Source organism: Spermophilus citellus (genome assembly GCF_964194105.1).
Source record: "Spermophilus citellus genome assembly, chromosome: 2".
NCBI lineage: Eukaryota > Metazoa > Chordata > Mammalia > Rodentia > Sciuridae > Spermophilus > Spermophilus citellus.
The window spans coordinates 125,268,695-126,422,127 of NC_138183.1; the positions used below are offsets into that span (position 1 = coordinate 125,268,695).

The window sequence follows — 1,153,433 nt, forward strand, 5'->3', positions numbered from 1 at the left end:
TCACTCCCTTATACCTTCTTGGAATCAGCACCATCCTATGCCAGCGTAAGCTCTGTTTCAGGAGACTTGACCTGAAGTGTCCATCTTTGCAAACACTGGGCAGTCCCCTGCCTCTAAACTGCTGCCCTTTGTCCTCTCTCTTCACATGCTCCATAAGTTACGCACGCACATCTTACCCAGCCTCACCACCAGCTCCTCCTGGGAGATGACTTGCAGCCAGGCATGTTTATGTGTCTGGCATCAGTAGGTGGCAGAGAGATTTGCTCCTCATCGGTTTGATCAATCTTTTTGCTGTTGAAGCCTCTCAATGAGTTGAAAGTGATTTTCCCTGCTGTATGTACAGGTAGGAGTAGATCACTTTCAATTTCTAGTACAGAGACAGCGGCACTCTATCAAGTTGTTGCATTGCATAACCATGAGCGTGGGGCGCAGCGTTTCAAGTGCTCATGGAGTGATGGTGGTGCTGGGCTGTGTGATCCATCTTAGCCCTGTTTGCTGATGTGCTTTGCGTCAAAAGCACAGCTATTTCTAGTGCGCTCATTCTCCTCTTCTCTCTGGGGGTCTCAGAAAGATAGAAGCCTCTAGGGATGGTTGAAAAGGGAACCGCAAAACTGTTGTGATTAGTTCTGATGCCTCTGGAAGCTAATGCCTCACCGAGAGATATTATTCAGGAGTCTCAAACCCTCCTCCTGCTGCCCCTGGAAACACATTCTTGCTTACTCCTTAAACAGAGTTCAGGCACCTTCTAAGAGTCTTCCTCTGTGGGTCCCAAGAAAGAGTGCTGCGTCTTTAGCCTCAGTGGCATTAATTCCTGGTTCCCATTCACAGGAATAATTTGCATAGACATTTTAAGGGAAGGCAATTCTTCCTGCTATAAAACAAAAAGAAGCAATATGAGATTGTCTGTGGAAGCAAGTTTCCAGATAAACCTTCTTGGGGAATGCTAAGCTGAGAGTCCTGATTTCATGTTCAAGGTCACCTGAAAGTCAGTGAGAAGACAGGGCCTCCTGTATCTTCTGTTTATGTCAAGGAGACTTAAGTAGAGTTAAAATTGTACAGCAATAGATTGTTTATCCTGTCTAGGTGCTTTACCCAACAGAGGGCTGAGGTCCACAGAGATGGATTTGTATTTGCAAGTCCCAGTCTTAGTTAGTTTAAATTAGAATTTAATTTTCAGGACTCTCTTTTTATCTATCTGTTAGAATTAGTTTTTCTGTTTGATAATTTTTGGTTTATGTTTTTTTTTAAGTTCCAATTGTACGCTGGGAAGGCAGAGTTCTAGATACTAGGAATCCAGAAGTGAATTGAATAGGCAGGGACCCTTATGGAGCTTACATTCTGGGAGCATGTATGAAGGCAGAGAGGCTAGTGTGTGTGTGTGTGTGTGTGTGTGTGTGTGTGTGTGTGTGTGTTGCCACAGTATCAATGTTATGAAGAAAACTAGTAAGGGAGAGAGAAAGTGATGGGAATACTGAGAGGTGAAGGAGGCTTAGGAGTGAGCCATGTGGCCTCTCAGAGGAGACAATTGCAGAGGCCCTGAATCTCATAAATTTTTTTTACTCTTCATTATAGAAATAAGCACTTAGAAATATACATTTTCTTATCCAAACATTTAAGCCTTTCTCACTTTCTCACACACCCCCACATGCACACACGTACGCACACACTCTTAATTAGTAGGCTAGAACAGTTACACAGAAATCAGCTATTAAAAAAGAAAAAGAAAAAAAGAAGGTTGGTGGAAAGTATAGGATTTGCAGACTGCAGATAAATTCAAGGTGAATAGTCCCCAGCCATCCTTTCCTGGTCTGTGCTAGGGTAGGCAGAAATGGAACTGAGAAGTGCATCCTTAATATTTGGAACTGGTCAGCATTCCACTGCATACATCTGAATCATCCAGAGTCAGGGCAATCTTTAGGGCCTGGAGGTTGATTCCAAGTTTCTTTTTAACATGTACTCAGAGACCAGCATGTTAGGGGGAAGTGTTCTGCTATTGTAATTTAGAGTTTTTATGTCCCATAGATAAAGAACAGCATTTATGGGTACACTTGGGTGTTCTTCAAAGTCCAAAAGAAAACTTTTATTTTTCTAACCTGAAACAAAGCACCAAAGATTCCAGTGAACAGCAACACTCAGGGCCAAGTATGCTGTGTGTGGCATTAAAGGCTCAGGGATTTTAACCAGAATGTTCATTTTCTTCTACAAAATTTTTATAAGACTTAGGCTTTAGAATATTCTCAGGAGACACATGCTATACTGATCTAATTCAACTGGGCTCCTGTTACATTCCTTGTATTGGCAAGGTTTACAAAATAATATAAGATACTTTTCTTTCTCTTAAATGGGACATAGTTTCTTATAGCAAGGTGGTACAGGGACATAAACCAACTGGGGCCTAGTACAGAGGAACATGTCTTCCAAGGAGAGGAGGGTGGGTTTGAGAACGTCAGAGAACATTAGAAAGCTAGAAGGACGTAAGCCAGCATTTGAGGGTTAGGATTCAGATAAGGGTAAGACAGAGCAGGCAAGATGAGAGAAGGAGTGAATGGTTTGTAATAAGACAATGAGGAGGCTGGACTGAATGAATGGGGGTGTGCCTTGGCACAGAGAAGCTATGGATGAAAAAGTTGCACAGTGAGGAGAATCTACCTGCGGTCTTCTATGCCATGGGGAGAGTTTAGGAGTTAGGGATATGGGGAACATGTGGAAAACAATTACCTAGTTTAAAATGTGGACCCACAACATATAGCTGTGTGATCTTGGAAAGTGTTGCAACCTTGCTGAGTCTTAGGTTTTTCATCTTTAAAATAAATACGTTGCTCTAGTCACTAAGCAGTCAGAATGTGCAAAGTTATAAGAAAGTGCCTAGCATATATTAAGCATTTCATAAAGAGAAATTTGTAGTAATTATAAAACCACATTTTCTTGTAGAAAGTGCAGAGGGTGTTGCAGATAGTCATAAAGAGTTGTAGTCTTATAGAGGAGATGATGATAGTTGTGTTATAGAAATTTATTCTGATGGTTCTGGACTCACTCAGGACTTGCAGCTGGGTGGGAACAACGGGAACCAGTATGATGAGAGAAATCTCAGAGTTATTTGGGAAAGGGATTGGCAAGACTTCTTTTGAGAAGAGCCAGCTCTTTGAGCATCTCTTCCCAGTTTTCAGACTCCCATGCTGAGAATCCGCAGATAGTGTTCCTCATGCTACTGGCCAGGCCAAGTTACTGGTGAGCTGACTAAGCTTTTCCAGCAGAAACTCTTCTCTCTGGAGCTGTAACTATCAACTGGAATATTGTAGGGGTGGCTGAGGATATTTGTTTATCTCTTTTAGCGGGCCTGGAATGAGGCATTTTTGAGCCCCTGTCCATTGATTTGATCTATCTTAGTGGCTTCAGCCATATAAAAGTGGTAAATGTTGCCTTCAGAACATTTTTGATGGATGTAATGCACAGAATACATTTGCTAGCTGAGAGGTTTCACTATTGGTCATTTCATAGGAGAGTATTTAAGTAGAGTTTAGGAGCGAGGCAGGGAGACCCCAGGCACCGGCCAATAGAGGCCCTCCACTTTGATTCTCTTTTGTCTATAGCATGGTATCCAACACAATTGTGGTATGTTCCCTCTCCCAGTTGACATAGGCTTCAGCCAGCTGAGTTAGTCAACAATGCCCTGAGTGATGGAAACAGGAGTTTTTTAGCAAGACAGCCAGTGGTGGGTGAAAGCCTTCTGTGCTGTTTGCAATATCACATCTGAGATGAATGAAGTGTCTGAGGCCTGCAAGATTGCAGCACTCACAGTCTGTCATCTAAACAATTGCATTCAATGGAAGAAAACAAACTTCCTTTCCACCGACAAGCATCTTTTGATTCTTAGAAACAGAAGCTAAGCTGATGGAAAAGGAGAAAGCAACAAAACCCTCCTTCCCTGTAATAGAGGAGTCAGAGATTTGATAAACTACATAGGGGTTCCTTGCTCTGCTGCTTGACCCAGGATTGGTTGCAGGGCCAGGCACAGTAGCCCAAAGTTCTCCCAAATAGGAGACAGAAAATGTTCAAAAGCAATTGGTAGAAAAATAGTGTGTAGGACTTTGCAATTTCAAAATGCAGTCTGATATTTTTATTATCTTATATTGCTTTATAATCCTCTCTTTTTTACTTAATCTCAGTGTTTACAAAATTCTAGAGTGACTTTAGAGTATCTATATACCAGATTTTGCTCTGGGTTGAAACTCACCCCAATTATCCTTCTTTTCATTTCTATTTGAAGGCCACTTTTACAATTTTTGATGCAAACCACTACAAAAGTATGTGAGGTAAGGATTGAGAATTGATGGAAATGAAGGCTGGATTCCTTTACTCTGAATTCAATTGACTGTAGAATATGCCAGACTCCTTCCTCCACCATCAGATAAAGGTACTAAAGTGGTTATTGATTTCCCCAAATAGCTCAGGAATATGCAGAAAGTGTCACAAGCTGAGGGAAACTGAGCTTGCTATCCCAGTTGCCCCATAGGCCGACCCTAGAAACTTGCATGAATCCATGGGTTCCCCAGGCAACAAGAGAATTGTTTCTTGTGCTTGGAAGACCAATCATCTTTTGAGTGCATGTTTATCAGAAGTAGTGTGATGGGTGAGTGGGCCAGCAGGTGGTTGCATTTAGAAACCAAAGGAGTCTTTGTGTCTTTAACACTTTCAGAGGAGGGTATACAGGTGACAGGTGTTCAGAAGAGTTCTCAGAAAGGTGGCAGATGCTTTAGCATCACTCACTTTAGGGAAAATAAAAATGATTTTGGTATTTCATATCCTGCTTATCATATCTAAACTCTGTAGTCTTATGCCAACTGTATCTACCTTCATGAACTATCTTTCCAGAGCATAAGGAGAATTTGTGTGTGTGTGTGTGCGTGCGTGCATCTGTGTGCATTTCTCTTTTGCCTCTAAGACCAGATACTGTACTCATGTGAAGTAGTTTTTCATTACACATTCATTTGGTTCTCTGTTTCCCAAGTTTAACAACTAAAAATTGGATGTTTCTCACTGGTTCTATAATAGAGTAGCAATTTGTCTCCAGATCCAGACCCAGGTGTAGTGATGTTAATTCAATGCTTGGCCTTGAGCATCAAGAGAATGTTAAATATCTCTGGTGTAGGAAATCCTCCAATGTCACAAAAGGGAGAGGGGAAGTCTTAATGTCTTTTACTAATGTACAGAAGTGTGAGGAAGTTAGGAAGGAGAGATACTAAGAGCAAGGACAGTCACTAAAATTAGACCCTCTGACAGCAGCAGTAACCTGCTTTTCTATTCAACTTGTTCTTCTCACTTCAAGTGAAGTGCTAAATTGAGGTGAGGAAAAAATCATTTCCTTTTAAAGCTACTATTGCTGAATTTTTACTATATTTAGGGCATTGGAACTTTCCTATTTATTATCTCATTTGAATTTCCCAACTCTATGAAAGAGATTGTTTACTGACTTTCATTTTAAAAGCAATGAAATCACATCTAAAGAGACATTAAGAACTTCTCTAGGACCATGTAATTATTCAATACACAAACATTGACCTGTAGTTGCTCTATTCCAGACTCTCAGTTCTTAGATTTTAATACTCGAATTTATTTGTCTTTATATTTTCATTAGGAAGAATTTAAAATTCTGTGAGACCCAGAGACTAAATTTCTTTCTAAGAGTCTCTTTGTTTCCTGATCTCGACCTTTCATGCCTTGTAGGCCTCCTGAGTTCTTCCGGGAGTTCATTATATTCAGTTCCCAAGATCAGCACTGTTCTAAGACCGAGACATTGTTCACATTTTCCCTGTACTTGTGGCTTCTCAATCAAGTGGGCTTTGCTTTTTACCTTTGAATGCATATTTTGGTTTTGATGACCAGCTTCTCTTTGTTCTGAAGTCCATTTCCTTAATGTTACTGATTCCATTTTCTGAACTGACCCCTTGGTTTCATCCTGTTATAGGTATCCCAGCTAGCTTTTGTTGATTTCTCCTTCCAGAAAATAGAAGAAATGAGCCAGACTCTATCTCTGGCTCATTTCTTCTATTTTCAAAGAGACCCCCAAGATAAAGAATCCTTTGTTTCAGGATTTCCATCAAGGTTGTATACTATACATGATAGGACATCCTGGACTTTTATTTAGGAACTACAACTTTCTATTTAGACCTCAACAGGTTATTAGTTTGGTTTTTGGAAATCATTCTTGTTTTTAGCATGCACATCCACTCTTAGTTTTCCTGTATTCTGGCCCAGGTAACTGTCCAAGAATCAGTTATAAGAATATTTAGAAAAAAGAATGAGAGTGATGCTATTCCAGAGTTGAATTTACTACTTTTCTCATTAAAAGTCAACTTCTCACATTCAGAGGTCCTCATTGAAATCTTTGTTTCAAGGAAATTGAGGACCCTTACCCTCCTTTTCTCTACACAGAGACACAGAGCCTACACCAACAGTCACACAGACAGAGGCTCTGACTTCATTGGGACAGCCTCCAGTAGGTGAGCTAGTCCTAAGTAAGTCAATCATAGGTATGAATTGATGACACAAAGTATTAAATGAGAGCTGGATCTGGGTTTAGGACATTCTCTTTCTGTGTAACTTTGGGAAAATTACAATCTTTCAGCCTCACCATCACTTCTTACAAAACAAAGAGTGATGATGACTTTCTTGCCCATCACAAGAGGTGGCTAAAAGGGTTAAATCAGAAATTTTCAGTGGGGAATGATTTGCTGCCCAGGGGACATTTCACAATGCCTGGAGATATGCACAGTTGTCACAACTGGACTCAGGATGTGAAAGAAGCAGACATGGAAGAAGCAGAGCTTATAGTGGTTGTATAACACAGATATGGGAGAACAAAGCAATGCCCAATCCAACACATCCAAAGTTCAAGTGGAGAAATGTATTCACTTATTCCATTTCAGATATTAGCATACATACTGAGCCTTGTCCCCATGGAGCTAACTAGTAAGTAAGCAGAGAAAGGGCCACATCATCAAGGGACTTGTTCTTGTTGCTCCCTTGCATGTCTTGCCCAGAGGTTACCGAAACTGACCAAAGAGAGGCCTCTACAATCCTCTCCCATAGATACCTGTCAGCCTACAAGTTAGTCCTTACCATGATACACTGATTATGTAGCTGTTTGTTCTTGCCCATTGGTAGGCTGCTTGGTAGTTGGTCTCTGTTTATTCTGAAACCTAATATCTGGTGGGTAAAATTCTTTAAATAAAAAAGAATGGTCATATGTTTAGTTGCTGGCTATAAAATAAAACAGTAAAAATCAGGAAAAAGAAGATAAATGTTAGTGTGTGTGTGTGTGTGTGTGTGTGTGTGTGTGTGTGTGTATGTACATATATAGACATATAGATAGATAAATAGATGGGATGGTTTAAGAATAGGATGAAGTTAATTCTTTACAGTTGCTAAGGTGTAGACAGAAATAAAGGAAAATCTTTAAATAACCTAGATCTCAAGCCACCATAAAGATAAAAGGTTGAGGGTAGCAAAATAGTATATAATATATGTAATTCAAAGGTACAAGATAAAAGGCTTTGGAAGCCAATGAAGTATAAGACTAAAAGATTAAAACAAAAGGTTAAACCCATAATATTAGTTAAACATAACAAAAGTGGCTGGGCTTATAGATCAGTGGTAGAGTACATGCTTAGCCTGTGCAAGGCTCTGGTTCAACTTCCCAGCACCAATAAATAAACAGGTAAATAAAGAGATAAATAAATAAACAAAGCAAAAATAAATGTATATGAGATTTAGAAGAGGGAACTATTACAATGCTTTTAAAATATTGTGGTTTTTTTCTCTCCCTTTTAATAAAATAAGCTAGTACCTGAAAATTATATAAAATAGTAAGAAAAACAAATTGCAGCTAGAAGCAAGCAAAAGCAATTGGTGGTTCTGAGACACAATTGAATGGCAGTGTTCTTCCTGGGAGGAGAGGCCTGGTGAAAGGAGCCAGCAGGGGCATGCCCCAGTTAAGCTATCCTTGCCAGCCCTTTTTAGTAAGGATCTGAGATGGGAGTCTCCTGGGCTGGTGGATAGAGCTACCATCCACAGCCAACCCCTCCTTTTGAAACTTACCTGTTGATCAAGGCCCACAAGGCAAGTGAGATTTCAGAAATCCTGATTCCATAAGGCTGGTTCTTGCTGGGTCTGTGCCTCTCATTTCTTGCTCATTCTTGAACCTTCGTCATTTTGGGGTAGTAGAGCATAAAGGTCCATGAGTGACCAAATCCCTTTGTCTTTCATTTTTATTCCATAAATATCACTTTATCTACACTGATTTCTTTGAAAGACAGAGAAAGGGAGATCTTTTATAATAACTTGGACTTGGGTTCAAATCCCAATTTTGTCCATTATTATCTATGTAGTTTTTAAACAATTTCATTACCTTCTTTGAACTTCAGTTGACTCAGATAAAAGAGGGAAGATTAAAATAAGTCTACCCTTCTTAAGTATGCAGTTAAAAACATTTTCTAGATCGTGAGCTAGTAGAGGTCACACACCGTTTCTTGTTTGCCTTTGTTCACGATATGTCTTCAATGCTTACCTGATGATTCTGATAATAAAAGCCAAGTTTTTGAGTATTGTGTTGCAATAAGTCAGGAATTATGCTACACATTTTACTCTGATTTTATCAATTAATCTTTGAAACATACTCACCAGATTTGTAATATTATTATCCTGTTTTCTAAATCAAGCTTAGAAGTAACTTCCCCAAGGCTACCTAGCTAGTTTTCAGTATTTAACCATAATTTAATGAGTACCCAGTTTTTCAGTAAGCCCAAGAGTCAAGAAAGTTTAAATGTGAACTGAAGAATGGCTAAGTAGCCACCACATCCTTATAGTGTCCTCTGAAGCTTTGTCCATAAGTTCCTCAAAGTGTCTTTCTAATGATCATAGTTAAATCCTCCTAGAAGAGAGAGCATCTCACTGTGATCCTCCATGTCAGTTTGTTCAGGACCCTATTGCATGTAACTTCCAGTCTTTGGTAGACTCTATTTTTCTTGGCTTCCAAGTAGAAGCTACACCTGAGTCCCAGATTCTGCTAGAGAGCACTAAATGGCAATTCTGTATCTGCCAGGAAAATGGAGGCTTAGGTGCTTCCAGAGCATCTGGGGCTTATGATGGTTTAGTTTCACAGAACTCCTGGTATGTATTTTGGCCCTAAAAGAGAAGTTAGGTGGATAACCTGAATGAAAGAGTTAAAAGAAAATAAAGAGAAGACAGGATAGCTATATGTCGGGGTAGATTTATCAGAGCCTTAGAGCTCCTCTCTTAGAGAATCCAATGCTCACCCCACGATTTTTTTTCTCTTATCTCCCTATATAGAAATCTGACCCTGGAGAGTTTCTTTGAGCTGCCACCACTCCAGATGGATATATAAGGCCATATTATCCCTACAATTAGCATAATATATGGAGCATAACCAGTAATCCCAGCATCTGGGCAAAAACTTCATGCCAAATTATACCAAGTGAAGCCTTCTAGTACCTTCAAGAACTTAGCAAAACACTTCATTTTTTGGGGGGAGGGAGTACAGGGGATTGAACTCAGGGACCCTCAACCTGTGAGCCACATCTCCATCCCTATTTTGTATTTTATTTAGAGACAGGGTCTCACTGAGTTGCTTAGTGACTCACTTTTGCTGAGGCTGGTTTTAAACTCATGATCCTCCTGCTTCAGCCTCCTAAGCAACTGGGATTACAGGTATGCACCATGTTGCTTGGCCTAAGAAAACACTTCTTATCCTCCTACCTGCTCTCTCTCTCTCCCTCCCTCCCTCTCTCTCTCTTTCTGTCTCTGTCTCTCTCTCTCTCTCTCTCTCTCTCTCTCTCACACACACACACACACACACACACACACACACACACTCACACACAGACATGCACACACACACACTCGCCACACATCCTCTCTTTCTCTTGTTTCCCACAAAAAGGAGGGGAAAATGGGGTGGAATAAATTTCTTAATTGTTTTTTGGAGGAAAGATTTCATGATGAAGTGACAAGAAAATAAAGCAGTGAGAAAAACAGGTTTAAGAATTGCACACAGTTTTGCTGAAGAAAACAGGAAAAGATGAGTAAGAAATGAGGCTTAATTTTAATGAAGGGAAATTTGCAGCTAAGTAGAGAGATTGCAGGAAGTGGGAGTACTTGGAATGCAAACAAGAGCAGGGCCTCATATTCCCGTTGTGATGGACAAGATTTTGTTCTTTAGGAAACAGCATTAGCACACAAAAAACTGAGAAGCAGAAAACTCTGGGTGTAACTTAGAAAGCAGAGGCTGGCAATATAGGAGAGAAGGGACCCACTTTTTTCCCAGATGAGCTCTCTAGAGGTCGATTAAGGACATGTCTTTCTCAATCTGTAAGTCCTAGTTTCCTTCCATATGAACACTTTGAGCATGGAAACATGTTGTGTATCTTGGCAAGGAATCATTCCTCCCGCCTAGAGCAACTTGATCAGCTTTCCCAAGGATGGGTTTCTGGGACAGCTTAAAACCGCATTACTATTTATACCTATTAAAAATTAACATTCATACGTGTATTCTAATACATGCTAAAAGGAGGACGTATAGGTATAAACACACACACATAATATCTATTTTCTGGTTCAATTTTTGCACATTGATAAGTGTTAAAAATCACTTCAGTGGAAATGGAATTTTGATGGAGAAAGAGACAAAAAGGTAAATTGTCTCCACTTGCTAGGGAGAGTTAACAAACTGACAACCACTGGAGTAATCACACTTATAGGGGTTTCAGCCAGCAGAATTGGTTTATTGCAACATGGAATGAGAGTGATCCTCCCAAATAATGCAATCTGTCAATCTAAAATTTGTATGTATAGAGGAGAAAAAAAGGTGCTTTGGGTATATATTTATGCCACATCAGAACTCAACAAATCTGAAGCAAAACCCAGCGCAGACTCACTGGATTTGATTCTAGAGCATCCCTGGTGATTGTTCAGTGAGTATGAGAGCAGTGCACCACGACTGGGCAGTAGGCCTGGGCCTCTGCCTCCCCACTTCCTCCGTGCTCCTGGAGGGCAGACCTGATCCAGAGAACATGGACAAACCTTCAAGAATCTGGAATGTGGAAATATAATACTTGCAAATCAGAATCATAGATGCATGGAAGGAAATCCTGCCATGTGGAGATGTATAAACGAAGCGTATATGTGATACTATATATAGAATATATTTTTATAGAATAATATCTATACCACCGTATGGTATTCTCTATATAGTCTGTCCGTATATCAAGTATATAACTTTCAACACTATGTACTATTCTCCTCTAAAACACATGTACTTTCTACATATATTCTCTCTATGTATATATGTAATAACATAGATCCGGTTCTATATATATTGAATGTATATACACATATATGAGTACATATTTATACATATATCTCAACTAAAATTTGATTCTCTGTGGGCAAAAAAAGAGTTGCAGTTGATGCTGTATTAAAGAATAAAACAGGTCTGGGTTTGTAGCTCAGTGGCAGATCACTTGCCTCACAAGTGAGGGGCACTGGGTTTTATTCTCAGCACCACATTAAAAAAATAAATTAATTAAATAAAGGTATATTTTAAAAAGGGAATAAAATAGTACCAGCTCTTGTCTACTCAGGCCTGGGTGGTGACACTTTGACACTGACATTAGCACAGAAATAAATCCTGCTGCATGGAACTGATTCCCAGGGGGTTCTGACAGTCCCTGGAAAGGCCAGCAGACTGGGGTGTGGTCACAACCACCTAGGCTTCTCTGGTCATGCCTCCTAAAAAGGATTTTCTTCCCTAACCAAGCAATATGGTTTGTATAGATATAAAATTCCTCATTTTCTTAGAGGTTCTAAAAAACTTTGGATAGTAATGTTTTTCTTCATCTTGATTCCAGCCTGCATTTTTAGATAATTGATTCCTTCACTTTGGCTGAGTACAGCTATCATTACAGAGTGGGGTGTGTGTCCCTAGATTTTTTTTCTTTTTTCTTTTTCCCCAGAAATGCCTCACACCTTAGATTTGAGCAACATGGACAGCAATCTCTTCAGACTGTCGAATCAGACAACGTTGATAGCGAAAAGCAACAAACAAACAAACACACACAAAACGACCCTCTTCAAATATTCAGGGAACGCCATAAAATGCTGAAGTAAATCCTTATCAGGAATTTTAATGAGCAAAATAAAATATGAAATCTGTGTGATTAAAATCAAATCTTCCCCCTTCTGCTCGGCTAGCACAGGCTGCCAAAATGAAGGCACAGGCAGGCAGCCGCTGGGAGGCCTTTTGTATTTAATTACTGCCAGGGATTTTTCTCAGTTCAAAGCTCTTTCTCAAGCCCCCACAGGGGTAATGGAGAACTTGAGAGAACAAATAAGCTCCCTTCTGAGTGATTTAGAGTCCTGGACGACAAACAATAAACATTCTAACTGAATCAGAGAGACCCGGGCCCCTTTGCTTTCCTTTGTGTTCCTGCTGGGTTGGGGGACATAAGTGAAGTTTGGGGGATGTTGGAAGGTAGAATCATGCTCCATTTTCGAGGATCACCCCTGAGCGGCCACTCAATTCTTTTAATTTTGTCTCCTTTTTAAATTTTTCCCCAAACTCTCTTTATATATCTCAAATCCACAGTCTTGGGAGCTTCTTGGAGGATGGTTCCATCCATATGTCACCCACAACTATCTGGGGTTGATATTCCTTTCTTGTGCCTAGTGATCTGGTTGATGCCTTAGCCCACTTGAAGATGGGATTAGTTCTACCTGCTGCCTTAAACTCTGTCTCCTAAACAAAGGTGCTGACCCATCAGTACCAGCAGCATGGCCAAAAAAAAATTGTCCTTGGACCTAGAACTTTTCCTTCCTTAGTGGTCACTTAATGGTTGCTTTCTTGAGGTATCTTTGGGATGCATGTTTTTTTTTTTTTTTAGAGATGCCCATTTGTATAGTGTCTACCTCTTTAGTTCAGATCATACTACCTTTTTTATTGTCATTTCTATTTGTTTCATTCCAAGCAGTGATTTCATTGCTTTTCTCCCTTGCTAGGAGGGAGGGTGTTTTACGTAAGTATTTGGACTGAATAGATCTCAAGTGGGCCCCCAGGACCTACTAGAAATCCAATCTTCTGCTTCTCAGATAAGGAGGTGATAATTGATGTTTTGCCACCAGATACCCCTGTGTGGACTGTGTTGCTGGTATGGTTCTGGCACATGCATTTCCCCAGCTCATCTGTTGTGAGCTGAAGTGAAACAGGAGATGGTAGCCTTGGACCACAGGTATCTGTGTCCCTGGGGGCTAGAGGTGGACAATGTTATCTGTGATGACTGTCTTCCCTGCTACTTATAATCTAATGCAGGCCATGTGCTCCACAATTCAACATTATAGAAATTGTATTTTTAATTCAATGCCTTTTGATATTAACTCAATTTTATAAATACCAGGTCATACATAAGTAGTTCAATTTTCAATTGCTCAGTTGTCCATTTTTTCAACAATATTTCTTGAGCAGATACTCTGTGTCTAATACTTTGCTAATTTCCAGGAATAAAACAGCAGGGTAGATGGATGGATGCCAGCTTGGACAAAAAAAAAAAAAAAATTGGATACACAGTGTTGAGAAATTTTTGGAGAATGAGACTGCTGAGTGATAGACTTAAAGAAGAAAGTGTATAATAAATTATTATTTCTATATTGTTAGTTTTAGCAATTAGGTCAATGACGGACTATGTATGTGTCTTGGGAAAGACAGATGGGCTCTTCTCAAATGCTTAAAAGCATATTTTTTTTCTGGTCTTTAGTGCAGTTACTTAACCAGAGATATCAGAATCAACTGAGTTTACTTTTTCTTTTTTTACCCAATTGCCTGGGGACTGCCTCAGTCTTATTAAATCATCACATTTGGGTAGTGGAGTATAAACATCTGTGTTTGAAAAAGATCCCTGGGTGACTTTTTTTTTTTTTTGCATATCCCTTTAAAAGAACAGAGTACTGCAAAAAGTGTCACAATAAATGTGATAATATGTGTGTCTGTGATGGACATGTGTAACTGTGTAACCCAACTCTGAATTTTTTCTGTTTTAAACAGAGGATTGAACCTAGGGACACTTTACCATAGAACTACATCCCTAATTATTTTTAATTTTTGTTTTGAGACAGGGGTCTTGCTAAGTTGCCCAGTGTAGCCTTGAACTTGTGATCCTCTAACCTCAGTTTCCCAAATCACTGGGATTACAGGTGTGTGCAACTGAACCTGGCCATGTCATGTTTTTAATCTCAAATTGAGTTTTCCAAGTACCTACATTTAACTCATTACTGGCCAGTTACCATCAGTCAGAAGCTGCTTAGAAAATGAAACTGATTTTAATATTGATCGGAAAAGAGCCTAAATAAGTAGACAGACATGCTGAGTAAGACATTATGAGGCATCTTTTAGCCATCAGCCATCAGGCTTGCCATTGGTAGCTCCTGGTGACAGCCCTGAAGGAAATACTAGGACAAAAGGACTCTTGTGACTCCACAGTACTAACTTTGGCTAAATTGAATTGAGTAAGAGAAAGAGGTATTTTCTGAATTCCGAAGCCTTTGTATTAGGTTGTTATGGAACCACATTCTTTTTCAGGAAAGGTCTTGAAGAAGCAGGTTTTGAATGTGTTTTTCCCTTGACACTGAGGAATTGCCAAGAGAGGAGCAGTCTCTGTCCCTGTTACAGAGCACACTAAAGAGAGACATTTCTCAACAACTATTTTCTCATTTTTACATGGCTTTAAATGTCTCTAAAGTTATACAAATCATACACATTTTATTTTCCCCTAACATATACCAAAATTCTGAGTTAGATGGGGATTCTATTTCTATTTTATGTGTAAAGAATTAATAATCAGAGAAAAACATTTCTCAAAAGTATAATGTCTTTTTCTCATATTTTTAAACTAGCAAATCCCATTCACTTAAATAATCAAAAGTTGATGCTATGTGTTAATATAAATCACACTTGCTTCATATGTTCATGTGTAATTTCTAGTACATTTTGGCAGAGATCTTCTTTTTGGCATTGCCATTTTTGAGAATTAATGGTTTCCAAATGCCATCCCACTTCAGCTTTACAGTCAAATACAGCGGTCAAGAGTACTCACACCTACTTTCATGTTTAAAATAGTCATGCAGGCATTTTTATTTTCTAGATGAGCCACCTCCCTTAACCTTTGGGCTCAAACTGAAGTTTCTAATGACTTGTAGGCACTTAATACATATGTCTATTATAGTATTATTTATTTCAACTAAATGCTAGCCAATAGCTAATCTGCGATAATGTAAGGTAATAGGACACATGGTGTTTACTGCACAGGAAATAAGGCTAAATCCTACCAATTTAGGACTAAATGCTTAGGAATAAATGCATGCACACACATAGGCATAGACACACATATATGTACACAAAATACAATACTTACCCACACATACATATATCTTACACACATATTTATACACATATACACAAATGCATGCATACACATTTGGACAAATGCACTTCCACACACAAATGTGTACACACATATACACTTTCATGAATATTCTCACATATGTATACATGCACACATATACACCATGAATATTCTCACATATATATACATGCATGCACACACAATTTCATACATGCTGACAGTCTTACATGATGTATCTTTTAAACATCCAAACAAAAATGTCCAAAATCAATACTCTTTTTTAGAGATGTTTAAACTCTACAAGGAAATGAAGCATATGAAGCCACTTTTCCTCTGTAAATGCAGCGCTTATGGAGCTTCTGACAGCAGCTGGAGATCCTCCTCTGTCCGGTATGGTACCTTCCTTCCAGGAAGTGAAGAGTATTTAGATAGTGTGCAGAAAATGAAAAAAAAATATATATATATATATGTTTTGTTTTTAAAAAATTATTTCCCCCTCTTCATCTTTCCTTGAGACAACATGCATACTTGTTCCCCCATAGCCTAAATTCTGTTCCTGGTTGTATCAGACAACGTGATTTCTTCCTTGGTGAAGACCAGGCTGAGATAATTAAGGAGACCCTTAATAAGAGGAGCTATGGGATTCTCTGTTGGCCTCTATTTCTCGAAGGAGAATGGTCCTCTGATCTCTTAGCCAAACCTTGGATGATAAGACTACACCCTCAAACCCAAGCGGGCTCTGCTCTACTCTCACCATTATACTATGTAGCTGGTCAGACACATAGATCTCACAAAATCTTCCTAGACTATGCTTCTAGCAGACACATTGTTTTGGGAGTAAGGAAAGGTGGCCACAGGGCCAGGGAAAGCATCCAATTCTAAATTGTGGGGTGACCAATGCCATTTATTTACACATTGGCAAAGTGGATCAATTGGAGAATTTCCAGAAAAGGACATAAGTTTTTAAGAATTTTTTTTTTAATTATCAGATGCATACTTCTGGAATTGGCAAAAATATGTAACTTTCTTTTTTAATTTATGAAGGGGGAAGGTGGTGATAGAGCAACATTTATTAAATGTTTATGATTTGGCGCTCTGATACTTGCTTCATGATAACTTGTTTGTGGCAGGCACTCTAATTCTCCATGCAAATTATCTCATTTAATTGCAACAAGAAACTCCGGTTTAGGTAGGGTTACTATTCCTATTTTATGTGTAAGGAATAAATAATCAGAGTGAACTTCTCATAAAAAGCCTTATATAAAATGAGTGGCAAAACCAGGACTCAAAACCAGTTCCCCCAGGCTGCCTCCAGGTCAATAGGACCAGAAAAGACAGCTGAGGAGGAGGGGGACAGAGAGAGGGAGAAGGCAATAAGGAAAATCTTTCAGATTCTCTTTTCAAGTAGATCGTCTATATTGATTAAATCAAACAAATGGTAAAGCTATAAAGATAAGTGTGTCATTCAATGAGTTTTGTTATATATTAGGGGGACATAAAATTTGTATAATCTCAGAGATATCTGAAGCCATCAGAAATGAGAAAATGTTTTATGAGGAATGTACCACTTTAGTGTGCACCAAGACAGGACAGAGACTGCTTCTCTTGGCACTCCCTCAGTGTCAAGAGCAAAACAGATTAAAATACCAGTTTCTTTAAGCCATTTCCTTGAAGCTTTGAAGGTTAAAGAATGTGGTCCCATAACAACCTACTGCAAATGGCTTCAAAATCCCAGAAAATCCTTCCTTCCTAAACTACATAAATAAATTTGGCCAAAGAATTTTGTCAGTACTATAGAGTCACAAGGATACTTTTGTCCTAGCATTTTTTTCAGGGCTGTCACCTGGAGCTGCTAGCTGTAAGCCTGAACTCTCCTAGTTTGGGTACTGTTGTACACTGGCATTTCTCTGTTTCTTGCTGTGCACCTGTAATTTGAACTCACTGGATGAGTGAACACTCAGTCAGTTAAAGCCCAGGCAGGCTCAGACTTAGAAGAATAGAAAATGTGGTAGGAAAGAGCTAAGAGAAGATAAAGCAAAATAAAGGAGGTATTTTGTGGTTGTTATTTTTGGTGTGTTTTTAGGTCTAGATGGTTAAAGGATCCAGAAAATAAGTGTTAGGATTGATGGTGGTGATGTTTTAATTCATGGGTAATCTTCCCTTTTGGGGAGAGCGCAGCAGGGTTGCCACTAAGTGCAACAAATTCCAAACCATTCTGAGAAAAGAATTTAAGCAAAGAATTTGCACCCTGTCAGGAGCTCAAAAGAAGCCTTTTACTTTTAAGGGAGGGTTAAGCAACAGCTGGGTGGCCTGTGCACTGTGCTGTGTGCGGTCAATTCAGAGGCAGCACTGGTGAGAAAGGATGCTCCGATTTTCCATTCACAGGCATCTCACCTGGTTGCACAACCAGATTGGGCTGCTTAAAGGTCTTGACTTCTCAACATGACATGACATGAATCTTAAACAGAAGGCACTGATTAATGTATTGGGTTAAAATGATCAGGTTTTAACTCTAATCTTAGACCAGTGAAATGACTAGGACTGTGAGCAAAGCAATCTTGAATATCTACAGCATATTTGGCTCAGCTATCTAGCATGTGTACTTTTCAGCATATAGAATCAAAGTGGTTCAACAAATGTATTTGTGTTCATTACCATGCTGAATGAGACAGGGTGACCTAGCAGATACTGTCAAAGAAAACCAGAGTGGGACAGTAGTTAAAGGGACACAAAGAGATTTTATTCACAATTATTACAACAGGAGAAAAGAGACCTCAGTATAGAACTGGGAGTAATTCGGAATAGAATCTTGGCAAATGGGAATTTATAGCCAAGGAGCAGGGTAGAAATCAATGGATAGAAAATTACTTAGAGGAATAATGAAGGGTGAAGTAGATTCTGGTTAAACTGACCTAACAAGATTCTCACAGAAGCTTGGCCAGGTTGATTGGACATCATCATAGGGATGGTAGAGGATGAGGAAGTTGATGGAATATTGAAGGTGATCACATATGGAGACTGTAGAGTTCTTGCTAAACTGGCTCAGCAAAGATTTTTTATTAAACTGGGTTTTACAAGGAAGTATAAAGATAGGCCTAGGAGAGTGTTCAGGGGTCTAATATTTGGAAAGCAAAGAATGTTTTTCAACGGTTAAATGTGCATATTCAGGTACAACAATATGATTTTTATAGAATACCTCATACGAAGCATTTTACAGAAAGTGTAAAATTGTTGGTCATCATGTTAAGTCTGACAACTAACACGTCAGCAGTTTCCCTAGGACTTCGCTGCCAAATAACCTACCCTTTCGGAGCTTCAGTTTTTTCATCTCTAAATGGGAATAAAAATAACTGGATCTACCTCACAGGGTAGTTCTGAGCCTTAAGTGCACATTAAGTACTTAGAAGCAGGTCTGATAATAGGCATGCAATGAACATTAGTTAGTATTATAACTCAAACCATAGAAATATCTGATATCACCATGAGTTACGATGTTAGCACTGACTCATTCATGTTTAGCACATGAAAAAGTTCAAGAAACAGAATTTCAATATTCTGCTAGTATCTAGAAGCTACTAATGTGGATACAAAATAAACAAGTCAATTTCTATCACTTAATATGCTGATTGTTGTTGAACTTTCTCATCTACTTTTGTTTATTTATTTATTTAAATTTTTTTTTTTGTGGACCCTGGAGATGGAAACCAGAGCTTCATACATGCTTCTCAACTGCTCTACCATTAAACTATACTCCCACTTCACCTAAATTCAATTTCTTTTTAAATTTGGCATTAGGCCAGGCAGAGCCAATGATATATATATATATATATATATATATATATATATATATATATATATATATATATATATATATGTATCAATGAGAATGTATTGAATGTATTTTATATATATATATATAACTTCTGTTTCTCAACAAGCAGGCCCAAGGAAAAAGAAATAAAATGCAATATCTTTCTCTGAGTCAAGGTTAACAGACAAGCTTTGCACAAACAGTACATCAAGATAAGTAAAAGTTCATGCATTATATAGATCAAGTGAGATAATAATTGTACTATGTTTAATTCATTCTATAATAAACCAGTTTTCAATGTTTAAAACATTCCTAAAATTGTGATATGCTTTTGACAGCATGTTGTAGGTATTTTTTTCTTTGAAACTCATAAAATAATGATGTATAAAAATGACATCTTAGATTTGATGGAATATAGTATTTGAAACATATTTGGGAAAAATAGCCATCAAGTAGTGAAAAAAAATGTCCCCATGGGGCTTGGTGATAAAATTATGATTTCATTATTAGATCATGCTTTTTTTAGTGCTGAGTATTCTCACATCTGTAATGCATAAGCATATATTTATACCTTATCACATCCCCATAATATTAGTAAAACTCAAACCCAAAACCTAGTGTTTAAATCCAAGCATTAAAGATCTTAAAATTTAATTTCTAATTTGTCTGCTATTATCCCTTGAACAAGATGAAAAAGGATCTCATGACTACTCGGTCTAGAAATGGTACATTGTTCATGCTAGAGGACTTGGTTCTTTGCCTATTTTAGAATGTTTGTCTTTACCTCTTGCCAATCTCCTCTCTCTGCTCCAGTCACCTTGTTTTGCTTCTATTCAAGGACAGGGAATAGGTCAGTGCTGCACAAACCTGCTTGTCTCGTCTTTCTTGAATGTTCTGCCTATGCACTCCAATTTTCATTCTCTCCCCGTACTCCCTCCTACTCCCTATACTTCCCACCACTCACTCTCTTTTTAGATTTTTTTCCATTTAGCATTTATTACTCCTAGAAAGCTCTATTATTTTGTTCATTGGTAGCTCCCCTTAGATGATTGCTTAATAAAAGCAAAAACTCTTGAATATGTTATTCTTGCTACAGCTTTCAAATCTAGAACAGTAACCACCACATAGTGGAACCTCAATAAATAAATTATTGAATGAGTTCACTGTTGACCAAGTATTGATACTGAGCTACTTCTAATTTAAAGGAAGATGAAGAAGGATTTGAAATGTTTTTAAAGTTTCTTTTCTAGCAAGGGCCTTACATGTGAATTTTACCTTGGGGTGACTTCAACAAAAAGTTTCCTATTTTAATATCAGGGAATGGTTAGCCCAAGGGTCAATCAAACATATATGCCAGTGTGTCCACTCTGAAAATGAAGAGTCCATTCAGTGGTTGAAGCTATTTCATAAGCAAATGAGTTTCATAGCACTGAAGTTAATATAATGTCACAAGAGTAATATGTGCAATGCTGAAGGGGCCAATTGATTTTTATTGCCATTAGATTCCACTTTAGAAGGTGCACATGCATTAAGTTTCATATTTTAAAAGAGGAAATGTAGATGCATAGTTTTCTTGGATCTGTCTGAAGCTTTCATTTTTAAAGGTAAAAAACACATATTCTAAGCAAAATTCTGCTAGAAAAAGATTTAGGAAATATAAGTAAGTAATTTATTTCTAATGAAATTGCAAGGTTCCCATTTTACCTTTTCAGCTAGCTTTTCCTAGATTCTGTTTTTAATTCTACAGTCTACCCAACACACATGGTCTCTCCTCCAACACACACACGCATACACATACACACACACACACACACACACACTCATGCTGAGGTGTGGTTTTCAAGGTCCTATCGTGTTTAGCAAATATTTCAAATGAAACGATATGTTCATCTGTTACACTGATTGCCAAGATTTCAGCACGACAGCAAACATTATTTGGGGGATAGAAGCTAAAATCACAGCTCACTCTTTTCACCGTCTGCAGTGATGAACAGATGCACATTCATTTTTCACAGCAATGTCCATTACTTGGGAGCTGTGGACTCCTAGAGCATTAGTGTCTCAGCCAGCCATGCCTGATGGCTCTGTGGTGGAGACAATTGAGCCACTCGGTTACAGAGAAGTCACACCAGGTCCCTGGCCTGTAAGGGCTGCACTAATGTGTGTGCTTCAGAGATGTGGCTAAGGTAGGAGTTGGTGGCAGCATGATTTTTTTTTTCTGTTATGAAGGGCAGCAGAAGAATGAGTAGTAGAGGAAGGTTTTGGCTCCGGATATATTGTGTGGATATATTATACTGCCCACTGATGAATGAATAGTATGTGAAGGCCATCCTGTATTTCCACAGCTAAGAAACTCCACTAAGGTTATTTTAGAAGCATATGCTGATTAAAGCGCACGTGTGCACACATGCACACACACACACACACACACACACTCATACACACACACACCCCACAAATTTACGGTGGGCCCCAAATTTAAAATTGTCTTATGTTTGCACAAATGTTGGTGGTCTTCAATAAGAAGTTAGCTTACTTAATTCAAATAATTTTTAAAAAATGAGTCTAAAATCATATTCTCACAAGAAGTAAGCAGCAAACTTCCTTATAATAATAATGTCCTTTCTACAATGATCCTGGTTTTTTGTCCTGGCTATCACAAATTACCACAAATCTAGTGTCTGAACACCAAACAGATTTGTCTTCTTACAGTACTATATGTCAGAAGTCTGACTTGGGTCTCACTAGGTTGAAATTAGAGTGTCAGTAAGACTGCATTCCTCTCTAGAGTTCTGGGAGAAGATCCATTCCCTTGTGTTTGCCAGTTTCTAGAAGGCCACCTACACTGCTTGGCTCTTGCCCTTTTCTTCATATTCAAAGCCAGTGTCAATATCTCTCCCATCCTACTTTAGCCATCACATCTCTTTTTCTGACTGTATCCCAGAAAAGTAGCAGGATGATTCTAAGGACCCATGTGAATGAACTGGGTCCACTGGATAATCCTGGATAATCCCCCTATCTCATCTTTCTTTCTTTCTTTCTTTCTTTCTTTCTTTCTTTCTTTCTTTCTTTCTTTCTCTCTCTCTCTCTCTCTCTCTCTCTCTCTCTCTCTCTCTTTCTTCTTTCTTTCTTTCTTTCTTCTGTTTTCGGCAGACGCAACATCTTTGTATGTGGTGCTGAGGATCGAACCCGGGCCCCACGCATGCCAGGCGAGCGCGCTACCGCTTGAGCCACATCCCCAGCCCTCATGATTCTTAATATTAAGTGTGTCATCACACAATCTTTCTTTCACAATGCAAAGTAACACATTCACAGGTTCTTGGAATGAGGATGTAGATATGTTTGGAGGGCATTTTTCTACCTACAAAAACTATATAAGATTCAGTGGTGTTGTATAAAATTTGCCTCCATCCTTTGAGCATATTTATTCGTGCAGAGTTAGTCATTAAGGATGCTAGCTTTGGAGTTAATCTGGATTTGAAACTTAACCAATTCATTAATTCATTCATTTATGCATTCATGTAACATATATTTACTGTTTTATTAAGCTTTTTCAATACAGTGATCAAAAGATCTGACAAGAATAATTATAGAAGGAAAAGTTTACTTTGGGACTCATGGTTTTAGAGGTCTCAGTGCATAGATAGCTGGCTCCAATCCATGGTGCTTGAGATGAGGCAGAATATCATGGTGGAAGAGTGTGGCGGAGGAACACAGCTAAGAATATGGCACCAGCAGGTAGAGAGAGCAGAGAGCATTCCACTAAACCAGGACAAAAATATCTATCACAAAGGCACAGTCTCAGGAACCCATCTCTTTCAGCCACACCCTACCTGCCTACAGTTACCAAGAAGTTAATTCCCTATGATGAGAATAATGCACGGATTAGGTTAAGTTTCTTATAACTTAATCATTTCACCTCTAAACCCTCCTGCATTGTCTCACATATGAGCTTTTGGGGGACATCTAATATCTAAACCATACCACTCAATGAATGCCTACTAAGTGTTAAGCTTTATTCCAGTCCCTGGGAATATGACAGTGGATAAGACAAATTTGCTGCCTAAGAGACATTTATATTGCAGTAGAGAATACAGATAGTATATAAATTAATATATTATATAATTTCAGATGGGGATGAGTACCAAAGGATGAATGGTAGGACAGACTTAGGCTATCAAGTGTAGAAATCTCTCAGTCACTGTAACCATGATGTAATTTGTTCATTCATTCATTCATTCACTTATGTCACCATCAAATATGACATTGGGACACTTATAATTAATAAGGCCTTATAAAGTGTTTTTGTTGTTGTTTTGTTTTGTTTTACTTTTCAATACTGGGGATCAAAGCCAGGGCTTTTCATATGCTAGACAAGTATTCTGCCACTAAGCTACACTCTCAGCTTATAAAGGGTTTTAATATACCACCTACCTATTAATAACACATAAATATGATATAGTTGGTGTTTTTCTACTTTGTGAATGAGAAAACTGTGGCTCCAAGAAATTTAATGACTACTTGTGTGATTTTGTTTTATCATGTGGGAGTGAATAAGACAAATAAGACTAAAAGTTCTGGAATACCATTAAAATTAAACTTTAATTTTTTTTCCTTTTTTTACTAAGGTAGGGAGTCACACCTTTGTATGCTGTAGAAGAGAGAGTAAAGACTGGGCTGGGGTTTGAAACCCTTAATTTTCCTCCAACCCTGAGATAATACAATTTCTTTGAGCTTCGACTAATTTTCTTTTGATCATTATGGGACTATTCTATCTTTGATCAATCATTTAAATCTGTGTTTACACAGGCTTAGCAGAGGGAAGAGTTAGACAATTACCCATGCCTTGGAACTAATTTAAACAGCCTATTCAGGGATGCAGCTCATTCTCTATTATTTCATTCTCTGCTCAGATACAGAAGCTCAATACACACAAGATTGGGTGAAAGGAAGGAGCAGAGAGAGATCAGAGAATCCATGCAAAACAGAGGTCTCTCAATGCAGTGTTTTGTTGGTGGTGATGTCCTTTGTGGTGAGGGCTATTCTTTTTTATTTTGAGGAGGGTCATATTTTTTTTCCTTTTGGTTAATTAGATGTGCCTCATTACCTATATACATTCATTACTTGAATATGCTTGCCATAGCATATTTTAGAGAGAATTTGGATAGAAATGGATTCATGACTACCACAGAAGAAAGGGATAAAGCATATGAGCCTTCAAATGACTACCTTTTAAAATATGTGTCCTATGATTTCATTTTATGTCTTTATTTTGCTGTCCTAATCACCTTGGTCAGAGATTATATTGCCAGGTCAGCTCCCAGTTGAGCGTTTGGGACAGATACTGCCATGGGGAGTTAGTGAATCCCACTGATTAAATCGTATGTATCAGCATGGAGCCTATTCTGTGCCACTTCTACTGTCTCCACAGCTCTGCATAGAGAAGCATGATGATGCTGCTGTCACAGCATACAGCTGTAACACTGTCCTCATATCTTGCCACTGCCCTGTTTCCATGCCAGAATGCCTGCTTTAGTAATTTCTCTTATGGTGAATTTTCTTCAAAAGTTGGACTTTGATTTGACTACTCCCTTCCTCTAGACACTGGAGTCTAGACCAAGGTGTGGATTTTCTACCTACGGCTAGGGTGGCCAGCCTGCCAAATCGTATGGAAGCCTCCTAAATTGCTTGAACTCTCTTTTACTTGACCCCTCTGAATTAGATATTTCTTGGAACACTCTATCCTGTCTTCCTACTTACAATTTGTTTCATCTCCTGCAGCTGGATTTTACCAAAACACACCATCCCATTGCCCCCGAGCTTCTGTTTGAATATCAGCTAAAACTTTTGCTTTCAGAATTCTAAGTCACCATCACTAATGATGCCATTTTGCCTGCCTGCAATCTCTAGAATGTCTGGGCCAAATTCTCAGTGCTTCTAACAAACTGGAGGAAAAGCAGTGTGGTTACATAACAAGAGGAATAAAGATGAGTCCTGTATTTTTTTCCAGCTCTACGTCTTAACCTTCCCCCCCAGTTAACCACCTCTCCTCCCCATTGTCTATTCCTGGGAGAACTTCATAGAAAAAGCCAGTAAATTCAAAGATTATAAATTAGTAATTCATAGCAATACTTTAAAATGATGTTTTTCCATGAAGTGTTCGCATGAGAAAATCAAACTGAAAGGAGGGAGGGTGTGGAATAACTAACACAACAATGACAGAACAGGATTCTGAGCGCAATATCCTACTAAATGACACACATAAGGAGCTGGAGCTTTGTAATACCTTTTATATTGCTACCTGCCATCTGGTTGGCAATTGTTAAGCCTAAAATATTCAGGTAAGCTCTATTTTCTCAAATAGGGCGATGTTATGGGGATTTCGGCAGCCTTTTAAATATCATTATATTTCACTGTTTTCCAGAACAAAGCAAACTACTTTAGCAGGATGTTTGCATAGCACACAGAGTTGGGGGAGGGGAGTGCTGAGAAGCACAAGATAGTAACTCTTCACTGGGAAGACTTGTAGGTGAGAGTGAGTTGTTCCATTTATATTTGAGCTGGGAGTTCAGGTTGAGGGTTTTCATTTGACATGGATTGATTCATTCCACCTGATTCCTGGCTAGGAACGGTCTTTGCAGGGAAGAATGATGCCTAAGCATTCAGCAAGGACTATAGAAATGAAATGAGCTCCTCTTTGTTCTAGATGAGGCTCCAAGTAGAGGATCAAGCAAATCATTTCATACATTTTTCTTTTCTTTTTCTTGATAAGACTGTTCATTGATGGTTTCTCCATTCTCTTAGAAGCAATGAGGGGAATAAATGGATCAGATACAGCCTGATGTTATACCATGAACTATGACTTGACTTGAGGTATCAATTCGGACCATTACCTAGATTTTTAAACTGGGGAGAAATGTCTTTTAAATGAAACCTGAGATTCAGGCCTGATGAGCTGACAGAATGAAACATACATAAAGATTTAAACTCCATATAATCCTGATGTCCAAAAAGACAGATACATTTCTTTATGAACCTGTTCATGCAAACATACATTCAATAGACAACCATGGGCACACATTCTTTGCCAGGCACAATATAAAGTGGTGAGAATACAGAAATAAATAAGCCACATCATATTCTCTGTTCCACAAAAGTTTCTAAAATAAGAGTAATGTGAACAAGAGTTAAATTTTAGTTTCAATGTCAGACTTTTTCATCTTCAGACTCCTCATTTTCTTTCTTTATGATTGTATCCATCTTCATGCCTCTAGCAAATTTCTAGATTCCGACTACTTCACAATTTATATTTCCAATTTACATGTCTCTCGTTACTCTAAACACATTGATCAAACTGCCTAATTTGCATGTCCATCTGGATGTCCCAGAAGCACCTCAAACTCAGCATGTCTCAGAACAAATCTTCACTGTCCTCTAAGCCTATACTCCCACCTAATCTCCTGCATTGGTGAGAGATATTCATCTTGGAGTCAGACCTCTCCCCACACTGGACATCATACACATCACTGGTCTTGTGGGTTCAGTTACCCTCTCTTCTTTCTAGCACCAACTCCAGAGACTACAATTTTCCTTGATTATTATTTTGAAAAATTTAGGAATCTCTCAGACTCTTCACCCAGTGTCTCATCATGTCAAACAGAATTATTATTAAAACAAAATTAACCTGGGTATAATCTTATTAATGAATTTGCAGAACATATTCAGATTTCACCAGTTTTTTTTTTCAATCATGACATCTTTCTGTTTTGTTTTCTGTCCTGAGATCTGTCCCAGGAAGCCACACTTCATTTAGCTTTCAGCACTTATTAGTATCCTTCAGTCTGTGGCAGCTCTGTAGCCTTTCCTTGTTTGTTTGTTTGTTTGTTGTGTGTATATGTGTGTGACCTTGACACGTTTGTTTCAAGTTTTCTTTTGAATCCAGAGAAGTTTTGCCACTAACTACATACTCAGTTATACTCAATCTCACACACACGCGCACACACACACACACACACACACACACACACACACACACACTTTTTTTTTCCCTTTTTCTTTTGAGACAGATTCTTGCTAAGTCACCAAGCCTGGCCTTGAACTTGAAATCCTTCTGCCTCAGACTACCGAATAGATGGGATTATAGGCATGTACCACCAAAGTTAGCACACACTTGACACTTAAAAAGAGTACATGCTCATTGTTTTGTACAATATCCCACAATTGGACTTTGACTGATGTTTTCTTATGATTAGTATGAGATCATGAATTAATGGAAAATATACTTCAGGGGCTATGTGCCCTTTACAGTTTATGACAGCAGCCAGTACTCGATAATGACATATGTCACTCACTGGTGATATTATTTCTGATCTCATTGTGAGTCTAGTGTCTGCCAGAATTCTCCATTGTAAAGTTGCTTTTTTCCCTTTGTAAATATTTAGGAGGAAAACATTTCCTGTTTCTGCTTGATATGATGCCCATTATTGTTAGCACTGATCAGTGGTTCTTGCCTGAAGCAATGATTATCTAGGCTTCTAATGATTTTCAGTTTCTCTTGTTCTTTCTACATTCATTTACTGGAATTCTTTAAGGCAGAGTAACTTCCCCCTCCGCTTATTTATGTATTCAATTATCTATCAGTATGGAATCATAGATATTTATTTTCACCTGTTATTTTGTTGGTTTCTCACAGTGTTCCAACTTTACTCTTTGGGAGCTCTTTCAGGTTGGTTTTTGTATGTTTTTATATGTACTCCTCTCTCTCTCTCTCTCTCTCTCTCTCTCTTTTAAAACATTTCCTTCATTCCTGGCACCCGAAAATGTTGCAGATTTATATTTTCTCATTCCTTTCCCTAGAATCTACCAGTTCTGTAAGATTATTTCCCTCTCTTCCTCTGCATCCACTCCCTCCTTCTCCTTCTTTGGAGTGCAGGGAAATGAACCCAAGGTCTTGTACATGCTAATCATGTACTCTCCACTGAACCACATACCCAGCCCTCTAAGGTTCCTTTTGTTGGCAAATAATATTGAGAACCAACATTTTGGTGCTGGTTAGGTGGTTGGTTGCATTTATTGTCTCTCAGTGAATGGGGCTAGGAAAAATATATAAATGTGTACTAACTCATGCACAGATACAGAATTATATCTATACATCCATCTCTCTATTTACCTATCAACCATATATCTATTTAAATTCCATGAGTCCATATTGATACCTCTGACTCTGCTTACCACCTCAGAGTTTATTCCAGTCTCCCCCTTTTTTATTTGAAGTCTCTTTCTCCAAAAGAGATAAATCTAGTACTTGTTATTTTAAATGAATTTGCTTATTTTGAAGTCTAACATGCAAATGAAATTCTTTCAGAATTGTCAACCTATGTCCCTATGATAACATATGTGTATATATTTAATATATATTTAATAGTACAGTGCTTGGGTACAGCTGTTTTTATTCTTATAATAACCTTCTATGTACGCTAAAATTCTTTATTTCTTTGCTGGTGGGACCACCTAAATTTGTATCTTTAGTGTTATTTTTCACCTCTGATCCATTCTTCACATGGAAGTTAGGTTGATTCACCTAAAATAAAAATCCTATTATGTTGCTTCACTACTTAAAATTCTCCAATGTCTCCCTACAGCCCATGAGATAAAAAGCTCAAGTGTTTGGTATTGCATAGAATGTGCTTCCCAATCTGGTTCTTATCACATAGTTATTAAGTCTCTAATGTACTAACCTGATTCAGAATTTTATAAATGTTCAATGAATAGTTATTTTTTTAATTTTTGATTAATACAAATGAACAAATGAGTCAATGACAATTAGCAGGTGGGATATAAAAAATAAAAAGTTAACTTGGAAACAAGAAAAAAAATAGCTAGAATAGATTACAGATCTACTTTGCATTGAGTACTTTATGAAGATCAACTCCTTCAATCATCTTAGTCATTATGAATGCTAAGGTGCAGATATTGAAATCAAACAGACCTGAGTTCAAGTCCCAGTTTGCTACTTAATAGGTACATCTGAAACAAACAGTTCTTTTCATTTGGCAGGACTATTTCATAGGATCAGAAAAGCTGACATGTGGCCAGTGTTTGATTTTTGTTACTATGACAAAATACCTTCTGAAATACTTAACTTATGAAAAGAAAATGCTTATTTTAGCTCACAGTTCTGGAGGTTCCAGTACATAATTGATTGGCTTCACTGCTTTTGGCCTCAGGTGAGGCAGTATATTATGGTGCAAGTGCATAGCAGAGCAAAACCATTCAATTTATGGCTAGGGAGCAAAGGAGAGCAAGAAGGTGACTGGAGTCCCACAATCCCCTTCAAGGACACAATGACCTGGAGACTTCACACTAAACCCCATGTCTTAAAGATTCTACAACCTCCAAATAGTGCCACTCTGGGAATAAAACCTTTGATTACACGTGATTTTGGGAGACGTTCAAGATCCAAACTGTAGAAAGACCTGAGTCAGGATGAATAAGAAAGCTTTTACCATAGACATGTGGACAATCCAAAGAAATGCTCAGGAAAGGTAAGTGGTGCCTAAAACAAAAACTTTTGTCTACTTCAGTCTTTTCCTTGCAACTCTTTTTTATATTATATGCATGTACATTGTGCACAATGAAGCTTTGCAATATAATGCAACCAAAATGACATAAAAACCCAAAATTAGCAGTTTTACTCTTTTTGACTATATCCCTGATTAGCTGTGTAACCTCAGTTATGCCATAGACTGATAAATTCTGTGAGATTCTATTCCTATGAAATTCAAAGGTGAAAGAAGGTGAGGAATGGAGGAGTGAGGTAGAGGAAAGCTGACCTGTGGCAGATAGGCACAGCTTAGTTGCCACAGATCAACTCTAGCTTCAAATCTGTATCATTACCAAGTTTTTGAGTTTTAGTAAACTATATCATAACTAATTCACTATATGAATGATACATCATCCTCCAATTATCACATAAATACTGCCCTGGAGTTGACCAGACAATATTCAATTGTAAAACAACCTAGAATGTGGCCAGCTGTATGTGTCTCTATTAGGTATAAAATCAAAGAAGAAATAGAGTAAAATTCCTACATGAAAAAGTTTTGGTAGGCATGAAGAGGAACTTGGCCCTTGATCACACAATGAACTGGCAGGGAATTATAGAATGTCCTTCCTTGTGGAAACTTTACCCCTTCATCTTTTATCCCCTTCATCCCCTAACTTAAATGATAGGAGGTAAATGTAGTGAATAAACTCCTTAAGAACCATTCTTATTTGATTATTTTGAAATGTAGTATTTGCCTTTTTGTCATTGTGTATCACAGTGCAACTTCACAGAAAATCAAAGCTACAGCTCCCATGTCTATTTTAGACCTCTGCTAGATCACTTCATATGTTCAAAATTCATATTTTACAGCAATTCCAAGACAAGATATTCTCATTTGTAAAATCAAAACCAACATCAACTTTGGACTGATCAAATCAAATCACCATTTAAAATAAGTACCATGGTCATTTCTTTAAAATAGTATAGTTATGTATAAAGTTATAATTAGTTTTTATATTTTGCATCATTTATTCTTCAGTTAGATTTATGATGCTTCTGAATTACTTTGTTGTGGCATTATTGACTCTCAGGGTACTCAGAAATATAGATATCTGTTTTATTCACTTGTAATGCAATCTGCAAAAGAGAGAGAGAGAGAGAGAGAGAGAGAGAGAGAATGAAATAAAGAAAGAAAGAAAGGAAAGAAAGAAAAAAGAAGGAAAGAAAGAAAGAAAGAAAGAAAGAAAGAAAGAAAGAAAGAAAGAAAGAAAGAAAGAAAGAAAAAAGAAAAAGAAAAAAAGAGACATGCAGAGCTGGGTGGCAGTCATGATTTTAGGACCAATGGCAGTTCCTCAATAGGCATGTCACTGCTGTATGTTGATTAGGGCTGTGAATGGTTATGCTATTGTACTGTCAATTTATATATGTTGCAATATTTAAGAGAACAGAAAAATACTTCTAATAGTTATATACCTTAAAGCACCTTCTCTGCCCTCAAAGGTTCTTCAGGCAATGCACTGGTATTCTTTATAGCGATAAGGTCCTTATTATTTAAGACTTCTTAGTAAGCCAGATTTACCAATGTCAAATTACTGGTGAGTCATTTGACCCCATATTTATTTCTAATTTCCACAAGCTGTTGGTAAGAGCTGCTGTAAATCAGGTTGCCATTGATCTTGGCTGCCGCTCATGTAATTCTAAGATGAACCGCCTATGATCTACAGAAAAGGACTGCTGCTCTGAGAGAATGCCTGTGGAAGAAGTTCCCAGGATGGCCTGAAAACATGAATGGGTATTAAATTATTCAGGGAAGAGGAGAGGCAGACACCTGTGTGCATATGTAGGGTTGGGGAAAACCCTGACGTAAATCTATACACCAGAAAATCTAAATGTGTAGAGTGGTGAAATTTGGCCTTCGAGGAAAGATTAAGGAAAATGATAAGCCTGACTGTAATAGGCAATCACTTAAAACTATTGATTTAATTAAAAGTAACTGCACATCCCTGTGCAAGGCACTTAAATGATCCTCACAGTCAGACTTCCTATATTTCATGGTATTTTTATTCCAGTTCTCTGCATTTGTAGCTGAAGGGAAAGCTCTTCAACCTCCCACAGGGCTTTGCCTATTTCTACATGCATTGAAAATATTTGTGAGCCAGCCATCCTTTTCTGAGGATAGCATGCTCATATTGTTTTGATCATCCTTAGAGTGGGGTACAGGAGGGTCTGAAAGACAATATAATAATAAGTATTATTGATTCTAAGACAGTCACAATGCTTTTTGTGTGTTATGTCATACTCAACATCTCTGTGAGATAAGTATTCAGAGAAAGGGCACTTTCCTTTTTTGATGGGAACAGGAGAAGAAAATAATTATAATGAGGTAGAACAGAGTTGGAAGCAGACTCTCCTTATTGCTTTCTACATAGAAAACTGTAAGGTGGAGGGTTTGCTTCCCCCATCTGAACTACAAAGTCAAGAGACAGTGTCTGTCTGGCAAGTATATATCTTGGTATAGGTTCATTCCCTTACACTCGAGAGAGTTCCAGAAATTTGGCATAGAATGGCTAAGTGAATGGTTCTTATATTCAAGTGCTAAAGCTTCTCTTTTTGGATATTGTTTCCACATCTGTAAAATAAAAAAAATCACATAGGCCCTAGTTCAGGGATCTGTTGTAAATGGCTTAGCAGAGCATCTGGTATGTACTGAGTTCCCTATGTTCATTTTGTGACCTGTCAGGTCTTTGGTATTCTTCCAAGGAAAAAGGGCACAGAGTTGAGCTCCATAAATAATGCTTATTATTCAGATACTTGGCTTTTTGTTATCTTAATGATCAAGGGGCTAAATGGTGGTGAATAGATGCTTCATTTAACTGTAGTCATTTGCTGCATTTATAAATCTGTCCTTGTGGGCTGTGGACTCTTACTTCCCTTGTGAATTCAATCATGTAGCACATGGTATTCTCTAAATTTCAAAGATCTTTATAAAATTCAAATGACAGTACCCAAATTTATCAATTTTCTCAGTTAAAATTTTTACACATAAATTTGACTTAGGAAGAGTCATTTTCATCAAAGTTATTTTCATATTTATTAAAGTTTAAATCTACAAACAAGAATATAATAGGACAGTGATAAATTTTTTCAGTCTCTTCTCCATTTTGATTACCAGATAGCATAAAGAAACTTGCTACATGTGCATGCTTTGTCTTTGATGGCCCTACTCTGTAACTTTTCTTTTATTCAGTGGTATCATCTCTCCATCTTTTTTGTTTTTGCATGCTTTCTAAGAGTTATCTTCCCCAGGTTTCAAGTTGCTCTCTGACAATTAATTTGTGCTAACTTAGAAACAACTGATATCAGCTTATCCATAGCATGCCAACAACAAGGGTCAATGTCAACTTTATAGATATGGTAGTATATTTTCAGAAAGCCATTCAACATCAGATAGGATTTGAACATTCATTATGATGCAAGATATTAATAGATCCAGGTGTTCTTTGTTTTCTTGCTAGACTTTCTAGCTCTATTATTTAGTGAAACACTAAGGAATCAACAGGCTAACTGCAATGAATAGCAGACTCAGCAATCAGCAATCATGAAACCATCTAGCTTATTATTTGCATTCTGTTATGCAGTAGGTAGATGAGGGTAGAGAGTATGTGATAAGGCACATTTTTGTTAAGAGTTTTCTCTTCTAATGCAATATGTATGATTGCCTCCCAGTAAGGAAATTGGTTCTACATGCTTAAACACTTTCCAAGTGATGCTTCCCCCTTATGCCTATTCCCATTTCTGTTTCTTAATTGTCTTTCCCATGTAGCAAAGGGCCTCACAATTTCTCTCTTTCTCTCCAACTTCATTATCCAAAAACAGACGTTGGTGTATTTACATTCAGGTTACACTTCCTTTTTCAGATTTCTTATTTTCAATAGTTACTTACTTGCAACTATTTCACAACCAAGATAAACTCAAGTTATACAGTGCTCAGGTATTGTGCTCAAATGTGAAACATATTTGTTTTATGAAAACTGCAATTTAACAGAAAAGCTTGAAATTCTGGTATGTTAGCAAATTACCTAATCATTTCTAAGATGCTTTAGTTCTGTGGTACCAGGGTAAGGAAAAGCTTTGGTTGATATTTTTAAATTAAATTTATTTAAATGAATTTTTATTGCTATATCCTAATGTATAACAGCATCATATTCCTTTAACTCATGAGAATCTTACCTAATCAACTCCACTTTCAAGAATGTTGACTCAGGGTATAGGTTGAAGTTTTCATACAGCCCAAGGATTAGACAGTAAGGAGTTCTAATTTCCACAGATTTCAGAAATCTTATGACACAGATTATAAATACTGAAGACGATGGAGGTGATGTGTGATGCTTCTTGTGTGTGCCAGCTGAATATTCTGGCATACACTGTTACCTGTAGCAGCTTTGCCTGCTCTCACCTCCCTATTTAACACTGATGTGAATTCCACACAGAATTCACACTGCTTTTCTTTTTTTTTTTTAATTATTTTATTGTTGGTTGTTCAAAACATTACATAGTTCACACTGCTTTTCTGAGAAAGCTTTTAACAATTGTCCTCTCTCACAATGAAGTTTCCCTTCTCTTGATTATTTTGGTGCTTATAGTCAATATTATATGTCTTAGCACAATAAAGTATTACTTTATCCTGTGCCTTTCCAAGCCTTCCTTGTTCCCAGTAAAATTATGCATATGGACTAAATCTTCTATTTTTTACATTTTTCAGTGCCTAGTGATTTATACTCATGCAATATTTATTACTTGTGTAGAATAATTTCTATCGATCCTAAGGATATCATTATCAGTAACTATATTTACTTATTTTAAAAACTGGATCTTTGTGCTATTTCATATATACTCAGTGCCTAGATTAAATAGTTTCCCGATTATTTCCCTACCTTCTTCATGTAAATATGCACAAAGAAGCAAATATTTATTGTAAGGAAAATGAGGTACACTGTCTAAGCTGGGTGTCAAGGGATCATTAAAAATAGGCTCTTCAACTTTAATCTATCAACTAAGGTTACATAGCTATTTTCTCTGAAATAAATACAAGAAAGCCTTTAAAAGCATTTAAAACTTATATATAGGGAATATGTCTTCATTTCTACCAAACAATATCAATGTTATTGAGTTTCAAAATTTGATCTTAAATTGAAATCTTTATTCATTTAAAGACAAACTTTAAATCAGGATTTTGATGGTCAGGCCAATTTTGAAATTTCATCGTTCAGCAACAAATATCTCTGAGCAGGTTCTCTTGCCTCTTTAGTCACCCAAAATAGTTCCTTGTTTCCAAACTTTGTGAAAAAGCTTGTGAGTAAATCATTTCTAAAATGACAGTTTTTTCTTTACTTCAAAAACTAAACGGCATATTGCATGCTTATTATAGATATGACATTGTGTTAATTGTACCATGGATGATGTAAAAGACTAAAATGCCATCTATATCTGGGTTGACTACGTAATTTATCACCAAACTAGAACAGTTTTGAGAATGAGAGGGGAGCTATTATAATTATGCCAAGATTATGGGCACAGATGGATTGTCTAGGGAAAATGGATGGATGGTCACCTATAACATCTGGATCAGGTTCCAACAAATTACCACAAACTGATGGCTTGAAACAACAGAAATATATTATCACACAGTTTCAGAGGCCAGCACTCCTCACTAAAGCAGTGGCACTGGGCAGCAGTGACATGGTAACAGGCTGTGCTCTCTGGGAACCCTAGGGGAGAACCCATTTCTTGCTTTCCCAGCTTCTACTTACTGTTGTGTTCATGGGTTTATATCTGCATACCTTCAGTGTCTATATCTGTGGCCACAGGTCTCCTCCTCTTCTGTTTTTATGAAATCATCCTTTTCCTTTCACTTATAAGGACATTGTGGTGGTATTTCGTACCCACCCAGATAATCTAGAATAATCTCTCCATCTCAAGATCCTTGACTTTACCACATCTGCAGACTCCTTTCCTTACTGCCTGCCATTCTATCCATGGCCTTAAAGTATTTATGGAATTACTAAAAAATAAAAAGTTGCACTTAAGAAATTAAAAACCATAGCAGGAAATATTATGTTTCAGAATCCACAAGTGTATGAACCATTATAAAGTAATAGAAGACACAGAAGTCACTTCACTTTGAGACAACCTTACCCTTAAAGATAGGGGGAAATTGGAAACGTGGAGGAAGGCATTCCAGACAGGTACCACACCAGCAAGAATTTGGAGGATGAATGAAGAGAGATGTTTGGGAGACAGAAAAGGATATGACCCTGCTTTTAAACCACATTCATACTGAGAGCAGTGGGATAAGATTGAAAGGCTAACATTAGACTTCTGTTTTTTCCTTATGCTGAGCTTCCACATCTTTCTACTGTATTTACCTCTCTCCCAGTTTCTCTGTCAGTTAATCCTCTTCCAATTTCCATGATTCATTGTTTATTTTCCTCCTTTGATAAGTTTTATGAATATACTTCCACATTCTCTTCAAATTCTACTTTTCTTGTCTTGCCAGTGTGATTTCTATTCTTCTGCATTATTGTTCTTACTACTATACTTTGCAGAACTTTTTGCACTAGACTATGAGTTCATTGAAAGAAAGGGTCATGCCATGTGTGCCTTTGTGTCTCCAGAATTTTATTAACACAGGGTGTAATTTCCAGGGTATGCACAACAAATGGTGTTTGAATGAATGGTATATAGGTTTAATCAAACTTTCACCCAAGGTTCTTTAATAATAGCAAAAGTAGTGAAGGAGGTGGGATGGTGAGGGTATTGGTACTTGTTTAATTTTATTTTTTTCAGGTAGTGACCCTTTTTCTAGTTTCCTTTCCATTTTTATGCTGTTCTTTCACAAATGAGTGTGAAACTTCTCAGGCACCTTTTGGCCTAGTCTAATAATTTTACCCTTCTTCTACTTAGGGGCAAACACTAAAATCAGCACTATTAGAAATCTCTCTCTATATATAGTATGTTCTTTCTAAAGACATTTAGAGATTATGTAAATGATTTTCCTCTCTCAGTTTCAGGTATGATTTATCTCACTTCCACTTTCCTGTTCAGCCATTTTTCATAACCTACCCAATGTATCTTGTTCTGCTTTTAGGCAGTTGGGAAATCAGGGACTGGCAACTTGCTCTTGATGGTCCATGAATGATATTAGTTTCTGGATGCTATAATTAAAGATGACTTAAGTAGAAGAAATTAAGTATCTACCCATTAATAAGCAAGGTGATGTTCATAAGCTGCCATGTCACCACCAAGCTCCTAACTTCAACCCCAGCAGCTTTCCATTAAAGTAGGGGATTAACTGTTAGTGTATCACAGTGGAAGGAACTAGAAGAATAGTTCCTTGGGTCCCAACAACAAATTACTTCTGAATCAAACCTCTGATTAATAGCTCCAGAGTTGCCTCTCTGCTTTGCATAATTAAGTTTCATGGAGTGTTACAATTAACAGCCTTGCCATCACCCAGGTAGAAACAGCCACCATTTATTTGGCCAGCAGCGTCAGAAAGTGCGGGTGGTGAATAAGAAGCATTTACGAGAGGATTAGGTGCATTCTGGGTCATAAATTGAATAAGGCTATAATTACCTTCCAATAAAAATCTACAAACATGATCCCATGATACTACCCCAAGTTCCCTTTCCTTTCTTCCCCCCACTGGTGTGGATGTAAGAACTCCTTTCCCTAGCCAAATAATAGCTGTGTCATTGAGAATCTTATGGATATGCATGAAAGCTGACAACTTCCTCTTTCTAATGTGTCATGGCCTTTCTGAATCTACAGTGCATAGCTTGTTTTATATCGTTTATTACGGCTGCATTTGTTATCACACAAGTAGTCGGACAAGCAATGCAGATGTCAGGTAAGCTTCAGACTCTTGGAATTACCTGGGAAGAAAGCCAAGATGTCATTAGAACTACTGGGATACAACAAAATGCCAAGTACTTTGTTGGCAGTGAGCAGGCCAGGAATTAACCATTCATCAATTCTGAGGGATTAAAATATGACCAGAAAATGGTTTTTTAGAGGATTTTTTTTCTGCAGAATGACATTTCTCTGACACAGTTCCCCCCCTGACCAATATCATTTAGATAATAAGGCAGATGGATCAAAAGTAGCCATTGTCAGATGAAATCCTCTGTTCTAGTCAAGTCTTCCTTAGATCAATAGGGTTAAAGGAAAGAATAATGAGGTTTTATATGTGTTGGGTGTTTCCATGCCCTATACTTGTATAATGTTATTTAATGAAGACTTTGCTTCTAATATTTGTTTATCTTCATCTTTTTCCACCTCTCTTACCTCCTTATTCCTTTTACTATCTCTCTCTTCCTCAATTTGCTCATCTCCTTCCTTCTCCTTTCTCTTATTCTCCATGTCTTTCTTCTTTTTTTTTAAAGAGAGAGTGAGAGAGGAGAGAGAGAGAGAGAGAGAGAGAGAGAGAGAGAGAGAGAGAGAGAGAGAGAGAGAGAATTTATTTTTTTTAATATTTATTTTTTAGTTCTCGGCGGACACAACATCTTTGTTGGTATGTGGTGCTGAGGATCGAACCTGGGCCGCACGCATGCCAGGCAAGCGCGCTACCGCTTGAGCCACATCCCCAGCCATGTCTTTCTTCTTAACTATGTTTATATTGGGTCTGAGATTTAAATCAAGTGAAAAAGAAAAAGCATTGTGAAACTAGAACTCAATTCTGGAACTACTATTCTCTACATGTGATTTTGGGCAAGCTGACTAATCAAACTGGGCCCCAGCTTACTTATTATTATTATTATTATTATTTTTTTACAAAGGAGGAGGAGAGAGAAAGGATAATAGCTGTTCTATTCACAATAAAATGCTGCAATGAAAATTAAAGGAGATAGCGTCTATGAAAATCCTTTATAAATTGTATAGAGTGCTACAAATTCAACTTGTTTTTGTTGACCTTCTAATGAATGTTTTCAGAAATTTTACTAGGATTTAGAGCCATGCATATTTGGAAAGAAAAAGAAAGGGGGGGGGGGAGACCATGCTCTAGACAAATTGGGTGCCTCGTTATGCACTTACTAGGAGGAAAATGCTGCCATTCCTGGCTAAAAAGCCATTTGTCTTGCAAATTTCTATAATGAACAGATTTTGGAATAAATACCATGTAATCTGTGATGACAGTTCTCTCATTTCTTTTTTATTAGTTCAATCTTCTCAGCATCTGAACCACATAGCGACAGAACCTCCATAATCATTAAGGCAGCTGGGTCGTATGCAATTTTTCCCTTTTCCTTGGCAGATAACCGACTCCCTAGCCAGTTTCTTGTTACCAGGCCCATGTTCTAGTAGTTAAATGCACTATATAAGAACATCAGGACAGAAGAAAGAAAGAAAAAAAAAACCCAGCAGGATGACTTTGCAACAATGTACCATTTACCCAACTGACCTTTACTTGGTTGTAATATTTAAAAACTGGATTTTACTTGGAGCTTGTGGAGAACTTTGAAATGCATTAAGCATCACTTAGATTAAAATAGATCATCTCAATGGACCATGATGTAGTTTCAATAAACTCACTTTTTTCTTTATTCCTTTTCCTTTTGTCTTTTCCTAGGTAAGTGATATTTTGGTTATTGTTTTGAGCTTCTTCAGGAGAGAGCTCAGAGACTTCCCCAGCTCTCATTTATGTTGGAAGATATCTTTGGCCAGTTACTATTCATCCTGCCCAAGTGCTTCTATTTCATCTCTTGGCTCCAGCAGCTCAGTGGGGCATATAAAGGTATGGCTGTTCACTGTTAATGGGTTTGCATCTGTTCCTGGTAAAAGGAATGCAAGAGTTGGATCCTTGTCAATGATACAATTATGAGAAACTACAGGGAACTGAATGCCAAACAACAATCAGCTTTTTACTTCCACACATCAACTGAGTATATGGGTTCTCAAGAATTCTATATTAATCTACCTAATAAAAATGAACTTCATAAAATATCTATATGAATTTTAAGAATTTAATTTCTACCAATGGCATCACAAATACCTTTGCCTTTTTGTTTAAAAAAAAAGAAAAAAAAAGGTTTAAATATATTTTGTTTACCAGTTTGTACCATGGTTGGGTATGAGAATGGTCAATTAGCACCATATTTCCAAATTATGGAGTTTGTCATGCTTTTATATATACATATATGTAGATATAATTGAAAACAGTGTTTAAAGAACATAGAAAATAAATGCAGAGAGACAGTGGACACTTCCATTCTGAGGACAGAAATGATATATTTTCTCTGTGTCTATAGCTTTGGGCACATTAATGCACCTCCCATAAAAGTTACTGCAGAAGTGTGCTATCCACTCTAGGATCATTAGGATCAGTCTTTAATGGAATTGTGGAGAGGATTTCCAGAGTCATGAACCTTAGCCTATAGCTTCTGAAGGGTTTTTTGTTTGTTTGTTTGGTTGGGTTTTTTTGTTTTGTTTTTCAGTTGGTTGTGAAGGCCAAAATGTGAGCTAGCAAACAAGGACTGAATCTGTCCCTGGAACAAACTATGGTGGTACACTAAAAAATTTACTGTAGTCCTGGCTCTATAGAAAATATAGATATGAATTTTGTAATATACTTTGAGTATTTATACTGGAAATCCCCCTATCCCCTGTCAGACCAATGGAAACACTGACCAGGTTTGGCGAAAGGAAGTTCTTTAAGAGAACAAGCCCTTCCTTCATCCTTCCAGTCCTATATTACTCATCAACACTTTTTTACACCACAGCACTACATATCTAGGCTATTTTCTTTGTGAGGCTAAATAAATTGAGCATCTCTGTTTACTTGTTAAAAGATTAGTTTTAGAAAAAGTAAAATCCTGATTCTTGTGCACATAGGAAATGAACAAGTATTAAATATTTTATTTAACTCATTATTAATGAAAACAGCATGAAGATGTTATATATGTTCCAAAATATAAATCAGAGTCATGCAAATGGACATGGAATTGACATCAATTTATAAATGGATACAGAACTGTCTCCCCCCCCCACCCCCACAGAAGGGAATTTGAAGAAACCTTACCCAGACTGAATTTATTTTCATGTCTATAGACAAAACTATTTTGCATGACTATCAATTATCTGCAATTTCCAGAGTTGCAAAATAGCTCAAGGGCAATGAAAGGCGAGAATGAAATAACCCAGTAGGGTGTGCTTTAAAAAATACGTTGCTTTCTACTGAAGACGCTCAATAATTATTTTTTGCTTCATTCTAATGTACTTATACACTTAAAATCATGGATTTTAAAATAGGAAGTCACCATCTACCACTTTTCAGTTTCTAATTATCTACATTTCTATTTATTAAAGTTCAGATCTGTGTAAAGTCTGTAGTTTCCACCTGCCTTCGATTTGGTAAACATACCTACCCCAGTTTCTCTGTGAATTCCTGGAATACCTGGTTTCACCCCTATAATAAAAGAAGGAGTTTTTAATATTTACATGGAAAAGCACAGATTCATAAGAAAGATTTGCCCAACAAATGAAGAGATCTTTAAAGCTATGCATTAATTAGATGTTCTTTATTCTGGTTATTTACTGAGTGACATTATCAAAATACCCCTTCTATGGGGAAGAATATTGGTTTGAAACTTTCTGTTTTCTTTTGCCCTTGTAACATTTTGCCCATATTAATTCTTCAGACTGTTTGGAGAAACATTCCTCAGATATCATGGTTGATCATGTAAATGGAAAACTGATGTGGCCATAATATCTTAGCTATGTGAAGTGTTTGTTCAAATGTGGATATGTATCAAGGGACTCACTCTTCAGATTGGGGCCATCTCCCCAAAGAAGAAGGGGCCAGATGAAAAAGGGTGACTCAAGCTGAAGAGAGATGTGAGCATTGCCCTGGAGCTGTAGGATGCCTCCTTGGTGTGGCATCTTGATCAAACCTCAGGGGAGCCTGTTGGTCTGCTCCACCCATGGGTTGACTGACACCCAGCAGATGTGTTTGTGTTGCTTCTGTGTGTACCTGTTTGCTTCTGCATGACTCTGCATCATGCTACTGTTGCTGATGAAAATCCCTCTCAGTGGGCTAGAGCTGTGGTGCCACAAGGACCCATATTGATGACTTTTCAGAGGGGAGGTGCTGCTTTCCACCACTTCCCAGAAAAATCATATAATTTTCACGCTTAGCAGTTCTCACTGAGATTTCCCTAACTCCTCTCTTAAGGAAATCCCAGCTGTGCCACTGAGACAAGTTTGAAAGTGAAAGAAAAGTTCCAGTATTTTTCTTCTTCATAAACCATCTGAATTTTTTTTAAAAAAATTTTTGAGTTTTTTGTTTTTAATCAGTCTCTTCAACTAAGACTTCCCACTGACTTGCTTACACCCTAATAGACACCTGTGTGCTACTGGATTTCCTGTGTGGGATTCTCTTAGAGATCAGATCTCATGATTGCTATTAGGTACTATATGTCAGCCTGAACTTTAGTATTTTGATGTGAATTGGGATCCACCAGTTTGGTTGACTTAACCAAGATAGTAAAGGTGAACATCAGCTGCATTTAGTCCAGGTCTATTTACTATTTTGCAATTTGTTTGTTAGCTTCTTCAATGACAGATGCAGGGATAAGATATGAAGAGTAGATCCTAAATGTTTGGTTATTTATTTCTTAGCAACCAACTTTTACTACAATTACATGAAGATCCCCCAAATTTCTAAGAATGTCCTGTGGGATATACACATGAGATGAGTACACATTAGTCTGAAATCTACTTGCTTTACCTAAGGGCTCATGTTGTTTTGAGACAATCAGCTTTCTGACTTTAAGTTCTGAAAAACAGAAAATATTTTGTGAACAGATGAAGTGTGACCCCAGACACTAGCTTCCTCTCCAGCTATGCACTATCTTTCATCACAGAGCTAGTATCTCAGAATGACAGATGGGAATCCATGAAGACAGGGATGAGGGCTCAAAGATAGAATGTGGGAATTTATGCTCCTCCTTTGTGTGTGTTTGCTTGGGCTCCTGTTTTTATCTTGTTCCTCTCCTTCCCTGTCCATAAACTTTATGCAAATCTAAAACTACTGGAAATGTTGGACAAAAGTTCTCCCAGACTAAAGCGCAGGATAATCTGGCTAGCTGTGGCTTATTAAGCTGTGTATATCAACATTCTCAGACTTTTTTATAGAACACATAGCTAACTTGGAGTGAAACACCCCCTGTAGCTCTCTTCCCTTCTTTCTTCTTTTGCTCTCAATATTATACACCCTCCTCCCCTAGTTCAGTCCAGACCAGAGCATCTCCAGTGTGAATTTTAGTTGCAGATTCATTTCTGGAATCATGATGAGAAGTCACAAGCAGAATGCAAAGTGGTAGGGAATGAGATTTAGCTTCCTTATGTAAGTCTGCAACTCATTCACCCAATATAATTTTTCTTGGAGTCCACATATTATCTCACTCTAGCAGATGCAATAAGGTAGGAATACAAGGATACTTGGAATGCAGTATATTAAGACATGTTTTGGAGCCAGGTAGAGGGGTCACTGGCTGGAAATGTTAATCATAGTAACCACCAATGTGTTGACTGGCATTCTATTCACCTCTGCCTTGGGGAATTGAAGCATTGGCTGATATCATTCTAATTCAGGTTATTATTGTTATTATTATTATGTTCCTTCTGGTAAATGCATGAAACTGCATTTTTTTTTTTTTTTTTAACTGGGGAAAAGATTCAAAAAATAATACTGAGGGGATCACAGCCTAGTCACTGTGCATATGTTGATTATAAAAAAAAGAAATTCCTGGAGGGGATGAAGGGGACATTTTGAACCTCTAGGAGATTTTCTGGATGTTGGAAAGAAACTGAGAACTACAGTGAAAAAAGCAATATTGCATCTCTATTGCAATGAGCTTTTCCAGGAGCTGAAAAAGGCATTATTACTCTTGGAGAAAAGAGCTCTCTTTTTTCCCCCTCCTTTTTGATTTAGACTTCTGTGAGCCAAAGTGCTCTGGTGTTTTAATGGTCTGTTTTAAAGATGGAAAGGGCCCTTATGTGTCAGAACACAACCTGTCCCAGCCAGCACGGGGCTTTGTTTGATTATGAAGCTTGTTTGGGATAGATGATATTTTTATAGCTTCTGCTTTGCTTCACCAACGGCCATATTGATGTCGCTCTCCAGGACGGGCCTAATAAATAGTTTATAAAACTGTAAAGCCATTCTCTTGGGTAATCTACCACTGTGCTTTCACAGACTGCAGATCGCACATCCAGAGCCAGCTGGTTTCTCACACACAAGCCAACCACGGGGTGGAAGGTTTTGTGTGTGTGTGTGTGTGTGTGTGTGTGTGTGTGTGTGTTATGCATACACCTTCAAAGCAACCACCTGAAGTTTCCTATGAACACTTTGGAAGAGCAGCAGAGAGTAAAATACTGAGACTGGGTGTTTCATTAACATCGCTCAATTTGTGCTCAGATGCTGCTGCTGCTGGGATGTCTGATGTTCACTGAACAGCTGTGGAAAACCCTCCCAAAGTGGTTTAAGCCTCTGTGATCTCACCATTTGCCAAAGGGTCAAGAAACAGGGACTTGGGAGTAAGTGGAGGGCCAGGAATGGGCAAGCTGGCTTCTCAGGGAGTAGGCAGTAACTGCCGCAAGTTCAGGTGCCTCTAAACCGGTGGAGGGAGGCCTCTACAATTTGGACCAAACAGAGCTCATGGCCAACATTCAAAAGCACCGGGAAAGTGACCATGCTAACAATTTACATGCATCATCTTATTTAATCCCAGAATTCCCCATGGATCACATATTATCCTGATTTTAGACATGAAGAAATAAACCTCAGAAGTTGACAAAGCAAACAAACACCCCTAAAGAGATCAATAACAACACCCAAAACATAAAATAAAAACCTGAACTTGCCTCTTGGTGGTTCAGCTAGGGAAAAGCAAAGCCAAAATTTCCTTGCAGGTTTTTATCTGACCACTCAGCCTTGAACAGGCATGGATCTAGTGATGGTGGTATTGTGTTCAAGCTAAGCAGGCAACTCTTTATGGGTTGTGATTTTAAATGCTTAGGAAATGCCCTTGCCCAGAAATCCCACTGCTAAAAGTACTCATCATAACATCTTAGGCTGTTTTCCACAGCCTGAGAGAAGTTGAGACAGAACATGTCATGTGTCTCTGAGAGCTACTATTTCTTCTTCTCCCCCCCCCTCCCTTTGGTACCAGGAATTGCCCCCAGGGGAGCCTAAACTCTGAGCCATATTCCCAGCTCTTTCTACATTTTATTTTGAGACAGGGTCTTGCTAAGTTGCTTAGGGCCTTGCTAAGTTGCTGAGATGTCTGTGAACTTATGATCCTTCTGCCTTAGCCTCCCAAGATGCTGGGATTACAGGCGTGCACCACTGCACCCTGCTACTATTTGTTCTTGAAACTCCATTCCTCTGGCCTTGCTAGCAAAGGACTGAAAGTAGTCTCAATAATAGCCCAGACAAGTCCTTCTTAGGCTCTGTCTCCACCCCAAATGGAAACACTTCTGAAATCCTCCCAGAGAATTCTGGAAGCCAAGCCATGCTTCCCATGTCCTCTGAGAAATGGACTTCTTGGCTTCTTGTCGGTGGGGGGTGGGGCTGTCTTTTATCTCCTGCTTTCCCCCTTCTGTTGGCTGTGGTCCCGTTTCTTGATAATATCCCCTGAGAACAGGTGCCCACCCAGGTGCCAGCATCTCACAGTGATGCTGAAGCTGATGTGGAGAGCAGCCGTCTGCCCAGGGTGCTGTGCTTATTTCCTGCAACTAACTCCACTTATTACTGCCTCACAGCACTGAAATTCCTAAAGGTGCTAGCCTCTTTTTTTCTGATGATCCATAGAGGGGACAGGGGACAAGCTTTTTCTTTATTTTTTTTTTGCAGTCAAAGTCATCCTGGGGCTCATGTGCAGCCAAAAGGCAATCTGAACTACAGATACCCTTCTCTGTTAAGGGTCACCTCTCTACTCCAGCTTTTGCCCACTCTTGTTGAACAAAGTGATGGTAATGCTTACTATCCCCATTAGATGCTGGACCCTCCAGGCCTTCAGAGGTGCCCAGGTACACCTGAATGCAGGGACCACACAGTCCAGCTGTGGAGGTGGAACTTGGAAATGCTACACTCAACAGGTTTTCCTGCAGGCTTCTTTTGTGCAGGGCCCATGTCACTGTCATGAGTGGAGCTATGAGAGCAAATTTTCTCAGTGAGTTAGAAAGAAAAGTTTTCCAAGCTGAAGGACTGGGAAAAAAGGCTTGATTGTGATCACATCTTATTCCAAGATTCCTTATGCACTTTTGCAGGGTTTGGTGCTTGGTCAGAATGACACAGAGAGGAAATTGGTATTGATTCTCACAGAACTTATGAAGACCCAGCATTCCTTACAGTTACTGAAGGCAGTGGTGGGCAGAATTATCAATAGGCTCCTGTGGACTCTTCTAATTTTGAAATGACCAAGGAAAAAGAAACAAGAATGTGAGCTTGGGTCCAAACTAGTCCATTAACTAGCTGTGTGGCCTTAGTCCACCCAGTTCAGCCCAACTGTCTCTAGCTCATATTCCTTAACTGTGAGTAAGGAGTAAGCAAAACTGGTCTGCCCTCTAACTGATGATAAGGCCATGCAAATTATATGACTATATTAACATCAAATTAAATTGCTATTGAAATATTTTTGAAAAGATGACTGAAATCATAAGTATTTGCCTTTTCTATTCTATGACAGTCTGCTAAATCAGTGTTGCCATCCAAAACAAATAAACAAACAGTATCAACTTCACCCATTCTTTTCTATACTTTCATTTCAATGAAAGCATTACCATGATGTAATACTAGGAGAATTCTGTTCCTCGTTATTTCTTATCTGAATTATGACTGTGATTTTCTATCCCTTTCCTCAGTGCCCTCAATTAGTCCCCAAGTTTCTATGAGGGTGTTCTTTCTAAGAGCTCAACACAAGTACAAAGAGCCACAATGGCCCCAGTGCTGTGATGGGTACTTTTGTCTTGTCTTTTATTACCCTTTCAAAATTCCCAAGAGAAATCATTTATGGTACAAGGTTAGGCAAATACACATTCTTCATTTCCATGAGTCTTTGGTCTAAACCCCAATACAGTTAATCCTCTGAACTAGCCCAGTGGTGCAGAGCTGAGGGTTCTGTCGATTCTGGTTCTTCATGGGATTTACCTGGGAGATTTGTAAAACATAAGCAAACAAGCAAGCAAGCAAAACAGTGGTGCTTGAAACTCTCCCTGAGGACTTGATTTAATTGGTTGGGCTACAGCCTGGGCATTAGTGTGCTTTAAAAATTCCCAGATGATTTTAATGTACAGTCAGGGTTGAGTGCCAAGGAGGTTGGGAATTCTCTTACATAGATTATAACCTGGTTTCGGTGCCAAACTATCTTTATTGCCTATTTCTGGCTCAAAGATGGGTCATTCCCCTCTTTTTCAAAGCATTCTGCTTGGGAGGAAACACTACTGTGGTAGAAGAAATGCTGAGGGACTCAGAATTCTTTGTCTATAGAATTTTCCCAGTACTTAGATGTTGGGCCAGGCCACTTGACCTTGGGTTGTTTTGTTGGTGGGACAATTCTTAAAAGAAATATTTCTAATTCAGTGTAAACCCAGAAACAAAAGTCCAGAAAGAGAGAAAATAGGAAGATAGGCTAGGAGCCTCTTCAATATCTTTCCAGTATTCTTCTTTTTATGCCAACCTTGGTCTGCAGAAGAACAGAGTTTAAAGAGAGAATTCTTCACAGTGGTTCACTTTCCTTTATCCTGGGAAGCCATACTCCTGTCATTGACACTCAATAAAATGCTTGGAATTTACTCAACCCTCTCAGTTCTCATCCTTCTTGGAAGCGAAGTCAGGGAGGGAACTAAGCCAGAGATGAGGTCCCTGTAACCCAATGGAGACCAGAAGCCAGTTTAATGGGGTCCGCCCCACTCCTTGCCCTTTCACTCAGGATGCAATACAATTTCCAGATCCTGAAGAAGCTCCTCAGAATCTAATGTTTTCCTTTTCTAGTCTTCTATCTCTGACCATCCCCCAAACATACCTTCATTATTCTGAGTAATTCCAAGCAGATCCTCTGCCTTCTTTTCTCTATAGCTTCCCCTACTGGTCTAAAAAGGTACTACTCAGGGTCTCTTCCCTGGAAAGCCTTCCCAGGCTTCCACAGTTGACTGGGCGCCCATTACCTGAACTCTTACAGCCCTCTCTGCACATCCCTTTAGATAATTTTGCACTTAATTTTTTATGTAATTTATGTATGTATTTATTTATGCACCTATTTATTGTTTTGCTGAATATCCAATGAAAGAAACTAGTCACTAGTTTTAATTGTATTGTCTCTTCTGGGGCCACTGTCCTCATGGAGCTACAGAAAGTTGAAATGAAGCTAGTACATAGGCTGAAATGATAATTTTTAAATTATATGTAGTTAATAAAATATGACAAAATACTTTCACTGTTCATATTTTTCACTTTTAAAAATATGAGCAGTAAGACCTTTAAAATTATATCTGTGGCAAAAAAAGATACATGGCTCTTATTATATTTCTATGGAATAACTCTGGTCTACAGTATGAAACAAAATATCAGATATTGCTCTGTCCATTGCTTCTGATTACAGCTTATCTTCTCCTTCTGCCCTCACCTTCCAACAGTCTACTTTCAGGTACTGTGCCTGAGATTAAAAAAAATGAACAAGAGAGTGCCCTGACCCTTGGATTGTCTGTGACATATTTTGTTTTTTATGACTCTTCAAAACTTCCTCTGCACATGCCTAAATCAGAATAGGTGACCAAGAAATAATTATGGATTGGTTTATTTATGAAATTTTTATTTATTCTGCATTATTCAGCATGACATTATATAGACCTTTTAAAATCAAAATTGTTTCTTTCTTTCAAAGAGTTTAGAGTACTTTGGGTGCATTTCATTTATAAATGCATTTATCTGCACACTCTTAAGGTTGAAATGATCAGGCTGTGATTTTATTGATGGGCAAATGTATCACACTGAGAGTAAAGAAGCAACGAGGCCAGGATCAACCATGGATCTTCACACTGAAACACACCTCCATCAGTTTGTGGACAAAATACCTAATAATAGGAAATAGTCCCTGAAAAATCAAATGAGAACTGAGGTTGTCTGAATATGGCATTTAGCCTCGAGTATTTTTTGAGATGTGAAGTTTGTTTAAGTGTATTTGGAGAAACAGACTAAAACCAGGAACTGGGGGGGCAGGAGGTGGCCTTTCTCTCTCAGTCACCAAATCTTCCATATAGTCTTCAGCTCATCTCTCCCTCTCTGGGAAGCCTGCCTTTGCTACCCTTCCAATCCCTTTCAGTCATTTCTCTTTCCCAACTCTAAGTTTAGGGGGAACTCTATAATACATTTATTTGGCAAGCATATATTTTGCATATCATTAGTTTCATAATTTTGAGTTGTCAATTGTCTTTTGAATGGCTCTGTGCATGTGGTGTGTATTAATGTGCCCCCAATGAGTCAGTCAACTCCTACTAGGTAGGACCGAATAGTTCACTGAACTCTTCTTTGTACTGCAGACACACAGGATGTTCAGTGCCTTATACAGTAGGGACTGACTATGCCAATGCACTTCAATTTCTTAAGAGATTTCATAAAGTAGCAAAATCTCCTAAACTTTCTTTAAGGTATTAAATCATTTGCCAACTGGAAAGAATTTTTAAAGTTTATTAATAACTTAAAAATAATCATGTAAATAAAGCTATGTTAATGAAGAGTGTATCACACATGGATTATATGTAAAGGGAAACTCAGTGCCCTGTCATCACACTGAGTTCTTTTGACAATTGAAGGTCGATCCTTTGCCATAACCCTTCTTCTTTATTGTTGTTTTCTTTGCTTCTTCCAGAATTCTGATGATCAGGCTGTGATTTTATTGATGGGCAAATGTATCACACTACTCCAAATGAAGGCTTCTAATATATCCCAGTGATTAACGCATACCTTGTGACAAGAATTGTATGCTTAGGGATCTCCCAAAGTTCTTCTTCCTGTCCAGCCATCATTAAAATTTATTCCCCAAATTGGCAGCTAAGTGCTATTTCCAAGGCCATTCCAAGGGTGAAAAAGTCTTCAGTAATCCATCATTGCATGTGTCAAAGAGCACCTATAGAATTCACATTGGCCCATGTGTTCCCCACATACCCTATGCTTATCCATAAACATATTTTCAGTTGAAAAAAACACAGCTTTCTTGACTCACCTCTCCAATTTCAAATGTCCTCTTTCATTTCTTGGATCCTCATCTGAAATTCTTTCCTTATTTCCCTTCCTTATGAAGTTTCTTATTAATAACTTCACTGTTTCCCATTCTACTTTCTTTCTGTCTCCAATAGCATATTGAATTGTGATTATTGCTTGTCATCCATAATGATGTCCCCACTCCTAGACTCCCTGCTGACTCAGTGAGGACCCACGTGTACTAGCTTACATTTAGATAGTAAACTCTTATTTTACTTGTAGTTTCTTATTTCTATCTTTCCACTCTCTTACAGGACTTTGTTGTTATCCCTATCTTAGATATGATGAAATGGAGGCTCTGAGATTTTTGGCATTACACAAAATCATAACTGACAAGTGCTAAGCCAAGTTTTAAATCTTACGTGTGTTCTGCACCAAAGCTGATGGACTTTTCCTTGAAATTTGCTAACTTCCCCTAATTCAAATTTAAACCTTCTGTTCCTAGCTGGCAGCAAATAAAATAAAAATTAAAATAGGCAAGGTCAAATTACACATTGATGACTCTTTCTCGGGATGCCCAGGATTCTGCTCCCATGTTTGAATTTTATACTTAACAAGAATTCTAATTTCCCTTACAAAAGTCTCATCCTTCCCCACTTGTCTTGGTGCTCCTCCCCATTCCTCTCTTCCTCCTTTTCACCTGTCCCACCTCCCTGATCATAAAGGTCATTGTCCTAGTTGGTTGGTTGTTGCTTTGTTTGTACTGCAAACATTGCAACTGCTCCCCCAGCCTTCAATGACATCTCCCTCACACCCCCTTTAACATTCTGACATTTTCAGCATCTGTTGCCAGGACCTGCTGTGATTCTCATGACATGGGCTGTGTGTGAGCTCTGGAAGCTGCCTGGAAGGGCCTCTGACAAGACACACCATCCCTGAGCCTGTCAGTGCTGGGTCATAATGAGTTTGCCATTTGAAAGGCCTGGATCACAGGTTTTGCCTAAGTTCCTCCTCCCTCCTGCCTCCCCCTGCCATAGACTGGCACAGAGAACACTTTTCTCAGTGTAAGAACATAAAGACATGAAATATTCTCGGAACAGGAAAAGGCCACACAGCTCAATATATTGACCTCTCCTGTTAATATTTCCAGTGATGTTCCGTTTTGGTAAAAGAGCTTGGGTGATGACTGATGCCAGGAAGTGGAGGAGTGAGAAGGTTCTTTGGGTTTGACTTTTAGACATTAGAGGGGGAAGAGGTCTGGGAGAGTGTCAGACTTTACTCCTCACTTTACAGATGAATAAAAGAAGCTCTGGAGATGGTGGTTTCCCAAGGGTTTATAGGTATTTAGAGCTGAGCCCAGATCAGAATATGAATTTCATAAGACATGGTGTAGTGTTTATAACACCATACCCAGCATCATTTTGGTGGCCTCCAGCCACTATTCTCCCAACTTCAGTCTTTGATTCTTTCTTTGGTCTGTGCTAAAAGGCAAAACCATCCGGTTCCAAGAACTGTTAGATTGCTGGCTAGGGTAACAGCCACAAAGCACTGCACCTATGGCTTATCCTGCCTAGCAGTGTGTCCCTGATTTAAGCTTTCCAAAATGTCCCTGCAGTGAAAGAAGACTCCCAGTGAGGGCCAGAGTTGGTAGAACAGTACAGTTCATCACTTTTCCTTTCAGATAATTGCACCAGATCCTCTGTAAAAAAAAAAAAAATCTTTAGCTGCCAGCCTGGGTTAATCTTCTCTAATTGATGAGAATATTAGGGAGTGAGTTCCTATATTTGACCGCTGTCCCCTACCTAATTTGTAAAAACACTTACCTTCTCACCAGTGGCTATTGTGATTAGCAGTTAGTTCCCAGTCACAAGGAATCTTTTTTTCTCTTGAAATATTTACCACCCTCAGCACCATATTCCTAGTGGGTATTATGATTCACAGAATTTCTAAGAGGCCTTGTTTTTAGGTAAACAGGTAATGCCATTCCATATAGTCATATCCCATGCACATTGCCCTCCTGATTACACACCCACCACTTCCTGAAATGTGTGCCAATCACTCTGCAAGGAATAGGAAATACAATATTTAAACATGGTACTTCAGGCAATTGATGGTCAGCAGAACAGATATGCATACTGTTAGATGATTTATTTTTGTTTTAAAATGTAAAGGGGACAGAGTTGGCTTTCCTAATGGAATGTTTCTCAAAAGCTATATGGTAATTTGGCTTTAGCTGAAGTGACCAGAAGATCTGTTAGTTCATTCAAACCACTTTCTCCCTTCTCATGAGTGAACAGTAATTCAGATCACTTCCTTTTCAAAATTTTTTCTGCTGTAATATCTGATGATGTTTATATTCTTAAACTGCAATAAATACTTTTAAGATTATGCAAAATTCTGAACATACTATTTATAAGGAAAGAAAAGGACAGGCTGGCAAAAAGACTGAATTTATTTTCAAGGCTTTAGTTAGTGGAAAGTTACAATAAAACATATACAGTGGCTTCATATGCAAATTGAGATGGGTACAACTATTTTACCTGATGAGTATGAACTCATCAAGAACACACATTCCTAAGGCCTATACACTATTTCACTGGTAAGGTTCATACATACTTCTTCCCTATCAGAATCCACTTCTTATTCCAGTCCTGAGTTTTAATTTTTACCTAGATTGAGGGATAAGAGAAGAGATCTGGTAATGTCCCTCTGACTGTTTCCTCCGAATGAACAATTAATTCATTGTATACCAGTATTTACTTTAACACCTTTGTTTTCTTTACTAAGTTTAGAGTAAAATTTTAATTTTACAAAATGTAGATATGTTATTTTTTTAACAGAATTGACTTTCATTTCTATATTCGAGAAAGGGAAATAATTGAAATAGGGAGAATTTTTTATTTCTCTGCCTGTGGTTAGACATTTTTCATTAATATATTGAGATTCTCTGAAGAGGTGAATGGCCAGGCTGGCAGAGACACCAACAGAAGCCAGAAGCGGGGGTGAGCTGGAGAAAAGGAGGGGACTTCTGTTTGAAAACTGTTTTAGGAGGAATCCTGAGCTCCAGGCAACCACAGTTGGAGAGAAGAGCTCTGGCAGGGAGGAACAAAGTGGTGAGTTTGCTAAGACCAGAACCTGAATCTGCCTTCAGTCCTTAGCCAGACAACTGCTTATCAGGAGCCCTCAGACGGGAAGACAGGAAATTAATGTTGGATTGTAGGCTCATTTGTGTTAAGCTGTCCATGGTTGCTTGGGAGAACTCACAGCACCAAATCCTGGCCACACCTCTGTGCTTTCAAAGAGCAGCACCAGACATTTTGTTGCACAAATTTAGACCTAGAAAAGAAGTGACCTGTTCTGAGAGGTTCAGAGCTCTGGGGATAATTTAACCATAACAAGATGACTATGTGTGAGATAGAGAGATGCATGCCCTGTAAAATTTTCTATGTGAATGCCTTTGATGGGAGATGGCTGCTATTTACTTAACTGGCTGCTAAATGACTAGAAGCCCAGGCTTGGAATCACTGAGGATCCTGCTTCAGTTGTCTGATCAGCTCTGGGTTACCAGTGGCAAGGTTTGGAGAACAAGACCCTGACTCTAAAATCACCCAGATTTAAGCACCAGTGTTGTAATTCACCGGTTGAATGCACAGGCTTTGGAGTTGTACACACTGGGTTTTAATTCCTGTTTTGCTGTAGACTGGGCAAGAGCAAGTAGGCAAGTTACTTAAAGGCTGTAAGCCTCAGTTTTCTCAACTGTAAAATGAGGATAAGGCTGACTTCAGGGAGTTCCTATGAGACTTGAATTAGGGATACTAGAGTCAATCCTACCTCTTTATTCCTCACCACTGAATTTAGAACCAATGAAGTAGAGGAAAGGAAGATTTAAAACAAACTAAAAAATTGAATTATATTGCCATTTGTTGTTAAATTAGAGAATATAACTAGGATCTTCAGCTTAAAATTAGACTTCCTAATATCCCCAGGATGAAACTCAGATAGCCAGAATTACAGCCTCCTGACTCAGTGTTGTCCTTTTCACAACACTCAGTGCTGTGCCCTTCACCTACACTCTACATGCATGCACACATGGATTTTTCTAGCATGGATACACAGACTCCCTAAAACAAACACAACAAGGAGTCTAAGCTGACAATGAAAAAGGTGAATCAAATAGCTTCTGGCTCTCCACATTAATAGCATTATTATTTTATTGATAGTGCTTATCATTTTTATGTATCCCTAAAGGATCTGATTTATGAAGCACTTTTAGTTTTCTAAGGGTAAAGAAAATAACAACAACAAGAAATTCTAGTCATTGTACATGTCCTTCCTTTTCTATTCTTTGTATTGGTTTTCATAGTGACTTGAAGACAAAAATTGATACTCATGGTTTTATTCTCTTTGCCACTGAATTTGGATGCCAAAAGATCCAAGCCTGATGTTCAAGCAGACTTGCAAGAGCATACAGAAATGAAGGTTAAGATTTCCCAGGATTACCTGCAGAATTCCAGGGTTGAGAGATCACACTTATATAACTCCAGAATTTCGAAAGGCTGCTGTGGCAATTCCAGATATAGCCTTTAACTTGGGGTTAGGATGCCCCCTTAAATTCCATCTCTACCATGTGCTTCCTTAGTGACCTTTGACAGATGTTCACTTTCTTTTTTTTTCTTAATGGATGATTTTTTTATTAGCTACAGATGACATTACAATGATCTTGGCGATTCATACATTTGAATCAATTGGGGTATAAGTTCTCATTTTTCTGATTGTACAGATTGCAGATTCACACCGGTCATAGAGTCACCTAGATGTTCACTTTCTTAATCCCACTTTCCACACCTATAAAATGGGGACAATAATAATTATTATTATTGGTAGGAACAAATGAAGTAATTATCTAAAAAAGTCTTGACAGTACAAAGTGACCAGATGTACGTACACAGAATCTGAAAGGAATATGTAAAACAAAGGATCATCCAATTGTCCACCCTACCCCAACCCCAGCCCCACCATAGCTGGAAGGTGAGTGATTTGAGAGCAATATAGACAGATCATTGTCCAAGTGCATATGAATGGACAGCAGCATTCACATTGTAATATTTTCTCCCGTGTGATGTAATAACTTTGCCTAGAAGTGACCCAAATGCCTAAATTAACACAATTCATGATGCAGAAAAGGGATTTTTTTTGTAGGTTTTCACACCTAAAAAAAAATGGCTTCTATTTTATTTACTATGAAATGTATGGCTGTCAACCCCTTGTGTTGATCAACAGCACATTTTCTTTATTCCAGAAAAAACAAATTGCTAAGAATACAAGGTCCTTTGAATAGGTGAGCAAATGAACTGCATCTGTGCTGGTTGGAGCTAGAGGACTGGTAGTAGGTTAAAGGGAAAGGATCAGATGTTACAACTGTTTGGTGAGTTACTCAATGACAGAAGAGAGTGATGGGTGAATAAATATTAGAGTCTGAGTAATTAGGCCTGGGGACAGAGTGTTCTGAAGCATATTGCAATAAAGAGAATTAAGGATGTCAGGAGTAGAACTCATGGATAAAATAAAGGAGTAGATGAATTTAAAATACCTAAGGACATCTGTCTATAGCTATATCTGTATCTATATTCATATCCGTAGCTACATCCCTATCCATATTCATTTCTGTATTTATATCTATATCCATATCTATATCCATCTATCTATAAACTACAAACTTAAACATATGTTTGAAACTTGAGAGAAACATGGAAATCTTCTACACGGATGAAATGAGTGAAGCCATTGAAATGGACAAAGTCATTCAAAGATCTTGAGTAACTGTTAAAATTACTGAGGTAGAGGAGTAGGTGAAGAAACAGACCCATCAGAGAAACAAACAAACTGTGGTGGTCTGGTGGTGCTGGGAGCATGCAAAACATCTTAAGAAGGGATGATCAAAAGTTGGACACTAAAAAAAAATGGAAAAAATGTGGTATATAAAATTGTGATTTGTATGTGTAATAAGGATTGTAATGCATTCCACTGTTGTTGTGTATTTAAAAAATAATAAAATCAATTTAAAAAAAAGAAAAGATCTTTGAAAATTAGGGAATCACCAAGGACTTAGAATATTTTCAAATGCCAGTGTCCTAGGGATTATAGAGTAGATGAACACAGAGGTAAAACCATTAGCACTCTTTTGAAGGCTTAAACACAAAGGGATAAAAAATGAAAGAGAGAGTCTGGATTTTTGTTCATTCTTTCTTTGAAAGAAACATTGACACCTGAGCATGTTCACAGGATGGATAAAGAATGGAGCTGGAGGTGTAGTGGTAGAGTTCTACCTAGTATCCTCAAGGCCCTGGGTTCCACCCCCAGCACCACCAAAGATAAAAGTGGAAGAGGTTGAAGATTTATAAGTGAGAGTGGACCATGATCTTTTAAGCTGGAAGAGCCCAACAGCAAGGGAAAAAGGGAAGGGGCAAAGGCAGGGAATTTACTGGGCTTTGCTCTTAGTCATAGGCAGAGGGATCCTCTCTGAGAGGGAGGGAGAAGCATAAGGAGTCCACTTTCATGCAGGGAAAATAGCAGGAATTTCTCCAGAACCAGAAAGGATACTTGAGCAGTGAGGGCTCATCCTTCCATCCTTTATTTCTGAGCTTATTTTACTTATTATTGTTGTTTTCATTTTATTGAAGTAGCATGTATCAGTTGCCAAGGTCAGAATATTTTCTCAGTGTTCTGCTTTGAGTCATGGAAGGAACCACCTACATTCTACCAATAAGTACACTTCTAATCAAACTGAGTTATCTGGGTGAGGTTTTAAATATAATAATTTCATTTATAAAACTATCTGAAATAGAGAGTTGCATTTTTAATTTTTTATGATTATTGAAGAGTCATTCCTTATATAATTTGAATCTAAGAATTAATCCTATCTTTAAGCCTTTGACCACTGTTTATTCCTTAACCATCTCCTATATTTGTTTTGTATCTCTTTTATCTACATTTGTGAGGATGTGGGCAACCTAACCATCTCATGGAGAACATACTCACTCAATGATGAGCAGAAGTAGGAAACAGAAGAAAATATCTAAGAGGGATAAAAATGATAATAATTTAGTAGTTTAATGATGCAGTGTCCAGGAAGAAAATAATAACATCAATTGTTATTCATACAGCACCCTCATTACTTTCATGAACAATCATTTATTTAACACCCATGTCCTGGGCACTTTGCTGAGTGCTAGGGTAAAGAAATGGCAAATAAATAGATCTGTAGCTGACAGCATTCTTAGTTTCCAGGAGAGAGAAGTAGTATTTTCAACTGTGGTATATTAATCTCAAATTGACATTCTCCTCCAGGGGACTAGAATTCATCCATGTGTAGATGGACAGTGATAACATTGTCTTGGTCTATGATTTCAAAATGGTGATCCATGAACTGATGCTACCCTATGATGAAGCCCTAAGTCTGTGAGTGAAGGAAATAAGGGGAATAGCCCATGGGAAGTCATCTACGTCCTGTCATGGCAATCACTGTTCTTCAAGAAGAGATTATGTCCCCTCTATTTTTGTGAAATTAAAGAATTGAAGAATTAATTATGAAAGAAAATTGGTAATTTTTCTTGGCAAAATAAAATGTTCGCCGCTTTTTTTTTTCCACATTTTGCTGTTCCATACAACCCAAAAGTCAGGAGATTTCTACTAAAAATGATCCAGAGAATGCAAAATACATATTGTTTAAGAAAAAGAGAATTCCCAGTGGACATAATCCAAGAAGGCTGTTGACAACTGATGCAATTTACATGGATTTCCACTTTCCCAACTCCCTTTGCCTGATTATAGACTTTAGATTCTGCCACACAAATTTAAGGAAGCTTATTAGCAAACCAATTTAATTTGTTAATTGTGGCCTGGCTCTGAAATGTTCTTGAGGCATCTAAAATCATAGCTGCTACTTTGACCCTAAGAATGGGAGACCTGTGTTTGAAAGAGGAAACCAAGCAAATTAATATAAAGGATGCCCAGTGTTTATGGGAAAGAAAAGATGTTTTCTTTCTACCATTTCTTTTTACCTCTGGCTGTTTGTGTTCCATAGTTTTCAAAAAAGAAATTCCAAGGGAAAACAAACTTGGAGTTGAACCTCACTACTTCTTTTTAAAAGCTTCGTTACTCAAGAGGAAATAGTAAGGGGGGAGCCACTGTGAGCTGAACCATGGGCCCCTGGAAGCTGGGGATCAGGCATGTTAATCATTCACTCTACCCAGATCTAGCACAGAGGTTCTGTGATATTTCCTATGGCTATCATAACACAGTGTCACACGTGGGTGGCTTAAAACAACTGTTTTATTGTTTCACAGTTCTGGAGGCTAGAAGTCCAAAAGCAAGGTGGTAGCACACTGCCTCAGAAATTTCTAGGGAAGAATCCTTCCTTGCCTCTTCCTGGTGCTGGTGTTTTGTTTTGTTTTTGTTTATTCAGTGCTGGAGTTGGAACTCAGGGCCTCCCATATCCTAGGTCAGCACTACACTGAGCGGCATCTCAGCTTCTGGTGTTTTATGGAAAATCTTTGGTGTTTGTTGGCTGGCAGGCGTAGCACACAATTCTCTGTTTCTATTGTGCATGACTTTCATTGGTCTCTGTATCTTCTCTCCTCTTCTTATAAGCTCACCAATCACATTGGACTGAGGACCCACCCTACTCCAATATGACTTCATTGGAACTACATATATCTGCCAAGACCCTATAGCCAGATAAATCCACAATCTAAGGTTCTGAAGTGTTAAATCTTCAATATGTCTTTTGGGAGGAGTCAGAGTTCAATCCATAACAAGTTATCAATAATCAACACATGAATAAATGATTCTTGAAAATACCATTCATGGGACTTTGTGTGGATGACAGATATTGGAAATGGTATGTTCTTTCCTTAGTGCTTAACACAGATATGGATATAGATGTAGGTAGACAGAGAAATAGAGTCAGAGATATAGATATATTTACTTAATATAATAAAATATAAGAAAGCGCATAAAGTATAGTTGTATATTACATGTAATACACATGTAACATACATGTATAATAGTTAAATTGTATTAAATACATGTATATATAATAGTATGTATAATGGTTATTATTATATTAAATTTTTAATGTATGCTTTTGGAAGACATAACACAAATCTCAAAGAAATAATAAAATTGCACAGGACTGCAGATCTTACCCATGGACTTACCAATTTTTCACACTCATGAAACTTCCCCTCAATGAAAGTTTCTCCTGCTACTGAAGAAAATCAGCCTAAATTGGAAGAAGTTCCTCCTAAAACAATCTAGGGTTCCTACCACTGGGAAGGCCTCAAGATAAGAAAGTGGCTTCTTTATGAAACATGGTACCTTCTACTTGTAGAATGAGGAAAATCATGTCTCTTCAGCTGCTGGCTTAGCAGCTTACCTGGAGGACTATTTGAAGTCTAGGAAGAGTTTTTACTGGTTAATAAAAAATATTTTTTTCTGCCAAAAAGAAATGTCTGTCTCTTAAAATCTGATTCTGCAAGAGAAAGAACATAACAGACTCACATTATTACAATCTTGACCTTTCATGGAGAGGCTTAATGAGACAATAGGAAGTTGTTTTGATGGGTGTGGGGTCAGCTTTCAGCTCTTCAGAATGCAGCAAGACTTGGGAGTGGGATTTGACTTGGGAGAAAGGTTTGTTGTGTGCTTGTGGCTGATTTCACAGCCCTGTCCTCACTCTGGGGGCATGCAACTGGCTGACACCTGTAACCTAGTGCTTAGAGGTCTGCTGTTCTTTCCTCCCTGATCAGAAGGCTGTTTCTTTGCTTTTAACCTCTCCCCACCCTCTTGGTCACTTAGGTACTTCAGAGACAGTGCTGGTTTGTGACTGTTCTTTGATGTCAGCTAGAATAAAAGAAATCAGAAGGCCACACACATTCACAAGCTTTGATTTCTTAGCATGGGACACCCCTTCCAGTGGATGGCTGCAGTCTCTTGCTCTGTCAGCCCTCCTCAAAACCCAGGCAGCCTTCTGAGATTAAATGCAGAGCTCTTGAGTAATCTAAACCCAGCGGGACGTCGCTCTCTCAGCAGCAGGCCTAGTGTTCTAGACTGTCATCTCATTAAGAGCAAAGGGAAATTTTGATTTACAGGAAGGTCCTTAATTTTCCAACAAGGAATAGAAGTGATAACATTTCTTCCATTCCCTGCTGGCTCACTGCTTTTTAGAAATCTGGCTTCTCCTGATCTGAGTGTTCTTTTCTGCCTGGATATTTTGTCAAATGCTTTCTTCCCAAGGAGATGTTCTTTAGCAAGGAATGGATTGAAACTGAGGAAGGAAACAAACTGATGCATATTTGTGAGTTTGGTAACAAGAAAGCTGTGCACTCAGCATGCAATCTTGTGTATTCAGATAGTGGCCTCCCCCAAACCACTTTCCCCTGTCCCTCACCTCCCTTTCTCTGAACTCAAACACAGCCCACAGCATCACTGGGCCAGGCCAGCCTGAAACAGAATCACTCTGCCTTTCTTTCATGTGCCCACAGGGGACAGGCTGGGCCAGAAATACAAATTTAATTTCCTGACAAGAAATACTGTTTCAAAGTAGTATTCAGTATATTAAAAGAGGAGAAGAAGAAGAAGAAAAGAAAAACTACATCCTGATATATGCCCTATAACATAGTGCTTTGTGGGTCTCACTGCAGCAGATTTTATTTAGTCAATAATCTTGTACTACACTGTCTGATAATAAATAACTACAATTTGCATGATGTTCTGGGTTGTTGGATTTTTTTTCTTGCTGTTCTACAAGTAAAGTGCATTTATTTTTTATTACTAGTTTTTTTTTCCAGTTCAAATAATCTACAGGTGCTTAAATAAAGACTACTTCAATTTGCAACTTGTTACCTATCCTAACTGTTGTTACCTATCCTAACCTAATTTTGTAGAATGAATGGGTACACAAATGACTAAGAAAATGAGTTTGGATTCAGTGCAGTCTATCAATGCATATTCCGCACAGGTATAATTCTGGTGGCAATTTTATATTTGTAGTAGTTTCTGGTGCATTGTCATAGACTAGGTAAGAACATCAGTTCTAGCAATCAGTTCCTAAATTTCAGCTTCTTCCTTGATAAAATGGAAGCAACATTGTTTCTTAGTGTCCTATGTCTGCATTCCTGTGAAATAACGCAGTCTTTTGCATAGTGTCATACAGACAGTAAGTGCTCATCAAATGGGAAGTAATTGATATCATTATTGTTGATGGCTGTGATGATTCCTCACTTCCTACCATTTAATTCTATGAAAATTTTATTATCCTTAATATGTTTAAGACCTGTCATGTTTAGATTCAGGCAACATCTATCAACCTCAGGCAAAGACTAAAGTTTGGGTTGGAAATGGAGCTTGGGAGTAGACCACTTACCTAATTTACATGGGGCCTTAGATTCAATCCCTAACACTGCGGGGTGGAGGGGATGGGGAGGGGTGTGGAGGGGTGGACTCAAGTTATAAGAACTGAAGAGAACACTTTGTGTTTACATACAAAGCTTAAAACTTTGAAAAGGGCTAGAGTGGATGGCTATTTAATGACAGTTTATGCTATGCCAGGTTCTGGCATAGTGAGAAACTATATATGTTACCCTGTGAAATGTGTTTTGTGGTAGACATCATCATGTTATTATTTTTACTGATTAGGGAATTTAGGCACAAAAGGTATACAACTCGATTAACGTCATACATTAAATGAATGGTGACTTTGAGCATTCCTAGCTGCAAAGTCCACTCTCTTTTGATTATGTTGGTGCTTTCTTCTTTGTTAACCTTAGGGCAAATGTCAACTCAGTACATCTACTTCAGAGGGCAATTCAGAATCACACTCATAGGTCTCAACTAGGACACAGCAGTCTTGATTTTAGTCACTCACATCTTCAGACAAGCATTTCTAAGGATCTTTCTGGGCCTTGAAGACTTCCATGTAAAATCAGTAGCACTGTAGAGACCATAAGGTGGATTCTGGGAGTCCCTTACATGATCATATCAATGACTCTGGACTTGGATGGGTCGCACTTATAGTAAACAGACTATGATATATATATATATATATAAACAATTTAATTGAAGGGATTTTTTTCCTTTTTCTGGTTGTCTGAGAGTCTGAGCCTCTGCATCATTTAAACACAAATCACTAAAGCCAGCTGTTTATAATGTTTTCAATCTGTCAGCCAGTGAAACTCCATGTTGTATAAAACAAAAAATTACTTTGGCAATGAGCATGTCTGAAAGAATAAACAGGTATTGGTATACCTATTTGAAATGGAAGCCCAAAATATGTTGTGGTAGTTAGTATTTCTTTTCTGAAACACTTCCTAATATGTCTCCAAGAATCAAAGAAATATAGAATTCCAGTTGCTGAGGAGATGAGAGGGATTGTTTATGCAGCCCTGTCATTTTTCAGATGAGTAGAGAAGTTCTTTCCTTTATCCCAACTGTGTAATATTTTTTAGTTCTCTAGTGGCATAACTTCCCATATAGCTAAAGCTCATGGAATGAGGCCACAGGAAAAAAAATTTTGGAAATATTATAGTGTATCATATTCCACAGTATACCCAATGGGTCTCAAAGATAGGTTTGGTCTCTTTTCTTCCCATCAATCAATTCAACAAAAACTGCAAAAATGAAATTTGAAATTAAACACAAAAATTAAGAAAGTAATGATTAATGTATTATTTGTTTCTTTGCTGTCATCTTTGGTACCTCTACACAGAAAGGATAGCAGATGATGTGAGAATGAGATTCAAAAGTCTATGAGAAGATGCTCCCAAGAATCATCTTTTATTTAAGCTTTCCTGTATTATTTTGTAGTAATACCTCATATTTAACTAACTACAAAAATAAAATGTATGAAATCACACCTCTTGGAGGTATTTTCATTTTATTCATATCTGTCATTATCACGAAAGATTTTACCTGTAGGGGCACCTAGGTTTGCCCAGACCCTCTCCTTTTTTGGAGAATGACAGGATATTCTTCTTACTTTTTCACAGTGATAATCTTACCAACAGTGTTTTCCTGGCTAGAAAGATGTTTTTCTGCTCTTAGTGCATATTAACATCATTGTCCACTTCTAACAAGGAATTCAATCTCTGTGTGCTGCTGGGTCTCACTAGTGAATGTTACTTTTTTACCACTACCTGAAATGGTAGCAAGTGACTTTGAATGAAATGAACAATGTTCATCTTTATTTTTTCTTTGACCAGAAAAAAAAATAAGTAGTAAAGAAAATAAAGTCTCTGCCAATGTGAAAATGTGGGTTGTTTGACCGTTATTGGGAGACAGCATGTCAAGAAGAAAGTCATAGAATCCCAAACTAGTTGTTTAGTCTGCCCCTGAAAGAAAGCACCTTCCCATTCTGAGGTTCTTTGAACAGTCTATCTTCATAGTTAAGAGTTACATTTTCTCTGAAAAATGTTTGAGCCCCAATTTCCTTACCCCTAGGGAATTTCCAGTTTGGGCTTTGATCAATTCAGTGGCTCTCGTGTTTGGTGGTATCATTGAAAATGCCAGGTATATAGAGTATTTAGAGCGCAGAGGTGTTACTCTTCCCAGGTAAATGTACCATCACTCTGAGACCTAAAGACATCTTCCATCTAAAGAACCCATAAATCTTTGTGTCTCTGGCTTACATCTGAGCTTATAGATCTTATGATCTCTGTGAAGAGGTAGGGTACTGGTTTGGGGGCTACCAGCTCTCCTGAGCACTTACTGAAGAGGCACTCCCTACAGTTGTACAAAAATACAATACTATTTGGTTCTACATCTTACATGATGTGTAAGCCATCTGGACCAACATTTTCTACTATAAAACCTAAAAATGTATGCTGGTAAAATCTGCCTTCAGATAAACGCATGCATCACTTAGTAGTTTCATTTCATTCCATGTTATAAGAGAGATTATCTGCTCATATCACACTCAGAGCTCTTCTATCTCCATTCATGTTAAGTTATTATGTTCAAAATCTACAAGTGTTCTTTTATAAGATGGTGAATTTAGCATGTTCAATATTAATCATAGTTTTGGAAATAGGGTTTCTAATATATGCATTACCTAAAAATTGTTAATCTATGGTTTGCACCTTTCCTGTCAATCTATAATTAAATCATATGAAAACACACTGATTTTACATCATTATAATAAAGGTGTATTCTGATATCTCTGATGACTGTGGCTCCCTAGCATTCATTATTTAATTGCTAGACATTTTACTATCAGCTCATATGGTGTTATCTAAATTAATTGTGAACTTTAATATATTTGGATCTAAAAAGAAAATCAGCTCTCTTTTCTATAAAGGATACACAGAAGACTGAATGGAACAATTTTATGTTAACAACCTAATTCTCCTTCAGTTAGGAACAAAATCTGAATGTTTAGGGAAATGCTCCTTTTAGTCATTTCTAGCGGCTTGTGAATTGTGACACTATTTTAACAGCTTAGTGGAATGAGAAGGGTCTATTCAACTGTTTGGTGAATGTTATGTCTAAATTATTTTCAAGACAGTGAAGTCAGTGGGATATAAGGATTTCCCTTAAATATGGTTTGACTATCCAGGGCTCTCCACTGCAGCCTAAAGTGGTTAGTCGAAATCCTTGACTAGGTTAGAAAAGAGAGACAGGAGGAAATGCAGTCAAGGAAAATGTCAAGACCATTATTATCATATCAATGGGTGGAGAAGCTTGGACCATACTTTAGGATGGGATATAGAGAAAAAACTTAAAAGTCAGAAAACCTTCTACCATTTTACTATGGATAAGGACAAAACAATTATTTGACAAAATTTTATAATAATTAACGTGAAAAACAAATAATAATAAGCACACATATTTGTTGAGTGCCTGTTATTATGCAGGTACCAAAACAAAAACTTCAGATACATATCATTATTTCATTCTCACATTAGGTAGGCAAGGAAAATTTGATCATCTCCATTTCATAGATGGGAAACCAAAACTTAGCACTCTTGTTCAAGAGCATGTAGCTAAAAGGCAGCAGAGGAAGGACATGTAATCTTGTTTTATGTACCATTGATAAAAATTACTGAGGCTCAAGTCTGTAATATAACGTTAATCTGTACAACTCTGTAACAATATTCAGAGTAAGGGTCATAGAGATTGTAACTTAGTCCAAATCACACTGCTAGTGAATTGCAAAGCTGGGATTGGCGCCAAGGTCAATTTAATTCCGAAACTTATGCTCTTTCCAACACATTGCCTTCCACTGTCTACAAAGTCCTATCTATTATACTAAACAGCCTTTTCAGAAAAACAAACAACTATTTAAATATTTATCAGTGTGCCTTTTTAAGTGGATGATGCAAAATCATAGTTCTCCCTTTAAGATAGACATTATAGTTGGTGTCTCTGGAAGGTTTTTATTTGTCCAAAGATTGACAGGTAGGTCTTTGAGATGAAACATTAAAGGACCTTCCATTTAGACATCTCACCTGCCCTGAAGCCTGTGAAAGCTGTCCAGCACAAAATAATCTATCAGGATAGGATTTGAATCTAAAGCAATAACATACATACCATCATATTAACCATAATGTTCCGGTTTGGAGCATTAAAGTTTTCTAGTTCTATTCTTATTTTGTACTCACCACATTCTCATTCTGTGTGTATATATTTGTCTTACTCCCTTGATCGAACAATTCCTTAAGGCAAGGAGAATGTCTTCAGCCAGTCATTTGATACTTATTTCTTGAGATCCTAATAGGTATTAGGCAATGTTCTAGCCCTAAAGATAAACTATTGAGCAAGAGAGACACAAGTTTCTGACCATATACTTTGTGGGAGATGTCCCTGGGCAAAAACAGCAAAGGAGTGTGGCAAAAACTGTGATATGAGACAACAGTGCATTCTGGGAGCTCATTCCATCTGGAGTTAGAAGTTAGAGAGGAAACCTGAGGAAGCACCTGAGGACAGGTGAAAGTAAGTTATGAGAGGCTGGAGGTCACAGAGGCAGGTAAGGGTCCACCACTGAGGGAACAGCATGTTTGAAGGAGTGAAGATGAGCAGGAATTTGAAATATTTGATTAGAAGTTCTGTCTGGCCAGAGTCCTACATGTGTGGGGGTAGGAGGGAGTTAAGAAGGAAAGCTTTGGGAGCCAGCTCAGGATGTCCTCAAGTCCTGGTCTTGCATAGAGTAAAAATCCGTCTGTTGGTTTCTTCAACAGGTTTGTTTGTCAAAACTTGGGATTGGCGACTTCCACCTCAAATCTGATGTCTACCGACATGACTTTTATTTTCCAATTCTGTTATCAGCTTGCTCTTTGGATCTTTGGCCAGCTGTCTCATTTTACTCCACGTCTTTCCCCTTGTGTAAATGGAGATCTATTAATACTATATTCACAGTGAAATTGTTGGAAATAATTACCTGATGCCCGAGAAGCCATCTGAGATGATTGGCTGAAAGATGTGCCATGAAGTCTCCTTGCTTCTCAAAGCCCGTGATTGCTTTCGGCATATTTTCCCCTTCAGTTTTTATGGGATGGCAGCAGCAATTTATCCCAGTGACTATTTTCCTTACACTGTTACTCATCATCATCTGACACCTGGGAGGAGGGCTGGCAGTATCTCTGATAGTCATTCTGACTCTTTCAGACACATCTTCACCCACCGGCAGGAGGAGGGATGCTGGACCAATCCCACTATCATAGGAACCCGGCCTGTGTTTGGATTCTTGTTTGAATGGAAGCTGCTTCTCCATTCCTCAACCTTGGGTTCTCTGTCTTCTTTCAAATTAATCATATTCCACTTTACTTGCTCTTGGGGACAGTACATTCTTCAACACTTGTCAGAAACAATTAATGGTAATTTTCTTTTCTTACTTGTTTTCAAAGGAGAAATTAATAGTAAATGTTCAGCCTTTTCTCCTGGTGTTGCATTTTTTCTAGAAAGACAGAAAACATAATGCACATCACAGTGTCAGAGATAGACAGTTTCTTTCAGACTTTCAAGAGACATTGCACATGGAAATTAAGGAGGGAATAGCCCATGCAAAAGGCAGGGACATATTGTGCCTGGGAGAGAGGGCTGAGGATAAAGAAATTGTCCCCCTGCACCTGAGGCCCATCCCCTTCCTCTCTACTCCTCTCTGGAAGCTGGTCACAGAATTGCACTGTGTGCCTTGTTGCTTTCAGAAAGTCATCTTGAGTCATGTCATTCATTTGTCACTCTCTTTATCAGCAGTGTGTCTTTTTAAGTGGATGATGGCAAAGAGCTGACCTGAACTTATACCCAGTTCTCCCAAAGTCCTATAGGATGCCAGGCAGTTTAAATCTGAGTTTGACTTCACACCTGTGGAAGATGTGAGCATTATACCGATAAAGATGGCAGATGAATTCTAACATATAATTAACTTAAGAGGTCTGCTACATGCAGCAGATATTAGAATCCTACCTACTTAAAGCACTTAGTTTACTGAATGTTCTCTCTGCACTATTTATAATTAATTATGACATATCAATGACAGTTGTATAGCTGTGTACATTTTCTAAAGAACTCTTATGTGCATTTTATTTTCTACTGCTTTGCAAAAAGCTCCGTGAATTAGGTGAAGAAGGTATTATTATCATATTGATTTTAGCATCAAGGAATCTGAGTCTTGCACTTGATTCTATGAGCTCTTGTGCAGTCGTCATACATGCTTTCATTTCTGGTTAATTCTAGTGTGTAAGACCACCATCGTGGCCACGATGTGGGATGTGTAGTAGCCATGTGTGCCTTGTCTGCCACAACAGACAAGGACCCAGAGATGGGGTCCCCCTGCTAGGAGTCTACATGTCTCTGCTGGATGCAAGAGGATGCATAGGAGTTCTCAGGTTACTCTCACTTTTAGGATAGCACACTCTCCTGAGCAGTACCCTCCTGAGAATTCACTGAGGAAGGCTGTGATTGCATTTGTCAGTTTCATCAAGTCCAGGAGATGAGAACATGCTCTTGTTCTTGAAACGATAATATCCTGTCCCGCATGTAATAATTTGCAATAAGGTGTTTCCACCTCTTGAACGGAGTCATTTCTTCTCAGCATCAAGGTTTACTTTGGGGTTTCTTTTCCTTCAGGTATTAACTTTCCTTGGTCCTTTCCTTTATTCTCATTCTTCTTGTTTCTCAGATTTCCCATTTCCCCACCTTTCATGCTCAGCAGCTCAGTGGTTGATTTTTCTATTTTTTTTTAGTATCAATATATTAATTTCCAGTGGGATTTTTTTTATTGTTGATGTCTTCCACAGTCCAGCAGGGAGAAAAAGAAAGATAAAGACAAAAACAAGAGGTAAAACAATCTCTCTTCACTCTTTGATTTTAAATGTGATATGGAGTCTTGGGAACAGTCTATGTAATGGGAATTTTGGCTGAGTCCTCCCAAACTGAATCATGCAGAACTTTACAAAATGAGTCCAAACACAGCTTGGAAAGCAAAAATATGTCAGGTTTCTTGGTTTGTTTGTTTTGTTTTTTTTATATGTGCATGTGTGTTTTGTATCTGAGTGAAGAATAAAAGGAAATATGTGCCATTAATTTCTGGGTTTTGTTTTCTTTTCCTGGGTGAATTTTCACTTGCGTCTTAGCAAATCTCATTTTGGAGGGGGCTACTAGGGGCTTTAACTCGGGCACTCAGCCACTGAGCCACATCCCCAGCCCTATTTTGCGCTTGATCACTGAGCCACATCCCCAGCCCTGTTTGTACTTTATTTAGAGACAGAGTCTCATTAAGTTGCTTAGCACCTTGCTTTTGCTGAGGCTGGCTTTGAACTCACAATCCTCTTGTCTCAGCCTGCCAAGCTGCTGGTATTACAGGTGTGCGCCACTGTTCCCAGCTTGGTCTCAGCAAATCTTAAGGCCCATAGTTTACCTTTGGGCCAGTTCCTTGGCCAGAGGTCCATTAGTGATGTAGTCTGCTAGGTGACTCTGCAATACTCCCTGGCTCACTTCTCACAAGGAAAATGTAATGATCCAGGGCAGAGTAATTTTGAGTGCTTGATTGCTTTACATAAATTGTTAAACTTAATCTCTAAAAGTTACTCTGGCAAATAGATGATGTTATCATTCATCTTCTACTTGGGGGACTCAAGAAATTAAGAAATTTGTGAGGGGTCACATAAGTGGTACATTTCTGAACCAAGGTCCAAATATGTTTGCTTGATTTCATATTCTGTACATTGGCTTTTACATGACCATTCTGTGATTGCATCACCCATTTAGTGTAATTTTAAATGAGATATTCTCTCTGTTATCCTCAGAGGTCAAAATTTCTCCCTACTGCCATTCCCATTTTCTATGGCTGTATTGTATTTCTTCTAGATGTTATCTCTGGATGTTCCATTGACATATAGCATGCACAAGACCCTTTTTGGTACTAGCCTCACTTGTGAGCCTGCCTATTCTTAGGGCTGCAGTTTCTTCCCCTGGCAGAAATGACCATCTGCTATTCTATGTACATATTTCCACTCTACATTTAGGAGATCCTGGTATAATTCTCATCAGGAAGCACTTTAAAGAAACATGCCTACAAGAACTGAATAGGAATCCCCAGAAGATTGCTAAAAAAAAGTAGTCAAACAATTGGTAGATGAAGTGGCAGGTGTGATGTGAGGGTGTCTGGGTCAGAGATGTGGGCATAGATCCCAGACCACCCACTTACCCACTGCGTGATTCTGAGGGTGAGACTTAGGTTGCAGAGCCTCAGTTCTTTCATCAATGGAACGGATTGAATGTTTGCTTTCCAATCCTGTGGTAAGAACTACAGGAATACCTGAAAGATGGCATTTGGCCCCAGTCTCTCCATTTTCCCCATCTTTTTTTTCTATACCAGAAAACACTTTATACTCTTCATGTGAGGACAGGCAGTAACATTAAAAGTATCCTACACACAAAGATATTTCTAAGCGATTTAAATGTATTATCACATTTGATTCAGTGAATGTTTTTTAAATGTGGGTCATCCTACTAGCTAGATTTCTAAGAAAATTAAGGCATTGTTACCTCACAAAAAGTATATATAAGAATACAAATGTTTAGTAGCTTGATTTAACCATTCTGCATTGTGCACATACATCAAGGCATTGTGTTGTACACCATACACATATGCAGTTATTTGTCTATTAAAATAAACAATTATTTTTTTAAAAATCAGAAAGAAAATGGAGGCTAAGAATAATTAAGCAACTTTGCTCCCATGTCAAGCAGTGGGACCATCACACATTAAGGAAAATAGGAATAATGGTACAGGGGTGGAATCAAGAACATCTAAGCCATTTGGTATTTGTTTTTTAGGGATTGGCTAGCTTCACTAAGCATAATCTGCTCTAGTGCCATCCATTTCCCTGCAAATTCTATGATTTTGTCATTTTTTATTGCTGCATAGTACTCCATTGTGTATAGATGCCACATTTTTTTTATCCATTCATCTATTGAAGGGCATCTGGGTTGGTTCCACAGTCTAGCTATTGTGAATTGTGCTGCTATGAACATCGATGTGGCAGTATCCCTGTAGCATGCTCTTTTAAGGTCTTCAGGAAATAGTCCGAGAAGGGCAATAGCAGGGTCAAATGGTGGTTCCATTCCCATCTTTCCCAGGAATCTCCAAACTGCTTTCCAAATTGGCCGCACCAATTTGCAGTCCCACCAGCAATGTACAAGTGTACCCTTTTCTCCACATCCTCGCCAGCACTTGTTGTTGTTTGACTTCATAGTGGCTGCCAATCTTACTGGAGTGAGATGGTATCTTAGGGTGGTTTTGATTTGCATTTCTCTGACTGCTAGAGATGGTGAGCATTTTTTCATGTACTTGTTGATTGATTGTATATCCTCCTCTGAGAAGTGTCTGTTCAGGTCCTTGGCCCTTTGTTGATTGGGTTATTTGTTATCTTATTGTCTAATTTTTTGAGTTCTTTGTATACTCTGGATATTAGGGCTCTATCTGAAGTGTGAGGAGTAAAAATTTGTTCCCAGGATGTAGGCTCCCTATTTACCTCTCTTATTGTTTCTCTTGCTGAGAAAAAACTTTTTAGTTTAAGTAAGTCCTATTTGTTGATTCTTGTTATTAACTCTTGGGCTATGGGTGTCCTTTGATATAATGAGAGCAACTATGAACAGAGCAGGGAGGAAGAGCAGGAAGAAAAGATTAACATTAAACAGATACATGAGATGGGAGGGAAAGGGAGAGAAAAGGGAAATTGCATGGAAATGAAGGGAGACCCTCATTGCTATATAAAATTACATATAAGAGGTTGTGAGGGGAATAGGAAAATAAACAAGGAGAGAAATGAATTACAGTAGATGGGGTAGAGAGAGAAGATGGGAGGGGAGGGGAGGGGGGATAGTAGGAGATAGGAAAGGTAGCAGAATACAACAATTACTAATAGGGCATTATGTAAAATTGTGGATGTGTAACCGACGTGATTCTGCAATCTGCATTTGGGGTAAAATTGGGGGTTCATAACCCACTTCAATCCAATGTATGAAATATGATATGTCAAGAGCTTTGTAATGTTGTGAACAACCAATAAAAAAAACAATAATAAAAAAAAAAGAACATCCAAGCCAGACACGGTGGTGTATGCCTATAATCCCAGTGGTTCAGGAGGCTGAAGCAGGAGGATCTCAAGTTCAAAAGCCAGCCTCAGCAAAAGTGAGGTACTAAGCAACTCAGTTAGACCCTGTCTCTAAATAAAATACAAATAGGGCTGGGGATGTGGTTCAGTGATCAAGTGCCCCTGAGTTCAATCCCTAGTACCAAAACAAACAACCAAACAAAAGAACATCCACACACTCCATGGCAGGCAGAGGGAAGCAGTCTGATGACTAGAGTATGCCCTGCTCAGCCCTTGATGCAACCATTGCATTCCACCTATGCTATCCTTGGCCGAAGCATGCTCTGAGCTGGCCCCTGTGAGTGGAAGACTACTGAAACAGAAAAAAAAAAAAAAACTTATTTTTTCTATGCTTTCATTCATTCTTCCTTTCTTCATCATTTATTTCTTCTCACAAGGAACATTGCACATCTATTGTGTGTTTTCCCTTAAATACTGAGCTCATGACAGTGCATGAAAACCTTGAGAGCTCCCCATTCCAGAGGTCAGCATGCAGGAGTCAGGACTAGTGAGTATACAGAGCCTCCCAAAAGGCCAAGGCTGATGTGGACCATGCTATAGCTTCACACTTCTTCCCTCCAAGGATACTCTGAGCAAAGGTGAAAACACCATGGTTTTCTTAATATCCAGCCAGTAAAAATGTTTCAAACTAGACAAGCTTGGAAAGCAAGCTCAGGAGCAGACCTTCCAATCTCTAAGAGAAATGTGAACTTCAGGAAGAGTCAATCACCTACAGGCCCAGAGAAAACACTTTAGGAATTGGAAGGGGAGTTTCTTTCTCACTCAGAGAGCCAGGATGTGAATTTTAATGAGGTCCTGGCCTTGGTCCTACACCGAAGGCTTCCTCAACATTTATCAATAGCTCTAGTCTGAAGTAATCTCAAAGGATGTTGTGTTACTCAGCTTTTCCTTGCTGTGGTCACAACACCTAAAAAGGCAACTTAGAGGAGGAAAAGTTCCTCTTGACTCACAGTTTTGTAGGTTCAGTCTATGGTCCACTGGTTGCATTGCTCAGGGCCCAAGGGTGAGGATATCCTGGAGAAGGATAGTTCCTTAGCTTTAGCTTATTGCAGCCAGGAAGCAGAGAGGAGTGGGGCTGGGGAAGGGGCTACAGGGCTGCTGCACCCTTGCAAGGCACATCCCCAGTATTTTACCTTCTCCACCCACACCCCACATGCCTACAGTTAGCACCTATTAAGACCAGACTAGGGTGGACTGATTAGAATATAGCTCTTGTAATCTAATTATTTACCTTTGAATATTCCCACATTAATACAGGCACTAAATTATGATTTCCTCTTTACTTTTCTTCTCTCATGTATGCATCAAAGATTGAGTAATTAGCTTTTTTTCTAGCAAATTGATTGAGGGTTTCTTTCTTTCTTTCCTAGAGAAAAAAAACACATGGATTTTCATAACATTAAAAGTTTCTAAATTTCAAATTTTAAGGACCAGCCTTATTCTGAATGGGGAAGATTTACAGAAAAAAAAAAATTTCCAGTGGTCTAGCAATGATGAAAAGCGACTTTATAACCTCATTGACAAGGTTCAAATCCCAGCTCAGTCAGTTATGAACTGTGTAAACTGAGCAAATTATAGACCTCTCTGTGCTTTAGTTTCTTTCTGCTTGTGGAAACCAGAAACGATAATGATAGGATTAAGGCTATCATCTCATGAATTTAAATTAAGAATTGAATTTACTAATGTGTTAATACTTGAAAAGTTATGAAAACTAGGCCTAGTGTATAAGCAAACAAAAAAATATGTTTTTTTTTTTTTTTTGGTGGGGCGGGGGGAAGCACTTCCTTTTTCTGGGTCTGGTACCACAAATAAATCATTTCCTCTCACTGGGCCTCAACATCCCTATCTGAAAAATGGAGAAGGAGTAAAAAAGCTTGAATAATTTTTTACTGTGATTTTATCCACTGTAACATTCAAAGTCTGAGGTGAGGTTATCTTATAGCCAGGAAGACAGATTTTGTGATTCTGGTTTAATTTAATTTTTAGTTTAGTTCTGCTCAGACCTTGAGGTTTCAAATGGATTATCCAGATTTCAAGTTCAAAGACTGCCAGGGCCTTTTGTTCCCCTAGAGTTTTTTCCTGAAATGTGGAGCCGATGCCTCCTAAGTGTTCTGAGAAGCCCCCAAGGAGCACTCTGCGCAGGCAAGGCTGCTGGGGCTCCTGGCATGGCTAAGAGAAGCAGGGAGAGCCTTGGATCTGCAGCATTATGGATGTGCATGGTGTGGGCCGAAGGCAACAGGGGTATATGTGACTCAGGAGGACTTTGTACAAGTCTTGGCCAAAAGTCCCTAGTGATCCAGTCTAGAAAATGCACAGGATGCTGACTGATGCACCCTAACTTCTGGGTGGTACAATGGAAGAATGGACTGAACCCAAATTTATATGCTGTCTGGGCTTCTATTACCTCCTCAGGAGAAACTCCTGCAGACACTGAATCATTGTGACATCTGGTGAGCCTCTTGTTGAAAGTGACAATGAGTTAATTGCCACTCAATAATGTGATGAAGAAAGATTGTACCTGTAACTCATACGCCTGTAGGCATACTGTCCTACCCTCACTTACTGTGCCCACTAATTCCGCAAGTGTTGAGAAATTGTCTGTCTGTAAAGCTCTTGTGGAGCCACTCTTTCCTACTCATATAATTTGTTCCCTCTATCCTCCATTCACAGAAATAAAAGGATCTTTGTCACTCTCAACTAACTGTGATGTGTGTGGCCTTCCAAAGCTGGATGTCATTCAAATGGTAGGAACTGGAGCCAGCCAGCTGTGCCAGGCTATCCTCCTCTTTACCCTTGGTGCCAATGAACAGCCTGCACGAGTTCAGACATGGAGACCCTAGGGAGAGGCGCTGTCTGTGGCTTGCCATGCCAGCAAGAGAACAGAGGGACTGTGGGCACATGCTAAAACATTCGAATCCTCAGAAGCCGTCTGCTATAGTTTCTTAAATCACTCTCATATGTAATCCTGGTGTAAATCTGAAGGCCCATGAACTTTTCCAGTAATCAATGGAATTAATTTTTGGCCTTGTATTTTCTAAAAGCTCAAGTGTTCACTTAAATTTATCTCTTGGAAGAAAGAAAAAATAAGACAGTAGGAAAGGAAGGTGGGAAAAAGGAAGGCATAGAGTAGATGCTCAATAAATGTTTATTAGTCATGTGGATAAGGAGTGTGGCTTGGTATATATGGATATATTAGTTAAACAACTCCAGGCCAGGGGAGCAGGGAGAAGCTGGGGAATCTACACTTGGAGCACACACACACAACCCAACACATGACACAGGTACAGAAACAACAGGTTGGGATGCCGCACATTTCTACTATGGACAGGCACATTGCACAAAACCATGAATTTGTTTCAAAGCACAGTAAAATAAGAATCATCCCATGGTGCCACCTTTTCTCAGAATGTTGCCCTTTAATTTAAGAATCCTCACTTGTTCCTAAACACTTGGATGCCTATTCAGGACTAACCTTTTCTTGAACATTTTTGAAATTGTAGGTCATTGAGATAGAAATACAACTTACTGAGACAGAATTCTAAATGCTTTTTTCATACTTGGTTTGTCCAATTCATTTACCAAAATCTGACATTAACAACTCATATTGGGTGCAAAGAGATGATTATTAAATATTCAGGAATTTTATAGGCCAGTTAAATTGTTGGTAATTTGAAATTGGCCCTGGTGAGAGTACTTACCTCGCAGAAATCAGCAAACACTACAAATAAGAGTTTTTCTTTTTCTGTTTTCCAAGGAGTGGGTTTACCAGACTTTCATTGGATAGAACTCACATTGTTCAGATACTAGTTAAAGAATTGATTCAGAGGGTTTTTTTCACAAAAAAAAATGTTTGGAGAAAATGCATGATAATAATACAAAATACTAATCATCCCCAAATGTCACATTTTTTTACCATATTTGTATATAACCTACATTATTATATTTTCTATTTTGAAATCAAAGCTATTCATGTCTTTACTTAAATATATGTATTATTAAAGGAATTTTTATTATTCCTGTAAGTGGAAAAATGAAATACAGTACAAATTCAGTCTCCCTTATCTGAAAATGAAGAAATGTTTTTAGAATTTGAATTTTTTCATATTTTGAATTATTTGCCTAGATATAATGAGATATCTTGGGGATGGGACCTAAGTCTAAACACAAAGTTCATATATACTTTACACATGTAAACTATACAAAGGTAATGTTATACAATATTTTTAGTGCATGAGTGTTTTGACTGAAATGAGATGTAAAATTTTCCATTTGTGGTTCCATGCTGTTGCTCAAAAAAAAAAAAAAACACTGGATTTTGGAGCATTTCAGATTTTGGATTTTTAGATTATAGATGTTAACCTGTATCCATAGCCCTGCAATAAATTGCAATAAATAAATAACAAATAACCAAACCATATACCATTCAAGTTAACTTACACTCTGCAAGATGTTTATGTAATGTACAATAAAGGCTTTAAATAAATTCTTCTGATAATCTTCAGTATCTTCTAAGATATTATAAGAGCAAAGGTCCCTCTAACCCTACTATGAACGAGGTATCAGGACCTTACGTATACAACATGCACGTATAATCAGATGCACCTTAGTACAATGCAATGGCTACATATATTATTTCACCATTGAAAAAATTTCCATTGATGAAAGTGAGATTCTATCTGAATGTTATAGATAAGGAAACTGCAGCAGAGAGTTTAAACATGCCTAATTTTAGCAACAAAGCCAGGGTGAATTCTAGGCAATAGGCTCCTGAGTTTCTATACTTCATAAGTATACTTTATTGCTACAACTAGCAACTTCTGTTTAAACTAAAAATACATATAATACTAGAATTGCCCTAGCAATTCTAAATCTTGGAAGTCCTTAGATGCTATTCCATGAAAATAAAATCAATATAAATAAGAATATATATTTGTTATTACAGCTTTCACCAATTTTAGTAGGAAAAAAAATCAATGTTTACTAGTTGGTGAATGGTAGACTATACATTCGCCATGTGAAATTACAGTCTTTTCAAAGAATGGATTCAAATTATGCCAGACAACTTGGGAGGATTTCCAACAGCATCTTTGAAATATGATATATTAAGAACTATGTAATGTTTTGAACGACCAACAATAAAAAAGAATAAATAAATTTAAAAAAAAAGAAAAGGAAATTATAGACAAAAATGTGCAGAAACCCCTTTTTTAATAAAATATACATTAAAATATGTTTTCTCCTGCAGATAGGGGCATAATCAGCCTTTAAAATGACTACCCATCTAATAAAGTGTGAAATAATAGCTTCTTAATTTGTATTTCCAAACTACTTGTGAATAGGAGCATGATTTCATGCTTCCCATTTGCATTTTTCTGTGAATAAGCCTTTGCAAATTTATTTATTTTTATTAATAACCTCTTTTTAATTTAAATAGTATATTTTTTGTTTTATATTTAATGTATGGAATCTGCTATGTACTTCCCCTACCCCAACCTCTCCCTCACCATCTCTTATATTTATCTTTGGGTATTTTTACAAGGTTTTAGTTTGTTATGTAATCGATTAAACATGCTTATCTTCCTTTTTTTTTAAGCTGCTGCTTTTTTCAATCTCAGGTCAAAGTGCAAAGAACTGAGGTGCAAAACCCCATTAGATAGGCCCAAATAAAACTGGCCCGAAGGTGTGTCTTCTAGCAAGTCTCAGAACCTAATGGGGATCCCCATCCACACCATGCCCTGACCCTCTCCATGTTGTACCATTAAAACGCTCCAGATGACAATGGCTGAAGACATCCCTCTTTAAAAGTTTTAAGCTCCAGTTCTGTGCTTCCACTCTGGTCTATTAACTAGCCTGTGCCAGTCATGGGAGGGCTTCAAAATAGGAGCATGAAAAAAAAAAAAAGGCAGAGGAGGGAGCTGAACTCCATTAGCATACTGATGGCACAGCAACTCCTTGAATTTTATTATTTTAATTAGATGGGTATGAGGCTATATTTAAAGCTTAAATCTTCATTATGTCCTATTACAATTGTGGATTTTTTAAAAATCCAGCATATCTTTGAATCAAGGTAGGTTCTTAATTTAGTTTTCTTGCCAATTATTTTGTCTGTTGGCCTGATTTTTCTCTTCTTTTGAACTCAGTGCTGTGTTTAATGGGCTTGTCAAACCTATGTTTAATTTAATATTTCTCATGAAGATTCCATGGGCCTTAATGGAATAATTGAACAGTGAAAAGTGTGCAAGCTCCTGGGTCACCCTCTGCTTATTGTGGTCTCAGTACATTCTCATACAAACTGGTCTCCATTCACATTCACCTGTCCCCAGGTGTCGGGGTGCCCAAGTCAGAGGTTGTCAATTCATCTGTGACTCCTCTCTCCCTCACTCATCACAGTTTAAGTATACATTCAAATACAGTCTACAGGACACCTTCTCTGTGCAGGTTCTCTAGGATTCATGGTCATCTCTTTTGCCCCAGTCTATCATTATAGGATCAACACTTGGCTTATTCTCCATTTCAGTCCCAAATTGATGTCAAAGCTCTCTTATGAGAGCATTTCTTTTGCCTTTCCCTTTGAAGAATCACTAGTGCTTAGAGATCAAAATCCAAATTTTTTGGTGTGGTATCTTCATGTTTTGACTTCAGTCTACCTTTGCAATTTCTTCCTCCCTGACTATGCACATTAAACTCACAGTACCTTAGAGTCTTGTGCTGGGTAGAGCGGGGAGCAAAGTCCCTTCCTACCATTCCCTCATCACTTGTTTCTTAATGAGATTGTATATGCCACTCCTTTACCTCTTTATCTGAAAACCTAAGTCCTACACATTATTCAAAGCCCAATATAAGGATCACTTCTTTGAAATGCTCCCAAGTTCTACAATTTGTACAATTTGTACTCAATGAGTTGATGTTATGTTACATCTTGACTGATTGCATGTCTTTTAAGGTAAGGCCAGCATCACAGTCATCTCTGTTGAGTAAATAGATGCTCATTACACATTGTGAGTAAGTGTTTCTCAATATACCTTTGCAGAATCGAGGGAGGGAGGAAGGGCAGGAAGGAAGGAAGGACGCAAGGTAGGATGGTTAATTGTAATCTTCAACAAGTACCTCCCTGCATTACAATCAGCTTCTTCCTGACTTATTGCTTTGTTTTACTTGTTTATTTGCTTATTGATTTCAAATAATATAAAAGAACTTTTAAACCAGATGTGGAAGCTGTTTTACAAGTTTTGCTTGTCATGAAGATTTAACCTCTGACTTGCCCTGTATCAAACATATGGAGGGATCCCAAAAGGGTACTTATAATTGTCATCATTAGTCACATGGTCATGTCTATTTTCATTCATTCCAGTTCTGATTCTAATGCATGTTAAAGATAAGAAAATACCATCTGGAGTTAGCATAGTCTGTGTGTGTATGTGTGTGTGTGTGTGTGTGTGTGTTTGTGTTTGCTGCACTTCTTTAAGAAAGTGAATATAACTCCCCTCTTTCCCCCACTTAGGAAACAGAATGGGATTAAAGGAAAAGTCTGAGATGCTGGCAGGCTCACACTAGTCATGTTGGGGAATGGGAAGACCAGACTGGAGGTTTTATGGAGCACTGGCCAGTAGCTAATGCTAATGAAATTGCTAGAACAAGATATCCAGAATTGAAACATCTGGGGAGTTGCTGAGAACCAGGTGAACTACGAGAGTTAATCAGAAATGGAACCTCCAGAGGTTTTTCGTCTCCAGCTAAGCATTACAACACCTGATCAGGTGACTTAACTTGCCGATGGGTGACAACTTAATTTACAAGAATGTTGAGCAACAGCAAATTTGAAAATAAACCAAATATATACTTTATAAGGAAAGGGAAATGTGATTCTGTACTCCGCTGCATACTTTATGAGAAGCTTCATCAACCCCATAATTAGATGATACCTAAACTGGATGAAACGTTAATATTAAGTATTATGAAAAATTTACTGAAAATTGCACCATATCCATCTCCTATTTATTCTAGGCCTAACTTGTCTCTCCTACTTTAATGGAGTGTGTGTGTATTTTATAAATTTTCATTAGGAATTAATACTGATGTCTTAATAGATTAACCTTGCTGATACCCAATATAATTTATTTTTTAAAAATAAAATTCCTACTACAGCAAAGATTGTATTGGGTAGGCTTTTTCTCATATCCCTCTAGAAATTTCCCTGCCTGAAGCAGCAGTTTTCCTAAAGGCCCGCTCTCCCATGGACCCTAGCTGGAAGCCTGCCTGAACAGCAGCTGTGAAATCAGACCAGAACATCTCCACAGCATCTCTCTTAGATGAAGGATAACATTCTCATCTACCTGCACCTTCTGCAGTCTGAAATAGCTTAGTCTTTTAATAGCAACAGCCTTTGCACCCTGCTATGTTTTGCATGTGGTTTGTCCCCGTCAACACTCATTTTGAGGCTTAATTTCCCAATGTAATAGTATTGAGGAGATGGAGCCCTGAAGAGAGGTGATTAGTGCTTTAGGAGACCTTAATGCTTTTCTAGAGGGAGTACATTCTAGCAAGGGCTTTGAATTTGTTCTTGCTCTCCAGGGAAATCCCATAGGTAGGGGTCGTTGTAGACTTGTATGCTGGCACCTCCCTTGAATCTCCCTTCCATAACATGCTGCAAATCCTTCTTGCACATCTTCCCACCATGATACCATTTGCCATGATGTAATGTAGCCATGCATCAGTGGCCATCAGCTGTGGCCACCCACTCTTTGCCTTTTAGTCCCCAACTATGACCCAAATAAATCTTTTTTAAAAAAGGCATTGTAAAGAGTTATTTTGTATATAGTATTTTCTTTCTTATACTATAGAGAGATATCTCTTAATGCCTTAGCAATATACATAACTGCTTTCCTGAGCAAACTTTTTTCTTTATATTTTACCAAGCACCAGATATTCTGTTATAGCATCAGAAATTAAGACTCATCCATTTCCTATCCCTGAACATCATATCCCTGAACAATCAAGAGGCGTTTTATTACTCCAGAAAATAATTATCAGCCTTCATGTAAAGGATGGCTAAATGACAAAAACCTAGCACCTCCTAATGCCAAGTACTTTTAGATTATCTGACATATGATTTCCACAAACTCTTTGGTATTGAGTTTTCTGAGAAATTGTGATTTTTGCCAACTACATTATTTCCTGTACCCAAACCTCCTAAGAAAACCTGTCAGGTCTTCCTAAACTACAAAACTAGATGTGGTTCTTGAAGGTACTTGAATGGTAAGGGTAAAGGAAAAAAAGAAAACTGTAGCTATTTACCTTTATCTGTCACTTGACATCTCAGAGAGAGAGAGAAAGTGTCTTTTTCTCTCCAGGACCAGAATTCTATGTCATCTATTTCTGTAGCTATAGATACCCTATTGCATGGGACACCGGCGCTACTGCTTGATCCCTAATTTTGTCTTACTAACAGTTTTTTTTCCTTTCTATAAAGTGGTTCCTGTTCAAATTCAGAACATCTACAATATACTCTACATAGTCTTCTATTATAGCTGACTCTTGAGAAGCATATTTTATTAAGTACCCTGAGGACTCCTGCCTTAGCAGCGAAGAATTTCTTTTTTTCAATAATCTTTTAGAGTAAGCACTTGGGTATGGAATGCTCTCCATAGACCTGATAGGGTCAACAGATTGCCCATGGGTCCTTTTTTCAGAGGCAAAAGTCTTCTTTTATTTCCATTGAGTGTCTTTTCCTGGAAGCACAGCAGAGTCTTTCAGCCCCAGTAAATATGTTGGAGAAAACTGGCTCTTGCCCTGTGTGGTAAGGTGTTGTGGTGCAGGTGTAGCAGGAATGAGAAGCAAATAGGAGCAACTTCAGGACTGGCAAGAGCTTTGAACTCTAGAGGGACATTGCTGATGATCTTCATAGTAATTAAATGGAAGAAGAGCTATCAAATATAGTTATTCCTTGCTCTTTAAAAAATGTTTTCTCTCCTTTCGGGTGCCCTTTACACGTGTTTGAAAAAGTTCTGATTAAGCGAATCTCCTCTGATTTGGTTCTTGGTAAACACTATTCTTTCAGTCCGAGGGAGTGAGTTAACATTGGGATTTTTTTTTTACTCTGTTCATTTGCTGTCACAATTAAAAACTGAATTTTCCAAAAGATTTTTAATTCCCTCCTTTCTTCCTCCTCTCCTTTGTCTATCCCTTACTCTTTCTTTCCTTTCTTCATCCCTCCTCCCCTCCCTCTCTTTCTTCCTTCTGGATGAAAATTTAGTTTTCTCTCCCAAGCTCTGGAATGATACTATGACTGATATAGAATGATAGGTTTTATTCAAAACTTTGAAACCTCACTTTCTTGTAATTCATATTCATATATACTTGGTAAACTTCTTGAATTATAACAAATATGGAAGAGTAAATAAGTTAGAATTATTAAGAAAATCAAGTTTTTCAAGCAGTAAACATATCCTTGTCAAAAACAGGGGTTTCAGTTTGTCTTGATATGTTTATTATGTTACTGAAAACCTATTATCTAAAAAAATTATCTGAGTTATATGATGATAATCTTTAAGATAAACCAGGGATTTGCATGCTTCCTCATTGCTTCTGACCAGAAAAGTCCTGTCTCTGGGGTTGTTAATTGGCATTTCCCAAGTTCAGGGAACCTGAATTGTGTTGCTTCTTTCTTAGCTATATTGTGATATGGCCTCAGCTTTACCCAGAGTCCATTTCTGTATCTATTTCTTCATTACATTTCTGACAAGTCTCACTCTGACTGTTGGACTGCCTTCTGGCATTGTTATGTGAGAAAATTAATAAGCACAGCCATAAAGTGCTTTGACATTCTGAAGTGCTATAGAACTGCTTAATGATGATGGGATTACCATGGAGCTGTCTTGTTCCAATCACATCTTCAGAGGGAGTCTAGATTGAATTGACAGCTCTGGTAGGTGAAGTTTAAAATATATGAACTGTCAGAAAGATCAGAAATGGGTGGTGACATTGCCAGGTTTTCCTCCTCTGCCTTTAAATTGGTTGCCTCACCCCTGTGGTAAATGCCCCTTCTAGAACAGAGAGTGCATCACAGAGGGTGGCCTGTTCAAGGGTCAGGTAGAGAGGGATGAGCCTACAGCTACTTCCTTGGTAGCGTTTGATGCACAGACTCTAGGTGGTTTAGTAAAAAGAACTGGAATAAAAAATTGATTTTGCATTGCCAAATAGCTCTTCAGTGCAGGAGAATGTGGTCCTGGCATTTCTCTAGACACGTTAACACCTGACTTAGTGACACAGATAACACTTAAATCTCATAGTTTCTCTTGAATTAAAAACCTTCACCTTCACTCCTTTTCAGTGATTTCCTCTTTTGTCCCTGGGATTTTTAATTTTTTGAAACTTCTAGAACCTTAAACTCATTGCACTCTCCGATACTAACATTTCCCTTTCTGTGGCGTTTCCTCTTTTGCCATAACTAAGATTCCAGTCTCTGGATTGCTCCATTTCCCCCAATCTGTTGGATTTATTTTGGCTTCACTTAACTCTTCTTTTCGTCTTAGAACACGCCCACTCAACTTAAACAACCTCCCATTTCTTTGCCACAAGTGCATTATTGATCCTTATCGCTGAGCATCCACACAATCATGTCTTCTTCTGCACTCAGGATTCTGAGCAGTTTCAAGAAGATAGTTTAAGTATGCAGACTGATACAATAAAGTTATGTACTTAGACTACACTGAGCCCTATGAATTTTATAGTATTTTTCTAATTGACTATTCTCTTGACCATTCAAGCTTCCTATATATCCTTTTTAGTCTTAATATAGTTTGAATGTCTCCCACCAAAATCCCATGTTGAAATCAATTGTAATGTATTAAGAGGTGGGATTGGGGGAACATTTAGAAGATGATTGTGTCAAGAGACCTCTATCCTCATGAGTGGATTGGTTCGTTCCTCGATTAATGGATTGATGGGTTATCTCAAGAGTGGGTTTGCTATAAAACTCTTTGTTTTGTATGTACTCCTCTCTTCATGTGATGCCTTGAGCTACCTCTTGGGACTCAGCAGGGTGTTCCCCACCAATGAAAAGGACTTCATTACGTGCATCACCAATCTTGAACTTCTCAACCTCAACCTTCAGAACCATGAGCTAAACAAAACTTTGTTCTCTAGAAATTACCTAGTCTAGAGTATTCTTTTATAGCCACAGAGATTGGACTAAGACAATTCTCTGGGGATATCCAAATTCATAGAATAAAGGGCCAAGTATGACTTCTCTGAAATTTTATACTCTTCCACCAACTACAAACTATATGTATTCTTATTCACCCTGCCCCTTCTCTCCTACCTCAATCAAACTGAAGTCCCTTGTTCTGCTTGAAGATAAGCCCCACCCAATGTGAGTACCATTCCTGTTAATGAGCCCATATGCTCTGTTGTATTTTTAAAATCACTTTTTTGGTTATCATCTTTAAAAAAAGAAAATACATGCTCAGCTCTTGTCTATCTTTACAACTTGCCATTCCTTGTAATTGGACTATCTCTTTCTTTCTAACCCAAGGAATGAAAGTAATCTGAAGTCATTATTCCCATTTTCTTTTTTCCTGGAACTCCTCAATATGGGGCAGCTTAACTTCCTTATATGCCTCTTTATTCATATTACCTTCATTAAAATAAGAATGGTCAGTGCCCAGCCCTAGCACTTATCTGACTTCACATCTCTCTGTCATTGATGTTAATAACAATTTCATCTCTTTTCTCTTAAACACTTTGTAATTCTTCTCCATGACATTAAGTGAAGTAAAAGTTGTTTATATAACTAATTGATTATATAATTATTGAACTAATATGCATCTCTTCCTATTATGCATTTCTACAGACATTCTAATTGCAGTACTTTGTACACATAGTAGGTATGCAATTAATATTTAATTGAATGAATGAGTCAATAAATATTTTCATGGAAAATATAGCACTGCTTTCTCTCCCAGTGTTTTTCTTACTCTTTTGAGCTCTCCTATTTAATTCCCCTCACTAGTCCTCCCATTTACATGTTATTGGTTTTTAGGGTATCAGTTTAGCTTCTCGTTTCTCATTCTTCAAGATGTGGTTACCATGAAATCATTTTTATGACTGTGGATGCAAGCACTCACACTTTTATAAGGTTTAAACCTATCTACCCTACTTTTTACTGGACCTAAATGCTTTAATTCATGTCTTCAAAAGCAAAACTCATCATCTCTATTTTATTTCTAGTCTTTCATCCAAATCATGTCTACTGACACAATTTGAAATACAAAAGCCCAAGAGGCCTGACAGGCATTTGAAGTTACTACCTTGTCCTCCATATTATTGCTACTGTTCTTAAATCCTACCCATTCTACCTACCTAATAGGTTTTTAATTTGGCCATCCCCTCTGGTACTATCATTATAATTTCATGCTTGAAAAATTGTTTCCTAATTTGTCTCCCTGCCTCCAAACTTGCCATCTTCAATCTATTTTCTATGACAGAATTATAATTATATAGTTCCTTCCTTAAAAGCACTGAAAAGTTTCTGAGTACTTTTGGTAAGAAATGCGAAAGACTTTATGCACTTAGGTTCAGTATAGACTTAGTCCTCCTCTTCACTCCATCATCTCCCTGGCTTTCAACTGCACTGAGCTACTAATGGCCCCCAGCATGTTGTATGTTCTCATGCTTCACTACTTTTGCATGAACTGTTTCATCAACCCAGTGTGTGCCTACTATGGCCCCCAACTCATCTTTCTGCCTGGATAATTTTTCTTGCTTCCTAATTTAGTTCATTCATTATCAATGCAGGAAAGACTTTCCTAGACCATCATGTGCTATGTGCTCTTCTTTCCTTTTCCTAGTATTCCATTTCTAATTCTGCTTTACTGCTTATCACATCTCTAATGATGTTTCTTTCTCTGTACCTCCACTATAAGCAATTGAAGGGCAGAGACTGCATATTCCCAAAGCCTAATACTCAAGGTATTCATCATCTAGTAAGAGTACATTGAGTGAAACTTGAACTTTTTCTTTTTGTGCCCCCAGTGTAAAATAATTGAAACTTTTTATCATCAAGCTTCTTAATTGAAAAAAATACTTAATGTGTCTGGGGTAAAAGAATGAATGCATGGTCTACCGTTATTGAACTGTGGAAAGAGTATGCAGAAAATTCTGACTCATTGGCCTCAGGGAGATCATAACACTCCAGGACTCTATTCTTTCCTGAGGCTACACGGGTTGCTCATGGGGTTTTATTCTATACCAATGACAGTGGCAACAGCAACGTCCCAAATAGTATCCCTGGACATTCACAAGGCTTTGACCCCTTTTAATGCCAGTTAATCTATACATAAAAAATAGTGACTCTTTGTAATATTGTTTTAAGACAATCTGTCATACCAAAAAGTTTCTAAAAGCTAACTGTCAAACATTTTTAAATCATCCAAAAGTCTGTGCCTGCATCTTTTATCTTTTCCCATAAGGCAGAGTATTGAGAATTAACTGAGAGGAAAGCTGAACACTTCTGTGTATAGTTGCATACTTCAAAGAACTAGATGTGTTCAAGATCTGATCAGAACTTTTCAGAAAGTCACCTCTCACACAATAGCAGACTCTCTGTGTGATTGACCAAGCAAAATCATGAAGAAGATAGGCCTATGGAGGTATTCCCCACCCCTTTGTGGGCTATTCCAAGAGTACAGAGTTCCCAGGCAGTGGGAACCTGATAGCCAATTCTCTGACAGGCTTCATGGTCTTTGGGATATGAAAGATCAAGTGGCTTGGCTTAATGTATTCCATCATTAGATGGAGAAGCTGCAATTCCAAGTCAGGCATTCTGGTGGCAAAGTCAGTATTCTTACCTCCTCTGTTCCAGTGGGCTATATATGAACAATGTGTCCATGTACATCCTTTGACATGTTGCTGTCAGCACCTGTGTGTCTCTGCCTGAAGGTAGATCCCACCTTCTCACAGCTGGAGCTCACTCTATTCCCAGGAAGCTTGCTGGAAGGACTTGGAATAAATGTATGCCCACCAGTTCCCACAGCAGCCCCATCATTGACTGGAGGAGGTTGCATGTTCACACTATACTCCCACACTCACTTGACTGGGACAAGTCTGAGCTGTGTGCTGTATGATGGCATGAAGAATTCTCCAGATAGGATTGCTACCAACTAGCTGGCAGCAGTTGCTTTTCCTACAGGTGTTTTTTTTTTTTTTTTCCTTCCCAAATAAACAACTTGTCTTCATATCCTCATCTCAGTGTCAGCTTCTGAGTACAACAGACAACTTACTGACTGTTGCCTAGTCCCAGGTCTCCTGCAAGAATTACCAACGCTCTAAAGAAAGCAAAAATGAGAATGGCATGGACTTTGAAGTCTGTGGGGGGGTCTCTGGCTTCTCTGGCTTCCTCTAGCCTTCCTCTGCCTCCCAGCATTATCTGCTTTCCGACCTTTCTCAAAGCAGATGTCTGGTCTTCTCTGCAGGGCCTTGTCACCTTGCTGTGAACACATTTGCAATAAGTCACTGCACTTCGCTCCATTGCACCTGGAAGGATAAATGGTTCTCACCTCTTGTCCCCTGGATCAAGTTATTTGGCGGCTGGTTATTGCAACAAAAATAACTGCAGGTGAAAGTAGCAAATCAGCTCACTCTGTTCAGTGCAGCTCTCCTGGAAACCCAGCCTACACCTTTCCAAGAAAGGCTCTTCCCACGCCCACAGCAGAAACCCTACTCAAGACACATCCATAGAATATTTGCTGAACACCCTCTGGGGTTATAGTTATAAACCAGACACTCTCAGCCTTGTAAGCATGTCAGAAAACAGTCACTTAAGAATATCTTCTTTGCCTTGAGTTCCAGACTCCTACAAGTTTCAGTAGACGCTAGAGTTTCATAGGACTTTCTGGACTCCAAGCAATTGTCTGCAGCAAACACATCATGAGCTCCCCATTCCCATAGTAAAGAGAATACAGGGGAAACAAAGGCAAACAACAAAGAAAACAAAGGCAATGGTGTAAAATTCTTTTAATTGTACAACCTGATTTTGTTGAACTTTTTTCTTCCCTTACTTTTAAGGCATATTCTTATTTCTTTTGATCTGGACCTTAGGAATCATCCAAATGTTTATTGTTATTTTAAAATAGAGCAAGAAAATGCCAGTAAATAAATAAATGCAAATAACCAAAATGAAATCACAAAAGTATGTACAATATTTCTTCTCCAACAATTACAGGTACCCTCTCAACTATATTTAGCTAGTTTCTATCTCAGAGTACAATAGGAAGGACTACGACTATTGGTGGAACTGTCTGTGTCCCCCTTTCTCACTCCTCCCTAAAAGTCCTACGTTGAAGTCATAACCCCCACTACTTCTGAAGATAACTGTGTCTAGAGAAAGGATTTTCTAAAAGAGGCAATTATGATGAAACGGTATCATAAAGGTAGGGCCCAAATTCAATATGGCTAATGCCTTTCAAAGAACAGAAAGAAGCATTTGGAATGTGCGCATCTACAAAAACAGTGGTCACATGAGGACACAGCAAGAAGGCAGTCTTGTTCAGGCCAAGGAGAGAGGCCTCAGAAGAAACCATCCCTGCTGACTCTTTGATCTCAGACATATAGCCTCTAGAAATATGAGAAAAATGTTGCATTGTCTAAGCCATACCATCTGTAGTATTTTGTTGTGATAGTCCAAGCAGACTAATACAAACGCTGTAGTATGAATCAGGGCACCTGGATTAAAATCACAGCTACATTATTCAACTTTCTCTTTGATCTTTTGTATATCATTTTATCTTTCTGAAACTTGGTCTTCTGTATCTAACTACCCAGTAGTAAAATCCTTCCTTAAATCATGTCAAGATGGTACGTTTACAGAATGTGCACAAAGGTACCCTGAACACAGGGCCTGGCACAGAGGTTCTTAATGTACATTTGGTGATTTTTTTTTCTGGGAGTGAGAGGAAGGGCAAGGTACTAAAATTTTATGACTTAGCTATCATATAAGTCATAAATATTTACCAGAACCAGCAATACACAAACACACAAATACACACACATAATTACATATATAATTCATTCCAAGTGGAAAAGTATTGATAAATACATCTTAAGAGATTGCAGGAAAGAATGTTGATGGATATTTTCTGGGGTACCAGGAAAAATCTGCTGCAAGTAAGCTTGAAGCGAGATCACAGGATAAGTGGGATCTAAGAGGTTGAAATGGAGGGAAGAGTTTGAGCAAATTCATGCTAGCTCAGGGGACAGGGCCCAAATTCAATATGGCTGGTGCTTTTCAAGGAGCAGAAAGAGGCACTGGGGATATGCACATGCACAAAAACAGTGGTCATGGAGCACACCATGGAGGTTGAAGGTGTCCCCCTTAAGTGCAGCTGGCACCTGGAGTTCTTCTCTTTAGTTTCTGGGAACCCTATGAGCTAGAAGAGTTTCTTCCATTGGGAAGGAATTTGGACTTCATTATCTATGACTTCTTTTAGCTACAAGATTCCTGAATATGGCTAAAGAAAGAATGAGAGCTAATTAAGTATGTTGGGAAATTTAGACTGCATTTATTATACAATTGGGAACAAGTAAATGTTTGCATCTGATTTGTCTCCCTATGTTCATTTGCTGGAGTCTGGGTCCCCAATGTAACAGTACTGAGAGTGTCTCAAACTAGACACACATATGGGAAATGCTTGGAAGCTCAAGATGCTAAGACGTGAAGTCTGGTGGAAGGTGATTAAGTTGTGAGGGAAACACCCCACGAAGAAATTAATGTCCTCCAGCATTAGGTCAGGTCTCATGTCACTGGATATATTCCTATTAAAATGGGTTATCATACAGCAAGTTTGGCTTTCTGGGTTGCTCTTTTATTTCCACTGTCTTACACAAATGTTCCCTCTGCATGCACCTGCTTTTCCACCAGGGGAACTTTCAACCATCAAACGAGAATTGTGAGCATTTTATATCTCTGAAGCTCTTTTCTTTATAAGATACCCAGAGTTAGATATTCTGTTACAGCAACACACAATGCACTAAGAAAATAATAATTTAAATAAATGCCCTAAGATAATCTCATATTACACTAGAAACACCTGTCAAAGAGATTTTTCAAATCACATTAGGAAAAAAAAAAGAGAGAGAGAGTTCAGTTCACTTCAGTTATTGTCTCTGGGTCTACCTACGTGACTTTAGGAATACAAGCTCATTCATTTGTTTTATTACATGCACACATTCATGGGGGAATGATTTAGTGCATGTTTAGTGCATCTTCTAGTCACTCTCTGGAACAATGTGGAATTGATGGTGAATAGTTACTGTTGTCATTGATCTAACAGTCTTGTGTTAATAATGGAGAAAATATTGGGTGTTGAGGAGTTAAATGTGTGGAAAATGTTTGGAATCTCTATATGCTAAATAAATATAAGATTTCATGCTTTAAAGAAAGAATTGATGGAATTTTATGACTGCATATGGAGGAAAGACAAATAAGTGAGAGCAGCATTTTCATGCTGTAAGAATCTGGGGTATCTTCAAGTACTTTAAAATTAATTCTTCTACTTCTTTTTCTCCTCCTCTTCCTTCTCTTCCTTATCCTTCTTTGTGCTGTGGGAATGGAATGCAGGGCCTCAGGCATGCTAGGCAAACCTCCACCACTGAGCCACACCCTCCCAGCCCCTGAAATTATTCTGAAGTTTTGGGAGGTGACACTTTTTCATAAAGAGAAGGTGATTAGACAAATGTTGAATATATTAATTTTGAGGTGACCTCGGAACATATAATTGAGCAATTGCAAATGCAGGACAGAGAGGCAGAGCTTAGTTAGGGAGAGAAGAACGATCCATATAGAGGTGAAGTCTTGGAGCAAAATCAGTTTTTAGCAAAAGAAATGCAAAAGAATCCTCCATATGTCATTTCTAAAAAGAATTCTAGAATTCTGAAATTTTATATTGCTGATTTGAGGCCTGGTGGGCAGGCTGCTTGCTGTTTTAATCTATGATGGGGATACTTCTGGGCCATGGAGTGAAGGCCAGTTGGACAATAGAGAGACTACCACACTGTAATGCTGGCTTCTGGTCTAGTGAAACAATAGGTCATCTATTGGTTGAAGGATCATAGGTGGGAAGAAGCAAGCTATCAACCGTGCCTTGGGGAAAACCCACACTTGGTGGGCAGGAGGAAAAAAAAATAGTTGAGGAATAATGAATAAAACATTATGGGTAGACATCCTTAGCATAGAAAGAGATGCACTCAAGCAAATCTGTTTTTTGCCCCTAAGCCAAAAGTATGGGGATATTCAGTCTATTCTAGACAAGACTTATTTACAGAAAGCCAGAATGTAAGACAGTGGCTTTGGAGGAAAAGACAGAGTTGCTTGGGAGGGCTGTGTAGCACGCACATTCTAGTGCTTTTGTTAGAGCCCTTTCCAATTATTTAATGTTTGAATCTAATCATTTCCTTGATTTAGCAAATCAAAGATTTTTTCCCCTCAAGGGCAAAATACCTTCATTTTATTTTCTTCTCCATAATTAAGTAATTTCTTAATTAGTAATGTTCAACTTATCCAATCTGAAATGACACATTTTATTCCTTTTTATAAAAGCTCACATACACACGCACCCAACCCCCACCTGGTGGTGGAGGACTTGTCATTCCCTGCTCTTTTGTATTCCTGAGCCCTCCCTGACTCCCCCTTCTCTCTTGGTGAGAAAGATTAGGCATCTCCAGCAGTTCTTCCTGAGCAGTGGGGGAATCCAGCTGTGTCATCTCACACTGTCTGACTTCCTGGTGGCTGTAATTAGCATAAAGGAATTTCTCCTCCAAGGAGATGTTGCACCAAGGCTTTGCCCCTCGTGGGCAAGCATACTTTTTGGTCCTTCTCATTTGGCAGGCAGGGGATGTGGCATCTGGTGCAGAGGCCACTCTGAGGGGGCCTGGTTCCTCAAGGCCTTGGTGCACTTTGCACCTGAGGCTGGGGCTGAGACCAGGGCGGCAGGAAGCACAGCTCTTCCCATGCCCCTTTCTATTTTTGTAGGCTTTTTCTCTCTGCTTGACTAAGCTCAGTACCAGATGTCAGTCTCCTTGTGTCAACCAGCTGTAGACTACAGAAAGTGGTAGGGGTCCAAGTGAGGGATGGTCTGGATTGAACTGAGACCCGCATTTAAGCACTGTGGCCCTCCCTTTCCAAAGTTGTCACATCTACCATCAAGGCTGATGGATGATTAATGACACATACCTCCTCCACCAAACAGCTCCATCAACCAGTGAGCACTAATTGCGAACACCTGCTCCTCTATTTAAGATGAAGCTATGTCCCAATAAACCCATCGTAGGTTGAAAGTACCATAGGTCAGAAATGTATTTAATACACCAAATCTACTGGACATCCTAGCATATCCTGGCCAACTAAAACATGCTCAGAACATTCACATTAGCCTATAGTTGGGAAAATCATCTAACAAAAAGCCTATTTTATAACAAAGTGTTGAATATCTAGTGTACACACACAGATGGGCATTTTGTAAACATTATGAAAACACAAAACACAATATTCAAAAAGTGTAAACAACACAGTACACTGTGGGGTGGTTGTGGTTTTCCCTGGAGATGGGAGGGCTGATGAGGACCTATGGGCCTGCTACTACCCAGCACCATGAGAGTATTGCACTGTATGTCGCTAGCCCAGAAGAAAATCAAAATTCAAAATTCAAAGCATAGTTTCTACTGAATGTTTATCATTTTTGTATCATTGTGAAGTTGAAAAATTGTGAAGTCAAACAATTGTTAAGTCAGGGACCAATTGTACTTGGCGTGTGATTAGGAGGTATGAATATATCAAGGCTACAGCAGAGAGATTCCCAAGAAAGGTATTGCCTAGAGCAAGTTTCCAGCACCCTCCTTAGAAGATGCTCCTTCCCTGAATATGTATGAGTTAAGTCTTCTGAGTTAACTTTATTGGAGTCCTGGACTGGAATGCATGGAAAGTTTTGTGCTCCCTCCCCACCAGCTACCATTCTTCCCTGACCACTGTGTGGTGTCTTCTCAGTCTCCCTAGGGCCAGATGGTGGAAGATAATGTTGCAGTGCCCCAGTGAGGTGCAATTAATGTTAAAGTAATAGAACAATAATGCCTGCCTGTTATGGGGACTTTGAAATCTCCAGATGAAAGGCTCCCAGAAGTACAGCAGACTATTATTAGCATTTATGTAACACATTTCATCTTCAAAGCACTTTACAAATACTAACTAATGAACACAGAATACTGCCTTCCTCCCTAACCCCTTAAGGTCTGGGGGGTAGTAGCCTCTCTGAGAGGCTGGATTTAAATGGAAACTTTGCTCCATGACTTAGAGGAAGGGAAATTCCATCTTACAGTGGCCATTTTTGGTCTACGTAGGCAGTCTATTTTGACCACCAGAGAAAGAACCTGATTTGCCCCTATGGATGGATATGAAGTTGGAATCCCAAGCTAGAAATACCATAAAAGTCTCACATGCAATTCTAAGTTAATTGCATACATGAATTGAAAAAGTAAAAGGAAACAGGTGGAATTAGTTTAAATATTTATTTAGCACCATATAGCTGAGGTATTAGAAGCTTAACAAGTCATCAACCTAAATTTAGTATCTTGTCTTTTCTTGGTAATATGATTTTGAAATCAGTGCATTTATAACACATCTCAGTGTGGACCAACAACATTTTTTTTTTTTAGAGAGAGAGAGAGAGAGAGAGAGAGAGAGAGAGAGAGAGAGGATTTTTTAATCTTTATTTTTTAGTTTTCGGCGGGCACAACATCTTTGTTTGCATGTGGTGCTGAGAATCGAACCCGGGCCGCACGCATGCCAGGCGAGCGCGCTACCACTTGAGCCACATCCCCAGCCCCCAACAACATTTTTGATGCCCAATAGCCACATGTATTAGTCAACTTTTCATCACTGTAACCAAAATACCTGATAAGAACATCTCAAAGGAGGAAAAGTATTTGTGACTCACAATTTCAAAGGTTCAGTTCATAGTCAGCTAGTTCCATTGTTCTGAGCTCCAGTGAGACAGAATATCATCATGAAAGGGCATGATAGAAGAAAGGTACTAGCTCATCATAGTTGAAAAGCAGAGAGCAAGGGCATTCCCCCAGTCATGCCCCCAGTGACCTGCTTACTTCAGTCATGCTCGCTTTCCTACAGTTACTACCCAGTAGTCCATTTAAGTTTACTAATCAATCAAATGGGTTGATCTACTGGTAAGGCTATGTGGCTCATAGTCTAATCATTTTACCTCTGAGCATTGCTACATTGGATGTTTTCAATGCATGAACATTTGGGGACACACTTCATATCCAGGCCATAACACCATATGTGGTTAGCGGTACTCTGCAGAAGAGCACAGATCTATAATGGACTTTGAGAAAGAAGTCTCAGATACCTAGTTCTGTTATCTGGGTCTGTGGCTCATAGAGCAGGGTAGTTCATGATCGTATGTATAGTCTATAATCTGACAGAGATAAAATCAAATCCTGATTGGAAATATTGGCTGTATGACATTTGACATATTACTTAATCCAACTGAGTTCGGTTTCCCTGATGTCATATAGGAATGCCACTATCTCCAAAGTCTCAGTTTTTATGAGAATTACATGAGATCACTTCTGCAAAGCACTTAGTATAGTGCCTAGCATGCAATAATAATGCAAAAACATTTCAATATTTTCATATGGAAAGGTTGAGAATGTATTTCAGGGCCCTGGCTATATCTCATCCTCAGTGGGTATCACACATCTCACTTCTAACTGTGCATTGGTTGGTCGGATGTGGGCAGTGAGCATGATAGATGGATTTGCATAACCTCAACCCATGTATTACCTGTGTCTTCTGCTTAAATATGTGCTTGTAGCTCTACACAGCCAGGGCAAATGGCCCTTACAGTGTCACATGGTTTGAATACTGGGAGAATGAAGGCAGCCTGGGACCTTAAGGTGATTTCTATACCCCCTTGTCCCTTGCGATTTCTTTCCACTGTCTATCTCTTATTAAGACTAGTAGATTTTTATATCTCTTGCCCACCTTTAGTCTGAATTGGTCTGCCATTCAAATGATGTAAGCTTCCAAGCATGTCAGCATGTTCTGTGTCCCCTGCCTTTGTTTACTTCACTTCTTGTCTGTCTAGAATGATGTCCTTCTCTCTCCAACCATGGATATTGCATTAAGGATTCTGGCACTTCTTCATTCTCCCTTTGTTTTAATTGTTCAAAATACAGCAATTGGAACACATTAGTTTCTCAATAAGTGCTTATTGAATCTTTGCTGAGTCCACAGAGAAGTAGTTCATGACAGGAGAATACAGAGATCACTGCCAGAGGTGTGCTGGCCCAATCCTCTACTTCTATCTATGCACATGCAGGGTGCTCTGAACTCTTATCCAGAACTCAGTGTTTCCAGATGTTACCCATGCCAGGAATTCCTGCCCTCAAAAGTTCTTTAAAATGAGAAGCAGTCTGGGTTATGCAAGCTGGGCTATTTTAAAAGCATTGCCTCTAGAGACCTCTTTAGACCCTACTAGTTAGCATTTTTAAAGATTCTCAACTCAATAAGGGGACTTCTTTCTTGCAATCCTGTAGCTCTTTATACAGAAGGTACTGCTGTAGTTTGGATCTGGACTGTCCCCCAAAGTACCATGTGCTAAAGCCTTTGTCCTTGGCTTGTGGAACTGGTGGAAGTGGTGAAACCCTTATGAGAACAGACCTTTAAGAGATTGTAGGTCATTGAGGACCTGCTTCCAAAGGGAATCCTAGGGTCTTAATGCCTTCCTCTCCTTTTCATACCTGGCCATGAAGTGAATAGTTCTCCAGTACTTGCCATGATGTGCTGTCTTGCCACAGGCCCAAATCAACAGAGCCAATTGGTCATGGACTGAAACCTTTAAAACCATGAGACTAAATAAAACTTTCCTCTTTATAAATCAATTTATCTCAGGTTTATGTTACAGTAATGGAAAGATGACTGATGCAGCTGCCTTCATGTGGATCTTGCCCACCTGTCCTTTGATAATTGAGGCTGCAAGCATTCAGGTCCTTCCTGTTGAAGTTGGTGACTGAATCCGGATTTGTTCCTGACACCCTTCCCCCATGAATCTTAGGTCTCTGAATTAATCAACTAAAAACAACAAAAGACAGAAAATCCAGGTACCAGCGAGGGAGGAGGCTCTTCCTGAGTGCCCAATTTGATGAGAAATCCAGGGAGCAACACCATGGAGGCTGATGAGTCAGGGTTCAGTTTCCTAACCACTGATCCCTTGCAGCTCTTGTGTCAGCTGTGTGCAATGTGTTCTGACTTTTGCCACATCTTGTAAAGCAGCTTGGGTGTCGGTGCTGACAGGGCAATCCTCATTCTGCCTTGTGTTTGAATTAAATATGTTGAATTCCTTCCTTTTTTTACTTTTCCTTTCCCTTCTCCTCCTCTTTTTCTTCCCCACAGTTTATTTCCTGCCCTTGTTCTCATTTCCCTCCCCCCATGTAAATGTCTAGTCAGAGAGTTACATCAATGATCACCTGCCTCCTTAGGAAAGGGGGTGGATAACAATAAGAATTCATTTTCCTGAGACCGCTGGAGTGTCTGATCAGCTGGCCCACATCAGTCACTTGCCCAGGGTTCCTCCCCTCCAGGAATTGCCTTTGGGAGACTCTTCGGAAGAAAACACAAAAGCACAAAATGCAACTGACCAATTGTGTAGAACTATGTGTAGGAACAGATAGTGTGGTTGTGTGGGGGTAGGGATCCTTTGTGACCCCTGAGGTGGCCAGCTAAAGCTGCAGAGCCCCTGAAGCATGAAATTTGATTACTCTTATCTTGGTGCACAGCTCCGATACTGCTGTCGGTCATTCAATTACCCAGCAACCTCCACAAATGTCTGCAGCAGCAGTTAATACGGCATTAGGATGGAACGCGCCACCTTCCTTGTGTGGCACCTCTGAAATGGCAACAGACCATCTACACCATGGAAATAGGTTTGGCCAGAGATGCCTCTGTGCTTTGATCATTACTCCTAAGTGTTTCTATCAAATGATTTAATGCTTCTTTGCTACTTTTAAGATTTTGTCAATTCCCTTTTTAGACCAGATACAGTGTTTTAAAATGACTTGGAATAATCCCAAGATAATAATCCCTTAATAGGAGTTTGGAGAATAAAACCACCAAAGAAACAGTGAGGAACTAGTAATATTTAACTTGGAGAAGAAGACTGAGGGGTGATTTAATAACTATCTTCATAGTATAGGAGGAATTAGGAGGTGGGAGATGACAGGCTGCTGAGACCATACTGGGGCTAAAACAAGGGACATTGTGGAAGACACACACTAAGTTCTGGAAGTGGTGGAGGGCCCATTCCTAGTCCTGGCCCTTCCACTGCAAGTCAACTGTGTAATGCTGGCCACATCTCTTAGATTTCTGGACTTTATACTGAATGGCCTGCTTTATTTTCTGTATTTCTATTGAGTCAGTAGAATAAATGGTGATTAAATTACAAAGGGCAAATTCTCACTGACTAGTGTAGCCCTACTTTGAAACAGAAGAAGCTGCTAAGCAATCCTACAAATTTTAGAAAAAAATGAAATCTGAAATTTGTGTGTGTGTATGTGTGTGTTTGTGTGTGTTTAGAGAATGGAAAGAAACTGGACTCTGCAAGTGGAGTAGGGTTCAGGAGACTGTAAGTTTCCATTAATATGGGCAAAGAGTCAACAATTGTAATCCTTATTCTTATAATAATATTCCCAATTTCTTCTTATATTCAAGGGACAACATTTTGCAAGCCTCCCCTCTGCCAGTTAATGCAGATGGTAGTTTGCTTCTGCAAACATTCCAATTATCTAGGAGCTGCAGGAACAAATGAGCAGTCAGATATCTGGCCAGCTAAAGCTAATTATTGCTCTGAGGCTCTTCAGAAGGTGGGCATTGTAGAGCTCTAGGAGGGTGACACTCTGTGGACATCCCATGGGAGGAAAAACATTTTCTCTAGCATCTTAATCTCTGTAGTGGAGGCCTATGAATTATTCCAACAAAATACAAATTAACAAAAGAAAAGCATATAAGTTTTAATTTGAGGTTAATATTTTTATGTGATAGGGGGACTACATAGATGTGAAAACCACAAAAAAGCATCAAGACATGAGGACTCATATGCCATTTTAACAAATAGCAATGCAATGTGCTGATGTGACAAGACAAAGAAAAAAGAGGTTTAGGCTAGGGATAATAAACCATAGGTGACTAGGAAACATGGTGAAAACTAATGGAAGATGAGGGTTAGGTTAGGGTAGGTTTGTTGGGGCAGATTCCTTGTGGCTTTGACTATCCATCTCCTGTAATAAAAATATCCTCCTCTTCCTGGTACAGAGAGGCATTTTTCAAACAGGAAATTTTTGCCCTGCTTTTAGGCAGAGAACCCTTCCTTCCTATGATGTTTTCCAATTGCCTGCAGTTCAAAATAATCATTAAGCCGAAGTGGCGTGTTTTGGGATGGTGTGTTCTGATCCTCATTACATCCTTTCTACATGGGATGGTGCAGCAACTGAGAAATGCAGGTGCATGTACTTCTCCCTAACCTGGAAGTTCAGTGCCTCTTTTGGAACACAATTTTTCTGAATATATGTCCACAAAAGTTGTTATTGTTCTTTGAAAAGAAACTTAGCTGCTACATGATCTAAGATTGTCATTAACAGGTTAAGCACAATCCATGGTTACCTTCAAGACTACTCTGGTGGAAGACCCAAAGAACAGTCCAAGTACCCAGGTGCTTGACAACAGAGGCAGGTGTTATTTAGCTGGAGTCAAACGGCACCCCTGACGCAATTCCAACTACAAAGGCAGTATATCCTAATTAACTGCAAATGCCTTGCTCATAAAGCTGTCAGAATCAGGCTCTAATGTCTGTACTTTTAATGATGCATTTGATTAGAAGGTAATTTTATTCACTTGGTGGCAGTCAGAACTGTTTGGTGAGGGTCTCTTTCCCCACCCTTTTCCTCCTGTTTGAAACATTTATGAAATTATAATACCCCAAACTATCTAATAACTAAATAAATAAATCTATCAAAGCAATGTCACAAGTCATCTTCTCAACACCAGCCTCTGCAAGTGCATATCTGTGTACATGCACATGTATGTGCATGTGCTGTGTTAAGTAATAGTATTAATTCAGAAGTGAGTTTTTCTCATTTCAATGTGATCCGCACATGGAATCTTCTTTTACAACCTTATAGTCTCTCCACTTTACACAAAGTCCTAACAATTAGCATGACTTTTTACTGTACTACATTTTGTGAATTGGTTCCATGTTTTTTCATGTAAGTTATATCTCAGAATAAACCTATGAGGTTAGTTATACCTCTGATGAAGGGACAGAATCTTGAAGATTTTGTCATCCATCTCTCTTAGGAACCCAGTCAGTATATCAGAAATTCAAAACAAAACACCAGTCTAAATTCTGCACTTTCTTTACTATACCATTCAGCTTCTTTTCCAAGAGTAGTTGTATCTTCTCTTCTTGGAAAAAAAGCATGGAGCTTTCTGCACTATAAATCTGCTCTTGATAGAAGACATTCAAGGAGCATCTCGGGCTGGGGCTCAGTCAAGCCTTGGGACAGTCTGGCTTTTACTTTTTTGCTGTGAAAGCATAAAGTGATGGTCAAGGTGACAAGAAGCTCAGACCTCTGAGATAATCCAGGAACCACAACCAATTGGCTTTCTTCTCTTTCTTTTACCCTCTACCTCAACTCCATTTCTCATGATTGGTCTCTTCCACAGGAGACTCTTACACTCTGTGTTCATCTTGATCTACTGACTTCCATTCTTCACCACTTGCTCCTCCTCCTTCTTCTCTCCTTTTCTTTTTCTCTTTTTTCCTTTCTCCTGTCCCTTTCTATTTTAATATTTGTAGTTGATATTCACTGAGAGCTTACTCTTTGCAAGTTCTTTATAGTTGCCATCTCATTTAATCCCCACAATATGTAAGTAAAGTTAGCGCAACTTGAGGTTAATCATGGTTGAAGCAAATCATGTTCTTAGCTGATTCTGCATCTGGACCAAGGTCCAAGAATGGGAGATGAGGAGCTACAAGTCTGACCTCAGAGCCCAGATCTTCATCACTGATGGTGTTCAACAACATCTGGCTAGGAGGTTATCAGCTGTGCTCCACTGAGCTCGGTATTATAAGATGTGCCCAAAGAGAAGAAAAAGGATGATGTATTTTCTACTAGAACTCCCCAAAGGAGTATATTTCTCTAAAATTATGAATGAACATTTGTGCAGCACAAGACCATACATTTTCATCGAGGAATCACAAAATGTCAAAAAGTGAGTAGAGGCTGCCCTGAGCTGCCAACCCCCACACCCTCTTTTTAAATTGAAGGTAAGAAAGGTTAAGCCATTTTGACTTATGAAGGATATGGATTCCAGGTTTTGAGGTCCAGGACCTGATCTTACTTCACTTTGCTATACTGCCTGTCTGAATTTTTTAAGGGGCAATGAGAAGAACAGCTTGCTATTCCCATCTCCTTGGAGCTTAATTTTTATTCTCCAATGTTTTATTCCTAGACACTCCTTAGGTGGTTGCTTATACTTCTAAAAAATCTCTGTTTGGAAGAAAGTCATATCGTATGTTAGAACAGACAAAAGAAAAGATCATGACCTTGCATTGCTTTGCATTATATCTCCCTCCCTGGTAGTGTCTTGTGTAGCTAGCAGGGAGTTTGACATGCTGAGGCAGACAGCCCCTTATTATTAAGTCTATTTGCAAATGTGTGCAAAGTCTCCTGCACAGCCCCCTGGTTATGACAGTAGCAGATTATGGATCTGAATCATAAGCTTCTAGATACGTTTCTCCCTTTTCTCTCTCTTTTGTTAACTGGTTGTTCACATTTCAGATACAGTAAGGTTATGAAGAACAGATCAACCGAGCTATGGAATAGTGTCCTGCAACTTGGGGATACAGTGCATTGCAAAAGTGGACAGCTCAGGGAAGTCGATTTATCCCTGAGGAAACAAGCCTCATTTTTGCCAGTGGGAGTTTGGAGAGGCCAGGCTGAGACAGGTTCACTCTCTGCAGATCATCTGCTTTTATGATGCCCTGGATTGTATGTAGTCAATTAACTGAGCTATGACTACCAAACATTCTAAGAATGTGAAGTGCTGGACAATGGTGTGCTAAAATTAATAATCTCACAAACAAAGTGAATTTGGGTTCAGTAGTAACCTGAGGGAAAGGCCCCTTGGGAAAGTCTCTTGTTTTAGTTATGGTTTAAAGCCTTTGATTTTTGTTTGTAAAAATCCCTTCCTGGTCTACCAAAAAGTAAGAGGGAGAAAAGGGGAAGGAAGGAGAGACAGAGGCTTCTGGAGCTCCAGAGCCTTGCTGACCATAGGATAGGAGCATGAGTGCCATGGCAGGATCCAGATCTCAGATGGCACTGTCACTTGACATTTACATGTCTGTCATAGCAGCCCCAGTTGCCCCTCTACTTCCCCCACTTCCCACCAGGCAGCCAGATGAGTGCTCCCCTTTCTACTTCATTTAAAGTGGTGTTTTCAGGGACAAAAGGGACTTTCTTTCCAGTCTCTGAAGTTTCAATAATTTGAGCCTATAACAAACTGACAATAGACAGTACAACTAGGCAGAGGATTCCTTGGTTCTGGTCTTCTCTATAGAAAGATTTCAGCAAAGGACATAGATAAGCAAAGCATAAATTGTCTATGTATTCAAATGAAAGTATGCTCCAGGGAGAACGTGGAGAATGCCACCCTAAGAGAGGAAGTGCCCCTGTAGCTTCCATGTTGTGGATTTTTATGGCCTGCTCCAAGATCCTCCCACTGCATGAATTTTCACTTGGGTAGTTACAGCCATTTCCCACCTACATTTAGTGTGCCTGTGCCAATTTCACAATGTTGGAAATTTTTCCAGCAGAAACTGTTTTCATTTTCTCCTGATTGACAGGGAACTGTCTGATCACAAGAAGGTTATCCTTGGGTGGTACAACGGCCAGTTAGGTGCTGCCAAAAAGAGAAGCCTGAATTTCCTTTCCCCACCTCCCTTGCTCATGTCTATCTCTGTGCCTACTCTAACAACTGGAGAAAAGGTATATACATTTATTAACATGCAAGCTCACTGGAGTCACACAAAGTATGAAACTCAGAGAAGGTCCAGATGGTTGGAGATTTAAATACTGTCTGTATGGGGAGAGGAAAATGGGGGCTGTAGATAATATTTGAAGAAGAGAAAATGATTTGGGGAGAGTTGAATGGGCCAAAAGAATGGACAATGACCTGGGACAAAGTTTACCTGGGCTCTAGTTGTGATGTCAACTGTAGTCTGTATTTCTGCAAGTTGATCTTCTGACCTTCTGAAGTATTCTGTAGATAGAGGAACTTCAGGGAAACCAGGAAGAAAAGTTGGGTGAGAGTGTGAGGTGGTTGGAGAAGGACAGAAAGACATCCCTTTTTTTTTCAGTTGAAATCACTCTTCATGCCAAAGTTTTATATTTTGGGGTATTGTTTTCTGAGCCCCTACATGTATTCCTACTTCTGTGCAAATTCATGATTTCTTCATTCAACAAATATCATGAAGCACCTCACTTTGTGCATGGACAAAACTAGGCCTTGGGAACAGAGAGAGTGGAAATACAGAAAGGGATGTGTTGAGAGATCTTTTTTCTTAATTCTATGAAATAGTAATTTTCACTGTTCTGCCTAAAAGTCTTAGCATGCCATTTTAATGAAATATCTAATAGAGAAAGGATACTGCTTTAGGTATTCAAGGGAGAATACAGGCCTACAGTAGAGTTTTCTGGTGAGAAACAATAAATACACTCATGCATTTGGTCACATGAATACACATAATACAACTGACAGGGAAACACATATTAGCTGCATATAGTAAAGACTTCAGGCTAGTCTGGGAAGGCTTCCTGGAAGAGATGACAATCAACTGGACCCTTTGGGGATACTACAGACTTCTACTGGATATCTAGGCTTAGGGATAAGAATCTTCTTCTAATAATGAAATCTATTTTATTGAATGCTGAGCAGTTAGTCCTTACCCAAGGCTGCTTGCTAATAGCAGATTTAAGAAAAGAAATGCAATTAAACAGGCCCCACTGGTTCCCTGGGGTATCCTTTGCTGTTCCTTCCCTGCCCCAGGCCTGCTTTGCTAGGCTTGCTCCAAGATGAAGAGGAAACTTCTTCCAAGCTGGTTGGACAATTTCTGATCAGAAGGCTGGAGAGTGAGGTACAAAAGTTTATGGAGAATTATGGGTTTCCATTGGGACCCCTTGGTTTTTAAATTGAGACCTTATTACACAAAGATTCTGCCACAAGTGTGCCAGGGTTTGGCTTCAGAAAGTCAGGAATGTCACTTTAAACTGATTTCCCCTTCCTTGGCCTGCTTTTCCTGGCCCAGCCAAGGCAGAGGAGAAGGGATATTTTAAAGTGACAGGTTTAAACAGCCTCTGTGTGTGAGGTGCAATCATTTTTCATGTGCAGCCTCCTGAGCTCATGCTGAGGGGCCCTGCAGGATCCAATCTCTTTCCATAAATTCGTGGGAGGCCCCGTGCTGCCTGGCAGCGAAAGCTAAAGGAGAGCCTGACCCAGCAGGATCAGGCCTGGCGGGGTCTGGGTCCTGGGAGCCCCACATACTTCCTGGCACTATTGAGTACCAGCAAGCAGCTCAGCTTGGGGCAGGCCCATGGCAGGTACTGTGTGGCTAAAGTATGAATGAACTTGAAAATTATCAATGTGATTCTATTTCCAAAGCACAGGAAAATAATAGGAAACAAAATCCAAAGCAGACAACGTGGGATCTGGTCCTTCTGGGTAAGCCCTTTTGCTGCAATGACCTTCACCACATTAAACCTAGCAAACCTCAGCTTCCAGATCTTCACCATGGAGGCTGTTTCAGTGTGCTCCATGGGGGCTTCTCCCTGCTGTTCTCACCTCATGGTGTTGTTGAGGGGAACCACTGAACAGCTGCTTTGGACGGGTTTAGTAGAATGCAGTGCTATACAAATGAATGGTGTGTGGTGACAACAGAACTGGAATTCAATGACTGGGGTAGCTTTCACCTAATTTGGTGGTTCTTACCCCATCACAGTGAATGAGTGGGCCTTGTGTATCTACAGGTTCTGCATTTATGTATTCAACCAAAAGCAGATCAGAAATATTTGAAAAAAAGTGTCTTTATCAAATATGGACAGAATTTATTTTCTCTTGTCATTATTCCCTAAACAATACCATATAACAACTATTTTTTTGTAGCACTTACATAGTATAAGGATAATAAGTTATCTAGACATGATTTTAAAATAAGTAGCAGAATATGCATGAAGGTTACATGCAATTATTATGCCATTTTGTATAAGAGACTTGGGAATCCCTGGTTTTCATATCTGTAGGTGACCTAGAACCAAACTCTTCTGATACCTAGGGCCATTGTACTATAATTAATGAATGAGACAGTGCCATCTTATTACTGTATGATATCACTACTCCCCTCTTGTCTTAATAAAGTTTTCAGTCAAAAGACTTAGAAAGAATAAGCATAAAGGGTTTATTTAGTGAAATGGAAGTATGCTCCAAGATGTGTGGGTTGGGCTGCCTCAGGAGAGAAAACTGCCTGGGATTTTCCCTGTGGTAGGTTTTTATATTTGGTCTGGGGAACTGCTGCCATTTTTATTATGTATTTGGGGCTTTACTGTGGTTTCTTTCCGTGGCTTGGTGCACCTGTGCACCTCCACGTTGAAAAATTTCCCATCAAGAGAAAAACCCTTCTGGTTGGCAAAATTCTAATATAAATATTTTAATGAAGCAGGGTACCCAAAATGACAGTGCCTCAGTGCTCTGCACATGCTCTAAAGTTGTACAGTCTCTTAATTTTTTTTTAACTACTAATTTAAGAAGGCCGTTTTGACTTGACCATATAGGAGGAGACGTTTATGGGCTGGGTTTCCATCACCTGAGATGGAATGATTTTTTCATCACCCAAGATAAAACCAGACTTGTTCTCCTTCTTCCCCATTCCTCTGCTCATGTCTACCTATTTACCCACCTACTCAAGCAATGTCAAGGCAATGTTCTCCCAGTGAAGGAAAAGGCCTCAACCAGCAACTAAGAAACCTGATCCCAGCAACCTAGGTAGAGTCTCCTGATTTGATTGCTATCTTCCACTGGCACCCAGGAAATGGAAATGGGCACATCAGTAGGTTATACCTTACCCCAAGTCTCCTGAATATATGGCATAGAGCCCAGCTACTGTGCCTCAGAAAGTCTCAGATGGAGAGATTAAGTTCTGCTCTTCATTGCTTCAATCCCAATAAAACTGTACCCACTGTTCCTTGTGAAGAGAAGAAAGACATCTGGAAGAAGCAGGCGGACCCCTGGCTACTGTCTGGCTTTGCAGATGCCCTTCATGCTGGAGGCCACAGCATTTCTAGACAAAGCCACGGGGAGCCCAGCCTGAGGGGAAAAAAGAAACTGCCTTTTCTTCTCCCCTTGCTTTAAAATCCTGTGATTTCCTGAGCAGTTCTGAGGTTGCTGGCTGTGCTTCACAGCCACCAATATATTTAAACTTCCAGTATTAAAGATCACAGCGGGAGGAAATTACCTCCCCAACTCAAGTAAGCCAGGTGCCCTCTCGAGACGTATGGCATTCCTGTCCCCGGGAAAATCCTCTCTCTTTGCAAACTGGGAGATGGTAGGACATAGGCCTATTACTGGAAATAGATGCATTTATAAATTTCAACATCCTATTAGTGGTGATGATCTGACAAAACCACGAGAATGAAGATATTTGGGTGTGCAGCTGACAGATGATTTATGTGCTAAGATGACATGCAAATGTAGACTGTGCCTCACAAGAGGCCCTTGAGGAGCTGGTGCGAGGTGCAGCCCGAATCAAAGATCCCCTCAATATGGCACAGCCCTCAAAGTTTATGGGGCCCTTCAGAGACATTGGTAGGGTCTCAGCTGGGGCAGCAACTCCCATGCGGTGTAGGTGAGGAACCTGCAAGGACAGCAGCTATTGCTCACTTCAGTCTCCTTGAAACAGGTTTGAACTGGCACAGCCGCATCAGCAAAGGTAAATTTCTTTTCCTCAGATGTAATAATTTAACTGGAATTGATAAAATGAAATATATTTTGAACTCACTATCTGTTCCAGTGAGATAGGATCATGACAAGAATGTTATGAATGTCTAAGTGTGGTTGCCAAGGGTCTGTCTCTTCCCAGGGTGCTGGATGGGACGTGGGATTTGCTGTTGATAATAGGGCTGCTTTGGGCTCCTTTGGGCCATGCGGACTGTGTATCTAGCACCCCCACTTTTCATTTCCCCCCAGAACAGAGTTGCCTCAGTCTCCATTGGCATTTGTGCCCTCTCAATCTCCATCCCTAAGAAGAAAAAAATTGAATCTGTCCTGATAGCTTGTTTTTAGTAGCAATGGAGAAGGTAATGGATTCTGGACTTGCTTGCCATTTAATTTAGATGTTAAAATATCGCATATGATTGACCTAGATTCATCATTGCCATTGCCATAGTGAGCTGGAAATACAGAGAAAGGGATGCTGGCAGCCTTTGAGGCTATCATTTGTGAAATATCTGGTTAATTAAGGGAAGATGGCCACTGAATCAAGATGGGATTCCCTCAGGGATGCAAGAAAGAGTCAGGAGATTTTGTTACAATGTGCTTTTCTACATCTCAATCATGACTGTTTCACATGTAACAAGGTACCTACACCCCAACAAACACATAAGTTGTAGCATTTTAGAGCTGTAGGCTGAAGTTCCACAAGGACAAGAGCCATGATTCAGGTTAATGCTGTATCTTTAGGGTCTACTCCAGTGCCCGAGGGAGAGTATAAGGAAGTGTAAAGATGGGAAAATTTTATTGAATGAATCATAAGATTGGAAGAGCACATGGGAGTATATCCAATGTATTTCTTCCCTGAATTATCCCACGTGTAGATGGTTTTACATGCACCAGAGAAAATTTCGAATCCCACATTTCCATCTAACTGCTATGCAACCTGGGTTCAGGTAACTTAAAACTTTCTGTAAAGTTCCCTCATCTGTAAAATGGCCAGTTCTAATAATGCATGCTTCAAAGAGCTGTTTGAAGATTAAATGCCTTACTGTATGAAAAGCTGAAGAATAATTGGTATCCATCATAATTACCTAAATGTTAGTTGCTGTTGTTTTTATATGCTGTTTCTATCTCTCTTTTCATTAATCCATCCTATGACTCATTAAGATAAGAAACTCTATCTTTAAAAAGTTGCAGTCGATTTAGCTCTAACATAAGGATCTTTCTATTATAAGGGCCTCACAGGTCACCCAGATGCTCTATCAAAACTGTAATTGTGAGTATGGATAAATTTCTGGTTGTCTGTAGATCTCAGTTTTGTTCTTCTCTGTCCTGTGGAGGCCACACCAACTGATCTCTTGAGGATTCTTAGTCCCATCACGGAGTCCATAGCCACAGAGGCAAGCAGCTACATGAACTGAACATGTATATTCTATGCACACTTTTAAGTGTCTCACTTAATTCAGTTAATTCACACAGAAATTCCATCTTGACATCAGTACCTCCCTTCTGAAGATGAAGAAACTGAGACATAGAAAGGCTCCCCTGCCCAATATCGCCCACCTCTTAGGTGGAACAAACAATATTCAGATCTAGAGTATTTCACTACTCAATCTGGGCTTGTGGAGCAGAAGCAGTTGTCCTGTTTATTTATTTATTTAATTTTTCTGTTACTATGGTTTTGTGAATCTTCCTGAATGTGGGGTGAACTTAGAAATCAGCGTGTCTGTCCTCTGTTGGCCTTCTCCAGTGACCTGAACTTGGCATCTGAGAATTGTTAGCATCTATAAATAGCAAAGTGCATGATTGCCAAATAAATAAGAGAACATATTGCTACTGTGAAAATGCCCCCAACAAGCTGAATTATTATTACTGTGTCATGATTATAACAAGAATAATGTGCATTTGTGGAATACTTTGTGTCCCCCAAGTACTTCATGGTATCCTAATTAGGCAGCCTGTTGACACATTCTAAAGGGATGAGGGCAAACATTTATTTCAACTCTTCAGTGCCATGAAACTTAGAAGTACCTCTCATCTTGGAATGGAAGGTCAGGGAAGAGATGTGAGAAAACCAGCAAGGCCAAGCCTAGAAGAATGAGTGAGCATGGATTATCACCTAATACATTAGAAAGGCAATACTTGATCCAAATCTCTTTGGACTGTGCAAATCAAAAGTTAATTACTGGGAGGGCCTCATTTATATGTTTATTGCTCTATTTACACTTTATAAAGCCATCTGGTATCATTAATATGTTTAAAGTCAGTTTAGTTTTATTTGTTATTTTACTGCAAAAGGAAAAACTTTTTCATCCTCAAGTGGGAGGAACTACAGGCCTGGGGAAGAAGACATCCATCCTGGGTGATCTCTTGGTTGGATAGTGAACCAAAGATCAGCTCCTTGGGCTCCCTGCAGGCTTCCAGGAATCCTGGCTGTTCTCTTGCAAGCTCCATCTCTTAGAGGGAGACTTGGCCCTTTGCACTGAGGGATAATCTGCATCTCTGGGATGCACATAACTTGTTAAGAGTGGTACATGACAGGCTGAAGAACAGGGGAACAAGCCACCAGCTGCCCTTCCTGGGCACTGAGCTACAGTGAACCAGTCCAAGCTAACACTGTCTCCAACCAGGCCCATCTGCAGGGGCATCCCAGGGGCCAGACACATGGATGGAGCCTACAAGCAATCTTGTTCTTTTTTTCTTGTTCTGAGTCCTTAGGACACAGCTGAGTGATCCCCTTGGAGGTGGCTTAGGGAGACCAGAAACCATTGCTGGACACTTTTGGCTCAGTTACTAACTAATGGCAAAATGTTCCTTTTCAATCTCAACCCAAAACCAGCAGCTGCTAAAGGATTATAGAGCATTGGACCTTCTCATTTTCATTTTAAATGTTATCTCAGCTGGGCAGTTCTTGCAAATGAGACTTTCACCCTCCCCTTCCTCGCCAGGTCCCACCACCACCATCATGTACTGTACCCAAGCACACTCTGGCCAAAGCCAGAGACTACAAGGGGTGCACATTAACTAAATTGTGGCTTACTGGCCACATTGGTGGTGTTCCCAGATTGAGTTCCTCTGGCTTAACACTTGGATGCTAATGACAGGAGCTGGTGTGTCTGATGTGGTCCATGTGGCTGAGGGAGTGCCTTCAAAAGTGAAATGGCATGAGACAGGCTGCATCACTGAATTTCTGTTCTGGGATAGTTCCCTGGCCCTTAGGTAAGAAGAGGCAGGGATGCATTTTTTTTTCAAACAATGGAAACATCTTTCTGCTATAGAAAAACTTGTACTTCATAACTGTCTCCAATCGTACCCTGCAGGTTTCAGAAGCACAAAACAAAAGCTTTCACCAATTATTTGGAAATGTGACTGGTCTTCTTTCTCTAAGTTCTCCCTTGGCACACTTTCTTCCCTCTGACCCCTGTCCCCATGTTTTCTCTGACTCTGTATCCTTCTCCCATACATTGTTTCTTTTTCTTTTTTTTCCCTCTGCTATAAGATGTGAATGGGAAAAAGGGATCAGAGACTTCAAATAGATTTAAAAAATAGCACAAATAAACAAAATTCTATGCATGCTTAATCATTTCTACCAAAAGCTACAATTGATTGGGACCCAAGAAGAATGACTTATTCTTTCCTTGCCTTGCCCTGATTTTCTCACATCCTCCTCACAAAGGGCTTTCCTGCATAAAGCAGGCTCATGCCCAAACACATTTCTAGATATGAAATCACTGCACTGGGTGGAAAACAAGAACCATGCATTCCACTGAACTTTTCAAACAGGCACTGGATAATAGAGACCCTTCCAGGGTCAAGGGCCATGGCCTGGTGGTATACTCTATTGAGTACAGATGCCAAGGCTCAGTGAGGCACAGTTGCTCCTGGCTGAACTGGTGACCTCTGGGCCACCTACATCTTGACTGCTGCTTGAACAGGGAAATTCGGAGTCACTATAGGGTAAGACATAGAAGATGACCTGAGTCCCAGGTATTGCCTCCTGTACTCTAGTACTGAGGCTGTAAACACCAGTAGATCATGTTAAAGTGGCCAAGACGTGGCTGTGGGCATGAACCCAGCCCATCCAGCTCTGCCTGGCCTCTAGCATTATAAATAATGTAGTTGTCTTCATCTATTATTCAGCATAATTTATTTTGAACATTTGCATCAGCAGTTTATATACAAAATGAACCAGATGCCAAAAGAAGGAGGAGAGAATTAAAATAGACATGTGTGGAAGTGGACGGGGGTGCACAAGCAAGGAAAGGAGGGAGGGCATTGTCTATCATTGATCACACATGGACTGCATAGTGACAGGAGGAGAGGAGAGAGCTGGTAGGAAGGTACTTGGAATTATCAGAATACCAGATTGACTCTCCCCACGTCTGGGTCTCACATACTTTGGGCATATGGAATTTGCTTGGGGATCATCAAATCTTACACTTCCCTAGAGGCAGCATGAATTGCAGCAAAGGGCAGCATCCTGCTTCCACATCCTGCAGCTCATTCTGTTGATTTTACCTTTAAGTCATGCAACAGAGGCCCAGGGCCTCCACTGCTATCTGGCCAGCCCCAGTATGCTCTTCAGTTGCCCCAGCCTGCATCTATGGAGGCTCCTCCCTTATTTTCTCTTTCACACCTGACCTGTGTGTTGCTTCCATTTCTAGTGCATCTCCGTTTCATGTGGGGATGTGATTATTCATGGGCCTCTGAATTTATATAAGCATCATCTTTCCTGTCCCACCTATTCAGCCCTGCCCATCTGAACCCAGGCATCATGGATCTGATCCTGGTGGACATAGAATGAGAGCAGGACCTATACTCTAAGGTTTTAAAGCTTGCCCCTGTTGTCCTGACCTTGGGAAGCATGGAAGGAAGTAGGTAGAGCTGGAGTTGATAAATGGGAAGAGAAAACCTCTTTCACATTGCATCCCCAGGAAGCCAGCTCAGCTCTCTTGAGACATATTCAGACGAGGAGAACATTAGTTATTTTTCCCAGTCTTTGGTGTCTGCTCTGATAATCAAGAATTGTTGAAATGGCTGAAATCACAGCATTTGTCTGATTGGCTAACAGGAAATGTGAGTTGGATAATTATGAGACCAAATTCACACAGGTCAAAACTCATTAGTGAGAGTGTAAAAACAGCCTTCTGTAATAATACAGCATTCTGTGTGTAGTCACGCACATTTGACTTAATTCCCTGGGTGCCTCAGAATGATCCAGAGGGAGTGGTGGCACATTTTCCACAAATGTCTCTCCCTCTTCTTCAGAGACGTGTTCTTACACCTCCAGGGCAGGTCCCAGGCCTGGAGGCTAGTGGCATGGACACCTCAGAAGCATTTCTAGAATGCCTGTTCTGGAGGAGGCACTGAATAAGTGTTACCAAGCTGGGAGGAAGGTACTTGGAATTAGCAGAGTACCGGATTAACTGTCCCCATGTCCAGGTTTCACATACTTTGGATATTTGGAATTTGCTTGGGGATCATCACTTCTTGCACCTCAGACTGTCTCAACAACTCAGTGTACCAGTGTCAGCTCCATGTTAAAGAAGAGGAAAACAAGTCTTACCTGAAATCACACAGCTGATATGTGAAGGAGAGGGAAGACTAGACTAGTATGCTTTAGAAAGGATTAGAAAACATGAGGCTGAGATGTCTTCAGGGACCCAGATTTCCTTATAGGTGCCCATCTGCTTCAACTTGGTGATACTGCAAACACAGCTTGCTATCCTCAGGTGAGCTAATCGACTGTCACCAAGCCATCACGCACTGGACTGTCTCTGTCCTTAGCTGCCAAGGGGGCAGTTGATGGAGTATGACCAGCCAAAGACTCAAAATGGTAACAGTCAATCCCTCGCTGTGTCATATAAAGAGACAGCAGCTGCGTTTAGAAAGGCCTTCTGAGCATTATAAAATAGTTTGGGAGTCTAAAAAAGGAAAGCAGGTTCCGGCCGTGATGAGAGTTGCTGAATGATCTCAGATTCTCACTTCTGACAAAAAAAGATGGAAGGGCCATATAACCATGAGATTAGTTCCGTCCAATCTAACATCTGTGACTCACCACTGAGGCCTAGGGATCTTCCGCTGCACATTGGTTTGTAAACAGACTCTAACAGGCACAGGGGCTCCGAACTAGGGGGACTGTTATGCATTTAGAAATTCTGAAGCTCCTGTGATGTCCACTTAGAAATGGAGAAGAGGGGAGAAATATGAAGAAAGTAGGAAGGACTTTGAGATTTTTGGCAGAGAATTTAGTGGAGGCAGAAGGTGGCATATATTGCCTATGTGATTTTGAGATCTGAAAGAAGCACATCCTTAGATAGACCAAAGACATCCAAGTTTTGCTACTGTTAAAAAGCTAGTGTGCTTTGTATCTCCTGAGGAAACTTAATCCTCCTTCGCATCTAGAAGACATAGAGATGTTAAGGGGGTCTTTCATCACTCCAACCTCAGACTCCTCAGGACTCAGGGTATTGGAGGTTCCTGTCCGACAGCATAGAAGCCCTGGAAAGTCAAAGGCAGCTATGGAGCTCATTCAGACAACATGGAAGAGATTGTCCTTTACAAGAATTGTATGGATCTTTGCTTTCCCATGGGCATACCCCTATTTTATGTCCTAATGCACTTCTCAGTTTCATGCCTCCAATACATTTCCCGGTGAGGGATGCTGGTGTAATTTGCATGCAAAAATTAGGTACCCATTTATTACTTTTCTGAGACTAGATCAAGAAGCCATAGCTCCCTCTTGTTGGAAAAACTTTTCATTCTTTTAACAGTGATCTATTGGGACCTGGTTTCCTTGTGCATTCTGCCCTATCCCATAGTGAGGAAACCCAGGGGAGAAACCCAAGTGCCATACTCCAGGGCCAGCATTCACCTTCTCAGCTTGGAACTGTCTTGGAGTTGAAGGAAGGAATGGCATTATAATATCTGTTCAAGGAATAAAATCAAAGCCTATCAAGGACACAGGTTAACACTGAATAGGAACAGTGTTCTGTAACCAATTTCACAGCCAGTACCTAATTGGTATGAGTGGTTAGGGGAGTCTTCGGTACTATTATTTAAGTAGTATCATTCTTTATTGGGACAGGGTAGGGCAGTCCTGTGCATTATAGGATATTTAGCAGTATCCATGAGACCTCTTTCAAATCGATGCCAGTAGCTCTCCTTGACCCCCATTTGTAACAACCAAAAATGTCTGCAGTCATTGCCAAATGTCCTCCAGAGTTGTCCCTGGCTGAGAACCACTGAGTTACGTGACCTTGGGCGCCTCCATTAAGGAACACAAAGTGAATCCCTGCTAGAAGGTAACCACTTGCCACATGTGGCTATCTAACTTGCTTATTAACTAAAACAAAACACTTTTTTAGTTGCTCTGGACATATTTCAAGTACTCAATAATCATATGCAAAATATACCACAGGGAATTTCACCTTTATGTATAAGTAGAAAGAACAAATAAAAATAAATAAATAAATGAAAGGAAGATCAGTACAATAGAGGAAGGAGAATGGGTGAAAGAGAAGGGGAGGGAAAAGGAAGGAAACTTGAACTGAAATCAAATTCCATGCATGTACAATTTTGTCAGGATGAACCCAACTACTATGTATAACTATAATGCTCTAAAAAAAAATTGCCACATGGAACTTGAAGCAGCTCCACCGGACAGGACGTTATAGAACATTTCCATAATTGCAAAACTTTTATAGGACCATATTATAATGAAGTTGCTACCAAATATGGATGCTTCCAAGAATGATAAGCCTAGCTGAGTGTTTTAGTCAGCTTTTTTGCTGTTGTGACTAAAAGACCCACCAGAACAACTGTAGAGAAGGGAAGGTTTATTTAGGGACTCACAGTTTCAGAGGTCTCAGTCCATAGACAGCCAACTCCATTCCTCAGGGCTCAAGGTGAAGTAGAATATTATGGTGGAATAGGGTTGGAAGCATCTATATGACAGTTGTCATGTAAGGAAGCAGGAAGAGAGAGTGCACTGGCCAGATATGAATATATACCCTAACCCAAAGCCATACCCTAATTTCCACTTCCTTCAGCCATACCCTACTCCTTCAGTTACCACTCAGTTAATCCCTATCAGGAACCATCTTGCATTGTCTCACAGGTGAGCTTTTGGGGGACACCTCACATCCAAACCATAACACTGGGCATGATGTTGCACACCTGTAATCCCAGCAGCTTGAGAGCCAGAGGATAGCAAGTTCAAGCCAGCCTCGGCAACTTAACAAGGCCCTAAGCAACTTAGGGAGACCCTGTTTAAAAACAAACAAACAAATAAATGGCTGGGAACATGGCCTGAGTGCCCCTGGTTTCAACCTCTAGAACCAAAGAAGAAAAAAAAATGGTGGACACAATGGCACAAGTCTGTAATCCCAGCAGCTCAGGAGGCCAAGGCAGGAGGATCACAAGTTCAAAGCCAGCCTCGGCAATGGTGAGGCACTAAGCAAATCAGTGAGACCTGTCTGTAACTAAAATATACAATAGGGCTGGTGGGTCACTCAGTGATGGAGTGTCCCTGAGTTTTAATCCCTGGTAATACACCCCCTTCAAAAAAAAAAAAAAAAAAAAAAGAGCCACAAGCCTTTTCCTTTGACTATGAGACTGTCTTTTCTGTTTTTCTTTCTTTCTTATTTTTGTAGCCTATTCACCATTTTCCTTTTGGTGGTGTATGGCTGGATATAGAAGTGAGCTGAAAGAAGCCACAATTTTTCCTTCTTTATGTTTGCATATAAGGTATGTTTAACAGCCCTTATCTTCCTAGAGACTACTATGGTAACTATTCAAGGCAATTGGACAGAGAAACATAAAGTTTTGGATAAAACACATAATTCAGTGAATGCCTAAATCTTATATGACTGCAGTATGTTATGAGAGATTTTAAATCACAAATTCAACCACCACCCCAGCCATAACAAAGGGATAGAGACATATGGTTTCTTGGGCACTTTGTTGAGACACTGGACTTTATGGTGATATGATGGAGGCTAGCTCATTCTGATGTCATTTCTAAGGGTCAGTATGCATTGTGGTACTCAGATAAGTGCTCATCCCAAAGACTTCTAAGACCTCTTTTGGGGGTTCTTACTGTGAAATCCATGAACAGAACATGGCAGTTTCAGAGTAAAATACAATGATCTTAATAACACCAAACTTCCAGGCAGTCCTTGAAGTAGTTTAAGCAGTTGCAAGAGTGCTTCCTCATGCAACTCTTCTTCCTCTGCCAGTTGCAGACATCACTAAGTAATAATCCTACTCTTCTCCATGAACCTAGACTATAGCCAGTACCACTTAATCTGAGTTTCCAGAATGATGCCAGTTTGCCATCTCCCATCTTTGACTAGCTCAGATTCTTATACTTGCCTCAGTTATTTTTTTTTTTTGGAAAATAAATTCAAATTTCTGTATAGCTGAATGTTATAGGACATTTCTTCTTTAGCTAACTGGTTTTGAAATTACTTAGTGTTTACCATTCTCATTCCTTTTCTATCAATAAAACTTATATTTCAACACAAACTATAATTCTCCTTTCCACATTCAGTTATTGGTGTCAGGAGCTGGACAGACTCAGTCAACATCAAAAGTGCCCCTGGATTGGTTTTTCACTGCTGCTTCTTATCTTGATTCCAATTTGGATTATACCAAGCCTGTCAAGTCTTTTCTGATTTCTTCTCAACCAAAAATCAAATAAAATGTAAAAAAATATATACATTTCATTCCCATTCAAGTTGTATGAGACCCCAGCATGAAAGTGAAGCAGTTTCAACAAGGGCTCTGGAAGAAGCCCAGTCTCCAGAGATGCTTGTTCCATGGTAAAAACTCTTAAGCCTCCATCAGGAAGTCTGGTAGGTTCAATGCAATTTGTCCCTGCTGGAGACAAGCTAAATAAGGCCTCACCAAATAAGGAAATACAAAGGACATTAGCCAGTTGACCAAGCATCCATCTCATAGAAGTGGCCAAAAGCAGATCACTGCTCTGATGGTCATCTTCAGTTCCACAACCCTGTAAAAATGTCCTTCTTCTGTCAAACCCCTCAGTGAGCCCCTTATTTAAATATATATATATATATATATATATATATATATATATATATATATGTATTTAAAAATATCTGACAAGAAGGTAAGTTTCAGAAATGTTCATTTTCAGGGGGCTCCAGAATTCTTTGGATGGGAACAAGACAGTGGACCCCTGATTCTTCCCATAGGGGAAAGAAAGTAGAATGAGTGAAATAAAAACGAGAGTTTCTCAATGGGGACCTTGTTTATGAGGGAGATTTCATGGGGGTAGCAAGATGCTATAACAATAGACCAGGAGCTAGTAAAGTCTGACTCTTTGGGGGTGACCAGAACGAGAGGGACAGGTGAGCTTAGTGTAAGAGGACTTCAGGTAAGGGACCATTCCTGCTCTGTGATGGAATGAGAAGTTTCCACCAAAAAACCCTACCCTGAGTTTTAGGGTATTTGAAACACATTCATCCAATATGTAAATCCCACAAACCTCATAAGGAATTTTTTTTTAAGCAAGAACAACTCATTTCTGTTTTAAAACTGAGTGATTATTTGAGGGAATTCCCTGTTGTGGTTTATAAAACACGATTTCAGGGAAGTAAATGTCAACTTTGTACAAAGAAACTCTTCCTGGGAAAGTTGTCCCAGAGGCTTTGAGTCTCCTGTTACATAAGATGCTCCAAGAAAGGCAAGACAACCAGATGTGGGAAATCAAATATCACATGAGGGCTGGGGATATAGCTCAGTTGGTAGAGTGCTTGCCTCACATGAACAAGGCCATGGGTTCAATCCCTAGCAACACGTGCACACACACACACACACACACACACACACACACACACATAAATAAATATATAAATAAAACCTGCTTGAAATATCAGATGAGAGTGGCACTACTTATTTTCTGAAATCCTTGTGCAACTTGACCCCAAACATTCTTTGGCTCTTTCAGACAGTGTCTTCTGAGTGTGGTGTTGTGATTGCTGTATTGCCTGGACATCTAAATCCCCCTCCCATCCTTGGTGGCCTCTATTTATCAGTTACAAGGTCCTGTAGGAATCCAATAGTGAAGAGGTGAGATTACATTCTGAGCGAATGGGTGAACTGACATGGGGCTGGGATTGAACTCAACCGGGCAGCCAGCCTCATTTAGTGGTTTGTGCAAAGTCTTATTAAGAAAATGCAGCCATCCAGAACTGCTCTGCCTGCACTCCAGGTGGTAAGAGGGGCAGGGCTGGGTACTCTGCAGGTAGCAGAGACTCTCCTTTGCACACTTGCATTGCCTCCTGCCAGGTCAGCTCAACCTGGACTCCAGCTCCCTCCTGTGATCAAAGCATAAGTCCTGATGCTAGTCAGCCCCTGCCTAGCAGGTCTACTTTCTCTGAGCTTCCTTCCAGAAGACTTTCTTTCCTGACCTCACTGAATGTTTCCCCAGGTCATTCTTGATATGTACTTTATTCTTACCAATCTGAAGATATGAAAACATGTTATAGTAGACCCTGGGAGCAGAACATAGAGTACACCGAGTTTGGGATGAACCTTGATAGCAAGGAAGGGGGATTAGGAAGGTGACTTACAAAGTGACATTGAAATATTCAGGAAGATGATACCTCTGCTTGTGAGGGCAGGGAAAGCACAAGAATAGGAGGAAATAACATGAGCAGTAGCTATGAAGACTCATCTATTATCTATTATAAAGACAAAAACATCATGCTGGAAAGAATGTGGAGAAAAGGGAACTCTCATACACTATTGGTGGGAACGTAAATTGACAAACCATCATGGAGAGCAGTTTGGAAGATCCTCAAAATGCTAACATTAGATCGACCCTATGATCTAACTGTTCACTCCTGGGTATATATCCAAAGGAAATAGAATCAATATGCAAAAAGAGATACCTGCGTATCCATATGTATTGTGACACTATTCACGACTAAGATATAGAATCACCCCAGGTTAGCATCAATGCATGAATGGATAAAGAAAATGCAGTATATATATGCAGTGGAATATTATCCTGCCATAAAGAATAGTGTAATCCTGTCATTTACAATAAAATGGATGGGAATGAAGAATATTAAGTTAAGTGAAATAAGCTAGACACAGGAAGACAGTTATAATGTCTAAAAGTATCAAGTGTAAGTTTTTTTTTTTTTATATAAAGAAGACAACAGTGATTATTAGAGGTTGAGAAAGGGAAGGTGATAGGAGAATAAAGGGAGATTGGATTTGACCAGGGCACACTATAGGCATATGTTGAAATATCACACTGAACACTGTTAATATATACCATTAATACATATTAATCAAAAATTGAAAACAAATCATATAAATATGACTAGAGTTCATAAAGTTCAAGCTCCAGCTTTGAGAAGCTTCATAGTTCCTAAGAGATGGGTGTTTATCTGATTCTTAAGTCCTCAGGCTCTCCTCTCCATTTCTGTCTCTGTCTTTGTCTCTGTCTCTCACACCCATACATACATGCACACACACACATTCCTGAAATATGATCTTTTAAAAAACTCCTCTGTGCTTCAAAAGATCATAACCCTGGACGGCAGGACCTTTGGTTCCCTGCTTTATAGCTGCTTTATACCTGCTTAAGCATTTGCCATCTGTGAAAAGGTAGAGATATTTAGGTCTATAACTAGGCATTTTTGTGTCTATGGAAAATTCTAAGACATATACTTATACCACACTAAAGGCAGCCTTGGCAATTTTCAGATGAAAAATGTCATAGAGGTTTGAGTTTCTGTAATTATCTATTTATATGCTATGGATGCCCAACGAGGAGTCCAGAGATTGCCTCATTTGCTGGCTATATAGCTGTTCATAAGTAAGTGTAATGTGACACACACCCTCTATTGGTTTGCAGGGATGGGAAAATTAGTTATGTCACATCTGAAAGCCACTTTACATTCATAGGTCATAAACCGAGAGGAAAAATAACCAAAAGTTTCAGTATTCAATTTGTTTACTCTGAGCAAAATGCACCCTCTTAAGCAGATGAGAGGAGGGTGGAAGAGATGGAAAAAGGCTTTTAGGAGCTCACTTTAAAGGCTCAAAAGGTGCCTGGGATATTAAATGGCTGTTAAAAGCTCTAGTTGGATAATTTAAGTGTAAATGAATATGAACTATATGGATTAAATTTGCCTTAAAGTACCAGTCTGAAAAATTAAGGACAGCCTATTTGAGACAAACACAGTTTGCCTTTTTAAAAATGCTGAACATTTTGAAAAAATAATTTCAGCATCTCAATGAAAACTAAATGCAGTCAGATTTAACTGTCCCTAATGATCTTCCCATTAAAAGCTACAACTCAGTAATAATTATACCCACATTCAATAAATACATGCATTTATACACACACCACATAAAGTGTATAAATTTAGCCTAAGTTTTTGTAACCATGTTCAATAAATGATTACTTGTGTACACACACACACACACACACACACACACACACACACAATACATGAGCAAAATTTCTGCTTGTGAATTTGAAAACATGGGTTAGAAAAAAAAAAGCCTTTATAATTTAATTTAAAATACTGGTTCATTTGTTTCTCTGGGTATTGTTTTTCATTTTTATTATTATTAAAATTGGAATATTATGTCTTTATGTACAGTTTACCCCCAACTTATTACTAAAGTCCCTCAGTTTGCTCAATTAATTTATAAAGGATGTTTGTACTTTGTTGTGAGAATAGTCACATTTAAAATGATGCTGCTCTAAAAAAAAATAAATTTCCAACCTATGGACCTCTCTTTCTATCACATGTTCATTACCCAATGAGGCTGCACATGAAAAAGCATCTTTTAAATTATTCATTATTATTATTATTATTATTACTCTATTAAGGCTATCCTTTTGATTGATTTTAATATTTTTTCTTTATAATTTAAGCATTATGAATAATATTTGGCAAAAAAGTGCATTATCTATGAATATTGTGTATTCTCTATTGTGTTGTGTTCTAGAACATTTTCTTTTTCCTTAATTCATCAAGATGTTGCATGTTCAGAAAAAAAAGAAAGAAGCTTGAGAATTGAGAAAATTGAGGCATAGAAAAATCCCTGATGTTGTTCTGGGTGATAGTGGCAGGCAGTGGAGGTAAAGGGCTATACAAGGACTCTTTCAGTTTTCTGTTTCATTGCTATATACTGCCAGCTTTTAAGGGGTCTACCCAATATCAATGTTGTGATTTTAGGAGTTTTTCGAGATACTACACAAAATGATGGTTTGATGTATGAATGAAAAGAATGATGCTGATGCATTGATGCATATCTGGAAATTCATACTAAGGATGCTGTGTTGTGAAATCACTTTTCTCAATGGGGACAAGTTTAGCCCCACAGGGCCTGAAATCTTCTAGGACACCACTGAACCCTAGTCCATGTATCCACTCAGATACTATCCTAGGCATATAGATAAATTAGACAAAGAGCCATGTGATCATGGAACTTCTGCACTATTAGGAGGCAGATAATAACAATACTCATAGTAAATCAGTAAACCATAGAGATTATGTGAGAAGATGCAAGTTCTTCAGAAAAACAGGAAGGTTAAACAGAGTAAAGTGGGGGTGAAGTGTGCAGTGAGGTGAGGAGAGTGGGTTGCAATTGCAATAAGAAGTTGAGGGTCAGCTTTCTAGACAAGGAGATGATTGAACAAAGACTTAGAGAAGGCGAGGGGTTGACCAAGCATGAAGAAACAGCCTTGCAGGAAGAGGAAATGGTTGCACAACAGTCTTGATGTAGAAGTGTACTTAACTTAATTTATATGTAGCATAGTCAGTGTGGCTGGAACTTGGGGACAATGGGGACAGACGGTAGAAGATGAGACCTGAAAGGTAACAGGGAAGATAAGAGACAGTTTAGACTAGCCATATAGACTTTTGAGAGAACTTGATACATCTCATTGGTTTTGGGGTAGGGTTGGTAGCATGACAAATTTGTTTCATTGTTGTTGTTCGTGCTAGTTTGGCTCTGCTTATAGTGATGATGATTGTGAAGGTGACCTTAGGCACAGGCAGTCTTATGTCACCAGTCTGGGTACACTAGGCTTGCCATCTAATGGCCTTGACTTCTTGATGCTGTCTGAGCATGTGGAATGCTCTATAGTATTTGTGATCTCAGTTCTTGGTGTAGACCGTCTAGGCTTTGACCCTAGTTTACTTCACTCTCTACTTTGTAAGTTGGATAAAATTCTCACATTCTTTAAACTTTAGCTTTGTTTATTTTGTAGGGTTATTATGAGACTTAAAGATTTCCTGAAAAGTATGGTGTGAAAATGGTTTCAGTAATATTGATGATGATGATTTTTGAATATATATACTTTATATTTAAAATTGGCAATACTTATATCTATTCATGGGGTATGGTGTGGTATTTAATTTTCATAGATGATGTGTAATAATCAGATCTGGGTAACTAGCATATTCATCACCTCCAACATTTATTATTTCTTTTGTCAGTAACATTCAAAACCTATTTTCTATTTTAAAAATACAATTACTTGTTGTCAACCATGGTTATTCTACTAATGTTAAAAGTTATTCTTTCTAGATCATGATGATTTAGTCCACACACTCTAGATGGGTGGTTGTGTGCCCTCAAAGATGGGAAGTTCAATGCCCTAGAGACACCTTTTGATACAACATTCATAGAACTTCAGTTTCCTTCTGGGAGATCACACTTCCATTCTATTGATATTTCATCATCCCGTGCCTACAGAACTCTTGAAAAGGTTCATAGTTTTCACAACCCATCACAGTTTATATGCAGACTGTGTATAAAAAATATTTATCTCTAAGGAATCAAGACTATTTATCAACAATGTCTCATAATAGTGTAGGAAACTCATCCATCACAGGTATAAAGTTTGAAGTTTTATTGTTTCAGGTGTGTGAAGAAGAGGACTCCAGACTTCCCCAGTTCAATCACTAAATAAATCAATGGAACTATATGCCTAGAGAATGGACTTTTGGGTGCTAGATGCTGTAGTCTAACTTAGTATCCCTGAGAATAATAAATAATAGCCATTTCACTCCCAGGGCCCCAGGAAATCAAGCCCTGAAGGAAATCAGCAGGTTGCATATTTAGAATTTGCAGAAACATCTGATTCCATCAGGCATGCTCATCAATCAACTCTGTTGAGTTGTAGTAGGCAAACCTCCACTTTGAATGATAACTTCATTCATCTCTATTAGAAGGTAGTTATAGTTTGAGAGAAGTTTCTTTGCTCATATTATTTTATTTCTGTTTTTAGCAAAACCTTTCCTCTTATGTCGTCAGGAAAATATTGCAATGATTAAAAGTCTGGGCAACAAGAGGTATATAGAGACCAAATCCTTCCAGTGCAGCCCTTCTATACCAGCACTTCATTGAATCCTCAGTAGTCTCATAAAAGTAGTGTATTTGGTACAGCAAGCTCTGAGAACTTAAGTAATCCCCTAGGATCATATATCTGCTAGCACTCAGAAGTGGAATCTGAGTTCTGATCTTTCTGAATTAGAATGCAGGTAGATTTTTCACTGAAAACAGCTTCATACCACCTTCATTTTATAAGCTCCCCCAAAATAAGGGGGGAAACCAGTAATGCATGGAGGAGCCACCATCTCCTTTGAAACCATTTTTTTTTTTTTTGATCATTTTCTCCTTGGTGGAATTGGGAATGAGAAGTCAAGCAAGAGCTCAGTATCCTTGGCTCTGCTTATCAAAAAAACAAAAAAACAAAAACAAAAAAAAACAAAAAAACAAAAAAGAGAGAGAGATTTACTGAAAGATACACAATGCACATCAGTATTTGACACAAAACTTTAAAGATAAACTCATCAGAGAAAGGCAGCCCAGACCAGAAGGAATCTTGATCCAACAGTGGAGCAAACCTGCACTAAGAAAGAAAACAGGGGCTGATACAGGAAAGAGAAGACAAGGGAGGAGAGGGAGCGAGAGTCACATCATTTTCTTTATTATCCTGTCTATTTGGCTTCATTTTTCTGACGTTCTATCCATCAACTGTTCGCACGTAATTCTCTAAAAAATAAATACAACTTGAGCAAATTAAGTGAAAAGGCTTTGGAGAGCCCAATTACTCTGGGTCCCACCGATGCTTGGAAATGGACTTCATTTCCCTGTAATGAATAAAACGGTGAGTGACAGCCTGGCCAAATGAGATGCGTCCCAGCACTGGCTTCATCTGTCAGAGACATGCAGTGAGAAAGAGACTTTATGGATTGTCACTGCAGCATACATGGGGGTGCACGAGCAGGCGTGCGAACATGCATACTTAAGCTAAATTGAAAGGCACCTGCTCCTGGGAGAGATGCTAGTTTTTTTTTTTTTTCCTTCCCAATTCATCACAGCAGTTGCTACCACTTGAAAATCTAGTAGTTTTCTGAATACAAGTCATGTTTATTATGGAAGTTATTTATTAATAATAAATAGAGGTGAAACTTGGAAGTGGATATGTTTTCCCATACCTAATGTGAAGGAATTAATGGATGACTGAGTTTGGCCTTACATTCTAGGCTCATTTCTTTATTCACTGCTTTAGATATCTTCATCCATTAATTTATTAATCCATCCATCCATCCATCTATCTATTCATTCAACAGATACTTCATGGAAGCATACTCTCTGCCACATGCAGAGCAAAGCTGAGTGAGCAGTAATCCTCTGTCAGAACTTCTGATCTAGTAGAGAAAACAAATACATCAAAATCCAAATATGTAGAACAGAGGGTGTTATATATTCTACCAGAATATCTCTGAAGAATGATATGAGGTCATTCAAATTCTATGTTCTTCACTTACTTGTATTTACACAGGATAATAGAACACAATATGAATCTGCCCCTATAGATTTATTTCAGTGGATGTGTTATATTCTAAACTCTTTCTCAAAGTATGCATGCTTGTATTTCCAATTTCAAACCTAAGCTGTGGCATGATGACAGCTGAAAAATATGCCCTTTCTAATTCTCATTTGAGAATTTGAGAATGAGAGACTCACTTTTCATGTGAGCCCCCAGCTCCATTCAAACAAATTCCATTGGTCATTTCCGCTTTGGTGGGACTGGGAATGAGGAAGTCAAGCAAGAGCTCAGTATCCTTGCCTTTGCTTATCAAAAGTTGTCTCCTTCCATAAACATTCATTCAACTAATACCTGTTGGTCATCCTGTCCTAGCCAGGTATTGTACTAGATGCTGAAATTCCAGGAGTAAACATGCAGTCCCTGTCCTCGTAAAGTTTTTAATTTATCAAGGAAACTGACATTAAACAAATCATTATACAAATAATATTTCATTAAACTGTAGTATAGTGATATGGTAACAAGGGGAGGAATGGGTTAAAAGTAGATAATAAATTCTCAACATAGTTTTGGGTAAGAGGGAGATTTTTGAAAGTCATTTTTGGTCAATGAAGTCTGCAATTTGAGTTATTCATGTGAGAAGGATATTAGGACAATATTCAGGTAAGGTTTTTAGTGTTATTATTGTTCTCATATAAGCATGTCTTTTCTTAAAGAGTGCTTTGGTTTGGTTATTAGACCAATGAAGGACATTAAAGTAGAGCTGTCTTGAGAGTAGATAGAATAGGTAGCTATGAAGTAGCATGATTTATAAGGTATGAGAAGCCCCATATCTCAAACTATAACCAGCTCTTGCTGTATTCCTTTGGTCCTGAGAAGGCAATTGCTTTTGATTTTTTTTTTTTTTAGTTTTATAGTATCTGTATTCACATGGCCTATCTTCTGGGATAGTTAACAAACACAAATTCCTTCAGAAAAGGATACGAGAGTTTTATGAGGTTTAGCAGCAGAGAAAGGGTAACTAGAAAATGACATGTGTCAAATGAACGTCAAAGACCAACTTTTCCTATTTCAGGTTCATTAGTATACATGCATGGATAGCCAGCATTGGTGTTATATTTATGATGCCCTGCCGACATACTTCATTTCACTTTATCATTCCAATCTATTCCTGCTAAAATTGAGTGATCAAGAGAGGTTTAATGAGCTACTCTGCAGCACATCCTCCTCCCACAGTTAATTCCAGAGAGATCCAAAATTCTGATCATCTCCTTCCACTATGTCCCACTGACTTAGCAGAACACACATGATTTAGGCTGTCTTATATTCATTTACTTAATTGTATTTATATGTGACAATAGAATAAAATGCAGCACAACACAAGACAACTGCATACATTTTAAGTCTCTTCTTTTTGCCAAGCCATGCTTTAAATTCCTGAGATACAATGGTGAGCAAGGTAGGGTCCCTTCCCCAGTGGAATTTATGACTGAGTTAGGAAGACACACAATTAAATAAGCTATTACAATATAGCATGGCAAACGTTCTAAATACAGAAAATATGAAATCCCATGAGTTCTCAGAGTGGGGGACGCTTACCCTGGCCCCAAAGTTGGCTGAATGGAGCCTGAGTTATTAATTATATGGGTTGGAGATGTTAAGTAGAGAGGGAGTAATAAAGAAGGAAAGGAAATATTTTTTTTCAGGAAAAAAAATAGCATGAGTGATGACTGGTTAGCACAGAACATCTTCCATGGTTCAATGTGACTACCCTACAGTGCAGAGGACAACAGCAAGAAATAAGGATGTCATAAGAAATGTCTGTTTTTCTCATATTAAAAGATAACAATAGTGACAGCATTGCATTCCAAAGCCTGGATATAATAATAGCATTTGGCAATCTTTTTTCTTCTTTGACTGAGATTGCCTTCTGAGAATATACATAGTGCCTTTTTTTCTCTGATAATGAATGACTAGCTCAGAAATAGTTTTCTTGGAATGAATATGATTAGAATCAGAAATGAAGGGTAACTCACAAGTCACCTTCTACTGACCATATCCCCATCCCTGCCATTTTACAGATGAAAAAAGTGAGGCTTAGTGACAACAAATTGCTGAGGGTAACAGAAATACAGGCAGATCTAAAGTTAAAATTAAGATCTTATAGAAGAAGCATCTAAAAGCTCTGATACTTAAAACCTGTTAACATAAAACACATACCTACGTGAGATTTTTCAATAGCTTTCTTCTGGAAGATCGGGTGCATGCACTACAGGGCAACATTTTCAAGATTTCTCATAGTTCTGGAACCAGGCTCCCTTAACCTCCCAGTCACAGACATGGTAATTCCTGGGAGCAGCCAGGGTAAAAATGTGGGCTGTGTTCATTCATAAACTTATTGACCAGAAGATTCCTGAGTCAGGGCATTTCTTGTTTCCATTTTGGGCCAGGGAGATCAGCTGGTCCACAAGCATAACCTGTGATGATGGGTAAAAGGCACACAAAGCCCAGAACACAACCTTTGCCCAGCCCATTGATCTCTCAGGGTAACACTGGGTGCTTGCTTTTTGGATTAGCTTATGAATGGCCTTCCAAACTGACTTCCCTTTATTTATTTAATGGCTTAGAATTGCAAATGTTTCTAGAAGCACAGGATGTACCAGAGGAGTAATAGAAACAGTGACTTCTCTTTGTTCCTTTGCTCTATTAACACATTTGTAGAACTCTAACTGAAGAATCATAGAATCCAGCAGTTTTAGAGCTGAAATGCCCTTTGATAATCTAAGCTTTTATATTTTATAGCTCAGGAAACTGAAGACCCCAGAAGTTGCAATTTCCTTAACCATCTATAGCTACTAGGTAGTAAATGCAGAACTAAGGGAATGGGCATTTCTACAAAAGAGCGGTGTGAAAAGATGTAACTATGGCAAGTTTTATTTGCTGTCATTGATTACTCCCATCTTTAATAGTAATAGTTCCCTATCCATTGACCATCGATGTGTTTCGGTACTAAGTGAAACATTGTGTTTTTTTGTTGTTGTTGTTTGTTTGTTTTTTGTCATTGTCTCTTTTAAGCCTTAAAATAATCCTAAGAATTGCAACTGTTATCATTCTCAGCCCTGTTTTGTAGAATAGCAGATAACATTTTATTAAATGCTTACTGTATTCATGAGATGCTGTTCCAAATTATTCATGTGCATGTGCAAGTTCTATTATTTCTTACAATGGTACCAGAATCCCCATCTCATGGCTCAGGATACTGATACAAAGGGTGCATATGTAATTTGTGCAAGATTATAGAGCTAGAAAAGACTTAGAGACAAGCTTCCACCAGAAATCTCACTAAGCCATTGTACCATGGAAACTTTTGAGGTTGGATTTGAACTCAGGTTTGTGTGATGCTCTTGTTCACTATGCTTGACTCTAAGTTTATAAGCACAAAGTACAATTTATTCCAAGCGGCATCCCCTTGGGACTTTTCATTGTAAAGGATAATAAAAACAATACTTTTCTTTTTTCTCCTGGTACAGGGGATTGAATCTAGGGGTGCTCTACTACTAAGCTATACCCTTGCCCTTTTTATTTTCAGACAAGGTATGCTGAATTGCTAAGGCTGGCCTCAAGCTTGTCCTTCTGCCTCAGCCTCCCAGGGAATTGGAAGTATAGGTGTGGGTCCACACACCAAGCTCAAACAATAATACTTTTTTTTTTTTAAAGAGAGAGTGAGAGAGGGGAGAGAGAGAGAGAGAGAGAGAGAGAGAGAGAGAGAGAGAGAGAGAGAGAGAGAATTTTTAATATTTTATTTTTTAGTTCTCGGCGGACACAACATCTTTGTTGGTATGTGGCGCTGAGGATCGAACCCGGGCCGCACGCATGCCAGGCGAGTGCGCTACAGCTTGAGCCACATCCCCAGCCCCAATAATACTTCTTAATCCTACACTCACTTAAAGTCAGCATAACTGATAAAGTTTGACTTTCACACTTCTTAGAAAGTTGTAGCTATTCAAGTATTCTCTCTGGTTCCTAACCTACCATTATAGGGCCTTTTGGAAAAGGCTTTGCCTTTGCTCTTTAGGAAATATCTTGTAGTCAAGGCCAAACAGGAAACTAATTGAATCAGTGTATTTCCAGCCCCTAAGTGTCACCATCTTGCTTCCCTCTTTGCAACAGACATGCACACACTCTTTAGTGTGGTTGTGGAGGTATATGCATCACACAGATGCTTGGTGAAAATCTCAGGCCATGCTATACTCAGGCTACAGGGTCATGATGAACTGTTGGCCCACAAGCAACCTTTACATCCTCACTCAGAAGTCAGGATATCCATCTTTATAAAGATTGATGGGCACACGTGATCTGAAAGGCATCTAAGCCAGTTCCTTTTCATATTCAAACTAACATGCAATGGAGAATTAGCTAAAAGGTCAGGGAGAATCTACCCACACATGCAAATATAAAAATAAAGATTTCAAATTTGGCCCTGCAAAGAATTTTCATGGTAAGTCAAATGATCAGTTTATTATTTTTCTTTTGACATTCAGATAATAATAACCCTGCCTAAATTCTGTTTTATCCTGTTATTTTCAGAATATATATTTTTGCATAGTTTAAATACTTCCTAATTGAAAATGCCAATTCTCCATTAAGATGAAAGAAGTTTCTTGTCCACTGCATCTTTTTTAAACTACCCAGCAATGAATAGAAATTATGTTATTTAAAAGGCTTAGCATAATCTGACAGATAGATACAGTAATGCCTCATTAACTTGGCCTCCACAAGTGTAGAATAGTTAAGAATTTTATAATCATTCATAGTCAGGACTAGCCAGAGAGTATGGGAGATCTACCTTTTCTGATAATTCATCTCCCAGATCCACTTCTCTATAAAGATAATTTGCAATAATCTACAGGCTATATTTTGAGATCAAAAAATCTTGAGAGTTGTTGAGCTGAGCACCCAACCATCTTTCCACCCTTCCACCCAGAGTCCTGTGGCTTTCACCTGAGAGGCAAGAACACCCACTCCTGACCCAGTAAACCCAGCAAGTCAGTGACTGAGAGGGGAGACAGCAGAAAAAGAAACACTTCCAATGCCTGGATCTGAGTAGAACAAGCGTAAGACAATTGAGAATCTACCCGTGCTCTGTGCATTTGCCCCTTGCTGTGTAGCAGATGGCTGTTATATCCCTGGTTTACAGATAAGAAAACAGCTCCAAGGAGATTGAGTAACTTGCTTAGATGGTTCAATTTGGAGCTTTTTAGTTTCAAATTCTAATTTTACCAGTTACCAGGAGGTAATTTATTATCTCTCTCTTTTTCTCTGAGCCTCAACTTGCATTTATATAACAGTGACATAGTAATAGAACATCATCGTGTTCCTGTGCTAAATTATCAATCAATTTGAGTTACATGCTTGGTTCTGGCACACAGGAAGTACTATACTATAACACTAGTTAGTTTTAATTGTGGTTCAAGATCATACTGCTAGGAAGAAGAGGAACCACTATGTAAGTCCTAGAGGGAAACTCAAAAGCCCATACATATCATTTCACTCTCACTCACTCTCTTACATGTGTCCCCACCCTGAGGTTAAGATTTTCTAGTGAAATGAAGCAGCATGTTGGGTCTTGGCAGGATTCATTGGGAGGTGTGACCATACCAGTCAATGTCAACTAAATCTGGCTCCCACCTGAGCTTCCACACAAATTATTGTACCCCAAAGTGCAGAACAACTTAGCTGGTTGCTACTAGAAGAAGGATTCTGTAAGGAGTATTACCTTGAGCTCATTAACAAACAAAAAATAACAAATGAAGATACTAGAGGACTGCTCTCATTCTTGGCACTTAGGAAGATCCTTACACGTTCTACTGCTGAATGGGCATCCTGATTCTTTCTGTGTCAGGAAAACATACATGAAGGGATAAGAGGTTGAGATTCCTCTCAAAGTAATTTTATCTTCTAGAGACATGACACTGTAGATTATTGTTATTGATGGAGGGACCATAGAAGCCACAATCTGATTCCTTATTTGACCAACAATGAAAACAAAACAGAGAGTAGAAATATTGGTCAATCTTATATAGCCAATATGTGGCAGAGAGGAAACAATGGAGGAGGGGTTAAGTTGATAGGTGGGGACAGGTTAAATTTCAGCCACCTTTCCACTGTATCTAACAAATGAAGAAAAGATGGCTTCTGTCAGGCATGGGACTGTCACTGCATGCCAATCTTTGGTAAAACTTACCTTCACTGAGACCCTTATTTGAAAATCTAAATTATTCCCAAGACTTATCTGTTTGGCCTTTTATGTTTCACATTTTTTTTCCTAGTGACTACCAGTAGCTGGGAGCAGACTATATGTTTTACTGTGTGTTTGTTGTCTGCTTCTTCTACTGTAGTACAATATCTAGCAAGGCAGGGATTTCATTCTGATAACAGCAGAATCTCAGACCTGGATTACAAAATTAATAAATATTCAACAAATGTTCATTGACTATGAGAATGACATGAGATACTGAACTAAGAAAAGACTGGGAAGGAGGTAAAAGTGGAGGTATTGGAGCCTTCCATCCTTATGCCCTGGTGCCATGAGCTTTAGAGAGTTGGGGCAGACACAACAGAAGAGCAAAGTATTCTAAGACACTTCTCTCCTGCTACTCTGTCACGCAGCTGTATGGCATTCCAGAAAATTTCATCTTTTCATTTTCTCTTTTACTTACTCTTTCTCGTTCCACCTTTCTTGTACTCTTCTCTGGTTTAGAACAGTACATCTTCCTGACACACTGGATGGTCAACATTCTGGCCGAATGCAACTTACTTATCTGTATGGTGCAGTGTAACTGAGCTAGTTGCTACTGTAAGAAGTTTCTATGTAAGGTGCACTAATTTAAGATTATCAAAAACAAGTGATGGACTGGAATGAGATATGGCAAACTTTGAAGAAAAGCTTTAGAGCATTTGGAAAGAAAAAAAATCATCAAAATGTTTGACCACCTTGAATTGTAGTCTAGACCTGGTTATTTGTTATGTGTCTAGTATATTTTATGAAAAATGAACCTGAAAATATACAGAAGTGATGGAAATATATTTTATATAATTTACTCTTCCATAAAATATGGAATGCTATGTAATCGTGTACAACTATAAAAGAAACACAAATTGTTTTGATCTGTAATGACATGGGAGATATCCACAACATATAGTGAAGAAGAAAAAATAATTTATAATTTGGTATACATATGTATTAAGAACTTGGTTTTAAATCATCACAATGTATCTATGTCCATACCTGCATGTCTAGGTCCAAGCCCATATCTATGTATATATTTATAGATTAGATATATACCATAGATTTTGAGAGAGCCTATGCACCTCTGATAAAGCATTAATCTCTAGGATATATAAAGAACTCAAAAAGCTTAACACACACAAAAAAACAAATAACCCAATCAATAAATGGGCTAAGTAATTGAACAGACACTTCACAGAAGGAGAAATACAATCAATCAACAAATATATGAAAAAGTGTTCAACATCTCTAGCAATTAAAGAAGTACAAATCAAAACTACTCTAAGATTTCATCTCAATCCTGTCAGAATGGCAATCATCAAGAATACAGACAATAATAAATATTAGCGAGGATGTGGTGAAAAAAGGTACACTCATACATCTCTGATGGGACTGCAAATTAGTGCAACCACTCTGGAAAGCACTATGAAGTTTCCTTAGAAAACTTGGAGTGGAAACATCATTTGACGCAGCTATCCCACTCCTTGGTATACCCAAAGGACTTAAAATCATCATACTATAGTGACACAACCACATCAATGTTTATAGCAGCTCAGTTCACAATTATCTAGACTATGGAACGAACCTAAGTGTCCCTCAATAGATTAATGGATAAAGAAAATGTGGTATATATACTCAATGAAATATTACTCAGCTTTAAAGAAGACTAAAATTATGGCATTTGCTAGTAAATGGTTGGAGTTGGAGAATATCACGCTAAGCGAAATAATCCAATCCCACAAAACCAAAGACTGAATGTTTTCTCTAATATGTGGATGCTAATTCACACACAATAAGGCAGGAGCACTAGGGAAGAACAGTGTTACCTCAGATTAGGTAGAGGGAAGTGATGGGAGGGAAGAGGAGGGGATGTGGAGATAGGAAAGATAGTAGAATGAAACAGACATTATTACTGTATGTATATATGTGACTGCATGACCAATATGATTCTGCACCATGTACACTCAGAAAAATGAGAAATTATATCCATCTATGTATGATACATCAAACTGCATCATGTATAACTAATTAAAAAAAAAAACATTCAAAAATACCTCTAAAAGTACACAACAATTTGATACAAGTGGCCACCTCTAAAAGAATGGGATCAACGAGGGTGGAACTTTTGCTTTATATACTTTAATATTTTTTCCAATGCTTTCATGTGATGAGAAAAACATTTGTAATTTAAAAATAAGAGGAGTAATACTCCATTGTGTATAAATGCCACATTTTTTTTATCCATTCATCTATTGAAGGGCATCTAGGTTGGTTCCACAGTCTTGCTATTGTGAATTCTGCTGCTATGAACATCAATGTAGCAGTGTCCCTGTAGCATGCTCTTTTTTAGGTCTTTAGAGAATAGACCAAGAAGGGTATGAATAGCTGGGTCAAATGGTGGTTCCATTCCCAGCTTTCCAAGAAATTTCCATACTGCTTTCCAAATTGGCCGCACCAATTTGCAGTCCCACCAGCAATGTACAAGTGTACCTTTTTCCCCACATCCTCGCCAGCACTTGTTGTTGTTTGACTTCATAGTGGCTGCCAATCTTACTGGAGTGAGATGGTATCTTAGGGTGGTTTTGTTTTGCATTTCTCTGATTGCTAGAGATGGTGAGCATTTTTTCATGTACTTGTTGATTGATTGTATGTCCTCCTCTGAGAAGTGTCTGCTCAGATCCTTGGCCTATTTGTTGATTGGGTTATTTGTTTTCTTATTGTTTAATTTTTTGAGTTCTTTGTATACTCTGGATATTGGGCTCTATCTGAAGTGTGAGGAGTAAAGATTTGTTCCCAGGATGTAGGCTCCCTATTTACCTCTCTTATTGTTTCTCTTGCTGAGAAAAAAACTTTTTAGTTTGGGTAAGTCCCATTTGTTTATTCTAATTATTAACTCTTGTGCTATGGGTGTCCTATTGAGGAATTTGGAGCCCGACCCCACAGTATGTAGATCGTAGCCAACTTTTTCTTCTATTAGATGCAGTGTCTCTGATTTGATATCGAGCTCCTTGATCCATTTTGAGTTAACTTTTGTGCATGGCGAGAGAAAGGGATTCAGTTTCATTTTATTGCATATGGATTTCCAGTTTTCCCAGCACCATTTGTTGAAGATGCTATCCGTCCTCCATTGCATCCTTTTAGCCCCTTTATCAAATATAAGATAATTGTAATTTTGTGGATTGGTCTCTGTGTCCTGTATTCTGTACCATTGGTCCACCTGCCTGTTTTGGTACCAGTATCATGCTGTTTTAAAAAAAAATGACAAAATCATGGAATTTGCAGGGAAATGGATGGCATTAGAGCAGATTATGCTAAGTGAAGCTAGCCAATCCCTAAAAAACAAATGCCAAATGTCTTCTTTGATATAAGGAGAGCAACTAAGAACAGAGTAGGGAGGAAGAGCATGAGAAGAAGATTAACATTAAACAGGGATGAGAGGTGGGAGAGAAAGGGAGAGAGAAAGGAAATTGCATGGAAATGGAAGGAGACCCTCATGGTTATACAAAATTACATACAAGAGGAAGTGAGGGGAAAGGGAAAAAAAACAAGGGGGAGAAATGAATTATAGTAGATGGGGTAGAGAGAGAAGATGGGAGGGGAGGGGAGGGGAGGGGAGGGGAGATAGTAGAGGATAAGAAAGGCAGCAGAATACAACAGACACTAGTATGGCAATATGTAAATCAGTGGATGTGTAACCAATGTGATTCTGCAATCTGTATTTGGGGTAAAAATGGGAGTTCATAACCCACTTGAATCAAAGTGTGAAATATGATATATCAAGAACTATGTAATGTTTTGAACAACCAACAATAAAAATAAAAAATAAAAAAAATAAAAATAAGAGGACACAACAGTATAAATGATTCACAGTGAAGATCTTTGAAATTGTTCTGCTTCCCTCCTCAAACAAGCCCATGTCCTCTTATTCAGAAAGACAGGTGCATACAAATAATTACAAGTTGGTGTGCAACTCACCATACACAGGACATGAGTTGGATGTTATGGATATTATGGCATTGAAAGAAGAAAGGGCTTTTTTTTTCCCAACAAAATCTTCTCAGAAGAATCTGGACTTGGTTCTTGAAGGCTATGCAGGAGTTCAGAAGAGATACAGGTGTTTCTGGGAAGATAGGAGGTGAATTAAAGCTGGGAAAAAAATAGAACTCACGTGAACAACAAAGAGCAATAGGTGTGCTTAGTGGAGACATGAGGAAGGCCAGAAAGATAGTCTAAGGACAGACTGAAGAACATTTCTCTCTCCAGAAGCTTCTGTGAAGTCAGCATAGAGTTTGATTCACATTAATCCTGTATTTCATAAACACATTTTTAACAGCTACTAGTGTTAGATTTTTACTGAATTTGATGATTTAATGACTAAAAAAAAATACATAATAACACTGAAACTAATAGACTTGGAAAAAATTATTTTTTCTTCTCTGAAAAGACAAGAGATAGCAAATTGCAATATGAGTTGCTAGTTGTTGGCATTAACTAAGCACCACAGATCTTTAGGAAGAATCAAGGTGTTGCTGAAGGATTAAGCATCCAAATGTATAGAGAGAACCACTTGGATACTCCCTACTTCTTGGACTACGTGGGGAAGGGAGATGTATAGGTGGAGCCAAGATCTTTACATCAACATCAAAAGAGCTGTGGTGCTTACTCTGCTCTCAGCCATTTTGAGAGAGAGAGGGTTAATTTGTTTAGCTCCTCTGTCTAGCTAGCTATTTCCTTCTCCTGTGTGTTATCGGATTTCTATCACTAGGTGACTGGAGAATCATGTGTCTGTGTTGAAGCACTGAACTGTGAAGCTTATTAAAGAGAGAGGGGGGCATTATCTTAAAGCTTTTAACATTTGATTACTTATAAAAAATAACGAAAATAAAGATAATTTCCAAAAGTACCATATTTTCTGCTTTGTCCCCACCCCCAACCCGCCAGAGCTAATTTTAAGCTATCCTAAGTTCTTCTACAGAACTCCACCTAACATTCACCTTTGCCACCTTTTCCCCACCCACTACATCAGTCAGGCTATTCACATTCTTTTCATGAATTTCTTCTCCTGAAGACCTTGGCCTGCCCAAATCTCTGTGTGAAGTAGAGCTCCTGCTCTTCACAGTTAACCAACTTAAGACTTTTCGTCCCTTTTTTTATATGCATTATTTTTTCTTCTGAGAAAGAAATCCTGCTGTTCTTATCCATCATATTGTTTGTACTTCTTTGTGTATGGGAGAATATGCTATTTATTCTAACACCTTCCGTTATGTACCTTCTCATACAAACTATTTTAAGATATAAAGAGATGGATATCAGGGATTCATATACTATTAATATTAGAATAAAGCTCCTAGCTCATCATTTCCAATTCTTGCCCATTCAATATGCATGTCCTCAGCGGCCTCTCCATCAAGTACTCAAAGGGCCTTCACTTGAGCATCCCTGAGAACCCTCTACCAACCTACAGGACACAGGCCACTCTGTGAAGCGGGGACCTCTGGAATGGCCCTTCTTCAGTGGCACACTCATGGCCGACCAGTTGAGTTCACGCTGACCCTGTGGCCACACAGAAGTGCAATTATCCTTCTTCACAGCAACTCTTCACATGTGGAAGGCCACTAAGTCGTCTCTCCTGACATTGCCCTTCTTCATATCACCTGTGTGTGATGATGAAGCCCTGTCAGGTCTGTTTCTTTTCTTCCCCATATTCATGGTTTGTCTAGGCCTCTTTACATGTTGTCCCCAGATGTGGTTTGACCAAAGTGGAGTAGAGTGTAAGTATTATTTCTTTTGCTCTGGTATTTCACTTGCTGGATGTACCTCCTATGTAAACGAAATGTAATCTATGACCAAATTCACTTATTTTCAACAGCCACTTCATTTTTAAACCGTGATAATGCTAGACCATTCTGAAGGATCTTTCACCCATAGGGCCATGAAAGCCCATGTCCCCACTAGTCTTTCAAGTTATTGCACAGGATCTATAACATTCAAAATGGAATATCGCTTTAAATTTTTATCATATCCATTCACACAAAAATTATTGTGTGGGATAGCAAACTCTTGAGTTTGTTTTGGAGGAATATCCAAGTGAGTTTTTGTTTGTTTCAGCAAAGTTGAAAGATGCCAATTTCATTAATTTCCCAGTAGTATTAAAAAAGTATAGGTGACTTAAATGGGGGATGGAGTACCATAGAAACAGTTTTGTCTGTTGGGTGATCATTATAATTTCAAGACAGGCTTGGGAGATGTACAGTGAAGCCTCCTGGAAGAAGTCATTTAGTGTCCAACTCTCCTCTTATTGGTGGGCTGTAAACTTCCTGTTTTCTCCCTTACCTACCTGCTCTTTGACTAAAGGCTGTTTGGGGGAGCTGTCCTGCTAAGATCATGCTTGCCTTATTTAAACAAGAATCAGTAAAGTCGATCACACACAGGTTCTTGTGAAAGAGATGATAACTCAGACTAACTGGATCTCAAGCTCTCACAAGATCAATAGCCAGTACAGCAGTGCAGCTATTGACTTGGAATTCATGGCCATAAACACCATTTGTCAGCCTTCCACCGAAAAGAGTCCCATGACCAACCTAAAGCCTGGCTTGATCCCCTGACTGTCCTTCCCATATAATTGATGGCTTATTGTTGGGGTTTTTCCAGACCTTATTCACTTGTGAGAAGCAGTGAGATGTGGAAATGAGTTCAGACTAGCAGCCTTAATATCGTGACAGCTCTCCTATTGTCACGTCTATTGGCCGGTACCACGTGTTGAGTATGGTACAGAGCTTTGAAGTGACATGGTTTCTGCCTTTAATGAATGAACATATAAAGATTTAATGATATTTTATCAAAGGATTTATCCAATCCTAGGGAAAGGACAATATTACACTAAAGAAGTAAAATTACACTTACTAGTTACATCTCTCCAACCCTTTTAGATTTCATACAACAAATTTCCAAGATGGTAGACCATACTGCTAGGAAGAGGGGAGTTAGTATAAGGGAGTAAAATATTTTTGCTACAATGCTATATTGTTTGCAATAAATATAAAATATTGAATAGGTGTTTCAATAGATTCCATCTTCTAGTATGGGGAAAGCTTAACTTCATTTAATGTAAGAAAGCACATTTCTGGTAGTATACTGATTTGGACCCAGACAATACTCTCAAGGCTGGTCTCTCTCTGTTGAAGAGCTTGTTTTCTTGCTTTTGCAATTTCTTCACCCTGCCTTTATTAGAAAAGGCAGGGTGCCCTCTCTTTGGGGAATGTCAAATTGTTCATTGTGCCTGCTTCCAGTAAGCCTTTGGGGTCATTGCAGTTACAGGAACAAATCTTTATGCCTCAGACATGTAAATAAGTAGCTCTTTAGCATTTCAGAGGCTCATCAATTACAAGTGTCCAACCCCAGTACAACAGGGTGATGGACCATGCATCTGCTGGCAGACTGGGCTCCCTTTTATGTGCTCTTGCTGTGGTAAGGTCTCAATTGTCCCTCACCCTTCTAACTAATCCTGCTCTTTTCTTCCATTACTCTATTATAGCTTCTGCATAAAAGGCAAGAAATAATGTTTGATTGTCCCTAAATCTTTCAGTGAATGGTGCTATTAAGGGGCAACATATGTTTTATATTTCAAATTTTGTGCTTAGGTCACCAAGCTATCCCCTCCAGTATCAAGAAACATTTGCCTAGAAAGAGAGTTAGAAAATAGCATTCATCAAGGAGCTTACATTTTCCCTTCTCTTTTTTGCAAAGATTAACATGCATGAGCATCTCCCAAGAGTCTCTTAAGGAAGACTGTTGGGTGGAAGGTAGACACCCAGGCACTGACGTCCCCTAGAGAAAAGACAGAGAAAAGAGGGAACAGCTGCTTGAATGGATACATTAAGCTGATATTAAAAATCATCAACATGTTTAAGAAATCCACTAATAACACCTTGCAGGGCTCGAGGGCAGAATCGATTAAGGTAGTTCAAGAAATTCCACACCTGTCTTGGTGCAGTATACCCCAAAGTCATTATGAAGAATTAGTTAAGCCCCTTTGTTCTTTCTACATTTATTTTCCTTGATCCTATTTAGTTCTTTCTTCAATTTGTTAAGACACAGGTGTACACTGATCTCAGCAGCTCATGAATATTTGAAAACTAAAGTTTCTTGTGAAGGAGCTTAACAAACAAAAGTCCTAAATCACTACCTTAAATTTACATTATCTGCTCCATTATGCTCAAGAAAGTTTTTAGTATTTCTCTGACTTAGGAAGAGAAATTTCTACAAAATGTAGAAATATTCTGATCTATTGTGCTATCCTTCAGGGCCACTGTTGATTTACTTCATTCATGTAAAAAATATTTATTGAGCATATACTTTATGTTGAGACTATGCTTAGTGCTGGAGAATATAACCATGAAGAAGATAGATGTGGCCCGTGTCCTTATAGAGTTTATAACTTAGTGGGAAAGTAAAGATTCATAAGAGGAGAATTTTAACATATGCCAGTAAATGTAATCCTTTTGAAGATAAAGACCATTTTTTATGATAACTTTTAATCCCATACTTCTTCCTGAACTAATTTAATCCTACATGGATACCATGGAGATGTTTTATGAACTGTGTGATTGATGGCAGTATATAATCTTTGATTTTGTCAATGGCACTTGATTGGGTGCCATAATGAGTGTCAGAAATAGAATCCAAAGGAACTTAAATATATTTAAGAAATGTTTGTCAATGTCAGAATGAGGTTTCACAAGGACAAAGAGGTTTTACACAAAGGCACAGATTGTACATGTTGAGGATACCAACATTTTTGAATACCTACTACATACCATGTACAGTACATGGCGAAACTTTTATGCATCTGAGAAATTATTGTCAATGTCAGGATGATGCTACATGAACATACATGATCAGAGTTTTACTGAAGGCTGAAGAGGACAAAATTTGAAGATTCTAGATTTTCCCCCCAATGTTTTTCTGCCTTGCTCCAACAGTAGAATTTAGTAGGTACATATTAAGTGTTTACTACATGAAAAACTCAAGCACTCTCTAACCTTACAACCTACTAGGGGAGAATTGAGTATATATTCAATTGTATACAAGAGAGAACTAACATTAAATGTTATAAAAATGCGATTATGATTTTAACTCATAATGACTCCCCCATATGTAGACTTTTCTACAAATAAATTTTCCATAAGTAAAGGTGTGAGTTTACTGGAGTACAAGGCAAGTAAGAATAAATACTAAATAAAGAAATGATGGACTGGGGATGTGGCTCAAGCGGTAGCGCACTCGCCTGGCATGCGTGCGGCCCGGGTTCGATCCTCAGCACCACATACCAACAAAGATGTTGTGTCCGCCGAGAACTAAAAAATAAATATTAAAAACTCTCTCTCTCTCTCCTCTCTCCTCTCTCACTCTCTCTTTAAAAAAAAAAAAAAGAAATGATGACAGGTTACATGAAGGAGCTGACATCTGTGCTGTATCCTAAAGGAGTAGCTCTGCACATAAAGTAGTGAACTCTAAGCTGGGAATCATTTGATCAAAGCCAAAGACCGATGAAAGTGCATGGAGTTTGAAAAGCATGAGTGTGTCAGTGGCTAAAGATTCTGAAGGCATAAATATGCTGGGACAAGAAGCCAAGGTGGGACCAGGTCATCAGTACAGGTTTCAAATTTTATTCAATAGTAAATACAAAATTTAGGGATCTCAAGAAGAGGAACTTTTGTGTATCACAAAGCTTTTGTGGAAGCAATGTGAAAGATGTATTGAAGGTGAAAAGTCTAGGTCTGGGAGGTAATTATGAGGTTGTTATAATTCATTATAACTTCATCACTCTAAGAAGACATGGCCTGAAGTAAAGCTGGGGTGGCCATTACCAATAATTGCGGCCATGGACATGAACTTAACTCCCTGAGGGAGTTAGTTTTCAGTAGAATTAGAGAGTTAGAAAGAGGTATATCATCTTTTTTCCTCACCTAAGCCATGTGACCTATCTCCTCTGAAACCAAATAAAACTGTGTAATTATATCTGGGACAGACCTTGTTTCTGATTCCTGTAACTTAAAAGTATCATGCTCTTGAAAACTTCCTCTTTTTCTAAAGTAATAGTTTGCATTATTCTGAGTGTCATTTTCTTTTCCTTTATTCCTTTCTCCTTTTTTTATTACAGGACATATAAGACATTGATTATTGTTGTTGTTATTGTAATTCTTAAAATTACATTTTCTTTGAATCATAAATCAACAGATTCTCTTTCCTCAAGGCACTGCTTCTATTTAAAGAACTGGATCGATTTTTACAGGGTATGCCAACAATAAATCTTTGGGTCTTATTTTTCCTCCTGAAGACTTTGGATCAGAATTATTATTATCATTATTTATTATTTATTGAGTGCTGTCAGTGGGCTCAGCAGTATACAAATATAAATGGATAAACATCATCATTAAATGTGTTTCCAAAAGGAGCAGGTGTTTATCATGAAAGAAAGTATTTGAATTACCAAAATAATGCCCATTAGTGGTTTTTCATTTCCTGGAAAATATTGTCTTTGTGGTCATTCAACTTCTCTTGCATTTCAAGTGGGATAATAGGGGAAATCTCCCCTTTCCAGCTTGTTTCCAAATTTGGCATTATCTCCTGCTTCTTGAGACTTATTCATTATTTAACTGCAGTAGCTTTGGCTTGATACCTTTCAAGACTTTCTCTTAATTAGTGACTTAAACAAAACTATGTCATTTCTTCAGGGGGAGGCTTTTACTTGTCCTTTGGCTTTCTCCTCTTGGCCAACTAAAAAGAAATCAGGCTGACCAGAGCTGCCTTCCTTTATGCCATCTGTAGTGGTTGAGGAGAAGTGGGATGAGAACCTAAAACATACAGAAACAGGACTTTTCTGGTTCCACCAGCTATGAGTTAGAAAGACACCTGTATGTCAGGCTCAGCTTAGAGGAATGATACAGTAGCTCCCCTTATCTTGCCTGCATCTCAAGGGTCACCACCTACAAAAGCCCTTGCTTTCTTTCATTTGGGTGAGGTTAAGCAATGTCTAAGCATGGAGGGAGCAGTTTCCAGAAGACTCTCCTATGCTCTGTGTTAGTGGAAAAGAAACACAGGCTGAAAATCTAGCCATTTATCTTCAACCCTTCTTTTAGTAATTTATTTAAACTGTTTCCAAATGCTGTGTTAACAGGAGTTGAAATGGAAAAAGAAAAAGCAGAAGTAATTCATGTGGTTAATTTGAGGCTACCAGATGAATAGACCACCTCTACTAAAATTGGTTTTTAAGTTTACTTTTTTGCAAGGTGCTCTCCTTTAATATCTTAATTGATTGTCACAAAAAATACTGGGGAGAAAGAAAGAATTGTGTTATATTTAACATCTAAAATGTATGGAAGAGAAAACAAAGACTCAGGTGTTAAGTGACTTGCCCACAACTAAACAGCTAATACATTGCAGAAATTGCAGCCCTATATTATTTTAGTATTTATAATTAGACAAGACAATGGGCCAAGGTACAATCACCTAGAAGTGGAAACAAAAGAAGTAAAGGGTATGTACTTAATCTTTAAAGACAAAGTGCTAGCTGCAAGGGCAGTAGAATTGTTTAAGGAATGACTTTCAGCATCCTTCTGGCTCTTGTGAGTAAGCAGTTGGTCTGATAATCACATACAACTTATAGATATGTTTATCTTCCAAACTAGATAAAAACCATCTCATGTATATATTATGACATACACTGGGAAATGGACTCATTTGTAGATCGGGCTATCAATCTGCAAATGAGTTTCTGTCCCTGCCCAAATTTAGAAAAGCATTCAGGGCCATCAAGATGTTAGTATTATCGGTTCTGGCTTCAGAAGATCAAAACCTCTTGAACCAAAAAAGAAATCACTCTGCCCCTTCATCTGCTTTTATTAAATGAACAAAAGCAAGCACTTAAAATCAGTGCTTCATGGAGGCCTTACATGCATTTTATTCATTCAACCAATATTTAATAAGCACTTACTATTGTAATGATGTTTCATTGTTCTCTTTCTCTCAACTATGTTTATCACAAAAGAATATGTCTTCAAATTTGCCTCAGAATTAAACAGTGGACAGCTGTAGCAGATCAATTAAGCTCTAAGGTTTTCTATACTTTGGGTTAGAGACAACCTGATTATTCAGCAAAACTTTTGCCCATTTACAAATATGTCCAATAAACATGTTCTGGTTATATTTCAGAATGACTATCACCATTATTTCATTCTTTTCTTTTCTATTCAATTATTTTATTTATTTTCTTCCTTCCTTCCTTCCTTTCTTTCTTCCTTCCTTCCTTCCTTTCACAGGTTCCAACATACATCACATGTTTAGTGGGGACCTGTGAGCTTTTGGGAGATAAGAAGAGGTACAGAGACATTTCCATTCTTTAGTCAAAATGTGGAATTTATTTTGTCTCAAAGGATTGCTAATTTGCAGAAATGTACATCGAACATTCTAAATTGCCAGTTCCAATCATTTGGAAGAATGTGACAGGCAAAGAACTCCTACAAGTTAATAATAAAATGACAAGCCATTTTCTTTTAAATGAGCAAAGGATCCATATAGATATTTCTTCAAAAATGGTACACAGGTAGTCAGTAAGTACATGAAAGGATGCTAAGCATCACTAATCAGGGAAATGAAAATCTAAATCACAATGAATGAAATACCACTACATACCCACCAGGATGGCTACAATTTAAAAATCAAGTAACAATAAGTGTTAGAATGTAAAGAAATTGTAAGCCTTATATAAATGAGAATGTAAAATGGTACAAAAAACAACAACAACAACAACAAAAAAAAATAAAATAAAAAAAATAAAAATAAATAAAATGGTACAGTTCTTTTGAAATATTCTCTTAGAAAACCTCAAAAGTTTGAGTATAGTTACCATATTACTCAGTAATCCCACTCTAAGGCATCTCTCAGAAGAAATGAAAACATGTCCACACAAAAATTTTATGCCAATACTCAAAGTGTCAGTATTCATAGTAGGACCAAAGTGGAAACGTACAGTACACCCAATTAATGGATATGTGCATGTATGGATAAATAAAATGTAATATATATATATATATATATATATATATATATATAATAGTGGAATATGATTTAGTCATAAAAAAGAAATGAAATTCTGATATAGTTACAACACAGTTGAACCCTGTAAACATTTTACCAATTAAAAGAAGTTATTCACAAAAAGCCACATACTATATGACACTATTTATATGACTAGAAAAGTCATATCTAGAGAGGAAAGAAGTATATTGATGGTGATTATTATTGAGGAGATGGAGAAAATGGGAGAGTTTAGGGTTTCTTTGGGGGAGATGATGAAATGTTCTAAAATTGATTGTGATAATGATTATACAACATAGTGAAGATACCAAATCCAATGAAGTGAATACTTCATATGAGTGAATTGTGTGGTATATAAATTATACCTCAATAAGGCAGAAAGAAAGAAAGAAAGAAAGAAAGAAAGAAAGAAAGAAAGAAAGAAAGAAAGAAAGAAGAAAGAACAAAATACAAAAAGAAAGAACAAAAGAAAGAAAAAATGAAAGAAGGAAGGAAGAAAGGAAATAAAAGAATCAAATAGAAAAGAATGAATTCATGTTAATAGTCATTCTAAAATATTACCAGAACATTTTTAATGCACACTGAGTCCCCTCTACCCTATTCTTTCCACCCCTTAGCATGGCTCTGGAAAAGGCAGCAGTTATGTTTCCAGCATGCTGCCTTGCAAGATGGAACTAAGCTTGTATATAGCTTTTTTCATCTTTTGTTTCCATTGGGAATTTTAGATGTTGGGAATTGATGATAGCTTAAAGCAAATTCCCAGCTGGTCACAGCATGTTTGGACTCTGGCTTTCAGGATTGGAAAACCTCAGGAACATTTGTGTTTGCTGCTGTCTGTAAGATTATATCTTTATTGATACTGCCTGCCTGTGACCAAAGGGAACTATATGGAAATGATAAAGCCCCTTGGAATGAAAATTTAGAATCTGGTGAAAACACAATTAGGTTCCACTAGGGACGGATGAAGCATCTGTGTGGAGTCTGTTTGATACAAGGCAGCAACCACTCCTGGTTTTCCCTATTCAGTGAGAAGGGAGTCAAGTTGCCCTTGTTGTAAGCAGACTCCAGATATAGATGTGATATAACCATGGCTTCCCCCCCCAATTACTTAGACAAGTGTTTCCTCTTGGAATCAACCATGAATGGATTGGAAGCTTACCTGGAAAATGTCCTATAATTTATGTTAATAATATGATTGCATATCATATGATAAAGTAGCCAACAGATAACAATGGTTGAGGAGGAGGGATAAAATAGAGAATTTTTGAACTTAGTACATCCTCCAGGTAAACCAGATACCCAATACTAATGCATTGGACTCTTCTGAAGGAAGAGTTTTATTTTATTTTGTTTTAGCTAGGACTGAGGTCAGGTAACTTTATTTTTATTTTTAGGTACTGGGAATTTAATCCGTGGTCACTTTAGCATGGAACTACATCCCTAATCCTTTTTAATTTTTATTGTGAAGCAGGGTCTCTCTGAGTTTCTGAGGGCCTTACTAAGCTGCTGACGCTGGTCCTGAACCTGGGATACTGTTGTCTCAGCCATCTAAATCATAGGAATTATGTGGCACACGCCCAGATGAGTCAAGATAACTTCTAAGGTCAACTTGCAAGGCTAATATTCACAATGTGTGTGTCTGGGAACTCACACTGATTTGCTCTTTTTTATGTAGGTCTTGATTCATTAATTAGTTTAGCAAATATATATGTGACACTTATAATATGGTGGCCATAATGCTAAGAACTGGGAATACAAAAGTAAAACTGTATTACTTCATGGAGTTTATATTGCTCTCGTGGAGTAGATACTAGAAAAAAAGCAAGCAACCAAATACACAAGTAATAAAGTCTGAAGACTACACCAAAGGGAACAGACAAGGTGATTGATGGTCTGGGACTGGATGCCAATACAGCTTTGCTAAGGGAAGGCTTCCCTGTAGAGGTGATATCTGAGTCAACCCTGGAGAATAAGAGCAAGCCAGTCTTTCTGGGTCTTGAGGGACAAAGGAGCCAGGAGGAAAGCAAGTTCACACACCCTGAGTAAGAATGCAATTTCAAAGCATAGCAAAAGGACAGACATGTGGTGAGAGCCTACCTAGTTGGAGAGGGGTGAGAGGATGCTGGAGATAAAAGCAGTAATAGAAGGTGTTGAAAGTTGTGGCAGGCAGATTGACTTTCATTCCAAAGAAAAATGTACTGATTTACATTTAGTAATGATCACTATAGCTATTTTGTGGAAGATGGATTTAAAGGGGAAATTGAAGGAGGAAGAACCAGTCACCAAGGCTATTGTATTATTCAAAGTGAAAGAGGGCGGATGGGGATTCAGGCAATGGTGCTGACATAGCTGGGGAGAAGAAAGCAAATTAAAAATATGTGTGGAGCTGGGTGCAGTTTCACATGCCTGTAATCCCAGTGACTCTGGAGGCTGAGGGCAGGAGGATCTCAAATTCAAAGCCAGCCTCAGTAATTTAGTGAGTCCCTAAGCAACCTAATGAGATCTTTTCTCCAAATAAAATACAAAAGAGGACTGGAGTGTGGCTCAGTGGTTAAGTGCCCCTGAGTTTAATCTCCAGTACCAAAAAGAAAATAACAGAGAGAAAGAAAAGAAAAAAGCATTGAAAGAAAAAGAAATATGACCTGGTGATGAATAGGAAGGAAATCAGGGGTGAGGGAGGTGGAGGAAACAAGGATGTATCTTTCACATGGGAAACTGATTTGGAACAGTGGGAGACCAGGGACAAGAGTTGTTTTGAATGCACTAAGTTAATTCTGGGGTGCCATTTAAAATATCAGTAGATATAATACATGGTAGCTGTACATGTAAGTCCATTGCTGAAATGGCTTCCTACTAGTGTCAAAGAGCAGAAATGAGGCCTGGGAAGGAGTGAGAGGTAGAAAGGGAATGAATTCAAGGTAAGTACACTAATTATGTCAGCTCAAAATGCAGCAGAACCTCATTAATGAGGATAATTTGCAGATCTTCTATAATTTCAGAGAACATAAATATATTTAGTTAAAAATGAAAGAGAAAGAAAAGATTCCCTTTGCTTCCTGATTATTAATTTTTTCCCCAAACTCTAGAAACTTGGTCTTCAGCATTTTGAAAATATTTTCATCTAATTACATTTTGAAACAACATTTTTTCTATCCCCTGCATCTGTGGATTTTTTGTCTTATCTTTCACATAGGACACATCTGAAACATTTTAGTTTAATTCAATTTCCTATTTTGTATGGAAAAAAAATTAAGATATTTCCTCTTATTTTTCTTTCTTTTGAATTAACCCGTGGCAATACAAATAGTCATGAAGTAGAAAACAGGAAGGCAAGTTTGAACTGCTTTCCCTATTGCTTCCCAAGAGAATTATTGAGCAAGTGATGAAACAATTTTATATTGAACTTCAGAGAAGGAGCCAAGAGTTAGGAGAGAAGTGAACAGAAGCATGACTAAAGAGATGGCCCAAACTGTTTGCTCCTGGAGGTAGAATAAGGTTCATAGGATCCTTATGATGTGTGATAGAATTCAGAGAGGAACTCGATAAAGTCCTAATGATAATTGCAATAACTATTTCCAGGTAGATAAATTCGTTCTTTGCTATCCACTGAACCTGACTAGGAAAAAACAAAACAAAACAAACAAACAAACAAACAAACAAAAAGCAGTTTGTTGATTGGTGTCATTTACTCTTGAGAAGAAAATAGTAGTAAGACCTATCGGTCAGAAATCAGACAAAATATTTTCTGACCGCCAGCTGGGCCAGAGGGCTACCAAATCTGTTTCCTATTATCACCCAAAGCTGACTTCATGTTTGGACAGTGTTGTGCACCAGGAGCAAAACGACTTGGAAATGTGTCCTGACTCCACCATGTGTCAGCTGTGTGGTTAGTCTGGGACAGTTTATTTCATCCTTCTGATCTTCAGTTTCCCACTTTATAAGTTGAGAGAAAAAATATTTTTTAAAAAAACCTGTGACAGTTCCATCTGTACAACCAACTTCACAAGGACACTACAAAGATCCTATGAAATAAAGAATATGATGGCACTTTATACATCATTGTACACAAAATGTATGCATGATTTTATACCTAACACTGAGAAAGAGATGGTTTTTCAGATTTCCTAAATGCAGTAACTGTGGGTTGCATTGTACAGTTGATGGTTGCTTACTTTGTGAGAAAGCTTAAAGTCCCAACTTCTTTAAACTCTGTTTGTTGTTTTTGGCATCCTTCCACAGCTCTTCCTCAGTGAAGAAGGATATGAGATGGGGCAGGGAGAGAAATCTGAGTAGAGACCAGGTCAAACAAACAGGTAGACCCAGCAAAAATAATGCACTGAGTAGTTTGAGTCTGAGTTTGGGGCAGACAGTAAGCTGGTCCAGCCTTTAACAGACTGCACTTTGAATGAAAATCTTCAGGACTGAAACATGAAGCAGAACTGATTGTGAAGTTTGGTATGGGTCCCCCATGCATTTCTTATGGAATTCATGCCAGAACTAGAACTGATAGCTAAGGATAAATAACCTTGAGGAGACATGCTGGGGTGGAAAGATGAAGGAAATATATGATAAGTGAGAACACGAGCATCTGTATGTCAATGTGGCTTATACACAAGTCAGAGTCCAGTATCTGGCCACTGTGCCCCACTCCACCACTACCATGCTGACATGGATTATTGCCATCACATCCTGATTGTTCTCCCTGATCCTACTCTTTTTCCCTGCAATATACTCTCAATACAGCATCCTTTAAAATCAAATGAGATCATGCCAATCCTCTGTTCAGAATTCTTCAGTGACTTTCTATTTCCCTCAGAGTAAATGTTCAGATCTAACAAACCACATCATTAGGAACCTTCCTTGCTCCTCACCTGCCACCATCACCAATTTCTCTTTGACTTCCTCCCTTACACCCTCTGACAATGCTCTAGCCACACTGACTCACTTGCTATCATGTGTATGCCCTGGGCATACTCTTGCTTCAGAGAATTCACTTTGGTTGTTCTAGAATATCCTTCCCTCAGATATTTTCATGGCTAGTTCCCTCATCTGCTTCACATCTTTGCTTACTTGTCACCTCTCAATGAAGTCTACTCTGAAAATCATATTTAAAATTTCAATTCCCTCCACTTAATTGACTCTGCTTGAAAACTTTTCACCAGCACTTGACACCGTCCAACAGGCTGTATAATTGGCTTACTTATTACATTATTGATTATTGCTTGCCTGTGCCTTATAAAATAGAATATAGGAGCACAATGATTTTTGCCTGTTTTGTTCATGGACATCTCAAACATCTAGAACATCAAGGCATAGAAGATGCGTCATGGATATTACTGGTATGATTGAGAGCAGAGGTCATAAATCTGCAGGCAGGCAAGACTAGTGAGAGGGCATGTGGAAGACAAGCTCTTGTCCTTTTCCTTTTCCTTTGTCCAACCACTATTTCCCCTAGTTCCTCTTCCTCCCTTATTTCTATTCTCCCTCGTCTGTCCTATGTCCTCATTTGCCTACCCAATGTGAGTATCCATTTCAGAGGCTACCTGACACAGGAAATTGACCTTATTTAAATATATCCTTACTATGGCCAGAAAGGCAATATTTACAAAGAAAGAAGCTTCATAACTTGTTGCAAGCAAATGACTTACGTGCCCTTAAAATAGACACTCAGAAAGTCTAGGTACTTTATGTTGTGTTTATATTATGTAATTTTCAGAAAACTTTTGTTTTGGAGCTACATGTTCAGTTTGCAGTCTATTCTTTGACATATGGTCAGAAGTAACAAATCTTTTAGAGCAGGCTCACTTTTGAGAGGCTAATTAAACACTATGGAATGCCTCGTCCGATAAATGAGTTAAGTAATCAAGCTGGATAGTATCTCCTTGGACCTGAACTAAAGTAACTGCAATAATAAACAATCAATATTCAATGACAAGCTAAAGATGTCCAGAATCATGATTGTGGCATTGTTGAAATAAGAATATATGCTCTCAGAATCACTTCTTTGAAAAATGGTACTTATATATGACTTCTGAGAATTTGATGTAAAAAAAAACAATAACAACAACAACAACAAAAACAAAAACACCCTGTTTTCTGTAATCAGACCTCATGCCTTTTATAGAATTCACAAGCCTATGGAAACCAGTATGGAAGTTCCTGAAGAAATTAACAATGGAGCTACCATATGACCCAGCAATCTCTGTTCTAGGAATGTACTCAAGGCAGATGAAATCACCACCTCATAAAGACACCTGCATTCCCACAGTCACTGCAACATTCATCACAATAGCCAAGATGAGTAGACAACTTTGCTGGATAAAGAAACTGTGAAGCACATACATACACACACATCTCATATGTATATACACATATATATGAATATTATTCAGCCTTAAATGAGACCTTCCCATTTGCTATAATATAGATAGCTATAGAACACATTGAGTGAAATAAGCCAGACACAGAATGGAAAATATTGCATGATCTCACTTATATGTAGAATCTTAAAAAAAAAGTCAACATATGAGACAGAGAATAAAACAGGTACTGGGTGGGAGAGAGGAATTGTGGAAACAGGTCAAATCACATAAAATGTTCAAAAATGTAGGATGAGCATGTCAAAATGTCTAATTCAGAACATTAGGACTACAGTTAATAATTTTGTATTTTATTCATAATTTTTGCTAAGTGAGATTACAGCAGCCACAGGGAATGGATGTATAATTATAGAGTTGATAGCTATGTTAATTTGTCCCACTATTTTACTATATATGTATCTTGTAACATTGCATTGAACACCTTAAATATATACAATAATTTTTAGAAACAAACAAAAAAAGATCAGAAGCTATCTGTAGTTAAATTTCTACATCAGTGGAATGGAAGCAAGTGCTGTCTATTGCTAGGAACAAACACTGCTAGGAAAATGGGAGTAGGAGGAAAGGAAGGAATGGATTGATCAGAGATCTACCAGTAAAGGCACCATAGCAACTGTGAACCATTTTTTTTTTCCCCTCTGCAATAAATAGCCCTGAGGACCAGAGAAACAAAATACACTATTTCCCTTTTTTCTTATTCAGTGCTTCCCACCTATTCTCTACCTTTCCCTTTCTTATCGTGCTTTCTTAGCAGGCTTAGTCTTCTGGATTATTCTCTATGTGCAATTGTGCTCCAATTCCAACACCCACTCATCCCGCCCATTTGGTCTTCCTGTGGGATTCGTTAATTGCAGCTGTCTCCTTGCCTGCGATTGGCTGTACACACTGCAGCTCTCAGAGAGGCCCTGCTGACACAGTGAAATGAAGTCAGAAAGCTGTATTAATTTAAGTGGTTTTTCTTCACATCTAGGACTGCTATTACAGTGTTGATGGTTGGTAATAAAAGACCTTTTAGTGTAGGAAATCAAATAATCTTATACAAACATAAATGGGCCCGGACAATGATTATCCTAATGTAATTGGAGATTAACTTTGATTATGGGTGTCAGTTCTGGCCTTTCTTGCGTTTTCTTAGGGTTGATCTACTGATTGATAGATTGATACTTACTCTCTGTAAAGTGTGAAGATTGTCATTAATATGCTGCATTTTTTTTTACATTTGGCTTCTCTGTGCCCCCCCCCAATTTTTTGAGGTTTAAAGCTGAATCAACTTTGTAGAAGTTTCCAAAAATTTTCTGCAGTGAACCATGATAGAGTCAAGATTGGGGAAAAATCAAGATAGTCATCAAACAAAATTTCCCTTTGGCAATGTGTGCTTATCACTCACCCAGATTCCCAAGGGAAATGAAAGAAACCATTTTTAGGAAAGAAACACTTAGGATGAGACTAGGAAATGCCCTGTGGGAAACAATTCTGTGTTTGTCAGGGCAGTAATTTACCAGTCTAGGAAAAGGCTTCTATATTTCCTGGATAAGGTCATTGCCCTATGCGAAAGAACATGTGGTTAAAAACATATTTGTTGAAATTTAATAACTGCCATCAATATGTCCTCTGTGAATAGGTTCCTATTTGGTAGCAGAGATCTACTGTCCTATAGAACTGAAGTAGATAGAACTCCTTGTCTTAATGACTTTAACTAGATAGTTAATTTAATGAACCTGGGTTTTATAGATCTGTCAATGGTGATTTTTATGTGTGCATAATGGAAGGGCAGCAGAATGCACTTCTAAGAGACAAATGTTTCTGTCATGCACAGTCTTTCCCCTCTGGTCTTTAGCTTTTTTTTTTTCTTTTTTTTTTTTTTTTTGCTCACTTTCTTCCCTCCACATGGAAAATCCAATCACCCAGATTATATCTCATTCACAACTTTCTCATCCTTAAAGGAAGAGAGCTTACAGCCCATCTTCTCCAGAAAGCCTCATCATATGAAGTCAGCAAGTCAGCTCCTTTTTCTAGGAACTTAAACTGACAATCTCCTTTCTTTCTTTCATTTTTTTCTTCTATTGGAAGTACTGGGGATTGAACTCAAGGGCACTTAACCACTTAACCATTGAGCTACATCCCCAAAATATTTTATTTCTTAATTTGAGACAGGGTATAGTCAAGTTGCTGAAGATTGGCCTTGTGAATTTGCTGAGATTGGCCTTGTACTTGCAATCCTCTTGCCTCAACCTCCTGAGTCACTGGGGTTACGGCTGTGTACCACCATGCCCAGCTCATAGTCTCCTTTCTGCATCAACTACTATATTGACTTCATAGAACTTTCCAAAAATATTTTGATATGAAATTTTATACTCTGTGGCAGCAGTTATCACTTTTCCCATTTCCTCATTATTCATTACTAGTATCTTCCCAAATATCTAGTGGCGTCTTATTACAACATGGGTCTTCATTGTGAAGGAAGCCATTGATAGATGAATGAATGAATTGCAGACTGTGGATGCTAGTTGATCTTGATCTGAAAATCTCTCTCTTTTTTTTTTTTTTTAACTTTGGCTTTCCCTCCAGGATTAGGGTTATCTCCTGAAGTAATATTTTCTTTCCCTACATATCCAATCTCTGATAATCTCTGCTGAGCTAGATAACTGGAATTTTATCAAACAAACTGATAGGATTATGCTGCATAAAAAGTGGACCATAGATAAAAACTGGTTAATTGAATCTCAATATGAGTAAGAAGAGACTTGGGCATAACTGGAAGCCAAAGAGTTAGTTCATAGAGTGAATGCAGAAAGCATTTTCAAGCTCTTTGGAGCTCTTTAACTGTGCATTTTCTCTTTATGGCTTAAGTTTCACATTCATCAGGTGAATAGCTCGTTTTTGGCAGTAGAACACACTACTTTTTACTTCTATTTATGTGCTTTGAATGTTTGTTTACTCTCTCCAAAAACATTATGAGTACCTTGAAGGCAAATACTAAAGCCTTATAATTCTTTGTATGTCTTAAAATAACAAGGCCATCATCTCATATATATTACAGTCTCAAAAATCTAAGTGCAATTTTGTCAGTATAGTACATCCTTAATTAATGAGAAGAACAGAGTTGTAAATAGTGGGTTTTTTATGGTCATGGTACTTATCTAATTGTAGTTAGAACAAAATATTTCACAGTCATGTGATAGTAATTCAGCAATACTGCAGTCTTATTCCTCAACTTGGAATTCTACCACCAACCAGAATTTTTTTTTTTTCCTTTGGGAAATTCCACAGGTTTAGGGACTCTCCTTTGTGCAGTGAAATGTTGCTCTAGTCAGTGAGTTGTAATTTTATAGAATGAGATTAGATTTAAGACACAGTTTGAGATTAAGAGTTTTTCTCTTTCTCTGCCTTAGCCAGCAGAAACTGTGCAGCCTGTGTGTGTTTTCTATTTGTTTTGGGCAGAGTCCAAAAAGACTTAGCTCAAAGCAGATTTCAGTTTTTAGTTTTATGTCTACCTAGAATTCCCATAAGATTGGGATTCATGAGATTTTCTTTTTTATCCATATTTATAAAGGAGATTTGGATCCACAGAAAGTCGTATTAATGGATTTCATTTTGAGCTAAAAATGGTCCCATATAATCTCTACCAGCCTACCTCCTATGGAAGTGCTGATGATATCAGCACATCGTCAATTTCCCTGGCACACTTGAGGCTGTTTGTGGGCAAGAACCACAGATTAGCCATTTCCATTACCACCAGGCTCCTTCATGATACTATTGCTTTCTTCTTTAAAAGAACAGGCATCTATGACGGTCCTCAATTTCCACCATTATTCCTATGCTTTTGTTTCAACACCCCTTAATTTCTTTACATCCCTTTGATGCACAGCTTGGTTAACCCCTTTTCTTACACACACATCATCAGGGACTTGATTGGAATATCACTGTTTTCCTTGTAGGTGAACTGCCCTTCAGTAAATTGGCACTTTTGCTTTCTGACAGTGGCATTGCCATGATTGGCAGTCCTGGGGAATTCTCAGCACCTGATATTGTTGCTGGAGATTTATGATACCCCCTTTGAGCTAATATTCTCCTAAGTTAAGCATCCAGTTTGGCTGCTTTCTTTAGAAAAGGATCACCACTTCTTTTCATTCCTGCTATGTTTTTCTCAGAGGGCATGAGTGGCAGTCAGCTGGCAACTGTGTTAGCCTTGAGTTGGTATTAATAGGAAAGAATAAGAGATCTGTTCAGCTTAGATAAACACACAAATTGCATTGCTGCATCTCTTCTTTATGTTTAAAAAAAGGTTAAGGTGTTTTTTCTAGCACCAAAATAATAAGAAATCAATGAAATGGCTAATCTTTTGGACCCATTTTAGCGTGCATTTCCACTACAGGAGATTAGGCATCTCTCGGAAGGTTAACATCTTGCAAAGAAAGCCTTTTTTTCATTCTTGTATACACGGATTTTCCTCTGTGAGGCACCGAAGATATGTCATCATCCAAGAGCAGTAAAATTATTTGGCTTTAGGGATGGTATCACATTTGGTCTTTAAAAACTCAAGGTATTAAACACCTAAAGGGAAGAAATGAAGGAGCCATAACAGTACTTTTCAAAGAAGGCATATTTGGAATGTATCCTCTGGGAAAACTCATTTCATTTCAGGGCTATGTTTGGCCCTGTTGAAGACAGACTGGAAGAGAAGCTGGACCATGGAGGGGAAGGTTGTAAGAGACAGTTCTATGCCAACTATGAAGGGTGGATGCAGCATGGGGCACCCATCCAATTACTTTGCTGAGGGATCAGCACTAGGCTGTTGCCTTTTGAAGATGGGGCTTTGAGTAAGGGCCAGTAAAGAGAGTGTGAAATATGTCCAATTTATGTAAATCCTCACCATGCATGTGAGCACATGGATTAGTAATTTGTCTGATGGCAGCTTTTTGCCAATCATATCTTTTCTCCAAATTGAAGACTTGGGGAACATTGATCAGCTTTGAGAGGGATCCATGTGCAGCTTTAGTAGCTGATATTCAATCCAGACAGAAGTATTTCTGAGGAGTAAGGAAAGACGAATCACCTTAGAGTTTTGTTTTCAGACTCATGATTCAGACTAAAAATATTTTTTTTCTGCAGAAAGTGTTGTTATTGATGGAAAAATGCTGCTATCCCCCGACCCATGTCATTTTTCATGATTTTCCTGTTTTGAGTTCATTGTCGATTCAAGTGCAGTTCTAAGTGATCCCATGTTCTGAGTTCCCCCCATTGGTTGAATCTTGTGAAATGATAGTACAATGTCACAACCAGAATATTGCCTTCATAAAATCAATGGATCTTATTCAAACTTCCCTAGTTTTTCTTGTCCAAAGTTGTATGTACATAGTCCGAAGAAGTTTTATTACCTGTAGACTCCTGTATCTCATCCAACAAAGATTCTTGTGTTGGACTTTCATAACTACATCTACCTCTTCTGCTCCCCAACCCCTACTCCTAAACCATAGCAAACATTCACTTAATCTCTATTTATATAGTTCTGCCATGATGAGAATGCTACCTAAATGAAATCATACAGTATGAAACTATTTGGATTGGATTTTTTCCACAGAATTGTTTGATGTTGATTTTGATTGTTCTCCTAATATTTCAGTCACTTCTACTGCTAAGTGGTATACTGTGGTAGTCATGTCACAGTTTGTTTAACCAATCACCTGATGAAGGACATCTAGTTTGCTTCCAGTTTCTTGCTTCTTAAGAATAAAGTTGCTATATAATGTTTTTGCACAAGGTTTTAAAATCCTATCTTCCCACACACTAAGAGTCTTCACAACTTTCCTTTAATGAGGGTGAGGAATGCTCCAACCTCCACTCTTGTCAGTTCTACCACTCTTACTGCTCACCCACATTACGGTTTCATGCCCACTTCATTCATGAGAAAACTAAGGCAGGAAGAATATCATGCTCAACAGCCTCTTCTCCCGATCTGGTATCCTTTCCTCAGGCTGGAACTAGAGAAGATTCACTGCCTCACTAATGAATAGCTCAGGGACTGATCATGCCTGAAGGTAGCTGTGAGGATGCAGCAGGGTAGGAAGTACAATCACCCTGGCACTGGCTCCCAGGATCCATCTGACTCCTTCTCACTAATGGTGGCGGTGACACTGTGGAAGGATTGAGTGTAAAGTGGCTACACTTGATACTATTCCTTAATGGTATTGTCATATTCATCACTGTCACTTATGTCTTCTAGCCCTTTCTTACTTTTGTTGTCTTTATTAAGCAGGGTTGTGATCATTTTTCAGTCCTATGGTTATCTTTGGCAGGCTTCTAGTAGCCTAAAACAAATGTTCTATTGTTAAAGCCCCTCCATCACCTGGACTTGATCTCACTTTTTGACTCCACCCTCACTCCTTGTCAATTCTCCCACTTTGCACTGCCAGCAGGTCCCCAGTTCTCCTGCCACCAAACTTCTCATGGTTACCTGAGCATATCTTGCTTTTATCTACTTTTTGAAATGCTTTTCATCTCTCTGAAATGCATTTTTTCCCCTGTGCTTACTAGCAAATTTCTAGTTCACCTTCAAGGTGCATTATCAATGTTGTTTGCTTACTCACCAACTGTATTAATCCATCCATTTTCAGTTACTATAACAAAATACCCGTAGCTCGGTGATATATCAAGAAATGGGGGTTATTTAGCTTAAAAGTTTGGAGGCAGAGAGTCTCAGATCAGGTGGTCCCACATGGTCAGCCTCTCATCCTGGACTTGGGAAGACCCATGGTTTTTGCTCACCATTATCTTTCTCTCTTAATCCACAAGGAGTCATCTTCTCCATGTCTCTTGTGGTGCCCTTTGATATATGTATAGAGAAGAGGATTCGTTCCATTAACACAGTGCAATTTATTGGCATTTGCCAATCCTCGAAAATGCCATCCATCCCCTGGAATGTCTATCATCATCATCATTATTGTAAAACTTTCCCTCCCCAGAAATGCTCTTCTCATAGGTTACTTTACCTTCTCTTTCATTGGCTATTTAATTATTTTACTTGTTAATTGCTTGATTCCTTTTAACCTCCTACTTGTATTTTTCAGGTGTCTGTGTATTTCACAAACACTTTACCAACACAATGCCACATGAATAGACATTAGAAATTTCTTCTAGCTAATCTTAATAGGGATACTGAGAGGGATCTCAAATCTGATGACCAGGAAGTTAGCAAACAGTGGGTGTGGCCTAGAGGAAAAGATAGGTTGTCAATCATGTGAAAACAGTATTTTTGCCTACCTAAGAGGAACTGAATGAGTTTTCACACTCTTTAGAGACAGTAAGGGAGAGTAATTTAGAAATTTAATTTTTCTTTGAAACATCTGCATACTGTACATGTGTTTGTATAATCTCTGCATGCTTAAATTAGTCTTCTTGTCTCAGAATTTGAGCAATAATTATCTCAATTATGCTTATTAAACTCCCCCAAGTTATTAATTAAAATCTCTATGGAAGAATCTTCCTCAGTTGAATATTCTGCATACTAGATCTGTCTCTCTGAAACCCTTGGCCTCTTCCTGTCTGTCCTGCTCACTTAAAGACTCAGACTCAAGCTCAGGTATGAACTGTCCTCTTTGTGACATTAAACTGCATAATTTCTGCCTCTATTTCATAATACTATTTCTTTCAATCTTTTTCCTTGCTTTTAGGTGAATATATCCTATTTCTTCCATCTAGCCTACAGGCTTCTGGCGTATTTGAAGAACAACTGTCTTTGTTGCAGAAGGTTCTGGAGGCTGGGACAGGCTGTGGGGAAGGTCATTGTCAACCACATGTCGTGGAGGTGTGAACCTGCACCATGAGCATGGAGTTGTCTTGCTTCCTGAGTGCCAACACACACATACACACATACAGAGAGAGAGGAGAGAAATTCACCACTTGACCTTTCCTGATCAAAGAGTGGAAAGTCTGTGCTTCTAAAAGTCAGTTTCTCACAACTGACTGTGTGGTACAGGGAGTCATTCCCATTTTGGGTCTAAAGCTATTGAGTCCCAAGGATATTTTATGACCTTCATGCATTTTCACACTTATAATTCTAAGGGCTCCTGACATTAAAGTGCTAATGAATTTGATTCTCTATTGTCATCTGTCCTAGAAGATGATACCACTCTACAGATCAAAATAGATTCTAGAATATGTGTATGGTCAGAGCCATTGTAAGCCTGCCTTAAACCTTGGACTCGCCTCCTGCCAGCTTTCATTTGTTCAATGTGGCTCAAAAGAACAGATACATCTTGAAAATGGCCAGATGGCCCCACGCACCAGCTTCTCTTTTTCTTTCTTCCTCACGAAGTAAATGAAAGTCTGCAATAACTGATTTTGAATGTTTAATTTGATGCTTTGATATCAAATTGTGCAGCCATTTCAGTGAGCATGTGGCCCCGATTCCATAATGAGATTCCACATTTGCTGGAGCAGCTGGAAAAACTGTGGACATTTGTGTAGCACCCATCATTGTTGAGATTTTGATAGATAGTTCTGAGATGTCTTATTCTTTGGGGACATCAAGTGATGAGCAGGGTGGGGGAAAGAATTGGAGTTGTACTCATGTTTTCTTTACTATCCTACTAGTTAAGATTCTTGAGTTCTCCATGGGAAAGCTGAGCTCTGGCACAGTCTTTTCTGTCCAGGGGGGAGCTGGATTTTGATTTGTTTGTTTATTTTCTCATTCATTTCAGTGGATTTAGCTAAGCTTAATAAAGTTCAAGCAACCTGTCCAAAATCATAAATTAGCATTAGTGATTCAAGATTACTGATTTCCTCAGGGTTCTGCCAGAATTTACAGCCATCTCCACTTCCTTCCTTTGAATTATAGAATCTTAAAAAGGCCTTCAAAGTCACCCAGTCTTATTTCCCACCGTTTATTAGCTCTCCATTAGGCATGCATCCAGCCCCTGCTTGGATCAGTGACTCTCAACAGGTGCACAGACACACATCAGTGTGCCTTGAGCCCTTCACAGGTGTGTTCCTAAATATTAATAAGTGAGTAAACTTTATTTTTACAAAACCTTCACACATGTGGGGTTCTGTTGATGCCTGACACTTGGAACACTGCCTGAATGTGTTGTGTGACAGTGCTGAGAGGGTTACAGTGTGCAGGGTAAGAGCACAGGTGGAGCTGAAGCTGGTGCTCAAGACAAGCCATATACCTAAGACATGCAAAGACTTTACTTTAGGACCATGCAAGACCATGGTTGCAGAGTCAGGGCCCTAGACAGCTCTGCTCAAAGTCTACCAATAAGATGTTTTGAGACAACTGTGGAGCTCTTGGAGACAAGGAGATTTCATTTTAGACCCCAGTAGAAATTGTGTGTTTATTATTGATAATTTTCTAATGCTGTTTGGAAAATCTTGTATTGATTTAGTGCCACAAATACAAAAAGTGGAAGACTACTGCATTATTCTCTTTTTCTACTAGAGACTCTTTATCTACCAAAGCATTTATTCTAGATTTGCACAACTTCAAGTTTATACTGATTATATTAAAAATACTTCTTATTCCATCCTAAAAATTGGCTTTCCATAACTTCCATACAAGAGTTTCGTTTGGTTTTTGAAATAGCAACAAATGCATGAAACTTGGTATTTACCCCATCTGAGTGAACATGGAATTGTATGGAAATCCATTCTACAGCATGGACTCTGAGGCTGCCAGACTCATAGAAATTTGATATAATAGTGGCCCAGGAGATTTATATTCTTATAAACCTTCATAGATATTACTGATGCACAACAAGGTTTGAGAAATACTGTTCTCCCACAATCCTTCAGGTGGGAACTGAACTATTCTAGGTTAATTGAACATTCTTTTTTTTATAACCCAAAGGCACTACTTTTTTTTTATGGAATGAAGAACTCAGCTCCCAATATACAGGTCTCATTCACTGCACATTTTTATTTGCCTTTTCACAAAGGAAGACAGGATTTAGATTCCCAACTATATCCATTTGCATTGTGGATACCTTTCCTGAGTGGGTTAGTTCTATCTAATGCTGATCATCTAGAGACCCTTTAAATCCATACCCTCTTAAGAAAATAAACAAAAACCAGTGAATTACAGAGTTTTGTTTTAGGGCTCATCGTCCTTTCCTGTCCTTTCCTTTCAATTTCAAGTTCCCTAATTAAATGTGTGAACAGAGAAACTGTGCTCTTGATAGATGTTACCTGTCGTGTACTGCAGTCCATAATGGAAAACCTAGTTGGTCTGATTTTTTTTCCCTTTTATTCCCCTTCAGTTATACTTGTAAACATATACCAAAGCAGGTAAGGTATAAACATCTTTAATAAGAAGAATAAATAAGCAGTAGAAGAAATCACTTGTTCAGCTTTGAAAGGACTTCACTACTGTCAGCCCTAAAATAGAAGGTGCTGTTATTACTCATGACTGCAGTGGATTGTAGCAGATGAAAGTCCTTCCTCTCAGCCACATCCTTTCTGATCGTTGCCTTTTCCATTTGAATCGAACTGTGGTCTTCTTCTGTCTGCCCACACAGCCCATGGTCTTCTCAAATACAACACAGGCTCCTTTTTACATTTTCTTAGACCGATACTGTAACACCAAGTAAATCTTTTATAATGTTAGTAAGCTCATGACAAAGACTTACAATTCTACTTCCAGGACTATTATTAAAGTACTTTTTCCCCACTGCACAAGAAATATGTACTAATTACAAACAAATTAGAAGATAAAGAATAACCGACTAAAATAGAAAGATGAAAATACGATAGTCATACGTTGTTATTGTATTTTTTAGATTACCTTTTCAAAAAGAAAATAAATAAATACACTATACATTTAAGCATTTTAACCACCCTGCCACTTTTAACTAAATAGTATTCCAAGAACACTTTTCCATATAAATAAATGCACATGCTTACTGAATAGAATAGCACACTTTTTTTTTTCTTACTATTTGGGGTATCTATGTTGTTTCTTTCCTTCCACTGTTATAAATGGTAATGTTTATAATAATAATTATATCATGATAACTAAACCATGATGTGTTTTTCTAACTCTGATTAGAAAACTGTTCTGTCTTCTACAGTAGGGGACTAGGGCTCGGTTACTTTCTTTAACTGTTTAGTGCAGGAAACTGTTCTTTTGAGCAGCTAGATCTGGAACCTGGGTTCACTAGAGGGACCTGTCCTATCTCTTCAAGAAGTTTTGGTGCCATAGTGCTTTAGTCTTCTAAAGGTATGTTCTGGAGTTCCATTTCCTTCATTCTGTCATCTCAGGGGAGGGGGCCACCCCATTGTGCCAAATAAGGTAGAGAATGAGAAGGAAGTGAAGACACAGGGACCGAGCTTGACAACACTGAAAATGCTGACATAAATTAATCAAACAAGGCATCTCGAAGGATTGAATTAGTTCCTGATTTATGGCTGTAGCCTAGCGCTTGCCAGGCCGTTTCTTCATGCTCATCCGTTGTTGCCCCTGATTTATGTCAGTGTCTCAGTGCATTGGCTGACTAGGGATCCTTGTAGGATGGATGGAAGGGACAGGGCTGCTCCAATGCCGGCCGCCCCTGGTCCAATCTTCCTTCCACCCCTCAGAGTGCAAGACTCATCTATCAACTTCATTATTTGCCTCATAAACTCAATGTCTGCATCTTTAGGCTCTGTCATATTGCTATGGAAGCTGAGATGGTGAAAAAGAAAAAAAGTATACATCTATTTTTTTTTCTATTTTTGCTTATGCATTCTTAGAGATTCTCAAAACTTTATGGGATTGGAGCTAAATCAATGCTGATGTTACTTGTTATTATCTGCAGGGAGGTATCCACCCCTATGTTAGCCTCTTCAAGTTACTGCTAATTTTTATAATGAGAGGCACCTAGGGGGTGATTTGTAAAATGATGTGGTTTGAATGCTGGTGGCTTCCTCCTTTGGGGAACCAATTTACCACTGCAATGTTCCTTTAGAGAAAAAGGATTGTCAGAAACATTTTACTGCCCATTCTAAAAAAAAAAAAAAAAAAAAAAAAAATCTATCCGTGACCGGATGGATGCTCATTTATCCATATGTTTATTCATTTTTTTTCTTTTAAATTAATACTACACATGATATACTGGGTCTTATATGCTTGTCTATAATATAGTGCTATGAATTCCTTTATTATCTACAGGGAGAAGACATATTAAACATTGCACCAAATAAATAACCCTGTGATTGCAGCTGTAATAATGCCAATACTTATAAGTGATCAAAGTCATGCAGGTTATCTCTAAACTTTTAAAGCAAATAAGGAAGAAGTTAACATCTTGATAATTCATGTGAAGCATTATTTTAAATGTATTAACTATAGATGATTTTTGTAGGCCTGAATTTAGTTTTATAAATAGCTAATGTTACTTGGAAACCACTCCATGATAAAGTATAAGATCAAGTTCACTAATAATAACTTTTTAAAGAATTATCTAAATGATATTTGATTATCAGTGCATGGAACTCTTTCAGGAAACATTGATTCATAATTTCCAAATCAGAATGTCAGGCAAAAAAGTCAGCATTGTTTTTTTTAAAATTTCAAATTATTCCCTACTTCATAAAGTTGTTTTAAAATTAAATGAGATGATGTATAATATATTTAGCATAATGCCTTGCATCTTCTAGGTATCTGGATAATTTTCTATTATTATTGTATTAATCTATTTATTTCTAGCACAGATCTTTCTCCTTTGTTTTTGAATCACACATTGTTTATTAGACATCAACTAGTAGGTAGTCTATAGAAACTTCAAAATCAGAATAAAAAATCGAGCTGAATATTTTCTCACTCAGATCTGTTCTTCCCGCTGCCTGATTCCTGTGAGCAACTGCCACCGTGGGCAAAGATGTCTAAGTCAGGCGTCTTATGTGATCTCCCACTTATTCCATCCTATGCTCTGGCCCCAGCCTGCTGAGCTCTTTGAGTTCCTCCCTCTGAACCTCTGCCCATGTGGTTTTCTCTGACTGAAATGTTCCATCTCCCCTTATTTCAGCTTTTTATCTAGAATGCATCTTTCAGGTCTCAAGTAGGAGTCCCTTTCCAACAAGTTTCCTTAACTCTCCCTGCCTTTCTTACAGGGTTCTTCTAAGCACTTAATGTTGTCTTGTATTGTTCTCATCATAGCCATTTAGCAGATAGCATTGTAAATAAAGATCCAGGACTACTATGTTTCCGTAACTCATATTAATCACATATATATCTCCAGTGACTTTTGTAGATGAAGGAGTAAGTGCTCAGTCCTGCACTCACTGAATGAATGAATTTATCTTCAAAGCCAATTCCAAGAGAGAGGAGTTCAAAAATAGTTGAAAGGACACTTGAAATTGAAGGAGGAGGAACTCTTCCAATTGAGTTCAAAGCATCTGAATTTACTTGCTCTTTTCATACATTGGGGTTCTGCTATACATTCAAATAAGCAGCCACCATGATTCAAATTTACAGAAGGAGCAGACCAACATTAAATCAATTTCCATAAATTTTATGAGAATGAAAGTATAAGCCGGCTATATTTGTAGCAGCTATATTCTAGCCCCTGAACTCCTCCTCGGCAAAACACCTTGTTCATCTCTTCTCTCCCCTGGGGTGGTTTTTACACCTTGGGAAAAGAGCAAAGATTCTTCCAGGCACCTATTTCCTTGACATATTTCAAGAATTTCAGCATTAAGAAGCACTTTAAATGTCTTGGCCTCTTCTACTGGGAGACCACATATTTAGAAGAATTCTTCACTAAACTTTGGGAAGAGACAAGCAGTCTCAGATCTTGACTGTGAAATTCTCCCTAGACGATCTGGCATCAGACACAAGAGCAAACAGTCAGAGCCCTGGCTTCCTGTGGGATATTGATTTTCCCTCTCTGCTACAGCATTTTCCTCATTCCCTTGGCATCCACTGAAAAAATGAAAAGTGAGATTTGAAAAACTAAAAATGCTGTAAGTGACAGCTATTCTGGCATCATGGGTTAGGTGAAAATTCCAGTGGAGAGGAGACTGATGAAGTATACTATTGTCCTTCAGGGGTCCTCAAGTAGACTTCAGAAAGTGGAGTAGATAGAGGTAAATAATAGGCATTAGGAATGGCAAGATAAGAGCATTTTGGGAAAAGTGGGCTACTAAAGCATCCAGAAACAAATCCAGTGAGATAATGAAGAACAGAGATAATAGCCTTGCAAAGAAAAACAGAAATAACTCTTATGTCGTTCTTGTAACACTAGGATTGTTAAACTGTAAGTAGGTGAAAACTATGAGTTTGGTGAGCTACTTGGTCTACCTTGTTCTCTGAGAATCTCATCTTTAATTGGGCGTTTATCTGTGGATGACTCCAGCTCTCCTGATAGTGAGGCTCCAAATGTCAAGGTTGATTGACTAAACCCCATCCCCACAGTTCATATTAAATTCTCTTTTACAGGAGAATTTGGAGGAACTCTTGCTTAATGCTCAAGAACACTATTTCAGTCCCATTTGTTTACCAACTGACTTTAATTTAGCATTTGCTGGCAGTCAACAAAGATAATTCTTATTCCAGATGTTTTTTTTTTTCTCCCCTTGCCCTCCATGTCTGATTGGGTTCTTAACTTTGGTCAACTGAATCCCTATATTGACAACTTCCTAGATCTTTATGTCTCATCTGCATTTGGTATCCCTCTGGATTGTTGACTCTTCCTCCTTCTTGTTGTTCCAATCCCCCAACCTCATGACCTGTAACTGGCCTAAGCTTAGCACTTGTTTGCTCTTTTATTCTTTGATACTCTGTCTTTAGGTCATACCAGGCTTTCAACAAGTATTTGGTCAATTCAGTGTAAGGGTTTCATTATAGATTTAACTGTCCATCTCACTGTGAATAGATAGGTCGAGGCCTATGCCTAGACACTTCACACTGACCGTCTCTATTTTGCAAACAGATCCTTTAGTCCAGTTTTCTGTACAATCAGACATTACCTTAAACTGTCCACAGAAGACTTCTGCCCGTATTTACCATAGGCAACTCTAACTGAATGTGTGCCTGAAAGGAACACTTTAATTCAAAATTTGTTTCTTGCCTTCTAATTAATTTTGGTTAATGAAGTTACCCCTGAGCACTTACTCAAGTCAGATATTTAAGAGTCGACTTTAACTCAACAGGGATCTGCATCACCTATATCCTCGGTCCTCTGCTCCTGGTTCTGCTGTTTCCTTGGAGGAACTCACTCAGTCTTACAACCTTAAAAAGGATCTCTGCTTTGAAGACATCCAAAATATAATGAAAATAATATGAAATTCATATATATATTCCCATAGTAATACATATTTTATCAACATATATATTATGTATGTATATATTATATATCTGTATATTATATATAAATACATATCATGGGTACATGTGTATGTCTACATGGTACCTAATTTGGAGATCTGACAGACATTTCAAATATAAGATACTTAAGGGATCAGTATGTAGTTTAGTGGTAGAATACTTGCCTAGCATGTGTGAGGTATGGGGTTTAATCCCCAGAACTGCTAAATAAATAGATGCATAAATAACTGAAAACAGAAAACTTAATATTGAAAACAGAACACTTGATCTCTAATCTCAACACAAACCTGCTTTTTCCACAATCTTCTATCTCAGCAAATGACATAGCTGTTTGGGAGCTTCAATTTCTCATTCCCACCCCCCACCCCTGGCCTGCCCAGTAGCCCTCTCTTTCTCATCTACCATCCTCTTAATTCTTTTTCCCCACTATATCTTAACACATGCATTTTTCTCCATATCCATTGCCACAATCTAAACCCAACTACAAATATGCCCTGGATCATTGAAATATATTCTTAACAGGTAGTTTTGTTTAACTTTGCTCATACACTATCTTTTCTGCACTCTGTAGCTACAATAACCTATTTCAGATTAAATCACATCATGCTACTATCCAACTTGAAAGTTAAATCTTTAAAGCTTTATGTCATACTTTGAATGACATCTCATATTTTTTATGATGCTCTCCAATGGCCTGTCTTACCTCAGACTCCCCTTTCCTACCCCACCCCGACTTTTTGCAAGGCTTCAGCCACCCTGAACTTTCTTCTCTCATGCAGACATGCCATATGTATTTGTACCATTGGGGCTTATGTACCTGTTCTTCCTGAATTTTCCAGACCTTAGCTCTGCACAGCCTGGAACCTTGTTGTTCTTCAAGGCTCAATTGAAAGTAGTGTCTTAAGGAACCCTGCTAACCAAACCCGAATTAGCACCCAACCTCTGGATACCATCTTCCACATCTACCAATGTTGTTCTTCTTGCGCAGTGTATTGCTTTCTAGACTGGTTTTGTTTGACTATTTTTTTTTGTGAATTATGTGCCTACTGCCCTGACATGTAGGTTCCAAGAAAAGGGCCTCATGGGCCTTGTGGAACACAGTCTCCCCAGTGCTTAGGTATAATAGGTACTTAACACATATTTGTTAAACGAATTAATTGATGAATTCATCAATTTCTAAAGTCTTCACTTGTTCAACTATTGTTATTTCACTTTTACTTGCTATTAGATTATCTATGTTTATAATGATCAATTTAATTGTGTTTAGAATTCTTAGACAATGGTTACAAGATCTAAGTGCTTTATATTTGCCACTTATTTCCTAGCACTGGATGCAGATATTTGTTGATACAAATGAAGACAGAGCAAAGAGCTGTTAATCTAGTTGTGTCGACTGCCTAGTAACTGCATAAGGATTCCACTCAGGGAGTCTGAATCCAAATATCTCCTTATCAACCCTTCATTTCACACGAGGAATTGGCTAATTGCTGCTCTATAGAGTGTAAGCTGCCCAGCCTTTTCCCCACTTTTCTCCAGGATCTGCCTTTTATATGTGTAAGGGTTCATGGATGCAGGATGACTCTGCTTTTTGTTTTTTTTTTTTGTTGTTGTTGTTGTTGTTGTTGTTGTTTTGAGCTTCACAGGATAGTGGCTTCTACGTTTTCTGGGATAGTGAGATAAAATACAGAACAATCAGTTAAAGTTGACTTATAGATAATCAAGTCATGTTTCTTCTTTGGTGTAAATATCCCAGGCATTTTTAACTAAAATTCAATTTTAATTGGTTGTCCTGTATTTTTATTTGCTAAACCTGGAGAAACTAACCCCCACTCACAACAGTATTTGTGTTCCTTTTCTGAATCATGATCCATCTGGTTTGCTGTCAAGAGAGGCTATATCCTTTTATTCTAAACAGAATATACATATATTTCTTGGTTTTCAGAATAGATTGTAAGGGTCATGTTGGGTATTTGTTGCCCCACTTTTTCAAAAAAGTGTTTCTCAACCTTTTGGAATGTTTTACCTCCTTTATAAACAGAAACAAACAATGTTCTCTGATCTTCTTCATATCTCACCAGCAAAAATTATACTATTTAGTTTTAGTTTTGGTGCCAATATTATTTTTTAAATATTTGTGTTGCATTCCAAATATAAAATGTTGAGATGACATATTTTTCTTCAAATAAGTATCTCAACATTGTAACATGCCCCCCAAAGAAGAGAAGTCTCATATCCTTTCTTTAAAATTAATCTTATACCTTTTTCAAGAATCCTTCCCAGATTTCTTCAGGAATGGATGATTGCTCCCTCCTTTGGGGTATAATGTACCTCTGTCCACTTGCCAATCCCTGGTGATATGCTTTAGCTGTATATTATTGGACCAACTGAACACCAAGATGATTGTGGCAGAATTTTTTGTTGTTGTTCTTTTTACTTTTATATCCTCAGTCCTTTGCAAACTTGATGAATATGTATGTTTGAATACCTTTACAGCAAGAAATTACAGTAACTAAGAAGTGTGACATACATCGGCAAAACTTGTATCCTGAACTAGAAATAAGGAACTCTCCAAAGTGAGATTTTTGACTGATAATTGGCAGAAATCAGTGCCAAATAGTCACTTAGTTTAGCTTCTTCCATCTGTGCTTGTTATTTATTTTTGTTTGATTTTTAAAATTCAGGTTAGGAATATTTACTCTGTTTTATCATGTAATTTTATGAGATAATGTGACAAAATGGTTAAAAAATTATATAGATATAGATATAGCCTAGTTAGGTGCAAATCTAAATTCTCATCACGTTGTGTCTATACAACATTGGAAATATTCTTGATCTCTCTCAGTGCCCCAGTTTCTTTATCATTAAAATTAAATAGTAAAATTGACTCTTATGGGGCTCTGGTAATAAGCAGATGGGTTGATATGTGTGAAGAAGTTACAACAATTCTTAGAATATAAAAACATGATGTAAATGCATGTCATTGGAGTGTTCCCGCTCCTGGTCTTGACTTTGGGAAGGTCTGTGGGTTTCTGAAGGCTTTTGGCCCATTTACTCTTCGGCAAGATGGAATGAATCAAAGCTTGCTATCAAGTAATTCCCTGAGACTTCCCTAGGTTGTACCATTCAGTGTATTTCTTTACTTGATTATTTAAGGGCCTCTGTCAGCTCCACCTCAGCTTTGTTATTTAGATTTAAGGTTTTCTTGTTTTCAGGACAAACTTTGGTTACTCAGTGTTGATCATTATCTATTCTCAAACACCATTTTCTTGCACATTGGGCTAAATTAAAACTTTGATGACTGTCTCCCCCTGATCTATAATAGTCAGACAAAGCAGAACCATCCTGCCATGATCTCGTGGCCCACTCTCCTTTCCTCCCACTGACTCTATTTCCATTCCTCTATTTCCATTCCTCTTGTATCTGACCTCTTGGAGGTCTTACTGCTGACAGTTCTTTCTCCAATAGCAAAACATCTCATTCTAGAAGGAAAGAATATCATTGGCCATCTCCCTGATATCATTGGTTCTGTTTTGTAATTCAGGGAGTCATTTCACCAGGATGGTGTCAAGGAAGATAAAAGTGACATAGAACTTTCAATGGCCACCTGCAATCAAGTGAAGTCCTTGCCTCTTATTGGGACAGACCGAATTACTTCTCTTTTTTTTTTCCTGTGGGAGTTCAGAGCCACACCTCCTACTTTTCTTATATTCTTTTAAAAATACAAGATAAGTGAATCTAATTCCTAAAGGGGAAATTTGTTCTCTGTCATTACCTAGAGAGTAGGAGCAAAAGCAGAATGAATGAGTAAACAAAAACGAAAGGAAAGGAAATTGATGGAACAAAAAAACATGCAAGTTTCTGGTCAAGTTTGTGGGTGGGTGGTGTAGACACAAAACAAGATAGAGAAAACTAGAAAAGACCTCAGAAGAGAGGAGTCAGATATTACATCAGTGAGAATTGTTATAAAGAGGTCTCTGCTGAAACTCAGGCTTGAAAACCTCCAACACATGGGTGAAATCGTTCACGATCCCACAGGACAGGCAGTCAGCCTGGAGGATAGGCACAGGGGTTAGAGTTCTTAAGCCATAACATCTTATTGTCCCATTTATGGAACACCTAGAAAACTTAACTTCAGCAATAAATATATCATTCATGGTAACTTTGAGATAAATATATTTTTAGAATGCTGTTCTTTTGCTAAAAGCAATAGGTGAATGATTGATGATAATATTCATTAAATGTCTAATGACATCATTAGTATTATTTATGACAATAAATTATGTAATAAACTCTTGATTATGATTCCCAACCTATTTTAATGCACCCATGTCAATTTCATTGAAGTATTCACAAAACTGAAAACTTGGGGCTTAGAGGGTTAAGTTGAAATCTGGGAAACCAGCAATGATTGAGCTTGTTTTTTCTTTTCTTTTTTTTTTTTTTTAAAGAATGGAGTAACTTATATACATAAGCATATTTGTAGCCTGAGTAAAAAGATAAGAGAGAAAATTGTTGCAAAAAATTCCCAGAGACATTGTTAGCCTGTGGCATCAGCCTTCAACAAGGTCAACCATGGTCAGACCTTTTGACCCAAATTAGAAGGCAACCAGCTTTTAGATCTGCTTGGAATTCAACTGAGTTATGCAAGAAAATAGGATTGTGTTTACCAATAACTCCTAACATATGTCTAGTGGTTTTTGCATACATTATTTATTTCACATTTCTCAGCAACTCTGCAATTTAGGTAGTATTATTCCATTATTAGAGATAAGTGAAACAAACAGAGTCTCAATGGAATGAGCATGCATGATGCACGATGCACACCCCAATGCCAGAACAGACTTCACCCCTGCCCACCCAGCTCTGGATCCTATCATTCGTACCAAAGACTCTGCATATTGCTCTTCTTTTTCAGAACCTGTTCTTAATCATTCTGTGGCTATTTAGCCTAACTGTTTTTACCTTCTGCTTCTATGTACTGATATTTTGCTATTCTGATGAAAACCCTAGACTGATAATGAGAGGATAGGGACAACAAAACACTGGGGAGAAAAATGCAAACGTATCTGCCATTAATCACACAATTTTCTTCTAGATAACATGCAAACGATGCAAGGGCAGTGATCCAGAACAATGCCAATACTCATTGAACTGAATTGCTAAGAGATTTTAATGTTCCTCCTTTGGGTGGAACAGGTCTGGTCATTGCAAATGAGTTTAATCTGTTTCACATCTGAATTATCCTGGGCTTAGTATCCAAATTGGCTTGCTTCTCGAGTTTGTCAGGTCAGTCTCCAGATCTACACGCTGTCCCTTGTTAAGAAGGAAAGTCTGATGTAGTGCAGGGCATGGCTTAGAGCTATTCTGCTCCTGGAGCTTGTGTGTATCACACACCCATGTGGTCAAGTTCAATACAACTCTTCTCAGCAAGTCTCCTGCTACCTCTGTCTCTACTCTCAGTAGATGTAATTGCTCCTTCCTCTGTGTTCCCATGACATATGCCAATATTGTAACATTAAAATTTCATTATGCACAGAGCCATATTAAAAGCACAAATTTTAGACTCAAAATTCCTGGGTTTGAATCCCAGCTTTACCATTATTAGCTGTGTGACCTTGGGAGGGTCATTTATATCATTCATAAAGTTATTGTGTGGATTAAATGGGATAATACACAGAAGAATATATAACAGCTCCTGGTGCCTAGAGATCACTACACAGATGTTAGTTATGCTCACAATTTTTTTTTTGTAAAGCTGCCTCTTTTACTGAACTGTGAGGATCTTGGAGGCATGGGTCATTCCACAGCATTTCTGTGGTTTTCCCCAAAGCACAATCTGGCATAGAAAAAATGCTCAGTTACTGCTGGTTGAAAGAAAAGTGGCTTTCATCCTTAAGTGACTAATGAATGCAGTGTCTGACAATTAATGAATCAAGTGAGTGAGTACGTAAAACTTGCAGAATAGTGGCTGAAAAAAAAAGTAGGCATTTACGGAATCACTCCTAATATAAGGCATTGTCTTCATCATCAAGGCGTTCCCCTGCATTGTTGATTGATTCCACTGAGTCCATCTAGTGTGGAATTTTAGGGTCTGGAGAACTGTATGGTCTACAAATGTCAAAGAAGCACCCCAGAGAACACACTAGAAGGGAGCTTAAATGATAGGCCAGTACTAGAGAGCCCAAGGTGGATAGAAGGCCTCACCCAAGCATGTAGCTTCTGTCTTCTTCAGATCCATGCCCTGTGATAAAACAAGCAAGAAACACAAGAAAACAATACCCCACAGGTGCCACCCTCCCCCTGGATGTTAAAAGTCCTCATGAGACTCCCCAACAGGAAGAACTTTCACCAGGCTCCTGCTGCTGCATCAGATATGGGCTTTTGGGGCATGAGCAGCCACCCCCATCTCTGAGCCCTGCATTTTGATGCAGAAGCATAGCACTCCATAGGAGCTTCCTGCACAGGCACAGTGCCACAGCCTTGGCACAGGAAAACCTTTGTTCTAGAGCCACTGCAGACAAGACGGCTTCCTGCTGAGAGTGGGGCATGCATGGCTGCATGTGCAGCTTGCTGGATCTGGATCCTGGCTCAACTAACTCTGTGAGTGTTCTGGCTGAGCCCAAATCACAAATATGTTTTGCTCTGAGTACGTTCCCCCTTAATTTTTAAATGTATATGTATTTCAGGGGAAATTAAATCCATGGGTTTCTAGTTCATTTACCATTAAATCATTAAAATGCTGTTTAAGAACATTAGGCATCCAAGGAGATTTCTAGCCATTTTAATAAGCATTTAAAAGACTCTTTTCTCCCCTTAGCTACAGTTTTGTCAGGAGCAATGGACTCAGAGTTTCAGAGGATGCTAGTGTGGCTTAAAACTCTCATAAGGTATTTCTGTAAAGCAAAAGATCCCAAACTAGACAAAAGATACACTCCCTTTAGTACAGAGAGGGTGGAAAATTAATTCTGCTTCTGCCCACTTTGAACCTAGCAGAGAGCCTTCAGTTTACCTCAGGATTCTTGAGAAAATAACCTAACACAGGATAATATGTATAGTACACAGACTATAGATCAGCCATTAGGCTTTGGAACTTAATGTGTCACATCCCATAGCTTGCATGGAAGGAATTGTACCCTGTGCTAGACAGTTTCCATGAGTATAACAAGATGCCTGAGATAATCAACTTGAAAAGATGAAAGTTATATTTTGGTACACAGTTTTGGAATTTCTAGTCTGTGATCAGCTGGCCCTGTTGCTTGAGACCTATGGTGAGGCAGCACATTTTGATGGAGCATGGGGCAGAGGAAACCACTTACATTATGTCCAGGAAGTAAAAAAGAAAGAAGGAATAGGGTGGTCTCACAGTCTCCTCCCAGGGCACAACCCCAGTGACCTAAAGACTTCCCACTAGGCTTCACCTCTTAAAGGTTCCATCACCTCCCAATAGTACACCTTGGGGACTTAGCCCTGAGGTTTGGGGGCAAATTATGATCCAAACTACAGAATTTCCATTATTCAAATAGGGTCTAAAAAAAAGGTTTCTTTTTGTCTGAGGTTTCAAGTGGTGACACTGGGGTCTACCTTTTTGACTTAAGCTTTCTCAGCCACTTCCCTGAACATTTTCCTAGGCTAAGAAGACTTTTCAAAATACTGATAATGTGTCCAAACTTCAGCAAATAATCCATTCAATACTTATTTGTGCATTTGAGAGATATGTATTAAAGGCCTCAGTTCTGGGTATTAACACTTAGTCTAATTCTATGAGATAACACGTAGTCTGCTTCACATATGGGGAAATGGGAGGAGGGGGATTGGAAACAAGTCTCAGAGGTTCTCTTACCCAAAACTACCTGTCTGTTTGTACCTCTCTGAGGCAAATGAATTCTACATGAAGGGTCTCTTGGGGGTGCTGCACTGTAGCTGCTATGATTTGGAAAACTTAAATCTTTAGAAGCAACTTGGTATGACGCCACTTAATAAAGGGGTAAGTTAGCTTGTGTAGTTGTGCCACTTCGGTGTTCTGCCCTTTGTGAAATTGACAGAACAACTGCTGAGCTTTAAGTAGAGAAGTTGTAGGTAAGACATTGACCCTTATTCATAGTAGAAGAGAGATAACTTTATTCAGTTCATTAACAGGAGAGAATTTCTCCAGATCACACAGAGACACTAAGTCAAGTATCTTACTTTAGATTTTAAATGAAAGTCTGGCTGGGGTTGCTGTGATAGCAAAAATAAAATGAAATTTGGGAAGGAGCAATGGTGCCTACTCATTTGAAGTACAGCTGTTATTTCTCTGCCTAATATAATTATAGCAGAGTAAAATAGACACTTCTCTGTACTGCTAAGGATAAAAAATGGGTGGGCTGGGGGGAGGGCATTCTGAATTTAAATGCGATCTTTTCCTTCATCACCTATGCAGAAGTGTTTGGAGAGAAAGGGGCCACTAGAGGGTGCTGTCCCAACAGCCAGAAAGACCAGGAGGAGGCAATCAACACCATATTCGGAAATCAACGGGAAGAAATTCATTCACGAGTTTTTGCAGTGGTCTGTAACCTTCAAACAAACTATTATTCCTGAATCACTCCTGCCTTGTAAACTACCATGGACATGCACCTTCAGCTCTGATATGGATGAGCCTTTTGCTTTCTTCATGGGACTGAAGGGAGAAAAATTTTCACTTCTGAGTCCTACATCATATTCCCTTGGCATGTGCTCCAGGATCAATAACTTTCAGGTTTATTGCATTTTCTATCTACCCAGCTTTTATCCTATAGTTATTGCGGTGCACACTTCACCTTGGCCATAACTCAATGGTCTCAGAATATTGTATAAATCATTTCTTTAAGAATGTGCTTTGAATATCCTCTAGCATTTGTACTGTGTTATAAGATGATGTCCCCAAATTAAAGAAAGCGAGGCATCTGCAGAGGTTGCTTGCCATCTGAAATAAAGAGGGTGCCAAAATACATAAAGACAACAAAACACACGCAAAAAAAATATGGTGTTTCAGTGTACCAATAAATACAATTGGGATTACTGTATCAAGATCATCTTACATTGGATAATAATTTCCAAAAAGTTTTCACATATATGGCTCATGTTATCACTTTATCATCACAATGATTTCCTGGTCTAGGAAAACCTTTGTGATTAAACATCACATTTTGTAGAACTGTAAACAGAGGCTCAAGTTGGGAAGTTTAAGATCAAGAGGTTAATTAATAACAGCATCAGGATCCGAACTCCAGCTTTCTTTTTCTGAGCCTCAAATGCTTTCATGACCATGAGAGGACTTTGGTTTACAGTATACATTTGGTGAAAAAGATTAATCCAGGATTTTCAGTAAGGAAGCAAAGGTATGTGCATAAAATTCATAGCACAACAGAAACCATGTGCCTGCCTCTAGGTTAACCTTCTAGCTGACCTGACCTCTGATCTTCTTCCTTCTCCCTTCTTCCCTTTTGGTCGTCACTAAAGTTTCTTGCATGGGGACACTCTCATGATGAATGTCACATCTACTTACTTGGATTAAGTCTGGTTTGGTATAGCCAGGAGTGGGTGAATTTCTAAGAAGCCAGCAGCAGCATCCCAGATCTCTAGTCTCTCTGTGAACCACTAGCACTGGCTCAAAAGAGAAAAATCTTGCTGTCCCCCAGCATAAGCAAGAAAATTTAAGAATGGGACATTTTTTAAAAAGCAAACAAGAACTAGGGTTTCTGTAACTCAGAAGTGTTCTGTTTCACCTTTGCACCAATAAAGCCTCACAGTAAAATGCTTGAGTAGGTGGAGGGCAGAGTCAACCTGTCATGTTGAGAATACTCCTTATTCCTTATTGGTCCTGCCCTGTGTGTCTTGGAAAATATAGTCCAGTTTATAGGCTGCAGGATCATTCATATACTTTAATTGAGAGCTCCCTCTCTGTTTACACAGCTCTTTTGCTGCTATGACTAAAGGACCCAACCAGGGCAATTTTAGGGAACAAAAGTGTATTTGGGGGCTCACAGTTTCAGAGGTCTTAGTCCATAGAAGGCCAACACCATTTCTCTGGGCTTGAGGTGAGGCTGAACATCATGGCAGAAGAGTGTGGCAGAGGGAAGTAGCTAACATCATGATCAGAAAGGAAAGAGAGAGAGAGAGAGAGAGAGAGAGAGAGAGAGAGAGAGAGAGAGAGAACACTTCACTCTCCAGATACAAAATATATACCCTATATCCACATCCCCAGTAAGCCACTTCCTCCAGCCACAGCCCCGTGGCCACTCAGTTAATCCCATCAGGGATTAATTCACTTATTCAATTGAGACTATAACTCAATCATTTCTCCTCTGAACCATCTTGCATTGTCTCATTGTGAGCTTTTGGAGGATACCTCACATCCAAACCATAACACTCTCTCATTTTCTTTTGATTTTTTTTCTGCAATTTATACAGTTTGCCTACACTTCCCCCTTCACCCTACCCTGGCAAGATCTAGGTGTGGTTGACAATGTACTGAATGTTATTCATATTGTAAGAAACAAAAATTCCCCATCTCTTCAATTTTTTTTATACCTTTATTTTTTTTATTTTTTATTTTTTTTATTGGTTGTTCACAACTTTACAAAGCTCTTGACATATCATACTTCAAACATTAGATTGAAGTGGGTTATGAACCCCCAATTTTTCCCCAAATGCAGATTGCAGAATCATGTCGGTTACACATCCACAATTTTACATAATGCCCTATTAGTAATTGTTGTATTCTGCTACCTTTCCTATCCCCTACTATCCCCCCTCCCCTCCCCTCCCTTCTTCTCTCTCTACCCCATCTACTGTAATTCATTTCTCTCCTTGTTTATTTTCCCATTTCCCTCACAACCTCTTATATGTAATTTTGTATAGCAATGAGGGTCTCCCTTCATTTCCATGCAATTTTCCTCATCTCTCCCTTTCCCTCCCATCTCATGTCACTGATTAATGTTACTCTTTTCTTCCTACTCTTCCTCCCTGCTCTATTCATATTTGCTCTCATTATATCAAAGAAGACATTTGGCATTTTTTTTAGGGATTGGCTAGCTTCACTAAGCATAATCTGCTCTAGTGCCGTCCATTTCCCTGCAAATTCTATGATTTTGTCATTTTTTATTGCTGCATAGTACTCCATTGTGTATAGATGCCACATTTTTTTTATCCATTCATCTACTGAGGGGCATCTGGGTTGGTTCCACAGTCTAGCAATTGTGAATTGTGCTGCTATGAACATCGATGTGGCTGTATCCCTGTAGCATGCTCTTTTAAGGTCTTCAGGGAATAGTCCAAGAAGGGCAATAGCAGGGTCAAATGGTGGTTCCATTCCCATCTTTCCCAGGAATCTCCAAACTGCTTTCCAAATTGGCCACACCAATTTGCAGTCCCACCAGCAATGTACAAGTGTACCCTTTTCTCCACAACCTCTTCAGCACTTGTTGTTGTTTGACTTCATAGTGGCTGCCAATCTTACTGGAGTGAAATGGTATCTTAGGGTGGTTTTGATTTGCATTTCTCTGACTGCTAGAGATGGTGAGCATTTTTTCATGTACTTGTTGATTGATTGTATATCCTCCTCTGAGAAGTGTCTGTTCAGGTCCTTGGCCCATTTGTTGATTGGGTTATTTGTTATCTTATTGTCTAATTTTTTGAGTTCTTTGTATACTCTGGATATTAGGGCTCTATCTGAAGTGTGAGGAGTAAAGATTTGTTCCCAGGATGTAGGCTCCCTATTTACCTCTCTTATTGTTTCTCTTGCTGAGAAAAAACTTTTTAGTTTAAGTAAGTCCTATTTGTTGATTCTTGTTATTAACTCTTGGGCTATGGGTGTCCTTTGGTATAATGAGAGCAACTATGAACAGAGCAGGGAGGAAGAGCAGGAAGAAAAAACTTTTAAGAAACCTTTAAAGAAGAATTAAAACCAATACTTTTCAAGTTATTTCAGGAAATAGAAAAAGAGGGAGCTCTTCCAAATTCATTCTACAAGGCCAACATCACCCTGATTCCGAAACCAGACAAAGACACCTCAAAGAAAGAAAACTACAGACCAATATCTCTAATGAACCTAGATGCAAAAATCCTCAATAAAATTCTGGCGAATTGAATACAAAAACACATCAAAAAAATTGTGCACCATGATCAAGTAGGATTCATCCCTGGGATGCAAGGATGGTTCAATATACGGAAATCAATAAATGTTATTCACCACATCAATAGACTTAAAGATAAGAACCATATGATCATCTCGATAGATGCAGAGAAAGCATTCGACAAAGTACAGCATCCCTTTATGTTCAAAACATTAGAAAAACTAGGGATAACAGGAACTTACCTTGACATTGTAAAAGCTATCTATGCTAAGCCTCAGGCTAGCATCATTCTGAATGGACAAAAGTTGAAGGCATTCCCTCTAAAATCCGGAACAAGACAGGGATGCCCTCTATCTCCACTTCTATTCAATATAGTTCTCGAAACACTGGCCAGAGCAATTAGACAGATGAAAGAAATTAAAGGCATAAAAATTGGAAAAGAAGAACTTAAATTATCACTATGTGCAGATGACATGATCCTATACCTAGAAGACCCAAAAGGGTCTACAAAGAAACTACTAGAACTAATAAATGAATTCAGCAAAGTGGCAGGATATAAAATCAACACGCATAAATCAAAGGCATTTCTGTATATCAGCGACAAAACTTCTGAAACGGAAATGAGGAAAAACACTCCATTCACGATATCCTCAAAAAAAATAAAATACTTGGGAATTAACCTAACAAAAGAGGTGAAAGATTTATATAATGAAAACTACAGAACCCTAAAGAGAGAAGTTGATGAAGATCTTAGAAGATGGAAAAACATACCCTGTTCATGGATAGGCAGAACTAACATCATCAAAATGGCGATATTACCAAAAGTTCTCTATAGGTTTAATGCAATGCCAATCAAAATCCCAACGGCATATCTTGTAGAAATTGACAAAGCAATCATGAAATTCATATGGAAAAATAAAAGACCCAGAATAGCAAAAGCAATTCTAAACAGGAAGTGTGAATCAGGTGGTATAGCGATACCAGATTTCAAACTATATTACAAAGCAATAGTGACAAAAACAGCATGGTACTGGTACCAAAACAGGCGGGCAGACCAATGGTTTAGAATAGAGGACATAGAGACTAATCCACAAAGTTACAACTATCTTATATTTGATAAAGGGGCTAAAAGCATGCAATGGAGGAAGGATAGCATCTTCAACAAATGATGTTGGGAAAACTGGAAATCCATATGCAACAAAATGAAACTGAATCCCTTTCTCTCGCCATGCACAAAAGTTAACTCAAAATGGATCAAGGAACTTGATATCAAACCAGAGACTCTGCGTCTGATAGAAGAAAAAGTTGGCTCCGATCTGCAGATTGTGGGGTCGGGCTCCAAATTCCTTAATAGGACACCCATAGCACAAGAGTTAACAACAAGAATCAACAAATGGGACTTAATTAAACTTAAAAGTTTTTTCTCTTCAATATTTTTAAGACATGAACAATTAACAGATGTGTATGTAACACCAACTTATGCAAAGAATAAAGAAACCTCTTTACTCTCATAAAATTCAAAATAATTCTGTTTGTTGTGGTCTTTGATCTGGCTGGGGAAAGTGCCACCAATAGGCCAGGCACTGTACTATGTTTGAAAAATGTTTTCTGGCTTGATCACACTAATTTTCAGCTTTATTTCCTTTTGGGTTAAAATATTATTTATATATAGGCTAGTAAATCATCAGAAGTTACATGATATGGGTAACATTGCCCATTGAGGCTTTTAAAATGAGATATAAATATATATACATGTATATAATATATATACGCATATATAGATACACACCCTTTTCAGTTAATAATAATGAAATTACAAAACAACATTTGTTTCAAATTTTTCAATTTGACATGACTTACAATGAAAGCTCCACCCCATATTCTCTATGTGGTAAACCTACATTTTTAAAAGCTAAGAGAACTCTTAAGATTCCCACCTAAATGCCCCCTAACTTATCCTGCCAGCATGAGGTTTCACTTATCCATGCAAATGGACAGATTCTTTTCCTGCCAACTGCCTCTTATATTTACTTTGCATCCCATGCTCTTGTCCACACCTGGACTCATTTCTTAGAATGCCTTCCCCACTCTTGCCCACCTACAGGGATTCTCATCTTCTCAGACTTATTTCTACCTTCATTGTGAATCCTTTATATCATCACTTCAATTTTTTTCCTTCCTTTCTTTCTTTTTTTTTTTTTTTTTTGTGTGGTGCTGGGAATTGAACCCAGGGCCTTGTACGCATGAGGCAAGCACTCTACCAATGGAGCTATATCCCTAGTCCACTTCAATTTGAAAAGTTCTCTCCCTCCTCTCGATTCCACTAACATGCATGTCATTTGTAAGGCAGAATCCATGTTGTTCCCCCTCAGCCCACTGCCTGCTCCTCATTGGGCCTCTTGCCTAATTTCTGTTAGGCTTAAGTTACCTGGGCCAGGGCTATTTCCAGGGGAGGCCCTGTGCTATTCAGGACATGGCAGTCTGCTTGCTCAGTGAGACAAGCCATGTGGTGCTCCAGCCCTCCATATGTTCTGTTGGCTTTGTTGCCCTCCAGTAGTCCATCAGACCTCTCAGAGCTCTCTCAGGAACAGCTATGTCTCCTAATTCTAATGTGCTTGAGCATTCTTCCAGGATGGGACAAGTTCAATCAAGGCTACCTGAGCTGGTAGGGTGGTGGGACAGATCTTGTTCTTTACTAGGCTCTTGGTCCTTAGAGACTGTTCATCTGAATAGAAAACTGGAAGGTTGGGAAGCAAGAAGAAGGCCAGGAAGCAATGTGTAAGATAAAATAGCCCATCAAGTTGGTAGACCAATGAATTAGAAAACCTGAGCTCAATAGAAGGATTAGAAAAGGAGAAACAAATGAGACAAATCATGCTTTAACTCCAACAGAGGCTCATGACTAACATAGCAAGCATGTCAGTTTATGGGAAAACCTTTCTGATGGGCCTTTCATTAAAGCTTGAGTATCTGTCACTCCTAGGGCAGGAACTGAGGACTGGACAACAACTGGCACATAGTAAGTGATCAACTATTTATCTGTTCTGTGTCTTCTGATCCTGCCGAGGGGCCACCAGACTATGGGAATAGTTGTTAGCTGTGGATTGATTTACTTTATTCCTTTTAATGGAAATGTCTGGGTGGGCTCAGCTGTTTTGCACATAATTTGCGGCTGTACATTTCACATTAAAGTTTCCTAGAAGTTCCCCGATTAGTATAACTTTGAGTTTCTAAAGGAACTAAAAAATTAATAGAGCACATAATCCTTTCTGTCAGGTTTGTTTAAAAACCTTTATGTCATTGACCCAATTGCCTTCCTCTGCCAAAGTACATTTTTGGTTGGTGGTTATTTCTCCATAGTTTGGTCTTCCCTGTCTTTGATTCTATATTCCTAAACACAGCTGAAACCACAGGGACCCCAGAAGAAGTCAAAGTCACAGTGTTCTAGAGAAGACTGGAACCCCACTGATAACTCAAAGTGCCCTGAGACATTGTGGGCATGATGCTGGGATGTATTAGGGTGGACACATGTCTGTATGCTTATTTTTCATTGAGATATAGGACAATGTGTTTATGAGAGAATCCACAATGCTGGGGACATCCATATTCCAAAAAAAAAAAAAAAACGACACAACATTGACTCTCACAATACAAGATTTGCAAATAGTTGCTTTCATTCTCTGTTGAAGACCTATTTATCCTTTCCTCTTGAACTCAAGGGTGACCACATGACTGGCTTTAGACAATGTAATGTGAATAGAGATGGTCATCAATTCTGAACAGATATTTCATTTGCCATGCTGTCATCTTGCTTTAACATGAGAATGGCAGTATGCCAGTTTGTAGTTGTTCTATCAGTCTCCGTGCATAGCAAACTCAGTTCCAAACAGAGGAATGAGTACTCATGAGCAAAAAAAAAAAAAAAAAAAAAAAAAAAAAAACACAGTTTGTTAGTTACAGCCTTTAATAATTGGGACCATTTGTTATCACAGCATAACTTTGCTTATCCTGATTAATCTGTACCTCTCACCCTAAGACCTCTGACTTCTATCTTTCCACAGGAGCCAGAACACAATGCAGAGCACAGGTGGGAATAATGCATCCCAATCATAAGTGTTTGCTGGAATCCAGAGAATGGGCTGCCTTTATTTTCAAATGCCTAGCCTGTGAAGATTTCTTTTTTTCTTTTTTTTTTTTTAATATCCTGTGGTATCATTCACATGTAGGATCAGGATATCACCTTAGTAGAGAAGGAAAAAATGGAAGGGAGTGTTCCCAAAACATTTCTGGAACTGGGCAATAATGAAACTCTTCTTATTAACAGATCTGTGATGAAGGGGACATGACATCTGAGTATATTATTTGCTGATGTGTTTGTTTCACTTGGTGCAAGTCAATGATGGGAAACGAAGTGTTGACAGTTTGCTGGCTCTTACTGGTAGTATGAATGGCCCCTTGTAGACAGGAGTGAGACAGTCAACCCTGCCTGTGTGGCATTCTCTAGGACTTCCCTTCCCTTTCTAATTAGGGGCTTTCACACCTCTTGAAGCTTATTTGGAGAAATGAATCTGAGACACTTAGGAATACAGTATTTATATTCTCGACAGACACCTTCCTTGTAATTATCATTTGTTGATGAGGATTTTGTTTTGGGTTTTGGTTTCTCATCTAAGACTCTCATTTATATTTTGTTCAGAAACACAAATCATCTTCAGGTAGCAAGGAGAGCATTCATTTCAGGAATCAAATATGGGAAGGGACTTGCCCCACCTTTCTAAACTAGGTGTAGGACACAAAAGTCCAAGAATCCAGCTCCCTTTGATAAATCCCCAAATAAAGCCAAAAAAATATGCCACTGCTTGGAAATGCTCATCTTCACCTTTATCTTTATCTTTTTCCAAAGCCAAATTTCAATGACACATTTCAGATAAAGCTAAAATTCCTGTTTTTCCTTTCCCCTGTTATTTTTCAATTCCGATGGCTCTGTACTTCCTGCTGGTCCTCACTGGAGACCTGAATACAGATCCCGAAGAATCAGCCTCTTGCATCACCAGTGCCCCACAGGGCAGCAGAATGATTTGTTTTTGAGATGTGCTTTTTTTTTTTTTTCTTTTCACATTTTCCCTGATCAATGCAGAGAGGGAGGCAGTTTGGGGTCTCAGGTTTTGGGGAAGTAAAATTAAATTAGCAAGTTATGTGGACACACCAAAATTGGGCAATTTAAGTCCCAATTTCCTTGGGTTGTTTAGACAGATTGGTACAATTTGAGTTTGCAGTTTGATCCAAAGGGGGAGTTGATTACTGACTCTGAAATGAGCTTCCTTCATTCTCTGTGTGAGGTGGTTGAGAAGATGCGCAGAGCAGCAGCCAAGGAAGACTGCAAACTGGGGAAGGGGGTTGGAGTGAGAGGAGAAGAGAGAAGAGGCAGAAAAGAGAGGATCAAGAAAAAGTGAGAACAATGGGATACTGCTTATTACTACTGAGCTAAGCTTGCCTGTGATTAACCTGGTAATAAAAGTCAGCTCTGGGAGGCCTGCCTGGAAATGAAAGGACAGCCCAAAGTGGGTATAAAACAATCTCCCTTTCCTTGGAAATTGACAGCTGATGTTGTGCCCCTCTGGGAGCTCGTGGGAGATAGCTGGCCCGTCAGCATTCCGGACGAGCTCCTACTGCAGCTGCCTGGCCCTGATGAATGGCGAGATGCTTCCTTAAGAACTCGATAGGGCAAAAGTTTTCTCTGAAGCTTTTAATTTGTAAGGTCTCGTGATGGTTTTTCATAATCATGACAGCCTGCCCGTGGTGCCCGCAGTACACCGAGCGCGTTCCGACTTTTTCTTGTCCTTCAGCGAGAGCTATTTTGCTCATTAGCTTCAGTATGAGGGAGAAATTGCCGGCTCCCTCTGAAGATTTTGCCATTGGGTGACCTGATAAGCAGAATGCAAATGTGCAAATGTAGTTGGAGCCCAGCATCTGATATCTCCAGGGCTGTGAGGATGCATTTTTCTAACTGGTTTCACAGACTAAGAGATGCAGGGTGAACAGGGAACAGGCTAACCGTGAGAGCTGCTGAAATGGATTGACAGACACAGGGTTTCCTGGTTTCTTACGCTGGGCTATTGCTGATTATAAACTCTTAGGTGTCTGAGTCAGGGTTTTTAAGCTCTGTTTTTATAACAGCAACAAAAACAAGCTCACTCTCGTTTTTGTTTTGATTTTGAAGGTGCCTTTTTAATATTAGAAGTAGACTTTTCTGCTTTGGGGACTAAAAATTAATCATTGACCCACAGAATAGCACTTGTAAAACACCTTTTAAATACATATTAGATTCTCTTCATGATTCTTTATAGGTAGCTCTGTGGCAAAATATTATATTTTTATTTTATAAACAGTTAAATAACCTTTGTTAGCATCTATTATACGACAGATACCCTATGAACAGATGACACAGAAAACCAGTTTTTGCTACCAAGAAGTTCTAAGTCGAGTGGGCTGATCAGATAAGTGAGTAGAAATGATGGAAATGGGTGTGGGAGGTAGGCTCATAGGAAAGGTTCTTGGAATTCTAGGAACTTAGAAATCACCGGAAGGGGATGTTGTTCCCTGCAGACAGTGGTGGTAAACACTGAGTCATAAAGGCTGAGAAACAGTGGGTCAGGTAGAAAAGGAAGTCCCGTGGAAATGTGTGCCTGTTTGTGAATGCAAGTACATTGATGGGAGATGGGTAGAGAGGAGGGTACAGGTAAGAGGTGGAGCAAAGAGATGAGGATGGGCAGGTGGAGAGCATTCAAAAATGGAAGCTCTGCCCAGCATGCTAAGGAATTAGGATTTTATCCTGAGGGTTAAAGGCATACTTTGAATACATGTAAACAGGGGAGTGACGGAATTAGCTTCAGGTTTTGTAAAGATGCTTTGAGAATAAAGAGAATGGGCTATCAAAAAATTAACTCTGTTGGCAGAGTGACTAGTTAGTAGGCTCTCTGGTCAGGTGAGATCCTGACCTCATACAAAGATCATGGGACCAGAGAATAGGGAAATTTGAGAGGCAATCAGTGGGCTGAAAGATCAGGATCTGTTAGTGTTCCCATATTTGATTCCTGAAATGAATGCTCTCCTTGCTACCTGAAGATGATTTGTTTCCAAACAAAATATAAATGAGAGTCCTAGATGAGAAACCCAAACCCAAAACACAATCCTCATCAACAAATGATAACCACTAACAGATGATGAGAGGGAGAGGCAGGTGGGGATTGATCCCAGAATTATGGTTCCAAATCCTGAGTGGATGAGGAGCTGTGTTCAAAATGTGGACTGGAGTAGGAGGGACAAGCTGGGAGTAGGCATTGAGGAATGGGGGGATGTAGGTTTAAAATTGAATCTGTGGACCTGTCTAGTAGGCAGATGAATAAATTTGAGTTTAGAAAAGACTTCCAGCCTGCATATAGATATGCCATATAGATGTATAGATTATATATAGTAGTCTGATCAGCATAGTTGGTGCCATGGGTGTGGATTGGCATGAAGTAGAAGTGGTGGTGGAGAATGACTGCAGAGCACTCATAGGCAAGGAATTGTAAATATTCAGGAAAGATGAAAGGGAGAATGTAATGGAAGAACTGGGAGAAGATTTTGTAGGAAAACCAAAGTAGAAGCCATTGAAAGAATCGGGAGGAACCAAAGCAGGAGAGTGTTTCAAAGATTGAGTAGTCAATCAGATAAAATGTTCTCTGGGATAAGAAAACTGAAATTCAAGGCGACACAGTGTATCTTCCCTTCATAGAAACCCAGGGACTGTCCTCTGCAAACTTCAGCATTTTATTACCCTACTCACTACTCTTCCTTGTCGGACACCATGATTACCTCCTCTTTCCTTCTTTCCCTTCATCACCCACCTCTCAATCTCGACTCATTCTCCACTCTCAGTGTCTCTTCAGTTCATCTGCTCTTGACATATTTTTTTATAGTATTTTCCCTCTGATGTGCTTGAGTTGTTTCCCTGATAAATGGTTTCCTCTTCAATTATCAGGGAGCCTTTCAAGATATTTTAATGCTGATAATTAAAAATAACAGTGAGTGAAAGAGACCTTTTTTCCTAATGAATGAAGTTCCCCAAATATTTGGACAGAAAGAATGAAACTAAATTTTATGTGGAAGAATAGTTACAATTGCATAATCTGTTATGAAAATAAAAGATTCTAATGATATGCAAAAATGGTGGAGTGATATAACCAGTAAATCATGAACTTGTATAAAATTTAGAAAAAAAAATAGTGATTTGAAGGCATTTATCAGAGCACTTATTTTGTCACATTTTCATCTTTTCCAGGTCAATCTACTCATTTTAATTTTTAAAAAATGAATTTTAAAAGATAAAAAAGTATCCAGGACATGAACACATTTGTGAAGAGGGAAGTGTGTATTCATCTCCTTCCTGGCTTTGGGCTGCTCAGCACATTCCCTAAGGAACCTCCACAGATGGGGACCATCAAGTGGTTTGGGTTGAGCAACAGTTGTCTGGCCAGAGCTCATTGGAAGAGCTGCTCCTTTTCATTATGTCTGCAGGGTAAGCATGGTGACTACTGAGTCCTAATCAGTCAGTCGCCTGCCTCCTGAGACTTAAATCCTCTTCCAACCAAATAGTGGGCACTTCCCCATTATCTACAGAGAGAAGCAGTGTTTAGGGGTGAATGTGTCTCCTTGGTATGCCTGTACATGTATTTAACATTATGGGACTTTGATTTCAGTATCTAAATGAACTTTTGTGTGTGGTATTTGACAGAGAAGCTTATTTCCTAGGGGGCAGGTCACTTTACGGAACTTTACTTTGCAAGAACAACCTGCACTTTTCCCTTCTTGCTCCTGCTTTTGCACTTGGACAATAAGGAAAGAATGAAGTGGAAGACCAGGTATGCTTCTACCCTCTGCTGTTAGACCATGTCTTTGGAAAGAGGAATTCAGCTAGGTAGAATCTTGAAATATTCAAATGGGTTGGCTAGTGGCAGTCAGACAAGCTCTTAAAAAAGCGGGCCTGGGTATAGAGAGCTTTTTAGCAATCTAGCAGGGAGCCATGCCACAAGTGACTTAAGGCAATCTCAGCACTAGGGGACATTCACTTATCTGGGGAGGCTACATGGCCCTCAGAACCCCTTACTTCCATGTAATTGCAAAGAACTGAGTAACAACTGAGCCTACCATTTGGGCAGCTGAGTTCTCTTCTCGCCCTCTGGAGGATTAGTTCTCCTGTGGAGAAGTCTTCTTTGTGATTCCACCATTGCCTTCTTATATCCATAAGCCCACCCTAAGCTCAGGCAGGAGTTGACAGAAGATGGCCTCCTCCTCCCCCTTCTCCTAAAAACAGCTGCAAGTACCTGACTGTGGGGCTGGTTCCCCTGCAGTTCCAGAAGCTCCAGCAATTTCTAGTGTTTTTCTCTGCTGCACCAGTATGTGGGAGTCTTGACTCAGTCCTGATTCAGATGCCAAAGCAGAACACCCCCAGAGCCGCCCATACACCCCTTCCACTGCGGCTGCAAGGCCCACCTGGAAGAAGGTCACCCTGCAAAACACACAGTACTCTGTGGATACTACTCCCTCACCAATGGCTGCCAAGGTTTTCAGGCTGTGAAATGAATATTTTATTACCTTATGAAGGGGAAAAAGATTAAATTAGCAAAATGACGATAAAAAAAGGATAACCTGACTTCAACCCTTTTATTATGCTTCACACAACTAGACAGCAAATTGCGTGCTGGGGCTTCTGCTTAGATGGCTGTAAAGCATCTAACTTTTGCTTTCAAATTAACCTGTCAAATCATATATTTATAAAGGAATGAAGGGAGGAAAATGAGGGGCCTAGGTAGGCCCACGCATCAATTAGAGAAAAATTAATTACAATTTACCCGCATTAGTACATTAACACTCTCAGATTACTGAAGAAATATCTCTACCAGGCAGAGTCAAAACAGACCACTTTGTGGTGAGGATTGGGAAGACAGGGGTTACCTGAGTCTAAGGCAGAAGTGGAGATGGCTTGCATGGTGAATATTGGTGGAGATGTTCAAAGATAAGACTGTAATGGCATATTTTGCTGCGGCAACCTGTTTAAGGACCTCCAAATTCTAAAATACATGAAATCACATGAATGATGACACAAAGCTGTAATAATAATAGAGTCCTTCTGTCAATAGGAATCACAAAATAAAAGGCAAATATCCTATTTCTCTTCAGTAAGGGAATCATAGTGGAAGTGAGAAAGCAAGGAAGGAAGAAAGGGACGAAGATAGAAGGATGCTATAGTTTGGATGTTGAAGGTCTCCCAAGGGCTCATATATTAAGGCTTTGTCACCAGGGTGGTGCTAGGGGAGGTGGGGCCTAGTAAGAGATACTTATGTCATGGGGTGTGCCTTCAAGGGAATTACGGGAATATAGGTCCTCTTGCTCTCTTTTGCTTCCTGGCCATGAGATGAGCAGTTTGCTGATTATATGCCACCCATCATGCCATCTAGTAACCCCACCAGAAACCTAATACCCATGGGTCCATCTTATCATGGTCTAGAACCTCTAAAACCATGAGCCAAAATAAACCTGTTCTGTTTATCAGTTAATTATCTCAGGTATTTTGTTACAGTGATGGAAAGTTAACGCATATGGGGTACTTGAACCTCTTTTTAAAGAGTTTCTCTACTTTGTATAATGGAACTAACAGTTAAAAATAAGGTTAGGCAGCTTTGAACAATAACAAAAATAAAGTAAGCCTACAATAGATTATAATTTAAATCTTTGTCTCTTTTCCCATCACTGTGAACAAAGATATCACCTTTTCTTCATATAGGAATCACTAAAATCCTCTGGGAGTTCAAGTGTAAGCAGAATTTTCTTCTTTGGGGGCCTTTCCAAGGCAGAACAAGAAAACCCTCTCCACAGTTTTCTTAAATGGAAAAGAGATGGTTTCTGTGGCCCTAGGGTGTGTTTTCAGCTTTGGGCATCAGAGCTGAGATCTTTGCTGAAATCTAGAGAACTCTAGACCAGGTACCCACCTTGTTCTTTTTGCTTTTCTCTCCAGAAGCACTAGCGTTTCCTGGGCTGGAGCAAAGATAGGGACCAGGAGGGGATTTTGCAGGGTGTGAATACTGGCCTCCTGGACTCAGCTGTGGAAGACCAGGATCTGGGCCTGTGCAAACTCTTCTAATCTAATCTGAAAAAAATAGGTTTAATTATAGCTACTCTTCCCTCATCCTGCTTTTTTTTTAAGAATCAAAATCTATATACAAAAAGAATTTAATAAATTTGGTACAAGTTTAAGATCATATTGCTATAGGCTGTTTTCACTTTAAAAAGATATGTTTGAGTTTTTTCTTTTTAAAGCAAATATATCCTCTCCATCCTCCTTCCCTTCTTTGCCATCTTTCTGTATCTCCAGCAGCTGAATATAAAAACAGCCTTTGCCAATTGTGTGGGAGTCTCTGAGGCCCATTAGATCTTTGTTTTCCTCTTTTTAAAAAATTTCCTTTCCCCTCTGGGGCTGATGAATTATTAATGTCTTTGAAATAGTTTCAGAAGCCACTCTCTCCTGAGAATGGTTCTATGGGAGGGGACTGTGTGACTCCCTGATGGATCCCTCAGTCCTTCTCCAAGGCCAGCACCTCCACCCACTCACCTAGCCTTGCAGCCATTTAGCACAGCCTGGTCCCTTCTGCAGCACTCAGGATGGAAGTTCTCTCCTGATCAGGTCCATGGGGTGCATTAGAAGGGCAAGAGCTGGTAAAAGAGGAGAGGGGAGAAAGCTTTGCAAGATGCCTGAGCAACTTTGCAGAGATTTGCAGCTTGGGTGCTGGGTTAGGGTGGGGTAGGACTCTTATAGACTAAGGCAGTCTTCCACTCCTGCAGATTCTGCTTTTGTGGATTCAAATACTGAAGATCCAAAATATTTAAATAAAAAAAATTGCATCTGTTCTGAACATGTGCACACTTTTTCACCTTTTCATTATCCCCTAAATAATAGAGTGTAACAGCTATTTATGTGGCATTTACATTGTATTAGGTATTATAAGTAATCTAGAGATGATTTAAAGTATACAGGAGGATGTGTATAAGTTACATGTAAATTCAATGCCATTTTCAGTAAGGGAACTGAATATGGGAGGATTTTGGTTTTCTTGGGATTAGTCCTGTGGTTATCAGGGGACAACTATAATGTCCAAAGACAGCCGATATCCTACAGTCAAAAGCTGCTGGAACATAGTTGAGAGTCAAGTGATAAAACATTATATGCTTTCACCTTTTAAACAGAATGCTAAGAAGCAGTGTAAAGTGTTTGAAGTGCATGGACTTTGAAGGTAAGGGTTCAAATTGCCATGATTCTGTTTTTTACTGAAGTGGCAACTAAAATTTAGCACAAGATTTAGCCTGGGTTTAAACCCCAATTGCACCATACAGTAATGGTGTGAACTCAGGCAAGGAACACCATAACCTTTGTGAGCCTTAGGTTCCTCTCCTCTGAAATGAAGATGGCGATAGAAGCCTTCAAAAGGTTGTTGGAGAATAGAGTGAGACCAGCCACACACAGCACTCAGCACAGTCCCCATCATAAAGTAGGGGTGTAACAGATATTAGATGCTGTCGTGTTACTAGCTGTGTGTTTCTAGCACATTACTTGCTGTGAGGATGTTTCCTCATTTGAAAAGTGTGAGAATATTTCCCAAGGTCACTATTTCAGGTTTAAATAAGATAACAAAAGAAGACTGCTCTGCTTTGGGGCTGACCCCATATAGGAAGGAGCAAGCAGAGGGGAGCAGTCCCTCTATAGACAGGAACAGAGTTCACACACATTCTACATGCTTCTCCTTCTCTGTGCTGGGTGAAAGCACATCACAGCTCCTCACCAGCTATGCTTGTCTCCCCTGACACAAACATCTCACAGCCCCCAAAGACGGCTCCCCTTCTATCTCCCAGACAATCCTCCTCCAAATGGTCAGGCTCCGGATCCAAATCAGAGTGCACCCCATCAGTTCAGTAATCTTTCAGTCTGAACAGCACCACACCTGCAAATGTTGTAATAACAAAGTGGACCAGGTGTCCACAGCTGATTATTAAATGAAAAACTGGTAGCTACTTCCTCCATGACAGCAGCAAATGGGATGGGGATTGAGGGAATTTGGAAGGGGCAAGTAGCTTATCAGAAACAACCTGAATAGTACAGAGGATGAAAGAGAGGAGATTTAAATTTTGCATCTTTCTTGCAAGTAAATTAACTTTGCTTTACTTGAAGTGGGAAGCATTGGAGTTGCCTGGGGCTTCTCCTTGCACTGACTCAAAGAGGTAGGCTGACAGAGTAGGAAATGGAATTTGCAGGGGGAAATATATGGGTTGTATACTGCAATGTCAAACTGGGAGATTTTTCTCATATCCACAAACCAGATTCATTTGAGTCTCCCGAAGGACCTGCTCCAAATGTTATCATTACCAATTCTTAATTTATGCTGCCCCATTTGCAAGTATCATGGTGCATAGCAAAGTTAGGAGGAACAAATCACAAGATCTAAATAAAAGACCTTCAGAAGAGAAGAGGAAAGCCATCAATTTAGATTTTTAAACTGCTAAGTAGAATTGAGGTAGCTGTCTGTGTCTATTGCTTTTCCCATTTCAGAGAGCAGGTGAATCGTGGTGGCCCAAGGAGGAGGGGAAAACCAGGGCTGGAAATTGGTGAGGGAATTTTCCTTCTCCTCTCCACCCTCATCTTTTCCTGGCTGTCCTTCCCAAGATCCCCTGTACCAGCCTGCTTAGTTAATAAGGATCCTCAACCCTAAATCACACTAGGGGCTCATTGCCAAACCCACCACTCTGAGGTCTCTGATCGATGGCACTTGGTAGCAGTCTCAGTCAATGCTTGAGGGAGATTCTGAGCAACCCTTCTCACAGCACCCCGTCCATGAAAGAGAGGCCCAAGTAAGTCAAGAACAAGAAGGAACAGAGGCTCCCAGTGAATGTCCTGAATGGAAGAGTGAAGCAAAACTCCTGGATTCTAAATGTGTTTAGCCTTAGGAGGAATCTCCTAATGTCATTTCTGAAAGGTAGTGACTTTGGGTCAGACAAAGACAAAGCTGGCAGTTTGGTTCCCTGGTCTCCACAGGGAAAATCCCTTGAGGCCACCGCTAGCACACCCCATCAGGTCAGTATCGTCCAGTCTCACCTTGAACATTATACCCCATCCCACACAACAGACAGGAAACTACAAAGGGGACAAGAGACAGGCAAATGGAAGAAAGTGTTTGCTGAGTGACCACTGTAAGGCAAGCAGTAGACCGGGTGATTTTGAGTTAAATGTGATCATCATTCCATTTTTGCAGATGAAGTAATGGAGGTTATGAACCAGCTGAGTATGCACAATGGATAAATTAACGAAGTGTTGGCTGTCAAATTTCTCAAGGGCAGAAATTTTATCCCATGCTGTTTTGTAAAACCAGGACCTGCCTGATATGGTGCCTGGCACTTGGTTGGTACTGAATTTTTTTTTCCCATAGGCTTATTGACCGTTTGTACTTCTTTCCTTGTGAACTTCCTATTTATTTAATATTGGTATGTTTATTATCCATTTGTAATTTTATGAAGAATATTATTTTTTATTTGTCAAGAAATGCTGCAAAGAGAGTTTTCCACGTGCTTTGCTTTCAAATTTTGTTCAGGGTGCTTTTGCAAATACATAAATTCTTAATTGTGGAAAAAAAAAGATGGAGGAGGCAGGATATGGTAAAATAAGGAGCAAGGTGTATTACATTAGCATTTGTTAAACCCCTAGGAAGTGTCAAGCACTGATTTATATATGTTGCCTTGTGTTTTCGTCAGCTTTTTCACTGCTCTGACTAAAGTACCTAACCAGCACAATTGTAGGGGAGGAAATATTTATTTGAGGGCTCACAGTTTAAGAGGTCTTAGTCCATAGAAGGACAGCTCCATTCCTCAGGGCTCAAAGTGAGGCAGAACATCATGGTGGAAGATACAAATATAAACCCCAAAGTCACACCCCATTTCCCACCTCCTCCAGCCACATCTTACCACTTCAGTTACCACTCAATTAATACGTATCATGGGATTAATTCACTGATTGGGTTAAGACTCTTACAACCCAATCATTTCTCCTCCAAACCTTCTTGTATTGTTTCATATGTGACTTTGGGGGGATATCACATCTAAACCATAACACTTCATTTAACCCACCAGGTAAATATTAATATCCCCATTTTATAAACCCACACAAACTTGCCACTGTCAAATTCAATGCTGTTAAAATCACCTGTCTCCTGCTCTGGTGATAAGTCTTTCCTATTTTGAAGCAGGTGAGACTTTTCTATCTATATCTGCCCAAATTTACCTGTCTTCCCTGTGCAGATGTAGTTGTGCACAGGGTCTCTCAGGCTATCTTTAGCCTCTCTTAACCTACTTCTTCATCTGATAACTTTTCAAATGTCCCATGACATTCTGCCTCCCCTGGCTCCCAATATTGGTCCCTCCCCTTCTCAGCCATCAGCAGGCATGCTTTATCCTCTGTGCTTCTTTGAAGATACTGAAGCCCAATTCAGCATATGAAATATGGTTCAGAAAGTCAGGCCAAAGGGTTGGAACCTAGTAAGAAGCTCTGGGAGCTACTTGAAGTTTAGTGATCAGAGAAGGTGGGAGCCCCTTACTCTCACCGATTGGGTCCTATGACTTATTGCTGACTGAGGGAGCTCTGTGCTTTTAATATTTGATAGGGCTTCCTTCAAGGCATTTATTTAAGTGTGCTCCATCACTGGAGTCTTGTAGAGAGAAGACCTGTGCTGTGGAGGCACCTCAGCTTCTCAGTACTCAGCAAAGGTCAGGAGGGGAACAGCTGACAAATTGTACAACTCTTTTCTGAAGTTTAATCTTAAATGTGATTTTTTTTCTCCCCTTGTCTACAGAGAACATTGGCTCTATTCCTGTCATGTTACTAGGCCCAGAGAGGGAGTTCCCTAGTTTTGTACGAGATAGACAAGGGTGGGAGATAGAGCTGGGGTGGTAACTATCTCTGCACTCTAATTGATCGTGGCTTCTCTTTTCCAGAGTTCTGAGCATCAGCTCATTCATCATTTCCATGTCCTTATCAAGCAGGCCATCACCAGGCATTAGTAGCCCCATTTCTCTGTCATGCAGTCAGAATCACAGAAATGCTGAGTGATTTATATGGCAGCATGCAGGCAGTGAGTAGTGAGCCAGTAGTAAAATTCCCAACTCTCAGAATTTTAGTTCCCTGCCTCAGCTGTAGATCTCTGATAGCACGTTAAAATGGGAACAATAAGATGTTCTCCCGGAGCTATCACTCTTAGAACTCTATATGCACAAAATAACTGGCTATGTCTTTACCAAGAACACATGGTCTTGCTTATCTTTGAATAACACATATTTGAAATTTAGCACAGAGGTTTCTAACTTCTTAGGATGTAGGAGGATAGTAATGGTTATATATGTATTTATCAAAAATGTATGACCCTCAAGGTGTCCAACACAGTACTTCTTTCATTCTTTTCAACCACCTGCACTTCATAAACTGTCAGGAGTTATATGGGAATGTGTAAAATCCAAAGAGCGTTACATCCAATGAGACTCTATCTTGATCCAGTTGTCAAGCTATTTGAGATGAGCTACATTGTCGGTGCATGCTAAAAAGAGCTGTGTACATCATTAGGAGTCCACATTCTCCAGCGGAGAGCAAGAGCAGTCTTCTCCTGGTGGGTACTAGTCTTCTATGGTAGGAGGTCCCTCAACAGGTGTACATCACTGTCAATTAATGCCGCTCAAATTCCATCAGCCTTTTAAAATAGAGGGAAATTCTTTATTACCTTTATTTTCTTCTAATTAACCTCTTATCAAACTCACAATACGTGCTCCAAGCATATGCCATTTATTAAAACTCCAAAAGCTGTCTCAATCTTCCTTTTGCTCAACTCAGAACTCCTATCCTTACTCTAAAAAAAAAAAATGGAATTCATCCATTGTGAAGTCAGTCTCCCTTCTCCCCTGACTTATTTAATATCATTATCTGCCTGCCTTTCCTTGTCATTTTAGTTCAAACTTTCAGAATTTTCATCTATGTCTTCCTCTCTTGCATCCCTACATTCATTCAGCAACCATAGCCAGACAAACTGGTTACCTTTCATTCAGTGCAGAGCCCCCATCAGAACAATGCCAATGACTCTGCAGCAGCTCAGAGTCCCATAGCCATGTTTACACCTTCAAATTAATCTTCCTACTATTAATCTCTTCCTTATTCAATGTGTCTTTTGTATTACATTGTAGTTCTTTTATTATTTTTCTGTTATGCTCACAAGTTTTGGATGGTTCTTCATTGCATTTAGAGGAAAACCCTGACAAACTTTTCAGGTTTCTTTCCTGCACATCTTTTTCTCCACTCATACCTGTATCTCTGCACATAATTTGTCTGCAAATCAATTTAATAGTTATTTCTCTCTGGTTTATTTTTAAGACATTCCTTTTTACTATAATCACCTTTCCTTCCATCTTCCATAATTGAAAGCAGGCATCATGTCCAATTTTCAAAGTATATCCCACCTCCTATAAATGTCATCTCATGTCACCATTGACAAAATGGTTGCCTCTATCATTCTCACATTGGTCTGTACTTCTATTATAGCCCTCATCATTAATTATACTCAGCCTTAGATTAATGCATAGTAAGCAACTCTAGCTCTTATGTTTCATTGAGAAATTGATAAATTTCTGATCATTTTTTTTCCAGAGATAGGGTATCACTGTTTTCTAGGCTTGCCTTGAACTCCTGGGTTCAAGTAACCCCGCTGCCTCAGCTTCCTGGGGGCTGAAACTATACCACCACATCTGGCCATTCTTTGTTGCAAGCATATTTGTTGCAATGAATTCTCACAGGTACTCACTGCCATTTCCTGCCAATTCCCAGAAGGACTTGAAGACTCAGTTTCTGTCTAGTCCTCTACTGTTGTTAAGAGCCCAGGATACTTCTTACCTCTACACACAAGAAGTAGCTGTTTGCTGCCTACCAGAAACTCAAATTAATTCACCACTCTGTTGTGCTAACTTTGTCTGTGATCCAGGTGACTGAGTACTGTTTTTGACTTATTGATCAAATTTTGATCCACAGCTTTTATTTCTTTGCACCAGAGGTGAGAGAAGCATCTCTTACCTCATATAACCTGATAGCACATAAAGTTAACTACATTTGTTATACTACAAGTATTTGATAATTCAGCTCAATCATTTTTTTTTGTTCACTTGCTTATTTTTTTTATTGTTGTTGTTTGTTTTGTTTTTTTACAGTGCTGGAGATCACACCTAGGTCCTCATACATGCAAGAAAAGCACTCTGCCACTGAATTACACTCTCCCTCTTTCTCCATTTGAAATAAGATTGACATAAAGAACATGATGGATATACACTTATAGGAAGTATGAACATAACCAAAATCAAAATCACTTATTGACTCAATAAACATTTATAAAGGTTTGACTGTGCCAGCCACTTTGCTAAATGCTAAGTGTGTAGAACAGCATAGCTGGTGCCTCTTGACCTCACATGTAGGTCCACTTGAATTGTGTTCATTTCTACTTGCCCTCATTTCTGCATTGGGAGGTATTTGAAACTGATACACCAGCTACCTCACAATTGCTGGCAAATGGCAAAAAGTCACCCTCCAAGAGGGAAAAATGCCAAGCTGCTTGATGGCATTGGCCTGTGTCTCCTCTTGGGTCTGAGCCGGGCTCTGCTCAGGATTTGTGGTAGGGAGGTGGCAGGGAGAATGACAGGCAGAATTGGGACTAGATCCTCATTGAATCCCTGGGAAGCAGCCCAGGAGTCGGGCACAGGGAAGTGGAGAGGGACTGCTATTTTTCCCCCTTTTCTTCAGGCAATTGAAGTATCCATCATGCTAGGAAAGAGAAGTTGCTCCTCCTTCACATTCCCTTCTTGAAGTTCCCCTCAAAGTCCTCTTGTCAGAGAAGAGAAGAGGACAAGATACAATGAGACAGGCAGACCCTGACTAAGTGGTGTCTCTTCACTTTCAGACATAAAACAAGAACCAAACACAACAGCCTGTGCTCAAGTGCAGCTCGAGCTCCTCCATCTCTTGGAGCCAAGTCTCAAGAGCCCTCTGCCTTCCTTCTCTCCTCCCTCTTCAAAAGAGTGATGTGGTTGATAAGCCTAGATTGCAGCTTGTGCCACAGCAACGTGTGGAAAAAAATAACATATCCATTAAAAATTAGCTTTTATATTTATGAGAGAGAGAGAGTGTATGGGAGAGTAGGCAATTTTTCCAAAGTCACAGCTTCTAGCTGTGGGATTAACACAAACCAATAGGCATTCCTGTCCATAGTTACCTCATAAGGAAAAGGACAAAATTAGATTCATCTCTCCTTTTCCTAGGTTTGTTCTGGGTTTCAACTGAGATAAGATATTGAGGGAAATAATCAGTATATCAGTGGGTCTAAACAGTTCTAAGTGTTATAATAAAAAAGTTGGATTTTAGTGATTACAACAAAAATAATTGTCCTAGCTCTTTCGCACATCACAATACTGTGTGAGTGAGCAAGGAGCTTTTGCTCCATGCAGTCATTCTGGGACCCAGACTTCTTTTATGCCGAAACATAGCTGTCTGCAAACAGTCTGTTTCAAGTTCATCCTGGACATGCCCTCCTCCATATATACACACAAAGAATGAGATAAAGACAGAGAGCACTTGGCCTCAGCTTGGTCTCAGCTTCAAAAGGCCACATAATTTCCACTCACATTCTATCCAGGGAAACCAATCATAGTGTCCCACCTAAATTCAAGGGAGCTATGGAATACAGTTTATGTATGCACCAGAAAAAGAAATGGATCTGGCATCTAGCCAATCCCTGGTCTAGTCAATGTAGGTTACTATTCAAATGTCATTCATCATTCAATCTAGCCACTGGGGGCAGTAGGGCTACTTCCATCCATTCCAACTCAGGCTGTCTTCTGGAATCAGATGTACCTGCTAAGCCTCCCATGTGGAAAAGGTATTTGTGAAGCACATGTTCTCAGGAGGGATTGGACTACAGTGTCCAACCACATCTAAGGACAATAACCAGCATTGTGGACTGATCCTGAACTGCACAATTATATTCACATGGAAGGATATACAAGTTAGAAATATGAAAAGACACTTAGCGGTCTCTGCCCAGACTGTGTTGTGCAGGACCTTTGAAGAAAGAAGTCTTGATCTGGGCCTGAAATCATCAGAATTATCATCACATGTGCCTCATTTACCAACCCCTTAGTGATTCAATGGAGATAGGCATCTCCTATACTTTTAATTAGCAAAAAGCATTGAGAATCTACCATGTGACATGTACTGCCAGGACTGTAGCTATAAGTAAGACCAGATCTATAAAATGTAGAGTCTAGAGCTAAAAATAACAAAGGCAATTCATAGCTCATATTGAGTGACCAATACTCACACACAAAAAAAGAAAAACAGGGTCAGAGGAGGTTTAAGAAGGGACTGTAGAGGAGACCAGTGAATGTTATAAGGACAGCTCATGCTCCAATCTGAAGAGACTGTGTAGACTTTCAAACAGCAAAAGTGGTATGGGCATAAATCTTGAGAACAGTAAATCAATCACTCAAACCAGAATAGAAGGAAGATGGTTAGAGGACTGGGGAAGACAAGGAGTGCTGGGCTACAGAGTCTGATTTTAATTATTGGGCATTGGGAAGCTTTTTGTAACTCTGAATTGGTAAAGTCATATTGTCAGAACTGTATGTTTTTAAAAAAATTCTTCTGTTGGTAGAGGACATAGTGGATTATAGGCGAGAGTAGAGGGAAGCAAATCATATTAAGCAATTTGTACTGAGAACTTACTTCATCATGTGACCATTTAATTACATCAAACACTCTATGAGGTGTGTGCTATTATTATTATTATTTTATTTAATTGCTCTAATAAAAGTCAGAGCTTGGGCTCTAACCCAGGAAGCCCATGGCCTCAAATACTAGGAACTTGGCATGGTTAAGAAGACAGCTTGGAAGTCAAGGTGGTGGTAATGAGAATCGAAGGAAAGATGGATGAGGTAGATATTTTGAAGAAAGAATGGATCCGATTTGTTGATAGATTGGATTTAGGAGATAAAGGGAATAGGAAACATTAGTCCTCATTTTTATCCTGTATATATAAGAAAAAAATCATTTAAGAAATTATTAAGACAATATTTGAGGAGGAGGGAGAGATTAATTTTAACTTCTGATATGTTGAGTTTCAAGTGGGAGAGGATGAAAGTAATAGCTATGTTGGTAATTTAGTACAAGAATGTATCCTATCCTGAAAGAGAAAGCAGATTTCCTTTTTTTTTTTTTTTTTTGGTCTGGTAAAATCCAGGTGAAGGACCCAAGAGGCAGCAAGAAAGAAGGGATTCATTAAAGACATGGAAAGCATCTCTGTAGAAGTAACAGATATGAAGTGCAATATTCTGCAGATAATGAAGGAGAGGAGAATTAGGGCTCAAGAAGAGTGGGGGAAAGATAGAGTAGGGCTTTTGTTGAGGGAGCATTTAAGGAATCCCAAAGAGGCAAAGAACATTTTATCCAATAACATTTGAACACTCGTTGAAAGCAATTCTGTATACCCAGTTAACATAGACCAAAGGGAAAGAGAGAACAAAAGAGAGAGAAAGAAAAAAAAAAACCACATGTTCATTGTTAGGAGTGGATTGAGAAGCAAGAGTGAAGGATGTCCACTGAGAAATGTGCACTGGCTGGGTGGGATGTGAGAGAGTGGCCCAGGCTGGGACGAAGACAAGGCACAGAGGACGCCCTCCCCTTGGCTTCTTTCTCCTTCGCCTCCTGTAGTGACAGTCCCTTCACCTCAGGAGAAAAGCTCTCTCCAGTTCATATGCTTTCACTTTCAGCTCCCTTTTCCCCTTCCTTTCTTGTTTTTGCTAACAATTCCCCAGTCACTTCAGGAAAATCACACTTGCTCTCTTTTATATTTCCCTTTGTGAGGGGAAAATATAAAAGGCTAATCATGGCTGATTCTGCTGAGAAGAGCCTTAGTGATGATCATGTGGAGGGGAGCTCAGGTTCTGCATTCACAAGTGAAATTAGAAACAACAGAGGTGATATGCCCAGTTCTCCAGCTCCTAAGCCACCCACAGCTCCCTCTGAAGAATACTGATCTTACTGTCAGGTCTGGAGGCATGTATTCGGGAGGTTGAGGCAGGAGGATCACTCAAGCCCAGGAATTCAAAGCCAGCCTGGGCAACAAAGAAAGACCCTGCCTCAGAAAAGGCAGAACAACAACAAAAAAATCTCGATCTCACTTCTTCTAATTATTTATTCTTAATTGAAAGTATCAGAAGCCACAAAGAAACAAAGCTATTTCCTTACATCTATGCATTTAATAACTGCCTCTTTAGAGCTTTCTGTGCAAGAGTATACAATCTGAAGGTAGACAGAATGGATTCAAACTCCAGCTTTACCATTTCCTAACTAAAGCAATGGGCAATCTCTCTGGGTCTCAGTTTTCTTCCTATAAAGTGGGTATCCTAATAATATCATAATAATCATCCTAATTCATTAAGTTGACATGAGGATTACTTTAATTAATATCCCTTATAAACCTCGAAGTTGCTCTGCTGTGAAAAGAGTAATCAGATGCAGGGTTTTTTTTTTTTTTCAAACAAACTTAAGTAGTAGTAACACCATTATAAGAACATTTCAGAAGCATTGTATTATTATTATTATTTTGATGGGCCAGTAGAGAACCCTGACAATTACTTATGGCTTATCTGGAAAAATGCATGCTGAGCTCCATAAAATTAATTAACCAAAACCTTTGAAATATATCATATAACTTGGGGAACACATCTTGTTCTCACTATTCTAAGCATTCTTTGGGTAGTTCATGTTGATGTGAGACAGTCTGTAAGTTTCTGAATGGTAAGAGACTTTCCATCATTTAATAATCCCTGGCAATGCTTGGTGGCCCCAGGAAAGACAAGTTCATTGTGTGAAAATCTCCAAGAATGTTGTCCGGGAGCAACTTGAGTGAATCTGAGGGGTCCAGAGAGAATTGGTTCTAAGATGCAGCTTTGAAGCCTGGAGAAACTACAGCATCATTCAGGGGTGGAATGGGAGATGTCCATTACATCTGGCATAGGAACTCTTCTTTAGACATAAGTGGGATTTTATAATCAAAGAGGAAGAGGACAGTTATGAAAGCAAGTTGTGTATTAAGAAGTCACACACACACACTCACACACTCACACATACACACAAAATACTGAGAAGATTGTCTCATTTTTCACATAAAAAACAATTTGGAGAGGTCAGCAAGCTTGCTCCAAACTAGAAGCCAAGGAGCTGCGCAAATGCAGGAGGAGAGGCACCAGGTTTCCAAGAACTCCTTCCCCCATATCACCAACTTGATTGAATGGAAGTGCCTTTACTTTCCTACAAAGTACCCTTAAGAGAACCTGTGTTTTAGCTTGTTGGTGCATGTAATTTGCTGTTTGTAAACCTCTAGACTTTTCCCACTCTAGCTAGAGGTCGATTTTTCCTGACATGCTTAAGAGCCCTGATATTGCTAGAAGTGCAATTTGCTGCTAAAGTGTGAAACTTTGCCCTAAATGGAAAGGGGAGGAATATGAAACAATTGTACCATTTAGGTTCTTTTCTCCAGGCAAGACGTAGAATATTAAGTGAAACAAGCCTCCCTCCAGACCAGAACCCCTGCCTCTTTCTGGCACACTGGATATTCTGAGTGGATTTAGAGGGACAAAATGACTGATGCTACAGTTTGTATCTGGAATGTCCCCCAAAGGCCTGTGTGTTAAGGTTTTGCCCCTCATGCAGCAATGTTCAGAGGTGGAACTCATGTTCGTGAAGGCTCTGACCTCATCAGTAGATTAATTCAGGACGGATACATAGTTAGATGGACTATTGGGAGGTGTTGGAAATTGTAGGAGGTGAGACATAGTTGAAGGAACATGCCCTGAGGGACTCCCTCTTGTTGTTGGCTTTGTTCATCCCCATCTCAACTTGGCTGCTATTGTGAAGTGAGAAGTGGTTCTCCACCATGCCTCTCCTCCTTGATGTTCTACCTCACCCCAGGCCCACAGCAACGGAGCCCGCCCGCCTTTGGCTGAAACCTCTGAAACAGTGAACCAAAACAAATCTCTTCTCTTTTAAATTGTTTTTTTCTTAGGTATTTTGTCAAATGATGAGAAGCTGATTACCACAACAGAATAGCAGGATGATATCCCAATACCCAATCTCAATTTATGGCTTGTATCAGAAGCCATATGGCCAGCATGATATTGATTCCTATTGAAGTCCTTTCTAGGTGAGAGACACCTGGAACACTTTGACTTTCCTTCTGAGCAGTGAATCCGTGAGCCTTCTAGGTAAAATAAAGCACACAAACAGCAAGTGACATCATATTAAAGAGAAAGGTTGAACCTACATCATTCTTCTTTGTGCCTAAGTAAAATCTCAGAATAATGTAAGCCTGTTGTAAGTAGAGTTAAACAAAATAAATTAAGAAACAAATTTAAGAACACAGCTTACACAGTTATCTTCTAAGTAGGTTCCACATTTTCCCAAGAGAGTGAATATTAGGCAGACCCAAACTCATTAGAAAAAGCACAGAACTAGAGAAGTTTTTCAAGAGATGCGCAAACAAATGCTCTATAAATTTTATCCTGAAACCTTTCCAAAAGTACCTAGAGCTTCCTGTGGTTGAATGGTGGCTACACCAGAGAGGACAAAATAACCATTCACATTGGTGGAAATTTTGGCCTTTTTGGTTCTGAAGATATACAAATGATTTTGAGCGAATCTGTCACAATTGATTTCCCCTAAAATTTACCTTTTTTAAGGGAAGAGTTCTGATGACCATCCCTTTCTGTTAAAAATATTCTCTCCTAAAATGTCCACATTGAAAATTTCAAAATGCCTCTCCCTACCACTCACATAAAGAAACCGTAGTGGCTTTTTTTATAACAGACATAAAAAGACCTCACATTCCAAGTCCTTCAAAATCTAGCCACATGTCAAGTTTCCAATTTCTTTTTCTGAATCCTATATTTCTCTCTCCCTCTCTTTAATCCTACTCTTTCTCCTCTTCTCTGTCTTTCCAGCCTGCAAACCTGTGTAAGGACTCCCTCTTCCCGGAATACCCTTCCTTTCACCTCTGACTCGTGAAACTTTCCCCATTCAACCAAGAAGCAGCTCAGCTTTTAGTGTTGGAATTTCCCAAGCTGCTCTATACTCCTGATGTGCTGCGAAGGCTTCACTCTTGATCTGGAAGCCTGCTTAATGTAGCCACTATCCTACTCTGCCTCTGCGGTACTCACAAATTCCATTTTCAAAGCAGTGAGAAGAGCTGGAGGCTCTACTCTGCACTGAAAGCCCATTCTGTCTTATGCAAGGGTAGCTCTGGGTTTGGCAGAAGTGGCTTGCGCATCACAGACAAATACTTGATTCTCATCCTGCCATAACCTTATTTCTCCACATGTGTCTCATTTCAAACGCTGACTGCTCTGCCTTGACTCACAAGAGCCCTTCTTCACAGGTAAAAAAACTAAATAGGTTTTACTGTATGCATTATTAATGTTTCTTACCCATCTCCTACTCTCAATCTCAGACACTATATCCCTGAGCATCTGCAAATGCCAATAATGAGTTTCTCATACTAAGTAGGTAGATTCTGAGGTCTTTTGAATAAATACGAGTGAGGAACAAGCTCTCAGAATGGGTTTGTGAAGGGTAATATGCTATCTCTTGGTCAATATTGCTTTTTTGTCCCACGGTGGAATTCTGCAGCTGTTGGCTATGGCAAGTTTCCAACGTGGGTAATTACATTCTGCTTACCTCTCGTTTCTCCTGTGGTTCTAAGATAACTTACTCTTCATGTCCTTTCCTAAATAAAACAAAGAAGCCTACTTTTGATTTTGCTATTTGCAGAGGTGATGGGTTGGAGAGAAATATCAGAGTAAAAAGGAAACTCTACTCTAGGAGTCAGAGGCACAGACCCTGTCATCAATTCTATTAGGGACATTAACTTCATAGAACCTCAGTTTTGTGTTTGTATTTTGTGAGTCTCATTTTCCAAATACTAGCAGGATTGCACAAAATATTGCAAGTGAAAGGGCTTCAGGCAGAACTATGAATACAGAGGAGTAGTCCCCATGACTAACTCTTGCACAAAGAACCAAAGCCATTGAAGGAGAAACAAGACCAGAACAGGGACTGACCAACAAACCACCCATGAAGGTGATTCTGACTGTCATGGGATAAATGACATTTAAGCTGTTATTTATTATTAGAAATATTGTCATGGAGGTCTCAAGAGACAATAAAGGCATGAAAATACCATCAAATATGAGTCCTATGTGTTTTTAATGAGCCAGAGTGGTATACCAGCTGTAGAAAGTTAGGTTAACCAGCAAGAAAAATGCCTTCTAGAACTTTTCTTCCAGAAATTTCCTTTTAGTGATTATGCCATTCTAGGCATTTTACTTAATTCTAAAATGAATATGAAGTTGTTTTCAAGAAAAAAAGGAAGTTAGTAAATTTGGGCAAAACATGTAGTAGAACCATGCAAAGAAATGAAGAGGCAGAGGGTCTGGAAACGTGGAAAATGCTCCAGGGGGTAGTGGTAGAGAGCTGTGATTATATGATGCAGAAAAGCTCTGAACCAAAGAAACTCACTGCCGCCTCATAGCATGGAGACTCTGCTTCCTCCTGGTGCAGGTCAGCGGGTGTAGGGCCATCATAACAGGAGGGAGTCTCATCTCACTTGGGTCTGGGTCAGGCTCCCTTTGCCTTTGGTGAAGTTTGCATGATTTCCTAGAACAGCAAGAAAGACAGAGGAGCAGGAATAGAGCACAGGAGGAAGTGTCAGGAAATGAGTCATGGTGGAGGACACAGAGCCAGAAGAGTGGGCCAAGAGTGAGTCCCCAAACAGTGGTGGCCCAGCCCTCTTTGCCCTCCTGCCTTCACTGCCCCCAGAAGCAAGGTTGTACCCTGACCAAAAACCTGAAAAAGACTTTTCTGAGGAATTGAAAGGCTGTAGATTGGAACGAGGGAAGGGGGTGTCTTCAGTATTTGATATGAAAGACTGAGTACCATCAAAGAATTCTTGTGTTATTTTACACAGATTTCATTTTGTAGACACTTATGGTTCCCGTGCACCTTTCCCTGGTAACATCTGCCAGCGGGGACATTGAGCAAGCTTTGGTGCTGGAAATGTGAGCTGGAGAAGGGAACGGGAATGAAAGGACTGAAGCAGACTTATTAATAGTTAAGTGGACAAGGACGATAATGGGATATCTTTTTATTGGCCCCACAGATAAGTTATAATACACAAGCTTGCAGGCAGCTCCTGTGATTTGCATTGATACAATTCAGGCTGGGGTTTTCATTATATAGCAGGGATGATACAGGAGCCTGTATTATCAAAGCAGCTGAAAGGAGATAGAGAGCTATCTCATATTCTGTGTATGTGTATTCATTAATGGTTAGTAAGGTGCTTTGTCCCCCATGGTATTGGATGTTTCATGGTGAATCATTAACAACTTGAACAGCTTCATACATATGTCTTATTGATGTGTAAAGTCATTGCAACCTAGGTTTTTCTTTTGCTTTTTGCTTTTTTTCCTGAATGAATGAGTTCTGTTTTACTCAGTCTTCTGGGGGGAAAAAGGAAAAAAAAAACTGGTGTCATTTTCAGTGAGGACAAGGATTTTGTGGATGGGGTAGGAGCTGGTCAGGAAAGCCATGAGGAAGCTGACAGCTTGGTGTAAGAGAAAAATATATCTTTAAAGAAATAGCAAGGATATGTGTCTTTTTTTTTTTATTATTAAACAAGTGTGAGGGGTTGTTGATTGGTTCTGTGGTTACCAATCAAGGGAAGTTACTGCCATTCCCTCAGGGTAGCATAAAGGGGACACTGCTTTTAAAAGTGATGAGTGATTCTTTAGAAAAGGAGAATTGTGGAATTGGGTTATACACACTAAGACAGACTTCAAAGTGGGAAAAATGAACAGTGAGGGAAGGGGTATGTGAGATGGAAAAAAAGGGATAGTAGTGGATGAATGAACGAAGGAGACAGAAATGTTTAGCAGCTGACAGTAAGAAAATTTGGAGACTAAAAGCAAAGGAGCTAAGGCAGCTTTTCCTGGCTGAAGATGGGAAGAACAAATGGGATCAGAGTTAGAAACCAATTATCTCTGATTGCACAATCAGGACACTGCTTCTGAACCAGACTGCAGCCCCACCTCCACTCTGAACCAGACTGCAGCCCCACCTTCAGTGGCCTGGGGCCACTGAAAGATGATGTCAGATCTGAGAAGTTATTCTATCCATCCAATTTAAGCCTTCATTAGGCAACACTTGGGAACCATGCAGTCTGCATCAAAACAAAACAGAGAATTTCCTCCACTGTGAGGCCTACTTTGCTACTAGGATTTGAATCAGACAGTCATTAACCATCCAACAACCCAAAGTACACTTTCTGATTTCCCTGACTTGCTTTAAGCTCTCACACTGGTCACTCCAATGCCCAAGTACTTCATTTATGCTTGGATCCTGAGTAACTTTGTGGAATCCTGTGCCTCCCCAACCCACACATGTAACCTAGTGCAAAATCCACTGAGTTGCTTTATGTTTTTTTAAATAGTTTTATGGAGGTATGACTGACATGTAAAAAGTGTACATTTTTAAAATGTAGGATGGTAAGTCATATCATATTCACTAAACCGTAACCATTAATGCAATGAACATAGAACATATCAGCCATTTTTCCTGATTTTGTCATTTTCCTTTGTAAACCTCCTCTCCAACCAGGCAACCACAATTCTCCCTCCTTTTACAATCAACTAGCTCACATTTTTTAGCATATACATATATTTTAATATGTGAAAGTACATGGAACATGTACTTTTTTCTGAATATAATTTTGAGATTCAGCTAAATGTCATTTTTTTTCTTGGTGAATAGTGTTCCATTGTACAGACATGCCACAAGAGGGATTCTACTTACCCATTGGTGGTTTCTACTCACCCATTGATTCTACTCACCCAAGGTGGATATTTGGTTGTTTTCAGTTTGGAACTGTTAAAAATTAAGTTGATATGAACAATTGTGTACAGGTCTTTATGGATATATATCTTTATTTATCTTGGGTAAATTCCTAGGTGAGCAATAGCTGGCTCATATGAAAGGTGCATGTTAAACTTTTTAGGAAACTGCCAAACTCTTTTCCAAAGCAGTTTTGTTAATTTACATTCTCACCATCAGCACATGAAATGTTATATCCTTCGCAACCTTACTAATACCAGGTTATTCCATCTTTTAAGCTATTTTATCTACTTGCATAATTTTGTAGTGGTTTCTCATTGAGGTTTTAATTTGCATTTTTATTAACAACTACTGATATGACTAATGATATTGGACATCTGTTCATGTGCTTTTTTCTTTTTCTTCTGTCTCTCTCTCTCTCTTTCTCTCTTTCTCTCTCTCTCTCTCTCTCTCTCCCTCTCTCTCTCTCTCTCGCCATCAGTGTTCCTTCTTTGGTCAAATATTTTGAAACATTTTTCTATTTTTAAATTGAGTTGTTATCTTCTTACTGTTGAATTATGGTAGTTTTCATATATTGTAAGTTTATAAAATATATTATTTTCAAATATTTATGTTAGTATTCACTTGTATCTTCATTCTATAAACAGTGTCTTTCAAACATAGGTTTTAGTTTTTTATTGGTTCTTTTTAGTTATACATAACAATAGAATTCATTTTGACATAATTATAAAAGCATGGAATGTAATTTTTCTCTAATTTAGTCCCCAGTAGTTCCTCTTTCCTTCCTCTTTCCCTCCCTGTTTTCCTTCCCTCTGCCTTACTGATCTTTCTGCTATTTACTTATGTAATTTTTTAACTAGTGTCTTATGGATGTTCATGATGATGAGATCTACTCTGGCATATTCAAACATATACATTGGTCAGATTCATTCCACTGAATTTTCTTATTCTATTTCCTCTCCCTTCCCTTTATTCCCCTTCTTTGAACAGATCAATGAATAAAGAAAATGTGGCACATATGCACAATGGAGTATTAGTCAGCCATAAAGAAGAATGACATTATCTCATTTGCCAGAAAATGGCTGGAATTGGAGACTCTCATGCTAAATGAAATAAGCCAGTCCCCAAAAATCAAAGGTTGAATGTTTTCTCTGATAAGTGAAAGTTAATCCAAAATGGATTAAGGAAAGATAAAAAATAGGCTTTAATTTTGATGAAGTCAAATTTCCAATTTGTTATTTGTAAATCCTTCTAAATATTTTATATTCTTATGGTTTGCATTTAGGGCTTTGATGCATTTTAAGAAATTTTGTATGTAATGTGGTGTATGGATTCCGGTCCATTATTCTGCATATATTTGTAACTTTTCCAGTACAATTTGATGAAAGGACTATTATTCTTTCATTGAATCACTATAAAACATTTGTCAAAAAACTAGTTGTCAAAAACTGTTTTGTTCATAAAATGACTCAGAGGGACACAAATTTAGATTCTGAAGCTCTTTGAGTTTCAAAGATGTTATGAAAGCACTTAAAATTTGAGGTCTTAAAATAAATGCAAACATGCAGAGAAAGGTCTTTATGTGGACATAGGTATTCACCTAATTTGGAAAAACACAAAAGTAGGACTGCTGTATCATAGCATAAGTCTATGTTTAATTTTTCGAGAAACTGATGGAAATGTACCCATAAAGGGATATTGGGACCCTGGATTTTCCTTCTTTCTTTCTCTCCCTGTCCCCCCATCTCCAACATTGTTTCCTGGCTGCCTGGTAAACAGTTTCCTTCACCGCATACTTGTCATGATGTACTGCCTCATCACAGGCCCCAAAAGAAAAGGACCAATATGGACTGAAATCTGCAAATTATGAGCCAAAATAAACTGGTCTTCCTTATGTGTTGATTTATTTCAGGTACTTTGTCACATCAGTGGAAAGTCAAAATATACAAGTTCCTATCCATGAATATGGTATATCTATCTCTCCATTTATGTGGGCCTATTTTGATTTTTTTGATCAGCACTATGTAGTTTTCTTCACATTGATTTTTTTAATTAATTAATTTATTTTAATTAGGTATATATGACAGCAGAATGTATTTTGATTCATTGTACACAATCTCAGAACAACTTTTCATTTCTTTGTACAGGATGTAGTGTCTCACCATATGTGCAGTCATACATGTACCTAAAGTAATAATGTCCATCTCATTTTACCATCTTTCCTGCCCCAATACGCCCCTCCTCTTTGCCCAATCAAAATTCCTCCATTTTTTTCCCATGCTCCCCCCATTAAGGATCAGTATCCACTTATCAGAGAGAACATTCGGACTTTGGGTTTTGGGGATGGGCTTACTTCACTTAACATGATATTTTCCAACTCCATTCATTTACCTGCAAATGCCATAATTTTATTCTCTTTTAATGCTGAGTAATATTCCAATTTATTTTTCTATTCATCTGTTGAAGAGCATCTAGGTTTGTTCCATAGCTTAGCTATTGTGAATTGAGCTGCTATGAACATCAATGTGTCTGCATCATTGTAGCATGTTGATTTTAAATCCTTTGGGTATATGCCAAGGAGAGGGTCAACTGGATAAAATGGTGGTTCCATTCCAAGTTTTCTTAGGGATTTCCATACTGCTTTCCAGAGTGGTTGCACCGATTTGCAGTCCCACCAGAGATGTATGAGTATGCCTTTTCCCCCAGATCCTCGCCAACGCTTACTTTTGTTTGTATTCTTGATAACTGCTATTCTGACAGGTGTGAGATGAAATCTTAGAATAGTTCTGATTTGCATTTCTCTAATCACTAGAGATGTTGAACATTTTTTCATATATTTATTGATTGTATATCTTCCTCTGGGAAGTGTCTGTTTGGCTCCTTAGACCATTTATTGATTGGATTGTGTGTGTGTGTGTGTGTGTGTGTGTGTGTGTGTAAAGTTTTTTGAGTTCTTTATATATCCTGGAGATTATTGCTCTATCTGATTATTGCTCTATCTTGTGTGTGTGGCAAAAATTTGCTCCCAAAATGTAGGCTCTCTCTTAACCTTATTGATTTTTTCTTTTGCTGAAAAGCTTTTTGGTTTGAATCCATCCCATTTATTAATTCTTGAGTTTATTTCTTGAGCTTTAGGAATCTTGTTAAGGAAGTCCAGGCCTAATATGACATGATGAAGATACAGGCCTAAATTTTAGGTTATATTTATATCAAACTATTTCTGTTTTGAGTGCTAATGCAAAGATTAAAAAATACTTTGTCAACATTTTAAAAAGAATTTTTAATGTATTTCTCAAACTTCATTCAAAATTTTATTTACATTTGGACACAAGAAATATCCTGAAGATCACTAATGTCCTATACATTTTTTAAACTATTTTTTCCTATGTGCTATGCTTCATAAGAAATGTACTGTTGCATTCTATAAGTTTATTATGTTTTTTTTTCTTCTTTCTTGTCTAATCTGCCATTATTCCAACCCAGTGTGGGTTTTTTTTTCCATCTTGCATGTTATATTTGTAATCTCTGGAAGTTTAATTTTTTTTTCATTTGTTTCATGTCTCTGAAGATTTGGAATAACTATCACAGTATTCTTGGTTACTAAATCTAATATATATGTCAGTTTTAGATTGTTTTCAATGGATTTATTTTTCGTCTTAATATGGATAAGATTTTTATGATTTTCTACATGCCTGATAATTTTTATTGGCTAGCCATTATAAATTTTGTCTTGTACACTAAATATTTTTGCTTTTCCCTAAATATTCTTGACTTTTGTTCTGAATGAATTTGAATTATGTGGAAAAAATTGATGCACTTGGGATTTGATTTAAAAATTTATTAGACAGAAGTTTAGTCATGCTCACTCTAAGTCTAATCCGTCCTTAGTATTGAGGATCTTTTTGCATATGCTACCCAATATCCTGTGGGTCATGTGGTTACCCTCAGGCACTTTTCCTTGCCCCGTGTGCTGTTACTGCTAATCTGTCTGAATGATTTCCTCTGACTCAGGCAATTTCCTTACCTGCATTAACTGAGTATTATTCAGCTGAGTACCTAAGTGGAGTCCTTCAGGGCTCAGAAATTTGCTCTTTGGCTAGCTAACTTTATCCTCTGGCATGCTCTATTGTGCAAATTCTAACTGCCTTAGTTTCCCTAGACTCTCAACTTTATCTCAATTCAAAGTGTCCCTCAAGTTTCATCTGTTTCCTTTTCCTCAACTGTTGCCTGTAAACTTTCAAGGCAATAAACTGCAGCAACTGTGGCGGTTAATTTCTTTGATTACCATCTCTCATGGAATGTTGTTTCTCATGACCTAATACTTAAAAACTTTAAAATCTTTATTTCATATATTTCTGGGATTTTTTGTTTGTTTGTTTCAGGAAGGAGGGCAAAACTGGAACCTATTACTCCATTTTGGTCAAAAGCAGAATTCTCTTGATAAAAAGATAATTTCCTAGATGCTTATGAGAAAGATAGGCTTAACTGCTTCATTTAATTGGCATTGCTTTTCCACTTTTCGGTCCTAGTAATAGTTTTTCTATTCCTGGTGTCAATGGAAAGCTGATTTCAAAAATGATTATTCTCCAGGGTAGAGAGGTATGTTAGTAAACTTGGAAGTTCGCATCTTTTTTATCCTAGAGTTTTCACTTGGTGGACAAAAAGCCTATTTTGAAAACAAAGTAGTAACTGAAGCTCTTTCTCTGACTTACTCTTATTCTGAGATACCTCCAGTGGTTCTTTTCATGCTAGTGATTTCACCTTCTGAAAATCAGAGTTATGTCCACCACATGAGGGAGAGTTTATTTTGTGAAGTAGAAAGTTTTGCATAGAAAAATATACAGGAAAAAATGGCTCTAAAAAAATACAAGAATTGTTTGGGGATTATTTCCCCCCTTTTGTTTTCTCTTCCACCTTTTTTTTTAATTTGAAAAGGGTGAAGAAGTTCAGTAAAACACCTGCCAGATCCTACAGATTGATTAAGAAGGCTGGTTCAAGAGCACTGTAAGAGGGCTGGGGATGTGGCTCAAGCGGTAGCGCGCTCGCCTGGCGTGCGTGCGACCCGGGTTCGATCCTCAGCACCACATACCAACAAAGATGTTGTGTCCGCCGAGAACTAAAAAAAAAAAAATAAATGTTAAAAATTCTCTCTCTCCCCTCTCTCACTCTCTCTTTAAAAAAAAAAAAAAAAAAGAGCACTGTAAGAGAAGCAATGGATCTGGATTCCACCTTCACAGACGTGTTTGGGGTATCCCTTAATCATAAAGGGAAGGGCTGCCCGTGCCACTTGATATTCTTCATTAGTTCCTTCATTCATCAGTTTTTATCATATTTCTTTATTCAGCAGTTACTGTAAGATGATGGAGAGAAAGTTATGAGCACACTTAGTGTAAAGGAAAATATAAGGGGTAAGGACCAATGGAGGAGAGCTGGGGTAAGAGCCAATGGAGGAGAGCTGAAGAGTGCTTATAAGTTTTCTGGGGGAAAAAAATTCAAGCGAAACGGGTCATTCCATGCTGATGCAGATCGATGATTATTTACATCATAGAATCATGCCCTAAAAATGATATTATCTTTTGTGGTGGCCCAAGCACATAGTCATCCTTTCCTTCTCCTTGCCAAGCAGACAATCCCCTCAGAGAAAAATTCGGATGCTTCCCCTATCTCATGTGTCTGTATAAGCTACCCCTCCTTGATGCTTGCATAGACCCTTAAATTTCTTCTTTAGTAGTGTTAAGTGTTTTGCTTTTTCTTTTCCTCAGGTAGATTATAAGTTTTATGAAAATAACAATTTTCTTTGTTAACAGTTGTATTCCAATTACTAGGACAAGCTTCTGTGAGTTGTAGCTACTTAGTAAATACTTATTAAGTAGATGATTTTTATTCTTCAAATGACCTGTGAGATGCCATCATTCAATAGACATACAAAGGAAGTCCAAAATGGTCGGATCTTCAAACCTTAAAACATTTCATTTTACACCAGAAAAGATCTTATTGAATGGACATAGTAGGACATCACAAAAAACATACATGAGTTTGTAAGAACAAGATGAAAGATCAAGAGAGGGAAAGGAGGCAGATTGAAAGTTAGCCCTGGGTTCACAGATGCTATGTTTGAAAGTTTGGAAATGGGATAAAAGAAGTGCCAATAGAGTTGGACAAACATGTGGAAGCTGACCAAAATACTGTCCAGTCATTTTTCTGCCAGAAATCTGAATCCAAAAGAACCATGTCTCTTTACCTGCCATACTTCCAGGGTCCCTAATCTTGTTGCTGCTTTTTCATCATTTCCATTCCTGATCCTTTGTCAACCTCCTGCAAGTGTCTGTGCATGACCCTGGCTCAGATTCTAGGAGGGAACTGTCATTCCAGTTCCAGGTTGTTCATTTGGCCTTTAATGAGTTTCTGAGTCTCTCACAGCCTCATACTTTCTTTAAAGATGAGGATGGAGATATGGACTGAAAAGATATCCACCAACTTTATAGAAGTGTTTGCCTCTGTAGAATTGAAAGGATTGAAATTCAAAGCAGACCAACTCTGTCTATCAGAATTTCTTTCATTCTTTTAAAAATTCTCAAGTAAATGTGGCAAAAAAATATAACACTTGTTAGCGTGCATCTGTGTTTTTCTGTATGAAATTTGGGATGGTGAATATATGTTCACAGGACTAGGTTAAGGGCCAACCAGAGAATGGGTGAAACATTACTTCTGGTGGGTCTGTGATAGTGTTTTTCTGGAAGAAATTATCATTGGAACTGGAAGGCTGCGTAAGGAAGATCTGCCCTCACCAACGTGAGTGGACCTTCTTCAATCCCTGGAAGGCCTACTTGAGAATGAAAAGGCAGAGGAAGGGCTGATTGCCTTCTGTTTTAAGTGGCAGCATCCCTCTTCTCATAACTTTGCATGTTGACACTCCTCTTGTTCTCACTGGAGTTTTCAGACTCAGATCAAATTACCTCCATCAGATTCTCTGATTCTCCAGCCTGTCAAAATGTGAGCCACCTTGGTCTCTGTAATCCAATTTTTCTCCCCACCCCGCCCCGCTTTCTCTCCAGAACTGTAATACACAGTTCACCTAAAAACATTAAGGGAGAAATGACAGGATTATAATAAATATCTCGCAGAGTTTGAAAAAAGTAGGGATTCTGTATGTAGAACATGAATATATAGCAGACACAGTGGGTGCCAGTATTTATGCTGCATTCAAAGAGACTGAATTATAAAAAGTTCAAGTAGATAAAACCCAACATACGTTCTGAAGAATGGCTTTGATCCATGAACCAAAAATAACCCAAGGGAAGGGATTATGGTCATGCTTCACTTAGCAATAGGGACACTTTCTGAAAAAGATTTACCTTTAGAAGATTTTGTCATTGTGCCAACTTCATAGAACATACTTAGAGTGACCTAGATGATATAGGTCAATCAATTATTTCACGTGGCCTCTTAATGAAATCAAGAGATGCAAACATGAGACAAATGCATCTATTGCTCATATAACACAATATACTTTTTATAGTAAGTTTTTCAATAAGTAGGAGTATATTGTAAAATAATGAAACAGCATAATATGGTAAATATATAAGCAATGACAATCATTTATCAACATCAAGCATTGTGTCATCTAGGTAATCTTATGAGCTGTATTTTTAATATGCCAGGCAGCCTAGGTGCCAAAACACATGAGTGGTACACTGTGCTATGATTTTTGGATGGCTATGATGTCACTAGCTGATAGGAATTTTTCAGCTCCATTGCAATCTTATGGGACCCCCCCCACCTTACATGTGGTCTGAAATGTTATGTAGTGTGTGAGTGCTGTATTTCACTTAGAGAAAATAGATCCTGGGTGCTGAAAGTGTACATACAGAAGCCTGATATTTAGATCAATTTGAGGCTGATCTGTATACTCTCTGTACATGTCTAGAAGCCTAATAAAGAAGCTGTTCCCCACACTGTACTTCTGGAAACCAGGAGTATAACTCATTGGTGTATACTCATTGGAGACAACTATCATTTCACATGATTTCTTGGACAATAGGGTTCATGCACCACTGGGGCTTTTTTTTCTTTATCTGCATTAATTCCTGCCCCTTGAGAGGTTTAGCCACACATACCTGCCCAGTACATCCAGATGTGTCCGAGAGTGAAATGGCTTCTCTCTGAGCATCTGTAGAGAGAACCCTGCTTCCTCGAGTCACTCAGGTCTTCTGCACATGGCCAAGTCAAAAAGCACTGGATTTGAGGATTATTCAGGTTCCTGTGCGGGTGCAGTTCTGAACAAACTGCAGGCAACGTCATAGCTGTGTGAGGAGATGTTGGGGAGGGAAGAAGGATGGGGTCAGGAGAATATTTTCAGGCTCCTAATCAGAAGGTGCCTGAGCCCTTCAGGGCTGCAGGAGGTGATGCAGACTGAGGAATGACAGCTCCACCTCAATGCTACCACACTGCCTGCTGGGCCCTGCAGTGGGGCCCTGTGATTGGAACGGGCACCTTTGCCCTTTGGGGATGCTCAGCAAATGTCAGGCTTTAATGAGATTTCCCACACTATCTAGGGATTCTTGTGAAGCGTGTGCCACTCACAGTAAGACACCAGCTTGAGGTTACATCGACATGCCACTCTGGGAAAGGGCCACTGAATTTGTGATGAAGCAGATAAATCATGCAGAGGGGCCCTGGGACTCCTGGGCAGAGAAGATGTCCGGGCCCCAGGCTTCCATATTAGCTTGTCCCCCCGATTTGCTGAGTGCTTTGCAAAGAGACCAAGGATGAGGGGAGCCTGGAGCTGAGAAAGAACTGTAAATGTCATACTGCTTAACCTTTTACCTGCAGGAAAAGCTGCACTTTCAGAGAATCAGAGACTAAATGCACTGTCTTAAAATGATTTTTTTCTAATTCCTTGAGGGCAAGACAAAACTATTGGAAAAATGGACTAATTCTCCCTCTCATTTGTACTCTTCTTTTCCGCTGAGTTCCTTAAGCCTTTGGTTACCCACCTGCAGAGCAGAGATAAGACCCTTTCTATGCTTCAAAGGTGTGATAGCCATTGCTGGTACTCCTGTTGAAGAACAATGACCAAAATAAAAACCTTCAACCCCTGCTGCCAACTCACCACAGACTACTCTCCTTTTACCTGGCACAGGGTCCACTCAGCATGCCCCACCTCCTCCTTTTAGTTTTATTTTCCAAAACCTCAGATGAGATGAAGTTGAGATCAATGATGCTTGCTAGTACTTAGAGTAATTATAATGATGCATTAATTAAAACCTATAACCCCTGAAAGCACCAGGGTGCCAACTCCACATGATAAACCACAGAGAAAGACCCGGGAAGGATGCCACTCAGGATGAGGTGACCTTTTGGCATATGGTGACTCAAGGGTTGAATGCATGGGTTTTTAAAGAACTCTCCAAGAGCCCATCCATCTGGACCCCTGTGTCGCTCCTCCAAGCATGCAGAGCTGACCAGATGGCCCTTGATGAAGCAGCTTCAGAGGAAGGAGGCAGGGAACCTATCCAGAATAGCTTTTTGCTCTCAGAGGCGTGCTGCCCTTGGCTCTGGTGCATCCCTTGTTTAAATCTTAAAAGCAAAATTTTTGTGTGTGTGCATGTGTTGTCATTTCTACCAGGGCAAATAATAAAAAAGACTGCCCAGCAAATACACGTCTGAGTAAAACACAAACAGACCTTGATAAACAAGGATATGATGTCTAGCATAAGAATTTCTCCACCCAGGGTCTCTGTCTGTTTAATATTCATGATCATTTCACAATCTTTTAAAGCCTGAGATATGCAAGGGTAACACAAGGGCAAGAATCATCCGTCACCCAAATGAACTGGCTGATCCCAAACCATATAATCAATAGAGTGTCTGGAATTGAGGGAATTTCTTACTGAATGATCTCATAGGAGAAAGTTGTCCTTCAAATTTGTGTCCTTGGGGTCCTCTTGGTGTACACACAGTAGTCCGAGAGGGAATTGATTCTACCGATTGAAATATTTTTCCAGGTCATTTCTTAAGAAGAAGTCATGGAGAAACATAATTTTGGCTTTAAGAAGCCTCTAAGAAAATTATAGAAAATTGTAGAAAATCTTCTTCACGGTATTTGGAAATACTTGCTAGAGATTTCCAAGTGAAAAAGAGGATTTAAATACCTTCTAGGGAAGAAAGCAGCTGGTGAATAGAAGAATGACTTGCCGACCATAGGATAAAATGTCATAGCTCTGCCAGCAAGTTTTTTGCCAAGTGTTTATTGGAAAAGACATAAGATTTCCAATTTACCTTTGGAAGCAGGTGTGTTGAATGTCCTAGTTGAGGTTCTTTAAGGTGGAATTTACAGATGCATGTCAGAATCATCTGGAAACAAATAGGTAACTCTCCACATAATTGAAGCCTAAGCTATGCTGGAGAGGAGAGGAAAAGGTGAAAAAAGGACAAATGCATTTTCAGTAGAAGGTCCCCATGGGACCCTGATTTACTCCTTGTGCTACTCACCTCCCCTTTCTATGAAGAACCACTGGCAAATCAGGAAAATGTGCAGGAATGAGAAAACCTAAGTAACAAAGAGGAGGTAAAGAAAAGGCAATCAAGAATCAGAGGACTCCTGCCCAGAAGTGCAGGAGGAAATTGAGGCTAACATTTTGGGACTAGAGGATGGATTCAGAATTCAGGACAACTCTTCCCTAACACTGAGTCCATTACTGGCCAGAATCATGACATTGCAAACCCCATTCTCCGTGGAGGTAATTTTACCCAACCACTCTTACTATGGACAAGAAAATGGAAATACCAAGAAAATTAACCACTGCTCTGCCAGACTCCTCCCTAAGTCAAGCACCCTGTTAGTGGAAAAACTGGAGCTGAAATTGAGTATTCCTGAGCTTCATTCATGTCTATACCATCACCATCATATGAGAACTTTTCAAAAACACACTGCAGTGATCAAGTATAATTGCCTAAATTTGCTAGAAGTATCTCTACATTATCAGAAATAATAAGTTTATGCTATTCCAAAATTGCTTTCAGAATGTTATATGAATATCATGAATTTATGAACTTGAAAAATATGAATCTTAAATAAGCATTTAACCAATTCTTACGACAAGAGGTATATCTTTAAAATAAACATAAGGAGATGACATGAGTATTTTTTTTAATTCCTAAGGGTAAAAATTAAAACACAGGTTATCACTTTCCTGGGGAAAAAAATGTTCACACTGAAAGTTGGTTGGGGCATTTTTCTGAGATAATTATATTCAATATTTATGTACATATAAAGAAGTTTTTTTCAATTTTTTATTTATTTCTTACATACATGACAGTGGAATGCGTAATAATTATCCATTCACAACACAATTTTTTTGTAACTCTGTATATAAAGTATGTTCATGGCCATTTGTGCCATTATACATGAGTTCTCTCTCTTTTTTTGAATTACAATTCTTAATATACCTTTATACCACAATTTATCACATTTCTGTTTGCATATAAAGTATGTTGATACCAAATTCACATCTTTATACATGTATTTTGTATAATGATGACCATCTCCTTCCACCATCCTTGCTATTCTCCTTTCCCTCCCACCCCTATTCCCTATATAAAGGAGTTTTAATCTTGAAAACTTTAAGAGGTCTTAAGGATTATCAAGAAATGAAATAGTATTTATGTAAAAAATATTCTGGCAGATTTCAAGAACCTTAGATAAGTAGTCAAGAAACAAATAACAGTTTATTACCTATAAACTAATAGATTGTGCCTTTAAAAAATAAGTATTGTAGCTAGGCAAGATGGCCTTAATCCCAGCTACAGGAGGCTGAGACTGGAGAATTAAAAGTTTGAGTCCAGTCTTGGCAATTTAGCAAGACCTGTCTTAGAAGAAGATGAAAAGGACTGGGGATATACGTCAGATGTAGAGTGCCCTGGGTTTCTTCTCCAGTACTGAAAAAAAAAAAAAAAGAGAATTGTATAAATGAAAATAAGCAAATATAACATTCTTTAACTTCTTCTCCTTGCTAAGCCCTAGTACATGATTTCTATCACTCCCACCCAGGTATATAGAGACATCCCGAAGTCAGCTTTTACATATCCACATGATACATACCTGCTAGACATTCACTAAAGAGACAGGTGAGTAGAAAATCCAGGTGGTGATGATTTGACAAAGGAGAGAGCCTTCAAAAAGAGTTCTTGTATTCAGAGGAAATGACTACATGCAGTTACAGATAAATTGAAATGCTACAGTTTGGTATACAAATCGAATATCTAGATAAATGTCATGGGTGTTCAATGAGTTACAGCAAATTAGTAAAATTATGGGCAGTTACCAGAATAAGTGATGGTGTTTAGTATATTGTCATTGGAAGCTCTGATCCTGGGAATAAACCATCTATTGTTAACTGACAAGACATTTAGGAAGCATGTGATTAGAGCAGACTGACTAAAGTATGAGTTTTTGATGTAGAACAGAATTCCTGAGTAGGATTCACAAAATTACTTAGCCTCTCTGACCTTTGGATTCCTCCTTTCAGGGACAGAATCACTTCATGCTAAGTTTCCTGAGTTTAATTACTAGCTGTTATTTATAAGGTGGGAAACCTTGGGCAACATCCTCAGCATGTCTGTACTTCAGTTTGTAAGTGACCTGGGAGGTAATATGCCTGCCTTGTAGAGTTGTTGGGAGGATCAAATTAGTTAGTTCATAAAAAATGCTTACAACAGTGTCCATCATGTGGAAGTGCTAAGGGAAAATTAAGTTTTTTGAACTACATTAAAAAATCCCACAAGGACATGGATTCTGCTCTATTCCCAATAACTAGAGAAGTGCCTGGCCCATAGTAGCTGCTTAATAAATGTAATGTATTAACTAAAGTGGTCTTTACAATGCAAATGACTTACACTGGCTAGATGAAAGGCACTTTGCTCAGCTCAGTAAATTCCACCTGTTACATATACATATAGGTACCCAAGACAACTTTTCTCAGTGTTAGGGTTGGATACAAAGTGTCCCATGAGAACCTCCTGTGTTAGGCAATGCGGTGATGTTCAGAGGTAAAAATATCAGATTATGAGAGCTGTAACTCATCAATGAATTAATTCATTGATGGATTAATAATCTGAGTGAATTAATAGTTGGTGACCATAAGCAAACAGGGTGTGGCGTGAGCCTGTTAAGTATCTTGGGGGCATGCCCTTGAGGATTACATTTTGACCCGGGTGCGCGCTCTCTCTCTCTCTCTCTCTCTCTGTCTCTCTCTCTCTCTCTCTCTCTCCCTCTCCCTCTCCTACCACCCGACACTGTTTCCCAGCTGCCATGTGCTGAACAGCTTCCTTCCCTTGCTCTTCAGCATGTGCTCTATCTCACCTCAGTTCCAGAATAATGGTCTTGGCTGATATGAACTGAGACAACAGAAACCACGAACCCAAAATAAGTTTTTCCTCCTAAAATATTATTGTCAGTTATTTTGGTCTCAGTTACAAAAAGCTGACAAACACATCCAGTTTCCCTACCCTTCAGTCAACCACAGATGGAAAATATTAATACTAGAATTGACTTTTTAAAGAGATTTCGGTATATTCTTGTAATTGTTCTATTCTGCTGTTAGCACACACTCTTCTCTCCCTCTAGTCTTTCCTGCCTGTCCCACATTTTCCCACAGCCCACTCCCTTACAAGAAAGTGGAACTCAGCTTTTCCTATCCTGACTCTTACCCTTTGAACAAGTTTGCCTTTTCCCTTTCTTCTCTGTCAGGTTTCTTGTCCCTCTTATTATAGCTCAGTTATCTCCTTTAGTTCATCTTCTCTCCCCAGTATGAATTTTACTCTTTGAAAGTGTCCCACAAAATCCAGGCATACCTTTAACATGCTCACTGTTTTGAGCTACTGTCTTCCTCCTTGATCTGTGGGAGATTTGCTCCAAGACCTCTAGTGGATGCACGGGGCTTGAGGATGTAGCTCAGTGGTAGAGTGTTGGCCAGCAAGTGCCAGCCTCTGTTTCAAACCCCAATACCAAAATAAAAAAAGAAAGAAAGAAAGAAAAAAAGAAAAAGAAAAGAAAAGGATAAAATCCAGAATGAATGAAACCATGGATAGTGTGGAAACTTGTATAGACTATGTTTTTTTTTCCTACATGTACATACCTATGATAAAGTTTAATTTGAAAATTAAATACAGCATGAGTATAATAATAACTAATAAAATAGAACAATTATAATAATATGATGATGTGATGTAATAAAATTGCAAACATCACTACTCCTGAACTTTTGGATTATTGTTATGTAAAATAAGGATTTCTTGAATCCTTTTACTGTAGTACTAAGACAGTTGATGTGATTACCAAAAAATACAAAGTGACTAATGTGCAGATAGCATATACAGCATGAATACAGTAGAGAATGGAATGATTCATGTCCTGTGCAGGACAGAGCAGGATCTGGTATGAGATCTCGTCCTGCTACTCAAAATGGAACCCAGATTAAAACTCATGAATTGTTTATTTCTAGACTTTTCCATCTAGTATTTTGGGACTGCAGCTGACTATAGCCAACTAAAGTTTCAGAAAGAAAAAAACATGGATGGAGAAAGGGAACTACTGTACATCCCCGTTAACTGGTTTTTCTCTCCAGCAAAAGCACACATTTTTCATGAATATTCAACTATATTGCTACATTGGGTGTCTCAGTGCCCAGCTCAGGATTTGTTACAATTATTCATCCCCTATCCACTCCTGGTTTCTCAGCACAGAACCCTTACTTACCCTGAAAACCACTCTGCAGCTCTTCCCTGAGGTTGGGGAGGTAGAATCTAGCCAACAGCTAAGTACTCCTGGCCCTGCCTCCTCCTCTCCACAAAGTGATCTCTGGCAGCCAGGAGCTTAGCAAAGTGCCCTCCTGCACAGACTCGGGCATGGATGAGGTCCATGAAGACCCTCCACTGAGCAAATGGCTGGTCTGGTTTTTAATTCAAGAATTAAAATAGCAGTGATTTGGCACTGATTATCAGTGTTAGTCCCACAGGCCAAAGGAGGACTGGAATTCAATGCGAGGCTCTAAACAATTACTTCCTTTAGATAATCACTTTTTTTAGAGGCCAACTGTGCATATAAATATCACACCATGCCAGGGCTTGGCAAGTTTTTATCAGCATCGACTCAGGCAACTACTATAGCCATCATGCCCCAGGCTCTGGAAATGCCTCACCCCTTCAGCCAAGCCTGAGACAATCCTACTGGCCAAGAGGCCATCAGAGAAGAGGCTGGGGTAGCTCAGGCACATCCCTGCCTCAGAGCTCCATGTTCCTTTTCCAGCTACCATTTCACTGAGGATGGCTTCAGACCATAGAGACCAAAGCTGTTTGACAGCTAAATGTCACGATCTCTTCTGCATTGACTCCTGAACCAGTACAGAAAGCTTTAAAGCCTACCCCCCAAAAAAAACTCATTAACTTTGCATATAAATTGTGAATTAGTCATTAGTACTATATTCATAGCAAAATTTCCTGATTTTGAAAATCATACTATCGTAATATAAAAGATTTCCTCACTTTCAGAAAGTAAACACTAAAATACTTTAGGAGAGAAATGGACATTTTGGCTCAAATTTATCTTAAATTATTAATAAAAATATAAGAAACCCAGAGTGCAAGCACAAATGGTAAAGAAAAGTAGCTAAAGGGCTAATTCTTGGTGAATTTTCATGAAGTTATCTGGCAGACTTTGTAGACATCTCCTTGAATTTTTTAATTATATACTAATGAACTTGAGCCACCTTAGATGATTTGTTTTATAATTTATTTTTAAGTATAAAAAGAGTGTTTTCCAGAGTGATACAAAGGAAAAAGTCTCCCATGTCTCCAAGGCATATGTGGACATTACAAGATTATCTTCTTATAACCATGTGAGGTCTTCTGGGTTTTTCTCAGGATGACTGCCCAGCGGAGAATTCAGACATTTCATGTCTCCTCCAGTGGTGGTCAGTCTCTGAGGTGCTCTCATTTGCACTCCTTATTACACAGACTGGACAGGCACATGTGATATATTTGCAAAGGCCTTAAAGAGAACACCCTCTAGGTCCTACTAAAAGCATGCAAGTGTTTTGAAAGCATACCGGGTGTCAACGCAGCCATCTTGTAATCTGATAGGCAATGAGGCTTCATGATCTTGACCAGTACCTTTGGGAATGATGTCAGGCCAGATACCGTTGTGGGGTGTCCCTAGGGCTGAAATGCAGATTGAACAGCTCCAGGGAATAAGTAACAAGTATATAGACAAGTGTCCATGTAGAGTTTTGATATATTCTTTGACTTCCCACTCAAAAATATACAAATGATTAGTAAACAGAATTCAACTGGGGTTATGTATGGTCCTGCTTTTGAAGACTACCAAGTCAAAATCATACTAACAGAACAAAGACAAACCTGAAAGAGACCTCAAGTTTTATTCAATTTTAAGAAAATATGAAAGAGAACAGAGCACTTTTCTAATGTACAACAAAACATCTTAAATATTCTTTCTCATTTTCCATTTTTTACACATGACCACCTGTCTCTGAGACTCCCAACTAGCATTGTGTCCAATAACTCCTTCTACTTATTAAAACCATCCAACAGCTAATAGCTTTTCACCTCCTCTTTTACCAATTACAATTTTATGCCCTAGGTATACAGTGTTAAATATATAACATTTTCCATCCTTGTGTATCTTACATCTCATAAAAAGAAGCATTATATTTGGGGTGAAAAGGTGCCACAGAAAAGCCATGTATTTTATTGAGAAAAAAAATGAGAAGCCATTGCAAGTTTTGAACAAGATATGGTTTACAACTTTGAAGGTTATTGTGGCAGTGGGTTTGGAATAGAATCTTTGAGAAATAGAAGAAGACAATTGGAAGACTCTGATTTGGTCCAAGATGGGAAGCAATGGAGGTAGTAAGAGAGTGTGTAAGATTTTGATTATATATTGGAAACAGAGCTGATGGTATTTCCTAGGTAGAGAATTGACTGTGAATAAGAAAGGGATCAGAGTGATTCCCAATTTTAGCAGGGGCAGGTAGAAAGATGGTACTTATGTTTATTAGCATGGGGGACTTGGGAGGAAAATGCTGGAAACAAATCAGAAGTCCATCTGCCAGCACCCACTGAATGTGTAAGTAGAACAGGCAGTTTGAGGAGAGGCCTCTGCTGGGGAGGCCTCTGCTGTAATCTGTGGAATAAGGTTTCTATGAATGATAAGATTATAAAATATGTGGAAATTCTTCAACAATCCTAAATATCAAGAATTATAATTCTTGGGGCTGGGATTGTGGCTCAGCAGCAGAGCGCTCGTCTAGCACATGCGAGGCCCTGGGTTCAATCCTCAGCACCACATAAAAAAATAAATATATAAAATAAAGGTATTGTGACCAACTACTTCTAAAAAATAAATATTAAAAAATAATTATTGCCGCAGTCTTGGTGGGCACAGAATCACGAGCCACTCAAGCAGGAACAAAACTTTATTTTGAAAAAGCCGCCAATACTCTGTAGGCACTGGCAAGCCAAACCCGGTCCTCCCACGCGGGCCTCCACCGGAACCGCGCCCCCGGACCTCCCCCGGAATTCCCTCCTACTATCCTTCCCCAACCAATGGGAACTCTCCATGAGTCCCGTAACATGAATCCGGTAGCAGGCCAAGGTGAACAGCGGGAGTCCAATTTCCATATGAATGTAAATCTTAACATAATCATCTCAGTGGCTAGCTGGCGTCACTTTACAACCAAAGGTGCCATACATCGTATATTTGCTTGTGGCTCCTAGCAAATTATAATTCTTCCTATCTTGTAGTTATGGTGTTTATGAAGAAAGTAGAGTGGAACTTGAGAAAAAAGTAGTGCCTGTTGTGGTCCCTCACCAGGCATGGACCCAAATTCCCACAAAGGGCATAACTTGACTTAAAATGTTCTCATTGTTTTATTTTTAAAATTATTTTATTTATTTTTATTTTTAGGAGTACATGACAGTAGAGTGTACATTGACATATTATATGGAGTAAAAATATAAGAAACCTAGAGTGCAAGCACAAATGGTAAAGAAAATTAGCTAAAAGGCTAATCCTTGGTGAACTTTGATGAAGTTATCTGGCAGATTTTGTAGATGTCTCCTTGAAATTTTTAATTATATATTAATGAATTTAAGCCACCTTAGATGATTTGTTTTATAATTTATTTTAAAGTATGAAAAAGAGTGTTTTCCAGAGTGATGCAAAGGAAAAAGTCTCCCATGTGTCTAAGGCATATGTGGACATTACATGATTATATTCTTGTAACCACGTGAGGTCTGTTGGGCTTTTCTCAGGATGACCGCCCAGCAGACAATTTAGACATTTCAAGTCTATATTGGTTTTTAAAAGATTCATTCTTCCATAAGGGATAAGACATTCCTGTTTGTGCTAATGAGGTAATCAGTTTGTATCTGAAGTTCAGAGATGAGAGTACTCAACTAGATAAAGAAACATGAACAGCTTTACACAATACACACTTAAGGGGAAATTTCAATTTTCTCTCATTCTTTCTCTCTTTTTGCAGGGGAGTGGGGATGGGAATCAAACCACAGTTTTTCACATGCTAAACTATGTTCACCACTGAGCTATACCCCAGCTCCTGCAAATACTTCCTTATTTGTGGTAAAAAATAAAGAAAAAAATCTTATTTAGTAATTATTTACTTTTTGGTTCTTAGTCATTATTAAAGTTGTTTTATTCATTAACAGAAGAGTAAATAAGTTAACAATTGCTAGTATTTGTCTTTAACTTTGGTTGAGTTTCTTGCCTTTGTTCTGAGCTACAGTCCTGTATCAGGGGTCATGTCTTGGCTTTGTTGGATCATTGATCTTAGTAGATTACAAAGAATTCAGCTATAACTCAAGTCTATTAAAGCACTTTAAAAGCAAATGTATTCCTACATTAATGTAGTTATTTTTTTCTCTCCTCCTTGTTCCTCTTTTTTGCTCAAGTTTCAAAACCCTCAAGTTTAAAAACACACTTTAGGTGAATAAAAGATAAAGTGATTTATTGACTGAAAAGATTGTTCAATGAGCTGCAATATCTGAAAAAAAAAAAAAAAAGAAGAAGAAATCTCACTAGTCAACTTGAAGGATAATCCCAAAAGGAGAAAAAAAAAAACATGGCAAATATTTAAAGAGATCCAAAATAAGGCAGATTAAAAGAGGTGGAAAAATTTTATACCCATTCAGTTTAGCTCTGTGTAAAGACATTTAAAAAGCCTTCTTTTTCTCATGACTAGAAACAAAGCCAGCAGTGTCTCGGGACTTTACATGAGTTGTTTAAAAATGTATTTGACATATTTTTACCTTAGCAGGGAGATGGGGGAAAATGAAAAGAGCATACGCATTCAGTAGTTGCAGATGAATTTCAGGTTGGTATCATAAACTACAGCAAGGGGACATGTATCCTAGCATCTGTCCTCAGGGTCTTTCTTGTAGGGGCAGTGAAATCACCCCAAAAGTAGAGGACATCTCTTTCTTGAGCCTCATGTAAATAGAGATCCTTCATGTCCTTAACTTGGTTAAGCTTGGTTTCCTAGACGCATGCTCTTCAAGAGCCACTTTGCAGGAAGGGGTAGAAGGAAGTGTTGCTGCATTGAAAGAATGATAGGCCTCACTAAACCTGGGGATATTAAACCACCTAAAAAAATAAGGAGCAAATAAATACCCTTCGTTGCAGGTCTTCTGTTGTCTTGCTCAACTCTGACCACTTTTTTATAAACAATTCCAGTCTTATTTTTTCATCTGTGGAAATATCACACAGATAGTTCTTTTTTATGCATATATAGTGAATTGTTTAAAAATTCAAGAATAATCCAGTTGTGTTTTCTATTTTGTACTATATTTTATTTATTCTCTATTCAGTCCTTATCTATTATATATTCAGAACCATAACAATTGAGTTTTAATATCAACAGTTGTTTTTATGCATTTGTATGACTGGGTTGTTTAAGTGATTATGAGACATTTTATTTCTTTTAGCATTATTTTTCTTTCTTTCTTTTTTATTGGCTCAGAGTCAATGAACTTGAATTTCTCAAGGTCTGGACATTATTTAGAACTTTTTTTTTAAGTAAATAAATCTGATTAAAAAGAAGCTTGAAGAAAACCATGCTCCCAAGATTAATATAGGGAATAAATAGCTTTGTCATCAAGCTGTCTATCACCATATCAAAACCCAAGTAATAAAATTGTATAAATGAATTATTTGAATATCACATACAATCCTGGCAATATATTTCTTAAGAACCAGAGTGAAGGTAGATGTACAGGGCAATTTCCCTAGTCCAGTGTCTGTGGATCCACAACAACATTTTAAGAAAAAAAATAATATCCTCACTGCTGCCCTTGAGTGACAAAGCTGATGAAAAATAAAGTCATAGATAAATCTGGCTGACAATATTAGCATCCTTCACCCATCTTGCAGGTTATTAACAGGTGTCAATCAAAGGTGGAAATCTAATCAAATCTCAGTGCAGTTCTTCAGAAAATGATAGGACCAATATGATCTATAAAGGATCAGCACTCCCCCCCACACACACTCAAAAAACAACAGAAGCAAAACAAAAACAAAACAAACAAAAACAAACAAACAAAAAAAAAAACACCTTTCCTGGCACTAACTTTATTTTATGGGAGTGCTGCCAGCATGGAAAAGGAAAAGTGACCTAAGTTCATTGTTTTCCTAGGCAGGTGGTGCTACATGAGTTTAAAGGGAGCTCCAGATGGGCAGAGATGATGAAAGACTCATTCGAGTGAAACACTTTTCTCCCGGGTGTTAAATATTACATTTACTGTGTCCATGGAGCTGTTGAAACCAATAGAACTAATGAGAGTGTGGATATCTGAAAAAGACTTGCACTAACTAACATTGGGGAAACATGCCAAAAGAAGAGCCAAGTGACCTCTTGGAGAACAGGGACACGGAGAGTATGATCTTGGAAAGCCTTTCTCCGTAGCCATAAGCAAAAGAAAGGGAGCAATATTTTCCCAGAGACACTCGAGTTTTAATCTAAATCATAGTGAGGTGGCATATGGAACCAGAATAGACAGAGAAATCAGCTACAGTGCCAGTGGGTAAATGATTATCTTTTATTTTTGTATTATATACGGCACAAGAGGATTCTGCTAGGAATATATGTACTCATGCATTTTTCTCACTTGCACAGATTTAAATATATTACAGAAAACAATGTTCAGAATTCTATTTTTTTTCAAAGAAAAACCCAACTTCAGGGAGGAAAATAATATTTCTAACCTTTGACTCAGAAACTAAGTCATATAGTCTGGGCTCTTTGACTTATCTCTTTACCTTGGGGCTGTTCTGATCCTTATGAGCATATTTTCTTTTTTTTCCTGCCCAAAACCAGATATGCAGGTATTATTATTATTTCCACTTCACAGATGAGAAAACTGGGGATCAGGAAGGGTAAATAACTCTTCGGCAACATGGAGTTAATAAGAGGCTATGATCAGGGTTCTAATCCCAAATGATTTAAGCACTCATGTTCTTAACCATCACACTACATTTCCTGGGTTAGCTTCTGTGGCTCACATACCTCTGCCTTTCTCTCCTTATTCTTATTCTTTAAGTTGCAAATGGACACAATACCTTTATTTTATTTGTTTATTTTTATGTTGTGCTGGGGATTGGGCCCAGTGCCTCACGCATGCTAGGCAAGCACTCTACCGCTGAGCCACATCCCTGGCCCTTTTTTCTTATTCTTAATACAAATGGAAACATTGTTACATAACATCTTTATAACCTGATCGGAAAAACAATTCTGTAGGTTATCAGAACTGAAAGCTATCACCTTTGAGGTCAAAGTCACCCTATCATTTGACAAATTGAAGAGAATACTGAGTCCAGAGTGGAGAAATCACAACTTGGTCCCTGTCACATAAAAAAAAAAAGTTTGCATCTAAGCTGGAATTGAGAGCCTGATCTATGGACTTTGAGGTCAAGGACCATCTGAAAACACTGATTTTCATTGTTAATATGGGCACCAAGTTTCTGGGTCAGAATAAATATGGGACCACCCACAGGAGTCTGTGACCCCCACTACATGCCCAGAGCCCAAGTTACATTAACCTTGCCAAGTTCATGCTACAGAAAACAGTCTGAGCAGCATTCAGGAGGCTGTATTTCTATACTTGGTTAAAGTAAGGTTTCCCATGCATTACTTGTGCTCATTAATATGTGAGAACTATCTCATAATCATCACTATTAAGGGCATGCATTATACTAAGGTACCTGCTGTGTGGAGAGTGAACACAACCAGTAGCCAAAACTCGTAATTTGCCTTTTTATCCCACTATTTTCTGTTGGCTTTATGTTGCCTTAATCAACTAGAACAGGACTTTTCAACCTTATTACCACTGATGTATTGGACCCAGAATTCTTCATGGGTAGGTGGCTGACTGATCTATGTATTTTAAGACATATAGCTTCCCTGACTTCTGTGCACTAGATTCCAGGAGAATACTCTACTCAAGTCATATTAAGCAAAAATGTCTTCAGAGACTGCCATGGAGGACAAAATTGCCCTTGGTTGAAAACAACCAGGCTAGAGTCTTTCTCAGCTCAAAGTAACAGCCTTTCTATTTGCTTTTGGTTCCCATATCATTTTCTTCATCTGTAAAATACAAGATTAGGTGAGATAAACACTTAATTTCCCATTCCTAAGTGCAAAGATTCATTTTCTTTTTCTCGGTCTGATCTCTCATGGCTCAACAATGCTTCCAGAGGAAAATTCATGGGTAAATCTGAGAAGGTTAATTTACCTGGATATACTAATCCAAAAGCACACTTTTGGAGCTAAAAGGGTAGACAATAAGGGGTACAGACTAGGGAACACAGAAAGGGAATTCTGTGAGCTACAGAAACCAATTAACCCAGACAGAAACAAGGAATAAGAGTGAGGATGTCAGAGAAAACCTAAAAGTGCAAGCAGGGAGTAGAAAAGGTAAGAGGAAAATCACAGACTTGATTTGAAGCATCAGCTTGGGAGGTGAGCCTTGATGAAGCCTTGAGGCTTTTAAAGAGCCTTAAGCTATGGAATTCCCAAGGCTTCCTGCACATAGAGATATACTTGCAGTAAACACTCAGTGAAAGCCTTTTCCTGTCTAGTGTGGTTAATAGAACATGTTTCATTATGCATTTAACACCTATTTTTGATCACTGTAGTTTGCAAAGTGCTATTTTTGGCAAGATGAAAATTAATTAAACAAAACACTTCTCTTGGTGGGATTTAAAATCTAGTGTGTTTTGTACGTTTGTACTTAATCAATAGAAAAGGGTCAATAGGGAACTGAGGAAGCATTAGACAATTCTCAGTAGAGGCTCATTTTGAGATTTCCAATCACGTGTATAAAGTGGCTTCTTCACTAGAACTCCAATGCTCCAATTTTACCTCTATGTTAAACTAGTACAGGGTATTTTCACCCAATTCAAGACGGGAAACTGAAGGGTCTTTTCTATTTGCAATATGATGTATTGTTAGTTGTAATTTTAGTAGGAAGGATTGAATTTGTGTTCTATGATTTTACACCAAAAGTCTCAGTAAATGTGTAGTCAATCGTTTGTATAGTTTTAATTCTATGATTTAGTAACAGATGATCACTGGGAAGAATAACAGCCTCCTAAGGACTAAGACTGAACATAGAATTGCATATTAATTCACAGAAAATTCACCTATTGGCCCTACATAAAAATATACCTTGACACAGATCAGCCCATGCAAGCTGAAATGTTCTGAAATTAAAAGAGGAAGTTTTAATTCAAGGTTTATTTCTTTTTTAATATACTTCTGTTTTGATCTAAAGTGAACTCTCTCCTGCCATAAACAAGAATAATTTGGCTGCTCTGCTTTTTTGCATCCTGAACCCTATCCTTTAACAAACTTGATGCGCACATGGGACTGTATGCTGCATACCAATAGCTACTCTAAGCCTGAAAAAGAGGAAGTCATCCCAACCCACACCATCTGTGGTCTCAGCTAGATTTGTGGCATATCTCCCCAAGCTGAAGCAAACCTCCCTCTGTCTCCAGTACACCAAGAATCAGAAATAAAAAATAAATTAGGACAAGTAGGAAAACATTAAAATGAGTTGTTACAGAACATTTGTGCACATTCCAATCTTCAATGTCAAGAGAGCATCATTATGCTATAATAGTATCTTTAACAAAAGTACTTTATAGCGTCAATCATAAATGTATAGCCAAGTGAAGGAAATGATACTATGAAAATGGAAACTGAGTCACTGAAGATCTTTATTATTGCTTAGAGAAAGCATGCATGACTCTGAGGAGGGAAAGGTGAGTAACAAAAATGAAGAGAAGAAATCCCAGCTATTGTCTTATCTTGTCCATGTCAACAGAAAATTTGGCTCTGGTAGATTGACAGGTTGTCTGAATAAATAGGTTGGGGCCAGAAATGTCCATTTTTGATGGAAGTTTCTCCATGAAGCCTGTATCAGGAGCTCCAGAAGCACTGACAAGGAAAGCAATGGCTCTATAAATCAGTGAGGGCATTTTGTCTGCTTGAGAAGCATTATCTCAGTGCTTGTCCAGGCAATTCCAAAGAGCTCTCTCCCTCCTCTTTATCAGAGAGCAGCAGCTTTAAATGCAGACAGATACCCTCTAATGGAAATTCAAACAGAAGTCTTCAGTCCTTATACATACCAGTTAATAATTTACTTATAGGTACCATGATATTTCTATCCAAATAGGGAGCCCTGTTTCCACCACTGATGTTCCAAAGGGGCCGGGGTTCCACCACAGGTTAGGTGTCCTTAGCAAGCATTTTCTTGAGTGGAGAAGAGAAGCTGGCCTGAGGCTAGAGGAAATTGTCTCTCTTGATCCTGGCACGATTCACCTGAGGGCCCTTGGCTTTGTTTTTCCTAGTTTCCAAATGAGAATGCCTATATTGGGAATAAATTATGAAGAATTTGATTACTTATTAAGTTTAAGGTAACTGTTTATTGGGTAATTTTCTCCTCAGGGCGATGGAGAAAAGAGCCCATGCCTGCCTGTGGTGAAATAGGCAGCTTGTGATTTTTTCTATGTTGAGTGTGGTTGGGACAGGAGAGGAGGCAGCAAAGCATAGGGAACGAAGGCTGATCTACAAAGAAGCAAGTGATTCTGAAGTAGTATCATGCATTCATATTTATGTTTATATAGTGTATATTTACTTTTTATTTTCGTCTCCTCCTCCCCCAACCCAAGCAGCTGACTTTGACATGTGCTTCATTGTCTGGTCCTGGGTATGTCATTTGTGCTTACATTTGCTTTGCGGATTGCTATTTGAAGTATCATTAGTTGCTTCCTCATCCTGGCTTTACCATCATCCCATTTGCCATCTGGATGTAGCACATTGCTGTTAGCACTGCAGCCCCATATATACAATTATGTAGTTCCTTACACTGCTGGGGGGTTCGTTATTTCTTTAGAAAACAAGGATGCGATGTGCATAAAAGCTTTAGTTCTGATTTTACCATCTAAAGCACTTGATAAATTCTTTGGGACTATTTCTAGTTACCATCATCATTTCTTGCAGAAAGTCTGTGTTATGTATTTGCATGGTGCTCTACACAGAGTGGCAGAGTTTGCTAAATGGGTGCAATGCTTGCCGTCTAAAAACCTGTAGAGCTGAGTGGATGGTGTAAGCATACATTGATAATGATATCTAACTGCACAGTCCACAAAATATCTTTTACTTTAATGAGTTTTTGACAGAAGTAAATTGATAAAATTATTTCTAAATTGTCGTGAGAGTATATATGTCCTATTGAGCAATTGGAGCAACTGTTAGCTGGGGAATCAGGATTTTAAAACATTAAAATAGTTCAGTTTGGCTAGACTGATGATGGATCTAGATAAAATATTAAGCTATTTTAAAAATGGTGCCATTGAACATGCTGATTTTCACAAAATGATTCATTTTCTATTTGTGACCCAGTAATTCTAGTTGCCTTGGCTAAAATTCTCCAAATCTTTTTTGAGTCTTTCTTCCTCTTCTTCTGTTAAATCAACTCTGTCATCAAGTCTTAAGAGTTTTATTCTCATTTTTCTCAACATTCAATTATTTTCATCTTTGCTTTAAAACTATTTTTGAATTTTGGCAACTATCTCTAAGGTGATCCCCATCCCTTTGATGTCTGCCCATTTCAATCCATCTATCCACTAGTGCTAAACAATGGTTCTGACCTGTATGTACCTCAATGACTTTATAAATCCACATGTTCCTCCATTTTCTACACCTGGATACTTTTTCTTTATATCATTTAATTATTAAAGTATCTTATTTACACTTTATAACCTCTTCAATGAAACAATAACTATTCTTAATATAAATAAAAGACTCATTTTCTTGAACTCTGTATTTATAGCAACACCACAGTTATATAATTAGATATTGTCTTAATTATTTCATACATTCATTTATCCCCATAGTCATGGACCCAAACCTCACATTGCATTTTTTGGCCACCACCTATGGTAGAATAGGTTGAACATACATGATAGATAGGCAACAATCTTTTGATCATTTTTAGGCATATCTTGAAACCATAAAGCTAAAGGATACCTCAAAAACTCTTAATGTGTCTAACAACCCATTATATATCTATAACATATAATTTGTTCAAAATCATTTTGGCCTCTTAATATTTTGCTTTATATTATATCTTGAGTTAGCTAGTATCAATGGTTGAATTCTGATTGAGAATGACCTTTATAGGAAAATTATGCTCACAGTTCCTGATTTTGATTTAGGCCTTTAGTATTTTTCTATGTAGCTTGGTTGTGAACCATGATCCATTTAATTAAAATCCACTTTCAGAGACAAAAGAAATCAACATTCTAAAAAAATAAAAAGTGAAATGTCACATTCTTCAGCTCTCTCCCTTGAGCGCTCTGAATTTCTTCTTGAAGCATTTGCTGGAAGCATTTATAGACCCTTTTCACCAGAAATAAAACCTAGCACCAGCTGAGTCAGTACCAAGATTGGTTCAAATCTTGGACATGTTATACTTTCAATGGTTTTCCATTTTAGTGGCACTATGAGTTCATGTTTTAATTACCATGTGAATCTAGGATGTATACTTTCAAAGCACTGAGGGAGGCAGAATGCCAATGCATCACTAAGTTTTGTTAAATAATTTGGGAAGTTTTGTTAAATAATTTGTCTTATAAAAATGCCCTTCTTTTCTTTGGATCCCTATTAGTTCACGGTGAGTTTACTCTAAGTAGCTAAACATTTGGATGCTTTGGTGAAACAGACTCTGTGATCCCCAAGCTTTGTTGCTGTCACACACCCCCTCTTGCTAATGAAGGGAAAGGGGAGGAATTTGTGAGGCCTTTTCAGTACCCTGGACAGCTCCTGCAGCCAGCCTGCCTGCCTTGGAAAAGCTTTATCAACAGATTGCTAATTTCCCTCCTTTCTCCCTGAATAGCATTATGCCTTCTGGCAGAAAGCAGTGTGTTGCATCCATCCATGAGATCTCACCTGTGGACATGTGAAGCTGTCTAATGGGCTCCTGCTTTTTGCCCCACTGGGCTGTGACTGAGCAGGGAGACAGAGCTGTACAAGTCGCTAATTGTCTCAGCCTGTAACTCTTGAATGATGAAAAAGATTAAAAGGGAAGGAAAACAGCTATTATATCTCTTTCTTGAAAAAACTTGCACTGTGAAAGGCTCATTAACATCATTAGTGTTCCATTAACCTCTAGCCAGACAAATAAGCTAGAGGTAATTTCAGAGCATGGGGAGAAAGAGAGAAAGAGAAAGAAGTTTAAAAATTATCAGGGTGTAGGTGACATTTTCCTGCTACCTCGATTGAGCATTTGGAAAGACACCAGCAACTTTACTTACTTTAATGCCAGCCTGGCATTGGAGGATAGCCAGAACTCTGGCTGCTAGGCAGGCCTGTAGGTAATAGCAAGTGGGGAGATTCATTGATTGGGACAAAATGAAATTCATTTTAACACAACAACACATGAAATCTTGCAAAGGAACACTGTGTGATACAATACAAGCTTTAAAAATGTCTACTACAAAATTACGTTCTATTGTATGAACAAAAGACTTTTTACCTTGTAATTTTTTCCCGTCACATTTTGTTTTATTCTAATCTACACCTCCATGCCTGGCCCTCCTCCTTTGATCCCAAATCTCACAAAATCTGCTATGAATCTGCAAGTTGAATGTAAAGCATTGTTAAGGCTCCCAGTCTTTAGGTTTCCTGGAATACAGGGGGCATTTTTTTTTAGTTGGAAGCATAGTTTAGATTTTATTCTTGACTAATCCCAAAATGCAATGTGTATTTGAGGGGCGTGGTATTTCTTTCTATTAAAAGAAGAGGCTTTAAGTTTCAAAGTACTACACAGAGAAAATAGTAGATGTGTAAAAGTTGATCAAAGTGGAATAAGTTGTAAAACTACAGTTTCACAATTATTTAATATAGGCCTAAACAAATGCATAAATTAAGATTGGCTGTCTAGGGCTGGGGCTGGGACCCAGCGATAGAGCATTTGCCTAGCACATGTGAGGCCCTGGGTTTAATCCTCAGCACCACATATAAATAAAATAAAGGTATTGTGTCCACCTACAATATATATATATATATATATATATATATATATATATATATATATATATATATAAAACTTGTCTCAATGTAAACCAAAAAAAGCATTAGAATAAAAAATGTTGTGGCTTTATGTCAATTGTAAATGTAGAAGTGATTTGCATTAAGTTATTAGTTTTGTAAACAAGTTTGAGGAGTTGATGACAATAATCAGAGGAATATTTTCCTGTCTCTCTCTACTTCGCAGAGTGGGTTTACTAGCTAGCTGGTGAGAACTTGTTATGGCACCTGCACTCTACTCCCCTGCTCCATAGCCCATGTCCATGAGTTTATCTCACTTAGAGAGATGTCAGTTTCCATCTACACAGACACAAAAACTTGAATAGTCAAAATCAAACCTGGCTTAGTATTAAGGCTTTAATTTCCCAGTATAGTATTTAAGAGAATTTCTGACTTCCTTAAGCAATTCTCTTAAACTTAATGAGGGTGTTTCACTTTTTTTCCCCCCAAGAAATTTTAGGTCCACACCAAAATTGAGCAGAAATACAGAGATTTCTTCTAAATCCTCTATCTCCACATATACTGAGCTTTCCCCTTTATCAACTTCCCAAACCACAGTGATACACTTCTTATAATTTGTGAATCTATATTGACACAATCATCATCACCACCCAAAGTGTGTAATTAACGTTAGGGTCCACTCTTGGACCCTATGGGTTCTATGGGTTTTGATGTGTAAAATGTATACAAATGTATCAACCATAGTACCAGAAGGGAGAATTTCATTGCCCTAGATGTCTGCCTATCTCTGCCTTCCTTTCTCCTACCCATTGACAACACTTATCTTACTATTTCCATAATTTTGCATTTTCCAGTATGTAGTCTATTAGGATTGGCTTATTTCATTTGGCAATATTTATTTAAATTTCCTACATGCTTTTATGACTTTTTAGCTTTTTTTTTCAGTACTGAATAATGATGCCAGATGTCTGAAAGTACTGTAGTTTACTTACCCATTCACCTACCAAAGAACAACTTAGTTGCTTCCACGTTTGGGCAGTTATGAATAAAGATGTTGTGGACTTCCATGAGCAGTAGTTGGTGTTTACAAAAGTATTACATTTATTTGGGCTGATACCAGAGAGTGTGATGGCTGTATAGTATGGTAAAAGTATGTTTAGTTTTGAAAGAAACTGACAAACTGTCTTCCAGAGTAGCTGTGCCATTTTGTATTCCTGCCATCAGTGACTGAAAGCTGCTATTGCTCCACATCCTCATCAGCATTGAGTATTTTCATTGTTTTGTATTTAGCATTCAAATTTGTGTGTAGCATGTGTCTCTTCCTTTTAGTTTGCAATTCCCTACTGACATTTGATGTTAAATATCTAACCATATGCTTTCATTTCATCTGTATATCTTCTTTTGTGAGGTGTCTGTTCAGGTCTTTTGCTCATTTTCCTTATTATTGAGTTTTAAGAGTTCTTTGTATAATTTAGATTACAACCTTTAACAAATATATTTTTATAAACATTTTCTGTCAGTTTGTGGCTTATCTTTACATTGCCTTGGCAGTGTCTTTCATAGAGTCGTACTTTTTAATTTAATGAAGTACAGCTTTTCAGTTATTCCTTTCATGTAGTATGCCTTTTGTATTATATCTAAAACACCATTGTTGTATCCAAGGTCATATAGGTTTTTTCTTATGTCATCTCCCAGTTTATATTTAGGCTTACGATCCATTTTGAGTTCAACTTTTTCTTTACTGATTTTCTGCCTGCTGAATCTGTCCACTTCTGGAGGAAGGGTTTTAAAATGTCCAGTTATAGTGATGGATTCATCTATTTCTCCTTGACATTCTGTAAGTTTTTGCCTTATATGTTTTGCTGCTCTGTTGTTAAGTGCATACATATTAAGAATTCCTATGTCTTCTTGAATTGACACCTATACCTTGTTCTAAAGTCTGCTCACTTTTTTAGTAGTATTAGTATATATTTCTCCATAACTTTAATTTTAATATATATGTCTTTACTTATAAAGAAGATATTCATAGACAACTTATAGTTGAGTATTAGTTTTTATCCTCTGATAACCTCTGTCTTTTAATTGGTATGTTTATATTATTAATATTTAAAATGATTATCAATATAGTTGGATTGATATCTGCCATTTTTGTTATTGCTTTCTACTCGTTGCTCATGTTCTTCTTTCCTATTTTTGTGTTCCACAACTATTCTACCTTCTGCATATTTAATTCATCATTTTACATGCTGCCATTTTCTGTTTTAGCATCTTCTTAATGTATCAAATATACAGTACTTGTTTTTTTAACTTTTTCCATGGTTGCTCTAGAGTTAACACTATATAGTCACAAATAATTCAAATCCCCTTTCAAATAATACTATACCACTCATGAGTAGTGTAAATACCTGTAACAAAATGTCCCTAATTCCTTCCTCTGTTCCTTGTGTTATTGGTGTCATTCATTTTACTTACATGTAACACAGACATACTCCCATTGTTGCTACTATTACTTTGAACAAATCATGGTCAGATCAACTAGGAATAAGAAAACCTAAAAGTTTGTATCTGATTATTATTTATTCATTCTCTAATGCTTTTACTTTTTAATAAAAAAACTCTAGTTTTATGCCCTATATAATTTGTCTTCTCTCTAAAAAACTTTAAAACTTCCTTACAAGGCAAGACTACTGGTAGAAAATTGTCCCAATTTTTGTCTGTATGAGATAGTCTTAAATTATCCTTCACTTTGGATGGATAGTTTTTCAGTATACAGAGATCTTAGTTGCTGGGGGTTTTTTCCTCTACATTTTACCTAATTCATTATGCTCTCTCTCACATTATTTCTGGGAAGTCAGAAAAATTGGTTTTTTTATAGGTATGGTGATTTTTTAAAATTTTATTAGTTATTGATGGACCTTTATTTATTTGTTTGTTTATATGTGTTGCTGATAATCAAACCCAATGCCTCACATATGGTAAGCAAGGACTCTACCAGGGAGCCATAACCCCAGCCCCTGTATGGTAGTCTTCATCATTTTGACTTTTTCAAGGTTGTTTTATTATATATGATTTTATAAATTCTGAATATTAACATTGTTTTGGTCAGTTTTTCATCACCAAGACAAAAATACATGCCACAAACAACTTAGAAAAGGAAAAAAATTATTTTTGGATTATGATTTTAGAGCTTCAGTCCATGCTTGGCTAGCTCCACTATCTAGACGCAAGATGAAATAGAACATTATGGCAGAAGGGTGCATGTCCACCAGGAAGTACAGTGAAAAGGAATAGGCAGAGGACAAGATATAATCCACAAGAGTGGACCCCTAGAGACCTACTTCCTTCAGCCACACCCTATATGCCTACCATTGCCACCCAGCATAACAGTTCTTTCAAATTATTAATTCTTCAAAATGATTAATCCACTGATTAAGATGCACCTCTCATAATCTGTCATTTTACCTAGGAACATTCCTGTATTAACACAGGAACTTTTGGGGAACTTTAGGTTCACAGCAATATTGAACAGAAATAGAGATTTCCTGTATATCCAAACTACAGCATTGTGTAATTCTTATCTTTGTTTTTCTATAGTCACGGTGTTTTTTTTTCCTTTTTTTTTTCAAGATTATTTTGTTATCTTTGATTTTATGAGATTTGAATATGGATGTTTAGGCATGTTATCAGAATTTTGGTTACTGCATCAATAGTTCCAAATAAAATCTTCCATGTTAGTATAGCAGATAAATTTTCTCTTTTTCTTTGAATCTGGGAAGTAAACTGTAAACTTTTCTCTACCTTAGAAGAGTAAGGACAAGATTCATAACTAAATATTTTTTTCTGAATTCTCCTTCAAATCTATTAAATCCATTCTTTCATTTTTTTAACTTAATATCTCTCTGAAAAATACCTATTTATAATTGGGTATCAAATAATATTTAAATCATCGGTGTCTTCCACTAGCATAGTTTCCCTTTAATTTTTCTTCATAACTCAATTCTGAGAAGATCTCATTTCTTCCTTTTTTGGCTTCCTTTTAACTTCCTTGGTCTCTATTCCATACTATTCATGCTGATCAAAACATACCTGCACTTGCAAAAGGCACTTACGCTAAGATCATTCAAGTCTCAGGAAACTGGGTCAAGAGAACTATTTTATCAGAAGATGTAGCTAAATACACCTTTGACTTAGTAAAAGAGGAAATTGCATACAAATCTTTTTACATTTTTCCAGTGAAATATCATCTAACATGAAGAGAACAGCCACATAAACAGTGTGCCTTGTACACAGTCATGCCATGTACTTCTCCAATATCTAATGACATTGTTGATTTCCTCTTGGGAAATTATCCTATATGACAGGACAATTGAATTCCAGTGCATAATAACTGAACTTTATGTACAAATGCTAGCAACCAGATAAAGCATTGTGTGCCCAAGCACACTGATACTTAAATGACCTGCATCACTAGGGAAAATATTGAATGTTATATCCTAGTACTATCTTTACATTCACGTTGTCATGATGTTTCCTTCCAAAGCTCAAACATCTGTTAGATACTTGATTCAAAACACTGCTGTTGCTAACTCATTGCCAGCATCTCAAGAGAACTTTAAGGCAGGTGTTTGAATGTGTAGACATACAGTTCATTTCAAACATTGATTCCTTATTACGTTATTATTTGAGGCTGTCTTGCTGTCTTCTGTTATTTAATAAATAAGAACTTACTTCTGGTGATTTGAACATGCACTTATATCCTTGCATCAAAACAGAAGTAGCAGCATATAGTTTACTAACAAGATCAACAAATCCAAATAAATTTGGAACAATTTTCACTTATAAAAACAATAATACCACATGCCCCCTGCCCTGGGTCACCGAGATGGCAACATTGCCAGAGCTGATAAATAGGAGGGGTCTACAAAGGGAGGGGAAACGTTGAACACAGTTCTTCAATGAAATTACCAGGAATTGTACAATTAAAAAATAATATCTAAGTATTTGCCCCAGGTATTGTGGATTTTGTTACAGAATACTCAGAGTCCTAAACCTTGTATGGTAAATTTGGCCTTTAAGTAACTCAAATTCAGCCAAATGTACTTCATGTTAAATGTTTTGCTATCACTGACCTTCTTGACCTCAAATGCTACTTTTTCATTTAAAGAAACTTTGATCTGAAAACCTCAAAGTCAAAGTAATTAGCCATCTTCTCATATCATCCAGTAGAGGTACGTAATTATAGCTGCTCCTAAATATATATTCTTAAAGAAATAGTTTATAGCATGTCCATAGAAGTAGAATAATGTCATTTAAATAAGGCTGATATTTAGACACACCAGGGATTCTGATTCTTAGCACTCACATTAGAGTTAGCTTAGCAGAAATAAAAACTATCCCACCAATGAGCCAAACATATCCATCCACACATATTTTATGTCTGCCTAATTATTATACTCCTATAAGATGAAAATGAAAATCTATTTATTCTGTTCTTTAAGTGAATTGAATTGACTGAAGCTAATGCAAAGATAGCATCTGCATTAGGAGTCCTATTTTTTGCCACTGTATTCAAGAACTTTGATACTCTTCTTTGAAAAACTAAATGCAAAAATGACCCAAAACAAAAAAGAAAGGTATAAAAAGTGAAGATTCCTAATTTTATTATAAAGATTCTATGAAATCTATATTCAAAACCAATCTTTCACACAACCTGAAAAATTTCCCTCTACTCCAGCTAATTTCTATTTTTAAGCTATATTTCTTTTTATTTATTTATTTTTAATTTTTTAAAAAATTTATTGTATCAGGAAAAGAACCCAGGGATGTTCAACTCCTGAGGCATATCCCTAGCCCTTTTATTTATTTATTTTTATTTTGATATCAGGACTTGCTACGTTGCTGAGGCTGGCTTTGAACTTGGACTTACCCTGCCTCAGCCTCCCAAAACACTTGGATTTCAGCCATGCTCTAAATTACATTTCATAAATGCCTATTATTGTCTTGTTACTGGCTTTTGACACAAAAAGAACTAGGGCTGAATTTGGGCTCTATTATTGAAGAGTAGTACCAATAACAGATGAGCATGAGATTGAGATTCCAATCATCAATTTCCTAAGCTTTTACTTGACATGTAACAGGTGCTCCATAAATCATAGTTTATATAATTACTATGCATTGCTAATTATAGGGAAAGAATGAAATTTATTGGATGAATACTGGATAATTTTATAACCAGGCTTTGGAATGAAAATGGGCACAGGAGGCCTCAAAGATGACTGGCACTAGGAACTCAAATTATGCTACCAGAACTCATCTCTCTCTCTTCCCTTTCTCCCTTCTTACTTTCCTTTGCTCCCTTATATGTGTCTATTTTCTAAAATATATTGTAGACTGACATCCTCACATGTAAAGAAAAGATATTTAATAGCTCTTGAGTTCCATCTGGTGATTGATTGATTCACATTTTCTGTGATTCTCTATCCAGAAGTATCAAGGAAGGTTGTTATGTTTCCACCTTGTATTAGGTACCTATCCTCTGACCAATTATCTTAGTTTTGCTGCTCTACCAAAATACCACAGAGTGGAAAATTTACGATTAACAAATTTATTTTTCACATCTCTGGAGTCTGGAAGTCCAAAGTCAAGGCACTGGAAGGATTGCAGTCTGGTGAGGGCTTCTAGCATGGCATCTGGTTGCTGTGTTTTCCACAAGGGAAAAAATGTCATGTCTTCACATCGTAGAAGGATGCAAGGAGCAAACTCATCCTTCAATCCCTTCTATTAGGTCACTAATATATCAAGGCCCTACTCTGGTAACTTAATCACCTCTGAAAGGCCCACCTGTATTGTATTGCATTGGCAATTAAGCTTCAACACACAAATTTAGGACATAGAGCTTATCATATTCTCCTCTGGACTCCAAAATTCATGTCTTTCTCATATGCAATATACATGCATTTCATCACAACAGCCTTAAAATATTGACTTTTTCCATCATCAACTCAAAATCTGAAGTCTACAGTCTCATCTAAGTCTGAAGTGAGGCAAACTCCAGGTGTGATTCATCCTGAGGCAAATTTCCCCTCCAGCCGTGCCCTGTGAAATCAAACAAGTTATGTTTCCAAAATATAATAATGGGTCAGGCATTAGATAGACATTCACATTCCAAAAAGGATAAATAGGAAAGAAGAAAAAGTTTATGAATCCCAAGTAAATCTAGAACTCGCCAGAGCAAACAAAATTAAATCTAGTTTTTGAGAGAATATATATATATATATTAAATATACAACATCAGTGGAAAGCATTACAATTCTTATTACACATATAAGGCACAATTTTTCATATCTCTGTATATAAAGTATGTTCATGCCAATTTATGCCTTTATACATGTACTTTGTTGGGTTTTTTTGCATTACAACTCTTAATACACATATATACCACATTTTTTCATGTCTCTGTTTGTATGTTGACACCCAATTCAAGTCTTCACACATGTACTTTGTATAATGATGTCCATCACATTCCACCATCCTCGCTAATCCCCTGCCCCCTCTCTTTCCCTCCCACCCTTCTTCCCTATCTAGAGTTCATCTATTGCTCCCATGTTCTCCCTCTCTACCCCACTATGAGTCAACCTCCTTATATCAGAGAAAACATTCGCATTTGTTTTTTGGGGATCTGTGAGGTGAACAGAGAGCCTACATCCTGAGAGCCAAATTTTATCCCTCACACATCAGAGCACTAATCTCTAGGGTATATAAAGAACTCAAAAAGCTAAGCACCAAAAAAACAAATAACCCAATCAACAAATGGGCCAAGGACCTGAATAGACACTTCTCAGAAGAGGATATACAATCAGTCAACAAATATATGAAAAAATGTTCATCATCTCTAGCAATTAAAGAGGTGCAAATTAAAACTACTCTAAGATATCATCTCACTCCAGTCAGAATGGCAGCTATTATGAAGACAAACAACAATAAATGTTGGCGAGGATGTGGGGGGAAAGGTACACTCATACATTGCTGGTGGGACTGCAAATTGGTGTACCCAATTTGGAAAGCAGTATGGAGATTCCTTGGAAATCTGGGAATGGAACCACCATTTGACCCAGCTATTCCTCTCCTAGGACTATACCCAAAGGACTTAAAAACAGCATACTACAGGGACACAGCCACATCAATGTGTATAGCAGTACAATTCACAAATAGCTAAACTGTGGAGCCAACCTAGATGTCCTTCAGTGGATGAGTGGATAAAAAAATTGTGGCATATATACACAATGGAATTTTACTCAGCATTAAAAAGGAACAAAATAATGGCATTTGCACATAAATGGATGTCGTTGGAGAGAAATCTTATTTAACTTCATATCTCACCTTGTGGAAATGCTGGAGCAGGGATTAAGCCTTGCTGGTAGAGCTATGCTTTAGGTTGCATGCATTGAAGTTGCATACATGTGTCTTCCCTAGACTGTCACTGTATGCTGCAGGCTCTGCCCTTATGGGTGCCAAGCTCCCATGGTTCCACTAGGCATTTCCCTAGTGGGGACACTCTGTGGTAGCCCCTCCTCTGTGGTAATACTCTGGGGCTCTCTGGGGCATCCTTTGGAATTTAGATGGAGGCAGCCATGCCCATGCTGCTCATGCATTCTACACAGCTGCAGAGGTAATACCACATGGTGCTGACTGACAAGGCTTACTTATTGTCCTCTCTGAAGTGGCAGCACAAGTTGCACTCAGGTCAACTTGAGTTGAGCCTGCAGTGGCCAGGGAGTGTCATGCTGTCATGTGGGAAACAAAGACAGAAGGCAGCCCAGAGCAGTGAGCACTGAGCCATATGTGCCCTGGGCCACTTCTTTGAAACTGTTTTGCCCTCAAGGCTGTGACACTGTGGGCCTATGATGGAAGCGGCAGAAATGACAATCTCTGAAATGCCTTCTAGGTAATTCTTCTATTGTCTTGATGAATAGTGTCTGGTTTCCTCCTATCCATACTAATCTTACCAAATAGGAACTTGGCTGCATCCTTGGTGTTCTTCCCCAAATGTGCTATTTTATTCTTGCAATTTTGCCAGGTTGAAAACTTTTCAAATATTTAAGTTCTTCTTCTCTCTTAATGATAAATTCTGTCTCTAATTTATTTCCCTCTTTTTATATTTTACTACAAGCCAACAAGAGAAACTATACAACAACCTGAACAATTTGCTTAGGTATTTTTTCCACAAAATATCCTAGTTCATCACTCTCTGCTATCCACAAAGTACTAGGGCATGGGCACAACTGAGCCAAGTTCATTGCTATTTTGTAAAAACAATGGCTTTTCCTCTAGTTTCCAATAAGTTATTCTCTATCTCCATCTAAGACTTCATCAAAATGGTACTTACTGTCCATATGTCTGTCAACATTCTGTCTATGACCACTTAGATAATCTCTAAGAAAATTTAAGCTCTCCATACAGCTTCCCTCTTCTAATCCTTCACTGAATCTCTCTTAATATTCTGTTCATGGCAATCTAGATTTTTCTAGTATTTCCTCCAAACTCTCTTGGTCTCTGCCCATTCATTACTCAGTTTCAGAGCCACTTCCACGTATTTAGATATTTGTTTCAGCAGCATCCTTCTTTACTAATAATTTCTATCTCAGTTGTTTGCACTGCTATTAAAAAATCACAGATTTGTTGGGTAATTAAGAAACAAAAGCAAATTTATTCTTCACAGTTCTGGAGATTGAGGAGTCCGCAACAAAGGTTGTGGCAGGTTAATTTCTGGTGAGCACTACTTTCTACAATGGCACCTTGTTTCCATGTCCTTCAGAGGAGGCAAACACTGTGTCCTCACATGGTAGAAGAGATGTAAGAGTCAAATTTATGCTCATAAGCCCTTTTATGTGGTCACTAATCCCATTATTTAGGGCTTTGCATTCAAAATTTAATCACCTCCTAAAGACTCCCACCTCTGAATCCTATCACATGGACAGTTAAGTTTTAACACTGAAATTTGGGAGGTATTCAGACCATCACACCAATTAACTGTAGACAGAATAGCAGTCATAGTCTACACATGGACACTAAGATTATACAACTGTAGATTGGAAATCAATTCAAGATAGAAAAAGATTATTATCAGATTAAACATACCATGGATTATTGGTTTAAATTACTGTAGAATCTGAGTGCATAAACACAGAAAAATTAAATCTCTATCCTTAAATTGAAGTCTAGTAAGGCAGACAATCACAGCATTAACTGTTAGTCTGCTGAAAGTTATATTAAAGAGAGGTATAAAAGTGAAAGTACAGACAAATGGACACCTAACTGTTGTTGGGGTTGGGGAGGATAGGCTAGTTCATGACTTACACAGGAAGTGAGCTGAGTGCTGAACAACATAGTGTGTGGGTAATGTGGATGTGTGCACACATACCTGTGTACATAGGAGATGTTGATGATGGGTATAGGAAAGAATATAAACACAGGCAAAGGCTGATGGCTTTGGAAATTCCTGGTGCTTTACTATTGCTACTTGGAGTGCCCTGTTAGGCCCCATGAAAAAGGAGGAATGCTGTCCTAAAAGATAAAAAAAAAAGGCTGTATACTTTGAAATGCTTTTCCTGAAATGTGAAGGAATGGATGGTTGAATATAGATGGTGGGATCCATTCAAGGATTTTATATAGTAGAATTTGATAATTTTACATAGTGTGGAGGGAAATCTTAATCCAGGCAAAATGCTCTAAACTGTAGGACTGGAGATAATATAATTCCAGGGGAAAGAGACTGAACTCAACTCTGAATATAACAAAGATGACAGAGATTTATATCAAGAGAGCAAAGGAAGGGAGTGAATGGAAAATTACTGATGAGAACTTGGTTAAGTATCAAGGATAGAAGAAAAGGAGCTTGACAGTTTGGTGGTGTTCATAATAGAATGGCTTGGCAGGATTCTTTGTTAAAACTGGTCCAAGGATGAAGCTTAGTATAGAAGAGGATTCAGAGAAGCCTGAATGAAGTATGGTAATAGAGGAAGTTCTTGTAAATTTTGACAATTATTGTATCTCCCATTAGAAAGCCATCTCCTTAAAAATAGAGATCTTACCAAATTTTGAGCACCATTTTATTCTTAACACTTATGTTAAATAAATATATTTATTAAATCATTGAAAGTAGGTATATTACATAACTTTCTATTGAATAACAAATACCTGAGATAATCAACTTTTAAAGAAGAAAGTTATTTTAGTTCAAATTTGAAGCTTCCAGTCCACGACTGATTTTCCCATTGACTTCGTCCAGTGACTAGGAAGCACATCACGGTGGAAATACGTGGTGGTGGTGGAGTAACATGCTCACCCTTTGGGCAGGAACCAAGCAGAAGAGGAGGAATGGGCCAGGATCCCCCAATGACCTGGAGATCCCCTCTAGCCACACATCTTAAGGGTTTCTACTACATCCCAGCAGTACTACCCTGGAATCAAGCATTTAATACAAGGATCTTTGGGAGACACTTGATATCCAGCCTGTAGACATAGATACCAGATTAGGGCTTTATTTTCTCCTTCATTTCCCTTCCCTATCCCAAAGATAAGCCATTGGAAATGGTAAGAGACTAGTTGAAGTTGCACTTGTTCAGCAAAGTCTTCTTATACAGTTTTACAAAGGTATCCAATATTTGAAAACTTCAACAAATAGTTATTTCTTGCTTTTCTTCAAGTCTCTTAATCATATGCTTTCTTATTGCTTAATAAATTCAGCTATGTAACTCCCAAAACAACTAAATTGTGTGTTCTTGGAAAACAAGAATCTTGTCAACAGATTTTTTTTTTTTTTTTTTGCCTTTAGCACAGAGAATGTTGCTATTGCCTGTTAGATGCTCAGGCATATCTCCAAACAAATGAGTGAATTCATTAATTAATACAATTAATGCTTAGCCCTAAAGAGGTTTATAATTAATAAGGAGCCTAAGAAAAATATTTATAATTTTACTTATAAAAATAACATCTATCTAGGTAAGTAAAATTCCTATCAAAGTAATTACCCTGGGGGATGTTAATACTATTATTAACATCTATTCATTGCTTAGAATATACAAAATTCCTCTTTTGGTATAAATGCCTATCTGACATATGTCTCAGTACTGTGTGTCTACATTTTTCACAAAGCAGCAATGATCTCAACAAGCAATTGAGATCAGCAAGAATTGCTCAGGATCAGCATTTTTTTGTTTGTTTGTTTGTTTGTTTTTTGACACAGGTCCTTCAAAATGTAATTAGCTTAGGTCCCAAAATTTTATATTGTGGGTTAGATAATTCTACTACATTGTGATACATCTGATGATCAGTATCTAGTCCACCCAGAAAATACATTATGTCATATTAGACATTGTATGGGAACTTTTGGATATACTCTACCTGATTGGATGATTGATACCACTTGCTTCAAAAGTTTTCTAGGATGAAATTATGGTAGTCATGCTTAATATATTAGAATATGGAGGCTTAATTATCCTTTATCTCTGTTTTATAAGTTTATAAGCAATACCAATCCTACCTTTGACACAACTGGTCACCAAAACATCTGACCTGGTCACATAAACTACCTGAATTCCAGGTGTTTGCTAGAAACACATCTTGTATTATTCTATTGTTGCACTGACAATTCAGGTCCAATTGTAGGGAAAGTCATTAATCCAGGTTATATACTCAATTCATTATTTGAACTAAATTAAGACAACTGTATATTTTAGTTTGATGTCAAATTATTTCTATTACAATCCCCTTTGTAAGCTAAGTCAATGGCATAAGAAACAGATGATAAAAATAATTTTGTGTAACAGGGTGTCATTGAGGAAAGTGTCCACAGTAGCCCTCTTTCACTGTCAGGTCACTTACTATTTCAAGGTTGTGGACTGAATTATCCCATGGTATAGGCATGGCACTCATGGTCACTTATGTTTGCTTACCCATTGATTAGAAGATGAAATTGTGATTTATAGACCTTCTGTATTTTATTTAAGTAAACAAGAAAGAGGCAAATATGGACCTATGTGACTTCAGAGTGTGCGATCTTAAAAGTTGATAGAAAACTCTAGAGTTTTCTGGGAAGTTTCAGTATAGAGGAAAGCTAAGAAATGGGCTCAGTGTTACTTTGTGGACCTATAGTAGGTAATGGTGATTTTATATCTTAGGTGGATAACATGGTCAAATACACCACCCTCTATTTACATTAATATGCTGTTTTATTGTATGGACCTTTTTTTACTAGCTTTAAATATTGTTGTAATTTATTTTTTTGCCATTATAGTCTTGACACATATTTTGTGGTGTGTGTGTGTGTGTGTGTGTGGTGTGTAATATTGTATTTATGGCAGACACTTGCATGCTGTCACAGACTGAATTTGGTCATTCCAGATTACACATTTTACTCACTTATAGTATATTCTAATATTCTGGCAAGATAAGTAAGTTCCCACTTCACAGATGAGAACTCTAAGGTGCACAGAGTGTAATCTACATATGAGATTCCTCAGCTAGTGAATATGGGAAGGAGCTGGTAAGCATCAACCCTTGCCTGCCAAACCCATCCTCCTGCAATATTCTAGAAGGCAATTTTTCCCAAACAATAGGATTTGAGCAGTATTGAGAGATGCTCCTAAAAATAAATTTTAAAATGTTCATAGTTAAAATTGGGCTCGATGGTGTATGACATATTCTGTCTTGGAGAATCACAAAAGTTGATGTATTAAACTCTCTGGATAAAATGTCATTCGGTAAATTAATTTGGTCCAGCACATTTTTTCTATTAACTTAAAATGTTTATTAATTCATACTTATTAATTTATTAAATGTTTGGAAGTTGTGACTTTAAAAAACACAACTTGGAAAACATTGGTAAATGCAATAAAATGTAGACAAAGAGACATAAGCAGCAACTCAGTCGGTTTCTCTGTTCCCTGCTCTCTGGCAGCATGACCTTCATTCAGTCACTTAACCTCTTTGGGTCTTAAGTTTGTCATCTGTTAAATTATAAGATTGAACTAGATGACCTCAAATGCTCCTCTCAGTGCTGACATTTTTGATGTCTGACACCAAGTGCAATCTCATTTGAGGCAGGTTCAAGTGTGTATTTGGGTTCTAAGGGTTAATGTAGCATCCAGAAGAGCTTTGATTTGAGATTAATCTTGAAGAAAAAGAAAAGAAATCCTGCCATTTGTGACCACGTGGATGAACCTGTAGGACATTATTCTGAGTAAAACAAGCCTGTCGCAGACAGACAAATACTGCATATTCTCCCTTTTATGAGGTACCTAAAAAAAGTGGAACTCATAGAAGTGGAGAATAAAATAGTGGTTCCCAGAGCCTGCAGGGGCAGGGCGGGGGGTGGGGGGAATGGGAGACATTGGTCCAAGAGCAGAAGCTTTCAATCATAGATGAACAAGTTCTGGGGATCTAATGTCCAGTGAGGGTGGTGATGGATGTGTGAATTAACTTCAGTGTAGTAATCATTACACAACATACATGCACGTCAAATCATCATATTTTATGTCTTGGATATACTCTACCTTTATTTTCTAATTAAATATTTCATTTATTTAAGCCGTGAGTTCAGCTGCAAGAAGAAGATGGGATAGAGAGGAGGGCATCTATCAAGTAATAAATTGACATTTTATTGTAAGTTAGAAATTAAACTTATGTGCATTTCCTTTTTTATTTATATTATTCTTCAAGTTTTAGGATGCCCAGAGGGGAAAAAAATGAAACTCATAAAAAAGTTGATGTCCCTTGCAATGCTAGAAAAAAATCACATCACATTTTATGTTAGGCTTTCAAAATGGGGAAAAAATAATTACACCTCGAATTGAGAACATTGTTTGACTGTAATATCTCTTTTCAAGTAGATTCTACTAATTCCAGATTTAGAAAATGAAAATGTGTTCATAGGAACCATCAGAGCAAGGCAGATGGAATAAGGTATTTGAAAAATCTTAAAGCTGTACTTGAATTATCACCTCTGAATCTGCATATTTGAAATATATTATTAAAAAGCTTTCTCTGGCACTGTTTCATACCATCTTCTGAAATGTACAGAGGAGGATCATTGACTGGCTTCTGTTTCTCTGAGGACTGAAAAAGAGAAGAGGGATTACAAGTGCAGCAACAAAGAACTGAGTTAGACAATAGGTGAACTGACAGGTTAATTAAACATTGCAGCTAACTTTCAAGGATGGCTTTCTTAGTGCAAATTTAACATATACACGATCTTCCAGATTATGTTCTGCTTTTATAATTCATTTTATTATACTGGGGCCCCGGATATCTATTATCTTCTAATTTCTCTCCAACACAGAATATCTACTTGGGTCTATATCCAAATCCCAACTCATTTTTGAGATGCATATGGATCTTTACTTCTTATTTATCGGTATATATGGTTCTTTTTTATTATAACACTCTATTATATATTGCTCTTTTCTCATAAATAGCACATGCTTTGGTGCTTGATTACACGAGAATATAAATATATATATAATATATATATATATATATAATATATATATATATATATATATATTATATATAAAAATATATAGGTTCCAGCACTGTCTCATTAGTTATTTGCTAGGTATAGTTTGTTTTGCCAAATGTATTGAATGTTCTTTCAAATCAATTCAACAAATAGTTTTTGCTCTATGTGCTGGCTACCAAAGAGATCACAAAGATAAAGAAAACACCATCCCTGATCTCTAAGAGCTTAGAGCCCAGTGTGAAGAATGGCATGCAGGCAGCTAATTATAACAGGAAGTAGCATGCAGCCTGGCTGTTGAAAAGAGACAGAGGGGTGTCCTGTGGGGGAGTCAACTAGGGGGAGCTTCATGAAGAGGAGCATGTGATCACAGTGTCTGTACCATGTTTGTGAGACAGATTTGTGGCCCCTGTGAAGCACAATACCTTGCACAGAGTAGGTTCTCATGAAATGCATGAAATCAGTTAAGAGATGAATATATTTTGCCAGGCAAAGGCACGAAGGATGTGAAACCTGAAAGGAGGAATGAACAGCTGCATTAAATAACATGAGTCCCTTTAATTGGATCTTACATTTAGGGACAGTGAAGGAGTTGTATTTATTAAAGTAGGTAGGAAAAGGTATTTCAGTCCTTGAATAAGGCAATGTGACTTAATCTTTGTTTTGTAGGTAATTAAAGCAAAGTTGGACTTTGAGCAGAGAAGTAATATGCTCAGTTCTCCACTTTACTTTTTTTTTTAGTACTGAGAATTGAACTCTGAGCCTTGAGCATGTGAGGCAAGCACTCTACCACTGAGCTACATCTCCATCCCATATTATTAGAGTTTGATGTCTATATTTTTAGATTATGGTTATTGTAATAGATCTATTATTGTATCGTGAGTGATCATCTTCATTTGGATTAGTGTTTGAGTTCTAAATTTGTTGTATTTTTTAATTTCTTTTCAATTGCTGGGAATGGAACCCAGGGCCTCTTCTATGCTAAGCAAACACTTTACCATTGAGCTACCCTACCCAGTCCAAAGTACAATTTTAAAATGAAGTGCTGGGGGTATAGCTCAGGGGTAGAGCACTTGCCTAGAACACAAAAGGCCCTGAGTTTTTTTCTCCAGCACAGCAGATAAAATAGAAGTAAATGAAATAAAAATTAAAATGGTGACGTTTTAAATAGAAAATATGGGAATTATGTTATAAAACCCACAGAGGGACATGCAGATCCATGAGGCTGAACAGAAATGTTGGAGGCAGAATCTAGCCTCCCTCCTCCAGGCAAGGAAATGTCCCCTGACTGCCTCGGGCTCCCTCAAATCCCTTCCATGGTAACATGCTACACGCCCCCAGATAGGCTATCAAGTGGAGCCTAATCTCCTTCGATTTCATTTTATAGAATGAAGCACTTCAAATTTTCAAACTTAGACACCCTCAGGAGATGCCTGGGTCAATATTTGCCTCCCTGGTATGAAGTTCTCTGTGTTGGAGCTGAATCTCTCAGCTGAAGCTTAAGACAGTTTTATGGGAAACTAAAACTTGAATTTGAAAATTGACCTTCATCAAATTTTAATTATACATCTTAAAACATTGATGGTTAAGAATGATGAGAAGCAAACAGTGTTTATTGAGTGCTTGGCATGTGCAGGGCAGTGGACAGGGATCTGGGATATGGGCTTGGAAGTACTGCCCAGGTACAAATCCTGGTTCTGCTTTGTACTGGTTGACTCATTCTTAGACAAGCTATTACCTTCCATTACTCACTTCCCTTGTCTATAAATGAAAATAATAAACCCTACCCTGCAGGATAGACACAATGTATAATCTGGTCTCTGCTTGCTGGTTAAAAATAGTCAAGACAGGTCTTCGCTCTGAAAGAATTTGCCATCTTGTTAGGGAGACAAGTTGGGAGCATGCAAAAAGTTAATTAGTAACAAAAGATTAAAATAACAATTCCAGACAACAATGGGAAAGATGTCACAAGGCTGTATAAGATTAATTGCCAAATGAATTCTTTACACAATAAGAATTCACAGAAAGGAGAAATTACCTAAGATTTGGATGTCTACCAAATTCATCACCCCCTTATTCAATACTCTTCCATGAGGGGAATCCTTCCTGCCCCCAAAGTGAACCATCCTGGATCCTTACAGCCCAGGGGGGCCCAGCCCCTGATGTCTGACATTCTACCTGGGATTCCAGCTAGTTGGATACATTATCTAGTCTCCTAAAAACAAAGCCATGTTCACATTAATATACCTAAGAATATCCAGAACATAAAATATTTGTTCTATTAATTATGCATTGTCAGTTCTCTTTTGATTGCAAGTGGCAAAAATGCAACTCAATTCAGTTTTTAAAAAAAATGTAAATTTACCAACTCAGTAGGTTAAAAAAAAATCCAGGGATACAGTCCTTGACTTGGAGACCACTGAATCCACGGGGTTGAGTGCAGATCAGAGGACTCAGGGTCCCTTCATCATTTTGATCAGATTTCCTCCCATGGATGGGGTGGTAGTTTCCCTTCAGGCCAGCTCTCTATAGCTAGTGACCAGAGACAACAGCACCATTCTCTCCCCACCCATTGCTCCATGCCCTCCCAGCAGTTGTGAACTATGGTCCCTCCAGATCATGGGGGCAGCTCTCTCAAGGAACGAACATGTCAAGTTGTGGGGTAAACCCAAGCATGTTAATATTGCCTCTTTATCAGTGGAGATAGATATAAAAGAAAATTGTCTCCATGCTGATTCAGGATTCATGGAGGTTTGTGTGTGTGTTCATGTGGTGTATACCTATGGTGCAAGTGAGGTTTGTGATGTATTTGTGGTGTGTATGTCTGTGGTTTGCAGTATGTGTGTGGTGTGTATCTGTGGTGTGTGGTGTTTGTGTGATGTGTGTGCTCTGTGTGTTGGGTGTAATGTAAATATGTTGGAGATGGTATATGTGTGTGGTATAGTGTTTATATGGCATGTGTGGTAAGTGTGGAGTAAGTATGTGATGTGTATGTGGTGTGTGGCTTGTGTGGCATGTATGTGTGGTATGTGGTGTGAGTGCACTGTGTAATATGTGTGGTATATGTGTGTGGTGTGTTGTATGTAATAGGTGTGTTATGTGTGTTTTGTGTGTGTAGTGGTGTGTGCTATTTATGGTGTATGCATGTGGTGTATATGGTATGAAAGTGATGAGTGATGTGTGCATTGTGCGTGGTGTATGTATGGTGTGTTATGTTTGGTGTGTGTGCTGTGTGCATGTGATGTGTGTAGTGTGTGTGTGTGTGTGTGTGTGGCGTGTGGTGTGTGTATGCAGTGTTTATATTTTGGTAGTGTATGTGTGTGTGACAGACAGGAAGGGACAAGAGAGTACTAGCATTGGTCTACAACTTTCTCCCTGACACGAGGCTCCCTCAGCCTTCAAAGCCCAATTACAGGGCAAAAGGCCGTCCTATTTCCAGAGTCCTCTTCTACGCAGGCTTGAAGGCAGGCTGGCCTTCCCCGGGGAACCCACTTAGCTGTCCCTTTGTCCCAGACTGATCCCGGGCCGGCTGCGCTGGCGCCTTCCAGCGGCCATGCTGACCCTGTGCGGTCGGGTCCTCGGAGAAACCTGCACTCAGAGAGTCGCTCCACCAGAATTAGCTGTGCTTTTGTCCAGAGCTGATTTTGACGTGGAAGACTGGTCGGTTCATGATAAGGCGCCCTGCTCCAGACATGCTGGGTCAGTGGGCCGAAGGGGGTGAGGCGTGGTTCCCGGGGAGCACCTGTGCCCCGGAGTGGCCTTGCCAGCACCACCCAGCCCCTAAGCTCCACTCGCTGCCTCACCCTGGGGGCTGGGCTGAAGCTGAGAGCAGGTACACCTTGGGCCTCGCTGACCCAGGGCAGGAGCGCAGGGGTCTTCCCGCTGCAATTATCACCGACAGGTCTTGGGTGGCTCCCAGAGGCTCACACTGGAGTGCGCTGGGAATGCGGGGGTGAGAGAGAGCAGACCTCTTGCCTCTCTCCGCGCACTCCAGTTCCTTCAGTGTAAAGAACCGGTGGGTCAGCAATCCGCTGGACTCCTGTCAGGGGGTAATTTCTACTTTGCGATGCTTTGGAGTAAGCTAGGGGCTCTCTTGGCGGATACAGATGCAGGCCTCCCTCTAGAGGCTGGAGTGGGAACTGAAGTGCTAAAGCCAAGGCCAGGAGCCCAGGCTAGCCCTTCGCTGGATCAGTTCTAGGAGGCATCAGTGACCAATGCTGCAAGATAAGTGTTTTTCTAGGCTTAGATATTCCAGAAAAGGCAAACATCATCCGTGGTCTTCAAGGAGTTCTCAGCAACGGGTACAGTTGTAGAAATGACATAGAAGTCAGTATGGTAGTCTGCAAGAGGTGGGAAGAACTTCTTGGGGATCTTGGGTGAGCTCCCAGAGGACGTGACACCCCAGAGGGGGTGGGAGGATGGATAGACTTTTTGTTAAGAACATAATGTTTCAGCCACAGAATTCCACAGGCAAAGATGCAGAAGAGGGACTTTGAGGCTTGAAAGGGGAATTTGTTATGTGGTGGGTTTGCAGCAGCAGGACTCAGACGTGGGAACCGTGGGAATGTGGGTGGGCAGTGTCCAGGACTTTACATGCCATGTTAAAGGCTGGAGTAAGATTCTTACTTTGGCCTCTATTCCTTTTCCTAGGAATAAGCTCGACTGAGTGTAAGTACCATTGAAATACACCACAAGGCTTCCTTCTGGGGCTTAGGGGTCTCTGAGAAAGGTCCAGTCACAGGACCCTATATCAGGAATGTGTTTTGTACAGAACTGGCCTTTTCACAGCATTGGCATGGGAGATTTTGATAGAAGCTTCTTTAGGAAAAGAGTTAAATCTACTCCCAATCCACCATGTTTAAAACAGAAGATGGTCTGCAACCACCAAATATGTTACTGTGCATAAAGCATGTCATTCATTCCCTCAACCACCTGTGAATTCATCAGTGCTTCATTGAGCTTTTAGATCACAGCCTGTGCTCAGTCAGTGCTAAGAATACAAAAGAAGCATGAGACTCAGACCCTAAATCTCAAACTTGGAATCTAACGGAGGAGGCACTCAGTTAATTGAGTATATAACATCCTAAGTGATGTGTGTACAAAGTGTGATGGCCTCCTATAGGGAAAGGAAAATGAACTCTCCCCAGAATGCCAGAGTGTTTCAGAGGAAAATCATTATGGAAGAAAGTTCACCAGGTAGCCTTGGTCCATCCAAAGGGATCATATAAATATAAGGTAAGATTGTTGTCACTCTACCCCTTCTGTAAGGTTCCTTCTCCAGGATGCCAGAGGGGCCCATCACCTTGAAACCCTCATCATAGACTGGGATGCTCTAGGAGGTCCCCACAAGGAGTAGCTGTATTGAATATTTCAACCTGGGATCCTTCTAATTCTAAAACTTCTGATTAATGTTATTAATATGATGTTGCCATATTAATGTTATTAATATAATGTTTCCCACCAAAAGCTAGTGAGGCCAAAGTTTTTTTATAGTCCTCTCCCCACATTGCACTCTCTTCCAGTCACCTGCACCCCCACTGTTTTAGTCAGCTTTTTCACTGCTGTGACTAAAAGGACCCATCCAGAACAACTGTAGATGAGGAAAAGTTTATTTAAGAGCTCATGGTTTGGGAGGTCTTAGTCCACAGAAGGCCAGCACCATTCCTCAGGACTTGAAGTGAGGCTTAACATCAAGGTGGGAAAAAGTGGCAGAGGGAAGCAGCTCCCATCATAATAAGGAAACAGAGACAGAGAGTTTCTACCCTCCAGATACAAAATATATACCCCAATGCCACGCCCCCAAGTTCCACCTCCTCCAGCCACACCCTATCACTTCAGTTACCACTCAGTTAATCTCTACCAGGGGATTAATTTACTGACTGGATTAAGACTCTTATAACCCAATCATTTCTCCTCTACTTTCTTGCATTGTCTCACACGTGAGCTTTTGGGGGACACCTCACATCCAAGCCATAACACCTACTAACCTGTTTAGCTTAGTCTTATTCTATGCCAAACCCTCAACTCCCAGAATGGAATCTGCCATGCAGAGGACAGCCCAGGTTAGGAAGCAGTGAATGAATGGAGAAGCAAACAGACACCTGCTGTGTATTCAGTGGACAGACATGCTATATGCCATCCAGTTCCAAAGCAACAAGAAATTTTATTATAATTTTTTCTCCATCTTCAAGGTGCTTGGTGGCTCCTTAATAGTATAAATAAAAAAATGGACACATTAACTTCAGGTATGGTTCTAGCTTGAGAGCAGGAAGAAAACTGTTGAATGAAATATAGGACTATGGAATCCCAGGCCTGTGGCCATCCTTTCAATTGAGAACCCTTAGTCTCAATTACTAACGTACCTAAAATGTTACATAGATGAGACAGAAGCCTAATTAAGGGGGAAAAATTTTCACCAAGAAAGAGAGGAAGATTTTTTTTATGGTTCCACTCTGAGCATATAACTGGTGACATTCTATTTCATCCTCCCTCCTAGAGGGCCTTCCTACTCAAAGTGCAGTCTGCACACAGCTGTGGTCGTGGTACTTGGAAGCTTTTTAGAAATGAAGAGACTCAGGTCCTGCCCCTGATGGACTGAAGCAGAGAGAGCCCATGTTTTAGCAAGCCTCAATGGGTAATTAGCATAGATATTTCAGTTTGCTAGGTACTGCCTGACATCCTACTTTTGCTGATTCAAAGTCAGGTCTACATGGCTAGGCATCTGCACTGGGCTGAGGTGCTGTAGCCAGCGGCTCTGGCCCTGGAATGATAGACTATGTTGAGTGGGAGCCCTGCTTCGTCTATGAGGAGTTTTCTTCTTGTGTCATTGCTCTGTTCCCTATTCACTGCTAGTGATGGGTTCTGACACTTCTAGTGAAATGCTCCTTCTTATATCACATTAATTCTGCAAAAATTTTTTTGTTGACATGGTTGAAGTTCAAAAAGCATTCCCTGTGGACATTTAGAGAAAAGAATGGTGCCAGCCTTCCCATTCTCTTGGACAGGCACTTAGCTTGTCCTGGGCATCATCATAGGCAGAGGCAGAGCCTAAAGCAGGCTGGAGAAGATTGAGAGGGTGAAGGTGGCAGGAACTTTGGGGATCATACATAGTAGTTGATCTCCGCTTCATCTGACAACAAGCCATTGGAGGTGAAAGGGTGGTGGTTTCTGAATTTATGAGGTCACACAGTGAGCTGGTCCAAGGGACAAACTTACCGTTCAGGGCCTCCTGAGGTATCTATCACGTGTGGCCACCCCAGCTATGTACTTTACAGTCTTGTAGTCATTTGTCCTTCACCCAGAATGAGTTTAGAGTTCTCATGAAGCTTCTTTCTTTCTTTCTTTTCTTTTCTTTTCTTTTCTTTTCTTTTCTTTTCTTTTCTTTTCTTTTCTTTTCTTTCTTTTTTTTTCTTTCTTTCTTTCTTTCTTTCTTTCTTTCTTTCTTTCTTTCTTTCTTTCCTTCCTTCCTTCCTTCCTTCCTTCCTTCCTTCCTTCCTTCTCTTTCTTTCTTTCCTTCTTTCTTCCTTCCTTCCTTTCTTCCTTTCTTCCTTTACTTTCTGTACCAGGGATTGCACCCAGGGGACTCTACCCCTGAGCCACAACTTCAACCCTTTTTCACATTTTGAAACAGAGTCTCACTAAGTTGCTGAGGACCTCACTAAGTTGCTGAGGCTGGTTTCAAACTTGTAATCCTCCTGTCTCAGTCTCCCCAGCTGCTAGAATTCTAGGTGTGCATCCTCACAACTGATCCTTCTTTCTATTCTTAAAAGGAATTTTTTATTTTCTGAGAGGAAATATGATTGCAAATCAGAAGTTGAATGCTCATCTAAAAAAATAAATAATGGTTGGAAATAATCTTAAATACCCTCTTCTCTAGATAGCCATCAACATCTGGGCCCTCCCAGTCACTCTGTATTGTGGATGGCTGGCCTCAAATGCTTTCAGAAAAGGGGCAATTACTATCTAATGATATAACCTTACTGTGAGTTCTAACAATCTATTCATTAATTCTTCCCTTCTATTGAGTTGAATTATGCCTCCCTTGTCTTAAACTAGCACAAAATACATCTCAAAATCTATGCAATTACATATTGAATAAGCTTGGCTAGAGCAAATGTCTTCATTTGGAGGGAGTTAGAGGCCAAGAGATAATATAGGCAGATGTATATGTAGAAGACTGGATGACACAAGATGGGAACTGTGGGTGGATCAGAAGAATATTGGAGTGGGGATGGCCTAAGAAGAGTGAGAGGAAGAAATGCATGGCATATTTGGGAAACATAAGGACACCTCACTCAGTAAAAAGGATTAATGTGGCTCAGTAATTCTCTAAAATCTGTTACTTATAACTCCGAATAGGTGTATACTTAGTGTTTCAACAGCACAGAATGAAGTGTGTGTGTGTGTGTGTGTGTGTGTGTGTGTGTGTGTGTGTGGTGGTGGTGGTGGTGGTGGCGGCGGCTGCAGTAGGGCGTCATCCTGAAATGAGACATTTATGTCTTAAATTTGGAGTGACAGCCAGGATTATTAAAATCCATGAGCAGGGAGTGCCCTCTTGTGCCTACTATAGGCAATACAGCTCTGTAAAAGATTGAGCTAAGAAGATGAGCCTAAGGCTTCCTAGAAGTTAACCTGGAGATGACTTAAAGGGTGGCTTACTTCCTCTTCTCTGGGTGGAAGAGGAGCAAGAAGCTACTCAGGATGAGTGAAAGGGCAGTGTAGAACTCCAAGTCTCTATACTTTTAAATCATGTTGCAGTTTATTTTATCTTATTTTACTTCACTTATTTATTTTTTTAATTTTACCCAGGCAGAGACTAATGACTGAGTCATACTTCTTTCATTATCAGCAGTTCACATATAGGCCTGTTCACTCCTTCATTGCTTCATCTACTTGTATTATCCCTGTTCTCCATTCTGATCACCATACACAGGTCATGTGTCTGTTGTATGGCTGAGCCTGTATGTCTGCTGTTAATCATGCATGGATGTGTACCCATTTTAACACAGGTAAGTAATGCTGTGTTGGATATCTCATTGTCCCCCCCCCCTTTTTTTTTTACCTGGCAACATGTTTCTGAGATCATCCCTCTTGCTCTATGTGCATCCACTTGATTGTTTCTAGCCTCTGTGCTGTGTTTTGTGCATCTACAGCTATTCACACATTTTTGTGCCCCTCCAGTGTCTCCATTTCCCCTTCCCTGCAACATCACTACAGGAGATGTCCCTGCAGATATCCTCTTCAGGACACTTATTGGGGAGAAGTGAAATTGCTAGATCCTAAGATTATAATTTACTTATTCTAAATGTTATCATATCACTCTCTGGAATAGCAGCCTCTCTAATGTTTCTCATGTTGCCTGTATCCCCCCAACCACTTGATATTGTCCAGCTTTGTGATTTCTTCCAATCATTTACGTGTAAAGTGATTTTATTACATATTCTTATTATTTTAATCTGTATTTATCTGATTGCCAATGAGCTGAGAATCCCTTCGTATAGCCCATAGGCATTTAGGTTTTGTCTCTAAGTCATCTACTCATATTTTTTTGCCTATATTCTGTTATGATTTTTTCTCATTGGTTTGAAGATTTTCTTTGTAGAAACACAGTATTAATTTCTTGATATTTTTATACATTGCAAACATCTTCTCCCCAAAAGTTGAATACTAAAACATTTCTGGTAGTTCTCTCATTGAACAGAAATCCTTAATTCTGTCATATTCAGTCATCATTTTTCTTGTGCTTTTTGCTTTTGAAGTTATTTATAGAAATTCTTCCCCACTCCTAGTTCACAAAGACATGCTTCAACATTTTCTTCTATTGATTTTATAATTTTACTTTTTCACATTTCCACCTTGAAATCATGAAGAATCCAGCTTTGCAAATGACATTAGGAAAGAATATTGCTTTATTTTATCTTGATTTCAGATTGCTTCCTACCTTTTATTTACACAAAGTATCACGCTGATCCAGCAGGGAAAATAAGGGCAGAACTATAGCACTTGATTCCACAGGAACAGTTCTGTGAGTCACAGGAATAATCCTAGTACCTTTGCTTAGGGGAGGGAATCTCTTCTAGATACTTCAGGCCAACCTCAGCCCCCCAAATTTCCAGGCAGGGTAGAGTCCTTAAGTAGTTCACAGAGTTGTATATGAAGTTTGGAAGTTGACCTTGCCCAATTTTCTTATTCTCACTCCAGGTAACCTCACTTGGTTAGAGACTGGCTTTGGGTGCATAGAAAACAATGGTTTGGTGGGCTACAGAATTCCCTGAAGGACAAGGCACCAGCCACCTGTTGTAGGTATTTTGGATAGGAGACTGTAAAACAAGTCACACATGCTGCCTCCTGTCTCACTGCCAACTCTCATTACCTGATAACAAATTATTTTCCTACTCTAGCCTTTAAATATTGTGCCACTAGAAAATTAATTGGATTGCTTAAGGATTTAAGTCTATTTCATATGAGCCTTCATATGCTTGAAGGAAGAAAGCAGGGTGAAACAAGTATGTCAGAATACAAAAGATGACTACTAATAGTCAAGAGATTTGTGTTTCACCCAGCTCCATCACAAACCTATGACCAGCTTTGAGTGTCACTTAGAGTTTCTGAGCTTTAGTATCTTCATGAGGATGATAATCATGATGATGATGATGGAAAATTGCAATGTTACAGATGAGGAAGCCAGCCAGGGTAAGGCAGATCAAGATCAGACTGCTGCCTATGTTTACATGACATTAAAACTGCTTCTGGATCTCACTTCTGCAATTCTTTATAAAGTCCCTCAAGGATCTTATTCTCCCACATCTTAAATGAAGCTCCAAAGCCAGAAACATTTTTTTCCTTGCAAGTAGAAGTGAGTAATTCAAATGAATCAATGAAGAATGCAGGTCTACACAAAAGAGAGAAGTAGAGAGATGCTGATCTTTGCCTGCTTTTTTGAAAACCTGACGAATTCAGATAGAAGCATTTTTGGAATAGAGTTGAAGAGCAAGTTATTTGGAAAAATAAGTATAGACAGAAATATCCAATTTGTTTGCCAAAAAAAATACATGCATTAACTTGAAAGATGTCTACAAAATATTAAGCAAATAAAATAATATATATTCTATAACCCTATCTGTATGAACAAAATAAAAAAGTGTGCAAAGATTTTATAGTTTATGCAAGAAAAAATTAATTATGGAAGAATATGCAGTATATTCCTAAAATACACCCCCAAAATAGTAATATCCAAGTATATGAAAAAAACAGAGACTATGGAATTTACAGTTTGTACTTCATATTTTTAAATTATGTCAAACAGCATGTATTAAATTAGTAATTCAAATAAGTGAAAAAGAAAGAAGATTGGGATTTTGGTGGTATCCATTGCTGTAGTTTCTTTTTGGTTCTTACATAGGTTTATGAATGACCAAGAGCAAAGGCTTTGATGGGACCAAGCTGCCCATGGCCTTGGTCACTGGCTCTCTGTTAGCAGCTCCTCAAGGTAAAAAGTACCTCAGAAACATGAGAAATCTTTCTTTCTGGAAATCCCACATCCTGGGATTTCCAGAAAGAACTCCCCCACCCCCATTAAGCAGTCAAAATCCCCAGAATAGAAGGATCATGTTTTTTCTTCGCTAAGATTTGTTTATAGGCCTCAGGTTTGAGAGGCATCACTTTCAATAAAACAATCTGTGTGTGCACACAGGGGTGTCCAGCTTCAGAGAAGAACGCCCTGCAGCAAAGCATCAGCTAGCCAAGGCCTCCCGGGCAGCAGTAGGACTGCAGCACATGCTGCAGCATGATCCCACGCCTTGCTCTGAACTTCTCCATTGCCTTCTGGAAATGGCATCCTTTCTTTAGAGAAGTGTCCAAAGAATAAAGGGTTTCACCTGCTCTAGGACCTTGCCCACATGAAAGGTGTATTGAAAAGAAGCCTCTGAGACTCACTGAACCTTGTTTCAGTTCTGTCTTTGGAGAAACGTGGCTCTGCATGACCTAGTAATGAAAGGCTGTGAGCACATAGCAGATTGCCAAACTGATCCTGACACTGTCGTCGAAATATTGATCCTACAGTCACCTCTGATATCTGTCAGTGTCAATATTTTGCACTCTTGCAAGTACTTCAGGAAAGAAAGGAGAAAATACGGGGTGGGGGAGAGAGAGAGTGAGTCAGAGGGGGGTATGCTTTGTTTTCTATGTGGTCTGTGACAAATGTTGATAGAAGAGGTAGGGCCACATGAGATGTTGACATCAAGTCACTCTTGCTTTCTTTCTCTCTTCTCTCTAACCTTTGGTCCTGAAATATTTGGCTCAAGACTCATTTCTAAATGAGCCAGGGATACCTGTGAGGACATATGAGGGCAGATATACAGGGACAGGGCATGATTCTGTGCTTGATTCTTCACCTCTGTGCCTTGGTTTTGATGATTTTTTTGAAGTGCAACTGAAACTTGTGGCTTCTGATGGCTGTGTTTTCACCTATACCAGCATCAAAGGGCTTAGAAGTTTGTTTTGTAAAAGGATTAGATAAGGATACATAATTATGAGAACGGACAGATTTATTGATGCTCATTCTAATTTTACAAGACTAAAGGAACAAGTAAGAATATCCTACTGCTTACAATCTGGGATCCAAATCTTCGATAAGGATCCTGGGGGTCAGTAGTCCTACCTAGCTGTTGATTATTCTTCACTATCTCCAGACCTCAGCTTCCTTTTTCCTGGAAGCTGAACTAAAGGATATTTAATATCTTGTCTTACAATCTCCAAATGCTCTCTCACACCCAGGGTAAGCATTAGAGCTTTCTTCTTCCCCTAAAGGGTACTTGAACCCACAACAATATATCATAATGAACTTACTACTTTACAGTTACTGAAACTCTGAGCCTTCTTAGCATCCAAAGCAAAAAGAGGGACCACTATTTTACTAGCACAAGAAGGGTGGAATATCTGAATCAGAAAAGATTTTAGAGGTCCTCTAGTGTAACTCTTATGTGATGCATAAATCCCAGATATGAAATCTGAGGCCAGATGTCAGGGAAGTAAAGTAACTCACTTGGTGGTCTTAGAAAAATAAAAGATTATCATTTGAAATGAGCTCTACAAAGATAGAGATGTTTTAAGTAGATTTGCATATTGAGAGAAAGAAATGTGGATTGACTTATTCTGTATGGCCTCAAGGGCTCTCTAAAGATTGAACGAGCGATCTCAGCAAATAATGAATGAGATTCCCATTACTGGAGTCATTCATGTAGAGAATAGATGGCATGGGATGGAGGACGGATTAATATTTAAGAATATACATTTTGGAAAAAGTCAAACTGGTTTTCAATCCTGGTTGCGCTATTTACCACTTACATGACCTTGGGCCAATATTCTAAGCCTTGTTTCCTTATTCACAAAACAAGATGACAATTTACTGCCCTTCTTATAAAGGGTTTTGTGAGTTTTCAGTGAGATAATGTATATAAAGTACATGGCAGTGTGTCTGCATCAATAAATAGTAAATTGCTAGTGCTATTGCTTATAATTGCTTGTCAAAAGCATTGTTGAGGGTGAGAATGTCAAGACCAGCAGATATTTCACATCCCTTGCAATGAGGTGACTTTGTACTCAGTAGCTATTTATTGAGAGCTGATATTTGGCAGACACAGATCTGCATGCTGAGAACACAGGGGCAAATGGAGGTGACATAATCCTCACCCTCAAGAAGCCTACAGTCTAGATTCCATGGTGGTTTATGCAACCATCAGAACAGAGACTGGCAGACTTCACTTCTAAGGGCAAGTAGTTTGAGTGGTGCTGGGAATTCCCTTCCACTCCAACCTGGGAGGTCTTAGATTTTCATTGTTGGAGTCTTGTAAGAGAGGCTACTTCGCATTGCTCCTCTTTAGTTTCTGTGGTCTACAAAAATTCATCAGACCAGCACCTGCACTCTGTCATATCTGTTCTGTCCTTTTTTTTTTAACCCCAGCCAATGGTGCCATAGTGGGCTTCTCATAAATATAAACCAAAAACATCTCACCTGGGTTATACCTAGCTTTTCTGTCCCAAAGTTTAACTTGTGCCTGCAGCAAAGAGGGAGCACTCAGATGTTAACCCATGCCTGAAACAAATAAAAATAACAAACCATTACAAATGGTGGAAGTGGTTCTTCCCCAGGCAGATGATTTTAAGGGGAATCTTAAATAATTCCTTTGAAGGATTCTGCAAAATCAAGCCTCACCTGAACCTCAGCTCTCAGCTTTGATGTGGTAACTAACTCAAGATTACCCCTTCCAGGTTTTATCCTTCCTAGTCTCCCACACCTGCTACCTGGGGTCACTTCCAAATGTGATGTATTCATATCAACCTTCTTTGTCCAGCTGACACAGTGTATCAGGGAAGGCTATCTCACAACACTGAATCAATGCCTGTACTAAGCTCTCTGCAACTCACCCTTTGGTTATGTAGAACCCCAGTGTTTTTGAGGAGTGATGATCTGGTGATGCATCATGTCCCAGACCCACCATGGAGATTTGTCCCCAATTACTGCAGTGCACACTGCTCTGTCACCTCTCTTGACTGGCACTGTGCTGAAAGTCAACTTGGTCCCATGAACATGTAACTCTTCTACCAGACAGAGAATTCTACTTCTCTTATTGGTAATAATAAAGTAGTTTCAAAATACATTTTATCCTTTGAAGACTTATTTCACATTGATCATCATGTGGTTCCCAGAGGTAAGTGTGGTTAACTTCAAAATGAGTTCTCCTTTGACTAATAGCCCATAGGCCTCAAGTAGTGATCAATTGATTTTGGTGTGGTTAACCATGTCTGCTTTTTCTGTATTCTCTTTTTAACAGTTTCTCCTTCTCCCTAAAATGCACAGGAGGATTATATTGTCATTGCCTTTGAATTATTTTAAATGTTTAGTCTCTCACTTATTTCCTTAAATATGAAGCATTTTAATAGCATTTTGAGTGATTGTCACAGTAGGTATTTTTAAATTGAGTTATAATTTACATACCATAAAATTTCACTATTTTGAAGTCAACAATTCAGTGGTTTTTAATATATTCACACGGTTGTGCACCCATCACCACTATTTAATTCCAGAAGATGAAATATTTCACCACAAAAGAAATCAGCACCCATTAGCTCTCTCTCCACACCCACCTCCCAACAGGTGGTTTTAAACTTCCCATTGGTTAATTTTGTTATGCCTATCTCATCTGAGTATTATGAATAAGTCCACAATGTTCTTTAAGAAGCATATAGTGGGGCTGGGGTTGTGGCTCTGTGGTAGAGAGCTCGTCTGGCATGTGTAAGGCACTGGGTTCAATCCTTAGCACCACATAAAAATAAATAAATAAAATAAAGGTATTGTATCCACTTACAACTAAAAAATATATATTTTTAAAAAGAAGCATGCAGTGAATGGTGGAACAAGGCTGTTCTGACTTTACTCACTAATCCCATGACTTTGGGCAAATACTTTGTCTTCTCTGAACACATCTTACATCAATAAAATGGATAGCATTGAAACATATCAGGAAGATTTTCTCTTAGATTTGCAGGATTTTTAGACAGTTTTAGGAAGCCTATGAATGCTCAGTCCTCAAAATTTTGAATGGGTATTTTTAACTGTATTTATTTTTTTTTCTGGAGAAGTCTCCAAATATTTACCAAAACTAGAGAAGAGTCTAACACTCATCACTTAGAAAATTAACTACCAATGGGCTAGATAATAAAGTACCTCTTCTACCTCCAATATTTTGTTGTTTGTAGTTCTAGATTTGGGAGACTTTAGTTTCCAGGGGTGACTAGACCACATCACATGACAGGTAACACTAACACAGGAGCATGTGAGCATGTCTCCGACTCTTGGCAGGGCATTTTTCTTTAAGACTCTTCTATTTTTCTCACAGAATCTGTACTCTGGAATTTAAAAATCTTTTCCAGTATCATTTTACACATCAAAATGGGTAACTAATAATACTTACCTCTTAGGGACAATATGATAATTTTAAAAGGAGGTCTCAGACCTAGTAAACACTCAATAATATATTTTAATCATCACTTCACTTAAATTGTAAAACTTTTCTGATCTAGTAGGAACTTTGTGTATATTTATCATATATGTGTCAATATGTACTTGTATACGTATTTGCATATATTTGATAATTATGTATATGCTCATGTATAATCTTTGGTGAGATGCTCATCTTCCCCAGCATCTGGCATACACTAACTAACTTGTAATATTTTATATTTCTGGATGAAACATATCTAGTATATATTCTTAAATACCCTGTCTCATTTGACCCTTTGATAATGTATACTACAGGGACATCACTTCTCTCTTACCATAGCTCCTGTGCAGGTGAACATGCACATTCATCTCACTAGGTGGAAAGGGCCCTGTTGTGAGTAATGTGTCTTGTATCTTAGAAGATTGATGGCTGTCACTGAGTTCTCAGAAACATCCCCATGTTGACAGAGACTTGGGGAGCGGCATCAGTGGACCCTCAGCCCCTGCTTCCTTACATTTTCCCTGGTACAGTTTTCCTTCTCATACTCTCACCAGCCTGCCCTGACCACCCAGCCAGTATGTATCCAGGCTATGAGAGCTAATTATTATTTTAGCTTAAACACAACACAAGGAAGCTGCTGATAAACAATATGGATTTAGGCATTCCAAACATCAAATAAACATTACTTACAATCACACCATTTTCAGGAACCAACCACACCATATTTCTCTCCATAGCACTTTACTCTCTGAGAGTGGAGAGTGAGTGTTGGAGGCCATGCCTCTTGGTTTGCAGGCTGGCAAACTGCCAGCTGGGCTTCTGGTCACCTCCATCCTCAACTGAAGACTGGCATCCGCTTCCTCCCAAGAGAAGCTGGGTAAAGACTGTGAAATTCTGAGCCTAAATGAACCAGTAGGAAAGAAGCTAAGCAACTCACAGAAGCAGGCCAAGGGGGGTTGCAGGAGCTTTCGACAGAACAGGGACAAGCAGTGAAGCACAGAAAATTGACATTGGAAGTTGCTTGTTTGAAAGACACGACAGCCTTTGCTTGCTGCAGAGCTAATTATTATGCAAATTTATGCTAATAAACTCTGCCTTGAATGTTGTTGAGAAGCTGCCTTTTCCCGTTAACATAGCTGTAATGAGAGGTAAATTTGTAATGCAGATGCCCGAGGTAATATATCCTAAATCATTTTATGGTATAAGGGGACTCTCTCTTACCCCACCCGGTGCAAATGTCAATTTAAATTAGTTTTCGCTTTGCATATTTATTGAAGCTTTATTTATTGTTAATAAGTACTAAGGACACCAACTAAACAGCCCCCACTACTTGTTAGAAGTGGAATTTATCAGAGACCAGGGGATTGGCGTTTGTGCATCAGGAGGTGGCAGCATTTTTTTCTCCACCTAGCCAGAGCCACAGTACCAGCTTGGACTATGCCAGAACTGTTCACATGTCTTTCCTTCTCCTCCTTTGAGCTTGCTATCAAATTAGACTCAACCATGTAATAGCAATTTTATCATATTCGTTATTATTATATGGTGCTCCTAATAGTTAATGGTCTTTGTCACCTCTGCCTTTGTGTTTGTGATATCAGCCATACTTGGAGGAATGTGCACCTGCCCACAACAGAGGAGGTGCTGTGGAAGTGTGGCGGTAAGCACATACAAGCCATACGCACATGAACATATCCTCTCTCACACTGTTTTGTACGTACCAGGGCTCTCACAGGTTCACACCCCCTTCCTCCCATGAAAAATTGCATCTGCATTGCTACAGGCTCACCTGTCTTCATACAGTCTTCTACACATTTTCTCTTGGTCTCTACACACAACCTCAGCCACATACAAACCACCATTGTGATTCCAATCCACCATGTGATTCTAACTCTTTCATGAATAGGAGGAGATGAACCATGTGCTTGGGAAAATTCCTCCAAATAATTCTGGTACAAAACTTCCATCCCTGGGTGAGGGAACCACACTGACCAGGATTATTATTATTTCTAGTTAAAGTTCTATCAAATTGTAGAAAAGAAAGTTACCATTCTGCATCAGGCATAACGCTTGGCATTTTACTTAACATGGTTTCATTTTCCTATGGATAACTGTTGATCAAGATTTTGTGGGATTCAAAAATCTTGTCCAAGTTTATTTCACTTATTAACATGTAAATAATGAGTAAAATATATATTCAAACATATTTTCAGGATCCCAAGCTCACATTCTTTTCACTATCCCATTCTGTCTCCTAGCTAATATCTCTGTAAATCTGAGTTTTTATTTCTACTACATTTCAAGATGTAGGATTTGATGCTCTCAGTTCTTTAATCCATGTAGCTTCAGATGATGTTATTCTAGGATTAATGTAAGTAACTATTCCCTGATTCTGTTTGTCTATATCTTTCATTGTGAACTAAGTTTCAGCTAGTTACATGCTGGAATCTTGACTGATGCTGTCTACCTCTTTAGTCTCCTATAGTCTTCTAGGGCACCTTGACCCACGATTGTTTTGTTTGACATCATCATGGAAAAAAATGAGTCTATGAAGAATCTAGGATATCCCAATACAATGAATTGTCAACCAGATATGCTAATTCATGTATACTTATATCAGGGAATGCCAAAATGTCCATCTGCTGAAGAATATTTCTTGCATTTATGTCAGGTACCTAGGGTTTTTTTTTTTTCTCAATAACATAACTTCTTAGACTCAAGTTATCCTGACAGCTCCTTCTGATAGCATGTAAATTCATGTTACATGGGGCAACATGTCAATGTTTTGTGCCAGATAATTGACTAGCATGTGTTTAACAGGTATCAGAACCCAAATAGGAGGGAACTGAGAGAACAAGGTACATGAATTTTGATACAAGAATTGTACTGAGAAAGTTGTGGATGGTTTCTGCTCAGAAGCCAGGGTGAGAGCTGGCCTTCTCTTTTACCATTATAACATAAAACAAGATTGCTACTAGTGTAAATTTCCAATATGTAAGTGGAAATCCATCTGACAAGGATTTTCTTTCTTTTGGAACCATTAAGGGAAAAAAAAAATCATTACATGGCTATTTAGGGACCAATTGTCCAAGCAGAGCTTAAGATCTTCTTCATCTTCTTTTTACTCACTCCTACTGTGCCCAAAGTGCTAAACTATATTCCGAATAAACCAGAATGACTGGAGTTCACTTCAGAAGCTCACAATTTGACTTAAGAAAATACACAAAGTTTCACTGCTGAATCTATAATTAAAATCATTTTTTCAGTATCAGCCCTTGATACATGTTATGGTTAGGATATGAGGTATCCCGCAAAAGCTCATGTGTGACAATACAAGAAAGTGAAGAGGTGAAATGACTGGGTTGTGAGACCCTTAACCTAATCACTGCATTTATACACTGAAATAGATTAACTGGGTGGTAACTGCAGGTAGGGTGTGTTAGAAGAGGCAGATAGCTTGGGACATGCCTTTGGGGTTCATATTTTGTCACTGGTGGGCACAGTGCACACCTGTGCTCTCCATTGTGCATGCGCTCTGGCATGCATTTCCCCTCTTCCCTCTCCCCCTTCCCCTCTCCTTTTCCCCGCTCCCCCCTCTTCCTTTCTACCTCTCTCCTTCCTTGTTGCCATGTTCTGAGCTGCTTTACTCCACCATGCCCTTCTGCATGGCTGTTTGAGCTGACCATCTTCAGACTGAGACCTCGGAAACCTTGAGCCAAAATAAACTTTTCCTCCTCTAATTGTTTTTTTTCAGGTTTTTTGGTCAAAGCAATGAAAAAAAGACTGATTAAAACAATATATTATTGTAATTCTAAATAAAAGTATCAGGTCAATTTTGGTTGACAATGTGCTAAGAAAAGGCCTAAAAAGAGACATATCATTTCATGTTTAGAATAGAAATGTGTTTCATCATTAAGATTAAAATATAGGTGAAGATATGGAGAAGAAAATAACAATTATCTATAATTACACTTTCAAAGATAACCATCCTCGAAGCCTCTTGCTACATATCATGGGACAGAGCTGATAGGACTTTGCCTAAATATGTCATGAGTCTTTGCCCAAGTAGAAGCCAATTTGGAAGAGGGGTGGGGAGACAGGATTCACTGTGGGATGGAGTGGATCTGGACCTAGCCACATGGGGTTCCAGATGACCTCACTGTCCTCTAGGGAAGGACAGTTGTTGGGACAGTGAGAGAGCCATGGAAGCTACAAGAAACCAGTTTATGTACCTGGCCACTTTGCCAACATGTATGATGGGTATAGAAAAGCAGTTTATACTACTGATTCAAATCACCTCGCCTCCAAGAATATCAGTGGACATGTTCATAAGATAAGAAAACCGGGCTAGGAAGTTTCCCTTTATTCTATGGATTTATTCTACTTGAAAAAAAGAATTGAAATCTGGTTCTTCTAGAGTGCTTTCAATGGTTCAGCCAAGGTTGAACCTGAGACCTCCCGAATTTAAGAGCTCCTTATTTCAATCCCCAGGGAACTCCCCAAATAAAAAGGAACTGGTGGCTGTTTTAACATTAGGAGTAATTTGCAGTAGGAAGAACCTGGGTTTATTCAGGTCCAAGCTCTGCTCTTTACTGGCTGTTGATCTCTGACCAAATGGCAATCACTTAACCTTTCTGAGCCTCCATTTCCTAATTTGATAAATGGAACGAGTTATACATCTTCCAAATATTGTTGTGAGAATGTGTTGCTGTATATGGAAATGCTGTGCAATTTCAAAAGCACTTTATACCATAAGTAAGCAACAAGGAAAGAATGAAAAAGGGATAATTCCTTAGAACCAAATGTTGCAGATCATTATAATTAATAATGGTTTCATTTTGTTTAGTGGTTTTCTCTTCCATGGGAGATAGGTAGGGCATGAAGTGGAAGCCTCATTTGACAGATGAATGAAGCCTAAGCTATTGCACAGGACATAGATTGACTTGGTTGTTCCTGCATACCATAGTTAGAATAAGGAATTGGATTCAGCCTGGTATAATGAAAACATTGCAAAACCCAAAGCAGGCACCCTGGCTTAGCTCCTTGAACTAACATTGAATCTCAGCAAGTCTTATAGCCTTGCTGCATCTGAGCAAACTTATATATATAAAAGAAAAGTGTTGGGCTAATCTGGCAGCATATTTTCAGACTTTATTTAGCACGGTTAGCTCATTGTTTTGAATGTTCAAAGAATATTTCCACTCTTGAGGAGATGATTGTGGTTGAAAGTTCTAGTTGAGAACTGGATATGGCATTGATCTCCTTTCCAAGAGGAACAGCTTTTATTATGAGTGGATGTGGTGTTTGCCAGGGTCCCAGTCACTTTCTCATGCACACTGGCTATGGTCCTCTCCTTGGCAGGCAGTGTGGTAGATAGGATGCTGCTGACATAATGATTCTGAGTGGGTAGCTCTTTTTTTTAGCACTATGAGGAAAGTAGACCACTGTGGTTCTTATGACCAGAGAAAAATAGCTTGTCCCCTCAAGTATCATATACCCTGAGGAGAAGGATGTAGTCAGAAGGAGAAGATAGAAAGCAAGGCAAGATGGGGTACCAAGCTGTAAGTGTGGGATCTGGCCTCTGAGCACTATTATTACAAGGGGTCAGAAAAACTTCATCTAGGATCTGAATGGATGGGTGGAGGGGAGACAGGAGGACATTCCCAGCAAAAGATCATCCATAGGAGGCATGCAGGAGGCAGGGTTGTAACCTGCCTGTGGTTCTGTGCATCCTCAGGCGTAGTAGACCCAGAGATTGTCTCAAATTTGTCTCTGTAATCATTCAAATTCCACCCCATAAACCCACTTGAAGCAGGATGTCCACATAGTGGGGACACCCAAGAGAGAGCCCAGCAGATGGTCCTGAGTTACCTGCCTGGTGAGACTGCAGCCAAGTGTGAGACTATCATAGACCAAAGGACCCTGTGGAGAGGTTTATCACGAGTTGACTCTAAACTTCAGCCACTGTATTGAGAGAAAGAAATACAAGTTGAGCATCCCTAATCCAGAAACCAGGAAACCTGGAGATTTTTGATTACTGAAGTGATGCCATAAGTAGAAAATTGTATAATGTGAGACTTTGTTTCATGCACAAAATTATTAAAAAATATTGTGTAAATTGCTTTAGGTCCTATGTATAAGGTGTATACAAAACACAAATAATTTTGTGTTTAGAAATGGGACCCATTCTTAAGATATCTCATTATGTCTATGCCAATGTTTCAAAATCTGAAAAGATAAAATATGTGACTCAAAACATTTCCGGTGTCAAGCATTTTGCATAAGAGGTACTCAAACTATACCATATCTACTTAGGAGAAATGATATTTAAACAACTGCTTGTGTCTAGCCATTGCTAGGTGCTCTGGGGCACCTTTGACTATGGCCACAGCCCTGGAGATGACAAATCTTGGAGGGAAGTCTGACTATAGGACAGTTACCTCTTCCCAGGGAACATAGGTGGCCCCTAAGGATTGGTGATATTCATAGCACCCCCTCCTCCACAAGGCACTGCTCTTTTTAAGCTTGTTAACATGGCAAGAATCTGTTTACCTGGTTTAGAAGGGCTGCCCCCAGGGTTTCTTCCTATATCTTGAGGCCCTAGGTAAGATTCCTGTCCCAGCATAGTGCATCGGTGGATTTTCCATGGCTGCAGAATGTACTTCCTGTGGTATGTCACATTGTTCAAAATAAGCTTTAACAAAGACCCTGACTTTCCAAGCACCAGAATGAGGCATTTACTCTGCACCTAGAAGGGAGGCCAACAGGAATATCAGGGATCTGTCATCCAGGGATATACCATTTCTTCAATTCACCTGCTCCATACCTGACCACTCCCTCCCCTTCCTTGTTTTATATTTCTCCTGGTTCTTATAATCAATTGATTCTATACTTCACATGTGTACATTGGTGACTGTCTACTTGATAGACCCAATAAAGCTCCATGGAAAAGATTTTGGTCTTTTTTGTTTAATATTGTATCTTTAGCACAGTAGGCTTCCAAGTATTTTTTTAAATAAATGAATAGAAATTTTATTACATTAATTGACTACCCACTCCACACCAGCCAATATGACTATAGAGACAGATAAGAATCTGGTTTGCCCTCCCAGGTATCTATTTCTAAACACTTTCTCTTATATATCCATCTATTAATTCTTCACAAAGAGTTGGATGGGAGTCAGGTCTTCCAAGAAAAATGATTTTGGGAACTGTACCCACAGCACAATACATGTCCCTAATTGCATGGGCAATCCAGAATGGGAACGACGTCACTAAAGAAATTGGCCTCTGAAACTGGCTGCAAGAGGACTGACTGCCCTGCAACAGTATTTGGGAGAATTCAGCTCAGAGTCACTTTGTCTCCTTTGACTAATCATCCTGTTCTGCTGCCACAGACTGATGTTGTGGTGAGCCCTCCCACAACCCACAAGTTGTTTGACTAATGGATTCTGGCTTCTGGAATATTCTTTGTAAAAGAGATCTGCACTGGGTCCTTAACTGCAATCCAGGAGGAGTGGAATGCAGTTCTAGAGAATGCCCACCAAGTGGAGACAAATCTCCATAAATGAGCCAAGAAATGGCCCTGTCTGTGTATCACTTCAGTTCTGCAGTCTTCACTCAGGTGACTCTTCATGCCTTGACAACCACACACCCTGCACACTGGGCAGTCAGGAGGCTCTCTCTCTTTCTGCCCTTTTGCCTTTGCCTCTTACTCTGCCTCCTTACAAGGCTATCTCCTCCTCCTCCTCCTCCTCCTTCTTCTTCTTTTTTTGCTTCAGGCCTTGTACCCTCAATAGACCCCAACACAAGGGCTTGAGAAAGTGTTTTTTTTCAAGATTTTAAAGCAATATCTTTCAGCCCTGTCTCCAGCTGACACATTCAAGTGATCAAACCCTGTTCACGGTTAGCCTGCTTGATGAAAACAGCCAGAATTTTTTTTTTTTCAATTCAGGAACTGCTTTGAAGATCTATCTCATATTAATGATCACAAACTGCTCTGTAAATGACCTTTTTTTCCCCCTTTTGAAAATGAGACTGAAGAGAATCTCACAGCAGATAAATATGACTCAAAGTCATCATTCAAATCCTATTAAAGCAAGTGTTGATGCAGATGTGCCTCCCAGTGCCAGCATCCTGAAAATCGTGTAGGGCCTATGGACTATGGCTCTGTAAGGCATTGTACATAAGTACAATGTACCTTTGCTCCACTTTGACACTGTGGGTTGCGTCTAGTCTATTATATTATAAATGAGGAGTGAAAGGGTATCCAGGGGCCCAAGGTATCAATTATTTGATTACTTCCTTCTCCCTTTGTATGAGACAAACTATCTGTCCCAACTCAGAACCTTCACCATCTTTATAAACTCTTAAATGCTGAAGCACTCAGAAAGAGGAAAAATTGGACACAGCAACTGGACCTGCCCACTGGATGACTGATCTTCAGATGGACATACACTACCACAAGTGCTGTGTGAGTGACTAGAATAAAACAAGAGGACTACATGATCCCTAGAGACCCAGGCTGGGTGTGACAAGGGGTATTAGGCAGACACAAGGATGGTGAGATATTCTCTACAGACAGCAGTGTCCTGCAAGGACATCTAGCACCTGGTACTGAACTCTGGCTCACAGCTGGTTACATGTTGTGGTAATAGGAAAAAGGCAGAAATCTGTTCAGGAGAGACTGGGGTGGAACCCAGCTGACCACAGCAGAGTCTCAGGTGCAGCAGCAATTCTTGGAAACAGTGACTGAAATTGGGAGCAGTGATGTGACTCCTGACGCAGCTCACATCAGAATGAGATAGGAGATTATAGCTGAACTAGCAGTCAGAATGAGGTGGCGGTGTCTCCCTGGAGCCTGTTCAGTCGGTTCTGGTCTTAATGACCTGTTAAATTCATAGGAGAGGCTCAGGAGACTTTATGTATGGAGAAAGTTATAAGGAAGACTATGGAACTGGACTGGGTGTAACATTCTGGGATGAGAACTGTACCCAAATCCCTGACATTAAACTGCAGGGAGGACTCTGAACCCTTGCTTTGTGAGAATCTATATTTTCTGGGACACTTCACAGGCCTGTTTGTAAATACAACTGGTTCCCATCAGGGTCTGAGAGAGAAGACATAAGAAGACATTGAAACTGACCTGGTCTACATAGTAAGGATCTGTGAGAATTAAGATGCATAAAGCTCAGCAAGCAAGGGATCACAAACTTCCTTCCACTCAGGGTTTGACCATTCTGGAAGAAGCAATAACAGACATCTGGAATGAGAGGTTTGGGCATATTAGGAATGGGGTCTGGTGTTTGTGATGTAGTTTGAGGGTTTGAGGGTTCCTCTGTAGACTGTAGTTACAGAGGTAGGGTTCGGAGCTTTGCTGAGATGAGCAAAACATACACCTTTGAAATGACACTGAACATAAGCCAGTCTGAAGGGAATGCTCTGGATGTTGTCTTTACATCCATTTCTAGCAAATGTATTCAAAAACCATTTGTGACCCTTCTTACAGTTAAATAAGACCTTCATTGGGTGTCCTCAAAGGTTTCATTGAAATGCTCAGATTTTTCAAACCCCACCTCCACCTAGGTTTTTCTTTCTTGTACCATTTATAAATGTCCCTAAGTGCGCTTGGATGGAAAAAAAAAAAAAAAGAAAAGGAAATGAAATCGGGAGCCCTTTCTAATTTTACTTGTGGAAAAGTTTTTGGAAGAAGGGGTGAGAAGATCCCTTTTGCAGAGCACATTAAAATAATTTATGGAGAACCTCTCCCTTTCAGCTAAGGAGGTGGTCAAGATGAGAGGATAAATCTTTAAAAGAATAATGTTTTCAAAATCAGGTTCCTTGTCCTCAGATCCTTTGATGTATGAGTGTAATAGTAGGTAGGACACATAGTGAAATATACATGAGCTCTCCTGAGAAGAGAATAGCAGAGTGGAGGAAATATTAGTGTTTACATCAAAACTCAATTGGAACACTCATTTCATGATGATAGTTTATTATGTTGAATGCAATTTAGCCCCACAAGGATGTTTCCTGTCTGTCTCCAGAACTCTCTGCATCCCTGCCTGCTTTGTTCCCAATTCTCGCTTCCCACTTTCCTTCTTCCTTCATACTGAGATATAAGGAAGCAAAACAGTCACTGTATGATTAGTTCTGCTTTGTGGCTGCAGTTTCTGCAGTGTGTAAATGAAAGAAAGAGAAGGCAGAACCCTTTTGGACACTGACAACAGCACCTTAGCTCTTAGAAGACTTAATCAGACAGCTTTGAACAAAGGAGAAAATAACACAGAGAGGTCTATTTCTTTATAGAAAATCAACCAAAGAGACCAGCCTCCTTTCTTTCTTCACCCTGTATCCCCTTGCCTATATTCTAAGGGAATTCAACTGCAACTTAAGTTAGTGGAGGCAAAACAGATCTTGTTGGGGAAGTATAACTTAGCAAAGGTCACTTCTGCAGTTCCTGGAAGCAATGGTCCTGCTGCCTAATGCAAATTTGGATCTGGGTAGAGTTTGGCATGCTCATCATCTCTGCAAGTGGTGATGCACTGCTGTGCAGTATTCCTGAGCCTCCTTGTAGGCCTTGCTTTTAAGTTACTCTAGGGCTTTATCATCATCCTTCATAAGAACTTACTGTCTTGAATGGGGAGCCTTTCCCCTCAGCAGGATATCTGTTTTTCTCACCCACTAGGGCCTATCAGGCTGCACCATAGGATGGCTGCAGCTGCCTTAACATGGTGGAACTTGCAAAGCTCAAACATGGATGGCTGCCTCCTCCCCTCCACACTTGGCATGAACCCAGCATCTCCCTCTGCCGTTAGGGGTGACATTCCCCTGAGCACGTGGCAGACGAGTCACAACACAAATCTGCACATAGGTGCTGAGAGGTATTTTAAGAGTGAAGCACTGCTGGTCTACATGTTGCTGTCTGCAACAACATTTGGCAATCTTCCTATTTTTTTTTTCTCTTTATTCCAATAGCAAGCATCCTTTCTTCTTGCAAAGAAGCTAAGGACTATGGTTTGGATAATTGTCCCCCAAAGAACCAAATGTTAAAGTCTTGATCCCCATCCCATTATGATTTTTTGGAAGTGGTAGAACTTTTCTTAAAAAAAAATACTTTTTAGATGTTGATAGATCTTTATTCATTTATTTACATGAGGTGCTGAGAATTGAACTCAGTGCCTCACACATGCTAGGCAAGTGTGCCTCTACCACTGAGCCACAACTCCAGCATTCACTGATAGAACTTGAAGTGAGGCCTATGAACAAAGTTAGGTTACTGAGAGAATAACCATGAAGGGACATTGGGACCCCAGAACCTTCCTTTCTCTATCTCTTTGCTACCCAGCTATCATGAAGTGAGCAGCTTCCTCTATCATATTCTCCCTACCATTATGTTCTGCCTCAGCATCGGCCCAAAGTAACAGGGCTAAGCAACCATATACTGTAACCTGTGAAATTTGAGCCAAAAAAAAAAAAAAACACCTTTCTTCCTTATAATTTGATTATCTCAGATATGTGGTGATGAAAAGTTGACTAATGTACTTAGAACCTGTGAAACCTAAGGAGGACAGAGAGGAAAGGAAAGGTAAAAAAATAAAGGTCCTTGAAAAATTACCATGTGACTAAAGATTACAGCAAAGTTTCCTTGGAATTCTCATTTACTGATTTATCTAGGACTCCTGTGAACGTAGCATAGGTCCGTAAGGCTGCAACAACTTGGAATGTACACTGTGGGTGTCTCAAACACTAGGCTTCTTTTGTCTCCAAAAGCACAAGTGTTACATTTGTCTAGTGACTGTTAAGATATCTTGCTATATTATTTTTATTTTTATCTTTAAAATACTTAGGTTATAAATAGACACTCAGCAGTTGACATAAACTTGGACAAAAGTAGAAATGAAAACTCTTCTGTTCCTTAGTGGGAGGTACTCAGAAGCCCAAAGGAGAATCGGAAAGGGGTTGGGTGCCATTGCTAACTATAACAACAGTAGCCTCCAAGACAGGTCACTCCTTCCAGATGCCATGGTGACTAGCTTCTTTCTGAAAAGCAAAAGCCCTGGGTATTGTACCATAAGATAGAAATTGAGGCGAGAATAGCTTCCCTGAGTCAGAAGTGAACAGCATTCTCAGTGTGACTTGTCTTTCATATCGCATTGCCTCTTCTCTTCAAAGGAATCCTCATGTCTCAGTGTGTATAAAGACATTCCCTCCCCCAAATATCAGGACCCTCTACATCTCTGATGCCCCTCCTTAAGGTTGCTTCCTCTAATCAGAACACTTTTATTTTATTCACTTTCTTTATAGAAATTTCTACTCAGCCTTTACATTCTCATGATGTATTTCACCTCCTCTCTATGATCTCTTTTCTCATCAGAATCAAGTCCTTCCTTCCCTCTATGTTTTGGCAATTTTATTCATGCCACTTTTAAACCTTTATCTCTCTCTCTCTCTCTCTCTCTCCCTCTCTCTCTCTCTCTCTTTGTGTGTGTGTGTGCACATGCACATGCGCGCGCGCGCGTGCGCGCGCACACACACACACACACACATCTTACTGCTCAGCTTAAATTTTAAGAACTTTCACAGATGTAAGTGAGCTCAGATTAAGCTCCTTTTAAGGTGCTAGGAATATATTAAAAACAACAGACATAGTCCCAGCACTCAAGGAATGACTAATCCTATAGGTAGACATACACTAGAAAAACTGAGTATGTTATAATACATCTTAAAGAAAACAGATATATAGTGTCAAAGAAGGTTTTAATAAATTTTACATATTATAATTATCCAAAATACTGCTTTATGCATAGTAGGAGCTCACACATTTTTGCTTAGTGAGCATAACCTTCTTTGGGCACTCAAGGGCACTGAAGACTTGAGAGAGCCCTATAGAAACCCCAGTGGACTCAATGGAAGAATGTGTAATGAAAGGACAATTATGGAGTGGTGGGCAAAATTCGGGAAGCAAATGTATGTGGTGGCCAGTAACAGTGGGAATTGTCACCATGTCTGTCATACAAGGGCAGAGAGAAGAGTACTGGACAAGTACAGATGTTGCCAAAGTGTTGGAAGAAGGACTGCCCAATAGGAGCTGGACTATAGGTCCTTACTCCTCCCCCCTCTCTCCCTCTTCCCACTTCCTGCTGGGGGATTCTATTGGCAAAACTCAGCTTAAAGCTCCGGGCCAGGCAAACCTGGGTAGTGGAAACTATAGAGGCCAATTGCCAAGGGTATAGAATAAGACAAAAGAGGTGGAGAATAAATCTGGAAAAGTGGTTAGAGAGTAGCCAATACACATAGGTGTGTGTGTTTGCTTCAGATCTAGCTTGCCTTTGACCTTGCCCAAGTCAAGAAGTTGGCATGTGTTTTATGAAGCAAACACTTTCCACGAATGAGATTTTTTCACTTTCAAATCCATAGGTGACATTTAAAAATTAATATAAAATCATCTGAATATTGCACATGCTTGGGGACTGGCAGAGCTTAGGTGTGATTAGAATCAGATTGAATTTATCAGCTGGTAACATCTTAGTTTTAGGATAAAGTCCAGTTTAACTGAGTTTAGAGAAAAATTACACCAACTGAAGGAAGAAACTTTTCCTCTAGATATTTAATATTTGGGGAATCTCTGAATAACTAGTTAATTTCACAATATATTTATTCTTTAGTGTGTCCTAGTTTACTTTTCTTTTTGAGGAAAGAGACATTCAACTGTGAGATTTACTCAATCTTGGGAGAGATTTAGCATTGGTCTGGCTTACCCTATTGATTTCCAATTCCCCAGGGACTCTAAACAAGCATTGATTTAGATGTTTATGCAGCTAATCATTCTGTACTCATGTTCACTATGCTTGTCTCAGTCACCCATTTTTTTTTTCCTATTAGGGCCACAAGGTAATTTGTGAAATTACAATCAATTTTATGTCTGACATTCAGAAGTGACCAGTGGTGACATTTTAGTAAATGCCACATATAGAATAAAAATTATTCATGACTCATTCTCTGTGTCCAGCACCTCTCTGTTTGTTTGTTTCTCCTAATCCATGGTAATTGGGCTTATTAAGTTGTTTAAATGCCATTTTTAATTATTGTTGTTTCTTTTACAAAAGAAGCGATATTCTACAATAGAGGTGGAATCATCATTGGGTAAGTTTCACACTTGGAAACATGTTCTTTAATCCCAAGTGCACAGACTAGGCTGGCAGGAGTCAGCAAGACTCTCCAAGGTGTTCTGGGAGAAGCCTAGATGTTCTGCCTATTCTGTTAGTCAGGAACAGTTTTTGCAATTGATTTTAAATCCCTGTAAGTCATTCATCAATACTTATGTAATAGCATATCCAACCAGGGAAGGCAAACAGCAGGCAAAAACAAATAAGAAGAAACGAAGGCAGAATACAAGAGAAACAGAATAAATAGGGGCGAGAAAGAAACTCCTTTGGTAGCCATGGCTGGGCAAGAGCTCTGTGGAGAGGAAACATTTGGAAAAAGAGCTAAATGATGAGAAGCAGCCAGGGAGCCCAAGGTGATTTGTGTAAGAGCTCCTGGGACACACAGTGTGTCTGCAGTGTGATGAGGAAGGAGCAGGCAGGCAGAAGGTTATGAGTGGTAATCCAAGGACGAAGCGAATCCACATACAACATTGACATCACAGGATTTTATCTGAGATGTACTGGGAAGCTGTGGAGGTTGTGGCGGCAGCTTCTTCTATAAGTGTGTAATGCACTATTGATGTGGTCATGTGCTTAGATTCAGATGGAAAGGTGGAACAAATAAGGTGGAATACAGTAGCTACTAATGGATAGTTGGGGTCCCCAGAAAAGAGCCAAGTCAAAGCTGACATCTAGGGTTTGGGGCTGACAGAGTCAGCACTTGATGCTAGTTACCCAGATGGAGACCCCATAAGGAGAAGCAGATTTCAGGGAAGGAGAGTCACCCATGAGTTTTGTTCATGTTATGCTTATTTAAGGGTTTCATTGGCTGTTCTAGTGAAGTTGTCATATACATGGTTAGATGTATAAAACCTGGAGGAATACATTTCCAGGCCATTTAATGCTGAGTGATTTTCCTAGGTGTGGACTACATGAGATGATCAGGATTGAGCACAGACAATTAATTGATCATGAATAGGAGGAGCCAGCAAAGGCCAGGATAGTAGAAATTAATAAGCTAGAGTAAAAGCCAACTGTTCAGTGTCCCAAAAGCCAAGTGAGGGCAATGCCTCAAGAGCAGGAATGTGTCCACTGTGATAAATGCCACCAAAGGACTGAGGAATATCAAAGAAAATTTAATCATTGTTTTTGGTAAGATGAAGTTCATAAGCAATCTTGACAATAGCAATTTCAATAGCATAATGGGAACAAAGCCTGATTTGAGTAGATGGAAATCGGGGGATAGAAAGTAAAATGAGCAAAACAAAGAGAATCCCTGATCTTTTAAAAAGAGTTTTACTAAAGGGGATCAGGGAGTGGAGGACAGGGGGCCAAGAGAGGGTTTGAAATGTTTATGGTGATAATTATGATAATAACCATTATCATCAGAAGGACACTCACTGCCATTTATTGAGTGCTTACCATGTGCCATCCCTGACCCCATTGCATGTTCCAGAAAACCTATAAAGAAAGCTCTGATATTATTACCTAAAACTTGAAGGTGAGAAAAACAAGAAACCAGGGCTCTGAACTTGTTAAGCAATGAAATGGGATCCCAGCCTTAAGGTGTCTGACTCTAAATCAGTCTCTCCAACACAGCAGATAAATATGTTCCCTTTAAAAGTCTAGCTGAAAATGAATGAAGTTCTTTTTTTTTTTTTTAAAGAGAGAGTGAGAGAGGAGAGAGAGAGAGAGAGAGAGAGAGAGGAAGTTCTTAACTCTCCTTAGTCAGGACCTGTTCTAATTGCAGGGGATAGAATCCGAAGTCAAACTAACTAACTGCAGGTCATGAGCAAGGTGGAAGGCTTAATTCATGTATCACAAAAAAGTCCAAAGTAGATGTTTTTCAGTGTAACTGGATTCAGAGACTCAAGCAGTGTAATTAGGATTTTCTGTACCTCTAGACCACTGGACTGTGCTTTCCGCTCTGCTGCTTTTCTTCTCAGGAACATATCCCCACATGGCCATCTCTAACAACTCATGGCTTACATCCCAGAGACTGGGAAATCTTCAAGTCCCAAGTGGCTGGATAACTCTGATTGCATGACTTTAGCCACCTGCTCATCTCTGAAGCAATCAACGTCCCCAGGGGCACATGATGGTCTCATTGAACCTGGCCCACATTCTTGTCTTCAGAGCCAAAAGGACCAATAATGATACAGAAGTTGCCTTCCAAAGGAAATATCTGGGTGCTATTATTAAAAGAAGGCAAGCTGAACAGGAAAGTCTACCAAATCATGAATTACTGGGATATCAGCTCTTTCACCTAGTGTCATGGTGTGCTTCCTTCCAATCTATCAGAATATAAGTTTCATGAGGCAGGCTGTAGTACAGTGGTTGGCACAGTGTAGGATCAGGTTCGGGAAAAAAAATGTATTTACTCAATAAATGAGTGACCTCCAGTGATCCCTCTATAATGCTGTCCTGTTTCACTTGATTTATTCACTTAGAATTTTAATTTTAGCTGGAGAGCTCTTCATGCTTTTGAAACTCATTATTATTTTTCCTACCTGTAGTTTTCCAATTCTCCCAAACCCTTGGTTTATTTGGAAACAGTGCATTCGATTAATGTCCTACTCATCAGAACAGTGTTTTTGATGTTATTTTATTCAAAGGGGAGAAAACTGCCTTGGTATAAAAACTCCAACTCTCTCTGCGATGTCCCCTGAGGGTATGAACCTGGTGGTTTAGTCAGAATCTAAATCCCCTCAAATTCTAAGGAAGCTTTGCTTTGTTTAACCCCTGGGGGTTTATCTCCTCCCCACTGACTCTGTAAGGTGCTGCAGAGCTCTAGGGAAAGACAGGTACATGACAAAAAGCTGTTTGGGGTGTATTTGCTTTTGTGTTGCAGTGCCTGTGGCAGAACTATCCATCTGGAAAACGCTGGCTCTTGTGGGTGGAGAGAGGAGCTCCCACTCTCCTTGAAGATGATTTGAAATGTTGCCTCTCCTGTGCAGTGTCAATGTGGGATGCTGAAGGGCCTTGAATGGTACAGAAAGAAGTTTGAGTTCTGTTCAATGATTGTGGGAGGAGGCTTATAATGAAAAATCCAGAAGGCTGATCTTGTCCTGCGTAAACCTGATGCACAGTCATTAAGAAATGGCTGTGTGCTGCTAGCAGAAACAGGGAGGCAGAGGGGCAGTCAAGAGGAGATGGAGAGATATTTTTCAACATAGCAAAACCTTATATATGAGGAGCTGCCTACCTGAGACATATAGTGTGATAATTGTCCTGTACAGGGAGTGGCACATTATTCTAAATATTAAAAGCATACTTTCTAAGGTTTAAGGTTCAAACCCTAACCCCATCACTCCTCCTTTTCCAGTTAGGAGACTTCAGGCAAGATGCTAATTGTCTGTGTCTCAATTCCCTTACTGATAAAATATGGATAATAAAATGGTACTACTTCATAGATACTGGACATTGGCTGATATATTTAAAGCATTTAAAACAGTGCTTGGCACATAGAAATCAATATATGTAGGTTTGTTCCATTGTTATTAGGTTGAATGGGAAAATGATAGGAATGTATTTTTGAGTTTACATGGGAGAAGTTATGAGCTTTGGTCCATATTCAGTGGAGAAGAGCTGTGGCAAGTAAGTGTGTGTGTGTGTGTGTGTGTGTGTGTGTGTGTGTATGTGTGTGTGTAGGAGGGGAAAGAGGAACAGGAGGAGGGAAGGCTGGTTCTGCAATAGATCTCTCTTGGCTGATATGCAAAATATTTTAACATTCTGGGAACTGAGAACACCTGTTGGGTGTCTTGCAAGTTTGAGCAGAGCAATTGCTCTGAAGTCAGAAATGGAATTAATGTCATGGAAAAATCCAGAGGCTGATGTGAATAATTAAGCCTCCTAATGAGGGCATTAATATTTCCCCAATAGATTGATTTAGTGTTTCTTTTCCTGAGATTATTGCACAAACTTACCTGAGCTGGCTATCTATCTTGATTGCTCAGGACAAACTGTACTGGGGAAAAAATGCTGGTGGACCACTTAGGCTTTCACTGAAAACCATAACAAGGGAACACTATATCCAGGACATTGTTAATCCAGGGAATTTTCCCTCATGGTAGGGATTGAAAACAAAGACTCCAAAGCAAGTCATCACTGGGCTCTATCTTGTTATGCTTTATTAATTCTTACATTAAAATTGGCTTAGTTTTTCAACTCATTACCCGGGAATGGAATCTGCCAGGGGTTTGTGTCTCCCAAGCGTACTTGGAAACCAAGGCCAACTTTAAATACAAGCACACACATGGGTAAGAATAATATTATATTTACAAAAAAACCACTAGAAACCAGGGTTCAATGAGAGTAACACAGCTAGAAGGAAATATATACATATGTAAGTGGATGTAGGGTTTGGCTACAGATGGTTCACCCCATTGTGGATTATGACTAATCACATCTATAGTTCTTAGGTGGGGAATCAGGAAGAAAAGTTCTTGAGTAGACTAGAATTCCATAGGTGTCTGCTAAAGCTTGCATATATGGGAGATAAATATGAAAGACAGTCTGGGGAAAGGAGAGCCATCACTGGTCCCTGGGCTGCTTAGAATCTCTTCCTCAGGAAGGATCAAGCAAGCCCTCTTTTAGAACCTTCTAGCTGGTTAAGGCAGCTGACCTAGGATAATCTCTGTCTTGATTAACTTAAAGTCAACTAATAAGGATTTCAATTATATCCTTAAATTCCCTTTACGGTAGAACCTTGATTACTGTTTGACTAAATAACTGGGAGAAGATGCATGTACAATAACGTACCTCATCTGTGTGGGATACGTCCCAAGAACCTCCAGAAGATGCCAACATCCAAGGAAAATACTAAGCTATAAATACAATGTATTTCATATATATATATGTGTGTGTGTGTGTGTGTGTGTGTGTGTGTGTGTGTGTGTGTTTACTCACCTTTGAGATGATTTAATATAATACAGTGCCCAAGTGATGAGAGGAAGAGAGGTAAATGTCACAGACACTGGGAAATAGTGTTAGGCTATGACATAAAGCTTATTTTAGCACAAACAATGCAATGCCACAATAGTAGCTCTAATAACTGTTATGGCTGCTGAGTGTCTAACAGTAGTAGCATATACAGTGTGGATACACTGGATAAACAGATGATTCACATTGCAGGCTGGACAGAGCAGGATGGAGCAGGATGGCAAATGATTCCATCATGCCATTGACAAAGACATTCCATTTAAAAAGTGTGATTTTTTTTTCCCCTGGGATTTTCCACTTACTATTTTTTACATCAACTGCCCACAGATAATTAAAACCACAGAAAATAAAGCTGTGAATAAGGGGACTGACTATGTGCTACACAATGGGAACTTCTGGTCTGTTTTCCAGTTATCCTAAGTGATTCTTTCTTTTCCTCGGCTACATGCAAACACTGTTAGGAGAGGAATTCTGGGGACTGTCCTTCATCCCCACCAAGCTCATACATCAAAAAGCACTCACTGATGGAGAGCAAAGGACAGGGGGGAAGCTGGCTTCTACAAGGACTATGACCTTATTGACATTGAAAAGGCAGCAGATCATTTTATAAACCTGCCTATGTAGGGGCTAAGATTGTGGCTCAGTTGTAGAGTGTTCACCTAGCATACATGAGGCACTGAGTTCGATCCTAAGCACCCATATAAATGTAAAATAAAGACATTGTGTTCACCTAATACTTAAAAATAAATATTTAAGAAAAAAACTACCTATTATGGACTGGGGTGGTGGCTCAGCAGTTGAGTACTCACCTAACACATGCAAGGCACTGAGTTCGATCCTCAGCACCACATAAAGATAAATAAATAAAAATATTGTGTCAAATTTTTTAAAAATGCCTATATTTGTCATACCTACCCACCCATTACTTTATTGATATTAACGCATCCATATTTCCATGTAGTTTCACAGATCCCAAACATTTTCTCATGTGTAATTTACTTCTAGTCTTCTTGGTTTTGTTTTAAGCTTTATACAATATTTAAAATTGATGTGGTGGGTATTATTCTCTCTTATTTTACAGGCAAAGATATTAAGCCATAGAAGTTAAACCACTTGCTAAAAGCCACATGATTACTATGTGGGAGACTGGACATGTCCAGATCTCTTGACTACTTGTTCTGGGCTCACTCCACCACCCTGGCATAAGACACAACTTGCTAAGTGTTCCCTAGTGACATTTTCAGTTACTACTGAGTGTCTAAAACACTAGGAAATGACCTAAAGAGTCTGTGTTCAAATTGTGGCAATGGGCTGCTCTTTTCCATTGTTATGGTTTGAATCTATAATGTCCCCCAAAAGCTCACATGTTGCAAACTTGGTCCTCAAATACAGTAGTGTTTAGAGATGAGTCCTTTGGGAAGTGATTGGATTGTAAGAGTTTTGACCTCATCAATGTATTAATTATTGAGGGATTCATAAGGTATGTGAAATGGGAGTAAGGAAGTAGATCCCTGAGGATGTGTTTTGGGGGAATCATATCTTGTCCCCAATTCCTTCCTCTCTGTCTCTGTCTCCATATCCCCCACCCCCTCAGCTTCCCAGATGTCACACGTCAAGCAGCTTTCCTTAACTACACCCATCTGCCATGATGTTTCTGCCTTAAAGCCAGCCAGCCACAGACTAAAATTGCTGAAACCATGAGCCTAAGTAAAGTCTCCCTCCTTTAAGTTGTTTATGTCAGGTATTTTGGGCATAGTGATGAATACATCCATGCATAAGTTCTAGTCTATGCAATTGGTCATCTTGGATATTTGAAAATCACACAGAATACAATGTTATGCTCACAGGAAGTTCCTCATTCAAAGGAAAACCACTTTAATGTGAGTCCCACAAAGGCAGGGATTTCTATTTGTGCCCTTTACTATTGTATCCAGAGTACTCAGAATAAAGTCTGTCACATAGCAGGTTTTCCATAAATATCTCTGTATAAGTATTAATGCTTTATGAACATGTGAATGCTAAGTTAATGGGGATCACTTTTTCTGTCATTGAGTTTTGTAAAGTGAGAACATCTAGCATTTAAACCTATTATGTTCATTAATAGTACTAGCTTCCTTGCACCTTGTTGGTCAAAATGTACATTACATATGCTGGTCAACCTGGGGAACGTATCTTAAACATCTTCAAAGAGCCATGGCCCAGAGTAATCCAGGAGGAACAGAGCTTGAAAGGGAATGTCTCCCTGGGGTACCACAGCAAAACATCTCTTAGTCTTAACTCTGAGGTACTGTGTAGTTCTTTGTTCTGGGATAGCTGGTTGGTAGGAGCCAGGAGCCCATAAGAAAAACGTTTTGTTTTATTTCCAAATAAGTAAATGCCACAGACAAAAGTGGACTTTCATTTCCTTTCAAGGCAACACAAAGTCACAAGATTAATTAACCTGCAATAAACTGAGAGCTGCTCTTTATCCAGGGGGCACTTTCTGTTTGGAGTGTGCAGTTTCTGACTTTAAGTGCTCTGTGTTGGCTGTATCCTTTGATGGGGTTTTAGAAAGCTCTCAGTGCCGTAGATAGTCCTTGTGATAGGCAGTAGGGTGTAGTAGTTAATAAGACCTACTCCAGAGTCACTCTGCTTGTGTTTGACACTTAATTTCATCATCTATTAGTCAATCGAGTCCCTACACTGTCAATTTCCTCCAGATAAAGTGGGCCCAGGTAGAGCATCTGCCTTGTAGGACTGCTGCAAGAATTAAAATGCATTAACTATGAAAAGCATCTGAGGCTGACTGACCTAGAGAACAATCTCAGTAAGTATTCATGGAGTGTTTGGCCTCCTTTGTGGAGGCAATAGGATGTCATATTTAGGAAAAGGTAACTCTTAAACTCTTTCAGAAGCCTAGGACCTCAGCCCCTATGAAAGTCTCTGGGGCAGTGGCCACTGTGGCCTTTATTCTCCAAGGACATTCAGGTTTCTGAACAAGGACAAATAGGGTAGACCTCCTCCCATAGTCCTCTGGCTATAGCATGTTCCAACACAGAAATTGAGCATGTCTAATTCTCAGAGGAAGCCGGGCTAATATCTCCCAGGGGATTCTTCACATTCAGAACTCAGACAAATTGCTGCTTTTTAATTAACAGAGCCCCAACAACTCTGTTATCTGTCTTCTCATGAATCTATTTTCTTCCTAATCCCTTCTCGTTTTCCCACCCTGTCTACTTCCAAGCTGTAATCTTTCAAGCTGCTCCCTGAGGAGTGGGCTCAGGAAGGAAGGGGCAGAGAAATGAAGACAAGGGTGGTAGAGTCCAGCAGGAGTGATGGATAGCTCGGGATCCACAGCCAGCAGTCCCTCAGCTATCTGTTTACAACTGTGAAAGACACGCCCAGGGATTGAAATGCATGTGGGCTGCGGTGACAGCCCTGAGCTGGGTGTTATTAAAGATCTGGCAGAATTCCCTTGACAGTAGCAAGTGAAAGAAGCATCCGGGGATGGATCCCAAATACCCCATTTATTTTAGTTTAATAGGACAGTTATTGAATAATAAATAACCACCAAATCAAGGAAACATATTTATCAAGCACTTGTGCCCAGGTAATGCAATTGTGGCTACGCCAGTGGGGAAGCTGAGTCTCAGCTGTATTCAGAGCTGCTTCCCTGTACAGAGATCTGCCAGTGTGAGAATAAACTCAGAGGAACACTCAAGGCTCTATCTTGTCCTGTCCGCTCTCCGGGGTTTCCCCTGGGAGTGCATGTTCTGTTCAGACTGAGGCAGCCCTGTGTGCTGAGAAGGTGACACACATTTTCACACTAGACCACATGAATCTGTGATCAGTTTTGTTCTCTTGAGCATCATCCATGAGGCCTGTGCTATGGAAATACATGATATGATCACCTTGTCTCAATCACCGTTTCAGATCTGACCTACAACGCTGTTGGAAGCATTCTCAGTTTCCAGAAAACAGCTTCTTTCCAGCTCTGCTCCCAGCGGGGCACTTTAAAATGGCTTTTGAAAAAAAAAATCTAAAGTTAAAAATATACCCTTCCACTCTCCTGCTCCTAACTTATTAGAACAACGCCTAAGGCAGCAGGGGTGTCGTTGGCAGTTCTATTCGTGATGGGTCTGGAAGAGTTGATATGTTTATGAATATTTACATCTCTGGGAGGAGTCTGCTATTAAGCAGATTTTTTTTTTAATTTTGTAAATTTCCCCTTGTGGCATTAAAATGCTATGGACCATAAGACAGGCTGAGAAAATAATGCAAAGGGAAAGGAAGAGTAGTCCAATGTGTGGGGATCTCAAAGCCTGTACTGCACAGAACCCCAAATGCCAGTGGATAAGATGAAGAAGAATGTGGTTGGTATGGCAGCTGGTAAATGCCTAGAGTTGTGCTGTTGTACCCCAACTTCCTTTCATAGGATGCATATAATAATTTCTAGTGTTATGTGAAAGTGTTGAAATTTATTAGCTGACGACAAGGGATAAGAGGACAAAGGGAGGGAGACCATGGCTCATTCATTCAAGAGCGGAATATAAGAACCAACTGGGAGACAGCTGCATGCGGCTCTAGTGTCAGGCAGAAAGGACATTTGAATATGATATTCTTTAGTGGACTAGCTCCTTTTGCAAATTTGGTCATCCATCATTTTCAGTCTGTCAAATATGAACTACTGCTTCTTACTTGTATTCACATATACACTGCCTCCTTCCAAGGAACTTAATTAAATATTTATGGTTTGGGGAAATTTTCAGATATTGACCAGGGGTATGATGTTCTCCTCTTAGTTTTCCCAGAGAGTCTAAATAAGTCCCTTGAGAACACAGAGCAAGTCAAGAACCAAAAAGAGGACAGATTCTCATATGCATCTTCTAGCCATCTCTGAGGCAGGTGTCTCCAGGGGAAAACAGATGTAGAAAACTCGGAGCCTGGTCACATCCCATGGGAGCAGAAAACAGTGCTATCTTCCCTTAATATAACACTCTTGCTGATGAGCATCTTGTAGCCTTGTGTTAAAGGAGGAACTCCTACAGACAGGAATTTGGTTCACCTCTCACTTGGCTACAGGCAGCCAGCTGAAGCAGTTGACTATTGAGCCATTACTGTGTCCTAATTTGCAAGTTACTTTAAAAAAGAAGATTTGGCAGCCTGTCTAATCATTATGAAGCTGTCTGTTAGTAAGGAGACTTGTGCACGTCTTTCAGCTAATTTAGAAAAGTTCAGGGTAAATGTCTCTAACATTTGAGAGAATGCAGACATCACTGGTTGTATGTAGTTCTCTAAATGTGGAACCTGATTATAGAGGACTTCTGGTTGGGCAGAGGCAAGAAGGTGTTAGGAATTGATTCACAGAGTATAGCTATCTAGTTGCGAAACCACATCCTACCTTGACCAGGCAGTGGAACCGTGACTCTTTATCTCCTATCATCTATTTTAGAGAGACTGGATTATCCAGTTCTCCATCTCCCAGGACCGTGCTGCATCACTGAGGAGCTGTTGCTCTGTTTCAGGGATCTGGTCCAGAAGCAACTGTATTTTCAGGAGGAAAGCTATTAAACCACCTATGAATGTCCCTCTGAGGCGGGTGGACCCTTTGTTCATCCAGCAAGCACTTATTAAGTGTCTGTTGCAACAGAACTTTATGTAAAACCATGGAAACACACACACATATAAACGCAAACAAAACAGACACAAACTGCAAAAATGTCTCCCTGGCACTTAAAGAGCCAGCCTTTACCTGAAGAAACAATGTATACATGTGAAATGATGTGACATGTGTTAGACTCTACCCTTCCAGCAGTGTAAACTAATAGAACCCAGAATTGATGGAGTAATTGCTTGAGGGACCCTAGCCTTGCAGCAGAGTAAAGGGATAAGTTTGAGGTTCATAGATTCGATCTGCTAGCTTATATGCTGGATTGAGGATTGCAATCAGATTTTGAACAGTGGTCAAATGTTCCTTCAAGACAATTTTTGTGGATTCTGGAAATTTTCATTATTCTTTTGTTTATAACAAGTAAGGAAGCACTTGGGAGAGTTTCATTTTTAATCAATTCAAGGCTGGTCTTCACTTTCTTCATTTTGAAATGAGCGAGTTGTTTTTAGAGCCCATATTATTTAACCTCTCAGTGCCTCAGTCTTCTCATCTGTAAAATAAGGATAATAATCATGCCTATCTCCTGAATTGAGTATGAATTAAAGGAGGTACCATGTAAATTGCTTGGCAGACAGTACACATTCAATAAATAGAACTTTTTAACTTCTGGTTGCTCACTCTTAGGCTCTTATGTGGGCTTCTCTTCTGAAGAGCTTCCAATTAGTGGTGTGACTCAGTCCTCTGAACCAGGCTAGCCTACTCCCCTCCTCCCTCCCATTCTAAACACCACAGTGAGAACCGTCATTGTTATATCCCCCCAACCCAGCACAATGTGTGGCACTTGAAAAGCAAACAGAATTATTTATTTATTAACTGAATGGACAAATGAATGAATGTATCAACAGATGCAGTCACCCTTATATACATTTCTTTTGTCATAAGTATTTCCTGGCTCACAATTGTTTGAGCACTATCTGCTGTGAATGATTTGTCTTTCTACCATCATTTTTTTCCTGTCCTTTTCTTCCCCCTGTCCCTTTCATAATACACATACAAAACAACCACACATAATCACTCACAATTGGGAGCATCAGAGGATGGACAAGAATGTATGAGAAAAAGACTCGGTATGGGTGAGGACTGATTCTGTTTGTCAGAATGCATATTGTCAAATCCCCCGCACACCAAGGCTGCAGACTGTGGCCCAGAGCCTCCTAAAGCAATATCACAATGAGGCGGGAAATCTATTTTCCTGGGTGTGCACAGCTGTCACCTAACACTTTGGAGAACAGCAGGTGGTTCATGAGGAAGGCAGAAAGGGAAGGCTGGTTAATTTAGGAGCTGAGGAGCAGAGGGGCCCAACGAGGTGGAGGCCCTGGTCAGTTTGACTTCCACAAAGACGGAGGTAATAAGAAGAATGGATCCTTTAGGTTGGCTTGGTGGGGTTTCATATGTGCTCTCTCACGATCAATTCCAGGGAAAATTTAGGCCAGTTTCAAGTCAAAATAGGATTTTTCTAACAGCCATCTCAGAAAACTGCACCTGGGCCCCCAATCCCAGCTGGGCTTTCTCTGCCTCTTGCATCCTCCCTGGTAATAAAGATTCTCAGACAGGAAGAGAGTCGATGATCTAGAAGATGGAAGGGAATTCATCTGGGGTTTGCTAGAGCTGTCTTGGTCATGCAGGGATTCAAGTGTGTTTGTGTTGGGCATGTAGGCAGAGATGCCTGTGGAAATGTGGAAAGTCCTGCCTCGGAGAAAAGTTAGGGCATGTCTGTAAATGTTTTACAGGAAATCTTTTCTGCGTGGAATTGCACTTAGAAGACACTTTCTTTTCTCTCTGAATCTCATCCCTTAATTTTCTCCCTTGATAATTAAATTACAGTAACAGGTTGATGCCAAAAATAGAGGGGGTGGTTTGAACATCTCCAGAATTAAATTCATCCTGTGACAGAAATATGATTTGGCAATGCTGAGGCTTTCTGCCTCAGCGAAAAACTGAGGGTCCCAGTGTCAACCCCAGCACTTAAAGGTGCCCTCTCATACTTGTGGAAACTAGCCAAGCTCTAATCATTTGGTTCCCCTAAATTTTTTCACAGCAGAGCCTGGGCTAAATACAAAAGGAACCGGGCCACAATGACGTCAGAGAGACAACTCACTAATCTCTCTCTTTTGAGCTCATGTGGGGACAGCCTGAGCTCGATGAAACCAGTATGGGGACAGCTGGTGGGAATGGAGCCCTTCCCATGAGACCATCAAAAGAGCGGTGGAAACAGGCAGACATCTGATGGCACATTTACTAATCACACTATTTTGTCCTCTCTCTGAAGTTCTCTGACCCCTTCTGTAGAGTGAAGGTCATGACACCACTACCGAGCAGAATTGTTGAAAAGATTGAGAGCGCGTCGGCCACAGAGTTTCTACATTGTCTGGTGTTTGCAGATGAGGGCTGCATATTTACTTAATTTTCTCTAATTTGTAAACATAGTGCATTTCTATCCGTTACGTGTCCAGGACCCTTTCTAATGAACGTTCAGAAAGTTTACTTTGCATGGAAGAGAGCAGTTGAGGGGTGAGACAAGGGCTGAGTGGGTGGGTGAAGCCATTGTCATTCCTTGAGCCTGTAACTAGCCATGCCAGACCCCAGGAGCCCATCTTTATAAAATCAGAACCAGTAAAGGCCTCTCTGCATTTCCTTGTCACATGTGACTGTGGGCCTAATGATGGTGATTAGTCAGTGTCCAGCAAGGGAATGAGCAAGCCACCCCTACCCCCACTTCCATCCCACTTACTGAATGATGCATTTGATGAGGGGGATGAAAAGGTCATTAGCCAACAGGACTGAATATTGATCCAAGGATCCAGGTCTTGAGATCTGGAGGCAAGTCACAGCCCCTTCTTGAGGAATGACTGTAGTTATGCCTTCATGGATAGCTCTGAACAGCCAGAGGGCTAAGGATCCTTGCTGTGCCTTGGGGCTGGAGAGGACAAATGGGAACCTCTTTACCAAACCCAAATAATCAGTTTGATTGGTATAGAGTCCTTTTAGTATATTCTTCAATCCTGTGTATGTGTGTGTGTGTGTGTGTGTGTGTGTGTGTGTGTGTGTTGCTGAGGATAGAAGCCACGGTCTTTTACAATACTAAACAAGTGTTATACCACAGAACTACAACTCTAACCATCTTTAAATTTTATTCCGGGACAGGGTCTTGCTAAGTTGCTGAGGCTAGCCTTGAAGCTTCTACCTTTCTGCCTCAGCTACACAAGTAACTGGTATTACAGGAGTGCACCATCATGCCCACTGCATCCTTTTCTATTCTGCTGTATTCCCAGGGATGCCTTCTTATTGTGCTGACAGAAAGATAGAGCAAAATGGGTCACACAGTATGTTTATTTTAAAAAGCATAAACTCTTTGAGCAGAGGGAATACGCAATCCAGTTGCTGGAAGAGGTCAGGCTAGGATTCATAACAATACAGGCCATGATGCCTTGCTCCTTCCCTGGAAGTTATTCCTCATCTGCTTCTTGAGAAAGTAGTTTAAAGGCAATTAACAAGTGCAGAGAGAGACAACATAGGGACGGAGAGGTAGCAGGAATACTTGGAGGCAGTGACAAACACAGAGAAATGAGAAGCAGGCACATCAAGAGACAGATTCAAACCATAAGGTGTCGCTTCTGTTTGAAAATAGATTCAATCAATATTAATAACATGATGCCTTCACTGAAGATTTATTGATATATTGAGCACTTACCATGTGCCAGCAATGTATGCCAAATGCTTTATAAGCTTTTTCTAATTTTATCATCACAACAACTCTAAGGAGTGGGTACTATTGGTTTTCCCATCACACAGATTAAAAACAAAGCACACACACATGAATAAGTAACCTAAATGGAGAAAGTCTAAATAACTTTTTCAAGGTCACAACTAAAAAATGCCTGAGGGCTAAATAAGAACCTGGTGTTTGAACTCAAGCTGTCCAAATAGTTAATCCTATCATGGAGCTTTTTTCCAGCTAACTTGCAGTGTTTCTTAGGCTTTTATAATCCAGACCCCCATAAAGAGTTCTGATTCCTTCCCTGCTGATCTCTGCCAGGTAAGAAGATATTCTGTCTGGTTTTACATTCATTTCTTTGTATTATGAGACCTACAGGTGTGGTTTTTATTAAACTGCACAAACACTTCCAGGAGCATTTGATATGCCTCCCTGTACTGTACCCTTTCTCTTCCTCTGGTTTTGGTGGTATTTATTCTTGTATTAATGTGAGAGCATTTATTGAGTTCCTGCAGGGAAAGACAGTCCAATAAGTGCTGCTCTCCATAACTCACAGCCCCCAAGCAGACCAGAGACCCCGTCCACACAGCACTTGCTCACTCCTGGTGGAAACAGTCTGAATGCCCTCCTGCCACTCCACGGCAAGGTAGATTCCACATGTCCTTCCATATTCCTCCCAAAACCAAGTCCTCTGAAACCTTTTTCAGACATCTGTTCCTTCCCTCCACACACAAGCAGGAATTAAAATTAAATATTCTTATAGGAAAGTCATCTGCAATCAATTTGGAAGGCAGGAGGGGTCAATTACAGAAAGACTTTGACTGATGAGCAGAAGAGTTTATCTAAAAAAAAACACAAAGTAATAGGAAGTTATTGAGGATGTCTGAGGGTAAAAAGACTGTTTTAGGGAGATGAACTTAGGCTAGGTGTGACCATGTTGGATCAACATTAGGAATGAGTTTGGAAAGGACCAGAATAGACATTGGAGGATGCAGTAACCAGAGGTGATACAAGCCATTCTCAAAAGGGAGAGTATTTTAAGTTAAGGAGATCAGAGAGTGTGGTTTAAGAGAGTACTGACATTCATCACCTTCTGTCTAACATTTGGGATCCAGGAGTTGACTTGAGGACATCAGTAATTTTGCACATTCTCCATGTGGTGATTGAGAAGAGAAAGAAGTGGGGAATTTCCCTTCCCTAACACTCACCTGATGGACAAGCCTTCTTTCTGGGCTGTGCCCTCTGTCCAGTGATAGACAATTCAGACATAGACACAGCCACCCATGATAGACCAAAAGGTCAATGTGGTTGGTATCCCTGTATTGGTTCTATTTGTTAGAAACTTCCCTTGTAACACCCTTCCCAGATGTTCTGGGCTCTTCTATGTACTGAAAACAAACACTATCAATTTCATGTTCCCAGCCTTATCACTTCTCAGGTGATATAGTTAACTCCCTCATCCTTATCCATAGGGACACATTCCAAGATTCCCAGTGGATGCCTGAAGCCTCATAGAGTACCAAACCCTGGTACCAAATACCATGTTTTATTTTTTTCAACTTTTAAATTAGGCACAGTAAGAGATTGACAACAACTAATAATATAACAGAACCATTAGTACCATTATAATAATATATTTTAATAAAAGTCATTTAGCACTTATGAATTGTTTATTTGTAGAATTTTCCCTTTAATATTTTTGGAACTTGATTGTGGGTAACTGAAACTGGAAAGAAGAACCATGGACAAGAGGGGAACTCCTGTACCCGCCACTTTAAAAATGACTTGTGATGAGAGAACAGTGAGCAGAGGTGTCTCCATTTATTGTTTGTAGTTCACTCAAAACCTGAGACTCTGAGATGTACTGGGGTGTATGGAAAGCAAAGAGAGGGAAAAACTGAAGGAAATTGAATATTCCCTTAATCAAGCATGACTCTCCTAAGCCATGTTGAGGCTATTTGAGAAAAAGGTGCTCCCCAAATAGGAAGGTAGGTAAGTGCAGGAGGCTGCACTGCTGGACTGTGTGGTTTTGCTCTTACCTTTATCTTCATTATCTCAGTGCAAAGATACTGACCTTAAGCTGTGGTAGGATCAGGTCTCTTCTCTTCTTCCTCCCCCTGCATTTTCCCCTCAAACCTTCTACCTATGACAGGCACTCTGAAGGCACTGATTAGATCTTGGAGTTTTGGAATCTGCAAATGCAGCAGTTTTGGTGAAAACAAAAAACAAGAACAAAAATTGCCCCAGCCAGCTTGGAAAGTAGGGACAGGGGCATTTGCCACTTAACTGCTAACTGCCTTGAAAGGAAAGAGACAGGTGTGGGTCCTGCTGACTCCTGAAAGCATCACAGATGAGAAGCAGCATGAAATGGCAGGATGCTTTGTAGTGCTCAGTCTGGCACCCTTGCCAAGATCACACCGGCTTGAGGGAGGAGCTGTTTCAACCAAAAACAGCAGCGGGGTTCTTTTGGCAACTTCAAGGCAACCAGTGAGTCAGAAGAAGAAGAAGTAGATCAACCTTGACTATTACAACCAGTTGTTTCTTAAAATCTTGGTCTGCATTCACTTAAGAGTTGTGGATTCCTAAGCTGGTCCTGCCACTTGTCAGCTGTGTGACCTTCCAAAATGTATTTAACCTCTCTATGTGGTAAGTTCTTCATTCATAATGAAAGGTAGCAATAAAACCTCCAAACAGGGATTTTTTAAGAAGCTAAGTTAGACATTGCCTGATACTTTGGCCAAATGTCTGGTAACATATAGAAACTTAATTTCAGTTGTTAAAATTTAGAAAAGGTATTTAAAGATCATAAATCCTTTTATAGGTCAAGTTTTATGTATTGATTACCATGGTCCACTGACAATAACCCAAGTTGCTTAAATAAGAACCCTGAGTTAGAGAAGCAACTACATTTCCCATATTTTACAGATAAAGACACTGAGGCCCAAAGATGTTCTATAGGTCTGTAAAAGGAGAAGTAAAAAAGGGTTAGGAGAAGAGTCCCACCTGAACTGTAAACAACTCCTGGGTGGATCAATGCTAAGGTACAAGAAATTGATCCAGATCCAGGGTACAACCCCTACTGCAGAGGTGGGCATGTGAAGATAACAATGGAGCCAGTGCTCAGACCTCCTAACTTTGCCCTAAGAGGTTCCTATGAGCGTGGATTCATCAAGAGAGCTGGCCTGATTTTGCAGAATCGGGGGCCAATAGTTAAGTTGTCTCTAAAATCCTTTCACTGAAACATGACACTTACTACAGTGAAAGAAGTCACACCATCCTCCTTGGTGTGCACTCATTTGATGCTTAAGAGTCCAACACATTGAGTTCAATTGGGGCCTCTTCTCAAGGACTTAGTCCCTCACAACTAAAAGGGACAAAACATGATAAAACTCATGATAAAACTCAAGAAATGATAAAACCCATCAATACCACAGGTTATCTTAATTCATACAAATTCCAATAATTTCAAAGTCTTGGCCTTTTTTCCACCCCCTGAGCATTTTACCCAGTGTAGCTCAGAGGATGAGTTTGCTTTTCTTTGAAGGTGAGTGTTAATTGCAAGGTGACAGTAACCTTGAGAACACAACACAATGATGAGTCAAAGACAGCTGGTTTGCCTTCCTTTCCTTTAGCAGGATCTGAATTTCCTACCCAGCAGCTGTGGACTCCTAAAATTGACATTTGAGCTAAGCATAAATTTTACTGGCTCTCTGAAACAGTGGCAAAATGAACCCTTATATAGGGGCTTGCACTTTCCACTCCATCCCAGAGCCAAATAAATTACAGTCAAGCTAGGTTAGAAGAGAATCTTGAACTTAGAAGCAAACTTAGAAGTTGAGACCTCCCCACTATCCAATGTAAGAATTCCCTTTACAAGAGCCTGCAGCCTCTTTCTGGCCCCTGCAAATTGAGGTCCTGCAGCCTCAATTTGAATACTTGCAATAACGGAGAGCTTAGCACCTGGAAAATTAAAAAAAAAATTTGCACGTCTTTTTTTTTTTTTCTTACATTGACTCTCAGCTTTGGTTTGCTGTAACTCTTACCTGTAGGGATTGCATCTTAATTCACTGTAGTCCACATCATTGTAGCAGTGTTCTGAGTTCACTCTGCTGACCCAAATAAGTTTTATTTTACCAATTGCATTCATTTTCTATGTATTTTGCTATTGCCTATAATTTTCAAACTTTCACTATCCCCAAGGTTCTCTTTTAGGCCACTGGGTAGATCTGGCATGGACACTTTCCATCAGCACCTTGTGAAGTGGCCAGGGAAAGATCTTTGTCAACTAAGATGGGTTGGCTGGGAGAAACCAGACAGAAAGGGGTGGAAGGACCAAATGTGCATCCAGGAAAATCATGCAGAGCATCACAGAGGTGCAGAGAAATGAGAGAGAGCAAAATATAATGAATGAATCATGAAAGTGGGAAGGCTGGGGATATAGCTCAATTGGTAGAATGCTTGCCTCACATGCCCAGGCCCTGGGTTCAATTCCCAGCATCACAAAAAAGGCAGGGGGAGAAAAAGATGAGGGATGACTAAAGATCCTGTTTATTCTCATACTGATAAACTAGGCCACTCTTCTTCTCCACACCAACAAAGACTTACGTTGCTTGTCCCTTTATCAAATGTAGGAATAATCCTGGATCAATACCACAATTTCTTGAATCATTATTTCCAGAGATTGAGATATTTCTGAATCGTAGTTCTCTTTTCCTAGGTGTTCACCATTTTCCCCTGCTTTATGTGGTTTATTAAAAACAATAGGAGGGCTGGGGCTGAGGCTCAGTGGTAGCTCACTTGCCTGGCATGTGTGAGGCACCGGGTTCGATTCTCAACACCACATATAAATAAATACAATAAAGATCTATTAGCAACTTAAAAAATGTCATTATTTCAATTACATACGCAATAGGGCAGTGCCAAGTACAGAACCCTGAAACATATTCTTCAGTTTGACAGGTATTCAACATGCTTAAACAGAACTATTATGCCAGGCATAGTGGTGGCTCACACCTATAATCTCAACTACTTGGGAAGCTAAGGCAGTAGGATTGCAAGTTTAAGGTCAACCTCGGCAACTTAGAGAGATTCCCCTCTCAAAATAAAATGAAGAAAGACTAGGGATGCAGCTCAATGGTGACCTACAGGATTTCATCCCCAATACTACCCACCCCCCCCTCCACCACACACAAAGTTTGGTGAATATGTATTAAGGAGAAGATAACAAAATATCAAATCACCTAATTACAGCACATGGGCATGAAAAAAATGTTAACAATAAAATCAAATGTTTCTCTCACTAGACCACAGAATATTTTATTGATCTTTGCCACCTTGGCAGCTGAACAGTATCTAGAACATAAGAATTTGCTCTATATTTACTTTTAAAAACAAACAAACAAACAAACGTACACACTCTTACATCATCTTGGGAAAGAATAGGCTTTAAGGATATTCTCAATTTTATTTCACTGTACCATCATTCATTGACCCCAAACCACTCCTAGGCACCAACCTCTCTTTTATTCTACTCTCATTTTGTCAGTAGATTTTGCATTTTTAACTTACCACCATCTTCGCTAGCTCCTTGAGAAAACCTGGTCTTCCCGGGGGGTTTTAGTCTTCTAGGCTACTATCGCAGAATACCACAGGCTGAGTGGCTTAAACAATAGGAATTGATTCCTTTAAAATCCTAAAGGCTGGGAGGCCAAGATTACAGTGCTGGCAAGTTTGGTTATTCCCAAGACCTCTCTTCTTGACTTTCAGGGAGTTGGTCTCCTTTCAACTGTCCTTAAATGGTCATTGTGCCTCTGGTGTCTCTTTTTGCATCCAAATTCCCTCTTTGTATAAGGATACCAGTCATGTGGACGAGAGCCCATCCTAAAAGTCTCATTTTAATTTAATTATCTCTTTAAAGTCTTGATCTCCAAATGAGGTTACATTCTGAGTTACTGGAGGTTAGGACTGCAGCACATGAATCTGGGGGTGACATGACTTAGCCCTGAGCTCTAGGGCATGAAAGGAAAAGAATGTGCATGGACTGAGAGGTCTGTGGCAGCACTAAGCCTGTGAACAAGTGATCGCAAGGGAGTTTTTAAATAATCTGGATATGTTTTGGCTTTGCTTCCTGACTCATGGCCTTTTATGGCCACTGTCCTTTTCTCTCTGAAGGTACCTGGTATCTGTTTCCTTCTATCAGCATGAGCTGGAGTGTATTGCCTGGGTCTGTAGGTCCTGTTTCCTCTTTACTCTGCACTCTTTATCCAAGAAAAAGGCCTGAAGATGGAGCTTGCTGAAGAAATCCATGAATATGCACCTGCAGTATTACTTTTGTGGTTGATGAAGTAGAAAGTTTCTCTAGAAGAGGCAGCTTTGCTACTGCCGCCAGCAATGTGACAGATCGGGTGCCAGGCTGTCCTGCACCCGCCTCCCCTGTCAGCTGCCTGCAACAGGGATGGGGATAATCTATGAGCATGCGTGCACATCCACCCTGCTCGCCCCTCCACATAAATCAGTGAGGGATAATGGGTATCGAAAGCTATTCTCCCAGCATATCTCTTCTGCCTGTCTGGGGCATTATCCATCTGGTGGTGAAGGTCACATCCACCTGATTGGGGAGAAGGGTCCTTGCAGGAGAAGATGGAAAGGATGATGATGATTGCAAAAAAGCTCCCACTGCATCATGTCATGATTGGCACGTGCCTCTGTGGGTGCCTGTGGGAATCTGCACTGTCAGAGCATAGGTGAGGCTCAAGAAGAAGACCTAGGGTTCAAAATAGTGGATTTCTCCAAGTTACGATGCAGTGCATGCCTCTTACAGTCTTGGTTCTTGTGCTTTAATAACAATGAGAGAGAAAGTGTGGAGAGGAGAGGGGAGGGGAGGGGAGGGGAGGGGAGGGTAAGGGAAGAGTGGGGAGAGGAAGAAGACAAATAACTTTTTAAAATATGACTTAAGCCCAGCCAAAGTTCTAGATGTTCTTTGTATCTCATTCAGTCCTCACGGCTCTGTTCTAGGAAGACACTGTCTTCCATTTTCCAGATGCAGCAGCCTTCGTCTCTGGAGCCCACTGGGGCATAGGAAGGTAAAGCAGTGTGACCAAGGTTATGAAGTTAGAAAGAGAATAAACTGTCATTGAATTCCACCCAATCTATTTCCCCATCTATGTTTTTAAAATGCTGTACTCTATATGAATAAACCCTTATATTTATTAAGGAATGGACAGGAGACAGTTTGGTCAAAAACGAGGAATTGACTTTTCAGTGCTATATACATGAACTTAACGTGTATTTCTCTCTCCTTCTCTCTCCCCCCCCCGTCTTTCTCTCTCTCTCTCTCTCTCTCTCACACACACACACACACACACACACACACACACACACAACTCCTCTTTCAGCCCAAGTATTGCCACTGGGCTTTGGGTAGCTCCTTGGGATCTGCTGTTTCAAAAGAACCCTAGAGAGAACAGAGATATGATAGGATCTCAAGATTGACCACAGTAGGCTCACTTCCCAGAGCAACAACCAATCCCTCCCCTTCCTTACAGGAGGGCCATGCCCACTGTTGCTGTGGGCGTGGTTGTGATCATGTATGGGCAAAAGTGCTCCTCTAGGCTGTGCTGAAATTCATTGTTATGCTTGTTTGAATACCAACTAAGTCATTTTCTGTATCAAAGAGGTAATAAAGGATGATGGTTAACTCTATTCATTTTGGAGACAGAATTGGATCTTCTGCATCTGGCACATATCAGTGAGATGGCCTTTTTAAAAGACATAAATTTCTGAACCAAAGTTTTCTTATCTTTAAAAGTGGGAATGTCTTAACCACTTAATATTGCCACAAGGTTGCTACTAGTGATGGTATTCAGATCCATGTTTGTCTGATTTTGTATTCAATACCACTTGCTGAATATGGTTTTTTTTTAACTATTTATCCTCAGGGTTTATATTTATAAAATGGGCATAGTGATTTTGTGTCACCAATTTATTTTGATAACAAAATGATAGATGCAAAAACCAGTGTGGCTTTGACAAGGCAGCTATTATGTGAAGACCAACAAATTAAAGTTATATGAGCTACAAGAAAAGCTACACCCCTTTTAGTTGTAAATGAGAAGATATTTATATACAATTATATTCTTATGTCTACTTTTGGTTTTCATTTCAGAATGTATGGATATGAGTGATACATGTAAATCTGGAGTGTCTAAGATTTCTAAAATAGCCACAGGAGCTAGACAGTGGCAGAACATGTGATGGATGTCTAGTTCTTAGCAAGTGCACCCTTTGTCTTAAATTTGACCCTGCCCTGCACAGAAGGAGGGCTGTGCCCAGTGCTTCCATCCTTGGAACAACCGGAGTGCATTGTCTTGTCAGCTTTCTGCTAATTCATCAAAGGGAACAAATGGAGGGAAGGTCTTGTGCAAATCTAATCTCCCCAATTTTCCACACTCAATTCTCAAGAAGACAGGACATGGAACCCAAACTAAAGCAATGAGATGGAAAAGATGAAAGGGCTCTTTCTGGGTAATATTGCTACACTCCTTTTCTATGAATCCATTTTTAGTCCTTGAACAAATGGACATAAATAATTTCAACCATTAGCAGCTAAAAATGGACAACCATTTCTGGATCAGGAGAGAGACAGACTAATTATATTAATGTAGAGTAATTATATATATTTATGTTCAGTATCCTCACTGCAGAGCTGAGATAAAACTCTCTTCAGAAGGGAATTGGTGCCGACAGAGAAGCCACAGGGTGCAGGGCCGTTGTTTGGGAAGTTTCCTATGAAATGCCAGCTCTGAAAGTGAGCAAAATGTTTATAATTGAGCTATTGCTTTGGAATAAATGCCTGGTCGGAGTAGTACACTAGCCACTAAGCAAACTGCTCCAGGTGATAACTGGGTCCTGGGGAGTTAGAGTCCAGGGAGAGACTTCTTTTATTAGTATCTTACATTATTGTTTTAAAAACCTATTGAAGTTCTTTGCCTCCTTGACCACATGTGTGGGGTGATTACCAGAAGGACATGCTTATGTAAAGTCTATTGTCATTTGCTGCTGTGAGTCGTGAACTGGTTGCTCCAGATTCCAACACAAACTTAAGGAATCAGCTTCCAAATGATATCCCCAGGCTTTTACAGCCAAAGTCTATGGGAACATGTAGCAATTTTAATTATTTTTTCAGTCACCTGTGAATTTGCAAAGGAAAAGTGTGCTCAGCTCCATGTTCTGCATGATGATTGAATCCACCAATAAAGACTATGTTCCAGTACAGTACATTTATATGAATCTCATTGTTCTGTGCAGATGGAGCTACTTGACTGGAGACAAGTGACGGAGTTGTTTAATTGGCCAGACTTGAGTCAAATGCCCAACTTTTGACCAATCATTGTGGCCAGAGAGATAAATAATATAATTAACTAGATCAAGGTCACATGACCATTTATGCTCAGAGTAGGGCCAGCCCTAATAAGTATAGAAGAAAGAGAAGAAATTCTGTTCTCAGAGGTTAAATGAAAGGATATTGGACAGATTAAGTGACTGTTTATTCACTCTGTACTATGTGATTTTGGGCAGAGAATGATCTATTTTAGCTCAAGAAAAGTGACAATTGTAATTTTTCCTTCATAAGGTAGAAGATTAAATGAGTTAACATACATAAAATATAACATACTGTGTTTGACAGAATAAATACTCAATAAAATTTAATTCCTTTAGTTCCAAAGAGATATTGATATTCTAATTCTTCTTCAGAGGGCTCAAAGTGCTAATTTGATAGCTTGGTCTCATGTTTCTAACTGGCTTGTGATTTAAGGAGAAAACAAGTAGAAATAAATAATTTTAAGCCATACTATCCTATAGTAGTTGTAATAATTCTAAAAAGTCCCCTAATTCCTCAGCAACCCATCAAGGAAACAAAAACCTAGGGCCACCTCTTCTATTACATTATTGCTTGCCTTCTGGCACCTTCCCATCTACCTTTCCATCCACCCACCTAACCCCCATTTCCACCATACCCACTGACCCAGCCTCCCATCCATGAACCAACCTATTTCTCCTTCCATCTATCTATCCACTTCATTCATGCAAGCATCCACCCTCTATCTTCCCATTTACCCTTCTATCCACTCATCTATCTATCCATCCACACACCCATACATCCCTTCCTTTCTTGAAGAGGTCATTTTTGAGAACTTCTTAAATACCAGAAGCTTTGCTAAGTACTGGCCATACAATCATTCATTAAACAAAATTCCTGCCTAGTGGAGTTAAATGGTGAAATCATCTTTTGAAGTTTATATTCTGCTCAAGTTACTTTAAAAAGAGATACAGTAAAAAGTCCTTTCTTCATCCTTCCCTAGTTCAAGCTTTAGTTAAACTTTCAAATATGTTTTGTTATATTGCTTTCATTGGGTGAAAAATAAACCTTCAAAACTGTGCACAGTGCAATTATATAATAAATTATTACACTGGAATAATTTGGGATTGATAGAGAGAAATCCATTTAGAAAAAAATAGGTAGGAGTTTAAACTTCCTTGGATAGCTTTTTTCAGAGAGCCAGACCATCAAAATCATCTTCAACTAACCCTTTAAATCTAAAAAGAACAGTCTTGTTAATTAAATGTTTAATGAATATCATTGCTAGCATATTAATTTTAGGTAAAATTCATGAAGCAGTGGCCTGCATTTTATATGCTGCCTTATTTTATGAGTGTGGTGAATATTAATACCTTGTACTTTACTGTCGTGGTCTCGTATGGACTCTTCTCTCAAAGACTCACCATCTTTCAGTTAAGTACTTAGGTTAGAGTACTCTTCTTATGTTTCAAATTAAGAAACCACAGCTAAGTTACCTTGAGTATAGGGTTCAGATTTAGAGGACAAGGAGGGGCCGGGTCAGAATAAGAACAGAGCCCTTCACAATTATTGAACCTCAGAGGGCTGGTGAGTGGGTAGCATGGGAAGATGGGAGGCACATATTTTTACCCACTTTTTAGACCTTTTGCACATATTTGCTTTAACCTTGTGTTTCAATGATTTTACTTTGCCTTTGTCTATAATACAATCCCTAGTATTGAAATGTTGGTAAGGGGTGTGACCTGGTAATGTTTTGTTATATCCAAGAAGTACTTCCACTTTGAGGGAACCTGCTAAAAAAACAGTTTCCAGGAATTCAGTGTGACCTTCTCCCAAATATGCTCTTAGTGTTAAGGAATGGTGAAGAAGACAGCAAGAGCAGGCATTTGGAACTAGCTAGCAAACCAAGGACCCAGATCCAAATAGTAACTATCAAGATGATAGTGAACTTGACCAAGTTATTTCCTCTCTCTGTGTTTTATCTCCCTCTTGTATGATATGAAAGGAAGCACTGCCTACTCAGATTGCTGTAGGTATCAAAAAGGCTTTATGAACTGAATGAGGAGCTAAGTAATATAGCCGTTTATTCATGCATCAATTTCTCTTTCTTTTTCTTCATTTTTTTTCACACAAACAAATAAATCAAACTTTATGCATGTGATAAACTTTTGTATAAAGCAGTGTATGTACTTGTCAGGATGAATGGCATGGTAGGATTTGGAAGGATAATTATCTCAGTAAGTTTCATCAGAGCAAATGAGGCTACCACCTTCCATGTAGAAATGAATTCTTTCCAAATAATCCTTCTTCAGCCTGTCAAAATACCTGGCTTTCCACCATTAGTAACTGACCTTTAAATATACTTGAAGTGTCTTTTAAACACTTCTCCAAAAGTATCACATTGAGTGGTGTCTACATTTGGAGAAAGGTAACAGAAAAAAAAGAAAGAGAGGGAAAGAGGGTGGGAGGGAGGGAGGGAGGGAAAGAGAGAGAGAATCACTTACTGAGGAAGGGTGTGAGAAACTTTGCATTTTAAACACCATCCTCAAACTTCACTTTTATATCTGAAGGAGGAGCTAAATCCCCATGTAGCTAGAAAGTAGCTTCTTCTTTTTTATATTTTTAAATAAATTTATTCAATATATGCAAGATTTATAAAAGCATATTGACACTTTCTGGAGTTCTGACTTGGACTTTATGAGTGTCCATCAGCATTTCCTTATACAGATATGGTTTTTATTGCACATACACCACATATACTACACACATACACACCATGTACACACCACACACACATCACGTACATACCACACCCACATACCACACATACATACCACAAACACACAAACTACACTGCACAGGTCATATACACACCATACTCCACACACTGTACACACATCATTACACACACATATCTACCTCCTCAAAATCTGCAGATCATAATTCCTCCTGTCATTTCTTTCTATGTGTCACTGACCAAGTCACTGAAGTCTCTGGGCCTCAGTTTCCTCCTTAAGGAATTAGACTAATCAGAATCCACATGAGGACTAAGAGGTTTCCTAGCCAGGCAGAGCTCCATGGAGGACAGGAGCATTATTCCCTGGCGCAACAGAGAACAGCCAAAGGGATCACTGTCCATACCACTGCAGCCTCCTGGTCTTTGCATCACATCAGATGGGTGGTGGATTGACAGCAGAGCTCCAAGAAACATGGACCACACAGATGTGTATGGACAGTCACACCCCAGCCACACTAGGAACTGCTCTGCTGCAGGAAAAGCACATTTGTGTAGTGAAGATAGCAGTACATAGCCCAGGAATTAAGTCAACTCTCCAGGTCTTCATTTTGGCTTTGTCCAGTGAGTCTATGGTGTGTTCCTTCCTTGTAATCTGAGTGGAGCTTATGATATATAAGGTTAAGCTTTTCTCAGCACTTTCTTAGCATTTACCATGAATTTCATATCAACCATATGTATTACATATTACTTTCATCCTCCTTGTTAAATACAGAGTGGGAAACTGGCATCAAAACCAAACATCCTGGTTTTCCTGGAACTGAAGGAATTCCAGGAACATGAGATGTTCAGGGTTAAAACTGAAAATCCCAGACAAATTGAGACAAGTGAGTAGCCAACAAACTGGGGCACAGACAGGCTGTGTAACTTTCTGAAGATCACACAGCTAATGAGTCGTGGAGCTAAGTTTTAATGTTACCCAAGTGTTTCAAATACAAATCCCACAATCTTGAATTCCCATTTGCCCCTGCAACCTGGTTGACCCACATTACAATTCCCCACCATGATCAATCTATGAAAATAAATATGTAAAAAGGTTAGTGATATGTCTTATAAATTATTAGGTATATCAGCACATCCTCACATATTTGTCCATATAACATATCAACTAGAAATGGAAAAAATTAATGCATTAAAAATCCAGTAGAATACTTTTTTAAATTTCAAAGCACAAACCCAATGTATACAAGCACTATACACAGTCCTCATACTGACGCACTAGCTGGAAAGATAAAACTGATAGGCAGGTGGCATGGTGGCACACACCTGTAATTTCAGCACTCAGGAGTCTGAGGCAGGAGGATTTCAAGTTCAAGGCCAGCCCAGGCAACTTAGTGAGACCATCAGCAACTGAGCAATACACTGTCTCAAAAAAGACTGGGGATGTAGCTTAGTGGTAAAGTGCCCTGGGTTCACTCACCAGTGCTCCCACAAAAATAGATAAAGTAACCTCTAAACATGTGTTACACATCGTGAGAATTTTAAGAAGAACATGTGAAGCAGCGAGGAGAGGGGTGAGAGAGCACAGGGCAAGTGTGGGGCATTAACTGGAAGGACCATCAGATCTACCAAACCAGATTTAGATGCTAGGGAAGGAGAGATTGCAAGGTGAGAAAACAAGTGAAAATGTAGAAACAACACTCCTGTATGGAGGATGTGCAGGATAAGGTTGCAAAATAGGAAACAAGGACAAGAAAAAAAGATGCAGATGAGAGGCAGGTGTTGTGCTCCCTTATCCACCAGACACTGATCTGGGAACTACACGTGAACAACTCTCAAATATTCTTTTTTTTAATATTTTTTATTGGTTGTTCAAAACATTACAAAGCTCATGACATATCATCTTTCATACATTTGACTCAATTGGGTTATGAACTCCCATTTTTACCCCAAATATAAATTGCAGAATCACATCGGTTACACACTCACATTTTTACATAATGGCATATTAGTGACTGTTGTATTCTGCTACGTTTCCTATCCTCTACTATCCCCCTCCCCTCCCCTCCCATCTTCCCTCTCTACCTCATCTGCTGTTGTTCAATTCTCTCCCTTGTTTCCCCCCCCCCCTTTCCCCTCACATCCTCTTCTATGTAATTTTGTGTAACATTGAGGGTCTCCTACCATTTCCATATGCTTTCCCTTCTCTCTCCCTTTCTCTCCCCCCACTCGTCTTTGTTTAATGTTAATCTTTTCCTCATGCTCTTCCTCCCTGTTCTGTTCTTAGTTGCTCTCTTTATATCAAAGAAGACATTTGGCATTTGTTTTTTAAGGATTGGCTAGCTTCACTTAGCATAATCTGCTCTAATGCCATCCATTTCCCTGCAAATTCTATGATTTTGTCATTTTTTTATTGCTGCATAGTACTCCATTGTGTATAGATGCCACATTTTTTTTATCCATTTATCTATTGAAGGGCATCTAGGTTGGTTCCACAGTCTAGCTATTGTGAATTGTGCTGCTATGATCATTGATGTGGCAGTATCCCTATAGTACGCTCTTTTAAGATCCTCAGGGAATAGTCCGAGGAGGGCGATAGCTGGGTCAAATGGTGGATTCATTCCCAGCTTTCCCAGGTATCTCCATACTGCTTTCCAAATTGGCCTTACCAATTTGCAGTCCTACCAGCAGTGTACAAGTGTACCCTTTTCCCCACATCCTCGCCAACACTTATTGTTATTTGACTTCATAATGGCTGCCAATCTTACTGGAGTGAGATGTTATCTTAGGGTGGTTTTGATTTGCATTTCTCTGACTGCTAGAGATGGTGAGCATTTTTTCATGTACTTGTTGATTGATTGTATGTCCTCCTCTGTGAAGTGTCTGTTCAGGTCCTTGGCCTATTTGTTGATTGGGTTATTTGTTATCTTATTATTTATTTTTTTCTCAAATATTCTTACAAATTGTTTTACCCTCAACCAAGCCCAAACCCCAAATCCAATTTGGGTCTTTTTTATACACATGTGTATTGGAATGTGGAGTGCATTTTACAATAAACTCCCATAGCCTGGCTCAAGAACTATGAATTATGACTTTTTTAACCTTAAAAAGGCTACTGAAATAAAAATCATTAGATAGGTGGTGCTTTCTGTGAGTTATTACATATAGAAGAAAACTTTAATATATGTGCCCATACTGCTCATCAATTTATAGTGAGAGAATCAAAAATACATCAGAAATCAAACTAAAATGACACAAAACCAAATGCCCAAAGAAACACTCTTTTCCAAGTCTTGCTTCCAACCAATGAATTCAGTGTTCCTGAAAGATTATTGACTGGGTTATAAAATAGTTAAGGCTTACATAGTTTTAATTTCTTAAATGCAGTTATCCAAACTTCACGTGAGTCATAAGTTTTGGAAGTACTTTTACTCAGTACTGGTTTCAAGTCAATAGACAACAAGCTGTATAATCAAGAACAAACTAATAGCTATATTCACTCATGGAAATGCCAACATTAAAAACTGACAGTCCCAATAAGTGGAGGTGCAATTCACAAGTGAGAAGAGACTGCATATATTTGCACAAATAAAACTAATTTACATTTCTGTGAACGATAGAGTGAGTCACTCGACATTTATATATTTATACTTAACAGTGGATTGTATGTTGCGTCTAATATTCTAATTACTTCCAAATCAATCCCATTTTTCTCTCTATGGAGGAAAATGAGCTAACAGATTATTTATGCAGGTCTGCATAGACGTCTCAGCACATCAGCCCAGAAGTATTTCTCAAAGTACAACTTCAGGACACCCTGCCTCAGAATCATCAGGGCTGTGTTAAAATGCAGATTCAAAGGCCTACGCTGCAGATAAGTTTAGTTATGCAAACAGTATATAAAAACCTGTTGATAGGCAAACTATAGCTTATATAATCACAGGCACTAGAAGTTATGTGAAAGTATTTGCAAAAACGTATAGTATAAGAACTTTCTGGCCCTACCAAATTTTCTGTTGACCAAAGGTCTTCATCATGGTCAGTATTATCCAGGGAAAGTATGAGATTTGCTTGACATGTTCACATAGCAAAACATTCCTATGTAGTTATTTGTTGTACATGAATTAAATGCAAGGGGATTTTATAACAGGCAAAGAACATTTTTTGTGTCTATGTTTGTGGTGTTAGGGATTGAACCTGGGGATTCACACATGGCAGGCAGGTATTTTATCATTGAGTTATATATCCCTAGCCTCACAAACCTCACAATGAGCATCTCTTAAACTGTGTATCTTATAAACTGTGAAACCCATCCCTCTCTGCCATGTGAGTGGCTACCCCTCTTTCTGTGTGCTCTTGACCTTTGATTTCTCCATGTTTATACCTCTTCAGATATATCCTTATAAATTGTTTTACCCTCAACAAAGCCCAAACCCAAAATCCAATTTGGGTCTTTTTTATACACATGTGTATTAGAATGTGGGGGTGCATACTACAATAAACTCTTATACCTGGCTCAAGAACTATGAATTAGTTCATATAACATATAAATTCAATGGCTATGTCTGCTGTTTCACCTGTTAATAGCATACTTCTCTCCCAAAAACAGACCTTCAATACACTTGCTTTAGAAACCTTCCTTTCCTTCTTCTTTCTCCAACCTGGCTCCTCTCTGCTGAGTTTCTTCATCTTTCCTTTTAAAAAAGTGTTGAATGTCCCCTTCCAATACAAAATGAGCATCCCAAACCCCCAAACTGAAATGCTCCCAAATTTGTAATTGTGTGTGTATATGTGTGTGTGTGTGTGTGTGTGTGTGTGTGTGTGTGTGTGTGTTGCTGGGGATGGTGTATGGTAGACATGCTCTACCACTGCTATACTCTCAGACCTTTGAAATTCTGAATCTCAGCATATTACAAATGGAAAGTTCTATACCTTACCTCATCTGATTGATCACAGTCAAAACCTAGGCTCTAAGGCTGGGGGTGTACTCAGTAGTAGAGAGCATGTTCAGCATGCACAAGGCCCTGGGTTCAGTCCCCAATCCCTTAAAAAAATGCTTACTAAAAATACTGAATAAAATTATCTTTTGCCTCATTTTATAAGGTATATATGAAATATAAATGAATTTCCTGTTTAGTCTTGGCTCCCATCTCTAAAATACTTTATTATCTATATATATGTGAACATTCCAAATCCAAAGCCATCCCAAATCTAAAGCACTTTTGGTCCCAAACATGTCACATGAAAGACACTCAACTTCAACATACATGTTTCTATCACACACACATGTAAATTGATATTTAACATAGTTTTCTCATGGGCCATGACAATCTCAAGGGACAGGGCTGTCTATTCCTTTCTTCGTAAGATCTAACAAAATATAACTCAACATTCTGCACAACAATTAGCTCTGGGCCTCTGTGCCAAGTAGGGGCTTGATCAATTTGCTCAATGACTTGGTGACTGTTATTCTTCCTTCTCCTTATGATGCATGGAGTAGAAATGCTTCCTGCCACCCGCAGAATGAAACGCGATCTCCTCGAGTGTTAATTTTATAAGAGCAGGAGAACTGAACTAATGCGAGGCCATCTTATCTGTTAGCCTCATAGCTCATATCGAGTAAACTCATGAAGGCTTTTCTGTCCTTTTTTTTCCCTCCCCACAGCCTATTTTTCAAAACCCTCTGCAAATACATTTAATAATCAGTTGGTAGATTAGCATACAAAACTAGTTAACTAAATTTGAATTCAATCTTTATTTGAGGCAGTGATAGCTAATATTGACTGTTGCATAGAATTATGAGGAACCCCTGAGTAGTTGGCTCCAGCGGAGCTGAGATCTATTTTTTAAAACCAGTTATTGATTTCTGCAAATAGGCTTTCCTTGAGGCTCCTGCAGATCATGGGCTTTAGGTGAAATGTGGTGAGGTGATGGATAGTGAGGGCCAGTACATTTTCCCTTTGTTCATCTACATTCTTATTAATAATAATATATTTCATTTATAACTCCTTTCATCCCCAACCTTGGTGAAGTGCTTCGCAGACGTAATGACGTTGTATGGAGAAATCCATCACCCACCCCGCAGGTGAAATGCAGGAGTTATCTAGCCACACTGCTGGGCTGCACCACAGCTTGGGATACCAGAAGAAAACCCTTGACCAGCCAAAGCTATTTTAAGGAGACAATTATAGCTGCCTAGATTGAAGTGGGGGTATGTTTTTTCACCTAATGCCCACCAGTGTGCGAAGGGCTCTTTTCCAGTTAATGATGCTAAATCTCACAACCACTGCACCAGCTCAGGGTTGCAATGGAACTGGTCAGCTGGAAGGGCTTACCCTTCTGAGACGGCACTTAAGTGCCCCATGCCATGCATCCATGGCATGTTCAGCAGTAACAACTTCATTTCCTATATTGCCATGATGATCCAATGCTTCTAAGCATTTTCTGTACAAAGCACTCTTTCCTGTCTCTGTTAATTGAAAAAAAAAAAAAAGACAAATATAGCAGAATGGCTATCCTCAAGGGAAGCAGTACTTAAGTTGGATCACATTGCCATTTATCTATCGTATCTATTGCATAAATTCAAGCAAATTGCTTATGATTATTATTCCACAAATAAAATGAAAGTCTCATCCCAAAATTGGAGACCCATCTTTGAACCCTCTATGATGAATTTTTAACCTAGATTTTTCCTCTACTTGGTTTACAAACACAATGATAGATATTAAAAACACACTGCTTGGTTAAAAAGCAAAAAAGAAGACAGGAAGGATATGAGTAGAAAAGAATGATGAGTTCATCTATTAAGTTTTCCTTTACTGAAGTTTGTCATCAAGATTTATAGATTATTTCCTTCAAGTGTTTACTGTATGGGGTCATTTTTCTCATCATTTTGACACCTTCTGAAATTCTACCACCTCCAGGAAAACATGCCATCTCTATCAACAAACAAACACAGGCTCCTTTCAACCCCAATCAGAAAACCACATGATGAGTCTCTCAGGACCTCCTGCTAATTAGCACTCCAGATTCTTCCTCCCCTACACAACCAACCAACTTAATCCTGTGTAGGGTGTCAGTACCTTTCTCTTCATTCATGACTTGCTTTAATGGCCTTATTTCTGCAATTTGACCTTTGCATGTATATTCAGATCATTGCCTGTGCTTAGATAGCAGAATCTGAAAGAGTAAGCATTTGATCTGCTTTGTTCTGTAGCACAAGACCTAGCACACTGCCATGTCATGGGCAAGTGGATGCTGAAGTGTCCCTTGGTGCCTGTGACTCAGAGTGTTGTATTTTGCTTTGCTCACTGGGTGCAGATTATTTTCAAGCAACTTAGTATTGGCTGTGTGAGCAAGACATGGGCTTAATTACCTTTCCTAATGGTAAGGATCAATGGATGTGTGAGCCAGAATGCTGAGTGGCACCAGCTGCCATTTCCCATTTCCTTGCTGTCTTGAGTCTTGTCCATGAGAAGCGATATTAGAAATGACATCCACTTATTGTCATTTTTTCTCCAATGACATGTGGCTCATACCTTTAAGTGAACAAGCATCTCCCTTCTGATTGTGGCAAGGGAGGAAGCTGTTCAGTCCCTGCCCACTTGATTATCCTCTCTCAGTTGATGCAGCAAACCTAATTGCTGTTGAGAAAAATCCTACCTACAAATGCTGCTCACACAATACAATTAAGTCCTCATTTTGTGAACTGAGTTGCATTGAAGGAACAAAGTGAGGAGTAAATGCATTCTACAATAAACATAGAAATGAATGTCAATGAATGAGCAAGAATGCAATTGAATCTTAGGTTAAATGTCATGGATGTCATATGCATCAGTTGGAGCAATGTTTATGAAAGTCCATGTATGCCAAGTAGGAAGCAGAGGAGAGAAATGAACAAAATCTGTGTCTTGCTCAGGTCACTAATGCAATATTTTCTAAAAGATATAGACAAAAAAAGTTTCTTAATGGGATCTGTCATAGTTGGTGTGCATGGACCCAAATCTGAAATGGAAAGCATTGTCTCTGAATGTTTTTTGACCCTGAATTTTTCTTTGGGGTCTCATCTCCAAAGCTTAGAAAAATTACCCAATTATGTATCCAGATACCAGCCAAGATTTTCCAAAGATGGCATATTTATATCTATATTGAACTCCCCCCTTCCCTGATGCCTTTGCTCACTAACTTCTGCAAACTTGATTTTCCTGAAATTAAGAAAAAGAATCCCAGCTGTCTTCTCTGCCATGCAGACAGCTCAGGACTGATGGGGCCACCAACTAAAGCATTCCCAGGGCCATTGGAGCTCCAGCTCTCTGGGCACTCAGGCCACTTTCTCGTGAGGCTTCTTTGGGGTGATCCTCTTGAGGTATAGACTAGAGAATAGAAAATGTTAGGTCAGAGGTGCTTAAGTGGGTTGTGTCAGACAGCCATGCAGAGTGTGAAGGAAGGGATGGGACACTGATGAAGTATAGCTGAGACTCAAAATGGAGGTGGGCTCCCAGTCTATTTCATTCCAAGAGCATAGAGGGTGGTCACACCTCAGGCCTGACTCATTGAGATGTGCAGTCCATTTTTGCAACTGTCTTTCTATGTATATTTATGTAGAACACCCAGCATCCCTGCAAGGAGCTAGGGCTTGTTATTTTGACAGATTACAGGCGAGTGACTGCTTTGTAATGGCAGCAGCCACTCATTAACTCTGGCGGGCCAGACAGAAACCATCAGCTTATTCCGACTGCATCCTCCCCTGGAGGTGAATATTCAACAGGAATTGATCTCCTTAATGAGAACACAGCCCATGCTGCTTCGATTAGCAGCAGTGGAATTTTAAATAGTTAATTATGACAAAGGGTCAGTCTGTGCACATGCATGTGCACAAATGAGCATGCATGTACACATGAGCTGACATATGGATGGTTGATATAATCCTCAGCTAGTGTGTGAGCCTAGGCTTTGCAGTATGTCCAGGGAGGGCAATTCCAGATAATATTATTGAGCTACCACTGGTTCCACAGAAGTGGCCCCTATATCAGAAAATCCCTGAAAGGAAGACCTTAGATGGGCCCTTTGTTCTGTGCCCATAGGGCTATCCAGGGATGCTGTCCTGACACAGTGACAGACGGGTTTGTAGAATACCACAGGGCAACAGAGATGAATGCTGTGATCTAGGAGGACAGATCTGTCTGTTCAAAACAGAATTGCTCCTTAAAAAAAAAAAAAAAAAAAAAAAGAACTTGGCTGAAAGACCTCCTTTCCAAAACCCAATGAACATAATTAAGAATAGGCTGAAATGGGTAAGAAGACATGATAATTGATTGTGGCCTTTCTGTCTGGCAGCTGCACTTAATTAACCTTTAGATTCAAATATCAAGTGGAGTGTGCAAGGGAAGGCATGGAGAAGGAGCTGCCTGACCCCACTTATCTTTGCTCACCGAAGGGACTAGTTCAGAGGTCACTTCAGGGCTGGGCCAAATCTCAACTTTCCCGTCCCATCACATTGCCATTCCCACCAAAACTGCATTTAGATGTCTAGAGGTTCTTCTCAATTTCCCAAGAGCATGAGGCTGGCTAGTATGCGGTAGTTCTGCTGCAATCTGGTTTGCAGCTTTGTGTCATAATGCCTGCAAATGGGAGTCCAGTGCTTCAGTTCTTCTTAACCTAGCTTTCCCAAAGAAAAACAAAGCCCCCATCCACAGGCCAGGTTCCATGTGTTCAGGAAACAAAAGCAAGACAGTAGCATTCTGGACTCCTTTGTCTCACAAGCCTCAGGGATCAAGATCACCTACAGTAACGTCATCTCTAAGTACAAAGCCCAGCTATGGTAAGAACTGTAGGAGGACACAGGGGACATCAGGCCCTGCTGAAACTCACTCCACAAACTGAAAACCAGGAGCAGTCAGTTTCCTGGAGTTATCCCAGTGGCTCATGAGAACTGGACAGAGCTTTGGGTTTGTCAGTGCTTAACGAAGGCCTGACCCTGGTGACGCCACATTAGTGTCGCAGCCTTTGAGACATACTGCCGTGAGAGCACAACATTTGCCTGGGTGACAGAGGGCCATCCAAATGCAGCGTGGCCCCGCACACTTCTGTCCTCTGCCATCAGAAGAGACTGTTTACCAGCACAGGCCCAGTTGGAGCTCTTTATACTGTCTGGCTTCTCAAGGGCTGGTGTGAAAAGGCAGCAGCACAAAGACTGACCTCTCAATACAGCTCAAGCATAGTTCTTTTCTCTTTTTTTCCTGTTGCACTGGTCATCTGACTTCAAAGAAGGTTGGATATTCCTAAGAGGCCAAAGGACATGTCTGAATTGAGATTGTGCATTTTGAAGGTGGGTGGGAGTGTTTCTGCTTATGCTTTTCCTACTCTGGTTGTCCATATTTCAAAAGAAAAGAAAATAGAGACAAAGGAAAAAAGGAAGGAAGAAATAAAGGGGAAAAAACACAATCTCTTCAGTAGATTAGGTTTATTAAATGCACTTAATGATATTTTCAAATGATGATGAATTTATTGGGGTATTAAACTCATTATATGTTGAAACCCTATATATTCATATATATAAATCTGCCTAAGAACATCTGTGTACAGATGTTTTATATCTGTGTACACATATATGCAAAAATACATCTGTATTCATTTATCTATACATACACACACGCAGGTGGACTCTTATTGATACCGCTGGTTATCCTGAGGAGTTTTTGCTTCCCCAAATGCTGAAGTATAATACCAGAGAACCAAGCCGCCGCAGAGGCAAGTATAGAGAGGAAAGTAAAAGGCTTTATTAAAGGATAGCAGAGAAGACTCCCCCCTGCCTCCACCAGGAGGAAAGGGATCTGAAAGGCAGGATCCATGTGATGGAGAGGTCTTTTCCCTTTTATATCTATGGTCTTCTTCCTACATTTCTGTCCTTTATCTTGCTTATTCCCCTCTATCTTGCTTGTGATGGGGGATGCAGGTGGGAAGGCCAAAAGGTGGAAAACAGGTGGGCCAACAGGGCAGGGAAGGAGTGATCGCAGCAGGAAGGACCTAGGGTGGATTGATTAGCACCTCCTTATTGGCTGGGAGCGACTTCATTAGTAGTTCTTTAGAATGGGACTGGGCCTTGGGGACATTACATTTCAATCTCCCAGGTGTAGTTCTGATTTCCCAGCTCAGATTGGACTCTATTTTCTTTATAGACACCACTTTCTTTCTTAGACTGGATATCAGAACTGATTCACCTAACTACACTATCTATCTATCTTTAAACCTGGCTTCATTATTTACAGTGGTTTAATTTAACACTTTCTTGACTGCAACAGTGTGAAAGTGATATACATTCAATAGAAACTGTTCTTTGCAATTTGAATTTTAATCTTGCTGCTGGGCAGTGACTGCAAGCCACAGCTCCTAATTAGCCATGTCATCATGAGAGGAAACAACGTGTAACTACCATGTATTGTGTTGTCAGTATTTTTTGGATACAAGTATCCAATAAATAACTTGAAATAGTCAAGACTTTATTATAAACTAACTCTATGTTAGACCATTTTGCCCAATTGTGTTAGTTAGCTTTTCATTATTGTGACTAAAACACCTGCCCTTAACAACTTAAAGAAGGAAAAGTTTAATTTGGCTTATGGTTTCAGAGGTTCAGTTCATGGTCAGCAAATTCCATTGCTCTGGGCCCAAGCTCTGGGTGGTGGAAAGGTGTGGTTGAGATAGTCTGCTCAGATCATGCAGCCAAGAAGGGGAGAAAGAGAGGTTTAGAAAGGCATCAAGGACAAGACACAGTTCCCAAGGGTAAACCCCAATGACCTACTTCTTCCAGTCATGCCCAGAAGAAAAGATCCTAAGAAAAAGGCACTCAGAAGCAAGAGCTGTACAACCTATAACATAAACACCAGCTCTTTTTTGTGTAGTTTCTGCCAAAATAGAGATTGATACTCACAATGACTCCTGCTCACTTATTGCTTGATCATCCCAAGAGCATATATGTTGTGATTCCTCCCATTGCTAGCAAGCAATGAGACTGTGGTAGAGTTGGTTATGCTGGAATTCAGGTGAAAAGAAAAATTGGGCATCAATTGCCCAATTGAACATTAATAGGTATCATAAGAAAGCACTGTAGATGAATATTGTGTGTATGTACAAATATGTAACAACAAATCACATCATTACGTACAACTAAAATGCACCAATAAAAAAAATGTGAGAGAAAAAAAGAAAGCACTGAAGAATAAAATACCATACAGAAAATAAAGGGGCTCAGACAGAGGTTTGCAAATATTAGATTACCCAAGAGTCACATAGGGAGTTTGGTATGTACTAAATGTTTATACCTGCTCCATATCCACAGGTTGAAATTCCAGTTCCAATTTGCTAGTATTTGGAGATATGGTCTTTGTGACATGATTGGAGCATGATGGTAGAGCCCTAGTTAAATAGATTATTGTCTTATATATAAGAAAATGGAAGTGGCACACTCCTGTCATCCCAGCAACTCCAGAGGCTGAGGCAGGATTGCAAGTTCAAGGCCATCCTCAGCAACTTAGCAAGACCCTCAGCAACTTAGCGAGACTCCATCTGGAAATAAAAAATAAAAAGTGGTTGGGGATGTAGCTCAGTGGTAAAGTGCCCCTGGGTTCAATCCCCAATACCCACACCACCCCTCAATACACAGGCAGAGATCTAGCTAGCAACTTTTATTTTTCTCTGCCATGTGGGAACACAGCAAGAAGATAGTTATGTGTGAACAAGGAAAGGGATCTCAGGAGGAACTCAACCCTTCTGGCACCTTGGACTTCTAAACTCTAGAGCTACAGAAAACAAATGTTTATTATTTAAACCACCTATTTATAATATTTTGTTATAATTGACTGAGATTATTAAGTCAGAGCTTGTTTAAAATGCATATTTTAAGACATTGTAATTCATTCATTTGGAGATAGGGTCTAGACCTCTGCATTTTCACAAAAACATTGGGGGGAATTCTCATGGAAATGGTTCCTAGGTCTCACTTGGACAATGCAGTCCAGGTTAAGTGCATCCTCACTTCTTGTCCTTTCTGAGGACATATCTACAATATCTCTTTGGACCAAAACCATAGGTCTAGTTATAAAGAAACAGAGTGGACTCTGTTTGCAGTATATTTGTATGTGATAATGCATGTGTATGCATGTGTGGGAAAAGTATAAAGTGATAAAATCATCTCCAGAGACTTATTTGTCCTCTCTTTTTATCTTTATTAACTGTGGTAGATACTGAATATGGCAGGGAAACTTTCAAAACTGTCTTATTCAAGATATTTCATTCTGATTCCAGGAACCTATAAATATAATAACATATCACTCTGTGATTATGTTAATGTTCTCTGGCATAGTTAACCTTAGAATAAGAAAAGAATGCTAGACTATCCACATAGGTCCAGTGTCATCAAATAAACCCTTAAAAGCAGAAAGCTTTCTTCAGCTGGTGACAGAAGGAGACATCAGAAAGAGCTGAGGCACCAGAGGGAATTGATAGGCCTTTGCTGACTTTGAAGATGAAGGGGGCCACATCCCAAGGAATGCTGATGATCTCTGGGAGCTGATGTAGTCCAATGCTGACAGCCAGCAAAGAGTTGGAGACTTCAGTTCCATGACAGCCAAGAATTCGACCAACAACCTTAACAAGCTTGAAAGCTGATCTTCTCTTGAGCTTCCCCAAAAGAGCCCAGCCCGGCAAACACCTTGATTTTAAACTCATGAGACACTAACAGAAAGATTAGCAAAGTCCAGTGAACTTCTGATCTACAGAATTGTGAAGTAATAACCTGTTCTATGCCACTACATATTCAGTACTTTGTTAAACAGAAATAACAAACTACTACACTGTGAACATCTTATACTATACTATGAAACATTTTGAGGAAGCCGTTTTTGAAACTGCCTGCCATATTCAGTATATACATTTCATAGTAGAAAATTACTATGAAGAACAGAGTCCTGTCTCTCCAAATCTCACAATACAGAAGAGGCCAATGATAGACAATCAATTAAAATATGGTGTACAAAGCATTTATTAAGGAGATGAACACCAAGAATTATGGAACTGGAAAGGGATCATTCTTGTTCGATGTGCTGATGTTAGAGGGAGCTCAGAGAGTGGGATGGGCTGGGTCATGGAGAGTGCACAGGAGTGTGTTAAGAAGTGGGAGAGAGTAGGTAGTGGAAATAGGAGAAAGGGTGGAGTGGTCAGAGGATACTTGTCATAAATGGGAGAGTGGAGTCACCAGTCAAAACTTGTAATACATAGACATGTGTGAGTTTGGAAAGGTAGGTGGCAGTCAGGAGGTTGAAGAATTTTTTCAAATCATGCACAAGATATGGGGCAATACCTTGCATTTAAGTAAGCAGGAGCGTGACTGATCAAATTTGTGTTTCCACTTGGAACCCAGGCAAGGCACACAGAATGGTTCTCCTGCCATGGCTACCATCTCCAAGCATCTAGTTCTCTTTTCCTACAAAGGAAGAGTTTTCAGAGAAAGATGTTTGGAACAGAGGCAAGGACTATAAAACCAGCTGTTTCAGTGCATTGATAGTGGAGTTTCTTGTCATGCTTTGGTGATTGTTAGGTACAATGGCATTTCTTCCCTTCCTTCCTCCTCCCTTCCTTCTCTCCTCCTTTCTAATATAATGCATACCTTTTAATACTACACCCAACACAGAAATCATAGCTCTAGCAACTTATATCTATCTGCAGCTGTTCTCCCTATCCTCCTGTCTTCTACAGATTAATTGATTGCTCTATCAGTGTATCAAGCCATCTATTTTTCAAACTATCTATGTATTTGGTTTTGTTATACTATGTTCATTTTAACAGTATACCATTCAGTTTTTTTTTTTTTTTGTAAAGGAGAACATCACGCTGTTTGTAATCTATTGTGTCTGTAATTGCATTGTTAGTTTCATCAGGAGTGTCACCTGCAGCTATATTTCATTTGCTATGATTGCTGTATATTATTCCAGTGAGTATACACACAGTAATATATTTGTGCATTCTTCAGTTCTTCTGTCTGTAGAAACACAGGAAGATTAGGCAAGAGTTCTTTTTTAATAGAAAATACTGCACCAGTTCCAGGGCAGTAGTAGAGTGTTGAAGAGGCCAGTCTAGAAACATAGGATAAATAAAATAGCCAGGATCAATATTCAAATGTCTAACTTAGGAACCATTTCTGCTCGATTCAGATTAGAATCATATATTTCTTCCTCCCTCTTTTACTGGATCTTATAATTGTGTTCACACAAATGATATCTTCATCTAGCTGTGGTCTAGAAGAGCAGAGCAGAGTATGCAATTCAAAATATCAATACATTGCGTTCATCACAGAAGAAGAGTGGTAGACTTTTTCCTTCATGGAAATACAACTCTGGGACACAGCCTTCTGAATTCTGCTGGTAAATACTTGAGTGAGCTATGAAGCCTCTGAAGCTGCCTACCCTTCCTTCTTGTAAGAAGAAGGTGGCTGTGATGGAATAATCCTCTTAAGATATAGAAGCAACATGCACAGAATATCTTGTAGCTTTAGGAGAGAATAATGTTTTATCCACCTCAAATGTCTGTTCATTGAAATAGACCTCTGCAACAAAAGAGATTAAGAAGAAGAAAAAGAATAAGAAATGTATTAGTATGTATATCACATATAAGTATGGGAGACACACAGGGAATGAATAGTTCTTCAAGAGAAGCCTTGGAATTCCAGTTTATACAGCACTTTCAACCAAGAACAGTGCACTTTTAGAGATGTGACAAGACAAAGGAAAAGGACTTGAGTCTCTAAAGGCATCAACTTGAAGGAAAGCAAATAAATGGCAGAAAAAGACTAGTTAGTAAAGCATGGGTATCATATTGAATCAAAGAAGTGAAGGGTCTGAAATTGCCTTTAGTGGTTAACCTTTGTACCTCTGGAAGAGTGGGGGTTGCCTTAGCTTTCATCTTGGTAAATCTATGTCTTTCTTTCTGACAAAAAAAAAAAAAAGAAGAAGAAGAAGAAGAAAAGAAAAAAAAAGTGTGTGGGGGGGTGTTGAAAACTTGACTGCGTCTGTATCTTCTTAATTGTCTTTGGTTCAACAAACCTTGGTATTTTGGGGTGGTCTTTCACATGTGATGATTGGAATTGATTATAGCACTGAGTTTTTCTGACACTTGCCTTAGATCAATTCACAACCTGCTGGAGGTATTAGATAACCACCTTGACGACTCAGTAGGCTACAGGGCTCCACTTCATTAAGTAATCCTGAGAAACCCTGACTGTCTACTCAGGAGTTTGAAGTTATGAGAATGTAGAACAAGGGGCATATTTGATCATGATCCTTTTAAAATATGTTACAAAGCAGTGTGGAAGAAGAGAGATTTTTAATTTTTCATTTTTATTAGAAATTACCCTCACATTTAATTTCTCTGTCAAGTGGGCCATTATGCTTACAATGAGTAATTATCTTTATCATCCTTAAATACTTCATCTTCAAAGAAAATGTTTAAATAAACCTTTGTTAGAATACTTAAATATGATATGCTGTATTGAGTTTCATTTTAATGAAATTTGGCCTTATTTGGGGGTCTAGCATAAATTGGATGTGTACAATGCTTAAACTAATTCATTGTATTACTTGAAACATTTCATTTGTGAGATATTTTAGGTTAACCAAAAAGATTTAGGTCATGAAAAAAAGGAAAGTTTCTTGTATTTTTAATAAATCTAGGAGTGGTTTTATCTAGAAAAAAACTAACTATGTTTTCTTCTATAAAGCAGCATCTGCACAGCAAAGAAAAGCTAAGTGAGTATTTCCAGGAAAAATGGTTCTGCTATCAGTTTTGTCATTAAATAGTAGCCAAGTGACCAAAAGCCTATTACTTTACCTCCTGTGACTCCTCACTTGTGTTGAGAATGGCCAAGGGCAAGTGGGGGATCTGATGGGATTAAATAACACTGGTGTTAATTCCTTTATAGGATCCTAGTCTCATTCAGATGCAGATAAACATCCAAAGTCTTTTGGAAGCTGAGCCATTCTGGTCCTGGTCTGAATGCTGACACTACCCAGGATGCTATGGGAAAGTCCAAGTGCAAACCTGTCTGTATCAGCACTGGAGGATCTCTCCATTTTCTTTTGTTTTAAACCTAATTAAACTATGAGTTGAATTTCTGCTCAGTGAAAGACACCGTTATTAAATCATAGAAAACTGTTTAAGGAATGTTTATATTGAGTTGGTTTATAGTTGATATGAATTAACAAGGACATTCACATTTCCCCTCTGCTTTCCAAGTGCTTCCAATCCAAATCTGTTAGGATTTTTGCAATTGATTATGTTCCAAAAGTGAAACATGAAGTTGAGTTTGATGCTGAGCATCTTGGATAAGCACAAATCATTATTTGTGTTGGCATTTTGATCTGGTAGTTTTTTTGCTATAGAGGGTTGTCTTGGATGTTATGACATGTTTAAGGTCATCCCTAATTTCTATCCTCTAGATACCAATAAAATGATACCCTTCAACACACGTGCGCGCGCGCGCACACACACACACACACACACATCACAGCTGTGGTAAACAAAATTTCTGTAGACACTAAGTTTCTCTGTGGGACAAAATAACCCCCAGTAGAGAACATTTACCTAGAGAAGGAATTGACAAACTGTAGCTCATAATACAAATCTAGACAGTCACCATTTTGTAAATAATTCTATATCATAATACAGGTACACACTTTTTTGGGGGGTGGGGTGCACAGTACTGGGGATTGAACCCAAGGGTACTTTGCCACTAATCTACATTCTCAGTGCTTTGTATTTTTTGAGACAGGATATCACTAAATTGCCCAGCCTTGTCTCGAATTTGCAATCCTCCTGCCTCAACCTCTGGAGCTGCTGGAATTACATACAGGCATGGGCCATTGCGCGCAGCAAGTGGGCACATGACTCAATCATTTCACCTCTATACTTTCTTACATTGTCTTTTGCATGAGCTTTGGGGGAATACCTTGTATCTAAACCATAATATTAGCCTTTTCTTCAATTTTTAAATAAGTGTAATTTTCTTTTTTCTTAAATTAAGCATCATTGTGCTTTCTGGAGTTTTACAGCATATGTCCTTTGGGTAGAATTGCAGAATCTCAGGAATCCAAAGATCATGGACTGCAATTTTCCATGCCATACATGAACCTGCACCAGGGGGTCCCCTATTGTTATTATCCAAAGCTACAGACTCAATATCTGTAGTAATTAATCAAAACAGAACTTACTTCTCCCACTATAGCCTACACTGTTGTTGAATAGCAGGGACTAAAATTTTTTTCTATCAAGTTGAAATCAATTTTTCTATACCTGCTGCCATTAACATCATTGTACCACTTAAAATCTACAGGAAGAGCCTGATCTCACTTGCTAGATGCAAATCATTCAGCTCTTATTAAGTTAACAATAGGATCCCTCTTTAATGTTCCTGTCTCCATATTATTTACCCTGCCAGATTCTTATTTCCTTAAACCACATGACTTCAAAAACTCTTGCCATGCTTGATGGTTTTGCTCTGAACACAATTTATCTACATCTGTTCTCAGATCAGTGGGTCCTTTAGCTCATGCAGGACAGAAATCAAACACAGCTAACAAAGAGGTTAGAAAGATTCTTTTGACAAGATGGCTATCCCAGAGGCAGAGTGGCAAGGAAAGGTAACTAATCCTTAGTTGGGCTGGTAAGGGAAGATGATCACCTCACAGCCAGAATAGCAAACCAGTGAAGAAATGAACAGTATCTATAAATTCTTGAACTATAAATTAACATATTTATAAGCTATTGGGCAATCTCTCATTGTGCCTGTGTAAATGCATGTTTAAAATTTTGGCACATGATCCAAAATGTGCCTAAAATTGTATTTGTTTCTCCCTGTTGGGTAAATCCTCTAACATGACAATGCATTTAAATGGGTGTCCTGGTTACTCTTGTCAAGGAGTTGTAGTCAAATTTGCTTCTATTGGTTTGATGCATTCTTGTTTGTCTCGAGAAATGGATGTAGAACATGTTAAATATAAAGCTTGCAGTGCTTTTCTTTTAACTATCTCCAACTTAAAGCTTAACCCTATACTCTAGTCCCTGTCACTCATCTTAAGCAAAGCATATGTACTGCCTTTCTGTTAACTGTTTACCAACTTTTAAAACTATACTCCTATCTCATATCCTTCTAAAAAATTAGCAGATACTTTGCTACCCTTCACGTTTTCTAAAGTTGCATTCACTTTTTTTTTTTTTCCAGTGGGTTCATCATTTGAAGTCATTAAAAACTTAGACTCAACTAAGTTCCCGTGGAGGATTGCAAATGCTGCAGCTCAGCTTCTCCTTTTCCATTGTCTATTTTATAGTTGCTTCAGGATATGAAGGCATGGATTCCTATTTCTTTCTCTCAAGTGTCAACTTGGCAAATCCAGTTTATAATTCTAGGCTCATGAAATATTTTTGCATCCTATTTTTCTGTTTTCCAATTTATTTATTATTCTACCCGGCTTCATGTTATCCACAATTTTTTGGCAACTATGCTTTTTGTATCTTTATTTAAGACTTTGATAAATATGTTAAGAAGAATAAGAATATACATAGATTCTTGAAGCCATCCCAACGGCCACCTTTCACACTGCCACTAATTCATTAATCAGAAATTTTTGGTCACAGTTATTAAATTAATTATAGTTTCACTCCATAAAACCATGATTCAGTCTATATTTCTTTATTGTGTTACAAGGATACTTTAATGCCTCTTTAAATAGTTGAAAAATCTTCCACTTCTTGTAAGTGTGTTCCATTCCAAGCTTCCTTTTATTGCGTTTAGAGAATGTTTATTCATTTGTTACCTATTATTTCACAAATTTTATTTATTCATCAAATAGTGCACATGCTGTGTGACAGACATTCCACTAGATGCTGGAACTACAAGGCTCTCATACCCTGTAGTCCTTTTGTTTTAATACCAGGAGAGAGACAAAGAGCAATGAAGAATGTTGTGATATGGGTTTCAACACACTGCTCCCCAACAACACTGAGAAGGGACCCACCAACTCCCCAGGTGTGGAGGAGCTGAGTTCAGCATGAAGGCAACTGTCAAGCCAATCCTTGAAGAGAGAAGAGGAGAGGTTAACAGGACAGGGGGCTGAACATGCATAGGCATTGAAAGAGGAAATTTACTGTATTTTAATTCTTAATTGGAATTGCAGAATATGAAAAGGGCCTAGTGGGAGACGGAACTTTAAAACTGTTTCTGAAGTGAATGTATCTCCCCATCTTTTACCATTTGTGGTTTCATGCCTTCTAATGCTGGCATACAGAACTGAAGATAGTACTGAGGGATTGGAAGGAAAGCTTCTCTTGCTTTATGGAGGTGGACTCTAATCAACTGACAACGAACAGATTAATAGGAGAAAGAAGCACACACATTTATTAATGAGCATGGAGAACAATCACAGCGGTGTTGTCACCCAATAAAGTTCAGATGTCCATTACCCCTTCTTCGGACAGGAAAGCGAGATGAAGCCGGTGACAGTTTTGAGGTAGAAATGATTTTACTTGAATGAGTGGACCCAACACACAGACAATAGTGAGTGAATGATTCTCTTTAGTAAGTTAATGGGCCTAAGAAATGAACAGTGGCTTGTGACACCATCTGTTCAAGTGTGGTTACATTTTTTAACTTCAATTCCTGAAGATATGAGTTTAGTTAATAAAAATTCAGGAATAGCCAGGCATAGTGGCACATGCTTGTAATTTCAGCAGCTCAGGATGCTGAGGCATGAGGATCAGGAGTTCAAAGACAGCCTGAGCAAAAGAGAGGCACTTAGCAACTCAGTGAGAGGCTGTCTCTAAACAAAATACATGATAGGGCTGGGGATGTGGTTCAGTGGCTGAGTGCCCCTGAGTTAGATCCCCAGTACCAAAAAAAAAAAAAAAAAAAAAAAATTTCCTGAGAAAGAACCAGAGGTACTTGTTTTATTCTTTAACAGGTCTGGTCTTTAGACATATAAAGGTCTTTAAAATAATCAGCACACCAGGGTGCCATATTTGGGAGTATCATTTTCTGAACCCAATAATACTTTATTCTATGCAACTAGTATAGAAAAGACATTTAGCTTAGCTTGAATACTATGTTGTGCAGTAAATCTCCTGGGTATTTTGAATTTTGACTCTTAATCCAAGTCAAATAATCTTGCATCAGTACAGTTAATTTGGCAGAATAAAGTGCCAGACTTTCTTAATGGGTTCCTGGTCTTATTAACTTGGTGTATTTGAGCAAATGGGACATCATTTTTATTCTAGATTCTATTGCTCTTCACATTAGCCAGGTCTTCCAAGTGTGTACCACTACATTTTGGTTTTGAGGACATTTTTTTTTTGGGTGCTGGGAACTGAATACAGGGCCTCACTTATGCTACCTATGCTCTCTACCATTAAGCTACACTCTCAGCACCTTAACACTATATTTTGATGTCTGTTTACTTGCAATGCTTGAATTTTTTGGAGATCAGAAATCCTGTCTAATGTGTAAAATGTTCATTGTACATTTTTTTCTGGAAAGGAAAAAAGGAAATAAATGATAATCAAAATCATTTTTCTAGGTTAAATAATACAGCATCAAAGAATGTGTCTAACCCCAGTGGAAACTTCTAAACATGCAGATTTTAGTTAGGCAATCAAAGCTTTAGATACAGAGGTCCAAATAGCAGCCAATCTGTGTCAGTATATAATCCCTACTAATGTCTTTAGAAAAGTAGAAATTTGCCTAGCCTTGTTGTGTGTTTCCTTAACCAAGGGTGTTTATGCACATGTCATTCATATTAACAAATCTATTTGGTTGGGTTCAGTGGTAACAGACTCATATGAAAAAGCTTATTAGAGAAAGCTCTCAGGAAGAGCACCTGTGGTAAGGGAAGGGCTCAGGATTGGAACAAGGGAATGATGGATATTGTTGTAACTGTATCAGACGTCTCAGTGAATCCTATGGAGATTCTGGTGCTGATATGACCTTCAAAGTTGTCCCCAAATGAGAGCAAAGTGACAGATCTTGGGGGCTCAGTTTTTCTCGCCAATATTCCTGGAATCTGGGGAAATTTATGCCCTTTATTCAGTGTATTCTGGGCAATGTATCATGGTATACACTATACCACCAGAAAAAAAAAATCAGGATGTAAATATCCTGAGCACAGTCTTGAACTTCTGCTTGAAGTTGTGCTCTGATTTGATGATGCAGATTCCTTGCACACTCATTCCACATTCCTATTGTAACTATTTGCCAGGCATAATGGATTGACTTGCTCAGTTTCTTGCTGTAAATTGCAAATGGTTCAACTATGGTCTGCTTCATTCTGCAAGCAATTCATTGGCCCAGATATTTCTTGGCCATTGATGCCATTTGTTAGCCATCTTTCTGCCCAAAATACTTATAAAGAGTTGTAGCAGGAGGTAAAAACCTTAGAAAATCAAAGCACTTCCAATGTAGGTCACCATACCACATGATCCCACTGAAGAGATGATTCCTTTTTTTTTAATATATACCTTTATTTTATTTGTTTATTTTTATGTGGTGCTGAGTATCAAACCCAGGGCCTCCCATGTTCTAGGCTAGTGCTCTACCACTGAGCTACAAACCCAACCCTGAAGAGATGATTCTATTGATACAACACTGCTGGTGTTCTTGTAGCATATGTAGGCATGTGTTTACTCTCATGAAATTTTCTGCATTTCTGGGGAGATAAAACAAACATTTGCAATATCCACCACATATGGGACAATACATGCAAAATCAAACCATTTCCCCCAGAATCCTTTGTGCTTGAATAGAATTGCCATATCATGTATCAATTGTAAAAAGCCAAGAAAAGATCTGTCCCCAAGAAATCCTGATACATGTGCTAAACTATTCAAAATGTTTCTGCCAGGCATCTTTGTTCCTCTAGTCGGTATGGGCCTGAATCTGCTTCCATCAGACAATGAATTTTTTCCCAGCCTAATTTTTCTCTGTCCCTCTGTGTGCCTGCTATTTCAGTAAAAGATTAAGGGAGAATAAAAACACAATAAAAATAAGCATGTATATCTCAGCTTCCACAAGGACTTCCAAACTTTCAAGCTTTACCTCTGAAGGCTGAAACCCCTTTAATTGTTCAATTCCCTACCCTCCCTTCCAAAGGAATAGAGAATCTGTCAGTGGACAGGTTCATTAACAAATTAATAGAATAATCAGCAGGGCTTTGTGTGCATTTTAGAGATAAAAAACTGGTAACAGCATTCTTTGACTCTTTAATGGGCCGATAAGCACCAAGTATCTGCTCTGTTGCTAAGCTAATCACACAGATAAGGGAGGTTAAATCAATCCTGAGTTCTGCTGAGGTCATTTACAGATGGAGCTGTACTCCACAGCAGCAAGAGGATCTCAGGTATGTGGAACATAACAGAGAAGTGCTAAAACAAAGGGAGGATGGCAGGAAAAAGAGAACTTTCAAATAGTTTGTTCTGTGGTAGGTGGGGCAAAGTCCCCAAGGTCACAAGTTGTGGGGCTCAATCTGTAGAGATACCTGATGAATGTGGGGGAAAATGCTTTGGGATGCATCTGCTCTTGAAGTGGTTTGACATCTGATCTGAAAAATGCAGAAAGAAAAGAACAATTCTTCTCTTGCTTCCCCTCCTCTTCTGTTTTAAATTTAATGAATATGATTGCTTTTGTGAGTGAAGAATTAAGAACTCAGATATTTTGCAGATAATTATGATTCAGGTCTCTTGTTCTGACTACAAGCAACATCCCATCCTGTCTGGTCCCAGGTAGGTCTATGAATGTGGCTACAGACCTACTCACGCTGACCTGCAATTTATGCCTGACCACCCCAGGGCATTTCTCACATCAAGATGAAAAGTATGACTTGGAGCATGTATAGAATAGACATCAGGCAAATAAAAGTACAGGAAGACACAATGTAGGGGCAATTTTAATGGAAATGGGAAATGGCAGATACAACGTAGAACTGGGAAAGGGCCAACTGCCTTCCAGGCCTTGTGCATTTCACATAAGTTTAGTCAGTGGACAAAGTGCAGCCAGTAACTTTCAGCAGACACCTATAGCAAAAATTTCCGAGTTATTAAACTCAGATTAATTTAATAAAACAAAAAGTATGATAACTATGCAATCTAGAACTTTCTTTCTTTCTCTTTTAAATTGCTCATTCAAGGTTCTGCAGTAACACAGAGTCAGAGAATCAGGTCTCCTGCTCTTCTGTGCCTTACTCTTACTCATCTCTCCATTGCCAGTGCTCCTGTAGGATCCCAAATGTCTAATTTTGCTCCATATTGCAGACAGAAGGAAGGGAAAAGGGCAAGGAAAGGGGTTTCCTTATTTGAAGAACTTTTCCTGGAAGCTGACTATAATCTCTGTGCCTGAATTTAGTCACCAGGTTGCAGCTAACCCAAGGGATGCCTAGAAATTCCAGGTTCTATAATAAAGAGAAAAGATAAGAATAGATCCTGGGTAACAATCCTCAGTCTCTGACCCACAGTGCTTGGGGAATGCTTATCTCCTAAAATGAAGGAGTTCATGAAATAGTGTGATAAGAAAGATAGGAAAAGTTTAAAACAAAGAAGAAGAACTTGTTCAGATTTATAGAAGAGGTCCACAGAAAAATCTGGATTTGATGTGTTAAATATATTGATAAGTGTCTATTGGTGCCTAATAGTTTTCTTCTTCAAACACTGAGAAGTCAAGGAGGATTGTAGGAAATATATTTGGAAAATGTCTACAGTCCATATAAAAAGGATCATACAGCAGAGAGGGGATTTTAACTCAGAACAGGTGAAAACTTTGGATGTATGTAATAGAAAAAAATATTCAGACATGTCAGACAGAGACACACAGTTATTTAGGAAAGCAGATACACATTCAAGGGAGAATGTGGGTTATTTCCAGAAGGAGAAACAGAACCTCCTTGGTCTGCCATGTTATATTTGTAGAGGTACAATATGCAGGGGCTAAACTAGAGATGAAGTCAGGGCAGAGTCACACAATTTTGCACCAATTTTTCTTGGGATAATGTTTTGCCCTCCTATCCTTGAACAAGTACATGGGGAAGTTTGCTCAAGAGTCACTCATTTGAATTTTAACAGTTCATGTGCATTTCCTGCATTCCAACTACTCTTGGGTGCTTTTTTTTTTTTTTAATTGGGAATGGAACCACCATTTAACCCAGCTGGGTATATACCCAAAGGACTTAAAAACAGCATACTACAGGGATACAGTCACATCAATGTTTATAGCAGCACAATTCACAATAGCTAAACTGTGGAGCCAACCTAGATGCCCTTCAGTAGATGAATGGATAAAAAAAAGTGACATATATAGACAATGGAATATTACTCAGCAATAAAAGAGAATAAAAAAATCATGGCATTTGCAGGTAAATGGATGAAGCTAGAGAAGATAATGCTAAGTGAAGTTAGCTAATCCAAAATAACCAAATGCCAAATGTTTTCTCTGATATAAGGAGGCTGATTCATAATGAGGTAGGGAGGGGGAGCGTGAGAGGAATAGACAAACTCTAGATAGGGCCAAGGGGTGGGAGAAAGGAGGAGGCATGGGGTTAGAAATGATGGTGGAATGTGATGGACATTATTATCCAAAGTACATGTATGAAGACACAAATTGGTGTGAGTAGACTTTGTACACAACCAGAGATATGAAAAATTGTGCTCTATTTGTATAATAAGAATTGTAATGCATTCCACTGTCATATATAAATAAAAAATTAATAAAGAAAAAAGTAAAAAAAAAGATTCAGTATATCTTTCACTATATCCCCAAATTCTCATCTGAATAACCTCCCAAGACATTCTTTTAAAAGTACATTTCATTTATGGAAATGCAGAGAAAATAAGCTGCACAGTTCTTACCCAGTTTTGACCTGTCATATGTTCCTACAGAGAGACAGATGCCCCAAGTGCTACAGGAATAGTGGGAGGGGAAATTAAGAACATAGGTGTTGATCTGAGGAAGAATTAATTTTGACAGAAATCTTAGAATTTTAGAAACTGCACTTGTCAGGAGTGTCTACGTCACACTTATAATCATGTTAGAGTTATGGGGGAGAGGTTCTAGCTACTTATTCATTCATTATTGTACATGCCTTACAACCTTTTAGAATGCACTCCTCCCAGGAATTAGGGTTGGCAGTGGAGATATGGTTTCTTTCTCTTTTTTAATTAAATTATTTACTTATTCTAACTTATTATATATGACAGCAGAATGCAATTCATTTCATATTACACATATAGAGCACAATTTTTCAAGTCACTAGTTGTACACAAAGTATTTTCACACCATTCACATCTTCATACATGTACTTGGGGTAATGATGTCTAACTCGTTCCACTATATTTCCTATCCTCATGCCCTCTCCCTTTCCCACCTTGCCCTTTGCCCTATCTAAAGTTCCTCCATCCCTCCCATGCTCCCCACTCATTGCCATTATGAATCAGCCTCCTCATATCAAAGAAAATGTTCAGCCTTTGGTTTTTTGGGATTGGCTTATTTCACTTAGCATTATATTCTTCAACTCCATCCATTTATGTGCAAATGCCATGATTTTATTCCCTTTTAATGCTGAGTAATATTACATTGTGTATATATACCAGAGATTCCCTATCCACTCATCTACTGAAGGGTATCTGGGTTGGTTCCACAATTCAGCTATTGTGAATTGTGCTGCTGTGTCCCTATAGTATGATGTTTTAAACCAAGGTGTGGGATAGCTGGATCAAATGTTGGTTCCATTCCAAGTTTTCCAAGGAATCTGCATACTGCTTTCCAGATTGGCTCACCAATTTGCAGTTCCACCAGCAATGTATGAGTGTGCCTCTTTCCCCACATCCTCACCAAACTTATTGTTGTTTGTATTCTTGAAAGCTGCCATTCTGACTAGAGTGAGATGAAATCTTAGAGTAATTTTTATTTGCATTTCTTTAATTGCTAGAGATGTTGAAAATTTTTTCATATATTTGTTGATTGATTGTATATCCTCTTCTGAGATGTGTCTGTTCGGTTCCTTGACCCATTTATTTTTAGTGTTAAGTTTTTTGAGTGTTTTATATATCCTAGAGATTAGTGCTCTGATGTGCTTATGATAAAGATTTGCTCCCATTCTGTCTGCTCTCTATTCACCTCACTGATTGTTTCTTTTGCTGAGAAGAAGCATTTTAGTTTGAATCCATCCCATTTGTTGATTCTTGGTTTTAATTCTTATTCTATAAGAGTCTTGTTAAGGAAGTTGGGGCCTAATCTGTCATGGTGAAGATTTTAGCTTACTTTTTCTTTCATTAGGTGCAAAGTCTCTGGTTTAATTCCTAGGTCCTTGATACACTTTGAGTTGAGTTTTGTGCATGGTGAGAGATAGGAGTTTAATTTCATTTTGTTACATGTGGATTTCCAGTTTCCCCAGCACCATTTGTTGAAGAATCCATCTTTTATCCAGTATATGTTTTTGGTGCCTTTGTCTAATATGAGATAATTGTAATTATATGGGATTGTCTCTGTGCCCTCTGTTATGTACCATTTGTCTACAGGTCTATTTTGGTGCCAGTACCATGCTGTTTTTGTTACTATTGCTCTGTAGTATAGCTTAAGGTCTGGAATAGTAATGCCACCAGCTTCACTCTTCTTGCTAAGGATTGTTTTCTCTATTCTGTGTCTCTCATTTTCCCAGATTAATTTCATGATTGCTTTTCCTATTTCTATGAGGAATGCCATTAGGATTTTGATTGGGATTGCTTTGAATTTGTATAGTGCTTTTGGTAGTATGGTCATTTTGAAATATTGTTTCTGCCTATCCAAGTACAAGGTAGATCTTTCCATCTTCTAAGGTCTTCTTTAATTCCTGTATCCAATAAAATAGAAAATACTGAAGTCATTGACAAACTTCTAGAGGCATATGATATGCCCAAACTAAATCAGAATGATATACACATTTTAAACACATCAATTTCAAGCAAGGAAGTAGAGGATGCCATTAGAAACCAAGAAAAGCTCAGGATTGGATGGATATACAGCTGAGTTCTACAAGACCTATAAAGAAGAATTAACACCAATACTCCTCAAACTATTTCATTAAATAGAAAAAGAGGGAACAATTCCAAACACATTCTATGAGGCCAATATCACGCTGATTCCAAAACCAAAGACATATCAAAGAAAGAAAACTTCAGACCAATATCTCTAATGAATATAGATGCAAAAATTCTCAATAAAATTTTGACAAATTGAATGCAAAACCATATCAAAAAGTTAGTGTACCACAATCAAGTGGGGTTCAACCCAGGGATACAAGTTTTTTTTTTTCAGCATATGGAAATCAATAAATGTAATTCATCACATCAATAGACTCAAAGATAAAAATTATATGATCATCTCAATAGTGCAGAGAAAGCATTTCACAAAATACAGCACCCATTCATGTTTAAAACACAGAAAAACTAGGAATATCTGGAATATATCTCAACATTGTAAAAGCTAACTATGCTAAGCCCCAGGCCAACATCATTCTAAACAGAGAAAAATTGAAAGCATTCCCTCTATAAACTGGAACAAGACAGGGATGCCCTCTTTCACAACTTCTATTAACATAGTTCTTGAAACTCTAGCCAGAGCAATTAGACGAAAGAAATTAAAGGGATAGGGATAGGAAAAGAAGAACTCAAATTATCACTATTTGCCAACAATTCCACCAGAAATCTTCTAGAACTAATAAATGAATATAACAAAGTAGCAGGATATAAAATCAACACCCATAAATCAAAGGCACTTCTGTACATCAGTGACAAATCCTCAGAAAGAGAAACTAGGAAATCCACCACATTTACAATAGCCTCAAAAAATACAAAACAAGGGCTGGCTCTAGCTCAGCGGTTCCTTCGACAGAAAACTTACAAAAAATACAAAACAAAACAAAAACATAAAATACTTGGGAATCAACTTAATAAAAGAGGTGAAAGATCTCTACAATGAACACTACAGAATGCTTAAGAAAGAAATTAAAGGAGATAGAGTTTCTAGTGAGGCTGTGGCACATGTGAAAATCTGCAGGCTCTCACTGTGTCAGGAAAGGGGAGAGGTAGCGGGAAGAATGGGAAGAACAAAAATGGAGAATCCAGAGCAGGGACAAAATAGGAATGGCAGTGTTCAACTAGCTCCAAACACAGAGATGACAGGGAGGGAACAAGCATCAGAGGGGACTCTTTAGAGTTTATTGAGGAATAAATGAACAGAAACATCACAACCAATTGGTTTCTGTTTGGGCAATGGCATGGAACCAATTCATCTCAGACCAAGGTGGAATAAGTTAGGGCAAATATTAGATGAAGCACGTACTGTGGTCTAGCTTCTGAGCCTGATCCATTCAAGGGTCTGATGTAGACCTAATCAGTAGATGGCAAATGTCCACTCACATCAACTCACATTGATCCTTGCTATGGCTAATATATGTGTTAATCAGCTTTGGGTTACTGTGACCAAAAGTCTGACAAGAACAACTTAGAGGAGGGAAAGTTTATCTTGGGCTCATGGTGTCAGAAGCCTCAATCTATGATTGGACAGCTCCATTACTCTGGATCCTAAGTGAGGCAGAACATCATGGCAGAAGGCATGGTGGAGGAAAGCTGCTCAGTTCAAGGTAACTGAGAAGAAGAAAGAGGGACAGAAATTAGGAACAAGATATAATCCCCAAGGTCATGCTTTTAGTGCCATACTTTCTCCAGGCACACTACACCTGTTGATAGTTAGCACTCACTTTATTGTTGTTTATTATTATTATTATTATTATTATCAACATTATGATCATCATCATCATTCCATCAAATGAATTATTCTTTGAGGTTACAGCTCACATAGTCTAATTATTTTACCACTGAATATTAATACATTAGTACCTGAGCTTCTTAGGGACACCTCATATCCATACAATAAGAGAATGTGTTCCTCAGAATTCAAGTTGGGATCTTTAAGAAGAGGATTAAAAATTGTGGTATATATGTGTAATAAGATTTGTAATGCAAAATAAAAAAAAACAAAGTACATGTATAAAGACATGAATTGGCGTGAACATACTTTATATACAAAGATATGAAAAATTTTCTCTATATGTGTAATAAAAATTGTAATGCATTCCACTGTCATGTATTTAAAAATTAAAATCAATAAAAAAAGAAAGGATTAAGTCATGAGGGGTCTACCCTTGTAAATGGGCTAACACTGTTATCACAAATGTGGGTTAATTATCTTGGGTGTGGGCTTCCTACAGAAGGATTAAGTTTGGCTCTCTCCCTGTCTGTCTTGAAGCTCCCTTGCCCTGCCATCTTCGACCATGGGATTATGCATCATGAAGGTCCTCACTAGATGTCTGCTTCTTTATTTTGAACTTCCCGGATTCCAGAACTATGGGCCAAATAAATTTCTGTTGTTCATAAATTACCCAGTTCCAGGTATTCTGTTAGAGCAGCAACAAAAAAACTAAGGTAGTTCTAAGGCAAATCAGAAGCATGGGTCCCTTGTCATCTGATCTCCAGTGCAGCTATTAATTCTGGTGACTTTGAACATGACTAGAAAGAGGAAAGCCTCCCTTTAGAATGGGTTATGCCTGCCTTGGTGCTTCTAGGCAGTTATAGGAAGAGCTACGAGGTGAAGGTGGCTTGACCAAGGTAAAATCATTGTCATTTGCAGAGGGCAATTTGCGATTTCTCTGCCTCGCCTCTACCAAGCACACCACAGATTCCCCTTCCCTGCCTTGCTGGTGTTCAGCTGCCAACTGCCAGTTGATAGACAGGATTCTACCTAGTTCCAAAGGGAAAACAGAATGATTAATAAAACATCAACACCACAGGCATCCAAAGGAGCAAAAAATAAAATAAAAATTAAATAAGTCATAGTTATAACAAAATCACATTTTCTTTCCTCCCTGAAGTCTCTAAGGAGACAGGTCCCAAGGGGCACTGACTATGGGAACTGACTTCCAGGCAAGGCAGATGGAGAGGGCCTCAGATCAGATGGCAGAGGAGTGAGATTCACTCTCAGGGATTCTGCTTCTTCTGTTGAGAAGTGTGGTTGTCCAACTTCCTTCCAAACTAGCACACAGCTGATAGCATCCCTGCTCTTTGCCTCTTCGCCCCCTCTTTCCCAGCTGGCATTTCCACCCAAATTCAGTGAGGTGAGAGATATGAGTCCACATCTTGGGAAGAAAAGAGACTTCTTGGATGGATCCATTTCTTACAGGCTAATGTCATGCTACAGATAACTGGTGCATCCAATTCCATGTGGGGATAGGAGTGGATTCTGACACTTGTTAAAAGTTGGGAGCACAAAAATGTATTGCAAGTAGAGGAGATCTCTGTTCTATTCTTTACCCATCTCTTAGAGAAGTCTTGTGTTGGAAACAGAACAAAGAGGACTGTATTGATTCACTGCTCAGATTTTAGTTCATTCTGTGGCCTCCAGAACTTAAGATATTTAAGCATTAGAGGTCTTAATTCATTACTAGAAGAATAGGATGCAATGTTTTCCTAGCACGATGGTGCAAAACAAAGAATAATGTGGTAAGCTAAAAAAGGACACTCCCCTCAAAACAGATATTTGTGTGCTAATTCCTAGAACCTGTATATGTTCATTTATACAACAAAATAAGATTCCACTGAGTACATTAAGGTTTTTAGATGAGGATATTATCTTGCATTATCTGAGTGGCTACTAAAACGACCACTTACACCCTCATAAGAGTAAGGTAGAGGGTTTAAGTGGTGATAGGAAGAAATACCAGAGAGAGAGACAGAGACAGAGACAGAGACAGAGAGATATTTGAAGATGCTGTTCTTAAAGATTGGGTTGAGGTAGCTACAAGTTCCTGTATAGTAGCAGCCAGCAGAAGGTGGAAGAGGCAAAAATGAGTCCCAGAAATAAGCATCAAGTCCCTTGATGTTGGTTCAATATTGATTTCAGACTTCTTGTCTTTGGAACCATGAGAAAATTGTCTGTTGTTTCAAGCCACTGATTTTGTGGTAATTTGTTATATCAGCTATAAAAGCTGATGCAAGGGCTGGGGATATTGTTCAGTTGGTAGAGTGCTTGCCTCGCATGCACAAGGCCCTGGGCTTAGTCCCCAGCACCCCCCGCAACACACACACACAACAAACAAACAAACAAAAATGCTAATTGTGAGTATCAATTATAACATTTTCTCAATTTAAAGAAGAATTTAGTTAATAGGGTAAATTTTCTTTTCAAATCTTTGACATATCTTAGCATTCACAGATGAATGAAGAAATTGTGCTTAATGTTTTATAGTATTATCAAAAAAGGCACTATGACTTTTAGGTCACTTTATTTCCCTACTGGCATAAAAAAAGATGGTGCCCATAATCATGGGTTTTTTTAAAGGTCAAATGAGATCAAGTAGTTTCAAGTCATCTCCAAACTATCCAGCACTCAATTGCAAAGCTGAGTTTAAGATTTTCTCAGATTGATTAATTGATAGAATGACTTACAACTGATCACTCTTTCTTCCCTCCCTTTCTCAATTTCTCTCTGCCCCTCTCTTGTGCTTGCTCTCTCCTGAGCTTCCTTCCACTTACACATTCATATCCGTGTTACTTATGGAAAATAATTCTATTTAGAGGTGACCAATAATAATCTGACAAGCACGTCTTAACATTTTAGAGTTTACTGAGAACCTTTACAGCCTTCATCTTATTTAATCCTCACAATACCCCCAGGGACACACAGAACTGGCATTATCCTACTCATTTTATAGTGAAAAATGGAAGAACCTTCCCCAATAGAAAATGTTCAGAGACTTACCTAGGATATGAGCAGTGAGCCAGGACTCAAACACCAATCTTTATGAATACCTGCATGAAGAACTTTCATTCAGGAAGTTTTCTTCTCTGTCTGATTTAGTGACAACTGAACAGGCACTTTACTTATTCAGATCAGATTAACCCTTGGCTTTATCCGTTAGTTCTGAAACTTGGGTCATTTACAAACCCATGGTTTGGATCTAGAATATCCCCCACATGCTAGTGTGTTGAGACTTGGTCCCCAGTGCAGCAAGTTTCATAGGAGGGGTTTAGGAAGTGATTGGATCATGAGGGCTCTGACTTTATCGGTGAATTAATCTATTGATTGATTAATAATCTGATAGCATTATTGGGAGGTGGTAGAAACTGTAGGAGTTACGGCCTACTTGGAGAAGGTGGGTGACTAGGGATGTGCCCTAGGAGGATATATCTTGTCCCCTGCCCCTTCCTCATTCTCTTTCTCTGTTACCTGACTATCATAAGGTGAGCAGCTTTCCTCTGCCACACCCTTCTGCCACAATATTTCTACCTTGAAGCCAGAAAATTATGGACCTCTGAATCCTGAGCCAAAAATAAATCTTTTCTCCTCTAAGTTGATTTTCTCAGATATTTGTCACAGTGACGAAAAGCCGTCTAATGCAACCTCTGTGCCACCTTCCTTATCTATCAAACTGGGACAACAGTACATACTTTATGGGGCTGAGTGACATTCAGTAGAAAGGAAAATGTCATTTCTGGTCTCAAGAATTCTTCTTTCAGAAAGCATTGTGTTTTTGTTTTTATTTTAATTTTAGTTTTTAACTCCTGTCTTTCTAGACCTCAAGAGATTCAATCCCACTCTTGGCATCTGACCTACTTTCTTTCTTTTCTCTTTTTTTTTTTTTGGTCCCTTTTAAACTACTTGTATTCAAATTTTCTCTCTTTCTGTTTGTAAAAATTTAAATTACCGCCTCAGCCACTTGTCACTTAAAGACAAAATGTATTGCTTATAGCTAGGAAGGCACTTATTGCAATATCTATACCACATTGCGCAAGGGCACCATGAACACCATTGTAGATTGTGCAGGTTTTTTCAAGCTCACACCTCTCCTGGCAGAAGTTACACAGTTGCCATGGTTCATCCGGAGTTCAGCTGAAAGAGGGGTCAGTGCTTGAGTGCTCTGAGGTTGAGAGGCAAGCTATAAACCTCTATGCTCTGATCCTAGACGCCCAGTGTTTTTTTTTTTTTTTTTTTCTTTGTATAATGTTTGATAGAGTGTGCCTGGAACTTTGGTACTCAAGATGGCCTCATTCACTTAGTCTTTACTGGTCATACTGAGTGTGTCACATGATTGTACATCCTCTTTCCAGGCTTTGGCAAACAGGAAAGGTTTGGCATGGATATCGCTACTGTTCCTTTACAACTAGTGACTATGGTGTTAAGAAAAGACTGAAGATAAGTCACATAACAGTAGAGTCTAGGTGAAAAGTACAACCTTCTTCATATTTGCTGAGATGTCCTTCTATCAGTTCAGCTTAAAAACTAAAGACCATTTTGTCTTGTTACAAATGTCCATTCTTAAAGAGGCCACCCCATCAGGAGCATCCAGGTATCTCTGGGTATGCATATAGGCATGTGTGCACTACATACGAAAAATAGGGAACCCACCAGGTTGACCATAGTGATTAGTTGTTAGTTACTATTATCATTTTCTTTCTTTTTTGCAGTACTGGAGTTGGAACCCTGAATTTCACGCATGCTAAGCCCACATTCTGGCACTGAGCTCCTCCCCTGCCATTTTTACTATATTTTGAGGTAGGGTCTTGCTATGTTGCTGAGGCTAGCCTGGATCTTGTGATCCTCCTACCTTCAGCCTCCCAAGTAGCTGGGGTTACGGGTGTGCACCAACATGCCAAGCTATTATTTTCTTTTGAAAGAACCCTGGCCATATTCCCACCATATTTTCCGAAGAACACCATCCCCCAGCATTGTGGGCTCTTGGCCTATTTGTTGAATAAAATGGAATTGTGGCCTTTATGTATTCTTCACAATTTTTACTCTCCCATTCTGGAGTTTTGCATATTTCCTGGAAGACTTTGCTAGAATGAGGAAGAATAAAGTTGGCTCTAACTACGGATTCTGAAACTTCCCTTGTAGAATTGAGAAGTGATGTTGTTCAGCATGGTTGCTGTCTATTAAGTACTTGGCTTGGTATATTTTATAGTGAATCTATAGCTTTAGATTTGTACTCTGAAGTTGTAACATACTTTTCTCTTTTGCCAACTTTATTTTTTTGTTTTGTTTTGTTTTAAAATTAATTTGGCTCAGCAGAGTGTTTGTGCAGGGAGGATGGATTTCTGAGTCTGGGAATTAGTGCAGACCGGCTTTCCTGGAACAGGTTGTACATGAGTAGGGAACACTTTGTGGCATGAAGTTCGGATGTTTAGGAAGAGGTTGAGAGGCTCAGCTTCCATGGTCAGTCTTGTGATAGATCCCTCATTCTTTTCCACAGGGTTGCCAAGGGAACCACCTGAAATCCTTTTTTTTTTTTTTTTTTTTTGCTATCTGGTAGCTCTTTCTTTTGGGGAGACTCAAGCTGTTTAAAGCCAGGTTGGCAGCCTCCTTGGTTCCTGAAATCCTGACATTTCTGACGCCTGCCTCTGGCTGCACCACATGGGCATGCTCATGGCAGCATGCAGAGCTACAAGAAAAACCTAAATTTAAATGTTAAAAAGCTTTTGTTCATTACCAGTGGCATTTCCCCCCCCCCCATTTGTCACTTGGAGCAGAGCTGTGACTCTTTTAATATCAAACAAATAATAAGCTCCCTCTAAAGTGATTTTTCTGACAAGGAGCTCAATATATTAAACTTTATCTATATTTTAATAGCCAATTTCACACCAAACTGCCTTCTTAATAATGTATTTACCACCTGGGGATATTATTCCAACCCATCTGGAAAGAATTGGAAATTAACTGTCCCTAAACTGAGTCTGTGTGTGCTTTACACTTGCTGTAGAAAACAGCAGTGTCATTGCTATGGTGGGGGCCTGGAAGGAGGGGGCGCACCACCTGGGGAGGGTGAGCTCTGGAAGAGAAATGATAGTAGGTTTAGAGACTCAAATTCCAGAGGCAAAGCTTATCCCCATGATGAGCTGAGATGAGCTCTTGTCAAATAGGGCAAGGCTGCTGGGAGCAAGGAACTACTCTGACAGTATTTATAAAAAGAGAATTTTTTTTGTACCAAGGAGCAACTAGTTGACCTGGGACAAGTTTCTTATGGTCTGATTTTTGTTTCATCATTTGTAGAAAAAAAAAAAAAAGTTTGGCTGGTTGACTTCAGAGATCTTTTATGTACATAAAGCTTGCATGCATATTGGAGGTTTAAGATTTGTCTTAGTCCATTCCAGCTGCTATAACAAAATACCATAAACTTAGCAGCTTATACACAACAGAGTTTTTTTTTTTCCCTCACAGTTTCATAGACTGGGAAGCCTGCCATCAAGGCAAGGTGCTTTATAACTGTGTTCTCATATGATAGAAAGGGTGACAGGTCTTTCTTGGTCCTCTAAACCCCATTCATGAGGATTCTACCCTCATGACCGATCACTTACGCAGGGTCCACCTTTTTATGCCATCACCTTGAGGGTTGAAATTTTAAAATTCATTCAAATTACAACAAGATTCTTTCCAAAAATATGCTGATTTGCATGCCTATACACAATGTGAATTGTTTGGGGGATGGGTATTTCACCCTCTTGCTTATTTGTACTGATGGAAAGTGGCAAATACCGAGATGCCCCAAAGAAGCTAAAGGGATTAAAGAGCCTTTGGAGTAGAAAGAAAAGCTTCTAGAGGAAGGAGTTGGAGGAGGAATAGGCCCACAGTACACATACTGATGAGTAAACACAAGTGTACTGAAGAGCAGCAGATATAGAGATGCTTCTTGGGGAATGCACTTAGGATCCCCAGGGAGACTGGTTATTTTAACTAGGTCTTTAAGGATGAACAAGTGGACACAGGATGTTCAGATTAGATGATGAAAGTATGTGAAAATGTGGTATCTGGGTGGTATCTAACAAGGAAGCAGGAGAAAGAGTCTTTGTAATGATCAAGAAAGTGCTTGGAAAAAAATGTGAACAGGACACATCCTCCACTGGGACCTCAAACTGACTAGCATTTAAAGGAATTGTGAAGGGAAAAGGTATTTTCAGTGAAATGGAGGATATAAAACTTGCCTCCAGGATCACCTTAAAGATGCTATTATTCTGGGTCAAGAATCCAAGAGTGAAAAGTTAATTTCATGAGACAGAAATTAATATCTATGAAAAACACACTGGGTTCTTTGAAGAAATCAAAAATAAGATCAGCCTGACATAGCTTCTGTAGGCCACCACACCATGAGTATTCTCTTGAGAGTAACCTGTGATGAGGGTCCCCTCCCAACCTCCACTGTTATCCAAGCATCCTGCTTGTCTCCTGCTGACTAAGGAGCACACACAAGTCTCTGGCATTGCAATGTGGATCCCATGTGCATAAGCATAGCACTCTCTAGTGGGTCCCCAGTTGTGTCTGGGCTGTGCAAATCAGAGGCAGATAAAAGAAAAATAGCACACATGGCAGGGTCCCAGCTCTTCATAGAGAGAAATGCATCAGGTTCATCAATACAGAACAGAAAGATGTTCACAGCAAGGGAAAACCTGATGGAATATTTGGTGGCTTGTGCTGACAGAAAAGCCACAAAAACCCAGTCAGCAGTGAGATCAGTTGGCTACCCTCCCAACCCTCCCTACTCTCATGTCTCTGTCCCCTTGCCAGAGCCTTGGGAGTGAGCACTCATGTGCAGATATATGTGAGGGTGAGGTGACAAGAGTGATAGCTATCTCCCAGGTCCTGGGGACCCATAGTCCCAAATTAATCAGCAAACAAGAAGACACACTGTGACAGACAGGTCAAGGAAGAGAGGGGTGAAAGCCTCCTTTAATCCTGCAATTGGAGGAAATGCAATACTGACAGTTACCTGGGGACCCCAAGATACCAGACTCCCTAACTTAATCAGACAGATACCACGAGCTGCTGAAGCTGAGGCTGTACCAGGAAATGTGGAACAATAGGAGACGGCCCCTCAGGGCCCTGTGCTGCTGTAGAGACAATAAACTATATAAAAATCTGTCACTGAGCGATAAGTATTGAATTAGAATCAATTATATGTTTAAAATAATAGACATCCATCCGCATCTTTCCTACTAGAGATATGATGGTGTTGACTGGCCTCAGAGGTAGCAACAGAAGAGTAACTCTCTCTGTCTGTCTGTACCAGACAGACTAAAATATTACCTAGATAGACTTGTCTGGCCTGATTGTCTGTTTTGTAGTTACAGGAAAGAAAAAAATACATAGAGAGTCATGAGTTAAGTTTTAATTTTCATCCTTCTTCCCACTGACAAGTTTTTCCCTCATATCCTCTGTCAGGATTAAACCATTAGATGAGCCACTGGAATAAGAAAGACTTAGGGCAGTGTTAGTCAACTTACCATGCCTGTGTTAGTCAACTCTCCATCAATGTGACAAAATACCTGAGATAATTAGTGTTATGATTTGGATCTGGAATGTCCACCAAAGGTTCCTATGTTAAAAGCTTGGACCACAGTGTGGCAGTGTTTGGAGCTGGGATTTGGGGGAAGTGAATTTTTTTTGGCTTATGGGAGCTGGGATCTTATCAATGGATTAATCCATTGATGGGTTCTTAGCTGATGACAGTATTGGCAGATGGTTGTACTATAAAAGGTGGGACCTAGTTGGAGGAAGTGGGTAACTGGGGGCATGTCCTGGAAGAGTTTTTCTTATCACAGGACCCTTCTTTTTTCTCTCTCTCTCTGCTTCCCTGCCATCATGAGCTGAGCACTTCTGTTCCACCATGCCCTCTCCACCATGCCTAACCTGTGACTCTGCCTCACCACAGGCCCATAGGAATGGAACTAGGCAACTATGGACAGAAAATATGAGGGCCCTGTGCTGCTAAATAAGATTTTCTTAAAGTTTATTTTTTCAAGTATATTCTCACAATGACAAAAATCTTACTAACACAATGGGCTTATAGAGGAAAGGTTTATTTTAGCTCATGGTTTCAGAGATTTCAGTCCATTCTTACTTGACCACATTGCCTATGGGCCTGGGCATTACAGTCCATCATGGTGGAATTGTACAGCAGAGGAAGCTAGAGTCCTCATGGTGGCTGGGAAGCAAAGAGGGAAAGAGTCGAGGGTCCCCTCAAAAGTCAATATACACTTCAAGGGCACAACCCTAATGACCTAACTTCTTCTCTCTAGTCCCACCTCAAAGAGTTCCATCTCCTCCCAATATTGCTATGGAATAGTAACCATATCTTTGACATATGGACCTTACGGGAAAACTCCAGATCTAACAATATCAGTGCCTTTATTTTTCAGATGCACAACATGCTTAATAACCCAATCTACAATGAAGATGTGCATTTATTAAAATTATGCTGACATCTATCTAGAATTCTCATTCAAAGTGAGTATGTAGTGAGGTAGTGAGGGTAGTTTTTACGTTGTATTTTGAAGGAATCTAAGTATATTCCTCAAGCTCTCCTCCCCTCTATTTCTTTATTACCATTCCTTAACCATATATGAATACAATTAATATTTAAAGAAAAGAAAGAGGGGGGAGAAATAAAGGAAGAAAAAGAGAAAGAAGAGATTTTAGTGTCTTCAAGATTTTGAATTCCAATCTAATCTTCTATATTCTTTTGTTATTACTAATATCATTGTTACTACTAGTAACAATATTTAATACACTAGTGACTATACCCCTAGCTCTGAACCATGTTTTTATACATGAGTACAGAACATGGAGGTTGTGATAACGGCCCAACAATAACATCTGCCCTCTTTCTCCCATCTATCAACAAACTTGTATCCAGTCTTCAAATGCCCAACTCAACCTTAGTCTCCTTGGCAAAGCTCCCTCTGATCAACACCTCCCTATATAACCTAAAACATTCTGTTCTTTATGCAATCTTGTTTGAAATTTACACATTTGGTTATGTTGAACTTACTAAAGTGCCCCGGGAGACACTTAAAAGAGAGTTAGGATCTTGGGTTTTGCTGCCAACCATATACTAATGGCATTATAAATAATAAATTATAAATAATTGTCCTTTTCTTTCTTTTTTTATCTTTATTTTGTTTATTTATTTTTATGTGGTGCTTAGGATCCAACCCAGGTCTCACATGTGTAAGGCCAATGCTCCACCACTGAGCCACACTCCCCAGCCCCTAAGATCACCCTTTTAAAGCCACAGTTTTCTCAACATTCTGTACCTACAGTGGTTGTATGCATTAAATGAAGCAAGATGTGCAGAGTGCCCATGCCTAGTAAGTGTTCAATGGATAGTGGCTGTCAATGTTATCATATTTTTGTCTTATTATGTTCTCGTTAATTTAATTACAAGTTGTTATTTATTAAATACGATTGTGAGCATTTTGAGGGCAGGGTCTACGTTCCACTCAGCTGGTATTATATCAGCACCAAGTACAATGCCTGGCAATTAGAAGCTGCTCAGCACTTTTAATTTAAACTGAACTGAAGCCATGTAGGCAACTGAAGTTCAAGTCAGGTCCTCCTGTATCCATGTGAACCCTCCTGGGTTATAAACGTGCATTTACACATGAAACATCTCTATCTTGGCCTTTTACCACTTGCCTCTATTGCACTTATTTGTACCGTTTCCTGGGAAGTCTCTGTTAAGGTAGGATCTGTGAACACACTGGAAGCGAATTCCCTGAAATTGGCCCTACAAGGGGATACTCCCGTTGCGGGCGCCAGCCCTCTGGATGCTCCTTTCTTCTCCCCTGGCCCTTTGCTTTTCTTTTGACTCCTTCTCCACCTCCTTGTGCACACAGTGACATGCTAGATTTAGTCTTTTGGGTGGTCCTGTATCAAAAGTTTAATTAGAAAATCGCGCCTGGGTTTTTTAATAGCCTGAGTTGTGGCGGTTAAGGCTCTGGCTGAGGTCCTGGGCTCGCGGGCTGGGCGCCTGAAAATGGTAGGAGCGTGCCAGCCACTGCAGAGCTCTGGGACTCCCGCCCTGAATCTTATTTACATTCGGACTAACAATAGCTCTGGAGCCTGGCTATAAATAATTTCTGGGGAAGAGTTGTCTAATTAAACGTGCAGCAGTAAGGAAAGTGCTTTATCCACAAGGCTGGTGTCCTAATGAACATAATCACTGGATGGGGACAGCTTAGGAATCACATCTAGACATCTCCCTGTGGAGGCAGGGAGATGGAGGGAAAAATACTCAGGGAGAATTTCCAATCAATATTTAATTGTGTAGTGTGTTAAATGCGTTAAAGTGCCTCTTTTTTCCTTCCCTTTTCCCCATACCGAAAGGTAAAAAGGATTTCAAAATGTAGGTTTGTGGGGTGGCCTGAGCCTCTGTTTCCAGTGGGAAAACTGTCAGTAGATTGTCAATGCTGAATAGAAGTTATCTGAACACATACAATGTATCAATCAATAGTGGCATGACATTTTTGATAGTTGCTGAATTTAAAGATGAGATAAAATCTGGATCTTTTTCTATTCTGTCTATGGTAGTTCCAAACTCTAGCACCTAAAAGGGCAGGGGCTCCATGTCTTATGTATTTTGTCCTCTCCTAGTAGGGAGTTTGGACAGTGTGCGGGCTTCCCAGAGTCAAGGAAAAAAATGAACCTCCTAGACTGTTGTCATTCATGAATAAACTGCACGCTTCTGCTGACATCTGAGCTGCTGTGAGATCAAGAGGGAAGTAAGCCCAAGGCAGCCATGCTTGTTTCTGCTTCATTAGAAACTGACACTGTAACATCAGCCAGATGGAAAAGGACATCAGGATGCAGGGTGATTTTCACTTCAAGTTCCTAACACCATGCTCCTGAGGACAGAAAGGGTAACAAGTGAGGAAGAACAATGTGCCTCAGACTCATGATCTGTATGTAATGGAGGAAATTCAACTGCATGCAGATTTACACAGACATTCAATGCAGGCATGTATAATTGAACACAAGGTGAGTTGATTCATATATATATATATATATATATATATATATATATACACACACACACACACACACACACACACACACACACAGGTCTTGGATTTGCACTGGGTTTGGCAAAGTCATATTGCTATGGTAACACAAACACTCTTGAAACTAAGTCAAGAAGACAGGGGAAGAAGGGTAGTGGGAAGCAAGAGCCAAGGAGGGTATGCATCTGTGGAGGAACCCTGTGGCTCAACTGCAGTACAAACTACTAACCAGTACTGGTCTCAGCCATCCTCTTATACATAGAATGTAGACTAAGCTTGTGGGCACCTGTGATTAATCAAATTCACCACTGGATGTCAACATTGCTCTAGCCAATTGGAGAAACAAACAAATCCCAATATTCTTCTGTCTTATATTAAGGATAGTTTTAGACAGAGATCAGTTCATGGTATAAATGTAATGGTGAAGAGGAAGGTTAGATGCCAACCAAAAAGGAAAATTAACTGATTCTAATTTTGTCATATTTGCCCTTTAATCACAACCTCCACACTTCCTCTGGCACTCCTTTTTCCCATTCTCCACTTATCATTCTCTCTCAATTAGCACTCTCTAATCTACCACATGACATTTTCATTTATTTTGTTTATTGTCTTCCCTCCAGTACCCCACCCCAGGTGAACATATTAAAATATAAACTACAAGAGCTCAGGAATCTTTATTCAATACTGCACACTTAGTGCTTTAAAACACTGCTTAGCATAAAGTAGGTGCTTGCTAAAAATTTGTTTTGAACAGACAATCATACAAGTACATGGATTAATGAAATTTGGTCAGTAAATGGACAGAGACATTATCTCAATTAATAGCAGTTCTCCTCTAAAAATATATAAATGCATTGTTAGAGCAAAGAGTATAGATGCAGATGCCTAAACTCATGAAATACCAGCTTTGGGAGGGTATTCTGAATTGACTCAAAGTGTGGATACTCTCTTAACTTGGGAAGTAAACATAGCTTCTCTGAACCTCAGCTGCCTTGTCATTACAGTAGGATGATCATAGTCTACCTGACCTACCCTTGAGGGTTTCATGAGATAACATGTCACAGATTAGTTCGCAATGGGTTTTGCATTGACTGAACTATACAGGTCCTGCCCAACCACACACAACCTGTGAACACAGACACCTTCACCACTGTCTACAATGTGGGTAATTATAATATTTTCCAGGGAGGAACATGGAAATTGTAGACCTTTTCTAGATTATTCACTTGACCCAAAGGTCTTACCACTCAAGGTCAACTACAATGGAAACAGATCAAAAATGAATCTTGAGAAGGACGCATTTTCCACTCATGATGTGAAGAGGTTATAAAAAGTGTCATTCCTTTTCAAGAGTGTCAGCTTCAGATTTGCAGCTGTTTCTGTATCTCCTGTTTTGAGTATATGCTGATGATTTGGGCTGCAGTGGCATCTGAGCTAGCATTTTTCCAAATCCATATGCTTAATTTTTAATAAATAAATTAAATTAAGCAAAAAAATAATAATAGGTCTACAGTGTAGAGCCCTTTCAAATTATTTACTGTGCTGTCACTTTATGCTCATTGATGCTTGCTAATTTTTCAAATTTAATGATTAGCACCATTTATAAGCTAAATAAGATATTATTAGCACTATACTGGCAGAAATGTACAAGGACACCACTAATCTAAGGTGAAAAATGCATTATTGAATGAAATTTAATTAGTAGATTTTCTTCTATTAGTGGCTTGTATATTGCATTTAGGAAAATGAACACAAATATGATCCAGGCAATCTTTCCAGTGAGAAAATGTCACTGGTAATATAACTTCACTCCCACTCTTTTAAGCAGATGCAGGATGAAAATTTATGTCTTGGTCTCTTGCCAGTCAAAAGGTTTTCTGGTTTGTGGTTCTAATAATAGCTAAATAGAGGGGAGATGCTTTATGTGAAGCTCTGGCAGGTAGGAATAAAGGTACCTGGTAAGAATTAGTTGTAGACATTTTTCTTATGGCAATCCAATGGGCAGTGCATCTCAAGAGAACTGGATTGTGGTTGTGGTTTCCTTAGCTGGTAAAATCTAACTTGTTTATATTATCTGTTCTGATTTTCTAATAAAGCAGCACAACTTAGTAGAAAGGGCAGGATGTAGAATCGGGTACTCATGGGTGTCATCATACTTCTATTATTTATAAGCTTTGTGCAATTTGTCTTTTTAAAGTAAACATATTAACTATCTCATCACATTAATCCACCCAATAATTTTATGAGGATAGTTACTATCATCAGCTCTATTTTGTAGATAAGACCAGTGAGTCTCGGAGTGCTTGAGCTACTTGCTATAGGTTACACAGCTAATAATACTAATACTTCATGGGGTATTGTAAATATCAAATTAGATAAAGCTAATACTTCATGGGGTATTGTAAATATCAAATTAGATAAAGATTACAATGCACTTGACCCATGTATTCAATAAATGTTGGTCTGAGCTCCCGATTTCTACCAGCCCCTTACTCCTGGTGGCATATTTGAAGGGACATAAGGTACCAGTGATCTGAATTCTTATTTCTAGGTGTCCAATATGAAGTCTTTTCAGATCTCAGTTCCCTCGTATGACAAATAGAAAACAAAATGCCATCTCCTCCTACTGAGATTGTTGTGAGAATCATTTTGACAGCCACAAGAGGGTGTTATACAAATATAAACTATTGTTGCTGCTGTTAGTACAGGCCATCATTTCTCTCAATTCTATGCCAAGTTGCTCTGACAGAAATGTTGGAGGAGAAGATGGTTGAGATGAATGTTGTAGGAGTATTTCTTTGCAGCAAGTTAGAGACTGAAACTAAGTGCAGGCACTCTCTGAGTTATACACATTTCACATGGATATCCTGAGCACACTGACAACTGAATACATTCCTTTTAACCTCCTGCTCTAGGAAGCTTTCCTTGAGATTCTGTCCCTCTGGACAACAACTTTCTGTAATTTCTCAACCTGTGTTAAGTCATTGCTGTATAACCTTGTAATTTGTATGGAGACCTGTTTGACCCATTTCCCTCTCCTCCAGTTCTTATGATCACCCCAAGAGTGCTGTGTCCCTTTCCTTGTATCTCAGGATTCAGCCAACCTTGACCTTTTGGTTCATACACATGATTTCATACTGTGGCTTTTTCTGTCTTTCTTTTCTAGCTATAATTTTGGAAGACCAGGAAAATCACTGAAGGATCTTAAAATAATTGCACTGGTTAAGGAGTTAAGTCAATGGCAAAGGAGAAGAATTTATTTTTTCTTAAAAAAAAAACACCATAAAAGGGCAAAAGGTATCTGTGAGTTCAATTTTTTCCCTTTTCTAAAAATGAACTTAATGTATACATAATTGTACTATAGCCAATAGCTCATGATTCTGTGAACTTCTCTTTTCTCAGTATTCGATGCCTGACTTCTTTTTAAAAAAAAAAATACTTGTTTTAATTTTAGGTGGACACAATAACCTTTATTTTTTTAATGTGGTGCTGAGAATCAAACCTAGTGCCTCATGCAAGCTAGGCAAGCACTTTACTGCTAAGCCACAGCCCTAGCCCAAGACCTCCCTTTTATCAAAAAAAAAAAAAAAAGTAATAGAATAATCCATCACAGATTCACAACACTGTTCACACACACACACACACACACACATACACATGCATACACACACACATTCACGCATGCATGCACACGCATGATAAGACCTGAGTATTGACCTACATATCTCTCACATGATCCCCTTATATTGATACTTTCCGCGTTCTACCCCAATGAAACCATGATTTAAAATTCTGTGTTCATTTTTTGCTTTCATTCTTAAGTAATTTTTACTGCTTGTGAGTCTCTAATTTTATTTATTTATTTATTTATTGCTCTTTTTCATTTTCATAGCTAGGGTATGCATTATGACATGTGCTTTGGGGGAATTCTTTCACTCATTATACTGGAAACATCCATAGTTTTGCATTGCTGTAGTTCATTTTCTTTGACTGATGTATATTATTCCAGTTTGTGAATATGCCTCAGTTGATTTATCCACTCTTATGTTGATGGGTATTTAGGTTGACTCCATCATTTTTTTTCCTATTGTGAACAAGGTTACTATGAATATATAAACTGAGAAGTTGGATTTCTGGGAGTATTTAAATATAGAAAGTATTGCCAAATAGCTCACCAAAACACCAGCTTCTAATCACATCAGCAATGTATAAAAATCCCAAGTAATCATCACTTCTCCTGTACTTAGTAATGTCCAGAATTTTAATATTTTCCAATTGCTTCTGTGTAAAATGCAATGGTATTTTTGTCTTTAGGATCTATAGAACTTACGTGTGTTTCCTCTCCTCTGTTTTATTTGTTCATTTATTTTGCCCATTTTTCTACTATATTGCTGTGCTTTTCTCATTGACTTATTATTAGAAGTTCTTTTAATATTCTTGACATTGATTTTTGTCAGTTTTATAATTAGCTCCATTTTCAATCTAATTGGGATAATTAGTCCAGAGGAAAAAGGAAGCATGCATTTCTTCTATCCTTTGATCAAATAAACCCACTATTCTTGACCTCACCTCATTGCTTTTAATCTTTTCTCCTGTAGTACTAGCAGATGGAATTACTTTGTGTCAGAACTGGAGAGGAGACTATATCCATTAGTATATTCCAAAAGAAATGACAGGGTTCACCAAATCCAAAGGAAAACCTTCTTTGTTTACTCTGTAAAAAAGATGGTGCAGCCTTCCCATTTCTGCCTAAGTTTAACCAATGTGCCTTCTCAGTGTCTTCATCTTCTTCTCAGAGAGTGGACTATACTTTTTCCAAAATAATCAAAGAATAACATATGAGTTCCTCTTTCTTCCTGTATTTCCCTTTGCAGAGATGAGACAGACATTAGAAAAAGCATATAGGGATTCATTATTCATGCAGATGAGTCTCACAATTCAATAGAGCTAATTAGGAAAATGATGGAGTAAATTAGCACTTTATGCAAGTGTATTAATATTAATAAAACTGCTATTTTACCCTGAGGTTAAAACACAAGAGGAGAAGAACACAGCATTGACTAAGGAGCTGAATATCAACCTGGTCACTTGCTGGAACATGGAACACCCTCATTTATACTGGAGAATCTTGTTCCTTTGCTGTTATCAAAATTTCCCTGATAAAAAGAGAGATGGAAATATTTCAAAAGCATAAAAGAACTCTCATTATTTCATTATTTGGGCTGCTTAAGAGAAAATTCCACATTTTTGACCTTGTTGACAATAACTAGCAGCACATTATTTTCACAGGGCAATTTCAAATTCACTCTCTTATTTAAATTTTGCAACTAACATATAAGGTAAAGTGCTAGCATGTTCCATTTGCAATTTAATAATTTTCTACAGGACTTCAAATAATTCATTTCTCCCCATACCCATTCCCATGATAACTGCCTTTGATCTAGAGCCTTCCTGGTTTCCACTCTTGCCCCCTAAAATCCATTCTTCAAACTGTAGCTAGGGTAATCATTTCTAATCATAAATCTGATTATAGTCACTCTCACCTCAGCTGTGAACCTTCCCATAGCTCAATCTTGCTTTCAGAATTGAAACACTGTCTAGCACACAAGGTTCTTATCTGCACTACTCTGAGTGTCTAAGTTTGCATTCTCAGGTCTGGCCAAGGTCACTCTCCCCTTTTCTTGCTACCATTTTCAGTCACATTGAACCACTTGCCGTTCCAGACTCATGTGAGAACTTGTAGGTTCTCTACCTAAAAGCTTTCTTCCCTGTGCTCAACCATCTATCTTAGGGCATCAGTGTAGAAGCATTTCTTTTCCAAATGCCTGCTTTCATCACTCTCTTCAACAAAAACTGTGTTTTTAAAGACTGTTCTAATATTCTTCTCAGAGCACCTTTAGTGGGCTACTAACTGATCCTGTCCACAAGACAGCCTGTTTCTAGAGAAAAGGAATCAGTTCCTGATCACCAGTGCCTAGCACACTATTGGTATAAATTGTGTCAAAGCATATATAAACAAATAAGTTAGAGGATGAATGAGAGTGTGCATGAGTCACATTGTCTCCTGGAGAAGGAAGATTTTGAAACCTGTCTTGAAAGCCTGTAGTTTTTCCAGTATTCACATCATCTCATTGGCTTATAATTGGCTCCTCCCTGGTACAGTGCTGGTTTGGATAACCTGTAAGATTATTTATTAGGTAAAGCTTAAGAGATTCAAATTTTACAAGGCTCATTATTGGAATTCCTTCTACATCTTGAGTAGATTTGCTTAATTTGCCTCTACAGGGTCCTGAGAATCTATTGAGAATTTCCTATTTTAATTTTCTGGACTTGTCTTTTTCCCTGATCATAATTAACTATTAACCATTTACATTTCAGGGTTCCAAATTCTAAAGCAAGTTTCAATTTCTATTTAAATAGAAGAGAAACTTTCTAAAGCTACATAGATCCAGAACCCTCACAAATTTAATGTGCTATACTGTTTCCCTGTTCAGATTATTTGTTTTAATATTCAGTGATTTCATTCAAAAATATTTATTGTGTATGTTATTTATTATGATCCAGGCAAAATATTGTTAGGAATTCTAATTTCAAGATTAAATTTTGTAATTGTCATGCCACATTCGTAAACCAGTGACCCAGCAATTGCAGTTATAAATAGCTAGACCGTCCCAAAATCTGTTAGACAAGTCCTTCTTCCCTCCTACTCATTGCCAAATATGTGATATTCATTGAATTACTTAACCCTTACTTATTCGATGCTTTTTCACTTATAAAATGATCACTCTTTCATTCATATTGTGTTTGAGTGACTTCTAAGATAGTTTATATTTTTTCTTCGACAAGTAATTTTTGTTCAAGTTTTTGTTTTTATTAGTGCATTATAATTATACACAATAATAGGGTTCATTTTGACATATTCAGAAATGCTGTTTTAGTCAGCTTTTGGTTACTGTGACCAAAATATTCAACAAGAACAACTTAGAGGAGGAAAAGTTTATTTTGGCTCCTGAGTTCAAAGATTCAGTCCACAAATGGTTGACTCCATTGCTCTGGGCCCAAGGTGAGTCAGCACATCATGGCAACCAGGGAGCAGGGAAGGGGACATAGGGAAATGCAATCTTTCAGGGAATGCTGCCTGTGACCCACTTCCTCCAATCATACCCCATCTGCCTACAATTGCCACCTAGTCAGTTCATTCAAACTGGGATGGACTGACTAGGTTACAGCTGCCCAGTTCTCATGATCCAATAATTTCACCTCTGAATATTCCTGCATTAACACAGGAGATTTGGGGAGACACTTCATATCTAAACCATAACACTCACATATAATTTGCTCCAAATAATTCCCCATTACTTGCTCTTTCTGTCCCTTCCTCCCTTCCCCGCATCCCCTTCCTCTTCTCTACTGGTCTCCTTCTACTTATTTTTTAATTGGTACATAACAATTATTCATAAGAGTGGAATTCCTTGTGATATATTCATATATGTACATAGCATAATCTGGTAGATTTCATTCCCTAATACCCCCCCTTTTCTCTCTCCTACTCCTTCCCCATTGATGGCCTTCCTTTTTTTGCTTTTTAATTGTTCTCCCTTCTGTTTTCATGAGATCCTATCATGATTTGGATGTAAGGTGTTCCCCAAAAGCTCACTTGTGAGACAATGCAAGAAAGTTCAGAGAAGAAATGATTGAGCCGTGAGAGCCTTAACCCAGTTAGTGAATTAATTCCCTGATGGGATTAATTTGGTAGTGACTAGAAGAAGTGGGGCATTGGGAGTATGAATTTGGGGTACATATTTGTATCTGGTGAGTCTCTCTCTCTCTCTCTCTCTCTCTCTTTCTCTCTCTCTCTCTCTCTCTCTCTCTCTCTCTCTCTCTCTCTCTCTCCCCTCCCTCTCTCCCTCCCTTCCTTCTGATCACTATGTGAGCCTCTGCTGTATTCTTCCACTATGATGTTCTGCTTCACCTCAAGCCCCGAGGAATGGAGCTGGCCTTCTATGGACTAAGACTTCTGAAACCATGAGCCCTCAAGTAAACTTTTCCTCCTGTTACTGTTCTGGTCAGATCTTTTAGTCACAGCAGTGGAAAAGCTGACTAATACAGATCCCTTTTTAATTTTTTTTTCTCTAACTCACATATATGAAAGAAAACATACAACTTTTGACTTTTAAATTCTGATCTCAAAAAATTTATTCACAGTAATAGAGGAGTAAGTCAGTGATTACTACAATGAAATAAATATTAAGTTAGAATTTGCAAGGAATGCTGTGGGGGCCTAGAGGTGGTACAGGTACTTCTGTTAGCAAAGGGAGAGGGGAAGTTAAAAAGAGTTCCTAGGTATAGTTCATACTCAAGGTGACTTCAAAAGGTTGAATGAAAATCAGAGGAAGAAGAAGTCCTCAGAAAGACACCCTAGCACAAGTAAAAGTATGTTCCAAATCTGAAGCATAAAAAAAATTATTTTTAAGTTTTTTTTGTAGTTGTAGAAGGACAGAATGCCTTTATTTTATTTGCATATGGTGCTAAAGATTGAACCCAGTGCCTCACACATGCTTGGTAAGCGCTCTGCCACTGAGCTATATCCTCTTCCCAAAAAATTCTTTTAGGTGAAATTCCTCAGCAAAGAGCACAGAAAAGCAAAACCTATGGAAAGGGTAGAAAACAAAGCCAGAAAGGCAATTGGAATACCAAGAGAGTCTGTTTAGATTAGGAGAACATAGTAGTTCATGTGAAGAAAAGGAAAGACGCCCAGTGGGAGAACATAGAAAAGTGAATTGAAAATATGCAACAGCAGAATTCTAAGATGGATTTAGTGTAAGTTCCTCAGATAATTCTTTCCTTTTGGTTATGGGTGGGATTTTTTAGAATGGTAAGATTTCACACTCATGATTAGGTTAGATGGGAAAGAGGGAGGGACTTTTCATATGCATTAGTGTCTGTATTCATCAGGGTTCTCCAGAGGAACAAAAATACCAAATACACACACACACACACACACACACACACGTATATACTATATATATATATATATATATAGATAGATAGATATAGATATATAAGCTCATGAATTCATATATCTATATACATGCACATACACACATTTATGGATTTATAGATTTTGTAGATTGGTCTACGTCATCAGAGGCTGTATAGTCTCCCACAATGGCTGTCGGCAGGCTGGAGAGCCAGGGAAATCGATAGCTGTTTGGTCCACAAGGTTGGAAGTGTCAGAAAAAGAGAACCAATCAGAGGTGAAGGTCTGGAAGCTGCATTGAAGAATCACTGTTGCAAGTAATTTTTTTTTCTTTTCTTTTTTTTTATTGTTGGTCGTTCAAAACATTACATAGTTCTTAATATATCATATTTCACAGTTTGATTCAAGTGGGTTATGAACTCCCATTTTTACCCCGTATACAGATTGCTGTATCACATCAGTTACACTTCCATTGATTTACATATTGCCATTCTAGTGTCTGATGTATTCTGCTGTCTATCCTATTCTCTACTATCCCCCCTCCCCTCCCCTCCCCTCCCCTCCGCTCTTCCCTCTCTACCCCCTCTACTGTAAATCATTTCTTCCACTTGTATTATTTTTCTCTTACCCCTCATTTCCTCTTATATGTAATTTTCTAAAACCCTGAGGATCACCTTCCATTTCCATGCAATTTCCCTTCTCTCTCCCTTTCCCTCCCACCTCTCATCCCTGTTTAATGTTGATCTTCTTCTCAAGCTCTTCGTCCCTACCCTGTCCTTGGTTACTCCCCTTATATCAAAGAAGTCATTTGGCATTTGTTTTTTAAGGATTGGCTAGCTTCACTTAGCATAATCTGCTCTAATGCCATCCATTTCCCTCCAAATTCTATGATTTTGTCATTTTTTTATGCAGAGTAATACTCCATTGTGTATAAATGCCACATTTTTTTATCCATTCATCTATTGAAGGGCATCTAGGTTGGTTCCACAATCTTGCTATCGTGAATTGTGCTGCTATGAACATCGATGTAGCAGTGTCCCTGTAGCATGCTCTTATTAGGTCTTTAGGGAATAGACCGAGAAGGGGAATAGCTGGGTCAAATGGTGGTTCCATTCCCAGCTTTCCAAGAAATCTCCATACTGCTTTCCAAATTGGCTGCACCAATTTGCAGTCCCACCAACAATGAACAAGTGTACCCTTTTCCCTGCATCCTCTCCAGCACTTGTTGTTGTTGGACTTCATAATGGCTGCCAATCTTACTGGAGTGAGATGGTATCTTAGGGTGGTTTTGATTTGCATTTCTCTGACTGCTAGCGATGGTGAGCATTTTTTCATGTACTTATTTATTGATTGTATGTCCTCCTCTGAAAAGTGTCTGTTCAGGTCCTTGGCAAGTCATTTTTAAAGCAGGAAGAGTCTGAAGTTTGATGTCCATGGGCAATGGCCGCACCAAAATCACACCCTTACCTTCTGTCTTCTCCTTTTTGTTCCATCTAACCTCCCAGTACCTTGAATGGTGCTATTCAAATTCAAAATGGGTATTCTCACTCAGTTCACTGTCCCATATGCAAAACTTCTCTGGAAACACCCTCACAGACACGCCCACAAGTGTGACTTATCAATTTTCTCAGCATCTCTCAATCTAGTCTAGTTGACAGCCAAGATCAACCATCATAGGGCCCTTAATCAATTGATTTTGAGCTAATCGTAAATTAGTTAATCCTACAGGAGCCTGACTTCTGCAGGTAAGCTCTTTGAAAGAGAGATTTGAAGTGAGCAGGGTTTCTTTTGCTAGCTTTGACAAACAAACAGCCATGCTGTGCTGTGAACTACTGATGGAGGGTGGTCATGATGAAGATGGACCTCAGGGTGGTTTTATTTATTGAGAACAGTGCCTCACTACCAGCCTCCATGAAAATGGGAACTTCAGTCCTAAAACTGCATGGGACTGAAATCTGCCAGCCACCAGGAATCTTAAAAGAGGACTCAGAGTCTCCGATGAGAATCATAGCCTGGTCTAATCCAACCTTGCTTTTAGCCTCATGATACCCTTCATAGTGGATCTAACTGACTCCTGATTCACAGAATCTGTGACAAAACAAATTTGTATGATTTCAAGTCAGTATGTCGGAGGTCTTTGTTCACAGCAGGAAGCCCTAGGTGTCCAGGTCAGGGAGGTTCCAGGGGAGTAGTGGGACTAAAGGCCCAGTGATATATTCTAAGGAGTAAATGGAAGATGATAAACTTATTATGGGCAGAGAAGAGTAGATGAAACAACTCTCTCGGTGTGTCAGAAAAATCAGGTCTCAGGAAGAGCTAAGGAGAGGTTGGGGCAGAGATACTTGTTAGCTAAGCCTGCAGGAGAATTTATTTATAGCAGATTTACCATGCACAGTGCAAGGAGGCAATGGGCAACAGGTGGAGGAAGTGAGTGGCAGGGTACAGACACTATGGATTAAAAATGTGAGAAAGCACAGATAACTGAAGGGGCTTTCACACTAAACAGTAACACAGTGACAGATATTTGATTCAATTAGATGGACTTTCAAGATTCCAAGTGTTGCTATCACCTACTGTTTTCAAGCCAGTGAGCATGGAGGCAATATATGGTCTCTGAAGCTGGGTGATTCTCATTGTTTGGGGTACAATCAGAAATCAGTAGCCTTCAGTTGGAATTCTATGAAGTTTACTGGTGCAAGGTTGAGAGACAATATGTATATGAGCAGTGCACTTAGACTATCAGAGTTCCAACTCTGACTCTACTTGCCCTTTATTCTGGATGAGTTGTAAAACATGTTAAGGCCCTATTTTCCTTATCTACCTATAAAAATGGAAAATGATTTTCCATAATGTCTATTGCTTGGCATTTTAATGATTAAATAAGATCATAAATATTTTCATAACTTGTAATTATTAATTAATATGTCTCCTCCAGTGTGCCATGTAGTAAGTAATATATCTTTGTTTCCCCAGGTTCCTATACTGAGGACCATATTATATATTTATTGAGATTATATCATAAATACTTAATAGATCTTTGTGAAAATAATCTTGAATTGTATAAGGATTCCAAGAGTTGCATTTCTAAAACATAATAAGCATTCAATAAACTAAACTAAAATTGGAAGTTATTTTATCTTTTAGCAGGTAGAAGCCTCAGGTACAAATGGCATCATATCCTACCAAAATCTTGGTAAATGCAATAGATACTCAGCTTTCTGACACTGAGGAAGATCATGTGGAGCATGACTCTAAACCCCACTGAAAGAAGAGTGCTTTCCTGAATTAAGAACTTATGCAAAACTTAGGCAATGTGGTAGATTTATTAGGCCTTACGTGTAACACAAGTACATGACCCTCCAGGAAACTTCTGAGGAATACAGATAATTCTAAATTCAGTAGATTAGAACTTGGTAAAGTGGCTGCCCCACAGTGATACTAATTAATTAGGTGATGATTGAGTGCTCTCCTTAATCCCTGCTACAATTTGCTTCTGAGATTTCACCTAACAGCCTAGGTATTAAAGACTCAGTCACCAACCTTTGGTACTATTGGATAATAGTGGAACATTTAGGGGATGGAGCTTTGTTGGAGGAAGTTAGGTCACTGGGGATGTGCCTTTGATGAAGTACTGGCACCCTGTCTTCTCCGTACTCTTTGCTTCATGGGCATGAGGTAGACAAACCTCCCTCTGTCACACACTCAGACCATGATGCTCTGCCTAGTCACAGGCCCAAGGCAAGAGAGAAAATTGACTATGGACAGAATCCTTAGAAATCACAAGCAAAAATAAACCATTTCTGTTATTAAGTTTATCATCTTAGGCATTTTGTCGCAGTGACAAAAAACTGACTAACACAATCCACTTTATTTTTCTTTCTTTTAAGTTTACCAATCAAACAGTAATGACAACATAATCAGTTCAGCCTCCTAACAACACAGTCATATGTTGCAGGATATGCTGACATTTTTATTTTAAATATATAGAGAGTGATCTAGGAAACAGGGAAGAATAAACATCAGACATAATCTTGCTCTCAAAGTCCTTGAGCTATGTAACTATTGTTTGGGGTTTGACGTGATTAAAAAAAAAACGTGTTATGTTCTGTGTTGTCCAGGAGCTTATACAGAATACATGACAGGAACACAAACATTTATACCACTGCATAACAAGAAGAACCTGGATAGCATGCTTAAGGGGCTCATGGGCATTCACTCACCCAACTATGCTGCATGAGTTAGAATTGTGTCTGTTTCATATCTTGTGACCAGTGTCTGCTACAGTTTATTTTCTAAGTAAGCAACTTTTGTTAAAGGAAACTTAATCAAGGGGGTACCAAAACTGAACCAACCCCAGAGGCCCAACATTGTTCTTGAGTGTTGGCTCAGTCTCTGGTTTTCCTCCAATACCTCAGCCCTGTCAGGGTCTTTGCTGTCCTGCTTGGGAAAGGTCCCTTGGCAATGGTTTTAGCAGAGATTTGGATGTGCAGAGATCCTAGGAAGCTTATCTGTTGAAAAGCAACTTCAAAGCTGGGGGAAGGGGGCCATGGATGCCAGTCTCCCTCTGGTGATTGAAGACCCAGCACACCACCAGCAGCTGTTCAGAGACAGGAAAGGCAGCTTCATTCAAAGAGCCATCATAATTTGGCAAGGAGCGCTCCAATCAGTAGCCTCCTTAATGCGTGTAATTGTTATGCAAATAAGCCACAGCACATTACACAGGCTGGGAACAGGAATATCAACTCTGATTTACAAGGGACCCAGGGCTGGAGAATATTCTGGCATGCATCCCACCCTGGAGGGGTCAGCTGAGCTGTCTTATTAAAGGTGACTGTTGGAGTTAAGCTGATTCTTTTAAAAGTGATAATGTTTGAGTTCAACAAAGTAATCAAGGCCTGCAGTTTTACTTTTTGACTGGAAATATCAGCAACAGAATATTAAAGGTAAACACCGTTTAAAGCCTGCCAGTTGTCCAACACTTGTAATGTGCAGGGGTGGAACTAAGGTTCAGAGTAGTGAAGTTTATTTTGACCAAATAGCCCAGCTTTCCTTCTTCCAAAATTAGGGACATTTTACATAGAACTTGCTTTTCTCTTAAACTTGTGTAGCTATAACATATTTTGTTTTTCTTAAAATCTTGTCCCTTTTCTCCTCCAACTGTTTTGGCCCTTTTTGTTGTTGTTGTTCAACAAATTCCTTTTCAAATGGAATTATGAAGTTCACTGGACATATGAAAAGTTTTATTCTTAAAAGTCTGTAGTCTAATACTTTGGATGAAACAAATACACAAGCAATTGCAGAATAAATAAAGTAAGGAGGTGGAGAAAGGCTGAAGTACTTTAAAGGAAAGAGTGATCATAGACATTTGGGAGAAAAGGAAAAGATTCCTAGGATGAATGATATTTCACACAAGACTTTATATCTTCACAGACATAAGGAAAGGAGAAGAGAGAGAAATAGAACATTATGGGTTCTAATAACAGTGAAGACATAGGAAAATGGTGATTCCCTGAGGAGCAAGAGTAGCTGAATTGGCCTGGGCTATGGGGAACTTGTAATAAAGAAGATGTAGAAAGTGTAAATGCATCTATGAGAGCAACAAAATCTAGGCCAACTGCTGAAAGAACTTTTATCATATAGTGAGTCTTGGGCTTGGAGCCGAAAAGCCTGCATTTGAATTTCAACTACAAAGATGTTGGGATATGTGATTCAGTTCTAAGTTAGTAATACACAAATAACTTAGAACTGTAAACCTTGATTTTTCTTCTTACTCGTTCATTATGGAGATGTTACCAGAGGTGTAGGGTGAAGGCCCCAGCTCCAGGGATCCCCACACACTAGATTTGGCCACCCATTTCTAGATGTCAGTTAAAGAGATGAGCTGTAATGAAGGGCAAGAAAGAAGATTCAAAGAATGTAGCCACACAGGAAAGAAAGAATAGGAAAAGGTCTAGGTCTTTGAGGGACTGTTAGGAACTGTGAGGTTTTATACGAAAGGGGAACAAAGATAATTGTTGGGGGATTGCATAGCTACCAAGATGCATGATGTTGGTAAGGACCTGAGCTGATTGATCATTATATCAGGACTGGTTCTATGAAGCTACAGGGAAGTTGCCATCAACTTATCTGTTGAAAAGCTGCTGCAGCCCGGCTGTCTGAGCAAAATAACAGGGGGGTGACGAATAACTTGTGTAGATTGATACAGCAGGAGAGGGAGCCGTTTATTGTAGGACAACAGAGGTATTTATACATTCCACACAGCTTATCTAATTAACATAAACTAAATACATCAGTCAACCAATAAGGAATCTCCACACTTAATGCCTTGCTGGCGTTACTTCACAAACCACTCCCTCTGGCATTTTGCCAGGCGCCATCCAGACTTGTTTACAGACTCTAACATTTCCCCCTTTTGTTTAATTTAAATAACGACCATAGTGGTTTTTAAAGAAACACCATAAATAACCTGCTACAAACAGAAAGGGAGGATACAAAATGCCACAATACCAAGCCAATTGATGGCTCCACGCAAGAAGCCCTTGGAAAAATTATACCAGCAATGACATCGTTAGCAAAGATACCGAGTTACAATTTGTTGTAGATTACAATTTGTTGTCTCAGTCCAGGTAAAGCAGTGTCTCAATAGATTAACTCAAAGTCCAGGTAAATCACAGTCCAGGTAAGTTCTGCAGGCAGCTAGCTTAAATCACAGTCCAGGTAAGTTCTGCAGGCAGCTAGCTTAAATCACAGTCCAGGTAAATTCTGCAGGCAGCCAGCCTAAGCTTTAGCAGCAGAAACAGCAACAGGTCCGAAGTCTCGTCTGTTTCTCAGCCGAAGTTTCGTCCGGTTCTCAGCAACACTGGAAATTCTTCCACCTTTGTTTTCACTGGCACTGGGATGAAGGCAGGAACTCCGGATGGCTAAAGAAAATCCTATAGCATTCCACTAAGAAAACAACCTTCTGAGCAATTTAGTACATAATCTCAAGGTTTTTTACATTTGAAATAGGCCTTAGTGGCGCTCATTACTCATTAGCTTCCATTGTAGTTACTGGCCTTGGAAATGATCAAATTTTAGGGACACAGGCCTGGCCCTCTCAGCCCCAGATGGCCCCGGGGACCCGGACTCAACTGCCATTTCAGTTCATTATCCTAAAGATATTTATTAATCAAACCTGCTGATCTTGATATCAAAGATAACCACAAGAGAGAGTGACTCAGAAGAACACAGAAGGAAAAATAATAGAAACAAACAGAGTCAGAGAGGGACAAGTAAAATAGTCAAGTCAGTGACTGGGCTGTTCTTTAAAATATGAACAAAAATAAGTATCATAAAATGTGATAAAAATGTGAAATGTTTAACATAATAGCTAGCATATAAAAATTAGATTTTATCTGTTTCTTCATTACTTTGTGTTGGAAACTTAAAATGACTCAGCTACTATGGTTTTCTGTCCACTGTTATTTGAAGATGTCACTTATCTTTTACCTGTATCTTTTTTTCTAGAATTAGCTAAGTTTAAGATCAGTTCATAAACCAAGATTATAGTCATTTCTATCTTTTAATTTCCCTTATAAAACTTCTCTTATCTACTGACTTATACAAGCAACTATCAAATTAGTGTTTTCTTAAGTAGCCAGTAGTCAATAAGTAACAGTTTGTAAATGTAGAGTGCCCCCCCCTTTGGTACTCATCATAAAAAATCATTTATTCCTTATGCAATCAAGGACCCTACCTATCATACCACTTTATCCCTCACTGCCTCCCCACCCCCACCAAATTTCCTCCCTGAAGTGATGGCAACTTCCCCGTAGCTTCATAGAACCAGTCCTGACATAATGATCAATCAGCTCAGGTCCTGACCAACGTCATGCATCTTGGTAGCTATGCAATCCCCCCAAAATTATCTTTGTTCCCCTTTCGTATAAAACCTCACAGTTCCTAAGGGTCCCATTCTAGCTTTGTTCTTTGATATAAGAACACACACGTGGATCCTAACTCATGTTCTCCATTAGCTAGGATAGCTTTTCCCCTTCATCCTCTAGTCTCCACACAACTCTGCCTTCAGAGCCCATTTCTGCCACGCAGGGGTGATTCCTGACACCTTTGGCTTTTCTATAACCACAGCATGGCTCATCTACATTACAACATTACAGGGCTGGGTCTGAAGACCACTTCCTAATCATTCCACTGCATCTGCTCCATCTTATTGCTGCTGTGGAACTGAATACCTTTTCAGTTCCTTTTGTATCCTCCCTCATGCCTGGCACTGTTGAGGACATAACATAAATGCCTAATCTATGCTTTTGAAATAAATAAAGCCACCATTTACCTCAAAATTCAGAACAGATTCTTTTCTCTTGTCCACAGGGACATAGTAAATTGAAGGAAACACTTGGGTTGTTTGTGACTGTGCCATTTACTAAATTATCTCTTGCTTGCGAACTGAGCAGAGATGGTCTGGAAACCACCAAGGGAGAATGGAGATGAAAAAGTACACACTTGTTTTTAATGTCAATTTTCTGACTATATAATGCACTTAAAAATTAAATTTGCTAAAGGCACTTCAAGTGCATTCCTTGCTAACACTTCATTACAAGGTACTTATCAGTAATAAATCCACAGGGCCTATGTTTTATAGAGAATAAGAAATACTTAGAACAAATAAAAACACTGTGCTTTGCTCCCACTCTCTATTTGGGTTTTAGAAGAAACAAATAACTTTTAGCTGAATGGATTAAAGATGTAAGACTATTATTAATATGACATTTTTAATAATAACATAGATGTCAAACTTTTAAAGAATCCCTCTTGCAAGAATTGAATTACCTAACTGGTAAATTAAGAAATTAAGGGACCTCTTTTGGTTACATTGTATGTCTGTTTTATTATCCAGGAAAGATCTCTGTGGCTTTCTTTTCCTACATATGAATTGTAGTTCCAGACAGAGGTTGGTGGGATCTCCAGCCATCGCCTGTCTACTCAGCATCTAGTGTGCCTTCTTCTGTACCTTCTCAAAGTTGGTGAAAGAGAGGAAGGGCTACCTTCTGTATCTATACTTCTTTATCTTGTGTTCATGTTCCAAGTCACTAGAATGTGGTCTCTGCCCTACTCACCTAAAACTAATTTCCTTAAGGGTGGCAACTTCTTCTCAAACTCCACATTCAATTTAGTCAGTGCCTGGCTTTTATCTTTCATATATTTTTTACTCAATCTCTCTATGACATTTGACAAAAATGGTTAATCTTTTGTTTTAAAAATTTTCACCCTTTAAGTCTGAATAATCAATTTTCCACTTACCTTTAAAACACCCCTTTCTCTTTCTGCTTTAGATTTTTTTCTTCCCAGTTCGTTTAAATATTATTTTCTATCCCCAACTTTTTCTGAGTAAATATGTGACTTTCCATAGCCTCAAATGTTTTAATGACCATCAAGTCTACTTATCCAGCACCACATATGTATGAAGTGCTGAGGTATTATGCAAGATTTTGTTCCACTGGAAAAGATAATAAAATATATTGATTCATAAATACACGAGCTAAAACACAGTCTTAGTGGTGACAATATGCACTAGAAAGATAAGGAACAGAAGGGATGACAGAATGTGGGAGAGTGGCAATTTTAGACAGCATAGTTAGAGGAGATCTCATTGAGAAGGTGATGTTAGAGTAAAACTCACAATAGAGCCAGCTAGGATACTGGGAGGAAGAGAGCTTTATTTTCTTTCATTCTTATTTGTAAATTATTATTAATTGTGCATATTTATGGGATATGGTGTGATAATTAAAAACATGTTTACTATATTAGCTCTTTGTCCCCATTATCTGAGAAAATCAAGCTAGAGTAGAAAACATTTATTTTGGCTCATGGTTTCAGTCCATGGTTGGCTGGCTCCATTGCTTCAGGCCTGAGGTGAGGCAGAACATCATGGTGGAAATGTAGTGGAAGAGTTGCTCAGCTCATGGCCAGGGACAATATATAATCCCCAAGGATACCTCCCCAGTAACCTACTTCTTCCAGTCACATCCCATCTGCCTTCGGTTTACCATCTTGCATTAATCAATCCAAATTATAAATCCATCAACTGGATCAATCTACTGATGAGGTAAGAGCCCTCATGATTTCAATACTTTCCTAAAAGTTCCACCTTTGGATATCACTGTGCTGTTGACCAAGCCTTCAGCACATGAGCTTTTGGGGGACATCACAGATACAAATCACAAGATTTATAATGTGTACTGAGCAAATCAGCACAATTAGTATTTCCTTTGCCTTAAAGTTTTTAAACTTAATTTTTTAAACATGTAGTAGCTGAACATATTTATGAGTTGCAGTATGGTATTTTATAAGTGTGGATGAAGAAATGTGCATAGTTTGTCTGAGGAATAAGAAGGAATAGCATGACTAGAGAGGAGAAGAGGTCAGATGGAAAAAGAGGAGCAGGTCATGCAAGGTGCTGTGCCCCAGACCTGGGGTCATGGGATAAAGAGTGATGCAATATGACCCACTTTAAATAGACTATGTTCACTACTGTGGTGAGATTTAGTGGTCTTGTAGAACATGCAAAAGAGCACCCATTCCAGAGGCTGTCACCATGATCTGGGTGGGATATGAGAAAAGTTTAGAACAAGTTGATATTGATAGAGATGGAAAGAAGGGATGGATACTGAGTGTGTTTTGGAGGGTAGACCTGACAGCTTTTGGTCATGGATTGAGTGTGAGATGGAAGAAGATGGAAGAAGTCAATATGATTCCAATGTTTTCATCCAGAACAACTGAAAAGATGAAGTTGATATTGAGATGGGAAACATGGCAGATGCAAGCTGGAAATGTGAGAAAGTGAGTAGTTTGAGTTTGGACAAGTTAAATTTGAAATACCCACTAGAAATCCAAGAGGAGAGGTGAGTAAGCAGATGAATAATCAGTTCTGGAATTCAGAGAGAGAGGGGGCGGGTGAAATATGTATATTTATACAGAGAGTAATTATATACATAGAATATATATATATATATATATATATATATATATATATATATATATATATATATTTGAGTCACAGACAGCAATTACATTTGAAGCCATAAGACAAGATGAGGTCACCAAGTGGGATCATGTACATAGAGAAAGAACAGAGAGTCAAGGACTGGCCCCTTCTCCCTCACCCTGAATGTCTGGTTGGTTGCAAATTTTTTCCTTCATGATCTTAGAAATATCTTTTATTCTGACCTTCTGCAGAGCCACAGGTTGCACCCACCCTCAGGGGGATCTAGTCACATCATAACCCTTTTAAGTGGAAACTCTCTGGAAAAAAATTTACAAAATGAACAGTCCTTGTTTTACAGAGTGCTTCCCTGCTTAAAGCTGATTCTATGTAAGCTTTGAAACCTTCCCAGTGGGGATGGCCTCCTGATTGGTCTCCCTGCTGCCAATATTTTTACTCCATTGTGACATCAGTGTCACTACTTTAACCCAACATCTGATCATGACATTCTTAAAAACTCATGTGGCTTTTCATTTATTAAAGATTAAAAGTCAAATTATTTCAGGCTTTCCAAGGTTGATCCAAACTAGTTTACAACTTTTATTTCCTACCCGACCTCCCACCTCAACGGTCATCAACCACTTGCATTTCTTTACATCACTTCTGCTCTGAGTGTGATGTCCCTATCTGCCACAGTCAGACTGGAATCCTCCTCGTTAGTCCTGCTGCATTCAGTATTCATTTCTGCTTTTCCGAGTTTAACACAGTTTTTTGCCTATTCCTTCTTTTCCTCTGAGTCTCTCCAAACCCACAAACCATTTTCAGCAGCTCTTATATTTTCCACCAGGACTTCCATGTGTGCCCTGGCCCATTTCAGCTCTTAGTGATTCATATGTCAACTCACAATGTCCTCCAGTGATTTCCTTCATGCACATCTTATCTCTCCATGATATTACATACTCCTTTAGGGCCACGTAACATACCACATTTCTTTCTATTCACCATAGAACTAAGCTGTGGAGAGTCATTTTAATAAATACTTTCCTGAATGGAATTAAATATATTGAAACTTCTTCCAAAAGGCAAGTTCATAGATCAGGTGGGTCACCAAAGACTCCTCTACATGCTTTATATAATTCTGTCTGCCAGCTGTTGGTGGGTACACTAGTTCCCACTGCTCCTAAATATCTCTTGGTTAGATTTACAAGTCAAGGACCAGATGACATAGGTTCTGCTGAAGTGTATTTATGAGAATAAAAAAAGCACATGGCCACATGAGTGAATGTGTAGCTGCATGCATGGTGAGTGTGACACATCATTTTTTTTGCGTGTGTGTGAGATTTGGGAAATGCAATGTGAATAAATAGCTGTCTGTGAGCTAAATCTAGTAGAAAGCTGGCCCAGTTCCAGATCCTGGGTATTTTGGGGGTATTATTTAGTTGTTATTGACACAGTTGAAAATTCAGCACAGAGATCCAGCAGAGAAAGAAAGTTAGGTCTTCCTTAGGAGCCCAGAGCAGGAGAACAAAGCAGCTGTAAATAGCTTAGCAATCAGGGCTTCCTATTTTGAATAAGTGTTTCCAACAAGCAAAAAAACAAAGCCCTTCATAAACAGAAATAACTAACATCCATTGAGCCTAACAAGTTACAAAAAATGCTTTCACATTTATTATTTTATTAGGCATACCAACAAACTTGCAAGTAGATATTGAGAAGAGATTATGATTTGACTTCTTATAAATAGGAGAATTAAAACTCTTAGATACTGAGAAACTGACCCATTTCACCTAGGCAAATGTGTAATACAAGACTCTTCCCATACATCAGTGCTTTGTATAATTATCACATTGTCCCCACATTTCAAAACGTCCCCCTTGGCTTCATCTAAATATCCTCTCTCTTCACTCCCTGCTCATTTGAAATAAGGAATTCCATACAGATACTATCACTCATTCACATGTTTGGCAGAAAAGTGAAAGCAATGTGGTTTTTTTTTTTTGTCTCTTGAACTTTAAAAGGTAATTTAATAAATAAATGAAAAATAAACTGAGAAGAGTAGCTGAACCAGGTCTTAGGTTTCTAATAGAATCATAAATGCCAGAAAGTGCTGGGAATGATTTATTATCCTGTTATTATAAGTGACTGGGAAGCTTTCAATGGAGTCTGTGCTAATTTCTAGCAGCTGCATTAAATCAGAAACTCTATTAGCTATTATAAAATCATCATCCCATTTTTCTGCAAATCAACTAGAACACCTGATGATGGGAGTTTTGAGCTATTTGCTACTGTACGTGCTAACCTTATCATTGGCCTCCACCAGGGAAATAAACTGCAAGTCAGAGGCAGCATGATATTGGTCACATTACCTGTTAAAGATTAATAGATGGCCATCTGTTTTAGAGGAGATATTCCTGATGGGAAAAAAATTCCTTCTTTTAGCAAATACTACTTCATTAAAATAACAGGTACTGAGGCAATGAAATTCTATGTTCTTTGAGTCTTTCCCCCAGCTGCTGTCCTAGTCAAGTTTTCTACTCAAGTCCATTATTCAACAACATTCAAATGTGGTGAACAATGTGGGCAAGTCTACCTTGGTTCTGAGTTTCCAATAAAATGTACATCCAAGGACTGTCTTATTACCCCATTAGCCACCATCTAATATTGGACAAGTAGAAGAGTCCAAAGCATATATCAGCATATATATTGAACATAACTTCAATCTTGTGTTCCAAGACACAGCTACCTAAGTATTTGTTAAATGCAATCTACTGGCAGAAATCGAGAGAGACCACTACCATAAGATACACCTGCGATGTTGGGCAAGTCCTGGCACATGGGAAAGAAAGAGAGACGGTTATTAGCAACAGGAAATGTCCAACTAAGTAGATCAAAATAGAATTTTCAGAGAGATACATTTTATAGGAGTTAGCAATGATTAAATATGAAGAGTTTGGGTTTTTTTTTTCCTTCTTGAAAATGAGGAAGGACACTGAAGCTAAAACAGGATACTTTGGATAAACTAAGGGAATCTTAGATGTTGTGTTTTTTTTATGCTAACTCCATATGCCTATATACATTTTTTTGTTGCAACTTAATGATTTTCTACTTGCTATATTCTTTGCTTGGAATTTTATTACTCCAAAACCTTTTGTGGTTTACTCCCTTAATTCTGAGTTTTTGACCAAATGTCACTTCATCAGAGAGGACTTCTATAAACATAGTTTTTTTGAAAAACAAAAGTTAACATTGCTTGCTTCACCCTGCTTTGCTTTTCTTCAGAGACCCAGAACTTATTTTTCATCTCTTGTTTGTTTTTTATTTATCATTCCACAAAAAACTCATGGTTCATGGGGCAAAGTTCTGGTCTATTTTATTCACTGCTCTTTCTGGAGCTTAGAGCAATACTTGGATTATGGTTGATGTTCAGCAATTGTTAAGAGAATGAATGAATGAGCCCCAGAAAAGATGTTAAAATCACAGTGCGAGGACTCCAGACTTTAGAGAACAATCATTGAGTTATCAGCTTATAGGTAATTAAGAATCTGTAAGCTTTGGAGAAAATATAGAGTAAAAAAAAATGAGAGAACCTCAGACAAAGTCTTGAAGAACCATGACATTCCAAAGCCAGGCTGAAGAAGATAAGTTTGCTGTGAAAATAAAGAAACAGGCTTAGAGCTGAGAAAAAAAATCAAGAGAAGGTAGAATATGAGAGAGGATAAAACGCAGAAGGACTGAGAGAACTCAAGATAAAGACTTAAGCATATTCAACAGAATTTACATTACTGAGGTCACCCAATAATGACCAGAGGAAGAATTTCTTTGGTGGAATGACATATTGTCACGTGTGGAAGTGTGTTTGGAAGATATATTAGTCAGGGTTCTCTAAAGGAACAGAATAAACAAGAAGTATGATTATAAAAAGGGAATTTATTGAATTGGCTTACCAAACCAGAAGTTGGATAGTTCACAATGGCCATCTGCAGGCTGGAGAGCTGGAGGAACAAGTAGCTGTGCAGTCCAAGAGGCTGAAGCCTCAGAACAAGAGTGATCATTGGCATTACCCCAGTCTAAGACTGAAGGCTTCTGGAAGTTCCCTGGAGAGTCACTGACAGAGTCCACTTTGGAAGAGTGAAGGAGTGGGAGTTTGAGGTCCTCAGGCTGTAACAGCAGCAACCAAGAACCCGTTCAAGAAGAACTGAGCTTGCATTTTCTGCTGCTTTCTTATTCTTCCAACTTGATTCCATCTAAGCCACCATGCTGCCCAAGCTAAGGGAGGGTTCCTCACATGTCAATAATTCCTAGATGCACCCTCACTGACACTCCCAAAAGCCCCTTAATCTTCAGCATCTCTTAAGCTAATCAAGTTGGCAATTCAAATCAACCATTACAGACGATAAGAGATGGGAATAAGAATATTAGGAAAACTATTTGAGATATTTGGCTGATGAGGAAGAGAGTAATACAGAGATGGCTGAAAGATTAAAGTCTAAGGAAAAAAATGTATTTCATGTATTTTTTTCATGTACTTAAAAACCATTTAGGAAGGATAGACTTGGTACAATGTACAATTGAGACAAGAAGTCATAATTAGAATAACGCTTTTCAGAAATCAAGATGCGATGAAATTCAAAACACACCTGGACATATTAGTCAATATATGAAGAAGACTGGCTCCTCCTGAAAACCAGGAAGGACAAAAGGTCCACATGTAGATATGTTTGCATGCTTGGCAAGGCATGGTTAAAGGACTCTCAGTGATTTCTCCTCTTCTTTAAACAGGAAGGTATGCTAGACAAGATGGAAGAGTCAAAGGTTTGAGATGATTGGAGATTTTCCTAAAGGATTGAGATGATTGAAGAATAATTTTAAAAGTGAATGTGGAAAAGGAGAAGTCTGAGTTGACCAAAGACTAGTAGAAAAAAAATGTGCAATAAAGTTGAGGGGTCAGTGGATTTGGGTGAGCATGAATTTATAAAGGAGTCAGTCAACATTGATGTGCCCTTGACTGAGCTGGACTTCTCAACTGCACACTCAGAGAAAGCAGAAAGTTGAGTTTATCTGGTTGTAATTTGGTGACATATTTATGATAAAACTTTAGTGAACAAGGGAGACTAAGGTCACAGTCAGTTATATTTATAAACCATGAAATCTACATTATATTCAGAGAGAAGAGAGTAGAGGTCTTAGAAATTGAGGTACAATAGAGGAGTTAGTGGTCAGGAAGTCTCAAAGCAATGAAAGATGTATTGTGGTGGGAATAGTTGGACAAGCAAACTGGAAGCCAAGGAATGGTGTCAAAAACATGGGGTATTTGAATCAGTGACATTGAATGTGGGGGCACTAATTGTATTTTGTGACAACGCCTGCTTCCTCAGAGCCAAACTAGCACCATGAACTCTATAAAATCCCTTAGAGTGAGAACATGCATCTTAAAATCTAAGCCAGGATGCAGCTTCAAATTGCAAATGAAGAGGCCTCATCAGTGAGTAGAAAACAGTTGCCAAGGCAGACTCTGGCAGTAGCACACAAGTTGATTAAAAACAAACAAGCAACAAACACAAAACTGTCATACTTGCTGGCACAGCTTAGTGTAGAGTGATATCTGGAACCTGATGCCAGGCATGGGCCGTGTGAGTCTCTTCTTCGACCTGGATACATCCATACTTCCTACCTGTGGTTCCAGGTGGCAGACAACCATAAGTGGTGAAGCGGCTCACTTTCCATCAACAAATTCTGAGCCACAGATAACCAACCTCTGGTCCATAATGTAAGGGCATCCAGTTACTGAGTACCTCAAGCAGAGACAGCAAGGAGCTATAGTTTCTCATGAAGATTGCAGAACTTACTGAGAATAAGGAGGGGCCTGTTCACAGTTTTCTTTTTCTTCAGCAGCAAACAGAGTCCCTTGTCAGGCTGTTGGTCCTTGCACATTACCACTGCAGTGATAGTTTGAAAGAGGGTAGAGAGAGAGATGGAGAAAAAGACATTAAAAGGAAAATGTCACCATTTCCAAATGCCATATTATTTGACAGTTACTCTTTATGTTGCAACAGCTGCTTAACATGACAAACGATGGCTTTAATAAAAATGCACACAAGGAGATGCAGCTCCAGAAAATGAATAATGGAGCTTTCTATGCTGACATGTTGAGGAGCATTTTCACTCAGCAATGAATAGGACCATGGTAACTGTGTTGCCAGTTGCTTTCAGACAACCCCAGTAGGTAGGTGGTGGGCTCTTGTATCAGTCAAATTACATTTGTAGAAAACAGAATACCTAGCAACTGGTTTTAGCAGAGACATTTGTTGTAGGGCATGAGATGACTTGCTGAGTCATTGAGAGCTTTTACAAAACAGGTCAAACTTTAGGAAAATCACACCAAAGATTACAATCCCAAAGCTGCCACTTCTCCTAATCAAAGCTCCCCAAATCTAGAAGCTACCAATCTTAGGAAACGGTTGTGCTTGAGATGCTGCCTTGACCAGGAAAGCACACTTGGTCTGCCCATGTGCCCTTATAACCAGCACCAATATGGATGCCCCCACTCCTCTCTTTGTGTCCTGGACACAACAAATATTTAAGTTCTTGAATTTCTGATATTTTAACACCCAAAAAGTAAATGCCTCCATGATGATATTTGATAAGAGGAATTACTGCATTAGGGGCAACAGCATGGTGGCTCTTGTAGAAGTACCTGAAGTATAGTAAGTTACATGCAAGATAAGTTACATGATAGGTTAGGATTAGTAGGGCTTAGTGGTTTTAGGATATCCAGATTTGGAAGTACATAATGAGGCAAATAATGGTGTGGTTTGGAGGAGCAGGGAAAGAAACTGAAGAAGAAAGTAAGGAGGGTGAGCATGTAATGACAAAGCAGCCTGTCTTCAGCCTCAGGACAACAGTGGACAGGGCATCCCAGGAGTTTTGATAGCTATATGTCATTACACTTCATTTACTGTCATGTCACCTGTGAAGAGTTATATAAGGGGAAGAAAACTGTTAGCCACTGCATGTTCCACTGAGGGGCTATTCCAAGTTCCTGTTTAAAGTTATCAGGTTAAGGAAAAACTATAGCTCAGAGAGCATCAACACTGCAGAAAAACCAGAACTAGGGTGGGGTTAAACACATAAACTTAGACAGAACCACATAAAGAAAGACTCTACTTACTGGGGACTTGAATACCTGCTTATGACATTGATAAAACCATAAGATCTAGTATTGTTTGTTTTAACACATTAAAAACACATGTTATTCAGTGGACAAAAAAAAACCCATGAAAACAAATTACACAATAAAGTATATGCAAAACACTGGAAAGGTTTGTTCAATATTTGCTGACAACCTACTATGTGTTAGCTATTAGAGCAAAATAAAAATAATATCTCATCTTTGTCCTTTAGGAAATTTAGGAAATTGATCTTATAGAGACATCAGCTCAAAAAATGTTTTTTTTTTCCCCCACCAGAAATAACTTTAAAAGATACAGTTTTTGCTTTCTTTCTCACTATTGAAAATACTTTTTTTTATTACAGCTGGTCACTACATGTTAAAGGTTAAAGGCTCATTAGCACTGGGATGTAGATAGAAACAAAAATAAAGACTATGCCACTGTAGGAAAGGAGGTCATAGTCCACTTCAGGACCTGTAAGGTGGCAGGGAAGTTCTAATACACATTTTCATTGGCAAAGACTTAAAAGGATAGAGGACTCAAGGTGGTGAATTCCTAACTGCCAAGGGGAAGATGTACATGGAGATGAACGGGGGAAATCCTATAGTAGCTAAGAAAAATGAAAGATCACTTAAGTGGGAGGTGTGGAAGAAGCTTTCACAGAGGGGGTAAGATTTAAGCTGAGTCTTGAAGGAAAGGCAGAATGGGCTCTGATAGAAAGGAAAAATAAGATCATCCTCAGTAGGAGAAAGAACATAAGGACAAATATAAATGGGAGACAGTGAATGATGTTTGATTGCAGTGAGAGCTTTTAGGAAATTCATGGATATGATTTTATTAAAAATAAAATTTTAGGAACTGGGAAAATGTAAGATTCTTATTTTAAAGATTCATGAATACTAAGATAATTGTGAATATACTCTGTAGGCAGTGAAGCTATTGCCATTCCATAGTAGATCAGCTTGATGCTGCAAATCCAGCCTCCAGCACATAAAATTTTGGGGAACAAACCACAGTAATTCTCTATATTATAACATACTTTAGTTGATAGCAGAGCCAGGCCTTCAGAACCCCAAGTCAAGCCTCTGTCAGCACAGCCCCTGCCACTCTGCAGCCCTCATTTCCGTGTGCCTGCTTCACCCATAGTGAAGCTGAGACACTCCTATGTAGTCAAAAACCTGAAGCTCAAGCCCCATCTTCTGCCCCACCCAACCTCATCTGTTGGGGGAGGAGGATGAGCTGCAAAGAAGGGCAAGGGGCAAAAGCCCAAAGGAGCATTCACAACACCCGGCAAACATCCTGAACATCCCTCAGCACTAAGGAGAGCTAGTACTCAAATAACTGACCCAGGGAATAGAAGGGAAGGGGGGTGGTGAACTCAGCAGGCCCTGAATACCATTCTTTTCTCAAACTTGTTGGTACTGTTCTCCAACTTGTCCAGGTACTGTGCCCCAGTGTCCCCCAGGTTTTCCTAGATGGTGATGCAGACCTTAGCATCTGTCCCTGCCCCTGGAATGTTCCCTGTGAGGATCTGCATGAAGTACAGCCCCACTTGGTAGGAAGCTGAATAAACAGACAAAGGAAAGAAAAGGATGACAGCACTTTAGGTTTAGGGATCTTATAGGAGGATGAAAGTCTCTCTAGTCCAGGTCTTGGGAGTCAGGGGCTTTCTCCTTTGCTCAGTTATGTGTGTGCAGCTACAACGCCCACTGATCTGGACCCAAGAGACTCTCAGAGAACCAAAGTGTGGAGACTTTTCCAAGTGCACCTCAAACCAGTCACCCATATGGCCACTCATAGTGTCTAGAGAGAAAGACCCAGGATGCCACCTGAAGTGTGTCCAAATTGTGGTCACCAAATCTTCCTGCTGAGACATGCTGACAATCATACAACATTCCATCTGACTGCTGTCAATGCCAGATCCTTCCAACTGGATTATGGAAAAAGCATACAATATTTTTGAAAAGAAAAATAAAAGTAAAAAAAAATTCACCTTTCCTAAAAGGTGCTTGTGTCTTAGGCAAAACATTTCTAAAGATGCATAAAGTATTTTGTATGTGCTGATATAAGTTGTGAGGATTTTCAAAGAATAAGATAAACTTTAAAGTGACAAGATATATTTTGAAACCATGAAAAGGACATATGAAATAGGAGATACCTGGATGCACCTGGGCCCTCCAAGACAGAAGTTGAGGAGGCATAATGAACTGGAAACCATCTACAGGGAAAGAGGCAAATTACTAAACAAACAAACAAACAAACAAAAAAAACAAATCTTCTTAAGGTGGAGAATCGTTATTTAGAGATGTTAGAATGTGTTACCTAAAATACCTATACTCTTCAAATAGCAGTTATTTTATGGGTATCTACAAACACATACCTAAGTTGTATGTAGAAACAGAAGATCCAAGATATCCAACTAAACAGTGAAGAGAAAAAACAAAGTTGGAGAACTGATCTACAGAACATTGAGTCTTGCTATAAAGCTACAGAAATCAATACTGTGTGGTATTAAAATATAAGAATTTAAATACAGGTCTGACATCCTTAACAAAATTAACTCACAATGAAATTATAGATAATAATATAAAACACAAAACTACAAAACTCCTGCAAGATAAGATAGGAGAAAATCTATATGACCTTGGGTCTGGTGATAATTTTTGGATGTAGCTCCAAAGGCATAATCCATGAGAGACAGAATTGATAAAATGGACCTTCTACGATTTAAAAGTGCTACACTGACAAAAGACACTGTTAAGAGAAGGAAAAGATAAGCCACATACTGTAAGAAAATGTTTTCAAAAGACATATCTGACAAAGGACTAATACTCAATTTTTACAAAGAACTCTTAAAACTCAACAATAAGAACCTAATTTAAAGGCAAAAGACTTTAACAGAAAACTCATCAATGAAGATATACAGGAGCCAAAAACACATGTGGAAAGATGCTTTATATCTAACATCAGGGAATACAAATTAAAGCAATAACATGATACCACTGTATACCTATTTGCATGAACTAAATCCTAAACATGACAATAACAAATCCTAGCAAGAATGGAGAGCAACAGGAGGTCGGATTCATTGCTTTTGGGAATCCAAAATGGGACAGTTTTTTGGATAGACAGTTTGGCAGTTTGCTACAAAACCAAACATATTTTACCATACAATCCAGCAATCACACTCCTTAGTATTTACACAAATAAATTGAAAACTTATGTCCACACAAAAACCTGCACATGAATGTTTATAGCAGATTTATTCATAATTACTCAGACTTGGAAGCAATCAAGGTAGATGGATGGATAGATAAATAAACTGTGGTGCAACCAGACAATAAAATATTATTCAGTGTTAAAAAGAAATGAGCTATTGAGCCATGAAAACCCCAGAGAAGACATTAATGCATATTGCTAAGTGAAAGAAGCCAAATTGTAAGGGCTACATACTGTATGATTCCAACTATATGACATTTGGAAAAGACAAAACTACTGAAACAGTAACAAGATCAGTGGTTCTCAGAGTTTGAAAGAGAAGTATGAACAAATTGAGCACAGAGGATGTTTAGGGTAGTACAACTTTTCTGCACAATACCATGGCTACGAATACATGTCAATACACATTTGTCAGACTCACAAAAGGTATAACATCAAGAGTGAATCCTAATGCAAATTATGGGCTTCAAGTGATTTGGTGTATAAATGTAGTTTCTCCAAATGAAACAAATACAACACTGTGGTAGGGCATGTTGATAACAGGAGAGGCTCTGCATGCATATGGGTATAAGTTTATATGGATATCTCTTTTTCTTTCAATTTTATTGTGATACTAAAAAAAATTGTTCTAAAAATTTGCTATTTACTTGAAAAATGAAGTAAAGACCTTCCTAGATGAACAAAAACTGTGAGAACCTGTTGCTTGCTTACCACCTAACCAAAACTACTAAAAGATACCATTTAATTTGAAACAAAGTGTCCCTAGAGAGTAAATTCAAATCAACACATAAACCACAAATATTACTGATAAAAGTAATTAAGAACTATAAAAGATAGCATAAATCCTTATTCCTTTCTTAAATTATTTTAAAACATTATAGAAGACAATATGCATAGAATTGTATTGTTGTGCTTATAATATATAAAAATGAAATATATCTAGTGATAACAGCAGTGGGAGAGGTGGGCAGGAGCAAAGCTCTATTGGAGTAATGAAGTGACACCAGATGGTAACTCAATTTATAGGAACAAATAAAAAAAGCTGAAATGGTAAATAAGATGAGTGATACAGCAAACTATAAATACATTTGCACTCATTTTTTTAGCTTTTATAAAACTCATATAATTAATTAAAATAATAATTTCAAAGAATTCACTATTGGGCCATAATGTATATTATTGTACTGTATAAGAATAGTAGCACAAATGTAGGGAGAGGAAATAGAACTCTACATGATTAATGTGTCTATATCTCTTTGGAATTCAAGTAGTGCTGTGATTTGAATATGGTTTATGTTCCCCAATGGTTCATTTTAGTCTTGATCCCAGGATAGTCAAATCTGGGGGTGTTTCTTACATCACTAGAGGCATGAGGTAGTTTGCATGTGACCCCTTGATAGTTCTTGTGCAATCTCTTTAGTAATCACGAGAGGAATATTATAAAAGGAGCAACTTTAGCAATTCCTATGTTATCTGATTCCTGGCTCAAAATGTGACTGTTATCTCTGACATGTGCTCCTGACATTGCCATCTGCCATTCTCCCTGAGACCTCACCAGAACTTGATAATGCAGAACCAAGTTGATATAGATACCATACCCTTGAACTTCCAAAACTATGAGATAAATAAACCTTTTCTCTATAAAATTAACTGTCTCATGTATTACATTTTAGTAGTGCATTAGTATATATCTAAAGTAGATTCCATTAAGTTAAGATATACATGGTAAGCCTCAGAGAAAGTACTAATAAAATATCTCAAATAGACTGAAAATCACAAAATTCATTATAATGAAAATATTCATTTTTGTGAAAGAAAGTAGTAAAGGAGGAGTAGAGAAAAAAGATGTGAGAAATATAGGAAGAAAAGGAAATCTAACTACAATCAATAATATCATTAAATGTGAATTGATTTTTAAAATCCTATCAAAAGGCAGAGGTTGTTAGGCTAGATAAAATGAAAGATCTAAGTATGTGCCATCCATGGGAGATGCACTTTATATAGACATGGGGTAAAAAAATAAAAGAAAGAAAAATATAGACCATGCAAATAGCAACTAAAAAGCTAGAATGGATACGACAAAATATATTTTAAAGCATAAACTATGTTATAAATCAAAGGACATCTTGTAATAATTAAGGAGCCAGTATATTAAGGATGATGATGGTATATGTGTGTGTAAACTAGGAAGAAGATACAAAAAAATAGTAGACATAAATAGCACTACAATTACATTAGAAGCAAAAAATACATATGAAACACTCCAATAAACCACAGCGGAATATATATATATTATTCTGAAGTACACATGAGACATGATAAAGAATAGATCAGATGGAAGGCTATCAAAGAAGCTTTTATTAATTTTAAATGGCTGAAATCATATGCCATATGGTATCTGAGCATAATAAAATTATAATGGGTAACAATAACAGAAAGAAATTTGGGAAACTGAAAATTAACACATTCAAATAACCAATGAATCAGAGAAGAAATAATAAGGCAAATTAGAAAAAAATTAACTTATCAATGAAAACGATGACATAATGGACATAAGTAAGTGTGATGGATTTAAAACTTTGTTCAGAGATAAATTCATAGATATATTTAAAAAGAAGAAAAATTCAGCCTAACCTTCCAACTTAAAACATTGAAAAAGAATAAGAAACTAAGACTAAAGTTAACAGAAAAGGAAAAGATTAGAGAAAATGAATAAGATAGAGAAAAAAATATAGTAAGCAATATAAAAGTTGATCCTTTGACAATATCAAATCAATTGACACAACTTTCACTAGATTAAACAAAAACAAAAAACAAAATAGAAGACTAAAATTACATTCCAGAAATGAAAGAAAGGACATTACTAATGACCTCATATATATAAGAATTATAGCGGAATACTATTAGCAACTGCTAATATCAAGAGATTAGATGACTTTGATAAAATAGTCATATATCCAGACAGATGCACACTACCATCACTGACTCAAGGGGTAGTAAATGTGTAAACAGACAAGAAATTAGTCATTTTACAATTTCCCATACACAGGAAAAATAAATCTATAATCAGTGACTTTACAGGTGAATTTTACCTAGCATTTTAAAGAAGAATTAATATAAATTATTCCAAAAGGAAGAAAGCAAAATAAAGAAAGGTAGGTAAGGGAAAGCAAGAGTGGAGGGGAAGAAAGTAAAAGAAAATTTAGGAACAAGAAGAGGAAACTCTGGCTGGGGCTATAACTCAGTGGCAGAGCACTTGCTTAGCATGTGTGAGACACTGGGTCAATGCTTAGCACCACATAAAACAAACAAATAAACAACAAATAAAATAAGCACATGATGTTCATCTACAAGTACAGAAAAAACATGTTTTTTTTTAAAAAAAGAGGAAACTCATTCTTTTAGGCCAATATTATTTTGAGGCCAAACTAGGCAAAGACATGAAAAATGAAATTACAGACTGATATCAATAAAATGTATACTTGCAAAAACCCTTTAAAATATTAGAGGAGCGACTAAAGCAATGTATAACATGAATTATACACTAGGACCACAGGAAATTTATCCCTGGAATTCAATATTGGTTTAAAATTCCAAAATCAATTAATATAACCTACCACATCAATGAAATAAAAGACAAAACCCACAGAACTATTTTAACAGTGTCCTAAAAAGCATTTGGCAAAATACAATACTAGGGGTTGTGGCACAGTGGTAGAGTGCTTGTCTGGCATGTGTGAGTCACTGGGTTCAATTCTCAGCACCATATAAATAAATAAAATAATAAAATAAAGGTATTGTGTCCATCTACAACTAAAAAAATGTTTAATCCAATATTGGATGATGAGACAAACACACTGAAGAGATTAGAATAGAAGAGAATATCCTCAACTTGTTATAAAGAATATCTGCAAAATAAACCCAGAGCTAAATGAACTCTTCCCTTTAAAATTGGGCAAAGAAAATGATGACTGCTTTCAGGACATTTTCTGTGTTTTTACAATTAATTAATTAATTTGCCATTCTGTGGACGGAAGCCAGGGCATAGCAAATGCTAGGTATATGCACTACTACTGAGCCTTCTTTTAAAAATTTTATTTTGAGACAAGGTCTTAACAATGCTGCCTAGGCCTTGAACTTGCAATCCTCCTGCCCCTGTATCCTGAGTAACTAGGATACAGGTGTGTGCTGCCATACCCATGTCTAATGACTTTTATTCAACACTACATTGGAAGTTCTAGCCAGGAAGAAAAGTCTGAATAAATAAATGAATTTAAAATATTCACATTGGAAAGAAAAAACAAAACCTGTATCTCTTTTCAGACATAAAATTGCATTAAGGGAAATCCTAAGGAATACATTTAAAAATGAATAGAACTAAAACACACACACACACACACACACACGCACAACAATTTAGCAAGGAGCAGAATATAAGATCAATTACAAAATAATTAGTTGATTGTAAACTACACATGAAAAATTTTAAAAAATGAAATTTAAAACAACATTTATAAAAGCAAAAGAATAATAATATATTTAGGAATAAATTTAACAAAGAAAGTACAAAACTTCTACTTGCAAAATACACAGTGGAATATTATTCAGCAATAAAAGAGAATAAAATCATGGCATTTGCAGGTAAACAAATGGCGTTGGAGAAGATAATGCTAAGTGAAGTTAGCGAATCCCAAAAAGACAAATGCCAAATGTTTTCTCTGATATAAGGAGGCTGACTCATAGTTGGGTAGGGAGGGAGAGCATGGGAGGAATAGAGGAACTCTAAATAGGGCAGAGGGGTGGGAGGGGAAGGGAAGGGGAAGGGGGTTAGCAAGGATGGTGGAATTGGATGGCCATCATTATCCAAAGTACATGTATGAAGACACAAATTGATATGAACACACTTTTATATATAATCAAAGATATGAAAAATTGTTCTGTATATGTGTAATAAGAATTATAATGCATTCTGTTGTCATTTATTTTTAAAAATCGATTAAAGTTTTTTTTTTTTAAAGTAAGAAGACCAATATAGAAGAAAAAGTACCCCATGCTCATGGATTAAAAGACTTAATAATGTTAATTTAGTATTGTTCTCCAAGTTCATCTGCAGATTCAATGCACTCTATCTCAAAATCTTAGCTGGCTTCTTTGACAAACTAACCCTAAAATTCAGATGGAAATTTAAGGAAACTAGAATAGGCAAAACAAAATTATCAGATTCACAACTTCCAATTTCAAAACTTTTACAAAACTAAGGTAATAAATACAATGTGAAACTAACATGGGGTAGATTTGTAAATCAATGGAATGATCTAAAGCCTTCAGAAAACACACACACACACACACACACACACACACACATTTACAGTGACTTGATTTTCAACAACAGTGCCAAGAATATCCTTCACAAGCAACAGCACTGGGGCAATTGAATATCCATATACAAAAGGATGAAATTGGCCTACTTACTCAAACCATGTGCAAAAATGATCTCAAAAAGGATCATAAACTTAAAAGTAAGAGCTAAAAATATAAATATTGTACATGGAAATGTAGGAGTAAATCTTTGTGATTTGGGTTTAGATAAAGCCTTTTTATGCATGATAGCTAAATGGTTTGGCCTTTCTTGTTGAAGTTATGAAAATATTCCAAGATCAATTGTGATTTTAGCTGTAAATTCTTTGACTATATTCATAACTATTGAATTGCACAACTTAAAAGCCAGTGTTGTATGGCATGCAACATTTTTCTCCATAAAATTATGTTGTTGTTTTGTATGTGTGTGTTTGTGTGTGTCTACATATATATGGTAAGAGAGAAAGAAAAGGGGCTATTTGGGATTTAAAACCAAGGATCACTTTTTTGTTTTGTTTTGTTTTTGGAAATAGGGATTAAATTTAGGGGCACTCAACCACTGAGCCACATCCCCAGCCCTACTTTGTATTTTATTTAGAGACAGGGTCTCATTGAGTTGCTTTATGCCTCACGGTTGCTGAGGCTGGTTCTGAATTTGCGATCCTCCTGTCACAGCCTTCTAAGCCTGCTGAGATTACAGGTGTGCACCACCACGCCTGGCCAGGAATAACTCTTGAAGAGAAGTAAAAGGAGCAGGCATAGGGAAATGAGAAAGTGATAAGATAATACACTCTACATTCTACAAAGAGTATATCATTTAGCCAGCTACCAGAGTGAGTAACTGGAAATTAAACCCTTCCCAAACCTCTGGGAGATGGCATGGGACATATACTGAATCATTCCCAAGAAAGAGTAGAGAACCAGTAAATTTTTAATACTGATTTGTGCCCATTTTTGATGGAGATGCTATTAGCACTTCTGATCTGCTACATGCACTCTGAGAATGGCTTTCTGGGATTTCACAAGGGCTGTCAGGTATGAGATGCTAATACCTTGCCAGTGTGGTACAGTCCAAGGCATGAGTAGAAAGCTTATAGGTTCTGTTTCATGGAGAAATGAAGCTTGATGACACCAAACAATTAAAACGTGGATTTCCTTTGTCTTGGATTTAAAATATTCATGGAAAATATATGATATAACATTTCATAAAACTGGTAAATTCCTAGTGGTCACCATGGTTACTATTTAAAGATTTCTTCTCCTATTGATTTTTTTTAAGAGAGAGAGAGAGAGAGAGAGAGAGAGAGATATTTTTTAATATTTATTTATTTTTTTTTAGTTTTTGGCGGACACAGCATCTTTGTTTGAATGTGGTGCTGAGGATTGAACCGGGGCCGCACACATGCCAGGCGAGCGCGATACCACTTGAGCCACATCCCCAGCCCTCCTATTGATCTTTTAATGTAATGTAATGGAAACTCTACTGAAATGAAACACAAACATGAGATCCAAACTCTCAGCACTGTTGCATGACTCTCTCCCATTTATACTCCCAACGGTGGTTTCTTTCTCCATACATGCACTTCCCTCTGCAAACCCCCTATCCTTTCTGCATTCTTCAAAATGATCCTCATCCCTTATCTTTAAGAAAATTAAAGCCACAGTTATGTCAGTTACTTTATATTGTTTCAATTCCTATCAGCCTACATAATATCTCCATTTATATCATAGCTTAATGAGTGATGTTCATTTCAAAGTGCCTCCTAGAAGGTAAGAGGAGAAAGGAAGCAAAATTGGGCAGAAGGAGAAACTGAGCTCTTCAACAAAGAAACAGCTTCACTGACTTCACTAGGAGTTCTAGAATTTAGGGCCAAATGGGCCTCTAAATTCATCACAGTCAGGCATTAATCAAGGGTCTCTCTTGATATGACTTTGTGCAAGGCCGTTTTCTAAAGCTGAGGTAAACTCTGAAGGGGTAGATAACACTCTACCCCTTAGCAGGGCTATATGTTTTTCTTTAAAGAAGGGTTTGAGCTGGGTCTTAGTCCATTTTCTTTTGCTAAAATAAAATACTCAAAGCTTGGAAGTTTAAAAAGAAAAGATGTTTACTTTGCTCATAATTCTTGAGGTTAGAGGTCCCAAATATGATGTTGGCATCCTGGTAAGGACCCCTCTCTGTGCCACTACATGGAATAGAAATGGAAAAGGAATGAGCTGTATTTCTAAGGGGCCAATTGAATGGGGTAGTCTCATTTTATACCTGCTCTTGTGAAAATTAAGCAGGGTCTTATAATGATGTAACATTAATCTCTCCTGAGGGTGATGCCCCCAGTGACCTAATTATCTCCTACTAGGTCTCACTTGTGAAAGCTTCTCCTACTTCTCCACATTATCGTGCAGGAGACAAAGGATTCAGCACATGAACCTTTGGGGGAACACAGTGAAACATACCGAAACCATATGGCAGTACATCTCCATCAAGATCTGTAACACTTTTGCCATTCAGACCTGGTTCTTCATTTGTGTAGAGACCAGTCATCTCCAGGATTATGGTGGGACTTTCTTCCTGGAGGAAACCTAGAGGATAAATGTTAATGTGATGAACTAGAGACCCCAAGATCTGTAACTAGTCTTGGCATTGCAACTTATACTCATCATCTCTTTCCTCCACTGTCCATTTTATATACTGTCACCTTCAGCTAATCATTCTCCTGTTCTCCAGGGATTGCCTGATTGTAGGACCCAGATACTCATCCCTGAGGGGTCTGAGTTCACTCATTATCAAAACTATACACAAGAGTACCAAGCAGTATCCAGGGGTCACATGGATCTCATATGCATTTCTCTCTGCCCTTCAGTGTCATGGCATGATGAGCAGGTGAGATGGGGAATCTGAACTGCCCTCAAATTGGACTGCAGTGTCACCATCTCACCACTGCCTTCTCCCTCTATCCAAACTATTATCTGTAATCTCCACCTTCCCTCCTTACCTCATCCCATCTAGATTGCTGCCTCATTTATAATTCCTCCTCTTTTATAACTCATTTGCTGCTTGTTTCTCCTCCTTTGTCTACAAACACACTCAGGTTCCAAAGTAAGGTAAAGCCTGAACATGCAAAAAGGATGACAACAGAGTTTTCAATACCCTTTGTGTTTTAGTCATATTTTTCAGTGCTGTGACCAAAAGACCTGGGTGAACAATTTTAGAGGAGAAAGATTTTATTTAGGAGTTCACAGTTTCAGAGTTCTCATTCCATAGACAGCTAATTCCATTCCTTGGGGCTTAAAATAAGGCAGAAAATCATAGTGGAAGAATGTGGCTCACATGATGATCACAGAGCATAGAGAAAGCTCTGCTCAGCAAGGACAAAATATATCCTTCAATGGCACACCTCCAGGGACCCACCTCATTCTGTCATTCCCTACCAGCCTACAATTACCACTCAGTTAATCCTATCAGGGTATTAATTCACTGATTCAGTTAGGGCCCTTATAACCCTTTCATTTCACTTCTAAACCTTCTTGCATTCTATCACACATGAGAATTTGGGGAACACCTAATGTCAAAAGAATAGCACCTTGTTTTTAAAGTGCTCATCTATTTCTTTCTTTCTCTTTATGTAAATCTCTAGAAAGAATAACCTCTATCTTCTATATTTCAACTTAAATGGATTTTTAAACTCATTTTAACCTGACCTTTTCCTAGGACTGCTATCTCATCTTCCCATAGTGGAAACTGTGGCTCGTTAAGTTAGTTCCAAAGTAGTGTGGTTCATGTCTGCCCTTTACCTTTACCTTCTGTTCACCATGGAGCAGAATTGCCTATGCAATTTTATCATTCTCTTTTGCCCATTTCTTGGCAACCTCCTTGGTTCTCAGCCTACGTGTCTGAGGTTGCCTTCTCTCTCCTTCACTGGATCATATTCTTTACCTCCCTCCTTGAATGCTGTTGATCTTTAAGATTTTGTCTTCTACCTTCTCTCTCCTTGCATTTTCTTCTAAGCCAATTGTGTCCTTTATTAATAATTAACTTTACTTTTAGAAATCTAAAGACAATCCATCAGTTTTAATTTTTCTTCTGTTGAGCATTTTAAGTTTCATATACCCCAAATGCATGCCCCAAACTCTCTTAAAACCAAACCCCATCGTTACTATTTTCATTCTCTTGTTTAGCACACTCATTATTGACCTTGAAGATTCACTGAAAGAAAGGATGAGTCATGCTGACTTCTCTCTTTTTCCCATCATAGTGACTAGAGTTTATTCTGTCTAGAAACTTCTTCCATAGTTTATGCCTTTTCCAATTCCCACATTTTTCTGCCAGGGGCCATTGCAATTGGACTACACTAATGTGGTTGAAACTGGTTGGGTTTCTGTCTGGACTGCTCAGGAGACAAAAGAGTCAGCACATGTAGTGGCTTGGGACCTGTTGTCATGATACAAAGATGAGGTAATTTCAGTCTTTCTTGCTGGGTCTGGTAGAATTATTTGCTTTTGCCTTCCAAAGTGAAGGTAAACTGACCTTAATGATTCCACATTTCTACCATGGGGAGGAAGCACGTTAAGGCAAACAGTGAAAAGCCTTCCAGTAAAAGGCAATGACTTTTGTGGTAGGTATGCACATTGGGAAATGGATTTTTTTCAGACGTACAATTGCTTTCTCTTTCAGCATGTAGAATTAGAGGGATCTGGTGGTGCTAAAACAAGGTGGATATGACATTATATCCAAACCCCAAAACTTACTATTGCTAAAATATTTGTTTTTGTTTATTTATTTCTGTGCTGCTTTTTTTTTCTATAAAAGATTATAGGCAAGTATTTGAAACATTGCTCTTGGTGGGAAGATGTAAAAGAAGCAAAAATTGCCACCATGAGAAATATAATATGCACAAAAATGCCAAACTATTTATATGAGCATTTAAGAACTTCTAATAAGTATCTATAAACCATTCAAGTACAGTGAAAATAAAGGATTTTATAGAATGTTGGTTCATGACAAAGTGATTTGGGAGATAGCAACACTTCCTTTCGGGCATCTAGAAAGCCTGGTCAATATGTGGTGCCACATTTACAGAACATCAATTCCATACTCTAGTATCACAAGCCAATTGCACTATGGTCCATTCTACTATGAAATATTAAATATAAAATTCTCTAGCTCTGCCACTCCTGTCTGACTGAACATCTACCAGGTATGGGGGGCTGTACATAGTGTTTTATTTAACTCTCACAATAAATGTGTGAAGGAAATTTTGATGTCAGAGAACAGTCTTACAAAGTTCATAATCATGATCATTATAAATCATAAACAAATGATTTATGTTATAGTTTGGATATGAAATTGTTTCTCAAAGAAGCTCGTGTTTGAAAGTATGGTCCCAATGCAGCAAGGTTCAGAGGTGAGGATTTTGAAGAAAGACTGGATAATGAGAGCTGCAATCTTATCAGTGGATTGATCTATCAAGCCAATGGATCAATCAATCCACTGATAGCTGAATGGACTACTCTATGGTAAATGTAGGCAGTTGGGGAATGACTGGAGGAAGTAGGTCATGGGGAGTGTAACCTCTGGACTATATCTTGTGTCTTGCTCCTTGCTCTCTCTGTGCTTCCTGGCTGCTAAGAGTTGACAGCTTTCCTCTGCCACACCCTTCTGTCTCATCTCAGTAGTACAAAGTAGTACATCAACCCTGAAACCGTGAGCCTAAAACAAACCCTTCCTTTTAAGTTACTCTTGTTAGGTATCTTGGTCACAGCAATGGGAAGCTGACTAAGAATTTATTTAAACAAATAAGAATAACATTCTTGAGAAATAAGATGCAAAATAGAGCATGTTATAATATAAGGAGAGGAGGGATTTGAAGTAAATGTCTTGAGTTTTGAATTCACTGCCTTATGGCTGTATAGCTTTGATCAAGTCATAAAACCTTTTCCTATCCTTTGTTTTATCCTTTTCAAAATGGCCATGATAATACTTTCCTCTCTTGCCTACAGAAGGATACAGGAGACTACACATAGCAGGGCACAATAATACCTACTGTTACATGTGAAATTGAGTCATCCATTTGTACCTGCTGAAGGGATCAGAGGATCTCAGTGACAAGTATAAGGTCATGGAGGAGTGGAATTAGGTTGGGTCTTAAATTGTAGTGATGCTTTGGGAAGGAGGAGGAAGAAGCTAGATAGCTGGAGGGACTGGTGAGTAGGTTTGCTAAGATTCTAGACCTTTCGTATGCTCTTATGAACTCACAATTGTCTAGACAGGTGCTATTACTATGTCAATTTGCAGATGAGAAAACTGAATCTCTGGAGGGTTTTGAGATCTACCTGTTCATATAGTTTATTGATGGCAAAACCAGGATTTGGATCAATATGTGAGGATTAAAAATCCATACTCTTACCATAATGTCATGCTCATATCTGTTACATGACATGTCTGTTAAGAGAGGCAGAACTGTTGAATGCAATGGCAAAACAGGTTTTTAACTGGTGATTCTCTCTTCTAGTTAAAATAATTTTTCCAGAAGTGTTGGGGGTCAGTCAGATTCTGACTAGGTCTGTGTAAAAAGGACTCTTCCTATTCACCTATGTTCCCTCCTTCTTCAAATTCAATTGCTACCCCTTCTCCACTCTGGCTACTCCTGGATGGTGCTTTTCCTCTCAGTGGCTTGATATGTATCTTTCCCTTTGGATACAATGCAGAAGCATCTATCTGCTAGATAGAGGCTTCCCTCCCCCACACTGATGCCACTTTCAGGAAGGCACAGACTCAACCCTGCAATACACATTTGCTGACCTGAACTGATATTGAATGAGAAAATAATTAAATCCAATTCTAAGTGTGTAATAACAGAGGCTCAAGATACAGCTGGTGGCCCTAAGGTCTCAGTCTGTAGCCCTCACATGTGGCTGGGAGATAAATAGAATGAGGACAGAGACAGTGGTCAAGTGCAAAATAATAATCAACAATAATGAAACAGCAATAATAACAGAACAATTAGTAATCATACTACCAAAATAATGCTTAGAATAGCTGCTGCCAGCCTGGACTTTGGCAATCTAAGACCCCTTTCATTTCCCTTCTGCTATGTCAGAATGGTGGAAGAAGTGGAGATAGGAAGAACACCCGAATAACAAGAGCCAGTATCATAGGACAATCTGTGGTATCCTGATTCCCAAATTCACAGAAATGCTCAAGCAAAACCAGAGGATCATGAATCAGGATTTGCACCTGAGGGATTTCAGCATTAACTTCATATATTAAAGATGATGTCTAAGGCCTCTCCCAAATTCAAAATTCTATGACAGCTATTTCGCAAGTGATCTGGGGGCAGTTCTGACATGAATCTGAGGTTTTCAATGGGAGGTGGATAAGGACATGCCAATTCGATGCCCAAGGGCCAGTGTCTAGCTTCATAATTATAGGGACATAGCTGTGGATTTCTCTGTTCTCTACTAGGCAGGACTCCTGCTCTGTCTGACCGGAGAAATGATCTTGGTCCTGTTTTCCCCTCCACTGAGGGAAGGTAGGGATGAAGTGTTCCTGAGGTTGGAGGTGCTGAAATGAAAAACTAAGTTGGGGACCTCCAAATTTAAAGTAAATATTATACAAAATAGCACAAGACTGAAAAAGATAAATGCATTTATCCATGTGCCAGTGAATGGATGAATCCTAACAGTGTTTCCCCCAACTTTGGTCTGAGCCCTCTCTGAGAATAGTCTTCCAGCTCTGAACAGTTGAGCATAACAACAGACGTCAGGGTCAGCATGGGAAGTCATTTTATAGGCAGATTTGCACAATGAGAAGGTATTTTTAAAGAAATAAATGACATATTTTTAATTTGGTGCTCCCTCTGTGACAAATATCAGAATAATAGCAGGGCATTCTTTTGGACCACAATTTTTCATTCTCTCACACCATGGTCTAGACTTAAAATCTTTTCCTCAAGCTCTGAGTGGAAATCACTGATTAGGCAAACTGCTGATGTACAGGGCAAAATTAGTCTGTTTACCATGTGGGAGCTTGCTAATTGCACTGGAATGTGAGTTCCCAGGCACACTCTTTGTGGAACACTGTCTTCATCATGGTGGGGGAGGGTGTACAGGAGGGGAGAACCCAGGCCTCACTTGGATAAGATAATTGGGCTAGTTTCATGTGGTTTGCTTTTTCTTTGTTCAGTTTCCTTCCTGAGATAATTCATCAAGCAGCTTCTTTGGCCTTCTATTGTACAGTTCTGCAAGCATCCAGTTGGAAACAAATGACACAATGAAGATGGGCCTCATACAGAAAGGTGTCAGACTCATTCATTTAGCATTTATTGAGCTCTGACTTTTTGCTAAGCATTGTGTTTGGTATTGAGCATACAGTCAATAAATTAGCAAAGAGAAAATGTCCTGTACTCAACCAGTTCAAATGCATTTTATAGATTATGGAAAGGAGAGTACAATTCTCAGGAGGTCCAGAAGAGGGAGGAATTGCTTTTGCCAAGGACATTGGGAAACTCACTGCCCAGGGAAGGTACCGTCTGAAGTGGGCCTTCAGGGTGAGTCTGGAATTTAATCCACAAAGGAGGACATATCAGATGGGAGAAGTAGCAGGGAGAGAAAGATAAAGCAGAGAGAGACAGACATGTGAACAATTTTCTACAAAGGCTAATGGTCCAGCAGTGGTCATGGATCTGTAGTCTGTTACATCCAAAAGGGGTTTTGCAAATCATGTGGTGCAGAGATTTAGTTTGCAGATGAGGAAAGCAAAAGCAGGAGAACTGAACTGGCTTTTCCAACTCTGAAGCCTGAATACATGTAGTTACTCACACTGGTTCAGTGTGTGTATTTGTATTTACCATTTTTCAAACATATTTATGTAATGGGGTTACTTGCATCTCATATCAGTGTGCCTGGCACTGGTTTTTCTTCTTCTTGCCAAGTCTACAAATAGTGTCTCTTGACTCTTACACCTTAAATGCATCCATCAGCTCACCGATCAGTATCAAACACATATAAAGAGACTACTTTGACAGGCAATCTATGGAACTATTTTTTTTATATATTGTACGTTTTAGAACTAAGTTTCCTTGTGTTGCTTATCCTTAAAATGTTCTTTATTTCTTTCTTTCCTTCCTCCTTTCTTTCCTCCCTCTTTCTTTCCCTCCCTCTTTCCTTTATCTTTTTCTTTCTCTTCTCTCTCTCTTTCTCTCTCTCTTTTTTCCTTTCTGGTGCTGGGGGACTATCTAGAGTTTAGTGCATGCTAGGCAAGCATTCTACCACTGAGCTGCACTCTTAGTCCTTTTTTAATGTCTTATTTTGGAATAATTTTAGATTTATAGAAATCACAAATATAGACTAGAGATTTCCTGTTCAACCCTCCTGTTGCCATACTCCATAAGCACAGTACATTTATCACCAAAAAAGTTTTGATTAAATTTTTTGATTTAAGATGTTAAAAAAAAAACCCTTATGATCCATTATTCAAACATTTCAGTATGCCTAGCATGACTGTTTCAAAGTTGAACAGACACAGGGGTACAGCTTGCAATGCTGTTTGTGTTTCTGTCTCAGTTTGTCCAGGAAAACTATTTTTAGGAATTCATTCCTAGCATCATTAGTTTACGTTAATTAAGATGAGGACTATGGGGATTCATTTTTGACAGACCCTTGCCACTTGCAGAAGAAAGTCACACATGCTCTATTTAGAGATCTAGGGAGTAAGCTTCGCTCCAGATGGAGAAACTAGTAGCCAGCAGCCCAGGATGTTTGTGGTACCTCCTGCTTCTCCTTCCCAGCCCTGCTGTGTCCTCAGTCCCACAGCAGTTACAAGGTTGTCCAGCTACAGATCTGGTCTCCTGCATTCTCTTCAGGCCCTTAGTGACACAGGTTGATTGCATATACAAAGATGTCAGAGCACATCACCACATCAGGGAATTGTCGGGCAAACAATCTGTGGAATAAAATGTGCACATTGCCAAAGGTGGGGGATGTTAGGAAGCAGGATATCTTGACAGAGAGAAGTGTTGGAATTAATTCATAAACGTGTTGGATGGAAATTAGCAGCTGAAGGTTTGCAAAGGGAGAAGAAACAGAGGGAGAACGAAAAGGGAAGAGACAGACAGATGGAGAGGGGGAGGGAGATGGTGGAAAATAGAGCTGAGACACAGCTTCATTTCACAGCCTTGCTTTACCCTCTGCCGAAGCAGCCTGTGCTTTTGCAGGGTTCCTGTTTAGCCTCTCTTTTTTGGTTCCCCTGTTGACCTCTCCATGAGCAACCCCTGCTCCTGGACTCCCCCCATACTCCCACTTCCACCATAACAGTTGTGCTTTTCACACACACATGGGATTCCCAGTTCCTGAAGAAAGAAACATTCTCTATGCTGAGTGTGGCAATCTTCTTATATAGCCATGGAAAGAAGAAAGGGCTGGGCTGTGCAGGAAGAGCTTGGCTCCTGACACTCAGATCTAGTGCAAGTCACTGACCCCATTCCACTTCAAATTTTCTAGGGTTATTGACTTCATTAATTTTCTAGGCTGCGTGAGAATATGAATGCAAGTCATTTTGCTTAGAATCTGGTATGTTGTTTAACTCAGTAAGTTGTTTATTTTCATTATTAACAGTTATGGTTTGGTTCTTAAATGTCACCCAAAGGCCCATATGCTAAAGGCTTTATTGCCAACTTGGGGCATTAGTAGGAGGTAGTGGGAACTTTTCGAGGTGAGGCCCAGTGGAATGGAAGTTATGTCATTGAGAGCATGTCCCTGGAGGGGATATTGAGACCCCAGTCTGCTCTTCTTTCTCTTCCTTTGCTTCTTGTCTACCATGACATGAGCAGCCTTGTCTGATATGATGCACTGTGCACCACAGGCCCAAAGCAATGGGGCCAACTGACCATGGACTGAAACATATGAAACTCTCAGCCAGAAAGGACATTTCCTCCTTTAAGTTGATTATCTTAGGTATTTTGTCGCGGTGATAGATAACTGACTAACTGCAGTAGCAAGAATAGGAGATTTTAACTTGTCTCTCTGGTGTTCTATATCTTGTAGTTCAGTCTTTGTGATCAAAATGGAGAGACTGAAGCAGTGTGTTTAAATCAGTTTTAGAGCCAAGACAGACACATGTTTCCCAAATTCTATTTCTTAATTGATGGTTGGAGTGTTGCCCTGCAGTAGTGAATCTGTTGGATGATCCTCCATTCTGGAACATAATGCAGGCGATCATCCAACTTTACTTTGAAAGAACAATGGAGATTACTATGTGTGCATTGAGACTGGTCTGGCTTCGCTTTTCCCCTCCTTTTGCTGAATAGTGCCAGGGTGGGCCCTGTTAATATCTTCTCCTTCCAATTTCTTTTCTATCCTTGGATTCGAAGTGCCACATTTAAATCTGGGCCATGTATTAGGGTCAGGTGAAGATTCTGATTTTTTTCCAAAGCAGATGAAGGTAAATTGAAGCCCTGTGAATAATTATGATTCTTACAAAGCTATTTTTGTCCTCTCTATAGTTCTATAGTTCGTTTCTTCTTTGCTCTTGGTGGCATCTGACCCTTTGCTCTGTACCTCTTTAGAACCTCTTCCCCACTTATGAAAGGGAAAAACAAGCTGCACTTTGGATAAAATCTGTTCACACTAATGCACTCACTCTTTCTAAACATTTTGTAACTTGAACTCTTTAAACTTTAATTGGCTTTGTCTTTTTAGGGAAAAATGTTAGGAATTAATTTGTCCATGGTAAAAAGTATTTGGGGAAGAGGGACAGGGCCCTTTTCTTCTCTTTACTTTTCTATGATGTTCATAAAAGAATACTTAGTTAATCTTTGCAGGAGGGCTGTTTGGAAAGGGCACTGTGACTAAAGATGGTTAATTTTTTGTATCAACTTGGCTTGGAAAGTGCCCAGACATTTGGTCAAATATTGTTTTGGGTATTTATGTGAAGCTATTTAAAAAAAAAAAAAACATGAGATCAACATTTTAATTATAGGAATTGAGAAAAGCAGATTGCCCTCCATAATATGGGTGGGCTTTATTCAACCAGTTGAAGACCTGAATAGAACCAAGATTGAGGAAGACAGAATTCTTCCAACAGATGGCCTGAAAGCCCAAACTGCAGCATCAATTTTCTTGGATCTCTGACCTGCTTGTCCATGTTGCTGTGAACTTGGCAGTCTCCCCAATCATGCAAACCAGTTCCTTCCGATAAACCACTTTCTCTGCTTCTTTTTCTCTCTGTATATATTACACATTTTCAATGAAATTTTATTTATCTCTCTCTATGCATATGAAACGTTCTGTTGGTCTTATTCTCTGAAAATCCCTGAGTAATACCAGAGGCTTATCCTCCTCCTCCCTCCCCTGTAATTCCCTGCTCCTTTTTCCTTGCCTTTTCTTATGCGCTCTCTTTCCTTTCTGCCTTTGCCCTAGACTTTCCACTTTCCTGATGCTTGGAGGAAGGAGAATCTTGTCTCCTCCCAATCCTCTGGACTCCTTTCCTACCACCATAGACAATTTAAAGCCTCTTGACCCATAGTGATTGTTTCTGTTTCTCCTGACTCAATTTTGATAACACCGATTCCATCCATCCAGGTGACAGGGAGCTGGAGTGGCTGGGAAGAGATGAAAGAGGAATTTAGGGATTTCACACAGGAAAGTTTCAATGCTGGGGTAAGGGGCAGGTGGGTGGCCCTAGAGGACAAAAAGAGGCTATTTTGACATTGGTGTCTAACCTAGGTGTGGTGGTGGTGATGCTGCTGCTTATAGCTAGCAGAATTGTAGAAGTTGTCCCTATATAATGTACCTCAAACCTTTTGGGCAAAACCCACAGGAAAAAATAACACTTCAAGTGTGACCAGCACACAAGTGCACATGGGAGAGCTTGAGAGTATGTACAAATACATGAGAACAGGCTGGCTCTGGACGGCAATCAGTAATCATACTTTATGAGAGGCTTGCTTATGATACCAAGTTGCTGTATATCACAATGATTATGTAAATCATGAGCTATGTTTTTGGCTATATTTTATTGACTAGAATGCTCATATCTGAAGCCCATCTTCATCATTTGTTAGCCATGTGGTACAGCCACCTGCTTTTCCACCATGATTAACTTCTCGAAATATAAATAATAGCATGTTCCAACACAGGAGTACACAGACACAAGAATTTTAAAGTAATTCAAATTGAACTACTCTAATTCTTGTTCTTTATCTCTAGCTAAATTGCTACCAATAAAATCTTCCCAATGTCCAAATGAGGACAAATATCTTTTATTTTTGATGTTTGGTATGAGAATCTTAAATAGTTCAAATGTCTGTGAGCTTATTAGAGGGTAAGTGTTAGAAACACATCATAATTTTTATTATTAATTGAATAAATATTGATTGAAAACTTACTCCAGGAACTGTTCTTGGTATTGGTGATATAACAATGAATCTTTAGGGTAAAGAGTAAAGATTTAGCATGTACTACTTTGCATTCCTAGAAATGACTTGGAACAATCTTTCTTCTCTATGTGCTGATTTCTTACTTAATAATAATACCTTCCTCTTAAAGGTGTTAAGATGATAACATTCCATAGTGTGTGACAAGTGTTTATCCTAGTGTTTGGTGGATTTTGGAGAAGTAATTTCCTCACTGGGACAGATGATAACAGCCATTATTTTAAAAATGTTGCTTGGTTGGTATGTTAGTCAGCTTTGTGTCCCTGTGACACAATACCTGAAGAAAACAATGTAACAACTTACATTGTTTATATTTGCTCATGATTTCAGAGATTTCAGTTCATGGCATTTGGCTCAATTATTTCTGGGCCTGTGGTGAGAACATCATGGCAGTGTGTGCATGGTATAGCAAAGCTGCTTACCTCATAAAGACCAGAAAGTATGGGAGTAGGGGAATTACTGGGGACAAAATATAGCTTTCCAAAGGCATGCTTCCAATGGACTACTTCCTCCAGCTACCATCTCCTAAAGTTTCTATCAACTCCTAACAACTCATTAAACTTCATCAATGGATTAATCCATCAAAGAACTTACAACCCTCATGATCCAGTCACCTCCCAAAGGCTTCTGAACAATGCTGCCTTGGGGACCAAACCTTCAACATGTACATTTCTGGGGGACATTTCAGATCCAAACCATAGCATTTTATTTACCACTGTGTAGGTCCAGAGATGCAATCTCTGATCTTCATTTCTAGCTCTGTATTTATTAATCATTGGCAATGTGCATATGTCACGTCTTTGGCAAAGGCAACTCTGTCTTCAAGGAACTCTTACTTTTCAGCCAACATAGGTAGATATGTTACTCTTTGACACTGAAGATAAAATAAAACTAAGCATAATGATAATAGCTCTCAGACCTACATTCATATCTGGCTGAGGTCTGTGCTTTCTCCTTGTACATTCTTTAATAGCAAGGCTTGTCTTTTGTTATATCCACTCCTTAGGTTCCAACATTCTTCAGCTTTCACTACCTCACTTCCTCTGCCCCCGGGGTGATATTGCTCTCCAAAATCCACCAGTGACCTCCACTATGCGAGACTGGACACATGATTGTGCATTCTTCACTTACCTGAATTCTCTAGTATGTGACACTGTTCACCACTCTTTTCTTTCTAAAAGTCTTCCCCTAGATTTCTTTGCAATTGGTTATTCCTGGCTTACCTTCTGTTTTTCTTGCCACTCTTCAGAATACTTCAATAGTTCTCCTTCAGCTCACACCTTAAATGTTTGTGTTGCCCAGAATACACATTTAATATTTTATTCCTTTTTACTCTCCTGCTCTTGCTGAGTGACTTCATTAGCACTTAGGGATTCAGTTATTCTTATACAAAGATGATTCCAAAATCCTGAGATGTAAGCATTGTCTATTGGTCAGGCTCAAAACCTAATCATCCAAATGCCAACAACATGTTTTCACTTAGATGTTTCACCAGCACCTCAAGTTCAACATTTAACACCCCGCTTTCCACTTAGTATCAACTATTCTTAATATGTCTCTGTGGTTGGTAACATCATCCACTCAGTTGCCAAAATCAGAAACCAAGCAGGAGCCTACATCTTACTCAGTCTTTAGAACTGAACTTAGAAGTTTCTTTCTTTGAGCTGCTTTCCCAAGATCCTCATTTAGATGGTCTGATACTGAGATCTTTTAGCATTTTATACATATTTTTATTTTAAATCCTATCACACCATACTATGCTATCTGATATATATATATCATGATCTCTGTTTCCCCAGGCCCAGAAAAGTATCAAGATGTTCAATAATGTTTGTGCAAAAAAAAAAAAAAATGTTTTGAATGAATCAATAAAGTAGTTAACAGAAGAAATGAGGCATACAGAAAAGGTTTGGCAAGTGTGATAAGACTGCAAGTAACCAAAATATAATATGAAACTCAAGTTTTAGATTCTTTCTGGAGCCCCAGAGAGATCAGATTCATTTTAACAGGAAGAAAGGGCTGGGCGTGTAATTCAGTTGGTAGAGCGCTTATGTGAAAAGCCTTGGGTTCAATGCTCGATACCACCAAAAAAAAAAAAAAAAAAAAAAAAAAAAAAAGGAATAACTGAATCATTTTAACAGGAAGTGAAAAGAGCTCATGGGAATAGTTGCTCACAGAGAACTATTTGCCAAGGTCTCTTACATATAAGATTTCTTACATACAACTTGTTCAATTCTTTAAAGGAAAAATGTCAATATTGTTTTCCCCATCTAACCAATGAAAAACCTTGGGCTCAGGGAAAGCTGGTCTGTCCCAAAGATCCCTAGCTCCCATATGGCAGGTCCAGATAGCAACCTTGGAAGGTTGATTTTCAAAGGATATTATTCTTTTACACCCTGGGTTTCTCATGGAGGAAGAATCTATTCTCCACCTGTTCCAATCTTTCCAGTGGAGACTCCAGTGAGAATGGGGAGTGGCTAAGACAGGGGTAATACTATCGGACTTCAAAAAACCACATTTAATGTCTTGAAATCTTAATATAATGGTTGTGGCTATTTAATTTACAGAACTACAAAAACTTGTCACTATAAAATAATGAGGCTGATTCTGTTTTAATTGCTCAAGGAATGGTCTATTTATTGGAGTGTTGAGTCTTTCTAGATGGAGATGCTTTAATGTGGTTGATGCTTTGTGATTCTCCACTGTCAGAGTGTTTGGGTACCAGGGAAGGCAGGATAAGGTTACCAAGAGTCTCTTAATGGGGATGACATTAGGTCTGTGCACTTGGCTTCTTCAAAATATGAGCATTAATTTTAGATGTCAATTTGGCTAGATTAAGGAAAACCTAAAAACATTGTAAGGCTTTAGTTTTGAGTGTGTCTAGGAGGTGTTTCAGGAGGAGACTGGCACATGATTCTGCATGGCCTAGGTAAGGAAGATCCTTCGACATGTCAGGAATCCTCCAATGACCACAGTCCCTTGAATAAAAGTGGAGGGAAGAAAAATGTTTCTTTCTATGTGTTTGAGCTGTTATATTCTTCTCTTCTCCTTGAACTTCAAAACTCCAATCTTTGACCTTTGGAGTATAGGAACTTACATCAGCAGCCTCCCTGGGTTCTCAGGACCTTTGGACTTAGACTGAGACTTAGATAGGACCCAACCATGCTTCCAACATAAGGTTCTTCAGTTTGCAGGCAGAATATTGTGGAACTTCTCAGACTCTATAATTGTGAGGGCCAATTTCCCTAATCAATCTCCATTCTTCTGTCCCTCTCTCTTCACAAGTCTACCTATTTATCTATCTATTTATCCATCTATCATATTGACCTGTAACTCTGGAATAAAGACTGAGCATAAATTTTAGATGTCAATTTGGCTAGATTAAGGAAATCTGTTAACATTGTAAGACTTTAGGTTTCGGTGTGTCTAGGAGGTGTTTCAGGAGGAGGCTGGTGCATGAATCTGCATGGCCTAGGTAGGGAAGATCCTTCAACATGCCAGGAATCCTCCAATGACCCAGGTCCCTTAAACAAAAGTGGAAGGACAGAATTTCTAGATGGAGATGAAATTCTAGATGAATTTCTCTCATTCAACAAATATTGGCCGAGTTTTTAACCCTGTGCCCAGCTCTAGACTGTAGTAGTGGAATCAGGATAAAGAAATATTCTGCCCTTTGGGATCCTGCAACTCTCTTGGGAGAGAGATAGTTAAATGCATGCGTTGAACATGGAAACTTGGAAGGAAAGAGAGTATTAAAAAAGACTGATACTATAGCAACTTTATTTTATTGCTATGAAATCACTTTCTAAGTATATTACTCTAAGTCTTGTGTAACCTCATAGATATCATTTTATAATGTAGATCTTGTGTGCTTATATTTTTCTGTTGGTTTGCTTATCTTAAGAGTTTTCATTTTGTCATTGCTCTTTGTCCATTTGGTTATGTTTATTGTTTTTCTTTGTGTGTTTGGGTTTTGTCAACTTTATCATTTTGGTATTAAGGACAAGGAAGAGGAATTGAATATCCCCCATCATTGGTAGCTGTCCCTATGCCAGGGACTCTGATAGGAGTTTCCATGTGTGTCATCATGCTCAGAGCAAGCCTGTGAAGAAGCTCTTATTAACACTGCTTACTGATGAGGAGACACAATCTGAGAGGATGAATAGTTTGCCCAAGATCACAGAGCTTGTAAGAGGCAGTGATGAGATTTGAAACCAGGCACTTTATTTCATGTCCAGTATTGGTTCTTTTGTAGTGTAGGCAGGTGTGTCCTGCCTTGAAAACTATGTGATGTGGTCTACAATGGAAAAGAGAAAGGATCGGGATTCAATTGACCTGAATTCTCACCTCAGCTCAGTAGGTGACTAGGAAAACCATTTAATATATATTTACCTCAGTTTGTAAGAGTGCAAAAAGAGAATGAGGAGTGAGTTTTCTCATTGATGTTTTATATCCATCATGCCGTGGCTACTACACGAGGATTGCTTTGGGTTTTATAGGAGACAGTACTTCCACCTTATCCACAATATTTTGTTCTGGTGTGTGATTTCATTTTGTGTAACTTCCTAGTCTAAAAAGGGCTTTGTTCACTAGCAACACACTTCTATTCTATTCTCCTCCACATCCCGAGGGCCCCAAGGAAGCCAACTTTATCAAGCTAAGTCACAATATCTCCTCAATTGCTCCAATCCATGGACTCATACCAACTTAGGTACATTTCTGCAGTAGAAATGTGCATCAAATATAAACATCTTATTTCATGTTTCTTCCTAATGTACATACAGAGCAGCTGGGTACAATCTTCTCTCAGATAAACACAAGCTGCAAGTTTTCCTTATTTATGAATAAGACACACTTTGAAATTGCTTTTACTACTGGATATAAATTTTATTAGATAAATTTGGATATTTCTGTGGGATCTCAAATTTCCCAGTAGCCATCCTCAACTAGGTAATTCCTCTAGGGTAAAATGGGAGCTTATTAATAGCCACATAAATCTTTTCATCCTTAGGTGTCTTCTAATTCTAAAGTCACTTCTTCTTTAAAATCAGACAAATACAGAAACCTTTGGACACCTTGGACAATTTTCTACCTCAGTCTTTATTATAGCACATCTGTCCTCAGAAACACTTCAAAGAAGAAACCTGGGAGAGGAAAGTATTAGGCCTCTTTCATAGGTAATAAGAATTAGCCTTTATTTAGTGCCTACTGTGTGTCAGGCATGATGCTGATTTCATGTAGTATTTTATTTAAGGCTGATGTGGACTGAAATATGTTCCCCTAAATTTATATTTGGAATCTGTAGTCATCAATGTGGCCATATTTGGACACAGGTCTTTTAGAAGGAGACTAAAGTTAAATGAGGTTATGATTTGGGGGTTCTAATCCTACAGAATTGGTGACCTTAGAGGAAGAGAAAGAGAGCATTGTCTTCCCACCATGTAAGAACACAACCAGAAGGTGGCTGTCTCAAGCCAGGATATGAGCCCTTCTCAAAAAATGTCCATGCTGGCACCCTGATCTCAGCCTTCCAGCCTGCCAAACTGTAAAACAGAAGTATTTTCTTGTTTAAGTAACATAGTCCACAGAATTTGGTTATGGCAACATGAGCTGATATGAACAGGCACTCACAAATACTGTGCAAATGTTTTGATATCATTGCCTCCATTTACAGATATGAAAGCTGAAGACGAGTGAAGTTGAGGAACAGGGGTAATGTTCCCTAGTTCCCTAGATAGCAAGCTGTCAAGTTGAGAGGCAAGCTTGTCTCTGACTACAGAATTCTATCTCTGGTCTTCCCCAGGACACTATAAAACACAGGCTTTGTTTTCCTAGATGACAGCAGGGAAGTTAAAGTATATCCAGGTCATAAATCTACATTAAGGGTAAGTGAGCACCATTTTCTTGCTTTCTTAAAAATGTCATGATAACTTCATGTTCTCATCCACAATCAGTATTAGAGTCTACTCGAAAGATGAAATGCCACCAACCCAGCAACAGACACTTTCAATGAAGTGGAAGAGCTTATGTCCTACAGGGTGGGATGGACAGGGCTATTGCTGAAATACAAACAAAGGCAGAGGAGCTTCTAGGTCCAGATGGGAAGAGCACACCCCCAAGTAAAATGCATACAGCAGAGTTTTATTTATTTATTTACTAGTCAATAGGAAAGTAGGCTTTGAATGAGAAAATGACTTTTTGTCCTTAGTCCTCTACTGTAAAAATCCAATCTGCTTTCTACCCCGGCCATCTTAACATTTGCATATTTGGCTGTTTCTTTGAGCTAAGATACTCACAACTTAATCAGAACTCTTTATTCATGCTTCGAGATCCTTCCTCCTACGCTCATTTCTTCTGGGGTTATCTCTTATTATTGGATGCTGCCTATCCACTTACAAACTCATCTTCAATACTGTTTCTTTACTCAATTCCAACAACAAAACTCTCAGGATGTCCTAATTCTTCTAATCCCCAAAGATACCCATTTTCAAACCATTTTTTCTCCCCCTCCCCCTCTGCCATCATTCCTGGCATGTTCTACATCTGATACACCCTGTTTTCATTCTGTACCCCTGTAGCCCATTCTTTACAGGTCAAAGTGATTTCACAAAATTTTATCAATGAGATTTTGTTACTTACCTGCTGAAAATCTCCCAAAGTTATTTGCACATTTAGATTTTGACTGTGAAACAGTTTCTGTGACTTCTAAGGCCCAGTGATACTATGCCTTCTTCTATCTCTTGGTCCAGTGAAGGTCCTCTGAAATTTGCCTCTGTTGAAGTCATTTGCTTGACTCCACCTTTCACTTGGTTAGCTCCTTTGACCAGTGAGGTCACTCCTCAGATACTGCCTCTTCAAAGAGGCATCCTAGACTATCCAATTTCTCATTCTTGTATCTTATCAAATTTTGTCAGCTCTTTTCTTTACTTACAGCAGTCTATTTGTACTTCTTATGATCTCTTCCCCCTCATCTCTACACTAGTCACACACCCTTGAAGGAAAGCACGGACCACTGCATCTCCAGTCTCTAGAACAGTGCCTGCCACAAAAAATAGACATGTAACACATGTTAACAGAATTAGTGAATGAATTAGTGCATAAATAAATGAAAATAGTGTGAAAGTTTTCTGTCATTTTTCAATGGTTTGTTGATTATTGTCTTGTCTTGATTATCCCCTTCTGAGTGAGAGTGATCTGTCAAGGAACATAAGGCAGGTAATGTCACATCATAGGTAAGACAGTTTGCATAGCTCCTGATACTGGTGAGAGGCATCCAGGCATACCTAGGCAGCTGTATCAGGGCTTATCATTCCAATCAGCTTGTAGTCAGGACAATTGTTTAGGTTCTGAGCAGAAGTTGTTACCTTACAAAGACTGACTTTTTCTGTGTTTCCTTTCCCTATTACTGTTTGCTCTTTTGATGGAATAACTTCTGTATTCACCTTTGCTCATTCCTTCTGCCAGGATGCATCTCTTAAGGTTCAATCACAAAGCATAGTTGACATGAAAGTGGGAAAGTTATGGCAACCCCATCTCATTTAAACCAATTTAACCCAATGTGATTCTACTACAACAGGTGTTTTCCCATGTGGTTTCTTGCTTTTTACACAGCTTTTCTGGGCCATTAGATCTTCTGTAGGCTGTAGATACTATTTTTTGGTTTTAATTTGTTACAGTCACCTGAATTATGACCAGAAATACACAAGTTTCTTTAAAGCCTTCCTTTTGCTTTCTCTACTCCTCTTTTTCTGTTACCTGAGAAAATGCCCTCTGGTCAGGATCCCTATTCTTAAGACTTTCATAATTATTTCTTTCTGGCTAACCAAGTCTCTTCACCTTGTGACTAAAATATCCCTGAAATTTGAATGAAATTTTTGCATTTTCTGTTACAAATTTTCATAAACAACAAGACTTCTGTAGGTCCAAGTACAACTCTTGTTTGTTCAGAGGGCATTGATATCTTTTCACTCATATCTTCTTCCATTTTATAAATTGTTATCACATGAAAATGGGGATTATGCAATACAACTATAATATAGGAAGTTTTCCAACCTGCCAAATTTCTTTGGTGATATGTTGCATGCATTATCTCATTAACTGTTCCCTACAATAATCATTGGTTTTATTTTCTGTATTATATGATGCTTTGATACTCAAAGCATCCTTAACAAGAGTTGGCCCCTCCTAGAACCATCTAATTCCTGGAGATGGTAAACAACTTATCTTTGAGCATGCCTTTCAAATGCAATCCAATCAATCCAAAGTCCACATTCCAAATAAAATTTTATTCTAACCTTCCCACAGAGAGGCAAGTTTTCCACACCCCAGATTCCGGTTCAGAATAACTAGAGGTTGTCCCTAAAACCTAGGGCCTGCTGAAAATATTCAAATGATGTATCCTAAATGTTTGAAATTTAGCACCTGTTCTTTCCCATGGAAACTACAATAAAGGCTCTCTGTCATGCTTTCTCCTCACATTTTCTGAGTCCTGACAAACCCTGGTGCTTCCGCATGTTTCCCTACATGGCATGGGATAGTGTGCCTCCTTTTTTCTGGAAAGTGTAAGCCATGATTTTTTCTTTCAAGGCAGTTGTCTCTGTCATCTCACTATTCTTGATTTTAAAAAAAAGAAATTTAAGGTATATTTTGAGATTCCAAATCTGTATAAAATAGGTGATATGAAAATTACTAGTACCAGTACTGCAGCTGAAGAGATGAGGAGTCAGTATCTGAACAGATGACCTAACTTCTGAACCAGTACTCTACATTAATTTGTCTTTATATGTGTCTTAATATATCTAAGAAGGTTTAGGTAGGGACCACCTTATCATGGCACTTAGTCAAGCAGTTGGATATTCCCAACATAAATTATTTAGTCCTGTTCATGGTGAACCTGAACTTTTTTTTTTTTTTTCAAATTTCAATTTGGTTTAGGTCCTATATTCTATAAATAGACACTGTTCCATTGCAGTGCCTTAATAGAGAAATAAAATTTCCTCCATTAAATTTTGGATTGACAGATTAACATAAAGATCACACCATTGCAGAAATTTCTTTTATTCACAGGCCCTTAAATTCAGACTATTTATTCACTTACAGATATTGAACTAGGAACCAGTCTAATGGAAGAGGATAGACATTTATCCTGTGCTTTAGGACTTCAGATGCCTTTGGTTGGGGGAATCCAGCTGTTTAAAAAATGGAGTGCCTCATTTATTCCTTCACAAGAACAGGACTTACTATACATTATTAAGACAACTTGTGTCTTGCTTCTGTCTCTCCCCCCGCCCCCACTTTCTTGCGTTAGCCATTCTTTTCCCATCTGGAATCTCATGCTATTCTCTCTTTCCTTTAAATCTGCATTAACTCTTCCTATCTCCAGCCATCTTTCATCTCCTGAGAAACAACAGGGCCAACAGGGGCAAGAGTAGATCTGAGCATCCTACAACTGAATTGCAGGAAACTCATGATGTGGCTGCCACTTGACCAGATGTCACTGCTGTTACCCACTTGTGTTAAAGACACAAGCCCTGTGACTGAAGACATATCTCATGTTCTCAGCTTTTTATAGGTTGAAGTAGAAAAAGAGCCTTTTCTGTTAATACTGGACCAGCATATCACAGAGTTGTGAGGATTATGTATGACATTTTTACAGAAAACACAAGGATGCTCAAGTGTTGAGGAAAGACATGTGTCATTAAAACTATGGGGTGATCCTAAAATATGTAATGGGTCTGCTTCCAGAGCCCCAGTCTCTCTTTTCTGCATCACTGTTCCCTGTAGCCTTATACCTCTGAAACTCACAGAGAAATGTCATCTCCCACTCTTGTCTGAATTATATCTGCTTTCTGAAAAGGATGTAATACAAGTTTTTGCCATAACTGATATGACTAGTGATAAGTAGTCTCTCTTCCTGAGGTAAGATGTGCTAATTAAAATTTTTAAACGTAAACATATATGTGAGCTAAACCATTTTACAAGGGGGACTGGGGCAATATTTGTTTGTGCTCAGTTCCTCAGAACTGAGAGCAGGTAGTGTGCCTTTGTATCCTTCAGCAACTAAAGTAATAAACACTAAGAGCTTAATGCTTATTTTTGAATTACATTTCATTTTGCCAATTGTGCAGAGCCCAGCCTAATTTAACAAAAGGCTTTGAGAAAGAATACAGTAGGGCAGATGCACATAGCAACCATTAAATTAGGATACAAGAGCGAGAGCCACGCAGTGAGGGAGGATTCTGTCAGGCAAAGCAGGAAAAAGAATAATGACCAACCCAAGGAAAGCTGAAGTTCTTAGGTTTAGAACTGAAAGAAAGTGAATCTGAGCTCAAAGAAATGCAGAGATTGGCCTCTAAAAATACCATGCCCCCATCTCCCCTTCTAACACTATTATGGTGACCCTTCCTGTGATCAGAAAGCTATAGATGGATTTATAAAGATTATTCCTACTACTTTTTTAAAGGGTAACCATGTTTTCCCCAGCTCTTGCTTTTTACTGAAATAAAATGCATGGACAATAGGGACAACTTTGCATATTGTGTTGTAAGAAGAAATGCACACTTGCCCACTTGAGCGATAAACATCAAGTGTAGGGGCATAAAGGTCTCTGAGGTAGGTCATCATAGTAGGAAGCTTCTCATTCTGGCTTTCTGCATAGGCCCAGGAAAGCTACGCCATAGAACTGTAGCTTGATTAGGTGCAATCCAGCTGCAGAGTGGTGGACCAGGCAGCCTGGTTCAGCTACCTGGAGTGGGAAATGTAGTTCAGTATCCAGGGCGGGGTTTGGCAACTTCTGCATTGGCATCAGGGAGGGAGGGAAGATGCCAGTGTCAGTTTTCAATTTGCTGCTTTCCCCAGAACTCCCTCTCCCTCTCTCCTCCTCCCTCCCCCTACTCACCCCCCATCCCCGCTTTGATTCCTGGGGAGCCACTGAAAGGGGCGCGACGTTCTCTGGGCCTGCTCAGCTATCAGGGGGAGAGTGGAGCCCTGTGAGGGGCCGGACTCATCCCCGCAGGGATTCCCAGATTTGGTGGGCGCAGCGGGACTTGGTGGGCGCCTGCGCCCCTCGCCCTGCACCGGGTCGGGATGAGCGCACAGTCAGCGCTGCCTGCCCGCCTGCTAGCTCCGAGTCGGCACTGGGAGAAAGTAACGGTCAGGGATGGAGCTGCTGCCATGACAACCCTGGCGGTCTGGGCCCGCGCGCGTCCGGGCTGCTCCCGGGAGGAAGGCGGCGCAGAGGCCGGGGGCGGCCGCTAAGCGTGGCGTCCGCGCGTCCCCGCGTCCCGTGCCGCGTCCCCGGAGGAGGCGGGGGCGCCGTCCGCCCAGCTCCCCGTGAGCCCAGAGCCTGCGCCGGGCGGCGCTCCGCGGGCTGGCGAGCGCGGGCCAGGCTGGCTGCGAGTTTCCGACCGGGCTGCGGGGAGGACATCCACGGACCGGAGGATCTTGGTCTGCACCGGCTGCGTGTCCCAGCTTGGAACTTTTTATCGCCTTCGGGTTCCAGATGCGAGACTTGGGGCTGGTTTATAAATATATCTATACATATGTGTGATCTAATAAAACATTTTCTCCTCTCCTTGATGCAGGAGCTTTTTATGACATCTCCTTTATGTCAGAGACACTTGCCTTCTTTGGGTTATAAACTTTTGATGCCAGACCTCTGCAGAACGTGCCCAACTGAATCTTAAAGTAGCATCTTGAAGAGAGAGGCAGAAAAAGCGCAATCTGTGACCTTCATCCTTGCACCTTCTTTCTTTCTCTCCCTTCCCAGCTGTCTACCCCCTCCCCAGGGGAGCGTCGAGAAAGCTCTTTTTGGATGCAGGAGGGGGCATCTGGTTCTGCTAGGCTGGAAAGCTGAGGCAGGAATTGAGGAAGAATTATTAGACTCCGGAGAGCCTGGACTCTTTGCTTCTCCTTCTTCCCCCTTTCTGCTCCGGGTGTGCTCTCTTTTCCTTTCTCCCCACACCACTTCCTGAAAACGGCTGGTGTGCGTGGCGGGGGACCTGGACTGTGCTGCTGTCGAGTTCTGGGAAGTTGTGGCTGTCGAGGATGGGGGTCTGTGGGTACCTGTTCCTGCCCTGGAAGTGCCTCGTGGTCGTGTCTCTCAGGCTGCTGTTCCTTGTACCCACAGGAGTGCCCGTGCGCAGCGGAGATGCCACCTTCCCCAAAGCTATGGACAACGTGACGGTCCGGCAAGGGGAGAGCGCCACCCTCAGGTAGGGAGCTATCCTTCAAAGGGGGACTGAGCCCCTCAGATGTGGTTTCATGGGGAGGGGCTGAGGGAGAGAATGGAAGGCTCCTGTGGGCGATTGGAGCATGTGAGAGGGACTTTTGCAGGCCCAAAAGGTGGCAACTTGCATCCTGTGGTTGATGATACCAGTTCTTTGGACAGGTTTGTCACTTGGTCTGGCTTTTCTGGTCTGGTATCTGGCTGGAAGTCTGCATTTGGAACTCCATGTATACATGGAGCCATGACATGGCTAGATTCACTATTGTGTGTGTACCAAGATAAAAACATGTGGGCATTGAAATTGAAAAACTGAGTGGTCAGCCAGCCCCTTGGATCCTCTCTCCCAGACCAGGAGATATGTGATGAAGTGGGGTCATCCTCAGGATGACTAGACTTGTCCCTTTCAGGGGGATTCTTAACAATTGAAGGCTTTGGAATTACCAGGGCCAGGCCATGGCCTGTGAAGAGTTTGCTGAAGATGCAGCCACTCATGCCAACCTTGTATGATAAATTATGAGGGCCATTTTATTTTTTCCAGCTGGGGCAAAGGAGAGGAAACATGTAGCTTTTATGCAACGACATCACTTCTGTGTGAGAAGCACAATACAGAAGGTTTTGTTTTTACCTTAATGAGTTACAGAGAATCACTTACACACTCCAGGCAGAGGGGTGGAGATTCTTGGAATATGAACCTTTGGGGACTAGGCCTGCTGCAGCAGAGACTTTAATAAAAATGCAGCCACCACTTTCCACCAGCTCAGCAGATATCATCTTTTATTCCTTTAATGAGGCAGTGTGGTCCTAGGAGACAGATTCAGGGACGTCCCAGCTTAACTATGCCTCCTCCTGATGTGCACAGGGTGAATACATTTGCCCTGCCTGTGACTTTGATGGTTATGGTGAAAATAAAACATTCTGACCCAGATTCTGTAGCCAAAATGCCTAGCTTCTGCAAGAGGAAAATGAGGGTGGGCTTTTCTTCCCTCTATTCCTTTGGCTTTCCTTGTGGAACCCTCCATGTGGAGATAAGCATCTCCCTGGGGAAAGAATGAATGCCTTTGGGAAACCAGCAATTCTTTTCTTGAACTCAAATGTTAAGTTTGCAACTTTGTATGATTATTAGCTAAATCTTCTTTTGAGCTGGAGTACTGGTTCCAGATCCCCTGTATTCTGGTGCTTGGAGGCCCAAAAAGGACAGATAAGGAAGGAGGACAGAGATGTCTTTCACATACAGCAGGAAAGACAAGTCCTTCTGGTATGCCTGTCCCAGGCAAGAGTGTACTAATTTAAGAGTTGCTTCAAATAAGACCCCTGAGTCTGATCCATGGGAAATGACTCGTGGGATGCACATTTTCAGTGGACCAGTTGGTTCAAAGATCTGAGTAGCACATGGAGGAAATTTGGACAAATGTTAGTAGTCTGAATGGGATGTTAGTATGTATCTTTTTATCTTTTATCTTCTAATCTTCCACTGGAGGCACAGAGGTCCAGAGTTGAATAGGGACTCAGTGTTGAACTTTGCTAAATCATCTGGCCTCTTCTTGCCCCTTGGAATTAAGGCAGAAACTTAAAAACTTGAGCTTTCTGCTTTCTCTGATGCAGTGAAACAATTCTACCAGCAGAGGGCCAGCTTAGATCTACCATTTTTTATTAGCTAGTGGCCTGTTTTCATGATCTTCAATTCTAATGTTTAGCAGCTGGGTTTGGTAATGGGAATGGGAATAAAAAAGGAAAAGCTGAATACTTGATTTTTGTGCTTTGTGGGGAAAAAACTTACATACTCAAATACAACTGTTATCTGTTACCTGATTGTGTGTTGTTGCTTTTTAAAAAAAGTAACAACGCACATATCCTAAGTTGATTTCGTGTCTTTTCTGTGCATTTTACCCCAGGAAGAGATAAATCTAGCATATTGTTTCACATTTTAATCTGTCTCTATCCTCTAAATTTTAGCTTATGCAATCTTCTCTCTTATGGCTTTCTTTCTTTTACTTTTATCGGTGTCTTTATGTGGCATGCTTTTGCCTTATATTCATTTTCTTCCTTCTTTCTTTCCCTCATCACTGAATTCTTATTATTCCCTGATTTTTACAGATTTTAATTTCACTGGAGACAATGTATCTTCAAAGAACATAAACATCTCCTGCAAATTTCTGTTTGTTTCAGTTTTTGTTTAATACATTTTTGCTTTAGAGGCAAACAGACACATTCTAATCTTAACAAAAAACGTACTTGTCAGTACTTGGAGGGAGAGCCCATGTTTCCAGTAATTGGAAATCCACAGTTTCCCTCAACCCCAGATAAATGTACTAATTTTTATTTGATGGTTCTTTTTGCTTTTAAAACCATGCTTATTTATGTATTTATTTTTGTCGTGCTGGGGATCAAACTCAGAGCCTCACAAATGTTAGGCAAATGATATGACACTCTGCTACATCCCCAGCTCTTTAATTCTTTAGTCACTCTATAGTCTCCTTAAAAGTGTTCATTGGGAATTCATTGCTTGGGAATTTAGTGTTCCAAATGCATTAAATATTCAGAATGTGTTAAAAAAATTAAATGATGTCTATACCTATCAGCCACAGAACGTCTTTTTAAATGTAACTGTCCTGGATCAAATTATCTCCAGTTTGTTTCTAAATGTTGAATGGAGTCAGATAAGAAGCAAAGTCCTAGTAGGAAAAGGAAAGGAATCAAGAAACCTGGGTCCATCTTCAAACTCTCCAATGAAAAATTGTACAGCTTAGAGGCGGAATGATTTCCTTCCTTTGGGATATCAGTTTTGTTGTGACAGGTCTTTGATTACACTGAGAGACATTAGGAAGTGATGTGCCAAAGACGACACTGAAGTTTTGAAACTCATTTTATGTAAGTGAGGCAATATTATCTTCTTCATAACTACTTCACAAGGCTACTTGAAAAGTAAAAATAATTATTTGAATATTGAGTTATTTTGCCTTTTTGGAAGAGAGATGATATGGAAAATGAAGGTGCTATTCACTATGGTTGAATTATAGCTTCTATGAATCTGATTTGAATTCATTATTACAAATGGGCCCTCTTGGCCAGAATCATTTCATTACAATTATCTGCTGTTGGGTTAAAAATGTTCTGTGCCTTTCTTTTAGATTAGATATAACAAGTATCTAGGAGTCCTTTGTCTGAATCAGTGCCCACATCAGGAAAGGAGCCTAGCATCCTAAACCTGTCAGCTGGCATCTGACACACAGATGCCCACCAATTGAACCTTCTTCATGAAGCTCTGATACCTCTAAATTTACTTTTTTTTTTTCTGTTAGTCCACATTATCTGAGTACATAGACATTTTGAGGGATACCCTAAAACAGTGGTTGTATTAATTACTTATGGATGTTTTACTCAATGGGAAAAGTTTCCACCAACATGGTGATTTATTTTGCTATTTTTTATTTTATTTTTCAATATAGGATAAAAAATTTGGATAATCCTAGCTTGCTGATATGGGATTATGCTTACAGGCTCATTTCTACCCTGTCCCAACATTTTCATTTGGAGTTCTGAACTAATCCATTCAGAACAAGTAGGTGAGGTTTAACTGCTGCCAAGGAATAATCTGAGTAGTGGGATTTTTCCAAAGCAACTTGGGCAATAGAATTCCTGAGTACAATGTTCTGTTGTCCACCTGGGTGGTTTTCTGTATTTTTCATTTGTCGTCAGCAGTTGGTCATCTGGCTTAAATTTGGAAATTCAGAGCAGCCAGTAGATTATTCAAAAATGTGCATGACTTTTGAGTTTCAATGTTTAAGGTGCCTAAGCTAAATAAGGACTATGCAAGTGTAAAGGCACTGTTTTTGAGCTAAGAAAATGGAGACATAAAAAGACTTACAAGCAGGTCCAGGTCCAGAAGAGCCCTCTCACTATGAGCCCTTATCACTATGATAAACTGGTTTGCTCCTTGAAGTTACCTGGAATGCTTTCTAAAAATTCCACTTAGGGTTGGAGATATAACTTAGCGTGGTAGAGAGGATGCTTAGAGTATGTGAGGCAGTGAATTCATTCCACACCAAAACAAACAAACAAAAGACAAAGAATCTAATGCCAAACTCACAAGCCAAAGAAATCAACATCTCTGGAGTTATGGGGATTTAATGTATCTCTTCCAGTATTTCCAGTTTGGAGCAGAGTTGATGAACTCTCTTCTGAAGCCTTTATGCCCTATAACATCTGAGCAAGATTGAGGGAGAGACCCTGAGCCCAGGGTCTCTCCCTCCTCCCTACTGCCCACTAAAGTGTCCCTTGCATACATTCAGCCACCTTATAGCTACATTAGTGCTCTAGAAAGTGCTGGGCTCAGGACCTGGGTGCTTCAGTTTGATTCTCATTCCACCTCTCACTAACTACATAGCCTTGAGCACTTCAGTGTAATTGTATATAGAAGGGAATGATATCCACCAGACCCGTAATATCAGGTGAGACAAAGTATATGGTGTTGTTCTGTTAGTTTTAGAGCAGCAGTATGTTCCTCAGCGGTATTCATGGGAGATTTGTTCCAGGGCTCCCTGGATACCAAAGTTCTCAGATGATCACATCTCATATAACCTACACACATCCTTCCAATATTTTAAATCATCTATAGATTATTTATAATACCTAATACAATGTAAGTGCTGTGTGAATATTTGTTATACTATATTGTTTAGGCAATAATGACAAGCAAAACATCTGTACCTGTTCAATATGGATGCAATTAAAAATTTTAAATATATTTTTGATCTGCAGTTTTGCACATCTGCAGATGTAATACATGGATACAGAGGGCTGACTGTGTGTTAGTTGTTACTAGTACTAAATGGAACTCCTCAGTAATAATTTATATTCTCATTTTTTCCTAGTTTCATCTATTCTACCGTCTCCTTCTCCACCTACACACACACCTTAAATTGTATTAGTTTCTTCCAAGTTCCACTCAGCTTCCTGCTTTTGGTTAAGAATTACTGTCATCTGGGTTCCAGCCACAGTTGCTACACCCCTTTTAACAGAGACACATTGTGGACCTGTGATTTCTTCATGTGTGGTCACTGTTACATTGCAAGTTCCTGCATTTTATGCCTTATGTGTTGAGTGCAGATATTGTACTGGGTACTAGGGATTAAAAATATTAAGTATTGGTGGGACTCTTTGAGCCATTTTAATGAGACCCATCCTCGTCTAATATAGTATTACCTTACAGCAATGAACTGCTTATATTTAAACAGTTTTATTCTCTTTAAAATATGATGCTGGGGCATTCAGGCATAACACTCAGGGACCTGAGGGCTGAAGGATTTTTGGATTCTACTCAAATTACTTGTCAGAGGGGACAGTTGAATCCACCAGTGGTTGCAATCTGATCTTAAACTACACAGAAGTCTTCAATATCCCTAAGGGCAAGACAACAAGCAGGGTGGCAGAGTTAAGAGGAATCTTCTTAGCAGCAGTAAAATAACACATTTGGAAGAGGAGGCTGTCATGTTTCTGCAGAGATTTTCCTTATCATAGAGAAAAAGAGATGCATTGAGCAAGAAAATTTGTAATCCTGCCTGAGGACTTAGTGTGTCCCACATTGGCACATGGCTGCAGGATCGCCCAGGCCAGGATGAGTAGGGCTGGTTTGAGTCTGTGACACTCTAACATCTCTGATTGACAGGGATGTGTCTGCCTCCCCATACACATACCTAACTTGTCCACAGTCCAAAGAAGGTAAAGGAAGAAGCTGTTTTAAAGCATTAACAATGTAGGCCCCTAGACTGCTTGAACCATAGTGGAAAAACTCAGCAATTCTTATCTAAGCCCTTTAGTAATTATTTGGCCTCTTTTAGTAAATCTGGCCCTTGGGTTCAGTTTAGTTCTGTCTTTCCACTTCCCTTCCTTCCAACTTTTGTTAAGGACTCTGCCCATGACCGCTTTACTGTGTTTATCAGGGCAAACTATGGGGATCCTGGTGTTAGAGATCTGTTGGGATCCAAAAATGAGATGCATCAGAAAGGAAAAGCAAAGTAGCTTCTATTTGACCTGCCCAGGGGAGAACTTTAAAAATTGCTTTTTATTAACAGGGAGCTGTCTTCATAGTCATGAGATAAGAAGGAGGAATTATATCTTAAGACATCTGTAGACGTTTGCATTACCTATTAAGTTAGGAACTAAGTATTAGCCTTTCTTGATTTTCTTTTTTTAAATACAGACAAGACAGCCCCAGATTATTCCAAATATGTTTGATTTTTGTTTGCCCTGCAGGAAGATTATTTTGCTGATGTTGCATTTAAGGAAATCAGAGCTACAGTTAGTGTGGAGTAGATGTTGGGGAAAAGGGTGGACTCTTTTCATTTTGGTCCATTCTCCTTCCGTTCCCATCTCCCAATAGTAACACCTATTTAGTATAGCTTATACGCTGGTGTATTTTTTTTTTTTATAAGTGAAAATTTAAGCTCCAATGTCTAGTCTGCTCAGGACTTGCCCTGTCTAAATCTGCACTTTATTTTCCTGGTAGAGAAGGTGAAGAAAGGAAAGGTTTGACACTTTCCCTATAGGATAAGACCACAGGCCCTTTAATAAAACTATCAAGGCTCTGGGAGAGGAAGTGGGGTGCTTTTAAAACAAAAACCCTATTATCCATGATTTAATTATGTCATATGCATTTATAAATGACCTATCATTTAATGTAACTTTCAAAATATTACAATCCCAATTAATGGCCTAGGAAATTGAGGTTTAGGGAAATTAAGCCACTTGCCTTTGTTCACATAGTTATTAAGTGATGGAATTCAGATTTGCTCCTAGAAGACCTTTCTGCTTCTTCTCAATTACACAGTCTACCCTGACCTCCCTGATATAGAGATCAGAGAAGGTTTCCATGCACTCTGAGCAGAAACAAATAAAAGGTTTCTTTCTTTTGCCAGGACACATATTGGATTGAAAGTCCAGGAAATCTGCATTTAAGCTGAGTGTTTTAAATGTCTTCTGTAGAATATTTAGGGTCTCCTTTCCCTCATCTGCACTAAAGTAAATGTTGACCCACCTTATGGAGCTAGAAATAATGTGTGCTGGGAACACTACACAAAATGATGGTCACCAAAGGGTTCAGCATACCGTAGAGGGGGTCATTGGTGTTCTTGGTTGTGAACCTACCCTGAATGTCCTACTATCCACTTATTTACCTCCTACTTATTTACCTCCTACTGTATACTCTGTATACAGAGTACTTCAAAGGGCCTGTGAACTAAAACAAAATAATCTGATCAGATAATTTGTTGGCAAGAATCCACCATTGACAGTTGTGAAGAAATGAATGATACCAAAGTATAGAATAAAAAGAAGTAGTTTCTTTAAACCCTAAAACATTTCAATCTGTAATCCTTCTCCATTTTTATATTCACATTTTAATTTAATCCATTAAGGTGGTGAAAATACCCACTGGCCTTCTCCTCACCTTGCTGCTGATTCATACTCTAGAGAAAATCATGCGACCTATTTTAACCTCCTTTTCCCTGGAAACGGTACATTTTCCTTAATCAAAGAGATGCTGAAGGATTTGACCTGGCTTCCCATAAAAGTGCTGATCAATAAAGTTTTTAAAAATTGGTTTTGAATATTAAACATTTTCGTCAAGTCTAAAGATTTATGATAGCTCGGTTAACAAAGTTTCATCGTGTATTGGGAACAAAGAATGTTATAAGTGGTTGTTAAGTTTTCTGGCTGGTCCACCGAAGATGATTTAACTCACAATTACCCACAATGCTACACACTAGCAATGAAGAATAATATGAAATAATGTTGTTGTAGAAGTAATTATACAAAAGAGAAAAAATGGATATGATAATTTTCTATTTATTGTGAGTACTGTCGCTGAAGAAAAGTAGGTGTAATTAGAGGAAGATTATATGGAGACATTTTCTCAACGATATTTCTGAATACTTTCAGAAGTTTTTGGAGTTTGTAGTATTGTTTCTATTTGAGCCAAATTTAATTTTCAGATACATAGCGCTCATTCTATTGGATCCATCCCACATCTGTCACAATATATTTGTCTGATGGTTAGAGGTATTTTGATAAACATTAACAAGGAAGGGAAGAAAGACACAGGGAATGAAAGATAAAAAATGCAAAGACACAAGAGAGGAGAAAGGGGGAGAGAGATTTTCTGAAGGTATCAAAGCAGAATTGAAGAAAGATAAAGGAAAGAACTAAGGAGCAGGGAAATGTGTATACATGTAAGGAACAAAAGGCTTCCACTGGCATTATTGAATAGTCAAAGGTAGAAAATAGATGGAGGAAAGAGAGTGGAATGATAAGAATCATTGTTAGCCACCTGCCAAGTGTCCAGGTGTCCAGGACACAGGGCCACACACATGTTGAAGTCCAGCATCTGCAGAGCCAGCAGAGGCAAGAGCAATTTAAAGAGGAAGTTTCTGCTCATTGCTAGCTCTATCAGAAACTCGCTTCCCACTTGACCCATAGCTGTAAATATTCTTGCCACTGAGTCCTAGTCCATGTCTTGATAATGTATGCTGAAGCTATACCAGACTCTGGGAGATCAGTCACCCTGGCTTGTCCTTCCAGGACCTCCCCTCAGAGTGACAAGAATTGCCTTTGACCCCACTTGTCCCAGCCTAGTGGTTAAGCGTCTTTTGAATGCTTACTGTTTGTCTGCTAACCCAAATTCTTTATTTTGCAGACTTCTTCAACAGTGGTCAAGACCAATTCACGGTTACTCCTGTCTGCTCTGCTCCTTTACAATTAATTACATAGTTCATTCTCAGATATATGGCTTGCTATATCAGTTATTTGTCTACCTTGACCACCCAGTGATGCCATCCTGACACAAGGCTTCTTGCTTACTGTTTGGCTGGTTGGAACTTCCCAGAGGGATATAAGGAGCCACTATCTGTATATACAGGGAATTGAATCAGTCCGGTGTTTTATCAGAGTGGCCATGCTCACATTGAGATATTGGCTGTAAGTCACCTTGTGTAAGAGCAAGGGATTATAGTACTCAAATTTATATTATCCTGTGCTTTTTATACTGTCTCTAGAGATATTCCTATTCTCATTGTCATTTCCCTTGCTTCTCCCATGCCGTAAATGCATTATGTCTCCGGGTCCCCAGTGTTCAGTACAATACCTAATGCATAGTAGGCACTCCAAGCTTTTTAAAAGGAAGTATTAACTTCTCCTTTACTTCTTTCTTTTCTAGTTTCTCCCCTTTTCACATAGACACACTGGTGCACTCACATACACAAACACACTGACGTCTGAGCTATCTATTCTAATGGAGATATTTTCACCATTTTGAAGTAATTGGGAAGTCACTGAAATTACAACCAGAGATTCTGGCATTTGAATTCTGGTTGAGATAATGATCTCTCCCTAAATGGTTGGTATATAACTTGTCCTGTCTCTTGCTTGTTAGAATTGCATTTTTTTTGTGTGTGAATTTCACAATATTCTTAAAGCCACTGGCAGGAAATGCTGAGCAGACGCCAGGGAGGTTTGCTCCTTTCTTTTCACTATGTTTCCATAATCGAGGATGGCACATTCTGGAAGAGTGTCTGCAAACTTTAGAGGATAGAAAGGCCAAAGTGAGTAATCTCTTAACATTCCAGTGGGCATCTTTGGATGAAGGGATTTATGGACCCATTTTCTTGGCTATCTGAAGTGCCACAGCTTCTGTAACAAGCGCCCACTGTGATGCCTCTGAACGTGCCTCAGAAGCATGCTTCATGTCGCACCTGTGCAGTGCAAACAATTTATAGAATGCTCTTGATTATAAGCTCTGGTTTACAATTGGCAAGTCAATGGGTGCTTAGCGAAATGTAAGATAAAGTATAACCTCTATCAAGAGATTAAGAACAGCAACTTTACAGTCCAAAAGACTCATTTCGAATCCCAAATCTACTACTTAAGTAATAGCTGCATGTGGTTGGTTTCCATTTCTCTAAGCCTCAATTGCCTGATTAAAAAGACCAGGGACTATATACCCACTTCACTGAGTCATTGGGTGAGAGCAAACGACATTGAATTTGCAAAGACCTAAAGTCTGATACTGTAGCAAGCTTGCAGTAAACAATAGTTACTTAAAAAATACAAATACAAAAAAAAAATACAAAACAGAAAAATAGGTTATAGTCATTCTTCAGTATTCATGGAGGATTGGTTCTAGGAACCCTTGTGGATACCAAAATCTGTAAATGCTTAGGTCTCATCTATAAAATGCTGTAGTATTTGAATGTAAACTACACATATTCTTCCATGTACTTTAAATCATCTTTAGATCACTTATAATATCTATAAAATGTAAATACTATGTGAATTGTATGCTATATTGTTTAAGGAATAATGACAAGAAAAAATTGTTTATATGTTTAGTATATGGGATTTAAAAATATTTTCAAGCTGTTATTGTTTGAATATGAGGATTTGGATAATTGTTCTGAATGTATAATTCAAACAAGCAACACTTGTTTAGTGCCCACTGTATGCCAAGCACTACTCTAGACAGTGCGGGCATTTTAAAGTTGAATTAATTTCAAGCTCTCTTCTCTAATCATTCACATATAGTGAATATGTTGGCAGAACACAGAGCCCATAAATCAGGAAATGGGGAGGAAAAACTAGGGAGAAAAATAGAGGGAGGGAGCAAATTTGTTTTAAATACAATACACCCAAATTAATTGTTCATATCAATAAATTTGAACACATATATTCACTCATGTAACTACCACCCCACAAGGTAGAGAGTATTTTTATCACCCCAAAGTTCTCTTCGTGCCTCCCTTTTTATTGTAAAATATACTTAACATAAATTTTATCATTCTAGCCAATTTGAAATGTACATTTCAGTAGCATTAAGTACATTCATATTGCTGTGTAGCCATCATCACCATCCATCTACAGAACTTATTTCACCTTTGCAAACTGAAATTCTATATCCATTAAGTAATAACCAACCATTCTTCCCTCCCTGCAGCTCCTGGAAACCACCATTCCATTTTCAGTGTCTATGATTTTGACTATACCTCAGACATGTGGTGCCATATGAAATGTGTCCTTTTGCGACTGGCTTGTTTAATTTAGCATAATGTTGCTGAGGTCCATTCCTGTTGAAGCATGTGTCAGACTTCCTTCCTTAATTAAGACCAAATCGTTGTCTGTACTTCATTTTTCCGTCCTTTGATGAACACTTGTGCTGCATTCCCTATTCTAAATAGTGCTGCCTTGATCATGAATGTAGAAATATTTTTGAGCCCTTGCTTTCAATGTTTTTTGTATATGCCTCAAAGTGCAAATTTTGGATCATATGATAATTTTCTACTTATTTATTTGAGGAGCTACATATTGTTTTCTATGGTAACTGCACTGCTTTTCATTCCCAATTAGCTGTGCCTAAGGGTTTCCGTTTCTGTACACCCTGGCTGACACTTTTTGTTTTCTATTTTTATTTATTAATTTTTATAATAGCAGGTGTAATGGGTTGAATTGGTATCTCATTGCAATTTCAATTTGCATTTCCCTGTTGGTCAATGATGTTGATATACTTATTGACTTGTATAAAGTATTCTCTTTGGAGAGTTGCCTACTCAAGTTGATTGCCCTCCCGCACTTGTTTTTATAGAGATAAGTTCTTTGTTGTTGAGTTGAGGGTTTTGGGATACTGGATAGTTAATCTTTTGTCAGACATATATGACTTGAAAATATTTCCTCTGATTCTGTGGGCTGCTTTTTCTCTGTGTAGATAGGATGTTGAATGTGTAATAGTTTTCATTTTTTGCTTTAGTTCATTCATCCCCTGCCCCTTTGGGTGCCTATGTTTCTGATGTCATATCCAGGAAATCACTGTCGTCGAATTGGATGTCATGAAGCTTTGCCCCTCCCCCTTTTTTTAAGTTTTAGATTTTATGATTAAGTCCAATGTATTTAAGTTAATTTTTATATGAAGTAGAAGTGGAACTTCTTCATTTTGCATGTGGATATCTAATTTTCCGAGCACAATTTTTTGAAAAGACTGTCTTCTCTTCATTGAATGATCTTTCAACAAATGGTACATTTGTTGAAAGTCATTATAACAAAGGATTATTTCTATGCATTAGTCTATTAATCTGTCTTTATGCAAGGACAAGTGTCTTTTGATTTCTATAGCTTTGTTTTAAGTTTTTAAATCAGGAAGTGTGTGACCTCCAATTTTGTTCTCCTTTTTCAAGATTGTTTTGTGATCTCTTGCCATTTCACATGAATTTTAGGATATATTTTTTTCTATTTCTGAAAAAATAGACATCATTGGACTTTTGATGGGAATTACATTGAATCTATAGATCACTTTGTGAATGCTGACATCTTTACTATATTTAGTCTCTCAAGCCACAAACATGGGATATCTTTCTATTTATTTTTGCCTTCTTCAACTTTTCAGCAGCATTTTTTTGTTTTTTTTTAAGCATGAAATTTTTTCACCTTCTTAAATAAGTTTACTCCCATTTTATTCATTTTGATACTATCAAAAATGAAATTATCTTATTTTCTTTTTGGATTGTTCATTTTTAGTGTATAGAAAGGCAACTTATTTTTGTGTACTGATTTTGTATCCTGTAACTTTGCCAGTTAATTATTAGAACTAGTAAGTAGTATGTTTTTTGGTGGAGTCCAGAGTTTTCTAAACATAAAATCATGTCATCAGTAAACAGATAATTTCCCATTTTCCTTTCCAGTTCAGATGCTTTATCATCTTTGTGTAGCCTAATTGCTCCTGCTGAAACTTCTAAAACTATATTGATTAGAAGTGCTACAGGCATCTTGTCTTTTTTCTGATGTTGGAGGAAAAGCTCTTGTGTTTTTCACCACTGAGTTATTAACTGTGAGACTTTCATATTTAAGAGGTAGTTTTCTTCTGTTTCTATTTTGTTGAAAATGTGTGTGTGTGTATATATGTGTGTGTGTGTATTGAATTTTTCCAATGACTTTTCTTTTCTGCATAAATTGAGATGATCATGTGTTTATTTTCTTTTTCTTCAACCTGTTAATGAAGCACGTGGATTGATTTTCATAGGTTTACCATTCTTGCATTGCAGGAACAAATTTCACTTGGTCATAGTGTATAATCCTTTTAAAATGCTGATAAAAGCAGTTTGCTGGAATTTTGTAGATAATTTTTGCATCAATATTCATAAGAGGTGATAATTTTTACTATTCTTTTCTCAAGATGTCTTTGCTTCATTATTAACAGGAAAATCTTGGCTCACAGATTTGGTTTGGAAGTATTCACTATTCTTCATATTTTTGGAAGAATCTGAAGTGGACTATTACTCTTCTGTAAATAATTTGTAGAATTCATCAATGAATTCATCTGGTCTTGGGATTTTCTTTTCTTTTTGGTTAGGAGGTTTTCCCCTTTATTTGTTATATATATATATATATATATATATATATATATATATATATATATATATATATATATGACAGTGTATATTTTGGCATAGTGTACATATGTGGATTTTAACTTATTATAATTAGGATTCCATCCTTGTGGTTGAACATGATATAGAGATACACTGGTCGTGTATTCATATATGAACATAGATAGGACAGTTATGTCTGATTTATTCTACTTTCTTTCTTATTCCCAACCCTATCTCTTTCCTTCATTCCTCTTTGTCTAATACTTTGATTCGTGATTAGATCTCCTTTCAATCATAGATTTATTCAGATTTTCTATTTCTTTATGATTCATTCTTGGTAGGCTGAATTCTTCAGGACTATTTCAATTTCACCTACATTATCCAATTTTTTGCATGCATTGTTAATAATACTTATTATCTTTCTTGTTTGAATAGAATTTGTTCTAACATTTCCATGTCTTCCCTTTAATTTTTGATTTCAGTTATTTGGATCATTCAATCTAGCCAACAAATTATCAGTTTTGTTAATGTTTTCAAAGAACAAACTTGTGGTTTTGTTAATTTTCTTTACTTTTTATATTTTTATATTTCTCTATGATGTTTATCTTTACTCATATATAAATTTATAGCAATATATATACACTCTATATACACTTCCTGTTAAAGTTATGTTTATTTTATTCTTTTTCTAATTCCTTAAGGCTTAAAGTTAGGTTCATGATTTGAGAACTTTTTTTCTTTTTATAGGTGTTTAAGCTATAAATTTCCATTTTATTATTGCCTTTACTGCATTTCATAACTGTTGGTAATTTTCATTTTTCCCCAGAATCTTTAATTTTTTACCTTGCCCCCCCATCCATTAGTTTAAAATGTGCTGTTTAATTCACACAATATTTGTGTATTTTTCACTTTTCCTTCTGCTATGGATTTATTATTTTTTTCCATTTCGATCAGGAAAAAAAATTTGTATGGTTTCACTCTATGGTTACCAAAACTTGTATTGTGGCTTAGTATATAATCTATTCTGAAGAATGTTCAATTTGTTTTTGAGAAAATGTATACTCTGCCTCTGGAAGGTGAAGTGTTCTGTTAGGTCCAGTTTACCTCTATAGTGATATTCACATCCTTTATTTCCTCTTTGATTTTTGTGTTGTTCCGTCCATTACTGAAAGTGGATCATTAATGTTTTCTACTGCTGTTATAGGAGCTGTTTTTCCCCTTAATTCTCCCAATGTTTTCTTTATATTATTACATGTTCTGATGTTTGTTTTATATATATATATATGTTTACAATTATTGTATCTTCTTGGTAAATTGATCCTTTTATTATAATATAGTATACCTTATGTCTGGTAAGAGTTTCTTAAAGTTTATTTGTCATTTTGGCATAGCTACCTCTAATCTCTAGTTTAATTTGTATGGAAATACTTCAACATCCTTTCCCTTTGAACCTATGTATAAAGCAATTTCAAATGAGTCTCTAATAGACAGCATATTATTGGATTCTATTGCTATTATTAAATCAATCCTGCTAATCTATGTCTTTTGATTGGGGTGTTTATTTCATTTATATTTAAAGAAATTAACAATGAGGAAGAACTTACTATGGCAGTTTTTTATTTGTTTTCAGCACAGCTTCCTACCTTCATTTTTTTCCCTGTGTTTAGTTGATTTTCTTTTGTAGTGACACATTTTGATTTTCTGTCATTCCCTCTTGTATGTACACTCTACAGATATTTTCCTAGTGTGGCATATTCTCCTCGCTTACACATTTTATTTTATTTTATTTATTTATTTTTATGTTACTAGAGATTGAACATAGGTCCTTGATCATGATAAGCATATGCTCAAACTACTGAACAACATCTCTAGCTCTTTGTAATATTTTAGTTTGACATAGGTTCTAAGTTGGTCAGTCTGGCTTCAAACTTGTTATCCTTCTTTCTCAGCCTTCTGAGTTGCTGGGATTACTGGCGTGTGCCACCATGCCTAGCTTAGAACAATTTATTTTAAAATAGTAATAAATACAGGCACTTTCAAAAATGCTGGTCCTTAGCTTATCTATTGTGAATTGTGCTGCTATAAACATTAATGTGGCTGTGTCACTATATTATGCTGATTTTAAATTGTTTGGACATATACAAGGGAGTGGAATAACTGTGTCAAATGGTGGTTCTATTTCTAGTTTTTTGAGGCATTTTCATATTGCTTTTCAGAGTGGTTGCACCAATTTGCTGTCCCACCAACAATGTATGAGTACCCTTTTCCCCACATTCTCACCAACATTTACTGTTATTTTTATTCTTGATAATTGCCCATTTTTGAGATTGGGTCTCCTTAAGTTGCTGAGATGGTCCTTGAACTTGTGATCCTCTTGTCTCAGACTCCCAAGTCACTGGGATCACAGACATGCACCACAACATGCAGCAAATTGTTCATAAATATTATTAATGGCTATTAAAATTTTAATTCAAATATATTTCTAAAAATAATACTGATAGTCTTTTCCACATTTTGTGGAAATTTGTTTTAAATATAAGTGTATGACACTTATTTGAAAAAAAATACACAGCAAATAAAAATAGTAAATGCTCAATAAACAAAGTTATATCCCAGGCACTATTAACATTATCTCTTTTAATTCAGAAGAACAGGCCAGAAAGTGGCAGGAGAGATTGCCTGTTTGATGAACACAATATGTTTGGCACTGTCCTCAACTATGGAGCCAAATTAGGTACCCTTCAACAAATGAATGGATAACAAAAATGTGATATATATATACACAAAGCTATATTACTCAGCCATAAAAGAGAATAATTTATGACATTTGCAGGTAAATGGAAGGATCTAGAGACTGTTATGCTAAGTGAAATAAGTGGGTCCCAAAAAGTCAAATGTTGAATGTAGTCTTTAATGCTGAAGCTAATCCAAAATAAGGAAAGAGGATAAAATAAAAGAATAAAAAAGAGATTAATTAATACAGTAGACAAAGAGGAGTGTAGGGAAGGGAGGAGGAATGGGATAGGGAAAGACAGTGGGATGAATATGACATAACATTCCTATGTACAAATATTGCAGTAAATCTCACCCTGTACATATATAAGACACTAATTAGAAAAAAACAGCAATAAACTATAAGTAAATAGCAAAAGGTTAGTAGAGAGAAGGGAACAGGAAAGGGAAGAAGGAAGGGAAAGGGGAAGTATTGGGGACAGATTAGATAAAATTATATTTCATGCTTTTATAATTTTGTCAAAATGAATTGTATTGTCATGTATAAGTAAAAAGAATCAAGAATGCTATTCCCTTGCAGTTTGGATCCCCTTTTATGTTATTTATCCTATAAATATTATTTTATGTATTATGTATCCACAAACATACACTTATAATTCTTTTATATTTTTGTCTTTTAAATACTATAAAATAATAAAAATGTAGTTATGAACCAAAATTATAATTTTTTCCTATTTTTATATATCATGTTTAAAAATAACTTTATTTTCACACAGTTTAGTTTATTTGATAACTCCTTTTTATTTCAATTTGAAATACTCCTTTTAGAATTTCTCAGAGGCCAGTTCTGTTGGTAACAATTTTCTCACTTTTATTTATCTGAAAGTGTCTTTTTTTTTAATTGAAATAACTTTGAATATAAATTATGTTCACACCAATTCATGTCTTGATACATGTACTTTGGATAATGATGTCCATCACATTCCACAATCATTGCTAACCCCCTACCCCCTCCATTCCCCTCCCACCCCTCTGCCATATCTAGAATTTGTCTATTCCTCGCATGCTCCCTCTCCCTTCCCCACAATGAGTCAGTCACCTTATATCAGAGAAAAATGTCTTAATTTTCTCCTTCATTTTAAAAGGTCACTTTTAAATATAGAGCTTTACAATGATGTACAATGAATATAGAACTTTACAATGATGGTTTGTTTGTGTTTTCTTTGTAGCAATTTAAATATTAAGTGCACTACCTCTGGTTAGCAAGATTTCTGTTGAAAAATTCAATGAGGATCTTATTGAGGTTCCCTTGTACCTAAGAAGTTGATGACTTGCTACTTTTAAGATTTGTACATTGTCTTTGGCTGTTAACAGTTTGGTTTTACTGTATTTCAGAGTGGTTATCTTTGGGATCAGACTACTTTGAGTTAATTATTTTTTTATATTTATATGTTCATTTAAGCTTTCTCCCCTCTTTGAAATTTCTTTTCTTTCTGGAACTTTCAAATGCATGTCTGTCTGTTTGATGGTGTTTCACAAGCCCCTAAGGCTCAGCTTTATTTTCCTTTTCTTTACTCTTCATTTTCAGTGTTATGCAATGACTGTGACTCAAGTTAAAGATTGTTTTTCCAGTCTGTTTGAGTACTGTTGAACATCTTTAGTGATATTTTTAAAATCAGTTATTGTAATTTTCAAATACAAAATTTCCTTTATTTTTTAAAAATTGTATTTTTTTAAAATTGTATTCTAATTTTGTTCATATATTATTTTTCTTATTATCTTTAGTTCATTTTTGTGTGTTTTCCTTTAGCTTTGGGGGCATAAATAAAACAGTTACTTAAAAGTTCTTTCAAGTATGTTCAAAGCCTGTTTCTTCAGGAATGATTTCAGAAAAAAAAATTTTTTTTTGAAAGGGCCATGTTGTCCTGTTTCATTGTGTACCTTGTGATGCTTTGTTGAAAACTGGGCATTTAAAAAAATAGCTGTCTTTGCCTATCTCTGCAGAATACCTCCAGGATAGGAAGATCATCACTAATCAATATTCCTATGAAGACTCCTTCCAGCCTTTTCTTGACTTACGTCTTTACTGGTCCAGTATATGTGCTGTGTTTCTCCAGTTACTCTGTGTACATGACTAGTATTTTTATAAATTTATTTATCTATTTTAATTAGGTGTATATGACAGCAGAATGTATTTTGATTCATTGTACACAATTGCAGCACAACTTTTCATTTCTCTGATTGTACATAATGTAGCATCACACCATATGTGCAGTTATACAAGTACCTAGGGAAATAATGTCTGTCACATTCCACCATCTTTCTTGCCCCGATACCCCCTTCACCATCCCTCCCCTTTGCTCAATGAAAGTTCCTACATTTTTCCCATATCCCCCTCCCCCATTATGGATCAGCATCCACTTATCAGAACATTTAGCCTTTGGGTTTTGGGGGATTGCCTTACTTCACTTAGCATGATATTCTCCACCTCCATCCATTTACCTGCAAATCCCATAATTTTATTCTCTTTTAATGATGAGTAATATCCCATTGTATATATGTACCACAGTTTCTTTATCCATTCATCTGTTGAAGGGCATGTAGGTTGCTTCTACAGTTTAGCTATTGTGAATTGAGCTGCTGTAAACACTGATGTGGCTGCATTACTATAGTATGCTGATTTTAAGTCCTTTGTGTATCGACTGAAGAGTGGGATAGCTGGGTCAAATGTTGGTTTTATTTCAAGGTTTTAAAGGAATCTTCATACTGCTTTCTAGATTGGTTGCACCAATTTGCAGTCCCACCAGCAGTATATGAGTGTGCCTTTTTCCCCACATCCTTGCCAATACTTATTGTTGTTTGTCTTCTTGATAACTGCCATTCTGACTGGCATGAGATGAAATCTTATAGTAGTTTTGATTTGCATTTCTCTAATTGCTAGGGATGATGTACATTTTTTCACATGTTTGTTGATTGATTGTATATCTTCTTTTGAGAAGTGTCTGTTCAGCTTCTTAGCTCATTCATTGATTGGGTTGTTTGTTTTTTTGGTGTTAAGTTTTGTTATACATACATATTAGAGATTAGTGCTCTATCTGATGTGCATGTGGCAAAAATTTGTTCCCAAGATGTAGGCTGTCTCTTCACCTCATTGATTGTTTCTTTTGCTGAGAAGAAGCTTTTTAGTTTGAATCCAACCCATTTATTGATTCTTGATTTTATTTCTTGTGCTATAGGAATCTTTTTAAGGAAGTCAGGGCCTAATCTGACATGATTAAGATTTGGGTCTACTTTTTCCTCTATTGGGCACAGTGTCTCTGTCTAATTCCTAGGTCTTTGATTCACTTTGAGTTGAGTTTTGTGAGAGTTAGGGGTTTCGTTTTACTTCGCTGCAAATGGATTTCCAGTTCTCCCAGCACTGTTTGTTGAAGAGGCTATTTTTTTTCTCCAGTGTATGTTTTCGGCTCCTTTGTCTAGTATGAGATAACTGTATTTATTTGGCTTTGTCTCTGTGTTTTATATTCTGTACCATTGGTCTACATGTCTATTTGGTGTGCATATCATGCCATTTATGTTAGTACAGGTCTGGTATTGTGATGCCTCCTGTTTCACTCAACTTGCTAAGAATTGCCTTAGCTATTCTAGATCTCTTATTTTTCCAAATGAATTTCATGATTTCTTTTGTTATTTGTATGAGGAATGACATTGGGATTTTAATTGGAACCACATTTAATCTGTATAGTGCTTTGGGTGGTATGGCCATTTTAACAATATTAATTTTCCATATCCAAGAGCATGGGAGATCTTTCCATCTTCTAAGGTCTTTTTAATTTCTTTCTTTAGTGTTCTATAGTTTTCATCATACAGATCTCTCATCTTTTTTGTTAAGTTGATTCCTAATAGTTTTTGAGGCTATTATGAATGGTGTAATTTTTCTAATTTCTCTCTCAGAGGATTCAGCACTGATGTATACAAATGCATTTGATTTATGGGTATTGATTTTATATCTTGCTTCTTTGCTGAACTCATCTATTAATTCTAGAAGTTTTTTGGTGGCTTTTTTTTTAGATCCTCTAAGTACAGAATAATGTCATCAGCAAATAATGATATTTGAGTTCTTTTTTTCCTATTTGTATCCCTTTAATTTCTTTCGTCTGTCTAATTGCTCTGGCTAAAGTTTCAAGAACTAGGTTGAATAGAAGTAGTGAAAGAGGACACCCCTGTCTTGTTCCAGTTTTTAAAGGGAAAGCTTCCATTTTTTTCTCCATTTAGAATGATGTTGCCTTGAATTTTGTTTGCATAGATAGCTTTTACAATGTTGAGGTATGTTTGTAGTATCCCTAGTTTTTCTAGTGTTTTGAACATGAAAGGGTGCTGTATCTTATCAAATGCTTTCTCTGCATCAGTTGATATAGTAATGTGATTCTTATCTTTAAGTCTATTGATGTGATGAATTATATTTATTGATTTTGTTGTGTTGAACCAACCTTGCATTCCTGGAATGAACCCCACTTGATCATTGTGCACTCCTTTTCTATTTCATGGAATAATTTGAGGGGTATTGGCATTAATTCTTCTTTGTAGGTCTTGTGGAACTCTTGTAGAATTATTACAGAATTCTTGTGAATCTGTCTGGTTCCAGGCTTTTCTTGGTTGGTAGGCTTTTGATAGCATCTTCTATCCTTGCTTGAAATTGATCTGTTTAAATTGTGTATGTTCTCTTGAATCAGTTTGGGTTGATCATATTCCTTTAGAAATTTGTCAGTGTCTTTGAGGTTTTCTATTTTACTAGAAAATTTGCAAAATAGTTTCTAATTGTGTTCTGTATTTCAATAGTATTTCATTTCCTATGGTCAGATAGAATGCAGGGTCATATCTCTATTTTTTTGTATTTGCTAAGGCTTGCTTTGTACCATAACATATGGTCTATTTTGGAGAAGGATCCATGTGCTTCTGAGAAGAAAGTGTATTGGCTCGTTGCTGGATGGAATATTCTATATATGTCTGTTAAATCTAATGTATTAATTGTATGAGTTTTATAGTTTCCTTGTTTAGTTTTTATTTAAAAGATCTGTCCAGTACTAAGAGAGGTATATTGAAGTCACCCAGTATTATTTTGTTGTGGTCTATTTGGTTCTTATAGTTGAGGGGGGTTTGTTTGATATACATGGATGCCCCGTTATTTGAGGCATAGATATCTATAATTGTTATGTCTTGTTGATGCATGAATTTGTTAAGCAGTATGAAATGTCCTTCTTTATCCATTTTCACTAGCCTTGGTTTGAAGTTCATTTTATCTGATATGAGGATGGAAACCACTGGTTGGTATCTGGTACATAGTACATGTGAGTGGTACTTTTTTTTTCCATTTTTTTTTCACCTTCAGTCTGTGGATGTCTTTTCCTTTGAGATGAGTCTTTTGAAAGCAATGTATTTTGGGGTGGTTTTTTAAATCCAGTCTGTCAGTCTATGTCTTTTAATTGATGTGTTTAGGCCTTTCACATTCAGGGTTATTATTGAAATATGATTTGTATTCCCAGGCTTTTTGGTTTATTATTGGTTTTTAACTTGAATTGGTTTCTCTTTAATTGGTATTTCCTTTAGGGTAGTTCCTACTTTCACTGATTTTCATTGTTGTTTTTCATTTCCTCCTCCTGGTATATTTTGCTCAGAATGCTCTATAGTTCGAGCTTTCTTGTTGTAAATTCTTTTAACTTTTGTTTATCATTAAAAGTTTTTTATTTTGTCATCAAATCTGAAGCTTAATTTTGCTGGATATAAGATTCTTGGTTGGCATCCATTTTTTTTCAGAACTTGGTATATGTTGTTCCAGGATTTCCTGGCTTTGAAGGTCTGGGCTGAAAAATTTGCTGAAATATGAATTGGACTCCCCCTGTATATGATATGATTCCTTTCTCTTGTGGCCTTTAAGATTCTATCCTTATTCTGTATGCTAGGCATTTTCATTATAATGTTCCTTGGTGTAGATCTGTTGTAATTTGGTACATTTGATGTCCTGTAAGCCTCTTGTATTTAATTTTCCAATTCATTATTCATGTTTGGGAAATTTTCTGATATTATTTTATTGAAGAGATTGTGCATTCCTTTGGTTTGAATCTCTGTGCCTGCCTCTATCCCAATAAATCTTAGATTTGGTCTTTTAATGCTGTCCCATAATTCTAGGATGTCCTGTTTATGGTTTCTTACTATCGTCACTGTGTTCAACTTTATTTTCAAGAGTGTATATTTTGTCTTCATTATCTGATGTTCTGTCTTCCAAATGATCTAGTCTGTTGGTGATGCTTTCTTTGAGTTTTTTATTTTGTTTATTGTTTCATTCGTTTCAAGAATTTCTGATTATTTTTTTCAGAATCTTTATCTCTTTCTTGACATAATCTTTTGCTATCTGTATTTGCTCCCTTATCTCTTTGTTGGTATACTAAATGGTTGCCTATATTTGTTTTCTTATGACATTCTTTAATTTGCATATCATTTTAACTATGTACATTCTGAACTCCTTCTCTGACGTTTCATCAACTGTGCTGTCCATGAATTTTATTATTGTAGTATCTTGGTTTATTTGGGGCACTTTCCTCCCTTGTTTTTTCATGTTTTCTATGTGTCTCCCCTTCTTGTTGTATGGATCTGAGGTATTATAGTTTCTACCCTATAATCTAGTAGTATACTGCCACAGTCTTGGCTGGGCACAGAATCACGAGCCACTCACAGCTTTGTAGATTCAAACAGCAATTCTTTATTCCCGAACTCACACCGGCCTCTACACACGTTCTGGGGAAATCCAAGTTCTGCCGCACAATTCACGTCCCAAATACTTTCTCCATTCCACGAGAACTCAACAGGAACTCAGGCAGCAGGATACGCCCTATTCCCAGCAGCAATAACCTTAAACCTGGAACTGCCTTAAATCCAGATTGTCCTAAACCGGGAACGCCCTAAACCCAAATTATCCTAAACCAGGATACTTCCTAAATCCTGCAGGATACACCCTAAACCTGGATCCACCCTCGTCCTTGAGCAGGGTCACCTTTCTCAAACACACATGCAATGTCACAGCGAATTTCCAAGGCAAGTCTGTTTAACATGGGGTACGCTGGCAAGGAAATTTCGATGCGTCATACCTACTTGGCAATGGCCCTCAGCAGTATACCTGCAGATTATCTGTACCTCCTGTTTGTGTTTTGCTTCTAGTCCCTGGGTGGTGTCCCACAATAAATGCCACTGCAACTAAAATTGGTGATGGCAATAGTGGAGAGAACTCAAGATAGCAGTGGGGGTGTCCCAAGATGACTGCAACCAGTTTCAGAGATGGGACTGAAAGGGTGGGTTGCCTGTTGGGAGATTAAGCTGCCTCCAGGGCCTATTTGTTGTTCCAAGGTTGAGGCTGCTGCATGGGGAGGGCTATGGTGATGACTGCAGTGTCCCAAGAGTGAGGTGGGGTAGGCCTGGGCTCCAGCATGGGTCTGACAGTTGGCGGGGCAGTCCTGGTCCTAAACTTAGCCTAGGCTTTGGTGCGGGTTGCGGGGCAGTCCTAGCATGTGACTATTTTTAAATGCCTTAATTTCTCAAAGGGTCTCATCCCAATTTCTTCTTAGGGTTCTTAGATGCTTTGGCATTCCTCTGGCAATAATCTCCTGCTCCAGGCAACTGTATATTCATAGGCCGATTGTAGCTCTCAAAGAGCTGTGCCTGCTGCCTATCATAGATTCCCCTTGCCTGAGATTCAAGTGGCTTTTGGTTTGAACTCTGAGTTAGACATCACATAGATGAAAACCTTAGATAGCCTGCAAAGAGGTCATAATTTTGCAAATGCTGTCCTCCCTGCTTTGTTTTATAGAAAAGATAGAGTCAGGGTGCTTCTTTCCACAAACCTCACTGTTCTTTATCAGGGAGAAGTGGAGTAGCAATAAATGAAAAACTCCTTAAAATTTATTACTATTTAAAGTGATACCTTTTTAAAATTTTTTTTAAACATGTTCTTGTTTGCTGTAAATCTCAGAAATTAGGGCTTTCCTTTTCCATGTTGCTGACATTTCCCTCTATTATCTTGAGGTCAATCCTCTGGCCCTAGGTAAACACTAATCTCCTTTCTTTCTTTCTTTCTTTGTGACATCATAGACATAAGAACAATAGTTTTTGTTTTTGTTTTTGTTTTTTTCTGTCCTGAAATTATATATAAATAAAATGATGGTATGTCATATTTGTTTTGGTATCTGAAGTATTTTCTGAAGCATACTGTATTTGATATTTGTGCATGTTATTGCCTATAATTCTTTGGTTTTGATTGCTCAGTAATATTCCATTGTATAGACATACCAAATTTATTTACCCATTTACCTATTTATGGACATTAGGATTCTTTCTTCTTTTTGGCTGTTTTAAATAAAGTTACAGTGGTACTTAACTGTATGTGTTTATAAAAAAATCTATTTTAATTTTTCTTAGGAAATATCTAGGAGTAAAATCACTGGGTCAAATGATAAGTGTGGACAAAGTAATTTTTAGAAAAGCTTTCATAATATTTTTTGAAATTGTTATGCCAGTTTATACCTAAATAAATTTCTATAGATAATTCATGAGAGCTCCATCTGTTTCACAGCTTCCCTAGTCTGGTTTTTTTGTTTTGTTTTGTTTTGTTTTTGCTTTGAGCTTTGTCATTTTTTTATAATTTTTATCATTTTAGTGAATGTGAAATAGTATATCATTATGTGTCTCTATGTATTTTTCACATTGACTATTCTTATAGATCATGGAGGACAGATGTGTTTATAAATTTATACATTTAACAGATATTTATTAAATAGTATATGCTAGGGAGTGAAATAGTAACGAGGGTTACAATGCTAATCAAAACAGACCAAGCCTCTGACAGCACAAAGCTGCAATATGGGGCATAAAGTCAGATCATAAAAAAAGATACCTATACTAAAATACATTATCATCTTATAATAATCCGCAGTCAGAAAAATAATTGAGTAAATTAGACAAAAGGGACAGGTATGTCTATTTTTCCTATGAAGATCAATAGAATAACCTGTTTGTTGATGACAGGTTGAGAAGGTGACATTTGAGAAGAAATCTGATCAAAATGCAAAAGTGAGTCATGAGCCATGCAGAAGTAGTCCAATAAAAAGCAATGGCGGGGGAGGGGGGCGACTGGGATTGTAGCTCAGTGGTAGAGTGCTTGCCTTGCATGTATGAGACACTCAGCATCATATAAATAAATAAAATATTATGGTCAGAAGTCACCCCAAAATCATCACTGGAGTGAGGGTTTTCTAGGACACTAAAAAAACTAAGTGTGGACTAACTGGAGGCATTAAAAACTCCAGAGGCTGAGTATTGGGGGAATCTCTGCACTTTTGTGAATTTTATCCCAAGGAGACCGACCAGGTTCTCAGAATGAATATCGGACGATCAGCAAAAGGAAAGTAACCATTTGAAATATGCATAAAGAATTCTGTTTTAAGTAAAGCCTGCCCTCAAGTATTTTGTCAAAACAAATTCTCTGGATGGGAAATATAGGAAATACATAATTCCTTCCTCCTCTAACTAAATAGCAAAACAAAAACAAAAACTATAATTTGAAGAGACAGAGCAAATATCAAAACAAAACTCAGATATGGCAGATTTATTGAAATGATCATGCTGGGGATCTATAAAAACTATGATATATATTCTAGGGTTACCAATGGGAAAAATGAATCATGTGCAAAGCTGGAGGAGTAATGTAAGCATACTGATGGGAATTCCAAGAATGAAAATGAGATTCCAGAAGTTAAAAAGTTTACAGAAATAAAGAATGTCTTTAAGGACTTATTTTCGGACTGGACATAGTCGATAAAAGAATAGAGTGCTTCAAGATACACCAATAGAAACTATCCAAAATGAGAAGTAAAGATATATGAAAAAAGAACAGAAAAGCCAGAAACTATGAGATCATTTCTAAAGATAGAGCAAACATGTAATGCGAATTCAGAAAGGATGAAAGAAAGAAAGAAAAAGAGAAAAAAAAATGTTTACAACAACAGAGTCTGAGAGTATTCCCAAGGTTAGTGTCAAACACCAAGCTACGGATTCAGGAAACTCAGAAAACACTGAGAAGAAACAGTGAAAAAAAAAAGATCTATACCTAGGTAAATTATATTAACAGAAAAAAAATTTAAATGCAGAGAAAAAAAAAACTTTTAAAAGAAACTCAAGGGGGAAAACACCTCACCTATAGAAGAGCAAGGAATAAGAATGACATTGGCCTTCTGTTTGGAAACCATGCAAGCAGGACAGGAGATAGGTGAAGCATTTAGTGTTGCAAGAAAAGAATCACCAACCTAGATAAAGACTTTCTCAGACAGACAGAAATTGAAGGGATTTGTGTTCAATAGATCTGCCTTCCATGAAATGTTAAAAGAAGTTCTTTGGAGAACAGGTTCATGGATCAGGAATCGCAGGCAGTTTTGATTAACTCAAACTAATTTTGACCATACTGCACCTGTTCCATCTCCTAGCATGTGCAAGTATAGCTGACCCTATGCCTACAATCAAGTTGTTCTTTGCCCCTGGCCCCCATGGACACACAGGGTTTTTTTGTTGTTGTTGTTGTTGTTCCTCTTCAATCAGGTGTTACTTTGTCGAGGGCAGGAATAGAATATCAATGCTGTTGTCTCAAGCCCCTGCTACAATGCTGTGCTGAACTTGTTAGCGATATCTTAACAAAGCAGGAACGTTACATCTTTCTCTGTCTTCTTCCTCCTAATTGTGTAAATAGGCACAATTAGGCATTTGTATATTTACAAATGTAACAAAAATGAAAATAGTAATGAACATCAATGATTTTTATGGTACTGATTTGCAATTTGTTTCTACTCTTCCTGAAAATTATTTCCCAATCTCTGTCTACAATATGACAGGTTTTGCTTAGTATTTGGGTCTCTCAAATAATTCCTCCTTCTCTGTTAATCTTTCCTGATAAAATATTTATCTCAATAGTTTCTAAGCTTCCCAAGACTAAGGACCAGGAAGACGCTTTACAAGACAGAGTCCTGTCCGAACTCTATACACACGGAATCAGTAATGCTGAGACACTCACTCATGAATCTGATTTTCATTCCACCAATGATAGTTCTGTGTACTCTTCTTTGGAAATATTGTGTCTGACCTTTCTTAGTGTTCCTTATTCACTGGGGCCTGTGCAGGGAATGAACTGTCCCTCTTTTCATACTCCCAGCATTTCTAGCCTCCTGTGAAGTAACCTCTCAAGTTCTCCAACAGTATTTACATATCTCCCAGTCACAAGACTATGTTTCTAAGAGGCAGATAAAATATCTTATTAATCTCTATATGCCAGTCTTGAGTATACCATAATTTTTCCCTTACTGTTTTTGTTAAGACTTACAAAAATGCAAACTATTTAAGCAAGGAAGTAGATTGTGCTACCAAGACCATGGAACTTAAGAGGAGAATTTTGAAAGGAGAAGAGACAGGGACTCAATCTTCTTAAGAATATAGATAGCTGCTGGCACGTCATCTGCTTCTGTCAATGAGGTTACATGCTCCTTTGTCACCTTTTCCTACACATATGCTTCTCTGTCCTTGTGGTTTACTCTGCTCTCACAGGGCAAAATATGACCATTCTACGTTTTCTAAGTTCACAGGTTATCAGTTTCAGCAAGTCTCCTCATATTGGTATTTCTCTATCTCATTTTCAAATTCCCAGAAGATAAAACCTAACTTCCCAGCTTAGGTTGAATGTCCACTCCTGGTCCAGTCAGATCATGGCTAGGAGTAAATTATTACATATAAGACAGGATGATTTTATCACCAAGTAATAAAACATGACATTGAGGATGATGTGCATAATAATAATATTTATAGTTTTTCACTTAGTAAGGACGCTAGAGAGCCTCAAGCCAGCTGCAGCCACCTTAGGCATCACATTTTCATTCAACAAATCAGTGATTAAGGCTTGTGGGTATCTCTATTCGAAATATTATCTGGAAGGCCCCTCGCCACAGATGGCCTGGTTGATTCATTGACCATGACGCCTTATAGGTCCTGGCCCTGGCTGGAAGCGTGGGCCTAGAAAGAGGGGATCTGGAGTTTAAAGCCCATATAACAGTAGGTAGGCTATAGCAGCAAGGTACTTGTGGGAGATTGCTGTAGGTCTGAACTGGTAATATACACAGCCCCCCAAGCTACATGTATCTCTTATGGTGAGGAAGAGCAGGTGGTCAAAATTCTCAGTCCCCTAGTAGGTGCTTTCCACAGGACTTGGCAAAAGAGTAAAGCAAAAATTCCTCTTGAATTTTCTCACTGTGGTGGTCTCATCCTGATTAAAAGGAAAACAGAGGCTCACTGGTTTCATTTCATCACCCAGGATACCTGAATCAGCCCACGTTTAAAAAAGAAAAAAAAAATTAAAAAGCTGAAGTAACAAGAAGAGGAGAAACAGGAAGTTTTCAGGCTGTCAAAAGGATGCTTGAAACAGCCTTACTTAGAACAATCAGGAAAGAAAACAGCCATGGTGTTAGGAGGTGGGACAAGAAAAGAGTGATGAGAAGCAAATAAAGTGAGGCACTAGGAACCACAGGGAAAATAACACACCCAGAAAGGAGCCTGGGGAGTGCAGTGGGCGAGGTGGGGACACTTCTAAATCAAGCCGAGGTAAAGCCAGAGGCTGGCTGGAGGACAGGAGGGAAAGGTGCCTGGAGGAGATAGCCGAGATTAATGAGCCCGGACTGTGCACGTTCCTGTGGGTGAGAGCCCAGACATGACAGCGTGAAGCCACCAAGACACCCCTCGCTTTGCAGGTCAGTTATTTATTTATTTTGTAACGGAATCTAACAAATTCTAAAACCAGATAAATCCAATTACCCGTGTTTTGCCTTCAGGGAGTTCGAAAGATTAATAGTGGTGTTTTGGCAGTAGCATAAAAAGAAATAGGTGGTAATAACAAGGATGGCTATAAAGAGCCCCGAGAGCTGGCTGTCGCTTTCACCCTGGGCTCTGGCTACTGTCTGTACTCAGGGCTGTGTTTGTTCCCTTTACTTTTGGAGGGTGCAGCTGAATCCACACAGACTCTCGTCCTTTTCCACTGTACAGAGAGCAGAGGAAAAGCCCAGAGCCTTTTCTTAGGCCACACTTTTCTTCTCACTCTTTTTACACCATCTGAAAACATCAGCGCTTGGTCTTGTTTTTAACTTCACCAAGTGTGACCCCAGGAATGAGCCCACATGACTTCACACAAGGCCTGGGGAATGATTTGGTATGCTTTTCTTCAGTCTATAGATAAGAAGTCAGAGGGAAGGAGCAGACTCTAGAATCCCCTTCTCCTGATGCTGGCTTTGATCTTGAGTGCTTTTCTGTGCCCACTTTTGAAAACATTTGCTTAGAAACACCAGTGCCTTTGGTGCAGCTTATTACAGACCAACTTGCAGCCTGGAACCTGGTTACCATTACTTTTTTGAGATAGTGAAACATGTATGAGGTGGTTGGGGGGTTGCAGTCTAAATGCAGTGGTCTCCTTTTATATCTTTTTAGTTTTGTCCTGCTAAGTTTCATTGCATAAAACTCCAGTCGTCTTCCCAGCCTAACTTTTGGCTTATGAAATGTCTTTTTTTTTTTTTTTCCGAGATGCCTTGCTTGATATTCACACATTCTGCTTTTTTAGTTAAAAAAAAATGATTATTTTTACTGAGATATCATTCACATACCATAAAATCCACCCTTTAAAAGTGTACAATTCAGTGGGTTTTAGTATATTCATAAGGTTATGCAACCATTGCCACTTTGTAATGCTGGGACCTTTCTTACCCCCTTCCCTAAAGAAACTCCATACCTGTTGGCAGGCATTCCCCAGGCTATCTTTTCACTTAGCCCCTAGCAAGTACCTCCCATGCTTAATGAATGTGTCTGTTCTGGACATTTCATTACATGGGCTCATACAATATACACTTCACTTTTAAATTCTCTTATTTATCCATTCTTTTATTCACTTGCTCTCTCCTTCATTCCATAACCATTTTTTAAGCTCCTGCCATGGTTCAAGTGTTTTGTTCAGCACTGTGAATAGAGATGAATAGGCACGGTCTCTAGCTTTAAAAAAACCATGATTTCAAGGTGGGGGGAAGATAGAAGCAGTTCAAATCATGGTAAGTGCTTGACTTCTCTAAAAAGGTCCCTGTGTATAGTCAGGCTCTTCCTAATACTGATGGTTCTGTCCAAGCAGTCTCTTCATCTCAAGTAGCAACCCTTACACTGGGGAGACTCAGGGGACTGCAGCCTGTTGCCTTGGTACTCAGCACTGCTTTCCATGGTTCCATCCCAGCTCTTTGTCCCTGCACTCCTGAGAGCAGGTTCCATTCAGCACCCTAGCTAATTGCTTAGACAAGCATTGACCTGTACAGTATCGTCCACAGATGCTAATAAAACAGATTACTGGGCCTCGACCTAGAGTTTTTGTTTTAGTAGGTCTGATAATTTATATTTCTAGTACTTTTCAAGGTGAGTCTGATGCTGCTTGTCCAAGGATCATACTTTGAGAATCACCCTGTTAGAATATATCCTTTCCCTTTTGCTCTCTTCTTTGGTAGCAAGCCTAGCAACTTGGAGTTTCATGTTGAGGCCTTTCTTTTCTCTCACTAGTCTCCTATCAAGAATTCAAGCCTGTGAATAAATTCAGGCTCAAGATTTGAGGCCCACATCACCAGCTGTCTGCTTACACTCCCAAACATTGCCTATTTCTCAGTTTGGTGGTTTCCTCTGATCCCCACTAATCATGTATGCTAAATTCCATCTATTGTACATCTCACCAAAATCTATAGTTAGCTCCTAGGCCAAATTTAGTCTTAACATTTCCACCTCTGTAGTTAACTGAGTCATATACAACAATGCCCAAAGATTAAAAAAAAAAAAAAAGTGGCCAGCCCAACATGCTATTGTTATACTTCCTGCTCCTAGCTTTACTATTTCATAAGGTGATTATAATGACAAAGATGGCAACTTTTTACAAACTCTGGCATTTTATGTTGGCAAGACTGCACTGGGAAGGAACTGTGAAATAGAAACCTCTATAACCTTTATAATTTAAATGTTCTCATTGAATCCACTTGTATGATTGATGGTGATAGGGAACCATCGCTAAGAATGTCTAGGTTTTTACAAATTTAAGAAAGACCAAAATCTTTATCTAAACTTATTAGGGGGGGAGATTGGATTATTGGAAATATTATAAAACGAGGTCAACTGAATTAAAAAAAAAATCTAAGATGCAGTGGCTTTGATATTCTTATTTTTGCTTTTAAAAATGAATGTTTCCCAGACAATAGAGTATACACACTGCATGACTCCAATTTTAGGAAGCCCAAGAAGAGGCAAAACAAATCAATGATGATAGACATCAATATAGTTATCACAGAAGGTGGTAGGAAGAGGCTTGGGGGTAGTTCTAAGTACTGGTGTGAGGAAAACTTGTGGCACTGTGGGAGTATTTTATATTTTGACTTGGGTGTGGTACCATGGTGTCTTTATATGTGAAAAAAATCATGGGGCTATTCTGATTGATTATAAGTGTCCTTTACATTATCTTTACTTGATGAATGTTATTTCTCAGTAAATAGAACACCAAAAATATGCAAAATAGTTGAAATCTAAATGTTAAAAGTATCATTATAAGAAAGGGAAAGGCAGATTTTATTCACGTAATTAAATTAGTAAATTAAAGATTAGATTGTGCATTTACCTTATTGTGAGATAATTTTTAAGACCAGTGACATAGAATTAACCCTAATCATAAAATAGGGAAACATATTAAAACAATTTAAAAAATAATGTGACCACTCCATATAGAAATGGGGGAGAATGTGTAGAAGCATCTCTCAAAAATCATGAAACACCAGAAACTAATAGCTTATTTTATCCATAAAAAAACGGTAGAACTAAAGTTCCATTTATTTCATTTTAAGGTACAGGTATGAGAGTTTGGAGTGATCCGAGTAGGTCCTTGAATTACATTAACCACTAACATCACCACAGTAGAAAACCTGGCCCAAGAGGTGGAGATTGATGATCACAGCTATTGTTCTGCATATTAAGGATGTTAGAAAAAAACCCTGGTATGGACTCCAAGGAAGGTTTAAAGTGACTAATCTAGTCCTAGGTACCATGGTAACCTGAAAATCAACAGCCTCTAGACTTAGAATTTCTTTAGAGGACACTAGGTACCTTAGAACACCTTTGCATGATTTTTCTTGCCCTGTTTCTCAGGAAGAAGCCCCTGTCTTCTAGCTCTATCAGTTGCAGTCAATGCCCTCTTTGTCCAGTATCTTCAGAGCCAGAAAGCCTCGTTCAGCATAGATAAGAAATAGGAAGCCAGGCTAAGAGGGAAACAGGCCAACTACCCTGGAGTTAAGCAAACACACATATATCTGATACCCAGCCTTCAACTTTAATCCATAGATATTAATTAACAGAGAGAATAATAACTGTCTTATTAAATCAGCTATGATAAAAACAGGCCATAGCTGCTATTGAATGCTAATTATCAGTTGATGTCAGTTTCCGAGTGTGAGCAGACACGTGCAAGATATAATACAGCGTTTCCAATACATGTGGTGGTGTTAAATCCTCGTTATGGTGTCTTAATAATCAATTGGACTTGAGCGTACAATATTTGTCTAATTAACTCCACATTGACACTCAGGAGCCAGGCTTGCTGGCCACAGATGATGGATTAGTGACGGTAGCTTGGGCTTGATTACTGGGAGCCGTGCATACTCTATGGCGTGGGGGGCTCATCTCCAGGGTCTGGCATCCACAAAACAACCTCAGGGGCTGGATGTGAATCTCCTATCACCATGTGCAATAAAATAAGGATGAGAAAAATAATGCTGCCTTAATTAAGGTTTAGTTTCCTAGTTATTAGAAGGGCCTAGTCTTTGGTCTGCCATGTACTGCCCACAACCATGGTATCCTGAGAACCCTTCATGATGGTGACACAGTTCCAGGGTGACCTCAACTCTGTTCTTTCTACATTCCCCACTCAGGTGTCTCTACAGAGTCTTGGCCATGAGATTTTCTACTTAACTCTCACATAGGTTACTTTTCCTTCAACTAATGTTATACCTCTTTCATTCCATCATATTCCTTTAGCTTCTGGAGGTCTAAATAAACTATGTACTTATGTTATGTACTTACTCTGTTTTTATATCTTCATGTACATCTTCTGTTGTCCTGCTTTCTTTTGGGGCTTATTGTCTTGGATTCTTAAGTTGTACGTTCAGGTTTAGGGACTGTGAATTTACTGACCTCTCTGTGTCTTGATAATTACACGGAAATTCAGTGGCACCCATATCCGATCAGAATGCTAGTGCACAGACAGAAGAAGGAGAGGAGACACAGGACTCTGGTTTTCCTGTTTCACTTTGGCATGGTTTGGCTGCACTGTGGAGACCCAAAGTCATGGAGAAAAGGGGCCCTTGGGGGCTATTAGCACAAACTCTTGGTAGGAAGTCATCTCTCTTGGAAGTGATGGCTTTGTAAAGGTGACTCTTTGTTACCTATCCATACTGTCCTATTTTAAAGGAGTACAGAAAGACTTGTAAGAATGAATATGTATCATGTGTTGCTATCAAATTGAAATTGATGAAATTACATGTTCTGCCACAATGAAAAATAAAGGATACTGGACTGGGGTGTAGCTTAGTGGTAGATTTTCTGCTTATCAAAAATCTAAGCACCCCCTGAAAATCTCCATAAAACAAAATGGCAGGTAGATCAGAGACCTGCATATTAATATAAATATGTATTTGCTGATGGAATTGTAAAAATAAAGAATTTTACATACTCACACATGTAGACTTACAGGATCTTGGGGGTGAGGAAACATTTGTAATCACAACAAAACATGTGGATAGATGGACCTCATTAAATATGATAGATTGAAACAAAAAGAAAACATAAGCATATGAAAGGCAATTGGTGTACTGGGAAAAACAATAATAGTTAGAGCGTTAATATATAGAATATATAAGAATAGCTACAATTCACCATGAACTCAGACAAATTATACAAAAGAAAGCAGACAAAGGATATTAATCAGCAATTCACTGAAATAGAAGAGTGCATGAATATGTGGAATGATGCTGAGCCTCAGTAGTGAGATACAAATTAAATCATGAAGAAAAAATTGCCCCATAAAAAGTAATTAAAAAAAAACAGTTTGTGTTAGTGAGGACCCTAGGAATAAGTCATTTTTGAGGCATTAATGATACATATATAAAGGCATGAATCTTTTGGAGAAGATAATTATCATATCTTTAAAAGATAAGGATTTAGGTGGCTCAGTGGTAGAGTACTTGCCTTACATGACTGAGGCACTGGGATCAATTCTCAGCAATACATATTAAGATGAATAAAATAAAGGTCTATCAACAATTAAACAAATATTTTTAAAAGTTAAGGATTTAAATGGTGATTGGCTTTCAGTCCCAATATCAGTTTAGGGAACTTAGAAAACAATACTGGTGTGGTGGCTCATGTCTGTAATCCCAGGGACTTGGGAGGCTGAAGCCAGGAGGATTGCAAGTTTGAGATGAGCCTCAGCAATTTACTGAGGCTTTAAGTAACTTAGCAAGACCCTGTCTCAAAATAAAAAACATAAATTAAAAGGGCTGGGTATGTGGCTCAGGGTTGTATGCCCCTGGGTTAAATCCCTAGTACCTCCCCAGCCCTCCAAAAGGATCTAGCCCATGGGAAATGGTGGCCAGAAGAAAACAGTGGAAGCCATCTAAATGGCTAAATATTCTATGTCATGCTTTGCAACTATTGCAGAGGATGAGATGTCATAGGATACACTGACATATGGAAAGTGCACACCTCACTGGAAGGTGAAAACAAATTGTATACAGTACATGGGAATGTTTAAAACACAGATACATGTGTGCATACATTTGCACATGTATAATGCTTGATGATGGGTTTGAAGATGGGGGTTTGGTAGCTCACATACAAATAAGGAACAGGACTGCTGAGAGGTGGTGAAGGAAAGGTGGGAAGTGGGTATTCTGTGTACATCCCTATTACAGAAATGTGGAATATATTACATTGAGGAAATTTGAAAAATTTAGGAAAAAAAATAAAATAAAGGTAATAACATAAAGAGAAGAACAGAGGTGATGCACTGGACCATGTGGCTTTAAAAAACACAGAGAGCAATGAGATCCATAATTACAATATCAGCCTCATAAAGATAAATCATGCTCTCTCACACTGTGTCCATAGCACACCTTCTTGAGAGCCACAAAATACCTTGTGGTGTGTGGTATGTATAGTAGCCTATAGCACTACATTATTAGCCAGCTCCTTAGGGGACTGCCTTCACCTACCCAGGGGTTCCCCATCTCCTGGGCCAGCTTTATTCATGACTCAGTGGCTACTATGGGTTTGTTGGTAATCAGCCAAACTATCAGCATTTTAACATTCTGGTCTTGCCCAGTGCTCTAGAGAGGTAGAGCTCTAGACAGGTAGTGCTCTAGAGAGGTAATCCTTCATGTAATTTAGATCAGGTCAGAGCTGTCCTCTAGAACAGTAGCTTACTCTCTCTGTTCAAACTCTGGTTTCTCAGCCTGCTCTCAAATTCAAAGATTAAAAAGAAAGGGATAAAAGTTATTGTGGCCACAATAGCAACTTATTTGAATTTCTAGTCAATTTTTTTCATATACAGAATCAAGACGTTGATTACATAAATGTTATGCTGGAACAGGAAACATGGTCACAAGGGATTTGCCATATTACACAGTAAGATAAATAACCACAGTATTCTTTTTCCAGAAGAGTTACAAAAATAATCAGGCTATGTAAGCAGATGTGTGAATGTAGCCACATCAAGGTGTCGCCAAGTTCAGAATGGATGCTAAGACATTGACTTATAAATGGAAGGATGCCATGTGATGTGGAGGCATAGGAGAGTCTCAGTGGTGGATCTGGAGCAGAAACCCGCAAGACAGTCAGTTCTCTGCCCACAGAGTGGGAGAAACAGATACCTCTTTTGTGACTTCTCCTTTTGGAGGCAGAGGACAGGTGCCAGCACTTTGCCAAGGATCATCAGTCCCTCTCACCTCCTTACAGCAGAGACAATTGCAAACGTGTTTTGTGAGAGCAGTGAGATGGATTATATGGCCTGTGGCTCTTTGAGACAATCAAGTTGTCCTTCACACTCCAAGTGGATGTAATTAACTGCACTGATAGGATGTTATGCCAATAGCAACGCAGAAAACACCGGAAAATGAGTCAAAAGGATGCCTAGTAAACTGTAGCAGAGGCAGAGAAGGGAGGAGTCAGCTGGGTGTGCTAGGTAACTCACCTTCTCTCCTGGAGCTTAGTGACTGGCTTTGGCCCTGTGACTCTCTAAAGCATGCATGGCTTTTCACTAGCTCCAAATAAAAAAGAAAAGGGAAGAGGGTGTATGTCCTTTGGTTTCTTCTCTGAGTTGTGGATTATTTCAAGAGAAACCATGATCAGAAAAGGACTGCGTAGGGGAGATTTTTATTCTAGTCCCGAGAGGGCATTGAATGAGCTGTGCAGCCATAGACAGACCAGAGCACCAACCTCTGCTGTGAAAAGGATGGGGGTGGGATAACCTCAGTGTACCTGTCTGCATTAATGGTCTCTGACTTTACACAATGATAATTCACAGAGAAAGAAGGAAGGAATATGAAATGCATCAAATCACTTCTCATGACATCACATTAGCCATTTTGTTTCCTGATGAACCATAATGAGAAGTGATATTTGTAAGCAAAGTGTACCAATGTTTACTAACCGATCATAATTTTAAGTAATTAAATACTAGTTAATTGATTTCCTGAATAATAAATTTAACTTTCCAGTAATCGTCCTCCATTAATGGATGCTCTTATAAGTGTTTTTACTATAATAAGTCATTAAGATTTCCTGAATAATTTCTCTTCAAATCATTGATTTTAAGGTACTTTTGCTAATGCAAATACATAAAATCTCATAGTGTTGCTGTGTATCAATTTCAATCAATGTGATTATGACAGTCTAAAATGATTTGTTTGTGTTTCACTTTCAAATAATAAAATAAAACTAGGCAGGGAAGAGTATTAAATATTATGTTTGTGTCATCCTAAATATTTGCAAGGTTATATATATATATAAGAGTCCTCAAACTGTATCTTTGGGCAACTTTAACTGCATCAATACCTCTTTTGTAGGATTATTCTTAGTTAAGATAATAAATATGGAAGTATCAAATAGGCCCTGACTTATATTTTGTGTAAGGTAAAAGTTGTCTGATAATTTGCTCATTTGTTTTCCATAGACTCTTTGGAAGATCTGGCATGAATTTTTTATTATTTGGGGAGACACTGAAAGGTTGTAAGTAAAATCACAATGTTTAGCAGATCATTCTGGTAGCAGCATATGGCTGATGGAGCAATGTGGGCTGAGATTTATTGGTAAAGAGAGAATCCAGTCCTTCTGTTGTAACCAGCAACTGGTCTGACACTAGTACTGATGCTTACTATGCTAGTATTCATCATACAACTGCAAAGAACCCATCTTTTCTCTATTTTTCTCTCTTCCACTCTCACTGTAACTTGAAATTGTTTTCTTTACTTCAGACTTATGAATGATAAATATAGTAGAAGTTATTGAAATGAATTAAAAGGAAAAGAGAAATTAAAAATGGGAGGGAGAAATAAAGAGGAGAGGGAGGTTTTAGAGATAAATAAGAATTCCAGATAAGATTATGATGGGAAATATTGGCATCACTAGATTTAGGACTGACACAACCATAATATTTAAAGAGCTGTCAGAAAAGGTACCCTCTCACGTTGGCAGTACCTGGCAATAATAATCCAACCAACCCATTGTCTTTGAAATGTTATTTTTCTAATCCATTTTAGTCTTTCTTTCATTTTTTTAAAGGCATGTTGATTACAGATTTCCGAGTATTTATTTAACTTGCTTTATAAAGAGTTTCATAAGAATGTACATTTTATATTCATGATATTGATAATGATGTCATTGTTGAAGTTAATTGTTATGCCTCTCTGATCTCATAACCAAGGCAGAAGTGGGAAGGAGTTCATTATGTCCTGGTGAGATATAAAATATCTCCACATATAAGTTTTATCTTCATCTAAAACTATCTTCAACACCTACTGAGTTCACAGCTTACTATATTATATAAATATTTTTCTTATGATATTTTACCATCATAAAATTTCTAGCTTTATGAAATATAAGGTCAGAATTTTAATATTACATCTGAGAGCCCTACAGTATTAGCTATTTGTTTGTCTTTTCTTTCTTTTTATTGGATTTTTGGAAGACTTTATTTCTTCTAGTGTGCAAAAGATCCCATGTTATCCCACAACTCTATGTATTCCAAAGGTCCTTAGAGCTTAATTTCCAGGTTCCATCTCATTTATCTCAATTAGTTCCCAATTTTTAAGATGATTAAGCTCTACCTTCTCCTTTTACTATGTCCAGAAGAGGAACCCAGGGATAATTCTCCAAATCCCTCAAAATTATACATTCTGAGTCTAATTAACTATTGGATCCTGGAAGAGAGGGAGAACAATTCCAACTCTTGGAATTTCCTCCTCAACAGGTCTATAATGTGTTTTATATTTAATACACAGAGATGGAGTTTAAAAAAAATTGCCATTTTTAGAAACTAAGTAGAGAAAGATGAGGACTTTGTGTAAATAGTCATTAAGACCTATTATACTATTTGGATGTCCTTGTGACTAAAGAGGCCGCAGAATATGTTGACCGAGTCAAGTGGGCCTACCATGTATTTGGTGCCAAAACCCATGGCACATTGTGTAACTAGAGAGTTACTTGACATCTCTGTTTTCAGATGGTGCCTCCTAGTCTCTGTGTTTTTGTAGATCATGTCAAAGCACCTACCCTTGGAGAGTGACCAAAGCAATCAGGAAAACTCTTTTCAGTGATGTCTTGATGAATATGTGCAAAACCTGGGACTTTTGCCAGTTGCACTTTGTTTAGGAGCTAATAGAGACCAATTTTCTTTTGCTGTGTCTTTCTCTGCATCATCCAATTATTATTTGTGTGTTTATTCTATTTCACAGAATGGATGACTCATCTACTGGTTATTTGGCAGTTCAAGAAACTGGGGTATTTGTTGCCCACATGACTGATTTCCACCTGTAGAATTAGTCAAAATTCCCTTATAAGTCTCCAAAATAGAAGCTGCACATTAACTATGATGGTGGTAATTGATGGAAAGGGAGAAAGTGGACATGGTTTCCAAGCATGAAAGCAGGCTTTCATATAGAATGGTAGAGCAGTACTAGGGTAAAATATGATGAGTTTGCAGTAAGAAGATGTGAGTTCTTATTTTAGCTCTAATATCTAAAAGAATGATGTTGGAAAGTTGTTTAACATTCTTGATTGTTCTGCATCTTTAAAAATTAGGGGTTTCGGCTGGGGCTCAGAGGCAGAGCACTCACCTGGCATGTGTGGGGCACTGGGTTCGATCCTCAGCACCACATAAAATAAACAAAACTTTAAAAAAATTAGGTGTTTGCACTAAATCATCTCCATCATTTTTTCTACCTTTACATTCCAACAACTTAGTTTCCCAAATTTGGTCTGGGTATTTGTTCACTCACTGCTATTATCTCATTGTTGACATGAAGCTACAGTAGTTCTGAAGGTTTATAAGAAGGTACTGGACAGCATGTACATATAATAGAAATATGAATAAATTGTAAATATAAAGAATTATGTTCTCCATCAAGCTCCATGATAGTGAAAAAGGACCTTGTCTTCTGTGTGTGCATTTTAAAATTTTAATTTGTTATATATGACAGCAGAATGCATTACAATTCATATTACACATATAGAGCACAATTTTTCATATCTCTGGTTGTACACAAAGTAAAGTCACACTACTCATGTCTTCATACATGTACTTAGGGTAATGAAGTCCATCTCTTTCTACCATCTTTCCTATCCCCATTCCCCCTCCCTTCCCCTTCCTCCATTTGCCCTATCTAGAGTTCATCTGTGTGTTCATTTTTATATCTTAAAAATAATATGTACTCCCTACTTTGCAGAGAAAACCATGTGATGAAGAGATAATCTTTTACATGATAGGAGGTACTTCCCTGTGGATAAGCTTGAAGAGAAGGATGGAAGCATTTTGATAAAAAGAAGATAGTGACATCATCCCCACCACACAAGGGTGTGGTTCAGGGTTATGTACCATCTACATCCTCCCAATATGGAGATTTTGGAATTTCCAAGATACACTTTGTAATATCCCCGCATTCAACTCTGCCTCTGGAACTATGAGATTCTGAGACTCTCGTCCGTGTAATTAACTTCACATCTGAAAAGTCACTGCTCTGCAGAACTGCAGGTCCCTGCCATTGCTTCAGGCTGCTCAGGTGCCAGGCTTGCCCACATGGGGTGATAATGGCCAGGGAATCCGTGCCAAGTCCCCCAGTGGTCCCTTGTACCACTGCCAGTCCCAACGCCTGCAGACTGCATTCGGGAACATGGCTGAGATTTACCTTTGTCCTGTGGTTGCTTTAATTGCAGTGAAAAGAGCTCATTGAAAGCACTGCTCAGAGGAGGAGGGCCTTCAGTACCAGGATTTCACATGCAGGAATGGTTTCTATTTTCAGTGCCGGCTCTCCCGATGGAAATCTCTTTCTCCCCTGCTCACTCCGTGTCTGCTGAATAAAAAATTCTCCACACAGTGATGGTTAAAAACATCAATTAACTCTAAAACAATTATTATTTTTTGAAATGCCATTTTATAAATGTAATAACACGACACAATAATCCAGGGTTATTTAACAGAGCATTTACCCTGAAAACAGTCATTACTCTTTAAATGCAGTAGACTCTAGAAGCCTCTTAACATTAAATGGCAAGTGAGGCAGAAGCAATATTGTCAGAAATGCCACATCCACTGCATACATTAACAAGAGGAGGCTGGCAATTGCCCTGCCCAGTGGCTGCCATTTTCTTGGCATTTTCTGGGCCCCAATGCTTTCCTGTTTGGAGTGACATTGTCTGACACTGATATGACAGGCTGACACTTGAAAGAAATGCCCTATGAAGCATGTCCTCTGGTGCCGTCACCCTCTCACTCTTCCACAGGGATTGAAACCTGACTCAGTGGTCAGTTGGCAGGTGCTTCTGGCAGATGGCTGCACTAGAAGTGTTGCTGGTCTTAGTTGCCACTGACTCTACTGTTGGTTGTAGGTGTGGTGCTGTCTTCCAGCAACCTTTACCCACATAATGTAGTGGTGTTTCTGGTCTCAGGCATTTCTTTTATAAGAAATTCCAAGGAAATGATCTCCTCTGTTCTGCTATATTTCAAGGCCATTTCTACTTTCGGACCTATAGAACACATTTAAGTGTTTTGACCTGTGTCTGTTACATTCAATATTTGAGGTCTGAGCTTCCACCTATAATTATGGACATACCATTAAACTAGGTTTTTGCTTTTTTTTTTTTTTTGATAAGTGTGTGACATATAGAAATGCATACCCATCAACCACATGTGAATTTTCACATGGAGAAACAGCTATCACTTGAGGGATACAGCTGAAATTTTGTTTCACCTACTAGATCTATGCCATGTGTGAATGACATGTACTCTGTGTGGTCATTTTTGTCTCTAAAGCAGAGACATTTGAAGAAGGACCATTGAGAAGGAACACCAGAACAATGTTCTAATGGGTTGATAGGACTTGGGGCATCTGTAATTCCAGTAGCAGAGAACTCCTGTGGTTCAGATTCCTTAAGGTAGCTGCCCCATTGGGCAGTAGGTTTCTGTATGTTCTGGAGGCTAAACATTTTTAGCTGTGATTCCCCCAAACACAATTTCTAGAAAATCCAGGAGAATCTGGTCTGAGACTCTTTTGTGTTCACTTATTAATATGAATGAGCAAAGACCAATACAATTTTATTGTGTCTACAAATCAATTAGTTTAATTTTTAAAAAAGTTGTTCTTTAACACAAAGCAGCACCTTGTACCCATGTTTACAATAATCGAAATTCACAGTCTGGTAAGGATTGGCAGGACTGTTGTCAACCAAGGGTTGCAGTCTTAGTTTCCTGAACTTAGGCCACTTAGCCTGAATAGCACAAGGAAGCTCACAGTGAAGAACCTACAGGGCCACCAGGAAAACCCAGGGAGAGGACTTAGAAGCATAAACGTGTGGAGAAAGAAAGAAACTTAGAATCCATATACTAGATTTATTTTTAAATTTATGTTTATACACGTATTCAGAGAGATTGAATAGCTTGCCCCAAGTTAAACAGCTACTTGGTGGAAGGGACAATCCAAATGTGGGACTGCTGGCTTCCATTTTTATGTGAGTGTGTGTGTGTATGTGTGTGTGTGTGTGTGTGTGTGTGTGAGAGAGAGAGAGAGAGAGATAGAGAGACAGAGAGAGACAGAGAGGGAAAAGAGAGACAGAGAGAGACAGAGAGGGAAAAGAGAGACAGAGGGGGGGACTACTTATATTTCTTGTGGCAAAGAGCTTGATGTCATTGATTTTGTTTTTTGTAACATATTTGTCAGTCTTCTGGTTACTTAGCAGGCCATACCTGATTGACAAGAAACCATTCTCTTTCTAAAACTCCTCGTGCTTTTACTTCCATGGTTTTCTTGTTTTGTCTCCTAGAGATACATACCACTACTGGTGACAGTAACCATTGGCTTCATTTTGGAAATAGTTGTTTCTGAACTGAACCCCTGACTACAAATGATTTCCACAGACAAAGCTACAAAATAGCCTCTTGGAACACAATATTTTTGGAACTTATTTAATTCATTTTTCTCCCCCATTGGCTCATTCAACATATCCCAACTGTCTACCATGGGTCTGCCGATGTGCCAGGAGTAGGACAACTAGGGGGATTCTACAAGGCCTCCACATTCCCGGATGTCACAGTTTGATGGGAGTAATAAACTCATATACTACATCCTAGGCTATAGCATGCAGGAACTGTAAAGAGCAATGTCCAAAGAGTAATTGGAGCATGGATAAGCAGGTGGTTTCTTTTGCCCAACCCAGAGATTGGTCAAGGGAAGAGGTCATTTTGGGAAGTTGTATTGATGAAGTCACATTTACAAGAAGTTGAATTTCTTGAAGCATACAAAGAACAAAGGGGAAGGAAGCACATTCCAGGAAAAGCCTACAGACACAAAAGGAAAAGCATAGAGACACAAAAACATACAGAAAGCCAAAGAATGGAAAATAGCTTTTACTGGTTAAAGTGGTAGAAGATTGGACTAAAAAACATATGCAGGGGTCATATTGCAAAAGGAACTGTACACCTCTGTTGGGAGCCAGTAAGAGGAACAGATAGCAGCATTTGAAATAAAAATGGATAGCAATTCATAAGATATACTGGAAGGATGAGAGTTAGAAGCAGGAAAACTGGTTTGCAGAGAATATTGTGGTATTATTCTAGGAAGATAGGAAATTATTTTCATTTCCAGGAAGCAGATATATTTGGACATATAAAGAATTGTTGATGGGCTGGGGTTGTGGCTCAGTGGTAGAGCGCTCACCTAGCATGTGCAAGGCCGTGGGTTCGATCCTCAGCACCACATACATTAAATAAAAGAAAAGTATTGTGTCCAACTACAACTAAAAAACAAATATTAAAAAAAAATTGTTGATGTTGTTTTTGCCTAAATAAATGTAAATGTCTTTTGCTGTCCTACACTCTACATTTTGTTTCAATCCCCTCTACTCTCTATTGCATTGCGCCAAACCAGCCTTACTCTGGCCCCTGCAGGCATTTGAGCTCCCATCAGTGTATTATTACTTGGGATACAGCAGAAAGCAATCTTTGCCAACCAAAAGGCATATTTCTAAAAGAGGCAGCATGCTCCTTTCTGGAAATATCTACTTCCATTTTTGCTTCCTCTGGAGTTTTCCCAGCTCTGTAACAAGGGCATTGCCTTCCTTTTCTGTCCTGTAGACTCACTGACCTTTCCAATGGCATTAAAAGAATAGTATTTGCTCCTCAAGGGGGTGCATTAACTTGCTGCTTTTTGTGAGCAATTCTGAATGGCAAATGAGTCTAATGGAAATATATTCCTTTCCCCTGGTAATGTGCTGCCCACCAAACAAAGAATCAACATTACCCCAAAGACTTGACTTCACCAGCACGAAGACCCCCCAGGAAGCCATATACTGAGTCTGGCTTTTGTAGAAAGCACTTCAGGGCCTGTACTTGGGGTAAAAAGGGCCCCTTAGGGCTGATTGTTCACAGAGCCCTGAAGATAAAACAAAATAGCTTTATTTAAAGATTTATTTAAGATGTTTTAAAAATTGAGTAGAACATACATTTTTAATACTGATTGATATTATTGTAAAGCATTCTAATGAGAATCTGCCCCACGGGCCCTTGCTTGCTACACAGGCAGAATATTCCTTTGCATTCTTACCATGAGTCATATTTGAACCACGGAGTAATGTATTGATGAAAGGTGCCCCCATTCTGGTTGGGGCAGAAGAAAAGAGAGTGTAGAAAGAGCAGAAAGAAGAAAGAAGAGAACTGTGGTATAGAAAAAAATCACGTTTCATGCCTCATTTCAAAACCTCCTACCTAAATAAAGGCTACATGCTCACATTCTAAAACCTTACTTGTAATTTTGAAAATGTGTGCATTTGAGAAATTGTTGAAGGCTCTGAATGCTAAGACATATACCATTAATTAAGTTGTGGTTCTCATTTATTGAGCATTGTCTATGTACCATGTTGTGACCTCTGCCTTTATGTTTATTAGTCCTTTTGATTCTCAGACAATCCTGCTATTAAAAAAATGAGACTTGGAAACATTTGATAACTTATCCAAGTTTATATTGTAAGAAAGTGTTGGACCTAGAATTTATGAAAAGGAAGTTTGACTCAAGAGCCCATGTTTTTTTGTTTGCTTGTTTTATTTTTACATAACTGACTATATTATCCTATCTTTACTGAAGTGTAAGTGATATCGATCTCTTATTTTTTTATCATGAAGGTAGGTATGTTCCATTGGTCATCATATCTCTGAGGTTTAATTACATAGCATAGGGTTATTCTTTGGACTCTGGAGTCTGAACATCTTTCTAATTCTAGTTTCTGCTTCTTGATCCTTGAAAGGCACTGAACAAGTCACACGGTGTCTCTGAGCCTTAATAATTCTAAAACTGGTACAGTATTAGCACCTCCAGTGGTGTTTAAACTAAGGGAGTGAGCTCACACAGTGCCAGAGCATCACAACCTAGTAAATGTCTTCCAAAGAAGTAGCAGAATTTCCGAAGATAAAGGCATCTCAGCTTCAGTAGGCAGGGATGCTGCATTTCTGAGTATGTGTTGAGCTTTCTTGGGTGTCTAAAATATTTTGTCTTGTTGAGCATTTGAATAAGTTCAGTCTAAGATTTAGGTCTAGAAAAAAAAAAAACATAGCCAAACAAATTTGCTATTTTTGAAGGGCTTCCATCAGACAAGTTTTTCACAGATAGCTCTAACTACCACCGCTTAGATTTCCCAGGGGATCCCAGGATCCTGACCAGCAATCTTGTGAGTGTCTCCCACCCATAAGTGCAGGCCTTCTGCAGTCTTCTGCAGCCTTTTGCAGTGTTCCCTGCTTTGGAATTTATAGAACCATTAGTCTGGAATCCAAACAAAACACCTAGTCTTAATGGCTTAGTCAGTAGGTGGTTCACCAACAATTTCAAAAACCAGTAAGTTCCCAGAGGAGTAGCAGTTGTTGTTTGGAAATAATTCCCCAAATTGCATTTATTTCACAGCAGTCTGAGGTCACAAATTCAAGAGCAATGAGAACTCTATTCAATTAGACAACTTGATCAAAATAGATCTGTCAAGATGACATTCCATCTAAAGATTCAATTGGAATGAAGGAATAATTTAGCTGCTGCTGTTGTTGTTTAGATTTTTTATAATTATTTTACAATTTGTTGCAGTAGGGAAGCTGGGTGTAGATGAGAGCCAGGCAATTCATGGCATCTGCCACTGCATTAGATAGAAATGCATCCTCCTCTGGTTGGTGTTTGTGTTGTATTAATGGTCAAATGAATGAACACTCTGTCCTAAATGGGCAGATAGATAACTGTTGAACTCAAAAAGTGTGTCCAAGTTCCTTTCTAGCTGAGTGAGGTTCTGTCTTCTCTCTCTTCTCCCCCCTCCCTGATGCTGTAGGCTTAATCTGTTTGACAGCCCCAATGCAAAACTTCCAGGATCCACCAGGAAACGCCAGACCCTGAGGCAGTCACCCAGGATTATATATTGACATTAAAGTGTTAGAAGATAATACGTTTTTTGGAAGCCATATAGCCACGTTCCGATTTCAAATAGAGAGACCATCTATCAAAGACAAATGTTTGAACTGCAGTTTAACACCATTTTTATCAACTATTACCAGTGAAAACACACACACACACACACACACACACACACACACACACACACACACACACATTTTTCCCTGCTCTGTTAGAGGGAAGAGACTGAATAGCAGTGAGTGGGGAGGTTGGAAATGAACATTTCCAAGGACGTTCCCTGTCTCGCTGCTGTAATGTTGCATCATTTGTCTTGGCTGGGAGAGCAGTGATGCACTGACCTCAAAGTCCCAGTTGAGCCCTTCCCTCTTCTCTTATTTTTTTTTCTAAATTGAGTAATCATAACTCATTTTGAAAGAATATCCATTTGTACTGAGTCTCGGTGCCTCTTACCAGAAATTCCTCAAATTCTTACAGCTAGATGATGTATCAGAGCTCATGTGATGAGTTAGAACTCTGGCTCAGAGAGGAGAGAGTAGGGGCGTGTACAGGGGCACTCTGCTGGAGGTGGCAGGTCACACCCATGACCAAGTATGCTTCCTATCCTGCTGTTCTTTCTACCATTGGCTCTTACCTAGTAGAAGCCATGTGTCATATGACAGTAATGTCAGGCTTCTGGAGGAATTCAATAAATTCAATAAATAAAAGGGACATAATAACTACTCAGTGCAGTTACAGATCTCAACCTGGTATCATTTTTATGGCATAAATATTATCTAAAGATCTCCTGTTCTCTGGCCACCTATGGACAGTCTTTGAGCACACTAGTCTTATTTTTGTACCTGGATAAAACATCTGTTATCTCTTTCCTCCCAACTGTCCCAGGTCACAGCCTTTGCTGGTTCTCTGGTTTCTTTCCCTTGGTTCCCAGTAAATTCAAGCAGCTAAGTAGCTGAGTCACAGAAATAACACCAGTGCACACCCACCAAGTGCCAGACACTTCACACTGAGTGTCTTACTCACAAAAGCCCTCAGGAAGAAGCTCTTCATTTTTTACTTCCTCCAAACTAATTGAGCTATTAACTAACTCATTCTCAAGCCTGACTTCTTGAGCCTGATCCCTGCTAGGATAACAACTTCTTTTGTGACTTTTGAGCAAGTGCCCTTAGCTCATTCAGTCTCCATTTGCAGTGAAGAATGTTGACTCTCAGAACTCTAAGGGAAGGTCAGGAAAGCTCCAAATAGCTAAAATCCATAGATACTGGGATCCTGAGCTTTGGTTTACTGAATGTTTCCTCTGAGCTGGTATCCCTGTTGATGGTTCTACATCAGAAATTAACATTTAAAAGCATTTCATTTGCATAAGCCATACATAAATTTACCCCAGACTGGAGAGAAAAGGGATTACATAATGCTCAAGATACAAACTCAACAGGAGAGGTTAGTTATCCTGTTGGTGGTTCTTTTTCTAAAAGGATTCAATAGAGGCTTCCTTTAAATACCAAGATTCTCTTGTGAATTCAAAGTATGATTCAGTTTACACATATTTTTCAGGAACACATCTGTCATTTGTAAATCAAGATGCATTTGAATAATCTACTTGCCATTCTTGGAAACTGTCATTTCTTATTCTTTTATGTCTCTGTATCTTTTATCTTTCATTGCTTCTGATGACTCTTCTGTTGTCACAGAGAAACAGACAAGGTAAAAAACTGAGGATGCATAGTGCTCACCAATGACAAGGACTTTCCTAGGGAAAATGGAGCATGCAGAGTGACATTCATAGTACTGGAAATCTGCATTCTAAATGTGTTGCCCTTATTCTCCCAAATATTAATTCTACTTTATCACCTAGATCCATGCTATACAGTGTGAATATTTTGCAGGGATAAAGAAATCTAACCTCTATTGAAAATCTATTATATGACTAGCTTGTTGATTATATTATTTAAAGTAATCTTTAAAACAGATCTGTGTTAATTACTTTCTCCTTGTATACTTTAAGAAACTGAGGCTCAGAATATCTAAATTTTTCCCAATCATTTATTTAGTTCAAGAAGACTCTGAGTTCTTCATTTGTAGTTTGTCCTGGTGAGCTTTAATTATTTGACCAATGTTTAGCTTCCTCTGAATGTCAAGCACTTTGTTACCCTCTGTGACTAAAATATGGACCAAAAACTAGAGATAGACTTTAAATAATTGCATGTACTAATGAGATTACAAGGACACTATGGGGTTGAATGGAGAACTACCTGCAGTTACATATAATAAGGAAGAAGGATTTCAAGGAACAACTTGGACTTGTTAGAAGCTCTCCAAATGCAGAGCTGAATGACTTAATTTGGATAGGGATGGCTTCATATTGGAAGTAACAGACTGTGCCAAGGCCCTGAGGTCAGAAGGAGAAAAGCAAGCCAGTGTATCTAGATGTTAGAGATCACATAGACAATATTAGGTCTATTATGGCACATTTGGGAGCTTCATTTTATTAAACCAAAAGAAACAAGTGGGAATGGTGTGTAGGGAGAATAATGGAATGAATGTTTTTCTGCATAAAGAACATTTTGGCTGTAGTGTAGACAAACTAATATGAAGGAGGTTGTGTACACCTGGGGACCCTTGGCGATGCAATGCAATAATTGTTCAAATGAGATAAGGTGGCTTAGACTGGAATAATGGTGGGGGGGTGGCAGCAGAGAAAAACACACCTATTTGAAAGCCCCATTTTATTTTTGAAAATAAAATAAAAAAACTAGGTGACACATTGGATATTAAAGAAGAAAAGAGAGATGTTAGGGAGAACACCCAGTTTTTCACAGGCCTAACTGAATGGTTAGTGAGACATTCTTTGAAATAGAAAGTAGAGAACTAAGACCCAACTGAGGGAGTACATCCTGAGCACATCATAAATTTGCTTTGGACATGGCTTCTTTGAATTTTTGGAGTTAAAAATTGTTAAAAGAAATGCAAAACAGACAGATTACATGCTCAGAGGAAACTTATGGACTCTTATGTAATGTGAGACACCAGTGTCCTGGGCAGGGATTGGATCTGTGGAAGAAAAATAAAAAATTAATACAGGAGAGAGAGAGAGCTGGGGAGACCTTTGGAAATCTTTGGTAGTTAGTGGCTAGAACTTGAATAAAAAGAAGTAAGGATCAGTGAGAAAATGAATAGGAAGCAACACTATTTCTAAATATGATAAGCCCGAGAACGATTTTTAGGAGGAGAGAATTGTTCAAACACCCAAATGCTTGCTGGTCACTCAAGCACAATGACTAATCAAAGACCCGTTGAGTCTAATAGCAAGATAACTGATGGCATCAGTGAGGCATATTTCAGTTAAGAATAAGACAGAACTTAAACTCAAGTAGGCTAACAACCAGTTAGAAGCTAAAAGGGTGGAGACAGTAAACAATGACAATTCTTACAACACATGGGGCTCTTTAGAGGAGGAAAGAAGCAGAAGTTTAAATATAGGAGTAGGAGTGGGGGAGTAAACCGTGGCATGGTGTAAGTGTGTTTGTGTGTGAGTAACATGAAGAGGTCTTCATCATTTGGAAGTTGACTGGTTAATGTAGACAGACAAAGAAACAAGTGTTCAGCATTTGGATAAGTGAGAATGTCACAACCACTAGCCCCACTTGGAGTATATGAAACCAGAGAGGCGCATCACACCATCTTTGGAAACCATGGTCTACTATAGGAGTCTCTTTCAGTTTTGACTGAGACCCCAAAACAGTTAGTGTTAACTACTTCTGAGTTTCAAAGCACGGTGCTAGAACACTGGCAATGACTTGCAAAACAGTTGACTAAACTTGGGTTAAAAATCTTGCTAAATATTCACTTCTCACCTCCAAAAGAGATTGACACAAAGGGAATTGGACTTTACAGAGATGCATTATGGCTTCTTGCACAGAGAACACCTGATTGTCTGTGAGATGCACTCCCATGTGATGTGTTGTGGAGGGTGTTTCTTCCTTACCCAATACCAGATGAAGAAGGTATATGGAGGCCATGTACAGAGCTTGATAACCCCATCCCCGGGAGCAAAACTAGAACATAGGGGGCTTGCCAATGGCCAAGTGGTAGCAGAAAATAGGGCAGCCTTGGGAAGCAAAGGCACTCCCCTCAGCCATAGTCAGAGATCTGTGTTTCCTGAGGATGAGATGTGAGTCACACTATAAAGACTAGGCATAGGGCTTTGTAGATCTTGTCCAAGGGAATAACCAAATGATTCAGTACCCTAAGAATTAAGGATGCAAATGTATCCATTGTAGTTAGCCAAAAGGGTTGGTGATCTCAAGAAGAACTAAGTGAGGGTGAAAGATTGATATAAGAGAGGTGAAGTGGATATGGGAAGTGAGGAATTATAAGTGACTGGGGACTACCAATATAGAAGTTGGGGTAAAGAGAGATACAATATACCAGCTCTAGGAAGGGATTTTTTTTTTGTTTTCAGGAATGCCAGCATCTGAGTGAAACTAAACAAAGCCAAGCTTTCTTGCTTCTAGCTTATGCCTACTTCTTTAGTATACTCCTATCAAATAAATAAACAGCAGTCCTGCAAAGATCAATAATGAATACTATTGGAAGAAAGTTGAACATTTACTTCTGAAAATCAGAAAGGATCTCTGTGTTTTTAATACATATAAAAGTATCTTAGTATTGTTTTTCCTTGTATTTCTTTCAATATTTAATATGCCCATCACGTTTCCCACCCCACACAGCTCTTTTCCTTTTCTATCACGTTGAACTCTCTTTCTAATCTGGGTTGGAATAAATTCTTGACTTTCCAGCTTTCTCTACATACTTTTAGGATTGATTCTGTTCTTCCAGGTGGGACATTCTTTGTTTTGCACTGATGATTCAGCTGGTTTTGACCTCTTCATCTCTCCAATGTCTTTTTAAATCAGTACTACTCAATGCAGTGATAGACCTTTTTAGGTGATGATGCTGGGGACAAAACGCAGGATGGAAGAGATGGTCTTAAACATTCATGTTTTAGCTTGCTTTGACATAGAATTTTCCAATGCCACTGGAAAAGAGCAAGAGGAAGAGGAGCTGGTAAGTTGAATTAATTGAGCAGATCCTATAGAGGAAGGAAGGGCAGAACCAGAGCACAAGTGGAAGTAAGAATCCTCAGACAGAGGGGTCACTGTAGTGCATTGCAGCTTGAGTGGTACAATGGAGGATGGAGGGCAGGAAGAGGGCACTGCAGTTTATTGCAGCAGGGATCATGCTATAGGGGTGGAGGGACAAAGAGGATGTCCTTGCAGGTGAGCATTGAAGTGAAAAGGCTGGATGCTAAGAGAATTCTTGTATGCAGTTAACTCCCTGAGATAATAAACATGATGAAGATAGTGTTTAAACCAGAGTAGATGAGGCAGAATTTTGCCTCCAATATTTCTTTATTTGTTCATTCAGTTGTTTACTCATTTATTAATTGAACAAACTTTCATTGTAATCTACACTTCCCAAAAATTCACCAATAATCATTCCAACCACCTTACCTGATTTCTCTAAATATTCTGAATTATGTATACTGATTTCTCATAAAGCAGATAACATTGAATGTTGCTTATAAATTGCATGCTCCCACCAAGTGGGACACAAACATGGTAAGAGTATGCCAGCATACCATAGGGAAAAGTGGAGATGTGAAGGATATTAATGCTGTTGAGATCACTGAATTCCAACTCTATCTTTTATTTCTTATCCTACGGTCACTTTTCTGTCTTATTTTTAATTTATCTTGCTCTTTTGTATGCATCTTTGCAACCACCTTTAAATTCTGTACAGTAAAACATTGTACGTATAAATAAGTAAATAGTACACTCTAGAAACTCTACATTTTTCTCCTCTGCTTCTTCATTCCTCTGATCTCCAAATACTGATGTGGAAGTCTGCATAACTCTTGCTGAATTAAACTTAAAGAACCATTAAAAGGTTGGGGTTTTTTTGTAACTTGACTCCTGGAAGCTGATCATGAGATTTGGAGGGTGAAGAAAGATATTGTCAGCAGAGATGGTTTTAGCTGTATAAAACTTCTTTGAAGTGAAGATAAGATATTTTAACGAACACTCAGATGCCTCCAGAAATACTCCTGATCACTGAATTATTTGAAAATTAACATTGGGGGCATTTTTTTAAAATCTAGATTATTAAAAGAAGAGAAAGGTAGAAGGTAAAAGAGAATTTTAAAAGCTCCTCAAAGATAAAAAATAGTTCTTTGTTGATGACCACCCAGAATCCTTTGCCTAAAATATTAATTTATTTCAGATTTTGCTACTAAATCTAAGTCTCTTTCTGCCTCTTAAAATGGTAGGTAAAACAGCATCTTATGTCTATTTTGCAAAGAGTAAATAAAATCTTTGACTTGACTTGCAATTTTTATTCATTTATTTCCGTAGGAAACAAACACTCATTGATATCCCCTGTACATGAGCTATGTTTTAGACTGGTACTGGCAATGTTTATTCAGATAGACCTTACTCCCAGCCTCATTGAAGAGTGTCATCCTAATGAGTTCTCCTTCAAGACTGCCCCCCAACACCCCAGCTCTAGTGGAATAGAAAGAAACCAAGGATTTGGAGGAGAAAAATATCAATGACAAAATGTGTTAATGGCAATAATAAAGTGGCCACTGGCCATAGGAAGGAGATATCTCTGGTAAGAAATATCTAGAAGGAAAATCTAATAGTTCTGCTCTATCTTTTTTTAATATTTATTTTTTAGTTTTAAGTGGACACATATTTTTAATTTACATTTATGTGGTGCTGAGGATCGAACTCAGTGCCTCAAGCATGCTAGGCGAGCACTCTACCACTGAACCACAACCCCAGCCCAAGGTCTGCTGTATCTTTAGATGCTTGTCACTTTAAACTCTGAGTGGCTAGTTTTTCTAACAAGATGGGAGATGCTTGCAAGATTCCAAGATCCTTAGCTGCAAGGTGAACATGTTGAGGAGTGGGGAGTCAAGGGTATCATTCGGGATTACAAAGTCTCTTCTAGGTGAAGATCTTCCATTCCATGGGGTCAGAAGCACCTTCTTGTTAAGCAGCTGACGTTTATGCTCGACGGACAATTGTACAGTATTCATCCTTCTAGTACTTGCCCATGCTCAGTAGGAGGATGTAAGGGGGTCTTGCTTAGATCACAGGAACAACGAGAGCTAACATTACTGCAATTTCCTCCCTTGCTCAGAGTTTATATGAGTTGTCCTGAGATTTCCTTCATTTGTCTCTCTTTGAGGATCTTTCTGAAATCATACCCAAATTTGCCATCCTGAAGCAAACAGCACAATGTTTTGTTATGTATCCACTGAAAGCCACATCTCATTCTTATAATGTCATCCTTCTTTTGTGCCTGGGCAAAGTCATGTGAAGCCATCTTCATGTGCCAAATACCCTATAAACTGTGGCATTGCTCTCAGATAAAGAAGGAAAATGTATGATTTCTAAAAGAGTTTAGGGTTGATTTGTCCTTTTCATCTATTCTGACATGATTTAATGTTCCAGAACTTGTAAAGGGAACATATTTTTTCTTTTTTTTTTTCTTGTAAAATTTGTGAATAATTTATCAAGTGACTGAAAGAGCTGCAGCTTTAAATTATTAAAATGCATTTTGGTTTCGAAAGAAGACATTAGAGATGTTTGCCTTGGCCCATTCTTGTGCCTTTGCACAGCAACAAGAGATTCCTACAAGTTTGGGGAATGGTAAGGTGATTTTTTTATGATTTATGGGGTGACTCAAGAAGGAGTCAGGGAAAAAAACACCAAATAAACAAATGAACAATATGGAAAACTTTCATTTATTTAAGACAGACTTCTCCTGAAGCAAAATAACCTTTTGTTGCATCTCCAGAGAAACGACATTTCCCCTCCCTTCTTCGGCTTTGCAAGGATAGCAGATGGGTGGGGGATAAAGTGAAATAAATAAATAGTAAGTCAGATGAGTTCTCCTTTTTTCTCACTGTCCATCCATCACATAGCATGTGGAAGACATGGCTGTGCTTCCTTCTATTTGTCACACATGAAGGAGGACACACAGCCTCTGATCTCTGGAGAATATTATCCATTCCAGTCAGTCTGATCTAAATAATAAATATGCATTGAGCCTGGAAAATAAGGAGAAGCCTGGAATGTTTCCCATCTATCCTCGGGTCCCCTGGTCTGGCTCATCTGCTTGCATGCTGTGGGTGAGACTCTCTACACAGTCCTGACTGACAGCAAGAATCAGACATCTAGTCACCTGTGTACTCTTAGGCACATTAGCTCCTACACCCTAATTTTCTTTGTTCCTTCTTTCTTCCTTTATCCACCTTTTCTCCTTGCCAGTTATTTCTCTTCAACAGTGCTAGTCAAAGGTTAAAGGTTCTTCTCTATATCTCCCAATTCTTACCATAAAAGGAAAGAGGTATTCTATCCCGGTTTGAAAGCAAGGAGACCTAGACTACTATGAGGCTGCCTGCTGGCTTGGTTTTGAGTTGATAAATATAAACCCATGCAAGCAATTATCTCTGGGACTGGAAATACACTTTACATGACACAAGTTAGGCAAAGTAAGTAACAAAGCTAAACGTAGTATAAAATATGGCAGAGAAGCTCATGTGTGAACAGGGACTCTTTAAAATAGCAATCCCTTATGTTTGCAACACACTTTTTTATTTAGGAAGCATTTCTTATCACACCAACCCCACCTACTTCTTCCATTCCTCAATTCCTTGCTCTAAAAAGGAAAGGAAAAGTGATTACTCTTTAAGATGGAATTTTTAGAACCTCCATTTTCTCTCTTGGATTCTCCCAGAATGAGTTCATTATCCTCATTGACAAGTTTAGAAATGTGACTAGTCTCTCCATCTTACATTGCTGACGGTGGGCAGGGTTGGAATCATCCTTAGATTGTGTCATATGTATTGTTGTGTTAGTCAGTTTTTCATCACTGTGACCAGAATATCTGACAAGAACGACTTAGAACAGGAAAAGTTCATTTTGGACTACAATTTCAGAGGTGAAGTTCATGGTCAGCCAAATCCATTGCTCTTGGGCTGAGGTGAGGCCAAACATCATGGCAGAACAGTGTGCTTGGGGAAAGCTGTTCAGGTTATGGCATCCAGGAGACAGAGAGGGTGGGGAGGGGTGAGAGAGACAGAAGCCCAGACAATATAATCCTCAGTGGCATATCCTCAGTGATCTACTTCCTCTAGCCAAGCCCACCTGCCTACAGTTACCACCCATTCCAATTATTAATCATCCAAAGGATTAATCCACTAATGAGGTTATAACTCTCATAATCTAATAATTACACTTTTGAACATTATTGCATTAACATGAATTTTTCAGAGGACATTAGAAATCCACCCTTGGTCACCAAAAACTGTGCCTGTCTCACAATGCAAAATATATTCAGTCCATCTCCAAGGGTCCCAATAGTCTTAACAGTTTCAATATTGCCCAAAAGTTCAAGAATAAAGTCTCCTGAGGCACAAGGCAAATTTTGGCTGTGAGCCCCTGTAAAGATCAAAAGCAAATATATATATCCAGTGTACAATGGCACAGATTATCACTGTCATTTCAAGAGGGAGGGATAGGGGCATATAAAGAAGAGATGGAGAAACTGTGATACATAGACACAGTGGAATATTAGCAATAAACGAGAATAAAATTATGGCATCTGCAGGTAAATTGGTGGAGTTAGAGAATATCATGTTAAGCAAAGTAAGCCAATCGCCCCAAAAAAACCAAAGGCTGAATATTTTCTCTAATAAGTGGATGCTAATCCATAATGTTGGGGGGTGAATGGGATGAGTGGAGGAACTTTAGATGGGGCAAATGGGAAGCAGGGAGGGGGCCTAGGGGTAGGAAAGATGGTGAAGTGAGAGGGACAACATTACACTAGGTACCTGTATGATTTCACAAATGGTGTGACCCTACTTTGGGTGCAACCAAAGAAGTAAAAAAATTGTGTTCCATTTGTGTATAATGAATCAGAGAACATTCTGCTGTAATGAACAAATAAATAATTAAAATTAAAAAATTTTAAAAAAGAAGGATGAGATAAAAACAAGATCAAAATCCAGCTGGGCAAACAAATTCTTTAGCTTCATATCTAGTATTTGGGGTACATGGACACATGATGTGATCTTCCAAGGACTTATACAGCCTCACCACAATGTCCTTGCCAGTGTTCGGCCTCTGTTTCGGGCTGTCTCTGTCTGTAGCCAGCAACGTTCCTTGGCAGATTTTTTCCATGTTCTGGCATCTATTAATCCTTGGGATTTTTATTGAGTTTTGGCTTCACCTTCACAGCTTCATATATCACCCTCTCAGGGAATGCCTATACGGATTCTGACCCAGTTACACTTTGCCTGGCTTCCAAAGCCTTCTTTTAAATCTTGGTGGAAGCCTCCATGCCACCCTAACTCCAGCATTCTGCATTCCTGCTGCTTTATTCAGCCTTTTCATTGCTGTGACTAAAATATCTGACCAGAAAAATTTCAGAGGAGATAAAGTTTATTTGGGGGCTCAGGCTTTCAGAGGTTTAGTCTGTAGAAGGATGTCTCTGTTCCTCAGGACTCAAGGTGAGGCAGAACATTATGACAGAGAGGGTATGGTGGAGGGGCGCTGTTCACATGATGATCAGTAAGTAGAGAGAGATCTCCACTTGCCAGATATAAATATATACCCCCCAAAAGCATCTCCAATTCCCACCGCCTCCAGCCACACCTTACCACTTCAGTTACCACCCAGTTAATTCCTATCAAGGGATTAATTTACTGATTGGATTAAGGCTCTCACAACCCAGTCTTCTCCTCTGAACCTTCCTGCACTGTCTCACATGTGAGCTTCTAGGGGACACTTCACATCCAAACAATAACACCTGCAGAACCAGCACCACAAGAACAATGCTGAGGTCTGCTTCCAGGGCAAGTAGTAGTCACATCCCCATATTCATGGCTGTGGAACCCTCTGAGGGCTGAACATGGTGAAATGCATCCTGAGGCTAGAACTTCCTGAGCACCTCTCTGCAAGAAGGGCACCACGTGGTATCTTCTCAAAGGATTTTTCACTTTTACACCCTTGGTCCTGCTATATATGTGTTCTTAATGATTCCCAAGGTTTCCTCAAGCCATCTATCCTAGTGTCTGTGCAAATTACTTAGTTTCCCTTTAGTGTCAGTAGTTTCTTTAGCAACCATGCTTTCCTTGCCCCCAATCTTCTCTGCTTCTTTTCTGGTCAAACGGAAGAGATTTTCAAATCACAGTGAATCTGGCTAAAAGCTGTCTGTAATTTCTGTGCTTCTGCCTGAATTCTATGCTTCCTTGAAACTTCCTCTGCCAGATATTAGTCATTTACTTTTAAATTCAGCCTCATAGAAAAATCTCAAGGCATGGACAAGCCGTTCCCCAAAATGTAACATGAATGGCCTCTGGTCCAATTCCCAATAGAATCCTATTTACCCTCTGAAATTTCATAAGCACAGTATTTACTGTGATCGTTCCTATCAGCATTCTGGTCTTCCAAGTTCCCACCAGAAACACCCATTAAGCTCTGCTTACAAAATTCTAAGATTTCTGTATCCAGCATATCAAAAATTTTCCCAAACTTCTCCTACAAATCAGTTTCAAAGGCTTTTGAACCACATGTCACATCTAGTAATGGCAATAACCCCATTTTTTGGTACCAATTTCTGTGTTAGCTTTTCAAATACCATACAATAAAAAACAAAAAGGAGAAAAAGTTTAAAATATTTTAGACTCATGGTTTCAGAGGTTCAATCCATTGTCAGTGAATTGCATTGCTCTGGGCTCAAGGTAGGCAACACATCATAGTAGAAGGGTGTGATGAAGTAGCATTGGTCCATTCTTGGAAGCCAGAAAGCAGAGAGTGAGGTAGAGGAGCCAGGGACAAAATATAGTCCTCAAGGACATGCCCCAGTGAGGTACTTCCTCCAGCTGTGCCCCACCTACCTACTGTTACTGCCCATTAATCCATTCATATTACTAAGGTGCCAAATTAATTAATCCATTGATTAGGTTGCAACTATCATAATCTGATCATTTTACCTCTGAAAATTCCTGCATTGATGCATGAACTTTTCAGGGAATATTAAAAACCCAAACCATATATTTGTCATTCTTTGTATTCAAAGAGACACGTCTTTGGAGCAAATACAAAATGATCAGAAAACTGGAACTGCTTTTAACCTTTCTACTTTCTACCCTTTCTTCATAGATCAAGGAATTTTAAGCTGAAATACATAGATAGGATCTTTTAATTATAGAATTTTATAATTGAGAAGGGCCTTGGACTTAATTTAGATCAATAACATTCTTTTACTGATAAATGTGGTCTCTGAGTTACATAGTGACAAGTATCCATGTCTACTTACCTTGGGGGAATAATGACCTTTCTAATATGCTGTACTTATTCTCCAAGTAGGGTATGACAACATTCTGGGATGCAAACATGAGGAATAAGAAAACCATCTTGTCTGTAGTTGCACTTGTGATGGCAGGAAGGGTTTTGCTAAGGACAGAAGCAGAGACACATGTTTTGAAGGCACTTGTGGAAGATTACATTTCCCAAGATGTTGTATCTACACATTTCATCCCATTTGCTCCTCTTTGAGCTGACCTTGCCACTATACCCCCAGCATTTTCGTTTTCTTTTTTAACTTTTGGAACTCGAGATTGAACCCAGGGACACTAAACCACAGAGCCACATCCTCAGCTCTATTTTCTACTTTAGTTAGAGACAGGGTCTCATTGAGTTTCTTAGATCCTCACTAAGTTGCTGAGGTTGGCTTTGAACTCATGGTCCTCCTGTATTAGCTTCCCAAACTGCTGGGATCACACACATGTGCCACTGTACCCAGCATAGCATTTTCTCTTTTGTGAACCTGGTCTAATATTATGACTTGCTGATAACCAGTAGTATGTAGTAGAACTGACACTGCATGACTCTGAGGTTAGGCAAGAAAAGGTGGTGCAGCTTCAGCCCAACTAACTTTGGGCATTCATCTGGAGGAGCCACCAACCTAAAAAACAATCTGGTTACCCAGAGGCTCCAGATGGAACCAGACCTTCCTGTCTTCCCTGCCAAATTCTGACATGTCAATGAAAACACCATATTCCTAGGACCAGTTGCTTTTCTAGTCTCTAGTCATTTGAGTCTCCCCAGCCAAGGCCCCAGACATTATGGAGCAGAGGTAAGTCATCCCTACCCTGTTCAAATTACTGACTCCTTATGCCTACTATCCAGAGTTAACAGTTTTATATAATTCATTTAAACTTCCAGAAATCTTTTTAAAAATGTATGTGTCTATGATATTGTAGTTGCTATTTAAGTTCATAAGTTTGAAGAGACTTGTTATGTAGCAACAAAAAATTGGACAATATTGGTTGTAATAAAAAATGTTAATATAGTGTTCATACATAATAAAATAATTTTGAAAAGGCATATCAATATAGGGCTGGTTATGTAAATTATGGAAATCCTTAAAATAGACCAGTCTGTAGCCCTTATAGGAATATGATCTATCTGTATACCTATTATGGAAAGACTTATATAAGATGGGAAAAGCTGGTTCATAGCACTGCATGTTCTATAATTGTGTTTGTGTAAATAAGGAAAAGAAAACTGTGTGTTCATTGACATGTGAAGTTTCTGGAAGGAGGGACTGGGGATGTAGCTCAGTGTTAGAGTACTGGCCTAGTATGCACAAGGCCCTGGGGCCAATCCCCAGCACCACAAACAAAATAAAACAAAACAAAGAATAAATTTCTAAAATGACAAATAAAGAAAAATGACTAAATTGTCAACTCTGGAGTGTGGGAATGAAGAACAAGGATACAGAAAATGTTAGGTATCAGCACAAATGTATTGCTCATGCAACCCTCTCTTCTACCGCTTAATTTTCCTCCACAAGTGTGAATTGTTTTGAAGTTAATGCTTCCAAAATTTTTAAGGCAATGGAATCTCTATATTCTACCTCCAAAAAGGAAAAAAATTCTTTATTATATACCAGCTGAAATTATATATTTTAACTGTGGCCCAAAAATAATTAAAACCAATTTTTAATATTTGAGAAAACATTCATACTCCTCCATACCAATTTAATTTTCTCTATAGCTCAGTCCTACATGTCATGCACAAAGTAATATAAAATGTGATGTTATGTGAAACAGATGATATTATTAGGGAATTATATTTTCTTTCTGTACCTCTGACCCCCAACTAAAGTAGTATAAACAGCATGTTTAACTACGGGCAGAAATTAAGTCAGTCACCCAAAGAGAATGGTAATTAGCAAGATGTGGTTTTAGGTTATTGAATGCACTAGTGCTTTTCTAGTACATACCCATATTGTGTTTTACAGCCCAGTGAAATGTAGACCTTACCAGTTTCCCACATTTTAGACATCTCTTGCAAGTGGCATCCACCACGATGCTGTGCAGATAATGTCACAGTCCATTTAGGAAGAGAGGTTATGCCATGGCTCTCATGGAGATACATGACATTCGGTGGTGGGGTGCATTTGTGGCTCATTGGTAAGTTAATTTATATGGTGGAAGGGGGAGCTGGATGAAAAGGGGTAGCTTATGTTCCTGGTGGATGCTGTTTACTGCACATGATGAATGTCACAGCTAAAACTTTAAAGCTCAGATGCAACTCTGACTCCTGTGTACTTCTGTCACTGCTTAGCCAGGAAGGGTTTTATGTGACTAATTTTTTATACCTTTGCAAACAGTCTTTTATTAGAATCCAGTTTGGAAACTGATGTGCCATGAATCTGAGCAATCCTCAGTTCTGTTAAATAGCATCTTTGTGCATATCCACCTATATGTTTTAGTAGAAATAATTTAGTAATATCCCTACATTTTCCCCATCATTACTATATATGCAAAAAGCACATAGAACTGTAGTTCTGGCCAACATTGGAATATTGTATTTTATTTTCCAAAAACTAGTCAAATTAAAAAAAAAAAACACAAGCAATCCTTCTCACCTAGAAATTTGACTCCTTATATTATTTTATTTGGCAAGATCTCTCCAAGGCAGTCAATACCGCCTCTAAGACTATGAACAGCCATAGACAACTGTCTCATTTTTTTTGACTGCTTGAAGACATTCAGCATCATTGAATACCCACCTGTTCTTCATCTGCCCTCCTGACATGGGAGACATCTCATCTTCACTTTTCGGGAAGACTTTGCCCTATACCATTAGTGAACTCTTTCCCTTTCCCTGACCTGAAAGGTAGGTACATCCAAAGGACAGTCATTAGCCTTCTAATAAATATTTCCTCTCATATGGTGATTTTATTCACTTCCTAGTGTATGAATTTCTCCCAAATGGAAAACCCCAGCTTTAATCTCTTTTTATAACTTTGGTTCTATGATTATATAATTTTTAAGATGCCTTTCAGGTCTATAAATCTGTGATCCTATTAAGTATAACTGCTCACTAGATATTTCCTGTTGGATATTCCACTATCATCTCAAACTCACCATATCTTAAGTCCAAACACATTAAGTTTCTCATCATAACATGTTAGGCATATTGAAGTGTGGCTGCAGAATTTAGAGTGCATAGCTTGAGGATCCAGTTTTGGCTTTCCAAGTTACTAGCCCTGTGCACCTGGGCAACTTGCAAACTCCCTCTGATTGGAAATTTCATCATCTGCAAGAAATATTTTTTCTTGAAGACTTTTGTAAGCACTGATTGAACTAGAATACATAAAATTATAGTAATTACTAAAAATATTATCAGCACATAACAAATGCCAATTTCCACTGCTCTTACCTTCCCTCATCATCCTAAATCTCCCATTCTTGTGATTTTTCTACTTACCCTGACTCATTCTAAGACCATCTTTAAAATGCCATTTGTACAGTCCTTTACTTTTATTCCCAGTGGAATCGTCCTGGCTTGGAAATTCATCCTTTCACACCTGTAACATTACAATAGCTCCACTGCAGCCTTCTGGTCTGCAGTGCTCATTCATCTTGTACTTTCTGTCTGGAAACTTCCTAATTTACCTGTCTGTGTTTTCCATGAAGAATGATTAAACATGTATACCCACCATGGTTTCTGATCTCAAATAATATTTAATATGATTGTTTCCTCTGCTCCATTTAATAAAATGAGCTTGGCCTCTATCATGTGTAAATTATTTTCTTAGGTAACTCATGCTCTATTTTGCCTCTGCCTTTGCATGGATTCAGTTGAACCAGTCTGAATATTATATATTACATATTATATATTTTCAGATCCCTTCACTGGACTTCAATTACCTGGATGAAAATACATTGGTATGAATACTTCCCACTGCATGAAATCTATTTGCTCCATTCCTCTGGCCAGTGATTTGTTTTTACTCTTCCAGTTTGAGCCCAATGAAGCATTGGGAAACCTCTTGGAAACCTCTCATAGTCCATCATCCCTATTTTTCCATCATTCTCAAGCAAATCAAAGTATTTGGTGTCATGTGTATTTGTTGTGTTTTTTTTTCTCACCTCTCTAATTATGCTCATTGTATTGTATTCCTCAGTCAGTTTCCATGTGGATTTTTAGCAAGCTGGGTCTACATTTCTTGTGCATCTTCATATTCTCAATCCCCACAGGCTTCTTAACACACACAAAGTGCCTCATAAAGATTAGTCAAATGTTTGTATTCTTGAAAATTGCCATTCTGACTGGAGTGAGATTAAATCTCAGTGTAGTTTTAATTTGAATGTCTCTAATTGCTAGAAATGTTGAAAATGTTTTTATATATTTGTTGGCCATTTGTATTTCTTGTTCTTAGAAGTGAGAATACAAGTATCAATGAATATTGGCAAGTATGTGGAGAAAAAGGTACAACCATACATAACTGGTAGGACTGAAAATTGATGCAACCACTCTGGAAAGTGGTATGGAGTTTCCTCCAAAAACTAGGAATGGAACCACATTCGACAGAGCTATCCCACTTCTTGGTATATAGCCAAAGGACTTAAAAGTAGCAAACTACAGTGATGCAGTCACATCAATGTTTATACCAGCTCAATTCATAATAGCTAAATGATGGAATCAGCCTTTAACAGATGAACTGATAAAGAAAATGTGGCATGTTTTGAACAACCAATAAAAAATATTAAAAAAAGAACATGTGGCATACACAATGGAGTATTACTTACTCATAAAGAAGAATGCCTTTATGACATTTGCAAGTAAATGGATGGATCTAGAGTCTATCATGCAAAGTCAAATAAACCAGTTCCCAAAATGACAGGTTGGATATGTTTCGCTGATATGTGGAAGCTAAACCACAATAAGAAGGGAGAGGGGAAGAATAGATATTCAGTAGATTGGAAAAAGGGGAATGAAGGGAAGGGAAGGAGGATAGGAAAAGGAAAGAGAGTGGAATGAATCAGAAACAATTCTCCTATGTACTTATATGAATACATCATAGTGAATCCCACCATCATGTTCATCTATAAGAATAGGGTCCTAATTAGAAAAAGATGTATCCCATGCTTGTATAATTATATTAAAATAAATTCTACTGTCATGTGTAACTAAAAAGAACAATAAAATAGAGAATAGACAAATATTAGTCAAATGAGAAAAAGGGGTGAGACAGCAAGAACATGATAATGAATGTCTGGTTTCCAAATGATACAGAAATATCAAGTATCTCTCCAGTGGGATATGAAGATCACCTGGAATAATATCAATGAGACAAAAATGAAGGACTGGGATATAAGATAACCTTCCCATGGCCATTGTCTGCCTTCCTTCAAGGTTCAGAACCACTTGTGATTTGCAAACCTATCCTTTTCTTTCCTAATATAATAAGGAGTAGAATAGTATGACCAGTTGAATTTGCATATTGCTAAATGTTGATGTACAAGATTTAGTTTTATGCTACGTTTTGTATTGGTTAAAGGTGCTTTGACTTGTACTTATTTATCAAAATATTTACAGAATTCATCTTTTATTTACTGTTTGAGTTGGCATTTTAAATCTACTTATTTGATATGAACATCCACAATCTTATTTCTAGATCTTATTGGTTATTAATTTTTCTTCCCTCTCTCTCCCTCCAGTTAGTTTTTTTTTTTTTTTTAACATGTCCCCAACCTAAACACCAAGTGAGTTTGGTCTCATAAGTAGGAGAAGAAAGTTGGGTTAAGTCTCCTTAGCCTCTAACCACAGGCCTAGAATGCAATGGCAGTGAAATGTACTAATTTATCTTATTTTACATAATTAGAGTTAGGGGCTATTGAACACAGAATGCAAATGTATGCTAAATATGCAAATCAGCCACATTTCCCAGATTTTGAGAAGGGGGAAATGTGGTAGCCTTATGTTAGATGGTTCTCTCTTATCTGTGAACACAACTTTTCAGCACTACAAATGCAAGCAACTGCGCAGTCACAGTTGGGGCTGCTAATTTGAAAATTCAGTTTAGTCTGATTTGAAAAGACAACAACAGTTTTGCAATCACTGGTGTATCCTTTATGATAGAGCTGGTCGTACCATTTCTTGTTTTCTAAAGATAGCCTTTTTTTTCCTTTGTAAATTTTGGATCTTTCCCAGCTCTTTTGTACGAAGTCTGTACCTAAACCACAGAGTAGGCATTTATTGGGAGTGCCCCTTGCCTGATGATGGTAAGATGTGCCTCTGCCCAGATCAGATCTCTACCCAGGTGAGGGAGCATGGTCAGCACAGGCTACAGCTGACCTACATATACTCAGTTCTATACTTCAGTTGCAGTAGAGCTACCCTCCTTTGTGGCTTCATCCCCACGCCTTCCTGGGAAGCTCAGAGGTTTCTAACTCAGGCCACCTTGACTCATGGTAAGACAACCATGACAGGCATCATTGCCCCAGATCTTCTGTCAGATCTGTCAACTGGGTGAGTCTTGCAATGCTCCCTGACTTTCTTTTCTATCAGAGGGTCCTGCTTCCTTTCTTTTCTTATCCCTACCAAACATCTTGAAGCCCAGGTTCCAATTCCATTTAGAAGATTGTTTTCAGAACTAGAAGTCTCAACCTCTCAAGTGTAAGTGGGTCAGGCAGTTACTTTCTAGTGCTTCATCCTAACTGAAGTGTAAATGGTGGCATTTACAGTCATGATCCCAGAGGGATGAGGACAGCTTGCCTGTGCCCTTCTCAAATTGTGTCATGTGAACTAGTGTCACAGTTGTAAGGTTGGGCTTATAACAACAAAACATTCAGCCTCTGTGTTCCACTCTGCTATTATTTTGGCCCAAAGTGGCAAAAGGCTGGGAATGGATGGTGAGGGGAGAGAGTAGTGTCCTCAGGTTAAAGCAACATCAGACTCCATTTCAAAGGTAGGGGAGGAAGTATTGAGACAATGGCTAGAGATCAGTTTCAAATGACTATCTCGACTCACTCAAGGGAATTATGTACAATTACTTGAAATTGGTATGCAACATTATTATAAGGAGTAGAGTAATATGACCATTCTGCTGGTAATTTGGTTAGTAATTTGGTAGTAATCGCTAGTAATTACTGTAAATGCTAACCAGTTCATTTCCCAAATCACATTTTCTTTTGGATGTTCACTTTATTTCATACATTTTAATTGACTTTTTTTTTTGTAAAATGTGCTAACAATGGTTTGCATTCCATAGCCTTACCTAGGGCTGAGGCGGAGAAGAGGCAATACAGTGTTCTGAATTCTGTTTTGAGTATATACATAGTTGCTGCTTAATTCAAATTAATCACTGCATCTCAATTATTGTCATAGTCAACTAAGCCTTTTTTCTAAACATAGAATATCTTTGTGATATTTTAATAGTGTAAAGTAGGATACCAAGTTAATAAGAAGATAAGGCCCACTGGGTTTGCAATCTAGGAGTGATAAATAGGCACAGATGCACTTAGATTTTAAGGGTTTTAATAATAGCTATAGATGATCAAAAGAGAGCCTGTGTGGTTTATGTGATCAACATATGTAAGAACACAGGTTTTAATTATTTAATTTCATGTTCTTACTGACTTTACAAATTGATTGGAAAAAACGGAGGAGCTAAATAAGAGAGAAGTTAAGAAATAATAAATGGACGAGAGGGCATAATGCAATGAATAGAGAAAGGATTTGGAAGTAAAGAGTATAAGGGCAGGTAGAAGATTTTGAGGGTTCATGATAGAGCAGAGCTATATTACAGTTCTACAGGCTGGTGGAAAATGTGTAATTGTATATCACTGAAGCCTCACTTTGTGAATTGGAATCCTGTGAAGTAAAATACCTCAAATGACCAAGTTACCATAAAGAAGATATGGTGGTGCAATATATGTATTTCTATATATTTGTTTTCCCAAAATGGCCCATGAGTGAAATAGGCTTTTAGAAATGTCCCACTGTTATTACAAATACAATTCAAAAAGCAAGCTGTTCATTACCCCTGAACTGGACTAGTCTTAGGGTTAATTCATTGTGCTCTTCCTGCGGATCATTTTTACCTAGGGCAGACTTAGTTTCTCAGTACAAGAGTTTTAATAGCTGTTCAGTGTAACTTCACACTGAAGTTTGTTATTCTCACCCATCATATTTTTATCACAAATGTGTCGCTCTGGAAGGAGAAGCTCACTTTCCCAGTATCGTTCCCACTTTAATTCTTGCAAAATGTAATTTGGATCATGGGATGCTACTAATAACTTGTGAAGTCTGACTTCTATTTTAAATCTTCCTTTTTAATAACATCTCATCTTGTTTTTGAAATGCACAGAAGCTCTGAAAATTCTGCCTCTCTTTAACTTGTTGATTTCTGAAAAGCTATGAGGTAGAGAAGGTCAGTGTGGCTTTTAGTTTGTTCATTCATCCAGTCTCTACCTCATTTGTCTTTCAAATTATTTCAGGACTTTATAGTGTTGTTTGCATACTTTCCATATTTTCACTATCAATATTTTGCATGTCATTTGATGCACATAAAAACAGGTACACACATACATATAAAACATATGCTATTATTTTGTATGTCTTTCTTATCCAGGTGCTGAGTACAATGACTTTCATATAGTAAATTCACTATAAATATCTGTGGAATAGGAATTAAACACTATCAGTGATTTCTAGTACATTTTGTTTTAGACCTTTGACTCTAAAGAGAATAATTTATTTGTACTAATTTCTTTTTTTAAAAAAACTTTCTACTATTGAGTAATGTGAAGCAGGGCATGTTGAAAAATGTTATTCAGCTACCTTTTGCCTCCTGTATTCAGTAATAATTTCAGACAAGTGCATGGACCACTCAATTTACCTCTGAGCCATTGATGAGCTCACTTTTTAACCAGAGTATGCAAAATTGTATATGGAGCACTCAATGCACAAATCCTTGAAATCATGATCTAAGCTGTACTTGTCATAATATCAGCATAGGATGCTTGTGCATTCTAGACCTGAAAATTATGGTCAGCATTTCTTATGTAGTTGCATAAGTTAAATTTTTTCCAGAGAAAGAACCAATAGAAGATCTTTCTCCTCTCTTTCTCTTTTTCTCTCTAAATATACTTAAAGAAACATATATCTAGCTATAGTTATATCAATATATTTTTAATCCATATTTGTCTATATCAAGAAATCTATTGGTTTTGTTTTTCTATATAAGTATGTATATATACACATACATATATACATATATGTACACACCCCCCCACACACACACACAGAGTTATCCCTAAGTTCTGCATTCAATCAGATGGGAAATTCAGGGAGAGAGCTGTTGGTATGGGTCCTATTCAAGCCTGAGTCTGAAGGCAGGAGAACACCAGTGTTTTAGATGATAGGCAAGTAGGCAGAGAAGCAAATTTTCCCTTCCTCAGCCTTTTTCTTCAACCTGGGCTTCAGAGATTGGATGAGTCACACCCACACTAGTGAGGGCAACTTGTTTACTCAGTCTATCAAGTCAGTCGTTAATTTCATTCAACAGTGTCCTTACAGAATGATGTCTAACCAAATGTCTGGGCACATGACTCAAGTTACAAAATTTAACCACCACAATAGCCACCATCCGAAAAACAACTTCCAGTCAATTAAAAGCATTTACTGAAATGGTGCATGAGTTAATGTTGCTATCCATATTGTCAGAAACATCAATAAAATGAGATGCAATTAGAAATAAACATTTCTGGATGATATTCCTATAATCATAAGTCTACACTTAGTAAGAATTTTCATTGCTCTAGTAATGTCTCTGTCAGACAAGGGTATTTGTGAAGATCCTCACAGATTTTCCCTGAGTATAATGAAGAACATGAACCACATCCACATTCCAGCCAGCTCCATGTAGGACTACCATCTTCAGCTGTGAGAGATTCTGCAATCTGAGTTTGAAGCTTTTAATCTCTTGCATTGTACCTATTAAAACTCTGAGAACAAGTTCAAAAAGTAAGCAGCCCAATCATTGCTCTCCTTTTCTACAAGTAAAAAATAAAGCGTTGAGAGGTCAGATGAACACCTGGGTTACCAGGAATAATTGTAGCAAAGCCGGGGAGCCCAGTGCTACGTGTTGGACTGTCAAGTTCATTACTTGGTTCTGTGATTTAATTCTTTATACTCTTTTACGGCTTTGGTTTCCTTTTACCCTTTTCCCAAGATTTTTAGAAGGCTCTGACCTAAGAGTTTAATTTTGTTTTTTGGGTTTTTGTTTGTTTGTTTGTTTTTTGGTCTTTTTTTGCTGGCTGGCTTAGTTCTCCTCAATGACTGCCATCAAAAATGCTGACCGTGAGTTTCAGAACCGATCAGTTCAAACCTTCCCTGCAGGTTGAAAAGACAGATCTCACATTTTGCACATCCATCTCTGAAGAATGTGGCTGCTGCTTCTCACTTTGTGGGACATACATCACTTTTAAAAGGCTACCGCTGCCTCTTGGCATGCTGAGAACTGATTGGTGGATACACCAGCTTTCACTTGCTCGTGATCATCAGAGAATTCTGAGGCAAAAGCTTCTGCTTTTCTCCCAGGAGGACGACCATTGCCAGTCCTGTCTCCTTATTTAAAATCACTCCCTAGAGAAAATTAAAGCATCATTTGTTTTGTTTCCTCTAACAGTCTGTGGTGACTTCCAGCCCCTACCTACCTTGAAAAGCAAAAACCACATCCCTTTCCCCTTACCAAGTCATTTGTGGTACATCGGCCCTTCCTTCCTGAAGCTGTTGTGTTCTGATTCCTTGAAGGCACTCCATATTTACCCTTTCTTTTAATCTTCAATCTCCACACTTCATTCTGGAGAGGGAGAGATAAAGCCAGGGTACCAGCTCATTCCTGGGCTTTCTAAACACCCAACTGTCGGCACATTTATATTAAATATTGATTTCTGTTTAATAGAATAAGCCAGGAAAAAAATCACACTTTTTGTTGGCGTTCAAAGGATAAACCATAAAAGCCATTAAGAAGAACTATAAGTGTGAGGATGATTAATGGGACTTGAGGTGCCGTCCACCGACTATTTCCAGATAATGTCTTTGAGAGATTCCACTGCTTCTGGCTCCCGTTCAGAGCTATTTATTTGCAAGGTGAAATTCTGAGTAATGATGTTTTCTGTGTAGCCCTGACTGACAGTGTTAAAGAGCCAGAACTGGAAGGCCCTGAACTAGGATCTTAAGGGGTTGTTCTGTGGAGTTGCTAGGATACTTTACTGGTTGCTTTAAAAGACAATATGTGTGCCCTGGAAATGCTCCACCCTCTGTGAGGCATGAGCCTCCTCTACAGGAGGACCTGCTGTGGGCTTTAAGATTTATAGGAAAGAAGTGATTGTCAAAAAGTATTGATTCCCAACTTCCACAAAACCAGTGTGATTTTTTTTTCTTGCTTACATTGGACTTAGTTTGGACTTGGGCAGTAGTGAGAACCTGAAAACAATGTCCTGTCAGGACCTGAAAGAACTGTGGCTTGCATTTTTATGTTTTAAATTTGAAAGAATCTTATGCAAAGTACTTGAAACTATCTATTATTTCTCAAATTGTATTTGTTAAAATAAACCCCATCTGTGCTTCTGAGTGCAAATTTCAACAATTATTTATTGACACCCAGGCTGCAATACCATGGTACACATGTCATTATGACCTTTGGTGCCTGATAGTAAAAAAACAGAGGAACCCAAACTGTTGTTATGGTAAAGCATGACACTGCCCAAAGGATTCCACAGAAGAGAAGTTAAATAAATACTAATTAAAAAAAAATAAACTGATGGGTAGCCAGATAAATGGATGAGTGAACAAATGGTAGCTATTTTTTGAGCACCTATAATGTTGTATAATCAGTGATTTACCTAACAAATTGCAAATTTGATATTCTTATTTACATTGTGCAGAAGAATGAACTCAGACTCAGAAGTGACTTGACAATGAAGACAGGGTTTACATGCAAGACTATTTCAATTTTCAGTCTAGCAAAGAAAAAGATGGGTTCAAAAGTATGTATCTCCTTAATATAGCATGAATAACTTGTATTTTCTATTTTTTATAAAACAAATAGTAATTTGTGCAAAAATGTAAAGTTTCATGGATTTCAAAATACATATTCCCTTTTCTTTAGGTATGTTAAAATACAATACTTGGCATGCTTTAAAGTTTATATTGATTATTTTCCAGAAAATCTTAAAACTCCATTAGGAATCTGAGACTACTCCTTAAACATTTACTTGGGCTGGTATTTGTCTTAAATCATACCTGGGAGTTGGTGAAGTGGGAAATGGGCTCTGTGGTGATTAATAAAGGCCTTTTTAGTTGGGTTGAGCTGTATCTACATTTCTCAACCTTTGTTTACACTTTGACTCACTCCAAGTGAACACCCTTAATTTCTAGTACACTCCTGTGCTCCAGAGCTCTGTTAGTGTCAGGCTGCTCCCCTGAAAACAGATTGTCAGAGCAGTTTTTTTCATTAACCCACCTTAAGGCTTTATTCTTAGGTCTCTTTCAGTCCCATGTTGCCTTACCAAGGCCCATCTCCTGGTGGTTTTACCTGTCTGTTCCGATCAGTGATAACAACTTTGTTTTCTCCTGAGACTCAGAAGCAAGAACATGGACAGACTATTTCCTAAGGAAAAAACTCAGACATTCCTTCTGAGAATATTCCCAAAGAATTTGAGGTCAAGGTACAACAAAAATTGTTCCTTTAGGAAAACTGAGGAGGTGGGGGGAGAGAGAGAAGAAAAGATTGTTCCTTAATTACTCCTTTGGATAATTCCAGTGACTATTTTCTGCCAACTCTGTACAGGTTTCTTCAATGTAATCAGCAATGCCATTTTGACAGCCAGGATCCACATAGATTTTCTATCATCCCAGCCAGGCTCTGATCGTTTATCACTGAAAATAATAATGATAATAATAATAATAGTGAAAATACCCACACCAGTTATGATTGACAAAATGTCATGAGGAGAAAAGAAGGATATAATTGATTGCAGTCATTAAATATAGATAGAGATGCAGGAGGGGGACCTGTACCCTGCAAGGACACATCCCTCTTTTAATGGAGAATAACAGGAAACTTAACCAGGGCAGGTGTGAAAGCAGACACTTGATTCAGTATGACAGGGTAATTAGTTATTTCTTCAGTTACTCATTTTTAAAATGCCCCAGGGCCAAGGAAGAGAGATAAATTTGTTATATCAAGCAACTTTTTATATTTTTAAGCAAATATACTATACAACGCTATTGATGTTTTGATTGTATTTCAATCCTCTCATACGTTTTTCTCTTATATTTTTATTTGCTTTAGTTACTTTTCATCTCTTTTCATATTTCTTTAGAAATTTTTTCAATAGCTTTTTTAAAAAAATAATATTATCTTTCCTTTTTTCTCCTCCCTGAATTTTTTCACCCCATTCTTCAAATTAATTTTTTATCTTTCTTCATTTAACTTTTTTTGGGGGGGGGTTACTAGGGGTTGAACCCAGGAGTGCTCTACCACTGAGCTACATCTCCACCCATCTTACTTTTTAATTTTAAGGTGGAGGCTTGCTAAATTTTCCAGGAAGACTTTGAACTTGGCCTCAGCCTTCCATGTCACAGAGATTACAGATGTGCACCACCGTGGCAGTTTTCTACAGTTTGTGTTGGCCTCCTTTGTACTGTTTTTCTCCCCCTTATTCCTCTTCTGTATTCTTCCCCCTTCCCTTTTGCTTGTATCTTGTACAAAATATGTCCCTTTCTTTTTGCTATGCCATACCTCTCTACCACCCTATTGGGCAACAAGGAATGCTTTGTCCCCTGAATGAATGATGATAATCCCAGATGAATGTGCAATCCAGTCTATTTTCTTTGAGGACCAAGGTGCAATAAGGAGCCCGAAGCACTTGGGCACTGGGGGTCTGGTAGGTCAACTAGAGATGCAGGGGCCCTTGGACCTAGAAAGAAACTAAAATGGCTTACTTGAGAGAAAGCATATCACCTAGCTTGTTTCTAGACTCATTTGTCCCAAACATTATTTAAATGTTTAATTTTTAATTTGAATGTATAGAAATATTGATGAAAAAGAGAGAACAATAAGCAGAATTACAAAGTCGTTCAAATGGAATTTTCATGAAACTTAAATTCAGCCCAGCTAGCAAAATTATCACAGGAATCCTTTGGTGGACTTTTGGTCGCCAGTCTTGGAAGAAAAACATAGCTTCTTTCTTGACAGAATAAGAGCCTCAACCTGAAGGAAGTCCTCAACTTTCATAAGACAACAAATGGGATGTGATATTATGGACACTTCCCCATTGCAGGGCTTGGGTTTTAGGACAGCCAACAGAGCTTGCAAGGAAATACATGATGTGGGGTGGGTGTAAATTGCCTCTGCAGTGCTGGCCATGGGAATTTCCCAAGTAATGGTGCTTTTTTTTTTTTTTTTGAACAGAGACACTTTCATCCTAAGATGTAACTAATGGTACTGAGTGATGCCAGAAAACAAAATGGCAGGACAAAAAGAGAAATGGAGTAATCAGGATGGTAGCAAAATCAGGAATGCAAAACCCTATTCATAGGTTCCTTTATTCACTCCATCATCATATTACAGAAACAAATTCGACACCTAAGAAAAGCAGCTAAGATAATTTTCTAAAGTCAGAAACATCAGCAATCTCTTATCTTTTGCATCTGGCTAACAGTAGACTTAAAGTTCTTCCTATGAATTGAGAATGAATGCAGTGCTTGGCTTCAGGGCTTGTTAAGGATCCAGTGGTTTAAAATGTAAGCCTGTGCCTTGCCAGTTATGAGCTATGCAAACTGGCACCTTGTTGAGTGACGTCCTGTTGTAACCTTACAGCTTACCAGGTGGGGAGGGTCTCATCAAATGATTATGTACACAGAAGCCTTTAGACTTGTGATTAGTTTATGAACATGCCTGATCTGAAGCAGCTCAATGCATCTGGTCTCTTGGAAAACAGTCACGTTTCCGGAGGTGAATTTAATGACACAGGCAGAATACTTAGGAAAAAACAACTCCTGTCTTAATATTCTTTTAGAGTACAGGTTATATTCTTTTGAATATATTTAAAAGGTGAAAAGTATGTTTCCTTTGGTTCATCCTCTTAAATAATTTTTCAGTACAAACAGTGTGGCAATGTTCTAGGAGCAAACAAACTGATAAAAGCTCTTCCCTTGAAGAAAACAGATAAATAATTTAAAATGACATACTATGATAGAAAGTAATTAGTGCCACTGAGGAAAAACAAAGTGTGAAGTGGGTAGGGAAGACCTTTCAGTGTGGATGGGACTGAATTTGGAAATAAGGAAAATTCAGCCAGAAACAGGTTTGGCAAAGGTTGTTGATACCGTCAAGTGGATTTTATTTAACAATAGATATAAAAGCAAAATAAGGGTACCAATATATTGATGAGATACTGATGAAGTACAGAGAATGGTTACTTTTCTCGAGTGTTCTGCAGAGGCAAGTCAACTCCAAGAAGAGCCTTAGAGTGCATTAACCCAGGAAATGGGTATACGACCAGAGCCAGGCCCTGTGCAGGAAATGAACAAAGAAGGTTTACCCCATGTTCCTGGTACTATTCCCACAGAGGGAGACAGACACTAAACAATGGATGTAACAAGTAAATAATATAGCTTTTAAAATCAAATTATTTTTAATTGACAAATGCAAATTGTACATATTTATCTTGTACAATATGTTGTTTTGAAATATGTGTGCGTTGTTCAATGGCTAAATTAAGCTAATTTACATATGTATTACCTCAGTTATCATTTATGTGTGTGTGTGTGTGTGTGTGTGTGTGTGTGTAAAGAGGACTTAAAATCTATTTTCCGTAATTGTCAAGAACGTGGGACATTGTTATTGATCATAGTCATCATTTGGCACAGAGATCCCTCCAGTTTATTGTAACTGAAATTTTGTATCAGTTGATCAATGACTCTCCAACCATCCCCATCCCCCTAGCTCTTGCTAACCACCATTCAACTCTCTGCTTCTTCAACTAGTTTAGATTCCACATGTAAGTCAGATTATGTGCTTCTATCTTTCTCTGCCTGTTATTTTACTTAGCACAATGTGCCTAAGCTCACCCATTTTGTCCCAAATGAGAGGATTTCCTCCTTTTTTTCTGGTTGGCTAGTATTCCATTGTGTATGAGTACCACATTTTCTTTATCCATATATTCCCTTGTGGACACTTAGACTGGTTCTGAATGTTGCAAATTATGAACAGTAGGAGGTAGAAATTTATTCAACATACTGAGTTTATTTCCTTTGAATACCCAGTTGTGGTATTACTGGATCATCTGGGAGTTCTATATTTAATTTTTGAGGAATAATGTTTTCCATAATGGTTATACTATTTTACATTTCTGCAAACAGTGTGTGAGGGATCCCTTTTCTCCACACATCAGCCAACACTTTTATATTCTTTTTCTTTTTTAAAAAAATAATAGCCATTGTGACACATGAGTAAATAATATGGTAGTTATTGGCTTAATTTACTGTTGATAAGTGGATTGGCAGTGTGGAGGCCACAATCTTACATTTGCTGGAAAGAGTTTATACAGGAATAGAATCAAACTGACTCTCTGGACCTATTAGGCCTCTGTCCCTTAGCAATGTACTTAAATTTCCCCAATGTCACCTTTCTTACCTTTAAAATGGAATTCAAATCTCTTGGATATGGTCGCTGAAATAATGTCATGTAAAAAGATGTAACTAGTGTCACAGCTTATAAGACACTACGAATGTAACTCCTAATCCTAATCAATGTTGAATGCAGTAATAGTTATGATTTCTACATGGACTTGAAAATATAATGTTTGTTTTTTTTTTCTCAAACATATATCATTATTTTGTGTCATTCTTTGAAAATGTATATAAGAAGGATGGTACATACATCTGTGCTCAGCTGCCAGTGCAGCCTAGTATGTTTCTGAACATGAAGTGCCAAATTACCAGGCCTCCTTTGTGCAAAGTATACTTGCATCAAGAGGTGCAGACAATTTGCTAAAACCTCTCTATCCTTTAAGAATTTAGTTGAGAAAACATTTCACATAATATCATTAACAATGTGAGGTAGTAGATCGAATCAAATGAGGGGTAGAGATGTGGCTATGAAATTTCTTGTATTTCTCATTATGGAGACGGTATTACTAAGCCCATATTATCAAGTTATGTTTAAGTTATGAGCCATTTTAGGTGGCGCAGTGATACACGTCTGTAATCCCAGTGGATTGGGAGGCTGAGGTAAGAGAATCAATTGTGAGTTAAAAGCCAGTCTCAGAAATGGTGAGGAGCTAAGAAATCAGTGAGACCCTGTCTCTAAATAAAATACAAAATAGAGATGGAGATGTGGCTCAGTGGTTGTGTGCCCCTGAGTTCAATCCCTAGTGCCCCCTCAAAAAGAAAGATCCATGTTTTGGTTTTGATATGAGGCAGCCCATAATCTCAAGTGCGAGCCAATGCAAGAATGTTTGAAGAGGAAATAATTGCATTATGAGAGCCTTAACCTAATCAGTGCATTAATCCACTGACAAGGATTTGCTGGGTGGTAATTGTAGGCTGGTGGGCTGTGGCTGGAGGGGTGACTTTTAGGTATGTATTTTCTCCATGGTGAGTAGAGTCTCTCTCTGCTTCCTGGGTGCCATTTCCCCAGCTGCTTTCCTCCACCACACTCTTCTGCCATGATGTTGTGTCTCACCTCAGGCCCTAAGGAATGGAGTCAGCCATTTATGGGCTAAGACCTTTAAAACCATGAGCCCTGAAGTAAACTTTTTCTCCTCTAAAATTGTTCTTGTCAGATCTCTTGGTCACAGCAGCGAAAAGGGTAAATAAAACAATATATTATACCACCACCATTTTTTCTCTTCTTTCTTTCTTTCTTTCTTTTCTTTTTTTTTTTTTTTTTGTGTGTGTGTGTGTTTGTGTGTGGTGCTAGGTATTGAACCCAGATCCTTGTGAATGCTGAGCAAGTGAACTACCACTGAGCTACATTTCCAAACCCCACCACTTTCTATTTATCAATTCAGGGTCATTCCTCATAGGTTGTGGATTTTTTTTTTCAGATGCAACTCTATATTTATCTATTTACTCTCATAATGTTCAAAGATGATTGTGTGCTGCTTTCACTTATAGTACTCTACAACCCAAATGGTTCCCTCCAGGCCCTCTTCCTCTTCCCTGGGCATTTTGGTGTTAGGGAATGTGGAAGCATCAACTCTTCACTCTTGGGTCTGTCACCTAAATGGACATTCAATATTTATTCACTTCTTTAACAGCTTTAGGTCAGGCCCTGGATATACCTTCTTGCTATAACACATGTGCTCTTGAGAAAGGAAGACAGTCTGATATAACTTCTCAGTTTTTCCTGCCAGCCACAAAGCATAGGAATGGTAGAAATGGGTGCCCTGCTATATATATACATTTTTTCTCTCAGCTCCTGTTCTGAGCTCCAGCTCTCTCTTTTTATGAACTAACCCTTTCTCCATGTGATCAGGGAGTGATCACTTCCCCATCCTTTGTAGAATTCATCTGTGGTCTCTGATTTATTTGTCCTTCTTCAAAAGGGTTAATGCTTACTATAGGATTCACAGCAGCACATTCTTCCACCTGCTCTGCAGGTGAATTTGAGATCAAGTAAACACATACACACACATGTCCACTAACCCTCAAAAATCAAAAAATTCACAACAACAAGATAGCCAAATCCACATGAGCAATACAAGTCTATTCTTTTCATAGTATCACATGGTCTGATTGTCCTCGACAAGATGTATCCAAGGACCATCCATACCCTCTCTTTTATCACCTCCAGGTTCCCAAGCCATGGTCCTAATTCTGAGAGAATCAGTGACCTTTTAGAATGTCTTCTGAAATAGAAATTTGACATAAAATTTTTCTTTCTCACAACCAAGAAAAAAATCTTAAACTCTGCTTTACACTTCACTAGGACTATTCTCTCATTCCCATGAGACCCAATTAAGGAAGAAAACAAATTTCATTTCAATTATTTAAATAATGTTTACATTGACACCACATAGAAAAGTTGATTAGATACTCAAAATCCACTAAGGCTTGTCAGGATTTAGGGTACAAATCATCTGATAATTCATATAGTTTTATTTTACTGAAGTTAATGTAGTCTGTGATGCCAACTATATATACCATGTCCTTATTTATTATCTTTTAAAACTCATGTGTTTTTGTCAGCTATTTCATTGCTGTAGCTAAAAGATGTGACAAGTCAGCATAGAGGAGAGAAAGCTTATTTTGGCTCATGGTTTCAGAGGTTCAGTTCATTGCCTGGGTAACTTCATAACTCTTGGCCCAAGGTGAGGCAGAACATCATGGCAGAAATGTCATGGTAGAGAGAAGATGCTTAGGACATGGTAACCATGAAGCAAAGAGAGAGCACCACTCATCAGAGAGAAAATATAAACCTCAAAGGCAAGACCCCAGGTACCTATTTCCTCCAGCCTCATCCTACTTACCTGCAGTTGCCACCCAGTTTATCCATAGCAGTGGATCAATGCACTAATTAGGCCACACCTATCATAATTTAATCATTTCACCTCTGAATTTTGTTTTCATTGGTTCACATGTTAGCTTTTAGGGGACACTTCATATCTAAACCATAATATCATGGAAACAGTGGAAAATATTAGAAGCCAAGCATGATCTCATGGGCTAAAAATGTACTTCCTTCCACTGTTTCTGTCCTCATTGCCCAAATGTGAGAAATTGAGAAAGACAGCTGTTGATGCCTCGGTTTCTCCATGTGTGAAACTGATAAAATAATGCCCCTCCTGATTTTTAACAATAGTGGAGAAACTTAATAATTTAATGCTAGCAAGGCACTTTGCACTCTCAGAGTATCTTTCACTAAAGAACATCAAGGCATTACCACATCTATTATTAATAAAGAAGAGTGGCCTGAACATGGAGCCCCAAGAGAAGAACTCCTTTGTCACTTCTCTATATGCACACTGGTGCTATTTTCTATGACCCTCTCCACTATGCTGTGCAACTACACGCTTATTAACCTAGATAATAACACCATTTTGAACTTTTCCACTACCTTTCATTTAGGGAACTCCAAATGCCTTGACAGCACTATTAAATCAAGCATCCTTCCATGGAGTTAAAGTGTCATGAGGACCACTGTGCTTAACAGAGAAGTGGGTAGAGGATCAGAGAGTTAGGGGCAAGAGTTAGTTCTAATTTCCTGAGCCAGCACACTAACTAGGTTTCCATCCCTGCCCCAGAAATGAGTAACCCCTCAGATTCGTGGGTCTCGCCATCCTCTCTTCCTGGATGCCCAGTCTAAAATGCTAGAAAATTGCAGTGGATTCATGGCATGTTCTATTTTCAGCTACTTCCATAAAGAAATCAATTAAATGTGTCTGACAGTCTGCTTTTCCTGAAGCTCTGCTGGCAGAGGGTTTAACTTTATATCATCTTTCACAGTCCCAAAACAAAACAACCATTTTATTTCATCCTCAATGAAAGTAACTTCTATTTATCTTGGTGAGGTTCCCATTCTAGCTAATCTACAGTCACCAGTCAGATCGCCTTTGTTCTCAGCACTTTCTGCTACTGCATCTTGGTGCCTGAGACTCTGAGTCTGTGACAGAGGAAGCAGCGTCTTGTCATTTTAATGAATTGAGTTCTCTTCCAGCGCCACACTTCCCAACATCAGTCCATTTCCATAACCATCAAGATGTCAGATGTAAAATAAAACTAGCTGCAACATGGCGCTGTGCACAAAGCAATTCAGATTATTACTGAATTATGTGGTTGGAAAAACTTGGAGACTTTGCTTCTCTGTAACTTTTTGAGATTACCCTCTAATTGAACCAAAATTTTCAAAAATTATAACAGAGTTTTTAAAGTACAAGGAGTTTAAACCTCAGCAAGGGGAAGTGAAGGAGATGTGGCAGGAGATATGTTAAGGAAATGTCTGGGACCGCGCTATTTTCTTTCAGTACTGTCCTCTTGGCTGCTTCTCACACCTTTAAAAGTTTATCACTGAATACAAATGAGCAGAGGCATAATGTGGAAAGAAGGACAATGGATTTGAAATCAAAATATACAGAATCAGGTTCAGAGCTTTGCGACCTCAAGAAAGGTGTTAAGTGTCTCGGAATCTTGTTTTACATACTCATCTCTGAATTGAGAGTAATGAAATCAAATGTGCCTCCATGTACCTCACAGTGTGGAAACGATAGCTTGTATGATAGCATTTGAAAGTCCTTTGTGTAATCTAAAGTGTTGTGCAAGCATTCATCATTATTACCATTGTTAGTTGAAACTAAACCTCACTATAAAGGAAAATCCACAGCAAACAAAAAGTAATGTATCCAAAACAACATAGAAAATAAGGATTTCAAAATTCACAATTGTCCTTTGTCTATTAAGCTGCCTCATCCCTTCTTTGAATTACAACTCCAGTTGAAAAAGTCAAAAATTGGCAAAAAAGTAGTAAGACTTGCAGATGACCAATCAGGAATCTTTTCTCGACACAATGCTTCAGAAGAGCCATCTGCTTGGCTGCTTAGGTGATAGAGTAAAGGTGTATTTGTAGCTTAATATAATCAGAAGTAGCATATGATGATTTAGGGATGGACTTCATCACATCCCCTTTGGTTTTGTGGAATTCCTAGCTTCACAAAGAATATACATGGACAAACAATTTAACCTTTTTCTGCCTCAGTTTTCTCATGAATAAAACAACTTATACTCTTTTGTAACTTGACCACATAATGTAAGAATCAAAAGCGACTCTATGTGCAAGGCTGTAGAAATGGTTGCTGTAATTTAAGATCTCATTAACATGAATTCATGCTTTCTATGTTCTATCATTTTTAGGCTATTTTTTTTACTGAGGGGCAGAGAAAATGAGGGCTAGTGCTGAAATTAAGAGTCCAAGGAGTTGGAATTTGTAAGAGTAACAGGATAAAGTGAAATATGAAAAAAAAATGTCAGCTGACCAACAGGAATAAACAGATTCCTGGCAAGAGCCATTATTAGATCGTGGAATTGCCTCTCTCAGGAAGTGGTAGAAACATTTACTGCTCAACTGGATAAAATACTCTCAGGGGCCAGATGACCTGCCATTTCCTTCTACATTATCTATGAGTTTTTCCTAATAATAATAAAACCACTGAAATTGGCTACTGAGCTATAATCACTCACGTATAGGTTTGAGCTGCATCGTAATTACAACTGGCCATGTTCTTGGATGATTATTCTCTGTTTGGCCTTGGTCTTTGGGACTCCCCAATCTGCTTATTGCTTGATTTGAATCTATAGAGGACCACATTAGCATCTACACTGGTGTTACAAGCATTTCATAACATTGCTGGTTTTTCAACAATAAGCTGAGTTCTAGCAGCTTCAGAGACACCATGAAAATATTCTGCTGTTTAAATGCTAATGGAAGGAACTAGAAGAGGCAGTGGCTGCCCAGGAGCTGTATTTCCTCTGCTGGGTTGAGCATATGATTCAGTCTCCTATTTGTTCAAACGTAGTAAACATTTTTCATGGATTTTTTTATAGTGTTTGCAAAAATGCCTCCTAAGCAGAAATGGAAAAATACACTTTCCTCTTTGTACAGTTTTCAAAAATATTCCTTTTGAATTGAAAAATGCTTATGGGAGAATGATGAACAAGCCATATTTGATAGTTACAACTGTGCCATTTACTTGTTACTAAATTCAGTGCATAAGGAGAAATACATATATATATCCACATGTACATATGTGTATATATATTGTCACATGCTACATGACATTTCAGTAAATGATGGACCACATATATGAGGGTGATCACAAAACCTATAAAGGAGCAGAAAAATTCCTATTGCTAAGTGCTATCATAGCGGTCCTAAGGTCAACACAACTTGCTACTCATATGCTTACAGCAATGCTGTAAGTAGACAAATCTACTGTGCTTCCAGCCACATAAAAGCATAGCACATATAATACATAATACTTGATAAGGATTGACTGTGTTACAGATATATGTATGTACTATCCTATGCTTTTCAATATTATTATAGAGTGTAGTTGTATTTATGGGAAAACGTTTACTGTAAAACAGTGTGCTGTGTTATGCTGGCAGCAGCCTCATACATCTCTTGTTTACTGTATCTCTTGATTTCATCAAGACGCCACATTGAGTGATTGACTACACTGTCTAGGTTTGGCACACTCTGGTGTTCACACAATGATGAAACCACCCAATGATGCATTCATCAGGATGTATTGCAGTCATTAAGCAACACATGACTATGAATGTATATATAGATGTGTGTGTATACATATGTGTGTGTGTGTATCCTTTCTTTCTTTCTTTTCTTTTGGATGTTGAGCTCTAAAAATCCCCACAAAAGGTGTGTTTTCAATAAATCCATCATATTTAGAATTCTATCCTTTACTTACCTACCTGTCCCCTTGAAAAAGCAAGCAAACAAAAAACCTCTCATTTTCAGAATCACAAAGAATAATGTTTTTAAAAAATATTCTTAAAAAAAGAATCACAGTGCCAGTTTCAGGAGATCAGAACCTGAAATGCTGACTCATAACAGAAAGGCTCAGGACTGACCAAGCTTGGGTTCACATGACAGTTCTCCACACCTTCTTTAGCCAGCATTCTTCTTCCCTCCCCTTCACGCCACTGCTCTAAGGGCTTCCCTTGTTATGTTTCTCTGTTTAGCTATCCTAGGGAAGATTCCCAAAGAGCCCAATCTAGAAAAATAACATTTTGAATGACCAAAGAATCATTTTCAAATGAGATCTTTCCTTCGAGATTTTATCTTTTTTTTTTTTTTTTGGTACTCTAAAGTACATTTTCCTATCCTGTCTCATGTTTGTAGTTTTATTCAAATTTATTGAATTCCTACTTGCATTTTCAATCAGACTCTACTATTTATAGATGTCTGATGGCAAAGGATTTTTCATACTTGATCTTTACCTACTGCTTTGCAGTTAAAATGTTTCTATTTGATAATTCAAAGCACTACTCAGGCACTGTGGAAAGGAAGCATATATATATATATATAATTGATTTTATTTTGTAGATCAGGAAACTGAGGCTCAGAGATGTTAAGCAATTTAACTGAAGTTACACAGTGAGTTGGTGACAGATTTGAGTCTTAAACACATCGTTCGTCTCTAAATCCAGTGCTGTTTCCATGACACCACAATTGCTGCAAGACAGTTTCTGATTCTTTGATGTACTTTACAATATTTCCGCCTGAGCTCTAAACTCACCTGTGTCTGTCTGGCAGAAAACTTACTGCCTCTTGATGTCCTGCCATTTTGGCTGCTGTGACTTACAAAGAAGAGCCGCAGTTCAAAATATGTGAAGCTTTCAGTCAGTCAACCAATTCAAAAATGTTATTGAATACCTAGGAGGCACCAGATTCTTGCTTCTCTTTGTCAATAAATACAATCCAGGTATTAGAAATGCCTCTGACTGTCAGGAGGCTTAAACCTGGGAGATATAAATCGGAGTTCTGAACACTGAAAACAACAGCCACAAAATGGGGGTGTAGAGGTGACCAAGGAAAGGGGAAGTAGAAGAAAGGATACAGGGAGCCTCTGGTTAGTAGGGGAAGAAATGGACTCATGGCATGTGAACTGGTGGAAGAACAGAGAGGCTAACTGTGAAGAACTAGACATAATGGTGGTATGAGAAGCATGATGGAAATTTGATAAGAGCATGAGAGGAATATGATTAGGACACGAGATGGACACAATGGTGACATGATAGTGACACCAGGAGAAAATGATGGGATCATGGAAGACATGAGGGAATGAAGGGGCATGAAGGGGACATGAGGGGACACTGATGGAGAAAAGCCGTGGAATGGATGAGTTAGAGTTCACTTCTCTGTGTTTTGGGCAAGTATAGAGTAAAGCCAGAAGCAAAGGATTTGTTCAACTCAAGGATGTAATCAAAAGATGAATGGAGCTTAAAATATGAAAACAGTTCAGGCCAATTCATTAATCAACCTGTGGTCATTGTTGTTGCTTAGCATGGAGGAGCTGGCCTTAATTCTGTTAGTTAAGTTGTGCATTTTGACACAGGCCTTCCAGCCTGTGGATGTATTGAAAGCTTCTTCTACTGGAGTCATTTTGATGGAGCCACATGGGTATCTAGGTTCCTAAGAGCCCTCCTAGGACTGCAGCACACCTGCCCTGGATGGAGTCTGATCCCTTTCTTCTTGTTGATTTCATCATTTCATTAACTCTTCAGTTGCCAGTTTCTTCTGTCATCATGTTGCTCCTGTGGGCACAATCATGCCCTGCTGGCAGTTGGCCAAGAACTCAGGTTACCAACCCCATTCTGTGAATGCAGAGCAAAAATGGGGGCGATGGGAAAGACAGACCTTGTGTGGCATTTCACCACCTTGGTCCCAGAACTTGTGGCTTGTTCCAGAGCCTAATCCAATTTTTCATCAAAGATCCATTCAACCCAACTCTTCTCTCTTGACTTTAAAGCCCTGTACCAGGAAAGGCGTGAATATATACCATGCCATATTCTGTATCCTCACCACCCATTCCTACTTTGGACTCAATGTGTTTATTTGTTCAGTTTCCTCTAAGGTTTGTTAATTCATGTCACCATAAAAGGGCAGAGTGAGCTGAATGGGTTCAGGATTTCTGCAGCAAATACATCAGAGGCAAGTGATGCTCCATGCAGTGTAACTGCATGTAGTCAGAATCTGGCCGTGGTGACTATTCTGTGGAGTGATATTGATCCTGCCTCCAACCTCAACCCAACAACAGCAGCTCACACATTTTACTCTGGGAGTCATCCTGAAAGTAGTAAAAGCAATACTAGAGAAAATATTTTCTGAACCTCAAAGAAATATCTTAGTGTAACCATCCAAGATAAGATTTTGCATAAAGGTTTAGCTTTATAAGTTATAATCTTCTTTTATGAAAGAATCGCCTAGAAACTTTAGGTCACACTTGTGTCTAAGGATTTGAAATATTTTAATCCAAAAAGAAAAGCTTTAGGGAAGAATTTAGCTGCCAGGAGCTTTTCTCTATAACTCTTAGGGATGTGGCAAGTGAAGGCTAGTATGGTCTAGGAGATGGGGCCCATTAAAATCTTATTAACTTGCTTTGAAGTTAAGGTATCTCCATGTCCAAAATATTCTCCCTAACCCACTGTTTTCGTTAGCTGTCACTATCCTACCTAAGATACTTGGATACACAGTGAGAAAAAACAAAACAAAACAAAACTGAACTTTCCTTCTTCATTCCCTAAAGTGTCCCGAATACAGAAGTTTGGCTTATGAGAAGCCATTATATCTCTCTCGTGTGTGTGTGTGTGTTTTTCCAATAAATGAAAGATTTAGATGTGATAATCTTCAAGATCCTCTTCAGCCTTGCCCTGTGTGAATCTTAAGAACTTTTCTGTGTTACTTTTCTTGGTAGAAAATTCAGATACTTTGGGATATTTTAAAACAAAGCCACACTAGAAACAGATGATGAGTCCAGATTACCCAAACCTTTGTGGTTCCCATCTGGGGTGTAAATATAAACAAACAGCTTGCATGCATAAGTGATAAAAATCTCTGGGTATTTTGGAAAATACTAATTACTAAAAGTAATAATACAAAGGAAAAGACATCTCTAAAATGCATGGTTCTAGAATCACAATGCTCCCTTGCCAGCTATTTAAACACTAGATTGTTCTGGATTCTCTCCTGCCTTTTGCCTTTATTGTGCAAAGCTGCATTCCTACTTACAAAGTTGGCAAACATATGAATGGTAAATGATGGGTAATCCATATTGAGTGTATACAGAAAAATAAAATTTAACTTAAATGATGTAAAGAAGGGAAAACACAAAAGGCTGAACAAGTGGCAGCTTCCAATAGGATCCTGTAATCCCTCCTTCAGTTACCCATGATTGACTGTGTTTGGAAAATATTCAACAGAAAATTCTGAAAATAAACAATTCATGAGTTTTAAATTGCATGGTGTTCTGAGTAGTGTGGTGTAATCTTGCACAGTTCTACTTTACCCTGTTCACTAATGCAAATCATCCCTTTGTTCAGCATACCCATGCTGTATGTGGTGCCACCTGCTAATTGCTGAGTTGCTGCCTTGATTATCAGATCCACTGTTACAGAATCACAGTGCTTATGTGCAAGTAACCCTTATCATACTGAATAATGGCCTCACAGAGGAATGGCAGTTTTGCTGGCAATTTGGATATGCTAAATAGGAACCCAAGAGTGCATCCTTAAAATGCAAAGGTGAAAGTTCTTGACTTACTCAGATTTCTAAGATCAATGGTGAGAGGGAATCTTCTGTGAAATGGTGAAATAAATTTGTGCTTATTTTTCTGTAGCACCTCAAACTGGAAAAGTTAGGGCCACAGTGTATGGTCAGTGCTTAGTCAGCTGTTCACTTCATTTCATCTCATTATGTATGTATTGTATCATCTCACATCCTCACACAAAAGTGGGCGACTATAGTGCAATAAAATTTGGAGAGAGAGAACACATTCACATAACAGATGTACCACTTCAGGATATTATACATTTATAGATATACAAAATTCACATAAAATATCAGAGCCTATTTTTATAATTGCTCTATTTTATAATTATTTTATTTCATCAAGAATTATTGTTGTTAATCTTCTCCTGTGCCTAACTTATAAATTAAAGTTTGTCATAGGCATGTATGAGGAAAACATAATATATATAGGGTTTGATATTATCTGCAGTTTCAGGCATCCATTGAGGGTCTTGGAATGTATCCTTCAAAGATAAGGGGGACCATAGATAAGGGAGGGTTAAAAAGCAATTTAGTGAGTTTAAAGAGAGAGTAAAATTAAAAGAAATTGTAATTAGTGGATCTCCTAGTTTGTGCCAGACACAGTGATACATATACATACAAGTGTTAAGCATATGTGTGTGAAAATGCCCATATTTGTATTTATGTGTATATGCGTATGCTTATCAATACATTGTCATTTTGAATACTTAATACCAACTTAACACATAAGCATTATTTCCCTTCTTTACAGCCAAAGAACTTGAGATTCAGAAGTAACTCATTTGATGTCTCTTAGTTCATAAATGAGGAAACCCAGATTGAAAGCCAGGGCTTTGCCCTAAAAATCATTGTCTTTCCATTATACCCCATTTTCTCAAGTAAGAGCTTTGAGATCCTGAGGGCCCAATTTCATAAACTATTAAAATCAACTTAAATAAATTATACAAATTATTTAATAATTTGAGATTTAATTTCTTTATTTGTAAAAAGACATGAAAATATTGACCTCAAAGGACTATTGTCAGGATTAAATCAGATACAGTAAATGAAAATATTTACAAAATTTCTGGCAGGTTGTTGGCTTGTACAGTACAGCATATTCATTACATTTTCTCCTACTCCCTTTGGATTTGAGACTTTTTTTTCATGTTGGAGGGAAAAATATTCTTCCTCCTACCTGAAAGAAGTAAGAAAATATTTATTAAACATATTTAATTGCATAATGACATTTTGTGTCAAATTTGAGAGTTGATGGAGGGAATGATTATGAAACCTTTTGGGCAGGACTGTGATGGCTCACCTTTAAGGACATAACATGAATCCCAGTTGTTTAAATGTCCCCAACAGTTCAGTCTGCTTTTTTTTTTTTTTTTTTTGTTACAATTAACTTGGTAAAGCTAAAAATATCCCTAAGCTTTGTCTTTCCTACTGTCTTGATCCCTCCAGTTTGAGTCAGCTTTCCTCCAGGGGATTTGACAGGGAAAGTTTTCTTCTTGTCATATTCACCTTGAAGCTGGACACAGCAGATTGCGATGGCTTTCTCCATGCATCATGTCTCAATACAGGCCTTCAGGGGACAGGCCTGTTACCTTATCCAGTCTACAAGGGCAGGTAATTTAATAAGGTTACCATATTTTCCCTCCATACAATGACTTAAGAACACCCTTTGAAAACAGTCACATCAAATATTGTTCTGTTTAAAAATCAATTATTGAATAAAGCAAGTGGGGCACAAACCAGTGGACACTTACTATAACTCAGGTTTTGAGATGAAAACTGGCTCCCCAGGCCTCTGTTCAGAGTCATGCTCAGGCATGTGAGGAATCCCGTGGCTGCAAGTTAGTAAATTCCCTGAAAGAGGATAACATTGATAGACGATCCCAGTAAGGAATCCTTGACTTCCATGCACTCAGTTTTAAAAATAATATTTACTTGCATAATTATATCTTGACTCCTCTAAACTGCTTCCATATGCTAAATCAGCCCTTCCTACTACAGGTGATTAATTAACCTTTTGGGGGAATCTCATGAAGTGTTGTCTGTGGGCCAACAGTCTCGTTTCAGCTGTGTGTGGATCTTTGTACAGCAGTATTTGTGCATTTAATTATGTCAATGCTTGATTTCATTCACTTGCCCTCCTTTTTAATGAATGGGAAGCAGAAAATGAAAGGGTTAGTATTAATGTTAGAAGCTGACATCTCATATTTACAGATAATCTATCTCATAGTATAGCTGAGGAAATGGTAGAAATAAATAGGCATATTAGCAGCAGCAAACCTTTACGAAATTAAAAACAAGGTGAAATACTGGAAACATTAATGTTGAAAATTCTCTCTGAAATGTGAAGAGTAGTTAAGAGTACGATGGTGTTTGTATTCTTTGTCCTCCTGATCACCTCCTACAAAAAGTTAGCCTGTTGCTGACCTTTGACATTAGAGTCTCATGAAATTTCCAGAAAGCTTTGTCTGACCAAGTATGCAGCTGCTGTAACCATCATATTCAGGCTCATCAAGACTCTGGTCTACCTCTTCGGTGAAGGAAGATGATACTCTTGAACACTCTTAGGGAGAGAATATTTCTCTCATTTCCAAAGTCCACATGAGTCTCCTCATTACTAAAAAAAATATATATATATATGCTGCAGAGTATCATATCTAATCTCTACAGCTGTATATAGTCTGGGAACCAGTTGACTTAGAAATTGATTCTCTGCGCTGTCAGGCAACGAAATAAGTTGAAGGTTTTCTTCCAATATAGTTATTGGCATTTAAGACATGGTGGCCTAAATCTTTCCTGTGAGGAGCCACACCTTTGAAAACCTGTTACAGTCCTCAGTACTTCTTTTAGGGTCATGAAACTCAGCAAAGCATACAAGGTTTGCTTGTTGTTTTGAGGCTACAATTGAGTTTTATCCACCCAATTCTTCCTTCAGTCTGCCATTTCCCAAATATATATGTGCTTTCATTGTCAAGAATATCATATCACTATTATTTTAAATCACAAAAATTCCAGCTGCATTATTTCATGCTTTTTTTCCCTTTGTGGTTCTAAGCAAATTCTAAAATGAAATGAAGAAAGTAAATATTCATATTTCATGGAGAAATCCAGCCCATTAGAGAAAAAGAGAAAAGAGATAGCTTCAATGTTTAATTTAATCAAAGTATTCTTGGCTCAGAAATGAAGAGGCTATAGAAAGCTCTTCTGATTTCTGCCTATATATATATTAACAATGCTACTTAAAATCATTTGCATTTCTATGCTGCATTACCCTATGGTCAAGATTCATTCATGTTAGTTTATGAAACACTGACAAGGGCCCATTGAATTAGATATTAGAATGTGCTTTTAGATGTATTAACAGAAACTTATATTGATGGGGTTTTGCATTTAAAAACACTTGCCCATGTGTTTCTTCAGTTAACATGAGAGAAATTCATAACCTTCATACTGTGTATAAAAAATCAGATTCAGACTAATGACTGTTAGTCTGGACTTGGATATGCATTTGTGATAGCACAGCCAATATTCTTCCCAACAAAAGCCCTATAAGAATTTTTTTTTTTTTTTTTTTTTTTTTTTTGCAGGGGGCTGAAGGAGTTTTTCAAATTCTAGATGAAAGCTCATACCCTTTCAGATGGGTCATTCCCATTGCCTTTAACTAGTACCCAGCAGTGTTTATTTGGCTGGCTGGTTGTGAGGAAACCAACCAGGTGATTTCAGGCTTCAAACTTTCAGTCCTACCCTTCCCAGAATTTCCCTCACCCCACCTGGGGGAATGCAGAGCAACTGAATGTTGAATTGATCACCAGCGGCCAGTGATTTAATCAAACCTGCCTATTCAATGATGCTTCCATAATACCCCTAAAGTACAGGGATTGGAGAGCTTCAGTTTTGATGCACAAGCACATATTACTATGCTAACCAGGATGGTATTCTTCACCTGCATGGGGATAGAAACTCTTGCAATTTGGACTTTTCTGAATTTTATTTTCTTTATCTCTTCATCTGACTGTTCATTTTTATTCTTTAAAATATTGTTTGTGATAAACTGACTATAGTAAAGTGTTTCTTAAAGTCCGGTCAGTCATCCTAGCAAATTATCAGACCCAAGGAGGGGTTCTTGGGAGCTCTGTCTTTGTAGCTCTCAGTGGGACCAGACTGTAGAGTACTTGGGATTGGATCTGAAGTGGGAGCAGCCTTGTGGGATTGAGTGCTTACCTGTGGAATCTGATGCTGAATTTAGGTGAATAATATCAGAATTGAGTTAAATTGTAGGTAACTCCACTGTTATCCACTAGAGAATATCTTGGTATGTGGGGAAAATCCAGTCAACTCTTAAGAAGGAAACTGAGGCACACATTGATTAAGAAACAAAGAGCTTATTTGAGATGATCAGAGTTGCAGTTCAGAAAAATACAGATTCAAGCAGACTTGATTGTGTGCTTCAGGGTCTAACTGATTTCCACCATTTGAAAGGACAAAACTTCAAATAGGAAGGGGAACCAAATCAGTTGTTTGCCAAGAATTTAGATTTGTGCAGGCAAGGTGGAAAGATGTCTTGCAAAAATGGAGTAATTTAAAGAACGTGTATAAAGCAGTTCACAGGGAGGAGGGGGCAAGGATAAGAACACAGAAATTCCTGGGAAAGGAAAAGGGCAAGGGGAAAGATGACCTTGAGAGTTAGCTACAGGATTGGAATGTTCCACACTAATGAAAACCATTGCTCTCAGCACAAAAACTAAGGACAGCAAGTTTTGTCCTGCTGGGCTCTTAATACATCCTGGGAAAGGTATGTGCATCTGCACAGGGTCAAAAGTTCTCTGAGGTACATGTAACGGAGACTTATGGTCTCTCTATGTCTTCTCTGCCTAATATTTTAGGGATGCCTCAGTCTCCAATGTCCTTTGATTTTAATTTCTTTCACAAGTGTCCCTGAATGTTTTGGTCACCAGAAGCATTAAATATGATAGTTAAAAAAAAAAAAACGACAAAAAAACCCCACTTTTGTTAGGTGTTCCATATCTCATACAGGCAGTAAAAAGAACTGGAGTAGCAATCCATAATAAAGCATGGATAAGTCTGGGAAATACTGTAATAAATGAAAGGAGTCAATCACAGAAGTGCATATACTTTGCAATTCTGTTTATATAGATTGTCCAAAGAAGGGAAATCTATAATGACAAAAAGTAGATTAGTGGCTGCTTAAGACTGGTAGTGGGAATGGGAGTCCTTGTAAAGGTCATGGGCTTACTTTGTGGGGGAATAGTAGTGTTCTAAATAAAATTATGGTGATAGTTGTGCAATCATCACTATGTCCACTAAAACCACTGAACTTTTAAAAAGGGCGAATTTTATGCTAAGTATTACCTCCATATTCATCAACTGGTCCACTTAGACTTTGAAGGGATATTTTATCAGGTTCAGTTTTGTAAAATCACACAGTAGTCATTTGGAAAATATTGATTCAGAGGGCTATGCAGACCTTTCAAATATTGGCACATTTGATTATGAAACACAAAAATAAAGTGTATTAACAACACTACCACTCTCATTTGAAAAGTCTTTAAATATTGGGAAGTTGTCAAGCTCATGATAAAGAATTTAAGGTTTTTAAAATTATTATTTTCCTCATGAAGCTCAATTGTTATCACTGCCAACAAATAATATCAATTGTTTTCCTGGAAGGGACACTTTATTCATTTGAGATACTGTCTGTGAGATACTAATTCTGAATATCTGTGGTTTGTCTGAATTCATTCTAGGAAAAATAGTGTTTTATTTAAAAAACACAGATATTTCTGCTCCTAGTTCAAATGATCACACATATGCTATTGTCTCACTGACATTTTTTTTTTTTTTTCTGTAAAGGCAGGGAGTAAATTTTTTTTAGGTTTTGTGGACTACATAGGGTTTCAGTCATAGTCTTTTTTTTTTTTTCTTTTTTATAGTCCTTTAAAGACATTTTTTTTTAAAGGGGCAGGAGATGTAGCTTGGGGTTGAGTACATGCCTAGCATGTATGGGGCCCTGGGCTCCATTCCCAGTACTGTAAAAATAAAACAATAAAAACACAAACAACAATGACAACAAGACCACCTTAATTCAAGGGCCAAACAAAAGCATCTGGCATGGCAGATGTGGCCCCAGGCCATAGCTTCCAATCCCAACTTCTGGACAACTGTCATATTCGTGTATGCAGAGGCACTGCATGTATGCCTCCTATTTTACAACACAAATGTTTAAAAATGTGTAGCTAAGGGCCAATATATACTAAAATTATTTTTGCTGCTTCATTAAGGACATTGTTAAATGAGATGGCCTTTTATCCCCTCCATCTTTGTTAATAGGGATGGTGATGTACAGTGATATATAGTGATATACAGGGATGGTGATATACAGTGATTACCAGTTTAGTTGAAGGCCGCTGCTTTGATTCATGCTCAGGTGCCAGAAGTTTTACACGCTATTGCTTTAGCACATTGGTTGCAAATTTTAACACAATTAAAGAGATAAATAATGTCTTAGAATTATTCAAAGAATTGGTTTGGCTTCATAAGCCCTCCAAAAAATTCTCAGGGAGTCCTGGTGATCTCAGATCATATTTTGAAAACTGCTAGTATAGAGACTGACATAGACAGATTAACAAGAGAAAACCATACATATTTAATTTTGTAATTTCTACATAGACATGGGAGTCCTCATTAAATAAAAACATTAGTGTGTTTATACACTAATTGAGCAAGAAAGGCAATTTTGGAAGAGTAACTAAATATATATGTGAAGATAAAGGTATATTTTCTTCTTCTTCTCCTCCTCCTCCTTCTCCTTATTTTTCCTTTTCTCCTAATTCTTCCCCTTTCCCTTCTCCTTCCCCGTCTCCCTCTTTCATTTCTTAAACAGGGGCTGTTTGCACAGATTTTACTTGGTATCAACCCCTCCTCCCTGTGATAAGAGCAACTCTTTTCCTTTTGTTCTGGGAGGCCATCTTTTACTTGGGACTATCCTGTTCTGCTTTCAGGAAGGAAGGGAAAAGTCAGAATGTCCTTCTTGCAATTCCTGATTTTCAAGTGCTTTTAGTTCAAAACAGCCTATGCACTAAAGTGGCACAGCCTGGAGTCACATGTCCTAAACTCTCTTACTGGTCTGAATACCTTTAATCCCACCCTTTCACATCAAGTTTCCCCGAGTGAAAGATTAATAATTTGGTTGACTTGACTTCAGAAATGATTTAGTTGAATGTGACTGGGCTCAAGGCATTAACTCTTTGGAATCTCAGTGTTCTCATCCATAAAATGGGGAGGATATTAGAGCACACTCAAATGATTTGAAAACTCAAAGAGACTTTAAGTAGATGTTTAGCAGAGTGCTCAGAATAGTAACTACTTTGTTGCCAATTATGTTCTAATTTTCTATTTAATTATGAATTAGTTTCCTGTTTCTATAAAATATGTGCAAGAAAGGAATATCATACTAAAAAAATGGACTCTTATATTAGTAGACTTTACATATTTTGAAGAGCAAGGCAGGGGGCAAGTCTTTGAGAAGAGCATTTAGGAGGCCCTTGTCTCACACTGGACATAATGACAGAGTCCCTTAGAATGACAGTACTATGTTCTCCTAGAACCTGAGCTCATTATCTTCTTTAAGATCTAGACATGTGCATAGGATTACAAAAAAAAAATTGTACTAAAATGAAGTTATTGAAATATTTTTAAATGTGGTATGATTCTGATTAATGCATTAAATTAAATCTAGCAGTGAGTTTGTAAACTAACATAAATTTGAAGAAGTGTTGAATGAAAGGATATTTCGAGATATTGGCAACAAGTATAATATGAAAATAACTGTGATTTATCTGGGTGAAAAGTCACAGGCACCACTGATACTACTGTGATTGGTTCCCTATTGTCACAAATGAGGGCTATGTTACATTTCAACTAGAGGTTAGTGAAAATAAAATTGTAATTTTTTTCTCCATTGAAATGGACAGACCTCCCTGAATCTTTTTTTCAAAGATTCCTGGGGAGGCCTGTGATTTCCTTGTTAGTAATCTCTATTCTGTGTTATCTCCTTTATTATTTTTTTGGGGTGCTCTATTTAGAAAAGATGTTAAAGGCAGAAAAGACATTGGGGACTTATCAATACTCTGATAAATTTGGGAGAAGAGGCAACTACCAGGTCTGTTGTTTTTATCTGGGTTATGGTTAGTGAATGCATGGTCTATTTGCTGAATAATTGCTAGTTTCCCATCTGAATTTAAGCTCAGTTGACAGAGGTTTAGGAGGTGGGAAAGGTACAATAAGCTTAATTACAAATTACCAACTTACAAATCCAAGCCTTTTCTGTCTCTTCACACAATAACCTCCATGAGTAGTTTCCACTCCAATCATGGATTGCATTATACAAACTGTACACATGAGTGATTTTAAATCTGAACCAAAATGTAAACACACACACACACACACACACCGCGCACACACTCACACACACTTTACAATGCACAATCATAAGATAAACAAATGGTTTAACTTCTAACACCCTGTCTGGCCCTAATTGATTCTCCTTACCCAACTGTGCACTTTAACATGTTCCAAGCTGGAGAAATCTACCAGCACTAATTTGATGCTGCAACTGTTTATGAGCCTTTTAATGGGAAAAGGGGGATTGATCTAATTTCTCAAGATGGCTGGGGAGCATATTAAGTGGCACCTGATTGGTGCAGTGGGATGAGGTAGGGACAGTCATCCATCACCACCGGTGGTAGGAGGGCTTATTTTCTTTGCATGAGATGTGAATCCTGATGGGGAGGAGAGGTTTCCTATAGGGACTTTAGACTTTGCTTAGTAATGTGGATGTCTCTTTGGAGGAGTATTTCACTTAGAAGGAGAGATAAATACAAGATTTCAGATAAAACCCATACAACCAGTTTGAACTTCCTACTTGGGACCCAAGTAGCCTTACCCTCAGGTTAGAAATATAAGCAGTTAGGGAGATGTCTAACATACTCAGGTTCAAATTCTTAGGGTTGGAGGGTGTTGATATTGCCTTTGATAGAATGAAAACAGCAAAGAATTTCAGAGATCTATGAGACACTTTCCCCAAGATTCAGAACCAAATATGCCTATATTGTGGTCAAGAAAAACTTGTTTTCTCTTGTTTATACTCCCTCAGTCAGCCAACCTGCTGTGACCACTCTGCTTCCTGCTGGTCCTGGAACTTATCCCCTCTTTACTGCTTAAGAACTATACATTTGCTGGGTGCTTGCTGGTCTTCAGGATATTTGCATAGCTTCTCCTTAACTTCATCCAGCTTTCTGCATCCTGGTAGCTTTCTCAACTAGGAATCTCCTCAGGATACATGATGGCATCTTCACCTATTCTCGTCTGATCTATCCCCCCCTGACCCCACTTCACTCATCTCACATATCCGCATTTGACATATTACTTAATTCCATGTTTATTTTGTTGTGATCAGATATCCTTCTTTAGAATATTAACTTTCTAGCCAGGTGTGGTGGTGCAGGTCTGTAATTCCAGCCACTCTGAAGGCTGAGGCAGGAAGATCACAAGGTCATGACAGCCTCAGCAATTTAGTGAGGCCCTAAGCAATTTAGGAAACACTGTCTCAAAATTAAAAAAAATAAAAGGACTGGAAAATTAACTTAATGGTTAAGTTCCCCTGGCTTCAAAACTTGTACAAACAAAACAAAACAAAAAGAAATAAAGAAAAAGAAGAAAAAAGAAAGATGGTGCTTAATAGGATGAATAAGTAAGTGAATTGAATAGACAATATTTGTCCTCATATGACAATGATGGATCATATGGAGTCTTCTTACCTTTAAACACTAAATTCTCCTAATAACCAACACTGCAACTGAACAACTTCTTCATCCTCTCCTTAACATCAGGTTTCATGCCTATGAAATAGAGAAATTAGTATGTCTTGAAATTAAAAATAAAAGACTATACCAATAAAAGAGCATTGCAAACTGTCACTCTGCAAGCTACTCTTTAGTATCCTTCTAAGCAAAGCCCAAATTCTAAACCTACTCGTTGTCATCGTTCCATCACATTCCCATTGAACAAAACCAGTTCTCTGATGCTTTGAGCATGTATAAGAGCAAAACAAGGGCAGGGCAAGTGGAGCTGCTGTCTATCTTCACCAATTTTGCCAAACCACAGTCCTGCCTCTGCTTTCTGTTTTAGACGTTATAGAGATTTTTGGTAGTCATGATCTAATTTAGTTTTTACAATTACTCTGTAAAAAAGGAAGGCCAACTGTCAGAGTAACATTGTAAAAGCAGAGAAGTGAAGTGATTTACCCAAATCACACAGCTTATCAGAGGAGATTAGGACAACAGCTTGGATATAAGTATCTCCTAATATTTCACTGACTGCTGTTCACATGAATCAGGAAAGATCTTGGCTTGTTAGTGTTTCATACTCAAAAAACTCAAGCCCTATCCTAACCTGGCCCAGTCACTTTGCTTCTCTGTTCTCAACCAAAAATTATAGGGAAAATAGGAGCATGCTTTCAATTCTCACATATTTCCTTGGAGATGCTGTGGCTGGAGCCCAAGCACACACAGGGATCTCTAGGCTATTCCACACACATACCCAAAACAGAGACCTCAGACTAGGAGCTTGCCTGTGATGTCTTAAGGGAAGACTTTGCTCTTTTCCAAGGTGAGTAGGAAGTCATGCGTGTGTGAATATATAATATGCCGAAAGGGAAAACATCATCCATCACCTTTCTAGAATTGTATAAACCATGTTCACAAAAAGGAGGACATTCCTTAAAGGTGACATCATACCTGAAAAATAGCAGTACAATTTGCTATAGAAATAAATACAGTTCTCATGGAATCCCCAGCATTAGTGCTTTCTCTTGAGAAACATGGTCTCGGGAATATTTATAAACTTTTTTCAATTTCCTCCTTATAAAATTTAGTTAATCACAGATTCCCAAGTTCTTAGTAGTTAGTGCTGCATGCTTTTACCATTTTACTTTTCAATACAATAGGCACTTTATCAACCCACTGCTGATGCCTCTACTCTGATGAACCTATCTTGGGATTGGGTGGATTCCTCATTCTGTCTGAGCAATGGCCCTGACTACTCATAGCTCTCCTTTGACTGATTGAGGAGCTGGAAGTTGAAGCATCTGGTGCTTATGTACAAAACAGACATAAATAAGAAATCATGTACAGATGTGGCTGTAACAAATCCCTAGCAACAAGAAAAGAAGTAACACCAACAAATGAAAGGAGAAAAATCAATACTAAAAGGGGAAGAAAAAAAGAAACAGAATTCTCCAAAGACTAATTCTCCAAAAACTAATTCTCCAAAGACAACTTTAATTTCAGGCTCAAATACCTTACCAAAAGACAGCATTTTTTAGTGATATCTGGGATTCCTGAAACAGATTGAAAAACCCATTGTTAGGATCCAATTATGACCTCCTGTCTTTTCTCTTGTCTTCTCCCTGAAGGAGTCAAGAGAGGTATTTATCCAGAAAGACTGATGTATAAGGAAGAAAAGATGAGTATTAGAAACCACTAACACTAATATTTATTATAATCAAAAGGAGATAGGGCCCTTGAATTCTATTAGATTCAGTTTCAGAAATGTGATCTTTCTTGATGTTTTTAATTCTAATAACTGTGTTCAAATTAGTATGACCCTGGAGTCCTACTCCAAGGACATCTTGATAGGAATGTATACCTCTCACTCTAATATAGTGGATATACCTTTGCCCAACAAAGGAAGCATTCCAATAAAAAAATGTATAAAATGATGGAATTAGAGTTCTATGGTTCTGAAGGATTTTTTTTAGTTTTTTTTTCTATTCTGTACTTGACCATGACACACTCTACCACTACCTTATCCTCTGTACTGACCTCTGATTCTGAGACACGGTGTTGAATAACCTAGCTCTCTACATAGTCATATTATCTATAACACTTTAAGAAGGACATGCTTTTCTGGGGCTGGGGATGTGGCTCAAGTGGTAGCGCGCTCGCCTGGTGTGCGTGCGGCCCGGGTTCGATCCTCAGCACCACATACAAAGAAAGATGTTGTGCCCGCCGAAAACTAAAAAATAAAGATTAAAAAATTCTCTCTCTCTCTCTCTCTCTCTCTCTCTCTCTCTCTCTCTCTCTCTCTGTCTCTCACTCTCTCTTTAAAAAAAAAAAAAAAAAGAAGGACATGCTTTGTGCTTTTCCTGTCAATGGGGAACTCCATTGACATATATCCTACCTTTACTGTCAAGTAATTTGGCAACAAGGAGAATGAGACCAACTTGGGGGAAAAAAACTTAAAATTAGAAAAGTCATACTGTGTGGATTACAAGTGATAGGATTACGATCCATGAATGGAAGCTAAGTGATTTGCTTAAATAAGAACTCAGACATACAGAGCCGTCCCAACAGAAGTGGTATACACAAGAAGTTCCCTGTCACTACAGTTTGACAAAAAGAGAGTACAATAGCTGTGCTGGGAATTTTGTTTTTCCAACCCCAGCATTTTACATTGTGCCTAAACATAATAAGTTCTCAACAGTCATGTATTGCCCAATGACTACAAAACCATTTAACAGGTTAAGAGAAAATGTTAAGCAATAGATAAATGCTAAAGCTATTATAATTCTAAGATTTTTTCCAATGTGAATAGTGTGTGGTAGAATTTAAAATTATCTTATATTTTCTCTTTTTTTGACTACTGTAGAATTTTTTAAAACTTATCTTTCCTTCTAATATTTATTAACCAGAAAATATTTATGAGGGAGAAGTAAAAATATTTCCCACAAGCCAGACAAAATATATCTTTCCCAATAACTTTTGAATTTATTTCCCAATTCCTGGCTTAGATGAATAGTGAATCTTGGGAACAATTTTAATGTTCATGTGCTGCAATGGGAATGGCTTAGGGCGGCAGCCCTACATGTGGGGGTTCAGCCTTTGATGAGGGTTCTGTTTTGTGTGGTCACACTTCAGTACACTGAGACAATAAAACTCTTGGTTGTAAAAATTGTTTTCTGAGATATTTCCAGGGAGTGCACTGTAATACAGGAAAGAAGAACCTGGTCAACAGCAGCTGTAAAGGAAACTCTGAATTAATTTTCTTCCAAGTGTTAGGATACTTAATGTGAATGTGTTCTGGTCTTCTCCTTAATTAAGTTTTAATTTCTGTGGCACTAATAAACTTTTAATTTCTATGGGATATTGCTCTCAGCATGCTAAAGCATTATAGAGAAAAGGTCAATGTCAAGTGTGTATATTGGACCCAGGTAGCTTGGCTGGGTCCAGTTGCTCCATGTTGTATTACAGCCAGTAAACAGAATGAATTTTCATTGCATAGAAAACTAAACAGGAAATGGGCTAGATAAATGGACACAAAATCATACTGGGTGAAGTGGAAAAATAATAGTAAAGAAAAATAGGGGAAGACAGGGAGGGAAAGAGAAAGAAGGAAGGGAAGGGGGAAGAGGGAGGAAAGAGAGGAAAGGAAAAAGGTTTTTTTTTTTGTCAGGGGTAGGGAGAAAAGAAGGAAGAACTAGAGAAAGTGATTTTTCAGTGTGTGTACTAGTGACAGGATGACAGAAAGGGAAATTTTTCTGGAATTGAATATAAGAAGCTTTAAAAATGGTTTGCAGAGTGTCAACAGAGGGAGAATTCAAGGCCCTACTAGGATGTTTGAGTACATGGTTCTTTACTGCATATTCTTTCCTTAGGTATAACTCTTTTAAGTTTTAAGAAGGAGTTTTTTTTTAAATCAATGATGAATAACTGAGGGAGCCTGATCATAAGGAAAATAGCAATGCAGAGCTTACTCAATGTGCAGAAAATTTCAGTGCTATAGTTATTAGGAGAAAAAAAATCACAAATAAATTTGAGTCTTTGATGACTCAAAGATCATGAGAATCATGCATGATAAGTAGTGAGTTTAGAGCCAGATTGCAATTTCCTATTTTGTGGTTCTCTAGCAATAATCTTGTAGACTTTCTGTACATGGCATGATTCTATACCACTAAGAGGAAGAACTGAACAGATGTGTATTTGTGAAAATGAGCACTTGCTTGTTGTCTACACAGGTGTAAGCTTTTGATTCCTTCCCAAAACTATAGTGGGATTTTTAAAAATTATTTATTTTATTTGCATACCTTCATTCTATCTCTTAATGTGGATAGAAATTAACCAACTATATGGGTTCTTAAGTGAGTAATACAGTATTCAGTGACTAAGGAGGAATGATCTCTTGGTCTGGGGAAGATTTGGGAAAACATGACCCACAGACTAAATCTGGTCCATGGTAGCATATTTTTGTAAACAGTTATGCAGGGGTACAGAATGGCTCATTTAATTTTTTTTTCTATTGTTCCTTTCCAACTTCAACTGGTAGAGCAGAACAGTTACAACAGAAAACATGCCCTGCAAAATTTAAAGTATTTACTAGCAGGCCCTTTACAGAAAATATTTCAATTTGATCTTGCCTCTAGGTCATGATTTCTCATCTGGATCCATTACAAAAATCTCCAAATTGGTCTTGTCTTCTGTCTTTCTGATCTACAGTGTATTTTGCTTTGAAATCTTTCTAATTCTGATTATGTCACTTTCCTCTTATTCTCTGTGGAATAAAACCTAGTACTCTGCATGGTGTCCAAGACAATTCAGCCTCTCCAAGTCCATTTTTTACTGCTTTTTCCCACTAATTTTACACTCTTCCACATGGAACATGTTTTCTTTACCTGACCCTGTAATTTTACAAATACCGATTCACTTGTTTGGGACAAGATTTCTTCTTCTATCACCCCTTGTTTTAAACTATGTTCATGTACAAACTCCACCTGGAAATCTTTCTAACCTCTCCCACAGTTTCCCCTATGTTCCCACTGCATGCCGGTGCATATCTCCAAGATAGACTTTGTCACTTAGGAATCCAGTTAAAATTTGTTAGCTTACTTGTTTTTCTTTCTGCCAGTAGTTGGTAAGCTCTCTAAGCCTTGACCCCTCCACTATTTGCCTACCAGAGTTTCTGCCACTGACTAAAGGAAAAAAATATATATATGTATATATATATATACACACACACACATACACATATATAATGAATCAGTTAATGACTGCTCCTCCCAATATTCCAGGTGTGTCCCCGAGAGCCCCCACTGGTCACTAGTTAAATCATACATTTATCTGTGTGGTCTTCAGCTTGGTCTTCAGCTGTCTGAACCACACTTCTTTAATCCTTCCCTGAATACCTTTGTTGTAAACTATCACACCAATTCAGCAAAGCCTATATAGATGTGACCAGGTACAATGTGGTCAACAGCAGGCCCTCTGTCCTTTATAGTATTATAGACTTTTATAACACATATAAATATTCTGCTTGAATCTTAATAACTGTGGTCAGCATTTGGTAGACTAAAGTATTTTTGGAAGCTGTTTTTTATTCTTCAACAGATATCAATTGATATATTTGATTTTTTGTTTGTTTGTTTTGCTTGTGTTTCTATTTTCCATGTATGTGCTAAGCTCTTTTCCAAATGTCATGGATATAGGTGTTGTAGCTACATACACATACACACATGCTTCTAAAATACTGGCAGCTATGTTTTAAACAAAGGCTCTTCTTCTTAGGCAAATGTCTAGTACCTTGTTCTAGCTCTGTTGCTTCAGAATCTCAAAGATAGAACTTATTTGGAAAAACGTTTTTCAGGTAAAGAAAGGACAACCCCTGACTAAGAACCACACTTTAAAATGGGAAGAAGTATAAAAAATGGAAATAGTTCTTGCTAAATTATTTCTACAAAGAAATGCAATGTCTTCAATTAACTGATTAACAATCTTTTAAAAACCAATTATGACCCAAAAGTGACTAGTCTTAAAAATCTATATACCCAGGGACCAGTCTTAGTCTGTACATCATTAGACTTTTCTCATTCTCAGTGTCTTAAATTATCCTAATGTTTTAGGATGAGTATATCTCATGTGTCAAAGAAGAGGTTTGAGGGGTGAGCAAGGAAACTGGCTTTTGTTTGCTTTCACATAGCAGCAATCAACAGAGGTGGCTCCTATGACCCAAATGGTGTTGTGTTTCTCCCCATCAGCAAGTCAGTTCTGCAGAGGACACTAGCTGGTTGTCCTCCAAAGCCATTCAATGCTGACCCTATTTACCTGAAAATATAATCAGAGCACCCAACTTGAAGGCTCAGTCCCCAGGACTCCGTCTTCCAATGTCATTTGTAAGCCCCAGGTGGTTTTACTTGTGCTTTGGATCAACCTCCTTTTAATCAGGGTTCCCACAACTACCTACACAGGTTCTACTTATTTGCTAGAGTCACTCAAAGGACTCAGTGAAACACATTTACCAGTTTATCATAAAGGATATTACAAAGAGTGCAGATGAAGAGATGCAGAGAGCAAGACAGTGGGAAGGGACAGATTTGCCATGCCCTCCCTATGTGCCCTACCTTCCGGGGACCCCATGTGTTCAGCTATCCTGAAGCTCTCCTGACCCTGTCCTTTTGGGTTTTTCATAGAGCCTTTATTGCAAAGGCACTATGGAAGCACAGTCAACAGTGTGAGATGTGATTAGGCAAAAAGGGAATGATCTAATGCTCAGTCTGGGTGGGAAGACCTGGAGGAGCCCATCCAGAATCTTTAACATTCCTTCCTCCTGGGTATGGGTGTGGACTCCTTCTCAAATGCAAGTTTTATTAGCTACTAGCAGATAAGGTAGGTCAAAAATTTTCTTTATGACAAGCTCCAAGATAGAAAGGCAGTGAAGATTAGTCTCTTTGACCCACTTTGGGGAAGGAAATTCTAGTTCCTATGGCCCACCTTGAGGAGGCAGTATGAGCCAGAAACCTTTGATGTAAAACAATATGACATAGGAAGACTGTGTAAGATGGGATGCAGCTGGACATCTACGTCTTCATAGGCGTTGTTGGCAGTATTCACACAGATCCTTCACCTGTGACCAGGATTGGCACAAACTTTTGAATCCATATGTTGAGAGGAATCTGTTCTACTTGTACAGGAAGGATTTGAAAACAGTGCCTAGGGGTTAAAAAAACAAACAAAAAACAACTTTGACAAGCAAATATTACATCACTGAACTGTCCAATACTTGGTTCCCAGTCTTTCTTAAATTCTGGTATCAGCAGGGTTTTTCCCTTAGAGCTAGAGGGCTTCTGCCTTCCTAAACCCCATGGTTAATAGCAGCAGCAGAGGCAAATTACTTTCCTTCTTTGGTCCTCAAACCAAGTTTGTTTAGCCCGGAAGCTACTGCAAATATTGCTGGAAAGAGGGAAAACTGTGGCTAGGGCGACTGAGTAATGCACTGACAGCTTCCCAGGATCCTGTTAATACAGATATCATTTCATCAATGTGATCCTCAGTGACCTTAGAAGGATTAGTAATGGAGAATGATTCACTGGAGGAAATGTTGGACAGTGCAGGAGGAGACTCAGCTACAGGCTCCCTGTGGGAGCTCTAACTGATTATATGGGAAGGCCAGATGGAGAATGAGGGGAGAAAACAGGGAGTGGGGTACAGGAAAACACATATCTGAGGAGGGAATAAAGTCAAGTTCATGAACAGGAAAATGGTAGTTGCTTGTTGCTTTAGTACTTGTAGTTTCCACTTCCTTTTCATGGCTCTTGAAGGCCGTCTTCTTAATCATTTTCCATACAATGAAATTTGAAAAGTACATTCTTTCAATATAACACAAATTGTTTGACCTGGGTCTAGGTAAGATGATATCTTGTCTTGGTTGGAACTGTTTTATATAAAAATAAACTAATATAAATTCTTAATATAGATATTGCTCCTCCTCTTTTTAATGCATATTGCATTTTTGAGGAGCACTCTTTTCCTCCTATTCTCAATCTTTTCTCCCATCCTGGGGAAATTTTTGCAGGTTTTCAATCAATAGCTATGCAGAAATCATTTTTTAATTTTTTTATTGATTATTTAAAACATTATATAGCTCATGATATATCATCTTTCATACATTTGACTCAAATTGGGTTTTGAACTCCCATTTTCACCCCAAATACAGATTGCAGAATCACATCTGTTACATATTCACATTTTTACATAATGCCATATTAGTGACTGTTGTATTCTGCTACCTTTCCTATCCCCTACTATCCCCCCTCCCCTCCCCTCCCCTCCCATCTTCCCTCTCTACCTCCTCTGCTGTTGTTCAATTCTCTCCCTTTTTTTCCCTCCCCCTTGCCCCTCATAACCTCTTAAAATTTTATGTATCATTGAAGGTCTCCTACCATTTCCATATGCTTTCCCTTCTCTCTCCCTTTCTCTCCCCCCATTCGTCTTTGTTTACTGTAGTCTTTTCCTCATGCTCTTCCTTCCTGTTCTGTTCTTAGTTGCTCTCTTTATATCAAAGAAGACATTTGGCATTTGTTTTTTAGGGCTTGGCTAGCTTCGCTTAGCATAATCTGCTCTAATGCCATCCATTTCCCTGCAAATTCTATGATTTTGTCATTTCTTAGTGCTGCATAATACTCCATTGTGTATAGATGCCACATTTTTTTTATCCATTCATCTATTGAGGGGCATCTAGGTTGGTTCCACAGTCTAGCTATTGTGAATTGTGCCGCTATAGTCATTGATGCAGCCGTATCCCTATAGTGCGCTCTTTTAAGGTCCTCAGGGAATAGTCCGAGAAGTGCAATAGCTGGGTCAAATGGTGGATTCATTCCCAGCTTTCCCAGGAATCTCCATACTGCTTTCCAAATTGGCCTCACCATTTTGCAGCCCCACCAGCAGTGTACAAGTGTACCCTTTTCCCCACATCCCCGCCAACACTTATTGTTGTTTGACTTCATAATGGCTGCCAATCTTACTGGAGTGAGATGGTATCTTAGGGTGGTTTTGATTTGCATTTCTCTGATTGCTAGAGATGGTGAGCATTTTTTCATGTACTTGTTGATTGATTGTATGTCCTCCTCTGAGAAGTGTCTGTTCAGGTCCTTGGCCCATTTGTTGATTGGGTTATTTGTTATCTTATTATTTAATTTTTTGAGTTCTTTGTACATTCTGGATATTAGGGCTCTATCTGAGGTGTGGGGGGTAAAAATTTGTTCCCAGGATGTAGGCTCTCTATTTACCTCTTTTATTGTTTCTCTTGCTGAGAAAAAACTTTTTAGTTTAAGTAAGTCCCATTTGTTTATTCTTGTTATTAACTCTTGGGCTATGGGTGTCCTATTAAGGAATTTGGAGCCCGACCCCACAATATGTAGATCGTAGCCAACTTTTTCTTCTATCAGACGCAGTGTCTCTGATTTGATATCTAGCTCCCTGATCCATTTTGAGTTAATTTTTGTGGATGGCGAGAGAAAGGGATTCAATTTCATTTTGTTGCATATGGATTTCCAATTTTCCCAGCACCACTTGTTGAAGATGCTATCCTTCCTCCATTGCATGCTTTTAGCCCCTTTATCAAATATAAGATAGTTGTAACTTTGTGGATTAGTCTCTGTGTCCTCTATTCTGTACCATTGGTCCACCTGCCTGTTTTGGTACCAGTACCATGCTGTTTTTGTTACTATTGCTTTGTAGTATAGTTTGACCTCTGGTATCGCTATACCTCCAGATTCACACTTCCTGCTTAGAATTGCTTTTGCTACTCTGGGTCTTTTGTTTTTCCATATGAATTTCATGATTGCTTTGTCTATTTCTACAAGAAATGCCGTTGGGATTTTGATTGGCATTGCATTAAAACTGTAGAGAACTTTGGGTAATATCGCCATTTTGATGATGTTAGTTCTGCCTATCCATGAACAGGGTACATTTTTCCATCTTCTGAGTTCTTCTTCTATCTCTCTCTTTAGGGTTCTGTAGTTTTCATTGTATAAATCTTTCACCTCTTTTGTTAGGTTGATTCCCAAGTATCTTATTTTCTTTGAGGATATTGTGAATGGAGTGGTTTTCCTTATTTCCATTTCAGAGGTTTTGTTGCTGATATACAGGAATGCCTTTGATTTATGCGTGTTGATTTTATAACCTGCCACTTTGCTGAATTCATTTATTAACTCTAGCAGCTTCTTTGTAGACCCTTTTGGGTCTGTTAAGTATATTATCATGTCATCCACAAATAGCGATCATTTAATTTCTTCTTTTCCTATTTTTATGCCTTTAATTTCTTTTGTCTGTCTAATTGCTCTGGCTAGTACTTTGAGAACTAAATTGAATAGATGTGGTGATAGAGGGCATCCCTGTCTTGTTCCAGATTTTAGAGGGAATGCCTTCAGTTTTTCTCCTTTTAAGATAATGCTAGCCTGAGGTTTAGCATATATAGCTTTTACAATGTTGAGGTAAGTTCCTGTTATCCCTAGTTTTTCTAGTGTTTTGAACATAAAGGGATGCTGTACTTTGTCAAATGCTTTTTCTGCATCCATCGAGATGATCATATGGTTCTTGTCTTTAAGTCTATTGATGTGGCGAATAGCATTTATTGATTTCCATATATTGAACCAGCCTTGCATCCCAGGAATGAATCCTATTTCATCGTGGTGCGCAAGTTTTCTGATATGTTTTTGTATTCGATTCGCCAGAATTTTATTGAGAATTTTTTCATCCAAGTTCATTAGAGATATTGGTCTGTAGTTTTCTTTCTTTGAAGTATCTTTGTCTGGTTTGGGGATCAAAGTGATGTTGGCCTCATAGAATGAATTTAGAAGAGCTCCTTCTTTTTCTATTTCTTGAAATAGCTTGAAAAGTATTGGTATTAATTCTTCTTTGTAGGTTTTGTAGAACTCTGCTGTATACCCATCCGGTCCAGGGTTTTCTTGGTTGGTAGTCTTTTGATGGCTTCTTCTATTTCTTCCTTTGTTATTGGTCTGTTTAAATTGTGTGTGTCTTCCTGTCTCAATCTGGGCAAATCATATGCCTTAAGAAATTTATCGATATCTTCACTATCCTCTCTTTTATTAGAATATACGGTTTCAAAATACTTTCTAATTATCTTCTGTATTTCTGTAGTGTCTCTTGTGATATTGCCTTTTTCATCCCGTATGTTAGTAATTTGAGTTCTCTCTCTTCTTCTTTTCGTTAGCATGGCTAAGGGCTTGTCTATCTTATTTATTTTTTCAAAGAACCAACTTTTAGTTTTATCAATTTTTTCAATGGTTTCTTTTGTTTCAATTTCGTTGATTTCTGCTCTAATTTTAATTATTTCTTGTCTTCTACTACATTTGCTGTTGTTTTGCTCTTCCTTTTCTAGGTTTTTGAGGTGTTGTGTGAGTTCATTTATTTGTTGTTTTTTTCTTTTTTTGAGGTAAGAACTCCAAGAAATGAATTTCCCTCTTAAAACTGCTTTCATTGTGTCCCATAGATTCCGGTATGTTGTGTCTGTATTATCATTTGACTCTAAGAATTTTTTCATCTCCTCCTTTATGTCTTCTATAACCCATTGATCATTCAATAACATATTGTTCATTTTCCATGTGATGTAGGATTTTTCCTTCCTTCTTTTATCATTGATTTCCAATTTCATTCCATTATAATCAGATATGGTGCATGGTATTATCTCCACGCCTTTATATTTACTAAGAGTTGCCTTATGGCATAATATATGGTCTATCTTTGAGTAGGATCCATGTGCTGCTGAGAAGAACGTGTATCCACTTGATGATGGTTGATATATTCTATATATGTCGGTTAAGTCTAGGTTATTGATTGTGCTGTTGAGTTCTATAGTTTCTTTATTCAGTTTTTGTCTAGAGGATCTGTCTAATGGCGAGAGCGGTGTGTTGAAGTCACCCATAATTATTGTGTTGTGGTCTATTTGACTCTTGAACTTGAGGAGAGTTTGTTTTATGAACGTTGCAGCTCCATTGTTTGGTGCATACAAATTGATGATTGTTATGTCTTGTTGGTGGATGGTTCCTTTTAACAGTATATAGTGTCCTTCTTTATCCTTCTTGATTAACTTAGGTTTGAAGTTGATTTTATTTGATATGAGTATGGCAACTCCTGCTTGCTTCCGAGGGCCATGTGAGTGGTATGATTTTTCCCAACCTTTTACCTTCAGCCTGTGTATGTCTTTTCCTATCATATGAGTCTCCTGAAGGCAGCATATTGTTGGATTTGTTTTTTTGATCCAGGTTACTAGCCTATGTCTCTTGATTGGTGAGTTTAGGCCATTAACATTTAAGGTTACAATTGAGATATGATTTGTACTTCCAGTCATGCTTCTTTATTTATTTATTTTAGTTTGGCTAGTTTTACTTTTTGGTTATTTTCCTCCCCCTTTACTGAGATACCTCCTGCTGTTAGTTTTGGGCACTATTTTTCAATTCCTCTTCTTGTAGTGTTTTGCTCAAAATGCTTTGCAGAGCTGGTTTTCTTGCTGGGAATTCTTTTAGCTTTTGTTTATCGTGAAAGATTTTAATTTCATTGTCAAATTTGAAGCTCAGTTTTGCTGGATACAGTATTCTTGGTTGGAATCCATTATTTTTCAGCGTTTGAAATACATTGTTCCAGGATCTTCTTGCTTTCAAAGTCTGTGATAAGAAATCGGTTGTTAACCTAATTGGTTTACCCCTGAATGTAATCTGCCTCTTTTCTCTCGTAGCTTTTAATATTTTCTCCTTGTTCTGTACGTTGGCTATCTTCATAATTATATGTCTTGGAGTTGGTCTATTATGGTTTTGAATGTTTGGGGTTCTGTAGGCTTCCAGGATTTGGCAATCCATCCCATCTTTCATCTCTGGGAAGTTTTCTAGAATTATTTCATTTAATATGCTGTCCATTCCTTTGGTTTGAATCTCTGTGCCTTCTTCTATCCCTATGACTCTCAAATTTGGTTTTTTTATGACATCCCATATCTCTTGAATATATTGCTCGTGGGATTTAAGCATCTTTTCTGTGTTGACTATATTCTTTTCAAGTTGATAAACCTTGTCTTCATTATCTGATGTTCTGACTTCTACTTGATCAAGTCTATTTGTAATATTCTCGTTTGAGTTTTTAATTTGGTTTATAGTTTCCTGCAATTCTAGGATTATTGTTTGATTTTTTTTTAAGATCTCTATCTCCTGGTAGAGCTCGTTCTTTGCCATTTGAATTTGTTTGTTTAATTCATTTTCAAAATATACTTTTATTTCTTGGACTTGCTGTCTCATGTCTTCTCTAATATTCCTTTCCATTCGAGTTAGGTATGCCTTGAGTTCTTTCCCTATCCCTGCTTCTGATGTTTCTATGTCCTCCTGTAGAACTGAGTTGTCTTGCATTGTTTGTAATCCTTTTTTCCCTTGTTTTCTCATGTTGTCCACATTACTTTCCAGCTCTATTTGATTGTCGTGTTTCTGTTCTCTTCTATAGATTTGTTTTGTTTCTGTATTACTCTGATGTCTCTCCTTTGTGTTGTTAAACTATGCCTGCTAACGTGGATTCCTCTGGGAAGAAATTCCGACGTTCGAGCTCCAGTGACGACACTACTCTGCTATGACGGGCCCCAGTCTCCTTGCCAGGGTGTCCTAATGGGGGGGGGGTGTGACTGGACTGTCTCTGTTTGGTTTCAGCTCCCGGTCGCGGCAGGCGGGCGGTCTCCAGCTGCCCAGTATCACAGGCCGCGGGCAGGTGATCAGTCGCCAGCGGGCGGGCGTTCTCCTACCGCCCAGTTACGCAGGCAGTGGGTGAACTGTCGCCAGCAGGCCTGCAGTTTCCAGCCGCCCAGTCGCAAGGGCCTTGCCTCTAGTCCCCTGGTTTCTCCTGCTAGTCTTGGTTTCTCCTGCTAGACCAGATTTCCCCTGAGTGATGGTTCTCGGCAGTTCAAACTGTACTCTGGGCCTGCCGTTTGTTGGGTGTGGAGGGTGGCTATTGGGAACCCCGGCACTCTATTGTTTTGTTTCCCTTGTGGGGGATAGAACTCTACCGCTTCCTTCCTCATCTGAAATCCTGTACTCAGCCCGGGGGTCAGTGCGGGCTTGGCTGGTGGGATTCCACCATGTCGTAGCCACGTATCTCCCTGCTTGCTAGTTAACCCTTCTCTGCGGCGCCACGCCTTCTGTAGCCGCGGGGCAGGCTGCGAAAATCAGACAGCCTGGATCTCCGGGGTCACACAGTTGGCTTTTGGGATCCCCGGCACTCTATGGTTTTGATTTTTTCTGCTTGCCCCTCCCCCAGCGCTGGCTAGACAGGTTTTGTTTTGGCTGCTGATGGGAGGGGGGGTTGAAGGTCAGGTGCCTCTAGTTTTCCCTTAGTCTTTATGCAGGCTCACTCTGATACTCCCTCCCTCGGAAAGCCTAGGAGAGATTTTATGCGAATCCCCCGATGTATGGGGGCTGAGCTGAGTGACACACACCTGTTTTGTTGTTGCAATCTGTCGGAGAGTGGCGGTGGATACTTCAGCTCTCCAAGATGGTGGCGGTTGGGGAAATTTTTGCAGGTTTTCAATCAATAGCTATGCAGAAATCATTTTTTAATTTTTAATTATATTTTAAAGATAGCTTTATTGAGATATAATTCATGTATCATATAATTTGTCCCCTTAAGATATAAAACCCAATAGATTTTATTGCATTCATAGACTTCTCAGCTGAAACACCCTGGGCAGGCAGCCCCTCATACAGGCCACAGCTATAGAATTATCTAGTCAGCCCCATTGTCACCAGACACTTAAAAATTCATGATTTTGATTTACACTCTTTTTCCCTGAAAGACTTCTCTTTCCATTCCTTTTGTTGGTGAAAGTAATAATTAGTGTGGGGAGAGTGATAGGGTCCTTAGGTGCTAGGTGTATAAATTCTACACATATGCATTATATTTCAAAGGGGGGAAAAGTATGTGTTATTTTGACTTGAGAAAGAAACTCTCCCCTCTAACACAGCATGAAGTCGTGGATAATTGCACACAGCATTTGTTAATGAGTAATTTAACCACTGAAGCTTATGGAGCCCTTACTTGTGACAGGTATTTTATAAGTACTTTTCACCCTTCATTTTCAAACAGCCCGTGGAATAGGTGTAATCTGCCCTTCTTCAACAATGAAGATACTTAAGTTCTGAGACCATACCTCGCTCAGATCACCAGGTCCATGAGAAGTAGTGTCCTGTGAAATCTCCCCTGCAAGTCCACTGGCCTCTACCACTTGCGCCTTCTACATGCCCTGCTGTTTTGAGCTCTTTTAGCACCCTTGTCAACATTCTTCCAACCACATTCCACAGTTCCTACCAGTATTCTCTGCACATCCTACTGTCCTCCACAAAAGAGAATTAATTCTCAAAGTTAATCAGAAAAAAGATAAAATCAAAAAAATGGTAACATTTCACAATTGACTGAGTATTTAAAGACAGTTCAGTACTTTTGATTTGAAAAACCTGTGATAATAACTTCATCCCACTCTTTCTTATGCAGAGACCTTAAAATACTTTCCCAGGATGCTCCCAAAATCATTAGCAGTGACTAGTTTCAAATCTGTCCCTTTTTTACTCTAAAGGACTTTCCACTCACTGACAAAACTTAAAATTCAAATTCCTGTGAAATCAACATGAATGAGGATCAACACAAGGGCTCAGGGGAGCTGGAAAACCTGGGCACTGTCTTCAACCTCAACAAGGGTTCAGCTGCTTCCTGGCCCCAACCCCCTCTTGCCATATGGGAATGCAGGCACAGGGCTGTTGATTTTTCTAATATTTCAAGGGAAGCCAGAAATCTGCATAGTTAAGTAAAATGCCCTGATCTTTAAATGTCATTTACTACTTGACATATCTGAAAAGCACCCTGGGGAGGCCAGGACACCACACTTGCAAGCTGCATCCTGCCTCAAGGCCACTGGCTTACATTATACACCAGACCTTGCGACTTCCCTGCTTCTTGTCCCTTCTCCTGAGTTGTCTGATTATAGCTCTGACCCCTATTCTCATTTCTTTCTTTCACCATCTTCATTCTGTTGTTTTTGCTTGCCATTTTCACAGTAAATATTCTCACTGTAGTTTTCCCAGGAGCTTCCTCCTCCTTGCCTGTGCTCCTTCCTCCAATGAGCCAAGATGTTCTATGATATAATCATGAATGGCTATTTACAAAGCAGAAAGAAGTAATAGGAGAGAAGAGGCTCTGTCCACAAAGCAAAAAAACCCTCCACTCAGGCAGTCGATGTAGGAAAACAGAATTGGAAATGATTTTATTTCAATTAGATTTTAATTAGCTTCTGTCTTGGAACCATTGGATCAGTTGCCGAATAATTGAAAAAGCAACTCTGTTTGCATCTGTTGCTCCTAAGAATAGCAATTTTGTAGCATCTGATCCATATTTTATTCAGAGGATGAGAAGGAGGAGGGATGCTGGGTGGGGAAAAGATTTCAGATTAAATAATCAGTGTCAACATGAGCAGAGTGGTAGGTCAGTATGGGCGACTGCAGGAGTAGTCCTCTGTAGTCTTGCCCTAATTTCATATGAATTAATACGGAATGGGTGGCAAGAAGCATTTAATTAGCAGCCTGCACAAACTTACAATAAATCTCTAACAATCCTAATTTAAGCATGTTGGAAAATTAGGAAAAGCAGCCATCGAAGCCAACCAAGTGTGTGGTGTCCAAGAGGACCAAGCCAGGTGTCATCAAGCAATAGCCAAGAGTTTGCCCTTGGGTTCTGGTGTTCAGCATTGAAGGTCCCATGGTTCCGTATTCACTCTTCTGGTCAGTGGCCCTCCTTTGATGATCTTCTCCTGTGATCTCTGCTGAGCTAAAATGTCAGGCAGATGGTGAGTGGAGCAGACCGATGTTCCACCTGATTTTTCAAGACCATTTCAAGATTTTGATCAAAATTTTGCAAGATCTCTCTCACCCCCATCTCTCTCTTCTGACGAGACAAACAGGGTTTCCAAGGCTATGAAGTTGATGAAAATGCTTTCCCCCAAGCGGATTTTTCCTTGATTTTTCTCTTAAGGGAAATGTGATGTTTGGGAGGCTAAGTAGCTCATGCCCCTTGTTTTCTCTGGAGACAAGTTTTCTTGTTCGTGAGAAAGTATATTGCAGAAAAACATTGTTCTCTATTGGTGTGTGGTTGGTAATGACTCTGAGTATATTTTTAGGCTATCCTTCCTTCTACATATTAATAACCATATCCTTGGCCATTTCTTTGTTTCTTCTTAGAGGATGCTGAAGGCCTTGTGCTTTGTTGCCCTGCATATTCTCTTCACAGGTTGACTACTCTTCTCAGGAACTTGCAATGTTTTTTTTTTTGTTGTTGTTGTTGTTTGTTTGTTTTTGTTTTTTAACTTTTGTTTTTGATGGTGCTGTAGATCCAACCCAAAGCCTTACATGTGCAGGTCAATCACTCTGCCAATGAACTAAAATCGCAGACACTTAATGATTCTCTTACTTTGAATACTTTCTGGACATCTCAAAATGGAAATGCTAATTTAATATAATACTGGCATGTTACAAAAATAAATCTTAAAAGTCTGGTTTCTGAACATAAGTGTAATGTAGCTGATTGTGATTGTGTTATCATATGCCTATCAGAAATAAAACTAGGCAAGTAATACTCTCCAGGGTCTTATATAATGGAGTTATTAGTTCATTATCAGAACTGGTAGCTTTTCCTCTGACATCAACATTCAACAGATGGCCCTTTTATAAAATTGTATGTTACCTCCAAGCAGGATCTGTCATTTATCTAGGACAAATATCAGCATGACACTGGAGATACTTTCCTTAACTAATCCATGTAACTTAGTAGTTTCCACTAACCTTTGTCCCTCTTTCTCTGTCCCATTCGTATTCACTCACACTGCCCTCATGCCTAAATACAGCCACCTTCAGAGGATTATTGTGCATGTGGCAGGGGGTGCACAATTCAGCACATAACTGGCACAAAGAGGAAGATCTCTCAGTGTGGGATCAACAGAATCTCTCCAACTGTAGAACTGACATGTTGTTCCTGGAGGCTGGAAGCTCAAAGACTACTGATATGACAAGGGAGTGGACAGTGGCTTCATTTAGAGCTTGAAGCCCTTGGGTCTTCAAAAGTCAGGTGGAGAAGGTGGAACCTTCTCAGAAGAACTGAGTGGTAGAAGGAGCAGAAGAGTGTGTCTTGGCATGAATGTACCCATCCGTAGCTTTGAGACTGCTCAGCCTAGATCTTTGCCCACAGTGGCCCCTCTGCCTACTTATACTTTCATCTGGTCTTTCTTGTGGATGGTGTTTGTTCTTAAGTCTTAGTTCCTCTCCCTAAAGATCCTGGCCCTTATATGACTGTATTGTCTTACATTAATATCTAGGAACAGACCTTTTTTTCTTTATTTCATTGGTTTGTATATTTTCCTTGGTAGTGTACTGGTTGTATTGTTCTTGGGGGCAGATACTATGATTTTCCCCCTTTACACAGGATTTAGGATAGATACCAATTGTGACTTCTTGGTAATTAGACGAATATCTAATTTTGCACATAATGTTTAGGTTGGTACATTTAACAATGGATAAACATATAAAGGAAGGATATTGAAGAACATGGAAAACTTCTTCCCTTCCTAGGATTTCATGATTCTTATTTAAAAACTTCTATTTCTCCTTTTTCTCCATGTCACAAATATCTATTCACAGGCATTAACTTTATTTTCTGGTGGCTCCTTTTGCATTTTATGGAAGCTTGCTGGTCTAAAGTTGTCTCCTCATCCAATAAATTTTAAAATCACCTCTAATTTACTTCTACCTTCTATATGCCCTTGCCTCTGCCTCTCTCCACCCAGTGCACACATAGCACCATGCCCCCTTTTTTACCCAGGTCTACACTTCCTTGCTTATTGATTTTCCTGCTTGGGCTTAAATAAATTTCAAGTCTTATTCCACATACTCTGCACATCTCTGCTTCCAGCTCTCAGTGGTTGAATTTATCTGTCCTTTGATGTCTGTATTAATATAGAACAAATATTAGCAGATAATGTATTGGTGGCCAAGAGATGAAAAGAGGGCTCATGCTAGTGTAATATTCATAAAACTCTTGATTTGAGCTGTCACAATCCAATGAGGCTAAATTTATCCTCAAACAGATGAAATAACACCAGCAATCCCCCTCAAAGTTATAATATTTTAATTACTTCCATTAAAATCTCATATGCACACATCATATACATCTTGAACTTCAGAGTGTTGAAACAGATATGTCATTTCTCAGAGAATCCTAAGGGGACAGAAGTCACATGATGATACTAGAGCTGGCTCATACTGTACATATAATTCTCAGCAGAACACTCAATTTAACCTAGTAGATAATACCAAGAAGGCAGGGTATTAGTTTTTCTAACACTGATAAGATTCTATACAGTGTTTTCCTTTGTGTATTTTTCACTATTTGGGAAAGGCCAACATAATATTTATCTGTGGATTAGACACCATGGATACAGGCATTAAGCCTTTTAGATATGTCTGCTTAAGTTCCCTGTCAAGAAATGTAAGCAGTGTGGGCTGCAAATGTAGCTCAGTAGTAGAGAGCTTGCCTAGTTATGTGTTCTCATTGCTCTACTTTGCTTTTTGAAGCATGCCCCTTTTCACCCAGCCTGGCCCAGGAGCCAGCATGCAGACACATCTATGGGTAAATGTTAGACAGTGGATTTCTGCCACTTCTACTTACACAAAGAGGATAGAGAATACGGATAAAAGATTGGACACTTATATGTAGATGGTGTATATGAAGGCCTGTCGTATTCTTGGTAGGAAAAGAAAAAAACAAATAAAGGAGAATGTTTTTGATTATTGTGTTAGATAAGATATTTTGGTCTACATAGATGTTCCTATCAAAGAGAGTGGGGAGAGAAATGGAGGAGGAATAGGGGTACAAAGGCTCACTTCAATTTGGACGCACAGTGAAATGTTTCCTGCATCAGGGGCTCCTTCAGGACCCAGAAATTGACGAATGAGTGCAGTATGGGCATCTCACGGAGAGTTTATAGTCTGTCAGGGGCAGAGATGAATAACATTCACCTGTATTGCAAACAAATGCAAATAAAAGTGCTACTTGGAATCCAGAAAAAGGAAACTCAGAATAGGAACAGGCCACTAGAACCCAGATACAGACCAAGGAGAAAGAGACTCTAGTTCTAGACATCATTAATCTGGTCACTGAGCATTATTAATTGCTTAATATATACACATTATTAATTGCTTACTATATACTATATATTCCAATTTCTTATTTAGCTGTAACATTCTTAAAAAGGAATGTGACAAAAGAGAATGAGTTACATTTTATAACTTCAATGTCTTTTCCAGGCCATTTCTAACTCTTTTTGTATTAATCCCTAACTAGCAGTCTGCTAATCTGCAATTTGTTTTCCAAGTGGAATTTCCTAGGAGAAGGACATGTCCCATGGGCATGAACTTCCATCTCTCAGACCAGCGAGATTCCTCACTGGTAATGAACACACAGTTATGTTGGTTTATAAATCTGTCTTCTGTCAGTTAGGTGGGCATGAATCAATCTTTCATAGCCTGATCACCTTTGCTGAAGTGATGAAATTGATTTTATGACCCAAACACAGTGGAGGCCCTGCTCGCAAGGTGGTGGCCTCATTCTTGCCTAAACCCCAGGGACTCTGCCTGAAATGGCTAATTGACCTCTCCTCCTAATTACGAACTTCACTGCAACACAGCTCCAACCCCAAATTTATCTGTTTAATATTAATGTCATTGCACTCAGAAAATTTCAAGCTAACAAGGTGTTATGGGTTGAAATGTTCCCTCAAAGTTCTGCTGAGGTAAAGTCCTAATCTATTTTACCTGCGAATATGACCTTTTGTGAAAATAGCCTTGTGATCAAATTAAGATGATGCCACTAGGGTGTGACTTGATCCAATATGATGTGTGTCCCTATAAGAAGAGGAAAATATGTATTTTATATTAATAGCTGTACTTCAGATTTCTCATGTCTACTTTCCCATCTTTTGCTTTTAACCTATTGGTGTATTGAAATCTAAAGTGTGACAACTGTATAGAACATATAGTCATCTCTTGCTTTTTATATATGTTGAACATTTATACCTTTTAAATACAATATCTAGTTCATTTTATATTTAAGTATTTATTGATATTGTTGAAAAGAAAAGTACACCTGACATGAAGGTCAGTGGAAAATTGAGTAAATGATAGGTTGATGATTGAATATTTTGGAAAATAAGTTGAATAGTCCTGCTGTCAGGCTCAAGTGAAGATTGTTGGAAAGCTTTTGTTCCAATTTTTTTTCTCTAACTTATCATAAGGTACACAGTAACAGATTTATTTTATTGTTTGTTAACACTTTTTATTTTGCAAATAAAAATTCTGTCATCAGTAAAGAAGAAGAAGAACAAGAAGAAGAAGAGGGAAATATGGACACATATAGAAAGATGAGAATACCATGTGAAGACACAGACACAGAAGGAAGACAGCTATGTGAAGATGAAGGCAGAGATCATAGCTCTCTTGACACTTACTGAAGAATGCCTGGGGCTACCAGCAGCTAGAAGAGGCAGGGAAGAATCTTCCCCTGGGGGCTCACCAGGAAGAAGGTAGTGCCCAACAGCACCCTGATTCAGACTTCCAGTTTCCTGTACTGTGAGACTATACATCTCTCCTGTGTTAAACCACTCAATTTACAGTAGTTTGTTATGGTAAAGCCAGGAAATGCATACAGAAAGTGGTGGTCAGCTTCAAACTGGACTTGGAGGTCATGTAACTTGTTTGCATATGTATGTCTGCTCAGAAAAGAAAAGGTAATGTTGAATTCCAAAGACCCTGCAGGCATTTTTTCTCTATCTCCTCTCACTTTCAGTATGTTCTTTTGTTCTTTTGCCCATTTATGAAGAAGGCTTATTGCTTATTAAGTGGATTATCATCAAACGTCAGACAAACTCTCTGAAAAAGAGCTGTGAGCCAGGACGTGATGACCTAGAAATTTAAAGTAATAATTCATTAAATCTCCTAAACTTTACTCAAAAAAAATTCTCTATAAGCAAGGCACTAGTAGGTCAAGTGTTATCATCTCTTGTTTTTTGTTCTAAACTGTTTATTGTGCCTGGATGAGTGGGCAGTTTTGCCTTTGCATACTTTATTTCTTTTTTCTGATCAGACCCTCTTCCCCAAACTGTAGTCACCACTTAAATCCTTGTATAGGGTTGCCTATACATATTTAAAAAGTCCTGCCAACCCCAATTGCTAGAGGGGGGAGGAGGTTAGCAATGATGCAGGAATGTGATGGGCATCATTATCCAAAGTACATGTATGAAGACATGAATTGGTGTGAACATACTTTATACACAGAGATAAGAAAAACTGTGCTCTATCTATGTAATAAGAATTGTAATGTATTCTGTTGTTATGTATTTAAAAAATAAAATCAATTTTAAAAAAAGAAAAGGAATACGTATGAATCATTGTTTTACGGGAATTTGTTTGTGTATTTTGATTTTAAAAAAGCTGAAAAACATCAGCTCTTTTGAAAATCTGATTAAAACTATTATGAGGGCTGGGGATGTGGCTCAAGCGGTAGCACGCTCGCCTGGCATGCGTGCGACCCGGGTTCGATCCTCAGCACCACATACCAGCAAAGATGTTGTGTCCGCCGAGAACTAAAAAATAAATATTAAAAAATTATCTCTCTCTCTCTCCCCTCTCTCACTCTCTCTTTAAAAAAAAAAAACTATTATGATGTTGTGCGTATGTGGGTGTGCATTTGTGTAAGTGGCACATCATTTCAGAAGCCTGTCCACAGTCCATATGAGCTGAATAATAGTATGTAAGTGAAGATTGTCTATCTTTTGTTTGGAATAATGAAGACAAAGAGAAATCCTGTATCAAAGTTCAATATAAGTAGTCTCTTCCAATTATGCTTTAAAGTTTAGATTCTAGCTTTTAAGGATGTTGATGTGATTTTCTTTTCCTTTACTTTGGACTGTTGATTTTGGGAGTTTAGGTGAATATATATGATCATTTTTCCCCTTTATTGCAAGGAAAAAATAAAGGGGGATGAGGAGAATGAGAATAAACATGCAGTTCGATGATCAATCTCTTTTTGATGTAGCTGAGGATTGTAGAATCACAGCATGAGCTGGGGATTCTTTAGTCACTGGAAGACTTGCAGTGGCAGACTGTGGTTCAGCAGGACTAGTAGATACTCAGTCCGTGTTTGTACCAGCAATGTCATGCTGCCAAAGTCCCACAGGAGAAGTAAGCATTGTAGGAAATACTGAAGGCATGCCTGGTTCTCCTTGAAGAAAAGTAAGAGGTTAGTAGAAGTCAAGGGGTGGCAGAAGTGATATGAAAATGGCATACAGGAGGTGCACTTGGAAGGACAGAGGTGCTATGGAAGGACCATATTTTGTAGGACAGTACAAAAGAAAAAGGAAAATAAAAAATACCCTGCTCAAATGACAATAAAGATCTCCATTGCTACAAGGTCTATACAGGGTTTTCTGTGCTTACACAAGTTTGATGAGCTAACTTTGAAGTGTTGAAAACTTGAAGGGAGGAAAGGAATGGAGCAGTTTGTGTGGAGGATGTTGAGTGGGTGAGGGGAAGTCAGGAGAAACGGTCAAGAGAAAATGACCACAGTGGTCATTTCCAGCCCCATTACGAGTCATGATGGATGGGTTTGGAGAGGCAGGAGGAAGAGTAACTATTTAAAGATGGCAATTAAGAAAATATGTCTAAGTAGAGGGAAAATGGCAGCGCCAATTCTGGCTGTTGATGTGTCTGATGAAGCAAGACTGATTCACCTACAAACTGACACAGCTGCATTAATGTGGCTGAAAATAGCAGTTCTCATCGCCTGTGATGGAGCTGTGGTAGAGAGTGGTGCATCACCTGTGGGCTTATGAATGTAGATTATTCCCCTTTGACTGAAAATCATTTCTACCTGGCTTCTTCCAAGGGTGTTGAATCATTGCCTCCTATTGTCTGCTAAATGAGCATTTAAACACCAATTTGTTGTTTGGAGTTTGGACCTCTGTTCATTGGGTGATAGTGAGGTATATTAACCTTATGCTTTTGAAATTTCCTCTTGTATTTTGTGTGGATTTTTTTTTAATGCCAAGTGTAATTGCCGTGATTTGCCCAATTGCTTTCATGTACATGCAGTGAGACAGGTTTATGATACTGGGATATACGAGTCAGTGAGCAAAATTAAGCCTTCATTATCTGAGTCTGTGACTGTAGCTCAGTTATAAGAAAAAAAATGCAGGTGGGAGAAATTTGATTTTGAACTTAAAGAGACCTTACCTCACATAGACATATTCTAAATATATCCTATTGCATCAAACCTATTGAATTTAGTTATGCTTCCTCTGCATTTTCTTTCACCAATATTGCTGAGTATCAAGATTGTTCTGTGAAGAGATGCAGTCTCTTGTAGTTTTAAATTAAAACATATTTCTAGTTTTCATTTTGAAGAAAGCACCCACATATGTTTCTTGTCCTTAAAAAGGTAAGAAACATGTACAATTCAGAAGACAAGGTAGAGAGACAGAATTCATTACAGAAAAGATCCTCTCCACACACACACAAAGAACCCTCTGATTCTCATGGGTTATGCTCTGCAAACAAATCCTTGGAAATCTCTCTGGGTTCCATCCATAAGCCAGCACCTCCTGGTGTTGTCTGTAATTGGGTGGTATGATTTTGGCTTCTGATATTCTTGGAGGAAAGAGCAAATATGAAGGGTCTGATGATAAATGAGAAATGCAGAAGAAATAATGCTGAGCCAACTCTAAGAAAGAATCTTTCCATGAAAGGAAGTTGCAAGCTGAGAGCTGGTTAATCAAATTAAGGCACCTATTTAGTATTTGGAATGCTCTGCCACCCCCAACCTTACACGACAAGGCAGAGGTTATTCCATGCAACTAGAAGACAGAGTCTAAACAGTTGTAAATATATGTTGAGATGAAATTGTAAATTTCATATTTACTCTAGGGAGAAATCTAACTTAAAGAGACCTTGTCTCACATAGACATATTCTAAATATATCCCATGGCGTCAAACCTATTGAATTTAGTTATGTTTCCTCTGCATTTTCTTTCACCAATATTGCTGAAAAGAGGTCGCAACTCAAGTTTGATCCCCATAGTCACTGAGTGAAACATCAGATGGGGAGTGACCTTATGGCCAGTTGATTTAAAAATATGTAGGATAAACTGATGAATCAAGAAGAGAAGTAGTACATGAAACAATATGAATATAACATATGCATATGAAAATAACCCAAATTGGAGGAAAATAAACAAGATCCAAAAAAAGATTCTATCCAGCATATGTAAACCTGAGGTTAGGTACACCTTGACATCTCCACATTATCATTGTACTATTACAAATGTTATTGTGGGGTATTTTCTTTTTCTGCCTATACTGCCTCTGAAATCTGAATTATCAATATATGGTTAATATAAAATAGAGTTAATAATTAAAGTATATTGTTAATACAAAGTTCATAACAGCAGATGTAGATAGATAGGGACCCAGATGAGAGGATTCAGACCATTTATGAGAAAGATAGCTTGTGATCTCTAATCCTAAAGCAGGGTGATTTTTACCTAACTAAAATGAGAGGAAAACTAAAGAGCCCTCCACTGAATTCTGTGTTTAGAAAAGGCCGGGAGAGATGAAGAGTATTGTCAGAGGTGAACTGAGAGGCTGTTTGTGCAGGCCAACATTGGATAGAAAGGATAGAAGTAGGATCTTTTGCCATAGATCTCTGAAATATGCTTTTCTTTAGAAGATGAGTCAATCATGTAGGCCAAGGTCCCTTCTCCAATACTGTCTGCACAGAATGGCTATTTAGTATGTAAGTTTCCAGGTTTGGGCTTTTTACTGGTTCTACCTTACACTTTCATCATTCATTTACTGGCTCACTCAATGGTATTAACTCTGGTTTATTCATAATAATGTCTACCATTCACTGTGTCCACCCTGATCATTGCACTGTACATGTATTATTTCTAATACTTATGAGGTAAATAACCTCACTTAAGTTATTCTTGCTTTGCTTCCAGGTCCTCACTTGTCAAATAAGGATTATGATGGTCTCCATCTCAAGGGTTGCAACATGGACTAAATGTGTTAATTCATATGAGGCACTTAGCACATGATAAGCACCTCATATATCCTAGCAGCTGTCATTGTTAAATTCATCTTCCATTTGAATTATCACCATGTTAAGATAAGTTAACCCTTCCTTCAAAACTGCAAAATGACTAGCCCTCATTTTTCAAAGTCAAGAGTAAATATTATCTGAACTCAAGCATTTTAGTGGAAGCAGTTGAGTTGTAAAGTTGGGATAATCAGATTTTGAATGTTAATTCTCCCAATTGGCTGTATCACTGGGAAAGCTATTTAAACTCTGTGCTTTTTAAAAATAATTGGATTATTTGTGGATATTTTATCATTGTTGTTCTTTTTCCTTTGTGCTACTGAGATATTTGGTGCTTATCAGATTCATCGTTTGCAAATTTTTCTTCCATTCTGTAGGCTGACTCTTCATTCTGCTGAATGCTTTCTTGGCTGTGCAGAAACTCTTACACTGATATAATGCTGTGTGTTTATTTCTGCTTTGTTGCCTGTACTTTTTGGATCTCATCCCAAAATCCTTTGCTCAGACTAATATTATTGGACATTTCTCGTATGTTTTCTTCTACTAGTTTAATCATTTTGAATCTTACATTTAAATCATTAATCCATTTTGAGTGTATTTCTGTATATAGTAAAGAAGGGTTTAGTTTTATTCTTCTGCATTTGGATCTTCAGTTTTCCTAGCATTGTTTATTGAACACTTTCCTTTCTCCATTGTGTTTTCTTGACATCTTTTTCAAAAATCAATTGATCGTAAGTGTGTGGATTTATTTTTGTGTTGTCTATTCTGTTCTATCCATTTATGTGTCGGGTTTTATGACAGCATCATGCTATTTTTGTTACCATAGCTTTGTAGTATATCTTAAGGTGAGGTTGTGTGATGCCTCCAGTGTTTTGTTGTTGTTGCTGTTCATTTTTTTTGTTTGTTTTTTATTTTAGTTTTTTTTCTTCCTTAAGATGGCTTTGGCTATTTGGGGTCATGTGTGTGTGTGTCGTCTGTGTGTGTGTGTGTGTGTGTGTGTGTGTGTGTGTTTTCATAGAGAAAATTTAGAATTGATTTTTTTTTTCTATTTCTGTGAAGAATCCCATTGATGTTGTCATCGGGTTGCTTTGAATATGCAGATCACTGGATAATATGGATGTTTTAACTATAAGAATTCTTCTAATTCATAAATATGTAACATCTTTCAATTTATTTGTATCTTCTTCAATTTTCTGCTTGATTATTTTACAGAATCTCTCGTTTGTGATCTTTCACTTCCTGTTTTTACTATCTGATTTCATTCCTCATATTGCCTGTCACCTTACAGATCAGTTTAACTATGATTATTCTAAACCCCTTCTCTGAGATTTCTTACATAGTGGTGTCAATGGATTCTGTTACTGAAGTATTTTGGTTTGTTTTTGGCAATGTATTCCCTTGCCTTTTCATTCTGTTTTGTGTCTAACCATCTAACAGTAAGGATCTGAGGCAGTAGAATGTCTATACTGTGGACGTATAATGTTGCTGAAGGTTTGCAGTACCTCACCATGTAGGGGGAGAGAAATAATAACACCAATAAAAATAATATACAGCAATAAACCAAATAGTTCCTGCTATGACATCTATCATGTCAATTATCACGATAAATAGAAATGATGTGATCAGTTATTGCCTCCAGTAAAAACAGTAAGTTTGCAAAAGGGTTTATAATTTTGAATGGTAAACTGGGAGAGAACAGAAGAGATGTGGGATGTGATGATTATGAAATAGAAGGAGAGAAAATAGAAATAAAAAATTAAAGGAGGGGTGAAAGAGAGAACAATATAGTTTGGCTGTTAGCGAAGAAAGGAGAGAAATAGAATCAAGGGAAACAGATAAAGTGAGGGAAAAAATGTGTAACATACAAATCAAAGACAAAAAAAGAATACAAAACAAAACTAAAATAAACTAATCAAACATCCTAGTCCTTAAAATACATAAAAAAAGAACTGCTTTCAAAAAATGTTAGAAATGAGAATAAAAGAAACAAATATATATAAGTATCCATGAACCATTCAGGTCACCATTAAACAGAGGGAAAAAGAAAAAAGAAAAAAAATCTTAATGAAAAGTTAAAGAATTTTTTCCATTGCAGTGCAGAAATTCTTGGCTTCCCCTCTCAGCAGTGTTAGGTGGGTTGGACTAGAGTGTGATATTTGCTCCACCCTTAGGGTGGGGTCACTGGAGTGTAAGAGGAAATACTGTAGGCGGAGCTCCTGGAGGCCAAGTTTAGGTTTAGGTAGGCTCCCTGTTTTGTGTTGAATGGCAATTAGTCTGAAAATTTTAAATAGGCATACCTCCAGGGCCCAGCAGTTGCCAGTCATGCTGGGAGACTGCACCCCAGGGATCTCCCCTGGGTTCCACTTGTGCAGCAGAAGAGCCAATCCTTAATCCCCTCCATCACCTGTGAACTCTGGGTTTCCTGGTCTCAGTTTCAGTTTCCAAACCCAATCACTCCTGTCCCTTTCAAATTTGCAGCTGGACTCCTCTCTCCCAGCTGGTCCTCCATGTCAAGGGACTTAATGGGGAGGAGAGAGCCAGGTGGGTTAACAGGACTGGTATTCCCCTCTGTAAACAACCTCTCCGTGTTTGATTTTCTCCTGGTCACTCAGGAGGAAATGTCATGCAGTGTGGGTTTGTCACACCTGTATTTTGGGCCCTGTATGGGTTTGCCAGGAATTGGCTCCCCCAGCTGCCAGACCCTGTGCAACAGATGCAAAATGCCTGCCCCCTCTGTGCTCTTCCGGCAGCCAAAAGAAATGCAGTTTCTTTCCAGAACTAGGATATTATGCAGCATGCCTTTTAGGTTAGTATGGCAATGTCTTTGATCTCTGACTTCTCTGTACCCAGACATGCCTCAGGCCTCCTAAAAATGTGGGTTCCTTTAATTCCCTTATCTCTTCACTTTTTTGTGGGGGAACCTTTCCGGGTGGTGCCACTGATGGTGGCAGTGGCAGTGGTGCTGGGGATTTCTTCCTTATTATATCCAACCTCCTGAGTCTCTGAACTGCTTTGACTGTCCAGTATTAATTCCAAGTAAACCTCCCCCCTTGCTCTTTTTGCACCCACCTTGCTGAGAAGCTACCTATCTGCTTTCTTAGTTGCATGCCACAGAGCAGCCAAGAAAGTGACTTCCTCTGTTCCACCATCTTGAAACTCCTTCCACATGAAGTTCTCAAGTGTTCTCTGGGCCTCAGTCCACCAGGCAGTTGGAAAAGAAGGCTCTTCTTCAGTTTTCTTTCATATATCTTTTGTAGTGTTCAGTATGCACCTCCTTGGTTAACTTTATTCCTAAATATTTTGTTTATTTTTGTTTTTATTGTGAATGTTGTTGTTTTTTTTAAATTTCTTCTTCACATTGTTCACTATTAATATAGAGAAATACTACTAATTTTTGTAGGTTGATATTCAGTCCTGCGTCTTTACTAAATGTATTAGTTTTAACAGATTTTTACTGAAATCTTCAGGGACTTCTATACACAATTATGCATCACCTAATTATAAGGATACATTCTGAGAAACGTATCAGGAAAGTTTGCTTCTGTGCACCTATCACTGGCTACACTTATGCTTGGGTATTGCCCACTTCACACCTAGGAGATTTGGTACAGCACTTTGCTCATGGGTTACAAACCTGTACAACATGTCACAATGCTGAGTACTATAACCAACTGTAACACAATGATAAACATCTAAACATAGGAAAAATACAATAAAGATAACAATATAGACGATACGGAACCACATTTCTATAGAGTACTTACCATGAATGAAGCTTACAGGATTGGAAGTTGCTCTAGGTGTCAGTAATTTGCATGAGGAACAAATGTGAAGACCTAGGACATCGTTGTTTATGATTATAGACTTTATAGAAACTGTACTCCAGGCTACAGTAAATTATAGTGAAATGATTTTTCTTCTGTAATAAATTAAACTTAGGTTGCTGTATTTTTTTCTATTTTAGAAACAAATTTTTTAAACTTTTTGACCCTTGACCTAAGACACAAACATTGTACAGATGTACAAAATTGTTTTCTTTCCTTATATCCTTATTTTACAAACTTATTTTTTCTGATTTTAAATTTATTTATTTTATTTTATATTTCTATTTTAAGATTTTTCTGTTAAAAACCAAGACACTAGCATACCTAGACCTGCACATAATCAAGATCATCAATACGACTGTCTTCCACTTCTACATCTTGTCCCACCAGAGAGTTGTCAGGGGCAACAACACTCACTGAGCTGCCATCTTCTATGAGAGCAGTGCATTCTTCTGGAATCATCCTGAAGGACCAGTTCAAGGCTGTTTTATAGCTAACACTATACAAACACATATGTGTAGTGTGTTTGTACATATGTACAAGTATATTTTATATATCTAAAAAGTTTGTATGTATATGTGAATATACTCTAAAGTAATGATAAAAATATTTTTCTTAGATATTATCATTATTTTAAAACCTTGTGTAAAGCAGTAGCATGATCACCTATCATTGCTATCAAGTTTTCTATACTGCACATAGTTGTTTGTGCTATACTTTTATATGACTGACAGTAGTAGCTGTCATAATGTTGTAGACTAGATGATAAGAAGATTTCAACTCCATTATAATTCTGTAGAATCACAATTGTGTATAAAGGCATTGTTGATTAAAATGTCACTCTGTGGCACATGACTATGAAGATTATGTCTTCTATAAACAGGGACAATAGGTATGTAGTGATTTGTCATTGTTTTAATTGGAAGCTCCCTAGTGAGGAATAACATAGAGCTTGTTTCATGCTTATTTGACATCTTTATATCCTCTTTAGTTAGATGTCTGATCTTTTGTCCAGTTTTTCAAAGGGATCATTTGTTTCTTATTATTTGCTTTTTCTTATTTTTTTTAAATTGTTCTTTTTAATTATACATGACAGAAGAATCCATTTGACATAATAACAGCATAGGATATATCTTGTTGTAATTCAGTCCCCAGTACCTTTCCTTCTCCTTCTCTATCCCTACCCCATTTTCCCTTCCCACTATTGATCTTTCTGCCATTTACTCAGTTACTTTTTAAGTTAATTTCTTGTGGATGTACATGATGGTGAGATTCACTGTGGTATATTCACATATGTATGTAGGAAAATTGGTGTCAGATTCATTTTACTATCTTTACTTTTCCAATTCCCTTTCCCTTATACTCTATATTTGGTAAAGCAATTCTTTAAACAGATACATATCTTTTGCAAATGTTTTCTCCCAGCCTGTGACTTTTATTCTCATCTTCTCAATGATTCATGTAACTTTAAAAAAGGTAATCTCTGTCCTCAAAAAGAAACAAAAATGAGACATGAAAACTTTAGATTTCAAATTATGATATAAAGTGTTAGGAAGGATCTGGTGATCAGATTCTGAAAGGATAGATATTTAGAAACTTTCTGGTCTATGCTTCTGTCTCCCCATCCCCTTTTGTTTGTACCTGCATTTCTTCCTTGGAATATATGGCTTCATGAGAAGTGATTGCTAGTAAAGGCTATTTTTTGACATGAACAGTATTGAGATACACTCTCTTTGTGTGTGTTCATAAAAGTGCATCTTTTCCTTGACTCTTCCTCTTATTAGAGCAAGAGTAATAAGAAATATCATGTTTACTATGGCTACAAACCCCTTATCTATTAGCAAAACTCAAAAAATATCATGATAGAATAAAAACTGTGGAGGGAACAATGCACTGTAGGTAATTAAGAGAATTATGTTCTGATCAGACAAATGGACAACCACAGCAGCTGAGGCCATTTGGGAGGTACTCTGACAGTGCTATCTAAAGTAGGCTTTTCTGTTCTGTGGGATAATTTTGGGACAAACAGGAAGGGGAAACAGTGAAGCAAGTGGCTATTGGAGGTGCGTGTAAAGGCAACAGGGATGCCTTGACATTCTTCTACCCCTGCTTTGCATTTTTCTTTGCTGTTGCCATTCACTGGGGTTACTCTCACTGCCTGTGTTCAAAGGAAGCTGTCACCCTTCCGCTCAGCCTGGCAGGCTGAAAGTTCAGAAGATAAGAAGCCCTCCCTGGCATGAAATGCACCGTGAAATGTGTTTGAAAATAAAGTTGTTAATGACAATTGTCATCAAAAACTTGCTTTCTCAAATGCATTTTTCATAGTTTCCAGGCCAACAGGAGCTTGTCTTGAATTGAAATTTCTGACGGTTGGCTAACTGTGTGACAGACAAGCAAGAATACTTAATGTGTACGGGCACACATGAAAGCACACCTGTGCATATAATTACCTATATATAGACAGTGTCTGCCCACAATTCTCAGAGACAGACAGGACCTACACTCTATGCAACTACTACATACAAACAAAGAGTAGCCTCATCTTTGGGCCCTGGATATTTGGGGAAACTTTCCTTCTGAGAGAGTCTACAAAACCAACTTTAGACAAAGAGAAAAACAAAACAAACACACACAGAAAACATCAGAAAAAGACGGAGCTATTGACTGGAAGGTGACCCCATAGGACCATTGGCAAGTTTATCAGTTGTTTCCTTATGACACCTAGCTCAAAGGTATATACCCTTCTCTGACTGCACTTGTCCCTTTACTTTGTTAAACTAACAGAAATCTGACCAATTAGTAATGCATTCAGGTTAATAAGCTTCTTCTGGGAAGACTAAAGCGTTAAGAGTCATTCATATGTTGTTGTTAAATTTGTTTAATTAAAGTTGTTTTTTTCTGACCCCCTTGCAAGGGCAAGGCAAGATCATCTATACTGAAGAAAGATGAAAAAAGATGAAATGTGATGCAATGTATCGAGAGCCTATTATGTGCCAGCTTCAGTAGCATTATAAACTTTCTATCATCAACCTTTACAATGGGATTTCAGATAGGTACTTTTACTCTTCAGAGAATGGAAGCATACAAGGGTCTAAGAACTTGTTCAGTATCACCATGTCCAATAGAGAGAGTGGAATTTAAGTCCAGTTCTCTCCTGAATAACTGGGCACTTTGATGAAGGGAGGAAGCGATGGAGGATGTGGTTTGAAGGTTTTCAATCTGATCTCTGGAAATGCTTTGAATCCTGAGTATCTGAAGACCCATATATTGACAGGGTGTTAGTCTCTAAATAGTTTTTCCTTCATTTAATTACTAAGATATGTTTTAAATTAGACTATACTCCAGATACTTCTCAAGTTGATGTACATTCAGAGATGGTTCAAAGTAATGTTTTGAACAACCAACAATAAAATAAAAAAAAAAATTGGCAGGTGACATGAGATTCATAATCTAGTAAGGGAAGAGATAATAACCAAGGATATAGAGTAGTTCCCACTCATCCTCCAGTAGATGTCTGAGACATTAAAAAGTAACAAGTATATAGATATATACACACACTATATCTTTTTTTCCTATATATGCATACCTGTGATAAACTTTTAAATTAGGCACAGTAAAATATTAATAGAAATGATTAATAAAAGTAGAATAGTTTAAACAATATACTACAATAAAAGTTATGTAAAATGGTCTCTGTATCTCTCGGTTTCTCTCAAAATATCATATTACTGTATAATATTACCTTTACATTTAAAGGAAACACTTTATGACTTCTCTATGACATATCTGAAACAGCAGCTTCACTACTCTTATGTTTGAGGCCATTATTAATTTAAATAAGGTTTAACTGAACACAAGCACTGTGGTATCATAACAGTGGCTTTGATAATGAATGTTGCTGCCAAATGACTGGCAGGAAGATAGCGTATATACTGGACAAAAGAGTGATTCATGCTTCAGGTGGGATGGAGCAAGATGGTGCAATTTCAGCATGTTGCTCAAAGTGGCACACAATTTAAAAGTTGTGAATTTTTTACAGTTTATCTGGAATCTTTCATTTAATGTTTTCAGATCACGATTAACCACAGGTAGCTGAAACTTGGGAAGGTAAAATGACAGATGGGGGGCTACTTTAAATGATTGAAAGTGAATATCAGATAATGGTAGTGAGAAATGAGAAAGAAAAACAATGTGACAGAGACTGATGGTGCAGGGTAGAGTGCACCTTTGGATGATGTTTCAGAGCAGCTCTTGTAGGTCTGACATGTCAAACAGAGGGAGCATTTTCCTGTGCAACAATATATAGGAAGAGCCTTCTAGACACAGGAAGTAGAGTGCTTAAGTGTTAGGCAGGTGGAATAACCGAAAGGCAAGTGTGAGATGAGCACACTGTGTAAGGAGAAGAGGTATGAGACAGAGTGAGAGAAGGAGAAATGGAAATCACAGGAAGATATATATATATATATATATATATATATATATATATATATATATTTTTTTTTTTCCTAATTGATGTTTAAGGCACTATAATTTTTTTTCAAGGAAATGCTTTCTGTTTTCCAGAGTAGAAAGGCCCCTTCTGGTTGGAGTTGTATGTAGAGTGGGACCATTCCATTGCAACATTCAAGAGGGACCCAGGATTGACTCAGCCCAGGAAGAATAACAGAGGTGATGGAGGGAACTGAGAAACTTGTGGATATACATAGGTGCTGCAATGGACCGACAACTGATGGATTCCATGTGGATGAAATAAAAAGGAAAGAGAGAAACAAAGGGCTATTATCACGTTAGTCTGAATGGTAGTTGAATTCAGTGAGAAAACCCATAAAGGATGACTAATATTTTTAGTGAGAGTTGGGTGATTGTTCACCAAATAAGATGTTAGGTGAAATGAGCTGCAATTGAGAGATCTAGTCCACATCCAGGGCTGAGATTTAAACTGGGGAGACAACAGCTTACAGTATGTTTGCTAATGGTACTGAGTTAAATCAATGAAGAAGGATGTAGGTAGAGGAAAGCGACTAAATCCTCAAACATTTCAGCAATTAGACAAATATCAGACAGCAGAAGGGGAGCCATCAGTGTGGAAAGTGGAGAAAGACCAAGAAGTAGGGTAGACGGCAAACTAAAAAGTGTTGCATCACAAGAAACACAAGTATGCTTTCCAGCAGGACGGGCATGGCCCTCTGAGGAGGATACTGCTTTCAGGGCACAGAGCACACACATTCCACATGAGAGAGGTAGTTGATGACCTCAGGGAATCATTTTAGTGGAGAGGTAGAGATGAAAGGCTGACAGGGCATGTTCAGGGGAAATTGAATTGAGAGTAAGTGGAGACAAACAGTGTATAAAATTCTGTTGTGTTTTGTTCTGAGACAGAGCAAAGAAATTAAGGTGGTAACTGGAAAAAGCTGTAAAAAGAAATCCTTTTGATTGTTTGTGTTGTTTTTTTCTTTATAAGGTGAGGTACCCTAGATAATCTGTGAATGCTGATGGGGATGGGCTCACATAGAGGCATACTTTAATGCTTCTAATGATGCAGGAGAAAGGAGCAGTGTCCACACTGCACTTGGCAGGCAGGCAAGGGCTTGGAATCTAGAGTTCCAGGGGAGGTGTTGGCAACTGATGGTGACTGAGATACACCACCTCTTTTAACGAGTGGGAGGAAGGGATACAGGGCAGGTGATAGTGAAAGCTTTCTAAATATATCACTGGGAAGAACAGGGTGCTCCCAGGGTGAGTGTTTCTGTCTTCTTAAGAGTTAATAAAATGGGGTTTCACTGAAAAGGAGGGAAGGGTGGGGCGTGAGGATGTGTGAAGGTTTGAGAGTCCAAAGGGAAAAAAATGATAAGAAACAGGGTGAGGAAACAGACAAACATATTAGCTAAGTCTCGTATGATGATTGGACCTAGGTGGCTGCCCATTAGAATCCTAAAAGCAAGGTAAAGCATTTGCTTGAAATAACTGGCATTCAGTATGAACTATGAAGAAATACATTCAGAGATTAAAAATTGACTTACTACAGACATATATCGTACTATAATAATCATGCATATTCATTAAGTGCACTCTGCATGCATTATTTCATTTAATCCTTACAACTTCATGAGTTAGATAGTGTTATAGTCTTCATTTACAAATGAAGTAATTGCGACTAAGAGAGGGGAAGGAAGCTAACAGAAGGCCCCACAGCTAGCAAATTGGTCAGAAAAGGAAGGTACTTGTGTGCTTAATGACAGAGAATGTGACTCATACCTACATGCCAAGCCACCTCAGAATACAACTGAGCTGTGGGTTTGACCTATACTTATGGCACTTTAGTTAAAACTTTCAGCTGTAAACAACAGGTAACATTAGGGAAGGGGAAGACTTATTTGGGGATTTTGTCTGTTTCCCTTTCCCATCCTTGGACTCGGAGGTACCCAGGGCAGGGGGCCATCCCGAGGGGCAGATCTATTTGTGTATATAAGCACATGTACGCATGCACATGTGCACACACACTCACATACACACTCACTTGTTCTCTTACCTGTCACAGATGAAAAGTCTTTTTCTTATTATTTCTCCTTGCCTCAGAGACTCCCAATCCTTCAGGGAAATGTCACAGATCTGCCTAGTCTCTGAGTGCAGTGTTTTGCATCCACTGCTGGGAGTTTTCCACGTATTTACAAATGATAGGGAGAAATTTGGATGTACTTCTTTCCATGGGGGGACTTGGGAGCACAGATGACTCTAGCAGAGGCAGGGGGCAGAGGTGGCATGTGATCACAGAGGGTCTTTGAATAGGCTCTCTGGATCTCCTGGGGGAAGGTGGCTCTTATACTTTGTGTAGTGCTTGCTCTCTCATGGATTCCCAGAGAGTTATGCAAAACATATCACAGGGGTCTCTAATCACCACCTAGAGCTAGGCTTCCTGGTTGAGGATGGAAAGTATGTGAATAAGTGACGAGTCTCCATTTGTTTACTCTGTGTTTTAATAATTGTCTGATTATGTTCCATTTTTATTTGGATTCACTGGCAATCAGATAGAGAACTGTAATACCCACTCACACCTTGTAATTACCATTAATTTCTTCCCTTTGCTCTGCACAGTCCGGACAAGGTTGGCAGAGAAGCCATGGGAGATTGAATCAGATGGTGTACAATGCATATGCATGAGGCAAGACTAGCCAAGGCTCTGAGGAGATGTTTGGTGGGGAGGGCTGGAAAGGAAGAAGGCTGAAAGATGGAAAGAGGGGGAGAATACCTTGAATTGGAGACAAAGGCAAATGGAAAGTGTTGGAGTCAGCACAACAGCTTTGCTAGCTTAATTACCATAATGATGTAAAATAGTCCAATCAGCAATCTGGGGCTAATCTTTCATGTATTACAGGTCTCTCCTTCGTAGAGCTTCACAGCTTAAATGCATTTTTAATGAAGATATTTGAGGCAAGCAGATAATTTCCTAGTCTTTCCAGGAGGGAATCAGAGCACATTAAATGGGCTGTTCTTCCCTGTAGCTGTCCAAAGTTCTTGCTTTGTCTGGCACATGGGAGCCAATCAGCATAAAGAATGGGTGGCTCCCCTCTCCCACCCCTCCTTCCAGAGGCAGCTGGGGAATGTGCATCTGGGGAGAGCTGTGGCTGGTTCCTGAGGAGCCTCTGCTCCATCTTGCCTTGTGCCTGAGGGACGTCTGGAGCTCCTCACTAGAGATGTGAAAGGACTCTGGGGATATCCCCTGGGCTCAAGCTGTCTTAGCTAACAGAAGCTCAGTTTCATCTTGCCTTTGTCATACTAATGGTGAAGATACCACTGGAAGTGCTTCAGAAGCACTTACCTGTAACCCTGACACATTTGTATGCCAGAAAGGGCAAAAGAGCAGTCCAGTCTATAGCTCCCACCCTACCTCTCCAGCCAGGAATGACTTTCCTTATGGTCTCAAGCACTCAGAGATGGATTGTTGATATTATATTTAAGTGATGTACAATTTGATTGATTGAACAAGTATAGATTTGTGTTATTCAATGTTTAATGTTTTATAATCCAAACACTTAAAATGGCTGGGGTGAACATACACTTATTTATTTATTTATTTATTTATTTATTTATTTTTTTGGTATCAGGATTGAACCAGGGGCACTTAACCACTGAGACACATCCCCAGTCCTTTATTTTTATATTATTATTATTTTTTATTTTGAGGCAGGGTCTCGCCATGTTGCTTAGGGCCTCAATAAGTTGCTGAGGCTGGTTTTGAATTTGTAATCCTCCTGCCTTAGCATCCAGAGCAGCTGGGATTATAGGCATGTGCCATTTTGCTTGGCAAGTATCTTAATAGGACCCCTTCAAAAGGACAAGTTGAGGAGAGTAGTTAAATGTAAAGGAAACACAAACCAAATAAGGTGAAAATAGGTACAGAATGCCCTATTAGTTTATAATGTTGGTAAAGCTTTAATTGTTCTACTGCTAGTGTTTCCTCCTATCACCAAAGACATAACTGAGACTTAACTGCTTGGATGTGTGCCATGAATTCAGTCATTTCTGCAAGTCCTGACTTTGCCTCCATCTGCCACCACCACACTGTCAAATTCCCAGGTGTCCAATGGCACATATCAGTGAATTAGTATGAGATAAAGGAACTTGTAGCATTTGACAACATTTTTCTCAAAAGGTAGATTGCACATGCATTTACATGACATAGTATATAGTATATATTAAGTCTGTGGCTGACTTGAAGTCAGAGCTCTATTGATAGCCCAGGTATATGTTAGATACCTGCTAGTGCTCTGCACATGCACTAGGGAACCTAATTAGATTTTTCTCAAATGCCTAACTGTGAAATAAAAAATGCTTCTTTTTTTTTTCCTACTCTGGGTTTGGCAGAATGATGACAAGGGGCATACCAAGTTCTTGTGATAATAGGATATAAGGACTTGCATATGAAAGCAAGATCCTCATTACCTAGAGATGAAGGCCCTGCCTATTATTGACCTTTTCAAGCTAAAGATGTCAAGAAGAAAATTCTTACCTTAATTTTTTTTAAAAAAATTATGCTTTGTTTCATTCACCTGTTTATTCATTTGTTCAAATTTTCCTGTGTTCACCATGAAGGTAAGACCCTCTCAACTCTCTCAGCTGAGGATTCAGACAGGGGAAACCTTGGAAGGAGAAGAGGAATATTAGCATTCAACATGACTGCCAGGCTATGCAGATTGTGGGGTAGCATACATCACTGCAGGAAGGTTCAGCATATCCTTCCTTCTGACCATGATGAACAACATAAGAGCCTCCAAGTTATAAATATATTTGTTTATTGAGTTTTATGTTTTATTCTTTGGAAATAAAAATATACTTGAAATAATTTACTGATGATATCTGTCATTATATATCTTGAGGAAAGTGTAGATAATTATAAGAAGAAATGTAAAACTCACTTATCTTACAACTCAGAAATAAGTACTGATATCATATGTACAGACATACATATGTTGTGTCTTAACAAAAATGAGAGCATACTATGCAATTTCCTGTAAAGGCATCATCAAGAATAACTCTTTAAATTCTTTCTTCTCCATTCTTCAATTTGATTAAGGTTTATTGTCCCATCTTCCAGACTGGTTAGTCTGTGTCCAATCACCATTAAATCTGCCTATTGAGTTATGACCTTTGATATTATATATTTTAATTCTGGAATTTCATGCAATTCAAAATTGTCAACATTTAACTCCTTTAAAACTCTTCATTTTTTTTCCATCTGTTACATCTATTCTTCCTCAATTTTTTTTTAAAAATCATATTTAAACAAAGTCTTTGTCTGCTGTCTCTAAGTGTCAGCTGTGGGTCTGCTTATTTTCTTCCCAGTTAGCTATTAGTAATCTTGTAGTGTATACAACATGTTGAATACAAAGAAGTCATAAGGTTGCAGATATTTTCCTCCAGAAAGCATTTGTTCCTTCTTTTATGCACAAAATATCTAGCATAAAAATACTAAATGTGTGAAAAGTCAAAAAATATAATTGATAATTGATAAAACAAAAGATAATAGAGGTAGACCCACATGATATCCCTAGTGGGTTTAGCAGGTAATGATTAACATGCTTTTTAGGGTTCTCTAGAAAAACAGAAAAGAGGAGAAAGAGGAAGAGGAGAAGAGAGAGATTTATTGAAAGAAATTGTCTCACATGATCATGGAGACTGACACAGTCCATAGGCCTATATGCTGGAGACCCAGGAAGGAAGCAATGTTGTGGTTCCAGTCCAAAGGTCATCTGATGGCAGATTCTCTCCTTATTCTGGATAGTTCAGTCATGGCTCTGTTCAACACTTTGACTGATTAGGTAAAGCCCACCCACAGTATGGAAGGCAGTCTGCCTTAATCAGAGCCCATCATTTTAAATATTAATTACATCCCAGAACACCCTTAAATAAACATCTGAAATAATTTTTTGACCAAACATCTGGATTCTGTGGCCCTGCCAAATTGACACATTAAACATGTTTAAGAGATAAAGGAAGAGATTAGCAAAACGGATCAAAGAATGGAGAATTTTAATAGAAAATTAAAATCTAAAAAATGAAACAAAGATCTTCTCTTTTTTCAGGCTCAGTATTTCTGCAGTTATTTCCTTTGTTAATGGCTGGAATCTGGAGCCTCTTGTACTAACTTCCTACATGGTCTAATGTGATTAGTGAAATAGCTATCTCAGTTTTGTGGGATTTAATCCAGGTTTATGCATTCCTAACACAAATTGCATCTCTCCACCTGCTCCCAACCAGAATAAGTCCCACCCTTTCACATCACCATAATATGGTCATTATTTTAATATATCTTGGTAACACATAAATTATTTCATTGACCAATATTTTAAAGTTCATTCTTGTATTACAAATATTATTCACATTGATGTATAGAATTTTGCAGACATAAGTACTTCCCCTGATAATTGCTAGCTACCTCCTCCTTTACAATTTTTTTTTATTATGTTATATTTATTATCTCCTTAAAATAATTTCACCTTTGCCTTTTTCCCAGTCCTCTTGCTAAAGCCGAGTGGTCTCCCGACAAATTTGATATTCTATTTTAGGAAATTACAAGATGTTCTCGGCCCCTGTTACAAGATCACCTCTGATAACCTAGGCATATTTCCAGAACAGCAAACCTGATTTTCCTTGAGTATCATCTCCCCAGCCAGCTGTCTGCTTCATAGATCCTTTTTTTTTTTTTATTTTCCACAGGCAAAAAAAAAAAAAAAAAAAAAGAAGAAGCAATAAAAATACCACCTGTGTCCTTCAATTTCCTATCTAGGACTATAGAGTCAATATAGATACAAAGTCAATTTCTTTGGAATTTTATATTAATACAGTTATATACACTGGCTTCCATTAGTTTAGCAGATTTGAGTCTTAAGAAATATTTTATTTTCAACATGTATCATCTTCAATAATTCAGCAATATCCCAGTCCCTCTCCTCTAGTCATCTGAAACTCCCATTGTATGATGATATGCTATATTTTTAGATTGAATATGAAAGTCTCAACTATTGCATCAAGCCACAGATCAATCATAGCCACCACACAGAGCAAATTACCATTTGGCAACATCCATCATCTTTACAAGAGCTACCTGCATCTCATGCCACCTCAGCCAGCTTCCTTGTGCTGGCCTGTTCCTTTCTATGGTGAGTTTTCAGGTAAACTAAAGGGACTTATCCTTTTTATTAGGAGAGGACAGGAATGCAGAATTATATACATGAGGGTAAATGGTTGCTTTCTGATTCTGGAGTTTCCTGATGCCAGCTCCCTACTCACCTCTGACTTTATGATATTGATAAAGAACAGAAGAAGATAAAGAAGCTCTCCTTGTTTGTTTTTTAATCCACTGTATCTCCCTCCCATTTATAGCAATGATTTTGAAAAAGGAGAATATAGCTCTGGAGAGGGGAGATTTTATCTGCAGTCTTAAGATGAAGAAAAAGCAGGTTGCACATAGGTGTTATATTCCAGTTGTGGAAATGTTATAAGGCAATCCCACAACAGAACAACAACTTCCTCAGGCCTCTTGAACTTGCTTTGTGATTCTCAATTTTACCTGATGAGTAGTCTCCTTGCTTCCTAAACATCTGGCTATCCCTTCTTGAAGGAATAAACAAGAAGTTCTTACCTATAGTTAGGGTAAGTGCATTTTGTCTGTTTTTAAGTCCAGATGGTCTATAAATGAGAAATAAATTAAACATAATCACCAAACAGTTGTGAAGGTAAAAGTGCCTGATAAACCAAGAAAAGCATTTGAGATATTGTAGAGAATGATAGGTAAATTATGGCTAAGAGGCAAATCAGCCCTCTTCTTGTTTTTATATGACCAATGAGATAGAAATGTTTTTTAAATTTTAAGTTGTTGAAAACAATCTAAGAGAATACTTCATAACATGCAAAATCATATGAAGTTCCAATTTAGTATCTATCAGTGAAGTTTTATTGATACAAAGCCACACTCATCAATTTACAAATTATCCATGGATGCTTTTAAATGGAAAAATTGAGTTATTTGCAAGAGAGACTATATGGCCAGCAAAGCCTATAGGATTTGCTTTTCAGCTCTTTGAAGAAGGAGTTTTCCAATTTTTTTCTAAAGTAAAAACTGACCCAGGAGTGACCACTTGTCTACGGTCATGTTTAATTACAACACCATGCAAACTGGAATCAATACCATCCTACATGGTTTCTTATGCATATTAAAAACCCTCTGAGACCACAGGCTAACACCTCTCTCATTTTCCAGTAGAACCATCTTGAAACTTTTCATTTCCTCAAGATTCCAAACATCTCTTAATACCCTTTATACTTGCATCCACTAAATTCATGTTCTGTTTCACATAGAGGAAAATTAACACACAAACCACCCCAGGCAGTCTTTTCTTCCCCTTGTCTTATCTGTATCTAATGCCTAAGTTGTCTTCCTTCAGAACATCTCAACTTAGCATTTAAGTCTCATTTTTCAACCTGCATCTATTTCTTTATCTTTCAGGATTTTATTCTAACAAAGACCCCCTTTAACCTTGATGTGTATATATGTATACATATGTATATGTATATGTGTGTGTGTATATATATGTGTACATGTATATATATATGTATGTGTCTCTATGTATGTATATATACATAAAAGGGGTCTTCAATAGAATATATATATATATATATATATATATATATACACACACACACACACATACACACACACACATATATTTATCACAACGTGTAAACATATTTTTTTAAAGAGTAAAACATCAGTGAATAAGAACTTTGAAGAGTACCTCTACACCATGTCCTCTTTTAGCCACAGTTCTTTCTCTTTTTCTTCTCATGCCTAACTAACCTCCTTGGAAGGATAGTCTATATTCACTCTTCTTAACGGTTCCCTTCATTTCTCAATCCACAGAAATCTTAGAGATGCATCATGTTTTGGGAGTGGGGATGAGGAGAATCTAATGTAGGAGGTCAGATCTGGCTTAAAGACACCTAAAATATCATTGCTAAGTGCTTTGAACTTGATCTTAACAGTGAAGTGCAGTCACTGGAAACATTTCAATCTTTATCCCCTGAGTCTCCTTTCTTCTGATGTATTATATGTTTGTGCAGCCCCTTCACATCCTCACATACATCACAAGAAGTCCCTGACATGTGAACTATATATAGTAGAGGATCCTGTAAATAGTCATAGAGCCTGTGAGTTAAGATGATGAACCTGATGTTCTTATAAAGACTAGTGAGTCATCAAAAGGAAAAAAGACACAACCTGATAGATATTTTAGAAAGACTAATCATGAAAGAATGAGGAATTGTTTTAATTTGGTGAGCCTGGAAACAAAGAGACGAGTTAGGAAATTGGTAAAATCGTCCAGGTAGGGCAAAGGCTTCAACTTTATAGCAAAAGATTTTATGGGGGTCACTAAAATCAGGTAGAAATGAAACTTAGCTCTTTGGGGAAAGATGCTTTTTAAGTTCATAATAAAGACTTCACAATGATTAAGTGTAACCTTTTCACTTCTAACAGAGTCATATTCCATTCAGTTCAGAACATTTATGAATAACTGTATACTATTGGAGATAGTATTTTTTGCCTCATGTGGAGCTGCAGTCACAAGAATCTTCTGTTCTGTCGGAGTCAGAAATCTAAAATTCTAATCTTCCCATAATTCCCTGTAGCAAATTCTCATTACAACAAACACCATTAGGGTAAGTGTCAACTTGATTGAGCCATGGGATAACCATATTTAACTTTATCTCTGGGTATGTGTGTGCAGGTGTTTTAGGATGAGATTTGCATTTGAACTAGTGGATTAGAAAAGTAGACAACCCTCCCAAGTGTTGGTGGGCACCATCCAATCCATTGAGGATCTGAATAGAACAAAATGTCAATAATACAGAATTTAATGCCTTCCTTTTTTTCTGCATCACTGCTTTCCCTGGGGCATCTTATCTCATCTTCTCTTAGTTTCTGATTGGGATTTATACCATTGATTCCCCTGATTCTCGGGTCTTTGGATTAATACTGAATTATACCAGAGTTTCTTGAGTGTTCAGCTTGTAGATGGCAGATTAGAAAATTTCCCAGTATCCAAAATTACATAAACTAATTTTAAAAATCAGTTTATCTCTCTATTTGTGTCTATGTCTCTTTTCATCTATATATGTATCTACAAGTATATCTATGTCTATATCTAATCTCTTAGTGTTTCTGTTGCAATGGAAAACACTGATTAATTCAGGAAGCAATGAGTTTAACTATTACACTCCAGTTTCTAGTACATAGAACTTGGTACATAGTAGGCATTTCATAGTGTTTGTTTGTTGGTTGGTATTTGTTTGTTTTACAATGCTGGGATTTGAACCCAGGGCCTTGCATATGCGAGGCAATTGCTATGGTGGGATAGTTTGGTGGAGGAAGCCGTCATCTCATGTCCAGAAGCAAAAGATAAAAGGAAGAATAAATCAGGGATGTCACTAGGGGTGTCAGAAGACCTCACACTAGGCCCCACTTCTAAAGGATTCCACCATTCCAAATAGCATCATCACCCAGTAGCACCACAGGGACCCAGCCTTCAATATCTGGACCTTTTAGGAAAAGAAATTCTGGCTATCTGAATTACACTGTATTTACAATGAGGTTGAGGGCAAATAGTAATTATCCAAGGGAAGGTTTATTGAAGAGAGCAATACAACAGGGAAGTAGCAGAGATGTGAGAGAAGGCAGGGAGTTTGGCAATTTGCAGGAGTTCTATGTTGCTGAAGGGAAGAGTATAGATGGCAAATATGAGTGGTGGAGCTGGGCATAGAGCTCAGCATGTATCTACACCAAGGATTTGGATTTGAATCAGGAGGTAGAAATGGTGGCCCTTTAAAGAATTTTTTTCTAAATATGGAAGAGTCAGATTAGAAAGGAACCTAACCTAAGTGCATAGAAGAGAATTCCTACTTGGTGGTATTACTGTACTGAAATGTGAGATGCCCACGGTTGGACATGTACTCACCATGATACAATAAACCATTTGCTGTAGGTGGATGCTTTCTATCATTGACTGGTACTTGTGTAGTTCCAGTACTTGAAGAAGCTTCAGTGGACTCAGCCAGTAAATTAATTGACCATCTTCATACATTTTTGTTAGGAAAATATGTTCAGAGTTCTAATTACCACCTAAAAAATGGACTTTGTAAATGCTACCTAATTATAATTTAGAAATTGCTTCCAGGTATAAGTTTTTATTTAAGAACTATGCACATGTGCATGACCTTTGGATTTTGAAAAGTCTGAACCAAGATCTTCTTAAAATACCATCAAAATGTGACATTGCCTAAAAATGAACATGTTCCAAACTCATAGAAATTAAATTTAAAAGCAAAGAAACTATATATATATATATATATATATATATATATATATATATATATGAGAACCAGTTGTATTTTAAATTAACTTGAAAGTTTCTAACTTACACAGAACTACTTAGTATTTTCAGGGCAGGCTCATTTATTAAATTGTAGATGGGCAAAATATCATTATAGGACTTCCATGTAGATCAAATCCATTTTTCTTTCAACAAATATTTTTTAAGCACATACAATGTGGAAATCACTGTATTAAATGCTAGAGAAATATGGAAAAGTACTAGTAAAAACAGACTCCTGCCCTCAGGGAGAATTCAAGTTAGTGAGGGAGATATACACAAAAAGATAACTAATGACACAATCCTTCTAATAAGGGAGAGTAGGATATGAATTAGTGATAAGATAATCAAGATCATTGTAGTTCTAAGGAGCAAGCAATTAAATATAGCTGGAAGTGGAATATTAGCTGCATTCTAAATCTTGGAGCCACTTTTAATAGGCAAATAAAAGAAAAGAGAAGACCATCTGGTTTTCTACTTTATCATGCTATTGAAACTATACTCTAAAACATTTTCAATAACCTTCTAATTGCTATCTCTAATAGTCTTTCCTCAGCTTTCAGTTCTTATCCTCTTTGTACTATTTGACTTTAAAACTTGCTCCCTCTCTGGTTTCTAATGTTAATTTTTAAAGTATCAAGATGATTTCTTTGGCTGTATTTTCTTCCTTCTGTAGTGTGGGTGGAAACATTGAGTGCAACACATTGTATTCTGCCTTATTCCTGCCTTTGATTGCTGTATCTTGTTCAAGTTCAACTTCCTCCACAGGTAGTGCAGCCTAGAAAACTCATGTGTAATGTGAAATGGGCAGTGTGAGGATCTTTGTTCTTGGCATGGAGGAAGTAGCCTCAGCTGCTCAGGGAATGGCCTGAGTATGAACATGCTGCTTCACCATCCAATTTACTCCTTATGATTTCACAGCTAGCAATGAGAGAAGTTAGGCTAAAACTGCAGAGGACCCTCCTACTATAGGTATTTAATGCTGCACGCCAGTTCCTCTAAGTTGGAGCAATTAACTATGTAGAAGAGATGCCAACACTGCTGTATATATAATGTGAGCACAGCAGCTAACAGTTCTGTGATTTTGTTCTTTCAGTCCCATGATCAAGTTGATGCTTCTATCCATCTGCCTGTTGATGGAGCCTTTTTCTCTTAACACTGATGGTTTTTGTTGCTATACTTTTAAAATAGGGTATATTGTGCTGCTGTCTCTGCATTTGAACCCTTAGTGGGCACTGACCTTTCCAGTCTCTGAGTGATTAAAGCTCTTATTAATTTCTTGTGGGGCTGCCAACACTGTAAGGCAACAGAGTGGTGGGTTTTTTTTTTAACAAGTGGGGCTCTAATTAGCCAGCAAAGGATCTGTCTCTCATCCTTACTCTGATATCTAACGAAATTATAAATATAAGAAAAAAACACACAAAACCATCACTGAAAGGAGTAGGTGTTGACGTGTCCAGGGCAGATCTTTAAGCCCAAACAGCGACCCTGCTTTCCTCCTGCACACTCTCCTGGGGCCTAATCAGACTCTTGTACGAAGCTGCATCTGGATGAGACAGCACTGCAGGGGAGGAGAGCTTCGAGGGTCCTGATCAGCCCTGGAAATAATTATTGATTGGGTTATATTGTTAAGTCTCTTCTGGACCTGCCATTCTATGAATAGCAACTCTAAGGAAAGGCAGACAGAATTGAAGTCCCTAGATGTCAAAAAGAGAAGAAAGAGGGATTTAATAAGCATCTTTATTTCTAGGCAGGATTTTAATAGGAAGAATAATGACCACATTTCCAACCTAGAGAAGAAGTGAGTTCTGATTGCAGCTGGGGGCAGTTCAGTTGGTTTTAGTAGTATTTGGGGGGCTCTTATAAGATACTAAACCCTATTTGCAGAGCTGGTAGGGGTTAGTACACCACTCCTGGAGCACCTACAACTGTGCCAGATGTTACATATAAAGCCCTCTGGTTGTGACAATCAGTCAGTTTAAGTTCTAAAAGCACCTGGAAGATTGTCAAACACTAGAATGAATGCCCAAGAAGGGAATTAATTATTTCCATTCTTTTCCCACCCCTAGAATATTTATGTAAACAGGAAACAAATCCAGTAAATGCAAGCCAAGATGAGATGAAGAATGGGCTTTATAAAGACTATTGGGGTATATATTAGTGTCCCTCTTCCTTCCTTCACCCCTCAGGCTGAAACCATTTTGAGAACCCAAAAGCAGACATTTTGAAGGTAGAGCCACCAACTCCATTTTCCACATCACTCTTTGGTATTTTCTTCTTATCCAAGCCTAGACATGCTGGTGCTGAGAATTCTTCAAACCAAGACCCCTTCCTTTTTTCCACCTCTGTATCCACCTAGTCAAATTCTGAACTTCAAACCGAATGATTCCCAGGGAAGAATTCTACTTGAGGTCTGACCTGCCCTTTTATCTTTGATTTGATTTCACTTCACTTGGGTCTGGCAACCAATACAAATAATTGGGCACCAACATCCTACTTCTGAAGGTGGAGGGACAGAAATCTGGATAGTGACATCCCCACATCAAAGAACACAGAGACAATGTTTGGCTTTCAAGCCAGCCCGATTTGGAGTCAGTATGTGTCAAATGGGGAAGAACCTGCACCACTCAGAGACTGGGTTCATAGAATTTAGCTATAAATCATAAATAAATGCTCTGATATGGCACTTTTTAATTAAACTTTTTTATTTGTTAAGATGGTTTTTTAGGGGCTGGGGATGTGGCTCAAGCGGTAGCGCGCTCGCCTGGCATGCATGCGGCCCGGGTTCGATCCTCAGCACCACATACAAACAAAGATGTTGTGTCCGCCGAGAACTAAAAAATAAATATTAAAAAAAAATTCTCTCTCTCTCCTCTCTCACAATCTCTCTTTAAAAAAAAAAAAAAAGATGTTTTTTTTTAAATAAATGGGCTATCAGTGTATTATACTTACTGGATACTCTAGTCATTTATTAACCCTAAGGAACATTTAGAAATACAATATTAAAAATGTTAAGATTTATAATCTACAATGCTAAACAAGACATATAAACTCTGTATGCCCACATGACCTTAAATGAAACAATCCTGATGAAGCACTTAGCACTGTGCCTGGCATGTAGTGAGCATGCCATGGGGCTGCTATGTCCCACTGAGGTTCCTAACTCAACCTTTCACATGGGAGGAGAGTTGGAGTGGTCAGAGTCTAATGTATGGGTTATTGAGGCCCCTGAAACTTGGGCTGGCTGCTTCCTTCTGTCTTCCTACCTCATTTGGCTATTTTACTGACTATTACAACCACAATCACAAGGGACAAGGAAAATAAATGTTTAATCAGTCATTTGTGCTGCTTCTTGGCCTCAGTGAATGGTGTAGTCAAGAAGATCATTAGCATTATTGATTAAAATTATTTTAGAATTAACTTTTGCTGCTTCTTCTCTTTTTCCTTTCAAATCCAAAGTGTGAGTAGCACTTCAACTCTGTAGACAGTTATTTTTTTTCTTTGAGAGTAGCCTTCTTTGAGAGGCAACTCTCTCCTCCCACAAGAAGCAAAATTTTTTCTTTGAGTTTTAAAATAACAAAGTATTGGCATATGAATTATATTCATATCTTTAAGCTTTAGGCAGTTCACAAGTGTAGCAGTTTGGCCAGAGGTCCAAGAGTCCCTTTCAATGCACACTCAAAATCATATTAATAGGGTAACCAATGATGTGTTACCGCTTTTTAGGATGATTCCCGTTAGCTCTCAAATCCTATGTACTTTGCCAAGAGAAATTCATTGTAATCCAAAATTTCTGTAAATCTGTTTCAATATTCAGCAGCAGGTAGGTTTCAGGAGAAAATAAAACAAGGAAAGAAAAAATCATGCCTACTCAATAGTCCTGCTTCATTTTCTCTAACTGGTGCAGTAGAAACTTCATGATTTGGGTATCTTCCAAAAGTGAAAGATATGATCCCAAAAATGTTCATTAAAGTTCTTTGGGAAAAACAAACAAGCAAACAACTTGTTGTTCTTCAGGATCCAGCCTCTGGCCTTTACCGCCTGAGCAATGGTCTTACCCCTATGCTCCATCAACTCTACTGTAAAAAGATGCATGGTTCTATTCCCTGACCAGCTGTGCTTGTGTAGCTCTGTGCCTTTGCACATTTTTTTCCCATTGCCAGGAATTCCTTTCCTCTTTGTCTACTGAACACTTGCTTACATTGCGCTTCAAGACAGAACTGGCTGGGATTTCTCACTCATGTTCTCACTAGTCATGCTGTTAAAGTGCCTTGATGGACTATAGTAGGGGCATTTATCACATGTTCTTGTTGACATTTGAGGAGACACATGCCCTCCTGTAAATTGTGAACTTTCTTAGGTAGAGAACTGTATTTGGTTCCCACCTCTTATTGGAAATTGAATCCAATTTAACTGTTGATATTCAAATTTTTATTTCATTAATTGATTTATTTTTGTGATTGTTGTGGTTTGGATGTGAGGTGTCCCCCAAAAGCTCATGTGTGAGACAATGCATGAAGGTTCAGAGGGGAAATGATTGGGTTGTGAGAGCCTTAACACAATCAGTAAATCAATCACCTGATGGGATTAATTGAGTGGTAACTGAAGGCAGGTGGGGTGTGGCTGGAGGAGGTGGGGCATTGGGGGCATGGCTTTGGGCTATGTATTTGTATCTGGCAAGTGGAGTCTCTCTCTCTCTCTCTGCTTCCTGGTCATGTGAGCTGCTTCCCTCTTCCATACTCTTTCGCCATTATGTTCAGCCTCACCTGGAGCCCAGAGGAATGGAGCTATCTGCCTATGGAGTTAGAGCTCTGAAACTGTAAGTCCCCAAATAAACTTTTCCTCCTCTACAATTGTCCTGGTTAGGTATTTTAGTTAATTAGCAAAAAAAAGTGACTAAAACAGTGGTGCTGCAGAATGCACCCAGAGCCTCACACCTGCCAGGAAAATGCTGTGCCACTGGAAATGTCCCCAGACCTGATTTTTTTTTAACTTATTACTATGTGAGACAAAAGCTTCATATAGTTGAATCTAATCATTGCTGGCATAAAGAACTATTAAAAATATCTGGGCTGAATGAATGAGTGAATGAGCCACTCTACTCATGCATGCGGTATGTGATTTTGTTTCATTGTAATATTTTTTGTCAGGATTAGGAATCAGAGTTCTGTTTTTCTTAGAAATGGAGAGAGTTCTCTATCAATTTTCTGAAACAGTTGGTGTAAGACTAATGTTAATTCCTCCTTAAATAAATGTAGGATTTACCATAAACTGATTAACTCTATCCACTTAATTTATATGGGAGTTCGAGGTTTTTATGTAAAATGTATTTTTTCAGGGAATTTAAAAATTTATTCAAGTTGTCAAATATAGGGAGAAAGTTGTGAATGCTTTTTCTGTCCATACTTTTGATATCTATGGACTCCATAGTGACAATGCCAATTTCATTTCTGTTGTTGGTAATTTGGCCTTTTGTTTTCAGCATGATTAGTCCTTGTTGGAATTTTTGTCAACTTGACTAATCTTTTCAATGAAACAAAATTTAATCAGTTTTCTCCATTGTTTCTTTCTTAGTTCATTAATATTTTCTGGTATACTTATTATTTCTTTGTGTCTATATACTTAGGTTTAGAATTGTTCTTTTTGTCTAGCAGCTTAAGTTGGAAATACAGATTTGTTTTAACTGTATGTCTTCATTTCTAATAGAGATATTCCAAGTTATAAAGTTCCCTGTGAGCATTGCTCTATGTGCATCTCTCAAATTTTGAGATGTTATATCACATTATTATTCAGCTGTAAATATTTTGTAATTTCCCTATGATTTCTTCTTTGACCTGAGGGTTATTTAAAACTACGTGGTTTTATCTTGTGTGTTTTTTGTGTGTGCATGTATGTGTGTTTTACTATTTATGTTCAAAGTTATAATTCGGCTTATGTTTTGGCCACAGATATGATATATACTTTGGTGAACACCCATGTACATTTTACAAGAATGTATATTAAGTCAAGTTGGTTGATAATGTTTTTATATCTTCCATTTCCTTCCTCTTTTCCCCTCATGGTTTTTCTGACAATTACTGTGTAAATAGAATTGAAGTATACAATTTTTATTGTGGTTTGTCTCTTTCTCCCTTCAACTTAGTCTTTGCTTTATGGATTCTGATACTCTGATACTCCATTTATTTTGTGAATACATATGTAATATTAGTATACTTATCAGGAAAACTCCTTTGCAATGTTTAATATTTCTCATTTCTCTAGCAATGCACTTTACCTGATGTCATTTTATCTGATATTAATTTAGCTATATCAGCTTTTCTGTGCATGCACTTTACATGATATATCTTCTTTTACATACAACTTGTATATTTCTACATACTTCAAATGTGTCTTATGTAGACAGGTAGCAGTTAGGTTTTGTTTTCCAATCTAGCATAACAATTTTTGCCATTTAATTGTAATTTTAAATCCTTTTACATTTTATGTATTATTATCTTGTTTAATTTAAATCTACCATATTGCCAGTTGTTTTTTAAGTGTACTTTTTGTTATGTTCTTTTCGATTTTTCTTTGACCAGACTCCTTTTTAAGTTAGTCCGGTAGTTTTAATTTATCAGTTTATTTCTTGTATTAGTTTCTTATCTGTAACTATATTATTATTACTACTAGTTGTTCTCTATGTCGAATGGTTTATTTCTTTAAGTTTTTACACTTTATTTTTGGCATTTACTAATTCTCACTTCTTATTTTCCATGTAACTTACCTTCCCCTATTTTCTGCGTGATTATTTTCTCTTGAACTACTCTTAATCTGTTATTGTTTGCTTTAAAGAGTCATCTTTATAATGTAAACTGCAAGAAGTAAATGTAGTCATTTATGTTTACTTATTTATTTATCATTTCTGCCTTTAGACCTCCATTTCCATCTGGTATCACTTTTCTTAGAATTGAAAATGTTTTCTAAGATTTCTTATAGTGCAGGTTTCCTGTCAACAATTTTTCTAAGGTTTCATTTGTGGGAAAGTCTTTATTTCACTCTTGTTTGTGAAATTTTTGCTGGCTGCAAAATCTTTGGGTTGATTTTTCTTCTTTCTTTCTAGCAATTTAGAGAGACTGTTCCATTGTTTTCCACCATCTATTGTTCTGATGTGAAGTCAGGGTATTGTTGGTGGTGTTAACTCTATTCAATGTGTTCTTTTAATTCGGTTTTCTGCAGTTAGACTATTATGTGCCTATGTGTGGCTGGATCTCTCTATATTTATCTTTCTTGATGCTTGCTGAAACTTCTAAGATCAATAGATTGGTAATTTAGAAAATAGTAATTGGAAGTACTCTGCCATTGTATCTTCAAATATGTGTCTAATATCATTCCCTTCTTTTTCATGGACCCCACCCAGTTGCCCCTAAATTAGCTCATTTGGTAGTTTATATATGTCCCTGAGGCTCAATTTAACTTATATATTTTCTTTCTGTTTTAAAATTGGATAATTTCTATTTATTTGTCTTCATATTCACTGACTTTTAAAGTGCCATTTTGAATACGCTAATGAGTTCAACCAGTGAGTTTTAATTTCAGTGGTATACTTGTGAGTTTTAAATTCCCATGTGGTTCTTTTGTAGGTTCCTTTTGTATGTTGAGGTTACCTCTGTTCATTTATATTCTCTTATAATTTTGTGAACATTCTTTTATGTAATTATTTGAATATATGTAAAGTAATTGACTTAAATATGTTTCTGCCAAGTCCAACATTAGTTATTTTAGGTTCAGTTTCTATTGGTAGCTTTTCTTCTTAAACACAGGTCAGGTCACCTTTTTTTTTTTTTTGGTGAGTATCAATTTCTGATGGAACATTGGTATTATGGAAAACATACTGCAGAGTCTATAGATTCTTTACCTTACTCTGAAGATTATTGATTTTTGTGTTAGCAGGCAGTTCAATTACCAGCTGATGATACTAATTTAATTTGCCAAGACTCAGTCTCCAATCTCTATGTTCACTTTGGATTTTGTCTGGTTTTCATTTTAGACTTTGCCTGAGAGGACTTACCATGGGGTTTCCTCTGTATGTGGTCCTTACTCTTAGGGGACCCCTGTTTGCTGTCTCAGCTAGAGCTCAGTGTGTTAAGAAGCAGATCTAATCATTCGAGCAGAGCCAAAACTCCAAAATCTCCAAGCACTGTTTTTCCCCCAGCAGTGCCCACAGTAGCTATGTTCTACTCTTAATTCCACAGCAGCTGCCTTCTGGTAAACTGCTGGTGTCTCTCCCTATGGGGATTACATCATCCCAGACTTGTAGGGAACTCCCAGAGAGACTTGGGATGCTTCCTTTGGGCACTGGTTCCTCCTCTCTGGTCTGCCACCCTATGAATCCCATCACTTCCAGCTGCTTTGAACTGTAATCTCTACCACTTCAGCTCTGCAGGAACATAATGCTTCTGGTCTGACTGATGATGAATTCTGCAATGTGGTTATGGAGTTGTTCTTCAGGACAACTTGGATTGTTGTGGGACTCACCTTCTCTCAGCCATTCAGACTTGTACTCTCTGATTTTCATTGCCTGAAAGCAGCTGTATCCTATATTTCATAGTTATTTTTGGCTGTAGGGGCTAATTCATTACATTTAGTTACTCTGTATGACTAGAAGTGAAAAATATTCATATAATTTGTATCAGATGTTCTTATTAGTGATGATATCTGTGTCTTTGATAAGCATACTGGATAATAATAGCACATGGTCAGTGTGACTTCCTATATACCAGGCATTGTTTTATTTATTTATTTATTTATTTATTTATTTATTTATTTATTTATTTATTTATTTATTTATTAGTACCAGGGATTGAATTCAGAGGCACTCAACCACTGAGCCACATCCCCAGCCCTATTTTTATATTTTACTTAGAGACAGGGGCTCACTGAGTTGTTTAGTGTCTCAACATTGCTGAGACTGGCTTTGAACTTGCGATCCTTCTCTCAGCCTCCTGAGCTGCTGAGATTACAAGCATGCACCTCCACTCCCAGCCCAGGCATTGTTTTTAATGCCTTACTTATTAAACTCATTTAATTCTCAAAATACCTCTCTAAGTTAGATACTGTCACTGTTCCTATTGTTAGATAGAGAAATTGACTCCCAGAGAGGTTAAATGAACTGCCCAAGTTGGAATATTTGCAAAGTATTAAGTTACTTACCAGTTTTATTTCTAATTCCTTAACAACTGTATTTTGCTTTCTGCAGGTAGAAGATGAATGGTGACTAAAAAGGGGAAAATGATCATAAGAGGGAGTGCATGGAAACTGTTGAGTAAAGAGATGCATATCATAAGTCAAACCATAGCATATTTGAGCTTTAAGTCTTTGGCTCCCTGCTACCGTGTACCACCCCTTTACTTCCTGCCACTGGGTTGTCCTATATTCATCATTAAATACTACAGAGCCACAGTGGGGAAAAACATGGAATAATACTAAGATTTGTTTCTATTCTTTTACTCATCCTCACTCACCCTTTTTTCCTTTTCTTAGTTTGGATGTGAGCTTGTAAAATGTGCCAAGAGAAGAAACTCATTTAAAATGTAAACCTTTGGGTGGAATAATATATACTAGATTGGCTGTTTGATCTATCTGTGACAAGTGCTAAAACACATGTGCATTGATTTTCTTTGAGGAGCGTATTTCTAAGGGTAATTTAATAGTAGTATTGAGCATAGCTTTTACTAGTGGGGAGGAGGAAGGAGAACAGATGAAGAGAGAGAGCTGCTAATGGTGTTTTCCTAATGCAATTGCTTAGGTCAGTGGAAAGCTGTCACAGCTTAATGCACTTGCTTTTTGAGGATGTTCTCGTGTACAGAATTAAGCCATTCCAAAACATGAAAACAACAGCCACTTGTTAGAGTGGGAGCATGTTAAAGACCTTCTATCAAGCAGTTATGATCATTTGAAGAAAGTAGTTATGGTTCTTATTTTTCCAACTTTAATTCTAAGTCAACTCTAAGTGCTAGGAAGAAAAAGCATTTAACTTTCAATAGCAGGTGGGAAATAGCACAATAAATTGCTTCAAAGACCTTTTTGTTCCTTTTGCTGTCCACCTATGGAAATGAGACTTTATTTCTAGAGGAAATTGAAGGAGTTTTGCTCTACTGTGTTTCTGGAAGCAGGAGAAAATTTACTCTCTGAAATGCCTTTGACTTGATGCACTGCCGTAGTATTCAGGATGGAATACACACCCATCGTTGATACCACAGCTTTTGGTGTTTAAGATGACCCAGTAAAATTTCTGTGATGTACACTGAATTTGCATTTATTTTGTTAGACTCAGAAACTCTAATAGGGAGATAATAAGATGTTGTAACTGGATTACAAAGGAGTTCTGAGAAACCATTTCTAGGAAATTCTTAGGGGTTGATTAGTTATCGCTTTCATTGAACAGTGCTTACAGTTCAGAAGAATAGTGAGCACAGATTTACTGAGTAAGCAAGAGGTGGTTCATGATGGGGCAATGAAGCTGGAAAGCCAAACAGGGATGGAATAGCTAAGTCTACGTATATCAAGGACTTCAGGCTTAACTGAAGCACTTAAGTACAGTAGGAAGCCACAAAGAAGCTTTTGATAAGGAGAGGAGCGATGAGGTCTGATTCACTTAAAGATGACTCTGGGTTCTGGGTATAGAACAGTTCATGGGTAAAAGGTAAAGGATGGGGAAAATGTTAGAGTACAGAGATCACGGTGAGGGTATGGGTTAGTAAAATCAAGGAGAAGACTTATTCCTGATACAAATCTGAGTCAGAAGCTACAAGATTTTCTACTGATCATGAGAAAAAGAGAGTAACCAAGAATGATTTTGTCTTGAACTTGGTAATTAATGGTGCTGTTTACTGAGATGGTGAAGCCTGAGTTGAGGTGATTGGGGCCATAGTGAGATGTGATAGATTGGGAGGAAAAGAAATCAAGTAATATTTGGTAAATATTAGTTTTAAAATGACTTGCAAACATCTCAGGGACATGTCCAAAGGTAAACATTCAATTTGGTTCAAAAAATAGTCTCTTTGAGGACAGGAATGTCATCTGTCCTGCATAAAAACACAAAGAATGTTGTGTGTCACATAATAACATTTAATAAATACTATGAATTTTCAAGTCTGAAGCTCAGAGAATAGGCTGCAACATAGACTCAGAGAATACCTTTGAGAGACATCAACATGTAGCATCTTCTTTAAGCACAGGAATAGGAAAGATGGAAAAAAAGAGAAAGTACCTGTCTGCTTGCTTTTCCTCTGTAAGACATTTCAAATTATATCTGAGAGCTTTTTATAGTTGCTAATATTTAATGAAGTTTGTTTCTTTGGATTAGAAGTTTTTTTAAGAATTCTGAGTGTTCCCCTTACATTTGACTATATAGGGAATTAGTTACTGCTCATTCTGCACATAGTGTGAACTCTTAATGCTGAACTCTTAATGTTCTCACCAACTTTGAGTCTTGAGATCTTTCTCAGTTCTGGTTTAAAAATAATGAAGTGAAAGTCTATGTCAAAAACTTTTCTAAAACAGAACTACTGGTTGATTCTTTAAAAAAATTAGCTAAACTGACAAACTTTTATCTAGAAATATCAAGAGGAAAAAGAGAGGAGTTTCAAATTACTACAATCAGAAATCAAAGAGGATACATTACTAATGACGCTTAACAGACAGAAGGAATTATAACAAAATACAAAGAACAGCTGAAAATCCATAAAATCTATAACTTAGATTAAATGGAAAAATTGCCAGAAAGATTCATACTTCTAAAATTGACTCAAGATGAAACTAAACAACTGAGTAGACCAGTAAAAAGTAAATTAATTTATAATGAGAAGACAAAACAAAAACCATTCAGAGAAAAGTCTAGGTCCAAATGGCTTCACGGATTAATTCTATAAAATAATTAAAAAAGAAATAAACACCAATTCTTTACAAACTTAAAAAAGAAAATGAAGATCGGGAAGTATTTTTTTCAACTCACTTTATGATATCATTATACTGTGATACTAAAACCAAAGGCCTCATATTAAAGAAAACTACAAAAAAACTCTTGTGAGTATAAATTTTAAAATCTTCAAAACAATACAAACAAACTAAGCACAGTGATATATAAAAAGGGTTATCATGTATACCACACCTAAATAGGACCTATCAACAGTAACAGCCAAAGCATTCTTGAAGAAACAGAATTCAAAATATCTTAATAAAGATCCAGACTGTTAAAATGAGAAATGATAGCCTCTCCAACACACAGTTCTAGGACAACTGGATACAAAAAAAAAAAAAAAATGCAAATTTTACCATCTTAAAATCAATTAATGTAATCTACTTATTAATAGAATGGTGGAGAAAAACCACATAATTATTTCATTGACACTAAAGAAAAGTTTGACAAAATCCTACACTTCTTTATGATAGAAACCCCTAACAAATCATAATAGAAAGGAATTTTCTCAGCTTCGTAAAGAACATATATAAAAATCCACAGCTCACTTAATGCAGAATGGAATAGACCAGAAACAGCAGGGAGATTCTGAGCTATATGGATAGGAGCTGAAGTTTCAAGTCAGTATTCCCTAGGCTATAACTGTCACCTAGAACATATTGTGCAATGTATATCCAAGTACCTAGATGGGAGGAGATTTTTGCATCATGTAATTTCCAATGCTCTGTCCACATATGACTTATGTTTTTAAGGATGTGATTTTTCAGATACTGTGACTCAGAGTCTCCTTCTCTGGGTTAATAAGAAGAGCCCCCTCTTCAACCTCCATTGCACTGACAGATGTCTGAGAGCAGTGACTTCATGAAAGAGTCTTAATTTTGTTTCCTATTTTATATGGATGAGCATATCTGTGTTTTCATGGATGCCAAAACCTCATCTTCCAGCCCCAGAGACTCCATATCCAGGTTAGAGGCCCTCCTGGCTGCCTGCAGTGTCCATGAAATATAATGCTGAGTTCCCTAGTACTAGATGATTCTTTATCTTTCTCCTTTGTAATCAAATGGATATTTAATTATTTTGGCCTTATTATATTTTTACTAAATATTTTTATGTGTCTGCAGAAAGATAAAATAACTCTATTACCTGAGTTTACCATGTTGCTGAACCATAGGTCTCTCATCATTTGTTATTCTTCAGTTTATTGAATTTTAACGAACAGCAGAGTAGCTACTCTGCTAGTCATACTGTTGGCTACTAATAAAATAGTTCTTCAAGGTTTAGAAAATGAAAAGAGGAAAACAATATATACCTTCCACATCTAGAGCAAAATGTTTTGCTTAGGTTTTAAAAGTATAATACTGTAATTCCCACCAAGCACGTAAAGAAACTAAGGTCTATAAGAATTAAGCCTGGCTTTATAGTCAATGTTCTTCCCATTAAGTCTTTTTTTATCACCTTAAAGCAAAATTGAGCTAACTCCTAATTGTATGAAATATTTATCTCTCTGACTAAACTTAACAGGCAATGTCTATTATAATGTTGAAATGCACATTTTTTTTTTTTCAAACTCAGAGCCCCGTCATCATACTTAAATGGTAAAGATAGACTTTGCTTTATCTATTTGTATCCAGCATGGTACAACTTCCTATGTGCTTTCAAATAATGATTTCTTCATTATTTCATTTGGCTATTAATCCAGTCATTATTGAGCTCTTCTTGGGTGCTAGCAGTTGGTTAGATAGAGATTAGTATAGTGTTTTCCTGGCCTAGGAAAGAGGGATGCACACCTTGGACCCCACACTCTGGAATCCTTGTGTTATATCTCTTGGAAGTAGGGCAATATAGAACCATGGGGAATGATCACCTGAAGCCTATGGCATCTTTTTTTTATAAAATACTCTGTGTCTGAGATCACCAAATTACATTTTAGAACCATTCCCAACTCTATTCCATGGACTCAGCCTCTTCCCTAAGGTCATGCTACTAAGACTTGCTGTGTGATCTCCAGGCACAAGAAATGGCTATTTGCAGGGATAGTGGGCAGAGCAGTCTCACACCAGGCCCTTCATGAACAAGATGAATCCAGGGACAGGACAGATTAGAGGAGAGCCAGAAATCAGGACAGTTCACCTTGTATGACTGCATTCCTGTGAAGAACCCTAGGGAATCCAAGGACTCTAAATTTGAAACTGGGTTTGTAAATCATGACGAAGGAATTTATTTATCAAGGTAAAAACATCAAAAATGATACTTTAATAAGTGATTTCACATCTTGATTTTTAAATTTTACATTTTTAGATCTGCCTGGAAGCTGGGCCTCTATTTGAGCTCTTGCTCTGGGCCCTGAAGATGTTAAGAATATGTAGTATTGAGTTCTCATAACAGAAACAGATTCTTGAGAACATTAGAATAAAATGTGAGAGGAGCCAGGGTGAAACATGCTCAGTGTATTATGGGAGCATAGGAATGAGACAGTAATTCAGCTGCAGTGTCCATGTTGAGAAGAAGTTTTCCTGGTAACACGAGGGAACTGGGACTAGCAATATACAAGAGGGGACAACAACAGTGTGTGCTTGGAAGCTGCACAGTGGACGTAGGGAACTCCAAATGGAGTCATTCTTTATATAGTTCTTGTTAAGGCAATAAAACAAAACAAAACAACAGCAACATAAAAACATTATATTAACTGGAGACGGAAGGTATGGTCCCAGTGGGAATTGGTTCTGCCTGAGGGCCTTACGTGGCTTAGTTCAGTAGCTATCTTCACTTGAGAGCACAGGGAGCCACCACGGAGCATAAAGCAGCTCCAGATGCAACCAGGCCCCTGTGCCACCTGGAAGGTATAGAGGTTGTAAAAGGCAGAGTTTGAAGGGCGATATCTGAGGCCTGTAGATTGAAATAACAAATTACTGTCTTGTGCCACATACCAGTCAATAAAGAACTATGATTATGATGGTGATTCCATACATTAAAATATAGTGGAAAATTCCTGTCACCTATTGATGTAAGGTTGTAGTGCAATACATTATATAATGTGTTTATGGGGTTATCAGTGTAGCCTACTATACTGCTAGTCATATTGTAATATAGTACACACAATTATGTACAGCACACAATAATTGATAATCAACAACTCTTCTACTGGTTATTTACTACACTTTTAATTATTATTTTGGATGATATTCTTACATATATAAATAAAAAGTTTGCCAGAGAATAGTGCACTGTACTATACTGGCAACAACCTCATGTGTCTAGTTTCCTCTATCTCTTTGTTGCATCAGGAAGACAAATTGATTGACATATGCCATCTAGGTTTGTGTAAACTACATCCTGTGATGTTGGCACAATGACAAAATCACCTAAAGATGCAGTTCTCAGAATGTATCCCCTTTGTTAACCTACATGAAACTCTATTAGCATGAATTCAACGAAAGATAAGGAATACCTAGCCAAGTATAGGGATGTGACTGGAGAGATGGGAGGACAGAGAAATACTTAGAACCCTGGATCATGAGTGTGTGCTTTCACTGGTGGGCTGACAATTGATCAAGACCTTCAAAATGATTGATTTTCAGACTATGTCTAAGTTATAAAAATATAAAGAATATGTTGTATGCCCCAAAGAGCATTTAACACTCCCAAGTAATTCGAATTGATTGGATTCCCTTGAATGGTGCTAATCCTGTTCCTTTCACAAATGATGTTGAATAGTCAAGATACACCAGGCATTTGCTTTGGCTTGAGGTTCCTACCTTGGAGTGCCACCAAAAGACCTGACAAGAACAATTTTAGAGGAAGATAAGTTTATCTGGGGGCTTGCAATTTCAGAGGCCTCAGTCCATAGACAACTGGCTCCATTTCTCAGGGCTGGAGGTAAAACATCATGGCAGAAGTGCCTGGCAGAAAAAACCAGGAAGGGCCATGGCACTAGGGAGGCAGAGAGAGAGTTCCCTTTTCCAGGGACACAATATAAACCCCAAGGGCATGTCCTTATCTACCCACCTCCCAGCCACACCCTACCTGCCTACAGTTACCACTCAGTTAATCCTTATCGGGGCCTCTTGCACTGATTAAGTTAAAATTTTATAATCCAATCTTTTCATCTCTAAACCTTCTTGCATTGTCTTACATTTGAGCTTTTGGAGGACACCTAATGTAAGGTCCTTGCTTAGTATCTGGATGGCCATCTTAAGAAAACTTTCACTTTCAGCCCAAGGGCCTTTCTGAGAAAGGCTCACCACTCCCTCATACCAACCCAACCCTTTATGCCCACATTAGGACCCACCCAGCTCTAATCCTTGAGCCTCCCCCATTAAAGTCTCCAACCCCAAGCCTGTGTTGCCTCTCTCTCTCCTATAAAGGGATTGCCTTTATTTGTCAGCCTGACAAAAAACAAACAAACAAACAAACAAAAAAACCAAACTCTCCTGTGTATCTCTGCCTGGTCTCTGTCTTTCATTTCTCACTCGCCTGTCTCTCCTTGCTTTCCTTTCACCTAATATCTAAACCATAACTATAAGGAATTCATGTAAATATATATATGCATATGCAAAATTATGAATTGAGAGTAAAGACTTTCTGATTTTTTTTTTTTTTAACCAGGGTTAAAACCCAGGGTCGTTCAACCACTGAGCCAAATTCCCAGCCCATTTTTATTTTTTTTTATTTTGGAACAGGGTCTCACTAAGTTGCTGATGCTGGCTTTGAAATTGTGATCCTTCTGCCTCAGCCTCCTGAGTCACTGGGATTACAGGTATGAGCCACTGTGCCGGCAAGACTGTGATTTCTTTGGATGGATTTTGGCCCTGAGGAAAAAACAACATATTCATTCCCCTCTGATTTAGAATGACTTTGTGGCTGCTTCCACCTATTAGGGATGTTAATTAAAAATTGCAGGGGGCTATTGCTTTAGACTAGATTCTTGTACTAAGTCTCAACAGACCATCCCAAAAGTCAAAATGGAGTCACTCATGCTAATGTCCCTTGCAAACTGAAACAGAATAATTATCTAACCTATCAAGAAATCAGGAGAATGAGAGAGGCAAATTGACAAATTGACGAAATTGACTATACAACATGAAAATTAATCCCTCTGCTTTAATCCTTTCAGCCTTTAGTTCTTTAATCCTTAAAAAACTAAGTTGAGGTAATCTGATGTTTACCAATCAGTATTTTTCTGTTCTGTCTCCCTGTCCCCAACTAAAAGCAAAGTAATTTTGAAACAACCAACCTGCTTTTTGTTCTTTTTTCTTGATTCTTGTAGCTCTTCTCTGTCTATAGAGCCAAACTCTTCTGCCCAGTCTATCAGAATACTCAATCCATTTAATGAAATGAAGAGGTATGCCATCCTAGGATAAAAAAATAAAGGCAACTGAGAACTTCAAATCTAATTCTTGTCACTGTCCTATGACAGAGTTCTCAAGTGTAGGGCATTGAGTCAGGGCAGAATATCCCTATCAGTCCCCTCATGCCAACACTCAGAGTGGCCCATGGGCTGATCCTCTGGGTATGTTGGGGGGTGATGGAGCTGGAAGCACCCCCAAGCCCCAGTCTATAATCCCAGTGAGAAGTGGCTCTGAGTCCACTGCCTGCCCTTATCTTCCTGATCTGAATTCACAGAGCCTGCTTCATGTAAATGGCACTTTATCCGGCTGGAAATGTGAATCCTGTCAGGAGCACTGGCTCCGTCATGCTTATCAGAAATACATTATCAGGGGGGGATTAGACAGAAGCGGCTGCTCCTATGCTGCCCAAGCCCAGCGAATAATGAATAATGAAAATTCCATGGACTGGAGACAAACACAATTGACAGGCACGGGTTGCTGGAGCCAGCCTTTCACTCAGCTGAATGTGACACACGGAGCTCTGGAAGGCAGGCTTTCCACTTCATTCACCTGGGACTGGATCTTGCTACTGGAGGGTGGCATATGTGCAGCTGCTAATCCCTCCCTCTGCACCTTCTGCACCCTTCCACCCTGGCTTGCTCTTCTTCCAGACCTCTCATGACCTGCAAAGACATGATGTTATTAAAAACCTAGGGAAACATCCCAGCAAAAGAAATAAAAACGTGTACTAATGTCCACAATCTTTGTCAGGAAAATAGGCAGTTGGTGGGGGAGGGGCAGTCAGCCACCAAAGCTAGGAAGGAGTTTCCTAAAAGCACTAATGACATCAATCTTCAAATCCATCACTTCTCCTTCAAAATTAAGTTGGCTTTGAAAGAGACTGTTAAAGTTCTCAATATAATGAAGTGTTTACAACAAATAGGTCAAAGTATGTTTTAATTCTCTGTACTCAATACTCTCCTGCACACCTTTCTCTCTCTCTCTCTCTCTCTCTCTCTCTCTCTCTCTCTCTCCTTTGTTTCTGGATGTGAGGATCAAGCAGATGAAATAGCTAACTCTATCACAGATGACAGGGAGCAATAATTGTCTCTCTACACAAGACAATGCCCTGGGATTTTATGTTGTACAGGTGGATTAGGCAATAGCCACAAAGTCCCATTTTACAGAAAACAAAAGAGAAAAGAAATAAAGGGGCTTCTCACTATCTGTCTTTTATAACCAAATAAAACAGTTCCAAGGGTGTTCTCTTATGTAGAGACATTGAGATATCTGGGCTCATAATCAAACAACCTGCCATTTATTTATGGTTCATTTTCTTATGCATTCCTTTTTTTCTCAAAAATGTGGTAACACTAATCACAATCATAAAACACTGAACACACCTATTGCCTGCCCTCCAGGGCATCAGACTTCAGCAGGAAAGAAGATCACTTAATACAAACTCAATGTGGGTGGTAGATGATATGACCTGGAGGAATAGGGACAGTCTCAGATGAGTTGCCCAAAGAATGTATGGCAACAGTCTTCTGCAGTTGCAACTGTGTGATTTTGGACAAGTCTATTGCACTCTATATCAACTGTGCTGCAGATGGCTCAGGACCTATGGGAACCAGGATCTCAGCTTCTGATGGGGACTCTACCACTCCTCACAATCAATCCAATAACATGATAGTTTTTGAAAACTATGTTATGCCAGGTAAGCATAAGGAGGTAATAATGGTCTTACTGTTGTCACTACTGCTTCTATTTATATACAAATTACTATTCTGAAACAATAACTATATTATTGTTATAGGGGTTTTTCCATTATGTCCTTATAGCAAAGACAAAGTCTCTTCTCTTTCTCACCCAGTTTTCAGGGTGGTTTCTGTGATGAATAGTATTTTTTTCGCTCTCCAGCATAACCAAAGGGATTGGAAGGGATATGCTCCAGCCAGCTATACATGTTGGTCCTCATGAATCTCATGGCTACCTGGCAGGTAGGTGCATGTATGCACATTTCTGATCGGAGAGGCAAAAACAGAACTTTCCTAGCATCTGTTGCAACAGTGGGCCTTTTCCTGAGAGTTGCTGCCAAACCATTTCAAGTAAAGCCATCAGTGACAGTCATCCTACTGGAAGACCGGCCTGTGCAATGACCACTTCACTGCTCAGTTACTGAATTCTAAAGTAACAAGTAAAAGCACAGCCAAAGCAAACACATTTGTTATTCTGTGAAGTCCCATTGATATTTTTTTCCTATTCCCCATCTTTATGAAGAAGTTGGAACACTCTGGTCTTAATTCCTGGCAAGTCCTGAGTAATAGGCAACTTTGAGTTACTACAATGAAATACCTAAGACAACTAATTTCAAAAGAGAAGTTTATTTAGCTCACAGTTTTGGAGGTTCTAAGGCCTGATGCTTGCATTAACTCAATTCTGGGAGGGCTGCAGATGGTCATGGGGGGAGCACATACAGGAGCATGCAAGAGATTCTATCACTTATTGGACCAGAGAGAAAACTGGAGAGGACAGATTTTGACTTTTCTAATAACCCTCTCTGAAGATCTATTTCCAGTGGTCATGCCATTAATGGCCCAAGCACTTCCCCTAGATCCCATGGCACTTCCCAAGACTACTACCAGGGGAACAAGCTTTTTATTCATAATAGACCCATAATGGTCACTCAGACTATACCCAAACCATAACATCTGAGACACCTTGCTTAATTTTTCAGAAGTAACAACCTGTGGGGAGGTCACTGTGGCCCAATGCAACTTCACTAAGGCAGTGTATAGATGGGAGATTTGGGAATTCCTTTTCCTCACTGGACAGTACTGTGCCTTTAGCTAAATAATGGCTCAGTCAGATCAGAGACACATGCTGGCACTGGTTTTTAAGGGTGTCTGTTGCAGGAAACCTTGCATTGAATAGTACAGAAAGTAAATTAAGGTTTATTTCTCTGTATATTGCTTTTACCTCATTCCCTCATGGCTATTTGGTGCTCTTTCCATTTTCCCTCCCCATGGAAGGATTATATTTTGCTTAGGTATTCAAGTACAACCTCCAGGATCAAACCCACATAGCTCCATGGGACGATTCTTTTGGTCCATTTTTCCAGAAATAGTTCATGTAATCTCTTTTCCTAGGCCTTAAGCGGAGGTCAGTGTCAAATTCCATTTTCTTCATCTTTTATCTAATCCAACGTGATTGATTCCTTGTAAACTTCACTTCTTCTCATTTTCAGTTCTTTTTTCTAAGTATCCATCACCTTTCCTTTCACCCGATTTGCAGCTTAGTTTTTAAAAATATTTTTTTTCTTTATTATTGTTTTCTGTAAAGATATTTATATTTTTATTCATATTGTACTCTCAGTATGAGGTTGCCTAGACAGTGGTGAACAAGAGAAACTCGGTCCCTGCCCTCCTGGAGCCAGATCGGAAATAAACAATAGAATAAATACATATGTATATGTTGAGTGCTATCAAAGACAGCATATAAATAAACATGACAAGACAAGAGCTTAATTTAGATTTGTAGGGTCAGAGAAAACTTCTCCCAAGGGATGCGATTCAGGCTGCTGGAATGGCATCCTCAAAGTTCCCAAAGGAGAAGAGTACCTGACATCTTTCCATGAAGGAATAAAGCTACCATAGCTGGCTGGTGGCATGTGAATGAACGAGTCAGAAGGTGAAGCTAGGTGAATTTCAGTGGCAAGGCCAGGTTGTAGAAAGCACCTAAACTCCTGGTAAAGACAACAGCTTTTATCCTAAAAAGAATAGGAAGCCATTATGGGTATAATCTAAGCAGTGACATTTCAGGGACATGTGAGATGGATAGAATACATAACAGGGATGGCCCCTGTAAGGTTGCCTGGTTTGCATTGCAGCTTTGTGTGTACAAGTTGCATAACTGTGGGCAAGTTAATCAAACTCTCTGTGCTTCAGTTCTTCTCAAAAAAAGTGAGATGATAGAGCATCTATAATGTTGTTCCATAAGTTAATAGGAAAAAATGGTTTGAGTTAAATGCCTGTTTATAGAAAGTGCTGTTATTTATCATGATGATGATAATGACGATGATGATGGTGATGATACTGGCCATTCAAAGAGATTTCAGTATCTTCTGTCTAGGGGTGAATTTGAAAGAACAGGTCTATCAGGTAAAGAGGAGAAGTGAGTAGCTACTGAATTGGAGAGCTGTTTGTTTGTTACTAGTCCTGGATACAGCTACTGTTATCCTAGATCTAGGTGGCAGTGAAAGGACAGGAGAGAAGTGAATAGATTATAAATATATTTGGGAGGCAGAGTCAATAGACTTGATGATGGATTGAATGTGAGGTTGAGGGTGAGAGAGATGTCAAGGAAGATTTCCATTTTTTTTTTCTGGCAAGATTAACTGAATAAATAGAGTTAAGCTAGGAAGGAGGAAGGTAGGGTTTTAGGGAAAAGAGCAAGAGTTCAGGATTGAAGAGCTTTTTGGACATACCGATCAGGAGCACAAAAAAAATTTTTTTATACAAAGAAATATATTTTTAGCAATGGGTTTTGATTGGGCAGGCTTGGGCATAATCAAAAGAGAAGAGGGCCCAACACTAAGTTCTAAAATACTTGAATATTAAGGAATTGAAAACACTGCTGTGTTAAAGAGAGATATCTTTTTTATTGTTATCTGTACATGATATGCTCAAGTTGAGGACCCCCAAAAGACCACCAGAGACCAAGATTGATGTAAGCAGCAAAGAGGCGTTTATTGCGAGCTAGCTGGGTCCTCCATGCACACAGCAACTGGTGATGCTGAGAGACCCCAAGCCCAGGGTTTGCAGCAGTTTTATACCCTCTTTGGGGAAGGCAGGGACTTTACATACATCATAGAATCTTTTAGCAAATCATCACACACCATGGGAAAATCAAACAACAACTCTTAACATTGATTAGCACATTCACTGGCGGGAACAAGTTGGGTAGGGGTAATTGGTTAGTACAAGAGGGGGGTTTGTTTGAACTGATTGGTTTAAGCCACAAGTGGAATACCTGCTGAACTACAAGGTTTCCCAACATGTTATCAACCACCATAAACTACTGGGAGGGTCATCTGGCATCCCAGATATTTTCCCTGTCTCATGCTGATTGGTGGTTGCTAGGCGGTTGCTATGGGTCCTCACCTAGCCTGAATCAGGGACACCTGGCTCCACAGATGTCTCCTTTTATTTGCAGACAAACAACTCAGCAGGGTGGGTATATACCTAGGAGTGCTCTGTGGGGTTTTCCAAGGACAAGGGCCACACTCCCTTCCTTGGACAGGCTTTGCCCTGAGGTAGAAGCTGGTTTCTCAAAAATGGAGTCACATCAGTTTCTCATACATAGGCATATAAAAATGTTATTGAGAGTATGTACAACACATTATACTCATTCAGTAAGTTTCAATAAGTATACCAAGTTTATAAACCAGTTTACAATATTCAAGAATTCTTTGTTAACATAAGCTGATACGTTTCTCACAATGGCTGTATTGGATAGCCAGGCAAGGACTATTGTTCCCATATCACAGATGAGAAAATGGAACAAAGATGTTTGATTTGTCCTCAAATAGTAAAAACTGAATTATTTGTATATTCACAAAGTGCTTTTTGCTAACAACTGAAGACTTAATTAGTAAAAGGAACGATTCTTTGATGTGTCCATTCATTAATTGGATGCATATTTTTGCTTATGATAAAGAAATGTAGGTCCAAAGGAGTAGCACACAGTATGACTTGAACTGAACGTTAGAATTGTTAGAATTTTTGTCACTAATGTGCATATTAAATTTGGGGTACAATCTATTTATAGCATAGTGGAAGCCAGAGTGCATATCCTCAGTTAACAGGAAAGTTTGGAGTTTTATTTCAGCCGAAGTCACTGATTCTCAAAGTCTGGTCCTTAGAGTGGCAGCATCAGAATTACTTAAACATTTGTCAGAAATACTAATTCCTGGGCCTTACCTTCAACCTACTGATTCTGAAATTCTGGCATATGGCCCAGTCTGAGTTTGCGTGTCCCCAGGTGAGTGTGTAACTCCCTGAGGCTATGGTCTAGACTAGTCTAGACTTGAACTTTTCTGTTCTTTATGCTGCCTGCTGTCTCCCATCAATCCCAACTCCTGTGTACACTCAGAAGAGCATAGAACTTAAAAGACTTTAAGGTTTCTCTGTGCATCTCTAAGTGGTGGGAAATTAATTTTGAAGAATGATAATTAATCATTATTTATGTAAGATGTGAACTATATTCAGTTCAGCAGACATTGCTTCAGTGCCTACTATGCTTGTCTCTGAAGACAAGATAAAAAAAAACCCTACATGGCACAACCTAAGTCCACAAATTATAGGAACCTAAACTTATGTCATAATAATTTTATTTTCCCTAATGAGTCTTTTTCATAGTGATCTCTAAGTCCTTCTAAAATATTAATATTCCCGTGGAGCACAAAAGGTAAATGTTATTATCTTTACCTGCCAGGTGGGTAAGAAAAGGTAAAGGGAACCACACTGGGAAATGCCAGATGTCAGAATCAAAGCTATTCATTTTCCTTAGAAGTGACAGTGAAATTGCTTACTTTATTTGAGTTATCCAAAAGATATCTATGATGTTAATATCATTCCCCCTTCCTTTTCATTTTAGTTATTACCTTAGATTTGTACCATTGTGTGCAATTTTAAATTAATTATTATACTCTAATGCCTAATTTTGGCTAGCACTTTAATTACGAAGTCATTTTAGTTTTTCGATGAGTTACAGCTGAAGTAATGAACAGTATTTACTTTCATTAATGACAATTTTCATTACTCTTCCCTTCCACGACAACCACATAGTGAAAGCTTTCAAAGCCAGGAAAAAAAATCCAATAAAGAGAAAACTCTACAAGCCCTGCTGGTCTGTAAGGAGAGCAGTTGGAGCTAAATTAGGATGAATTGTGAGATGAAGGGGGATGGGGTGTGAGTAGAGAGAACTTCTGATGCTGTTTCCAGTGTTTATGTCCTCTCTTGTTGTCCAGTTAAGCAGAGAATGCATACTCCATATTCAGCTCTATAAAACAGTGGAAATTCAAGCCTGGGTTCTGTGTTTGGGCAAATTCATAAATTCCTTATATGATTTTTTTTTTTTTAATGTCAGTTGATCAGTGGTGCATGCTTGTAATCCCACAAATTAGAAGGCTGAGTCAGGAGGATTAGAAATTTGAGGCTAGTCACATGACCCTGTCTCAAAATAAAAAATAAAAAGTGCTGGAGATGTAGTTCAGCAATAGGTTCAATCCCCAGAACAACAACAACAACAACAAAAATTTGATCATTTCACTGCACCATTTATATGATCATCTGTCTGTTTAGACAATTTAGATCTGAGTTCCTCATCTCTAGGTTGAGATCTCTCAATCTAGGGAGGGTTTTTTTTTTTTTTTTCCTCCACAAGATCAGAATTATCTACAGAGATTTCTTTTAAGATATACCTGCCTGCCTCATATTTTTCAGGAGAAGTCTAAACCTTAGAGGTCTGGGGTAAGGTTTAGTCATGTGCATGCTACAAAGGCTCCATGCAATTCTGCTATAGACAGAAGAATTCTAGAATATTGGCAAAAATTTACTTTTTGATCACTTAAAAATATTTTGTATTCTATAGATGACTGTGGTTGCTATTTTACACTTAATAGAAAACATTACATTGTATCTGTTTTCCACTTTTTTTTCCTAAATTTTCTCAATTAAATGAAGAAAACAAATATTTGCTATTACTTTATGGAAAACTTTTTGCAAAACTTCTCTTTCACCAGGCATCTCGTCTTATTTTACAAGCATCATTAAATTGGGTATATGGACACAAACCACAGATACAGAAGCAGTGTGCTGTTTGGAATGTTGTAATGGTCACTTACAAGAGCTGGTGAGACTGAGCCTAGGTTTGGCCACTCCATCCCTCCTGTGTTAAATAGAGCTAACACAGCCCTGTCTCATAGGACTGTTCTGAGAAGTAAATTAGTTATTCAAAGCAAAGAGCTGTGATGCATATTGAATGGGTTGATCTTTGTCTTGGTATTCACCATTGTCATTCTTATTTGTGAAAATGCCCTGTGGACTCAACTTCAGGTTCTTTTGGTGCAATGTAAGAAGAAATTGCCTAGGTAAATAAATTGCACAAACATGATGCTAAGAATAGTTCATAGCCTACTTAAAATAAAACAAACAAAAATATTTATCACTGTAGAAATAAACACAGGTCAAATCAAATGAGAATAAGCCACCCCTGTTTATTTAGATCTTTCTGGAGCAATAGGGTCAGCCACCATCAGTTGCGTTTTGGCAGGCAGAAAATTGGGGAAACTTTGTGGTATAAGAAGTAAAGCAAGAGAAACAATAAGAGAGGTGAATAGAGAGCCTGCATCCTGGGAACAAATTTTTACCCCTCACACTTCAGATAGAGCCCTAATATCCAGAATATACAAAGAACTCAAAAAATTAAACAATAAGATAACAAATAACCCAATCAACAAATGGGCCAAGGACCTGAACAGACACTTCACAGAGGACATACAATCAATCAACAAATACATGAAAAAATGCTCACCATCTCTAGCAGTCAGAGAAATGCAAATCAAAACCACCCTAAGATACCATCTCACTCCAGTAAGATTGGCAGCCATTTTGAAGTCAAACAACAACAAGTGCTGGAGAGGTTGTGGAGAAAAGGGTACACTTGTACACTGCTGGTGGGACTGCAAATTGGTAAGGCCAATTTGGAAAGCAGTTTGGAGATACCTGGGAAAGCTGGGAATGAATCCACCATTTGACCCAGCTATCGCCCTCCTTGGACTATTCCCTGAGGATCTTAAAAGAGCGTACTATAGGGATACTGCCACATCAATGATCATAGCGGCACAATTCACAATAGCTAGACTGTGGAACCAACCTAGATGCCCTTCAATAGATGAATGGATAAAAAAATGTGGCATCTGTACAAGATGGAGTACTACACAGCAATAAAAAAATGACAGAATCATAGAATTTGCAGGGAAATGGATGGCATTAGAGCAGATTATGCTAAGTGAAGCTAGCCAATCCTTAAAAAACAAATGCCAAATGTCTTCTTTGATATAAAGAGAACAACTAAGAACAGAACAGGGAGGAGAGCATGAGGAAAAGATTAACATTAAACAAAGACGAGTGGGGGGAGAGAAAGGGAGAGAGAAGGGAAAACATATGGAAATGGTAGGAGACCCTCAATGTTACACAAAATTACATAGAAGAGGATGTGAGGGGAAAGGGGGGGGGGACAAGGGAGAGAATTGAACAACAGCAGATGAGGTAGAGAGGGATGATGGGAGGGGAGGGGAAGGGGGATAGTAGGGGATAGGAAAGGTAGCAGAATACAACAGTCACTTATATGCAATTAGGTAAAAATGTGAGTGTGTAACCGATGTGATTCTGCAATTTGTATTTGGGGTAAAAATGGGAGTTCATAACCCAATTGAGTCAAATGTATGAAAGATGATATGTCATGAGCTTTGTAATGTTTTGAACAACCAATAAAAAAAATTTAAAAAAAAGAAGTGAAGGCTTCTGTTGGGCCCCAAGAGGAGGTTGTTTCCATAGAGGGAAGCTGTAGACAGGCCTCGTTAGAAGAGGGTCATCATATGTGATTGGTTAAGTGTATATATTTGGCTCTCTGCTAATTAGTCCCTAAATTAGAACTGGGAATAAAGTTTAGGGGAGCTGTTCATTATGAATTAAGTCCTGACCTCTTGACCATGTTGGGCTGATGGTCTCCATGATTATTGTTTAAATTTTTGGATTGTCGATAGCAATAGTGATCATACTTAATCCAAGTCTGATTTACAGCACTTGGATTTCCTGGCTGATTACTATAGATAATGGGATGTTTTCATAAGAATGTTGTTGCAATTGTGGGTAAGTTTTATTTTTGCATATGGTCTGTTGGCCTGTTCCATATTGTTTCCTATTATATTAGTAATTAGTATCTGTTTTAGTCAACTTTTTCGCTGCTGTCACTAAAGGACCCAAACAGCACAATTATAGAGGAGTAAGAGTTTATTTGGGGGCTCACGGTTTAAGAGGTCTTAGTCCATAGAAGGCTGGCTCCATTTCTCAGGGCTCCATGTGAGGCTGAACATCATGGTGGAAGTGTGGTAGAGGGAAGTAGATCACATGAGGAACAGGAAGCAGAGAGAGACTCCACTCTGTAGATACAAAATAGATACCCCAATGCCATGCCCCCAAGTCCCACCTCTTCCAGCCACACCCTACCACTTCCATCACCAGCCAGTTAATCTCAATGGATTGGGTTAAGACTCACAACCCAGTCATTTTTACTCTGAATTGTCTTGCATTGTCTCACACGTGAGCTTTTGAGGGGCACCTCACATCCAAACCATAACAGTATCAAATGAATTTGGCTAATTATGTCTCTGTGATCCTTAAATCAGAGTGACTAAAACCTGGACTTAGAAATTGCTTTAAGTTATAAATATTTTAACAAAACTTATAATATTGCATTGATTTTTAAAAAACATATTCCCATAGTAGTTGTTAAATGAATAAGTATTTTGAATCAAATTGATTTCAGACCTTATTTTAATGCATACTGTTTCTTTCTCCACTGGATTTGGAGTTAGGTTTTACTTAGTCTCATTTAGACTTTTTAATAAATTTAGCTAATAATTCTATGTTTTTAAAGTGGGGGGAGAGGTGATAAATTAGATGATACAAGAGAACACACTATTAGGTAATGTTTTACTAATGTCTTTAGGGAGTACTAGACTTTTATTTTTCTCCTTATATTTTTTGCTTAGAATGTATCAAATGCCTCTGTATATGTATTAGGATTCTATGGTCACAGAATCAACGAACAATAGATCAAAAATATTTCAAAAAAAATGTGTTTACTGAACGTATGCAGATTTTCTTGCCTTTATTTTTAATGCAATATAACAATTATATACATAGTATTTACATTTTATTGGTCATTGTAAGTAATCTAGAGATGATTTAAAGTATTGGGGGGGATGTGCATAGGTTATATATGCAAATCCTAACCATTTTATATAAGGGATTTGAGAATCCATGAATTGTTTGAGAGGTTCTCCAAGCCACTCTTCCATGGATACAGAGTTACTAAGCGATGACTGTATTTAAATATTTGCTAAGGATAATTTTGTGATTGAACTGTGTTCATGGAGACTTCAGGTAAAAACAAAATTTCAAAATCTGTTAGTTGATAGAGATTAAGTTGCTTATGAGTCAAATTTGGCAAGAAACAAGCCACCTAGGAAAACCCAGAGTTAATTGTTTCAGGGTAATGATACACTGTGGAATTGTTATGAGGTGGCATTTAAATCTGGCCTCTTGTGTTGTATTTATTGCCTTTGGAGCATTAGTCTTTTATGCATATAACTTGACTCCACTAAGGTAAAGCTTTGATATGCTGAAATAGTAAAGAGGTATGTTACTTGGAAAATTTATGACTCCCGACATCATGAAGACAAATAAGACCAGGTTTAGTAATTGGCTTTCATACTGTAACCAGTAAGCTTTGAATGCTCCACCTGGAGCATTTTGTTCTTTCTTGTCTCACATAAGAAAGTAGGGACTTTAAAACTTTTAGAAATGAAAGATGTTGATGTGTTTATTCCAAAATGTTTGAATTAAATGAATAAATTGGGATCCAAAGAGGTCAGTTGACCTTTTCAAGTTCACACAGTGAAATAAAAGAAAATTCAAAAGCAGAAATTAGATTTCTACTCTACCCTGAGAAGCTCTTATGTCTCTTTGAAAGTAATAAATATACAACCTGTGTATACACATATATAGATACAAAGTAAATGCACAAAAATTTATATAATAAATGTGTATATTTATATACATATAGTAAACAATAACATTATTCCTTTGAGTCTTTGCATCAATCTACCTATTGTAAAGAGATGAGATAGTATTTTTACCCAAAATTAAGGGAAGAAATATACAAGAGAAAACATTTATTCTTCTCAGAAGTGAAGGAAGAACTTGACAAGACATTTGTAATTTATAGCTCTCAAATTTTACCAGTAATCAAAAAGAAAGACAAAATAAAATAAACAAAAAGTGGAAAAGCCAGAACCATGATCTCATGTATAAGTGAGGTCATATCTTAGTATAATTAAATGCCTTTTCCAGAATTAGCATTCTGTGGCGTAGGCTACTCTCATTGCTGAGCATTCACTTTATTAAGAAACCTCTAGTCTGCAGCAAAGAAAATTGAACCTATGAGGACCACAGAAAAGTTGGCCCTCATTTGCATAATCCATCTCTATTGGTAAGTATGCAGATGCTATGCTAGGGGCTGATAGACTGGCCTGGGTGCCTGCATGCCCAGCTGTCTCCATGGAAACCCAGTAGGCATCTGTGAGTAGTGAGTGATGGCTCCATACGGAGACACACCTGCAGCTCTTAAGTCTCAGCACATTTATTTCCTCCCCCTCACTTCATTCACTTCTTTTTATTAAATGAGTCGATTTGTCACCACTGTCTCTTCCAGACAGCATCCTAAGGTTCTGATGAGGGAAAAAATGAAACTTCCAATTCAAAAATTTGCAGAGACTTAGAATAGTATAGAGATGCTGCAGATGAAACTAAGACATGACAGCCCTCTCTGGATTGAATGACTTAATTATTCTGGGTACTCCTTCTCTGAAAAAAAAAATTCCACATATGGGTGTATAATATATTACAAAAGAGTAAAAATAGCTTATTTCAAGATACACATGGAGAAATTATATATATATATATATATATATATATATATATATATATATAATTTATTAAAGTATATATCTATAATTTAAGTTCATAGAAGACACCATCTAATAGAAGACACCATTTAATTGTGAATCTGTGATAACTGGGGTTATTAAATTTCTACTGAGGTCTGACATAAAAGTTTATTTAATCTCAGTATTATTTTTTCATGGTTTCAAAAAGGTGTTTGAATTCCTTCTCTGTCATGTAGACTTCCTATATTATGTTTGGAAAACTGATCATCACTGTTCTGGCTCACACCCATCTGGTTTAGTCAGGGTTTTCTAGAGTAAAAGAACCAATGGGATAATAAGCGACAAATATATAGTATGCATTTGTGAACACATACACATATGATTATAATAATTGTCTCATATGATTATGGAGGCTTAGAATTCTCAGTGCCTACAGTGGGAGATTTGGAGACCAAGGAGAATTGATGTTTTATTTTCAGTCTGAAGTCTTGCAAGTGGAGAAATAGAAAGACCTGGTTTTGTAATTGGAAGTCACAGTGAGAAAAGACCAATGCCTGGCTCATTGTTTTTTGTTTGTTTGTTTTATTGAGATTTTCAGTTGAAGGCAATCTGGATTACATAGTCAGCTGATTCAAATATTAACTCAAAATAAATAAAGCACTCTTACAGACACACCTGAAATAATGCTTGACCAAATATCTGGACACTCTATGGCCCAGTCAGGTTGACACATGAAATTAACCACCACAGTTTCTTCCCCTGCTTTTCATGTGTACTATTTTGATGTTAACTTCTAAAAATAGTCCTTACTAATAGTTAGTTCCTGATGAACTCCCTTAAGCCTTTCTGGAGAGGGACTGAACATAAAGAAATAAGTGGGGAAATGTAAATAATAGATAAATAAAGTTGACATGCTGCACAATATTTTTTATAATTGTGTTGTATAGGTAACTTTTCCCCATGAGTCTTTGTTTATAAATCCCTTTAGTCAAAAATTTAAAATTCATAAACTAGATATACTCTTCATTGTCCTTCTATAACTAAGTTATTTGCAATTAATTAGTTATTGATTTTCTAAAAGTATATACATGAAATAGCCTAGACTCTCTCACATTTGCCAAAGTGTGGGAAACACCAAAATATTGCCAAACACACACTTACTTACGTGGACTTGTGGACTAGCAACCTTCCACATACATGTGATCCTCAACTGCTTATCAGTTTTCATAAAATATCTCTACCTCTTATATTCTGGTAACTCTCAGATCTGTCATGATTCCATTTGCATCTGTAGACAAATGAATTTACAGAAGCTAAATAGTGATTTTTAATCTAAATTTTTCCTATTATTGACTGCCAAAAGTCTCATAGCATCAAGCAATGGTTATAGCCATTTCCCCAGATATCAAACTTGGAAAGGGTATGAATAGGGTATTTAGCCAAAAAAGAAAGAAAAAAAAAATCTGAAAGAGAGACAAACAACTCACTGTTAATATAGTAAGGAAAAAGCCCTTGAATGTTCCATCAAAAAGCTTCTGTGCTTGGTCCTCCTACTGTTGACACCTGCTGATCCTTCTTACAACCCCTCACATTCATTAGAGCCAGCAAATCCCTCAGTGTCTTATGCACAATGTGGGCCAGAGATCTATACCATTAATTAATGTTGCACACTGCAGCAAGCAATTGGACTCATGTCCACAGTACAGAAGGTCAGGACAGGCGCATGCTCTTTTATTGTAGTGAGCTCTGCAGTGATTGTTTAAGGCCTAATAATGTGTTTTGATGAGCATTATGATGACAAGTTTGAATTTAAGAAACCTTTGGACTCTTCTCCTGGGATGCATGCGCGCGCGCGCGCGCGCACACACACACACACACACACACACACACACACATTCTCTGTCTCTCTCTCTCACACCCTCACATAATCAGAGACCACATGATCTACACCAGATTTATAGTAGCAGTTACTGAATAATAAAATACAAACATTAATAAATGAATAAATTTAAAAAAGAAGAAGAAAGGAAAGTCAGCCTGCATGAAAACAAACTGGAAAGGTTAAGAGCAAAAGGAGAATCACAGAACAGCTTTGGTCTGTTTGGAATGAATTAATCAGACCATTAAACAAATCTTTTAATCTAAAGCAACCCTTTCATTTCTGTACCCTGTAAAACAAAGTGATGGAGAGCTGATGGCAGGATCTGCCATTGGTTCCTATTTGTAATACACAGATTGGAGTTCTGGCCTCATTAGCATTCTGTGTCAGTCAGGGACCACACATTCAGGCTGAATGCTCCAGTAGAAAAGCCTGGGTGGCCTCCAGGTCTCTCCCAGCTTGCTACAAACCTGCAAGCAGTCTCTTTCCTCTCTTTTCCTTCCTTCCTATCTATCTATCTATCTATCTATCTATCTATCTATCTATCTATCTATCATCACCCATAACTTGGAGAATATGATAAAAACTCTGAAGCGTTTCCCAATTTCTTCTCCCCCCTCAAATAAGCCTATACAACTAACCATTTAAATATAAACACAACTTAGGGAATGCAGGGACCCCCAGAAGCTAATAAATGGACCTTGAGTAAAAGTGAGAGAAAGTCAATATCATCCTCAAATATGTAAGAATATTATAGGGAGAGTGTCCTCAGATTCTTTCAATTGGACTTTTATCATGGCTCATTTTAACTTAAAGAAATACACAACTTAAATGCAATTCAATATTATTAATCATATATTAGAATTAAATTATTTTATTTATATTTTTATCCAAAAGTATGTTTGCACTGGAAGCAATAAATTTAGAGTGTTGATGCCTGTATCGAATTTTACCTCTGTTGTGAGTGAGGAGTGTGTGCAACTCATTTAATTTCCTGGGCCTTGATTTTTCTCACCTGTGAAATAATTTGGTAAAATTGTATGATCTTGAATTGTCCATTTCTGTTTTCATTTACACATTCTTATTTGCTCATGGTGCCTTTGAGAAAGAATTGCAGTGCTAGTAAAATGCACAAATAAATAAAAGGTACAACAAAAATATGATTATCAGAACAAGACTGCAAAATTCCATAGAAAAAAAGGATGTAAATGCTTCAGAATTTTTCTTGCTTTACTAGTAATTTTTCTATCTAATAGTTGCTGTTATTCATATTTATCTTAATACTAAACTTTATGTTCCTTGAAGTGATTCTTTTCTTCTTTTTCTTTTTTAATGTTCTATGTCTCTTAGTATGGTACTAACTGCCAAGTACATGATCAAGAAATATTCTTGGTTGAATAAATGCATATGTAGAGTGGCAAGAGAAAAAAGGGCCAAAAGATTCAGCCAGTGTGGTAGCGTAGGGCCAGCACAGTGATGCTGGAAGCCCAATTCTGCAGAGTTCTTAGAAACTGTAAGTTTTTAGGGCTGTTTGATTAATGCAAACAAAGAACACTTGGCAAGCCACATGGGAAAAGACACTTTATGTAAAGCTATAATGACACAACATGCATTCTCTCCCTGGTTTATCTAATCACATCTGCATTTCAATGCTGCTGCTGCCCTGTGGATCTTCTAAATTATTGTTGGTCAGCCTTCCAGGAGAACATAAACCTCTCTTCTTTCAGGAAACAAAGGGGATGGTTGGTTTAGGTCTCCCCTGGAATTTACTACTGTTCATGTGGATCCAGAGATGAGGAATGCCAGATGGAGAGACCAGAGATTTCCTTCCCTTGAGTACAGAGAAAATTAGAGAAAAAAGGTTTATCTCATTACACGGGAATAAAAGAAGGACGCTAGTTTCAAAGTGGTCTGCTTTTAAACATCCATCTGAAAGTACAAGTGTGAGACCAGATTCAAATAAGAAAGCTCCCTTGTCAATTAGCTCACCACCCCCTCTACTCCCTCTTCTTCCTGTCTCCACCTCCTCTCCCACTCCTTCCTCCCCTTTTTGGAATCTAGCAAGATTAAATGGCCGATTTATCTCCTTGGCACTGAATTTTAAAGAAAACAGCTAACTGCGTGATCATATTATTAATATTTATACCCTGTCACAGGATGTTGACAGATTAATTACGCAACATAGTATAAAAATCAGTAGACAGCATGGGCTGGGCGAATGAACAGTGGCAAAGTTCACATATTAATATTACACCCAGGCATTGAGCACGTGTTACTGGATGATGATGTCCTCCTGGGAGTCCCAAATCCTCTCAGGTGGAAGACCCACTGGTTTTATTCCATTCTATTTTCAATTCAGGCATCATCTTTCTGGACATCAAGAAATTATGTTTATGAAGACTACTTTGTGCAGCACTCTTACTGGATCTTTCTGAGAGTCTACCCCCTGAGTCAAACAACCCTGACACAGACTGAGGGAAGTGTAGGCACCTGAGTAGAACTGATGGAAGTTTCTAGAATGGACAATTTTTGACTGAGTTCTCAACAGATGGTGCTTTTTTCTTAGGATGTAAATAATAATTGTTTTCTGGTGAGGGTCTTTGCACATAATATTCTATGAATGCTTGGAGAGAATAACAGAATAAATAAAGGAGATCCAGTCCTTCAGAAGCATATTATTTAGTTGGGGAAACAAAGTCTGTGTTAGACTGTGGTAAGGGGGGTAATGTGAGAAGTGTTCCAACTTGGCAGCTAATTATTGTGCAATCTGTTAGATTGCTTTTCTGCATCTTACATGCCTTTGATGATAATGGGGCTAATGAGAGGATCCCTCTGGATGTTGGTGAAATTCTCCAGAACTCAAAGAGCACAGCTGTTGCTGCTCTCACAGACCTGGAACATACCTATGGCTCCATAACTGTTTTGTATTTACCAAATTATGGTAAGGTTTATTTTTTACATTTTTTGTTGTCTTTTTTTTTTTTTTCTTTTGGTACTGGTTATTGAACACAAGAATAATTTGTCACTGAGCTATATCCAAGTTCTTTTTCTTTTCCTTAAGACAGGGTCTTACTAAATTGCCAAGGCCAATCTTGAACTTGTGATCATTCTGACTTGGCCTCCCCAGTTGCTCAGAGTGGCACTGCACATGGCAACCAAATTACGTAAACTTTCTAACTCATAGAATCTTTGTGAAATGAATGGATACACTTACCACCAGGATTTGTTATATAGGTGTCTTTACATGAATGCTTAAGGCATGCTTCCTGTAGCTATGCCATAAAATGTTAAATAACATACAGAAATATTCCTAAAAGAGGATGCAACCCAATCACATCTCCCCTCCTGTCTTTTATATTGTTATTTGGTATTTTGCAGTGTTCTGTGGCTAAATGTGGTAGGCAATATTTCTACCCTGTGGTACAGTGTCCCAGATCTATGTCTCCACGGAGTCACATGTGCCATTCTTTGAAAGAGGCCAAGGAACCCATTTGTACTCTGTGAGACTCTACAGGGTATGTAGGTCCAGCATCTGTGGCACTGTAATGATTGTCAACTGAGAAGCAGCTGCATTAATTGGGACAGAAATCTCAATGGCAATATGTCGCCACCCACACATAGAGGAGACTCTGCAGTGGTACTTGACTGCTGGTCTGTTCCGGGAGTGGTAATCCTATCTCACACTGCCAGGGAGACTTGGGTGATGAATGTTACATATGTACAGTTTGTCCTTGTTTCTCTCAATCAGTTCTTAGGTGTGCATTTGGTAGTTATGGGAGGAAAATGGATACATAATTCTGCAGAGAAATTCACTTGAACCAATCAGTTATCAGGTCACATAACAAAAAGCTGTTGCAATCACAACACATCACATCAATTCTGAGAGCAATATACCTTATAATCACGCAATGCAAATAATCAAACCCAATAAGCAAGCAAACCTTCAATGTCATCAAGCAAAACTCCAACTACAAGTAGCTCTGATAGCCTTCAATCAGCTCTTTAACTCTTGTGCCCCAGCTACAGTAGTCATTGATGTGCTTTCTAGGCCTACCTGGGAAATTTAGCATCCAGAAAGATGCTGCCTAGGTGCTTAGTAAGTCATCTTATTCAATTAATATTTAGTAATATGCTCAGATCATCCATGAATTAGAACAATTGAATGCAGAAAAACAACCACTCTCTTCTTTCCAACAGCAATCCTTCCTGGATGCTCACTTATACCCAGAATACATACTTGTAAGGCTGGGTTAAGTGATATTGTAAATTGGGTTAAGTGATATTCAAGGAATTAATAAAAATACTGTGCAGTCAATCAATGTGATCTTATTTGTATTATTCGATAAGTATGTATTAATCACGCCAGACATGGTGGCGCATGCATGCCTGTAATCCCAGCAGTTTGGGAGGCTGAGGCAGGAGGATCATAAGTTCAAAGCCAGCCACAGTAACTTATCAAGGCCCTAAGCAACTCAGTGAGACCCTGTCTCTAAACGAAATACAAAAAAGGGCTGGGAATGTGGCTCAGTTGTTGAGCGTCCCTGGCTTAAACCCCCAGGACAAAAAAAAAAAAAAAAAATCACCCATTATATGCTCAGCCCTGATGATGTTCATAGTCCAAGACAACAGAAAACAATGATCCTTGTTTAGAGGGACACACAGACTTCTGTAGAAATAGGACAGGGAAGAACATGGTGAGGCCATGAAGATGATCTCAGAAAAAAAGAGCCAATTCATTCTGTAGCCTGGAAGTCAAACTTTGTCAGCTGAAATTTTGTGTAACATGCTTGCACAATAAATTTGCATTTGTAATCTCCCTACTCTTTGAGGTTATAGGTGGTGAATCTTAACTACAGTCTACACACAGAGCTTGAAGAACGTAAAGTCTTGGTGTGGATGTTAATTGTAAGGGGAAGAACCCAAGAAAGAGCTACATTTTGAATGTTTACCTTGATGTTCCATCTATCTATCTATTTATTTATTTGTTCTGGTTCCAGGTATTGATTTTTTTTTAGAGAGAGAGAGAGAGAGAGAGAGAGAGAGAGAGAGAGAGAGAGGGAGAGGGAGAGAGAGAGAGAGAATTTTATTTATTTTTTAGTTTTTTTGGCGGACACAACATCTTTGTTTGTATGTGGTGCTGAGGATCGAACCCGGGCCGCATGCATGCCAGGCGAGCGCGCTACCATATCTCCAACCCTGGTTCCAGGTATTGAACTCAGGGAGTGCTTAACCACTGAGCAACATCCCCAGTCCTTTTTATGTTTTGTTTGGATACAGGGTCTTGCTAAGTTACTTAGGGCCTCACTTACTTGCTGAGGCTGGCTTTGAAATTGCGACCCTCCTGCCTCAGACTCCTGAGCTGCTGGGATTACAGGCATGAGGCACTGAGCCTGCCTTCCCACCTCATCATTTTTATGTAACATTGCCCATTCTTATTGGTCACTGCCTGTACAGTGAATAGGCCATACTGAGGTTAGTGTATGGTTACCTGGTGAGGTAACATAGAGCTCTTAAGCAGATAGAATGCCATAAGCAACTCAGTGAGACCCTGTCTCTAAACATTAGTAAAAAATTAGTAGACTTAATAAGTGGAAATTATTTCAGTGTGTGGATCAGAGCAGTAGAGAGGAAGCGAGTAGATGCATATTTTTAACCTAATCAGTACTGCATTTGTATGTGTGAGGTAACCTTCTAACAGGTGCTTCATTTGGAATGGGCCCTGGTGAAGCTTAACATGCAGAGTAGTCTTTAAAATGAGCCCCACTATAGGTAAAATGTGACAGCATGATCCACGGTCCATTCAGGCAAGCTGTGTTGTAAGGACAAAATTTTGGAACAGAAATCTTTGAAAGCCAAATTCTTGCTATTCTACTGTGACTACAAACTAGTGGATGCTAAGTTCTGAGCCTTTCTTTTTTTCTTTCTCTTTATAAACTCAATTAAAATGTGCATGGGCAATAATCTCCCCTTTCAGCACACCCATGGTGATTGATGGAGTTATTTCTAAGTGTGTTGAGGCTCAGCGGATCTCTTAACCCTTTACAGCACATATGAACAGAAGAGAGTGCAAGAAAGGCAATAAAAATTTAAAAGCCAAAGCAGTTGATAACATCTAGAAGAAAGGAAACGCAGAAGAGAATTGAGCTTCATGCCATCCAAGAAGGAGAGCGGATAGAAGATATTAGTCCCCTATGAACTGTGTGCTGTGCCCATTTTCAGAAGTGAAGAAGCTTCTAGTATTGGGGTGGAGAATGGTTTCGACTCAAACCTCACTGCATGTTTACCAATGGGAAGGTTAATTATGAGGCAAGAAAATGCCACCATGAAGCTGAAGCTTTTCTATTGCTGCTTTTTGTCAGCATCTCCAGGAACCAGCAAATACAGAAGAGGCCCTTTGATAGCCACGTTGGCAGCCCACGTCGCTCACCATGATCCGGCAGGTTAATGTACCGCTGCCAACCCTCCAGAGTGAGGCAATCAGAAGCTCGGCTTGATAGAAATAAAATGAAATGTGTGGGGAGGAGGGGGGAGTCTGCAGTTGGTATTTCAGCTCCTGGCAAAGTCCTCCTCAAATCAAACCCTCCCTGGAAGGCGGGTATTAGCAGAGTGGCTGAGGGGCACCTGCAATGCCCAGATTAATCCCCTTTTTGTTTTCTTTCGGGTCTATCTAGGCACTGCTGAGTGGAAGAATTTATGTTGGCCTCCTTCCTAGAAGGGAGCTGCAGGCTGAGAAAAGAGGATGTGTCATCATATGTCACCTCTCAGGGTGCCTCTGTTGCTGTCTGTCTGTCGCTCTGGCCCTCCCTGGGTCTCAGCCCCTCCCTGCCAGTCAGTTCTACCTTCCTTGTGCTGTTATGTGATTTGTTTCTGTGCCCTGAATTCTTATCTTCTATCAGACAGAGCAAGAGAACAACAGCTCTGATACCACAGCTCCAAACAGTGCTTCTCCAATGTGTGTCAGGTCTTCAAGACAAGATGGGAATTAAGTGACTAAAGGGGAACTAAGCTGGGTTTTGATCACACTCTAACTTTGAGTCCAGAGTCTCTTCCCAGGTTATGCATATATCTTTTGCAAGTTAGCTAATTCTGATCCCTCAGGGATCATTTTGAAATGTAGACCAACCACTATTTCTCACAGTGGCCTTCGATGTTTTTATTTAAATGTGGAATCATTCTCTATAAAATATCATTGATAATATTACTATATAAACCAGAGAGAAGTAGATGTGTTCTAATTGTGCAGGGGTAGGAAGAAGGTAAAGGGGGCATAAAGTTAGCCTACTCAGCTGCTCTATCTCCCAGGACCCAGATCCACCACACACATGCCATTGTGCAGCCTTGCTCCTGGACACCTGGCTTTGACATCCTGGATGAATAGGCATCCTTCCTTATAGTCACACAAATGTACCTATAAGCAACAGTAGTTGGCCCCGTCCCTGGCAGGCATATTGTTTTCACTAGGACCCTTGGACCCTTGTGTTCTAAGGTAGGGCCCTACCAAATTTTCAGAAAGAACGGGTTCTCTTTCCTAATACAGATCTCACTCTTTTTTTTAATTTTTTTTTTTTTGAGAGAGAGAGAGAGAGAGAGAGAGAGAGAGAGAGAGAGAGAGAGAGAGAATGAATTTCAATATTTATTTTTCAGCTTTTGGCAGACACAACATCTTTGTTGGTATGTGGTGCTGAGGATCGAACCCAGGCCGCATGCATGCCAGGCGAGCGCGCTACCACTTGAGCCACATCTCCAGCCCCAGATCTCACTCTTAATCATCATAACATGCTATGTACCATGTTGTGGAGTGTTCCTTTTGCATGCATTTTCCAATCTGTTTATAATTAGGATACAGATTTTAATCTTAGCCCTTTGATAATAAGGTCCTTACTATTCTCCAGGAGGATTTTGGCAAAAAATTGTAGTGGCTAGTAATTTGTTCCTTCTTTTGCTATATCAGGGGGTAGGAAAGTGGAGTTTATCCAGGTATCTTATCTTCCCCATTATGTCATCTCCCAGAAATGCAGATAGGAGCAAGGTTTTGAACTTAAGAGTTGGTGTTGTGGAAAATGGCAACCCTACAATGGTGGTACCCAAGGAAGAATTCTGGGCTCTGGGCTGCTTGGCCTGAATCCAAAGAACAGAGGCACTATTCCTGGCTCACTCCTGAGCTGCTTCGGCATCCTGCCTAGCTGAGCAGTTATGCTTCATTTAGAAGAAGAGGCAGCACTAGCGCCTATCTCATGCAGTGTTAAATAGACGTGAGATGCAACCTTTTTTTTTTTTCCCCTAAGAGCACAAAACTCTTTTCTGAAGAGTCACCTTGACAAGAAACAGTTTCTTGTGAAGAATCACTGCCTGCCACAGTTAAGTCAGAGAACCATAAAACAGAACTCTGAGTTTATATTCTGTGCATTTTCATTTACTTTCTCTGTGGCTTTATGGAGAATTATATTTCTACTTTGTTATTGTTAACTGATAAAGTTTCACAGATTTATTGGGAATAGGACATATGCTGAGAATGCTGGGTACATGAAAGTTGCCATACAAGCTTATGTAGATGTTAACATGTTGAGTGAAAACTTCAGTGGTAAATCTAGAGAGCATCTGAATAAAAAAATAATAATACTAAAAGGATAAATTGCTCATGTCCAGTTTCTCAGCTATTCCTTTTTTTTTTTTTTTGCCTTCTGAGTCCATAGAAAGAACCATTGGTATATTTAGCTGCATTTCCTCTATTGAATAATTGGCTAATTGATTTATTACAGGCGTGGCTTTTCGGCTTTCTATTCCTTAGCATCCTGCAGTGAGTTTTGTTACCTTCTTGGCCCTGTTTATTGCATCCCCCTTGTGCACATAACTGGAAACTTGGCACTAAGCAGATAGGGAAAAATGCATTCTATAGATATCAAAGCTCTCTTGGTTAAATATCGGTCTCTTCTGAGGTGGATGGCTCCCAAGACCCTGATGATTTTTGAAATATGCTCTAAATAACCTCTTTTTCCATGTGAACACAGGGCTCCGTGGATGAAGGTTATTTTCAAATAGCCCTCAAGGTTAAAGTTGGTTGCTCTTCCAGATGGTTTCTATCTAATTCTTTGGATTATGATATTGAACCACCCTGTGATCAGAACTCCTAGTGCCAAGAATAACAAGAAGTGGAAGCCAGCCACAGTGAGGGATGCTGCTCTGAGGGCATGCAGAGATTTAAGGGTCAAGGCCAGACCATATGGTCTATCAAGGCCCTGCTGCAGTAACCCTAGGAAATACAAATCAACTCACAGGATTGCTCATCATCTCTGTTTCCTATTGTGTCAGTCACTGAACCCCCCAAGTGCCCCCTTCTTCAACTTCTTGCACTAAATTGTATCACAGGCTTCTTTCTGCAGTAACTTGTTTAATTCCAGCTGCCACTGCTTCTACCAAAGTCCTCTGGAACTTAATTCAAAATGGCCACAGCATTGAACAGTGCAATGAAGATAGAGAGAGAGCCTTTGCTTACAAAGACACAGGGAAGGTGTTTTCTTAACCTTAAAGCATGTGGCTTAGACACCTCTGACTCAGCTACCCTGGTAGGAAAACCAATTGTACTGTTAGCTCTGCATGCTGGCAAGCAAGTAAACCTCAATGCCAGTATGGGGAAGTTGGGGACAGATCACTTGCCAGGGTAGAGACAGATTTAATTATCTATGTTTTGTTTGTCAGCCTTCCTTCTCCTTCTTCTTATTCTTTTTCTATTCTTTCTCTCTCTCTCTCTCTCTCTCTCTCTCTCTCTCTCTCTCTCTCCATCGTTTGTGCTTTGGACCTGGAACATTTCCCAAAGTCTCATGTTCTGAGGTTAGGGCTTTTAGGAAGAGATTGGGTCATGAGGGCTCTGATCTCATCAGTGAATTAATCTATTAAACTGGTGGTAGAATTGGATACTGAGAGAACTTAGTTGGAGGAAGTAGGCCACTGAAGGCACGCCCTGGGTTTATCTTCTGCTGAGCACTCCCTTTTCTCTCTCTCGCCCACCCTCTCTCACCCCAGTTCCTTCTGGCTGCAATGAGCTTACCAACTTTCCTACTCCATGACCTCCCACCAGGATTGTCTGCCTTGCCTCAGGCTCAAAGCAATGAAGCCTCCAACCATAGACTGAAACTATGAGCCAAACTAAACCTTCCCTCCTTTAATTTGTTTATGCTAGGTGTTTTGGTCAAAGTGATGGAAAGCTAACACTCTTTCCTTCCTCCCTGGTAGCCCTCCCTTCCTCCCTTCTTCTCTTTCCTCTTCCTTCCTTCCTTCCTTCTATCCTTTCTTCATTTCTTCCTGTTATGAAAGCAGTTACTTCAGCATGAAGCTAACTGACTTCAAATTCTTGCTTTCTTTTTAGCAAGAGTATAACAAGGCTAAATACATTCATCTTATCTTCAAATTCCATGGGGCAGTAATTCATATCCATTTTGTACTAAAGTATTCCTACCATCTAAGATCATGTTTGAAACAGTAAATATTCAACAAGTAATTGTTGACTTCTGAATAATGTTTGAAAATAGAAGCTGAAATTCTAGACTGTTTTTCTGTCTGTAATATTACCCCCAAAATCAAATTAGAAAGATTTTGCTCTGGAATCACCAGGAATTGCTATCATTTCCTTCCCTTTTCCAGACATATACTCATTAACACAAGTGCTTGGAGTTGAGACCTTGTTCTGGCCTCCCCAGTTTTGCAAATGTCTTCAGAATAGCATTTGAAGATAAGCTGTTATGTTTCAGTTGCTGGGCTTCAATAGTCTGGAATGTTTAAATGTTCATAATCCATATTCCACCACCTTCTTTCTCTGTATATGATGAAGCAATGAGATGAAAGTTCTGTTTGATACTAGCATACAAATATAAGAAGAGGAGATATAACACTTTAACCTTTACCTGTCAAAACCAGTCTTGGGCTATGCATATTCACACACAAACACACACACATGCTTGCTTTTATTCAGGCCTGTTCTTCCCTTTGCATGTTGAGGATTTCTGTTGCTTTGTTATACTATTTAATTTTTTTATTTGTTTAATTAGTTATACCTGACAGTAGAATGCATTTATGTACTTTGATATATCATACATAGACGGACTATAATTTCTCACTTTTCTGAGTGTGCATGTTATAGAATCATATTGGTCATGCAGTCACACATATACATACAGTAATAATGTCTGTTTCATTCTACTGTCTTTCCTATCCCCACATCCTATTCCCTCTACCTAATCTAAGGTAACATTATTCTTCCCTAGTGCTACTCTCCTTATTGTGAACTAGTAACTGCATATTAGAGAAAACATTCATCCTCTGGTTTTGTGGGACTGGCTTATTTCTCTTAGCATGATATTCTCTGAATCCAACTATTTACTGGAAAATGCCATGATTTTACTCTTCTTTAAAGCTGAGAAACATTCCTTTGGATATATATACCACATTTTCTTTATCCATTCAACACCTAGGTTGGTTTCATTGTCTAGCTATTATGAATTGAGCTGCTATAAACATTGTTGTGGATTTATCACTATAGTTTGCTGATTTTTAAGTCCTTTGGGAATAAACCAAGGAGTGGGATAGCTGGGTCAAATGGTGGTTTCATTCCCAATTTTCTGAGGAATCTCCATACTACTTTCCATAGCAGTTGCACGAATTTGCCGTCTCACCAGCAATGTATGAGTGAGTGTACCTTAATTTTAACACCCAACAGGAGCATCTACTTTGAGGGTTTGGAGTAGATGTTGAAATGAAAATTCTCTGATTAATTGAGAAGTAAGTTCCAGCTATGGGACCAAAAATCTGGAGGCTATTTTGTCTTGTTGAGTGGGTATAGTTTTAGCATTAAATGATCACATACAGTGGCTCCAGTTACATGCATTTTTTTAGGATGATGCCTGAATATGTCACCTTTTTAAAACAACTCAGCATATTTCAGTAAAATACTCAGCATACTCATATTCAGCATACTCCAATAACATAATATACAACACTGACACCCCCACATCCTCCTCCTCCTCGTTCACAATGCTACAGAGGCTGCCACAAACCTACTCAGCAGAGCAGCCTCCTCACCAGAGGGAGCACTTATGGTGCTGACCTTAAAGAGCAATTTCATTCAGGAATAGAGAGACTCAATTGTTCATAAACCTGGCATTTATTACTTGGAGATTCTTTCTCCACAGTACAAGCTGCTCTTTACAATTTTATCAAATAAAATGCTGCTTTTACCAGCACCTCACTTTCTTCTTTGCTTCCTCCCACCACTGTCTGCTTCCATCAACCCCATGGCCTTGCATGGGGCAATAATTCAGTTATGATTTGGATATGAAGCCCACGCCACACATAAAAAAGTTCATGTATTGAGTAATGCAGTAATGTTCAGAGGAGAGAAGAATGGGTTATAAGAGCTGTAACCTCATCAGTGGATTAACCCATTTGATGGATTAATAATTTAAATCAGCTACTGTGTGTTAATTATAGGCAGGAGGAGCATGGTTGGAGCAAATGGGTCACTGAGGGCATGACCTTGAGGACTGTATCTTGTCTCTAGCTTCTCTCCTTTCTCTTTCTCCCTTTCTGTCTCTGTTTCTCTCTCTCTTTCTTTACTTCCTGTCTGCCATGAGCTGAGTAAATTTTCTCTACCCTGGCTGACCATGGACTTAGACCTCTGAAAGTAGGGTCCCAAATAAACTTCTTCCTCTAAGTTGTTCTTATCAGGTATTTGATCACAGTGACACAAAAGTAGCACACACAAATGCAAAATTTAGGGACCATCATCTGGAAAGCCTTGTTGACTCCTTAAGCCAGACTGATGTCCACTGCAAAAGGTGTGTACTCTGTTTTTCTTCTTTTATTTAGGCAGACATTCGTGGGAAAGAAGGTGTATAAAGGCGTTTCTTGTTTTTATTTCAAAATGCTTCAGTTTCTTCTTGGCATTTTGTAAGTTTCTAGGTCAGACCAAAACAAAGTAAATATATGATGATTATGCAGATCCCCCAAATGCTTAAAAAATAGAAGGAACACACATTAATTATTTCCCAGGTCAAAGGATGAGAGGACTCCATATATATCTCTGTAATTACATTCTTTTAATCAGCAGACCACTAGATTGCAGGAACCACAGTGCTTCCCATCTTGCTTTAGTTGTACTGAAATTTGGAGAATGGATAGTTCAGTGGTCTGCAGGCAAGGGGAAGATTTAAATGGATCACAAAATACCCTGCCAAAAATGAGTTGATGGCATTATATATAAATACAGAGAATTTGGAGCACGTCCTTCCCCAAGTCTGAATCATAGATGGTGTCTAGTGCTGTTATGTAATCTAACCCTAAGAGAATGGAGTTGCAGGGAACTGAGGATAGTTTAAAAATAAGTATAATATAACTCCTTTTATAGTCTCAAATACAACAAGGAGGTTCTTAAAACAAGATAAAAGAGCTACATACAGTGGTGATTCTTAACCACTGACGGAAAAGCATTGCAAATAAACCAGCACATATGCATGCACCTTCATTTGATGTGTGGCACAAATCCTCTGTGGGAGTGAATCTGTTGACGAGGACTTGGTATCTTTTTGAACAGACAATATTCAGAAGTCACCACCCATGCTTTCTAGTGTGGATTTCTTTACAGACAAGCATGAAGGTTCTTATTGTGAAGCAATCTGAGTACAAAATACTTCTAGATTTTTAACAATTTTTCTCCTCTATGCTGCATTATTTTCCATATCTAATTAATTTCAGTATTTTTTCTTTTCCCAGCTTGTTTTATTGAATCTTTCCAAAACATTCAGGTTAGTTTTTATGGACACAGCGGTTCTCCTTTCATGCTTATGTTGTATCAGTTTATGGGGGACTCGGGTAAATCATATAACTTACTTATATAAGTAAACCTCTTAAGAACAGGTTTGGGAGAAGATGAAACCAACTCTTGGTAAGAATGTGGCTCAAATATTAAATACCTTAGTGCCTAGTAAGCCAGAGAGAAACTCATTAGTTTTTTTTTTTTTTTAAAAAAAGGAACTCAGCATGCTATAGACTGCAGACTATATGACCCAGAGAAAGAATGGACAATACCCATTAATGCAGCATGTCAGTCAAATGCAGTTAAGCAGAAATTAGCTAAGAGAGCTTTTAAGGTATACTTAATGCGGACTCAGGTTCATGTGCTAATATTAGCTATTGATCTCAGACAAAATGACAGAGCTTCTCTGAGCTTCAGTTTATTTATGTGTAAAATGAGAAGATATGACTAACTAGCCTATGTGAGCACACACTCGAAAACCACCCAAGACTCTTTTAGAGAGATGAAACACGCTGACTAATATGTGTGGTTGCTCTGGTAACTATAATCTACACATATAAGCTCCTTTTGAACTTATTACTTTTAAATAATTTGTAGTTTATAGAAATATCCTAAGAGTAGCAAAAAAACACTCACTAAAAGATTGTCCTACTCTTATCGTGTGTCACATTTGTTTTCTCATGCTTTCTATGGGCAGATGGGCAGACACAGGTAATGTATGTACATGCACAGTATTTTTCTGGCTATTGCAGAGTCAACTGAAGACCTCAGGCCCAGTTTCCTCAGCACTACAGTATGCATTTTCTAAAAACAGTTTATTTTCCTATGGTTATAAAAATAGTGATATTTAACAGTGATACCACGTTATCACTTAGTGCAAGGTTATCATTAGACATTTTTCAACTTTCATACCAATGACCTTTATGGCATTTTTATTTTCCATCCAGGATCTGGTAAGAGAGCACACAGTCCATTTGTTTTTCATTTTTCTTAAGTCTCAGCCTTTTTTTTTTTTCAGGATATTGACATTTTTTTTGGTAGAATTTCCCTCCTATTTTCTGAATGTTTGACTTTTCCCAACATTTATATATTGAAACTATAATCCTCAATGTGGGAGTATAAGGAGGTGGGGCCTTTGGGAAATTTTGTTTTCATGCGGATGAAGCCTTTGCTGATGGTATTCGTGCCCTTATAAAAGGGTCCCAAAGATATCAGCCCCTTCTTTAATGTGAGGCTACAGGGAACAAGGTCTTCTGATATGTCCTTATGCCTGGACTTGTTTTGCTGCAGGAATACTGTACATATGATGTGTCTTTCTTGATATGTCATTTTAAGGGTCATGTGAAACTGGTTTGCCTCATAATTGGTGATGTTAATATTTGTTGCTTGGGTAGGTTGCTGTCACCAGGGTACTCCACTTTAATGTTACTGTTTTGTCTATTGAAATGAGTAATCTCTGACAAAATATTTTGAGACAGTGTAAATAACTTGTCTTCATCCAATTTTTGTTTTAACATCCATTGACAATTCCTGCCTAGGTTAATTGTTACTGGTATGATGATGAAATGGTGATTTTTTTTTTTTCTGACTCATCATCCCTTATACATCATTAAGTATTTTGTTTCTGTAAGAAAGATTTTTCAGTTTTCCAACATGCTTCTGAAATTTTATTTTATTCGGTGGGTTACAGTCATTTGAGTTACTTATTTAGATGTTCATTGGTCCTACATTTGGTCAGTTGGTGTCCCACCCAGCTGTTCCCTGTTTCCTTTATATATGTTTTTTCATCATTCTGTAAGCACTTCCTTTCTTTCTGAAACAGGATGTTTTAAATTCACCTTCTGCTTTCTCTTGCCCAGTCCAAAAGTCAAGCATTCCTTCTAGGAGTCTTGGTTTTCTTGAGTAGGGTGTGGCATTTAGAAACAAAGGTCAGAGTGCCACATGTGTTTTTTGTTACTGGGATATCATTGTGTCTGGAAAGTAGAAGTAGGCAGATATAAGATATGTTTTTTTTTAAAATTTTCTTTCTAGAATATTTTAATCTCTGTTGCTGTCCCATCTTTGAACTCAGGTTACTCATTGATAAAATAGATTGCTGAAAATTTGGACTTTGCTTCTCTGTAAGTCTAGAAACATTTTCAACTCCAGGTTTGGGTTCTTTTGCTAGCTAAAAAGCAAAAAGTTTCAGAGAGGAACAGAATAACTGTCTGTCCATGTCAGGAAATACAAAGAGGAGCCTTATAAGAAGGGATTAATAACTATTATTAATTCTCAGAGCTTGTGGTCTATGTTGTCACAAATTTAGAAATTTCACATTAAAGGTTAAAAGCTCCTGGTAGTATCTTCCCTTAAGGAATGTTTTGGATAACAAAAATATTATTATTAGATACTAACCACAATTATAATTATTGTGTTTACTATTATACTTATGAGTGATGTGTTAATTACAATTAATATTATTAATAATAGTAATTATTAACATATGTAACATTTGGAATTATACCACAGGCTATTCTCACTATGTTCTGATTAATTATTTTTTTTTTTTTTAATTTTGGTATGGGGATTGAACTCAAGGGTGCTTAACCACTGAGGCACATCACCACCAGAACTTTTTTCTTTCTTTCTTTTTTTTTTTTTGAGACAGACAGCCTCACTAATTTGCTGCTGAGGCTGGCTTTGAACCTGTGATCCTCCTGTCTCAGCCTTCGGAGCCCCTGAGATAGTCATGAGCCACCATGCGCAGCATTTCGTTTAGATTTTACTTGTATCATCCTTCCCGCTGAAGTCCTTTTGAAACTAAGAGCAGAAACAAGAATGTGGACATTTATTACCCTGAAGCCCACAGTTCCTGGCATCACTTTTAGAAGATGTTACCTCCATGGGAACTAGATCTTGTGGCCTTCCCTGGGGAGAAATCAGTAGGAGCCAGGTGCTCACACCAGCCATCTGAACAGAGGGTTGTGTCCCATCAAATTCAGTGAGAAAAAACAAGACTGAAAGTCAAGGAGGTTTCACACCAGGGTAGGAAAGCAGGTGTGAGGCCATGTGCCAGCTCTGCTGGCCTTGAAGAAGCCCCGATAGAGCAGAACTGCCACCTTGCTAGGATGTGAATTTGGTGGGGCAAGGGGAACATACAAGGTCACTATTAAACTCCATTACCCTTAAATGTGGCCCCAGTAAAGACAGATTCTCACCAACCAGTGAAGTTACTGCTTCTTCATTAAGAGTGAGTAAGAGGTTGGAAAAGAGTGAAAAGATGTTTTTGTCCATTCCTGTTTTCTTCTGCTAAATGGAATGGGAGTCCTCTATGGAAACAGGGTAGAATGAGAAAATACATAATTCTCCTAAATCACTTAGTATTTGTGGATTTTATGACAAGAACTTTTCATGTCTTACAAGGTTTAATCCTCACAATAATCTTACAAAGTAGATATTAAAAGCCCTGTTTTATAGATGGGGAGACTGACCCCTGGATATTAAGCCATATCATATGGCTCATTGTAGAAAGCAATGTCTGTACCTAGGTTTTCTGTCTGCAGAGGAATGTGGTCAGTCCCTGATGTTGCTGGTCTCAAGGGAGACCTGTCTCCTGCAGGTAGGGCAAAGTAACCCAGTAGGAAATCATGCCCAGAATGAGCATGTGCATGTTAGGTTGAGAAAGCAATGAGTGGGTGGACCTGCCTCAAGGCAGGAGGTACCAAATATAGAACATCATCTTATCCCTGTCTCCAGTGTCCAGCTGGTCCTGACCAAGATATATGAATAAGGACTCCTCATTCAGCACATAAAACCAAAGCAAAGCTGACAAGAGGGATTTCTTTCACTTTCTGATTATTTCCCTCTTCCCTCTTCTGAGCATTTCTGTTCTGCAAGATCAATGCCTCCCACTAATCAGTCATCCAACAGTTTAAAGAACATCTCAAAATATTCACTTTAATTTCCTTATAACAGTGCCATCATCCCTTTGAGTTTTAGAGCTCTGGAGCATTGGTGATCACCAGCCAAAGCAAGTTTTCTGGGATTAGAAGTAGTTGTTTTTTATTCACAGGCTGATTTATTTAACATTGGGTTTTCATATTGGGAACCAATTGCATTGTCCTTGTGATAGGATGAGAAATGAGAGAAGGTGAGGAATGGCTCAGTAAGAGCAGGGTGACTAAATCATGGGGAGTGACAGCCCTTTCACTTAGCTAGGCAGCATGGTGTTGACATGACCAGTGCAGGCTGCAAGACTCTCATCTGAAAACCTGAGATGCTGTAGTAACATGATTTCTGCCAGCTTTTCTTCTTTCCCTCTCTTATTCTGTACTAATCAGTAGCTCCGTTCAGATGTTTACAAGTCATGCCATCAAATATGGTCATTATATGCATCACTAACAGATTTCCCTAGAGGTGAACTCATCTAATTTTCCTGAACATGAAACTTAAAAGGAAATTGTTTTTCTGTGGTTTTAGGGATGGAACCCAAGGCCTTGCCTATGCTAGGAAAGCCACTGAGATACATCCCCAAAGAGCATTGTGATCCCAGGAAGCTATAGAGTGTAATAGAAAGAGCATCACTTTGCATGTTAGGCAAATGTAAGTGTATTCCCAACTCCACCAATTAACTCTGGAAATTGTCTAAGTATTCTGGCTCTTAAATTCTGCATTCATAGTGTTATTGTATAGATTAAATTAAGGAATAGGTCTGAAGATTTTGAACAAGTTATGGTTCTTAGTAGGGTATTCTGTAAATTGGAGTTATTTTAAGTAATATAGAAATTATTTATTTGATTGCCAACACATCTTATCTAAGAGGTGTAGTTTTGTTTTTCATTTACTTAATATATATGTCCATCATTTCATTTTTCATACTGTTAGGCATAATACCATGTACTTAACACAAAGAGCACAGGTTTGTAAAGTAAGTGAGTTAACTTGGTAGGTTCTTTCCTTACTACTAAGTGTGAAACATAGCTGTACCTTATTATGATTTGGATCTGGAGTGTTCCCCTAGAAATTTGTATGTTAGGCAATGCAGCAATGTCCAAGAGGTTAAACTTTTAGAAGATGGATTGGATTATTAGGGGTCTGATCTTACCAGTGGATTAATCCATTTTGTGGGATAATAATTTGTATGGACTGGTTGGAGGTGATGGAAATTGTAGATAGATGAAGCATGGCTGAAGGAAGTGAGTCACTGTCAGGGGGCAGCCTTGTGGAGTATATCTGTCCCTGGTCCCTTCTTCTTTCTCTGCTTCCTGACTGCCATGAGCTGAGAACCTTTACCGTGCCATAGCCTTCCACTCTGATGTTTCTACATCAGAATCAACTGACCATGGATTGAATCTCTAAAACCATGAGCCAAAATAAATCTTTTCTCCTAAGTTGTTGTTGGTAGGTATTTTGTTCAGAGCTACAAAAAGCTGACTAACACAGACCTGATGGTGCCAAGGTAATAATGATGATGGTGGTGGGTAGTGATGGTAATGATGATAGAGGACAATGAGGATGATAATCATGATGATGATGGTGATGATGATGATAAGTGATGAAGGTGGTGATTACCATGATACTAACATTTTTAATGAAAGGAAATATAAGTTGGAGAAATTATATGTTCATTGCATGTCTCTTTTTGTCTTGGCCTCCAAGAAACCCAGGTAATTTAACATTCAAAAATACTAACATTTCATTTGAAGTGTCTCAATTATTTCTTGCAGTCCAATTACTTTTTTTGTGCTCTTATTATAATGATTCTTCTCAGAGTTTTAATATCATTAACATCAGATTATTTCAAAAACTAGATAGGAAAGTACATTCACTCTTATGAGTATTCAGTAGAATGCCCCCTACTCCTACACACATCTGTGATTTTTGCTTTTTGTAGTTTCAGTTAACTAAGGTCAACAATGGTATGAAACTCTTAAATGAAAGTTCCAGAAGTAAACCATCTTAAGCCATGTATTGTGCATTGTCCTGAGTAGTGTGATGAAATCTTGGTCTATTCAATTCTGTCCCACTTGAGACATTACTCATCCTTTGTCCAATGTATTCATGCTGTATATGCTACCTGCCCATTATTCATCACAGGATTACTGTACTTGTCTTCAAGTAACATTTATTTTACTGAATAATCATTCTAATGTGCAAGCATTGTTACAGTGTGTTGTTATTATTATAGAATTTCATCATAAGTTTTGTTGTTAATCTATTTTTTTTTTGTACCAGAGCTTGAACTCAGGGGCATTTAACCACTAAGCAACATCCCGCAGCCTTTTTATTTTTTATTTTGAGATAGGATCTCACTAAGTTGCTTAGGGCCTCACTATGTTGTGAGGCTGGACTCAAACTTGTAATCCTTCTGCCTTAGCCTCCTGAGTTGCTGGGATTACAAATGTGGGTCACTACACCCTACTGTTGTTAATCTTTACTGAGTTCAATTTATAAATTACACTTTATCATATCCATGTATAGAGATATTTAGGATACTACTAGTAGTACTCAAGTACTTATTGTACTATTAGTACTAATTGTAATTGAGTCATGAAACCAATGCTTGAACCACACAGCTGTTGCTACCCTGGTCACAGGGACAAGTAAGTCACAGATCACGTCTGGAGCACCTTTATATTCTAACACTTATCTTACCCAAGCATGGTTTCTTATAACCCATTTACAGGATTCTGAGGACAGAGGGATGGCTTCTCAATTAACTGCTTAGATTAGGGACATGGTACTTTTTGTATTGACCTAGCAGATGGACAGACTGCCTGCTTTTAGCCACTTGCTCTATGGCACAGCCAAGCCAAGGCCAAGCCACAGTGTTAGAGGGGAGCATTGTTCATGGTATTTCTATGCTTTGGAGACGTGTGGGAGACTGTAACTTGACAATAATAAATCTATACTATGTTTTATTGTTTGTGTTTTTCAACTGTAAAAGACTTTGAAAATACTGACATATAACTAACAAATCTAGGATCAGTCACGTAACCATTCCATACTTCAGTTTCTGTAACTGAAAAATGAGTAGTTTGTTACTACATATAATTCTTTTCTTCAGGGATGAATCTATTACTTGTTCAAGTAATTCTATTTCTTAAAATATATTAAATCCTTATTTCAGAGATAAAACAGCTACTCCAAATGCTTTGCCAAAAAACAATATTGTAGGGTATTCTTTTACCTGAGGAATGTAATGACAAAGTAAAATCTATGGTTCTTAATGAGTTCCAGGTTTGAATAAAGCAGGTGTGAATTGTACATTTGTGTAACTGGAGAAATTTAAATATTGACTAACTATCAGGTGATAAGGATGGCTATATTTTGATTATATTAAGCACATAAACATATTGTGTTTCTGTAGAAACATCAAATTTTAAAAGGTGCATCCTAAATATTTATGGGTGAAATGACATACTTGCTATAACTTACTTTAAAATATTTCAGTTAAAAGGATGAAGAAAATATGACAAAATATCAGAAATTTCCAAATCCACATTATGGTGTACAAGTATCCATTACACTTGAACAATAGGAAAATGCAAATATGAGATCACTTTTAACTTAAAAACAGCAATTTCCTATGGTTCAAGCTTATATTGGTCTCCAATTTTCTCTTTCTTACTTTTCTTTAAATCCAGGGTCACTTAACCACTGAGGTACATCACCAATCCTTTTTATGTTTTATTTTGAGACAGGGTCTCACTAGGTTGCCCAGGCTATCCTTGATCTTGTTATCCTTTTGCTTCAGCCTTCCAAGTAGCTGGGATTACAGACAAGTGCCACCATGCTTGACTGGTCTCTAATTTTCTGTGCACTTGATATTTTAATGAAAACTTTTCCAAAGTTGCCTGTTGTCGACAGGAAAAAACTTCCAGACACTCAAGTAGGGTACAGAGTCTTATCCACCTCAACTTCTCCAGCATGCTTCCTTCTCTCCCACCTACCCACCCAAGAACTCTGTGGAGCTTCAGTTCCATGCCCTTGTTGAAATACTTGCTTTTCAGAATCTAGCCACACAGACCCCTATGACTTTGTGAAGATCTCTCTTTTCTCCAGCACATCACACTTCCTTGCACCACTCTGAAAGCCACTCACATTCCAGTCTTAGCTCCTGGTCACATGAATTTTGAAGTCATCTGAGTCTGCCCCTTCAACAATATCATAGTCCCTCCCTCACCCTCCACCTTGGTAGAACTCTGCACTGCACCTTATGCATCATGACACCCATTTCTTTAGTCTGTTTTCCCTAATCCATTAAGTCCCTCAAAGCAATCCCTTATTAGCCTTTGTATCTCCAGGAAGCATCCCTTCACTATGACTGAAGGGACGACATGCTCCCTGCTCTGTGTTTACCAGCTTACAACAGCCATCTCTCAGTGATCCCTCAGCACATGCACAGGATCAAAGTTAAATGCATGACTGTTTGTTGAATGACTGTGTAAAGGTTAGGTTTTGAATCCAAGCAAGTCTTCTTTCCACTTAACATCATGGCCTTTCTTTGCCTGCTAAGAAATACAATTAAAATCAATGGGCACAATGGTACAACTCAGGAAGACAAATGTAAATACAAAATCAAAAGCACCTGGAAATTAAAGGATTATTTTATTTTCCCCATAATTCCTGTGATATATTTTGGTGCAGTAGAGATCTTGGGGTGTGCTGGTCAAGCAATAGATGTTTTTAGTGCTCCTTTTAGGTCCACTTCCTCCATAGGAAATTTCCACTGATCACAACTCCAAAATGAATTTTACCTCCATTGAGACTCAGTACCTGTGTATACCATCATTGCACTTAGGTAGATTAAAAAAAAGTCTCCGTTTCTCCCACCTTCTTTGCATCTGTTATTTTAACTTATCCATATAGATATATAGGTATGTGTATGGCTATGTAGGTATATATGTATGCATCTGTCTAGATAACCAGGTAGCTATACTTAGAGATAATGTGCACTAAATTTATATTGGCCATAGGAGAGAATGAATGAAGACAGTTATATTTTCAACAGCACTTTCCTAGTATATTGTTCTTGGACTTTGCATCTCTTATAATTCAGGAATATATTATGGAAATGAATCAGAATGAGGAAGATAGACTTTAAATTAAATGAATTAAAAATGATTATTTAATTGCTCACTATAATAAGTGCTCTGAAATTGAAGTAGAATACTGAGAGAGTGTATCAATAGGATCCCTGAGATAGGCTGGGAGCCAGGGAAAGAGTGTCTTCTCTATGAGGTGCTATTAGAAGGTCAGAGAGAGAGGAGGAGAGCGGCAAGTAGCAGACTGGAGTGGCCAGATCATGAAGAACCCTGTGAGAAGAGTAACCGTGCAGTTTATCATACAAGCTCATATCACCCTAACTGCATTTGGGTGATGTAAATGATTACATTGGAACCAAATGTCAAGAGTGGATGCAGAGAACCAGAAGGCTACCATTGCAATAGTCCTGGAAGGAGATGATTGGTAGTGATGACTGTAGTGGTAATTATAGGAATGAAGAGAAGTGGATAAATTTGACACAGTCTTTATAAGATGTACTCAACAAGGTGCAATTGGGAGTCCTAAGTTTTTCAGGTATGCCTCAGGAAGGAGGTCTGTCTGTCTGTCTATTAATCTATCCACCTTTCTCCCTATGAAAGCTATAATTGTGCTGTAGCACAATTTTATGTCAGTAAGAGGAGAAAAACTTACACTTACAGTGAAACTGATTTTTCTTGAAACATTGGGAGCTAAATTCTTTGCAAGGGGTTGGGAGGAATGCTAACAAATCTCTTACTCAAGGCTCTGGAGAATCTGCATCTACAGATGCTTTATTTTCTCCTGATTTTAGTAGGGGATTTTTCTTTACTGTTCAGTTCTGTGGCAATGAATTGCATTTCTCTCCAAGGCTTCTCAACAAACAATTTACAGTGTAAATATATTTATTGGCATGCAAATCATTCTGCATTATGAGTCTTGATTAATATTATAATGTGGTGATGAAAGCCTGTAAGTGGTTCTTGGAACTAAGGTTTCAGACAAAGATGTGCTGTTTGGGTGCAGAATGTTTGTTGAATATTAGATTAGGCTTTTTGTTTTGTATCTCTTTTTCTTTTTCTTATTTTAAGGAAACGCTTGGTGTGAAGTAGAAACAAACTTCAAAATACACAATTAATTAACACAACCAATCTATCACCCAAACTACACAAAAACACTCCTCCCCAAGCACATATCATGCCTGATCACACTCAAGCCTGCTTTTGTGTTCTTGGGTCCTTGGTTCAGCTGTTTAGCCTTTTGTTCATTGCCAACATCCAGTCTCTAGAGAAGTATTGTTCTGTAGTATTTGTGCCTGTTAAATACGGTGCGTGTGTGTGGGTTGATTAGACCATAAGTCCAATTCCCAACCCACTTACTGAAATGCATAGATATTGTTACTGGGCTTTTCTTTGGGGAAGCCTAGCTTCTCCCCTTTAATAGTTGGAAGCACATATGCTGAGAAACTGAAATGGTGGACTTTCCTCCTTGAGCAACTCAAGTATTGAGAGGCACTTTTATTTTAGACACAAAGCTTGCAAAATAGTTCAGTGAAGGGCTCAGAGACTCAGAAAATAAGCTGTGATTAAGAGCAGAGGGCTTTGGATACAGACAGAACTTGGTTGAATTCCAGCATTGATACTTAATAGCTGCCTGACTTTACCCAAGTTGCATCCTGTCTGAGTGTCAGGCTCCTCATTTGTAAAATCAGTTTAATTATTTCTATTTCTTGAATTTGGAGTGAAGATAAAATGAAATCATGTATTTTAATTACCTTTCTGAACCCAGCCCCTTAAAAATGTGAAGAAAAATGCTCAGTAAATTATCCTTTACCATAGGCAGGTCCTTGGCCTCTGGTCCATTAGTACAATGGCAATGAATCTGGTATTTGATAAAATTTCAAGGTAATAGTCTCTAAATATGTATAGGTATGAATTTTGACTCTCATCAACACTGTATTTCCCTTTTTCAAATGGATGTCTGAGGGCTATGTGTTGGCCTTCCTTACTTTTGGAATGGATGGCAATCTTGGTTTTCATCATGGGCTGAACTTCTGCCCATGTTCCAGATCCTGTCTCCCCTCACCCACAGCTGTGTCTTTCTGCATCACAAGATGTCACTGAACATTAAATACTAGTGGGCATCTTAGGACTAGAATCTGTAGCTTCTATGAATGGATACCCAGGGTATGCAGAAGGTGAACCCAAAACATAGCCAGAAGCCATGAAGAATAAAAGGAGACTGGATATAGTAAAGTGGAAGATCTGTGTTCAGTTAAAGGAAGACACAATGCAGGTTGAATTTTTGACTCAAACTAGAATAGGCATCATAATCAGATTTGCTCTATACCTGAATGAGTCCCCAAGAGAAGAGGTGAAAAGACAGCTCTAAAGAACATCCCCCTGTTTTTTGGTGCTCTATCCTCTAAACAATTTATGAACTGTTAAAAGACACTGAGTAGGTGATATTGTCCAGCAAATGAACATGAGTTGTGTATTCAGGATTGTACAAAATATACTGTGATAATACCCAAAGACAGGTCTGGGGTGTCTTTTAGAGGAGAGTGGGGTGAAACTTTTCCTTACAAAATTTTTCTATATTGCCAAGGTAGATAACTGTCAAAAGCTTAACATCTATTATTATCCTTTTATTGTTAAAATATTACACATGGATTCACACAGAAATTCAAATATTTGCTAGACAAATAGGTGTGCATGAATAAGTGAATAAATTATGTTAAAATGGTTTTCAGATCTCCAATTTTTCCTTCCCCTTCTCATTCTTGACCTGCTGCTATTTCCTTGAGTATGTGGCTGCCATCACACAAGAAGCATGCACATGTCTTTGACACCATATCAACTCAAGTACTTTTCTTTCCTTTCCTTTGGAATGGATGGTGAAGTCAAATTTATCTGAAGCTGAGCTTCTGGATCCTGGCATCTCTTTCTGCATCATAAATCTTATAAATATATATTTTTTTCTATTGGATTGTTCCCATTAGAAAGCACACTTCCTTCTGACTTTGAGATGGCCACTCACTGTGTCCTTACATGAAGTAGGGTAGAGATACAGGAACAGAGATACAGATAGAGAGAAATGGATAGAGAAAGAGAGAGAGAAAGAGAAGAGATAGGAAGAGAGGAAATGGTGTCTTTATTTACAAGGACACCAATTCTATCATGATGGCCCCTCTCAAGTCCTTGTCTAAACCTAATTACTTCACAAAGGTCCCAGGTCTAAATCTTATCTCTTTGGTAGTTAGAGATCCTATATACATGTGTGTGTGTGTGTGTGTGTGTGTGTGTGTGTGTGTGTGTGTGTGTATTTGCAAGGGGAGCATAAACCTTTAGTCCTAAATACATGCCTATTTTTTTTAACCAAAATTATCCTTGACAATGCCATTCATGACTTCCATCTAATCCAACTCAGTGGTCTAAGCAGATTTTGTTGCTGCTTCTTAAAAATTACCACTTCCCTGGCTACGGGGCATCCACCACATCTCCTTGCTTTTTCAACTAATGGTTTCCTTCACCAAATCTTAATTTTCCAATGCTGAAACATTGGATTTCTCAGTTCTGATTCCGTCAGCTTTTCTGTCTCTGCTGACTCTCCAGATGACCTCATCCAGTTTCATGATTTTAATACCATCTGTATGCTGAATATTTATATATTCAGCCCTGAAATATCTCCTGAAATCCAGACTTGCATGTTCAAATATCTACATGACATCTCTGTTTAAATCTCTAACAGGTTTTCCCAACTTAACTTATCAAAAGCTAACCCCCTGGGTCTTTAGACTGCAGTACCTTACCACCCACTCAAACACCCTGACAACCTGCTCCTCTGGCAGTCTCCCCCATCTCCTCATCTCCTTGGATGATAATTTCATCCTTCTTATTGCTTAGTCAACCAGCCTAATTCTGTCTTTGGCTCTCCTTTTATATCATATACCTTATTTTCTTCAGCTCAGGTAGTTACAAAACGTACCACAAATAGTATGGCTTATAAACAACAGAAATTTATTTTTTTATAGTTATGGAGGAGAATTTTAGACTTAGATCAGGGTCCAGCATGGTTGGGATCCTGTGATGCCCTTCCCCAAGTTGCATATAACCATCCATCTTCTCATTTAATCTTTACATCGTAGAACGAGAGCAACAGTACTCTGTAAGGTTCCTTTTATAAGGACACTGATCCGTGGCATGAGGGCTCCACCACAATCCTCTTATCTTAACAACACCACTTTGGGAGTTCATAATTCAACATGTAAAATTTTTAGGGGTCAACAAACATTCATTCTATAAACTATGTTTAATCAACCAATGAGTCATACCGGATCTACCTCTGAAATATATTGGAGATCTGTGCACTTACTAGTTTCTTCATCTCAACCTCCCTGATCTTAGTTCTCATAGTCTTTCTCCTGGAGTGTATAGTCAACTCCTATTTATTTTTCTTGCTTCCACTCATAATACCCTCCCAGTAGGGCAGAGGAACCATCCTGTTGAAGTACAATCTTTTGTAATTCCTCTCTGTTCAGAATCCTCCAATGGTGTTCCATTTTTGTCAGAGCAGGGGACACATTCCTAAGAATGGACCACAGGCCCTGTAGATTCCCCTGTACAGGTGCAGCACTTAATGGATTTTCTTTCATTCTGTTTTTCACCCTTCCTCAGCCACATTCATTTGTGTTTCCCATGAGCACAGTTCAAACTCAGCTATGAAGAAAATATATGGGTGTGCTTTTATTTTATTTATTTTTTTAGTGTATTTTAATGTGTTTCTCCCAAATCAGTGCTATGAATATGGATACTTTCTTGCAGTCTTCCCTGTGTCTCCTGCCCTAGAAAACCACCTTATTGTAAACAGATATCTACTAAATATTTGTGAATGAGTGAACGTATAGAAGAGAGGAATAAGTGATGAACGAGATAGGATTCCATGATGTTGGTTGCAAATGGATCAACATAGCTAACTAAAATCAGCCAAACTCTAGAACCTTGTGTTAGTCAGTGTTTCAACAATTCCCTGAAATATTGTACCCCTCCTAAGACCAATTTGTTATGTAACTTCACTGAAAGAATCTGTGTTGAATAATCTCAGGTTTAATTTTGCTTTCGAATGTTGCTTTTTTTTTTCCCAAAACAGGCTGCTGGAGGATAAAAGAATATATAATAAAATGACTAAAACAGAAGAACCTGTTGGAGTAAGATAAGGGTTTGGTATAGGATGACACAAACCCTTTCAAGCACTTGCTTGCTAAACCCATTAAAATATCTTCAAGTCACCAAGACAGCATGTGGTGCCCTCCATTAACCTCTCTGAAATCTACTTCAGAGAATGGATTCTTCTTGACACAGCTAATACCTCTTTAACTCTAGCTCAACTAGCTTGGTCTAGTTATCTTTTCATTTTTTTTATAACTTCCCCTCCATTTTGGAGTTCTGTCTTCTGATGTTCTGTGTGTCACCTGAGTTGCTGAGTTAAAGATCTGAGAAATGAAGAAGATACACTGGGTTGATTCCTTGTAATGGCATCATCTTCTAGTGAGCTCTGGTTGGTCCCAATGTTTAATGTGACTGAAAGAGATTTCCACAGATTGGTAATTACTAAGGATGCTCTATGGGGATCCTGTCTGACAAATGGCTGTAACATCTGGTCTCATCTATGGGAACAAGTAACAACATTAAGGCCTCCCATAACAGGCCCATCTTGTAACTTTTTCTGTTTCCATTTTCCTCAGAAGAGTCTGTCACTCTTCGATGACCAAACCGGTTCCTCTAAAATTCTCCTCAACTTTGTAGCTTTATTTTTGTGTTTCCCAGCTGCCTAAAAGCCCGCATGTCTTCTTTCTTGCCTCTAAAAATCCAGAGTCAAGCTCAGTTCCTTTATCAGTTTGTACTCAGTGTCTGCTCAAGTTCATCTTTTTATTTTTTTCCTGAAAATTCTTAAAAATAAACTTTGAGCTATGGAACCTTCTACTATTTTTTCTTTCTTTTGTACCTTATGACCACAGTTATAATATGAGCTAATAATAATAGTGTCTGCCATTATCTTCTCACATGTTCTTTGTTCATATTATCTCACTTAATGCTTCTATCCATTTGAGATGGGACTTTATGTCATTGTCATTCTATAAATAAGAAAACTGAAGCTCAGAGAATTTGTTCAGGGTGATATAGTCAGTGGGTGGTAGAGCACTCATCCTACCTGCTCTGTGAATATCCAAGGCCTTTTTTGTCACCAAAAGCCTTAAGCCACCTTTTTTTTGGAGGGACAGTACCTTTGTGTGTGTGTGTGTGTGTGTGTGTGTGTGTGTGTGTCTGTGTGTGTGTGTGTGTTACTGGGGATTGAACTCGGGGTCTTATCCACATTACTAGACCAGTGCTCCTCCACTGGGCTACATCCCCAGCTGAAAGGACAGCACTGTGTCTCATTCTTCTGTTTGTTTCTCGGAGTGTCAAATATATACTCATGCATCTATATTGTCTAAAATCAATTTCTGTGAGGCTACATTACTGCAATAACATCAGTAAGAAGGAGGTTCCCTAGGATCCTCTTTGGGGGATATATTTTCCTGGGGTGAGTGAGTGACAAAGACTTACCCAGATTTATTTTACATGAAATTCCTAATCCTATCCTCTGGCTGTTCTCAGTTCAGCCCTTACAGGGGATGCCAAGAAAGCAGCAAGCCCTCCCAGAAACACCATGGCATTTTAAAAGTTAGAAACAGCTAGGTTTAAAGGCCACCCTGAACTGTTATTGGACCTGGGGAAAACAACACAGTCTGTAAGCAATGGGAGGTGGGTGGGCAGAGGTAAATCCAAATGCTAATGAGAATAGAATTTAGTCATGGAGCTTTTGGGAGGAGATTTTTGGGGGGCATTCAGAGAGATCGCTGGCATAAATCTTTTGGCATGGTTTCTGGCACATGGGTAGAGGGGAGTCCATATCTGTCCTTCTTCCTTAAAAGGGGGTCTTTAACAGAACTGATCCAGAATGGTGAATGAGAGCCTCAAGTTTGTTTTTTTGTTTGTCTTTTGCATTATTGGGGATTGATCCCAGGACCTATTACTTGCCAGGCAAGTGCTCTACCAACTGAGCTACATCCCCAGTCATTTTTATTTTACATTTTTGAGACAGGGTCAAGGCTTGCCTTGAATTTGTAATCCTCCTACCTCAGCCCCTTGGTGGCTGGGATTACAGGTGCATGCCTGTCTAGCATCAGCCTATAGTTCTAGTTTTGACCTTTGTTAGCTGAGGCTTTGTCCTGAGTATGATAGGGAATCCTGTAAAACATTGCATTTCTCCTTGTACATTTTCTGGAGCCAGGAAAGTTAGGGTGGATGGGTTAATAAAATTTTCTGTTATTAAAAAAGAAAAAAGAAATCACTGGAAAAGACTGGGCAGGCAGGGCACAGGAAGGTGCCTTTGTTACTGGTTCCACATAGCTCTATTCCTGGGACAGCACTTGCTCATCTGTCATCCCTGGGTGGGCTCCTTGGAGTGGCAGCTGACAGCCAGTATCCCGGCCTTTCACACACACACCTCTCCCTCAGATAGGAGATTTGAAAGCAGGAGGAGCCTTGCTGAAAGCTTCTGTCACTGTTTCTGTGCTAAGTACTGTTCCAGCCCAGTTTCAAGGCCTCCCAGCTGACCCCGAATGTCTAACCACAATCTCAAAGAAGTTGCTTCCACCTGGCCTAACACCCACCTCCTTAATTACCTGTAGTCACACACTGAAGGTGAGATGGCTCTGGAGACTGAAACCTCCAAGAGCCAGGGAAGTGGTTGGGAAGATGGAGAAAAATCCTCAAGAAAGGGAGAAAGCCTAAGACCATTGTCCTTTTTTTTCTGTTCTTTTTTCAAGACAGCAGGGCCTTTTGCAGTACTTTGAAATGGTTGCCAGGGAAACAGAGCAAGGGAGAGGGAAAAGGTTATATGGGTACTGGATAAAACTAATGTGCTTTTTAAAAACATGAACTGACAAGTGCTTAAGACTTCAGAGGTCCTGATAATGTCTCATTTTCAAAGTTCCCCTTTCAGAGCCTCAAGTATCTTGATATCATCATTAACAACATTTTAATCATTTGTAAACTATAATTCATCTCCGTCAAAGACTAGTGCGATGGATTTTATGGAGCACGGCCTTATAAATAAACTCTTATTGGGAAGTTGGAATGAATTGCCTGGCATGCTGGACCATGGCTCCACAGGCCTTGGCATAAAGGAGTTTGACTCTGGAGAAACTATCTTCAGCTGCCTATCTCTGTGAGTCAGTTAGGGTCCCTAAAATGCAGTCAACAGTCATGAAGTGCACGGTGTGTGTGAAGGTATGTGTGGTCCTGTTACAGAGTAAAACAACTGGTAGAACAACATGTGTGTATTCTGTGGATGTGTTTGAGAACATTTCTCCTGGGGTGGTGTGATTTATCAATGAACTGCCTCCTTTTCCATATATTGAATATTTACATAAGCTCATTCACTTCAGTAAACATGCTCATGAATTTTAGGTCAGACTGTGTTTCACCAATGTAGCCTCTAGTGAGTATTTATAGCTCCCACTCTCTGGAGAATCATTTCTCTTTATATTTTCTGTGTCCCCTCAGCACTTATTTGCTCCATTTGTACTGTATTCATTTGCACATGTTTATTTATTGGCTTGGGTTCTTCAACCTCTATAGATTTCCTAGTGGGGTATTCTGTGTGGATCTCCCTAGCAGTGCCCAATGCAGCCTGACTGTTGTTCAATGAACATCAGACACTCAATGCTTGCTGTGTGCCACCTACATACCTCTGCTACTTATTGCTTTCTCAATAACAGGCAAAAAGAGAATCTACTTAAGTAGTTAGCATTGGGACCTTCCACCCAACAACTTTGTACTATTGCCCATGGCCACCAGGCTGGCATTACTCATGGCTACAGGTGGAGAGAGAGTTTGAAATGAGCCAAGACAAATCTTAGAGACAATTCTCAGGAGTGAGCTGAGTTTAAGAACTAGGACAAACCAATTCAAGGAACTAGAAGTAGATATCAGAATGAAGTCATAAGATTTTGAAGCAGGGAGACAAAACAACAAAACACAAGTAATATAGGGGAGTCTTGGTGATTTCAGGAAAAACTCTGGCTATAATTCATGGATTGTCTTCATGCACAATAAAGGACGTGAATTGGTTGGGAGCACTCTGAACTGCAGAGAGTGTAGGTGATTTGCCAAAAATCAGTAGAGGAGTTGCAACATAACATTTTCTATTGCCACATTTTTTGTTTATTCTTTATTATCTCTGCACAAACCATAACACATTTGAAAATGTAGTGAATGCTGACTGTGGGCAGAATAGGCAAATGTGACTTTGGTACCCAGAGCAAAGTTTATGTTAATCTTCAAGAATATTGTGACATGAGGTGATTAGAGCAGGTGTGTATTACTGAAAGAAAGCATTATAACATATACACTGTTTTAAATTTTCACTGTTGTAAAGACCTTCTCCCTAGCAAAATGGTCACATATCCTCTTGTCTCCTGGAACATGAGCTGAATTTATTGCAAGGTAGGAATAAGTATTGGTACTTTTTTCCCCTTTATGTTATGTAAATACTTCAGTGTTATGATGGGAAACATTTAAGGCTTCTTTAATGTAAGAATGAAAGGAATCTCTGTGGAAAGCAATTAGGATTTAACCTCAAGAAGATGTTCCCTATTCTGAGGAATGTGCAGATAAATGTTAGACCAGCATGCTTGATTGATTTGTATCTTATTCTGGATTCTAATACATAAGTTTAGTTTTTCCTTTGTGTTCCAGAAAAAGAAGTACTTATGTTCTTCCAACTAGATCAAGGATTTAAGAAGGATCATTTCTTTTTGAAAAAAAATTGTTTTAAGAAAAAAAATTCCATGATCTTACTAATTATTTTGTGCAGTTTCTAAAAATGTTTTCAGGCAGAAAGCTGTTCTACTTTGATCTGATCTGGTGCCCTTCCCATAATCTCTTTCTTGGCTGACTTAGGAGGGAGATGTCAAGAGATGAATAGAGGCAGGTGGGTGGGAAGTGTTGCTTTATTGTTGGCTGTTCCAGCTCCCAACACATCCTATTGCAGAAATATAGTAGAGTTGAAATGGGGTGTGCATGTCCTTAATGGGGCTTCCTACCTTCTTTTGAGCCTAAATATCAAGTATGTGCCATTTGCCATATGGTTCAGTAACTGGAAGTAATAACCAGTATTATCACACAGAGAGAAAGGGAGAGTCCAAGAAAAAGGCCTTGGCTCAGCTTACCAATTTCTGAACATATAGTAGGAAAAAAAAAGAAAGTTCATTCAAGTGCATGACATTTTAATGCACTGGAACCTTGCACCGGATCATGGCCCCACCATCTGATCAATCATATTGATGACTGCATTTGTCTTGGGAGTACATAAGAAGTTGAGAAGAAAGCAGAAGACACAGGGAAAATTTAGAGAAAATCTTTACTGTCACATATTATAATTTACCTGGAATACTGACCTAATCTGTTTTGAATTAATGTTGGAAACAAGTACCTCAATATATATTTTTGCAAAAGTATGTATTAATATTTTGAGGGAGTTATTACCTATATGCATGTATGTACTTAGTAAATGCATCCTATATATAAAGTGCACAAATATGTATCATATATTATGTAAAATATATGATTGAATCATTACAGTTTTTGCATTACTAATGTCTTAGTTGGCTCAGGCCGAGTGACAAAAATAACATAGATCAAGTGACTTCAATCTCAGATTTATTTTCCCCAGTTCTTGAGGCTCAGAAATCCAAGACCAAGGTTTTGGCATATTCAATGTTTAATGAAGACATGTTGCCTGGTTTGTAGACAGCCACCTTCTGGCTGTGCTCATATGGCTTAGAGAATACATGCTTTACTCTTTTTTCTTCATATTCCTTCATGGGGAATCCAGCTTCTCGATCTTACCTGAACCTAATTATTTTCCCTAAAACCTGCCTTATAATACAATTTAATTAGGGGTAGTGTTTCAGCATGTGAACTTTGGGGGAGGGTCACAAAAATGCTAGGTCTGCCTCTTATGCCCCCTCTTATGCATACCTTACTAAGTGTAATAACTTAGTAAGAACATTGTTATGTCTGTACTATGTGGATGGTGCTCTGACATCATTGACCAGACATTCACAGCATGGAGAACCAAAACATTATCTTGCATCGTTCACTAAAGTATGTCAGTTTTTAGTTATTGCAATGTCATGGTGTTTAAATGAATGAGCAACTTAAAATATATTTAGAACTATGCCATTGTTTGGATATAATTATAAATTATAATGTTATAATGATTTACACTGTTCTGTGAATGAAAGAATATTTATTGAACTTCGCTATCTTTGAAACTGTTTTAAGAGCCTTACATGTTTTTCTCATTTAATTCACATAATAATGCCAAGAGCTTAGAACTACTTTTTTTTTTTTTTTTTTAAATGGGAGAAAAGAACTAGTTATGTAGCTCAGGGTGCATAAGAGGCAGACTTAGATTTGAACTGATATCCTTAGGACTCCAATGATCATGTGCTTTCTTATATTATAAAGCATCAGATTTTTAGCTAGATGTGCTTAGAAGAAAGCAGGTATTTGTGTAACAAAATTGGTTTTCTGATGAGGATGTTTAGCTTTGTTCTTATTTGGCAGACTATGGGACTGAGTCTGGTTACCTCAATCTTAGTGTCTTTGAACAGAGGTGAATATATGAGACAAGGTAAGTTTTGCTCAAGTGTCTTGCATCGTGAGGTAGTGCTAATTTTGAGGAAATTAGATGCCAAAGAAAGGTCAGATGCATAGAATAATTCACTCCCTATTACCGATATTGCCTCCCAGTTAATGTTGGATATGAATCTTTGGGTTTTATGTTCCATTGTCTTCCCACCACTCTGCCATTTAAATGAAGAACTTTCAAGCAGGAAATGGGCACCACTCATTGTTGTATCTCAAGTACCTGATATGATGTTTGGCACAAAGTAAATGATTAATAAATATTTACTGAAGAAATAAACAAATAAATGAATCAGTTACTATTTTGGGAAAGCACAGATCTCTGGTGACCAGCATCCCTGGAAATTTTGTAGTTGAGAAAATCATATTCTTGTGTTGGCAATTCCCCCCATTTTATGGACCATGTTTACTTTTTTAAAAGTTAAGTAGAATGAAGTTAATTTTATTTTGAGATTATTTTAAGCAGTTATGGCCCCACAGAGATACTCTGCCATATTACAAAATGAACCTTGGGAATCACTGACCTAGATCCAGTAACAAGGTGATAGGTGCTACATAAATATAATAAATTATACTGAGAGAGCTCCCTGGGCCTTTCTTCCCTACCAGTGCAGATGGTACAGAAATAGTCTGAAGAAACATTGAAGAATGTCTCAGGGCAGAAAACCTTAACACCTGGGGCTGCTTTTTCTACCCATATTCAAGTGCTTTTATTTAATATCAAATTCATTCATTTAACAAATATAAACTAATAGAATGTGTACATTTATGATATATCATATACAAAGTGAGGCTCTGGGAATAACACAGGGAATCCAGCTTACCTGGTCCTCCTCCCCTAGGTTCTGGCGTCAAGGGGCAGGCAAGGAACAGACATTAATTAAATGAACATGTAAATAGATACATCATAGAGCTACTACTGCTCTTTTCACTTCTTCAGTGGGGATAGGAAAGATGGTAGAATGAAACAGACATTATTACTGTATGTATATATGTGACTCTAGGACCAATATGATTCTGCAACATGTAAACTCAGAAAAATGAGAAATTATAGCCCATCAATGTATGACATATCAAAGTACATAAATGCATTCTACTGTCATGTATAACTAATAAAAACAAGTTAAAAAATCTCTAAAAAACCAAACAAATAAAGCTGCTATAAAAAAGATGCAGATGATAGAAATAAGTGTGTTCAACTGTTCACATATTTTTCTGACTATTTTCCTCTGCACAGGCTTGTCTCCATCACATCTGAATCTTCTAAGCCCTATGGAAATGTAGGAGTGACAGATTATACCCAAACACCAACCAAGATCTTTTTTAAGGGGGAAAATTAAACAAAAATCAAATCAATAATCCATCTTATTCATGATTGCACTCTTAATTTGTATTTGTTGAAATAATTTGAAGAAGCAGAAAAGAGATCAAGGGACCAAGGTGTACTAAACTAAGTAGCAAAGCTGACAGGGTATAACAGAGCTTTGATTTTGATTGGGCCTGGCAACTTATTTTGACTTAAGAGAAATTACTAAGTATGATGATGATTATGATGATGATGAAGATCATAAGTTTGCTTTGGGCTCTAGTACACTTGAATAATAACGTCATTTAAGAATTCAGAAAATATTATGGACAAAAACTTTTATTCTCATCATTCCTTTTCAGTCTTCTTATTACACAACTGTCTTCCCATGCCAGCATACACAAATGCATAACATCTTTTTCTCAATTAAAGTTTTATTGGTGCATTATAATTATACATAATACTGAGATTCATTGTGACATATTCATATATGCACATAACATAATTTGATCAATTTAATTCGTCATTACCTCCACTTTTCCTTTTCCTTCTCCTTACCCATGGTCCCCTTCCTCTACTCTATTAGTCTCCATTCTAATTGTATCAGATTGCTCATGCCACTCCTTTTTCCTTTTTTTTTTCCTTTCTAACTACCACATATGAGAGAAAACATATGACTTTCTAAATCTATTTTATTTCAGTTAACATAATGCTATCGAGTTCCATTCATTTTAATGAAAGTGACATAATAATTTTGTTCTTTTAAAGCTAAATAAAACTCCATTTTATACACACACACACACACACACACACACACACACACACACATACATACATTTTTTTTATCCATTGTTCTGTTGATGTTAAGGCTGTTCTCTTAACTTGGCTATTGTGAAATGCATGACATGCTTATTATCTGGCTATCAGCTGGTGGGGTTTTCCAGGGGGAAATTAATAGGTTGGTATGTGCCTTGTCCCAATGGCATTTTGTGCATCTGCAACAACTTAGTTCATGGCTTCAGGTCTGTGGTCAGTTATATCTCCAGTATTTCAACTGTTAGGGAAACTAGTTCCAGAATTCTAGTATATTGGAGGCAAAAACATTTCCCTCTTCCCACTTAGGTTCATTGAGTGAATTCCTGCAAAATCAGATTAACAAGAAAATATACCTAAAATTTTATTTGCAAATGCAGTCTGGGAGAAACAGCTACTCAATGGAATTATTAGAACTTGGACTTATGTAGTATTTTAACAAAGAACTATACATTTTTATAGAATTGACAAGATGAAGAAAAACAGATTTAGGCTAAGGGGCAATAGATATGGGAAGATGCATATACATAGGGGAGATCAATGGAAGATAATAGCAAGATTTGCCATGTAGCTCTGCTTGAAGTCATGTCCGGCCAATAAGAATCTAAAATTAACTCGGGTAATTGTCTAAACCTGCTTATAGGCAACTGGGAGGTTAGGAGATTTCTTTAAATTTTATTATTATTATTTTTATATTCTGCTGTTCCTCTATAGTCTTTAGCTCCAAGTAATACCCATGCCAAAGGCACCATATTTTAGTTGTCTTTTTAGTAACCCTTCTGGACTTTTTCACCTTTGTGACAGTTTCCTATGCACTGTTGAACATACCACAAATCACTATGGTTTTTTGCTTGTTTTGCTTTAATTAATATAAACTAGCTGATCCATAGGTAAAATAGTCAATGCACTACAAAACATGCCACTTTTAATAAAGGATACATCTGGTATTTTTAAAACATTACAAGTAGTCAATAACTACAGTATGACAAACTCAGCATTTAATGTATAGAAAAGGCAGGGAGCTGCTTTCTTGAATGCAAACTATAGCAGAAAACAAAGTCCAAACATAGGAATCTATGAGACTTATGGAGGACAGATTGTATATTTCTTTGTATGTGTTACTCTTCAAGTTGCTATTTTCATAAGTCAGCTAGCATTCTTGCTGGGCATGGTGGCACACACCTGCAATCCAGCAGTTCAGGAGGCTAAAGCAGGATAACAAGTTTGAGCTTTAGCAACTTATTGAAGCCTCATCTCAAAATAAAAAATTTAAAAAGACAGATATGTAGCTCAGTGGTAAAGCATTGCTGGGTTCAATCCCCAGTACTAAAAAACAAACCAAAAAAGTTACTCTCTGTACAGCTCAAATTTGAAAAATACAATAGAAGTTTACACTAGTAGAGGTGGGTCCATATACTTGTGTGTATTTGTGCTATGGGTCAAGGCACTTAAACCTTTAGACAAAGGAGTATGAGAACTTCAATATGTGAGCTGGTAACTCTAGGGAACTTTGAATTTTCAGTTCCTAGATATGGAGTAGAGATGCCACCACTTAAAACTATGTTCACAAAAAAGATGGAAAAAATTAACATGAATAGACATCTAAACTATCAGACTTAAGAAAAGAACTTTCACATAATCCAACCTCTGAAGTTCAGAAAGGAATCAACAAGTTATTTAGATTAGCTCTGATTATAAGGCACTAAATCCCACTGACTTGGGATGTGTAAAAGAACAGATATGAGTGTTGTGGTTTGGATCCAGGCTTCACTAACTTTTTGTCATTCAAATCTAGGCAATCTGCTTAACTTCTCAGCCTCTGCCTTGTTTTCTACAGTGAGGAGAGCAACACAACAATGGGGCCCAATCCCTGCCTGATTATCAGGACATGTGTTTTTGATAATTTTGCCCAGGGTGATTGATCAGGTGTTCTACAAAGTACAGACTGCCTGAGTAACACTGACCAATAAAATGAGGGGAGAGGAAATGGAAGATATGGCAGTTTACTAGAGTGAGATTTTGGAAAAATTCTCAAGTATATTCTAAGCATATAGAGACACCAATGGCTTTGATCCAACAAATGTCACAATTTGTACCTTTAATCTCTGAGATAGCAAATAGTAATGTCCTGAAGTTTGACTTCCTTCTTGTTCCCCATTTTAGCTAATCCCCATGGTGTTTTATAGTTTATTCTAAGTCTAGACTAGAATAAAGAAAAAGGAATAAATTTACGTTGTTTTGTTTTTTCTGTTTAAAATGACCCAGGGTCTTTTTAACCCAGTAATTTCACCCAAGAAAAATTTTCATTAAGAAATAACTCAAAGTCAGAAGCTCTCTATACAGCATGATTTTTAATTGGGAAAAAAGTAAAAGTCAGCAATATGAGAATGACCAAGAAAATTACTCTATATTTATTCAAGGAATTATTTTAAGTAAAATATACAAAGTACATAATAGTAGTATGTAAATGATTATAGCAGAGAAATCAATAAAAAAGAAAATAATAAATTTATTCTCCAGTTATGCACGCGCACTCACACACACACACACACACACACACACACACACACATATATACGCTACATGGTACATATTTATTTATGTTGTGCTGGAGTTTTAACTCAGGGCCTGGACTAAGCTACATCTTCAGCCCACTTATTTACAAAATATTAGCATATACAAGATCTAAAGAATATTTGATGTGCTGAAAAGTTGAGATTGTGTATTTCTCATCCTCATTGTCTTTATGATTGCTATTACATTTGTGAAACAACTAAAATTGAAGGGATCAAATACATTGAATACCATGATATACAAAATACATTCATAACATTGATAATTATAAAAACAAAGAGGGAAGAGGTCCATCTTTTCCTAACCTTGTTATATTATGCCTTCTTTCTTCATTTTTATAGACCTTGACCTATTTCCAGCTCACCTACCCCTACTCACTGAATAATTTTGAGACTAAGAAAGTACAGTTTTACATTGTAGGTCATTTTCATGTTCCAGCAGGCAACACTGTCCAGGTAGAGATAATCCATCCACTGGATTTTGAGATGTTCTCTTCAACTCCAAGGAACAAAATCCATTTCATTTTCATCATTCATATTCTGTAGTCATAAAATATTTCATCATCTGGAACTCATATTTATTTGATATTCCTATATGTTGTATTCTAAAAATTAGCATCTTAAAATAACAATTATCATATCAGTCAATTCCCGTGGATCAGGCATGCGTCCAGAGTGACTTAGCTGCATGTTTCTAATTGAGACTCTGAAGTGGTTATACTCAACATATTGGGCAAGGCAGCAGTTGTAAAGGCTCAAATGGGGGTGGAGGATCTTCTAATTTGTACACTGGCAAACTAGTATTGGCTATTGGTATGAGACTTCAGTTCTTTAATATGTGGTCCTCTCAATAAGGCCTGCTGAGTGTTCTCATAACATGGTATCTATCAGACAGATTGTGGTGAAAACTTTATTGTATTTTATGGTATAGGCTCAAGAGTTATACACTGTCACTTCTGTATTCTACTGTACACACTGATCAAACATAATTCAGTGTGGGGGGAGTTCTACATAAGGGCTTCATTACCTAAGCAAAAATGGCTGGGTGCATGTTAGAAGTTAGTTAACATACTTCACTTGCTGTCCCTTACTGATTCACGTCTCTCTGAAATGTAAGCTCCATTCACCTCCTCACAGTGCACTGAAAAGTTTCTATTCAGCATGCACTTGAAACGCAGCATCTCATTATCTATCTTAGGTCTAGGTGATGATGATGTTCCTCTGGTGTATTTCCTTTTGTATATTCTCTTAAATATAGATTCTCTCAATTAGAAGGACTGGGAACTAAAGAAGAATCATTAACAGTGATTACACATACACATGCACATGCACACACATTCTTACAAAAATGCAATAGACAATAGTTGAATAGACATGGCATAATCAGTATGGATTGGCCTACTCAAAAAAAGGGATGTATGTAGAAGTTACTGGTTCATAACAATTTTGAAATCCAACAAGATACACAATGACATTTCCTCAATTCAGAATCAAAACCTGGGAACAATTGGCAGTGATTCAACTTTGGTTTCTAGGCTTTTGAATGTACCATCTCATTCATCTTTCATTTTCCATTCAACATAGTCTACTTTTATAGCTGAACATTTTATTTTTCCTTCTTATGTGCAGATGTAAGAAGTCTTTCATTTTTTTACTGTCTCTGTTCTTTTCAATCCACAGCTGAGTAAATTTTCACATACTCTGAATTTGTGACAGTATAATTTGTGGCCTCTTGCCTCAGCTGGGTCCTCAAGGTAGCACAACAATAGCAAGGTTTCTACCAATATAATTTTTTAAACAATGATTAGACCTCCTGCAAATATTATTGGAGTTAAAAGAATTAAAAAATTTATTCCAGACAAGACTCCATCTGTCTTGGGCTTCTACTGCAGAACAATATTTTCAAGCTTCTCAGAAGCTCCATTCCTTCATTGGAAGGTTATGTGAGATACCAATCTAGATTTTTCTCATATCTTAAAGGAACCCAACAAAAGAATCAATCTGAAGCCATACTCTTATGTTTTATCTTTAGTATTAAGTTTTACCCAATAGGTTTTATTTTTTTTCCTCGGATTTTTTTTTTTATCTTAACATCATTTGCTACCTAGAGAATCTTGGAGTGTACAACACTAGTAACACCTAGGTACTTTATATGTAATAATCCTTCCCCTATCTCCCTTATCTTATTATAAACAACATGAAAAACTTAGGTGGTTTCTTCAATGCTCTGCCCCAAATTTTATCTAGATCAAACAGTTTTTTAGGTTCATTTGGAACTTGTCATATTTTTGCAGGCAACAGTGACACTAAACTTTCTGCCTCATATAATTTTAATCACATTTCTGTCTGTCTCTTGTAACGTTTTCTTTGCTTCTCTTTAAACTCTCACTCATGACCTTTTCAAGAGCCAATAGCTTTCTTTGAACATCTTCAGGAGTTCACTCATTTCAATACCCTTTCTACACTCATATCCACTTTATTATTGGCAGTGCCCCCTTTTTAGGTACCAAATTCTATACTATGTGTTTGTTGTTGGTAGTAAATTACTCCCAATACTTAGTGGATCCAAGCAATAAGTGTTCATTCTCCCATATTAGTTTCTGTGTGTGAGGAAATCAAGAATGAATTAGATGGGTTTATTCAGGCTTGTGTTTCTTATGAAGATACAGTCATGATATCTGCATGTGAAACCACAATGTTGACTGGAGCACTCACTTGTTAGGTGGCTCATTTATATGGCTGGCAAATGGGTGCTGGCTATTGATAGAATGTGCAGTCTTTTTGGTTGCTTTAATGATTCACGAGATAGCACAGAGGAAATTGGATCACCTTTTATGACCTAGGTTTGTGGGTCAGACACCATTACTTTTGAAACATTATGTTAAATGCTCAAGTCAGCCAGGATTTAGCATAGGAATATTTTATGTAAGAAGGGAAGGATTGTTGAAGGGACATTTTAGAAGGGACTGGCTATCACAATTTTTTTTTTAACCTTAGAATCTGAAACTCCACTGTGGAGATGTGCTTGTTTCTTACCATTTAGTGAATATTTACCATGTATTATGAATTATGATAAGTGCTTTAGTTGGATTATTTTATCTAGTATTCATTAAAACTATAAAATAAAAGTTATTATCCTTTAACTTGATAGTGATTTTCTCCTTTGCTTTTGGCTCTCATGTGCTCCATCCTAAAAAACATGTCTTAAAATTTAGAGATTTTAAGCCCTTCTTTTTCTCCAATTCATGCACCTCTGCTCAACTAATTTCTTTCCCTGTTCAGTTCTGATGCAGTTGTTGATCATCTTGTGTATTTTTCAGCATATCTCCTTCTTTTTGTAGCCTTGTTCTCCTACCACACTCACCATAAAGGACCAACATGACAGTCACATTTTCTGTTCCATACTTAAGATGCTGAGCACAGCTGAGTAAATTATCACAAACTCTGGATTTGTGACAGTATAATTTGTGGCCTCTGGCCTCAGCTGGGTCCTCAAGGTAGCACAACAGTTATTTCTTTTATTATGGCCAGATCTCTCTCGCATTCTTCAAATTCCCATTTCAGACATTCATTTATCTTTTGAACTCTCCATTTGACACTCCTTAGTCTCAGTAAGTGGAATGATCTAATTCCTCTCAATCACATAAACATGCCCAAAAGTTTTATCTATACCCATATTCTTTCTTCCAGATGTTGCATCTCTTACCATACACTTTCTCTTATAAGCCTCTTCTCACTAATCTGCTGTGGATTATTGCTACATCAGTTATCTCTTCTTCCTTCATATATTATCATTTCACCTTCTTGATCTTTGATATTGTTTGGATATATGTCTCTCAAAGACTCATGGGTTGAAGGGTTGGGCTCCAGCATAGCTGTGTCCGGAGATGTGAGATGAGGGTTCTTGCCTCATCATTGGATTAATCCATTGATAGTTTAGTGTACTATCAGGAGGTGACAGAAACTGTTGGCAGGTGGGACATACTTTGAGGAAGTAGGTCATTGGGTATATGCCATTGGCCCTGGCCCCTCCCCCTCTTTCTTTCTCTGTCTCTCTGCTTTCTGGCTTCTATGAGCTGATAAGCTTTCCTTCATCATGATCTTCCACCATGATGTTTCTGTCTTGGAACCATGGACTGAAAAATCTGAATCCATGAATCAAAAATAAATCCTTTTTCCATAGGGTGTTTTTATCAGGTATTTGTCCCAGTGATGAAAAGCTAACACACTCTCTACTATATTGTTTATCTGAATCATGTACCTCCTGTGATTTAAAATAGACTTCTATATAGATTCTAGCCAAGGTCTCTCTTTTAATCATCATCTATATTAAGTTTCTGCTTTAAGAATTCTGTTATCTTAACAACAATTTTGTGTGTATTTTTATTTTTTATTAATTTTTTATTTATATATGACAGCAGAAACGATTACTGTTCTTATTACACATATAGAGCACAATTTTTCATATCCTTGGTTGTATACAAAGTATATTAACACCAATTCATGTCTTTATACATGTACTTTGGAAAATACTGTCCATCACATTCCAACATCATTTCTAACCCTTTGCCCCTCCCTTCCCCTACCACCCCTCTGCCCTGTCTAGAGTTTATCTATTCCTCCCATGCTCCCCATCCCTTCCCCACTATGAATCAGCCTCCGTATATCAGAAAAAAACATTCAACATTAGTTTTTTGGGGATTGGCTAACTTCACTTAGCATTATGTTCTCTAACTCCATCCATTTACTTGCAAATGCCATGATTTTATTATCTTTTATTGCTGAGTAATATTCCATTGTGTATATATTGCCACATCTTTTTTATCCATTTATCTGTTGAAGGTCATCTAGGTTTAGCTATTGTGAATTGTGCTGCTATAAACATTGATGTGGCTTTGTCCCTGTAGTATTCTGTTTTTAAATCCTTTGAGTATAGACCAAGGAGAGGGATAACTGGGTTAAATGGTGGTTCCATTCCCAATTTTCCAAGAAATCTCCATAATGCTTTCCATATTGGCTTCACCAATTTGCAGTCCCACCAGCAGTGTATGAGTGTACCTTTTTCCCCACATCCTTGCCAATACTTATTGTTGTTTGTCTTTATAATAGCTGCCATTCTGACTGGAGTGAAATGAACTCTTAGAGTAGTTTTGATTTGCATTTCTTTAATTGCTAACAATGTTGAACATTTTTTCAAATATTTGTTGATTGATTTTATATCCTCTTCTGAGAAGTGTCTGTTTAGGTCCTTGGCTCATTTGTTGATTGGGTTATTTGTTTTTGTGGTGCTTAGTTTTATGAGTTCTTTATATACCCTATATATTTGTGCTCTATCTGATGTGTGAGGGGTAAAAATTTGCTCCCAAGATGTAGGCTCTCTTTTCACCTCACAGATTGTTACTTTTGCTGAGAAGGAACTTTTTAGTTTGAGTCCATCCCATTTATTGATTATTTATTTTAGTTCTTGAGCCAAAGAAGTCTTATTAAGGAAGTTGGGGCCTAATTCCACATGATGGAGTTTAGGGCTTACTTTTTTTTCTATTATATGTTGGGTCTCTGGTTTTATTCCTAGGGCCTTGATCCATTTTGAGTTAAGTTTTGTGCATGGTAAGAGATAGTTTTAATTTCGTTTTGTTGCATATGGTTTTCTAGTTTTCCCTGCCCCATTTGTTGAAGAGGCTCTTTTCTCCAATGCATATTTTTGGTGCCTCTGTGTAATATAATATAATTGTAGTTTTGTGAGTTAGTCTCTATTCTGTACCATTGGTCTACCAGTCAGTTTTGGTGCCAGTACCATATTGTTTTTGTTACTATTGCTCTGTAGTTTAGTTTAAGGTCTGGTATAGTGATGCTAGCTACTTCACTCTTCCTGCTAAGGATTGCTTTAGGTATTCTGGGTCTCTTATTTTTCCAGATAAATTTCATGACTGCTTTTTCTATTTCCATGGGGAATGTCATTGGGATTTTGATCAGAATTGCATTAAATATGTATAGTGTTTTTGGTAGTGCAGTCATTTTGATAATATTAATTTTGCCAATCCAAGAGCAAGGTAGAGGCTTCCGTCTTCTAAGGTCTTCTTTGATTTCTTTATTTAGGGTTCTGTAGTTTTCATTATATAGACTTTTCTCTGCTTTCATTGATTCCCAAGTTTTGGGTTTTTTTGAGGCTATTGTAAATGGGGTAGTTTTCCTTGTTTCCCTTTCTGAGGATTTGTCCCTGATATACAGAAATGCATTTTATTTATGTGTGTTGGTTTTATATTCTGCTACATTACTGAATTCATATACTAGTTCTAGAAGTTTTCTGTTGGAAGTTTTTGGGTCTTCTAGGTATAAAATGGATCCACCCACACTGTGAGCTTGGCCAGGCTCACAGTAGGCGTAGGTCCATCCTGCCACCAGCAGACACCCGCTGGAGCCCAGTCTCTGGCACAGGACTGCTCCTGCTGATCAGCAGACTACCAGGGGAGGTCAGGCCCAGACCAGATCCCATTGTTTTACTTAGCCTCCCTAAGAATTCTTCTCTTTCAGCATCACTTCAAGTGCCATTTTATCTCAATGACTGCCACATCTGTATTCCTAGTGTAGGCCTCTCTCCTGAGATGTGTATATGGAAATATCTCATACAGGAACCTCAAACTCAATATAATTAAAAGAAACTCATCAAATATCTCCCCATTTCTTACTTCATCTATAAGCCCTTTCTCTCTTGATAACATCATAATCTCATTCTGTCACTCAAATCAGAAACTAAGATTTGTCCATGAATCTTCCATCCATGAACCATCCATACCTCTGTTGTCAGTGAGGACAGTAAATTTGTAATCTTAAATATTTTCTAATCATTCACTTCTTTAAGTTCTGAGCTAGTGATTTAATTTAGGCTTGTATCATTTCTCATTTAAAGTTTTAAAAAGTAGTCTTTATGTCCTCTAACTGGCCCTACACATTCTCCTACCCTCATTTGCCAAGCTTTACCATGCATACTCATTGTCCACCACACAGAATTGATAATGCTCTTTGCATACACAATGATCTATTTAAAATGCAGTTTAAGAATAAAGATTCCTTAAGAATTTGGGATGGAACCACCATTTGACCCAGCTATACCACTCCTCTGTCTATACCTAATGGACTTAGAATCAGCATCTATAATGACACAGCCACATCAGTGTTCATAGCAGCTCAATTCACAATAGCCAAACTGTGGAACCAACCTACATGTCCTTCAACAGATGAATGGATACAGAAACTGTGGTATATATACACAATGGCTCCAAATTACTCAGGATTAAAAGAGAATAAAATTATGACATTTTCAGGTAAATGGATGGAGTTGGAGAATATCATGCTAAGCGAAGTAAGCCAATCCCAAAAAACCAAAGGTTGAATGTTCTCTCTGATAAGTGGATGCTGATTCATAATGCGGGGGGGAATGGAAGAATTTTGATTGGGCAAAGGGGAAGGAGGGAAAGGGAGGGGACATGTGGGCAGGAACAATGATGGAATGAGATGAACATTATTACCCTAGGAATATGTATGACTGCACATGTGGTGCGACTGTACATCTAACCAGAGAAATGAAGCATTGTGCTCCATTTATGTACATGAATCCAAATGCATTCTGCTATCATGTTTCACTAGTGGCTTATCATTTGTGGTTATGGGGAATAGTGGTACATTTATTTGTCTTAGTTTTATTGAAGAGAACCAAGCATTTTAGATAAACTAAAATTGACATGGATCGGCATCACTATCAGACATATTAGGAGGATTAGACCCTTCTCATAATTATTTCAGTACATCTTGTTTGGACCAAATTAATTTCTAAGCAAATGGTTTTCTTTCTTGAGTCTTATGCTGGTTCTTGAGTCTTAAGATCTGTCTTTCTCAATACAATTGTCACTAGATGTGAGTTACATTTAATTTGAATGTAAATCATTTAAAGTGAACAACTTAGCTCCTTAGTCACATGTATTTTGAGTGCCCGATAACCATATATGGTGACCCTCTTGGACACCACAGACTGCAATATTTCATTACACCTCAGAGTTTTCCTGGATGGCTTAACAATAGCAATAATAAAATAGAGCAGAACATAACTTTATTCTCCACAAGAGAATATGTGTATGTGGCTCCTCTCCTAGACTTCACATGTCCCAAAAATGATCTTTTAAAAATTCTTCCTGGGCATGTTTAGTTTTTCATTCTCCCACTCATCAGCTGATTCTCTTTCTGCAAATGTGAGCTTCATGTGATGTTATTAGCCATCTTAAGGTTTTAATCTTACTGGTAAACAGCAGAGTCTTGATGGCCAGTTCCTGGGGCTCTCCTTTCCTGGTCCAGCAGTTTTTCAGTCACTTTCTGTCCACACCTTGTGCCTGTTTCACAGTTTCAGTTTATTTGCACAGAAGTGATAACATCTGTTCCTGAGCCCAGTAAACACTCTAGCTTCCCCTGATCCAGGTTTACCAGATCAGCTCTCTTCTGCAGACAATCATCTCTTCAAGAATTTATTACTTGGGTCCTTCTCCAGGGAGGGATCTTCTTAAATTCCATCACTACATTTTTGTACTATCAAAATTACATTTAACAGTGTAGAAAATAATTGACCTAGTATCTATCAAGGGAGAATCAGAGTCATTTTCCCTTAACTACTATTCTTCACTTGCTTTTAGAGCATTTTAGCCAATATCTACCTTTTTATTAAGACAAGATTATTTTAGTTGCTTGTTTGTTTCCATTACCATTGAGGTAATTAACATTATAATACAATCTTAATACATTAAGTTCCATTGTCCCAGATGTGAGGACACCTATAAAAACTTAAATTGAGCAACACATACACTACTTGTGGTAATTCTTTAAATGCATGTTTTTAGAGTTCTATTATTTTGAGAAAAGTAATAGTTGAATGGATATAGCATTTGAAAATGAATGTATATGTATCTATGTGTGCATATATATACATATATATATATATACATATATGATATATAAACTCTATAGATTATGATTTCAAACCTATTTTGATGCACCTATGACAATTTCATGGAAATATTTAGAGAATTGCAAACATGGGACTTGATTGGTTAAGTTGTTTCTAGTACATGGGTGGGTTAGTGCTATTAATTAACATTTATTTCTTTTTTAGTTGAGTTATTATTATTGCATCTCTAAAGCGTTGTATGGCAGCCTCATGTAGATTTACATTCTTACTTTAACATACTTTTATCTGGGGATGTAGCTCAGTGATGGAGCACTTTCCTAGCATGCAACAAGCCCTGCAATCCTCAGTACTGAAAAAAAGTATTTCTATTAGTCAACTTCACCTGGCACAGCTCTCTCTCTGCCCAGTGTGGCTGATAGAAGGCACAATAGTAGATACGATCTGAACTCTTGAAAGCAACACACAAGCAGTTGGTTTGTTTTCCTGGTGATGACTCAGAGCACTGTGTCCTGGAAAAAAAAGTCCATTTGAGGCGAAACAAGAGAAATTCTTCTTATCTTGAGTGGGAGAGTGTCCTTTTGTTTTCTCATCCTCTTTGTAGAGCATCAGTGCCTGACAGCTGCCCTTGCTCAGGACCTCCAAAGGTGTCTCTTTCTTCCTGGTAAAACCATGACTATCCTTCAGAAGTCACTTGATTGCAAACTACATTGACTAGTAATTTAATCTCTAGAAATATTTAATACCAGGATTAAATCCTTTCTTCATCTGTACCACTTTGGACTGAACAGATACAATGGGTTCAAAATTTTTTCCAAAAGCCAATGTCTAATTAAACTGTGGCTAATGAACCTTAGAACATAGTAGACAACACATTTGTCAGGGAGAACCAGAACACATAGCACCTGGAATAACAATAAGCATCTTTTGGTACTCTGTGCTAACCCAGGTATGACCCCTGTTCAACCTTTGGTCAAGTCATTTAACCTTTGTCTAACCGTGTCTGTGTGTATGTGTGTATATAATCTTGAGGGTCTGGGCTTTGCAGTGAATTCTGGTGGCCATCTGAGGCTCCCATTGCCTTTCTTTTTGAAAGGGCAGCAGTCTGTCTCCCAGGCCCTTGAGTCCTGGCTGGTGAGTATTCCTAGATTATCTCTGGTCTCTCCAAGCACAATTTAATACCACTGTAGCCTATAAATCTGCAAAGTGAGAGTATTCAGTTTTGCCTTATTACAACTCCAGGACATAATGAAATACTGCAACAGAATATGTATTGTAAGTATTGTCAAATGTCAGTTCTTTAGGAATTTTAAAAGAGGTGCCAGGGTATGTATGAGGTATAGCTGCTTTTGTGTGTGCTATATAAAACACATATACAAAAAAAAATACTGTTATATAAAACAATGCATAAGGCGCATTGACCCAAAGTCACTCACCAATTTGTTTTATCTGAGAGTGCGTCTTTCACCAGAGGCATCAGCATTTCTTTTGACATTGAACTTTTTAATTATTCTCTTTCCTTTTCCATGTGATTTTTTTTAGAGATAGAGAGAGAGGAGAGAGAGAGAGAGAGAGAGAGAGAGAGATTTTTTTTAAATATTTATTTTTTATTTTTTGGTGGACACAACATCTTTATTTTATTTTTATGTGGTGCTGAGGATCGAACCCAGTGCCCCGCGCATGCCAGTCGATCCCGTTACCACTTGAGCCACATCCCCAGACCTCCGTATGCTTTTATTTCATCTCCTCCTCATCCCTCTCCACCATATACTTATCCTTATTCTCGTTCTTCTCCTCCTGTTACCTTCTTATTCCTTTTTCTTTTTTCACTGGGACATAGAATTGGGTGGCACAAAGAACATGAGTTTGGTGGCAAAAAATGTTCATATGGAAATACTTGGTTACATATTAACTTGGAGGACTCTTATAACCCATATGATTCTGTTTCCTCACTTATAATTTACATCAGTACCATGTACCTTTCAGAATCATTACAAAGATTAAATGAATTCCTGCGGGCTAAATGTGTGGCAGATCGGTCTTATTGTACCTAATTAATTCAGCAAATATTTAATTGTGACTTTCTATGCATTTTGTGTACGTGATACTATTCTAGGCCCTTGGGTTACAGGAGGCACAAGCCATATGCATGTCATCACGGAGTCTATGTTCAAGTGAGGAGAGAGCTTCAAAAAACAAATAAGTTACGTGTTAGCTGGTGATAAAAATTACTAGAAGGTGGACTAATTGGCAGTATTTGTAGTTATTGTTATTATTAGTGTTGTTTTACATTTTTCTTCTTGCTGGTTCTTCTACCATTTCCCTTGCCGTTATTTCTTGCAGCTCTACACACCCAAATCATGCCTTCATGTTGATTCCTGGGCATCAGATTCCTCAGTGAGTTGACATTACTCCACTTGAAAGAGAGATCAAGTACAGAAAGGAATGATTTATGAGACTCCTGTCACCCAGGCAGGACACTCTCAGCATATTCTCAAATAATTCACAACTCTCTTTCTGCCCAGAGCTAACGGAGCTTGGCTGGGAGAGACAGGAAACAGTCCTGGTGGTCGACTGTGTATTCCATAGGGACCTTGGTTGTTGGAAGGGGGCAGAAGTCTTCTTTCATCAGTTTCCCCTATAAATCAAAGGTGTATGCTGCTCTTGAAGGTCTCTGGTGAGCTACTTAACAGACACATTTCTTCCTCCCTCCCTCCCAGCCCTGGAAATGAGTTCCTGACACTCCCCTTCAGCTCTGGTTCTTCCCACCTGTCACACTGGTCTGTGAGGCCTGGAGCCACAAAAGTCTCAGGTTCTCATCCTGCCCTCATCCTCACCCCTGCCTCTCTGGAAGTGAGATATTATGCCCATCTTTCTTTTTAAAGGGTGAGATTTTATAAGATAAGGAAGTAATCTATCTCAGGAAATAATTTCATGTGGCTATAGAAGGATATTTCATTCTGCGAGTATTTTCCAGAGTAGAGGTTCCAGAGCAGAAATTTCAACCCCTGGGAGACGGAAACCATCACAATGCCCAGTACATATCTGGGGTCAATTAAATCATAATTTCTGGATATGGTGCCGTATGTCAGTATGTTCATTTACAGTTCTGGAGATGTAACCCAGGGGCTTGAATGTGCAAAGCACACACTCTACAACTGAGCTATATCCCAAACCCATGTCAGTATGTTTATAAAGATGCTGAGATGATGCCAGTGTGCAGCTGAAATTGAGAATGACTGAGTCTGGAAGAGAGACATTAGGATCCCATTTATGCAGAATGCACCAAAGGCCCACAGCATTGTCAGCATCCTGACAAAAGAGGTCTTTCCTCCCAAGAAGAATAGTATCCTGCACAGAAAGAGCACTCAAAACCTATTTGTTGAGGAAGAGATAAATGAAGGAGCTCAAGTTACTGGGCAAAAATAAAGAAAGGAAGCTCTATTTCCCTAGAGCTCTAGGTACCAGTGAAAGGGTAAATAGCATGGTTCTGAAAGGCAGGGCTCTGGACTTAAAACCCCCTGCGTGTCCACTGGTCTAACCGAAGGGCCCCAGGAGAGAGACACAGTTCATCTTTGCTGGTATTCTTCCCTGAAAAAAAGGAGCTCTTCAGAGCACCCACCTCCAAAGAATGAGGGAATTAGTTGATTGATGTATATATATAGTGCTTATGACAGTGTCTAGTCCAAAGTAAGTCCCCAATAAATGTTAGTGATCAGTGTGGTGATAAGTGTTGATGAATGTGCAGTATATGCCAGGTGCTACAGAAGCACAGAGGCTTGTGATGCAAGGGGTAAGGAAAGAACTGAATATAAGATACATGAAATTGAGTTTGAGTTTCAGATTCCTTCCTACTGAAAAAGTAAAAAGGAGGGAGGAGTTTGGCAGGGAAAGGGGAGGGATTAAAGCAACTACTGGCATTTGGAATTATGTCCTTTAAGTCTGTTGAATGATCTGTAACTTAAAGGAATAAAAACAGGCAAAAGCAGACTCATTATTTTTATCACAAAGAATTCCACATTCTGAATATCTGTTTCATCTTTCATGATCCTGTTTCTAGCTATAGCAGTTGATTTTCCTAGCCTGCAGCCTGACAGCCCCCACTTTCTTAAACTACCTAACCTCTTCCTTAGTAGTCCTGGGAATCAGCTCAGTATTTCTTTTATAACTGGAAAGAATCTTATAAGGTCAAAGCTGCAAAATTAAAATTTCATCATTATATTATTATTGTTGTTTAAAAACTGAACTTAACATTTGTCTCATGTCTTCATTCTTTCTGGAGGCTACAGCTTATTCTTGGTCAAATTCATGTCAGTATTTTCTCCCCCACTTTTTTCTGATGTCCTTTTTGTTTAGGGCACTTACTTAATGCCCCACATTGGAGACAGGGTCGTACAGGAGGGTTCTGTTTCTGGGAACCTACTGATCTGGCAATTATCCCTTGATAGATCCTTGTACCTTGTCCTTGTACTTATGTGGTCTTGAGTTGCAGATCAACATACAGAAGACACCCTAAAAGGCTTCCACAGACCCTTCTCAGCTACTTATGAGCTAGAATAGTCTGGTGGTTTTCTTAGGAGGTTCTGTGTGACTGTCTGGTCCTGTCCCCTAAACACCCCATGCAGCCACTTCTAATGTGTATCCCATGGCCTAGAGCAGACTACATTATCTGTGCTTTTCTAGTTTTCACCTTACCGTCCAGGGAGTTCTCCTTTCATCTGAAGCTAGAGGAGAAAGCTGGAGAGCAGTGTACTTCCACGAGTAGGCTTACAAATATTTTATACAGGATGTCTACTTTAGAAACTCTAAGGCCAGGGATTAAGGTATGTGATATGTCTTTGCATTTTTGTTTTTAACAATCATGCCTGGAAGTCAGGAATCCTGGAATGCCTTTGCTGCTTCAAGAAAGTGAGAAGAAAAAAAAAAAAGAGGACAGAGAATGGAAGATAATGTAGCTATATTTAGTAGGAAATGAAACATTGGTAAATACTCCAAAACACTATCCTGCCGTACCTTTCATGGTTAACACCACCAGAATTATTGAATGTTTACTACATGACAATCTGTGCTAAGTGTTTTTTATTTGTTTGTTTGTTTTCACCTAATTGACTCTCCTAGTGTTTACCCCTAAGAAGCTGGTTTATTACTGAGGGATTTAGAGAGTGACTAACTTGCTTCTATTACACAGTAATAAATGGCAGCGCTTGGATCTCAACCCAAATCACTTGGCTGAATTGAGTCACTTTGCTGTCACACCTCCCTCACCTAATGTGTGAAATTGTGCAAGAAAAAAATCAGGTCAATACTCCCCCAATATTATTGAGCAGTTTGACTTAATTTTGGTAAGTAAATGTATATTTCAAATTGACTGTTGTCATTCTTTATATAAAGGGATGCTGTGGTTTGAACACCTTTGAAATATGAGTGATTATCCCATTCTTTGTTCTGTTGTTTCTTCAGTAGACTTGGTATACCAGGGTCTCTTGAGGTTAAGTGAACGTTGAGGCTCTCTCGTGTTCTAGTATAGTCAATTCTTTGGGATTTAGTGGAGGCAGCTCCAGAACATCATCTCTGAGGTCAGATTGGTGCATTTTAATCCACTTCCACTTCTCATTGTTCCCTTGGTATATTTTTACTGAGCTACAAGATGTTAATAGTGTGCTGTGAAATTTGCATGAATAGTAGGGAAGCAAATAAAGTGATGATGTGACAGTTTCATGACACTACAGTGATGGTGTTAAAACTCTTCACCTTTACCTGTAAGGATAAGGCCTTGGAGGTTTCCACGTGGCACTTGGCCTTCTCTTCTAAATCTTGCCCCAGCCCCATGGAAGGCTGACAGGTGACTTACAGATCTCCCTCTAACTGCTAATGACTTTTGATAAATAAGCAAGGAACATGATAGATAGCTAACATAAAAAGCAAGCATGCCAATTAAAGGTGACATTACAGTGAACTAATGAGCTCTTCCCAAGACACTGTGCTTTCTCCTTGAGTGTAGACCTGTCAAGTGAGAACTGACCATCTTTGTCCCTCAAGACTGTCCAGCTTGGCTATCACACCCATGGCTGTCTCTACATTTCAGACATAGGAGAGAACCAGCTGATTGGAGTAATTTATGTATTTATCTGTTCAGTTTTTTCTCTTCTTCTCTCTCTCTTTTTTAAATGTGATAAGAATCAACCATTTTAGATCTACAAACTATTATAAATACAGAAAGTTTCTTTGCCAGCATGCATTCCCTCTAAAAAACAACTTATAAAGTGTTTTTTTGACATGAGTTTAGGTACTTGTTAGAATGAAAGAAGAAAGAGACCATAAATTATCTTTGCTTCATTGCATAAATATCTCCAATATAAAAACAAAACAAAACAAAAAACAACAAAAAACAAATAGCCTTAATAAGTTTCACAGTTTTGTCACATCTTTCTGCCTTTCTCTCTGTCTTCTTTGTCCTTCTCCCTCTCTTTCTCCTTTCTTTCACTTCCACGTGTCTTGAAAGCCCTCAGAAAGGATATTTTGTTTTGTTTTGTTTTTGCCACTACTTTCTAATTTCCTATCCAGGCTTCCTGGACTGCAGTCCAGTTTTCCCCCCACCATGGCATCAACACAGGCTTGCAAAGGATTTCTCATCCACATTGCAGATGTAGATGTCCCCAATTTGTCCCTCACATTTTCCTCTGTTGCCATCAGTTTTTCTACCACTAGAGCAATCTTTTCAAAATAATCACGCTTCTTTGATTAAAGCTTCCTTTTGTGGATCTGCTCCAAGAAATGAGTTTGCAGCCCTTCTCCTGGAATCTGAGGTCTTCACCCTTTCCTAAAAGCAGCCTTTGCTGCTAGGCCACCTGTCACTCATATTTCACCATGCCATGCTGATTTTACTACCAGCTGTAGCCTCCTCAGCCAACCATTGCTTTGCACATGGCCAAACATTTGTCCTGATGATTTTGTATGTGGTTCACTTGTCTCCTAGCTAACTATAGAATGCATCTGAAGCATTAAGTTTTCTATAATGTTTCCAATCCCCAGCCCCCATTCATACTGTGAGCATTATACTGTGCATCACTTTGCACTAAGTGTCCTGCAAGACACACACACCAGCATTAGCTCTGGTCTCACCCAGAGTTTAGTTTATTGTCTCCATTGCTAAACAACTGCTCTGGAACGTAATGTGAATGAAAGAACAAATGGTTGAATGAATGAGACATCAAACTGTATTTTAGATCCTGAGATGTCAATCAATGTGGGGTAATGTCATGAAAAGAAATAAAGACTCTGCATGAAGGTTTTAGAATTTAAATATAATTTTAAATTATTTCTGGCTAAATTATCTCTGTAGATCATTTTAATTAATTTATCCAAAATTCTAAGATATAATTTTGCCTCACTTGAAAAAGCTGAAGATAAGGCTATTAGAAAAAAGATGACAAGTATGTGTTGAATTGTAGTTATAAAATAGTCTACATGTGCAAGGTAATGGCGTACGTTGTTGTGTGACATTTGAGGAAGAATTTTATAAATAGGTCACCATTGACTATGCTGTATTTCCAGCTAATTTTCTTGCCAGTTATCTCAATAATTGGTTCCTAGGTCAGTTTTTAGCTGTAGAATTAGAGTTAACAATAAAGTGGACATTTAGAAACTGTATCTCCATAATTCCATCCAGAATGAATTCTTGGGTAAATAGTGAGCCAATTACAGAAATATATATGTGTTCTGATGAGTTGTTGAAAGCCACACCAGTGAACTCATGGAGACTTTTAAGTGCCTGGATTCATCAAGAACTTTGATTTGACAGGCTTTTTTAGAAAGTCCAGTTTTTAACTGCAAGTAGCTTTTTGAGACTTTAGAACAAATGTTTGAGGAAATGAGTTTGGAATTTAAAATGGATGACTATTTATCTTTTTCTGGCACTAAGCAAATACAGCAAAGCAAACAGCTCAAAGGAAGGCTTATTAGAGCTGCCCAAGAAGAGAGACAATAGTACCTTTGGAAGAAGGGTGTGGCCAGAGCAGGGCTGGCTGCCCACTCCCAGATGCAAGGACTATACTTTGGTCAATATGTGGTTCAAATCTTGATCTTCAGTCCTATCAGATTATAGCCTCACTTGAACCAAATATCCAGAATAAATCAATCTCGAGTACCTGGGCTATATTCATAAGATTAACATATAAACCAGTGGGCTTCTTTATTCATTTATGAGGGGATGTTTCTATTTCAGTTCAGGAATTCCTCAGGCTCACTTAGGAATTATGTAACTTTTACCAAGATTGTGTCTTTTCTCTGCTGTGTCTGGACTGTTGTGGATCTTGGGAAAAGAAGCAGGTGACTGGCCCATATGTGTATCCAATTCCAGATATTTTTATGAGCTTACCCTAAGCCTTTGTAGAACTGCATTCAGGAGAGAGGACTATTCCAGGCAGAGTTTACACTCAGGGAGTACTTTTTAGTGTAGCAGTTGATAGAACCTGGACCCAGTTTATCCTGTTCCATCTGCTGAAGTTTGATGATCATCTCATTGTGGTTTTGTTAAGAAAACACATCAATTTTTCCAGCTTTTTGTTGTTGTTGTTGTTGTCATTGTAGAGGGATTTTTTGAGAGAGTATAGCTCCTTGCCTCTCTCCCTATTCTTTGCTTACTCCTCAGGGAGGAAGGAGCTCTATGCCGTTGGACCTGTGAGAAAGCATCTGCCATTGTGGCCACCAACCCTTTCTGAGTCCTCTTTTTCAGGCAGCCTGATCACAGTGCGCGCGCGCGCGCGCGCGCGCGCACACACACACACACACACACACACACACACATATTTCAGTTTGCTTGATGCTGCGCCTTGGGCACCTGCCTGGGATGATACTATTATTTTCAATCAGGGGAAAAGTAGGAGAGAATCCTTGGTTGCTACAGTCAAACAACCTCCTCTGTCAGGAGTAGAACTGACACATGACCTCTACTCACTCCATCATTCCCTCACTGAATTCCAAATTCAGGAGAGGAAGATGTTACTTTTACCCTTCCCAATACTAACCAAAACAAAAAACAAACCATTTATCAGGCTGGATGTACCTTCACAATACATAGAGCAAGACTTATTTCTCTTTCTGAAAAGACAGAAGAATGCTGCTCCCTCTGACTGCTCAGAAAGCATGTGTGACCTACTGGCTTTTCTAGGATAGCATGTATACACCAACAAGCCAAGAACTGACAGGCCCTCAGTATGTTAATCAGCTTTTCATTACTGTGGCCAAAAAAATCTGACAAAAACAACTTGAGTAAAGGTTTATTTTGGCTCATGGTTTCCAAGGTTCAAGTGTATAGTTGGCTGGCTCCATTGCTCCTGGGCCTGTCGTAAGGCAGAACAACATGGCAGAAGGGCATGGTAGAGGAAAGCTGTTAGGTTTATGGCAGCCAAGAAACAGAGAAGCAGACAGCAATAGGGGTGTAGGGATAGAAGGCCAACCTTTCGGGGATGAGAAAGATAAATTCCTTCAGGGCATACCACCAGTGACCTACTTCGTACAACTAGGTCCCATTTCCCAGTAGTTCATTCAGCCCACAATGGTTTAATCCACTGATGAGGTCAATAATGATCCAATTATTTTCCAAATCCCCACCTCTGAATATATGAGACTTTGGGGGACATTCCAGATCCAACCCATAACACGTGGTCCTGCTAACTGAAGTCCCTTGCTCAAGTGGAAATCCTTTCCTCATACAACACTCTGTTTGTGTGTCAGGCTGTAGAAGACTCAGATTCTTCATATCATCTCCCTGTGCCTGGGGGAGAGCCTAGTCATTGCAAAGCCATGATGCTGTTTCCAGTCAATCATTTCCTTCCAAGACCCTGAGGTCATGCGTCCAGATGGTCATCTGTTTGTAACATTTGTAAAAAGGATATTTTACTGCTAGGAGATCATTGTCTCTTTCTATTCTGGTTCTGTCTTCTTCTCACTTCCCTCTACCTCTGTCAGGTGGAGTTAAAATGGTATCCAGATAGGGAAAATTGAATGAGGAAAAGCCCATGCTTATGTGTTCCCTGTGCACTTTCAACACAGTGAGGTCCTTGCTGATCTGGTAAGTGGTGAGCTCCACCTAGCTCCCCAGTGGCTTACCTGGCATCAAAAGGGCAAGGTCACCTCAGGTACTGGGGTAAAAGTGAAAGAGGCTAGTCATGGTGAAACATTTCCCAAACATCTTGAGAAAAATCTCCTAATGCAGGCAGGATTCATCTCTCATACAAAATACCTAGTCAAAACAAATATCTTTTGTCAGGAATGCACATGATATATAATTAAAAACACACCCCACGATGTTTTAAACATTGTGATATATTGTGATTTATCATTCTGCATACTCATTTTGTCTCTCATTCAGTACTAATAACTTTCTTTTCTTTTTGTTAAAATAACTACCAAATTTTAACAGCTGCAGTTGTACCTAACACCTGAACCTACCTATAGTGCTAGAGATTATAATTAACAAAATTGTGTCTGCTCCACTCCTGTGATAGAGGAGAATTTACTTCTGAGATCTGAGAAAGAGCAGCATGCCTCATCCAGGGGCTGAAGAGGAAACAGTTGAAGAAGTAGGCAGCAACTTCGAGTGGAGTCACTAAGTCCTCAAAACTGAGTCCTCTAAAGACTGCAAGTGGTCCCTGCATCTCATTTCTTTGTCTCTCCAGCAGTCTGGGAGAGGAGGTGTGTGGTCATTCCACCTTGTGATAAGTATGAAAAGGGAGGTTTTCTTCACCCAGTTTAGAATGCAAAAGGAAACACTAGACCCTTTCCATCTGCCCATTGTTGGTAAATTTCACCCATAAAGATTCCCAGCTAATACCATCCTCGCCTCCTAATTCAGCACAACTCTTTGTCTCTGGTTTTTATCTTTCAAAAACCATAAATTTTCAGAGTTCAAACTTTATCTCCAACAAAAGAGACAAATTTTGCAGGTAGGGGAAAATCTACTTTGTGGAATGATCCTATCTTAGAACTACTTACATTTTCTAAGGGCTCTTCCTTTCTATTTATATGTCTTTTATTTCTTCCTTTCTATTTATGTTCAAGTTTGTTCACTTCTTTTAGACAAAAAGGGGCTTTTATAAATTTAACCCTTTGATTATAATGTAGTTTGTGTTAATTTTAGAAAATTTGGAAAGTATAGAAAGTAGGGAGAAGTAAACAAATATTTCTAAGAATCTCACCAATCAGAGATAACCACTGTTCAAATTTTAATCTTTCCTACCAGTCTTGCTTTATACATGTTTTGTGTTTTTTGCATAGGATAATTGTTACATGCATAGTATTTTGAATTCTGATTTTTTTTTAGTCAAGTCTTGTAGACATTTCTCAAGTTGTAAAATATCACTTAAAACTTGTCTAAAATTGAGTAATCACTTATTAAGTATATGGTACAGGCTTGGCATTTGGATAACACCAAATATGTCCCTTATATAAACAACATTTAAAATTCACCCAAGACAATAGATAACAAGAACTCCTCCTTATGAATATTTTTAAAAACTATTCAGAATTGCCACAAAAAGAATATAGCATGCTATTTTATAACATTGATATGATTCTTCAAGTCTTATATAGTATTGAATATTAAATTATCTTCATTTTCTTACTAATAGAATTAGATTCTGATAACATCTTTGGACATTAATCTATATTTTCATCTCCAGTTACTACCTTGAATTGAATTCCAAAAAGTAAGATCATTGGATCAAAAGCATCCAGTTAGAATTAACAAGTTCATCTTATGTATTTGTCAACCTTGGAAACTGGTACCAGTTCTACAAGGCCCTTCCAGCATTGCTCAATATTATTACCGTCATTTTTGTATTATTATTATTTATTCATCACTATTTGTTACTATGGTATGATAGCTATACAAATTACTTCAACATTTTAATTTTAAAAATTTTTAGGCTTCTTACTAATGAGTAAGATTATTTTTTAGATGTTTACAGACAATAAATTCTTCTTTCTGTGAATTTTTTTGATGCCCCGTTTCCATATTTCTCTGGGGATAGTTTTTAAAAATAAATACAAGGAAGAACACTTCTTATCTCATATCTTGGGGGCATTTTAAATGCTGTTTATGTAAGAGTCTCACCTGGTTCTTTCCAAATGCTGAGTCTGTACATGTTCTTAATAAATATTTACTCAGTTTAAGATGTGCCTAAAAAATTAATTTAAAATTATGGAATTAAGCCACAGAGTGCTGGCTTTAAAAAATAAATTACATCAGCCTCTGATGTTTTAAAATGTATGTATTAAAGTTACATCAAATAGGAAGAGTATGTATTTTTTAAGGAAATTCTATTAAATTGCATCTCCCAGAGAGGTAATTTAAATTAAAATTTCCTGATACAATTTTTATCTACATATAATCTTTCATAGGGCCCACTTTTCTCAATACTTTCAGGAATTATGAAAGCCATTACAGGTTAGATATATACACAGATAAATAGATGATACTTAGATAATAGATGATAGATGATAAATAGGTAGATGAGTATATAGGTATACAGACAGATAATAGATTAGATTATAGTAAATAGATCATAAATTCATGATAGATAAAAAATACCTTGGGTCACAGTTGATTGGTGATAGATGCATGATAAATAGGTAGTTAGGTACATAGATTGATAATAGGTTAGATTATAATTGTGGTCAGTATGTGATAAAAAAATTGGTACATTCTAGATTATAGTTAGTGGGTTATAAATACCCTCCCAGGTTAGATTACAGTTGATTGGTAATTGACATATGATAGATAGATAGATAGATAGATAGATAGATAGATAGATAGATAGATTGATTTTTGCCTCCCCTGTCTGCTGGGAGGGACTTTTCTTTCTGGAGTACAGGTCACCTTAGTCTACACTTTGCCTCTTAGTGCTGAGCTTCTGGGACTTGCACTTTAGTGACACTAGGGATCAAGGTTGGAGTGAGTTTAGGTTCACTCTGCTCTCATTACCTGCCCATCAGGGGAGGGGTGCAGGTAAGATGTCAGAACAGCTTTCTCATCTGGAATGGCCCCTCCTCCTACCTTTCCTTCTGTAAATACATATTGAGTTAGAATCTACTTCCTGTGCTAAATCACCTCACAGAGAGAGATATGAAAATTAATTGATACTGACTTTTCTTCTAAAGTAACATAAATTTGTTTGGGAAGTCAGATAGGTTTGTGATTTAAAACATGCCATCAATTGAGCATAAAACATGGGTCATTCACTTTACATATATTTACCTCTATTGCTCCCTCTAACTTTGTGGCGGGGGGGGGGGTTCATTATTCCACTCTCATACATGAGAAAATGAGAATTGTCTTGATTAGTTCAGGTTGCTATAATAAAGTACCATAGACAGATGGCTTAAGAACAATAGAACCGTATTCCTGACTATTTTGGAGACTGGAAGTCCAAGATAAGGGTGCCAGTGTGTTTTTTTCTTTTTTTTCTGAGAAGTGTCTTCTGGATTGAAAACTCTCTGAATCCTCACCTAGCTGAAAACAGAAAGCAAAAGCAAACTCCCACATCTCACTTTATAAAGGTACTAATCCCATCCTGTGGGTTCTATTCTCAGGAACTAATCTCTTCCTCAAAGTCCCAACTCCCCAGCAGCATCACATTTGGGGTCAGCATTTTAACATATGAATTTTTTTTAAAGAGAGAGTGAGAGAGGGGAGAAAGAGAGAGAGAATTTCTAATATTTATTTTTTAGTTCTCGGCAGACACAACATCTTTGTTGGTATGTGGTGCTGAGGATCGAACCCGGGCCGCACGCATGCCAGGCGAGCGCGCTACCGCTTGAGCCACATCCCCAGCCCTTAACATATGAATTTTAGAAGGACAAAAACCTTGTCTGGAACAGGAAGTTAGTAATCATGCATAAATTATTCAACATCTCTGTTACTGAGTTAGCAGTAGAGGAGCCTAGGATAAAATCCAAATCTCCATATGTTCTTGACACTATGTCACAATGTCACTTTGTGAATGGCTCACAGGCAGAAATTGTATTTTATTCACCCACATATATGTAGCATTCAGTATGATACCCACCACATAGTAGATGCTCAGTAAGTATGTTTGTAATGGATTAGTGAATGAAGGAGGAAATTAAAATATCTTTTATGAAAAGTCAGCATTAAATACAGCTTTTGTGTGTGTGTGTGTGTGTGTGTGTGTGTGTGTGTGTGAGAAAAACAGGTTTGAGGGCAAGAGTTATATGGAGAGCATCCAATAATAAGGAGCCATAGTGAGAGTAACCACTCCTGCTGAGGGTTAAGGTCATGGGTGGTATGTGCTCCCTGCCCATCTTCCCTTGCCCAAGAGCAGGGAAGATGGCCAAGACCCCATTAGGTGTCACTAAGATTGCAGAAGGGATTGAAGCCTCCTTCCCTCCCAGGAGTATTCCCTTCCTTTGCACTGTGAGCTGTTTTCTGCTCCATTTACTCTCCAAGCCCTCAGATCACCCTCAGAGCTCTCTGTTATCTTCCACATCATCCTAGCTGGAATAAAATATAACTGTGTCTGTAAAGTACAGAAATCAAAGCTCCCCTTGGGGATTTTTTCCCGTATCACCTGTCGAATTGAAAACCAGTGTGTCCTTGAAAAGATATGTATTTCAGGCCGCAGGGGTGCTAATTTGCAAGGCCCATTACTCAAATAAAACATTAAAAAGAGTCTTCGATAAGCCAGTGCTCTCGGCCTGTTTCCACTCCAGCACCAACAGAACCAACTATAGGCTTCCTGTCAAGCTTCAGAGCCCAAAGTCAAGATTTATCAATTGATATTTTGACTTTAACTTTTACACTTTCATTATGTCGCTGCACTGTGAGCTTGGCCACAGCACTCTAGATTTCTGCAGTTTTCTTACTCCTGTGCTTGCAGTTAATGTAGAAGTAGAAATGGTTCTGCAGCATCCTCCCAGGTGTTTCTAGTGAACACTCTACTCTGTGACTAGCACATTAGGTAAATCAACTGAAAATATTTACAGGCAGATAACCACTTAGGGAGATGAGATATTTAGTGGCATTGTTGTTTGTGCAACAATACAGTTACTATGCTTTTTATTCCAAATTTTAAAAAAAATTAGAAATGTTTTCATTTGAAATGTCTTCACATCCTAAGAAGAAAAATATGAAAAAAGAGAAGTTCTCACTAGTCCCACCAGCTAGATAGGCAAAAAAATATTTGGCTGGATATACTTTGACTTGCATGCTGTATTTTCATACAGTCCAAGTTATCCTATATTTACCCCTTTATACTATAACAAATATTTACATATCATTCACAATTTTAATAAGAATCTTCAAATGTCTATACAGTATTCTGTCCTGGAGAGATCATGTAATCTAAATACCCAGTTCTCTGTCACTGTTTACTTAGGTCATTTCCATTGCAATGACTGACACCTTAATAATTTTTTCTATAATTTATTTGAAGGCCCAATACGAAAAAAGGATCCTTTTTGTAGGAAAGCTTTCCTAGCACAAAAATACTGAGACAATAGCTGTGAATGTTTTAGAATCTTGATAGCTTTTGCAAACAGTTTTCCACAGGTGGAGCACACATGTAAATAGCCCTGGATAACTGCCTCTCTTTGCCTGCCTGCAGCACATGTTGGCAACTTATACACTTAAGTGTTGACAGTGAATGGTACAAGAAATGGGATATAATTCCAGAACTTTGGTTAGTTTCAGGCTTCTGGCTGAGCCCATCTTAGGTATAATCTATGAAAATGTTGTACATATCTAGTTTGGGAGATTTGGGGTGATTAGTGCTCCTCTATGCTTTAAGTTTTCTACAGTGATGGAAGATCATTATTATAATTTAAATTATTTTTAAAGAACATGCTGTGCTTTAGGTGACCAGAAAGTAATTTTGACTTATAATAATAAAGAAAGTTCATTTTGTAACCCTCTTAATGTCTCTTATTATATAATGATATTCAGCTTATTGATACATGGGATGATTTCTTAGCAAACCCTTCCTGGAAACTGGAAAGGTAATTGTAATTTAGAGCAATTACGGCAAACTATTGCACCTGTAGAATTAGAGGCCATTATCCCGGAATCTTGGATGGATTAATTAATGAATCGGCAAATAAAGCACATGATGAATTATGAAGTACAGTGCCATTATAATTTTATGATAAAGCATCTTTTTCTTGATGACATTACATTTGCAGAATGAAACAGTGATGAGCTCCCTCAAAAATCTTACAGGAACTCCCAAGCTCTTCCATATAGAAGATTGGAAACTAAGGGGAAAGGGAGTTAGGAACATAGGCAGGAAATTCGTGTGCCTTTTTTTCTTTAAATGAGGGCAGTTTGGGTGTATACAGAGCATACACAGACCCTGGCCTTGGGATAAGCAAAGATGAACTTTGTTTAAATGCTGCACACTGTTAGAGAGAGATAGACATCTCCTATACTACAAAGGAAGAGAGATGTTCTTTAAGCTGATTTGAGCTGGAAGGATTTTAAAATTCATTTATAACCTTTTTTTTTTTTTTTTGTAAACTGCATGTTATTTTCCCTCTCCTTCCCTGACCGCCAGGCTGCCCAGTGCTAGATCTCCGCATCAAAACTGGAAACTGCAAGAAGCAGAAACTGAAATTGCTTTTTGGAGGGTCCGATTTCATGCTGAGCAGGAAGCGGTAGCTCAGAGATGAATTGGAAGGCCACGCTTGTCAGCGAATGAAATGTGATGAACCTCAGAGTTTTATTGACATGCTGCGGCGGAGCTGGCAATAGCAGCCAGCATAGCCTCTTCTTAATCCCATGTTCTTGGGGTGGGAGTTTGACCCCGTGCTTTCTGTTAGAAATGATACATATTTATTAGACGATACAGCTTAAAAGAGAGAAAGAATGTGCCCAGTGTCAGACACTATCACAACCAAACCTTTCTTTTATTAAAATAAATACAGACAATTTCACTGTGACAGCTCTTCCTCCAAGGGGGAGCTATATTAACTGGTGACCTCCTTTCTCTCCATAGAGAAAGGTGAGCTTGCACCTGATCACTTGTTGTGGTGGAGGGATGTGGGAGAAGGTGTGTGTGGGGGTACCTGTGGAGCATTTTATGGGTTTCGAGAAAGTCCGTCTGCAATCCTGAGTATCCTGTGGTTCCGCTAATTATATTCTTCCTCTCATTCGCCTCTACAAAATCAATTGCAAACAACATCCAATCTCATTTTCCGCGGTACATTTCTGTGAGATACAGCTGTACTCCCACCACTTTCCTCCTCCCCAGGAATGGTTTCCTGCCACCACCACCCATGGGACAAAGACTTAGAAAGTGAGGAATGAAGGGCAGACACATAGAAACAATATGATGCTTTCAGGTTCTTTCAAATAGGCTCTGCCAGTTGTAAGAGACAGAGTAATCTCGTGTATTTAAGGAAGATTGTTGATATTTGGTGCAATATTTGCTTCACACTATTACATATATGTTGTGTTATTTTAAGGAAGAAGTGAGATGAAAGGGGTAGGGAAGGGAAGAGCTCTTTTCTTGTGAACACACATATAGCAGTGTATATATTTATACACAAGCACAACATATATACACCATTTATGCATATATATACTACATATGCCATTATGCATATACAACATATATACCACTTATTCATACAACCCATATGTATGCTTATACCATATATCTATCTATATTATATACATGTTCATGCATGTATACATGCATATCTATACTCACACATATGGACACCTACTCAGATACAAACAACAGTGTTGTGCAATTTAACAATTCATGATAGTCTGACCTTAAAAAATCTGATTGCCAAATGTTATCTCTGTTGGCCTGGACAAAGTACAATGTTTTCTGAGCCTTGATTTTCTCATAGGTAAGTAAACACACAAAACTGGCTCAAAATCAGGTAATTCATTTTAAGTTGCTTTATCAATTTGTATCAATTTAGAAAAATTTCTGATTGAATTTGTATTACTATGTTTTGGGCAGTTTTACCTTACCTTTAACAGTGCTTGCTTATATTTGGTCTGAAGTTAACTTTTTTGGGTTCTTTCTATATTTTCTATTTGACAAGATCATTTTGTCATCAAATATCATAAATTCCTCATCCATATTAATTGAGTGTATCCATGTTATCCTGATGACCATATCAATCTGTAGAGAAACACATGAGGGTTTATTTAGAGATAAAGGGAGTAAGGAATGGGTGGCTTTTCGTAAAGCACCTCTGACATTAGGCTGTCCCTTTGGTATGCCCTTGGTTCTTTGTTTTATTCACATCAAGTGTGATTATATTTTTGAACTTCCAGTGTGCTTCTAAGAAGATACAATTCATCTACCTGCCTCTAATTCCTGGTATTGATTATGCACGGTCAATCTTGAACATGTGACTCAGTTCTTGCATCCTCCTATGTTTCCTCTCTACCCTTTACCACACATAAAGTCCATCTTTCATCATGCTTCCTTTACAAAGCCTATCCTGCTTCTCCTATATCTCCCTTCTGTTTACTGTTAGGGTTAGTACAAAGACTTCCCATTATACAACTAGTAAACAGTTACTTAACTAATCATTTTATCTCTCACAACTAGACTATGAGCAACCTTAAGTAGAGTTGTATCTTATATATATGTTGTATCTCTTCTATAATGTATGTCACCCTGCTAATCACAGCACAGGCATGTTACTTATTGATTATTGTACTGATTAGATGCCTTTCATCTTTAGGAAGTTTGTATCCAAAATAAATACCATAAACCCTAAACTATAGTCATGTCCCACATGACTGTAAGCACGTTTCACTCAAGATGAATCATATATACACCAGTGGCTATACCATATAACATGATGTGCAGTAGGCTACATTTAGGTTTGCATAAGTATACCCTGTGATGTTAGCACAATGATAAAATCATCTAACGGTGCATTTTTCAGGACATATCCTTCTTGTGAGGTGTTGCATGACTGAATACAACTGTTATTTTATTTTTTGTCATTGATATATTTTTAACTGGGAAAAAAGCAGGCTTTTCCTAATAGACATCCATTTCTCACTCTGTAGTTTACATCTGTCTCTAGTCCACTTAAATATGCCTGACATTTAATACATGTTCAGCAAAAATACTCATGGCCAAGTCTTTTCCTTTTTAACAAGGTTCACTGAAGATAACAGTGCACACCAGAGTTAGAGATCCACTATCACACACTCAACTGTGCCCTTATATTACAAATGGGGAATGCTTATAAGATTACTGGTTATATTACAGATATTTAGTAAACACTAAGCATTCATTTCTTAATTGAGATAATGTCATATGGTAATTTATTTAAATGTATCCATGTATCCCATTAAAGTGAAATTGAGTTAAAAATAATGCAGCTTGAGGCAAGATCCATTGATAAATGCTCAAATTAGTGGACAAAATTTAAAAGAAAAACAAGATATTTGCATAGTACCAAAGTATCTTCCCCTAATGCTTTTTAATATGTGTGTGTGTGTTATGTGTGTCTCTGTGTGTGTCTGTGTGTGTGTTTGTGTGCACATGTGCATGCTATGGATTGAACCCAGGGCACCAAGAGCATGCTAAGTACATGCTCTCTCACTGAGCTACATTCCTCCCCCATTGTGTTGGTTTTAATGACTTACAAAGTTTTTGATATCCCCTCTTCCAGGAGGTGCAGCTTAATTCTCTCCCTTAGAGCTGGACTTAATGACTGCCTTCAATTACATAAACAGTGGAAAGGAAAAAAATAGTTTTCCTGTGGAGAAACCTGACAGACACCACTTGAACCAACTGACCAAAGTTGACATTGCAAATAATGTAACATGAATTTTATGTATGTCCTGATATGATACAATAAGAAGAACTGCTTTGAAATATGCTTCCTGAGTCTAATCATGAGGGACTATCAGACAAACAGAAACTCAGAGACATTCTGCAGAATATCTACCTGCTACTTTTCAACACCAAAGTTATGAAAGACAAGGAAAGACCAAGATGCTATTATAGATTGGAAGATAATTTGGAGACAGAACAAATAAATGCAGTGTCTGTGACTGGATGGGGTCCTGGAGATTAGTAAGAAAAATGCTGAAATCTGAATAAAGCTTTCAGTTTAGTTAGTAGTGTAGAACCAATGTTAAAGTCCTTTGATTTTAACATCATATTATATCAGAAGTTAAATCAATAAAGAGTACTCAGGTGTGCGTATATGGTCTTTGCAACCTTCTATAAGTCTAAAAATATGTCAAAATTAAAAGTTTTTTTTTAAGAACATGAGAAAAAGTCTGCTTGATAGGTTTCACCTCTTATGACAAACCACACTGGGTGCTGACCTGTTTCCATTAGGCAAGTGAAAGGTGTTCTATGGATGTTGGTGGAGACACTGGGTTATCCACTCTACATTACTGATGAATATCATTGCAGGAGGTTAGAACACAGCTTGTAAGAATACTCCAGAGTAGATAAGTGACAACTGGTGAGAATCCCTTTAAATTTGTTAAATACTTTCCATTTCTATTTTGAGGCAGGTGAAACTTATGACCTGTGAAGCTAAAAATAAGAAACTTGGTGTAGGAACTGACCGATGCCTATTCTATTTTAAAAAGCTTAGAAATGATAGGAGTTTTTTTTTTTAATTAAAAGTCATTATTCTGTGAAAGCATTAAGCCTTTTTCAGTCTGCTTTTATATATCTGATGATATTGGTAGCCATGATGTATGTGTAAAGAAAAGGTGTTACTATTTGTATTTAACTTCTGGAGCTATCTGCAACTGCCTTATTCAGATTAACTGATAAATTTATTACATTCTCCAACTATTGAATTTTCAATATATCCAGAGGAGTAAAAAAAAACATATCCATCTTCTCTAACTTTCTTATTCTCCAGTAACACCAATAGGGTAAGATAGATCCAGGTGAGTTTTACCTCTGTCCCATTTTTGGCTGTTTTCAGTTCTTCACTTAATATACTAGAAGCCCTTGGAGCAGAATTGAGTATTAAGTATAATGAGGATTATTTTTCCACACCAAGTTGCATCCTACATAGTGAGATCCTGCAAGTATGGGATTGTAATTGACATTGGAGAGTCGCTTACTGTTGTTATTCATGGTGTACCTGTGGGGAAAAAAAAATGGTACTCCCTTACAGGCTAGGGATCACTGAGGGAATAAAGAAGGTACATTTGAGGGGAAAGAAAAGGAATGTTCATACCTATAGGTAAAATCATTAGCTTTGTGAGTGTGATCATTGTAAATAATAGATTTATAACTTAAAGAATCAAAAGGACCTAGATAAGCTCTTCAATCTCCTTATGCAGCACAGGAAACATTTTTCAGTATTTCTTACCCAAATGCCCATTTAGTACCACCTTCAAATACTCACTGTAGGGGGAACAACTCCAAATATAGCATCTCAAGACATGAGGCACATTCTGTCATGGCACACTGAAACACTGATTTTAGGTGAAATTTAAATTTGCAATTTCTATCACCTTGGAAATTCTGCCTTTGATTTTACTACTTCCTATAAATAAGTCTTTTTCCTCTTTTACATGACAGCCCTTTATCTCCTTGAAGAGGGCTATCAAATCTGTCCCAAGTTAAAAATTTTCAAGCCCAACAAATACAGTGCTTTCATGAATTATTTTATAACATGATTAGGAGAAATATACATGTTTATTGATATTCCTCATAAGTTAATATTCCCCTTTAGGAGTCCACTCAGAACTGGAAATCTGAGTCATCATCAATTTTAGCATGTGATATGTCTGTATGTATCATCATTAAAGCATACCCACACACAGCCAGAGTATATGTAAAGAAAACACTTATAAGATATGCTATTGTAGATAGCTCTACTAGAATAATTGATCTTATTTGGTGAAATAATTCTGCAGATTGATCAAAATACCATACCTTTGAACCATTTCTTGGCTATGTACTTGCTGAGTATAATAATGTATCTTTACAAAAAGTCTTTATCAGGGTGCCTTCATTTTATTCTCTGTGTCTGTTTAAGGACACCAGGGAGATGTTATTTGGTACATTCAAGTGACTAAAACATGATGTATTGGATCCTGGACCTGAAGTGCCTAGCAAAATGCTGGCTGATACTAAGTAGTTAATAACAATTTCTTTCTCCTTCCTTAATATTCATGCTTAGAGCAATCATATCATTTATTCCTTGATCTCCCTGGGTCTGCTAGAGATAATTAAAGGCTAGAGCATATGTGTTTGCTGCTATCTGGCTCTGGCATTCCATTGGGCATTGGCTCTGAAACACATTGATACAGTTCCATATTTTGCTGTGCCTAAGTTCTTTTTCATACAATGCATCATCTATTCCATTAGCTCTGTCAACTTTCCATAGTCATTTCTCCCTCAAACCCCCCTTGATCCTTTTACCTGTGGAAACAGTATCTGACTATTTTATCATCTGGCTATTTCAATTAAATTACATTAAAAAAGCATATAGTAGGGTTAAAAATGATCACTATATCACTCCAACTTTCTTCCATCCCCAGAAGGTTAATTGAAAGGCGGCCATCTTGGCGACGTTTAGACAAATGAGGATAATTATGTGTTCTCCAGCTCTTTGAGAGGTTAATTGCTTAGATGTACGAAGCCTTGAAGAACAAAGAAGGAATAAATCAGAAACAGGACTATGATCTGATAATGTAATTTGGTATATTCATGTACAACTCAAACAAATAAACCCCTAATTAGATGAACTCATTCAGCTACATGTACACACTGCCAGTTTAGTGGGTTCACACACCCCAAATCCATGTACTTCATTCAGGGACCTCTGAGAGGGAAGGGGAATGCTAAATTATGCAGAGTTGAAATGGAGGCTTCAAAGGGTGTGGTTCAAGGAGAGGGAACAGACTTGCATAATGGGATTTTAGTACATCATATGAACACACCTATCTCTTTTACCTCTTAAACAGCACTTGCCCTCAAACACAGCTCTTCTATTCTTCAGGAAGCATCCTTTTCAACATCTGGGAAGAAGTATCATGAAAAAATATTTCTAAAGACCAGAGAAGGGCAATTGTACCCAGGAATGGGACTGAAAATCATCATCATACTCTGTTACTCTTTTTTAGTAGCTTTTCGTACACTTTAGTTTTGAGTGGCAGAAAGACTTGGAGTCTGTGTAGGTGTCAAGGTGATTGACTCTAGCAAATTATGTGCGATGCATTCAACTTTGTGGTTTTCCATTTTATCCAAATAATGCATGTGCAAGGTAAAACAAATAGACACTCTAGTTCTGCATATTTTAACTTTCAGTCAGGCCTATTTATACACCACTTATTCAGTGGAGATCTGAGCACTGGAACAGCCTCTCTATGTTCCTTACTCTTTCCATCTCCCAGCTTCTGCTGGTTGAACATTAACTTTCACTGATGTTAACCTTCTGTCTGTAAGCATATTTCACTTTATTGCTTTGTCTCTCAGTCAATTCTAAAGGTTTAAAGTCAATAAAGAGCATTTATATTAGAACTTTATAAATGGTGCTTTCTGTAGAATGTCTTTACTTCTCAATAGCTTCAGAGCCACAGTCTCTTAACCATTTGAATTGAAATGTTCTTACCAGCCATGTTAAATGGATTGTTTTTTCCTACTCTGCATTAATTGCTCAAAGTTATTCCACATTTCAGTTTGAACCTTTACTTTGACCTGAACTATTTTCACCTTTTATGTTTGCTAAGAGTATCTAAACAACTGTTTTTGTTTTTGCCAAGAAAATGCACGCATCTTCAACATATCCGTAATGCTTTGTATTTATTTTTATTTTCCATTCCAATGTTGAGAACAATATACCAAAGGCATTTTGGGGTGCCCACTAACCTCTGGTTGATGTCTGGGCTAGCTGCTTTCTAGGCCTGCAATTCTGCTATTAGTTTAGGATTATTGTCATTAATTTTCTTATAATTCCACCACTTATTTCACTCCGTAATACACTCTTTGTGTTTACCCTTATTTAGTACAAGGCAGACTCTTTTTTACTGAAAGCCAATTTGTCTTCAGTTATTCCTCAAGTAATATACATAGAAAATATATCAGGTAGCTACAATTTCCGGTTCCTTGCATAGCTGGATTTTGTTGTTGTTGCTATAATAATAACTTTTACTTTTTTACCCTTTCATTGCATATTATAATTGAGTTGTAGTTTCTCATGGACACAGGCTGGCACCTGGAGCCCCAAGCTCTAGGTTTACTTCACTAACAGGTCAGTCCTTATGGCTCCAAGCTTCAGCAGACCTAGGATCCAGGTCAGCCCCCATGTACTCAAGACTCAGACCTACACTTGAAGACTCAGACCTCAGATCTGCCCTCATCTTTCTAGCTACCAGGTCCATTCCTATGAACATTTGCTCTAAGTTGAACCACACAGATTCATGACAAGGTTTGTCTGTATAGATCCAATATTCATGAGAACTGCCATATCACCAGGCTAGACCCATGGACTGAGGCTGAACTTACCCTATGGCCAGGTTGGTCCTTGTGGATTCAGGCTTCAGGTATGCCCAATTTAGAGCCAGGCATTAGGCTCATCCAGTTGGATCCAAGCTTTAGGCCTACCCCAGTAGACACAGGCTCCATGACTGCTTCAGAAGACACAGGTTCCAGGTCAGTCTGTAGAACCAAATACTAGATCTAGTTGTCTGCAGACACAGGAACCAGGCTATGCCACCCAAGAATTTTAACAACAAGTTCACCAGCCCTCTAGAATCTCTGGACAGGTTGACTGGTGAAGATTTTCCTCTTAAAATTGTCCATAAAGAATGACAGTGGAATCTACTTCTTTAAGTGCACAGAAACCAATGCAAAGTCATGAGGAGTATGAATATCAGAAAATATGACATCATATTAGCAACTAACCTAAAAAATGAAAATCTATGAACTACCTGAAATAGAATTAAAAAATAATTGCCTTTAACAAGCTGAGTAACTCAGCCTTAAAAAAGAATGAAATTTTGGCATTTGCAGGCAGATGGATGGAGCTGGAGAATATCATGCTAAGTGAAATAAACCAAACCCAGAAAAGCAAAACACAGAATGATTTCTCTGATAAGTGGATGCTGATCCATAATGGGGAGTGGTAGAGAAGAATGAAGGAACTTTGGATTAGGCAGAGGGGAGTGTGGAGAGGGGATGGGGTGTAGGAGTGGGAAGGATGGAGGAATGAATATATGGAGGAATGAGTATATAGTATCCTATATACATGTATGAGTACACTACTGGTGTGACTCTGCACCATATACAGCCAGAGGAATGAGAAGTTGTGTTCCATTTGTGTACCATGTGTCAAAATGCATTCTATTGTCATATAAACTAATTAGAACATTAAAAAAACTGGGTAAACTATAAGAGAACACAAATAGATAGCTGAACAAATCAGAAAACCAATTTATGAACAGAATTACAAGTTAAATAAAACACGTAGGAGCCCTACCTGTCTCCCCCCTGCAAAAATATGAAATAGAAATTCTAGATCTATAGAAGGCTATGGCAATTTCCATAGTAGACTCAACCAAGCAGAGAAAATAATCAGTCTCAAAAATACTTCATTATAAATTATCTATTTAGAGGTAAAAAAGAAAAATAAATGAGTGAAATGTACTTTTAAGACATCATCAAGCAAACCAATGCAGGTGTTCCTCAATTTACAATGGGGATAGTCCCAATAAATTCACAATTTTAAGTTGAAAATATCATAAGTCAAAAATGCACTTAATGCACTTAACCTTCTGAATACCACAGCTTAGCAGTATAGTACACTATAGAGTACCAGTTGTTTACTCAACAGACTATGAAATTGACTGGGAGCTGCAGGTTACTGTCACTACCCAGCATCACAGAGGACTATCATTCTGCATATGGCCAAACAAAAGATCAACATTTAGAATGAAAGGTATGGTTCCTACTGAATACATATCACTTTTGAATCATCCTAAAGTAAAAATAAATAAATAAATAAATAAATAAATAATTCATAAGTGGAACCACCCAATGAAAGTGATCTATTCATACATTATAAGTGTCCCAACAGCCTGGGAGTGTAGTTCAATGTAACAGCACTTGCCTAGCATGTGTGAGGCCCTGGGTTTGATATCTAAAAAAGAAGAAAGAAAAGCAGCAATTGGTCTCATATAATAGTATGTTCTTCCTCCTAAGATGATAAACAGTTTCTAGGGGCTGTGGCTATAGCTCAGGGGTAGAGTGCCAGCCTAGCACATGTGAGGCCATGGTTTTAAGCCGCAGGACCACATGAAAATAAATAAAGGTATGTGTTCATCTGCAACCAAATAAATATTGAAAAAAAAAAAAACCAAAGAGTTTCTAAATGGAAATCTTGCAGACCAGGAGACAGTGGGATGGCATATCTAAAGGGCTATGAAAAGGAAATGATTAAACAGGAATACTATAACTAGAAAAAGCTGTCCTTCAGAAATAAAGAAGTGCTTTAGTCAGTTTTTCACTGCGACTAAAAGACCTGACCAGAACAACTGTAGAGAATGAAAAATTTGTTTTAGGGCTCCCAGTTTCAGAGGTCTCAGTCTATAAACAGTAGACTTCATTCCTCAGGGCTTGAGGTGAGGCAGAACATCATGGCAAAAGAGTATGGCAGAGGGAGGTGGCTCACATGATGATCAGGAAGCAGAGAGAGTGATCTCCACTTGCCAAATAAAAATATATACTCCAAAGTCATGTCCCAAATACCCCACGTCTTCCAGCCACAACTCAACTGCTGCCAGTCACACTCTACCTGCCTCCAGTTACCACTAAATTAATTCCCTTCAGGGATTAATTCACTGATTGGGTGAAAGCTCTCACAACCCAATAATTTCCCTCTGAACCCTCCCATATTGTTTCACATGCGAGCTGTTGAGGGACACCTCACACCCAAAACATAACAAGAAGACATAAACACTTTCCAAGAGAAACAATTGCTGAGGAAATTATCACCAGTAGACCCACTTTACAAGAAATGCTAATGGCAGTCCTTCAAGTTAAAATGTAAGAACAATAACTAACTATAATTATTATTTGTAAGAAAGTTTAAAATTGGTAAGAATATAGTCAAAGTCAAATGCTCTAATGCTGTCATAATAGCATGTAAATAACTTTTAACTCTAGCACAAAAATTGAAAATAACTATAAGTTAAATAATTCTTGATGGATATATAATGTAAAATATGTAAATTGTGATATCAACAATAATTATTTCAACAACATAAAATGTGGACAAGAAGAAGTTAAAGTGTGAAATTTTTATGTGATTTAATTTGTTTTCTGTTAAAAATAGACTGTTGTAGCTATAAGATCTTCTATGCCAGCTGCATGGTAACCACAAAGAAAAACAACTATAGTAGATAGACCAAAGATAAAGAAAAGGTAATCAAAGTACATTGCCCTGCCAACACATATACACATACACACACTCATCAATTCACAAAGGAAAACAACAAAGGGGAGATCAAAGAATAAAGGAGTTACAACAGAATAAACAATTAACAAAAGAACAATACAAAATTATTGACTATTAATAATCACGTTCTGTATAAATTGATTAAATTCCCATTGAATGACATAGAATAACTGATAGGACCAAAAAAAAAAAAGAAAGAAAGAAAGAAAAAAGATTCAACTATAGTTTTCCCGCAATAAACACACTTTAGATTTAAGGAAACACATAGACTGAAATTGAAGGTATGGGAAAAGATATCCCATATCATTTGTGACCAAAAGAAAGCATGGGTGGCTAGCTAGACTTTTCATAGACAAAATAAACCTTAAGTAAAATACAAGGGACAACAAAGATCATTCATTCTATAATAGTAATGTGGATAATTCATCAATATAACAATTACAAATATATGTACACATCAGCAGAGGAACTAAATATACAAAGCAAATATTTACATAGCTGAAGGGAGAAATGGGCAGCAAAGATCCACTTTCAATAATGTATACATGATCCAGACAAAATTTTATTAAGGAAACAAACTTTAACAATTCTATAGACCAAATATATAAAACAAATGTACCTAAGAGACATATACAAAGCATTCTCTTCAATAACAACAGTTTTCTTATGATTACTTTTTTCTTTTAAACACACATGGAAGATTCTCTAGAATAGAGCCAATGTTTGCCACAAAATAACATTTAAAAAATTTTAAAAGACTGATTTTTATGTCAATAGTAATGATATAAAAATAGAAATAATTGCTAGGAGAAAAATTAGAAATTCCATATGGAAATTTAAAAACACATAACTGAATAATTTGGGTCAGAGAAGAAAAATAAATAAATTTCTAAAAATTATTGAAATAATAAGGGAAAAATCACTTTATGTACCACTATGATGACTGTATTAAAGCATTTCAATTTGACTATATGCTTAAAAACTTGAGTTTTATATTTTCTTACATGTGTTATATAAGAAACATACAAAATTGCAAGGCATGCAGCAAAAGCAATTTTAATAGAAAAGTTTATTAGGAGTTTGCATTATGAGAAGTTTATATTAGAAGAAAAAATTGAAAGTATCTGAAATGAACAACTATATAACCCAAACATCGAAGAAGAAGAAGAAGGAGAAGGAGAAGGAGAAGGAGAAGGAGAAGGAGAAGGAGAAGGAGAAGGAGAAGGAGAAGGAGAAGGAGAAGGAGAAGGAGAAGGAGAAGGAGAAGGAGAAGGAGAAGGAGAAGGAGAAGGAGAAGGAGAAGGAGAAGAAGAAGAAGAAGAAGAAGAAGAAGAAGAAGAAGGAGAAGGAGAAGAAACCTAAGTTTAACAGAAGGGAATAAATAATGAAAATCAGAGAAGAAATGAATAACAGAGACTAAAATATTATAGAAAATACAAACAAAACTAAGAATTATTTTTTGAAAAGATAAATTTATTGATGAAATTTTATCTACACTAAATAAAAGGAGACATATCTAAAATAAAGTATATAAATGATTGAGGACACAATATGATTGGTATTATAAAAATATAAAGTACCAAAATAAATTGATAACATTACAATTGAATAAACCTGAAAAATAAATTAAACATATGATCTACCATGACTGAATCATGAAGAAATGGAAAAACTGAACAAAACAAAAATGTGTGAAGATATTGAGTCAATAATCAAATAAATCTCAACCCAAACCAGCTCATAACCTGATGGCTTAACTGGTGAATTCTACAAAACATTTAAGGAATCCATCTCAAATTCACCTTAAAAAATTGAAGAAGAGAAAACACTTTCAAATGTATCTTATGGGACCAGAATTATCCTGATAATAAAGCAAGACCAGAACAGTATAAAAAAAGGAAAATATCAGGTCAACATCCATGTTGGACATTGATGTATAAATCTTCAATAAAATATTTTCAAACTGATTTCATTATCACATTACTAGGCTCAGACAACCTAATTAAATGAGAGTTCTCCTTAGAATGCAAAGATGCTTCAATATATGCCAATCAATGCAGTGTGATGCACTACATTAACAAAATGAAGGACAAAATTATATGGTTATCTTAATAGATGTAGAAAAAGCATTATACAAAATTCAACTTATTTTAAGGATAAACACTACTAATAACTTAAGTAGAAAGTGAATGCCCTTAAATTTTATAAAAACCATATATAATGAGTCCACAGCTAACATTATACTCAACAGCAAAAAGCTGAAAGTTTTTCTTCTAAGATCAGAACAAAAAAAGATATAAGCTCTATATAACATAGTATTGAAAACCATAGCCAGAGCAATTAGATGGGTAAAAGAAATTAAATGCATTTGAAATGGAGAGGAAAATGTAAAACTATCAATTTTGCATGTCACATGATCGTACATAAGTATATAAAAATATAGAACTTATGTTTATATATAGAAAATCCTAAAGACTCTACCTAGAAACTATTAGAAGCAATAATCAAATTCATGGAAGATGTAGGATATAAAGTCAACATAAAAAATCAGTTAGGTTTGGGATTGTGGTTCAGTGATAGAGTGCTTGTCTGGCATGTGTGAGGCATTGAATTTGATTCTCAGCACTGCATATAAATCAATAAAAAAGGTCCATTGACAACTTAATTTTTTAAAAATCTGTTAAATTTCATGGATTAATAATAAACTACCAAATAATAAAAGGAAAGAAAAATTATAAAAACAAATACATTCACAATAGCATTAAAAATTCCAAGAATGAATTTAACCAGGAAGTAAAATATCTATACACTGAAAACTATTAATCAAAAATGAAAAAAAGATGAAAAAGATAAATGAATGGGAAACTATCCCATGTTCTTGAATATGAAGAATTAATAATATTAACATGCCCATACTACTCAAAGCAATCTACAGATTCAATATAATGGCTAGCAAAATTCTAGTGGAATTTTTCACAGAAATATTTTAAAAACTTAAAAATCCTCAGATTCAAAGGAAACCACAATAGATCTTGCATAGCCAAAGCAGTTTTGAGCAAGAAAAACTAGCTTGGGGTATCACAATACCTGATTTCAATATCTACTAAAAAGCTACAACAACCAAAATATTAAATTGCTATCATAAAGCAGACACATAGACCAATGAGAGAGAATAGAAACCCTAAAAATAATTTACACTTATGATCAGTTGATTTCCTAAAAGGATTCCAAGAACACACAAGAAGAAAAGAAAAATCGCTTCATAAATCATGTTGAGAAAATTGAATATTCACATGAAGAATAACAAATTTGGACAATTATCTCAATCATCTATAAAAATCAACTCAAAATGACCTGAATGAGAAGACCTGATTCAGTAAAATAACTATAAGTTAACATAGTGAAAAAGCTGCTAGATGTTGGCTGTATAACCATTTTTGGATATTACTCTAAAATAGACAAATGTAATTGTAGGCACATTTTGATTACATCAAATTAAAAAGTTCATATATAGTGTTGAAAACAATCAAGATTGAAAAGGCAACCTCCAGAGGGGGAAAATATTTGCATACTATATATATGATAAGGAGTTAATATCCCAAATCTGTAAAGCAACCAAATACTTTAATAACAAGAAAGAACCCTATGGAAAAAAATGGGCAAAGAACCTGAATACATATTTCTCAAAATAAGGCATACAAATGACCAACAAGTATATGAAAACAGAACTATAAAAAAAAACAACCTCAACTTCACTAATCATTAGGGCAATGCAAATCAAAACAACAATGAGGAATTCCCTAAAAACTTTTAGAATGGCTATTATCAGAAACAAAAAGTCAGTGTTAAGTATAATAGAGAAAAGAGAACCCTGTTACACTGTTGGTGGAATGTAAATAGCTAAAGCTATTATGGAAAACATTACAGAGGTCCTTAAGAGAACAATGTAGAGCTAGCTACCTTATATTCCATAATTCACACTTGCATATATTCAACAAACAGGTAGTCATTATCCTAAAAGAAATATTCACTCTGGTATTCAAAGAACATTATTTACAATAATCAAGATATGGGATTCACCTAAATGTCCACTGATGAATAAAATAATGAAATATTATTCCATCTTTATTTTTTATTGGTTGTTCACAACATTACAAAGCTCTTGACATATCATATTTCATACATTAGATTGAAGTGGGTTATGAACTCCCAATTTTACCTCAAATGCAGATTGCAGAATCACGTCGGTTACACATCCACAATTTTACATAATGCCCTATTAGTAATTGTTGTATTCTGCTACCTTTCCTATCCCCTACTATCCTCCCTCCCCTTCCCTCACATCTTCTCTCTCTACCCCATCTACTGTAATTCATTTCTCTCCTTGTTTATTTTCCCATTCCCCTCACAACCTCTTATATGTAATTTTGTATAGCAATGAGGGTCTCCCTTCATTTCCATGCAATTTCCCTTTTCTCTCCCTTTCCCTCCCATCTCATGTCTCTGTTTAAAGTTAATCTTTTCTTCCTGGTCTTCCTCCCTACTCTGTTCATAGTTGCTCTCATTATATCAAAGAAGACATTTGGTATTTGTTTTTTAGGGATTGGCTAGCTTCACTAAGCATAATCTGCTCTAGTGCCATCCATTTCCCTGCAAATTCCATGATTTTGTCATTTTTTAGTGCTGCGTAATATTCCATGGTGTATAAATGCCACATTTTTTTTATCCATTCAACTATTGAAGGGCATCTGGGTTGGTTCCACCATCTAGCTATTGTGAATTGTGCTGCTATGAACATCGATGTGGCAGTATCCCTGTAGCATGCTCTTTTAAGGTCTTCAGGGAATAGTCCCAGAAGGGCAATAGCAGGGTCAAATGGTGGTTCCATTCCCAGCTTTCCCAGGAATCTACAAACTGCTTTCCAAATTGGCCGCACCAATTTACAGTCCCACCAGCAATGTACAAGCGTACCCTTTTCTCCACATCCTCGCCAGCACTTGTTGTTGTTTGACTTCATAGTGGTTGCCAATCTTACTGGAGTGAGATGGTATCTTAGGGTGGTTTTTATTTGCATTTCTCTGACTGCTAGAGATGGTGAGCATTTTTTCATGTACTTGTTGATTGATTGTATATCCTCCTCTGGGAAGTGTCTGTTCAGGTCCTTGGCCCATTTGTTGATTGGGTTATTTGATATCTTATTGTCTAATTTTTTGAGTTTTTTGTATACTCTGGATATTAGGGCTCTATCTGAAGTGTGAGGAGTAAAAATTTGTTCCCAGGATGTAGGCTCCCTATTTACCTCTCTTATTGTTTCTCTTGCTGAGAAAAAACTTTTTAGTTTAAGTAAGTCCCATTTGTTGATTCTTGTAATTAACTCTTGTGCTATGGGTGTCCTATTAAGGAATTTGGAGCCCGACCCCACAATATGTAGATCGGAGCCAACTTTTTCTTCTATCAGATGCAGATTCTCTGATTTGATATCAAGCTCCTTGATCCATTTTGAGTTAACTTTTGTGCATGGCGAGAGAAAGGGATTCAGTTTCATTTTGTTGCATATGGATTTCCAGTTTTCCCAACACCATTTGTTGAAGATGCTATCCTTCCTCCATTGCATGCTTTTATCCCCTTTATCAAATATAAGATAGTTGTAACTTTGTGGATTAGTCTCTGTGTCCTCAATTCTATACCATTGGTCCACCCGCCTGTTTTGGTACCAGTACTATGCTGTTTTTGTCACTATTGCTCTGTAATATAGTTTGAAATCTGGTATCGCTATACCGCCTGATTCACACTTCCTGCTTAGAATTGCTTTTGCTATTCTGGGTCTTTTATTTTTCCATATGAATTTCATGATTGCTTTATCTATTTCTACAAGAAATGCCATTGGGATTTTGATTGGCATTGCATTAAACCTATAGAGAACTTTTGGTAATATTGCCATTTTGATAATGTTAGTTCTGCCTATCCATGAACAGGGTATATTTTTCCATCTTCTAAGATCTTCTTCTACTTCTCTCTTTAGGGTTCTGAAGTTTTCATTGTATAAATCTTTCACCTCTTTTGTTAGGTTGATTCCCTAGTATTTTTTTTTTTTTTTTGAGGATATTGTGAATGGAGTGTTTTTCCTCATTTCCGTTTCAGAAGTTTTGTCGCTGATATACAGAAATGCCTTTGATTTATGCGTGTTGATTTTATATCCTGCCACTTTGCTGAATTCATTTATTAGTTCTAGTAGTTTCTTTGTAGACCCTTTTGGGTCTTGTAGGTATAGAATCATGTCGTCCGCAAATAGTGATAATTTAAGTTCTTCTTTTCCTATTTTTATGCCTTTAATTTCTTTTGTCTGTCTAATTGCTCTGGCTAGTATTTCAAGGACTAACTTAAATAGAAGTGGTGAGAGAGGGCATCCCTGTCTTGTTCCATTATTCCATCTTTAAAGTGAAAGAAATCATGTCCTTTTCAACAACATGGAGAACTTATTCTAGGTGAAATAAATCAAGCTTAGAAAAACAAAATACTCCATGATTTCACTTCTAACTAGAATATAAAAAAGTCAAACTTATAGAAACAGAGAATTCAGTGGGGGTTACTAAGAGTTGGTATTGGGTGAGGGGCAGATAAGCAAAATGAGATTAATTGCTCAAGTGGTACAAAGAGTTATGATTGAAGGATATGTTCTGGAAATCTAATGTATAACATTGTAAATGTAGTTAGCAATACTGTATTGCAAAGTTAAAATTCGCTCAAAGGGTAGAACTTATATGTTTTTACCATACCAATGGAGAAGGTATCTATGTGAAGCAATATACATGTTAATTAGCTTGATTGTGACAATCATGTTGCAATGCATACATATATCAAAAACAGAATGCTGAACATTTTAAATATACAAGTAAATGTTCCTGAAATAGAGTGTGTTTCATAATCCTTGAAACAGAAGTGCTGTTTTCATTCTGTAGATGAAGAAAGTATCTTCATCTATTTTCTGTTGTTAAATATAGAATACCTGAGATTATAACTAAATCAACAGGAGTAGGGGAAGAGTTTAGTTATGTCTCATTTAACTTTTTTCATCCAGAATTCAAAATTTAAAAAAAAATGTCTCACTCCTAATAATGTATCTTGTACAGAGGACCTCTCCATGTGAGCATGCAGATATATTTATTTTTATTTAGAAGTTATTGCTGCTTAATTCTTCATGTTTTGGACTTTCATAATGACATACTTTTATTTAAGTCATTTTACTTTCATCTTACTTGTTATACAGTTTGTAAGATTTTTAGAAGATATTTTTGTCCATTAATCCTTCAATAATTTTCTCAGGATTCTCCATGCTAATTCTGGAACAGTGATGGCTCAAGGCTGGACTTCTTGGGTGACTGTATCTCTGTTTGTGTTTAATATTATTACATGGGACTGTTCTATCTACACCACTTATGTTACCTCTTATATCTTTAATAACATAAATTTTTTAAAATAAAACAATCCTATAAGATAGGTACTAATATTATCATGCTTTCAAAGATGAAGAAATTTAGGGACATGAGATAAAAGACTAAACCATTGAATGGTTAGCTGTATTCTACTCCATGGAATTTGGTTCCACAGTTAACCATTTTGTATTCTGCTTCTTTAACTGTGTTATCCATCTTTGTCTTTTTTTTTTCTCTTATTCTGAGAGAATTTCTCTAGTTTCTCTTATAGACTATTAATTTTACTTTAATGCAATTGTAATATTTTTAATTTCATGGGATTATTATGTTTCACTTATTGTCACCTTTTTATATTATCTTTTTTTTTAAATTTTGATACTGTACCACTTTAAATCTCTGAGAATACAAATTAGAGATGCTTAAATGAAATATCTTCTCTTCAGTTCCCTGTTCCTTCTAAAGGCAATTCTCTTTATCCTGGCCTTTAAAAAATAATTACAGACTTTCTTTTTGTAATTGTTATATACACTTAGTGATGAACTGAATCAAATTTCACTATAGATAGTGTGGGTTTTCTCTGCTACTGGTAGTCTAGATGTCTTTTCCCCTCTGGTTCCTCCCATGAAATCCAAATTACCTAGGTACTACAAGTGCTTAAGCTGATATATTGTCAGGTCGCACTTTTTTTTTTTTTTAACCATACATGTAGAAGTGACTTTTAGGAGAGGGCATTCTCCAATGCTAGAACAGGGATAACTCTCAAGAAGCTCATTTCCTTGTAATAATTTGTTCTATTTGTCAGGGTCAATAGTGGGCTGCCTGTGTGTTACATGCAAAAGAAGTAAAGGAAGGGTTTGAGAAGTAACTGACTGGTTACTCTATTTTCAACCCCACTCTCCATTCTTGCCTTCCATACCTCTTCCTTAATTCCATGCTGCTCTGGAATTCTGTTTGACAAGATCACATTATTTTTAGAGCGTTCTCCCGAGTTGTGGCTCCTTCTCTTCATCATTATCCATACTATCAGGATTTTATTGAAAGATTGTTGTGTTCATTGTCCTCTTGTGCCCTTTGATGTTATGTGACCATGTTTTGTATTTTTCCTGTAATTTTAGCAGATATCAGGAAGAAGAAATAGTCAAAATATGTGCCTAGTGAGATCTCTTAATTTGGCTTTTCTGTCTTGTTTGAGAACAACTCTTCTCATCCTATGTGCCTTTTAATAAGTATACTGTGCAGTCCAATCTTCCAATGCATTTCCCATGGGTTAGCTAAACCTAGGTTAGAGGAATGAAGCTATTAAGTGCCCTCAGGAAAGCCTTCTGTGTCTATCTCCTTCAAAGTAAAACCAAGCTTCTTAATATATTATATAAGCTGCTGGGCTGAACCCCCTTATCTCCTGGTTCATTGCCAATTCAAATCACATGTGCCCATTAGTACTGCCTATGCCTCCCTCACATTCATGTCTTTCATTATGCAATTTTGTTGTTGTTGTTGTTTGCTTAGAATGTACCATATCTTCTATCTCTACTATGGTTTGGGTATAATTTGTCCCCTCCAAAATTCATGTTGAAATCTAATTACCAATCTAACCATTTCAATAAGAGCTGGGAACTTTCAGAGGCATGATGTCACAGAGTCTTCACTCTCATGAGGGGGTTCATGTAGCTCCAATCAGAATGGGGTAGCTATCGTGATATTAGATTGTTATAACATGAGCCTGGCACCTTCCCTTTTTCTCTTTCACCACACAGTATCTCTTCTTTCTGTGTGCACTTCCCCTCTCTTTTCCACCCTGAGTCCTTTACCAGACGCTAAGTAGATGCTGGCACTGAGTTCTTGAACATCCAGAACTGTGAGCCAAAATAAATATTTTTTCTTCATAGATTACCAAATCTCAGGTATTCTATATTAGCAACAGAAAATGGATGAAGATAATTTCTTCATCAACTGAGTGAAAACAGCACTTCTGTTTCAAGGATTATGAAGCATACTCTATTTCAGGAACATTTACTTGACCTCCAGACCCAAAAGGACAGGCAATTCACTAAAGTGTTAAGATGCAGTGCTACTGAATAATGGTCTATTGCCACCCTGATATTTTTCATAACCTTCACCACATTTTTTTGTAATTAATTTCTGTATTTGCCTGTAATCCCCTAAATGTTCCAAGGGCATTAGAAACATTGGGTCAGTTGAGGTTGCATTTGGCTGCAAATGAAAAAACCCAAATAGTGTAGCAGAATTAAATATGAGTTGATTTTTCAACTAAGATGACAGAGGATGTGAATTGAAGAACTAGGTAGAAGTTGGTTTATGCCTGTAAGCATTGTCTTCCCTTTCTCTATGTCAACTTTACTCTATGGATTTTACTCCTGTGCTTATCATTTCCTTGTCTCAAGATGCCTGCCTAAGATCCATCTGTGATTTTTCACTCCAGACCAGAACAAAATGAAAGAAGGAGAAAGTAGCAAATGCAGTGTCTGGAAGAAGAAAATTCCCAGAATTCCCTGGTAGACTTCCATCTACTTTTCACTGGACAGAACTGGATCGCATGATCACCTCTGCTGAAAGAAATATAGGAAGAAATGTGTTTGTTATAGGCCCATCGGCTGGATTTCTTTCATAAAGAAAGAAGGGGGACACAGAGATTTAGGAAGAAGTTAATAGTAGGTAACACAAGGTCATAGCTTATTTTTGTTTCTTTTTGACTATGCATAATACCTGGCACACGATAAGCTTCCATAGGGGGGAAAAAAACATTGGTTTACAGACATAAAAGGAACCTCACTCTTTATAAGAAGAAAGGTGAACTCCAAAAAGCTTAAATGACCTCACTGAGACTCAAGTTAAATATGGCAGAACTGTGGAAAGTTTTAGGAAGAAAATCAAATCTGAGCCTCTATCAACTATCCTGCAGGGAATTTATTTTGTATTCTAATTTCTGGAACTAATCTGGTATGATAAACTGGAATAATGAATTGTGTGCTCTTCTGTAGTTTTGAGTTTAAAATTCTTATTACTGGATCACAACAATTTCCAGCCAGCCTTATATAACCCTTATTTTCAATCTGAAACCAAATCACTCAGAGACTACTGTTCAGATGTGCCTGGCTCTCTCTGTGGTGGCTCTTTGATTATTTCAAGCCCAATAAAACAAAATGGAATTTCAATTTCTAAAGGAAAATAAAAACAAATTACAGTAAACCTTAACAAGAAGGGGAAGGTGGTGGCCTGTCACCACTCCACTTCCTCAAATGGGTTATTTGATTTTGCTTAATTGTTGGTGAAATTTTCTCAAATTGGCAATTATAATCTGGAGCTGATTGCTTACCTAGGTAATTTACAGATTTCTCATTTGGCAAGAATGCTTTATAACATTTCCCATGAAGTATGGTTTCAACATCCATCTCTCAGCTAAATCTTTTTTGTGTGTGTGTGTGTGTGTGTGTAGGTATATATATGTGTGCATATATATATTTCATTTTAAGAATATTACTACTATTTTCGCCCACTGGATACTTAGGTACAAATTTGTTTAGCTGTATGTTTTTGACAGAATCAAGTGATTTTTAAAAATAATTTGTTTTGAATCATTTAGGGCCCCAGTAGAATAGATTTTGGCATTCCCCAAAGCAAACTAAATAATCAGGATTAAGGTAGAAATTTATTAAAATTAGCTGTAGCATACTAAGTTATACTTTTTAGCATTGATGAGGGATTTTATGAGATAATTCCTATAGTGTCTTCCTGTACCTTCTATCTTTTAACACAGTCTTTCTACTTACTCTACATGTCAGTCTAGTCTGAAATCAAAGTTTAATTATCCTTATTTGCTCTTGTACTGTGCATTAAAATAGTTTATCCAGTAGTCCAGCTGTTTTGAAGATAATTAGTAGAGAATTCAACCTGCTATAAAATAATCCTTCTGGGCAAAGAGCCAGAACTGAGGACATATTCTCCAATGATCCCAAATTCTCCATTACTTGTAAGTCACAGATTTTTCTATCTTAAGTCAAATAATGTTCATTATATCATCAAGTTAAGCATTTGCATTACAAAGTATGAATTGCATTCTTAATACGGGTTTGCTTTGGTAAAATTACATTATTTCTATTCAGGAGAACCTTTAAGGCAATGGAAAATGATGTTCCATGGTCAATTAAAACACTGTAGTCAGTGGGCACTTATTTTTTCTTTTTTATTTATTGATTTTAGCATGGTATGTGTCAATAAAAATCTTTGCTTTACTTAATTATTTATTCAGCAAACATTCTTGGAGCACCCCTTTTGAGCCACATATCTTTCTAACTACCAGGGATGAAACTCTGAACAAGACCTGATAGTTCCTGCTCCTGGAAGCTTAACATTGAAGGAGAATGATATTTCTGTGATTTCCTTTCTATAGAAGTAAAAATATTTCCCTTGGATGATTTATTAATTTTCCACAAAATGAGCAGTTTATTAATTTCCACCCAATTGGCCAGCTGGATTTAGCTCCAAGACTTAACAACATATTCAAGTTCTCTTTAATACAGCCTACTAATATCATCTGTCCTCTCTGTTCCGTGATGTCCGTGATGTAGCATAGAGAAAATCTGCCAACCCCCAAAAGATGCATGATCCTATAGATGCATGAATGGCATGGCAACGAGTGTTAATTACCATCACCTAATTACAGAACTCATTTCATATGGAGTGAATTCTGTGGTGGACATATTCAACCTTCTCCCACTTTCTTTGTGAAAAACAGCTCATTTTTTTTCCTCTGACACATCCACAAGGAGAGAAAGAGGAGCAAAGGCAAACCTGATCTTCCTATTGAACTTCAGGTTCTTGAATTTTCAGGTCTGCTAACATTGCTTGCAATAAATGATGCTTTTCTTCTGCTGCTTTTGATTGAAGAACACTAGAAATCAGTTGGGGAGCAGGTGCTGCATTGTGTTAGATTAACGCTGATTGAATTCTTACACAGCCAGCTGATTGAAGCACGTGTTCTGCAAGTTTATGATTCCGCAAACACTATGTTGCAACCAGGAGGGTATTTTGCCATATCATGTCCCTTAATCAACACCCTTGAATCTGTCAATACCGTCAACTTGGCACTTAGATTTCTCAGTCCACTCTTTAAAATAGTACCCTAAGCTAGTCACAAGCACAAGAATAGATTTCTGGAGAAATAAGAACCTTGGTTTCAAATTCTTGTATTCTTCTTATGCTGAGTACACGAATATTTATATGATGAAAATAATCATGTTATTCAGACTTGGTAATGACACTGGATGTACATGGGCCTTTTATTCTCCATTTAAGGGGATCCAATTTGCTAATAGGATAAAAAATTATGAGTTGTTCACCCAAAATGCTTGAAACTCCCTATGGGAGTACATCAAGTACTCTCATTGGATGGTGTGGGCCAGCACTGGACATGTAGCCAACAGTCAATAACTGTTATCCTATACTCTAAAAATGTATACTCTATCACACTTTAGAGGCCATCTGACTGGGAAGAAAATGGAGTTAGTTACTATGAGAAATAACACAGACCTAGATAGAATGGGAAATAAGAGCTTAGGTGATTCTGTGAAAGGTAATGAAACTTTATTTTTCTGCAAGTACTCTAATCTAGTCTCCAATTGATCCAGAGAGCTTCTAGTAGGCTCATGGCAATTTTGGCTAGGGAACAGCTATAAGAGGGAAGATCAGGAGCTATGAATAGTGAAGGAAAATAATTTACATACTCAAATGTGTTTCTCAAGTAAAATATTTTATAATATGTAAAATGATCTTAATAGTAAACAATTTATGAGCAATGCCTCAGTTTCTTCCTGTCCCAGTGGGAAATGTAGCACCTACCTCTTTAAATTATTTTAGCTCTAAAATGACTAATATGTGCAGAACACTATCTTCCTCCTAGTAAGCCCTTTATCAAAATTTGATCTCATCATTCTCTGAATTAATCAACCTGAAAATTTATGAAATGACTGTTTAACATGTCATCTTTATATAAGTGAACTTTTCTATAAAAGGTCTCTAATTTCTTATGATGTTTCCCTTTAAACAGTTACTGTCTAGGTAAGGTGTACAGCATATTCTGGAATCCTTTTGGTTGAAGTTTGAGGTGAGGCTATGTCATGGACTCTCTTCTTTTATGATCTAACCTGGATTTGAGCACTGTACCTGATATACATGCACATATTGTTTTTCAGCACTCACACATGTAATCATGTCATGTGTCATGCATACATACCATTTGGATGGGTGATTGAATGAATATATTTATACATAGCCCATGGAAGGAGAAATAGGAGTGATTTGATACACTTATCATTCTATCTCCTCAAGCTCTGGAACTCAGAAAGTAAGAAGTCAGTCAGTCACTCCAATGCAATGGGATCCTTCTGAGCTTTCTGTTGACCCATTTCAATGGTGATTTTTTTTAATAATAACAAGAAGCAATGGGAGATTTTGATACATCTACACTTTTGGTTCCAAACATGTTCTTGCCACACCAGTGGTATCAGCATTACTCAGAATCCTGTTAAAAAAAATGTAATTCTTCTAGTCTCACTACAGTCTCATTGATTTTAAAACTCTGGATGTGGGACCAAGGAATCTTATTGTCACAAACTCTCCAGAGTATGCACACTAAAGTTTGGAAACCTGGCCTAAGTGAAATCTAAACCCATATTTTGGTTAATATTCTTGGACTAGTGTAATGAAGTGTATTCTATAGCAGGTCCAGGAAACTTGCTTTGAATGTAGCTTCTGCTACAAGAAAAGTCATGATTTCATAGGATTAGGTATGAACACTCCCATAATTTTCTACTTACAAATGCTTACTTAAGATATTAGGCAATTTAATCTTCTGCTAACATATTTATAGAGAAGTTATAGAATACATTTAGTGTAGCAAAATGTATCTATCCCATTCTATTGATATCTTTTATAAAGTTTAGCTCATGAGATAAGATTTTTCTTAGGGTTTATTCATTTACACAGGATCTTCCAGGTAAGTACATGACAGGGCTGAGTTGACTCTACTGACAGTGTTCTTGAATTCTGTCAAGCCTCATGACACCTCCTGCCTGCCCTCCAGAGATGTTAAATATCATTTTATGAAATTGAACAATTTCACTCAAATATATAGCTAAGCAAATTTTCTTCTGAGCTTTCTCTGAAACTATATCTGGTTTGAACCAAGAGATGAGGTTGCAGACATTTCATTTCCTTCCAATACCCTTAGCTAGGAATGGGATTGGTTTGACTTCTAGAATCAAAGTTTTATCAATACACAGAGTTTTTGCCCTGCTCCTCAGAAAAAAACCATCACCATTAGTGCAAAATTTAGGCTGTCAGTCATCCAAACAATCTTTACTCTTCATAAATTTGTCATTCCAAATCAATGAGAAAACAAAGATGGGGCTTATTCCAGTGAAGAAACTTCACCATATAATCCTGTGAAAATCCTGACATAACAGTCAAATTACCCTTCACAATCTAAATTATCTTATTGAGTGTTTTCTTTTTATATTCTGGAAATAAGCTTAGAAATGTATTGAAAATAATTGTGGAGACCTGTTTTATAGACTGAAATGGCAGTCTCAGGATTTGTTACCTGTCACATATAATCCATGGGACAGCTTAGGTGCTCAAAGAACACAGTTGACTCATTTTACTAAGTTGTTTGTCAAATGCACAAAAAGGAACCTTTATTTATTTTTTTTCACATATTGAGTCTACTAGAAGCTCTTTTGCTTAAAATGCAGCCTGGTTCTACTTAATGTAAGGTTATTCAGTATCAATTCCACCAAAAACAGTGATACCACTGTTATTTCCAGGTCCCATGGAATATAATATCACTCCTTGAAAGAGATTAAAAGAGATGGATTCTAAATTTGAGCCTCTAATTGGGAAGGTATGGCAACCACTGCATCTAATATTCTGTATTTCAGATTGGATAATTGTGGCTCAAAAAAACTTTTGGTTTCCAAGATCATACCCATGTTTCAAAGTTCGTGACAAAGAGAAGTCTAAATTGTGGGTACTAGTTCAGTGTTCTTGTTTTCATCTTATTTTTGTCATTTGCTGGCCTGGTCCTAGAAGACAGGTGCTGAAAAATGTACTCATCCAATTCAGCATTTTTTTTCTTTGTTAAAAAATAGTTGACGTTGTGTCTAGACTAGACAAGTGGGTATTTTTTCAAGTTTAATTTTTGTCCATAATTGTGAAAAAATCATATAATTCCCAAACAGAAAAAGCAAGAATGCTTATCTTTGCAGATGACTTATACCCAAAAAAGGCAGCATTTCCACACATCTTTTCTTTTTTTAGAATCCTCATGTACATCCCTTCTAAAGAAATAGGTGATAGAACTGTCATTTTCCAGATGGAGAAAGGGAAAACCAGAATGGGTAAGTGACTTTGTGTAAATTTCACAGCTAGTTATCCCTAGATTTTTAAAGTCTCTTGGAGTGCTTTAAGCAGTAAATCACAGAGAACTCAATTTGCAAAGCAAATTAGCAGAATATCTGTTTTATATCAAACATTTAACTTAAAAAAAGTCTAGCCCTCTGCTTTTCAGTTGCTTGCAAAAGAAAGTACAGCAGTGGATGCAAATTAGACTAGAGATATTACAAGAACCAAATCACTTTCTAAATACTTAGTACTTAGTACTTCAATTTAGAAGTTGATTTTGTGACAAACAGGAGGGTTGCTTTCAGATGGAAAACACTATGATATTACATAAAATGGTGAGATTAAGATAGGAGAAGCTGATTTAAATATGAGTTTTGCTTTTAATTCCCTGAGTATTTGAGGGATTAAGAAGAAAAGAATAGAAAAGGAAGAAATAAAAAAAATAGTTTCTATGCTGAGGGAAGGCTGTGTATTAAATTTTGCAGAGGAGCATAGGATTTGTGTCAGGGATCTCAAATCACAAATCAATGCTATGGCACTTCTTGCTATCCAGATGAAAAAAGATACATCTATACATACAGCCTTAAGGCAGAGAAGTTTATAGAACTACATAGATTGAGCAATAGAAGTCCAAGCCTTGAGCAGAGCATTCAAATCAACATATTTAGTATGGTAAAACTGGCCTTAGCAGGATAAAGCTAAATCAGGAAAAATTTGCTCTCATAGTAAAGGGTAAAAATTCCAAAAAGTGATACATTTGAGACGGTAAAATCTTTTCCTAAGGAAATTGTCATTTGTATTATTATTCAGTGTTCATTAAGTGCCTACAACACTTACAGTAGCTTTTACTTAAAATGGGATTAGTTATGGTCTATGCCCAATAACCCTAAAATATTTGTGTGACTTATGGAACTAAAATATAGGCTTTAACTAGCTGGAAATATCTTGGGGCAGCTTATTAGCATAAATATGATCCTGATATCCAAGATGGTATCTATTTTCTAGTATAGCAGACAGCTAATTTGCAAACCAGGTCTGTCTCACAGCCTTATAACTTTAATATCCTTCAAGAAGGAGAGTTTTATTCAGAAAAAGGATTTGGATGGAAAGAAAACCACCAGTGGTCAACCTGTGTTGATGTGTCCAGAATAGGACATCAATATGACAGAACAGATAACTTAAAAAAATATGATGTTTTAACAGTCCTAGAAAACCTAAGATAAATGGAAAAGTAAGGAATCTTCTCAGAACACTGGGATATAGGAATAGAATTTTCTCCCACTGAAGTGTTTTGAGTAGTAAAGGATTTGGAATAATAAGAGGTAAAGTATACTTTGTTCTAGAGATTTCATGTACTTTCCATAAATCAAAACTGTTTGCATAGTATTTGATGTTTTGGAACAACTTCTGATCTGGAGTAGGGGTTTGAGAAGTTGTTCAATGAATTGACTCTATAGGAATCTATTTTTTGCAAATTTCTCTAAAGTCAGTTTGGGTACACTGTGTGAGTTCTTGGGGAGGCTAGAACAGACTTCTATTGATTCAGCCAATTTTTACTGAGAAAACTTGAAGATCATTATTAAAACTCCATTTTCCAATGTGAGACATTGTGATCTCTGTTTTCATTTTCAGTGTTGTTGTATTTGAAATTGTCATGTCCCCCAAAGGCAAGTTGCACGGTCTGAGTTAGAATTGATGATCTGCACACATCTGCTTCAGGGAACCTGGGGCCAACACCCAAAGGACAGCCTGATGCTGATCAACCGGAAATATACCAGAAGGCTCGAAGTGAGATCACAGATGGACCAGAATCAAGGAATGGACAGCTCTATAGGATAGGTAGACAATAAAATGACAGCAGGCAAGCACAGGTATTAAATGAATAACCCGCCTGTCCCATGACTCAAAATAAATACCAACTACAGCAATAATGGAGGCCCAAAGGAAGTTGCTCTTCCTTTTGGGATCCCTTGTATTAAATCCAAAGTTACACACTGCAGATGCCATTGAACCAGGGGCTAGTTTAATGATTTACATTGTTGAGAGAGGATTAGTGAAACCTCCCATTTCGATGGCCTGTTCCTAATTTGCATCTTTAACGAGGTGGGATTCAAGCCAGGTTCTGTTCCTTTGTGTTTACTTCCCGGGAACTGTGTTTATTTCTGATAATTACAAATAAATCTTTCTTCCTTTTCTCAAAATGACTGAATAAAAGATGTTAGGAGTGTGTTAATGCCATAGCTTGAATAACTATGAAAATAGGGAGAAGTAAAATCCAATTATAACTCCTTCAAAAATGTAATTAATGTTTTCTTCTCAAAGAGGATGCTTGCTACATTTCATTTTAGAACATTTCTGGTCTTTGTAGTTTTTTGCAGCTTGTCGAAGAGGAATCTGCACTATGGGCAACAGTGACTCCAAACCAGGATGTCATGATGAGGTGTGTCATGAAAAATGATAGGACAAGATAGATGTAGGTGAGAGAAGACTAAAGCTTTGACTTCAAAATTTGATAAAGCATTTTATGATTTATTTCAAAAGCACTCAGGAAACCAAAGCCAATCTCCCAAAGATGACTAATTTTAAGTCTGTCAAAGTAGCAAGGGGAAGATGTCATATGTATTTCTGAATTCAACTAAGACTGCCATCATTCAGAGGTATTTAAGAGCTTTTTCACTGACCACAGAAACTAAGAGGGAAAATCCATTTCTTATGGATTATAATGGAGGACTGATACAGGCATGGAAGGTGAGAATGAATTAGGAGTAATTTTTGATGCAGGTCTAATCCAAAACTATGCACTTAAAAGTTATGTTGACAATTTTAATTTAATCAGATTTGACCATTAGTGAGTGCAGATATCAAATTAAAAATAAACCCCATATAAGTATAAATATTCTAAAGATAATTTGTTACATAGGTGAAGATGATGAGAGAGTTATTGGTAGGTACCAAGAGATTAAGAGTCTTAAATATCTAATAGTTGTAACCAATCTTGAGCCCAAACATATTTTTCCCTATAGCTTTAAGATAAATGGGAAATTCAAGGAAAGAAAATCAGCGTTGGGGAGACATTCATCATCTCAGAAGAGTGACCACAAGGTTATTTATTTGTCTGTCTGTTGGTTGGTTTTTGAGCAAATACATACCAAAGGCAAAGCCCCAAAAGAATAGAGTTATGTCCATTCTTCACTGTTAATTCTCTGTGCACAAGAGGTATACAGTACATAGTAGGCACTTCAGACATATTTGTTTTATTCATGAATTCACTGGTTTTATAATTATAATCTTTATTTTCATAATATCCCTGGGACCTTGCTTCTTTCCTTGTTTAGGTAAAAAATATAAATTAACATTTCTACCAGTCAATGAAGGAATTCGATTTAGATTTACTGTGTCCCCCAATGGAAATGACTTAATACTCTTGTGGGTCAATTAATATAGTCTCCTTTATTATAGAAAGATGTAATATGAATTAGGGATAAAAACATGAGCTTCATAGTCAATCCAGCTGTCCCACTTGCTAACTATATAACCTGAACCTGACCTTACCAAGACTCAGTTTATTAATTTATAAAATGAGAATACAATCACTTATAGATGTTTAGAGAAGCACCTTAATGATTGGAATGCATTGTCGAGTTTATATATATACACACACACACACACACACACACTACCTACACATATCTGACATATACAAATGCCAGACACTGGTAGCTAACCTTCTGTTATTATTATCAATTTGGAGTAGTTTAGATTTAAAGTCCTTAGGACAGATATGGGAAGTTCTTTATTTTTAGTCTTTCAGTTCATACTGCTTGGCAGTATTTGGTTGCTAATTTTTTTTTCATAAAAGTATTTTTTAATGTCTTGCAGTATGCAGTATTTTTGCTGTTTCAATATTTTTAATTATACATCCTGGTGAGATTTGGTGGCCATATTTGTAATGTACACAATAAAAATTATAATTTGGCCAACATCATTCCCCAGTGTTTCAGTAGTCTGTGGTGATATGATAACAATACGAAAAGGGGTTAAAACTAGTAAAAATTGGAGATGAACATTCAGAAAGGGATAAGGCAAGGAAGCAAAATTATGAAGTACCTTTAAGTGGAATCATAGGATATTAGAACTGAGTGGGATCTTAGATATGTTACAATACATTCTTTTCATTCCACAGGTGAGGAGATCCATGCAGAGTGGTGTGCCTAAGATCACTTGTCAAAGACCCCTCAGTGATCTGTTTTGTATCTTTTCAGGTGCAGGTTGCCATCCCATCACTGGGTTTCCTGCAGTTGAACTCTGGGAAACAATATAGTCTACCTTCTAAACAGGGAGTGAGGATCAGAGAAATATTAGCCACTTGGACTCCAGAGTTACAGTTTACAAACCTCTCATAGAAACTCCTTATTTCATTTCATTCCAGTTCTGGATGAAGTAATCACAGTTTTAGAAATGAGGAAATTGAGGTTCAATTAAGTTACCCAAGATCATTCATTTAGTAAGTTGCAGGGGTTAGGCTTGATATCAGTTTTTGTGACTCTAAATGACCTATACTTCCACTATAGGAGATGCATCTTGGGAAATAATGACCACTTCAAACTCAACACACACACACACACACACACACACACACACACACACATACACACACACAGATTTTCTTCCTCAAGGAGTAATATCTCTATCAACTTTCGTTTTTTCTTATTAATTGTTTTGTTTATATTGAGCTATACTTCTGTTGGAAAATTGTACCTGCTCATATCTAAGTTATATATTAAATTGACTTCATATCTGTTACATATCAAAATGACTTCATATCTGTAATAAAGAGAGAAATATAAGTTTGAGGCTTAGTTCTTCTGGGTGACCTCAACATATTTTGCTTCTATGTCCCAGTCTGAACAATGGGGGAACTTTGCAATGTTGGTGCATGTGGGTGAAAATGAAAAGCAATCAATTGGCTCCTTCACACATGGAACTTCCATCTTTGGGCACAACTTGAAAGAGGTTCACACATCGTAAAATCTTGGAGAAAAGAAATTAGTATGTTAGATTTTTTATGCAAATAGTATGAGGAAGATCTTATTGAGATCAACTTTTACTTATAGATAACATAGGTCCTTTCCACAGGTCTTGGGCCCCAACGTTTCTTTCTCTTTCTGGCAGCTTTCTAGACGAATGGATAATTAGCTCCTTGGCACCTCTTTGTTGCTCTGTGAGCACAAAATGCTTTGGGTTTGCCATAGGCAGCCCTTGGCTCTGATCACAATTTCTCCTTTGCAGGTGCTTAATTAGTGTCCCCAAGTTGATTGCTCTCTCTTAATTCAAATTCTCAGATTTCATCTCTCTTTGCAAATGTTTTAAAGAGCCTGTTCCCCCCTTTAACCTTCTTAACATTAAAAAAAAATAGGGAAGACAGTGTTTTTTTTTTAAGATGGTATGTTAGAAAATAAAAATGAGATGTAGAAGTTTCCTCACAGCCCCTTCTGCATAATGTGAATTCTTGTGGTCTTTGTGGTTTCTTTTATTAGTGCTTCTCTCAGCTCAGGTACGAAATTCCATCAGAAAAATAGGCCTTGGGAAGGGTAGTCCTGTAGTGTCAAAACATGAGGAATAATCATTTAACTTCACTCCCTTCCAATTATTTATTCTCCACTCTTGGGGAGACAATCTCAGACTGTGATTGGGTGAAGAAATGCTGGCAGTTTTGGAGATCATTCCAAATGGTTCTCTACTATCACTAATACCATGCTTGCCAACACTGATTGAGGATGCCACCTGGAGTAGAGAAAGAAAGCAGAGAGGTGTCTAAGGGCCAGCAGGTGGCTTCTATTACTGAATCCTTCACTTAAAGGTGTGGCTTACCAACATCACTGATGAAGCTGGGCACACACCCACAACATTGATTCAATCAGGGGCCTGCCTAATAGCTCTCCAGAGAAAACAGTAAGAGAAAGAGCTGATCAACAGTATTGCCAGTATTGTTGATATTAAAGAAAATAATTCCTTGGGAAACTTCAGAATTAGGATGCATTAATGAAGAATCATTACAATATTGAATTAGCTTGGCCACTGCCATTCTGGTTCCCTAGATCATGCATTTTCTCATTTGATTTCACTTGGAGCCCTTTTCTCTTTAAGGTTCTGAATTTGAAATTCTTTCTCAGCCCTGAAGAAGGCACATTATGACTGTCTTTATGTGGACATGGAGGGGTTGCTGACTAGTAGGGTATCACTTATCATCTTGCCAAGGCACAATTTCTCTCCTATTTTGGAGTAACTATTGCCCATCAGTATTAATCTTTTATAGGAAATAATGCTGATAATTGCCCAGACAAGAACATTGCTAAAATATACAGGTTACCCAAGAGGATATGGGCTAACAACAAGGTGAACATAAGCCTGGATAGGAGTCATTAGATCAGATGTCTGATCAGGAGCATTTGGAATCCAAACCTGAGGGGATGAGTGAGTGGCATGTCCATTGCTCAGAGGGTGGGCAATGGCCATTCAGCTCCATATATAAACCAGAATTGTTTGCAGAACTTGAGTTTAACACAACTCCATGTGCAATAACAGCCTTTAGCTCCCAATTTCTTCCTAATCTTTTTCCAATCCTAGGCAACCAATAAAGCACATTCTGAAATACATGTGGGTTTGTAAAGTATTTTGAATCCCCAAAGGACAAGAAAAATAGGAAGAGAAAGACACTGAGTAAAAATTATCTCTCCAGTTGTATTTCTCTTTGAAAATGCATGGTATCTGCCAGCCTCTAGTGTATTTCCCAAATAGTTCCCAAGGACAGCCATCATGTAAGACACATGTTCATAATCCTAGTTCATGATCACAATAGTGATCACCTGAACATCAAGTGAGCACTGAGAATGTCTCTTTCAACAGCAATTCCCATGGTGGTATGGGCATGTTTCTCCCTTTTTATAATAATTTTTTAAATATAATTTATGTAACCATAATTTCACTTATTTAAATTATACACTTCATTCATTCTTAACATATTCAGAGTTGTGCAATTATCTACGCAACCAAATTTAGCATTTTCATTTCTCCCAAGATTAGCCACCCCATGCCTTTTAGCAATCACTCCCAATTTCCTCCTAATCCTCTTTTTTTCAATCCTAGGCAACCAGTAAACTGCTTTGTATCTCTATAGATTTGCCCTTTCCGGACATTTCATCTAAATGGAATCATGTAATATGTGGTCTTTTGAGACTGGCTTACTTCCTTCATTCAGCATATTTTTAAAGCTCATACTGACCATGCATCAGTATTTTATTCTGTTTTATAGCTGAATAACATTTCACTGAATGAATATGCCATGATTTTTTATCCATTTATCAGGTAATAACAATTGTGTTACTATTGTCTGTTATGGAAATGTTACTATGGAAATCTTTGAACAAGATTTTGTACAGACATATATGTTCATTTGCCGTGGATGTATACCTAGAAGTGAAATTACTGGTTCACCAAGTGTCTTGGACTATTTTCTGTTGGTATAAATGAAGATCACCACCTAAATTATTCATAGAGTAAAGGTTTATTCAGCTCATATTTCTGGAGGTTCAAAAATGAGGGGTCCCATCTGGTGAGGTCCTTTTTTCTTGTGGAGACTCTGCTGAATTCCAAGGTATTGTAGGCATCACAGTGAGCCTATTCATATGTAAGTGTCCCCAATAATTCATTATAATTGAGGAACCTACAGTGACATCATAATCACTCGTAATTTACATTAGGGTTTAGTCTTGTATTTTTACATTTAATGGGTTTGAGAAAATACACAGTGACATATATCCACCATTATTGTGTCATAGAGGGTAATTTTGCTGTCCTGAACACCTCTCTGCTCCCCCTATTCATCTTGTCTATCCCCTTAACCCCAGGCAACCACTATATTTTTACCATCTTCATACTTTTGTCATATAATTGGAATCATGTAATTTAGCCTTTGGATTGATATATTTTACTTAGTAAAATTCATTTAAGTTATCACCATGTATTTTCATGGCTTCAAAGCTCATTTCTTTTTAGTGATGAATAATATTCTGTTGTCTGGATGTACAGAGATTTTGTAACCTATTACTATTTGGATCTCGAAGGTGCCCCAAGTCTCATGTCAAAAGCATGGTACCTAATGCAGCAAAATTCAGAGGTGGGCTTTCAGGCAATGATTGGATCCTGAGGGCTCCAACCTTATTAGTTGATTAATCCACTGATAGCTGAATGGTCTAAAGGGAGGTGGCACCTACTGGGGGTATGTTCTTGGGGTTTATCTTCTCTTGAACCCCTTCCCCCCTCTTTCTCTCTATTTCCCAGCTGCCATGAGCTGAGTGGCCTTCCTCTGCCAAGCACTTTCACCATAATGTTCATCTTCACTTCAGGCCCTAAGTCGGCCAACAATGGACTGCAACCATGAAGCAAAATAAATCTTTCATCCTCTAAGTTGTTCTTGTCGGTTATTTGGGTCACAGCTATGAAAGACTGACTAACACATATCCATTCATTTAAGTACATCTTGATTGCTTCTGTGTTTTGGCAGTTTTGAGGAAAGCTGTCATAAATATTCGTGCGCATGAACCTAACTCCTTTGGGAAAATAGTAAGGAGGCCAATTGTAGGTTTATAGGATAGAAGTGGTTTAGTTTTCTTTCCTTTCCTTTCTTTTTTTTTTCCCCCAGAAACTTCCTGTTTTCAAAGTTGGCTGTACATTAATCCATTATTATCTTTAGGTGATACATTCTAAGACCCTCCAGTGGTTGCCTGAAACCATACACAGTACTGAAAACTATTTATGTATTTTTTCCTATACATACATGCCTATGGTGAAGTTTCATTTATAAGTTAGGCACGGTAAAATATTACCAACAATAACTAATAATAAGATAAAACAATTATAACTATGGACTAAAATAAAAGTTATATGAATGTAGTCTCTCTTCTTAAAATATCATTTTGTACTGTGTTCACCCCTCTTTTTTTGGTGATACGAAGTGATATAGTACCTATGTGATGAGTCATTGTAATGCAGTGGTAAGTTACCATAAGAATTACTCCAATAAAAGCACTGTGACACTTGATCTAATAAGTGAAGCAGCTACTAAATGTCTAATTGGAGGATAATGTATATGGCATGGGTACATTGGACACGTGGATGATTCACATCTTCAGAAGGAAAGATTAAGATGAATCAAAATTTCATCAGGCTACACAAAATAGCACATGGTCTAAAACTTATGAACTACCTATTTTGGGAATATTTCACTTTATATTTTTGGAGCATGGTTGACCACAGGTAACCTAAACAGCTAAAATTGAAGGTGAAAATTAGAGGGAGCCATTTTATATTTTCTGCTTGATCAGCAATGAATGGAATTCTCTGTTTCTTTAAAACATTGTAATATTGTGAGTGTTCTGGATTTTGGTCTTGATAATAACTGAAAAATTGTATATCTTTTTTTTAAATATGCATTTATCTGATGTTATATATGATGTGGAAATTTGGTTCAAATGTTTATTTGCCATCTGTATGTCTTTTTGCTGAGGTGTCTTTTTAGGGTCATTGGCTCATTTTTAAAAGGCATAATTTATTTTCTTATTGTTAAATTTTAAGAGTTTTCCACCTATTTTAGGTACCAGACTTTTATCAGATATATATCTTCAAACATTTTCTTCCAATTCATGGATTTTCTGTTCTTTCTCTTGACAGCATCTTTCATAGAGCAGAACTTTTAAATTTTTATCGATTTTTTGAAGTGCTAATAAAAGCATCATTGTGTTTTTAACTTCAGTTTGCACTTGTTTCTGGGAGGTATTGGACAGTGATTGACTATTGTCTATTTTATCCTGCAACCTTACTATAATTACTTTTTCATTCTAGGTGCATGTTTTTTTTTTCTTTTTAAATCAGTTCTTTCAAACTTTTTCTACAAAGGTGATGATGTCATCTGTGAATCAAGGAGGTTTTTGTGTTTTCTCCTCAATTTCATTCCTCTTCTTATCTTACTGCATTTGGTATGATGTCCAGTACAAAATTGTAAAGGTGTGATGAGTGTAAACATCTTTGCCTTGTTCCTGAGTTCATCTGGTTCTTTTCTCTCCCTCTCTCTCTCTCTGTCAACAAGTCTTGTGGTTAAAAAACAGCTTTCATAATGGCTTTGATTTGCACTTCTCCTACGACTAATAACGACCAGGTTTGTTTCCTATGCTTATTTGTCATTTGCCTATCTTTGGGGAAATATTTATTTTTCTTTTTAATTCAATTCTTTTTTGTTGTTGTTGTTTTGAGACATACTTTTATATATTCCAGAAACATATCCATTTATCAGATATAAAATTTTCTCTCATTCTGTGTATTTTTTTAATGTTTTTAATAGCATCTATGGTCACACATAATAGTGTGTTTCATTTTGGTATACACGAAATATAAATTTCTCCATTTTAGTCTTCAGTACTTACTTTTTCTTTCCATTTCCTCCCCCTTTGCCTTCCTCTATTACTGGTCGTTCTTCTATTTATTTATTTATTTTTAATTGGTGATTTATAGATATTCATAAAGGTACAATTTACCATGTTATAATAATATAGTACAAAGTATAATTTGGTGCGTTTTTTCAGCTTCTCCCTTTCTGTGGCCCTCCTCCTTCTTCCTCAATCCCTTTCTTGTATTCCATTGATTTCACTTCTATCATCATGGGGTTATCCCTTATTTTTTTTTTTTTTTCCTATTTTGCTCCATCTTCTGCATGAGAGAAAACATTTCACTCTCGACTTTCTGAGTCTGGCTTAGCTTACTTAACATGATGTTCTCCATTTCCATACATTTACCAGGAAATGGCATTATTTTATTTTTCTTTATGACTAATACTCCATTCTGCATAATATCACATTTTCTTTATTCATTCATCTGTTGAAAGGCAACTGGGCTGGTTCCATAAGTTGAGTATTGTGAATTGGGCTACTATAAACATTGTTGTGACTCCATTACTATAGTATGTTGATCTCAGACATATGAACAAAATTCATTCTGTGGATTTTCTTTTCACTTACTTGATGGTGCTCTTCAAAGTACAAAACTTATTATTTTTAATGAAATAACATTTATCTGTTTTTTATCTTTTGTTGATTATGCTTTTGGTGTCACATTTAAAAATCATTATTTCATACAGGGTTCCAAAACCTTATTTGTATATTTTCTTCTAAGTGTTTTAAAACATTCACTCTTACTTTTAGGACTTTGATACACTTTGGGTTATTTTTATATACAGTGTGAGGTAAACAGACAACTTGATTCACTTGCATGTGAATATCCAGTTTTCTCAGCACTATTCATTTAAAAGACTACCTATTTTCCATTTGATTGACTTAGTATACTTGTCAAAAACCATTTTGTCATAAATATGAAAATTTCTGAACCCTCAATTTTATCTCATCATTCTATATATTCATCTTTATGTCAATACACTATCTTGATTACTATAGCTTTTTAGTTAAGTTTTGAAATGGGAAAGTGGGAATGGTTTAACATTTTTCTCCTTGTTCAAGAGCACATATTTATTCTAGATCTCTTAAATTTTCACATGAATTTTAGAATTACCTTGTCCATTTTTTCAAAGAAGCCAGCAGGAACTATGATAAAGACTGCACTAGATGTAGATCAATTTGGAGATTATTTCCATCTTGACAAAAATATTTTTTTTTATTTTTGAATATCAGATTTCTTACTTTATCCAATAAATTCTAGTTTTTACAGTATAAGTTTTATACTTCATTAAAAAATTTTAAAGTAGATTATTCATTTGATGATATTTTTATAAATAGGATAATTTTCTTAAGTCTGTTTTTATACTTTTCATTGATACTCTATAAAACAATTAAATTTTATATATAAATCTTGTGTTCTTCAATCTTAATAAATTTATTTATTTATTCTAATAGTTTTTTGTCTTATTTGATTCCTTAGGGTTTTCTACATACAGTATATATCATCTGAAAAGAGATAGTTTAAATTCTTCCTTTTTAAAATATATTTTTTTCAATTGCAGTTACTACAACCTTCAATACAATATTGAATAGAAATGATTACATATATCCAGAATATACTTAAGTACAAAACTAAGTATCACCTTCAAGGAGATGAGAGTATAATTAGAGCTATATGTTTTATATGAGAGGATGTGCTTGTATGTGTATACTTCCAAGCATTTTGAAAATTGTCAGAATGAAATATTGTGTATATTCAAATATTTGGAATAAATTTACATATGTGCTCTCAAATTTTAACACGGCAAAAATGAAACCACTAAGTTATAACTTCTACTTGCTTTCTAATATGACTCACCTTTCAAGGCTGGCCTCTCTTCCCATAGGGTAAACATCCATATGAACTGTTGCATGTGAACAAAGAACATATTAATAGTAGCTTATTTAAACACAATAAGTGGGAAAACATAACCTCAAAATGAAAAAACTTAAAGTGAATAACATAATTTTGTTCATCTTCATGAAGAATTGCTATTATGGTTTGGATCTAGAATGTGCCCCCAAAGGCTCATGTGCTGAAAGCATGGTACCCAGTGCAGCAAGTTTCAGATATTGGGTTTAGGCAATGATTGGAGCATGAGGGCTCGGATAGCTGAATGGACTATTGGGAGGTGGGACCTTGTTGGAAGAAGCAGATCACTGGGGGTGTGCTCTGGAAGGGCTTATATTGTCCCCAGCTTCCTCTTCCTCTGCTCCTTGGCTGCCAGGAGCAGAGCAGCTTTCTTGCTGCATGCCCTTTCACCATGATATTTCTGCCTTGGAGCTCTCTGACCATAGACTGAACCTATGAAAGTGAGAGTGAAAATAAACCTTTCTTCCTCCAAATAGTTCTTGTCAGATATTTTGGTGACAGTGATAAAATTCTGACTTACAAAATTGCCATGAGGAAGAAGCACACGTTTATTTGTGGACCCCAGGGAAGAGCTAGAATGAGTGGGAAGGCTATAGAGAGGGTGACTCTGTAATAATGTCTTTAAAAATCCTAAGTATTCCATGTGAGAATGAGTCCCTTGTTGGTTTAATAAGCTCCTTTTCATAAGCTTCCTGAATCACCTATATAATGTATTAGGATCACAAGTATTTAATAAACTAGTAAAGTAAAGCAACAATTGTCACACCACAAAGTCAATAAAAGGTGCTTTTGAAATTCATTTGATTTTATAAGAGGAAGGCCACTCTGCCATGGGTCTCTTAACTTGTATGTGCTGACTGGTGACACTTCCTCTTTGTTGGAGATCAGCAAGTGAAACTGACCCATTTTCCATTGAAAAAAATACAAAAGGAAATAAATCTGATGATTCCCTGAGGCCATTCACTCAGCTAAAATGTTCAGCCTTCAATGGGCAGGCCAGGTTCCCTCCCCTACCATCTGTTGAGCCTTGCTTAGCTTCCTGGAGCTTCAAATGCTTCCTGTATCAGAGGCCTTTGAATTTCCATTCCCTAGATGGCCCTTCCACCTACAGCAAAATTACAAACCTCTCGAACTCTCTCTGCTTTTGCTTCCCCTCTTTGCCCTAACACTAAGGTTTCTCTTTTGGATTTTACAACAAAAATACCTTCAGAGGTGAATGCAATGCCTAGAGGAGAATGTTAATGTAAATTTGCTTTGTTCTTAATTAGATTCCTTCAAGGGGAAACCTCCTGGCCTGTCTTATTATCTAGCTTTGTCAGAGATTGTCTGCTTTATCTAAATACTCTGAAGAACTCTATTCACCCATATACTGCCTATATGCTTAAGATATAGATTTTCATAATACTGGTCAATTGGAAAAGTGGAGAATGTGGGTAGCACAGATAAAGAAACGCCTTAGGGTAAATTGCTAATGAGAGTGGAAAGGGAGGGAAGGGAGTGAGGAAAGAGATGGGATGGAGGAACTTTACAGAATGGGGTAGACCTCTACCCTTTAGGCTCATGCTCTTTAGTTGCTATTTAGTTTTTAGTCCCTACTCTGCTTCTGAAAAAAAAAAAAAAAAAAAAAAACTTTGTTATTTTGAGAGGTCATTATCGGGTAGGAAAATATGGGTGAGAATATTTTTCCTGTGGATTCCTAAATGGTTACTGATAAGTGCTCCCAACACCCAGTGGCCAAAGTAGAATGTGCTCCTCCCCTGGAACTCTGAGGAAGTCCCTCTGCTTAAAAAAACAGAGCTTCTCTTCTAATTCCCCTGACTTCCATCAGAGCACAAAAGCAACTAGTCAACACACATTTGGGCAGTGAACCAAATACTATCTAATGGTCATCAGTGCCATCATCAACATCATGTAGAACTCTTGTTCAGTTTCTTGATTTTTTTAAAAAGAGAGAGAGGGGGGAGGGAATTTTTAAATATTTATTCTTTAGTTTTCAGCAGACACAACATCTTTGTTTGTGTGTGGTGCTGAGGATCGAACCCGGGCCGCACGCATGCCAAGCGAGCGCGCTACCGCTTGAGCCACATCCCCAGCCCAGGTTCTTGATTTTCATTGCTGAAAAAATGAACTCATTTCATTTTATGGATTTTGAGGACCCTCAGAGATCTTTCCTGTCCTGTGATACCTCAGTGCCCCACCCATCTCCACCTTTCTTTGCTCTATTTCTCTCCACTTAGTCAACAATCATCATCACTATACATTCTGTGTTAGATATGATTTTGCACACAAACATTAGATGGAAGCCTTGCCCTCATTTCCTGAAGTCAGTACAAAGTCACAAGTGGACAATAATCTGACCACAATATCAAGAACGATGGCACAAGTCAGTAGGAAATGGGGCTAAGCATCCTCTGGGAAAAGCATCTTGTATGAACCATAGGATTTAAGGCTTCATTGGTAATAAGTATGAATCATTTAGAGTGTGAACAGGACAAATGATAGTTAGGAGTCTTATATCATTTTCCAAAGCTTCATTAGTAAAGTCTTGGAAGAACAAATTCTCTTATTTCTTGGAGGAGTAAATTCTTTAACCCCAAAATATTCCATTCCCTATGCCCATTTACCTAAAAATGAAGATGATGGGAAGATCACAATGAAGGATTTCTAGATTTCTTGTCCTAAGCATGAGCAAATAACAGTAACAGTGGGATCAGGTAGACCAGGGTGAAGAATCAAGATTGTTGTGTCTGGTGGGAATTTATAGCTCTATTCTTAGTGGACAAGGATCATGGCTAAGATAGAACTATGGATGGTGGAACATCCTGAAAAGACTTATTGGTTTGGAAACAAATCTTTCTCTCTTGATTACCTTTTGATAGTGACTGAAGCAAAGAAAGCAGGAGAGCCCCTGAGCTCCTCAGGTTGCTTCAAGTGACTTTGGAGCTGCATTAAAATAGCAAGTACTTTATGAACAGTCTCAGCTTTCAAGAGAGCTGCACAGAGAGGTCAAGGAGGGAGGCAGAGGGGTGGGATGGAAGCCTCTTCTATCCAAGGTCCCTGAGTACTTCTACCCTTAATGAGGGAAGGAGAGGGATCTTGGGAAATGCTTTGTACTGGGTATGTATAGGAACCCAGACATACCAGTTGTCTCCTTTACATATTACTGCCCTGATTCTTCAGTGCACAAGATGAATAATTTAACAAAAAGCACATGTAACTATCTCTTTATTATTCATTATAATGAACTGAGACAGGAGTAATTCTCCACTCTGCTGGAATCCCCTAGGGCTTAACTTATCCAGACTCTGCTTTGCTTTCCCACAGTTAATTTAAGTAGGAGACTCTTCTCTCTGGACAGGTGGCCTAACTAAAGCTTGTGCTAGTTGAGGTGTGTGTGGGAAAAGGAGAGTGGGAGGCCCAGACAGACACCAGCAAGGTCAGTGCGAGGTCAAGTTTTAAGAGCACCAGCAGCTGATCCACTGGATGCCAAGTAATGAAGTATTACAGAGGAATTGTCAAAGAAAAATGCAATCAGTAGTTCATGTGTGCTCAGGAAGTGCATAATTATTTACAATATTCACCTCAGTAGAACACAATCAGGATGGTATATCTGCTGTGAACTGTCAATTTTATATTTTCATCCAATCTAAAGTTTTAATTTTTCTTTTTTTCCTTTTGGAGTTTTCTCCTTTTTCTTTCCCACTTTCTCAATTTATTTATTTATTTAAAATACATATTCAGAAAACTCAACTCTCGCTATGTATGATGACAAATTTCATTTCTGTGCCATTGCCTTTCAAACCCCTCAGTAAAAGTGTCTATGCAAGGACGATCTGTATGATCTGTAGGCTCAGCCTTTATTACGGCTTTGTACATACTGTTGAGAATTATCACATACATGCTTCCACACTTTACTCAAGATGGGAGTAACAGTGGGAAGCCTGGAGTAATTCAGGCTGCTTTCAGGTCCAACTTCCTGCTGTTTTGGTTCCCTCTGAACAATCTAGAGAATCCCAGGAGCTAAGAATACCCTCTTCCTCCCCTGTTAGAAACCTGGGGTTCAGGAGGCTACATGACATAAATTGAAAGCAGCAACTCTGGGAGCCGAACTGGAAACATCTGCAGAAGTTAAGCCTGTAGGGACTCTATTGCCCTGAGGGAATCTCTCTCTCTCTCTCTCTCTCTCTCTCTCTCTCTCTCTCTCTCTCTCTCTCTGGGCCTTTCGTGGCAGAAGGAAAGAAGTTTGCCTTCCTTCTATTTTATTTTTTAAGGGGAGATAGCTCGCATAATCTATATAAAATAAGCCACTATTCTGGGAAAGATGATTGGCTTATTAAAAATACATAACATATATTTTTAAACAGGCAGAAAGTTGACATCCTAAAGAAGTGCTTGTATGAATGGTGAAAGCTTTGTCTCCCATCCTTTCTCCCCAATCTGTCCCTGCCCATCTGTCTGTTTAATGAGGGAATTTATTTTTCTAAAAACTCAAATAAGGTAGTGTTCAGATATGCCATCTATTTAGCATGGCACATGATGAATCAAACAAACTTATCAGTCTCCTACTTGGCCATTAAACCGGGATCACATGAACACATATAATCTCTATTTTTTAAATTTGACACAGCATGGTCTATGGGTTAGAAGCCAAGGAGATGGATGCCCTGTTTTCCAAGCTACATAATCCATGATATCTATAGACTGAGAGATGAATTTTAGGGGAAATTCAAAATCATTATAACCTTTGGTATATCATTAGTTTTCAGCAATTAAAGAAATATAGTAGCAAATATTTAGTGACCATTCACTGCAGGTCAGTGCAATGATAATAATATCAGAGAGGACTGTTTCTTGAAATATTCACCACAGTGTATGATTTTTAAAAATATGTTTCCCATTTTCTAAGTGAGAAAACTGATGCTCATAAAGGTTTGGGAGTACTGGAACTCATGTACTTCTTATTAAAATATTTGTTCCCTTAACCCATATGCTACACAAGAATCCTACAGATAGAATACAAGCTAATCAATTTAAAGCCCATTATTTGATTTAATAGATAAATCAGTCCTTTAGTAGTTCTAGATAAGTTTCACGTGAGCCAGGAAAAAGAGGGGGGGTTTGTTTATGAATAATAATGGAGGAAGAAGAATAACCTTTGAGGTTTAGCCTGTCTTTGGTATTCTGTGATCCCGTACATTATATGTGGGAAGGTGTTTGTGGAGAAATCTGTGGGCTGTAATTTCTGCAGTGCCGGAGTCTTTGCTCCCACGATACTCATGCAGGGAGCCTGTGGTTGACTTGTACCATTCTTCAAAAAGATATCAGGCTCCCCCGACTCTCTGCTTTTAATTTAAAATTTTAATTTATACTTTTCTTTGGATGATACTGAGACAGACATGGCCATGAGTAAATATGTCAGGATAATCTATTGAATGGAATTAGAATGGTGTGTGCTTGGAAACATTTTAATTTCATTTTGCTCACTTCTTTGCCAAGTATAATGAACAAATTGGGAGGCTGAGTTTTAAAGCTGTTCAGTTGTGGATGAAGGGAGGGCAGAGAAGGAGCAGGTGGAAAACAAATACTATGAATTGTTTTGAGTAGCTTTTTAAGGCATCCTTGACCAGCCAGTAGGCAGCTTTTGGAACAACTGTAGGAGACAAGTTGGCAGGTGTGGGAGTCAATGTGTTACAACTCCACGTGGAATTGCCCCATTGACAAAGACCAGAGGGGCAAGGAAAATGGACCTGGTTATTGAGAAAGGAGATTCTTTGATGATTCTCACCTTGAAAAGATGCTTTTCTTCATTATAGAGGGCTTATTGCTCCTGAAATGGCATTGCCTTAAATCAGTCACAACAGAAGAAGGAGGACAAAAGGAGGCCTCTCAAAGCCAGATTGTGAATTTTAAAGAAATGATATTACATAAGTGGCTTACCCAATGCATTTTTCTGTAGTAAAATTCTTTGCAGAAATCTGTGCATCCATTCTAAGATGCAGTCCTATTTCTATCACTGTAAAACTACTTGACCAGCTAAGGGTGTGTCTTTGGTTTGGGAATAAAGACCCTAAGGACTCATTTTCACTTTTTCCTGATGCATCTGTGCAGTCAATGTCTCTTAAGAGGATGGAGTGTATTTCTGTGAATCTGTGACCTATCTTAGCCCATTCACCTGTCATCCTATCCCATCCACCTCACTCCATTACCTTGTGCCAACAACATGGACAGTTTGCATCCGATTTCAGTATTGTCTCAGTCTGCATGAGAATGGTTCTAGACTGGGGATTGTCCTCTTTATATAGTGAAGCTTCCCAAGACAAGGACACCTCTGCATGAGCTGTCAGGGCCTGTGGACCAACTGAATTCTCTTTCAGGTGCACACAATTGTATTGATTGATCTCCCAATTATGTATTTTTAGGAGTACAGCATTTTACCAACCACAAGTCATCAATCTAGAAACCAACCCATCAACTACTATGTAAACACACTGTGAAAAGGGCCTGATAAAAATACAAAGTTAAAAGTTAAAGTTGTCTCACTGGCTTCAGCTAAAGAAATGAACCTTGGAGGGAAATGAAATCCTACTACTGACTTCATATAGGTTGAATATAGAAAACTGAAGAGAAGGGCATTTTTGGCAAAACAGAATCTTATTGGAAGTAGATAAGGATTTATAGGTGGACTGGAAAAGTACTGCATCAATTAGCTAGGGAATGCTAAAAATATAAATGTGATATTATTTCTGATCTATTAGCAGAATAAATTTGTTCTGAAATTGTATTCTACAATGTTAAATCAATCTATTCTTTTTTTGTGTGTGTGTGGTGCTGGGGATTGAACCCAGGGCTTTGTGCATGTGAGGCAGGCAAGCACTCTACCAACTGAGCTATATCCCCAACCCAAGGTCTATTCTTTTGAGGGGAGGAAGGTGCAAAGGATTGAATTCAGGGGTGCTTTGCCACTGAACTACATCCCCAGATTCCTTTATTTTTATTTTGAGACAGGGTCTTGTTAAGTTTCCCAGGCTCACCCTGAACTTTCAATCCTCTAACTTCAGCCTCTTGAGAAGTATTATAGGTGTTCATCACCATTATGGTTCAAAATCTAATTTTTGAATACAGAAGGAGAAGACTTCAGAAGATGATAAGCAAATACACTCAGCAACACATGGTTAAACCTGAAGGGATTCCCATATCACAGATGTTGAATTGTATTTATCCAAATGATGAAACAGAGTTCTCTGATAGTAGTTACAGAGCAGGCTGTCTTTGTTTCCCAGTGCATATTATGACTTTTGCACATGCATAACTTCCTTTAGTCCTCATAATAACATTGATTGATGCTGTAATGTAAAAATTTCCATCCCACTTTTCAGATCAGGTAATGGAATTTCTGAGAAATATTTTAAAATGCCTGTCCTTGTGCCCTCCATTAGTAAGTAGCAGAGCCTTTGTCTGTCTGATGCCAAGGTCTCTCCTTAGCAACACAATATACTATCTATATAATACTCAACTTATGTATATGTCATCAAATCTCATAAAGAAATCTAAGCTACCAATATCATTCTCAATATTGTCAAAATCCACTTATATGCTCTATTGGCTTGTAAGTTGATTCCCTCATTGACAAGGGCCACCACTGCATGGTCAACACATATTCCTTCTTCCATCATGTGTAATTTTATTCTACTGCATTTGTTCAAGAACCTCATTGACACCTCCAGTGCATTGAGTGTAGCATGTTTTTTCTATCCATCAGCTGCTGCTATCTTCACTTCTTACTTAATAGGTTTTAATTCCCCTCATCCTTGGCCTCTTCTCTCTTGCTCCCCTGACATACCCAACACTGGAGCAACCAATCATCCCATTTTCTATGCCTGAAGCTGAGCATTGCCAGAGAGTGAAAGCAGGCTGAGTGTTACCACTAGATAGTCTTGACCTTCATATGCAAAAGGGACCACAACACACCCAGTTAATTATACATAGAACAGTTCCATAGCAATTTTGCTCTCATTTTCTACAATAGTTTTTTTTTTACATTTTCTTGCATTCTCCATCTCCCTCTCTTATCTTTCCATTTGCATTCAACTGACAAGTTTGCCATATACTTGAAGAAATTAGAAACCATCATACAATTGCCTCCTTGCTTTCTTATTCCTGTAGACAAGGCTATGCACATTTTTAGTATTTTTTTCACTTATGAAACAGTAGATTAAGTTTACTTTCTCATGTGCTTTAGATGTAATGCTTTTCCTGCTTTACTATAATTTCTGATGGTGAGTTATTCTCTTTCTTCTGTATCATCACTTGCTCCCATTCTCATCTACATATGCTCTCCTATGGAAAGCAAGAAGGCTGAATTCTTGTCTTGTTCCAAGTTACATCTCTAGTGCCTAAAGTCAGGCTACTCAAAGTGCAACTGGTTTTCAGCACATTGACATAATTATGGAACATTCAGAAATGCAGAATTAGTCCTTGTCCAATCCTAGAAAATTAATAAAATGCACAGGTAATTTGTAGGTATTCACTAAATATTTGCAAAATGAATTAGTGCCCATCTCTTTCCAATATTAAAACAAACAAATGATCTTCATGTCTTTTTCCCCCTTGGTTGCCAAAGTCCTTAAAAGGGCTGGCCAGAAACTTTTCATCAACACTTCAATCCCTACCCACTATTCACTCTTTCCTTCACTCAGGTTCCCCCAACCCTCCTTAATGTGCAGACTTTCTTGTCACATGAGCATACTCTTTTTATGGCAGGGATACAAGAGTCCCTTCACTGCTTTCTGCTTCTGGCCTGCTACAATTCATTCTGCAAAGTAACTCCAGATTATTCTTATAAAAAGCATAAATTAGATCGTGCCATGCCTCTCACTTAAAGGTTATTCAGTGATTCCCCATTACAACTAGAAAAAAGTGCACACTTTTCAGTAAGATGTGCCTCTCCCCAGCTTTATGGGACCTACTTGTGCTCTCACCTCTCCCTTCTCCCCACCTGGGCCACTCTGTTTTCCAGGTGTTCTTCACCTGAGCCAACCTCTATCCCAGAACTTGCACACCAGCTTCCCTCAATCAAAAAACGCTCTGGACCCAATATTTGTGCCTGAATTTTTTCTCAGTTTCTAACCTCAGTTAAGTAGTTACTTCCTCAAAGAAGTGTATCTCTAGGCGTATCTCTAGACTATATGTCTGAGTAGGGCTCCCCAAGCCACCTCCTTTACATGATCATTGCAGCAATCTTCTTTGTTCAATTTGTCTTCCAATGGGAGGTCTGTTCACTTTGTTTATTGCATATTGATTCAATCAGGCTGAAAGTTCCATGAGGATAGAGACCATAACTCTCTGCTCAGCATCTTAGTAGTAAGAGTATCTAGCAAATAGTAGGAGCTTAATAAATAGCTTTTACATGGGGGAGGGGGGCAGAGGGAGTGAATTTATAGTTGTTATGGTTCCCTTAGATGTGATAGGATGTCTTTGCATGCCTAAGAACAGATGACACTTGAAGGCAGGCACTGAATATTTTGATGGGTTTTGTTGTTTTCTCCATGTTGACCTTGCCCCTGTCCCCTTGGGAGACAAAATGATCTGTTCAAAACACACTCTGGATTTACAGAGTGACTTAAAGACTGGAAGTAAACTAGCTCAATTATTCATTCATTATTTTGTTCAGGGAGCTTTCTTTTGCCTTTCTGCTAGCTTTTCTTTTCATAATTAATGTTTTGCTACCCAATGCTTTCTCTCTGTTACCAACCGAGAAGATCTCCTCTCTCCTACCCAGCCAGGTGGGTTTTGCCTTCTTTTGTAGCTGAAAGCAATTCCTGATTGCCTCATAGAACCATCTCTTTATGTACGACACCCCTTTTATTTCCTCTGAACTATCCCCCAGTCCACTGCCTCAGGTGGGCTGTGCAGAGGGTGAAGTTTCTCTCTGTATGCAGGTAGAGCTCTCACTATGCTTCGGGAACAAGAAGTCTATATGGGGACACAATGAGTACTGTTCTGGTGAACACATACATCATCGTTCATGGCTGAAACCACAACACATCATCATCCTGAAGCTGATTTTCTGCCTCAGGTGACATTGTTTGCACTACTGTGTGGGGTTTCAGCTCCTTTCTTTTCTTCAGAGCTCTCACCCTATATGCATGTGTGTATGCTGTCTCTGAAAATATCTCTTCCACTCCACACACATGCACGTGCACACAGACACAGGAAAGTTCACCCTTTCTATGTTCTAGTGCGACGTTCCCACTCCAGCTGGTGTTAGAGCAGCACTGCCTTCCCTGCAGAACAAGCTGCAGATGGCACATACATACCAGCCTTCCAAGTCAACCTCTTGCACCACTGAAATATTTTTTTGCCATACACTCTCTAAGCAACTCTTATCCTTCACCATGCTTCTGCAGAGTCTTTCAGATATTTTCCCTACCAATATCTTATCAGCAAATATTAGCTCTAGCAGAGTTATTACTCCAGTTGAATTTCCGACTATCTGAATCATAAAGTTTTCCCTTACATAATTTAAGGTCTTGTTGATGCTCTACAGTTGGCTCTATTTGTAACTCAGGAAATAACTGAGGAGTTAAAGCCTCCCAGGAGAACAGCTTTTGCAATTTAGAATGCCTTGGGAGTTGATCTAAAAATATTTCATTTTGGCTTGACTATTCTCCTTTCATTTAAAAAAAATCATTTATTATTGCTCTATGAGTTTTCTAAAGCAAGATCTTCTTTCCATTTTTTGAACTGGCATTAATAACATATTTTGATAGATTGTATCAAGTAACATAGTAAGATTTGATATATTAAGATTCTTCTTAATGGAAATTCACTTAGGTCTTGATTTATGAAAAACAGCAAATAATAAGACAAAAAAACACTAAGGTGTGTTAGCAAAAGAAATTCAGAGAAATGCATTTCAAGACTTTCACATTTAACTCATCATCTTTATCGGTATTTCTTAAGTTCAAGACTCTATAGAAGTCCATTTTAAAGACAGGGACTGGAAATGGGAAGAGAGATGATATTTTCATAGATTCCCAGTCTAACATTTTAAAAATTTTATATACATAAAATCATAAAACTAGGTATCAATGCCTTAAACTCATAACCTGTGTGACTCAATTCTGAAAATATAAATTTTATACATATATAATCACTAAAATTTAATTTTGCAACTTTCATATAATGGCCCAGATGATGTTTTATTCAAATTTAAATCTCAAGTGGCAGGGTGGACATAGCACTGACAACCATAGGCCATCACTTTTTAATGTAGCACAGGCCATACTATTATTATGTCCTCCTTCCCTGTGGGCTCATTCCAGTCATTTGGGGCCTTCATTACTATGGCAGATCCAGCATCATTCAGCATTCACTGGCAGGAACATACTACTGACACAGCGATTCACCTCTCTATTTTTTTTATTAGCCTGAGACAAATGAAAGGAGCCCCCTCCCCACCAATGATAATGTGCATGAGTGCAAATTTGAATAGTTAAATCTAATTGTTGTTACATAACTTCCAGAATATGCATGTATTACATGTTTTTAGATTATAATAGAGATGAAAGCATTACATTTAAAAAAATAGAGATCTTTTGATCTTGTGAGAGTGTGTGTGTGTGTGTGTGTGTGTGTGTGTGTGTGTGTGTAGTGTAAAATTCACAGGCAGGCACATGTATAGTTATATTCTCCATTGTCTACTCAGGCAAAGGGTGTGCACCATATTTTAGGTATTATTCCAATAACAATGGCAGAAATATAAGTATATTTTCATGAATTGCCATTTTTCCAAAATATCAATTAACCATCCTTTCAACATTAACATCTACAAATTTATAAATACAGCAGGAGATGATTTGTCAGCTAGTTTAAAAGACCTGGTTCTCAGCTATACAAATTACCTAAGTGATCTGTGCATATGTGTGAGATGTGACACTTATTCTTAAGTTACATGTGATTTTCAGACATTCATCTTACTGCATTCAGATTTAAGATTGTCCATATTCAACATCTGGCACACAGGCCACAGCAGGGAATTTTCTGATCACTGTGTCCCAAATATGCTCACAGTCCGCATAGCCCTCTCCATTCCTTATCCTGCTTTGTGTTCTATCATGTGTCATTCTCTGAAGTGAATATATTTACACTTCCATGTTTCATTGTCTTTCAGTAGGTATAGCTTCATGGGAAGGGAAATTGCTTGTTCCCTGCTATATTCTCAACTCCTAGAGAGTTCTATGGTATACATTAAGTGCTCACTAAACATCAGTTGAATGAATCATAGCACTTTTTCTGTTGCATTTTTGAGACAAAATACAAAAATAAAAACAAAAGTTAAGGAAATTTAAAAAACTTAAATCTTTCTGATTTCTTTTCAAAGCAATTTATTATTTTAATCAAAATTTGAACTTGCCTCTTGTCTGATTTAAGAAGTGAGTGGTTCTCAAGAAAGCATCCCCAGATCAGCAGCATTAACATCAGCTGGGTACTTGTCAAACACGCAGATTATCAGATCTCCTCCAGCCCACTGACCAGAGACTCTGGGGGTTGGGCTCAGCACTCTGTGGTTTTGATGCACACCAAAGTTTGGCAACCACTGTTTTCTTTTTTTATTTTTTGGTACAGGGGATTAAACCAAGGGGCACTTAAACACTGAGCAACTGAGCCACATCCTCAGCCCTTTTAAAAAAATTTTATTTAGATACAGGGTCTTGCTGAGTTGCTTAGTGGCTCACTGAGTTGCTGAGGCTAGCTTTGAACTCGTAATTCTCCTGTCTCAGCTTCCCAAGCCACTGAGATTACTGGAGTGCACCACAATGCCCAGCAGGCAATCACTGTGTTAATACATGGATTTCCCCAACTGCATCTACTCCTTTAAAAGTAAAAAACAAAAACAAACAAAAAACAATAAATACAACACAAAATAGCCCACATCTTAATCTCTTATTCACTATCCAGTGGAGTGCAAAATAACACTTTGCCTCTCTGATCCTTCAGATCTCTGCCTTTGGAAGTCTTTTAGGCTTTTCTTTGCTCTTCCAGACTCTTATTTCTACCTTTTACCCTCATGTGACTCCATGGGGTTTAAAAACTTGTGAAAGTCACTTTTAAATAGCTTTCCTTTTCTTGAGTTATTTTATTATTTTAATAAAAAATAAATAAGTATTAATAATTTGAGCAAAACTGAACGATACCAGTCAAATCCGATTGGTCTTATTTCTTAGGTTCTCCTACCTGATAAGTACAGGAACTCCAATCCCAGGATGTTACAGAGGTTGAATCCCCTGCTATGATTGTATCTGCTACAATATTAGGATAATTACTGAATTATTCTGTGCCTCAGTTTCCTCATCTGTATTATGTTGATGTTATAAAACATTTATCAATGGGTAGTTATGTGGAATGAGCAATTTGATATATGTAAAGTTCTTATAATTTTTCTCGGGGCAGTACAAGAAATATATAAGGTTAGCTGTTGTATGTAAGAGTTTTAATGAGTTTTATATTATCAAGGATCTGTAGATAGAGTTGGCTTGAAAAGTAAGGATTTAAAATCTCTGAAAGAGTTCTCAGGAGATCAGAAAGTTTTCATTAACCTTCTTCAACTTGCCTCTTGGCTGTCTTCCTTAATATCAAAAATGCCCCATATATGTTTCTTGTTAAAGGGAATGCAGGTTATTGCCCAAACAGCAGGGAAAGAACAGGTTTAGAAGAACACTTAAGCAGACTTTTAAAGTCCTTCCCTGAGTTCCTTCTCCTGCTGTTCATAGGGCTATAGAAGAGTCCTATGGTGTAGAAGAAAACAAGAAGCTATGAAGCTACACTTTCTTCTCCAGCACAGAAACATCATGAGAACAGTAACTCTCCTAGGACAACATGATTGTCCATAGGTTTTGTGAACTGTATAAAGTTGATGAACCATTCTTGCCCTATCACAGAGAGGACTACACAGCTACTCCTTTCTATTTCTCTCCATGTCCACTAATGAGGTCCAGGTTGAAGAGCTAGTTAATTGGACCATGACCATCCATCTGGAGTATTTTATACTAAGGGGTACATAGCCTTGCCGGGAGCTATGTGGCCAGGCTTATAGAGTGTGCTCGCCAGAGATAATATATTTGAACTGATATGTTTCAAAGCCATCATCCCCTTCTGGACCCCATTATAATTTGCATGTGCTCCATGTGCTCAATCTACAATTGTTCATTCTCTACAAAAGTATTGTAAGCTTTAAGGAAATGTATTTTAAGATCTGAAACTCTAAAATTGCTCTGCTTGAGACATTCCATAAGATTAGTTTTGAATTCTGCCTCTCCCTTCTAACAATTCCCACATTACAAAATATCCAAGACACAATATTCCTTGAATTTTTTTGTCAAATCCATCATCTGCCTATTATGTACAGTGTCACTTTTTTGTATTCATTTCAGTTATACATGACACTAGAGCCAATTTTGACATATTTATAAAAATCTGGGGTATATCTTATTCTAATTAGGATCCCAGTTTTATGAATATATGTTACTCTTGTGGGAGAGTCCTACAAAAGTAAGGCAGAGAAGTACCAAAGACAATGGTACAGCACATTATTGCATCAGCTCATTGCAAAGCCAGTGAATTCTCTGTCATCAAATTAGAACTCAGATATCAGAGATGTTGTCTTACTGAGGACGGATTTAACACATTAATATAAACAGTATTCTGATTTCCCCAATATTACTGAGTGCTTTGGGTTAAACAAGGTTCTCCAGGTGAATGAATGCTCAGTGTTTAAGTGCCCCTGATGTTTTATAGTTATTTAATAAGACCTGGGAAGGTGTTATGAGTATACTTTTCAGATTTTAAGAAATTGAATGAATCTAGTACTAGGTTCAAACCTGTTTACATATCAGGTATTTTCCAATTCATCGCTTTAAAAGAAATTGAAAGAGGAACTAATGGAGTTGTCAGCACTGAGATTATTAAAATAATTTTTGAAATTATATTCCTATGTGTTTTTTTGGTATATATCTTGGGAGGTATCTGAAGAGTTGAGTGTCATTGTTACACAAAATTTTAATTTCCATGTCTGTGCTTATGTGAAAAGGTTTCTTTAAAAGCAAAAAGAGAAATAGAATTGCTCCTAAACTCCATCTCATTCTAGCAGTATGTGGTATTTTTATTAATGATATAAAAAGACTTATCAATGTATTTAAGAGCTATATTTACAGGAAAAATTAACTTTTATATGTCTGATTATTACTTAAAATGTGCAATATATTTTTGTTGCTTTATTTATTTTATGTTTGTAATCATAACTCATTTTAAAAGCAAATATTATAAATTGGAAGTTTATAGTTATGATATAAAAGAATTTAGATTTCAATCTCTATACTTTTTGTTGCAAATCAATATGATAGGTGATCAATAAAAGATTTTCAAGTATAAAATATATTCTGAAGGGAACATATAATGGAAATATAATTTTTTCTTAAGTTTAAAAGAAAATAATGCACATTTTATGACTTTTAAAGAAGAGCTTTTAGATGTATTTTGAAAGTGGATAATCATGAGTGTCAATCACTATGATGTTTAAATTTCATTGAACACACAGATGTTCACACATACACAAGGAATTATGTGACTTTTTACATTTTAAAACGAACATATTCTCTACTGGCCAAGAAATAAATCCTTTAAAACTACAATTTAAATAAATTTTATGCCAATTTACACATGTGCAACGGGTTACATAGCTAACCAAAATAAAAATTTAAAAAATATTTGCACATGGGATATGTATGATACCTGAGACTGGCAGGTGACCGTCTTCACTGTGTCCCAATTTTTCATCCACTTCTAACACTTGCCCATTCCTGGAATTCTACTATTAGAACTTCATTCTTTTGGAGGAGGTATTGAAACAGAGATTTGGTCTTTATGAAAATATAACCATCCTTATGAAATCTTTTACATTAGTCTCTATTAATCATTGAAAACTGAGAAGGAATAATTTTATTCTTTTTTTTCTAAGAAATGTTTTTGAAAGTGAGGAGTAAGGAAGATCCATTAGGATTTCAGTTTTCATAAGGAAAATGGAAGATTGATAAAGAATAAAGAAAACTGAGCACAAACATACACTAGGGCCCCAGGATATGGAGGTATACCTAAACCAGTGATTTACCCGTTAGGATAGGAAAGAATCATTCAATGGCACCTTAATTATCAGGTTCCAATAATGAATGCAACTGGACCTCCAAAACTCACCTCACTGATCTGAGAGACTTGCCTGGAAATGATTCAGAATTAGATCTGTAATTAGAGTTTCAATAGGAATATAAGTACTTCAGGTGAAAAGCAAGCCAACACAAGCTTTATACATGTGAATAGATGTCTATGAGAAGATGTCCATGAAACAAGAACTTAAGGGCACTGCAAGTTGATGAGGAAGAAAAGACAAGCTTGATTTCTTTTGTGATCTTTCTATTATACACATATATTATTCACTTTATGTTGATCACATGTTTAAACATTCTTTTTATTTGTTTTTATGCTTTTATAGTATGGAAAAATAGAAAAAGGATTTAGTAAAGAACAGTTTTTCCTTACCACAGTATGAAGGCACCACCCCTATGAAAACCACTCCATCCCTACTTCACAGTCACCAGTACCTGCAGAGTGACAGGTGGGCTGGGATGAAGAAAACATTGGTAATTGGAGTCTAGCATTATTTTTATCTCTTCTACCAGTGAGGGAGAGGACCTTTCTTGACCCCTTCAAAAAAAAGCTGTCTTTTTGGTTTTTCAAGACCCTGGGTCATTCAGGCAATGTCAGGTTGGTCTCTTTGCCAATGCCTGCTCTTTGGTGTTCTCCTATCTCTGAACCTTATCTGAAGGATCTCTGCTGTATATTGAGTGATAGATCAGATATAGCGAGTTAAGGCCTTTTTGTTCCCTGGAGTTCTCAGGTTCCTTTCCGTGCTAGGTCATTATTGCTATTTGTCATTGCATATGCCTGTACAAAGCCACGGGTAGCAAGTAAGCACACCAGGGTCCTTCAGAGCATACCCACTTTTATAAAAGAGTCCATTTTCTCCTGTTTCTATTTTCATGTTCAAACTCCTATGGTACATCTGCAAATGTTCTTCCCCACCTGCAGGTACATTTATTTCTGCATGAGGGTTGATAGCCTGTAGGTCATGCATATCAACAAGCAAATTCCATTTGCATATATAGCCTGGGCGGAATAGGGGGTTGACTCTCCACTTTGAAAATAACATTCTTTTCATTCTCAACTGGGCAGAGGGAAAAGTACATAAAGGAAGGGGTGTGCTGTTGATAGTTTCTGTGTTCCCTGCCCTAAAATCTTGAGGCAATGATGACTTTTTCAGAAAATGTTGGCTTTTCCAAGGTGAATTTTACAATCCCTATAATAAACTGTAGTTCACAGGCTTTGGGCAGCTTAGGGGTACAAGGAGATTATCAACACCTGGGAGGTCTGGAAGTAAATAAGTTCAAGTTTTGATTAACTAAAAGTTAAGTATTTGCTTTGTGGATTATCTGTGACCTATTTGAAATACTGATCCACTTTTACACCCCTGTGCCTCTGGGCCATTTCTCCCACAAGATGGTAAATGTGCTCAAGAAATATAAACTAATTTTCATATAAGCCTAAGGGGAAAATAAGAGGGAAACCAAATGCGCAATGAAGATATTCACATAATATGTTCCTACATCAAATAGAAATGATTTTGCATCATCAGTTCTTCAGAATGATTCAAACCTCTCTTACCTTATACTTAGGACTTTTCATATATAATTGATTGTTTCCTTGTAGCATTGTTATGTAGATTCATTTACTTCTTGAGATACACTACTATATTGATAATATAATTTCTTATCATCTCTCTCTTTCTCCTTTCTTCCTCTCTCTTTCCCCATCCTATCCCCATGTCACTCACAGGTGTACCATAGATGATCGGGTCACTCGGGTGGCCTGGCTAAACCGCAGCACAATCCTCTATGCTGGCAATGACAAGTGGTCCATAGACCCTCGTGTGATCATCTTAGTCAACACACCGACCCAATATAGCATCATGATCCAAAACGTGGATGTGTATGATGAAGGTCCGTATACCTGCTCTGTTCAGACAGACAATCATCCCAAAACTTCCCGGGTCCACCTCATAGTGCAAGGTAAGTCACACCTGGACCAAGGGCCAACATTCTGTTCAGTGATGGAGGGGAAGTGGGATCTTAGTCTTTGTTCTGTAATGTTAAAAGGCACAAAAGTTTACTTTGTTGAATACATAGACTGAGAACTGAATATCTTTTGAAAGTTTTTAAAAATATATTTTGTCTCTAGTCCTTCTGTTCTCAATAGTAAATTATTTTGTCTTTACCAGTTAAACCTCTTAAGTAACTTAGCATGCTAGAGATGGGGAATGATATATTCAATGATATATGAATGCAGTAGCACTCAAGACACTTTTTATTGCCTTTCGAGTATTGTTTTATAATAAAAGGCTAATGTTGATGTGAAATCATGTGACTTTATTTTTGTATAGCTGCTGGTTGTGCATATTCTGAGTTGGACTCTCATGCTGGTCAAAAAGTTTCTGCCTGGCATTGCTGCTGTGTTTAAACTCTTTCATTTCTACAATGGAGCCTAGAGCCAAGAGGGGCATTAGTCAAATATCTCCATGTCAATGTTGGAAGCAAATACATGTAATTAAAAAGATATAGGACATGGGTAGAATGGCTTAGCTTGTTCTCTTTTTTTAATTGATTTTTTTTTTAAAAATGACAGCTGAATGAATTACAATACAGTACAAATTTTCATACCTCTAGTTGTATATAAAGTATGTTGACACCAATTTGTGTCTTCATACATGTACTTTGGATAATGATGTCTATCATATTCCACCATCCTTGCTAATCCCCTGCCCCTTCTCTCTTTCCCTCCCACCCCTCTGCCAGAGGGAGCATGGGAGGAATAGATGAATTCTCATTCTCTCTTTAATTAATAATTAGTATAGATCAGGCACAGTATCATGTTTGCTTTTTAAAATAGTTTTAAATTTAAGTTACCCTTCGTAGCATAAAAACACAGAATTAAAGAAACGTCATAATCTCAGATATTAGGTACTAAATATTAAGAATTAAAAATTCATTCAGTCTAGAATTTGTGAGAATTTGAGAACCCTTTGGAGGCAAGGCATCAATCAAAATTAACTTATTTTCAACTGATCCAATTGCCATCACTGTGCAAAACATTTTCTGAGATACTGTCTCATGGTAGGGATTAAGTTCCAAGCAGACAAATTCCATCATCTAGAGGGACATCCCTCCTCCACCAAAGGAGAGGTTTAGATGGACATTTCTCAGAGCATCCTTGGTTGACATCTTTGGGACATACACTGAGCTCTTAAGATCTCCTTTTGTAATTTAGTTTTTAGCAACTTCCTTTTATAACATCACATATGCCAACAAGTCAACAGTTTTTTTTTCTTTAAGATTATGAGAGTGTACCACATCTTTGCTTAAAAATTTCCTCATCTCTGCTTTTTTTAAAATATCCTATTCATTTCAGTTGATTTCATGGCAAGTGATTGATTAGGTATTAGTATTTATTCACATTCAGTCACTTCCACAATTCAGAATGTCCATTTTTTTTCTTTGAACAGAGCAACTCTCTGCTAGCACAGCATCCAGGTTTGCCTCTGTGGGCCATTTGTAATGGATGTGTTGGACCAGGGATCCATTTGCTGCAACTTCTGTTCCCCAGCAGTCCCTGGGACAGCCCTATTGCTTGAAGCATGGCGTCCATCCATCCTATGAGTCCTTTTCTCACCCCCACATGCTGTCAGATACAGACACTGCCATATGACAGATACCTCTAGGTGCTTCTTGTGCCCATTCTCCACACATGTCCCATCCAGGGGAATAGCTGGGCAATGATCACTTTTGGGGAGCTACAAGACTGCCTACTATCTGGAGATAAAGACAACAGTCACATCTGATACATCTCAAAGGATGGGGGTGGCACTTGGTGGGATAGTTGTAAGAGATGAACTGGAATGTCTGCAGAAAGTTTCTGAGAATGTAGGAAATGGGGGAGTTCTAGCTACTCCACCTAACACCTGGGCTTGGTTCCAGAGGAGCTGAGATTCTCAGCACTGGAAATGACATGTCAGTGGCACTTCTGTGTCCTAGACAACAAAGTCATCTTCACATTCAGGAAATGTGGCACTGAAATAAAAAATATCTGTCAGGCACTGTGCAGAAACAGACTCAAATAGAACAAAGCTATTGCTTTCCAAGGAATGAGACAGACTGTGTAAGCACATCAAAGTCAATACAGGCCATGAAGAGTTTGTGATGTTGGGCTTTGGGGGATGATGTTCTTTATAATGCACTTTGAGCAGTTCTTTGGACAGGGATGAGGAAGCCTATGATATCTCTCTGGAGGCCTCCCAGCCTCTGGTCAGAAAGAGTGTGAGGATGGAGAAGATTCAGGGCAGCAGTTTCTTCTAGCCCAAAGGTCAGCTCCTCACAGTCTTCACATTTCATATTCAGCCCTCCTTGACTCTGGCCATTTGAGGCAGCCTATGAATCCCAAATACAAACATCGGGGTGAGTAGAGGTGGAAAGGGAAGCTCTGCTCTTGGAACACTAGACAGATAGGTCTTTCTCTTTTCAAAGAGGCAACACCGAAGGAAATTGGGAGCTGTGCTCCCTTCTGTCTTGGTAGCAATGTGACAATGTCTTCTCACATTAGAAACCAGTTGAATTACAGAAATGGATGCAGAGACCCCATTGCTCAATGAGACAGAAGCCCAAGCATTCTCCTTCCTCCCAGGAGTTATCAGCTTTTGTCCAGTCTATAGATTAATTTTTTAGACTTAGTGTTAGTTCAGGTTAGATAAAGATAATGAAAGTTTCCTAATCCTCTTAAAGAAGATTTATCTGACAGAGTAGAAAGCTTTTGGAATACAATAAGGTATGTATAAAACTGAGGCCTAATCTTGCCTTTAATTTCAAACTGCTGATGGATATTGATTTTGCAATGAGAAAAACTGAAAAATTTCCGAGCTGCAACTTGTCTGTTTTAAAAAAAAAATGTTTATTTATCTTCTGTCCATTTGAGAATGTTAATATCTCATAACTTCTGCCAACTAGGTGCCATTAGCACGAGGAGATGATTCCCACAGGACTCCCAGCTTTATTTTCTTTTTCCTTCTGTGTAAGGAACTGAGAGACACTCTGTGGCTAACCTCAGTGCCTGTCCTTTACTATAGAAAGCAGCCTTTGCCACATATCTGATGAATTGACTTCTAAGTCCATCTCCTTGCAAGAAGCTGTCTTCATTAAAATCTGATCACTGACACCTGAGGTAATTTTGCCACTGAAAGGATCATTTCAAGTCACCATGTGAGCATGTGTGGTAATGAGATTAGAAGGCATACATAGGTGTTAAGTAAACCCAGAATAAGGGGAGTGCCACTGTGATCAGGCCATTCAGGGTAGGAAAATCCACCTGGCATTTGTCTGGAATGAGCTGGAGGAACAAGGAGAGGCTACAGGTTGCTCCCACCATCTAAATGCTGTGATGAGAGCGGACTGTGAGTCTACCTGTAGAAATAGAGAAGTGATGAAGAGATATTCTCCCAATAAAATGGAGAACATTAATCTCAATGCCTTTAAAGAAGAAGGATTAAATGATATCACCCATATTTTTGAGATTGGGCTAATGTTGGTGGTCTTAGTAGCAACTGGGGAGGTTGGATACTGTGCACTCAGAAAGAACAGTCTTTGGCTCACTGGGTTTAGGGATAGACATCACTGGTTTAGACATCACATTGGTACTATGGAATAAGGGCACAGGTTTAACTTAGGGGGTATTTGAGACTCAGCATGAATTTACTAGTTTAAAAGTAGGTAAAGTTTCTGAGATCAGCTATTTCTAGAGAACAGCAAGAATCATAATTTATCATATCTATACCCAGGATTTAGCATGCTGTGTGAGGCAGTATAGGCACTCAGCAAATGTTTGTTTGTAAGGTCAGCAGAAGAATGGATTGATTCTGCCACTGTGATAGCACACTGCCATGGTGATCATGACACCTCTGCAAGTAGGCAGGGGTGGGGGTGAGTCTGACATTGTCCCCATGACTTGGTGTAGACAGCAATGGGGAAAGTTCCTTGGAGGGAAGGAGGTCTTGAATGTGATGCATAAGGAGGTCTTTTATAGCAGGGATAACATGAAACCCATGCATTTATTTAGCACTTACAAAGACAGTCACAATCTCTGTCTCATTTGATCCTCACAACAAGCCCTGGGAGGTTGGAGTGTATTGAATGTTCTCTCCATTTGAAAATTAGATAACCACAGCTCACAGAGGTTAGGAGACCCTCTAGGGCCCCTAGTGAGTAAGTAGCAGAGAAAGGTCTTGAACTACAGCCATATGACTCCAAGGTTAGTGTCTCTCCAGCACACACCAATGCCCTCCTCCTCCTGCTCCAGATTGATAGAAATTTCCCAGGTTTTCTGTGAATTCTTTTATTTCTCTTTTTTCGGCTATTGACATTGCATTGTGCCAACAGAAATTAAGGACAAAGCTACAAATTTCAACAAAGGGAATTAACAATGAGGGTGGGACTCCAAACCTACCATAAATGGTATAGCGAGGCTGAGAGCAAGGAAGAAGAAGATAATTGATTTTCTAGTAGCTCAAGCCTCCAGGGATACACATTTTAAATGTTTCCACTTTATCCTGTGTAAGTACTGAAAACCCTGGCTCCTTTGAGGATCCAGAATCTAATTGTCATTCTAATCATCATTACTTCTTCAGCCTTCTAAAACTACACAGAGATCTATGCCTGCCCGTGGTGTGTTGCTGTTGCTAGTGTTTGTTAGGGAGGGCTGGATGCAACAGGAAGGCCAAGTCTATTTTTGTTCCTCTAATGTTGATATTCTCAATCTTCTCTCTTGGCTAGGTTAGAAATCTATTTACTGTGAGCTCTTTTCTTTCATGGAATGGACACCTTTTATGAAGTCCAATTTTATTAAGAGGGTTAAAAATGATGCATCATTATGAATTCTCACATATAAGACTCCACAGCAAGCTTATGCACTTTCCATATATATGGAAGACTTTGGGTCTTTAGAGTCGGTTCATGGGGAAACTGGGTGTTACGCCAAGTTTAGTTTAATACATTAAGAAGTCTGATTTCCCAACCAGCCCAAACCTAGATTTCCCTGAGTTCCAGCCAAGTTCTGCATAGTCACATTAAGTATAATAAGCCTTATCTTAGATAAGGCTTACATCTAACCTTACATCTTACATTCTTACATCTAGCCTACAAAATATACATCATCTTCACATCTTTCAAAAACAGAAACTGAGGCTTAGAAAGATTGAAAACTTAGCTAGAGGTAATGAAACTACTAAGTACTTTAAATTCACTTCACTCCACTTATCCAGTTGAGTTAAGTTTTTGTTACTAGGAAAAAAGCTATCAAACTACAACAGTCAACAAGGCACTTTACATGCATTATCCCTTTGGATTATTTTTCACAAAAGCCCTGGAAGACAGAGCAGGAAGTCACCAGGTAATAAGACAAGAAATTGAGATGCAGAGAGTTGAAAATGATTTGGAAGAATCAGACTGGCTAGAAAGTAGCCAACCATCTTTTCAATGCCAGTTGTTTTTACTCTGTATCCAAGCATTATGTTTTGCCTGTACCATACTACTAATTCAGAGCTAAGTAGATTGACAGGCAAATGTTCCCCTATGTAAGAAAAAAAAACAAAACAAAAAAGTTCTAGATTGCTACAGAGAAGAAGGGATATCAAGGAGACAGTTCTGGGGTGGGGGCAGCCGGAGCCTGCAGTGTTTACAGTAGGGTGAGACAGAAACACAGGGCTTTTCTTTAGGGAATTAACTATTTTCAACTTTTCTTTTGTAACAAATCTCTCTTTCTCTCTCTCTCTCTCCCTCCCTCCCTCCCTTTCTTTGCCAGTTATTCAGTTATTTCCACTTCTTCTCCCAAATATTAGAGAGTCATTTAAATTAACATGTGTAATTATGAGCTGAAAGAAAAGCAAGCAGTCAACCCGAAATAAATTTAATTTATTCAGCCTTTATTTTAAATTATTATCACACTTGTCCTTCTCAGAGGCAGGGTGGAAGAGTGGAAGAGAACATGTCTGGGCGTGAGGACTCTCACTCCACAGCCTGAGCTCAACTTTGAGCATCTCAAGCCTGGGTCTTCAGGACATTGCTTTGCTAGGCTTCTTTTCCTGGGATGAAGAATAAAATTTAATATAATTGGTTTTATTTATGTGCATATGTGCATTCTTTAATCCTGCGTGTATGTGTGTGTATTTCCACTTGGAAAAAAATATTTTGACAAGGGTCTCTAAGCTGCAAATTCAATATATATGTACAAATAAAACATTATGCAAGCAAAATAATTAAAGAACTTCTCTAGGTTTCATTTCCATGATTTTGAAATGTAAGGGCTGAATTTATGGTATGGAAGTCCTTTCTAGGTATACCATTTTATTTATTTTAAACATAAATTGTATTAGAAATTTTATGTGACCAGGATCTTCTACGGTTTATATCTTCTACCTTTACCCTCTGGCAGAGCATTGAGAAAGTTGATCTTAATCTCTTTCCTATTTGTGTTTTCTCTAGGGTTCCTAGGATTTGCTGATACTGCTAGTTAGAGGTGACTGAGCATTCTTGGCTTTTTTGGTTAGTGAAGTTGGAAAAATAAGACATCTGTCCTTCCCAGTTCCTCTCTTACATTTGTAAGCTCCACAACTTACATCAAATGTTTTTACTTGTGTGTGTGGGAGGGTGGAGGGTGGGGGGGTGTATTGTGTGTGTGTGTATGTGTGTGTGTGTGTGTGTGTGTGTTTGTCTACTTATTTATCTATCCATCCATCCCTCCATCTATCCCTCCACCCTTTATCGAAGGGTTAGTGTAACTAAGGAAGCAACTACAACATAGAAGGACTCAAAAATGCCCTGTTGTCTTCAGAATACCCTCTGCATCCTATAAGAAAAGATATCTTGAGAATCTTCCTTCACAAGAAGGGTATCCCCCTGCAGGCTCCCTCTATGCCTGTCCTGTTCTCCTACCTTCAGGTAGAATGAGACCCTCAGTCTAGTACTCTAGACAACCATCTATCCCTGTTCTCACATCATATTACTCAGCTATTACCTAAATTTGACACCTCCTGTAGCCAGCACAGAAATGATGTTTGCTGCCACCAAATCTCCTGGGTAGCGATACCTTTCATGATGTGTTGTATAGTTGGTGACAACATAGTTCAAAACACATTTATAAAAAAGGATGATTTCTCCTTTTATCATTCATCTTCTCTCATTATTGTAAGGAGAAATGTGAGACTGTTCTGCTCTGCTTAGGCACTAAGCCCACAACCCACATGCTTGTGCACGCACACACAGACACACACAGACACACACATACTCAGGTTTTCATAGGCCTCCTGCCTATTTCTTCTGTAGTTGCTTGAATTTCAACCCACCTTCCACTAAACATGTAGGTTCAGCCTCCAGCTACAGAAGAAATGGGGGGGGGACATGCTCATTTTATAACATTTATAGTCTATTGATTGTAAGACTAATAAGAGATGATATTTTCCAAGGTGAACAACACCAAAACAAAATTTAATGTGGGATAAATTCCTTGCCATGGCTGACAATGACTGGTTCTAACTGCCAAGAGGAGAGCCCTTCTGTTTGAGAGTCCTGGCTTGGAAAGTGTATGGGCTTGATTTGAGCAAAGGCAGAAATTCTCTTCAACCTAATCCAAGAAGGTGCTGCCAGTGATTTGGTGATACATATAGAAGCCAAAAAGAGAAGTGTCAAGGCCTGGGCTTGTCATCTGCCTTCTTTGCAATACAATTAAATAAACAGAAGACTCATAATAAAGCTTGTTCTCAAAATCATCACTGATGTGGAGATGAAGGAAAAATTAAAATGCCTGTTACAGTTCTGCTCAATTTACATGGTGATCTGAGCTTATTTCCTAAGAAGCAGGTCTACGGGTAGGTCTGGTAAATAAAGCAATCTGATTTCACATGTTCCTGTTGCTGAGAGCAAAGGAGCAATTGTACCTTAGAAGAAGGGTAAATTAGTAAATGTCTACAAAGTCTTCTAATGTTTAGATGAAAGTTCAGCATGACTCTCATATCATATGTTATGTACCATTGTACCATCTAGTAACATATGACTATAATAACAGTCACATAGTATACTTCACCATTCACAAGTTTGGTTGGTCATAGTTTAATATCAAGACTAATGGAATCTAGAGTAGTAATGTTTTCCTACATGTAGCAAGTAAATACATATTTGGGGAATTTGACATTTACGCTTAAACATAGTGTCTTAACAACAATAACTGTCCATAATTCTTGTTCCTATTTTGGTTCTTCACAAGCATATTGAAACCCCTTTGGCTATTCTTTCACTAATAATTCTCCTCTCTAGGTAGAGAAATTGAAGAGCAATGGAAGTGAAGTAAGATTATCATAGGAAAAGGATTCAAGGATTTATTTTTTAATAATCATAAACTATGGCAATCATTTTAGAGATATTACCCAATTCCATTTTCAGGGTTTATTTGCTTTACTGTACTAGGAATCAAACTCAGGGCTTTCTTCATGCTAGGAGCTAACTCCCAAGACCCAATCATATTTTCCTGTTAATCACCAGAAGTTGGGATTCTTTTCCCTAATTTTCTCCACTCATCTCTTTCCCTCTCCTTCCCTACCTTCTTCCCCTTCCCCTCCTCCTCCTCCTTCTCCTCCTCCTTATTCTTCTTCCTCTTCTTCTTCTTCTTTCTCTCCTCCTCCTTCTTTTCTTCTTCTTCTTCCTCCCCTCTCTCTCTCTCTCTCTGTGCTAAGGATGGAACCCTGCAGCACTTTACCACAGTCCCCCCACCAACACTTTTTAAAATTGGTGCTTGTTACGTATTTGTACATGCACACAATATCACAATATAATTTGGTCAATATCACTCCCCAGCAATTACACACTCACCCCTCCTCTCACCCACTAATCCCTGTTGTTCATTTTACTGATCTTCCTTTGATTTTCATGAGATCCCATACACACAACTTTCTTTTTTTTCTCTCTAGCTTCCACAAATAAGAGAAAATATAGCAACCTTGACATTCTGATTTTGACTTATTTCATTTAACATAATGATCTTATATACCATTTGTTTTCCTGAAAATAACATAATTTCCTTTTCCTTGTGGCCAAATAAAACTCCATTGTGTATATACCACATTTTCTTTATCCATTCATCCATTGGTGAACACCTAGACTGATTTCATGATTTGGCTATTATGAATTGTGCTGTAATCAACATGGGTATATATGTATCATTGTAGTGTGATGCTGAGTTTTTTTTATCTTTTCTTTTCCTTTCTTTTTTCTTAAGACAGCGTTTTGCTAAGTTGCTGAGACTGGCCTCAAAATTGTGATGCTCCTGCCTCAGCTTTTAATTCAGTGTGGATTATGGGCATGCACCACTGCACTTGGTCATTTTCTTTATTTTTTTTTTTTATTGGTTGTTCACAACATTACAAAGCTCTTGACAAATCATATTTCATACATTAGAATCAAGTGGGTTATGAACTCCCATTTTTACCCTCAATACAGATTGCAGAATCACATCGGTTACACATCACATTTTTACATACTACCATATTAGTGACTGTTGTATTCTGCTACCTTTCCTATCCCCTACTATCCCCCCTCCCCTCCCCTCCCATCTTCTCTCTCTACCCCATCTACTGTAATTCATTTCCCTCCATGTTTGTTATCCCATTCCCCTCATAACCTCTTATATGTAATTTTGTATAACAATGAGGGTCTCCCTCCATTTCCATGTGATTTCCCTTTTTTTTCTCCCTTTCCCTCCCACCTCATGTCTCTGTTTAATGTTAATCTTTTCTTCCTGCTCTTCCTCCCTGTTCTGTTCTTAGTTGCTCTCATTATATCAAAGAAGACATTTGGTATTTGTTTTTTAGGGATTGGCTAGCTTCACTAAGCATAATCTGCTCTAGTGCCATCCATTTCCCTGCAAATTCCGTGATTTTGTCATTTTTTAGTGCTGCGTAATAATCCATGGTGTATAAATGCCACATTTTTTTTTATCCATTAATCTATTGAAGGGCATCTGGGTTGATTCCACAGTCTAGCAATTGTGAATTGTGCTACTATGAACATCAATGTGGCAGTATCCCTGTAGTGTGCTCTTTTAAGGTCTTCAGGAAATAGTCCGAGAAGGGCAATAGCTGGGTCAAATGGTGATTCCATTCCCAGCTTTCCCAGGAATCTCCATACTGCTTTCCAAATTGGCCGCACCCGTTTGCAGTCCCACCAGCAGTGTACAAGAGTACCCTTTTCCCCACATCCTCGCCAGCACTCATTGTTGTTTGACTTCATCATGGCTGCCAATCTTACTGGGGTGAGGTGGTATCTTAGGGTGGTTTTGATTTGCATTTCCTTGACTGCTAGAGATGGTGAGCATTTTTTCATGTACTTGTTGATTGATTGTATGTTCTCCTCTGTGAAGTGTCTATACAGGGAGAGTTAGTGGATTATTTTTTGAATTAGGGAACTGAGGCTCAGAAAGACTAATTGTGCTAGGCCACCAGGTTATAAGTAGAGGGCTGGATCCCAGCTCAGTCTACAATGAAAGCCTGCCCTCAGCCCTTTTGCTTGCATTCCATACCTTTAAATGAACAGATTCAGAGTGACACATAGGTAAGCACTCCTTGTCAGGTTATCTCTGCATAATAAATTTCTGTCTAGTTTCTTTGCAGTGTGGTGGCACATACTTCTAATCCCTGTGACCCAGGAGGCTGAAGCAGAAGGATTACAAGTGCAAGACCAACCTCAACACCTTAGAGAGGCCCTAAGGACTTAGGGATGTTGCTTAGGGGTTAAGCAACCTGGGTTCAATCTCTGATACACACACACACACACACACACACACAAAATCTGTCCACCTTAAATTTTTTACTCTCCTTCCATTTTATTTATCTGAGTAATTATACATTTTTTCTTATAGTTAATATCAGCTCTGGATCCACATTCCCAGTCCTTAATTTCTTCCCAAATTCTAATATCTTATTTCTAATTCTGTCCTGAGCTCCTCAATCTGTATATCACAGTGTTATCTTAACATGTTCCACACTGAATTTGTTTTCTTGACTCCAACCCGTTTCTCCTGTTTTAAATCACGTTCCAGTTCATGGAAACACCATCCTCATGTAAAACCTAGGCTTAAGCTCTGATTCTTCTTTCTCTTTTGCTTCTTTCTCGGTTAAAGCAGATGCCATGTCCAATAAAATCATTCTCTTCCTTTCTGTTCGCACGACCACTATCATCAAGAGCAGGATCTCATTCTCTACTGTCTTTTCACTGTCACAACCTAATTGACACCCAATCCTCAGTGTCTCTCTCTCCTATAATTCATTTTAACAACGTTGCTAAAGTATTACTGAGGCATACATCTGATCCTGTCTCCTCTCCTCATGATTTTTAAAATATATTTCTTATTTTTAATTGACACAGTAATTGTACATATATATGGGGTACAGTGTGACATTTCAGTATATGTAAACAATGTGTAACGATCAGATCAATGTAATTGGCATATCCATCACCTCTGACATTTACCATTTCTTTGTGTTGGGAACATTCAAAATCCTTTTGACTAGCTATTCTAAAATATGCAATTAATTGTTAGTGACTCTCTTTTGATAATAAAATTGTCAAAACCTCTTAGATCATCTTTCCAGGCACTGAAAAACCCAGGGCCAATCCTGCTCTTTCAGTCTTGGTTTGTGTTTCTCCATTTTTGCATGCCATACAACACATAGTTGCATTTATAAGAATACAGCCCCTCATATCCAATATCCTGGATTATTTTCCATTTCTTACACAATTCATCTGTCTTGAATATTCTTCTTTTCTCTGGATTTCCAATCCTACCTAAGGCAGCACTGCCCAATAGAGTTTTCTGTCATGATGAATATACTCTATATTTGTGGCTTTTCTGAGATTGAATTATAGATAGTACAAACGGGGAACTGAATTATTAGTTTTATTTAAGTTTAATTAACTTGAAATAGTCACACGTGGCTAGTGGTGATTGCATGGCACAACACAGTTACAGAGCTGCTAAATCACTAAAGCTGCTAAGTTTCTTTGAAATTCCACTTCCTGTTTTACCTCGTTACTGCTTTCTAATACCTTTAGCAGCAGCAGCTTCCTTGCCACAGTCACCACCACTATTGCTGCTGCTGCTACTTCTTTTTCTTTTTTGAAAATTTCAGTTATTGCTCGGTCTAACTTTCTTTTCCCACTAGATTACAATTTTCTTGAAGGCAAAAACCAGAGATGGCTCCATAATTTTTCATAAGGCACAACTCAGGGACAGCAATCTGAATTAGCATGGCCACAAAAATAGCTCTTTAAGAGGTTTACATTACATTTTGCAAATCTAGAACAATAATACCAATATGCCATAAATATATTTTTTATTAACATTTTCTACAAAAATCAAGAAAATAAATGTCAACTATTCTTAGGAGATTAAAAGCATCTCAAAGACAGACTTTACTGGGAGAAATAGTGGAGATAAATGGAGACCATACCACAAAAAGTAACATACAGCTTGGATTTATTCCCTTTGCTTCCCTGTGCTTAGGATAGATTGCTGTACACTCTAGGCATCAAAAATATATCTGTTGAATAAAGAAGTTCTTAGTGAAACCTGTAAAACGAGACTATAATTTAGACCTACTTGGGAAGAGTTCCTTCAGTGGTGTTGGAAATCACCTCAAACTAGGTGCTCCCAATGGAGCCTTGGCAGGTGAGTTGGAAGTTCGGGAACCCAGGCTGTAGCAATCAACTTAATGGGATGGATTATGTGCTCTGATTGGCCAGTGAGCAAACATTAATGACCAGTTAGCAACTGTGTTCAGGTCAATTAATTTATATTTGTATTTTGCAAACTAAAAGTTGCCCTGTTAGATTATTGATTCTTTGTTCCTGTATTCAATTTGTTTTTAATTGCACCATTGCTGGGCCAAGCCCTCCCTCCTGGCAAGCTGGCAATAAATCTGCCACCGTCTCAACAATCAACAATAAATGTGTCTCTTCATGTCATTATTAATATGTCTCTTGGATTGGTTCATTACCACGGTTAACAGTTTATAAGAGCTGGATGGCATACTGCCAGGAGGATTCCTTTTCCCAAAGGCTATTTTGTCATGATGGGGTTGATGTTCTCAGGCCAGAATGTATCTGAGAGAAGGTGTCTAGGATTCAATGTAATATTGCCTGGATGCAAGCTACCTAATCTTTTTATCATAAACAGCTTTAGAAGAAGATATTGTTGAAATACAGGTTTTATCCTCTCCCAATTCTTCTTCTTTTTTCTCACTTGTCTTTCCCTTTTTAAAGTCTTAATTCCTTTTTAATTTCTGTTCAGATAGATTCTTCCCCTTCAAAGACAACAGAACAGCTACTTGGGTGATCTACAGTCACCAGGCAAGTGAGACATGCATCCTCTGAGAGTTGGAGTTTTATTATGGGATTTTTGTTAGTTGAAAGCAGAGGGGAATTCCTTTTGCTTGATGTATGAATGGTGATTAATAAAGCTACAGATATACAGCCCTCAAGATTCCACCTAAATTGTGGTTAGTACTGGGAAAAATAAGCTTTATACAGATATTCATGAACTATGTAATTGATACTGGCTTTTTTAGTTATTGGAATTTTTTAAGGGGGGAGAACAGATTGTAAATAAATTTATAGGCTGGTAGAAGAGATCCTCTGTGTTCCAGAAATGTCAAAGGGTAAATTTAAATGGAACTAAGTTTTGTCTGAAAACCCCTCTGTGGCCTGGGATCTGATCTCAGTTGTGGAATGTGTATCATCTCCAAAGCACAAATTGTTTGAGGACAAAATGTCTGGTCTTCAGTGACAAAGTTAATGTTCAATTTTTTTTTTTTACCCAGTATAGAGATTTTGTATTCAATTTATTATTAGCAAAACATCCACAGTCCTTGGCACATAGCTCTCCAAAAAGTTAACACTGAGCTTGTTCAATACAGATGTGGGGGCGAGTTTGATGCTGGATTCTACTGTTGATAAAGAGTGTAAAGAGCCCAAGGATGCAGAGCAGGGAGGGTTGGGATTGGAAGATATAGCAAGGAAGGAGGAGAGTAATGAGATGGAAGAAGATCTTCAAGATGCCTGCAGAAAACCACAGAGCTACAAATGGAGGATGAGACTGAAATTGAATAAGGCCAAGAAAGGAGGAGAATGTTAACAGAAGGGGAAAGAAAAGACAGGGGCAGTTAGCACATGGCCTGCTGTTCCATGGTCACCTCCCTGGATGGAGGAAAAGAAACTATTCCCCCATCAAGAGACAAAAAAGACACCTTTGAACCAAAAAAGAAATAAACACCGAGTCGTTATCAAAGCCTTCTACAGAGATTTTATTTTTCTTAAGAACCACCCTTCCATCTTAGCATCAATATGAACTTATGTTATGAAAAAAAAAAAAGTAGAGACCTTTGCGTTAGCACATGTTTTAGGGTCCACTACTACATCCTAAATGGAATCTCTTTATTTGGAATTAATTCCCCTTATCTGACATTACATCAAAAATAAGATTCAAACCTCTTTCTCGGTTTTAAAAGGAAAAAAGAAAAAAGGTCTGGCTACAGCACACACATCCCCAAGTGCCCACTTTAAATACCCCATCCATGTGAGTGTTGAATGACAAGCCCTGAGCCCTGACCATGGCTAATCCAAAGCACCAACAACTATTAACAGAATCAGAGAAGGCAAAATAGCTACTTGAGGAATAAAGCTTCCCAGTCCTTGGTTCTGCAACAGCAGGGTAGAAAGTGAGGGGACAAGAAAATCAAAGTCCCTTTAAAAAAAAATTATCACACATAGAGGCAAAATGTCCCCACAGCAGGAAAGAAAGTGGAAAACACACCAAATCAATCACCTTAAAAATAAGGCTTAAAATCTTCTACTGCATAAGATGTAGGTAGGGAGGGAAGAATGGCCCCAACAGCTTGAAAATGTTTTATTAAACTGCATGCTGACTGCCACAGCACATACAGGAAAATGCAATTAAGGTCAGACCATTAAAAAGATGCCCAAGGATAGCTCTGAGAAAGACCAGGGGGCAATCAGCAGGAGCCCAGGCAACTTTCAAAGGAAACTCACTTTGAAAAAGTGCCAGGCATGAGGTAGAAGCACCTCACACCCAAAAGCCCTGCAGTGAGATGCTGCCAGAAGAGGTAGCCATGGAAGCTGTGAGAAGGGAGAAGAGTCTGAGGTGAGAAGGTCCTCTGATGGGATGTGAGTGGGCTCTGGTCAGCATCAGAAATCTGGTTCTGTGCATTTCAGCTGCATTGGCTTTGACTCCTGTTTTGGCTAATATGTCCCCAATGAATACACATTTGGGAGTTTATAATTTGCAAATCCAAAGGTGCTTCACCATCATACAGGGCATAGTTCACTGAGTCAGGCAGTCTTAGTTGTCTCTGAGACAAAGGCCCACCCTGCCTCTCCACCTGTTTCTATCTGGGTGATGCCTGCTGACTGTGAATTGGTGGATGTGGAGCTGACAAGGTGGCTGCTCAGTGAAGGGACCAATGAACAGCTTGTTTTCCCATTATAAGATTCAGAACAGAGGGCCAATGTGCCATTCAGATGTCATCCTGTTCCTGGTCTTCACCAATGTGCCCAGATGGTCATGGGGGGCCTAAGGTCATGTGGCCATGTTATAGTTGGGACCTTGTTTATCTTCCAAACGGTCATGTGAAAATGGCTTAGTGCCCAGCCAGGTGCTCTTGGGAGGCAGTAGAAACTTTAAAAGGTGGGACCTAGTTTAAGGTTTTGGATTACTGGGGTATGTCCTCAAAGGGGATTGAGGAATCCCATTCTTCTCATTTTACTCTTACTTTCTGGTCATGAGGTGGGCAGCTTTTGGTCTGCTACATGCTTCCTCTACAGTGTGTTGCTTAGACACAGGACAAGAACAACAAGGTCACTGGGTCACAACTGGACTTCTAAAACCGTGGGCCAAAATAACACTTTATAAGTTGATTATTTCAGGTGTATTTCAGGTGTTTGTTTTATTGACTGAAAAATGAGGATCCCAGATCATTCCCTCTCTCTGACCTTCATGGTATCTCAGTGACCCACTTCTGGCTGCCTAGTGCAGGGTCCTGCTTTTGTCAATATCTGAACATGCTCTTTGAGCTCAGGCCTTCAAAGTTCCAAAATCCTAGCAATGACTCTGTCATACCGTACTGTAACCTCAGTGATACTTGTGTGACTTCTCCAACATACAAACTCGACAAAGATGGTGACAAAGTCATTACCTCCATGTAGACCAAAATGTTTACCCCACTGGGCACGGTGGCACACACCTGTAATCCCAGCGGCTAGGGAGGAGGAGGAGGGAAAAGGAGGAGGAAGTAGGAGGAGGAGGTAGGAGGATCAGGAGTTCAAAGCCAACCTTAGCAATTTATCGAGGCACTTAGCAACTCAGTGAGAACCTGTCTCTAAATAAAATACAAAATAAGGTTGGGGATGTAGCTCAGTGGTTGAATGCTCCAGAGTTCAATCACCGGTACCTCTCCCCCTGCAAAAGAATGGTTAACCTCCAATGTATTCCTAGGATTAACATGTATTAGATGCACAAAAATGCTTATTAAATGGGCCTGGCATGTATTCAATACATGTTTAATTATAAATGGAATGAAATATTGTTTAAAAATGGAAACAAATTAATTTAAGCACATATATACCTGCAAAAATAATGTAGAATCACCTATTATATAGATGCTACTGTAAAGTATTGCTGGTGTTACCTTAGAATCCTTTCTTACTAAACTGTGAGCCAATACTATTTTTTGTTTTATTTTAATTGACACATAATTATTCTACATATTTTTGGTGTACAGTAATGCTTCAATATATGTGTAATGATCAAATCAAGGTGATTAGTAATTCATCATCTCATATACTCACCACCTTTGCTTTAAGGGAAAAGTATTCAAAAAACCCTTCTTGCTGTTTTGAAATATATAGTACATTATTGATAACTATTGTCACCCTCCAATGCAGTAAAACAGTAGAACTTATTTCTCCTGTCTACCCATAACATTGTACCTCTCCATTAACTCTCTCCATTCACTCCTCCCTTCCTAAGACCCTGGCAACCATTATTCTACTCTCAACATGTATGAGAGATCTACTTTTTACAATTCTACACCTGAGTGAGACCACACAGTTTTTGTCTTTCCATGTCTGGCTTATTTCACTTAACATATTTCTTGATTTAGGAGTGGTAAAAACATACTCTTGTGCTAATTACAGTACTCCCAATTCTTTCTTCCATCCAGCAAGCCAGCCACCAGTATTTACAATCCCACCCACGCTGCTCATTGCATTTTGCTAGAGATGATGTGCTAATCATGGGGGGTTTTCAGTGCTCAGGTTTTAGGATATCCATCCTGTTTTCTTCCTTTCCACGTTCTGCTACAGAGGTCTGTGGGTACACTGGCAGGAAAGTTCTGCCAGAATGAACAGATTCTTTAAGGTTTAGTAGAAACATCAACTATCAAGTCCTTATTGTGGCTGTAGCAAGAGGGGTTTTATAGACTTCTCTAACTTTAGGAAAGGGAACCAATATCTGGATATTATGCAATGTGGAACATGCTCCCATTTCTCTCAAAAACTATTGCCTTGCAGTGATTTTCTGTCTCATGTGAGTAAATGGTCCCCAGGCTCCAGCCACTGTGGATAAAAAGAAATGAGCCAGGTTGGAAGGGCTTTCCTTTTTATTCATGTCTTGCTTATTTACACAAGGATTCTGTTTACCTGTTCTTCCCTACTTTATCAGTCTCTACAGTTACCTGTTCCCCTCTCTTCTCCTACCAGTTTCTTTATCTTTCTCCCTCTAAATGGGCAATGCTCAACTTTTACAGCAAGGAAGGCCTTTTTGGAAGGCCTGAGGGCCAGCCTACTTTGCCAAAGCATTTGCATATATTTACATTTAGTTGGCCTGTAAACATGATGATTATGCAAAGTTCTACTCTTAGTAGTGAAAATAATCTGTTTGGATTCAGGAACAACTTTCAAGTTCCATACAACACAACTAGGTAGAAGGGCTGTAATGATTGCTTTTCCAGAGTGGAATGCCTGAGCGTGATTTATGGTAATGAGTGATGGGCCCAGGTGTCAGAGGGATAGCTCCAAGTTAGAAAGTCATCCAGCTGGGCTTCTGCCTCGCTGGCTCTCACATCTCCCCAAGTGTCACCTTGCACATAGTTAGGTGAAAAGTTGGGATGCTGCTTCTCAGTTTTGATAGCATGCCCTCTGGCAAGCTACTGGAGCTTTCTCCTCAGTGAATCAGTTTCCTAGGTGCCTCAGCTCTCTTTTAGTAAATTCAGCACATCTCTTTGCTAAAATGGGTTTCAGACCAGCAGCTAGGCTTCTCTTTCCTTCTATGTTGAAAAGGTACTCTTTCCAGCAATGCAGTGTCCTGAAGTGGCATCATTTTGCTAGCATCCTTTAAATGCAAGGGTCCAGAGCTCCCTTTGTAGAAAATAATCACACAGTTAGGAGATGTGTTGTGAGTCAAAATATCTAGAAAATGACTCCAATATTCATTGCTTATGCTAACTTAGAACAAAGAATAACTTTCCAATATCTATTTCATACTGTATAAGATGAAGGTGTAGTGGTCTCTGAAATTCATTCCTAGTCTGAAGTTCTAGATTTTTATTCTTGAGAGTAGACATTTTCTTGTACATTATTTTTCAACAAGTGGAAAGATAATAAACATTGCATTTATAAATATATAAGTATATATGATATGAAGATTAATATCACAGTTTATCCATTATCTCATGTGTTTATTCACCAAATGTTTATTAATATCTATTATGTGGCCAGGTGTGGTGGCACACATCTGTAATCTCCATGACTTGTGAGGCTGAGGAAGAAGGGTCACAAGTTTGAGGCCAGCCTCAGCAACTTAGCAGGACCATAAGCAACCTAGTGAGACATTGTCTCAAAGCAAAAAAAAAAAAAAAAAATAGTACTGGGGATGTGGCTAAGTGGTTAAGCACCCCTGGGTTCAATCCCTGGTACAAAAAAAAAAGTACTACATGAAAATATATTCATTGAAAATTCATTGATCATCATCCCTGCATTAGGCTCTTTACTACATACCAAGGGTAACATAAAGAACCATCATCTTCCTTCATGGGATTTTTTATAAACCTTCTCACACTGTATGTTAAGCACTTGGAGGACAGATTGGTTGTGTCCACCCAAGCCCCTGAAGTGTGCCGTATGGATGATAGCTCGCAATAATGTTTGCTTAATAGAATTAAATTGAATCCCACTATAATGTTTGCCCTTATTTTTATATTTTTAATGGGAAGCAAGGACATTGACAAAGGAGAAGGTAATCACAATTAATTTGAATTTTCTTTTTCATTAAGAGTGGAAAACACTTTTATGTTCAGAAATGCTGTTGCAGATGAATGACTGAACTATTAGTGTAGCTTTACCCTAAACATCCTAAGATAACTCTGGGCAGTCCTATTACAATTAGATACCCAGACACTTCTTAAGAAATCAAATAAATTAGCTATTTATTTATACTGTTAGAAACTGTGGGGTGTATGAAGAAAAGTCCATGGAGATTTTCATTCTTGAGAGGGGATAAATCAAATATTCAAAAAACAATTACGAAAATTTCTTCAACTGAAAAACAAGTCAAATACACTATGGCCTGCCCATGTCTATTTGCTTTCCAGAGGCTGATTTGATAATTTCTCTTGGGTGTCTTTGGGATACCTCAAGTCAACACCTCCAGAACTGAGCTCAAATCTGGACTATACCCAGTGTTCCTTTCCCAGTGATTAGAAACTCAATGTATCTAGGAACATGAGCCAAAAGCATGAGCATTTTCCTGGACATCAACATTCCTTTTAGTCCCTTTAGCCAATCACAGTCTTCTCAGCCTGCCATAACAGAACACCACAGGATGGGTGGCTTAAACAGCATTAATTTTCTCACTGACTGGAGGCTGGTAGTCCATGATGAAGATCCTGGCAGTTTCTCTTCTCTGGCCCTGTCATCAATGCCTGCTTTCTGTGTCTTCACATGGCCTTTTCTCTGTGCATGCAGAAACAGAGTTCTGTGGGGTTCCTTCCTCTTCATAGAAAAACACCATTCCTATAAAATTAGGGAACCTATGCTATGACCTCATTTGACCTCCATTGCCACCTCTAAGGCTTCATCTCTAAATACCATCACATTAGGGGTTAGGACTTCCATATATGAATTTCGGGCAACACAATTCACTCCATAACAGATACCATGTAAAGTAAATCAAATGTTTGACAGCTCAAGATCTTAGTGGCTTAATGCAATTAAGCTCTACTGCTTGTTCATATGATGGAACCATAGGTGCAGAGAACAAAGGGACAGACAGGCTCCATGCGGTCATTCAGAAATGAATGTTCAAGGAGGCTCTGCCATCTTCAAAACACGATGACATGGTGACAATATCAACTTTGGTCATAGACTGCAAGCAGGCCAACTGAAAGTAAATAAAGCCTGAAGAAAAAAGGTCGTAATTTTTTTGGAGGGAAGAGATTTTGTTTGCTTCTATGTTTTATTATGGGACAGGTTTCTAACCAAAGGAGCAGGCCAGTACATTCCTTTGATTTAACTCCCCAACAGTCTGGAACATAGTCCAGCTATATGCACGAGAAGAAAAGACTAAGGGAATAAGGATTGAACCCATGGGCAAATAACCACTGAGCAACATCCCCAGTTATTTATATATATAAATTATTATTATTTTTTTGATAAAAGTTCTCACTAAGTTGCTAGACCCTCGCTAGATTGCTGAGGCTGGCTTTGAACTCGAGATCCTCCTGTCACACCATTCTAAGCCACTGGGATTACCTTCATGTGCCACCAAGATTACCTTCATGTAGCCAGCAAGATTAAGATTTTGGTGAATAATTTGTCTATTGCTGTCATGCTAAATACTAATCTTTAAAAATATTTCACAAATCTTTAAAAATTTCCCATATCTTTCTAACTTTACTACTCAACAGTCTGGTATAGGAAACAATTGTCACTCATGTGAATTACTTCAAAACCTATTTAAAGTTTTTTTGTGTGTTGTTGTTGTTTTTAGTGAAATGCATATAACACAGTTTGCTAATTTAACCATTTCTAAGTATACAATTTCATGTCATTATGTATATTCACTGTATTGGGCAACCATCCCCACTATTTATCCTTAGAACTTTCCCATCATCTCAACCTCTATACCTATTAAACAATAACTCCCCACCTTTTCCTTGCTCCATCCCCTGTTAATGATTTCACATCTTAGCAACCTCCAATTACCCCTGCAAACAGATTGGTATCCTTAAAAAGTCTGATGATTTAACCATGTTGCATGTGCACTCCCTCCCTACACACAGAAAGAACTTTGTCTAGAACTTATTGCTTCTCGTAAGACTATGATCTCCCTTATGATGGCCTTCACTCACCAGACTCACAGCTGGCTATCTGGGTGATACAAAGGAAACAGCCCCTACCTATTTTGCACTCCTATCAGCCCAAGTAGTCCTTTTTCAGAGCATAATGATTCTTAAGTCCTCTCCTTCTTCAATGTCTATATGTTGTTGTCTCCTTCAATGTTTTTCCAACTCCATTCATCTAGTAAACTATTAATATTTTTCAAAAACCGATTCTGATAGGCTTCCCTCTTTATTTTTCAAAGCACTTGTTCTATTATTGCCTATATTTTCCTAATTTTTGGACAAATGTCTCTCTGTACTGGACTCAACTTTCATAAATACAGAGGCTGAGCTGTTTATGTTCCTTATGTTGTTTCTAGGACCAAACCTAGCACCTAGTGTTTATTAGACACTTGATGAATAAATAATGACAGAACAGATGAATGCTAACAGCACCGGCAAGGGTTGCAATCAGAGCTATACAGAAGATGGCTTGGAAGAAAAGAATATGAAAACAACAGTAAAAATAGCCTAAAACAAAGAGAACTAGGCTCCCATCTGAGTGAAGCAGCGTAATTAGTTTGTCATTTTATTATTTATTCATTGGGCATCAAGTCCATTTAATATGTCACCTATAAAAAATCTTACTGATAATGGAATAATAGAATATCATTGATGAAAATAGTGTCTTAATTTTAGAACATGCTTTTCTTTAAAAGAAAGGTCAAGAAAAACCAATATGAATGGTAAACACTGGTTAAGAAATTCCATATGATAGCATACTTGTTATTACTTTTCCCTTAATAAGGTATTGCTGACATTTCTACTATGTCCTTGAGAGCTTTAACAAGAAAATGAACCTGAGTATGAGCCACAGAGTAATGCATTGTAATTCACAAGTATAAAAGTCAGACTAGAACATGGTCACTTAAACTCTCAGGTAAGTTGTTTTTCTCACTCTCTCAGTCCTGGTAATGAAGTTAACATACTGGTTCTTCTCTAGAAGTGCTAACCTCCTCTCTTACCTAACACATGTCTAAAATTAAAAAGACTGACAATACTGTCTTGATGGACAGATCAGTAATATTGACCAAATCTATTTAAGATCTTTTTTCTTTAATTTTTATTTTTTTAGTCATACATGACAGTAGAATGCATTTTGACATATAATACATACATGGAATGTACATACATCAATCATATTGTCTATTCTCTTCTGCTGCCCTTCCTATCCTCCCTACTCCTCCCCTCCTCTCCCATCCTTTTCTATTTAAGATCTTAAGAAATGTTTTAGCAAAGTATCTTTGTTCTAAAAAATAGATCCTGAAGGAATAATTAGATGCTGATGTTAAATTGGGAGAAAAATCCCAGGGCAGAGAAAGTGGGGGCAGAGAGAAAGAAGAAGAGGATGAGAAGCAACACACAGTAATGCCTTCCTGATGCTTCAGAGCAACAGTAGACCATGAGGAGACTCAGCAGGCAACTTGGCAAGCATTTCTGCTCAGCCATGCAGGAAGTCTACAAACAGGCTGTAAAGAAAGAGTGTGCCTTGAAACCATCCATTGTCAGGAAGGATGGAGAGAAAATTTGTTGACCTTGTTCCCTCATTGCATCCCATGTCTTCCTTTGGTGTAAGTTTTCTGCATAGGTTGTGAGTGCTTTAGACTTAATAGGGACAGTACATGGCCCATGCCGCAACCATTATTGAAGCCAGATTACATGCCCTAAAGTATTGCATTTCATCTGAGCTGGACATAGCAGAGGATGATTTCATCTGAGGGCTCCGCTGATCACTTCAGATGATGGAATTACAAGGTCAAGCACAGAACTGTCCAGTTTCAGTGGCAGAGGACACTAAACAAACAGTCAAAGGTTCAGGAGTCAGGGAAACCAGATGAGTTTAAGGACCCACTTAAGATAAGTGTGATACACAATAGTTTGGAATATTGACATATTTAATATAGTTAGCTTTAAAATTCTAACCTTCTTTCTTACCTACCAGATGGCTCAAATTTAAAAAGACTGACAATACTGTTTTGGTGATAATGTATCAACTGAAATATTCAAACATCGCTGCTGGGAATTGGCTCAACTATCTTAGAAAACTCTTGGGTTATTTCTATTAAATCTATAGTCTACACCTGTTTCACATCTCCAAATTTAACTTCCATGTATTTTCTCAAGAAAAAATAGTATATGTATATTTATCAGAAGATATAAATACAAATGTTTATGGTAGCTTTATTTAAAATAGCCCCAAACTGGAAACCAGCTAAAGTCCATCATAAAAGAATAGGAATAAATAGATTAAGGGATATGCATAATGGAAAACAGTGACAAAGAATACCAGTTATCAAACACATAATAACATAATAACATGGAATAATAGCAAATGTATTAAGTTGAGTGAAAGAAGACAGAGTACTTTTTATATGATACTGTTTATATGAAATTCAAGAGGGTCAGAATTGGGGTAATCCCTTGGGAAAATATTAAGTAGCAAAGGACAAAATGGAAGCTTCTAGAATGATGGAATGTTTTTATATCTTAATCCATGTGGTAGTTAGGTGAGTGAATACCCATGTAGAAGTTCATCTTATTGCACATTTAAAATCTGCCTCTTTTTCAGCATGCAATTTTGGCATTCAATTGTTACACACAGACAAACAAAAACCTAAACCACTCCCTAAGATTTTATGAAGTAAATATTAAGGTTGTCATGGAAACATGTGAATGAAAGCATCACAGTTTTGGGATTTGTCCATTGAGCTATTATGTTTCGGAGTCATGGAATCAGTTTCCCCTCTATGGAATCTGTAGAAACTACAAGAATGGAACTGGTTTTCAATTACTAGAAAAGAGACCCATCATTGTCTCCTCCCATCTCTAAGCCCTGACAGTTGCAATTAAAATAATTGATTATCAAACACAGAACAAATGTTTAGGCCAAACACAAGCTGCCAACTGAATTCCATAGATTGCTAAACAATATGTGATTTTTTACACCAAGAAAAACTATGAGGGGGAAAAAAAACTCACTCACAAAGAAACCATAGAAAGATAACATAGCTTCCAGTCCAGCAGTAAAGATCAAAATTCAAGTCCATCCAGTGACGAAAAATCTCAGGGAGAATAACAATGAACAGAGGGGAAAGGCATCCTCAAAAGAGGAGTCAAACAACAAAGACAAGCGAAGAAAGAAGGCCTATTACAAAAGAGTCAAACATGAAAAGAGGAGAGAGAAGCGTGGAAATCTATAAAAAGGCTACTGAAAAAGCGAAATGCACACAAAAAAAGGGAAGGACTTGAGATGAAAAATAAAAATAAAAAAAGATTAAAAGGAAGGGGTAAAATAGCAGAGAGAGAGGAACTAACCAATTGCTCTGAGGAAAAACACAGCTTTGCTAGAAAATTGATGTTTTTGCAGCGGCAGGAGGCTGGCGCCATCCTCTTTGTTGGCCTTGGCTAGCCATTCCTGACAACTCAGTAACCATACAGGACCCCAATGGAGAGAAATACAAGGAGACAATGAACGTGCTTTTCAGATTTCATGGTCCCCGAAGGAATACTAGGGTGCCAGGAAGACAGCTCTCTCTCTGGCCAAGGTAGCATGTTTGGGTTTGCAGGCTATAATGTCTTTGTCTTCTGTGGATCCTGTTTGAAAGCATTAATCAGTTTTAATCGACATGAGGAAAATATCTTCCTTCAGTGGACCAAGTGAAGGATTTGGAGTTGGAAACCTGGGTTTGATATCTAGTTCTTTTGCTTATTGTGTATCATTAGGCATCCCAATTTCTCTGAGCCTCAATTTCCTCAATTCTAAATTAGAAATAATCTCTGGCAATCATGCCAAGGAGATAATATTCAACAAACATTTCTTTCACAGTAAAGTACTACATAAAATTTAGCAATTATTATCATCAGTTTTTGTTATTTTAGGTTGTTGCAGACCTTGGGTCCATTGCTAATAAAGTTAAAGGAGAAGAGCACATATGTTCTGATTGGATGTGTTGGGCTTAATGTTTGCTTCACTAGGAAAAGGTTGCCTCTGTCTCAGAGTGGTAAAACCCCCGAGACAGTGTGCATAAGCCCAACTTTATTGAGAAGTGTGACTACCTAGGAAACATGAAATATCCTGGGCGCTAAGCTTCATTTCTCCTAAAAAAAAACTTGAAATGACTCTTTCATTGCCCATAGCTGTGTCTATCCAGTGTGTTTGGAAGAACTGAAACGTTAAAAATAACAACAAAACCCAGAGTTGATTAATTATTGCAGAAGCCGTTTTGCGGAGGTGGGGGGAAAGTAAAAAGTTGTTGTCCTATTATATTTCTGGAAAAAAAATATGAGAATTTTATTGCTTCTACAAATTGCTCCCTGGAAAGTACTTTCATTTTCTAATTGTTCATAAATTTACTGACAGGTGGTTACACAGTAGGTATAACATCGTTATTTTCATTTTATTATATACACTGTTTTAACGAGAAAATCTGGAAGGGCTGGATATCATATATCATCTGATGTACCCTGAAAATGTGTGGGTGGGCAGGCACAGCCCAAGGCTGCTACTTTCCCAAGAATGCCTAGGTCTGGCTTCCTTCACATAGGGTCAATCGGGACAGCTGTGCCTGGTTGGAATACATTAAGATGATGACAGTAAAAATAAATTGCTTTCCTATAGTTACTTTTTTGCTTAAAAAATAAGATTCAAGAATCTCTTTCACTTGTACTGAAAGATCTGTCAGAATTGTTCGTTACTAGGGACAGAACAAATTTTGTACAGGTACACTAAACACTTGATATTTGATGACCACTATAGGTCATTACTAGTGGTCACTTGATGACCCCTAGTTGAATTGCTCTTTTTAGCCTAACATTTAGACTTTTAAATCAGAAATTAAGACATTTAGACTAGGAATTATTTTAACATAATTTAGCCATATCTTCAGTTCTTAGATTCCTTCTAGATCATAATAGATACTCAGGTAATATTTGCAATTTACTGTCCCAACAATTATTTATCATTTATTTGCAGAGCTTAATATATTAATTAATAAAACTATCCTGTCATGGAAAAAATAACTATATGATTTACCTAAAGACAACTACAGGCAAATGAGTTCATTCGCCAGGTTTAAGTGCTTATGAGAATTGAGGAGGGGGAAAGAGCATGTTTAATTGGCTTCTAAATCCACTCCTACAGAAATTGCTCATATCAAGGTTACCATTAGCATCCAAGTGACTGATATTATTTCTTCTTATAATTCATCTCTCAATACACTTTAAAGCTATTTGCTGTTCTTTCCCCATGGAAATATCCTCTTTCCTTGTTTCTATAACTCCATGCACTCCACAGTCTGTGTGCATCTCCCCACTACTTCTCATTCTCTTTCAATTATATTTTTCCCTATGTTCAACCTTGGATGATAGGTGTCTTCAAAATTTCACCCATGACTTCCCCTGCTTTCTATATGTACTTGTTCATGTTGACCTCCTCAGTCCAAGCCGTAGTCATCACTACAACAGCCTGGACACATTTCCTGAGCTCCTGAGCAGTTGTCTACTAGACACAACACCCGAGTATCCTACAAGTGGCTTTGACCTAACATGTCCAAAGTGAATCTCTTAGTTCTCCATACCTACTCTTGGGCTCTTTCTTTTCTGTTCTCTATTATCAAACAAACCACTATTAGAATTTCCAGGTTTAGCAATGAAAACAACAACAAAAACAAAACAACCGAGTATCCACGGAATTTGAATTTCCTAGATTCAATATTTAAATCTAAATTTAATTAAAGCTGCTATTTTTTAGCTTGGAACCAAATAATCTAGCCAGTCACCAAAGCCAAAAGCCGGTAAGCCAATTTAGACCCTTCTGTCTCTTTTTTCCTATAAGCACAATATGTTTTTTAAGTCTTCTACTTTTAATTACCTGAATACTTTCCTTTATATGCAAAATTATGGCTTTAATACAAGTCTTAGGCTTCTCATCTGGACTCCTCTATGTGCCTCCTGAGTTTTTGTTGTTGTTTGCCTTTTGTTTTCTGATGATTTTTCTTCTGCTTCACCTTCCTTTTGTCTGTGTGGCACAAGATAGCAAGAGAGCTTTGAATGTCAGGTTATGTAATACAAAAAGTGACCCACAACAGTGCACTGCCAGAGGATTTGCACAGAGTGGTGGCATGCTTGTGCTGGGAGGGCTGTGGCCACGCCTGTCAATGTCTTTCATGATTCCTAATTTTCTTGGGTCTTAGGAGTTTTGCAGGCCCTGACTAACATGAAATGTTATGAATAGAGCTGTTAGAGCTAGCTTCTCTGCATGTCGACCTCATCTCTATGGTAGCATTTGTTGTACTGTATTTTATTTTTATGATTAAATGCCTGTTACCACTTAATTTTTTAGGAAACTGAATTTCTCCTATGAGTAAAGCTCCAGGCCACATATAGTCCCACTCTTCAAGGTGCACACTGCCTTTGGTATAAATAAAACAAATAACCATTAATAGATAAAATACCTCAGATAATGTTAATAGATGATTGAAGAGAGTACAGTGGGATGTAGAGGAGGAAGTTGTCATGCCTCTGTAGGGACGACTAGAAACATTTTATAAAAGTCTATAAGATTCTGGAAGGATGATTAGGAGCAAACCCAACTGGCAAGGGAGAGCGGGGTTTGCAGGCATGCATCTGTGAGCAGCACAGCCTATTCAAGATTCTCTGGGAGTGGGGAGGACTGGAACACAGAAGGGCAGATAAAGGTGGGCAAAAAGGAAAGAGTAAGATACTATGAGAAACTAAATATGAAGATAAGAAATTTGGAGACCAGCAAAAGATTTTAAACTGGGAGAAAAATGTGATTAATGTGACTAGATTTTGATTTAAAAAATACACATATCTTAATATGAATGCAGATAATGTGCACAAAGGATGAGGGAAGGAGCTGGTAAAAATATGAAAAATCAGCTTATCTATATGAATAGGCCTTCCTCTTGGACATAGTGATTCAATCGGGGCATCTAGATGTGGCTAAATAAATGGCTCTACCATAATAAGAAGCAGAAGCAGTTCTAGAATTCAAGCAAACTGTTCATTGTTCTTTGGTATAGATTGAAAAAAATTTTAAATGTACTTACTACTCAAGCTGCCTGGGTTTTGGACTATATACGCTTTCAGATTTATTCTTTTGCTGAAAATATCTCTTGAATATAGAACATTTTAAAAAGAAGTTTCTAAATATATATGTGTGTATATATATGCACACACATATGTATGACTTTTTTTAAATGACCTTTTTGCAATATATTCAAATGATGAAACATCACACCTGCCAACACTGAAAGGCTATAAATAGAGAATGAAATATAAATCTATAAAGAAAAATATGCAGATCCATTATATATCTATTGCAATGAGAAGAATATTTTGGTTACAGACTAGAGGGAAATGCTTATTAAATTGCTTCAAAAACTTAGGAACAGGGAGATATAAGATAGATAATGACCTAGAGCTCTATATATCTATTGAATGAATTCTTTTGGAGATGATGTGAATTATCTAATAGTTCTAACATCCCAAATAAACCAATTGGATTTACTAAACTGTGGGTATAATGTAAAGTGCTCTCTAAGGGAGAAAGAAAAGAATAATTCAGACCAAATAGTACATTAATCCCTCAAGGAGCATCGAGTCAGAGAAGGCTGATGCACGTACAATAAACAATAATAGGGGGAACCCAATCAGAGCTGATGTTTGTAAACCCAGAGAAGAAAATTTTGGTGAAAATAAGTCAGTGCTTGGAGATGGAGGTGGAGCTTGCATTAGGCCTTGTATCAAGGGTGATATTTGGAAAAGTCAAGGCAATTAGGAAAAAGAGAATGACAAAGAATATTTTGATGTAGTCTGGAAATTTGGGGCTTGATATGATATAAAATAGGGCAAAATTGACAAATTTGTAAGCAGGTATATGGTAAAGAAAAGCAGTATTTACAGAAGATTAGATTGCCCCAGGTATGAGCAGAGTTGAGGGAGGAAAAGACAGGAAGCAAGAAGACATCATGGGAGTGTTGGCAGTAACCTGGAAAGGAATGATGAGAGAAAGAGAAACAGGTTAGAAAGAAGACAAGAATTGGAAATGAATGGAATTGAAGATTATTCAGATAAGAAGAAAAGTATGATTTTCCTATTTGCAAACTGTGAGAAAGAATGTTTTTCAAATTCTACTTGAAACATACAGGAATGTGAGAAGCATGTTTCTGTAAACATGTGCATTAAGTCTGAAATTATTCAAAACAACCAATACTAATCCTGATCACACTGCCTTGCCCTTTCCTTCCCATGGAAATGACAATAATGGCTCTTGCCCATGATTCCTCTTTATTCCCTCTGACTCCTGACCAACATTGGTACTTTCCCATGAAGCACAGCATGGCATGCCTCCCCCTGTTTTAAGTAATCTATGAGTATAATGACCTTTTCTTTTGTGACAGTCTTTCCTATGTCTGCATGTCTTACATTATCCGATTAAAACAAATCCCCAGAATCTGGTTAAAGCAACATATGGTTCAGTTTAAGTTTACAACACAGCATGTTTATGAAGCCTAACTGGTCAGAACATAAATACCTATGAGAATAATATACAATGAAATCAAGCCTCCACTTGATACTTAGACTACACAAACACCATCTTAAATATGATCAACTAACTCACATTTCCTGCATTAATGTTCTTATTGCATATAAAAATAGAAGGCAATTCTAAAGATACTTTCAGAAATTAGTAACATAGTACAGAGAAATAAACCACTCCTTTTAGGTAAGCCAACAAAAATATCTTTTCAAAATGTCAGAAACATCTAAAAATGATTTTTTTTTGCTTAATTTTTTTTTCATCATTGGACCCAGGTGCAGCCCTGAGGTCACCATATTCTTTAGCTTATGACATGTCAACTTTTGTCTGTGGAAGTTTGTTCCAGATAAAGTCAAACAGTTAAGAAAGCTGGAAAAAATATTGATTGCAAATGTTAAAAAGGGAGTTAATATTATTATTCTGTAAGTAAGCTATAATTATTGATTTAAAGAAAATAAAAGCGCTAGTAGATTAAGGAAATAAGAAATCAATATGTATTTCAAATAAATATATAAAAATTATTAATCCAATATATTTGCAAAATAATATAATTTACTTACATATGAATATACTACACATTAAAATGTCACTTTCCAATTACTATGTTGGCATTTAAAAAATAGAACGTTTAGTAGTGGGAAGCTGTAGTTAGAAAAGACACTGCCATGCATTTTTGGCATGGCATAAGTTATTTGAGAAAGCAATTTGCAGTATATACCCAGGGCCTTTGAAATGTTCTGATCTCTGAAGCCAGTGATGATAATCTACTAAATTTTTATAAGGAACAATTAAAATTTAGCGTTTCACATATAAAAAAATGTTCTTCACATTGTTGTTTATGACACTAAAAAATATTAATAAATCCTGTTCTAGTTTGGAAAGAAATGGTGGCTAACTGTACTGCCATTAAAATTGCAAAGAACATTTGGTAAGATGAAAGAGTGTGTATGTTACAATGATAAGTTAGAAGAGCAGAACACAAATTGTGTGTGTGTGTGTGTGTGTGTGTGTGTGTATTCTCATAGTTGAGAGAGCAAATACCACCAGCACCTGTTAGAATAGCTAAAACTAAAAAGACTGTTGAAATAACGTATAAACAACAGGCAAAATAATTGTGATTCTTGCAGGTGGGAGTGAAAAACAGCAATGATTTTTAAAACATTTGGTAGTTTTTACTAAATCTCAACATGCATGGCTATCATGATTCAGCAATTATATGCCTTGGTATTTACATAAGACAAATGAAAACATATGTCCACAAAGAGACTTGTACAATATGTTTATAACAAATTCATTCATTAAAGCCAAAAAGAGAGGAAACAACCCGGTGTACATGAAGGCATTGGTAACATAAATTGTTATATATTCATAAAATGAGATACTATTCAGCAAAATAATTAAAACCTGACTGTGTAAGCATTGCAAAGAATTTTAGAAACATTATGTTAATTTATAAAACTTGATACAATGGATATATACTATATAAAACCATATACATAAAGCTTAAAATTAGGCAAAATAAATATATGGCCATAGAAATCAAAATGCTAGCTGCTTCTGAAGGAAAGTTTTAAGAGTATGCTCTAAGGAAATATTCTTTCTGGTTTTGGGTATTGGTTTATTGAGTACATAAACACTTCAAATATCATCAAATTATACACTTAACATCTGTGGTATGTAAATTTTATCTCAAGAAAAAAAATCCAAATGAACTAAGAAGTGGGTTAAACACTTAAATGTTAAAAATAATGAAAGTAACCTCATATGAGGTCTAGGTATAATTCATGCACATATACCCAAATTTTTAGCATATATTTATCCATAGGTTTTGGGAAATTTATTTTTTAAACCAAGATAAGGATCCTGAAACTAATTTAGCAACAAAAATATATTTATTTTTAACTCTGCTTATTAAAAACTACTATAATAAGATAAAAATTTTACCCAAAATTCAGTAGATTAGCAATATGAGGAAATATATTTAAAAGTAGAAAACAGGTGGCACACACCTGTAGTTCCAATGATTTGGGAGGCTGAAGTGGAAGGATTGTTCCACCTCAAGTTCAAGGCCAGACTTCGCAAATGAATAAGATCATGTCTAAAAACAAAACAAAAAAAAACAAAAAAAAAATTCTAGTGATTGGTGATGTAACTCAGTAACTCAGTGGCTTTAATTCCCAGTACCTGAATAAATACATAAGTAAAATCAGAAGATATAATATTTTAAAATGCTATGTCAAATGTATCATGAAATATTTGTTAAAAACACATGTCAAATTAGTAACTCTTTTTGTTGTTTTTACTGTAAACAATCAAAACTTTGAAAAGTTTTTAGAAGGCTATTGAATTATATGTAAGTTTTGTGTATATGTTCAGATCACTAATAAAGCACATAGTTGGAAATGAAAATTTGGCAGTCATACTGACTTGGCTGTAAACATGTTTTCTGCCTGAATGAGTCCCTTCTGTAAATGTTCCTAGGAGAGAGAATCAGCATGGTTGTGCCACATGAAGAATTAGGCAGTATCTTGTTAAGTCTTCAGATCCTTGTTCTAGTACCCTTTTTCAGAGCAAGTGACAGAGTAGTAGAGTGGGGAGAGTCAGGGAGGAGATTGAAATTTGCAGAACTACAATCATTATCTGACATTTATGTAATATTTTATGATTTAAGCATTTCCTTTGCATTAATTAACTCATTAGACCTTCACAAGCCTGTGGCATAGAAGAGCAGGAATACTTTCCAGGCTAAAGATGATAAAATTTATATTCATAAAAGTAAAGTAATTTTTGTAAGGTCAGATATCTTTTAAGTTATGGAGTTGAGACTTGAACTGAGGTCTGTCTTTCTCTAGTAGCCATATTACTTTCAGTATTTCATCCTCTTTCTACTATGACATAATATAGCCTCAAAAGAGTCTCTTCCTAAATGGTTCCATGATATTTAGCCTGAATGTATCTTTTTTTTCTATTCTTTTTGTTTGTTTGTTTCCCCACCTTCAGCAAGGCTAGGTAATCACTTTCTCTCTCTTTGATATGTGAAGTGTATATCTCCCCTGTCATATCCGCCTCTCATTTGTCACTTAGCCAAACTATGCAAATTTGATCATCTCCACATCTCCATGTAAGTCAGTGCCTTCAGTATAACTGTTGTTCAAATCTGGATTCATTCCAACTCTTCAGATGGGCAGGGAGGAGTTTCTTCACCAGAGAACATAAAGAAGCATGATGGCTCAGGCTTTTCCATACATCTATTGCATACCTAACTAATGATGTTCTTGCCATATTGTAAAAAAAAAAAAAAAAAAAAAAAAAAAAAAAAAATCAAGATGACAGATCTATTCCCCGGGTGCCTTCATGACAAGTGATAGAGTTATTCAGTAACCAGGATTATACCAGATTTGGGTTCTGAACAGAAATGACAGAAGAACCTAAGGAAGTAAATTTTGACTTTAAAGGTGGTCCTTGTCTATTCAGAAAATATGTGCAAACACAAAAATGTTGTTTGCTGCAAACAACAAAGCACACAATGGTTAAAGTTTGAAGGGCAATCAGTAATATCTCTTTGTACTGCTCAAGTTCAGAACAGCCTAAGAGATATAAATGGAGAAAATAGAGATAAAAATTGCACCTTCATTTCTGATAAGAATAAAAAAAGTGGACTATGGTTTATATCTTCAGGCATATGGGCTTTCCAATATTGAATGTCAGAATCAGATACCCATACCTCTGGTCACAAGAAGAGCTAGGAGAGTTCAGGCACCCAAGGGAGGCTGGTTTCTGCCATCATGCAGCACAGGTCCAAGGTTTGTTCATGGACCAAGAGCAAGAAAGGGTTTAAGCATGTTGCTTTTCCATCCAAGATCACTCATCAAATTAAGATATTTCTCCTCTCCTAATGATGAGGGATGTAAATGAAGCTAAAGCATAGTGGGAGTTGTAAGACAGTAAATGAAGATGATGAGAAAAGCCCATAGTATTGCTTGATAGTTTTTCTCAAGTAAAAAAAAAAAAATAGCAGCAATATTTCCTACCAACACCAATTAAAAGGAGTTTTAAAATGAAGATACTACTTCAAATTTAGGAGAAGGGTGGAAGTCAGGACTGCAATTATAGTTCTAAGACTTAGATTCTTTCTTGTTTTCTAAGCATGTGCGTTGAACCATAAGAATAAGATAGTAGCAGCTGTTTCAGGCAAACATGTGGACATGATAATATTTAGGAGAATAATAAATGAAAGGGGGACTTTCTCCCATGCCTCTTTTTCTTAGGGAGAGAAAGCATCTTCAGTTATCTACCATGCTAATTAAAATTTGATGATCTGTCTATATCCCACCTTCAAGGCAGCCTCAGAAAAATGAGTTCCTGGTGTTTGAGCTCTTTAGAAGAAACTGGCCTCTGTTGTCCAGGAAGAAGATTGCTATTGGTGGTGGGAATAGCTATTGAACAGAGAAGTGATAATATCTGCTGTGATTATATATGAAAGTTTTTCAAAAACATCTACATGAATTAAATAGCTCGCTATAGCAAACTATAGACCAGAACCTCTAATAATATCATACATTTTTTAGTTCTCCTTATTCTGTCCAAAATAAAATGAAGTAAAAGAAGACTTTAACTTAAATATTATTGTCATACCTAAGCCCAAGTTTCAAGAGTTTTTGCTTTGTGAATAGGGTCATCAATTGAACAGATATATGGTGTATTAGTTATGGACCTTGATGACTATTTAGTCCTGTTTATTCATCTCTGAAGATGTCCAACCCAGGTCTTAGAGAGTGAAATAGCTGTTTTCCACTATCGCCCAATTTGTTAGTGAGGATTCACTAAGCCCATACACTCAGGATCAGAACCTAAGATTCTAAGTCAACTTTATCTGCAAGCTAAGACCTTCCTACTCCTTTGCTGCATACACGATCTTCTGTAAACAAGCTTAATTTCAGAAAGGAACATTTTCCAAAAGATCACAGTGATATAAGATATGTGCAATTGTATTTGGCCATCCAACATTATTTTTTTACTGGGAGAAAGAAACACAGCATAAGTAGTCCTTTTGGATCATTTTTGGATCTAGAATGGTGACAAGCAATTATTTAGAGGTCCCCTTTCTTGGAAACAGTTGAGTACACTGTGAATATCTAAATTCCTCAGTCTAAAACTATGGGATCAGTTCATTTTTCAAAGAAAATAGAGCTCTTCTGCCATTGCAAAATGAAAATTGGAATAGATATGAAAAGTCTTAAAGAACACTTAATTTATTTCTAATCTGCTTTCTCTTACCCCTTGTTCTTGAGGCAAAAACAAAACAAAACAAAACAAAACAAAAAAAACAACAAAAAACCCCCAAAACTCATAAAGAATAAAAACATATTCAAATGCTGATAAAGCTTAGGAATGATTGATGGCTTATTTGAAAAGTCCTCTTTGAAGCAAATAAATTAGGGGGAAAAAGACTCATTTTTTTCCCAATATATTTTGTCATGATTTTTTTTCCTTTCTAAAATGGAGCTATATTTAGAAATAAAAGACAAGAATTCATAATGCATGCCTTGCCCAGCAGAGAAATTTGACAGAAAATAAAATTTGTTGACCAAACTCTTACTGTCAGACATAACTTAATGTATTACTTGATAAAATCAACTTCAAGGAAGATCTCAGATTGTGCTGTCAACAAAATTGATTTTATCAAACAAGATAATCTTTGCCATCAACAAGCAGTACTTTCTTAAAACTTAACATTTCTTTTCTTTTTTTTTTATTGGTTGTTCAAAACATTACAAAGCTCTTGACATAACATTTTTTCGAGTCACTCTATTCCACTGCCCTTGGAAGCCCCAGGAAGTTTGCCAGAGGATGAGGATCCTGAGTCATCCTTTAGAATCTCTCCAAACAAAAGCCATACAGCAGGATGTTGAACCTAAACAAGTAGCCTTCAGACCATGTTCACATTTAAGGGAAAGACAGCTGAAATGGTAAATGTATAAAGTTAGAAGTTGAAAACAGAGCCCTAGGATATAGGTTGCCCATTGTTTGAAGCCATAAAGTGCATATAAAACCAGTTTTTACATGCACAATTGGACATATGATTTCATAATGCCTGATTGGATATGCAAATCAGTGTTGTGTATACCTATTTACCTGTTTGCTAAATTCATATGTTAGGGTCTATGTAACGACTTTTATTTATTTATTTATTTTAGTAAAATTAGTTTAAATTTTCTGAGGATAAATGAGGCTTTGGAAAATTGTATTGCCTTAAGATCTAGATTGAAACAAACCTCTCTAAAGTCTTTCAATGAATGGATTTTTAATAATTAAGTGAAATGCAGGGTTAGAGCAATTATCTGAGCTATTCAAGGTAAATAGAGAACCATGAAGATATTTGTCATGATTCTGGATTTTTTTGGTAGAAGAAAGGGCCTGGGTCACTAGTTGACATAGCTTTGAACTCCATTTATTTAGTCCAGTCCTAGACATAGGAACATTGGGCAGTCTCAGCCTCTCCTTAGAACACATCCTGGAATAGAGAAGGAGATCCTTGGCAATCCGGTGATAATATGTCCAAGCAAATGAGCTTTCCATATGGTGCATCCTGACATGTATTTATTCCACTTTTCCTAGAAATAAAATAGTGAATGCGATGATACACTAAATTAAGGTTACAGAACTGTGAGTGGAAAAGAAAAAGCTCTGAATAATCTTCTTGACACTGCATTCAACCCCTTCAGGACCCAAGGTGATAAAGCACTGTAGATTTATTTTAATGTGTAAGAACCCTGCTCTGTTCCCCTGGGAGATGATAAAGAAGACACTGGGAAGCTCAGGGATAGTTTATATTTATCAGGTAAAATGCTGTCTGCTCACTAATAAGCTTCATAAATATTTTTCTCTTCCCCTGAAAAAAACCAAAAAAAAAAAAAAAAATCCAATTTTGCAATGTTAAAAAAAAAAAAGAACCAATTTTCAAAGGTTTTAATATCTTGGTAGAAAAATGTAGTTGAGTTACTATCTGCTTTCTTGGCAAAGCTATTTGAATATCATTTATGTAATCTGGCTTCCTCGAAGACATACCGTCAACTAGCCAAGCATTTCCGCACAAAGAAAGATGACTCTATGAGGCTCATATTACCCATTTATATATTTCTTATTTCTGTGGTTGTTAAACCTCGAAAAATAACCAGATTTTTTTCCCACTGAATTTGAAGCTGTTGTTCCTGTGAGTCTTATCTGGGTGAAAATCTCAAGTCTCTGAGAAACATCCAATTGTCCCTTTAATGATGTGCCTGTTTCCTCCCTATTTCAGCATTTTTCCTAATCCTTAATTCTTAAGCCTGATTATCAAGACCTGTCAACCTCACTTTTTTTTTATGTTGCCCTCTCCCAGAGCCAGGGAAATATCTGGATTCATGCTAGCCAACCTCTAAATGTATATCAAATTAGTCCTGCTGACAAGGCTGGTCAGGACTCGGAAACCTCCATCTTTTGGTGGCTTCAGTTACTACCTTTGAATTTTAGCTTCAAAGAAAAAAATATTAGCCCATGGACTAAGTAATTGCCCTTGTTCAGCAAGATTCTGTCCTTTGCATTTGCTGTCAGCTTACTCTGAAAGTTCTCATTTCTGCATGCTACTGGTTCTAGAGTGGCATCTTAGAATTTTGGCGTTTGCTCTAACTTCTGTTCATTGATTTAAGCTCTACCATAAACAGAAAGGTATGTAAATATTAGGTTTTTTTTTTTTCATATTTCCACAGACATTCATTAAGTGCTTTTGAGTTCCCAAGAAAGCACCAGGAGTGTACAGGACAATTAGGCATTGGCCACATGGAAGTTGCTTGAGTCTAGATTCATTTCTACTAATGGATCATGTACCCATGTTTAAAGCCAGGTTCTTAAGGGTCCATGAATCACCTCTTCTGCCATATCCTGCTATCAGTTGATTGCTTTTTGGAATGGACTCTATCTTCAGGAGATTTCGAATCTGGATCTGGTATATGGGGCAGTATTTTAGAGAAGCTGCTTGTGCCCCGCCCTCATCATTGCATTGAAGTTGGAGAAGGACTTTGGTGCTAATAATATCTCACTCTAAACTGAAAAGTGACCTGAAGAACAATAAATCTCTACATTCATTTTTTATAAGGGATTCTGGGAAGAATAAGATTTAGACAGCAACTGTGATCACTTTCTTTCAAAAACCTCAGTGTTTGATCTGGGATGGATGATACTCAGTTCCTCAGAAAACATTTATAGGGTATCTTCCATTGGTCTGATATGAACTGGAAATACAGAAACGAATGAAACAAAATTTCTATTTTAAGTTACTAACAATGTTGTAAGGTAGATTGTCACATATAGTTATACTGTCACATTTAAGGGGCTACAGAAGTTATTCACAAAAGTGTCTTGGTCAGTACAAAGTCTTACAGAGGATGGAGAATATAAGAGGCACTCAAATTATAAGCCATTTATTTCATATTGTAGTAATATAAATAACAGATTGATTAGATCCCATGAAAATTGCTTGCATCCACATTCACCCACAGAGATGGACATATTTGTGTTCTAAGCCAGGCTCCTTTCAGCATCTGTATGTCACCTGCTCAACTGCATCCTACCATCAGTTGAGTCCCATTTAGGATACACTTGTTTAGGCTAATACACAAATTACACAATAATCATGTACTAATACTGTGTTCAGGCTCTTACGTTTAATATATATAATGGAATTAACTCTGCTGGCAATATAAAGAGAAGTCATGTTCTGTAGCTTTAAGATACTGTATTTGAGTAGTCAAGCTATGGATTTTTCTTATCAATATGTGCATTCTTAAGCAAGTATGCATGTATAAAATATTAACCATATAATGGCTGGGTGAATTTTGTTTTGCTGCTTAGGATATTTGTGTCCATGGATATTTCATATAAAATTTTTGTTTGTTCTTCATCTCCAACTTCGAAACACATTTTTAGCTGGACATGGTGGTGCATGCCTGTAATCCTAGGGAGGGAGGTTGAGGTAGGAGGATCACAAGTGCAAAGCCAGCCCCAGTAACTTTGTGGGCCCTAAACAACTTAGTGAGACCCTGTCTCAAAATTTAAAAAAAAAAGTGCTGGAATGTAGCTCAGTGGTTAAGCAGCAGAACAACCAACCAAACAACAAAAACAAAACCCCCACACTTCAAGCCATGCCTCCAAAGAGAAAGAATGAGAGAAGAAGTGTAACAAAATATTTTTAATGAGTATAGGTAGCATTACTCTGAGCTGATATCTCAGAAACAATGTCTCAGAAACAATGCTATATGTAATCTCTTTATTTCTACCCAAATTGGTGTTAAGAGAACCAGGTAAACATAAGCAGACCACTTTTTCAAGTGGAGTTTATGTTCATTGACTCTTCCTCTCACTTAAATTAGCCTTTATACTAATTTGTATTGTGGCTTTTGCTCTCACTAATCCACTCCCCCCCCCCATCTTTCTTTATCTTTGGTTATGAACTTTCTGCCCACAACTAAAACGTACCTTTTGATAGTTATCAGGCATTTTTACCTAAGAATCTCTTTTGCAGCCTCCAGCTTACTTATTTATGGAAGTTATATTTAACTATTATTATCATTTAAAATGCCCGGGAACAGCTGTAGAGTAGTTTTAGCTTAAGACCCACAGATATTCCTAACCAACGCAGGTAGGCTTAATGTTTGCTAGTATGGTTATCCAGCCCTATAGTAACAGAATTAAAGATTTCTCTTAGACACAGAGGTCATACTAGTAAAAGGATTTTGCAAGATCAGATGGCATTAAATTATTAGACTATATCTTAAGGGAAAGGGCATCTGTAAACCTAAATGTTAGTTGTTGTGTTTACATCCCTGACATTTCTGGCAATGTGACAAATATCCTCAAAGATTTAGATGCTCAGATAGAAGCCATGTCCTCAGCAACATTGTTGTGGAAACAGTATCTTAGCTCCTAGTTCCTGGTACTGCCTGATAGAAAACATTGTTAGTCTTTGTCTTGGCCATTATACTCATTGGCATATTTCTGTGTTGTGGCATTTATTACTGCATCAATATGGCTCCAATACTAATGAGTTCTTGTCTCTCTTATAGACCACCTATCACTCGAATGGCCCTCCAGCCTATTACTTCTCAATTGGACTTTTAGCATGGACCACTCGATAGACCCAATATTTTTAAGGGGGACTCCAAACTGCTTGCCCCACACGGTCCCTTTTCAGCCTGAAGAAGCCAGAGAGATCCACTTCGTCCCCCTTCCTCACAGCAGTAAGGAGTTCCCAAATTAGAGGGGGGAATGAAGCCAGATTTAAAGTTAGGTAGTCAGTGTAGTTAGATAAATCGGGGTCTAATACCGAGTGAAATCTAAAATGGAGGCCATGCTAAAAATGATTCCAGGAAACACAGGACAACTCATGGTAATCAGACAGCAATATGCTCCACTGACAGAGATAAAAAATGAGACTCCCCAATAATTATGATTCATTACTTTTAAGATTAAAAGTAGTCAGAAAAAGGAGTGGGGAATGTAAGGGTAAAATTTCTAAGCTGATTCTAAACTGCAAAATTAACATGTAAAACACCTGGGCATCGCAAAGTTCCTCTGCTACACCCAGAACCTGAAATTCCTGAGATAGTTAAGACAATGCCCTACTGGCCATTTAGCCTAGGGCCCTGTGCAGTTTGTCACAGGGCCCGAACCAATCAGTTTAAATGTGTACCCTGCTTAGGAGTAACCAATCACCCCCGCCCGCTCTGTTCCCGCCAATGAATGTGCTAATCACGTCTCAGAATTGTTGTTCAATTTTCCCGCGCCTCATGATGATTTGTTCTGATGTATGCAAAGCCCCCCCCCCACCCTCCCCAAAAAGTGTACTTAAGCTCTGCTCGACCTCTGCTCTGGGCTCTGGGCTGCTCTCCCTTCTTGAGTGAGCACGGAGCCCCAGCGCGCTGGAATGGATCCCCAATAAATCTCCTTTTGCCAATTGCATGGAAAAAAAAATGTACCTTTTTCTATAGGTTCTTCCTAAAACTAATAAAAGCCCATGTCCATTGATTTCCTGCTAAGAACTTTAGGAGGTACTTTTCATGTATTGCTTCATTCAACCCCTGCATTTTAGGACAAAACCATTATTAGCTCTGTTTTACAGATGAACAAATCAAGGTTTGGAGAAAAGCAGTTTCCCCAGGATTCTTCAACTAATGAATGGCAGAGCAAGGACTTATTTAAGTTCTGATGGATCTTGTAATTTATGTTCTCTTCTTTCTTCTGTTATAATTATTGTCTCGGAGACCACAAATGCCATATTTGTAAATCCTTTGCAGGAGTCATTATTCCTCTTGCCCTTTAAAAAATTTATTTTTGCCCTATCTTCTCTGCTGTGTCCTACACCTTAAGCACATCTAAAATAAATTTAAAAGTTGATGAATTAAAAGGTAACCATCTTGAGGCTCAAAAATTGTTTTGCCAATTTTAAAATTCATTATAGAATCTAAGTGTTCTTGACGAAAATATATGTGCATTATTTATATATGTGATGAATGTGTCAAGTTTTAATATTAATTAGATGCTACACTTAATCAGTCCCCTGGCAATAAAAGCTGTCAAACACTCAGTATAGTGGTGAACATTAGGAAGTACTTGTTAAAGTAATCAGTGTTAAAACAGTTGGTGATAAAAATGTGAAGTTCAGTATATTATTAGACTTATGAAAATGTCCAATGAGCAAATATTTATGAAAATGGATAGTTTCCATATGCATACATTTTCTCAGATATGACCTCTAGCTTTTAAGATCTCTAATAAAACTTTATTGGGGAAAATGCCTATCTTATCATCAATGCCAACTCTCAAGACTTTACCTTTGAAAGTGTTTGAGAGCATGATTTGTTTCCTTCTACACTGTTCAAATAAATTTATTCATGTGTAAGGCATTTCTGTATTTTTCAAGATTCATCATTTTGGGTAGTGTACATGGTATATGTATATAGGTAGTATATTTGGGGTTTTATAGGTCGTGTATGATCACTCCCTCTCAAGCCTGATTAAAAACTCCTTATTTTGCTTTATCTTTCAACATGAACGCTATTCCTCACTAAGATAGGTTATGCCAGGAAGTGATAGAAACAGCCAACATTTCAATATCTAGTTCCTTGACTTTCTTTAGAGTGTTTTTACCATTCAGCAGAGGAGTATCTCAAGAGAGTTGTCTTATAGGTGAATGATTACAGGTATGAAATCAATTAGATAATTTTGTTTTGTAGGCATGTTTGAGTTTTTGCAGTTCTTGCAACAATCTGAAAATGTAGCTGTCTTTGAGGTTTGCTGGAATCAACCCATGGTTCAATGAGGATGTCCTAGTTCAGATTCTTGAACAATGAGTTCCTACTTCTGTAAAAGGGTGTGTATCTGTATGTAAACTGGGAAAGGTTTATCAGGGTGAAAGTGTGCTATTTTTATCAGGAGCAGAATTATGATATATTTTGTTTTTCTCCAGGGTAAGAGCTATCAGTCAGTCAGGAGACCTAGATATGGATAAAGCAGGAAATCCCTTCGGAGCCATAGCCCAACCCATGCCATTTTCTTTGCATAAAAAAGGGATTTTTTCACAATTTTTTTCAATCCATTCTGCCCCATCTAATTTTAAATCACCTTTTAGTAATATGATATTGTCTGGGAATAAGCCTCTAAACACATTTCTTAGTCACAGATTACCTCTGACCATCTTCACATTGGCTATCTAGATAAAATGAGGTTGTGAGTGTGAATACTATGTGAAACTGCTTTTAGAGCTTTGATGGTACTCTAGAGGTAGAATTTCCTGCTCACAGAATAAAGAATTGAAGAATGAACACAGCAATCTTAGCATCTATCAAGATTGTACAGGCCCTATGCAAATATGTGGTTGTTCGGTCTGTGAATGAGAAATTCCTCAGGTCCATTTCATTTTGATTTCCTGTGGTCTCTGTACCTTCCAGGTCACCATATGTTTCTGGTTTAACCTTATTTAGCTTCTGAAGCTTCTGCTTCTGCTGTGACTACTCACTGCCAATTTGATCCAATTTCATCTTGCTTGCTTTGTCTTCTGCCCTTGCCTATTATCAACTCCCAGCTTCCACTTCTGTTATACTCTCTTCTCCCAAATTCTCCAATTCTGATAAATTATTGAATTAGCACATTGAAAAGATCCTTGGGATAAAATGGATCTCAGAGTATCCTACTGATATAGAACTTGAGAAAAATAAGATGAGTTATGATTGGCTCAGTTTGCTACTTGGGCACAAAGTTGAAAGTAGTATTCATTTTATTGTCTGGTTAACATCAGTTGTTTACACAATGAGAATAAGTGTATGTTCATTGCTCAGTACCAAGAAAATTCACTTAGAAACTGTCACCAAAACTTTCAGTTCCAAGGGGCAGAAAAAGACTTTGTAATGTGGATAGTGCATAGAGTAAGATGATGTTTTCCTCAATCATTCTTGATGAAATGAAAGTCCATTTAATAAGTGCTTCTGTAGCCTTTGGTAAATAATAAGCAGCTAGTTACTGTTAATGGTGTCAAAGGCCAGAAGCCAAACTCTAGGGTGCTTTAACAGATGAGATACAGCTAGTTACCCCCAAAACACAATGGAAAAAATAATGGTGATGTAAAAAGGAATTTATTGAGTATAGCCATTCTGGGAAGAATTAGGGGACAAGCATCCTCAGCCCTGACTTTGACAAGTTAACAAGATATTTAGGTTCATCTAGGAAAAGGAACAAAAATGGGAAGTCAAGAAATATACAAGGCCCAACAGTCTTGGTCAAACTGGTCTGGTTAATCTTTGTCTGAGCATAGCCACATGGAGTCTTTTAAGAACATTCCCTGGGAAGAGTCACACGATGTTTATCAATGATATGTGTTGTTTCTGGAATCCAAGGTGACTGGAGAAGAGAATAACAGAGAAAACAAAAAAATCATAAAGGCAAGGTAGAGTTCCTTCATGTTTATAGGACAATGACTAGTCTTCTAGACATTGCTCTGATGGTCTGGAATATGCCATTGTAAAGCTGTTGGTTGACAATCTATTGTTTATGATGTTCCAGAAAATCTTGCCTCAGCCTTGAAGAGGAAAGATTACCATATATATATATATATATATATATATGAATACTCCTGAAATAATTAACATGTATGCAAGCAGAATTGAGAAGGAATTTGACTCAAAATTTAGTGTAGCAAAAAGAGACAGATGCAATTTCAAGGCAGAAATGCCATGTTTTATTCCATTTTTAGTTATCCATTGCACATCTGCAGGCCAAATGAAGAGTCAGTTTGTAAGTCCTTATTCCATTACCATGCCTGTTAATAGCTATAGAGATTCTTACAGGAAATAATTATACAATTTTTGGCAGTACAAATTGAGCCCCACAGTCAGAAGCTTGGGCTGCAAGTTTGCTTCTTCCAAGAATGGAGCCTATGCATCAACAGGACTTCTATTTTCCATGTCCTATCTTTTAAACACTTAGAAGTTGAGCTGCAATCCTGAGCAATGGCTGCTCTCCCCTCCTCAGTGAACAGATAAGCAGTTGTGACCAGTGTGGGTTTATACTGCTCTTGTGCAAGGCAATGAAGCAAGATATCTACAAAACATTGGCTAGCCTTCAAGCTCTCAGGTTTCCAAATAGCATGCTTGGAACAAGAACTTCTGTCAACCTTGATTTCTATTCATTTCCCATCATCATATACTCCTGGATGAACTGAAAACTTCAATGAATAAGAAGGGAATCCATTTTGCCAGGCAGTGGATAGATATTGAATTCATTCTCTCTCTCTCTCTCTCTCTCTCTCTCTCTCTCTCTCTCTCTCTCTCTCTCTCTCTCTCTCCTTTTTATGGGAATGTACAAGAACTAGTATTAGCCATGGTACTGAAGTAAAGTGTCAAAAGAGTCTTCAGATGAATCCAGACAAATTACTTACTAGCCTCTTTGCCCCTGTGTTCCATGCCTCCTTTCCTTATCAAAAGGTGTATGTCATACCCTGACCTATCTCTATATAGCCTCTCTTTTTTTTCAAATCTCATGTTCCACCACACCCTTGAATATACTTTATGCTAATGATTCTAGTATGTAAGGTACCTCCTCAGAAAAGGATACCTTCCCCTGATCATGAATAGGCTATTGTCCCTATGGGTTGTCCCCTCCCACTCTATGGTACATCAGCTTCAGCCTTGAACAGGGTGACCAACTCCCAAGGTATGCCAGGTTTTCCCATCCTGAGAAGCCTCTCAGTCCTGGGAAGCAGGAAAGTTGATCACCATAGCCTTAGTTACTTCTTGTTCTTCCGGTTACATTATGTTTGGATCCATAGAGACCTTGAATTCTATCTCATAATACTAACCAATCATTCTCCGCTTCAAAATGTATTCCTCCCCTTTCTCTCCTTTTACTTCCAATTAGAACATAAATAATCTGAGAAAATTTGTTCTTTCATTAATGTAATTCATATTTTAAGTGCCTAGGGCATGCTTGTCTTTGGTGAAACATAAAATTTGTATTTTGTACAGCTTGATCTCAAATAACTTAAAAACTAAAATTGAGGAGAGAATAACAAAGAAATTGACCACATCCCATGCTTGTTGACTGTCCATGGCATGAGAATATTGTGGACATTTGAAGGACATGACTATGTCTGGTTACCATGGGAAGCTCTGAGAAGAAAAAGGCATTTGAGCTGAATGACAGTGTATTCAGATTTGGAAAATAAGTGATGGTGGTGGAAGTAAATTCTGGGAGATGAGATCAGTGGACTCAGAGCATCAAGGTCAAGAGTCTCTCCTTACTTGTTTTATGGCCACTCTGGATTTAAATATAGGGCCTTAAATGACTAAGTTATATTTGTCAAGTTAAAATGAACATACAACATCATTAGAATCACAACTACCCATATTAAAAACTATCCTAGCTTCAAATTTTACATGAAAATCAAATGAGCAAGGTCTTCAAAGAATTCTAGAGAAATGCCATGGAGTTCTCCTAATTAAAATCAGAACCTAATTTTCAAATTATTTCTTAGCTGTGCAGCTTGAACTAAAATAAATCTTGAATACCTGAAATGAACAGAGCAAAGAGAGAGAAAGAAGCCATTCCTCGCTGTGGGACTTCAACTTGGAAATCTCCCCTGAGGTACAGATGAGATCAGAGAACAAAGCCATAGGGAAGACAGAAAAAACACTTTGCATACAAAGTGATCAAACCCACTTTAATTTTGTATGTAAAATGTTTTTCTTTCCAGTGACTCCAGGAGGTAGAGGTTGATAGCTTCTTACACGACAGATTACAAATTTGCAGTCATCCTTTGCATTTGAGAAGTAATTAAACATTTGTAAAATGACAGTTTTCAAATGAAATGTCTGACCAGAGTCTCCTTTGGAAATAATGATGTGATTTCTTTGGCTGTAAGTCATGACAAATACAATAGAGCCTCTCCTACTGTGTCCCCACTTCCAAGCTATTCTTCAGTGGCAGTTCCTACAGATGTTATTCTCAATAAGTTTATTTCTCCCTAGGGCTAGTTGGTAGCTAACTACCCCTTGATATAACCTGATACGAATGGCTCTTTACCATGTTTTCAACCCTGTTCTGTCAGTGGACTTGATTATAAATTATGAAATCAATGGAAACAAGAAACCTAGAATTGTGCTGCTGAAGGTCAAACTGAGAGAGCTTTCACACATCATCTTATTTTAGTTAAAAGTAACTGGAAAGGGATTTCTAACCAGATATCTATTTTATAGCAGTTTGACTCCTTCTTCAGTGCATTTTCCAGAGTGATTTTACCGACTTTAAGGAACATCTAAGAAATCCTCCCTTTGATTTATATTTTACTGTGTCCTGTTATGTAAAGGAGAGTTGAAAATCTGATCATTGGTATACTTGAATTAGTTTATAATGACTTGGGTGGTAGTAGAAATATTATATTTAAAAAGTGGTATGTACATTAACTGATACTCATGCACATGCATGGTTACTTGATTCATATAGAGCTGATTTATAAAAAAAAATCCTTGCTAAATTTATTTGAAAAATGTTAACCTAACCTGAATTTGTAAGGAGGAAAAACAAATGTTTGCATGATAGTGACAACAAAACCAGGCAATGTCAGTATAGGAGAAGACTAATTTTCAGATATCATTTTCCACTTATTTTTATTCACCCAAGGTAGAGTTAGCATATTCCAATCTCCCTGTGCTATGTCAGAGACCATAGATATAGCTATGGATTAGATGGTTCCCACACATCAAATACTTGAGGGCAGGTATTTTAATCAGTTTTTTTTTTCTGCCGTGACCAAAAGACTGACAGGAATAATGTAGATAAGGAAAAGCTCATGGTTTCAGAGCTCTCAATCTATACATAGCCAGTTCCATTGTTCTGGGCCTGAGGTGAGGCAGAACATCATGGTAGAAGAGTGTGATGGAAGAAAGCAGTTCAGGACATGATGTTCAGAAAACAGAGAAAGTTCTGCTCACAAGAACAAAATATATACCCCAAAGGCATATCCCCCCAGTTACCCACACACTCCTGTCACACCTTACCTGCCTATAGTTACCACCCCAATTATCCCATTTGGGGATTAATTAACTTATTTATTTAAGACTCGTAACCCAGTCATTCATTCATTCCTTCCTTCCTTCCTTCCTTCCTTCCTTCCTTTCTTTCTTTCTTTCTTTCTTTCTTTCTTTCTTTCTTTCTTTCTTTCTTTCTTTCTTTTTTTGCAGGAGGCCATATACAATTTTATTTATTTATTTATATATGAAAGCAAAATGCATTATAATTCTTATTACACATATGGAGCACAATTTTTCATATCTTTGGTTGTATACAAAATATATTCACATCAATTCTTGTCTTCATACATGTTTTTTGGATGATAATGATCATCACATCCCACCATAATTAATAACCCCATGCTCCTTCCCTTCCCCTCTGCCCTTTCTAGAGTTTGTCTCTTCCTCCCATGCTCCCTCTCCCTATCCCACTAAGAATCAGTCACCTTATATCAAAGAAAACATTCAGCATTTGGATTTTGGGGATTGGCTAACTTCACTTAGCATTGTCTTCTCTAAGTTCATTCATTTACCTACAAATGCCATGATTTTATTCTCTTTTACTGCTGAGTAATATTCCATTGTGTATATATGCCTTTTTTTTCTTTTATCCATTCATCTATTGAAGGGAATCTAGGTTGGTTTCATAGTTTAGCTATTGTGAATTGTGCTGCTATAAACATTGATGTGGCTGTGTCCCTGCAGTATGCTGTTTTTAAGTCTTTTGGGTGTAGACTGAGGAGAGGGATAGCTGGGTCAAATGATGGTTCCATTCCCAATTTTCCAAGAAATCTCCATACTGCTTTTCATATTGGATGCACCAATTGGCAGTACCACCAGCAGTGTATGAGTAGACCCTTTTTCCCACATTCTCGCTAACACTTTTTTTTTTTTTTGTCTTCATAATAGCTGCCATTCTGACTGGAGTGAGATGAAATCTTAGAGTGGTTTTTATTTGCATTTCTCTAATTGCTAGTGATAATGAGCATTTTTTCATATATTTGTTGATTGATTGTACATCATCTTCTGAGAGGTGTCTATTCAGGTCCTTGACCCATTTATTGATTGGGTTATTTGGTTATTTGGTGCTTAGCTTTTTGAGTTCTTTATATACCCTAGAGATTAGTGCTCTATCTGATGTGTGGAGGGGTAAAGATTTGCCCCCAAGATGTAGGCTCCCTATTCACCTCACAGATTGTTTCTTTTGCTGAAAAGAAACTTTTTAGTTTGAGTCTATCCCATTTATTGATTCTTGATTTTAATTCTTGAGCCAAAGGAGTCTTATTAAGGAAGTTGGGGCCTAATCTCACATGATGGAGATTAGGGCCTACTTTTTCTTCTGTTAGATGCAGGGTCTCTAGTTTTATTCCTGTGTCCTTGATCCATTTTGAGTTGAGTTCTGTGCACGGTGAGAGATAGGGGTTTAAGTTCATTTTGTTGTGTATCGATTTCCAGTTTTCCAAGCACCATTTGTTGAAGAGGCTATCTTTTCTCTAATACATGTTCTTGGAAACTTTGTATAACATAGGTTAATTGTAGTTTTGTGGGTTAGTCTCTGTGTCTTCTATTCTGTACCATTGATTTATTCAGTCTGTTTGGGTGCCAATACCATGCTGCTTTTGTTACTAATGCTCTGTAGTATAGTTTAAGGTCTGGTATAGTGATGACATCAATTTCACTCTTCCTGCTAAGGATTGCTTTAGCTATTCTGGGTATCTTATTTTTACAGATGAATTTCATGATTGCTTTTTCTATTTCATTGAGGAATGCCATTGGGATTTTTATTGGAATTGCATTAAATCTGCATAGTGCTTTTGGAAGTATGGTCATTTTGATAATATTAATTCTGCCTATCCAAGAGCAAGGTAGATCTTTTTTATTTTTTAAGGTCTTCTTTGATTTATTTCTTTAGGGTTAGGGTTCTGTAATTTTCATTATGTATACCTTTCACCTCTTTCATTAAGTTGATTCCCAAGTTTTGTTATTTTTTTTTTTGAGGCTATTGAAAATGGGCTAGTTTTCCTTTATGATGATTTGTCACTGATATACAGAAATGCCTTTGATTTATGTAACCTAGTCATTTCATTTTTAAATTTCTTACATCATCTTATGCATGAGCTTTTTGGGCACACATCATATCTAAACCATAATATCAAGTGACATACAAACAACTGCAATGATGAAGTAATAACACAGATGTGGGTTGCTACTGTAAATAGAGGAAGGTTTCCTAAATGAGTGACATTCTACTGGTTCTTTAGAGAAAGAACAGAAATTAAGCCACAGTGCTAGTGTGGAGGTGGAGTGTGGTAGTAAAGGTGTGCTAGACATACCACTCTGTACAAGGGTGTGGAGTATAAATATTAACATACTGGTGAACAAATTGTGGATTGTTTAGCAGAGAAACAGATAAGGATAAAAATGTCAATTGGAGTCTTCCATGAATAGCTTCCAAAGGAGGCAGTGAGGCTTGGTGGAAATAACCAGAGTTTAGATAATATGAGCTAAATATTCACTGTAAGGTGTTTGACACATTACCAAAACTTTCTGATTCTCAGTTCCATTGAACTGTATATGAAAATAATCACACAACTTGTTTTATTATGTCATTGGGGAAAATTCCTGACACAAGATATGCAGTCTTAAAAGTTAGTTCTAATTGGCTTTCCCTCCTTTGAATGCCATGCATGTGAAAGATCAGATGATTATTCTTCATTCAAGAAGAGATGGCACCAGTGAGGTTCCTAAATCAAAGAAGCATTGGGGTTAATTCTGGGCTTATTAAAAATATCATTCTCTTGTATGAAAGAAGTCCTCCATTATAGTGAGGCAGTAACAGAGAAATCAGTTATAAGTCTTTTGCCATGTTACAAGGAGAATTAAGGGCTTAAATTAGGGTGATTTTAGTGGCAATGGTAAGAAATAAATAGATTCCAGACATGTTAGAATTTGTGACAAAATTAAGATCAACAATATAGGGGAAGGTATCAAAATTGATATGATTATTCTACAGTGATCAGAGAATTCCTTTAACTCTCTAAAGAAATCTTGCACATTTATTTGGAATACCCAGATGGCATCTAAGCACCAACAGCTCTTAGTAGTGTACAGGGAGGTCTGTTTTCCAAAATATGCCCACTGGTAAAAGCAAGTCTACTCCCTAGAGACTCTAGTCCTCTATTGTTGTCATTGATTAGTTCTATTGCAAAGTATATTTGCAAAGAGCAACACAGTCACTTTTATTAATTCTTCTGTACCTCAAGACACCAAGTTAGATTTCCCAGTGTCATCAGCAAAGCTGGGACTAACACCCTGGAGTCTGAGTTCAACCAGCTAACCTCTTGTCTATTACACTGGCTTTACTGAAGGAAGTACTGTAAAGCCTCACTTAATTAAACTCAAGGAAACAAGCTTCAATGGCAGGGTTTGAACAGCCTCCTATGTTCAAAGAAATAAAAATAGCATTCCTTCATCCCTGAACTGGTGGTCAGAATGAGAAAAAAAAAAGATAAATACTATTATATCTCTGAGAACAATGTGTTTCTGAACGTTTAAGAAATTGGCTACTGCATTATGCGGAAGATGGCGGCGGGAAGTAAGCCGCTCCGTTCTCCGCGCCGCCGTGCCCGCAGCGTATGTTGCCGCATCTTAAAATAAGAAGTAAAGATCATTAAAGGAGATCTGTCGACAAAGACTCAGCACCGTGTCAAGAAAGGGGCCTAAGTGGAGTGAATCCGCATGACTCCAGCCAAGGTGGAATGAGTCCATCATGACCTCAGTGCGAGCAGTAAGGCTGCAGCCCCAAGCTGCCCAGCTCCCTCGGCCCCTTCTCCTTCTCCTCTCCGCCTTTCCGCTTTGCTTCTTCCCCGCCGTCTCTCCTCTCACGCTCACTCCCTAAATCTAGATATCAATTTCTTTCCCCCGCCCTGCCCGCTCTCTCGAGTGCCCAGTACCCGGCCCACGCGGGCCCTGAGATGCTGCCTCCTCTCCCCCAGCCCGCTCCCCCTCCCCGGGGGTCCTGAAGGCCACATCTGGGCCGCTGCCGCCGCCGCCGCCTCTTCCCACGGAGCACCTTAGAGCAGACTCTTCACCGCGCGAGTGAGCTGCTGAGTAAAATGGAACAGCTGATAAGATGAGTGACAATTTAAAATCTAAGTGATCCAACATGGCGGCGGACGCGGAGAGATCAAGTCTCTAACCCCTTCAGCTGCGCAGGCATAGGGAGAAGTAAACTGTCAAAATACTGTTCGCTCAGGACCACTAGGCTCTATTGAGCTGAAGGGGATCCCAGGTGAACGGTCTGCCCTTCTCAGAACACACCGAGCCCGGATTGGCTGCATTCTAGCTCCGGTTCACCTGCGTCTCGTGACTCAGCACTAATGATCCCACTGAAATAACTAGTCGGCCCACCTGAACTCACAGAGGTAAAAGCCAACTGAGCACGATAGCCAGACCCAGGGAATCAGGAGTGACGTGGGACTAGCAGCGCAGAACTCCCGGCTATCGCTCCCACCAGGGCTGACAACAGAGGTCCCTTGCACCAGCTACCAGGGGACTTGCTACCAGAGGGCAAACAAATTCGCTGGGGGTCCTCAGCCCCAAGCCCTTCAAACTTAGGGTCTGAGGGAGGCAAACAGAAAGGGTGTGCCCAGGCATCCATAAAAACAGGGCTCCCAGGAGCAGCAGACCCGGCGTGTAGCCACTATTGTGGTGAGCGTCACAGGTGAGCGGGGCCCGGCTTGAGGAACCACAAGAGAAGGCCCTAGGCACTCAGGATTGGAGACCCGCACAGTCTGGGAAGAAGAGCTGAGGCACAGTGATTGGTTCCCACCTATCAAGAAGAGAAGCCTGGCCCAGTGGGCAGAGCTCCACCTACTGGAAGAGAAGTTAATCGAGCTCTATGACTGCATTTATTATTATTATTTTTTTTTAATGATTATTATTAGTATTTTTTTAAATTTTATTTTCACTTTTTGTTGTTGATGTTATTGTTGTTCTTTAACTTTCTTATTAATGGTTTCAATTTTTTAAATTCTTTTTATTCTATTATTACTACTATTATTTTTTAAACTTTAATTTCCATTTTTTTATTATCACTATAATTTTTTGGGGGTTTTAAATTTTTATTTTTTCGTTTTTTCTTTCTTTCTTTTCACTTTTTTCTTTTGTCTTTTCATTTCTTTTCAATTTCCTTATTACCCCTTTCTTGCATTCTACCTGCCTACACTCATTCTCTTTAGTGACTTCTTCCCTTCCCTTCTAATATCTCTCCTCCCAAGCATCAAATAAATTTACAAGAGTAAACAGTAACTCAGCAGTAAAACCAGAACAAGAAGTAACATGAGCATAAAAAAGCAAGGAAGAAAAGGAGTACAAACAATGAAGGACAGCCTAAATATTCAGGAGGACCTAGAGTCATCAGAAAAATGGCCATATAAAGAATTCAAGGAACACCTTAGACAGATGGAAAGGAACCTTAAAGATCACACTGAAAATGAATTACATAAACAGATAAAAGAAGAAGTTAAGCCTCTTTATCAGGAAATAGAAATTATAAAAAAATCAAACAATAATTCTAGAAATGAAGGAAACTATAAACCAAATTAAAAACTCAATTGAGAGTATCACTAACAGAGTGGAACAAGGAGAAGCCAGAACGTCAGATAATGAAGACAAAATATATCATCTTGAAAAGAGTCTAGCCAACTCAGATAGGCTGGTAAAAAATCACGAGAAAAACATCCAAGAGATTTGGGATAACATAAAAAAACCAAACTTACGAGTCATTGGGATAGAGGAAGGCACAGAGATTCATACCAAGGGAATGAGTAACCTGCTGAATGAAATAATTACAGAAAACTTTCCAGAAATAAAAAAGGAAACAGATATACAAATTGTAGATGCATACAGGACACCGAGCACACAAAATCACAGTAGACCAACGCCAAGACACATTGTTATGAAGATATCCAATATACAGAACAAAGAGAAAATATTAAAAGCTACAAGAGAAAAGAGGCAGATTACATTTAGGGGTAAACCAATAAGGTTAACAACGGATTTTTCATCACAGACGCTGAAAGCGAGAAGATCCTGGAACAACGTATTTCAAACACTGAAAGAAAATGGATGCCAACCAAGAATTCTGTATCCAGCAAAATTAAGCTTCAGCTACGACAATGAAATAAAAATCTTTCATGATAAACAAAAACTAAAAGAATTTGTAGCCAGAAAACCAGCATTGCAAAGCGTCTTGAGCAAAACACTACATGAGGAAGAAACGAAAAACAATAACCAAAACCATCAGTGGGAAGTGCCTTGGTAAAGACAGAGGATGGGGGGAAAGCTAATCATGGAGAAACAAACTAAATTAGAAAAAAAAAGAGAAATAATCAAACGTGGCAGGAAGTACAAACAATATATCAATAGTAACTCTAAACGTTAATGGCTTAAACTATCCAATAAAGCGACATAGGCTGGTAACATGGATTAAAAAAACAAATCCAACAATATGCTGCCTCCAGGAGACACATCTGATTGGAAAAGACATACACAGGCTCAAGGTGAAAGGTTGGGAAAAAATATACCACGCACATGGTCCTAGTAAGCAAGCAGGGGTGGCCATTCTCATATCGAATAAAATCGACTTCAAGACTAAGTTAATCAAAAGGGATAAGGAAGGACATTATATACTGTTAAAAGGAACCATTCACCAACAAGACATAACAATTATCAATATTTATGCACCAAATAATGGCGCTGCGACGTTCATAAAACAAACTCTCCTCAAGTTCAAGAATCAAATAGACAACAACACAATAATCATGGGTGACTTCAACACACCTCTCTCACCATTGGACAGATCCTCCAAACAAAAGTTGAATAAAGAAACTATAGAACTCAATATCACAATCAATAACCTAGACTTAACTGACATATATAGAATACATCAACCATCATCAAGTGGATATACTTTTTTCTTGGCCTCACATGGATCCTTCTCAAAAATAGACCATATATTATGCCATAGGGCAACCCTCAGTAAATATAAAGGGGTGGAGATAATACCATGCATTTTATCTGATCATAATGGAATGAAACTGGAAATCAATGATAAAAGAAGGAAGGAAAAATCCTACATCACATGGACAATGAAGAATACGTTACTGAATGATCAATGGGTTACAGAAGACATAAAGGAGGAAATCAAAAAATTCTTAGAGATAAATGAAAATACAGACACAACATATCGGAATCTATGGGACACAATGAAAGCAGTTTTAAGAGGGAAATTCATCGCCTGGAGGTCATTCCTCAAAAACAGGAAAAACCAACAAATAAATGAGCTCACAATTCATCTCAAAGCCCTAGAAAAGGAAGAGCAAAACAACAGCAAATGTAGCAGAAGGCAATAATTAATTAAAATCAGAGCAGAAATCAACGAAATTGAAACAAAAGAAACTATTGAAAAAATTAACAAAACAAAAAGTTGGTTCTTTGAAAAAATAAACAAGATCGACAGACCCTTAGCCATGCTAACAAAGAGAAGAAGAGAGAGAACTCAAATTACTAACATACAAGGTGAAAAAGGCATTATCACAACAGATGCTACAGAAATGCAGAAGACAATTAGAAATTACTTTGAAAACCTATATTCCAATAAAATAGAAGATAGTGAAGACATCGATAAATTTCTTAGGTCATATGATTTGCCCAGACTGAGTCAGGAGGATACACACAACTTAAACAGACCAATATCAATGGATGAAATAGAAGAAGCAATCAAAAGACTACCAACCAAGAAAAGCCCAGGACCGGATGGGTACACAGCGGACTTTTACAAAACCTTTAAAGAAGAATTAATACCAATACTTTTCAAGTTATTTCAGGAAATAGAAAAAGAGGGAGCTCTAACAAATTCATTCTATGAGGCCAACATCACCCTGATTCTGAAACCAGACAAAGACACCTCAAAGAAAGAAAACTACAGACCAATATCTCTGATGGACCTAGATGCAAAAATCCTCAATAAAATTCTGGCAAATCAGATACAAAGGCACATCAAAAAAATTGTGCACCATGATCAAGTAGGATTCATCCCTGCGATGCAAGGATGGTTCAATATATGGACATCAATAAATGTTATTCACCACATCAATAGACTTAAAGATAAGAACCATATGATCATCTCCATAGACGCAGAAAAAGCATTTGACAAAGTACAGCATCCCTTTATGTTCAAAATATTAGAAAAACTAGGGATAACAAGAACTTACCTCGACATTGTAAAAGCTATCTATGCTAAGCCTCAGGCTAGCATCATTCTGAATGGAGAAAAATTGAAGGCATTCCCTCTAAAATCTGGAACAAGACAGGGACGCCCCCTATCACCACTTCTATTCAGTATAGTTCTCGAAACACTGGCCAGAGCAATTAGACAGACGAAAGAAATTAAAGGCATAAAAATAGGAAAAGAAGAACTTAAATTATCACTATTTGCGGATGACATGATTCTATACCTAAAAAACCCAAAAGGGTCTACAAAAAAACTACTAGAAATAATAAATGAATTCAACAAAGTGGCAGGATATAAAATCAACATGCAAAAATCAAAGGCATTTCTGTATATCAGCAACAAAACTTCTGAAACGGAAATGAGGAAAAACACTCCATTCACAATATCCTCAAAAAAAATAAAATACTTGGGAATCAACCTAACAAAAGAGGTGAAAGACCTATACAATGAAAACTACAGAACCCTAAAGAGAGTAATAGAAGAGGATCTTAGAAGATGGAAAAATATACCTTGTTCATGGATAGGCAGAACTAACATTATCAAAATGGCGATATTACTAAAAGTTCTCTATAGGTTTAATGCAATGCCAATCAAAATCCCAATGGCATTTCTTGTAGAAATAGATAAAGCAATCATGAAATTCATATGGAAAAATAAAAGACCCAGAATAGCAAAAACAATTCTAAGCAGGAAGTGTGAATCAGGTGGTATAGTGATACCAGATTTCAAACTATATTACAGAGCAATAGTAATAAAAACAGCATGGTACTGGTACCAAAACAGGCGGGTGGACCAATGGTACAGAATAGAGGACACAGAGACTAATCCACAAAGCTACAACTATCTTATATTTGATAAAGGAGCTAAAAACATGCAATGGAGGAAGGATAGCATCTTCAATAAATGGTGTTGGGAAAACTGGAAATCCATATGCAACAAAATGAAACTGAATCCCTTTCTCTCGCCATGCACAAAAGTTAACTCAAAATGGATCAAGGAGCTTGATATCAAATCAGAGAATCTGCGTCTGATAGAAGAAAAAGTTGGCTCCGATCTACATATTGTGGGGTCGGGCTCCAAATTCCTTAATAGGACACCCATAGCACAAGAGTTAATAACAAGAATCAACAAATGGGACTTACTTAAACTGAAAAGTTTTTTCTCAGCAAGAGAAACAATAAGAGAGGTAAATAGGGAGCCTACATCCTGGGAACAAATTTTTACTCCTCACACTTCAGATAGAGCCCTAATATCCAGAGTATACAAAGAACTCAAAAAATTAGACAATAAGAAAACAAATAACCCAATCAACAAATGGGCCAAGGACATGAACAAACACTTCACAGAGGAGGACATACAATCACTCAACAAGTACATGAAAAAATGCTCACCATCTCTAGCATTCAAGGAAATGCAAATCAAAACCACCCTAAGATACCACCTCACCCCAGTAAGATTGGCAGCCATGATGAAATCAAACAACAATGAGTGCTGGTGAGGATGTGGGGACTGCTGGTGGGACTGCAAATTGGTGTGGCCAATTTGGAAAGCAGTTTGGAGATTCCTGGGAAAGCTGGGAATGGAACCACCATTTGACCCAGCTATTGCCCTTCTCGGACTATTCCCTGAAGACCTTAAAAGAGCACACTACAGGGATACTGCCACATCGATGTTCATAGCAGCACAATTCACAATTGCTAGACTGTGGAATCAACCCAGATGCCCTTCAATAGATGAATGGATAAAAAAAAATGTGGCATCTATACACCATGGAGTATTACGCAGCACTGAAAAATGACAAAATCACAGAATTTGCAGGGAAATGGATGGCACTAGAGCAGACTATGCTTAGTGAAGCTAGCCAATCCCTAAAAAACAAATACCAAATTTCTTCTTTGATATAATGAGAGCAACTAAGAACAGAGCAGGGAGGAAGAGCAGGAAGAAAAGATTAACATTAAACAGAGACATGAGGTGGGAGGGAAAGGGAGAAAAAAAGGGAAATTGCATGGAAATGGAGGGAGACCCTCATTGTTATACAAAATTACATATAAGAGGTTGTGAGGGGAATGGGATAACAAACATGGAGGGAAATGAATTACAGTAGATGGGGTAGAGAGAGAAGATGGGAAGGGAGGGGAGGGGGGATAGTAGAGGATAGGAAAGGTAGCAGAATACAACAGTCACTAATATGGCAGTATGTAAAAATGTGATGTGTAACCGATGTGATTCTGCAATCTGTATTTGGGGTAAAAATGGGAGTTCATAACCCACTTGATTCTAATGTATGAAATATGATATGTCAAGAGCTTTGTAGTGTTGTGAACAACCAATAAAAAAAAAGAAATTGGCTACTAACTAAATGCACAGATCTCCAATTGCCAATAGAAGTAAAACATACAGAATTTATTTGGGTACATGCTTCATGTCAGGCACTCTTGTCTATGTTTTATGTGTACTGATTTATTTAATCGTTCCTATAAATATTCTTTTTGCCTTTCTGGCATTGCCATCAATGGTGTTGGTTTACATAAATAGAAACTGAATCTTAGAAAGATTAGTGAAATTACACAAAATCACACAATGAATGAACTAATAGAGGCAGAGCTGGAACCCAAATCTGATGGTATAATCCATACCCTAATCACTATGTGACATACTTCAATGTAGGAAAGCAGGGGTTTTGAGTCTCTGTCTCTATTCTTTCTGGGATTCAAATACACAGTGTAGACTTCTAGTACCAATTCTTTATGATGAATACTAGACAAATAACACTAGGATGCAGAAATCAAGGTCCTGACTAAAATCAGTTTGGCTCAAACAGTATTTATTGTATACTTCCTGCTATTTGCCCAAAGTAGTGACTGGCTCTTAATAAAAGAAGCTCATTGGAAAACATCATGGCCTCAATATTTGTTCTTAAACATCATATACTTCAGATGTGGATTAATCCATTCAGGCCCCACCAGAATCCCATAATGCCCTTACAGATGGGGTGCTTCTTCACCCTAGTGAACATTCTCTTCCCTGGCAAGAACACAGAGGTTAAGGGGGCTAATTGATGTTTAAGATTTTTAATTCCTAATCATTTATTAATTTCCAAAATAATAATGAAAACAAAATGTTAGTAGTTATAGGAGATTAGTAATAATAATAGTAATTGTTAGGTGTCCCAGTATTTGTTGGGTATCTACCACTGAATCACGGTGGTAACTTCCTTCACTTACTTGAATAGTGATGTGATTAAAATTCAGATCAATCTGAAAACAAAATTTTAACACAAGCAAGCAGTAACCTCTTTCTTCCAAGTCACATTACTCTTACTTATGGAATTAAAACCTAATAGACAGAAACTCCTGGGAAGCAATTTTGATATGTGGTTGTCCAAACTGACTATAAGAGCATTAACTAAAATAATAAGTGTGTGTGGTGGGAACTGCTCACATTTTTTTAATCAATTCTAGTCCAAAGGCCAAGAGATTTTTTCTTATTTTACTTCCAGATTTTTTTTTCCAATTCTAGTTCTTAATGTATTTTTACAGCTTCTTTTTCTTTAGCTCCTAAGTTCAGGAGCATGTCCTATTTGGTTTCTGAATGGAGTTATAGTTCCATAACTCTGAAACTGTTGGGAGGGAGAAAGGCTAGGAATATATTTGCAGTGTAGCTTTACTTTATGTGGACACAGAAGGAGGGCTAGGTGATGGTGGTGGGTCTCCTGAGGTCAACTGTTCTGGGAAAAGCCTAATATTCCTTGCCGTTTCCCTCAAATTATAAAGCCAAGTCACTCAGACATTATCCCGCAAAAGAAGTTGCTCAGACAAATGTAGGGGAAGCAGGCAGCTGAGGTCTAAAAAGAGCAGGGTAGAGGTCAAGGAAGTCAGCGTCTGTCTGGGAGGTCTGGGACAGCTGCCATTATCTGAACAGGAAGAGTGTCTCCCCAACAGGCAGTTTATGAGGCTGCTAATTGCCCATTTCTATATATATATCCGGCTTAAGCAAGGGCAACTCTGTCCAGAGAGAAACCCAAAGAGCTGAAGATGGATTTAAGAAGGCACAATAGATCCATAAAAGGAGATGAATAAATAAAGACATTAACTTTTAATGTAAATAGGACTGAAGCATTCTTATTACCTTATTTCTTGAAGATATAAGAGGAAATTCCTTCTGCCAATTTGAACAACTTTAGAGTGTACTCAAGAGCACTTGGGAAGAAGAAAAGGGACCCAAGCACCAGATAATATGTGCTTACAGGTGTCAAGGGTAGCTCTAAAGTACTCACAGAACTGGAAAATTATGTTTTGGCTCAGATAGCTGTGAATATACCCAAAGATGAAAGGGAGCTGGTCACTGACAAGCATGAACTTGGCTCCATTCATTCATTCACTCATTCATGCATCCACTCAATCAATATAGGATGAACTCTCGCTGTGCATTGGGTGCTAATTATGCTTTGTAGATGGGAGATGGACTCCCATGGTTGTTGCTATCAAATAGTTCATGGTCTAAACCAAGGATGCAAAGCAGGTCCTTGAGGGCATTGATTAAAGGTGAGGGTGTCCAGGAAAATTCTTCGCATTCCTTGGAGCTAGACTGAATTTTATCTGTGATATAAGAAAAATCCCCTGGTTATCAGTGAATATTGTCAAGTCATTGTGAACAAATAGTTTAGGGCCTCCAATATACTGGCACTATTACAGGTACCTTTGTATGCATTATGTCTAAACCACGAAAGGTTACTAACATAGATATTATTAGACTTATTTTCTAGAGAGCATATTTAAGCTCAGAGAAGCTCAGTGCCTGACCAGAGACTCACAACTAGTGTGTGATTATACTACAATATTCTTCATTCTAAATGCTTCCTTCCCACCATTCTAACCCTTCTACATGCCAAAACCAGATTAACTTTTACTAAAAGTTGCTTCTTATAATAGTAAACTGTCTTCAAATGTCCTTTTGAATAAAATCCAAGTTCCTTAGCTCAGAATTCAAAGCTCCCACAGCCTTTGGTTCTGTTTGCAGTTTGGTCTTGCATTCTGTCAATGTCTTAATATACCCTCCACATCAATTAAATCAGCCTACTTGTCATGTCTGAAAACTTCGTTAATTTTCCCACATCCATATTAATTAAAAAGGCTGTTGTTCCTGATTAAATGTGGGAGGCATAGAAGAAGAAGATGGCAAAGTTGATTTTGCATTTTAAAGGCTGAGTGATTTAGAATGTTGGTTCCATGAATCAAAACACAAAGCCTTGAGGAGGAGGTTTTGGGGAAAAGGGTAAATTCTGTTTTGATGACTTGTTTTAATTGAAGGTAGAATATTCTGATGGAGAATCGCCTGGCCTCTGGTTAGAAATGGATCAATGTTCAGAAGGAAGGTTGGAGCTAGAGATGCTGATTTTGGAAGCCATCAAAAAGGAAATGATTGGGCTGGGGATGTGGCTCAAGCGGTAGCGCGCTCGCCTGGCATGCGTGCGGCCCGGGTTCGATCCTCAGCACCACATACCAACAAAGATGTTGTGTCCGCCGAGAACTAAAAAATAAATATTAAAAAATTCTCTCTCTCTCTCCTCTCTCACTCTCTCTTTAAAAAAAAAAAAAGGAAATGATTGCTGAAGTTACGGAATGAAGAAGGAGGCCCAGGAGAAGAAAGTGGCATGAGAACAGAGAGCCCCAGATTGAATCTTCAGGGAAGCTCAAGGATCTGCTATTGGAAAGTATAGATATAGAAAAAATGGAAGGAGAGCCCAGAGTAAAAGCATAGATTTCTTCTCACATATTCTTAGGAAAACAAACACAAAGAAGCAAGGGAATAATTTAATTTCCTAATTAAGACTCCTTAATTTGCCCTATTACTTTTAGGGACTTTTCCTTTAGTGTTTAGTACAGTCACAGAGCCCAATATATTACATGCATTCAGGCTCCTGTTCATCTTCATACTGTGGATTATACTTTCCTAAAGGATATTTGGAAATGTTTGATAATAATATAGAGTATAAACCAGGGCTTCAGGTAGGGAGTCTATAACCATGATAAGACAAAGTCCTTGCCTTGGTGGAGTTTGCTTTCTGGTGGACGACTTCACTTTGTAAGTTCAGTGATGGGGCTAGCACAAAGTGGCACGTGCTTTAAGTGAACTCTATCAGGGAAGGATCTGGAGCAGGAGCTTACAGGATAAAAGATCACACTGAAAAGTCTGGGATATAATGTGATTAAAATAGTTAGAAAGACATGATCAAATTAAAACATAATAAAAGCAGATATATGAGAGTATCTTCAAACAATTTTCTATTGCTGGAGTACAGTATACCAGGCAGGAATGATCTTAGCCATGCAAGAGATGAGAGTAAAAATCAGAGGCCATTTATATACCATGCTAAGTTCTGATTTTATCCTTCATATGACAAGAAACCACAGAAAGATTTTAAGCTGGGCAAATATATAGTTCAAATGATATTTCAGAAATATCCCCTGGCAGAAGGAGAATGAATTGGAGAATGCAGAAATGGCAAGGTAGTTTAGGAAGCTGTTATAGTCATCCAAGTGAGGAACGATAAGGATTTGAATCAGAAGAATGATTGCATAGATACCGAATAATATATGTATTCACAAATCCCTTTTAAAAAGTAAAATAGCTATTGAAGATGAAATTGCTTGGACTGGTGGTAAAATGGAAGTGGAGGAAGATGGCAAGGAGCCATAGAAACTACCTACAAGTCCATCTTGGGTGATAGAGAAGATTGTAGCAGCAGCAACTGAGGTATCAGCATTTGAGTAAGAATTGGTTTAAAGGAAAAAGTTAGATCCGTTTGTGATGTGTTTTATTTGGGATTCCTATGATGCACCACTAGGAGATGCCTGGCAGACATACAAATAAACAAATGTAAATCTTTGTGAAGTTTAGGCTGGGCCTATAGACTTATAAAACCCACTGACTTCAAATCAACCCCCAACATATCTGGGGCAACCAGAGGAAGAACAGATTGGAATGACAGTAGAGGAGAGGCTGTCAGAAAGACTGGATTTTCCACAAGTTTCATAGAAGGGAGGAGACCAGAGAATTCCAAGGAGAGGACACTGATCCACAATTCCTTTATAAAAGACTATGTTAAGGAATCTAAAAAGTCAGTAATCCTTCTGATGTATATTTTCACCCTCTAAGTTTCAGCACTGCGCTGTGGGTTTAGTTAACTGAAGCAAGCTCTACCTCATAGCAGTTTGGCCTCATTGTGCACCACCCCCTGGCCCCTGATCCTTTTCACTGTATTTCTGGACCCTGGAGACTTCAAGGTTGATTTATATATGAATGTGGACTGGATTTAAGATATATGACACAAAAGCACCTTTTCTTAAGGAATTTGATGACAATGCAAAGGTCTTCATTCACAAGACAAATCTGAGCAAATTTGGAAGGGAATGGTGAAATATGTTAAAAATAAGACACTGGGACCACATACAAAGGAACAGGAAGGCATTGCCAAAGTTATCTCATAGCAATTATTGATCCAGATGACTTGGAATGTGTGAGAAGCTATCTCTTATTTTCTGACACTCAGAAACAAAGAAATTCTTTTGTAGTAGTAAAATCCAGATTGTAATAACGTTTGCTGCATAAATTAACCTAGAAGACCAAGCTATTTCTAGAATTTTGAAGGGGAAGAATTAAACATGTACTTCATAGTAAGTGTAATATAAAAATCTATAGGTTCAGGGAGGATTTCTCTTTTTATTTTTTTGGAAACAACACAGCTCATAGGTGAGAATATATGGTATAGATGTTAATTGCCTTTCTGCCAGAGCTACATTTTCATCCTCCTCCCTTTCTCCTCCAATATTAATTATCAGGACTAAAAATAGTCCATTGTGGGATCTGAGAGCCTCTGGGAGGTTTCTACAGAAATCTGACATCTGTGCAGGAGGCTCTGCTGGGATATGTGTTTCTGTGAAGCTGTCTCCTATTTGTGAATTCAGTAAACACTCGCATAGTGCATGCCAAAGTGTCTGTCTCTCACAATGGCTGGGAGTGGCAGCCGTGAGAACACAGTCTTTCTAAGACATGACTCATAGTGCCTGGAGGGAATAGAGAATGCATGGAATATTTATGATTAAGAGCATTAATGACAATAGGGAAATATTGGTACAATAGAATGTCACAATGTAACCATTGTGTGTACCCGAAATGCCATGGACTCTGGTAGTTTCTCTTTTTATGTATAAATATAAACAGATATTCACCCAATCCATACCCCATTTGGAGAAAATATTACTGTATTTGGAAACGTAAATGTAGAAATATTAATAAGTTGTATGTATCTATGGTTAGGTAATATGGAATTAGATGGGAACTATGAAGATCTTTATGGACCAATCAATACATATCTACTAGAATTAGAGACTCATGGCTTTGTATGAACTCTACTCTTACAACACAATTAATGCTGATTAAGTCCTTCTCTTCTTGGTAAGGTTTAGTTTCATCAGATGTTTTCCAGTTGTCTTTTTGGAGAGGATGGTGATTTTGGCTTTTGTAAACTGGAGAGAAGTAGGGAGGATTGCTTTGTAGCATGGATATTGTGGCTACATTTCCTAACTAAGAAGCATGTTTTGACAAATGAATTTATTTATAAGGTAAGATTGATTACTACAAAACCGAGCAGTTCTAGGAAGAACTGAGATTGTGTAGTAATGTTAACTATGGGGTTGTTTCCTTAAAAAAAATAGGGTACTTTAGAGATAGTTGTTGGTGCTGCAGAATTTTTTGTTTATATTTTTAACCCCAAATGGTCATTTCACAATCAGTTTCTCTGAGCAACTTGCCAGTAAGTATGGGTGAACAGAGTAGCCCCAGAGAAGAGAATGGAAAAGAACAGAGAACACCAGAATGAATCTTCCTTCATCCCCTCAAGCACGTTTTCTTTGTGTATATTAGATACTTATAACTGGAAAACAAATTTGATTAATGTAAACTACTTGATTCCACACAAAAATGATGACTTTTCACTGGGAATTATGAAGTATGTTATACATTAAAGAGTTTTGGAATTTACCTATTGTGGGAAAAATATCTACTCTTATAGTTTCTCACTTAACAGTGTATGAATTATCCCCTTTGAATTATAAATAAATTTTTGGCTCAAATTATTTTCTTGTTGTCATGCACAGTATATCAGGGTTGCTGACATTTTTTTGTCAGTTGGTGTGCATGCAAGTTGAAATGCTCTTTATTTTTAGCCTCAGGAAAACAATTTGGAAGATGAATTTGCTGCAATAAAAGACTTCTTCCTACAATCCATTTCATATCAAATAAATGACAGCCACTCATCATCTCAAATAATGAGAGAGAACCCTCCACCTGGAGAGGCTGGAATGCCTTACTATGGCCTTCTGTCCTTCCACATTTATGCATATGTGAGAACTATTTCCATAATGTCAACACGTTGTCATTTGCAGAATCTTCTTCTTTGTAAATATCTCAAATTAAATACTGAATCAAAAATGTTTGTTTAAACAGCTCCCACCCCCACAACATGAGTGTCTCCTTTGGTCTCTAGGACAATTAAACGTGTCAGATGCTTTCATAGAACAGAGCATCATTGGACATTTTTTCCTTATTCTTCAGGTTTACCAGCCTAAGTTGTAGATGTATCTAGATTCAATCAAGGTATCTCTGAGGCTGCTGCAGGAGAAGTCAGGTATAGCAGTTCAGGGGGGAGCCTAAAGTGAGCCTACCATACTCCTTTTCTGAAGTTTGACTTTTAATGTGGCAACTTTCCTTTTATTTATCATGTTGTGTCTGGAGAACTCAGTAACATTTCATTTGGACATAGACAATGATTATTCAGTCATATGAGTTTAAGATATTATCCATAAATATTTAGAAAACAAATTGAATAGGGATGTTAGGATATGCCATGGCTCAGTTTTGCTATGGATAAGTGGAGCAGGTAGAAAGGATGAAATAGATCAATATGCTGTTATATAGGGGAAGAGTAATAGTGTTAAGTTTTAAAAAGACAAGTGACAAAATACCATGTATTGCCTTATCCCATTAGTGTAACAATACATACAAATCAACAGACTTCTTTATGTACAAGTAGGTGTAGGCACTTGGGGGGCTTCCTGCAAGTTGACCTTTTAGTAATGGAATAAGTAGAGTCCACCAAAGCCTAGTAGAGAAAGTGAAATGTGAGCCCGCTACTATGGGTTTTATTTCTGGGTCAGAGACCTTTGTTTTGTGCTTGGCTTAGGTTTTTATTTTATATCTGCTGACAAGTGGTAAAATTGATCACAGAGCAGGTAAAGTTCCCCTGCTTAAAAGTTAGGACTGAGCTAAGAATAAAGAATAACTACCCAAATAAAAGCCAAGTTGTATTAAAGAGAAGCTTGTGAAAAATTGGCTTTCATATCCAATGGAGGGGAAAAAAAGACAGAAGGAAGGGGAAGGAATAAAGGAGGAAGGGAAAGAGAAAGGAATAAAGGAGGAAGGGAAAGAGAAAGGGCAGAAGAGAGGGAGAGAGGCAGGCAGGAAACTAGAAAATCCACACAAATATTGACTGAACTATGGGGAAAAGAATAATAAGTGACTCAAACTTCAATTTATAAAAGAGGATCAATCAGGGAGTTATTTGTATTAAATTCGGAGGCAGGCCATTCTCATTGCACTTCTCTCTATGGCCTCTCTAAGAAACAAATTATAGTGCAAATGTATTTTTTGGCACACGAAACATTATGTACCAACTTATTCTTGATTAATATTACAAAGTGTTGATGAAATTTTCTAAGCACTGCTTAGAGCTAAAAGGAGAGCATTTTTTTCTTAAATAAAATGTGTTGATACTTGTTTTTATGGTGACTATTAGTTGCATATTCAATTTTATGTTCAGAGAGATTGTGTGCTAGAAAATTATTTTAATAATCAGAAATACTGAGCATCAACATGTCTTCTTCGCCTCTTCTTTGATTTTCTTCTATTTTGACAAGCTTTTTGATAGCCAATTATATTTTAGGACTAAGAGACTAAGAATAGGTAGATAGATTGATGTGTGTGTGTGTGTGTGTGTGTGAGAGAGAGAGAGAGAGAGAGAGAGAGAGAGAGAGAGAGAGAGAGAGAGAGACTGACTGGGATTGAACTGGCTTTGCACATGGTAAGCCAGATTCCTACCACTGAGCCACACCACTGACAGAGAACGCTTTTAAAACATTGTTTCTAACTTCAATAAACAGTCCAATAGGTGAAAAAGATACACATATCAAAAATGAGAATAAATACAATAGAAAAGAGTTCAGTTCACAGTGATATGAGAATAGAAGAAAACAAGACTGCAGATTCCATGTGGGCAAAAGCTAGGTTAAGTATCCTTCTATTTCATCAATTGATAGTTTGGATCTTAAATTTTTCCCTAAGGGCCACATAGTCCCCAGGGTGGTGTGACCTTTAAGAAGTGGGACCTAGGATGTGGTTCTTAAGTCATTGGGACTGTGAGGGATGAGGGATCCTCTCTCTCTCTCTCTCTCTCTCTCTCTCTCTCTCTCTCTCTCTCTCTCTTTCCCTTCCTTGTGATGTGCTGCTTCACCATCAAAGAAACAGGGCCAATCAGTTATGGACTGAGACCTTCAGAATTGGGAAAAAAAATAGAAATTTTCTCTTTATAATTTAATTATCTCAAGTATGCTGTCACTGTGATTGAAAGTTGACTAACAAGGCTGGGGTTGTGGCTCAGCAGTAGAACACTTGCCCAGCATGTGTGAGGCACTGGGTTTGATTCCAGCACCACATACAAATAAATGAATAAAATAAAGATCCATCACCATCTAAAAAAATTTTTTAAAAAAGAAAGTTGACTAACACAAAGTTCCAATCATGGTTTCTGATACCTGGGATGTGTTTATTAATTATATGTTGAGTAAGACAGTGGATAAAGCTATGAATGAAGTGAGATTGTTCAAGAAATCTTCATGGAAGATATAGCATTTGATTTTAGTTGGGAAAGAAAAGGAGAAAGAACTAAAATGTTAAAAAAGCAAGTAACAATTCCAAGTAGAATTTGAGTGATTAGAAAAAGCTTAAGAAAAATGTATGGAATAAAATTACACATCATTTAAAGGAATACCTTTAATACGGTAAAGTAACGTACATATGTAAATGTTGCTTGCATATATATATATATATATATATATATATATATATATATATATACATTATTCTTTTATGCTTTGTCCAAATATTACATATACTATATATGGAAATTCAAAATTCCTGGAGTCATGAAGCCATTGGTTCTGTAGGGTTTACTGTGGTGGAGCCCTGCTTCCCATCTTCTCTGCTGACAGCCCTTGCCATCTCTATTGTTGCTGTGTTCTGTGTAAATCTTGTGCTTCTCAGGCTTTGCTGTTCATCATTTATTTCACTAGTTATTGTCAATACTTACCACAAAACCTTTTCGGCGCTTAAAGTACCAATCGGAATCTGATCTTGTCTCTTTACTTTTTCCCTTGGTTCTGATAAAATGTGGGGCTATTCCAAAGCTTGTTAGCAGGAAGGAATTAAGAATAAGAGGCCAGTAGGATCTTTTGAATAATCATAGGCCAGGCATATGTAAGTCAAACATATGATAAAAGCCTTTAGAGATAGGTTAAATATAGTCTCTTCTCAATGCCTTTGTGTTATCTTCTTTCATTTCAGCTTTATTCAAATTTAACAATGAGAAAATGTTCCTCCATTATTTAATATCTTTGCATATGGCATGTTATGAAAAGGAATAGTAATAATAAGTTGAAATCAAGCTGTTTTAAAGCTAAAGTGTCTGGGAAAAGTTGCTAAGAGAATAGAGAGAATAACAGTTTAGACTTCATAGACTAAGGAGCATGTTCTTTCTTTCTCTTTCTATGATTTTATGTATTATCACACTCTTTGAGTAGACATGTCTGTGTGTGTTCTATATTTAGCCAAAAGGATGGTGTCTCAATAAATACTACATGCTGTCTACACAGATCCCATATAATAGAGAAGAGGCACAGGTAGAGTGGAGGGGGTGGCATACAGCTCCTGGAGGTTCAAGTGATTCAGGGAGGTATGCTGTAGATAGCTATGTGGGCAAAACCATCAGCCCTGCTACCTGGGAGGAAGGATTACAGCCTCCAGAATCCTCTTAAGCAATCTAGTCCATTGCAGCACAGCTATGTCAATGGGAAGCCAATTCCCATGGACCCTTTTGCTATATTTTTAAACCAAAGGCCTTTTTCACATCTTCTGTGAAAGATAGATATGGTGCTTAGGATTTAAGAGTAAGGGAGATAGTTTCCCCAAGACTGGAAGCTCTGTCCAGTATGGGAAATGTATCTGCTAATCACAGAAGCAAGATAGGTTCCTCCCCGCCTCCTGTACCCCAAATCATGTGTCTCTCCAGAGACCAAGCACAACTCCACTGGTGGAGTGAATCCTTAGAGGTTTTCACTATGAGCCTGGAGGACTGTGGTAGCTGGTAGGTATGGAAAGCAACTCGGTGTCTTTGTCATTTTCTCTCTTCTTATGCTTCTTTGCTTACTGGCCTCAACACAAAAGTTAAAAGATAATTTTCTTTCATAGAATAACTGTCATTCAGAAACAAAGCTGGAAGGCAGAATCCAACTGGCAGTTTTGTTGAAAAAAAAAAAAAAGAAAAGAGGGAGACACAAGGAAACAAAGACACAGACAGTGACAGACATAAATCTGCTCAAAACCATCTGGCCTTTTAGGCATTTTTGCAATTGATAATTTAGCTAGATGACATCATCATTGTCATCATCATCACTACTAAATTTTCCTGATTACATAACTCTGTAATAGGCCTTGTCACATTATTTTCTCATTCAACATGCAAAAAGACACTCTTATAGACACATATTATTAATTTCAGTAATACATATGTAGAAATCCATTGTTTGGGAAGTTAAATCCCTTGATTATTGTCACACAGCCAACAAGTGGTTGAGTCATTACCATATCCAATGCTAAGTGATTTGAAACTACTTCTCTTAACTTTGTTATTGTAGCATTTACTCATTGAAACTGTGGCCAACAACAATAGAGGGTAAGTAGCTGTTAGGAAAAGCAATATTTGACCTGCAGCCAAATCTAATTCAGGCACATGATGTCCATGCGTCTTAGTCCATTTTAATGCTGCTGTAACAGACTACCACAGATTGGTTTATTTATAATGAAAATTATTTTTTGGGGGGGCTTACTCTTCTGGAGGCTGGGAAGGCCAAGATTGCAGGGCCACATTTGAGCCTGGTTGCTGCATCATAGCACATGGTAGAAGGCAAGATGAGCATGGGATCAAACTTGCAGCCACAAAACTTTTTAAAATAAGCATTAGTCCATTCATGGGTCTGGAGCCCTGTCACACACTCTCCATTAGGGGGACTACCCATCATTGTTGCACTGAGGATCAAGTTTCCAGCATGTGATTTCTTGAGGACACATTCAAACCATAGTAGTATGGCTTATAATGGAATCATCTTTTGTCATTAGCAAGGAGAAACAACAGAGGCACTGGTTAGGCATAGCCCAAGAGAGGAAGTCAATTCAAAGTTCCTCTGGCTACTGCCTGTGATCCATCCTATTGATGCCTGAAGCCCTAACAGCCTAAGTGCTGGTGTTAATTTCCTCCAAGACCTTTAAATAGCATAGAAGGGAATTTCTGTTTTATTATGGATGCACAGGTCCTAATTCTTTGGGGCCTGGGGAGTTCTGTGGAGTCTCTGAAATAAATGAATGCCCCATCTCCTCTAAATTCCGGAACCTTTTCAGTACTATAGTTGATTGTCTGTGGGCAGTTGCTGGAGCTGAAATAGGTTTCAGAATCTTCAGAGTTTTCATTAATGGAATTCTGCAATTCAGCAAAAGAAAAAAGAAGTAGAAGGGTTGTGGTACAGACAGGTGTTAGAGAGAACCATCTGCTTGTTAATAACTTACCCATAGATTTTCATGCATCAGGACAGGGGAACATTTATTATGTGATGCTAGGACCATTCCATTCTACTATCAATTTTGTAGAAATATTATTACTTGTACAGTCTGCCATATTTTTTAATTTACTTTTAAAAATCTTCCTCTCCTTGGATACTTTTCTCAGTATGCTCCCCACCACCTCCTCCTCCTCTTTCCTTATGTGACTATTCTTTCTCAACCTTGCTATAAACCACAAGACTAAAATCAAAGTCATCACCAACAGGAATAGTACCCAAGTTTAGATGAAACTCTGATCATCTTTACTGAAAGTGGTATTTTCCAATGCAGGTCAAACATATTCAAACATTTTCAAGAAAATGTTTTAAACATGGATTTAATTTTATTGATACATGCACATTTGAAAAAGAGCAAAAGAAAGCTCTGAACCAGGGGCTGGAAAACATGGGAAATAAAAAATGCCAGTTACATCTGGATTTGCCATCAGCTAGAAGTGTCCACCCAGTGGACATGGGTTTTATCTATAAAATGAGGGCATTGTACTAGATTGATGAACAGATTTACTCATTTTTCCAAAAACATTTGTACCTATTATGGACATGGTGATAAAACTGGATATTCACCCCTAACCTACAGAATCTCTTGAGGCAAACCAGACCATCCCTTTGGAAATGTACACTATTTTTCTCTGTTCCTGGATGTGTGATATTGACTCCATAACTTATGTCCATTAAATTTCCTGAAATGAATAGAGTACTCACTATTTGACAAAGAACTTCATGAATTAGAAATTTGCAGATATGAAAATTTTTACAAAAAATGTTTATAAACTGAATGCAAATGATCACTTTAAATTACAAGAGCCTGTGTCTCATTGTATTCTAAATATGCAAATATTACTACTCAATCATGTCATTATTATAGCTATTGCTGTATTCTCAATATTTTCTCCTATGCATATATTTCAAGGAGTTTAGAAATTCAACAAGCACATGAGAGCTGCAATATCCCATATCTATTCCAAGACTGGATGTAATCATTTAAAAATATTTTTGGCAATTATATAAGTGAAAACTGTTGTTACTTTAGTATCATTTAATTTTAATTTATTCTAGTATTTATGACCTTAAATGTTGTCTCTTTAACATGCCTTTTTATGTTAATGGTAAAAAAATCCTATCTCTTCTCAGATAAAATTGTACTTATTTACACATAATTCTTGGTATATTCAACATTTTTGTATCTTTCCAGGAAAGTGAGACATTATAGGATTATAATAAAGAGAATAGGTTGGGGCACGCATCCTTTCCTCTTTCTCTCATTAATTGTGTGGCATTAATAATGTTTGTTAATCTCTCTAAGCTTGCAGAAGCAGAGTGTAATACAACTTTCTTCTTGATTGTTATGAGAAAATTTAATGAGAAAATATATTTACACACTTGGCATATTCTTTCACACTAGCAAATCCTCTTAAAATATTAATCATTATGATCATATTTTTTTCCTTCAACCTAATGAATTTTTCTTTCCTCTTGAATTTGTTTTTCAGAGTTCTAGGACAAACATCATTAATTAACCAATTAGTTATTTTAGCCATTTCTTAATTGATTGTTTACTCAATGAGTCCTAGAATTCATCTTTTTTCTCTTACCCAAGCCTCTAACACCACCACCTGACCTGTGAATAGTCCCATTGGCTATACCTCTGAATGTTATCTGGAATCCCACCATTTCTCTCCAGGGTCTATTATAGCCATTATCTCTCCCCCTGATCTCCTCAATCTTCTGCCTGGCTTCACTTTTTCTACACCTCTCCTGACAGCCCCACCACGGTCCATTCTGAATACTACAAGCAGTGCCTGGGACCTCTCCCACGATACCTCTCCACGATACCCTGGTTGATATAAATATAAACCAGGCTATATTATTTTGATCATTAACTGCTACCTCATGACATTTAGAATAAAATGTGTATTCCATGCCATGGTCTACAAGATTCTGAGTGATAAGCTTCTGCCTACCTTCTATCCTTCATTTTTCTACTGAGCACTTCCAAAATTTCATCTCTCCAGTCAACTAGTATTCTAACTGGTCTTCACATTCTCCAAGATGTTTCCTATGAGGGGCAGTGAACTTGCTCCTCAGTCGTCCTTTTCCCAGACCTTCACAGGCTGTTGTTCTCCTGGACACCTACGTGCCTCCCCTGCCTAACCTTCTGACATGATGTACCCACTTCTACTTTCTTAATTGCCCCATAACTATCTAAAATTGTAGTCATTACTGTGTAGGTTTTCTTGTGCTCCTTATCTATCACTCATTCTCTAGAATTTCATGAACATGATATCTCCTGGAATGATAATAGTTGCATGAGTTGGTCATAGTGGAATTGTCATAAGAAAGTCAAAGTTAGGATTAAGGTTTTTAAAGTAAAACTAAATGTAAAGGTTTCAGGAAGTAGAGGAATGAAGAGTGCTCCTATAAATAAAATGTTTGTTAAAACATTTATTATAATGATATTAGTATATCATCATGTATTGTTGTGTATTGCTAGGTGCACTGCATGTGTAACACAGTAGATAATCAACACTATTAGATCAAAAGGGCAAATAGTTTGTGGGCTTACCACATTCAAGGTACACAGAGAATTAAACATCTTCTTCTTAGGATGTTAGGACTTAACAAATTTTTGACTTTATGATTGTGCAAAAGTGACATGCATTCAAAAGGAACCATATATCCAATTTTGAATGTTGATGTATTCCTGAGCTAGTGGTATGCAATACAATCTTCTTTCAAAATACTGGTCAAAAGCACCAAGCCATAGTTTCTAGTCAGCCATACAAACACAATGGAAAGCCACTGATATCTATATTATAGTGTTTTGCTAAGTCAAGTTATTCTGTAGGTTAGGAGGATTTAATGTATTTTCAACTTTAGACATTTTCAACTTAGGAAAGGCTTATCAAGATGTACCCTCATCATCAGTTAAGGCCAAGCAGCCTATCACAAACTGGTTTTGACTGGACATCATTTGACTAAGTCCCTTGTTTCAAACCTCACATGATGAATTCTGGAAGCTGTGTAGCAGAGAAAGCTCTCTTCTGAGAATCCAGGTTGCATTCAGAAAGTCTGAGCAAAGGATATCAATGACGCATGCTTGGTGGGTCCTTTGCTATGGGTACTGCCATTTACCTGCGAACTCAGTCTCTGTTGGAGGTAGATCTCTAGTTTATACACATAGCTAGCTTGAAGTCTGGACAAGGCCTAAGCTTAAGCAATAAAAAAATATTTCAGCAGTTTGGGCCCCCAGCTTCTGTCTCACATAGTTTAGTACATTGTAATCCTATAATCCTTCCTCTTCCCCCTTTATGACAGTCAAGCCCCCTGGTTGAACCTGGCCTGGGTTTTTCCCCTAAAGGTCTATGGTCCCCCTTTTCCCTTCCCTTAACTCCATGGCTTAGCAGTGCACTGGGACCTCTCCCACGATACCTCTGCATGCACGCACATATGCTTCTATACCCAAGGAAAATGCTGGGTATTAAGAGCAGCTCATGGCTCCTGCCACATTTGGAAAATATCTCTTACTTAGACAAAGCGTGGAGAGAGGCTTCTGTCTTACTTTAGCTTGATGAGTTGATATTGCTCCTCGTATAGCTTTCTATTTGGAAACAACTCTGTTTATATAACACACATTTTCTGTATTTCTACTCTCTCATTTTTTACTATTAAGGACACTTGCCTAGAAACAGAATCTGTGTTTTTTTTTCAAGTGTTCATCTCCTCTCGCAGCCTGTTCCCCACCTGAGTATATCACATTTGATTGCTATGCCGTAGAGCTGGGCACAGCCTTATTCCGCACTATATAGTATCAATCTGTTTGCCCATCAATCTTTCTTCCTCTCTTTATATACACACAGACACATAAATGTCTCTAGTGAATGTATAGGTGCTAACATTTCTTTGAAATGCAGGAACAATGTTTCCTTTTATTTTTCTGGTAAAACACAGAATAATACATAGCAGTTACATAGCATCTTAATAATTAAATTAATTAGTCCCCATCATTGCACATAGAGACATGATCCTTATAGTTCCCATTTTAATGATAAGGACACAGAGACCAAAAGAGATGAATTGACTTCTTCAATATGGTACAGAAGGAGATTCCTCACCACTGTGGGGGATTAAAATTCACAGTGACAAAGTCACTAATCCTGTGATTAGATCTTCAGAACATGCCATGCATCAAACCTCTTAGAACTTGGAGAATCAGGTGCTTAATATTGCCAAAAGAAATTGATAGAAAGGTCAGACATAAAAGGTACAAAGTGCAGTTCTCTTGTACTCTACACGTAATGAGGCAGATTTTTCAGTGTTTAAGAACCACTGAGTATATGAAATACATTTCTGAAGAGAGAGAAAGAGAGAAAATGGTTTCATGTCTGAACTCAAATTCTTTGGGATTAAGAGCACCTGCCTGATTTGAGGATCTACATTTCTCAAAGCATCTCTCCTCCTGCTGCTTCCTCATGACTTCTCAAATCCACCCATTTGAGTTGCTGTGGAAATGATTACAGCACCGTAGATAGGAGATTATATAACATCAGATCAGTGATAACAAGCAGAAGGAGATAGATTCCTACTGAACAACAATCTTGCTTTGTGCAAATCTGAAAAGGAGAGCAGAGGGAAGTGAGGAGAAATACAGGCAATCTATGATCTGAGAGGAAATTGGTTTTAAATAAGTTGTTTTTCAGAGGTTTCTGGGAGATATTGGTTCTTCCACAGAATTTTGGAAAGCACCAATATAATTACCTTAGCCTTAAAAACTTAAAAAAAAAATCTTTTTATAAAATGTGTGTTTAGTGTTCAGCAAGCTGTCAGATAAATTGCCAAGGAAACAGAGTCTCCAGGAGGCCCCAGAGCAAAGGGCACCAGTAAACACAGTACAACCAGAAGTGGGGATGTCTTTGACAACAGCCCACACCACAACCTATCCTGCACTCTGTTGTTTATTCTGCAGTTGTGCAATGTGATGCAGCTGCCACTTGTTTAATTCATTTGAGTCATGGCTAAGAGCAAGGGCTTTGGAGTCAGTGGACCATCTGTATCCTAAACATAGTCTTACCTGATCCCCACATGATGTAGCAGGCCTACCACTTCCTGTTGATTAGAATTGATTATCAATATCAATATGATCACTTTTTTTTTTGTTTGTTTGCCGATCTCTTAGCATGAGGAGCTACATGTAACCTGGTAGGCTGCCTGGCAGCCTGCATGGCTTAAAGCATGGTGAGACTCATTCTGTATTGCCAGGTGGAAGCGCTACACCTCTAGGAGCCAGACCATCTACACCAACTACCTGAAGTTGCATGAACTGAAAGAGAGATTACTCAAGTGAATTGCTATTAGTGATGATAATCAAAGTTACTTTTACTTATGTCATGTGATTCCATACCCAGGTATTCCAGCTCCTGAAAAATCTGCCCCAAACATTAGAGTTCTCACCACGTATTGCTACCAGGTTGACACCTTGACTGAAGTTATAAGAGGCCATTCACAATTCCATTTGATGGGAGCCTTCAGGGAAATGCAGAATGTGATAGAATCCTAAGATTCCCATGGCCCTGTGTCCATCGCAGCACCCTCTTTGTTTTGAAGTGACTACTTTAATTCAAGGAAATGTTCAAGATTTCTTGCCTGTGGAGCACATACCTGGACTTATTGAGGAATAGAGCAAGTCCTTTGTCCCCCTCTAATAGCTGGTCAAATCTTCAGTATTGCTAGTGAGATGAGAGAGGAGCACCACTGCAACCGTGATGGAAATCTGGTAACAGCCACTAATTGTGTGGCTCTCTCATTTCCTGTGATCATGCCTGTGTGTGATCTTATGATTGACTGCCCTTAGGATACTCAGTATTACAACTTGATATGCCTGAAGAACCAAGATCTTGATGTTCAGTTTTGAACACATGATCATTTGATGTCCTATGGGCAGATTATTCATCTCCTCCCAGACCAAATAGCGTTCTTGAAGCTATTTTGGGAATGATTGGCATATTGTAAAATAAGTATTTCGTCTTAGTCCTACATCCTGGTGAATAACTTCTAAATTTCTTGGAATCTACAAAGAGATGTGTCTTTCATATAACTAATGCAATTACTGATAGATGGTAGCTTCCAGGTCACTTCAAGATGGGGACTGATCACCAGAAAGATCAAGGCACACCCCCCAATCTCCAGAAAGGTCAGTGAGGCTGAAGGTTAAGTTGATCGTTGATAGACAAAATGTTAATCCATCCTGCCAATGTAATAAAGTCTCCATAAAATCTCAAAAGACAGGCTTTGGAGAACTTCTGTGTAGCTAGCTGAATGTGTGGAGATGCCGGAGGGATGACACATCCTAAGAGGTCACGGACATTCTGGACTCCATTCCATAAGCCTTACTCTCTGGATCTCTTTATTTGCACCCCTTGTACCATTCTTTGTAATAAACTGATAAATATAAGTGCGTTCCTTGAGTTCTGTGAGTTGCTTTAAGAAATTGGATAAATCTAAGGAGGGGTTTAGGGGAACCCTGACTTATAGCAGGCCAGTTAGAAGTGCAAGTTAAACAACCTGGGGCTTGTGATTGGCATTCAAAGATAGTGGCACAGGATTCATGGAGATTGAATCACAAACTATGGCATCTGACCCTATCTCCAGGTGGCTTGTATCAGAATTTGATTAAATCAGGGGACACTCAACTGGAGTCTACTGAAGAATTGCATGCTTACTGATAGGGAGAAACCCAGTACCTTTTAAGGGTCACAGAAGTCTTCGGTCCTGATGGTTACGGCGTGAGAGCAGAGGAAAGCCAGTTTGTGTTTCCTACTTAGTGGTGTGTAGTTCTTTGTTGGAGAAGGCATGCCTAATCCAAAACCCTAAATTTCCTTATGGTGCTTCAATTGGGGTTTGTTATAAACCCCACCCAGTGTGTTTCTCCACAGTAGCTAGATTTAATACCATACCATCTCTTGGTCTTATAGCTTATGCATAAGGTATACTTGCACCTTAACCTTCTTGTTCTGGGCTTTGGTCAAAGAAGGCTGCCACCTTCTTTTTTTCCCAGTAGATGAATCAGATCAGTATGCCCAAGTGCAGAAAGTACAGCTTCCAGAAACTGCAGATGGCTCCAAAGCCTTGTTTGTGCTTCTTTATTGGTGGTAGGAAGTGTGAAATGCAGTAATTCATCTCTTACTTTAGAGAGGCTGCCTCAGCATGTCTCAGACTACCAAATCTCTAAAAGTTTCACTAATGAATGTTGTAGACTTCTGACTCTTTCCAGGGTTTATTTCTTCTCTATGGAGTAAGTACTTTCAGCCAGAACCTCCAATATGCTTGCCACCCCTTGCTTGCCTGTTTTACTGAGCACAATGTCACTGATATAGTGGATGACTGTGACATTCCACAGACTGTCCAGACATTCTATGGCCCTTCAGACTATGTCAGAGGATTGAAGAATTATCATAGTTTCTGGGAACACCACAAATGTACACTATTGTTCATCCCCTGAGAATACAAAATGCTTCTGATTCTTCTTTCTCATAGGAAAGAAAAAGAATTCATTCCTTAGATCACTGGTCACAAACCAAGCCCCCCAGTCTGTTTTAATCTGCTCTTACAAAGATACCAGATCTAGTATAGCATCTGGAATAAGAGTTAAGTTCATAGAAGTTAAGTGTGATCAGTCATGACCCATCTGGTTATTGTAGGGAAAAGAATTCTGAAGTAAATGGGGATATGCCAGGGAAAACTTATATATTTTTTAGGTCTCTGAAATTGAGGATCTCAGAAATAAATCTGATTTTACCTTGTTATTTTAAATGGTGGGGTGCAGGGCAGGTATGAAGATTTTTTACTTGATATTTTCTACTGTGGTAGCTGTTGATAGGCAAAGAAACCATGTGATTGTTCTACCAGGTAACAATTGTCCATCCTATGGCACATTTGGGAACTGGTAAACAACCATCATGTAGGTTTGCAGACTCAGTGCACCCATTCTGCACTGGGTATTTTAGAGGAAGCTATTTAAATCCCTATGATTCCATTCTAGAAGGCAGGCATGTGTCCTGATTGTCAATGTCAATTCAGACTCAACATTCAGTGATTTATCTTTCTCTAGTAAATATGTGGATGTTTGAGTTTTGAGCCCTCTAAGGACAGAAGGAATCACTATTAAGTGCATTTGCCAGCGTTTTGTATGGTTCTAGCTTATTTAAATTCTTTAATGGATTCTGGGTCTTAAATTATTTTAATATTTAAGAAAATGATGAGAGGTAATAACTTATGGTAACTGTCCTTAGACTCCTGGTCATACACTTACTGTCTTTGAAATGTACAAATTAAGGAAAACTTGTCTCTCTTGCCTCTAAGATATCATGTATCAATTCAAATCTCCAATTTTGAAAATTTGAATTCTGATTTACTACCATTTAAACCTTGTTGCTCATTTTGACAATTGTCCCCATTTTACTTATGATGATTTTTAATTGTTACCTGGCTTCTATTATTTGAAGTTCTATTATCTATCAGTTATTATTTGTGGGTTCTGACCATCTTCACTGAGAGAACAGTTCTGTAAGAACATTTTACATAGACCTCCCTGGTGCACAGAGACTAGCACCATGCACCCAAACAGATCCAGTGAACTAGTTAGCTATATAAATGGATGTGTTATTCTAAGCTATAGAATTGAAATTATATTTTATTTTAAATAAAAATATTAACACACTTAAAATGTCCCTTAACTCTGAAGAAGGAAAGATTATAAAAATCATTAAGATGCTAGTTTCCCTGTATCTAGGTTTCCTTTTAAGTAACAAATGTGTTTTAAATTTAGATACTGTCAAACAATTCTCTCCAATAAAGATGAGGACATGATTTTGCAAAAAGCCTTACTGAGGTATACTTGATATACAATAAATTGGGATTTACAGCATATATTTTGATAGGTTTTGAAATATATCTACACCTGTAAAATCAACACCAGAATTAAGATAATAAGCATATTCTTTAGTCCACATTTTATCCCATCTTCCCTATTTCCATCACTTGGTATCTGTTGATTGCATTTGTTTATATTCAAATATATAAATGTTCTGTAGACGCAATTTCTCAAAGTTGTTTAAATGACTCTACCCTTGTATTTCTTGTCATGTCTTCTTCATTATTCAAGTCACTTATTTTGAGTTATGAATTAATTTACTGAATTTTGTTATCATGTAGGATTTTATTCATAGATGTTGTATTCTCTTGGTTCATTCCTATTTGAAAAATGCTTGTATGACATTTTATTGGAGAACCACAAAAACCAGGCTGAGTACAATAATGTTAGATCAAGCAGACTTATTTTGGGATAGAACTTTAAAGATATTTTCCCACTGACTTTGCAGTGACTGTTACTAAGGAAAAAGCCTGAGGTCACTCTGATTATTTCCTTCTTGTAGGTTATTCGTTTTGTTGTCTACATGGCTGAACAATTACTATTTTTTAAATCTTTAAAATCCATTACTTAAATGAAAAGCATATCTCAGTATTGACGACTATCCATAAAACTTCCTATATCTCAGTGTGTCCTCCAGTTTTCAAATTAGTTCTGTCTTCATTTTGGTGACATTTTCTCACATTTTATCTTTGAAAATATTTCTCATTTCATTCATTTAATTGAGTATTACAGGAACTCTACTACTAGCCTTACCACAGATGATCCGCGCCTGCCTTCTACATGTATTAGCAGCTTTCTACCTTTGGTTCTGCCATTGTTGCTGTTGGTTGAATGAAAAGTATCACTTCAACCTTCCTACTTTGTTAGTATTTTCATTTCTATTTCTTGATATTACTTAGATATTTTCTACATGTGCACTGCTTGACCTTCTGCTTGCTTACTTGTCTGTGATCTTCTTTTTTAATGTCATTGTGTTGGTATAAATTTCTGTTTTATTAAATGAACATTCTTTTTTAAAAAAATATCTTTATTTTACATTTATGTGGTGCTGAAAATCGAACCCAGTGCTCACACATGCTAGGCGAACGTGCTACCACTGGAGCCACATCCCCAGCCCAAAACATTCTTTTTTAGTTTGTCCTATCGTTAAAAATGTGGGAAATCATTCTCACCCTTAGTTCTAGAAGAATCTTGTATATATTTCCGTACAATCTCTTCCTCCCCCCGCCCAACACACACATATACACACGTTTGCATAGTTGCCACATCATTTCTTTTCATTTTGCTTATGCTTAGATAGCTCTGTATAGACACTGAGAAGTGAATGATCTGTTTCTGCTAAATCTAAGACCCATTGGTTTCACTCAAAGCTGTAGCTTGAGGGTTTATTGTTTACTGCTCTACACACATTTCTGGGGTTGGGGTGAGCAGTCTTTATTATTGACAGGTGACTGTCTTAATAAGAATACCTAGAGTGCCTGGGAATTCCTTTCTCAGGAGATAATGCCCTAGGGCTTTAGAGTGCTCCCGAACAATCCTGAGCCTCAAACTCAAGCAGAGGAAGCCCCATTTTTCAGTTTCTCCCCATAGATATTACCTCTATTATTTAGTAAAAAGGAAAAGATTCTCTCTAAATAAAAATGTGTCTCTACAGTTACGATTTTTCACAAGAAACCTGTGGAATCTGTCAAGTCCACATCCAGGTTTAACAGCTGGGGATATAGGAACACGATAAGGAGCCGAGATTTCTTTTCTGCTTCACATCCTACTCTACCCTCATTGATTAGCCATCAGAGGCCAGCAAAACAGTTCACTTTTCAAAACAATTTCTGTTACCCATATAAGAACAGAGTAGGTGAGAACGTAGTTCCTCTTTCTCTGGAAGACTGCCTGCCATCCAGTAACTGCATGCACAATCACAAATAAAGTATAGGAGAGAGATTGGCTTTAATTCTTTATGATCTGACTAGCTCGTTTGCAGTATGGGTTAAACACATACTTAGACAAAGGAGATATAATATGATGAGCTCAGTTAAATTGCTCACTTATACTAAAGCCTGACTATGCTTGATATTAAAATATTGATGGGCATCCACATAAATAATAATATCATCCCACAGCCATGTAAATGAGAGAGAGTTGGTTAGTCTTTGTAATGATTAGAGGCATCATACAATTCTTGGTATAAGGAATGACATTTTCCTTAATTGGGGCAAGTCACACTTAGTTGTCTCTCTCTATTTTAATCCTAGCACATTAAAGATAATTTTCTTTTAAGACTCAAGATGCTTTCACCCCAGATATGTGTCATTCAGACTCTCTTCCAAAATGCATAAAACAGCCTGTACTGGTCTCAAAACCCCTAGAACCCAAGCTGATAATATCATTCAATCAACCTTACCGTGGTGATAAGCATCTTTTAGAGCATTTTTGGAAACAAAAACACAACAGAATAAAACAGAATGATGGAAAGCTCCCCTAAGTAGCTCACTCTTCTGCCATACTAGTGCACATTGATTTGGTTAAATTAACTTTATGTTACACAGGACCAGGTTTATTTTTTAAAGCCATTGAGAAGTAAGTAAAGCAAAGTGAGAAGGGACTGAATTATAGACATAAGAAAGTACTTTTCCACTCCAGTTATATTTTAGCTACAGGTATGAGATAAAATTAAGTTTGTTTCCTAAATATATTAGAATTAGATAATGACTAAGCAAGAAAGGCGAAAGGTGTTAATAAATTAAGTTAACTCCTATTTCCGATAGTTCATTAAAAATATATGACTAAGAATACAATGTTACAACACTGTTAAATGAATTTGCAAAATGATTTTAAAAATACCCTACATAATCTCTTTTTTCCAATATAACTAGTTCCCTCCTCACATATTACTGTCCAATCCTCTAACTGCCATGAATCCATGGTTTTACATTTACTCTGGTAGTGTTGTAGCTTGCATTTTCATTGAACATTAAATCATAAATATTTCCCATTTTTCCTATTTAATCTTTATAATGATAATTTAAACAGATTCATCACATTTAATCCTGTGGATATTCTGCAATTTGCCAAAATACCTCCTTATTATTGGGTAATTAAGTTTTTCCTCCCCTGCGGTATGGTACCAGAATAGATCCAAGCACTACCGTGGAACAAAAGTATGAGGGAAAACATAATTTAGAAAGAGCCTATATTGTCCATGAGACTGCTGGTTCTCCTTCTCCCTGGCTGCAAAGATGGCAAGATTCCCAACATCCCAGACAGGAGAGGTAAATGTCATGGGATGCCTTGTCTCCAGGAGGGGCCGGAGCCTGACCTTGATGAGAACTCCAACCAGGAAAGGCTTTGAGCTCTGCACTTCTGCTCTCAGTGTTAACTACATTTTTCACAAGTCACCAGTGCCCACTTTTCATTTTTGGATTGCTGGTTTCTCCTTAAGGACTAAGACAATCTCCCTTTGATATAACAGACTGTACTTCTATATTAATGTGTCAAGTTGCTGTGAAATTTACTGCCTCACTGGGCCCATTAGACTGCTGAGATTCAACTCTGTCTTCAGTGTGTCTCAGTCTATCAGAGCTTGATCGTCTTTCTTAGAACAACTCGTCCCCATGTGCCACTGTACTGAGCAACAGCTCTTAATGGAGTGAGTGCAAATGGATTCTTCAGGCTCTGCAAACCTTGGAGCAGGAGGATGCTCTGCCTCTGAAACTGGGCAGGAAGGCCTCTGTCCTCCAGTGGGCATTCCGTCAAAGGCATCACTGGGTGTGTCTACATTTTTTAGTTACATTTCAATTGCACATGAACCATGTATCACCATCATGCTTGAGAGTCAACCCTGATATGCATATGCTTGTACCCTCACTTTTCTGGACTTCCCTCATCACACATGTGTATAAAATTTAACCTCTCCTTTGTTTAAGCTATGTCCCTGATAAAGCTCTCTCAAGTCAAAAACGTGAATTTGTAATTAGTGGTTGTGGATAAAATACTCGTCTAAGAGAAACCACTGTCCTTGTCACCTAGTAGAAAATGCACAGCAGCTATTGTCTGGAAGAGGTCACATGCAGATGGACAACTGGACAATTTGCTGGCATCCTTAATTCTGTGATTCACACTCAGATTTATTTGATTCATATAAGGACCTCACTCAATTATTACTGTCTGCCCTAGAAAAATAACAGATAAAGTCAGAGTACATTTTAAGTTTATTACTATTCTTTTACAAATAAGTAGTAAATTTTGGTACTCAAATTTTTTGCTTTTTTATTTTTTTCCTTTCCACGCAGTGAGGTAGGGACTGGAGCTTGTTGATTCAGGGAAGTACAAATTAAGCCTGCAGAGTAATCTCCACAGGGTAAAACCCAAGTGTGACTTCAATATCTTGTTTTTTTCCAGCCATGCATCAATTGTTGTCAGTTCTTGAATATGTAATATTGCATATGATAATGCTCCCTAATAGGTGTTTGAGATAGAGTCAGAGTATTGTACAGCAGCATGTGTCATTGGGTGTTGTTAGCAAGCTCAGATGAATACTGTTGTTTTCCTTATTCAAAAATCATCTGTACTGCTTTGGCACAAAGACCGGGAGAGTTACTGGTACAATTTTATTTTTGACATTCTTAACCATTGTAAGCCTAGCGAACTGTTTAATATGTTACATTCAAAAAGGACAGCTTGTACATTACCAAGGCTTTGGAGCTGTTGTACCTTAAAATGAATACAAATTGTGGACAAAGGTTTATTGTAGAAAAGCTCCACAAATGCAGAACAGATACCATTAGGACTTAAGAATGAATCAGGAGTTATTTTTATTTTTTAAAATATATATTTTTCAATTTTTTGCTTAGTGATGGATACAAAGCCTTCTATTCTGCCTCTGGTAGAATTTAGTGCTATTGTTTTCCTTCAGGCTTCTGCTGCAATGAGGGTTTCTTTTCTCTTCCTTTGGAATATGATTTGTAATCTCAAAGCATTGGTTGAAGACTACTTTCAACTCAGCAAACTCAATTTGGAAAACAAGATTCTCTAATTGCACTGTAAACAAACAGATGAGACATCACTGTAAAAGCTAAGTGGGCTGGGCATCTCTATGTGGAAGCCAGTGTAATTAATTCATTGTTGAAAGCCCAGAAATGCAAACTCGAGAGACATTCTTATGTGCATAAGACTTAGACATTAGATAAAGTCCACTTTCACAGGCAAGGAAAAACACCAATATTAAGTTACAGATTTATTTTTCAATGTCTCTTTTACATGTGCTTCTATATATAGAGTAATCTATTGAGCTGTCATGGGACATTACCTGTTTCATCACCTGTTATGTACTGGTATCAGTATGACCTCAAATATAGCTAATTCACTGAAGGATGTCCCTTCCTAAGCATTTAGACTGGGGTCCGTCGACTCCTAAAACTTAAAAAAAAAAAAGCACTAATGAGAACAAGTTTATAGCATGGGTTGATTGTAGACAGATTTACTGAGTAATAACATGGCCACTTATGTAACTAATTCATTGTAGTCTGAAGATTGTAGTTTTAGATGGTAAGCACCATCTAAGATCTCATCAAAGAAACAGCTTGGTCACCCAACTAAGGAAATTGTCTCATTTCTGGTTCTTCTCTTGAGATCATCACACAACTTACAAAAGGACTAAACTAATTCATAATTTACCATTCTCAGGATAGTCATTGCTATGGCTGTGTTTCACATGGTAGATCTGTAGGAGAATTGCTGTTAAAGTTTGATGTAAATGCATCCCATGTGCTATTTGTATGTTTATGAATATATGAGCCTATATATAGAGTTAAATTGCAATCACACTACTAATCAATCTTTTATAAAGTCTTATTTCAGAAAATTAAAAATTGTAGAATATTAAAGATGACATTTTATAAAACCTTTAATCCTCATATCCAGAAATTGACAATGGTTGACATTTTGCTTAGTTTCTTCCTAATATAAGGAACAAAGGAGTGAAATAAGCAAGATGGCAGAGTAGGCAGCCCTTGACCATCTTTCACCAACTCAGTGACAATTCATAAACAAATTACCTTTTTTTTTTTTTTTAGCAATCCAGAAACTAAGTGAAAAGCTCCTGCAAACCAGACCCACTAAAACTGTAGGGAGATTCAGGGAGTTCTTGCCTCTGGCACAGAACCCATTGGCCTCTGGCTTTTTTCAGGGGAGAAGAATGTTTGGTAAGTATAACTGGAACCCCAACATTTCAGAAAGGGCTCCCCCAGAAGACTGACCTCTGCTTCCCAGTCCTGGAACTTGAGCTAGCCCATCACAACTCAGAAGCCTGGAGGGGAATGGAGGTGGCAACTTGAGCTAGTAAACACATAAGCTCTCCCTCCTGGATCACAGTATAACAAGCTGATTAAAAGCACAGTTGCCTGTTTCTCCCTGAGTCAGGAAAGATTTGGTAAGACCTCCACAGTCTCTGGTTGGACAGATTGAGGGTTGGGGGTGTAAATTCCTATATATGTTTGTCACTGAAGGCTCTAGGAGAGAACCAATTCAAAGATTGAAAGAAAATGAGGAGTGAGAAAACATATCCCAAATAAAGGAACAAAATAAATCTTCAGAAACTGACCCAAGGAAACAGAAATATATAATTTAACTGACAGAATTAAAAATAACAGTCATAAAGATGCAGGCCAAGGTCAATAGAACACTAGATGAACAAAGTGAGGATTTCAGCAAAGAAATATAAAATATTTTTTAAAATGTCAACAGAAATTAAAAAGCTGAAGAACACAATATTTGAACTGAAAAAAATCCACTCACAGAATTCAACAGCAGACAACAGAAGGGAGGATCAGCAAACTCAGATAAGTTATTGGAAATAAGTCAATCAGAGGAAGCAAAAATTTAATTAGAAAAGGGAAAAAAGCTTAAGAAACTTATAGAATTCCACCATTATAGGAGTTTGAGAAGGGGAAGAAAAAGAAAAAGGACCAGATCCTCAAGGAAATTATGACTGTAAAATCCCAACTCTGTAGAAGGAAAGGGGCATCTAAATCCAAGAAGCCCAGAGTTAAACAACTATAATTAACCCTCAAATATCCCCATCAAGACACATTGTGGTCATATTGTCAAAACCAAAGACAAAAATATAATTTTGAAATCAGAAAGAGAAAAGCACCTGGTCGCTTACAAGGGAACCTCCATGTAACTATGAAGGGATTTTTAGCAGAAACCTTATAGGCCATAGGGTGTAGGACAGAAGGAGAAAACCCTGTCAACTGAAATTAGTATACTCTACAAAATTTTCTTTCCAAAAAGAGAGAAAAAGAGTTTCTGACAAAAACAATAACAACAAAAGCTGAGGAGGTCATCATCCCTAGACCTGTCTTGTAACAAAGTCTACAGGGAGTTCTTCAAGTTGAAATGAAAATAACATGGTACATCAGAAAATAGGAAACTCATTGATAAACAAATATAGAATACTGCATTACTGTAATGGAGGTGAGTAAATCACTTAAGTTCTAGTATAAAAGTCCAAAACTACTAAAACTACTAAAATACTACAATTAACTATGTGTTTGAAAATACATAATATTAGCATATGTAAATTATGAGAATAATAACAAAGAGGATGGGAGTTAAAGTGCAAAGTTTTTGCATGTAATTGAACACAAATTGTTAATAATGTAAAGGAGACTATTGTCTCTATAAGACACTTATGTGACCCCCCCAAAGGAAACACAGGTAAAATCTATGGAATTTACAGAAAAGCTAAAAAGGAATCAGATCATATAGATATTAGAGAAAAATTAGCAAAAGACAAGACAGCAAAAGAGGAAAATACAAGAGAACTAAAAGACTAAGAAAGCAACTAACATGATGGCAATAGTAGAACTTCATTAGCAATAATGATTTTAAATCTAAATATATGGAATTCAACAATTAAAGCACATTTCTTTGCCTAATGGATTAAAAAAAAAACACAGCTTACATATATTCTGCCTACAAGAAACTCACTTCAGATTCTTAAAGCATAGATCAAAAGTGAATAGATGGAAAAAGTCCATGCAAATAGTTACTAAAGGTAATAAAATCACTAAATGCAAAATGGACTGTAAATTGGAAAAAAAAGGGGCATTAAATAAAGATAAGAAGGACATTATATCGGGAAAATACAATAATTGTAAATATATAGGTGAACAGTATCAGGCACCTAAATATACAAAGCAGACTGACAAACTGAGGGAGAAGTGGACAGCAAGACATTACCAATGATATATTTCAGTACTCCACTTTTAACGCTGGATATATTTTCTAGGCAGATTAACGAGGAAACAGAGGACTTTTCCAATACCACAGACCAAATAAAGCTAGCAGAAATTAAAGAATTTTCTAACAATGATAACATTCACATTATCTTTTGAGTTCACATAGATCTTTTTTTCCAGAATTGACCAGGTTAGCTTAAAAAAAAAATCAACAAAGTGTAAAAAATAAGTTGACATTGTCATGTATATTTTCTGACCACACTGGAATAAAATTAGAAGCCAAAGAAGAAAGAAAACTGAAAAATTTCCCAAACAGTGTAAATTAAACATACTTTTAAACAAAAATTAATTAAAGAAAAATTTGAAGAATTATTGATACCTTAAGGGATTCAGGAAAAACATTATGAATAGGGAAGATCATAGTAATAAATGCATGCATTATTTTTTAAAAAGAGAGAGAGAGAGATTTTAAATGAACAACCTAATTGTGTACTTCTAGGAGTAAGAAAAGAACAAATCAAGCCCAAATTTAATTATACAAAAAAATAATGGAATAACATAAATTAAAACAAAAATAAATTAAATAGAAAAATTAAAGGGTTATTTAGCTCACAATTTGAAGCCTGAAAGTCCATAAGGATACCCATTTATTCAGCCTCTGGTGAGAAACTAATGTTGGATGGAATCTGGTAGAATGCTCAAAAAAAGGAGACCATGTAGAAGCCAAACAATGATCTGGGGTCAGGCTCATTCTTACAACTGCTTGCTTTCATGAGAACTGACTTAGCATTCCAGGAGAACCAGCCTGAAACCTCATTTATCCAATGACCTCCTGCTAGGCTCTGTCTCTTAAAGGTCTCACCAATACACTGAGGATCCTTGATCTATTTTATTTTCCCCCAAGGCACTGGCGATTTTAACCCAGGGACACTCCACCACTTTGCTACACCTTCTGCCATTTTTTTTTTTTTTACATTTCTTATGTCCTTTATTTCTTTTTTATTATTTTTTAAATAAATGACAGCAGAATGCATTATAATTCTTATTACATGTATACAGCACAATGTTTCATATCTCTGATTGTATATAAAGTATGTTGACACCAATTCGTATCTTCATACACGTACTTTGGAAAATGATGTCTATCACATTCCTCCATCCTTGCTAATCCTCTGCACCCTCTCTTTCCCTCCCACCCCTCTGCCCTATCTAGAATTCATCTATTTCTCCCATGCTCCACCTCCCTACCCCACTATGAGTCAACCTCCTTATTTCAGAGAAAACATTCACCATTTGTTTTTTTTGGGGGGATTGGCTAACTTCACTTAACATTATCTTCTCCAACACCATCCATTTATCTGCAAATGCCATGATTTTATTCTCTTTTATTGCTGAGTAAAATTCCATTGTGTATATATGCCACATTTTTTAAATCCATTTATTCACTGAAGGGCATCTAGGTTGGCTCCACAGTTTAGCTATTGTGAATTGTGCTGCTGTAAACATTGATGTGGCTATATCCCTGTAGTATGCTGTTTTTAAGTCTTTTGGGTGTAGACAGAGGAGAGGGATAGCTGGGTCAAATGATGGTTCCATTCTCAGATTTCCAAGGAATCTCCATACTGCTTTCCATATTGGCTGCACCAATTTGCAGTCCCACCAGCAATATATGAGTGTTCCTTTTTCCCCACATCCTCACCAACACTTATTGTTTTTTTGTGTTCATAATAGCTGCCATTCCTTCAGGAGACTCATCTGATAGGAAATGACATAAACAGACTGAAGGTGAAAGGCTGGGAAAAATCATACCACTCACATGGACTGCGGAAGCAAGCAGGGGTTTCCATCCTTGTATCAAATAAAGTACAGTTCAAGCCAAAGTTTATCAAAAAGGATAAAGATGGACATTACATACTGCTCAAAGGAATCATACACCAACAAAACATAAATATTATAAGTATATATGTCCCAAATAATGGTGCAGCTATGTTCATCAAACAAATTCTTAAGTTCAAGAGCCAAATTGACCACAACACAATAATCTTGGGTGAATTTAACACACCTCTCTCACCACTGGATAGATCTTCCAAACAAAAGTTGAATAAACTATAGAACTCAATAATACAATCAATAATTTAGACTTAACTGACATATATAGAATATTTCAACCTGCATCAAGCATATACACTTTCTTCTCAGCGGCACATGGATTCTTCTCTAAAATATACCATATAATATGCCATAAAGCAACTCTTAGCAAATGTCATTTTTATTTTATTTTGAGACAGGGCTTTGCTGAGTTGCCCTGGGTGGCCTTGAAGTTAGGCCAAAATTCCAAAACACAGGAATTTTTGAAGGACAAATCACCTGAAAATGATAGCAAAATTGAATAGATGTTTCTCCAAAGAAGACATACAAATAAATGACAGGTATTTGAAAAATGTTCATTGCCAGTAATCATTAGGGACATGCAAATCAAAAGCACAGTGAGATAGAGATATCAACTTCTTATTATGAAAGGAAGAAAGAAATAAAGAAAATTAGCAACTTAGCAAGGCCATGAACAACCTAGTGAGATCCTGTCTCAAAAAAAAAAATACATACACACACACACACACACACACACACACACACACACACACATATATATGGCAAAAAAAAGAAAAAAATGGAGGAAGGGAGGTGGGGAGAGAGAGTAAGAGAGAGAAGGAAGAGAGAGGGGAAGAAAAAATAAAAAAGATAGCAAGTGTTGGTGAGAGTGTGGAGGAATGGGAACTGTTGGTGATAATGTTAAATGACTCAGGCACTATAAGAATAAATCAAAATAGAACTACCATATGATCCAACTATCCTACTTCTAGGTATATACCTAAAATAATTGGAATTAAGATCTCAAAGAGTTATTATCAATTGCATGGGCACTGCAGCACTACCCACAATAGCTAAGATGCGGAAACAACCTAAATGTTCATTGAGAAATTATTAGAAAAATAAAATGTGGCATATACTATTAATCAGCTACTATAAAGCCTTAAAAATGAATCTTTGCCAGGCATGCTGTGCAAGACTGTAATCCCAGACATTTGGGAAAGCTGAGGCAGGGGGATCACACTGATGAGGAAATTAATAATTTCCTCAGCAAATTAGGGAGACTATGTCTCAAAAAAAAGATGAGATGAGGGTATATTTTGGTGGTAGAGTACACCTAGGTTCAATCCCTAGTACCACACTTAAAAGAAAATATGAAAATCTGTAATATGTGACAACATAGATGGATCTTCAGAACATTAAGTTAAGTAAAATAAGCTAGAATCAAAAAGTTTAATATAGCATTATTTTCTGCATATGAGGTATCTAGAATAGTCAAATTCGTAAAATTGGAGACTATGTTGGTTGTTACCAGGAGTTAGGGGGACTAAAATAATACTTTATCAATGGGCATGAAGTTTTGGTTGAGATGAATAAACTATAGAGTTCTGATGCTGTCATTGTACCTATGGTCATATTACAAATTTAAAATGTAGTGAGGAGGTGGGTCTCATGTCAAGTGTTTATACCACTGTGTATATATACACCAAAATTTTATTGAAAATATGAATTGGAAAAAAATTGAAACATGATGGCCTCTTTGAATTATTTCCTTCCCACTTTTCTTCCTCTCATCACTTTCAACATATTTTAAAATACTTAAAAGGCACAAGATGCATTAAACATATTATATGTTTTATGTATTCTGTTAGTTTCCTTGCCCCTCTTTTTGACTTTCTGTTAGTTTATAAATATTTTAAAACTCTATTCTCATCCCATTTTCTTAAATTTACTAATTTAAGAATAAAATAGATTGTTCCTGTTATTTCCACCACTACCTTTAAGATTTCAGTCTGCATGCATGGTTATATTTATAGTTCATAATGACATTAAAGAATGTCAGCATATCATGCCTCCTTCCAAAGATGAGGGGGGTGGTATGCTTTCAAGTTCCTATTCTCTTCAAAATATTTACTCTTGTCATATACTTCCATATCACTTTCATCTAGACCAGAGGTCAAAAAAACTTTATCTGGAAAGGACCAACAAATAAATATTTTTCAAAGTCCACATGACTTTTATGGTACTCCCTCAATAACGCATTTGTACATGAAAATAGCCATGGAAAATTTCTAAAAATTTTAGACATGCTCATCTATGACATTAAATATCAGCATTTTAATGTGAAAATTACAATTTTTCTTTTAATCAACATTTAAACTAACTGTATTTTACTGATTTTTCACTTCTGCTTCTTATATCCATTCCTGTCACCTGGATGTGTTATGTTATTGTTGTTCTCTGAATACACTGAGAAATCTTTTGATTTGTCTTTTTTTTTTTTTTTTTTGCTTCATGTGAGCTATCTTTTCTCTCTGGTGATTTTTAAGATTTTTCTCGTTATGACATCCTGCAAATTTCCTCATTCTCATTACGTCTAGAAATATATTCTAGTTTTGTTTTGTTTTTAACTTTCTGATTCAACATTCTATAAGATTTTTTTTTCTCTTTTTCTTTCACCCATTACTCTAAGTACTGGGGTCTTTCTTTAATTCTAGGAAATTCTTTGCCATTTGCTCCTCAAATATTTTCTCTTTCCTGTCTGTCAAGAACTCCTGTCCCGTGAATACTGACCCTCCTGTTCTTTGTTCAAGTGTGTTAATTTTCTTGGATTGTCATAACATAGCCAAGCACAGGCTCAGTTGCTTAAACAACAGAAATGTACTTCTCAGTTCTGAAAATCTGGGAGGCTAGAAGTCTGGCATCAAGGTGTCAATAGAGTTGGTTTCTTCTTTGTCCTTGGCTTATAGATGGCGGTCTCGCCTTAGTGTTACCACATGATCTCCCATCTCTGTGTGTTTGTGTCCTCATCTGCTCTTCCTGTAGGGACATTACCCAGACTACACTTGGGCCCACCCTCATGGCCTCATTTTAACCTTAATTACTTCTATAAATAAAGATTTTTTTCCGGGGATGGTCACATTCATCACACTCATAGGTGTGGAGCTTAAGAATCTGACACATGAATTTGGAGGAGTGACATGATTTAGCCCATGACACCATGCCTTTGAACTTTTTATTATATATTCAATGTCCTTCTGATCATGTCAGCTGTACCTTCTGATTTCCTCTTTCTTTTGAATTTTGGAGGATATTCAACCCAGCACAGCTGCATAATATTCTAACCTATGGAGATGATTCACTTAATCAATCCATAAACATTGGAAATATAAGTTGCCTCTAGATTCTAGGCCATTTTACTTCTATTAATAACATGACAATAAGCAGCCATGCATAAAGAGCTTTGCATGTCAGTGATTATTTCCATGGGATAAATTTCTGGTGCTGAAGTTTTTTGATTAATGCTGTTAATTTTAGGTCTTGTTTCCTTCTATGTCTCTTGGCATTTGTATACCTATTTAATACTGTTCAGTGCTCTATATAGAAGTTTCTTTTCTGCTAAGCAGAGAAAGGGGGGAAGGTTCAGAAAAAAGGATGAATGGAAATAATTTTCTTTTATCCTGATATCCTGACCAATGATCCATTCCCATTTGTTACATTAGCTTCCCAATTGCACTATACTCCTTAACCCTGCCACTGATTGCCTAGGATTCTGTCTGTGCATCACATACACATGACCAAAGTCAACTCACATACACTATTATGCACAACACCAGCCTTCTGCCAGTACCTTAATTACCAAACTGTCATCTTGGACTACAGCTTATTACTTTCCTCCAATCCCTCCATGGAACTGCAGCAAGAGTGCTCTTTCTAGAGGATATGTCAGATCTGATCTATTTCTGAGTCAAACTTCATAATAAACAAAAATAAAACATTATCTAACCCTCTCTGCCACCCCTCAAGGTGTTTCAAAAAATACCTCAAGGGTTTCTCATCATCCTCAAGATTAGATTCTATTCTTTCAAATGTATTTTTCAAGTCCTTTTAGGACCTGGCCTCCCCTCTAGCAATACAATAAGTTTTATGATACAAGCCATGACCATATTGGATTATGTATGATTTCCTATAAGAGAAACACATCTAGTATTCTCTCTAGTTCACCATGTTTTCCACCTTTGAAACAAATGCACCATCTCTCCTTATTGTTCCCCAGTCTCCCCACCCTGGAACATGGTTATGTTGAAAGGGAAAATTCCTTAGGCCAATTATGTCAAATATAGTTTACTTGAACAGATTAGAACAAAATAAAACACAATTCACAAGTTGGATGGCTCCCAGCAACCAGAGTAGGTTCTGAGAACTCCACCCAATGCTGTGATCACACAGAATTTATAGAAAAACAGAAGTGGGGCTTAGAGAAAACTTAATTGGCTACAGCTGAGGCCATCAACCAGTTAATTGTCTGTGTCTTACATAGTTAATGCATAATAGAGCCTCCTGCAACCAACCAATTCTCAGTTACTATGATTAAACTTACATTGGTCTGGTCTGCAGCCCTTTGCAGGTGCCCAGTCCAAACATATGACTCATATGACTTTATTTCCTAGACAGTATTCAGTGGGTTATAGGTAGCACCTGATCATGGTGAAGCCAACAACTCCCTTTCTTGAAGAAGTTGAAATCTGAGCCAAACATATTTTAGCCATTTCCAATGAAGGGATGGCATCGCAATTGTTTATAGTCATTTCCACATTTGGCCTGGAAAATGGTAGAAAGCCTTCTTACCATTAAGCAAAAAAAAAAAAAAAAAAAAAAAAAAAAAATAGAAGAATGATGGGTTCAGGAACAGAGGAAGGTTAGTGGGAGAGAAGACTTCCTGGATTCCTACTGTGCATATTTCCCTGATCCCTCTCTGTTCCTTGAGCCACTCTGTTTCTTCCCTTGTGATCTAGGATATCAGCTTATATTCTTATTTTCAAACTCTCCTTTTTGCTTAAACTCCTTTCATTGTCACTTACTGATGCTGCTGCCATATACACCACATGCTTTTCTACCTTTGGATTCTGTGTAGTCTGGTCACTTAACCTGCAGTGCTGAATTCACCTTATATCCTTTATCACTTCCCATCTAATTAACATCATGATACCACAGTTTTACTCCTATACTACCAACTTATTTGTATCTTGGCTTAGATAAGTTTTACTTCCTTGAGATGTTCCCCTGATGTTCCAGGATTGGTTAGGTTTCCCTCCACCATATTTCTCTACCTTGTGTTTCCAAAGTCAATGAGAATACTCACATCAATCAACAGAAAATGCAGCCTGGTGACCCCCAGCAGTGAATAGCTTTTCTGTGGATTGCCCTTCTTATTGTTTTTTCTAACATTATCACAGTACCTGGAACTCAGTGATCCTTCAAAAAAATTTTGTTAGTATAAATTGAAAAACTCATTTGTGACATTCCACACATTACTTAGATCTCTGTAATAATTTTGAACATTTTGGCCCAGTGAGTTTGTCTATTAACAAGTAGTTTTTCTAGCTGTATACATCTTTTGATGTACTATTAGGGTGATTCAGGGCAAAACACCCATAAATTGAGCTATACTGAGGGAATAGAAGTTTTAACAAATAAATATCCAGATACCCTCCTCCTCTATGCTGTGCTCAGAAAGACAAACTAATTCAAACATCAAACCCTAGACCTCTAACTTCCTTAATTATACACAAACAATAATGTTGTGTGAATGTTGGCCCAAGTTTTTCACCAAAGATTAAGGAAAAAGAAAACATTTTGAGTTTGTTGTTCCAAATTCTTAACATATACTTTATAGTTCTCCTCTACAAATTATTATTATTTTGAGAGTGGGGTACCAGTGATTGAACTCAGGATCACTCAACCATGGAGTCACATCCTTATCCCCATATTGTATTTTATTTAGAAACAGAGTCTCACTGAGTTGCTTAGCACCTCACTTTTTCTGAAGCTGGTTTTGAACTCACGATCCTCCTGCCTCAGCTTCCCGAGCCACGGAGATTACAGTCATGCACCACTGTGCCTGGCCCTACAAATTATTTTACTTGTATTGCCTAATGGCATGCTTTGTCATCATTGGATGCTTAATATATGTTAATCAGACAGATAAATGAGAAATATTAGGAAACAAATTGTTTAAACATGTCTAGGCGAGTGTTTAAAAACATAATAGTGGAAAGTACTGCGTTCTTCTACATATCTAGAGAATTAAGTGAAAATTAAGAGCTTATTGCAGGCCTAGTGAAATGCCAAATACAGGCACGGGGATGGTTTGGGGAGCATGAGAAAGTTTCATTATGCAATAGTCAATGTCAAACCTGATATATAGTGGTGCCCAGGTATGGGCCTGAGCAAGGGATAGAGCTGAGATGGGAGTCTGTAAGTTTGTTAACTCCTGCGGGTATTATTCAGTGTAGTCATGTGAGAGCTAGTGGCCAAAAGAAATCAAGCTGGGGTGGTGGTAATTCAAGTATGTCACTCCTAAATTAACATTCAAGAGTAAAGAGCAATGAGAACTTGGTCCAAGTATTGAAACTGCTATGAAATTATTGGTAGATTTTCAAGGCACACATCAGCTAAAGTTGAAAAGCTGAACACTCACATGTGTGATTAGAAACATTGACTGGTATGGTGGCTCACACTTGTAATCCCAGAAGCTCAGGAGACTGAGGCAGGAGGATCGTGAGTTAAAAGCTTGCCTCAGCAAAAGTGAAGTAATAAGCAACTCAGAGAGACCCTGTCTATAAATAAAATACAAAATAGGGCTGGGGGATATATCTTAGTGGTTGAGTGCCCCTGAGTTCAATCCCAAGTGCCCAAACTAAAAAACAAAAAAGAAACATCGGACATTGAGAAGAGGGAATGCACGACTCCTAAGATCTGGTGAATAAAGGAGAAGACAACACAGAGGCCTCCCTATGAGGTAGAAAAAACATTAGTGATAAATGCCTTAGTAGATGCTATCCATTTCTACTCTTCAAGGGTATAGTTCTGACAGATTATGAAGACATTGTAATGATTATTTAATAACAAAAGAATTTTACAGTTTCTTTCTATCATCTTTCTTTTCATTCTTTTACAGTTGGTAAAGTACTTTCACTTTTACCTTCTTGTTGCAATCTCACCACCACTTTAAATGGTGATATTTACTATGTTTATTGCTTTGTACACTAGGAAAACAGAAGTCCTCCAATAATAAGAGGCATGCATAAGGCTGTATTCAGAGAACATGAAGAAGACAGAAGTAGAATAGTAGTCTTTTGACTTGGAGTTCTAGGTGTCTTATCCACTACTCCACATCTGTTTTGTCCAGTCACCAGGAAGGTGAAACCTAGTGAGTTTGCCTAGCATGATTAACCCAGCATATAAAACCCAACTACAGAAATCATAATTATGACTTTCAACACTGTGGAGTGCATAATGCATGCGCACAAGGGAAAACTCCCTTGGGATTAGTGCAAATGAATGCCTTCGCATCACATCTTTTCAGGAACCTACTTTCTAAGTGCCTGTCACATTCATTAGAAAACCTTAGGGGGTACAGTAGGATTACTTCCTTGGTGTAATCAGTTTATACTGTGTTCCTAAAATGGTAACCTGCATTATTCAGTCAGTGAACAATGTCTATTAAGCCCTTCTTCCAGTGGACAAACAGTGGAGGACTGACAATCTGAAAAGAATCACCAAAACTGTCCACTCCTGTGAAGCAATGCTAAAGCAAACTCTGAAGCCTTGGTATTGAAGGGATTGGGTGTTCCAGCTTTGTGCAAGATGTTCTTTGCAGTCTTTGGATATGCTCAGGTGCCAGGAAAATAAGAACTATGTCTTTGTGAAGTTTATTTTGTTAGAGAGTTGAAGAGAAGAAGAATATATTAGCTCTTGGAAACTTGATTACCTAAAAACAAGGGCCACTGCAACTAGTATAAACTAATCAAGAGAGCCCTAGACTAGAATCAATGTGGAGAGCTGGCTTCCATGGCCTGGGACACCACCAACATTCTTTGTGTTTTTAGTCAAGTTGTTCCTTTAGTCTCAGTTTTCTTACGGAAGAGACAAAGCAGTGGGATGATGATTCTAAACAATCTGACACTATAATTCTCCATTTTGCATGGTAGTGTGACTCTCTGCACATGTTCACCCAGGACATCGCTAGTAATATTTAAAATATTGCTGTTTTAAAGTGAACAGTTCACAATGTTGTGCAAGTACTAATTCATCTAGTTCCAAAATATTTATCATTCTGGTGTGAAACTCTGTACTCATTAAACAATTTTACCCCAAGGAGAAGGTGAATTTTGAGAAAACCAACAGATGACTCAGAGGTAGTGGGAGATAGATATGGCCACCTTCCAAATACACAGTCATCCATACACACTTCCTGATTCTCATTTACAGCTGCAAACTTAACACAAATTCTTTATGCTCTAAACACCATGTTGCCCTATAGCATAACAGAGTGTTAACAAGCATAAGCTTTGAGGTCAAGCATCCTGGCTTTGAATTTTATGTCTGAGATGAACTGGCTACATATGTGTTGTCTGTAGGTTGAGGGTTAATAACATTTCTCAGAGGAGTGTTAGCATGACATGGAGTTACAATGTTATGTAAGCATTTATCTTGATAAATAGAAAAAAAATTGGTCATGGCCAATATAATGAGAGCTGTCTGTCACCAAGGAGAGACAGATGCTTTGAAAAGCAGCAAAGTGAATAGGGGTTATGGGGCAGTCTTGGCTAGAAATGTCTTACTGACTTCTGTCTCTTCTTACTGAAGCCAGTGGATATGAGGAAACCAGAAAGCATTTCCAGTGTTTTGGGCCATCACTGATGGCATTTGAGTTTTGCCTGTTCTCTTTTTTTTTTTTAAAGAGGGGGGAGAGAGAGAGAGAGAGAGAGAGAGAGAGAGAGAGAGAGAGAATTTTTTAATATTTATTTATTTTTTAGTTCTCGGCGGACACAACATCTTTGTTGGTATGTGGTGCTGAGGATCGAACCCGGGTCTCACACATGCCAGGCGAGCACGCTACCACTTGAGCCACATCCCCAGCCCGCCTGTTCTCATCTTAATATTAGATTCACCCAGTCCAAGTAGTCATTAGCTATACAGTGATATGTGCCTCCCATCCAAAAGGTCTCCCGGACAGCACCCATCCTGCTTGGATAACTTTCTGCCAGGACTCACCCATGTTGAAAATCTCTGTTTCATAGACATTGCCTTCCCTCCTCATACTCCTCATTATTTTTATCTTAATATATCATTACACTGGGCTATTAAATGAATAAGAGAATCATGAGATATAACCTATATATAAATAAGATGTAATATGGACATGTAGTTTTGGTTTTCACTATTAATTCAAGTTCCATTTTTCAATTCTAACCAGAGATCTTTTTTTTTTTTTTCTGGCCTAGTAAAAATGACAGTTGTTCAACTTGGTCAACAGATTCCCTCTTAGTCACCAGTCACAGAAAGGTAAAAAACGGCTCTCCTTATAGCCCAACAAACTCCAACAAAGTGATTCCCTTGGGTCCTACCTCCAATGTTTTCCCCACTAGTCTTTCCTTATTTCTGAGAGCCCTAGTTTCTACGTAGTGCTTCACAGAAAATCTTGTTACCCCCTTTCTGAATCCATCATTTCTCTAGAAACTTTAAGTAATTACAGACCATACTCTGAAAACATCAATTTCTAGTGCTTCAGTTCTTTAATTTTGAGGGACCTATGTTGCCAGGCCCTCATTTTGAAGTGTGAATTATTTGTGCTCAAACAAGAACCACATTTTATAACTCAAGTACATTCTTTCCTGATTCTCCCCAGTCAGTGCTTTCACTTCATGCATGACTGGGAGGAAAGCAAATTTACTGTAAATGCCTGCAAGAATTCCCTTTAACCCTGGAAACCTTCAGTTTTGTCTAATTCAAGTGTGACCCTTTTGTAACTGTGCTTCTCTCAAAGAATTGCTAAGGATGTGGTTGTGTGGATACTAGACTAGGAGCTCTACAGCCCAGTAATTTCAATTGGAAAGGTAAATCTGCTGCAAAATGGAACATAATTTGTTTTACATTTTAATATCAATAGATATATTTGTCTGCCCGCAGTCCTGCTTGCCTGGGCTGTCATTGGCCACTGAGTTACATGTGGTATTTAGCAGTTACATCTCCTTCTAAGTGAGCTCATGATTCAGAATTTAAATTCATAGAACTGATTAAGTAACACATGAATTCATTTTACAGAGGAGCCCTGGATGGGAATAATTTTCTCAGTCCACTGAAACATCAGCTGCATATTGGCTTTCATTAGCATAGTGAGGTCATGAATCCCTATTTCTGACCCCAAAGTAGCATTTATTGCTCACCTGTTTTTTTCTAGGCACTGACCCAGGTGCTGAAGTGGCCTGGCTGTCACAGAGCTTATATGTAGTGGGAAAGACAGGCAAACTTGGAACCCAGAACACATGTAGGAGTGGAGTAAGTGAAGTGTCTGTAAATGTATATAGGTAGGGGTAAAGGGTGAAGTACCTGATTATCCTAAGGAGGGTGGGGGAGGAGCTGAGGACCCAGTGAAGGATTTTAAGCAGCTCAGCCAAGTGCTTTTTAGAAATATTGTTCTCTAAAGAAAAATCTTGAGACAGTCAGTTAGAAGGTACTTAATTCATCTAAGAAAGGATAAGAGCCCCAATTAAGATCACAGTAGTAGAGACGAAGAGGAATGAAGAGATATAAGTCATCTTATATAATAAATATGACCAAGATGTAGTGACCTGCTGAGTGCTGGAATTGAGAAGTCGGAAAAGACTAAATTGACTTTAAGTTTCAGGTTTAAGCATATAGGGGATAAAAATGAATGATTAGGTATTGGAAATAGGTGAAAAAAAACATTAGATTTTGAATTTTTATGTATTGCCAAGAAGTTACTAAGAATTTTATGCAACTGTTGGGCCTGTAACTCTGTAGGCAGATGGAAAAATGTAACCAAGCTCCAAAAGTTGATGGGGTGAAATCACAACTACTCACCCAAAATCATGGTAGACATTTCTGTTGCCTAGAAAATTGTGACAAGACAAGGTAGTTGGGGAAGGAAGCTATGGGATAACAATGATAACAGCATAACAGACATATTTAGCATTCACCACAGATATGCTTATGTAAGGTATGAATGATTAAGATCTATATTTTATACAGGTATTTTTGTGGAAAATGATGCTAACTTTACATACATTTGCTTCAGAGTGAGCCTATGGCTCAGTCACAGCTTCTCCGTGAAGTTAGGGATTTTGTAAAATGCCTTCTGCTGATTTCTTTCTGAAGCTCAAAACTCTCTTGAATGGCTCCAATGAAGGTTCACAGTTTGGGTCTAAAACCAGGAGACATCTGCTGAATTCTGTGGGCTTTCGCTCAAACTTCAGAGATGTATCCAAGGACACAAGTGGCTCCAGGAGGGACAGGACATTTATCCCTCCAGGTGTTCATATATTGTTGTTGTTGTTGTTTTCGGTCTTATCTTCTTGAAATAATCTCCTCTGTCTTTACGAGTTGACACATAGGGTGAAGGTTCCCTCATGTGTTAATATAATCTCTGAAGGAGTCGAATTCCCTTTCCTCCAGCTTTTATTAATTTTTTTTTCAATTCTAGTGATGTGTTTGGATAGGGAAAAATAGAAGAGAGAAAAGAAAAAGAAATATTAATAAAAAGCAGAATGCCCCCCAGCGGCAAGCTGGTGGCACCCAGAGGTTGCAGATAATGGATTAGCTTTTACCTATTTCCATAGCAACAGCTTAGCTGCTCTTAAACACTTCTTTAAAAGCTTCTGATAAATGCATCCTGTGACCCTGAAAACTTTTCCATCTCCCTCCTGACTTCTTTCATCTTCAACCCCTCCTTTTCCCTTTTGCCCCACAAAACATCAATTATTCCTCATAACCTTGTAGCACTTGCTTGATTTTCTGTAGACCTGCTTCCCTTTAAGACCCAAGATGGATTTAGGAGTGGGAGATAGGCAACACTATTCTGTCCTCCCTCACTTTTGTTCTCTCTCCTCTTTTTTCTCCCCTTCTTGCTTCTCTTTCCCATTCCCTTTCTCATCTTTTGTTTTGTTTGTTTGTTTGTTTGTTTTTGTACTAGGGATTGAACACAGTAATGCTCTACCACTGAGCTTCATGCCCAGCCCTTTTCATTTTTTTTCTTTTTTTTATTGGTTGTTCAAAACATTACATAGTTCTTGATATATCATATTTCACACTTTGATTAAAGTGGGTTATGAACTCCCATTTTTACCCCGTATACAGATTGCAGAGTCACATCAGTTACACTTCCACTGATTTACTTATTGACATACTCATGTCTGTTGTATTCTGCTGCCTTTCCTATCCTCTACTATCCCCCCTCCCCTCTCCTCCCCTCCCCTCTTCTCTCTCTACCCCCTCTACTGTAATTCATTTCTCCCCCTTGTATTCTTTTTCCCTTTCCCCTCACTTCCTCTTGTATGTAATTTTGTATAACCCTAAGGGTCTCCTTCCATTTCCAAGCAATTTCCCTTCTCTCTCCCTGTCCCTCCCACCTCTCATCCCTGTTTAATGTTAGTCATCTTCTCATGCTCTTCTTCCCTACTCTGTTCTTAGTTATTCTCCTTATATCAAAGAAGACATTTGGCATTTGTTTTTTAGGGATTGGCTAGCTTCACTTAGCATAATCTGCTCTAATGCCATCCATTTCCCTCCAAATTCTATAATTTTGTCATTTTTTAATGCAGAGTAATACTCCATTGTGTATAAATGCCACATTTTTTTTATCCATTCGTCTATTGAAGGGCATCTAGGTTGCTTCCACAGTCTTGCTATTGTGAATTGAACATCGATGCTACAGGGACACTGCTACATCGATGTTCATTTTTTTTTTCATGTTTAGACAGGGTATTGCAAAATTGCCCAACCTGGTTTCAAACCTGCAATCCTCCTGCCTCAACATCTTTATTAACTAGGATTGTAGGCATACACCATCTTGCCTGGCTCCCTTTTGTCTTCTCTAGCCCTCTTTTTCTCTCTCCTTTTATCTTTTGAGATTTCATCTTTCTCCGATTTCTCAAATTAAATATAAATAGAGATCATCTTATGAATCAGTGATTGAAATGGTAACCTCTATCAGTTTTTTTTGAAGTGTTAATTAACTACTTGCTCATGATTTACCCTGAGCTGGGCTCTAATGGGACTGGGCATGTGCATACGACAATAAGGAGTCTAAAAGATTGTTCTTGCCTGTATAATTCCTATAGAAGTCAAGGGACAGTTCAAGAGGTAAAACACTCAACAATTAGATGATAATAAACCCAGGTCATGGGAAAGCATAGGCAAGGAATGCACAGACAATACTTCAGTTTCTTGCAGAGCTACTTCTATGTGACTTACAGCAATCACGTATGGTTGGATTTCTATTAATCGTTAGCTATATTTGCATTCTTTTCAATCTGCAAAATGAAGAATCTAGAGTCTGAAAGCAGATATTATGAGAATATGAGAATCAAATGGTATATTCATATTAACATACTTGTACTCTGCAGAGGTCAATTTAAAGTTATTTTTGTTGTCATTATTATGAGCTTAGTATCTTCTTTTTTTCCTATTCTTTTTTAAAAATTTCTTTTATTTTTTTTAAATATAGGACAGTGGAATGCATCAAAATTCTTATTACACAAATAGAACACAATTTTTCATATCTGTCTATATAAAGTATGCTCACACCAATTCATGTCTTCATATGTGTACTTTGGATAATGATGTCCATCACATTCTACCATCATTGCTAACCCCCAGCCCCTTCCCTTTCCCTCCCACCCCTCTGCCCTATCTAGAGTTTGTGTATTTCTTGCATGCTTCCTCTCACTACCTCACTATGAATCACTCTCCTTATATCAGAGAAAACATTTGCCATTTGTTGTTTGGGGATTGGCTAACTTCACTTAGCATTATCTTCTCCAACTGCATCCATTTACCTGCAAATGCCATGATTCTATTCTCTTTTATTGCTGAACAAGGCCATGGGTTCAATCTCCAGCACTGCAAAATGAATGAATGAATGAATGAATGAGTGAATGAATGAAATAAAAAGCTTATTACCGTCTAAGAAATAGTGAGATGAGAAACAAATATGAGCCAGAATGGTTTCAAAAGATTTTATAGAGAGGAGAGAAAGTAAACTGGGCTGTGAAGAAGTGAATAGGGCTTAAATGCAGAAAAGGGAGGAGGAAATTCAAATATAGGAGAAATACTAGGGAAGCAGGAAACACACAGGTAGACTCTCCTCACTAAATCCTCTTTTTCTACTTGTATCCTCATTGGTTAGTAGGGAGTAAAAAAATACCCTCTAATTTTATGTGTGTGTATTCATTTTTTTTCATTTGTTCCATCAAATAGAAACACATTTTTTTTCCATAAGGAAATGAGTGGAAATGTTAAAATAATAAATTAAAGTTAGCTATTTATAAATACTCCTGAAAATTTCTTAGTATTAACTGTTCCGTGAAGCTTTTCCTGACTCCCCTGTACCTATAACACCTCTGTAAAGTGTCCAACACACTTTGTGTGCCCATCACATTTTCCTCTTACAAAGCATGCACTGCAGGAATGGAATCCTATTTGTCTTTATTTCCTCAGTGCCTGGCACAGTTCCTAGAATATGGGAGGGTTCTTAGTAAATGTTTGTTAAGAAAAGACACAATTTAATGAGTGTAGTGAATCAGGCAAGGTTAACCAAGAAAAGTTTTCTTGAAGAGTTCAACTTTGAATTGAATTTTTAATAAAATAAAGGATGTAAATTAAAATAGGCATTGGAGTCAGGTCCCCTTCTAGTTCAGTCCACCAGAGTCATAATGGAAGCCCAGGTGTCAGTATTATCAAGCACTCCATTTTCCAAGAGCGGGGGCTAGGGGCCATCAGCAACATCCTGGGACTAGGCTGACAGGCAAGCAAAGGCTTTTCTCTGTCTCCAGGGTTTTAAAAAAGAAATAAAGAAAACCAAGAGTCTCCAAATCCTTATTCTACTTAGCTTAGCTTATATAGATGCCTCTTTAGCTTCTTTCTAATGGATGTGATTCCTCTGTCTATCTCCATGATTGAGGGGAAAAGACCTTGGAATCCACCACGGCCGCCACAGCTTCCTCCATGTGCGGAATCTAAATTGCTTTCCAGCTCCCACTGATCTAATCTGGCACCTTCCCTGAGCATTGTACTTAATAACAACAGCTTTAAAGACAATAAAAGGGCAAAATGATGGTGTTATTATTTTATTATTATTCAGTCTCTGTTCTTTTCATATATACCTGGTAGAGTAGGGTAAGAATAAATTATTTTAAAATGTCTCTTTCCATACAGTCAGTATTACCTATGAAATCAGGACTCATTTTCAGCCAAGGGAACACTGAGTCCTAAGTATACACATATATTGTGAGAGAAAGTCAGACTCTCCTCCCTGTGGGTTTCAAGTGGGTCAAATCCTCAGGTTCAGCGTAGTTCAATGGTCAAAATATAGTCCAATATTCACCGTGTAGATCTGGGCCCAATGCAAATCAAACTTCTCCAGTCAGCAATGCCCAATATAAGCAAATTTAATACTAAAATCAAGAGAAGCTTTGAAACGGTGATGGAGGGTCTGATGGTCACAGACCACAGGGACTACAGCATTGACCAGCCAGCAGAAGATAGGAAATCACAGGAAATCCTCATAACGCCAATGGGAAATGTGTATTTGTGAATTTGGGGTCTATTTCTCAAAATTTGAAAGAGCCATCTCTCCTTCCTATATTCCAAGGAAATTTCTCTTCAGCTTCTGGAGGCTGGTTAATGAGATTGGATGCCACATACCCTTTGGTTTGTGTGACCTTGTGCAAGTGTCCTCTGATTTGCAGGATCTGAGGACTGGATCTCTTGGCAATTTCTAATGTGTCATTCATTTCTAAAATTTAATGCTTCTATAATTCAAAGCAAAGTCCCAAAATGTTCTCAGTGCTTTCAATGATCTTTGCCTAGGTCTGTGTTATGGTTTTATTAAGTGTCCCCAATGTGTCCCATGTGTATTAAAGACTTAGTTGCCAGAAAGTATTGGGAGGTGGTGGAACCTTTAAGAGTTGGGGGCCTACTTGGAGCAAGGTAGATCATTGGGGGTATATTCTTGAAGGTAATTGACTGCAGCCCCTTTCTTTCTCTTTGCTTCTCTACTACCTTGAAATAAGCAGCTTCTTCCACCAGGTACTCATGCAATCATGTGCTACCTCACCACAGACCCAATGGGACCAACTGACCATGGACAGAAAACTCTGGCACCATATGCCCAAATAAACCTTTACTCCTTAAAGTTTGATTATTTCAGGTATGTTGGTACAGTGATGTAAAGCTGACTAGCACAAACTACAACACCAGGAGAAGAATCAAGTGAGACCTGTATTTTTTGTACCCATTTATTATACCCATTTTAGAGTATAATATGGTTCCCTTATTGTTGACTATAATTTTTATTAGAATAAAAAACATTTTATACAGTCCTGTGAAGTTATTTTTACATTGTAAAGAGGTCATCCTTTGTTTATCTCACTTCACAAGAGATATGCAACCTTACACACAGATGCAGCACTTATGTGAATAAGATCACATAAACAGTTATTTGACCGGCCTGAGTGATGACAAGGGCCCAGAATTCTGATTCATAGTGACTGGGTGAGGGGATGTGGTTACTCACCACCATATCCTGAGAAATCTATGTGTTTGTGCACCTTTGTCGTTTGCCTCCCTTCTTCAGAATGGACTTGTCAGCCAGGAGAATCTTATGAACATTTCTGAAGATTGAGCTGCCTCTGAAGATAAATTTAAAATAACTTAGATTGGCTGTTTTCTTTTCATAAAAAAAAAAAAAAAACACCAAGCTGGCATGGTGGCATATGCCTGTAATCCTTGATGCTAGGGAGGCTGAGACAGGAGGATCACGAGTTCAAAGCCAGGCTGTACAATTTAGTGAGGCACTAAGCCACTCAGTGAGATATAAAATAGGGCTGGGGATGTGACTCAGTGGTTGAATGCCCCTGAGTTCAATTCCCTGTACCCACCAAAACAAACAAACAGTTCTTTGCCTAAGTACATCTAGCAAATATATCAAACATGATAATTGCTGACATTTCCAATGTTCATCCCCTACCCTCTCAAAGGGTCTGGCTTCTCTCAATCATCCAGTGATCCTACCATTTTCTTATGGACTCCTCAAGGCAATATTCTTGAAGAGCTGTGTTAGGAGCTGTGTTCTCATCATGAGAAACCCAAGTAAGGCACATAAATCTTCCAAAATAAGAACATAAAATTTCAACTAGGGCTAATTTGGACATAAAGCTTAAGCAAAAGAATAGTTTGTATTCTCTCCTTTTTGGCCTTTCTTTTTTAAAAATGTTTAGTGTAAACCACCTACAGTTAAAGGGACAGTCAATGACTTAGTAATATATACATATTAAGGAGACTTTATAGGGTCATTCTTATAACTAGATAAACAGTTAAGGTTTGGGTTAGTTGGACTTGTAATTTAGTCCGTTTTCTTTCACTATAACAAAATACTCAAAACTGATACTTTATAAAGAAAATAAGATTATTGAAGTCATAATTCTCAAAGTTCAAAAACATGATTCTGACCTCTGGTTGGATTTAATAGGGCCCATGGTATCACAATGGTGGGAACGCATGCAGAAGAGATCATATGGAGAGACAGGAAACTAGAGAGAAATCTAGGGAACCAAAATCATTTACAACAACCCATTTTTTCGGAGAGAGAATCTCACCAGACCAACATCAACATTCTGAAGGCAGTGCCCCCAATGGTCTAATTAGGTACGATTAGGCTCCATTTCTTAAAGGTTCCACAACCTCAACATTACCATACTGGGAACCTAGCTTCCCACACATGAATCTTGGGGGACATGATCAAACAACATCCATACCATAGTGTCTAGTGAACTACAAGTCTCAGGAAGAGGTTCTTTTTTTTTTTTTTTTTTTTTTAAACATGAGAACAGTACCTACCAGGCCTGGGCCAAGAAACCCACTATCTTCAATATACCTCAGCCAGATTGTCTCTCCTGTGACCACCTCTGATCACAGAGAAGCTTCATGAGTCTGTTCCTGGTGTTAGGAGTAAGCTGGTTCCTAACTTGCTTGGTGAAAACTTGCTAGAAAGGGCTCATTTGCTATCCTCCTTGAGGTTGGTTCTGTCCCTGAGAGATTCCCATTAGACACAGTGTTGAAGAGTAAATACAAGGATCATGCCAGGGTCTGAGGCTTTTAGAGTAAAGAGGAGCCAACCAAAACCCCTGTACCTTTGGCCCAGTGTTTGCTCAGATTTAAACAAAATCAACTTATAAACACAGTTTGATGACTCTGACACAACAATCTGACTTGGAACCAAGGAAATTCGATTTAGCTGATATTTGTCAGCCAGAATTGTGGATGGAGGTGGTTTATTTCCCCCTCAAGTTTAGTAATCTGTGTTTTAGGTTTGTCACATCCTCTTTGCTGTTGCATCTGCAGGCCCCAGTAGGCTGCAGCAGGGCAGGTCTTTCCTAAAGAGGTCACTGACAGGAGGGCTTTCCAAAGCCTACCTCTTCACTCTGAGTGATTGCACAAAAATGATAAAGAGCAAAAAATTGGGGGAAGAGGATAGAAGGAGGTGTTAGATGGTGATTCCAAATTAATATCTTTTCTCCTCTCATTTTGCATTCAAAATCCAACATAGGAGTAGATCCAATTCAGCTTCGGGCACTTTCATCTGTGAAGTCAGATTGGCAGAGAGTTTGGAAAGAGAGAATATGGGGCAATCTGGGGAAAATGTACAGGAATGCATTATTCATCCCACATTATCAGATAATGAGATGTTCCAAATGAGTGAGTCTTCTAGATACCTGCATCTTCCTTTCTGAACACTCAAACTTCCTTTTAACTTTGAACTATATTTATATATTTTGTTAAAGTGTGTCATTGGCATCTCTTCCCCTAATATCCTGATTATATTTTAATCATATCTTGAAATATCATATTTTTAACAGAAATTAATTATTTTTCTTTTTCTCACAGAGATGCCACCCAGCTATGCCCTTCGCTATTTCCACATTTTTTAGCTCCTTTTTTTGTGGTGAATTTGCTGCATTCTTCCCTGTGGGGTGTCATTTGTCAGTGCATCAGTTTAAAGCCCTCTTTCCCTTTCTTTCTTCTAATCTTTTGTCCACAGTGATTTAGGAATAAATGGATGTCTCCAGGGAAAAACAAATAACCAAGCCTGTTAAATCAGCAACTTTATTTTCAGCTTGACTCGAAGTCTACCATTCAGTTTGTATGTGCAACAATTATTCTATGTCTGTTAAGTGAGGATGCTTTGTGTGGAAATGGGGATTATAAAGAGAGCCCTCTAAGTGGTTACTATCCATTAGCAAAGGCAAACAGATGCTTCCCATTTATCAGGAATGCCAAATAGGTAAAGACCCTAAGTTGAATTTATTGTGTGAAGTATATCAATAGAAGAAAGCACAGTGTAGAGAAGTAGAAGTGAGGATTTAATTCAGTTTGGTTAGAGAGAGTCTAGGAAGACTGTAGAAGGTAAATCATACCTAAATGATTTAATGGGATGAACAGGAGTTCTCTAAGTGGAGAGAAATGGATAAATATGCTGTAGACACAGGATATTGTAGCATTGTCCACATATTTGAGAATGTCTGCCTATCTCCATCTCTTTCAGAGACATGGGTTGGGGGATAACATTGTTACTGCATTTAGTGTATTTAAAGGAAAACCTTCCATTATTCCGTGAGAAAGAAAGAAAAAGTTCAGGAAGATGAAGTGGTATCAACATAGAGTATCAATATAGAGATAAAATACCAGGGATACTGGAGAAGAGGAGAGGAATAGATTCCATAAAGGAGGAATACTTCCAATTTTTGGCATTTAGTTTCCTCCCAAGGTGACAAAGTCTCACATGACTGGAGGAGTGGTGCTATGTCATGCCTGACCCATTTTACTAATTCTAAATTGGGTGCATTGCGGTTCATAATTTTTTATTTTAAAGCACAGTGGTTCTCAAATTGTAGTCTCCAGAACAGCACCATCAGCATCACTTAGGGACTTGTTAGAAGAAATTTTTGGATCCTACCCAAAACCTGTGGGTTTAGGGGCCCTGCCTTCTGTCTCACAAGCAATCCCTGTGACATGAATGCCTTCTCATGTTTGAGAAACACTTCTCTGAGAATACAGATAAGGGCCCCAGACTCAGAGGGAAATCCTGACAGAGGAAGATATTGGTTCCCTCTACGCCATTTCCTGATTGTGGCATAGATGAGCTGACCAGTCACACTGGGGCAGAGTCAGCTTTATTAGTGTCAAAAGACAAAACTGTAACAACTGCCTTTAAAATTCTAATTGGTTCATTTTTAATTCTCAAATTGGGCAGCTCTTCATAAAATACAACAAATGTTCCAATGAACAAAACAGAAAATCTGGGCTTTATAGACATAAAAGTGATAATGAAAGAAGAAGCAAAGGACAACAAATAGATTCGTCATTTCAAGTTGCTTTCCTTGTAAAGCAAAGAAAGGGAGACAGAACAACTGAAAAATAACTGGTTAATGTCAGTCAAATCAGGATACCTTTTTTTTATGAAAGGATGAAGGCAAAGGGAACATCATTCTCATACCAAATTGGACCTGGTCTCTTTGAAAAATGATTATTATTGTTTTAATTCTGATTTCTCTAAGGATCAGATAAATAACTTAGCTTCAGTGCAGTGTGGTGGATGGGACATTAGCATGAGTGACTCCATGAGCCTTCTCTATTGGGATTCAGTACAAATGATTCATCTAAAACAAAGGCCTCTGACAATTTTTATTTAACATAAGGTAGATCCCCTTTTGCCTCATGTGGCACTTGATTCTGAAGGCTCAGAAATTTTATTTTGAATGCAATGAGAAATGGTCAGGTGTCTAGAAAGTTCACAATAAGGTACTTCCAGGAACCAACATGGAAACTCAAATGCCATTAACTGACTTATAATGTGCCAAAATGTTGCATTGGCTAGCACCAGGAATCTGCCCTTTCGCCCACTTTTCTTCCCATACAAAGACTAAACTGAACCCAACTACACTGTGGCACAATCACACAATGAAGCAAAGGGAACATAATTGCACTATTCAAACATTTCCTGGCATCTGGCTATTCTGGGATTGGTTAATCCACACAATTCAACAACTTTTTTTTTTTCTGCCATAGAAATTAGGCAGGTGAAATCTACATTCAGGGCAATTCTTTCTCTTGAAGTGTTCTCTGTGCTTCTAGATATATCTACTTCTGACTTATGTGGGATTCATGTGGAAATGCTAATATCAAAGATGAGGTTTGTTTTCGTCAATCTCCTTGGCTAGTATTTTTGTGTTTGTAAGGTGACTTTGATTTATATGATTTCGCCTGTTGGGTTGGATACTTTTTAGTCAAGTTCATGGGGGAAGCTATTACTATATCTTTATATACAATTTATGAGTACTTAAGAATGTCTGCATTCTTAATGTACCGCTAGACATTGTATGCAGCAGAAGGTTGAAGAAGGGAAAATAATGAAAGAAAAAGTAAAACTGATATGATTGTGGCGGACTCCTGGAACACAGATAAAATGATACAACCTGCTAAATGATCTCAGCTTTAGTTTAACATGATTTGAGCCTTGACGTTCACTTTGCTCTTTGAGAGGTAGGCATCCCTCCCAAACCAGGAAATCTCTGGACTTTTAAAATGTTTTAAGAGAAATGGATAGAAGAGAGTTTATTCCTTGCCTGGCTCTACTCTGTTGCCTTTGAGTAACTATTGTATTTTGGTCAGTAATTACTAATTCTTGTCTGTTGCCTTATCAAGCTTTTTAGATGCCACTTAATTTAGAGGAAAAATAAATAGAAGAATGTAAATGAGCTGGGGTGGGAAGTGACACTTCTGCCCTTCACTTGTCTTCCCAGGGCCACAAAGGACCTCATTATTTCCATTCTTCTTTGTTTTTGGAGCAGGTTGTGTATGGGAGGGGGAAGAATGGAGACAGGAATTTTGTACCTGTTTCTAAGCTAGGATCCACTCTCCCTCTGCCTATACTTTCTTTAGACCCTACTCTCTCCCTCTTCAGTCTTTTTATTCCCAATTACTTCATGCACTATTTAGTCTGTCCCCCAACCTCAATACAAATGTCCAGAGTACAAGCCCTGGGCAAGTGAGGAGTGGTTTGATAGGAGAATGATTTTGAGTCTCTGCCACATACAGGTAGCCCCTGTGTAATCCCAGCTCCACTTGGAATCCTCCCAAACGCTGTGTTATTGTTTCTGGCACTTCCCATGGAATGGTATCTAATGGTAATGAGTTTTTATCACTTTGAGAAGTACTGCAACAAGTTCCCTATCTAAGCTCTCATGCTTACACCCCTGGGAGAAAGGAAATTCACTGGGATCTGATTGCTCACTGTTACCAGGCTGCATCAGGACACCAGCACATATTGTTTGACACTTTCTCCAGGAACAGAGGAGTCCCTCTCTACTCACTGGCTGAATGTAGTGTCACAGCAGGAGTGACAGTGTCAAACAGCTTTATTCATGGAGGTTTTATCTTTTCCATTTCAAAAGAAGTTAGGAGATACCTCATTCAGAGGTAAAAAACAAAACCAAAGCAAAGCAATAAATCTTCCAATAAGTTGGATAATTAGCAAAGGGGCATTTTCCTAAAAGAATAAATGGGATGAAGGCCTTTGCCATTACACTTAGAGGGTTATTTCATCTTTTCTGCAAGTCACAAATTACCCTCTGCTGCATTGGAAACCTAGCTATTCACATTAGCAGATTTCTTGTCTCTGTCTTTTCTATGAATCTCTGGTCACAGCTATCTTCTTTCCATATTGCTTCACCACTATTAAACCCTTAAATATAGGAATCCTCCTGAGCTCTTTCTGCCCTTTTTATAACATGCATATTTTTACTCTTTTTTTTACTCATTATTTATTATTTTGTTGCTGTTGTTGTTTTGTGGTTATTGGGAATAGAACCCAGGGTGCTCTGCCACTTAGCTAGATCCCCAATACTTTTTAATTTTTTTTTTTTAATTTTGAGACAAGGTATTGCTAAGTTGCTGAGGCTGACCTTAACCTTGCACTCCTCCTACCTCATCCTCTCCAGTAACTGGGGTGGCAAGGAATGTGCCACCTCGGTCAGCCCTTGTATTTTTGATTCACCCCACCTCTTTGTCTTGGCAGATAGGTGAATATTTATCGAAGCAATAAATACATATGTCAGGGTCAACTTTGCCACCTCACCCACCATCTTCTGCCTTTAATTATCACATTTTCCTCAGTTAAATTTTAGTATTTCTTCTGCTCTCTCCAAAGAGGAAAGAACTTCATTAATTTTAGCTCAAATAAAGTGAAGGCTCGCGACCCCTACTGAGTATGTGCCAACACATTTTCACCCTTGTCATCTTGCTGTGTCCTGAGAGCATGCGACATTTTTCTCTGGTGACATAAATTTAAAGCAACCTTTACATTTGTACCTAAGTTTATGAGAAGCACCAGTTCACAGCTGTGCTTGTTTACAGAGACTGTTTGCTAGGCTGAATCTTTTGGGGTGAATTCTTTGCCTACAAGAGATAGAAGATAGAACCACAAAGCCTTTTTTTTTTTTTTTTTTTTTTTTTTTTTTTTTGCCCATAGTGGATATAGACCAATGTCTAAGCCACAAGGCAACAGAGAGCCCCTGGGAACATTTGCAGGAAGCAATATGTGAGGCCAGTGACCCTTGACTCCTTGACTCCCACTGTTCTAATTGCTTCATGTGAATCAACTCATTCCTTAAACTATTCTACCTCTTAGGTACTAACTGTATGTCTATTTTATAGATTCAAAATATTGAAATACAAATAGGTTAAGAAACTCCCCCAAATCACATAGCCAGCAAATGCAAGAGCCAGGAAGCAGCCTGGCCCACTGTCTCCTGAGATGAAGAGCTAAGCAACACAGTAAATCAACTCTAATTCATGTATGAGGATTGATTACTTATTAAAAAGGACACTGGGAAGCCAGCACTCTTAGGCTTGGGACAGGAACAGAGAGTTAATAGAAAACAATACTAGTAGTCACCCTGACACATGTGCAATGATGAAATCAAACCCACATGAAATACCATTTCCCATTTATCCAATTGGCAAAAATTCCAAAGTTTAGAAATATATGCTGCCAACAGGACTTTTGGGAAAATAGGTTGTCTCACATTGTTAGTGGATGTGAAAAATTGTAAAACCCTCATGGAAAGAAATCTGTCAACAACCATCAAAACTATAGATGCATTTATATTTCAAACTAGTCCCTTTTTGGGAATTCTTCCACACGCAGGCTTTCACATACCTTTTTGGGGACTTGTAACAGCAACAAACTAAAATTGCAATCAGCTCACATGCTGTGGATAGGGCACTAGTTCCATCAACTATAAAGTAGTTATACAAAGAAATACTACTTCGCTCTGAAGAGGTATATTTTTTATAAGTATGGGAAAACAGTATATATGTCTACTCTGCTGCCTTTTGTGTTTTGTATCAGGAAAGGTGATTTTATTTACTTATGCTTGCTTTATATAACTAAGCATTGGATGATAAGCAAAATAAAAACAAGTTATAGGAACTGGGAAAAAAGGGATGGGGTGTTACAGGCAGGAGTAAACAGTGTGTACTTTTGAAAGTAGGCTGGTGTTGTAACCCTATAACCACATTCAGTTCTTCAAAAGATTAAATAATTTGAAATCTTAAAAAAAGAAAAGATACTATGCAGTTTGCAGAGTTCTGGTGAGTACAGAAAACCTGGTTGGGATAAATCTCTTATATACAGAGAAAAGGAAGGTTACATCTCTATGTAAAAATAAAAACATAAAATATTTATTCACCAAACCCTTCATTTTATTACCCAAATCTTCTGACTCTAGCTATGGAAATGAGACTTAGTTTTTTCTCTTTCTTCTTCATAATAAATGAAAAGATAACAATATTTTCTTTCCAAATCCCCCCACTTCACAGTCCTATAATCAAGTTCAAGTGTAGTGACATTACTATTGCCTAACATCTGTCTACCTCTTTGATGTACCTGGAAACTGCAAAGCTTGTACACAGTGGGTTATTAGGCTCCTGTGAAATTATAAAAGGCAACTGTTCCCTTTTTCCGATAATATGTATGTGACAATTATCTGGAATGTGAAGAACATAAAAATACAATGCTTAATGAAACAACTGAAAATATGATTAGAAGATGAGTTAAGTTAAGATGATTGAAAAGCTGTAAGATGCTGAACTCCTGATGAGTGTGCCATGGACTCACTGGGATTGTAATTTGGGAAAATTCCTATAAAACCTGGATGGGACACTCTTTTTTGTACTCTAGGAAATACTCCTGTCAGTTTCCCTGAGTGTAAGGAGGTATCTAGGTGTATGAGATTCTCTTTTCCTGCTGGGGTGCTGACACAGTGTACACAATGCAGAGCTCACTAATTTACAGAGGTGGGAAGTGAGGACCCAGCCTTTCCTCCTTCACACACTCCTGGGGGTTGTGAAAGGCCAGTGAAGAAGCGTTTTTCTTTTTTTTTTTTTTTTTTCCAGAAAGCAGCCTCCTTTGCAGCTAAAAGAATTGAACTTGACTCTACAGTGGTATCATTAATATCAATGGCTTTTTACCTGGCACACAGGTTAAACCTTATTAACCTGAAATATTTTCTGGGCTGGTGACACTGGAGCTTCTAATAACCTCTTAGTCACCTGCCTTTGTATTTAATGTATTTTAGACATTTTTGGCACAACTGATTTCCAAAAGGATTTTGTACATTATTTTTATTCTAAGCTGTCTAAAATATTATAGAACAATTATTTCTGGGAGTAGTATTTCACACAGTTAAAATTCCTGAATCTTTGGGAAAAGATAAACGTTTAAAGACAGATTTGTATGTATCTTGCTTTTGCTTTTCTAGGGAATAGGAGTGTCAATTCCTGATGGACAGGTGATGAGTAAGGACACTGGACCCCTCCTTGGTAAAGAGTGTGAATTATTCTTTTGGAAGCACCCAATGACATTGCAGTCTGGAGTAGAGGGAATTCACTTTTTTTTTAACGTGCTTTAATTGCTTTTTTTCTGGGGCCAGGGATATTTATGGGTGAGGAGATTGCCAAGTTATTTATTAGATGGAGTATCTAGGGATAGACTAATATAAATCACTTAGGCTGGTATTGAATATACCAGACACTCAGTAATTTAAAAAGCTTTAATAAAAATGCTAAAATATGAGACTTGTCTTTGGCTGTAATGAGACTCAGTTATCATGTTTTTATCAGTGATATTCAGTCACAGACCCCCCTCACCTTTTCCAGTATAAAAACATGCAAATGAAATCCTTATTTCCAGCATCTTCAGGTTTGTTAGAATTGAGGGAGGTTTTAAAGATTTGGGAAAAGACTGTGTAAGAATTACATATTTATTAAGTATTTGGGGACAAATGACTATTTTCTTTCTATTTATAAATCCAACAATGTTCATTCACTTTAGAAATCCTGTCCTCTGATAGATTCTACATGATTGAAAACGAAATAAAAAGGTGTGTGGGGTGTATAAGATTAGAGTTGGCCTATAGATGTGCTCTATCTTGTACATGATTCAGATCCCATTACTGCAAATGCCACACCCAACCCCTGCGCTAAAAGACTGAGTAAAAATTTATTAAGTTTGAACCACTGGAATTTCTGGGAACCCAACATATAGCTTTTATTTTCTTTTATGATAATACTTAATTATATATTTTCTATAATTTTTGTTATTGAAAGTATATACATTTCTGTCATCTTGTTTATAACTAGAATATTTTGAGAAAAACAATATCATCTTCCTACTACAAAACATTGCTCATGTTCCTGTAGTAATGGAAGAATGAGATGTCAGCTCCATGTCCTATCACTCTTCCCACAGTACCTGTAACTATGAGCAAGCTAACGGACAGATACCTCACTTCTTAAAGATATTCCAGTTCCCATCTGCCTCCCAAGATGAAGAGTTTCTCTGTGTGTTCCCAGATAATTTCTTCCTTCAAATTCCATCTCAGACATGGGCATATGATGATTGCAACTTGTGTGTGGGGATAAAGCATAATGAGATAATCTTGGGAGCACACGGCCATAAGAGAAGGTGGCATCTTCAGTAGGACACAAAGAGGGAAATTACTGGGAAAAGTGCCCCTTTTTCTTTTTTTAATTTATTTTTTAGTTTTAGGTGGACAAATATCTTTTATTTTATTTGTATGTGGTGCTGAGAATCGAATCCAGTGCCTCACACATGCTAGGCAAGCATGCTACCACTTGAGCCACATCCCCCGCCCATGTGCCCCTGATTCTTGATGGATAGTGCAAATGTCGGGCTGTCTCCCAAGGGTGGCCAGCTCAGTCATGACACCACCTGAGCCTCAAGTAAGCAGAGCTCATCAGGGACTTGCAATCCATCCTTATCTTTGGAATGCTCTGGGGTGAACTGTGGTGGACATCAGGGCAGGAGTTGATCAAATACTACCAATCGCTAGCTACTAGGCCATCAACTGGATCAAGTCACAGAGGCTCAGAGAGTTTGGGTGAGTTTACTGTCTGTTGATGTGGATTTCAAAGCATGTGCTCAGCCCTGGATCAGACTGATTTCAGTGGTTCAATTCTTTTAGCCCAGGGATTGGTGTGGCATTCACAGTAGTGTGATTTGAAGCATATACACGATAAAGTACATCTATAGGCCAAGTCTAATGTTATACATCCACAAACACCTTTTTTTCATTGAAATCATGTAGAATCTAGAAAAGGACAGTTTTAGACTAGGTGCTAGGCAGGGTTCTAGGACAGACATATAAGGAGAGTTATGAAAATACCCCTTTCCTTCTAAAAATTTGAGACAGGGGCAATAGAAAAAGTAACATCAGAAAGTAATTAACATGTAAGTCATATCAGAAAGTACCTGCAGACAGGCATTGTTGGGAGGGCAGGTAGGGGCATGGAATGGGCACATTTGGCCTAATGATTAGCTTCTGCAACCTTCTACTGCCATCTGTATGGACAGAAAAAAAAAAAAACTGAAGTATGGCAGAGTTGAGGCTGAAGACTGGAGGCTTCAGGGGATTTAGGGAGAGCTAGAGAGCTGGGGCTAACAAATTCTGGGACAGAAATATCCCTTGGTGTTGTTTGGATAGTGTCCCTAAAAGCCCATGTTATGAGGGCTTGGTCCCCAGCCTGTGGCACAGTTAGGAGGTGATGGGACTTTAAAGGACAAGACCTAGTGAGAGATTTTAGGCTACTTATGGTATGCCCCTGAAAGTGATATTGGGATGCCAGCCCTTCTTCTCACTCTGTTGCTTAATTTTTTCGTGGGTTGGACTGGGAATTAAACCAGAGGTATTTTACCACTGAGACACACCCCCAGCCCTTTTTTATTTTTTGAGACAAGTTATCCCCCTAAATTGCTTAAGTCTCACTAATTTACTGAGGTCAGTCTTGAACTTGCAAAATTCCTGTCTTAGCCTCCTGAGCTCTTGGGATTACAGGTGTGCAGCACCACATCTGGAACTCTGTTGTTTTCTTTTTTTGGCAGGGGATGGGTACTGGGGACTGAACTTGGGGGAACTCAACCACTGAGCCACATCCCTAGCTCCATTTTATGTCTTATTTAGAGACAGGATTTCACTGAGTTGTTTAGTGCCTCACTTTTGCTGAGGCTGGCTTTGAACTCGCAATTCTCCTGCCTCAGCCTCTTGAGCTGTGGGGATTACAGTTGTGCACCACTGGGCCTGGCTACTCTGTTGCTTTTAACTGCCATAAAGTGAGTGTGCTGCCTCCACCATGTTCTCCTGCCATGATATAGTGGATTACCACAAGTTCAAATGCACAGGGCCAACTAACCATTGTCCAAAACCTCAAAACTGTGAGCCAAAATAATCCTTTCATCTTTATAAACTGATTATCTCAAATATTTTGTTATAGAACCAGAAAGATGACTAGCACACTCCTTCTCCAACTTCTCACATTAATTATCCATGACCCAGGAGAGCAAAATCAGGGATTAAGGGACTAGAAGCAGATAATGGGAAGATGCAAGATGTTCCTTTCTTTACTTCTTTTGATGTTGACATCTACTCCTTGAGGCAGGTCCTTCTAGTATTACCTGCTCTTCTAATCATCAGGGTGAGAGAAACTTTGGCTGCAAAGCCTGCAAGAATGCCTCAATACATACCACAGTGTGTCCACACTGGAGGTCGGCAAGCTAGGATGCCAAGCAAACTTGAGTCACCTTAGGCTGTGACCTGCGGAGGCTGAGACTGGGGACTTTACCATTGATCAGAACTGTGTAACCATTTCAGCTTTATTTCTATCACACTGCATGATATTGGGAAACTTATTTAACCCTCACTGCCTCTGTTTCCTCATCCCTAAAACATGAAGTATTAAAACTGCTTCATGGAGCTTTCTGAAAGAGAAAATAAGTGAAGCATGGCAATCCCTTTGTGTGGTGCCTCCTGACACTTATTAAGTTCTCAATAAATGAGAGTTTCTGGCAAAAACAAAAATCTAGAAGTTGAATGAAGAGCATAGAATACTGACATTTACTATGTGCCAAGCACCATGATAAAGTATTTAAAGTATTTTTATGTTCATTTACACTTCTTTCTTCACAGTGACCCTCATAGTTACTTAAGGTCACTACCCTGTTCTATGGTTTGAGAAACAGAGATTAAAGCAGTTAAGTAACTCATTCAAGGTCATTCTATGAATAAGAGTGGGGGAGCTCAGATTGTGTTAATAAGAGATAGATATGACAATTTTAAAGAGGGAAGGTAGAGAAATAGAGAGGTCTGAAACAAGTTCCTGGGAAACCTGATATTCTGAGGGTCCCTGATGTGAGGGAGAGATTTGGGTTAACAGAGGTCATGGGGCTTGGCTGCCACATCACAAATATTTGACAGAATTGGGACTGGAACCAAAGTGTTTCCTTTTCTACAAAAAGAGGTGGCAGAGTTGGGTGATCCCTAAGGTCTTTTTTGACTTGAAACTTCTATGATGTAAATTAAACCCTATGATCCTAAATATGTGTGTGGCCAGAAGAACTCTCTAGGGCAATCACCACTCATGGGAGGATGGAACAAAAGTAGCTTCCCAGAGGGAGGGCATTTCCATGCCCCAGAAAGAGCAAAATGTGATGAAAATGACTCTTTTACTGCATGTGGTTTTTGATCTTGGTCAGCTGCTTGAATTGTGCAAATTAAAAAAGGAAATGTGTATGTAAGTCTATAAATAACTTCTGCAAGAGTCACAGTGCAGACAGCCATTATAAATGAATTTGGTGAAGCATGAGTGATCTGTGATGTCACCTGGCCCCTCACATGTGTTCATGTATCTGTAATTCAATAATTATTTATTCTCTTTTTCTATCATTCCTTTCATCAAAATAGAACAAGAAGGAAAAAAAATGCAATCAAAATAGAGCAGATCCGATCATCTCCTGCATAAAATTAAACTAGGACCTGTAGGGAGTGTGAATTCACAGAGTCTATAAAACCAAATATCATGGATCTGGTCTTGCTTCCAAGCATAAGGATGTGACCTCGTCAATTAAACCGAATTCCAATTTGCTGGATACTCCCTGAGAGTTCATGCATTCTGAAAATTCTTCTTGCATTAGTAATTAGGTTCAGCACACATTAATAGAGCACCTACCAGATACCAGTCATTGTATCAAAACTCAAACAACTCTCCTTGATTACAAGGATACTTGTTCTCGTGGGTGAGAGAAACATTGGAAACCACACACCAGTATGAAAAGGTCTTTGACCCTTAACACATATCCTTTCAATCTCCAAGCTTCATTAATTTTATTTCCAATTATGTCTTTTAAATTTGTGCCCATTTCTCTTGTTTTGATATTTGTCTAAACCACTACCATCTTATGCCTGGAAAACCTGCTGGCCATTTTCTAATCCACTTGCTACACTACAGCCTGGTCAATTTCCAGTGAAAATGTCTCCTGCCCACGTCACTTGCTATCCCTGTCACCATCCTCAGCCATCAATACTATAACCATTGCCATCACCCTAGTCACTGTCACTATCATCACCACTATCATCATCATCATCACCATCTTTAAATATTTTAATGGGTCTTCCACTTACTTTTATGATAAAGATTTAAAACCTAGTGCCTGTTCCAGGAACTATTACTTCTGGCATCTATCTGCATTTCCCACATCAACCTGCAGGATTTTTATTCTTTTCAACCACAGTCATCCAAGTAGACCAAGCTCCGTTGTCTGTACTAAGATTTTCCATAGGCTAATTCCTCTACCCAGGTCTTCCCAGAACAAACTCCTCACCACACTCACTGACCAGGACAAAACCCCTACTATGGGCTATCCTGAAGCCTTGTCCCACTATGTGGCACACGTAGAGTAGCAATCTTACGTTGGCTGGCGTGATTATTTATTGGTGTTAGTGTTCCTCTAGACACTAAGCTTCACGATATTCATGCAGGACCTTATCTGTTTATTATTTTACCCCCAGGATAATTTGAAGCACATAAAAGGCACTTGGTAAATGCTCAGGAATAACTATAATCAAATCATTAGTGACTGTGGATTGGACTTATATTTACATGGAAATAACTGTTGGAAACTGGTTGTTCTATCAGTATAAGTCTTCAAGTATGAGTGGAAATTGGTAGGGTGGATGAGAGGGTAAGAAGGCTCATGAACAGCGAGCAGAGCATATGAAAAGTTCCAGGATTATCAATGTGTATTGGGTGTTTGGAGTATTGCCAAACAAGCTGACATGGGTTGGTTACCTTGGGAAAAGAATGGGAATCAGTACTGTTCAATTTTTGAGGTTTGGATCTAAAATGTCTTCAAAGGGCTCATTTGTTCAAGGGTTGGTCCTCATTTGATGGTGCTCTTGGGAGGTGGCAAAACCTTTAGGAAGTGGGGCCTCATGGAAGGAAGTGAGGTTATTTAGAAACATGCCTCTGAAGGGAATATTGGGATTGCTAACCCTTTCTCTTACTTTTCGTTTTCTGCTATCATGAGGAAAACAGGCCTATTCTGAACTGTTTCATATTGTACTGTGCTACCATAGGGCAAAAGCAGTTGGGCTAAGGAGCCATGGACTGAAACCTCTAATACCTGGAGCCAAAGTATCTTCCTTTTAAGTTGTTTATTTCAGTTATTTTGTCAAGTTGTTTGTCTCAGTTACTGTCATAGCAATGGGAAGCTGATCAACACAAGTAATGAGAGATAAACAGTTATGCAGACATGTGTCACTATAACAAAATGTCTGAGGTAATTTACTTAGAAAGAGAAAAGCTTTATTTTTGCTCAGGTTTTTATAGTTCATGATCAATGGATCCCATTACTTTGGGGCCTGTAGCAAGTTAGCAAAACAGATAGTGGTACAGGGCCAAGCAAAATCAATCATATCATGGCTGAAAAATGGAAAAATAGGAAAAGACCCGGATTATGGGGTATTCTTCGGGGGCATGCCACCAATGAGTCAGAGACCTCCTACTAGGCCCCATCTTCAGATGTTCCATTCCCATCACCAAAGTGCCATTCTTGGGACCAGGCCTTTAAAACATGAAACTCTGGGAGACACTTCAGATCTAAATTATATCAAGATTCAAGGTCAGCATCATGCAATGAATAATTGATAACTGATAAAAATGAATTCTGAGAACCCATAGGTACTAAATTGCTTTCCCTCCTTATATTGTAAGTAGTACTGGTTCCATCTTTCAAGAGTTGTTGGGCTAGAACTGATTTTTTTTCATAATGATAGTAAGCCAATATAATTCACAAACCATAAAATTCACAGCAAGATCTGTATAATTCAGTGGCGTTTAGCATGTTCACAAAGTTATTCAACAATCACCACTACTTCTAGAATAGCTTCATCACCCCAACAAAAACATAAATCCACCCCAGTAGCAATCACTTCAAATTGGTCTCTATTTCTGCCAACTTTCAGACAAGAAGTAAAATCATTACATTTTTTTTTTGCCTCTATGCAGCGTCCAGCGAATGGGACCGAGTCCGGTGGGAGACGTCGGGATTAAAAAAGACACAGGAGTCCGAGGTCCTTCATCCAGGGGGAATCTGTCTTTATTATCTCAGCTCATACTTATATATTTCTTTCAGACAGAATGGAAAGTTACTGGTAGGCGGAAGCAAGGACGGAGGGGGGCAGGTGGTCCTTGTCGACTCATACTAAGCCTTCAACCAGGAACCTTATCAGACCCAAGCAGGTCAGGACGTTCCCACATGACCATTATAGGCTGAATATGAAAACAGACACCACAAATCTTTCAAGGCCTTGGGAGCTGGCCTCTTTGACGTGCACAACAAGAAACCAGGGCCGGCACCAAGCCCCGGGGGCCAGGGGGGATCCGAGCCAGCACCTCTAAATTTTTGTGTTCTGGATATTCCATTTAAATGAAATAATACAATATATGTTCATTTTTAGAAAACATCTTTCACTACTTATAGTGCTTAAAAGGTTCATCCATATGGGAACACATATCAGCACTAATGTTCATTGCTATATAATATTTGATTATTTGGATGTACTCACCAGTTGATGGATATTTGGGTTTTTTAACATGTCTACTATGAATATTTATTTTCATATTTATATGAAAATTTGTGTACAAGATATATTATAGATTTGTGTTTTCATCTTGGAGAGTTAGATAACTGAGATTGAAATTTCTCAATCTTATGTTAACTCTAACATTTTGAGGAAGCACCCACTGTCTTCCAATGTTTCAACATATTACATTCATACCAAAAGTGTACAAGGCTTTCAAGTTTTTTCACATCCTTGCCAAAGATTTACATTATCTGTCTTTTTAGTTATAATCATCCTATGGGTATAAAGTGGAATCTTATCATAGTTTTAATTTGCATCTTGTAAAGTGAAGAATGATGCTAAATACCTTTTCAAATGAATACTACCCATTTTTAGTTCTTATATTTGATAAATCAAACTTATTCTTTTTTTTTTTGGTTTGCAATTATCATGTTGGATATAAAAAACATTGCCTAATTAAAAAATCACAGATTTTTTATACTGTTTTTTTCTCAGTTTTAGTTCATAAATTTAGGTCCTTGATCAATTTTGAATTTATTATTTTTACATGTGGTGTGAAGTTGTGGTTCAAATGCATTCTTTTGCATGTGAATATCAAGTTGTCCAAGCAACTTGATTTTTTAAAAATTTTATCTTCTTCCCATTGAATTGTCTCAGATCTTGTTTAAAGTGAATTGGTCATAAATGTAAGCCTGTATTTTTGGATTTTCATTTCTGTTCCCTTAAAGTACATGCCTACTCTTATGTTGATTTTTAATAATGAACATTTCCTATGAAAGTATTGAGGATTAAAGAAAATAAAGTATATATAGTGCCAATGCTGAGCTCAAAGAAATAAATGTGAGCTGTTTTTTGTTGCTACTGTAGAGGGTTATCCTCTTTCTTGCATAAGTAGCACACTTACAGATTTGGGCTTGTAATGCTGCTAGAAAATCAATTTAAGGAGTTTTAGACCAGAAGAAACCTGATAATTTACAATCTATTTCCCTCATTCTAGAACTCTGAAGACAAATAAATAAATAAACAACAAAACAAAAACATGGAAAATACACACCTGTACATAGCACTAATCAGATGGGTTAATGAATTTGATAAATCACACAGCTTTCTGGAAGAAAGAGGACTAGAACCCATTTCTCCTTACATGTCATGTAGTACTTCTCTGTACATTGCCATGCTATTTTATGTAACATATCACATAAGCCAGCCTAGCACAAATACCACAATTCCCAATTTATTCCTGCCTCTGGTTTAGGAAATAAACTCTCCTATTAAAATGCAGAAAGGTAACCCCACAAGAATAAAACGTTAGATCCTTAAAAGCCTTTACTGTATTATTTTTATAAATTAGCCTTAAATGTTTAAAACTGTAATGAAAAGCATTTCATATTTCTATTAGCCTTCACGTGGTCTCTTAATATTTTGTTATTCCCTGAGCATAATAATAACATTAAAGTGAAAACAATAATAATAGCTATTTAAGGCACTTTGAAACCATTATCTCTAATCTAATCTCTACATCCCTGTGAGGCAAATATTCATATGTCCATTTTACAGTCAAGGAAGCTGAAACTTAATAGCTCAAGTTACTTTTTCAAAAATAATGATGGAAATAGTTGGAAAAAATGGTGTTCAAACTTCAGCCTCTATGACTCAAAATCAAGAGACTCTTTCGCTTTTAAACTGTGCCATGCAGTCTTAAATAAAACATTTAAGACTCAAATCCTATGTGTAGACAGAAGCAGGGTAGAGTATACATATTGGGAAAACTGTCCTTGTAAGACTTGTGTGGAACAAGACATGAGCAATCATTTCTAGTGGGCAACAGGGTTTGGGTGAGGGCAGAACTCTGAAGCTCAGCTCAAAATAGGGTCCAACATTAGAATGAGGCAATGGTTCCTCATCTTGGCCAAACCTCACTTACTGTTAACAAAAAATCATCTCCCCAGAATTCTTGCTGGTGTCGGGACTCTCTGTGGTAGAGAAAAGACATGCATTCACTAAGCACCTGTCATTTTGACATACATCAAGCCATCTACCCATCAACAGGTGTCATGAACTTTACCTCACAGGAAATGAGTGAGATCAGAGGATTTCAGTTACACACAGGTGTCTGGTTAGTACAGTCAATTCAGTACTAGAGTCAGCAGCTGAGTGACCCAAGGCCAGTGTTCTGCTGCACTGTCACATCTCAACAGGGTTGGCACTGAGCCTTGGGACGGAACTGTGTCCCTACCTCCTGCTAAACTCACAGACTTCTAACTCTTTACCTTGTGTTATGCACCTCAGAGATGTTATCAGGTTAATGTAAGATAATGAAGTAAAAATAATTTATTGTATGTGAAGGGTTACTTATTGCATTGCTAAGAATGATGGATGTCTGGCCTCATTGGATGGGCAAGGCTGGTGCCTGGAGAACTGGCCGTCACCTCTGCAGTCTGCCTTATGTCAATTTTGCTTCTATGCTCTCAGCTGAGGTGAGAAACAAGTTCCTGCTGAGCAGGACATTGTGCTGAAGCCTTGTACCCTGTTCCCTCTGGGAAAACAGATAGAGAGAACCAAGTGATTTCTCTACATGTGTGTGAGATGTGCCTGATGAATTTGATTAAGCTTTGTCGAAGAGGAGGACACCAGCAATTATTTTTTAACTACTGACTCAGTAGCCAGAGTATGTGTGTATGTGCTTGTGTGTGTGTGTACACACATATAAAGATAATGAAATTTCTGTATAGTAATACACATTAATTATATGCATAATATAATTATTATATGCTTACAATATAATTTGTAATATATATTATATTAATTATATTATTAATACTCAATTATATAATATTATTTGTAGAATTAACATATTTGCAAAATTATTTGTATATTTGTATAATTATACAAATAATTATAATATTTGTATAATATACATATGTGTGTGTAATTTATACATAAATTATATAAATATACATTACATGATTGCAATTATAGATTGTATTACATAATTAAAACAATATATTATATATTACATATATTATATATATTACATATATAATTTAATATCATCAATTAAGTTTATTTATTTATTATATTTAATTTAACTTACCATAAGGAAATCTTCTCTTTCCTGCTCCCCAAGCCATCCATAACATAAAAGGAACTGAGATTTAGAAAATATTCAGTTAGGCATAGATTAAGTCTTTTCTCTTATTCTAAATAGCATGAACAACATCAATAATGAGTATGTAAAAGAACAGTAACTGTTAACACTTATCCATGATACCTTATTAAATACTTATTTCTAGCTGCTGTACTAGTGTATTGTATACGGTGACATTAGTTCTCTCAACAGCTTGGAGAGAAGCCATGCACAGTGGTACATGCTTGTAATCTCAGCAGCTTGGGAGGCTGGAGCAGGAGGATTCGGAGTTCAAAGCCAGCTTCAGCAATTTATCGAGGCACTAAGCAACTCAGTGAGACCCTGTCTCTAAATAAAATACAAAAAAAGGGATGGAGATGTGGCTCAGTGCTCAAGTGCCTCTGAGTTCAATCCTTGCTATTTAAAAAAAAAAAAAAAAGAAAGAAAATTGGAGAGATAAAAATTTTGTCCTTATTTTACAGATGAGAATTCAGGGGCTCTGTTAGATTAAGTAAAACCTATCCCAGGTTATGCAGGTCTATTGGGTTCCAGAATCTGGTACATGGCCTCTCTAATGCTTTTTCCATCTCACTATATCAACTGTGTACAGGGTGGGGACTCACTTGTGCAAAGTCACACAGTTCAATCCTCAATTAGCTTTGCACACAAAAAATGATTTGCCTTCAGGAAAGTCTTTTCTAATTCAAGCTTGCTCTTACAAGTACATATTAATTTGCATTGTACAGTATACATACTAGATATTTATTTATTCAACAAAATTTTATTTTTATTATGCACCGACCATATTTATAAGTACTGGGACTATAAATGGCTTATGCAGCCTTAAGTTTAGTGGGCCAGAGAAACAAGGGAAAAAAGTCATAACAATGAATACAAAAGCACAAAGCATTATAAGTATTCTACAGAAAAATGGAAAGTTTAAGCTGAGAATGTAGTAAGAAGACTTGACTTAGATATGGAAGGCATGGTTGGGGGAGCTAGGACCATTATCAAAGATTTCTGAGAAAGGAACCTAAATCCAGAAAAAAAAATCATGTAAGTAAATCATGTAAGAGCGCTGAGTATTTCCATCCTAGAGATTGACATTTGCCCTTCCTCTCCCTGAAACTCTTGATGTGGTACTTAATTAAAATCCTGTACACACATACATTACACCTAGGGAAGGAAGGATGCTAGTACATGTCAGGAATTGGCTTATATAATATAGTACAAGGATAAAGATAACAGACCTATCCTTGAAAAGGCTCACTTTCGAAGATAATGATATAATGAGAGCACGGATGAGAATGCCTTGGGAAGAGAAGGCAGAGCAACTAAGGCACTGTGAAGGAGCTAAGTACTGAAGTATCAGTGGTTCATAGGAAGTAGAAGTGGAGATGTGTTCTCCAAACAAAAGGAGTCGTGTATGTGAAGGCACAGAAAAGATCACTTGAGAATGGCTGTACGGTCTCTATTAGCCCTGGAGACACCTGCCAGAGAAGGGCTAGCAGTTAGACTTTGGCCAGACTGTAAAAGGTCTTATAAATCCTGCCAAGAAGTTTGTCCTTTACATGTTTACCAAAGAGCAGATGTGGAAGGTTTTGGGTAGAAACAAGACATTTACAGGTGTTAAGTGTGTGGGATTTGGCTTATAAGGTAGTGCTAGAAAATGATCACATTTTGGTAACATTCCAAACATGAGACAATTGTCTTTTCTACTCATTTTTCAATCGATAGAAATGAGGTTGGAGAAGAAGGGTCAAGCTTGAGAATGTGTTTAGGGTACTTAAAGAGTCTTTGGACATACTATAAATAGAAAGAATGCAAACATATTTCATGGTGACCCAGACCCCAAAGACACCTTCACAAATCTGCCTCTTTCCTTAAAATACTCGATATAATCTGGTAATGGATTGTCTGCCAATACATCTGTCAACTATCTAAGATGACCACATTTGAAGTCCCACAGTAGTTCATTGAGCTGAATACATAGCCTGTGCAAACACACTGTTATAACCCATCACCCAGTAAAAAGATAATCAGAAGCCTACACTATCAACAGAAGGGCCAAATGTCTTCTTGTACAATAGGATCCTCTTGTTACAATCACTCCTTAGACTTTACATTTTCTTTCAGAATGCTTATACAGCTTTGTGCTTTTGTATTCATTGTTATGACTTTTTTTCTCTCGTCTCTCAGGTCCACTACATGTTAGACTTTATAAATCACTTATAGTCCCTGTACTTAAAACTATGGCTGACACATAATAAAGATTTGTTGAATAAGTAAATGTCTAATATGTATGCTGTTATACAAATTACTGTGTATGTGTAAGAATATATATATATATATATATGTATACACACATATATACATATATAAATACACACACACAGAGACACGTGTGTGTGTGTGTGTGTGTGTGTGTGTGTGTGTGTGTGTGTATTAAAGCCAAAAAGATGTTCCTGAAGGTAAATAACTTTTGGGGCATGATTTAAAAACACACTGTTATTTGTAATCCTTTAGTTAGGCTCCTCAGGTCCTAAGATTTCATTTTCTTTGAGTAATCTAGGCATTTCAAGTAAGATTGTTATTCATTCTTTGTGTTTATTTGTATATTTATAAGCACTAGCGTGATATATAGACTCATTTGCCACAGATGCTCATCTGCATTGAATGATGATCTCTTGCCAAAATATGGAGAATCATTTAAAGCCATCCTCAATTGATCTTTTCTGCAAAAAGTTATCATGAAAGCAAGAGTAGGTCTTAATAGTATTGCCAAGTTTGCTTCAGATTTAAATTAGCATTATTGAATACCTCCCTTGGCAAAAAATTCACAGGGCCTTGGAGAAACAAGAATGGTTAAGAGGGATCCCTGGGGTGAGTGGGGAAGCAGACTTGAATGAGAGGACTTTGTTTACTGTGGCAAGTGCTCTGAAAGAAGATGCTCTGGGATGACTAGGAAGCCAAGGAGACAATATGCAAAAGCGAATGAATATAAATATTATGTTTGGGGGATTGAAAAGAGATTAAACCAAAAGACACTATAATATGTGCTTTGCCATTTATGAATTCTGTAATTGTGGACAGTTTACTTAGTTCCCCTTGGCCTCAGTTTCTTTATTTTAATGGAATATTTATGCAATTTATATCCTAATTTTAAGGAATCTGTGAGATAATGCATGTGCAAGACAGTTTACAATCAAAGCTACCTACTAACATTGGTTGCTAAGAATACCATAATTGAAAATAAAAATAATTTCCTTCCTCCCAAAGCACTTTCTGAGAGCTGGGGGGATTGCTAGCTCAATGGTAAGAATACTTGTCTGGTATGCTCAAGACCCTGTGTTGGATCCTTAGCACTGCATTAATAAAAATAAAAATAAACAAAGCCAAACCACTTTCTCCACTTGGCTACTCACACCTTTGAAATTACTTGTTCCTTTGATAAATGACAGACCACTATCCAGTTGCAGAAAAGGAGAGATAGGACTGTGGACTTAGTGGGACTGTCTGACTTGTCACTGGCAATCCCACTTCAGGAAATTTTCCTAATGGGTAACATTGACTGAGCTTCAGGAGAATGAGGAGATCATAATGAACATCTATGGAATTTTACAAAGATCTTTTCATCCATCCCTCAAACCATCCAATGAGATACAATGTCCATGGAAATAATGGCTCTGAGGTGAGGCATTGTGCTTGAGCACTGCATTCTGCAGCACCATGGCAGCAATGTATTAAATCGTGGTTCACCACCGTGACTGTGCTTCCTCACGCTGTGTCTAGCTTCCTCCTGGACAGTCTCTAGGGTCTACAAAAGGGACCTTCAGATGGCCTAGTACTTCCAGCTAAAGTAGACATTATTTTGAGAATATTTTGGAAGTTGCACTGAAGTTGTTGCTTTACAGAAGTGAAAAAAAAAGTATTGGCATTTCTAAGCCCAGAACTATTTTTTAACAAGTTAGAAAATACTGAAAAACAGGTAGAACCATTTTCTCAAGAGATTGCAGTGTAGTTAGAATGTACACTATTTTTTTCCCACTGTGTATTTCGGTAAAATATGTGCACTGAAATTTCAGGGCAATTCCTAATGCAGAAATAATACAAAATATGGCAGATTTATAAGCTAGGCAATTTTTATTTATTTGCTAATGTGGATTCCCTTAAGAGCTCAAATGTTCTGCTCATTACTTATGGCTTCTCCTTGAAAAGACTTACCTGTAAGGTCTCAGCAACATAAAACTTCAGGCTGCATAGTCGTCTGAATTGAGCATCAGCCATAATTCTCTTTTGTCACTGACTCAAGGTGGTTTATAATCTACTATTGCTTTACCTGTTTCATAATTAATAATTCATAATTAAAGTGCAGTACATACAAATCAGCATGACTGTATGCCTTCTTTCTGTTATGTTTCCTTTTATTTTGAAGATCGGAAAGAAAATTGGAAAGAAAAGATTAGGTGTCTGAAATCTCCCATTCAAAATCTTAACTACCCTAGTTTTTGGAATTCTGCTCGATCTGTCCTTTGAATCTTTCATTCAAAGAGGAATTAAGCATGCAACCTTTCCAGCCTCTGTGCCAGACACTGAGGAAATAGAGATGTGTGTGATCGCTGCTTGACCTCCACCACTTGCTCTCCTGGAAAAGAGACAGGTATAAAACCATTGCCTGTAATGCAATGAACAAGGTTTGAACAAGATGCAGCTGAAGATATGGTTTTGGAATGTGAGAAGAGGTTAGGGAAAACAGCAGAGGGGAGGTGACATTTGAATACCTCTTGAACGATACCTTTATAAGAAAAGAACCAAGAAAGGAGGAGGAGGAGCAACACTATGGAAGCACCTATGCTTTTCTCATATTGCAGGCAGAGTGAAGCTCTGCAGTGTGCTGTGTTAGAGGAAACTGTGCCTGGGGAGGAAGCTTGGCAGTGGATTTGGGGTTAGAGTGCCCAGCCCTTTGGTCATGCAGAGGAGATTGTCTATATCTGGTTGGTCATAGTGAGCTGTAGGAGTACAAAGGAGAGTAGTTTGGTTAGATTATTGCCCGAAAAGATCACTCTAGCCTAGTAAGGAATAGATTAGAGGGACCAAAAACTTCAGAGACCAAATGGAAGATTTCAGATTGGAGGGTATTGCAGATGTCCTTGTGAAGATCAGTGAGAAACACAACCAGAACAATGGTGATGTGGAGTAAAAATTGAGAAGGAATCTAGGTTTTCTCCATAATGAGCTTTGAGTTGAATTGATAATCAAGGCTTGAGATAGGCAAGATAGGTAGTAACATAAGGGATTGTGTATGTTCTACAGTGCTAAAGATACACACAAATGGTTTTGGCCCATGAGTGGAAAATGATATTTTTGAAAGATGTTATTGTTGCTGTCATCATCATCATCATCATCATCACCATCATCATCATCATCATCATCATGATTGTCCTAGCAACTAACACTTATTGAGTGCTTCCTTTAAATCAGATACTCTACTATGTCATTAATTCATTTAAACCTCACAACTTTGTGAATTTAGTTGCTAGTGTCACCTGCAGTTCACAGGTGAGCACACCAAAGCTCAAAGAGGTAAAGGAGGGTTACTTAGGAAGAAATACAGTAGGTGAGGAGCTAAGCCAAGATTCAAATCTTGATGTAAATGGAACCAGAACCCTGGCCCTGACCACTAGAATACCATACCTTTAAAATACAATTCCTTACTTATGATGGTTATACTTAATATTTTTTAACTTTTGCATTAATAGGAAATCATTCTCACTCAGTAGAAATCTTACTTTGAATTTTGATTTTGGATACTTTCCCGGGTTAATGTTATACAGTATAAAACTCACTATGCTGGGCAGTGGCAGTGAGCCAAGCTCCCAATCAGCCATATGATCACAAGGGGAAACCACCTATAATCCACAATGTACTGGGTTATTAAACTATGATATTTGGGAGGTTAAGTGTATTAAATGCATTTTAGACTTAGGATATTTTCAAGTCACAATGTATTACTAGACATGACCCCATCCTAAGCTGAAGAGTGTCTGTACGATTTCATGTTGACCAAAGCAGCAGGGACATTAATGCTTGTCGGTTGAGTCCAGGGAGAAAGCCAACTAACTCTGAAAGAGTCCGAGAAAATTTCACTGAGTGTTTAAGGGTGTGTTTTAAGAGTGGTTAGGAATTTTTAGGTTAAGCAACAAGAAGAAGAAAATTCCAGGATGGACTATTCTTGTACAAGTTCAAAAATTTTTGAAAAGATCTGGAATGCTTAGGAAATCTTAACTATCTCAGTGTGTTTGGTCTTTTTGGTAAGAGCTTTGACAAGGTCTTTGGGGACTACTCATGGTTACTCACTTCAGCCATTGATTCCAATACAAGGAATGTGAATATGAATAGACTGGGCCCTTGGAAGACTTTGTATTTTTGCTTTGATTTTTCCTTAAGTCAACAGCAGTAATGTTCATGTCTTCAGTTCCTCTGTACCCTCATCATCCACACAGAAGCCCCTGTCTCCTATTTCAACCTAATAAAATACTGAGCTTTGCCTTTCAGGAGAACACCGTAAATGCTGTTGGTGGCCAAAATCTTAGTTAACCAAGCAACATAAAATTTTTTTTGTGAATGAGAACAATATTCATCACGAAAACGCATCTTTTAAGTGAAAAGAATAATTCTCAGGTGTTTCTTCTCTTCTCTGTTTCTTTATAGTTCCTCCCCAGATCATGAACATATCCTCAGACATCACCGTGAATGAGGGAAGCAGCGTGACCTTGCTGTGTCTTGCTATTGGCAGACCAGAGCCAACTGTGACATGGAGACACCTATCAGTCAAGGGTAAGGTATTCATGTATGGAAAGCATTCAGAGTTAGTGTATTGAAGTCTTGACTATCACACACAACAGAACTCCAAGAATCAGAAAACAGCAATGTATCTGTAATACAACAATGTAAAAATCAAACAGGAACTTCTATCAGCTGCTGAGTATTCCAGTCCAAAAGAATTTATAGAGGAAATTTACTTTTTATGTATTTAGTAAAGTAAAATATATTTATAAATGCTTGCAGTATCAGAATGTACTTATTTGATCCTAAATATATAGTGCTCTAAGCCTAAAGATAGCACTTTTTATAACGTTAAAATGTTTTTGTTTTCTAAGCTATAAGGAACAAAGTTTTATAAAAGTAAATTTCAGTAAAGATGTTAATTTCTTAATTGGAGGTAATATCTGCTTTCTTGCAGTAGGGTGGTAAGGTGATACATTGTCATTGGGAATGTTGGCATTATTGAGAATCCAAGAGGAAAGGGATTTCCTGCTTCAGAACTTTGTGAATATTAATCCAAAGCTACACCTGTCTTATCTGCACATAAACAGTCCACCTTGAGTAGAAAAGGACATTAGAAATAATATCAGAACTCTGCTGGGCACTCAAAAATTAGTATTAATACATCATTTATGATCATCTCCAATGTAGTGGGAAGGAACCAAAGGGGCACTGAGCCTTATCCTCTTGGAAGTTAAACTCACTCCAAATTGAATTTGAAAATATGGGTGCAAATTCATGTGATATATTTGCATGACTATTAGAAAATATTATTATTCTAGGAATTGTAACAGAAATAAGTACTGTCTTAGACATTAGAAAATTCAATATGAAACTCAGTGAATAGTGATTAGGAAAATCTGTGGAGTGTACCTTATGTGTAAAATTAAGATAGCTCTAAAATAAAACACAGGAGTAAATCTTAATAACCTTGAGAAAGACAAAGTTCTACTATGATACAATAAACCCCAACACTGGGTAAAAAACTCTGTATTAATTTTCTGGGACTGCCCTAACAAAATATCAAAAAACTGTGTGACTTATAGAACAGAAATTCATTTCCTCACATTTCAGGAGGTTGTACATCCAAGATCAAGGTGCTGACAGGTTTGTCTCCTTTTTGATAGGTGAGAGGGAGAATCTCTTGTATGCTTTTTTCCCCCCTGACTTCTGGTGATTGATGTAAATCTTTGACATTTCTTGATATTTAGTAGTATCATTTTGATCTCTCCCTTCATCTTTTCATGGCATTCTTCCTGTGTTACATTTTCCCTTAAAGTAGGGAAAAACTAATGGGGCAAGGGTAACACTGTATTAGGGCCCACACTAATGACCACATCTTAACTTGATTATCTCTGTAAATAATCTATTTCCAACAAGATCACATTCTGAGGTGCTGAAAATTAGAACTTCAAAGTGCTTTTTGAGGAGGATGCAATTCAACCCATAACAGACTTCATCAAAATTAAAAACATCAATAAGAATACTACATGGTTTCATTTACATGAAGTTCTAGAACAGGCAAAGCTAGCCTATAGATGGTATGCCAGTGGTTGCTTAGGGTAGGACTTTGGGGAGAATGAACAGAAAAGGGGTACAAAGAATTTTGAGAATTTTGGAAAAATTCTATATCTTGAATGAAACGGTGGTTACATTGGTATTGAAATTAGTTCAAACTACTACAACCTTATGCTAAAAATAAGTGTGTTATACTGTGTGTAAATTAAATTTCAAGGCATTTTGAAAGATAAATATAGACACATAGGAAAAAATGACGTGATTTCTTTCCCTAATTTGGAACATCAATATCTCAATGGCACCAAATAAGGGACTGGATTTATCACTAGGAGCACTACTTAAGCATTGCTGTTTTCTTTCACAGAAACTCAGAACTTGTATTTCTTTCCCTGTCTTATTATTAGGGAAAGATAATTCTAATAAATCTAGTTAACAATCTTTATATAAAGACCTCAGGTACTGAAACCCCAAATATCAATATTATAAAGAAATATTAACAATAATTTTAAAATATATGTGAAGGACATCACAAAGATCACCTTTAATACAAATACAGCAATAGTATATGTTCCCAAAGATAAGGGCACGAGGAGATTTTGTTGTAAAGTCAGGGAAAATTTTTGAATTAATCTATCCAAAAATTTTCTAACCATCAGAACACTTTTTATTTATTTAGTAAAGTAAAATATATTTATAAATGCTTGCAGTATCAGAATGTACTTATTTGATCCTAAATATATAGTGCTCTAAGCCTAAAGATAGTTTAAAAGGCATTTGGATTTAGTATAAGTCTTTCTAAGCAATTCTTTCTAATGGTATACTGGTACAATTTCCTTTTTAAAAGAAAGGAGATTCATTCAAATATTCCCAATCTATATATAATGTAATAGCTGCAGTTTGGCCTCAAAAAAGCACAACAAAGTCTAAATGTAAAGAATCTTCTCCTTTTTAAATCTCAGGGTTCACTCTGAGGTGGCTTTGTCTTGTCATCTAGGCCTTCACTTCCCTATCTGTCATTTCTACTATTGTCTTTCCCCTCCCTGCTTTAAATACCATTTAAACATTTCCACTCACAGCATTGTTTCCAAAGTTTGAATAGATTAGGAACCTGCAGAGTTTGCAAATTTAAAATTTGCATCTACCAAGTAACTGCCAATATTAAAAAAAAAAATAGAAGAATGCTCCATCTACTTGGACATAGGGAGTTGTCTTAAAGGTTTAGAGGAACATCCAATAAAACTTGAACATCAAGCAGCACTTTTAGAAAAAGTTGCTGGTTAGTTCTGCATGGAAGAATAAGAAATAAAGGTTGCAATGACATTTCCTTTGAAATTTCAATAGGATTACATGTAAGCTGATTACTGGACAGCTGTATCCCAAAATGTTAATACATGGCTTAAATTTGTAGCTCTATAAAATAGGAATGAATAAATAACTTTTTTTTCATTTAGGAAAAACTATTTTAATAGAACAATGACTAAATATTAAAAAGAATATTCATATTAATGGTTTAAAATAACTGTCTATGTATGTGCTACCAATTCATAGGAATTATAGGAAGAGGTAAAAATAAACCCATTATCACACTAGAGAATAATAATGGTAGTTTGGTGGGTCCAAAATCATGATGAAGGTCATAAATATAAAAAGTTGATAAAATATAATGAAGAGAAAGTACAACTCAAAATATAGGGATATGATCTCAAAATGATAGGTGTTTGAAAAATGAAGGGGTTCGGGTAAGGGGCACTGGTAAATGTGTAAAACTGAAGGGAGCTCTGGTTGCCAATTACCAGTTCTCATGGTGCCAGTATTTCCATCTCTGCCACTCTCCTGGAGCCTCTTGGAAGGGGCTTTGCTTTTCAGGTTTGTTTTCTCATAACAACAAAAACATCACCAACAAGTTTTTCTTACAAAAACAATGAAGAATCACAAGGATTCCAGATGTGGGTCTAAAAGCCTTCCAGCTTCTCTGATTTCTAGATTGAGAAGGCAGCTGGAAACCTCTGGACCACCTGTTTCCTTTGCAATATTTAAATATGCCAGGGTTCTCAGAAATGACCTTTCCAGGAGTGATGACATCTAACTCGCTTCTGAGGAAAGCTGGAAAGTTTACAGGATCATGATGAAATGTTGTGAACATATTAAAAAAAAGTAGTCTATAAATATGTGTTTGGGTTTTTCTATTGACATGCAAACCACTGAGCAATTGATCATATATCTATTATTTTTCTTTAAATATAAAAAGCTATACTTAATTTTTTCAATAGTAGATAATGGCTTAATTAAAAACATATATTCATATGGATTTGCCATAGAACATGGCACTTAAAAGCCTTTCCACATCTAGAAACATGAACCAAATGACCCAAAGCTCAAGAAACAAGGACAATGAGAAAATCACAGGCTGCTTTCTCTAAGGGATTTCCACAGGTTAGGGTAGGCAGGTTTCAAATAGGGTAGGTGACTGGGTTAGCCAGTGGCCAGTGTGTCTGGAATTTATTGTGAATCTACCAAGTTTCAAGAATTATTTTCAGTTCTGTTTCTGAAGAAGAGGAGAAAGGGAGCCAGACCATCATGAGTTTGGGGCACAGGAGTAATGTGAAAACAAGAGTGCTGCCTGGGAGTGGTGGAGAAGGCACGAGAAGCTGCCACTGTTCTAAGACAGCAGCTTTCCCTCTAAGCCAGTGATCACTCTAATGCCTTATGCACCTGGCCCCATTTCCGATGACATATTTGGGAAGGCCAGATGTTTGGGAAACATAATAAAGTCTTCTTTTCTTTTTTCCCTCCACTGAGATTTTAAGATGACAGCCATTCACCTGTGAGTTGCTCCTACAATCTACTCATACACAGTAATACCTCAGGGAGCAAGTGAGTGAATTATTTTGCAGAGGTGAATTTTCTAGGTAACTGAAGCTGATGCCTGTATGCATTGACTTGAGTCACTTTTAATGGAAGCACTTTAAAAATGAACCATGTTATTTTCTCTTTTCCTTCAGTCTAGTGAATGCCATCTAACCTCATCTTTATATTGTAATATTAACATTATACACATCAATTGTATCTCAGCATTTGGAGACTGGGATGACTAGAAATATAGCCATTAGAAATTGTTCTGTTTGGTATAGTTTCTCTATTTTTCATTTCTTCCCTCCAGTCAGATTATTAACACATTTTCTCCTATTATCCCAAGTGCGGAACACCTCTAAAAATGTAAATATGTTATATAATGTATAATTATACTATATGTTATATAATTATATTATAGTAATTATATTTTATAATATGTCTCATAATATAACACAATTATATTATATATATATTATATATTATGCATTATATAATAATATGTAATACAATAATATCCAATTATATTATAAAATATATTAATTATGATCATATAAAATAATTATATAATAATGTTAATCATGATTAACAATACAATTATATATACACACACACACATATATATATGTTCTAGATTATGATTTCCAACCTATTTTAATGCAACTTTATCAATTTCATTGACATATTGGCAGAACTGAAAACTTGGGTCTTAATGTGTTGTTAATTCTTCCTGAAGTTAGTGTATCTGCAGTTTTAAAATCACATTTCTTCTGATTATTTGCTTCTAATGTGCTATGATAAAGAATCCATGTAACTAAATTAATTAATCTTGGGTAAAAACTAGTGGTGGGAGAGGACCTCTGAGGAAAGGGTATCATGACTGTGATGAATGGTTCTGATGATAGCTGTCTGGGAAGTAATGGCTGGCATTGTTTTAGATGTGTGAGGTTGCCAGAAGACTTCCATAGTATCCTCCATAGTTCTGACCTGTTTGGCCAATTCTAACTTCTATTCTTCACCCTGGCAAATGTTAAGGTTAAGAAATGTATTGATCCATGACTATTTATACTATAGCTTTTATATATTTGTTACTGTACAAATTCCTGAGAAAGAGTCTTAAACAAATGGTCAAGTCCTTGTCAGTCCAAATAAAAGAAGCACTAACCTGCACATATTGTTAGGTGTCAGTCCCTTCAGATGGGTAGTGTTAGATCTAAGTTGAATACAGACTTCAAAGTCTTACAGACCTGAACTTGAAATCTAGGTTACGTTATTAAGAAGTCGAGTGACTTTAGAAAAATTACTTCATCTCCATTATCTTCAATTCCTATAACTGTGACATGGAACTCTATGACGACTACATCAGATTTTATTTTAGGGATGAAAATAGAAGACAAATTGAAAATACATAATAGTGCTTTAAATGCATTCCTCCTAAATTACAGTTGTGCCATGTTTGTCTTCCAATGCATTCTCTGAAACACTACTTATGATGGTATTATGATGAATGCTTCTACTGTGTGCCAAACACTCTTCTGTACACTTTATGTTTTAACTTCTTTAATGGCCCAGCAACCCTGAGAGAAAAGTGCTCATGTCTACTATTATTCTACTTCTGTCTTCCTTTCTTAATTCTTGGTACTCCTGGATTATTCATTCAGTGATTCAGTGTTTCGTTCGTCTGCCTAAAAGTCAGGAGTAATGCATCTGTTTTATTTGTGACATCCACAATTGGAAACAACCCAAAAGTTATCCATTGGGTGAGTGGTTAAACAAGATATGGTACAAATATATCATGGTATACTATGGATCAATAAAAAGGAATGAACTGTTTAATATACTCACCAACATGGATGAAATTGAAGGGCATTATTCTGAATAAAAAGAGTCCATATCAATTGAAACTTTATAGTAACAGACTGTATGATTTCACTTCCTTAGCTTTTGTGTGATGGGAAGATTTTAATAAACACAAAAGGCCTATGATTGACAGAATTTAGGGCACAGGAAGGAGAAACCCACAGGAGGGAGTTGGTGCTAGAATAGCATAATATATTAATTGCTATTTTAAGTGTATGAATCCACATGTGTGATGAAATGTCACAGAACTATACACAGACATGAAAAAACAGTACATGAAAAACCTGGTTAAATCCAAATAAGCTCCAAAGAGTAGTTATAGTACATATGCATGTATGTGAATATGTGATATGTGTGTGTGTGTGTGTGTGTGTGTGTGAGTGTGTGTATACAATCAATCACATAAAAGGTCACCAATAGAGGAGCTGATTGATAAGTACATGGTACCTGTCTACTATTTTTACAACTTCTTCTAAATCACTGATTATTTCAAAATAATATAACTATAAGTAAAACTAATCTATAGTTTTCTATTTTTAACCTATTTGTGCATATGCTTCTATAGAATTTGTAATTTATAACTATTTTATATGCATCATCTCAAACAATTTTATAGCAGTTATTTAAAATAAGTCAGAGAAGGAATAGTCTGCATGTTTCATGGGTAAGGAAACAGATGGAAAGGTTAAGTAATGATAAATGACTCACAGCTAACTAAAATTGTAGATCTATGAAAAGAACCTAGTTCCTGATTGTCAAATCTGGAGCTTTTTAATGCTCTACAAATATGGCTCCCATGAATTAAGGTTGCAACAAGTGCAATGTAAAATGATATGGTTTTTTTAATCAAATTCTTTTTGTTATCTGGGGCACCCAAAGGTGCTCACTAACTTTAAGCATCATCCACACTCTCACATTTTCCTTTCTTACTCCTCACCAACTTTCCTCTGTCTAGGCACTTTCTATCGCCACGCAGTATTGCTCTAACAAAAGCATAGCCTCTGAATCAAAACCACATTCATGCCATTGTCTGCTGTAGGTCCCCATTGTTCCTCTGCTTCAATTAAAATAAACCTGCTGAGACCTACCAACCTCATTTCTCTTCTGAGCCATCCCAGGTACAAGTTTCAGCCACTAATAGGAATTGCCTATTAGTTGACCTGCCGCATCATCCAGTCTTGCTACTACTTCTTTGTCTCTGCAAGGCAGCCAGGATTCTTGTTTCTAATCTGAAGCCATGTTTAGAGCCTAATTAATCCCTACAGTGTGAGAAAGAGGTGTCTGAGATGAGAAATCAAGGTTATACATATCTTGCTCAGTGGAACAGTTATGGGCAAACAAGCTGTTCCTCTCACATTTCTGCAAAGCAAATTTATGTTCACTAACTTTGGTTCTTGTTGTAAATGAGAAGTGTATGAAGGTCTAGCAATGCGCTTTTCACCATATGGGTGCCCATATGTTTTCCCCCTTTGCTTGCGTACATTTTCGCTTTGGCATGCACATATGCCTGTATTTTTGCAACTTAACAATATTAAAACTAATCCCATTTATGCTCCTTTTGGGTGATTTGATTGAGTCATAAATTCCTGAGAATCTCTTCCTTGGGAGGCTGCAGTTCTTTTGTGTGAGCAGGGGGAGGGCAGAGCAAGCTATTCTGGCAAACAGATGTAGTTAGCCAGTGTCACTCATGGTACCCTTGATGCCCCAACCCATGCTCTGGAGTGGGATCTTAACCATTGAAGAAGGGGAAGTGTAGATTTATAATGAGATTAGTGGTGACCCCTTATCTGCCTGCCTAGGGGGAAAAGCCCTAGGCCAGGTGAATTAACTCACCTTGAAGAAAACAACCATGATGTCTTTAGATGTGGTTCTTGACATTTGAGCATACTTCATAATTTTACTTAATATTTCCCATACTGAATTGAGAAACTACGTATGTGGAAATGAACTGTGCATTTATTAAAATGATGCTTAGCTTCTTCCCTAGACCTTTTAGAAAATAAATATAAGAATGGATATTAACATGTATAGTGAAAAATTCAACTAACTCAAATATAAAATTGGAATTGAAATTTTTTTTGTTCATTTTTATAAAGACTTCTCTGTCTTTGTTTCTTATCCATGCATTCCTGCATTCATTGGGCACATTAAGAATATCCACTTTTGCCTCTTAGTAATAATAGTGTTGATATAGGCAAGATAGATGACATTCCTGCCCTTATGGAGCTTATGATATAGAGCAGGAGATAATCATTCATAATTTAATTAAGAATATCTAATTTCAATGTATGTTGACTCCTGTGAGGATGAGTAACAGGGATATATGACCCAGTCTAAGGTAAAGTTTGACTGCACTAAAATTTGACTGCATTCAAAGATTATGTAAGTCAACTACAAGAGGGATAGAGATCTTGGCATATGGAGGGGCTTGCTGAGTAAAATGGTTTCAGGTGAGAAACAGCATGTCCAAATGTCCTGAGGGGAAAGGTAGCTGGCCTCCTAACAAACAGAGCTTATACTTGAATGCAGAGAGAGCAGGAGAAACAAGGACCTGAGTTGGGGTAATGGGGGACCAGATCACACAGAGCCCATGAAGATTCTGGTCTTTATTCCTAGAGCACTAGAAAAATTCCATAAAGTTTGAAGTAAGAGAGCTTGGAAACAAGATGTTCTTGTGGCTAGATTTAACTAGGAATGGCTCACTTCTGATCTATTCATTTTCTATGTAAATCTGGCAATCGACTAAACCTCTGTCTCCATTCCCCCGCCTATTAACCAGAAAGGAATTAGTAATAATACTTTTTCTTAATGGAAGAAGGAAGAATGGAATCTGATGGTATCTACTCCAAATTCTTTTCAGATTATAATATAAAAATGGATATTAACAGGTATCATAGCAAGTGTAAAATTGGAATTGGAAAGGCATCCAGTGCTGCCTGGCGTCTGTTGCAAAGCCTTCTCTATGCAATTGCTATATCAAATTATGTTATTGAAATCAGTTGGACACTGATAAAATTGAGACCAGCTTTACAAGTACTGTAGATCTAATTGGCCTCAGCAGTGGGTCCACAGTGACTCTTGCTGCTGAACAAAAATTGTGGGCTTCAATAGAAAATAATAAGCAGGCTGGCTCCACACTAGCATCCTGCAGCCACCTCTGGAGATAATGTACTTTAATTTAGACACTGAGCTCCTTCATTTGGCCAGAGGTTGATGGAACCTCAGAAAGGTTTGTTTTCTTCTTCCCTCCTGAATGAGTACCCTTGAGAATATATTTAAAAGACCTTCAGGTCCAGCTCCATCCACCTGCCATCCTTGGTGTTCCTTTTACACACGCATTTTTATTTCTTTCAAAAAACCTATACATCCCTAGGGTAAAATTTTCTATAAATCACTTTTCCTTGGTTAAACTATTTTAAATTGGGTTTCCATTACTTACAGCCAAAGTAGCTCTGATTAAATTCATCATGCAATGTATAGGACACTATGTAACTGAGGCAAGTGGAACATAGTCCCCATTTTATACTTGTATCAAGATTGACAGGGGAGAGACCTGTAAAGTCAGCATTGCACTGCAGAATGTTTGGGGCCAAACCAGCTCTAAGAAGCCCTCTTTCAGATATGAAAGAGGTAGGGAGAGTGCTGCCTGAAATCGTCTTCCAGGCTGTGCCCCACTTGCTTACAGTTACCACCAACTCAATTCTCATAATCTAAGAAGTTCACATCTGAATAGTCCTAAATTAACACAGGAGCTCTGTGGGCTCACCTCATGTCCACAGCATAACACTCACCATAATCAAGGCATTGAGAGATATACCCAGGCCATGTCCTTATAAAGCTTTCACTGCTTTGGGCAAACCTCCTAAGGAGCAAAGATTTAATTTGTCCTAATTGATCGTTTCACTGATGCACTGACATTTACTTGGGATCAGTTACCCAACTTTGGCCAAATGGGATTCCTCTCTTCCCTCCCTATACTTAGGCCATTGGAGAACAGATGTTGTACATGTGGCTTACGTATTTTTTTCTTTCCATAGTTTTTATTGATGCAATATAGTTGTATAAAATGCTGAGATTTGTTGCTACATGTTCATACCTGCACACAACATAACATTATAAATTGTGCAATATAATTCTCCAGTGTTGACCTTTTTCCTGTCTCTCCTGCCTTGCCCTGATTCCCTTTCTCTACTCCACTGATCTTCCTTCCGTTTTCATGAGATCCACCCCTCCCCACTACCTTTCTTTTCCTTTTTCCTCTCTATCTTCCACATATGAGAGAAAATATACAACCCCTAACCTTCTGAGTTTGGCTTAACATAATGATCTCAAGCTCCCTACTTTTTCCTGCAACTGGCATAATTTCATTTTTCTTTACAGCTGAATAAAACTCCACTGTGATGCTATAAACCTGGGTATGAATGTATCACTATAATATAAAGACTTTTATTCTTTAAAATAAATACTAAAGAGTGGTGTAGCTGGGTCATATGGTGGTTCCATTCTGAGTCTTTTAGGGAAACTCCATACTGATTTCTTAATTTACAATGAACTAATTTACAATCCCACCAGCAGTATAAAAGTGTTCCTTTTCCTCCATATTCTCTCCCAGAATTTATTATTGTTCATATTCTTGATGGCTGCCATTCTGAGTGGAGTGAGATAAAAGTTTTAGTGTAGTTTTGATTTATATTTCCCTAATTGCTAATGATTTAATTTTTTTTCATAAATTTGTTGGCCATTCATATTTCTTCTCCTGAGAAGTATCTGTTAGGTTTATTAACTGGGCTTTCTCATTTCATTTTAGATGTTAAGTTTTTTGAGTTCTTTATATATTATATATTCTAGATATTAATCCTCTGTCAAAAGAGTACCTAGCAGAGATCTCCAATTTTGCAAGTTCTCTCTTCACACTTTCAATTGTTTTCCTTAGCTATGCAGAATCATTTTAGTTTGATGTCATCCCATTTATTGAATCTTGGCATTATTTCTTGAGCTTTAGGTGTCCTAAAGAGAAAGTCATTGCCTGTACCTACATGCTGGAGTGTTGACCCTACATAGTTTCTGGTATAATTCCAAGGTCTTTGATTCATTTTTCAGGGGGAGATAAGTGTCTGGTCTTATTTTTCTACATGTGCTTAATCAGTTTTCCCTGCACCATTTATTACTAAGCTCTCTTTTCTCTGGTGTTTGTTTTTGACACCTTTGTATCTGTGAAGTTTTTCTCTGTCCCTTCTACTGTGCACCACTGGTCTATGTGTCTGTTTTTATGCCAGTACCATGCAGTTTTTGTTACCATAGTTCTGTAGTATTATTTTAAGTCAGGAATTGTGATGCCTCTAGCATTGCTTTTTTTGATATAGAGTTGCTTTAGCTACTCTGGGTCTTTTATTCTTCCACATGAATTTTAGGGTTAGTTTTGTTTGTTTATTTAGTTATGAGAAGACAGTCATTGGTATTTTAATGGCGATTACATTGAATCTGTAAGTTGTTTTCGGTAGCATTGCCATTTTAATATATTAATTCTGCCCATTTATGAACATGGGAGGTCTTTCTGTGTTCTCATATCTTCTTCAATTTCTTTCTTCAATATTCTGTAGTTCTCATTGCAGATGTCTTTCCCCTCCTTGGTTAGATTTATTCTTGGGTTTTTTCCTTATCTTTTTTTTTAATCTTGTGAATGGGATTATTTTCCTAATTTCTTTCCCTGGTAGATTTATTATTGATATATAAGAAAGCTTTTGATATATAAGAAAGCTTTGATTTTATAACTTGCTTCTTTGCTGACTTTATTAGTTCAAACAGTCTTTTGGTGGAGCTTTTTGAATCTTCTATGTATAGGATCATATCATCTATAAACAGTAAAACTTTGATTTTTCCCTTTCCTGTTTTTATCCCTTTAATTTTCTTCTCTTGGTTAATTGCTCTGGCTAGAATTTCTAGTACTTCCCATTTATGAACATGGGACCTATATTAAATTGGATTGGTAAGAGTAGACATCTTGTCTTGCTCCAGATTTTAAAGGAAATAAGGCTTGCATACATGTGATTTTCTCTAGCATGAAGCAAAATGCCTTGCATTTCAAAGGTGATCAAAGAGTTACTATTAAATGACTATAGTGAGCTAGAATAAAGGGAAAGGGAAGGGAGTGGGGATCTGCCTAGAATGGATGCTATATAGAGGAAGCACCATCTGGACAGGATGGTAAGAGACTTTTGATGTTTAGGAGTAAGGTTATATGGAGAAGACACACCAAGATTTAGTGACTTTAGGAACTTGCAATTTTATATATAAAGTAGTCTTCTTCCATTTGTCCCAGTACAACTCTTGGTCCCCTTTTCCCTAAAAAAAAAAAAAAAAAAAATATGCTGGATATCAAATGGTCTTATGTGATGTCTTCTTTAAGTAACATTTGAACCAAGTAGAAACATTTGCCCTAGTCTATGTTTCTATATCATGGTGACCTATATATATAGAATAGAGAGAGAGAGAATGTATTCTTCAATTACTGACCAATAAAGTTCTTGTGGGAAACGTATGACTTGCACAGGAAATCTCCCTAGCTTCATAAAGAGAGGTCCAACAAGCTTTGCAACGACTTTCCTCAATATATAATTTGATTTTAACAAATTGGGTGAATGATAATAGCATTGTACACCAGGCATTTCTCAGTGTGACACCAAAATTCTGGCTTTCCTATCCCTATAGGCTCTTTTTCTCTTTGTCTTCCTCCTGAGATTACCTGCTATCATAGGCTTCCACCAATGCTCAGTCTTAGCTCCCATATGCCTGAGATTGAGAAATGACTCTAGAAATGGTAGTAATAGGAATCATATCCTCTCCAGTGTAACAACAATGGTTAGTTAGTTGTCTGACTGCATATAAGATTCAGAGGAGGGAGGGAAATGAGAAGACAAGGGTTGCTGGGAAGATTTCAATTGAGTAGGCTCTCCAGTCTTAAATACTCCAGCCTCAGCAAGAGAGAGAACCTCAACTGGAGGTAAACAGGGTCAAGGGGAACTGATCTCATCAAGCAAAAATAGTTGATTGTCACTTTGAATCTGGGCTGCACACTTGGAGGCTGTGATTGACTCACACACTAACGAGAACTGGATTTGAGTGAGGAGGTAAGAGAATTGATCTCCCAAAGAATACTTAAAGCATAGCCTAGGTACCCCCTCCTGCTGTGCTTTCCCCTTGGTAGCCTAAAAAGTGTGAAGCCTCCCTAGTTGATAGAGACAGCCAGGGTAGTTTTTTCTGCCTTTTATTTCGTTTTTCCTCCTCTCTCATGCCTTAATTTATTTATTTTTTTCTCAAATATTAACAGCTTCCTTACTTTAGAATCACTTATTGGTGAGAGTAACCCCTGGGGATGCTAGAAATAGTTTGGTTTTAATGATATGTTTAGTAAAACAAGACTACCTGTCATGTTTCCCCAGCTCTCTTCCTGTTCCCCACAAGCTTTGCTTAGCTCACCTCTGCTCCTTACACTATCACAGTTCCATAAATGCTTTCATCAGAAGCCTCTCTAGGGCCTCCTCCTGCTGCACTGAGCCTGGGCTTATTTGTCCCTTCACGATTGGAACCGGATGCAGTAATTATATCTGCAGTGAAATAGTTTCTCTCCCTTATGGGTGGTAAAGATATTACTGGCACTACTGATGAAGAAATGAGTCTTTTCTGCAGAGCACCATGGGCCACGAGAAGCTCTGGGAAATTAGCTGGCAAGCTGTTTGGAGCATTGCCATCCTGGGTTACACTGCACTCCAACTTATACCTCAATCTCTCCCCTACCTGTCACCCTTCTCTTATTTACTCCTGACCCAGCTTCAAACTTCCTACAATTTTTTAGATAGCTTTTCAGCAAGATTCCCTATCCCTAGGGATGTGAAAGCAGTTAGACTGAAGGCAGTGTGCCATAATATTTTGAGTCACAGTTTCAGAATGTCCTGATGTCCCATACCTCTGATTTTCCTCATGTTGTAAAGTACCTAGAAGCCTCCTACATGGTTTCTACCTGGAATGATTTTCCCAGGAGCCCAGGCCCTCTAATACCCAGCAGGATGCTCAGAAAGACCCACCCTTTAGCTTTGTCTCATTAGATTTCATCCATTACTCTTTCAGATCAGGGAACCCTCCAAGACTTCTATTTCTGCTGGATGCTTAGTACTTGAGACTTTCTTCACATTGACTTTATGTATGTGTCAGTTTAATAAAATAATATGGTGACATATTGCCAATTTCATCACTTTTTTACTACAATTATTCTTTAAATGCATTGGCATGCCACTTTGATTTCACCTCTTTTTGTCTTCATAAAGGTTTCTATCAGAGGGTAGATTGGTAAATTAATTAATTAATTAATAAAAGCAAAGAAAATATGGACAGGGACTAGTATGCCCCTTTACAGAGAAGGGAATTACAGCCTAGACTGGTTCAACTGATTGCAACTGGAAATAATATTCTTTCTATTATTTATTCATTCATTCATTTAATTCTTTAAAGAAATTATTAGTGAGTGTCAATTACCTATCAGGTACAATGTATAAAATGGAATAAGAAAGATAATTAATATTATAGTTCTTCCAGAAGGTCACAGTTTAAAGAGACATAGACATAGTAACTTGGAAGTGAAGGTAAATGCATTAGTCATCTAAGCAAAGTTGTGTGAGGGCACAGAAAGGATTGTTTAAGTACAGCCATGAAATCTGGGAGAATCAAGAATGACTTCCTGTAAGAGGCACCACTAAAATGACTCATAAAACCTGATGCAGAAATAGTCAAAAGAAGGAATGATACAGATGAGGTACAGGAGAAGAGAGGTATTTTAGGCAATGGAGATAAAGATAAAATATGTTGAAATTAGAAATATGAAGCTAATTAACATTTGCAACACATCCCATATTTATCAGTTTTAGCAATGAGAATATTTAATATCTGCTCAGTAATATTTAAGAATAGAATATTGTTAATTTACAAAAAAGAAATATTATCCTATCATTGGATATATAAAAGATAAGTGTTTTTGAAACACCAAGTGCAAAACACTTGTAACTCAATACTGAGCTCATTTGTCATTTGTTTAATTATGACATTGGATTGCATGGAAACAGATTTTATCATACCAATAAAGAAAACAAAAATAGCTTAATGCAACCTAAATTTACCCAAATCTTTAAAGTGATCCCAAATGGACTAATGTATTAAATAATATGTAGAATAGTTGAAGGATGCTTTCTGCCATTTTTTTCCATTTCATTTACAACATGGCAAACTTTTCTCTTTTTCCTCAGCATCCATGAGAATTCAAACTGTCTGGATCTCCCCCTTTCTCATTTTACATGCCCTCATCTTTCAGTAGTAATTTCCACAGATTTGTAGCATAAATAAATTTAGTTTATCCTCCTAATTCTTTCATTTTGCAGCTCTACCAATTATTCTGGTTAGTATTAAGCCTAAGAACCAAGAAAACATCTTTGGTTATATGTTGTTGTGTATTAATTTTTTGGTCTCTACATGACTCCTGAAAAATATAAATGGAGTCAACTATGAATTGCTGAGCAGACAGTGAGCACAAGGTAAGAACATGAACTTTAAAAAAGAATCTTGTGATGATAATTTATATAAGTATAGATTTTAGTGAATTTTGACAAATTTATACATTTATATGACCCCAAACAACATATAGAATGCTACCATTAACTCAGATAGTTGCAGCCTTCTTCTTCTTCCCCAAACTTACTCCAATACCCACTTGATCAAACACTATGCTTTCTGCTACTTTATATGAGACATTTTCTAGAAAATATATATACACTCTAGAAAAATATGTAAAGTCTTGTGTAAGTTTCTAATATGTACATATTTATTTCTGAATTCCTTCACTCAACTTTTGAGTTTCATCCATGTTATTTTGTGGAGTTCTTTCGTCTTTGTTGCTGAGTGGCATTCCATCTTATGTATATACCAATATTGTTTACTCATTCACCAGTTGATAGACATTTGGTTTATTTTACTTTTTTGACTATTATGAATGAAGTAGCTATGAATATTTATGTACATAGATTTTTTGAACACAGATTTATATTTTTTCTTGACTAAATACATAGAAGTGGAATTGGTGTCATACCTAACTTTATAAGAAACTGCCAAACTCTTCTCGAGGAGTTGTTCCATTTTGTTTTCCTATAGGCATTGTGTAAGCATCATGGTTGCTCCATGTGCTTGCCAACATACAGTATTCTCTCTTTTGTGTCATTTTTTCTAATAGGTGTTTTGCTAAAATATATTTGGTTTTAAGTGCATTTCTCTGATGATTAATGTTTTAGTCATTTTTTTTCTGCTGTGACTAAAAGACTTAACCAGAACAATTTTAGAGGAGGAAAAGTTTATTTGGGGGCTTAAGGTGAGACAGAACCTCATGACAGAAAAATATGATGGAAGGAAGTGGCTCACATGATGATCAGGCAGAAGAAAGAAAGAAAGACACCATCACCAGATACAAAATATATATTTCAAAGGCATGTCCCCAGGAACCCACTTCCTCCAGCCACACCACACCCACCTACAGTTACCACTCAGTTAATCCCATCTGGGGATTAATTAACTGATGGGTTAAAAGTCTTATAAATCTCAAAACTTTCTTCCATTGTCTCACACTTGAGGTTTTGGGGGACACCTAATATCTAAACCATAGCAATTAATGAAGTTGAACATATTTTCAAGTGCTTATTTGCCCTTTATATATATTCATTTGTAAAACATTGCTGCAGGTGTTTTGACCATTCTTAATTGAGTTATGGTAGTTATTTATATATTCTAAATATGTGTCTATGTCAAATATATGCATGAAGAATACTTTCTCTCAGACTGTGCCTTGTCTTCTCCTTTTTCTTGATGATGCTTCTCAAAGAAATAATACATTAATTTTAATGAAGTCCAACTAATCATTATTTCATTTTATAGTTCCAGTTTTGCATGTCTTATCAAAAATTTAGATATAACAAAAAGTGATAAATGCTGTCTTATGTTTTCTTCTATATATTATAGAAGTTTAGATTTTTGTTCAATTATAAAACCCATATAAACTAATTCATGTGTGTGGTATGAGATAAAGGTTGAGATGATTTTCCCTGCTATACCCATCCAGTTAATCCAAAACACCTGTCAAAATCACTCTATCCTGCTCCTCATGAATGACTTTGGTTTCTTTGTTAAAAATCAATTGAACATTCCTTATTTCTATCTCTATGCCAGCACCATACTGTTTTGGTTACTGTAACTTGATAATGTTCTATAATCAAATAGGATGAATTCAAATCTTTGTCCTTTTCAAAATAGTGGCCAATCTATGTCTGAATATTTTCACATAATTATAGAATCAGTTAAACAATATCTACCAACAAAAGGATGCTGAAATCTTGACTGTGAATACATCAGAATTATAAATAAATTTGGAAACAATAAACTTCTTAGCAGTATTGAGTTTTTCATATTTAAAAATACATTCTACCATTTATGTAGGTACTATTCTATTATTTTCATGTATTTTGTAGCTTTCAATATACCGTTCTAAAGTATTTCATGTTTTCAATCACCATTGCAAATGATATTTTAAAAATTTTAATTTTACTTGTTCATTAAAAAATATGTGGAAATAAAGGTGACTTTTGTATATTGATTTTGCATCTTGTAATATTGCTAAATTATTAATTTGTTCTAGCACTATTTTTAGATTACTTAAGATTTTTACAGAAATTGCTATGTCCTCTATAATAATAACATGTTACCTTTTCCTTGCTATTTAATATTTATCTTACTTCGTTTTATTGTCTTACTTTATTGGTTGAATTTGCAATTCATATAATATTAAGTACGAATGATGATAGCTGATATTCTTGTCCAATTTCTGATAAGATAAAAAGCATTCAATTTCCCCTATTAAATATATTATCCTTTTTAGATTTTTTTCAGATAAACGTTATAAGACCAATGAAGTTCTCTTCTTTTAATAGTTGCTGGTACACAGGTGTGTGGTGTGTGTGTGTGTGTGTGTGTGTGTGTGTGTGAGAGAGAGAGAGAGAGAGAGAGAGAGAGAATATGTAAAGTGCGTATGCTTGATCAGATATTTTGTTTGTCATCTATTTCTATATTTATCATAAGATAATCTTATGATAAATTATGTGAAATTTTTTAATATCAACTTTGTATTCCTTAAGTAAATCTCATGTGATTACAACATATTCATACTTTTTTTTAAATTGCTGGATTAAATTTGTCAATATTTTCTTATGGGTATTTCATCTATTGTGTTCATGAGGGAAAGTGATATAGAATTTTAATAATTGGTTTTGGTATCAGGGAAATTCTGACCTTATAAGCTGAGTTGGTTAGTGTTTTCTCCTAATTTATTTTTGGAAAGAATTTAAATGGTGTTACTGGTACAAAAAAAAAATACCCTAATATTTATAATAGTAGCAGTGAATGGAAACTCATTTTCAACTTAGTGAAAGAAATATTTGGTTTTTTTTCTCTATGAGTCATAATGCTGGTTTCAGTGAATTACTTTATTATATTAAATAATAATACCCCTTTTCCATAGAAATATTTACTCATACCAGATAGATTTAATCAAACTAACTTTCTCAAAAAATATGAAAATTATCATTCTTGATCCATGTGTATGATACATAAGGGTATCATATTTTGGTATGTTGAAACATTTGGTCTTAATATTTTGTGTAATGTTATTTTATTCAGGTTTTACACTGCTGTAAAGGAAAGATCTACTAAGAACAATAGAGGACAAAAGGTTTATTTGGGGGCTTACAGTTTCAGAAGTCTTAATCCATAGATGGCGGACTCCATACTTTGGGGCCTGAGGTGAGGCATAACATCATGGTAGAAGTGTGTGGTGGAGGAAAGCAGTTGGATACTTTGCACCAGGAAGCTGAGAGATAAGCTCAGTTCACAAAACACGTATCCTAAAGGCACATAATCCTAGATTTACCTCCTCTAGTCACACCCTACCTGCCTTTAGTTACCACTAAATTAATTCTTATCAGGGGATTAATTCACTGATTGGACTAAGGCTTTCAGAACCCAATTATTTCACATCTTAATTTCTTGCATTGCTTCACACATGAGCTTTTGGGGGGACGCCACATATCTACCTTTAACGATATAAGATTATCCTTTGTATTGTAATTTAAAGATTTCAGTTGTGCACGTAACTTTTTCTAACTTTAATATTATATTTGTTGTATCTCTTGCTTCAATTTTTTATACATTTCTCATCCTTTAAAAAAACCTGCATTAATGAGATTTAGATGTATCCTTGAAAACAGAATAGAGATATATTCTTTTCCCTTTTTCTCTGCCTCTTTTCCTTTTATAATGTGAACTGAGCCTCTCTTTCCTTTTAATGGGGAGTTTAACCCACATGCAGGTATTTTTAAAACTGATGTGTTTGTTCCCTGTCATCTTTTTTTGTTTTCTGCTTTTTGTTCTGTCTAGTTGCCTTCGTGTTTCATATCTTTTGTTCTTTGAAACACATTTTCTTTGATTTTATCCTGCATAGTTTTTTGAAATGAGTATATCCTGTTTTTATTCATGCTGGTCCTTAGATTTAAATTTCCCAGAAGCATTTTCAGCCTATGTAAATCTAATGATTTAAGCTTGGTGAATGTTTTTCATGTCTCCTGTTTGAGACAAAATTTGTGATGGCTTCTCTGTCATCCTCTCTCCTCCCTTAACAGTGTGTTTCTTGGAGATTTTCAGAAACGCATTGTGAAATTGTTATCACAAGTCAGATGTTGAAACATCAGTATTTTCATTTAGCTTAATTATTAGATTTATAACAATTGCTTTGCCTCATCTCTTTAAACCAGATCCCAACTGGGGCCTTTCATGCCAGGCATCCCTGGTAGTCACCATTAGCTAGTTTTCCCTTTGTTTCATCTTCAGTTGTCTGGAATGCATTTCAAGAGAAGTTTTACTGAAAAGGTGTGTGAGTGCTCTGATGATTAGAATGCAGTCTTCTTTCATACAGCTAACATTTATGGAACACCTGTTTTTGCAACAATAGCTATGGTAAGGTGCTAAAAGACACAATAATGAGCAGCATCATCACCATCACCATGTATATGTTGAAAGATTTTTGTGTTACCATCAAATATGATGGGCACATAAAATCCAAGAATCATAATATTTATCTTTAGATCTCCTATGTTTATTTATTTTTATTGTATTTGGCCTTTAGTAATGAAGTACAGCAATCTGAGCATGTTTTCTTATTTCAATATTTTTAGAATAATCCATTTATTGCCTAAATTTATGAAGATATCCTTTTTTTTTAATCTGTAGGGTTCACAAGTCTTTCCTAAAGATGTGGAGATTTTTCTCTCTCTCTCTTTTCTGAAACTGGTATTGAGCCACCCAGAGACATTTTACCACTGAGCTACATTCCCCATTCTTTTTATTTTATTTTTATATTGAGAGAGGATTTCTCTCAGTTGCTCAAGGTCTTTCTAAGTTATCAAGGTTGGCCTTGAACTTGTAATCCTCTTGCCTCAGGCTCCAAAGTTGCTGGAATTATAAGTGTGGGCCACCACTCCCCACATGAATATCTCTTTTAACAACTGATTTCTCTTAGCATGTGGTCAGCCAATTATTATGCCCAAACAACTTCTGCAGAAGAAGAAAGCAAGTAGGTATTAAATTCTTATTCTGAAGTAACAGTATGTGCACATTGACACTTTCCTTACCAGTCATCTTTTTCTCTCCCCTCATTATATCCTTATGTTTTTATTTTCCTGTGTATCTTGGGAGAGTTTTTGGGTTTTGAATCACATACTTGATATTTTGAAGGCTTACATCAAATGTGTTTACATCTCATATAGATTTAAATTTTATTGTTTTTTAAGACCCCTTGACTTGCTCCCTATATTTAGTAAATTGGGCATTTTATTTCATCTTGTTAACTTTTCTTTTTGAATTTTAGCTCATTATTCTTTAGTTTTTGCCTCTTTCAGTCTTTTCTCAGAGGCCACATTTTCTTGCTTCATTTGAGTCATCAGAAATTTTTCAACAATTTCATTAGGGTCCTGAAAGTCGTTTTTTTATTATTGTGATAAAGTATACATAGCAATCAACTTACCACTTTGCCATTTTTAAATGTGCAATTCAGTCACATTAAGTCCATTACATTGATGTGCAATGAAAGTCATTTTAAAGTATGTTCTTCCTGGAATTTTTGTGAATGATCTTCCTTTTTCTTTCTTCTTCTATATTTTCTAATACATATTCTCAAAAATGGTGTGGTCTGTGGGGTAAGTGGATGCTGCCTTGCTCCCTATTTTCTGCCCTTTGTGTGATCCCTTTTAATGCTTCTTCTGAAACACATATTCAGATGTAGAACTCCTCAGTCATTTCTCAGTGTCTAGCTGGCTTCCACTTGTTATGCTTCTGTGTCCTTGAAGTAGTACTTGTTTCTTTGTCCTCTGATATTTCTGGTACATACTGATGATGGAAGAATTTGAATTATTGAGGGATTGGAGACACTCATTTGCTAATGTGGTAAAACTGCATTGATAGTACAAATCCATTGGGTTTCCTGAGATAAGGTATGGTGGCAGCTTGCCTCCTAAAGGTTTGCTGATGATCCTGCTCCTGATGTTCACACTGTTGTTTAGTTCTCTACCAAATTGCAGCAGCATTAGTTTGTATGATTATAGCACACAGTGATTGCATGTAACTAAGGCTAAGCCATAAAAAAAAAAACATGCTTGTCCCTTTTCTTGTCCTTTTTATTGGACAATCCATGTGGAAGGGATCCAGCTGCCATAATATGAAGACATGAAGAGTCCTCATATTGAGAAACCCTGGCCAGCAACCAGCACTAACTTACCAGATGTGAGAGTGAGCCCTTTTGGAAGGGGATCCTCCAGCTACAATCAAACCTTCAAATGATTGTAACCACAAATGACAACTTGACTGTACCCAAATGGAAAACCCTGAACCAGAACCTAAGCAGTTCTCTAATTTCTTGGACTTCCCAACTGGTGTGAGATAATAAATATTTGTTGTTTTAAGTGCTAAGTTTCAAGGTGATTTTTTACTGAGCAATAGCTAAGTAATGCTTCCACTTGAGTTAGCTCTTATTTTACTAATGGTTGTTCAATCCTCTCCTTTGTTTTAAGACATTCCCTGAGTGAAGAGATATCTACAGAGGTATATACTAACTTCTTATCCCTTTCAATGTTATAGTTTCATAAAGATTGGTTATATCATGATTTGAAAATTATTATAATAATTTTCAATTAAGAATTTCAATCCATGTTCAGTCCCTTATCACAAGTACTATCCTGGCTTAATTATAAAAAATAAATTTTTCCTTAATCTCAGTTTTTCTAAAAATATGAGTATCATTTTTAGTAGAAAACGTTTTGTAAGTTATCTTAGTAGAAACCTGGAAGGTTGTCTACTTCCATACAGTTTTGAAGCAGATGTCTCTCCTTATTCTCAGTGAGGGTGCATAAAATATAACTTTCTGTCTTGAGTATGCTAGGTTACTTTAAAAGATATCACTTCAAGTTTTCAATCTTGATAAAATATATACAATTCTTGGCTTGTTGAGATAGAAAATCATTTCAATTTTAAATAAAGATTATTTTTGCCTTATTCTTTAGGCATTCCTTTACTTTATTTTTCTATTGTGTTGCATTGGCTAGAATTTACCAAAAATGTTGATTATTAATAATTATAAACTGGCATTCTTTATCTTATTCTATTTTCTTTGAGTTACAACTAGTGGTTTGTCAATTAAATATGATGTTAGTTTCTAATTTTAAAGTGATCTCACTGAGATCATTCATATATATTGAATTTTTATTAAATTTATTACTTTGGGAATTTCTAAGACTATTTATAGTTAGAAAATTAAAACATGTTTGTTTTCTTGGAAGAATTTTAGTCACACTATGTCTGTTTAATTCACTACTAGATTCTATTTACAAATATATTTTTTTTGTTTTTGTTGTTGTTAAGTAAAGCACTACATGCAATAGTCTGGACAGGAAAACACATGCTTCTGGACAATATGTAGGTGATCAGTACATCTTAGCTATTGAAGTTATGGCAATTACTACTGCAGTGTGTACTGTGAATTACCGGTTTTCAAGGACTATATTGGTTCCAGGTACTGATAGTAACATGAGAAACTGTGAGGGACTAGTGATTTTCCTACCTATAGTGTTAGCCCCCCAAATTACAATAACATGTCATTAGCAGATGGGCTATACATTTTAAAAATTTTCATTAAATATATTTCTTAAGTGATACATAAAAGTATAAAAGTTTACTTATTAGTTTTTTAAGCTTCAACACTTTATATTGCCTCTATAGTCACACTATTTTTATTAGTGCTGAGATCCCACAACTGCAAGCTGTAGAGTGGAGGAAAGGGCTACCAGTGCCTCTTCTAATTCCCAGTTGGGGGATCTGGAATAAGTCACGCATATTTTTGAGCTCATATTTATCATCTTTGCAACAGGGCTTGCCAATCAGCCCTTCACTTAGAATATTGCCATACAGGATGTGAAAGTAAAATCAGGTCATCATCATCATTGTGACCATTGTCATCATCATCGAGAGTAATATTAAGCCAAGGCTCACCACTCCCTATGTAGAGCAGAATCCTCTTGCTGCCATTGTGAAACATGGGTTTACATTTCAGGGATGCTTAATTATCCTTCCTCATCCCCCAAACATTTTCATATTTTAAAAACCTCTTACTTCACTGAACAATGAAATGGCTAAAATTTTACATATTAAGTGTGAGTCAGTAGCGCTGATATCTAACTAAAATGTTCTGGTTTTTTCCTCTTCCCCTTTTCATTATTCTCCCCTGAGCTGCTGACAATATTGTAACTGTATTCAGTGTCCCCATTCTGTCATCCTGAGAATTCTGAGGAAAGCAACCAAAAAGGTTCAAGGGAGAGCAGGAGCTCAAGAGAAGCAAGAGGAGGGTAGAAGGAAGGGAGAGGGGTAAAGGAGCGGAGGAAGACATTGGCAAACAAAAGGAATGGTGAAGGGAAAATTGTTCAGAAGAAAGTATGTTGGTGGTCGTCCAGTAAGAGGTTATGGATAATTTAAAAGAGGGCACACCAATGAGAAAGGGAAAAGTCCCAGGAAACAAGAGAAAAAGTAAGAACGGAAGGAGAAGGAAAGGGCCAAAGATGACAAGATGAGTACAGAGGAAACTATGAAGCTAAAGGAGGACACACTCTGTTATTACAGAGCAGGTGGTTCAAGGGGATAGATATGCTCTGAGTGTCAGCAGAGCAATGGCAGGGAAGGAAGGGAATAGATCTTTCAAGAAATTCCTGTACAGATCCATAAACAGTGTGTTTAATAGATCACCATAAACAAATTCTAATATGAAGGCTTTCTATTGATCTCCCCTGCATAGGCTTTTATGGTATAACTTAACAGTATAGACATATTCCACATCCTTGATTTTCTTTTTTTCACACAAAAATATGACACAGAATCACAATCTTCTGAATGTATTTACGTATCTTCATGATATAGCCAAATATAAGTCTTACTTATCATTTATGGAACTCATGCCATCACTAACACACTTCCTGGAAATTAGTTCACAATTAACCAGGAATTTGTTAAAAATCATCTGTCCAGTTTCTTTTTCTTTTTAATTTTTTTTATTTACATATGACAGCAGAATGCATTACAATTCTTATTACACATATAGAGCACTATTTTTCATATTTCTGGTTGTATACATAGTACATTCACACCAATTCGTGTTTTCATACATGTACTTTGGATAGTAATGATCATCACATTCCACCATCATTAATTACCCCATGCACCCTCCCTTCCCATCCAACTCCTCTGCCCTATCTAGAGTTCATCTATTCCTCCCATGCTCCCTCTCCATATCCCACTATGAATCAGCCTCCTTATACCAAAGAAAACATTCGGCATTTGGTTTTTGGGATTGGCTAACTTCACTTAGCATTATCTTCTCTAACTCTATCCATTTACCTGCAAATGCCTTACTGAGTAATATGCCATTGTGTACATATGCCACATTTTTTATCCATTCATCTATTGAAGGGCATCTAGGTTGGTTCCACAGTTTAGCTATTGTGAATTGTGCTGCTATAAACATTGATGTGGCTGTGTCCCTGTAGTATGCTGTTTTTAAGTCCTTCGGATATAGACCGAGGAGAGGGACAGCTGGGTCAAATGGTGGTTCCATTCCCAATTTTCCAAGAAATCTCCATACTATTTTCCATATTGGCTGCATCAATTTGCAGTCCCACCAGCAATGTAGGAGGATACCTTTTCCCCACTTCTTCGCCAACACTTATGGAAGTTTGTATGCATAATAGCTGTCATTCTGACTGGAGTGAGATGAAATCTTAGAGTTTTTTTTTTTTTTGAGAGAGAGAGAGAGAGAGAGAGAGAGAGAGAATTTTTAATATTTATTTTTTTTTTAGTTCTCGGTGGACACAACATCCCTGTTGGTATGTGGTGCTGAGGATCGAACCCGGGCCGCACGCATGCCAGGCGAGCGCGCTACCGCTTGAGCCACATCCCCAGCCCCTTAGAGTGGTTTTAATTTCCTTTTCTGAAGATTTGTCAGAAATGCCTTTGATTTATGGGTGTTGATTTTATATCCTGCTACTTTGTTGAATTCATTTACTACTTCTAGAAGTTTTCTGGTAGAACTTTTAGAGTCTTCCAGGTATAGAATCATATCACCAGCAAATAGTGCCAATTTCAGTTGTTCTTTTCCTATGTGTATCCCTTTAATTTCTTTTGTCTGTCTAATTGCTCTGGCCAGTGTTTTAAGAACTATGTTAAATAGAATTGGTGAAAGAGGGCATCCCTGTTTTGTTCCAGTTTTTAGAGGGAATGCCTTCAATTTTTCTCTATTTAGAATGATGTTGGCCTGGGGCTTTGCATAGATAACCTTTATGATGTTGGGATATGTCCCTGTTATCCCAAGTTTTTCTACTGGGATGATGATGATCAAATGATTCTTATTTTTAAGTCTATTGATGTGGTGATATTACATTTATTTATTTCCATATATTGAACCAATCTTGTATCCCTGGGATGAATCCTACTTGATAATGGTACATGATATTTTTGATATGTTTTTGTATTCAATTTGCAAGAATTTTATTGAGAATTTTTTATCTATGTTTATTAGAGATATTGGTCTGAAGTTTTCTTTTTTTGATGTGTCTTTGCCTAGTTTTAAAATCAGAGTGATATTGGCCTCATAGAATGAGTTTTGAAGTGCTGCCTCTTTTTTTCTATTTCCTGAAATAAATTGGAGAGTATTGGTATTAGTTCTTCTTTAAAGGTCTGTAGAACTTGGCTGTGTATCTATTCAGTCCTGGGCTTGTCTTAATTGGTAGACTTTTGATAGTGTATGCTATTTTGTCACTTGGAATTGATTTGTTTAAATTCTGTATATCATCCTAATTCAATTTGGGCAAATTATATGACTCTAGAAATTTGTTGATGCCTTTGATATTTTCTATTTTATTGGAGTACAGGTTTTCAAAACAATTTCTAATTATCTTCTGTATTTCTGTTGTGTCTGTTGTGATATTTCCTTTTTTATCACGTATGTTAGTGATTTGAGTTTTCTCTCTCCTTTGTTAGCATGACTAAGGGTCTGTCAATTTTATTTATTTTTTCAAAGAACCAACTTTTTGTTCTGTCAGGGCTTTCAGTTGTTTCATTTGTTTCAATTTCATTTATTTCATCTCTGATTTTAATTATTTCCTGTCTTCTGATGCTTTTGGTGTTGATTTGTTCTTCTTTTTCTAAGGTGTTGAGATGAGGGTTAACTCATTTATTTGTTGACTTTTTCTTCTTTTAAGGAATGAACACCATGCAATGAACTTTCCTGTTAGAAATGCTTTCATAGTGTCCCAGAGAATTCAGTATGTTGTATCTGTGTTCTCATTCACCTCTAAAAACTTTTTAATCTCCTCCTTGATGTCTTCTGTAACCCACTGTTCATTCAGTAGCATATTATTTGGTCTCCACGTTTTGGAGTGGATTTCATTTATTATTTTATTATTTATTTCTAATTTCATTCCATTATGATCTGATAGAATGCAAGGTAGTATCTCTACTTTTTTATATTTGCTAAGAGTTGCTTTGTGGTATAGTATATGGTCTATTTTAGAGAAGGATCCATGTGATGCTGATAAGGAAAGTATATTCTCTTGTTGAGGATTGGAATATTCTATATATGTCAGTTAAATCTAATATATTGATTGTATTATTGAGTTCTATAGTTTATTTTTTCAGCTTTTGTTTGAAAGATCTATCTAGTGATGAAAGAGATGTGTTAAAGTCACCCAAAATTATTGTGTTGTGGTCTATTTGACTCTTTAACTTGAGAAGAGTTTGTTTGATGAACATAGCTGCTCCATTGTTTGGGGCATATATATTTATAATTGTTGTGTCTTGTTGGTGTAATGGTTCTCCTGAGAAGTATGTAGTGTCCTTCTTTTTCCTTTTTGATTGACTTTAGTTTAAAGACTACTTTATTTGATATGAGGATGGAAACCCCTGCTTGCTTCTGCAGCCCATGTGAGTATATGATTTTTGCCAATCCTTAAACTTCAGTCTGTGAATGTGTGAATGTCTTTTTTTTAATGAGATGTGTCTCTTTGGAGGCAGCATATTGTTGGGTCTTTTTTTTTTTTTTGTCCAATCAGCTAATCTATGACTTTTGATTGTTGAGTTTAGGCTATTGTTGAGACATGATTTATATTCCCAGCCATTTTTGTCTATCTTTGGAATTTTACAAGACTTGGTTTCTCCTCTGATGAGATTGTCTTTTAGTGTAATCCCTCCCTTTGCTGATTTTCATCATTGTTTTTTTTTTTCCCCTTCTTGGAATGTTTTGCTGAGGATGTTCTGTAGTGTGGGCTTTCTAGTTGTAAATTCTTTTAACTTTTGTTTATCATGGAAGGTTTTATTTCATCATCAAATCTAAAGCTTAGTTTTGCTGGATATAATATTCTATATTGGCATTCATTTTCTTTTAGAGCTTGGTATATGTTGCTCCATGATATCCTGGGTTTGAGGGTCTGGGTTGAAAAATCTGCTGAGATACAAATTGGTCTCCCCCTGTATGTGATCTGATTTCTCTCTCTTGCAGCTTTAAAGATTCTATTCTTATTCTGTTTGCTAGGCATTTTTATTATAATGTGTCTTGGTGTAGATCTGTTGTAATTTAGTACATTTGGTGTCCTGTAAGCCTCTTGTATTTGGTTTTCCAATTCGTTCTTCATGTTTGGGAAATTTTTTGATATTATCTCATTGAAGAGTTGTGCATTCCTTTGGTTTGAAACTCTGTGCCTTTCTCTATCCCAATAACTCTTACATTTGATTTTTTGATTCTGTCCCATAATTCTTGGAGGTTCTCTTCATGGTTTCTAAATTTCTTCACTGAGTGATTAACTTCATTTTTCAGATTGTATACTTTGTCTTCATTATCTGACATTTTTTCTTCCAAGTTATCTAGTCTGTTGGTTATGCTTTCTATTGAGTTTTTTATTTGATTTGTTGTATCCTTCATTTCAAGGTTTTTCAGACTGTTTCCCCCACACACACAGGGTCTCTCTCTCTCTCTCTCTTGATGTAATCTTTTGCTACCAGTATTTGCTCTCTTTTCTCATTGTAGAAGTGATCAATTTTTGCTTGTATTTGCTCATTTAGGTCATTCTTTAATTCACAGATCATTTTAATTATGAGACTTCTGAACTCCTTCTCTGACATTTCATCAACTTTGCTGTCTATAGATTCTGTAATTATAGTGTTCTATTTTTTTTTGGGGGGGGCACTTTCCTCCCTTGTCTTTTCATGTTGTCTATGTGTCTTCCTTTCTTGCAGTGTGGATCTGAGATATTACAGTTTCTTCCCTATGTACTTCTAGTACCTGTGCAGATTGTCTGTTCCTCACCTTGATGTTGGGCTTCTAGACCCTGTTGGTATCCCTCAATGGATGCTACTGCATCCTGTGTCTGGGACCTGCAAAAGTTCGAGTGGGTGGATCTGGGCCACTAGGCTTGACCTCCCATGGTAGTCTGCTGGTAGGAAGGGGCCATCCTGCACCAAAGGCTAGGCTCTGGCAGTGTCTGCCCCCTTGGCAGGAGTCGGGGGGGGCGTGGAGGGAGGATGGTTGGGGGCAGGGTTGGGGACTGGACCCGGCCTACTGAAATCATGGATCCTGGGTGGGCTGTGAGCCGTCTGGGCTGGGTCTTGGCTCTAGCAGGGTAGTGCACTGGTCAGAAGGGGCAGTCCTGCCCCTGCAGGGAAATGAGTGGACCCAACCCTCTGTGCACCTGGGCCCTATCTGTCCAGTTTCTTTTTATTTAATTTTTTTCCCATTCTGTTCATAAAACATATCATCTATTTCTAAAATTATAAGGTTTAAAGAGACAAATCAGCTATAGATAATGTTGCTGGGTAAGGAGCAGGGCTCATGTTAGAAGTTAGTGCAGCCATGTGACCTTATGATCATTTCTACCATAGTTCATCATGAAAGCCGTGCCCATTGGCATGCAAGACTTTCCATATCTCTGTTCAGCATCTTGGGAAAATATGCATAGAAGGCCCAAGATACTTGAACAACTTGCAAGTAATAAGTCCCAGAGCTAAAGGGACGCAGAGAAAGAAACTGTGCCATTGAATTACAGGCCTCAGCCCTATGAAACCAGGGACTTGGATTCCTGTTGGTTAAAGAGAACCATGAAAGTCCACAACCTTTAAAGAGACCAATCAACCAAACCCAAGGACCACTTAGCCTATTTCTTCAGAACCCTTTGTCTCTTGTTGTAATTTGCCCTGGAAAGCTCTTCTCTCAAGCCATGGTTAGGATAGGGGTTACCTTTTCTCCTGGGATCGTATTTCCTAAATTTGTCTACACTTACCTGATCATATACATATTATATGTTACTATAAATTTATATATTTCAGTCCCTGACCCAGACTAACCAATCTGGGTCAGGATTTTATATATTTAACAAACAACAAGGCAAGATTGATATATCTCAATTCTTAAAAGACTTGAATAATTTTAGTTAAAGGGGGATATAAGACTAAATATCTACTCTTAAGGCTCTAATGATGAAACATAATTTCCCTAAACATTCTAAATAATTACTTGGATTTCCCATTTTTTAGACTTCACTTTAAAATCAGTGTCCTGATTTGATGTATGAGGTAATTAAGCAAGTCTAGAGCTACATTTCACAACTTATTACCTTTATCTTCACAGCTTCTTCAGATATGACTTTAAGCCCAAAACAAGATAAATAGGCTTATGCCTTGGTTCTCTTAGTCCTGTATGCCTAAGGTCCTGAGTTTTTCTTTTCATTCTACTTCCCAGGAACTAGCATACTGTCTCAGGATGCTGGCTTATTGTTTGAATATTGCTCTGTGTTGACAGAACATACCTTGAAGCTAACCACATGCAGTTAGTATAATAATTAAAGTTTGTTAAACTCTTCTTCATTGGTAGCATGTCTTTGTGAATAATACCCATTTTATCCTCAGGACAACCCTACAGCATAGTTACTGTTAGTATTTCTGTTGGTCATTTTAGGTTGCTTAGGCACTGAAATGCAAACTAACTGCCAAATATCACAAGGCAGTATGTGTCAGACAGGATTTAGTACCAAACATTAAAGTTTTAGTGTTTGAGCTTTTGTGGATGAAACTCTTCTGCACGAACTATGATGTCCCATCTCTAAGATGAATGGTTTTATGCTTGAGTTGGTCCACCCCTGGACAGGCAACTATCAGACTTCCATTCTTGTAGATCATCACATTGTGCCAGATCTACTAAGGATACCTATGATCTAGTACTGAGGTAAGAACCTTCAGAAGTCCTCAGTCTCAACTCTCATGAGGGATCTAGGATGACAGTTACTAGGGCCATCCTAGGAATGACTATCAGTGCACCATATCAACTAAGCTTCAATTGTTTTTGCAGGCTGCCTACCTAGTCTTTGCTGAGTGTTGGCTTCTGTCTTTGTGCTACCTTGTGCCTAGAAGAACCCTTTCCTCACCATTCTATACTGATGTCCCAGCTCTAAGTCCCTAATGGCCTCGCCTAGTTTATTTCTATTCTTTCTCTGCTTGACCAGCTATGATCTAAGTCTTTAGCTGAATTTTAAGGTATCCTATCACCACCAGCTCACAGAATTCTAAAAGCAGGCTTTTTTTATTTAAGACTCCAGAATGACTAAAATAGCATCTCCATAGGAATTTTACCCATATTTAAATTCAAATCCATCTGTATAGCACACACAACTCTGCTGGATTTCATTTTTTTCCCCCTTAAGGCTTGGAACAACCAAATTTATTCAAGATGTGAATTTGTATTCCTCTTCAAATCTACAAGGTATACTGTTACCAATAAAGTACTCTACTATGTCTTGATATGTATTATTTTAAAACATCAGGACCCTCTTCATAACTGCCTTCCAAAATCCTAAAAATGAAACTTCCTTTATGGGGGAGTTGTTGAGTAAAAATATAGTCAAGCAATCTGGACAGGTGATAACATCCATAGACATTGTTATTCAAAACATCTTGTGGAAAAGTTATGTAATTCTTCTGTCTGAAATTTAATAGACAAGTCACAACCCTGAAGTTGCATGGAAAATGTTTGAGTTAACAATTGGTAGTTCTTTCAATATAATGAATACACTTAGTTTATTGGTAATGTGGACAGCTATTTTCATTTACTAGGCTGTGAGGTTCATAAGAAATAAGATAAGCTGCCAGGCACAGTGGCACATATCTATAATCCCAGTGGTTCTGGTGGCTGAGACAGGATGATCACAAGTTCAAAACCAGCCTCAGCAACAGTGAGGCCCTGTCTGTAAATAAAATACAAAATAGCACCGGAGATGTTGTTCAGTGTTTGAGTGTTCCTGAGTTCAATCCCTGGTAAAAAAAAAAAAAAAAAAAAAAAAAAAAAGAAAAGAAATAAGATAAGCTGATTGATGGTCTCTGTTCTTGATATCTAGGTTTTCAGATATACTTTGTGTGTAAAACATCCAAATTTTATTTCTCTTTGAATGCCTACCCTGTGTAAAGTCACTTTAATACATTGCTTAAATAACGCAACCAATACTTTTCATTTGATTTGAAGTGAAATTACTGAAATAAAATATTTTTCTCTTTTATCCCCTTATTTAAGGCAAAGTGATTAAATGAAATCTATAAAAATAGACAAAATATTTAGACAAATGTCTAATGTTTTCTAAAACCATGAACTCCTTTCCATACTTTCATATTCTATCCAATTAAAGAGAGTTCTAGTCAATATATTTTGAAAGTTTTCAGAGAAATTTGTTTATGAATATTGACTATATGCAAATATATTGAACTGCTACACACAGAGTTTGAAAAAAGTATGTAAGAAAAAGTACAGAATATGCTGCATCCCATCTTGGTGTAGTGTCATAATTTTCTCCTGTATCTTTGACAATTGCTTCAAGGAATGACAGAGTCAAAGTCAAAGGCCTTACTATCATCACAAACATCCCATATCACATGGTCTTCTTGTGTCATTATTCCACACTCCACACAAACCAATAGGGCTCCTTGAACATGCTTTCCAAGAATGTTCCCTGAAGTTCCACAAAGTGGTATTGGTTCTCACCCTTGTTTGAAATATTATTTCTCCCCCAATCCTAGTGGCTCACTGGATCATTTTAATACTTTTCTGACCAGCTTCCATAAATAGCAACTTTTCCAGCCTCAGCCCTGCATTTCTCTGTTACCCTGCTTTATGGTCTCCACAAAATTTGTCACTGTCACACACAGATACACACCCCTACACATAAAAGCTCACACTACAATTTATATTTTATATTTTACAATTTATATTTATTTATATTGTCTGTGTACTCTACATTAGAATATGAGTTGTTGGGAAGGAACCAAGTTTATCTTATTTATTGTGTCTTACCTTTAGCATCTAGAACAATACCAGGCAAATAGTAGAAATTCAATAAATATTTGCTGTATGAATAAATAAACATATGAATATGTTTGGCTGCCAGGAATAGACAGTCAGGTAATGGCTTAAAATCAGACATTTATCTGTCTCATGTGAGAGAAGTATGGCTTCCCAGGGGTGGGTGTCAGCTGCACAACACATCCTTCACATGTCTTGTTACTTCAGTGTTGCAAGATGGCACTTCCAGCCATAATGGAAGGCTCTGAGGAGTATGGTGCACACAGCTGCTGGGGTGGGACTGTCTTGGAGCATCAGATACATCTTTGTTCCACATCCTGTTGATGACCTGCACAATACTACCCATTCCTTATGGAACTCAGCTTTTCCTTATTCTTTGTGACTCTCCATGTAGTACCTATCACAGCACAAAATTCATCATCAGTAAGATTCCATGAAATGAATCAACAGATAGGGGTATGGACGGTGAGACATGGCTTAACCCATCACGTAAAGCAAGTATTTCAAATTTCTCTCTAAAATACCTGTCTCTTATAATCCCCAAGTAATTTCACAATTGTATGTATGTGGATCCTTGCAAAATATGAGTGTGTGAGGCTAAAATCTGCATGAGCTCTCCTAAAGGGAGCTGATGAACATGTAGTCTAATTTAATGCACTCTGGATTATATGTTCATTCATATGGGTACGATTTCTGAGAAGCTATCCTTACACAGCATATCCATAGTTGTTTCAAGTTCCTTCTCTTAATCTCTAGCATGTATTTTGAAATCTCTTTTAAAACATGAGTATTCTATTTGAGGTAGTAGTTGTTATAGTCATCAGTAACAGTGTTATTAGCTTTGTCACTCCAACTTAATAGAGACTTTCTAAAAGTCAGAAACAGAGACCTTATGGATGGATGCTCAATAAGGGCCCACTGAGTAAAATGGAACAGAATGGGATAGGACAGAAGGAATAATGTGGGTTGAAGTAATATAAATGCAAAATGAATGCTAAGGGAAGCTTCCAAGGGGGTGACAATGAGTAGGACTTTGAGCTAAGCACTCTAGGGGGGAAAAAGTCAACCACAGTTATAGAGAGAAAATCCATTTTGGTAGAAATTTGCTCCCTGTAGGGTGTTTATTTCTCAAAGCACAGGTTGTATTAAATTGAGTCTAAGTCAATTAAGAGTTTCCCTTTGTTTCTTCTAAAGGATAATGCCCATAGGTCTTGAAGATACAGGGTCTCATGTCCCAGTCCCATGAGACATCTCCTGGTCTGGTATATGTACAGAGCTGGAAGAAGAGCAGTTTCTACAACAAATGCTTGTTTTTTAAAAAAATATTTGTATTTGGTTGGAATAATTACACGGAATAGCCATATCCTTAATAGTGGATGTAAATTATTTGTTTATTTGTCAGAAAAACATGGAACTATTCCAAGACAAAAAGAATACTTGTTTTATCCCCGCCCCCTTCTCCTGACTGAAGACACTCCAGTTACTGAGGTTTTTGTTTCCCTTCCTCATGTGGAACCATCATTTTAGAAAATCATTAGGGTTTCACCAACTTCTATCTGGAACAAGACAGAAAGGGAAGAAATGTGGTTAGAGAGGAAAGACTTCCTTGTTTTTCTTCAGCTGTCAAAGAGAAAAGAAAAAGAAATACACCAAGACCAATTTTTACTTGAACTCACTCTGTGTGAAGAAGCCAACTTTATTTCATACTTTTGCAAAATGCCCAACCTTGAACACTACAGAAAACAGGAGGAAAGTGTCTATTTTTAAAGGGTTTATTATAAGTAGCAGGCTTATTCTGAGTAGCAGCAGCACATAGGGTATATACATGATTCATGGGGCTATATGAGAAGACAAACCCAACACTTATCAGCTGACATTGCCCTTCTTGCATCTAGAGAAATATTTTTGAGAACAACTTTCTGATTCAAAGGAAAGTTGGCAACACACACCACAGCTTCCTGGGATCCAAGGTGGACATAGCAAACATCATAAAGGAGACTAACAAGTCAGGAGACCTTGCAGGCAGCCAAAGCCCTGTCATGGGAAAAGGCCCCCTATAGGGAGCAGGGCTGGCAGCAGCTAGGATATGAATCTCAGGGAGCCCAGGCAGAGGATGGAAGGGGTTCTACAACCAACTGAAATTATTTTTCACCCAGAAAACAAAACAGAAGAGAAAAGAGGCATATAGAAACAGGGTAGGAGCAATCATCCTGTTATTTGTGAAGCATGGCATAAACAAGCTCCTATGTCTTGCATTCCAAGCCCTTTGGATCAAGATAAAATTGAATTGAACAAAGCAAACTATGTATTATTAATGTTAGTATATCTTTTAAAGATTTGATACGGGCAGGCACAAAACATTGCAATAAAAAGGGAAAGGCTCTTCAAAATTGCCAATTCTTTTTCTACAGTTCTGTCCCAGTGGGATGCTACAGGCGTCCTTTCTCCTCTTCTCCTTTTCTGGGGGCCTTTTTCAACAAAGAAATGGGAATTCAGAAAGGAGAGGAGAAAGACAGCAGCCAGCAGACCCCAAAAGAGAACAACAAACCAAGAAAACTATAAAGAGATATGGACAGGGAAGCAGAAGGTGAAAACAGTTTGAATTAAAAACTAGAGAGTGGGGAATAGTAGGACAAGAAATTGATAGTCTCCTAGAATATTTATTTTGCACACCAGGGAATCAGTGTGAAAATTTTGCTCCCTTAAGGCAAATATGTCCATTTCCTCCTTGGCTGGTATAAAGGGAAGGGCAAAGGGCATCTCTGTAGTTGTCTGATAAGAGGAGGAACTGGTTTCACTTCAGAGTGCTTTCCATTCCCTTCTCCCTGCTGTCTCTTTGTGTCCAGCCTGTAAGAGGACTGGCCATGGCCGTCCTTCTCCACTCCCTTGATTCTATGGGAAAGTTAAAACTATCAGCAAGTAAACTTCTTGTCTATCCAGCTTTACCCAGAGATTCAACCTCCCAACTTATTCTAGCTTTACAGAAAAAGCTAGCTGGAACCTCTTATTTCATAGCTCTTTGTCCTCAATTCTGAATCTATACAAGTGATGCCATTTCTATATTGGATCATGTTTAATTTTTCCATCATTTTTATACTAATTATTGAGAAGCTTCTCTATGCCAGGTACTGTACTAGCCTCTCTGGGACATTTATTCAAGTAATATTTATAATGTACCTAAGATAAATGCAGTTTATTAGTGTATTCATTCATTCATTCATTCAAATTACTTTTTGAGCACTGACTCTGTGCCAGGTACTATTATGAAAATTAGAGATAAAAGCCCTCATGTTGAGGTCAAAAGAAGGTGAATGAATCCCATATCACGAGTTGAAGTTTTTCTCTTGTGATGATGATGCTCAAACCACTCCCCTGAATTCCCAGGACATATTCATCTACCTACTTGGCCTTTGCATGGGTTCAGATTGAATATCTATGCCACAAATCAAACCATTAAGTTCCTAGTGCCTTTTTTTTCATTTAGTAATAAATACATTTATTAATAAAATTAATACCCTAGTGCCTTTTTAACCATGTTCCTCATCCTTGTAAAAGACAGATCCATCCTCCTACTTGTTCAGACCACAATATAATGGAGTCATCCTCCATTTCTCTCTTTCTCTGACACCCTATACCTTTATATCCACAAACCCTGCTGGTTCTACCCTCGAATTATATCTAGAATTTGAAACCTCACTATCTCTGCCCCCTCCTCTTCAATGCAAGAGACTATCATCCTTTTAGAGATTCACATGGGACTTTGAACCATTATCTCTGATTCTACCCTCCACACCAAAATGAAATATTTAAAATAGGGGACTAATCATGACACCCTTTCAGTTTAAAGCCCTCCAGTGAGCTCTCCTCTTTCTCAGAGTCAAGGATAGAATCTTTACAATGAACATCAAGGTCTCATGTATCCTAATTGCTAATGTCTTTCTGGCATTAACTCCTTTTATCCTCCCCATGTCCCTGTTTGACTTAAGTATGTTTAAAATCTTTACCACATCAGTTTCATAGTGTCTGAAATCACTGCTACCTTTTCTCTCCGGATATGTGGATGGCTCACACTTTCACATCCTTCAAAGTCTCTGCTTAAGTACCACTTTTTCCTGTGAAACCTTACTTGTCACCGGGTAGTTTCAAAAACCACACCCAATCCCTTTCTTTATTTTTTTTTTTCTGCTAGCACCTACTATCCCTGAATATCCTTTATTTATTTGCTATATCAATGTGATCTGTCCTTTTCTACCAAAATTTAATTTCCTTGAGTCAGACTTTTACATGATTTGACCATTGATAAAGACCCAGCCCCTAGAATAGTACCTCAATTAAAACAGGAACTCAACACATAATCAGAAATAAATAAATGAATGAATAAGTGAGTGAGTGAGTGAATGAAATATATAACATATTTTCAGGCAGTGATCAATCCTATGAATGAAAATAAAGCAGGTGGAAGGATATAGAGTGAGTAGGTGAAGTTGTGTATGCACCATGACCACAGATGCCCTCTGAGAAGGTAATATTTGAGCAGAGATCTAAATTAGACGAGGCAGGGAACCAAGTAGGTATTTAGGGGCTGGGAGATCCAACAGAAAGAAAAATAGGCAAAATCTGAGCAAGGAGCATACTTGAGAAAGAGTAAGGGGGCCATTATGTCTGTAAGACTGTGATTGAGGTTGGAATAGTGTGGGATGAGCCCAAAGAATGAGCTCCAGCAGGAGGAGTCTTGGCCATCGCAAGGAGTTTGGATTGTATTCCAAGTACAAAATGTATCAATTGTGGGTTAGGGAGGAAAATAACATAAGCTGGCTTACTTGTTTTTTTTTTTTTCTTTTTTTTAACTTTCTCAAACCTGTGATGAACAGAAGGAGGGGAACAACGTGAGGCTGGGAAAAAAAGTGAGGAGGTTGTAGTGGTTCAAATGAGAGCATGAACTGAGGTGCTGCAAGAAGCGTGCCTGTGTTGAGAGATGGTTGAGTCTAAAAGATATTTGAAATCTAATACTAATATTTGCTAATGGAGGAAGTTGTGAGTCAAGGATGAGTCTGGGGTTTTTGACCTGACTTACCAGTTACTTGGTAATTTTCACTGAGAAACAGGCAAAGTTTTTGAGAGAAAAATTAAAATGTGGTTCATACTGGACCAACATGAGACACTTATTAGATTGCATAATATCTAGATCTATATTTTACAGAGTAGGTCAGGGTTGAAGACACAAACATGGAGGCCATTTCTATAAAAAACATACTTACAGCGATGACATTCAGTAATATCACCAAAGAGGTCAGTGGTGAAAATAAGCAGGATAGCTGTATCCTGAGTCCCATGGCATCTCAACATTCAAAAGTCAGAGGAAATAGGTAGATCCTTCAAAAGGAATCAAAATGGAAGTTCCAGGAAGTAGGAGGAAAACCACGAGAATATGTTCATAAAAGCATGGAAAATAAGTTGTCCTTAGGAGAGGTGTTAATAAGTGGAATGCAGTTTCTATTCTCAAAGTGCTCTTGAACTTGGCAAAAGATATTACAGTATAATAGGGGAAAATGTACAAAAAGAAAAAAAAAACCTTGTAGAATGAGTTCCTTGATTAACTTTGCCTACATGGTAAGAAGTGATCAAATAATGTTTCACACAAGACATAATATTTTAACAATAACTCTCAGCAAGAACACGGGTTTTCCAGGTAAAGAAGCCCTAGGCTTTACTGGCAAAGATAGTATAAGTGTTTGCAAAGGTGTGTGGTAGGACAGACCCAGGGAGTCCAAGGCATCAGATGGAAAGAGTCACATAACAGGGGGTAATGCTGGAAAGGTAGGTTTGAGCCAGTTAATAAGACCCTGGCACATCAAGCTGAGAAGCTTAGATCTTATCCTGAAGCAGTGAGAAAAGAGTAAAATAAACATACCTACATTGATAAAACTATTCAAAGCTTATAAGTAGTTTTGAGAAGGCAACACCAAAATGCATATTAGAATATAGTAATGTGATGTATCTATTAAGGTAGGGATCATGACCAACCACTGGTGATGTGCCCAGATCCATCACTTCAACTGTCTCTGGTCTTCTGTGTCTTCAGCTACCAGTAAATGAGACTAAAATGGAAGAGTTCTCAGATTTCTTCCCACTCACTAACATTTCTGTGACTCCATCTAGCCAGGTAGTATGATCAGGGAATGTTTCCTGGTAGAACTCAATGTAAAACCGGGTCTTAAAGGAAAAGGAGGAAGAGAAAAGATAGCCTGGCAAGGAAAACATGATGAGAAAGGAAGAATGACGTGACTCATGCAGCAAACTGCCAGCTCTGCAAAGACAGGAGCCACCCATTTCAGTGGCCTTGTACCTTCCAACCTGGACCCCACAATCTGTTCTCAAAATGCTTATTGAACAAATATGGAAACAGATGAATGAAGAAAAGAGGGATGGCCCCTTGGGTATATTAGCAAATGTGGCAGATGGTGATGCAGGTCATATTGGCCCTACCTGGAGGAAACAGAGGATAATAAGGAAATCAAACCTTTGGGGACACACATTAGTACTGACTGTCTCAATCACACTTACAAGATTCTGACAGTTGGAATTTGTCACTAGATACATGATGGGCTGAGCAACAGTCTCTCAGTGACCCAGAACAACCTGTTTTTCTCTATGTAGCAACTGTTATTTGTTTCAGGGTGAAAATTCCCCATTGGAGATGAGAGAGCCCAGCTGTGTTTGGGTTTTACAGGCTGTCTCAAGATTTCTCTCAGATGTTTTGGTTTATGGCAAAGTTGAAAATATAGCATTATCATGATCATTATCACCATTATCATTTATTCAAATACCACTAATAATTAATGTTTACTGAGTACCATTAATGTGCAGTGGAACTCAATAAGCATTGAATTAGATTTGGCCTCTGTCCAGTGAGCTTGTAAATAAGAAAAAAAAAAAGTTATCACCCAAATTTTAATCTCTTCAGAACATGTTTATTTCACAGACTCCCCTTGGTTATGCTTTGCTAAAAATGACTGATAAAAGAAAACAAAATTAAGCTTGCCATCAATGTTTTATATCAATATTTCTTAAAATATGTTGAGTACAAAGGAGATTGTGCAGGGAAAAGAAGGGGTGCTCAGAAAAACAAATTGGAAGCAATAGTCTTAATAAAAGTAATTTTTTTTTAGGATTTTGCTGAAGTTTAGGCTAATGTGCTTCATAAGCACCAAGAGAGGGAAGGAATACACTTTATATTCCAAATATATTCCCTCAGAATCATTTTCTAAAAGACTGTAAATGCGGTTTCAATAATCCAGTCTTAAGTTCAGAATGTATTTGGTTTTGCTTTGTTTTGTTTCCACAATGAAGAATTTTATTCCTCAGGTCCCTTCCCTGTCCTCTGAGGTCACCAAAACTTTTGTGACACATTCTTCTTATTATTAAGGTACCCTTGACTCATAAGTGAGTAACCTAAAAGGAGAATATCATTCTTTCTTTCAAGTTCCTGGCCATACTATATCAGCTGGTCCAGAGAGCCTTCCCCAGCATCCCTACAACATTGTGGTCACCCAGGGCAACTGTGTGACATATGGAGACAGTCTTTTCATCATAGTATAAAGAGTTGAGAACCAGCATTTTTGAGTACTGGTCAAGCATTCTAATACAAATATGAAATCTGGAATGCTTCAAAATATGAAATTTTTGAGTACTAACCATGATCCTCAAAAAGGTTTGGATTTTGAAGCATTTCAGATTTTGGATTTTGAGATTAGGTTTTCTTAACTAGGTACATATTGTAAAGGCTGAATCTGAATTCTGAAACACTTCTTTTGGCCATGGAGAATTAGACCTACATTAAAGCAATTGGAAACCTTGTCACATAAATCAATGTCTAAAATCACATGACACAATACCAAGTGTTGCTGAAGATAGGGAAGTGGAACTTCCTACACTGAGAATCACAACAGAGCATAATGACACATTTACACTATAACATGGTAACTTCAACTCTTGGTATTTGTTAAAAACAAGTTAATTGATCTGTCCACAAAAAAAAAAATTGCATAAGAATCTTTTATTCATAACAACTGTTGAATAAAATAGAAACAATATAAATGTCCATCACTAAGGGAATCAATTTATAAATTATGGTAGATTCATCAGTGGAATGCTATCCGACAAAAAAGAAAAAAGAAAATTTTCACTTTTATGCACAAAATATGGACAAATCTCAAAAAATTTGAACAGAAAAAGTTAGACAAAGAATATTACATTTATATGATTTCATTAACATGATGTTCTAAACATTGAAACTAATTCGTCCTAATAGAAATCTAGTTGTTGTAGCTGTGGGGCACAGATGGTATCAGCTGGGTGGGTGGGAACTGACTGGTAGGTCCCAGGAGAAACTCAGGGAAGAAGGAAATGAATTATGCCTTGATTGTGTTGCTAGGTGCATGAGTGCTAACACCTGTCAAAAGTCACCAAACTAAACTCTTAGGATCTGTGCATTTCACTTTATGTAAATTATGCCTCAGTAAAAACAAAGAAACAGAAATAATTGGACCACTTTACCTCAAACAGCAGCTTGGTGAGATGTGTTAGCTGACACCTCCAAACAGGAGTCATCGTGAACACTTGTTAATGAAGTAATTACAAGATAATGCAACGTATATCATTTGTCATGAATCAAGGGACAATGTTCATTTTAATTTGTTGAAACAAAGTTGGTTTTTCCTTGGATGCTAATTCTCAGATCAATTAGGACAACTCTCCTGAAGAGTGACATTAAAAACCAATTCCATGTGTGTTACTTTCATGTGCTCCTTATATTTTTGATGGGTTGTCAACTAATGAGTTGCCCTTTATTTTTCAATTAAAATAATTACTGATGCTTATATTTGGCCCAAATTATATTTTCTTCATCTCAGCATAGCATTTTGTTTATTCATGGGTAGATACTATCCTTATTCATACTCTAAAAGCAACCAATGGGCCTTTAAATGCAACATCAATTAACCTTAAAAAACAAGGAGTAAAGACAACCAAAGTTAATAACTTTACTGGGCGCTGCCAGTATCATTTTGGTGATACGTATGACAATTGTCAGTGATTATTTAGCAAGTCACTAAATGAAGAAATGAAGGATCAGCACAGACATGGTTCATAATAAGTTTAGAATTGATGAACAGTTATGTATTTTGGTTTTCCAGTTTTAAGAACTTCATTCCCCCCAATGCTGCTCTCAGATTTTCTACATGGACTAACAAGAATTTTGATGCAAATGATTCTTTGGAACACACTTGTTAAAATGGAGTTTGCATGTCTTCTTCTCTGTCTCTTCTTGCTACTCATTTTTTTTCTCATCTTATTCTCCTCCTTATACATCCCATTTATCAGGAACTTGTTGTGTGCTGATATCTCTCTGTTTTGTACTTTCATTTGCATTATTGATTTAATGATTTTCTAACTTAAAGGTAGGAATGGTAATTTTAACCCATTTTACAAGTTGAAAATTTGAATTTTTATATAATAATGCAGAGTTTAAACTTAGAATAATTAGGGGTTTTGGTTTTTAGTACCTGGAATTGAATCCAGAGGCACTGTAATACTGAGATATATCCCCAGTCCTTTTCATTTTTTTATTTTGAATCAGGGCCTCTTTAAGGTGCTTAGAGCTTGGCTGAGTTGCTGAGGCTAACTTCCAACTGCTGATCCTCCTGCCTTAGTCTCTGGAGTTGCTGGGGTTACACAGGTATGCACAACTGCACCTGAGGAAGAATTGGATTTGATCATAGGGCTTCTTGATCACAGAGACAAACTTATTATATACCATGTTATAACACTTCACCATGCTTTGACCTTCACTTCAGTGTAGATAATGTTGTGATATATACACAACCAGACCTTCCACACTTTCTAGATTTCTACTTTCCTTAAAGTCTTCAGTTTTAACTATCTACCATTATTATTTCTTTTTTTTCCCTTTAAAACCCTACATATTTAAAAATTAACAAAGCAATCTCTCAGTAAATATTGTTTATTATTATCTCAGAAATAAATATATAAATTTGGTAGAAGATTTGAATTTTAGAAATTTTTCATCTATAAATCCAAACTTTTCCAAGTGAATTCTCTACATAACCTAAGAGTTCACAATTAAAAGGAAAACAATAGAGTGATTTTTCCCAAAACCAAAGTTAAGTTTATCACAACAGGCATGCTCTCCCCTAAAAACAGACTCTCAGGATTTCAACAAGACTGATAACCTCCTCACTCCTGCCTGAAGTCTTTGTCCTACGTTTCATGCCCTCATTTGGTCTGAGAGGAGAGAGGACATTGACTGTCACTCTGCCAGAGGAAGAGATTCTCTGTGGATATGATACATGCTCCATCTTCACCTGCCCTTAGGCATGCAGACTCTCTGGGGACAAGAGTACATAGCAAGGAGCAAAGTATGGGTCAAGGACATTGAGGATGGCATCTGGGGATTTGACTTCAAGTGCCATCTTGGGCAGGTTATTCTGGTGCTCCATATCTTCATTTGAAAGCTAAGGGTTTGATCTCCAACTGTGGACTTCAACCCAGGAGGTTGGAGTGCCCCAGGAATCCACAGAGTTGGTCATGAGAACCCATCCATTACTTTCAGTGTTTGAAAGCTTACCAATGGTGGTCCATTTACATACATTTTTAGTAAAAATATATCAATTCAGCATAACGAAGACTTAGATTAAAAAGATATCTGCACTCAATTAAAAGTGTTATAATACAATTTGTTTGGTATACAAAATATTTTTTTAAAAAATGGGATTCATGGGGGTAACTCTTTTTAAAGGTTATTTAATGCTGGAAAGACTGAAAATGCTGTATTGTTTCTTAGGTCCTCTCAAGTTATTTATTTATTAGTTTTAGGTGGACACAATACCTTTATTTTATTTTTATGTGGGGCTGAGGATCAAACCCAGTGCCTCATGTATGCTAGGAGAGTACTCTACCACTGAATCACAACCACAGCCCCTCCTCTCAAGTTTAAGAACATGATTTTTTTTATTTTAAATTTACCTCTAAGTGTAATGTGCGTGGTAAAAGCCTGAGTGGGTGTGTATGTATTACATATACAGTCACTTAACCAAGGTGATGTATTTCAAGTTTTCTTGGCATTGTACAAACATTGAACTTACACAAAACCTAGAAGGCTACATTGTCACAAGAAGATATGCTTCTATGGGAATTCTGTCACATAGGAGACCCTTCTTTAACTGAAATGTTATTATGTAACACGTAACTCTATAGTTGATAGATCTGGACAATTCAGGGTTCTCTAAAACTTCATAACAATTCTTTGAGGTAGATACTCTTAGCATCCCCATTTTACAGATGAGAAAGCTGAGGCCCAGAAAGGTTAGAGCATTTATACAGGGCTACACAGATTGATTTGTGTGCATGTCATTCGATTGTGAATTTATATAAACAGGAATTTCTATATATCTGTCTGCTATTCATAGGTATGCTGGAGACAACACAAGTTTCTGCATTGAGGTGGAGCAGTTTCATGAGAATTCAGCACTCACCCAAGGTGTGGCACAGTACCACTTAGGGAGTGTGTAGTCTTTCTCCCTGGAGGGAGGTGTGTTAGTTTGCTTGGGCTGTCATAGCAAAATACACAGACTGGGTGACTTAAACAACAGAAATGTATTTTCTCATAGCTCTGGAACCTGAAGTCCAAAATCAAGGTGTTAGCAGATTTTGTTTCTCTGGAAGCCTCTCTCTTCAGCTTGCAGGTGGCAGCCTTCTCACTGTGTCCTCATATGGCCACTCCTTTATGTGCGTGGTTGTCTGTGATCTCATCTCCTCTCTTTAAAAGGATGCCAGTCAGATCAGATTAGTGCTCATCCTAACAGCCTCATTTTATCCAAATCACCTCTTAAAGATCCTGTCTACAAACAACAGTGACTCTGATGTACTGAGGGTATGAATTTTAACATGGGAACTTTGGTGGGGGGATGCAATTCAGCCCATAGCAGGAGGTTAATGAATTTTTCTAGTGTGTTCTCCAGAGCTATATGTATAGGACAAATTTCAATACCCCTCCAAGTAACATCTTTGTTTCAGTAAACTCAGAAACTCAGTAAAATGCAATAACAGAAAAGCAGAAGTAAACTAACCACATAGCTCTAGAGCATTTGGTAGACCCTTTCTGAGCTTCTATGCAAAACCCTCCAAAACCCATCCTTTGTTTTAACTCCACAGATTCTGTTGTGTCTCAGGCAGCAACCTCACAAGCAGGGGGGAAGCAGGGAATAAGAAAGACCCGAAGGTCCAGAGCTCATGAAATACACCAGCAACATGGCAAACAAATTTTTCATCATGGTGGCAGAAGGACCTCTGCAGCTGCAAGCTGAAACAGACAGGGCTGGAACCAAGCCCAGGGGGACAGTTACTGTGCACTCAGGCAGCACATTCCTCTTAGACAGGTGGCCACAAAGCCAAGGTGCCAAGAAAGACCGTCCATTTTTTCCATCAGTAGCTACAATAAAGTCCAGGACTTCAGAGGAGGACCCGTGGAACCTAGGCTAGTGTCCTTGTTGCAATATAACAAACATGCTGAGGCTCAAGGTGGAGTACCCCTGCATCCTGTGGACACGAGTATAAACAGGGGATTGATATACGAGACCAAAATATAGCAACAAACTATAGCAACAATCAGTTCAGAAAGGGAGGATAGGGGTCTCCTGCCATTTTTAGAGGTGGGAAGGCTTAGAGGGTGCTTAATGTTGCTACTGAGCACATCTGAATTAAGTAAGGACTGACAAGGACATCCCAGGGTGCCTCTGAGACCTGGCTCATATTTGACTTTACTATTTCCTATCCCCTGGGCTCTATGCTCTACTTTGAGGCCAACTTCTTCTTCATGTGATCTTTCCATGACCACAGGTTCCAGAATTCATCCTGCTCTGATGTCTTCTCACTGAAAATTATAAACAGGATAAATACTGGGCCAAGGAATTTACTCCAGGGAGTAAAGCTGCAAAGGCAAAAAGCAGGCCATCCAAGCAAATCGGTAATTTTCCATTGCTAATGTTTCTGACTCCATGATTATGATTCTGTGAATATGATTGCTGATGTATATTCAGTCTGCCTGCTGGTAAATGTAGGGCAGTCATTCCTTCATGTGACACCAACAGGGCCCTCTCCCTCACCTGAAGTCATCTGTCTCTCCCATCCTTCCTGTCACTTGTTCCAGGGATGACTCAACCATACATCTGAGGTTTGGCAAGTGTACTGCTGGTTCCTGCTGGCTAATTGGCCTTGGGTTGCAGAGTGTTATTGGTTTCTTCTCCCAATATAGGGCTCTGTTTGGACTTCCACCTCTGCAGGGATTTTGGAACCCCTTATAAATCTGTTCCTTACTGTACTAATGTATTATGAATCTTGACTTTGGTGATGAATGAGAAGTACCTGCTCTCAGAATCTAAACGCCTTATCAGGTCCCTAATTCTATGCCCATCCAAGACCACTACATCCCGTCTTCCTGAGCAGCACCAGTAGGGAGGATTTGGATCACTGACCTAGTTTCTTTAGGATTTACTCTTTAAAATCTGTGGAATCAAGGCCCCTGCCTCGCTTGTAGATTGGGTCTGTCCTATAAAGAGTACCCTGAAGATGGAGTTTCTATGTCTGTGGTTATTTCAGGACTCTTTTCTCACATTTAAATCTATTTTCTTCCTTTGCATGAATTTTTAGAAACTCACAAATTAATTTTTATAAAGCTGTTCATTGACTGGGAATCCTGCCCCTAGGAATAGCTTTGAGGATGGTCATTTATTTGGCTGTGACTATTTGGCACCTCTTTTTCTTGAGGAGGGTTGACTGCTTTGAATTAGAAGTTTTCATTGCTATGCATTAAACAGCTGTTCTCTCTTACCAGATGCTTTAATATGGTTCCTCTATCAAGCCCAGTGAGTGAGTTCTCTAGCTTGCAGTTCAGAGAAGCAATCTAATAGCTTAAGGACCCATGGAAAGAGTTCTTTGGTGGCTTAGGGTAGATCTTCTTGTGTTAATGTTCAGAGCATAAAGGTCATTTTTAAATGACTTTGATTGGAGACTGTTGATTCACTTGCTGGCCTGTTGATTTGATGAGACTCAGATGTCAGTAAAACCCTTTGAGATCCTGAGACAGAATGCCATTGGGCCCAGTTTTCTCTGTCTTTGTCGAGATGATGAATGGGCTACTGTTGCCGAGGCTGTGGGTATGAGTGAGATGGTTCAGTGCAAGTTCCAGTGCTCCACACAGTTCCTGCTGCTGGCAGCAAACTTCCATGTATTCCATTTATCTGAAGTCTTGGCAAAGCTGCATGCTGCTTTGACCTAGTTACCATGGAGAACTATCCTTGGCTTCCTTGCTGTTTTTACAGGCAGAATTACAGAAGAGAATGTCTTTGCTGCTAGGAAATATAAATATTATGGAGAGATGCTCATTTTCTCCCTCTATGATGATTATTACCAAAGATATGCAAGAAGACTTCATTACAGAGCATTGTCCTTCATAATGAGCGCTTGGTAGGCTTTTCCAGGGATGGATAAGCCTGCTAGGAATGGATTGTGTTAACCCTTGGCTATCTACTAGATAGACCTAAAGTAAGTTACTTAATCAACAGAGGTTATCCCACCCTGACTTTGTAGAGCTTAGTATGTGCTAGGCACTGGGAATACAGAGGCAAATAAGATACTGGCCTTGCCTTAGATGATTATACGACCAAAAAGCAAAAGATAAAACTCCAAATAAATGACAATTCAAAAATGTTGCAGTGGACTCCTGTACCAAATGAAAAGAGGCATAAACATAGTCAGGGGTCATGGTCATACATACACACATGCGGACACACACACACACACACACAGGAGTTATATATTAGTCAGGAAGACTTCCTAAAAGAGGCATCCCCAGCTGAGTCTTGAATGTGGAGTTCCCATTCAGTGGCATGGCCTCCCCAGCTGTAAGACAGCCTGAATTACTGAGTGTTTTCATTTGAGTCTTTGGCTTCCTGAATAAAATCAGGGTTTGCTTAGATAGGGCCTGATAATCAACTTCCAGGATGGAGTGGTCTTCAACTCCTAATAATCATGCTCTTGTTAATCTCTTCCCATACTGAATAAGCTGGGCTGTGAGACCAGTAGGATACAATGGCAGGAATGGTGGGTGCCTGTCAAGGCTGGGTCCTATGCATATAGCAGATTCTGACTCAATCTTTTGTTGTAAGAACAACTAAGCACCCTTATACAGAGAGCCAGATAGAGTGGAACCAATTTCCAGTCATGTGAGTGGCCAGTTTCAGTAGTCATCCAGCCCTGGTCAAGCCTTCAGATGATTACAGCCCCAGCTGCATTTGAATACAACCTTAAGACCACAGAGCCTGAAACCCTCAACCAAGTCACTCCCAAATTCTTAAGACCCTCGACATCATGAGAGACAATAAATTACTATTGTTGTTTTAGGAGACTAAATTTAGGGTTATGCAGCTATCAATAACTAAATAATAAGGATAGAAATATGTTTTTTACTCACATTTCCAGTGTGTCATAGACCAAGTGTTGCACCTGCTGCCAATGTCCCTCCTCCCAATAGTGCTTCTGGGCTTCATTTCTTTGCTACTCTGCTGAATGTTCTTGTACCAAAATCAGTATTGAACAATGTGTCACAAATCGATTGTCCTCCTTTCCAGTTCTCATTTTACTTCAAATAGTTGATCATGTTCTTCTTTTTGAGCCACTCTTTTCTTGACCTTCAGTTGTCATAAGTTTCTTCCTAGATTTCAAGAGCTCTGTTTCAGTCCCAGATGGTTTTTTTTTTCTTTTCATATGCTAAATGTCAAGTCATTGGAGAGTAAAGTTCTGGAACACCTTTTCCTTTCTATGTACCTTTTAATGAAAGATCTCAAACAGTCCTCCAGTTTAAATACAAACAATGTGATGATGACTTACAAATCCATATCTGAGAGGCAATTGAGTAGAGTGGTTAAGAGCATCCACTTAGGAAGGAGAAAATCTGTTTCAGCTCCGAGAGAGCTTTCACTTGATGTTGGGATGACCTTGGGAAAATTACTTAATTACATATCCTATAGTTAGGATAACAATAGTACTTATTAATACATTTAAAGGGCACCCAATAAACATGTGTGGCTCATAGCATTGCTACTACTTTCACTACTGTTATCAATGTTCTACAAACTTAAATGCACACACACACACACACACACACACACACACACACACACAGGAACCTGAGCTTTGCCAGCTCTGTTGTGATCTCAAAAACCTTTTCTCTGGTCGCCATCTATTGCTTATCCTCATAACAGGGCCTTGGCATATGCTGTATCCTCTACCTGTGATGTCCTCCCTGTAACTGCACATGGCTGTTCCATTCTTGACCATCAGGGTCAACTCCCATGATCTTCCCATCTACAGTAACACCCAGTCATTGTCTAACACATCACTTTGTTTTACTTACATCATCATGATTTTATTTTAGTTTCCTTATGTTTTAAAAATATTTTTCTTTATTTTGCTTCAAAATTTCCCTCATAGATCCTAAATTCTATATGAATAAGGGCCTTATATCTCTATTGATTTGTGCATATCTAGCATAAATGGAGCTCAGAAAACAGTAAGTGCTCATTCTGTTTTCTTTTTAATGATTAAAAACCAATAAAACAAAAAAATCATAATTGGATCTCACTGGTTAGGGTGATAATTACTTTCAATAAAATGTAGAAGACAAGGTATAATGAGGACAAGAGTGTAACCTTGGACATCTTGCATGGGGTGTGCCTGTGGGCATTTGGTTGTGACTGGGAGGGAATACAGTTAGATCCATGTTGCTAGAGTGTAGAAGAGTTCTGGGAGGCACATGTAATTTCAAGATCCATTATAAATAGCCCAACTCAGTGTGACACTGCTCCCTAACACTAGCCCCCAGGAAAAGAGAGAGTCATTTTGCCTTCAGTCTGTGCAGCAGATTCCATAATCCAAAGTGTTCTCTTAATTACTCACTTACAACATAAAGTAATGTTTCGGCAAATAGATTAACCTGAAACTACTTTAATCGATGCTACTTTGTGATACTTAGGAGGTTGTCTTATACAATCAATTTCTTTAAAAAAATAGTTTAAAGATTTTAACATTGACTTAATAATTATTTTTGTAGCTGTGCTCTAACCACTGCAAGTGTTTGATATCATTGCAATGTGACTTTTTAGCAATGATTTTAAAAATCAACACAGTTAAATTAAGTACAAATCACAAATCTATAGAGTCCTGTAAAAAGAAAAATAACATTTTATGCAAAAAGGTACTAGTGGTTTAGTGTATAATTTTAATTATAGCATCATTGGAAGATGATGGCGCATAATAGAAGATCATAATAGAACATGATCTTACAATTAGTTCAAACATCGAGGGAAAGAAAGGTATGTACTACTAAAGGGGAATTTGCAGCTTAAGGAGTTGTTTCTAGTGATATGAAGGTATCTGGCCTCTATAAGGTTGAAAAAGTAACAACAAAAAACAACCAGGAAAGAGTGAGTAATTTAAAGATGAAAGAAGGCTATTAGATGAGTGCTGGTTAGCTCAGTTGGTTAGAGCTTGGTGCTGATAATGCCAAGGTCGCGGGTTCATTCCCCGGCCACCAATTGCCGCAGTCTGGCTAGGCACAAAATCATGAGCCACTCACTCAAGCAGGAACAAACTTTATTTACATGGCGTTCTCCTGGAACCTCAGAGGAAGTTCCTCCTCCGGAAATCCCTCCTACCGCACTTCCCCAACCAATGGGAACTCTCCAGGAGTCCCGTAGCAGGCCTAGGTGAACAGCAGGAGTCCAATATCCATATGAATGTAAATCTTAACATAATCATATCATCTCAATGGCTAGCTGGCGTCACCTTTCAACCAAAAAGGCCATGCATCATATTACTTGGCTGTGGCTCTTAGCAGATGAGCAATCAGAAAGAATGGGAAACTGGACTAAGAGCTCACTGGGGAGATCAGTTCTGTCCACACGAAGGGGCACATTCTATGAACCAGTAGGTGGTAAGATCAGGTGCAAATGTAAATTTATAACTGTGGAGTCAAAAGGCAAAGGGATGACTCTGGAATCCTCACATTTATCTAATCCACCCTCCCTGTCCTTCATGCTAAGTACCTGGCCCTGGAGTAGCCAGCACTCCCCCTTTTAGAAGCAGGTAGATTAATGGATGGAAAAGTCTAAATTTTGCATTTTAAAATTCTTGATTCTCACTTAGTTACAAGATGTGTGAAAGGCTGTGATTTCAACTAATGTGATAGAACTTGGCTCCCTTTCCTCCTGACCCAGAAACCCCTTTCTCACAGTGTTGCCTTGGGGAGCAGGAGGAGAAAGTTCATTTCCCCACTCAGTATCCTCCCATGAGCATCTTCTTTATGGCTGCCTGGGCTTCAATGTGCCAGCCTATTTCAGGAGAGTGTTAAGCTCCATCTCCAAATCCATTTTCAACTCCAATGTTTTAAATGTGTATAAACACTTGACTCATATGATGCCTTTAAATAATAAAACAAGGTGGAATGTAATTAAGAGGCAAAATGAGTTGTACAGACAATTTGTGCTGTGAGCAAGTCTTTTTAAGTTGACTAATGTGACATTGTTCTCCAGGAAGAGAATACTTCAGCATTTTATTTTCAGAATTACCCTGATTCAAATTAGGTCACAGGAGGCTGAGGGAGGAGGATTGGAAAAGTCCCAGAGCACCTCTCAGGTGATATAAACTCTTGATTTTCTTTGTAATCCCACTGAAAGAAGAAGAAGGGCCAAAGCTACAGAGCTTTGCAAGCCAAGGACAATTCTGCCTCTGTCCAAGCACCATCCCTGCTTGCAGAACAATGAGCCTTCAGGCCAGTGGAAGAGTCTGTTATCAGCCTGCAGCAGGCTGAGAAATAATCTCTAGCCACTAGCAACAATGGGTGCCATATCTCAGGCCAGGTAATGAGGAGTCTTTAAACTCCATCAGTTCAATTTTATTATCCTTTAGTTTTACACTTCTCAGCCCAAGAATAGTCTTATCTTTTCCTTTTTGTTGTTGTGTGCAGCCCTCTCCCCCTCCACAAAGAAAAAGATATTAGGTGGCCTTTTCCTTCCATTTTCAAATTTGAAACTACTTTATTATAATGAACCTCTATAAAAATACACAAATGTGCATGAAAAAGTAAAATTACTTGCCTCAGTTTATTTTGTTCAATATGTGGTCCAAAACAGATGAATGCATACTAGCTACATATTAATGACATAGATTCTGTGCCAGCCCTGGGTGCTGATTGTAGTCATAGTCTCCAAGAAGAGAAGGGATTCATCTACATGCCACAAACCCTACAGACCCTCTGCTGGAGGCACCTCTTCATTTTTGTATGTACTCAGAGACATCAAGTAAGAAATAAGATATTGGATCACTATGTTGCTGATTTTGTACAAAAGTACTAATTGGTTATTTCAATGTATTCCTTTTAAAAGCCATTTCTTATTCCATAGGCATTGACCTAGCTTGAGAAAATAGTTTTTCTGTGCAGTATCTGACTTTATTCCTCCACAATACCTCCCTTTGCTGTGGTCTTCTCTCTAAGAGGCATTTAATTTGTGTCTGAAGGGAAGGGGGACTTAGGTAGAAAGGGAAACTGGCATAGTTGAGAAGATCAGAATTTATCACCCTAGATAAGTGTGTGTTGCAGGAAGCTGAAGGCAAATGATGTCTAATTCATAAGCAAAAGAAAGACAGGAATGTGAAAGAATGTGAAGGTACAAATTAGCCTATCGTCACCTTTACATTTTTCAATTTTGAAAACAGATATAAGTTAGTGATGAGAAATTTTTAAAAAATGGTTTTATTTAAAATGTATATTTGAAAGATTTCAAAGTGAATTTCAAAAGGAGTTAAGTATAAAAAATGAAAGAGCATGAAAAAGGATATTTTTATAACCTTGAGTTTGAAATAATTTCTTCAGCAAGACTCAAAATGCAGGTGTTATTAAAAAAAGTTGACAGATTTGGCAGCCATTAAAAAACTTGTTAAAGTGAAAGACATAAATGAAATTAAAAGATGTATAGCAGGCTGGATGAAAATATCTACAACAGTTATGAGAAATAAAAAGGAGCCAGGCATGAAATATGAAAATAATTCTAACAATATAATCTAATGAAAGAGGATAAAAAAGATACTCTAATAGGGAAAAATTAGTAAATAAACAGGAAATATATAATAGAAAAATAGAGATGCATAATTAAGAAAAAAAGGATATTGATTTCACTAGAAATCAACGCATGACAAATTATAACCAGAAGATGTTTTAGAGAAGTAAGTTTAATAAAATTCAAGTAGATAAATAGCATGGGTTCCGGTGAGCAGAAGGGAGGCAGTCATCCTTACAGACCAGAGTTGAGAGTGAAAATTTGTAAGCTCAGTGTAGCTCAGTCTGGTAGCATTGATCAAGTTTTAATTGAGCATTTCCAAGAAAGAAACTTTTTGAAGAAATCCTTGCACTATAACCAGATATACATTGTGTGCAGATGGAAATGCATGACAACATGATGAGGAGAAATTAGAAATTACCCAAAAGCCCACCTGAAGAAAACATTCAAATTAATTATAGTATATGTTTTATGCAGCCCATAAAAAGAATGAAGCAGAAACACATAGACATGGAAAGGTATGTTTCCATGAAAACGTTGTATTTAGCTATGAAAAAGTTGTGGAATAATAAGTGTTTCATTATCCCACTTATGTAAAAGAGAAGGATCCAATATGTATACATGTACCTCTATATACAGAACTGCATAGGACATGTAACATTTGTATGCACCACAATCTGATAACCTGCTTTTTTCTTGGAAGGGAATGAAAAGAGTAAGAAGTACTCTTACATTTTGTAGAACATACTTTGTTGTTTGGATCTTCTATCAATGAATCTACTCATTTACTAATTACACAAGAGGAAATAATGGAAAAACAAATGCAGATGCCAGTAATATGGCTAATTAACTATTAATATATAGAGGAGTTTAGTCTATATGGAGTTGATTTAGAAAACCCTAAGGAAGCATCAATGATTTGTTTATTTTCCTAGATATAAATTAGTTTGTGAAGCTAAGGGCCGTAAAAACTAGAAATAACTTTTAAAATATATAGATATGATTAATGGGGAAAAAGGTATTTATTCATTTTTTGACACATTTAGCAAATGTAAAGCAACTGTGCAGTATTCCAAGCATTAGATATAGCAATGAACCGAACAAAGTACCTGCCCTCCTGAAGTTTTAAATTATCCTGGTTACTCTGAAGACAGCGGGTGGAATGGGGTTAAGGATCAGAAAATACACAAATAATTAAGTGCATGTATAAAACCAGATGGTACAAAGTCCTCTGATAATTCAGAAACAAGGTAAGAAGGTTGGGAATCCCCTGGTAGGGAACATTTGTGATATTATATGGGGTAGTCAGCAAAGGCCTTCCTGATCACATGAATTCTGAGGAGAGACCTGAAGGAGGCATGGAGGAAGCACTATCTGGAAAAATGTCCCAGGCCAAAGATAGCAAGGGCAGAGCCTTGAGGGAGGATATGCAGAGTAGTAGATGGATGATGAGTTCATGGAAATGAAAGGAAGACTGGGAAATAGTGCATTTCATTTATGTCTCAGTGATTTACATAAAGCTACATAAATTATTTAATCTTCCAAACTCAGTATTATTTCTGTTTTCAGGATGAAGAAACAGACTCAAAACAATGAAGTGCTTCTGCAATGCTGCGTGGCTTTCCTGGGGCTGAGCTCTGCTTGAATTTAAGTTCTCTTTGAATTTGAGAAATATGCAGGGTTCCTAGATCAGCAGTGCTCATACCTGTCATCATTTCAGAAACATAAGAATCAAAACACCCAGGACAGGGAACTAATAACCTGAATTTTCAGAAATCTTCTTAGATGATGCTGGTGACTGATCAGAAAAGTTTTGGAGCCTACTTCTCCAGCTGGTCCCCTTGGCATATGAGAAAATGGAGGACCTATGAGGTTGAATGGCCCATGAGCTATCCCACAGTGAGGCAGAGTAGGGTCTAAGACCAGAGCCCCTACAGTAAAGCAGCACTTCTCCAAGATTGACATGAATAAGAATCACGTGGAATCTTGTTAAATTTCTCAGTCCTCCTGGTGTGAGATCTGAGATTCTGCAATTTTAGCCAGATCTCTAATAATGCCAGTGCTGCCCCTCTAGAGCCACACTTCAAAGAGAAACAACTCAGAACTTCCCTCAGAGCTTGTGAGAGTTACTAGGACCCAACTGTAGGCACAGAGATTAGGAAACTGCTTGCTGTCATCTGAGTGTGTCAAAATGAACCTAAAGACTACCGTGAACTGGGCAATAGAAAATAGTGTTTGGAAAGAGTTGGTGGCAAGTGGGACAAAATGAGGAGGCAAGGAGACGAACTGGTGTGGGTAGTGGGCGGAATGAGACCTTCAAAGTGAAACTTGCAAATTTCTACACAGAAATAGTGAGGAGAAAATTGAGGAAACTTTCAATAACACGAGTCAAGATTTCAAAGTTCTGGCTTCATTGTTCCAGATTAGTACATAGTTTTTACCTTGATAAATCCAGGGAATTGATATAAGGAAATTTCTTTAATGACTTGTGATTGTGACAGATATTGCAACATTGCAGCAGACGGTGGAGAATGTTCATGATCTTGTTGAAGCTCTGGGAATTTTGCCATCTTTACTACCCACTCCTCACCTATATGACTTTCATGGGCAATTTCCTGGTCAAACCTAAGCTCTGCTTTACAGCAAAACCTAATTATTCAAGAATGATCACCAGATACCATCTCTCTGGAGAAATTCATTTCACAGTTATGACTTCCATGTTTGTCTAAGTGATGGGTCAGGTGAATTAAGATATTTTGTCTTTCTTGTTGAATGTATCTTCTCTCTTCCCTCTTCCCCTCCAGAAAGGTTATGGTGCAATGTAATTTAAATTTTGTTCTCTGTCATTTCATGGCAGAGAGAATTCCTCTCATGATCCTTACAAGGAGAATCTAGCCAGAAGGAAAACCAACTGTATAAGTTAGATGTTATAAATCATCTCTTTTCCAATGCCACTTGCTCCCACCTCAGAATAACTGGTAGGCAGAGTTAATTCTTAACATCATCCAACATACAGCTTCTCTGGAATCTCCTGTGTAGGATTCAAATTCTTCCAGATGATGAGGACTTTTTTTTTTTTTATCTTTTATCATAGTTGGTGCAGTATGGTTGTGCGACTTGAGGAAAGGTGGTAAGAAAGCAAGAGATACCAAAGGTTTTTTTTTTTTTCCTCTTATACAGTTAACAACTGTATAACAATAACTGTATAACACTTAAAAATTGTATCTCTGGTCACTATAATATGTGCAGGGTTTTCTCTCCACCTGTGACCAATTATCGAGAGACACCAGCTGGGAATCTTATAATTCAATTCAATTCAATTCAGTTCAATTCAATTCAATTTTCCCTACCTGAAGATAGCATCAGTTCCCCAAGTTAAAGGCTTATACCCCACAAGATTACCCTCCACTTTAGACATCAATCACAAGTTGTATTCTGTCACCTACCTGTTGATCAATCTGCTTTAAGCCCAGATTCCTAGTACCTACTTCTTGAGTTTAATTTCCTATAGCAGCTCATAGAACTCAGGGGGGAACTTGCATTTACCCATTTGTAATGTATATTGCAAAGGATATAGATAAAGAGCAATATGAAAGACATGCACAAGGAGAAATATGGGAGAAAGGGTATGGTTCCATTTTCCAGGAATCTCAAAAAACTCCAAAACCCAGTCTTTTTAAGATTTTTTAGAGGTTTCATTAATAGGTGGAATTGATCACATGGTTGACCATCAAGAATCAATTTAACCTCCAGCCCTTGCCTTTCTCCCTTCCCTGAAGGTGGCAGAAGTGAAGAGTTGGGGATTGGGTAGGGGCTGAAAGTTCCAACTATCTTATCCTGCCTTGATCTTTCTGGTGACCGCCCCCCATCATGAAGGTACCCTGGGGCCCCCTGATCTCAATCATCTTATTAGCATACAAAAGGCACTCTTGTCACTCTAGAGATTCAAAGGATTTTATAAAGGATCTGTATGTTAAGAAACTGGGACAGAAACAAAATATACATTTCACAACCTCACAACCTGAATCATGTTTTGTTCTCTTTTGATACTTTGTATTCTCATATTCTTGGGTACCTCATTAATCTCATGCAGTTCAACTGCCAATCTATAAAGTGGGACAAATAATACTACCAAATTTCCTAGGCTTTTATTTAATCACTGAGATGCTTTGTTTATCCACCATCTGAAATTAAGTAGTTCACAAAAATAAATACCTAAATAAAACCTCAAAGCAATTTATAAAATTCCAATTATTGGATAAGGAACTCTTTCTAAGGGATTCTTCCTAAGAGGAATCTTTCCCTTTCTCAGTTTCTTAATCATAGTACATTTTATATTCCATAACTTTTTTAATGACTCAGGGTCATCATTCTGAGCAAGGCTTATTGTACAACAGTGAATTTCAGTGAAACTCTCCAGACTATTGAAGTGCATGGTTATTTGCTCCTGCAAAAGATAGCCTCAAATTGATATGCTTTTGAATTCATGTCTACTTTTTATAGTTTTTCCTTATTCTTCCTTGCTGTCAGGATATCAGTCAACAATTTTTGCTGTTAAAATTTCACTTAGTTTAGTCAATGTTCATCTTCTTCTTGCTGCCTACTTCAATGTCTCTAAGCTTCTATTTTGAAAATAACTCTCAAAGTGAAACTCATTCACCCCTGGGATCACCAGGACTTTTTCAGAGGGTTTGTGAGGTCAAAACTATCCTTTCTATGAAGTCAAAATTATTTTTTCAGCAATACTAGGAATTATTTGCTTTTTAAAAATTGTCCTGTTAGCACCAAAGCAATGATGGTACACATGCTAGAACCTTAGCAACAATAAAGCTAGTGCACTAGAGCTCTGCTAGTAGGTATAGTATTCCTCATTGCCACATATGCTTGGTTAAAAAAAAATAATGCCATTTTAACTTAAAAGTGTTTTAGTTGAAGCAGTAGAAATTAATTTTATTATATCTCAACTCTTGAATACATTACTTTTCAAAATTCTCAGATGAAATAGAATTGTGTCTACAAAAACAAAGTAAATTTTTTTTTTCTCATTTAGATTGTATGAGTTGCCAGCTGTAGTAACCACTTTATTTTTGCCAAGGACTGCGTACTTGTTGAAAAGAACAACTTACAAATAAATCATGGTTATTTGCACTTAAATTTGGCAAATATTTTCTTGAAAGTGAATGGCTTGTCACTTGGAGGAAAACAACTGACAGCATTCATTGCCAAAAATGGAATTTGAGCTACCCAGCTAAAATTAAATTTTGGAAACCTTTATTTGTTTGCATGAATTTGACAGGTTCTCAGTGCCTAAAGACTTTAATGGTATGGTTGCATATGATACTAAAAGATCCAATTTTAAAAAATTGTACAGTGAAGCATATTACCACTTGTAAGATCTGCATATCTCAGTGAATAAAGATGCTCTAATAATTAGTGTTACTATTCCAAAATGATGTGTGGAGCAAAAGACGAACTTTCTATGACTCAAGGTCTTCAAGAGAAATAGGATCTATAATGATACATGTCTGTTTATAAATGTATGTATATACACATGGCATAATATTTACATTTTATATATTTATGATACACAGTGATGAACTCAATATTATGACAATGACTCTATAAAAATACAATGGAACTGAAAATTTCCTATCACCTAGTAACATTGTAGCCATCCTAAAGTTGTAGCACAAAGCATTATGTTTCTGGTGATTGCTGGTTAAGCAACCTTCTGCACTGCTAGTTATGTGAAAGTGTAGCACTTACAATTGTGTACAGTATATAATACCTGAAAATGATAAGAAACAACTATGGATTTTGTTAAGTAGTTACCATACCATTTTTCCTATCACTATTTTAGAGTATATTCCTACTTATTAAAAAAACAGTTTAGTCTAAAACAATGTACTATGTTACAGTAGTAGCAGCCTCATACATCTTATCCTTAATGAGGAGAATCAGCTATGTAAGTTGTAAGTCTGAGTAATACTGCAGAAATAGATCAATATCCCAGATTAATCAGTCAGGACAAACCAGCAGACGCTCTTGTTGTACTCTCCCTTTTTGTTCTCCTCAGGTCCTCAATGGAAAAAATGGTATCCATCTGCACCAGGAGGTTCAGACCAGTGAATTTTAAAGTAACAGAATACAGGGGCTGGGATTGTGGCTCAGTGGTGGAGCACTCACCTAGCACTGGTGGGACCCGGGTTTGATCCTCAGCACCACATAAATATAAAGGCATTGTGTTGTGCCCATCTACACCTAAAAAATAAAGATTAAAAAAAGAAATAAATGTTATAAAAATAAATAAATAAAGTAACAGAATACAAATCATCATTGATATGGTTTCAGATTCTACATTGAGACTAAACTTCAGGAAACTACTAGTGGCTGAGTTTTGGTGTATTTCAAAGAAGAAAAGCCACAATGATCTGAAAATGCTATTACGAAGTTTTCTTATCTAATTATATCTGTGTGTAAGGCCACATTTTCTCCATATATTTGAACAAGAATAAAAACCTGAGTACTAAAGTATTCAATATGAGGTATAGGAATCTAACTTAGATAGTGAAGATATTTGCCAAAATATAAAAATTCTTCTCATCAAATTTTGTTTTGGGAAATATTTATTTTGCATAGAAGTATACATTTATGATAATAAGTAGTTATTGTTTTAATGAATTATTATACAAATATTTTAATTTTCAGTTACATTTCTAATTTGGTAAATATTGTGTTCTTAGGTGTCCTCAACAATGTTTTAAGATGTCAGTGGGTCCTTAAAACAAAATATTTAATAAATTTGCATTATAGTGGTAGATTTATTCTTATTCCCTGTATATTTTCTACTCATCAGAACTTTACCATCTAAGGCAAGTGGCAAAGAAATTACCATTCTTACCTTGCTCCTAAATATAACTAAATTGCAGTCAAGATTGGAATCCACATTTTCTAGCTCCTGGTTGGGAGTGCTATCCTGCAGTTGTCCTGGAGAAGGGAGAGGAACATAACCAGATTTATGAAACTTTCATTCTTATTTGAAGATAAGTCAGATCCTCAAATAAGAGGATCTGGATATTCTACTAGCCATGCATGCTCTTTTGTGCACAGATTGTATATCATTATATCATTCCTATTTTTCTGCTTAAATATCTTTACCTCCCCTACCCCCCACATATCCTAAGATCTCATTTCCTCATTCCCTTTAGGTCTCTGTGGAAATATCAGCTTATCAATGAGGGCTTCTCTGGCCACCTAGAAAGACTGTTCTCAAGCATAGTTCTCAAGCAACTGCAGCTCCTTTTGTTTTATTTTACTGCACCACTTAACACTGACAGACTAGATAATATTGGTTTCTTGACCAGCTTGCCTTCCAGGATTCCAAGCTTTTCTAGGGCAGACACTTTGCCTGCCCTGTTCCTTGCTGTTCCCTTGCGCATAGAACTGTGATTGGCACAAAGTAGATGTTAAATACTAGTCAAATGGAATCATTCACTGACTGGAAAATGACATTGTATGATGCATCCCACTTCCACAATCCCCTGAGACAGTCAGATTGGGAAGTACTACAGGCAGTAGAGAATGAGTGGTTTAGTCTGCAAGTGGGAATCTGGGCCACATACAACAGCCTGCACCATAGAGAGTGAAACAAGAAAAGTCTTGGCACAGGCTTAGAATGTACTAATTACTCAATTCGTTTTAGTTGGTTTTATCATTATTGTTTCAGCATTTCTTCATAGTCTTTATTACTGTCTGGTATTATATTTATATATTTCATTATGTGCTTACTGTCAGACCCTCTATTAGAAATACATGATTTTTGTACCATTACCTACAGTATTATCAGTAATTAATCAGTCCCTAGAATAGAGTAGACATTCAATAAATATTTTGAAAGGATAAATTATTTTATAATTAATCCCACTTCTGTTTTAGCATGGATGTGTATGTTTGTAGTCTCACTCAATAACTGTATTGTAAACTGTTAGCTTTTGATTCCTGTGGCAAAATACCTGAGATAATCAAATTTAAAGAGGAAAGATTTATTTTGACTTAAGATGTCAAAGGTTTCAGTCCCAGTTTGCTTTGTCCCATTGCCTTGGGACCTGCGGTGGCCCAGTACATCATGGTGGGAGCATGTGCAGAGTAGGATTGCTAACTGTGTGGTGTTCAGGAAGCAAAACAAGAGACAGGAAGGGCATGGGGTCCCAATATCCCTTTATGGGATGCCTCCAGTGATATAGCTTCTTCCAGCTAGCCCTCACCTCTTAAGTTTCCATTTCCTCCCTGTAGCACCACAGGCTTGCTACCAAATCTTCCACACTTGGTACCAAAACTTCAACACATAAACTGCATAAATTTTTAAACAGATGATGCATTTCTTACACCTTGTCTTACTGATCTTGTAGCACACTGGAAGCAGCCATTCCTTCAGAGAGAATTCAAAATCTGGTTTTTCACTACTATGACTAAAATACCTAAGAAGAATAATCTTAGAGGAGGAAAAGTTCATGTGAGGGCTCATAGTTTCAGAGGTTTCGGTCCATAGACAGGTAGCTTCATTCCTTAGGGCTCGAGGTGAACAGGACATCATGGTGGGAGAGAATGGTGGAAGGAAGCAGCTCATATGGTGATCAGGAAGCAGAGAGAGAGAAGCCACTCATCAGATACAAAATATATACCCCAGAGTCATGCCCTTAATGACCTACCTCCTCCAGCCATATACTATCCACCTTCAATTACCACTCAGTCAATCCCATCAATAGAGAAATTCACTGATTAGGTTAAGACACTTATAACCAATCATTTTACCTCTGAGTAATATTGCATTATCTTCCACATTACCATTTGGGAGTCACCTTACATCCAAACCATAATAGTTATTCATGACTGGCCCTACCTGTTTTGCTGGCTTCAGGGTTCCCTTCAAGCTTTCAGACCAAAGTGATTTCCTCCTGATTGTCAATTGGGAATCCAACTCCTCTTCTGCCTGGAATGCCCTTCCAAAACTTCTTGGCTTTGCTAGTTCCTCTTCCCTCTCCAGGTCTAGCTCTAGGCTGAGCTTTCCCTGGAAACCATCCATTCCAGTCTAGTGCTCTGCCCTCTGTCTGTTCTGCTTCACTCTCTAATGTACTTATCATACTCTTTTGTCATCATCTTGGAAACCGGGAGACTGCCAGATCCCTGAAGGGAGAGATTATCTTGAGTATCTGTATTCCTGCTGCTTAACTCAGGCATTGTTGGATTAATGATTATGATTAATAAGCTTTTCTTTAACCAGGGAATTGTAAAAATAGAGTATTATAAAAAATTATTGTGTAAACCTTTAGATAATTTCAACCAGACTATGTTGAACAATACAACAATAATACCACAAATGTATTTGATAACTTTTCTCTGACAAATCCAATACACTTTACATGCTAACTATTGTTCTAGCTCCCACATGTGATGCCTTAAGCGAATTATGGTGCTTCTGGATGGGAGTAAGTAGGTCCCCCACTCTCACCTACCTGTCCGTGAAAACAAGGAGAATCATTTATCATTTGTTGACTGAATGGATGAATAATGTGGTTTTGGGCTAACCTAGAAGACATAAAGTACTTTCAACTACTTTCTATTGCTCCTGACAACAGTGTAGGTGGAAATGAACAAGACACATCATGTGGGTATTAGACTAGTTATATGGAGTTTTCTTCCAATTAAAATCTTTAAACCATAAAATAATTAACTAAAAATAAGTTTTAGAATCCCCTGCCCTGTGTGACCTCTCTTGCCTTAAAATTCCTCTGGCAATTATGAAAATTATTAGCTGTTTAATTCACAAAGCCTTGGACATCTTTTCTTTTGTTCTGACTTGCTACTTTTTTATTATTATTTAAAGTTTCATATGTTTATGTATTGTTTCTTCTGTTTCACTGTGCTCTCCTTACAATGGGGGAAATGTTTGTCCTTAACTGAAGTTCAACAAAAGCCTCAATTCTCAGGGCTCCTCTCAACCTACATAGGTGCCTCTCTGAGGAACAGAGAAAATGTATTGGGAAGGATGTGAATTGCTATGAGGATGAGATAGCTGTTTTAGTTGGGTTTTTCACTGCTCTGAACAAGACATGGAACAAGAAACATTTTAGAGAATAAAAAAATTATTTGAGGCTCATAGTTTCAGAGGGCTTAGCCCATAGACTCCATATTTCTGGGCCCCGGGCAGGTAGGACATCATGATGGAAAGGTGTGGAGAATGAAAGTACCTCAGAACATGGCATTGGGAAGCAAAGAGAGAGTTCTTCTCAGCATGGATAAAGTATAAACCCCAAGGCCATACCCTCAGAAGCCTACCTCTTCAGTCTCACCTTACCTGCCTATAGTTAGCACACAGTTAATTTTTATCAGGGGATTAATGTACTGGTTAGGTTAAGACTTGCATATCCCTATCATTCCACCTCTAAACTTTCTTGGATTGCCTCACACACGAGCTTTTAGGGGATACTACATTCAAACCATAACGATAGCAAACACTAGATAATAAAATCCTAGGCTTGTACTCCCATATCCCAATCCAAATAAAGCACCTTCTTTTTATAACTTAATGAATCTTTAATGTAGGATATCAGTGACACAAACAGAGGATTCTAGTACTTAAGTTTGGTACAGTCACTAACCACTTACTCATATCAGCTATTATGTTAACAGCTGACTGTTCTTCCCCAACTAAAATGTGAGATTCATGGGGATAGAGATTAGGTGTATCATAGGGAATCTTTCTTATGTAGGATTAATGAATTAGTAATTAATTTGACAAAGGAGGTGTTATGTAAATTTGTACGCCATCAATATCAAATTGACTTAGAATGTATAACTCTCCAAAAGAGAACTTCTTTGTGTTTGCAGTGATTTGAATGAAGGGTGACTACATAATGTACTATCTAAACTGATACTATTTTGAAAGGAAAGTAGGTAGCATTCATAATCTCAACAGAACAACAGATGTAAACAAGGACTCTATCTAGCAAGACAGGATATATAATCAAGTCTCCTGGGTGGCAGCTCTAGGGGTTGTTTTTCATTGAGAGATCTGAAAATTTAACCTCTGCTAAAGGGGGTATCTGTTCCAGTTTTTGTTACACAATTAGAAGTAGTTGTTACTTTCAAGCAACCATCCATTCCTTCTCTTGTCTTGCAGTTACTTCTCTCAAATGTTTGGGTGACTGAAGACTAAGACTACCCCCAGAATGAAAAAAAAAAAATTACTCTTCGGCTTGACTGAAATATCAATGAAAAGTTCAGGGATTCAAGGTCTCTGACACTAAAGGATTTAGAAATTCTTCTGCTTTTCAGCTAGCAAGGAAAGCAGCTGATGTATTCCACTTACGCTACCATGGCCTTCCCAAGCCCCTTGGTAGAGTTCTGTTCATGAGGATGATGACAGTTATATTAAGTGCAATACCAAAAATGAGAAATGTATAGGATATAATCATTAATAGTGGAGGCATTCCCCTGTGAGCATAAAGTGACTCTTGAGTTAATACCCCCACTCACCTGTAGCAGGTAGGTTATCTCAGCTCAGTGAATACTATAGGCTACTTTTCTAGCTAACAAACCATGTGGCTTCTCTGAATCATCCATCCGATGGTGTATGATGTGTTGTGTGAATATTGGCAAGGTAAGGGAATGTTGTCATCCTGTGCTGAATTTAAAGAGTATACAATTAAGCAGAGATTATTTAGACAAATCCTTTGAAACTCTTTTACAATGCCAGCATTGGGAGCTTAGGATTTAGATCAGGCCATTTAAGAAAGTAGCTGTTACATTTTAAGAGATAGAGTTTGACCTGTAATATATCTAAGTTTATGTGATACATTCTATTATAATGGTGTTACACTCTGTTCATAAAATTACAAATGTCTCCCAGGAAAAGGGTGAGTCAAATGTTATACTGTCAGGGCCCTGGGCATGTTTATTCAGTCCAGGGTCAGTGCATTATTATTAAATCCTAGTGGAAAAAAATAAATTGACATTTTAGACTGAAAATCACACCATTTCTAGGTGGTGTGCATACTGGCTATGTGCAGATATTATATGTCCCTACAGTCATGAAGCAATTTATATGCTGGCATGGATTTCCTACAAGTCAGTCCATCCTATTTCCTATAGAGCTGACTTGATTATATCTGAAAGCAGCCCCTCACTTCTCTGCAATAGATGCCATTTAATCAGTTATAGGAAGCCACAAACTCTATTTGATTCCAGCAATTGAACTAGTGCCAAGTCCCCCACATGCCCCTGGTGCTGGTTCCCTCGTATCATCTGCTCTCAGTGCTCACCCTGAAGCCCTCAGAGGGGCTATCACTATGAACAGCATATGGAAGAGGCAGCGGTGCATCCCAATAGTGGAGGGCAGGATAACGAGGTACTTGGTAGCTCCTGATTAGATATCAGTTCACTGAAGCTTCACCTTGGAAAGGTGGACTCTGGCTCACTGAGCATTTGTCCTTGCCCTTTCAAATCCTCCTCCCATCATGAACTTTTAAGATTAGTTTTTCTGTTGCTGGCCTCTCCTAGGACTTGGATGCAAATGCTCATTTACTTAAACTTTATTTCTCATAGACTCTGGAAGAAGTTGCATTCATATATAAATAAATAGACATAAAAGGTGACTCTCTCATCATTTGGAGTCTTCAAATCATAGACCATATAAATGAGACTACTTATAAAACAATGTGCTTTGGAAGATCCAATTCAATAAACATTCAGTGAATGATGCAGTCGTGATGCCTTTTATGTATTTATCTATGGTAGTAGGAATTGAACCCAGGGGTACTCTGTCACTGAGCTACAGTCCTAACCCCATTGTAATTTTTTTGTTGTTGTTGTTTTAATTTTAAATTTTGAGACAGGGTCTCAAAAAGCTGCTGAGGCTGCTCTGTTGTATTAGTCAGATTTATTGCCACTGTGACTGAAAGACCTGATCAGCACAATTATAGAAGAGAAAAAGTTCATGGGGGGTGGGGGGAGGCTCAAGGTTTCAGAGGTTTCAGTTCATGGACAGCAGACTTCAGTTCTTGGTGCTCAAGATGAGGCAAGATGTCATGGTGGAAGAGTGTTGCAGAGGGAAACAGCTCACATGATGATTAGGAAGCAGAGCAGAGACTCCACTTGCCAGATGCAAAATACATGCTCCAAAGCCATGACCCCAATGACCTATCTCCTCCAGCCACACCCTACCCACCTTGAATTATCACTCAGTTAATCCCTATCAGGGGATTAATTCACAGATTAGATTAAGGCTCTCATAACCCAATTATTTCTCCTCTAAACTTTCTTGCATTTCTCACACATATGTTTTTAGGGTATACCTCACATCCAAACTATAACACCTGGAACTTATGACCCTCCTGTCTCTGTCCTCTGACTCACTGGGATTGCAGATGAGTGTCACCACACTCAGCCAGTCCTAGTATCTTAAACTGAAAAGAAACTATGTTGCCTAGCATGTCTTCATGCAGAGTATGACTCTTCTCTTGATGAACATGTGAAAGTGAGAAACTGGCCTGAGAAGGCAAAACATGGATAGAGCTGTTGGTGCATGGCTGTAATTTCCCTGGGATCATTTAAAAGGAAATAATTTTCTTCTGGAACCAGAATTCACTAACCAAGAATCATCAGTAATTTTACTCTGGAATCTAGAGAAAAATGATAAAATGACCTACAGTATTATTTCTACAATTTCTACCACCACTACCTTATTCATTCTATGCCCCTGCTTGCCTGTTATGCATCCCAGATCTGCTGTTGAAATGAGAATGTTGTAAGTCTGCTTTGAATGCCATTTATTCCACATACTGAGTGATGTTGCTTTGTCCCATCCCTCCCATCTGTATAGCATATACTCTTTCCTTGAAACCCTGATGAGGGGTTTAAACACCATGCATGGGGGGAGACTAGTTTTTGCTAGGTTTATGTTTATTTATGAACAATCAGTCTTTTTCTCAGAGCACTAGATGATGCAAGACTAGGACTGGGTTTCATTAGTGAATATTTACTTTTCATATTTTTCATCAAATCTTTTGTGAGGCCATACCACATGTCAGGAATTGCATTAGGCACTGGAAATGAGATAGATGATCCTGGAATTTACAGAATCTCTGTCCCTGTAGTGGGAGATGTAGGTGATTAAACAGGTGTCTCCATGTTCATTGTAGGTTTCTCAACCTCAGCACTACTGACATTAGGAGCCAGACTTTTCCTTTTCGTGGGTGTCCCCTGCACACTGTGGGACCATTGACAGCATCCCTGGACCTCTGTCTCCTTGATCTAGGAGCATATCTCCCTGACCCCAATTATAACCAGTTATGGTGACCAAAATGTCCCCAAATACTAACAAGTGACCCCTGGGGGTAGAATCACAAGGCTGAAAATCACGACTCTGAAGTGACTAGTGTAATTATAAATGCAGGTTTTATGGTAGTCTAGAATAGGAACATCAGACAAAGACCTTAAGGTCAAGGAAGGTGTGTCCTTCAAGACCTAGCAGGAAACCAGTGGCAGGCTCCACCCTGAATAAAACTAGCCAGGTTTAATGAAGGGATTATTTAGGAGGTGTGAATAAACCATACTCCAGGCTTCCTGATTAATAACAGCAGGGCTACTGAAGGCCCTGAGTTCAAAGGTGCAAGTGAGGCAGTTACTGAAAGCAAAAGGGAAAATTTGCATTGAGGAGTGGACTTGAGAGGGACTGTCTGTTTTGGTGAAGTGACACAGGCCTCAGAGGTGAACACATCTGAGCTCCCTATTTCCTTCCTTTGATCAACTGCTGGGTGTCCCACTGGACATGCCACCTAGAATCCAAAGGCAAGGGGATCAGTTGGAGTACCTCATGGAAGTCAGATGTCCAGGAAAAAAAAAAAAAAAAGCAGATGAAATGGGGCGGGGGGGTGGGGGGAGAACGATGCTGGGAGGATCAAAAAGGAAATCTCCAAATAGCAGACTTTCCTGAGGAGGTGACATCCCAATGGAAATCTGAAGGCTGAGTCAGTTTCCTGGGGATCAAGAAGCAGGGGAGCATGCATATAAGAAACACATATGACTTCTATTCTGTAAATTTCTAGTTAAATTCTTCAGGCCCTATCCATCTGCCTGGTGATAAAGGCAATCTAAGGCAGGTTTGGAAAGACTATCTTCCCTTGTTAAAAAACACAGACTGCTTAAAAAATTCTCAATTTTTTTTTAGTGTCTAGTAATGGGTTTATTGTCTTAGAGCTCAAAAAGTGTTTGTTGAATAAAAGAACAAGGCAGGGATAGAGGGAGAAAGAAAAAAAGGGGGAGAGGGACGGGTGGGCAAGTTGATCATGGCTTCTAGATCTAGCCTCATTGTCACACAGCCTCAGGAGCTGTCACTTGCTGGTGATTTGCACACGAAGTACACAGGTACTTGGCCACCTAAGGTGTCACCTCTAGAACCCCATGCCCAGACTGTCCATCCTCTCCCAGCCTGTCCCACATCAATCTCCATGAGCCCAGACTCTTTGTTTGCTTGTTTCTTTGAAACAAAAGCCTGGGTGGTAATAATCTGGGTGCCTAGCAACTGCCTTAGACCCCATGACATGAAAGTCATTAACAACCCGGAGGCAAGGAGCTCAGCAAGGAGAATACACAAAGCCAGCCTTGCACCTGTTGGGATGGGGGAGAGCTCACGCCTCCCTTTCCTTCCAGTTTTCTACAGCTCTGAGAACAAAACACAAATGAGTTTCACAGCAGATTAGCCTGTCTTGTTATAGAAGAAGAGAGGGACTGAACCCAGAGAGTGAGCAAAGCAGTTTAGGGGAATTAGAGGCTATTAAGTATGGCATAGAAATATAAGGGACTCAAGTTTGAAAAAGTGGTTAAGATAGTGGAAGATAGAAAGCAGGGGCCCCCAAGAACTTGGAAAGTCATTTAATTGATAGAATTTTGTTTTACCAAGAATTGTAAGGAGACATTTTGTAACCTTAGAACATTGAAGGTGTGTACAGAAAGATTTCCACCAACCTACATGAGGCTCTGAGATTAGCAGATGGCCCACATGTTCCAATAAGTCTGAAGCACCCAGACTATCAGGGAACTAGATGAAGAACCCACGAAAAAAGCAGCAGTCAGAGCTAAACACCAGACTCAGAGTACTCAGAAAGGTCTCAGTGCAAACGGTCAGCATTGCAGTGCTCCAAATGACACAGCCAAATAGCCAGTAAATTATGCATTACTTATTTATATGTACCTGGTCATGCATTGACTCTTTGGGAGTGTAAACACAAGAGCTAAGTGCTTTCTTCAACACAACAGCAGGACTAGTTGTATAGGTATCTGACTCCTGGTCTTCTAGGGTGCTCTGTGCCTGTCTCAGGAATTAACCTGGCTGCCTCCTCCAGTCCTCCCTGTATCCTGCTTCCCTCACCATCTCGTCAGTGTCCTTGCTAATTCGACAAAGTTAATACCTGATTAATAACTCCTATAATAGAAGAGTTCTTGGATGAGCTGTAGCTCCCATTTACAATCTGCTGGTGATTGAAAAATTATGTTCAGTTCAGTAATAATTGATGGAAATGATCTCTTCTTCTCTGCAGCTGATTTGCTTTGTAATTGTGATTTAATAATGTAAATATCACTTGTTTTCTTCTCAAGAAGAATTGCCTTCTGATTTGCTAAGCTCCAACCTTTTGGAGTTTTTTTTTTTTTTTTTTTTTTTTTTTTTTATCTCTTTGGTTGTTCTCATGAGATTCCAGGTGAAATGTAGTCCTTAGTTTCTGCACACACACACACACACACACACACACACAGCATTGTGTCAATGGTTAGAAGAAATATATATGATTTTTCAACCAGCTACTGACTAACAGAAATTAGAGCTAATAACACATTTTAGAAATCATCTAGACTGACCTCTTTGTATTCATCTTTGATAGGATAGGAGACTAGAGTAGCTAAATAACTTATCCAATTGTGAACAGAGAATGTTCACCAATCTAGTACAATGCTATTTTCTAAATGAGAAAGTTGTAAAAGAACAGCTGTAAATTTTCCTTGCTCTGTTGAATGTTTCCCTACTTTACTTGTATAGGCCAACATACATCTGTCTCTGTATGCATGTATAATATATAGAAAGAAATATATATCAAATGTCATTTGCATTAATTCCATGATTTGCTATCAATATGCAATATTCTATAATTGAAAAAAAAAACTTTAGAGTTGATAAAAGTAAAGTAAACTCAAGGCCACATCATGGCTTACTCCCTTCAAAAGTCTCTTTCATTGGAAGCCCTAATTCTTCATGTATCAACAGATAAGAGGCTCCCAGCAGCTGCTGTGTATGGTTTGGTAAACACCAACCCTTTCCACCCACACATCTTGATGGAGGATATTGCAGTCCAGGTTTATTGTGTTGGAGACTAGTCACCCTTCCAATGCTCCTTGTCTCTTTCACACAGAATAACATCGTCTGCCAGCAAGATGGAGGCTTCATGCTTTCCAAGGCAATAAAACCCAACCTAAGGATTGGAGCTAGTGGGAAAGATGTCCAGTTGTCTATGGGATTCTTCATTTTTTCTAAGGAAAGATGTTAATATGAATAGAGACCTAGGGGGAGGGACCACTAAGTACAAGAAAATCCAGCAGAGGCAGGTGGATTTCTACCCAGGGCCTGGGGAGTGGAGCTGTAGAGGCTGGTGAGCCCTTGTCTGAGCCATCACATTACAGTGTGCTCAACAGCTCTACCAACCAAAACCAGAGCCAGTCCAAGTACCTAGGGTAGAAACAAGATTAAAAAAAAAAATCCACACCTTCACACTTCACTCTCCACATAAATGCTGGGTGCTATTTGATGACAGGTATAAGAAACCCTGCATACTGGATCTGAAGGACCATCATGGACAGAATTAATAAAGAACAGTGGCTGAAGGATCCATATAATAAGATAGACAGATCACCTCTATATTAGGAGACTGAGGCTAGGTGAAGTAAAGTGCTCTGGGGTCCTGGCTGGTTTCATGATAGAGGGAAGACCAGAACCTTACATTCATTGCCTTCCATTTGTCCCCTCAGCACTTGGTTCTCATCTGGTGTATCCTTGGACAAGTTCTGTCAATGAACATGAACTGGATGATTTATGTAGTACCAAGCATCTTCATTACCTCAGATACCCTTTTCCTCATCTCTCAATATTTGTTCTCTAGTTGGAAGGATTATCAAAGTGAGCCATGCAACTATGAAGAGATAATTTTAGCAAAGGAAGAGGAAGGCAGAAATAATAGAAAAGCATCATTTTCCTGCATTTCGAGTGTACCCTCGAACCCATGAAAATGGGCCTGAAATCATGTAAGTGGATGATTAGTTACACCTACAAGACATTACTCCAATCCACCCATCAAGAAGAGGGAATAAAGAACAGCTACTTGTCAAAATCTGCATGAATAGGAGACTTGGAAAGGAAAGGAAAGAATTAATTTCCCCCATTAACACAAGACATTACCCTCAGACACACACAGTCCTTCATAATTGTCAAAACCTCTCTTTCCTCCCTATCACCAAACAGCTATAGCACAGTGACAGATGAGAGCTACCTTAAAATTGACATGGTGTCTCTATTTTTTTTTTTTTTGCCTGAGTTGTCAAGACACCAGATAAAGCGGGGGGGGGGGGGGGGCACCCTGGGGCAATTCTGCACCACCTTTTCCTGACTACAGGGGCCTTACAGTACCTGATAGGTCAGGCAGCCTAAGCTGCTGAGCTGGAATTCTGTCCATCAACCCCATGATCTTCAGATTTCTAAACCTTAAGGAAATATTTAAGATTCCTGGACATGGGACCACATTGCTAGGTTATCAAAGATGGTAAAACAGTGAAACTGATAGTGACCTAACCTGATACACTTTTTGTATTTAATAGAAAAAATAATAATTAAGGCTGGGGTTGCTAAAAATTACTGATTGAAAATCACATATTGTGTTAGAACAAAACTAAGATTATATCCACGTGTTTTGATCTCTAATTCAGTTGGTTTATTCATTGTTTCTACTACTGACATGGAGTTGTAGAAGGTCATGTGTATGAAGTCATTTCTAAGGTGACCAGGCTAGGAGAGGCCAGGAAAAAGGGAAGTTTCTAGAGAGAGGTCCACTTAATCTTAGTCAGATTACATGCAAAGGGGATATCAAGTCACCCAGAATAGTACAAGGTACAGATGGGAATTGCCCTTGACAAGAAAGTTTCCAATGGGACACCCTTGCCTCCAAGAGCAGAGTCTGTGCCCACTGAATGCACAGCTCCTAATCCTTTCCTCTCAGCTGGCTGCTAGAGCTGAGAGAGTGAGCAATGCTATCTCCCTGTGATGCTTCAGAGCCCAGACCTTTATGCTCCATGAAGTGTGCAGAATGTCTCTGGCTGTTGCCTGCATGCCAATTGGGCTGGGCCAGTGGGTATTTTGCCTGGAAGCTAATACAAGCATTTCAAAAATATTAATGAACACTGATAATTAACATCATTGTCATGTGGCTGTTCTATTGGGAGCTAATAGAGAACTAAGATAAGAGAGAAAATCAAAGAAAAGGAAAGAAAGGGAGGAAACAAGAAGAATGAGGCTGAGTCCAGGCCTATCTTCAAAAACTGGGCCATGCTTTTTCATAGAAAGCCATTTTCTTCAATAGCTTGGGAACACCCCAGGGCTGTTTCTTTTGGGAGTTTGGGCATCCAAACCATTTCAGAAAGCTATAGATCTGGTATCTGCTCTGCCTGGGATTTGGGCCAGGATCCCTTGAACCGTAGCTGGGTTTCCACCCTGCATCAGCACTGCAGCCCTCTCTGGTTGGCTTTGGTTCCGGGCACCTGTTATTGTCTCTCTTCCCAATGGCCTACAAGCTTATGGTGAATACATACACAGAGGATCTTTCTTGACCACTCTAGGAGAGTACTGCATATACAGGTCCAAAGCATACTTGGAGGTAAACCACTGCCTCTCATTAGGTTAAAAAGCATGGGTGCTGGCAACAAGCAACACCCAGGGCCAGATGGCAGAATTTCCATAGGCTGTAGGACCATAGCTGCCCAATTTATCATACAGCCAGTGTACCCTTAAGAGATGAAGACGACTGTTAATAATTGTGCTGGGAAAGCAGTTGTCAAAGGGACTGTCCCAGGATAGCCATTCTCTAAAACAACAAATGTGTCATTGGTGTCAAAATAAAAACATGCACATGTTCCTAAATGCTGTGTCTGAGCAATGCTATATTCTAATTAAGTGCATGATTACATGATTTCATTGTATAAACTTCAGAGAATGTACTTAGTGGTCATTCACTCAATGCGGCTTTTGGATGCAATGCAGATATGTGGTATACCTCAAGTGTATGAAGAGGATGCTGGCAAAGCAGGACATACTGATGCACAGTCAACCTTTTTTTATAAGTAGATATACATGCTGAAATAACAATAGAAATACAGTATGGTATGCACATAAACCAGCATAGCGATGTAGTTTTTTATTGCCATTATCAAGTATGATGCACTGAACATAATTGTGCATGCTATACTTTTATGCCACTGGCAGCGCAGTAGGTTTGTGAACATCAGCTTAACCACAAACATGTCATACATTGCACTATGACAGGGAAAATATCACTAGGGATAGGGATTTTGCACCTCCCTAAAATTATATAGAACCATGGTTGTATGTATATAGTCCATTGTTGATTAAAACATCATTATGTGGTGCAGGACTATAAATAAATCTCCAGGGAAAGTGAGTCAGATTCAGTAGGTGTTTTAATGCTTCCCAAAGCTTGCAAAAGCTAAAGCATTGACACTGAGATTGGTGTATTATTATAAATACTAACAGTTCATACACACCTAACCCTGGCAGACTAAGACTCTTTAGGTCTACTGTGGGATCAAGAACTCACTTTTACAAAGTGCCCTCAGGTAATTCCACCACCATGGCACAGCCTGTAATCCCAGCAACTGACAAGGCTGAAATAGGAGGATCACAATTCCTAGGCTAGCCTCAGTAGCTGAGCAAGGCCCTCAGCAATTTAGACCCTGTCCCAAAATAAAAAAAGTATATAAAAAGACTGGAGTTGTAGCTGAGTGGTAAAGTGCCCTTGGGTTCTGCCTCAAGTATCAAAAACTGTAGTGCTCTCATGCAATTCTTGGATTAGATAGTAACACTGTGGCTCAATACATTTTTGTTCCTCCAGAATATTGCTTTCTTCAAGAAACTAGGCCTGGGTGCCTGTCAATGCCTGCTTAGGCTTCTGCAAGTAAGACTGAGTCCACCTCTCTTAAGATTTATACAGATGACAGCATCAGTATTTCATTCAATGCCTTCATCAGGTCTTTTTGTTGTTTTTCAATTATTGAGTTTTATTTTGTTTTGTTTTTGTTTTTGTTTTATAAATGTGGTAGCCTTACTGCTCAAAACTCTTTTCGCCTCTAGTTGTCAATACTGAAATAACTCTGTTGGTTCAGAAGGCAAATAAAATAGTAATAATAATAAGAAAACCTGTAAAACAAAAGGTTTTCAAATATCCTTGAACATTTTGTCAATAACTTAGCTATTTAGACTCTGCTATTTAAAAATGGTGTCTTTTTTTCCCTTTTCCCTCTATATTGTTTTGATCTGAACTGTTTGTGTTGTTTATATTAAAATACATTTTAGAATGTAAATGCTAGCTCCTTTATTTTTAACTCAAGTACATTACTCTGTTCATCAAATGGATTTAAGCTTCAGTTCTCACCCTCCTCATTTTCATTCTGTGTGTGTGTGTATGTGTGTGTGTGTCCAAATCTCACTTCTCTGTCTGGCACATGCTCTGCACTTTCATTCAGAAGGAATGTGCTGCATCCTTTAGAGTCACTCATTCAGGACCACCCCCAATGGGCCAAAAGTCCTAGAATCTAGTTTCGTCCTAATTCTTCTACACATAATGATCCCATCTCGGAACAGAATACAAGCACAGCCTGTCTAAACATCCACTGTAGTTTGGAAAGAAGCTACTCTTGTCTTTATGTTCTTGGTAGTTATATTTGGGGCTCTCAGTGCTGGGGACTGGCAAGGGCAGAGAACACTAGACCTGATTATGTGGGGGGTGTGGTCCTTGGCATTGCCTCCTCCTGTCCACCAACCAGGCAAAACTCTCTACTTCCCCTGTCTTCATCTTTGGGGCCAGTTAAACCAGATAAATCACTTGATGCCTTCTCTTCCTGTATCATTCTCAGTTATCCCCAATCAGAAGATAGGGGATAGAAACTGCTTCCATCACTCTCACCCATTCATAGAGGGAAGGACTTCAGACACTCACCACTGCCAGGGAATTTCTCTGTGCCCCCAGCTACAAGGAGCTTTATTGCTACACTTCTCCCCTTACTCAAAGCTCAACGAACTTTCACGGGAACACATTGATCTTATCGTTAGCCAACTTACTGTCAGCCTCAGGGATGGCAGCCAGCAAGAATGCCCTGGATGGGGCAGGCCACCCCTCCTCCAGGGAAGATCCTGGCGGCCACAGCCTGAGAAAGGTTGTCTGAGCCCAAGACAAAGTGCTTTTGTCACAGCCAGCAAGTGAGACATTGACCCAGAAGGCTGAGTCTCCAAACCAAAATGACTTTAGCACAATTCAATTGCTTGTATTAATTAAGAGAAAATGAAATAGTGGGTTTATCACACTTTTCATTAACTCCAATTCAGTGAAGGAAAGAGTGGATCTGGAAGCCAGGAGCAGGCGAAGATGCTTGGCACGGCTGTCCACACTCCCTGGCTTGATTAAGGGTGGGGGAAAGAACTGCTTACTGCCAAGGGTTCTAAGGAGAGCTAAAGTGTTGGGAGCTCTTTCAATGTTCAGAGGAGAAAAATACAGGTCAAAATAACAAGAAGAAGAGAGGGGAGTTTTGTGCAGATACAGAGATTCCTGACCTCTATCCACTAGGTATAATGTGAACATATGCTGTGTATTTAGCCCACACTAGATGCCCTAAGAACTTCAAAGTAGTGGAAAATGTCATTTCTGCTCAGGGTGCTTGCCATTCAGACAACGGGATGACTACTACATGGTATGGAGCAAACACTATAATAATCAGATTCTGTGGGACCAACTGTGTCCCAAATGCTAAAACCTGATGCCAATTCCAAATGCAAGCATAGTCCCAATGTTTTTATCCTTCAAAATAAGAGCTCTTGTGTCATGATTGGTAATCATGCCACGAGATCTCTAGGAAGGAGGGAGAACCCTATTCCAAACACTCACATTTTTAGAAGGTAGCTTCCTTCTACCCTGTTCACTCTTTGTCTCCCCATGGAAAGGGGTTAACTAAAGAACATATTAAATGAATTGCTTAAACATCCATTGGATCTAGTTAAAATGGAATAAGACAATTATCTAGAAGTAAGTGCAGCACCCCTGTTTCCCGTCACCTTCCTGGCCAACATTTGCCTGAGTCCAGAGACCTTATGATCCTGCCCTCCACATTCCATATGGCTCTCATTAACACTCTAACCTGTGGCTGAGTACCCAAGCCATGTGTCCCAGTGTGCAAGCCCAGCTGTCATCAGCACACAAGGGAAAAGGCAGAAACCTCCATGTCAGCCCTGCATCCCTGGCTCAGAATTTAGTCCAGCTCAATGACAAGAAAGCTGGTCTTTTGATCTTCTCAGAGCTATTTTGGGGGTGATGTTTTGTTGGTCAATATCCTGGACAGAAAAAAAAAAAAAAAAAACGAGTGGGTGGATTTGAGCACACTTCCCTTCAAGAAATTCTGAGTTCTTGCCTCATTCTACTCACCTCATAAGCAAAAAGCTTTGGGGTGGGTGGGCACAGATAGCCTTGAGTGCTTCCTTTTCTTGCTCCAGACCTCCATGGCAGGATTTCCAGCAAATACACAACATGTCAGCCAATTCTCATGTCATTATAAGCATAGTATGCTCTTGGTGGGCACAAAGTCTTTGTTTTTTTGATAGCTAGGATTGCTGGCTAGCTTTGGTACACAGTAGGCAAAGGCTATTTCCCAACATGAATAAAAAAGCTTCATTGTAGCTTAACAGGCCAGAAATAATTATGCACACAATCGCCTGTATATATAGTTCCAACTTTCCAAATTCAAGATCAACTGGGATCATATGTAAGGGTCCTTTCTGTCGGGCATCAGGGAAATTCATTCTCTTATTTTCTAGAAATTCTCTCATTTGAACCAAATGGACAACTGTGGTGCCCAGAATCTCTTCACTCCCTCTGGCTTCCTTCGGGCCACGTACGTCTCCCTCTCTCTTCCTCCTCTGAGTTCCCCTTCTCCATAATTTTTCCTGTCTTTTATGCCACCTGACACTCTCAGCCCTCCTCCATGATCTCATCTGCTGTTCACTCCTCTATAGCAATCACTCCAGTGCATGTTCCTCTGTGAGTCACCTCCTGACAGGTCTCAAGGCAAAAGCTGTGATAGGAGCTGGCATTTAACCTCACAAAGCAGTTTCCATAGATAAAGCCACAGCTGTATGCAGCATTTATACAGAGACAGTGAATATGGGGACACCTAGGGTGCAACTTTCAGTCATTTTCAAAAGAAAGGCCAGTTGAGTTTTGTCTCAAGGTGAGGATGATTATTTTGATGATGTGCATAGTCAGGTAAGGGGACAGGCCACACTCTAAATTTGTTCCCAGGAGTTTCCAGGCAGAAGAAAATATATTGTATCAGGAATGTTAATCCAAAAATGTGAAGGCTAAAATCATTGACCCATCATTGACCCATTAAGAATCTAGGCTTCTTGGGAATTGGCTGAGAAATTAGAAGGGAAATATGATGCAAGACTAGTGGCTAAGATGCCCCTGGCAGGGGACCCTGGGATGCACAAGAGGGGAAGCAGGTCAAGAAGCTTCTGGATTGTCCCCTGGGCTTCCTGGTAGATCTCTTTTTCTCAGATGTTTAGATCTATTCCCTCTGTATCACAGCTTTCTGACCTACTCTACCTTATGTGAAAGATCTAGAAGTGACAAAGAACTGAAATATTGAACCTAATACCGAAACACACAAACTGCTTCAAGATCTGGATTCATGAGATTGCTGACCCCCCAAGGTGAAGGATCTTTTCCCTAAATCATCTCTCCACCACCCAAAGTGTCCAACACAACACCTTGCTCATAACAGGTATTAATTAAATGACTGCCGATAACCTCAGGGACAGCAAGCAAGCAAAGCAGCCTTCTCTTTCTCACCCAGTTTCTCTGTCTGCTCCTGCACTGTAAGACGGAGCAGTTCCTGACTGTGGCTGTTGCATATTCTTTGTATTCTGTGACTGTGCATCCACAAGTTTGCTCACCCTCCCCCACGCATGCATACTATATCTGAGAGGCCGACCTCCCACATCCCCTGATAAATGGCACTATTTGTATCCTTGCAGATCTTAATCTCATTTATATAATGAATTGAACTTATCTTTTTTTGAAGTGTTCTTTCCTTGGAAGGCAACCACCATCCCATCCCCCATTTTTCCCCCTGCATTTATGCTACTCATTCAGAATAAGCTTTCTGTTGCTTTCAGTCATGTTATGTGAGATGCCTGGATGCTTAGGGCAGGTTCATAATACCTCTGGGTTATTGGCTTATTACAGGACATTGCACCATAAGGAGAAACTCTGGGCAGACATGGTACACACACACACACACACACACACACACACACACACACACACACACACTATAGTCTTGTAGCCCTTAAAATAACCCCTTTTAAATGAGTGCCCAGAATCTTCTGGTGGCTACCCGGGCCATCTTGCCTATCCCAGCTGTCATTCTCCCCATCTTCACTCCAACAAATTCTTCCTTCTCCTCCTGTCTTCTTCATCCCCTGTGATTCTCTCAGATGTTTCTCCCAGCCCCATATATCTACCTGTAACTCCATAGTTAGCAATTATGCTTCCTGGAAGCTAGCAAAGGGGATTCAAACACTGGTTGACTTCTACCTCCTTCTCTGCAGCATGGAATCAAAATTTTATACTGCAGCCAGAACCAGAGAGGACAGAGCAAGCATTCAGCTTCTTGGTCTCCTAGGTCTCCAGGCATTTAGCAACCTAGATTGGTTGTGCTTCAAATATTTTGCCAAGCATTAAAAGTAGTTAAGAACATATAAGTCTCCTTTGCTGGGCCTTTTCCTATTTTCCAGGAAAGGAGTCTGTGTTTATGGGGGATTTTTTTGTCTATTTATAAGCACAAAGAATCAATACAACATTTATTTTCAAATGTCTTGATTCCTGTCCTCAGTGTATCTTCTGAGCCCTGACCTCCTAAATTAGTGTGTCTCTTGAGATGCAAACTCCACGGGAATCTCAGTATGAGGGGTGCTCAGTGTATTTTCTTAACCAGATGCCCTTTATAGACTATATTATTCAGCTTCCTGTTACTATGACCAATGACCCAAGGTACTCAACTTTTTAAGACAAAAAGGTTATTTTGGCTCACCGTTTTTAGAGGATCCTATCCATGATTGGTTGTCCCTGTTGTTTTTGTTCCTATGGTGAGGCAGCACATCATGGTGGGAGCATGTGACAGAGGAAGACCACTCAATTTCATAGTCAAGAAACAGAAAGGGAGAGAGAGATGAAAGAGGAAAAGGGGCCAGGATCCCACTATCCTCTTTGAGGACACATCTCTCCTGATCTCCAATCAGGTCCCACCTCTTAGAGTTTCTACCATCTCCTAAACAGCTCTAATTGGGGATCAAGCATCCACCACATGGGCCTTTAGGTGAAATTTAGGATCCAAACAACCACATAGACCTATCTAATTGTGAGTGCTTAAGTAAGAGTGAACCAGTGTCCAGTCCTGTGTGCTGCCTGATGACGTCTGTGCTCAGTATGGTCTCCAGCCCAGCAACATGAGCAGCACCTGCACACTTGCTGGGAATGCAGAATCCCATACCCCGCTCCAGACCAACTGAATCAGAATCTATACTTCTAAAAAGTCCCTGAGGAATTTATATGCAAATTAAAATCTGAGAAGCACTTACTTTATCGGACAAACTTGACAAAATTCGTTTTCTCGCTTAATGAGGTAGTATTATCATAACGATCCCCATTTCACATGAAATGTTTTTTTTTTTTCCTTCCTTTTTTTGCTGTCACATATCCATCCCATAAAAGCAGCATTGCGGCAAATGAGAATAAGTTCCCACATTCCAGAGACTGGTCATGTTGTCTGGTAATTCTCCACAAAGGACCCAGGGTCTGTCCTACTCATACAAATGCTCATGGCCTCTTCCTTCTTTGAAGCCACCCAATGCCTTTATGTGAGTCAGCACTTCTCAGTTGATTTGCACACATTTCTCAGTTAATTGGCATGCATGGATGATGCTTTATGGGGAGGTTTTATCCATATGGCCAGTGTCCACTGTGCAGCATGAGTGGGTCTTTCTTGTTCTCCCCAAGGAAGGGGAAACAGTGACTTTGCTGGAGGTTCCTGCCAGGTCCAGGGCAGATAGCTCATTTGTTGGAGTAAATGCAGTGTGGTCCAGTTACTTCTAACAAATACTCTATGGTATATTTTCAAAGAATAATGGAGTCTTAGGAGGAAGAGACCAGAATTCCCATTCTGCCATTGTTATTCATTGTAGAAACAGTGAAGTGAGACTGGAAATTCATTTTGGTGCTTGATTTTATTGTTACTTCATCCTTGAAAATGCTCACATTGATCAGCCAGCATTGTTCCAAAAGGAAAGGTAAGTTTTATCTTTGCTAGACTTTCCAAAATAAATACTCTCTGAATCCCCTTAACTCTGAGATTCTAAGAGGAAAAACAAGGGGGGAAAAAAAAGGATGAGAAGGTGCTTGCATTTCTCTGATTAACCTTGAGGAGACTGAATATGATCTAGTCTGGTAACAGAATGGCTGTTGGGGTAGGAGTCCTTGAGTAGCAACACTGTCCTGAGATCTCAGCAAATGGGGCCCACTTTCAGGTCCCTGGAGGTACCACATCCTGATGCTCTTCTGCAAAATGTTCTAAGCTCTTCTCTCACCCCTAGGGATAGGTGGGGGTGAGCGATAACATTCAGGGAGGCATGCCCATGCTAGGTCGGGAGTGTGGAGTCGCTCTATCCCCCTTGGGAGACACTCTTCAGACATTCTTCAGCACCTGGCAGACACTCTTTGCATGGTTTCTTCCAGGTTCCCCATTGACTCTGAACATCATACCCATGTAGTTCTTGGAGCCTTGTCACCAGGTGCAGGTTCTAGAAAGGTGGTGTGACAAATTCCTTTGGGTTACTGTAATATTTCCCCATGAAATTATGTGGGATTGAGCTATCAGAAAAGAACTGATGGGGGACTGTGGTCATGGCTCAGTGGTAAAGTGCTTGCCTAGCACATGTGAAGCACTGGGTTCTATCCTCAGCACCACATACAAAATAAATAAATAAATAAAAAGAAATGTATTATGTCTATCTCCAACTAAAAATATTTTTTTTTAAAAAAAGAAAAGTCGTGTTTGTGGTGATGACTTCTATTTTTATATAGATAGGAGCCCTGAAAAAAAAATATTTTCCTGGTGTACCATACCTTTTAGCAACGACTTTGCCAACAACATCCAAAGACTGACATTTCATCCTAGATAGATATGATCTAAGGTAGGGGATGGAGATGGGTAGTCACCAAGTGCCAAAGAGCAAATGAGCTGGGGATATGGGCACAGTGAGAGGTGGGAGGTCCTCAAAGCTTGGACTTGTAGCAGGGTCAGGGTGCCAAAGCACCTGAGTTCCAACCCCATCATTAGCTCCTCTCCACAGACACCTGGGCTGGACCTAGATATGGTTGAATAAGCACCGGCGGCAAGAATATAACCCTATAGGGTATTGGGGAAAGTTATAAAGAGTTTCAATTGCCCTGAGCTCAAAAGGAACCAAGTAGCAGGTATATGAGAAAGCAAGATGGCTGTGCCTTCTTGACCTTCCTGCTGGCTGGGTTTTCACCACAGCCAGGTGTTTCAACAGAGTTCAGAAAATTTGACATAGGGGCTTTTCTCTCACACTGAACTATAGGGAATGGGATAATGAGAAAGGGGGAGGAGCCAGATTGTCACAAGAGCACGTGATGATGGATGAAAGCAAAGCAAATTTTGCAGTACTCAAATATTTTGAATCATGAGTTTCAAATTTCACAAGTGTTTGAGAAGGAGAACTCCCAAATGTGTTCAAAATCAGGTATTAAAATACCTAGGCTGTTTTAGTAACCACAGAGTTATCATTTGAAGCTAACTACCATTTATTTATGTTTGCAAATGCTATTGAGACTCTAATACATAGTAGTCACATGGTGCTTTCTCATTCAGTTATTCTTCACTCTTTCTTCCTTACCAGTTTTTAAATGTTTTATTTTTTATTGGATAAATAAAAATTGTATTTATTTATTGTATACAACATGATGCTTTAAAATACATATTAATTGTAAAATGCCTCAATCACACTAGTTATTCTCTACCTCAGTTTGAAACTAAACCAGTTGTTTTTATTTTATTTGTCTTAAAATGTAAAATATTCACTTATTTGTTCTGGAAGTAGTTAGTAGCTTGTGTTCTATATATAAAGACATTTCTACATAGTGAAAAATTAGCATATTGCTCATATAACATAAATTAAAGTTATTCCACATGTTTTATAATATTGTTCATCATGACAATTCTCTAAATTTTTTAAAATGTGGTAGGATATTTATTATGTATATCCTTAATCCTCATAATACGTGATACATGTAAGAAAAATGTTGATATGCCTTTTTTATCAAATGTCTTTAAAAAGTTAAAGTGACTTGGCTGAAAGAACATTGATCCAAGACTCAGGCAGGGAATTTCTCTCTTCACAGTGCCCTCCCCATATCGTTGATGGGCTGTTCAAACCCACTGGTCACGACCATAACTGTTCTATCTACTGTGGCTCTGTTCCTGGTTTAACCATCTCTCTATTGTTTTCTATCTCTTTCTCTCCAGAAGGCCAGGGCTTTGTGAGTGAGGATGAGTACCTGGAGATCTCTGACATTAAGCGGGACCAGTCTGGGGAGTATGAATGCAGCGCCTTGAATGATGTTGCCGCACCCGATGTGCGGAAAGTAAAAATCACTGTAAACTGTGAGTTGACCGGCTGTCCAAGAATTCGGGGGGAGGAGAGGGAATAGAGATGAGGGGAGAATAGGGAATGGCAGTACCATTTGCAGAGAGACCCACATTCGAGGGGCTGCCAACAGGAAGATTCTTTACAGATGGCTTTGCCCCATTCTTGCTTCCATTGCCATCTGTCCATGGAGTCATCCTGAGACCCTCAGAGCTCTCAGCCAGTGGAGACAACTGCTAATGTAGACTTGGTCTGAAGGCCAGAAGAAGATGCTGTTGTCATCACAGTGTCTTACAGGGAGTTCTTTCTCTGGTTATTTTACTGGGAAGGAATTGTGTCACCAGACACAGCAAATGGCTGGACATGCCTCTCATCTTTCACTGGAATCACTCTGCATGGTTTTGTTGTTTGTTTCCTTGTTTATTTTGTCCACAGACCCTCCCTATATCTCAAAAGCCAAGAATACTGGTGTTTCGGTTGGCCAGAAGGGCATCCTGAGCTGTGAAGCCTCTGCGGTCCCGATGGCTGAATTCCAGTGGTTCAAGGAAGACACCAGGTACCTGTGAACTAGGGCAGCTCTGAAGCAGAGCTGATGCACCATTCCTTACATGGAAGGAAGATGATAAAGTACAGGAGAAAGATAAGGCAAAACCAAAATGTGTTACAGCCTCCTTAGTGACAGAGTCTCTGTTTAGAACTAGGAGAATAAAAATGAAGTAAAGCTGGAAAGAGACAAAATGAACTGATCTCGTTTCAGAATCTGAGATGAGTTTTAGCTGTGGTAGTCTCTGATGACTAGAAATCAAAACATTTTGAGTGTTGAGTGTGCTTATCCTTTCATTTTTCCTCTTGGTGGAGTCTGTGGTACTCAGGGTTTGAGTTGGAGGGATTTGGTTTTTTAGAGAAAAGGGTTTGGGGAAAGAAAGCCTCTTTACAGAATTAATCTATGAGGTCTTTGCATTCTCTCAGTGCCCACTGCTGTTTCCTTCCTTTGGTGGGACCAGACCAGCAGTACCTTCTCTTATTTCAGATTAGCCACTGGCCTGGATGGAGTGAGGATTGAGAACAAAGGCCGCATATCCACTCTGACTTTCTTCAATGTCTCAGAGAAGGATTACGGAAACTATACTTGTGTGGCCACAAACAAGCTTGGGAATACCAATGCCAGCATCACATTGTATGGTGAGTGCAGAACGCCTGGATGCAGTGGGCTCAGCCACATGGGGGAGCTCCAGGGACCCAGGAGGGAGGACAACATGATCTGCTTGGCTTGTGTCCATCCATACTACTCAAATCACCACCCTTAGCTAAGAACTCCTTCTCCCTGTCATTTCCCTGGCATGTGATACAGTGATGTTTGCAAAGTAATTCATTATCCTGATCATTGAAAGGCAAAGTTTGTTCCTTTTTAAAGGACTAAACCAAATTTCGAATCCATTTGAATGTGGAACCCATAAAGAAGACAACCACAGACAGTTCAACTGTACTACCTTGTTAAGTTCCGCATGGACGAACCAGATGTAATTTTAAGATCTGATACCTTCTACAATAAAAGTCTGTGATTCTGGAGCTTTCATTTATGGTGTTAAACTAAGTCAACTGCTGCCATCTTGATTCTCATGTTGATTGCTGTGCCATATTCTCATTCACTGAGATGAATGGAGCAGAGGTGTGAGTCCTCACCAGATGACTGCTGTATTCACAACTCCAGCATGAGGCCCTCCTCTGAAGTCGTTTCTCCCATAGGACAGAAGTACTTCAGAGGAGCTAGGTCTCAGGAGCCATTACTGGCCTTCTAGAAGCCCTTTCCTTTCATCACTCCATATTCCCACCCTGCTGTGTGCATATTCTTGTCCAACATTTCACACCATGGGCCAGGGCCAGCTTATTTGTGTGTGTGTGTGTGTGTGTGTGTGTGTGTGTGTGTGTGTGGTTTTTTTTCTTTCTTTTTTTCATTTTTTTTTACTTGTGTATGTATGTGTTTATTTGCTGTGGTTTAGTTAGAGGGAAGCATCCAGTAAGTAGGATGAGGAGGGATCCATATTTCCATGTGCATCTCAGACCCTGAACAAGCTTTCAGCATTGAGATGAACTAAACTTTGTCCACCAACCATCTGAAATGTGTGATCTATGTCTTTGTTTTCTCTCTGCATTGTGTGTGCATTGTGCTGTGTGTGTCTTAGAAATAAGCCCCTCATCAGCAGTGGCAGGTGGGTACAGCATGTTCCTTCCTTCCTCTGCCTGCCTGAATGCTTATGCTTTTGTATATAAGCCTTCTTCAAGGATAGGCTTGCCTGCTCCCCCTCCCTGATGTACTTCTCCATAGTGGATAGACTTCAAGGGGTATGGTTTGCACAGTTTAGATAACAAGCATGTAGAATATGATGGCTTTCACACACACACACACACACAAACACACACACACACACACAGCTGTAGAATATCATTATAAATCTCAGGGGAAGTGGTTTCAGCCCCCAAATAATAAACTTCTACTTGGTTGCCTCTAACAAGAAGGAGTATTTCTGCATACAGAAGTATCAAGAGGAACCCAGCCAAATGGATTATTAGATGACTGTCTTTAAGGAGAAGTCACCGTAGTATGACTGTTTCATTCTTTTAGCCCAAAGCAAAGAGTGATACTGACTTAGTTATAAAATTTTATTTTAAAATAGAAGTATATGAATATTATACCTACTATTTGCCAAATATTTACTAGTTTTTAGGCATCAAGCCAGTAGCATAAAACAGGTTATTAATACCATTTTACAGATAAGAAAAAGGAGGACCAAAGAGGTTGTGTGACACTAAAGACTGAAGCATGTAGCTAATGAATAGGCACAAAATCAGATGTAAAACTCGAATCCTTTATTAAGTACTTGAGTATTTACCCAGCAATGATAATTGGGGGGAGAGAGAAACACACACACACACACACACACATACACACACACACATACACACACACATACACATTCACACACACACACACACACACACACAACACACACCCATTGTATATTTGGAAAAGGCAGCAGTTAATGCCCAGCTCTTCTTCCAGAGATGGAAAACTCAAAGCCCTACTTTTCTAAGTAGGGCTTATCACTTGGAAAGTGATAATATTTGAATTTTAGAGACCTAAAATCAGCTCTGCAACTGTCACTTCTCACAACTCTGTATCCAGGGCAATCACAGACTAACATAGCCTGTCACACCTTAATTACCTTAACTGTACATCCCTTAGTCTTGAGGACACTGCAGGTAAAGAGCAGTATTAGGGTGCTGTCCTGCCTGTGACTTAACTTACATCTTCAGTTCGTAAGGTTGTCAGTAGCAGAGAAAACAGACAATGGAAGGGCCTAGGACTGACAACCAGACGACTTGAATTCTCGTCTCTCTCTGCTGTTAAGGAAAGAGATGTGTCATAGCAGATAACAATAGCCAATGTGTACTAAGACCATATGAATCTTCTCAGGCTGCTGTAATAAAATGACACAGATTGGGTGACTTAAATTACAGACCACTTTAAAAAAAAATAATAATTCTAGAGGCTAGAAATCCAAGATGTGAGTTCGGTCAGTTCCATTTGAGTAAGGGCTTGCTTCGTGGCTTGTCACCTGTTGCTGTTTCCTTATGTAACCTTTCTGATGAGTTTTTATGAGGGAATAGGAGTGGAGAGAAACTTACTAGTGTCTTTTCTTATAAGGATACTAATAGTATTGGATCAGGGTTTTTCCAATGACTTCACTTAACCTAAAACACCTCCTTATATGCTCCATCTCCTAATACAATCACACTGAGTGTTAGAGGTTCAACCTAAGAATTCTGGGGGGATGGATGAAATTCAGTTTGTAGCAAAGACATAGATTTACATCTCAGTTCAGCCACATGTCAGTTGCATACTTGATGAAGATTTCTTACCTCATATATACCATTGGGATTTTAATGCTTGCTTTAAAAGGCTGATGAGGTGGGTAAATGAGGGCACCCAAAAATAGGTTTAGGTGTGTGACTTAGACAGCACACAAAGACTGTAGGTCTCAGTTTGTAGAGCTGAAACTGGGATGATGCTCTCTTGGCCTTCTTATAAAAGAGTGTCACTATGAAATGTCAGTAGGATAATACTCATAAGATGTGGCCAACTGAAAACTGTTGCATACCTGCTAGGTACTGTGAATCCCCTTGGTATGTGCCTCTCTGTCATGGCTCATGCTATCACTGCTTCCATTCCTGTACCTGCTTTCCTTTCTTCCATCTCCTTTGACCTTCAGTTACAGCACACTCCAGTCCCTAATGTTCACTCTGTCTCACTTCACCTGATAGGATCCACTTACCTGTCATCACCTGTTCCTGAGGAAAGCCTTGCCTGACCTTTCTTAAATCAGTTTCCCCCACTGTACACACTCCCATACTTTGTTTCTGCCTGCTGTACTCACTGTGTGTTGGTTAGCCTTCTTTGACAAATATACACTCAGTCCCTGGCATGCGCAGGTCACTGTTTATGATATACAGTAGAGATATGACAGATAGGCTCCTTGTTTCTGGGGCATAATCCTCTCCTTGCACTTTTGCTTTTGTTTTAACTATTGTATTCAATTAAAGTCCTTCTTCCCATTTAGCTTATAAGCTTCATGAACTAGGGACCATATCTGGCTTGATCCCTAGAATCCAACACAGAGACCCACACACAGTAGCTGGTCAAGAAAGTTTTGTGGCTGAATGAATACACGAATATGCTAAAAAAAAAAAAAAAGTTGTGCTCCTGATGCCCAAAGTTCAGTGGCCAGGAATGAAATGTGACAGGATCCTATAGGGAAATAGTTCTCAGAGAGTCTTTAAGATCAGGCTCTGCTGTTTGCTGGCTGAGTGACTTGAAGAAAGTCAGTCTCAGATGGCCTGGTATTTGCATCAGTAAAAGCCTTCTGTGTAAAATGTCTTCTGTGGAACTCACACATACTAATTCTCTCATGCTAGGATTGAGTAGCAGTAGATGCAGCACAAGATCAGAGTAATAGTGTCCAGCCAGCCCACCTTTCTGCTGACCATGATTGTTCATCCAAGTGCTCAATGCCTCATAATTACAGCTAATGATAGCCACAAACTACTTACTATGTATAGCACCACTGAACTAACTATTTTACATGGTTTGTCTCACTGAATGAGTCTATAAATACCATATTTATCCAGATTTTGAACACAGGAAATTGAGAGGTGAGGCAGATAACTCAATCTCACTGATTTATAAGCACATGAGCTGTGATTTGCAACCATACACTCTAATTTCAGTACCTGAGGGCTTTACTACACTTCCAAACTAATTCTTAACGCTTGGCAACCCATCATAGATATGGTAGATGATCTGGATGGAACCCCATACAAATAAGCCATTTGCTTGGATTCTACTCTTGTGCAAAATTCTCCCTTCTCTAATCTACTCATTCTGCTAAAAGACAAATTTTACATTTAAAATTCATATGTTCATACTATCTAAACACACACACTATTCCCAGGTATTCATTTGTATTTACTTCACAATCTGTAAGTCCATATTTTGAGAAGCCCCTTGAACTATGTCCCTATAGGTTCCAGCAAAACATGCTTCCCTCATACATACCCTTTATATATTTCTGCACCTACGTGCAATGAAAAATAAAAATAGGACAAAAGCAATTTCAAAGGAACAAAAAATATAGAAGATTATGGCAACAATGGGTGGGTGAATGGGTTGAAACAGGAAATGATTAGGAAAAGTGAATAGCAACACAGCATGTGGGTGATCACCAAAAATCAGCCAGTGGTTGGCATCTGCATGAAGCACTTCTTCCTCATCACACCAATTACTACCTGGCACAGAGCCACAGAGACAGGACTGTTGCCCAGGTAGAATTCAGCTCAAGTATCGAATTAGACACCCACTTTCCTCAGCCCCAGGCAACCAAAGGTTGTGCAGAGGCAACAGAATGCAGAGAAAAGACCAGCTTCTATAGAGAGAAGGACTGAATTCTGGTCTGACCCTGGTAGACAAGCCTTCATGCTGTTTGTTTCTCAGTTGTTTTTGAAATATAAGAAAAGAACAAGAACACTCAATTTACCTTTAGGTTTCTAGATGTCTTCCCTGAGTGAGAAGCACTAAGGATGCAGGATGAGGGACATACCTCCATAGCTGCGATCCATAACTTTGGAGATGATGGCATGCCCCCTGTGCTCTTGAAAAGGAGCTTGCTCCAAGTGTTCCTTAGCTTTATTGAGTGGGTTCAGCCATGGTGAGCCCACCTAGAGCAAAAAAGGGGTGGCTGGAATCAGCTTGCTTACCACTCTGTTTCTTTCCCTCAACATGCCAACTCACTTTGCTTCCTCTGGGCCTTGAGCAAGAGGCCCAATCCCTCTGTCCTTGGAGTGCACAGAAGGAAGACACTGGACTTGATTACATTGGCACTGCAGAGAGTGCGATGTGCTTAATGAGGCATATAAACGCCTGGATTACTGGAACTGGCTGGGGAGAGGGACAGAGAACGCACACAAAGTCAAAAAGGAGGGGGGATGCTGCAGAGAAAAACAGATTTCTCACATTTTATCTGTGAAATTTGAACAACACAAATTAGTTACATTAAGAGTTAAGTATCAGGCACAGGGACAACTCATAGGAATCTTGTCACTGCAAATGAGCATGGCAAAATACTCCAGTTAAAGCAACATCTGGGCTCTGGGTTTTTCCTCAGACAAAGCTTCAGTGCCCTTGGAGCAGCTATGCCTACATTCTAACTAAGCAGCTCCTGAAAGACTAAGGGCAGAATCTCTATTTTTCTTTGCTAATAGCTGTTCTTCCAGAATAAATATGCATATCAGGTTGTATCTCCAAACTGAATTTTCAACTAGAGTCCTTTCCAAGTCCACCCCACTAATAATTGTGGGCTGAGACTTAGCATCTCTGCCTTTGTACACTCCTCTCATCCCACACATACTCCTGCTTCCATCTTCTCCTTCCTTTCCTTTAAAGTGTCCTGACCTCTACACATTTCCCCAGGTGTTTCCAGGAGGAATGCAAAGAGTGGGCATGAAGACTCCAAACTTCTCTTTAGCATGCTCTCTCAGAAAAGGAAATCACCACATCAGCATTTGCAATTACCACTTTCTCAAGCTCCATTCACCTCAGGCTACCAGGGTCTCTCTCCATCCCAACACCCACTTTCTGTCAGTTCTAGACCCCGGTGACCTCTAATTCCCCACTTCTGGCATTTCTGATGTAAACAGGAGGTGACTTCCTTTGTGTCCCATAAGTCAGTACAGGGGAGGATTACACAGAGAGTTGAAGGAATCTTCCACATCTTCAAGCATCTTAAGATAATTATTTCTTAGCCTACATAGGACTTACTCTGGATGCTTTAAAAAAAAAAAAGAGTGTGAGCCTTGTCCTGGAACTACCTAATCAAAATCTTTCTGAATGTCCCTGAGAATATGCTTTTAAAGCAAACTCTCCAAGGGAATTTTAGGCACATAGAAGATTGGTAGCCTTTCAGCAGTAGTCAAATGACTTCCAAAACTGTATCTCTAGCACTCTCCGGAACGCTGAGTGACAGACCACCGTCCCTGCCAGAATCTTCCTTGGAAATTTCAAATTCAGTCCTTCTCCCCAAGGGATCCTTCTCTTCAGCATTTGACTTGCTTTGTACCTACACACATTTCCTAGAACCCTTACCGTCATTTCTTACTTCCTCTCACTCTATGAGCCAATGAGTCCTAACAAGTAGATCTCAATCTTTCATCCGACTTCCCACTCCCCATTCTCATCTGAACAATTACAATATGCTCTCATGGGTCCTCTCATCTTTGGTAATTCCTCTCCAATCTGTTTGCCCCAGTAGGGCCAAGCATTCTTTCCAAACCTCAGAATGAACCTTGTCATTTACCTGGCTGAAAACTCTTTCCTACCAAAGAAGCATGACATTAAGACTGTATGCAATCTCAGATTTACCTACCATATAGCTTCAAGCACCCTCTAGGCTGGGCTATACCCCAGGTCATCACAATGAACCTTTCATGAAGCTGCTTTCACTCTGAATTCAGCCATCAATTTATTCATCTGGTCAAAAAATATTTATTTAGTGCCTACTTTATGCCAGTAATCATATTTAGGATGGAGGATCAGGAGGAACAGAGTTTCTGACCTTTCATAAACAAAGAAACAAACCATTACCATAGAATATGATAGATGCTATGCTAAAGGAGTGAAGAAATAGTTTCCATCTATTAACTGTCAGCCACACACACCTTCAGATACTTAAGAATTCTTTGAGATAGAACTGTTATTCTTTCTATTTCACAGGGGCCTAGAGCTTAGAGAATTCAAATGATGCAATAGAATTTCCCCAACATAGGAATTTTACCACAGGAGTGTCAATACCAGGTTTTGGAGTCTGACTTTATTCCCACCTTTCATTCAAACCTATATATACTCTATCTCTTCCCGTGTGTTAAAGGGTAACACATACAGGTTTTGTCCTCTTCTCTGCCTGATAAAATCATATTTATCCTTCAATACTCAACTCTATGGCAGTTCATTTGTAGAGCGTTTCTGAGCTCCACTGAAGAATAAATCCTTCATCTCTTGTGCTTTGCCCTCTGGCTTATATTTTGTTTGTATTTGTTTCTGCATTTAGAGGATGTAGCACTGTATCTTGCAATGGTTGTTGCCCAGTCAATGATTGTGGAATTAATAAATAAATCTCCCAGTCAATAGGGACATCTGTCACAGCCTCCATATATTTGAAACTCTTCACTAACCAAAGAAAGGCCAAATACGCTAAAGGACTTGTAGTTCTCTCCCCTCAGGGAAGCCACATCACTATTTCTCTTACTTTACTTGTATTCCAACCTCCCATTGGCCCAATTCTAATTTTAATTTAGGGGTCCCCTCCCAAGCCTGCTTTTCGAGGGAGACTCTATCAAACATTTCAGTTCACTGTTTAAGAAGGCAGTCTTGCAGAAACATCAAATGCTGCACCTATTTGTCCATTTCCTGCTGATAAACACACATGATTTTTATTTTTCAAATTGACAATTTAAATCCAGGTGGGAGAGAATGAGTCAGAGAGAAATACCATTGCTTTTGGCTGATGACAGAAGTGTAATCATTTGTATTTTCCCCAACCTGCAAGATGTCAACATATTAGGGGAAAAAAATGCAGACATTTCACATTTCATTCCTGATGAGGTTCCTTGTCATCGCCTTGCACCCCCACCCTCCTCCATGTGAATCATTGACATCTGGCTATTAGCCTAAGCATTTAGACTTTCACACTGAGCATTCAGTGTGTGCTGATGTCAGCACAGACACACAGCTTAGACAAAGTTTTGTCTCCTTCAGGTTTGTGATGAGCTTACAGATTTGAATTAACTTCTGGTATTAACTTGCTAAGCTTTTGTCTTTGAACAGAAAACAGGGAGTGTGAGAGGAGAGGAAAACGAAGATGGCTGCCTTCTTCCCTCCTGATCCATGCGTTTTCCTTTCACTGCAAAGCCCGGTTAATCTTACTTGTAAAACAACACAGTGCCACATTTTTCTCTGTAATTAAAGACAATGGAGGGAAAGTTCCCTTTCAAGGGAAATGACGAGCCTTCATCTGCCCAGCACTGCTGAAAATAGGTTTCTGTTTCACCAACAAGTGTAACACACACATCCTCTAATTAGATTTCCTTGCTCCTCTTTTAATCACCGAGAACATCATTATCCTTTTGGTTCCTCATTAGGAAGGTCACACAGTTCATAATTATACTTATAAAACCCATCCAAATTTCATAGCAAAACTGTATCTTCTTAGACTTCAGATATTCCATTGATCTCACTGTGCTATCAACAAGTTCAACTTGCCTGTGGGTTTCTTTTTTTCTTTCTTTCTTTTTTTTTTAATGTGCTCACTCTCCCACCTGCCACTTTAGTAAAATTACTGCTACTTGGTCTGCTGCTGCTGTTGAAGAAGAAAGTGCTATATTTATACTACAATGCAGAACAGAAAAATAAAGATGCATTCTAATACATTCATTCCTTATAATGTACATTACATTTTTAAACTTCAGAATTTCTTAAAACGTAGGATCTCATCAGGAAGTTTATATGCTTGTGTGTGTATATATATATATATATATATATTTACATATATATTACATATATACATAAGTACACATATATGTGTGTCTGTATATGTATATATATATATATATATATATATATATATATATATAGAGAGAGAGAGAGAGAGAGAGAGAGAGAGAGAGAGAGAATCCCTTTGCCAGGAGCATTGTACTGAGTCCACATACTGTGATTGTCAACACCTGCTGCGCAAGAGGGTGAGGAGCCACACTCTGAATGCAAGCAGCAAGTGCATGTGGCTAGACACATGTTCCTAGTTCTTATTTTGTAGAAATGGCTTAATTTTATTTCAAGTCCTCAACCATGTTTGTTTCTTAAAAATCTAGTATATAGTATACTTTGCTTCCCAGAGTAGGCCTCTGAAAGATAGACTTTATTTTGTTTATGTGTTTGTTTATTATTTGTCTTGTTCTTGCTGGGCTTTAAGTCTGGACAGATAGTTCTCCTCTGGCCCATAGTGTACACAACAATCGACTTTTATGACATTTTGCCATTTCTAGAGTTTTTTCTGTCAATCACTTTTCTTTTTTCTATATGCTGAAACCTGACTTATATTTTTCTGCATATTGGTTTTCAAGGTATTTTGTTATTGTCATTCACAGTTTGTTTTCTGCCTTTGCATCCTCATTTCAGCTTTTATTTTTAAAGATGCTCAACTTCAGGCATGAAGGAAGCAATTAATTTTTAGCATTCAAAAGGGTGAAGGAGGAGGGACTGGAATAATGAGAAAGGGCATAATTACATGTTCTCACTGTCAATTTATCTCCCTGAAAAAAAATTAATGAAGCCTGATATTTGCAGCAGCCATTCTTCTTGAATTGAGTCATTGTTAAACATAAATAGAGCAGGATTCCTTAAATGTGGCATTTGCCCAGAGAAAGAATTGGTCTTCTGAATACACTTCCTCAGAATGACTGGTCTTCGTGAGGAAGCTTTTATCTATGTTTAGCAGCCACCTCAGGTCCTCCAGAAGGAATCGGGTCACTCAAGTACTACAGCCAAGTTTGCTTTCAGCTGGTATTTGGCAGTGTTTGAAAACCTAGTATCCCAAAGCATCTCTTTGTACAGGATCCCCATACAACATGCTATTTTCAAAATCAGCATTGTGGTCCTAATTCTAATTCACTCTGTATGTATTCATCTTTTATCTGTATTCAGGGACTTTACAATTACATACTGTTTTAACTAATCTACAAGGTAGATGCAACTACCCTTCCCCATTTTATGTATTAAAAAAATATTCTAGAGAAATTGTTCATCCAGTCTTTTTGCTAGTGGGTAGCAAGAATGAAAATTCAGTTCTTTCTAACTCTTGAATTTAATCCTTTTAAGACTACCCAATAGGCAGGATGTTCCTGAGATGAAAGACATTTGAGGTTATTTGTTCCAAATGAATTTCTTTCCAGAACCTAGAGAATTTGAAAAAAAAGGATTTGTCTTTTTTCTTGTTTGTTTATTTAAAGTCCAACTGTCTCTGTCCTACTGGGGTAAAGGCTTTTTGAAGGTAGAGACTGTGGCTATCTTTGTTTTTTCCGAAAATAGAGTCTGGGACATGGAGACATCCAATAAGTACTATGACTTCTTCAAGTCTGGCCCAGATCTATTTTCTCTGCAGAACTGCCCCTTTGCCATTGGTCTTTACTGTTGAGCTTGGATTTAGATCTCTCCCTACTCAGTGTCCCTCATCCTCCAAAGACCCCCAAAGAATGGCCTCTCTCAGTAGCAATGTGACCATTACACTTCTACACTTCTTCATTCACTCCTTTACCCAAATCTCACTCCAATTTCAATGAATTTGGAAAAGAGTTAAATAACCTAATATTAATCCCAACTAAGAAACTGAAGTGGAGGGAGGGTGGAACCACTAACCCATAGCAGCAGTTACCTCTATCTCATAACTACTTTCCAAGAGGCACAATACTGATCACCTTGATCTTTTAATCCTGTAAAATCTGTATTATTATGTCTATTTTCAACAAAAGAAGACAAAATATCTTGTCTGAGACCACATAACTGGCAAGCCAAAGAGTCATGATTTAAAGCCAAATTGGTCTGACTCCAAAGTTTCCAGGATTAGTTCCACTTATATGTCAGAATAGTTGCTCTTACATATTATAAGTGATGTTATCCCAAAGAATATTTAGGGCTTCATATATAACACAGAGAGGTCCAGGAGGCAGAATACACAGAGAATATTTCCTGTCTTCCTAGTGGATGTTTTTCCCACCTGTGCTTCCACAAGCAACTTTTAGTCCCATCTTTTCTTGAAACCCCTGGCCTTTATCCAGATGCACCTCAGGGTCAGTTTTCTCAAGGAGAAAACCTCTTTGAAAATATACCTTGCTTTTCCAAATCTTGGAGTCTAAATTTTAGGTAAGAATTAACCTTTATCCCTATTACCACTAACAGACACTCCAACAAGCCAAGAAAAGGGGAAAAAACATATGAATTCTTTACTATATTTATTAAAGTTAAAATTGACGTCATGAATTTGGTACCCAAGTTAATGTCTTGAAATCTTGGGTAACATGAAAATTCATGCAGCCTTCACCTAAAGAAGCCATGGTGTATAAAAAACGTATTCAGTCTGATTCTGAAATGAATGTTCAAGGTTTTATGCGAGCATTGCTGATCTCAGGGTGAAGAGCTCCTTCAATGCCAAGCCCTCCCCTGGTACAGAGTTTGGCTCTGCAGATTCACTAAACAAGTATGCAAAAGGCTATGACAGTCTAAGGACCAAATGTGAGCCCCAAGAGGTCATCGAGGGTCTTCAAACTGCACCAAATTAAAGCAAAACAATCCATCACTTTGTCAAACTATGCATTTTCCCAAGTGAAGAAAGTGACTAGAGCATACTGAAGTCCAGTGTGAATGACCTAATGCTGGTACCTTCTTTTCCTCATTTCTAGTCAAATAGGATCATTGTAAAGATGTGATTTAAAAATCAGTTCATTGTTAATTTTTTTTCTCACATTTCTGCAACTTAGAGAGTGGTATAAAGATGTGAGCCACTGTCTTCGGCTCTAAATAAAGCCTGAGAACCCTTTTGAATAGTTCTAACGATCCTGTCATTTGGCCCTGAAGCCAATCTCAAATATGTCCAGAATCTTTATGAGGAAAGCAGTGTTGGTTTTAATCTCTATCAGAATGGATTAGACTTATTCTCTGGCTGCAATAGCCCAGCCATTTTTCACAGTCTGATTGACCAAAGGCACTTTGGCAGCAAATTTTATTTGATGCTCCAGAGCACTTGCTCATCATGTCTTCTAAAGAACATCACAACTTTATGGAACTACCTGGGAATTGGGACCAAAAAGGGAAACTCTTTTGTTAGGTTGATTCCCAAGTATTCTATTTTTTTTTTTTTTTGAGGATATTGTGAATGGAGTGTTTTTCCTCATTTCCGTTTCAGAAGTTTTGTCGCTGATATACAGAAATGCCTTTGATTTATGCGTGTTGATTTTATATCCTGCCACTTTGCTGAATTCATTTATTAGTTCTAGTAGTTTCTTTGTAGATACTTTTGGGTCTTCTAGGTATAGAATCATGTCGTCCGCAAATAGTGATAATTTAAGTTCTTCTTTTCCTATTTTTTATGACTTTAATTTCTTTTGTCTAATTGCTCTGGCTAGTATTTCAAGGACTAAATTAAATAGAAGTGGTGAGAGAGGGCATCCCTGTATTGTTCCAGATTTTAGAGGGAATGCCTTCAACTTTTGTCCATTCAGAATGATGCTAGCCTGAGGCTTAGCATAGATAGCTTTTATAATGTCAAGGTAAGTTCCTGTTATCCCTAGTTTTTCTAATGTTTTGAACATAAAGGGATGCTACAGGGATACTGCCACATTGATGTTCATAGCAGCACAATTCACAATAGCTAGACTGTGGAACCAACCCAGATGCCCTTCAATAGATGAATGGATAAAAACATGTGGCATTTATACACCATGGAATACTATGCAGCACTAAAAAATGACAAAATCATGGAATTTGCAGGGAAATGGATGGCACCAGAGCAGATTATGCTTAGTGAAGCTAGCCAATCCCTAAAAAACAAATACCAAATGTCTTCTTTGATATAATGAGAGCAACTATGAACAGAGTAGGGAGGAAGAGCAGGAAGAAAAGATTAACTTTAAACAGAGACATGAGATGGGAGGGAAAGAGAGAGAAAAGGGAAATTGCATGGAAATGAAGGGAGACCCTCATTGCTATACAAAATTACATATAAGAGGTTGTGAGGGGAATGGGAAAATAAACAAGGAGAGAAATGAATTACAGTAGATGGGGTAGGGAGAGAAGAAGGGAGGGGAGGGGAGGGGGGATAGTAGGGGATAGGAAAGGTAGCAGAATACAACAATTACTAATAGGGCATTATGTAAAATTGTGGATGTGTAACCGATGTGATTCTGCAATCTGCATTTGGGGTAAAATTGGGAGTTCATAACCCACTTCAATCTAATGTATGAAATATGATATGTCAAGAGCTTTGTAATGTTGTGAACAACCAATAAAAAAAAAACCCTTGCACTGTAAAAAAAAGGGGGGGGAAACTGTTGGGTCCAGTAATATTTCATGTTTCAGGAGGAGATGTCATGCAGTGGTGCTAAAAGCCAAGGTGTTGATTATTTTATATCACCTGGAGAAGGCTGTCTGGCTGCTCATAAGCTATTCCTTCTAGAACTAGATGTAGAGGTTCCATTCATAAGATAGCTCAGAAAGCTTATAGGGGAAGAATCATACAGGTCATCAAGCTCCACCTATTTTCATTTTTCAGATGGAAGAACAAAAGCCCACAGAGGTGTTACTCAACTAGAAAACATCAGAGGCACTAGATAAATTGTGTCCCCAGTTGGTTGCTCCTGTTACCACACGATGCTATGACCACTGGGGGGAAAATGATTACTTTCTATAGAGAAGATGTAGGGTTGAAAACATCAAAAGCAAAGAATCTATTTAGATTCTTTGAATTGGAGATAGAGAACACAGCACTGTGTCATCACAATTATCCTCTGAAAGCTGGGCAGCCTACATATCTCTAAGTCATCCTCATGGTTCCCACTTGATGGTACATTCAGCAGAACCTAAGATATCTATAAACTTCCAACTGATCAACACCAAGCATCTTACCCATAACCACAAGAAACACTCGTTTCTCTTTAGGATTCCACTTCCTTCTAATTCCATACATCACTTTTTTTTGTTTACTTGTTTTTTGCTTTCCCTTTATGCTTCTCTCCTCTCTAACTTAGCTCTAACCAAAGCAGTGCTCATAGCATTACAGTTACAGAAATGCTTAAGTCCATAGGTAGAACCAGTAAAAATAAGATCTCTACACCTACATTTCTTTAAAGTGAAATATAGGCTTTAATTGCTTTTCAAGTTAATATAAACATGATAAATGAATATATACACACACACATATATGTATATACATATAACTAATCTAATATATATATATATATATATATATATATATGAAGATACTTTTAAATAACAGTATCCATGCATGCATATCCCTCTGTATCTATGAGTTATATATCCATGGATTCAACAATAATAGATGGAAAATATTGTGTCTGTTCTGAACATCTATTTCTTATTGTTCTTTGCTAACCAATTCAATGTAATAACTATTTACATAGCATTTGCATGATATTAGGTATTATAAGTAATCTAGACATAATTTAAAGGACACAGAAGGATAAGCTGAGGATGTGGCTCACTGGTAGAGCATTTGCCTGGCATGCATGAAGCCCTGAGTTCATTTCCCAGTACTTCAAACTAAACAAAAAAATAAGAGGATGTATATAGGGTTTCTGAAAATAATGTGGCATTTTAAAATAATGAACTTCAGCATCTGCAGTTTTTGGGTATACATATAGGGTCCTAGAACAATCTCCTGTAGAGAATGAGGAGCAACTCTGTGTGTGTGTACGTGTGTGTGCGTGTGTGTGTGTGTGACAATTTATATATAGAATAATTCTTTTAAATTAACATCTGAGCCTTAACAATTTGAATTGCTCATTTCCTTATAAATTTATTTAAAAACCTAAATCATCATCTTTTGCAGAAGACAATATAGAGGATGACATGGAGCTTCTACTTGAATATTTTCCAACTTAGTACATTATATAGGCTAGTCTTTAGGATGTGTGCCAGGATTCCTGGAGGACCCAGAATCAGGCTAATACTCATAAATTGTTGGGGAGCCTCCATGAAACTCAGACAACTGTTTTAGAACCTGCATCCTGCCCTTGTTTGTGAATATTCAATAGCTAAAATGCACAGCAACATGAGTTGGACTTCAGCTATAAAGTAAATATAATTTTTAGTGCACCTGAGCGTTGTGCACATTATAAGTCAGAGAAAAAGTATCTAGGTTGAAGTCCTTAAGGTAGGAACAGTTGTATGCTTATTGCTGAAGTGAGAGACCTGGACTTTACTAAGCAAAAGGTATGAATCAGTCTCATAGTAGGCAAAGCAATTCAAATGGCTTGAGTCTAGTCCAAGAAGACTCACCCCATGTTAGCTCTTTAAAGCTTTTTTTTTTTTTTTTTTTTTCCTAGCAGGCCAGTTTACTTCAGCAAAGTCTTAGTTTTAGACAATGGAAGAGCAACACTATTTGTCTGCATCTCCTTCCCCTGTCACTGGTCTTTTAATCCTTTGACCATATTCCATTTTGCTTCACCTGGAATACACTCTGCCTGCAAATAAAGGTGGAGGAGGAACACAGAGGCAGAATTCCTCACTGGCACCTCTGCCCTGAGGCCAAGGCAGACTAGGACAGTCCAGATTCATGTGGTTTCTCTTCCTGAGGCATAGAAGCTGAGGAGAAAAATCGTGCTCATGATTCTGTATTCTTATTTCCCAGTAGAATGTGAAGGACTCAGTAGGGATATGGGAAAGGACCAGAGGGAGGGAAGAAGAAGCCAAGGAAGCATCAGGTGGCAGTTTGTTATGGGGATGCCAAGTCTTCTTTGATGCTGTTGGAGAGGCACTGCTGACAGTTTGGATAGACTCACTCTCACTCTTCAAGCTCCGGAGAATAATTATCCATCCTTCCTCAGCAGCTTCAGGAGAACCCTCCCCCCAACACCTAAATTACACGTATTAAAGATGAAAAGTCCATCTCATTGGCACCTAGACTTCTGCTGATAGTAAAATATCTCCATCCCTTTCTCCTTCTTCCTACCCACCACCTACTTCTCACCTCTCTAAACCATCTCCTCCCCCCATGCCTATCTTTTCCCTCTTCATCTTTTTCTGTTTGGGATTCCATCTCCATAGAGAGAGGACAATTAGAGGCCCTGATTTTAAAGAGGCCAGCCTGTCTTGCTTTACCACAGAGCCCTGTCTGTTGCCCTAACCTTTGGGCCCATGGGCCTAAATGACTACCCTCAGCTCCCCTATATATTTATTAAGCTCAGTCTTTCAGAGCAGGTAGTAGTATTCAGGGCATCCTTTAAGCTTCCAATCCCTTCCAGTGAGCATCTTCCATTTCTGCGTACTTGGAAGGGAGGGGGTTGGACTTGGGGGAATGCTCACAGAGAAGCATGTTTGTGGATTTGCTTGTCAGAGATGAGTATGGTGTCCTATGGGTACATGCTAATGGGTCTGTCTCTCTTTCCCCTACACAGGGCCTGGAGCAGTCATTGATGGTGTAAACTCGGCCTCTAGAGCGCTGGCTTGTCTGTGGCTCTCAGGGACCCTCTTTGCCCACTTCTTCATCAAGTTTTGATAAGAAATCCTAGGTCCTCTGAGCAACGCCTGCTTCTCCATATCACAGACTTTAATCTACACTGCGGAGGGCAAACCAGTTTGGGCTTCTTTTTGTTCACTTGTTTCTGTTCTTCTTCTTGATATATTTTTGGTTTTTTGTTTTTCCTTTTAATCGTGATTTTTTTTCCAGTTGGAATAAGTGGGTTTGGGGGGAGGGGTGGGCAGGGTTCTACCATGTGTAGGATAATCATTTATTGGTGTGTCCCAAAATGGAATCTGCTCCTGCAATCTTGGCCCTTCCTTTTTGTCTGCTTCTCTTCCCATAATCACTACAAGCAAGCAACTTTCATGCACATATACATGCAGACACACACACACAAACACACACCCCAAAACATAAGTTTCAAGTGAGCAAAGAAAATGTGCCTCATAAACACCCTGAAGACACAACTTGATTAATAATATGATACACAGTAAGAGTTATATCCATGTGTCTTGTTACTTCTGTCTCTTGAGCTTTGAATCATTTTCTTGATTATAATGTACATATCTTCCATCCAAATGATTGTCAAATCTCATTAGGGTCCATATCTTTTCTTTCTAGAGAGTTATCTCACTATATCCAAATATGTGTATTTGTGTAAGCCACACATATACACAAACAGACACACACGTACATATAAAATCTTGCCAACTTCTCTAATCACTTTGTCCTATTCATTTTTCCACTAGCTATGGGCATTAGAAGCTAGGGGCTATGCAAGCAACTAAAATTTAATCATTTAGAAGTCAAGTGACCAAAAGAAAAACAACAACAATTAAAAAAATGGGGGAAGTATATTAAGGGGAGTACTTCTTTTTTACAACACATAAAAAATGATCAATAGATGGCTGTTTAGATTTTATCAAGTGATCTATAAAAGTAATCATATGGTTATTCATCTACTCAATTGTCTGATTTATCTCTCCATCCAATTGTCTACCCACCTGTCTTTCTCTCTAGTGATCTATTTACTCTATTTATCAGTCTATCAATGTAATTATCTAACACGTTTTTTTATTTCTCTCCCCACTACTATCAGTTCATCACCATATTAATCTCCAATCATATTGTGTCTATTATACTTCATTTTGTCTCTCCTCTACCATCAACAGACATTGGCATCTTCAAAATTTTCTATCAACTAATCATGTGAAAGCCAATGATCTCACAGGCTAACAACATAGAAAAGCTGTACCCTGTGTCCTGGACTCTTTGGAATGTGGAAACCCATCCACCCAAATTAAACCCTGTTAACAGATGGACCAAAGTAGCAATGTAAACCAGTCACTCACTATTCCCAGGAGAGTCTATAGTTCCTAAAACATCTTCTTGGGAAGCAGATCAGCTCTGGACAAACCTTGATTAGTACTGCATTTCCTCTTTCGTGCTCAAAGGATTGTACTACCAACTTTCATGCTTCTCTCAGCCTTTCCAGAAAGTGCATGTCAGGAACTTACAAGACCTTCTTCAAGGCAGATTTTCCTTAGGAGCAAGAACATGAAGGAAAACACACATCTGTGTCTGCAATGTAAAGTCAGCAGTCCATTCTCCAAAGTGGACTACTTCTAAGTGTTTCCTTTCTGGTCCCAGTTCTGGTTTGATCTGTTTGAAAACTATCCAGTAAAAAGCTGATGGAGGCCAATTACATGGCGGGTGTGTTGACAACTCTGGTATTTGTTTCAGGAAGCTCTTCTGAGCTGAGGGCACTTGAGCAACTGACTTAATTTCCAAGCACTTGATTAACACAACACTGCAAACAGAAGGGGGAAAGTGTAAGTGACACAGTTTCCTCAGATACAGGCTGCTTCTCTAATGGCTTTGGGAAGGATGTCCCCAGCTTCCTGTGTTCAAACAGACCTAGCATATAAAGAAGAGTGGACTAGATCTTTCCACACTCTCCTGGAACAAGAAGGACTCAGCCAACAAGGGAGCCTGAGATTCAAAAAAAAAAAAAAAAGAAAGAAAGAAAAAGAAAACAAAACAGCATTGAAAACCACATGAGGGCATGAGAAAGAGGGGATGCTTTTCTATGCATCAACAATGACTTTCTTTCAGACCTGCCCTGCCTCAGTTGGAAATCTTTTTCAGGCCTACATCATAGAGAATAAATATGAACTCTATAATAGAGTTCCATTCCCTTAGTGCTTAATTGATCTCTTCCTCCAATGTAAGTGCCCTCTTTGTGTTTTTCTGCTACAGCAACATGAATATGACACCCAGAGTGGGGAAATATATGTACAATTGAAGACTGCCTTGGCATATGGAAAGCTAGGCACTGTCACAAGAAGTAGAGCTAATGGGAACAAAATTAATATTGCATTTGCCAGTTGTCAACAGACATCTTTTTTTCCTAGTGCACTACTAGGAACCAGGTTCGGGGAATATAAGTGATATGCCGAAAAGAGCCTGTTGATTACAACTTCCAGAGACAATCATGAGCCAGCACAAACTCAGAATTAAGGTCAGGCATGGACGTTTCATATCTATTCCCACACTCAGCATCTGGAGTTGGGTTGGTGTCAGACATTTTATGAGAAATAAATGCATCATTTGAGTGTCCTACTGGTACTAACTTGTTAATTTAGAGTAAAATAAATGTGAAGGCTTTGGGGAGTGGATGGTGTTGGAGAACATGGTGCTTGGAATGGACAACCTGTACCTGTTCCTCACTCTAAGAACTGTTATGTTGCAAGGGGTCCATCCTCAGGCCAAGTAGATCATTGTATGCTTTCAAACCCAACAATACTGGGCTTAAGGTCACCATGGAACTCTGCTCTGTCTTGTTCCACTGGATATTAGGAAACATCTCTGATGGATACCTATTCCAGCCATGTTTCAGAGTGAAAAGTATGCTAAGTCCAATCCTCTTCTTTCTAAAATACAGAAAACCAAGAACATCAGACCCAAGGCAACTGGGATACTGGAAGTGAAATGACTTTTCATTACAATGGACATATTCCAGCTTCTGTATTATTTGAATCGCTTTGGTGGGAATGGCTCCATGGGATGAGAGCTGTTGCCCAATACCTTGAAGTATATAGTAAATGTTTACTAAAGATGGCATCCACACTTACACATGCTTTTTCAACATTACATATGGAGGGTGGGTAGATAAGGCCTGCTGGACAGATTTGTTCGGAGTGCCAATGGTGGGGGTAAAAAGGGGATAAGGGCAGGAAAAAGAAATATGTCTCTGGGCAATATATCATTTATGGGTTTACCACATACAAAGGAAACCAAGTGCAGCTTATCAGATTAGGTGAGAAGAATTCAGCAACAGCAGTTATTTGAAACCCTTCCCTTTCCCCAAAGTTAATATGTACTACCACCAAAGTAATGCCAATGAAAGTGCTAGTGTTAAGGCTCCAGCCAAGCTGTTTTTTCAGTAGTTTAATGCCAAGTGCCTGATACAGTCATCTGCAAGTCTAAACAAGTGTATTTAGTTTTTTCTTATTCTTGTTTTATTGGGGAGGGTGAAGATGTAGGGGAGCAGTTGTCAAAACATGCACAAATTTTTCATAGAGAGTACAGTGCACAGTATTTTAGCTGCAAGTGTGCTCAAAATGAACAAAAGAAGAGGGAAGACTCGGTGGTGCAAAGAAGAATGGGCCACTCCCCTCTGAAGTTCACACCTCTTACTGGAGGATACTTTCCAAGTTAGGCTGTTAATTGGGAAGTGTACTCTGAGACTCTTGGAGCTCCATGATGAAGGCAAATTTCAGGGTCTGAGTCTGCATTAAACCTGTCAACTTGCCCTGAACAAGGAGGAGGTAGCAAGTTCTATTTACGTTGAAGAACTATTTAGAGAAAAATAAATTCTATTTAAATTCTATTTACGTTGAAGAACTATTTAGAGAATTCTAAAGTGGGCAGTTGATCCCAGGGAGAGCTTATTAGTAACATGACATCACAAGTAGATAGAAACTGAATATTTGTGGTGCCAATGGGCAAATTTTCTCTGTAGTTGTCACATGGCTGCCCCATCATAGAAACAGGGAAGGGAGAAGCTTAAAATGAAGGACCCCTGGTGAAGAGTTTCTTTCCCCAGTTGGACCCTGAGTTCTCACTGAGAAAGTAAAACTGGCTTTGCAATACCAGGACCAGCACTCCCCCAACACACACTCACCACAAACAAAATTAACTCCCTTTAGAATTAGGGGAAGCAACAAAGTTTTTCTTTTGTGTAAAATGCATTTTTTTCTCTATTGGAAAGAATCTCTTATATTTATTTTGCACAACCCCCATTCCTGGAAATTCTCATACCCAATTGCTTCCCCTCCCATCAAGGCTTCTCTGTCTCTTTCTTTTAAGACAAATAAGTTTGAACAGTTGCGGTAAAACTTCACAGGTGTGTAACTAGGAAGACAACATTTTGAAAGAGATGCCATATGATGAGGACTCCTAATGATCACTAAAAGCAAACAAATAAAAATGCCAGTCTCATTTCCCTCATTTCTTCCTAAAGAGAAGAGAAGTAAATGAAAGGAAGAAGAAATAGTTTTGCAATTAAAAGATGTAGCAAAATGATATAAGTGAACCAGTGCAATTTAGCCTTCAGGTGCAAAATACTTTGAGTCCAAAGGAATGTGAGGTGGACTTAATTAGATGCAATTGTCTTTATCCTGAAAGTTGTCAGCTAAACCTAATTTCCAGTATTTTGAAACAGATTCCTTTTACCCCCCCCCCAATGGTGCCCTTTTAAGGCACATAGTTATTTCACACCATTGGGTAGAGAAAGAAAGATTGTGGACCTTTTACCATCCTTGTGGGACTACATTCTATGTTATTTGGCAGATGTATAAGGATATCAATAATCACAATGATAAGTAATAATAGCTTCCCTTGCATTAGTTAAAGGGAGAATTTTTAATCATTCAGAAAATTTTGTGACATGTAAAGTGCAGTTGTGAGGAATGTGTGGGTGTACGAAAATGTATCTGTCAAGTTCAGAGTCCTCTAGGTTTAAAAAATATATATATATGACTTAACAATGGTGCCGTTATAGCCGTGTCCAACAATGGGTGTGCCCATTTTCACAATGATCCTTAAAACAAATCTATGTTCAAATGCTTTAAAAATTTATCACATGATAAAGGAGTATAACTTTGTCAGCCTTCTAGAGTTATTTTTCCTTTTATTTTCTTTCTTATATATTTTTCCTTCAAAATTCAATGAAGACTTGATTTCTGTCAATAATTGTATCAAGGGTGAATATACTACCTGAATTTTGTGCATGTTACATTGTAGTTGTAACCTTTTCTAATTCAGGATGAATATGAGATGGTTGTGATTGTGCAGTGTATCAATAAAGTTTGAAGAACTTTGTAACTTTTAGGGGGCTGTTTATTAGGATATCATTTGAATTCCAGGAATGAAAAAACAAGTGAAGAAGATTATGTTTCTCTCATGTGTGTGTTTTAGATTTTGAAGACCAAATGCAATCCAAAAATTGAGAGTAATCTCCCCCATCTTCCTCCCCTTATCTCTTCTTCCCTTCCTGTCCTATTTCCTCTCTCTCTCTCTCTCTCTCTCTCTCTCTCTCTCTCTCTCTCACACACACACACACACACACACACACACACACACACACACACACATACACACACACACAAAGACACAGAGGGCAGAAAGCCTTCTAAGCACTTTCTTTCTATATTATGCTATTTACAAATAATATGAAATGCAGTTGAAGCCTTGAAGACTAAACTATTTATTTCATAGGATAAAATGAAATCAGAACAGATATTTCTGAAAAATAGTGATCAGATACTGTTTACTTTGGGCATTACACTTCTTAATAACCCTGCTTCTTGGTTCCACTAAAGTAATACTGCTTTGAAGAGGATGGATATGAGCAAATACATGATGATGTACATTTATTCTTGAAAGTGTGTGCATGGGATTAATTTTTATTATTTTAGGCTTTGCTGGAATATATATCCATAAGTAGCATGAGAGAGAGCCCTAGAGAAGATGCTTCACTCATCTAGTTGCCATTTCTAAAGCATCATTCTCTTCCAAAATAATTCTAACTCCTCTTCCTTTGTCACACATTCATCTGCTTTTCTGAAAGAATGAATATTAACCTATTTCTTACAATTCAGTTTCTCTTCAATAATTTGTAGCTCCATGAAGCCTTTCTAATTCTGCCATTAACCAAGAATGTGAACTTCCAAAAGTTTGATCTTAGCTTTTGCTTCCTCATCTGCACCATTTGTGAATTTATTTACACCCTGCTGAATGCTTTAATTCAAATTCTTTGTTTTTTTTTAACCTGTCCCCACTGGATTTCTCAATGCTTTCTCCAAATAAAGCCTAGACAATGATTATTTCAATGGTTTGGAAACTCAGTAGAATGTGGATTAAGATTCTTCAGTTTCATAACACAAGCACCTTTTCTGGTAAACACCCTGAGCTAAAGTCATGGGGTTGATATTTCTGTCAACTTCATATATAGGCAAGGGCTAATCAGGAATTTTTATGACTCAGTCTACCCCCCCCATGGGATGGAATATAGACAAATTGATAGACTAGATGTATGCTCTTTGTAAATGAAAATGGCAAGTAAACACTAGATACCAATGATTGAGAGTTTCCAAGTTCCTTAGGCTTATTGTAAAATCATGAGTTGTGGATGTAGAGGAAATGTGATTCCTATTCCCCTGACCATCTTCATACCTCCTGTACTCCCTTTCTCTCTCTTTGTTCTCCTTCCTTTTCATCATCCTCTTCCCCTTTACAGGTGACCTTCTGCTCCTGTTCAAACTGCAACATTTACTCACCCATCTGCTCTTTTGCTGGCATGGGCATTTATCAATCTTTCACTCCATCTGGCCACTCAGCTCCATCAAACATCAAGGTACTGATTTGTACTTCCATCAGCTAACCACTCACCTAGCCATTCAGATATTATTTTCCCATTTATATAACCCTAATTTCATCTACACAATCATGTACCTCCCTAATGTGACTGTTCCTCATCTATTTATTTAAGCCATCTATCCATTCCCTACCTGTCAATCCATCTAGCAAGCATCCTTCAACTCGCCTTTGGCAGACATTCCTATTTCCCAGTCCACTTCAAGGTAATGAAAATCTTCGCTGTTATCTCTCTATTCCACAAGGGAGGATTTATCTAGTTATTCTTAAGCATAGCCATTAAACTATTGGATGTGTTTTTCAGTATCTTCAACCAAAATATACTCTATTAAAAACACATACATAGAGAAGTGGTTTTGGAGATATATTTAGTGCATGTATTTCCCTATCAAATTAGGAAGAGGATGGAGAATTGGGTGTGGATTGGAAACACCCAGATGAGCAAATGTGCATGCTTAACTTTCTAACACTAGGATTGCAATCAGCAAAGAGCACAACAAATTACAGTGAAAAAATAAAACACAAGAGACTGTACTTGGCAACTACCATTTTTTTCCACAGTTTGGATTGCTGTTGAAAAAATTACTTACTTTATTGAAAATTCAGGAGGCAAACAATTAGAGTTGGAACTAAACTAAATCAGTTTTGAAAACCAAAATGCTAAAGATACAAATAACACTACCCTCTTTAAACATGTTTGTCTTGTCATTAGGAAATCTTCATTTTTGCCTTACATTTCTCCATTTATTCATTGCTCATGCATCACATTTAGTTGGAAAGTCCCCTTAAGGAGTTTGTATTTAAGATATGAAAATAGTTGTATAAAGAGAAAAAGTTACAGTATTGTATTGCAAGTATAATGATAGAGATGTAAGAAAATGGTTGCATACCACAAAACAAATATTGAGAAATAATTAGAGAGCTTTTTTATTCCCCCGATTTTTCCCCAGGGATAAAAAGCTGGAATGTAAACAACTAAGATAAGCAGTAGACTAACATAAAGCTATATGACTATAAAAAGAAAGTTTAACAGGATCGTGGTGCATTCTATATTCAGGAATTTATGATGGAATCAATAAATATTTGTGAAATTAATGAACAGTATAAAAGGAATTAAAACTATAAATGACCAAAAGTCTACATTGCAGTAGATGATGAAAGTGGTACAAGACCTCCTGGAAAAGAGAGAGTAGCATGTAGAATGCCAAACCTGTAGAATATAAAGTTCCCTTCCCATGCAGGATTACTGATCATATTATGTTCCCTTGAGCCTCAAAGCTCCCTAAACTCTACTCATGAAGAGGAAACCATAACTGGGAGTGGGATCCTGGCACACACGTGAAGGATACTGGCCAAGGTTAAGTGTGGACCTGTTAAATGCTTCTCTAAGCTGACCTTTTCCAGATAAGACTTACCTAAAATGCTGTAGTCTGGGACAAAATACTTGACTTATTTGCATGTAAGTGTTTAAAATCATCTCTTACTTCAGAGATAGTAACAGTTTTTTTTTTTCTATCCAGTAACTGCTATCTCCCATGAAATACATCCCTTCACTTACATTGGAGTCCTCAAATGAGATATTTTCTTCGGAAGTATAGTATGATGCAGTCCCGGGGGAACTATTTTTAATTTTTTTTAGTTGTAGATGGTCACAATATCTTTATTTTTGTTGTTTATTTTTATGTGGTGCCAGGAATCAAAAATCCAGTGCCTCACACATGCTAGGCAAGTGTTCTACCACTGAGCCACAACTCTGGCCCAAACTATTTTTTAATTTATGACCAATAAATGACTGGTTATGTTGTCTTGGACCACCTAGTTACTGTCTCTGGACTTCAGTCTAATCTTTGCTAATGTGGTGCTCTTAATACCCACCACAGAAGAATGACTATGAGAAGTATTAGATATTAGATGTAAATACGGGAGTTAGCATAGTATGTGGTACGTATTAGTTAGCTGTAAATTAAACATTAGTTTTTGTGTTCTTCCCTCAGACTTTACTTAATGTTCCCACTATTCCTGAGCTTTCATTTCAATAATATTTGATTTGTGAAAAATAAACTCATATTTTGTATGCTATTTCTTTGTTAAAATTAAAAACAGAAATACAGGGGCTGGGATTGTGGCTCAGCAGTGGAGCACTTGCCTAGCACATGCAAGACCCTGAGTTTGACCCTCAGCACTACATAAAAAATAAATAAATAAAATAAAGGTATTGTGTATAACTACAACTAAAAATAAATATTAAAAAAGCAGAAATATATTTCTGAGACATGGATTATTGAAGGACACAGGCTTAGAAATTGACATCAATTAGATATTTTTCTGGTAGGATAACATAAGAGTGTTGAAGAAAAAAAATAGAAAGAGTAGAACTTACTTTTCGAAAAAGGTATTATGTAGTTATAAAAGACAAGGACAGAGCATACAAACTGGAGAAAGGGTCTATCTTCAAGAGTGTTCTAGCCCAGACTTAAAAGTACAATACCGGCTGGTGCTGAAGCTCAGTGGCAGAGCACATGCTTAACATGCAGGAAGCCCTGAGTTCAATCCCCAGAACCCCCCCAAAATAATATAAAAGCCCAATACAGCATGCTAGGTTGTTATGCAAGGGCTAGACCAGCCCATTAGAGTTCACATAACCCAGATAGTGGAACTTCAGTCACTCTTCTGGAAGGGAGTTGTGTGTGCTGAGGCTTAAAGAAATTACCCGGGGAAAAGGAGAGAAAAGAAGCAAGTGGCAAACAGCAGAGGAGCATCCTTGACCAACACATAGAGGAGTAAGAAGCGTAGCAAGGTCAAAAAACTACAAGTGCAGACAACCCCCAAGAAGGGGGAGGGCCAATGCAGCATGGCAAAAGAAAAGTGGAAAGGGTGGGCAAGGTCTAGATCCTCAAAAACTTTACAGGGAATATTAAGCTGGATTTTCCCAGAAAAGAAAAAGAGAAGACACTGTAGGATTTCAGTGGAGTGACCAGATTATGTTTGCAATGTAGAAAGATCTCTCGGACCACAGGTAGATTAAGTAGGCATCTGTTAAAATGATAGGAGGAAAACATGTTAGGGATATTTTAGGTGAGAAGGGATGAGGAGAAATGAGAAGCAGCAGGCAAGTTGGGATGGCTTTTAGAGGGGTAATCTGATGGAAGGGACTGGAGGCAGGTGTGACGGAGGATGCCAAATATGGGAAATAGTCCATGTTTTCAGTTGAGCCAAATGGGTGGAAGATGAATGATTCTGAACACTCAGAAGGAGGATATGATTCCATGCAGTTTTTGGCATATTCAAGGATCTGTAGAACCTCCAGGTGGAGATGTTTAAGCAATATCAGCATTTTCCTGAGTCATCTAATTATATCCACTGCCATCCACAAGGGATGTCTGATTTTCTTTCTCTGCCTCCCACTTTAATTCCATAGGAACTTTAGCTCCTTGGATCATCCATCTGCAATTCATTTCTCATCCTCCATTTCCTCTATCTCTTGATTTTGCCTTAAAAAGGTACTGCTTTTTATTGCTTGTTTCATTGGAAGGGTGGAGAGCAGTTCTCTGATTAGGCAGTCAGGAAGTGACAGATGATTTAAGGAGGGAAGGAGGAAAACAGCCCAGCTGTCCCACCTCGCAGATGGGATTTGGTTCTTGTGCTACACAAAAGGTCAGACCATTATCCACTAGGTTTTGTGAGAACCATTGAAACTAGAGAAGATTCAGACTATATTTTTTAACAATTTACCTATATATTACAGTGATGCAAGTTCTACTTGTGATTTTACCATATAGTTTGATGCTTACTTGCAAATTCAAGGAGGGATTTTATGCTTCCAAGTCTCATCAGAGCACCTACCTCTGATTAAGAGGAATGCATTTCATTTGAATGACTCAAGAATATAGTGCTAATTCACAATAAGGCAGGGAGCACTAAGGAATAATAGCGTTACCTTAGATTAGGTAGAGGGAAGTGATGGAAGGGGAGGGAAAGGAATGTGGAGATAGATAAGATAGTAGAATGAAACAGACATTATTACTGTATGTATAAATGTGACCACATGATCAATATGATTCTGCAACATGTACACTCAGAAAAATGAGAAATTATATCCCATCTATGTATGATATATCAAAGTGCATAAATGCATTCTACTGTCATGTTTAACTAATTAAAACAAATAAAAAAATTTAAAAAAAGAATATAGAGTTAGGTTTAGTCTGTTCCATTTGTCCTCAGTGCTCCCAGAAAGATCCTCCTAGTACTAGAGAGGAAGCCAGGGTGTCTGGCTGTATTCAAATGGCCTTATCAGTATATGTCCCACACATAGCCACATGAGTGTAGGTCCATGTGTATACTGCCTAAAAGGGGAAGCTGCAGGGTCTTTCATCTCAGGGAAAGCTGAGTTTAAGTCCGGATTCTGCCTGGAAGTTGATAGTATAATGTTTTTGAACCTCAGTTTCCCCCTACACCCAGCAGAGCTAGTAAGTAATGACTCCATGGTAAGGTTATGCAGTGTGTATAAGAAGAGATGTGATATTAAAAAAAAAAAAAGATCTCTGGCACTGCTTTTGCCTATAGAAGTTTGTCACAGAGGTAGCCAATTCCTTAATGTCATTCCTCATTTTGCTCTCTTCTTCCTCTTCCAAACCACTCCCACCTACCACACATTGATGGTCCAGAAGGCATAATGTAAGTTCATATTCTTAGAGTTGTGGTTGGGATCCCATGAAATGAAGTCCAGCATAGTGCCCAGATTCTATGTGTCCAATGACCACTCCCTTTCTCCCCCCCTCCTGTGCTTTGGTGCAGTCATTTCAGTATAAACAAACAAACTAAAAATGCATACAGAATATCTGGTGCTTTCCTGGTTGGCTGTCCCTGAGGATCACATCCAGCAGATTGGGCTCTTTTGCTTGTGATCTTATTTCCTACAGGGTGGATTTTCAAGAACAATTGCTCTGGTTAAAAGACCAAATCACTTCCGTTTCTATCTCTTTTGTGACTAAAGGTCTTTGGGGAATCAGCTTAATAGAGAAATAGTCCCTATGTGTTTGAGTTGGCCAAGGACAGTAAAGGGAACTGACTGGAGGTCCTCAGATACACAGGTACCAACTATTCTTAATGCAGCCAGTCTTAATCTCAGTTGTGCAGCAGGATGGACAACCACATTTATGATTTGTTTCTGTCTCATAGTTTCCAGCTTGTGCAAAACTGGCTTCAGGGGGCTGGGATATAGCTCAGTTGGTAGAGTGCTTTCCTCACCTACACCAAGGCCCTGGGTTCAATCCCCAGCACCACCAAAAAAAAAAAAAAAAAAAAAAAAAAAAAAAAAAAAAAAGTGGCTTCAGTACTAAGTTAGTCTGCTCATTTGAATATATGCCTTTTGATGTGAATTTCTTGCTGAGTTACTCACAGAAATCCCTATTGTCCTTGTCTCACTTTTTCCTGTATTAATCTCTATTCTGTAGGCAATTTCAGCACTCTTCAAACTGCTCCTATTCCTCCTCTTCATTCTTACCTTAAGAAATGAGAATCTGTTAAGGAAGCACTAAGACAAAAGACAGAAGTTGCTGTGAGGGTGAGGGATACTGGCTGGGGACACCTGATTTGTTGCAGTGCCATGATGAAGTCTATCTGTGAATGTCATAACTCTCCAGACACTTCCCTGAACAACAGCAATGTGATGATTTCAGTGTGTGTACATGAAGAGGCAGGTGGGGGAGAGCAGAGGAAGAGCAGAAGCTGCTAACATTTTTATATATATATATATATATATATATATATATATACACACACACACACACACACACACACACACACACATACTGAAGTCACAAGTTGGGTGATGGGTCTTCATGTGTGTTAGCTCACATAGTATTAAAAAAAAAAAAAAAAAAAAACAAAGGGACATGTGTTATACTTACTGAAACTCAGGTTCCCAGCCAAAGACTGACAAGGCTGAAAATCCAAGGCAGGTCCATCTGATTCAAACTGATGCTCTTTCCAATTCAACACCAAATTGCCTCCTGGCCGCAGAGTTGACCTCATGTTCCAAAACACACTGGACACTCTTTGCTGAACACAGAACAGGTTGCTTAAGTCTCTGGTAAGTCTGCCTTCTTTGTGAGCTTCCAGAAAGGAGGTCAGGGGTTTCTATCTATTTGAAGAAAACACATAAGTTTTTAGACAATCTCTTGGCTCCAGGGTTAGGATCAGGAAATGGCTGTGCTGTTCTGCATTGACCCTGTCCATCTTCTCATAGTGGAACAAGCTCTGTGGTGTTGGCTCATGTGAGACCTTGAACTATGCAGGATTCAGAGAGCCTCAGGGAAACAACAGATCAGAGGGAACCTGGCAGTCCTATGAAGAACCAAATAGAGGAAATAGTTAATTTCAGGCTCTATATGCACAACAGAGTGTCATAAAATTAAGAATAAATAGTTTTTTTTCTTTTTTTCTGTTTTTTATTTTGAACAAAACAAGAAAAGTTAATAAAAATTGCAGCATACAAGGACAGATTATAAACTACAAAACATTACTGACTTAGATATTACTCCATTTAGGCAAATAGGAACTACTGATTTGAGGTATAATTATATAATTTAAGTGTGTATTTCTATATAAAATATCTTATATCTACCCAACTCTCCATCTGCCTCTCTATCATCAATTCTCTGTCCATCTTGTATCCATCTGTTTATCATTTTTCCTTGGTCACCCACCACTGCCCCATGCTAAAAGACAACAGGTAATTTGTATGTTTGCTCCTTTTCCAACACCTGCATTGGTGAAGCCATGGCTTGTGATCTCTCTCTCTCTCTCTCTCTCTCTCTCTCTCTCTCTCTCTGTGTGTGTGTGTGTGTGTGTGTGTGTGTGTGTTAGTTACTGGGGATGGAACCCAGAGCCTCTTGCATACTAGGCAAGTGTACTACCATGAGCTACAACTCCAGCCAGAACTCAGGGCTTTTGAGCTGAATAAAAACATAACAAAACAGTCCTTTGGGCAGAGGCCTTGTAGAGATATAGTGGATAGAATGAAAAGGAAAAATTCAGAACCAGAAGTGTAGAGAAGGTGCAGCGAGCGAGCTCTGCATGGTTCCTGTTTGTGACCACGAGTGTCTAATGCAGAAATGGTCAAGATGTTGAAAGAAACATATAGATATGGAAGACGCTGAGAAGGCAACCTCCATGCTCCTCACTGGCTTCTTTATCTGAAAGGAATTAGGGCTGAATGGAGCACAGAGTCTCTTTTATTCTTGCTTTTTCTTTGTTGCTTTATCTTGGATGGTAATACTAACCGTTTATGTTTGTGACAATTTATTTTATAAGAATTTTGGGTGTCAGCATTCATAGTTTTTAGATAAGCATCTACAACACAGAGGTCAATGACTGGTCCCCATCTCACAAGTAGTCAGAGGCAGAGGAGAGCTGTCATCCAGGTTTCCTGACTCCTGGTTCATTGCTATTTCCCCAGAGGGTTATTCTTCTTACTCATCAATAAGCCTTATGACCCCCAAGAGGACCACCTTTGTCCTGCCTTCATTTCCATCCAGCATACACCGAGTCTTCAATCATGCCAAAGTACAGGGGTAACAAAAACTTGGCAGTATTTCCCATGAACTATTGTTTATACAGAATGCAAAGGCTAACTCAGGAGAGTTAGATATAGGTCACTGGACCAGTAATAATCCAGTTTCCATGGCCCCCTTTTAGGAGTATCTGCTATGTTCTGGCAGTATTCTAGATCCAGTAAAGATTCTAGTGGCACAAAATGTAGTCTCTGCTTCCAAGAGTGTAAAATAAAATTGAGAGGACACCCCCACACACTAATACATGTACAATTTCATATGGTTAAAATTTTAAATGTAGGAGGAAGAGTCTTTAGAGGTCACATTCTACTGGAAGAAATATGGGTACATGATTCTCAAAAGATTTTGACCACTTACATCATCAATTTTTTTTTCCTGTTTGTTTTTGCACTCACCCAGTCCTAACACTTGCATTTACTATAAAGATTCCACTCCCAATACTTTAACCCTTAATCAGCATAAATATGGAAAAATTATTCATTTTAGCCACATCAGGCCTTGCGGTTTATTCTATTCTCCCATCAGGATAAGCATCAAACTCCAAATAGACATGAATTGGAGTTCTATGAGCAGTAGCACAGATGATTTCATATGCTGTTGCTGAGTTGTCATTGTAAGCTCTTCTAAATGTACAAATTCCCTGCCTTTCCTAACACAAGCCCCTACTCAGTCAAGCTCTTGGGAAGACAGTATCTAAGGAGGTAAAGCTGAGAAGATAACAAAACCCCTCCCTCCCCAACCCCATCAACCCAGCAGCCCCAGGCTTGCATTGTTCTCTTTTATAAACAATACACAGCAGCAGGAAAGACGCAGGTCTATCCAAGCACTGGGGTGAGCTGATGCCCAGCTGCCTCCATCCTCTTGGCCACATCGGTAAACAGCACCACAGCAATCAATTTGGCTTTTTTGATGAAGACAAAACCATAGAGGAAAACCATTAGAAGAAGTAATAAAAGCCCTTCTTGTACAGTTAATAGAGAGCCTCCTCAATGGAGCAAGCCCAGCTGTTGCCGCTGAAAATTTACTTCTGTTTTCAAGTTCAAATAGAGACTAAAACATTATCTTCGCGGGAATTGATTTTACGTCTTCCAAACACATATGCCACCTTAATTGTGATTTGTGTGATAGTTCAGCTGTTGAAAGCTTTCGTTTATCTCTACCTGGTTAAACAACTTTAAATAATAACAAGTCAATATATCTGTCTATTGACCAGGGTTCTTCTAGTGTCCCCAGAGCATCTTGCTGAAAAAGAAAAGAGGTGTTTAACCCTTCCTTGCCATGCTCTGCCCCACATTCTATTTTTCCCATGTTCAGTTTTAATGCTGAGATATACTTGTTTTAAAACATGAAATGAATAGATGTCAGAGTGGGGGGCCTTCTGTGATGTCCTCTCTCGGTTAAAAGGTATTTTGTTGTTTGTTTTCAGCCTCAATACATGTCTTAAAAGAAAAAGAAAATCTGATTTTTGTCAGTCTTCTCCACCAAATTTCCTCATTCTTATTATAGAAACTTTGCTTGTAGACTAAGGTTAAAAAAAAATGTATTAAAGATGGCAGCTTGTGTCACACCATATAATAACAATTCTTGACTTTTCAAAGACACACTTTTTTTTTGTTATAGGAGTGCTTAATGCTATTTGAAGTGGGATGAGGAAGAGGGCAAAGGGACTTATTTTATTCCTATGAACTTTAAACTTAAAGTCCTTGAGAGAAAAAGAATTTTGGTAGTAAAGGTGGAAAGGGGGTTAAGTTGGAGTTTTGTTTTTCTGTGTTTATCACACTAAATCTTACATTAACCCAAAGGAAGCCAAGAATAGAGCGGCTCAGTGACTTCAGAGTGCCTCTATCCAGTGCCCAGGTTTCTGCACTGCCAGTGAAGCAGAACGGGAAAGCCCACAAGTGGTGTCTTCCTGGGCTAGGGTCAGGAGAACCCCTCCTTTCAAGGAGTCTACCCCTTCTGCAAAGTTTCCTTGGTGCCATTGGTGGGTAATGCAGACAGAAGATGGGATTTGTCTCTCCCCACATTGCCCTGGATGTTTAATAAGGAGGTGAGGAGAGAGTCCTGCTGATATCCACAGCACTCCAGCCCTTTCCCCTCAGTTTTGGCCAACATTCTGGATCAGAGGCAAATAGGAAAAGTATGTGAAAGGAGAAGAACTTCCCATGCATCTGAACCACTGGGGAAGATCAGGCCTTGGTCAGCACAGCCCAACAGCAGGAGATGAAGCAGCAATGAGTTTCTGTTGGGGAAAGAAGAGAGGAGAATAATATGGACCACCCCATTTACTGCAGAGGTCAGGGAGGCTAAGGTGTTAAAGCATGACTCTGGGGCTCATTTACATGTTAAGAGTTGGCTATTTCTTTTCATGCTTATAATCCCTATTCAGATTTCCATTTAAAATATCCTCTTCTTAATTCTCTCTTTTACTCCACTTCCCTTCTCTGAGTAACCACAATAGATAACAGAGTGAATAATGGTATTAATAATAAAGAATAATACTGATTACTGGAAGATTGCTTATAAACAATGAGCTGTCAAGATGGCAAGCTACCATTAATTGTTAATTAGGAAACATATCTTGGGTTTGTGTTCACCTGACAAAGAACATTTCTTGACTCTTTTGTGTTTGATTCCCACTATGATTTCCTTCAGGGAAAGGACTATGCATTAATTGTGTGGATATCTCCAAGACTAGATGAATGAATTAACAAACAAATGAATGAATGAATCCATTCCATTTATTCATTCTTTTCCCTGGCCTGCTTCACTGGGTATGTGAACTTCCTCCTTCAATGCTGACATTGAAGGGCCATCTGTACAGAGACGTTTTACATGCTGTTATGAAAGTGGCTCCCTGCTGCCACAATTTTCTGGTACTCTGTATCTATTAAACTTATTATACCCATAAATACTGACTATAGTCCATGTGTATATTTGCATAGAAAAAAATATAATACTCAAAGCTGTCCATTCTTACCTTCCCAACACACTATCAAGTCAACATGCCTCTTACATTTTATTATTTTTTTCACATTTTTTCAAATTCTTGTCTACATAGATTCATTGTTTTACAGAGATGTAAACATAGTGAAGATACAACTTTATCACAGTGATCAAGATGCAAGGATGAATCCCTCTAGCTTCTCAGTTTGTTGGGAGGTAGAGGGAAGTACTTCATTTTTCATATAACACTCACTGAATACATATATGTTGAACTGCACTAAATGAAGGAACAAAAGTGTGGTCATCTTCAGGGTGGGAGCTAATTATTACATAGAATCTAACACTAAAGCCAGATAAATCTCAGTGTCTCTTTTATTTTCTGGTCTAAATAAACCATCTAACCCATTAAAACATTCATTTGGTTATTACTGATTCCAAATGGAAGGAGAGAATGAGGAGCAAGGGGGGGAGAAAAGGTGAGGAAAATCTACTGTCACAGCAAGTTTAAGAAAGATGCAGAAGGGAGCAATGCACAGGATGAAGACAGGTCAACTCCAGTGTGAGACAGTGCTCATTCTGTAGACTGAGAAACAGCAATCCAGAGAACAAATGCCCAGTGAAACAGTTAGGCAAGCCACAAACATTTTGAGTTCACATTTTCTGGAGCTTAGCCCAGGGCTCTTTGAAGGAATCCAGGTTGTCTTTGTTGCAGGGACCTCTGGCCAGGGATTTAAAAATCCCGCTCTGTCCCTGGGGAAAATCTCCAGCTTATCCAGTCCAGAGCACACCTACAAAAGAAGAACCTGCAGGAGACAACTCAGAAAGCACTTTTAGGGACAGAAGCTTGCTAGCTGCTGCATCAGGTGAGGCAGAAAAGGGGAGTCTCACTGCTGAGACTAAAGAAGGGGTTTCAAAATTTGGCATTTGGGAGAGTCAAGAATGAAATGCATGCTCCTGATGAAGTGAAGAGGTAGCTGCAGTGCCACCCCAGCCTGCCCCATCAACTGCTCAGTTCTTCCTTTGTGCACAGGGGGGCACTAGCAATACACCAGCGGCAGTCCCAGCAACCTGCTTGCTTTGCAGCTGCTCAGGGAAGGACTTAATTACACCCACTTCCAAGTGAGCATAGCGTGCTCTTCAGCGAGAGAGTTCTGCATTGCAGACCTGCTGGCTCTGCTGGCGTAAATGTCACCTCCTTTAGGAAGGCTGGCCTTCTCTGATTAACCCCAGTTACCCAGGATCGCTTCAAATTCCCATGGCTCCCCAGCGTGTTGGTCAGTTGGCCCTTTACCTATTGGCATTGAACATGATGTATTTTAAAGCATCCCTAGGTATTTTTCTTTCTTTTCTTTATCTCAAGCTCCCATTGTGCAAGACCACGTTTTCTTCTGCTGGTTCAGATAGGGAGTTGTATCCACAGAGGGAAGATATTCAGTAGGAGCCACAAGACAGACATGCTCAAACCCTAACAACCTCAATTGCTATGAAACACTGGGCAAGTCATTTCATCTCTTTGAACCTCAGTTTCTGCATCTGTTAATTAATAATAATTATAACTGTATCATAGTGTTATGTGAGAATTAATGAACAAAACTTGTCTGCAAGCACCTGGCACAGTGCCTGAGCAGAGGGCACTTTATAACTGTTGGCTGGATACAAATGATGCTCGGAACTATTGCCACACTCATCCCTTCATAGAGCCTGTCATTTTACTACCAATTATTTTGAGGCAACCCTGTGCTAAGCAGGAACAGGTCACACTGAATAGTGCACAATTCCTGTCCTTAAATTGCCTTGGGTGGCAGTTGGAACAGTGTCATTTAAACATAAAGCAATGTTGCTAAGATCAAGAACATGGGAATACATACCCCACCTTGCAAAGGGAGCAAAATAAGGGAAGAGGATTTTAACTACCTCCTTCATCCAATTTGTGAGCCACTTGAAATGCAAATTACCATCTCTTTTGTGATTTCTAATCCAGCCCCTCCAAAACCCCTGCTGAGAATGCTCCTGACCATGATATAAGATGTAGAGACATAGTTGGGCTTCTTGCCCACCATGACCCTAAACAGTCTGTGCCCCTTAGAGGTTCTCTTCCATTTATAAAATGTAGTAGTCCTACCATTCACAGAGTTGGTGAGGAAATTTCAATAAGATAACTTCCATGAGTATGCTGGTACATGATAGTTTCCCTTTCTTTTCGGAGGCTGACTAAAGCTCACAGCCTCAGCGTCTAGCTTTTCTTTTTCTTTTCTTAGGGGTGCTCCACATTGACCTAGAGATCATAATGTATGAAATAAGCTGGCACAGGAAGATATATAATGCATGATTTCACTCATTTTGGGAATCTACAAAAGCTGAGCTCATAGAATTTGAGAGCAGAAGAGTGCTCACTGAAGGCCAGGAAGGATAGGGGAGAGAGGATGCAGGGAGAGACTGGCTAATTGGCACAAAGTCATAACCAAATAGGAGGAATAAGTTCTGGCTTACTATTACATACACAAGGAGGTTATAGTTAACAACACTGTACTGTATTTGAACTCTCTTATCACAAAGAAATGGTAGATGTTTGAAGACACTGGATAATCTAAATATCCTGAGTTGTTCATTACATACTATATAAATATACCAGACCATCACACTGTACCCCATAAAGATGTATAAACTTTATTATTTAATTAAAAAAAGACATAAAGAGAAAGGAAGAGAAGGAGAAATGGAGGGAAGAAAGAAAAAAGTTTTTACTTTAGTCCTGAGAACTGGAGTGGAGAAAAGATGTGCTTAGTTTATCCAAGATACTGACATTGAAGTCTGTAAATGACCAGTACATTTGCTCTTTCAGCGTTTATTTACATTTAGAAAGAAGACTTCCACTACCTTGAAGGCTCTATAAGGGGTTGGAAATATTCAGAGATCATGTTAAAAGGTTGAGAGAAAAGGTTTTTCCTTCACTTTTAATTTGCATCCTAGACCACTGATTCCCCAGTATTTTTTCCCAGTGATAGAAAAAGTGGGTCAATTATTTGGATTCCCACTTCTAAAAGGTACATTGACTAGTTTTTATATTGTATCTCAAATACTTTTAATGCATTTGTTGATAATTTGCTCTCTTTTCTGTACAGGAAATATCTCCTAGTGTGCTTAATTTGTTAGGCAGAATTCTGACTTAATCTCTATTTTTTTTTTTTTTTACTTTGATGAACTTTGCAGTCTATTGAACATTATGTGATCCCTCCTTTCTTTTTATGTGACCCCTGTAGGTTGGGGTCCTCCTCTCTCTCCTCCCCAATTTTAGGAAATACATTCTTCCCAGAAGAAAATGTCTCAATTTATTTTGAGGGACCTTCATTGACCTTTGGTTGATCCTAGTGAACTTGAAAAGACTGTATTGATCTCTGTGTAGCCCCAGCCCTCAGGATCTATGAGCTTGTTATGCTTCTGGAATTACTAGGAGACAGTCCCTAAAGACAAAAGAGAAAAGGGAGGAATTTTCCAAGAAATGCATTAAAATTACTTGAGATAGAATATTAAAACTAGGCAACATACTTTTTAGCAATGAGAATGAAAATAATTGATCTACTTTCTTCTGCCACTTTGGGGAAAAATAGTGGAATTTGTGGTCTAGGATATGAATTAAAATTCATATCTCAACATCATCTCTATTTTCTACCACTCAGAGAGCCTCCAAAGTCGTAGACTTTTACTTTTCTAATTTCAAATAGAAGATCACGACATAACAAGTTTTACAGGCTTTTCCCCCATTAGCTATTCATAGCTAGTGTTAACTGTTTTAATTCTACCAGTAAATAGTGTTGTCAAGATTTTTTTTTTATTGGTTGTTCACAACATTACAAAGCTCTTGACATATCATACTTCATACATTAGATTGAAGTGGGTTATGAACTCCCAATTTTACCCCAAATGCAAATTGCAGAATCACGTCGGTTACACATCCACAATTTTACATAATGCCCTATTAGTAATTGTTGTATTCTGCTACCTTTCCTATCCCCTACTATCCCCCCTCCCCTCCCCTCCATTCTTCTCTCCCTACCCCATCTACTGTAATTCATTTCTCTCCTTGTTTATTTTCCCATTCCCCTCACAACCTCTTATATGTAATTTTGTATAGCAATGAGGGTCTCCCTTCATTTCCATGCAATTTTCCTCTTCTCTCCTTTTCCCTCCCATCTCATGTCACTGATTAATGTTACTCTTTTCTTCCTAATCTTCCTCCCTGCTCTGTTCATATTTGCTCTCATTATATCAAAGAAGACACTTGGTATTTGTTTTTTAGGGATTGGCTAGCTTCACTAAGCATAATCTGCTCTAGTGCCGTCCATTTCCCTGCAAATTCTATGATTTTGTCATTTTTTATTGATGCATAGTACTCCATTGTGTATAGATGCCACATTTTTTTTTATCCATTCATCTATTGAGGGGCATCTGGGTTGGTTCCACAGTCTAGCAATTGTGAATTGTGCTGCTATGAACATCGATGTGGCAGTATCCCTGTAGCATGCTCTTTTAAGGTCTTCAGGGAATAGTCCGACAAGGGCAATAGCAGGGTCAAATGGTGGTTCCATTCCCAGCTTTCCCAGGAATCTCCAAACTGCTTTCCAAATTGGCCGCACCAATTTGCAGTCCCACCAGCAATGTACAAGTGTACCCTTTTCTCCACATCCTCGCCAGCACTTGTTGTTGTTTGACTTCATAGTGGCTGCCAATCTTACTGGAGTGAGATGGTATCTTAGGGTGGTTTTTATTTGCATTTCTCTGACTGCTAGAGATGGTGAGCATTTTTTCATGTACTTGTTGATTGATTGTATATCCTCCTCTGAGAAGTGTCTGTTCAGGTCCTTGGCCCATTTGTTGATTGGGTTATTTGTTATCTTATTGTCTAATTTTTTGAGTTCTTTGTATACTCTGGATATTAGGGCTCTATCTGAAGTGTGAGGAGTAAAAATTTGTTCCCATGATGTAGGCTCCCTATTTACCTCTCTTATTGTTTCTCTTGCTGAGAAAAAACTTTTAAGTTTAATTAAGTCCCATTTGTTGATTCTTGTTGTTAACTCTTGTGCTATGGGTGTCCTATTAAGGAATTTGGAGCCCGACCCCACAATCTGTAGATCGGAGCCAACTTTTTCTTCTATCAGACGCAGAGACTCTGGTTTGATATCAAGCTCCTTGATCCATTTTGAGTTAACTTTTGTGCATGGCGAGAGAAAGGGATTCAGTTTCATTTTGTTGCATATGGATTTCCAGTTTTCCCAACACCATTTGTTGAAGATGCTATCCTTCCTCCATTGCATGCTTTTATCCCCTTTATCAAATATAAGATAGTTGTAACTTTGTGGATTAGTCTCTGTGTCCTCTATTCTAAACCATTGGTCCACCCGCCTGTTTTGGTACCAGTACCATGCTGTTTTTGTCACTATTGCTCTGTAATATAGTTTGAAATCTGGTATCGCTATACCACCTGATTCACACTTCCTGTTTAGAATTGCTTTTGCTATTCTGGGTCTTTTATTTTTCCAAATGAATTTCATGATTGCTTTATCAATTTCTACAAGAAATGCCGTTGGGATTTTGATTGGCATTGCATTAAACCTATAGAGAACTTTTGGTAATATCGCCATTTTGATGATGTTAGTTCTGCCTATCCATGAACAGGGTATATTTTTCCATCTTCTAAGATCTTCATCTACTTCTCTCTTTAGGGTTCTGTAGTTTTCATTGTATAAATCTTTCACCTCTTTTGTTAGGTTGATTCCCAAGTATTTTATTTTTTTTGAGGATATTGTGAATGGAGTGTTTTTCCTCATTTCCGTTTCAGAAGTTTTGTGGCTGATATACAGAAATGCCTTTAATTTATGCGTGTTGATTTTATATCCTGCCACTTTGCTGAATTCATTTATTAGTTCTAGTAGTTTCTTTTTAGACCCTTTTGGGTCTTCTAGGTATAGAATCATGTCATCTGCAAATAGTGATAATTTAAGTTCTTCTTTTCCAATTTTTATGCCTTTAATTTCTTTCGTCTGTCTAATTGCTCTGGCCAGTGTTTCGAGAACTAAATTGAATAGAAGTGGAGATAGAGGGCATCCCTGTCTTGTTCCGGATTTTAGAGGGAATGCCTTCAACTTTTGTCCATTCAGAATGATGCTAGCCTGAGGCTTAGCATAGATAGCTTTTACAATGTCAAGGTAAGTTCCTGTTATCCCTAGTTTTTCTAATGTTTTGAACATAAAGGGATGTTGTACTTTGTCAAATGCTTTCTCTGCATCTATCGAGATGATCATATGGTTCTTATCTTTAAGTCTATTGATGTGGTGAATAACATTTATTGATTTCTGTATGTTGAACCATCCTTGCATCCCAGGGATGAATCCTACTTGATCAAGGTGCACAATTTTTTTGATGTATTTTTGTATTTGATTCGCCAGAATTTTATTGAGGATTTTTGCATCTAGGTTCATTAGAGATATTGGTCTGTAATTTTCTTTCTTTGAGATCTCTTTGTCTGGTTTCGGAATCAGGGTGATGTTGGCCTCATAGAATGAATTTGGAAGAGCTCCCTCTTTTTCTATTTCCTGAAATAACTTGAAAAGTATTGGTATTAATTCTTCTTTAAAGGTTTTGTAAAACTCCACTGTATACCCATCCAGTCCTGGGCTTTTCTTTGATGGCTTCTTCAATTTCATCCATTGATATTGGTCTGTTCAAATTGTGTGTATCCTCCTGGCTCAGTCTGGGCAAATCATATGCCTTAAGAAATTTATCGATGTCTTCACTATCTTCTGTTTTGTTGGAATATAGGTTTTCAAAATAATTTCTAATTGTCTTCTGTATTTCTGTAGCATCTGTTGTGATATTGCCTTTTTCATCCTGTATGTTAGTAATTTGAGTTCTTTCTCTTCTTCTCTTTGTTAGCATGGCTAAAGGTCTGTCAATCTTATTTATTTTTTCGAAGAACCAAATTTTAGTTTTGTTAATTTTTTCAATAGTTTCTTTTGTTTCAATTTCATTGATTTCCGCTCTGATTTTAATTATTTCTAGCCTTCTGCTACATTTGCTGTTGTTTTGCTCTTCCTTTTCTAGGGCTTTGAGATGAAGTGTGAGCTCATTTATTTGTTGTTTTTTTCTTTTTTTGAGGAATGACCACCAGGCGATGAATTTTCCTCTTAAAACTGCTTTCATTGTGTCCCATAGATTCCGATATGTTGTGTCTGTATTTTCATTTATCTCTAAGAATTTTTTGATTTCCTCCTTTATGTGTTCTGTAACCCATTAATCATTCAGCAACATATTGTTCATTTTCCATGTGATGTAGGATTTTTCCTTCCTTCTTTTATCATTGATTTCCAGTTTCATTCCATTATGATCAGATAAAATGCATGGTATTATCTCCACCCCTTTATATTTACTGAGGGTTGCCCTATGGCATAATATATGGTCTATTTTTGAGAAGGATCCATGTGCTGCTGAGAAAAAAAGTATATCCATTTGATGATGGTTGATATATTCTATATAAGTCAGTTAAGTCTAGGTTATTGATTGTGATATTGAGTTCTATAGTTTCTTTATTCAACTTTTGTTTGGAAGATCTGTCCAATCGTGAGAGAGGTGTGTTGAAGTCACCTATAATTATTGTGTTGTGGTCTATTTGATTTTTGAACTTGAGGAGAATTTGTTTTATGAATGTCGCAGCACCATTATTTGGTGCATAAATATTGATAATTGTTATGTCTTGTTGGTGAATGGTTCCTTTTAACAGTATATAATGACCTTCTTTATCCCTTTTGATTAACTTAGTCTTGAAGTCGATTTTATTCGATATGAGGATGGCCACCCCTGCTTGCTTACGAGAACTGTGTGCGTGGTATATTTTTTCCCATCCTTTCACCTTCAGCCTGTGTATGTCTTTTCCAATCAGATGTGTCTCCTGGAGGCAGCATATTGTTGAATTTGTTTTTTTTAATATATGACACCAGCCTATGTCGCTTTATTGGAGAGTTTAAGCCATTAACATTCAGAGTTACTATTGATATATGGTTTGAACTTCCATCCATGTTTGATTGTTTATCCTTTTTTTAAAAAAAAATTTAGTTTGTTTCTCCGTGATTATCTTTCCCCTCACCCTCTGTCTTTACTGAAGCACTTCCCACTGATGGTTTTGGTCATTGTTTTTCATTTCTTCCTCGTTTAGTGTTTTGCTCAAAATGCTTTGCAATGCTGGTTTTCTGGCTGCAAATTCTTTTAACTTTTGTTTATCATGAAAGATCTTTATTTCGTTGTCATACCTGAAGCTTAATTTTGCTGGATACAGAATTCTTGGTTGGCATCCATTGTCTTTCAGTGTTTGAAATACGTTGTTCCATGATCTTCTTGCTTTCAGTGTCTGTGATGAAAAATCCGTTGTTAACCTTATTGGTTTACCCCTGAATGTAATCTGTCTCATTTCTCTTGTAGCTTTTAATATTTTCTCTTTGCTTTGTATATTGGATATCTTCATAACAATGTGTCTTGGCATTGGTCTAGTGTGATTTTGTGTGCTCGGTGTCCTGTATGCATCTTCAATTTGTATATCTGTTTCCTTTTTTATCTCTGGAAAGTTTTCTGTAATTATTTCGTTCAGCAGCTTTCTCATTCCCTTGGTTTGAATCTCTGTACCTTCTTCTATCCCGATGACTCGTAAGTTTGGTTTTTTTATGTTATCCCATAACTCTTGGATGTTTTTCTCGTGATTTTTTACCAGCCTTTCTGAGTTGGCTAGACTCTTTTCAAGATGGTATATTTTGTCTTCATTATCTGACGTTCTGGCTTCTACTTGCTCCACTCTGTTAGTGATACTCTCAATTGAGTTTTTAATTTGGTTTATCGTTTCCTTCATTTCTAGAATTATTGTTTGATTATTTTTTATAATCTCTATCTCCTGATAAAGATGCTTAACTTCTTCTTTTAGCTGTTTATGTAATTCATTCTCAATGTGTTCTTTCGCTGCTTGAATTTGCTGTCTTGTATCCTCTTTAAGGTTCCATTCCATCTGTCTAAGGTGTTCCTTGAGGTCTTTATATGACCATTTTTCTGATGACTCTAGGTCCTCCTGAATATTTAGGCTGTCCTGCACTGTTTGTACTCCTTTTCTTCCTTGCTTCTTGAAGCTGCTCATGTTGCTTCTTGTTCTGTTTGACTGCTGAGTTACTGTTTACTCCAATAAATTTATTTGATGCTTGGGAGGAAAGGTATTAGAAGGGAAGGGAAGAAGTCACTAAAGAGAATGAGAGTAGGCAGGTAGAATTCAAGGAGGGGGGGATAAGAAAAATGAAAAGACAAAAGAAGAAAGAAATAGGAACTAAAAAAAGAAAAAATTTAAAAAAATAATAATAATAATTAAAAAAATTAAAATTAAAATTAGAAGAGAAAAAAGAAAAAGAAAGAAAAAAAACAATGAGATAGAAAAATGAAGATGAAAGAAAAACCCAAATCAAAAAAAAAGAAAAAAAAAAACTAATAAATGCCGTCTTAGAGTTTGATTAACTTCTCTTCCAGTAGGGGGCGCTGTGCCCACCAGGTCAAGTTTCTCCTGTCAGTACGCGGGAACCAATCACTGTGCAGCAGCTCCTCCCAGACTGGGCGAGTCTCCAATCCTGAGTGCCTAGGGCCTCCTCTTGTGTCTAGTCACTTCCCACTTTTCCTCTAGCCAGGCCCCTCTCACCTCAATACTGGTTACATGCCAGGTCTGCTGCTCCCGGGAGCCCTGTTTTCATGAATCACTGGGCTCACTCTTCCAGTTTGCCATTCCCTCAGACCCTAAGTTTGTAGAGCTTGGGGCTGAGAATCCTCAGCGAATTTTACTTGCCCTCCGGTAACCACGCCCCCGGTAGCTGGTGCAAGAGACCTCAGCAGTCAGCCCTGGTGGGAGCGGTAGTCCCACGCCGCAGGTCCCGCACCACCTCTGATTCCCTCGGGCTGGCTGTAGCACTCACAGGAGAACTGGGAGGGGCCCTTAAGGTTTCCCCAATGTGTGGAGAGGGAAGGCTAGGGGGATTACACACCTGTAGCAGCAGGTTTCAATGAAGTTATCTCCTCCGCCGCAGTCTGGTGACGTCAGTTCTCTGCCATAGTGGTGTCTCTTGCAAATGGCGACAGTTCGTTTCCCCTTGCCGGGCGACCAATGCAACCAGTGGGTCCTTACTGTCTCTCTCAAGCCCCGTTTGGAACCTGTGGCCACTACTTATGAAGGCTCGGTAGGCATTTACCTCTGTATGATGAGAAGGGCTAATCAGTTGTTTCAGCCGGATGGATTAATGCTGAGTCACAGCTGTTTGTCTCATCTTTTCAGACGCGGCGGCGCGGGGCACAGAGCACGGAGTGACTTACTCACTTCCTGCAGCCATCTTCCTCTTCTCGCTATTTCCGGATGATGGCAGGGTGCTCGCTCCGCTCCCTCCAGTGTGTCTCAGCCTCGGGCTCCCGCGCCTCGCTCCGCCGCGGCCTCCACACCCAGCGCTGCCCTGGCTGCTCTCTCCGCCCCCGGAGTTCCCGGCTTCTGGCCCGTTGTCAAGAAATTGATTAAGCTATGTAGAATGAGGGATGTCAAAGGAAGTTCCATCATCTTCCTTGTATTCAACATTTATCTTAGAATTTCCCCTGTAACAGGATCATCTCAAAACACTAATTTCTCTGATATGCACTCTCATTGTGATTCGGCTCATATCCTTTTCTGCCCCCTCTGTATAGATCCATTCTCCTGGTCTCTGTTCACATATCTTTGATCATTCCTGCATTCTCCCTCTGATATTATTTTGGGGATGCTGAGAGAGGTAGGACAATTTTTTTGTTCAAATTCACCATTGCCATTTGTGGTAGATAGACTGAAAAAAAATTGGCAAAGAATATCCATGTCCTAAACACTGGAGTCTACAAACTTTATCTTATATAATGAAACAAACTAAAAAGAAACAAATGAAAAAGCAGAGGTGAAGGTTATAGTATGATTAAGTTAAGGTTCTTTAGATGAGGAGATTATCCTGGATGATCCAGGTGACTCTAAATGCAATCATATGTACTCATATGCCTTAGTCTGTTTTGTGTTGCAATAGCAAAATAAATTAGACTGGATATTTATTTAAAAAATAGGTTTACCCAGCTCTAAGTTCTGAAGGCTGGGAGTTTGAGGAACTGCATTTGAAAAGACCTTTCTTGTTGTGGGGGACTCTCTGAAGTGTCCTGAGGTGGTAGAGGACATCACATTGAATGGATACGTTCAAGAGAAAGAGCCAAACTGAAATTTATAACAGATCCACCTTTAAGATAAGTTATTAACTTATTAATCCATGAATAGACTAATCTGTTCATGAGGCCAAGGACATGTGACACAGTCACCTGTTGAAAGTCCCACCTGGCCATACCTCTTAATATCAAATAGAGAGATAAAATTTCAGCATATGTTTTGGTGGGGATATTCAAACCTTAGTATTTTATGGGAGGGAGGCAGAGAGAAATTTGACATAGAAAAAAAGGCAATGTGAAGATGAAGCCCAGAGAAATTCAAAGATTCTGGTTTCAAGATTAAAGTGATGTGGCAATGAGCCACCCAAAGCTGGAAAAGGCAAGGGATAGATTCTCCCTTGGAGACCCTGGAGGCAGTGTGATCCTACTTACACTATGATTCTTCCCAATAATGTCTGATTCTCTGACTTCTGATTTTTAGAATTGTAAGAAGATAAACACATATTGTTTTAAATTGCCACATTTGTGGTAATTTTTTCCACCAGCCAGAAAAAAAAACTAATACATCCTCTATTAATTCACTTCAGATAATTGGAAATTTTTCCAAATACTAAGTGTCTCTTCAGAGTCTCACCATAATTTACCATGAAGTATCACGCTTTCACCATCAGTCATACATTGAGAAATGCTGGTCCATGGAGTTATCCCAGAAATTTTAAATGAAGGTAGAGGTTTCTAGTCAAGACTCTTCTGAACTAATATGAGAAGCCACCTTCAAATTCAAACACATAACATTTCTACATAAAATATTTTAAAAGAAATAAATCAAGTAACTGAGACTGGAAATAAAAAAAAGAAATTAACTCCATTATTCCAAACACAGACAAAGTGTATAGATGCTGAAATTACAGAACTAGTGATGAGAAATAGAAAGGATGTAGACTATAGAGGCCTTAACAACTAATGCAATGCCAATCAGTTGCCAGTCTATGTGTATAGGGCAGCTGAAATTTCTTCCTTAATAAAACTAAGTGCCTTAAAATATTGTTACTCAAAGAAAACCCCTTCAAACTGAAAAAAACAAAACAAAACAAAACATGATGTGATACCTCTGTCTAGAACACAATAAAACAATGATAGCTGCAAGAAATCAGAGATCCTAGTCTGGACTGCAGTAGGAAGCAAAACTCAAACTTTTGTATTAAGTAGAATTGGTTTTGAATCTGCAAAATTAGTAACAATTTGGCAAAGAAACTGTGAAACTACCTCTTAAAAGTGGTTTGATAATCCACAGAACAAGGGGAGCTCTCACAGAGGAAAATGGTTGGAAAGTGAGTTCATAATTCAAAACATTAAAATAAATAAGAAAATTCAACTTTGCAATATTTAATGTGAAAAAATGCAGCAATTGGGAGAAGCCTAAAATCCCTAAGGTAAGAAAATATAAATAACCACAAGGAAAAGAGCAGATGGCTTAAATAAATAAATAAATAAATCTAAGCATGAATATATGTATTAGTGGGTAAAGAACAATTAAGTCATTTCATTTAGTAATCTATTCATTCAACAAATACTTATCAATGCCAACCATGATACAGTTAGTTCTTTAAGTGCTAGATGGATGCAAAGATGAACACACATTATTTCAACTCTCATGGACCTAATGGTAAAGACAGAATATACTAAGTAAATATGTAAGATATTGGCAGTGGTAATGCTATTTAGAAACATAAAGAATGAAGAAACATAAATTACTATAAAAACCAAAAAGGAGGAGATAAACTGCACAGTGATATGAACATTGTAAAGAGCAAGCCATGAAGATCTTAGGAAAATGAATTACTAACACACAAAATAGCAGACTCAAAACTCCTTGTACAGGTTCACACTTGCATGTTGGAGAAACTCCAAGGGTTTGAGCCCAAGCTGCCTAAGACAGAGTTAACTGATGAAATGACAAAAGTTGCCAGTGTCCTGACTGTGTAAGATCTTATAAATATAATAAGAACATTTATTTGTTTTGTGTTATCAAAGTAAACTGGGAAATTACTGAAAGTTTGTAAACTAATAATAAAATGATCTAATCTACCATTTGAAGCAAATTGGCTAATAAGTAAAATATCAATTATAATTGAAAGAAAATCACTATAATTTAAAGAAAGTAAAAGCAAGGAAGGAAGTAAAGAAGCAGGAGGGAGGGAAGAAATAAGGAGGTAGATTTGTAATGACTGCAGTCATCCTGGCTAGATATTTTGGTGACTTCTCTTACATGCTCTCAGTGGAGACCATACAAAAATCAGGATCTAAAAGTTAGTTTTAGGAATGCAAATGAGATTTAATGATGTATTGACAATAGATTATGCTGGGAAAGAGTGATCAATAATGCCTCATAAGTTTCCAATGAGACCAAATCAAAAAGGGGTATTACATTGTTCTGGAAGTGAGTAAAGGAGTGTGTTCTCAGTGTGTGTGTGTGCACATATAGGAGTCTGTGTGTGTGTGTGTGTACACAGGCTTGTAGGATTCATTAGAGATTTTTGTTTGACATGCAAGTGTTGGGGAAAGACTGGGACTGAGGACAAAAATTTGGATGCTATCAGGATATAGATAAATAGAAAAACAGGATCTGGAAGAAATCACCCAATGAGAAATCACAAATAGAGAGTGAAGAGATCTGTAATGCAACCCTCATAGGCAAGGAACAAGAGGTTAATCAAGAAAGAGGGAATGAGGATGAGTTGTCATTGAGGTAGGAAGAGGAAGGACAAGTAGTATCCCAGAATACAATGTATTTGAAAGAGGCAATGATCAACTACATCAAATGAAACTTGACCAACATATTTGTGGGGGAAATTCTGTTCTGAAGGAGAGGATATTGACATGTGAAGTTTTAGAAAATACAGTGCCGAGGACAGAATCTTGGGATGTTTTAACAAAATAATAGATGACAAGAAAAATAGAAACAAGTGTCACTTAAATAAATTTTGCTAAAAAAATATCTCAGAGATGGGCAGTAGCTGGAGGAGGAGGTGAGGATAAGGCACAGGTTTTTAAATATGGGAGTGTTGCAACATGTTTGAGGTCTGCTGAGAATGGTTCAGTTGAGAAGGAAAAAGACAATTCAGGAAAGAGAGACAATAATTGGAAAACAATGATGTGAGACAAGTAGGCAAAACATAGATGGACCTAACTGTGAAGCAGAGTTGTCTTTTTGTTAGAAATATGTATAATTCATTTGGGGGGACAGATGAAGGAAGTAGAAATGGATATGTGCAGAAGAAGACTCAACTTTTGGCCAGGATTCCTTAGAAAATGAGACCTGTTGAATCTCCTCTTGGGAGTTACAGACCCAGGATAGTGGGTATAAGGAAAATGTGCAAAGCAACAATAAGATACTAACAAACTAAATGAACACAATGCCTTTATGCTTTACCATGCTGGCTCCTGCTTCACAGTGAGCGAGGGTGGACAAGACAGCAGGTTTCTCTAGATTTACTGCCACTTAACACAGGTTTCATTGGATGGTATACACTCAAAAACTTTGCATCCAAGTAGTCCTCTAGGAGAATGATGAGGGGAATGTATCTTCTCAGCTTGATTCCATTTCCTGCTTTCCATTGGTTCAAGTTTGCTATATAATATAAACACCACTGCACTTTTTTTTTTCTTTTTTTATTTTCTTGGTACTGGAGATTGACAAGTGAGCCACATCCCAGCCCTAATTTGTATTTCATTTAGAGACAAGGTCTCATTGAGTTTATTATGTTGAGGCTGACTTTGAACTCACAATCCTCCTGCCTCAGCCTCCAGAGCTGCTGAGATTACAGGCATGTGCCACCACACCTAGCTAACCCCTGTACTTTTGAGTGGTCATCTAACCACTTTAATGTCCACTTAGGGAGTGAGTCCTATTCTTTAAAGCACGGTGTTTCATCAAAGTTGGGAAGCATTAGTAGAGGCTATACACTCCATGAATGAAGTTTTGTGACAGTGGTTGAGGAGTAGAGCTTTGCGGCAGGACAGTAGTAGAGGTAGGTGTTATATATAATAGGTGCCTACCTATTATATTGAACTCCCCTCCTCTAATAGAAAAGGTACACTTTACATGCTTCTGTGCATGTGTGATTTGTGAGAAAATAACACCTTTGCACTTTCCCCTAAAGTCAGGGAGTGGGAACACAAGTCCAGCAATTTGAAAGTCTTCTTTAAGGTTTTGGTGCATTGTGAATTCTTGAAAAATTTAAGCAAACTAGGTGGATGGTGGAGAGCAGCCACCACTGCAGCTGGTCCCAAGCTTACAGGATACCCCCATCATCTCCTTCCTCTTCCAGCAATTCTGGATTCACCTTACTCCTGGACAACTACTATTCTGGCCAGGGGTACATATCTGGTAGGGTGATCCAGTAATGGAGGTGATGGCCAGTGTCTCATTGGGGGGCTCTTTTTTTCCCACTAAGGAGGGTATAAGCCATCTGAAAACTTAAAAAGTAGTTAGTGAAGAACAAAAGACTAAGAGTCAGAAATATATTTACAAAAGTGGAGCCCCTGATACATCCAGTCCACCCAAGAGCTGGAACTAGACAAAAGAAAGATAGCTCCAGTGGTTTATTTAAGGGAGTACATCAAAGGCAAGGATAAGGTCTTGCAGCATGCAGATTGATTGGTATTTTGGCAGGTCATATCTCAGGTGTTGAGGGTCATGGCAGATAAAGATAGAAATTCACAGTGTCCCTGCCCTATTGGCCAGAGAAAATGTTCACTGGTCATTCCCAGACATCAGATGTTTCTATCCACTAGGCTTCTATGTGCAGTGACTTACACACAACCCATGGATGGCTTGTCACAATCCAGAGTCTGACTCCCCAAGGGATCCAAGTGATTAGTTGTTTTTTTTTTTTTTACTGCACTTCTTTGGATGTGTTTTCTATAACTGATTATTAACCATTGTTATCAAGCATTGGAGTTCTAAGAGATATCTAAGAGATATCTCAATGAAGTAACCAACTCATTTATCCTTATTATGCAGGACCAATTCTATCCCCTCATATAAACAAAGCCAATTAACCCCACCAGTTCTATTAACTTCTTTTGCCTCTCTGTTTCACCCTCACATGAGAAGCCCAAATTAACAAGGTGACAATTGTGCCTCCTGAAAGAACTCTCCAATTCTCCATAGATTGGGAATTGGAAATTCTATCTTAAGATAACTCAAGGTTGAAGAGACAGAAAACAGAAATTCTGCAACTGGAATACTAACTGGTTGTGGTACTGAAAGAAACCATCCTATTTCAAGCCATTGGTTCCTATATCCATGTATTAAGCTGCTGGAGAACAGAATAATGCATCTATGCTTGGTATAATACAAACTGATTCATGGAGGAAAGTAGTCATATAGTGTGCCTCCGCTGAACCTTTTGAAAAGTTAACTATTCCACTAATATTTTGGGCTGACTCATTCTGGGTGATAAAATAGATGAAAGTATTGAAACTTATGGTCCTTAGACCATGGCCAAATATCTTTTGGTTTTAAATATGTTTTTTGATACAAATCATCCTTGTATGATACTATGTGTCCGCATGAGGTATGCTGTAAGCCATGGAGGGTTGGAATAGGTAGAGATGCAGGGACATATTTATCTACACTAAAATAAAGGCAAACTAATGCTTCTCCAAGATGGAAACAGTTAAATGGACTCAATTTCTGCCAAATGACTTGTAGATACCCAAGAAATTGTGTCATGTTTCTATTTCTGATATTTTCAGAGGCACTATGTAGATAGCTCTCCTCAACTTTACTCTTTGAAGCTCTCTGCCATGGATGCTCTTTACTGGGCATCAATGGAGATAGAAGAGATAAAGATACTTCTTATTCCTTTCCAGAGGACAATCTACATATTTTATCCCCAAACCTCCTTATTTATAAACATCTAGTCTTACTCCTATTGTTGCTAACTAATCATGCAAGCCATTTGTTAAGGAGTTAGCTTGTACCTTTCCTTCTGAACAGCTCTCCGCTCTATGCAAGATGATTACTTCTACCCCCAAAAGGTTTCCCTTTAATACTGTTTCATTTTAATACCTTTGGGGTGATGAGGCAAGTGTCTATTTCTTGCAATGCCAACATTTTTTTTTACTGATACCTGGAAATCAAATCAAATTCTTCTGCTATTTTGTCAGATGGCCATAGGAAACTTCTCACTTCACAATGAGACCATAGGTGTGAGTGGAGGGACCAAAGGTATGATATAAAATACAAATAACATCTGTTTGTGAAACATAATTGTACTTCTTGCATCTGCTTGAATGTGGGCCAAATTCTATTCACTATTCCATGAATAATTTCAGCTTAGTCAGTCCAGTTTAATAATTTGGTAGTTGTAATATATTATTGTTAAAAATATTCATTTTAGCACTCTACCTATGTCAAAGTAGTACACCTGAGAATTCCACTGGTGTTAAATTTGATTATAAAATGTACTTTGCCCTTAGAGTGGGTAGAATTTTACTTTCCTGGACCTTGCCTTTAAGTTACATGTGTGACTTACTTAGCAGATAAAACTAAAAAAATTTTGAGCTATGCCTGCATTTGGACTTGGCATCATGTTCATCTGCTATTGCTGTTTACAGTCATTTAACTTTCTCTGATTAGGTATTCAATATCTGTTATACTCCAGTACCTTACTATGAGCTGCTTTCTATGTTAAAGGTAGTTCTCTAATAGAGAAGTCACAGTTTGCTCCAGGATCTTAGGTATCTCCTCTGTGGCTTGTATTGGAGTTTGTCAAAAAAATTTTAGACATTTATCACATATTTTCTAGTACCTGAATTATAAAAGTCCTGGGGCAGAAAAGCATGTAATGCAGTCTGAATCTACTGCAAAACACTTTCTGGAAAGCTCTGGATGACTCAATGAATATTTTAAAACAATATTCCAAAATCAAGTATATATTTTACCTACCAAATGCAAACATGGTTTTGACTCTGGAAAGCAGTAAAATATCAACAGAGACAAGATGAACACCCATCCTATCTCTCTTGTTTAGTGTGATGGAATTTTTTAAAAAATGTAGCAAGTTGTGCTTTACAATGTCACTATGTTTGAGTATATTTGGGCTGCTATAATAAATACCATATATTGGATACCTAATAACATCATAAACTCATTTTTCACAGTTCTGGGGTCTGGAAAGTCCAGGAAGAATGCCCAGGCATATTTGGTATCTCCTGAAGGCCTACTTCTGGATTCATAGATGGTAGTATCCTTACTGTAAGGACATGGTCTCTTCATGAGGACACTAATTCCATTCATGGAGGCTCCACACTCATTACCTCATCACCTTTCAAAGACCACACTTTCAACATTAGCAACTTCAGGGTTATGATTTCAACATATCAATTGTGAGGGAACTTAAAACATTCAGTCCATATAATACAGTATGCCCCACAACAGAGATACCTAATATTTTCATGGATGTGCTATGCTTTTGATTTCTGTTGGTGTGTATGTATGTGTGTGTGTGTGTGTGTGCGCGCGTGTGCATGCATATATGGAAAAATTATAAATGTATCTTTGGTATTTGGAGCACTGCTACTCAAAACATCATTTCAACAAAGATTTTTCTAGTGTTAACTGTTTGTTATTATAAGTGAGGGGTGGAAGAGGGTATTGAAAATTTTAAGAGAGGAAATGTGTAAAGTAATCATCCACAAAACATAAAGAACAATGAGTGGGGAATAGTGATATTAGCACAGACTAGGATGTCACTTAGGAACTCAGGAACCCCATGAAAACATTAAAAACACAACTAAAAACAGGCTAATTAACTTTATGGAAACTCTTAAAAACAGAAAAAATATCTACAGAATCCACATAAACACCCAATTGGGGAAAATGCACATTCAAACTGATAGTGAATTTTATCACAGTTTTACTTTCCCTTGTCCCATGGCCTGGTTGGCATAGTGCAGTTGGAGGTGGCCCAGCTCCTGGTTCCTTCCCAGAGATGGAAGAGTAGACTAGATATGATTCACAATGATCTAAATTTTCTGTGGAATGCCTAAAAACTTGGTCTTTGTATTTCGTAACAAAGAGCATAGACAGGGAATAGTGGCAAAGCTGACACCACAGTTTGGATAAAGCTGTAGAGAAGGCTGTAGTGTATCCGTGAAAGCTTCAGGAAGAATGCAAATACATAGATGCCTGGATGAGATGTGACAGGTAACAAACACAACAAAACATATGAGACCAGAAAAGTTGGGTTAAATCTGTTCAGAAAATCAGGACCCTTATGCCCAGCCAGACACACAAAAAATATACCCGGGATACATGATCAAAAAAGACCTGAAGATAATTTAAGCTTTCCCCCTCAGATGATCTCAAGGTTTAGAATGTGCCCTGCTTATTAATGAAGGCCTTTGCTGCATGGAATCAGAACACAAAGCCTTTGTAGCAATGGCTGCTTTCTGTTTGTTCTGTTTTGTTTGAAACAGAATCACTATATTGCTCAAAGTGATCTTGAAATGCTCTCTCTCGGCCTTCATAGCACTGTGAATATAGGAATGCACCAACATGCCTGGCTGTTTAATTTTTAATGCTTAACTTTCAACAAAAGGTAACAAACAAAATAATAACAAAGAATCAGGAAAGCACTGCCCATTCAAAGGAACAAAATAATTTTCCAGAAATCATCCGTGAAGAAAAACAGGCATATGACTTACTTGACAAAAATTTGTTGTTGTTGTTTTTTTTTTCATTTTCATTGGTTCTTTTTAGTTATACATGACAATGGAATAGAGTATGACATAATTATATAAGCATGGAATATTATTTGTTCTAATTCAGCCCCCAGTATTTCCCCTTCCATTCTCTTCTTTCCACCCCCTGTTCCCTTCTCTCTACTCTACCGATCCTTCTGCCATGTACTTCTATTTTTTTTTTTTAATTAGTGTCTTGTGGAGGTACATGATGCTGAGATTTATTGTGGTATATTCATATGTATACATAAGACAGTTAGGTCTGATTCATAATTCCACTGAATTTACCTATCCCATCCCTCCTCCACTCCTTTCATTCCCCTTTATCTACTCCTCTGGTCTTCTATTATTTTTATCCCCTGCTTTATTATGGATTAGCTTCTTAATATCAGAGAAAATATTTGACCTTTGATTGGCAAAGACTTTAAAACAATGGACTTAAATATAATGTAAGATGTAAAGAAAAAAAGCACAAAGTGACAAATAAAATCAGGAAAACAACATTTCAATAAATTAAAATGTGAGCAAAGAAAGTAAAATCACAAAAAGAAACAAGTAGAAGTACCGAGGCCAAAAAATACAAAAACTAAGTTTAAAAATTTATTAGAGAAGTTCAATAGCAGACTTACATAGGTAGAAAAAAAATCACTGAACTTGGAAGAAAAGCCACATAAAGATATTGAGTCTGAGAAGAAAAAGTCAACATAGCGTAAGAGCCTTATGGGACATCATCAAAATTTTCCAACATACATTTAATGGGAGTCTTCAAGAGGAGAGAGAAAGATAGAAAGAAAAGGGCAGAAAGTTTGGTTGAAAAAAATAATGTCTGATAACTGCCAAAATTTGAAGAAAATCGTGGATATAGAAATGCAAATATCTCTAACAATTTCGAGTATAACTCAAATATCCAAGCAAAGCACACTATAATAAACTTTTAAAAATAAGAAACAAAGAAAGATTCATGACAACAGTAGAAGAAAAACAAACTATTACAAACAAGGGAACTTGAATAAAATTATCAGTGGATTTCTCAGCAGAAAATATAAAAGCCAGAACGCACTGAGATGATATATTTAAAGTGCTGAAAGAAGAAAACCATCAACCAAGTATTCTATATTTTTTGAAGTTATTCTTCAACAATGAGGGGGAAATCAATACATTTCCAGATAAACACAAGCTGAATGAGTTCATTACTAGTACATTTGCTCCAGAAGACATGTCAAGGGAATTCTTTGAGTTGAAATGGAAGGATAGTGAATAACAACTTAAGGCAGATGAATAGATTTGATTCTTGGTCAGTATAAATACAAAGAAAAGCATAAAAATATTATTGCAAGTAAGTCTGTAACCCCACTTCTAATTTTTTTATTAAAATAAAAGCATAGATTATAAATAATTAGAAATCTTTTCAGTGATTACATAATACATGAAAATATAGTTATAATCTAAATAACATGACATCAAGTGAGTGGGATTATAGGGTAGTGAATTTTTTATGCAACTGAATTAAAGGTGGTATTAGTTTATAATAGGTTGTTATAACTTCCAGATGTTACATGTAATTCACATAGCAATCAAAAAGAAAATATCTGTAAGCATCTGCATTTCAGAGAAAACTTTTGGCTTTGGTTTTTTGGGATTGGCTTATTTCACTTAGTATGATATTCTCCAGCTCCATCCTTTTATAGGGAAATGCCACAATTTTATTCTTCTTTAAGGCTGATTAATATTCCATCGTGTGTGTGTGTGTGTGTGTGTGTGTGTATAAAACATTTTTTAAATAATTCATCTATTGAAGGGCACCTAGGTTGGTGATTTTGAATTGAGCTGCTATAAACATTGATGTGTTTATATCACACATTGATGTGTTTGTATCACTGAAATAGGCTGATTTTTACTCCTTTGGTATAAACCAAGAAGAGGGATAGCCGGGTCAAATAGTGGTTCTATTCCAAGTTTTTGGAGGAATCTCCATACCACTTTCCATAGTGGTTGCACCAATTAGCATTCCCATCAGCAATGTATGAGTATGTGGATGCTAATTCACAGTGGGAAGAAGCGAGGGAAAAAGAGTTACTTTAGATTAGGTGGAGGGAAGTGAAGGTGCGGAGGGTTGTGGGGGTAGAAAGAATAGTAGAATAAATCCAACATCATTATCCTATGAACATATATATAACTATATGACCAATGTGATTCTACATCATGTACAACCAGAAGAATGAGAAATTATACTCCCTTATATATGATGTATCAAAATGCATTTTGGAAGAATGCACAAAGAAAGTAAACAAATAAAACATTTCAAAAAATAAAATATCTGTAGAAAATACAAAAAATTTAGAAGGCAATTAAAATATGTTACTACAAAAAAGCAAAGATGGGGCTGGGGTTGGGGCTCAGTGGTGTAGTGCTGGCCTTGCATGTTTGAGGCACTGGGTTTGATCCTCAGAACCACATAAATGTAAAATAAAGATATGGTGTCCACCTAAAACTAGAAAATAAATACATATTTTTAAAAAAGCAAAGAACCACGAAGTAAGATAGAAACACAGAAAATGAGAGGAAAACCTTATAATACACAAAGAAAACCAAGAGAAAAATTACAATGCTAAGTATTTCTTTATCAGAGATCAAATTAAACAGATTAAATTCACTAAGCTATACACATAAGAGGACATAATGGAAAAACAAAATTGTGTATTTAGGGGGAGAAAAACAGGATCCAACAATTTGCTTTGCAACATTCATTTTAGACTCACACATCTGAACATGTTGAAAGACAAAGAATGAGAAAAATATAGTATAAGGGAAAATTAGCTAAAAGAGAACAGGGATGACTACACTAGCATCAGGAAAAAATAGAATTTAGTGTATTAAATTTTGTAAGAGACAAAGAATAGTACAAAATGGCACAAGGGGCAATTCATCAGGAAGATATAATAATTCCAATTATACATGCACTAAATTCCAATTTGACACAAATATTGTTAAAATTAAGGAAGAAATATATAGCTTTAAAATAGAAGTGGGTGACTCAATAATGTATAAGACACTCAGACAGAATATCATTAAAAATAGACAACTTGAACAATACTATACATCTATATTTCATATGTGTATATATGCAAGTATTTAATGATAATTATATACAAAATATTCTGACCAACACTAACAGAGTACACATTTTTCTCAAATGCACAATACACATGCATATTATTTGAATGTACATTATCTAATATATATCATATTCTAGACCACAAAACAAGTCGTAATAAATTTTATATATATATATATATATATATATATATATATATATATATATATATATATACACACACACATACATACACACACACACACACATATGAAGTATACAGTGTTTCTTCCCTAGTCACAATGAAATGAAGCTGGAAAATCAAAACTAGGAGGAAAAGAGAAATTTATAAAAACATGGAAATTGAACAAAATATTCCTAAATAATCAAAGGCCCAAAGAATAATTCACAATGGAAATTAGAAAATGTCTAGAGACGTATAAAAATGAGAACATAACATTCCAAAACTTATGGAACTCAGCAAAAGCAGTGATAATGTCAGAAAGATGTTTATAGTTTTATAGATCTAATTGCTGACATTTTTTAAAAAAGCAGGTCTAAAATCAATGACTTGACTTTACATCTTAAGAGAGAAAGAGGAAAGAGGGGAGAAACAGAACAAACCAAACAGAAAGCTAGCAGATGGGAGGAAATAATAAAAACTCAGAAGTAACAAAATAGAAGAGAGAAAACCAATAAAGAAAATCAATGAAACTCAGAATTTGCTTTTTGGAAAAAAAAGTCAACAAAATTAAGAAAATTTAGGTAAAATGACTAAGAAAAAAGATAAGATTCAAATAACTAAATTTAAAACTGAAAATAGGGATGTTGCTAGTGATTTTAGAGAAAAACAAAGTATGGAAGATAATCATGTGAACAAACAAAACCAAAAAATAAGATACTCCAAATTAGATGAAAACATTTTCAAGAAAATTGTTAGTCAGCTGTTCCTAACTATGACAAATACCTGAGGAGGAAAGATTTGTTTGGTCCATGGTTTCAGAGACTTCAGTCCATGGTTGGATGACTCCATTGTTTTAGGTCTCAAATGAGGCGGAATATCATAGTGAAAAGTTGTAGTAGAGAAAAACTGCACAGCTCGTGTCATCCAAAAATCAGAGAAAGTGAGAAACCCAGCAGAGACAAGATATAGTCCCCAGTGACCTACTTCCTCCAACTATGACCAACCTGCCTACAGTAAGCACCTCCTCCCAGTAGTCCATTCAAATTATCAATCCATTGTTCTGTTCTCTAGAGGAACAGAACCAACAGGATTTACATGTAGGTATGAATATTCAAAGGATGTTTATAAGATTGGTTTACAGGAGCAAAACTGGATAGGCTTACATTGGCCAGCTGCAGGCTGGAGAGCTGGAGGAACCAGTAAATGTTCAGTCTAAGTAACTGGAATCTTAGAACAAAAGGAATCCATGGATATAGCCCCAGCCCAGGATGGAAGGCCTGGAAACTCTTTGGAGAGTTACTTGTCAGAATCCACTTTGGAAGTGTGAAGGAGTTGGAGTCTGATGTCCTCAGGGGGTCTCAGAAGCAATCTAAGCACCAACCCAAGAAGAATTGAGTTTGTGTCTGCTGATGCTTCCTTGTTCTTCTGACATTTTGTTCTACTCATACTCCTAACCTATTGGACTGCTGCCCACATCAAGGGTGAGTTGTCTCCTGTTTGCTACCCATAAGGCCAATCATTTCTAAAACTGTCCTCAGTGACACAGCTAGAAACCTTTAACCTTAGGCATCTCTTAATCCAATCAAATTGACAATTCAGATCAACCAACATATCAATCAAATAGATTAATACATTGGTAAGATTAGAACCCTCATGATTCAATCATTTCCCAAACTCCCTACTTCTGGACATTGAGAATTGTCACCAAGTCTTTAACATAATAGCATTTGAATAACTTTTCAGATTCAAACCACAACAAATAAACAAGGAAAAATAAATCATGAATGAATAGAAAGTCAGAAAAACCCTATGACTAGTAAAGTGATTGAATAAGTAATTAGCAACCTCTTAAAAAACAAAAGCTCTGTACCTAATTGTTTCATTAAATTCCACCAAGCACTTAAAGAATAATTGACACTAATATTTGTCAAACTCTTACAAACACTTAAAGAGAACACATAGTAAGTCCTTTTATTAAGTCAACCTCACTCTGATACAAAAGACAGATTAAAAACATTGCAAGCATACAAAACTACAAAACAATATTCCTGATAAATATGGTGCAACAATCTTCAATGAAATACCAATAAATCAAATGCATAGCATACTAAAAAGATTTTACAGTACAACCAAGTAGACGTTTCTTCTAGAATGCAAGAATGGTTCAATATACAAAAATTTATCAAGTAAATAAACAATAACAACAAAATAAAGACAAAAAATGTTCATATTATTTGATGCAGAATAAGCATTTTGAAAAATTTAAATCATTTCATGATAAAAACATGCAAATTAAGAATAAAGGGAACTACCTCATTAACATAAGCTTATGTGAAAACCCCACAGTTAGCATCATACTCAATGGTGGAAGACAAAGTTCTCCTTTCAGCAAAAATAAAACAAGGACACCCACTTTCAATGCATTGATTTAGCATAGTACATGAATTTCTACTTAGAGCTACAAAGAGTGAAGGATAAATTTAAGGTGCTCAAATTAGAAAGGAAGAAGTTAAAATTATCTGCTAGCAGAAGACATGATCTTATATGTATGAAGTCCTAAAAATTGATCTTTCTTTCTCTCTTTCACACAGGCACACACACAAACTAATAAATTCAGTATTGCTTCAGAATACCAAATCAGCCTGCAAACATCAGTTGCATTCCTCTACAGTAATGGAACAATCAGAAAAGCCAATTAAGAAGCCAATTCCATTTTGCAATTATATCAAAAAAGATAAAATGCTCAGGAATAAAGTTAACCAAAGAGCAGAAGACTTGTACATTGAACACTATAAATCATTGCTAAAAGAAATTGGAGGATATCAATAAATGGAAAGGTGTCATGTGTTCATAGATTATACGACTTCATGTTAAAATGTCAATACTACCCAAAGTGATGTGCAGATCCAATAGAACCACTCTATCAAAATTCTAAAGGCATTTTTTACAGAAATGAAAACTTCATGCTAAAATTCTTATGGAACTTCAATGACTCTAAACAGCAAAAAGAAAAAAAAATTCTTGAAAATTAACATATTTGAAAGTCTCACACTCCCTGATTTCAAAATTCATTACAAAGTGACTGTAATGGAATGGTGCTGTCATAAAGGTAGACATACTGGCAAATGGAATAGAATAGAGAGTCTGGAGAAAACAAAAACCTCATGTATATGGTCAAAAGATTTTCCGTAAGTATTCCAAGAGAATTTAAAGGAAAAAGAAAGATGTTTTTTTCAATTAATGGTGATGGAAAAACTAAATATCCATGTGAAAATAATAAAATCAGGTCCTTACCTTAAATCACATATAAAATAACTGAAAATGGATTAAAGACCTGAACATGAGAGCTAAAATTGTAAAACACTTAGAGGAAAATTTGGTGACATTAGGTATGGCAATGATTTATTGGGAATGACACAAAAATAGCAATAGCACATTAAATTAAAAAAATAGAATAAAATTTTTTAAAAAAATAAATGTCACTATCAATAGTATAAAAGCAAAAATTTAATGGGAGAAAATATTTGCAAATCATATGTTTAATATTACATACAACACAACAAAAAGTGAATAAATAAATAAAATATGGGAAGAGAACATGAATGGTTATTTTTCCCAAAAGAAAATATACAGCAATCAATAGGCAAATGAGAAGATTTCAAAATTACTAATTATTAAGGAAATGTAAATCAAAAGCACAGGGAGTTATCATTACCCATACATTAGAATTAAAACAAAAACAAACAAAAAACCTAGAAAAGTACTGCTGAGGATATAAGGAAATTAGATCCTTTATGCATTGCTGATGGGAATATATAATGACGTGGCTATGGTAGAAGGTGGTGCAGAGATTCCTTAAAAATTTAATCATCTGATCCATCAATTCTACATCTGGATATAAACAAAAGAACTGAAGGGCTGGGGATGTGGCTCAAGTGGTAGCGCGCTCGCCTGGCATGCTGCGGCCCAGGTTCGATCCTCAGCACCACATACCAACAAAGATGCTGTGTCCGCCGAGAACTAAAAAATAAATATTAAAAATTCTCTCTCTATCTCTCTCTCTCTCTCTCCTCTCACTCTATCTTTAAAAAAAAAAAGAACTGAAAACAGAGACTCAAATATTTATACACTCATGCACATAACAGTCTTTTTCTTATCAGCCAAAATGTAGAAACCACATAAGGGTCCATTGAGAGATGAATGGATAAATAAAATGTGATATGAAAAATCAATGCCATATTATTCAGCCTTAAAAAGAAAGGAAATTTTGAAACATGTTGCAACACCGGTAAACCTTAAGGAAAGCATGCTACCTGGAATGAGCCAGTCATAAAAGAACTAATATAGTGTGATTCTGCTCATATGAGGTACTTATAGTAGTTCTATTCATAGAGACAAAGTAAAATGTTGGTTATCAGGGGCTGGTCAGAGGATAAATGAGGGGAGTAATTTAATAAGTAAAATTTTCTGTAGGGAATGCAGTGAAATTTCAGTATGGAATGATGGAATATTTTAGAGATAAATGGTGGTAATGATTACACAACAAAAGTTCATGCTTATGAACTTTGCACTTAAAACTGTTAAAATGGTAATTTTCATGTTATGTGTATTTAACTACAATAAAAGAATAAATTAGAAGAATTTCCAGATGATGTTAAGTGTTCCTGAGGATCAGGTCAGAAAATAAATCTAGCCAGGCACAGTAGCACACTCTTGTAATCCCAGCAGCTAGGGAGGCTGAGACAGGAGGATCACAAGTTCAAAGCCAGCCTCAGCAAAAATGTGAGGCACTAAGCTACTCAGTGAGACACTGTCTCTAAATAAAATACAAAATAAGACAGGGGATATAAATGGTTGAGTGCATAGTTCAATACCTGGTACCATAAATAAATAAACAAACAAATAAAATAAATAAATTCAGTTAATAAGTTTTGGCTATTTCTCTGGTGACTCCCAATTGTTCTGGAAAAGTTACAGAAAAGGCATGGATTTGGATTGTGCCAAAAAAGGAACCTTTCCAGGTGAATATGAGGGAAGGAAAGAAAAGGAGTTGAGGGTGATTTCAGTGAAAGTCTATCACATTGATTTTGAATGAACTGGGAAATGAGGACATGTTTTGAAGAGGACAAGACGTTTGGATATATGTAGTGAATGTATACTGAAGTAAAAGAACTATTAGAGCCTATGTCACAGAAGAAAGGAATGCAAGAATTTGTTGGAAGTCTGAGGTTCTTGTTGCAAAATCCAAATCTAACTCAACCCAGTTCCATTTTGAAACTTAATAAAATTGCCAGCCTTGATTGAAATATCCATGAGGGGGGCTGGGGATGTGGCTCAAGCGGTAGCACACTCGCCTGGCATGCGTGCGGCCCGGGTTCGATCCTCAGCACCACATACCAACAAAGATGTTATGTCTGCCGAGAACTAAAAAATAAATATTAAAAATTCTCTCGCTCTTTCTCTCTCCTCTCTCACTCTCTCTTTAAAAAAAAAAAAATATCCATGAGGGCAGAACTGAGTCCTTTTCCTAGCAAAGATGTCCAGGACTCATGAAGTGAAGAAAAATTCACAATAGGCTTATATATAGCTTAGACACAAATAACAAAGAAAGTCAATATATGCAAATTGTAGGTTGCAGTGAAAGTAGAAATTAGTGAGAATTTTATGACTTAAATGTGCAAGTTTTTAAAAAAACTATTGAACTTAAGTTATTCATTAATGATTTATTCATTCAATCACAAATCCTGACTAAGAAAAACAAACCACAAATGAATAAAGTAATAAAAAACAAAAGCAAAATAATTGGTACAATAAAACTAAATGAATCTATAGAAATTGAAACCAAAAGTTGATTCTGTAAATAATAAAAAAATAGAAAGCATATGGCAATAAGAGAGGGAGGGGTGGAAGAAGTGTAAGTAGAATAGTATAAACCCCAAGTACTTTGAGTTGGTATTGGTTAAAGTTGGAAGAAATCATAGGCTACTAATTTCAATATTAAATAATTAGAAATTTTAAGTAATTTGTAGATACAAAGGCTTTTAAGCTAGATCTAGTAAAATGTTTAAAATTGTATCTAGGTTTAAACTTATGTCATAAAATTGCTTTCTTAGCTTTACTTAAAAGAAATTCTCCTCTTAGTTCCAAGGTCATGATTATTACAATTTTTTTGTCACCTGTTAGAAATCAAATATTCTCATTTTACATTAGTTATTAATATTTTAATTTACCCATACACATTTTATATCTGTCTTCTGATTCAGTTCTCAAAGATCTTGCAAGAATCAGAGACAATTATATAAGTTCTCCTGGAATTAGAAATAACATCTGTGTGCTAATATTTTTCATAGGTCTATGTAAGGAAAAAAAGAATGTGATGATAAGATACTTTTTAAAACATTATATTCCAATATGCATTTTCCAATACAGTAAAAATGAAACATATGACATAACTATAGTGCAGATGAGACAATATATTGAACAATTTTTTTCCACCACCATTTAACATATAAAATGGAATACATATCTATATAATATATACCTTCAGTTATTTTATAATATATTTCATTTAATATATAATAAATATGTATATTTTATTTATACAGAGGACAATATTGGTTCCAAAAGAAACATGAAATATAAATATACTAATAATCATGAAGGAATTGAACCATTTGTCTAGAGCTTTCACCATAGAAAAGAATTGCGGATAGTTTATAGGTTTCAACAAATTTCCAATAAAGTGATAATTTCTGCCTTACAGAGACTGTTTTAGGTATAGATTTTTGTTTAAGGCAAAACTATCTGACTAATTTTAAGCAGTAGTATAATATTGACCCAAACTGGACAATGACCATAAAACATTATAAGCTAACGTATAAACACAGAAGCAAAGCTCTTAAAATGTTAAAGATAATTGTACATGAGATTCCATCACGACTAAGTAGTGTTTCTTCCACCTATGCAATGTTCAACACAAGATAAGCTAATCCTCAAATATACTAATAAAATGAATACTATAATAACCTAAATAGGTGTCAGAGCAATATGTAAAGTAATCCTCAGTTATGACTAAAAGTTTTCAAATGGAAGGGAATGTCCAGACTTTTTTTTTTTTTTTTTAGAAATTCCTTACTTATCCTATCTAAGCCACTCTCTCCAGCTCTATATTAGTTCCTGTTTCATCTTCCTTGCTTGAGGACTTATTTATACAGTTCTCTCCTCTTTCGCACATCATTTTTTTTTTCTTTTTGTAGGGTATTTTCCATCAGCAAACAAACATAATGTTATTCTCTTTCCCTCTCCCTCTCTTTTCTGAGCCCCTTGCTAAAAAAGCTCAAAAGAGTTATTTACGTATGTCAGCTGTGCAGATTTCTCTTTTCATTCTCTCTTCAGATCTCTCAAAGAGGGTTTTTGCTCATCATTCTTTTAAATGATCTCCTCAATAAAGGTCACAGATAACATCCACATCGTTACATTCAATGGTTAATTCTCAGATCTACTGCCTTTGACCTGTCTACAGCATTTGAGAACCTTGCTTGAATATTCTTCATTTACATATTCTTGTTCTTCCTTGTTACATATTATTTGTTTAATTTCTAAAGTGCCAAAGTCTCTTAATTTTCCTCCCAATTAGCTATGTTTTCTCCCTTACTCTTGCCAATTCCTCATCTTTTCTATAATTGCTTAATTTTGGATGGCTCTGGTTCGAGTTCTCATTATTAATGACTTCATCCAGTCTTATGACTATTTTAGTCTATTTGCCAATGACTCAAACAATATCAGTCTTGCATCTTCAGGAGACTTTTCTTATAAACATCAAATTGAATATTCAAATTCCATCTCAGCATCTCTACTTGGATATAAATCAACATCTTGAACTTGCTATGCTCAAAGTTGGACCCCTGATCTTCTCCCCATAATGTGTTTATTCTTGTTCTTTCCTTTTCCAGTAGAGAGAAGATTGGTCTGTCAAGTTGTTCAGACAAGAGTTCTTCTTGATAGCTTGTTTTTCCTCTAAAAACATATACAATCTAACAGAAAGCCCAGAGCTCAGTCACTTTGTATTTCTTACTTTCCTCACTGCATTGCCTTGCCTACTTCCCTCTAACTAGAGTGCTCCTCTCCCACCTATCTGCATGTCACCTCCTCCTGTCTTCCCTCAAATGAGGCCTACCCTGGTGATCTCATCTAAATTTGCATCCCCAGCCTTCTGTAGTCTAAATTACTGTGGGAGTCACTCTGAATGACCCAGGCCTTCCATCCTGAAGCAAGAGGCTTTAACTGGTCATTACGTTTCCTGGTGAGTTGGGCTTGTCCCAGCCCAGGAAGCAGAGGTGTATCTTCAGGAGCTACACTAACCTATTTCTTTGTAATACTACCCCTTTGCCCTGTGTGAGATAAAATGTTCCAGAGAAGCTTTCTTTATGTGTCCCCTTCTCTCGCTCTGCCTTGTGTGGCCTTCCTAGATGTCAGTCAACCTGCTGACAGCAGTCATCAGGAAGTTAGACTTGACCCCCTGAAACCTGAACCCTTGTCTCATTTGAATGGCTTCTCCTCAATAAAAGGGTTCAAAATGTGCTCTCTCTCTATCTCTCTCCTCTCTTTCTGCAGACTCTTAAGGTCAGAGGAGCCAACACAGGACCCAGAGAAAAATGTTTCTCTGTCTCTAGTGTGATTATTTCCTGCATCCCAATTCACCTGGAGTGACCCTGAGTGTTTTAGTCAAGAAGAACATGACAAATTACTGATACTGTTTTGTATTTTTCTCAAAGTACTTATAATTTTTAACATTCTGATAGGGTTCAGTGTATGCTATCCAAAGTAAAGGCACATTGACATACTGATGATTTTGAGTTGAAGGAAATTGAGAAATCTGTGGAACTGGGACACTAAATCTCATAAGAGTCCTTCTAGCCTATTCTCCCCTAAAGAAAGTCATAAAGCCTAGCAGATAAGCCAAAGTAAGTTATGTCAGAGGTGTTTTCACCATACTTGTAAGAAAGAATTGTCATCCAGGGCTTTTGGAAAAAGCTGAATCACCAGGCCTTGCTAAGTTACCTCAAGGTTATTACCACCACATCAGATGTTTTTGTCCTTTGATCATATTTCTATATGACTGTCCTCAAAATTCAGTTTTCCCCAACTTCTTGGGCTTAATTTATGAATATTCTTCTGTCATATCAAAATTACATTAAGCCGGAGGTGTGTCATGCAACCATAATCCCAGCAACATGTGAATCTGAGGCAGGAAGACTACAAGTTTGATACAAACTCAAGACCTTAGTAAGACCCCATCTCAAAATAAAAAAAAATAAAATAAAGAGAGCTAGAGATGCAGTTCCCTGGTAAAGCACCTCTGGATTTAATACCAGTACAAATACAAAAGCAAAACAAAACCTCTTATGTTAAATGAATTTCCATGCTTTTCTTATTATTATTATTCCTCTTTCCCCTCCCCTCCTCCTCCTCCTCCTCCTCATCTTCTTCTTCCATTTCTTCCTCCCCCTCCTTCTCCTCTTCTTCTTCTCTTTATTATTATGCTTTTTCTTCTTAATTTTTCTTTAACTATAGGAATTTCAGACATGAACCATGTAATGGTTGAGACAAGGGAATCTTTTCTCCCCTACAATGCCATAAACAAAGTTTTGTTGGTTTTAATTCATCTCCTGTTGTAGTGTAGAATCCACGAGGGAAGTAATGTTTATGTTTTGTGTACTGTGTTATTCAAGCTTGTAAAGTGCCTACTATATGATAGGCTTCCAATAAATATGTGAGGTATGAATTTTGTACAAACATAATTTTATTATAACAAAAGTATAAAAGATTGAACAGGGAAACTCATACCAACTTTATGAGAGTAAATGCTAAGTAAAAGTTAAAAGGGGGAGAGTTTAGAAACAAATCATGCTGATCCTGTTTTTATAAACTGTCATAATTATATGTAGTCATGTAACATGCCTTCTAAAAGACTTTAAGCAACCATGTTCAGAGGCCAGAGGCTAGAGTTTGGGTCACCCAGGATGAACTCAGGTACATGTCCTCTGTTGACAGCCTGGTGGATCCTAGATTTTATAGGTATCTTGAGCAGAAAATTCAGTTCTGTACCCCTTCATGAAGCTTCTTACTCTAATAGGGCTATCTGGGCTACTTCCTGTGGTGGCCATAGGGCTCAAAGAAAGCAGAAAGAGGGAATGAGCCCTGGAGAAATACATCTAAAACCACTGCCTTGTCCCATTTTATGACATCCTTAAGCCCAGGCCCTACCTAAGACTAGATTTGAGAGGGCAGGTCTCTCGGATCTAGTCACCTCAGGGATGCAAGGATGCAAACAGGGGAAAATGTGTCATTTTAAAAGAGTTATTACCCAGAACCCCCCCAAAATGTACACAGAGGTAAGAAGAAATGCATTAAAGATTCATAATTATACACACACATATACACATATATGAGTGTTAAATAAGACAGACAAATATAATCACTTAGCTCTAGACAAGAAAATAGAATAAAGAAATTGGTAAAGAGTGTGAAAAATAACTAATTGCATATAATAAAATATCTTTTGATGTTTCTAACATGGTTATGGGTTTAGCAAGGAACCAAGGCAGAAAATAGGTGGCTCAGTTTTTCCCATTTTCTGTTTTCACATAGGTATCACCAACAGCTGGTTCCTTTCGTAGAGCATGTTTTCTTTGGAAATGGAAACGTGGATCATACATCACATTAAAAAATAATAATGAAAGTAAAACAAATTAACTTGTAGTGAGCAAACTGCACAGTAACATAAGGTGGGAGGAGTGGATCAATGGAAATAATAAGGTCAGGGTAACTCTCAAGGTCACTACCAACACATCTCGCCCTGGATGAGATGAAAGCAGAGTTAATTTTATACATCCTTCAGCTCCTGGGCTTTCCAAGTTACTCTGAACAGAATTTCTCCTATTCTTAAAATCTTTAGTGATAGAGATTTCATATCCTGCTTTGAAAACACATTCCCTGCCTTTCACTGCTCTTACAGGCAGCAAGTTTTTTCTTATGTCTAGCCTATATTTGTATTGCTGCAATGTGCTAATTTCCTGCAAGGGTATGACCTCTGTGGAGATGGTGAACATAATCCTCCCTATAATATTCTTTCATAGATCAGATATAATAGGTTGAATCCCTTTTACATTTCTGCACATCTCTCTTGAAAGACCAAGATTCAGACTAGACACAATGCAAGGGTCTGACCAATAGCACAAGCGGTTAAAGGATTAAAGTATTGCCATTTTTGTAGGCAATTCACACACTTATTAGCACAGATGGCTTTTACGTTGGATTTTTTATAGCAGTGCCATATAACAGCCTCACTTGTTACCTACAGTCTCTTCAATGTCAGATGTCCTCACTATAATCTGGAGGCAGTGGGAAACAACACAGGGATCTCCGTGCGCAGAACCAAAGATCCAAGTTTAAGTTCAGGCTCTCCTGCTTATTTAAGAGATGACCTTGGCCAAGTGGCTTAAAATCTCTGCCTTACATTCTTGATTGTAAGGATAATAAGACCTACCTCTCACCTCTCTCTCAAACTTGCTGGAGAGGATTTAATAAAATGTTGTACCTCAAAAGCGTCTTGCAAACTATAAACCTGTCCAGTCATGTCAAGCTTTAGCCCTCTTCATACGCTCCTTGGCACAAGGCAGCTTCATCATGGTTCTTTGGAGTAGGATAAAAAAAAATGTTTAAAAATGTTCTCAAAGTTTTCATTTCTAAGTTGTGAATTGGGTGGGTTGCTAGAGTTTAAACTATCATTTGTTAGTTGATATATATTTTATTATATTTTCTTTATAATTAACTATCATTTGTTAGTTGATATATATTTTTATTATATTTTCTTTATAATTATTTCTACATTATGATCTTATGCATTAGTTCTAGACGATGTAAAGATGCATAGACAGTTTCCTCCCTCATGGATTCAAAGTCAAAGGAAAGAGCTTGTAAAGTAAGTTCTTACATAATTTGCAAAATACAGATGTACATTTAAACTATTTAAATATACCTTATTGCAAAAATCAGAAAAGAGAAAAAAAAACTTGTTAAACATGATATAAAAAACCTTCTACAGTTTAAATCTCTTTGTAAAATTTTCTCACACCCAGTTGTAACTTCACTAATTTTATGTCTTGGCCTGACTAATCAAAATTCCCTACAGTTTTCAAATGAAAAAAGTTGCCTCTAGTCCCTATGAGTTTGACTATGCTGGTCCACATCTCTTGTGTTCTCTTCCCTGCATTACCTACAAAACCAACAATCAAAAGTCTAAGCTGAGTCTGCCTCTTTAAAATATTGAAATTGTGTTTCCTAATGAACATGTAATAATTATTCATTAACAGGATATAGTGTGATATTTCAACACATGTATAGAGCATGCACTGATCATTCCAGAGTAATTGGAATATCCCTCTCCTTTCCACTTCCTGATGTTTGGGGCCTTCAAACTCTGCATTTCTAGATCATAAAATATACAATAGATTCACATAGGTATCACCAACACAGGTATCACAGTGGAATTCTCATTCCACTGTCTTGTGGAATAGTAGGATATTTCCTTTCATTTTAGTCCTTCTTACACTCTTGCATCCCCACCTGAAACAGCAGAATGTTGGATGAATTGGTCTCCAGTATGGAAATGGCAGTACCAGAAATGATAGTGGAGCAAGAGGAAATAATCAGTGGGTCAATAGATGTTGAAAACAGAGGGGCAAAAATAGAGAAGGGAAGGGGTGATTTGCAGCATCCACAAGAAGCAAGAAGGGCTTTTTCAGGCTCAGTGGTATTTGGGGACAAAGAACAAACAACATCCATTTGAGAGAAGAATTGGAGAGGTAGTGTCCTCAAGAGCAGTTAGGAGAATAGCATGGTTTCACTTTTAGGACAGGAGTTCAGGATGCAAGGACAATATCTGCTGTTAGCCTGTATATTTCAGAGAAGAAAAAGAGTGAATGAGAGAGGTAGAAGATTAGAGCAGAGTGACAGCTGATGAGCTGTTTGGAGATCTTGTCTGGGTGGTACAGAATTACCTGAGAAGCATGGATTTCTGTTACTCTCCTTGTCCACAGGTGACTGTTCTGGAATGATTGCATAACCCACGACACACCAATCAGAATTGTTCCTAAAAATGTTCAAACTGAAATTTTGAACTGAGAATCTGGATGTTCATGGCAGACTGTGTGACATGTGAGGCTTGTGTTTTGTTTGTGGCTACATCTCCTGCCATGTGAAGGAGACTATCCTGCAGGGTAAGTGGAGTGAGGCTGTACCAGGGATAGTAGATTCCTGGTTTTAGCTTCTGAGCATCCCTTGCCTTTATGGTTCCATAGAGCTTCAGATTACGTTAGTTTGAACTGGGAAAGTTCAAACTAATGTAATTTGGCTATCTGTAAGTTACAACCAAAGAAGTCTTAGCACATAAATATAATTTACAAAGAATAAAATCGTTGTCAAATTTTGCTACTTTATTATTAACAACAAATTGCTTGTGACATGCCTGTGAATGGATTGTGGCACAGCTAATTAATAGAGTCAGTCAAGGGCTACTTGCCTTATGAAAGTGGGGACTCCAACCATGTCCTTAGAGAGCCTAGAGAGTATTTCTTTTCTCTAATTGGTTTCTTCAGGCCATGCAAGGTGCCTAGGTGAAGGAACAGCCCTCCTGTTGTCTGTATCCCTTTGGCTTGGCCTGTGTGACATTGGTAGGTACCAGTTGTAGTTCATATTCACTTCTTCATACTTGGTCTTATTTATTCCCTGGATGCTGTTGTAGAACTTTTACCCTTTGTGTCTATTCCATATCCACCAATGTGCAAATAAACACCACCAGTTTCATGAGGAAACACACGTCTTCAAAGTTTGCCTTAGGGAGATAAAATTAAGAGTCCGTTCCATGATTTTCATATTGCTGTGTTTGGTGCATAGTGATGCAGGTTAATGACACTCAATATTCCTTCTAAGACTAGTTAATTTCAACTTGCAAGCAAGAGTAGTAGCCCCTGTAGTTATCACATGGAGAAAGGTGACTCATGGTCTGATGTAAGCAACCTGCTTCCAGGACACACGAGAAGGACACGGAGGCAACAACTGGGGTCACAAAACCGAAGTCAAAGTTTTATCTTTCCCCAGTATTCTACCTTTTTTTCTGAAAAGAAATGTAAGTCCTTCTATCCACTGTCACATTTTGCATTCTCCATAACCCATAGTTCTTGAATCTCTTATATTGAAGGAAAATTGAATAGCAACCTTTCTTCCACATAGGTGAAAAGGAAGCTCTAGAGTGTTAATATTAATTTGGCATTATGCACTTTAGTGAATGTGCCAATTTGAATACCTAAATGCAATCCTTATGACTTGTTCCATCAGTCTTGATTGCAAATGCATCCACATCTCTTTTATATTTCCAATTGGCTATCCAAGAGTCATCGTGCCCACCCACATTAATAGGAAGTGATATCTCTGCCTCTGAAGGGTACTCTCTCCTCAATTATGTAAGACCTGAGGAATCACTCAGTCCAAAAGAAGAGGAGGCAGGAGAGAAAGGGTTCTTCTCTCCAATGCCAGGCAGAGAAAAAAACAGAAATTCCACACTGCTCCTCTACCATTCCTGCTGGCTGTTATATATGGTCACTGCTAAGAATGACAATGCTTTTTTGTCTATGCTACCTAGAGGTTTTGCTCATGGAAATTCTTGCTATCACCACAGTGGGGCCAAATGGTTGGTCTCCAAGTTTATTGCTTTCTAGTTCACAGGTACATGCTCAATCACTTTCCTTCAAAGCACAACAGCATGCCAGGCGCCTGGTCCTCAGGAACTGGCAGTCATGGCAGACACTTCCAAACCATGTCTTCCTAGGATCCCTTATTCTGAACAAGCATTTTCTGTCCAGATTTTATTTTTCCTCAGGATGATGTCCTTCCTTGCCACTGAGTTGTGGTCAAGTCCATCTGTGCTCTTAACTTCAGGTTAGAAGCCTGATCATACTTCTCTGAGGCATGGGGACATTGCCTCTTCTCTTTAGCATGCAAGAGATATTTATTAGGGATCAATACTTCTTGGAGGAAAATGATGTGTAGAAAGCAGAATTGCACAGAGTGAGAATTCTAACCATGATTCAACATAAATAACCCTTGACTTACATGGTGGGGAGCTCTGGAGAAAGCATTGGCTTTCACAGTTATCTGCTTCTTACAACATGACTATGTATTTAGACCCTGCCTTGTCAGTCACAATACATGGGCTCTTCTGACACCTGAATTAGCTTAGTAGAACTGAATTTGGAATTCTGATCTCCAGAACTATAACATAACACACACATATTGTTTAACCCAGTATGTATGTGTATGGTAGTCTGTTACCTCAGCAACAGAACATAATACACCTACCTTATTCAGAATGCATTTGCAGTGGGAAAGAACTTGAAGAGGCAGACAGCTATGGTACTCTGCTGAGCACATGTAGTCTTTTTCTGAAGAATTTCTGGGTAATGCATCTTCTTGTTCACCGCTCACAGATTCACTATTAATTATGCTGGGAATAAAGCAAGGACTTGGCCTTCTCAAAGAGAACCACCTCGACAAACTCTTTTTGTCCACTCCTGGCTCTTTGAGCATGAAGGCCACACTTATTGTCTCTTGTCTGGGGAAGTCCTTTCCACAGTCTCTGTGGCTTGAGAGCCTGGCAGTTGTTTTTGACTTACAGATAGTCTGGAACTGAGATCTGATTAGATGGATGGGTGTGGTTTCCTAGACCCAGTGCCATGCTTCAGTTTCCTTTATCCAGTCCTGGGTTTTATACCAGCATATTTCTCTACATAGCTACAGAAAGCCTCACACCTCATGCTTGGATTTTAGGAGTTCTATAACAACAGCACAGAGCTCTATCAATGCTGTCCCAAATATAATGCTGAATTACCACTGAATGCCAGTGGTTGACACTGGCTGCCACACACTTCACTTTGTCGTATTTTAATGATCTTGCTAGTGTCTCATTGATACAGGAAAAAAGACATCTGTAGAGGAACTCTTTTTTGAACTCCCTTACTTGTCATTCACAGAGTGGCTTCTACCTTGGACTTTTCAGGAGGACATAGTTTCAGAATCACAGAGTGTGCTCTCAGAATCACTCTATTCTGCCACAAGTTGCCCACCATTGTGGTTGATCATGATCTCCCACATACTCCCAAGGAAAGCTGTGTCCTAATCCCTAGCATCTGTGAATACGTTACCTTACTTGACAACATAGAATTTGCAGGCACAATTAATTTAACAGTCTTCAGATTGCTAGTTTATTCTGGATTGTTCCACAGGACACAATGTAATCATGAGGGTTCTTATAAGAGAACATGGACAGTCAAAGTCAGAGAAGGAACAAAACAAGCAGAGATTGGACAGAGCAAACTTTATATCCTATGCTTCTGTCTTTGAAGAGGGAAGATGAGGCTGCAAGCAAAGACATGTAGGTGCCCCTAAGAAGCTGGAGAGAGCAAGGGTTCTTCAGAGCCTCCAGATGGAGCCCATTCTGCTGACATCTAGATATAGTCCCGGAAGCCTGAGTTTAGGCTTCTGACTTTCAAACTCTACAATAGCAAATGTGTATTGTTTTAAGTCACTGTGCACTTGGTGATTTGTTACAGCAGCAATGGAAAGCTAATACGTCTACCTTCCTCAATAATGGACACTGTTCACACAAAGTCTCAGGGCTTTCTAGATATTTTTTCTTTGAGAGCTAAATGTAGCTTCTCCTTGAGTTGCTTCCTGTAGAAGCAGCTTCAAGGACACTCCCCTAAAAGGATGATCCCTTTGCTTCTGCAATGTTGCCCTCTTCTTCACCACGCCATCACAGAGGCTATCATTTCCTCAGTACTACTAGTGGGTAGTTTCCTTGGATGAATTTCTTCTATTCAGTCCCTTAGAAGAAGAATAGTGGTATAAAAGAGCCACAAGCCTATACTTAAAGAGCCCTGCCTGGGGAACAAGATTGACTGCCACCCTCACAAATTTCAATGACCTGGACTGAATGTCCTGGACAATGTCCATATACGTGCTATGCCATATCCATGTTAATTCCTACCCCAGAGGCCAGAGCTGGGACTACACTTGGGCTTCAGAGCTTAGCTTTTTGATGCCTTCTTTTTTTTACTCATAAATACCTATCAATGTATGTCTCTCTGCTTCCTTCAGAATCAACTTTATTCATTACTAGTGAAGCTTCATGTCCCAATGTGACCTCTCAAGGCACCATTTTAGTTGAGGAGTGTCTAACATCTGCAAGTCTTTTAGAATCAACCTGAGCTCCATTTTCCTCTACTTCCTGCAGCAGCTTCTCTACTATCAATCAAAAGCACTCTGGGAATCTTCTCTGCCCAGTTCATGGTAAAGAAATTTGACATGCAAGTTCCTGTGGTCTCCACGTGACCAGCTGCTGTTTTAGTGTTGTTAAAGCCTTGGCAACAGGGACGGAGGCATTAGCATTTTTGAGGTCACAGATGACCTTATGTGCAGGATCTTGTAGACTTTTAAAATTATCATCATTCTTTGCCTCAGGGACTTACAGTCTTGTCATATCTAAATGGCTCTATAGAGTCTCAGCTAGAAATCTTCTTTGCTGGGCACTGTCACTGCACTTAATAAAATCTCCAGTAGTGTTGGGTATTCTTAGAGCATTTCTCTGGGCTTCACAAACTGCCACAAGGCCTACAGAGGTGTTTCCAAGTACAGACACAGTCTGACTGCATCCTAATACCTCCGGTATAGACCTCCCTTCTAGCTCAAGTGAAATCTTGTATAGTTTTAAAAATTGGTGTCCATAAGTACTGACATGAATATTATCTCCCAGGTCCCTTTCATCTTTGATGTTTTGGAATGATTTTTTAAATATTTTGCAACTTTAGGGAGTCCATAAAAGAATTGTATACGTCTTGCTCCCTGGCTGTTATAGCCAGTTTCTAAGAAGACCTCCCTCTGGAGCACTGATTTCCTTTTGCAATGTAGTTCCCATAACTTATATTTTCTTCCCATATCTGGCAGAGGAAGGTAACTCTGTGCCCATAGAGCTGTTGGGAAGTTTGGCAGAAATGGTGAAAATGTTCTTCTGTCTCTATTTAAAAACTATCATGCTACAAATGGGTGCTGTGCCACAATCTCCCAAAATTTTCATCAGCTCACCAAAAATATAACCAAATGACCCCAGGGATAAGTCTATGAATGCTTTGTGAATTCTGTGACAAGAAGACAGCCAGCCTCTGATCCTCTGAGTTACTTCAGGTCCTTATATCCCCTCTCTGAGCTATGACTCCTTGGGTTCTCGCTTTTAACTTTCTGTCCATATATCTCAATGGCCATGACTTCTCAAGTCCTTCTATTATAGATTTCTCTATGATGCTGGTAATCAATGCCACAACAACAGGCACAAAACCATTCCCAATGCTTTTTGTTCCCTTTGTGAGAATCATGAGTCCCATTCAAAATATCACTTCTTGCAACTTCCTACACGGGGCTACAAACACCCTCATCATGGGAAGTCACATCATTTTATTTTTTGGAGAACATGTTTAACACATACAAGTGTCATAAGACTACAACCTGACTCATGGGACTCATACATGGGCATAGGAACTGATATCTTAACCCTACCAGTGGCTATCACACATACTATACCCAGACTTGGGGACACAAAACTTATTTTCAGGTTATATTTACTTCTCATACAAGTAAGTGCCTGGAAATATACAGGCCCTACATGGGCACAGTAAGTGTAGGATCAGCCAGTGACAACCCAGATGAAATTTATATTCACATTTTTTTTCTGTGTTCAAAAAAGATTTTAGCTGCAGTTGCTTTCCCTTGACTGTCTCCCAAGACTGAACCAGATTCTGGATTACTGGACTGAATTATTCTTTGAGGATTTTTCAGAAGAATATTCTCAAGATAGAAAGGAATAAAAAAAAAATTCTGTGATTTGAACCCACAGCACTGGGCACATTTTTCTTTTCTTTCTTTCTTTCTTTCTTTCTTTCTTTCTTTCTTTCTTTCTTTCTTTCTTTCTTTCTTTCTTTCTTTTTTTGGAGGGGTGATAACTACTTCAAAGAAGTTGTCTTAATGTGATTTATGTCTTACCCAAAGGACATCCTAGGTTTCTCATAACTGATACCCTCAAAAAAGCTACAACCAAATAGAAGAAAGTGTCCAAAAAGAGGCCAAATCAAAATTTCCAGAACTTTTATTATACTTTATTAATGACAATTAGAAGCAACATGTTGTTAGTAAAAACAGGGCAAAAGAAGAAAAAAGCCATTAAAAAAATAATTTTGACTACTTTGTTAAAATATTATGAAATTGCCCCTTACTTTCTAAAAGTCTGGCTATTGATAGTATGATGATGATTTCATGAACAAAAATGGGACTGAAGGCCTGGTGTTGTAGCTCAGTGGTAGAGAACTTTCCTCACATGTTTGAAGTGTGAGGTTTGATCCTTAGCACCACATAAAAAAATAAAATAAAGGCATTATGTCCATCTGCAACTAAAAAGATTTTTTAAAAAATGGAACTGAATGGTCAATAATGTATATAAGTTTATTAGAATCTGATGAAACTTGAACTGGTTTGGACAAGAAAAAATGGATGTTTGCAATGGGATGGTCAATACTATGATTAACAATCTCTTGGTTTGGGGGTGATCTAAAAAATCACCTTGATTTGAATTTTAGCTGGCAACCACATTAATTCCCACCACTTACCCCTTATCTTTCTTTATGAGTCATTGAGATAACTCCCACTTCTGTCAGATTTTTCTTTTTTTTTCTCTCTCTTTATAGACTTCACCTCCTTGTTGAGGACTGTGCTGCGAAGTGGCTGTCCTAGCAGAGACTGTCTTTTCAAGTCCTGCCATTGTATAGCTGGGTCAATGTGATTACTTCTTTCCAAATAAGGAAAGTAGAATTGATATGATTTAAGGACAGGGTGGGTATGGGATGGGTATTCTTTCTCTAGTCTCTGTTCTCCAACTCGCTGAGGTGCATCCAGTCCAAAACACCCCTGAAAGCCCAACATTCAATATGGCAAAGTCGGTTTTACAGTCTAGGGTCATGATTGACTATAAATACTAACCCTCTTACCCTGAGCTGGGCTCCACTCATGCTTCATGTATAAGAAATACACTTTTGCCATGTTAAACATCTGATTTCCCTCCTCCATTTCTTCCCTCCCTCATTTCCTTTCTTCTTTCCATGCTTTCCAAGCAGTGTTGTGGAATGAGGACTTTCCTCCTCAGTCCTGGGGAGAAGAAACAATTAACTATTCTTATACCAGTGTGATGTGTACTGATTTTTTTTTTTTTTCTGATGCGGGGAGGGTTCTTACCCCACCACTCAATAATTTTGTGCATGTGCTGATCAGCATCCAGAGGAAGACTTAGAGAAGCCTTCTTTCTCTGTGCAGCTTTCTTCTCTCTGATATTCTGCCTTGAAAATTCTGGCTGCTGTGGTTCCCATGAACACTAACTCTGTCTTGAAAACTTCTTGCACTGAAGTCTAGAAACTCTCCAGCAGGAAACTGAAACAATCATTGTCCTCACCTCATTGCTTTCTCCTCCTATCCCTATCATATGATGCTTGGAACATGCTGCCCACCTATGAAAAACTGCATATTTCTATATTTATTTGGTTTTTAAGTTGCTTAAGGCAAGTGGATAAATGCAGTTCCTGTGATTCTTCAAAGGCTGAAAGTAGAAATCTTTAACTGGTATATTCTCCTAAAGCTAGATTAGCCAGGCACAGTAGCACATGCTTTTAATCCCAGAGGCTCCAGGAGCTGAGGCAGTAGGATTGCAAGTTCAAAGGCAGCCTCAGCAATTTAGTGTGGCCCTAAGCAACTTAGCAAGACCTTGACTTTAAATAAAAATAAATAAATAAATAAATATTAAAGAAAAGGGCTGGAGATGTGTCTCAGTGGTTAAGTACCCTGGGTTCAATCCCTAGGACCAAATAAATAAATAAATAAATAGTAAATAAAAATAAAAGTAGTTTAACTAGGGCATCATACTAAAGTCTTTGATACAAGATTTACAACTGACATGAAATTCATGTACACATTTTTTTTTCTCTTTTTTGTTGAAATAGGGCCCAGTTCCTTCAGAGCATTAGCTAAGTCAGAAAAAAAAATGTCCTTGTAATCACTAGACACCAAGAAGGTCTTGGACAATCTCCTTAGAGGGAATATCACTGAAGGACTTCTGAGCCCAGCCTCCTTTAGAAAGATGTATTTGTGGGGGGCAGGGAAAGTAATCCTGTCTGTCCTAAGGAACCAATGAGTAGAACTTCTTTTTTGTCCAGAGGACAAACAGTATTCATGCTTAGGCCATGGTGGCCATCTGGGTGGAAAGGGACAGGGTCTGTGAGCAGTGGAAGCTGCCCCACTGGAGCACTTTAAAGGCCATCTCCTTCTTGGTGTTCTGTGGAAAATGGAGCTTCAGCAGCACTAACACAGTGACTAGAGCCAGAGGACAAGAGACCCATGACAGGGGAAATGGCATCAGTCCTTTGAGGACCCTTGTACCTAAGCTCTTATCTGTGGACTTGGGGCAGCCAAGGACAATGACTCAGCCTCTATTGTCTGCTTCCAGTTGCAGCTTGGAGAGGGTTCACTATTGAGAACCCTTGGAGAGGGTTCACTGTTCACTCCCAAACAGTTCAATACCTGTTTTTGACTCGCTTCAGGTCTTTCCCCAGAATGACCCCATTAACTAGGGATTTGAGCTGCTTATTACCCTCAAGCACACTTAGTGCTGGGAACATTGATTGTCCAGAGCCTTAGTCCCTCTCTTCTCACAGTTATGATGCAACAAGACTGGGATCTTGACTTCCATTACTCTAATTCTCCATTTGATTGAAAACTTCACTTCCTAGGTGAATTTTTTTTTTACTTTTTTATTTTATTTTTAGTTATAAATGAACACAATACCTTGATTTCATTCATTAATTTTTATGTGGTGCTGAGGATCAAACCCAGTGCCTAAAATGTGCTGGGCAAGCACTCTACCGCTGAGTCACAACCCCAGCCCCCAGTAGGTGAATTTAAATAGGAAAGATTCTGGGTAATTTCATGAGTGATCTTCTAGTGAGTAGAGCATTGTTGGATAGATTGGCATCTACAGAGGCCACTGCACATAGTGGTACTGCTTCAGCATCTGCAAGCTATCCTCAGCTTCTCTGCTGTGAAATGAATTGATGCTGCCAGGTTCCACTCAGCTTCCAGGGCCCATGCATATCAAAGAAAGCTCTAGTCAATCTAGTTTTGCCTTTGAAACGTTGTTCCTAACCAATAGAGGAGGCTGAGTGCTTATTAGGAGGGGAGACATGCTCTTAAAGGGCAGTTTTAACTTGTGTAGTCTGGACTGGACTCTAGTCTACCCTTTGTGCAACCTACAAAGCTTTGCACAACCTGCCCTGAGGATATCTCCAGCTTTATCCTATCAGCATTGTCTTTATCTCCTCTCCAGCCAACACTCCCTATTCCAAATTATTTGAGCAATGGTGACTGCACAATTAATTTGTCTGTGCTAGCCCATTTTTCATTACTATAAAGAAATACCTGAGGCAGACTAACTTTACAAAAAAAGAAGAGATTCATTTAGCTCATAATTTTGAAATTAAAGGGCATGGCTCCAGCACTGACTCAAGCTCTGGTGAGGTCCCTTCTGATTACATCACATCATGGTAGGAGCACATGTATGTCAAAGAGAGCAAGCACATCGAACAGGAAGTCAGAGAATGATGGAATAGTCCCTTCTGAAGGCTTGCTTCCAATTTTCCAAGGCAACTCTATGGGCTCCAACTGTTAAAAGTCTCCCACTGCCTCCCAGTAATATCACCCTTGGGATCAAGGTGCCAATACAAACCTCATCCAAACTATAGTACCCCACCTTTGCCTGATTAATACCAAATTGTTTTCCACATTTTTACTTCAACACCATTTTCTCCAGGTCTCTCTGAACACTGAGAGCACATTAATTCCTCAGGTTTTCTTTCAGTTCATATTTTACCTTTCTGTGGTTGATAATTATATATTGCCTATTATAGGTCAAATACTATTTCAAATGCTTCATACATAATAACTCATTTAATTCCAAAAAAAGCCCTATCTCATAGTTGCCAAAGCACTTCCTCCTTATCTGAGGTTTGGCATTTGTGGCTTGAGTTTTGTGTGGTCAAGAGCAATCAACACATATTAAAATGGAAAATTCTAGAAGTTATTCACAAGTTTTAACTAAATTTTATTGCATTGTATTGTTATACTTGTTCTATCTATTTAATTATTAACCATCATTGTTAATTTCTTATTGTGCCTAGTTTATAAATTGAACTTTATCATAGTATGTGTAAATAAGAAAAACAGCATAGTATTTAATGAATTCTATACTATCTGTGGTTTCAGGCATCATTCAGGTTTGGATATGAGATGTCACACACAAATTCCTGTATTAATGCAGGAATACTCAGAGGTAGAATAATTATATGATGAGAGCTATGAGTAAATCAGTTCATCCTAGTCTGAATGGACTAACCAGGTAGTAACTGAGTGCAGGTGGGGTTATGGCTGGAGGAGGTGGTTCACTGGGGGAATGCCCAGGAAGGGTGCATCTTCCCTGTAGCCCTTCCCTTTCTCACTCTGCTTCCTGATTGCTATAAGCTGAGTATTTTTCCACCAAAGCTTTCTGCCATCATGCTCGTTCTCATCTTGGACCCCAAACAATGGTGTCCACTGACCATGAACTTAACCTCTGAAACTGTTAACCAAAATAAACTTTTCTGACTCTAAATTGTTCTTGTTGGATTTTTTGGTCACAGCAATAAAAATCTAACAGTCATTCACAGAATACCCTGGAATATATCCTTGCAGATAATGGGGGAATACTGTATAGTATCCACATAATTTTCAGGAGAGGTTATTGGCTAACTGTTAAAGTGTTAATGTCATAAAGAGGGTGACAGAAGCTATCTTGTTCATATCACAACTTTATAGAATATAGTAGGTATACCCTGAGTATGGGAAGGGGTAAACAATAAACTATAGTAATGTTATATAATTTTCAAACTTTCTAAATGAAATGTTTTTGTTGGCAGGGCTTATGCCATACTGATTTCTGTATTCTTACTGCCCAATAGTGCCTAGAACAGGTGGATGTTCAACACCTGTCCCTAGATGAATGTGTGACTGCCCCCAGAAGTTCTTAAGAACATAATCTCCCTTGCTTTTTCCCTCTGGATGATGAGGCTACTGCCTTTCAGCCCTTTGTCAGAATTCTCCACTGGGTTTTCTCTCATTTTTACCTGTTTTCTCCTGCAGTACTTATAACTGGCTCCCTTTTCCCCCTGGGTACATGATATTGCAACAGGCAGAATCTGGCAGGAGGGATTTATATCAGATAGGAGGAAGCATCTTCATCACACTATCAAGGCTATTGGAGGTGCACAGGGACATCCAGAAGGCCAGAGCACTGGTTTACATGGGGGACACTACTTAGACTGTCACAGTTCCAGCCCTGTGCTGGCCAGTGGCAGAAAGCTGATCTACATTACCCCCAAAAGCCATTTCAGGGCAGATCTATGATATGTGGAACAAACCTGATCCCTTATTTTGCCTGTGTGTGAAACAGCAAGTGATCGCATTGAGCACAGAGCCTCCCATGGATAACAGGCTATTAATAGATATTCATTAAATGCCAAAAACATGTTAGACATTGTACCAAAACAAAGAATTAGATAAGGTCTCTGGTAGAATATCAGCTCTTCCCAGGGAGCAAGGAAACTAAATTTGTTGAGTTGGTGGGGGGAAAAATCACTGGTAGAGAACATAAATGCAGTCAGGGTTCTGACCCTTTTGAAAGAACTTCTTACATATTTCCTTTATATGCCATGGTCTATATATAGCATGTGACATTCACCATCCTAAAAGGATTTGTAAGCTGTTGCCCCAAAACCCTTGCAGACAGGAAAATTATAATGGGCCATTTCATGTGACCTTCCTGAGTCTTGGCTTCTTTATTTGTAAAAATGAGAAAGGAATGGTAACAGGATTAGAGACTGTGCAGTGCCCACCTGGGTGATTTAGGAGCTACTAACATTTTGAAATTCTTATACACTGGCTATGCTCTAAATGCCCTTGTTATATGTAGAGCCTGCAGCCATCCTTTCTTTAGTGCCTCCTTGGTATCTCCTTAATCCAGCTATGTGTGTATCATTCAGGTTTTTTTTTTTTTTTTTGTTAATTTGTTTGCTCCTTTTATTTATTGAAGAAGATGATATAATCCAAAAGGCATTTAGAGCCAGATTCATGGATGGCTCGAGAAGATGATGTGCTTGGGGTTAAAAAGAATGACCAGGACACCCCAGGTATTGCAAGAGTGGAAAGCTGCTACTATCCCTGGGCAGGGTCAGTGGTTATAAGCATCTAGTTAGATCTGTGGTCTTCCAAGGGGAGAGCTTACTGATGGGAGCCTGAGGCCTTTATACAAGTACTAGTTACTACTAACAACTCCAGCCCAGCCGAAAGGGGCCCATACTCTTTTTTCTTTCTCTTCTGATTTCCTGTGGTCACTCCCCACCAGCAGAATCCAGCCTGAAGCCAAACAACAAGGGACCTGGTTGAGGCTGGAAGTCAAGGTCAGCCTCCTGGGTGTAGAGCAGGATGGAGAAAGATGGATGATTAATTTACAGAAGCCAAAGGAAGGTACTCAGTGCTATGCATTTAATGCTTGGCAGAGCAGTGTTTTCCAAGCCTGCTGCATTGATTCCCTGCCAAATTATTGTAAATAATTTTTAAATCCCTAACTTTTTCCCCCTCTTTGTGTTAACTTGCATTATGTAGTGCTTTGTTGCCCTTAGAACTTACCATTCTAACAAGGAAGAGTTGAGCTGGACAAAGGAGAATAGGAAGTAGCTACTCCTGTCTTGAAATAAGAGATATAAAGGGCTATGACTCATAGGAGATCCAGTCCAGCTGCAGGGTCAGGGGTTCTGTCTGGATGTGTACAGTGAGAGCCTTGTAGGAATAGACTGGGTGAATTTGTGTATGATGTTCCCTTTATCTATTTTCTTTGTTATTTTCTTTGTTTATCTATTTTCTTTGTAGGCAGAAATTGTAGGTGCAATGCATAATGAGTCTCAGCTTCTCTCGTTATCTCTATTCACCAGAGAAAGGGATGCTTACACTGCTGACTTCCACCTGGGATCAATACTTTTGGGCATGTTCTCATGTTCTGCTATTCCCTACACCCCACCCAGTACTTGGAATTGAACCCAGGGATACTCTACCACTGAGCTACATCCCTGCTCCTTTTTATTTGTTATTTTGAGACAATCTCCCTTACTTGTTGAGGCTGGACTCAAACTTTCAATCCTCCTACTTCAGCCTCCTGAGTAGCTGACATTTCAATCATAAGAAAATATTATTTTAAAATAAACACTTTATCTATTATTACTGCAAGGAAAGGGATGCCTCGAGGGAGAGACCCTGAGTAGGTCTTCAGAATCTTCCAACACACATGGCACAGTATTGTGTAGATCATGCTGATCCCCAAGAAAAAAGATGCTAATTTACTGTTCTGGACTCATCTGATTTGAAACAACTTAAACAATAGATGTTAGGGTTCCTATGCTCATTTGGTCGGGGGCAGGCCTGGAGACCTCCTTATCTCCTCAACAGAAAGAGGTCACTTCTTTTTTCTTTCTTCTCCATGGTGGGGATTGAACCCAGGCCTTCTTACATGCTAGGTAGGAACTGTACCTCTGAGCTGTATCCTCAGCCAGAGAAGAAGCTGTTTCCATTCATAGTATTCTTTCTCTGGATGAGGACAGTGAGGCCTCTCAGAGGCAGGAGCTCCATCCTTGCTCCTGGCACAGGTCTCCTCACCAGAGGACAAATAGCACTGGGCATTGAAGTTACATTGAGAATTTGCTCAGACTCCAAGACACAAACAAAATTTGCTCACCCTTATGGTTTGCCATATTTCTCACTGCATTCTCCCACTGCTAGGAAAATGCATGTCTGGAGGAGCTGTGATTGTCTATGCTTATTGCCTTTTCGATATTAGGCGGATGGAACTCTAACCCTGACAAAAGCAGCTTAAAGCCAAGAGGAGCTCTCATGTCAATTTCAGTTTAACCAGGTGTTGCTTTTCCTCTGTCAGTTGCCTCCCTGAGACTTCCTTTGCTTAGCAACAACCTCAGCTTTTCATAACAGCTTCTCCCTAAAGCCTCAGCAGTAACTCTGGAGCTGCCAGCAGGGTGAAAGACTCTTGGATTTAAACAGAATTGAAGGTAAAAACTCCCAGAGGTTTGAGGCTCCTGGAGGGTCTTAAAACCTCTGGCATTACAGCTCTGTTTAATGGCTGGATTGTTAATCCTGTTTAATATAAAGGGTTAGTACCACATTGTGTTAATAGGTTTTAGCCACCTGCTCTTGCTCAATAGTGCTAGGTTAACCACAGAGGATGTGTTCTGAGCATGCACCTAGTCCTAACACTATCTGGCACACCAGGAAATCTCACTTAGGAAATTCATTTTCACAGAGGGGGGGCAATCTGTGAAAGTGATTTTGAATCACTGGGAGACAAAAAGCAGGCAGTATGAGCTGAACAGTATATTCTTATTCTGAGTTTTAGTTCCCCAGAGATTATCAGGTTATTCCTGAAAAATATCCAGAGCTCCAAATCTTTCCAAGGGCCACTGGACTAGTATGGAATCTCTGGGAAATAGATACTTGGTTGGTGAGTAAATTTTAGCATCCACGGTGCAGGGAGATATAAGTCCCTAGCATGATGCTATGCAAGCTCTTCACTCCACAGCTCTTTTGACACATTGCTCTCCTAGACCAGTGGTAATGGCACCTCCTTTAATATCCAGCAAAACACATCTAGACTGTTGGGATCCAGACAGAGGTTCAGTCTGCTCTAACATTCACAAGTTGTTCAACCTTTTATATATCTTGACACACATAGAAGATGTGCATGTGTATAGAATGAATGGACAGTATTATCCACAGATACTGTGAGCTTAGGAGTTCCAGTTGCCCAAACCATGGTCTGATGTTTTCCTTTATCCCATTCCTTAATATTCTAGGGTGCCACAGACCTCATTGGTAAATTCTGGTTTCTCATCGCAGACGTAAAACTCAGAATAACACTTCCAAAATTTGCTGAGACCCCAGTATCTCCTTGACTAATCAACTAATTTGGACTTAACTATTCATTTCAGATCCCTGAGAGTATTCATAGAGAAATACAACCAAGACGAGGCACAGCAATTGATGGCAATGCCTCTTCATACAGTTCTAGAGAGTTCTAAATAAGATTAAATAAAACAGAATATGTTAAAATACTTCATAAACTACAAAGTGAAAGATAAATGTACACATTGGTTACCATACTAAGGCATGGTTTTAGACAAATTTTCTTACTGATTGTGATTCTATGAACCCCCCCTCAAAGAGCCGATCAAATTTATCCATATAAAGTTACATATGAAAAGAAAAGTAAGTGACATGTGTAGCTGGTAGGGAATTCATCCCCCTCCAACACAAGAAAACATTGGGCTGTTTAGAAGTGCATGACTCACAGAGAGGAATAATAATGATTATGAAAATTAGGAACATCTAGTTCAAATTATATAGAGGAATGGAAAATGGACTGAGTTTAATTCTTAAAACAAAAACAAAAACAAAAAACTTCTAAGAACAGTTTAGAAAAAATACTGAAAAGACTAATTATTAAATAGTTAACAAGCAAAGTTACCAATAAAATTTTAGAGTAGAATATTCTAATGTTATTTTATCTTACCTCCTTTTTGTTAGATAATTTAGAATCTAGTTGATTGAAATATTAAATACTGATAGTAATATGATGGTTATATAGCTTTCTATCCTTCTTCCATAGTGTTCAACATGTTGTGTTTGTCTTGTTACCCAGGATACAAAGCCTGAAGCATAGATATCCAGAGCAGTCCCCTGACCTATTCCCATCCATCCATTCAGCTAACCCTGTATTTCACCAACTCTAAGAGCTGTCAGTTGTAAGACATGGTATTATTTTTATACCACAAGGAAAAAATGCTAAAACTTAAATCCTGGCATGCCACCAATTAGAAGACACACCTCTAAATTCCAAGACATTTAAGTGAATCAGTGTGCATCTTGGATTGGAATGAAAATGAAAAAGTAAGTAAGTAAATAAATAAATAAATAAATAAATAAATAAATAAATAAATGTAGTAGTGAACTAAGCTGGTAGATTTCATCAGGCCACCTGGATTAAAGATCTGGCTTCACCTCTGGTGAGGTTGAGTGCTTTATATATTTGAATTTCCATATCTGTAAATTAGAATTAAAAAATCAGCTAACCCAAAGACTGTTGTCAATATTAATTAAAGTAGGCCAATATCTGCAATGTATCATAGAATGATAAGGGGTGTGTGTGTGTGTGTGTGTGTGTGTGTGTGTGTGTGTTTGTATGTGTGTGTATGTGTGTAACTCTGACTCCAACATTATTGCATGAATAAAGCTTAGAAACAAAGAGGCCAGGTAAAGGCTATTGAAGAATACGTAGGGATGTGGCATAGAATTGTTCAAGCAATAATGGGACTTAGATGATAGTGGTAGCAAAGTCAGAGAGAACTTTCACATTTGAACATACCTTATAAGGATGCCATCAATTTTCTGAGACAGTTTTCTGGTGGACTGCAGGTAGATATAGAGAAGGGAGAAGTCAAGGATAAATCCAAGTTTTGGGGGTTGAACCAAGCTTGATGATACTATTTATGAAGATAAGAAAAATCACATGTTCTGTTTGGGATTTATTTTTGTTTGTTTATTTGGTTGGTTTTTCTGTTTGTATGCTGTGGATTGAACCCAGGGCCTTGTTTATGATGATAACATGCTCTATAACTGAAGCTGCATTCCTAGTTCCTGAATTTGTGTATTTGGAGGGGTCACTAGTGGGAACTTTTTTAGAATGCACACATTCCATGTCCCTTCCCGTGGAGGTTATAATTCAATAGATTTCTCCTCCAGTAATTGAGATGAGCTAAGTTTTGAGAATGTCTTGGAATACACAAAATTTTATATTCAAAAAGTTCACTTGCATATTATTGTGTATAGTGTGTATGCAAAATAAATGGCAGTTATATTGGTTTGATTTCATTTACATTAAAAAATCTCCATGTATCTGAAAAAAAGTAGTAAGCAATTGAGCCAATTGCTTAGGGTCTTGCTAAGTTGCTGAGGCTGGCTTTGAACTCACTATTCTCCTGCCTCAAATTTCCAAACCCCTGGGATTACAGGCATTAGCCATGGTGCCCAGCCAGGGATAAAGTTTGCTTTGTTGCACTGCTCTTCTCTTTAGGGTCTTCCTGTGGTTACCACATCCTTTCTCTTTAACCTGCACAGCTAAATTCTCTTCATCCCTGGAAGCTCAGTGTAAATCTAATCACAAGATCTTCCTGCCTCATAGATTGACTCCTGGATTGTGTATGTTCATAATATCCTGTATATAGCACATTTATTCTCTGTATGTATGAGAGAGATACTTTTATTATTGACTTTTTCCCTATAAAATTAGAAACCTCTTGAGAGAAGGAAATATTTTTATTTTACTCACTATTTTAGCCCTGGCACCTATAACAGAGCCTGGATTTGTTAGGTCCTCAATAAATAGTGGAAGTAAATAAACATATGTGGTGTCATAAGTAATCTCAAATGCAATTAATTTTCTTCTCTAGGGTGGCATTTCTTGCATCTTTGATTTCTAGAATGGTTCTTGGTGACTCTTAGGAACAATTGCACAAGAAAGGAGATAAAATGATTACAAAAAGTTGGAATGGAGAAAGTTCTGATGTAGATTTAAATGCCAAAAACAACAAAAATCTATTGAACCCTTCTTTCAACTTTCAGTGGAGAATGAATGTTCCAGGAGTCCTGAAATGAGATTTATGTTGAAGTGATAACTTTCATAAGCCTGTATTGAGTACCTATTATGCCAGAAACCACTGGCCACTAGATAACTGGAATTTAATATAGCCAGTTCTTGTCCCTCAAGAAACTTTTGAAGTAATCAAGTCTGGGGGTTCTTTGGCAATGGTTTGGTTCATGTGGCTAATCTGGGTTATTCATCAGATGACTAAAACTGAGTACATAGACCAAAGAGATGGGTTAGTGTCTATTTCAGATCACTGTAAATCTAACTCAAGGTATAGATGATGCATAATTTCAGGTATAGCCTGACCTGACTCTTTCTTTCCTCTGAGTTATAATATTACTCTCCAAATGCCTGGTGTAAACACTGAGATAGGAAACAGTCTTGGAGTTGCTTTTTACTTTTTTTAAAAAATTTGTTCTTCTTAGATAGCTTTCTACTTAGGTTATTAGTTCAATAGTAGGTTATACAGGGAGAAGGAATTGGGAGACAGCAGAGGAAATAACGGAAAATAGGTAGAAAATGTTTCCAAATAAGACATGGGTGAGAGAGCCCACCAAAGTTATTTATTTAGTTATTTAGTCAGTAAGACTTTCTTGGTGATAGTTCAGGGGCGTGGCTCAGTGCTGTAGCAGATTCTACACTTCTACTCACAAATTTGCTTGATTCCCATTGATTCAAAGCTCAGGCCATCCTCGGCCTTGGGTTTCTTCTGACTGATTACTCTTTTATATTTTTAAAGACAATGAACGATGAGATATTAATACAGATGTTTCTAGTGTGCCAATGTTCGGACGACTGATTCTATATGTGGCTGAGCAAAAAGACATGGATTAATGCAAACATGATCAGGAGGCCAAAGTGTCTGCAGTGTTTGTAAAACAAGAGTGTTGACATCCATGCCAAAGCAGCAGCAAACTCATTGTAATGAATTTACTGCCTCATGCTGCTGTGATGGAGGGCGATTACTTCTGACTAGTGAATTACACTGTGGAATATTGATTTCCTTGTTCAGAACTAGGGCTGGGCAGATAGTGTGCCTGACCCTCTTACATACATGCTGTGCTAGTTTTGGCTCCATCAAAAGCTTAGTAGATGGGGAAAAATGTTTCAGTTTTTAAGGGGGAACAGCCACTGTGCCCAGAACACAAGGAAGAAACTACTAGTAAGAAAGATGAAGGATCCTCCTAATATGGAACTCTAACACATGAAGTGTTGGGTGAATTACGCTTTATTAAATCAAATGCCTGACCTCCTTAGGCCTAACAGACATGGGGAAAAATAGTGCTGATTTGATTTCTGTAGCTGAGTGTGGGCTTTGTGCTATTTGGCTGACAGGAAGGATCAGTATCGCTAGCTATTATAAATAAATAAACAGATATGTTTGGTTTTATCAAAGCTACTATAATTGTCAGAGTTAGGAATATCTACTAAGAATAGCCAGTCAGCAGCAAGAGTCTGCGGACACAGAGCTTAGGTAGTAGACCATTGCAGATTTGATTTCTGAATGTTTGTATTTTAATCCACATGAAACTCCCTGGGTGATTTGGAAGAATGTCATAACTTGCTGTTTATTGAGTTAAAAATTAAAGAATATTGGATGAAATTTTTGCCAAGTATATGTGAGAAATGTAATCAATCTAAGAGAGAAATCTAGGTAAAACAGTATAGTAGGGATTCTTAGTGTGAAGGTCATTGGTGTGTTAGAAATAGCCTACAAGCTACCAGAAATTATTTAGAGCATTTTGTGTATATGTTCTTGTGTGCATTATTATTATTATTTGTCTTAAATGCATGCCTGTATGTTTTTCTTTAGATTATGAAAGACAAGCCTGACACAAAAGGTGTATGAGCCATAGGCTTTTTGATCATTATGTCAAGTCAAAAATAAAGGGCAAGTTAGGTGTTAACAGAGAAACCTCTTACATGTCTTTGCAAAGCCAATACCACCTAAAGATATTGCCTTGATTTAAAATGTGGATTTATGTGGGTTTTTATTATTTAGGGAAATACATATGAACCACAGAAGATTCTAGAAAAAGGCCCAGAGGATTTCCGATCTCAGAAGATCTTCTGAAACCACCTTGTCTAACATTCATTTTACCAACAGGGAAACTGAGGCCTGACAAGTACAGCAACTTGCCAGAGGTACTGCACCACCCGATGCTGTATCTTTTCTTTTTTTTTTTAAAGAGAGAGAGAGAGAGAGAGAGAGAGAGAGAGAGAGAGAGAGAGAGAATTTTTAATATTTATTTTTCAGTTATCGGCAGACACAGCATCTTTGTATGTGGTGCTGAGGATCGAACCCTGGCCGCACGCATGCCAGGCGAGCGCGCTACCACTTGAGCCACATCCCCAGCCCAATGCTGTTTGATTGGCTGCTTGTTTCATATGCTTTCTATATGCCCTCCACCTGTTCTTCAGGGATGGAGGAAATCAGCATGCTCCCTTCAATATGCAAAACCTGTTTGTATTTTGTGAGTTCCTATCTAGGAATAGTGCTTTCTGGGAATAGTGAGGCAGGAGGCAGGGACTTACCTCGACTTTCTGGATCACTATAACATTTGATGCATGTGGCTGTTGATTCCTCCCATCTACAGACTCAATGACAAGTTTTAACTGTCATGATTTCTTTTCTAACATATCTTTTGATTCCCATTTCCCTTGCTTGCTAAGTTTTAGGATGAACCCTTAGAGAAGGATTTAGTATTCAATAGACAATGACCATAGCTTCCTATCTTACTTTCTCTGTCTTCCTTACTGAAGGCCAACTATGAATGACAACTATGAATGCTGGAGAAAGGAATTGTCATGGTGCATGTTCATCAGTAACATAAAGAATTTTTCTTTTTCTTTTTTTCTTCCTCTTTTTTTTTCCCAGAGAAGATGAGGATATCTGTGTTCCTCTTCTTTGACATTGCTATCACCCTTTATAGTTTACACAGTGTGGGAGATATGGCTGGATCATTCCATCAGATCTTCCCATCCACACTGAAGGTGAAATTTCAGAATGAGTTGAAGCTTAAAAGGTCAAGTGGGCACTAGCACTAGGGAAAAGGTACCAGGGATCACACATCTTCCCACCCTAAACTCAGTCTGAGCTTTGTCCTTTTTCTCATATCCTCTAGCTCTTCACAGAGGAGTTAAAAATGAAGCTCAGAGTCTATTGGGAAGGATGTGAAAGTAAAGACAAATCAGTAAACTTAGAATTGAATCAGCTACACACAAAAACATCTAATGTAACCCGGACAAACACTGCTGGGCCCTTGAGCACAACACTTATCAGGTTGATGAGATATCATCATTGAAAACCTTATCTGGGGACCCCTCTTTTCATTCCTATTTCCTGTTGTTCTAAAGATGAAGCCTGGGAATAACAGGTGTCATCTGTTTTGAAGAATTAAACAATTAAGTAATTACAGTAAACACACACACACACACACACACACACACATATACACACTCACGCTTATAGTGGGAACTCTGAGAATTTTCCCTAGTCCAATATTTTTTGCTTCCCCAGACTTCATGGTGTGCTGCAGTTTATTCTCTCTTGTTTTACTTGTGTCATATAGAGGGCAGCTTGGGGCTAACATAATTTCCTGTTCCAGAAAAAGCCACTGTCTTTTATTAGGCAACACTTCTTTCCAAGCACTGCAGTACCTCTCTCTCAAGTTCTCCTTAAGGAGCCACAGCAAATATCTGCAGAAATAGGAGCAATGATTATGCACATTTCTACCAAGGAAAAGAAACAAAGACAATGTATTTGGTGTAAAATTTCCCCAGATTCACACCTTCAATTTTCACAGCACAAAAAGGTTGATTTACTAGATTTTTCTTGCCAAAATCTTATAAAATCTCATATCACTTTAATGTTAAATTTTAAAGCTAGATAGAATATTACAATCTTTATCATAATATCTTATATAAAAGATAAGGGAAGGGAATTCAATTAGTTAGTAAGAGATCTGGGCTAGAGTCTAGTTTTACTGATTAGAAACTCAGTTCCCTAAACAAAATATAGCTACAATGCTTAGAAATTCCAAACTCAAACATTCACTGGAGAAAATTTAAGTGCTATGGCTACTCTAGGAAGTTTTAATCAGATGTTTTGATAAAGAAATTATTCATTTAAAATATTAACAAACTCACATATATTCAAATAAACTTTCACCACATACTGGAAGAAGTTATCCACATTACCTAGAGGTTTGCATGGGAGTCAAATATTATACAAAACTAAAGCCAAACCAGGTCACCTTCATAAGGATAATGTATCAAAGCAAATTGTGAAATCTTAATTTGAGCTCAGGAATTGGAAGTCTTTTGTACAAATGCTTGTGTGTTCTCATGGTATGGATATGATAGGAGACTCAAGGAGTTGTGGGGAGCAAGGAAGCAGAGATTCAGAGAACTGTTATACACAAATCATGGTGATATTAATTTACATGGATTGCCTTGGAGGCGGATAGACTTGGATGCTCATGGAAATACTGTTTGAATTAATATCAGAGAGAGGTAAGAATCGATGCGCTAGAATGGCTTGATTGAGCACTTATGGGGTGACAAAGGAAACACTACCATATAATCAAATACCAATGAACAAGATCTGAGTCAAATTAGCTCTAGGATTTGCTTTAAATTTTTTTTAAAGATATACTGAAAGGAGAGTCCTTATTTCCTCTGTAACATATCACTAATTTAATTATTTTAAGTTGCGTATTTGATGAAGGGTAAATGACTGGCATGTGCATATACATTTGGCCAGTAGTAGCACAGTGGCATTTTGGTTCTGTATGAGAAGAAACCTCAGATCCCTCCTTTTGCATAGTTTTCTCCTTTTATGGTGAGTACTTCATTTTTTACATTATAATAGTAATAAAAAATCATTGATATTTTGCTGAACTCATATTTTATATTTTTTAATCAAACAAGTCCATCTTGTGATGGATTAATGCTACTTCCCTTTTACACTCATAGTCCAGCAGGTTTAAGATAAAGATGAGGTCAGTCTAGTGGAATGTGCTAAACTTTAATCAGATTTTAGTGTTAATTAATTTGCTAACTTATCTCCAGCTTGAAGGACGATAGCTGTCACTCATCATCACTGTCATCATCATCATGTATTGCAAAAAAAAATGTATACATCAGTAAGTCATTAACTATGAACATAGATAACTTTCGCTGGGTACATCCTACTGATCAGTGGGCAGTCCTTGGATAGGTACAGACAGTGCTTAAAGGTAGATACCCTGGCTTAATGTGCAGAGCATTGATAGGGAAAGACATTCTGTTGAAATAAGATGAATAGGGTTTTACAGGGGTGTTTTTTTGAGAGCAGATAGGAATAATACAGATTCAACAAACCCTTTTACATAATGAGAGAATATCTTGGGATAGAAATCTACCAATCCTAATTGATGGTTCCCCTAAGGGTCTTCCTAATGTTAAGGGTAGTGGCAGTGATTATCTCTGAGTCACAGGGGTCCAGGACATTTAAATTCCAGGCCAACTCATACGAATTGTCTCCCACTTGAGCCTATAGCAAGAAAAATGTTACTACAGGTTCTATTCCAAGTGATTTTCTTTCTTCATTCTAGTGAGCACTCACCTGCCAATCTCTTGTTCCCAGGAAAGGTGGACTTGAGAATTGTGAGCTTCTATCAAAGCCCTGTTCTCCTAAATTGAACCCTCAATTTGGTTTAAGGCCCATAAGGGGAATGCTCTTTCTCGTGAGTACCTGTATATTCCCTTAGGAGATTGGGCCTCATGTGGCATGTTATGTCATGATGAGAAGAAACACCTCCTGATAGGATAGGTAGATTTCTTGTCTGAAGAACTGACCAGTCACAGTAACGCTTGTCCACAAAGAGTATGCTCTTGCACAACCAGACTGCTAAAGAACTGTAAGGCAAGAGGACTATTGATTTGGCACATAGGTGAAATGAAGTCAAGCTCATCAATACTGCTTTACAAAGTTGGCCTTGAATGCTATTCACTGCTGGGAGCAGCACTCTGAAGCATGGTTATTCATAGTAGGTATTACTCATATTTGCTAGAATAGTCTAGTCAATGTTAGTATTTGTCTACTAGTGGAAATCTGGTAGTGCTGTATTTGAAAAGAGAAGTTTGATTTCAAAGAGAGCCTGTGTACACTGTGTTCTCTCATCCTAGTGGATCCTAGAAGGGTGTCTTTTCAGGAGGCTTGGCATATTTTACTCAAAGGGTTTTCAGGTCTCCAGTATAGGAACATGGAAATCAGCTGGCACCTCCCCTCTATGACAGTGATCCATGACCTGTCTCCAAAAACTCCAGCCCGTGTTGCAGAGAGGTACCAGGCAGGGAAATGTTAGTGAATCTCACCAACCCACTTTCATTCCAAGGAAACCTAAAGGTCCCACCTTCAGCAGGTCCAGGACATAGAGATACATTGGTGCCTTCAAATGTATCCAAACTATAGAGATTTGGCCAGGGCCAGCCTGTTCCCATACCATGCTGCCAGGAAGAAGTTGACACCCAGGGCTGGGCTGGGGTGGAAGGGCAGAGGGGCACAGAGGAAAGTGAAGTCAATAATCTCCTCTCCATTTTGCTAGTGGCCTCTGGAAATCATACTTCTCCTTTCCAAACATTCTGACTCCTCTCAGGAGGCACTGAAGATCCCTTGTGCTGCTTATTTAATTTCTAGAACCACCCATAACAGAATTACATGAATATTATTTTGCATTAAAATCTGCCTTTCCTCTGAATTTGTGGCTAGAGGTGAGATTCAGGGGCAGGGGACAGGTATGGAGGGAAGAGAGTCCCCAGAACACTGGGTAATGGGATTCAGGATTATTTAATCACCACCATGTTGGTGATGGCCACACTCTATTGCTTACCAGAAACAGACCTAAAAGCCTTCTCCATGACTGGATTTGAAATTCTCCCCTATGAGGAGGTGAAGGACTTAAATACAAGTGGGGTACCAGCAGCCAGGCCATGGTATTCTGAAGGTACTGAAGACAGTCCCCATTAGATGCCACTCCCACCCCTTGCTTCTGTGAGGTGGTCTCCTGTCTGGGCTGCCTGTCTCAGTATACTCCCACCCACTCCAGGAAGGGTACAAGATCCCATCCCCACTCCCTGTTCTTCAGTCCTGGCCAGGTAGGCTCTGTACCTCTCCCCTCCCCTGCTGCAGAATGAGGTACCACACCAGGTAAAGAGGGACATGGAACACTTTTTAATGTCAAGTCAGAGACAACCCTTCCCTCCCCTATCCCCCAATCCCACTTTCCCTCATCACATCCAGAACCCCTCCCCGAGGCCGCTCTGGTTCCCAGACTTCGCGGGAGGAAAAAAAAGGTTACCTAAAAACTGCATTTTTCTTCTCTTTCATACACACTCACACAAAGGTGGGAAATTAAATAAAATCAACCAAGAGGATTAAATTCTCCAGTGGTCACAAAGGCATCAGGGATTCCCATAATGGGCTAAAGCAAGTGGTTACTGACGGTTTAGTTTGTTCAGTTGCTTGCTGTCTGTTAATGCCCCGAGGCGTGATGGAGAAGCGAGGCAACCTGGGACAAGAGGGCCTTCGCCTCAGAGAGCCACACCTGGAAAAATGCTGCGCCTGGTATTAGTTGTTTTGCTTTTCACTTTTTTATAAATGTCTCTGACGTGTAAATAACCCAAGAAAATAAAAAGGCAGGAGCTGATTACACAATTACCAGTAAACTCTATCATCTTTTAGAAGATCAACACACAGCTAACGCCATATACAGCATGCAGTAATGTCTGAGAAAGGACCCTGCTGAGAAACAAAATGGCTAGAACTCTAACAAAAAAAAATATATGTATATATATACTGTATAATATATGTCATCAAAGGAAGCATAGCCAACAAACCCAAGATACAGTGTGATCAACTTTCCATTTCTAAACAGTATGTAGATAGCATAGTATTGTCTGCATGAAATGCCAGAAAAGGAGGAATCTGTAGCGCTGGTGGAGAGGTTGGTTAAACTGGATGTGTTTTTTTTTTTTTTTTTTTTTTTTTTTTGGTGGATCTGCCAAATCCTCACCAGGTCCTTATTCCTGGTGTGTGGTCCACCTATTGTAAACCTAGTTAAGAGATACACTATTCATTCTATAATGTTTGACAAACACATTTCTCTTTACCCCTCTCATGTGTGTATATTTTAGTTTTGTCTTGTTTTTGCACTAATTCTAGACTCATATCAGAAAATATAATTAATAAAATTAATAAATGAATCAGAATCCCTTATTATCCATCATGTCCATGTAGTAAAATGAAAAACAGAAAAAAAAAATGTTTAACAAGATTTTTTGTGACTGTTGTTTGTGGGATCATTGTTGCTGTCAGGCTGTCTTGTCTCCTTTTTCTTTCTTTCTTTTTTAATTTCACATTTCATGACACACACAATGATGGCGCAGTCTACCAAAGGGCCCGCCGTGGCACATCTGAGCCTGCATGGCTCACTCTGCGTTTGTCTCTACTGACGGATGGAATTTGGGATGGCCGACTCCAGAATGTTCCATGGTGGGGCACTTTAGTGGGCACAACATCTGAGCCCTTGCCCACCCTGGCAACAGAGAGGTCACACGGTGCAGCTTGCGGGTGGGCCCAAGCCGGGTGTGCATTCTTCCCGTTTTGGGAAAAGAAAGAAAACTCAGTGGTACCTAAATATCTGCAAGGCAATTTTCAATTTCCTCTTTAAAACATTTTTTTTTCTTTCCCAAAGTATTCTTTGTTTCCCTCCCTCGAATTTCTGTCCCATTAGGCTGTGTTTCTCTGAATTTCATTTGATTCTTATTGTTGCTGTCAGGTTGCCGTTGCGGTTGTGTTGTTGGTGCAGTGGCGGCAGCTTTCCCCACCAGGGGAAGTGGCACTCACATCAAAATTTGAGGAGCAGGTGCAAGACCAGAAGAGGGAGAAGCCAAATGCAGCCTGCCCTCCGTGACGACGTCCCATTGTTCACTTCGCTGACTGCGCCGGGGCCTGTGAAAAGAACGCACTGGTCATGAGCTGCCTGTTGTAAAGTGGAAGAAAATCCTGTGAGTGGCCTGGTCTGGTGTCATAAGACTTAGCTCTGCTGAGGCATCCCTAAAGTGGAGCATCAGCTATTTCAGGTCCAGCATTAGAAATGAACTTTCTCAAGCTCTGACCCATCCATGCACACAGGACACCATGGGAAGCCTTCCCTGGCAAGTAGAGAACTGGAGGCTCAGGTTAAAGCATCCTGCTGGCATCACTCCTTTACTGTTTTATAAACGTGCTAAGGCCATGGCTCAAGGTCAAGTTCAAGAAGGTGGCTGATGAATAAATATCCTACATGGAGTTTCAATAAAATAACCCCTTGCAAAGTTTGTATTCTCACCTAACCCCTTCTGAGCTCTGACTGCCTTGATCATTCACACAACCCTCCAGCTGCTCAACCTGTTGTTCAGAAAAGGACCTGTTGAAAACAACAATCTGTCTGCCGGCTGCTACTGCTGCATGGGGCACAGAGTCCATTCTGTCAATCACTCCATCTCAGGGTAGTGCGCTGGAGTGCTTGGCCTCTTGCCCATGTGGACAAGATAATAGCAGATGTAACTCATGAATCAGATGCTGGAAGGCCCCAAATCAGCCCAACAGAGTGGAGGTGGGACAAAGTAAAGAAAGAGGAGGCTGTTTTCTGCATGGACATTGACGTAATTAAAGATTTAAATGGACACTGGAGTACAGAAGACAAAACCAATTGGGGACCCATCCTGAAGGACAAGCAAGGGAAAGGGAGGGCACATTTCCCTATGAGGCACAGACTAACCAGGCCTGCAAAGCAGATGCTCTTTGAGATGGAGCTGAACACAAGAAGCAAGAGGACTTCAAGTCCAAAAATTTCCCTAGTAATTTCTCCATTGCTCTGAAACATCAGCTTTTTGGCTACTTAGACCGTTGTGGCCAAGAAACCCCAATTCCAAATGGATCTATGATTCCTGAAAAATACCTAAGTTTGGTTGCCAGGTGACTTCAGTGACTGATTAACTAAGATACCTCTCTGATTGGGTGTGTCCTCACATTCTCTGCTACCTTGAATTTCACAGAGGTATTTAAAGCTGGTGGTTATACTCAGTCCATTTCTTCACAGGGTTGGGAATAAACGACAGAGCCTGAACCTGCTTGACTGACTTGGATGCTCAGCACTGGAGTCACTTCTAATTAAGTCAGTTCAGAATCAAACCTGGCTTTTTGATTCCATATGGGATTGTCCTGTCACGGACATGACAAACTTCAGACCTGGGGCCACTACCCATGTGATTGTATTTTTTATCCCTTTGGAATAAATATTTGATCTGGGGGTGGTAGCTAAATAGTCACAAATTTGAGATATAGCAGGGCAACTCTTGTTTCTCTGGTATCTAGTTCAGTTTTCTCAAGGCCAGAAGTTTGCAGCAGTGAAAATCCCCAAGTTGAGAAGTCCTCAGGAAATCTATTCTACTCTCCACCCTGCAAGGAGGTGACCTGCTGGGCAACACAAAACTGATGGCATCCTTGGGGCCACAAAAATCCTTGGTTACAAAAGGACTTGCATGAGGATTTACATTTCAATTGCTGGTCCTTTAAGATAGGACACTAACTGGTTGTGTCTTCTGGAATCTAACTACTATGTTACCACACAAACCACCACTGTGATCTACAGAACATTTTCCTTGGAGCCAAAGGAAAGAAGCCATTCTCTGTCACTTTTAAGGGTAAGAAGCTATGTTTCTCTCCTCTGATAAAGTCCTTTCTTCTGGGCCACTCCAAGACCTTTCCCAACAAGAACCCTGCCTGGACCTGAGACTAAGGATTCTAAGAGACAAAGATTATTATTTCCAAGTCCTCCTGACCCAAAAGGCTTTTATGGGAGCCCAGTTCCATGTCTCCCCTGGACAGATCTAGTGGTCACATTCCATCTCCATATATGCACATTGCCCCAGAACAATTCCAAATGTGTCCTGCATATCTGGTACCCTCTGCTCATGGAAGGACCCAGAGTTGTCGACACCTGAACTCTTGTTTCTTTTACTGACTGCGCTCTTCTGAACACTCCACAGACACAGCTTTGAAACCAACTCTCTACTCAGTCTCAGAATACCCTGTTCTCTTCCTGTCAGCTCCCCATCATGGCAAACAAGATGCCTAGTGGTAAAGGAGTTAGAGAACAAATGCCAAATCCCTGAGAGCATCCTTCTCTCCTGCATTCCTCCTTGCAGGCCTGACCTGCAAACAGAACCACAAGCCAGGTGTACAGCCCAACAGGGGCCTGACTTAGGTACCATGTAAGAAAAGGCTGAACATCTTGTTTCTGGGTGGGGGATTCTATAGCTTAAGAGGTACCTGTGAGCTGGCAAAGGCCAACCCCCAGTGTCAAGTCACAATGGCCTGGAGGCTCTGCCCAGTGTTCTTTGTGGTGCCTTGTTTGGATACCCCTCAGAGTTCTTTTGTGGCTCTGCTTCCTGCTAAGAAGCACCATAGGGAGTCTTTCAAGACAGATTCTAACCTATTGTGGTAGGGACAATGTTTTCTACAGAAAACAGAAAAAGGGCACCAAGAGCCTCTCTATGGTTCCTCTTGCTTATAGCATTATCTTGGAGAAGCTCAGGGGCCTTTCTGCTCTCCTATTCAGGCCTGAGAAGGGGCTGTCAGAGTCACTGTCCATGAGGAATGCACATTGAGCATTGCAAGTCCAGTCTGCCCACGCCCTCTAGTCCACACAGGCAGTCCTCCTCCTCCCCAGGACCCTAACTACTATGTTTCCATAGATTCTAGCAGGAAACTGGAGGAAGCTAGAGAGAAAGGGCAGGAGACAGAGGTGTTCCCTGAGGCACAGGTACCCCACACAATCCTCCCAAAGGAGACAGCAGGAATTATCCCCACCACTCCATTCACAAAATGTTCCCCACCTGGGCCTTGACACCTGCTGCCTTGACCCCTCAAATCTGTTCTTTATGCTAATTCCAAGGTGGTGTTTCTATAATCCCAAATTAATCATGCTGCTAATCTGAGGCTTATTGTCTTAAGAAAAATGTTCAAATTTTTTTGGCAGAAAATGCACCCCACTGTATGATCTACCTGCTAGCTACCTCATCAGCCTTTCTTCCTGCGTCATCTTCCAGTGCCTTTTGTCCCATGTAAAACAGGCACATGCATATACACGCAGGCATATCCACACACACATGGGTGGGCACCCTCTAGCCATATTCTTTTTATTCCTCAACTTCACACATTCTGCCCCTCTACGTGAGATGTACTTCATCTAACTCACTCCTATTCTTTATTCTAGATTCTGTTCTGGCCTTCAATCACCTCTTCCAGGTAACCTTTCTTAATCCACTTGGGTTGGTGCTCTCAATATCTTATACATTCTTGTACTAAAACACTCCCCACCCCTGCCATATTCAAATTGTCTTTGTTTGTATAACTTGTAGTTTCTCCTCTGTTATACCAGTTTCTTAAAGGCAGAGTTTATGTCTCATTGGCCTATGGCAGGTATTCAATAGATGTTTGTTGATGGAAGTACAGAGTACTGTGACTCACACTGATGTGTCCATAATTACTTTATCCTTGTGTTTTCTTTCTCTTAAGATTATATATGGGGAAAGAAATCAAACCAAATGAGAGGGAAAAAAATTACTTTCCTATCTTGTCTTTGCTTTACCTTCCAGATACCCTTCTTCCCTTTTTCTACCTGTCCAATAAAGTCACTAAAAATTTTGGTGCTGAGTGAGTGTCTACATAGAAGCAAAGTTATGTGGACAAGGAATTCAGGTAGAATGCTTTCAGGTGGAAAGTTATCTATCACAGTACTGATGAGACTCATATAGGAGATGCAGATTATTATCTCTTTTATAATAGATGGAGGCTTAAATTCAGAGAGCTTAAGTGGCTTTCCCCAAGTCCCCTGACTTCTGTCTCCAAAGGCAATTTTCTTCCCACTAACTCAAAGCTGCTTTTTTGTACAACTCTTGATCTTCAGGAAATAAAGAGAAGAAAGAGTGAGGCCCACAGAGCCTGTGATAACTGGGAACTGGCTAAGGTGGGCACCACAGACATATGACTGTTTTTTTTCCCACTTTAAATGAATGCTACGTAAAAAAAAAAAAATGTATGAGATCAGGTTGTTTGTCCAGGAAGACAAGAATCATAGTGTCCTGGGAGCAAGGCCTCTTAGAGGTGGTGCCTGCCAGAGTGACAGTTCTGTCCATCTGCCTGGTGATAGGGCCACACATTTGAGGCCTCTGTTCTTCATCCAGCCATACTTCCACTTCACATTGGATGTCTTTATTGCCTCTATCTCATTAGAGAGTTGCGGAAGCCTAAAGAGACTAATTACCAGGACAGTTAGGGTCCCAGAGAACTGTGATGAGTGTCAATTATCCATCGGAAACATCTGGCAGGAATGAAAGCCGCAAATAAGACATATTTTATTCCTAGCCAAGTGACTCACCCCAGAACCTCCCCCTTCCTCCCATTTCTCCCTCCCTCCCATCACTGCCCTTCCAGTTCCAAGTTAGAGAGAGAAAGAGAGAGAGAGAAGGGAATAAGCAAAGGGCAGCATGCAAGGCCAAGGTCTAAGAAGATCACTGCATTAGAGCATTCCTGTGCAAGGAAAGAGGCAGGCCTGGTACAGAGGAGCCCAGAGATGCAGCTATTCTGGGCACTGACAGGTGCTCATTAGTGCCGCCAGCAAAGACAAGTTAGACTTGTGCAAGTGGAAGCTACCCAGGGAGAATGGGATGTCCTTAGGGACAGGGTCAATAGAAATTGACACAGAGATGCTCAAGGTCAGGGAAGGGTTCCCTCTGGGCTGCTTCCTGGTGTGAGCTTAGAAAAGAAGGCATCCTGGAGGAAGGTAAAGAGTTTTACATACCCCACCAAGCAGCAGCTTCCTGAAAATAAATATACTAACCTTTCCAAGGGGTCAGGGCTGTAGTTTTCACTTCTAAAAGAAATTAAAAAACAGGCCACTGTTAAGATAGAAAGTAGTTAGAGGTGCTCACTTTTCCCTCAGATGGTTTTAGGAACTTGGTGATTCTTCAGGCCCAAGAGCTTCCCCAGGCCTCTTGAACCTCCTTCTCGTTGTCCTGACCAGAGCCCAGCACTCATAGTGACCCATGTCAATGTTCTAAGGCAGATAGAAGTGAACTGGGACTAAGAAAGGGTATGAGTAATGGTCAGAACAGACCACAGACTAAAGCAGAGCCAAAATATCCACCTCATTTTAACAGGAGACACCTCTGCAGCCTGAGCTGTCATGTCAAAACCTTTCTGTAAAACAAATTTCTGTATTTGGCCATCAGAGTAACTCCTAAGTGTTGAAGTGTGGGTCTTAAGTACAAAAGTGACTGGTACAGATGGATGTAAAATACAGTAGTTTTAATATGGGTGCCCATGTTTGGTTTGAAATATAAAACTTTCACCTGATTTTAGCTATACATTTTAGAAGCACCAGTGAATAAGCTCTCAAGTGCCAGAAGAGCCCAGATTTTTGAAGTTTGACTTTTCTTGATGAGTCAGACAATACCAGCTTGGTCCTGTTGGGTCTCATCTCTTTGGGTCACATGAGGCAGTAAAGATCCACACCTGTGCTGCCACAGTTGCACTTGATGCACATCCTTGTAGAAATGCTGGGGAGCCAGTTCCTCTTTGTTGGTTAGACCAGGGAAGATTCCCAATTTGCTAGCTTCAAACTCTCAGAACACGTCACAGAGGCTCCCCCAGCTCTTCTGTGGATAGGAGGTGTTTTTGTCTGGTCAGAAGTTGTAATCATCTCTAATCTCTTACTTCCCTCTTTAGCAGCCTCTGCAATTATTCACTTGGTACTGAGAGGGTGAAAAGTGTCCTTAAAGACTTTTGATTGAAGGGATGGCTTCGAAATCTATGTTAACTGACAAATGTCCTCAGATATAGAAAGATGACCTAGATACAACTGTCTTCCTCAATGCAACTATAATGTTTGTTCAAAGTCAGATGAATACATACTTGTGCATTCAAGATATCATTGTGTTTTTAAAGGCACAGATATATGATATCCCTCTCTATTGAAGTGGACTTTAGCAACCCTGAGAAATTGTTCTGAAGATATAAAAACATAAGTGGTGATCTATGGTTAAATGTTTTATGATTGAAGGAAGATCTGATGTAAAGTTGGGATAGTAGAGAAAGTCCAGAAGTGATGGTTCTATGTTGTCTGTGCCTTTAGCAGGGACAGTTCCCTAGAGTGCTCACTGGGCCCTTGAAAACAGCCAGAACTTTAGGAAGGGCATTTTTTACTAATGTTCTCATTCAGGTAGCACTGATTTCTGGATCTCCCTGTGTGAAAAAAGATAACTGGGATGAAGGCAGTTTGAAGAGAGACTTGAGAAGATGAATAGTCACACACATTTTACCCCCAAACCATAAGCAGTGCAATAAAGGGTAAGCTTGGGGAACAGTCACCCACAGAGTGAAGGGGATGCTGGTTCAGACTTTTAGAGGAAGAACACTGGACATTTCCATTTGGCAGTTGGGACTATCAGGAAGAGAGGAAAAAATCAAAGGCAAAGTTCCTGCTCTAGACAACCAGAAGAGATTATCTGTACAGCAATGATCTGAAAACAACTTTAGCTTAATTGTTCCTGTCTAGCTCCCCAGCTCCCCACCCCTGCTAAATCTATAACAATCACTACTTCAAAGAAGTTCAATGCTAAAGAGCATCCATGAAGATAAAGAACAATTTGACACTCACCCATGACCTCAGCTAGAACTTAACCTTGGGTCTTTCCAAGTAGCAATGTGTCAATCCTTCCAGGTAAACAGAATGTTCTTGTACCCTTTCTTAGCACAGAAAGGGAAACCTAAGCATGATAAGCTTCATATTACTTCAAACCCACCATGCTGTGCTCTGGCCCATCATTCCTTTACCTTTGGCACTAAGAAGTGATGTAAGAAGAATGCTCCTCAATGTCAGTCCTCCAAAACATGCTTGACATGTTTCTGTTGGCTCTACCTTCTAGAAATACAAATCTTGCTTGTGGCTTCAAAGCCAGTTCGAGCCACAAACTAAAGTGTTTGAGTAAGATCTTGCTATCAGGAAAAGAAACAATCCCTGATAATCCAAGCATACATCCTTCTTCAGCAGGACCTTGACTGAAATTTAGTTGATCACTTTGTTAATGATGTATTAAGAAGGAGCCACATAGAATGGGAAAATACAGTCATGAGAAAGAAAAAGGAAGGAAGAGAGGGAAGGGGAGAAAGGGGATACAGGTAGAAAGGAAAAGAGGGGAAAGAGGGAAAAGAAAAGGGAGAAAGAAAAAGAAAAGAAGGAAATGCAAGGTAAAAGAATCCCATACATACACCCCAAGTCTCCAACTGGTCAGTATTCAATGTTTCAGCTCAACTCATAGTGATTTTTTTTTTCCAGCAAAGAGCTGAATACTCATGGCTGAATCCAACAGTCAGGAAAGCTCTGGGCTGTTGTCTTATTTGAATAAGAAGCAGAGGTATGCTGGATGAGAACAGATATACCACCTTTCCAGAAAGAGGATGAGGGAAATTTTTCTTTTTTTCTTTTTGCACTTTCTCTTATTTTTAACATACAGGTGCCATAGAAATGCTAATTGTGGATGCCTTGGTGGCTTGGCCTAATTGACTATTTTTAATCCTCTGCAGAGAAGCACTGATCATCTTTTCTGTGGTTGCAATTGTTTCCTTCTGATATCTAGACTTTACTTTTGCTCCCCATTCTTTAATAAATTGGTTTGATGGTCACTGTGAGGTTCACAGGCATTAATCAGCCCACATTTCCCAGCCCACTGATATCATCAAGTCTGCCTTAATGCCTAGAAGATAAAAGACAAAAGGCCAATGGATGGGAAATGAGCAGCCCAGGAGCCGCTGAGCTTGCAGTGTGGGCCCCCGCATACTGGCCTGTGCAGAAGTTTCATGAGGGATGGTTGGCATAGCACCGAGTCCTTATTTATCATTGCAAGAATCCTGCACCACCAAATATTAATACGAGAAGGTGACATGCAATCTGTTGTGTTTGCAAAAGGGAGGCAGAGAAATACTTCAAGGGTGGCAAAAAAAAATGCTGAGGAGGAATGAAATTCCCTTATCAAAATCCTTCTAGTCTATCCAGATATTGTGTAGCAAAAATAGCTTTGAACTTCTCTGAAAAACCAGTGTTCCCTGTCAGTGGAAATCCACATGTTGGTATAAATCTTTCTTACATTTCCCTGATAAGATGTGCATAACTTGAAGGTATTCCCTGAGAAAACAGGTAGCTCTCTATTGCATCAGAGAGTAGCAAAGGAAGAAGGAAAACTGAGCACAGATGAATGAGGTGAGTGTGCCCAGGGTCAAGGTCTGTTTCCTTTAAAATATTCCTAGTTGTATCAAAAAGTCCAGCAGCTATACTAAAGACCACACAACTCAACTGTCAGAATATTGCAAATGTCTGTGACTTACTACTTCTGGTTGGTGGGAAGAGGGACTGAACACTTCCAGAGAATGAAACTAGAAAGTTGGCATAGGGATCATTCCACCCAAATCAATCAGTTCACAAAAATAAACATATAAAATAAAATCACTGGGGGAGGGAAGAGAGAGTGATATATATATATATATATATATATATATATATAGAGAGAGAGAGAGAGAGAGAGAGAGAAACAACCCAGCCCTCTCTTGGCAGGTAGATCCTGATAACAATGTCTCCAGCTCCAAGTCCCATATTCAGCCACTAGGCAAAGTGTTCAGGTTATTTTTATTTTTGTTTCGGCTTTTTTTTTTTTTTGCTGATGAATTTGATGTGAAATGATGCATATAACTTTAGCTGAATATATTAGCTTATTAGAAACCACTACCCAAGTTTCAGATGTTTCTGATTCCTCTGAGAATAAAGCCCTAAGTAGCCAGAATTAGCTTAGTAACTTCTGAAGGCACTTCTGAAGAATCATTTGTTGTAAGTTCAGTCCCTCCTTCCTTTAATGCCATTTATGTTAGCTACTTTTCTAATGCTGTTTCACATCTGTGACTATGTCTCACATGGAGGTTCAATAATCATACATTAAATCATAACTTGAATCTGAATATGTTCATTTACTTTCCTCTTCCTTCCTCTTTCTTTCTTTTGTTTTCCTGTTCATGGTTCATTACCAAGTTACTATATATCACTAAGGTGAACTATGCAGCCCTGACTCTTTTCAAGATACAAGCATTTTTCCTCATTTGTCAAACAGCTCCTCACATAATTCATTTCTTTCTCTCTCCCATCCACCTCCCAGGTCTAAAACTGTCCTTCTATGATCATTTGCACAGTTAGAATGTGAATGGGTGAACAGGATGAACATCTGGAATGTGAATGGTGGAACAGGGTAAGGTGGGAAGAGGGAGGTGGGAAGGTTGGGCTGGGAGGTGGGAAAAACCATTCCCCTCATTCTTTTCATAAGCTGTCTTTCTGCCGGGCTATTGCTGGACTCAGCACTGTCCTTAAGAGGAGAAATACAACACCCAAAAGGCACCAGTTTTATTCTACCCCTCAGCCCAAATGCTCAGGCATGTCCTTAATGGGTCATTTACACTAGATTAGTGGACATGAGAAAAGGACTTGATGTGGAAGGGATGTCAAGGGGCTGGGAAAAGGGTTTGAAGGATGAGTTAATGGACCCCATAGGATGCTCCATGAAGGAATGGTCTCCATCGAAGTAACTCTTTCTCTTTGACTTGTATCTGGAGATTCAAAATGCACATGTTTTCAAAGTCTTTTTAATACATATTTTCAGTTGAATGTTGTCTGATTCTGTAAGGTAGATAAGACAAATCGACTGTATTTTATAGAAGAGGAAATTGAATAAAGTTTAGTGACTTACCTCAAAACAGAGAACTATGGAAGGTCAGGCTCTGAACTAAAAGTGAAGGCACCCTCTCTAGATCATTACTTGTAGGCAAACATGCATGCTGCACCAGCCTGCTTCTCTCCCTTGGAGAGTCATGTGAGCCAAGTGATGCACTTGATGGAATATTTCAATCATCCAAATATATGTGTTTGACCTTGTTGCTGAGGGAGTATCAAAAGGATTCTTTATGAAAGCTGCTCAGTTGGTTTTAGTTCAGATTTAGTTTTAACCTTTTGCCTTCATGCTAATCGCTGGGTTTGGAGATGTGAATGATATTTATTTTCCTTTCCCTTCGAAAACCTCCTGGGGCATTATGGGCAAGGGGTGAGCAGAGAAAAGAGAATTGTCATTGGATTTTCACCAGATCCCAATAACTTCCTTAAAGAGCCTTCCACCACCATCTTCTAAACAATTTTACTGAAAGGAGTGTCAGGTAATGCACAACAGGGGAAAGGGAGAGGAGTGGGGGCTCTGGGATTGAAGGGGGGGGAGAGAAAACATAAAGCAAGGGGGATACTGACCTTGCAACAAAGTTGAGCTTGTAGGCTCATTTAGTTCTAAATCGGGTGAGGGACAACAAGAGAGAAAAATGAAAACAAACACATATATTATATACAGTGGCTATATATTTGTCATATATAGTTTGTATACTGTCTTTTTACAAGCATTTTTGGAGAAATGGATAAATAAAGGAAGACACAAAAACCAAAGGTGGTAGGACAAGGTGCAGCAAGAAAAACACTGAGATGCTTTATGTTTTGTATTGGATGGGATGGTTGGGAAGAACAGGACCTGGCTACTATATATATTTTCCAGTACAAATGAATTCACTTGGCACTTGTGCTGAGCTGAGGTACTGATTTGAAACAAATGACTGAAGCCTCTTTCTAGAGAGATTTCTCTCCCATATCCTCACTCCTGGTGTTTCAAAGAAGTTCAACTTCAAGAACTTCTGATCCCATGGCAATATGATTGGAATATGATCTCCCAGGAATCACTGATTCAGGAATGTGGCAGCAGAACTCTCCTGTTTACTGCCAGTTCTGCAATCCCAGAGATGAGATGCTTGGAGCCCACTTAGTTTGAGATAGGAATGGGCATGCTGCTTCTTTTCTTAAGTCTCCCCAAGATCCTGATCACAATGGAAATATCTTGCATCAGAATTCCTCACTTTTCAATGTCTAGGACACATGGAAAGAGCATGCAATTTGTGTACAAGGTGGTGGCAAAATTATGATAATTTAGCTGGCTTTCTGGTAAAGCAACTGGAGAATGAACTTCATCATGAATTCATATACTCATGTGAAGTAAATGCTGCTGCTTTTCCATCTGCCCAATCTGCTTGATAGAACTTAAAGGAAAATGACATGGAAAATCTCCTAATAAATTTATATTTGTCAAAAGACTTCATTGATAGGAACCTCAATGATAATAATGATGGGCAACTTGATAAAAAAATAAACTCAATAATGAGCTTAGAAGCCATGATAATGTCTGCACTAGACTTGGCTTGAATTAATGGGTTGAAAATGCTCATCTTCAACATTAATGGGTTTAATCTTTGAGAATTCCTGCATTAAAGAGGACCCCACATGTACCCATTCATCTTTGAACCAGTCTTTCTAAACTTATTCACATAGGTACCATCATTGTATAATGTTGGTTTTAGAGAACCCTGGACTCTAGAAAGCTGACAATGGCTGAAGTACCCCCAAAAGTTAGCACAGGTTGAATGCTTTTAATGCAATGGGGGGAGGGCAGGGAGAAGAAGGAGTTGTAATGGTCACAAATGGGTCTGCTGAAACAAGCGTGTTTATGACACATGGTTCACTGCTTGTCTTGTCATAAACTCCAGTTATTTCACTCCTTTTTTTTTCTTTTAAGTTTGCTGCTTCTCCCTATTCTCATCTTGAGAAGGGTTAAGGGGAGGAGGCTAGGGGATTAGACAGTAGTGATAAATTCAATGGCAAAGCCATTTTCTGCATCCAAATCAGAAGAAAGAAAAGGTCAGAGGAGGAGGAAGACTATTTACAGGAATCAGGACTCCTGTGGCTGCAGAGTAGGACTTGGAAAGCTGTAGAAGGGAGAGTGTGGAAGAGCTTAGATTTGCAAGACAGAGGAAGGAGTGGCCTGTTCTTTTCTAATTCTGGCCCTCTTGCCTGCAGACAGACATCTGTCAAAAAACAAAAAAAACAAAAACAAAAACAAAAGGCCTGACAAATGTGAGGGGCACTCATGACTCTCCCTGTGTGAGAGATGCCAGGCAGATCAATCACTCTAATCATAGCTCTGTCCATTCTGTGCTAGAGGCTCTGGGATCAAGGGCAGCCTTCCTTTTCCCAGTCCTCTCAGATAAAGCTGGGCTTTATTTTATGTGCAGAATAAGAGGCTGGGAGAATGTGATTTGGAAGCAAAGATGTCACAATGGAACATACACTTCTACTGAGGTCATATGGCAGGGTTAGGGCAGGGGTGTGGCTGTTGAGGGGATGGATTATCCAGGACTTCTGGGAATAACCACAATTTATGTCTTTGCCAATTATCTGTCAAAGTCTCCCTTTTTTTCCCCTTTTATGTTACATTTAAGAGTACTTTTCAACATGGGGTTTTTGGAGAATGGATTTGAAAAGTCCCAGAACCACTAAGTGCGGTGGGGGTGTGGAGGGATTTGCACAAAAGGCAACCAGAAATTAACCATGTGATGTGCAGGGAATATTTGCATCCATCAAGGTGCCAAGCCATTGCCAGGCACCTGTAGTTTCTGCCTGTTGACACAGAGGGACATAAGCTCACCTCTGCATAGACAGTCTCTGGGCAGAGAGGTGGGGCATCCAGGGTCTACCAGAGAGCTGGTTCACTTGCTTCTGGCAATAAGATAGTTGCCAAATGCATAATGAAATTAGAGCAATTTGCCTTATATACATTAATCCTTTAATAAAGAGTTGTTTAGGAAATGAATGCATGAATGACTATGCAACATATTTCAAGATGATGGTTTGGATGGATAAATGTTTTAATCCAGCCAGACAATATCCAATGGTACAAATGGGGAACTTGGAAAATCCTCATTTTCTACATTATTTCTCCCTCTGAAATTAATATTATTAAGGATCCCAAGACCTGTGATTCTATTTTGATGAATACAATTTGATTTATCTTATTTTCCAAAAGATGGAAAAACATTTTAGAAAAGGGAATATGTTATATTAACCCAGTGAGCAAAATATTGAAATAGTAAATACTCTTCTCTGGGCTCTTTACTATTTTACTCAATTATAGTCTCCATGTCAGTTTAGGAGGCACCACTGAGGAAACAAAAACAAAAACATAAATGTCATTTTTAGCATCTCAAAGCCTTTTCCTCCTGATTTAGAATTTTTCTCATTATAGAATGAAATGAAAATTCTTTTTCATTTCTATTTTCCCATTCCCGATATCTACTTTCATACCTGCATTCTCTCTTTCTCTCTCTTCTTTCTCATCTTTCTTTCCCTCTTGCCTGCCCAACTCACTTCTGATACCCATCCTTCTAGAGCCTCCTCCCCAGCTTCTCCACAGGGACTCTCCCCACTTCACACTCTCTCAGTGCCCAGCTCAGGGCACATTCTCACCAAATAATGTGATGCTGGCATTGGTGTGGCCCAACTTGTTTGAGGCCACACAAGTGTAGTTCCCGTAGTCATGTTCAGAGACATTGAAAAAGATGAGTTTTGACAGGAAAGGTCTGTTTTCCACTTTGACTCCTTTCTTTCCTTCAATCAGTCTAAAACAAATAAGAGACATAAAGAGAAGAATAAAAAGACATGGTCAGTTTCTCTCATGGGATGGAAATAGACTCTAGAATTAATGAACTTTTCATTGTTTCCCCATCACACATTATAATAACCCCACTATTTCCTCCTCTCAATGATACCCTATGTTCATTCACAATGCACAGGTGATCGTAGCGCTCCATAGTGCTCCATGCCCATGGAGATACTCTAGACAGGATGGCATATTTCCTATGGCCATATTTCAGTCTTGTGAAAAGAAATGCATCATTTTATTCTTGCTATCCCTTTGTTATGCCACAACAATATACACCATCATCTCTCTGGCCTTTAGGAGACTATCATTTATGCAGTGGATAAGGGAAAGTGCCTATTTGTCTGGAACTGTTAATTATGTTAATGAAAGTGATGATGATGATGATATCAATGATGATGTTGATGATGACAATGAAAAACTAAAGCTTCAAAGAGATGCATGACCTGAAAGGTTTGAAAAATACTATTTTTTCAAGCACTTGGGCAATACAAATTTTCCATAAGTACTTGAGACATTCTACAGATAAGACTTTTTTTGTGGGGGATCTGGGAAAAGAAGAAAATAATCAAGGATTATTTTCATATCAGGGAACTCTGAAGGACTTAGGAAGAGTGATCGCCCCAGTGTATCATAGGGGATCAATCTGGGAAGGATTAGAAATTACAAAGAATATGACTTTGTAGAATCAAGACTGTCTCTGTGAACAATCAATGTGGCAGGCCAATATGCCAAGGAAAGTTCTTTACATCAACCTTTTACTTTCCCTGAAAATTTGTATTCCTTGCCCAGAAGCTCATTCTGTGCTATAGGAAAGAGAAAAAAATATTGGAGAGAAAACATTCTTCATAAAGGGTCACGGAAAACATGAACAAATGCCTAAGTTGACTGTTTAGGGCCTGGGTGGAGCAAAACTTGCAGTGAGAAAATGATGTCAAGTGGGGATGTGCACTGAATCAGGCCCAGGGGACATGCACTGAGGCAAATGGCTGGTATTGAAATCACCAAACCAAGAAGGACAAAATTCATGGCAGAAAGGGTAAGTGAAGCTCAGCAAGACAATGATGAAGAGATGCTTTGTCAACTATAAAATGTTTTTCAGTGTAATGTGTTTTTCTGGTGTTAGACAAGAGGATCCCTGTCTGTCCCTGGGTTATGGTGTTTTTTAGCATAGAGTGTAGCTGGTTTGTATTATCAGAAACCTCATCTCTGTGAGATTACAGAATGATCCTCTCCAGCACCAAAACTTATGATGGTAATTTTATCAGAAAAGAGAAGCAGGTTCTAGTTTGTGTTCTCACCCATCTGCCAAGAAAGTTGGTTGAGGGTTTTGCATTGCTTTTCATTATGAAGATGTTTCCTCTGGGAGACTTCCTGCCTAAAAATCAAGGTACAGTGAACTGGCCTGAGTCCACAGACTTCATTAAAATGCTTGCACTGTGCAAATGGAATCCTGCTGTGGTCAGAAACCACTTTTATATTTCCAGCTTATTATGTCTCCATTGATTCTCTAGGGGGTACTGTCCCAGAAAGCCTCCTAACGCCACCACCAGAAGGCTTCCATGAGCCAGTCAAAGTATTGATCCCTTTCTCGGTTTTGATGGTGTTCCTCAGAGAAAGAAGAATCCTTCACATCAGAACTAAGCTGTGAATTAGATTTTGGCTCCATAGTGGGAAGCAACTCACCGGAAGCAGGTTCCTGCTTGACAGCTCTCAACTGTCTTTAACTAAAAACAGTGTAGGGTGGCCAGTATCACTTTGCAGCACTTCGCAGCTCCTGGGATGACAGCTTTCCCCTTCTCCATGTGTTCACACTCTGCCCACCCCCATCCAGTACTGCTACGAGGCTTCAGTTTCTTAATGAAGTTGTAGATTTTCATTTGCTAATGCTTCTGTAGTTGGGTGGCCCTTATTAAGTGCAGAATTCCAATTCCTCTGCTTCAGATTGATAACACACACAAAGTAGTAGGTGGTGGTGTGGCACTAGTACGATGCCAAAATATTTCTACCTTAAACTTTAAGAACACTACCTGTCCCCACCACAGATTCTTTTCATTTTCCCTCAGAAATCAGCTCATCTCACTGATAATGAGAGATGGGTTAAGAACTATTCTCTCCCAGTGGCGGATGTGATATTCTTTCTGAGAGTTGCCTGATGGAGATTGCCTGGTAGCTCTGGTGGCACAGACACAGCTGACTGTGACAAGGACCACAAGGCAGGCATACTCTTGTCCAGCCAGGTGCCAGGAGAAAAGGCAACTCCATTCCATGAGAGGATACTGGAAAGGAATAAATGAATGAGTGGCAAATAGAGAAAAATCAATGGAAATGGGAGCAAAGGAGAATCCATAAGAAGAACTAAAATAAAAAAGGAAGCAAAGCTGCCTCAGCAAGGACCTCTGAGAAGCACCATTAACAAACATCTCAGTCTCCTTTCTCCTCCCTGGTAAATGCTGGGGCAGACCGTGGCTCCCTCTGCGGTTGCTGTGAAAAGAAGAAACCTCTCCATTTATCTCAACATTGGCCATTTGTGCTGTATTTTCCTCAGCATATTTTGAGAGCTTGCTTTCCCCCTATATTTTGTTTCTATTTTTCTCTTATAAAGAATTAGAATAATGGGATGCAGCTGATTAATTTTCACTAAGACCTAGATAATTCAAAATTCAAGAACTGACCCTGCAGCTTAATAGTGTTTTGTTTTGTATTGTTCTTTTGTTGTTTTGTATTTTTTTTTTCATCATAGATCTTTATGCCTCAGTTTCTTCCTAGTAGGGTGGTGAAGAATGATGGGGATTGGTGAATTCTTGAAAGAAAGACAAAAGCCAATTTTATTTCTTCGTAAGTTTATTTCCCCTTTTCCTATGTCAGTTCTTTCATTCATGAAATGGGCGGAATGAATATAGCTATCTTCACCAGAGGCTTCCAGATATGTCTTTAAAATGTAAAAAGGATTGCTTGTCACTTGGAGGGGTGATGATTAATAAGGTCATGAATCTTACGATTGTGTGTGATAGTCCCAAATGAAATTCATTTATTGATTCAAAAAGTAGAAGAATATTCCATGTTTGACTTAAAGAAAACCAAGATGTATTGAACATAGTGTATGTAGCATCAAATTAGTTGTGGTACATCAAATAGTGTATGGGCAATAAATTGCTGAAATTTCTCACATCACTCTTCTTTGATTTTCCTCTCTGTTTTTTAGCCCTAATCAGCCCTCAGCCTCCGTCACTCCTTCTTCTTCTACCCATAGACCTCAAAGACATTTTTGCATTCCTAGCACCAACACCTCCATTTTTATGAAAATATTCTGAACAGACAGCACTTGTACATTTATTTTTGTTGTTCATCCTCCTTAAAAATAGCTCTTTGATAACAGTAATTGCCATGTTGCCTGGCTGTACTGAGTTGCTGATCCCTGCACTGACATGCCATTTGATAACTCCTCAAAATGATCATCTTCAGTGACTCACAACAAATATCCCAATGATGGCTGCAACAATAGGGAGGAAGGGAATAGCCCCAATTCTTTTCTCCTACAGAGAAAGAACAACCTGAACACAAAGGAAAGGTTAAATCAGGTCATGGACTCTTGCACGCATTACTGATGGTGTCTGGAATTTAAGTGGAGAACTGCCAGCTGTGGCTAACTTATGCGCCCCTCCCAGAACCCCTCAGTCACCCTTTAAAGCAAGCCTCAGAATGTGTTAAAAATAGCTTCAGGCAGAACGCATTATTTTTTTTGGCCTGGAAAAAAATTGCTGGCCTTTAGAAATATTCTGTTGTCCTTTCTTTGGCAATTTTTGCTTTCCTAAAAATATGCTACCTTTCAGGCCTGTTCATAATTCTGCATGGTGACATAAGAAAACCTAGCTGAATTTTATTGATGTTAAGGAAAGACTTGTTTGCAATTATTTCCCCCTTACAGGTAGGAGAACCTTAGAAGAGAATTTTACTGGAATTTATTTGCAAACATCTGGAATCAGGAACCTGAAAAAAAGCTTTCTTCTGAGGAGAAAGGATGAGGATTGGAGATGAGAGGACTTTACCTTTTGTCATCCTTGTACCACTGGAATTCTGCTGAGGGAACTGCTGAGGCTTCACACTGCAGTGTCCCCTTTTGTCCCACAGGGACACCTGTACCCTTAGCTTCTGAAATGTATGGTGGATCTGCGGAGAGAAGACATTCCATCGCATTTCAAAGTGCATTTCAAAAGAAAAAGCCTGCCTTATTCATTCGTGGATTTTGTTGGTTACTCTCTGCCCTACTTTTGTTAACTTGCTCTGTCAAATTGCTGTAAATTGTGCCACAGAATGAAAACATTTTCAATGTCATTCTAAGGAAAAGCATGATCTTTCTAACATAGATTGCTTCTGTTCTCCTCTGTGCAGAGGTGGGATGCAGATATTCAGGTATATTTCCTGTGAAAACTTGTTAACTTTCATAGGATGATGCCAACATATCCACCCTATACTTCATAGGTTGACAGTCAGCTACTTTAATCAGCCTTATAGAATTTCTATACACCAGGTTCTTGCCAAAGTATATAACCTCAAACTATTCAATTCCCATCAAAAGCTCAGTTACAAGAAATAATATTCATGGAAAATTGCCTGAAGGATGTACAGATCAGTCATTTTTCTAAGTATTCTGACATGGATCCCTGAATTCAGCCAAACCAAACTAGAGCTACATACTTGGTTTGCATTCATTTGAAGTCTTTACCAAACTATCCATGACACTCCAACAGTTTGCACTGAAAGGTATTAAAGAAGAAGACAAAATATACTTGCTGTTCTATTTGTTGCAGAAATAATATCATACATGATGTGTTGAGTTATCTCAAAATGTTCCATTTGTGAAGACACCTGAAGAGAATTTTCTCTACAGTCTCAATGATAGGAAAAGCCGTGTTTCTCCCAAGCAAATAAATTGCTTTTATCTTATGGACAGCATAAATCTTAAAGCAAGTGATGTTTCTTCTGTTTGCTCTACCAATTCAAAGCTATATACAGGACCTGAACTTAGCCACTTAGTAGTATGTATTTCATGTGCTGATTTTCCCTAGCTTTTACTCATTTTTCTTAATATAGTTTTCCTTTGCTTCAATTTCTTTACATTTTAGGTTCATCTTTATGTGTTGGAAATAATTTTAAGTCCTTTTAAAATTGTGATAGAGTAAAAAAATATCGTAATAGCATAAAACTGATAGCCTTGTTAAATGTACTTTCTTACTCATTAAAGAGCTTCATATTACCTAGGTCCCAATAGTACAGTATCCTTGTTGTACCCCCACCCACCCAAGTATTGAATGGAAAGGATTCTTGTTGCTGGCTTGGTTTTTGGGTTTTGTTCTGCCATAAGATTTCCTGTAGCATAAACAATACGGTCAAACTTCAGAATGCCATAGGAAACAGTCAATCAATGTACATAAAAAAAAAAAGAACCCAGAGAATAAAGACTTGTATACAAGTAGGGAATTTAAATAGTATCAATGTCAGAGAGAATTTGGATGGTTGACAAAGCAGAATGAGGTATGCACAGCAGTGACTCCCAAACTTTGCGGATCCTGTACCTCTATTAGTAAAAGTCAAATTTTTAGATACACATGTACGCAGGTTTAGAGAATGTATCTGTTTGAATTTAAAATTTGAATGCATACCATGAATGTCAACATCTATACTTATAAAAGGATGATATCCATACATAGAAGGGGGTCTCACCACATTGTGTGAATAAATTATGGGGAACCTTTGGTTCTCAAAATGCACTTATATAACTTACGAATTGAATGCCATTTGATAATCTCCCAGTCATGTCACATTTGGTATTATATTAATATACTTTAAGGATTTTTTTTTGTGTGTGTGACACTATGACTTCTAGACTTGACAAAAATGTCACTTTGGCCCTGTTGGTCTTGAAAGCAGAATGTGGAAAATGGTCCTGCATTCTTTTTCATCCTGAGTCAGCAGTTGATTCTGCTGAGTGGCTTGTTGTTGTGGCTGTGAAAGCAGGCCAGCTTCATGCACATGAAGGGTCGGGGACTGGGGAGACCACTTACAGTTCACGGTGACCTTTACTCTTCGCACCACTGGTGCAGCCACGTCGTTGGAGGCGCTGCACTCGTAGTCCCCAGACTGCTCCCGGGTAATGCCCTGAATTTCCAAGTATTCATCTTCACTCACAAAGCCAACAGCTGCAGAAGAAGTAGTGAGGTATAGTGAAATAGGAGGGAAAAAAAGACAAAGAGTATAAATTTAGAAAGAGAAGTATAAAATGGTCATGTCTGTAGAGAAGAGAATGGTGCCACTTGTCAGTTCAGACCCTTAGGAACTAAGTAGATTCTCCCACTCCACCTTGCCTACCCCTTTCACCACCAACTTTTCCCTGGCTCCCCAGTGGACCTACTGAAATGTTTGTGCTCCTAATTGAACTAAGTGTGGTGCCTAGATGACTAATGGTACTCTATAAGTAATTAATAATTTTGACATTACACTGCCTGGATATTACCAAGTGGTCCCATTCTGGGATCTGAGTGAGGCACAGGTTTCTAATCTCAAGGCATCATTTAGACTGAGTCTTGAATGTATATCTGCTGCTGATTGCATTCCTGGGCATGAACTTATTAAAAATGCCACATTGGCAGACACACAACATGCGCACATGCACACACATGCCACAAAGACAGCAGAAATGCTAATGTGATAAATGTAACTTTGTTTTTAGATGAGACAATCAATTTAGAGAAAAAAAATCAATTTTTTTCAATGTTGATCTGTTAGAGTTCTGGAGTATAAGATGCTAAAGACAAACCAACTGGGGGGCCATATTCTCGATTTCTAACCACAAGCAGAACTCAAAAAATAACACCTGGCTGTAAACCTCACTGTCACTTAATCTTCCCAAGATTCAATTTCTTTAGTGAGAAAAACTGTGAATAATAAGACCCTCTACATGCCCAACTCCATACCTGATGTTTAGCCAAGACCATTCAATTACAGGAAGACCAAGATGTTGAAGCCTAGGGGACAGGTTCTACAGTTCTCTCCCAGAGCCACACTAAACTAAGCTTCCTTGACAAAGGAAAATAAACAACAAAAATAACTGCTTACATTCTGGGATTATCCTCCCTTCTCAGTTAAATGAAGACAAGTAGTATACAATTTCCTAAACCAGGATACTATTAAAAGGAAATTATTATCAGCAAGCTTAAGTTGGGATTGTCCCTACCAACTGAGAAACATTTTCTCAATATAATGTACCCAACAGTCCTAATATTTCATGGGGTTATTTAGAGCAACCATATATATATATATATATATATATATAATGTATAAAAAGACTTTGAAAATTTCATGTGCTGCAAACCTGCTGATTTAGCTATTAATCCTATAATCATCTGGAAGTCCAGATTTAGGAGGACTGAAGTCATATTCTTATGAACAGTTCCAGAAAGGTAACTAAAGAACATTTCTCTCTAGGTCATAAAACTCCATAAGGCCACATGTTTCTACTGACCCAGAGAATAAAACCGATAACTCAAAGAAATTAATATGATTCAAAGGATGATATATGTGATATGTTAGTCATGATTGTATTTGTTCTATGACAGTGCTAAGATCATCATTTTGGTCAAGTCAAGAGTTACAAAAAAAATAGTAACAACAACAACAACAACAACAACAAAAATCTTGTAAAGAAGGGTCACTATTTGTTCGATTCTGCTGTTGCTTCTTGGTCATGATAGTTCTGTGCTACCAGCCAGTAACCAGTTCAACCTGAGCCATTTCCTCAGGTACTCTTATGCATTATGAAATATGAACACACCCACACACCCACACTCACACCCACACTCACATACACACACACACACACATATATATGAGAGAGTTACATATGTATGTATATATATATATATACACACACACACAAACACATGTACATATATATAGATATAGACACATATATCTATATATAACATACATAAATCTCTATATAGCATACATACATCTATATATAACATTCATATATATAATACAGTCACTCCTTTATTACGTACAAAGGAAAAAAATAGTTCATGTCTGTTACAACAAGAAAAATCATTAAATTCACGAGAAAAAACAGGATCATGTTAATTAGAAAACAGGAAAGTCTTACACAGAGAGAGTCTTACACAGACAAACTCATGGACCCAGTTTATAAGAAGGTCTACTTGTCTCAGTGGGCTTTATTATTACTGTTTTATACACATCTTCAGGGGAAAAAGAAAAACCCCAATTTGAGAAAGGGTGGAGGAAAGGAGGAGATGAGACTTAAGTGAGGAATCTGTGATTCCTCTTATGTTGCCTTTGTTTATTTCTCCCAACCACAGGCCTACATTTGTCAGATGGCTCATTGCACGAATGCTATAATTACTGAGCAGAGCATCTCGAAGTCCAGTGTCACACTTAATATTCCCATTAATTTTAAATGGTAGTCCTTGGTACATATGTGTGGCAATTGGTGTCATATTTTAATTAGGCTTGCCCTACACCATCTGAAATTAATAATAGCTCGAATTACCAGTGTAATTTATAAATTAACAGTGCTGCAGCATTAGGAAGTAAATTAGCTCTGGACAGCTGTTTCTGGATGGAGCTCCAGTGTCACAGCAGTGACTACAGAACCTCAGGTCTCCTGAGGGGCTGTGTCATACACCACCAAAGTAGAGAACAAAAAGGCACAGGTTCTATTGACCTCTATTCTTCTCTCCAACTGAAGTCCATATATCTCTTTTAATTCTGCCATCCAACTGTACTCTTGTGTGACCATACTGAGACAACCTTTGATCAGCTGGCTCTGTAGACATTCAAAAAGAAAAGCATCTTGGGAGGATAATGGAAAAAGCTAAAAGGCAAATACATAAATGTTAGTGTAATCAAAATGAAGATCTGGTCAAGTTTTTTTGTGGGAACCTAGGCATATGAATGTGGATGTAAGCTCACCTATTCTTGCTAAGGGATCTTCTGTAAGGAGGGAAGTTGACTGAATGAAGAACTGAGGGAAACATATGGTCTCTACTGCTCCAGATGTCTGTTACTGAAAAGAGGGGATTTGCATTTAAGTTATCTTTCCAAAACCAATGAGACTTGATTTTACTATCCTATGTTCCCCAGACCAGTATAGAATTTCAGAGGAACCATGATGACTTCATTTCCCAACACTTCCTATATGTAAACTTTCGTATGACATTTGGTGAGGCCTGTGAAAATGATTTATGTATACATTAAAGCACTTTATATATTTTATTTTTTGTTGTCATTATTTTCACCTTTCTTTTGGCATACTTTTTTTCTTCCACTAGAGGCAAATATGGCAAAGCCAAAGAGAAAGAGGATCACGGTACCCACAGAAAGCTAAATTTTGATTCACCAGAAATGAGGCTGATATGTGAATTTTTAGAGATATTAAGAATGTTTTCATCTAACAACCTATATACTCTGGGTATGAATTAGCTTTATCACTAGTATAAAGAACTTAAAAGATTATTTTAGGAAAAAATTTCAGCTGAGTACACTTTTTAAAGTGCTGAAGTATTCTTGTTAAGAGACACAAGTGGAGAAGAGGCAAACCACTTGATAAAACCCAGTGAAAAGAAACCCTTCATGGACAAGAGCATCTCATTTATAGGTCTGCTTCCTCTTCTTAAGAAAATGTATCTTTGGGTGGAAACGACACACTCATCTTCTTAAAATATCCCTTTCTTCATGTCACACCTCTTTAGAGGCTATAAATGGCTCCTACGTCCTTCCTATGTCCTGTAACATTAAACACAAACTCCACTGACTGGTTACCAAAGCTTTCCAAAAAGAAGCCCAGATTTACTCATCCAAATTCATCTTGCATTAGTTCTTTGAAGAACAGACTGTCATTGTAAAAAGCAAATAGATGGAATCAGACAAAGCCAATTTTTGGCCTTCTAGCTTCATGCTAGAAGTTACCTAATTCCCCTGCATCACTAATATGACACACCTTAAGTGTTGCTGTGGGAGACAACAGATGGACTATGGTGAAAGTGAAAGGAAAGTGAAAGTCTCAGGGTGAGTTCTCTGCTGGTGTTAGCTACTACAGTCAATATTATTACCCCCTGAAACAATGACAATTCTCAAACCAAGTTATGCTATTTTTTGTCTTGGATAAATAGGAGGATAGATTATTTTTATCACCAACCATTTATATTCCTTCTGTCTACCTAAGCAAAGAGAACCTATATTTCAAATTCCAACTTGACCATGGAATACTCTAATTTTGGATGAATTGTATCCCCACAAAAGATATTCTTCACGCTGAACCACAAGTAACTCAGACCACATCTGAAAAAAAAAAAGTCTTTACAAAGCAATCAAGCTAAATGTGATAACAGGGTAGGCTTTAATCCAATGTGAGTGGTGTCCTTAAAAAAGGAGCACAGACAGAAATACACAGAGGGAAGGCAGGGTGAAGACCCACAAGGTGAAGGCGGCCACATTTCTGGAGTGAGGCATGCACTAAGAACTGCCAGTTAACACCAAAAGCTAGAAGAGGCAGGAGACAGAGTTCTCATAGTTCCCATAGTTTTGGGGGGAAAGAATGGACCTCCTCATGCTTTTATTTCAGTCCCCATCACTTTAAGACAATACATTTTGATTTTTCTAAGGCAACCAGTTTTTTGTACAGTGTGACGGCAATTCTAATAACACTAATACAGTGTAAATATACTCCCTTTTAACTCTCATTGTCTCTTAACATCCTGCACCCTTGTTGTGTGTTGAGTTCATGGAGTCTTTAAAAACATACATGATTTTAAAGAGCTGAAAGGTGTATTATGGTTCTATAACTCCACAGTTGCTATGCTAGGACACAGTTATACTGAAGTGGAATTACCTATAATGGTTGTTTAAGCTACAGATTTCTAGGTTCCACTCATACTTAATAAACCGGAGTTCCCTGGGATGAGGAGTTTTCATAACTTATCAGGAAATCCTCATTTGTAGTTAAGCTCAGAAATTAGTGATTTAGCTCAATTCCTTCTTTGTCATTTGGGAAGTAGATGTTTAGAAGAATCCAAGGTCAAAAGTCCCACTGGTGACAAGGCACACTGGGGTCCCTCCATTACCAAGCCACTGTTACTGCGACTGTAACTGTGGCTTCTAAGAGTTGTTTTTTTTAAAAAATATTTTAATTCATTTTTTAAAAATAAATGATAGCACAATGCATTACAATTCATATTATACATATACAGCACAATTTTTCATATCTCTGGTTATATATAAAGTATGTTCACATCAGTTCGTGTCTTCATACATGTACTTTGGATAAGATGTTCATCACATTCTACCACCCTTGCTAACCCCCTGCCCCATCCCTTCCCCTCCATCTCCTTTGCCCTATCTAGAGTTTTTCTAATTCTCCCATGCTCCCCCTCCCTACCCCACTATGAATCAGCTTCCTTATATCACAGAAAACATTCAGCATTTGTTTTTTTGGGATTGGCTAACTTCACTTAGCATTATCTTCTCCAGTGCCATCCATTTACCTGTAAATGCCATAATTTTATTCTCTTTTATTGCTAAGTAATATTCCATTGTGTATATATGCCACATTTTTTTTATCCATTCATCTACTAAAGGGCATCTTGGTTGGTTCCGCAGTTTAGAGTTGTTTTGTGTGATACATTCTGATATTATCTTGAAGGTATATTTGAAGTTATTGGAAAATAGGAGCCAGATTTCATACATCTCTGACACTTAAGGCACCAAAAAATATACTGGTTTACATAATTTAAAAATTGTCAACTTTTTATTAATTCAGTGATTGACTGATAGACAGGATGAACATGTTGAATTCAGTTAAAAATATAAACAGAAATTCCATATTGCTCACTAATCTTCACCTGGATCTATTTCTAAGACAATGTTGCTTTTGCTAACTGTCCTTAGCATAATATTTGTATTTCCTGAATTTAAAAATGCATCATCCCTATTAGTGTTCTAACAGAAAAGATTTTCTTTAAATGTGTGATTTTAAAAGGTTTATTGAGTGTTCAGTATAATTTATATTTAGTCTTGAGGCCAATTATTTCCTCAGGGGAATGCATCCTTAATTTAAAAATGTAGATCAATGATGAAGTATGATTTATCTAACAGAAATTTGTTTTACAGCCAACTTTTCAGGAACACAGCTATTTCATTAAGTGCAATATGACAACCAAAGCAGCTGAATGAAGTGAGCTGGATATGAAACCACACCTGTCCACAAATCCCTTCAGGAGTTTCATATTGTCCAAAGTGTTGAGCTCAGTGGTTGACAATCAAAGCACAAAGAAAACTCCAAGTTTCTAAGTTCATAGATTGGGCACTAAAATTCTTTATAACTGAAAACAATAATAGCCACCATTATCATTTTTATCTCACCCAAGAATAAACTCGTCAGGAGAGCAGCTGTAGCTGTTGGAGAGGAGAGGACACAGCTGTCGCCTAGCTTAATATTTTTATGGCATATATACCAGCTGAGATAAAATCGATGGACCTCAGAAATTGAAAAAAATAATACAGAATATAGAATCCTAGAATTCAAAGTTTCTACAATTTAGCTAAAATACTGTGTGTAGCAGTACTGGTCCAGAACTAGGCCAGCACTACAACTACTGATTCTGCTCTTACTCTTTTTTTTTTTAATTTTTTTAAACTTGTAGATGGACATGATATCTTTATTTCATTCATTTATTTTTTTATGTGGTGCTGAGGATCAAACCCAGTGCCTTACACGTGCTAGGCAAGTGCTCTACCACTGAGCCACAACCCCAGCCCCTGCTCTTAATCTTAGTTGGCGTCAAGATGCTCCTGCTTAGTCTAGACTGAGCTCCAAAGAAACTGCTGCTTACAGGACAGGTCTCTGATGCCCCTCCCAGTGTCTTCATGGTAACTGAGGAACACATATGGTTTTTCATTTAAACTGAGGGAAGACATAGTTTTGTTCAGTTAGTGGGAGATAAGGTATCCCAAAGCCACTTGGTAGAGGAATGATTAGTGCTTCTGTTCCTACAAGGAGGTCTAATTTTCATGGTCAGATGAAGAAAGTACTTAAGGCCAGAAATTAAAGATGTTTTCAAGGAAGACTAGAGGCTGATGGTGTTCCTGTGGATCCATGGTCAACATTTGCCAATTATGGGGAAAGGATATCCTCATCCTACACCACATGAGGGCTTAGTGCTATCCTGAAACCCTGGTTGCTTAGACCAAGACCCTTCAAATAGAGGCACAGTGAGGTGGCATCATTGCAATCCATGTGTCACTAGGATGGATGATGCTAAGGAAACTGGGGCTCTACATAGTCCAGTTAGCAGAACCTGCTACACCAGGCCAAAACTACTGATGTTAAAACATGTTTGTATGGCATGATTTTTTAAATATTTATTTTTTAGTTGTAGTTGGACACCTTTATTTTTTATTTATATATTTTTATGTGGTGCTGAGGATTGAACCCGGGGTCTTGCACGTGCTAGGCAAGTGCTCTACCCCTGAGCCACAACCTCAGCCCTGTATAGCATGATATTAATTTGAATAATTGACGCAGAATCTGAGGGTCTGAAGTGAAGTTGGCACAAAATGATTAATAGGTAAGAGAGATAGTACATTCACTTCTCCAGGCTGCAATGTCGGGTAGCCATGGATTCCAATTCCTGCACCTTGGGCCCTAAGACTTTACAAGATGATAACTTATTTCTGTCTGCTTCAGATTCCTCTTCTGTAAAATGGGAACATCATGCTACCTTTCAGGATTATTGCAAGCATTAAGTGAGCAAATAAGCATGAAATACTTAGAGCATAGTAAGCCCTCAATAAATGGTAGCTATTTTGAACTGAAGTCTAAACTAAGTTTGAGTACATTTTAATATACAAGATCCTTGATACAAGAAAATCTCAACTCAGAAATGAAAGGATAATCATATCTCTGCTTTCCCAGTAGGAACTTAATAATAATAAACTTTACAAAGGATTATTCATATATCCTTTAATTAGAAAGCTGTACTCCCTTCACTTAAAATAGGATTTGACTTACAAGAAATACTATTTCTCAGGATCACTTCTTCTAAAAAGAAAAAAAAATAGTGAGTATAGTTGAATAACCCAGGTAAGACCTGCAGAGGACTTGAGAAATGTCTCTAATTGCATACTAAAAATAAAAGGTTATAAATATCATACAAATGTGTTCACACACACACATGCATGCATATTTATCATTGAGTTTCCTTTAGATGCAAATAGCAAAGCTAGCAAAAAGAGGAATTGGATGATCTTTCTAAGAATGGAGAATTTTAAAAGCTATCTTTCATAGAAAAATTTCTGCAGGGATCAAATATATTTCTACCTGTTGTAAACTGAAGTACAGGCCAGAAATAGTTGATGTGAAAATTACTTTTGACATTAAACCTACGGGACATCTTTGGGAAAGGAGGCAGGTTGAATTGTTCTAGATGACTGGGTCCAGCCTATAAGAAGAATCTTTTTAAACAGGTTAGTGTGGGTTACCAGTGCGGCAGCAGCTAATGTCACAGAGTGTATATGTTGCAATATCCCCATGGCACTTCATACTTGCTACTCTCAGCTTTCTATTTTATACAGGCTTTTCTTATTTCTGGGAAATTTATCTCATCATTTCCTTCAGAATCATTTCTGTTGGATACATAAGCATTGCTGGTTGCTAAGCCCCTCCATTCTGTCAGAGCTCCTTTTGCACCATGTCCTGAATGCAAGGAAATATTCCCCAAACAACCTCAGTGTTCACTAGACCCACTGCTAAAGATAGAAATGCAAACTGAGAATTTCAAAATTAATCTGTTAACCTGATTCCATCATAAAGCAATAAATATAGATTCAATTAAAAAAACTTACAAAAACTAATGCTAACTATAAATTATGTGTGGAGTATGTGTTCCTCTCAGCAAAATGTTTAGCATAGATCCTAGTATATATTAAAAACTCATTTGATAGTAGAACTGAATATATGTATATGCTTGAATATGTATGAATGTGCATATATAAAATGTAATATTTTATAGGTATAGAGAAGGAAAAAAATTCCCTTAATATATTTGCTGAGACCTTTTCAGGGGACATAGTTAACTTCATATTAAAAGAAGTTGTAGCCCACCACGTAGTTATATGTCAATGAACTCTCTGTATTTCACAGAGCCAGGCCATTTGCATTTCTTCAGCCAGTCTCTTCCCTGAATAGCATGACCCTGGTTTACTTGGTAGATTCAACTTCAGATGCCGCTCAGCCCTGAGAGCTGGGTGCTCTTCCTCTGTGGGCCTTCTTCGGGGGCCTATCTGCTTAGTTGTGCATGTAGACCTTCTATTATGGGGAACGATATCAAAGTCAGAAAGCACACAGCTGGGTGTTTAACAGTTCACAGCTTGATGTCTGGAACCTGGGTATTTGTAGTAGTGCAGCTGATGGCTGCTAAAAAAAAAAAAAAAAAAAAATTAAATAAATAAATAAATAAATAAATAAATCAGCTTTTGATTTGTAAACTCAGCCAATTTGATCTGAAAGACATTGATAGGGGATAAATATAGAACTCCACAGTGTCACATTACCTCAGACTCTTGGCATTTGATTTTCCTTTTTCTGAGTCTCTGGAGATATAAGCTAAGCTTGAGTGCTGAGAAATGTGAAGAATTGAATTGCTTTGGAATTGCTTGCCTAGATTCATTTAAGAAAATTCTATTTAGTTAAGAGGTTTCTAAAGGGTTAATGCAGTAACTCCTGTGTTTTTGATCCTATATAGGACAATGAACATAAGGGGTTAAGGTCTTCCTGCATAGATGGTGCACATGCTCACATAAGAGATCCACAGACAGCAACTACCTCAAACACTTGACTCCCACCACCTTTGGGAAGCAGACTGTACCCAGTCCATAATTTACCCATTAAGGTACTTTGAAGAGTGAGATTCTTAACCTGAGAATCATTGAACTCAAACCCTAGGGGTTTTGTACCTCTGGAAATAATTTTTTTTGTGTGTATGTATGTATGTGTGTGTACATGTGTGATTCGGCTTTCCCTAAGTTGGAGCAATTCTATGTCTACTTAAAAGAGTTCTGAAAGCAGCCTAGGATAAAACAAAATCAACATCAGCCTTGCTAAGGTCTTTTGGATCCCACCCATCAGTGACTCAGAACTGAATCTATATCAACACACACCTTCATAAGAAAAAAAGAAAGTCCTCAAAATACAGCCAGTGAGAAGTAGAAGAACATAACACACCTGTAGAGCTAAAGTTTATATATTTTGCAGAGTGTGGGAAGTGAAGGAACTTAGGCATAATCCCTCCATGATTTGACATGCCGATCTGGGGACTTCATTTTTTTTGCTTAAAGTGGCAATTCCTTTTCACCAAAGCTTAGGTTGAAATGCTTAGAATATGTAAGCCTCTGCCATGCCCCTGGGAGCCCACTTCCAATGGGTGATGAACCAGGGGCTCTTTGTACATTTTAGAGAGAAGCAAAGCAAGGGTTTTTCTTGGCAATTAGCATTCTCAAAAACAGAGCAGAACGCAACCTATCCTTATGAATACCAATTTTGGGTGCATTCCATTTTATGCAAATCAAGCAAAACTCAATGATATGGTTGCCACTTTGGGAAGGCAAAGAGTGAAAATCTGAGATGGGGTAAAATCATAGTTAAGATAACATAATAAGTAAATTCAATCAGGTTCTGAAAAAAATATGAGGTACTGACATGACTCCTCACCTGAAAAGCCACACAACCAAGCCACAAATCCCAATCAAGAAGTGATGGTGGAACCGCCCAGTGGTGGTCCTCGCTGGCTGTATTATACAGACAGTGAGAACTGTCTGTGGCTGCATGAAGCCTTTTATGCTGGTGGGGGCAGAAGCATGGAAAGAGGGTGAACCTACCTGTCACATGTGGCGGCCTGGCCAAGGCCCAATGCAGATGCAGGCTCTAGAACCTTGTGTATCCAATCAGAAGACTTCAACTTCCTCCTTCCCAAAGGAGCACAGGAGAATAAGTGGGGCAGACCAAAATGGGATTACAGGGCTAGCCAATAGCATTGGTACTTTTCCATACCCTGATTAGCATATATTTAGACCGACAACATTGATCCAAGTGTTATATATACTACTAGACTAGCACACTAAAATGGCAACCCCTACTGGGAACTTCTCTTTCCCTTGCAGGAGTTCTTTTCTATTCTCCTCATTTAAATAAGCCCTACTCCTTTCATTCTTTCCTTCCATTATCCTGTGAATTTTATTCTTTGGATTTGTGAGACAAGAACCTGGAAGAAGTTGGCAGTGAGCTGCATGGTCTGTTGCAACAATGGAGAGCATATCCTATCATTTAGAGCTGCAAAATTGAGAGGTGCAACATGCAACTCAATAGAGGATAAGAATCTAGATTTGTCAGCTGGGACCCTTGGAGTTGACCCTAGTAGGTATTCCCTACTGTGATTAGCTGCTAACACCAAAATAAGCATTTTTGGCTGCAGAGACCTACAGATTGCACAGGACCCATCCACTAACAGAAGGAGAGAATCAAGTTTCATATCAAAATCAAGTTTTAGTACTATTAATACTACAGATAGAAATACAATCTGTGCATTTGAAATTGGCTCATGTTATGGTTTAGATATGAGGTGTCCTATAAAACCTTGTGTGTGAGACAATGCAAGAAAGCTTAGAAGTAAAATGATTAGGTTAGGAAAGACTTCATCCAATCAGTGCATTAATCCACTGATAGCATTATCTATGGGCTGGTAGGATGTGGCTGGAGGAGGTGAGTGGATGGGCCATGCCCTTTGGGTTTGTATTTTGTCTGTAGAGATGGGAGCTCTACCTTCCCACACGTTGCTCTGCTTCCTGATTGGCATATCCTGATTCATTTTTGTTGACCACACTCTTCCATCATGATGTTCTGCCTCACCTCAGTCCCCAAGGAATGGATCTAGCCAACTATGGACTGAGACCTCTAAAACTGTGAGCCCCCAAATAAACTTTTTCTTGTCTAAAATTGTTCTTGTCAGGTCTTTTGGTTGAAGCAATAAGAAAGCTGACTAAAGCACAGAGAAATATTGCATATTTGTCCATGTATATAAAGGAATATCTACAGAAACCACACAGAAAGATCCACAGAAAAACAGAAAACCTATTGGAGCAAAATCATTACAGTCTGGAGAGTAAAGGAGATGTGGCTGAAAACCTTTGTATTTGTCATGTGTAATTATAGCCTTTGATTATGAAAGAATAAATATTTGCAAATAGTTCTCAAAATCTATCTGTCAATATAGCTCCTTTATACCAAATTATATTGCTTAAAACATGTGCACAGATCCTGCCCATTTATCTGTAAATTCTTCACTGCTCCATTCTGATTTCCACTATAAAAAGGTGAAATCTTCAACCATGCAAATCTATAAGAAAGAAGATGTGTGGAATGGAAAAGAACTGATTTACTCTTTCATTGGATATGCTCCTAATTGTATCCATATATTTCTTTTGTTTCAGGTAAAATCTGACCCATACACACCTGGATCCTGGGTAGAATTCAATATATTAAAACAACACAAGCACAATGTTCCTGAATCCTGATTGTTGTTGTTTCTCTTATAAATCAGGTAACCTTGAGGAAGTTATTGAACCTCAGTTCCCTCCTTAGTAAAGTATAGGTACTCTTTTATTACTCAGAGGTTGGGTTTAAGAATTTCATGAGAATACTTGTGCATAGAAGAGTGATTGACACATGGGAGATAACCAATGTTAGAGAAAACAAATCACAGAAAAAGTCTGGGGGTACTCCACCCTAAATAATGGCAGCTCATGAGATTCTTTCTCTACTATTTCTATACACTCTTTCCAGTTCATCTATGCTTTAAATCTCATCCCTACATTGGAAAAAATCAGCTATGCTTATGATTTTACATCTGTATTACCATCTAAGGAGATGCTAATGAAATCCAGGCTCATGGGAATGCCTCATCTCTGTGTTCCCCAGACACTGCAGACTGAACTTATCCTGCTAACAAATCTGCTCTGGGCCCTGTGTCAGCTAATCTCTGTTGGCTGTAATGCCAACTTCCCATCCTCCTAAGGTAAAATTAAGTCACATTTGTTTGCTGTCTTTCTGCTACTGCTCACCATCAATCAACAGATCCTGTTGCTCCTAAATCTTTAAGAGCTTTCCAGTCTGTGGCTTCTTTTCCTCATATTTATTACTTTCTTAATTCAAGCCCTTATCAATTACTCTGGATTTTTTTCCCTTATTTTTATTTTTATTTTTATTTTTTTTTATGCCAGAGATTGAACCCAGGTCCCCTCAATCACTGAGCCATAATCCCAGATCCCATCCTCTCTTTTTTTTTTTTTTTTTTTTTTAATTTAGAGGTCGGTTCTAAGTTGCTTAGGACCTCCCTAAGTTGCTATGGCTTATGGCTGGCTTTGAACCTGAAATACTCCTGCATTAGCCTCCCGAGACACTGGGTATAAAGGTGTAATGCCATCACGCCTGGACTACCCTGGATTTTTATGATATCCTCTTTGCAGATATTCATGCCTTTAATTTTTACTATTGCCAAAATAATTTCCCAAACTAAGAATCAGCTTCACCTCTAAACACTTTTACCATTCCACATAGCTCCTTGACATGATATGTGAAGATTCCTGTGGACTGGCTCTTTTCGACCTCTTCAGACTTGTACATACCAACTCTTTTCTCCCCAGACCCACTGGATACACCCAAAAAGATCCAAAAATATTAGGCAGTTTATTTAACCATACCTTTGACTTGTCTCCTTTTTCTGGAAACTAATCCTCTGTTTGCTCACTTCAAATGCCTATGCACCATGCAGCTCTCAAAACTGTCTTAGACATGAATGCTCTAACCCTTTCTTGACCCTTAAACTTTTTCAATCCTCTACACTGTTTTTATTTTTATTTTTTCATTCCTGGTGATGTGTTGGTGTAGACTCTAAGTTCCAAAAGAAAAGTGAATCCTTTATTTATCCCTTCATCTACAGTATCAAATGATCACAGGACCAAGGACTGAATGAAGGACAAGCTGAATATATTTTTGATAACTGTGGTAGATACCATAATAAACTACTTAGAAACTTCTTTGCTGACTCAAAAAAATAGCAGATATCTAATGTTTAAGATCTTTCTTTTCGTTATTTGTGTGTATGTGTAATTAAATTCTGGGCACATAATGAGACTTCTCAAAATCTCCTATGGTTAAGGATTTCATTCCACATTTCCTAAGGGGGACTAAAAGAGCCTACATCAAACCAGGCCTGAAGTGAACAAGAAAAGAACCAGGTTTGGCTATTTCCACAAATATCCTTAGTTAAAAGCTCTTGCGGCTAAAGTCCCTGCTTCCTCTGGATGAGTTAGGATGCAGCGTGCCCTAATCAGAAGTGTCTCAGAGAGCTTTCCTATGTCATCATCAATCCTGTTGAATTTTTTCCAAGTAGAATCAGCTTGGTGATTCAGCCTTGTCTATCTGTAATTAGTAGGGGAATGATTGCGGAATGTGATTAGGCTCTTTACCTTCCTGGGACAGGCAGAGGAAAAACTGCTGCCATCAACACAAAACAAGCCACTGCAGAAGAAGGAGCAACCTCTGCAGTGGAAACACTAACCACATGCAAAAGAAAGAGCAGCTCTGTGTGAGGAATTGAAGCTGGCCTTGAGGGAGGCAGTTTCATACAACTGTTTCCAATGAGAAAGCACTCACTTCTCAGCTGAGAAGGGCAATGCCAAGCACAGTGTCAGTTCCATCCTGTGGGCTCCTCATCACCTGCTTCAAGATGTTTGGAACCTACAGTGCACAAAGAGATCAAGCAAATACCATGCATCTGCTCTCATGCATCTGCTCACGTGACTTTCCTGTCCCTCCTTCCTTCTCTAGGTCTGGGGGGGTTGTGCAGACCTCTGAGAGTACAAGGTAATTCCCACCCCCCCCATTCTCAATTGTTACATTTAAATTGCACTAATGCCCATTCCTTAAATCTTCTTCAAACTTAGAAACTCTCTTCCTTTCCAATAATTTCAAGAGATGAAATAATTTCAAGAGCATTTTACTTGATAGGCACCCACATTTTTAATGGTCCTTAAAATGACAAAACTTAACAATTTTACTGATGAATCTCAAGTTACTTTAAAATTTCTGTTCTAACTCTCGACTTCAGCAAACTAATTGCCACAATTACGACTTGACTGGCACCTTCCATGCTATAATTGACGGTGGACAGTAGCTCATAAACCAATAAATGGAGTCAGCATCAGGGAAGAGAGGGGATGGGGGCAGGGGAAGGGAGGTGGGGACAGAATGAGAGTCAGTAAGCAGAAACAGCTGATAAAATTACATATTGGGTAAGATTTTCATCACTAATTGACCACAACACCTGACATCTAGAACTTAAAGAAGGATAGGTTTATTTTGCCAGAGCTTTCAGTCTTGGATGACTGGCTCTATTGCTCTTTGCCTGAGGTAAGGTGGAGCATCAAGGCAAAAGGAAAGGATGGCTGAGAAAAGCTGCTATCCTAAGTTCTGGGAATCAGGGTGGTGGGAGAGAGGGAGAAGAAGAAGAAGAAGAGGGAAAAAAGGAGAAGGAGGAAAAAGAGACAAGCACCAGGAAGAAGATATGGTCCATAAGAGCATGCCTCCAGTGTGACCTACTTCTTCCAACCATGCCCCACCTGCCTACAATTTCCATTACTTCCCAGTAGTCCATTCAGCTATCAATGAATTTATCCATTAATGAGTTCTGAACCCCTATTATCTAATCACTTTCCCAGAACTCCACCTCTGGGGACCAAGTTTCAACACATGAGCTCTGGATCTGGGTACAGTTGAAAGCTGAAAGCCATTGCCACTCCTCTGGGAGTACTTAGCCTTGATCACTCTTTTGTATAAGGCCTGGAGGAAGAGTTTGCCTGAACATAGCTGTAGCATCTTCTAATGCTCTGAAGGCCTTAGCATGGGACTGAGTAACCACTCTTTTCTAAGTGATTTATTTTCTTAAATAGGGTCAGCAAACTTTTTCTGTAAAAGACCAAATAGTAAATATATCACATTTTGCAGATCATGAAGCCCCTGTAGAAAATATTGAACTCTGCCCACATCACACCATAACAGATAAAGAAAACACAAAAGTGAGTATGGCTGCATTACAATAAAGCTTTATTCAAAGACAATGAAATTTCAATTTGAGATTCATATATATATATATATATATATATATATATATATATATATATATATATTATAAAATAGCAGTTGACTTTCAGTAACCACTGGTCATTGATTCTAGGCTGCCTGAGAATCACAAAATCCATGGATATTTAGTCTTATAAAAAAGTGGCATAGTATTTGCATATAACCTATTCATGTTCTCCTGTATAACTATATTTTCTCTAGATTACTTATAATTCATTATGCACTGTAAATGCTACACAAATAGTTCTTAGACTATATTGTTTAAAGAAGAATAACAGAAAGTAGTTTTTTTCTGTACATGATCCATACAGATGAATTTTGACTTTGTTTTTTGCAAATATTTTTTATTGTGGATAGTTGAGTCCATGGATGCAGGACGTGCTAGTATGGAGGGCCAACTATATTGTTCTTTTGATTAATACTCAACTATTCAAAAAACCTAAGCAACTATTCAAAAAACCTATTCTTAGCTTCCAGGTTGGCAGGTTGTACAAAAACAGTGCGTGGGCTGATCATGGCTTATGAGCTTTAATTTGCTGAGCCCTGCTCTGGAAGTCTCAATTTCCCTGGTCACTGCCTGCTTCCCTTAGTCTTATATCACATGTTGCCCTTCCTATTACCAAGTGCCACACTTTTCCTCCCCTTCCCAGCCCTTCTATTCTTCACTCTAGAACCTTGACTGCATAAAGGGGGGTTCCAGTTCTTGGGGAGACACTCTCCACCTAACTGTGAGGCTGAGTCTGGGAGCATGGGTATCCTTATAGACTGGCTACTGATTCTCAAATAACACAGATATTTTATTTCCAGTATCTTTGCTTTACAACAAAACTTGTGAAAGCCACTTTTTAAAAATGCTGCTGTTTTAAGGTGAATGCCTTCTAAATAATTAAACAGCACTCCTTCTTCCACCTTAACGGCCATTCTCCACTGACCTGGTCACTCCTTCCTGTGATGGTTAATCTGGAATGTCAATCTAATTGAATTGAGAGATGCCTAGGAAATTTCTAAGAGTAAGATACTTCTGGTTGTGTCTATGGGGTATTTCCAGAGACAATTGGTATGTGGAATGGCAAACTAAAAGGTGAGACCTGGCTGGATTTGGGAGCAGCATGGTCCAATAGTCTGAAGGCTGAATGGAACAAAAGCAGAAAGAGGAGGAAGCTGCCGAAGATACAAGGCTGAAACTACTTGAGCAGGAGTATCTACTGCTGGTGCCATCAACCATGGACATAGGACTCAAGCTCCTTCATTTTTGCAAAATGGACTTTCACCAGCAATTCTATAAGGGAGTTTCTAAGCTTTCAGCCTCAGACTGGGGCTGTATCATTGGTCTCTCTTGTTCTCAGGCTCAGACTAGTTGGTTTGAGCAGCTACATTTGCTCAGTGAAGTGGTAGGAAACAAATATTCTATTTTTCATTGAGAACTCATATGCACTGACCCAACACTTTTCAGTCTTATTTTTACTTTAATCTCCTTCTGATAAACCTGAGATTTTTCAACCCATTATTGCAATTTCTTATTGTAATACCCTTAACTCTCACACTTTTATTCCTGTGTACCTTCCTCCTATCAAAAAGCCAGCTCCTCATTTTTTTCCCCCTATGCATTCCTTCCCTTCTCACCTTTTCAGTTACTTCACTCCATCAGTTACTTTGGCTTTCTCCTACACTGTCACCAGCTTTTATTGTACTGGATCGTTTCCATGGACGTTTTCTCATGTTTTAACTGTCTTTACACCACTGTTTCCCACTGACCCCACTTTTCACAGCCTCTTTGCACAGCCAAGCTTCTTGAAATGATTGTCCAAATGTGCTATCTCAAATTCCTCACCTTATATTCATGCTTTAACCAGTCCAGTGTAACTTCTGTTCACACCTCTCTGCTGAACCTACCCATACCAAGGTCATAGGATGACTGCCAAGTTTTCAAATTCATTGCACACTCTTTAGTATTTTCTTAAGAGACTTCTCAGCAGCAATTTACAAGGTTGACATTGACTCCTTCAAATGATCTTCTCTTAGCTTCTAAAATGTCCTAATCTCTCCTAATTGTCATTTGACTTTATGCTTGCTCTTTCAAGATCTCCTTTCATGGCTTCTATTGTGTATGACCTTTATGTATTAGGAAGCTTCATAAATAAATCCTAGGCATTCTTTTTTCTTTTCTTTGTTTAATCATTTCCCAGACAGTGTTATTTGTGGTTTGGGGCATCTAGGTATATGGCAATGATGCTTAAATTTACATCTCTCATGTATTTCTCTTCTGTGAACCCCATGCTTATGTATACAATGGCTGACATAACATAATAACTTGGATGCCCCACATGGCATCACAATTTTGATATGTTCAACACCAAGATTGTGAGTTTCCTCTTCTATTTTTCTCTTGTTAACTAATGGCACCTTATTAAACATATAATGTTCAATATTGCAGAAGTGACTCTCAATATTCTCTGACTCCAAATTCACTGGCAAGTATTATGGATTTTACCCTTAAGATGGGTTCCGATTCTATCCTCTTTTTTTTTTTTTTTTCATTTCAATCAACATTAACTCGTATTTCAGGAACCATTGAAGTAATCTTTTAAGTTTTCTAATTTAGAAAACATGTATATATATATATGTTTTTATATAATATTAAGCAAGTATTGACATTGGATACAGGCATGCCAGATACAGCATAAGTCCCTAGACAGCTCATTATGATCTGGTATCTCTTTATGGTTTTATAACTTTTCCTCATATTTTTCCATACTTGATTTAAGTACAACTGAAACAGCTTAAAATTCCTGAAGAATGTCGTTGGATCTTTTATCATTGATTTTGCTCATACCTGGAAATATCTTTTATCTCTCAGGTTAACTTATTTTTTTTCTTTCAGGTCAGAGCTTATATTCATTCCTTATAATAATCCTTCCTTAATGATTATAGGCTCCCAAGGATAACACCCAGCCCTCCCAATTCACCATACCTTCTAACTGCTTGGAGTTTGTATTTATATTTGCATTTACTATATTATACTAAAATGGTATGGTTGCTTCTCTCTTTCTCCCATCAGACTAAAGGTCCCTTAAATAACATTTCTGTGTCTGAGGCCTATAATCATATACAATATATAGTTGACTGTGAATAATAAGTAAATAAAAATAAAGGGGATATAAATTTTGTTTACTAGGTTAACATTATTTTTTGTCTATATTTTTATGGACAGAAATCTATTTGATACCAAAACACATATTCAGAGCCCTGAAATGAAGGATACCATCCTTGTTAAATTCATGATACCTGTACCTGACATTGGAGTTGCATTTATTACTACATTTCTGTACTGAGAAACTCACTACAGGTCCCAGTTTTCCTGTATCTGTGTGTGGTTTATCAAGGACAGGGGAGAGGGAGTTGTCTGCTCACTGACAATACATAAAACCGAGTGTACTCAAAGGAACTTGACATTTAGGACTTGCAGTCACACTTACAATGGAGTAAACACCTTCTATTGTATCTCCCATTCATTACAACTGGACAAAATACATAAAGAAATTATGTGAAAAGCCAGGGAAAGCAGTCGAATAAGGGTAATAAGCAGTCTAAAAATAAGAGTAATAAAAACTCAAAGAAAGAACAAGATAGTGGTAAGTTTACTGTGATGTTTTTCTCTTACCTTTCCTGGCTTACATTCTGATAGGACAGAATCTTGAAATAGTACAAGTTCCAAGATAAACTATCTTTTTGATTTTAGAATGAAACAACTACAAAGAGAGAAATTCTGAACACAACTAGAAGCTACAAACAAGATATAAACAATAACAAAAAACCCATATAACTGAATTTTAGATATTAACTGAATGGGTATAGTGGAGCAGAGATGACAGAGTAAAGAGAGAGTGCACTTGTAGAAAAACAAAGTATCCAACCTGAACAACAGAGGTTAAGAGAAGGGAAAGGGCCTAATTATAAAGGAGTAGCAGAATAAATGTTTGGGGGTAATGAAATTGTTGTGTATTCTGTTCAGTTCTAGTGATGATGGCTAAACGAATCTATGCGTGCATTAAAACGTGCATAGAAATATGCTATGTTTAGTAGCTAACAGTGTATGGTACACCATAGGTGCCAAATAAATTGTATTTTATATGTCAGAATCTTGGAGTTTCCCAAGTTTCACAGCTTCTTAAGGTCTACTTGTCCTTTAAGTTTAAATAAATCTTCTCAATCTTCTGTGTACTGAGAAACTCACTGTTCCTTCCAAGACTTTGGGGATTCTTGGTTAGTTCACATCCATCTTGGCTTCCATGGCTCTTGGTTTGATATTCTGCTAGGAATCTTTCTCCATTCTGTACTTTGTGTGTTTCCAGGCTTCCTATCTCCAAACTGGTTGATAAAAAAATCCACTTCCATTCCCAGAGTAACACTAACTACAGGTTCTATATACAGTGTGCAATGGTAGAAAGATTTTGTCAAAAGAGGAGATTATATTTCCGAAAGCACACATAGCACCTAGAATTTTAGTCTTATCCATTCTTGTCTCCAGGGACAATATTGTCCCATTCACTCCCATAAATGTTTATTGAATGAAGAGCCCCAATTATTGCTCAACTTTATTCTCAATAGATACACACACAACAAACACACCCTCAACATGTCATGTGTTTTTTTTTTATGTACACCCATGTATTCTATTTGAACATGAAAACATACTGCAAATTGTGAGCTCATAAAATTATAAGCTAATCTGAGACACACTCACATGCATGGTCACACATGCACATATGTTAACACATTTTTCATTTCTCTATTTAACAGAATATTTAGATTTGTAATTTATTTCAAGTTTAAATCCATTTTCAGATATTCTATATTGGGAAAAATTAATGGAGTCACAATCCCCGATTCATTTGCACTTTACTTCATGAAATCACATTCGTTAGGGATTTTTCAGTTTCCCAGATTTCTTTGCAAAGACTTTTTTTATTACTTTTCCCCCATATAAACCAAAAAACAAATTTTCTCTCAAAATTTCACAGAACTTCAACCCCAAATGACTTGATACAAACACAGCTCAAGGGTCCTATGCTCAGTCACATGCACACTCAGGGTGATACACAAGCTCAGTGGTGGCTAAAAGAATGATCCTTTCAATTTATTAGGGGAAAATGAACCCAAACAGAATATCTGGATCATGAGCTCAATGTTCCTTCACTATTCATTCAAAATGTGTTGAATATAAACATTTGTAAAACATAGCATACTTCACTTAACAAAATCACAATTCTGATTACAACTGTCATTATTTCACCATTATTTGTGCAAGAGGAAGGCATTCAGCTCTGCACCTAACGGGAGCCTTGCCTAAAGGGTTTAAAAGCTGGTTAGACAGATCTGACAAGGATAAATGATCTATGAGCACTGGATGGCATATTCTTGTCATTGACAGCCTGAGGGGTCTCAAATGGTCCAGAGAATATTTTTAAAAATAAATACATGCTAAGGAGGAACAGAAAAGAGGAAGTCCTGTTCATGTATCTGAGAAAGGAGTTCCTATGGTTGAGTTGTTTTAAGAGGAAGGAAGGACCCATCACAAAAGAAGAAAAACATCTCAGAATGTTCAATTGGAAGAGGCATGGGGACAGAAAGAATAGTCTGGATTCTCCAGAAGCCCAAGATCAGTGACAGAGCTTTCTAAACTCAATGAATCTTTCTAATTTGGCTTCTCAGAGGAGACACTATAGAGATTTTGGTCAGGTGGATTCAACCGTGGGTGGGACTACCCTACACATTGGTGGTGTTTAGCATCCATTTCCACTGGAGACTAGTCGAATCTACCAGTCATTCTGATAACCAAAAGTGCTCTCATGCATATTCAGATATCCCCTAGTAATGGTGCCCAGTGTGAATCACTGAGTATGAAGCCTCTTCCTATACAAGGATGGAGTACATAAAGCTCTAGTACAACACCAGAGAGTCAAGAACAAGTTGAACCAAATTGCTGGTGCAGAAGATTTGAAATGTGGGTAATTTTGTGTTTTCTCTCTAGGTTTTCCCTTACTGTTTCTTCTGTGCTACTACTAAATATTCATTATTTGACTTTTTTTTCAATCTTGCATGCAAGACCTTTTTCCAATAAAAGGATCAGGCATGCAATCCCATTTGGGAATATCTACTAATAGTTGCAAATGCTTCTCTTGAGATTAAGTACAGAGTGATATCCCACTGTAGCATACATAAGTAGCCTGTCCTGTTATAGAACTGGGTAGTTTAAGTTTTAGCTTGTCATTGAGTTATCTTGAGCAAGTTATTTATCTCATGTACTCCTCAAAGTTGGAAGGAAATAATATCTACTATGAAGTTTACAGATCAGCTTAAATATTTCAAATAAATGGACATTCTGTAAATTACCACCTACTTTGTAGTTATTAAAAGCTATTATTTCATAGGAATGAGAGACTGAAACTAAATGTGCTAATGGTCAGTGTCAGACAACAACCAATAAACCAATTTTAGTGTTATGAGTTTTCTTTGCACCTGGAAACTACAACTGTGTCTACAACTCTCAGGATAAAGACTTAGCTGCTTTCGTCTCATGACGCAGTTGGGTAAGTCAGAGTGGTTACATTAACAAGATTACCATCTACAAGAGGGTGGACTGTGCCTTGAATTGTAAAGACCCTGGTAGAGGGACACTCATCTGTCAAGGCTAGGGCAGAGGCAGACAGCTTTGGGGGCCTGGCAGCAAACATGGCCGAAGGAGAGATGGGGGAGGAAGAGGGAGTAATGTAAAAAATAAATGATCTCATGTATGTCCTTTAGTGCCAAGAGCTAAGCCTGATTTGCAGATTTGAAGTCAAAATAATCTCTGTAAATATGAGTGAAGGAGAAGGGGTGGGGTGGGAGGGGAGGGGGGAGAGATGAGAGAGAGAGAGAGAGAGAGAGAGAGAGAGAGAGAAACAGAGGCTTTCCACATTCCTGCAACCAAAGGGTGGTGAGGAAAACTGATGAGAGGTGTGATAAGTGACAGCAGCTCTCAATCTGTGTCAATGTGAAGGAATGAAGAGGGCAAGGGTCAGGGTCCAGTTCTCTGAGCCTCAGGTAGGCCAGAAAACACTATTGCCCAAGGCGATTGAGAGCAGTTGAGTCCAGGTGGGAGGAGGTGGGGAGTAAGGAAGCCAGGAGGTCAGGCAGGTTGCAGAGAAGAGCCCCAGCAGGGACACTTGTCCTTTGCTAACTGCCCTGCTCCTTCTCTCTGTTCTGTGACATCAGCCCCGGAACAAATCCTCCTCATTATCCAGGTAGAATTATCTTCTTTATCTCTGGGAAGATATGTTCACCATCATGTTACTAGGGCAAACACATTCCTAGGTTACACCTGTGCCAACAGCCCTCACCTGATGGTGAAAAACCAGCCTCTACCTCAGAGCAAAGCCCATCCAAGGGAGGGGCATGACCTTTGTCCTTGGAAAGACCCACAGAGCACTCCTAGGCACATTCCCACCCTGCTAAGTTGTTTATCTACAAATAACAGGAGAGATCTGCTGCGCCAGGTGTCCCTGACTCAGTCAGGCTAAGTGGGGATCCATAGCAACCCCCTAGCAGCCACCAATCAGCATGAGACAGGGAAATACCTGGGATGCCAGATGACCCTCCCAGTAGTTTATGGTGGTTGATAACATGTTGGGAAACCATGTAGTTCAGCACGTACACCCCTCATGGCCTAAACCAATCAGTTCAAATGAATACCCCTTTTGTACTGACCAATCATCCCTACCCAACTTGTTCCCGCCAGTGAATGTGCTAATCATGTCTTAGAGTTGTTATTTGATTTTCCCGTGGTGTGTGATGATTTGCTAAGAGATGCTATGATATATGTAGGGGTCCCCACCTTATCCAAAGAATGTATAAAACTGCTGCAAACCCAGGGCTCCAGGCCTCTCAATGTCACCGGTTGCTGTGTGTGCGTGGTGCTAGGCATTGAAGGCAGTTTCCCAGAGGCAGACAAGGAAACCTGAGGGCTGTGCCCTTTCCCCAAGGCTCCTGGGGAAGAGTCAGGTGGGGTATGCATTGGAGGACTGGAGAGGCAGATGGGGGAGTGCCTGGGGGTCATAAGCTGAGGTTCTCCCTACCCCTCATTCATATGCTTAAATACTGACCCCCTGGGTACCTTGGTTTGCAGATATTTAGAGATAGGGTCTTTATAGATTTAATTAAGTTAGGATGAGGACATTAAGGTGGACCCTATCCAATATGTCCGGTGTCCTTATAAGAAGATTAAAGCACAGACACACAGAGAATGAAGACTATGTGCAGACACGGGATAAGGTGGACATTTTTATTCCATGGAGAAAGACCCTCCAAAAAATACAACCTTACCAACACCTTCATCCTTAGACTTTTAGCCTCCAAAATTCTAAGGCAGTATGTTTCCATTGTTTAAGCTACTCAATCTATGTTGCTTTGTTAGGGCAACCTTAAAAACTAATAAAGTGTCTATCTGCTCTTCCCCAGAACAAATAAAAATCTAAGAGAAGGGAGGGAGCCTAACTTTGAGTTCCTAGTATATGTCAAATTTTTCACACACTTAAAAAAATTAATCCTTATAATAATCATCTTTAATAGAGCCTATGTTGAGGTTCCAGGAGGTTAGCTCAGTCTTTTGCAAGTGTTTGGGCTGGTCCATCTATCTGAGAAGAGATCTAGCACTTCCTTCCTTCATGCACTGAGCAGCTACCCACAAAGGGAAAATACAGAAAGAGATTGCTGAAATGGCCCTTTTCTAGTGATGGTAGAACAGGGGTTGCCACAGTTTATAAGCAAGAGCTGGATGTTTCATTTGCAAGCACCATTATTGGCAGGAAAATTTCCACTTTCTCAGAAGCCCCTCATTTTACAGGAAAGGCTCATTTTAGCATTGCCCATCTTGGCCTCCCCTTCCAGACCTTTTCACTAAAAGCACTGTCAGTCCCTGGGACTAACTTAGAACAGGGTGCTTTGAAGAAGAGTCTGGTGGAGAGATTTTAGCAACTGTTGGGAGAATGAGGTGTTTCTCTCTTCTATCTTTTTAAAAACTTCATCATCTGGGAATACAACCATGATGGAAATATTTTTTAAATGCCAAATTTTCAATCCAAATTCACACTTGAACATTATTAGGGATCAGAATTTGCTCGTCTTCCTGAGGTTTTTAATCTCTGATCAGGATATTGTCATTTTTTTGCCCCCATAATGGGGATAGAATCCAGGGCCTCTTACATGCTAGTCAAGGACTCTGCCATCCACAGCCCATAATTGTGCTTCTTGACAAAGATAATAAGGCACAGTCTTGCATTAGGACAATGAGTCTGTGCTTCTCCAAAAGGTGGTAGTAATTGTCTTAAGCCATTCACCTAGAATTCCTGGGCTTGTTATAGATGTTATCACTTTACCAACTCAAAGATAATCAGGAATTAAGAATGTACCAGAAATTTAGCTTATATACTATGCAACAAGAATTGTCACTGCTTTATTTCTCGTATCTACATAATATTAAAGGAATATATGTTGATAAAGTTATATAACTATGTAACTATAGACTCAGTTAAAAATCTCATATTATATATAAATGTACAGAAACATATGCTACATATGTGTGTGTATATATATATTATATGTATGTATGTGTGTGTGTGTGTGTGTGTGTATATATATATATATATATATATATATATATATATATATATCACTTACACCTAAAAAATTAAAAGTGAACAGATAAGTACCCATAGATAGTGAGAAGATATTATATAGATCATATTCTCTCTTAATGGGAATAACTGTTTAATTTATCATTTTGCCTATCCTATTGTTTTTACAAAAGTATCTGCTTTTGTCTGAAAATTCAAAGGAAAAATAATTCTGAGTTTAAATGTCTCAAAATTTTAATTAGTCTAATTGGAAATAATGATGTCTCACTGTTTTGGCAATTTTTTCTTTTTTTGAAATATGAGATTCTTAAGACATCAACTGATCATGGAGGACATTTCTGCTCAAAATACTGTTTGGGAGAAAAATTGTCTACTTTGGGGGTGTGGTGGGGGTTGTCATCTGAAAGCTCCTAATGATCAGCATTATTCATCACCATAAAAAATGTGTCTATGTGTAAACTTGGAAACCAGAACAATTTATAGCTATTTCAAGTTATCCACTGGCTGCCAGAAACAAACTATTCCCCAAACAGCTCTAGCTCAGCTACTCTGATGACAAGAAAATTTCTAAGGAATATTTCATGGAGATTTTAAAAAAATGTTTACAACAATGCAAATATTGATGTCTCGGCCCAGTCAATATCACAATTTATTGTCCTTCAATATAAACATTGAGCCAGGCTCCCTATTGGTCAATATTTGCACTCTGGTAAATAAATCTTTATACTGGCTTCAGAAGATGTCAATAGCTACTTATTCCAGATAAGTAAAAGTAAAAAACAGGAAGCATTATTTATTTTTTGAAGTAAAATAGCAACTAGTTACATAACGGCCCTGCAGCATTTCTGAAATATCAATATGTAGTTACTTTTGGCAATAAAACATAACAGTATTATAAAATGCAGGTTTAAAGCACACTGTTTGAAATTTCAGGAGTAGGACTTAATAAAAAATAAATTTCACCCATGTTATTAATATCACAATACTTTTTCTAAGACTTGAAAGAATTCTCAGATTTTTTGTTCTTTTCATCCTATGAGAGGTTAATTTTTGATATTGTCCATAACTATGAGAATTCACAAGACCATATTGCTGAAGGATTCCTTGATTATGTGATTAACCCTTATTCCAAACCTAAAAGAAAAATATGCTTATGCTTGACCTATATGTGAAGGAAAAACTTACTGTCTAGTCATGCTTGGGGCTTCACATTTCATGCTTTGGAATCAAGCTTCCAGGATTATTTCTGAGTTTTCAGGGTTCTATATTTCTAGATGTCTGTTCTTATAGATTGGGGTTTTGTTAATGAAAGAAAGTTCCCCCACAGTCATTACCCAGTGGGTGGACAAAGACATTAACCATTTATTAGTGTGCAGTATTACAATACTAATTGATTTATTCTTTTCTTTCTTTCTTTTTGCTATTTACTTAATTTTTCATTTTTGTGGTGCTGGGGATTGAACCCAAGTTCTTGTGCATGTTAGGCAAGTGCTCTACCACTGAGTTATGTCCCCATTTCAGTCAAAGATGAACATGTGTTTCTATGTTTTTTTTTTTTTTTGGTTTTTTTTTTTTTTGCATTCTTAGAAATGTGAAAAACATTCTGTCAGAAAACATAAAGGTTTTCAACTCCTTTTTTGGGAGACATTGTACTTCTGTGTGCACATAATTTATTTACCTAGACACTGTCAGATATTTACTTATGATAACATGTTAAGAAAAGTAGTAGTGCTACTATACTGAAAAATACCTGCAACCCTCAGGCTTGTGATTATCCATTACTAATTGGTGTGTGGACTCAATGGATTAACAGAACATTTAACTGAAGAGAATGTAACCAAGCTCTGAGTAACCTCTGATCCCACCTGGGGTTGTTCCTTTATGGCTCTTAATAAAGTACTGTTTTACTAAATGAGTGAGGCTTGGTGTTGATGTGGCTTCTTTTAAAAAAGTATATTTCAAATAAAATTAAATGAAGATTTATGCCCATCATAAAAAACATCTACAATGTGGTAAGGCCTGAAAAAAGAAAATAAGGGTTTAAAAAGATAAAATCTACTAATGATGAGAGAATGTTATTTTCCTCCTGTTATTTTTGTACAGAGGTGACATAGTCCAGCAACTGCCCTGTGAGAAACAACAGCTTACTTTCTGGAATGGCTGTATAAAGAACTGATATATTTTTCTTTGAAGTCTTGGGTGGGCCTACATAACAAGATACAAGTGGAAGAGCTCCCAAGAAACCACAGAGAAGACTAAAATAGCTTGTGGCTTTGGGCACTTTCCTGCCATACTCTAGAAGTGTTCAGGCTTCTGTCACCTGAAAACAAAAACAAAAAGGAAGGGCCACTCTAAGCCTATGTAATGTGCACAGCAGGTGTCTGATGGAGAATCCTGGACATTCCTGATGTGACATTACTATTTTTACATGGAGATATTGATGTCAATGGCTTCTTAAGATGAATCAAGGAAGCTTTACTAGCAAATCCCAAATTTATTTATTTGCATTATTCAAGCAGAAAAATTACTGTCCATTCCTGTATTTCCCTAATGATCCTACTTGAGAACCACGAAGGGGCATTTTCTCTCACTAACCACTGAATGACTCTTCTGAATGCTCATGGTCCTCCATAGTTTACATTTTATTCAATGCAGGACTGAATACCTACAAGGGTTAGAGATGTATCAGTATCAGATACATGTTAATTTAGATAGGCTCTGAATAAACTCCCATTAATCACAGAATCTTTTCCAACAATGACTGGTATTTAGAGAAGGAGCTACTAGTCATTATTTGTTTAATGAATTAATAAATGAAGGATTACTGAGGTAGAACACTCACCACCAGAGAGCTATGTAATACAACTATTATGACACAATGAAATATTTTATACTGGAGGCCTACGGAGGAGGCAATGCAAAGTATTAAATCTGTTAGTATACAGAGTCATTGTATTTATTCATTTGGTGAGTATGTATATGTGGTGGACCAGGCACTAACCTGGGAAATATCCATAGAAGGGGTAGCACTTCAAAGGAGATTTGAAAAGACCAAATAGAAATAAAAAAAGTTAGGAGATAAAGCAAGGAAATAACATATTTTCAGAGGGGAAAATAAATATGGTGTTTTAAGAGTTCTCTACACACTGTTGGTCAAGCCTATGTTTTAAGGTATAGTACATGTAATGAGCTGAGCATTCAGTGTGGACATGTGGGCAGATATCTTAAGGATGACATGCAAATGGCTTTAGGGTTTTCCAGAGAATCATGGGGGCCATTTGGAAAATTTGAGATAGAAAATAACCTCTAGGAGAAGAATGGAGGCTGTAGTAGAGAAGAAAAAGTCTAAAGATAAGTGTCTCTTTAAGAAAAATAGTGCAATGATGATTGTAAGAGATAATATGTGTCCCAAGTGCACAATGGCAGGGGGGAATCAAGAGAAATTAATATGTTGAAAAGAAATTTAGAAGAATTAATTGATAAGTATAAGCAGAGTGAAAAAATAGGTGGACTATAAAAGGAGAAACCTAATTGGCAAGTTTCTATTTAGGATAATAGGATATTGGTGCCATTGCCTTAAATAAGGAGTACAGGAAGAATACAACACAGAAGACATAGGAAAGAAATGGTGAACTCCATTTGGATAATATAAGTTTAAAGTGTCTGTAGAACATAAAAACAGGAATGTCTTATACATATGTGTTTGGATTTAGAGATTAGGAGTGAAGTCTGAGATTTATAGATCTGCTTATTATGTGTTTATTGCAGCTACATATTGGTGATAGTTATAGTTGGGAGCATAAATGTGGTAAGTATAGAGTGAAAAAAGGAAAGAAGCCATGATAGAGTCACCTGGAGATTATTAGCATTTAAGCAGCAAACAGATAAGGAGCCGAAACTAAGTTTATGAAGAAAATTTTAAAGAAGGAGAACCATGAAACAGCATCATGAGGTTTATACGGTGTTTTCCAACTATATCTCCTATATACCTTGACTTTGCCATTCCTCCTATTAAGAGGTAGGGTTTATGATCCTTCCCCTTGGTATCTGAATGGGATTGTAATATATTTTCCAACTGCTCCTTAGAAACCCAGCAGCTTTGCTCTGAGAAAACCCCAGCAAGGCCACACAGAGAGACTACTTGGAGAGACCATGCATTCATGGGTGTTCTAGTTTGTGAACTAGCAGAAGTCTTCACCAACAGTTGCTACAAGATGCCTACAGATGATTGCAAACCCCAGCTGTCAACTCACTCCAGGTTTTAGGTCTTCTCAGCTGAGGATCCCAGACATTATGGAGTGATCACATGTTCCTGGCCCAAAACTCTGAACCATAGTATCTGTAAGCATTATTAGATGTTGGTTTATATTACTGAGCTTGGGAGTAGTTTCATACACAGCTATTAACAAAGTAAAGAAATGGGGATTCTCAATAATGAGTAAGTAGCCTTTAGACAACTGAAAATAAGCAGAGTTGAAATAACATAAAGAAGAATTACCTCTGGTTAGAAAGGCCCATGGTGATCTCAGCACCATTAGTGAGTTAAGCAGTGAATGAGACCAAGGAAGACAAGACAATGGAAATGGCCTGCTTTCTGCAAGTAGGTCTTTTATCTTTCAATAACTGTTTGATGATTTGTCAATATTAATTTTTTTATATTTCTCAATAATCTGTTATAAAAAATCAACCGTTATAAAAATATAACATCTTCTGTTAGCTTTTAATTTCCTGTAATTCAAAAAATAAAACTCTTCAAACTGAAGTTATTTATCACAAATTTCTACTATAGGAGATTGATATGTTTAAGTATTTTTGGTATTATGTACATAGCACCCAGCTGTTACAATAATTACTATTTTGCATATCTAATTTTCATTATTATTATTATTATTGCTCCTAAGTAAATTGCAAACATCATAAAATTTTACCTGGAAATATTTCAGAATGGGTTTCTATAAAGCAATATTGTTGGTATTACATTACCAACTATATTTAGAGCATCCAACAAAATTTAAAATAATTTTATAGTAATTGACTTTGATGCAAGTTTTCCAAATATTCTTATTTTTCAGTTACTACCATGTTAAACTTTGGGATAGGATCTAAAGGATGTGCAAGCAAAGAAAAAAGTTAGGTTAGAGGGAAGACTATAAAGGAAGTAGTTCTTCAAATACCACAATGTAACCTTTCATCTCTTTTTATCCTTATGAATAGAGACCTCTCCTTCAATGTCACCTGGTACCCCACACAGTATGTGCTAACATCTCAACTACTATTTTGGGAGAATCTGCTCTTACAAAAAATTTCATATAAAATCATTAAGTCACAAGTGGCTTTATAAGATAAATGCTAATTTTTATTTTTTTTATTTTATTTTTTTTTAAAGAGAGAGTGAGAGAGGAGAGAGAGAGAGAGAGAGAGAGAGAGAGAGAGAGAGAGAGAGAGAATTTTTAATATTTATTTTTTAGTTCTCGGCGGACACAACATCTTTTGTTGGTATGTGGTGCTGAGGATCGAACCCGGGCCGCACGCATGCCAGGCGAGCGCGCTACCGCTTGAGCCACATCCCCAGCCCCATAAATGCTAATTTTTAAAACATTTTTAGCTGTAGATGGAAGTAATACCTTTATTTATTTATTTATTTATATTTATGTGGTGCTGGGGATCAAACCTAGTGCCTCACACATACTAGGCAAGTGCTCTACCACTGAGCTACAACCCCAGCCCCAATAAATGCTAAATTAAAAATAAAAGGATAAATGTTTTTCATCTTAGATAAGAAACAAGACAAGAAGTCACATTCTTACTGCCTTCATTCAATAGAAGTCCTAAGTAGGCTAAGAAGAAATGAAATGAAACAGAAATAACATGGATCAGAGATTAGAAGAAAAAAAAGCAAAATAGTTTCATTTGCAGATGATGTGATTGCTAAAGGAGAAACATAAGGAATCTACAAAGTATCACCAGAAAATTATGAATGCATATAGCAATATCACAGAATACAAGGTCAACATACAAAAATCAATTGTATTCCTATACACTAGCAACAACATATTGGAACAACATATTTCAATACTGTGTCAAGGATCCTTAAAACGTCCCCTGTACCTCAGAGATTTGCTAGAATGACTCACAGGACCTACCCTGTACTGTGTACTTGTACTGTGGCTAAGATCTCTTAAAGAGTGGTATATTGAAGACACATCCCAGATCACAAACAGCAGGGTCTGCAGGAATCCACTTGAGTCTTCCATATGCTCTTTCCTTCACATGAGGGTTACACAGATCTCATTTTCCCACAAAAACAACAACAACAACAAAAATGCACAGAGGGGCATGTGATGTTTCTGCCTAAGGAAGGAAGACTCAACAGACAACATTTTTTGTTAGGGGTGGTCACATGGATATCTTCTGTTAGCACATATCAAAATTCCAGTTTCACTGAAGAAAAGTAGGTGTTCAGAAAAAACCCTACTTCTTGCATAGACTGGGCACAGGGAGCCATATTACCATTTAGGCAAAGATTTTATAATTTTTTTATTATTATTATTTTAAAATTTATATATAACAGAATGCATTACAATTCATATTACACATATAGAGAACATTTTTTTTCATATCTCTGGTTGTATACAAAGTATATTCACACCAATTTGTGTCTTTATACATGTACTTTGGATAATGAAGAAGCGCACATTCCACCATAATTTCTAACTCCATGTCCCTTTCTTCCCCTCCCACCCTTTGCCCTATCTAGAGTTTGTCTGTTCTTCCCATGCTTCCCCTCTATACTACCCACCAGTACGAATCAGCTTCCTTATATCAGAGAAAACATTAGGCATTTGTTTTTTTGGGGATTGGCTAACTTCACTTAGCATTATCTCCTCCAACTCCATCAATTTACCTACAAATGCCATAATTTATTCTCTTTTATTGCTGAGTAATATTCCATTGTGCATATATGCCACATTTCTAAAATCCATTAATCTACTGAAGGCATCTAGGTTGGTTCCACAATTTAGATATCATGAATTATGCTGCTATAAACATTGATGTGGCTATGTCCTGTAGTATGCTGTTTTTAAGTCCTTTGGATATAGACCAAGGAGAGAGATAGCTGGGTCAAATGGTGGTTCCATTCTCAATTTTCCAAGGAATCTCCATATTGCTTTTCATATTGGCTGCACCAATTTTCAGTCCCACCAGCAATGTATGAGTGTACCTCCCCCCCCCCATCCTCGCCAACACTTATTGTTGTTTGTCTTCATAATAGCTGCCATTCTGACTGGAGTGAGATGAAATCTTAGAGTAGCTTTATTTGAATTTCTCTAATTGCTAGTGATGATGAGATGATGAACTTTTTTGAATATATTTGTTGATTGATTGTATATCATCTTATGAGAAGCATCTGTTCAGGTCCTTGGCCCATTTATTGATTAAGTTTTTTGGGTTTTTTTTTTGTGTGTGTGTGTTTAGCTTTTTGAGTTCTTTATATACCCTAGAGATTAGTGCTCTATTTGATGTGTGAGGTAAAAATTTGCTCCCAAGCTGTAAGCTCTCTATTCACCTCACAGGTTGTTTGTTTTGCTGAGAAGAAACTTTTTTAGTTGAATTCATTACATTTATTGATTCTTGATTTTAATTCTTGAATCTGTTTGCCAATCAGGTTTCCAGATGACAAACCATACAAGGGCCAGGCTTGCAAACATTCTTCTCTAAAATTAGCAGTCTCTGCTCTGCTATATTGAATCTTTAAGAGCTAATGCTAATAAATTAACCATAGCTATTTTCTCACCAGAAATTGACAAATTTTCTCTAAAATATAACTATAAAAGTGAAATAAGTAGAATAGGTTAAAAAGAAAACAGAGAAATCAACTTGTAAGGTTTGTATCATCTAAGTCTTACTATAAAGTAATAACACATCAAGTTAGACATATAGGCTGAAAGAGGGTAAGAGTTTGTTCCAAAATACTCATACACATTTGGTCAATTGAATTTTGACAAGTCACCAATGTAATTCAGTGGGGGAAGGATGGTCTTATCAATATATGTTATTCTAGAATAACTGCATATACTAATCAGAAGATAATCAATACCTCTTATATTTTATTAAAATATCTTGAAGAATACAAAGAACAACACTATCATGACTTTGAGGTAGTCAAAGTTCTTCAGATTGTTCATAAAAGTCATGTATAAGAAAAAGTAAATGTGAGACAAAAAACTTGCAATTTGATTTTCATCAAAAATAAAACTTTAAGCTTTTCAAAAGGCAGTTTAATAAAATGAAAATGTAAGCTAAACAATGTAAGGAAATATTTATTACACATACACATCTGGCATAGGACTTGTGTTCCAAAAATATGATATGCCTATATAATAATGACATGCATTTTATGTAAAAATAGATTTCAAAAGATATTTCATAAAATGAGATATACTAATTGCCAGTATAAACATGAAAAGGTATTCAACATCATTAGTCTGCACAAAAATATCACCACAATAAAATAATACTTGACACTGAACTCGCTAAAAATTTAAAAGACTGGTACAGAACAGCCTATCTAACAACAGCAACAAACACATCCTTCTCAAATGTACATGGTGCACTCTCCAAAACAGACCATGTGCTGACCCATAAAACAAGCCTCAGTAAACACAAAAAGATTTAAATCATAAAAAAGCATGTTCCTTACCACACGGGTTAAAATTTAAAATAACAGAATAAAATTTAGAAAATTCACAAGTAATTGAACATAAGACACTCCCCCTAAGTTGCCAGTCATTGAAGTGAAATTAGAAATGCTGTAAAATAATCCAGTTGTCTCCTTTGCTGAATTTGAAAAATTGAAAATAAAATTTTTGTGGTAATCTGGGGGTCTCAGACTATTTAAAAATAATCTTAAAAGTGAAGAGCAAATCTGAGGGACTCACATTTTCAGATTTAAAAACTTAGAGCAATGCTGCAGTAATCAATACAAATGTATAGGTATGTTAATCAACAGAAGAACTGAGAGTTCAGAAGCAGGAACCCTGTTTGACATTAATGATCTCTAAATTTTAGCAAGCATGTCAAAAAATTCCATAGGGAAAAGAATAGTCTTTTCCACCAACAGTGCTGGGAAAACAAAATATGCACCTGTAAAATGATAAAGTTGTACTTTATCATATACCATATGTAAAAATTAACTAAAAATGGAAAACACAAGATCTAACATTCTTAGAAGAACGTGGTTTTTATGTTATTACATCATAGGCATAAGTAACAAAAGTGAAAAAAAAAAACATAAAGTGAACTTCAACATAATTTAAAATAGGTGCTTCAGAGATTACCAACAAGAAAGAGAAATTACAACACACAAAACAGGGGATAATATGAGCAAATTATACAACTGTTCAGGAATTCTCATACCTAGGAAATATAAAGAACACTTACAACTTAGTAAACAAAGACAATTTAATTAAACATGGGTGAAGTCTAGACATTTCTCCAAAGAAGATATACACATGGCCAATAAGCACATCAAAAGTTGTTCATGTCATTAGCCAGTAGGGAATAGCAAATCATAACTACAAGTAACACTTCACACCCATTAGAATATCTATAACCACATTAATGGATAATATCAAGTCTCAGGTTAGATATTGAAATATTGGAATTTAATGCCACAGTCAGAACTAAAATGGTAGAGCATCTTTGGTAAACAGTCTCATAGCTTCCCCAAAGGCTAAATATAGAAGTACAATATGACCAGTGATTTCACTCCTCAGTAGATAATCAAGAGAGATGAGAACATATGTCCACACAAAAACTTCCATATGAATAATAACAATAGCCTCAAATGGAAACAACCTAAATAGCCATCAACTGATGAATGGACAAACAAAATGCCAGTGTAATATTATTCAGTCATAAAAAGAAAGAAAGCACTGACAGATGCTACAACATGGATGAACCTTGAAAACATGTGGAGTCAATAAATAGAGTGCCAAAAGACCACATATTATGTGAGGTCATTCATGTGAAATGTCCCAAATGTGCAATTTTATAGGGGCAGAAAATAGGTAAGTGGTTGCCTGGGAATTAAGGACTGTATGGATTAAGGCATGAGATCAAGTATGAATTCCAAAGTTTACAGGTGTTTTTCTGGGGATAACAAAACATTTTTTCTAAAATTGATTGCATAATACAAATAATTGATTGTTGTATAACTCTGTTAGTATGCCTCAAACCACTGAATGATTCACTTTTAAATGAATGACTTGTATGTCAGTTATTTCTTACTAATATCTTGCATGTATTTGTTTTCTTTATTACATTTTTTTTCAAAATTAATTGTAGTAACATAAAAAGGACACAATTCCAAAGAGTAAGGATGGGGAGGCAAATGGAAGGCTCAAATATTTTTGGTGATAAAGGGGCACAACAGCTTTTAAAAACTGTCTTGTTCTAGCTTATAAAGTTAATATACACTTAACATGCAATGCCTAATTCTTGGTATTTATCCAAAGATAGAAAAACATATCCACAGAAAGACATGTATGAAATGTTCATCACAGTTTTATATGTAATAGTCTGAACACTGAAATCACCTGAATTCCCTTAGGCAAATGAATGGAATAAAATTATGGTATGTTGCATGTAAACTATATGTGACAACACAGATAAATCTCAAAGACATTATGAATGAGAAAGCCTCATCCCCAAAACACACCTTGTGTGGTTTCATACACAGTGTATACAACCTTGTCTATATTATAGAAATCACACTGGTGTTCTCCTGGAGGTAGCTCTCTCTGAGAATAGAGAAGACTATAAAGGGAGCACAAAGGAATGTGTTCACCAGACAGGGAGGTTTACATCTTGATTAAGGTAGTAGTTACAAAAGGCACATAGTTTGTCAAAGGCCACCAACCTTAAAATGTTTAAATCACTTTGTATGTAAATTATAGCTCAGTGAAGTTGATTTAAAACACACACACACACACACACACACACACTTTATGAGAAAGTGACACATCTCTTAGATGTGTTTTGGTTCTTGAGTGATGGAATTTCCAGAATGTTTTTAAATTGCTGGCTTTGCAGGACCCTCTAATCACACAATGACTGCTTTCTCACCATCCTGCTCAGCAGCAGTGTCGTGGTAATTCTCAGTGCAATAGTGTGTAATGCAGAGAACACTAAATTGGAAGTCAGGAATCTTGATTCTAACCTTGGCTATATCATTTGTGGGCTATGCAATTTTGGAATAAATCTTGGCCTATGGAATACCAATTCAGGCTTGTTGCATAGTTCAAAATACATAAGACCCATATAACCATTTGCCACTTTAGATGCGATTGTTATTGCAAAGTATTTTGTTAACACAGGTCTACATTGAGAAGTGGCACACTCTAATGAAAAGGTAGCATGGTTTTTTTGTGTGGATAGAAGGCACAATGATGTAGCTCAGGAAGTTTGACACTCTGCTTGCTAGAGATTCTTCCACTGGGGCAGAAAAGGAAGACTTATTTGCCTGTGGCCACTAATTAAAAAAAAAAAAAAAGGAAATTGCTAGCATGGTCCTTCCAGTCCTCTCCAGATCTCTAGATCTTCCATGGAATGTTAACTTCAAAGGAAACATTCTGGAATACCTGAGGTAGGCAGTAGTTTCTCCTTATTTGGGATTCTTGTTTCATTGTGGGTCCTAGGCTTCCCTGCTTCAATACAATATCACATCCTCTTTCCTTAGGAGTTTTGTCCTTTTCCCTCACAACAGTAGCCACTCTTCTACTTAATTAAACTGGTCACAGGGAGTCTGCCTTTGGATTCAATTTTTATTTTTCTTCCCCCCTTCATGCCACTTTTGCTGGTGGAGTACACCACTATGCATTGGGGGAGCAGAGACTCAGGTGATATTTGATGTTGATGTCTGAGGTTGACTGTCCACCCCTAGATGGTCACTCAGTTCACTCCGCAAGAAGATGCCACTCTCTGACCTGCCTCACGCTGCTCATAAGACTCATCATTCTTTCTTTTCTGCTGGTGAACATTGTCAATATTAATGTCCTCACAGTGAATTGGGCCTTTTAAAATATAAAATTAATATTAGCACAATCTTATCTTAAAAATATGATGCAAATCTATCCTAAATTCATCTCTTCATCCCAAACACATGGCCACACAATGTGCGTGTGCGCGCGCACACCCACAAATACACACACACACACACACACACACACACACACAGAGTCATCAGCCAACCCTAGACATATGGGCAGTCTTTTTTCTCACCAAACAAGATCTTATGCCAAACTTCTAAAAACAAAAATAAAACAAGATGCAGAAGGTGTTTGACGATTATATGTGTGCTGCTAAACTTTCGTTGAACTATTCATGGAGTCTGAATCATTTGAAAAAGGAGGATGATGTCTACAGTACATTGTTGTGATCCAAAGTAAAAGTCACATAATTATGTTCATGTACCCAGCACAGGGCGTGGCACCAAGGAACATTCAACACACATTTCCCTTTTCAGTTTTTCACACAGACATTGACTGAGACACTGTGTCTTAAAATTTAAGAAAACTTTTAAGATTTCAATAGTCTTGCTTTACAAGGCAAACCTTATCTGAACTAGGCTATAACTACCGGGAAGACAGAAGCAGCAAGTGTTGTCTGATACTTTTCTACTCATGGCACTCCCACTTTATACTGATTTGGACTTTGCATATTGCAAGCACTCAATAAATTCTTATTAAATCCATTTTTAGGTGATATTGTAAGTGTGAACACTGGGGCTAGCATTCTAAGATTCAGTTCTTGACTTCTGAGAGCCCATGCCTCACAGAAACAAGCAAAGCAGTGTAATCTTCATGATGTATTTGAGTATTATTTCTTCATATTAACTTCTTTCCTCACTGTTAAAGAAAACACAGACTTGGATGCCAGTGACAAAGCTTCATGGATAAGATATTATTACAAATGAGTTTTTCCAAGAAAAATAGGCAGGTGTGCAAAGGTAGGAAGATGCCTAAGATGAGGGCTTAGGTGTGGATTTGAAACCCACTGGATATATGTAAGTAAGAAGGAAGAAGAGAGGGATATTATGTAAATTCCAGTAGATTTAAAGAGAGCCATGTAACCAAAGGGTGAGAAATGTATATATCTAAATGATAAGGTGTCTTCTGATGATCTTTACAATATTTCAGCAGCATCTCTAAGTAACCAGCTGTAATATATTACACTGTGTTTTTCAAATTAATTGATTTTGTGCTCCTGGACTGCAAGTCTAGTCTTTCATCTCCTGAATCTTTGCTATGAGACTAAATGAGCTTTCACAAGCAAACCTACTTTGATCTACTTACTCTGGGGAAAGGAGGAACAGTGTATTATAGAAGACACTGCTTGGCCTTATTACAAGGTGCTTGCACATGAAAACGATGACAAATGGTGGGTGCCCCTCCCATTCTTCCTCTTCATTACCTGAGCATAGGCGCTAGATGTCTCCTTCACAACTTGATCTGCCTACCTTCCTGGTGAGGAGTAACAGCCACTAATGCTGGTACTCTATACAATGATCATTTGGTTGCATCAGGAAACATTTACATGCTGAAATATTCACAGCCCAAATCTCTCTCTTTTTTATAATATATATTTTTAGTTGTTGATGAACCTTTATTCTATTTATTCATTTATATGTGGTGCTGATAATTGAACCCAGTGCCTCACACATGCAAGGCAAGTGCTCTACCACTGAGCTACAATCCCAGCCCCATCAGGGCCCAAATCTCTTAATGGCCTTACCTGGCTTAGGTGTTAATAACAAATTCATTTAACAATTCCATGTGTGATTCTGAAATAGCCAAAATATTACACACACATCAACAACTTCCTTTTCTATAATTATTCCCATTTGATCCTGAATTGGCTATAATACCAATACCAACAAAAATCACAAATTCAGATAATCTAGGGTACAAGGATTATTATTTTTTTACCTTGTCTAAAACCTATAAGACCTCATTCAAATCACATAATCTTTCTAGCTCTTGAGTTCTCTATCTTTAAAACTTAGATCATGCTACTATCTCTGAGAAAGAGATTAAAAGCCTCTCTCCATTACCTCTGGTTTCTGATTGACTCAGAATACAGTGATCTTCATGTAAATAATATTCAAGTGGAGGATGGGACTCAGTTTCTGTCTAATCTCAGGTTACCCTAACTGTTTGGTTTTTTGAGCTGCAGCAGCCTTAGCTTGGACTCACCAAGCTCTGAGGTTATAGTGAGGAAGTCTGGGTGGCCACTGCCAGTGTGGACCCTGAAACCCAAGTCCACCTTGGTGAACAGAGAGGCCATAGTGCTTGCTCCTCAGCTGGACTTGCCCCAGGAAGGCTGTGGCTGCTTGGGAGCCTGGGTAACACAGTTAGGTGTGTGGGGAGTTCATACAGTTTTGGGCATTAATTGGCTAGTCTCTGAGGGTGCAGAGGAGCTGGTCAATCAAGGATCATCCCTCACCAGGCACAGAGGTGCACACCTATAATCCCAGCAGATCAGGAAGCTGAGGCAGGACAAGTTCAAAACCAGCCTCAGCAATTTAGAGAGGGCCTGAGTAAATCAGTGAGATCCTGTCTCTAAATAAAATACAAAATAGGACTAGGGATATGACTCAGTGGTAGAATGCCCCCAGGTTCAATCCCCTGGTACCGAAAAAGAAAAAAAAAAATCATCCCTCATCCACAAAACAGTGTGTTCTAAAGTGCAGGCATCCCTGGCTTCTGTTAAGTCACCCTAGAGATCAAGTATATCCCTGTGAAATTTGATCCGACACTACCCACAGTTAGATTTTTTTTTTCCAAAGGGGATAAACCATTTTATTTTTTATTTTTTTTTATTGTTGGTCATGCAAAACATTACATAGTTCTTAATATATCATATTTCACAGTTTGATTCAAGTGGGTTATGAACTCCCATTTTTACCCCGTATACAGATTGCTGTATCCCACGGTTAGATTTTAATCCCAGCTCTGCCACTTGGTGGTGTGTTACTTTGGGCTTTATCTTAATACCTCTATTTCAGTTTCCTCATATGTCTAAAAGGGAGAAAAGGAGTATGTAATTCATTTAGGTCATTATTGAACTGAATGAGTTAATACCTTAAATGTTAGTGCTTAATGCACAATTAGACTTGGTCAGTGGCCAGCATTGTCATCATCACAATTATTATTTCCATGATGCCTTCTTTCTATCATTCTCAGCTGTCATGTTTCCTGCTTCTAGCCAAATTTTCTGTTAACTCTCTGAGCCCCAGATTTCTCACAATATAGTCTCTTTAGTTTCTGTTAATATCAGTACTGATTTTTTTTTTTTTTTGCAAGCAAAGATGTCCAAATTTTACAAAACAGCAGCTAGAGTTCAGGGTTCAAGAGGCAATGGAAAATTGCAATGTTTCCTGGAACACAATCACAGCAAATCTGTCATCTCCTTTAGACCAGGAAAGAACTTTAGCCTGTCCGAGTAGTTAGGTAATTTAACCACACCACACAGCAGAAATCAGCAGAGTGGAGAGGTAAAGTCTAACTTTGCTTAGAGAAGTCATGTCCTTTTAACCACACCAGAGATTTCTGAAGTCTTTATTATTTTTTAGATTTTTAAAGTTGTAGATGGACACATCACCTTTATTTTATTTATTTATTTTTATGTGGTGCTGAAGACTGAACCCAGCACCTCACATGTGCCAGGCAAGTGTTCTACCACTGAGTACAACCCCAGGCCAAGTCTTTATTGTTTTTAATAAAAATATCTGGCATTTGGTGAAATGTTAGCTAAATTCAATTGCCCAAGATGCCTAGTATTATTTAATGCCCAGAACAACCCTAAGAATGAAGAGTGGATTCTGCTGTCATAGTACTGAGAAGACAATTACTGCAGGGGAAGTGACAATTCCTCTCCCACGGTCTCCACCACCAGGACACAGTGGAGTCACTACTCTCAGGTTAGCCGATGAACTTCAGACTTCAAGGCCCAGCTTGTCTCCTCTCCTCTGTGTGTCCTCATTTTAACATTTAACACATTACTCAGACTGTCAGGATGTAAGCAGTTGAGTACAGGGCTGCTTGGACTGAAGCTGGGATGAGAAGTTTCTCCTCTCCCTGCTGCCCCAGCTATCTGCTCTCTGCTTCTCAGCTGCCCAGACAGGGCAGCGTTTATAATCCTCCTCCATCTCACACTGCCTACTATCTTGCAGGTGAAAGAGCTGGGAATCATAAATACCAGGATGCATGAGGCCAAGAAGGATCCACAGCCCCTCACCAATTAACGGGCTCATCTGGAAACACCTCCCCATCTCCTCCTGTATCCATTGCTGATGACCTACCAGGAGACTCTGCAGTATGGTGGGGCAAGGCTGTGGCCCCAAAGTTACAAACCTAAAGACATTTCCACATTTCTCCTGGGGTGGCAGCACAAGGAACAGAGGTAAACACACAAGCAGCTGTTTGAAGTTGCCTTTGGCAATTCTGTCTATTGGATACACTGTGAGACCTGAGTAATGAGATAATAAAGTTGAAAACACTTGGAAAGTAAAAATGATATGTAAATATAAGATACTACTGTCTTCACATGTGACATGCCTGGAAGGAACTCTTCTTATTTAAATTGGTTCATTTCTCTATATCTTTGCCTTTATTTTTTTAAAGGATTCACGATGGCTTACAAAACCCAGTGTGTGTGCGTGTGTATATATAGAAGCCAGCCTAAGCAAACGTGAAATAATGAAGCCATAACAGAAAAGATTGGCAGTTTTTATTATAGGCAAATCTCAAACTGTTGTATGACGAACGGTACTATAAAATAAAGTGAAAGACAACAGGCAGACTGGGAGGAATATCTGCAACATTTATAAAAACAGGTTAATGTTTATAGTATATACAGCATCTCCCCACATCAATTTAAAAAATAATGAACTCAATAGGAAAAAATGGATGAAAATATGGACAAGCAATTCACAGAAGATATACAAATGCCCAATAAACATGAAGTGTGAAAAAATATGTGCAATAACTTCCCTAGTAACTAGAATATGCAAATTAATATAGGTATAACTTTCTACCTATCACATTGAAAAAAAATGTAAACTGTTGAGAGTATCTAGTATGCTCTAGGAGGTGGAGAAAAGAGAACTTCTATGCATTGGTAAGATTGCTGACAAATGCAGCTCTTTGGAGGGTAATCTGGCTGGCAATATGAACCTTTAAAATATATATGCCCTATGCCCAAGCAATTTCATCGCAGGAATTCAGCCTATTGAAATATATATCTCATACATACATATACAAACATTTGTATGTCTGAGAGTATTCTGGAAAGTATTCTTTGAAAGGGTACAGCATTATAAATTGCTACATGTCACAAAAATAAATAGATACCTATATGGCCATATTATGAAATAGGTAGCACTAAACTGAGAGCCATTGAGCAATGAGGAAAAAAATATGCTCTCGATGCTATATACCGTAAATTTGTAAAAGTGTAGTAGACACTGCTGCTGGGTGTGGTGTCACAAACTTGTAATCCCAGCAACTTGGAAAGATTTCAAGTTCAACGGCAGTCTCAGCAACTTGGTCAGGTCCCAACCAACTTAGTAAGACTCTGTCTCAAAATAAAAAATAAAAAGTTCTGGGATGTTGTTCAGTGGTAAAGTGCTCCTGGGTTTAATCCCCAATAGAAAAAATATATATAGTTACAGAATGGCAAGTACAGAGCAATCCCATTTGCATTGTATGCCTTGCATGATACAGATGTCCAGATGAACAAATATACAGAAGATTCGTTTAGGATAGTCATGGAACTGTAATAGGCGTAAATGAGGATTTCATTAATTAAGCAAATAATAATGAATATTATGTGCCAAACACTACTAGATATAGGAGCTAAAGCAGAGAAATTGGTACTGAGAGTGGGGTGATGCGGCAGCAAATATCTCAAGATGTGGAAGCAGCTTTAAAACAGGTAATGGTTAGAGGCTGGAAGAGTTCTGAGGTACAGGACAGAAGTGCTGATATTAATATGAACAGACTACTAAGGTGATTTGGTGAAGGCTCAGACAACAAAGAAGAAGAAATCTTATGGCTCAGATCTGGAATGTCCCAGAAAGTCACATGTATTCAGAAGTGGGGCTTTTGGGAAGTGATGGGACCATGAGGGCTGTGACTTCATCCGTGGATACTGAGAGCTAAATGGAGTACTGAGAGGGGTTACCTAGTTGGAAGAAATAGGGCTCTGGGGATATGCTATGTCCTTCTCTCCTGTCCTTCTTCTATCTGTTTCCCAAATGCCATAAGCTGATTAGCTTTCCTGCACTACACCCTTCCACCATGGTGTTCCGCCTCATATCAAGTCCAGAGCAATGGAGCTGGTTGACTATGGACTGAAAGCTCTAAAACTGTGAGCCAAAATAAATCTTTCCTCCTTTAAGTTGTTTTCCTCAGGTATTTTTAACAGCAACACAAAGCTGATGAACACATGAAGAGAAAAATGCCTTATTTTTAAGAGGATTCATAAATATTCATGTGCATGATATTGGTAGAAATATGAATGTGAAAGATCGTTCAGAGGAGGTCTCAGAAATGAAGAACCTGTTATCAGAAAATAGAGAAAAGGAAACCCTTATTATAAAGTTGTGAAAAAGTTGGCTGAATTTCATTCATGGTCTAGTGTTTTTGAGGAAGGTAGAACTTGTGGGCTGAGGATATTTCTAAACAATGTGTTAAAGAAGCAGCCCGGTTCCTTCTGACTGCTCATTATAAAATGTGAAATGAGAGAAATGAATTGGAGATAGAATTGTTGAGAAAAAGGAAAAAAAAATCATAAAGATTGGAAAATTTCTTGGTTCGTATTACAGAAAATAAAGTGTGTTTGGAAGAGACCATGATGGATATGATAGAAAGACCATTTTATAAGGAAGAGTATGGGTGTGAGCCACAGGTCTACACAGCTATCCTAGCAGGAAAAACAGTTTGAACAGAGGAAACACACTGCAGGAAGGTTGTCTGACTGGACTCCGCAGGATGGCACCACAGAGCTTTCCAGCTGTGGATGTGCCCCATTCTTCAATTACTTGAAAGTAATTCAGAGGTGATCAGGGCTGCTTCAAACTATGGTTTCAAAATGCTAGGTTGCCCCAGGCAAAGCACTGGGGATGGGGGTATTCAGGGCTCCTGTAAACCCTGCCCTGCAGAGCAGTGGAAGCAGGACTAGGACCCCAGTGGGACGGGAAGGCACAGAATAGAAAATAGGATTATTATTGAGCCTTAAGAGCCTTGAAGTTTTGATTTCCCTGGGACCCATTATCTCTTCCTTTCATAGTATTTCTCCATTTTGGGGAATGGGAATGTGTACTCCATGCCTGTCTCTCCATCACACTTTGGGAATAACATGTTGTTTTGTTGCATAGATCCACAGACAGAAATGATTTTGAAGAGGTAAAGTTGAAGCTTAAGGCTCTGGACTTCAGGTTTCATTGAGACTTTTGAGGTGACTGGGAGAGAATGGATTCATTGTAGCCATGAGAAAGCCATGGCAGTATGGAGGTTTAGGGGTGCACACTATGGACTAAATCTTGCCTCTCTCTGAAATTCATAGGTTGAAGACTTAATCTCCTTGTGGTGGGACTAGGAGGTGGGGCCTTTGGAAGGTGATTAGTTCATGAGGGTAGATCCCTCATCAGTGGGCTTAGTGCCTTTCAAGAACAGGCAAGGATATTGCCACCTGTAAGCCAAGACGAATGTCCAGTCATTAATCTGTTGGTACCTTGATCTTGAAATTTCTATCCTCCAACACATGAAAAAGCAACATTGGTGTTAATGTCTCTCAGTCGGTATTATTTCGTTATAGCATCCTGAACTGACAATACTAAGTCATGCACAAGAGAGACAAAAGGCTTGCTCTCAGGAACTTATACTGCATTGTGGTCAGACTAAATGAATAAAACTACAGAATATAGACATTGATGCATGATTAATGAAGGAAGAAAGCAGAAAAGTGGGAAAAGAGTCCTGGAACAGGGAGATGGATTAACACAGGAAACTTGGAGAAATTCCACTGAAGTAACCTTTATATGATAGCCCAAAGAAGATGAGAGAATGAGTTATGTAGACACCTAGTATAGAAGTGTTTCAGGAAGATGTGATACCAAGTGCAAAGGCCCTGAGGTAGAAAGCCACATGGCACCACTTAGGAATCATGAGGAAGGCAGTGTGACTGAAGCAGAGTTTTCAAAGGGAAGAGATAGAAGAAATGAGGTGGGAGAGGGCAGGCTTGTTCTTTGAAGAGGTAGGAAAGCACTGCAGGATGTTAATCAGTGGATTGACAAGATTCAGCTTTGATAAGATCACTTTGGGTGCTGTGCAGTTAATAGGCTGAAGCAGGGTTAGCATGTGTAGGCTGAGGCAGTAGTGTTAGTAGGTATCACAGAAATACAGGAAAGAGCAAACAGGAGTTTGGGCCAGGCAGGTATTTAATAAATATCAAGTCCCCTTCATTAAGAGTATATCATGTTCTTGAATTTTAGTTCTATGGAATCCATAGTTGCCTGTGTCATTGTGCTTCTACCACACAAAATAAAATCAGACCTGACAGGATAAATACCAAGTTTTGATTAGCACTGGTGCCTAGCTGGGGTAGACAGAGACTTTGCATTAGCATTGTGACCACTTTGTTACATACTGGATGGAGATGGGTGGGCCTGGACCCAGAAAGGGGCTGATGGAGTGACAGACAGGGTCCGGGAAGAAAGCTACCTCTAGGAAGGAGTCTACCATCACAAATTAAGTCACCAAGGAGGAGTGCCAACCCAGATGATATCCAACAAAAATGGCATGGGGTAGATTTTTGAAGTGGAAGAAGAAGTAATTCTCAGGCAGGGTGCAAGTTTGAACATCAGGCAACCTGGGCATCTTCCCAGAGGTAAGGCAATGTATGCAGGAAGCATTCGGGCTTCAATGAAGGACTGGAAAGATGCTGCTTCCCCAGAGGCTACAGACTAATGAGTATAGAAAATCCCAGAGCCTGACACACAGCGGCCTGGGTAGGTGGTAGCTTTGCATACGTGAGTGAGAGCAAATCAGAAGCCCCTCACAAAGAGTGATGTGGGGCTGCGGTGATGCTTGTCATGATCCTGGAGAGACACCTGAAGGAGATGATTCTGAATCACCCTAGCTTCTAAGACATCAGCTATAGACCCTCTGCCTACAGCATTACCTAAATCTCATATAGGTTTCTGTTGGGGGAGGCCAAAGAAGTAGAAAGCTGGATGCTCATTGAATATGACTGGAAGGTGGGGATTAGATTTGGGGAAAGACCCAGCAATTTGGAGTCCCCTTCATCCAGCTGGAGCCTCATTAATGGTGCTCCTGGGGAGAGCCCTGGATTAGCAGCTGTCAGTGGGTTCAACACAGCCACCTGCCTTAGCTTCACGAGTTTTCCATTTGAAGTTCTTGAAAAGTTTCCCCACTGTGACTAGTCAAACATGATCTGTCTGCTTTCTCCCTTCCTCCACTCACAATATTTATACTCATTTCTTTTATTGAAATCTATCTGCTCCTGTTCTATTAAAACAGTTTGACTGGCAGCTCCTATTCTCCCGAAGCCTGAAAACCATCTATTCACAAGACAATGAGGTACAAGCATTCTATCTTCTATTGTGCTCATGTGGCCTTCTGCGCTCCAGTCTTCAATCTTAAAAGGCATGTCAGAGATGCCTCCATCTAAACTAGGTCCTGGAACATGGGCAATTGAACTACTAGTTCTGCATTTAACCAGTTGTGACCACGCAAAGAAAAAAGATCCCAAAACTTCAGTCTCCACAGTGCTTGACCTAGTGTTCTGCCCCACTATTTACAATATAATAACCATCACTGAATGAGACAGGGAGCAGTATTCATAACACTCATGTGGGAGCTGAGTGTCTGTGTGTCCCAGAAGTGTGTCTGTGTGTACTATTAGTACATGCCTGCTGTTCCAATTCCAGCACATCTCACACAATCCTCTCGTAGACGACTGCATCCACTCTGAGGTGGGGATCATGACCACCCTGATTTTAGGGATGAGCAAACAGAGGCTCAGAGAGACAAGCTAATATGTGAAGCCTCTCGTGAGGTTTTGGGAAGTTCTGGCAGGGGAGCAAAGCTACTGTAGTCTTTCAGACACAGAATTATTCTGCTAAGAAAAGCCTTCCTTTTCTATAAGTGAGGAAGGGGACAGTGGCTTAGTGCCCCAGGACAACCCTAAAGGAAATAAAGAATCTTTTCACTTTTCCATACAGTTAACAGATGTGCTCACATCACGGAGCTGAATGAATGGAGCCAATGACTACAGCTGAATCTTCCTGCTCCTGGGCCTGACTGGGATGCAACTGTGACATAAGTTGCAAATGGTTTCCCTCTCCTGAAGAACGTGGGTCTAAAGTGGTGCTCAGGAGAAAACGACGGCAAGGCTCCTATAAACCACTTTCTAAACCAGGCTGAAGCTTATGACTTAATGAGTTTGGGGAGCATTTGAACAGAAGGTTCCCTAGTGTTCTGCTGCCAACACCTAAAAACTCAGCTGTGTTTCAGGCCATGCCCCGGAGATGAAGGTTTCCCCATCTGTTGACCCTCTTTGCTGCAGATCTTTAGCCAAGACAGGTCCATTTGGCCAGATTGTGAATAAAATCATCTTGTGAAATATTTTATGGTCTAGTTGTGCGCACTAATGGCAAGTTGAACTCGCAGACAAAGATTTTTACCAAATTTTAGCTCAAGGTGATGAATGCCATACTAGTGATTTTTTATGAGCATCTTTTATTCATTTTCTGGTTTCTCTAGTTTCTGATTGTATCAGAAGCACCTTGTCCAAAGTAAAACTCCAGAATGTTCTTAAGAAAAAACAATAACCTGAACATTCTTTCCCATGATAATGCAGAGGCAACATAAAGTTTTGCAAAGCCCATTATAATAAAAATATAGATTCTAGTCTTGCTTCTGCTACTAATTAAGTGAAAATTTGAAAAATCCACTTAAATTCTCTGAACTTGTATCCTCTGATCTTAAAAGAAAAAGGTTAGGTTGTGTGAATTTTTAAAAATACCTCTCATATTTAATTTGATTCATCTATGGACCCTTCTGGTAACTAAATAAAGAAATACTGCCAAGTTTAACTCAGGTTTTAAATTTAAGCTTAGGACTAGGCTGAGCTCTCTACTAATTAAAGAGTCGTGGAACATCCTACATGGTAGTCCTCTCCTTCCCTGTTTCTTTATTCACAAAATACCCCAATGTTTTCTTAGAGTACATCTCCCCTGCTTCCCCAGTAAGTCCCTTCACCACAGACTCTATAAAAAGTTAAAATATTTATTACTAATTACTCCTCCTTGACTTATTAGTAATCAGTGAAAGGCCTGTTTTACCACCTTCATATATGGTTTCTGTATTTCTTTTGTTTTCCTCCAAGCATTTCTTGTGGTTGCAAATCCTGACCCATGTTCATCTCCTGCCTTTAAGTTTTCACACTAGAACTTACACCTGTTTACAATATTAATTCCATCAAACTTTCATTCAATAAGAATTATAAAGGCATAATTGTACTAGAAAATGACATATTTGAGTGGTTAGAGAGGTTATAACTGTAATATTCCTTTTATGTGTGTGTATGAGATGGCTATGTTTCAATCTCCTGGGCTCTAGCAATACTCCTGCCTCAGCCTCCCAAGTAGCTGGGACTCCAAGGCATACACCACACAATGCCTGTCTGATGTAATGTATGTCATTTACCTTACCCCCACCATCTGCCCTACTAAACAATAATCTCAGAGGAATCAGAGGCATGTGAGGTGGTCAATATTGACCATAATCTCAGAAATGGTTGGTTAAACCAGGGAAGTCTACACAACAGAAATCTTATAGAATTGAACACTGATGAGTCTTCCAAATAAAACTCTTAGATGTCTACTGAATTGAATTATTTTGACTACATTCAACTGAGCATTGAGTTTGACTTCCTCATGTATGAAAGGGTGTCTATCACTGTCTTTGGATAAGTACTGATTAACTATAATAACATGCTGGTGGACGGTTGACTAAGCAATAAACATTATTCTAGTTCCTGTGTGGTACCTTTGTTTGCTTGTGGTGATTGAAAATGGTGGGTCCAATGAAAGTTTCTAGGTCACTGGTCTCTACACTTTGTCCCTCAGTTGGGAAAGATCTGAATTTTTTCTTATCACTGATGACCCTTGAAAGAGTCAAGGGTCATCAAGAGTCTTGCCAAACTTACAAGAGTGCAGACACATAGGAAATATGTAGACAGAGCCCTAGGTTAGCAAATCACACTGAAAAAAAGCAAACACACTTTTTAAGGTGATACATTCTGTTTGAAATGTATCGACCATCCAGGAATTGCCCAAACATTTGGTGACACTGAAGCAGCCTCTAGAAGATTATCAGAAAACATACCATCCATTTAAGACAATGCCCAATATATTTTATCTATGACCAAACCTGAACTTGAGAAGAATGCACAGTGACAGAATAAAATAACCATTGACGGTGACACAGGGACAGAGGATGATTAACAACCGAGATGAAGACAGAATACAAAAAATCTGTCCCTCTGTCCTATGCTTTTTCTGCCAAAGAAAATAATACTCATCCAAGCATGTCCAGCTCCCAGCCCATAGGATATTCTAGTCTAAATTCTAATTAGGGATGGTTCTTGGCTCTGCATCTCCTGGAAGATGGAGCCATGCTAAACCCAGCCGAGCTCTTTGCCTGTGAAGGACTGTGTTAGAAATGCCCAAGCAGCTGTCCGTGAGCCTCTACTGTCACCAAGTACAAATGTGTCTGGTAGGTGAGGCTCTGCTGCTAAATGCACAGCAAATGCCGCTCCATTAGAATGGCAGGTGAGCAATCTATTAGGAAATCGAAGGCCCCTCCCTCATTATAGGAAAATAAACGAGCTGTGTCTCACAGGGAGCAGGGAGAGGGAGAAGGAATTCTTTTATAAAGGGAGGCAATGGGCTTTGAAATAAGACAGATGTGGTTTGGAATCCTGGCCCTGCCACATGGGAATTGGATGGCTGCAAGCAATCACTTTAAACTTTTTAAGATTCCTTATCATTTTACAAATGGGTCAAATATAGTTCCTAGCTCATGGGAGTGGGAGGATTGGTAGAGATTAGGTGTGAAGAAAATTCAGCCCAGAAGTGAGCCAAAATGAAAGTTTGGTCGCATTAATTCCACTCCCTTGGCGTGGCTAGCCATCTTTAGGAGTTTGCAGGCAGCACTGCTTGGCAGGATGAGGACCAGAGCCCAGCCTCTCCCTCTTGTTGCTCCAGCTCCCCTCAGTGGGATGCTTCTTAGTCTCAGCAGCATATGCTCCAGTTCTTGCCCTCTGGTAGTGCTGTGTAACTCAGGCTCTTTCCAAACTTCTTAAAGTACTTTTCTCCCCAACTCCTCACTCCTTTTCTATACCCAGGAGGGCTTGAGGAGAGATTCCAACCTTGGAGAGACTCAGACCCACCACAAGTTCTCCTTTTATTATTTCCTTCTTGCAAGGTGAGAGAGGACAACGTCTCAGAATGAAAGATTCTCCTCCATGCCCTCTCTCAGCAGAGGCCCTAATTCATTTTTCATGGCCCCTTGCAGTGACAAAAGCCACTGCTTTCTCTCTTGTAAGCGTGCTCCATGCAATAAGTCAAAGCTGATGTGCATTTTCCCCCTGGGTGCCAGAGCGCACTTTGATTTAATTTGCCCTGTTGTTTGGCACAGAGCCTTTGCCGGCGAGTTTCTTCACAGACCTGGGGAGGCGAGGCCCTGACAGCGATGGGGTGCAGTGACAGATGGGGTTCAGTGGGTAGTGTTTAAATAATTTGCTGCAATGATAAAGGAAATGTTGGAGAGTGACAGATGCTCCTGCAGAAAGGCAGCCAGACACGCACGCGCGAGCTTACACACACACACACACACACACACACACACACACACACACATCTTATTTGTGGGATTTTGGGGCCCTGAATACAACATGGGTCAATGAAGACAGGCCCACTCTCCTTTGACTGAAATCAGCAGGGGCACATGTGAGCATGGAGCTTTGGAGACTGTAGGACTGATGAACCTGCTTTTGCCTCTCCTGTAGTCACTGAAACTGTCAGCAGGGGCTTTGTGCAGACACACAGGTGTAACAATTATGTCTCTTTCTCACTCCCCACCCCAGAGCAGACCCTGCCTGTCAATATAGGCCCAGGGGAAAACAACAACAACTCCATGGGAGTTGCACTGGATTCAGCAAGCATTCCTACCTAATAATGACCTGCTAAAAAAAAGTGTGCAATGAATGAGAAGGGTAAAAAAAAAAGAGAGGAAAAAAGTAAACAAAATTCATTGCTAGAGTTTGGATATGGTTTAGGTGTGTTCCCCCAGAGTTTTTGTGTATTCAAAGCTTAGTTCTAAGTGGAGTGATATAAAGAGAAGGTGGAACATTTAAGGTGTGGGGCCTTGGTGAGAAATATTAGATTATTGGGGACATGCCCTCAGAAGGGATTTATGAAGCTCTCATGTGATACCAGTGCATCTCCTGCTTCACTCTCTTACTACCTGTCTGACCTTGTGATTTCTCCATCTTGTAAATTTTCTCACCATGGCTCTGTCTATCATGAGGTAATGTAGCCACAGGGGCCCTTGCAAGAACCGGTGAGTGGTATTGGACTTTCAGCTTCCCAAACTGTGACCTAAATATGCCTCTTTTCTTTATAAATTATATAACCTCACATATTTTGTTACTGTTACAGAAAATAGACTAACAAGGTTATATAATTTAGTAGTGGGAAGCAACTAATTGGCTCAGTTAAGGGGTAAGTGTACATGTCACAGAGGCCCCAAACCAGAGGCAATTAGTTTGATCGTGAGTTAAGGATGGCATTCAAACTACTGTCAGCTTTCTTTGCATATTGCCTTTATGATCATCAGGGAAGCATAATAAATTCATCTCATACACAAAGACACTTTAAAAATTCAAAAGTAAAGAATAAAAGAAACCAAACAGACAAACCCAATGAACTTCCGCCTACCTGAAACATGCCCTACCTTCTATTCTACTGGACAATAGATATTCTCTATTCTTGATGCCATAGTCATAATTATGGTGGGGTCAGTATGCTGTCTTCCCAAAGGAAGGCCTGCACATGGGAAGGACACAATGGAATTTGTTGCAAGTAAGGCAACAGCTATATTGGAATCATTGCATGTGTGCAGGAGAACATCAGAATGGGAAATGGTTGCTGAGTGTTCACCTAACATGGCCTAGACTTGGTAGCCCACATTTGCCTTTTAAGAGGAAGCATGCACAGATGTGGTGCAGAAGGAGAGAAAAGAAGGTAGGGCATGTTTCAGGTAGGTGGAAGTTCATTGGGTTTGTCTGTCTGGTTTCTTTTATTCTTTATTTTTGAATTTTTAAAGTGTCTTTGTGTGTGAGATGAATTTATGAGAGAAGCACAGGGAAGACATAACCAGAAACAAGTGTGCTTATTGCAGAAGTGAGCTGGAAGGAGGGCTCAGAAGGAAGATAACAAGATGGCAGTGGAATAGTGACAAGAGGTGGTTTGGAAGAGAGAGCACCCAAGTGGGAAATGCAGAACTGAGCAGGCAGTGGGACAAATAGGCATGGACTATCTCCTGGCCAAGAGTCAGCAGCGGAAAGTTGAAGGTGACTCAGGTGGAATGGCAGAAGAGAGGAGCTGCATTGGAACTGAGTCTGTTTGCTGGCTTACCTGTTGAGAATTTAACAGCTGTGGATCTCACCACCCGCTTCTACCCCCTTCCCTAACTGGGCAGTACGCTTCATTCTGAAAGGTGAATTGAGATTTGCCTCTTGGCATTTTCTGGATTTTGTTTTACAGCTAATCAAACAGACATTAACCACCTGGGAACCTAGAAGCTGAGTTCCCTCGAGCAGCAGAGTGACACCTTGACCTTTCTGAGGGTACAGATGGAACACCGTCAGAGCCACTTCTGCAAGAATCATTTAAATGACTTAATCAGAGTCATTTTCAATAGTCTGGGGCCCAAGAGTAACATGTTGTCATGTTCGAAAGAAGTTTGTATGAAGGCTAAAGAAAAGATATAGATAGATAAAAGGAAAGAGTAGAAAAGATCAGGGTCAAGACAAAGAGACAGAAAAGGAGAAGAAATACAGAAAACTGCCATTGACTTCACTGTGCCCTTCCTGCATACCCAATGAGTTTCAGAAACCTCACTTCAGTTTCTGGTTCCAGAAATGAAGTCAGACTTTTTAAAATGGACATTTGGCACTGTTTGGAGACATTTTCAGTCATCACAATTGGGAAGTAAGTACCAATGGTGTCCAGTGAGTAGTGACCAAGGGTACTGCTTAAGTACCCTAGGATACACAGAAGAATACCCGCTGCCTTGACAATAAAGGATTCTCCAGTCCAAAATGTCAACAGTTTCAAGGTTGATGAACCTCAGGCTGGAGAATCCAGGAAGTCGCAATGAAACACAGAGCCCAGTGGAAACTTAACCTGAACCCCAGGAAAAAGAAGTTTCTGGTTTCTTTAACCCACCAGCTAGTACCATCTCCATGGAATAGTCATGCTCTCTTTTCCAGCCTCAAGGAGAACCAAATGACATTGGTTAGGAAAGCTAGAGAGGCTCTCCCATAAATGGCAGAGGTATTGGAGGTAGAGGTTATATTGAAAAAAAAAAAAAAGAAATAGATAAAAGAGAATGAGGAGAAAAAAGAAGACTGTAGAAGTAACATGAGAACAAAGCCCTAGGCAGTAACATGAAGAAACATTGTTAATATATATGATGAGTTTAGGAGAGAGAAAATGATGTGTATCTTCAATGGATTTGTCAGAGAGGAGTGGAGAAAATAAGATTGGTGTTCTAAGAAACATGGGAAAACTGAGGAGAAAACACAATACCAGCTCTAGAAAAACAGAAAGAGAAATAAGAAGAAAAAAAGAGGAACAAGAAGTAGGACAACTAAGGGACTAATGGCCAAGAAAGGAGAATTAAGAAGGCAGAGGGCTATTACAAACCATGGTGCAAGGAAGGTGGGAATGCAGTCATTGCTTCTAAGCATGATTTCAAATCTTTGGGGTAAAAACCCCAAAGCAGGATTGGTGAATCACACAGCAATTCTACTTTTAGTTTTTCCTGAGGAACCCCAATATTTTTCCCTATAATAACTGTACTACTTTACCCTCCTACCAAGAGTGCACAAGATGACCTCCTGATCATTGCTAATATTTCCCTTTCATTTTTTCCCAATAGCTATTCTAACAGATATGTGATGATATATTATTGCGTTTTTAATTTGTAACAATTAGAATACTTTCAGATACTTGTAAGGTATTTGTATGTTTTCTTTTAAGAAATGTCTAGTTATGGTCTTTATTCATTTTTATTTGTTTTTTTTTTCTTGCTGTTGAGTATTTTAGCCAATATCCAACTGCATATTAGATGTTAACACCATATGAGATGTATGGCATGAAAATATTTTTTCCACTCTATAGGTTGTCTTGCCCATTGTTAATAGTTTCCTTTGCTGTATAGAAGCTTTTTAGTTTGATGTAATCCCATTTCTCTGTTTTTGCTTTAGTTTTATATACTTTTAGAGTTAAATGGAAAAAAAAACACCTTGAATAATGCTATGTAATTTTCTGCCATGATTTCTCCTAGTAGTTTTATAATTTCTAATCTTAAATTTCTGATTTACATTTTGAGTTTCATTGTGTATCTGGAGTGAGATTAGGGTCCAGTTTCACTCTTCTGCACATGCAGTTTTTCAAATACCATTTGTTGAAGTGACTACTCTTTTTTCCATTGCATATCCTCAACACCTTTTTCAAACTCAATGGACTATACATATGTGCGTTTATTTCTGGGCTCTCTATTCTATTCCATTGGTTGACAGGTCTATTTTTTCCAGTCTCATTTTATTGTAATTACTTGGCAGTAGCGTTTGAAATCAGGTTGTATGATACCTTATACTTTGTTCTTTTAGCTTATGATTTTCTTAGATGTTTTATTTTGGGTTTTGTTATTACATATGAATTTTAGGACTTTTTCATCTATTTCTTTGAAACATGAAATTAGAATTTTGATAGTATATTAAGTATATAGATATTTGAGTAGTATTCAAATCTTAAAAATATTATTTTTTCAATTTATGTACATGGATATCTTTCTATTTATTTGTGTCTTCTTTAATTTCTTTCATGAATCTTTTATAGCTTTCAATGTGCAAGGCTTTTTTTTCTAACCTCTTTGGCTAAGTTTTTCCTAACTATTCTATTTTATTCTTTGTATCTATTGTATATGGGATTATCCTCTTGATACCTTTTTTTTTTGTGTGTGTGTGTGTGTGTGTGTGTGTGTGTATAGTTCATTGTTACTGTTTTTGGGTTGTTGATTTGGTATCCTGTAATTTTATTGTATTTGCTTATTAATACTAACAGATTTTGGTGGAATCTATAGAATTTTTTTACATCTAAGATCATGTCTTGTGCAAACAGTGACAATTTCACTTCTTCCTTTCCTATTTGTATTCATTTTAGTTTTTTTTTTTGTCTAATTATCCCATCAAGGACTTCTAAGATGATGTTGGGTAAGAATGGTGAGAGTGGGGATCCTTGCTTTCTTCCATATCTTAGTGGAAAACTCTTCAACTTTCACTATTGAGTGTATTGTTAGATGTATATTTTTACTAGAGTTGAAGCCCACATATGGACTTCTCATATACGACTTTTATCATATTGAAGTACATTACTCATATACCTAATTTCATTTGATTTTTTTAAATAATTAAAGGAAGTTGAATTTTTTCCAATGCTTTTTAAAATTTATTTATTTAATTCATTCCAGCCTATACAGATTAGCCACATCATGGAATTAACAAATGTTTGTCAACAAATGAATGGGTAAAGAGAATGTGGTATATATACACAATGGAATAATATTCAGTCTTAAAAATGAAGAAAATTCTGATATTTGTGACAATGATAAAATCGGAGAACCTATGTGAAATGAAGTAGTTCAGGCACTGAAGTCAAATATCACATGTTCTCACTGATATGTGCCAATTTTTTTTTTTCAATTGAACTCAGGGGTAGAGATTAAAATAGTGGCTACAAAGGCTGGGGTAAGGAAGGAATGAGGATATGTTATTCAAAGGGTACACACTCTCAAGTGGGAAAACCATGTCATTGTTGTTGTTGTTGTGGTTGTTGTTTCAGTCCTGTTGCACAGCATGATGAACTTAGATAACAATAGAGTATTGTACATTTCACAATTCCCAAGAGTAAATTTCACAAGTTCTTAACAACAAAAGATGTTAAGTACATGAGGCAATAAATAGGTGTATTAACTAGCTTGATACCACATTGTATTCATAAATCATAACATCACCTTGTATCCCACAAACTTATACCATTATAAATTGTCAACTTACAATAATTTTTAAAAAGCAATCAAGCAAGCAGGGGTTGCAGGGAGGTAGAGAAGACACTCCACTGGGAAAGGGTGGGGCAGATGATACCAACTTCAGTGGTAGCCAGAGCTGAGCTGAGGACACAGTCTGTCACTGCGTCTGAGAGCTAGCAGTGCCTAGCTGCCAGCTTTAGTTAGCAGCTCAAATCCAAAATAGTTGATGGCCTGGAGGCAGGGAGTTTGGAAAGCAAAGGACCCAAAGTGGGAATGAGGCTTTGGGCAGAGAGCAGGAAGCTACATTCCAGCCCCTTCCTGGCTTGAGTTCAAAGCTAACCCTGCAAAGACTGTTTCATTTCCCCAGATACCACATTTGTGAGGATTGGGGAGAGACTAGGGGGATAACTAACTCAACTCCTACTCTCCCCTGCTCTCCACATGCACAGATAAAAAGGAGTCTTTGTTCCTGACACCTCCACTTATATAGAATGAGCAGTGTCGGGCAGTGTTCCCCATCTTTATCTTCACACTGTAGGTGAACATTTTGGTGGGTCCAGCCTGACATCTATGTGTGAAAATAGCTCTGGGCTGGTGTCAGGGCAATTGGTAGTAATCAAATTGACTCTGAAACCAGCTGGTCATATGAACTTGGGCAAGTCATATCATTTCCTCCCAATCTCAGTTTTCTTATTTGCAAATGGATAAAAAAAATAATAGGACTTGATGATCGTCAGGTTATTTCTGGAGCTAACATTCAATTGATAAATTAAGTGGTCCTTATTTATAACTTAGGTTGCTGAATTTATTTGCTTCTTTAAGGGTTTTGTTTCTGGAAACGGGCCTCATTTTCATAATTGGTGTCATATGGTAGAAACATTATATTAGAGTCAGCCAGATCTTGCATCAAATCCTGGCTTTACTACATATCTTTTGCCCATGAGTTAATATACTAGACTCTAAGTTTTCTCATCAGTGAAATTGGAATAATGTTGTCTACAGGCTCTAAATGAGAATTGGAGGTAATGCACAGGAAAAGCACACCCTCAGTAAATGAGGGTCATGATCATCATCAGATATTGTAAGCTGCTAGGCCCTTGAGATTGTTCTAGGAAGAGAGTTTTGCTCACCTACACCATTCTGGAAAAACATTGTTGGATACACAATCCCTGAAGAACAGAGACAAAACCAGAACCAGCTTTGGTGTAGATCGAATATTTTCCCCAAATTCTAAATTCCATGCAAGATGTTGCTGTGATCAATATCCTGAAAAGAAAGTCTTTTTCAAGCAAATGTGAGAAAACTTTGGCTTCGATAGATCAGGAACAGGACTTTGCAGAATCATGCATAGGTTCTTATACAGCATGAATTTCCCAAGCTATATAGAGCACATGTTGTTTCTTAAACATTTTTGTTCAAGACACATTTCTCCTCCTTACAGAAATACCTCTCTAGGATCATTTATGAACTCTGAACACAGTTTCAGAAATAGTGTTGTACATTAAAATTCATGGTTTACTGACCCATATGTTGGTGATAAGGAGACCCATGTATCTATAGATATAATATCAACAAGTATCCTGAAGCTTCAAGCCATCTTTCTCTCTTTCTCTAACCAACTTCTCATTCGTAACCTACTGTAGTCTCAAGTCCTTCCATTCAGAGCCTTCTAGGCTTCCTCATAGAAAAGCATTGTTCTGTGTCCTGGTTTTCTCTTCTTGCTGCCCAGACCCCACAGTATCACTCCTCTCCTGCCCACCCCATTATGGAACTCTCTGCCATCAGGAGAGTGGGTGGCTGGTCACCCTGGGACAACTGGAAGGACTCACTGGATTCCCGCAGCCAGCCAGCCTGCCCTAACTTCAGTGGGCTGCTTTGCCTGTGGGCTTATATCAAGCTCATCAAATTAAGAATTTGTTACGTGATGCCTGTCAGAAATAAATGAGAAGAAGTGAGGAGCGGGGAGAGCTGATAGGGAGGCAAGTCAAAGGGCTGATTGTAGATAAATTTCCAATTTTTCATAAGACAGGGAACAAATGTTAAAATAAAAATTGAGGAAAAGAAGCCATGCCAAGTAGAACTGAGGCTGGTAGCAGCACTGGTTAAGAGGGGAGAGGGAGGAGGTGGGCGGATGTGGGAGGAGGGAGAACAAGAGACTTTGGTGCAAAGGGAGACTCCATGGAGACTGGCTTTCAAGACACTCCAAAGGGAAGATGACAGGCTCCTCCATTCCCAGTGGCCACTCTGCACCAATGCAGGGCAGTGAGGCAAAGCCCTCAAACTCCAGCATGTGTCATGCTTTCATGATGCTGTGCTTTGCCACTTTTAGCCTGATATCTCCTCTCATGGCTGGAGGAAGAGGCAGCAGGAGGTACTCCTGCTTCTCTTCTCCCTACTTTTGCCCTTTGTCTTTGACCTCTGAGAAGCAAATAAATCCCAAGTTCAGGACATAAGTGGTACATGCGGCATTACCCAAAGCACTTTCATATTACCATTACACCAATGGGGCAAAAGAAATAATGATGTGTTTAAGCTTTGCAATACCCTGTAAGGTGGGTTTCTTTTCACATCTAAGAAAACTGAGAAGCATATAAACAGAGAGGGTGTCCTAAACAGCCGGAGCACGGTAGAGTGAATTTCACATACCTTGCTCTTGCCCCATAAGTATGGTCATCATCACATAAAGAAGTTTCAGTCTGCAAATGGAAAGGTGATGCATGTGGTGGGTGAAAAATGCTTCTATACTTAGTTGGGCAGATAGGTTTGTTCAGTCCAGAATGCCTACTGAGAACAACTGAATGAATTAGATAAGACAAATTACATCTTTTTTAAAAAACTTCAAAGAGCTCACTCCTGCTACAGACTTACTAGACCCCAACTGTCCCTTACTAGAGGGTGTTTGCTGAGTCAGACAAATGTTAAACTTTTCTTGACAAGCCAAAAGGCCAGGAGAAGAGGAATTGATGCCCAAGAGGAATTTATGCTCCCTCTGGGTGAAGTGGGGAGGAAAAACCTCTTGTAATAACTGGAGACCTCAGAAGGTGGCACTTTTAAAATGAGGTGACTGTGAGTCCAACATCCCTTTCTAGAAATGGCATTATGATTTGAGTGCCCAGGGAACTAGATGTTCTTAAAGTGGTTCTAATAATAGTGAGTCCACAAATCCTCTTGCAGAAACAAACACAAATCATATCCGGAGGAAAGTACATTCATCCTAGCTTCCAAATTATTTCAGTTTTTTAAAAAATCAATGACCATGATACAGTAAAAGATAACTAGTACTGCAAGAACACAAGATACTAAGAATGAGAACAGTAGAAAGTAGACAAGAAAAACAGACTCAGATATGTTACTAATGGAATTATAAATCATGGAATTAAAAACAGCTATCCTTAAAGAAATAAATCTTCATGAAAAATAAAATTATGAAGAGTAACAACCATATTTGAAGAAACACTCAAGATAGGACTTCTCTAAATGAATAAGTTATGCATATTATATAAGAGTAAATATATAAAATGAATTTAAATGAAATAAATAAGCAGAATATATACATTAATCTACATGTTTTTCTAAGTTTGCATATGTATATAAAACTTAAATAAAAAATTCCAATGGAAATGTGTAAAAGAAGATGGGAAAGGCTCAGCAAATCTGAAGATTAATAAGACAAAAGCATCTAGTAAGTAGATTAAAGAGACAAAGAGAGAATGTAAAGAATGAATAAACAACATCTACAGAGAATGAAGGTCTAGTGCACATCTATAAAGAAAGGGAAAAAAGTAGACAATATGGGAAGAGATCATGACTGAGAATTCTCCAGAAGCAATCAAAACCACAAATCTGCGGGTTCAAGAGTACCAACAAATCCCAAGAAAAATAAAAAGAAAATAAATGTATTTCTGGAGACAGCATACAGAACTAGCAAAGTTTCAAAGCCAAAGGGGGGAAAAATCTTTAAAGCAACAGGGGCTGTTGGAGAAAGGTAGACAAGTAACCTTCATGGAAGCAAAGTTCAGATTGATGACTGACTTCTCAAAAAGAGAACTGAAAGTGAAAAAGTACTTGTGAATTGGGTAGAAAATAACTTCAAACTTAAAATTCTCTGTCAGGAAAATACGTTTTAGGACTCAGGAGAAAGTAAGACATTTTCATTAAAAAAAAAAAAAAAAAAAAAAAAAAAAAAAAAAAAAAAAACCTCCAAGAAATTCTCCTACCAGCAGGACTACACTAGAGAAAACCCTGAAAGAGATACTTTAAGTAGCCGGAAAATGATCCTAGATGTAGTTTGTAGTTTGTGGAGACATGAAGACCAGATAGTGTGATCAGTGTGTGATAAATAAGAATTGTAAAAAAACAGTACCTTAAAATGTACTGTTCTTAAGCATATGCCAACGGTGCCAAAAAATCTGGGATGGAGACCAGTTAGATTAAAATACTGTGGACATCATTGAACTCACTGCATTCTACGTACCTTCACCTTCGCCACTTCAGTACTGGCTGTCACAATCAGGAGTAAATCCTGCTCTTTACTTCTTAGCCTGCTTCTCTATGGTATATTTTAAATGTTTATGGAAAAGAAGAGCTCGAAAGTGAAGAGGGGACTAAAAAGGATGACCCTTAGGAACAGAAATCTCAAAACCTGACATGATAGACCATGTCTCGAGCCCCTTCCACTTGCAAGCAGCCCTTTTCGACTTCACACTCAAGGGACTAGCCTGCTATTGTCCATTTCCTGCACGTATGTGGCTGCCCCTGCAGGTGAGCCCTATCCTTCTCCAGGCAGTCCCCTTTCCATCCAAGAAGGCACCCAAGAATGGGTGGTCATCATTTCTCTGAGGGCTATGAGACACCTTCCTACCCGACCATACACACACACACACACACACACACACTCACATGCACAACTCATACACTCACTCATTCTCATGCCTGGTGGATCACTATCAGCCCCCCCCACACACACACAACTGACATTCTCACACCCACAATCACAACTCACCCACTCATGCTTACACACACAGCTCACATACATTTGTTCTAAAAAACTCATACACACAACTCACATAGGAGAGTACACACACACACACACACACACACACACACACACACACCTGACAGGCACACATATTTTCTAGCCTTCAGCCCAGTTCTCCCCCCGGGCATGTTATTGCAATGGTGTCATCCTTCATAAAGACCACCCAAGAATATGATTGCTTAACTAATGGCAGTTCAGGGGGGCATCTCTGGAGAGAGCTTGGGGGTGGAAAAACAAGGCCCAAATCAATTTCGAGGTACAGGTGCATACATGGAACAGCACTGACACAGAGACAGGGAGCATGCAGGGTATTTTACAGCATCGTGAAAAGTAGGCGGAGCCCCCAACACCCGCTGAACCTACATGGCAGGGGATGCTGCAGTGTTGGTATGGGAAACACCAGTGTCAGACCTCCTTTTCTGATCCCTGAAATAGATGACATTTCCCCTGAGAAAAAAGCTCTGGGCCATCAACCTCTCACGTGCATTGCCCACCCGGCTGAGGCAGAGATGCAGACGAATGGTGTGATTGGCAGCGTAGCTGAGGCAGAGCCTGCATAGCAACAGCTTGGTGACTGACAAACGTTCCCCAACCCTGGCATCAGTGGGCACACTGAATTTACTGAAGTCAGCTGAACTTACTCTATTTGGACCTGATGCCTGGTGGATCACTGATTGCCACCAGCTTGATAGGATGGGCATTTCAGAGGTGGGGGCATGTGCAGACCTTAGTTTCTGAGGTTGTCTCACAAAAATGGCTTTGAAGAAAAAGCACGAAATACTTCTGATTTTCATGGCACCACTGAAGAGACCTATGTCCCCAGCTAGACCAGGGGCCAGACTGGCACTACCCTCCCTCTGTAAAAGCACACAGAGGTAGTTTCCCTGCTCAGGAAGCCTGCTGGTACTCAGATGAAAGGCCATTTTAAATAACAGTCATGTATTAAAGCAAGGGGAAAAGAAAGGAAAAAAAAACCCTCAAGGGCTATAGCACTGCCACAGTTTTAAATTATAGTGTAGGAGGATAAAAATAAAAGAGAGAGAGGAAGACAGAGCAAGGGAAAAAAAATTGCCATTGTTTTATGAAGCAGATGGGAAAGTTCAGGGGATCAGAAAAAGACTATTATTATCTCAACTCTACAGTGACAAGCCAGGAGAAGGATGCATGGTTTTTTCCCCATCTCTCCCTGAGCATGGGACACTGGTGGAATTTATTTTGAATGCAGTTTAAGGGCAGGAGTTCTGAGCAACCAGGGGTAGAATTAAAGATTCAGTAGGCATGCGTATTTTGAGAGCACTTTCTCTTAATTTCTCCATTTTATCCTGTGTTTAGATGCTTTGAGCTGTGGCCATTTCCTGCCATTTCAGGCCCTCTCTAGAATCTGTGGAGAATCCCAAGATTTAAGAGCCAGAAATAAACATTTCTTAGGGCTTATTTTCTCTAAATTCCAGGTTAAGGGGTCAGTGGATAAAATTCAATGAGATAGCAAGTGTCAGCTAAATTTTCACATCCCATAAATTAAAGGTGCCAGAGAATAAAAAGAAATGAGAGGGAGAAAGAGAGAGATCTAGAAGCAAAGAAAGCAAGGAAGGCACTAGAACTGTGCAGAGATTTAACTTCTTAGTCTTAGACCTAACAGACACTTATCCTTAAATCTAGCACCAATCCAAGATCCACCTGGCTTCTTTAAAACCTCGCTCATAATTGCTTCTAATGATTCTCTCCTTATGAATCTTCAGTTGCCTAAGTGCAAACCAAACAATTTTGCACATGAGGAGATGTCTATTTTATTTATTTATCCAATCAATGAACACGTACTGAAAAAAAAAAGAGACATTCATTAAAGATAAGGGAACCAACAATTAGTGGGAATTTATGCTTAGCATCTTCCTAAGTTTTCTATTATGTGTAGCTCTTTGATGATTTCTTACAGACTGCCTCTGATAGACCCATTTTAGAGATGAGAAAACTAAGGCCCAAGCAGGTTATATGATTCAGATGGAGCCACAAACCACACATAAAGCAGTAAATGCAATGAAACCAAAATCCACCCAATCTCAATGCCCATATTTCTGGTCTCTGAGCAAAATTTACATTTGAGGATGGAAATTCTATTGTCCCTGCCCATACGAATTCTACTGTCTCTCCAGGAAACTGGTCATATGGACAGATGGCACACAATAGTGTGCTGGGTGCTGGGACTAAGGTGCTTGTCACATTCGTTGGCAAGTCAGGGGAAGAAACTGTGGCTTTGGGAAGGAAACAAATAGTTACCCAGGAAGTTTTCTGAGTAAAGGGAGTTTCAGGTAACTCAGGAAGTGCTTTAGAATTGATAATGAGGTTTGGGGAGTGGGAGGAGGAGGAATGGTATTGTCCGCAGAGAGAACAGCATTTGCAAAGTCATACATGTCTGGAGTCTGCAACGAGAAATCTAAAGAGCATTGTGATCAAGGCAGGGGATAAAGTTTGGGATTAAGCAGGGCAGCCAGGCCATACAGGAAAGCTGCTGCATGGTCTATGAACAGTGCTGGGTTTTGTTCTCAAGGCATCTTTCAGCAAGGTGAAAGACACGCAATTGGTGTGGAAAAAGATGTACTCCATCCTAGGAGTATAGCAGTGCATGCTGAGAATATCTCTTAGTAACTTACTGGTCTGGGACCACTTTACCATCAAGGTGCAGATCCTTTCGATCTTTTTCCTCTCGATTCACTCTTTTCATCAGGTTTGTTGAAATTATCTGAATATTATCCAAAGCAATTGAAAACCAGAGAGAGGGAGTCACAAATGAGCATCTTGGGGAGAATCAGAGGGATGAGGCCCCAAATTAGAATAATGGGGTTTCATTCTGTCTCCACCAGGAGTTCAGCTCTGTGACCTGAAAGTAGTCATTCAACCTATTGCTGTACTGTGCTCCTTGACCATTAAAAAAGGAAACTCATCATAGCTGTCTCACTGGGCTATTGTGAGATTCAACTGTAAATAGCCAAGGGTTGTAGAACCTTCTAATTTTCTATGTGTTATGGTGTAGCTGCAGACATAAAAAATACTTGCAAACACAAATACATACACACACACACACACACACACACACACACACACCCTGGACCAGCTAGCTGGGCTGGGAGGAGTCTCTGCCTGGGTGGGATGTGTGGGTGGTCTCCTCTGCCTAAATCAGTACTTAAGATATGAGGAAGAAAAGTTGGTGACTTCTAGAATTCTCCAGTAAGGCAGTTAGCTTCTCTCACAATTGCTAACAGGGCTTGGAGGGCTGTAGAAGGCTGTGGGCCTGAGGCAATGAAACTACACACCTTCTTCCTTTTTGCTTCTCATTCCATTCTAGCCTGGGGCAGCTCTCACATCAAACCTTCCAAGTGGGGCACTTGGCCCCAGGGAAGGTAAGATCCCAAGTCAGCATCTAGGGTGCCTAAGTGCAACCAGAGTCCTTTCTGTGTTCTATGTCCCACCACTTCAGCTCCCTGAAGCACTCCTTGCATTATGTGGAGCAGTAAGGGGTATAGCTATGAAACTGACACAGTCTACAAATCCTAAGACATAGGAGATAGAGGATTCCAGCAGGAAGAACTAGCTGTCTTTGCTGAGCACAGGTGCTAGAATTAGCAGTAAGGATAAGAAGTTGGTGCTGGGACGTGAGTAATGTCCACTGCTGGCCAGTTGCAGCAGGAAATATAAGTTCTTGGGACTGAGCCCCTAAGCCACTCCCCCCTACAGGGGTTCTGCAGGCAATCTGACTTAAATTCTCTCCTAATTGCTGTTGCTCCCAGACTGTCTGTGACCTACAACATCAAGTCCTGTCCCCACCATTCTATTGATGTGTCTAAAAAGACACTGTGCATAAAATTCTCCACTTGCTTTTTCTAATATTTTGCCTGAACAAGTCTCTACTCAACTAGTATTAGCTCTTCTGCCGTCCACTCTCTCCTGGTCCCTGCATTACCTTGACCCTCCACTTAAGCTTCCTGTCCCCTTTCACCTCCTGTCTAGTTGCTTTCTATTGGCCCTGAGGTGCTGGTTCTCCGTTATTCCTGACTCCTCTGCTGAGCTGCCTCGACAGCAGGTACCTCCTCCCACCACAACTCCTGGAGGTGGCCATGCAGCCTCCCAGCAAATGTCCCATCCACGCCCCAGCAAATCTCTGTCCTCTGCCAGGCATGGGAGGAGGAGCCAGGAACCTCTATGCCTAATCCAGCAGCCATTGCTTCAGTGCACTTAATATTCACGACAGATAGAACATTTCACGGCGAATTGGACGCACATTCAACTGGAAATGAAAATTTTATGACTGTTCTCACTCGGAGCCACAGATTACACCAGCTGAGAAAACACGGGCGCAAACGTACAACCTGTGAACTGTAAAGTATATTAATAATGAAACCACAGCCTGGGAAATGAAGGCTTTATTCTGTTTATATTCTGCTCCATTAATAGAAGGCACTTCAGCTAGCTCCGCCCCATTAGCTAGCAATCTGTGCAGTGAACAAGCTGGACTGGGAGACTTGGGGCTGGGGTGTTGGAGGCTCCCTCTTGGCCTAGCACACTATAGCTGCAGAACCCCAGAGGTCACCAGCTTTCTCTCAGTGACAGCCATGCATCTGTGCACCTGACTGTGCATGTGGCTCCCTTATAGAGATAGGCTACTGTGATTTTAATCAAAGGAATCTGTGTCCTTTTAAAATAGCAAGGTTAAAAAGAAACAGAAACAGGAGAATCAATTAGAGATAACACCCAGGGACGAAGAAGTAAGGTTGAATCCAGTGTTCATAGTTCTTAAAGTGAGGAGTTAGATCACCATGCCAATAATGCAGACTTAAAAATACAGATTTCTAATCCCCCATCCCAGACCTTAAAAATTAAGATCTTGCATTATTTGACTTAATTGAGAAAGAATCTCAACTTCATCAAACTCTGGATGCAATAATGGCATAACCATCCCCAAGCTATCATTAATATCCAAAGGGCAATACAAATCTACAATCAGAGACACAATACCTACATTCCTCCAGTTGGGGTGTACTGTCTGAGACTGGAGCCAGGGTGACCACCCATAAGCAGGGACAGCTAGGGACAGAGTTGGGCTTGGGGCATGGGTGACACAGAATCCTTCCCTTCTGCTCCCAAGCACTGATTGGGCAGCTGCCTTTGGAGCACTTGGTGCAGGTGTGGCCTGGAGTCCTGAGCTCAGTGTGATAGAGGGCCCATCTCTCTCCCTGTCAGCCTGAGTCTGGGATGATTTACAGATCTGCAGTGTAATTAGTGACAACTGGAAAGAATTCAAGAATCTGATGAGCCCATCATGGGAACCCATGAGATTGGATGGCAGATGGCAGAGACAAAAATGAACCTAGGGAACCTTTGGTGAAGAAGGATATAAACTCTGGCAGTCTCTTGATTCCACATTGCCTGTCTCTCTTCTGGGCCTTGGAGGACTCTGTGTTACCTGCAGAACCAAGGAATCTAAGTATCACCAAGCTAGTGCATAACTCTCCTCTGCTCTACTGGGCATGAGCCCCGCCTCCCTTCACTCCTCTTGACACCCCCACCAGGATTCATGGATCCATCAGAGTACTAGGATTGTCTACAAAGTTAGGTAGATGGTCAGTCCCAGTCAGTAGACAAAACACACTGTTCTGGGGTATGTTTGAAGGTCATCTCATTGCATTTTCTGCTGACCATAGAATTCCAGCAAAAAACAGAAATTCAGTTCTGGGCCATATATCCACATTTTATTCAGCATTGATAATAATCCCATAAGATCATAAGGAAGCTGAGAAATTCCTATAGGGTAGTGATGTCAATGCATTACTCACATTGGCAATGTTGGCATAGGCAAACCTACTTGATTCCAGCTATATAAAAATATAGCACTTAAAATATGTATAGTACACAATATTTGATAATGATAATAAAGAACTGTGTCACTGGTTTATGTATGTACTCTACCTTTTATCATTGTTTTAGACTGTACTCTTATATAAAAGTTCATAGTAAACAGTACACTGCAATATTGGCATGTGTATGCTGGCAATAGTCTCATATCTCTTGATGACACCAAGGGGCCAAGTATACTGCCTATACTAGATAAGATTGTGTAGGTTACCTCTAGAGTGTTTACACAATGACAATCTCATAATAATGATGCAGTTCTCAAAACAGCCCCATCCCTAAGTGATGTGCCATCTCCCATCTCCTATCCCGGTGCTCCCATGATGGGCTAAGAGTTAAGGAAAACCCTCTACTTCTCTATTCTTCTTTGACTTTTTTTTTTGTTTTTGTTTTTGTACTAGGGATCGAACCCAGGGATGCTTTACCCCTGAACTATATCACCAATCTTTTTAAAATTTTTCTGAAGCACCTATTTATTTTTATTTTTTTCAAGTTATCTTCTGTTTTCTTTTATAATTTTAATTTGTTATATATGACAGCAGAATGCATTACAGTTAATATTACACATACAGAGCAAGAATTTTCATATCTCTGGTTTTATACAAAGTATAATCACACCATTCATGTCTTCATACATGTACTTAGGGTAATGATGTCCATCTCATTCCAGTGTCTTTTCTACCCCCATGCCCCTTCTCTTCCCCTCCCACCCCTTTTCCCTATCTAGAGTTCATCTAACCCTCCCATGCTCCACCCCCCAACCCCACTATGAATCTCATCCTTATATCAGAGAAAACATTTGGCATTTGGTTTTCTGGGATTGGATGACTTCATTTAGCATTATATTCTCCAACTCCATCTATTTACCTGCAAATGCCATGATTTTATTCTCTTTTAATGCTGAGTAATATTCTATTTATTTTGAAATGCGGTCTCCCTAAGTAGTTGAGGCTGGTCTCCAAATTGTGATCCTAATGCTTCAGTCTCTTGAGGCACTGCACCACCATGCTGGCTCCCATTAGATTTTGATTATATCACTGGACTGTGAAAGATGAAGGATACATTTGCTGCAGAGTAATTCTGCTGTCCCAGGCCAGCCATGCAGAGAATTAATAAGTACAAGAATAGAGAAGGGATGCACTGGAACACACAACACAATGGATGCCACTCTGCACCTCTAATAATGCCAAATAGCCTGTGCTAGTTTGATAAGTACTTTTTGAGTGACAAATTCAATTCTCTTTTAACCACACAAGGTTTGAACCCATGTTATCTGTGCACATAAGCCCTCTGAGACAATCTGGGGTCTGCTGGTTTCTTATCAAGCTCTTTCAGAAAGCCCCCTCTCTTCTAGACTTTAAAACCTGACCACAAGTTTGAGCGGTGACTTGTTGGCAAGGGCTGTCCTTTCACTTACGAAGAAATGGAAGCAGAGAGAAGGGAGGTGACAATGTACACCAAATTAGAAGCTGCTGCAACCTTAAGTTGAATGAGCATTTTCACATTTAAGCTTAGAACTGTGCAGCTTCTCCTTCAAATTTCGGGGACACTGATGGATTTTTCTGGAAAGAGTCCCTGTGTCTGAAGTCAGACTGCCAGAAAACATCCCCTGGGTGTTTTCCAGCACAGCCGAGCTGAGCTCCCTCTTCTACGCCTTTGCCACCCCAGTGCAAAATGCCACCGTTCATGCAAAGCACATCATGGAAGCTAAAAGGAGCCAGAGCAGGATTCCTATAGCTGAAACAACCTGATGTTGACAGAATGGGGACGCATTTCCAAGCTCAAAATTCTATAATAATACCTCGAGGGAGTCATTGGCAAAGTTTGGCCAAAGTATAATTAGTTTGCACAGCTATTAGAGGCTGATAAAAGGTTTTAATTTGTGGAGTGATCTCATGAATCTCAGATATTCTGTAGCTGCTTTTGCTTTACTTTTAAATGGGGTGACTACTCGGGCTGTGGGCCATGTGAAGCCCACGTCAAACCAGCACAGACAGAGCCAGCCTGCTGGCATCTCAGAGTGGAGAAAGGAAAGTAGGGATTTCTTTGCTCTTTTGATAACTAGAATAAAGGAAAGGCAAGAGAGATGCCCATATGATGTCCTCTTATTTCAGTGCTATTTTTTTCTTATGTTCTGCTCCCCTTTTTCACTAAGCAGAACCTTTTTGAAATATAACATTTGTCTTTACAAATTGAGAAACTTGGAGAATTTAATCTGGACCATCCTCTACTTGCATGGGAGCCAAAAAGAAACCACAGTCATTTTCCTCTATGTACTTTAATTGAATGGAGTTCTAATTAGAACAAGATATATCCTATCCTTGTATAATTTTATCAAAATGGATTCTACTGTCATGTAAAACTAGGAAAAACCAATAAAATTAAATTAAAAAAGAGTTTTTTTTCAACACAATTGTATGATCCAAAATGAAAAAAAAGACATTTCCCTTGAGAGTGAATAAAAAAAAAACCAACATATTAATGCAAAGAAAGGAAGCTTGACTTTTACAGGGTGCCCAGGATCATGATGGTGCAACTGGTTGATTTGAGGCTAAGGACTAAGAAACCAGCTGACAGCTTCTGAATTCCACCCATTAGTGGAGAGACAAACAAATATGATAAAAGTAACCAAGGAGATGGTATCAAAACACCACAATCTATTGTGCTGCTGCAAAGTGCACTTGAACGAAGGCTGGAATTGCATCCGATAGCATAATACAGGTTTTTACCCACAGCAATTTGCCTCTGAGGGAGAGAGGGAAAAAACACAGCATGCACATACTAAGACCATCACAACAAAGGCTAGTTTACATCTTTCTCCCAAATGCTACTCCTTAACCAAAGATTCTACTATGCCTAGGCCATTGGGCTTGATGAATGTTGTAGAAATCAGGAAGCAGGGATGGGAGGGTGCATCTGAGAACACTGATGGATATACAAGGCTTATGGAAAATGCATGCAAAGTAATTGTGCATTTTCATGATGGTTTTATGTAAGGCCCCAAAGGTTGTCGTTGGTATCACAGATATTTTGAGTATTGGGTGTAGGAAACAACACATTATCAGCTTCATTTTATAGAGATATAAGTGACAGGTTATGGCAAGAGATCAAGACCCCTAGACAGAGGTAATTACCAAAAGGGTGATGTTTCTGTTTACAACTTTGTATTGCTCCAATTGTTTGCCCCTGCTGAACTTAAAATATCCCATTAGTTAATCTGACTTATGTAATGTGACACCACTGAATTGCATCATTAGGAGAGAGATGAGGACTAAATAATATTAAATTTAATGACATAGCACTAGGTTAAACACATGATAACTATTCAATAAAAATGGCTAAATTGGCATCAGAACACTAGCCATATGGCTGGTTATCAACCAGATAAAATATGTGTGCATGTACCAAAAGCAAAGTATATTACATATAAATAATACAAACAGAAATATACAAATATAAACAAATGGGTATATTTATTTCTTGGTTGAAGTTACCATAAGGAAAATATCTGAATAAACTTAATAGAACCATTATTGGCTCCTCTATCTCTAGTATTTCTGATTAACTGTTTAAATTCACCATTAACCATTTATTGATGATGTCTCTCATTGTTCAGAGGTTTTTCTTCTATCATTTAATTTTATCGAAGTATATCTCAAGTTTGTATGAGATTTCCTGCAGCAGCATTGTATTCTACTTCTGCTTGCTTGAACAAGGCCAGTGACAAAACATTTTTCAACAGGATGGTATTTTTCTCTTAAAAATGAGTACAGAGTGGACAATGACACTATAAAGCTAAGCAGAGGTTCTATCTATGCTTGAAACAAAACATTTCTTCATTGAAGAAAACAATAATATTCTTGAGATGGAATAATTAATTAGTATTGTCAAATTTGAAATTGGAACCCTCAGACAAAGATCTGGAGTTGCAGTTTTATTGAAGACCCCCACTGCAAGAATCCAATTACAATCACCATTTCAAAATTATGCCCTTAGATTACCACTTGATTTCACTTTACCTTTTATTGATGCTTCAAGGAAAAGAATTATAGATAATCTCCACAAATAACTGCTTGCAGGTTTGAAGGAAGAAGGGAATAACTAGTATATACCAAATGGTATATTCAAATTGTATCCAATAAATTATTTACGTGTTTAAGTCTCCTGTTAAATTATGAAATCCCCTGGAGAGGGAATCATGCCTCATTCATCTTTACTTTTCCAATCTATTTATTTTTCCAGATTCAACAGAACTTGTTAAATACTATGTAAATGTTTGTAGATGAATGGAGGTACCCATGGATGGATGGATGGATGGATGGATGGATGGATGATGGGCAGATGTAGATGGACTAACAGACAAATGAATCAGGAAATGCATAATGTTCCCAACCACAAAAATTTTTATCCAAATACTCAGGGAATAGTTTGGTAGACAATAGGAATTTAATTAGTGGTGTTCTTATTCTTTAATTATAATTAAATTGTAAAAGGAAAATCATTGTTGTTATTCTAATGCTATAAAGAATAAGACACACACAGGCATGAACACACACATTACACTTCATATGTATACCCTGAGATAAAAATAATAACAAGTTTTCAAGATAGATACATAAAAAGCCTTGGTAGGAAAGATGTGTAGTGAAAGATTCCAAATTTATACTGTCTGCCAGTTTCTCTGTTCTTGAGATTATCTATTATATCATAACCCCCCCATGTGTGTGTGTGTGTGTGTGTGTGTGTGTGTATGTATGTCTGTGTGTCTCAATTTCTCTAAGAAAGGATGCAGTAGTAGTGTTTAGAAGATTGGTAGGAGAGTAAACCAAAACTGGCTTTGAGAATCATGGCACCTCCACTCTAGCTCTTACAGAAGGAAGTCTAGGGTTCTCTAGAGAATCATTTTGTTCATTTCAACCCTGATAACCTGGGCTGGATATATCAAGTGATTGCATAAGTTTCCAATTATTTAGGATGTGTAGAGAGAAAGCTTGTGAGATAAGCAAATGTGTGATTTTGAGAAACAATACAAGTGATATAGAAAAACATATATTTTTCTTTAAGGAAGGAGATTAGATTGAGTTCCAAGAGTCCAAAGTTTTATTCAAGCCCTTTTTATTTTTTCTTGATTGATAATAGAAAAGTAATTTCCCAAGACACTTCTGGCAGTGGCCCCCAGCCTAAAAACTGAAGGCATCATTTATGGCAGTGTCCATGATCTCTATTGTACTTAAGACATTCTGAGAAGTGTTCATACTTCATTCATTCCAGGACCTGCAATAAGTAGCCAGTGTTTGATGGAGCAAAAGCAACACATTTCTGTTTATCCACCTTGGAAATGGGGACTGTCACTGTTTTGATCCCCAGTAATAAATCAAACCAGAGTAGACATTTGTTAGAAAGACAACTCTCCTTCTACTAAAATTGGTAGTGGTCCCTTTCTCAGTGGTCAGTCTGTGAACCTATAGCATCAGCCTATGAACCTGTCCCCCTGGAGCCTGTTAGAGATGCAGACTTTCCAGCCCCACCCAAGACCTGCTGAATCTGCATTTTTACAAGGTTCCCAGGTGATGTATATGCACCTTCAGAGCTTGAGAAGGAGGATGTGGGTGACAAAGGAGGCTTCCTGCAGAATCATCTTTCAACTGCTCCTTGGATTCCCTTGTATGTTTCCAGCTGTATTTCATCTAAGGCCATGAGCTTTGAGCCCACACATAGGATCCTGGGCACCCTGCAAGTAGGGAAATCTATTTCCTTGACTCTCATATCCTTCATGCCAAAAGATAATCTCATTGTTTAGCTGTATCTTGCTTCTCCTAATTTGTCTGTTGTGGGTTTTTGTTGTTACTTTGAAGATGACAAATAGAAGAGAATAGTTGAAAGGGATTAGAAAATGTTTTCTCTGGTGCACAACTCCTGAGCTGTGAAAGAGAGATACAAAGGTTACATCTAAATCTTCACATCAACTTTGCATCTTCTCAGGCATTTTGGACCAAAGGAATAGAGGATGCCTTGCTGTCTGTTCCTTCTTTCTGAGGTCTACCACTCCAAAGCAGTCATCCCTCCTTTTCCATGCATACCCGTGGACTTGCTCACTGTTGTCCTTCTTCTCTCCTCTCATCCAGGACTCTTAACACCTACTCCAAGAATGTCTCTCTTCCTCACTGATTAAGTGCACATCAAAAATAATGGCAGATTTACAGGTTAAGATTGATTTAGTAGAGTGTACTGCAGCCAAATTAATGCTGGCCATAATGTAGTTTACCTCATTAAACAATGCACACCAAGATCCTGTCTGCTGTAAAGCAATTGGTCTCTGAAGCCCAGTATTCATCTTCCAGGGTTGCTGGGAGATAATAAATGGGTAATATTCCAGTGATAATGGTAATGGAGTCACGGCTCAGAGCTAATATTATGGCAAAGTAGTAATTATTTCAACAGTAAACAAGGGGATGGTTGAGCTGCCGACAGAATTCAAGCCTGTTGAAATGGTTGAGTTAATTTTCTAGGAACTGGACCGAGAGAATAGAATGAAGTTTTCCTCCACTGCCTCAGTGCTCCAATCTCCCTCTGTCCTCTGATATCCTCTGGCTATAGAGACACAGATAGTTCCAAGCTTCTACTTGTCCTGCTTTCGATTGATAGGAAATGACAGGGATGGTGGCTTCAGATCTTTCTCCACCGATTCTGGAAATAATGAATGGCATTTGATCTATTTTTTTTCTCATGCCCTGAGAAGCCCTCAGCCCAGGATGCTGAGATTAAGAAGGACTTAATTAGGGTGTGAGAAGATTAACACATAAGCTAGACAACTAGGGATCTTTACATGATGGGCCTCTCCAAATTTTTACAAGTTCTATGACCCAAAGGCAGAGACAGCAATGAACTTATTCCCAGGACAAAGCTTTAGTGTGCTGTCATTCTAGAGGGCACATGAAAGCAAATAGAAATTCTGGGCTACCACAAGTTACTGAGATATAAAGGGAATATTTTGGGATCAGATCATAAACTCTGGGCACTGGAAAGTCCGTAGGTAATGAAGGCCAATAGGTCTACCTCATCTGAGGAGGAAAGTAATAGGGGAAGTGGAGACCAAAGTAAGAAGCCAAAGGGTAATATCTATGTGAGCATTTTGTCATTTTGTAATATGCTATGCCTGTGTTCTAGTTATTTATTGCTAATTAATAAACTGCCCAAAACAGAGGTCCACCATAATAGCCATATTTCTTTGTTCATAAATGTAGAATTGACTAGGCTCAATCAGGCAGATCTCACCTGGTTTTGCATGAAGTTGCAAGTCAGATCATGATGGGGCTACGGTTATTGTCAATGCTTCCTTTCACACAGAGGCCAACAACTGGGCATGGGGATCTGGGCCCTTGGCCTTTGTCCTTCTTATGGGTCTCTCTATGTGGTCCCTCCATATGAGCCTCTGCATCACTAAATTTCCTGTCATGTGTCCAAAACCACCCAGTGAGTGGAAGAAGTCAACAGAAGCTGCATGACATTTTGTCACCTACCTTGGACATCACATACCCTGGCTATTACCACATTCCATTTATTATAAGGCAATCATTAAAGCCAGCCCATAGTTTAATAAAGAGGATCAGACTATAGGAAATGGGAAGAGTGTCAAAAAAATTCTTGCTCATTTTAACACTAGCACAGCCTGATGACCAAGTGTGACTTGTTCTCTGCCTTTCCATAGCAGCACCATGGTTTCACTGTCCCCAAGGTCAATTCAAATTCTCTTCTCTGTTCTGTCCATCCCTAAATTGATTCAAGCAGAGTTAAGTTTCCCAATTACTTCATCATAATAACACAAGTAATCAACATTGCTGTTGATAATTAAATGCTCCTTTATGCCTATAGCTGATGTAGAATAATTATACAGTCCTGCTTTTAGAGATATATATTATCCCCATTTTACAAATAAAGAAACAGCATGACAAATGCTAAGCAGAAACCCTAAGCTGTTTGATTCCACAGATCTTTCTACTGTGCTGTTTTTCTTATAAATAAAATTAGTTCCTATAGACACCATAAGGTCTACTGAAAAATAGCTACAACAGTTATTACTATGTGACTTTGGCTTCAATGTTTTTATCTGTAAAATGGAGATTATAATGGTACTTACCTCGTTATGAAGATTAAATGTGATCATAGAGTAGAGCACTTTGCAAAGAGTTGGCAGAGAATAAATCCTCAAGAAAAGTTAGCTAATGGTGCTTTTTAATAACTTCAATGAGAACAAAATCACTTTCCAAGCATAGGTTTTATTTTGTAAACAGCCATTTGGATTAAAGACTCGTGAATTAGATGAGAGTGATAAAATTATAATATGTATATGTCAAAAACTTTGATGGCTGTTTTTTTAAAGCTAGCTCTAAGGCATTTCCACGAGATGTATTTCAAAGAGTTTCTCAGCAACTGTAGTATCAGTGACTACTGGATGTATTACTAAGTAGTTCTGATATTTGTCAAAAACACCATATTGCTCAAATAGACTACATATGCAAAGGTGCATATTCATTAGTTGCTAAGTTTCCCAGAGAATTCAATTAAAAAAAAAAACCCTAATTCTGGGATAATAAACAAGACTGTAAAGAATTTTGTGGAAGCATTTTGAAAAATTCATCCAAAAACTCTGTCAAATGTTGATTCCTCTAGTGGAGCAGACTCTGAGCCACATGTGGCTCATCACAATTTACTTTAGCTAATTGATAAAAGGGATTCTAACTAGGCACAAAAAATTTTAAGTGGAAATGGGGGTGGAGGGTTAAGAAAATAAAGAAAAAGGACAGTTTCATTTGATAGTTTGTTTCCCATTTCAGTGCTACCAAAGGTACTCAATACTAAGCATCTGCTAATTCTAAAACATCACCATCTTTCAATGTAGTTTACAACTTAAGAGGAAGAACAATCTCGAAGTTAGGGATGCATGGTAACTAAACACAAACATGGAGGCACAGCACACCCACAATTGATAGTCATGTCCCCGTGGGTGTTGGTGAACATACTCTGCTTCCTGTTCAGGCATCATAGGAGATGTCAGCGTTTCTCATCTCCTCGGAGGGTTGGAATTTGATTCTTACAGTGTTTGAGGAAGATGGCAGCAGGGATGACTACTTATACATGGGAAAATTCAGTGGGTTGACTTTACAATCCAAACTTTGATCCAGTGATTCTTCCATCAATCACAACTGGGACTACTGTGGCTCTGTATTCTGCTAAGACACAGCCTTAAGATGATATGGAGCTGAGTAGTAGAACATGCCTGTAATCCCAGCAGCTGGGGAGGTTGAGACAGGAGGACCAAGAGTTCAAAGCCTGCCTCAGCTATGGCGAGGCACTAAGCAACTCATTGAGACCCAGTCTCTAAATAAAATAAAGTTAGAATTATCCTAAAATATAATATGTTTTCTGGTAGTTGACTAACACATTAGACTTCCTTAATTCGATGTCTAGTCTGTTCCAAGCCTATCTTATAGGAATTTAAAATAGAAAAAAAATCATTTCTATATTTCTAAAGGTTAAGTTTATGACTATACGCTTGTTGTAAACATATTATACATTTTGAAACAGAAAAGCTATGAAGAAGCATATAAATGGCATCTGTACTTGCAACAGTTAGCAATAACTACTAATTAATTTTTATGCAAAAATTGAAACTCATTTTTAAAAGTGAGTGACAAGATTTCAAAGTCTATCTGAATAGAAAAGAAATTTTTATGACAGAACTATCTTTTTTCTCTAGCTGGCCAAATGATTATTATTATAATGTATAAAGTATTTTTGAAGCTCTGAAATCATAATGATGGGATTCTGAAAGACTATTCATCTAGGAGATACCTGAGGAATTTTTAAAAATTGTTCTCAATTAGGCAGAGCTCATTTGGCAAAGATCTTTCAGTAAACTTGAGGCCTGCCACCTCTGCTTCACAAATAAACTTTGGGCTACAGGTGTATTTCAGACAGAAACGGGGGGGGGGGGATGGAAAAAGTAAGGTAGGTGCTAGTAATGGTGTAACATAGGTTTGCAACCAGAAGAGGTAAAGAGTCTATAATTCTACGTTTTGGTGCAGATGAATGCAAATATGTTCCTCTAAGAAAGTGGTGCCTACTTTGAAGGCTACAGTGAGGCCAGGATCAGGTGCAGTACCATGAAATGCCTTATGACACAGAGCACTCAAAAGTAAACAGCATCAACCATTGTAACCTTGGCTAAGGTTTATGTGGGGGTCTCTATAGTTCACATACCAGAATTTTGATTCCTCCATGTGAAAGTGTTAGAAGGCAGGGCCTAGTGGGAGGTCTCTGGGTCATGAGGAAGGAGCTCTCATGAATACATCAATGCCTTTCTTGGAAAGGGAGTTTAGTTATCACAAAAGCCAGTTGTTTATAAGTGAGTTCAGTTTCCTAGGCTGTCTCTTGCTTCTGGAATCTCCTGCTATGTGATCTCTCCCACTTTTCCATCAATGCTTTGAAGGCACAGGAGACCCTCACTAGTCCAGCTGCCTAAACTTAAAATCCCCTGCTTCTAGAGCCAGACATCAAATAACTTCTTACTTGGATAAATTACTCAACTGGTCTTTTCAGAAAGAGACCACAAATGAAGACACATCCAAATACACTTTCTCATGGGTAGAATCAACAACAGACCAATGGAGCAGATTTTAAGCTGACAAGATCAAAGACCATTGTGAGCACTGGGTTTGAATTTATGCACAGACAAATGTACCAAAAAAAATGCATGTAGCGTATAGACTAGTATGAAAATCAAGGCATCACATCCCTTCTGGTAGCCAGGGAACAACCCTTGGGAATGGCATGGAGCCACTGCTACAAAAACACAGAAGTGGGCATGGGTTTGAATTTATTGAAGAATTACCATGATTATAACTTCACAGAGTGATGAGAAAGAGGACTAAGAAAGGGAATTTGGATAAAAATTCACAACTTTAATAACAGCTATAAGGACTATTAGGATTCAGTCTTAAGGGTTTTCTAACTTCTTTGAAGGACCATATGATAAACATCGTAGGATTTCAGACTAACATTATAAGATGAAATCCACAAATGAATGTGGCTGAGTTCTATTATTACTGAACTTATGAACAATAATAGTCAAATTTCAAATAATTCTCACAGATCATGAAATATTATTATGCCTTAATTATTTTCCACTGTTTAAAAATATAAAATTTGTTCTTAGCTCACAGGCTGTTTAAGCAAGCTAGCCAATCAGATTTGACCCACCTGCATTAGTTAGCCAACCCCTAGTGTCGTGAGATAAGGCAACCAGAGTCAGCTCAGGCTTTGAGATACCTGAATGCTTTGGAGATCAAAGCTCCTGACAAGATTATAAAACTGGTACCAAACCAAATGTTCCTTTTGCCCTATGATTTCCCTTTTGATTTCTGTACTGCACAACTGTGTCCTAGTGTTCTGATCTTTTTAAAAGAGTTCCAGATTCAACTCGCCTCACTTACTTGGACGACATCCTATGTAGCATTTGTGAAATGCTTAGGTGAACTTTCAAATTAATTGCACTATGTAAATAAATGTAAGACTTAACAAAAGATAATGAGAACAAATGATAATTGCAGTTGTTATAACAACAGTCATAAACACTGGTTACATTATTTGCTTTTTGAGTTTGTGTTGCAAAAATGCAAAAACATCTTTGTCTTGGAAGATTGCTTTAAAGTGGGATCACATCTCTCCTCTCTCCCACTGCGACTTTCTTGGCACTGCCCCAGAGGATATGCATGATTAATAAGAGAACTTTTAATAAAGGACAATGTGCATAATGTCTTCGTGTTTACAAAGTACCTGCAATGTATTGTTGCTAATCTTCATATTTTGATCCTATTTTACAGATGAGGTAACAGAGGTTCAGAGAAGTTAATTGGTTTGTCGAGGGTCACCCACTTAGTAATTGGCCAAGCAAAGGGTCAAATCACACATTCTGACCAAAGTGCTCTTCATGTTCCTGGAATCCCTGCCTGCTCTTTGAACATCCCATGTGAGCTGGGATGTTAGGTTAAAGGCTTTCTTCTCCCAAGTGTAGACCACAGAAGAGCAAGCAGCATTAATGACTTGTAAGAGACTTGTCCCTCAATTGTTCCACCAACGTGCCTGGGTCTGTGTTTCATTAATGAATACCAGATGATCAGTTCTCAGCACACTTTTTTCTTTCTTTTCTCCTTTTCTTATTTCCCCCTAATGTTTCCCAACATGGAGTATATCATCAGATGGTGAAATAACTTACATTCCCCCCTCCGAGAACTTGGCAAGCACCTCCTAGCTTTTATTCGCACAGTGGGAAGTTTATAGTCAATATGAATTGTAATAGCTCTAAAGGGCTGAATTCTGAGCACTCTCCAGCTGTAGAAGTCTCTGAGGCGAGACACGGGTAGAGCGACAACAACTCAACGTGAAGTTTTTAATTCCCTTTTGTATCTAACATGGATCTTGAAGTGGCGCTGCTGTGAACCTCGCTTTGCCTTCTAGTCACTCAGCAGTCACGCAGCCCAGGGAGGGTGGCCAGCAGGCCTTCTCCCACTGGGCTGCCCTATCGATTAGCTAGGCGTAGAAGACGGTTTTCACTTGAAAAGGCACACGGAAACATCCTCAGAGCCCTAGTTCAAGTATCAGATGTGGACAGCAGCTTGATATTGTCAAGGCCTGAGGAAAGAATCCACCTTATTCCAAACTACTGGGTTTTTTGTTTTATTCTTTATTTTTTGCCTTTTGAGTGGGAGTGGGGAGGTTTTCTCTCAGGCTTTACATCTTGGCAAATTTCACTCCCGCTTATAGATAAATATAATTAATGTAATACATTTAGAATGGTGCTTACCAGAAATAACAAGACCATGCCTTATCTCAGTTCTGGACCATGCACTCCAGATAAAATGCCTTTTATAGGAGGGGAGGGGAGGTGAGGGGGGATAGTAGGGGATAGGAAAGGTAGCAGAATACAACAGTCACTAATATGGCATTATGTAAAAATGTGAGTATGTAACAGTTATGATTCTGCAATCTGTATTTGGGGTAAAAATGGGAGTTCAAAACCCAATTGAGTCTAATGTATGAAAGATGATATATCATGAGCTCTGTAATGTTTTGAACAATCAATAAAAAAAATAAAACACAGAAATAAGTCTTCATGACCCTAGAATATGCAAAGCCTTCTTAGACATGCACAAGTAGTGAAGGGAAAAATATATAAATCATACTACATCAAAACAAAAAAATTTTGTGCTATCAGGAAAGTGATGGGAGAAAATATTGGCACATCATTTATCTGACAGGGGGTTTATATATTTTATTAGGAATTATATACCTGAGGTGTAAATCAAGAGAAATAGAAACATGTACACACAAAAACTTACACATGAATGTTCAGAGAAGCATTATTCCTAATAACCAAAAATGTAAAAACAACCTGACTATCCACCAGCTAATGAATGGAAATAAAATATGGTATACCTATAGAATGGGACATTATTTGGCCACGGAAAGGAAAGACATACTGATACATGCTACAATATGGATGAACTTTGAAAGCTTGATGCTAAAGTGAAAGAAGCCAGTCCCCCAAATATCACATATTGTATGACACCATTTATATGAATTGTCTAGAATAGGCAATTTGTAGAGACCAACAGTAGACTGGTAGTTGCTGAAGTCCTGAGACTGATAAGGAATGGGGAGGGGCTGGAAGAGAATACTAATGGGTAAGGTGTTTCTTTTTGAGACAATGATGGCTGCACAACTCTGTGACTGTATTAAAAGCCATTAAACTATACACTGTAAGTGGCTGGATTATATGGTACAGGCATGTCTCAATAAACAGTTCAAAAAAAAAGAAATAAGAATGGGTTTAATGGGCTTGTTTGTTTTTAAAACCTAGATCAAGTATTACTTTCAGATTAAATTTCAGTCACTTTCTGAAACCTTTATTAAGTTTCTATTTCTTTCCAAATCAGAAGCTGCTAGTTGTGAAACTATTTTTTTTTACCAGTACAAAAAGTGTTCTCAAGAAGATAACAATCATGTACTATCCACAGTCAAGGTTCCAGTACTCACTGGTAGACTGGGAAGCAGCTGAGTTAAACCCTAGGAGAAACTGAGACTCTGGGAAAGGCTATAGAATGGATGTGTCAGACTTCATACCAAGAGGTGATTTAACAAAAGCTAAATTTTGTTTGATGAATTGGGGTTTTGTGTAAAGACCTTGGGGTCAGAAATTCACATCTTAGCTCTTCCCATAAAACACTTTATTCTTATAATACAAGCATAATAGTCATCCTTAAAATTTAAAGATGACTTGTCAAGGACAGGGTTAGTTATGAATTCTAAAGCTCACTCTTCCTATCACTTTTAATGTCACCACACTTGATGACATTAATTGAGTATTTATTTAATACCAGGCACAGGGCATGTATTATGTATCAACTCATGTAATCCCCTACAGCAAGTCCAGAATGTGTGTACAATCATGGTCCTCACTTTATGAATTGGATAACTGAGGCTCAGGGCAGGTGGCAAAGTATTCAACATGACACTGCTTAGAAACATGTGTGATTGGTCTTCTGGTCTTGAAGTTCACCACATTATGCATCTGATTCAGCTCTAGGCTCCATCCATGCCCATGAAAGATAGCATGCCAACATCTATAGCCTGACCGACCCAGGAGGCTGGGGTTCAATTGCCAGGTCTACTTCTTACTCTCTGATGAACATCAGGAAATTATTTAAAATAATTCCGTGCCCATTTTTCCTCATTTATCAAGTATGGAGAATAACAGGTCTACCTCATAGGGCCGTTCTAAAGATTAAACGTGCTGATACAGGAAAAGCACTGCCATGTAATAACACGATAAGGCCTTGAACTGTTGCTTTTTATCATCTTTATTTACTTGACTGTCATCTCCCACTTAGAGCACGTCCCCCTCCCTTCTTCTTGTACTAAATGAGAAGATCCATCAGTTATTAGGCCTGAGCTTCCTCTGCCTTAAAAGATGTGCTTTCTTAGAGGCCAGTATCTAAGTAACTCATTGGTGTTTAATTATCATTTTCTAAGAACCAGATTGGAGACAAATCTGAAATTAATTTTCTGCTGGGATTTCCTACACATGCTACTTGCTCAAAGTAGCACAGAGACTGTGAATACTGTTGGAATGGCAATGTAGGCTACTGTTCTTCTGTACAGCAATATAGATGAAAGTAGCTACATTAATAGTAGAATTTTGTGGCATAGAATAAAGAGGGAGAAAAAAAAAGGCTATTCAAATGACATGCCAAGAATTTCCATTTATTCCTTCTATCATTGATAGAGTTGACTTCTGGCAACCATTCACTTTAGAAGGCTTGGCCAAGCTCCCCACAGAGACAGACTTGGGCCATAGAATTTGACATAATATATAGGAAATTTAAAAAAAAGAACAGATTCTGAATCATTACACTATCATGAATTTCTCTCTAGTCTAAAAAGGGTTAGCAGCCAAATTTCTTCAGGAAGATACTGGTGCTCTCATGTAATCCCCTACTTTGGTCTTCTCTGCAAAATAAAGTTAATACTAACATAATCATACTAACCATATATGGTTGATAGGGGATCAAATGAAAATATTTAAAACTTGAGAGTTGTGTAGAAATATAAACCTACCTATATTCTAGCTAAAAAGATGATATAATTTGGCTATTGCACAGTAGTTTGATTTTGGTTTTGATAATTAAACAGGAGAAGTAATGGATTTAGAATCAAGTCTCTAGAATGAAGCTATCTGGTCACTTCATACTTGTGTATACCTTTGAGCAGATTATCTAAGTGATCTCTCTGTGTCCAGCTCACTCATCTGCAAAAGAACAGTAACAATACCTGCTCATAAGACTGTCAAGAAAATTAAAGAGATAACATATGTGCAATACTTAGAATATGGACAAGCTACAAAAAAAATAGTAGATTGGCTGCTATTTCTCTAATTATAGCTACTCACATTTAGGCCCAGAATCATTAGTTCCTAACCAAAGAATTCAGGCAAGCCAAATGATCACTGCTGTCCTCTTGATAACAATGAAGTCGAGCTCCTATCAAGAGGTCCTTATAGCCATGACAACATGTGCAACACCACTCTACTGAGGATGTCATTGCCATGACAACACCTGAATGACCCAGATCAAGAGGCCTAGGAAAGTATTGCAGAGAAGAGAAAAGACATATCAACATTGAGGGATGTGACTCTTCAAGAGTAGAACAGGGACAGCACAGTGGGGATGCCTGGAAGTAAAGCCAAAGGAAGCAAAATAAAAACAGTGCGGTCGGCTTTACTAAGTTGCTCTGAATTCTCAAGAGCAGTGGGTCCTGGGTAGGAAACAGAGATGCAGAGAGAGAAAGCCAACTCTTTCCCACTCCTTTTTTATTGTACAATATGCCTATTAATCAAGGTATATTCTGTCTCTAAAGAAAGGAGTGTCTTTAAGATAATGGGGACAGGAGAAGATGTCTGTTAGGACTCTGCAGAGTAACATTTTAGATGGATGACCATAAACACCTTCAAGCTAGGATTAGGAGGATAAGGTGTAGTAGCAAACAGATTTTCTTTCCAGGTTGGTGAGCTCTCCCCATCTGAAGCCTTATTGTCTAAACACTGAGATTGGTTGCTTCATCCCCTTCTGACCTAGACTTAGTGGTCCTGAGTCAGCTGGCATGTTTGCAGAATTCTCAGGGCATACACTTGTGCAGAGCTGAAGTGTTTATTCCAGACTCCAATCTCTCAACTTAAATAGTGCTTGAGCTGTTCTTGTTCATATTGCTGACACCTTTGGTGGGGTCTCCCTTTCCACTCCCTTGGTACTTTCCTCTGGACAAGGAGATTTCACTTGGGCAATCATTTGTGGGCCCAAGTGGATGGCTTCCCAAGGCTAGCTTGGTTCCTGTTCTGGTTTTGAAGAAAGACGAATTTAGATATACCTGGTACAGGTGAGTAGCTCATCACAGAGGGTTAAACCTAGAGGATTTTGAGAACTACTTCCTTGTTCCATTGGAAGGCACTGAAGAATAAGCAGAAAACTTGCTATGACCCTGTGCTTCTTCTCATGAATAGTTTTACACTCCAACCAACGTTCCCATAAGTGCTGTAACTATAAGTCCCCAATGTCATTGAAGTTGACAGTAGATAGATAGTTTCACATCCACACAAGGTGCCTCGTGTCAGAGATAGTTTCATTAGCAACATGGCAAATAGAGCTCCAATTTCCCATGGCACCTAAAAGCCACCAAGAAATCTGGGGGGTAACTTGACTAAAGATCAGAATGTATCATTTACTCATAAAGAAGAAGCCAATCTTGGGTACTTTTTAAAATAGGTGAATACAATATCTTTATTTTTATATGGTGCTGAGGATCAAACCCACTCCCTCACATCTGCTAGGTGAGCTCTCAACCTCTGAGCCACAACCCCAGCTCCTGGTTGACTCTTATTTTGTCTGAAGAAGAGAGACAGATGAGAACCCAAAGCTATGTAATTATACATCAATAATAGTCAATGAAGGGTCCAGGGATGTCAGGCTACAGATTGGGTTTTAGAGAAAAAAAATATCCTTCTTTCAATTCACATTCTCCTCCAACCACTGACCCCTTATCCTGCCATCACTTATAGCAAAACTTCTGAATGAAGATTATTACTCTCTCAAATTGTTAAGCCCATTATCTCTTTTTTAATTAATAATTAATTCACTGATTCTCACCAGAACCTTCTCACCAATGTCTCCTAACTGGATTTTACCAATTCCCAGTCTTCACCTCCCTAGACTTCTAAGCACACTTGTGTTATTAATTATCCCTCCAGTTATGAAGAGTTCTCCTTCACTTGGCTTACAGATTTCTCATCACTTTCTCACAATTATTTTTGATAGGTCCTTCTCTTTACCTGACACCAAATATTGGAAGGAATTCCACTGGGCTAAGATGCAGATCTCCTGCCTCCACTCTGTGGGTGGTGATACCAGTCTCTGTCTCTAAATACAGTCTGTATGTTGATGACTTCTACATTTATTTTTCTATTTCCTGTGTCCTTGTGTTACCAGCAACCTACTTGGCACTTCTACTTGTAAATCCAAAGTACTAAATTCCTTATTTCCTCCCTAAACCTGTTCTTTTAGAATTCTTGATGGATAGATATAAACACTAGCTACCACTACTCCAGGCCAAAAATATGAGTCACTCTGATTCCTATCTCTTCTTCACAAACTCTGTCTAGTCATTCAATAAAAAGTTTTAGCTCTATTTTTAGAATATATTCCAAATTAAACATAGGGTTATTATCTTTGATTCTACCATTGAGTGAATACCATCATTTAAACTTATAAAAATTAATTGTACAAATTTATGGGGTACAGTGCCATAATTCTTTACATGCATATGATGTGTAATAATCAAATCAGGGCAGTTACCACTTCCATTTTGTTTTGCTTTGTTTTGTACGGGGGATTAAACTTGGGGGCACTTAGCCACTGAGGCACATCCTCAGCCCTTTTTTTTGTAACTTATTTAGATACAGGGTCTCACTGAGTTGCTTAGGGCCTCACTAAGTTGCTGAGGCTGTCTCTGCACTAGGGATCCTCCTGCCTCAGCCTCCCAAGCCTCTGGGATTACAGGTGTGGACCACTACACCTAGCCACCATGGGCTGCTGCCCTTCTACCTCTTTCCCCTTCATATTTCTCTTCAATTAAAGTGATCTTTAGTTTATTAACATTTATTAATTTCTTATTTTATTATTTATTTAATTTATTTCTTGTTTATTTATTATTATTTATATAATTTATTAAAACTTATTAAGTCTTTTCACTCTCTTGCTTGAAACTCGCTAATGTTCTTCATTAGAACAAATTCCAAAGTTTTTAATGTGGCTTTCAAGGTACTAGGGGAGCTGACTCTCAGCTCTCTCACAAAGTTAACACTTGTCTCTGCATCAACGTTCTCACTCTTCCTCCAGAGCACCCAGCATTCCCGACCCAACCACTGATACTCATAGGATCCTCTGTCTGGAAAATCCTCTTTCTTCATATCCTGTATCATCATGAAAGGCTCTAGGTCTATTCTCTGGCTTTCAACGTTCTTGTAACTAAAGTACCACAGCCAATCATTCTTTACCCATTTCTGTTTTGTTTTTCTCAATAAGACTATCTCTGCCTGATATCCAGGTGCATATATGTTTATTGAATATTGCCTTTATTCCTACAATGCATCCTCACAGGGCCAAGGCTGTGTTCACCCCATGATCTGCAGTACCTAGATATACACTGTCATAAGTACTCAATAAATATCTGTTGAATAAAAGATGATTCATTGGGCTGGGGTTGTGGCTCAGTGGCAGAGCACTTGCCTAGCATGTGTGAGACACTGGGTTTGATTCTCGTACCATGTATCAATAAATAAAATAAAAGCCCATTGACAACTAGATACACAAACACACACACATATGATGATTCATTCTGCCTATTTATCATATCTCTGCTGTACTCTATCATTTTTGTTCAATCTAATAAATCCTCTTTTAAAAATAAGCCTGGAGTTTTTATCATTATTTTTGGAAAAAAGAGAGCTAACATGGATCAATATGTAGAAATAAATTAGACATCACTTGTTCTCCAATATCCTACCTATTGAAATATGGGAGAAATCCAGGTGGAGAGCACCTGCCATAGATAAGAGACTACAGCTAACATCAGTGAGGAACAGCATAATTGTCTTCCATTGGGCACTACTGGGACTAAATCCAACATTGCTCATCTCTCACTGCCAGAATGACCACATGACCCATAAGTTTCCCCTTCTCCACCATCATCAATGCCCTGCAGCCCCTTCATTCCCATAGTTCAGGAGGCGTTTTCATCCTGACCAGCTTCTCACTCCTCCCACCTTCTACTCTTGCTCCCTGTGTCCTCTGGAACATTACTTCCTGAGCACAAGGCTCCCTCCAGACTGACCATTTCCTGAACTGCCATGATTAACTGAAATCCAGCTATTCCTTCTGGCTGTACTTCCTCTGGAGCTTTCTCAAGAAAGTGCTCAGTTGTCTGTTCTGGCATGCGGAAACAGGGGTTCTGGCTCTCCTCAACCCCAGGATCACTTAGAGGCCTTCTCCTTGCACTTTTCTCAATAGCCCTCATTCTTGGAAGCTCTGCTGCTAGCAGTATTGCTTCTGTATCTCCTTTTCTGGCCCCAGTGACTGATTTACTGACTTCCTTGTGATTCATTGAGGGCTTTGACACTTGGTTCACAGCCAGACTTATCACGACCTTTTGCATTACATGGGGTGACTGCAATGTTCCCTTTCATGATTTGTCAGAGACCTGCACTGTCAGCTACTTGGCCTGAACTTTCCATGGGCCTTCTATGACTCAGCTGTACGCCTTATCAATGGCCTGAATATCTCATTCTCTAGAACCTGATATCACTAGTTAAGGGGTTACAATTTCTGATTCAAACCTTTTGTCTTTCCAGCATGCAGTTCAGGAACTCAATCTATTGTACTATTTTGTGTTATCTACTCATTGGGTAGACAAATATTTGTTGAATATCTATGCTTTGAAAGGCACCATGCTAAACATTGGCATACATGGTGGTAAGTATGAATAAGCATTCTTCCTGCTCTCCTGAAGCTTAGCTGAAGGCGGGGGGGGGGGGCAGGCATTAAATAAATCCTCTGAAGCCATATAGCTTTCTTGATGATCTTTGAGCATGCCAGGTTTGTCAGATTCAGTGCTTTTGGTATTCAGGTTTAGTCTGGGTAGAAATACTCCTGCTGGAGCTACCCAAATGTCTCCTCCTGTGGCTTTTATAGTGTATCTTCTTGAATATTCCATCTCTTCCTACTCTCGTTAAGACTACACCCTCCCAACATATACCAGATAATCTCTTTGTTACTTATCCTCATTAACTGTTTTTGTGGTACTAAGGTTGACTTATCCATTGGTTATTTTCTGCCCCTACCAGTAGAATATAATGTCAGAGGCCAAGGCTATAGTCTGCTTTGTCCACTCATGTATCCAGTGTTTGGGAAAGTTTTATAGCACACAGTAGTTGCTCAATAAGAAATAGTTGAATCCATAAATTAATCCATCAAAATTATTTCACCAAAGGATTTTTCTGGGGGCAAAACCCATACCACCTTCTCTGCTTAATTCCTTTTCTGCACTGGTGTAATGATGCAATAAATAAATCAGCAAAAGAGAAAGCCATTTGTCTTTCTCTATCATGCAGATGACTGTCCAAAACTCTTGAACCACAGTGACCCCAGTGAGCCATTCCAAAAAGGGCAATACAGTGATGCAAAGGATTCAGGGAGGGACATAAGCCTCCTGACCCACAGGTCAATTAAACAAGAGTCCTGCATCTATTATGGAGAAGCCATAACATCCAAAGACATTGCTTTTAACTCTGTGTTAGAAGTGGATAACAATTTGTTTAAGATGAAGGGAAGGGTAACCATAGAAGAATCATTCACTGTTAGAGAGGAGTTAGAGGCCAAGATTATCCTCCCAGGGAAGGAAGGGCCACATCTCCTGGACTCCAAACTCCAAGGCAATGGACAGGTTGTGCTAAGCGATGCTATGTGGAGAACCCGTACAACCCAGCCAAGGAGACTGGAGACTGGACATTAGAGGAACTGAATTAGCATTCTGCTCAATCCCTTCCAACTGTCCTTATTTTGGTGGGAAAAAGCATTTTACACTGCTAGGAAGATGAAGAATGCTGAACACCCACAAGGAGACACAGGGAAACTGGAAAGGAGTCAGATAAGGAAAAACACACCCTGGAATCTAGTACTTTGTTTACATATTTAAATCTAAAACAACCTAATAATGATCATAAAAGCAGAAGCACACTATTGTGAGTGAATGATAGTATTCAACCTGAGGAAACAAGAAATTAAGTTAGAGAGTAGCTGCATCAATCCAGTGAGCCTGGGCCATCTAGGTGGAGAGGAAGGGATTGAGGGAGTGTGAAACTAGCACAGGTAGACACAATTGGAGGAAGAGGTAGAGGACATGCCATGTCTCCATGCTGGGACTATGTGCTTTGCTTAGAGTATTCATCCCAAGATCTCCTGAGAGGAGCCCAAGGTCACAGAGGAAGATGAAGAACTGAGACTGATCAGGAAGACCCACCTGGAGTCCAGAGTATAGACACGTGTAGGGAAGGATTTCTGAAAGAATGCTATCAGAACGTGGACAACCCAAGGAACATAGGTCTGGGACAGGTAATGTGTTTGAAACCAGAGAATAGAAATGCCTCAGAGATCTAAAAGAAACATTGAGCCAGAAATCAAGCAGGAAAGCAATGCACATTAAGCATTTGCATTTTAGAATCCAAAGACTTGGACTTGAATTTTGCCATGGTCATTTAATATTTGTGGACAAGTTTTCCCTTCACTTCTCCATGATAGCTCTAAAATAAAAATAATGCCTATTTATAAGGAAATTTGGGGGAATTAAGGGATGTATTTCATGTAAAGCAAGTGCCCAGCATATAGCACATACTATATGTAGCAGTGGTTCTCAAATGAATACCATATAGCGGTGATTCTCAAAGTTGAATATGCATCATCACACTTTTAAGGTTTGGATTAAGTAGGTCTGCGGCATGAACTAGGGGATGCTACTACTGGTAATCAATGGACCACTCTTTGAGAACCATCCTATATAACACAGTGATTAAGTGCATGTATCCTGGAGACAGACTGTGTAGAGTTGTATTTCAACACTGCAACTTGGAGCTGTGTGACCTTGGCCTATTTTCCTGACCTCCCTAGGCCTCATTTAAATGAGAAAATATAATAAGTTATCACTTTGGTAGAATAGGCTAATAATAAATCCTGTCTCACACTGTGATTGTGAAGAATAGAAACTATTGTGAGTCAATGTTCAGAAGAGTGACTAGCACATTTTTAGTGCCTATGAACTGTTAGCTACTATTATTACTGAAAGTTAGAGACTCTGGCTGTTACTTAGACTCCAGGGAAAATGAATTCATCAGAGATCAAGACAAGATTCAGAATCCAGACTAGATATAGTCATTCCCCTTGATCTACAGGGGATACATTCTAAGACCCCCACAGGATGCCTGAAACCACAGATACCTCTGGATGCTAATCGGTATTAACCCCTCACAAACACAAACACACACTATGTTTTCTCTGTACATACACACCTATAATAACACCTTAATGTTTAATGTATTATTTAGGTACAGTAAGAGATTGACAATGTTAATAACACATATCATTACTAGGATCATGAGTTCACAACAATATTTTGAGAGAGAGAGAGAGAGAGAGAGAGAAGAAACCATACTCAAATAACTTGTATTATAGTATATTGTTAAAATTGTTATGTGTTATTAACATTGTCTCTGTGCTCTCTCTCTTGTCTCTCTCAAAATATCTTGTTGTGAACTCATATTCCTAGTAATTATGTGAGTTGATACAATACCTATGTGATGGGGTGGGATGAAGTGAATGATATAAGCATTATCATGTGGCATTTGATGATTATTGACCTTCTTACACACACACACACACAAACACACACACACACACCCCACTGTGATGCCTCCAGAGCTGATCTGATAACCCAGATGTAACTATTAAATGTCTAACAGGCAGAGAACATTTATTGGATATGCTGGACACAGGGATGACTCATGTCCTAGGTGGGATAGAGCAGGACAGTGAGATTTCATCACACTATTCAGAATGGCACACAATTTAAAATAACTGTTTCTAGGATGTTCCATTTAATATTTTTGGACCACAGTTGACTTCAGCTAACTGAACATCAGAAAGGGAGAAAACTGATGACAGAGGATCATTATACAAAGTCAGAACAATACAAAAAAAGTCTTAATGACAAGCACACATGCAATGAAACTCTCCAGGCATGTTTGACAGTTCTTGGTGGATCCTAGACATGGAATGCCTGAGGTCTTGAGCTGATGTGTGGAGTGTAATGCCAAGATTATTCTGATTGTGGTAGATAGCAAGAGGCCCTACTGGGATGCTTCTCGTACCCCCAGGGATACCACCTTTATGGCTGTTTGTTCAGGGATGGGGACTACTGCCTTGTAGGGCTAGTACTTTAACCAAACATTGCATCTTGTGGAATCATAGCTGATTGCCATCTTTGGGGAAGATGATTCAATATTCTTGCTTTTATGTTTTTTTTTTTTTCTCTCTTTCTCTTCTTTTTTTTTTCCCATCAAAACAGTTCTGCATAGTAACGGTCACCAAGCACCAGCATAAATAGCCCAAGACTCAGGAGAGCGTGAGGGAGTATGCTGTTAGCAATGTCTGAATTCAGCAGACATCTGATGCTACAACATTTTTCAAGGGTTTTGAAATAATTGGGTAAAACCACAAACAGTGTCTGTGGTATGCACTCCTGCCCTTGGTTTCTAGACTGAGGCTTGATTTCATATGTTCTCAATTCAGGCACATTGAACTCATTAATTTCTCCACTAGTCTTTTTATGATTTTCTCTTCTTTGAAGTAGGAAGTTGCACAGCTTTAAGATTGCTTTAAACCAGATTATAAATATTAAACTTACAAAAATCCTTATTGATACTGACAAATTTTATCCTAACTGTGTCTATCTAGCTGTAATTTTACAGTTAAAGAAATGTATAGAGTTAAAAATTGATGTATAAATGTCTCCCTCCACTTTTTCCTTTCCCACCTTCATCTGTGTGTGTTTAAATGATTTAATTAAAGAGTTCCTGGATCACTATTACCCACATTTGAGGTTGTACTACTATTTTTATTTTATCATAATAAACAGCTTTCTCCGTATAGGTTGGACCTCATGCCATATGCTCTATACTGCTCTGAACAGGAGATCTGCCACTTTCTACAAGGATGCAACTACTTTTTTCTCTAACTATCAATGACCACCGTAATGTCTTTTGTTATAACAATTACTCAGTCCTCCGGGGATAGCTACTTGGGGTTCTCTGGGAATTTTAATCAAGCACCTACATTAATTAGAAAGTGGTGGGGGTGAAAAGAGTGCTTATTAAGCACCTTTGAACATCTACTTGTTCTGGCAATTAACCATGTTGGGTGTTTGTAAAGATTCAACCTTTTCAGAGAAAAGCATCTAAATTTCCTGTCCTTCTATTCGTATCTCATGAGTGAAGGCAAAGAGGAAGGGCTGGACAAGGTACAGAAGCTCACATTATGCAAGCACTTCACATTGCTGAACCAGTTCAATCCCCATCATATCCATATCGAGAACATGTTATTATCTATATTTCACAGAGGAAATTCCAGAGTCCAAGGCTTGGCTCCAGTAAAGGTCAGTGGCAAGAAACAGGGCCTTTTCTTATCAATTCCTTTGACTGGTTTAGAAACCATGAGATAGATAATCAACAGCTAAAAATAATGCAAAGAACTGAAGCTCCTGGATCTTACCAGTTACTCACTAAATTTAATTTGGTTTTAAATTATGAACCAGAAAGCCTGTATCTATAGTACCAGATACTGACTGCCTCATTCACTTTCAGGGTCTGTGAACATCTGGTAGACCAGGTGCTGGGGTTAATACAAAATGGCACAAGGGCTTTCTCTGAACCCCATGTTCTCTTAGGCAACTGGGAGGACTGCTCACCTGTGCATAACAGCAAGGGATACCATAATTGGGAAAGTGTGCTAAATGCTGTGGGATCTCTAATAAAAGGGAGATTCAATGTGACTGAGGGAGACATCAGAGGTTACAAACTGGTAGCATCATCTTAAAACAGGAGTAGAATTCTACCCAATAGGAGTGGAAGAATGATGAAAGAAAACAAATGATGTGTGCTAACGGGAAGGCACTCAGCTTTTGGGGACTGTCAGGCTGTTTGGGTGACAGTGGTGTGTAAAGCTAATGGGGATGGGACCAAATCTTGAAAACTCTAAGTACTGCACCAAGAAGCAATAATGAAAGTAATGAAGAAGCTCATCTTCAGAGAATGATCACTACCCTTGAAGGACGAGCCAGTACTAGTAGTAGTGGTTGGGAACTCAAATCCAGCTGGACCTATATTTGAAGCACAGCTCTTTCAGACAGATCTCCATCTTCTATTATAGTCATTATGGGTAATCAGACTTCAGAGAAGGGCCAGATACTCATAAGACACTCCTGAGACATTCCATGACACTCCAAGTAGCTCACAACTGCTCAGCGCTGAACAGGATGTAGAAGAACTCACAATATGGGTAATTTACACTTGCATTCAGGAAGCAGATATGCAAAGCAGATGCCTTAGGGGTTCCCCATACCCACCTCTAGGATGAAAGCTCATGGGAAAAACTCTCCTTCTTCTTACTACTCTGCTAGATTCAGATAGTAAAGCAGAAGACAGTCAGGTATCTGGCAGTTCTCAGAATATCCCCTGAGTGGGAATCCTATCCTATCCAAGTAGGAAAAAGACTAAAAATCCCAAGTCTTCCTTTCCCTCTCCCAATGCAGTTTCTCAGAGACTTGGGCTATTTTCTGGTTTTGTGGCAAAGTCATAACTGGAAACTTAATTTAATCACTGAATCCCTCTTTAGGTCACTGAAGAGAAGATTTATAGCCTGTATTGATTAATGACAGGGAAACCCTACCAAAAATATATTCCAAGAGTTTTCCAGAATTGGCATAGATACATCCCTCATGGCTCTCTCTCTGGCCCTCTCCTGCTGGGTGGGTGCCATTTATGGGTAAGGTGATGACTTTAGCTCCATTTTGTCCTCTTTCTCTTCTACCCCCAGCTCCTCTCTGCTGGGTAAGTTTTGTTCATCTGCCATCCTAATGATCTCTGTGCCACATGGGGCCCCTGATGCTGGTGCTGACAGGCTGCTCATTAGTGCCAGGGTGCTGCAGTCAGCCGATGGCATGCCAGAGCTCTGTTCCTGACACTTTTTCACAGAGCTGTCACTGGAGTCATGGTGCCTGCCAGCTCTGGTCGAACTCAAGCTGTGATACCTCCAGTGCCAATTAGTGCTTCAATGTCCTGCATGGCTGGGGAGAAGGCCTCGTCGGTGTGAACAAATAGGAAAATGGGTGGCCTTCAGTGATATAAGGGCAATAGGAAAGGGGAAAGACTAAAGGCTTAACAAGGGGAAATTCCCTGTCCAAGGGTCATTTTTCCCTTAACACCTTGGTGTTGACAACCAACTACCCACTGGGCTTCTTCAAGTACAGCAGGTGCATCAATTCAAGGGAGGAAAGAGATGTGGCTGCTTGGAACATATGTTGAGGTGGGAGTGCAAAGGGCATGCATAAGTATCCACTTCATGCTCTGGGAAGAGAAAGTTTTCCATTTAAATAAATTGATTTGGAGCCCAATGGACACATAGTTCTTCTCTAATTCTTCTTGAAGGGTCTTTATGTGACCTGAAGACAAACTTTTTATCTCTAATCCCCCTCTGTTTACACAGCAGGAGGGAGAGATGGGGGTAGGGAGAAACAAGAATGGGGATTAAAATAGTATTTTTTCTTCTACTAATTTATTTTTTTCTATTATTCACCCAAAAGCAGCAGCAAATTTTCACAAACATTTGAACTCAGTCTTCCTTTTAATATCCAAGATTTCATTAGGAAATGATTGGTTGGAAGCTATCAGGGGTTTAGGTAAAGGAGGGTATAAAAATTAAGCAACAGAAAGATCAGGCACCCTTCCCAGAAGTGACAGAGGAAGAGCATTTCTGAGAAATGCCCCTGAGGAAAGAGATGACAATAAGGCAGTGAGGAAAACAGAGAGACATTCAAAAAAAAAAAAAAAAACAGCAGCAAAAACATTTGTGAACCTTTTCTACTCTTGCAAAAATGAACTTGAAATGGAGGCTCTCCTTTAAGCAGAAATTGAGCCCTGCCACAGCTGGTTCCCTTCTGAGGGATGCAGGAAGGGCTTGGAAGACCTGTGAAGATGAGGGGAAAAAAATGTCCTGGAGACTTGCCAGCAGAGAGTTTCAGCAGGAAACATACCAGGTCTCCATTGCAAATATCAAAGTGGAGGAAAATTCCTCAAGGATCAGAATCTTCACATGGGGAGAACAGGCAAGACACTTTGGGGAATTGGAAAATATCATGGCTTATTGGCTGAATCAACATCTATTTCCTGAATGCTTTGTAGGTGCCCAGCATCATGCTAGAATGTGAAAAAATTTAAGGTAAGTGACCCAGAGACCCTGATCTCAAGGAACTCATGAGACAGGATAATGCAAATGATTCAGGAATGAAGAATTCCCTGTAAACAGTTCCTGGTGTTATCCCCAAGTCCCCATGTGTTAGTCAATTTTTTGCCACTGTGACTAAAATGCCTGACAGTAACAAGAGGAAGATAAGTTTACTTTGGGTTCATGGTGTCAGAGGTTTTATTCCATGGTCAGCCAACATCATTGCTCTAGACCTGAGATGAAGCAGAACATAACATTCCACCCCTGGCTCTCCTTGTGTCAATCACACAATGCAAAATGTATTCAGTTCATCTTCAAGAGTCCCTATAGTTTTAACAGTTCCACTGTTGTCCAAGTCCAAAGTCTTCTCTGAAAATCAAGATAAACCCTTGGGTGTATGCCCCTGTATACATCTACAGCAAGTTACACATGCAATATACAAAGACACAGAGTGAACACCCAATTAATACTTTTGTATGAATGTCCTTTAGGCAGCTTAAAAGAGATTATGGAGGCCAATTATTTTTTTGATGAGAAAAAGGTGAAGGTAACTGTACTGCCAAGAGAGAGTTCAATCAGGCCACTCAGTGACTTCTAATTCTAAATGTGTGAGATACCACAGGTTAGTGATTGGACTGACTCCTTCATCTGAGCTTCATCATGTGCTCCCAAGAATGTGACAATATAGGAATCTCAGGCTTTGCATAAAGCTTTTACAATCCCAAAGAAACCGGTGACAGAGTTTGGGGAATTATTTCTTATGAAGAGTGAGTTCCTGCATTGCATGTTGTAGGATACTTTGAAAAAGATCATATTTCTGTTTACTCAGAAAAGACTGAGAAGAGTAATGCAGTATTAAGGGTACTCTAGTAGAGATATTAAGCCTTGAGTTTAAGGACTGTGCTAAAATACATTCATGCATTAAAGATAAAAGACAAAAGAACAGACTCCTGAATGAGAAATGCTTCTAGAGGATTCAATGATTCCCCTAGAGTTCCTCAAGGCCAGGAGCCCCATGCTAACTGACACTTACAGGAACTTGGACTTGGGGCCAGTAAAACCCTACACAGATAGAGATGGCTCTTTCTTGTGAGAACATGAGATGGGGGTTATTTCCCCCTGAAAAGACCAAGGCCCACACAGGTGCAAACAACATCTGCATTCCGCAAAATAGATATTCTAGGTAAAATAGACATCTCTAAAAAGTTAGTGCACTTTTATCCTTGAACTCTAGGAGTGATAAGTCCATGATAGAAACAAACAAACAACAACAAAAAAAGACATGACAAATGCCAAAAATAACTACTTATTATAATCAATGGCATTTCAAGAGGTAGCTTGGGAGGCCCTATCCTCCTATCCACGCTTTCTATGGACAACTGGAATTTTCTCCATCTGATGGAAAAGCCTAGGCGAGGCCTCTTGACCTCCTTTCCCACTGCCAAGATTCCCTACATCAAATGCATGACCCACAACTGAAATAGTGGCTGACATTTCTATATTCCTTTTTCCACACAAAAGGTGCTCAAAACTAGAAATACTCATTCTAAAGAGATTATGAGTTTTACAAGTAGCACCATATGAATTATGATGGACAAAACCATGATTTTTCAGGAATGTACAGAACAAACAGATCAGTCTTCAGGGAAAACATTCAATGAAGCCATCAGGGTTTTCCAATCAGATATCCATTCAAGAATTTAGTGTGTATGTAAAAATGATCTTGACTGAACCACAATCTACCTTCACAAAATGAGACAAAAGATGACAGTAGCTCTCTGCCTTTGGAGCCTTGCTGAAGGTAAATATCCTTCACTCCAAAGAACCCCATACTTGTCTTAATTTATTTAAAGTAAGCGCTATCTTGGAAATATTTAGTGATGAAAGATGAAGGCCTGACTGCTAAGGGTCTCCAGCTTCAGTTCAGATTTGGCAGCAGCCCAATGACATCTCTGATCTCTAAATAATCAGTCACAGGAAACACTGCGCCCTGGTGAGTTCTGAGGTGATTCATTGTTGCTTGGCAAGTCTCATCATCCTGAATCTTGGATAGCTAATCTGGGCCCAGTATCTGGACAAAGCTGTTCATCTAAATTACTCTAAGCTGCAGATAGATTCTGATCACTCAGTTCCTTTCCCCTTGATCCATCTTCTGTTTCCATAGTAGCTAAAACCTCAGTAAAATGGCAGCATCTGGCCCAGGCTCAGGTGAAAGTCCCCTGGGGAAGGAAATCTGCTAGTTGTCTACAACAGGGGACAAAAAAATACCTCAAGACAAAACAGCATGAATATCTGTAAGATGAAGGAAAGAGGCTCAATACTGAGGAGAGATAACATGAGACTATAAGGAAGAGAGAAGGTGGTGGATGGAACAGAGGAAGAGAGGAAAGAAAAAAAGTGCAAAGGAATGAAATTAAAGCAGAAAAATGTAGGCAGCTGTGAGAGTAAAGAGAGGTACAGAACAAAAACTATAGGGGAGACGTAGGCATGAAAGGGCAGGGCACAAGGAGATGTGTGAAAGAGATGTGGCAGACACCGAGACAAGGACAAAGAACTGACTAGCCTGAGGATGGGTTGAAAAAAGACATCAGACAGGAGACAGAATCTCTTAGCATGAGGCAGAGGAAGTCAATCCAAATGATAAATGTTCTGCTGATTCCACAGGCACAGCCTGCCCTGGCATCCCATAGCACTAGGGACTCGGCATTAAGCTGTGATGAATGGTGTGCACTATGGACTCAGAAAGTCAGTCCATTCGGATGGCCCCTTCTTCAGAAGTGCCCTGAGGCCCTTCTTTATCCCTAATGACCTCATGCAGAGCTGAGCATCCTCCCAGATTTTGGGCCCATCCACACATAAGGTCATTTCCAATGGAAAGTTTGGCAGAGACATGAGTAGCTCTCACCAATCCCTTTGTTCACAGTAATATCATCAAGAATGGTGGCATAGGACAACACTCAAGAATTCAGGACAACCCAAACTGAAATCTTCTCACCTTCTCTGAGAACATCTATCATAGCATACTGTTACTGTCAGAGAAAGGATATTCAGTATGAGGAAATCACTGCAGTTCTACTCTAGATTTTTAAAATGTCCGAGTATAAAGTGATGTCACCTTCAGGAATTGAGGACCCATGTCCTGGAGAAGAACTAACTGCTGGTTGACAGTCCTAACTTTTTAGTTCATAATGGGGTTTGTCTTGCTTTCAGACAGACACCTGGCATAAGGTTACAGCCCTTTTAGGAATAGCCTACATTCAACACCCGACTGCTGTGCTGCTGTAAAGAGCCAGCTCCATTGCCTCAACAGAGGATATTTCTAAAAGGTGTCCTAGCTTTAGGATTCCGCATAGGGGCAGCTGAGATGTTCCACTGAACCGCATCACAACTCAACTTGTCCTTCTGCCCAATCTTGCTTCCGTCTCTCCCTTTCCACAAGAGTTGATCCCAAGAGCACCTCCCCACATGATTACTTACCAACAATAACAATCTCAAGGTTTGCTTTTGGGGTTCTCAATCTGCGACAAGAAAATATCCTCCATGGTACTTCTGCAATTCTTAAACCAGTACTATGCAAAGCATGCATACACAGATAGATATCTGTGATTATATACATACATTTCACACTAACCAGTGATACAAAAAATAGAATTAAAGATCTTTGTTCAAGTCTTGACTCAGATTTAACACTTCCTTGCTGGAACCCCTTGCCATTCTGTCAATATATGTCTCTATCTTCTCATCCTTATCAGCACCTGGTATATTGTCTACTCATTTGTTTTGGTAATCTATCACATAAAATGTGATTTGATGAGAACAGTAATTTGTCAATTTGGGTTTATGACTTAATCTTCTAGTGCCTAAAACAGAGCATAGACCACTGTAATACTCAGTAAATATTTAAGATTTAGTGAAATGCTTTTATATTCCTTGCTCCCAGAGAAAAATTAGCTTACTTATCTAAACATTGAGATAAAATGAATTTTGTAATTTAGCCACATATTAAGTTATATTTGTTGTCTAGGATCAGTCAGAGTAAAGGAACAACAAAACCACAAAAACAACTAATGACCAGATTTTTGGCAATTCTGAAGAGACACAAACAAGCAGATTTTCCTTTTAGGAATGTGGCCATTTAAACCTCTCATCTATCATTATGTGTTCATGTTTTCCTTTCTCTTAAAGCAACTAGCTGAAAGAATAATGCCACCAAAGCAAATCTTTCCATCATCAAACTTGACATATAAATTTAACCCAGGACATCTGAACCACTATTTCAGCCACAGACAACTGGAATCAATTTCCCAGGGGCCCGGAGATTACTCAAGTATGATTTCTAAAATCTTGAAGGACATGGCTGCCTTGCAGACCAATATCCTCTGCAGAGCCAAGAGTGCATTATTAGCTGGGTACCAGAAACTGACACCTTTGCACTCAGTATCTAGCACCATAACCTCCTGTCCATATCCAACAAGTCTCCCATTTCCTCTCAAGATACAATGCACCAAACTGCTCCTCTTACCTTTGGGGGAGATGTGTCTCCAGGTAACTGTAGGCTCCGGTCTACCTGTGGCTATACAGGTGAGGCTGATATTGTTTCCTTCATTAATGGAGATATCTGAAGAAATCTCTACAATTTTGGGGGACACTGTGGAGACAAAACAGGTAGAAGAAAAATAAAAATCCAGCTGACACATTTCTTGTTGTCTTAAAATGACACTTGATAGAATATTCCCCAAACTGAAACATATGGACTGTAGTTGTAATGCCAAGCAATTAGAGGAATGATCTTAAACATGAAAAATGGCTTACCTTGAATTTAACTTCCATTTCTTCCTATTTAAACATAAAGTCAGAGTCCAAATGAGAATAAATTCCACTGTAATACTGCAATAACTACTTTTCTAGCCTACACCTTCCCGTCTCACTCTCACCCCCACCCATCTCCAACACATATCCAAGAGCCATTTGTCTCACTGCATTCAGAGATGTCTTAACATAATGCAATTCTGATCATAACACATCTCTGCCTAAATAGCTTGAATTGCTCCATTGCCTACCTGATCATAAACAGGCCCCTTACCCAAGCAAACTTAGCTGTTCAGAACCAAGTTTCAACATATATTTCCATTATCATTTCTAGTGGTTCCACCTTTTCTTACTCATTTGCTGACCCCCAATACATCACATCCTTTCTGATCCTCATGCATGTGTATCTATGGCATTTCTCACAGCCTTCCTGGACAACTCCCAGTAATACTTTATGGTCCAATTCAAATGTCACTCTCTTTGTCACAGCCATCACTACCTCTACACATCTTTGACCTCCTTAACAACTCAAATTTAATGTTGTTTCTTTGCCCACTCTCCTATTAAACTTCATAAACCCTCAATGAAGAATCAAAGATATCATTGCTGTTAACAAACTTGCTTAGTATCTCTCTCTCTCCCCTAAATTAATCTTCCCAAAGAGAAGAAAATTTCATCCGAATGAATGAAGCTGGAAACAGGGCTCTTACTTTCTTGGTCTTTTGTTTTGGAGTCAGGCTATTGTGCTACTCCTACTCTTTGTATTAGGAAGCAGCAGTCCACAGGAACAGGGTAAGTACTAGCCATTGTCTGTGTATGTTGGTCTCATTCTGAGGCCCTTTCTTAGAAGTTCATTTTCTGCTACACTTCTGAGCCTTGTGCAGGATCAGCTTTACTCCTAGTCAATGTGATATTTGGTTCTCCATGTGACTGCTCATTTGTCTAAATGTGTGAAATAGTTTATAAGTCAAGTAAATTAAGAATTCCATTTATTGAGTCCCCAAATGCCACTTGTAGACACTTTTACCACTGTTCTAGATATTTGCTTAGCATCAAGTAGACCATGAGTTTTCTGATGGTCTGAACCATGTCTTCCTCCTGTTGTATTCACAGTAAAAGCTTTACAAATATTTATAGGATTGAATTATAATGGCTACTCAAGGGAACAAATTTCCCAACCTGCTTCATATTCCTAAAAGACTCAGAGATGGATCATTATCACACTTTATTTCAGTCATACCAACACAGGATTGACACTTTAGTTCTGGACCAATTAAGTGACCTTTCCATCAAATGCTCTTATGTTTCCTTGTGTTATATTCTTTCCTTGAATCAATATTCCTCATTGTCACCACTCTCAGCAATTCCATGGCATATGGCATTCCCAGTAGACAACATGATTCACTGGAGAACTCAGGGAAGCTCCATGATGACTTTATTTCTTGTTTCAAAACTACACACTTAATAAAATCAGTTTGCTCTGGAAACCCCAATGGTGGTCTCAGCTCTAGTTGAAACATTACTTACCCATTTCTACTTATGTTAGAACTTTGCCAATCATAAAATGGGATATTGCAAAAATAAGTTCTCTCAGTGCTCTTTCTGTCCCTCCTCCATCATTTCCTTCTGTTTATGTCCTATACCCAAATGAGAGTTCTCATGGTTCACAGCATGTGGTTCACTTTGGTCTTCTTGTCCCTTGCCTTGCATGTGAGCATTAACATGCTTCTCTCTGACTACATGTATTAAAATTATTCAAGTCCTGATTGAACTACTACCCCTTCCATATAACCTTCCAGGGCATCTAGGGATTCCATAGCATTGAAGTATCTTCCTTATGGCATTCAAAATAAACTTCCTTATGTTACATTTGTCTCACCCTTCTTTCTATACGATAAATTATCTAAATAGAAAATGTTAAATAAAGGTTTTATTCATTGCTTAATTTTCTGCTGTCTTGAATAGGGTATTTTGCATAGGGTAAGCCCTGATTAATTAGTATTAGACTTAAGTTCCACAACTAGCTTCAGATACAGACAGTGTGCATGTGTGTGTGTGTGCATATATAATGTGTACACAGGAGTGTATGCATGTGTATGCACAAAGATGTGCTTGAACTTTCACAGATACTTGGTGGAAGAGAAATTAATGAAAAATGGATGTGGTGAGGGTTGGAGATAGACTCTTTTCAAAATGGGTCTCTTAAAAGATGTAATATTGTAATTTATGATTATATCATTTTAAAAGCTCAATTGGACCTTCTAAGACAGAAAATTGATGAGTTAATGACTGAGTGTTGTATTTCTGATTTTCTGACAGTTACAGATTTCTAAATTCTTTATTTTTATTTTTTTAGTTGTAAATGGTTCTTTTTCTTATATTTATTTATATGTGGTACTAAGGATCAAACCAGGGCCTCACACATGCTAGGGCTAGGCAAGTGCTCTACCATTAAGCCACAACCCCAGCCCAAAATTTCTAAATTCTTTTAGTTCTAGAATAATTTAAACTGATCTTGCAGAAAACAAAAAACCTGATGTATTTTATTCACAGAGCTTTATCTGGAGCATTCCCTTCTCATGCATTATTCCCCCTGCTCAGACATTTTTCTGGTCTCTGTTTCTGCCCATTCTTGGCACTTACACAGCCTTACTTGCTTCCTGGAGGACAGGCTGCCTTCAGAATGTCAGCCCTGGCCTTGCAGACATTGCTTCAACTGTGCAGGTAAGTAATTTATTGATCTGTAAAGCACTCCGAGATGCTCTGCAAGGGATTATGTCACGCCAACGCCATGCAATAAAATAAAAAATGATGGACTTTGTGAACACAGGATGATTTAGGGTTTGTAGTTGGAAGTGTGCTTAAAGTACATTTTAAGTGGAAATCAGGCTGGGTAATGAATTACTCTTGCTTTGGAAGGGCTTACTGGGAGTTCATTTTCCTGGCTTCTTACATGATAGCTAATCTGCTAATCATACACTAGAGAACAATGGACAGTCCCCAAGTAGGATAGAAGGTGGTTTGGGCCAGAGCTGTCAGCACAGTAAGTATATTAATTGAGACGATCACACCTCATGCTTGGAAATATCTTCTAGATTTGTCTCCCCCTCACTAGCAATTGGAAAATATCCAACTCATGAAGTAGACGCTGGAGAAATGCTTGCCACCCTTTCAATCCTGACTAAGAATAGAGAGTGAGGAAGTAAATGGCCCCTGCATGATTTGAAGGCAAACCATTTGTGGAATAGAGCTAAGCTGGCTTGCCAGAGATACAATCCCAATCACCAGAATTAACTGGCATAGTGCACAGGATGTTAGTGAATTGGAAGTATAATTTTCTAGGTGGCAACTTCTAGTACACTGTAAGATTTCAAAATTAAAGTGGGAGCTGTGAGTTCAGATCAGTGGTCAAACACTTGGGTGGCATGAGCAATGCCCTGGGTTCAATCTTCAGCATCCCTCCCCGTCAAAAAATTAAGTTGGATTTACAGATATATACTATGGTTTTAACTATTTCATGCTGATAAGGAAGCTTTTGGCTAATTGTGAAATAGAACTACTGATATTTTTATATTGTTTCCATGGATACATTCTGTATCTTACTTCTCATCATGCAGTCTGTTAAAAACATATTAGTATTTCTTTGTTTTCATTCATTCATTCATTTGTCAATATTCATGGATCATTTTCTATATACCTGCATTGTGCTAAGCAGTAGGAACATAAACTAAGTAAGATACAATCCTTGTCCTCCAGAAGTTCACAGTCTAGAGAAGTAAAACCAGATACTGAAGTCAAAAACTTCAGTAGACATGTGACAGAGAAGAATAAATCAGATGTTATGGAAATACAAAAGACAACCTATGACCAACTGGAAATCCATGTCATGGGAGACTTCTTGGAAATATGAGAACTACATTAAGCCTTAGGAGATAAGTAAAAGCTAATCAAGTCTGAGGAGGGGGGAGGAGGAAAGACATTCTGATAAAAGAGTAAACATAAAGACAACACTGTTACTAAGTGCTAATAGCCAGGCATAATTTTGTGGCCAGGTATAATCACTAATGGAAAAGCTTCCTTTGGAGACTGAGCTTAACATCATTCAAGGAACATTTGTAAATGCATACTACATACACAGTCCTGTGCTACATACATGAATGACATGCAGAAATATACCAGTTTGCTTGGTCTTCCTTGAACTTGCAGTGTATCAGAGAGTTAAACAACAAAGCAAAATATCAGAAAATTGTGTGTGCTTGAATTTGAACTGAATGATGCAAACATGAAATGCTCTGAGCTAGCAGGAGGAAAGATCACAGTGAGTAGGAGTGTCAGAGATGGCTTCACCTTGGATTAGCAGATTAGTGTCTGTTTTGAATATCCACAGTAAGAAATAATCATCTAGGCAGATAAAAGTGTAGCTGTTTCAAACTGGAACATTGGCACACATGAGAAGATTGAAAACCATGATGTGCCTGAAGATACAAAGTCTACTTCCTGCCAGAGGCAATATAGAGTAGAGGTTGAGATGCAGACTCTTCTAGGTTCCAACTAGGTATTCTCGGCCAAAGAATTTCTACTCTCTCTTCCTTGCTTTGCTCATCTAAGAAATGGAGCTAATTATTCCATAGAAGTATGAAGCTCAGAAGGTTGTTTGAGGATTTAAGAAGTGAGTTTATTAAAGTCACTCACAGCATTTCCTGGCAATGTGAGTGTTCAATAAGTGAGTTTTAATATCATATGTGGTTGGCAAATGCACACTTACAGTGTCAAGGTAGAATAGACAGTCAATAAATTTTATAAGAATCAATGAAAAATGGGATACAAGATCAATGAACTAAAATGGAGCCAGATTGTAGAACAGCCTGAAGGGCTAGATCTTGGATTTTAACTCCATCCTATAGGTTATAGCAAGTATTTTAATTTCTGTTAAGGGAATGTCATGATTTTAAAAAATTTATTTTAGGAAGAAGAATCTGTTAACCATGTGTCAGATAGAGTGAGACAGAGAGAAACTGGAGTCAGAAAATCTATTCATATGAGTGATGTTCAAAGCCTAGATTAAACTGGTGGCTCTGTAAAGTTGGAAAGAAAAGGATAGATTTGAGAGCAATGCCAGGGAAAACACATGGTGCTAATGATGGCCTGGAATCAGGGAGTAGGGATACTGAGTCCAGTGAACAACATTTTGTTCAACAGCAGGTAGATGAATGCACTATCAGATCCCTGGAGGTTATAAGCCACTTTGGGGGAGCACATTAGTTTGATTAATTCTGTTTTAAATATTAAACATTTACCATCTGATGGTAAGCTGATGAGGGACATCACACCAAAAATATCCTATTAGTAGTTAGAGTCATATAATCAAAAGTCTAGGGCAAGTTCCCAGCTGAGAATCAATTGAAAAGTAAACTGCAGTGGGGAGAGAACCAGAGTCACAAATTAGATCTTGGAAGAGTTGATGGGTCCTTTGAAAAGGTCATTGTTTTGATTTTGTGTTTTTTCATATGCATGTATTTGATGTCTGTTGGCTTTTGAGGTCTGAATCTAAAAGACATACCAATTCTAGAAACAAAAAGAGAAGAAGTGTTCAGCACATATTTAGTATGAAAGAAGCCAAATACTCTTTGGATACACTACCACATTTAATACATCATGTAAAGGTTTAATCTATTCTTAAATTTTAATTCAAACATATAAATCATTAAATAAATATTAAAACAGTATTCTAAAGAACAGCTAATTCTTGGGTTAGCCTTTACTGCCCAGGTGTTGAATTTTAATAATTATATCATTAATAAATAGCAATTTGCTGTTTTTAGCACACAGTAGATATCCTATTAAATCCAAATTAAGATGCTTTATTAAGCACTGTGTGGTCCTGTGGGGCTGAGAATGCACATAAACTGCTTGGACCAGGTTACTCTGCATGACACATGCAGATCTATGCATTCCAGATGTCCTCCATTGCTGCCAGTAGCACTTCTGCTTCTGTTCAGTAGTGAAGACCTGAGATGCCCACATCTACTCAGGACAGTTTTCACAGTGTGAGCTGTTTTGCTGCTAATGCCTAGGGACGTTTTTCATTACAGAATTAAAAAGAAAAATCTGGAGTGCTCTTGACCTTCCTGGTCTATAAACCTCACACAGATACACTCAGGCCTATGTCAAAACCTGGCACAAAATGTATACCAAGCACACAGGAGTACTCTTAAAGATGCAGCTAAGTATGTGCAGGTCTGTAGACTAATCTGTCTTTTCATATGGGCTGCTGTGTACCCTGCCAAAGTCCACAGCAAATTGGAGTTGTTTAGGAATGGGCTTTGGATGTGGCAAAATACATTTGAATGGGATTTTCCTTCTCCCATCCATTCTTATTCAAGAGATAAGTTTGCCACAGGCATAAAGAAACACTTCATCCTTGGCCATGAATGCCCATCATGAACTGGATCCAGCTTCACTCCCAGTGACTGTCTTCCTGCTCTGCTAGCCTCCTTTCATCCTCAAGAACCTCAAGCCCTCCCTGGACCTGCAAGTTCCTGTCTTCTTTGTTCTTCTCCTGGTTTCACTCAATATTATTCCTTAAGTTGTATCTCCTCAAAGTAGACTCCCTGGGCTACCTTTTTGAAGACAGAGTTCCCATATTGGATTGCTTGCTGCCTAACTGTTGGCTTCTCCTAAATAGAACATACATTCCATTGGCTGTCCTGCTCATGGAACTGTTTGGCGCATCCAATTAAGCCTGGCACAGTGTGTGTTTTTCAAATGTTTTTTTAAATGAATGAATGTGTACTGACAAGGTTGTATGGAATGTGAATACATGCAATACACATTCATTCATTTAAGAAACATTTGACTACCCAATATCCTGATGTTTAAGTAGCATACAGGGACTCTCAGTGTATATAATAATGTTGATAATTACCTTTTATGAAAGGTGCACCAGGTGCTTTAGATATGTTATCTTTAATTTTTCTTTGAATTAACACAATGAGTAGATACTATCAAGTAACCGACTTCCCTGGTTTACCTGAATTTGATAAGTTTCTTGGGACACAGGAATTTCAATAGTGAAGCCAAAAATGTCCCAGGTAAATGGGGATGCACTTTTCAATACTCAGAGGGATCTAGAAACTTAATCAAGGGAATACAGGTATACACAGTTCCATGGCTTTTTTTAAGAAAGGGATTGTATAAGTGATAAAAAATTAAATGACAGATGAAGAAATTAAAGATTAGTGGAATTTTAGTAATGTACTCAGCCAATTGGGATTGAAAGTGGGAAGTCAATGCAGGTTATGGATGATACCAGCTAAGTGCTCTTTATGCAGAGATTTGTCCAGTAAAATACACATAAGCTGAATGCATCCACCTACACACTGGTACTATTCCTTTCACATCTCCATGGGAACATCTGTGTGTCTGTAGGATATTCACCATAAAGAGCCTTCCTCAATGCTATCTATATGGTATTATTCTCTGCCACAAAAATAGATGGGAGGTTCCATCAGTTTTTTTTAGAACTTTTCATATTGCATACATAGCTCATCCTCCTCTTTATTCCATCCCTAGCATATCCTTCATTCATCACCCTTCCCTGTTTGCTGAACTATAGAAGGGTGGCCCTCTGGACAGCTTCAATCTGTGGTTGTTGTGTCTCTAAGATAACAGACAAATCACTGATTAAACTGACTAATAGAATTTTTTATTTGAAATATTTTGAGAAAAAAGAATACGAGTCATTCATTTGTTCTTTCCTTCTTTTCCTTTCTCTTTCCCATCCTCTCTCTCATCCTTCCTTCTTATAAAAGAACTTGTCATTTTGACATCATGGGAGGTTGTTATGACACAACAGAAGGTCACTAGGACCTCATGACAGGTCACTATGACAGCATAGTAGGTCATTATGACAGTACAGCAGGTCATCATGACACCATGGCATGCCATTATTACACCACATAAGGGCATTATGATAGCATAACATGCCATTATTACATCACAGCAGTTCCTTTTGACATCATGGCAGGTTATTATGACACCACTGCAGGTCATCCTGACACCATACCAGGTCATTATGACATCATGGCAGGTACAATGCATTTTCCAGTACTGTGAGATCTGTGAGGTCTTTTTCTCTATTGATGTATTATTATCATATATATAGTGGGATTATATATATATATATATAATATATATCATATGATATATATTATATATAGTGGGATTCCTTATGACGTATTTGTTCATGAACGTAGCATAATTTGATCAATCTCATTCTCTAATACCTTACCTTTCTCTCCCTTCCTCCCTCTTCCTGATCTGTTTGCTCTACCCTACTGATAACCCTCCCATTATTTTTTTTAATTAGTGCATTATAATTACATACCTAAGCAAGTTCATTGTGTATTTGTATGTGAATATAACATGATTTAGTAGATTTAATTCCTCTGTGTTTTTCTTTCCTCTCCTCCTCCTTCCCTTGTAATATTCTTCCTCTACTCTATTGGTCAGTGACATCTTTTTTGATACAGAGAGCTCTAAGGTTCATGTCAGAGAACTAAGTATAAGACCCCCAAATCACTAGTTTTTTAAAATTAGATAAGTTTAAAATTGACTCTCTGATTATAAAAATAGTATTAATGTCTTTCTTTCATTCTCAAAATAGATGTTCTGTGTGTAAATCAGATAAAAATACAAAATATCACATTTTAAACATAAGTATTTTTCAAATTTGATATATTAGTATTACTAAAAATATGTACAGCTAAAGGCCAATATAAAGAGAAATACAGAATTTGGGTGCAGTGGGAAGTTTTTTTGGTTTAAAAGTTGGGATTGGTACCATTCCTGAGTCCATGTAAGCATACCACTATGGCTGATGTACTGAAGGTTCTGAAATCAACAATATCTGTAAGTGGAAGATAGGGGGCCCAGTTTGAGATGAGCATCAGAGACCCACTTTCCTGCCAGAAATAAATGCTTGCTAGCTTCCTTTTCTAGGAGAGGAAGGTCAGATTACAGATATTCAGAATCCCAAATGAGAGCCTGGAAATTCAGAAAGCTCCTTAATGGCATAACCTCAGGCAGATTGTTATTTATTTTGCTGAAACTCTCTTGTCATTTGTTACATCTCATTCTCTCTCTCTCTCTCTCTCTCTCTCTCTCTCTCTCTCTCTCTCTCTCTCCCCCCCCCCCCCTTTCCTCTCCCTCCATATGAAAACCATTCATGTTTGCTGGAAAGAATCATGAAGCCCCAGGAGAAAAACTAGTGATTTATTCGGGATTAGTCATAAACCACTGGTTCTGAAGTTTGAAATTTGTTCCTTTCAGGATCAACTGAAATGTGGAAGGAAGTTTTCTGCTCCCTGACCTAGTTTAGCCATTCCTGATGGAGACATAGAAGAATAAAGTAAACACCATTCATTCATCACTCCATGCTTCCCTGCTTCTGGACATATTAGTGTAAATTGAATTTCACAGCACCTACCTGTAACCGTAAGTGCTCCGTTATATTAGGCACCAACTAAGAAATAGCTAAGTGTCTCTTCATCAATTGTTTCATGTGGGAACATAAGAGAACTACTGCTAATCATGATATGAACCTGCCCATCCAGACAGGACTGGCTGTTTTCTAGCTTCTGGGTTGAATGCATGTGATTCACTTCCTTTCCTTTCACCACCATTTCCAAACAGACAAGCTCCTTTGGGACCACTTCACAAAGGAAGGAAAAAGGGGTTGAGAGGCTAATGCTGACCATCACTGACCACCTTCTATATGGAGCATTTTGCAGGCTGTTCAACATTTGTTGCTTCCTTGCAAATCCTCACAGTAACTCCTTACACTGTGCAAGAAAAAGACTGAAACTAGGGGTTGGACAACTAACCTGGGTCCATCATACAGGCAGTCAGATACATTGCAGACTCTAATCTGGTATCCCTAAAAAAATAAATCCCCCCAAATTTACCCAACCCTCCAAAATTAAAATGATGCTGAGCTGGAAAGGGAATTAATTACCCTGATTCACTAAATGATTTTATGAGAAAGAGGAAAAACTAAGAAAAATCTTTATGGTTTTCTTATTATTCCTCATGGAACAGAGCTAATATTTGTTGAACACATAATAAGGAATAAATGCTTTCCATATATCCTTCCATTAAGTCTAGAAAACTGAAGCTTTAAATAGCTAATGATGTGCTCAAAGCCACTGAAGTAGAAAGTGACCAATGTCAGACTCAAGCTCTTACTACAAGGATTTCGGTATCTCATGAAATACATAGGTATAATTGAAGGCATTTAGTGACTGCTAATCACTCTGAACATGAATACTATTGTTATTGAGATAATGCAGAGTTCAATCAATTAATGGTAAACAGCATGTTTGCTGTAAAAACCACTCGTGAATTGCTGACCAAGATTT

General features: G+C 38.2%; 2 protein-coding genes across 6 annotated transcripts in view; one reads left to right on the forward strand and one right to left on the reverse strand.

The window, feature by feature from the left end:
* Positions 1-409,748: 409,748 nt before the first annotated feature.
* Positions 409,749-942,668, forward strand: OPCML (opioid binding protein/cell adhesion molecule like). Of its 2 annotated transcripts, none has more exons than XM_081281267.1 (7): positions 409,749-409,937; positions 705,794-706,026; positions 839,685-839,810; positions 923,253-923,390; positions 923,809-923,929; positions 924,404-924,555; positions 941,161-942,668. In XM_081281267.1, the coding sequence occupies exons 1-7, from the start codon at positions 409,771-409,773 to the stop codon at positions 941,259-941,261; spliced, it is 1,038 nt and encodes a 345-aa protein (XP_081137393.1). In that variant the 5' UTR covers positions 409,749-409,770; the 3' UTR covers positions 941,262-942,668. The 2 variants fall into 2 exon arrangements, with proteins under 2 accessions (XP_081137393.1, XP_081137394.1); XM_081281268.1 differs by having other exon boundaries at positions 923,256-923,390.
* A 77,553-nt stretch (positions 942,669-1,020,221) lies between these two features.
* Positions 1,020,222-1,153,433, reverse strand: part of NTM (neurotrimin) — a 411,195-nt gene continuing 277,983 nt past the window's right edge. For 2 of the 4 annotated variants that reach the window (XM_081279772.1, XM_081279774.1), the window contains exons 3-9: positions 1,142,729-1,142,854; positions 1,041,718-1,041,852; positions 1,039,702-1,039,822; positions 1,035,460-1,035,611; positions 1,032,370-1,032,405; positions 1,026,877-1,026,909; positions 1,020,222-1,021,940 (exon numbers count right to left, since the gene is read on the reverse strand). In XM_081279772.1, coding sequence (XP_081135898.1) covers positions 1,021,837-1,021,940; positions 1,026,877-1,026,909; positions 1,032,370-1,032,405; positions 1,035,460-1,035,611; positions 1,039,702-1,039,822; positions 1,041,718-1,041,852; positions 1,142,729-1,142,854 — 707 coding nt within the window. In that variant the 3' untranslated portion in view covers positions 1,020,222-1,021,836. The remainder of the gene's footprint in view (positions 1,021,941-1,026,876; positions 1,026,910-1,032,369; positions 1,032,406-1,035,459; positions 1,035,612-1,039,701; positions 1,039,823-1,041,717; positions 1,041,853-1,142,728; positions 1,142,855-1,153,433) is intronic. The other 2 variants (XM_081279773.1, XM_081279775.1) reach the window with 2 other exon arrangements.

Coding starts and splice junctions, on each gene's coding strand:
- OPCML (XM_081281267.1), top strand. CDS start 409,771: ATGGGGGTCTGTGGGTACCTGTTCCTGCCCTGGAAGTGCCTCGTGGTC. Junction 409,938..705,793: donor GGGGAGAGCGCCACCCTCAG/GTAGGGAGCTAT, acceptor TGTCACTCACAG/GTGTACCATAGATGATCGGG. Junction 924,556..941,160: donor TGCCAGCATCACATTGTATG/GTGAGTGCAGAA, acceptor TCCCCTACACAG/GGCCTGGAGCAGTCATTGAT.